This window comes from Microcaecilia unicolor, chromosome 2 (genome assembly GCF_901765095.1).
Source record: "Microcaecilia unicolor chromosome 2, aMicUni1.1, whole genome shotgun sequence".
Lineage (NCBI taxonomy): Eukaryota > Metazoa > Chordata > Amphibia > Gymnophiona > Siphonopidae > Microcaecilia > Microcaecilia unicolor.
In genome coordinates, this window is record NC_044032.1 from 564863414 (window position 1) to 565897073 (window position 1033660).

The following is a 1033660-nucleotide window of genomic DNA, read 5'->3' on the forward strand; positions in this document are numbered from 1 at the left end:
TATAATTAACAACTATCCCCCTAACTCTATAATCTTGTGCACACTGTTGCGTTTAGCATGCAAATTTGCATGCATAGGTTGTGTGTGTAACTTAACTGTTAAATTAGGTGTTAACTGGCATTAATCAATAACTGGCACTATTTAGCAGTTAGGCACATAACTGCCCTTACTTGGTAGTCTATAACCTTAGCTTTTAATTCCTTCAGTGTGCAACTGCTAGGGGGGGGGGGGTGGAAATGGAGGGGCATGGCTGGGTCTGGGGTGTGTTGACAGCAGTTAGGCATGAGCATTTACATCAGCCTTTAGACATGACCTAAGGGCTCGTGATTAAAGTTATGCACTAACTTACGCTAGTATTCTACAATGGCATTTATTTATTTATTTATTTATTTATTCATTGCATTTGTATCCCACATTTTCCCATCTATTTATAGGCTCAATGTGGCTTACATAATGCCGGAGTAACAGTCGCCACTTCCGGATCTGAGAAATACAGACTGGTATAGCATGTACATTATGCAGTAGAGCATTATTATTCATTGATGATAGCATAAATTACAAGGTGGTATTGCATTAGAGTTCATAAATGATAGAATAAAGTAAAGGGTGGTTAGATAGTCAGATATAGAAAGTTCATTTACGGTATGGACAACAGGTGGTGGTGCATAGTACGTTACACATGTCCGAATTGTGAGGTAGTCCAGTGTAGGGAGTTCGGTTTTGTTTAGTTTACATGTATAATTACATGTATAATTGCCAATATTGAATTTGTGCAAAGTATCCAGCATTTTATTGTCTACATTTAGGCAACCTTTATAAGAGCAGATAAGTGGTAATTCTATAGAGCTCAAGTCTTAGCTACAATAATCACAAATAGAGTAACACCACACCAGCGTTAGAGAGGAGTTGCCTCATAATAAGAGGATGGCAGATAGCTTACATCAGCATTAGTTGGTACCATATGGGATGGGTCCCTTCAGCTTCCAGACCATGGTGCTCCTCAAGCAACACTTCAATTCCCCCTACTGGCCACAATTTATGTCAGGGGCACGGCTCTGGTGCTGAAACCCTCTGTATCTCGGACCCAAGTTTCCCACAAACCTGACAGTCCACACCTCTTTAAGCCAATTAACGCACTTTATTATTTCCAACAACAGGACCAAACTAAAATAAAACAACTTTTACTTCTTTTAACGCAAGGGCACTTCTATTACAGTACCTTGGCTTATCTTGCCCTAATTACACACACACACAGGGCTCCTTCTATCCCTCTTCCAAACTAACATCCAGCTGAGGGCTTCTCAGGTGGACAAGCTAATTACACAGGAAGGCTCACTATTCACTCCTGTCCATTTACTTCTAACTAGCCCACTCTGTATATAATGCAAATACTTCATTTACACGGGCAGGGCTCTTAACTTTCTAGCCTTCAGCCCTTCCTCTCCCAGTTCCTTTTATCCACCTAGAAACTGGGTGGCCTTCGGCTCATTAATCAGGCTTCAGCCCCAAACACCTTCCCTATTCCCAACTTAGAAGGAGGGCTGCCCGACTTCTCTGGATAAGGGCTACCACCTTTCTCAGCCCTACTCCAACATGCACAGCTCCCTTCCTCCACTGCAGGGGCGTATCTGCGTGGGGCCACAGGGGCCTGGGCCCCCGCAGATTTCGCCCTGGCCCCCCTCCCCGCCGTCAACCCTCCCCCGCTGCTTACTTTTGCTGGCGGGGGGCCCCAACCCCCGCCAGCCGAGGTCCGACCCGCAATCTCCGTTTTTCGTCTTCCTCCGTGGCCATGCTTCCAGGAAGTAACGCTGCAGTGCTGATTCGTTGAATCCAGTTCTGGAAGTAACGCTGAATCCAGTTCTGGATTCAACGAATCAGCACTGCAGCGTTACTTCCTGGAAGCATGGCCACGGAGGAAGACGAAAAACGGAGATTGCGGGTCGGACCTCGGCTGGCGGGGGTTGGGGCCCCCCGCCAGCAAAAGTAAGCAGCGGGGGAGGGTTGACGGCGGGGAGGGGTGGAGAGAGGCGGCGGCGGCGGCGGCGGGGGGGGAGGCAAAAATGTGCCCCCCCTCTCTGGCTCCCCCTACCGCCGGATTCCAGATACGCCCCTGCTCCACTGTCTTACTGAGGTCTCAGGGAAAGCTGTGTGTCCACCTTCCAGCCAACTATCAAGGACTACTATTCCTTTCTCATTCTTGGTACTTGCCTTCTGCAGGATTCCCTGCCCCTTACAACACTGGGGGAAACCCTTTTCCTTTGGGCAGGCTATGGTTCCCTCCCAGGGAACCCTCTCTTGCCTCTGGAAACTGGCCCTTCCCTTCACTGGGCTCCTTCCTTTCCTCTGGCATCTAGGGACTCCAACACTTCCTTCACTGTGCCCCCCCCCCTTCTTTGCATGATTGCTACTTTTAACCAGTGTGCTTTCCAGTCACACCCTCTCTGGGTTGCTGGAAAAACCACATACTCAGGCTACCTTGATTACCAGTCTGACAGCCTGGAGGTAATTCCCCTTCCCCAGCTCAGCCTGTGCAGGGATTTCTCCTGCTTCCTTCTTACTAGGTAAGTGTTGGAGATTCCTTTCTTTCCCACTTTCTCTAGCAGGTATAAACCCTATCATTGTCTGTATTACAGTAGGGACATGTATAGTGTTCCTGCCTCCAGGTTTTCCTTTGCTCCTAGTCTTTCTACCTCCTCTTTTAGCCGGTTTAAACTGGCAGTTTTTGGCACTCTCCTGCATTTTCTCCCTATCCAGGAGAGCTGACAGACTCTGCATGTCACACATAACAGCAATTAAACTTCATCCGAAAAAATAATTTCCAAAGGCAATAATTAAAATGAAAAAGGATATCAGAAATTATCCATCACGTACATAACGAAAGGTCATAAGACTTAGAGCATAGTCTCCAAATGGTCCAGACCTATGCGCAGTTTCAAATCCTTCATCCTTCATGTAAACACCTGTATATCACTATCAATGGAATAGGCAGATGAAATATGAATGTGAAATAAAAAAATATGAATGTGAAATAAAACCACTCCCTTGTCCAAAAGGAAATTGGATTATTTGTCCTTTTGTACATTCATAATCAAAGCAAACCACAAAACTTGTTATCCAAAACAAACTATCGTTACCTGGAAATTTGGTAGGAGATAAGGTAGGAGCAGCATTCATAGGCCCTGAGGGGAGATGTTAGACACCATGCAACAGCTTGATTCAGAGCTTTTGGCTGCATGGTTCCAGAAAGCGCTTTGGTGCTCTCTACTCTGCCAAAAACAAATATCCCTACAATGAACAAACTAAGGGGGTCTTTTACTAAGCTGCGGTAGCATTTTTAGCTTGCAGTAGAAATCAGCTGGCAGTAAACACCGAGACACCCATTATATTCTTATGGGCGTCTTGGCTTTTATTGCCAGCTGATTTCTACCACAGTTAAGTAAAAGACCCTCTATGTTGGGGGTTTAAAACAGGAAAAATCCCCGAGCTCTAGCAAATAAATGCTCACAGTGCCTAGATCTCCTCTCCTAATTCTGACAAAGCTGGAAGCAAAGCTATGTCAAAAAAATGTATGTATAAATTTCTTCTGATCTACAGCAATTAGATTACTGCTCACTAAGATTAAAACATCTGCTTAGATTCACACTGACCCAATATTATTATTTCCCTTTAAAATATTGCATACATTTTGAATTTGTGTAAATGGAGCTAAAAGTGATGCTGGCTTCTGTGAGGAACATTTCCCACCACCAGGGCCATGCCAAGGGTCTGTGGCGTCCCCCTGCAGGAGATCAGTTGGTGCCGCCCCCCCCCCCGCCGCAGACGAACAGTTGGCGCCCCCCTCTCCATGAAAATGATCGCTGCCCTCCCGCTCCCATGTCCCAACTGTCCGCCCTCTTCTCCCCCCCAAGATCCCTTTTAAATTTACCAGCGAAGGCGCACCACAACGTCAGTGAAGGAGGCGGCGCTCCCGACGTCTCTACTAGTCTTCCCCCTTCGCTCAATGTCCCGCTTTCTTCTGACGTCATTTCCTTGACGTCAGAAGAAGGCGGAACTCTGAGCGAAGGGGGAAGACTAGTAGAGACATCGGGCGCGCCGGCTCCTTCACTGACGCTGTGGCGCGCCTTCGCTGCCGGACGGAGGTAAATTTAAAAGGGATCTTGGGGGGGACAAGAGGGCGGGCAGTTGTGACGCGGGAGGGCGAGGTAAGCATGGCGCAGCGGGGCACCCCACAGAGGACGGCGCCCTCCTGCCGTGCTTACCTCACTTACCGTGTTGGCATGGCCCTGCCCACCACCTCTGGACTGGCAGTGCATCTCTAAATTTGGACCAATTTCCTTTAATATTAAAGGTGAAGTGTAATTCCATTTGATAATTTCCTTTCCTTGAATCCTGCTAGACCTGTCCAGACTAGTAGGGTTATGTCCGACAGTATGCTAATGCCAAAGCAGCAAGTAAATGTAGAAACAGATAGAATACTTGGGGGTAAAATACCATTCTGTGATACTTGGGGTGGGGGGGGGGGGAACAGACAAATACCCTTCTGAGACACCGCTGCAGAATGTAGAACTCTTTACAAACCAGTAGCAGGCAAAGAAACCAAGGATACTGCAAAAACCTCAGTTATCTTGGGTGGATTCTGGACTGGTCTAGCAAGATTCAAGGAAAGGAAATTAGGTAAGAATAATTTTCACTTTATCATCCTACTAGACTAGTCCAGTACCAAAGCTTATCACTCAGGGTGGGAGAGACGAAGCTCCCTCCAAAATGGCCCAACCATCTTATAAAGCCTAATGAACAAATGCAGCAACAATCAAGTTACCACCCTACAAATATCCTCTGGAGACTGTTCTAGTTTCTGACCAAGAAGCCGCTTGAGTTCTCATCAAACAAGCATTGAAACACTGCAGTACTGCTTTCTGGTTAAGAATGTCTGCCACTTCAATTACCACATTGATCCAATGCACCAGAGATGAGTGAAGCCACTTGCCCCTTACGTGGGCCACTAAAAAGTACAAATAGATGATCTGTTTTGCAAAAGAAATTAATGACTTCTAGATAACAGATGAGTGCCTACGAACATCCAATTTATGCAAAGTGATAGCTAATCTTCCTTTGGAAAACTTCAAGAAATAAGGAAGAGAAACCCGGAAAATTGGAACAGTACAAATGGTAACCAAGACCACAAAAGCAGAGGTCTGTATAGGAAAGGAACTTTGGAATACTGTAGGGATGTTCCTGTGTCACATTTATGGGCTTGAGGCCTAACTTATGCCCTGCACCATTCTCTGAGTAATATTATGGTTTCTGAAAGATTTCCTGACTTGATGTATTTTGGGAGTTGTGCTGCTCTAACATGGACATGCTGTTTAGAGGGTGACCAAAACTGGTTTCTTCAATTTCAGCCACAACCAAATCTGCAGCTGAAACAGGCAGCTAGGGCCTGGCACAGCCTGGCCCCTGCATGAAACAAGTCCCCAACTCCCTCCCTCCCAGGCCCCACCCATAAGCCTCCCCCAAGCATACCATCCCATCCTCTGGCGGCCTAACAGGTAGTCAAGGCAGGAGCAATCTCCAGTCTCTCCTGCCCATGTCCTCTCCACTGCCAAAATGGCTGCCATGATCTCTAGCGGCAGTCTCATGAGACTACCACTGGAGGTCGAGGAAGGCATTTTGAGGTTGGAGCCGGTGAGAGCAGGATTGACTGGTGATCACTCCAGCCCTGACTACCCACAAGGCCACCAGGGGATAGACGATAGAGGGCCGGCCGTTGGGGTGGGGGGGGGGGGGGAAGAGGAGCTTACAGGTGGGTCCTGGGGGGCAGTGCAGAGAGAAAGGGGACCCAACATAAAGTTTCAGTTCCAGCTGAAAATGCACTAGCCTTTTTGGCTAAAACCAAAACAAGGCCAAACACAAATTTTGGCCTGTTTTTAGCACTAAAGCCAAAACCAAAATTCAGACGGTCTCTAATATTGTTTGTGAAAGGACTCTGAATACTGTCTTTGTCTACTGCTCACTGTGTGGACACAGGAGTAAGTGAGGTTGTGCTTAACAGTGAGGATCAGTTCTGGTACAATGGACCATCTCTTTTGCAGAAGATCTTGAACCGCCTGCCACTGTGGTTCCGCAATTCGGCAACACCTGGATCCAGACAGAGTCCCATTCCAGCTAGTCAGAGAAGCTGTTCCTTGTCCTGTTTGAGAAGAAATACTCTTAGGAGTTGCAAGAAGAACTAGGTGGCATTTGCAACTCTCTGATACGCAGAATTCTGTGTAACATCAGAAGAAAAATGAAGATTTCTGCCTCTCTGTAAAGACTGTTCGCAGTAAAAGAGATGATCTTGAGGTGATTATAAAGTGCTGCTGAGAGCAAAAGAAAAGGATGATTTATAGCTGTGCTTACTCCCACCAGACACTGAGAAGACTGACATTCTTGGCAGAGTGGAGGAAGTGTTCTCATTCCCAATCACCCTGCTGTTGCAATCTTTGCTCGCTGTCCCAAAGTCAGCTGGAGCCAAGGAGGAAGATGCAGTGGAATTGTCTCATTGGGCTCAGTATACCCATGAAGGTGAGCAGGATCATTCCTATGGTTTGGGGAAGAGATAGATGTCTTTCATTGCCAGGCAAATGATCAGTTAGACCAGTGTTTCCCCAAGTCGGCCCTGGAGTACCCCATTGCCAGTCTGGTTTTCAGGATATCCACAATGAATATGCTTGAAAGAGATTTGATTACAATGGAGGCCGTGTATGCACATTAATCTCATGAATATTCATTGTAAATATCCTGAAAACCTGACTGGCAAGGGGGGGTACTCCAGGACTGACTTGGGAAAGACCGAGTTAGACTAACTGATGTGTGATATGCACAGTTTCACTTTAGTTGATATTTTATGTGAATTTACGTTCAGGATTCAGTGGTACACTCTAACAAACATATCTATATTTTGTATTCCTTTCTTTTGCCAAAAAGAACTATTTTGTACGCTAGCTTGTTATAGTTTTGCTAATTATTTGTCTACAATAAATAAAAATGTATTTTCCATCTCAGCATATTTATTCATTAATACAGATGTTTATCCAAATATACAGGGTAGTAAATCATCCCCTAGGTCAGCGTTTCCCAAACTGTGTGCCACAGCAAATTCACAGAGGTGCCGCGGAGGGAGAGGCAAGCACAAGCTGATTGGTTTCCAAGACCCAGGTTATCGTGTTTTAATGTGTTAACGCTGCTCTTCCACTGGCTATATCATTTCTTTTATGCAAACTTTATTTATACTGCTCAGACTCCCTTCCAATCCCTCTACCAGGTTTGGTACTACCAAATACGTATTGTGGTTGCGATGTCGATTGTGGGAGAGGGGTGGCCACAGTGGCCATGTGCATTGCTGTTTGCATTGCGGGTAGTGTCGGACGTTAGGAGTTGGCGCTCGCAGTGTCTAAAAGCAGACCTGGAGAAAATGTTCCCCGGACTGCTGGATATCATAAGTAGCTTGATATTTAGGAGAGGAGGGCTTCCAGTCCTGTGCTCCGCTGAACGAAGCTTCAGTGCATCAGTGTTTAGCCACAAACAGGATACGTTTTTCATCTGACGAAGTAGATCTCCATGCAGCACTGAGTGGTTAGAGAAACCAACAGGCTTATTTTCGAAAGAGAAGGACACCCATCTTTCGACACAAATCGGAAGATGGGCGTCCTCACAGGGTTGCCCAAATCGGCATAATCGAAAGCCAATTTTGGGCATCCTCAACTGCTTTCCATCGCAGGGTCGACCAAAGTTCACGGGGGCGTGTCGGAAGCATAGCAAAGACGGGACTGGGGCATGCCTAACACATGGGCGTTCTCGGCCGATAATGGAAAAAAGAAGGGCATTTGGACGACTTTACTTGGTCCTTTTTTTTTACGACCAAGCCACAAAAATGTGGCCTAAATGACCAGATGACCACCGGAGGGAATCGGGGATGACCTCCCCTTACTCCCCCAGTGGTCACTAACCCCCTCCCACCCTATAAATTTTTTTTTTTAATATTGTTTCCAGCCTCTATGCCAGCCTCAAATATCATACCCAGCTCCCTGACAGCAGTATGCAGGTCCCTGGAGCAGTTTTAGTGGGCACTGCAGTGCACTTCAGGCAGGCGGACCCAGGCCCATCCCCCCCTACTTGTTACACTTGTGGTGGTAAATGTGAGCCCTCCAAAACCCACCACAAACCCACTGTACCCACATCTAGGTGCCCCCCCTTCATCCCTAAGGGCTATGGTAGTGGTGTACGGTTGTGGGAAGTGGGTTTTGGGGGGAGTTGGGGGGAGTTGGGGGGCTCAGCACACAAGGTAAGGGAGCTATGCACCTAGAAGCAATTTCTGAAGTCCACGGCAGTGCCCCCTAGGGTGCCTGGTTGGTGTCCTGGCATGTGAGGGGGACCAGTGCACTACGAATGCTGGCTCCTCCCACAACCAAATGGCTTGGATTTGGTCGTTTCTGAGATGGGCGTCCTCGGTTTCCATTATCGCCAAAAATCAGGGACGACCATCTCTAAGGACGACCATCTCTAAGGTGGACCTAAATGTTGAGATTTGGGCATCCCCAACCGTATTATCGAAACAAAAGATGGACACCCATCTTGTTTTGATAATACGGGTTTCCCTGCCCCTTCGCGAGGACGTCCTCAGGAAAACTTGGGTGCCCCATTCGATTATGCCCCTCCAAGTAAACGGTGAATAAAATTTGTCATGCTCCAAAGTGCGTACCGAGAAGCACTCAGTACACAGCCTGTCTAACTGTAGCTGGTGTAAGATTAGATTAGCTGTGTCTGCATTAAGGATTTCAAACACTGTATGCAGGGTCTTTATCAGCATGTACATGTGTCCTGCACTCCATGTATACCCATACCCAACCAATAATCCCAGCCTCTTTCTTCCAGGTATCTGTAAAGGCCCTTGCATGTCATAGAACAAAGTTGATATTAACCCAATTTTGAAAAATGTCTTTTTCCCCCAGAATACCTTTTCTTTTTGGGGGGGAAAGGGGGAGGAGAAATGTGTGGCCAAGAGGGAGAAATGTGTGGTGGGGGGGGGGGAGGGGCGCTGTAAAAATTGCATGGACACTAGGGGCGCCGCGGACTGAAAAAGTTTGGGAACCACTGCCCTAGATATAACTTGTATGCTAACTGCTCCTTAAGGTAATTACGTCATTCTTAAGTGCTACAACAATACCCCTAGCCAAACAGAGCAACCAGAAACACTGATAATGTTTCAAGGAAATCCACCAGACTGACTTAAAAGGAGGCCTAGACAATGATGGCTGCACCAAAATAAGAACCCTCTGGAACAACCATTCCAACAGGATGAACAATTGGTTGGGCTACAATAGAGAATCTACCAATTTTACCTGGAAACGTGCGAGAGCCACCACTTGCATCTCAAGTGAAATAAGAGATAAACTTCACTCTTGGCCAGGGTTTCTCAACCCAGTCCTCAGGACACCCCCAGCCAGTCTGGTTTTCAAGGTATCCACAGTGAATATGCATGAGATAAATTTGAATGCATTGCTTCTATCATATGCAAATTTATCTCATGCATATTCACAGTGAATACCTTGAAAACCAGACTTGCTGGGTGTGTCCTGAGGACTAGGTTGAGAACCACTGCTCTATGCCCTTCTGCAAAAAAATTAAAAAAATAAAATTAATACCCTGTATTCAAACACTCGCAAAAGCTGAAGTGCTCCTTGTGACTCTGGGCAAGTCACTTAACCCTCCATTGCCCCATGTAAGCCGCATTGAGCCTGCCATGAGTGGGAAAGCGTGGGGTACAAATGTAACAAAAAAAATAAATAAATAAAAAAATAAACAACCAGCAGGCCTTCAACATAGTAGCCTTAATAACAAAGGCTGAAAAACACCTCTCTTTTCAGGCAGTGCCTTTCCAGGCTAAACTAGAAGCAAATCCAGATCTTCCAAGGGCACAGGATCCCAATGATGAATGCCTAGTCCTCTCAGTTAACAGTACCAGAAGACCCACTAATAGATGAACAAGATCTGCATACTGAGAACAATGAGGTCATTCCAGAGCTACTAGAATCAGTAGGAATGGGTGTTTTGTTATCTTGTGCACTACTTGAGATACAAGCAGCCAAGAGGGGAATAAAATGGCATATAGGGTGTGGCACTCTGGCCAAGGTTGCACTAGCGCATCCAGTTCAAATGCCCCTAGCTCTTTTTGTCAACTGAAGCAAAGTGGACACTTCACATTCCATTGTACATCTCCATTCTACCTACCAAGTGAAAAGCTGCTAGACAGAGTTCCCTTTCTCCTGGGTCCAACTGACATCTGCTGAAAAAGTCTGCCTGAATATTATTCACTCTTGCAATATGCACAGCCGAGATCTCCAAGAGATGATCCTCTACCAATGCACAAAGCTCATCAATCTTCAAGGACACTACTGTACTCCTTACTCCCCTGATTGTTCATAACCACTACTGCTGTGGTGTTGTGAGTCAAGACTCCTACTGCTCTCCCCTCTAGAAGCAGAAAGTGCAATAAGGACAAATCAATTGCCCTCACCTTCAAATGATCAAAAGGCCACAAGTTTTCCTGATCTGACCAAAAGCTCCTTAACTGACTTTGCTAGGCAATGAGCTCCCTGACCCTGCAAACTGATCTTGATTGTTAGAACTAGCCAGCTCAGGAGTTTCAGACAGACTCCACTCAATAGATATTGCGCAGTAGCCAACCAAGTAAGCCACCTCCCGAGAGGAGCTTAAAGCAGAAGACCAGCCCTAAACTTCTGAGAGTAAGGGAACCACCTCAATAGTAATGCATGTTGGAGCAGCCTCATACGTGCTTTTGACCACAATAATATCCCCACTGTCATAGAACTGCGGCACTTGCACTGTAGAATAGGCACCTAATCTAGAACAGAAGTGGGCAGCCACAGTCCTCAAGGGCCACAACATAGCTGGGTTTTTCCATAATGAATATGCATGTGATTGAGTGATTTACATATGCTGCTTCCACTGTATACAAATAGATCTTATGCAAGGCCAGAGACATGAACATATTAAAATTCTGCAGAATCCTCAGCAAGAGACTTGTTTCAACAAATCAGACCCCATAAACCTGCAATTCAACTCTTTGCTCACTAGCTACAACCAAGCACTAGACTCACCACAAAATAAAATCTTTGATTAACGTTATTCTAATTATTCTTCCTCCAAATTTAACACTGTAAATAACTTGCAACACAAACCAACTTTCAGCTTGCAAACAACAGCTGACATTGTTATGAATGCAAGTTTGTAGGCTGAAAGTTAAATGTTTTATAGAACATACTGCAATCAATTTTCCTTCATGGTTTTAATATATCACCAACATACCAGAGTGTCTTTAATGCAGCTCAGAAGTTCACAATTTTTTTCACTCAGTAAACCATTTAAGCACAAAGTTGAGCCTCAAAGTCAAATTCACAGTAAATGTGGTAATGCCAGTGAGATAGCCACAAGTTAGCCCAAGTGGGCAGGGGCCTAGCCACTTTGGGTTCAGGCCTACCCTGCAATGGAGCACATCCTTGGAGATCCCCAAGCCCCACCAGCTGAAGACGACCTCTGCCAAAAGTCCCAAACTGTCTGAACATTGTTAACTTTGGCATGAACTGAAAACGCATAGGAGGTACCAGTGTCTACAGCTGGAATCACACCGTTGACTTCAGTGTTCAGATAGTCCAGGGGGCTCCAGAGGAGGAGATCTTCAGCTGGCAGGGCATGGGGATACCTGCCAGCCAAGGTATTAATTTTTAACGTGCGGGGGGGAAGGGGAAGGGTGATATGCAGGGGAAAAGTGCATGGGCCCACCCAGAAATTCATTTCTGGCTATGCTACTGGACAATATCACTTATTTTAATGCAGACTATGCATGAAGGATGCAGGGGTAGGTAGAAACATTTCTGACAGAAACAAAAGTCAAACTGTATCAGGCTGTACCATTCTTTGGGATTTTAAAAAGTCTTCATCTATAATACTGATCATGATGTACCTATTATTTTGACATCACAGTATGTTTGGGAGAAGGAGGAAATGATGAAAAGACTTTACCTTCTAGCATTTTTTGAAGACTGTTTCTCATAACATGGATGTTTTCGATACCTATAAACTGAAATTTAATATTGGAGTAATTGTCTTCATTCTCATAGCCCTTCCCTGCTGCTCTATTTGCCATGGCATTGAGCTGCAAATGTAAAGCAGAGTAACTGTCAAAAACAGTAAAAAGCAAACAGCATATATATCAAATACAATTCTGAAATTAATTTCAGTCACACAAGATTGCTAAAATGTGTACTACACCATTAAAATAAAATGTAACAGTAGATCATGAAAGACAAGAACCAATAGGGCTACCCAGTCTGATCTGTTATTTCTGTCTACAATACTCTAGCTAAGGATATTTTTTTCCTTTCTATTTATATTTTCACATTTCAACATTAGGCTTAAAAAATGTTAGGCCTTTTCAACCCCCTAAGCCTATGATGGAGCATACTGGAAACTGCTAGTTCCCCTTAACCACAGGGCCACCTTTAGGGGCGTAGTTCTAGAGGGCTCAGCGGAAGGCAACTACTAAATATACATTTTGTGATGCCCACTGGAATGCAGCCATGAGCATCATATCACAGACCCTCTGTTTAAACCTTCAACCTTGGCTTCCTGTTCTTGCAGGTATCATGTGGGAAAGAGGAACCCAAACTATAACTACGTAATGCAAGGTTCCACGTTAGGAGTCACCGACCAAGAAAGGGATCTTGGCATTGTCGTTGATGTTACATTGAAACCCTCTGCTCAGTATGCTGAAGCGGGTACGAAAGCAAATAGAATGTTAGGTATTATTAGGAAAGAAATGGAAAAGAAAAGTGAGAATGTTATAATGCCTTTGTATTGGTCCATGGTGCGACTGCACCTCGAATATTGTGTTCAATTCTAGTCACCACATCTCAAAAAAGATATATTGGAATTAGAAAAAGTACAGAGAAGGGCGACGAAAATGATAAAGGGGATGGGACGACTTCCCTATGAGGAAGGGCTGAAGCATATAGGGCTCTTCAGCTTGGAGAAAACACGGCTGAGGGGAGATATGATAGAGGTGTATAAAATAATGAGCGGAGTGGAACGGGTAGATGTGAATCGTTTGTTTACTCTTTCCAAAAATACTAGGACTAGGGAGCATGGAATGAAGCTACAAAGTAGTAAATTTAATACGAATCAGAGAAAACTTTCTTCACTCAACGTGTAATTAAACTCTGGAATCCGTTGCTAGAGAATGTTGTTAAGGCGGTTAGCTTAGCGGGGTTTAAAAAAGGTCTGGACGGCTTCCTAAAGGAAAAGTCCATAGACCATTATTAAATTAACTTGGGGAAAATCCACTGCTATTTCTGGGATAAGCAGCATAAAATATATTGAACTTTTCGGGATCTTGCCAGGTATTTGTGACCTGGATTGGCCGCTGTTGGAAACAGGATGCTGGACTTGATGGACCTTTGGTCTGTCCCAGTGTGGCAATACTTATGTACTTATTCCTCTACAGAACCATCACCTTAAAACCTGCAAGCTGCCCTGAAGTCTTTGCAAGAGCTGTATGAGAGGAAAGAGAGGGCAAGGGAAGATCAGATATAAAGGAAACAAGATAATCTGTGAAGACACAGTAGAGGTGAAGGTGGAAAAGGAGTTTTGTAAGAAGCAAATGCGAGATTGGTATCCCACGCAAGATGTAGCAGATGGATATCTTATAGTCTGTTTATTTCTCCACAGTTATTTCCCGTATGGACCCTGAAGCAGCTACAGTCTGTTAAAATAGCACCGCGAAATGTTGGCCACCGTTGGTCAAGGGAAATTTTGATGTGGCAACCGTGGATTCCAATCGAAAGTCCAACACAAGCTAAGTTTATTTTGCTTGATTGATATTCACTAGACAGTGCATGCAGAACATCTAGTGAGACAAAGTTTAAGATAAAAAGATGCCCACAGCACCAGTTCTATATATGTCCTTTTGACATCGAGGAGGTTTTTTGCACATGATAAATACTAAATCCCCTTAAGACCAAGTAATTGGCCAACTAAATTGGTTTCGGTGCCAGTAAGAAGTTGAATGGAGCGAGGCATTTTGAGGCTTTTTTCCTCCACGATTGTCGGAGCGCTTAACAGAAGAAGCACGGATTCTATAGTGAAGTTCACTGCTCCTTACTAAGACAGTGGAAGTTTAGCATAGTACAGTACTTACTCAGTCACTCCCATTACCACCTATTGGAGATATACTTGATTTGTATCTGCCATTTTCAGGGCACAGACTGTAGAAGTCTGCCCAGCACTAGCCCCGCCTCCCACCACCAGTGCTGCCACCCAATCTCCAATAAGCTTCTGAGGATCCATTCCTTCTGAACATAATTCCTTTATGTTTATCCCACACATTTTTTAATTCCGTTACCATTTTCATCTCCACCACCTCCCGTGGGAGGGCATTCCAAGTATCCACCACTTTCTCCGTGAAAAAATATTTCCTGACATTTTTCTTGAGTCTGCCCCCCTTCAACCTCATTTCATGTCCTCTAGGTCTACTGCCTTCCCATCTCCGGAAAAGGTTCGTGTGCAGATTAATACCTTTCAAATATTTGAATGTCTGTATCATATCACCCCTGTTTATCCTTTCCTCCAGGGTATACATGTTCAGGTCAGCAAGTCTCTCCTCATACATCTTATAACGCATATCCCATACCATTTTTGTAGCTTTTCTTTGCACGGCTTCAATTCTTTTTACATCCTTAGCAAGATACGGCCTCCAAAACTGAACACAATACTCCAGGTGGGGCCTCACCAACGACTTATACAGGGGCATCAACACCTCCTTTCTTCTGCTGGTCATACCTCTCTCTATACAGCCTATGGCCACCGTCACACTGTTTTGTCACCTTCAGTTCCTCAGATACTAGCACCCCAAGATCCCTCTCCCCGTCTGTACATATCAGACTCTCTCCGCCTAACACAGACGTCTCCCGCGGATTTCTACTCCGTAAGTGCATCACTTTGCATTTCTTCGCATTGAATTTTAATTGCCAAACCTTAGACCATTCTTGTAGCTTCTGCAGATCCTTTTTCATGTTTTCCACTCCCTCCGGGGTGTCCACTCTGTTACAAATCTTGGTATCATCCGCAAAAAGGCAAGCTTTACCTTCTAACCCTTCAGCAATGTCACTCACAAATATATTGAACAGAATCGGCCCCAGTGATGATCCCTGAGGCACTCCACTACTCACCTTTTGTCACGTGCACGAGGACCTTGGCACACTGTCAGGCTTCTTCCCCGGGAGCACTGGTTTCGTGAGTCCTTGGACCACTACCGTGGAGCGGCAGTGGCAGGCAAGATCACCTACAAGGTAGAGATAAGACAAGACTGGACCGGAACTCCGGACTGGAGTTCTACACTGGAATACTCGGAACTGGAACGCACCGGACAGGTGCGCACTGGAGTGGGGCCCGCTGGACCGGACACACTGGAGTGGCCCTACTGGACAGGATCATACAGGAGTGAAACCCGCTGGACTGGAACACACTGGAGCGGAACTGGAACACCCTGGACCCAGGCTTCACCTACACTTGACTGCCTTCCCCCTCGGGTTGAGCCCTCAGGTTCTGGCAGCCGGTAGGACTTACAGGAACAGCAGGAATGAAGATCCAGGAGTGCCCCCTGGCACCTAGGTGAAGTCAAGGCAGACAAGCAGGAACTGTCCGGGTTCTGGCAGTCAGCAGGAATCAACACAATGACTAGTAGACTGTACCCAGGCTAATAGGAACGCTATACCCAGGCAACCAGTCATACACAGGAACATACACAGAGCAAACTCAGGAGACTTAGAAAAGCTATACACCAGCTAACAACAAAGCTGTGCCCAAGCTAACAAGTCATGCACTGGAAACAGACACAGAGCAAACTCAGAAGACTTAGTAAAGCTATACACCAGCTAACAACAAAGCTGTGCCCAAGCTAACAAGTCATACACAGGAAACAAACACAGAGAACTAGCAGAGCTAGACACAGAAGGGTAGGAAACCCATAGAGCAATAAACACAGAAGGGCTGAAACCCTACAAGCGATAAACACAGAAGGGCTGAAAACCCACAGAAGGGTAGGAGACCCACAGAGCAATAAACACAGAAGGGCTGAAACCCTACAGAGCCATAAACACAGAAGGGCTGGAAACCCACAAGCGATAAACACAGAAGGGCTGAAAACCCACAGAAGGGTAGGAGACCCACAGAGCAATAAACACAGAAGGGCTGAAACCCTACAGAGCTATAAACACAGAAGGGCTGGAAACCCACAAGCGATAAACACAGAAGGGCTGAAAACCCACAGAAGGGTAGGAGACCCACAGAGCAAATAACACAGAAGGGCTGGAAGCCCACAGAACAATAAACACAGAAGGGCAGAAAACCCACAGAGCAAAAGACAAGGAAAGCAAACGGTGCTAACAGCACACTAACCTCGGGACCTAAGGCACTGCGGAGGAAATGGCAATGCAAAGGCCAGGACAGTAGTCTTCAGGTGACTAATAAAGCCCATCAAGACCAGAGCCACATCTGCAGTAATCACCTTGCAACCAAACAGAGGCTTGACACACAAAGCAGTCATTCCATAGGAAGGAACAGCGGGAGCCATCTTGGATACTGGCAAGGATGAGGCAGCGGCAGCCATCTTGGAAGAGGCAAAGCCCACACAGGTGAGGTTCAGTAGGGCAATCAGCACACAGAGCCAGAGAGAAACTAAGACAGAGACAGACACAGAGACAAGCAGAAGCCAGCACAGCCACTGACTCCCAGAAATAGGGTAAGTATGAGGGTGGTCACGGCCACAGACGTGACAGTACCCCCTCCTCAAGACCCCCCTCTCGGTCTCCCTGAGGAGATCAGGTGTCCAGGGGTAACTGTGGTGAAACCTTCTGATCGGTTTCAACCCCCAGACATGGATCACTGGACTGGAAGTCACAAAGAAGTTCAAAACTGGCAGACAGGAGCGGAACTTGTCAACAGGAGGCTCCTTCCAATCACCGCTGGGCCAACTCAGGAACTTGGATGCATCAAGAGGAACCATGTTCAAAAGGAACCCTTCTCTGAGGGAACCCAGACTGAACTCAGGAAACAAACCGGCACTGGGACCCGGACTAGAGTCAAGAAGCAAACCGGAACTGGGACCCAGGCGGGCGTCAGAAGCTTGACTGGAACTGGAACTCAGAGCAGGCTCAGCATCTTGGCTGGAAGTGGAACTAGGAACGGACTCAGCATCTTGGCTGGAACTGGAGCTCGGAGCAGGGTCAGCATCTTGGCCGGAACTGGAACTTGGAACTGGCTCAGCATCTTGGCTGGAACTGGAGCTCGGAGCAGGGTCAGCATCTTGGCTGGAACTGGAACTTGGAACAGACTCAGCATCTTGGCTGGAACTGGAGCTCGGAGCAGGGTCAGCATCTTGGCTGGAAGTGGAACTTGGAACGGACTCAGCATCTTGGCTGGAACTGGAGCTCGGAGCAGGTGCAGCATCTTGGCTGGAACTTGGAAGAGATTCAGCTGCAAGGCTGGATGCCCCCCTCTGGCCGGACTGGGACGTCTCTCTAACATTAGCTTCAGGCAGCGTCTGCCGAGCAGGGTTCAAGAGGAGACGGCCCTGGGATCCCCAGAGCATGCTAGCAGGCTGAAATGCAGAAAATGGGTTTCTCCGGGCCCCAAGCCGTTGAACACATCTTCTCTCAGCTATTGCTTCGGACTGAACAGGAGCTGAACCGGGACCGGGACCCGGACTGGTATCAGAAGCTTGACTGGCAGGGCCCCTCAAACTGGACTCAGGAGCTTGGCTGGGAGCGCCCTGCGAACTGGACTTTAACTGAGGCTTGACAGAACACACCCTTTGGACAGGGATCGGAGGCTCGAGCGGAAGCGCCACTCGAACTGGCCTTCGGAGCTTGATTGGAGGTACCCTCCAGACTGGAAGCGGAGGTGCCACCTGAACCACCCTGTGGACTGGCATCGGAGGCTTGGTTAGAAGCCCCCCTCGAACTGGACTTAGTGGCTTGACTGGACGGGTCACTTGAACAAGAACCGGAGACTTGACCCGAAGCGCCACTTGCAAAGGAATCTGAGGCTCCATCGAAGGCTTCCCTCGGACTGGACTTGGAGACTTCAAAGGGCGTGCCACTTGAACGAGGACTGGAGGCTCGACCTGGAGCGCCACTTGCATAGGAATCTGAGGCTCCGTCAGAAGCACCCCACGGACTGGACTCAGAGGTTTCAGAGGGCGTGCCAGTTGAACGAGGACTGGAGGCTCGACCTGGAGCACCACTCGAACAGGAATCCGAGGCTCCATCGAAAGCCTCCCTCGGACTGGACTCGGAGCCTTAAGTGGCATCGTTACTTGGACTTGAATTGGAGGTTTAGTATGAAGCATCCCCTGGACTGGACTCAGGCTTTTAAGCGGCCGCGCTACTTGAACTGGGGTCAGGGGCTTGGTAGGAAGTACCCCTCGGACGGGCTTAGGAGCTTGGCTGGACTTGACATCCCGAACAGGAGCTGAACTGCGAGAGGCACCCCGATTGTTCTGTACCACCCGCTGGGAAGCCCCGAGCCTGGGCCTTCCACAGCGTATTCGTTCAGCCTCTGCTTCTGGAGTATCCCGCAGGGCTGGCTCCTCGAGGAGTCTGTAGCGGTATTCATAAAGCTGAGTCAACGGATCAATATCCGAAACTGGGCTATGGCGGACCCTACACCTCTGGAGACGCTTTCGCTCAGCTGCCGCTTCCAAAGTATCTCTCAGGGTGGGATCAGACAAAAGTTTCTTCCGGTAGTCGCGGAGGGTCAAAAAACGATTCACAGAAAAAATTGGGTTGATATAGGGATCGGACCACAAATTAAGGACTACCTCCGGATGGTTCGTGAGGAACTCGGACATGGACGGTAGTCCCCGCTGGGCGGATGATCTTGCCGGACTCATGGCCTTTGCATTCTGTCACGTGCACGGGGACCTTGGCACACTGTCAGGCTTCTTCCCCGGGAGCACTGGTTTCGTGAGTCCTTGGACCACTACCGTGGAGCGGCAGTGGCAGGCAAGATCACCTACAAGGTAGAGATAAGACAAGACTGGACCGGAACTCCGGACTGGAGTTCTACACTGGAATACTCGGAACTGGAACGCACCGGACAGGTGCGCACTGGAGTGAGGCCCGCTGGACTGGACACACTGGAGTGGCCCTACTGGACAGGAACATACAGGAGTGAAACCCGCTGGACTGGAACACACTGGAGCGGAACTGGAACACCCTGGACCCAGGCTTCACCTACACTTGACTGCCTTCCCCCTCGGGTTGAGCCCTCAGGTTCTGGCAGCCGGTAGGACTTACAGGAACAGCAGGAATGAAGATCCAGGAGTGCCCCCTGGCACCTAGGTGAAGTCAAGGCAGACAAGCAGGAACTGTCCGGGTTCTGGCAGTCAGCAGGAATCAACACAATGACTAGTAGACTGTACCCAGGCTAATAGGAACGCTATACCCAGGCAACCAGTCATACACAGGAACATACACAGAGCAAACTCAGGAGACTTAGAAAAGCTATACACCAGCTAACAACAAAGCTGTGCCCAAGCTAACAAGTCATGCACTGGAAACGTACACAGAGCAAACTCAGGAGACTTAGTAAAGCTATACACCAGCTAACAACAAAGCTGTGCCCAAGCTAACAAGTCATGCACTGGAAACAGACACAGAGCAAACTCAGAAGACTTAGTAAAGCTATACACCAGCTAACAACAAAGCTGTGCCCAAGCTAACAAGTCATACACAGGAAACAAACACAGAGAACTAGCAGAGCTAGACACAGAAGGGTAGGAAACCCATAGAGCAATAAACACAGAAGGGCTGAAACCCTACAAGCGATAAACACAGAAGGGCTGAAAACCCACAGAAGGGTAGGAGACCCACAGAGCAATAAACACAGAAGGGCTGAAACCCTACAGAGCCATAAACACAGAAGGGCTGGAAACCCACAAGCGATAAACACAGAAGGGCTGAAAACCCACAGAAGGGTAGGAGACCCACAGAGCAATAAACACAGAAGGGCTGAAACCCTACAGAGCTATAAACACAGAAGGGCTGGAAACCCACAAGCGATAAACACAGAAGGGCTGAAAACCCACAGAAGGGTAGGAGACCCACAGAGCAAATAACACAGAAGGGCTGGAAGCCCACAGAACAATAAACACAGAAGGGCAGAAAACCCACAGAGCAAAAGACAAGGAAAGCAAACGGTGCTAACAGCACACTAACCTCGGGACCTAAGGCACTGCGGAGGAAATGGCAATGCAAAGGCCAGGACAGTAGTCTTCAGGTGACTAATAAAGCCCATCAAGACCAGAGCCACATCTGCAGTAATCACCTTGCAACCAAACAGAGGCTTGACACACAAAGCAGTCATTCCATAGGAAGGAACAGCGGGAGCCATCTTGGATACTGGCAAGGATGAGGCAGCGGCAGCCATCTTGGAAGAGGCAAAGCCCACACAGGTGAGGTTCAGTAGGGCAATCAGCACACAGAGCCAGAGAGAAACTAAGACAGAGACAGACACAGAGACAAGCAGAAGCCAGCACAGCCACTGACTCCCAGAAATAGGGTAAGTATGAGGGTGGTCACGGCCACAGACGTGACACCTTTCCCTCATCCGAGTGAATTCCATTAACCACCACCCTCTGGCGTCTGTCCGTCAACCAGTTCCTAATCCAGTTCACCATGTTGGGTCCTATCTTCAGCCTGTCAAGTTTATTCAAGAGCCTCCTGTGGGGAACCGTGTCAAAAGCTTTGCTGAAATCTAAGTAGATTACTTCTATAGCACATCCTTGATTCAATTGTCCGGTCACCCAGTCAAAGAATTCAATGAGATTCATTTGGCACGATTTACCTTTGGTAAAACCATGTTGTCTCAGATCTTACAACTTATTGGCTTCCAGGAAATGCACTATCCTTTCCTTCAGCATCGCTTCCATTACGTTTCCAATAATCGAAGTGAGGCTTACCGGCCTGTAGTTTCCAGCTTCTTCCTATCACCACTTTTGTGAAGAGGGACCACATCTGCTCATCTCCAATCCCATGGAACCTCTCCCATCTCCAAGGATTTATTAAACAAATCTTTAAGAGGACCCGCCAGAACCTCTCAGAGCTCCCTCAATATCCTGGGGTGGATTCCGTCCGGTCCCATGGCTTTGTCCACCTTTAGATTTTCAAGTTGTTCATACACACTCTCTTCTGTGAATGGTGCTATATCCACTCCATTCTTATATGTACTTTTGCCAGTCAATCGTGGTCCTTCTCCAGGATTTTCTTCAGTGAAAACAGAACAAAAGTATCTGTTTAGCAAATTTGTTTTTTCTTCATCATTATCTGCATAGCGGTCCACAGCATATTTCAGTCTCATAATTCCATTTTTAGTCTTCCTCCTTTCACTAATATACCTGAAGAAATTTTTGTTGCTCCTCCTTACATTTCTAGCCATTTGTTCTTCCGCTTGCACTTTCGTCAGACGTATCTCTCTCTTGGCTTCTTTCAGTTTCATCTGGTATTCCTCTCCGTGTTCCTCTTCTTGAGTTTTTCTGTATTTCATAAACGCCAGCTCTTTAGCCTTTATTTTCTCAGCCAATTGCTTGAAGAACCATACCGGTTTCCTTTTTCTCTTGCTTTTATTTACTCTCCTTACATAAAGGTTTGTGGCCATATTTATAGCTTCTTTCAGCCTGGACCACTAGTAGTGAGAAACAGAAAAACAGGAGGGATGAAGCTGGACTTAACAGCTTGTGGCGCAAAGAATTTCAACACACTAATGGTTTCCCTACTAGAATAGAAAGAACAGGAAAAAGGGTTCACATCTATAACACTGTCAACTTTTCAACAACGGGTTGGTGTGTGCAGTTCCCAAACTTTAGTTAAACTGCCCTTTGCTTGAAAATTTAAAAAAGGACACCCCTGTCCTAGAACGGAACTGTAATTTCCAGTTGAAGCACACAGAATACATTAAATAAAGTAACTATGCGGACTTCAGAAACAGTTTTGATCTGTTCAATGCACTGACTATTTTTTTCTCATTACTACCTACTTTAGGCCGAGTGTCAACCACGTAAAGGAAATCACTTCCAGGATTTGCTTTTCTTATAGCCTGTAGCATCTGTTCATCCTCAAGGCATCGTGCACTAAATCCAGACAGAGGCTGGCTGCTCCGACAGATGGAAGCCTACATTTAAAAAAAACACAATAATAAGCTCTGCAATATTAATTTGGTTATTTATGCAATACAAACTTAACCAAATCACATGCTAATTTTAATCAGACAAAAAAGCACTTTTCTTCCCATGTGCATACAAACAGCATTAATGTCTCAATTTCTCTATAAGTAGATTGAGTAAACATTATTGTAGAGGCAAGAAACTGCCTCTTAAAACATTAGCACTTATGTTCATGACACTTCCACAGATAAATGGAAAAAAAAGTCACTAAAACAAAATAGAATGAGTAAAGCCAAATGGAAGAGGAATATGGTAATATTTATACTAACCTGATAATGTCATTTCCTTGATGCCTTATAGATCGAGGGGACACTGTCACTCCTGCTTACAAGAATCATCCTCGATTATCGAGCCAAGGGACACTAGATGCTCTTCGGGAAAAGGAGACTCAGAAATGACTCCCTCCCATTTTACCTGAAGGAGAGTGTTCACCTAAAATCAATCAGCTCCTCTGTCTACTACAGAAAAGGCCCACCGTTAAGTTATAGGCCCACAATAAGAATGGATTCCTCTTTAAAACACTCTGGCAGTCTAACAGTAAATAGTCTGTTGACAGCCGCAAGGTGACTCTAAACCACTGAACAAACTGACCCAAGGCTCTTTTTTGTCGAAGGGCACGAGTGGAGGTGAGGACCTCCTGAGGTCTCACCTCCCACAACCTGAGACCAATCTCCAAGAACTTCCCAAGGAAAATTTTGATTCACAGGGAAGAGCACCTATATGCATTCTAGAGGTTGTGCCAGCCATGGGCAGCACAACCACAAATTCCACAGATTTAGAACCAAAACGTATACTGACCATGAATCCAGGCACAATACCTCAGGACTTCCATATAGCTACAGGCATCAGATAAGCTGTGCCTGGGACCTCTAGGTCTGGAAGACTGCTGCTTGCCCACCAGCACAGAGGACAACCCAAGATCCATTCCAGAAATCAAAACCTCCATCTTTTTTCTGATGAGGTTCTTCCCCCCCCCCCCTAGAAACAAGGTCACTGACCCTTAGGAAACAAGAAATAACCAATCCCAACCTATTGTTGAAATATGAATGGCTTCTTCCCAATCCTATCTTATACAAAAACACTTGAGGTCAGCCTACCCTTTCATAACCACTTTTCAGGGCCTTGAAAAAGGGCATGTAAGAAAACAGCCTATGAAGACACTCCCAAGAGAAATATAGTACTTAGTGGAATGAAGGACATAGTATAAGAGGTAAATGGCGTTAGATCTGCTGGGAACCAGTAATCATAACATGAACAAGTTTTAGCTAATATCTGGAGTGAAGCCACAAAGGAAATCTACTGTAGCAGCATTTAATTTTCATAAAGGCTACTATGATAAAGGAGTGAAATGGTTAAAAAAGAAGCTAAAAGGATCAGCTGCAAAGGTTAGGGACTTGAAATCAGTCATCAACGTTGTTTAAAAATACCATCTTGGGAGCCCAGATCAGATGCATTCCACAAATTTACAAAAGTGTAAAGAAGAGAAAATGACAGCCAACATGGTTAAAAGGTGAAGTGAAAGAGGCTATTACAGCCAAGGAAACATCCTTCAAAGAATGGAAAAAGGACCCAAATGAAGAAAAGCCATCAACACAGCCCGCACCTATCTCCAACTTCATTATCGGTCTTGCCAGGGTGTCAAATACAAGATTCTTTTTACCTCTACTTTTCACTACTCCAGCCCGAAGACTTGGAATGCTTTACCTCTGAACCTAAAATCTCAATCTGATCATCACCTTTTCAAGAAGATGTTGAAGACGTTCCTTTTTGAAAAAACTTACTCCATTAGTAATTCTGCTGTTTAGTCACCCTAATTGTTGTTAGAGTTCTCTCCTTATTCTGCTGTAAAATTCATGTGTTGTACTTCTCTACTTTTGTAATTCATGTAAGCCACATTGTGCATGCATTTGTGGGAAAATGTGGGGTATAAATGAACCATAAATAAATAATAAATAAAATAAGAAACAACATAAACACTGACAAGTTAGATGCAAAGCACTGATAAAGAAAACTGAAAGAGAATATGAAACTTGCCGCAGAGGCAAAATAACTCACAGTAACGTCTTTGTCAGGTACATAAGAAGTAGAAAAGCCTGCGAGGGAATCCATGGGACCACTGGATCAAGAAGGAGCAAAAGGGGCACTCAAGGAGGACAAGGCCATAGCAGGGAGCCTGAATGAATTCTTTGCTTCAGTCTTTACAGAAGAAGATGTAAGATCTACCTGTCTCAGAAATGGTTTTCAAGGGCAACAATGTGGAGGAACTGAAAGAAATCTAGGTGAACCTAGAACTGAGCCAAATTGACAAACTAAAAAAAGTAGCAAATTACCTGGACTGGATGGCATGCATCCAAGTGTACAGAAAGAACGTAAACATGAAGTTTGTGATCTGCAGTTAGTAATATGTAACCTGTCATTAACATTTCCCATAGTACCTGAAGATTGACTCATATAACACCGATTTTTAAAAAAGGGTTCAAAGGGTGATCCAGGAAATTACAGACTAGTAAGCCTGATGTCTTTGCTGGGTAAAATAGTAGAAACTATTATAAAGAATAAAATTACGGAACACAGATAAACATGGTTTAATGGGACAGTCAACATGGATTCAGCCAAGGGAAGTCTTGCCTCACCAATTTGTTTCATTTCTTTGAAGGCGTGAATAAACTTGTCGATAAAGGTGAGCAGATTAATGTAGTGTATCTAGATTTTCAGAAAGCCTTTGACAAAGTTCCTCATGAGAGAATCCCGAGACAATTAAAGAGTCATGGAATAGGACGCTATGTTTTGTTGTGGATTAGGAATCGGTTATTGGACAGGAAACGGAGGGTAGGTTTAAATGGTCACTTCTTTCAATGGAGGAGGGTGAATAGTGGAGTGCCACAAGGATCTGTACTGGGGCAGGTGATAGTTTACATATTTATAAATTATCTGGAAATGAGAATGAAAGTTACATGTGAGGTGATTAAATTCGCAGATGACACAAAACTATTCAAGGTTGTTAAAACACATGCAGACTGTGAAAAGTACCTGTAACAGAAATTGTAAACCGCATAGCTGCCTCAAGGATCACTTTCGGTATATCAAGCACTGAAAATAAATATAAATAAATAAATAAATGAAAATTGCAGGAAGACATTTGAAAATTGGAAGACTGGGCATCCAAATAGCAGAAGAAATTTAACATGGACAAATACAAAGTGATGTACATTGGGAAGAATAACTCAAACCATAGTTACCTCATGCTAGGGTCCACCTTGGGGGTCAGCTCCCAAGAAAAAGATCTAGATGTTGTTGTAGACAATATGCTGAAATTTTCTGCCCAGTGTGTGGCGGTGGCCAAAAAAGCAAACAGGATGCTAGGAATTATTAGGAAAGGGATGGTAAGCAAGACCAAGAATACTATAATGCCTCTGTAGTGCTCCACAGTGTGACCTCACCTTGAGTATTGTGTTCAGTTCTGGTCGTCGTATCTTAAAAAAGATACAGTGGACTATGAAAAGGTTCAAAGAGCAGTGACCAAAATGACAAAGGGGATGGAACTCCTCTCATTATGAGGAAAGGCAAAAAAGGTTAGGGCTCTTCTGCTCGGAAAAGAGATGGCTGAGGGGGGATATGACTGAGATCCACAAAATCCTGAGTGGTGTAGAACGAGTAGAAGTGAATCGATTTTTTACTCTTTCAAAAAAGTACAAAGACTAGGTGACACTCAATGAAATTAAATGGAAATACTTTTAAAACAAATAGGAGGTAATATTTTTTCACTCAAAGAATAGCTAAGCTCTAAAACTCATTGCCAGAGGACGTGGTAACAGCAGTTAGCATATATGGATTTTAAAAAGGCTTGGACAAGTTCTTGGAGGAAAAGTCCTTTTCTGTATATAAGGTGAATTTTATTCTTTCCTACTAATTTCCTTTCCTTGATTCCTGCTGGACCAGTCCAAACTGAAGGGTGATGGGGGCAGAGAAATCGAACTTTCTAGTGACATCCCCAGGATAAGGAGTGGCACATCCTGGAACCTGTCAGTATGCTAATGCCATTGCTAACACACAGAAAAATATACAAACACAAGACATCCAAAGGAACCCTGTGCAACAGAACTGTAAATTATATAGATATAGTGCAAGGCAGATGCTACAAGAGATTCCCCAAACATTGAAGTCTTTCTGGATGGGAGCTGGACTTGTCGAATCAAAGAAAGGAAATTAGCATATAAGAAAACAACTTCAGCTTTATTTTTGTCCAGATAGATCAGACTGATGGGATGTACGCAAGCTCTATCCCTCTGGGCAGGAAAAAAGAGAAGGCTCCCTCCCAATACTGTCCCACCAAGACACCATCCTCTCTGGCCCTGATATCAATCTTGTAGCATTTAACAAATGAGTGCACTGAGAATTTGCTATTCTTCAGGCCTCTGCCTAAGAGGTTGCCCGAGACCTTGTCAAATGTGCACAGAGACCCTCAGGCACCACCCCTCCAGTAGAATCTATGCCATCTCAATTGCAGCCTTGATCTACAGCATCACAGAAGCCTCAGATGCTGATTTCCCCCTTTGCAGCCCACTGAGTAACAAACAGCTTATAAGAATTCATGCAGAATCTGTGACTTCTAGATAACAGATCAGGGCTCTTTAAATTCCAAATTAAGAAGAACATTCCCAGACTTCCTTCTTTCCGTTCGAAAATTCCAGGAGACAGACAGATTCAGACAAAAAAGGGGGTGAAGTAGGAGGAAGAACCACCTTCAGCAAGAAGGAAGGTACCATGTAGACAGATACAGAGTCTGCCCAAAAAGACAAGGATCCCTACACAAAAGGGCCTACAACTCAAAGACTCATCTGGCCAAACAAATAGCTATCAGAAACATAGCCTTCAAGAAGAGAGATCATTTGGTGATGCCCACCACAAAGGCTCAAAGGGAAGATCAACTAAGGCTTTCAGGACACTACAGTGGCACAACCAGATGCACCAAAGGCCAAATATGCTTAACTCCACACAAAAACCAAATGATGTTCTCCTGTGCCACCAATAAAGTACCTTGTCATTTTTCCTCTGAAAGATGAAAAGGTCACCATCCGCACCTTTAGAGAGCTAGGAGCCAACCCTGATCAAGACCACCTTGCAAAAAGGCCAACATGGAAGGCAAATCCACGTGCCAGGCTGGCAACCCACTCAGTGCACACCAGTACTCAGACATCAGATTTGAACACCAACAATGTAGAATTCTTGCTGTCCTTTAGAAGAGTAGATATGATGGACACCAAGCAGCCCTTACAGGCCCTCTCAAAGGCCAAGCTGTAAACAGAAGGATCATCCATGAGAATCAGCCGCTGCTTCAGAAGGCCTGTACCCCATCACAAGTGAAACAGGGATCCTACCAATAGATGAACTAGATCTGTACACCAGTGCCAGTCTGAAGCTACTAAAAGTCAGAAGCAGATGCTTAACAATCCTACAAAGTATTCAACCAATCAGAAGCTATAGTGGGAATACATACAGGAGCTGTTTCCACAGCCAGGATTGCAACAGCACATCGATTTCAGCCAATTTTTCTCTCCTGCGACTGAAAAGGAGAGACTTTGCATTCTCATGAGACATCATCAGATTCAAGACTAAGGCCCTACAGCATTTCACCACCAACTAGAAGCCTGAGGAGCCCAGCTGCTGCCTGATAAGAAAATCCACCTTGATATACAATACTCCTGCAATATGTGCCACTGGCAGATTCACTTCCACTCAGCTGCACAGTCAGCAAATATCCTGAGCAACTGCCACACTCCTGGTGCCATCCCGCTTGTTCATATAAGCTACTGCAGAGACACTACTGGACATCACCCGAATTGCCTTTCCCTTCAAGAAGGGAAGGGACTACATCAGGGCCAAGACAGGCCACAAAGCTTCCAGACTCAACCAGCGATCCTGCACAATTTGCAGGCTCCCCAGCCCACTAGGCCAGGATTGATCATCACCATCACCCAGTTTTGTGGGCTGTAGGAACCCCACCCCGAGCAAGTGACTCAGGAGCGCCAACATAGCAACAGATTCCAAGTGTCACCAAGAGCAAAAGTCAGACCTCTAACTGTTGGGATTTGGGAGACCAGTGAGATAAGAGAGCAAACTGGAAGGATCTCATGTGTGCTCTCACCCAAAGGATCTCTTTCAGCATAGCTGCCATGGAGCTAAGAAATCACAACTAGTTCCAGGCTCTAGAGGTCTGGTGCACGCAAAAATGTACTCTCTTGAGCAAGAAGCTTGTCCACCCTTTCCTGAGGAAGGCTGCCTCCACCTTGGTACTGAAGTGAACCCTGGATGCTCAAAGACCTGCGAGGAAACAAGGGGGCTCTTGGCATTATTCAACACCCAACCGAGCTGCTCTGGCAGACTGATTATTTATTTATTTGTTGCATTTGTATCCCACATTTTCCCACCTATTTGCAGGCTCAATGTGGCTTACATTATGCCGTAGTGGTGATCGCCATTATCAGAATGAGAAATACAGAGTGGTATTGCATTAAAGTTCATAAGTGACAAAGTACTTTAAGCAGTCAGGTATAGAGAGTTCATTTCCGGAATGACAAATAAAGTGGTATTGCGTTAAAGTTCAATGGTGACAGAGTGAATTAAGCAATCAAGTATCGAGGGTTCATGTCGTTAAAATCGTTCATAGTACCTGAAGATTTGAGCCTGCAAATGGGTGGGAAAATGTGGGATACAAATGCAACAAATAAATAAATAAATAAATAAATAAATATCACTAACAGCAGATCAGCAATTTCATGCTTCAAGTACCCTTAGATGTATGCCATCCAGTGTAGGTGATTTACTACTCTTTAATTTGTCAATTTGGCTCAGTACATCTTCCAGGTTCACCGAGATTTCTTTCAGTTCCTCATCTTCATCACCCTTGAAAACCATTTCTTATACACGTAGATCTCTTACATCTTCTTCCGTAAACACCAAAGCAAAGAATTCATTCAGTTTCTCCACTATGGCCTTGCCTTCCCTGAGTGCCCCTTTTGCTCCTTCATGATCCAACGGTCCCACGGATTCCCTTGCAGGCTTTATGCTTCTGATGTACCTGAAAAAGTTGTTACTGTGAGTTTTAGCCTTAGTTTCTCTTCATATTTTCTTTTAGCCTTCTTTATTAATACTTTGCATCTGACTTGCCAATGCTTATGTTGCTTCTTATTTGCTTCATTTGGGTCCTTTTTCCATTCTTTGAAGGACAATCTTTTGGCAGTAATGGTCTCTTTTACTTCACCTTTTAACTATGCTGGCTGATGTTGTCTCGTCTTTCCACCGTTGCAAATACATGGAATGCATCTGGACTGGGTTTCTAAGATGGTATTTTTGAATAATGTCCACACCTGATGTCACTTCCTACTCCATCCTTGGGTTTGTTTCTTTTCAACATTTTGTAAGAGATATTGCAGAAGGGCTATTTGGTAACGTTTGTCTCTTTGCAGATGATACTCTGGAAGGTGTAGATAGCATGAGAATGGACCTAATGATACTTGAAGAATGGTCTAGAATTTGGCAGCTAAGATTTAATGCTAAAAAAAAAGCAGGGTTATGCACTTGGGCTGAAAAAAAAAAACACAGGAGTGGTAGAGGGTGAAATACTTCTGTACAAGAAAAAAAAAAACAGCGAGACCTAGGGTTTATTTTATCCAATGACGGTGGCAAAAAAGGTAGAAAAGGCAACAGCAAAAGCCAGAAGGATACTTGGGTGCATAAGAAGAAAAAGGGTGTCACAGTGTTCTGTATAAATCAAACCTCATTTGAAGTACTGGGTACAATTCTGGAGACCACACTTCAGTAAATATGAAGTGTCTTTGGGGTCTATATATATATACATAGATTTTATTTATTTTTAAACTCTGTTTGAGAATGGTTCCTTTGCACAACAGTGGAAGTAAGGAGGAGGTTGGGAATTACAGACCTGTCAGTCTGACCTCGGTGGTGAGTAAGCTAATGGAAACACTTCTAAAGAGGAGGATTGTGAGATTTCTTGAACTACATGGAATGTGGGACCCAAGGCAGCATGGCTTCAATAGTGGCAGGTTGCATCAGACGAATGTGACTGTCTTCTTCGACTGGGTGACCAAACAATGTGGGAGGGGCGCTTGATGTGGTATACTTGGATTTCAGCAAAGCATTTGACACGGTTCCGCACAGGCGACTGATAAATAAATTGAGTGCCCTCGGTATGGAACCTAGAGTAATTGATTGGGTTAAAAATTGGTTGAATGGTAGGAGACAGAGGGTAGTGGTAAATCGAGCTTGCTCTGAAGAAAATGATGTCATCAGTGGAGTACCGCAGGGATCGGTCCTAGGGCCGGCTCTTTTTAACATCTTCGTGAGCGATATTAAGGAAGGGCTGTCTGGTAAGGTTTGTCTCTTTGCAGATGATATTAAACTCTGCAACAGGGTGGACCACCCTGGAGGGTGTGAATGACATGAGGAAGGACCTAGCGAAGCTGGAAGAATGGACCGATATTTGGCAACTAAGGTTTAATCCCCAAAAATTAAGGGTCATGCACTTGGGTCGCAAAAATCCGAGGGAACGGTACAGTATAGGGGGTGAAGTACTTCAGTGTACGAAGAAAGAGCGGGACTTGGGGGTGATTGTGTCTGATGACCTTAAAGCTTCCAAACAGGTAGAAATAGCGACGGTCAAAGCCAGAAGGATGCTTGGGTGCATAAAGAATCATGACCAGCAGGAAAAAGGAGGTGATAGTGCCGTTGTATAAGTCTCTAGTGAGGGCCCATTTGGAGTACTGCTTGCAGTTCTGGAGACCGCACCTATGGAAAGATATAAACAGGATGGAGTTGGTCCAGAGGGCGGCTACGAAATTAGTAAGCGGTCTTGAATGCAAAAATTATAGGCACAGCCTTATGAACCTCAACATGTATACGCTGGAAGAGAGGAGACATGATAGAAACGTTTAAATATCTCAAGGGCATTTATGTACAGGAAGAGAGCCTTTTTCAAATGAAGGAGAGCTCTGGAATGAGGGGGCATATGACAAAGTTAAGAGGGAATAGGCTTAGGAGTAACCTAAGGAAGTATTATTTCACAGAAAGGGTGGTGGAGGCTTGGAATGGCCTCCCGGTGGAGGTGGTGGAGTCGAGGACTGTTCCAGAATTTTAAAAGGCATGGGATAAGCATGTGGGATCGCTTAGGAACAGGAAGAATTAGGTGTTAAAGAGGATGAGCAGACTGGATGGGTCATATGGCCTTTATCAAGGGATGTGCTGGTAAATTTGTAACAATGGGCTCTCTCGCCAGGTGTAGCAAGCCCTGCAATTTTGGGAGGCCAGGAGCACACTAGGACCAGGAAAAGCAGTTCAGCTACAGATGGCACACATGCAGTGGTGTGAGGGAGCTGGCTCTGAGAAACGTTTATTAGTTTAAGAATTTGGGGAGCTGGTTGTTAAAGTAGCTACTTTAACAACTAGCTCCCAAAATTTGGGCTCGGGCATATCCTTCGAAATCTTAGCAGCTGAGAGAATGGTAAACTCTCTTTGTGTCAGATATGGTGAGTTCCTGTGCTGAGCAGTGTGCTGCTGGGTGTGAAAAGACACGGACCCAGGTTCTGCTTGGCGGCCGAGCAACCCCAAAGTTCACCTGTGGTGACCGCCGTTCCCCGAGGGTTGAGCCCCCAGGTGCGGGCGGACGGCTGACAGGCCTTATACTGAGAGGCCAGGAAAGGGGCGCCCAGAGAGACCAGCCAGAGGAGAGCAGAAGGAAGAAGTTCAGGAGCGGGTCACAACAGAGTGACAGGCAGTAGGCTAAGATATTTAGGCAGGCAGCAGACAGGAGAATAACCAGGTCCAGGAAGAATATCCAGGCAGGCAGCAGACAAGAGAGCAACCAGGTCCAAGCAGGGTCTTACAGGCCGGCAGTAAACAGAAGAGTAATCCAGGTACAAGCAGCAAACAGAAGAGTAATCCAGGTACAAGAAGGGTCTTTATAGGCAGGCAGCAAACAGAAGAGTACGCTGAAGAGAAACGCTTACCCAAGTAGAAGCCAAAGCAATGAGGCAGAGGGAAAGCGTCCCAGAAATAGTGCAGGCTTTCTGACGTAGACAGGAACCAGCTGAAGGAGAGCATCCATAGGTCAGGTAGGCAGAGAGAAAGTCAACACAGGCGCGTAGTAGCAAGGCAATTAAAAAGCCTGGAAGCCAGGCAGAGAGAGCAGATCCAGGTGCATGAGAGCAAGGCAATCAAGGAGCCTACAGCCAGAGAAGAAGTACACAGACATGGCTCAAGGCTGAGACAGTCAAGTGTGTGTGTTGCCAGGACCCTACATAGCCCGAGGACGCCGCTTGCATTGAGGTAGGGGACATGACACTTTGGTACCTTTTGGATGGTTCCTGTTAAAGTGTAACAGTGTATTCCGATCGGTAGGCTTGATGTACACTTCTGTACTAAATGATTGTTGATGTTGTACAATAAGGACATCTAAAAAATTGATCTGTACTGACGATTGTTGCATTGTGAAATTTATATTTACATCCCTTGTATTTAACCAGTTGACAAATTGACACAGTTTGAAAAATGCTGGCTGTCTACCAATCCATGGTCACATTTTTTTGTTTAAATGGTATCGTTATATAGACAATTTTCTGCAATTGAATTAAGTTGCCTGTCCATAACATAAAAATGTTGTCTATTAGATTGTAAGCTCTTTGAGCAGGGACTGTCTTTCTTCTATGTTTGTGCAGCGCTGCGTACGCCTTGTAGCGCTATAGAAATGCTAATTAGTAGTAGTAGTAGTATATAACAATACCATTTAAATAAAAAATGTGACCATGGATTGGTAGACAGCCAGCATTTTTCACGATGCAACAATCGTCAGTACAGATCAATTTTTTGGATGTCCTTATTGTACAATATAAACAATCATTTAGTACAGAAGTTTACATCAAGTCTATCGACCGGAATACACTTACACTTTTACAGTAATCATCCAAAAGCTACCAAAGAGAGTTTAACATTCTCTCAGCTGCTAAGATTTCGAAGGATATGCAGCCACTTTCCTACTTTTAAAAGGCAAGCTAGAACACTACAACAAAAATTTAAAGATCAAATGATAAAAACAGCCTATACTAGGCCAAATATAATCATAGGAATCAACTACTACAATGCAAATATATATTGTGGGATATAAATGCTATAAATAAATAAATAAATAACAAAGGTATAGATTTAAATATGCAGACATGTGTTCTGAAATACACACAAGGAATTAGTGAGATTGTAGGTGTTCTTAAAAAACATTGGAAGATTATACAGACACACCCTGTTTTTTACAATCATAAGCTGAGAATTGCATATGCACGTGGCCAGAATTTAAGAGATATACTGCAATTTAAAACACCAAACTCTGGAGGCAGATTGCCCCTAGATCATAAAAAATGTGGTAAATGTAAATTTTGTCCACTGATGAGTACTACTGATTCTTTCATATCTGTTGAGATATAGTACAGATTGCAGCAGCACATATGTGGTCTATGTTTTGATTTGTATTTGCAAAAAACTCTACGTAGGAAAAACCACTAGAACACTGAAACAACGGTTAAGTGATCACAAGCACAATATAAAATATCAGAGACTAGAAGCTCCTTTGGTAGCTCATAGTATAAAAACAACACATACATTCTGGGACTACAAATGTTTAATAATTGATCATATCCCTGCATCTATACGTAGAGGAGACAGGGATCGCAAATTGATTCAAACAAAGCAACGTTGGATTAATAGACTAAATACCATAACTCCTAATGGGCTGAACAGCAGGATTGAATGGAAAGCCTTTCTGTAAGAAATAGGGTAACGTTTCCGAGGTAAGAACAGATAAGAACAGATAATTTAAAAATGGAGCGCCACCTTGTCAGTAGCAGTCCTCATAGAAATCTGATTGGGCACAACACAAGGTATGAGTAGAAAATAGTGATTAAAGCTATTCCATTGACTTTCATATCTCTCCTTTACGTTAGCTAAGGTTATTTTGTTGTACTTTTTTATAGGGTACTCACAGAAAATTGGGGGTAACGCTCCTAATGAAGCACTGGCAAAACAGGGGCTCGCTGTAGAGCGTACCCAATAGTCCACGCTAGTAAAAAAGATAAGTACCTTGTGTTCTACATCTTGAGTTTAATCAAGGATAAATTACAACAGAATATATTTTATAAGATAAAATTAAAAAAAAATTAAATATAAAAAGTCAGAGTTTTTTGACTTATGAAGAAGCTCACATGAAGTTCACATTTCAGAAATTTGTCTTCAAGCTGTGAATTCTGGAAAGCGAAGCTTTCACTCTGATAAAATCAAAAGTGAATGCGGAGCATCTGAAGTCTTTTCCTCTGCAAATAAAACGCAGCATAACTGCAATTTGGAGAGTATAGCTTGCTTCAATAGTGACTTAAATTGTATTCTTTAGTAAGCACCAGGTGGAGATTGAAGTGGTATATTATAAAAATGTACTTGCCTTTTATTACTACTATTTCACAGAGAGATATTGTCGCGTTCCCGAGGACCTTGGCATTCTGTCAGGCTTCTTCCCCGGGAGCACTGGGTTCATGAGTCCTTGGGCCACTACCGTGGAGCGGCAGTGGAAGGCAAGGTCACCTTCAAGGTAGAGACGAGGCAAGACTGGACTGGAACCCTGGACTGGAGGTCTGCACAGGAATACACAGGACTGGAATGCACCGGACGGGTGCGCACTGGACTGGAGCCCGCTGGACTGGAACACACTGGAGTGGGGCCCACTGGACTGGAACACACCAGAGTGGAGCCCACTGGACTGGAACCCATGGGACCAGAACCTGCTGGACAGGAACACACTGGACCTAGGCTTCACCTATGCTTAGCCACCGTTCCCCGAGGGTTGAGCCCTCAGGTTCGGGCGGCCTGCAGGGCTTACAGGGAAACTGGAACTGGAACTGGCAGGCAGGAACAACAGGAGTCAGGATACAGAAGTGCCCCCAGGCACCTAGGCGAAAGCAAGGCAGACAGGCAGGGAAGAGGACACAGGAGCTCCATACAAGTTAAGCTCAAGGGAATGGGAATGACAGCTACGCTTGCCAGAGGAAGGGTAAGACTGGAGCTACATTAGCTAACAGATAGAAAGGAGAGAAATGGCTGCAGCATCAGCCGCTGACCAACCTTAGACAGGGAGCAGCACCACTGCACAGGGATAACAGAAAGGCTAGAAGCCCACAGAGAATAATAAACACAGAAAGGCTGAAAGCCTGCAGGTCAGAGAGATACATCCAGAAAGGCTAGAAGCTCACAGAAAGGCTGGAAACCCCCCAGGCCGCAGTAATACACCCAGAAGGCCTGGAAGCCCACAGGTAAAAGGGATATACGCAGATAGACTGGAGGCCCTCACAGCAATGGGCACAGAAGGGATGGAAGCCCACAGAGCACTAGACACAGAAGAGCTGGAAGCCCACAGAGCAATAATACCCTGAGCCAGAAGGCAAGGCCCACAGGTGAAAGTAACTCGCAAAGCAGAAGGGCTGGAAGCCCACAAGAAAAGACAAGGAAAGCTAACTGTGCAAACAGCACACTAACCTCGGGACCTAAGGCACTGCGGAGGCATTGGCAATGCAAAGGCAAAGGCTGCAGTCTCTAAGTGCTTAATAAAGCCCTTCAACACCAAAGGCACAGCTGCAGCAATCTCTAAGCAACTATGGAGGCTGTTCAGGCACAAACCACAGAGCAGGCAGAAAGCACAGTAAAACACAGAGAGGCTTCCCACCCCCAGGTGTAGTAGTGAAGCAATTAGAGTCATGCTGGAAGCAGCCAGCACCCACAGAGAGAGAGAGAGCTAACCCAGGCACACCCACAGGTGCAGTATAGTGAGGCAATTAGTGTCATGCTGCTGGATGCAGCCAGCACAGAGAGCCAGAGCTAGCTCAGAAAGGACAGACAGAAGAAACAGGAGCCAGCTAGGAAGCTGACCCCCAGGAATAAGGTAAGTCTGAGGGTGGTCACGGCCACAGACGTGACAGATATTGAATAATGAGGAAAGGGCTTCTCTCATGCAAAAGTTCTGTTCAGAGTCAGTCTAAATGTGCCAACATTGTCCAGTTCAGTACACTATTAGCCTCCAAGTACATACAATGTTAATTATGTTCAATGGAAAATAAATCTGTTGGCTATGTGAATATTCTATCACTGTTTCATTATTGCTACCAATAATTACACATTAACAGCATCAACTTTAAACTTTGTTTTAATTTGTTTATCCAGTCCTTACATGCACATGGTTTTGCTTTTTAAACCCAAAGGTGAATCCTAAGGGTGGTTGAATAATTAGGTATAAACTGTGTTTCTGACTTTACTTATTTGGACTGCTTTGGGGTCTGTTGATCTGTACATCTGCAGTCTGGAATTTTGAAAGATGAAAATGAGAAAATAATAATTAAGTTTTGGATGTATATGTCAGTTTTTGGAATGTGAGTCTGCCAGAGCTGGTTTTAGACATGGCTGGAGCCCACAAGAAAACCTTCACTCATCAGCCTTCAAACTCCAGAATAGTGGTCGTAAATCTCCAGTTTTGAGATGGGCCACCCTTGGCGTTTCTGAACTCCTTTATCTTTGTTGGTAAGGATACCGAGCCCCACCAGCCAAATAAATGGACTACCGCTGCTCCCCGCTGCTCGTTTCTGGCTCTGAGCAGCATGCCAGGACTTCTTGTGCAAGAATGCGTGAGAATTCCTGGCATGCTGCTCTGCGCCAGAAACAAGCAGAGAGAGTGGCTGTAGACCATTTATTTGGCTGGCGGGGCTCAGCATCCCTGCCAGCAAAGGTATGCCTAGCATTCCCAATGGGGCGGGGAGGGAGAAGAGAGAAGAGTGTGTTGCTCCCTTAGTCCACCTTGGGGCCCTCCCCAAATTGCAGGGCTGGCTATGCCTGGAGAGAGAGCCCATTGTTAAAAATTTCCCAGCACACCACTGCACACATGGTAGCATGTCATGCATTGTATGTGGCATCAGGATGTATTATCACTATGAAACTGAAGTAGTAACTGGCTTAGCATCCCAAAGCTCAACAATTAGACATTTTAAGAGCACTACAAAATGCGTGCAACACTGTACACCCGCACGTGACATCCTTGTTCCATGGAGACTGAAATAAAATGCAAACCATTACGTACTCACATCCTAAAAATATCAATTAACAAAATAACTGGGCAACATTCAATCAGCATTCTATGTGTATGGCAATATGTTCCACATTTTTAATTATTTTTAAAAACTGGCAGGAATATTAATGATAACATCCTAATAGTTATTTTACTTCTTATATATATGCTTACCCTCTAATAATGGGTATTACAATCTGAGGGCTTCTTTTACAAAACCGCACTAGTGATTCCTGTGCGGCAAATGAGAGGAAGCCCATTCAATTCCTATGGGCTTCCTCTCAATTGCCACACAGGAATCACTAGCACGGCTTTGTAAAAGAAGCTCTAAACGTGAAATGTGATGATACAGCTGGTGATGCAATCTCCATGTTATGTTTGCACAAAAAAAAAAAAAAAGGAGGCCATTCAATCACTAATACTACAGAGAAAAAATGTGACTCTCCCAAAACAAACAAACAAACAAAAAAAATACCCAGAACAAAAATGTCAAAGACTGGTTCAAGCCATCTGAATGCCTGTGTATTGCAAGTGCCATGAAAGGAGGTTACTGCATGACAAGCTAAATCTCACATTTCTGCCTTCCCTGAGGGAATAAAGCTGATACAAAACCAGATATTTGCCAGATGAAAGGGTCCAAGTGGTCAAAAAGGTGTTTTGTCACTCTTAAGCACTCTACTACCGTCCTGAGAATTTAGGGTTTCTTACATTGTTATCACGGCAATAGTATGAGAGAGCTGGAAAGCGCCCCCGGCTTCGGAACTTGGAGCTCCCCACGATGACTGGTGCGGACACAGATTTTGGTACGTAGAGCTCAGCAGGATATGAGTCACATACCTAGCACAGAAAACCAGGAACAGTGTGTCATACAATCTTGTGAGATAAGAGAAAATTAAGCCATAGCAGCAAAAACCTGTAGCAGGAAACAGGAAGGGTTTATGTCTTAAATCAACACACTGGATGACAAATATATTCTGATTATTTAGTACGAGTATTCTCTACCTGTAATGACCCAGGAGCTCATTTTGAAGCAGATAGACAACTTAAAATGGCCAAACACGTACATCTGCCGAAATCATTTAAATCACAATTTTTGAAAATGCAGAATAGTGACGTTTTATTTGCCTGTAGCAGGTGTTCTGAGGACAGCAGGCCAAGTATTCTCACAGATAGGTGACATCATCTGACAAAGCCCAGTGTGGAAGCTGACTAGCTACATATATACAACTTTCAAGCACCTGCACATGTGTGGGTGCATTCCTGCCTGATGCTTGAGTGCCATCTCCTCAGTCAGATCAAAAAGCTAAAGGATACAACTCCAAGGGGAGGTGCGAGGATATATGAGAATACTTGGCCTGCTGTCCTCGGAGAACAACTGCTACAGGGTAAGTAACTTTGCTTTGTTCGATGACAAGCAGGCCATTGTATTTTCACAGATGGAAATCCTTGGCTCACTTAGTGGAATCTTTTCTGGAAGCCAGCAAGATATGACAGACACCCTTCGACAAATTCAAGAATTCAAATTCTATGTTCTCAATTTCCAAGCAGTGAAGGCCAGGGATTGGAGGTTGGGATGCAGCAGGGAACCCTTGTTCTCTGTGATAAGGGTTGGAAAGCATTCCAATCTCCACAGATAATTCCAGAAGAAAAGGGAACCAGATCTGCCTCAGCCAGTAAGAAGCGATTAGAATCATGGTTCTGTGATCTTGCTTGCGCTTCAGCAAAGTGTTCTCTATGAGGGGTACTGGGAGATATACATACAGAAGACTGTCTCCCCAATGAAAGAAAAAGGCATCTGACTCTGTCTACCGTGTGATCCGAGCCTGGAGCAGAACTGAGGGGCCTTGTAGAGATGAGTGGCAAAAGATCCACAGAGGGGGTCTCCCATGCTTGGAAGATCTTGCAGGCCACACCCATATTGAGAGACCACTCATGTGGTTACAGCACCCTGCTCAGTTTGTCCGCCAGGCAGTTCTTGTCTTTCCCTGGAAGGTATGTGGCTTGGAGATCCATCCCATGAAGAACAGCCCCACATCGTCACTGCCTCCTGAAAACAAGGGGTAGGATCCTGTACCCCCCTGCTTATTCACATATAACACTGCAACCTGGTTGTCTATTTGGATAAGAACAATTTGGTTATGCAGCTGATCTCTGAAAGCCTTTAGAGTATTCCAGATTGCCCTGAGCCTGAAGAGGTTGATATGAAGTTGTTTCTGGAGCAGATCACATGCTTTGAGTGTGAAGTCCATCTACAGAAGCTCCCCATCCCAAGTTGAACGCATCCGTTGTCAACACCTTCCAAGGTGGTGGAATTTGCAATGGTAGTCCCAGAGTCAAATTGGATCGAATCATCCACCAAAGAAGGTCATGAGTCAACTCTGGGGCAGTAGCATAGCTATGTGGGGGACATGAGGGCTTGCCCCCCCCCCCGAATTTGCTCTGGGCCCCTGGTTTGGTTGGCAGGGGTCCCCAACCCTCACCAGCTGAAGCCTTCATCCAGCACTGGTCTCTGGTGGCACCACCGCATTGCCTGCCCTGCTCTCGCTTCCCCTCACATCCGGCATGTTCCTTTTAGTCAAACTGAGCATGTTAAGTTTCACTAAAAGGAGTGTGCCGGTGGTGAGGGGAAGAGAGACCAGGGCAGGCAATGTGGCGGCAGCACAGCACCACAGACCAGTGCTGGATGAAGGCTTCAGCTGGCAGGGGTTGGGGACCCCCACAAACCAAGGTATTTCCGGCAAACGGTGCTTCAGCTGGCAGGGGTTGGGGACCCCAGCAAGCCAAAATGTACAGCGGTGGCGATGCTTCAGCTGGCGGGTGTTGGGGACCCCTTCCAGTCAAGATGTACAGCAGCAGCAGTGGGTGAGGAACTGCAGGGTGGCAAGGCGGCAGAGGGGGGACAGCGGGGCAGCAGACCAAAATGCAAGCCCCCACCCTGGGCTCTGGCCCCTCCCACCTCAAGGTCTGGCTAGGTTCTTGCTCTGGGGTAATCAGGATGACATCCGCTAGATTCCCAGTTGTCTGAGACCATTGGGAAGCTAGAGTCCACTAAGCCTCTCTCAAGTGGAGATGTGACATGAGCTGTTGAAATAACTCAGTATTAACAAAGTGAGAAAGACGACTGTGGCTCTAACACATCAAATATACCCCAACAATTGAAGAGTCCAGTGTTTCAATGAGATATATATAGTGCTAATCTTGATTCTAAACAAGGTGAGGACCTCAATACACCCGGACACTAATGGCAATTTTCTCGTCTTTAACTGGGGTTGTTTATGGTCATCATTGGTCTCACTTCCTTGTGAATTCTGACGGTGGCCAAACCCGTTTCACTTTCACTGCTTCTTCAGGAGCCGTGCATCAACTTTCTTGAAATATCAAAAGGATGGTGTCACGCTTTCAAGTGATCACCTACAAAGTGAATATATATCTATCACTCATAGCGAAAACTAATGTACAATCCACGCTTTAAATTTTATATTTTGTATTACGTTAAAAACAATACTTGTCATTTCTACTCTTGTATCTTTACTCACATTCCACCTTATCCCATGCAGCATTCTCAGCGACTGATCAGAAAATATCTGCTGAAGCCATTACTGCTTATTTTAACCCCACATCGGTTAATTTTTAACCAATGGTAAGGCTGCCTTAACTGCATTTTTTTGAAACTTCCAATCGCTTACTAATTTCATCATGATTACGAACATGTCACGCACTGTTGAATGCTAATGCTTTTATTATAAGATGGCAAATTACCCGATACACAATTTAGTAATTGGTTGCTAATAATAACTTTTTATGTTATAGTTCAATTATTGACCTGAAACCTATGCTCGTCATCTATACTCTTGAAATTAACAAAAAAACGCATGCCATTCAATAAAATTGTTTAGACCAGTCGGTTCCCATGTTTTTAGCCAATGGATCCATTTCTGTTCTTGTTGCAGGAGTAACCTTGCTCGATCTCCACCCCTAACATTTCGTTTAATTACATCAATTACAAAACTTTTTAGATGATCAAAAATATGACTAATGGCGCTTCCATCCAATTCCTTTTAAGATTGCTTCGATGTTCATTCAGTCTGATTTTAAGACTTCGTGTTGTCTTTCCCAAATACAATTTTTTACATGGGCAAAAAATTATATGTATTGCGTACATAGTATCACAATTGCTAAAGTGTTTCAACTGATAGGGTTTTATTATCATGTGGGTTGAAAAAAGATTTTAACTGCAAGGTTATTTCACAGTTTTTACACTTGCCACACTTATAATGACCATGTGGAATACTAGTTTTCCATGGATGTAGTTTTCAGGTTCGAAGGGCTTAAGATTTCTTTCAAGTTTCTTCCTCGTGCATAAGAGATGCGTAGTGATGTGTCTTTAAAAGCATCATTTGATTTCATTATGTGTCATTGATTCCTGATTATATTTGAAATCCTTGGACTGGCATTCGTGTATTTATTGATGAACGTCAATGTTTTTTGATTGTCAGAGGGTTTATCTGGTTTCTTTAAAAGCCAATCTCTTTCATTAAATTTTGCTCTCTTATATGCTTTTTTAGAATTCCATCTTTATATCCTCGCTCTTTCAGTTGCAAAGTTAATTTTTTGGATTGTTTTTTTAAATCTCCTTTGTCACTGTATATTCTTCTGTAGCGTAAAAATTGAGAATATGGTAAAGATTCTTTACAGTAATCAGGATGGCAACTTGTGGAGTGTAGAAATGTATTTCTATTTGATGACTTCTGATGAACTTTGGTGATGAACCCATCTGACGTTTGATGTATGTCAACATCTAAAAATGAAATATGTTCAAATGAGTAATTGAAAGTAAATTGGATCTTCTCATTGCATAAATTTATCCATTTAACAAATGATTTTAGATCAGGAATTCCGCCAGTCCACAGTAGGAAAACATCGTCAATAAAGCGGTGCCATGATTAAATATATTCCAAAAATGGAGAATGGAAAATCCATTGTTTTTCAAAATCATTCATGAAAAGGCACGCTACAGAGGGTGCAAAGGTTGCACCCTATTGCCACCCCTGAAGTTTGATGATATAACTGTCCATTGAAAAGAAAAAAATTCTCTTTCATTGCCAATCTTGCAAGGCTAACAAAGAATTCACTGGGGACTTTATGTGGTCTTTCTCTTTTGTCCAAAACGTTTCCTAATATACTTAGTGCATCATCTTGGGGCACTGATGTATATAGGGAGACAATATCCAATGTTACCATCAAGTACTTTTCTTCATTCATTGTGGTTTCTTTGAGGATGTTAAGAAAATGCGTTGTATCTTTAATGTATGTTGCATGTCTGTCAGGTTCTCAGGTTCTCAGGAGCAAACGTGAGCCCTTGGGCTGCTGATGAGGAGCGACAGCAGCAGGCAAAACCCACCAACCAACACTGGGCTAGCACACCGGCACCGGCAAGGACTGCAGGCGCCGCCCAGCGAGCCGGAACACATGGACTGAAATCCCCCGGACTGGAGGATACAGGACTGGAACACCGGACTGGAACACACCAGACCGGAACACATTGGATTGGAGCACACTGGACTGCAGCACACTGGACTGGTCTGTACAGCTTCACCTGCACTTAGCCACTGCCCCCCAAGGGTTGAGCCCTTGGGTTCGAGCGGCCGGCAGGACTTACCGGATACCGGACGACACAGGGACCAGGACTAGAACAAGCTTGAAACAGAAGTACTCCTAAATCCTAAACTGACATAAGTGCTCCCAAGCCCTAACCAACAGAAGAACTCCTAACAGTGAATCAACAGAAGTGCTCCTAACAGAAACCAACAAAAGTGTTCCTAACCACAGTGCACCTATGCACTGAACTACCGCAGTGTCCCACAGCACTAAACTACCAAAGGTGCTTCCTAAGCACCAAACCAACAGAAGTGCTACAAAAGGGAAAGCAGGGGGGCCACAAGGGAAAAGCAGGAAAGCTAAACACATAAGCTAACACAGGTGCTTCTAGGCCCCAAGCTACAGCAGTGATCCACGGCACTAAACTACCCTGGGAACAACAGTGGAGCCACAGAAAGAAAGCAGGGAACCTAACACATAAACTAACACATGTGCTTCTAAGCACCAAGCACAACAGCTCTACAACCCTAAACTAACAACGGTGCTCCTAAGCACCAAACAACAGAAGAGCTCCTAGCACTAAAAGGGAAGACAGGGGAGCCACAAGGGAAAAAACAGGGAAGCTAAACACATAAGTCAGCAGTGCTTCCAAAGCACCAAACACAGCAGAGCTTCCAAAGCCCTACACACAGCAGTGCTTCCAAAGCACCAAACACAACAGAGCTTCTAAAGCCCTACACACAACAGAGCTTCCAAAGCACCAAACACAGCAGTGCTTCCAAAGCACTAAACACAGCAATGCTTCCAAAGCACTAAACACAACAGAGCTTCTAAAGCCCTTACACACAGCAGTGCTTCCAAAGCACCAAGAGGGAAAAGCAGGGGAACCACCAGGGAAAAGCAGGAAAGCTAAACACACAAGTCACAAGTGCACACTGCACTAAACTAACCTGGACCTAAAGCAAGAGTAGCAAAAGCAAACATTGCAAAGGCCCTGAAGGAAAGAACGCCACTTCCTTATCAAGGCCCTGCCTGATGATGTCACAACTACCAGACCCAGGCAGCCAGCATGCTGAAACACAGAGAGGCTTAACCCACACAGCTGCAGTATAATGAAGCAATTAGAGCTGTGCTGGGAACAGCCAGCACACAGAGACAGAGCTAACTCAGTCAACCCACCCAGGTGCAGTATAGTGAAGCAATTAGAGTCATGCTGCTGGAAGCAGCCAGCACAGAGAGACTGAGCTAGCTCAGAAAGGACAGACAGAAGAAACAGAAGCCAGCTAAGAAACTGACCAGCAGAAATAAGATACGTCTGGGAGAGGTCACGGCCACAATCGTGACAATGTCTTTCAACTTCTACTTTAATAAAAGAATCCACTAATACCGACAGCGGTTCCAGCAGGAACCCATGTGATGATAATATGGGTCTTCCAAGTCGGTTCACAGCATTTTTATGGATATTTGGGAGCAAGTAAAAAACAGGAATTATGGGATGAATTTTGTTAAGATATTTAAACTCTTTCTTTGACAAGAATCCCTTCTTTACTCCTTCTAGTGTAATAGCGTTGATCCTTTTTTGGAGTTTTATAGTTGATCCAATTTTACTTTCTTATAGACACAGACAATTAGACAAAGTTGAAGAGGAAGTCCTATCAAAAGGTTTCTCTTTTGTTCCTTCAAACCACTATGATGAGTTCCAATTTAGAATTGATTTCGAGAAATTTATAAGGACACTACAGCTACGTAAATATTTTGGCTGGTCTTTAAACAATGAGAAATCAGTGTTCAATGTGAGATCTGACTGGGTTCCGCCTGGCCCCATGGACACAACTATTATGACATTTCACCAAGTGGTTCTAAACGAAATATCAAAGGAAAATTTCAAATTCAGAAAAAAACACTCTAAATCGTGAGCAGAGAACAGCCGTAAAGAATTTACAAAATGATACATCTATAATTATTTAAAAAGCTGATAAAGGCGGATCAATTGTAATTTTGAACAGAGATGATTATGAAAAGGAAGCAATGAGGCAATTAAGTGTAGAAGAAACCTATAAGAAAATAAAATTGGATTCAACTATAAAACTCCAAATATGGAGATGTAGCACAAGGCTATTAGACAGGTCTTAGAAATTGTGTTTTCAGTCTCCATCTGCTGGTAGACAAGCATAACCCACGATTCAGCTGCTGGACCAGTCTGGAGGGCTGACAAGGAAGGAAGTTTTTCTCTTCACAGGAAGAGAAGAGGCTAATTGTGCTATGCAGCTCCTACCTTTCAAAGCAGTTTGTCAACTTTCCAGTTTTCAGAAAAGTTACTAAATGATGGTTGCATGTCTCACCATGTATGTTTTATTAGTTTGGAGAAGATTAATGCAAAATTTTAAATATTTAAAATACTTTTCAAATTACACCAGTTATACATAATTAGTTTGCTTTTTTATGTGAAGAGCAGTTCTGTAGATTGGTTCAGGCCCTCATTCTTCTAAATTTGGATTACTGAAATGTGCTCAACTCTCCACTATCAACTGTGCTATAAGGCTAGGGTGCAACTAATGTACATCTCAGCTACCAAGCTGCTTTTTAAAGCCTGCAAATATGACAGCGCAACACCACTACTGATTCAACTGCTCTGATTGCCAGTGGTAACGCCTAATGTGGAATTTAGTATTAAGTAAATATAATTTGGGTTGCTCTTCCCAATGTGCATCACTTTGCATTTGTCCACATTAAGTTTAATGTGCAATTTGCATGCCAAGTCTTCCTGTCTCGTAAGGACCTCCTGCAAATTTCAAGTCTGCGTGCAATTTAACAACTTTGAATAGTTTTGTATCATTTGCAAAATTTCATTACTTTGCTCATCATCCCAATTTCCAAATCATTTATAAATATGATAAAAAGCACCAGTCCCAGTACAGATCGCTAGGGCACACCAATGTTCACTTTCCTACATTTAAAGAGCTGGCCATTTAAACCTACTCTGTTTTCTATCTTTTATCCAGTTCCCAATCCTACTCCATTACTTTTTAAATTTTCTCAGGAGTCTCTCACATGGTGCATATATGAAGTATCACATACCATATGTATGAGTTCACCTTGTTGGGCAGACTGGATTGACCATACAGGTCTTTATCCGCTGTCATCTATGTTACTATGACTTTATCAAAAATTTTCTGAAAATCCACAAACACTATCAACTAGTTCACCTTCACCTACATGCCTTCAAAAACGTAGCAAATTGGTGAGGCAAGAAACATTCTGGGCTGAATCCATGTTGACTGTCATTATACCATGTTTTTCTGTGTGTTCAGTAATTGTGTTCTTTATAATAATTTCTACTATTTTTGCCCAGCACCAATATCAGACTTGTTGGTATAATTTCCTGGATCCCCCTGGAACCCTTCTTAAAAACTGGCATTATACTGGCCACCTTCCAATCTTCAGGTACCATGAACAACTTTAGTGACAAGCTACCGATTACTAATAGTAGGTCGACAATTTCATTTTTTGAGTTTTCAGTATTCTGGAGTGTATACCACCCAGTCTGAGGGGCAGATAATCAAAAGCAAACACGGGTGCTAGAGGTCAGTAGCGCCCTACTAGCATCCACGTTTGCTTCCGCCCGATGATCAGAGCTGGCCACTTCCAGGTTACAAGAACGTGCTCCAACTGAGCAGCTGACCACTGGAGGGATTAAGGCATGAGCCCTCCTTAATCCCCTACTGCAGTGGTTCCCAAACCTGGTCCTGGAGGCACCCCAGCCTGTCAAGTTTTCAGGATACCCACAATGAATATTCATGAGATATATTTGCATGCAGTGGAGGCAATGCATGCAAATCTCTCTCATGATTATTGATTGTGGGTATCCTGAAAACCTGACTGCCTGGGGTGCCTCCAGGACCAAGTTTGGGAACCACTGCCCTAGTGGTTGTTGTCCTCTTCCCTCTCCCCTGAAAGTGATGCTGGAAAGGAAAACGAAGCTCTATGTCAGATGCAGGTATTACGACCATTCTGAACAAAGCAATAAGCAGGTCAGAGCAGTAGCCTAGTGGTTAGTGCAGTGATCTGTGAACCAAGAGACCCAGGTTGAAATCCCACTTCAGTGTGTGTGTGTGTGTGTGTGTGTGTGTGTGTGTGTGTGTGTGTGTGTGTGTGTGTGTGTGTGTGTGTGTGTGTGTGTGTGTGTGTGTGTGGTGTGTGTGTGTGTGTGTGGTGTGTGTGTGGTGTGTGTGGTGTGTGTGTGTGTGTGTGTGGTGTGTGTGGTGTGTGTGTGTGTGTGTGTGTGTGGTGTGTGTGTGGTGTGTGTGGTGTGTGTGTGGTGTGTGTGTGGTGTGTGTGTGTGTGTGTGGTGTGTGTGGTGTGTGTGGTGTGTGTGTGGTGTGTGGTGTGTGTGTGGTGTGTGTGTGGTGTGTGTGGTGTGTGTGTGGTGTGTGTGTGGTGTGTGTGTGGTGTGTGTGGTGTGTGTGTGGTGTGTGTGTGGTGTGTGGTGTGGTGTGTGTGTGGTGTGTGTGTGGTGTGTGTGGTGTGTGTGTGTGTGTGTGTGTGTGTGTGTGTGTGTGTGTGTGTGTGTGTGTAATTCTGACCCTTCCAGAAACAGAAAAATACCTAACTGTACCTACATATACACCTGCAAGCCTGAAGGCTATTGAGATGGTCTACATTCAGGTACAGCAGGTATTTTTCAGGTCTTGGAGGAATCAACATTTACCAAAAAAAAGAAGCTATAGTTGTGTTTCAACCTGTGTCCCTTGATTTACAGTCCACTGCACTAACCACTAGGTTACTCCTTTTTTTCTGCAGGAACATCTGTGTGGCTATATTTTTGAAAATGTTGACAAACGTTCTTGCCTCTGATTTTTTTGTCATTCAAAAGTTGGACATTTCACTTTGGAAAATGGCTATTCATTCTGGACATTTTCAGTGCAAAAACGTCCATCTCACAGCTATAATCAAACAGGAAATCTAGATCTATGGCTGTGATATGGCCTTTTTCTTGGGCATTATAAGCAGACATTTTTGGGGGACTTGGACTTTTTTTTATAATGCCCCTCAATGTGCCTTTATACTGCTTTCTCACATGCCAAGTTTCGTCCCATTCCATTCCATTAATTTTCTGAGAATTGTTTTGCCCCAGACAGGCAAGCAGCAATATGACTCCTTTATATAATTTTTTCCACTTCAACCACTTACTCTGTAGTCTCTATTTACGTCACTGATCTGCCAAAGATTCTTTGGCATGCCCATGCGGACATATTCTTCAGCAAGATCGATCAGCTTCCAGTCTTGCTCCCGTCCCTCCTTATCCAGTTTTGGATTGAATGAGAAGCAGTAAAGTTCTTCATATTTCACTGGAAAGAAAAGAACCAAAAGAATTTCTGAAAGGAGACCAAGACTACAAAAATCTAAGGGGGTCGATATTCAAAAGAGTTTAACAGGGCAGGAGAGGTTCCTACCCGGTTACATCCCACTGAGCAATCACCAATATTCAGTGGCACTTGGCTGGATAGTACTGCTGAATTGTCACCACTAGCCAGCCGTTCACTAACTGGCTAGGTTAGGTGTGGGTTGGGAAGAAATAGGACAGACCACGAACTTAGCTAGTTAATGTTAAATGCGCTAACTGGTGGAGTAAAAAAAGCTATGACAGCAAATATTTGTCCTGATTTTTTGCACCGTCTTATTCAAGCCAGTTCCCAGTTATCAGCTGGTGCCTGATTAACTTCCAAGTCACCGGAAACACCCAATTTGGTTAGCCTACAGCCGGAAGCGGCTTAGAAGCCGCTTACTGCCAGGAATAAATATTACTCCCCTAAATGACTAAAGCATCATAACATTTATGAACCATCCTGTGTAATTTTATATGGTTCCTAGTATGTTTATCCTTCTTTTACATTTTATATTTACAAAGTTTACAGAATCCACCCCACCCACCCTAACACCTTTAAGAGAAATCTATACTTAGTCTAGCATAATAACACCTTCTGAAAGTTTATATATCATGCAGAAGTTACTGGCACTGACACTCATTAGCTGTCTGCTGTAGTGAAAAAAACGTTTCCTACAAAGCAGCCTTCCCTTCAGTTTTAGGTAAGATATCATGCAGACAATTGGGGGGGGAGGGGGTGTTTTACTAAGAGGCTGTAGCGGGCTTACCGCCCACTAAACCGGAAATACCACCACGCTGTTGCGGTAGCCCGGCGGTAGTTCCTACCCCCAGTAGTAGGATGGCAAAATTGCCAACCAGTGTTTCAGCACGAATAATTAACTTGCATAGTGGCTGGTGCAGCTCTGGCCACCTTGTTGGGCAGACTGGATGGACTGTGCGGGTCTTTATCTGCTGTCATTTACTGTGTTACTATGTAACACCATCTCTCTCTCTGAAGATAGTGAGAACAGTGGGATGAGGGGAAACATCTTCAGGACTCCAGTAAAAAAATCCCTGAACATTTCTTCTCTCTCTCTAAGTCCACCATCAATCTTCCCTCTGTGTCCCTCATTCATCCTATCCAGCATCTCCTCTCTTTGTCCCTGCCCCTATTCTCCTCCTGTGTCCAGCAATGCCACTCTGTGCCCCCTGTGCCTATACTCCCTCCATGCCCAGCATCTCTTCTGTGCCTCTGTCCCTCCCCATGTCCAGCTTCTCCTCCCCCCAGCACCGACTAACCTGGGACCAGAATTTCTCACTCCCACACCCTCCCTTCCTAGTGGTCTGGCATCTCTCTTCCTCTCTCTACTGGTCCAGTGTCTCTCTCCCCCCCTCCTCCCCAGATCCAGCATCCACTCTCCCTCTACTTTTTAGTCTGGGTCTCTCTCTCTTCCCTCCATTCCCCCCCCCCAGGTCCAGCATATCTCCTCCATTCTCTCCCCCCTGCCCCTGCAAAGGACCCGCATCTCTATCTCCCCCTCCCCCTACAAGTCTGGCATCCCTCTTTGGCTCCCCCCAGTGGTACTCTAAAGCTACAGTGGATGACCAACAGAGGCAGCAATGAAAACAAGCTGCATCCAGCCAGCCTCACTAGGGCCTTTCCTCTGCCACATCTACTCATAAGAAATTGCATTACAGGAGGCAGGTTGCATCAGAAAAAAGTCCTGGTGGGGCCAGCTGGAGCTAGTGTGTTTTCATTGCTGCCTTGATGTTGGAGGACCATTGGGTTGGGGGCGCTAGAGAGTGATGCCGGAGGAAGGCAAAGAGATACTGAACACTGAGGTGTGGGGTCAAAGAAAGGAGACAAAGATATCATAAAGTGGGAACGGAGAGCAAAGGACAGTGGGCAGACCTCAGATTTTTGCCAGGGTCACTCTTTGGTAGCTACACCCCTGATTAACAGAATGGTAACATCTAGGGAAGTAAATAAGCACATGGCAAAACAAAGATTTTAAGAGCAACAAACCTTTTTCTTGGGAAAGTAAATAAAGTAAGAGGAAAAGAACACCACTATGATTCTCAAAAGTAGCAGCTGTCATATCTGTCACCATTCTTCTGCAGGACTCATACTCCTGGTGGATGATACATTCTAACCTACAAAAGGAATCCCCTTCCAACTTCCTCAAATTCAGGCAACTTTATTAGTATTTATAATTTTAAACAAATTCACAAGTTCAACCTCTTGCACAAGAAATAGAGAAGGTTTCTTCCAAAATAATAGCAATGAACAAGGTATATATATTAGGACAAATAAGGAAAGAATTAGATAGGGAAACCAAACATCTTGTGGCTTACTCAGACTTAAATGCCACCGTGTATATATATATATATATTAATCATGATGTTTTACCACTGGTCAACCTTATTAGGTAAAAAAAAAAAAGATCCAAGATGTTCCGGTACAAAACAAAAATATTCAAACCCAAATACTTTACCACACATTTACATAGATATGGAATGAAAAAGTAGTCACTCCCCCCCCCCCCCCCCCCCACACTAGTTATTAGTCTCTTCTCTCCTGTGTAGATTTTGTCAAATCAAGATATAACCAAACACGCTGGCCACAAACTTGAGTCCCAGAATTCCTAAAGTAAAGTCCCATCACAGAATTTAAATATTGTTCAAAAACCAAATTTACAATAAAGGTAGCACAATCTGTATTCTAAGCAGTATTCTAAGAAGGAAGCTTCTAAAACAGCTGAAATATTATTCAAACCATTTCCTTCTACTTGAGGCTGAACATCAGATAGTAATTGATCTTCCAAGGGCTGAACCTCTATAGCATTCTTAGACACCGTAGGCAAATAACATACCTTATTCATAGGAGGAATAGCCTCAGAAGAAATCTTTACATTTTCAAGAAGAAACATTTTAAACAAATCCACAGGGGTCATATCCAATACCTTTGGAAATTTAACACACTCAAGTTTAGTCTCCTATTAAAGTTCTCCAGTTGCTTGATTTTCCTATTAATACATTTTTCATCCTCTGTAACTATTGAAACAACTCCTTTAAGATTATTCACTTCAAGCTGCATTTGCCAAATTTGCTCTGAACATTCCTGTCACACTTCATCCACAGTCTGAGACAGTATATCAACTTTACTCATAAGTATAGCTATATCTTGAGCTGATTTTCCCACAGACATGGCCATCCAGATAGTTTCCAGTGTCATCACCTTAGTGGCAGCTAATTTTTTTAGCTGCCAACTCCACCTCCAGCCTCCACTCCTGCTCATCCCGCTGAAGCCTTGGTCACAATTTCCACCCTGGTTGATGCTGGACAAGGCTGCCAGGAGGTGGAGAAACAAAGTTTCATGCCCCAAAAGGTTAGACACTCCTTCATCCGAACTCTTATTTATATTTATTTTTTTTTAATTTCTGTTCTGCTTACACCTAAATGCAGGGCCGGTCTTAGGCAGGGGCGACAGGAGTAGTCGCACAAGGCCTCACGCCTCCAGGGGCCCCGCGGCACTTCCTGTCGCTCCCTGCCATTGATCCTCAGCTGCTTTCCTTCCAGCCACCCTGCATTTAAAAAGTCGCAGCAGTGGCAGCAGCAGTGAAAAAGCAGGCTCGCCTCTAACCTTTAAGCCTTCCCTTCTCTCTCAGTGTGCACTGTGCCACCTTTCTATGATGCAATTTCCTGTTTCCGGTTTCCGCAAAGGTGGCACAGTGCATGCTGAGAGAGAAGGGAAGGTTTAAAGGTTAGAGGCAAGCCTGCTTTTTCGCTGCCGCCAATGCGACATTGTAAACACAGGGCGGCTGGAAAGCAGCTGAGGAAAACTGAGGGCACAGATGGGGCGGGGCAGGCGAGTCACTGGACATGGAGGGCAGAGGAGAATCACTGGATATGGATGAGGGGAGGACAGGGGGAAAAAGAAAATTGCTGGGCATGGATGGGTGGGGAGGGCAGGGGAGAGAGGAGAGTTGCAGGACACGGATGGATGGAGGGGAGGGCAGGAGAAATGCTGGACATGGATGAAGGTGAGAAAAGACAGGAAGGAGATGCACATGGATGGAGGGGAGGGGAGAGGGGAGAAATGCTGGACATGGATGGGAGGAGAGGGAAGGGGACAGAGGAAAATCATTGAATGTGGATGACAGGGGAGGACAGGGGGCAAAGGAGAATCACTGGACATAGATGGGAGGGGAGGGCAGAGGAGAATTGCTGGACATGGATGGAGGGGAGGGCAGGAGAAATGCAGGACATGGATGGAAGTGAGGGAAGACAGGAAAGAGATGCACATGGATGGAGGGGAGAGGAGAAATTCTGGACACGGATGGAGGAGAGGGGAGAGTTGAAATGCTGGATATGGATGGAGGGGAGGGAAGAGAAAGGACGTGAGATGAAGTGAGATGAACATGGATAGAGGGGAGGAGAGAGAGGAGAAATGCTGGACATGGATGGAGGAGAGGGAAGAGAGAGGAAGGAGATGCATACTGACGGAGATGAGGGAAAGGGAAAAGAGAAGAAAACTGCACATGGATGGAGAAAATAGGCAAAAGCTGGATCCACTCTATACCTCCTCCAGTCAAGTCCGCAGAGGACCCAGCTTTTACCTATGATGTAGGGCAAAAAATGAAGAAGAAAGGAGGAAAGTAAAGAAATAAATGGAAAGGAAGCCCTGGAAGTGGAGTTAAGGGAGCAGATATAGAGCAGCAGAATCAGATACTGGGACCAACATGATCAGAAAAGCAAAGTCACAAGACAACAAAGGTAGAAAAAATCATTTTATTTTCATTTTAGTCTTTGGAATATGTTCAATTTGAGAATTTACATCTGCTGTCTTATTTTGCAATGTATAGCAATGTACTGTTTTTCTGGTATTGTGCTGCATGCAGTCTGTATGCTAATTTGGTTTGTGTCATTTTGGGTATACTGGAGCTGTAACAGCTTACAGAAATTATTTATAATGAAAAAAAACAAGTTATTTTTCTTCTCCTGTACTGGTGTAATATTTTCAATGATTACTGTTTATAGGCGCCATGGCTGGTAAAAGGGTGTGGCTAAATGTGCCAACATTGTCCAGTTCAGCACACTATTAGCAGCCAAGTTCATACAAAGTTAATTATGTTCAGTGGAAAATAAATCTGTTGGCTCAGGCTGCTTGCTATCTGAATATTCAATCACTGTTTCATTATTGCTACCAAGTATTACATATTAAGGGGATTCATTTTAATTCATTTATCTAGTCCTTACGTGCACATGGTTTCGCTTTTTAAACCCAAAGGTTTCCTAGTATAGCATTTTTCATGCTTGAATTAGTTTTTGTGTACAAGTTTTGCTTGATTTGTCTTTATTTGAAATGAAAGAAAATGTTTAAAACACATCTTGTCAACAAGGGCGGGGCTGTGTGGGGGCCTCAGCAAACTGTGAGAATTTGACATTTTTCTCCCAGATTCAAGCCATATGAAGCAACTGCTTCCTAGTCTAGTGGTTTAAGCACAGTACACTGTCTCTAGAATACTAATAGGCAAAAAGTGAAGGAAGTGAGGGCCCTTGATAAGCTGCACAGATACCTTTAGGAATACAAGACTTCATCAGCCACAGCTGGTCCTTTCTAAAGATGCCTCTGATACCCCCTACATATCCTATTCAAAACGCAGTCGTGCGTGTGTGTGTCTGCATATGGTGTCTATTCCTGACTAGTATGCTAGGACGGCACCTACTTTGTTACCTAGTTTGCGTGTCACTTTGCCCTGCTTTAGCAGTGTGTTCTGCCTCTTCCTGTCCCAATCTGTTGTATGTACCCACATGTTGAACATTTCTTCCTTTCTTTCTGTGTTTTGGGTGTAGTCCTCTTGCATGTTAAGGGTGTAAAAAAAATATGTTGCTTCTCTGCCCCCTTCCCTCCAACCCTAGAAGAGTCTTGGTGCTTGTCTTGATCCTTCTTGATTGCAACTAGACAAGCTATTGAAAATGGTAAAGAATGAGAATTGAAGTTACCTCTCTTCTTTCTATAGAGCAGAACAGGAGCTACATAGACAAAAGGAAGGCTACTTCCTCTAAGCAAGCATAATATGTATTCAGAGTAAAACATTAAGTTACTCATCTAAGAGAATGAAGAGCTTTTAGTGGAAGAGAGACAGGCCAGAGTCCAATAATAGACGCCATGAGTGGGTTTCACCTATTGCATACTCAATATCTTTCAGACCCTCCTGAATAACCTTTGGGCATTTACAAAAACACACAGCAGTAACCAAATATTCCCTTTTACAACTGTAAATATTTGGGAATACATCACAGGACTGAATCAGCCCCAAAGTCAGATATGGTTCAGCTGAACCACACAGTAGAATAACTCCATTAATAGTGGATTTTTTAAAAATTATTATTTTATATCATATACCCTACTACTACTACTACTACTACTTATCATTTCTAAAGCGCTACTAGACATAAGCAGCGCTGTACACTTGAACATGAAGAGACAGTCCCTGCTCGACAGAGCTTACAATCTAATTACGACAGGCAAACAGGACCCTGATGTGTTAAACAAAGATTGAATGGGACTCACTGATAAATTGTAAAGATATTTACATTACACATTTATTATGTTTCTTGCAGGATTTGATGAACTAATAAGTCTTTTGAGCATGACATGTCTACAATTTTTTTCCCCCAACGGAAATGGCAAGAGAACTGGTTTTGGCAACAGAACTGATTTTGAGGGTACCAATTCATTCATAGCGCATCATTCTGTGACTATACATTCAAAAAAATTATAATCATGACTCTATATAGTGCATAATATAACACACACTGTCAGTTTTCACCTTCTTAGGTGACATTTAAAAAGTTGCTAATGATTACAAATGCTCATTTTAAATGTTCAATTTTGATTTAAAAAAATCTCCCACATATTTTAATAATCATCCACTTTTCAATTTTGTAATTAAATAATGGATCCGCAGGCAGCATAAACTCAGAACTGTGTGGGGGTAGAATAGCTCTCCTCATTTTTAATCTTCTCCCTTATATTACCACTATAAATATCTAACAATGGCAAGAACCTGGGAAAAAATAAAACTTTAAAAACTGCAATATTGAAACAGCAAAGAAGATCAAAAGTATCAACTAGAATAACCACTCAAATACAGGTATTATACCTTGGCACATCACCAGGTTTCTCTGTAACAGACATTTATAAACAGAACACAAAAACCTTGGATATCATCCACATACCTGGCCGTGAAAGACGTGCTAAAGATATGTAAAGGTCATGGAAGTCTCTTTCCTGAGGAATGATAAGCTGGATGAGCTGATAGTTTTTGCAGTGGATCAATAAAGGACAGCCAGAAGTGGAGGCTGCCAGTTTTTCGATGGAGGAAATGTGGCTATGAAGAATCTGAAAAAAAAAATTAAAAATGGGAAAAACTGGACACGAGATCATCATCAATAAAACTTACTCCAAACACATCCTTAACATTAGTCCAATAGTATATTTGTTTTCTGATTATATAATGAGCTCATCCAAGGCACCTCACAGCAACATAAAAGTTGAAAAATGTGTTCTATGAGGATAGTACAAAGGTATGGTTTGCTGATTGAGCATAGGGTTGGCATATGCAAGTAAGCAGATAGAGAAATTAAATCTTACCTGATAATTTTCTTTCCATTAGTCCTTCCCACTATTCCAGAACCTGTGGGATAGTTGTGCCAATAAACCAGTAGCTGGAGATAGGAGAACTGAAAACTGAGCTGAGACATCTCTCTTGGCATCCAGTCCAGCTCCTCAGTATTGACGTACACAAGCAGTAAATAGAAACTCAGAACAACCACCTTAAAAAAACTTGCTAACCTAACACTAACCAGATGTGGATATCTCACATCTCTGGACAACTTGTACAGAACAAGAGTTATGCAGGAGGCACCATGAAAGGTGACAGTCGTTATTTGACTCATTACTTCACACCAACTAGACATCTCGGAAACCTTGGGTGGGCCTCTGGAATAGGGGAAGGACTAATGGAAAGAAAATTATCAGGTAAGACCTAATTTCTCCTTCCATTACGTAGCTTCCCACTATTCCAGAACCTGTGGGATGTTCAAAAGTAATCCCTAGAGTGGGTGAGATCCTGACACTGCTGCCCTAAGGATCAAAGCCCCCAAACTGGCTTCTGAGCGCATCAGAACATCCCCCCTGTACTGCTTAATAAAGGTATGCAGCATCAACCTTACAAATATCCAAAGACAGTAAGGTAACCTCTACCCAGGATGTCGCTGTATGCCTCATAGAATGAGCCTGCTTCCATGCAATTAAAGAAGCTGATGCGATAGGCTTCATCAGCCATCTAGCAACTGTGGGCTTGGAAGCCACGAGGCCAAGCCTCTGTTTACCAAAACGCGCAGTCTGTCTGATTGCGAAACTTATTCGTGACTTCCAGATATCTAATGAGGACTCTACACACATCAAAAAGTTTCAAGGAAGAATACTGGAGCTTCCTTGTCCTCTCTGCGAAAAGGACGGAAGCTTCAAAAATTGGTTGACATAAAACGCTGATATCACTTTTGAAAGAAAGAAAGGAACCGTGCACAGGGAGACCCTGCCTCTAAAAAGAAAAGAAAAGGACCCAGACGAGACAGCCTGAAGCTCCGAAACCCTAAGTGCTGATGCTGTTTTTTAGTTTAAGATCTTTTAAGGAGGCCTTCCGGAGTGGCTCAAAAGAAGGCTTCTGAAGAACCCAAAGGGCTAAATTAAGGTTCCATTCTGGCCCGGAATACGAAAGGGAGGCCACAAGCAGCCCGCTTCCCGTAAGAAATTGAATGATATCCAGGTGAGCCTCAAGAGACATCTTCTATAATTGGTCCCTGAACTTTTAGAGAACCCAACGCCAATCCTTTCTGTAGACCTGCCTGGAAAAATGCTAGAATGTGTACGATCTGAGCAGAGAAAGGAGAAAGACCGCACTCAGAACACCAGCCTTCAAACTTCTTCCACACCCTCACAAACTCCATGGATGTAGAACGTTTCCAAGCCTAAAGCAAGATAATAATTCTGATTCAGTCATTGCAATTATTTTTGTTATTTGCATTCGTTATACCACCTTTGATAACTAAGTAGATCACAGCAGCTGACATATTTAAAATCTAGGAAGGATAACAAGAACTACAAAATGTGAGATAAGAAAGAAGGAACCATCCAATGAGCCAACATACTTCATATACATAGTTGAGGAGAAGAGGTGAAAGGGGTAGAAGGGTAAAGGAAGATAGAATGGTAACAGTGGAACATTAGGTATGGAGGCGGGGCTCCTGAGACAAGGGTTTTCAGTCAAAGGCTAGTTTAAACAACCAAGTCTTTAAAGCAGACTTAAATTTGTCGAAAGAAGTTTCACATCAAATATGCAGTGGGAGTGAACTGCAGGAAGAGGGGGAGGCAAAGAAAAATGTTCTATGGCATGTAGATTCTAGAGTAGCTTGTTTGGGACCCAGCAGCACCAAACTATGATCATTAGCAGAACAAAAGGAGTAAGCAGTGGTATAGGGAATAATGAAATTCAAAAGATATTGGAAAGGCTTAGACAAGAGACCTTAAAGGTGAGTGAGAGCAACTTAAACATGACTCTGTTCAACAGGGAGCCAATGGTGGGATATTAGGAGGGGGGTAGGATGTACTGTCATAACACTGGGCATGAGAAATTGCAGTGTTCTGTAAAGATTGTAACTTTTTCATCTGAAAACAGGGACAACCAAAATAGATTATATTACAATAATCAAGTCTCATGATAAGAAGTGATAAAATAAGTTAATGAAAGGTATAGGAACCGAGATACTGGCGAACAGAACGTAACTGTCGTAGAACAAAACAAAAACACATCGTTTTACAGACACTGGATATATGGGAGGTGAAGGAAAGATGAGAGTCCAAAGTCACCACTAGATAGTGAAAAAAAGAAAAAGAAAGAGTCAACTGGTTGAATGTTCATATGAAGAAGTTTTAAAGAAAGAGGGAGTAGGCAAGCTGCCTATAAACCAACAGGCCACCTTTTTGTCTCAACCGAGTCCTTTCAATGGCCAAGCAAATAAAACCAAAGGGGCACAGATCCTCCATGAGCATCGGACCTTGCCTCAGTAGGCTTTGCACCTGCAGAAGACAGAAAATATCCCCATCCAGCAGTCGAATCAGGTTGATATACCACAGCCTCTACAGCCAATCTGGGAATAAGAGAATCATTCGACCCCGGGGCAATGCAATCCTTTTCAACACGCAGCCTACCATAGACCAAGGAAGGACATACAGTAGATGTGTTTCCAGCCAGGCTACAGTAGGGCATCAGTCCTTATTGAGCCTGGTTCTGTCCAATGGCTGAAGAACTTGGGCACTCTGGCATTCCTGGTTGTTGCCACCAAGTCCAGAAGCAGAGAACTCCATCAGTCCACTATCAGTCCCGGGTACAAGGAGTGCCTGCTGAGTCTGCCTCCATATTCAAATATCCAGCGATTTGAGCTGCCTACAAGCATCTTCCTCTGCCCAACTCTTAAGAGAGGCTGCTTCCATTACCATCAGACGACCGCAGATCTCACTTTGCTTGTTGATATATGCTGCTGTCGCATTGTCAGAGAAAACTTGAACCGGAGTCCCCTCCAGAAAGGGAGCAAAGACGTTCAAGGCATTCTGCACTGCCCTGAACTCTAAATGATTTATTGATCACTGAGACTCCTCGTCAGTCCAGATTCCCCAGATGGAACTGGTACAGTCTCCCCAACCCGACTTGGCACCTGTTGTCAGTAACTCCCCATTGTGTTATCAGCAATGGAGATCTAATAGTTGTCGCCCAGGAATTTGACCATCACTGCCATACTCCATCTGGCAACCAGTGTCCAAGGAAGGTATAGGTCATACTTCTGTGACAACAGAAACCAGTGGCTAAGAGATTCCTGTAATGGCTGCATATGAGCCCTTGACCATGGCACCACTTCTGTCTCTGCCATCAGTGACCCCAGACTCTGGGCCTGCCTGGACTGAGGAGAAAAATCTGCTGAACCAGCTTTGACCTCCTGCACTCCATGAAGATCCTCTCCCTTGCTGCATCAAATAGAACACCCAGATACTCCAGCGTCTATGATGGAGTTAGTTTGCTCTTCTCAAAATTGATCACCCATCCCAATGACTGCTGAAGACAGACAACCTTGTCTGTTTCCACCACGCTGTCCGAATAAGACAACGAACGAATGAGCCAGTCGTTGAGATAAGGGCGAACTCTGATTCTCTGGCACTGAAGGAAACATAGGTTAGCAGAGCACATAAGTAATATCCGATTGAAAAAAATAATGTGTCCTTTAGTTGCCCATTGGTATGATCATAATCACACTATTGAACAACTAAGATGTGTGATACTGATACACATTCCCCCTGATCAATTCAGGGGGGAAGGAAATATCAGTTCCCGATTGTTAACTATAGAACAGAGATATATTTACATGTGGCAAACAGTGACTCCTAAGGGGTTAAATCAGGAAGTAGAGTGGATATAAGGGCCTGTCTCTTTAAGCTAAGGAGGTGAGGCTAGGCATTCTGGGAGAATATAAGTCAGGGCGTTTTTACTTCTCACAACACATTCAGAGCCACGGCAGTTGATTTCTGACCTGAGAAGGGTTCATGCTGGCAGGCTGCCAAGCAGATCAGCTTAAGTAAGTGAAGATTTATGTATAGTATATAATAGTTAAAGCATAATAAGTAGATTTGGAAACTAGAATTGAGAGAGTGATAATGCAATTGTATTATTGTAGATGATATGGTGGTTCCTCCTGAGGAAGAAAACGAAATGCGGTCCTGCATAGAGGAACCGACGTTTGGTTAAGGACCACAGCAAATTTTACCATGAGTAACTCATTCCTCCAACGTAGTGCCTGAAGAGTATTGAAAGCAGACTCATTTACTTATTGAGGAAAGCACTGGAGACTTTTTGCAAACCCTCAAAATAGACATTGTAAGAAAGGGAAACTGGAAGATCAAAGACAGCAGAATTACAAAGAATGTTTGCCTTTAATTTTGTGTAACACTGTGATATTTATTTGAGGAATGTAAAATGTGAAATATAATGTGCAGTGCAATAATATTCAAAACAGCAAGTTGTATAAAACTTTAAACGCTTATAGAGTCACTAAGCAGACACGCTACAGGAGTGAATGGGTATGAAAGACAGAAGAGAGTTGTGTGTGTATTTACAGATTTTAAAATGCACATGAGCAGGCTTTGAAGCGCATGTGTTCAATAAAGAGTTTTGTATTTCAACAGTCTGGAGCAAATTTGTAATTTATAACACGAGGCTCCGGTAGTATATTTGAGTCCCTGATTGTACAATATAACTGAAGGAAGGATGCCATCACCACCATAACCTTGGTAAACATTATTGGAACTGTGGCAAGACCAAAGGGCAAAGCCCTGAACTGGAAGTGATGGCCCAGCATCGTAAAACATAGAAAACTCAGATACAGTGGCCATATGGATAAACGCAAGTATGCCTCCTTGAGATCAAGGGCAGTAAGACATTCTCCTGCTTGAACCGAGACTATGACTGCTCTTAATGTCTCCATGCGAAAGTAGGACAATCTGAAGCATCGATCTGAGATCTGACGAAAGGTGACTTACTTCTTTGGAACAATGAAGTAGACAAGAGTATCTGCCTTCTCTCTGTTCAGTGTGGGGAACTGGAACAATAGTACGGAGTGCTAGCAAGGTTACAGTGGCCAAAACCTTGACTGTCTTGCTTCCCTTTTGATAAGGAGAATGAAGAAGAGAGGAGCAACCGGGCGGGAGAACTGCAACTTGTAACCTTCTATAAGAATATCCAGAACCCACAAATTCAACGTAATTTTGGCCCACTCCTCCCAAAACTCCCGAAGACATCCTCCAACTGGCGGAAAGGAAGAGTGGACTAGCCTCGTATCACTGTGAAGCTCTGGAGGCACTAGATGCTTTAGCTGACCGAGAGGCCTTCCTGTCCGCATGAAAGGAAGATTGGCGCACCTGAAAGCGGGACTTCTGACCATATTGCAGACACCCAGGCTGATACCATCTCCCTGAAAAAGAACAAGAGGTTTTCGGCTTATCTTCCGACAACTGCTGCAGCTTAGTTTCCCCCCAGTTCTTTCACTAAGTTACTGAGATCTTCTCCAAATAGCCACTTGCCCTGAAAGGACAGTTTAACTAAACGTGACTGTCGCTGCATCCGCCACCCAATGCCACAACCAGAGTTGCTGACGTGCCAAGACAGCCAAAGACATACTATAGGCCATAAACTGTAATGTGTCATAAACAGCATCCGCCAAGAAGGCCATCACCACTTCCAGCTGGGCATTATAGAGCCCATCTTGTGTTACCAAATCAGGCATGTTCTTGCCATAAATAAGCAGGAAATTGTCACTTGAAGGCCCAAAGAGGCAACTTCAAAGTCTTGTTTCAGCAACCTGTCTAGCTTCCCTATCCTGTAAGTCATTTAGGGCAATGCCCCCTTCCTCCAGCACGATGGTCTTCTTAAATCACTGCCGTAACCAGGGAGTCCACCCTGGGAAGTGCAATTTATCTTTCTCCTTTACACCTAATGGGTAGAGGTGAGCCATGGCTCTTCCCACTCTCAGCCTCATGTCCAGCGAGACCCATTCTGCTGTAATCAGGCTCTGAATGTCTGGATGTATCAAGAAGGCCTTAGAAGGACCTGTAAGCCCCCTCATGACTGTAGATGGAACTCATGACGTCGAAGCAGAAGGTTCCTCAATGGAAAGCACCACCAGTGCCTCAGAAAAAAAGAGCACTGAGCTCCTCTTTATAAAACTACTACTACTACTATTTAACATTTCTAGAGCGCTACAAAGTGTACGCAGCGCTGTACAAACACAGAAGAAAGACAGTCCCTGCTCAAAGAGCTTACAATCTAATAGACAAAAAGTAAAGCATTTAAATTTAAAATATTTAAGCAGTCAAGCACAAGAGAACAGTCACAGAAGGACTGAAGATGTTGAAGGGTGGTCAGTGTGATTAGGTGTAACTCTGGTTGGAGTAGTGGGAGAAGGTGATAGAAGAATAGAAATGGGTGAGGTAAAGTAATGAGTGGGTTGATAGGGAGGTTATATAAGACATGTCACTCTAGGGGTGGGTGGGTAGAGGGGTAGGGTGGGCGGGATTAAGTCTAAAGCAGGAGAAGGTATTCTCTGCAGCCTATCTGTGAGATGGAAAATGCTCTCTGAAGCTGCTGCTATAAGTTGTTAGTTTTCTCTCCCTGAAAGAGATCCAAGCCACACCCACGAAGTTCAAAGGGGAGGAAATGGCAGTGCTTGATGAAAAAGAGAGCTCAGTTTGATAGGAGATATACTATAGGATGTCATTCTGAGGCCAGGCTAAGTCTAAAGCAGGAGAAGGTATTCTCTGCAGCCTATCTGTGAGATGGAAAATGCTCTCTGAAGCTGCTGCTATAAGTTGTTAGTTTTCTCTCCCTGAAAGAGATCCAAGCCACACCCACGAAGTTCAAAGGGGAGGAAATGGCAGTGCTTGATGAAAAAGAGAGCTCAGTTTGATAGGAGATATACTATAGGATGTCATTCTGAGGCCAGGCTAAGTCTAAAGCAGGAGAAGGTATTCTCTGCAGCCTATCTGTGAGATGGAAAATGCTCTCTGAAGCTGCTGCTATAAGTTGTTAGTTTTCTCTCCCTGAAAGAGATCCAAGCCACACCCACGAAGTTCAAAGGGGAGGAAATGGCAGTGCTTGATGAAAAAGAGAGCTCAGTTTGATAGGAGATATACTATAGGATGTCATTCTGAGGCCAGGCTAAGTCTAAAGCAGGAGAAGGTATTCTCTGCAGCCTATCTGTGAGATGGAAAATGCTCTCTGAAGCTGCTGCTATAAGTTGTTAGTTTTCTCTCCCTGAAAGAGATCCAAGCCACACCCACGAAGTTCAAAGGGGAGGAAATGGCAGTGCTTGATGAAAAAGAGAGCTCAGTTTGATAGGAGATATACTATAGGATGTCATTCTGAGGCCAGGCTAAGTCTAAAGCAGGAGAAGGTATTCTCTGCAGCCTATCTGTGAGATGGAAAATGCTCTCTGAAGCTGCTGCTATAAGTTGTTAGTTTTCTCTCCCTGAAAGAGATCCAAGCCACACCCACGAAGTTCAAAGGGGAGGAAATGGCAGTGCTTGATGAAAAAGAGAGCTCAGTTTGATAGGAGATATACTATAGGATGTCATTCTGAGGCCAGGCTAAGTCTAAAGCAGGAGAAGGTATTCTCTGCAGCCTATCTGTGAGATGGAAAATGCTCTCAACTTGTGACGGACTTGGGAAATGAGCCCTTGGGCTGTAGCCGGGAACCGGCTAGCGGTAGGCGAGTCATTCGTGCTAGTCACAGCACTAGGCAAAGAAGGCTCAGCCTGGAGACAGGCAGAGCAGGCAGGGCTTGAGCTGAAGATGAGGAAGGCAGGTCTTGGCTGGACGAAGCAGGCAGGGCAAGAACTGGATCCAGACGAGACAGGCGGGGCTAGGCGGGACGAGGCGTGCAGGGCAAAAACTGGATTCAGACAGGCAAGACAGGACAGGACAAGGCAAAAAAGGCAAGAACTGGATCCAGATAAGGCAAGGCAGGGCAGGGCAAGGCAAGAAATGGATCCAGCCAAGACCAAGCAGAACAAGGTTGGAAATAGGGGACAATGCAGGCAAGGATGGAACGTGGAGACACACAAGGCAAGGCTTAAACTGAAAACAATGCACAGCTTCTGAAAACCTGTTGCGAAGGCACTGTAGCAGTGTACCAGACACCCGTAACAAGGGCACAACCTGCAACATTATGGAAAGGCAGTCCCTGGGTTTTGCACCACCTGCCCTATAAAAATAGGGCTTCCTGCACGCACCCGTGCACCATTGGGGATGACCAATCCCCAATGGTGCAGCTCAGAAGGCGGGATTCTGGGCCAAAGGGCACACTGGTGAGTCACAGGCAAGGCTTGGCAGAAGACAAGGCTATGTAGGACGAGGCAGGAATGGCTAGGCAGGACAAGGCAAGAACTGGATCCAGCCAAGGTAAGGCAAGAACTAGAACCAGCCAAGACCAAGCAGGACTAGAGCAGGAGGCAAGGCTGGAGCTAGGAGACACAGCAAGCAAGGCTGGAACTGAAGACAAGACACAGCTTCTGGAGACTTGTTACAAAAGGCACAACCTCAGACGTCATGGAAAGGCGTTTTGCGCCACCGGCCCTTTAAAAGAAAGGCTTCCTGCATGCGCACACGCCTAGGAGGACAGACTCCTGCCGAAGCAGCACAGAAGGTAGAACGCTGGGCTAAAGGGCACCCTGGAGCATCAGTGACACTCAAGGCCCAAGAAGACCATAGGACCCTATCTCAAAGCGAAGGAGAAGAGTCAGGGTGGCAGGCACAGCAGAGTCATGACAAAACCTCAGTACTTTCAGATCATTCCCCTCCTCAGGAGGGAGATCTCCCTCCTCTAATGGCTCTTTCAGCAATGGCTCCTCTGAATAGATTGAAGCCACATCAGATAAGGAGAGGAAAGCAGAGATATCCTCATCTGCCCACTCCTAGAGGTCTAAATGAGATCTCCTAGGAGCAGGAGGGGCAGCAGGGTGAGAAACTGAAGTACGCTGCAGCAACTCTGATTGTCCCTCCTTCAGTAAATAGGCCTAGTATAAGAGCTGAAACGCTGAGTATTACATTTATGCTTGAGTAAGGTGGATTGCTATCAGAAAAGAATAACATTAATACTTCCTGGGGAAAAAAGACTGTGGAAATAACATCAAGGAATGTGTTTTAAGAGGAAACATAATAGAGGATTTAAAAGATGGACAATTGGATTGAATAAGCACAAGCACAATAAGGTGCTGGCAACTGGCCATTGACATTAGCTCAGCCACACAGAGGTCACTGAAGAGCATGCTGACACCCATTCAAGCAGCATGTGACTGATATATTCCAAAGTTATAATTGCTAGGACCATGCAGCTCAGCAATTGCTGATACATTGAGAGGCTCATTTTCAAAGCACTTATAGCCTCCCAAAGTTCCATAGAAACCTATGGAACTTAGCCTCCCAAAGTGCTTTGAAAATATGCCTCTAAGTCCTCCATTTATAATAAGATTATGGGAGACTTGATTTAGAGCTAAACAGAAAGCATAGTAAAGATGCAGTCTTCAGAAACCAACTGTGTCTTAAGCCCAAGGACTGCCTCTTGTACATCATAAAATGAAACAGTGTTTTTAAAAATCTTACCCATGTTTCTTTACGCGTGTCAGATATATATTCCACAAAGATGATATGAGTTGCCGTCAGATACAATGTTCCCAGTGCTGATTTCTTGGATGATATTTGATCAAGCAGGTGAACATTTTCAACCTAGACACGAACGGTGATTACAAAAACATAATACACCAGACATTAGTATGGCACTGAAAACCAATTTTTAGATTTATGTATAAGGGCAAAAATTCAGGTTGATTGTGGTTCCCCACTGATTGGGCTTTTTATAGTCCATTTCACATGTTTTAATAAAAATTAACACTCACTATTTGACTTAATACGTTAGTTTGAAGGTCAATGTATATGAAATTGATTTACCACAATGATGCACCTGTATGATTTTTTTTTTTTTTTTTATTTAATAAAAAGACCTTTAGAAATTTTTATTCTTCTGAAGCAAGTTGACTATCATTAGGCAAATGTCAGGGGTCAGTGCTGCACAATGAAATCTGGAAGGACCCATGTGATTCTCAAGATAGATTTTCTACTTCCCAGGCAAGCCAGGGATGGGAATGCTAGAGAGGGAGCATTCAGAGCCTCTGAGGTGTGAACATCCCCATCAAGAAATGGCAACACCTACTGACCCGATTTAGAGCCCGTGACCGCAAGGTTTTGAAGAGAGCCCTGGTGCATGGCCCCTGAGCAAGCACTGCTGCTGCAACGACAGAATAAGCTAAGCAAGTTAGAAGAGGATATAATGTTTTATTTTAATTGCTTTATGCATGTTTTTTGTTCTCCGCCAAGAAATAAATATTTTAAATGGAAGATTCATAGTGCTGGGTCCTGGTATCAACCGAGCTGGAGTTGCAAAGGAGGAAAAAGGAAATTCCTTCCCACCCCAATCCAAAAAAGGTCAAATGTTAGTCCAGGTACAAGTGCCCTTTCCAACAATATATTTCTTATTAGATCTCTTTAAATTGGCATATCACCCCCTCTTCCATCTTTCCAGCACCCCACAAGCCCGTTTGATTTCATAATGGTTTACAGCTCTGGCAAAAAAATAAACACATTTTTTTTTAATCCATGTACATCACCATGATTGTAATGCAGCCTGTTATTCACCTGTATAGTTAGCTAGACATTCTATGCATTAATTTGCTCAAGGCTGGACAAATCCCAGGTGCCAGGTTACCACAGTACCCAAAAATCACATCTGGCAACCATGACGTATCACAAAGGATAAGCAACAATGGTGAAGAAAGGAGAAATATATTAAAGAAGAACAGAGGAACATAAGAATTACTATATTGGGACAGACCAAAGGTCCATCAATCCCTGCACCATGTTTCCATTCGTGGCCAATCCAGGTCGCAAGTACCTGGCAAGATTCCAAAAGAGTAAAACAGATTCTATGCTACTTATCCCAGGAATAAGCAGTGGATTTTCCCAAGTCCATTTTATGTTTCAATCATTTTTATTGATGACTTCCCACTTAAAACATATTCCACTTTCTAAATATATAAGAACTTAGGCATGTACATATAGGTTTGTCAACTAATACATAGAACTACATTTGTCATCAAATTTTTGTATTAATTCCTCCCCTCACCCCTTGATGCAGGAGTTAGCAATATATACTAGCATTACCTAACCCAACATGTTTCCAGGAATCCTGGGGAAAACACAACCTTACTTCATACTATTTACAATGAACCTTTTGCCACCCTTCCTTCTTCCTACTTGTCGTTAAGTTTTAACATTTTAAGTTTGCCAACTTTTTAACAATCATTTAGTACATCAATCCTTCCAACATTGTCAAAACTACCGTGCCCAAGTCCATTTTAATGATACTTTATAGACTTTTCTTTCAGGACTGTGTCCAAACTGTTTTTTAAACATTGGATAACTAACTCCTTTTACCACATTCTTTGGCAACGAATTCCAGGGTTTAATTATACGTTGAGTGAAGAAATATTTTTCTCCAATTTGTTTTAAACTGCATGCCCATAGTCCTTTTTTTTTTACTCTTTCCAAAAATACAAGTATAATAAGGAAAAGGAATTGTTAGAGCACTGTAAGAAAAAAGTTGAAGAAAAAAATGAAAATTTAACAAAATGGAAAAGAAAGAACAGCTATTAGTGAATTCCTTCAAAAACGCTGTAAATAAATCCTAATAAAAAAATAGATATTAAGAGGAAGACACCAGGCACAAAAGATTATGAAGAATATGCTGAATTATACTCCAGCATACAATATTATTACTATTATTATTATTACTAATAATAATATTAATACTGATGTATTTTGTCCCCCTCTTCATGTCACCACTGCTCCATTTCCTTCCTCTTATTTTCCCCTCCTGGTCCCTGAATTTCAGTAGGTAGAAAAATCTGATCCTCATATAGGAGCTAAGTCTAAATCTGCTCATTTTCTTTTGACCTAATGGAAGAGTTTTATTGCTTCTGAATTCTGTGTGCAGAGTTTTTGGACAATGTTTGGCCCAAAATATATACCTTCAGAAGAAATGGACTGACAGCTGAAGGAAGTTACTGAGAGCTGGGGAGGGAGGGGGTGGGTTCTCTCTCTCTCTCATGGAGAATGGCTGGTTGAAGCATTTGCTGCTTAGCCCTGGGAAAGGTCATAGTGGGAGGATTTCGACAAAGAGGCAAGTAAGCGAGACCTTCCCTCAATAATAACAAAGATGACTCTTACACACTGTCAAAACACCAAAAGCTCGACCTTCCCTCAATAATAACAATCATGATTGTTACACACCGTCAAACACCAAAAACTCAAGACAGTTTACAATAATATAGTCTCAAAAGACTATAACCTAACAGAGACTGTCTTTTCTTCATGTTCAATTGTGAAGCGCTGCGTATGACTGGTAGCGCTGTAGAAATGATTTGTAGTAGTAGTAGTAGTAGTAGTAGAATTTTACCTCCCGAGCATGCCCTGATGTTACTTTTACCCAGACAATAATAGAGATAATTGAAATCACCCATTATTATTGTGTTCCCCAGTTGTTAGTCTCCTTAATTTCTGATAACATTTCTACATCAGTCTATTCATCCTGGCCAAGTGGACAGTAGTACACTCCTATTACTATCCTTTTCCCCTTTACATATGGAATTTCAATCCATAGTACTAATTTGTTCTAAATCCTAATCAATGTGTCATTTGGTGGGGCTGGTTATAGGGACTCCTTGTATTCGTGCAGAGAATTTTTTCACCTAGTAAAGGGCCATGTTATGAGAATCAGGTGTTCAACATTCAAAGTTTACATTTATAAGTACAAAGGATTCTTTTTTAACCTTAAGTTTAACATTTTTTATTGATGACAGATCAGAGAAAAACAACATATTCCACAATCTTATTCCAACTTGGGAAGTGCACTCCATATAACCAGATTCTTTTTTAACCTTAATTAGGTTGAAACCTGGGAGCATTTAACATTTTTATTCCTGTACGCACTTCAAAAGAAAAAGATGATATTTGGGAATTTGCTCCTTTTGTTTTGTGGAATTCAGTGGTATATTATAAAAATGCACTTACTTTTTTTTTTATTACTACTATTTCAAAGACAGGTATTGAATAATAAGGGAAGAGCTTCCTTCATGCAGACGTTCCGTCCAAAATCAGTCTAAATGTGCCAATATTGTCCAATTCTGTTGTATGTATTTACTTCTTCTTCAAGTCTGTGTGGTTGTAAAAGGCATTTTTTTAAAAATCTTTGTAAATCCACGTCTCCCGGCTGTGTTTGTATATAGATGAGTGTGATTTTATTATGAAGGCAAACAATACACCACCAAAATACAGTAGTCAGCAGTGCACTACTAGCCACCATGTTCATACAAAAGTAATTATATTCAGTGGAAAATAAAGCTGTTGGCTGCCTGCTATGTGAATATTCTATCACTGATTCAAGTATTACGTATATTGAGCATTTGCTTTAAACTTTGATTTTAATTCGTTTATCCAGACCTTACATGCACATGGTATATTGCTTGTTAAACCCAAAGGCAAAACCTAAGGGTGGTTAAACAATTTGAAATAAACCGTGTTGTGCTACAGAAGTTGTTGTTTACTTTTCTAATGTGTGTATGGATACCTATTCTGGTGTATGCATGTGACAATGTTTGAATAACTGTTTATACTTATGGCTATGATTTCGAACATGCGGCATCATTGAAGGACAAACTTTTAAATGCTAATCTAATCTTTGTTAAATGTTTCAGACATATCCATCAACTTGTTCCCAAGATGTTACTGAATTCTATTATTCAGTCTCACTGTATTTTCAAATATAATCCACATTGAACCCAGTTTGCTTGGGATAATTTGGGATATAAATGTCAATTTTAAAAAAGCCTTTATCCTCCACCTTTTAAGGCACTGCCTATCCAGCTGGATGGTGATGGCACAAGGAAAGCAAGTTTGGTCTACTGAAGACCAACTCAAAATAACCTGCTCCTTAGCTGGGTTCTAGTATTACCATACTGAAAATGCGGCCATACCATGCCTTTTAGGTTATGTTCCACTAATAAGTTAAACGATTAACTGGCTTTCTTAAAAGGATTATACAACATTTGGATGCATGACTAGGAATAAAAAGCACACACATATGCAATATAATTCCTCATGTACAGACACAAAACAACCTTTTCGGGCGGATATTGTTCACAATGAGCTCCTTTTATTATAGACCAGTTAGAAGAGAGTTTTCAAGACCCTTCACTGGCTCCCTATCCGTTTTCGCATCCTGCTCAAACTTCTTCTACTAACCTATAAATGTATTCACTCTGCTGCTCCCCAGTATCTCTCCACACTTGTCCTTCCCTACACCCCTTCCCGTGCACTCCGCTCCATGGATAAATCCTTCTTATCTGTTTCCTTCTCCACTACTGCCAACTCCAGACTTCGCGCCTTCTGTCTCGCTGCACCCTACGCCTGGAATAAACTTCCTGAGCCCCTACGTCTTGCCCCATCCTTGGCCACCTTTAAATCTAAACTGAAAGCCCACCTCTTTAACATTGCTTTTGACCCGTAACCACTTGTAACCACTCGCCCCCACCTACCCTCCTCTCTTCCTTCCCGTTCACATTAATTGATTTGATTTGCTTACTTTATTTATTTTTTGTCTATTAGAATGTAAGCTCTTTGAGCAGGGACTGTCTTTCTTCTATGTTTGTGCAGCACTGCGTATGCCTTGTAGCGCTATAGAAATGCTAAATAGTAGTAGTAGTAGTAGTAGTAGTTTTGCCAGAGTAAGTCATCACAAGAACAAAATATAAGAAAACCAATGGACTGAATTAGGAGCTTATAGCCCAACAAATGAGAGATCTGAACGAAACCAAATATTTATTTTTATTATTTTGACTTATAAAACTACTTGTCCCTGAAACATGCTAAAAACAGAATAATCCATTTGTGATCTAAAATGTAAACATCTACAAAAGAGATGAGGTGAAGATGTGATTCCATGTGCCCCAATGAGAGTTTAATTTTACCTCCATTTAATATTCAATATATTTCATCTTTTAACACTAGAAGGTTTCCCAAGGCAGATTACAACAATAATTAACATGAACCCATCAGGAAAACAGGATATCCTCACTGAGATATGGTCATGTATTACTGTATTATATAAAACAATGTAGAAAAATTAGCACAAAATATAGTTTATTACTGCTGTTTCTACCAGCTACAATCATTTTTAATATTGTTTTATTGATATTCAATGTTATGATATTTATATCTAGATATAGGAAGCTGCCAAATAAATAAAAATGGAGGGTAAGGGATTTTGTTTTCTAAGGCACTGCCTATCCAACTGGAACAGTTTTAGACTTTTTACAGATGGACCACACATAGGCAGTCCGTTATTTTTTTAATAAGCTTTTGATAATGTTTTCAATATCGTTTGCCATTGTTTTGGGTTAACTAAAACACCGGTAAGTTCCACCTATTGGCAACAAGCTCCGCCTTACTGGCTTCAGCCTCCATAATGAGCTAGACTCATGCCGTCTGTTATTCTCAATCTCACATCCTTGGTGCTCTCTGTCTCCAGCAGATGATAGAGGACATAACCCACTAATCTGGACTGGTCTAGCAGAGTAAGAGAATGCTGATTTTCATCAACTCCATTCAAATTAATTTTACCTCACCTTTGACTAGCCATTTACATGTTAAATCAAACCTGCCTTGTTTTTTTATTAATACTTATGAGAGATTTGTATACTATCCACCTTATAATTGAAAGAGAAAAACGCCTAGATTTCGACCCAAATCGGGAGATAGACGTTTATCTCACAAAAACGAATAAATCGGTATAATGGAAAGCCGATTTTGGACGTTTTCAACTGCACTCCATCGCGGAAGCGTACAAAGTTGACGGGGGCGTGTCGGAGGCCTGGCGAAGGTGGAACTGGGGCGTGGTTATCGGCCGAGGAGAGATGGGCGCCTTTCGCCGATAATGGAAAAAAAGTATGCGTTTGTAGCTAGAATTTAGGGCACTTTTCCTGGACCCTGTTTTTTCACGAATAAGGCCCCAAAAAGTGCCCTAAATGACCAGATTACCACCAGAGGGAATCGGATCCCCCAGTGGTCACTAACTCCCTCCACCACAAAAAATGATGTTTCACAACTTTTTATTTTCACCCTCAAATGTCATACCCACCTCCCTGGCAGCAGTATGCAGGTCCCTGGAGCAGTTGTTAGGGGGTGCAGTGGACTTCAGGCAGGTGGACCCAGGCCCATCCCCCCCTACCTGTTACAATTATGCTGCTTAATGCTTAGTCGTCCAACCCCCCCAAACCCACTGTACCCACATGTAGGTGCCCCCCTTCACCCCTTAGGGCTATAGTAATGGTGTAGACTTGTGGGCAGTGGGTTTTGAGGGGGATTTGGGGGGCTCAACACCCAAGGGAAGGGTGCTATGCACCTGGGAGCTCTTTTACCTTTTTTTTTTTGTTTTGTAAAAGTGCCCCCTAGGGTGCCCTGTTGGTGTCCTGGCATGTGAGGGGGACCAGTGCACTACGACTCCTGGCCCCTCCCACAAACAAATGCCTTGGATTTATTCGTTTTTGAGCTGGGCGCTTTCATTTTCCATTATCACTGATAAACAAAAACGCCCAGCTCACAAATTGTCGAATAAAACATGGACGTTTATTTTTTTCGAAAATACGGTTCGGTCCGCCCCTTCACGGACCCGTTCTCGGAGATAAACGCCCATGGAGATAGACGTTTTCGTTCAATTATGCCCCTCCACGTGTCACAAATGTGAGTCTCTTATGGATATTCACTGTGGCAATCCAAAAAATCCAACTGGATAAGTTTGCCTCCAGGCAAGGATTGGGAGAATACTGATCTATTATATCCTCCAAGGAGGTTTAATAGACAGGAGACCAAGTGACGTCAAAATGTTGTAACCAATTAGGTCTGTCTCAGTTTCCCCTTCCCTGCGCAGCTGTCATCGCCATACTCTCAAAACAAAGCAAGCAAACCTATGAGCTGCTGCATCCACGTTGTAGCTCTTTTGGTAGCATTTGTATTTAATCTCGCTTATATTTTCAAACATGCTGGCTTGTGCAGCATATGGATGTACACAGAGGAAGTATAAACGGAATAACTTTTCATAGGTAGAGTAGTAATTTGTTATAAATCATAATCAGTGTGACATTTGGAGGGGCTTTTAGGGACACCCTAGCATGTGTTATATTACTGCAGAGATTATGTTCTCCTGGTAAAGGGCCACTAAATCAGGTGCTCAATGAGTTTCTATTTATTCATTAATGACATTTATACCCCACATTAAACATGAATTAGCATTTTATATCTTTTTTTTTCCTGTGCCTAGATCAAAAGAAATAGATGGCATGTGGGAACTTGCTCCTTTTGTTTTGTGGTTGCAGAGGTATATTACAAAAATGCACTTGATATTTTTATTACTATTATTTAAAAGACAGATATTGAAGAATGAGGGCAGAGCTACCTTCATGCAGAAGTCCAGAGTCAATCTAAAGGTGCCAACATTGTCCAGTTCAGCACACTATTAAACACCAAGTTCATATAAAGTAAATTATGTTCACTGGAAAATAAATCTGTTGGCTCAGGCTGCCTGCTATGTGAACATTCCATCATTGTTTCATTGTTGCTACCACATATTACATATGGGCATTTGCTTTAAACTTTGATTGTCTGTGCCTTGATCGTGGCTTGACTGGTTTGAATGGGCTGAAATGGGGCTTCAATGACAACTTCAGTAGTTGGAGAACAAGGTCAGTGCCAGGCAGACTTCTATGGTGTGTGCCCTGAAAACGGCAAAGACAAATGAAGATCAAGTATGTATATTATACATATATACATATATATATATATACATACATACATCCTGTTCGAAAAGGCATACCCTATCGACCCAACTTAACTGCCTGAACCCAGCAACACAATGAAACCAAAGCCCGTAATGAACACTGTATAACTCTTCTTCTCTACGATTCTCCTAATGTGCCTGTAACACATGAACCTCTTTGATAATAACATCACTTTGTATTTGTTTCATCATCGAAGATGACTAACGCCTCACAGTACTATGTAAGCCACACTGAGCCTGCAAATAGGTGGGAAAATGTGGGGTACAAATGTAATAAATAAATAGTTTCAATTTGTTTATCCAGACCTTACATACACATGGTTTGCTTTTTAAACCCTTGAATCCTAAGGATGGTTGAACAATTAGGTGTAAACTGTGTTGCTTCTGATTTTACTTGTTTTGGAGTGCTTTGGATCCTGCTGATCTGTATATCTGCTGTCTGGAATTTTGGAAGATGGAACTAAGGAAATAAAAACTAAATTTTGGATATACTCTGTAGAAGTTGTTGTTTACTTTTGCAATGTGAAGGATGCCTGTTCTGGTGTGTGCATGTGATAATCTTTGAATAACTGCCTATATTTATGGCTATCATTTCTGAACAAGTGGTATCATTAAAGGACAAACTTTTAAATGCACAGTTGGGTATATATGATAATCTCAACTTTGTTAAATGTTGCAGAAATATACATCTATTTGTTCCCATGATATAACTGAATTCTATTACTGTCTCGCTGTATTTTCAAATGTAAGCCACATTGAAACCAACTTTGCTTGGGATAATGTGTGATACAAATGTAATAAATAAATAAATAAATAAATAAATAAATAAAATCATTCATCCTCCACCTTTTAAGACACTGCCTATCTGCTGGATATTGATGGCACAAGGAAAGCAAGTTTGGTCCAGTGAAGACTAATTCAAAATAACCTGTTCCTTAGCTGGGCCCTAGTATTACCACATTGAAAATGTGATCATACAATGCCTCTGTGGTTATGTTCCACTAATAAGTTAAACGATTAACTGGATTTCTTTAAAGAATTATATAAACTTAGGATGCATGACTAGGGACACAAACATACACTTATTTATTCAATATCACAATTCCTCATGTAAAGCCACAAAACAACCTTTTAGGGTGGATAGTGTTCACAATCAGCTCCTTTTATTATCAACCAGACAGATATAAGAGTTTTCAGTTTTGGCACAGTATAAGTTATCACAAGAAGAAAATATAAGAAAACCAATGGGCTGCATTAGGGGCTTATATAAGTAAAACATCCAAGCATTTCATTGACAGTCTAACAGAGTGGGGGGTGGGTAGGAGGTATGCATGGGAACATCAAAGCATTTCAGAGATAGTCTAACAGGATGGGGGTGGATAGGTGAAAGGAGGGTGATAAACATAGCAATACAGCTTTATGGTTTATAATGGGCTAGAAAACCCAGATCTTTGTAAAGTCCTGTCTGTTGGGTGTCAAAATATTCAATCATTCTGACTTCAAAGGTCTTACGTTCCTGTATTGTTTCAGGATTCTTACTATGAAGTCACTGGTACCGTGATCTGGTTTTGTATAGTGCTGACCCACAGGGGTGGAAACCAGGCTGGCACCAGCAATCTTCATGTGATGTCTATGTAGATTACATCTTGTCTTTAGCATCTGGCCTGTTTCTCCAATATAGCATCCTTCGTTACACTTTTTACACTGAATGATATATACCACATTGGAAGATGAGCATGTGAAATATTCCTTTATGTTGAATATTTTTCCTTTGTGAATGACTGGTGTCCTGTGAGATGTTTTGGCATAGCTTGCAGCTAGCTATATTGCAAGGATGTGTGCCCTTCTCTTCTTTTTTCAGTCTGTGTTGGGAGTTTACTTATGATTAGCTTGTGTTTCAAGTTGGGTGGCTGTCATCTACCACATTTGCTTATTTCCGATCTGACGAAGAAGGGCAACCTTCGAAAGCTAATCAAGAAATGTATTAAGTTATGTCCAATAAAAAGGTATCATCTTATTTTCTTTTCCATGTTTTATTTTGTTTGATTTCTATTGATTATCTAATGGGGAAATTAGACAGACTTGTTACATTCTCATTTCATTCCTCTGACTTCCTCTCATAATTAGGCATACACTGCTCTTTTCTGGTCCTAGCAGCTTTCTTCCAATGCACTCTAGGACATTCCACATTCACTTCATACATGCCAAACACACCCAGACTGTAAACAATCAATCTTTTTGCTTTCTGTCTCACAGGGCTCATAGTTGTGGCTGGTTGAGAAAGTCAACTGCTCCTCCAACCAGTGTTCTAGGCCTGAAGCTATTGCACCAAGTTGATCAGATCTTATAGGAGGCGGTGGGGGAGGTAGGGGGGGAACTTGCAGATCCTGTAGAATTGTGCACTAGGAAGACAGTATATTAAAGTATTCCTTGCTTTGGTGGATGTTTTGGTTTACTTGCAGTGAATGAAACTTACAGATGCTCAGAATATTGCTGCTTCTTTTTTTTTTTTTTTTTTTGCAAGAGACAATACTTGTAAGAGTTCTAATGGGAACATCTATATTGACTATACGGTAAGAATGTCACTATTTTTATAGTATTTTCTCTCAACATAAGTTTTATATGGTTTTGTTGTATGATATTATTGTACATCCTAGAAATTAGAATCAAAAGCAGGTTAAATTTAACAACAGAGAACAAGATTGTGTACTTAAACTTGGCAGATGTAAGTGATAGCCTGTTAGAGCTCCAACTTGTCAAAATAAGCAGGCACAGTCTATGTAAAGTTGAAGATTTCTGTTCTATTCAATAGAACCTAATTTTTTGCACCAAGATTTTAGAATGTATTAGCAGATTAGGACTCTCACTGATATGGATTTCTGTAAGAAACTGAAAACATCATCTGTTGGAAAAGGTTACTGTGTAGGACAAGAGTTTTCAGGATATCCACAATAAATATGCAGACACAGATTTGCATACCGAGGAGGCAGTGTATGCAAATTGATCTCATATATATTCATTGTGGATATCCTGAAAACCTGACCTGCCTGGGGTTCCCACAGATTTGGGAATCACTGGTGTAGGATATTGTAAATGTAATTATTTTTGTGATTGTTAATATTTTATATAATACCACCTAGAACCATAATGAGTGAGCGAGTTAAATGTTTATAAATAAAATATCCAAAGATGCATATAGATTATACAATAAAAAAAAATGTTTAAACCAGCCAGAGTTTTATTTTCTTGTACACTGCTATAGTAATCCCAACTGAGGGGTTAACCCGCTCTCTTCCCACCCAACATCGCCCCATTTCTCTCCCCACCATATAGTATCAGTTACAGTTTATTCAAATTTGATATACTGCCAAACTTCCCCCTCTCCACCACTGGATTCCAGCATTGCCCCATCTCTCTTTTCTTTACGCTCCCCACTCCCTCACGCGCCAGCTCTTCCATCGGGCCCATTGCTTTCTCAGATCTGCATGATGGCAGAAACAACAGGAAACAGAAGACAGGCATGGGAGCACTCAAGGAGGTTGGATGAGAGGGCACTGCCCTACGCAAGCTGCCTCTGGACCTGCTAGTCCCAACCCCTCTGATTTCACTTCCTGTTTTGGAAGGGGTGAAACTGACAGCCAGCAACAGCAGTACACGCAGGGCAATGCCCCTGTGCCTCCCATCTATTTGCTATTGCTGCTAATGTAGTACAAACCTGGGAAAGCAGCAAGTGAGTGAGGGAGCAGGAGGGGAGATGAAGGGGAAAAAGAGGTGATGTAGACCCAGGGAGGCAGTGGGGCCAATAGGTGAATAGCAAGTGGCAGATGGAACCATTAAATTGCATTTATTTTTAACATGTTACCGGTAATTGTGTTATTAACATTTTAAAACCTGCACCCCTAGTAAATATTTTACCTATAATTATTTCAAATGCATGACCCATATCCATATTTTGATAAAAAAAATAGGATGTGCTATTTTGGAAGCATAAAACGCTTCTCTCTCCCCCACCCCTCAAGACACCTAGCTCAATTAAATTTTTCAAACAAGATCAAAGAACATTTCCTTTAACTGCAAGTGCCTGATGCTGGTTTCAAGCTCAACATCTGTGTTGACTACCAGAGATGAAAGCTTTTCAGAACCCAGAGGATGGCACCACACCCCAGAAGTGTTGCAGGTCAACAGAAAGCATGAAATTCAGCAGCAATGCTTGTGATGGGTGAGCAGTGCCTCTCTCAGAGGGGGCGAGGACACTTTACTCTCACCAAGTCTTGCTTAAGTCCTTCACTTAGGGCCCTGTTTACTAAGACACGTTACCGTTTTTAACTCGCCTACAATTAGCGCAACGTTAACCATGTAGGCGTCTATAGGGATATAGTAGGTGCCTACACGGTTAACGCGCATACATGATTATATATATATATATATATATATATATATATATATATATATATATATATATATATATATATATATAAAATCTCAGTAAAACAGGAAACAAAACACTAGCCACACACTGCCCAGGATAAAAAAAAGGGCCCACCCTCATTTTAAGCACTAGGGCTAATATTGATTGTGCGTATCATAACAGGAATGAACCTTCTTTCTATGCTAGGGTTCACCTGTAGTGTCCACGCCATTGTTACAAAATTAACCCATTTGGAAACAGTACCATAAATTGTTTTTTTCTTTGTTACCCTAGATTTCTCTAGTAACCTACATCTCCATCAGGTAAAACTTCCTGATATTGAGGCCACCAATGTTGCCGTCCTGCCTCCCCTCCAAGTCAGAAATGTGTAAGGCTACTGGGAATTTATAATAACGGAGGGAAAGAAATAAGGGAAAATACGAAGAGGCACAAAAATGGGGAGTTGCAGAGAAAAAGAATTGAGTACAGTGGGAAATTAAACTGCATAGAGGTTATTCCTGGGGAGAATTACCACAAAAGTTGAATTTGGTTCAAATTCTCAGTAGGCAGCTGCAGTTCTCCCTCACAGTGATCACATGGCAAGAGGGCCAGCACACTGTCACACACTGGGCTTCATCCTCCTTTTCTGTAGTCCTGGCCCAGGCCAGACCTCACTGAATCCGTCTTTTACCATTTGTCATCCTGGCCCAAACTTCTGGCACTTCATTGTTGGTCAAATCAGCACTTGGACCAGGTTATTCAAGGCTAATGCAGCCATACGCCACTGCCTTCTGCTGTTTGATGGGGATGGAGGGGGGGGGGGGGGGAGGGCACAGAAATAAATTAGATATGTACCTGGTGAGAGAAAGACATGGGAGCCTTGCTGGGAGGTGTCAACTCCAGAGAAAGAACAGAGAATATAGGACCTGAATCTATCATAGGAGAGGAAAGGTTTCGAGCTAAACAGGGCAAGAGAGCTGAGCAGAGCTGGAAATTAATTTTGCTGGGATAAATGAGCCTAAATAAGGGAACATGGAAAGAGGAGGCAGAGATCATTCCTTAAAATGGAGGAAGTCTACACCTATAAATAAATCTCTTATCATTTAAAATTTGTATGCACCAATTTAAAAAAAATCCACAGAATTCTTCCAGCACCTTGTCTGGTCCAGATCATAATACACAGACAAATGTCATTCCCTTTGACTAGAAACTAACATTACACTCACCCAGTGCTGCTGGGATGCATCAGTACTACATACAAATTGTGAAGGTTAGCGACACACCTTAGGCCTTTGAGAAACCGTATTTATAACTAATATTTAAACAATCGGCAAAGGTATGGGGGATCTTTGTACAGACGATCTATAGAGTACCAAAAAAACAGAAATCGGTTGGAGTAGCTGATATAACATCAAATAACTAGATAATGAACCACGAAAGCAAGCAGCAGATGCTCTGTTCAAGGACGGACGGAAAAGAATGATGCTATCGTACGACCACGATTTGAGGCTCACGCTCTATCACACACACCATTTAGAATGCTAAGGCTGCCACCCCCACCTCTACGCGAAAAAAAAAAATCCTCAGTCTAACCTTTTTCAAAAACGTAAGCCAATTTATCGTGTGCTCTAGACATCATTTTGGTACACAGCCATGCAACCTGGCGCAAAACGGTCTACCTTGTGAAATACGTCCAACAAAAACCAAATAGCACAGCATCACTAAGCAACATGGAAAGACAGGAAGGCGCGCGCCGTTCTCATCACCTACCTTCGGCGTTCGGATGTGCTCCATGGCCCTCAGGCTGCCCGCGCGCACCTTGCACGGGAGACAGGGAGCAGGGATGGGGGAGGGGGCGGGACTGGGCTCCGATGGACTCCAACACACGGGCAGAAGCAGATATCCCCTAAAATATCAATGGGTGGAAGCCTGTGGATATGGGGGGGGGGGGGGTGACACACAAAAAGTCTCTACTAAAGGCAGGTCAGCTCACAACGCCTCTTCTGCGCCATCAGCCTAATCTTATTCCACCGCGCACTGCCGTCTGGCTCCGCGGGGCCCTAGAGTCCACCAATTTTTCAGGCAGGTACTAGGCAGAGTTGCGTCGTTCTTTGTAGACCGACGATCTTTCAATCAGTCAATGAAGTGAGCTTCGTTACCCACCTGTGTGGCTGTAAGATAAAGTTTGTCTATATGGAGAACGAACGCTTCTAGCGGCTGAAGGCAGGTTGCTTTCCGGTTTGAAGTTGCCGGCGATCCGCTGAAGAGGAGGAGGGAAGGACGAGAAATAGATCGTAGCAGGGGAAGAGGGAGAGATGCCTTTCGGGGAGTGAGGCACCCTCCGCTTCTTTCTCCACAAAGTACTGAAACTGGGGTGGTAAGCCATTTTTGGGGTGGCACTTGTCATCCCGTAGAGATACCCATCTTGGCTGATGGTACTTAAAGCCCAGTAGCTGTAGGGGAAGAGGGATGATGGACACGGTGGGTGGGGACACAGAGGGCAGATGCTGAACATGGCGAGGGGGCTAGGAAGAAAACACAGAGATATACAGAGGGAATGATAGAGACCATGGAAAGAGCAGAAAAGGAGGGGTGGGGGGAGAGCAGAAGATGGGATAGGGAGGAGGAGAAGGAAAACAGAGGAACAAGTTCCAGAACTTAACTATTCTTTGAGTGAGACTGATTGCACAGAAGAGTCCAGTTGCTGAAGCTTTGTGCTATTTTGACTTGGGAAGCTTTGAATATATTAAGAACCTCCAAATAAGTGGAGGAGTGGCCTAGTGGTTAGGGTGGTGGACTCTGGTCCTGGGGAACTGAGTTCAATTCCCACTTCAGGCACAGGCAGCTCCTTGTGACTCTGGGCAAGTTACTTAACCCTCCATTGAGTACAAATAAGTACCTGTATATGTAAGCCGCATTGAGCCTGCTGTGAGTGGGAAAGCGTGGGGTACACATGTAACAAGAATAAATAAGTAGAACAAGGCAGAGGAGGCTCTGTAAAGGTGCTTGTCTCTGTTTGGACTTCTCAGACCTCGGGTGACAGTTCAAGCCAAATAAGCAATGAAAGTGATCCCTTCATGACTTTGGTTGTCTGGTGAACTATAACCTCAATGAGGAAGTCTTAATGGTGGTTGTGGTGACACTGAAGATGCTCAACTCTGTTATGATCTAGGCCAAAGGTTTGCCACACAAAGATCTGCTCATTTCTGAAGATGTAGTTTATTGAGTGGTGGTTGCTGCTGCAGCATGTATAGGGACATACATGTCCATTTCCTGACATACACTATACCTGAATGTAACTCATCTTGAGCTACTACTGAAAAAGGTGACAGCAACATCTAAATAAATACAAAAATAAAATATTTTACAATAGGCTTGGAATTTAGTAGAGCTTTTTGTAAAATAGTGGGGGAATTGTGAACATCCTGACCTAGATGCCCCAATTCCTACCTAGACATCTTATATGCAATAGGGCTTCATAGATATTAGGAGCCTAAATCTTTTCTAAGGTCTTTTCTTTAAATAAATTTTAAAGTGTCTAATCATTTTAACTCAGTAAAATTTCATTTATATGGACTAATGGACACACATTTAGTACAGACCTTTTTTTTCTGTTCCAGCCAACAGCCTATCATATTTCATGTAACATTAATCAGTTTGTACAGGCTGTCTTACAACAGACATTTGGTCATACAAATTGTCGTACAACAATCTCACCATAGAAAAGACATAACATTATACAGATTCTTGCTAATTTAAGTTATGCAGCTGTGTCACATGGTTAGCTAAAGGGGCTGACATTGCTACAGGTACATAACTACACATGACAAACTCTCCACAGTCCTTACCTCTAGGGGCAAGGAATTCCAGAACTTCGGTCCAGCAATATAAAAAATCAAATTTCTATACTCATCTAAATAAACGAATTTAAAATAAGGAACATCTAAGATATTACAAGAAACAGATCTCAAAGGTCTGATAGGTTGATGTAAGTGTAAACTTGAAGCAATGACAGGAGACATTTAATTTATTTTATTTATTTGGATTTTGCTCACACCTTTTTCAGTAGTAGCTTATGGTGAGTTACATTCAGGTACACAAGGTAGTTCCCTGTCCCAGGAGGGCTCACAATCTAATGGGTATGTTTACTAAGGTGCGTTAGCATTTTTAACGTGACTTTAAAGTTAAGGCGCATTAAAGGCTAACGCTCCAATACATTCCTATAGGCACATTAGTGTTTAACGCACATCGACCATTAATGCATGTTAAAAACGCTAATGCGCCTATTTATTTATTTATTTAGATTTTGCTTATACCTTTTTCAGTAGTAGCTCAAGGTGAGTTACATTCAGGTACTCTGGATATTTCTCTGTCCCAGGAGGGCTCACAATCTAAGTTTGTACCTGAGGCAATGGAGGATTAAGTGACTTGCAGCAGTGGGATTTGAACCTGCCACCTCTGGATTTTGTTAACCATTACTTTAAAAACCAATAGTAACATTTTATATTGGATCCTATAATCCACAGGAAGCCAGTGTAAGGAAACAACTGCAGGGGTGATATGTTCAAATCGCCTCAAACCTAACAGAATGTGTGCTGCAGGATTCTGTGCATCCTGCAAAGATGGCAAATCATTTATAGGTAAGCCTAACAACAGAGCATTGCAATACAATTTTTGCCTTCCTGCACTTTTCAAGCAAGCACCCTTTCTCTTTGCTTGTGGTATGAACTGGATCTGCAACTAAAAAAGCCTCCAGGGATTTGCATCATTTGAATCAAAGGACATCAGCATCAGAAACTGCAAATTGAAACCATCAGTACAATTTGTGAGTTGAAGTTTCATATTTTTAACTTATATTATCTTGAAATTTCTGATATCTTGCTGAATCTTCCTCTGCATTAAAACTTCCAAATCATTTCACAGGAGTGAAATACAGCCATTTGATGTATCTCTAGTAAACAGAAGTACCTGTTAAATATTAGATACTGGACTTTAAAAACTAATTTACTTTGTTTCAAAAGCACAAAATAGAGGTAGAATTAGCTGACTGACTGCATATCTCATTTTAAATAAGAAGTCTTTATTGAAGCAAACAACAGAGTTCCTCTTTCTAGGAAGCTGATACTTCAAAGGGACTCAGACTCTCATCAAGCACTGTCTGCCTAATTAACATGCCACTGCTAATTGCTGCCAAAAACAAATTAGCTTTTTGTTATACTGAACAGCTAGATAGCTCTGTAATTTTACTTTAAACAAGAATGTGCTTTGGTATAGTAAAAAAACATCTTCAGACATCCCAGTAATCTGGAGAAGAAGAAACAATAGACTCCCCCATCTGCCTAGAAGACACAAACTCAAGAGGCAAACTCTTATCTAGCTTTACCCACATGAATACCTGCTTACTGTTTTGGGATCTTGCCAGCTACTTGTATCCTTGATTGGCCACTGTTGGAAACAGGATGCTGGGCTTGATGGACCTTCAGTGTAGTAACACTTATGTTACACTTATGTTTTTATTTATTTAGATATTGCTTATACCTTTTTCAGTAGTAGCTCAAGGTGAGTTACATTCAGGTACTCTGGATATTTCTCTGTCCCAGGAGGGCTCACAATCTAAGTTTGTACCTGAGGCAATGGAGGGTTAAGTGACTTGCCCAAGATCACAAGGAGCAACAGTGGGATTTGAACTGGTCACCTCTGGATTGCAAGACCGGTGCTCTAACCACTAGGCCACTCCTCATGTACCACCATCAAGTAACCCCTAAAATTATATAAACAGACCAGTACTTGGAAACTTACGCCTAGTAAATGCCAGATCAGCCAATAAAAAATATCCTATGATCCATGATGTCATCAATGAATACCACTTAGACTTCTTGGGGAATAACAGACCTGGCTGGATGAAAGCAGAGGAGTACCATTGGCTGAACTATGTCTCATAGGATTCACTACCCTGCACCAACCAAGACAAGGGAAGCGGGGTGCAGGGGTAGCAGTCCTGATCCGTGAGACAAACTGCGCAGAGTCTCCATCCCCCACCTGTCTGAGTCAGAATGCCTGGTAATCCAGCTGTGAGACAAGGAACCAATGTGGCTGCTTGTGGTCTACAGAGCACCTCACAACACCATATCATCTGTGCAAGAACTGCTGAATCTGCTGACTGAGGTAACCCTGCGCTATCCTACGTTACTTATCATGGGAGACTTTAACCTACACATCGAAACTTCAGACACCACTATTGCTGCCTTCCTTGATACGATGGCAGCTCTAGGATTAATTCAAGGGATCATATCTTCAATCCATGAAAAGGGCCATATGCTAGACTTGGTGTTCTACAATATAAGAAATCTGACTACTGAAAACTTCCTAGAAGCCTTGTCCTACTCCATGTGGATGAAAAGATGATGACAGTGTCAGAACAGGTTGATATCTGGAATGCATGCTTAGCAATGGCAATAGAAAAAAACAGCCCCTCTAAAGAAAGTCCTATGCTCCACAAACAAATGTTCCCAGTGGTTCTCCGTAGAACTGCAGATCCTTAAGCATCAAGGACATCAACTTTAAAGAAAATGGAAAATATCTCATCTAGACGAAGACAGGCTCAACTGTAAGAAACATATGACAATGTACGACCAGTCTGTAACAACAGCCAAAAAAAACGTTTTTCTCAGTACATAGAACAAGCTGCAAATTCAAGCAAGCAGCTGTTTAAAATAGTAAACAGCCTACTGCAAACCCCACAACAGAACCAACCGCAAAACTAACCAGCAATGATTTTGCCACTTATTTTGTCAACAAAGTTAAAGGTCTCCATCGGGACCTACTGACAGTCCCATCAAAGCTCCTACCAGCTAATGAAGAGAACACTCCCTCTTTCCTGCCATGCACAGCCATCTGGGACTCATTCAACCAGGTCACAGAGGAAGCTCTTGAAAATACCCTGAAAGGTCTACAGCCTACAACCTGCCCTCTTGATCCCTGCCCAACAAAGATTGTAAAACGAGTGAGCACAGACCTCATTGAACAGGCCTCTAAAATTGTTAACTCCTCTCTCTTATGGAAGGGCAGCTGCAAACAACATTAAAAAGAGCTGTGGTGCGCCCCCTACTGAAAAAGAGCTCACTGAACCAAGACAAGCTTGAAAACTACCGACCAGTCTCTAACATTCCTTTCCTGGCAAAACGTATAGAATGGACAGTCTGCAGTCAACTCAGTGACTGGCTAATTGAAAATAATTGGCTAGACCCATGCCAATCTGGCTTCAGACCTGGGTATGGAACAAAGACAGTTCTTATGTCCTTTCTTGATGACCTGTATAGAAACCGTGACTGGGGATCTGTCTCAATACTAGTGTTGCTCGATTTCTCAGCAGCCTTTGACACCGTGAATCATAATGTCATGCTTACAAGACTAGCAGAAACATGTATCAGTGGCACAGTACTTACTTGGTTCAAATTCTACCTGTCAGATTGACAATTAGTTCTGTTCAGCAACAGCACATCATCATTTTGGGCACTGGACTGTGGGGTGCCACTGAGATCCATATTGTCTCCCATTTTCTTTAATATCTACCTCAAGCCTCTGGCTGAGCTGCTTCGGTCAGTGGACACAAAATTCTACATCTATGCTGCTGATGTGCAACTACTCATACCCATTGAACTAGATCTACCAACAGCTCTGAGTAAACTGACTACCTGCCTAACCGAACTGAGGAATGAGCAAACAACAAAAACCTTTGCCTGAACCCAAATAAAACAGATTCTTTGGGTACCAAATACAAGTGGACAGATACCCAACTTCAAAATACCTTTTGGGAAGTATGAACCCCCCCCTAAAATCACAGGTCAGAAATATTGGGATACTGCTAAACTCATCACTCACTCTGATCCCACAAATTCAAACAACCTTCAAAAATTGTCTTTATCATCTACTGCAGTTACAAAATCTCTCTCCATTGAAAAGACGAATCTGACCACAGTGGTCCATGTCATGATGACATCACAACTAGACTATTGTAATGCCCTGTACACTGGCCAAACCAAAAACAAGTTTGTATCAGCAACTAATTCAGAATGCTGCAGCATGACTGATAGAAGGCTGCAAATGACTTGACTACATCATACCCTTCCTGCAAAAGCTACACTGGCTACCAATACTTTACAGAGCTAAATTTAAAACTCTATGTTTGATTTTCAAGGTCCTCAGACAAACTGGGCCAGAGTACTTAAAGAATAAGTTAGCCTTTTACACACCTTTAAGACCTCTAAGGTCCTCTCAAGGATCATCACTACCTTCATCAAAATAAATTGTACAATGTGATACCCACCAGCGAGCCTTCTCAGGAGTAGCCCCCACATTCTGGAATTTGTTCTTAGAGGGGCTATGTATAACTCGAGACTACCTCTACTTCAGGAAGCAGGTGAAAGCCTGGTTCTTATCCCAAGCCTTTAATACACAGGGTGACTGACTATACATGCACTCTGCACCAGGGGTGTAGCCACGGGTGGGCCCACCCAATTTGGGGTCAGGCCCGCCCAGCAGCAGTGTTCCTTCCTGCACAGCTATTCCGGTCGCAGGCTCGGCTTGCAGCGATTCCCACACGCTGCCTGCCGGCTGCCGCTCAACAATCTCCTTGCAGCTACTAAGCGCTAACCCGGAAGCCTCTCCTCTTCTGGGTTAGCGCTTAGTAGCTGCAAGGAGATTGTTGAGCGGCAAGGAGGGTGAGGGAAGATGGGGTGAAATATGTTGCACGGGGGAGGGAAGACTGGGGACAGCAGCTGCACTGGGGGGAGGGAATATGGAAGGAAAGATGCACAGGGAGGAGGGCAGATGGAAAGATGAGGCATGGTGGGTGGGGGAGATGCTGCACGGGGAAGAAGGGAGAGATGCAGAAAAGGGGTGGAGGGGTGAGGAAGGGAGAAGTCTTGGCTGCATATGAGGTGGAGGGGAGGGAGACATGCTGCATAGAAAGGGGATAGGTGGTGAGAGGGGGAGAAATGTTGAACATAGGGGTGGAGAGGAGGGAGAAATGGTGGGCATAGGGGTGAAGGGAAGGGAGAAATGTTAGACATGATGGTAGAGGGGAGGAAAGTAGAGATGCTGTATGGGAAGGGCAGAGAGATGTTGGACCCAGAACACAAAGGAGAGGGAGAGAGAGATGGTGGACAGTGGGAATGAGAGGGGGAGATAGACATGGGGGTGGACGAGAGGGACGGATAGGTACACAGTAGGTGCTGAGGGGGGGAAATGCTGGGCCTTGGGGGAGAGGACAGAAATGAAGAGAGAAGGGGCAGGAAAATATAAGGCTACCAGGGTGGGGTGGGGAGGGGATCAGATACTGGTTAGAAGGGTGGAGGGAGGAAGACGATGGGAATGGTGGAACCCTGTGGGAGAGGTCAAGAGGGGGAGGAGGGGGTGGCAAGGAAATGAATGAGAGATAGTGATTATAGAGGGTAGAAATATGGTAATGGGGGTAGATTAAAGATAAAAGAGAAAGTAGGAATGGGGAGGAGTAAGATGGGGAATGGGAGAGCTAGTGGGTGAAAGAAGAAGATGGAAATTTGATAGGTAGTTGAAAAGTAAAAAGGAGACAAAGGAGGGTGAGAGAGAGGCAGAAAAGAGCTAAAACGGAATGATCAATATGTCAGAGGTAGGAATAGTGATGGAACAGACATGAGAGAGGAGAAAAGACAAATGGACTGCAGCCGCTTGAAGAAGAATTAGCAGACAACAGAGAGGAAAGCAGAAAAGGGAAATTGGAACCAGCAAGATGGAAAAATAAAATGTCCAGACAACAAAGGTAGAAACAAAGCATTTTATTTTGAATGTTTTAAATGGAATATGTTAGCTTTTGGAAATGTGCATAGCAAATGTCTTTGTACTGTGTTCTGTAGAAAAGGAAATGGATCTCTGTTTTATGTCTCCAGTGTTGCAGTAATGCTATGTTTAACTTCTTGGGGTTCCTTTTCAATTTTTGTCTAAATATTTTTATTTCTACTTTGTGATCCCTTGTTCTTTATTTGGTGAGGGTCTGTTGGTGTGATAGTAATGGCAGGTGGGAAATTGGAGGGGAGGCAAAGAGGAGAGGGAATCGGGGAGGGGAGCCCTCCTTTATTTTCTGACCTGGGCCCAAGCACGTCTAACACTAGTCCTAACCCTTGCTGTATAGCTGGTGAGGATTCCCAGACATCCCCAGCTAAGGACCTCCTCCAAAGGCGACCAGATCTCCCTTCTACCAAGCTCTGGCAACAGCATTCTTGAGCCATCGACAGCTAAGCATTTGTGGGGTGCTGGCATCAGTGGCTTAGGGTCATTGCTGCTGCCTGCCAAGCTTGGTAAAAGAGAGTTCTGGCCACCTTCAGAGAAAGTCTTCAGATGACTGAGCTTGAGGATCCTCATTAGCTACAGTATTTATATTTTGAGGTAGAGGTAGGGCGGAGCAGAGAAAATTTTGTGCCCACCCACTTTGGGCTCAGCTGGTGCTCTGCACCTGGACTAGCTTGCTACACACACTTTAACTTAGATCAGTTTCTTATCTCTTGCTTAACTATACAACAAACCTGCCTTGAGTTTAACTAGCCATCAAATTATCACAAGTGACTCTGTACCACACATCTTGTTCTTGGTCCCTCAGCTATATGGTAAGCCGTATTGTAGAAAATCTTTAGCATCATATCTATGTTAGTTGAATGTTCTAATGCATGCTTATTAGGTGTATCATTAGTATTTATTTATTTATTTATTTATTTATTTATTTATTTATTTATTGGGATTTATTAACCACCTTTATGAAGAGATTTACCCAAGGCAGTGTGCTATTAACAAAATTATGTTTTATGTTAAACTGTACCTACTGTATACCACCTTGGGTGAATCTCTCCATAAAGGCGGTTAATAAATCCCAATAAATAAATGTAAATAAATAAATAAATTCGAAATGAGGCATCACTAAGCTTGGAACAACTAATCAAAAATTTTCTGAAGACAAATTTTTCAAACATGTTATGATTTTTGTAGTTTTAAGAAAACGGCACTAATCACTCTAGGAACCTGTGGTTTAATGCTCAAAGTAGGATCTATAATAGCACTCAAAGATTGAATAATTTTACTAAACACTATTTCAACTTCATCAATCAAAACAAACTGAAGCCTCAAACAATGAAAAACTAGACATCAGAATAACTTGAATTTTAGACATTCAAACTGAGACAATTTGCTCACATCCACTGTTTGATAGTCTTGAAGTAAAGACATAATAACTGAATACTATCAATTACAGAATTTTAAATTTTGAAAAAAGATCATGAGCAGCTATACCATGTGACAAAAGAAATAACCCTAAACAATTGCGTACTGCAAAGGGCTGTTCATTTAAAAACTTTTTAACTTGCACTAAAAATGTTACCTCGATTAATTGCATCATGCTGCTCTCTCCTATAAGGAGGAAGAAAAATGGCAGAAAGTTGAATGTGAAAGATGTTATAGGGGAAGAAGTGAAGAAGAGAGGAGGAGAGAAAAGAAATAGTGAGGAGAGAGGAGGCCCTGAAAATAGAGTTCAGAGCACAGACAGAGAAACAGAACCAGAGATAGGGAATAAGATGATTAGAAAAATAAAATCACCGGACAACAAAGTTATGAAAAATTATTTTATTTTCAGTTTAGTAACTGAAGTACAATATGTCAGTTTTGAGAATTGACATCTGCAGTCTATATTTTGCACTTTACAGGTGAAAATATGAGGGGGACACTTTATGCAATTAATTATGTGATTAAACATTTTAATCACATGATTACTCGTCCAATTAAAAATTTTAAGTGGTGAGCAGCCCTAGCACTGCAGGATTCAGTGATGTGGAGGAAACAACTCAAATAGTTTGCTGTTGCACGCTCACAATATGTCCCTATTAACGGGCTATTGCTATGAGAAAAAACACGAGAATTTGCCAGTTGCTGAAACATGACGTGTTCCAGTGCAGTGGTGGCTGGTTCAACAAATTCAAAGCTCACCACAACATAGTGTTCCATGGTGATTGTTGGGAGGCTGTGGCAGTCATCAAAGACATTGTTGAGACTACAATGTATTTACCTGTCCTGCTGTCATCTTATGTACCAAAAGGCATCTTCAATGCCAATTAAATGGGCATCTTCTATCATTTGCTGCCTAATATGACAGTGTGTTTCAAGGGTAACAACTGTCATGGCAGTAAGTAGAGTAAGGAGCATATCACAGTGGTAGTGTGTATAAATATGGATGGTTTGGAAAAGCTGCCATTGCTGGTGATTGGGAAATATGAATGTCCTCCCTGTTTCAACCACACTTCTGCTGTCATACACATTCAACAAGAAAACTCAGATGACATCCCAAATCTTTGAAAACTGACTTTGCAAGGCAGGCAAACAATTCAAACTTCAATGAGGCAATGTATTGATGATTATTGACAACTGCCTGGCTCACCCAAAGATCACCAAGCTTGATGCAATCATGCTGATGTTCCTTCCTCCAAATGTTACATCTTGACTACAGCCTTGTGACATGAGTATCATAAAAAATCTGAAGGTCAAGTATCACTGCCTGGTGGTAAAATGTCTGATAAACAAAATCAAGACCAATTCTTCCAGCAAAATCAAAATTCTTGATTCCATGGCGTGGCAAGTATAGGTCATGCCTTGCTGTAGAAAGGCCACTAGAGGGAGCTCTGCCTCATGTGTGACAGACTACATCAAGAAGGCTGTAAGAAGTGGTCTGGCCCTTTTTAGGTTAAGGGAAGGTGGGAGCTTCTCTGGGAGACTGGAAGAGTTATTTCCCTTTTAAGAAGGATGTCCCAGCTAAGAAAGTTCTGGATTTACCTAGAATTAGGAGGAGGGGCCCAGAAAGGGTGGAGTCAGATATTAGAAGCCCCATAAAAGCACTCCTTAGAAAGGAAGCAGTCAGAAAGGAATGGGGCTCAAACAGGGGCGTATCTGCGTGGGGCCTCAGGGGCCTGGGCCCCCGCAGATTTTGCCCTGGACCCCCCTACCGCCATCAACCCTCCCCCGCTGCCGTTCTTACTTTTGCTGGCGGGGGACCCCAACCCCCGCCAGCCGAGGTCTGCTTCCACCTGCCGCTGCCGTAAAAACTTCTTCTTCAGCCGGCGGGGGACCCCAAACCCCCGCCAGCCGCCCCGCGGTGTTTAAAATTCATCTTCGGCCTCCGTGGCCGTGCTGCTGTGATAGGCGCTGTTGAAATCCACTTCGGAGTCTGACGTCGTTGTACGTTGTACGTGCTGCGACGTCAGACTCCGAAGTGGATTTCAACAGCGCCTATCACAGCAGCACGGCCACGGAGGCCGAAGATGAATTTTAAACACCGCGGGGCGGCTGGCGGGGGTTTGGGGTCCCCCGCCGGCTGAAGAAGAAGTTTTTACGGCAGCGGCAGGTGGAAGCAGACCTCGGCTGGCGGGGGTTGGGGTCCCCCGCCAGCAAAAGTAAGAACGGCAGCGGGGGAGGGTTGGCGGCGGGAGGGGGGGTGGAGAGAGTCATTGGTGGCGGTGGGGGCTCGGCGGTGGGGGCTCGGCGGCGGCGGGGGGGGGGCTAAAATGTGCCCCCTCCCTCTGGCTCTGGCCCCCCCTACCGCCGGAGTCCAGATACGCCCCTGGGCTCAAAGGATAAGAATGGAGTCCAATCTGTAAGGCTGACCATCCTGGGGTATGGACCCCAAATGAGCCAGGAAAGCTGGATGAGAGGCTGGCCAAAGCAGCCTGAGAATCCCAGGGTGTGGACCCTAAGGAGGAGCCAAGGAAGTTGGACCTGTAACAAGATGAAGGTACTTACCTTAAAGACTTTAATGAAGATGATTTTTTTCCAAGGTTTTTTGTGTTAGAGGCTGTGTGAAGAAAACACTGGAGGTTTTTTTTTGTTACATTTGTACCCCGCACTTTCCCACTCATGGCAGGCTCAATGCGGCTTACATGGGGCAATGGAGGGTTAAGTGACTTGCCCAGAGTCACAAGGAGCTGCCTGTGTCTGAAGTGGGAATCGAACTCAGTTCCTCAGGACCAAAGTCCACCACCCTAACCACTAGGCCACTCCTCCACTCCACAAAACATGCTTCGATAGAAGGTTGTAGGTGATATTCAAATTAGGCTCTTTCAGTATTTGGCCTTATGCAAATCCAGCCCCTGATTAGCCTTTTCCAAGCACTAATGTGGGGTTATGTACCCTTTAACACAGTTCTCCTTCAGGTAATAAAATTAAACTGAGACCCTCTTAGTAGAGTGTTGGGGGTGGGGATGGAGGACAGGACCATAAGGTCACTCTGAAATATAGTCCTGCCCAAGGGGAGGTGTCTGCTACACTAAGACCCCCAACACTCTACTAAGAGGGTCTCAGTTTAATTTTATTACCTGAAGGAGAACTGTATTAAAGGGTGCATAACCCCAAATTAGTGCTTGGAAAAGGCTAATCAGGGGCTGGATTTGCATAAGGCCAAATACTGAAACAGCCTAATTTGAATATCACCTACAACCTTCTATCCAAGCATGTTTTTGTTGCCCAGAAAAACTCTGAATGCTCATTAAAGTACCAGAACTACTAAAATAGTGGCACAACTGGAGCAATGAGCTAGTTGTTCTATCCTGCTGGATTTTTTTACCTACTTCGACGCATCACACCACATGGAAGGGTTCTGTAAAGGCAGCTCCCTCTGGGGCCCAAGTGATCTCTCCTTGACAGCAGAGGATAGATCGCTTCACTGCCAGACTATCTGGACATTCGGGGAAGGCCGCCCAGCTGCGGAAACAGGCATGGGAATGCTTGCTTCTCTTGGGCTTGAAACATCATTGTCACCCCCAAAGCTGCATAAATCGCCCTGCCCAGCAATTGCTTTGGGATCAGACAGCGGAGTTCGCACTGCCAAAGTGACTTGAGCTCAGAGCCCATAGGAGGATGTCAGCCCGGAGGTTTGTCACCAAGCACCAGATGAGGTAGCAGCAGCACAGAAAGCTCCCAGGGCAGTTACTCTGGACACCATCTGGGTTGTTCGTCAACAGCTCCAAGCTACAGTTTCCAAATCCTCAGCAGAGGTAACATCTTTGGTTGTGAAAGTAGACCAGTTATCTATTAAATCCTTCTGAGCAGAGAAGTCTGTTCTAACTTCTTCCACAACTTTAGATAACACTGTTAAAGATTTTCAGTAATTTAAAAGTGTTGCTGCACATGATAAAATGGCAGTGCATAGGTTAGAACAAATAGAAATTTTCAATACAAAGCTTAATCTATAAAATATCTGGTTGAGATATTAGGTTACTCCTCTGAACATATTCCTCCTGTTAATAAGATATATTATTTGCCATTTGCCACAAAGAAAACCCAGGGAGAGATGGATTTATATTTAAATGCAGCTCAAGAAGCTCCTATGGATTTAAGGTATATCTCAGCAATTTTGGAGAAGTCTACCATGGAAGTCTCTCATAGATGAACTTTACTGGTGTCATATGTTTCTCAGCAAGACCCGAATGAGATTTTAACTTTAGACATTCCCAGGAAAAATTTTGTGGTCAAAAACTGTGGATTTTTCCTGATGTAACCAAAATTACTCAGAATCAGAGGAAAGAGTTTTGGCGATGAGAAAGGAGGTTAAAGATTTGGGAGCTACTTTACTTATGTTGTATCACTGTAAATGTGTCATGAGACTTGGTGGAACAAAATGTATTTTTTTCCTTCCTGAGCAGTTGCGTTCATCCTTAGATGTGAGGAGGATTGTCTAACTTTAATTGTGTGGCTAATTGGGAGATAGATATACAGGCTCATTTTAGAAAGAGATGGACGTCCAAAGAGTGACATAAATTGGCACTTGGACGTCCATCTCACAGAGACATCCAAATCGGTATAATCGAAACCCAATTTTGAACGTCTTTCTCAGAAGTCCGTTGCAAGGACATCCAAATCTCAAGGGGGCGTATCGGAGGCGTGGTCGAGGTGGGACTTGAGCGTTCCTAAGACTTGGACGTCTTTGAGCCATAATGGAAAAAAGCAAAGACGTCCAGGACTAAAACTTGGATGGTTTCACCCAGACCTGTTTTTATTACGAATAAGGCACAAAAAGGTGCCCAAAATGACCAGATGACCACTGGGGGTAATTGGGGATGACCTCCCGTTACTCCCCAGTGGTCATTAACTCCCTCCCATCCTCAAAAAACATAATTAAAAATATTACTTGTCAGCCTCTATGCCAGCCTCAGATGTAATACTCAGGTCCATGACAGTGCATGCAGATCCCTGGAGTAGTTTAATAGTAGGTGCAGTGCACTTCAGACAGGTGGACCCAGGCCCACACCCCCTTACCTGTTACATTTGTGGAGGAAACAGTGAGCCCTCCAAAACCCACCAGAAACCCTCTGTACCCACATATAGGTGCCCCCTTCACCTGTAAGGGCTATGGTAGTGGTGTACAGTTGGGGGTAGTGGGTTTGGGGGGGGGGGGATTGGGGGGCTCAACACACAAGGTAAGGGAGCTGTGTACCTGGGAGTATTTTATGAAGTCCACTACAGTGCCCCCTAGGGTGCCCGATTGCTGTCCTGGCATGTCAGGGGGACCGGTGTACTAAAAATGCTGGCTCCTCCCACTTCCAAATGGCTTGAATTTGGACATTTTAGACTTCGATGTCTTTGGTTTTGAAAATGGCCGAAAATCAAAGACGTCCAAATCCAAGGAACCTGTTGGTGTGAGATAGTATACCTACCCTAATCAAGAGACATTTGCTCATGCACTCCATCATCAATCAGTATACAATTGTGCACTCACTGATCGACCCCTGATGAAGGATTTCCAAAGCCGAAACATGGACCGTGCAGGGTCTAAATAAAGTTTTGATTTGGGAGCATCTTACCCTGGTGTTTGGACTGATCTCTTGAAGTTGGTTTCTTTTCCACTTTCTTTTGTGTTGTATTTTTTGTGGAAATTGTGAACCCCTTTTGTTTTTTTGCGCTTTTTTTCAAGGTATTTTCGAACACAAAGATGGACATCTATCTTTTTTCGAAAAATGACCTTTTCTCCATCTCCGAATTTGGATGTTCTACAAAGACGTCCAAATTCCAACTTAGACGTTTCTTTCGAAAATGCCCCTCATAGTCTTCTTGCTATTGTCTTTTTTTATTATTTGATTATTCCTTTGTTTTCCCTTAATATTTAGTCTCCTCCCCTCTATTGTGTGGTCTAAGGAAGCTTTTAATGTTTCATGATGCATAATTTGTATTTATGCTTCTATTTGCCTTCTGTGTTTCTTGTTCTTGAACAGAGTTTATCTTTACAGCCCCACTTAAAGGGTAGAGGGAAGGCATCATACAATTTATTAAATAATACACTTTTTGCTTATTTACAATACAAACTTTTACTGACTTCTGCTCAGTCTGTGTTGAGGCACCAGTCCTCAGTTTTACTTTGAACTTCTTTCACTTATTTTGGCTAGAGAAAATAAACTTTTATCTTTCCTTCATATTACAAGTAACTCTCCTCGTGCCCTGTGATCTGTGCTGGATCTATATTTACATCTAACCCTCCTCCAGAACAACAAAGAAATAGCCTACAGCAACCTGCATCAATTGGACCATCCAAGAATATCAGAACCAGAAACTATAAAGTTCATACCTAAAATCCGTGAATTAAAGTTTTATTTTAAGTACATAACTATTTCTATATTTCTAAATCTGTTACATTCCTAAACAGTAAGATAAAGGAAATCATTAGAGCCAAAAAACAATCCTTCAGAAAGTGGAGAAGAGAACCAACTGAAAGTAACAGGATAGATCATAAGGAATGCCAAGCCAAATGCAAAGCGGAGATAAGGAGGGCAAAAAAGGACTTTGAGAAGAAATTAGCGTTGGAAGCAAAAATAAATAGTAAACATTTTTTTAGATACATTAAAAGCAGGAAACCGGCCAAAGAGTCGGTTGGGCCGCTGGACGAAAATGGTGTTAAAGGGGCGATCAAGGAGGACAAAGCCGTAGCGGAGAAATTAAATGAATTCTTTGCTTCGGTCTTCACCGAGGAGGATTTGGGGGGGACACCGGTGCCGGAAAGAATATTTGAAGCGGGGGAGTCGGAGAAACTAAACAAATTCTCTGTAACCTTGGAGGATGTAATGGATCAGTTCAGCAAGCTGAAGAGTAGTAAATCACTGGGACCTGATGGTATTCATCCCAGAGTATTAATAGAACTAAAAAATGAACTTGCGGAGCTACTGTTAGAAATATGCAATCTGTCCCTAAAATCGAGTGTAGTACCGGAAGACTGGAGGGTAGCCAATGTTACTCCGATTTTTAAGAAGGGTTCCAGAGGAGATCCGGGAAATTATAGACCGGTGAGTCTGACGTCGGTGCCGGGCAAGATGGTGGAGGCTATTATTAAGAATAAAATTGCAGAGCATATACAAAAACATGGACTGATGAGACAAAGTCAGCACGGATTTAGTGAAGGGAAGTCTTGCCTCACCAATCTAATGCATTTTTTTGAGGGGGTAAGCAAACATGTGGACAATGGGGAGCCGGTTGATATTGTATATCTGGATTTTCAGAAGGCGTTTGACAAAGTGCCGCACGAAAGACTCCTGAAGAAATTGCAGAGTCATGGAATCGGAGGTAGGGTATTATTATGGATTAAGAACTGGTTGAAAGATAGGAAGCAGAGAGTAGGATTGCGTGGCCAGTATTCTCAGTGGAGGAGGGTAGTTAGTGGGGTCCCGCAGGGGTCTGTGCTGGGTCCGTTGCTTTTTAATGTATTTATAAATGACCTAGAGATGGGAATAACTAGTGAGGTAATTAAATTCGCCGATGACACAAAATTATTCAGGGTCGTCAAGTCGCAGGAGGAATGTGAACGATTACAGGAGGACCTTGCGAGACTGGGAGAATGGGCGTGCAAGTGGCAGATGAAGTTCAATGTTGACAAGTGCAAAGTGATGCATGTGGGTAAGAGGAACCCGAATTATAGCTACGTCTTGCAAGGTTCCGCGTTAGGAGTTACGGATCAAGAAAGGGATCTGGGTGTCGTCGTCGATGATACGCTGAAACCTTCTGCTCAGTGTGCTGCTGCGGCTAGGAAAGCGAATAGAATGTTGGGTGTTATTAGGAAGGGTATGGAGTCCAGGTGTGCGGATGTTATAATGCCGTTGTATCGCTCCATGGTGCGACCGCACCTGGAGTATTGTGTTCAGTACTGGTCTCCGTATCTCAAAAAAGATATAGTAGAATTGGAAAAGGTACAGCGAAGGGCGACGAAAATGATAGTGGGGATGGGACGACTTTCCTACGAAGAGAGGCTGAGAAGGCTAGGGCTTTTCAGCTTGGAGAAGAGACGGCTGAGGGGAGATATGATAGAAGTGTATAAAATAATGAGTGGAATGGATCGGGTGGATGTGAAGCGACTGTTCACGCTATCCAAAAATACTAGGACTAGAGGGCATGAGTTGAAGCTACAGTGTGGTAAATTTAAAACGAATCGGAGAAAATTTTTCTTCACCCAACGTGTAATTAGACTCTGGAATTCGTTGCCGGAGAACGTGGTACGGGCGGTTAGCTTGACGGAGTTTAAAAAGGGGTTAGATAGATTCCTAAAGGACAAGTCCATAGACCGCTATTAAATGGACTTGGAAAAATTCCGCATTTTTAGGTATAACTTGTCTGGAATGTTTTTACGTTTGGGGAGCGTGCCAGGTGCCCTTGACCTGGATTGGCCACTGTCGGTGACAAGATGCTGGGCTAGATGGACCTTTGGTCTTTCCCAGTATGGCACTACTTATGTACTTATGTACTTATGTAACCCCCTCTGCATTAAGTTTCCAAATAAATTCACATAGCACTGCTAAGTACATCCATTTGTTTCTCTATTGCTGGAAGCCTTTGTTCTTTGACTCTCTTTGCTTGTGAAATAAATTAGATTTACAACTGAAAAACCTCCAGAGAGCTGCATCAATTGGAACAAAGGACACCAGGATCGGAAACTGCTAACTGAAACCGCCACTACAACTTATGAGTTAAAGTTCATATACTATCTCTAAAGCTCTGTTATCTTGCTGAAACTTCCTCATCATTAAAACTTCCAAATAATTTCACAAGAGAGAAAAACATCCATCTAATGCATGTCTCTAATGAACAGAAGTGCCTGTTAAATATTAGATACTGGACTTTAAAAACCAAATTACCAAGCATTTCATCATAAACAGGAAACAAAGGGGGTCTTTGACTAAAGACTTGCACATGTAATCTGCCACAGGATCCATGTTATTCCTATGGGCCCTGCTGCAGATAACATGTGCTGATCATGAGACCCCCCCAAAGTTTCATGACAGTTTTCAGTGCTGTCAATCTGCATATTAAAGGGGTTAGACGGTTTCCTAAAGGACAAGTCCATAAACCGCTACTAAATGGACTTGGGGAAAAATCCACAATTCCAGGAATAACATGTATAGAATGTTTGTACGTTTGGGAAGCTTGCCAGGTGCCCTTGGTCTGGATTGGCCGCTGTTGTGGACAGGATGCTGGGCTCGATGGACCCTTGGTCTTTTCCCAGTGTGGCATTATGTACTTATGTACTTCCCCTGGCTACATTCCAAGGTATAATTAAGGTTGTCAGGATTGCTGGAGGTCAGGATTGCTATGAAACCAGCTTCTGACTTCTGAGAACTCCCCCCTCCCTCATGAATCACTAAGGATGGCAAATGGACCAAATGGTGCTCAGCTGCCTGCTAGCCCTGTTTTCTTAATTACTCCTGATTAACATACCTTTTGTCCTATCTGGGAGCAGGGCTTGAGAACAACCAAAGCCAGATAGGCTCCAGATCTATGGACTTCAAAGAGGAAAATCTGTGAAAATGGTCACCATCTTTGCCTCAAGAAGGTACACTGGAGTTTGGCTGGGAAGGAAAGAGGTTATTTGATCCCTTTATGTTCCTGAGGTATATAAAGCAGGAGCACATGGCTCTGCTCAGCTTTTCTTTCTTTCTTTCTTTCTTTCTTTCTTTCTTTCTTTCTTTCTTTCTTTCTTTCTTTCTTTCTTTCTCTACACACACACACACATCTCCAGCCACCAGAGCGCCCCCTGGCTCTGGCCCCCCTTTCTCCTTCAGCCCTACTCAGAGTACGTGGCTCTGCTTTCTTAAGACTTTTTCTTTCTTTCTTTCTCTGCACACCCCCATTCTTACCTTTCTCTCATTAATTCCCCTCTAAACCCACACACACAGATACAGCATTGTAATATTTACTAAGTGCTGTGAGCCTATATATGTAAATACAATATACTTTCTATATATATCCAAACCCGTGTGGGTTGTGTATTCTTTGGGAACCCACTACCTCTGTGAACTGGACCTGACTGCCTCTACAAACCCACTGCCTCTGTGAACTGGACCAGGGACCATCCCTAGACAACGATTGCTGACAAAGGTCAATGACGCCTCTTTGTCTTACAAATACCTGAACTTCTCAGATCATCTCCTCTTCCCCTCTCCATTGCCTGCAGTAATTCCAAGCCTGCTTCTTGAATATATAGTAACATAGTAGATGACGAAAGATAAAGACCTATACGATCCATCCAGTCTCCCCAACAAGATAAACTCATTATATGTGATACTTTATACACATACCTGACCATGAATTGTCCTTGCGCTTCAGCCTTCCCTTCTCTCTCAGCTCTGGTTCCTCCCTTGTGGAAACAGGAAATGAGAGCAGGACCAGAGCTGAGAGAGAAGGGAAGGCTGAAGCGCCGACTTTCACTGCTGCCGCTGGGACCCGAGGTAAGAAAGATGAGTTTTAAATTCTGGGCGGCAGGAAGGCAAGGAGTGGACGGAGGACTGTTGTGGGAGAAGAGGTCGGGCTGGGGTTGGGACTACTACTACTACTACTTATCACTTCTATAGTGCTACAAGGCATACGCAGCACTGTACACCATACATGAAAAGACAGTCCCTGCTCAAAGAGCTCACAATCTAAATAGGACAGGCAAACAGACAGAACAACTAAGAGGTAAGGGAATTAAAGAGGTGGAGATAAAAAGGTACAGGGCACGTGAGTAGTGGTTAGGAGTCAAAAGCAGCGTTAAAGAGGTGGGCTTTTAGCCTGGACTTGAAAACGGCCAAAGATGGGGCTAGACGTACAGGCTCAGGAAGTATATTCCAGGCGTGAGGTGCAGCGAGATAAAAGGAACGGAGTCTGGAATTAGCAGTAGAGGAGAAGGGGACAGACAAGAGAGATTTACAGAATGGAGTACCCGAGGGGGGGCATAGGGAGAGACAAGAGTGGAGAGGTACTGGGGAGCGGTAGAGTGAATGCACTTATAGGTCAGTAAGAGAAGTTTGAATTGAATGCGGAAACGGATAGGGAGCCAGTGAAGTGACTTGAGGAGAGGGCTAATGTGAGCATAGCGACTCTGGCGGAAAATGAGTCGTGCAGCAGAGTTTTGGATTGATTGAAGAGGAGAGAGATGGCTAATTGGGAGGCCGGTGAGAAGCAGGTTGCAATAATCTAGGCGAGAGGTGATAAGAGTGTGGATAAGGGTTCTGGTAGAGTGCTCAGAGAGGAAGGGACGGATTTTGCTGATGTCACAGAGAAAGAAAAGACAGGTTTTGGCAATCTGCTGAATGTGAGCAGAGAAGGAGAGAGAAGAGTCGAAGATGACCCCAAGGTTACGAGCTGATGAGACAGGGAGAATGAGAGTGCCATCCAGTGGGACTGGCACTCAGAGGAGAGGGGGGCACCTGAAATTCGGAGGAGAGAGGGCCTAGAACTCAGAGGAGTGGAAGGGGGAGCCTGGAACTCAGAGGAGAGGGAGGGAGGCCTGGAACTCGGGGAGGGGGGGAATGCACCACCTGTAAAAAAAAAAAAACATTTTCAGCACCCCCAATCATTTTGAAAAGTTGGCTCCTATATTACATATTGTAAGGTGTGGAGTGCAGTATATCTGTTAATTCTCTTTATACAGTACACATTTTTCAATAAAGTTATATTGGAACACCAATGTACAGGGGCTCATTTTCAAAGCACTTGACTTACAAAGTTCCATAGGTTTCTATGGAACTTTGTAAGTCTAAGTGCTTTGAAAATATGCCTCAAAAATATGCCTCTATGTCAGTTTCCCTGTGACTATGTTGATTGTAACAAACTTCTGATACAGTCTCAAACTGACAGTCCAATGAAGTCCATTATAAGAAGTTTTAATGTACAGTGGGGGAAATAAGTATTTGATCCCTTGCTGATTTTGTAAGTTTGCCCACTGACAAAGACATGAGCAGCCCATAATTGAAGGGTAGGTTATTGGTAACAGTGAGAGATAGCACATCACAAATTAAATCCGGAAAATCACATTGTGGAAAGTATATGAATTTATTTGCATTCTGCAGAGGGAAATAAGTATTTGATCCCCCACCAACCAGTAAGAGATCTGGCCCCTACAGACCAGGTAGATGCTCCAAATCAACTCGTTACCTGCATGACAGACAGCTGTCGGCAATGGTCACCTGTATGAAAGACACCTGTCCACAGACTCAGTGAATCAGTCAGACTCTAACCTCTACAAAATGGCCAAGAGCAAGGAGCTGTCTAAGGATGTCAGGGACAAGATCATACACCTGCACAAGGCTGGAATGGGCTACAAAACCATCAGTAAGACGCTGGGCGAGAAGGAGACAACTGTTGGTGCCATAGTAAGAAAATGGAAGAAGTACAAAATGACTGTCAATCGACAAAGATCTGGGGCTCCACGCAAAATCTCACCTCGTGGGGTATCCTTGATCATGAGGAAGGTTAGAAATCAGCCTACAACTACAAGGGGGGAACTTGTCAATGATCTCAAGGCAGCTGGGACCACTGTCACCACGAAAACCATTGGTAACACATTACGACATAACGGATTGCAATCCTGCAGTGCCCGCAAGGTCCCCCTGCTCCGGAAGGCACATGTGACGGCCCGTCTGAAGTTTGCCAGTGAACACCTGGATGATGCCGAGAGTGATTGGGAGAAGGTGCTGTGGTCAGATGAGACAAAAATTGAGCTCTTTGGCATGAACTCAACTCGCCGTGTTTGGAGGAAGAGAAATGCTGCCTATGACCCAAAGAACACCGTCCCCACTGTCAAGCATGGAGGTGGAAATGTTATGTTTTGGGGGTGTTTCTCTGCTAAGGGCACAGGACTACTTCACCGCATCAATGGGAGAATGGATGGGGCCATGTACCGTACAATTCTGAGTGACAACCTCCTTCCCTCCGCCAGGGCCTTAAAAATGGGTCGTGGCTGGGTCTTCCAGCACGACAATGACCCAAAACATACAGCCAAGGCAACAAAGGAGTGGCTCAGGAAGAAGCACATTAGGGTCATGGAGTGGCCTAGCCAGTCACCAGACCTTAATCCCATTGAAAACTTATGGAGGGAGCTGAAGCTGCGAGTTGCCAAGCGACAGCCCAGAACTCTTAATGATTAGAGATGATCTGCAAAGAGGAGTGGACCAAAATTCCTCCTGACATGTGTGCAAACCTCATCATCAACTACAGAAGACGTCTGACCGCTGTGCTTGCCAACAAGGGTTTTGCCACCAAGTATTAGGTCTTGTTTGCCAGAGGGATTAAATACTTATTTCCCTCTGCAGAATGCAAATAAATTCATATACTTTCCACAATGTGATTTTCCGGATTTAATTTGTGATGTGCTATCTCTCACTGTTACCAATAACCTACCCTTCAATTATGGGCTGCTCATGTCTTTGTCAGTGGGCAAACTTACAAAATCAGCAAGGGATCAAATACTTATTTCCCCCACTGTATGTTCCCAGTTTGCAAATCAGGATCCTCAAAGAAAACTTAAAAGCAATCTGATCCCTAGAGGCAGTACCAAAACATTGCCACTAGGGGACAGCAGCGCCATATTGTTATGAAGACAACAGCTGGAGAGAACATAACATAAGAACGTAAGTGTTGCCATACTGGAACAGACCAAAGGTTTATCAAGTCCAGTATCCTGTTTCCAACAGTGGCCAATCCAGGTCACAAGTACCTGGCAAGATCCCAGAACAGTAAAAGAGATTATGCTGCCTATCCTAGAAATAAGCAGTGGATTTTCCCAAGTCCATGTAAACAATGGCTTCTGGACTTTTCTTTTAGGGGGCCTTTTACAAATCTGTGCTAGCATTTTTAGCTGGTGGTAAGAATCAGCTGGTGGTAATGGGCGTCTCAGTGTTTACTGCCAGCTGATTTTTGCCACACGCTGAAAACGCTATTGCAGCTTTGTAAAAGACCTCCTTAGGAAATTATTCAAACCTATTTTAAACCCTGCTAATCTGTTTTTACCACATCCTCTGGCAATGAATGTTAAAGTTTAATTACACGCTGAATGAAGAAATATTTTCTCTGATTTGTTTTAAATTTACTACTTAGTAGCTTCATTGCATGCCCCCTAGTCCTAGTATTTTTTTTTAAAGAGTAAACAAGCAATTCACATCTACCATTTCCACTTCACTCAGTATTTTATAGACCTCTATCATATCTCCCCTCAGCCATCTCTTTTCCAAGTTGAAGAGCCCTAGCCGCTTTAGCCTTTCCTCATAAGGAAGTCACTCCATCACCCTTCTCTGTACCGTTTCTAATTCAGTCCTGCCCAGGACCAGCATTGGGGGGGGGGGGGGCAAATAGGGTAGCTGCCCTGGGCCCCCTACAGCTCCAGGGGGCCTCCATGGGCCAGCATGTCTTCTCTTCTCCACCCCCATCCAGCGTCTCCCTCATGTTCCAGGTCTAACTTTAAAATACATTTTTCTTTGCAGGGGTTGTTGGCGCGGCAGTGATTCCCAATACGCTGTCTGCAGCCTCCTTGGCATTTTCCCTCTGCTGTGGTCTGCCCATCCAGAAACAGGAAGTCGCGTCAGAAGTGGGGCAGACTGCAACAGAGGGAAAGTCCCAAGGAAGCTGCAGACAGCATATCAGGAATCACTGTCGCGCCGGCAACCCCTGAGAAGCAAAATGTATTTTAAAGTTAGACCGGGAAGGTAAGGGAGAGGTTGGATGGGGGTAGAGCGAAGGGGGAGGGAGACATGCTGGCCCCCAGGCCCCCTGGAGCAGCTGTTTTTGAAATAGACCAGGGACAGAGAGTTCAAAGAGAGGGGGAAATGCTGGGGTGGGAGAGTAGGTGAAGGGGAAGAAATGATAGGCCCAGAAACACAGGGGATAGAGAAAGATAGTGGATGCTGGGATGGGGGGAGGGAAGAGAAAGGGAGAGAAGTTGATCCCAGGGTTTGTGTGGAGGGAGGAAGAGATAGATACTGGATGGGAGGGCAGTTGGGAAGAGAAAGGGAAAGATGGTGGACCTGTGGATGGTGCAGAGGGAGGGAGGGAGAGAGAAATACTAGATGGGAGGGCAGTTGGGAAGAGAAAGGGAGAGATAATGGACCCAGGAGTGATAGGAAGGAGGGAGAGAGTTGGGAAGAGAAAGAGAGAGATGGTGGAGCTGGGAGTGGTGGGGAGGGAGGGAGGGGGAGATGCTGGGAGATATGGGATGGGAGGGCAGTTCAGAAGAGAAAAGGAGAAATGGTGGACCTGGGTATGGTGGGGAGAGAGGGAGAGATGCTAGATGGGAGGGCAGTCTCGAAAAAAGAGAGAAGCTGAACCTGGGGATGGGAGGGAGGGAGGGAAGAGAGAGGGCAAAATGTTAGATCTGGAGGTGGAAGGGAGGGAGAGATGCTGAACAATGGGAAGGAGTGAGGAAAGAGATGCTGAATCAAGGGGGGAGGGAAGAACAGGAGAGGGAATAATGTTGGACCATGGGGATGGGGAGAGAAAGGAGGAGAGATGGACCCATGGGGGAGGAGAAGGAAAGAAAAGTGGGACAGGAATATGCTAGGGGGTGGAGGGAATTAGACAGGGAGATGTCAGACAATGTGTGGGATGGGCTACAAGAATGGAGAAATTGAGAGGAAATTCTGGAAATGGTGGATGTGGGAAAGCTAAAAAAAGAAGGTGGCAAGAAGATGAGTAAGAGGACAATAGTGAGTACAGAAGTAGAAATGGAAGGACATAGGAGGCCGAGAAAGGAGTGAGATGGGAAATGGGAGAGCTATGGACTGAGAGGAGATAAGTAGCTGAAAATTAAAAAGAAGGGTGAGAGGTTGAAATTTGAGTGGATAGAAGCAGAAAAAATAAGGAAGAAAATAGCTGAAAGGGAAAATCAATATGTTAGAGACAGGTATAGTAAGGGAATGGAACATGAGAGAAGAGAGGAAAAACAAAAATGAACAGCAGACACTGGAAAGAAAATTAGAAGACAGACAAGAAAGCAGAAAAGAGAAACGGGGTCCAATATGATGAAAAACCAAAATGACCAGACAACAAAGGTAGAAAAAGGTGTTTTATTTTGAATTTATTAACTGGAATATGTTAGTTTTGGTATATGTGCATCACAGATGGGTTTTGTATTGTATTCAGTTGCATAGCCAGGCAGCTGATTTGGGAGGGGGGGGGGGGGCTTGAGCCCAAAATAAGTAGACACCAAATTTTCTTCCTGCCCGAATGCACAATATAAATACCTGAGCTGGCAAGCCCTGCTAACTGAACACCAGTCTGGTAGCCAGAAATCTTCAAGCTCTGCAGCTGGTGGCAGTATCCCTGAACTGCCACTGCCACCCCCACTGAAATACTGCTGCTGGCTGCGGAACTTGGAGGGTTCTTATCGCTGGACCTGAGAAGCGGAGGAGGTGGTCATCAGCTAGTGAGGCTTGGGAATCCCCACCAGCCACAGCAAGGGAGATGTTAATTTTGGGGGGCCTAACAAAGTGGAGATCCCAGCCCCCCCCCCCCCTCATGGTTATGCAACTGATTGTGTTCAGTAGAAAATGAAATACATTTCTATTTTTATTTCTCCAGTGTTGCAGTACTTGTTGAGTTTAACTTCTTGGGGTTCCCAGTTCAATTTTTGTGTTCATAATTCTAATTTATGATCTCTTGTTCTGTATTTGGTGAAGATCTATCTGCGTTTTGTGTGTGAAGAAATCATTTAAAGTTGTTTTATATGTGATAGTAATAGCAGGTGGGGAGATCAGGGGAGAGGACAGGGAGAAGAGGTGATTGGGGGGCCCCTCCTTAATTTCTGCCCTGGGCCCCAGTATGTCTAACACTAGCCCTGCTTCTGCTCCCATTGTCCCCCAACCCCATTGAGGTGAGGAGGGGGGGGCGAGGGGAGGGTCAGGCTAGGCCTCATTTATAGAAAAAATGGGGCTTTGGGGGAGGGGGTTTCAACTATCTTACCCCCTCCCCCCCTCCCTGTTGAGGTTTCCTCAGGTCCACAGGATCTCCAATTTGGACACAAAGAACACTTTTCACACATTGCTACAGCCCTGAAATTGCAAAGTTCCAGATAATGGGTGAAGAATTACATGTGAATTTTAGCTAAGGATTCATATTATTCATTATATTCAGAACTACCACCTATCTGGTAGTGGCATTAAATATGCATGGATTTTTTTAATGTCACAACTGTCACTTTAAACAAATGCTCGCCACTGTGTTTAAAAATCAACCTAAATATTTCTAAATTTTGCAGAGTTGGAAACCCTCCTACAAATGAAAAGCCTACCATATGCCTTTCCATTTTTTCTGCATCTGTCCCTATGGGGAGGTGAGGGAGTTGACTGTGTGTATATGTGTATGTGTTTGTGCTGTGCTCTTCTACTTCCCACTTTCACCCCTGCTGCCCTCCCTTGCCTCTTGCTTATCCAGTCCTATCCTCTCACCTCTCATTTGCATCCTTGTCCTACCTTTCATTCCCTTCACTTTCAGTCATCTCCTTCAACCATCTTCTTCTCTGCTGTTGGACCTAGGAAACTCCATCAGCCTTCCTGCTGTCATGTCCTAGAGCAGTGATGGGCAACCTTTTGAGCTTGGTGTGTCAAAATTCACCAAAAAACCGAGCATAACTCGGGTGGTGTGTCACTTCAAGAAAAATCACTGCTACTAGGACCGCCCCCGGGCCCCCCCTACCCGAGATCGCTGCCCACCCGAGGTCACCGGGCCCCCCTCCACCCGCTACCAGGCCCGGAACTAACCTTAAAGCCTCCTTTCACGTTGCAGCAAGCAGTAGCAGGGCAGACCTCTCCTCCTTCCTTCTGTGCTCCGCCCTCGCGGACGTTACGCCAGGCGAGGTCAGGACACGGAAGGAAGGAGTGGCCTGCCCTGCTTGCTGCGAAGTGAAAGGAGGCTTTAAGGTTAGTTTCCGGGAGCGAGGACGGACCACACTGCGGCGGCGCCGCGTGTCATCGAAAATGGCTACGCGTGTCAGTGCTGACACGCGTGTCATAGGTTCGCCATCAGGGTCCTAGAGGGTTCAAAGGAGTGTAATTGGTGGATCCAGCACTGTTCATGTGGGCATTCAATGGTCGGGGGGGGGGGGGTGAGTTTTTGTGATTGGTGGTCCTTTTAAGTTCAGCCCTTCTGTGATTGGACAGTGTGACGTTTTTCTGTTAATGGGCTGCCATTTTTGTTTCGTAGCATTGTATTAACTTGCCGCATACTGGTATGTACGCCTTGAATTGCTTTTTATTATTTTTTTGTAAACACAGCTAGTTTTATAGACTGCTGCACAACTTCTTTTATGCGACAGAGTCCTGGATGATTGCACACAGAACCGAATAGTAGCAGCGGCGATTTTGACTTATCCCCTGAAGAACTGTTGGTGAAACGTTGATCCCTGTTGGGATTGATGATTGAAAGATAACAGCTGCTTTTGTCATACTATTGATATTTTGAAAGTATACAGTGGACTGTGTTGGCAGTATAGTATTTTGGACTGGGATATTGAATGTCAATGTATTTGGTTGAAGAAGTTTTAATATCAATGAACAATATTGAAAATAAAGTGAAAATATGAACTGAAGACATTGTTTTTTGAGATTTGAAAATTTAAAAAAATGATTTGGGGAGTTTTTTGACCTATGATTACAAGGGGGACTGAAGCACGATGGATTATCAAGTCTGTTGGCTTTTCATCCTTGTGCTGGCCATATGAGTTCTTTTCTCCAGTAATTAAGTAACATTTTGTTTGATTATCAAGTTGTGATTGCACTGCTATACATAGTAACATAGTAGATGACGGCAGAAAAAGACCTGCACGGTCCATCCAGTCTGCCCAAGAAGATAAATTCATGTGCTACTTTTTTATTTGTACTGTCCTCTTCAGGGCACAGACCGTATAAGTCTGGCCAGCCCTATCCCCACCTCCCAACCGCCAACCCCGCCTCCCACCACCAGCTCTGGCACAGACCGTATAAGTCTGCCCAGCACTATCCCCACCGCCCAACCACCAGCCCCGGCACAGACCGTATAAGTCTGCCCAGCACTAGCCCCGCCTCCCAACCACCAGCTCTGCCACCCATTCTAGGCTAAGCTCCTGAGGATCCCTTCCTTCTGCACAGGATTCCTTTATGTTTATCCCACGCATGTTTGAATTCCGTTACCATTTTCATCTCCACCACCTCCCGCGGGAGGGCTTTCCAAGCATCCACCACCCTCTCCGTGAAAAAATACTTCCTGACATTCTTCTTGAGTCTGCCCCCCTCAAGAAGAATGTCAGGAAGTATTTTTTCACGGAGAGGGTGGTGGATGCTTGGAATGCCCTCCCGCAGGATTGCATAATAGTTTGGAGATTTCATCCTAAAATGTCAAATTTATAATTAAAAAAAAAGACTGTGGTAAAATAGCATTGTTGCTGGCATGTGAAATGTGTCAGATGTAATTTAGACTGCACAGCTGATGTTTAATATCCTAGGCAAACTACTGCCAAAACTGACATACAGAGAAAAGGGAGCAGATTGCAATAAATGCATTTCTTTCTCCTGAACTCACTAGTTTTCTGAAACAAATAAAATATAGTCTCTGCATCCACCAGGAACAACTGTTCAGAAAGACATGGTAATGCTGGCTAGCAGCTGACATGCATTTCTAATTGTTAAACAGCACAGAACCCAAGGCTTTCCAGGTTATTGTTGGATTCTGGCTGTTACCTCAGGGCTGATCTGCTGGATGAAATGTGATTGCAGCTTCTGTGCCACTCCTCCCACACACCCCTTAGTGCCTCTAATCACAAAACCGCCAGGCTGGCCTGACAAAACACGTATGACATGAATTATTTCCAGAGTCATTTTTTAAGTATGCAGTGACTAATTTTACTAGATTGTTAGATACCATGCCCTGACAGCTAGGGAAAATTAATTGCAAGGGCGTTGCCTTCACGAAATAATTCACAAAGCTCTGTAAAGAAATGCGATATTCATCTAAATTGAGCATATATGTTTAACTTTACATGTTAATTTGAAACATTCACCCAGTAACATGAGTCAGTTTGCAAAGATGGATTCATGGTATTCTATAAATATGTTCTGTTCATGCCAAAAATCTTATTTGATTACAATTCAGATTAAAGAGTCCTTTTACAAAGACGTGGTAGGGTTACCGTGTGGGTAGCATGCGGCAAAACAGCACTACCACTGGGTGTGCCCAATTGTCCTACGTAGTTCTGGGTTTGCCGGGTGTCATTTTCTAGCTCGGGGGGGGGGGGGGGCAGGGAGTAGGTGTTCCCGGTGGTAATTGGGCAGCGTGAGCACATTGCTGCGTAATGACCACATGCTAATTTGGAAATTAGCATGTGGCCATTAATAGCAGAAATTGAAATGTGGTCTTTGTGAGCAAGTTGAACTGGCTGTTTTGAACATCTTCTATAGTCATCACTCTGGCCCGATCAAGCTAAGTATTATATTTTTATTTTTTCATACTACATATTTGTGATGCATGATGAATAAGAACAGTAATCTCATGGTGCGATGATTTGAGCCTAGTGTAATCAGCTTTTTGTAGCTTTGTGAAGCTAGTTCAGCTGTGACCACAACATTATTCTAAGCACCAAAATTTAAGAAAACTGTTAATGTTTATTCAATTGAAATAAAGTTTCTTCTTATTTTTCTGGAGTATGGAAGCAACATTAAGTATAATCCTCAATCTGATATATTTATGGTTATTCAAGAAATTGAAAATTGACCATTTTAGAGCCACACTAAAAAGTGGCTGGAACATACGGGAAACCCATGCGCTAAAACTACTACCCACCACTTTTTTACACGGCTTAGTAAAATGACCCTAACAGTTTTGGGGACAATTCTATAAATTGGTATCAAGATGTGGGTGCCACAATGGGGTGTGCTTAGCACCAATTTAATAAAGGCTTCTGGGCATGCCAAAGCTGAATAGAGGCACATAGCCTCCTTGGCTTGCCTAAAGTTAGGTGCACCAACTTATGTCAATGGCTGGTGTAAATTGGCGAACTTAAATGTGCCATGTATTGGGCAAAACTGATAACATTCTATTAATTGCATGCATCGCTTGGTGACATTCCCATAATATGCTCATGTGCAGCCCACATTACACCCTCCTTGCGGTTGCGCACTAAGCAATTGACGTGCGCTGGATACAAAATAGCACTTATGTGCCTAGCTTTCAATGTTGGCGCCAATTGCATCAGTTAGTGCTAGTATTCTGTAACATTGGTGCCTAAATTTAGATGACAGCTTATAAGAATTGCCTTTTTATTTTGTTTTCAGCTACCTCCTAAAGAACCCCAAAGGGAGAGATAAATACTACTACTACTGAAAGGAATCAATCCCACTATATCTTATGGGAATGATACTGAGGTGCAACAATTTTTGACTTCAAAAGAAGAAAGCATAAGGGAGGATTCAGTATAGGCTTTACAATTTCAGCCGAGCTTGATATCAGTGAGAGCTGCTAGTCATTTCACTCACTTAATTAGCTCCATACATCATTAACCCCCAACAATGCTATCTTTCCTTATTTTTTTGATTATTATATATAAATGATCGCTTTAAACTAGGGAGTTGCACGGGGACAGAAATCCAACCCGTCCCCACTGGAATCCAACCTGTCCCCACCCGTCCCCGTAGGAAATCTAACACATCCCCGCCCATCCCCGTGGGGAATCTAACCCGTCCCCGCCCGTCCCCACAGGGAATCTTACCTGTCCTCGCCCGTCCCCGCAATAATTTAACCTGTCCTCACCCACAAGAATTTAATGGTACATTAAAAAAAAAAATTCCTGTCAGCTCTCTCAGTCTCTGGGTTTGAGCCGCAGCACTGCAGGCAAGGAAGGAACGGAAGCTGGAACACTCTGGTGCGCACATATAAGACTTCTCTGATTCACTGGCACTGTGTGCTAAGAGATCACCACATGCACGCGCCAGTAGGTCAGGTGACATCTGATGCTCATGCTTATGTCAGAGCTGAGGTCTGCGCATCAGCCTGGAAGCAGAGAGGATTAATAGTAATAGTAAATGACAGCAGATAAAAACCGGATCGGTCCATCCAGTCTGCTCAATAGTCACAATCATTATCAATTCATGATTAAATCAACAATGAATGTGATATTATATACTTGATTATGGTCTTTCTGTGGTGTTTCTGGGACATAGACCATAGAAGTCCGCCCAGCCCTATCCTTATGTTCCAACTGCTGGAGTTGCCCTCAAAGCCCACTCCAGCCTATTCATCTTCTCATTTGCGGGACACAGACCGTAAAAGTCTGTCCAGAACTGTCCTCACGTTCCAGCCACTAAAGTTGCTGTCTAAACCCTTTCCAGCCCATCCAAAACCAGATTGCCATTTATGAGACACAAACCGTACAGGTCTCCCAGTATCGGCCCTAGTTCATCACAGCCAGAGTCACCATGTACAGTGGTGGAAATAAGTATTTGATCCCTTGCTGATTTTGTAAGTTTGCCCACTGACAAAGACATGAGCAGCCCATAATTGAAGGGTAGGTTATTGGTAACAGTGAGAGATAGCACATCACAAATTAAATCCGGAAAATCACATTGTGGAAAGTATATGAATTTATTTGCATTCTGCAGAGGGAAATAAGTATTTGATCCCCCACCAACCAGTAAGAGATCTGGCCCCTACAGACCAGGTAAATGCTCCAAATCAACTCGTTACCTGCATGACAGACAGCTGTCGGCAATGGTCACCTGTATGAAAGACACCTGTCCACAGACTCAGTGAATCAGTCAGACTCTAACCTCTACAAAATGGCCAAGAGCAAGGAGCTGTCTAAGGATGTCAGGGACTAGATCATACACCTGCACAAGGCTGGAATGGGCTACAAAACCATCAGTAAGACGCTGGGCGAGAAGGAGACAACTGTTGGTGCCATAGTAAGAAAATGGAAGAAGTACAAAATGACTGTCAATCGACAAAGATCTGGGGCTCCACGCAAAATCTCACCTCGTGGGGTATCCTTGATCATGAGGAAGGTTAGAAATCAGCCTACAACTACAAGGGGGGAACTTGTCAATGATCTCAAGGCAGCTGGGACCACTGTCACCACAAAAACCATTGGTAACACATTACGACATAACGGATTGCAATCCTGCAGTGCCCGCAAGGTCCCCCTGCTCCGGAAGGCACATGTGACGGCCCGTCTGAAGTTTGCCAGTGAACACCTGGATGATGCCGAGAGTGATTGGGAGAAGGTGCTGTGGTCAGATGAGACAAAAATTGAGCTCTTTGGCATGAACTCAACTCGCCGTGTTTGGAGGAAGAGAAATGCTGCCTATGACCCAAAGAACACCGTCCCCACTGTCAAGCATGGAGGTGGAAATGTTATGTTTTGGGGGTGTTTCTCTGCTAAGGGCACAGGACTACTTCACCGCATCAATGGGAGAATGGATGGGGCCATGTACCGTACAATTCTGAGTGACAACCTCCTTCCCTCCGCCAGGGCCTTAAAAATGGGTCGTGGCTGGGTCTTCCAGCACGACAATGACCCAAAACATACAGCCAAGGCAACAAAGGAGTGGCTCAGGAAGAAGCACATTAGGGTCATGGAGTGGCCTAGCCAGTCACCAGACCTTAATCCCATTGAAAACTTATGGAGGGAGCTGAAGCTGCGAGTTGCCAAGCGACAGCCCAGAACTCTTAATGATTTAGAGATGATCTGCAAAGAGGAGTGGACCAAAATTCCTCCTGACATGTGTGCAAACCTCATCATCAACTACAGAAGACGTCTGACCGCTGTGCTTGCCAACAAGGGTTTTGCCACCAAGTATTAGGTCTTGTTTGCCAGAGGGATTAAATACTTATTTCCCTCTGCAGAATGCAAATAAATTCATATACTTTCCACAATGTGATTTTCCGGATTTAATTTGTGATGTGCTATCTCTCACTGTTACCAATAACCTACCCTTCAATTATGGGCTGCTCATGTCTTTGTCAGTGGGCAAACTTACAAAATCAGCAAGGGATCAAATACTTATTTCCACCACTGTAAGTGTTATGTGACACATCCACACACATGCAGCCATTTAAGTTTAGGTTTTTTATAACTTCCATTTTCTAAATAGAGATCCTCTGTGTTCATCCCATGCCTTTTTGAATTTTGGCACCATTTGTATCTCTACCACCTCCTTAATGGAGGCTTTCCACATCTGTGCTGTTAAAGCAAGAAGGAGGAGGAGGAGGAGACAGCACTCAAAGAACTTGGTACTCGGTAGGTGAGAGGCTGGCGCAAGTGCAGCATACACTTCCACGGGAACCCCATAGGAACTGCTTCTGTTCCCATGGGATCCCCATAGAACTGCTTCTGTCCCTGCGGGAATCCCGCGGTTTCTGCGGGATTCCCGCAAACCCCATTCCCGTGCAAGTCTCTACTTTAAACTTCCATAAATGATTGTGTTAAACTTCTTTCCTAGTAAATGTCTTCAAAATATACAAACTCCCCAGTGTCCAACTCATATGCTAGTTCTCTGTTGTAACAAATTAAGAGTGTCCTTCAATTAAGTGGGGGAGTCAATCTTTCTCTCCACTCAACTCCATAACACTAAGCACCAGTCAATTATAAAGCATGATCTTTTCACTGTTTTTGCTTGACTGCTTGTCCAAATCGTCCAACCTAAAAGCACCCCATTTCAGTCACTCCTTCATCATGGATGCCAACCGATCCGTTGAGAAAGAGAGCGGAAAGAAGGCAAGCACTGGCGTCCTTGACGAAGGAGTGACTAAAATGGGGTGCTCTGTTGGATGATTTTGACAAACAGTCAAGCAAAAACAGTGAAAAGATAAGTTTTCTTGCATACTGCTTTACAACTGACTGGTGCTTAGTGTTATGGAGTGGAGTGGAAGAAAGATTGACTCCCCCACATAATTGAAGGACACTCTTAATTTGTTACAACAGAGAACTAGTATATGAGTTGGACACTGGGGAGTTTGTATATTTTGAAGACATTTACTAGGAAAGAAGTTTAATTTGATACAATGGAGAACTGGTATACGAGTTGGACACTGGGGAGTTTGTACATTTTGAAGACATTTACTAGGAAATAAGTTTAAAGCAATCATTTATATTAAATAATCAAAAAATAAGGAAAGATAGCATTGTTAGTGGTTAATAATGTATAGAGCTAAATAAGTGAGCCAAAATGAGCGGCAGCTCTCACTGATATCTAGCTCAGCTGAAATTGTAATGCCTATACTGAATCCTCCCTTACGCTTTCTTCTTTTGAATTAAAAAATTGTTGCACCTCAGTATCTGTCACGATTGTGGCCGTGACCCCTCTTTTGACTCACCTTTTCTGCCGGTCAGCTCATGAGCTGGCTTCTTTTCTACATGGTTGTGTTTGTCCTGTGTGTTCCTAGCCTCACTTTGGTGTTGAGTGTAGGGGTCAGAGGCATAGCCAGGTTTTGACAGGGGGAGCAGACTTTTCTAAAATAGGCGCCAGTGCAAGGATGAAGGACTGGGAGAGAGGGGAGGGTTAAAATCCTCATAGGCATATGCAGTCAGTGACTCAGCTGTTTTGGGAGGCTAGGGTGCAGTTGGGGTGAGGCTAGTTAAAATCCTTAGGGTGGGGGCAATACCCATGTAAGCAGTAAAGGGATAGTAGGGGTACTTTTGAACACAGCAGTGAAGGACCCCTTCGCTGTGTCTCTTTCCCCCTGGTATCTCTATTACTGATGATATTATGCACACTGAATACACTCCAGAGAATTATGTGGCAAAAATTAAATAATGTATGACAATAATGCAAATTATTAAACGGAACAGTATTTGCAGTATTCTGGAAATATATGCAGGTACTTTAACACTGGACTCCTAGTCAGTCCTAGCTCCCAGTCCAGCATCTTCCTGTTGGCTACGTGAACAGTGGAATTCAGCAGCACTGTAACAGAAATTCTGTGGTTACTGGCAACCATAAAATAGCCTATCAAATTTTTTAGTAAGTTGCCAATAGGCTTTAGATCTGCTGGTCTTTAGTTTACTGTACAGTTGCCAAACATGTTTGGAAAAGTATTATCTGTAATAACTGTTATTTAATGGGTTAGAGAAGTGGACTGAAAACCAGGGAAGCTAGGGATCACATCCCACTGCTGCTCCTTGAGAGCTTGGGCAAGTTATTTAACTCTGCATTGCCTCCTGTACAAACTTAGACTGTAAACCTCTAGGGACAGGAAAATACCTGTTGTACATGAATGCATCTCACCTTCAGCTACTACTATGAGAGGTATGAGCTAAATACAAACACAACATCCAATACCAGACATATTGTGAAGTAATATAAAAACCTACAAAAGTCATTTGGGAACAGTAGAGCAACTCTACTATATAATAGCACTAACATCTAGGAATCTCACAACAAGGGTCTACCTAGGAAAAATCAGCAACATAAATATTGTAGTGGGCACTAGAACATCAATATACCTATTGAAAAAGATTAACAAGTCAGATTAATACAGACTGATCCTACACAGACATTCAGTGCTTAACAGAATACCTAGCCTCCTTCACACACACAGAACATACAACCCTCATCATATACAGAATAAGTAACCATAACCTAAAAATATAAATATATAGACAAATATTAATCTCCAAGAAGCCAGACATTGAATACATTGCAACACCAGAAATAAAGAAACAGTGATGTGTGCAAAACAAAGATTGCAACTGCAAATTTCAAAAACTGATATATTCCAATCACTACATTAGAAATTAACAAATACAAATAAATAAATTAAAAAAAACAGAACATAAGATGATATATTTTCATTGCACTAACACATTTTTTGATTAGCTTTCAAAGACCAAAACTTCTTTCCTGAGGCCAGGGTGGTATAATGCTTTTATGGCATACTGTCCTGACCTGAGGAAGGTGGTTTTGGCCTCTGAAAGCTGGTCAAAAAATATATTAAGTTGGTCCAATAAAAAGTATCACCCAATTTTCCATTTTTTTTATTTTTTATTTTTTATTAACTTTTGGAGTTGACTAAGGGCCTCTTTTACTAAACCGCACTAGCGATTCCCGGCGCAGCAAATGAGAGGAAGCCCATTCAATTCCAATGGACTTCCTCTCATTTGCAACGCATGAATCACTTGTACAGCTTTGTAAAAGAAGCCCTAACATAGCTACCACACTAATTTAATCAGAATTACAAATAAAGTTATTTTTCTACCTTTGGCCATTTAGTTCCTCTGGTTTCTGCTTCTTCAGTCTTCTCTTAACTCTCTTGCCAGGGTTTTCTGTACATTTCTCCTTTTTTCTCTCTCCTTTCTTCTACACTTCCTCCACTACATTCGTGTCTTGATACTCATATTTTTTCTGCATTTCTATCCATTTAGATTTTATTCATTCTTACTATCCAGTCTTTAAGCTCCCTTTTTTCACTGAATCTACCTACATTTTTCCATGTTTCCCTCACTCAAGCCCATCTATTCCCCTTTCTCTTATTCCCCAGTCTTTCGATAACTCTTTCCTCTTTCCCCGTTATATAACATCTCCTCTATTTCTTTTTCTCCCCTTCTCCCTCCTCCACTATGCAGCATCTCCTCTTAGTATCTCTTTCTCTTCCCCACCTAAATGCAGCATCTCCATTCCCTTTCTTTCTCCCCCTGCCAACCAGCATCATCCCATCTCTTTCTTTCTCTCACTTCCCCATATTCAGCATTGCCCCATCTTTCTCTCTTCCCTGTTATCCAGAATTGTCCCATATCTCTCTCTGCTCCCCCATTCAGCATTAGTGTCTTTTTCTCTTCTCCCCCCTCCAGCATTGTGATCTGTCTCTCTTCCCCATCCATCATTGCCCTCTCTCTCTCTTCCACCCAATTCAGCTTCACCCCATCTATCTCTGATTCCATCCACCATCTCCCTGTCTCTCTCTCTTCCCCCATCCAACATCTCACCCTCTTCCTCCCTATCCAAAATCACCCCCTCTCTCCTCCCCCATATCATCACCCTGTCTGTCTCTCTTCCTGCCCCGTCTCCCTTACATCCCCCATCTCATTCTCCATCCAGCATTATCTCTTAATCTTCCTCCTCATCCAGCATCATCCCATCTCTGCTTCCATCATTATCCTGTCTCTCTCTCCACCCCCCCCCCCCCCAGCATCATTATCTCTCTCCTTCTCATCCAGTATTTCTCTCTCTCTCTCTCTCTGGTACCTCATCCAGCATGGTGAAGTCTCTGCCTCCCCCCCCCCCCCCCAATCAAGTATCACCCATCTCTCTCTCTACCTTTACTCTCCCCTCTTTCTCTGCTATCCCATCCACCATGGTGCAGTCTCTGTCCCCCCCCCATCACTCTCTCATCAAGCATCACCTCATTTCTGAATCCCTTTTGTCTGTCTCTTCATCCCAACATTCAGCGTCATCCCCTTTTGTCTCTTCCCCTTTTTCTCCCGATCATCTTCTTTAACATGTTTCAAGTTCGGCGGAAGAGCAGCACGGTAGCAGTAAAAACTAAGTGAAAGTATATGCAGGAGTCCAGCCCCCCCCAACCCCCCGTTGCATCTTTCACCTTCTCTTCTGCCCGTCTCTCCCATCCGCGTGGTCACTTTATACTTCCCTGAAGCCTTCTCCCTCCTGCGCAGCACTGCACCGGTGATTCAAAGACAGCCTTCTGCCAGCGTCGGGGCCTCTCCTCAGGCGCGTCCCGCCTACTCTATTGCAACTTCCTGTTTTCTGCAGAGGTGGGACACTCCTGAGGAGAGGCCCCGACGTTGGCAGAAGGCTGACTTTGAATCGCCGGTGCGGTGCTGAGCAGGAGGAAGAAGGCTTCAGGGAAGTACAAAGTGACTACGCGGACGGGAGAGATGGGCAGAAGAGACTGGAAAATATTTAAGGGCCAGATGCATCGGGAGGGAAGGAGCAGACACAAATATTTATTGGCACGGGGCGCATAGGCGCTATTTTTTCAAAACAGCTGTTTGGCTGTGCCCCACCTAGCTACGCTTCTGGTAGGGGTTTCTACTTCCTTTGTGTTTCAAGCCTCACTTCAGTGTTCAGTGTATATTTCCTGTTTCTGTCCTGTAGGGTTTCCACTTCCTCTGTGTTTCAAGCCTCACTTTGGGTTCTGTGTATTTCCTGTCTCTGTCCTGTTATAAGGGAGTGGTTCACTTTCATTCAGGGCCTTTGCAATGCCAAAGGTCCCCAGGTTAGTCTGTGTGCTTGTGAGCACTTCTGCCTAGATCCTTGTTGCTTTGTTCTAGTCTGTGTGTCTGTGGGCACTTCTGTGTCTTGTCTTCTTAATTGTGGTGCCTGTGTGCACTTCTGCCTTTAGCCTTAGTTCTGTTGTTTGTTTGTTTGTTTGCTTTGTGTCCAGCCTAGTCTGCCTTGCTTGTTCTAGTCCCTTCTAATGTAGCTTCAGCCTTAGTTCTGTTGTTTGTCTGTGCGGGTTAGCTTTGGTTCTGTCCCTGCTTGTCTGCCTTTACCCTGGGAGGGTTTAGTTCCAGTCCCTGTCCCTGCTTGTCTGTCTTTACCCTGGTAGTGTTTAGCTCCAGTCCCTTTCCTGCTTGCCTCTGCCTTGCAAGCCTTCAGCATTGGTTCTGTCCCTGCTTGTCTGTCTTTACCCTGGTAATGTTTTGCTCCAGTTCCCTTCCTGCTTGTGTCTGCCTTGCCTGAGTATCCTGAATCCTGTTCTAGTCTAGTCAAGCTTGTTCCTGAATCCAGTTCCAATCCAGTCTAGTCAAGCTTGTTCCTGAATCCAGTTCCAGTCCAGTCAATCCAAGCTTGTTCCTGAATCCGGTTCCAGTCAAACCAAACTTGTTCCAGTCCAGTCAAGCCAAGCTTGTTCTAGTATTCGGTTCCAGTCAAGCCAAGCTTGTTCCAGTATCTGACTCTAGCCAAGCCAAGTGCATCCTGGATCCTGCCCAGTCTTGCTGCCGCTCGACTACAATAGGCCAAAGGCTCACATTGTTCCATAGTTCACGCCTGGTTGTTCAAAGCCTGGGAACATTACAGTATCCTTCCCATATGATATAGTGGGATTGATTCCGTTCAGTAGTTGTTTTCAGCTACAGTATCACACTGGTTAGAAAAGCTACATTTAATTATTTCTTCAAATATTTTCATAAAAGGAACACAATTCTGGTTCCAGAACATTAATTTTCTGTGACAGTGGGTGTTATGCTTTCATTAAGTGAATTTAGTGATTTGGGATGGTGCTTTGAATTGAAGTGAAAGAAGAGATTTCAAAGAACAAGTAAACATGTGTAGTGTGTCTATGCTGCCATCTGTTTATGAATTATGGAGTTAGAGGCATTATTTTTTATTTAACCCTCATATTTTAAAGTCTGCTATAGTAGAACATAAGTGATGCATGTTCAGAAACAGGCTACTTGTATCAGTTGAGGCTGTAATTAACCCTGTACCTTCTTTGTGATGCTGAGAGGAAGAAGGAAAGGAAGGGGCAGGAAGTAGGGAAGAACAATTAGGGGTCCCTGGGTGAGGAACATGGCCCTAAGAATAAACCACCAACTTCATCTGCCATTGATACCCCTCAGTTCCCTCTTGCAGCTACATCTGGAGCTGTACCAGCATTTTAAGGATCAGTGGAGGAGCAGAGAGAAATTGAACATTCAGGTTGATTTCAGATTGACACCTTTAATCCCCCACATGGTCATCCTTCCTCAAACCTGGCCCCAACCTGCCCCCTGCAGTGCAGTGTAAGTGGGTGGAGGAAGGAAGGAGGAGACTGTGCTTCACCTCAAGATCTTCTGTATCTAGGACATTGTAGAGGTCAAGCCTGAGGAAGCCAAGGAAAAGTCTGAATGACAGAGTGCTTGTCACGGCTGGGATCGTGCCCTTTTTTCCAGACCTATTGTTTTTCAGTATCTGGCTCTGTGACATTTCCAGACTGCCCTTTCCCTGCTGTTGAGGTTCCTGCTAGCCAAGCTTCGCTTTGGTGTCCCTGAAGCTAAGCCTCGCTTTGGTCTCCCTGCTTCTGCTTTATTCCCTACTTGTGACATCATCAGCTTACTCCTTTATAAGGACCCAAGTACTTTCATGTGGGGCCTTTGCAACAGGTCTATTTTCCCTTTTCTTGTTGTCCTGTTCTTGTTGTTTGATTCTGAAGGAACTGGTCTTCTTGTTCGTTGTGCCTTTGGGCACAGCCCTGAGCCCTGTGGGTGTGGTTCTGATTTGAACCTGTATAGATTACTTTCCTGTTAGCTTTGCTCTCAAGCAAAGCCCTGTTCTGTTTCCCTGTGTGAATGGTTCTGGTTTGAATTGAACCTGAATGGATTACTTTCCTGTTAATTGTGCTCTTCAGCTAAGCCTGTTCTGTTTCCCTGTGTGTGTGGTTCTTGTTTGTACCTGAATGGACTACTTTTCAGTTAGTTTTGTTTTCAAGCTCTGCTTGTACTGTTTCTGGGTGTGTGTAGTTCTGAGAGTCTGTTTGTTCTGAGAGTCTGTAGAAGTTAGCCTTGTTCTTGATTACTTCATTACTGTGCAGCTGTGTCAGCTTCTCTCTGCCTGCCTGCCTGCCTTCCCTTTCCCTACCCGGCTGTGTGTGCTGTCTGAGTTCTGGTAAGATTGTTCTTTGTTTGTTTTACCTTTTGTCTGCAGTGTTTGTTATTTGGATCTTGTGAGTATTGATTCTTTCTGAGTTGTGTATTAGAAGCAGCTTTTTCCTTTAATCTGCTTTAACCCTTTGTGTGCTGTGTTTGTTACCTGGCTCTTTTGAGCACTACTCCTTTGCTGACTTGTGTATTAGAAGCAGCCTTTCCCTTTAGCTTGTTTTTAACTCTTTGTCTGCTGTGTTTGTTTCCTGGATCTTATAAGCACTACTCCTTATCTGACTTGTGTATATAAAGGCAGCCTTCCCTTTTGCCTGCTTTTTCCCTTTGTCTCTAGTGTCTGTGCTGTGTGGCACAGCCTTGTGTATTCCTATGAGTGGCTTCCCTTTATCCTTGAGTGCCGTGTGGCACAGCCGTGAGTGTTCCTTTTGTATGGCTGTGTAGCTCAGTCTTGAGTTACTTCCCTGTGTGCTTTCTGTTTAAGTCCTCTCTGTGAGGTTTCTGTTTGAGTTTGAGTGGGTTGCTCTTCTGTTTAGCTATGACTACTAGCACAGTCCTGAGTGGCCTCTCTGTGTGGCAGAAGTGGGCTGTTCTTCCATTTAGCTGTGACTTCTAGCACAGCCTTGAACGTCCTCTCTGTGTGGTTCTGTTTGTGTTTGAGTGGGTTGCTCTTCTGTTTAGCTGTGACTTCTAGCACAGCCTTGAGTGTCCTCTCTGTGTGGTTCTGTTTGTGTTTGAGTGGGTTGCTCTTCTGTTTAGCTGTGACTACTAGCGCTGCCCTGAGTGGCCTCTCTGTGTGGCACAAGTGGGTTGTTTTTCCGTTTAGCGGTGACTTCTAGCACAGCCTTGAGCTGCCTTTCTGTTTGGTTCTTTTTGAGTTTGAGTGGGTGGTTCTTCCGTTTAACTGGGACTACTAGCTCAGCACTGAGCTACCTTTCTGTGTGATTTTCTGTTTCAGTTAGTTAAGCCTATTCATCCGTATAGCAGTGGTTCTAGCACAGCCTTGAGCTATATGCCTTTGTGGATTCCCCTTCAGTCTCTTTGTGCTTGTGTGTTGGGTCTTTTGACCGCCTGTTTGTGGCTCTGTTTAGTGCAGTGTGTGTGCACTGCTTGAGTAGTATTTGCTCAAGGGATTCCATTCTGTTTCTTTTCCCTTCCCTCTGGTATGAGTGGGTTCCAGTTCGGCCTTGCAGCCTGTATGAGTGTCCTTCCCTTGTTCCTGGTTCCTGCTTTAGTCAAGCTCCGTTCCTGGTTTTTGCTTTAGGAGGCTGCAGCCGACCTGAGCAACAATAACTACAAAATTAGACCAGGCCTTTCACGTCTTCTCTTGCATTCAAAATTTCAACCAGTTGCTTTGAATGAGAAAACTGCAATAATTTGCTTTCATACATAATTACACAAATTCAAGGAAAATCATAAAACAAAATTAAAGCCCAAGGCTAATACCCTGGCCTTTAATGCCAGCAATTCCTGGCACCGCTATTGTGATGCCTTAGATAAATTGGGAAAAATTTTAACCTTAGATCCCCCCCAAAATGTATTCAAATGTCATAAATATAATCTCAAAACAGTGCTGTGGTCAAATTCTAGGGCAAACGTGACTACCAGAGTGGCTGAGTAATGAATTCCACTGAAGATTCTAGAAAATCAGTAAGGTTTATAATATTATCCTCTTTGCTGTTGACCTTTAGGCACATTTTCAAAAGAGATGGATTTGGAAATGGATGTCCATCTTTTGACATAAATCAGCACTTGGACGTCCATCTCTCAGAAACGTCCAAATTGGTATAATCAAAACCCGATTTTGGACGTCTCTAACTGAAGTCCGTCGCAAGGACATCCAAATTTCAAGGGGGTGTATCGGAGGCGTGGTGAAGGTGGGACTTGGGTGTTCCTAAGACTTGGATGTCTTTGCACCATAATGGAAAAAAGCAGAGATGTCCATGACTAACACTTGGATGTTTTCACCTGGAAGTGTTTTTATTATGAACAAGGCACAAAAGGTGTCCGAAATGACCAGATGACCACTGGAGGGAATCAGGGATGACCTCCCATTACTCCCCCAGTGGTAATTAACCCTCTCCCACCCTCAAAAAACATCATTAAAAATATTACGTGCCAGCCTCTATGCCAGCCTCAGATGTCATACTCAGGTCCATGACAGCGCATGCAGGTCCCTGGAGCAGTTTTAGTGGGTGCAGTGCACTTCAGATAGGCGGACCCAGGCACATACCCTCCCTACCTGTTACATTTGTGGAGGAAACAGCGAGCCCTCCAAAACCCACCAGAAATCCTCTGTACCCACATATAGGTGCCCCCTTCATCCATAAGGACTATGGTAGTGGTGTACAGTTGGGGGTAGTGGGTTTTGGGGGGGCTTAACACACAAGGTAAGTGAGCTGTGTACCTGGGAGCATTTTATGAAGTCCTGCCCCCTAGGGTGCCCAATTGCTGTCCTGGCATGTCAGGGGGACCAGTGCACTAGAAATGCTGGCTCCTCCCATGTCCAAATGGCTTGCATTTGGACGGTTTTGACTTGGATGTCTTTGGTTTCGAAAGTTGCCAAAACTTGGAGACGTCCAAATCTAAGGACATCCTTGGTATTTTTGAAACGAAAGATGGATGTCCATCTTTTTTCAAAAATTTGCTTTTCCCCGCCTCTGGATTTGGACGTTTTACAAGGACGTCCAAATCCCAACTTAGACGTTTCTTTCGAAAATGCCCCTCCTTGTATCCTAGATATTCCTCCATTGCCCACTCCAAAGACATAAAAAACTTTAATAATAGGGGACAAGACTCCGATTGCATTTGTAATATTTCAGTCAAATACGTTTTGACCATACCAATTGAGGCTACCAGAGGGGATGCAGGAAAATTTAAAAATCTTAAATTATTGTAACATGATTTTCAAGATATTTTAGTCTTTTATGAATTTAATTGCTGCCTCTTATGTTTTTATGTTATGATAGCGCAAGATTTTGAACTTCTTGCAGTTGAACACTTACAGTCCGAATATTGGTGGCTTGTTGATCCAAAGCATGAGCTTGGACAACTACTGCTTGGGAAATATTCATTATATCACCTGAAAATCTTGCAGATATATCCTGGAGAGATGTTGAGACCCTAAATCATATCCCATAGTGACTCAAATGTCATGATGGCTGGTTTCTGCATTATGATAAGAACATAAGGATAGCCAAACTGGGCCAGAACAATGGACCATCTAGCCCAGTATCCTGATTCCAACAGTGGCCAATCCAGGTCACAAGTACCTGACAGAAACCCAATTAGTAGCAACATTCCATGCTACCAATCACAGGGCAAGCAGTGACTTCCCCCATGTCCATCTCAATAATAGACAATGGAGTTTTCCTCCAGGAACTTGTCCAAACTTTTTAAACCCTGCTGTTGCCACATCCTCCGGCAATGAGTTCTAGAGCTCAACTATTCTTTGAATGAAAAAATATTTCCTCCTATGGAAGCAACAATATGCCCCAAGGTTTGTTCCAGTTCACTCACTGATTATTATTATTATTATTTATTGCATTTGTATCCCACATTTTCCCACCTATTTGCGGGCTCAGTGTGGCTTACAATACATTGTGAATGATGGAAATACAATTTGTTACAGTATGATTATGAGTTACATTGTGAAGAGTTAAGGGAAGACAAAGTCAAAGTCAAAACATCATTTGGGGAGTAGAACAATGGAGTGTAACAATGGGGAAATGATAGGGCGATAAAACAATAGCAAGAGAACATTAGGGTATAACAATTTTATCTGTGGGTAGAGTTCTAAGTGTGGTGAAAATATGGGGGAAGAGAATTCAGAAGAGAGTGTATTGGGGCATTTCTGTTAGTGTGTATGGACTTCATGTGTTTTGATCCTTGCAATAAATTTTCTCAAAGAGATTAGTTTTCAATAATTTGCGGAAGTCAGTTAATTCGTAGATCGTTTTTAGGTTGCGTGGTAGTGTGATCCAGAATCGCGTGCTCATATAAGAGAAGGTTGATGCATGTAGTACTTTGTATTTTATGCCTTTGCACTTAGGGAAGTGGAGATTGAGGAAAGTTCGGGAAGATCTTTTAGCGTTTCTGGGTGGCAGGTCTATTAAATCAGACATGTATGCAGGGGCTTCACCGTGAATGATTTTGTGAACCAAGGTGCATACTTTAAAGGTGATGCGTTCCTTGAGTGGGAGCCAGTGTAGTTTCTCATGTAGGGGTTTTGCACTTTCGTATTTTGGTTTTCTGAAGATGAGTCTGGCTGCTGTATTCTAGGCTGTTTGAAGTTTCCTTAGTATTTGCTCTTTGCAGCCTGCGTATAGTGAGTTGCAGTAATCCAGATGACTGAGTACGAGTGATTGCACTAGGCTGCGGAAGACAGATCTTGGGAAGAATGGTCTTATTCTTTTCAGTTTCCACATGGAGTAGAACATCTTTTTGGTTGTGTTGTTCGCATGAGTCTCAAGTGTTAGGTGGCGGTCAATAGTGACTCCAAGGATTTTTAAAGTTTCTGAGATTGGCAGATTTAGTTTAGGTGTGTTAATAGCGGTAAATTTATTCGTGTTGTATTGGGAGGTAAGTATGAGGCATTGAGTTTTTTCTGCGTTCAGTTTCAATCAGAATGCATCTGCCCAAGTGTTCATGATGTGTAGACTTTGGTTGATTTCGTTGGAGATTTCATTAATGTCTTGCTTGAAAGGAATGTAAATCGTTACATCATCGAGTTAAGGTTATGGTTTGATAGAAGTTTTGCCAAGGGGATCATCATTAGGTTGAAAATAGTTGGCGAGAGGGGGGATCCCTGCGGTACTCAACACTCAGGTGTCCATGCAGCAGACGTAGTTGAGTTTGATGTGACCTGATATGAGCGTAAAGTTAAGAACCCCTTGAACCAGTTTAGGACATTGCCTCCGATGCCAAAATATTCAAGTATGTGTAATAGGATTCCGTGGTCAACCATATCAAAGGCACTCAACATGTCAAATTGTAAGAGGAGTATATTGTTGCTGGTTGCGATCATTTGTTTAAATTATTATAGCACAGGCAGATTAAGAATACTGGTTTCCACATCTCTCTGTTCTTGGGATGAAAAAGTAGTAACAGGAATCCCCTCTGGCTTGCTCGAAATGTTGAAATGCTTCTGGGATTTGGAGGAACCATCAGAATGACAGAACTCAAAGAAACCTGTCTATGCTGCTGCCTGAGGAGGCATCAGCAGGCACAGCTGAAGCAGATGCCATATTCAATGCTGACTTTGCTCGGAACTATCCCTCATCTCTTTCCTGTATTCAGGTAGAGAAGGCATGCACAAACAGACAAAAAGACCCAGCAGTCAGACCAGAGCTCCCTCAGGCACATGTTCTTAGGACGCCATCTTGGATCTTACAATATCTTCATTTAAACAAAAGTTAGGGAGGAAGAGGCATTACTTTTTATTTATTCCTTGTATATTTAGCCTGCTTTTCTTTATGAGAGATCAAGCCTTCTAACTGTATTTTGCCTCTGCATTGCAGTCTGTTGATGAGCTGCAAAATTCGTGGCTGTTGAAAATCTCTACTATATTTTTCCATTGGTATTAATTGATAAAGCGATTTCCTTTCAGTCCAGACAAAGGTTTACAGTTCTTGGACACTGAAAAACCTACTTTTCCTACCCCTCACTCATTCACTCACTCACCCCAGGGCTGGGTTTTCATATATAGTCTTCCTAACACAAAGCTAATTACCTTCAATTAAGTGACTGAGGCATATTTTCAAAGCACTTTGGGAGGCTAAGTTCCATAGGTTTCTATGGAACTTTGGGAGGCTAAGTGCTTTGAAAATGAGCCTCTCTCTCTCTCTTTTTATTTTCTAATATAACTGCTCTATATCAAACTCAGTAACCAAAATGACTATTATTCAATGTGATAGCTTTGGTGTCTTAATCCTGAGACAATCCACTTGGAGGCTTAGAGCTTTCTCTATCTGTCTTCATCTCTCTGCTTTGAAAAAAGGGCTAACTCAACTGCAGGAAAAATTAGTTGCAAAAAAAGGACCTCTCCCAGGATTCAACATGAAACCAAGCAACCCCACTCCCACGAACAATCAAACAACCCAGAAATAGATGGATTACTGTGGGCTGTGGCAGGGAGTTGACCTATACACAGAAACATCCACTCCTCCAAGGGATACCCCTGAAAAAAATGCCTTCTCTGCCTTGGAAAATATTGATGCTCTGAGATTAGAAACTGAAGTGATGTCACTAAAGAATAGCAGCATCCATTGTACCAGAAATCCAACAGGCAATGTCAAAAGAGCACAAAACAGAAACTTCTACTGCTGGAGGACTCTGTTATTAGAGGAATCAACTTGAAATCACAGTTCAAGGGACAGAAAAAGGTCAAAGGCCCCATGGGATCCTCAGCCAGCAGGAGCATAAACCAATTTCTGAATGAAAGCAGAGAAGAAAGTACAGATTATAAAACAGATGTTATCCATCTGGAAACAAATGACCTGGCTCAAAATAGCATCTCTGCACTACAAAGAGACTTCCAAATTTTGGGAGAGAGACTTAAACGCATTGTCAGTACTATAGCGTTTTCTGAAGTTCTATCTGTTAGAACTTCACAGCAAAGGAAAAGAGAAAAAGCATCCCATTAGCAGCTTTAACAACTCGAAGCCTGGTATAAGAAAAATGATTATAGATATATTGGTGGCTGGGGTAATAGATGGAACAACATGAGACTATATACTGTACATATTTCTGTGGCAGGAAAAAAGATCTTAAGTGAACATTTCAATCACTGTGTGGACAGACATTTAAACTAGAGGAAAAGGGTGGCAGGTGGGGGAACAGAAGTTCAGGATGTCGCTCCCAGTAAAAGTGTAATGTGGTGGGAAAAATATTAAGATATCATTTCAGTATATTTAGCAGTAACAAAGGGGAAGAGGAGACCAGAATAAAAACATTACACAATAAAAGTGAACAATCTAAAAATTGGTGGAAGGCTAGGAGAATAAATGCTCACAGTTTTTGCAATAAAACTCCTGATCTGGACACCCTAAAGGAAGAAATTAACTTGAACATTGTGGATGTTACAGAGACATGGTTCCATGAGTCTCATGAACAGGATATCACCACACCCAGTTAAAATCTATTCAGGAGAAACTGCGATGGCAGAAAAGGGGGAGGAATAGCTAAGTCAAGAACATTAAAGTGGGCTGAAATGCAGGGGGGCCTCTATCATACATTTTTATTGCGCATTTCCATATCAGGGCTCTTTGTCACTATTTGTTTTTTTTCTCAAGTAATTTTCTACCTTGATTACTGTAATGTGCTTTATAATGGGCTCCCTGGCTGTTGCCTGCATTGTCTCCAACTCGTACAGCATTCTTCAGTGAAACCTGTCAAAGGTGCTCTCAAATATGATATTGATCACTCTATTTCTAAAAGATTTCCGCTGGTTACCAATCTCTTTTTGTGTTTAGTACTCCTGAATAGAAAAAGTGTGTTTAATGTCCAGGTAGCAGACCTGCCAACTGGAATCCCACTTTCGCGGGTCATTTCCCGCTGAGAAATCAGGATGTCCCACTGAGTGGCTTCCCATCCAGCAACAGCAGGAAGCGCCTTCATAAAGCACCATCTCCTGCTACTGCTGATCCCACGCCCCACGGCAGCAGGAGATGACGTTTAATTAAGGCATTTCCTGCTGCCGCTGGATGGGGAGACTACTCCTGTAGCCGCTGGCTGTGAATCAGCTGTGCTGGGGGTGGAGAAATGGGCAGAGCAATGAACAGAGCTGTGTGGAGCAATGGGCGGGGTGGGGCATTGCTGGGGTGAGCTGGTGGCGTACCTTAAATCTCCTGCTGAGTGGATTGGCCCTCTTGGCAGAAATGCTTAATGAATACTTCTGTTTGGTGATCATGAAAGAAGAACTTGAAGAAGGTCTGCAGATGACTGACAAGGATAGATTTGGTGATCGTGTAGATACCACACTGTCCACTGAAGATAGTGTTTATTTATAGCTTGCAAAACTAAAAGTGGCAAAAGCCATGAACCCAGTGAGATAGATCCCAGGATTCTGAGAGAGATATTGATGAGTCGTCTAATGGATGTGCTTTATAGATCCGGGGGATTGGAGAAAGGCTGATATGATCCCTCTTCTTAAAAATGGGAACAGAGAAGAGTGCGAAACTACCAGTCAGTAAGATTAACCTTGGTGGTGAGAAAGATAATAGAGACATTGCTGAAAACAAGAATAGTGTACTTTCTATAAACCAATGAGATGTAAGATCCAAGGTAACATGGCTTCACCAAAGATAGATCGTGCCAAATGATTTTCTTTGAACAGGAACAAAAGACGTGTTATCAAGGACATGTGCTGGATGTGGTTTACCGAGATTTCAGCAAAGCCTTTGATACTGTTCCTCATAGGAGGCTCCTGAATAAACTGTCCCTCCCCTCAGTGCAGTGGACTTTGATCCTGGGGAACTGAGTTTGATTCCCACTGCAGCTCCTTGTGACTCTGGGCAAGTCACTTAACCCTCCATTGCCCCTGGTACAAAATAAGTACCTGAATATATGTAAACCGCTTTGAATGTAGTTGCAAAAACCTCAGAAAGGTGGTATATCAAGTCCCATTTCCCTTCCCTTCCCTCTCCCTTCCTTTCCTCCTGCACCCTCTTCCCATCCCAGCCCCCACCCCAGAGGCAGCATAACATTCTCTCCCTGTCTCTCCCCTGCCCTTCCCCATCCTATGTGGTCTGGCATCTCTCCCCTCCCTCCCTTCCTCTTCACTCTCTGTGGTTTCATAATGAAATTTTCATCATCTTCATCCATCCCCCTCATCCGGTCTTTTTTTTTTTAATGTGGTGATATACTAGATTTGTTTCCCTTAAAAAAAATAAAGATAACATGAACAAAAAGATCACAATCAAGTAGAGAATATACTGTAGAACAGCTGTCGATGATATTCACAAACATTGGACTGGATATCACCTTTTTTACATTTTAAAATACAGTTCAACCATAACTGGTCATAAACAGTATAACAAGAGAAAATATGGAAAGAAAAAGCATATTGCCACAGGGTTATCCTCCCGAAACATAACAGTAGTTGTAATAAAAGGATTTTAGAGATTGCTTTTCAACTCAGCTCTAATTAATTTGGTCTGTGAAGGGAGATGTGGAGCCTTTTTCGAGTTCAGACTGGCCACCTGGACTGAGAAACATGTGACCACATTCCCACAGTATGGCTTGTTTACCAAAACAGAGAAATTCTCAAGCATTCTGTAACTTTCCTTAGTTCTGAACATGAGTTCTAAGCCTAATAAAAAGGGCCTCTTACAGTGAAACCAGAAGCTCATCTATAGATGGACGCATTGCATAGAACCAGACTCCTGGTCATGAGACTGTGGCTTCGCTGAAAAGGGGGCTTCTCTCAGCTGATGTAAAAAGCCTGGATGATGTAAGGACCAGTGATGTTTGTATAGTGTATGTATATTGCTTTTCCTGGTCTAGAAACTTCTAGCATTGCTTAGATGTAGGGACCAGTGATGTAATGATTGTTTCTTTTTAACTGTAGGTAGGTATTATTGTTTCTTTTCAGTTATATGGCTTAATCATTGTATATATCTTAATCATTGTGTATCTTAGAACCTCTAATAAAAGTCTTATTTACCTAATACGAATCCAAAAGAATTCACAGTAATTACTGAGTAGTCTGTGTTAGTGCTGTGTCAGTGAGGCAGGCTGTAAAACCAGGTCAGAACAGTAGTCTGCCACTCAGATCTAGCAAGCTCTCCCATCCCTCCACAATAAAAGTCCAAAATATCCCCAATCTTCTCTCTTTTGTTTCCCTCTACACAGTCTGATTCCAGCGGAATGTCCCCCTGTCTCGCTCTCAGAACCCTCCCCCCCCCCCCACCCTGTACTTTAAAGTACATTCATGTTTCAGAAAGCATAGAGATTGTCAGGCAGCGATTTGCATGTCCTGTCAGCTGCTGAGCGATTTGCATGTCCTGTCAGCTGCTGAGCCCCAAGCCTGCTCTCTGCTGTATCGCACCCTTGTGGAAGTGACATCAAAAGGGGGCGGGATGCAACAGAAACCAGGCTCGGCAGCCGATGGGATATGCAAATCACTGCCTCTGCCTGCCACTCTCTATGCTAAAAACATGGATGCACATTCATGTACAGAGTGTGTGTGTGTGGGGGGGGGGGGGGGGAGACAGGAGGATATGCCAATGCCATGGGGCCCCTAGGAGTGTGGGGTCCTGTGCAGTCATCCCTACCCCCATATGCATATTTTTAAGATTTAGACATGTATACCCAGCATTCTAAAATGAGGACTTAGACATGTATGCAATATCAACCATATCTCAAACAATTAATTGTTACCTGAATTGGTTATTACAGTATTTACCATTAACTTTCTCTTTGTTCCATGTACAATTTCTCATTCATAATAGATTTTCTAAATGTTAAACATCCATAGCTATCTCATTATGTTTATGATACTGTATTGTAAAATTGGATTCTTACAACAAATTACTTTCTCATGCATTATTCTTTGTTATGTATCCTATACTGTTTATTGTAAGCCACATTGAACTCAAACTTGTTTGGGATAATATGGGATATAAATGTCACAAATAAATAAATAAATGCTGGGTTATGCATGTCCAACACATATATAGGGCTATTAAAATAAGCACCATATTCAGCAGTGCTGAAAACATATGTCTACTGAGCTATACATAAGAATACTGGGTCACACCAATGATCCATCTAGCCCAGTATCCTGTTTCTAACAGAGGCCAATCCAAACAGAGGCAGAAACCCAAATACTAGCAACATTCCATGCTACCAAACCTAGGGCAAGCAGTGGCTTCCCCGTGTCTTTCTCAATAGCAGACTATGGAGTTTTCCTTCAGGAACTTGTTGAAACCTTTTTAAAACCCAGATCCACTAACCACTGTTATCACATCTTCTGGCAATGAGTTTCAGAGCTTAACTATTCGTTGAGTGAAAAAATATTTCCTCGTATTTCTTTTGAAAGTATTTCCATGTAACTTAATTGAGCATCCCCTAGTCTCTGTACTTTTTGGAACAGTAAAAAATCAATCCACTTTTACACATTCTACACCACTCAGGATTTTGTAGACCTCAATCATATCTCTCAGTTGTCTCTTTTCCAAGCTGAAGAGCCCTAACCTCTTTAGCCTTTCCTCATATGAGAGGCGTTCCATCCCCTTTATCATTTTGGTTGCTCTTCTTTGAACCTTTTCTAATTCCGCTATATCTTTTTTGAGCTATGATGATCAGAACTGAACGCAGTACTCAAGGTGAGGTTGAACCATGGAGTGATACAAAGGCATTATAGTATTCTCGGTCTTATTTACCAGCCCTTTCCTAATAATTCCTAGCATTCTATTTGCGTTTTTGGCCACTGCACACTGCATTTGTCCACATTAAATTTCATCTGCCCTTTAGATGCCCAATCTTGCAGTTTCCTAAGGTCTCCCTGCAATTTAGTAATATTCATCTACTATCCATATAGCTAAGCATTTTAGTGTAGGATATCCTTTTGTGTCCTAAATTATACTGCTCAGCTATATGGATAGCAGCTATCACTGGTTATCTGTACACTATCTGGGTAGTATTAGGACAGTTTGTAAAAAGTTTTCAGCAGCACTATGAGGGCCATTCTATAACAGTGCACCTATATATAGGTGTTTAGAGAGAGTCTATTAGGAGCCTATTCTTAAAAAGGAACATAGAAGCCTATTTTTCTTTAATAAAATATTAGTATAACCTAGTATATACAGTACATCACTATGCAATTACGCATAAGCATTGATAGTAGCCATAGAACTAGTGTAAATGCCTATGCCTAATGCTGGATATGTGCACATAATTTATTGTATATGATAAATTACATGCATAAATGAGAGTCCCACCCATACTCCTGTCATGTGTATGCCTACTTATCGAATACTCACTATGTAAGATTTACAAAATAGCACTTAGGGGCAACTATTAAGCTGGGTTATTTTACTCCAATTTGTGCTCTTTTTTTAGCACAAATTAATGCATTTTATGCAAGGAGTCCTACTTACTAATAATCCAGGTTAGCAGTAAAATAATGGTAGCCCAGCTTAATAACTCCCCTCCTTATCTGTGTTGGTTCCATTCATTGGTCCATTTTAACAACAATGCTGAAAGGTGTTCTTTGTTATTTAACCTAGATCACTGGTGACTATTGGTAATTTTAAAATAGCTATTGGGACTACAGAAACTTCCAGCACTCTCACTTCTATATGATAGGTAAAGGTGGATGGAGGGTTACATTAAGCTATGTATAAAGGTGGAACATACTTTTATATAATAATATGTAGAAATGCTAAAAATAAAGGTCATTATCTGGATTGTAGCCCTTTCATGCTTTTTAATATTTTTTGTCACTGTTTAATGCAGATGTCATAATGAAAAATGATCTTGAGATGAATTTCATTTCAGTAAGGTGTAAATTTAATAAATGCATTGGGAAAACATTGCAGTCTGTTTTACTGAATTCATTATCTGAGTTCAGTTTTGCATAATGTAGAAGCAGTGGTTCAAGTCCAGAAGCTCACTGATTTTGAGATGGACATGATCTAAGCTTGTTAATCCCAAATTAAAAGTGCGCCTGTAACAATTTGAACCTTCAGTGTGTAAACAAGCAGTCTCACAATTGTGGCAAGTAACTTGACTCCACAAAGTTTCTAGCTGTTTCCAGGGGGCTTGCTTTATGTTACTGTAGATGTATAATAAACCAGAGCAAAAAACGCAATTCAGTATCTACAGTAAAATACAAAATTAACTTGGAGATCTCCAACTTGCCAATTTAACTTAGCAGAAACTGAGGTGTATAAACATTTCATAAAATGCTCCTGGTCAGTCATTAATTTGCTTCAATAGCTGGTATCGGGAATGACCAGATTTTTCTTATATGGATGTAGCTATTGATGATATTATAAAGTCCAATCTTGCAATTATTTACATAGAAACCAATACCAATACTATTTAATTTGCCCTCAACATTAACCAAGGAAATGTTGAAGGCAAATTAAACAGTGTTGGTTTCATATTATATCTTTGCTCGTCAGTATTTTTTGATTTGTAATGATTTGCATAGTCCACAACATAGTTACTTCAAAAGATAGTAGATGTTAAGCAGAGTCTTCAAACATAACCCCTTCAGGAAAAAAGTGATATATTTAGGTATGGCCTGCAATCCATAATAAGGACCCTCTACATATTGATATACAAATGTTTGTGAACCTGGATGGGCAGGGCCTCACCTACTTGGGACAGGTCCACTTAAAATTGATGCACTCTTGCTATGGTGATCCCCAAGGGGATGGGGACCTGATATACCTCCTTTCTGTGGTATATATATATAGGTGCTTATTTTGTACCTGGGGCAATGGAGGGTTAAGTGACAACCCCAGAGTCACAAGGAGCTGCTGTGGGAATTAAATCCAGGTCCCCTGGCTTTCAGGCCACTGTACTAACCACTAGGCTACTCCTGCAGCCCTGCTAGCTGAAGACCTTCTCTTGGCCAGAACTCTTCCAGGCTGGGCAGCTGGTGGCAGTGTCCTCAAGCCACCCCCACCCCCCAATGCATTCTCAGTTTTTGCACATACTATGAAATAAGGGGAAAATCCTTTATTTGGCACACTGACCCTGCTCAGTACATCCTAGGATGCACTGTATGGATCAGGCACCACCATTTTCCAAGATAGTGGTACCACGGGCAGGAGCAAGTGGGCATTGCTCTTCCCTCTTTTAAGGTACATCTGGGGGGGGGGGGGGGTCTGGGTAGCTTGGGGGGTGAGGACAGGGGAGGGGTGGGAGGTGCCACTAGATACCAAGCACAAATAAACTTTTGGATGTTCTAGAGGAGAAAAGTGGATAAAACATAGGTCCCCAGCCACATCTATGATGGGCCAGTTGAGGTGAAAGTGCTTATGAAGACTGTGTCACCACTGCTGCTGAAGTCATCACTGTTACCTTCTAGAAGCACTCTGTAGAGCAAATAGGTGACTATCAGGCTCATTTTCCAAAGAGATAGACAAACAAAACGTGACATAAGTCAGCATTTGGACGTTTATCTCACAGAAACGTCCAAATCAGTATTATCAAAACCTCTTTTTGGACGTCTTTCTCTGAAGTCCATCAGAAGGACGTCCAAATCTCAAGGGGGCGTACCAGGGGGAGTGTTCAAGGTGGACTTGGGTGTTCCTATGACTTCAGCCATAATGGAACAAAGCAAAAATGTCCAAGACTAAAACTTAGATGTTTTGAGCTAGACCTGTTTTTATTAAAAAAAAATAGCTGTAGTGGGACTTGAACCCACTTTCCCAGGATCAAAGTCTGCTGCACTAACCACTAGGAGTTTGGAACCTGGCCTGAACCCTGTTTGTGAACTGCATTTCAATTTTGAGAGGAACTGAATTGAGAATAAAGCACTTTGGCCTTAAGTCCGTATGGTAGTCTGATTCTTTGCTGGAAACCTGTGTGTGTGAGAGAGAGAGAGAGAGAGTGTGTGTGTGAGTGAGTGAGTGAGTGTGTGTGTGTGTGTTCCTCCATACTTTTCCTCTCTGATTGTCTTGTGCATCACACCTAGGCCACTGTGCTCACTATATGATAGCTATTTGTATGGTCCTCCAGTTTTTCATGCTCAAGTGGAATCTTTATGCAAAGCACCTTTTACTATGTTGCTCCCTCACTTTGGAACATGTTCCCCATATCCAGTGGTGTAGCCAAAAAAGCCAATTTTGGGTGAGCCTGAGCCTAATGTGGGTGGGCACAAAGTTCTCTGTGCTCTGCCCCCTTCCTCCCCCCATGCTCCACCCCTCCCCCAGCACCTCCCAACTCAAAATATACTTTAGCTCATGAGGAACCCCAAGCTCTGTCAGCTGAGGACTTACTCTGAAGATGGCCAGAGCTCTCTTTTACCAAGCTTGACAGACAGCAGCAGCAACACCTTGAGCAATTGATGCCGACACCCCACCCATGCTTAGTTATCAGTGGCTCAAGGATGTTGCTGCCATCTGCCAAGCTCAGTTTAGAAGGGAGTTTTGGCTGCCTTCAGCTGATGGGGCTTGGGGATCCCCACCAGCTACAGCAAGGGTCAGGACTGGTGTCAAGACATGCTAGGGCCCAAGCCAGAACATAAAGAATCCCCTCCCCATTCCCTGTCTTCCCTGCCTCCCCTCCAATATCCCCCACCTGTCATTACAATCACACCGACAGACCCTCATCAAATACAGAACAAGAGATCACATATTAGAAATAAAAATATGTAGACAAAAGTTGAACTGGGAACCTCAACATATACTGCAACAGTGGTGAAATAAAAATATAAATGTATTTCCTTTTCTACTAAACATATTAAAATTACATGTGCTATGCACATTTCTCTAGCTAACATAGTTCAGTTAATAAAGTCAAAATAAAATGCCTTTTCTACCTTTTCTTGTCTGGTCATTTTATTTTTCCACTAGTAAAAAAGGCCCATTTCTGACACAAATGAAACGGGCGCTAGCAAGGTTTTCCTCGGAGTGTGTATGTTTGGGAGAGTATATGTGAGAGTGAGTATTTGAGAGTCAGAGTGAAAGTGTGAGTCCAATCCATGCTCCTCTGTCACCTGGCCCCTCCATTCATCCCTATCCAGCAATTACGCTGTCTCCCTGAGGCCTGCCCTGCAATCCATATGCATCCATGGCCATCTGTCCCCTCCATTCATCCCTATCCAGCAATTCCCCTCTCCCTGAGTCCTGCCCTTCCAATCCATGTTCCTTTGTCACCTGGCCCCTCCATTTTTCCCTATCCAGCATTTCCCCTCTCTGCCTGAGGCCTGCCCTGCAATCCATATCCATCCATGGCCATCTGTCCCCTCCATTCATCCCTATCCAGCAATTCCCCTCTCCCCGAGTCCTGCCCTTCCAATCCATGGCCATCCATGCTCCTTTGTCACCTGGCCCCTCCATTTTTCCCTATCCAGCATTTCCCCTCTCTGCCTGAGGCCTGCCCTGCAATCCATATCCATCCATGGCCATCTGTCCCCTCCATTCATCCCTATCCAGCAATTCCCCTCTCCCTGAGTCCTGCCCTTCCAATCCATGCCCATCCATGCTCCTTTGTCACCTGGCCCCTCCATTTTTCCCTATCCAGCATTTCCCCTCTCTGCCTGAGGCCTGCCCTGCAATCCATATACATCCATGGCCATCTGTCCCCTCCATTCATCCCTATCCAGCAATTCCCCTCTCCCAGAGTCCTGCCCTTCCAATCCATGGCCATCCATGCTCATCTGTCACCTGGCCCCTCCATTTTTCCCTATCCAGCATTTCCCCTCTCTGCCTGAGGCCTGCCCTGCAATCCATATACATCCATGGCCATCTGTCCCCTCCATTCATCCCTATCCAGCAATTCCCCTCTCCCTGAGTCCTGCCCTTCCAATCCATGCCCATCCATGCTCATCTGTCACCTGGCCCCTCCATTTTTCCCTATCCAGCATTTCCCCTCTCTGCCTGAGGCCTGCCCTGCAATCCATATCCATCCATGCCCATCTGTCCCCTCCATTCATCCCTATTCAGCAATTCCCGTCTCCCTGAGTCCTGCCCTTCCAATCCATGCCCATCCATGCTCATCTGTCACCTGGCCCCTCCATTTTTCCCTATCCAGCAATTGCCCTGTCTCCCTGAGGCCTGCCCTGCAATCCATATCCATCCATGCCCATCTGTCCCCTCTATTCATCCCTATCCAGCAATTTCCCTCTCTCCCTGAGTCCTGCCCTCCCAATCCATGCCCATCCATGCTCCTCTTTCCCCTGCCCCCTCCATTCATCCCTTTCCAGCAATTGCCCTCTCTCCCTGAGCCTTGCCCTCCCAATCCATGCCCATCCATGCTCCTCTGTCCCCTGCCCCCTCCATTCATCCCTTTCCAGCAATTGCCCTCTCTCCCTGAGCCCTGCCCTCCCAATCCATGCTCCTCTGTCCCCTGCCCCCTCCATTCATCCCTTTCCAGCAATTGCCCTCTCTCCCTGAGCCTTGCCCTCCAAATCCATGCCCATCCATGCTCCTCTGTCCCCTGCCGCCTCCATTCATCCTTTTCCAGCAAGTCCCCTGTCTCCCTTCCATGACCCCCCCTTGCATCCATGCTCCTCTCTCTCCCATGTCCCAGCCTGGCCCGCCCTCTTCTCCCCCCCCCCTTCGCATCCATGCTGTCGTTTGTCCCCTGCCCTCCCGCTCCCATTGTTGTTCTTTAGTGGCCACCCTCTTCGCTCCCCCCAACATGGGTTTTGTTTTTTTTTCTTGTTTTTAAATTTACCTCCGTGGCGGTTCCGGCAGCGAAGCGTCAGGGAAGGAGGCGGTGCTCCCGACGTCTAGGTTTCCCTTCGCTGTGTTCCGCCTTCTTTTGACGTCATCCTTGACGTCAGAAGAAGGCGGAACACAGCAAAGGGAAGGCTAGACGTTGAGAGCGCCGCCTCCTTCCCTGACGCTTCGCTGCCGAGCGTTGCGATTGGTTGGTGTCATTGCTCCGCCCTCGACGTCATCACGTTTGACGCGTGGGCGGGGCAGACACAATGCGATCTCACCCCCTTCACTTTTGGCTAACAGAGGCTTCATTCGAACGTTGGAGGTGCGTTTTATATAGAGAGATCATGTTGGTTTCAGTTTATCTTTTCCACTTTCCTGTCTTTCTACTAATTCTCCTTCAAGCAGCTACTGTCCATTTGTCTTTTCTACTCTCTTGTACAATTCCCTCACTACACTTTCCTCTGACATGTTAGCTCTTTCCTCTCCTTTTCTCTTCTGCCTCTGTCCACTCAAATTTCACCCTCTTTCTAACCCCTTTCCTTCTTTGTATTTTTTAATGCCTATTAGATTTCCATCCTCTTCTTTCACCCACTAGCTCTCTTATTCCCCATCCTTCCATTCCCTTCCATCTTCTATCTACTCCCCATTATAATGTTTCTGCCCCCTGTAATCACTATCCTCCTCTCGTTCATGTCCTTGACACCTCCCTTGGCCTCTCCCACATTCCACCATTCCCAGTGTCTCCCTCCATCCACCCTCCTAGCCCAGCATCTGTTCCCTCTTTCTCCTCTTTCCACCCCTCCCATCATCTTTCCTCTTGCCCCCTTCCCTGGAAGCCAGCATTTCTCCCTCTCTCTTCCCTCCCACCCATAGTCAGTATCTCTCCCTCACTCCCTTCTGCCCCTGGATCCAACATCTCCCTCTTTCTTTCCCCTGCTGTGCAGCATCTCTCCTTCTGTCTCCTCCACCCTCATGTTCAACATCATTCCCTCATTTTCCTCTTCATTGTCCACCATCTCTCTCCCTCCCTTGTATCCCAAGTCTAACATCTCTCTCCCCCTGCAGCATCTCTCCCTCCCTGCCACTACCATGTTCAACATTTCTTCTTCATCCCTCTCTCCCCTGTGCAGCATTTCTCCCTTCCTCCCAGGTCCAACATTTCTTCCTCTCTTGTCCTTCACCCCTCCTATGCAGCATCTTTCCTTCCATCTCCACTCTACCGTACCCTATCCTATATCCAACAGTTATTCCTCTTTCTCCTTCCCCTTGCAACATCCCTCTGTCTCTCCCCCCTCATGTCCAACAATTATTCCTCCACTTCCATGTCCAACAATTATCCATCTCTTCTACCCGCACCATGCAGCATCTCTCATTCTCTCCCTCCCCTCCAAAATAACTTTCCCTCTCCTACCCCCCCCCATGCATCTCTCCTTCTCTCCCTCCTCTCCACCCCTGTGCCCAACAATTTTCCCTCTCCTACCCTCACCTTGTGCAGCATCAATCAAAGGGTCACCAGCAGCGTGTAAGAATCTGCTAGCTGACACAGAAGCTTTCCCTCTGCTACATTCCTCCCAGGAAATTGCATCAGAGTTGGGGGGGGGGGGGGGATGTGGCAGAGAGAAGGCTTCCGGGACAGCTGGCAGGAGCAGCAGCAGTGATTCTTACATGTTGCCAGTGACCCTTTAAACAAACGCCGGGCCAAGGGACATAAAAAAAAACAATGGTAGGAGCCTAGCTTGCTCCCTAATGCCGTCTTTGGCAAGGGTGCACTGCTGCTGGGTGGGCCTGAGCCTGCCCTTAGCTCTTCATTTAGAGCCTTCTTTCCCTAAATTCAAAACTGCTCTCAAAACTCATCTTTTTAATCAGGCCTATCCCAGGTCGATTTAAATGCTAGGGGGGGGGGGGGGGGTCACATTGGGACCTAATATTTATGCCTTATGATCACACCTTTTGCCTACTTATTCCCCACTAAATTCCTCCCTCCCTGCTCTCCTTGCCTTATTTTAGTTATTTAGCTGCTATTACTATCCATTCATACTATGGCATTCCTTTCTGGTTTTTAATATTTTGATTTCTAAACTGCTTTGCTAGGAAAAGTGGTTCATCAAGTCTAACAAATCATAAACCATAAAGCATTCAAGATCAGAAAATGCTATATTTGGCCTGTGCAATACATTAGACCTCTGGATCATTTGAAGAGCAGAAATACAGCTTGCTGCAAGGAGTTATTCCACGGGGGGGGGGGGGGGGGGGGGGGGGATGGGGGGGGGAAACCAGTCACATTACTGTATCGTTCCAGCCAGGCCCAGGGTAAGAAGATGCTATACTTGACCCATACAATTTATTATAGAGCCCCGGATCATTTGGGAAGCATGTGTTCATCTAGTTCGAAGGGATACCTGATGAACAATTTGGTGCACTTACAAAAGGACAAGTGTTTATTCTTCAAGATGGAATGATTGATCATACAGTTGAGATTGATATGCCAGACCTAGCTACAGGTCTTCACAATATGTGATTGAGATATTTTTTGAATACCTTGAAACAGGTGATGTTATCTGTGGACTATGCTTCAAGGGAGGAGTTAATGGGGAGGGATTTCAGGCAAAAAATGGAGCAAGTGGAAATTGGATTATCTCGACATCATGTCACTCATAAAAGCCACATGGATTTAAAACTTAGAAATCTGGACCAAGGACTTCTGAAAAATCTGTTGACAGAATTATCCAAAATTCAGAATAACAGGAAAGAATTTGTGCAATTAAATAAATCAACTGCTGTTGAGATAAAGGATTTAATTAATAATGCTCTGCTAGTTATCAAGCTAAATTCAACCATGTTGCCTATCCAGGAAATCCATCATCAATTAGAGAAATATACAAACATTCCAGATAGCCAGAAAAGTAAAAATTGTGTTTGAAATGAATGAATCCATTAAATAGCATTATTAAATCTGAAGTGTTCAATACAATCTGGTATTTATTTCCACACATTCATATTTGATAAAAATACATTCTAGGCCTCATTCTGGTGCTCCAGTTGCCTTTTTTAGTGCATTCCAAGCCTTATTCTGGAGTCACCATAGATTTTGACGACACTCCTGCGGGAATCCCATTTCAACTTCTTCCATCCCCGTGAGAATCCTATGGTAACTTCTTCCATCCAGGGCCGCCGAGAGACTGAGCTGGGCCTGGGGCCGCCGCCCCCACAATCGCTACCACTGTCGCCTCCCTCTTCTGCTCTCAGGCTGCCAGCACCACAGTCCCCGGTCTCCACCTGCCCACCCCCAGCCCGTCGACAGCCCCCCTCCGTCCGCCACCGGACCCCCTGCATTCAAATCGGCAGCGCCTCACCTCTGTGTGAAAGCAGCAGGATCACCTCCCTTCGGGCCCTCCCTCACTGTGCCCTGCCCTCGCCGATTTGAATGCAGGGGGCCCTATGGCAGATGGGGGGGCTGTCGACGGAGCCGAAGGCAGGCACATTTCTCTGGTGACAATAGTTTGCTCTGTGCTTGGTAACTTAGGATTGGGTTTAAAAGAGGAATTGTGTCATGTCCCCTACCTCAACGCAAGCGGCATCATCGGGCTGTGCGGGGTCCCGTCGACACGCACACTTGATTGGCACTCCCTGAGCCATATGTAGTCCTCTCTGGGTTTGTTCAGAGAGCAGTGGTTGCAGGCTCCTTAATTGCTTTGCTTCCATGCACCTGTTTCTGCTCTCTCTCTCTGCCTGGCTTCCAGGCTCCTTGATTGCTTTGCTTCCACCCACCTAGGTCTGCTCTTCCTCTGCCTGGCTTCCCTTGCTTCTCTCCTATTGGTCTTCCGGTTCCTCCTTCCCCTGCTCTTGTCCTATGGCTGTGCCCCTTCTCCCTGCCGATGTCAGACGCCAGCACTTTATCAGCTGAGCTCTTCCTGGACTCCATGCTTCGGCTTCTACTTTGGTAGGTGTTCCTAACGCTGTAGACTGCTTCTTATCTACTGGTCCCTCGTTGCTGACTTTGCCTGTATCTGGATTCACCTTCTGCCTGCCGCCTGCCTACTGACTTTCACCTGTACCTGGATTACTCTCTTGCCTGCCGCCTGCCTACTGACTTTCGCCTGCATCTGGATTACTCTCTTGCCTGCCGCCTACCTACTGACTTTCGCCTGTACCTGGATTACTCTCTTGCCTGGCACCTGCCTACTGACTTGCCTGTACCTGGATTACTCTCTTGCCTGCTGCCTGCCTACTGACTGCCGCTTGTACCTGGATTACTCTCTTGCCTGCCGCCTGCCCACTGACTTGCCTGTACCTGGATTACTCTCTTGCCTGCTGCCTGCCTACTGACTGCCGCTTGTACCTGGATTATTCTCTTGCCTGCCGCCTGCCTATTGACTGTCGCTTGTACCTGGATTACTCTCTTGCCTGCCGCCTGCCTACTGACTGCCGCTTGTACCTGGATTACTCTCTTGACCTGCTGTCTGCCTGGCCGACACATTCATCACCCTGCTTCCAGCTCCATCCCGTAAGTCCTGCAGGCCGCCCGCACCTGGGGGCTCAACCTCTGGGGAATGGCGGTCAGCGCAGATGAAACCCGGGGTTATCCAGCCACCAAGCAGAACCTGGTCCAAATACCAGGCTCAGCAGCGCTGTACTTGGTACAAGAACTCACAAGTCTGACAAATTGTATGATATTGATAAACACAGAAAAAAAAAGCAAACTTTATTAGCTAGTCTCCATACCCTTTTCCCCATAGTTTTAATACTTGAATTTTCTAACACAGCATTAACAGATAGACAATAGAAGGAACAGCAGGGGTTCCTTGACGTTTTTAAGTTGCTGCCATTCAAAAGATAAGTTTGTGTGAAGAAGCACGTGTGCTATATTTAAACATTTTTGCTATATTGTGCAATTTTGGGATATAAAAACTATAAAAATAACAAAAAAAAAAAAGATTAAGTATGCAGTAGAAGAAAGGGGGATTCTGTGAGGATTTGCACCATACCATTTCACCTATAGCGATAGAACAGGATTGTTCATATGGTTGTGAGTTGCATGTGAATCTGATGACCCCCAGAAGAATCTAAGTTTATTTCTAAAGTGAGCCAAATTTCAGCATCACTGAAACCCTAGAGCCTGCACTCATATAGGAGACAGATCAGGCCCCTTTCCTGTAGCTACACATATAAGAGCTCCCTCAGCAATGTAAGCCGGTTGATATTGTGTATCTGGATTTTCAGAAGGCGTTTGACAAAGTACCACATGAAAGACTCCAGAGGAAATTGGAGAGTCATGGGATAGGAGGTAGTGTTCTATTGTGGATTAAAAACTGGTTAAAAGATAGAAAACAGAGAGTAGGGTTAAATGGCCAGTATTCTCGATAGAGAAGGGTAGTTAGTGGGGTTCCCCAGGGCTCTGTGCTGGGACCGCTGATTTTTAACATATGTATAAATGACCTAGAGATGGGAGTAACTAGTGTGGTAAGTAAATTTGCTGATGACACAAAGTTATTCAAAGTCGTTAAATCGCGGGAGGATTGTGGGCATCTAAATGGCAGATGACGTTTAATGTGAGCAAGTGCAAAGTGATGCATGTGGGAAAGAGGAACCCGAATTATAGCTATGTCATGCAAAGTTCCATGTTAGGCGTCACGGACTAAGAAAGGGATCTAGGTGTCGTCGTTGATACGTTGAAACCTTCTGCTCAGTGTGCTGCTGCGGCTAAGAAAGCAAATAGAATGTTAGGTATTATTAGGAAAGGAATGGAAAACAAAAATGAAGATATTATAATGCCTTTGTATCGCTCCATGGTGCGACCGCACCTCGAATATTGTGTTCAATTCTGGTCACCGCATCTCAAAAAAGATATAGTGGAATTAGAAAAGGTGCAGAGAAGGGCGATGAAAATAATAAAGGGGATGGGACGACTTCCCTATGAGGAAAGGCTAAAGTGGCTAGGGCTCTTCAACTTGGAGAAAAGGCGGCTGAGGGGAGATATGATAGAGGTCTATAAAATAATGAGTGGAGTTGAATGGGTAGATGTGAAGCATCTGTCCACGCTTTCCAAAAATACTAGGACTAGGGGGCATGCGATGAAGCTACAATGTAGTAAATTTAAAACGAATTGGAGAAACTTTTCTTCACTCAACGTGTAGTTAAACTCTGGAATTCGTTGCCAGAGAATGTGGTAAAGGTGGTTAGCTTAGTGGAGTTTAAAAAAGGTTTGGACGGCTTTCTTACATACATTGTGCAACAGACCAGCCGAAGCATGATGGGATAACACTGAGCACTTACTAATTATTTGAAAATAGTGTAGACACACATTAAGCACAGCATAGAGAAAACTAGAAAAAAATATATATGTATAAAATGATAACGGTTTCTGCAGTATTGATATTTATGTATAGTTGAAACCAGAACAATTTAGCTACCCCAGATAAGATTTAGGTCTATATGTTTAATATGGACACATTGTTGTAATAAAAAGCAAATTGTTTTGATACAATTGGACACTGGAGTCTTTGTGAAGGGGGGAATTATATAGGCACCTGGTTGTAGCCACCTGCAGGTAATTTAGAATAGGAACTGTAACCAGAACCCCTCTCCCTTACCATTACTTAAGGGCTCAAGGCCGTGGTAGGCACGCACCTGTGGCCACCTTGAAAATAGTTTGCAGGATAAAATTTAGAAATGTTGTTGTTCCATAACTATGGAGGATTGTAGGACTGTGCTCAATAATGTGGAAAAGACATTCAGTGCATATATGCTTCCCCCCTCCCCACCCCCAGCAACCTTGAGAATGGGTGGGCACTTCATAAAAGGGGACTGGGGTTCACCACATAAAGAAGGATGGAACCTAGTGGGGAGACACATGAGGTGCAAAGTGGGAGAAAAACTACCAGCTGTGGATACCCGTGAACCTGGTGAAAATAGAGGTAAGATTTGAATGCAGAGAACATACAGAGAATGGGGAGCCCTTGACCATGAGGGATGCACACATCCATTCTCAGGGCCTCTTCCCCTCCCCCACCACACAGGCAGCCACAACTGAGTGTGTCCAATAGAGAAGAAGACATCTGTAGAATGAATTGGGTAGAAACAATCATGGCCCTCAGAGTGCAGTGTATTACAGTCCACTGCTGTCTCTTGCAATCCTCCAGTGGCGTACCAAAGGGGGGGGGGCGCATAGGCGTAGTTTGACTGTTTCATTTGGGGGGGCAAACAATGGGCGGAGCATATTAGCATATCATTTGCATATATACATATGCAAATGAATATGCTAATGTGGAGGAAGGAATTGAATTTACAGGCAAAATATCACAGATGCACATTTCAAAAAGCTGACACATTTCAATTAATAAATTATGAATAAAATACTTTTATCTACCTTTGTTGTCTGATCATTTAGTTTTTCTATTCGCTTTGGTCCCAGTGTCTTCTGTTTTATTCAGTGTCTTCTTTCCAGTAGGCTTCCCTCTGCTCCCCACCCCTCGCAGTCCCATCCATCTCCTGCTCCTTCCCTCTGCTTCCCACCCCTCCCAGTCCCATTCATCTCCTGCTCCTTCCCTCTGCTCCCCACCCCTCCCAGTCCCATCCATCTTCCCTCTGCCCCCCCCCCCCCGCGAGGTCCAAGATGGTGACTCCGTTTACCCCCCCCTCTTCCTCCCTCCCTCCCTCCCTCCGGTGCAGGCAAGAGTCTTCAGCTTTTTCAGCGTTCCTGGCAGCGGTAGCGATGTGCACGCTGCCTTCGGTCTGCCCCGGAAGCCTTCTCTTCAAGTTCCTGTTCCCACCTATGCGGGAACAGGAACTTGAAGAGAAGGCTTCGGGGCAGAGCCAAAGGCAGCGTGCACATCGCTACCGCTGCCAGGAACGCTGGAAAAGACTGCTGCCTGCGGCGGAGGGAGGGAGGGAGGGAGGAAGAGAGAGGAGTAGACGGACACGCTCCTCTCCGTCCGCTACTCCGCTTGGCTTCCCTGCCCTCTCTGTCTGCGTCCCGCCTTCCTCTAACGTCAGAGGAAGGCGGGACGCAGACAGAGAGAGCAGGGAAGCCAAGCAGATGGAGAGGAGCACATGCATGCATGTGTTTTTTTTTTTTTAACTAATGGCGCAGCGGCGCCTCATCGTCGTTTGGGGGGGCATTGCCCCCCCTCGCCCCCCCCAGTCTACGCCTATGGGGGGGCGGTGGGGGCAGTCCGCCCCGGGTGCACGCCGCTGGGATGGTGCCGCGCGTGCCTGTCCGTTCGTTCCATGCTCCCTCTGCCCCGGAACAGGTTACTTCCTGTTCCGGGGCAGAGGGAGTGTGGAACGAATGAAGGACAGGCGCGCGCGCGGCATTCCCCCCCCCCCCCCCCCCCCCCCAGTGGCATGCACCCGGGGGGCAGGGCACATCGGTGATCCGCCCCAGGTGTCAGCCCCCCTAGGAACGCCACTGCAATTCTCTTGACCAGCTGTCCTGCAAGATGCAAGAAGTGTTTGTTTAGCACCTACATAGCAGAAAGGGAAGAGGTGGCTGAGAGGTATGAGCTTACCTTGAACTTGTGGTGCAAGAATCTGTTGGCTCCAAGGGACCAGAGGCTGCCTGCTTCAACAAAGGAGAGAGAGAATGGGGGCAGTGAAGGGAGCACATCACACACAGCAAAGAGGTCCTGGAGGGTAGAGAATAGAGAGTATATGCTAAGCTACCAGCTAACACCCAGTCTGAAACTTTTGGAAAGGAAAGGTACAAAGCCCACACACCAGTTATCTTTCAAGAATTGGCAAAAAATTCCCTCCCCTCCCCCCCCCCCCCACAAAACAAACAGGTGTACAAAAGCATACAGTGGCAAAAACAAGGTTTACTATAACTGAAACTAAAACGCTTTGAAATACCACCCCATAATCTAAAGAAAAACCTCTAAAGTGCAAGCACAGAGAAAGCCGTTTTAAAGAGGAGCCAATAAAGGGAATGCAAGCTTCCAAATGAGGATGCACAAAACAAAGAGCAGCTGGGGACGCCCATAGTTCCCAGCCATCATCGAAAAGAGGAAGCTCAAATCGCCAGAGCAGCTGGGGACGTTTAGGGATTTTGTCAATAATCGAAATTAGGATGCCCATCTCAGGGACGCCCATCTCGTTCTTACATGGGCATCCCTGGGAGAGTATTTAACCCTAGAACGCATGACGTTAAAAATATACATATTAACGTCATGGGGGCCTTTTAGGCCCCCATGCACATAATGTAGAAAAACACACTTAAATAACTTTCACAAGTTTATTTCAAAATTGCTCAATAAAATATGAATAGTGGACAACATTTTAATTATAATTTTTCACAGAAAACACCAAAAAATCTTTTTTTTCCCAAATTTCACGCAAAGACATGAAAACACACAAAAATGCATAGAAATCTATAGCAAACTAGCTGCAGCTACATTTTTATTCTAACTTTCTTTTCTATTATATTAGTCTTCCAAACAATTCTGACATGTTATTTTTTCAAAAGAGTGTTCTTTGCAAACAGTTTCCTTACAAGTGGAACAATATCGCTCAGTTTTCCTCTCTATGTTTCTTGGACACATGAAACAACACTTTCGTTTTCTTTCTCCTGGCTCTGGAGTAATCTGAAACTGTACGCCACACCGTTTCATTGCTTCTTTAGTTTTCTTTGGCAAGCATTTCAAGTCGCTTCGCTCTATCATGTGAGGTATTACAAGTTCATGACAAAGGTCCTTCAAGAATAAGCGTCTCCTGTCCTTCCTCTGTGCATGAAATTCAGGATGAGTTTCTGTATAAATAATGAATGAATTTAGGGCTGCTACATCAAGCATATTTGAAAATAGTACTACAGGCCATCGTTTTGTTTGCCTCTTACACGAATATTCTCCCACCATCTCATCCATTTTATCTACACCTCCTTTTGTTGCATTGTAATGCAGGATGATTTCTGGTTTCAATTTTTGGTTATTGCTGTCAACACTGCAATCGTGATGCATGGTACTGAGTAAAATTACAGATTTCTCCTTCTTTGCCTTGTAAGATACCAAAGTCGCTTTGTTATTGAATCCAAAGACACTCTCATAAAGTGCTCGCTGACGATTGTGTTTGAGTGCTGCTGGAATTTCTCGTCTGTTTTGCTTTATAGTACCAACAAGTGTAATAGCTTTTGCAAGCAGAAAATTGCCTAGTTCAACATTGGTGAAATAATTGTCCATGGTGATGTTTCTACCTGAATTGAATATTGGAACAGCAAGAGTTTTGACTATTTCAGACCCCAGATCCTTCTGTACTGGTGCACCAACCTCTTTGCCACAGTAGATTACGCCATTTATGCCATAATAATTTGCAGAATCACACATCCAGAAGATTTTTATACCGTACTTGGCTGGCTTGCTGGGCATGTATTGTATGAATTTGCAGCGTCCTCTGAACAGTACAAGTTGCTCATCTACAGTAACATTAGTACTAGGATTGTAAAGTTTTGTGCAATTTTTGATAAATATGTTCCAGATATAACTGATAGGGGCTAATTTGTCTGTTTCAAACCTCGCTGCACGAGTTCGCTTATCATCAAAGCGAATGATCCTTCTAATTTCCTCATATCTGCCCACTGACATTGTCGCCTTATAGTGTGGATCAGAAAGTGGGTCCAGAAATAATTCTCGTATTGGGACATCATACGATTTTTGACTCCCTGCCAGCAGGAAAAGTCCAATATATGCATAAAGTTCCTCTTTTGAGATATTTTTCCAGGACTTATTTTTTGCTGAAGCGATACGTCTTCCTTCTAGGTTTGAACATAATAGGACCTCTTCTGCAATATTGTCAGAAAAATAAGTACAGAATACATCTTTAGGGGTAAAGTAACTGGGACTTCCCACAGCTCCTTGAGCCTGTCTCACAATATTGTGTATTGGAGTACGTCCGACTAATGTAGGATTACTGTCCCAAAAAACATTCGTTTTGGATGTTCTACTTATCACTTCTTGAGGATCCACTAGATTCACTTCTTCATCATCAGAAGAATCATTGGATGAGGATGTTTGATTAGCTGGTGGCAGATATTCTTCATCAGACAAAGATAGTTCACTTTCATCATCGCTTTGAAACATAATCGCTTCAATCTCTTGGTCAGTCAGACACTTGGAGGAAGACTGTGCCATTGCTGACTAGATGTTAGAAAATGAAACAGATTTCCTCTCAACAGCTTATCTTATCACAGGTCCTTCAGCAATTAGCTCACAGTGTATACTGTCCTCAGTGTTCAGAGGACCTGAGGTGATGTCATGGCCTTATCACTCCCTCCAAAAATCACATGACATCCTCACATGTTATTATCCACACCCTGGCCCCTCCACCAGCATTACTGAGTACAAATAAAGTAACTTGAGACACAAACACTTCTGAGAACATGATAAAAACAGCGGGGGCCTAAAAGGCCCCCAATTCGTACAAATGTAGTTTTCACCAAACAAGCATTGTTACACCATAATGCCTATGAAAAAAAATTATATGAACAACTGGATATTATCAACAATGACATACTTGAGTAATACCTTGAGTTTCAAAATTCTAACTAAAGTAATTTTGCAGATAATAGCAAAAATGTAAGCATGGGGGCCTAAAAGGCCCCCAATATGCGTTCTAGGGTTAAGCACCCGCCCCTCTTCTCTATTTTAAATTTACCTCCGTCGCAGCAGCTGAGCCTGCGCAGTGTCAGTGAAAGCGCTGCCCCCTAGCCTTCCCTTCGCTCGTTCGTTCCCTGTCAGTGTCCCGCCTTCTTCTGACATCATTTCCGCGAGGGCGGGACACTGACAGGGAACGAACGAGTGAAGCGAAGGGAAGACTAGCGGGCAGCGCTTTCACTGAAGCTGCGTAGCTGCTGTGACGTCGGAGGGGTAAGCGGCGCCCCTGCCCCTGCCTGGGTGGATGAAAACATTGGGGGTGCTCGAGCACCCACAGCACCCACGCAGTCGGTGCCTATGCGCGCCATTACCTTATTTCTACCCCCTGTGATCACTATTCTCTCATTTTTTCCTTGCCATCTCCACTCCCTGGGCCTCTCCCCCATGCTTTCCACCATTCCCAGTGTCTCCCTCCCTCCACCCTTCCAGCCCAGCATCTGTTCCCTCTTTCTACCCTCCTCACCCTCGTAGCCTGATATTTCCCTATCCCTTTTACCTCCCACCACCAGCATGTTCCTGTCCCATCTCTCTCCCCTCCCCCATTGTCCAGCATTTTTCCCTTTCTCTTCCCTACCATCCATTGTCTATCTTCTCTCCCTGGATCCATCTTCCCTCTTTCTCCCCTCCCCCGCTTGTGCATTTCTCCTTTCCTCTCCTCTTCTCCACCTTCATGTCCCTTTTCTCCCTCTCCCTGCCTTGAGCCCCTGGTTTAACATCTCTCTCTAACCCCCCCCCCCCACCTCAATGCCATGCTCAACATTTCCCCTCTCATCTCTCCCTCCCTTCCACTTCCATGTCCAACACGTTTTTTTCTCTCATGCCCTTTCCCTCCCTCTGCCCATCCCACCCATATCCAACAATTCTTCCTCTCTTTCCCCTTGCAGCATCTCTCTGTCCCTCCCCCCACTTAGCTCTACCCTGTCTCACTCCCTCATCCCAACAGTGCTCCTGTCTCACTCCCCCCCCCACAAACCACCCGCTAGCATGTTGCAGATTTTTTCCCCTCCCTTTCCCCAGCCACCACTGGTACGCTGGCTGCAGGCCTTCTTCCCCTCCCTCCCCTTCGGGCAGCGCCGCAGTAACTCTACAGCTGAGCAAAGCTGCAGGGCACTGGGTCCGTCCTGCCGCTACGCTGCTGCCCTCCGTTGTCTGGCAGAGGTGTTAGTTCTGCTGCTGCTTATCTGCAGCGGATCCGCGCGCTGCCAGGGCTGTCTGTATGCTGCTGTGACTGCTTCCTTCCGGCTGGCCTCACCTTCTCCGATACTCTTTCTGAAGAGGTGGGGCCAGCGCAGAGGAAGCAGTCGCAGCAGCATACAGACAACCCTTGCAGCGCGCGGATCCGCTGCAGATAAGCAACAGAAGAACACCTCTGCCAGACAAAGATGATAACGGAGGGCAGCAGCATAGCGGCAGGACGGACCCGGTGCCCTGCAGCTTTGCTGTAGAGTTAGACTGCTGCAGTGCTGCCCGAAGGGGAGGGAGGGGAAAGAAGGCCTGCTGGCGGCGGATCTTCCCAATTCTTTTGGCGTCTGCAGCACCGTTGCTGGGTGGGCCTGAGCCCAAAGTCAGGCCCACCCGTGGCTACGCCCCTGAGCTGAGGTATCTGTTGTGTTGTGCTGCACTACACTCTGTTTTACACAAGTGGGGGACAGTGTGGTGCTCCTCAGTAGGGGAAGGGGTGAGAACACCACATGCAATACAAATCACTATTCATTACAGACCATGACACAGGGAGTAGCTGGGGGGAGGGGAGAGGATTTCCAGCAATATGTGTGTAGGTTACCACTGTTTCACAGCTTTGGGGGCCTTCCCCACTCCCTCCTCTTTTCCCCATCACCAAACTCTGCATATCTCCTTCCCACACCTCTGTGCTGTAGCCACTGTGTCCTCTGCACTCCTTCCACAGTGACAGTTCTATGTCTACCCACCTGCCTGTGTGGCTCTCTTGCACATCAGTCTCTGTAGTACACTGAGCTCCTCGTCTCCAGCTCTGTACCATGTACAATGACAACTGTGGCTTGCCTGCCAATCCCATTCCTCACCATCTCTTTGCTGGGTCTTTGCATGTGGGGCTATATATATGAATACTGACAAACAAAAGTGGGTTATTTTGACCAACACACTTCCTCCCCTTTTGCTATGCAGGTGATGACATCCAGTCAGTGGAAGAAGCTGGCTCTAGTGGCCACCAGCCCCAGCACACAGAGTAGCAAACCAGTGGGCCTGCACAAGAAACCACACAGGACTATGGGGTGGAACCACAAGACCCAGCAGTAGCAGCGCCAGCTCTCCCTCCACCACCCGCAGCCTTTGCCGATGGTGGCACTGAAGAAGAAGACGATGCAGAAGGGGGGCACCTCCTCAGCAGAGGCCATCCAGCCAGAGAAGGCAGCTATTGTGCCTCGCCACACAATTGCTGGGCCAGAATGTGCACATGGAAGATTACCGGCGCCAGAAATTGGAGCTGCAACGGGAAGCGGTACAGGCCCAATGTGATGTGGTACAGCACCTCCAACGGCTGGAGTACAGCATCGAGGGCCTACGCCATGACCTGAAAGCACCTAGTACAGCCCTGATGCAGCAACAACTGGCGTCTACTTCCAACACTGCTAAGAGAGCTTAAGATCCTCAGCCTCCCCAGCCACTGGTCCAGCAGCCACCACGCCAGCTCCCCTTCTGGGTCCTGTGCCCAGGTTGCAGGGCAAGCCACAGAGCGCAAGGTGGCCGGACTTTCACAGGGCAGCCGAGGCAGCAGGCTGCCTTGTGGACACAGAGGAGGAGAGTGGGAGCTCATCAAAGGATTCTCAACAGAGTTCCCCTGCAGCACCAGCTGCAAAAGGAACATGGTGGGAGGTGTAGGAGGGGACGAGGACGGGGCCAGGGGAGGGGGAGGGGAATATGCACAGAGAGGGTGATGGTGGTGGGACGGGGGGTGGTGGTGGTGTGAAAATACTATGTGATAGATATAAATGTCAACTTACTCTCACACAAAACTTGTCTTGATCAGTCTTTGCCTGGCCCTGACCCCCAGCTGGTGTGCACTCTGCTCTGCTCTGTGGGCGGGAGAAGGAGGGGGCTCCTCATCCTGTTCATCTGGGGCCTGCTGCTCTGGTGGCTGTGGCTCTTCTGGGAGGGCCTGTCCTCTGCTCATTGCCAAATTATGTAGCATGCAGCAGGCCAGGAATATCTTTGCCACCTTTTGGGGGGCTGTACAGGAGCTCCCCTCCAGAACGGTCCAGACATCGGAACTTGTTCTTAAGTCGTCCGAAGGTGCGCTCGATGATGCCACCAGTGGTCTGATGTCTACTGTTGTAGTTCTCCTCTGACCCTGTTTGTGGGTGCACTATGGGGGTCATGAGCCAACTCCGCTGTGGGTAGACTCTGTAACCTTTGGGGAGAAGCAGGATGAGAAAGATGAGTGTGAAATTTTTGGAGCGGGTACCTTGTGGAGGGGGGGGGGGGGGGGGGGAGTTGCCCGGAGGAGGAGATATAGTTTGAGCAGATCCATGATGAACTTACCATCCGCTGGTGATCTCCCTGCGTAAGATTCCCGAGTGCTGCAATATATAGGCGTCATGGGTGGAACCTGGGTATCAGGCACACACGTCTAGAATCTCCCCCTGGGCGTCACCCACAACTTGCATATTGAGTGATTGGAATGCTTTCCTGTTCCTATAAGTGGCCTTTCATGCCTGGGGGGGGGGGGGGTCTGAGTGCGACGTGTGCAGTCAATGGTGCCTATGACTGAGGGGAAGCGAGCTACGGTGTAGAAGTCAGCCATGTTGTTCTGCAGGGCCTGGGGGGTGGTGGGGAAGGTGATGTACTCAGAGGTGCGGGTAAGGAAGGCATCAAGAAACTGGGTGAGGCAGTTAGAAATGGAAGCCTGGGTGAGACCCGTTTTCACAGATAAGACAGACTGGAAACTCCCAGTGGCCAGAAAAGATATAGAAGAGGTGATCTTTAGGTGCACAGGGATGAGGTTGTTCCTATGGGTCCTGGGCTGCAGGAGGGGTTTGAGCTGGTCACAAAGGTGCTGAATGGCAGCCCTATCAAAGCGGTACCTAGTGAGACACTGCAGGTCAGTGAGGTCTAGGAAACTGCTATGGGGCCTGAGAACTCTGGGGCGTGAGTACCTCCTGCAGTGCCTCCCCTCTTCCTCCAACATGTAAGCCACCTGTGCATTTAGTGCCTCCACCAGTGCTCACCTCTCCCTACCAACTTGGTGAAACACAGCAGCAACAAACAGAAGCTGACACTCTCCCACCACCATCAAACAATGCAGTCACACACAGCAGAGCCACACTGCAAGCACTATCTGATCCAGTACAAACTCTCCTGTCACACCCTCTAGCCACTCACTCTCCAAGCAGTCTTCACAAACACGCTGCAGCAGTACACAGGACAAAGAGACAAACAGAGACTACAAACAGGTAAGGGAATGAAATATGAACTTGGGGACAGTGAATTGAGAGGGATAGGGGGAGGGGATGGGGTAGATAGAGGAAGGAGTAGTGGTATCTGGGTTTGGGGGCTAGAAGGGGTAGGAAAGCTGAAAAGGTAAAACACAAATGAGGCAGGTGAGGGTGAAAACGTTCCGACTACGGCACACAGACAAAGGTAACAGATACTCAACAAACTCTCAGCTTTCTCTCCCAACAACGCTCTCGCCACTCTCCAACTGCACAAAATCGCTAATGGGTCTAAAGACAACTTCCCCCTTATCCTGGTCACTTTTATTTCAGGTCTAACTAAGGACGCCCATATTCCGACCCATGCGAAATCATTTCAGTAGTCGTTATACGCTGGGTGCGCCTATCTCGTAACGCCGTCCATAACACACCCCCTTTGGGGATGACCATAGATGGGCGTCCTCGTGCTGAGGACACCTTTACGGTCCTGTTTCGATTATTGGATTTGGGCGATCTTTCACGGAGACGCCCATGTGCCTTTTGTGTCGCTTTTTGGATGCCCTTTTCTTTCGAAAATGAGCCTGATAGTAAAACATTTTTTTAGGTATATTAAAAGCAAGAAGCCGGCAAAAGAATCAGTTGAACCACTAGATGACTGAGGGGTAAAAGTGGCACTCAGGGAAGACAAAGCCATAGCAGAGAGATTAAATTAATTCTTTGCTTCGGCTTCACTGAGGAAGATATGGGAGAGATACCGGTACCAGAAAAGATATTCAAACTGACAAGTCAGAGAAACTGAGTGAAATCTCTTTAAACCTGGAAAATGTAATGGCACAATTTGACAAACTGGACCGGATTGTATTCATCCCAGAGTACTGATAGAATCGAAAAATTAACTTGCAGAACTATTGCTAGTAATATTTAAGTTATCTTTAAAATCAAGCATGGTACCGGAAGATTGGAGGGTGGCCAATGTAATGGCAATTTTTAAAAAAGGTTCCCGAGGTGATCTGTGAAATTATAGACCGGTGAGCCTGATGTCGGTGCTGGGCAAAATGGTAGAGGCTATTATAAAGAACAAAATTACAGAGCATATTTAAAAGCATGGATTAATGAGACAAAGCTACATGGATTTAATGAAGGGAAATCTTGCCTCACCAATCTATTAAATTTCTTTGAAAGGATGAACAAACATGTGGATAAAGGTGAGCCGGTCGATATTGTGTACCTGGATTTTCAAAAGGCATTTGACAAAGTACCTTATAAAAGACTCCAGAGGAAACTGGAGACTCATTGGATAGGAAGTAGTGTACTATTGTGGATTACAAACTGGTTAAAAGATAGAAAACAGATAGTAGGGTTAAATGGTCAGTATTCTCAATGGAGAAGGGTAGATAGTGGGGTTCCGCAGGGGTAGTTGACACCCGGGGCCCGTCATTTTTTAACACCCCCCTCCAAAATCCAATACTAGGCATACTGAGAATACAAAACACTCAGGACCTATAGAACAATTCTACCATACCATAAGCAGTAATTTCTACGAGTCACACAAGGAAAAGGAAAGCATCTTAAACACTACAGTGAGCACTAGAACACTAAGAGGCTTATTTTCAAAGCACTTAGCCTCCCAAAGTTCCATAGAAACATATGGAGCTTAGCCTCCCAAAGTGCTTTGAAAATATGCCTTCAATTCACCTATTATAAAACGAAACCAGACAGAATAGTACAGATCGTCAATCCTGCACAGTCAATGCCAACTGAAAGCCATGTCTTTTTCACAAACACAGATACACCCTAATCCACTATAGAAAAAGTAATAATAAACTTTCTATTTAGACAAAAATTAAACTGAAACCCCAAGATGCCTGACTGCATACAATGCAACACCACACCACACCACAGAAACAGAAAATGTCCCCTAGTACTGTGCAAAATATAAAGACAGCAGATGTACATTTGAAAAAACTAATAAATACCAATCACCACTTTACAAATTAACAAATAGAAATAAAACAAATATAGAAAATAAAATAATACCATTTTATTGGACTAATACATTTAGCTTTCAGAGGCCAAAACCTCCTTCCTCAGGTCAATACAGTTTAGTGCTGTTACAGTATTCTATCCTGACCTGAGGAAGGGGGTTTTGTTCTGCGAACGTTAGTCAAAATGTATTTAAATTAGTCCAATAAAAAGATTACCTTATTTACATGTCTATTTATAAACATTTATTAACACAGCCACAATACTACTTTATCCTAAAGCAAAAAAATCAAAATATATATTTTATTTACAGTTTGTTGTCTCTGGTTTCTGCTTTCCTCATCTTCTTTTCACTGTCTTCCTTCCATCCAGCATCTGTCTTTGTTCTCTCTCTGCCATCCAGTGTCTACCCTCTCTGCTGTCCCCTCCATCCAGTATCTGCCCTCTCTCCCTGCCCCTTCCATCTACTGTCTGCCCTCTCTCTCCCTTCCATCCACATCTTCTATCTCTGACCCTTCCATCCATTTGCCCCAGTCTTCCCTTCCATACACAGTCTGCCCTTTCTCTCTGCCCCTTGAATCCACCATTTGCCCTCCCTCTCCCATGCATCCAGGGTCTGCCCTCCCTCGCACTCCCCCTTCCATCCAGGATCTGTCCCCTCTCTCTCTCTCTCTGCCCCCTCTTTTCAGCCCCCAGTTCCAGCCCCCTTATTCCAACTGGGCGTCCCTTTCGATTATGCCCCTCATAGTAAGCTAATCCTACAGTGTGTGACTTGAGTGGGACTGTACTGAGCTATAGCTACACCCTGTGTGACTCACCCACTGATACCCTCATGTCCATGCCAATGAGAGGAGCTGGCCTGGGAACAAGCTTTGCACTCCCCTCCATATCTCCATCTTTTACAGCTGCACTTCTTGCACAGCCTTTGGTAGGGTGGTGGACTTGAGTGTGGGGGTCCAGTGAGAAGATGTTGTAGCTGGGATGGAAAGGCCTCTTTCGACTGCTCATGTTTATGTTTCAAGTCCAGCACCTAAATATTACATACAATAGGAATCCCCAGACCCCATTTGACAATGATGGGAAAAGCTTCCAAAGCATGTGCTGCTTTTTTATTATGAAACAAAACAGCTGCTGCTATTGCTAAAGGACTTAAGCAGAATTCATCCTCACCTCTGCTTTCAGTTCAAATATATCCCCCTATAGCATTGTTCAGTTTGTTCATCTATGTGCTCCAGATTTTGAAAAGAAATAGTGGCCTTGTTTCTTGGTTTTTTGTCAGGTCGCATAGATTTCTGTAACACAATGGTATCAGTCCACATAGAAAGAATGGTTGGCTTCACGGGACCACCAATCACCCCCCCTTCCCCCACCCCACCACCTTTCACATGATGCCCCTCAAGCATACTGGTTACTTGAGATCCACCTTTCTTATGCATGAGAGATGCTACTGTGAGTGTCTGTATCGGGCCTGTTCTCTTTTCTGTGCCTGTGTCCGCAAACTACAGCCAGGAGCATGCAGCAAAAGGGGCAGACATTGGTATGTGGTAAAATCTGCAGCTGAGCAACTCTGCGACAGTCACGGCGGAGAGAGGAGTCAGTCAGGAGGAGCCAAACACCGAGGAGACCGAGACATTACTCTGCAGCAGCAGCAGGAAGGGTGAAGGCCAAGGTGCGCTGGGTACCACAGGGGGAAGGCGTCTGGCGTCATGACGTAGTAGTCCAGATGGGCGCCTGGGCGGGACTTGTCACGGACTCAGACTGAGAGGGAGGGAGACAGAGAGGAGCCGCTGCCGCTGGAGGAGACAAGTGAGCCCGCGAGCTGCAGAGGTGTAAAGGCGTGCAGCGTTAGCAGGAGAAGGTTGAAGAAGAAGTTAGAACACCCCGTCGTCACCCCCCATTGGCTTGCACCTGGGGCGGTCCGCCCCCACCTCGGTATGCCACTGGGAGGCCACTACATAACATTGAGCATGTATTCCTTCACTCTGTACACCAGTGCCTCAGCCTGGAAATGGGTAAGAGATTTGGAAGAGATCTGGCTTTGGGGCACCTGCAAATGTTTGAATGTGGCCCTGCGTCCCCACCCCCCAACAAGGGTTCTGCTCTCTGTCTACATTGTAAACCCATAACGCTCTAAAAAGGGCAGATATTAAAATGATCATTGGTCTTTGTCGTAACACTTATGGGGACAGACCTAAAGATCTCAATATGTATACTTTGGAAGAAATGCAGGAGAGGGGAAGATGTGATAGAGACATTTAAATACCTAAGCAACATAAATACACAGGAGGTGAATCTTTCAATTGAAAGGAAGCTCTGGAACTTGGGGATAGAGAATAAAGGTGATGGGGGTAGTGGCGTACCGCCCCAGGTGCACACTGCAGGAGGGGTGCAGGGAGTAGTTGCATGGCTGTCGGTTCTGCTGGTTCCCTGCTCCCTCTGCTGCTACTTCCTGTTCCTGTCCTGTTTGTCTGTCCTAATTAGATTGTAAGCTCTGTCGAGCAGGGACTGTCTCTTCATGTTAATGTGTACAGCGCTGCGTACGTCTAGTAGCGCTATAGAAATGATAAGTAGTAGTAGTAATGCAGAGGGAGCAGAGAACCAGCACCCCAGCAGGTAAGAAGAATGCACCTGGGGGGTGGGGGCTTTGAGGTGATGCACAGTGGCTATCCGCCCCAGGTGGCAGCAGACCAAGGAATGCCACTGGATAAGGGATAGACTCAGAAATAACCTGAGGAATTATTTCCTCACAGAAAGGGTGGTAAATTCATGGAATGGCCTCCCAGTGGAAGTGGTGGAGATGAAAACAGTATCTGATTCTGAATTCAAGAGCGCTTGGGACAAGTACATAGGATGTGTAAGGGAGTAAAGGGAGAGTAGATGGCATGGATATATCTGCCTACATTTTTCTATGTATTGATTTTGACTTTGAAATCTTTGTAAGTCAATAGCACTAGTTTCTTAACCCTTTCTAAAGTTTCATTATTGCATTTGTTCCTGGGTGTGAACGTTTGCTTTGTAAAGGCAGCAAGCAAACCAGGTGACCTGTGCTCATACCACAAGTAAGATACAGCTTCTGCACACCTGTGATCCACAGCGAAATCTAGTACCACACCCCTTCAGGCATAAAGTACAAAACAGAAGTAGAAGGTGCTTGGCATTTTGTTCCTGGTGTGTTTCCAGTAGTTGCAATCAGTACTCCCACTCCTCTGATTCCGACCTACACACCAACAGCTGCCTGTCAGCATGGCCACATCTCTACCTCTGGCAGTGGGGAAAAACCTTGCCTGTCCCATTCTGGGCACCTGTCCCACAAGTACACTTAGTTAAACGAGTGGCGTTCTGTTCATTTTATGAATTTCAGCCTTCAGGAGTCACAAGACAGTAGTGGAAAAGGAAAATACTTCTTGCATACTTTCCTAGCAGCTGTGTTAGGAAAGCTTTTCCATGAATGTTTCAGCTTCCAGCAGCTACAAGCATATTTTCCTATAGACACAAAATAGTAAAAAACAAAACAAAACCCCCAAACAACCCTTTAATATACGAGGCCCTCAAGCCTATAGGCTTGGCTGGCAATATCTTCAGTTGCAAAACTTTCCCCCTTCACCTCTTTGTGCCTCTTACAGTTTTGGGACCCCGCCTCCTGCTCCTTCTTAGTTCTACTCCCAAGTTCCCTCTTCTCCTCCTCCACTAGTTCATCCACTCTCTCCATGCTGCGGCGGGCTGGTTCACACTAGGTGAGTGAGTTTATATTTATACCCCGCTTGCTGTGCAGATGTCAAGGTTTTTTTGCCGTGCCTGTTCCAGCTCTAGAAAGTAAAACAGAAGCTTGCACGGTTGTAGTTTAGTTCCGGGAAAAGTGAAGCTTCTCAGCTCTGTGGCAGAAAGGGGGATCGGACTGGAAACAGGGTGAGCTCCCGAAGTTTGAGAGAGTGCTGCTGCTGCTGTGTGTTTGATGTTAAACTTAGAAACTGTTTGGCAGTAGCTGGGAGGCGTCTCCTTGCAACCACGTTTGCGTTTCTACCGATCGCCGTGTTTGTGTTGCTGTAAAAGGGAAAAGAAAGGTTTAAAGCGGCGTATTATCTAGAGAAATAAAATCTTCAGGAAACGTAAATGCTTCGTTTGAGTTTGATCTGGTTAAAAAAAAAAAGGGTACTTTCGGAAACCCCTACTCGATCTACGATTACTTCCTGTATGATTTAATAACACCGGTTTGCCCCCCCACCCCATGTTACAGAGAGGAATTGTATTGTGTGTACAGTTGCGTACATACTGAGGTAGGATGTGTGTGATGACAATTTAGATTAAAAAATAATTAGATTAATAGTCCTTGGAATTTTTTTTGAATCTTTATGTTTCTGGTAGAAAACGGTTAAGATGCTTTCTGTTATAAATTGCCCTCAGATAACCTGAGAACCTATACAAAAATAGGACTCATAAAATCAGATTGATGAATCAAAGCTTAATTAAGCAATTTGTTTAATAATAAATCATTCTTGTAAGTATGAGGTGTGTGTATAGAGACAAGCTCCAAGTTAGAGCTGACCGTTATAACACTTTCTTTTTAAAATTTTCAAGTGAAAGTTGGAAGTAAATAACAAACATTCATCTTTTCTTCACTTTTTGAACTGGTTGAAAGGCTAAAATAAAGAGAAAAGTCATGTGAAATTGAAATGAGTATACACACCTGGTAAATGCCAATCACAGGCTTTGGCAATAAGGTGCAGAGCATAAGAACATCAAGAGTACATGTGATAGACACTGGGCCCTTTTACCATGTTAGTGCTTACTGGCAGTACTGCAGGCCATAGGAGCCAACTCTGTGGGTGCTTGAGCACCCCCAATATTGAGAAAATTCATTGTGTGTGTCCAAGGAGGGGTTATTTCCACTGGGCTTAGCACCCCCAATAATTTTGAAAAGTTGGCTCCTATGCTGCAGGCTAAAAAGTACTACTGCAGGTCGCACGCAAGCGTCCCGTGCTAGTTTTGGTATCGGCGCACACTTCCCAAGTGCTAAAAAATAACACTTATTGTTTAGTGCTGGGGCATGTTTGAGGGCAGAGAGTAGGCGTGTTCTACACTAATTGGTTAGCGCAGCTACATTGCCACATGCTAAGTCCTTAGCTTGTGGTTAGCATATGAGCCCTTACCACCTAGAAAATAGGTGTTGGTAAGTGCTCACGTGCTAATAGGGAAATGAGTGCATATCCATTATTGGGAATGGTGGAAAATGGGGCCATTTTACTGCCTTAGTGCATGGCTAGTGCTATCCTCGGCGTGGGATAGCACTGGCCATGTTTTAACGCTACTTAGTAAAAGGGCCCCACTGTTTTTTTTTCAAGCATATGATACATGCATCTCTTTCCCCATCAGTCCCAATGGTCCACATGGCCTGTCAGAAGTCATGGACAGGATGGAGTTACTACAGGTTTTTCAGCTGTACTCTTTCCTACCTTACTTTATGAAAAGTGAAGATTTTATTAAGTAAAGCAGAGCTACTGACAGCCTCTTGGTAAGAAATTGGCAACGTGGGCTGTAGAATACACACCGACAGGCTCAGACGTACAGCAGTTAGAGGTGAAACACACAGCACATATATGAGACAGTGTGTCAGAAATATACAACACGCATTGTTAGTGCCAGAGGCAGAAGTGAAACACACAAAGCACACATGGAGGGGCATTTTCGATAGATCTAAATCTGATTTTGGATGGCTTGCGAAAAATGTCCAGAAATCCAGTAACGAACATGGCCATTTTCAAGCCAGAAAAAAATCCGACATTTTGTTTTGAAAATGGCTGTTTGCTAGACGTTTTTGTGCTTGGTGCACCTATCTTTTAGGACCATTTTTGAAAAGAAAAAAAAAAGTCCAAGGAAAAAAACGCACAAAAACAAGCCATTGGGACGTATGGGGAGCCGAGCGTTCTTAGCAGACTGACCACACAGACACGCCAGCAGAGAGTGAGGCACCCTAGGGGGCACTGCAGTGGATTCACATTAAAGGTCCCAGGTATACATCTCACCATTACCCCCTTATATTATATGGAGAGCCCTCCAAAGCCCACCAAAAACTGACTGTACCCAACTGTACACCACTACAATAGCCCTTATGTCTGCAGGTATCACTTATATGTGGGTATAGTTGTTTTGGAGGGTTCAGACTTTCCACCACAAGTGTACCAGAGTTAGGGTTATCATATTTGCCCTAAGGAAAAAGAGGACACATGCCCCACCCCCTATCACATCCTATCCAGTTTCCGGTCACACCCTGCCCTGCCCCCTGTCACTTTGACCACTCCAGAGAGAGCCAGATTACCTCTCTTTCCCTCCATGTATATCCCTCCCCAATTTTCCAGCCTCCCTCCAGCCCTTCTCTACAGTCCACAGCACTGACCACTATGCTACTCCAAGGACCAGCTTCTTCTCTAATAGGACTGACCATAACATCTGAAGCTGTTATAGACGCTGATATGTACTGTTTCTTTCACATATTTGGGTGAGGAAGGGAGAGAGGGGGGCCCATGACCACTAGGGAAGTAAGGGGGGTTATGCCTTAATCCCTCCAGTAGTCATTTGGTCATTTAGGGCACCTTTTGGTCATTTAGTCTTGATTGAAACAGGTCTAGTTGTGGTCTATCCAGTCTGTCCATCAGACCCAACTGATATGGATGTGCATAGAAATACATTGGTTTGTTTCACATTATTTTTGTTTGGCAGATTTTTGGACATTTTACTTAGTTTGTTTCAGAAATAATGGTATGTAATAAACTTTTAAATTAATGAGGTAAAAGTGTGCTTATGTGAAAACCTTATGTGCATTGATTTTGGAAGTTCTATAGGTGCAAAGTCGATTTAGTGGTGCATTCTTTATATCACAGTTTTTGGAATGGAAAGTGCAAACTGAATGCACATCCCCACCAACTTACTTCTTGATTTCCCTGTTAATTTTCCCCGTGTTACTTCATCTCTGACCTGCTGTAGGCTGTGAGGGTTTTGATGTTTTGATTAAGATGTACTGGTTTAGCTGACTTTGAGAGATCATGAACACTGATTTGATTACTTTTGGTTATGTCAGACTGGTCCTTCAGGTTTTTTTTTTGTACCACCTACACACAATGACAGAAAACCCCAGGGTTGATAGTAAATGGTAAGAGTGCAAAACAAGTAAGACTCCTTGACAAGTGAAAATCGTTCCAAACTTCAGTCGGTTAAAGAAATATGAAGGATCTGTATAGCTATGTAGTGTTTTCTACTGACTTCTTATAGAGATGGTAGTAGGATATATATTGAAAACTGTATAGAACTGTTCAATTCTCAGACTGTGTGTTTTTTTTTTTTAAATTAAATGTTGGCTTAATTGCTGTGTAATTTAAAACAGGTTTGTTTTTTTTTTGCATTATTTTGAATGCTTGGTTTTCCTTTTCTGTAACCTGTTGTTAAAATTGTCCATAGTACCTGAAGATTGGAGGATGACCAATGTAATGCCTATTTTTAAAAAGGGATCCAGGATCGGGGAAGTTACGGATTGATAAGCCTGACATCAGTGCTGGGAGATAGTGGAAACTATTATCAAACATATAAATGGCAAGTGACCGACTCACCTGCAAATGCGCAGTAGAGGCTTCCCTCTCTGTCCCGCCCTCGCGTCAAGACATGATGACGTCAGAGGGCGGAACAGAGAGGGAAACGGAGTCAGAATCGCTGTCGGACGCTGCCGCCTGGAAACGAACATCGCATGCACCAACCTCCACCCTCCCCCGTATCGGGCCCCCTGCACTGACCTGACAGCGCCTCTCACCTCCGTGTGGAAGCGCTGCAGGCAGCAGCAGAGCGATCTGCTGCTGCCTGCAGCGCTTTCACACGGAGGTGAGAGGCGCTGTCAGGTCAGTGCAAGGGGCCCGGCACGGAGGGGGGAGTGAGTGGCGGTGAGGAGGGTCGCTGGAAATCTCGCCCGTTTTAACGGGCTTAACGGCTAGTAAGGAATAAAATTACAGAACACATAGATATGACATGGTTTAATGGGACAGAGTCAGCATGTATTCAGTCAAGAGATGTCTTGCCTCAACAACTGGCTTAATTTCTTTGAAGGCGTGAATAAACGTGGATAAATAGTGGTTTTCTGGTACACACTTTTGCTTTAGTTTATTATTCCTTTTGATGATTGCATATTATTTTGTATGCTTTAAAAAAAATCTTTTATTAATGATTATTGTTTGCTATATGGGTTTCTTATTAATTGCCTTTTTGCAATATTCATGTTTTTAAGACATCTCTTATATTTGTATTTTTTATGATCTTGATTTTTTTGGATAAAATGTTTATATATTATTTATTAATTGCCTTTATTATTTTATTTTATTTTTTTTTGTATGCATTATCTATGTTTTACATGTGTTTTTATGGACTCCTGAGGAAGGTGCTAAGGCGCCGAAACACGGCTGTGTTGAGTCTGTGAATAAAGTACTTAATTTTATACTGGTATCCCGTTTCTCTGGAGTCATTGGTCCACTTCCCACTTCCCTTTGACAGTGACTAGAATAGGCAGAACATGCAACACACCATCGTAACCAATTTATCAATGAGCCCAAGAGCCTGTAATGGCACCAAGGCCCACATCTGTTCATGTCTCTTATTTCCTTTCAAATGACATCATTTTATGATAACGTTTCAACTCAGCACATATAGCTCTCCAGGTACAAATGGTAGATGCCTCTGCAGACTTCCAGTTTCTGGCAAGTGTCATCTTAACAGCTAGCAACAGAATCGGCACCAACTGCTCCACTGCAGTGGGGGGATCACCACACTGTAACACCCCTAAAAGGCAAACGCCCGGTACCATTACTGGTTGGTAGTTAAAAAAAAAAAAAAAAAAAAAAAAAAAAATATATATATATAATTGTCTTGTTTTGCAGGAACATGTTATGTTGGGAGGCACTCACCCTTTGTTGGCAAAGTGCCAGTGGCTGCTCAGGTTTTTGGGGGCACAGGCTATATATGTTTCTTCTATGTTTTTTCCTTCTACTTTGGTACTTTATTACTGGATCTTTCTCTAGCTGGCAAGGGCTGTTATTGGCTAGTTGGAGTTACAGTTTTTTTTTCTCAGTCTTCACCTGCTGGAAGGCGTACACAACCCATCAGTCACATTCTGGGCCGGTCCGGAGGGACTAAAGGAAAGCAAATTAGCAGGTAAGGTCTAATTTACCCTTTCTGCATAGAGCAGCAGCCAACGGGTTCTACAGCAAGGGCAAGTAATAAAGGGGACATGGGACACCCTTGTTGCACCCCCCCTGAAGTTCAAAGGCTTCTGAATGAGTTCCATTCACCATTATCATACTATTAGATTTATGGTGTAAAGCCCGCACTCGTGTCCTGAAAGAACCTCCTAAACCCACCCCCTCAAGCACTTTAAACAGAACAAGGCCATTCGACCCGGTCAAATGCCTTCATCTACTGTAGTGGTAGGGCTATAGTTTTTGTGCGTTGAATCGTTCACTAACATGTGGCCCTTCATAAAGCCAGGCTGATTGCTTTAACAAGTTTTGGGATCAGCTTTTCTAATCTGGAAGCTAACACTTCAGCAAAAATTTTCATATCAACATTAAGTAATGTAATTGGTCTATAACCAGAACAAAGACTGGATTTATACCAGATTTTGCCAAACCACCACCACCTGAGCCTTGAACACTGAGTCTTTGAGAGTCTGCCCCTGCAAGACCCCATTAAAGACTTAGACAAGCACAGGGGCAACTGCCTCCTGCAGGGCCTTATAAAATTCCAGTGGAAACTTATCCTTTCCCGGAGCCTTCCCTGTGGACATACTCTTATCTCTCTATGAATCCACCCTCATTCCATTACGGACAAGCAGGGGTATTGCACAGAAGCCGAGGAGGAGAGATTTAGCAGTGTACAACTTCTGGTAAAATGCTCGAAATTCTGCCTCTATACCTGAATTAGGGCTCCAGGAAAGAAAACAGAGGGTAGGGTTAAATAGCCATTTTTCTTAACAGAGGAGGGTGAATAATGGAGTGCCGCAGGTATCTGTATTATTTTAGCCACTGGCTGTGTCCACAGCACCGATGCCAAAAGCTTTTACCAGTGCCCAGCTGTGGATTTACAGGACCAGTGCTCCTGGCTGCAGTGTCAGAGCGGGAGCTCGCAGACCGTGATTTAAGGAAGGCCTTAGCCTCTCCTGGGGAGTTAAGAAAGTGTCTCTTGCACTCATGGTTCACTACCAGGTGCGCTGGAAACCACAGTCCGGCCTGTAGCCCCTTCTTCAGTAATGCTTTTTATATGGTCACATCTCCTTCCTGTTATGAACCAAGGTAAGACTGAGATGAGGGAAAATTCGCAGTCCCACATTCTCATATCTACACAGTTTATCCTGCCTGGCCTGCCAAAGTACCAAGTCTACTTCCTGGAACCCCAGCAGAATGAATCCAGTAGTTTCTGAAGGCCTGATAGAGGTGAAGGTGGGGTTATCTGGTGGTTCTTTTTAGGATAACTGGATAGTCATTGTCTCATGCTATCAGAGAAATGTTTGACATCAGAAACAGAAAATACACCAAGGCCCCAGTTCTGAAAAATTCTTGGGTCATTTAAATGACTGAATATTCAGTTTACAATAGTTTTTTTTTCCATACTGCCAAAAAACGTGTTAGGACCAGTTCAGGAATATTTACCTTTATTCTGTGCAGCTTGTTTTTGCTCACCTGTGAATTTGTCAAACAAGAGCCTTGGCTTTTATTTAATCTTTTCTGTGCCATAAATGAGTGCTTGAAAACGTATTCTAAGTTGTAAGGTTATCAGATAGGAACGTCGCATAGCAGAAGCACACAAGCACACTAAAACAGCGACCTACTTGTTAGTCCAAGGACCTAGTTTTCTTGACAGTTCCTTGGTCAATTCTGTTGCACAGTTTTTCAGATCCAGTGCCATTGCACAGCAGTAACGCCTAATGGCTGGATTTAGGGTCCATAATTGCAGGGTTACAAGAGGAGCTGTGGTGCATAGCACCCAACTGAGAACTGTTGAGGTGGTAATTGGGCTAGGAGGAGATTAAAATAGAGGGAGGGAATCTCCCCCTAAAAAAATACATTTCAGGGTGCATATACATGAGTTTGCATACATTTTCGTTTGATATAACATAGTAACATAGTAGATGACGGCAGAAAAAGACCTGCATGGTCCATCCAGTCTGCCCAACAAGATAAACTCATATGTGTATACCTTACCTTGATTTGTACCTGTCTTTTTCAGGGCATAGACCGTATAAGTCTGGCCAGCACTATCCTCTCCTCCCAACCACCAGCCCCGCCTCCCACCACTGGCTCTGGCACAGACCGTATAAGTCTGCCCACCACTATCCTCGCCTCCCAACCACAACCCCTCTTCCCCCCACCGGCTCCGCCACCTAATTTCGGCTAAGCTCCTGAGGATCCATTCCTTCTGCACAGGATTCCTTATGTATATCCCACGCATGTTTGAATTCGGTTACCGTTTTCATCTCCACCACCTCCCGCGGGAGGGCATTCCAAGCATCCACCACTCTCTGTGTGAAAAAATACTTCCTGACTTTTTTTTTTTAGTCTGCCCCCCTTCAATCTCATTCTCTGGGGGAGAGAGGTATTTCCTCTGCTTTTCGACCTAGTGATGTGCGGGTATTAATTTTCCAGCCTTCCAAACCCTGTCGGAGGTAGATCTGGGACCTTCCAGGGGGGAGGCTTCCTAGAGTTCCAAATTCCTTGGCCTATGTATGTGAAAGTGCAGGGGGGTCCATTTTGGGGGGGGATATGGATGAACAGCCTTTTTGAGTATGCTGGGGCAGGTTCTTGTTCTTAACTGTCTTGTTTCCGGGTGCGGAACCCTCAGAGTGGAGGCTGTCAGGTTATTTGGGGAAGGAAGGGACGCTCCTGTACTGTGTGCAGTGGTCCACTGCATGACATGAATTTGTAAGGCTGGTGGGTCCTTTTCGTGGTTTCTGGCTGTCAGTATTGGTCTTTTCGTTGTGCAGATCAGATTCGGCAGTTCCTTAAGCCCTTGGTGGGGATCGCTGGAATTTGGCTTTTTCAGTCTGTATTCCCAATACAGTGGACAATATCTGCTAATATAGTCTTCCTGCCTGAGTTTCCTATAGATACAAGACCCTGAATAATACAATGGCAAAGTCCATACTTTAGTATAAAAGTTAATATTTGTCTCCCTTTGAATAATAGCTGGGATTTAAAACCTTTAATTGCTGGTTACAGCTCTCTTAATTATACATTAAAGGTCTAGCTTAGCTTTCTAGTACTGTACTAGGTTCTCTCAAGTCTTCAAAAGGAACATGCCATTTCCCATCTCTGGCAGATCTGGGGATGGGTTAGCATCAGCTCATCGTTTCTGCCAACTTGCACCTGAATTTTCTCGTTTGTGTCCAGTGACAGTGGTGCTGCATGACAGTGGTGCTCCCCAGTATCTCTCCACACTCGTCCTTCCCTACACCCCTTCCCGTGCACTCCGCTCCATGGATAAATCCTTCTTATCTGTTCCCTTCTCCACTACTGCCAACTCCAGACTTCGCGCCTTCTGTCTCGCTGCAACCTACGCCTGGAATAAACTTCCTGAGCCCCTACGTCTTGCCCCATCCTTGGCCACCTTTAAATCTAGACTGAAAGCCCACCTCTTTAATATTGCTTTTGACTCGTAACCACTTGTAACCACTCGCCTCCACCTACCCTCCTCTCCTCCTTCCTGTACACATTAATTGATTTGATTTGCTTGCTTTATTTTTTGTCTATTAGATTGTAAGCTCTTTGACCAGGGACTGTCTTTCTTCTATGTTTGTGCAGCGCTGCGTAAGCCTTGTAGCGCTATAGAAATGCTAAATAGTAGTAGTAGTAGTAGTAGTAGTAGTAGTAGTAGTTCAGCACAAGCTTCTGAGGTCTGCCTGAAAGATTTGATTTGATTTCTTACAGATCATCTTGTGTCACGTCTGTGGCTGTGACCACCTCAGACTTACCTTTCTGGTGGCCTTTGTTTGCTTCTGTGTTAGTTCTGTCTCTGCCTTGTGTGCTGATTACTTCACTAGAGGGCACCTGTGTCTGTTATGCCTAAAGGTCATCAGGTTAGTTAGTGTTCTGCCGCGCTGCTACTAGCCTGTTCTTCTGTGTGGGCTTTGCCCTTCCGTCTTTGTGCCTGTGGACTGCTAGTCCTTCTGTGTGCTTCTGCTTTGTGCCTGTGGGCTGCTAGCTCTTCTGTTGCCTTGCTCTGTGTTTGGAGTCTGAAGCTTCAGCCTTTGTGTACTCCCTGTCTGTGTTGGGAGCTGCTGAAGCTCCAGCCTTAACTCTGTTATCCCTGGTTTATTTCTCTGTCTGCTGCCAGCCCCAAGACTTTGCTATCCCTGGTTTATTTCTCTGTCTGCTGCCAGCCCCAAGACTTTGCTATCCCTGGTTTATTTCTCTGTCTGCTGCCAGCCCCAAGACTTTGCTATCCCTGGTTTATTCTATTGTCTGCCGCCTGTTCCAAGACTCTGATAGCTTCTGGGTTCTCTCTGTCTGCAGCCTGCCCAAAGACCCTGTTAGTTCCTGGTTTATTCTCTCTGTTTGCAGTCTGCCCTAAGACTCTGCTAATATCCTGGTTTATTCTCCTGTCTGTTGCCCTGGACCTGTTGCTGCCTAGATAGTGTGTATATCCTGAATCCTGCTTCTGCCTAGCTAGGGTGTATATCCTGAATCCTGCATATCCTGATTGTGTATCCTGAATCCTGCTTCTGCCTAACTAGGGTGTGTATCCTGAGTGTATATCCTGAACCCCGCCTCTGCCAAGCTTGCCTGTATATTCAAGCCCCTGTTTCCGGCTAGCCTTTGTGTACGCCCTGGCGTCTGCTTAGTCTGTCTTGTGTTTCTTGCTAGTGGCTGCATAGCAGCTTTCAGTCCTAGTCTAGTTTAGTTTAGTTCTGTGCCTAGCCTCCCTCGTGTTTCCCAGACCCGGAGTGGGTCCTCTGGATCTTCAGTTCCTGCTCTGTCCTACAAGTCCTGCCAGCCACCCCCACTCCGGAGCTCAACTCCGGAGGAACGGTGGTCAAGCGCAGGTGAAGCGGTCCTGTTCTGCCTGTTCTAGGTGCCTAACTTTACTACTCCAGTCCTGAGTTCCAGTCCTGCTCTTCCTTGTATCCAGTTCCAGGGTGGTCTTGCCTGCCTCTGTCGTTCCTTGGCAGTGGTCCAAGGGCTCGCGAATTCCGGTCCTGCCTCAAGGTCCTGACAATCCTGTATGCTAGTATCTCATTCATAATTGTATAGCCAATTTGGCAATGCTGCATTCTGATCTGGCAGTGCCAGACTCTCAAGATCAGTGGCAGAATGCAATTATCCATGCGGTACCATTTCTACTTTTCATCATTTTCAGACAGTGCAGCAGAGAATGGCAGAAAATTAGTCAGGCCAGGGCCCGAGTGGCTCACCCTTTTTCTTTCTTTCTTTTTTTTTATTTTTAATTATTTTATTGATAAGACAACAATATACAAACATAGCAAGATAATATCAGATATCGTCAACCAGTGTCTGTTCTGTAGTCCCGCTCCCTCCCTCCCTCAGTCAGTGGTGTTGATTCCCGCTCTTGAAATTGTTCATATGCTGACCAGATGTTCGTGAAAGTTCTCATGGTGCCTTTCCTCTTGGCGGTCAATTTCGACATCTGGTATAGAAAGTCTACTTCATGAGTTATCATTTGCAATGTAGGTGTTTCTGCTTGTTTCCAGGCTCGGACTAAGGCTATCTTAGCCGCTACAAAATATTGAGTAGCCAATCTGTGTTGTCCACTGGAGAATGAGCGGGGCCGGAAATGGAGGAGGCAGTGTTCTGCTCTCTTTGGGTATGATTTGAGCAGCACTGTGTTTACCAACTTCACCACCTCCTCCCAAAACAATTCTACTTTCGGACATGTCCACCAAATATGGTAGAATGTGCCCTGAAGGCCACATCCCCGCTAACATTGTCCCGAGGTTCCCGGATATATATTTTGCAATTTATCTGGGGTATAATACCACCAGTATAGTAATTTATGCCCATTTTCATTGATAGATTGTGCTGGGGATGCTTTGAGTAAGTATTTATAACTGCTCATCCATGTTGTTCTAGGGTGAGCGAGTTGCAACACCCTCTCCCACTTCTTATGATAGTTAGCTTGAGGGTCTGTCCTACCCAATAATGCAAGATATATCCGGGATATACTACCTCTGCCCCCTCCCCTGCGCATTGCTAGTTCGAGGGTTGTTTCTTCTAAATCTAACTCATCTTGCGCTCGTCTTCTAATAAAGTTACGCAAACAGCAATAGTAAACAAGGTCTCTCTCGGTCAATCCATATTCTTCCTGAAGTTCCCTAAAACTAATCATATTTCCCCTCTGCCCACCTTATCGCTGTTCTTCGATAATATTTCCTTTCCGGGAACATACGTCTTCTAATTTGTAGCCATGTTTGGAGAGGATGTTTTAAACTAACAGGTAGTCTTTGTATTATAGTTGTCAGCTCTCCCCCTGATATCCACAATATATCCTCTATTGCATACCTGCCTAGCCATGCTCTCTCCCAGTGCATCCATTTCTTTATTGCCCCTGGGACCCACTCTGCTAATATTCTTAATTGCGCTGCTTGGTAATACAGGTAAAAATTGGGTACTCCCATGCCCCCTCGGTCAAGTGTTTGATACATCATAGCTCTACGAACACGTGGAGGTCGCTTCCTCCATATGTATCTAAACATCTTCTTATTTAGCTGTGAGAAAAAGGAGGTAGGAATCGGTATAGGCAGCGCTAGGAATAGGTATAATAATTTGGGGAGCAACATCGTCTTGATAGCATTGATACGCCCTTTCCAAGATATGTTGAGGCCTTCCCATCTATCTAATTCTTGAAAGAGTTCATCTATCTTTAAGGGGAAGTTAGCCTGAAATAGATCTGCTGTATTGGGGGTGATCTGTATTCCTAAGTATTGGATAGATTTTTGTGCCCAGGTGAATGGAAATGCATCTCGCAGTCTCGGTATCTCTTCATTCGGTACTGTTATGTTTAATAGGGTAGATTTGGTTAGATTGGGTTTAAACCCGGATACTGCTCCATAATATGTCACATGATCTATTGCTTTTTGTACTGATATTGCAGGTTGCGCGAGGGTGAGTAGTATATCATCAGCAAAGAGCAGAAGTTTCTGCTCTTTTCGCCCTCTTACTATACCCCCCACTTCCTCATCATTTCTCAATATACACGCTAACAGCTCTACAGATAAAGCAAAAAGAAGTGGGGAGAGAGCACACCCCTGCCTAGTGCCGCGTCTAAGCGGAAATGTAGCTGTATATGATCCATTTATTTTTAATACTGCTTTTGGGTCTTTATATAGAAGTTGTAACCACTGCAGGTATCGTCCCGTTATTCCCGCCTGCCGCAGCACTGCAAAAAGGTATGTCCAATCGACGCAGTTGAATGCCTTTTCTGCGTCAATAGAGAGCAGTACTGCCGGTATTTTTTCATCTCGTGTATATTAAATAGTATGAATGAGGCTTCGGATATTGTCAAAGGTTTGTTGCCCTATGATAAATCCAGCCTGGTCTTCATGAACCAGGCTTGGGAGCTGCTTTTGTAACCTATGGGCCAGTATTTTCGTAAAGAGTTTATAATCTACATTGAGCAAAGATATCGGGCGATATGAGCTACATTGTTGGGGATCTTTGCCTGGCTTCAAGAGCAATGTAATTGCTGCTAGCTTCCACGTTTGTGGTATCTCTTGGGCCTCTTCCAGTTCATTAAATAGCCTCTCTAATATTGGGGTCAGGTGTTTTGCGAATATTTTATAAAATTTTATAGTGTACCCATCAGGGCCAGGTGCTTTGCCATGTGCACTGTCCGTAATCGCCCACATAATTTCGTCCGATGTTATGGGGGCTGATAGAGTTTCACTCTCCACTCCTCTCAATTGGATGCTGCTATCTCGCAAGTATTGCTCCACAATCGCTGGTTCTAATGTGGGTTCTTTCTCGTATAGTGAGGTGTAGTATTCTAAGAAGGTTTTTTGTATCTGTTCTAGGTGTGTGATGTGTTTTCCACTTGCATCTCGTATCCCCCCTATGTGATTTCATTGAGTTTGTTTTTTAAGCTTATTGGCCAGTAGCCTACCCGCTTTCTCCCCGAACTCGAATTCTTGTTGGGTCTGTTGTAATTGCGCAGCTAGGCTTTCCAGTTGGAGCTCATTAAGTGCTAATCTCAATTGATGTAGCTTCTCTGCCTCGTTAGTGTCAGCTGGCTGTGCTTTATGTTTCTGTTCTGTTTGTCTAAGTTCCTTTCTAATATTGTTTTTCTGTTCCATGCGAGTTTTTAGTATATGGGCTCGCAATGCTATTAGATGCCCTCTGGTCACTGTCTTTAGGCCTTCCCACAAAGTGCTCACCTTGACTTCGCCCATATCATTGAATTTGAGGTATTCAACAATATGTTGTTCTATCTCCCGTATATTCTTCTCATCATATAGCAAAGTGTCGTCTAGTCGCCAGTATCTTGTGCCTACAAAATGAGTCCCCAGTGTAAGTGTCAGCACAACCGGAGAGTGGTCCGACCATGTGCGGGGTTCTATGCTGGTACCCTGTGTCTTACTCGCTATGTTAACATCTCCTAACCAGCCATCTATTCTAGAATATGACTTATATTTGGGGGAGTAGTATGTATAGTCTTTCTCATTACCATGCTTCTCTAGCCATAAGTCTATCAGTCCCCAGCGGGCCATTAGCTTTTTCAGTAATTTCCTATCTGCTTTGGCGTATGTTGCTGATCCTGAGGAGTTATCTACAGGGGGATATATGGTGACGTTAAAATCCCCTCCCATTAATAAGTGGCCCTGTTGGTATTGTTGTAAGATCCGTTCTATCTGCTCCAAAAAGGGGCCCTGTCCCTGATTAGGGGTGTACACATTAAGTATAGTATAAATGCTATTGTATACAGAAACCACCATCAACAGGTATCTACCTTCTTTATCACTTATAGTTTTCAAAACTTGCCTCGCTTTTTGGGCATGACAGCGCAGGAGGAAAACTTAATGATAGAGTATCGTCCATGGCTCACTAATTTCTCATGACATTTTTTCAAATGAGTTTCTTGCAATAGAACTATATCGGCCTGCAAGCGTATCATATCTTTGAACATTAGCTTTCATTTTGTAGGTGCATTAAGCCCTCTTACATTCAATGTGTAACACCTTTCAATTCTTTATCAACCATAAACAGAAAAGATTTCAACTATACAGCCACCACTGGCATCCCTCTCCCAGATCCTTACCTCCCACCCCCTCCCCTCATCCCCAAAACTCATGTATGACATATCTTTCCCCTTGGGTGAGACATGCCAAGGAGGTAAGTGAGTGCAATCCCGAAATATTACCAGCCTGGTGCTGTTGTAAGTTGTTCAGTCAAGTAACGGTACAGTCCCCTTCGATGCTGTTTATCATAGCTCTTTGCGAGGTCCAATATTTGTAATCCGTCAGCGTTGGTTGGGCCCTGTATGGCCAGATTGCTGCCTTCCCAGTCTTCCGCGACCCTGCGAGGCACGCTGCCAACGCGCTTTGGTGCTGCTCTGCGAGGCGGCCGTTGGGCGGCTTGAGTGCGCGGATTCCGCCATTGCTCCGTGATCCAGGTGCTCTTGGGCCTCCTCCAGCGATGTAATTCTGCATTGTTTGCCGGCTTTATAAAATAGCAGGGCGAAAGGATGTTGCCATTTGTACTTTATACCTTCCGCTCGTAATTGTGCAGTGAGTGGCTGCAATTCTCGTCTGCGCTTTAAGCGTAGTTGCTGAGATATCTTGAAATATTTCAAGCGGATAGGTGTTCCAGGTGATCGGGCCACTCGCCCGTGCTTTATGCATGAGTTTTTCCTTAACTTTATAGTCAGAGAAACAGGCCACAATATCTTTGGGCACATTGGCCCGTCGCGGACCCAGCGCCCGATGTGCCCTTTCAATCTGTATATCCTCAGGTGTAGTGACTTGCTCTGGCGTGGTCAGGAGCTGGGCTGCTAGGTCCTTCACTACCTGTTCACAATCATTATGTTCTGGTAGTTCCGGGAGCCCCCATATTCTAATGTTGGATCTCCGACTCCGATTTTCTAAATCTTCCACCTTATCAGTTAGAAAGCGTAGGTTCGTGCGCTGTTCCTGCACGGTAGCCTCGATTGTATTTAGGGAGTCAGCGTACTCTTCCAGTCTGACTTCCACCTTGTTAACTCTGTTCCCTAATTCTGTGATTTCTCCTCGGAGTTCTGCTCCGAGTTGTGCGAATTCTTTGCGCGCTTCTTTCATTTCCATTTTAATATCCTGGAACCAGGTTTTAAGCTGCTCCCATTTATTGGGTAGCAGCTCACTGTTTCCGTCTTCCCCTCGCTCTTGTTGGGGCGACGGCGAACGTGTCCACGTGGCATTTTCATTTGCACCTGGGATGTCGGCCTGCATTGTGGTTTTGGCCTCGCGCTGTCGATACACAAACGTAGTTAATTCTGCCAATTTAGTTTTGATGCTCGACATCTCCAGTATCGTTGGTCTTTCGCCGCTCTGTTCTGCAAGTTGGGGCTGTTTAAAGAAGCTAAATGTAGCTATATGCTTCGGTTTTCAGGCTGGGTGTCGGGAGCTCCGCTATTAGACCTCCATAACGGAGCGTGACGTCACTTCCTCCCCCGCTCACCCTTTTTCTGATACTGGTGAAAAGATAGTATTAGATATAGCCTGGTAGCACTGAGAATAACGGCCATGAGGACAGAATTTTTGGATTAAGAAATAGTATGGTTCACATGCCCTGAATCAGCTGAGTGAAACGTTGGTCATTGTTGGTCGTGGGCTTAAGGTTTAGCACAAGAAGGTTTTTCAGCATTGCCAATTATGTGCTGTGCTCATTATATTTATTTCAAGAATTATTTAATCATCATTGTTAATAATAGGAGTTTTTTTCGGGGGGGGGGGGCAGTGATGACGTGTAAGCTGTACAGACTGTTAAGTTTGGAGCTTGTTGGCCTAGTGGTTAGAGTGGTGGACTCTGGTCCTGGGGAACTGGGTTTGATTCCCACTACAGGCACAGGCAGCTCCTTGTGACTCTGGGCAAGTCACTTAACCCTCCATTGCCCCAGGTACAAATAAGTACCTAAGCCGCATTGAGCCTGCCATGAGTGGGAAAGCGCGGGGTACAAATAAAAAAAAAAAATTATTTGAAGATCTTAGACATTTATGCTTCTACTATATTCAAGTGTGGAGAAGTAGTGTTTTTATTACAATGTCTGCCATACTCACCTTCTTCCAGCAACTCGGGCTCAGTTAGGGTGAGGGCGTAGGCTTTTTCTTTTAGTCCTCTCACTTCACCCCTCATCTTCCTACTGGAAGATGTGCCAAGTCATACACATTATGCATTTGACACGTGCATTAGGGCCAGTTCTCCAGCTCATACACTTAAGTGCTATTTTCTCATGCATTGCACTCCTTTCTTCTTGCCCCCAAGTTCTGGTATCTCTCTTTCCTCGCCCCTTTTCTGCAGTCTGACAACTCTGTCTCCCCCAATCCCTCCAGGAGATTGTCTTTTAAATTTGCCGTAATTCGCTAGTAGCAGCAGTATTGAAGAAAGGCTTCCACCTAGCTTTTCTGGCCCTCTCTCTGCTGCATCCCACCTCCTCTGATGCAACTTTCTGTTTCTGGCCTGTGGGATGTGACAGGCTATCGCTCGCTGCTCCTCTGTCTTCAACACTGCTATTTCTGGTAAATTATGGCAAGTTTTAAAGGGTGGCCCCCTGTGGGGAGGAGGAGGTGGTGTAGGGGAGAGGGAGGGATGCTTGGATCAGGGAAGGGTAGAGGAAGAGAAGGGAGAGATGCTGGACCCAGGTGGGATGGAAGAGACAGGGACAATAACTGGATCCCCGGGGAGGAGGGAGAGAAGAGAAATGAAGAATTAGTGGCCGGGGGTGGGGGGGGGGGGGTAGGGACAGGAGAGAGAGAGGCTGGCCCAGGGAGAGGAGCAGGGAACAGTGCATTTCTGGGGGAAGAGTGGTGCAGTAGGAAGGGAGGAGTGAGGAGGGGGCATGTTGACCCAGGGGTGATGCTGGACATGGGGAGAGAGGATAGACACATACAGAGGCCATGCTGGACACAGAGGGAAGAAGTTCAACATGGCAAGAGGAATAGGGGCAGGGAGATACAAGGTGGACATAGAGAGAGAAGGACAAGGAGACCGTGACAAGAGTTACGAGAAGACAAAGGAAAGCAGAAACCAGAGATTGAGACCAATACGATAAGGAAGTTAAAGGTCTAGATTCAGTAAATGTGTGCCCAGGGCTATTCTATAAATGGCGCTCTGAGTTGGGCATTGTTTATTGAATAGAGTGTTGCGTTGGGATTGGTGCTCAACTATGGGCATGAGAATTTACACTAACTGAAACCTGGTGTAACTCCTTGTTCATAAATTGGGCATGGATCCCTCCAAATCTATAATCCCTTTAGTGAATGCCCCTGACCTGGCCATGCCCCCTTTTCAATTATATGCTAAAATTGTTGCCACTTAATGCCAATAATTGTTAGCTCCCAATTATTGGTGCTAATTGGTTCCTTACTCAAATTGTGTGAGTGCCCAAATTTGTGCAAGCAACTGTGGTCGCCATATATAGAATCTGGGAAAATGTTCAGACAATGGAGGTAGAAAAGAGAATTTTTTCTATTTATTGATTAGGCTGTTGGTTTTTGGAATGTTAATCTGCCAGAACTGGAGTTAGACATGGCTGTCAGAGAGAAAAACCTCCCTCATTGGCCTTCAAAGTCCAGCACATCATTGGCAAATTTCCCTTTTTTGTGATGGGCCATCCTTGGAGTCTCTCCCCTGGACATCCACCTCAGACATTCCCCACATGAAAACCCGAGTTAGGACAGTAGTTACCATTGAGTGAACACCTTAAGAGAGCACAGACCACCTGTTGTTGGGATGACAGTAAATTAAAAAAAAAAAATCTAAGACTGTGGTAATGCTGGGAGGAGGCAAGCAGCACACACTTCATTTAACTCTAGTAATGCCACCTTGCTGCCTCCCAATCCTGTTTCCCTGCCCCCATGTAGCTGGGCGGCTAGTAAAAGGCTAAATACCTCATTTCCTCCTGGTGCAGGGCTAAAATCTCACAAAACATATGAGATCCTGTGCTAATAGTGAGAGACTTTGGCGTTAGGGCAATCCAAGGAGAAGTGCTTAAGCTCTACCTGCTATGAAGCTGCATGGAGGTGGGGTGGGGGGCAGCAGCATGTGTGCTCTGCTCACCTCTCAGCTGCAAAAACCTTTAAAATGTTTTTTATTGCCCTGAAGAGGAGTTAAGATGGCATCTGAGACAGATGTGCTGAGCCAGCTCCTGACTTAGCATCTGTTTAAAGCTGCTTTTTCTTTTCCTGTGCTTTTGGATTGCAATGGATAAGAAGAGGAACGAACAGACTTGTTTATCAGTAGGTGCATTCTTCTGTTCCTGGGCTGACCCAGACTTTACTTGAAGAGGCTGGGATCCACAGCAGTGCTTTTGGAGGGCCTGACCCACAATATGTCTGGTCGTTGGGCATCTTTGAGCCCAGAAGAATGCTTGTTTCCACCAAGACCGGGAGACAGTTTGATAAGCCCTGCACTGTCAGTGATGGGAGAGGAGCAAGAAGTTCCACTCCCATCCAGCGGGGAGTCAGTGTGTGGAAGGCTCCCTTTCTCCTGAATCTTCAGTCAGGGGTTTGGTGATTGAGGAGCAGAGTTCTGAAGCTGTTGCAGTTGTTGGCACCGCACTCAAGAGGATTACAAAAACCAGTGGTTGTCGATGGAGATGCCATTTGGGAAGCCATTAAGACTTTGGTTCTTTCTTTTCAGCAATAAATGAAGGTATTTGTTGAGAAAACTGGGGATATCCAGACTAAAGTGGAATCTCAAGGTAGTAAATTAAATCAACAAAAATATCAGCTTGGAAATCTATTAGAACAAGTTGGGGAGCTTTGGAACTGTCTTCAGTTAACGATAGAGAATTTATGACGCACAAACTTGAACATTTGGATATTCTGACAAGGAAGAATAATTTAAGACTCATTAATTTCCCTAAATCTCCACAGATTCCACCTATGGAGATGTTAAAGAAGAATTTGTGCAAAATAGTGTTGTTCCCCAGTGACAATTTTCCATCTACGGTACGAGCCCAGTATCTATCAATTGGGACTGAAATTGGAAGTTCTATTAAATCATGGAGCTATAGGGGGAAATTTGAATGTTACAGCTTTTTTTGGAAATCTTATTAGAGGTGATAACTTTTAAGTCCATCCTGTTGCTAACTTTCACACTGGAGCCAGATAGAAGTAATTACTTCAGACATTTATGAACAATTTCTTGGTTCTATGTTCGTATATTTCTTGATATCTCACCAGTAAGAAAAGGTGCCAGAAGGTGGTCCTGGCGTTAGGGTTGACCTATTTGTTAAAATTTCTTGCTGTTTGTTATGAGAGATGATAATTTTGTATTTTTTTTAATTAACCAAAGCAGTTTAGAATTCTTGGTGACACGAGAAGGAAGCCTGAATGTGACGGTTGTACCAAATGGTTGACATATGTCCGTCTTGCTTAAGATCCATCTGTCTAGTGTTGTTGTTGTTGTTGTTGTTTGCTTGACCCCTCATGATTGTGAACTTATGGTTGATTTATTTTTTGTAATTTAATATTTCCAAACTTTTGTTTCTGATTTCCTTTTCAAGTGAATGCTTGATGTAATATTGACATTTCAATAAATCCTTCCTTTTCTGTTAGGGTATAGAAAAAAAATAAAGTGGAGAATTCCTGTGCTTCTGACATACAAAAGCTCCTACTTCCACACCTTGGACATCTCACTCAAAGCAGACACATCTCATATACCCCTACAGTCTTAAGTACCCTCTACATACCCCATATATATCCCCCTGCAAAATACAGTCCTAGCCCCAATATCCACCTTATTTCACTGTACCCCAGATACCCTTAAATTTCTACATATACTCCAATGTTACCTTGGGAAATTAGATGGGTCCCTATAGCATCTTAAGTTTTCCATCCTGGGTCCAATGAGTCCTAGCTATGCCACTGTGTTCCAGCTTTTGCAACATAGAAACTAAGAAACCTAGTAGTTAGGGAATTGATTCTTTCAAACTGCCTCTCCCCCATTCTCTACTTTCCCCACCCAGAACTACATCCCATAGATGACCTCCTGTAACTCCCCACAACACTTCACAAACTGTTCCATTCCCAGACTATGCTCATGCAACTGCCCCAACGTCCTAAATTGCCCCAAACTCCCAAGACTACTCCCCTGCAACTAGGGTTACCATATTTGCAGAGACAAAAAAAGAGGACAGAAAAAATAAAATGCTGGTCCGTCCCCAGCCCCACATTGCACCCTGCCACACAGTCGCCTTGACCCTCCCCCAAGAAAGCCAGCTTCCATAAGCGGTGAAAACGCTGGTAAAAGTAACAAAAATGCATTTTCTTCCGTACTCTGCTAAATACAAAATTAGAAAATGTGTACATTTCTAAAAAAGCAAGCATCCATGAGCTGCATGTCCCCCTTTCCTTTCCCGCTCATCCACGAGCAGCATGACACCCTCTCCTCTCCATCCCCTTCTATCCATGTGCTGCATTTCCCCCTTTTCTCTTCCCCATCTCCCTTCCATCCTCTTCTTGTACAGCATGTCCCCCTCTCCTCTTCCTTCCATCCACTTGCAGCTTGTCCCCTTCTCTCCCTCCCATCCATGTACAGCATATGACCCCCCCCCCCCGGCCTACCTTACAGCCCTGGTGGTCTAGGAACCGCTTTGGGGCAGGGAAGAATCCCACTCTTTCCTGCCCACTGCCACCACTTCTTTAAAATGGCTTCCAAGATTTCAAGTGGTGGCCTTGCGAGACTTCCACGGAAGTCTTGTGAGGTTGCCGCTTGAAGTCTCAGCAGCCATTTTAAAGAAGTGGTGACAGTGGGCAGGAAAGAGTGGGGTTCTTTCCTGCCCCGGGGAGGCCACTAGACCATCAGGGCATGTTATGGTAGGTTCAGGCGGGGGAGAGAGAAGGCCAGCCAGCCTGTCTGTCCAGAAACCTGGACAAAGGGGCAGCAGGCTAGTAAAAACTGCCCGGTGTCCCATCAGTCCCCTGAAAAAGAGGACATGTCTGGGGGAATCTGGATGTATGGTAACCCTATCCGCAAGTGCTCTATTTTCCTTAGTGTTCCACTCCTAAAACTGTTCCCCCAGGGAGGCTGACCTGATCTTTTTGAGCTGAGCTGCTTTTGGCAGTGAATTTGGGGGGCTGGCAGGGGGAGTGTGAGGAATATCCAGAACAGCTAGAGTGTCCGTGAAAGGCCCAGCTCCCTGTCATGATGTCACTCACTGCTGGACTATTTAGTGAGTTAACCCTACCCTCTGGCCTCTGCCATGCGGCCTGTGACCTAAAGGGTGCAAGACCAAAGGGAATTGCGTCCTTTCGGAGCCCTTTAGATGCCACACTAGTGGTGTATTGAACTCTGTAGAGTGTGCTGTTCTGGTGTTAAGATGGTGGAAAGTGGAAGTAAATACTAACTCCTGTTTCAATTTTGAGTCCAATGGATAAGCATGTTGCCTCAGCTGCCTTGGTAAATGCCTCAGCTCCATCCCTCTCTTGACCTCAGTCTGCTTCCAGTTCAGGGGCTGCTTGCAGCCCTATTGAGAGACTTCCACCACCAGGGCCTGGGAGGATTGTTATTGAGAACTGGACTCAAGATTTACAGGAACAATAATTCCCTGTGATTGCCTCATCTCAAGTGATGTTGATAACCCTAACCTGGAAGTTAATCGCATTGTTTGAATACTTTTAAGAGACATGGTGGATTAGATTGTTAGACCCCTATGCCCAACATTTCTCCCTCACCATGTACCATTTCTCCCTCCTCTCCACCCCTATGTTCAACATTTCTCCCTCTCTTGTCACCTATCCCCTCTCTATGCAGCATGTCTCCCTCCCCTCCACCTTATATGCAAGATTTCTCCCTTTCTCACCCCTCCACCCCTCTGCTGCATCTCTGCCTTCTTCCCCCATGCAGCATCCTACCTCCCATGTTCCCTCTCCCTACCCCCTTGCAGCATCTTTCCCCATGCAGTTTTTGTCCCATATCTTCCCTCTCTGTGCATCATCTTTCCCCCATGTTCCCTCCCCCATGCAGCGTCTTTTGCCCCCTTCTCTTATCCCACCCACAACTGTTCTCGTGTGACTATGGGTTAGTGGCAGTGATTTCTATGCGCTGCCTGCTGCTCAACGACCTCCTTGCAGCCACAAAGTGCTAACCCGGAAGCTTCTCTTCTGCTGCATATTTTCTGGGCAGAAACTGGAAGTAGCAGCAGAGGAGAGGCTTCCAGGTTAGTGCTTAGCGGCTGCAGGGAGGTTGTTGAGCAGCAGGCAGCGTGTGGGAATTGCTGCGAGCCTGTGACCAGCGGAGCCGGAAACTACTTTAGGGACACTGTTGCTGGGTGGGCCTGACCCCAAACTGGGTGGGCCCAGGTCTACCCAGGCCCACACATGGCTACGCCCCTGCCATTCCCACCCCTTAAAACTACCCCCACAACTGCTCCAGTTCCACAAACTATACTACCAACTCCACCAAACTGCCTCCTCCACCCCAAACTATGCCTTCATTTACTCTACCATCCCCCAAACTACCCCATGCAAGTACCTCTGCATTCCGAAACTGCCCCCTGCAATTATCTCTAGCCTGTCACATTTACTCCTCCTACCACAGATACAACCTTTTCACGGCACACACACAACATACAATAGAGAGAGAGAAACACACACACGCTCTTGCTCATGCTCTGATAGTAAATAATTTCCTGTCCTTTATGGTTTGCATTTTTATTCATTCTGATCTATATTTTAGTTTCTTTATTATTGTTAATTGTATTGTGAAAACTAAAGTCTGAATCGTAGGTTTTTTGTTGGTTACTATCCAGCTTATTTTCGAAAGAGAAAAACGCCCATATTTCGACCTAAATCGGGACGAAAGCGCCCAAATCGGTATAATCGAAAGCCAATTTTGGGCGTCTTCAACTGCACTCCGTCGCGGGAACGAATAAAGTTGATGGGGGCGTGTCAGAGGCGTGGTGAAGGTGGGACTGGGGCGTGGTTATCGGCCGAGGAGAGATGGGCACGCTCGGCCGATAATGGAAAAAAGAAAGGCGTTTTTAGCGAGAATTTAGGTCACTTTTTCTGGATCCTGTTTTATCACGAACAGGTCCCAAAAAAGTGCCCTAAATGACCAGATGACCACCGGAGGGAATCTAGAATGATCTCCCCTGTCTCCCCCAGTGGTCACTAACCCCCTCCCACCCTAAAAAACAAAATGTTTAAATATTTTTTCCAGCCTCTACGCCAGCCTCAAATATCATACCTAGATCCATGATAGCAGTATGCAGGTCCCCGGAGCAATTTTAGTTTAGTTGGTGCTGCGCGGGACCCATACAGAGAGCAAAAATCGGAAGAAAAAAAAAAAACATGCAAGTGCAGTCAGGGACATAGATGTCAGCTAAACGAGCTGTGATTAGCTGACAGAAACTTGGAGGGACTTAATGGAAAGGGAAGGGCATCTAAACAGAATAAGTGCTGCAGTGATTAGAGCACAGGTCTTGTAATCAGAAGGTGGCTGGTTCGAATTCCCCTATTACTATTGTTTTAATTTGGACGTCCCTGACTGCACTTGCATGTTTTTTTTTCCTTCCGATTTTTGCTCTCTGTATGGGTCCCGTGTAGCACCAACTAAACTAAAATTGCTCCGGGGACCTGCATACTGCTGTCATGGAGCTAGGTATGATATTTGAGGCTGGCATAGAGGCATCTCAGAGGGACCAGTGCACTACGAATGCTGGCCCCTCCCACGAACAAATGCCTTGGATTTGGTCTGTTTTTGAGATGGCCGGCAGCGGTTTCGATTATCGCTGAAAAAAGAAAACGCCCACATCCAATGCATTTGGCCGGCACAAACCATATTTTCGAAACTAAAGATAAACGCCCATCTTTTTCGAAAATACGGTTCGGCCCGCCCCTTCACGGACCCGTTCTCGGTGATGGACGTTTTTACACATGGGCATTTGCATTCGATTATGCCCCTCTAAGTGTACTGCCAACTAATATTTATTGCTCTGGGCAGGGTCAGATTAAGGCACTGGCAAAACTATACACATATTTTTGGGTCCAGATGTTTAGGGGATCCTGTAAAATATGCTCAGCACTCAGGATGTTAGGATTGCTCTATCTTTTCTCAGGATTCAGTTGATTTTTGCACCATTGTCCAGGGCGGCTAGATTTTTCTGAGTTTAAAAACTCTTATCTTTAGTAATATAATCCTCTCCTCTGTGTGAGCCTGCCCTGCATACTTCCAGTGTAACCAGTAGCAGAAGGTGACTAGGATCCATTCAGAGGCAAAGCATTGGAGGTGGAGCACTGGGAGGTAGCTGTACACATGTAGGGAGGAGGTTCTTCTGTAGAAGTAAAATTTTGGGACAGAACAGAAATGAATCCCCTCAAAAATACCCCAATACATTTCTATGGGAGACCAGTTCCAGCAGCTGCAGTGTACAGGGCCGCCGAGAGACTGGACTGGGGCAGGGCCGCTGCCCCCCCCCCCCCCACACACACAATCGTCGCTGCTTCATGTAGATAGTTGAGAAACTCTACCAAGGCAGGATGAGATATGTACCTGAATTAGAAATGGGCAACCAAAATGAAAATGGTGATGGAATGCCTCCCCAGTGAAGAAAGGCTAAACAGGTTAGAGCTCTTCAGCTTAGAGGAGAGATGGCTAAAGGGGGGATATGATAGAGCACAATAAAATAAGTGGAGTGGAATTGATAGACTTGAATTTCTTGTTTACTTTTTCCAAAACTACAAGGAGTAGGGGGCTTGCAATGATGTTACTAAGTAGTTCAATTAATACAGGTATGCAAAAATATTTCTTCATTCTACATACTTAAGCGCTACAATTTGTTGCTAGAGAATGTGGTGAAAGCCATTAGTGTAGCAGGGCTTAAAAAAAGGTTGGATAAGTTCTGGAAGAAAAGTCCATTATTAATGTGGAGTTGGGGAAAATCCACAGCTTATTCCATTCCAAGGACAAGCAGCATGAAATCTATTTTATGCTTTTGGGACCCTGCCAGGTACTTGTGACCTGGATTGACCACTGTTGGAAACAGGATACTGGACTGGATGAACTCAGTATGCCAATACTTACGTACTTATGTCCTTGAATCTGGATGCTGATCAGTTGGGTGACACATTGCCAGACTGAAGGAGTGGATGATGAGTGACTGGCGAGATGGATTCTGAATTATTGCAGCGGTGGAAGTTAAACTTTAGTGGAATGTCTGCCTATTGACTGGATGGATGTGGGGTTAAATTTAGGAAGGATATTGGGCATTGTAAAAGAACATTGGTCTCGTTGCAGAGGATGGGCTTCTTTGGTGAAAAAAAATTATGCTTTCTTAAGGGGTGAGAGAAGGACAGAACTGAGGACAGTTTGCTCTAAAGTCTAAGATGGTAAATTCTGCTCTGCAGTGAGGGGTGCAGACAACTTTAAGACTAGAAGCTGAAGAAATGACCAGTAGAGTAAGGGCTTGTGCTTGAGGGGGATGAACCATGAACTTGACAGGTCTCTAAGTGACTGCAGGAAATGGGTCACATGTAAGGGGTGACCTATGAAAACAGAGATTAGAAGTCCTACCAAGAAGTTGATGCTAGCTTTTCCCAGAGCAGAATAAATCAGAGAGGCCCCAAGTGAAGGAATTCTTTTAGGGTGGTCCTTTTGGCTGCAGTACCTGGGGAGAGCCCAGGGAAGAGGAGCGGCCCTTAGCAGACATTGATGCCCTGTGTTTGCCAGAAGCAGAGGCTTTAGGGGGAGGTAGGACAAGTTTCCTTAAACCCTTAAGAGAGTGAGTTTTGACTAAACCTGTGAAGCTGTGTCAGACAGTCTATAAGAATCTTGGAGTTAAGGAGATGTGACTGCGCATTGAAGCTGTGGAATCTTTCCCCAGGATAGCCTGCAGGAGCCCTTAAGTAAAAGTTTGAGCACATTGAATTGTGAAGCCTGCCAGGGACAGGGCTCAAAGAAACTAAAACTCCAAGTGATTGGTTAGAGTATTCAGCCTGCAGAGAGAGCAGATTTGGAAAACCTTTACCTTGAAATTAATAAAGCTATTGTTTTACTTACAACCCTTGTGTGTGGCTGTATTCCTGAGAGTTCTAGCTCTTGCTTCAGAGCCACACTGCCACAAGGACTTTGAGGTGAAGTATTAGGAAAACCTCAGATGGTTTAGTGGAAGGCCCAAGATTTATGCCAGTCAATGCTCAAGAAGATTGATGGGGGATTGTTTAGTAATTTTTGTTTCCTTGTCATCAAGCAGATGAAGCCATTACGTATGGGTTGTGTCCATCAAACAGCAGGGGGAGATAGAGAGCACTCAACTTTTCACAGTGCCTCATGGCCAGCCAGCTCCACTGCCTCTTCAGTATTCTCTATCTCCCCAAGCAGGGTGGCTGCAGCTTCTTCGAGCTCCATCAAAAATCTGCCTGGGGGTGGCTCCTGGCTTGCCAGTTGTTAGCTGGGGTGTTAGAGGCTATAGCAGCTTCACTTTGAAGGCACATAGGTTAGCCGTTTCCCTGCCTTACCCATTCCCCCGTGGATGTGGACATATTAGCTTGCTTTTCCCTGTCCTTTCCCACTCAGTGGATGCAGGCACATTGGTTCACCTTTCCCTGCCTTTCCCACTCATCTGAGCCTCCGGAGTTCTTATTACCTCTGCTTTCCTCACAGCGTTAAAAAAAAAAAAAAAAAAAAAATGGAACAGAGGTTTTCCTTTGATTCTTCTAAGGGACAGGAGCTGCGATACTCGGTCCGGTGAGGTAAGAGTGTTTTCTAACTCCTCCGGGGTGGGCCCGCGATTGGGGCGTTTTTGGCGCGAAACCGCCACTTTGAATTTTCCCGCTGTTTTCGGCGATGGCTGCAGAGAATGTAAAGCGCTGTTCCCAGTGTGGCAAGCGCAAATCAGCAGCGGGGCTCTGTAAATCATGCTGTACAGGTGTAAGAGCCGGCCCGAGCATGGCAAGCGATGATTCTTCCCGCTCAGAGCTGGCAGCGGACGCCATTTTGAATTCTCCGCATGGCGCGGCCTCCGTAGAGACGGAGAGCCCTGAGCCCGGGGGGGGGGGGGGGGGACCTCGAATTGGGGCTATTCAGGGAGCGGCTATCCCCGGACAGGATCTGGGTGCCCAGGGCGAGTTTTTCTCCCCTGATTTTGTGTTCTTATTGCATAAAGCATACATGCTGAAAAGAGCTCTCCCTCAAGGGTCGTCTGAGGCCCCTTCTATTGTCTCCCCCCCCCCCCCCGGTGGATTCTGGCCTGGGACTGCCCGCTGAGGCTATTTTCCCTGATAATTGGCATAAAGAAAAACGTAGAAGGGCTAATTCCCCTTCAGATTGTGGTGCACCTCCTTTTTCCCCCCTGTGGTCGGGCTGTGAGGATTTGGAGAGTTCTGGCAGGCCTTCGTGGTCTGAGGAGCCAGAGTCAGGTGCAGAATTACCACAGGATCTGGATGATCCCTCCGCGGTGAGGATTTTCCACCATGATGAGCTGCCAGCGCTTATTTCAGATGCCCTAAAGGTCCTTTCTATTGAAGAGCCTGACTGTGGCATTGCCTCCTTTGTGAATCCTAGGATGGCTAGTACCAAAAATCCTGCTTGAGCGTTTCCTTTGCATGACTCCATCCAAGAGCTTATTTCGGCTCAATGCGCTGACCCCGAGGGACCTTTGAAAGTTTCCAGGGCTATGGGGCAATTATACCCTCTGCTTGAGGAGCATTTGGCTCGCTTTGCAATGCCTAAAGTAGATGCCCTAGTCACTGCGGTGACAAAGAGAACTACCCTCCCTGTGGAAGGAGGAGTTGCCCTGAAGGATATACTACTACTATTTAGCATTTCTATAGCGCTGCAAGGCATACGCAGCGCTGCACAAACATAGAAGAAAGACAGTCCCTGCTCAAAGAGCTTACAATCTAATAGACAAAAAATAAAAATAAAGTAATCAAATCAATTAATGTGAACGGGAAGGAAGAGAGGAGGGTAGGTGGAGACGAGTGGTTACAAGTGGGCCGTAGGCTGGAAGCAGCACTTAAACGGTCCTTTGAAATTGCAGGTCTTACTGTTCGTGCGTCTGCATGCAGTTGTTATGCTGCTAGAGCCTGCCTGGCGTGGTTGCAACAGGCAGTGGAACAGCCCGGAGATGGAGCAGAGCCCTTCTCGGATGTGGCTCCGCGGCTGGAGTCGGCCTTGTCCTTTTTGGCTGATGCCCTTTATGATATTGTCAGAGCTTCGGCTAAACAAATGGCAGCAGCAGTGGCGGCTCGCCGTCTTATTTGGCTACGACATTGGGCAGCGGACATGGCCTCTAAGCAAAGGTTGGTGAAGTTGCCCTTTCAAGGCCTTCTCCTATTTGGTGAGGAGTTGGAGAAAAAATTGTTAAAGGCCTGGGAGATCCTAAACCCCAGCGCTTGCCCGAAGATAGGCCGAGGCCTTCCTCCAAGGGCCAGGCGGTCCACTCCTCTTATAGACCTCGCTTCCGTGAAGCTAGAAGGTACCGCCCGGGGCATTCTGCTGGGTTCACTTCTCGTGCCCGTTTTTCAGCAGAGGAACTCCTTTCGCTCGGACAAGCGTTCCGCAGCCACCGGCTCTAGGCCTGGAGTTCAGGGGCGACCCTCTCAATGATGATGTGCCGGCCCCCTCCTCGCTTCCTGTCATCGGAGGACGTCTTTGCCGAGGAGTGGGCCAATATTTCCTCAGATCAGTGGGTTCTGGACCTGATCAGAGATGGTTACACAATAGAATTCAATGCCCCAGTAAGAGATGTGTTTGTGGAGTCCCGATCCGGTTCTGCCGCCAAACGGGCGGTGGTAGAGGAGACTTTGCAAGGTCTGATTCAGTTAGGGGCGGTGTCCCCGGTACCTCCCGCCGAACACGGCTACGGCTGATACTCCATCTACTTTGTGGTGCCGCGAAAAGGTGGGTCTTTTCGCCCTATTCTGGACTTAAAAAGAATTAAACAAGTCCCTGAGAGTGCGGCATTTCCACATGGAAACCCTGCGCTCCGTCATTGCTACGGTACAGCCAGGAGAGTTTCTCGCGTCTCTAGACCTGAAAGAAGCTTACTTGCACATAACAATTTGGTCCCCGCACCAGAAGTTTCTGAGGTTTGCGGTGTTGGGAAAACATTTCCAGTTCCGGGCCTTGCCTTTTGGCCTCGCCACAGCTCCCCGAACCTTTTCGAAGGTAATGGTGGTAGTAGCTGCTTTGCTCAGGTGAGAAGGTATCAGGGTTCACCCATACCAAGACGACTGGCTCATCAGAGCAATTTCTGTAACAGAGAGCTATCAAGCTACAGCCAGAGTGGTCTCAGTACTTCAATCTCTAGGCTGGGTCGTCAATATGGCCAAAAGTCACCTGGCCCCCTCGCAATCTCTAGAATATTTGGGGGACAGGTTCGACACAGACTCGGGCTATGCATACCTACCCAAGCTAAGGCGGTGCAAGCATCAGAATCAGGTTCGTCTGCTCCTGAGGATGCCCCGCCCGCGAGCTTGGGACATTGTCCAGCTGCTGGGATCGATGACAGCCACATTGGAAGTGGTGCCCTGGGCGAGAGCGCACCTAAGACCTCTACAGTATTCCCTACTTCAAAGATGGTCTCCAGTTTCTCAGGATTATCAATGCAGACTTTCTTGGCTCCCTGCGGCCCGACTCAGCATGGAGTGGTGGCTCTCAGTCAGCATGCTGCGGCGAGGAATGCCGCTGGCGCTCCCCGATTGGTGTCTAGTAGTGACAGATGCCAGCCTGAAGGGCTGGGGCGCACACTGCAAGGGGAAGCATGCCCAGGGTCTATGGACACCCGAGGAGTCGGAGTGGTCCATCAACCGCCTGGAGTTGAAAGCGGTGTTTCAGGCGCTTCTGGCCTTTCAAGTGACCCTGGAAGGATTGGCTGTCCGAGTGATGTCGGACAACACGACAGCAGTGGCCTACATAAATCGACAAGGCGGCACTCGGTGCAGAGCACTGGCCACGCAGGCCGAACAGATTTGCCACTGGGCCGAGCTGCATCTTCAGTTTCTGTCGGCAGCTCACATTGCAGGTCAGAGCAACGTGCAAGCTGATTATCTAAGCAGGCATCAGATCGATCCAGCAGAATGGGAACTAGCAGACGAAGTATTCCTGCAGATATGTGCCAAATGGGGCAAGCCCGTGATGGATCTTATGGCGACAAGTTCAAATGCCAAAGTCCCGTGCTTCTTCAGCAGACGGAGAGATCCTCGCTCGGCGGGGTTGGATGCCTTGACTCAGCCCTGGCCTCCGGGCCTACTATATGTGTTCCCTCCGTGGCCCTTGATAGGGCGCGTGCTCCCGCAGATTCGGCTGCACCCAGGAGAAGTGGTCCTCATCGCCCCGGATTGGCCCAGGAGGCCTTGGTATGTGGACCTCCGACAGATGCTAGTGGAGGCTCCCCTTCCTTTACCTCTGGTACTGAACCTGTTGTCACAGTGCCCGGTAGCCATGGAGGACGCCTGCTGCTTTGGTCTTATGGCATGGCGATTGAGAGGGCGCAATTGAGGGACAAAGGCTATTCAAACACAGTCATTTCCACTCTCCTGCAGGCCCGCAAGCATTCCACTTCCGTGGCTTATGCCAGGATTTGGCGCCAGTTTGAGTCTTGGTGTACTTCAAAAACGATCACACCCATGCGGGCTCCAGTCTCGCCGATTCTGGACTTTTTGCAGGATGGTGTACAAATAGGCTTGGCCTATAATTCCCTGCGGGTGCAAGTGGCAGCGTTGGCCTCCCTTCGTGGTAAGGTTGAGGGCGTGTCTTTAGCTGCTCATCCAGATGTGGCACGGTTTCTTAGTGGGGTGCTTCGGCTCTGGCCTTCCGTGCGAGCACCCTGTCCAGCTTGGAACCTGGGGCTAGTTTTGAAGGCCCTGCAGGCTTCTCCTTTTGAGCCGCTTCGGCGAGCATTGGAGAAAGATTTGACACTAAAGGCCGTTTTTCTGGTGGCCATTACTTCGGCGAGATGGGTGTCAGAGCTCCAGGCGCTGTCCTGTAGAGACCCATTTCTGCAATTCTCAGAGTCCGGGGTCACGGTTCGGACCGTGCCTTCCTTCATGCCTAAGGTGGTTTCAGCGTTTCACCTAAACCAGCCTATTTTCTTGCCCTCCTTTGATAAGGAGGAGTTTCCAGAATCTTTTGGGCAGTTGCACCTGTTGGATGTGCGCAGGACTCTGCTGCAGTATCTGCGAGTTACTATCTTTTCAGCTTATCTGCTTGCCGGCTGGTCTCCGCCTGTAGCCTTTAAGGCGCATTTTACCAGAGCGATTTCTTCCTCTTGGGCTGAAACTGGAGCGCACTCTCGTCAAGAGATATGCAGCGCAGCAACATGGGCTTCTAAGCTCTCTTTTGCCTGACATTACAGGCTGGATTTGGCTGCTAGGAGGGATGCGCGTTTTGGAGCACAAGTGCTAGCGCGTGGTGTGACCTGTTCCCACCCTATATATAGGGATTGCTTTGTTACATCCCATACGTAATGGCTTCATCTGCTTGATGACAAGGAAGGGAAAATTAGGTTCTTACCTTGGTAATTTTCTTTCCTTTAGTCATAGCAGATGAAGCCATGAGCCCTCCCTGTATGATTGTCTGTATGCTGTGAATCTGTTTCAGGTTCTGTTCTTGTTTCCTGAAGTTCCTTCCTTGGGAGAAAGTTGGAAAACAGTCTTCAGGATTCATGTTCACTTATAGGAGGATGAGTCCATTCCCTCCAGTTTGTTTTGGAGGATGAGTTTATTCCCTCCAGGTGGTTGCGTGTATCCCCTCCAGTTATACAATAAGGAGGACGAGTTTATTCCCTCCTTTTGAGTTCATGCCCTTGTTAAGGGGCCATCGTTCGCTGTGAGGAAAGTTCATGTTATTCCCATTGCAGTTTGCCATACTGCTTTGGAAGCTTCAAATACTGAAGAGGCAGTGGAGCTGGCTGGCCATGAGGCACTGTGAAAAGTTGAGTGCTCTCTATCTCCCCCTGCTGGTTGATGGTCACAACCCATAGGTAATGGCTTCATCTGCTATGACTAAAGGAAAGAACATTACCAAGGTAAGAACCTAATTTTCCCATTTTTCCTACTGTGATGCTGACTTCTCTTAAAAAGGAAAAAAAGATCTCTATCTGAAATTAAAGGGTAAAAGAACCAGGTCTAAATTTAACAAGATACTCACTGCTCAAATCTTGGATGTTAAACCTCACAATTTCCAATAAGATAAACAATAGGTTTTTATGTCTAATTTTCCTCAGAATACTGATAGGCCAATCAGATGCAAACGCAGGCACTCGAGGCTATTAGTGCCATACTAACGCCCGCGTTTGCTACCGCCCCATGTTCAGAGCCCCCGAGTGTTTGAAACAATATGCTCACGGGCTCTGACCACAAGTAGCATGCAAATGCATGCTAAATGGGTATTTTATTATTCTTCCCCGTTGATCAGCGGGCAGCGTGCCAAACCCTTTGCCAGCTCGGAGCTGGCGTTAGAGTTTGAAGAACATTGGGATGGAATAGTGAGCCCTGTCTAGCAGGGCCCCCATTCCCCCAATGGAAACGCTCCCTGCAGGAGCCTCTGAGCCCCCCCTCCCAAAGAAACCCCAACCCCTCCAACACAGGGTCATGGGGGATTGGAGATCTGGTTCTCCAGCCGCCTAACCCCCCCCCCCCCCGCACCTCAATAAAAAAAAAAAAAAGCAGCCCTTGCGGTCCAGTTGGCCGCGATCACAAGCCCCCCCAACCTGGTGGTATAGTGGCCCCCTTCCCCGCTCCCAATACCTGAGTGGTGGAGGAGGGAGTAGTACACTCTGTCTTCTTCCAGCACCGCCTTGAAAATGGCGGCGTTCAGCCCTGCCCAGTGCATCCTGGGATGCGTTGGTTGGGGCTGCACCACCATATAAGGGTTTTTCCTGGGATGCGCTGGACAGGGTTGGGCATTGCCATTTTCAAGGCAGCGCTGGAAGAGGAGAGGGTACTACTCTTTTCACCACCACCACTTGGGGGTGGGGAAGGGGGCCTCTAGACCACCTGGTTGTGGGGCTTGTGATCACGGTCCACTGGTCTACCAGGGCTTTTTTATTGGAGTGCAGCGGGGGGTTAGAGGGTCTGGAGATCCACTTGTGAACTTGGGGGGGTTGGGGTTGGGGCTCGGGGGGGGGGGGGGGGGGCAATAGACTACCAAGCCCTGCATTGCAGGGGGGTCTGGGGGTCCAATGGACCTCCAGCCCCTGTGTTTGACAGGTTTGTGCTTTTGACAGCCTGGACCTATCAAACAAGTGTGGGAGGATTGTGCCTGACTGCATGCTCAGGCACAATCCTCTCGCACTTTTACCCTATGATCAGATATACATGCTTAAATTTGCATTCTATTATCTCTGATCATAGGGGCGGTAAAGCCCCTGCTGTTCCAACGCTATTTTTAGAGCACTGTTTGAAACAGCGTGGGGCTTTTGATCATCTGCACCTGAGTGAGACCCAGATTTTCAAAGATCCCTGTTAAGAATCCATCCGTATTGTCAAATCAGTAAAAAATGACCGATTTGGAAATACAGATGGATTCCCCAAAGTGAATTGCATGCAAATTAGCTGCTCGCTGCTTTTGCGATCCAGCTTATTTGCTTGTTTGCATGCAATATTGGGAAGCCAGCTGAACATTTGCAGAGCAACCCATCGCTAAGAGTGGCAGCTCTGCGCATGCTACAGACAGCTCTCATACACTCAGACAAGCTGTGTGTATGAAAGCCGATGTAGTTTTTTTTTTCCTTTTCAAAAATTGTGATGCTGGGAGCCTGCACTTGCTGATTGTGGTGCTTGGCCAGATGATTTTGTGAATGTAGTAGCGGAGGCAGAAGAAGAGTGGCATGGAGGATTGCAGAGGCACAGCTACTTTGAGCTCATGGGCAGACCAGAACCTGGCACTGGATGAAACGGAGCAATAATATGTGCTGCAGTCTCCTGGGGGGTGGGAGGCAGCAGATCCCAAAACTTTCAGCTGCTTCCAACCCCTGGGTTCTCGCTCGTGCTAGAACAGCTGATTTTAAAAGAAAAGGAAGGTAGCCAATCGATTTAAAAAGTGAGTGGAGGAGTGGCCTAGTGGTTATGTTACAAGAAATGATTTATTTTGGGGAAAAGAGCTCTAGAGCACTCGTTACTGTTTATAATTTAAGAGCAGGCGCTGTATTTATAAGTTTTAGGATATTAATTTCTCCACCAATCACCAAAGGTGATGATAATTGCAATAAATTAAATAAAGTATATATAAAAGATACCATATACTCAGAACACAAAGAGACCGTATTTTTTAGCTTCAAAAAGGTTGATTTAATATACAATTGCACACGAGAGGTAGGTTTTAAGAGATCTTTACAGATAATCTGTGCTTAAGTAAGGTAAAGTAGCAGGTCTAGATCAAAAGTTATGTTACTTACAAGTCCTTGTTACATAGTATGAACAGCATGAGGTAAGCACATGTTTGCAGAAGAGGTCCTCATAGCAGGCAGGTGGGCTACAGGTCCCAGGAAGAGAAGAATCTGTGTTGCAGTTGAAGGGAAGCATCTGCTTGTCTGGAACAGCTTCTATCTTTTATACTCTTGCAAGCTGCAGGAAGACATGCCATGTGTATCTCTGTCCTGGTTTCTTGGTTTGCACACGACCCTTGGGCATTTGCAAAGCATTGTGGTATCTTGGTCTCATGTCTTATGACATCACAAGACTTGCTGTCTGGAGTTTGCTGACAAATGGTCTTTTGATGTGAAAAGGCTTCCTGCTCAGTCTCTGGAGCAGATACACATTATTCTGCACATGTTTGAAAGCTGATGGGAGGGGGCAGGTATACATATCTGAGGTAACTACCAAATGGTTTGACAAGCAAATGTCTTGTTTATGGTTTCCCCTCTGAAGTCTTTGTTATCAATAGCTGGAGTAATGCCTTTTCCAGACTATCTCTCTGCTGGTGGAGATGTCTATGTGATTCTTCAAGTATCCACCTTAGTCATGCTTTTGTTCAGTCTTTTTAGGTGGGAGGGCAGAGAGAGTTTTTTTTCTCTTTGAAGCACAGTACCTTTTTGTCTCTGTTAAGTGTTCGTAATTAACTAGTCCTGCTATCAGAAGTCCCCAGGAAAAGGGGAAGGGGAGATGAAATTCAGGCTAGCTGATCTCAAAGCTGTATTTTTATATTGTTATATATGATCCAGCAAAATATCATGCTACATATTTCAATAATAAACTGATACCATTACAGTTAGAGTGGTGGACTTTGGTCCTGGGGAACTGGGTTCGATTCCCACTGCAGGCACAGGCAGCACCTTGTGACTCTGGGCAAGTCACTTAACCTCATTGCCCTAGGTACAAATAAGTACCTAAGCCGCATTGAGCCTGCCATGAATGGGAAAGCGCGGATCTCACAGGGGATTATTCATCTGGAGCGGCAGTACACCATAGCCAAGAGAGCCCAGTTGGAAGCTCCGTCTGTATGTCGCCGGGAACGAATGCTGTCGACTTTGGCGGCTTTAAATTCAGTGATACTTGAGCGCACGAAAGAACATCTTTTTTTATCGTGCCTTCTCGTTCCATAGGTTCGGCAATAAGTCGGGCAGGCTGTTGGCGTGGATTGCTAAAACTTGGGGGGGGGGTAATAGATTCATCTCGGCTCTGGTAGCGCCGGATGGCACACGCACTACACAGGCATTGGGAATTGCGCGGATCCTTCTTGACTATTATGCGACCCTGTATGCCTCACCGGACCCATGTGAGGGGCCCTCGGCAGTGGATTATTTGGAGAGTTCGGGTATTCCCCATCTTTCGGAAGCGGCCATTACGCAGCTGAATGCTCCGCTGGGAGGGAAAGAGATACAGCGGGTGGTTAAATCACTCAAGAGGGGCACAGCTCCGGGCCCAGATGGATATGCGACCGAATTCTATCAATGCATGTTTCCCCAGATTGGTGTCCCGTTGATCGAGTTTTTTGAGTCATCACTTTCTTTGGGGTCCTTTCCTAGGCATTCGAATACAGCTGCGATCACCTTGATACCCAAGCCGGGCAAGCCGGCCAATTTCCCTGATAAATGTTGATCTGAAGATCTTGGCCCGTGTTCTGGCGGATCGACTAGCGACGCACATAGCATCTTTGGTGGAAGAGGGGCAGGTAGGTTTTGTCCTGGGTCGACATTCCTCCTTAAACGTGCGGAAAGTATGCCTAGCAATTGCGCATAGCCTTTCTTGTAATGATCCATTACTCTTGATTAGCCTAGATGCGGGAAAAAGCTTTCGATCGGGTACGGTGGGATTATTTATTTTCTGTTCTGGAATTTGTAGGGATCACGGGATGGTATTTGCAAGCTGTAAAAGTGTTATAGGCACACCCTACCGCATTCTTAGTGGTGAATGGTCTACGTTCAGCTTCATTCCCGGTCGCTAGTGGCATGCAGCAGGGGTGTCATCTGACCCCTCTGTTGTTTATCCTTTATCTTGAACCCCTGTTGCGCTCTATTCAACGGAACCCGGAGATTTCAGGTGTGGTTTTTTCCTCGTTCTTCCTGAAAACCTTGGCCTTTGCTGATGATGTTTTAGTTACTCTGACAAGGCCACAACAATCGGTTCCCTCTCTACTGGAGGAAATAGAGGAGTTCAGTTACTTTTCTGGTTTCTCATTGAACCTGCAGAAATCTGTGGCGTTTCCCATACAGGAACAAATAAAAGAAAGGTGGGAGGGTGAATTTCCTTTGTCTTGGACATCTGGCCCTTTAAAGTACCTGGGGGTGTGGATCCCGTCACAATTATCGCAGCTGTATGACTTGAATGTGGAACTCTTAAGATCGCGTACGACAACTACTCTACAGGTGTGGCAGTCGTTGCCCTTGTCTGCGATGGGTCGCATTGCCCTCTACAATATGGTGTTGGTACCCAAGTGGACTTACATTCTACAGATGTTGCCCATATTGCTTAGTCGGCAGGATGAGCATTTGGTAACGCGGCTGGTGTCGCGTTGCATATGGCAGGGAAAGAGAGCGCGGGTGGCGGCCTCTCAGATGTATTTACCTTGGTTTCAGGGAGGCTGGGGATTATTGAATGTTAAGTTACTGTCTGTAGTGAGCAATATGAGACATCTCCGACTGGTTCCGGGACATGTCACCTTTCCTGTACGATGGAAGAGAGGCGGTTGTTGGGACCAATGCATGTTAGTAGCTGGCTGCATGGCCATGCATGTAAGCTACGCACGCCCGGCTGTTATGCAGTCATATTTCAGCTGTTGCGGAGGGCATGGAGATGGGTGTGTCGTTTCTTTGGGATCTCGTCAGCTTTTTCTCCATTACTGCCGCTTCAGGGTAATCCAGGGTTCCCGTCTGGTTCGTCTTCTGCCCCATTTGTGGCTTGGGCAACGCATTTCTTACATCAGTTGTATATGGTGGAGGGAACTTTGAAATCGTTGGAGGAATGGTGGGCGGAGTTCGGGACAGTACCCGGGGATTTCTTTGCATGGTTTCAGTTGAGGCACTATATCAGGTCGCTTCCGGTGGCGTCCCTGACCCAGGGTGTGTGGGAGAGGTTGCTTACTGTCTTTGCTCTGGACGCACAGCTGGCAGTCCCCCTTAAATATTTTCATTTGTGTTTGAGGGAACAGCTGGGGGAGGTGGACTATGAGAAAGTAGCGGATCAGTGGAATAGAGAGTTATCACTTCATCTTCGGAGCGAAAATTAAAAAACTTATATTATGAATATTCCTAAATTAACCGAGAGTGTGACGCTGAGGGAAACTCTTTATAAGTTTGTAATGCGAGTGTATATTTCACCGCATACAGCTATGAGAGCAACCATGCGTGAAGATAAGTGTGCCAAGTGCGGCCACTCCCCAGCAGACCTTGGCCATATGTTTTGGCATTGTCCATCTGTTTTGCAGTTTTGGAAGTGGATATGTGGCCATGTTACGGCTCTCTGGGGAGTCACTTGGAAAGCTCATCCATTACAATTATTTGATCAATTTCATCTCTCTGTGCAGAGAGTCCAGGGTCTAAAACCTTTCTTGAAACGATCAGGCCTCATGGGCAAAAAGGTAATTCTCCAGCATTGGATAGGAGTGGAGCCACCTACCTCTTATCAGTGGCGGTCTAGGATGATACATTTATGTGCGTTGGAACGCAGAGAGGTCGGAGATTTAGCCTCGAATAAGGGGGAAGCATACTGTCAGAGGTGTTCGCCATTTTGGGACTCTTTAACCCCAGTGGCATGAAGTAGAATTTTGAATTTGTAAGGGTACATCATGGAGCATATGGGGGAGGGGTAAGGGGGGTGTTATGTTGGTGTTAAGTGTGTACAAGGTAAAGGTAGAGGCGTGATAGGTGTGCAGAGGGCTATAAGAGTCAAGGCCCGTGGTGCTCCATCTGGTATAACATGCGTCTATGTATCACGTTGTTGCCTTTTGTTCTGTACCTGTTCATTATTTGGCAAAACTTCAATAAACAGATTTAAACATAAAAATTTACCACAAATAAATGTGTCGGAGGTACTCTCAAAAATGGCGGTGGAACACACTAAAGACGATTTAAACAGACCAGGCGTCCCATACTCAACATCTTGATGTCACTCCAGGATCACAAAAATGTTTTCCACTCTAATGCTGTATTCAGCCCTCTAGGGGCCATAGATTGCAAAACAAATATCCAGCATTGTTCATGTTGCCTAAGCAAGCATCTTTGTGGTCCTGCTGTGTCAGTAAATGTATTGCTTTATAAGGATGTTTTGGTCCAGAAAAAATAGTGGAGTTTTTTTTTGATGACTGATGATTACTGTGAGCCACCTATATTTTGAAGGCTTGCCTTACAGATAGGTGTATCTCCTTTTTCACTGAGGTCTGTTTTTCTCCACTTGTAAATTTTTAAGCAATCTTTCTGACACAGACCACTTATGTAGAATCATTTTTTTGACTCTGTGATTGATATTCTACAGATTCTTTTCAAGTGTGGTAATTGAAATTACCCATTATTATTGTGTTCCCCAGTTTGTTAGCATCCCTAATTTTTGGTAACATTTCTGCATCTGACTGTTCAACCTGGCCAGGTGGACGGTAGTACACTTCTACTACTACTTATCATTTCTATAGCGCTACAAGATGTACGCAGTGCTGTACACTTGAACATGAACTTCTGTTACTATCCTTTTCCCCTTTACACATGGAATTTCTATCCATAGGGATTCCAAAATGTGTTTTGTGTCCTGCAGAATTTTTAGCCTATTCGATTCAAAGCTCTCTTTAATGTATAATGCTATCCCTTCATCAATTTAATCCACTCTATCACTATGATATAATCTGTACCCTGGTATGACATTTTCCCATTGGTTATCTTCCTTCCACCAAGGTCTCAGAGATGCATATTTTTACATTTATTGTAACATATTCTCCCATCTTATTTCTTAGGCATCTGACATTTGCATACAGACATTTCAAACAATGTTTGCTGTTCCTGTTTACAACTTGCTCAGCAGTTGACAGCGATAATTTTCAATCTAAATCTGTCTGCTGTTTATTTAAAAACACCTGGGGTTCATTTTCAAAGGACTTACAAAGTTCCACAGGTTACTAATGTAACTTTGTAAGTCTAAGTGTTTTGAAAATACGCCTCCTGGTCTACTATGTTCTCTATTGCAACCTTGCAATCGGGAGGTCTTATCTTCCCTGTTGTGGTAATATCTTTTAAAGATACCCTGTTCCAAATCATGTCTTGGGTAGATTGTAAGCTCTTTTGAGCAGGGTCTGCCTGTTATGTTTTTGTACAGTACTGTGTACATCTAGTAGTGCTATAGAAATGATAAATAGTAGTAGTTTAGTGAACAAATTTTTAGTGTATTTTATATGAAATTCTACCATTTAAAGAATAAATCTATTTTCAGCTCATCTGTGAGAAATAATATTGTGAATTAATTTTAAGCATACAGATGTAACCTTCAAATATTTACAGACTTGCTCAAGAGCTGTATAAACTTTAGTATCCTTGTTACAACTTGGGGTATTCTTTTCTGTGTACATGGTGCCAGAAGCTGAATAAAAGAGGAGATGCCAATTTGGCATGTGTCTTCTGTCTGTCATCTACCTTCCCTTTGGTTCCTTTACCAGTGCATTTCTTCTTTAGCACAAAACACATTGGCGAAAGAAGGGCTATGAGGATGGTTGTGTATTAATGTGGCCCTATCATTAACACAGCTCTTTCATTGTTGGAATATACCAAGGAGGGGAGAGAGCCTGGTTGGGCCAGAATAAATGCTTTGTCTTGATATATTGCCTGTATGTTGATATTTTATGAAACCAAAACCAGATCATGTAAGTCACTATGCACAATCTTTGAATGAATCTTTACTGCAGTACGCAACGTAAGTTTAAATAGATCAAATTTGTTTTTTCAAAAGAATATTTTTTTATTTAAAGATTTCTGCTGACACAGGGTAATCACTCAGTGGCATTCAAATGACTTTGAGGATTCAGTCTTGCTGAATGTAGGAACAAATCACCCAGCAGTGTTTGAGCTTCTGTTTTCTCATAATGTGTAATAACAGATGGACTGCACTTAGTTCAATGACCCAAATCAAAAAGGAGCAGAATTTGCACCAAATTACCTGTTGATATTACATTGGTGTCCACATCAAAATGGGTTAATGCACCTTCTCAATATTGAAACTTTGTGTGCTGTTTGCATTATTCTTGTGTTAGTGATAAATGTTTTAATAATGTTGGTATCAGATACTTTTTTTTTTTTGCAACATCTTTTATGAACTTTGATTAAATTACTTTTTGCATATACAATATTTATTCAAAGGGAAAAGAGCAGATGCAGACCAGTGTAAATGCTACTGTTGTCATCAGTTTCCAAGAAGTTTTTTGAGCTCTAGCCAAAGACTTTTACTTTTTTAAAAAAACATTATGCAAACAGTGTCAAGGAAAGCTTTCAGTAAAACATCTGCTCACACCAGAGCCAGAGGCAAAGCAGACATTGCAGTGTTTGCTGAGAAGTATGCAATCTATCTGTAGCTTGAATTTCGTTCAAGAGCAAAATCTATATTTGCTGCAGAATTTCCTAAAGAAACCATCAAATATTTGCAGCTTGCAAACATATGCATAAGCCCAAGTGCACATGGGCAAAGGCATTAGAAAACTGAGAAAACAGTTCAGGCTATTTATATCATTAAGGTGTTGACTCCAGCTTTTACTCACCTTGAAGCAAACATTAAGTGGGACAACCAATGCCTGAAGTTAAATGTATTTTTCAGATAGGCTATGGCGGTAATTTTATAGAGGCTTTCTGTCTGTAAAACAAGATTTGATATGTAGAAAAGAGGAGAGGAGTGGCCTAGTGGTTAGAGCACCGGTCTTGACATCCAGAGATGGCCGGTTTAAATACCACTGCAGCTCCTTGTGATCTTGGGCAAAGTCACTTAACCCTCCATTGCCTCAGGTACAAACTTAGGGCCCCTTTTACTAAGCTGCGTAGGTGCCTACGTGCGCCAAATTGGAGTTACCGCCTGACTACTGCGTGGCTCTTGCAGTAATTTCATTTTTGGGGCATGTAGCGGACGTGCGCCAAGTGGCATCTAACGCACGTAGGTCATTACCACCCAAATTCTTTACCGCTAGGTCTATGGCTGTCAGTAGGGTTGTGGACCCAAAATGGACGCGCAGCAATTTTGATTTTGCTGCAAGTCCATTTTCGGCAAAAAAAGCATTTTTTTGTAGATGCGCTGAAAAATGATTCTGCGTGCACCGAAAACCTACGCCTACACTACCGCAGTCCATTTTTCAGCGTATCTTTGTAAAAGGACCCCTTAGATTGTGAGCCCTCCAGGGTCAGAAATACCCTGTTTACCTGAATGTAACTCACCTTGAGCTACTACTGAAAAAGCTATGAGCAAATTCTAAATAAATACGTTTTCTAAAATTTGCCACCATATAGGCAGAGAAAAATATTTGCAGGGAGTGATCCTATACATGTTTTTATAGTCTGTAAAGCAGGGCGTTCTTAAAAGTCAGTTGTAAAAAAATAAGGCAAGATACTAATAGCCAAAAAACTGTCTTTCAACAAGAAATAAGTTCATTAAAAAATACAACTGAGTGCCTGATTAAGGATAAGCTTATTCTTCATAACAAAATAGACCAGCTTGAAAATTTTAACAGGCGGCTCAATTTAAGAATATTAAATTTTCCAAAAATAGTAGAACTGAGTGCTCTTGAATTGTTTAAAAAATACCTGATTGATATTCTCAATTACTCCCCTGATTTGATACCTCTGGATAAACAAAATATACTATCTCCCAATACCGCAAAAAAAGAAAGAGGAGGAAAAGAGAAAATCAAGCGTTACAAGTTTCTGGAATACAAGATCTGACTGCATTTTTGGAGCAATCTATAACTGAAATTCAAAGCCGATCCACTCTGTTGGTTTCCTTCGTCTTCGAGCAAGACGTGAATTCAATTATGAAGTTATATTTCAAAAATGCTTTAAAAGAATTTTTTGGAGCATGAATTTGGATTTACCTGGACGTAACAAGAGCTGCTCAGGAAAAACGGAGAAAGTTCCTTGCATTGAGAGAAGAAACTAAGTCACTGGGAGCCAGTTTTTTTTACTGGCATACCCGTGCAAACGCTTGATAAGATATTTGGATAACAAGTACATTTTCTATGATCTGGACCAACTAAAAAGTTTTATTGATTTAAAGAGAATTACCAAATGACTCTCAGGGCTAGTTTTGAGATATATATTTTTAAAATAACCCGTGGATTGAGTCCAGGCCTTGTTTCTTAATTTGAATCAGTATGATGATATGTTCTCCTCAACTTAATTGACCCCCCCTTCCTAAATTAGTGGTCTAAGAAGAGAGGTTTATTTACTTTATTTATTTATTTACGGTTCATTTCTACCCCACATTTTCCCACAAATGCAGACACAATGTGGCTTCCATGAATTACAAAAGTTAGAAGATACAACACATGAATTTAACAGTAGAATAAGGATAAAACGTTAGCAGCAATTAGAATTACTTACATCAGAATTTGCTTTTCTTGTTAATTTAGATATTATCTCCATGTTTCTTTTGCAAGGTTTATCTTGTAATGTTTGAAATACTATGAATAAATAATAATAATAATAATAATAATAAAAAAGTCAGTTGTACATGTATACTTTAGAAAATGCAGTAACAAAGAAAAAGTGAGCTCCAAAAACAAAGGGAGTCCAAGATGTAAAATTCACATAAACTTATTAACAGTAGTAAGCAATCATGAAAAGTCATCAATATTTGGTGACACAGGACTCAAAACAGCTGTATTTCGGCATACAAGCCTGCATCAGGAGTCTGTTTCAAATCTGTATTCTATGAATCAAGCATGTATGTTATAGTCAGGAGAAGTAGCAATAATAGAGAATGAAAGAGTGCATAAATCAGTATTTTCTGAAAATACTCTCTCATATATAATAAGCCAAAAGTACTTTTAAAATTATGAAATCTCCAGTGGAGTACAATAAATTTGAAAGGGAAAAAGCCTCAGTACTCTTATCTCTACCCGTTACAAAGAGTTTTAGGGTGAATGGATTTAAAAAGGGCTAATTTTTGTCACAGGCATAAAAAAAACCCTTTTAAAAACAATTGTTAAAGATCCACTTGTATTCAGTTTCTTTTTTTAAATTTTTTTAAGTGATTTTAATTTTTTACACAAGCTTTAATCTTGTTACAAGTAATACAAGACAACAGAAAAAAAGAAGAAAAACCTCCCATATTGTTACATAAATAAACGTCTTCCTTAGACCACATAATGTGTGTGTGGGGGGGGGGGGGGGGGGGACAAATTTCAGAGAAAATAATAGGAAAACTTAAAGAATAGGCTAAACACCTTTAAACCACCTATTCTATAAGCTGTAGTTCTATTATCACTTTATCTTTTTCAGGTCTATGAAATCTCTTAATTGTTTCAGTACAAAGAAAACATACTTAATACCTAAATATTTTATAATACATTTACATGGATAAGCGAGTAAGAAGGTTGCACCCAAGGACCTTGCCTCCTCTCATTTCCAGAAGTTTTTTCCTTCTTTCTTGTGTTACTTTTGTAACATCAGGAAAAATCCATAGTTTTTGACCACAAAATTTCTGGTGAATATTTTTAAAGAATAACTTTAGGACTGCATTATAGTCTTGTTAAAAGACAAATCAAAAGAATAGCTCTATTTGTTACCTCAGACAATGAGTCTTCCAAAATTTAAGGCTAAATTCTTAAGTTCATCGGATTTTTCTTGTTCCAATCCTTCCAGATTGTCCCCTTGGTTTCTTTTTGAAGGAAGAAAAAAGATCTTATTTATAGGAGGTATATGTTGAGAGGAATATTTTAAATTTTCAACCAAAAATTTTTAAATAAATCCTTGGGTGACATTCCTATCGGCTTTGGAAAGTTCAAAATCCTCATATTTAGACGTCTAGTATAGTTCTCAATTTGTTCAATTTTTTGACGCATATTGGTGTTATCTTTCATCACAGCTAGCACATTTTCCTTCATTTTGTCCGTCTCTTCATGGTTGTTCTTTACTTGATCCGTAAAATCCTGGTCTTGCCGGTCAGCTCGCTTCTTGCGCATTACAGCAGGACAAGGTGGAATTACAGCGTCCGGAGGAGAGAGAGAAACATCATGTCCCAAGGACTCCGAGTTCCCTGCCTCAGGATCCAGCGAGACCTCAACTCCGGTAACTTCAGGTGGGCGCCGGACCGCAAATGCGTCAAGTGTTCGCTGCCTCGGGGAAGAGGTAAGAGATGGGGAGGGTAAGGCTCTTACATTCCCCTTTCTCTTGGTATGCGGCATGACAGCTGTAGAGGAAAAATTGAATAATTCGAGTGATCTACACAGGACGAGTTTGCAGGGTTCGGCGTACTGGCGCCATCTTGGATCCGCCCCCACTTGTACTTAGTTTCATTGGATCCACAACTCAAGAGTGACAGAATAAGGAGAAAGTAAAAAATTTAAAGTTTGGCTAATTATATTTGACAGAGTATTTTGAGAAAATATTGAAATAACAAATATATCCACAAATCCAAGCAAACGTTTTGCTTAAGTTGACTCCGCAGAACTCAGTTCATTCCCTCTTTGCAGCTACAATCAGTGCCTCTGCTGCTTGCACGCAGGGCCGGTGCTAGGGTCACTGGCACCCCTCCATCCTGCCCCGCCCTGGCCCAGCCCCGCATCTCCTTTCTCTCTCCTCCTTCCCCCCTTCTCCTACCTCCCCCCTTTTTCAGCTCCAGCACCATTCTCTCACCCATCCCCTGGATCAGTTCCCACCTCTAGCTCTGCCTCTAGTCAAACGGGTCTGGCACTCCGGCAATGCGTGCTTCTCCGAGCCACAAATTAACTACTTCTGGTTTCACAAAACCGGAAGACCAGAAGTAGTTAGAGGAATACACAGTGCTGCCGTACCAGATCATTTGACTAGAGGCAGAGCGGCGACAGTGAGAGAGAGCAGGGCTTAAGTCAGACACCCCCGAATGAGGGCGACCCCCCTGTGTACCACATTCTGCCAGCCCTTTTTGCACATGCGCATGATTGCTTCCAGTTCTTCAGAGTCATTGAGAATTCTTTTTCTGCTACTGCTAGGGAAAGGGACTTGATATATCGCCTTTCTGTGGTTTTTGCAAGTACATGTAACCCATTAGTGCCCAATGTTCCCATAATAATGGCTTATTATGGGAACATTGGGCACTAATGGGTTAAAGCGGTTTACATAGTATATACAGGCACTTATTTGTACCTGGGGCAATGGAGGGTTAAGTGACTTGCCCAGAGTCATAGGGAGCTGCAGTGGGAATCAAACCCAGTTCCCCAGGATCAAAGTTCACTGCACTATAACCGCTAGGCTACTACTACTTATCATTTCTATAGCGCCACTAGACTTCCTTTATTATTCAGTATTCATGTTTCTCTGGACTGGGCTGGAGGAGTGTGAGGTCTGGAGATAGATTTCATGTGTCTAACTGGTGCTATAGAATCGTGAGCTTTGGACCAAAGAGATATGCTGCCTTTTTGTAGTCCAGTTCATCTCTTTTAAATGTGTCCCTTTTTCTTTTCCTAATAGAAAATGGAAATATATAAGTGTGTAACCAGCAGAAACACGAGCAGGCACAAATTCATGCGTTATGTTTTTGCCCAGGGTCTCCAATGTCAGTCTTCGCCCAGTCAGATTTTCAGGATTTCCCCAATTAATATGCACGAACTCTATTTTCAGTCCTAGAAAACAGTTGGGCAAGTGGTCTGCTAGTCTCAGTACAATGGAAGATGCAGAGGCAGACATGCTGTCTGCTTTTGCATCTTCCATTCTACTGAGATCTGTTTTCATACACTGCCTGCATTGTATGCAGAGAAATCTCATGCATATTCATCTGGGGAAATCCTGAAAACCTGACTGGACAAGTACATAGGATCTGTAATGGAGAGGAAGAGATAGTAGATGGCATGGATGGGCAGACTGGATAGGCCGTAACCGTATGGTCTTTATATGCCTTCATTTTTTTATGTTAAGACTTTAGCATACAGTCAGAAAATATATACTTTCTTAGTATTTACTTCTTAATCATTTTGACATCTTCTTTCTAAGTAATACTCTGGAATTTTATTTTTTATTTTTAAATATCTTCTACTTATAGAGGCTACAGATGTGAATGGCAATTCTATAACTGCCACATTTATGCACCTCTTGTGCATGCAAAATTATGGATACACTCGTAAGGAGTGGAGGAGTCACCTGAGAACCAGGGGAACTGGGTTTGATTCCCACTGCAGGTTCTTGTGATTATGGGGAAGTCACTTAATCCTCCATTTACCTGGATATAATATATGTAAATCACTTTGATTGTAACCACAGAAAGGCAATATATCAAATCCCATCCCCTTTCCCTTACCCTTACCTGCAAAAGTGCTGGCACCTAAGTGCTATTCTTTCAGGGTGCTTGTTCGTGGCATAGTGTATAAATGCAAGGGGGGCTTGGGTGGGCAATGGATATGGCTTTCACTTACGCATGTAACTTACTGAGTACTGTAAGTTACACATGTTCCTGCTGCATTTACACAACTGCAGTCATGCCAGGTTTATGGCTGGTGTAACTACTAGTGTGTAAATGGTTACATGGGTATGCTATGTGACCTCAGGGTACCTAAATGGAGGCACCCAGTTGGAGAATTGTCCCCTAATTTCTTAGTGTTTACTGCTTTTATTCTGATTTGCTACACTAAAGGGGGAAAGTTATTAACACAGGCAACCATTAAGATGTACTATTTTACTGTTAACCCCAGTTATTAGTAACTAGGACTCATTGTCTAGTATGAAACCTGTGCTAAAATAGCACAAGTTAGTGGTAAAATAACACATCTTTACTGTAGCACATTTGATAACTACACCCCTAAGCAAAAACACATGACTGTAACTCATTGTAACCCCAAGTCCCACTACTTCTCCCCATTGTGCCTTCTGAAAGGAGCTGTAGAGTGAGAAGTGTTTTATATATATTTTTGCTGCCCCTGCCAGGCTGCAGGAAGATAGCTTCCTATACTTCCTTCTTAGGTTTCTGCAGGTTGCTGTTCAAGAGCTTATTTCCAAGTCGTACCAGTGTTGGCGTGAGGAGCCTCCTAATGAAAGCAGATACTCTTGAGACTTGGCTCTGTGGAAGACATTTTGGCTTCTGAAGTAATTGATAGTGCCTGCTCTGTTCCTGCTGCCTCAGACTGGTCTGCTTCAGTCTATGCCCCTTTCTATGAGCCAGAAATTTTTTTTTTAATTGCAAGTGAATGGATGCCTGCCAGTGATTCACCTTTTTTTCCCTATTTGAAACAGTGGCAGAGTTGTTAACATGAGGGAAACTTTGGGGCAGTTCTGGATTTTTGTCTCTTCTCAGTCAAGGTTTAAAAAATCCCAGGTGCCAGGCAGGGCCATCTCAAGTGCTGTGAGAGCGGTGCAGCTGCTCAGAGTGCAAGGGAGATGGGGGCACAAATATTGCTCCTTGTCCTTTGTTTCCCCTGAAGGGTTCCGACACAATGGGTGGGTAGGGTGCTAGGGGGCATGTCACACAGGGTGCTATTCTGTCTTGGGTTGGTGCTAGGTTACCTCCAGTTGTACTTTAGTTTTTTTTTTTTTTTGGGGGGGGGGGGGGGATGTATATTAATATGTTTTTGAACTGTGTATATTATATTTACATTAGCCTTTGTTTAACCCCTATAGCAAGTGCACTTTTTACTCATATAGATTTTCTTTGGGCTTCAAGTATTTTAGATCGAGTGTCTAGTGAGGAGCCATTGTTAATCCTCTGCTGCTTTATTTAGCAGTGATTAGTTGCCCTTCACTTAGCTTTTTAAAAATTTGAACTTACTCATTAGCTTTATACATTTTTATTCTTGTATCGTAGTTGATCTACAGAATTTAGTGCCATTTAGTTTTCCATGGGCTTCTTTTTAGCACTGATCTCTCTTGTTTTAATCACAGGTTTATGCTTTTATGGTACCTTGTTGGTTACTCACCAGATAATATAAGCAAACCACGTTTTATAAGTTATTTCTATATTTATAATTTAATATACAGTGCAATCGAGTAGGGGTCCAAGATTGCGCCTGGAGTGGAAGCGCGTTGAAGTAGCTCTCGACTTCCAGCTAACTCTGACTAATGGTAAACCCTTGAAGCAGAAATGGGGGAAAGGGAAAGCCATAACGCTCACCTCCACGAGCCGGTCGAATCTCCCTACCATGCACCAGACGGCGCTTGAGGAGTTTGGGCTACGAACACTGGGAGTTCAGGGAGACACTACGAGTGGACTAATAGAAGAACAGGACCTTAGCATGGAGGGAGTAACGCTTAGTCCTCCCTCATTTGCAGCACCTCTGAGACCCGGGAGAGAACTAACTGCGAAGGATATGCAGCAGACTGAGACATCCGAGGATGGGAAAGTCTTGGCTGCTGAAGTAGGAGGACTCGCTGCGGTATCGACTCCTGTGGGAACAACGTTGCAGGGAATAAAGGTGTGTACACCTTCAACTCCTGTAAGTACACGGAGCAGCCCTCCCGATGTGAACAGAGAACTAACAACTCCCTGTCGGGTTCTTGAGGCAGAACCGGAATACGTGAGCCCCAGGGCCGCCGAGAGGGGGGGACAGGGGGGACAAAAGTCCCCAGGCCCCCAGGGGGGGGCCCGGCGCTGCCGCAGTCAGGCCCGCCCGCCCTTCCGTCGCTCCCACAACTAACTTTAAACCTTCCGTCGCTCCCACAACTAACCTTAAGCGCCTTCATCTTAGCAGCAGCAGCAGCAGGGCAGGCCACTCCTTCCTTCCATGTCCCGCCCTCGCCTGACGTAACGTCCGCGAGGGCGGGGCAGGGAATGAAGGAGAGGTCTGCCCTGCTGCTGCTTGCAGCGAAGATGAAGGCGCTTCAGGTTAGATCAGGGGGCCCGGCACTGGCAGCGGGTGGAGGGGGGCCCGGCGACCTCGGATGGGGGGCCACGACGCGACCTCAAGTGGGGGGGGGCCCGGTGGCGGCCTTGTCCCGGGCCCGGCTCGGCGGCCCTGGTGAGCCCTTGGGCCACTGCCGAGGAGCGGCAGCGGCAGGCAAGACCACCCTGGAACTGGATACACAGAAGAGCAGGACTGGAACTCGGGACTGGAGTAGTAACAAAGGCAGGCAACTAGAATAGGCAGAACAGGACAGCTTCACCTGCGCTTGACCACCGTTCCTCCGGAGTTGAGCTCCGGAGTGCGGGTGGCCGGCAGGAACTAAACTAGACTAGGACTGAAAGCTGCATGCAGCCACTAAGCCAGAAACACAAGACAGACCAAAGGGGACAAGACGTACACAAAGGCTAGGCAGAGACGGGAAGCAGGCAGAGAATATCCGGGTTTAGGCTGTAGTCAGAGACAGGCAGCAAGCAGAGAAGAATAAACCAGGAGCTAACCGAGACTTTGGGCAGGCAGCAGACAGAGGAATTAACCAGGGATAACAGGGTCAGGGCTGAAGCTTCAGACTCCAAACACAGAGCAAGGCAATAGAAGGACTAACAGTCCACAGACACAGAGCAGAAGGGCAGAGCCCACACAGAAGGACTAGCAGTCCACAGACACAAATAGCAGATGGGCAAGAGCCCCAGAGAAAGGCTAAGTAGCAGCGCAGCAGTGCTGCAACCTTTTGGCATAACACACACACCATGCAAAGGCCCTGAATGCAAGCACAGCACTTCCTTATGAAGGCTCTCACAGATGATGTCACCTACTGCAGGACAGGAGCAGGGAACACACTGACACCAGAGAGAGGCTTGACACACACAGGAAGGACAGACAGGAGCCATCTTGGAAGCTGGAACAGAGCAGGCGGAAGCCATCTTAGATGCTGGCTCCCCAGAGAGGCATAGCCCACACAGGTGAGGTCTGAGGTAATCAGCACACAGAGACAGAGACAAACTAACACAGAAACAGACCGAAGCCAGCACAGATGCTGACCCCCAGAAATAAGGTAAGTCTGAGGGTGGTCACGGCCACAGATGTGACACTCCCGCTGTAATAACCTTACAAACTTTGTGGGGAGCAATTCAGAGTATGAACAAGACCCTTCAACAGATATCAAACTCCCTTCGGGGAGAAGTGACGGAAATTAAGCAAATTCAGGTTCAATTAACTGGTAAGGTGGAAGAACAAGCCACCAAAGTCGAAGCTTTTGAAAAAGAAGCCAAATCCTCTAAAGACTCTATAACAGCAATAATTAAGGATAACAATTTCCAAAAACGAAAAATTGGATACCTAGAAAATCAGACCAGAAGGAATAATTTACGATTCCTGAATTTTCCCAAATCTCCTTTAATTTCTTCTCTAGAAATGCTTAAGAAATATTTTAGGGAAATTTTGGGAATTGCATCAGATGGATTCCCCCCCAATTGTGAAAGCACAATATATTACAGGAATAAAAAGAGCGACGGATAATCCTCAAATGCCTTTAAATCTATCAGAATTTCTAGAAAGTTCAATAGAAGTCATATCGGAAAGAACAATGATGTTGGTGACATTTGCTCTGGAATCTGACCAGATCAACATATTTAGACTAAATTTCCGCCACGCTAATGCCTTATTCCTAGGATCCAAAATTCAGATTTTTCCGGATCTATCAAGAGACACCCAAAAAAGAAGAAAAGAATTCTTGGTATTAAAACCAAGACTTAGATTAGGAGGAACTTTTCTCCTTATATTTCCCTGCAGATGTATTGTCTCTCTAAATTCATTGACATACGTTTTTCTTGAACCTAGGATGTTATTAGAATTTATTGTTAGTAAAGAATAATGTTGATGACACTCTTAATGGCAAACACGCTGCTCGGCTGAGTTTTCTTAAACTTCTTTCACTCCAAAGATTATTTAATTTCATATGTATACTAGTTGTTTACTATATTTTTCCTAGTACTTGGACCATTATGTGGACAAATGTTTAATATTATTATTTCCTTTTTCTTTTTATTTCTTAAATTGTGTATATTCCTTCATTTCATAAATTTGTGTCAATGCATGAATGTAAGTGGAAAAAATTCATTAAAAAATATACAGTGCAGTCTGCTTAAGTACAAGGGTCTGGGACCAAAGAAATGCATGCAGTTAACTGGAGCGTGCACTTAACCGTTGTAACCCAAAGAACCTTGACATGTGACAAACATATGTACAGTACTGTTTGTTATTATACGTGCAGTATACAGTCTCCATTAACTGACGTTAGGCTTACTTGAAGTAATCAGTTATAGTCCTCTGTACACTATTGTCTGTGAGTTCCATAGACTATGTCTTCCAGACGGTAAAAGCTGTCATAACACTGACATCCAGTGGCCTCCAGATAGGCCCGCACAGTGTTGAGACTCTCCAGCGCTTTTGCAAAAGTGACAGGAGGAGGTTGTTGGAATTTCGTCAGCATGTGCTTCGCTGCTCATTTCATCATCTATTCCATCATCAGCCGTTGTTGCCTGCGTGTAGGCGCATATCTTGACATCAGTGCTTCAGCTGTTTGTAGATTGTAATCAACAGCTACGTAGCGATGGAACTCCTCTTCAGTAACACCGGCTTGGATGTCAATAACCTGTACATGACACGTTTGCAACAGCTGCATCTGTTTCGTCCCTCTCCACATCCTTAAAGCTTGCCCGCTTGTAGCAGTTCACAATGGTTGCCTGTATAACATGATTCCAGGCACAATTATCACAAAGCAACAAAATCTGACGCTTTTGTGCCCGCATTCTAGTATCTAACTTCTTTAGCCACTGCTTCCAAATTTTCCCAGTCATCCATGAATTTGCGTTAGTCTTGTATGACACAGGAAGTCGCTTAACTTTCCTGAAGCAACGGGGCTGTTTGCTCTTTCCAATGACGAGGGGTTCCAACTTCTCACTCTCATCCACATTGCAGCAAAGGAGGATCGTCAGTCGGTCCTTCGACGTTTTACCTCCAGTAGTTTTGGCATGTTTGAATGCAAGTGTTCCATCAGGAATCGCTCGCCAGTAGAGACCGTTTTCGTCAGCATTGAAAATGTCACGAGGTGCAAAGTCGTTCAAGATGGTAGGAAGAACTGAAACAATCCAATTTTCAGCACCAAAGTCATCAGCGTCTTGTTTCTCACCATGCTGTTTCTTGAATTTTATGTTCCTCTCCTTCCATCTTTCCAACCCTCCAACAGTGGCTTTGAATTCAGTTAGTCCAAGACTTTCAGCTAGCTGGTTAACTTTCTCCATAAGCAGTGGACCACTGACAGGAAAATGTCTGCTCCTGACTCGAGAAAACCACCGAAGAAGAGCATCTTCTACCTCCTCAGCTTTTCCCGCCCGTTTTCGTTTCCGTTGTGGATTTGTATTGTTTTGCCAGTCTTCCAGAAGCTGGTCTTTCTGCTTTAAGACATGTGAAATTTGACTGGGATTGACACCATATTCTTGTTTTCTAATTTTTTAAGAACTTCTATTCGTTCAGCCAGTGTTAGTCGTACAGTTCCGCAGCGATGACGACGACGACCCCAATGTACACTCTAACAACATTCTTTCGCTTATTCTGCCTGTGGCAGCTAAAGGGGAGGTAAGTTTGAAATCTTGTTGGTTGTCATGCACCAATCGGCTTCCATATTCCGTGCGCGCGCTTATGCGGAGTCTTCCCTGTAGAGGAGCGGCCTTAAACCATGCATGTAAGCGAATCTTGCACTTATCAGTGGTGCGCTAAAGCGAAGTTTATCCCCATAGAAATTGATGGCACCAAAAACGGGACCGAAGTATGGCATGCAGTTAATGTTTTGTTGAAAAAAGAAACATTTCACCTTGGCTACTAAAAATTTGGGGTAGAATAGTTTTGGTAATTTATATGATAAAAGTTCAGCCCCCCCACTTCAAACATTTGGTGATCAAGTGCCCCTCATTGCTTGGGATTAGTTGGTAGTTTTGTGATAGCAAAAGCATCACTCTGGGACCCTGTGCTGGACAAGCTTCCACTCTGATGCACCCTCTTTCTGTCACTGCCTGTGCATTTTCTGCTCTGCCTCTTCTTTCCACTGTTAAAGCAGATTTTCTGCCTTCTGCTTATTTCAGTCCTATCATTTAAGTCACCAAGATTATCAGCAGAAGAACTATAGGTCTCATTTTCATGGTTCTGGCCACTCTTACTGATAGTAAAAATGTGTACTGATTGAACCAAAGCAAGCAGAGCGCTGAGGTATCCTCTCAGTTTACAAAGCTTGCTGGAACAGTGAGTGAAAGATAACCCATCTGCCTGGATCAAAGTTACTAAAAACTTGTCCCGTGGCCTTCTTTTCCTTTAAGTGGCCTTTCGTCTACATAAAGCCAAGTAATCCTTCTGAAGGAAAGAGAATACTCTTGGAGCCTGTGTATTAAATAGCCTTTACAACTCCTCCTTAATGGTCCAGAACCTTTTTAGAGAGCAACTAGAGGTCCTAGAGAAATGTAATGATCCTTTTTGGGGTCTAAAGGTAATAAATAATAATTGATCAGAAATAAAACAAAACAAAGAAAAAGAAAATAAGATGCTACCTTTTTATTGGACTAACGTAATACATTTTTTGACATGTTTTCAAAAGTAGAATCTTCTTTAGGTCAGATATGAGCAAAAGATAACATTCTACGAGGACAAGCAGGCTCAATAGTCTTACATGTGGGTCATCGTCCGCGACAGCCCAGGAGACGGAAGAAACCTCTCAAAGCTCTGGAACGTTCCCGAACGTTCTGTTGCGCGGGCGGCTTCCCGCCCGCTATGCGAACGTACAGCGATCAGTTCTTTTTCTTCCGCGCCTCGAGAGAGTTGTGCTCTACTACTACTATTTAGCATTTCTATAGCGCTACAAGGCGTGCGCAGCGCTGCACAAACATAGAAGAAAGACAGTCCCTGCTCAAAGAGCTTACAATCTAATAGACAAAAAAAAAATAAAGTAATCAAATCAATTAATGTGAACGGGAAGGAAGAGAGGAGGGTAGGTGGAGGCAAGTGGTTACGAGTCAAAAGCAATGTTAAAGAGGTGGGCTTTCAGTCTAGATTTATAAAGGTGGCCAAGGATGGGGCAAGACGTAGGGGCTCAGGAAGTTTATTCCAGGCATAGGGTGCAGCGAGACAGAAGGCGCAAAGTCTGGAGTTGGCAGTAGTGGAGAAGGGAACAGATACGAAGGATTTATCCATGGAGCGGAGTGCACGGGAAGGGGTTTAGGGAAGGACGAGTGTGGAGAGATACTGGGGAGCAGCAGAATGAGTATATTTATAGGTTAGTAGAAGAAGTTTGAACAGGATGCGAAAATGGATAGGGAGCCAGTGAAGGGTCTTGAGGAGAGGGGTAGTATGAGTAAAGCGACCCTGGCGGAAGACGAGACGGGCAGCAGAGTTTTGAACCGACTGGAGAGGGGAGAGGTGACTAAGTGGGAGGCCAGCAAGAAGCAGATTGCAGTAGTCTAAACGAGAGGTGACAAGGGTGTGGATGAGGGTTTTGGTAGAGAGCTTGGAAAGAAAGGGCCGGATTTTACGGATGTTGTAAAGAAAGAAACGACAGGTCTTGGCAATCTGCTGGATATGAGCAGAGGAGAGAGAAGAGTCAAAGATGACCCCAAGGTTTCGAGCTGAGGAGACAGGGAGAATGAGAGAGCCATCAACAGAAATAGAAAACGGGGGGAGCGGGGAGGTGGGTTTGGGAGGGGGAAAATGAGAAGCTCGGTTTTGGTCATATTTAATTTCAGGTGGCGTAGAGACATCCAGGCAGCAATGTCAGACAAGCACGCTGAAACTTTGGTTTGGATGCAAGGTGAGATATCAGCTCACCGCTACTCCTTTGTGTTTTGGCCAGGAGATCGCTTTTTTCACGTTTATCGCGCCCTCTTTTTCTTCTTTTATTTACTTCCTCAAGTAAAATAAAAAAGTTATTTCCTTTATTTTTTTAGTTTTCCTCAAGTCTTCAAGTTTCCTTTCTTTTTTCGTTGCGGCCGCCTTTAGGCTGCTCGACCGCGTCTTTTTTACCTTTTTTGTGCTTCTTAAGTGGCACAATCGAGCCTTTTGATTTCGCTGACGCTATTTTCCCGCCCATGTCATCGAAGACTACCAGCGGCTTCAAACGCTGCACTCACTGCAACCGGACCATCTCGGGTACCGACCCCCACGCGTGGTGCCTCCAGTGTCTTGGGCCTGATCATCTTCCAGCTGCCTGTAAGCTGTGTAAGTTAATGAAGAAAAGGACCCAGGTGGCTCGAGAGGCTCAGCGTGAGAGACTTTTTTCTGATCGGTCTGGTCCTTCGACGTCGGCATTGACATCGGTACCGAGGTCAGCGACGTCGAGGGAAGCAGCAACACCGAGAACCCAGGTAATGGCTGCTGAAAGACTTCTTCGAGCTGGGAGCAGCGAGGCATCGAGTGGGTCTCCACCCGTCTCGAGGCCTACTGCTATGCAGGCCCCCCGGAACCGACTGTCGGACCCGGCACCGAGGAGGCATGAGGATTCCACGTCCTCAGTACCGAGGAGTCTTGATGACGGGCGTTGAGCGAAGGCTAAGAAGCACCGTCATCGAACTCCTTCCATGCACAGTACTGGGAGCTCCGGGGAGCCGAGGGAGTCAGCACCTGAGAAGCATCGGCGCCGGGAGGATCGCTCCCCCGCCATTCAGGAGGTGCCGATGAGTCGGTCGTCCGGCAGCCTGTTACCGGCTCTCGAGCCCCCTCAGATTCTGGCACCGGCACCACAGCCTTTTCCGATGACAGCTCTCGACGAGTGCATCCGGGCCCTTCTTCCAGAGCTTCTGGAAGGGTTGCTTCGTCAGTCTGCCTCGGTGTTGGGGGTGCTTACGCCTCCCGTACCGACTGTGTAGACGGCATCTGGGCCACCACATGTGAGGAGGTCCCTGCCCTCGGTGCCGCTTGCAGTACTGGAGCCGGTTGCCACCCGGGTCGACTCCCCCTCTATGTCGGTGGAGGAAGCTTCACCGGAGTCAAGGCAGGGGTCGACTTCTCGACATCCCCCACGAGGTCGTCGATCCTTGAAGTCGAGGCAGGCTCGGGTTCGGGCTGCTCTTAGGGAGCTTCTGTCCGATACCGAAGAGCTCTCATAGGGAGAAGAGGAAGACTCCAGGTATTTTTCGGAGGAAGGGTCCTGTGGGCTTCCCTCTGATCCTATTCCACCGATTGAAGTACGGATGTCTCCACCTGAGAGTCTTACTGTCTCATCCTTTGTACGGGAAATGTCTAAGGACATTCCATTCCCTATGGACGTTGTGGGTGAGCGCAGGGCTGAGATGCTCGAGGTCCTGGATTATCCTTCTCCACCTGCAGAGGTTGCAACGACCCTCCCCTGTACAATACACTCAGGGAAGTGCTGATGCGGAATTGGTCTTGCTCTCTCTCTAATCCAGTAGTCCCCAAGAAGTCTGAGTCCCAATACAGATTCCACAGAGAGCCCGTAATGGTGAAGGCCCAACTTCCTCATGATTCCATGGTGGTGGACTCTGCTCTCAGAAGAGCCAAGAGTACTAGAGACTATGCCTCGGCGCCCCCAGGCAGAGAGTCTAGGACCTTGGATTCTTTTGGGAGGAGAATATATGAGGCCGCAATGCTCGTTGCCAAGATCCAAACATACCAGCTCTACACGACAATGTACTTACGGAACTCGGTGAGGCAACTGTCCAGTTTAGTTGAAGCACTTCCTCAGGAGCTTACTGAACATTTTCACCAGGTGATCAGGCAGCAGAAGGCGTATCGCAAATTTCTGGCCAGGGGGTCTTACAACACTTTTGTTCTCTGCTGGCGCTAGGGCCTGTGCAGACAGCTGTAGTAGTGGGGATCTCTTCGGGGGAGGGAGCCCAGCCCAGCCCTGAGTCAGAGTCTGCCCTTCTGGGCTTGTTCTCTTGCTCTGCCAGACTTTGGATTGGTGCAAGTAGTCCCTTCTCCAGCGGCCCTAGCATCTCATGGGGGACAGGGGATGGGGTTTTTCCCACCGGCTCCCAGGAGTTCGCAGTGGATAACACGTGGAGCCTGGAGAGGGCTCGGCTGAGGAAGAAGGGTTATTCGCTTTCAGTGGTGGCTTCCCTGCTTCGGGCGGGGAAGCGCTCTTCCTCATCGGCATCTGCCAGAGTGTGTTTCTCAGTCTAGCGTGCTGTGAGGTTTTGGGTCACCGTTGCGTCCTTTCTGGGCCGCTTTTTGGCAGGAGGGAAATTCATGGGGCTAGTGCTGTAGGTCCAGTGGTTGTCCTGGCTTGCTTTCAGGGCTGCTTGCAGGAGTCTTCTTTAGCTGCTCCTTTTGGACTGAGTTCTTTTTCTGGTCCTTCGGGTGCTTCAGCACTCCCCATTTGAGCCTGTTGATAGGTGGCCCTCGTTCTATGGCACCATGGCTTAGTTGGCTAAAGCACCTGTCTAGTTCTCTCTTTGTCCACGGTGTTCTTTGAGGTGTTTGCTTCTTGCAACTTCAGTCTCTTTCTCTCTTGGAATGTCCCTTTATCCGTTTTTTGGGAGGCAGGGGTCTCACTTGGGGCAGTACCATGCTTCTTGCCTTAGTGTTTATTGGTCTTTCCGTAGTCAGCGGTCTGTTTTTTGGAAGCTTCTGGTCTTAGCAGGGTGTTCTTGCATTTCACGGTTACTGATGTTTTTTGCATTTCGTTTGGTCCTATTAGGCTGTTTGGTAAACTGCATGGGGGGGGGGGGGGAGGGGAGTCTCATGTTGTCCAATGCTTTCTTTGCCCAGTGGGTGAAGGTGGCTGTGGTCTCAGCCTGTATCCTGGGAGGTGCTTCTCAGGTTGAAGGCTCTCTCCTGGACGTGTGGCTACGTCTTGGGCGCAGGCTTCATTGTCTTCTCTGGCTATCTGTAGGTCAGCGGTGTATGCTTCGCTGCATACCTTTAGTAAGTATGGTAGAATGGCTGGTGCCTCTCAGGCAGCAGCTACATTTGGGTGTCAGTTCTGCGTATGGCAGATTCGGCTTCCCACCCTCGTAGGGATAGCTTTTGAACATCCCACTTGTCCTGGAATAGTGGGAATGAACGTAATGGAAGGAGAAATTAGGTCTTACCTGATAATTTTCTTTCCATTAGTTCTTCACACTAGTCCAGGTGCCCTACCGTGGTGCGACGCCTTTGTTGGTGGCTCTATGTACTGTCTTTGTATCCTGTTTTCCCACGGGCCTTATCTTTGAATGGTTCTTGGGGCTGGATATGTTGATTGCTGACCATGCTTCTGATTAGGTGTGTTTTCTTCCTTGATTGAGAACGGATACTGAGGAGCTGAGCTGCTAGCAGGGAGCTATGTAGTGGTGGTCAGTTCTGTATTTTCTATCTCCACCTGCTGGTCGATGGACATAACTACTCACTTGTCCTGGAATAGTGTGAAGAACTAATGGAAAGAAAATTATCAGGTAAGACCTAATTTCTCCATATTCAGAAATTCAATGCCAGAGTCCAGACATGGCCAACATTGAATTTCCTGGTCTAATGCTGGTGATGGTTAGCAAAACACAGATTGCCGCCTGCTGAATGTCAGGTCCATTGTTCATAATGTGATAGGAAATCTAGATCCTTGTTAAGCCCTGTCAAGTGGGTGACAACATATTTCATCATCTTAACTTCAAAGGTCTTGCGTTCCTGTATTGTTTAAAAGTTACCTCTTAGTGGTCTGACCATAAAGGCATTTATGCAGTGGCCAGGTCCTGAAAATTGCTTACCCACAAAGATGTCATCTTTTTATGGGTATAGGGAAGAAGGTGCTTCCAAAAATGGTTCTGGGTAAGTGAAGAACCTTTTGTTTATCTCTGAGAATCTGAGAGATTTAAATTCTCTCAGGTGGATACCTAGGAAATATTTTTGGTGGTATCTTGCAAAGCGTTTAGATGTGGAATATAGAAGCTTCATTGAGATGAATATCCATGATACCCTCCATCTGTTAATGATACAGGAGCGAAAACAAATGTAAGTAATGAATATTGTTCTCTGGCCACACTCTTTTTGGAATTGGAAGCAGAATCCCTTGGTATATCAACTCAGGAAGGTGTGGAAAATGGTTGTAATCCTCCACCAAGTCCCAGATCAGGTTCTAGAATCGGACACAGATAATCTGGATAGGGAATTACTGCATTCCTTTGCTAGTAGCCATGGTAGGTGGGAAACTGTGGGATGCAAATGTAGTAGTAGAGTGAAAGATGAACATCTGCTTCATGTTTAGAGCTTCCGGTAGGTTTCTTTGATAATCAGAGTAGAGCAGTGGACAAAGCTGAATTTTATGGAGTGGAGGAGTAGTCTAGTGGTTAGTGCAGTGGACTTTGATCCTGGGGAACTGAATTCAATTCCCACTGCAGCTCCTTGTGACTGTGGGCAAGCCACTTAACCCTCCATTGCCCCTGGTACAAAATAAGTACCTGAATATATGTAAACCGCTTTGAATGTAGTTGCAAAAATCTCAGAAAGGCGGTATATCAAGTCCCGTTTCCCCTTTATATGGTCTTCTGAAGGAGCAATGTGTCTGCAGGTGAATATTAGCTTCCTGAGATGCACAAAATTAAATGCTCTAGTGAGATCTGTCCTAAATTTTTTGACTGTTTAAAGCACAATCAAATCAGGATATAAGCTGAACGTACTTAGGGATCAGCATTCAGTAGCAAAATGGAGTTTGAGGAATCCTGATAGATTGAAGTGGTTAAAAACTCCCTAGATCAGTTTTTCCTGGCAGTGCAGGATGGTGTTATAGTGTTACAGACAATTGGAGGAATTACACAACTGACACTTGTCACAGTTTAGAAATATAGGGGCCCTTTCACCAAACCGGTAAAAAGTGGCCTTAGTGTGCCCTTACGCGTGTTTTTCCTGCACGCTTATGCCTTTTTATCCACTGTGGTAAAATGGCCGAATTTCCTACTTTTTTAAATTAATGGCCACATGCTAATTTTACTATTAGCGCATGGCCATTAAAACAGATTAAAGCATGAGCCTTTACCACCAATTATATAGGTGGTAAGGGCTTGTTGCTAATTGGTTAGCATGCGACAGTGTAGCTGCCCTAACCGATTAGGAGGAGATTCTATATATGGCGCCTAAAAAAATCAGCACTGAAATCAGTTCTGACTAAGCGTATTCTATAATTGGTGCCTAGATTTAAGCGCCAGTTATAGAATACACGTAGTTGATAGCTCAGTGCCTAACACTAAGAGCATTCATTTATACCAACAAAAATATGGCGTAATTCCCAGTGCGTAGATTTAGGCGCAGTAGAGGCCATATTCTATAATTACGCATGTAAATTTCAGAGCGGCCACGAAATGCCCATTTCCCTGCCCATAACCTTGCCCCTTTTTGCATGAGCACGCTAGAAGTTCAGCACACTTTGTTACAGAATGCGTTTAGCGAGTTCTGCGCATAAATTCTAATCAGTGCCAATTAGTGCTCATTATTGCTCTTAAGAGCTGTTATCAACGCTGATTAACTTGTCAAGCCAATGCATGTTGTAGAATCTGTGCCAAATCACTAGGCACACTATATAGAATCAGGAGGTTAGCACAGGACAAGCTCATGCCACACCCCTAGACACGCTTCCTGCTCCAAAAAAATAACATTTATTTTTTTTTAGCATTTGGGTAGCACATGTACATGGCAAAATTACTGCGGGATGCCTCAGCGCACCCTGTGGTGATATTGCCATTTTTTGCTGCAGTCAGCATGCATTAGTGCTTACCACAGCTTTGTAAAAGGCCCCCATATTAAAGCCAAAGTAAGTAAATGCAGTTATAACTTGTGAAAGCTTCAAAAACAGTTTTGGTTGCATCATGCAGCCTTCATTTCCCACTGCTGAGAGCACAACCAGTGCACTTTTCTGATCCATTGGTGGTTGGATAACATTTCCAAGGATTAGTTGGCAATTGAGCAAAACTGTTTGTTAAAGGATTATGCTTACTGTTCTGCCAGGGTCACCTGGTACTGATACAGCTGCTCATATCTTATCCCACCTGACAAGACAGACCTTGACATAGATCAGCTGATTAGTTTGTTACAATTTTAAGATACAACTGAAAATCTAGAATGAAGCTAAAAATAAAGTGCACCTAAATGAATGAATTTGCAAGCCTGTTGAACTCCATATTGCATTTTGGAACATTATCTTGAACTGATCTTTTATTTGTTTATGTATATATAATTTGTTTCTTGCATGGTTGAGTTGCTAGCTATTTAGTTTTATTTCTATTTCTGCTAATGCTGTAGAGAAACACTCAAAGAACAGCATTGCGGTTGCTAGATCAAGACAGGGGTGCCAGGACTCATGACCAGGCTTCTGTTGTGACAGCATTGGATTCAGAATAGCGTCAGTGGATGTGCTAATTTCATTATGAAAGTGGAAATGGTGAACTGCTGATGCTGTGATGTCGATGCAACTTGGTGGTATTGACAGAATCACTGATACCAAAGTTACTATGCGATCAGCATGGCGACAGTGTACGACATTCCTGATGTGCTGATATCACTGAGTCATGTTCTCTTTCATGGCATTTTGGTTGACTGAAATAAAGAGGTTACAATTGGTGCAAAATATTTTCATCAGAATGATCTCAGGGGCGAGCTATTGGGATCATGTTGGGAATGGATACACGCTGGTAATTGGGAAGCAAAAATGGTGCTGGGCAGACTTCTACGGTTTATACCCTGATCGTGACTGAATAAATATGGATGGGCTGGAGTGTAAATTTTAAGGGGTTTGCTTCAGAACTTAGTATAAGAACAGTGCTGGGCAGACTTCTATGGTCTGTGCCCTGAGAATGGCAAGGACAAATCAAACTCGGGTATACATATAAAGTATCACATACCATGTAAAATGAGTTTATCTTGTTGGGCAGACTGGATGGACCGTTCAGGTCTTTATCTGCTGTCATTTACTATGTTAAAGACCAAACATAGGCTTCCTGTCTTGGTAAGGATAAATTTAAAAAACTTGTCCTTAGTCCACAGTATCTGTGCTATTGGTATGGCCCTCTTTTTATTATCGCCTTCTTCTACTCAATGTCCCTGGTGCGTTCCCTTTGTTCCTCTCAACCCGATCTACTGACAATTCTATCATTTAAACAGATTCACATTCTGTTCAAAATTCCATTTTTGACATTGTTAGACCCTCATTTTGGATCACGGTGCCACAGTGTCTACGGCTGGAGAGTTCCTATGCCATATTTAAAGTGAGCCTGCAAACATATTTTTTCAAACAGACATCTTAATTGACTGTGTCGCCGACGGTGAGAGTTGGCTGGGGCGTGGCTGGATCTGTGGTGTGTGCATTTGCAGGACTCACATCTCTCTATCCTGCTGATTTGATGGAGTTTTTTTCTCTTTTATCATTAGTATTCACGTGGATACCTGTTATGTGGTATATCAAATTAAATAAACTTGAACTGAGTCTGTTCATATTTCAGTGGAAAGGATGCCAAGAAGAAGTCAACTTTTTGATGAATATGAAACTTTTGGTTGAGATCGGGTTTACTCTTTGTTTACTTATTTGTAGCTCGCTGGACCAAATTGCCTGATCAGTGTTTCTTTTATGGGACTGGAATGTTGATGTATAAAATACTTTCTATTTTAAATATTTTTTTGTGTTTGGGAGAAGGGCTCAAGGGATTAGATAATGCCCACATTGACTGGTCAGCTTCCCTACCTTGACGTGCTTATTTATTTTATTTATTTATTAGGATTCATTTACCACCTTTTTGACGGAATTCACTCAAGGCGGTGTACAGTAAGAATAGATCAAACATGAGCAATAGGCAATTACAGCAGTAAAAAATATTCAAATAACAATACAAAGTATGGCATAGTATACTACTTACAATGTCAACACACTACGTAATACAACATTTTAATTGATGGTGAAGGGTAAAGCAAAGATGGAACATTTAGATAGGTAAGAGAGTAAGAAGAGTTACAAAGTAAGGTGACTGATTTAAAGAAAGTTGCACATGAGGTCAGAGAGGTGGTTAAATATTATCTCAGCTAGGGTAAGAGTGGATAAACAGCCCCTTTCACTCCTTGTGTGTGGGAGTGAGACTAACAAGTTAGTAGACTGCTGGGTACAGTGCAGAATGCAATAGTGTTAAACTGAAGAAGGCCAATAATACTATTTTAATACTGTTGTGATTTGTACATTTTTTTTTTTTTGCTAACACCACATTAGAGCTAGCATGTGATGCATATTAGTTGTCACTTCCATTAGTTCATGGACTCGTATAAGTTATGTTTTGGTTTTATTTTAAATATAATTTTTTATAGGGAGTTTCTGCAGTAAGGCAGTTTAGCTTGGTGGTTGTGCAGGATCATTTACAATCTGATCAGGAAAATATCTCTATTTTTAATTTTGCAAAAATTGACTACTAGATAAATTTAGGAACCTAATGCTGAAAATTGGTGCTGAGCTCCTAAACTTTTTCCTGTTCTTAAATCCCCCCCTCTCCTCAGTGCCTGAATCTAATGAAACTAAGAACTTAACCCTAATACATTTTCAAACATTTTCAAAGGGGGCCAATTTAGGAGCCAAGCTGACTATGGTCTCATTTAGTTTTTTAAAAAAAATTTTAAATTGAGCACATGGATCTTTTCAGTCTGTGCTTCCTTTAAAATGGTGTAAACATTTGTGTTCACATACTAAATAGCATTTCCTCATGCTCTGTGGCCCCCAAAGGTTGGCAGTGACCAGAGTTGCAAATCTTTTGAATTTCAACAACTTATACACTCGAGCTTGCTGCAAGGTGCTTGTGAGAAATCTGGATTGAGCTCAGTAAAACTGAATACTTGCTTTAGCAGGTATTTGGAAAAAACATTAGTATTATGCATACATCTTAAGTTTTATTTAAAAAACATTTCTGTCGGAAACTTCCGTTTGCTAGAGATCTCTGGGAGTCACCTTGTTTCATGTTTTTTTTTCTATCTTGCATTTATGTAAGTTGTTAGCACTATTCCTGTCACCTAAGACAAATGTAAGTCTGAAAAGTCATGTCAAGGCATGATTAATAGAAATGTAGAAAATAATAATTGCAGTGACAATCAAAATAGGGTAATTAGTTTCCCAAGTAACGCAGACTATTTTTGTGAGGTTCTCATTTTGTGTGTCTCTACAGAAAGGCTTCTAAATACTTTCAGAATTTAGTGGATTTGTTTATTGCTGATGGAAATTTCTTGAAAGCTCATATTTTTGTGTGTTTGCTTCTAAAATGTTTAGTACATTGTTGTACTATTCTGCTGAATGAAGATATCATATCATTAAGCAGTGGCGTAGCTACGGGGGGGCCAAGGGGGCCTGGACCCAAATTGGCTCTGGGGCCCCTAGTTTGGCTGGCGGGGGTTCCCAACCCCCGCCAGCTGAAGCATTTGCCCAGCTCTGGTCTTTGGCTCATCCCCTCACATTGCGTACATGCCCGTTTTAATGAAACTGAGCATGCATGAAGTGTTGCATATGCTGTTTCCTTGTCGTCAGCAGCAGATGAATCCATTACGAATGGGTTGTGTCCACCTACCAGCAGGTGGAGATAGAGAACACTGAAAACCATAGTGCCTCTAGGACGGCTAGCTCCATCTGCCTCTCAGTATTTCTCTTATCTCCCAGCAGGGTTGGACGCAGCTTGTTCAGCTCCTTCAAGTTTCTGCCTGGGGTGGCTCCTGTGCTTTTGCCAGTTGTAGCAGGGGTGTTGTGGCTAAGTGGAGCCCACTTTAAAGGCACATAGGTTTGCCCTTTCCCTGCCTTACCCCCTCCCCGGGGTGGATGCAGGCATATAGGTTCGCCCTTTCCCTGCCTTTCCCACCCTCTTGTGCCTCTGTAGCTGTTTGCCTCCAACTTTCCTCACAGAGGCACATTCCACAAGAGCGATTTCTTCCTCTTGGGCTGAGACGGGAGCACTCTCTCTTCAAGAGATGTGTAGTGCAGCTACTTGGGCTTCTAAGCTCTCTTTTGCCCGTCATTACAGGTTGGATGTGGCTGCCAGGAGGGACGTGCTTTTTGGAGCACAAGTGCTTGCGCGTGGTGTGGCTTGTTCCCACCCTATCTAGGAATTGCTTTGATAAATCCCATTCGTAATGGATTCATCTGCTGCTGATGACAAGGAAGGGAAAATTAGGTTCTTACCTTGGTAATTTTCTTTCCTTTAGTCACAGCAGATGAATCCATGATCCCTCCCTGATTGATTCTGTTTTGTGTTCAGTTTTTCCTGCAGACATGTTCCCTCATTGGGAGAAGTTGGAAAACAATCTTCAGGAGTTCTGTTCTACTACAGGAGGTTGAGTTCGTCCCTCCTTTGTGTTATTGCTCCTGCTCTGGGGCATACGTTCGCTGTGAGGAAAGTTCATGTTATGCTACTTTGCGGTTTAACACTGCTTTGGAAGCTTCAAAATACTGAGAGGCAGATAGAGCTAGCCGTCCTAGAGGCACTATGGTTTTCAGTGTTCTCTATCTCCCCCTGCTGGTAGGTGGACACAACCCAGTCGTAATGGATTCATCTGCTGTGACTAAAGGAAAGAAAATTACCAAGGTAAGAACCTAATTTTCCCTTCACTAAAACGAGCATGCAAGCAACGTGAAGGGAAGAGCAGGGCAAGCAATGTGGTGAAGACCAGTACTGGACGAATGCTTCAGCTGGCAAGGGTTGGGGACCCCTGCTGACCAAGGTATGTGAGGGGTGGGGGGGGGGGGGGGGGGGAGAGGCAGCGGGGAGGTGAGCAAAAATGTGCCCTCCCCCCACTTTGGGCTCTGGACCCTCCCATCACGTTGTATTTGGACAACTGCTGTATGTGGTTACAAACAGTGGTTGATACAGATTGGTTATACTGTACTGCCAGCAGTTAACCGTTCAAACCTTTTGGGGCTCTTTTTTTTGGTGTTCCTACCTATTCAGATTGCTATTAAGGGTGTGCAGGCCAAAAGCTTTGATTTTGTTTAGTTTTCCATGCTGCTTATTAGATTAAATATTTTTCTTTTTGTCTATTTTGGGGGCAATATTGTTAATAGTGCTCACTTTTCTCAGTTTTTCAATAAAGTGCATTATTGAGCAATAGTACACTCTATTAAGCATTAAGGTGCACTATTGGAGTAATGTGCATTGTTGGTGACACAGATAAAAACAAACTCTCATCCCCTACCCCCCCTAGTATTTCAGTTTTAAAACCTGAATTAACATAGGAAATGTCATTAAAAAAAAGGAGTTTATAAGATGCAGCCACTTCCTCTTAATGACACCCCCTCATAGTGACAGAACCACCTTAAAACTCACAGTCCCGTCCAAGAGGGAATTGACAGAAGAGGGGTGGAGCTAGGAGAAAATCGACACTATCGCCCAGTTAGTGCACCCACCCAGTGGTAATTTTGAAGTTGACGCGCTGTTTCCCGCGTTAATCAGCAGCGTGGCCACATTGGCATGTGCTGCATGAGTACTGCGCATGTAGTGTGTGAGCCCTTACTGCTAGGTCAATGGGTTGTGGTAAGGTCTCAGGCAATAAATAGCTGCACACTGCTTTTAATTCTAGCACATGGCCATTTACTGCTCCCATTGAAAAAAGCCTTTTTATCCCAGCCACGGTAAAAAATGGCCCAGCGCGCACCAAAAACACATGCCCACGTTTTACCGTGGCTTAGTAAAAGGACCCCTGAGGTAACATAACATAGTAACATAGTAGATGATGGCAGAAAAAGACCTGCATGGTCCATCCAGTCTGCCCAACAAGGTAGTATTCTATAAATACGCAAACAAAGTTTTGGAACACATCTGACACGCCCATGCCACTCCCATGGCCACACCCCCTTTTGAGATGCATTCCTTGCCTTATGCACACACATCATAAGTGGTGCCAATTAACTTCAATAATTGGTTGTTAGCACCCACTTATTGATAGTTAATGGCTTGTTACACAGTGTGTGCACACATCTTGGGTGCACACCATATACAGAATCTGGGGGAAATGTATGTGTTACATTTATGTTTATTAAAATATGATTATCCACTCTTGGTTCAAGGACAGCAGAATAAATGGCAAAATTAGAATGCATCAAAAAATATGTTTACCACCCTGCAGCCCTCTGTTGTGAAAGGTCTGCACTTCAATGTCTCTAATCTACAAATAAGGTAGGTTTTTCCCATCAACATGCAAAGTATCTTTGTTTAATGAGTTTCATTAAATATAGTTTCATTAAATATTGTACATTTATAATTTGTTTTTCTCATGCACCACACCCTGCAGTTTAATTGTGCAATCATAATGTGAGGGTTAATGTGCTGTATTTTGTGGAACGTACACTTTTCAGAGTTAAGATTTTAAGTTGTGTGAGTGTGTGTTGCAACAGACTCACACTCAGTTTTTTTTAATGGTATTAGGTTTTTTTTTTTTTAATCAATTTGCTCCCCTATCTTAATGTTATGTTTTGATTTGTTTAGTGATATAAGCACATTCAAATCTATATATCAAAATTCACAGGGTATTTCTCCTTCTGAAAGTTTTCAATCTAAGGGCCCTGCTTACTAAGCTGCGCTGTAGGCACGCTAACTTTTTAGCACGTGTTAACGATAGAGACACCCATTCCTATGGGTGTCTGTCATTAGCGCTCACTAAAACATTTGCGCGTCTACAGCACGGCTTAGTAAACAGGGCCCTAACTTTATGCAGAAAGGATTAAGGGATCTTTTTACTAAGCTGTTGTAAAAATTGACCTTTGTGAGCCCTTATGTGAGTCTTTCCAGGCCATTTTTAGCGCAGCTGTAGAAAAGCCTTTTTTTTTCCCCCTGTTGTTTTCATTAGTGGCCAAGCGCTAAGGTTGCCATTAGCGTACGTCATTTTCAAAAATGACCACGTGAACACTTATGGCCACCTATTTTGTAGGTGGTTAAGGGCTCACATATTAATTGTGCACTAACCAGTTAGTACACAGTAATGTAGATGTTTAGCACAGAAATACCCACTCTCCACCCCTGACACGCCCCCTCAAAAATTACAAAGAACTATTTAATGTGGGTTAGAGCTTATACATGGTAAAGCTAATGTGGAATGCTTTAGCACAGTGGTTCCCAAACCTGGTCCTGGAGGCACCCCAGCCAGTCAAGTTTTCAGTATATCCATAATGAATATTCATGTAAGGGATTTACATGCAGTGGGAGCAGTGCATGCAAATCTCTCTCATGAATATTCATTGTGGGTATGCTGAAAAACTGACTGGCTGGGGTGCCTTCAGGACCAAGTTTGGGAACCACTGCTTTAGTGGTCCGAGGTTAGGCCATATTTGCTGCATTAGGTGCATGTTAGTGCTTAATGCAGCTTAGTAATGACTTCTTCAAGATTACACGATGGATAATGGGTTGGGAAATAGAACTATTATCTCTTAGTTCCCATATCTGTGTTCTAACCACAGTGCTGCACTGTCAGTCCATATTTAGTACAGTCTTCTAAACTGAAATTTGTGAGGTAAGTGTTTTTATGGCTTTGCAGTTCTGTTTTCTGACTTACAAAAATAGTCCATCAAAAAGCAGTCATTTAAAAATGGTTTTCCAAGATGTTTCATTGTCATTGTTGAGTTAAAAAGAAAAACTGAGAACATAAGTTCAGTGTTATTTTGACACTGTCACGAAACGCCTAGCCATCCGCCTGGGGCTACCCCACAGCCACTTAGAGGGTCTGTCCCCAGCACAGCTCAGGTCCGCCTGCACCTGCCGCTTGTGCTTTACACTAGCACTCTCCTCCCACCAACTGGGTCATAACCGTCTCTGGGTGAATCTTCCGCTCTCAAATTATCCCTGATAATTTCTAGGTTACAGGGGCCACACTCCCAGTGATCCCACAGTTTCACAGACCCAACACACAAACCACCAGGATTCTTTATCAGTCCAGACAGGCAGCGGCAGTAAACTGAAAATTGTTTGTCTTAAAAATATTGAACAATGAACAGAAAAAGTGCAATAAGCAAACAATAACAGGTAACTGAAATATGGATCAATTATAAAACTATCTAAACATTTGTGTACTTTCTAAAAAGTACCTGGGAAGATCAGGAACTATGCGGCTCACAGATTATCAAATATATCTGATCACAGGGTTTCAGCAAAGAGATCTTTCTCTCTCTTCCCCCTGACTGAAACTAGAGCAAAAGCCAGTAAACTCCAAATGAAATTGAGCTCCTGGGCCAATTAGAGTCCAGAACAACAAGTTTGAAAGTATACTGCAGACTGCCTTTCCAAAGGGCTTAATACAAAGAAAACAGCCTTGATTCTGCAGCAGCTTCAAAACATAAACATGCAACACCTGCTGGCCAAACTAGAGAAATACACTTCAGGAATACCCAATACACTTTATAGGCTTAAAACACACTGTTTTGTCACAGACACCTTGGGCCCTGTTTACAAAGCCGTGCTATAGGTGTGCAAAGCTTTGTGTGCGCTAAAAATTAGATAGAGATAACGATAGAGACACCCATTATATTCCTATGGGTGTCTCTATCAGCGCACTAAAAAAATTTGCACACCTACAGCACGGCTTGGTAAAGAGGGCCCCTTATTTTCTTCAAATTATGGGATTGTTTTACTAAAGGCTTAGTTCATCTTAAATTTGGATTTTCCCACAGTTAAGCCCATATTCAACGCGGCACTTAAAACATTTTCCTTTTATTTATTTATTTATTTTTTTTGCAGGCTGTGTGCTAATGTTGCCATTAGCTTGTGGTACCTGCAAAAAGTTAACTTTTTTTTTTGTTACATTTGCACCCTGCACTTTCCTACTCATGGCAGGCTCAATGCAGCTTACATGGGGCAATGGAGGGTTAAGTGACTTGCCCAGAGTCACAAGGAGCTGCCTGTGCCTGAAGTGGGAATCGAACTCAGTTCCTAAGGACCAAAGTCCACCACCCTAACCTCTAGGCCACTCCGGAGCACTTAATACAAATTCTAATTCACTAATTGGTTAACGCTTCTATGCCCACTCTCTGCCCATGGCATGTCCTCACAAAAATATTTCTGAAAAATAGGTAATGCATGGGTTATTGTGTACTAACAGTCAAAACTATAGCAAAATGCTGTAGCATGTTTTATGATACCCTGTTGGTGCGTACTAATTAGAATTGGTAATGTTTATAACTCTGCTCATGGCTAAAAAGTACTTGAATTTTTTTTTTTGCATTCTGGGTTGAAAATTACATCATGTGCTTGCATTTATGTCTGCTATTTTTGGTGAACAAATTTTCTAAATTAAATTACACATATCCAGTTGAATTTTCAAACATATGCAATTGCATTCATATAGGGGTGAATCCTATATATGGTGCCAAAAAAGTGCTATTCTATAAGCTGGGTTTATGCCCGGGAATCATGCCTAACTTTAGGCACAGCCATTAGCACCAGCTGAAACATGGTGCAAATGTACATGCTTAAATTGGGTGCGGTACGTGTAAATTCTAGAAATGCCCCCGTTTCACCCCTGATCTTCCCATTTCTGTACCCTTTCAGGTTTTTTTTTTTTACTCACATGTAAAATTTAGGCATGAATAATCCAGTTAGTCTAATTAGTGCCAATAATTGCTTGTTGAAGCCAATTATTGGCATTAATTATCTTCAATTAAATTGCGTGTGCAAATTGAGCATTCGTCAGATTTGCACATAGAATTTTTGGTGACTTTAATAGAATTAGGGGGATAATGGGTAAATATTTGTGGCACATGGGTAAATTCAGATGCCTACCAGGAGACAATTTTGTAACAGACAAGTTGAACATATAAAGCAGGGCTTCTCAACCCTGTCCTCGAGGCACACACAACCAGTCAGATTTTTAGGATTACCACAATGCATATGCATTAAATAGATTTGCATTTATTGGAGACTTGTTATATTCAAATCTATCTCATGCATATTCATTGCTGTAATCTTGAAAACCCTTCTGCAGGGGCGTAGTCACGGGCAGGCCTGGTCCCATCCAGTTTGGGCTCAAACCCACCCAGCAGCAGTGCACCCATGCCAACGCTGGAGCAAGCTAGGCTCCCGCATCTGCTTTTCCTTCTGCAGCTGCTCTCATTCAAAAGGATCACTGGCAGCATGTAAAAATCACTACAGCTGTTGCGGGCTGACCCGGAAGCCTTCCCTCCGCCATGTCTTGCCTCACAACTAGGTTGTAAATTCCTGGGAGGAAAGACGTGGCAGAGGGAAGGCTTCTGGGTCAGCCAGCAGCAGTGCAGCAATTTTTATATGCTGCTGGCGACCCTTTGAATTTTAAAGTGCTTCGGTGCTCCCGTTACTGCATGGGAGGGGCGGGGTTGTAGAGAGGGAAACTTGTTGAGCATGGAAGTGGATGGAGGAGAGGGAAAAAAGGAGAGATGCATGGGGGGTGTAGGAGAGAGGGAAAATTGTTGGGCATGGGAGGGTTGGGAGAAAAGGAGAGTTGCTCGGGGTGTAGGAGGGAAAATTGTTGGGCATGGGGGTGGGGGGGTTGGAGAGAGAGAAATTGTTGGGCATGTTGAGTGGAGAGGAGGGAGAAAAGGAGAGATGCTGCATGGAGAATGTAGGAGAGATGAAAAATTGTTGGACATGGGAGTGGAGGGGAGGGATAGAAGAAGAGATGCAGCTCAGGGTGTAGAAGAGAGGAAAAATTGCTGGGCATGGGAGTGGGATGAAGAGAAGGAATGGAGAGAAGGAGAGATGCTGCACATGGGGTGTAGGAGTGAGGGAAAATTGTTGAACATGGGAATGGAGGGGAGGGAGAGATGTTGCATAGGCAGTTAGAAGAGAGGGATCATTATTGGACATGTGGAGATAGAGGGAGAGATGCTGCAAAGAGGGGGGAGAGAGTGGGATAATTGTTGGATGTAGGGTGGGGAGGGAAGGAGAGATGCTACACAGGAGGGGTGAAGGATAAGAGAAGAAGAAGTGTTGGACCTGGGAGGGAGTCAGAGATGCTGCATAGGGGAGATAGGAATGAGGGAGAAATGTTGGGACATGGTGGTGGAGGAGAGGGAGAAATGGAGAGATGCTGCATGGAGGAGAGAGATGTTAGATTTGGGATGCAAGGGTGAGAGAGAGAGAGAGAAATGGTGGACAATGGAAGAGAGGGAAGAGGAAAAAAAGGGGATGATGTTGAACATGAGGGTGGAGGAGAGGAAATGAGAGATGCTGCACAGGAGGGGGGAAGAAGGAGGAAGATGTTGGATCCATGGGTAGAAGGGAGTGAGGGAGAAATGCAGGACTATGGGAGGGAAGAGAGAGAGAGAGAGAGAGAGAAATGCTGGCCTCCAGGGAGGGGGCAAGAGGAAAGAGAAGGAACAGGAAGGTGCTGGGAGGGGATGGAGGGTGGGGAAAGGAGAAAGAGGGAGCAAATGCTGGGCTAAAAGGGTTGGAAAGGAGGGAAACACTGGGATGGAGGAACCATGTGGGAGAGGCCAAGGGGGTTGGTAAGGAAATGAACGAGAGGAGGATAGTGATTACAGGGGGTAGAAATTTGATAATGGGAAAGGCTGGAGAAGGAGTAAGATGAGGAATAGGAGAGCTAGTGGCTGAATGAAGGAGATGGAAATTTGAGAAGTATCTGAAAAGTAAAAAGAAGGAAAGGAATTAGAGGGTGAAATCTGAGTGGACAGAGAACAGGAAAGGAAAAAAGGAGAAGAAAGAACTAAAATGGAAAGATCAAAGTGTTTGGGAATGGAATGAGAGTGGAGAAAAGACAAATGAACAGCAGTTGCTTGAAGGAGAATTAACAGAAAGACAGGAAAGTGGAAAAGAGAAACTGTAATCAACATGATGGAAAAATAGAATGACCAGACAAAAAAAAAGGTAGAAAAGGCATTTTATTTTGAATGTATTAACTGAAATATGTTAGCTTGAGAAATATGCATAGCGGATGTCATTTTGTTGTGCTGCTTAGAAAAAGAAATTCATTTCTGTTTGCATTTCTCCACTGTTGCAGTACATGACGAAGTTCCGAGAGATGACAATTTTCAGAGTTATTTACCTACTAGGAAAATAAGCCCGTTTCTGAGAGAAGTGAAACGGGCGCTAGCAAGGTTCTTGTCTGTCCCGTGCCCTCGCTCTGCAGCCATGCGGCGATTGTCATCGGTCCCCTTCCCCCCCCTGTAGCCACGAAGCGATTCTCTTCCGTCCCTGCCCCCTCCCCCCTGCAGGCACACACCGATTCTCCCTTAGAGTTGCAGGGTTCTCTCCCCTGCCCCCCCTCTCCAGGCACCTAGCGATTGTCCTCTGCCCCCCCTCCAGGCACCCAGTGATTGTCGTCACAGAGAATTAGGTGGAAGCACACCACAAATTGAAGATAAGAGTTGAGGATGCCTCATGCCTGCCTGCCTGCCTCCCTCCCACGTTCGTGCGTGTAATGTATCGGTCCTGTCGTTTGGTTGCCTAGCATTGTTGGTGCTGTTTGATTGGTCCTCTGTGGCTCCGCCCTCGACATCATGATATTTGACGCGAGGGCGGGGCAAACAGTACTGCAACTGCGATCTACACCATGACGGAAGTTGGAGATGGAAAATGTTGCTTCATTAGAATGTTGGGGTTGTGAATTATGTCTGGAAGGGGCATGGCTGAGGGCGTGTGTAGGAGTGAGGGTGAGTGGTGGTGACAGCCTAGGAGGGTGAGTGGTCCTGACAGCCTACCCTAGGAACAGTGGATTCAGTGCTTCAGTGAACGTTGGAGGTGAGAATTATTTATATATATGTGATTTAACTCTTTAAAAAAAAAAAAAAAAAAAAAAAAAAAAAAAAAAGGGTTCTCTTAATCTGCTGGAAAGTATGTGCTGTCTTCCATAGCACATATATTTTTAGCCAGGTTTTCCTAGTCATTCTCAAATCAGTCCTTAGGATGTACCCAACCAGCCAGGTTTTCAAGACATCCACTCATGGCTGCTGAGAGACTGAAACGGGCCCAGGGCAAGGCCACTGCTGCCCCCGATTGATGCCACTACCACCCCCTCCCCTGATCGCTGCCGCAATAGGATTGAATTGAAATACCTTGTCTAGCAGGGATCCCAAGGCCCCGCCAGCAGAAGACATCTTCCTCCAACACTGACTGCCTGCCCCTGCGGTTGCTTTTCCTCACAGGGCATGCTTGGTTTCAAAACCGAGCATGCGCGCCTGAGAGGAAAAGCAGCCGCTCAGCAACGGGCAGAAGAGCAGCGCTGGAGGAAGCTCCGGGTCCTTCCCTACCTCCAAGGGGGGCCTGGTGCCGGAGTTTTCTCTCTACTGCTCCTGTCAGGACGCGATCACTCGGGTCCCATTAGGAGCAGGAGAGAGAGAGATCCCGGCACTGGGCCCCCCTTGGACGCCCGGGCCTGGGGAATTTTGCCCCCCCTGCCCCCCCTCTGTTGGCGGCTCTGCATCTGCTGCCTCTGTTGTATGTAAATCTGTCTCATGTATTTTCATTGTGGATTCCTGAAAACTCGACTGGCTAGAGTATCCCTGAGGACTGGGTTGAGACTGATTGTCCTAAAGGTATGTTTAGATCAAGGAGGAAAGCCAGGTTTTTCAACTGGATTTTCAAATCTATGTTCATTATTGTCCATTGAAATTTCCACTTCCTATAAAGCAGATGTACCTGCTAACAGTTTTCAAAGGGAAGTACATATGTTATTTTTCCTTGAATATTAGGTACAAGGTGGCCAATATCTGTGCACTTTGCACCTGGGCAAGGTGTTTTGAAAATGCTCCTACATAAGCTTTAGTCATATTCTGTAGAAAAATTAATCAGTGTTACAATAGCTTTTGAAGCAAATTGTGCAGTAAAAATAGCTTTGAGGCAGATATGAAATCATTGATGAGTAGTTGGCATAGCCCATATCCTTCACACTTTTCTTGGACTAGATACTTGAATTTGGTTTCCACCTTCCAGTGTCATTACAAAATTACACTCGATGCCAAGAATGCACTTGTGTAGATTATGGGTATTATAAATTTGGGCACTTGTATGGAACTAGAATTTCAAACAGTAACATATTTAAGGTGTCCATGTACAAAGGCAAAGCAAGAATACTTCATTTAGGTGTCATTGTAGATAATACAATGAAATCTTCTGCCCAGTTTGCGGCAGCAGTCAAAAGAGCAAACAGGATACTAGGAATTATTAGGAAAGGGGTGCAAAATAAGACCAAAAATATTATAATGCTTCTGTATCACTCCATGGTGTGGCAACAGCGTGAGTATAGCATTCAGTTCTGGTCCTGTATCTCAAAAAAGAATAGCGGAATTAGAAAAGGTTCAAAGAAGAGCAACGAGAATGATAGAGGGAATGGAACAGCTCCCTTATGAGGAAAGGCTAAAGAGGTTAGGACTCTTCAGCTTGGAAAAGAGATGGCTGAGGGGGAGATATGATTGAGGTCTACAAAATCCTGAGTGGTGTGGCGTGGGTGAAGGTGAACCAGATCCTATATTGTCAAGATGTCTAATTAGTTTTCAGCCTCCTGGATCTCTGATTGCGGGGTGCCACAGGGCTCCCTGTTCTCCGAGGACAAGCAGGCTGCTTGTTCTCACGACTGGGTGACGTCCGCGGCAGCCCCCACCAACCGGAAAAAAGCTTCGCGGGACGGTCGGCACGCAGGGCACGCCCACCGCGCATGCGCGGCCGTCTTCCCGCCCGTGCGCGACCGCTCCCGCCAGTTCCTTTTTTTCCGCGCCTGGAGAGAGTCGTGCTTTGCCGCTCTCTCTACTTCAGCCGCCGGATTCTTGCGATCGCGTATACGCGGATCGCGCTTCGTTAATTTAATTTAATTTCCTTTTATTATCTTTCTTTTTACAAAAAAAAAAAAAAAAGACTGCGCGTGTGGAGCACGCGCTCCCCTTTTCCCTCGCTTCCAGCGGGGACGCTACATTGCGGCCTAGTGGTCGCTCGGTCGTTTATTTTTTCGTGGTGTGATTTTAGCCTCCATTGACGACTTTGACTTCGCCGACGCGATTTTTCCGTCGATGTCCTCGAAGGTCCCGAGTGGATTTAAAAAGTGTGGTCGCTGCGGCCGGCCGATCTCGCAGACCGACACCCACGCTTGGTGCCTCCAGTGCCTCGGGCCGGAGCACAATCTCAAGTCGTGTGCTTTGTGTCTCGGTCTCCGGAAACGGACTCAGGTTGCGAGGCAAGTTCTGCGGGACCGTCTTTTTGGAACTTGCGCCGGCCCCTCGACGTCGACCTCGACGGCATCGGTATCGAAGGCCGGTTCTTCGGTACCGGTATCGATGCTTGAGACATCGGCACCGATGGCAGCGACCCCAGGAGTACAGGTCCCGTCGGCCCGCCGGTCCGCCGGTGAGAGTGGGGTTGAGAGGCCGCGTGGGCAGTCGGCCCCGGTCACTCCCTCAACTCGTGAGCCACGGGACCGAACCCTGTCTGACCCGGTGCCTCGAGACCGAGGGGGATCGACCTCCTCCTCTTCCATGCCCTCCGGCGCCGGTGACGTGCATCGAAAGAAGGAAAGGAGGAAGGCCTACCAATCCTCCATGCTCGTGACCCGCATCCAGTCATACCTGCTCTATATGAGCATCCACATGCGGACCAATGTGCAACAGCTGGCGGACCTGGTCGAGAAGCTCCCGCCGGAGCAGTCCAGGCCTTATCAGGAGGTGGTCAGGCAGCTGAAGGCATGCAGAAAGTTCCTGTCCAGGGGTATTTTTGACACCTGTGACGTGGCATCTCGTGCTGCGGCCCAAGGTATAGTGATGCGCAGGCTCTCATGGCTGCGCGCCTCTGACCTGGACAACCGCACCCAGCAGAGACTGGCCGACGTCCCTTGCCGGGGGGATAACATTTTCGGTGAGAAGGTCGAGCAGATGGTGGACCAACTGCATCAGCGGGAAACCGCTCTCGACAAGCTCTCCCACCGGGCGCCTTCAGCATCCGCCCCCACTGGTGGGCGTTTTTCCCGGGCCCGGCAGGCTGCACCCTATTCTTTTGCAAAGCGTAGGTACAACCAGCCGGCCCGAAGGCCTCGTCAGGCACAGGGACAGCCCCAGCGCGCTCGTTCTCGTCAACAGCGTGCGCCTAAGCAGCCCCCTGCGCCTCCACAGCAAAAGCCGGGGACGGGCTTTTGACTGGATCCACGGGAACATAGCCGCCCTACAAGTGTCCGTACCGGACGATCTGCCGGTCGGAGGGAGGTTAAAATTTTTTCACCAAAGGTGGCCTCTCATAACCTCCGACCAGTGGGTTCTCCAAATAGTGCGGTGCGGATACGCCCTGAATTTGGCCTCCCTGCCTCCAAATTGTCCTCCGGGAGCTCAGTCTTTCAGCTCCCATCACAAGCAGGTACTTGCAGAGGAACTCTCCGCCCTTCTCAGCGCCAATGCGGTCGAGCCCGTACCACCCGGGCAGGAAGGGCAGGGATTCTATTCCAGGTACTTCCTTGTGGAAAAGAAAACAGGGGGGATGCGTCCCATCCTAGACCTGAGAGGCCTGAACAAATTCCTGGTCAAAGAAAAGTTCAGGATGCTTTCCTTGGGCACCCTTCTGCCAATGATTCAGAAAAACGATTGGCTATGTTCCCTGGATTTAAAGGACGCATATACTCACATACCGATACTGCCAGCTCACGGACAGTATCTCAGATTCCGCCTGGGCGCACGCCACTTTCAGTATTGTGTGCTGCCATTTGGGCTCGCCTCTGCCCCACGAGTGTTTACCAAGTGCCTCGTGGTGGTAGCGGCCTACCTACGCAAGCTGGGAGTGCACGTGTTCCCATATCTCGACGATTGGCTGGTCAAGAACACCTCGGAGGCAGGAGCCCTCCGGTCCATGCAGTGCACTATTCAACTTCTGGAGCTGCTGGGGTTTGTGATAAATTACCCAAAGTCCCATCTCCAACCGTCCCAGTCTCTGGAATTCATAGGAGCGCTGCTGAATACCCAGACGGCTCGGGCCTTTCTTCCCGAAGCGAGGGCCGCCAATCTCCTGGCCCTGGCTTCGCAGACCAGAGCATCCCAGCAGATCACAGCTCGGCAGACGTTGAGACTTCTGGGTCATATGGCCTCCACAGTTCATGTGACTCCCATGGCTCGTCTTCACATGAGATCTGCTCAATGGACCCTAGCTTCCCAGTGGTTCCAAGCCACCGGGAATCTAGAAGATGTCATCCGCCTCTCCACCAGCTGCCGCACTTCACTGCTCTGGTGGACCATTCGGACCAATTTGACACTGGGACGTCCATTTCAAATTCCACAGCCCACGAAAGTGCTGACGACGGATGCCTCTCGCCTGGGGTGGGGAGCTCATGTCGATGGGCTGCACACCCAGGGTATGTGGTCCCTCCAGGAAAAGGATCTGCAGATCAACCTCCTGGAGCTCCGAGCGATCTGGAACGCACTGAAGGATTTCAGAGATCGGCTGTCCTACCAAATTATCCAAATTCGGACAGACAATCAGGTTGCAATGTTTTACGTCAACAAGCAGGGGGGCACCGGATCTCGCCCCCTGTGTCAGGAAGCCGTCGGGATGTGGCGCTGGGCATGCCAGCACAGCATGCTTCTCCAAGCCACATACCTGGCAGGCGTAAACAACAGTCTGGCCGACAGACTGAGCAGAGTCATGCAACCGCACGAGTGGTCGCTCCATTCCAGAGTGGTACGCAAGATCTTCCGAGAGTGGGGCACCCCCGCGGTGGATCTTTTCGCCTCTCAGACCAACCACAAGCTGCCTCTGTTCTGTTCCAGACTTCAGACACACGGCAGGCTAGCGTCAGATGCCTTTCTCCTTCATTGGGGGACCGGCCTCCTGTATGCTTATCCTCCCATACCTTTGGTGGGGAAGACCTTACTGAAGCTCAAGCAAGACCGCGGCACCATGATTCTGATAGCGCCCTTTTGGCCCCGTCAGATCTGGTTCCCTCTTCTTCTGGAGTTGTCCTCCGAAGAACCGTGGAGATTGGAGTGTTTTCCGACTCTCATTTCGCAGAACGACGGAGCGTTGCTGCACCCCAACCTTCAATCCCTGGCTCTCACGGCCTGGATGTTGAGGGCGTAGACTTCGCTGCGTTGGGTCTGTCTGAGGGTGTCTCCCGGGTCTTGCTTGCCTCTAGGAAGGATTCCACTAAGAAGAGTTACTTTTTCAAGTGGAGGAGGTTTGTCGTTTGGTGTGAGAGCAAGGCCCTAGAACCTCGTTCTTGCCCTGCACAGAACCTGCTTGAATACCTTCTACACTTATCAGAGTCTGGCCTCAAGACCAACTCAGTAAGGAATCACCTCAGTGCGATTAGTGCTTACCATTATCGTGTGGAAGGTAAAGCCATCTCTGGAGAGCCTTTGGTCGTTCGATTCATGAGAGGCTTGCTTTTGTCAAAGCCCCCTATCAAGCCTCCTACAGTGTCATGGGATCTCAACGTCGCCCTCACCCAGCTGATGAAACCTCCTTTTGAGCCACTGAATACCTGCCATCTGAAGTACTTGACCTGGAAGGTCATTTTCTTGGTGGCAGTTACTTCAGCTCGTAGGGTCAGTGAGCTTCAAGCCCTAGTAGCTCATGCTCCATATACCAAATTTCATCACAACAGAGTAGTGCTCCGCACCCACCCAAAGTTCCTGCCGAAGGTGGTGTCGGAGTTCCATCTTAACCAGTCAATTGTCTTGCCAACATTCTTCCCCAGGCCGCATACCCGCCCTGCTGAACGTCAGTTGCACACATTGGACTGCAAGAGAGCATTGGCCTTCTACTTGGAGCGGACACAGCCCCACAGACAGTCCGCCCAATTGTTTGTTTCTTTCGACCCTAACAGGCTAGGGGTCGCTGTCGGGAAACGCACCATCTCCAATTGGCTAGCAGATTGCATTTCCTTCACTTACGCCCAGGCTGGGCTGACTCTTGAGGGTCATGTCACGGCTCATAGTGTTAGAGCCATGGCAGCGTCAGTGGCCCACTTGAAGTCAGCCACTATTGAAGAGATTTGCAAGGCTGCGACGTGGTCATCTGTCCACACATTCACATCACATTACTGCCTCCAGCAGGATACCCGACGCGACAGTCGGTTCGGGCAGTCGGTGCTGCAGAATCTGTTTGGGGTGTAAATCCAACTCCACCCTCCAGGACCCGAATTTATTCTGGTCAGGCTGCACTCTCAGTTAGTTGTTCTTCGTAGGTCAATTTCTGTTGTAAACTCGCCGTTGCGAGGTTCAATTGACCTGGGTTCTTGTTTTGAGTGAGCCTGAGAGCTAGGGATACCCCAGTCGTGAGAACAAGCAGCCTGCTTGTCCTCGGAGAAAGGGTATGATACATACCTGTAGCAGTTGTTCTCCGAGGACAGCAGGCTGATTGTTCTCACCTACCCTCCCTCCTCCCCTTTGGAGTTGTGTGTTTCATCTTTTGCTAGTTATTCAACTGGCGGGAGCGGTCGCGCACGGGCGGGAAGACGGCCGCGCATGCGCGGTGGGCGTGCCCTGCGTGCCGACCGTCCCGCGAAGCTTTTTTCCGGTTGGTGGGGGCTGCCGCGGACGTCACCCAGTCGTGAGAACAATCACCCTGCTGTCCTCGGAGAACAACTGCTACAGGTATGTATCATACCCTATATCACCAACTGGAGGTAGGGCTATCACCAGGGTAGCACACAGCATATTGTTGTGACAGAACAGTGTGTTTTAAACCTGCAGATTTGACTTTATTAACTCTTGAAGTGCATTTCTCTAGTTTGGCCAGCAGGTTGTACATGTTTATGTTAAAGCTGTTATAGAAAAGTGCATGCCCTCTTTTAGTTTCACTTAGTGCACAAGTGAGTCTACAGTACTGTGAGCAGTATACTTTTAAAACTTGTTGACTGGGCTCTGATTGGCCTGGAGTTTGAAATTACCCAGCAGTTGTTTCTGGCTGTTGCTTCAGTCTTACCGCGGGAGAAGAGAGAGACAGATCTCTTTGCTAAGGCTCTGTGAACATTTATGTGTCCTGATCTCCCCAGGTACTATTTAGGAAGTATACAAATGTCTAATTAATGTTATAATTGATCCATATTTCAGTTACCTGTTATTGTTTGCAGATTGCACATTTTCTTTTGTTCATTGTTCCACTGAGACAATAAACCTATTTGGTTTGTTGACTCTGCCTGTCTGGACTGTTGGGTCTGTGAGTGCTTTCTGGGAATTGTGGGACCACTGGGAGTGTGGCCTCAGTACCCTAGAAATCACTGGGGATAATTTGAGAGCGGGAGACTTGCCCAGAGGCAGTTGTGAGGAGGGTGCTACAAGCAGCAGGTGGACCTGAGATGTGCTGGGGATAAACCCTCTAAGTGACCGAGGGGAAACCCCAGGCTGGTGGCTGGGCGTTTTGTGACAAGTGGCCTTACCGCCGGGCTCTCCCAGGAGCCTGGCAGTAATTCTGGTTCTGCCATGCACGGTTTCCAGTGCTGGAAAATACTTTTTATTTTCTATCGCCAGTGGGTGGGGAGTATGCATGCCTGGTGGTACATGCTGCCTGATTACCATCAGAGCCCTACAGCCTCCTAAGTAAGGGCTCTGGCACTAAATGGCCGTGCACCAAATTTTTAAGTAGTGCACGGCCATTTATTGCCTCTGTTGGGAAAATGCTCTTTTACCCACTGTGGTAAAAGGTGGCCTAGGTGTGCGGAAATTCTGTGTCGATGCTATTGCAGGCCACCTTGTACCTTCGCTTGGTAAAAGGTGTCCTATGTGTTAGTCAACTAAAAAAAAAAGAAAAGGGGATATTCAATTCTGAAGCCCAGACAGGGCCCATCATTGAATATTCGGGAATAACTCTGGCAGGGGCATCAAAATGCTCACCACTGCCAGCTGAATAGTGTGTGTGTGTGGGAGAGGGGATCTATATATATAACATTTTGGTCATTATTTCAGAAACATATTTGTGTATCTGCATTTACACCTAATTAATGCATACATGTGTAAATACCAGTTTCAGAGACCCACTACTTATACATGCAGATCAACACCACACATAGATTTCAAAGGGGTGCGGTTAAGACGTGGCATGGGCAGAACTAAAATGTACACACATATTCCCCATTACAAAGAGAATACACATGTATAGGGAAAATTGTCCATGTCAGGTCTTACATCAGCTCAAAGGTACACAGAGGTTTTTAAAAAGGGCGAGGGATTAAGGGAGTCATTCTCTTTAATCCTATGTAGTTTGTTTCCTCCTCCCAATAGAAAGCAAATTAAATTTGCAGTCTTATACCAAGTTAAGGGGTTGTTTTACTAAGCTGCAGTAAGCGCTAATGTATGCTTACTGCAGTTTAAAAGGGCGTACTGCATGATGCACTCAGTTGTCATGCGGTAAATTCCTATTCTGCATGCGCAAACTGCGCGCTAAAAATATTTTAAATTTTTTCACGGAGGGGGCATATCTGGGGCAGAGAGTGTGCATTTCTATGTTAATCAGTTACTGTACTATAACTGATTAGCTCAGGATTAGTGCATGAGCCCTTACCGCTTACAAAATAGAAACATGACAACAGATAAGGGCCAAATGGCCCATCCTGTCCGCCCATCCTCAGTAACTACTAACTCTTCCTTTTCCTAACGGATCCCATGTGCCTGTCCCACATTTTCTTAAATTCTGATACAGCCCTTGTCTCCACGACCTCCACTGAGAGGCTATTCCATGCATTCACCACCTTTTCTGTGAAAGAGAATTTTCTTAGATTCTTTAAGCCTATTTCTTCTTAACTTCATTATATGCCCCCTCATTCCAGAGTTTTCCTTCATTTGAAAAAGGCTCACCTGTACATTAAATAGTTGTCAGTAAGCGTTCCCGCTTTATTTTTTTTAAAGCTCAAGGCTATTAATAGGGAAAATGGGAAATCAACCATTTCCCAGGTGTAGTAAAAATTTTCTTAGCATTAAGGAAAAGCCCATGTAAGGGCGTGCTAAGGTCACTTTCCACTGCAGCTTAGTAAAAAGGAACCCTTAGAGACCTATGCAATAAACCTCAAGCCAGAAGTTTTTTTAGCATACACCTTGCTAATAATTTAACACACATGGTAAAATACCAATTAATGTACTATGCCACAAAAACATAAATACGAAATTAAAAATTAAAATTGCAGAAACATTGTCTGCATGGTAGTAAATTGCTCATTGTCACAAAAAAATTGATTGTACAGGTCCTTGCCTCAAGAAATAAAAGGGCTGGAAAGCAAGGAGATTTTTTTTCTCCAGGTTCAGAATGACCACACCTGGTCTGGAGCGCTTATGACTTCCCTTGCAGGAGCTCCTCACCCCTGGTCCCTTCTCTCTCCCTCCCTTCTCATCCATTCAGAATGAAAACTATCATTCTGGAAGCTCCCCCTCCTGCACATATCATTGCTGGTCTCTGAATGATACTGCTAGGGATGCTTCCCCAATATCACACAACAATTTATGGCAAAATGAGCCTTTAGTATTTACATAAAGAGCTTTTGGCCAACCCAGTCTTACCAGTACCATGTATTAGTCTGTATATGTTACAGTTCAACATGTTCTGTATAGACAAGAAGATTCCCAAACCATTCATGGGAAGTCTGTCTGACTGCCGTATGTTAATGATGTCAAAGAACATTTCAAATTGTGATATATTCATGAAATATTGTTTAAGTCTCAACTTTGTATAGATTTTTGAACTTGCTGCGTTTTGAACCATCACTTTAAGTAGGCTTCAACAGGAGTGGGTAGGGCAGGCATTTCTCTCTGCTCTCAGTGCTCCAAACAGGGATACATGATGGCACTCTTGCAGACAGTCAATCCATTACCAACCAGGGGATACAAATGTAGATCAAACAGAGACTGATGCACTTTTCTCTGCTCCTTCTTTTCAGCTAGGTATTTGAAGGCCTTTAGCCACGTGAGAGTGGGGGTGGGGTTACTATAAAATATAAATATAACATTTCTGGCAGTAAAGAGTTTGGAAGGAATTATTGCTAATAGAGAGGAAATGTGTGTTCTCTGGCCCTCTTGTTGTCATGGAGAAAAATACACTTGTCTAAAATGAAAATACAGATCTTTCAAGAGACACACAGGCTCCCCTCTGTCTTCTCTCCTACAAATTTGCAGAAAATGTATGTGCACTCTATAAGTTATAAACCAAATTTTACAGCACTGAATAGGATGATGCCGAAATTTGCATGGGTACGAAATCATCAATCAGTAAGGGAAAAAAAAAGCCTAGAAAATAGCAGTAAATGGAATGAAGTAAATATTCAGCATGTTTGAAGTTTGGATTTGTTGTTGGATTTAAGAGTAAGTTCCTCCATTCTTTTTGATTTTGGTTGTATGTTTGAAATTATACAGATTTGTCCATCCGTGGTGCCACTGAAAATTCACATACAACTTTAAACAGATATTATCCATGTGTAAGGATCCTTTGAGGACCCTCATTTTATTCAGGACTATACCAACTTAGTATAGAGAGGAGGTGTATACCATTCTGCTACAGCATCCCCTGCTGGGATATCTGCAATGGATCTGCCTGCCCCTTCCAAAGCCATACACCCTAGAGTGCTTATGGTGGACTTCAGATTATTGTGTGGATAGTAACATAGTACATGACAGCAGATTAAGACCTATACGGTCCATCTATCCTGCCCAACAAGATAAACTCATTATATAAGGTATGTGATAATGTGTACACCTGTCCTTGTTCTAAAATTTCAAAGCCCCTGAAAAGCTCCACTCTAGCCCATCCAAAATCTATTTATCCACGATCAGGGCACAGATGTACTGGATGTCTCTCTACGTGATGGGATTAATTGACAAGGGTAGCCAGACAGGCTATCTTTGAGAACTGGGCCTTCAAAGGAATACACACCTCCTTGGTAATCAGGAGATATCAAATCAAACAAACCAAATTATACACAGGCTGATGCTGGGAAAAAGAATTCATATATTTAAACCCAGAGAGGACAGGAGAGACACACAGACATTCACACCCCTGATATAATCAGACACACCTCACACCTTCAGTTATCCCCACATTCAAACACAGAACACACACACATCCCTCTCCTCAGCCCAACAGAAGGACAGACACACATGCACTTAGACACAGTACACACAGAATCAGAGGGACACAGACCCTGAGACACATAGGAGCAGCGCTGCAGTACCTTTCTGCCCTAAGTACTATAAGCCTGTTTCTATATAAAATACCCTTTTCCAAGCCACAGTGGAACTAAGTTTGTCTGCGTAAAGCTTAGCCTTTGGGTCAGATTAGTTGATATCTATTATGAAGCCCCCCTCCAGCAAGGTTTAACAGGTCAGGAAGGACTCCTGCCCATTAAACTACACTTACCGGGCAAGAAGTTGATATTAAGTAGCACTTAACTGGAGAGTGCTATGGTGGTCCAGAGGTGAAGTCAGGGAGGACAGGCACTGCTGATATTCAGTGGCAGTACCCAGAAACTACCCAGTTAATGTAGGCCAGAACATTGGCTGCCCCAGACCTAGATATTCAGAGCCGATACCCTGCTACTGGATAGCGGTCACCGAGACAGATACCTATCTGGATAGAACCAGAGAGGTGCTGGGGAGCAGTCAGCACAGAGACACAATTTATCTGGATACAGTGCAGCTAACCAGACAACTTTCCAGATAACTTAGGACAGGAAAAAAAGTTGTCCTAAACTATCCTGATCATGGTACAGTTGAATATATGTTGTTTGCTATACAGCTGATGTGTTAAAAGGTTTTAGATTCTCTAGTTTGCCCAATTAGAGCTTAGCTACAGTCTGTTAAAAGAACAACCCAAGGATTGCTTTATTCCATTATACCAACACAGAAGCCTCCAAAAAGGAGGGGAGTTCATATTGCAGGCTTAGAGTTAACTTGAATTGTGGATCACAGATACCTGCTGTGTCCTATTCCTCTTCAAAAATTTAATCACACACTTGGATTGCAGAAGAATCATTTGTGGCATGGACATAGTTTGGGGGCTGAGGGGGGCATTGCCCCCCCAAACAAGCTGCCCTACCACAGGGGTAAGGAGGAAAACTGTCTCCTCCCCTGCAAGTCCAGCATCCCTCCCATCACTCCCCCCTTCGCACGGATCTGGCACCTTACCTCTTCAGCCCCCCCCCCCCCCCGGTATGCAAATGTGTGGCAGATCACTGCCACAGGCAGCACTGAATACCAAGGAGGTTTAATGACAGGAATCGGCATGATGCCCCCCCCCCCCAGTCTTCTCTGCGCAGCTGCCATATTGGTCAGAACAATGGAGGAGAGACGATAAAGATTTTTCTATATAAAAAGAAAAATTAAAGACATATAGCACAACACTGAAATCCACAATACAGCACTGCAAATAACAAAGCAAGCTCTGGAGCACTGACAAATACATTTTGAATATAACCCTCCCCCTTTCACAGAGCCCTCAAAAACTCCCCTAACCCCCTTCAACTCCCCTTATGTCCTCCCCGATCCCCTCCTAACAGAATGCAAAACCTAGGAGGTTTACTAAAACTTCACAAGTTTGCTGTTGTTTTCAATAGTGATAGTAATTGTTTTGCTCTGACCAATATGGTGGCAAGCTCCGTCAAGTTCTGTCCACTGGCTTCAGCCCAGATAATGGGTGAGATAGACTAATGCCATCTCCTGTCAATAAACCTCCTTACTGAATACAGGCTGCCTCCGAGCATGCCCCTCCAGGACCTTTTCTGTACCACTTCCTACCTCTCTGATGTAACTTCCTGTAAGCAGGACGCAGCATAGCAAAGGCCCTGGTAGGGTCAGCCTGGATGCAGCCTATATTCAGCGCTTGCTATACCAGTGACCTGCCACTTGTTTGTATAGCTGCGGGGGAGGGGGGGTTGGGGTGTGATGAGGTGGTGGACCTGCACAGTGAGGGAGGGGGGAGTGAAGAAAGAGGGAGAGAGATGCTAGACCTTGGGAGAGAACATAAGAATATAAGCATTGCCATACAGGGACAGACTGAAGGTCTATCAAGCCCAGTATCCTGTTTCCAACAGTGGCCAATCCAGATCACAAGTACCTGGCAAGATCCCAGAACAGAAAAACAGATTTTATGCTGCTTGTCATAGAATATGCAGTGGATTTTCCCAAGTCCATCTTATTGGTTTATGGACTTTTAGGAAATTATCTAAACCTTTTTTAAACCCTGCTAACCTAACTGCTTTTTACCACATTCTCTGGCAACAAATTCCAGCGTTTAATCACATGTTGAGTGAAGAAATATTTCTCTGATTCGTTTTAAATTTACTACTTAGTAGCTTCTTTGCATGCCCCCTAGTCTTCGCATTTTAGGAAAGAGTAAACAAGCAATTTACATCTACCTGTTCTACTCCACTCAGTATTTTATGAAGAGCCCTAGCCTCTTTAGCCTTTCCTTTTAGGGAAGTTGTCCCATCTCCTTTTTCATTTTCATTGTCTTTCTCTGTACCTTCTAATTCCACTATATCTTTTTTGAGATGCAGTGACCAGAATTGCATACAGTATTTGAGGTGTGGTTGCACCATGAGGCGATACAAAGGCATTATGTTTAAATCATATTTATTAAGCTGAAGCCAAAATTTACAAGCAGGACTCTGAATATTCATAAGATATTTTCAATCAAAAACCGATAAACATTTTGAAATTATTCCTATCCAAAACAGCACTAAGTACTCCCTCCCTTTACTCACCCCCCCTTCGCCCTCCCTCCCTCAACTGTCATACAACACTATTAACCATAACAGTCTCTCAGAGGTACAGTCATGGCCGGTTCAACAGCTGGCTTCTCGCCCTGGGGTGTAGGGTATCCCAGATGCGTTCCCAGACATACTGAAAGGCTTCCCTTTCTCTGGAGGTAATGTCTGTGATATCAAAACGTTCCAGTTTAAGCAAGTCAATCATGTGTGTTCGCCACATTGTGAAGGTAGGGCCAGTAGGCTGTCTCCAGCAAATCAGTATGACTTTCTGACCAATCATAATTGCACGGTGCAGGAAATGTTTAAATCCTACCAGGGCAGGTGTTCGGTATTGAAATACAAACAACATTAACAAACTCTTCTTCACTTGTTGATTCCACATTCTATTTATGCTTTGTAAAATCTGTGACCAAAATTTGTTGACAAAGGAACACTTCCAAAACATGTGGCTTAAGTTTGCCGAGTTCTGGTTACACTTTGGGCAGTTTCCAGTGGCTCCCAATGAGGCTCAGTATGCTCTGAGTGGTGAAATATAGAGCCTCAGCGCAAATTTATATTGTAATTCCCAGTATCAGAGGAAAGAGGACTGCTTCTGTATGTCCATAACAAACTGTTTAAACTGTTCCATTGCTATTTCTTCTTCCAAATCCCTGGACCATGCTTGGGCGAATAAACTGTAATCCAGATCCTCTGTGGAATCCAGCAGATACCTGTCATGAAATTGTAATGGTACCACTGCTTGTGCTCCCAGGGTCAGAGCTGTGTTCAAAGTGTCCTGTACATCTTCCGTCAAGTTCTCCCAGCCTAGTGCTCTAGTATAATGTCGCAATTGCAAGTATGCGAAAAAGTCGGTGGGTGGCCAATTGTATTCACGCTGCAGCTCTGCAAATAGCTTTAGTTTGTCCTCATCTTTTACTGAGGAGCACTCACATTTTTGGCACACGTTAAAATTGTGGGCGTGCTAAACGTTAGAGATGCCAATGCATTCCTATGGGCGTCTCTAACGTTTAGCGCGCCCACACTTTTAGCGAGCGCTAAAAACATGAGCGTGCCTTAGTAAAAGACGCTCTAAGTTTTGTACCTGGAACCATGGAGGGTTAAGTGGCTTGCCCAGGGTCACAAAGAGCCTCAATGGTTCCCTAGGAGTGGAGGAGTAGCCTAGTGGTTAGTGCAGTGGACTAGGATTCTGGGGAAACTGGGTTCGATTCCCACTGCAGCTCCTTGTGACTCTGGGCAAATCACTTAACCCTCCATTGCACCAGGTACAAATAAGTACCTGTATATACTATGTAAACCACTTTGTAATTAAAACTACAGAAAGGTGGAATATCAAGTCCCAATTCCCTTTCCCCTAGAATCTCAGCCTACTGTACTAACCATTGAGCTACTCCTCCATATGTAATTATTCTCAGTCAATATTCCTAACATCATTTCTCCCCTTGGTCCAACAGTTAGCTGTGACCCTCTGAGTCAGAGGTAGCAGTCTTCCCAGTGGAGCTATTCTGGCCTGATGTATGGTAACTTAACTGCATTAACATGCCTATTTACTAAGGGGTCCTTTTACTGTGCCACGTAAACGTCTATGTGTGCCCAACAAGCGCCAAAATGGAGTTACCACCTGGCTACCGTGCGGCTCTTGCTTTTGACACTGTCGATCAGAGCATACTTCTCGATACCCTGTCCTCACTTGGATTCCAGGGCTCTGTCCTTTCCTGGTTCTCTTCCTACCTCTCCCTCCGCACCTTTAGTGTTCACTCTGGGGATCCTCTTCTACTTCTATCCCTCTGCCTGTCGGCGTACCTCAGGGTTCTGTTCTTGGTCCCCTCCTCTTTTCTATCTACACTTCTTCCCTTGGTTCATTAATCTCATCCCATGGCTTTTCCTACCATCTCTATGCTGATGACTCCCAAATCTACCTTTCTACCCCTGATATCTCACCTTGCATCCAAACCAAAGTTTCAGCGTGCTTGTCTGACATTGCTGTCTGGATGTCTCAATGCCACCTGAAATTAAATATGACCAAAACCGAGCTTCTCATTTTCCCCCCCAAACCCACCTCCCCGCTCCCCCCGTTTTCTATTTCTGTTGATGGTTCTCTCATTCTCCCTGTCTCCTCAGCTCGAAACCTTGGGGTCATCTTTGACTCTTCTCTCTCCTTCTCTGCTCATATCCAGCAGATTGCCAAGACCTGTCGTTTCTTTCTTTACAACATCTGTAAAATCCGCCCCTTTCTTTCCGAGCACTCTACCAAAACCCTCATCCACACCCTTGTCACCTCTCGTTTAGACTACTGCAATCTGCTTCTTGCTGGCCTCCCACTTAGTCACCTCTCCCCTCTCCAGTCGGTTCAAAACTCTGCTGCCCGTCTCATCTTCCGCCAGGGTCGCTTTACTCATACTACCCCTCTCCTCAAGACCCTTCACTGTCTCCCTATCCGTTTTCGCATCCTGTTCAAACTTCTTCTACTAACCTATAAATGTACTCACTCTGCTGCTCCCCAGTATCTCTCCACACTCGTCCATCCCTACACCCCTTCCCGTGTACTCCGCTCCATGGATAAATCCTTCTTATCTGTTCCCTTCTCCACTACTGCCAACTCCAGACTTCGCGCCTTTTGTCTCGCTGCACCCTACGCCTGGAATAAACTTCCTGAGCCCCTACGTCTTGCCCCATCCTTGGCCACCTTTAAATCTAGACTGAAAGCCCACCTCTTTAACATTGCTTTTGACTCGTAACCACTTGTAACCACTCGCCTCCACCTACCCTCCTCTCTTCCTTCCCGTTCACATTAATTGATTTGATTTGCTTACTTTATTTATTTATTTATTTTTTGTCTATTAGATTGTAAGCTCTTTGAGCAGGGACTGTCTTTCTTCTATGTTTGTGCAGCGCTGCGTATGCTTTGTAGCGCTATAGAAATGCTAAATAGTAGTAGTAGTAGTAATTTAAAACTTCTGAAATGTAATATAGAAAAGAAAAGTTATTGAATTTGGTATAGAAAATAAGTTCATTTAAAAACACATTAAAAGATCATAAAAATACATTAAAAGCTCCCTTGACAATCATACTAAATATATGAAAGCCGAGCACCTGAAGTCTTTTCCTCCGATTACATTAATACATTAAGGTCAATACCTATATAAATTAAACACACTAGAGGAATCATTACTTGCAACTTAAAGATTTGAAATTATATCCATCAGCAAGTACTATTAGATAGTGGAATTAAGTAGTCAAGTAAAGCAAGAATCAAAAGTTACCCAATAATTCTAAAAAGATCCCTCAAAAAAATAAGAATGTAGTGGATGCAACTTCATCTTAAAATAAGCTCTCTTAACTAGACTATTAATCTGAGGCTCCATAGTCAAAGAGGAGTCCAGGAGCATCCCCAAAACATTTGATTCTCTTTCAGTATTAAGTTGAATTCCATTGCTAGTTTGAATAGACTGTGGGATGTTCAAAAATTAAGAATGAACCATAAAATTCTAGTCTTGTCAGCATTTCATTTAAGGCGTACAGAGGTTGATCTGCCTCTAATCCTCCTGATAAAATTATCAATAACAGAAGAGATAAGACCTGCATCATGACCAGTGCAAAGATATCGTCAGCATAGAACAGTGACCGTGGGATATCTCCTGAAATGGAATTGGGGTTACCTGCAAACCAATGGGACCCCCTTTACCTTGGTCTAGGTCTCTCTAATTATTGGGACCCACTTTCTGGAGCACAGGCAACATCTATGAGCTCTGATGTTCTTATGGAAGGGTGGAGAGAATGGACTAAGACTCCTCTCAGATCAGGCGTTTTATTCACAAGGTTTTACACATCTCCCTTTGGACAGTGTCCCATTGTTAATCACGGTTAGAAGAAGAGCCTGTTAATCCTCTGAAGTTACTGGCAGTAGGGGAAATATATTTCCACATTATAAATAAAGGGAACATAGAGGAGGAAAAAATCTGTGTACCATGGATTTGGATTTAACTACCCATTTTGCCAAGCACAAGCTGGAGGTAGTTATAATCAGATACTCCAGATACTTTCCTAACCAAGAGGGCTTAGGATCTAGGTTTATACTAGAGCCATTGGAGGGTGAAGTGATCATAAGTATCCATGAGAGAAGAGGGATTTGAATCCAGGCTTCCCCGATTTGCTGCTTACAACTCTAACTGCGATCATAAATCAGATGTTTGCAGGTGCTGTGTCCCAAAGTGGTGGGGGGGGGGGGGGGGGGGGGGAGGGCATAGCTTCTCAGGTTCACTACTACTGGATTCATGTTTCTATAGACTTGAGACTTGTTTAAATACCTGGCCAATAATACAGCGAGAGTTGGAGAACTAGAAGCTTTTTAGAATCATGACATAAAAGGACATGTGAGAAGTTGCATCAGTTGTTTTCTTTGGTCTGACAGATCCATTACTGACCTCTAGGCATATCAAAGTTCAGATTACAAACCTTTATCTGAAGAGAGACTGTAGAACGAGAGAAGCCAAGAACATGTTGTAATTACCTGTGTTCTCTGTTTTTGTAAAAAGTTGTAAACCTGTAGTAGTAATTTTCCTTCTATATGTCCAAATTATTCCCAAACACTCTTCTTTTCTGACTATTGTATGCTGTACTTAATGTTATGATAGAATGTTTGATACAGAGATGCTATTTCAGGCAAAGAATGTTATGAAATGACTTGACTGGTATTAGTGGTCTCAAGTTTATAAAAGTGTTTTCTTCAGTCTAGTTCCAAGAATTATTGTATATTTTAAAGGTGATTTTTACCCTATGAATACTCCAAGATCCTCTGTCCTGGGGCTGGTTACTTGTTCCATTGGTTAAGCACAACACACCCATGTGTCACACAAAAAGTGATACATTTCATTCATCGATTCGTTTATATTGTCCTTTTCAAGACTATCTCAAAGTTTACAATCCAAGTGGAGATAAACCAATAGATAAAAGCATACATCATGACAGTAAGCACAAAACATTACATTATGTATAAACCACATCCACAGATAAAAATTGGGACGGAGGCAGAGAAAGGCACTTGGGTGTAGACTTCATGTTGCTTCAGTAAACAGATCTCTATGTATCTGTCTTAGGATTTATTTACCACATTTTTGCAAAAATTCACCCAATATGATGTAGCAAGAATAAGCCAAATATATTTTACAGCAGTGAAAATATTCAAATAACAGTACACATCATTTCCATTTATTAGGTCTTATATCACACATTATCCAAACAGAAAGTTTGGGTCAATGTGGCTTACATTATTAGCTAAAGTTGTATAGTCGAATCAAAGTACAGTTATGGCGAATATTATCAATTTGATCAGATTACAATATACATTTTTAACTAAAATTATACAAGTGAATAAAACTATAGGATTCAGGGTTGCATTACAGTTATTGCAAAGACTATACATTCAAACTTGTTACAATATGTAGGTTAAATAAAACAATAAGCAGGTTGAGTAATACAATTAAATAGGGGTGACATAGAGGTCATGCTCAATACATTTTAGTATTAGTGCAGTATATAGATGTATATATTGTGAGCAATCGAGTGATCATGCTCAAGCATTATTAGTGTTAGTACAGTATATATATCTATGTTGTCAAGTGTTGGACAGTGCTTGCACAGTGTCTGGTTCGTAGTATTGCGTGATGGTATGTGGTTAGTTTCTGTTTGTAGGATAAGAAGCATCTGAGAACTATCGTGGTATGTAATGGATATGTATAGCATAGTATACTACTTACAGTGTGACCACAATACATATCAAAATATGTTAGTAGCATAGCGTATAAGCAGAGGTGGATAGGGTATTAGCTCATGCCTTTTTATTGGTAGCTAAAGAAGAGTTACATTCAGGTGCAGTAGATATTTCCAAGTCCTCTTCCAATTTAATGGCTAGATTTATTAACATTATGCCCCAGATTCTATATAAGGCGCATGCACAATTTTCAGAATTAGATGTTTAATGTGACAGGTACCATGCATTTAACAGAAGCTTAGGGATCCTTTTACTAAGTTGTGCTGAAAATGGCCTGCGGTAATGTAGACGTGTGTTTTGGGCGCGCATAGAATCACTTTTCAGCACACCTACAAAAAAAATGCCTTTTTAAACTTTTTGCCGAAAACGGACGTGCGGCAAAATGAAAATTGGCGCGCGTCCATTTTGGGTCTGAGATCCTTACTGCCAGCCATTGACCTAGCGGTAAAGACTCACGCGGTAACCGAGCGGTAATGACCTACGCATGTCAAATGCCACTTGGTGCGCACCCAATATGCGCGTCCAGACATTATTTTTCAGACGTGCATATTGGACGTGCGCCAAAAATGAAATTACTGCAAGAGCTGCACGGTAGCCAGGTGGTAACTCCATTTTTGCGCTTGTTGGGCACACATAGACGTTTACGTGGCACAGTAAAAGGACCCCTTAGTACATAGGCATGTTAATGCAGTTAAGTTACCATACATCAGGCCAGAATAGCTCCACTGGGAAGACTGCTACCTCTGACTCAGAGGGTCACAGCTAACTGTTGGACCAAGGAGAGAAATGATGTTAGGAATATTGACTGAGAATAATTACATATGGAGGAGTAGCTCAATGGTTAGTACAGTAGGCTGAGATTCTAGGGGAAAGGGAATTGGGACTTGATATACCACCTTTCTGTGGTTTTAACTACAAAGTGGTTTACATAGTATATACAGGTACTTATTTGTACCTGGTGCAATGGAGGGTTAAGTGATTTGCCCAGAGTCACAAGGAGCTGCAGTGGGAATCGAACCCAGTTTCCCCAGAATCCTAGTCCACTGCACTAACCACTAGGCTACTCCTCCACTCCTAGGGAACCATTGAGGCTCTTTGTGACCCTGGGCAAGCCACTTAACCCTCCATGGTTCCAGGTACAAAACTTAGAGCACCTTTTACTAAGGCGCGCTCGCTAAAAGTGTGGGCGCGCTAAACGTTAGAGACGCCCATAGGAATGCATTGGCATCTCTAACGTTTAGCACGCCCACAATTTTAACGTGTGCCAAAAATGTGAGTGCTCCTTAGTAAAAGACCCTCTTAGATTGTGAGCCCATTAGGGACAGAGAAAGTACCTGCATATAATGTGCACAGCGCTGCATACATCTAGTAGTGCTATAGAAATGATAAGTAGTAGTAGTAGATTTTGAGCCCTAAGATTTTAGAGGCAAACTCTGATGTTTGTTCATGTTGAGTTTGAATATTGAGATGACCAAAAGATGAAGAAGAGGAAACATCCAATACAAACATAAAAGTATTTACTGGTATCCTTCATGATCTTCAGATGTACAGTGAGGATACCTCATTTCAGCAAACAGAATAGATCTGAAATTTCCAAGCCTATGTTAACAGCTGAGAGAGTTAAGGCCACTTTGGCTTCCAATGTTTGCATAGTGCTTGGTGAAAAGAATTGCCTGAAATCTATTTGTTCCTCCCATTTGGGTATATATGAATGTATTGATGGGAGTGGGTGGGACAGGCTTGCTTTGTATTACAGTTGCAAGCATTTCTGTTGGAGTCCTTTTAATGCGTGTCTGTAACGGGATAACATGCCCTTAATTACTTGTGTCCTGGTGACTGACTTCTCCATTTGTGTAACTTAGGGTTGCTCAAAAGGGTTGAATGATCTGTCTTGCATTGCCAGTCAGTAGAGCTCTTGGAATCTGCCTCTTTCTGTTGACTCTGCTACAAGCTACACACCATGTTAAATGTCTGTGGTCTCTTAACATCTGTGCACAGCTATCACTGATGTATTTTAAACCGGAGATTGGAGAAGTTTTGGAATACAGCAACTTAGTTGTAACGTTTTGTTTTCAGAAAGAAAACTGAATTGAAAACTAAGATATTGAAGCATTTTTTTCAAGATCCGGTAAGTGATGACTTTGCTGTATGTTTTTCTGTCAACAAAGCTATGGTGTTTATAAAAGAGATTTAACTTTTTTTTTTTTTCCAAATAAACTCTGTATTAGTTGGAACCAATCTGAAGTAATATTACCATTATTTTTAAACATTTTGCTCACGGTTGAATATCCCATTAAAACATAATGCATATTTTCCATGAGTCCTAATAAAATCAATCCAAGGTCTTCGTATGTGGGGAAAAGCATTATATTTAGCTGTTACTATGTGTTTCAAATACATTTAGTGCTATTTCTATTCAGTTATATAGAATAAGATTCCATTGCTATATAGTAGCATAATTTGTGTGTTCCACTACATACACAAAAAACTATGCAATTATTTTATAAAACTTCTCTATTAAAACTCCAGTAGCATAGAATTTAATGTGTATAACCCACTTATTGCTTATGTAATATATACAGTACAGTATTTAACCCAATACATTTATTATGTGCTTACTTGTATAAATTCTAGGTTTCCTTTATTGGTTGTTGGATAGTTTTGTATTACTGTGAAGGATGTTTGTAGAACATTGTCTTTGAGATGAGCATTATTTTGGGACATGTTTAATAAACAGTGGTAAAAAGTGGCCTTAGCACACCCTTATGCATTTTTACCCACCTCCATATGCTAAAGCCATTAATACCACACCTGTAAAAAATAGATTTTTTAAATGTTAAAGGCCATGAATGATTTAGCATGGGTTCCCCATGAACATGCAGTGCCCTACGGGGGAGAGGTGCCCATCTTCTGTCCGCGCTCCGGTCCTTAGGCGTGCGGCTCTCCTCGCCGTCCAAGCAGCTGGCTATCCCCGGCCAACCGAGGCTCCTCAGTGCTGCAGTATCGTTCCGTTTAGAGGGGATTCTGACTTAGAAGTGTTCAGTCATAATCCCACGGATGGTAGCTTTGCGCCACGACATTTGTGTGTGGCAAAAAAAAAATTACCACGAGAGCCTTTAACATCATCCATTTTGTAGATGGTAAGAGCTCATGTGCTATCTGTGTGCTAATCAGTTCGCATGTGCTCATGTAGCTGCACTAAGGGGCCCTTTTACCAGGCTGCAGTAACAGGGCCCTGCAGCAGCGAACATTTTTGTCGTGGTCTGAGGCCATTTTGTACTGCAGCAGGTAAAAGTGCTGCAAAATACGTGGTCATGCCGTAAGATTGATCTTACTGCATGGCCATGTGGGGGGAGCACTTACCACCACCCATTGAGGTGGTAGTAAGGGCTCCAACGCTAACCCGTCAGTAACTGGGCAGCATGCTGCATTGTCCGATTACCGCTGGGTAACCATCGCACCAAAAAATTAAGCCCTATTTTCACCAGCACAGGAAATGGCATGCACTGGGGCTGGAAGTACTGCCGGCGCCCGAATTGGGCCAGCAGTAGCTTCAAATAGGCGCATGGTGAGCCCGCGTTGGGCTTATCGCTGCTTTGTAAAAGGGCCCCTAACCGATTAGCACAGGAATGCACACCATCTATTTACTGACTCACCTCCTCAAAAAAACTTTTTTAACATGTGGTTAACGCATCCACAGTTTGCAGTTACTATAGGACACCTGAGCTTGTCCCGCAGTATGCTATTTTAAGCTGCGTTAGGCGTTTGTTAGCATCTAACATAACCTAGTAAAAAGGCTCCTTTATTTATTGTATTCATTATTATTTACTAGTAAAAAAGGCCTGTTTCTAACAGAGAGGAAACGGGCGCTAACAAGGTTCCAGGGCCCCCTCCCCCTCCTCATCACCCCCCCTCCTCCCCTCCCTCCCTCCCAGTTGCAGTCCCTCCCTCCCAATTCCAGGGTCCCCCCCTCTCTCCCAATTCCAGGGTTCCTCCCTCTTCCTCCTTCCCTCCCAGTTCCAGGGTCCTCCCTTCCTCCCGCCATCCCTCCTTCCCAGTTCCAGGGTCCCCCCTCTCTTCTTCCCAGTTCCAGGGTCCCCCCTCCCTTCCAGTTCCAGGCCCCCTCTCTCCGAATTTTAAAAGTCATCCTGACTTACCTCACGAGGTAAAACGTGTGCAGGCTCAGCACTTCAGTTTTCTCTTCTCTGTCTCTCAGCTCTGGTCCCGCCCTCATTTCCTGTTTCCGCAAGGGCGGGACCAGAGCTGAGAGACAGAGAAGAGAAAACTGAAGTAAGTGCTGAGCCTGCACGTTTTTTTACCGCGTGAGGTAAGTCAGGATGACTTTTAAAATTTGGAGGGAGGGGGCCTGGAACTGGAAGGGAGGGACGACGACCCTGGAACTGGGAGGGAGGAGCTTCCTGCCTCCCTGCTTCGAATAGTAACATCTTCTGACATCAGGCAAGCAGGCTTCTACTGCGGGAGAGTGACGTCAGGAGATGGTTACGAACACAGTGAGAGACATTAGAACGTTGCAGGAGCAAATTATTATATTAGATTAGGAAATTAGGATACTTCATTCTAAAACTCTGCATGCTGTCCTGATGTCACTGGTCAGGTAGAGTTTGCTCAGCCATGGACATGAGTAAAAAGAATATCTGTTGAAAAAAATTGCATGGAATTTGATCAGATCCCACTAAAGTGTGAATATTGGGAAAGATTTTAGATGAGGACTATGGGTCATGTTCCTTTGCCCATCTGCTAATGTTTTCCTGTAATGCTTAAGGATGGCATCACCTAGGGATCTGTTGAAAGTTAAATGAGATCATGAAATGTAAGTTGAATCAGCATGTAAAATCAAATAAATGTTTGCCTTAATCCAGTGATAAAAATTGTTGGTATCCTCTCGAGTGCAAAAGGTGAAGGCCACATTAGGTTTGTTTTAAATGATTGTCTTCTTTCCTTTCCCTTTTTTTTTTTTTAAAGCCCAGTAAATTGTTAACTAGGGAAGCATTTTTGACCATTTTGCAAATTTAAGGGCTAGGTGATGTTTGCGTAATATTTATTTAATTATTTAAAAAAATTTATATTCCACATAATCTAAAATCCTTAGTGGATAGGAACATTGTATCTATCTCCTGGAATGACGATGCCATAACAGGTTTTTGTAAGCCACATTGAGCCTGCAAATAGGTAGGAAAATGTGGGATACAAAAGCAATAAATAAATAAATAAAATAACAATAACAATAAATGAAAATAGACACATTCCTTGTCATCAGCAGCAGATGAATCCATTAACTGATGGGTTATGTCCGCCTACCAGCAGGAGGAGATAGAGAACACTGGAAAACCATAGTGTTCTAAGGACGGCTAGCTCCATCTGCCTTCAGTATTGATCTATCTCCCAGCAGGTGTGGATGTAGCTTGATCAGCTCCTGGAAAGATTCTGCCTGGGGTGGCTCCTGTGCTTTTGCCACTTGTAGCAGGGGTGTTGTGACTGATGGTGCCCACTTTGAAGGCATATAGGTTCGCCCTTTCCCTGCCTTACCTGTCCCCCCCGCGTCCCGGAGTACCTCTGTTGCTGCCTGCCTCCAACTTTCCTCACAGCGTAAAAAAAAAAAGAAAATACGCATTGGTTCTGTGTGGCTATAATGAGGCTATTTTCCACGTGCAGCTTGACCGGTGCTCGTTTGACTCGGTCTTTTGAGGTGAGCGTGGTGCTGAACAGGGAAGAGGAAGGATAAGCACGGAGCCACAGATGGTTTAAGCTGCAGTCTAATTAGCAACTATTGGAGTTCGGATTCTGAACGGACCGATCAAGCATCTTCTTGACACAAAGTTCACTCCTAACCAAGATAAATGTTACGTTATACATCTGGCTGACATTTATAACTTAACTAACATTCTACTATAATAGAGCAGTAGAACATCAAGGAAGGTGGAGGTAGGGGTGCGATGATGAAAAACGGAAATAATCACAGCTCATTACTGTGAGTGAGCCCAGCCGGTTTCCCTTATCACTGAGCACAACAGCAAAAGAAAAATAGAAAAATAAACACAGACTATACACTAGAGGGTTCTTTAGAACATAAAGGTTTGTTTTTACGTTATGTTTTCACTATACAAATAAAAAAACAAACAAGAAATTGTACCCCAGTAGTGAGTAACTATTAAATTTTAACTGCCAGACCCTTGACCATTCGGAGATCCCTTCTCATCATTTCTACTCCCTCCAAGATATCCACTCTATTGGTTATTTTTGTGTCATCCGCAAAAAGGCACACCTTTCCTTCCCACCCTTCAGCAATATCTCCCACAAATATATTAAACAGAATAGGCCCCAGCACTGACCCCTGAGGAACTTCACTGCTCACATTCCTTTCCTCCGAGCGGGTTCCATTTACCACCACCCTCTGCCACCTGTCAGTCAACCAGTTTCTTATCCAGTTCACCACTTTTCGGTCCTAAGTTCAACCCTTTCAGCTTATTCACGAGTCTTCTGTGGGGGACCATATCAAAGGCTTTGCTGAAGCCCAAGTAGATTACACCTAGCGCACGTCCTTCATCCAGTTCTTTGGTCACCCAGTCAAAGAAGTCAATAAGATTCGTTTGGCAGGATTTTCCTTTGGTAAAGCCATGTTGCTTCGGGTCCTGTAGCCTGTCGGCTTCTAGAAAGTTAACTATCCTTTCTTTCAGCAGCGACTCCATTTCTTTTCCTACCACCGACGTGAGACTTACCGGTCTGTAGTTTCCCCACTTCATCCCTGTCTCCACTTTTGTGAAGAGGGACCACATTCGCTCGTCTCCAATCTCGCGGAACCTCTCCCGTCTATAAAGATGTATCCCATCCGGCCCCATAGCTTTGTCCACCTTCAGATTCTCAAGCTGTTTATAAACTCTTTCTTCTGTAAACGGCGCAGTATCCACTCCATTCCCAGACGTTCCCTCGGCAGCCAACCGCAGTCCTTCTCCAGGATTTTCCTCTGTGAACACCGAAGAGAAGTAATTGTTTATCATGTTTGCTTTATCTTCATCACTCTCCACATAGCCATTCTCATTATCTTTCAGTCTCGCAATTCCATTCCTATCCCTTCTCCTTTCTCCAATATATCTGAAAAAGGTCTTGTCACCTCTCTTTACATCTTTAGCCATTTTTTCTTCCGCTTGCGCTTTCGCTAGCTGTATTTCCCTCTTCAGTTCTTTGAGTTTAATCCGATAATCTTTTCTGTGATCCTCTCGTTGCGTTCTTTTGTATTTTTTGAACAAAGCCTCTTTTGCTCTTATTTTTTCAGCTACTTGTTTGGAGAACCATATAGGCGTCCTGCTTCTCTTTTTTTTGTTAACTTTCCTCACAAAAAGATCAGTCGCCATATTTAGAGCAGCCTTTAGCTTGGACCACTTTTTTTTCACATCTCCTGCACCTTCCCACACCAACAGCTCATTCTTCGGGTATTCCCCCATTTTATCAAAATCAGTATATCTGAAATCCAGTACTTTGAGTTTTGTGCATCCGCACTCTGCCTTCGTCCTTATATCAAACATACGGTGTGATGATCACTATTGCATAGGTGGGCACCCACCTGGATATTGGAAACACTACCCCCATTCGTGAGCACTTAGATCCAGCATCGACCCTTCCCTCATGGGTTCCATCACCATTTGTCTGAGCAAGGCACTTTGACAGGCATCCACAATCTCCAACCTTCTTTCCGATTCCGCAGATGGGGACATTCCAGTCCACGCCAGACAAATTGAAATCTCCCAACAGTAGCACCTCCCCTTTCATACCAATCTTTTGAATATCTTCTATCAGATCCTTGCCTAACTTCTCCGTTTGCGCTGGGGGTCTGTTGATAACCCCTGTGTGGATACAGGTTCCGTCTTCTCTTTCCAGGATGATCCATAAAGCTTCTTCCTTTCCCCAGGTTCCCCGCATTTCAGCCGCTCTGATATTGTCTCTCACATACAGATCCACTCCTCCACCTCTTCGGCCCTCTCTATCCTTCCTAAAAAGATTATAGCCTGGTATGGTCACATCCCATTCATGGGAATCGTTGAACCCACGTCTCTGTTATAGCAACAATATCCAAGTTTTCTTCAAACATCAGGGCTTGCAAGTTTTGAACCTTTTTACTTAGACTGCAAGCATTTGTGCACATAGCTTTCCATGTGTTTAGTGAGTTTAGGTGGTTTCATGTTTATTCTGGGGGTGACTTTCTGAAATCCCTTTTTTCCTTTTGTCACCCTCTTGTTTAAATGTCTATAAACAATTTCTCTCCAAGGATCCTTTTTCCCATCACAGAAAGATGTAGTCCATCATTACAGTACAGCCGTTTATTTTTCCACGTATTACCCCATGCTCCTATATATCTAAAACCTTCTTCTTTACACCAAGACTCAAGCCACTTATTGAATTCCTCTGTTTTGCATAGTCTTTTCTCTCCCCTCCCCCATGTAGGAATTACTTCAGAAAAAGCCACAATCCGAACCAAAGATTTCAATCCCTCCCCAAGCTTCTGGAACGCTCTCTGTGCTGTAAACTTGCTATTGTTTACAATCACGCCTAAGCGTATGGTAAATACCGCACATAAATCTACACGCAATATTTAGAATACACTTAGGCATAGCTCATATGAGTAAATCTACACGCATCCATTTATACTACAGAAAATCTGGCATAAATCCCTGTGCATACATTTACGTGCACTGGCCCATATTTTATAACAATGCACATAGATTTTTGAACGCCCACGAAATGCCCATTTCCATGCCCCTTTTTGCCTGCGTGCATTTAGAATTTAGGCGCGGTACTTTACAGAGTACGCTTAGCAATGTGTGTGCGTAAATTCTAAATTTTGCCAATTAGTTTTCAGTGTTTAAGAGCTGTTAACAATGCTTAATAGTTAAAACAATTAATCTACGTATGTAGTTATAGAGTACACCTAGATTTATGTGCATAACGTGTGTAACTAGGCACGCTGTATAGAATCTGGGGGAATGTGGGAGCCCTTTTACTAAGATGCGGTAGGGCTAACTTATGGGTAGCACATGCACTGGGCTAGCTTGGGCACGTGGCGGTAATTTCTCACAGTAGAAAATATTTTTCTATTTTCTACAGTTGGGGGGGGCATTTCCAGTGGTAATCGGTAGTGCGGCCACATTGGCACTCGGTACATGATTACCAAGCAAGTATCACGTGAGCCCTTACAGCTAGGTCAATGGGTGGCAGTAAGGGCGCAAGCAGTAAATAGCCGTGCGCTACTTTTAATTTTAGCGAATGTTCATCTACTGCCCCAATAAAAAAAGACCTTTTTCCGTGCCGTGGTAAAAAATGGCCCAGCGCGCAGCAGTTTTATGCATCCAGGTTACCGCAGCTCACTTTTTACCGCAGCTTAGTAAAAGGGCCCCTGAGTTCATGGTAACCTTGAAAATTCTGCAAAAGTGGTTACCACATTTGTGCAAAAGCGGTTACCACATTTATGTATTAGGTGTTAATCATGTGCTCATTCCTAGGCTGAGCTGTTTTCTGAAAGTTATTTCACAATCTAGAGTCTTGCATTGCTTAAATAAATAAAAGGCTAAAAAACATTTGTGATATCAGGTAGAAAGTTTTGTAATCTTTTGGCTTGCGTGTAGTATGTAGGAAGGTGATGGAAATATAATTACGTTATCATAGTGTGTAAGCTGTGTGCTGAAACTATTGGAGGTGAAGGACTGCATTAGGAATAATGTGGTGGGCCACTGAACAGAGAAATGGGGAAGGCCACCAAAGCTTATATAGACCAATGTTTTGCTCAACACAGCAATGAGAGAGCTTTCAGGGTCGGGCTGGAGATTGGATGAGACCCACCACTGGCTGCATTATGTGCTTCAAGTGGGGAAGGGCCTAACCAGAGAGAATGCAGCACATTGAACAGCTTCTCAAGGAAGAAATATATTGTTAATAAATTAATAAGGAAAATATTGTTCAAAATATATTGAACTGATCCATGGTTGGTTTGTTCTTGTGGGTGTTGAGCTGCATTAGCAATTATGAGACGTTTGAGGGGTTTAAATTTAATTCAGAGGGGTAGTTATCAAGGTGCATTATCAATAACACATTACTTGCCCCTTAATGCTCATTAAAGCCAGTAACATGCATTATTTTACAATAAGTACATTAGTTGAAGTTACTGTGAGACAGATAATAATGCGATGTGTTTTGCATGCACATGCAAGCAAAGCACATTATTTAAATTGAATAATACAGCTTTCTATTCAAGGGGAGCTTCGGGTAAGGAGAAACCAGGGGTCTCCCCTTACCCAAAGCCTTCCTTCAGTAGAAAGCTGTATTATTTTGATTTTGCCGCACGTCCATTTTCGGCAAAAAAAGGCTCTTTTTATAGGCATGCTAAAAAAATGGATCGACGCGCACCCAAAACCCGTGCCTACACTACCTCAAGCCATTTTTCAGCACGACTTAGTAAAAGGACCCCTACGTTTGTACAATCAGGTTTTTGTTGACTCCGTCAAATTAGGGCAGTTTGTAGCTATTTTGCCCCCCCCCCCCCCACACACACACTTTGTGCACCTTATTGCATATGTTTTCGTGAAGTTGTGCTACTGCAATATTGCCTTTTTGGGCATCTCAATTTTCACCTGAAGCACTTGCAGACAAAATGCCACTTCATGCTTATTGTGCAGTGTTAGAAAGTTTGACCACATTACTCCACTTCTGGTCCAACTTTATTGGCTTATCATATTATCTCATATTTAGTTTGATTCTTTTATTAACTTTTAGAGCTTTACAAGAAGGCTTCCCTGATTTTACATGGCTTCACTTTTTAGCCCCTGTGTCCCCTCTCTTATGCTGCGTTCACTTAATGACCATCATCTTGTAGTGCCTTTACTAGCCCTTGCCCAATTGCAGTCTATAACGCATCCTGCGTTCTTTTTTGTAGCTCTCTCATGTTGCAGTAATCTCCCTCTACCCTTAAGATCTCAGTTATCTATTCCTTAAGGCGCATTTGGTGATCAGGGATTGGGATCTGTTAAGTGATGTTTACCTGTCTCTTTCCTTTCCTATCTCTCTTTGAACCCTCTGTATGATTGAGATATTGTTCTGTTTGAATTATAGTTCCTTTTCATTTCAGTGTTACTGATTTTACTTTGCAGGTACACAGCAAAGCCGGTATATTAAGCATAATTAAACTAAATTAAACTCTCAAATGAAGAGAGCATTTCTTTTAGAGGTTTCCTCTTCAAGCGTGTCTCCAGGCAGTGTCAGAGTTAAATGCCTCTTCCAGGTCATTTGTCCCATAGCTTGTGCTGCCCTTTCAGTGCTGTTTACTTTTCATTTCATGTGATTGTCATTTCAGTTCTTTCCTGTATGTGTGACATTTGTCACACAGTTATCTGACCACTCACGACTGCATTTGGTTTCCAGCCTTCAGATTAATGAACTATCAGTTCTCTTAGGTGTCTGTTTCTAGTAGAGTAGTAACATTTCTTAATTTTTATCTTTTTAGGAGACCTGCTTATCTCTGAGAACAAGTTTAGAAGTGCATCTAAGGGTGTTTTTTTTTTTTTTTTTTTTTGGAAGGCCTATTGAACTTTCTGAAATAGTTCCAGCTTCTAAAGCAGATAGAACTGGTCAAGAGAATTTCATCAGGCCCATGTAAGCAGGGTTTTATGTCAGGGTAAATATTCTGCAAGTCAGTTGACTAAGTTTAGAAATATATCCTGTTCCAGTGTAGGAACATGCTTTAGTCATTCGCCTGTAAATCCTGATCCTAAAAGGTGTTGTGCTTGAAGTTAGCTACCCTGAATCAGGGCATCTAGTTTTTCATTGTACGCTCCTTCTGTTCTCAGATTTATACCATTCTGTATTGTAGTTTTCCTTAACATTAAACAGTAATGCCAGTAAGTTTGAATGAAATAAGATAACAGTTCCTCTTCAGTTTACAAGATTCTGCAGTCATGAAACAGTGCATGGAAAGCTTAAAACTAACTGTTGTAGAGGAAGCAGTTGTAAGGAAAGTGAATCGTAACTGGTTCTTTCATGGCAGAAATATCCTATCATTAGAGTTCCACGCATTGCAATGGGAGAACAAGAAGAATATTTTTGGAAGCGTAATTTAATCACAGGCTGCCAACCATATGTATAAATTCTGCTGAACTTATGTTCCTACTTTCACCAGTCAATTTTAAAAGAAATCATTTCTGCGCACAAACGTCGGCTTTTTTGCTGTAAATGGCATTTAAAACTACACTCAAAAGAAACAAGATCCATCAAAACATAAGCAAATATGAATGCCTCAGAAGTATGTCAGATGTGTTTCACTAGGAGAGTGACAGATGTGGTAATAAATACTCTTCAGAAAACATATTAAGTTCCATTATGACAAAACAGGATGCTGCTGGTGTGTGCATCAACTTGTTAGTGCTGTTTTCAAAATGCATTTAATTTGCCACTTTCATTGCAAGTTTTCCAAGTTAACTTTTAATTGTTTATGTCTAGGTCATTTGGATTCTTTAGCTAATGTCTTTCAGTTTTGAAAAGTACTATGCATAATTTTTGCTAAGCTCAGTTGTTATACTAAAAGTGTAAGATGAGTACTAATTAATACTACTGTCTCTTTCCTTGTCATCAAGCAGATGAACCCATTACAAATGGGTTGTGTCCTCCTACCAGCAGGGGGAGATAGAGAGCACTGAAAAACCATAGTGCCTCTTGGCCAGCTAGCTCCATCTGCCTCTCAGTATTCTCTATTTCCCCAGCAGGGTTGGACGCAGCTTATTCAGCTCTTTCAAAAATCTGCCTGGGGTGGCTCCTGGGCTTTTGCCAGTTCTAGCAGGGGTGTTGTGGCTATTGCAGCTTCACTTTAAAGGCACATAGGTTAGCCCTTTCCCTGCCTTACCCTTCCCTCTATGTGGATGCAGGCCTTTAGGTTTGCCCTGTCCCTGCCTTTCCCACACTCTTCTATGTGGATGCAGGCACATTGGTATGTCCTTTCCTTGCCTTTCCCACACTCTTCTATGTGGATGCAGGCACATTGGTATGTCCTTTCCCTGCCTTTCCCACACTCTTCTATGTGGATGCAGGCACATTGGTTCGTCCTTTCCCACTCTCCTGGACCTCCGGAGTGCCTCTAACTTTCCGCACAGCGTTAAAAAAAAATGTGACGCGCTTGTTAGCACTGCGATTCTGAGGCTTTCTTCTGTTTGTGCAGCGTGACCGGAGCTCTGTGACTCAGTCTGATGAGGTAAGAGAGTCTTGTAGCTCATCCGGGGAGGGCCCGCGATCGGGACGTTTTGGCGCGAATCCGCCATTTTGAAAATTTCTGCCGTTTTCGGCGATGGCTGCGGAGGTTGTTAAGCGCGGTTCACGTTGTGGCAAGCACAGATCCGCAGCGGGGCTCTGTAAATCGTGCTCTTCAGACGTCAGGGCCAGCCCGAGCATGGCGCAAGGTTTCTTCCCGCTCGGTGGAGCTGGCAGCGGGCGCCATCTTGGATGCGCCGCATGGCTTGACCCCCGCAGGAGTGTTACGGAGACAAAGTTCAATGATTCTCATGAATGGGGTGCGAACATACCAGGCTACAATCTATTTAGGAAGGATTGAGATGGTCGTAAAGGTGGAGGAGTAGTGGGATTTGAATTAGAGACTTGAGTATATGTATCGTTAAATAATTCCTGGTTTTTAAAAGAGAGAGAATATAATCAGATGTATTATTTCTAACTAAAACCTGGACAAATAAGTATGTTCTCAATGAAATGAATTGACTATACGACATATTTGGTCTTGAGGAAGCCAACCAGATGATCAATGTGGAATAATGTATTAGATGAGTAATATCTGGGGATAATCAGGTTAATACCATGTTTTCTTTTTCTGTTTACTGTTTAATTGATCTCTCCCTTTTTTTCTTCACTTTGTGGTCTAAGAAAGAGAAAGATTGTATATAATCCATATATCTAGTTGGGATTGTTTTCTTCTTATATTGTATTAATGTACAATCATCTCTGCATTACTGTTTGCAAGTGACTCTTGTAAAATGAAAAATTATAAATAAATGATTTAAAAAAAAAAAAAAAAAAAAGGTGGAGGAGTAGCTTTGTATGTGCGAAACAATATCACAGCAACTGAAATGCCAGGGTCTTGGGGAAAGGAAGAATTGATATGGATCACCTTGAAAAGAGATGATTTAACCTCTGTCTACATTGGTGTTTTCTACAGATCTCCGACACAATCTGAGGAACTAAATAAAGATCTGGTTGTAGATATCCAAAAGCTGGGAAAGAAAAGAGAGGTGCTGTTGCTGGGGAATTTCAACCTGCTTGATGAATTGGAAAGTTCCATCTGCAGAATTGGAAAGAAGTAGAGAATGCCTTTCAAAGTGCTCTGCTCAGACGAATGGTGACAGAACCCATGAGGGAAGGAGCGACGCTCGATCTGGTGCTCACAAATAGGGAAAGCGTGCCTAATGTCCGAGTGGGTGCCCATCTGGGCAACAGTGATCATCAAACGGTTGTGTTTGATATAATAGCTAAAGTGGAGGGCAGCACTCAAAACTCAAAGTCCTGGATTTAAAACATGCTGACTTTAGTAAAATTGGGGAATACCTGAAGAAAGAGCTGATGGGCTGGGAGGACATGAGAGAAGTGGAAAGGCACTGGTCCAGGTTGAAAGTATCTATAAATATGGCTACTAACCTTTATTTAAGGAGAGTAAATAGAAGCAAGAGAAAAAGGAAACCGATATGGTTCTCCAAGCAAGTGGCTGAGAAAATAAAGGCTAAAGAGTTGGAGTTCATGAAATACAGAAAATTCAAGAAGAGGAACATAGAGAGGAATACCGTAAGAAACTGAAAGAAGCCATGAACGAGAGATGTCTGGCGAAAATGCAAGTGGAAGAACACATGGCTAGAAATGTAAGGAGGGGCAACAAGAATTTTTTCAGGTATATTAGTGAAAGGGGGAAGACTAAAAATGGAATTGTAAGACTGAAAGATGCTGTGAACTGCTATGTGGATAATGATGAGGACAAGAAAATCCTGGAAAAGGACCACGATTGACTGGCAAAAGTGAATATGAGAATGGTATGGATATAGCACTATTCATGGAAGAAAGCGTTTGACCAACTTGAAAAATTGAAGGTGGACAAAGTCATGGGAACGGATGGGATCCATCCCAGGATATTGAGGGAACTCAGAGAGGTTCTTGCGGGTCCTCTTAAAGATTTATTTAATAAATCCTTGGAGACAGGAGAGGTTCCGTGGGATTGGAGAAGAGCTGAGGTGGTCACTCTTCACAAAAATGGTGACAGAGAAGAAACTGGAAACTAGAGGCCAGTAAGCCTCACTTTGGTTATTGGAAAAGTAATGGAAACGATGCTGAAAGGAAAGGGTAGTGTATTTCCTGGAATCCAATAGGTTACAAAATCTGAGATAACATGGTATTACCAAAGGGAAATCCTGCCAAATGAATCTGATTGAATTCTTTGACTGGGTGGCCAGAGAATTGGATCGAGGACATGCGCTAGATGTAATCTACTTAGATTTCAGCAAACCCTTTGACACTGTTCCTCATAGGAGGCTCTTGAATAAACTTGACAGACTGAAGTTAGGACCCAAAGTGGTGAACTGGATTAGGAACTGGTTGACGGACAGACGTCAGAGGGTGGTGGTTAATGGAGTTCAATCGGAGGAAGGAAAGGTGAGTAGTGGAGTGCCTCAAGGATCGGTGCTGAGGCAGATTCTGCTCAATATATTTGTGAGTGACATTGCCAAAGGGGTTAGAAGGTAAGGTTTGTCTTTTTGTGGATGATAACTAGATTTCTAACAGAGTGGACACACTGGAGGGAGTGGAAAACATGAAAAGGATCTGCAAAAGTAAGAAGAATGGTCTAATGTTTGGTAATTAAAATTCAATGCTAAGAAGTGCAGAGTTGCACTTAGGGAGTAGAAATCTAAGAGAGCCATATCTGTTAGGCGGTGAGAGGCTTATATGCACAGACGGGGGGGGGGGGGGTGACCTTGGGGTGACAGTATCTGAGGATCTGAAGGGAATGAAATAGTGTGACAAGGCAGTTTCCATAGCCAGAAAGATGCTAGGCTGTATAGAGAGAGGTGTAACCAGTAGAAGAAAGGAGGTGTTGATGCCCCTGTACAAGTCATTGATGAGGCCCCAACTGGAGTACTGTGTTCAGTTTTGGAGGCCCTATCTTAAGTACATAAGTATTGCCATACTGGGACAGACTGAAGGTCCATCAAGCCCAGCATCTTGTTTCCAAAATGGCCAATCCAGGTCACAAGTACCTGGCAAGATCCCAAAACAGTTCAATACATTTTATGCTGCTTACCCTAGAAATAAGCAGTGAACTTTTTCCCAAGTTAATTTTAATAATGACTTATGGACTTTTCTTTTAAATCCCGTTAAGTAATTGCTTTTACTACATTCTCTGGCAACGAATTCCAGAGTTTAATTACACATTGAGAGAAGAAATATTTTCTCCGATTCGTTTTAAATTTACTACTTTGTAGCTTCATTGCGTGCCCCCTAGTCCTAGTGTTTTTGGAAAGAGTAAACAATCGATTCACACCTACCCATTCCATTCCACCCATTATTTTATAAACCTCTATCATATCTCCTCTCCTCTGTCATATCTCCTCTTAGCTGTCTCTTCTCCAATTTGAAGAGCTCTAGCCGCTTTAGCCGTTTCTCATAGGGAAGTTGACCCATCCCCTTTATCATTTTCATTGCCCTTCTCTGTACCTTTTCTAATTCCACCATATCTTTATTGAGATGCGGTGACCAGAACTTCACACAATATTCAAGGTTCGGTCGCACCGTGGAGCGATACAAAGGCATTATAATGTCCTCATTTTTGTTTTCCATTTCTTTCCTAACATTCTATTTGCTTTCTTATCTGCTGCTGCACACTGAGCAGAGGGTTTCAACATATCAACAATAATACCTAGATCTTTTTCCTGGTCGGTGACTCCTAATGCCAATGAAAAACTGATGGAAATGTCTATGCCTAACTTTAGGCGTGGAAGAGGTTATTCTATAACACTGCACATAAATTTTAGCAAAGCCTATAGCGTGGTGATGCTCCACCCATGGCCACACCCCTTTGAGATCCGCATGGTGGAATTTATGCGGACTACTTTATAGAATGCGCTTAGTGAGTAGTGCGCATAAATTCTAATTACTGTTAATTGCTTGTTAGCATCCAATGATTGGCGCTGATTGGCTCAAGTTATGTGCAGAAATTGGCTACCTGTGCCAATTTCCGCCCATAGCTCTAGGCACGATATATTGAATATTCTAATGGGTGTCTTATTTAGTGCTCGCTAATTGTTAGTGCACCTTAGTGTGAAATGATAGAAGCCACTCTATAAGGGTCTTTATTTTGGATGATATGTAGGCTGATACATTCAAGCTCAAATTAGAACCAACAACTTACTAGTTTAAAAGTATTTTTCGCAAGCAATAAAAGCACAGTGAAAGTTGAGGTACATTTATTCAGATTTGTGAGCAAGGATGAACACTTATTTTTACTGTGTCAGTATTCTTAATGTTTGTGGGTATTAAAAATTCCCAAATAAGTTACAAATGAGTTATTCCATGTTCAATTTACTTGTGCCTAAATATAGCCATTATCTTAACTCTTTAAATGGTTCCATTATCTTAACTCTTTAAATGGTTCCACTCAAAGAGTGGAAACAGGCACAAAGAAAATACAAATACAAAATCAGACATACCACAAGAACGCACTACAAAACTATAATAGGACCAAACTACAAGGACACGCACAAACTCTTTTCACTTGTAAACAACCTCCTAAACGCCACACGGGTCACCTCGAATAGCACAGACACCCCATTGGCCACCAACTTAGTGAACTATTTCAATGAAAAAATCACAAAGCTCCGACGCATGATAGCAAGCAATACCATTGAGTATACAAGCATCCTGGAATGCCTAGACCCAAATCCTGGGGAATACCCAGCCAATCGATCATGGACCAATTTTGACCTGATTTCAATAAATGAACTCACACACTGGCTCAGTAAATATGCCAAATCTCAATGCAAACTTGACATGTGCCCTACCAGCCTAATAAGATCCGCACCTAAACAAGTCAAACAAGACCTCACGAACCAAGTAAATTATAGACTCATAAATGGACTCTTCCCCACGGAAAATGGAAATATCCTACTCACTCCACTGCCTAAAGATGCCAAGAAAAGCACAATGGACTTAACCAACTACCGACCAGTCGCTTCTATCCCACTCACAACAAAATTGATGGAAGGCATAGTGATGAAACAACTCACGGAATACCTGACCAAACACTCAATTCTACATGAGTCTCAATCAGGATTTCGATCAAATCATAGTACTGAAAATGTACTAGTGTCGGCAATGAACACATTCAAAAAAACGATCGCAACCGGCAAGAGCATACTCATACTACAATGCGACATGTCTAGTGGCTTCGACATGGTGGGTCATGAAATACTATTACACCTACTAGAGTACTTCGGAATCAGAGGCCCAGTTCTCAAATGGTTTGAAGGATTCCTCACCACCAGATCCTACCAAGTAATAACGAGCACGGACAGATCGCCACCCTGGAGACCAGAATGCGGAGTTCCTCAAGGATCCCCCCCTCTCACCAACTATCTTCAACCTAATGATGATACCATTAGCCAAACTCCTAGCCAATCAAAACCTCAACCCTTACATATATGCCGATGACGTTACGATCCATATCCCGTTCAAAAGTGACTTAAACGAAATAACCAAAGAGATCAACCAGAGCTTCCAGACCATGCACTCTTGGGCGGACTCATTCAAGTTAAAACTCAACGCAGAAAAAACTCAGTGTCTAGTTCTCACCTCCCAATACAATACAAACAACTACCCCACAATAACCACACCCTACTGCACACTTCCTATCTCAGAAAATCTGAAAATCCTAGGAGTCACTATTGATCGAAACCTCACTCTCGACACCCACGCGAAGAATACGACGAAAAAAATGTTCCAATCGATGTGGAAACTCAAAAGAATAAAACCTTTTTTTCCCAAAGAACATCTTCCGCACCTAGTACAGTCATTGGTAATAAGCCACTTGCACTACTGTAACGCTCTGTACGCAGGCTGCAAAGAACAGACCATCAAAAAACTCCAACAGCCCAGAACACCGCAGCCAGACTCATTTTTGGAACACCTAAATACGAAAGTGTGAAGCCCCTCAGAGAGAAACTGCACTGGCTCCTGCTCAAGGAACGAATTGAGTTCAAGATCTGCACGACTGTACACAAAATCATTCACGCAGAGGCCCCACTCTATATGTTAAACCTAGTGGACTTACCGCCCCGGAATGCCAAAAGATCGGCCCGCAAATTCCTCAACCTGAATTTCCCCAGCTGTAAAGGAATAAAATCCAAACAGGCTTATGCTACTACCTTTGCGTACAAAAGTACACAGATTTGGAATGCACTACCCATGTCCCTAAAAACCATGACCAATCTAACCAGCTTTCGCAAAGCTTTGAAAACACATCTCTTCAACAGAGCCTACAAAAGTCACCCTCAATGAAACAAATCATTCCTTAAACCACCCAAGTACACCAAAACACCTCTCACACGACCTTAACTAACACCTTCTACCTAAATTCCTCTCTCACCCCAGCTTATGATCGACTGTTTTCTTAAATCATGTAATGACGTTCTCATTTCCATACTCTGTAAGCCACATTGAGCCTGCAAAAAGGTGGGAAAATGTGGGGTACAAATACAATAAATAAATGTGTTTTTCTGTGGATTCTAACTTCATCCTTAGTGTGTAATGGATGAGTATTTGTTAGCAGTCATGGCCATGGATATTAACGTGTTTTACTATTTGGGCTGCAGTTCTAATTTTGCATTCCAGGTGAAAGGTTTGATATATATATTTTTTTGCATCAGCACTTTAGGAGGATTAATTTAGTCAAGTCTCTATTAAATTCTGCTTAGTAGAAACAGTTTGATTTTTTAACGGCTTTATGCATGCTTAGCAAATTCATTAGAGGATTTGTTAAAGCTCCAAAATGTGTATCTTTGCAGCCTTAGCTTTAGAAAGGAATCTTTTGGAGGTTATCAAAGAAACATAAACAATTTTTGGTTGAAAGATTAGCTAAGTATTCAGATTAGGCAACTCCCCCAACCCCCATTTTTGTTTTCATTTATTCATGCTTCAGGTGGTAGAGAAGAAAAAGCTTAAAGTTTAGTAAAGAGTAATGGATTTTTTGCTGTTTTGTTTTCCCGAGTTGGAGGTCCTGAAGGAGAAGATATCTATAGCATATGGAGTACACACTGGCGCTACAAAAATAAAAAAATTTTTTGTAGCACCGGAAGTGGCGCAAGCTGGGGGTGGGAACTACCGCCGAGCTGCTGTGGTAGCCCAGTGGTACTTCAGTTTTAGCAAGCAATAAGCCCACTGTGGGCTTACCACCACTTTGTAAAAGACCCCCTAAGTGCTGAGTTTGTGAATAGTGAAGGTAAAGACCAGGTCCAATTTATGCCTTATGTATTGTTCATTATTTTGGGGGGGGGGGGGTGAGAGGGGGGATTACCCACTGCTGTGCAGGCATTCCCCCAAATTCTATATATGACGCTTTAAGTTGTGCGCGCTAATTTGGCCACATGGCCAAATTGCGCGCACAACTTAATTGATTAACAAGCCAATCTGTGCCAATAATTAGCGGCACTAATTGGCTTTAATTAGAATTTACACGTTGTGATAGTCACATCCAGGATAGTTGGGTTAAGGCAGTTTCAGTCTGAAATACAAGTCCCAGAAGGCATTGCAGGCAAGGAGCCAGGGGGGTGGGATGAAGAACCCGGACTGGACTCCTAGCTGCAATAGGGGAAGACAAGGGTGTAAGCTGGCAGGATGTGTAGATTGGCTGCCACTAGGGGGAAGAGAGATAGGAAATCCTGTGTGCAGGAGCTCATCATTAGTCTAATGCTCAACTCAGCTGGTATGGGTGTGGGGGAAGCTAATGGAAGGAGAATGATTGGTTGTGGTAGCAGAAGCCAGGGATTGATTAGGCAGGTGGGAAGGAGTCCCAGGGAAGAGAGAAGCAGAAGGAGAGAAGAGGCTAGAGTGAAGCAGAGGCAGGTTGAAATTCCTTGGGTAAGAGAAGTCCCTAAAGTTGTGCAGGCTGAAAACCCTTGGGTAAGAGAGGTCCCTAATATATTGAATCTACCAGTGAAGCAGATGCAGGGTGGAATCCCTTGGGTATGAGAAGTCCCTAAAGTATGGAACATATTATGAAGGTAAAGAGAGTTGAAGGTAGAAACCACTGGTTTGTGATTTAACTGTGATGATGAACTGCATGAACTGCTTTTATTTGGAATTGAACTACTGTTACTGTGCCCTGGATAAAGAGCCCAGACTGGAGCTGACTGTGAGCGTGTATTGAATCCTGGTATGTGCTGATAGCCTACTGCTTAAAGGGGACTATTTGCCACACACTTTCAGGTGGCTTATATGCGCTTAAGATGGAAGGTGAATGCTGCTGTTGGAACTGTGTATCAGGTCTACTAGAAACCTGCATGGAATAAAGTTCTTAAGAGTGAAGTTGATGGTGGACATTTATTTCTTGACTGTACCGGAAGCCTGTGGCTGGAGGAGATTGTTCTATCCTTGGCTGCACTTAGAGGTACCTGGTTACAACACACAACTTTCTAGGCGTATTCTATAATGTGGTGCACCGAAATTCTAATGCACACAGTCGAAAAGGGGGCAAGTGCGTGGAATGGGGTGGGTGGTGTGCCCCCTTTTTAGATTCACATCTTAGAATTTACGTGCATAACAGTATAGAATACGCTTAGGCATTTGTGCGCATAAAATCTAATAAATGCCAGTCAGTGTCAACAATTGATTTCAGTTATCAGCGCTGATTGGCTTTTTAAGGTAACTAAGTTGCGTGTGCAAATCCAGAATATGCCCGGATTTGTGCACACAACTCAAGTTGCACTATATAAAATTTGCGCTAAGCTAGTATTTTATAAAGGACGCTCTGAAAAGAGCGCCCTTTACAGAATGCTAGCTTGGTGCGGATCATCCTGGTATCATTTATTAAATCTAGTCATGAATTCATTTGTACTATTTAAACACAATGGAAACAATTCTATAATTTGGTGTCTCAAGATAGGCAGACCATATGCACTGTGCATCATTTCTATAACTCTATGCACCAAGATACCATTATAGCAGACCTGAATTTGTGCTTAAATTTAGGTGCGACCATTTTTGCCAGATCAATGGCTGACATAAATGAGCTGGTCTAAGTGCACCATGCAAAGCGTTTAACTTATAGTATTGTATAAGTCACACACATATACTGGAGACATACCCAATGCCCTCCATGCTCCACCCAACTGTATACTTCCTTGCGGTTACACGCTATAACACTTACACGCACTCTTATAGAATAGCTCTTATGGTAACATAGTAGATGACAGCAGTGGAGGAGTGGCCTAGTGGTTAGGGTGGTGGACTTTGGTCCTGAGGAACTGAGTTCAATTCCCACTTCAGGCACAGGTAGCTCCTTGTGACTCTGGGCAAGTCACTTAACCCTCCATTGCCCCAGGTACAAATAAGTACCTGTATACAATATGTAAGCCGCATTGAGCCTGTAATGAGTGGGAAAGCATGGGGTACAAATGTAACAAAAATAAAAAAATAAAAAATAAAGACCTCTCTGCCCAACAAGGTAAACTCATTTCATAAGGTGTGATGTGATACTACGTATCCATACTCGATGTTGATTTGTCCTTGCCATTTTCAGGGCACGGACCATAGAAGTCTACCTGGCACTGTCTTTCTTCTCCAACTTCTAAAGTTGTCATCGAAGCTCCGCGCCAGTCCATCCAGATCTGTCCAGACACGATCAGGGCACAGACCGTAGAAGTCTGCCAGGCAGTGACCTTGCTCTCTAGCCACTGAAACTGAATTCAATAAATGGGTATCGCCCACAGCTTGTTTTTGACCTTTATTTCTACATTTCCAGGCAGATTAATCAACAGTCCGAATTCTGTAACAGAAGTAAAGGTGTCTCAAACAGTCTTCAACTCTTTGAAAAGCTGCATCTGCAATAGGGAGGAGTAATTTTCAAAGTGTTTTTTTTTTTTCACTTTGAAAATCTGGCAACATCTGCTGAGAGAAAAGTATGCATTCATGTTTTGCCCTGCCCACCCCCCCATGAGAAGGACAAGCAGTTCTTATTCTAGATTCTCATGGTGTTGAAGTAACTGGACAAAATTTATTATTATTATTATTTGTTACATTTGTATCACACATTTTCCCACATATTTGCAGGCTCAATGTGGCTTACATAATACCGTGAAGGTATTTGCCAATTCCGATATGGGATTAGTACAAAATGTTGTATTGGGATAGGGAAGATAAGATTCAATCAAGTTGGGTTGAGGTAAAAGAGTTTGTCAATGTCCAATACGATCTTTGATAGTGAAGTGTTGCAGGGTTTACCACATACAAACCAATATTTTCTTAAAACAATGCACCATTGAAAATACTACCTTCACAAGTTTCTTTGCCAAAGCAGACTCAGTTTCTGAAACAGCAGTACTTTTGATTTTGGCCCTTCATTTTTATGCTATGCTATATGATTCTTATATTCTGCTAAGTTCAAAAGAAATTCTAAGCGGTTTACAAACAATAATTCCCTTTTCGAGAGAATTTACAATTGCATATCTAATACATTGAAACAAAAAAAAATCTTTCATCAGATGCATATTTAAAATATTAATTATAGTTGCATATCTAATACATTGAAACTGAAACTGATCTTTCTCATCAAACTACAAAACATTTATTTATTTATTTATTGCATTTGTATCCCACATTTTCCCACCTCTTTGCAGGCTCAATGTGGCTTACAATATATCATGAATAGTGGAATAGATTAGAAAATAGTCATTTAGTGTTACAGAAGAATCTTGGTAGCATTATAGTGAATAATACATGATAGTTATATAACAAGCAGATATTACAAGACAATTCTGAATGTATGTGGAGGAGTTGTGTGTATTTACGTTTGTTGATCTTTTTGGTAAGCCTTATTAAAGAGATAGGTGTTCAGTAGTTTGCGGAAGTTGGTACGTTCTTTCTCATCAAACAAAAAAAAGACTTTAATGCATTCCTGAAGGAATAATATTGTGTTATTTTCTGAATTTCTAAAGGCAGTCTGTTCCAAAGCATAAGTTATTTTCCCAGTACACTCCCTTTATGTGGTACGGAGCCATTCAAGTATCCTTGATCTCTGGATTTTTTCTTTGGGAGCAGCATGCGCTGTAGGGCTCCAGGGCATCACTCTCATAGTCTCACAATAAGTCTTCACACTCTGATTTTTGTTCCAAATAAAATCGAATTATACTGAAGACAAAAATAGAAGTTTCAGCAGTAGAAAAATACTTAAAAACAGCTGCAAGAATTCAACAGTTCAAGTGTCATAAGAGAAATACGCCTCCCACTACTGCTTCTCATGCCATTTGAATAGAAGTGTAGGAAAATTTGAATATCCCTTGGCTTCCAGTAAGTCTTTTTCTCCCATAGGATCCTGGTTGGAAGTTATGAAACTCATTTCTACCGTGGACAAATTGAGCAAGTATCTGATTGGTGTGCTTAGTTTTCAGGATAGACTCTGGAACTAGGACTAGGTACAAGTACTTTTCAGAGTATGCTTGACAGATGAATTCTTCCTGGAATAGGAATTCCTTCTCATTCTCTTCTTGAACAAGAGAAGCAATTTGTCTTTTCTTCTTTAGGAGCCTAGAGAGTAGCTGCACCTTACCTCTTGTTCTAGTCTCTGTGGTAATTGACATCGATTTCCTAGTGACTCCTGGAGGCCCCCTAATAGATCTTGACTAAGATGATCTTCCCTGTGGAGATGGTGCTACATGTCACTCACAAAATCTCTAAACTTAGGGCCCTTCCTATGCTGGAATTTTCCTCTCTAGTACTCTGAGATGAACTTTGCATGTATTTTCACGGTCTTCTGAAAAATGAACATTTGCACACACTGAAACCGGGTTCTAAACTGTCTGTGTCATAGCTTTTTTCTTGATTGTCACAGGGTCAGGAGTAGCGAGCCCTTGGGCCACTGCCGGCAACCGGCAGCAGCAGGTGAACCACCCAAACAGGAAACAAGGCTGAAAACGGACAGGGCTGGTACAAGCAGGACCGGAACAAGCAGAATTGAACCTGAAGCTGTAGGTAGGTAGGGCTGGAATAAGCAGGACAGGAACAACAGGACTGGAGCTGAAGCTGTAGGCAGGCAAGGCTGGAATAAGCAGGACTGGAGCTGAAGCTGTAGGTAGACAGGGCTAGAACAAGCAGGACTGGAGCTGAAGCTGTAGGCCGGCAGGGCTGGAAGGGAAGCTGAAAGCAGACAGGGTTGGAACAAGCAGTGGAGGAACTGAAGCTGAATACAGACAGGGCAGGAACAAGCAGGGTTAGAACTGAAGCTGAAGACTTGCAGGACTGGAACAAGCAGGGTTGGAATAGAGGTTGAAACAGGGGCGTATCTGCGTGGGGCCTCAGGGGCCTGGGCCCCCGCAGATTTCGCCCTGGACCCCCCTACCGCTGCCAACCCTCCCCCTCCGTTGCTCACCTACCTTCGCTGGCGGGGGACCCCAACCCCCGCCAGCCGAGGTCCGCGTCCTCCTGCCGCTGCCGGCTGCCTTTAAAGAATTCCGTCAGCTGGCGGGGGACCCCCAATCCCCGCCAGCCAAGCCGAGGTCCTTTCATTTTTCCACTGAAGCTGGCGCCGACGAAAGTTTCTTTTGAGTCTGACGTCGCTGCATGTTGTACGTGCAGGACGTCAGACTCAGAAACAGCTTCATTCTGTTTCTGAGTCTGACGTCCTGCACGTACAACGTGCAGCGACGTCAGACTCAAAAGAAACTTTCGTCGGCGCCAGCTTCAGTGGAAAAATGAAAGGACCTCGGCTGGGCTGGCGGGGGTTGGGGGTCCCCCGCCAGCTGACGGAATTCTTTAAAGGCAGCCGGCAGCGGCAGGAGGACGCGGACCTCGGCTGGCGGGGGTTGGGGTCCCCCGCCAGCGAAGGTAGGCGAGCAACGGAGGGGGAGGGTTGGCAATGGCAGCGGCTGGGGGGAGGGGGATCGGCGGCGGCGGGGGGGGGCTATAATGTGCCCCCTCACTCTAGCCCTGGCCCCCCCTACCGCCGCAGTTCAGATACGCCCCTGGGTTGAAAACTGGCAGGACAAGAGCTAGCAGGGCTGGAACTGCAACAAACACACACAGACAAAAACTCATCTAAAGACCTCTGTTGCAAAGGCAAAGCCTGAAAGTTCCCAGGTGCTTAATAAAGGCATTTACTGATGATGTCACAAGTAAGAGCGAGGCTTGGCAGCAGGAACACCGGGGCGAGGCTTGGCTGCAAGAGCACCGGCTTGGCAGCAGTAAGACCAGGTCGAGGCTTGGCTACAAGAGCACCAAAGTGAGGCTTGGCTGCAGGAACCCCAAAGTAAGTCTGGAATGCTGGAACATCAGAATAGGACTGGAATGATCTCTAGAACACGTTAGGAAACAGGAAGAAGGCAGTCCACAGCAGCCACAGGGCTTGGTCACCAGGAGGTGAGGTGAATGCACTAGGCATGGGATACAGCCACAACCGTGACATTGATTTGGTGTGTATGTTTCCAAACATGGACCAATTTCTTTCACATGTAAAAGAAGATGGAGGAATCTGAAGCAGGCGAGCGTAATCAGACTGTATAATACAAAGGCCTTGCCAATATGTTGCCGGAAGAATGTTACACTCTTGTGCTCAATATCTAAAGATTTTCTATTTTCTGTAGCATTAAGGAAGTGCCTTTCTGATAGCAGGTCCTGTGGACCCAATGTGTTGAGGGCTTTTCCCACAGGAAAAGAATCAGAAAAAAATCTAGTGACTCAAGCACATCTAGGGGCCCTTTTACAAAGGCACATTAGGCTCTATGCGTGTGTAACGCGTGCCAAAATGAGACTACCATCAGGCTACCGTGCCCCCCGGCGGTAATTTCAGATTTGCCTCATGCCCATAATGCCTGGATGATTTATTTATTTCCTCCGAAGTGCTGCCTTTCCGGCAGTAATTGGCAGTTGGCGCGTGCTGACTGGTCACCACGCGTGGGTGGTGGTAAGGGCTCAGGCCGGTTTTAGGCATGTTCTGGCTTCAGTTTTACCACCTGCCCTTTTCCCATCTCATTAAAAAAAAAGCCCTTTTTTGCAGACCCAGTAAAAACTGACCCGGCGCGTGCCCATATTGACAGAGGCCACTCTTTGCCATGGTTTATTAAAAGGACCCCTTAGGTAATTTCAAGTTCACCATTTTATTCTTTTAATTGATTAGAATTTAATTAAATTTGAGGTTTTGCATTTTGCCTTCCATTAGGTTAAAGACCTCACTCAATGCAGGTCATAATAAACCATCAAAGATGTACTGCCCCATACATTTACATTCCAATATGAAACTTAGGGAACTTTTTATAAATTGATTAAGTAGCTAATATGGGTTTTACTGGTTCGTAGAGAGTAGTGTGGGATCACACTACTGTCTCCTGTGCTAAAATTTGGTATTAGCTGCCTAATGTGGGATTGGGTGTGAGATGGGCTTGACAGGGGCAGGCGAAGTTGTGAAGTGCAACTGTGCTACCAGCAGTCCAGTAATTCAACTCACTTTCACTGGTTACTCAAATATTGTGTTCAATTCTGGTTGCCGCATCTCAAAAAAGATATAGTGGAATTAGAAAAGGTACAGAGAAGGGCGGTGAAAATGATAAAGGGGATGGAGACGACTTCCCTATGAGGAAAGGCTGAAGCGTCTAGGGCTCTTCAGTTTGGAGAAGAGATGGCTGAGGGGAGATATGATAGAGGTCTATAAAATAATGAGTGGAGTGGAACAGGTAGACATGAATTGTTTGTTTACTCTTTCTAAAAAACTAGGACTAGGGGCATACGATGAAGCTACAAAGTAGTAAATTTAAAACGAATCGGAGAAAAATTTTCTTCACTCAACATGTAAGTAAACTGGAATTCATTGCCAGAGAATGTGGTGAAGGTGGTTAGCTTAACGGGGGTTAAAAAGGGTTTGGACGGCTTCCTAAAGGAAAAGTCCATAGACCATTATTAAATTGACTTGGGAAAATCCACTGCTTATTTCTGGGATAAGCATCATAAAATGTATTGAGCTTTTCTGGGATCTTGCCAGGTATTTGTGACCTGGATTGGCCACTGTTGGAAACAGGATACTGGACTTGATGGACCTTTGGTCTGTCCCAGTGTGGCAATACTTATGTACTTATGAATAACCCCCTTCAGACTCTCAACCCTCTGATGCACAGCCTGACCCCCCCCCCCCCCCCCCAGTAAAGCACCCAGACGTCCCGATAGAAAACCCTACCCTGATATAGAAACCTGCCCCTCAGGCCACTCAGCCTCATGATGTTTACCCAGGGGTCTACATTGGTGTGGTAGTGGTCCTAGGTGGCAGCAATCCTTCTCTGCTCCAATCTGGATCTGTACTATAATCCAAAATGGCTCTTTATGACTCTTGGTAGTAGTCTTGTGGTACTACTGCCAGAGGGCAATCTTACATATAAGGATATACCTTTTCTTTAACATTTTTTATGTTTTTTGCCAAGTATATTCAATTTTCCTTCTGTGTTCCTGGGAATGCAGTATCAGACTAAGCCATAGCAATATTTGAAAACCTTATCCTCTAAACATTTCATTCATTGTTCTAAGAATGAGTGCTTGTTTTAAGTTTTCCCCCAATATATATATTTTTTTACAAATCTTCATATTTCGCCTTCCACGATAGGGAAAATTCCCAACCTAAGGATTTAAAGGGGCCCTTTTACTAAACTGCGTTAAGTGCTAATGTGCACTTAATGTGGGGGGAAAAAAGACTTAGCACAAGACGCGGTAAAGCATTTTGCAGTAATTTGCCTGTTAGCATGTGCTAATCACGCATTACATTTTTCTAATTTGGGGGGGGGGCATACCTGGTGCAGGGAATGGGTGTGGAATATTATTCAGGTAGCACATTCTGATTAGTGCACGATAACTGAATAATGCGGACTTAACATGGGAGCACTTACCGCCTCTTAAATAGGAAACGGTATGTTCTCCCCCTCCTCCTACATTTTTTTTTGTTTGTTTTTGCATGTTCCATGCGCTAATAGAAAAATTAGCATGGAACCTGTCAAACAAAAAAAATATATATATTGCTGCATAAAATATGGACTTAGCACACAGAAAGATCCTGTGTTAAAACTTACTAAGGGGTCCTTTTACAAAGACGCGCTGAAAAATGGCTTGCGGTAGTGTAGGCGTGGCTTTTGGGTGCATGCCGATCCATTTTTTTAGTGCGCCTGTAAAAAAAAAAAGGCCTTTTTTCTTTTTTTGCCGAAAATGGACATGCGGCAAAATCAGTATTGCCGCGTGTCCATTTTGGGTCTGAGACCTTACTGCCAGCCATTGACCTAGCGGTAAAGAATCCGGGCGGTAATGACCTATGCGCGTCAAATGCTACTTGGGGCACGGCCGAATATAAAAATTATTTTTCAGACGCACGACAAAAATGAAATTACCACAAGTGGCACGCGGTAGTCGGGCAGTAACTCCATTTTGGCACGCGTAGACACTTATGCGGCTTAGTAAAAGGGCCCCTAAGCCCACATTTTAGTGCATTTTAGGAAAAGGGCCCCTTATTGACATAGGAGTTCCATAGAATTTGACTTTAGAAGTAAGGAAGGCATTGTAGAGAGGCTTTCCTGTGTTTAAAGACACTTTTGCACATGTAAAAAAATCTTCTAAAATCATGTGATTGTATACACACGTAGACAATAATGCACATTCTTACCTGAGGTTTGTGCATAGTGTGGTATGGGATTCTTCAGTAGGCATCCCTAGGGAAGAACTGGCCGAGCTGCAATGTAAGCACATATTTTATGAAATATACATGAGTTTTCACACACATTTACACAGGCCTAAGATCACATATAAATTTGCACATGTATATTTGACTGTGTTCTAGCTGCTTATTTCATAAAGGCACATAGACACCTGTGTTGCCTATATAAAGTTCAATTGGACCATTCTCTGTTATCCCTGAAGCAGATTTACAAAATATATTATGCTAGTACAGTTGATTTTTGAAGATGGTACTCTTTAGATAAATTATCTTGATTTTTTTTTCACTTTTTTAGTATTACAGGTTACTCTGACTTTTCACTGAATTGGTAAAACTAGTACTCATTCAGGCTTATTTTCGAAAGAGAAGGGCACCCATCTTTCGACACAAATCGGGAGATGGGTGTCCTCCCAGGGTCGCCCAAATCGGCATAATCGAAAGCCGATTTTGGGCGTCCCCAACTGCTTTCTGTTGTGGGGACGACCAATGTTCCCGGGGGTGTGTCGGAGGCGTAATGAAGGCGGGACTTGGGCATGCCTAACACATGGGCTTCCTCAACCCATAATAGAAAAAAGAAGGGCGTCCCTGATGAGCACTTGGCCGACTTTACTTGGTCCCTTTTTTCTTACGACCAAGCCTCAAAAAGGTGCCCGAACTGACCAGATGACCACTGGAGGGAATCTGGGATGACCTCCCCTTACACCGCCAATGGTCACTAACCCCCTCGCATCCTCAAGAAACAACTTTAAAAATATTTTGTGCCAGCCTCAAATGTCATACTCGGGTCCCTCGCAGCAGTATGGTCCATGGAGCAGTTTTAGTGGGTACAGTGCACTTCAGGCAGGCGGGCCCAGGCCCCCCCCCCCCCACCTGTTACACTTGTAGTAAATGTGAGCCCTTCAAAACCCACCAGAAACCCACTGTACCCACATCTAGGTGCCCCCCTTCACTCCTAAGGGCTATGGTACTGGTGTACCATAGTGGGTTTTAGGGGTGGGGGGGGGGGGGGTTGGGGGGCTCAACACACAAAGTAAGGGAGCTATGTATTTGGGAGCAATTTGTGAAGTCCACTGCTGTGCCCCCTAGGGTGCCCGGTTGATATCCTGGCATGCACCAGTGCACTACAAATGCTGGATCCTCCCATGACCAAATGGCTTGGATTTGGTCATTTCTGAGATGGGCGTCCTCGGTTTCCATTATCGCCGAAAATCAGAAATGACCAAATCTAAGGACGACCATTTCTAAGGTCGACCTAAATTTCAGGATTTGGGCATCCCCGACCGTATTATCTAAACGAAAGATGGACACCCATCTTGTTTCGATAATACGGGTTTCCCTACCCCTTCACGGGGCCGTCCTGTGAGGACGTCCCCAGGAAATCTTGGGCGTCCCCTTTCGATTATGCCCCTCGTATGTTTTGCATGGCTATATTTGGGGCTTTTTGGACTGATAATGTAAATCTTGGAGAATTATTTATGATTTATAATTTTATTTTGGTTTTATGCATACTGGATTCCCAGAATTGAGGGTCCCGATTCATTATTATAATTTTTTTGTTTGTAAAACTGTTTTTGATGTCCTTCCCCTCAAAGTGTGGGAACTTGTAGGGTAACAGAAATCCCCCCTCCCCAAAGATATATAGAATATGAAAAAAAACAACAACCCTGATTTACAAAGAGGCTGGATCATGGTTTCCTGTAGTTTCTTTTACTGTTATGGTAGAGGTCGATGAAAGAGAGTGTAATAGTTCCTTTGCTGATGATCCATAGAGAATAATGTGACAAGTTTACTTTTTCTATCCCATAACAAAAAGAAAAGTCCTTAACTATTTTAGTTGCAGTCTCAGACTCAAGTTACATGTTATCGTAATCCTGTATGTCCTTGTTACAGTGAGTGAAATGTAATTTATGGTTAAGTACAGCAGCTACTTTGTATAATAGATTTTTTTTTTGCATTTCTCTTTTAAGGATTATGTTGAGTAGTTTTGAATTGGATTTCTGACACGGTTTCAAGAGACAGAATTAAATTTCAGTGTAACTCAAAAATCTCTCCAGATTAATATTGTCATGTTAAATGATGATAAATCTTACGTATGGTTTCACTGAATACGTCTGGGTGTGATTTATGGTGGAAGCAGCAGCAAGAGGCCAGGGAAAATTTAGTCTGTCATCCAATCACCTGTGGCTTCAGTGCCTCCACCCCCAGCCTGAAAGAGCAAGGCAGCTTTGCACTCCAGTGCACTCTGCATGCCTTCTAGGACAGAGTTTTACCAACCCTGCTCTTTCTTGTCCTGAGTGCATATGTAGAAGAACTGCAGGGTGTCACTGAGCCATAGATGACAGACGTAAGACAAAAATCAGGTTTGTGAAAAGTTTCTGATTTTTAATGCCACACCAACACACACACACACCCCTGCGTACATGACACAAACACACCCAACATATACACACACGTGTGCACACACCTTCATGCGCAAACACATACAAGCACCCCAGTGTGCATGAGTGTACACACACACACACCCTGTGAGCACATGTGCACACCTATGCAAACACACACCCCATGCGCGTGTGCACAAACACACCCCTACATACCTATAGGCAGCAGGTTACTTACTTTTGAACTTTTCTATCGTTGGTTTTTCTTGTATTCCTTCCATAAAGAAGATTATGAAACTTATATTGTTGCATTAGATGGAACTGGGATTTATAACGCACTCAATGATGTGGTTTTCACCATATGATTTTTGGAATAATTAGTAAGAGATGTAGTCAGTGTAAATGTTTTAATCAGACTGAAGCGTATATGCACTCAACAAATTCATTAAAACCACAGTAATAATTTGGAATAAACCACTTCGGAGACTGTATGAAATGTTTGTTATAAAGGTGTTTGTAGCAGGATTTCTTAGCAAAAATTCTAACATTAATTTAAACTTTGTGTGAATTTGAACTACAGTTAGAGCTGCTTCATTAGTCCTTGGATTAATGAAAAAATGTGGTTTGCTTTAATATTAACAGTTTCTATTTAGACATGTATACAAAGGTTTGTGTAGGCCTTTGGTATGTCTATACAGGGTGTCCTGTTCTGTAATAAACACTAGCACTTCAGAAATTTTATTTGTCTCAGAAAGTGATAAAACTTGAACATCTTTTTCCAGACGAGCCGCTTGATACGAAAAAAGAGTAATAACCTGGTTCTCCTCAAATTCTTTAGTGAAGGAAAAGTAAATAAAACTGATGTACTAATAACTAGGTTTTTGCAGAAAAGCTAAGGGCCCTGTTACTAAGGTGCACTAAAAATTAGGCCGCACTAACACTAGAGACACCCATATATTCCTATGGGTGTCTCTAGCATTAGCGCACACTAATTTTTATTGCCCGTTAAAATTGCTAGTGCGCCTATAGCGTGGCTTATTAGACAGGGTCCTAAGTGATCCAAAAAATAAGATGGCGTTAATAAATGAGACAAAAAAATGTTGCGTATCCTAGCATGCACAGGAAGCCAATAAAGCGTTCTGTAATAAAAAAATATTATCACATTTTTTAAATGAATAAATCAGATAATCATTTGTAGCCCAACATTATGAATAGTATGAAGTTTCTTTAGTACTTGTTTTGAAGCGCCTTAATAGATTATATTATAGTCTAATTCTGTGGTTACTTACCGCACATGTATTAATTTGCTTCTTGAAGTTATTGTAATTTGTGTTCTGTACATTATTATTTTATTTTTAAGAAATTTACAATTTTAACACAAGAACACAACTTGATACAGAAAAGATAAATATTGCTACCCAGAAATAACATTTGAAGAAATATGCCTTTTTAGAAATCTTTAGGCCACAATAAGAGAGGCATCACAATATCTGTGGATATATAAAGAATAACTTTCCCATAAAGAAATATGAGGCTAGAAAGGAGATTCCAGGATTACATAATTATTAAATTACGGAGTCGATGTAAGTGAATTCCTTCAAAAAGGCGGTAAATAAATAATAAATAAAATAGTAAATAAATTACTACTCTTGGGTGTGTTGAAGGAGTCACAGCAAACTTAGAATTCTGTACATTATTATGTTTTATTCTCTTTATTGTTTGTTTGTAAGCCACATGGAACTCGAGTCAATTTTGGGTTAATGTAGGGTATGAATGCATGAATAAATAAATAAATATTACAATAATCTAATAAACTCAAAATCAAAGATTGTACTGAAATGATCTTGATCAAAATATTTCTGTACATGTCGTAAATTGCACATCACAAAAAATGATCTTTGAGTAAGACTATTAATCTGAAACTCTAATGATAACTTACTATCTAACAGAATCCCCAATACCATTATAAAAGGCGAAAACTGATAAAGTGATTTATCAATGTTGGCGTATGCGTGCGTATTGTGAGCATATACAATGTAAATGCCAGCATTCCAGCTATACGGTATTTTATCACTTGGTTCGAAATGTGATGGCACGCAGTTTGAAAGTGGGCATACATATGGGTGGAACCGAGGCAGGGTGCATAGTTACATATGCATATTGAAGGGGCCCATTGCCATATAGCAGTGGACTAGTAACCTTGGCTGAGTGGCATCCACTAAAAAGATCAGGTTAAAGTATTGGGGGCAAGGGAGGGGAGGGGGAGTGAGATGGATCAATATTGTGGAATATGAGGTGGATAGTAACATAGTAAATGACGGCAGATAAAGACCTGAATGGTCCATCCATAGGAATTATATGGATAAGACTGAGACAGGATGGATAGTGTTGGCAAATGGACAGGAGTTGTGGACAAGAGCAGGATTGGTAGATGAGGTATGGGAGGGCTTAGGCTCGAGTAGAGAGAGGAAATTTGGCGGGCAATGGGTTGTTGGGTTGAGGGAGTAGGTGGGGGAGAGTGCTGGATTGATGTTGGGGGCTAGGAGAATTTTTCCCCTCCTGGTGTTGGTTATTAGGTGTAAGGAGAAGCGCAGTGCTTGCTTTTGCTTTCTTGCTACTTGGGAGAGGTTTAGTTTTGTGTAGTGGTGGGGGGGCTTGGGTTGTCGGAGGAGTTGAAATCTATGTGAATTACTTGGAGTAGATATAGTCAAATGTCACCACTAGAGTGGGTCATTTTATGTTTCAACAATTTTTTATTGATGACACTCACAAATAATAGACACTCTGAAATCATCAAAACCAGTTACATCGGGTATAACTTAGTACATTCCTCTACAGTCAGTCGTTAGCAATACTTTTTACATATGTATGCCATTTATCCCTGACCCGCAACTGACTCTCCCTTTGTGACCCCCCCCCCCCCCCCCCCCCCACTACCAGCAAACAGGCCTGGTTGTCACGATCCCCTAGGGGCCTGAACTCTAAAAGCCCCCTCAGGACCCAGTTGTTTCTTGACAAAGTGGTGCTGGGCAGTCAAAGCAAACATTTCCATCAGTATACTTCAACAATATAGAGTGGGTCATTTTAAATGTGGGTGGTGTGTGTATTGTTGTCACTGCATTGAAATTAATAGGGCACAAATTGCCCAAAATGGGGGAGTGTTTAGTTTTAAATCTTTTACTAACTGCAATTCTAAACAGGTATTTTATGGCATAATCTGCCCATGCCAGAATTAGTATATCAGCAGACTTCTAGACCGGTAAAATGCAGGATTGCTCAACAATTCAGCAACCTGCATATGAACCGCTTGGAAGCACCTCTTGCATCTGACTGGAATCAGCCTTCAGAACTGCAATTTATAGTTCTGTTACAGATAGCATAGAGAAAAGGAGGATATAGTGCCCAAATTTTAAAACGAAAGAAGCGAAAAATAATTTATACAGTAGAGCCAACAGGCTTAAAAAAAAAAGAGATTGATTGATCACAGCTCTAGTTTAACAAATGTTTAATAAACGTCATATCTAGTGGTAGAAGCCTGGTGAACTAAACTTTTCTTGTTTCGTCACTTGATCTATCCTGAAGTGGTCCGAGAGTTTGAAAAGTGAGTATCTGGTAGGAATTAAGGTTATATATTGAATAATATTTTAAGGTTGTGTTATGGGAAATGCTATTTGAAACAAAGGTGTTTGTGATCTGTTGTTTCAAATCCAGGGCAATTCAGCCTTGTCATAGATTCTGTGACTGGTTGCAGGGGGACCTGGCTATTGTGGGTTGGGTCTCTCAGTGATCATCCCACCCCTGAAGGGTGGCCTGGCATTTGAGTACCGGCACCTTTTTTGCTAGAAGAAACACATTGTTTAAATCTGCGGTAGCGTTTTTAGCTCATGGTAGAAACCAGCTGGCTGTAAACACCGAGACGTCCATTATATTCCTACGAGCGTCTCAGCATTTACTGCCAGCTGATTTCTACCGCGAACTAAAAACACTACCGCGGCTTAGTAAAACACTCCCAGACTCTTCTACTAATATTGAGGCTTTCAACAAGTCTTCAGTTCATACATTCCCTGACTTTATACTTTTGCTTTTAAATTTCTACATCTCATTTAGGTGTTCTAATTTTTGATCAGTGATACTGCAAGATCATCAGTGGCAATCGGTTCCATACACTGCTGCCTGGTTGTGAAACAAGGTCATAAAATAAAATCTGTTAATGATCTTGTGAGACTTCATAAGACTGTTAAAACTTACTTATTTTAATCTAGCAATTTGAGTTGAAATGGAAATTGGCAGGCTGGAACTGTTTAATTTAATTTTGTTACTGTTTTATTATGTTGTGAATATAATTCTGTAACCCATTCTGGACGATGTCGGGAGGGTGGGTTTAAATAATGGAATGAATAAATAAATTTGTACCTTCTTATGCTGTTGTGGATATGTTTTGAATGCTAATAAACATCTTCTATAAGTTTCTTGATGCTGTACACCACTGAACCTCCATTTTCTTCTATAAATATGGTTGGAATAAATGTTTGAGAAGCCATTTACATGAGGCGAGGCTGGGGAGGAGGTTGCTATTAGATCATGCTGACTACTTGAGCAAGTGCCATGCACTTCCTTCGTCCAATTCCAATGTAACTGACATCATCAGAGCAACTTTGCATGTCTGTAATAGAGTAATATGATTCAAAACTATTTAAATGAAGTAGGTGGGCAGGTCTTGTTTATGGGGTTGAATACATATAAGTGGAAGACCTGCCCATGCTTAAACTGTGTGTATGCAGTATCCCCGGTGGCACCGATGTTTGGGTGCTTATCGAAGATGTGCGCTCAACCAAAGTCAATTAGTGCCAATAGCTGGGTGCTAATTGGCACCAATTTGAATTTGCACACACATCTTGCTGCTTGCTATTCTAAATCAACATGTGCCCAAATCCCATAGCACACAAAAGGGGGCATGGTCATAGGAGGTGAATGGGCAGGTCAGGGGCATTCCTAAAATTTGCACATGGTGTTACAGAATACTGGTGATGCGCATCCAAATTGGGCACTGGGAACTACACCTAGTTTCAGCAGGCATAAGTCCTGGAGTCAGAATTGTCTATTCTGTAATGGATGCCAATAATTGAGTGCCAAATTTTTGTGGTGCCAATTTTTGAGCACCATGTGCTGAATCTAGCCTTGTACCACCTTACAGAATAGTGTTTTGCTGCCACTTAGGTGACAATACTCCACCCACTTACAAGCTCAAGTGGCACATAAATGTTGGCACCTTGTTCCAGAAATGCCCTTTAAATGGATGCATTAGCTCCTAATGAACTTAATAAAATTGGCAATACCCGTTAAAAAAAACATTTTAGAAGTGCCAAATATGAAAATAAAAGTGAATGTTTAGTGCTTTAAGTGGCAAATACCATGATACCTTGATTAATTTGAAAGTTTCACCTATGTACTTACAGATTTCTCAATCCAAGATGATGACCTGTGGACCAGTTTTGTCATTTCTTCAGTGTCTTCTGCGACGAAAACTTGTGACTCTGGACAGTCTAGAAGATACAAAGCTATGCCGCTGTCTGTCTACTGTGGACCTTATTGCCCTGGGAGTAGGGAGTACCCTTGGTGCGGGTGTTTATATACTTGCTGGAGAAGTAGCAAAAGCCGACTCTGGACCCAGTATTGTAATCTCTTTCCTCATAGCAGCATTGGCTTCTGTAATGGCTGGTCTTTGCTATGCTGAGTTTGGTGCCCGGGTACCAAAAACTGGTTCCGCTTATTTATATACTTACGTAACTGTTGGGGAGCTGTGGGCTTTCATCACTGGTTGGAACCTCATTTTGTCATATGTTATAGGTAAGTGTTCTAAAGATACATATTTGAATTTGACAAAAATAAAAAAACAACAACAAAACATTCATGTTACATGAGAGAGCCTAAATCAAGAGCCAGGGGAAAAGTTTGTTAATCAGAAAAATTGACTCTGATGATGGAACTATTCTTAATTTGGTACCACAGTGCCTGAGGGCTTGCAATAGTAGGGGACTTACTGTCCCCTAGCTTCCATCTATTTTAATCATTTTTTGTAGATGGTTAGGTGCCCATGACCATTAGTGCCCAGGGGCCCAGACAACTGTCAGTCCATCAGCTTTGAATACCACTATGTCCATTTATGCTTTCAGCATGGCGTCATGACTTGTCTAGAGGAGCACCTTCCATTAGCAGGAAAGAGACGAGTATTCATGTCTGAAACTTGAGTTTGCCTCTAGCAAACTCATGAAGAGTAAAATTCTAAAACAGGGTGCCTACTATAGATGCTGGCTGTGGTGGCTATTTTAAGCCTATTCTATAAAGGAAAGTAGGCCCCCACTTTTCTTTATAGAATACTAGCACAAATAGCCAAAACCATGCACATTTTAAGGCACAATTACTTACATCAGTCCTGTGATGTAAATGTTCATGCCTAGATGATAGAATGTATACATGTAAATGATAGAATTGTATACTTGCATATCAATATGCTCTTTTCACACTCTGCCCCCTTATGCACATCCACTGGCAAAGCACATGACATCAAATCATGGCGTGGATTTTTCTGCTAGTTGATTTTCTGTGTATAAACACCTAGAATAGTGGTTCTCAATTTTTTTTTAGCTGGGACATACCTGACGGGCGATGCTTGCCTATGTGGCACACAACATACATGATCTTTGCAGACCTTTGGTCTGACACAGTATAGCTGTTCTTATGAGTTAAATGTAAACATACTCTGCATCCATAAAACCCTATCTTCCCCCAACAACAAATGCAGATCAGAGCTGACACATTTCTCCATAGAAGTTACCATGAACAAAAATTACATATTTTGATTCTCATGTCATCTGATTAATAGCAGTATAAATCTTTACACTACCAGGCTCATTGCTAAAAACAAAACCTGAAAATATTGTAATTCAACATACAGGTAGCAAACCTACCATACAACAGTAGCGCTAATTCCTATGAATAGGCGATACTACAAATATTACACAGAGCTCTAAAACACCAATACATTTACTACTGGTAAAACAGAAGAAGTGGGACTGCTACAGAGTTCCACTTAGAAACTGCATACAAACAGAATACCACACCTCGGTCATAGGCAAAAGACAAACAGACCCTCACCGAATACAGGACAAAAGTTGAAAACTAGAAATAGAAATATGAATGCAGAAATTGAATGGGGAATCCCAAGAAGTCAAACTAGGCTTGTACCACAACATGGGAATAATAAAAACAGAAATACATTTCTTATCATAAAAAAAAGACAGACATCTGTGATGCACATTTTTCAAAGCCAGCATATTACACTTAATAAATTGAAAATAAAACACTTTTTATTCTGCCTTTTTGTCTGCCACCAGCGCTAAAACCTGAAATTCAAAGTCGGACCTTGCGTCGGCTTCAGCATTGAATTTCTGTTTTTTTTAAAAGCCAGCTAGCATATGCCTGGTTAAGTCAATATATTGGGAGCGAACTGGACTCCGTCCCTAAAACGCCCTGGCGCTAACCGGTCATTTTCAGGCCCACTGACTGGTTAAGTGCTGCTGAAAATGATTGGGTAGCCTTATACAAGTGAGTTAACCGTTTGGTGGCCATTCTTGGCTGGTTAACTCCCTTTGAATATCAGCTAGTTTATTTTTCCAAGCATGTTGGTCCCATGTGTTCTGCTTTCCGATCTTATTTTTTCACTCAACAAATAGTTAAGCTCTGGAACTCGTTGCCAGAAGATGTGGTAACAGTGGTTATGATATCTGGGTTTAAAAACTGATTGGATAAGTTCCTGGAGGAAAAGTCCATAGTCTGCTATTGAGATGGACATGGGGGAAGCCACTGCTTGCCTGGGATTGGTATCATGGAATGTTGCTATTATTTGGGTTTCTGCCCAGGTACTTGGGACCTGGATTGGCCACTGTTGGAAGCAGGATACTGGGCTAGATGGACCATTGGTCTGACCCAGTATGGCTATTATTATGTTCTACCCGCTTTCCAGTGGATGCTGTCCATTTGTTCTTTTTCCAGTTTCCTCCTGTCATCTTCCATTCCCTCACTACATCTGTCTTTGACATATTTACTCTTTTTTTCTTTTCTCTCTGCTCACCAAATTCCAGTGTGCAGAGATGGTAGAAGTGAAAGCCTGCTAAGCATGGTTTGCTGCCTGCACAGTCCAGAATGGAGTGAGACGATGGGGTTTGTGTAGCTGCGTCTCCTGACACCGGGCAGTGCGTGCCTGTTTTTCCTACTGTCTGCTGCTTTTCCCTCCCAACCACTGCTGTTTCCACTGGCCAGCCGCATTAAACACCATTTACATGTCTTCTTCCTTATTGAAGTATTCCCTTAATATAAAATGAGTTCATTTTTTATTTTGATAAGCAAATGTAGGGGGGCAGTTTTTCCATATTCTGATTTATTTTTTCTAACACATGATACTCTTATATGTTGAAACTTTCAATTTTTGTGACAACCTAGGGAAAACATTTTTTACTCTTTGTGGTATGCACAATTTTATAATAACCATTTTTTTGTGTGTGTAAACTACACTTTACATATGGAACATGCTTTTATTCTTTTGAAAGATAACTTGATAAGAAATTAACTTTGTATTTTTTCCAGGTACTTCCAGTGTAGCGCGAGCATGGAGTGGCACCTTTGATGAACTTCTGGGTAAAAGAATTGGCCAGTTTTTCGGTACCTATTTCAGCATGAACTTTGCTGGTTTAGCAGAGTATCCAGACTTTTTTGCAGTTTGCCTCATACTGCTTCTGTCAGGTAAGGACAGTGTGAGTTTGTGTCATTGTTAAAATACCACATGTTTAATTTTTTTGGCAGAAAAAGAAAGAAAGGTAATGAATAGACTGCCACCAGGGTTAGTTCTGAGGCCAATATCTTTGGACATGATACTGTTGTAGAGGAGTTAGGATAAATAATTGCTCTTCAATAGATGATGCTAAGATCTGCAAGGGAGTAAACAGTATAAGAAGGATTTAAGAAAGTTCAAGTAACAGCTGGTTGCTTGGCAGCTAGCTTTCAATGCTAAAAAAATGCAGTTTTGAGCATTTGAGTGTACTGAAATCCAAGAGAGCGGTGAAAAGAAGATAGGACTTGATTGTACTGAAATCCAAGAGAGCGGTGAAAAGAAGATAGGACCTGATCTGGAGAAAACCCAGTCAAAAGAATGCTGCAAAACCAGTATGGCATGTGAACAACTATTTGTTCAGCAATGTAATTCCCATAAAGCGATACTTGACTTAGCCACGTTTTGGTGAATGCCTGCATAAGGGTATAGAAACATCAGTCAAGATATAGATGTACATAAATAAATACATTGAAAGAATAGTGTATAAAAATTTTGACCATAAAAAACAAATGAGTAAATGAAAGAACAAAATAAATCGGTGAACAAGCAGTTGTAAAGGAGTGTGCATTTAAATGAACAACCATATTAATAGTAAATGCAATGAAAAATATAAATGTGAATAAAAGTGTAAATCAATAAAGGGAGAAAACTGTGGAGTCTAGCTGCAGTAAGAGCTGACAGACTGTGTCAGAACAGCATTGTGGGTGAAAAGCCCCTCTACCCTGTCGCAGTGGCAGGGGCGTAGCCAGACAACAGATTTTGGGTGGGCCTAGGCAAGAAATGGGTGGGCACCAAGTGTTCTCCCCCCCACCCCAACCACCACCCAAAAAATATCTCAGCTGGTGAGAAAACACTTCTTTCCATCTTGGCAGTCTGCAGCAGGCATGCACTGAAAACTGAGCATGCACAGGTGCCGTTATTGTGGACAGTAGCGTTTTTGTTACCATCAGGGGGAAATCTTGAGCTGGCGTTGCTTGGGATCCCCACCAGCTACCGCTAAACGTGTGCTACTGTTGGGCGGGCCTGAGCCCTAAGTGGGTGGGCCCCGGCCCACCCAGGCCCACCCACTGCGCAGTGGTCTGCCCAGGCAGAAACAGGAAGTTGCATCACTGGTGGGGGTGGACTGTGACACAGGAAGAGTTCCGAGGAAACCAAAGGCAGCATGTTTGAATCGCTCTTGCGCCGGAAACCCTCACTTAGAATTTTTTTTTTTTAATTAGACCAGGAAGATAAGAGAGACACTGGATAGGGATGGGAGGGAAGGGGAAGACATGCTGGCCCACAGGGTCACTCTGGAGCAGCTGTTTTTATATTAAACCGGGAGGGGGGAAGGGTTTAAAGAGAGGGGGAGATGCCGGAACAAGGGTGGGGGGGGAGAGGTGAAGGGGAGAAATAATGGGTTTGGAATCAGAAGAGAGGGAGAGAGATGGTAGACAATAGGATGGAGGGAGGCAAGAGAAAGGGAGAGAAGTTGGACCCGGAGTGTGGAGGGAGGGGGATAGAGATACTAGATGGGAGGGCAGTTGGAAAGACAAAGGAAGAGATGAGGGACCTGGGGTGGTGCAGAGGGAGGAAGAGAGAGATACTGGATGGAAGGGCAGTTATGAAGAGAAAGGGGAGAGATGGTGGACCCAGGGTGGTGGGGAAGGAGGGAGAGATGCTGGATTGGGAGGGCATTCTGGAAGAATGAAAGAAGCTGGAACTGGGGATGGGAGGGGAGGGAAGAGAGGGATAAATATTTAGTCTGGGGTGGAACGGGAGGATATGCTGAACAATGGGATGGCGGGAGTAAAAAGATGCTACATCAAGGGGGGAGGGAAGAAGAACAGAAAAGAGAGAGAGTAATGTTGGACCATGGGGTGGGGAGAGAGTAGAGGAGACATTGACCCATTTGGTGGGGGCAGGATGGAAAAGAAAGAAGCTAGGATGTGGAGGGAAAGGGACAGGGAGATGTCAGGCAATGAGATTGGGATGGGGCTACAAGAATAGAGAGGGGGAGAGGAGATTCTGGAAATGGTGGAACCATGTGAGAGAAGTCAAAGGGGGAAGGCAAGAAGATGAATAGGAGTTGAATAGTTAGTACAGAGGTAGAAATGTGGTAATGGGGAGTAGATGGCTGGGAAAAGAGTGAGATGGGAAATGGGAGAACTAGGGACTGAGAGGAGATGGAAAATTGATAGGTAGATAAAAATTAAAAAGGAGAGAGAGAGAAATTTGAGTGGACAGAGTCAGAAAAGGAAATAAAAGGAGGAAATAGCTAAAAGGGAAAATTAGAGACAGGTGTAGTGAGGGAATGGAACAAGAGAGAAGAGAGGAGAAAAGAAAAATGGACAGGAGACACTGGAAAGAGAATTAGCAGAAGACAGACAGGAAAGCAGAAAAAGAGAAACTGAAACCAAGATGATGGAAAAACAAAATGTCCAGACAGCAAAGGTAGAAAAAAGTGTTTTATTTTGAATTTATTAACTAAAATATGTTAGCTTTGGGATACATGTATCACAGATGGTTTTTGTATTGTATTTTGTGGCATAGGCAGATGCCTGATTTGGGGGAGGGAGGGGGCTTGAGCCCAAAATGCAAAATATAAATACTTGAGCTAGTGGGGATCCCCCAAGCCCTGCCAACTAACACCTCCTCCTCCAGTCTGGCAGCCAGAAATCTCCAATCTCTGCAGCTAGTGGCAGTATCCTCAAATTGCCACTGGTGCCCCCCCCCCCCACCCCCATGTTCATATTTCATGAATCATTGAAAGACGACCAGATATGTGTGTGTGTGGGGGGGGGGGGGGGGGCGGGGCAGCAGCAGCTCTAAAATCCTGCTGTTAGCTACAGAGCTTGAAAAGTTCTGCGCTGGACCTGAGGAGGGGAAGGAGGTGGTCACCAGCTGGTGAAACTTCGGGAGCCCTATCAGCTATAGCAAGGGAGATATTAATTCTGGGTGGGGGGAGTCTAAGTCCTCTCACCCCTTTATTATTATACCACTGATTATCTTCAGTACAAATTGAAGTGCATTTCTAATTTTATTTCTCCAGTTTTGCAGTACTTGCCGAGTTTAACTTCTTGGTGTTCACAGTTCCGTTTTGGTGTCCATATTTCTAATCTGTGATCTCTTGTTCTATATTTGGTGACGGTCTGTCTATATTTTGTGTGTGAAGAAGTCATTTAAAGTTGTTTTATGTGTGGTAGTAATAATGATGGATGGGGAATCGAGGGAGGGGGCAGGGAGGAGAGGGGATTGGGGGCCCCTTCTTTAATTTCTGCCCTGGGCCCCAACATATCTATCACCGGCCCTGGACCCAGGCACATAATCCACTCTAACTGTAACACTTGTGGAAAGTATCAGTCCACCAAAATCCTACTGTACTCACATATAGGTGACACCTGCAGACATAAGGGTTATTGTACTGGTGTATAGGGTACAGTAGGTTTTTGGTGGGTTTTGGAGAGCTCACCATACAATTTAATAGGGTAATGATGAGATGTGTACCCGGGAGCTTTTATGTGAAGTCCACTGCAGCACCCCCTAGGGTGCCCCACTGCTCTGCTGGGATGTCTGTATAGCTAGTTTACTAAGAATGCTGGCTCTTCCTAAATCCCAGTGTCTTGATTTTGTGCATTTTTCACTTGGACATTTTTTTTTCCAAAATGGACCAAAAAGATAATGCACAGATTACAAAACATCCAGATTTTTTGCTGTTTCAAAAATCGCTATATTCGCCACTTGAATTCTGGATGTTTTGAATCAGACGTCCAAAGTCGGACTTAGACGTCATATCGAAAATGTCCCTCTCTGTCTGTAAAAGCTTCAATCTGAAAAATAAAATGCTAATTCTCACTTCCTAAGTGAAAAATGTGAAAGAAAGTGTGACAGGATAGCCACTAGAATACATCTTAACTGATGCATATATTAGATGCATATAACATCACTATGAGAAGATAATGTCCATTACAAACATTTGTATAAACAGATTATACCCCATATCTAAACAGCAAGTATGTCATGCCATGAGAGTTATGTATAATTATAGAAACAGACAAACGGGTATCATAAAATCTAAAATGCTGATTACTTAACTTAATGCTACTCTGTGCACCCAGATTCATTTTAATAAAAAAATGGATGAATAAATCAAACCAGCTGGCAGAAAGGTATTTCCTAGAATAGGAGTCCTTTTACTAAACTTCATTAGCTGTTTATCGTGCAGTTTAAGCTGCCCTTGTGGTAAAATCTCTGTGCACAGTAATTTGTGCATTAATGGAGTTTTTGGTTAAGAGGTGCTACTGGATTCAGCATGGGAGGAGAATGGGTGTGGAGGGCTCCCTGCAGTTATCGCCCTTTCTTTTCTTATCTCCTTTCTTTTCTCGTTCTTTTTTTTTTTTAGCTAATTAGGACCAATAATTGTTTTTTTAACAAGCGTTATTGGTGCTAATTATTTAATTGGCATTTATGCTCAATTTGAAAAAAGGGGTGCAGAAATGGGAGGGGCATGGGCATAATGGGGGCATTCCTAAAATTAACATTCATTTGTTGTAGAATAATGGGGGTATGTGCATACATTTGCAGCATGTTTCAGTTGGTGCAAATGTCTGCACCTAAAGTTAGGCATGATTCCCAAGCCTAAGCGCAATTCTATAAACCCTGCCTAACTTTAAGTGCGGCTTATAGAATAGTGCTTCTTTTGGATGCCCTGTATAGAATCTAGCCCTGAGCGGCTCTTTTATTAAAATGTGGTAAAATTTGGGCTTAACGTGTTTTCATTCATTTAAGTATTTATATGCCACTTAGATCTAAGCGGTTTACAGTTTCATTTTACAGGTACTGGGTCTGTCCTTAGTGGACTCACAATCTAAGTAGTACATTGTACTACTGTTGTACCTGGTGCAATGGAGGGTTAAGTGACTTGCCCAGGGTCACACAGAACTGCAGAGGGAATTGAACCTGGTTCCCCAGGATCTCAACCCACTTCTGACCATTGGGAAGCAGCGGGAATCAAACCCAGTTTTTTAGTTCCACAACCCACTACACTACCAGTAGGCTACTCCTCCAACAAGGAACTTTCCCCGAATGCTAAGCCCAGCACTTTTTAGGGCATTTTCTCTTTTACTTTTTATTTGCAGGTCATGCACTAAATAAGTGGAGGAGTGGCTTTGCAGTGCTCTAGGTACAAAATAAATACCTGTATATTACTACTACTACTATTTAGCATTTATATAGCGCTACAAAGCGTACGCAGCGCTGCACAAACATAGAAGAAAGACAGTCCCTGCTCAAAGAGCTTACAATCTAATAGACAAAAATAATAAAGTAAGCAAATCAATTAATGTGTAGAGGAAAGAGGAGAGGAGGGTAGGTAGAAGCGAGAGGTACAAGTGGTTACAAGTCAAAAGCAATGTTGAACAGGTGGGCTTTCAATCTAGATTTAAAGATGGTCAAGGATGGGGCAAGACGTAGGGGCTCAGGAAGTTTATTCCAGGTGTAGGGTGCAGCGAGGCAGAAAGAGCGAAGTCTGGAGTTGGCAGTAGTGGAGAGGGGAACAGATAAGGATTTATTCATGGATCGGAGCGCACGAGAAAGGCGCTATATCAAATCCCATCCTTTTCCTCATTAGTGCGCAAGACCTGCAAATTAACACGGGAACACTTACTGCCTCCTATTTAAGAAACACTAAGTGCTTCTGTATTAATCCTGTATTATCCAGTTAGCATGCTCTAATCCTAACACACTAGCTGGATAATACGGGAACATTGACTCTCCACCCATGACTTGCCGTTTCAAAAGATATTTCTAAATAAATATGTGACGCACAGGTTTCCGTGCACTAACAGGCAAAATGCAGTATAGTCTCTATTATCTGATGTAAACAGGACTGAGCCGTTATCAGATAATATGGAAAATAATGGTAACCCCTTAAAAAATGCACGGAAAACATATTTTATGTATAAAGAACAGGCATAGGATATCTGTATTTAAAATATGGTATTGTTTAACACTAACCAGCAGTGTGTGAAGCTAGAAAATAGAAATAGGATCTGTGCACTTCTTAATGGCAATGCAATGATGTCACTGGGGGGGGGGGGGGGAGGTCTGTCGAATATGCTGGATGGTCAGATTAGCGAAGGTCAGATAATTGAGACTGTACTTTATTGCCAAATGCTTTAATGAGTTTTTTGTGGTAGCCTGTACTTGCATGCTAATCTCGTGTTAGGGGCTTTGGACCCTAAGTTGTTTTACCAGGGATAGGTTAGCTGTAAAACAACAACAAAAATCTTTAAAGAAATTTGCTAAGAATGTGTGCAGAATTGCAGGCTTTATTAAAGGGGGCCCTTTTACTATTGTATGCTAGAATCTTGGCTTAACACATTGTAATGCAGGATTTTATCACACGCTAAGCCAGTATTTAACATGGCACCTTTTGGGAGTATGCCCTCTATGGGGCCCTTTTACTAAGCCGCGTAGGCGCCAATGCGCACCCAACGCACCTCAATTTTGAGTTACCACCAGGCTACCATGTGGCCTTTGCGGTAATTTCATTTTTGCGCACGTCTGCTGTGCATGCCGGAAAATATTTTTATTTTCTGCCGCATGGGCGGTAATTGGCATTTTACGTGTGTAGACCATTACCGCGTGAGACCTTACTACAAGGTCAGTGGCTGGCGGTAAGCTCTCAGACCCAAAATGGACACGCGACAATTTTCATTTTGACGCCTGTCCATTTTTGGCAAAAATTTTTAAAAAGGCATTTTTTACAGGTGCACTGAAAAAGGATTCTGTTCGCGCCCAAAACACAGTACCGCAGGCCATTTTTCAACACACCTTCGTAAAAGGGCCCCTATGTTTTTTATTATGGGTCATTCATTAATACAATCAAGCATGTGGTAACTGCAGAGAGTTAACATGGGAGTGTGTTAAATATTTGCGCATTAAAACAGTGTTAGCCAGAGGGCAGTACTTAGGCTTCCATGCCTGCTGACTGCCCATGCCATGCTCCATGAATTAAAAAATTAGGAAAATTCAGTAGCACATGGAAACAGGGATACTACTGTAAAACACCTTAACGTGTTTGTGCAGTAGCCTGATCTGCATGCTAACCACACATTAAGGAGAGAATTCAATAAACAGCACCAAATTAGGTGCTGAAAAAATTCTGTTCTATACACGGTTTGTATAATGCACGCACCCTCTATAAAATAGTTGTTAGCGTGGATCCCGTGCCTAAGCTTTGGGCGCCAAACCTATGCCTGCTAAAACCTGGTGTGAATGTCGGTGCCCAAGTTAGGCCGATTAGGCAGTATTCTGTAATTCATCATGCAACCTTTTGGAACATCCCCAACCTGCTCCATTTTGAGATACGTGACATGGGGGTTAGGTGCCATGCTTTATAGAATAGCGCTTATCCAGATGCACGTGCAAATTTTAATAAGTGTCAATTAACTTCAGTGAATGGTTGTTAGCACTCAGTTATTGATAGTTCAGAGTTCATTATCCAATTTATTTGCACACACATCTTGGGAAGCATGCTCAAAGTTGGGTACGCAACTTTGGACGCCATGTATAGAATCCAGGGGTAAGTACTTAACACCCTTTAGTAAAAGGGCCCCAAAGAGCAAAACTAAGCAAAAAAATAAAATGCAGGGTTTTTTTTTTTTCTGATATGAAGATACAAGTTACATGTTTCTGTTACAGATAAGGTTTAAAAAGAATATAGGGAAGATAAGGAGGACTGAATTTTTATAGTCGTATAATTGTAGCAAATCAGTTTCATTGTTGAGCTCAATACGTATACTTTTTGACATTTTCATATTTGACAAAAAGATAATAGATCAATTGTGAAAGCCCGTACTGTGATTTATTAGTATTTGAAAAATCTGTAATTAAAATTTTCTTTTTGAATTGTGTTTATTGTCATAAAAGTGTAAATAATACTTTCAATGACTTTGTTTTTAATTTTTTTCTCTAGGTCTTTTATCCTTTGGAGTAAAGGAGTCAGCTTGGGTGAACAAAATCTTCACAGCCATCAACATCCTGGTTCTCCTCTTTGTCATGATTTCTGGTTTTGTGAAGGGCAATGTTGAAAACTGGAAAATAAGTGAAGAATTTCTCAAAAATATTTCCGCCCAAACAGAGTAATGGACCCTTTTGTGCTTGTGAATGCTAACATTTTTGTTTTCTATGTGCTTGTAGCCACGTTGGAGGGAGGTGTTCCCAGGGCTTAGAGTGGGAATAGTGCTATTAGATTAAATTTTCATAGCTGTACACATTGTTTTGCTACCATATTCTTCCTACAGAAATTGCAGGTGCATCCTGGACTTTGTAGGTGATTTTTCAAAGGGAAACTACCCTGTCGGTATCCCTGGGAGAATCAGCTACAGGGTTCATGGTAAAATGCACCCATTAATTTGGCAGCTATGTTGACTAATGTAAATTGCCCTTCATATGCTTTCATCTATAGAATTTCAGCAAAGCTATTGTCTGGCAAGAACACGTTCACTGCATCGGCTTCTATTTTGCAGCTGTCGAGCTCTTCCCAGTTTTTGCTACTGAATCTGTAGCAGTTTTTCTGCTTGTCGGTCCTCTTTATCTTACATTTGTGATTGATTTGGAACATCTTTCTATGCTGTGGGAGATTGATTTGGAACATCTTTTTTTGCTGTGGGATGCTCCATGAATATAGACTGGATTGATTTTAGGATTCATCAGGTGGCATCATTTTTAAATAAATCAATCAGTAATCTGTTTGCCAAGTGACTGGTACAGAAATATTACCTAACGTATCATTTTACAGAAGGCAGAACATCAGTGGGTCTAGAAAACCTCAAAATCCAAGATCTCTTAAGTCACTTGAGATCAGCAATAGGGTCCAATTTTATCATAGGTTTTATACCTTCCACTATGAATGTGTCTTTAAGCAGTATATTGATTGGAGAAAATGACCACCTGGTTAAAAAAAAAAAAGCTTCTGTACAAAAAATATAAAGGGGCCATTTTACTAAGCAGCGCTATGCCCAGGGCAGATCTTTATCATGTACTAATACCCCATTTTCCATTATTCCTATTAATGACCCTTGCTAATTTCCCCATTAGGTCGTGATCATTAGCGTGTGAGCACTTCCCAACACCTGTTTTCTAGGTGATAAGGGCTTGCGTGCTAACCACGCATTAATTGGTTAGTATGTGGTGATATAGCTGCGCTAATCAATTAGCACAGAACACACCCACTGTCCGCCCCCAGACATGCCCTCAGCACTAACAAAATAAATTGTATGTTTTAGCACTTGGAAAGCGAGCCGATCCCAAAACTACCACGGGATGTCTGATCACACCCGTAGTAGTGCTTTTGTACCTGCGGCAAGCACACATTCGTGCTTACCACTGCTTAGTAAAAGGACCCCAAAGTATTTTCATACTTAATGAGAAAAAAACAGGTGTCTAAAACCTCTAATACTGATGGATTTTTTTCTCCAGTCAGGTAATCCTCACAAGTCTCACAAAAGAGTCAAACACCACCACCAGGAGTGAGAGTGAGGCAAGTTCCAAATAACCAAGGTAGACAAACAATTAAAAACATAAAAAATGTATTTGCCAGCATCTTGGAACTTGCCTCACTCTCACCCCTGGTGGTGGTGGTTTTTTTTTCTCTAGTTGACATACTTCTTAAAATCACATTCATACTGGCAAGGTATAAAACCTATGATAGAATTGGACACTTATACCGATCTCTTAATTGATTTAGAGGGGCATTTTCGAAAGGGGCGTCCAAGTTGTGATTTGGACATCCAGTATTTTCGAAACAAGATGGACGTCATCTTTCGTTTCAAAAATACCGTCAGGGACGTCCAAATCCTTAAATTTGGACGTCCCTAGACATGGTTGTTTCTGACTTTTGGAGATTTTCGAAACCAAAGACATCCATATCAAAAATGTCCTAATGCAAGTCATTTAGGCGTGGGAGGAGCTGGCATTTGTAGTGCACTGGTCCCCATGACATGCCAAGATACCAACCGGGCACCCTAGGGGCTTCCAGGTACATAGCTCCCTTACCTTGTGTGCTGAGCCCTCCAGAATCACCCCAATACCCACAACTGTACACCACTACCATAGCCCCTACGGGTGAAGGGGGGCACCTAGATGTGGGTGCAGTGGGTTTGTGGTGGGTTTTGGAGGACTCGCTCTTTCCTCCACAAATGTAACAGGTAGGGGGGCGTATGGGCCTGGGTCCGCCTGTCTGAAGTGCACTGCAGTACCCACTAAAACTGCTCCAGGGACCTGCATGCGCTGTCATGGATCTGAGTATGACATCTGAGGCTGGCACGACATATTTTTAAAGATGTTTTTTGAGGGTGGGAGGGGGTTAGTGACCACTGGGGGAGTAATGGGAGGTCATCCCCAATTCTCTTCGATGGTCATCTGGTCATTTCGGGCACCTTTTTGTGCCTTAGTCGTAATAAAAACATGTCTGGGTGAAAACGTCCAAGTGTTCGTCAGGAATGTCCTTGTTTTTTTCGATTATGGGTCAAGGATGTCCAAGTGTTAGGCACGCCCAAGTCCCGCCTTCGCTACGCCTCCGATACACCCCCTTGAACTTTGGCCATCCTTGCGACGGAGTGCAGTTGGAGACGTTCTAAATCTGGTTTTGATTATACCAATTTGGACATCCCTGGGAGAAGGACGTCCATCTTCCGATTTATGTCGAAAGATGGACGTCCTTCTTTTTCGAAAATGAGCCCATTAGTGATCTTGGGTTCTGAGGCCCACTGTTAGGTAATATTTCAGTACCAGTCACTTTGCAAACAGATTAGTGATTGATTGGTTTGAAGTTTGCTATCTATGGGGTTTTTTTTTGTTTTGTTTTGTTAAAGAATTTTCAAACACCAATTTTGGCTATATAAATTTAATCTGAAGTATGATCATCCTAAATATTGGAGAGGTAATCTAAACCATATTGTATATTGTTGTACTTCACTCAGAATGCTTATGAAAATTAGGCAGTTTATAACACTGAATAAAAGTACAACCCCTCCCCCTCCCCCCCACCATGTTAAAATTAATCTGTATTCAAATACTCATTCCTAGAATGGGAACTGGAATATTAAATTCTGGGATTCTTTACATCTCTGATTGGCATCCTTACTGCTCTCTACAGCCTGACACTTTTTCTGTGTTTTGCAGGGAATGTAGAGTTGCTGGTACACTGTGTACCTCATGCCAGTAAGACATTTAGCACTCTCCTGCTGCACTTTTCTAGGCAAATTGGGTGAAGCTGTGTGGTTGCTATCTTACTCCATTTGGATATAGCGGTCACCGCAGAAGTTACTTGTAGGTGATATTGCATGCCTGTTCTGAGGGAGCATTACGCAGATTCCACACACAGGTCCTATTGCTTGCTCCCTAGCCATCTGGGGATGCATTATTCTGGCTGTTTCCCCAACAAAATTCTCAATGAAGATCTGGCAAGAATCCTGGGCAGAATTGCATCTGAAAACTTCAAGTGATTCTTTTGTATTAGACTAACTTGATGCAACAGTTCTCAGAAGTTCATCATAAGTGTATCAGTTTAGTTCGGTGAAAAAGGTATCACCTACATTACAGTTTATTGACTGCATTTTCAGTGTCTATGATGACCCATTTTTAGTCCATTTTAATTCTCAAGATGCTGTGTATACTTAAATAATTCATGTGCTATTGGCCCAGGTCTAACAGGAATATCAGGTCATGCTACATGCTTTCTTCTAGTTTAAACTTTGCATGTCAGTTGACATTCTTCGGGTGCAATGTTTCTATATAGATTGGGCCTGCAAAGTATTCTGGATTATGTTTACCTTTCCCAGGTCTGCATTATAGTGCACACTTCCTATAAAATATGATTTTGATTTCACTCTGTTGCAGAGAGCTTTACCTTCCACTTCATTACATGTTTACCTGTTGCATTTGGGGTGAGGAAACAGTGGTTGGGTGGCATGAAAGAAAGAAGCGGATAGATAGAAGACAGCACTGTATATGTCTAACATCATAGAAATGTTACATCAAATCAAATTAGACCTTTTATTCTGCTAAAGTCCCCTGACCAGGGTTCAGTCCGTTTTACATGATTAGCTTATATTAAACAATATATTGCATGGAAGACAGCCCATAGACCATGAGGGAGAGCAGAGATGTAGTCACGTAAGTAGGTGGGTACTGGCTTAGAGACTATGGGATGCAGCATGATGATAGGAAATCACAGAGCAGGTTTGTGGAAAAGTGCTTCTGTCCCTCCTTTTCATATCAGTAGAGCTAGTCTTGGGATTTGAACCCACAGAGTTGAGAGAATAAAGTAGAAGCCTTTAACTACTACTACTACTTATCATTTCTATAGTGCTACTAGACGTACGCAGCGCTGTACACTTGAACATGAAGAGACAGTCCCTGCTTGACAGAGCTTACAATCTAATTAGGACAGACAAACAGGACAAACAAGAGATAAGGGAATATTAAAGTGAGGATGATAAAATAAGGGTTTTGAACAAGTGAATAAGGGTTAGGAGTTAAAAGCAGCATCAAAAAGATGGGCTTTTAGCTTAGATTTGAAGACAGCCAGAGATGGAGCTTGACGTACTGGATCAGGAAGTCTATTCCAGGCATATGGTGCAGCAAGATAAAAGGAACAGAGTCTGGAGTTAGCAGTGGAGGAGAAGGGTGCAGATAAGAGAGATTTACCCAGTGAACGGAGTTCCCGGGGAGGAATGTAGAGCGCAATGAGAGTGGAGAGATACTGAGGAGCTGCAGAGTGAATGCACTTATAGGTCAATAAGAGGAGTTTGAACTGTATGCAGAAACGGATAGGAAGCCAGTGAAGTGACTTGAGGAGAGGGCTAATATGAGCATAACAACACTGGCGGAATATTAGTCGTGCAGCAGAATTTTGAACAGATTGAAGAGGAGAGAGATGGCTAACTGTGAGAAGCAAGTTGCAATAGTCTAAACGAGAGGTGATAAGAGTGTGGATGAGGGTTCTGGTAGTGTGCTCAGAAAGGAAAGGGCGAATTTTGGTGATATTATAGAGAAAGAAATGACAGGTTTTAGCAGTCTGCTGAATTTGTGCAGAGAAAGAGAGGGAGAAGTCGAAGATGACCCCAAGGTTACGAGCTGATGAGACAGGAAGGATGAGAGTATTATACACAGAAATAGAGAATGGGGGAGGAGGAGAGGTTGGTTTAGGGGGAAAGATAAGAAGCTCAGTCTTGGTAATGTTTAGTTTCAGATGGCGCTGAGACATCCAGGCAGCAATGTCATAGACAGGCAGATACTTTGGCCTGGATTTCAGCTGAGATTTCTGGTGTGGAGAGGTAGATCTGGGAGTAGTCAGCGTAAAGATGATACTGAAAACCATGGGATGAGATCAGAGTATCAAGGGAAGAAGTATAGATGGAGAAAAGAAGAGGTCCTAGGACAGATCCCTGAGGTACACCAACTGACAGTGGTGTACCTCAGGTGTTAAGTTGTAGCATGTGTATTTTACTGTACCCCAGGAGGTAATCAATTATTACAAAATAAATAGTGGTAAATAATTCAAATTCCTTCTCTTATGTGTTAACTTTTTTTAGGAACCACTCTTCCGAGAACATAACGAGTCCATATGGTGTCGGTGGTTTCATGCCGTTTGGATTTGCAGGAACATTGGCTGGTGCTGCAACTTGCTTTTATGCCTTTGTAGGATTTGATTGTATTGCAACAACTGGTAAGGACAACCCAGGACTTGTGATTCATGGGTATTGAAACTTGTTTTTTCAAAGAGAAGTTTTATGATGGCGAAGAAAGGACGAAGAGGAATTGGAGGTGGGGGATTGATATGTGTATGGTTGCTTTGATGTGGAGACAAACAAAGCAGATCAGTCAGTAGTGCAATTCAAAGTTTATTATAAAATAAGTTCCAGACATAGACTGGTTCGCCCACAAGGGCTGTGTCAGGGGCTCTAAAATAAGGTCTGTTTTGCTTCAGGTTGTACTTTGTTCACCACATTTGACGGCAATAAAGCCATCTAAGTTATATGAAGACCTTATTTTAGAGCCCCTGAGGCATGCCCTTGTGGGCGAAACAGTCTGTGTCTGGAACTTATTTTATAATAAAGTTTGAATTGCACTACTGACTGATCTGCTTTGTTTGTCTTCACGTTGGATCTTGCGGATAGTCTACTTTGCTGTTTTTTGGTTGCTTTGGTGTTCCTGTCTTCTGTTTATTTCTTTATTATTTATTTGTTTACCGCCTTTTTGAAGTTTTACAGCAAGAATGAGCCGTATTTAAACTGTTTGTATACATTGCATCAAGTGTAGAGGGGATGCAATTTAGAAAATGGAATTGAATTAAATTAATAACTAAATATGCTTTTCAAGCAAACATATACTTCTCCTCCAGCAACCACTCTTCGATTGAAGCCTTCTTTCCACAAAGAATAGCCAAAGTAGTGGCTGCAGACTTGTAGACAGAGTAAATGAGGAGGAAATTGAAACAGCTGCCTCAATTTAATTTAATATAAGCGTTTAAGCATTCAGCTCAGGGACATGGAAGATGCACGCTCAGCTCTGTAAATGAATGGATTGGGCATATGTTTCCTGTTTAAAAAGGAAGCACACATCAGGGGAAGGTGGTGGGCTGGTGCAGGGAAAGGATGGTCTTGCATGTTTTTTGTGTCTCTGGGCTGCAGGCTTTAAGCAGGTGTTCAGCTCATTTTATTTGCGGGTGCCTGTGATCCTGCAATGGTTTTTTAAAGTGGGCTGCTTTTGATGCTTGGAGTCTCAGTATTTGAATCTTGAGGTACCAGGAATCATTCTGGGGAACTGAGGGAGGGAGGGTAGGCAACCCTAGAGTTCCCTGGGAAGACTGAGGAAACTTGGGCTCACGTTATGTTAAATAAGGATTAAGAAAAGAAAGGCTTTTATTTCAAAGTTTCACACAATAGCATATGTCATAGAGACAACAATGAGGTAGTTAAATGCTTTGTGATATCAGAATCTCAATTTTTTAGTTCTGTGTTCCTATTTTATTTATGTTAATTTAATAATGGCTTTTATTTGGCAGCTCAAGCCAAGTTAAATTAAGATTGAGGTATTTCCCTGCTTGATAACAGTCAGAATCTTGTACAGTTGCCTGAATAGCTTATACTTTATAATAATCTTATCATTGAATGGAAAGTTCAGAGAATTATACCAGATTATGACATTTTATTTTTTCCAGGTGAAGAGGTCAAAAACCCACAGAAGGCCATACCTATTGGAATTGTGACATGCTTGCTTGTTTGCTTCATGGCTTATTTTGGGGTTTCTGCAGCTTTAACCCTTATGATGCCATATTACCTTCTTGATGCAAGAAGTCCTCTTCCTGTAGCTTTTCAATACGTAGGATGGGGCCCAGCAAAGTACGTCGTAGCAGTTGGATCTTTATGTGCTCTTTCAACAAGGTAAGATAAAAGAAACAAATGTTTACCAATAACATCAAGAGACGTACTTCAAATGGCAGAGCACAGTAACAATATAATATGTAATTTTGTTAATTATTAGTTTGTGGGTACTACACACTCATGGAATTGATTAAGGGTCTCTGCACCAAAGATCCGCACACAGGCTGCAGCTACTTAGTATGTGCAAAAATTAGCTTTCATGGCTTGGAGTATATTTTTAACAGAGTACCCAACTTGTCATGCAAGGACAGTGGAGCCGCGATATAACTCATCCTAAAATAACACAAATCTGCATATGACATAATTATGTTATGGCTCCTCCTTTGTTACATACAGCTGCTTTTGCCACAGATTAGTTTTTGTTTCAATTGTGTTCATGTTCTATTGACCCCGCTATAATGCAACCCTGCATTTAATGCGATGATATTTTATGGATCCTAATCATAGCGTTATATCAGTGTATGTTCCAACATACACACATAAGTTACATCAGATTTTTAAGGGAGAGAGTTATTACTTTCCCCAATTAGGAGTAGATTTTGTAAATGGTGTCCAAAGTTAGGCGCTGTTATGATCTATACTAAGGTAGTATTCTGTAAAAGGCAGACTCTGCATAGATTGCCCTTTGAATAGTAGCATAGCGCGCTTTCCACACCTAACTTTAGGCATGAGCGCTTATGTCATCCAAAAGCCGGTGTAAATTCGTGCACCCAACTCTATAACACTGCGCCTAATTTCTGGGAACGCCCATGACTCTCCCTTGCTCCTCCAATTGAATTTGCGTGAGAGCGAAGTTAGGCCCTCAGTTTACAAAATAGGGGCGCAAGTCAGTATTAATGCTTGTTAACATCAATTATTCGTACTTATCTCCAATTGAGTGCCAGTTTAGCGCCAGTTAGATAATTTATTTACTACATTATGTTGCGCACATAACTGATCCTATTCTAAAACTGGAAACTTATGTGGTCAACTTTAGGCAAATATGGGAGTCGTAGCTACAATTTAGTGCATACAAAATTCCCATCTCATATTGAGCCCTGTTTACTAAAGTGAACTAAGGTTTTGCACGTAACATGCACTAATTACAAAAACTGAAGTGCGTTAAATGCCAAACCTTTCTAGTAACTTTTGAGAGAGCAGCCATTCTGCTAACGCAGGGCATAATTTGCTATGGTGTGTTAACATACTGCCAGTAGCACGGAATGTGGTTAGCTGTATTTTTTGAGGTGGCATTAACTATTCTGCGTTATCTGCTGTATTAGTGGTTAATGCACTGTAACGACATCTGTATTAACTCCAGGGTGCAGTCTCTAGCTTTACCACACCCCTTATTGCAATTTCTGCATTAGGACAATTCTATAACCTAGACCCCCACATTAACCCCAGGATTCTATATATTGTGCCTAGAGTTCTGCGCAGAAATCCAAACGTTTTCTATAACAGCGCATGTAACATAATTGGCTTAACAAGCTAATTAGTGTTGATAATGACAAGCAATAATGAGCACTAATTAACAACAATTAGAATTTACGCACACAACTCGCTAAGCGTATTCTGTAAGGCAGTGCACCTAAGTTCTAATGCTCACAGGCAAAAGGGGGCATGGTTATGGGCAGGGAAATAGGCGTTTCATTGGCATTCCAAAATTTACGTGCACTGTTATAGAATATGGCCCTCCTCGCCTAAATCTGCATGCTGGGATTTACGCCATGTTTTCGTTGGTGTAAATGGAGGCTCATAGATTTAGATGCTACGATTTGTGCCTAAGCGTATTCTATATAACGTGCCTAATTCTAGGCATGGCTTATACAATAGGCTTAGGCAGAAAGTTTTTAGGTGCCATATATAGAATTCCCCCTAAGTAAGTAAAATATTTAGAATACTAATGCTTACACACCTAGGTTCCATTATAGAAAAGGATCCTTCCATAAGCCCTTAGGGTGGTGAAATGCAAATGCCCAGATATAGAATTGCCCGCACATGGCAATTACTGTCCTGACTGCTGCCATTCATTAAAAGCCACAAGAAACTCCTAATGCAGCTTAGTAAATAAGCCTCTTTGTCTGTATACTGTATGAATATATTTTCTAAAGTATTCTTTGAAACATGAATCCTTCTATAACTCCAGCTGAGGGAGTGCCGTTGCTCAGATCAGATAAACTCACATTACAGGCTGTATTCATATATGTTTCCAAGCCTATAGTCCTAATGATTTTATAAAAAGTATTTCTGAATGTAAAACATTGTTTTAACATAAGAAATAGTTTTCAAAATTTAATGTACCTGCTAATCTAGTCCTGACAAACGTTTGGTACATGGTCTGATTTTCAGTGAGTGTGATTAATATATATAGTTGGTGGTACTCTGCGTTTAAGGAGCCATGCTGAATATATGTATAAGTGGTGACTGTTGGGCCTGTTATTGGATAAGTGCTGGCTCCACCTTAGCTTCTTAAAATCAGCCTATTTTTTTCAGGTGTATTAGTGAAAGAAGGAAGGCTAGAAATTGAATTGTGAGACAAAAGATGCTGTGGACAGGTATATGGAGAGCAATGAAGAAAAAGCGAACGTTCTAAACAAATACTTTTCTTCTCTGTTCACGAAGAAAATCCTGGAGGAGGACCACGATTGGCTGGTAAAGGTACATATAAGAATGGAGTGGATATCACACCATTCACAGAAGAGAGTGTGTATAAACAACATGAAAAATTGAAGGTGGACAAAGCCATGGGACCAGATGGGATCCATCCCAGGATATTGAGGGAGCTTAGAGAGATTCTGGCAGGTCCTCTTAAAGATTTGTTTAATAAATCCTTGGGAGCCGGGAGAGGTTCTGCGGGATTGGCGAAGAGTGGATGTGGTCCCTCTTCACAAAAGTGGCGATAGAGAAGAAGTGGGAAACTAGAGGCCAATAAGCCTCACTTTGGTTATTGGAAAAGTAATGGACGCATTGCTGAAGGAAAGGATAGTGAATTTCCTGGAATAATCCAGTGAGTTACAAGATCCAAGGCAACATGGTTTTACCAAAGGTAAATTGTGCCAAATGAATTTGATTGAATTCTTTGACTGGGTGACCAGAGAATTGGATCGAGAACGTGTGCTAGATATAATCTACTTGGATTTCAGCAAAGCCTTTGACAAGGTTCTTCATAGAAGGCTCTTGAATAAACTTGAAAGGCTGGAGTTGGGACCAAAAGTGGTGAATTGGATTAGAAACTGGTTGCCAGAGAGTGGTGGTCAATGGAATTCAATTGGAGGGAGGAAGGAAAGGTGAGTAGCGGAGTGCCTCAGGGATTGGTGCTGGGTCCGATTCTGTTCAATATATTTGAGAGTGACATTGCTGAAGGATTAAAAGGTAAGGTATGCCTTTTTGTTGATGATACCAAGATTTGTAACAGAGGGGACACCCTGGAGGAAGTGGAAAACATGAAAAGGGATCTGCAAAAGTTAGAAAAATGGTCTTAATGTTTGGCAAATAAATTTAATGCAAAAAGTGCAAAGTGATGTATTTGGGGAGTAGAAACCCAAGGGAGCTGTATGTCCTAGGAGGTGAGAGGCTGATATGTACAGATGGGGAGAGGGACCTTGGGGTGATGGTGTCCGAGGACCTTAAAGCAAAGAGCCATAGCCAGAAGGATGATAGGCTGCATCTAGAGAGAAATAACCAACAGAAGAAAGGAGGTGTTGATGCCTCTGTACAAGTCACTGGTGAGGCCTCACCTGGAGTATTGTGTTCAGTTTTGGAGGCTGTATCTTGCTAAGGATGTAAAAAGACTAGAAGCGTTCCAGAAGAAGGCAACAAAAATGATATGGGGCTTGCGCTAAAAGACATATGAGAAGAGACTGGAAGACCTGAATATGAATAGCCTAGAGGAAAGAAGGGACAGGGGAGATATGATGCAAATGTTTAAATACTTAAAGGTATTAATATAGAAACAAATCTCTTCCAGAGAAGGGGAAATGGTAAAACTAGAGGACACGAGCAGAGGTTGCGGGGCAGTAGACTTAGGAGTAATGTCAGGAAATTATTTTTCATGGAGAGAGTGGTGGATGCCTGAAATGCCCTCCCGAGGGAGGTGATAGAGACAAAAACAGTAACAGAATTCAAAATGGTGTGGGATGAACACAGAGGAACTCTATTTAGAAAATAGATGGTAGAAAACAAAAAGACATTTTTAATCCTTTAAGGTGCTGCAGGTGGTGGATGTGTGAGTGATGCCAGCTACTCCGGCTGTAAAGAACTAAGGCCGCTGTCAGGCAGACTTTGTATATGTGTCTGTATATGGCAAACTGGTTTAGGGTAAGCAGGAAAGAGCTTCAGTGGCAACTTCAGTAGCTAGAACCAAGGACAGCGCTGGGCAAACTTTTATGGTCTGGGTTCCGCAAATGACAAGACAGATTTGGATAGGCTGGATTGGGCTCTGATGGCAACTCCAATAGGTGGAACATAAGGATAGATGCGGGTGGACTTCTGTGGTCTATGTCCCAGAAACACCAAAGAAAGACTCATGATAAAGTATATAATATCATATTCATTGTTGATCTAATCATGAATTGATAATGAGTGTGGCTGTTAGGCAGACTGGATGGACCGTTCAGGTCTTTATCTGCTATCACTTACTATGTTACCACACACATCAAGATTGGCACCCCTCACACAATCTCCCTTCAATTACTTGACTCATTCTCTCTCACTCTCTCTCAATCAACCATCCTCTCCTTCAAATATTCTGCTTGCCCTTCAGGTACCCATACTCCCCACTCAAGGCATTTCCCCAAAGGCTTCACATGTTACTTGACCACCTACGATCCTTCTGGCTCAAATCCTTACTATTTTAGAGGGTTTTGATCTTAACCAACAGGATGAACATGAGAGCCTTCATGTCAGCATTATTGCATTTCCCTACATATTGTCACCTAGAAGTGGGATGAGACATTTCATTTAGTCCTGACAGACAGGGTTCCATGTCTGTCCTGCCAGTGAAGATTTGAATCCTTTGGAAAGGTAAGGACTTATTCTGGAGTGGTAGGGATAGGATCAGTGGGGCGTATGTAACCCATGGAGGGGACTCTGGATGCTTGAAGTGGAACTCCTCATGGGGGGGGGGGGGGTGGGAATAGGTGTCAGAACTTATTAGGCAGGGATGATAAACTTGATGGAGTTTTGGAGGGATGAAATGTGCAGCTAAACTGTTAGGGTTAGTGTGGATGCAAATATTATGCCTGCACCATAGGAACGTATTTATTTTTAGATCTGAGCTAGAATTTAGTGCATCCCCAAATGAGTGTCATTTTAACATGTGGACAGATGCAGAGTTCACAGTTCACTGGTATTTTAACCAGTGGATTATGCCCCCAGTTCTCAAAGGGAAAGAGTTTCCCTTTGAAATTTGCCCATGAAAAAGTAACCACAAAAATTTGTACTTGCATTTTCTACCATTATTATTTCCATAAAAATAACGTGTAATTTTGAAAATGCCTCCTCTGATCTAACCTGCCCTGAGCCCACCCTCTTTTTTTTATATAGACTAAAATACTCATTATTATTATTATGTATTAGGATTTATTTACCACATTCTTGAAGAAGTTCACCTAAGGCGCAGTATACAGCAAGAATAACGTGGACATAGGCAATAAGTGATTCCATTCCATTCCCGGTTTTTCAATCCTGCAAATTTCCCAACAGGAGTCAGAGCGGGTTACAAAACAACAATTAAGTTTAGATCTCATATATCAATGTATTTATCGAATAGGGGTGGGGAAATTGCAGTGGTAGGGGTGATAAGTGAGGGTGTTGAGTAAGAGAGTCATGGTTAGGAGTCGAAAGCAGTAGCAAAGAGGTGGGCTTTAAGCCTAGACTTGAAGACAGCCAGAGACTGAGCCTGACGTACTGGCTCAGGGAGTCTATTCCAGGCATAGGGAGCAGCGAGATAGAAGGAACGGAGCCGGGAGTTAACCCAGCGAACGGAGTTCACGGGGAGGAATGTAGGGAGAGATGAGAGCGGAAAGGTACTGAGGAGCTGCGGAGTGGATGCACTTGTAGGTCAAAAGGAGAAGTTTGAATCGTATGCGGAAGCAGATAGGGAGCCAGTGAATTGGCACCACATGTTTATAGTGATGCAAATTGCTGTTCATATTTTTGAGGACTGTGTACATATACACAGTGTCAGGAAAAAACAGGGCCTTTTACATAGTTTCAAAATACTTTACAATAGTTTAAACTTGTAGTATAACGTTTGAAAATGCATTGGTCCGAGAGGAAATGACTTCAGTTTCCTGAAAGGACGCCTGATTTTGGACTCCAGTTCTTCCTCCCTAATTAAAGCTTTTATCGCAGTCCATCTGGATTTTTTTGGCATGATTATAGGTATCACCGCCTGACTAAAGATACAAGATGTCCCAGAAAACAAAAACATCGGATATTAGAGTCTCTCCGGCAATTTCGGAGGCAAGAGGTGGGAACGACGCCATTGCAGGCCACACGGCCTGCTTCGCCGGTTAAACCTCGGCCGACGCCGGATAACAGTGGGTCGGAGGAGAAAGGAGAAAAGGAGCCGGTGAATCTAAGGAATCTTACCCGAGAAATAAAGAGGTGCTTTAAACATTTACGATCTGAGATGAAAGAGATGCGGGGCGAGCTTGCCACACATATAGACACTATGCATAAGGACATGCGTGAGCTGGGGGCTCGGTTTGAGGATTTGGAGATGCAAGTGGAAGAACAGGGAGAAGCAGTGACTGATTTACAGACGAATTATAATACTCTGAAGGCACATTGTGCAGATTTGCAAGCTAAACTGGACGATATTGAGAATAGAAGTCGTCATAACTTACGCTTTCGAGGCAAACCGGAGAATAATAATCAGGAAAATGTGCGAGAGGTGATTCAGGCCTTGTGTCGACCCTTGCTGGGACTTGAGGAAGCGGCACCGCCTGTTGAGCTGGAACAGGTGCACAGAGCATTGCACACACCTTCGGATAATAGGCCTCGAGATATCGTAGTGTGCTTTTCGAGATATGTGGACAAGGAAATCATCTTGCAAAAAGCATGGGAGCTTCCATCTTTAAAGTATCAGGTTGCCTCGGTTACAATCTATCAAGATTTGTCAGCCTTTACCTTGGCTAAATGACAGGAATTTAAACAAGTTTTGGATATCCTCTGGAAAGAGCACATTAAATATTGTTGGCTATTCCCCTTTGCTCTCAGCTTTCCTCTCAAAGGAGCTGTGCACAGAATCAAGGGCCCAGAAGAGGCATGGCAATTATTGCGGGAGGCAGGTTTAGCTACACCTACTTCTTTGAAACCCACAGAAGGGCCTGCGGGGGCCTCCCCTAAAGCTCGGCGTTGGACCAGGGTCATTAATAAAGGGAAGCGTCTCCAGCGACACTCGGATGCTAAGACATTAACCTTTTGGGGATGGTGAAGGATGGTAGAGACATACAGGTTGACGATGCCAGCTGTGCTGGGCAATTAGAGCTATGAATGGAAGGGGAGAAGATTAATTCATTGGGACGTGACTGTATGATTAAGTTTTCCAGTTGTGCATGATAAGGATGACTAAAGGTTTTTTTTTTAGCTGGCGGGGGGGGGTTAGGCCTCACTGGGGGGCAGGTGTTCTTTGAATAGGAATATGCAAGTAGGTGGGATAATCCGGAAGGCTTAGTAATGGGGGGGGGGGGGGTGAGGGATTGGTATGTCTGTCTGGGGGGAGATGTCAGTTCTCTTGTTAGGGTTCTTGTGGTTCTTCTTGTTGGCCCTGCTACTCTTGGATTGGGGGAGTAGGGAACGGGGGATGAGAAAGGGGGATTGGATTAAGGGATGAGAAAGGGGGATTGGATTAAGGGAGTGGGGGGGTAGAGAGGTGGTGAGCAGGGGGGAGGGGGCTGTTTACTATTACTTTGGTGAGGGATTGGTTATTGGGGGGAGGTTTTTGGGAGGAGGGAGGGAAGGGTTTGTTTAATAATCCGGAAGGTTTAGTAATGGGGGGGGGGGATTGGTATGTCTGTCTGGGGGGAGATGGCAATTCTCTTGTTAGGGTTCTTATTGTGATTCTTCTTGTTGGCCCTGCTACTCTTGGATTGGGGGGGTAGGGAACAGGGGAAGAGAAAGGGGGATTGGATTAAGGGGGTGGGGAGGTAGAGAGGTGGTGAGCAGGGGGGAGGGGGGCTGTTTACTATTACTTTGGTGAGGGATTGGTTATGGGGGGAGGTTTTTGGGAGGAGGGAGGGAAGGGTTTGTTTAATTTTGGTACTGGAGCTCAGGAGGGCTGAACTGACACAATTGAGTTGTTATTTGTTAATATGCCAGTTGCTGTAAATGTATTGACTTTAAATGTGAATGGTCTCAATTCACCGAGAAAACATTTGTTACTGTCAATATTTGTTGAATCAGAAGGCTCAGTTGGCTTTTCTACGGGAAACCCATTTTAAAAGATCCCATGAGTACTTGTTGCATCATAGAGTGTACTCCCAAATATTGTTTGCTTCATGTTCATCTGGGACAAAGAAAAGAGGGGTGGCCATTTTGATACATAATGATCTGAATGCACAAATTCAAAAAGATAAGCGTGATCCCCACGGATGGTACCTACTGGCTCAGTTACAACTCAATGAGGTGAATCTGACCTTTGCTAATGTTTGTTCCTAATATTGGGCAGAATGAATTTTTGGTAGATCTCAGGGCCCAAATAGGGGGCTTTACGCAGAGTCCCTTGATACGAGCTGGGGATTTTAATGCCTGTTTGAACCCTAGGGTGGATGCGACGGGACTGAGGGCTAGAAGGGATAAACTAGTCATGAAAGAGTTTAATCTTTTTGTTAAGGAACTGAGGCTGTATGATGCTTGGAGAGAGATCAATGGTACCTTGAGGGACTACACTTATTTTTCATTTCCTCATAGACAATACTCTCGTATTGATTATGTACACTCTCGTATTGATTATGTACTGTTAGATGTCACTTTTCGGGTCCAAACGTGAAAGGCTTCTATAGGGAATCTCACTCTTTTTGATCATGCCCCGTGTCAGGTGGAGATTTTAGATATATGTGCTGAAAGGGGGGACCGCTTTTGGACCCTTAATACTACTGTATTGAAAGATGCCACTATAGTGCGGGAATATAGAGAAGTATTGAAGGAATATCTGGCTAATAATTTGGACTCAGGGCCATCTTTACAGGTGGTATGGGATGCATTGAAGGCGGTTACGAGAGGTTTCTTTTTGAAACATGCAGCTTTAAAGAAACGGAAAAGTGCTTCTCTTAAAGACTTTTTTGATCAATGTATAGCTCAGTTGGAAGGGGAGCATAAAAGAAATGGATCTCCAAAAGTTTTGGGGTAATTGCGCGAGGCTAGGTTGTCTCTTAAGAACCTGTATCAGGAGGATGTTTAATATGCTTTGGATAGGGTGAAACAGCGCTATTATGAATATTCGGGTAAAGCTAGCTCCATCTTGGCGTGCAAACTTAGGAAGGCTAGGGCGGATAGGACGATAGGGAAGATCAAAGATAATGAGGGCCATATGTTGTCTAAGTCCTCTCTTATTAGGGCTGCTTCAAGGACTTTTTGAAAGGATTATATACTTGTGATGAGGCTATACAGGAATCGGCTATAGACTCCTATTTAGGGTTGTCAACATTGCCATGTCTTTCAGAGCTCCAGAGGGAGCAACTGGAAGCATTGATATCTCCTGAAGAAGTGCTGAAATCTATTCGGTTAATGGCCATGGGGAAATCACCTGGGTTGGATGGCGTCCCGCTGGATTTCTGTAAAACATTTGCGATAGAGCTTGCTCCACTAATAGCAGAGGTTTTTAATAGCACTGGGGGGGGGGGGGGGTCAGTTGCCTTCATCAATGTTAGAGGCTTGGATCACAGTTCTTTTAAAAGAAGGGAAGGGTAGTACAGATTGTCAATCCTACTGCCCCATCTCAGTACTGAATGTGGATGTTAAGCTCTTGGCGAAGGTCTTGGCGGTATGATTGGGGGCGGTGTTACCTACCTTGATACACCCTGATCAGGTAGGGTTTATATCTAAGAGGCAAGCAGCGGATAATATTTGTAAAGTTGTAAATTTAAATTATATATCCTCAAAGTTGAATAGGCTAGCCTTTCTGCTGGGAATAGATGCTGAGAAAGCTTTCGATAGGGTTCGTTGGGCCTTTTTAAACAAAGTGCTGACCACTGTGGGTATAGGTCCCCTATTTATGAACTGGATTTTAGCTCTGTATTCCAACCCGGTGGCCTGTGTTCCTATCAATAGGGGATACTCGGCTAGGTTCTCTCTCACCAGAGGCACAAGACAGGGGTACCCCTTGTCCCCTTACTATTTGCCTTGGTGATGGAAAATTTGGCAGTGGCGGTGAGGAGTAACCTTGGTGTTAGAGGAGTAATGGTGGGAGACATGGAGCATAAAATTAGTTTGTTTGCGGACGACGTACTGTTGTCACTTACAAACCCTATTACTACCTTGCCTAACCTGCTGTCAGTAATACAGGCATATTCCCAAGTCTCGGGGTTTAAAGTGAATATGAGTAAAACGGAGGCCCTTAATTTAACTATACCCCCTTCTATATTGAGGCAGCTGCAGCAATCATTCCCATTTCGGTGGGCGAAGGAAAGTATACGATGTCTGGGGGTGTGGGTGACATCTGACTACTTGCAATTATATACAGCTAACTATCCTAAATTACTCCTGACTATAAAAAAGGATTTAGAGTGATGGAAACATCATGGTTTGATCGTATCTCCACTATCAAAATGAATGTGTTACCTAGATTGCTGTATCTGTTCCAAGTGCTGCCAGTTAAGGTGCCTCGTAAGGTTATTGCTGAATTTCAAGGGGTAGTGGTCAAATTTATTTGGAGGGGGGAAAGAACCAGAGGTTGTCTCATAGGGTTCTTTTTAGGGATGCTGCTTGTGGGGGGCTGGGGGTTCCGGACTTGTGGAACTATTACTGAGCAGCTCAAGGACGCTCGACGATTGAGTGATTTCAAAACAATCCTGATAAACTATGGGTACAAATTGAACAAAAGCAGGTATTGAACAAAAGCGGTGCAATTGAAATATTTAATGTGGCTTCCCCTTAGACATAGATTTTTGCAAACCGGGGTTTCACCTATCATTTTGCATACTTTTCAGGTTTGGGACTCCTTGAGTCCAGTAAGAGACTTTCAGTTTTCCCGCTATTCGCCCATATGCAATAATCTTGAATTTCCTTCTGGAATGGTTCCTTCAATATATAGAACTTGGGAGCGGAAGGGATTAAATAGGTGGGGGGCAACTCTACAGTGAGGACACATTGATCTCTTTTCCAGTATTGGCAAGGGAGTTAGACCTACCTCGGTCTCATTATTATGCCTATGTTCAGTTGGTGCACCTGTTATCATCCACTCGTTTCAGAGCTAGGTTTACGGGGGATTATACCTTTTTGGAGGACACATGTGAAGACTTTAGGTCTACAAAATTCTTGGTTAGTATGCTTTATGGCTACTTACGGGATCTAAGGGTACCTGAGAGGAGACACAGAGCTCGATGGGAGAAAGAGTTGGGGGTTACATATACTCCTGAGGAATCATTGGTTGAGGTTGCAATTGCTTCCAATGTTAAAATTATTTATAGGTGGTATCTTACTCCTGACTGTCTGCAGCGGTGGTTTCCTCAGACATATGCTCGGTGATGAAGGGGATATGAGGGGACCATAGGTCATATTTGGTGGTTGTGTCCAAAGGCAATGGCCTTTTGGAAGGCTATTTGCTTTCAGATACTGTGGATTACAGGCTTGAAGGTTCCGTGGGATCCTGGAATCTTTCTTTTGAATAGAGCAATCCCTGGGTTTAAGAAACATCAGACCATCCTGGTTCGTCATCTGATAAATGTGGCTAAGATCACCCTGGCTTCAGCTTGGAAAGTATGAGGAACTCCACCTCTATCCAGGTGGAAGTCAAGATTGTATACAGTGTACAAATTTGAAAAGTTGACAGCTATCAGACTTAACTCCCTTAAAACATGGGAAAAGATTTGGGGGTCAGTGCGTAATTTAAGCTATGTGGGTGAGTGAGGCCTGGACTGCATATACACTTGTGAAGTTTTCCCCTCTGAAATTTTGGAAAGGGTCAGTGGAAGCATTTGTTTTTTTTTAGGGAAGTGGGGTTACAAGGGGGAGAAAAACTTTACAAATTGGAGGTACTATGAATAATACCTGGGTAAGGCTCTTATGTGTATATGAAAGGTATACTATTCTGGTTGTATTTGTGTAATGTTTCAATAAAGACCTCATTGAAATTAAAAAAAAAAAAAAAAGAAAATACATTAGTCCAAACTTTATTAGGAAACTCCCTTAGCAAATGCTTCATGCCATAGGCCTTACTTTGTTACAAAAATGTAATCGTGACTTTATCTTCTTCGCTAAATGCCATTGTATGATCAGTTGCCAAATGATGTCATTTTGACAACAGGGATCATCCAGTTTTTATAGCATTTTTCAGTAACACCTGTCAATAATAGTAATATTTATTTTTAATAATAGTGCACTTGTTTTTGGATTATATGGAAAAATCCAGGTGACTCTTATTGGGGCTCTTTTACAAAAAGCGACAGTAAGCCTAACGCGGGCTTACCACTCGCTAAAATGGAAGTACCACCAGGCTACCGCAGTAGCCTGCAGTAGTTCCCACCCCCTGCATGCTATCATATCTGGCGCTATAAAAATATTTTGATCTTTGTAGCGCCGGTGTGTACCTGGCAGTAATCGGGTAGTGCCACGTGCTGCTCTGTTACTGCCGGGTTAGTGCAGAAGCCCTTACCTCCACCTCATTGGGTGGTAGTAAGGGCTCCCCCCCTGAAATGGCTGCACGGCAAGTGTTTCCCTTGCCACATGGCCATTTCCTAAAGAAAAGAAAGACCTACCTTTTACCCGCTGCGGTAAAAGAAGGCCTTGGCACATGAGCTGACTCCAGTGCAGGCTCCCTGGTAAAAGGGAACCCACTGTGTCCTGTTTTTTTCTGGACACAATGTATATGTATATATGTATCATAGTTTAAAGAACCTTTTATTTGATTATTTTCACAAGCTGTGCCTAGAGTTGATGATACCATGTACAGCTTTTTCATATGTACTATTACAGAATACATGGCTAATCATTAAAGCTGGTTTTCTCATTTTTGATCTCACAGAGCGATATTTGTCACATCAGTCCACTGAACCTGCATGTGAATGACCCAGAGAGACACATTACTTTTATTGCTAGAGAAGGATAAAATCTTACCTCTTCAAATACACCTCTTGCTAAATAATTACAGGAGAGATGTGATCTTGCAGGCTTGTTTACTTTATCTGTTAGCCAAACAACAAGCATAGCACTGCTGCCTATCTGATAGAGTGAGGGCGAGGTCATGGGCAGAGTATAGTACGATCCCAAAATTGAAAATGTGATGTTAGTATTAGGTAAAAAGTTTTTTGCACTGCAAGAGAAGTCTTATCATTGCTAACTTTAAATTGGCCAGCAGAAGTGCATATGGTTGTGCTCTGTTACACATCCTAGTAATTAAAACCTGCAGTTACTACTGTTCAAGGAGGGTTGAGACCAACATTTCTTTGGAGCCAGAAGATGTCACGTATCTCCTGGTCCCAGTCTTTTTTTTGACAGTGGTCCATTTTATCCCAGTTTCTTGTTGGTATTGATCCAGGAAGGATGACAGCTCAGCAGCTTCTAGTGAGCTGCTACACTTCGAAAGAGAGAACGAGGAGGACGCACACAGGAGCTCAGGCCCTGGAGTTGAGACGTAGCAAATGTTTCCGTAAGCCCCATTGGTCTTTTGGTCTTAATGTTGCCCTAAGACTATGTAGTAGTTATTTTGGATATGGGTACAGTTTGATTGTTTCAAACACTGTGAAGTGTTAGTGCCACTGGAAAGTACATCTCATGCTGTTTTACACTATCTAGGGTTTCTCTTGGGTGCCAAGTGACTGAGTTTGATATTAGGTGGTACGTTACCCTAGGGGTTGGTCCCCTGGATCGCTCTCAGAGATGACAATGGTAAGGTTTTTAAGTCTAGTCCCATTGGGAGTCAAGGTTAGAGGCATGTACTACAGCACCTGTTAACAATTGACTCGGGTACTTTTGAATATAGAACTGCCTGTGTGCACCTTTTAAGCACTGGACTATCTAAGGTGTCATGTCCCATATGGATGTTGCCTAGGATTCAGAGAATCAAACCATGGCCAAGAGAGACCCTGAAGATCAGGTTTCAAGAGAATAATTCTATAATATCTCACTTAACTTTTAAGCACACAAACACACTTTTTTGGAGTTTATTGTATAAAGTCAAGTAGAATACGAGTATAACAGGTCAAATATGCACCCAATATCACCAGCCATAGAGCTAGTGTAAATGCTTGTGTACAGATTGTGAAAGTACATGTATAGCTGATAGTATTTTATAATCTGTGCAGGTAAATGGGTACCCTGCCCATGCTCCATCCAAACTCTGCCTGTGTGAACATCCACCTGCAAAGTATACGCAAATATTCTCCGAGGACAAGCAGGCTGCTTGTTCTCACTGATGGGTGACGTCCACGGCAGCCCCCTCCAATCGGAATCTTCATTGCAAAGGCCTTTGCTAGCCCTCGTGCGCCCATGCGCACCGCGCATGCGCGACCGTCTTCCCACCCGAACCGGCTCGTGTTCATCAGTCTTCTTTTGTCCGCGCTCGGGACGGTCGTGTTTTGCCGCCGTTTCGTGCCCCTCAAGTTGACCTTGCGCGTCTTCGCCATTTTCGCTAAAAAAAAAAAAAAAAAGAGACCGATCCGGTCTTTACCCCTTTCCCGTGTTTCCAGCTTTTTCCCTGCATAAGTGTCCTTTCGCTTTCAGGACCAGCCTGTTTGGCCTCGGTACGGGTTTTTTCTCCCTTCTTTTTGGTGCCTTCCGTCATCATCGCGAATTTTGATTTCGCCGACATGATTTTTCCGCCCATGTCATCAAAGTCTTCCAGCGGCTTCAAGAAGTGCACCCAGTGCGCCCGGGTAATCTCGCTCACTGATAGGCACGCTTCGTGTCTTCAGTGTCGGGGGGCTGGGCACCACCCACAGGCCTGCAGTCTTTGTGCTCTTTTGAAAAAGAGGACTCAGGTAGCGCGATTAGCCCAGTGGAACGCGTTGTTCTCGGGCTCTTCGACGACAACAGCACGGGACTCATCGAGTGCATCGACGTCAACAGCATCGAAGTCTTCGACCTCTGCATCGGCATCGACTGCATCGAGGCTTCTACCTCCTGCATCGTCGATACCGAGACATCGAAAGGCTGCGTCGACGTCGGTGGTACCGGGACCTCCGCTATTGCTGATGTCGTCGGACGGTGGTGCTTCGTCTGGAGTGCAGGTGAGGGCTGTCCATTCCCCTGCTGGTGGCGGTGAGCCTTCGGGTGGGTCTCCTCCTGCCCTGAGGGCTCCTGCGGTACAGCCCCCCGAGATCGACCTTCTTCGGCCTCGGCCCCGAGGAAGCGACGGTTGGATTCTACGTCCTCCTTGTCGGTACCGGGAAGCTCCGGTGACATGCTTCACTTGAAGAAGTCAAAGAAGCATCGTCACCGGTCTCCTTCCCGTCTCGGTACCGAGAGCTCTGGGTCGCCAAGGGAGTCGGCACCCAGTAGGCATCGGCACCGGGAGGACCGCTCACCCTCTGTTCAGGAGGTGTCGATGCGCTCCCCCTTGGACAGCCCGGAACCGCCTCCACGCCCGGAACAGACTCTGACCTTGACGCCTGCATCAGCTTCTCAGTCTTTCTCCACAGCCGCTCTGCACGAGAGTCTCCGGGCCGTTCTTCCAGAGATTCTGGGAGAGCTGTTGCGCCCTTCTCCGGTACCGGGGGTGCTTGCGCCACCGGTACCGTCGTGTAAGGCGACCGCTGGCCCCTTGCCCGAGGTGAGGTCGCCGGTGTCGGTACACTACGGCCATCTCCCAGGCAGAGTCCCCGACGACGTCGGCGGAGGGAGCTTTGCCAGTGCTGGCGAGGAAGTCCACCTCTCGATGCTCCTACCGTGGCCGTGTTTCCACGGAGTCGAGTCGGGCACGGCTTCAGACGCAGGTTCGTGAACTTGTGTCTGATACCGATGGTGAGGCCTCGTGGGAGGAGTAGGACATCAGATATTTTTCTGACGAGGAGTCTGATGGCCTTCCTTCTGACCCCACTCCCTCCCCTGACAGGCAGCTTTCTCCTCCCGAGAGTCTGTCTTTCGCGGCCTTTGTCCGGGAGATGTCTACGGCCATCCCCTTCCCGGTGGTCGTGGAGGATGAGCCCAGGGCTGAGATGTTTGAGCTCTTGGACTATCCTTCTCCACCTAAGGAAGCGTCCACAGTACCCATGCATCATGTCCTAAAAAAGACATTGCTGGCGAACTGGACCAAGCCATTAACTAATCCCCACATTCCCAAGAAGATAGAGTCCCAGTATCGGATCCATGGGGACCCAGAGCTGATGCGCACTCAGTTGCCTCACGACTCTGGTGTGGTGGATCTGGCCCTAAAGAAGGCTAAGAGTTCTAGAGAGCATGCTTCGGCGCCCCCGGGCAAAGACTCCAGAAACTTAGACTCCTTTGGGAGGAAGGCCTTTCATTCCTCTATGCTCGTGGCCAAAATTCAGTCCTACCAGCTCTACACGAGCATCCATATGCGGAACAATGTGCGACAGTTGGCGGGCTTGGTGGACAAGCTCCCTCCTGAGCAAGCCAAGCCGTTTCAGGAGGTGGTCAGGCAGCTGAAGGCGTGCAGAAAATTCCTGGCCAGAGGGGTATATGATACCTTTGATGTTGCATCCAGGGCCGCTGCTCAAGGTGTGGTGATGCGTAGACTCTCATGGCTGCGTGCCTCCGACCTGGAGAATAGGATTCAGCAGCGGATTGCGGACTCCCCTTGCCGAGCGGACAACATTTTTGGAGAAAAGGTCAAACAGGTGGTAGAACAGCTCCACCAGCGGGATAACGCTTTCGACAAATTCTCCCGCCGGCAGCCTTCAGCATCTACCTCCTCAGGTAGACATTTTTATGGGGGAAGGAGGGCTGCTCCCTACTCTTCTGGTAAGCATAGGTACAATCCTCACTCTCTCCAGCCTGCGGCCCAGGCTAAACCCCAGCGCGCTCGCTCTCGTCAGCAGCGTGCGCCTCAGCAAGGCCCCACGGCTCCCCAGCAAAAGCAGGGGACGAGCTTTTGACTGGCTCCAGCAGAGCATAGTCGACATCAACGTATCCGTGCCGGGTGATCTGCCCTGAACAAATATCTGGTCAAGGAAAAGTTCAGGATGCTTTCCCTGGGCACCTTTCTTCCCATGATTCAGGAAAACGTTTGGCTATGCTCTCTGGACTTGAAGGACGCCTACACGCACATCCCGATATTGCCAGCTCACAGGCAGTATCTGCGATTTCGGCTGGGCACACGTCACTTCCAGTACTGTGTGCTTCCCTTTGGGCTCGCCTCTGCGCCCAGGGTGTTCACGAAGTGCCTGGCTGTAGTAGCAGCAGCGCTTTGCAGGCTGGGAGTGCACGTGTTCCCTTATCTTGACGATTGGCTAGTGAAGAACACATCCGAGGCAGGAGCTCTACAGTCCATGCAGATGACTATTCGACTCCTGGAGCTACTGGGGTTTGTGATAAATTATCCAAAGTCCCATCTTCTCGCAGTACAGAGACTCAAATTCATAGGAGCTCTGCTAGATTCTCGGACGGCTCGTGCCTATCTTCTGGAGACAAGGGCCACCAGTCTGCTGTCCCTCGTCTCCCGGGTACGAGCGTCCCAGCAGATCACAGCTCGGCAGATGTTGAGATTGCTCGGCCACATGGCCTCCACAGTTCATGTGACTCCCATGGCTCGTCTTCACTTGAGATCTGCTCAATGGACCCTAGCTTCCCAGTGGTTTCAGGCTGCTGGGGATCTAGAGGACGTGATCCACCTGTCCACGAGTTTTCTCAAGTCCCTGTATTGGTGGACGATTTGGTCCAATTTGACTCTGGGACGCCCTTTCCAAATTCCTCAGCCACAAAAAGTTCTGACTACGGATGCGTCTCCCCTGGGGTGGGGAGCTCATGTCGATGGGCTTCACACCCAGGGAAGCTGGTCCCTCCAGGAACGCGATCTGCAGATCAATCTCCTGAAGTTACGAGCGGTCTGGAACGCTCTGAAGGCTTTCAGAGATCGGCTGTCCCACCAAATTATCCAAATTCAGACAGACAACCAGGTTGCCATGTATTACATCAACAAGCAGGGGGGCACCGGATCTCGCCCCCTGTGTCAGGAAGCAGTCAGCATGTGGCTGTGGGCTCGCCGTCACGGCATGTTGCTCCAAGCCACATATCTGGCAGGCGTAAACAACAGTCTGGCCGACAGGTTGAGCAGGATTATGCAACCTCACGAGTGGTCGCTCAACTCCAGAGTAGTGCGCCGGATCTTTGCATCTCGAGCCAACCACAAGGTCCCTCAGTTCTGTTCCAGACTTCAGGCCCACGGCCGACTGGCATCGGATGCCTTCCTCCTGGATTGGGAGGAAGGCCTGCTGTATGCTTATCCTCCCATACCTCTGGTGGGGAAGACTTTGTTGAAACTCAAGCAAGACCGAGGCACCATGATTCTGATTGCTCCTTTTTGGCCGCGTCAAATCTGGTTCCCTCTCCTTCTGGAGTTGTTCTCCGAAGAACCGTGGAGATTGGAGTGTTTTCCGACCCTCATCACACAGGACGAAGGGGCGCTTCTGCATCCCAACCTCCAGTCTCTGGCTCTCACGGCCTGGATGTTGAGAGCGTAGACTTTGCCTCTTTGGGTCTGTCGGAGGGTGTCTCCCGTGTCTGTCTTGCTTCCAGAAAAGATTCCACTAATAGGAGTTATTTCTTTTTATGGAGGAGGTTTGCCGTCTGGTGTGACAGCAAGGCCTTAGATCCTCGCTCCTGTCTTACACAGACTCTGCTGGAATACCTTCTGCACTTGTCTGAGTCTGGTCTCAAGACCAACTCTGTAAGGGTTCACCTTAGCGCAATCAGTGCATACCATTACCGTGTGGAAGGTAAGCCGATCTCAGGACAGCCTTTAGTTGTTCGCTTCATGAGAGGTTTGCTTTTGTCAAAGTCCCCCGTCAAACCTCCTACAGTGTCATGGGATCTCAATGTCGTTCTCACCCAGCTGATGAAACCTCCTTTTGAGCCACTGGTCTCCTGCCATCTGAAGTACTTGACCTGGAAGGTCATTTTCTTGGTGGCAGTTACTTCAGCTCATAGAGTCAGTGAGCTTCAGGCCCTGGTAGCCCAGGCCCCTTACACCAGATTTCATCATAATAGAGTAGTCCTCCGCACTCACCCTAAGTTCTTGCCGAAGGTGGTGTCGGAGTTCCATCTGAACCAGTCAATTGTCTTGCCAACATTCTTTCCCCGTCTGCATTCCTGCCCTGCTGAACATCAGCTGCACACATTGGACTGCAAAAGAGCATTGGCCTTCTATCTGGAGCGGACACAGCCCAACAGACAGTCTGCCCAATTGTTTGTTTCTTTTGATCCCAACAGGAGGGGAGTGACTGTGGGGAAATGCACCATTTCCAATTGGCTAGCAGATTGCAATTCCTTCACTTACGCCCAGGCTGGGCTGGCTCTTGAGGGTCATGTCACGGCTCACAATGTTAGAGCCATGGCAGCGTCAGTGGCCCACTTGAAGTCAGCCACTATTGAAGAGATCTGCAAAGCTGCGACGTGGTCATCTGTCCACACATTCACATCTCATTACTGCCTGCAGCAGGATACCCGACGCAACAGTCTGTTCGGGCAGTCAGTGCTTCAGAATCTGTTCGGGGTTTAGAATCCAACTCCACCCCCCTAGGCCCATGTTTATTCTGTTCCAGGCTACACACTCAGTTAGTTGGATAAGTTGTTAGGTCAATCTCAGTTATGTCCTCGCCGTTGCGAGGCCCAATTGACCATGTTTTGAGTGAGCCTGGGGGCTAGCCTGCTTGTCCTCGGAGAAAGCGACTGCTACATACCTGTAGAAGGTATTCTCCGAGGACAGCAGGCTGATTGTTCTCACAAACCCGCCCGCCTCCCCTTTGGAGTTGTGTCTTCCCTTTTCTTTGTCTTGCTATATACGGGACTGACGAACACGAGCCGGTTCGGGTGGGAAGACGGTCGCGCATGCGCGCGCGAGGGCTAGCAAAGGCCTTTGCTAGTGAAGATTCCGATTGGAGGGGGCTGCTGTGGACGTCACCCATCAGTGAGAACAATCAGCCTGCTGTCCTTGGAGAATACCTTCTACAGGTATGTAGCATTCGCTTTGGCGTATACTTACAGAATAGCATCTAGCTGGAAAGCACTCATTTACACACAGATTTGTCCACATATGTTCATAAATTACTACAATACTCAAAATCTTCTCAGTGTGCAGCAGCAGCTAAGAAAGCAAATAGAATGTTAGGAATTATTAGGGAAGGAATGGAAAACAAAAAATAAGAATGTTATAATGCCTTTTTATCACCCCGTGGTGCAACTGCACCTCAAATAGACTGTGCAATTCTGGTCATCACATCTCAAAAAAGATATAGCGGAATTAGAAAAGGTATAGAGAAGGGCGATGGAATGACTTGCCTATGAGGAAAGGCTAAAAAAAAAAAGGAGGGGGGAAGGGAACTTGTTATACTGCCTTTCTGTGGTTTACATAGCATATACAGGTACTTATTTGTACACGGGGAATTGGAGGGTTAAGTGACTTCCTAGAGTTGCAAGGAGTTGCAGTGGGACTTGAACCCAGTCCCCCAGGATCAAAGTCTGCTGCACTAACCACTAGGCTACTCTGCAGCTTCAAGAGGTGACTGAGTGAGAGATATGATAGAGGTCTATAAAATGCTGAGTGGAGTGGAACAGGTAGAGGTAAATCACTTGTTTACCCTTTCCAAAAATAGTAGGACTAGGGGTCACACAATAAAGCTACTAAGTAGAAAAAGTTTTAAAAACCTGGAATTTGTTGCCAGAGAATGTGGTAAAAGCAGTTAGCTTATCAGGGTTTAAAAAAGGTTTGGATGATTTCCTAAAATAAAAGACCATAAGCCATTTTTAAGATGGACTTGGGAAAATCCACTGCTTATTTCTAGGATAAGCAGCATAAAATCTTTTTTTTTTACTGTTCTGCGATCTTGCTGGGTGCTTGTGACATGGATTGGCCACTGTTAGAAACAGGATATTGGGCTTGATGGGCTTCAGTCTGTCCCAGTTTGACAATGCTTATGCTCTATGTACTTGTCACCTAAGTCTAGGTGGCTCCTTACAGAATTATCCCCTTAGAGTGTAAAGCCCATCCATTCTATATGACAATGGAATTTTGGGCCGAGAGCCTGGAAGAGCTTCTTGGTCTTAAAGAAATGGATTTAAAGCTTCAAAAGGCGTGGGATGAACGTATCTCTAATTAAAAAATGAATGATATAAACAAAACTTAAAGGGTTGCATATGTGTTTGCATGTCAAGTGGTGCTTAGATGGTAACCCTGGCTATATCGACTAAGGCCGGTGCTGGGCGGGTTTGTACGGTCTAAGTCCCGCATGTAGCTATCTAAGAGCTTTGACTGAAAATTGAGTAATGTGGATCGTGAGGACAATGCCAGGCAGACTTTTTACGATCTGTTTCCCACAGATGACAAGACGAATTTGGATAGCCTGGAGTGAGCTTTGACGGCAACTCCAGTAGTTGGAACACAAGAACAGAGCCGGGCAGACTTCTATGTTCTGTGTCCCAGAAACACCAAAGAAAGACTATGATCAAGTAAATAATATAATGTTCATTGTTGATTTAATCTTGAATTCATAATGAATATAACTCTTGGCAGACTGGATGGACCATTCAGGTCTTTATCTGCTGTCACTGTAAATTCTGGATTCTTTTAAGATAGGACAACTATCTCATTGAACTATGAAGTGGGGCAATAACCCAATGAAATCTAAGAAGCCTGTCAGTACCCCTAGGGAGAGGAGAGAGCCAGTAGTAAAAGAAGGTGATAATTTCTGTGAACAAGTCACTCCTTGATGGACAGACTGGATAGACCATACAGATCTTTATCTGTCGACATTTACTATGTTTACTAAGTCTGAAACTTCATTTGTTCCAATTGTGCCTTGTCCAGAATTCTTCACTAATTTGAGGAACAATAGATTAATAACAGGTGCTTTTTGCCCTAACCTGGAAAATATAGCTTAGTAAATTTTTCCCGTTTGGGTTTTGCTTTTAGGGGTGCTAACAGGTGCACTATTTTATTTATTTGGATTTTGCTCACACCTTTTTAAGTAGTAGCTCAAGGTGAGTTAAATTCAGGTATAGTAGGTATCTCCCTGCACCTGAGGCAAAGGAAAGTTAAGTAACTGCCCAAGATCAGTAAATGTACACCACAGCAAAAGTCAAGGTGTCATTCTGGAATCCAATTCTCAGTTGCTCAAGCTGATGGCCAGGAAATTTGAACCAGGCACTCCTAGATATCAAACTCAGTGCTCTAACCATGAGGCTACTCTTGCAAGATGTTGCTAGTTCTTGTGGCTTTCTTTTGGTTTCCAGAACTGAAGGATCTGAAAATGACAGCACCATTCAGATCAGTAGATGTACCCTACAGCAAAAGTCAAGGTGTCATTCTGCAATCCAGTTCTAAGTGCGTCAAGCTGATGGCCTGGAAATTGAAAGCAGAGTTCTGGAGTGAACTGTTGTTTTGATAGAGTGATAATCAGGACTCTCAGAATCCTGTCGGCTCACTTTGTGGTGTAAAGATAGGCTTATTAGGGTATGAAAACCCTCTGTCAGCAAGTTGTGAGCTTTTTGGTGTTGGGGCGTAGACTGAAGTCGGGTGGGGTTATGCTGCAGATTCATGTCATTGCTTGCTATTTCTAACATCAGACATTTGAGAGCAGTCCTTCACTTTCTTATACAGAGACAGTTTTTTCAGACCATCAAGCTCAGTGACTTCAGTAACTGAGGCCACTTCATTTTTGCACTTTGAATGTTGCATTGAATGTTCTTAGAACCACAATTTAAATGATTTGAGTTAGGAATGGCACTAGGGCTGTTCTTATAGTTAATTCTTCATTTTAATTTAACCAGGAATTTGTTTTGCTTATTTTACACCCTAGCCTGAAAAATTGTAAAAAAGCAGTTACACTGTGGATTTTCAGAGGGTTTTGAATTGCTATTTGGCTAATACTAAATATTTCAGGAAGCTGTTACTCAGCCTTACTAGAAACCCACCAAGACTAGAGCAATCTCTACTTCATAAGCAGAGAAACTTGTACTTCTCCAAGAGCGATAAATAAAACAGCTACCACGGGATTCCATTCATGCCTTCATAGACATAAGAGGAATTCCATAACAGGGAGCCTACCAAAGGCGCTCGTTGTGCTGCTTATTTTAAGTCTATTCTATGAAGAAAAGCCAGCATGGACCTTTCTGTATAGGGGCTCATTTTCGAAACAGAAAAACATCCAGAAAGCGGCAGGTGAACTTTGTTTTTGCCAAAATGTCCAAATTGCTATTTTTGAAACACATTTTTAAGACTGTTTTCTATGCAGTTTGTTTGATTTTCAAGGGGGTGTGTTGGGGGGGTGGGATTTGGGAACTTCCAACACTTGGACGTTTTTCTGCCATAATGGATCAAAGCAAAAATACCCAGGGCCAAAAGTTAGAAGGTTTAGTGTAGACATGTTTTGATCATGATTAAGTTACACAAAAAAGTGCCCTAAATCAGTGTGGTGCTGGAAGTACCCCTTGCCAGTCAGGTTTTCAGGATATCCACAATCAGTATGCATGAAAGAGATTTACTGTCCAAAACCTATTGTACCTACACATAGGTGATACCTGTAGACATAAGGACTATTGTAGTTGTGCACAGTAAGGTTTTGGAGGGCTCACCATACAATATAAGAGGGTAACAGTGAGATGTGCACCCGCAGGCTTAGACATTACCACTTCTGTGTTTTTACCAAGCACATATCCTTCTTTTCAACATTTAGGATTTTCTCTGTGTACTAGTTGTGTGTTTTACAGGACTCCTGAGGAAGTCTTCACAGCTGAAACAGGCCCATGTTGGGTCATATTTATTTATTTAGATTTTGTTCACACCTTTTCCAGTAGTAGCTCAAGGTGAGTTACATTCAGGTACACTGAATATTTCTCTGTCCCAGGAGGGCTCATAATCTAAGTTTGTACCTGAGGCAGTGGAGGGTTAAGTGACTTATCCAAGATCTTAAGGAGCTGTAGTGGGGTTTGAACCGGCCATCTCTGGATTTCAAGACCGGTGGTCTAACCACTAGGCTGTTCCTCCACTCCCATATGTAACAATGCATCCTGTTTTTAACATTGAAAACTAAACCTCTAAATGTTCTTGGTCATCTTGTGACTTGTTTTTTGGGGGGATCTGTCTGGTTTCCCCTGTGGAAGTGCTGGTCTTCTTTTCCTGGCTCTCATGTACTTTTTACTTTCCAGTATTCTGTAAGAGGCCATTTATGCATATTTTGATGTACTAGTGGCCACCTGCTTGCATAAAAGTCCAAAATACTGGCATTTACATGTCTTCTATCCACCATATAGAATTACCCCTACAGAGTGGATAAATGGGTATAAAAGCAGTTGGAAAAGAGTTTCCCATACTTTAGTAAATTCCACCCTGTGTGCTCCTGCTGTGTTGCATGCTACAAATGCTGAGTGCTGGAGAGTGGAAATAAGTGGGGATTTTCTGTAATGTTATTTGTTCTATTAACTTCCATGGATGCTTTGGGAGTGTGCTGGTCTATACAGGACCTATTTACGGTATTACATAGTTACTAACATTGCTTCTCTGTTGATGGGTGTTCACATATTTTCTCAGTGTTGGAGAAGCAATCGGACTGGAGTAAGGAGGGCTGTTGACAAGGAGGAGAGAATGGGATTTTGACACACAACCTTTGACACCTTTCAGATTGTAAAAATATGTTGCTGGCATCAACAGTCCGCATGCAGTAGCTACCTAAGGGGCCCTTTTACTGAAGCTTAGTGCAAGCTAATGGACATCTGCATGCACTAAATGCTGTGTGTCCTATTTTCTACCTATGGGCCACATGGCACTTAGGGGGGTCTTTTACTAAAGCTTATCTCGAGTTATCTGCAGCAGGGCCTATTTTATTCCTATGGGCCCTGCTACAGATAACTCGAGCTAAGCTTTAGTGAAAGACCCTCTTAGTGCATCCTAATGTCCATTACTGTGTTCTAGGCCTTAGTAAAAGGGCCCCTAAATGTTTAAGGAGTTAGTAAAATAGAAATGAATAAAATCCCCCTTCCCTGACAAGAAGTAATCCTGAACTCCTCCTATCTGTATATTTCTACCTAACTTCAAGTGTGGAATAGACATTTGTGTGATGAACAGTAGCTTAGAAATGTTGGAAGAACTGTAACTACTATAATTTTTTATAGGGATTATGGGTTTCTGGGTGTTAAGCAATTGGATGTTACCTATCACCTTATCTTAAAACTGGGTATTATTTCTAGTAGAATATTATTTTGATTTTTTTTTGGATTTGAGCCTTTTTATTTCTGCAACATATTTTCCAACTTGACTTGCAGGTTACAGTTACTGTGACTTTTAACTCAGTTATTCAGCCTTTTACTTGCTGCTCAGTCCTTCTTCAACAGTAAATAATAGATCATAATTCCAAGCGTGACATTTTTGAGTACTGGAATGAGTACAATCAATGGTGTTGAGTCACCTAGATTATTGCAATGCGCTGTATGCTGGATGTAAAGAGCATATCATCAAGAAACTTCAGACAGCCCAAAACACCACAGCTAGACTCATTTTTGGAAAGTCAAAATACAAAAGTGCAAAACCCCTAAGAGAAAAGCTGCACTTGGCTCCCAGTTAAGGAACGTTCTGTGTTCAAAGTTTGCACTCTGGTTCATAAAGTTATTCATGGAAATGCTCCGGCATACATGTCAGACCTTATTGATTTACCACTCAAGAACGCTAAAAGATCAGCATGCATATTCTTGGGACTTCACTTCCCTAGCTGTAAAGGTCTAAAATACAAACTAGTACATGCGTCCTACTTTTCTTACTTTGGAACGCAGCTGTGGAATTAATTACCACTTGATTTGAAAAATATTCATGACCTTATCAACTGTAGAAAATCATTGAAGACTTTCCTTTTTAACAAGACTTACCATAATAATTAATAATAGGAACTCCAACACATCACTACTCACTTGATAATCCGTCTGTTTTCTGATTTATTGAATTGATTATATCCATTATGTTACACTTGTTATTTATGTAACCAATTGTTTATTTACTCTTGATTGGTGCTTGTTAGCCACATTGAGTCTGCAAATAGGTGGGAAAATGTGGGATACAAATTCAACAAATAAGTAAATAGAGAGGATGTGCCTAAATCATTTTCTGTTGACAGACGCAGTTATTTAAGAGCCACTTTCAGGGCAATTATATGAAGACAGCTGAGAGGAGATATGATAGAGGTTTATAAAATAATGAGTGGAGTGGAATGGGTAGACATGAATTGCTTGTTTACTCTTTCCAAAATACTAGAACTAGGGGCATGCGATAAAGCTACATAGTAGTAAAATTAAAACAAATTTGAAAAAAAATTTCTTCACTCAATGTGTAATTAAACTCTGGAATTCGTTGCCAGAGAATGTAGTAAAAGCAGCATGGCCATGGAAGATGCATGGGCGGGTCAGGGGTGTTCCTAAAATTTGCGTGCAGTGTTATAGAATACCAGGGATATACGCCCAAATTGGACACTACTACTACTATAGCGCTACAAGGCATACGCAGCGCTGTACACCATACATGAAAAGATAGTTCCTGCTCAAAGAGCTCACAATCTAAATAGGACAGGCAAACAGAACAACTAAGAGGTAAGGGAATTAAAGAGGTGGGGATAAAAGGGTACAGGGCAAGTGAGTAGTGGTTAGGAGTCAAAAGCAGCGTTAAGAGGTGGGCTTTTAGCCTAGATTTGAAAACGGCCAAAGACGGGGCTAGACGTACAGGCTCGGGAAGTCTATTCCAGGCGTGAGGTGCAGCGAGATAAAAGGAACGGAGTCTGGAATTAGCAGTAGAGGAGAAGGGGACAGACAAGAGAGATTTATCCACAGAATGGAGTACCCGAGGGGGGGGGCATAGGGAGAGACAAGAGTGGAGAGGTACTGGGGAGCAGTAGAATGAATGCACTTATAGATCAGTAAGAGAAGTTTGAATTGAATGCAGAAACGGATAGGGAGCCAGTGAAGTGACTTGAGGAGAGGGCTAATGTGAGCATAACTACTCTGGCGGAAAATGAGTCACGCAGCAGAGTTTTGGACTGATTGAAGAGGAGAGAGAGATGGTTAATCGGGAGGCTGGTGAGAAGCAGGTTGCAATAATCTAGGCGAGAGGTGATAAGAGTGTGGATAAGGGTTCTGGTAGAGTGCTCAGAGAGGAAGGGACAGATTTTGCTGATGTTATAGAGAAAGAAACGACAGGTTTTGGCAATCTGCTGAATGTGAGCAGAGAAGGAGAGAGAGGAGTCGAAGATAATCCCAAGGTTACGAGCTGATGAGACAGGGAGAATGAGAGTGCCATCCACAGCAATAGAGAAAGGGGGGAGAGGAGAGGTGGGTTTAGGGGGAAAGATGAGAAGCTCGGTTTTTGCCAGTTAAGTTTCAGATGACGTTGAGACATCCAGGCAGCGATATTAGTTAGGCAGGCTGATACATTGGTCTGGATGCTGGTTGAGATTTCAGGGGTAGAGAGGTAGATCTGGGAGTTGTCAGCGTAGAGATGGTATTGAAAGCCATGGGATGATATCAGAGAGCCAAGGGAAGAAGTGTAGATGGAGAACAGGAGAGGACCGAGAACAGAACCCTGAGGTACACTGATTAGTAGCGGGATTGAAGTGGAAGAGGATCCACCAGAGTGTACACTAAAGGTGCGAAGCGAGAGGTAGGAGGAGAACCAGGAAAGAACAGAACCCTGGAATCCAAGTAAAGACAACGTATCAAGGAGTAAGGTGTGATCAACAGTGTCAAAAGGGGCGGATAGATCGAGAAGGATGAGGATAGAATAGAGACCTTTGGATTTGGCCAGTAACAGGTCGTTGGAAACTTTTGTAAGTGCAGTTTCAGTTGAATAAAGAGGGCGAAAGCCAGGTTGGAGTGGGTCAAGAACAGCTTGAGATGAAAGAAAGTCAAGTGAAGGCTTCTTAAGGAGTGGTGTGACCACGGCATGTTTGAAGGCATCAGGAACGGTCACAGTGGAAAGTGAAAGATTGAGGATATAACAGATAAAAGGGGTGAGAGTAGGAGAGATGGTGTTAAGAAGGTGGGTAGGAATGGGATCAGAGGAACAGGTAGTTCGTTTTGAGGAGGAGAGAAGATGTGTTGTTTCCTCATCAGTGATTTCAGGAAAGGAGGAAAAGGATGGAGGGGTTGGGGAGTTAGGGGAACGGACAAGGGGAGGGAGAGGTGGGGGTGGCTTGGTTGAGAATTCAACACTGGGAACTATACCTGGTTTCAGCAGGCGTAAGTTCTGGCACCCAAATCTGGGCATTGAAACTGGCACTCAGTGCTATTCTGTAATGAGTTCTCATTTTTTCAGCACTGATTTTTGAGCACTATGTACTGAATTTACCCAGAGCATATTTTATAGGTGGGCATACACATAGGCAGAATGGAAGAATGGAGGTGGAACTCTCACGTGCATAAATGACAGAATACTGTAATGTACACACATATCTTGGGCACTTAGGTGGACACACAACTTAAAAAGTGGTCAGGTAATGTCGCATTTTTTTCTTTTGCATAGGAACCTATGGGCATACGTTTATAGGTGCTTAACTTATAGGCCTATATATATTCACTATTACACTAGCATTCATTAAAGCAGAGGTTCTCAACCCACTCAGGTTTCAAGATACCGATTGACTATGAATGATATAAATTTGCTACCTCCATTCTATGCAAATGTATCTCATGCATATTCATTGTGGGTATCCTGAGGGCTGGGTTGTGAACCTCTGCTGGAAAGGAAAGCAGGTATCCATGTTCCATTACAGAATAGGCTCAGGCACCCTAGGCACCCAGTTATAGAATTGTCCAATTTTATTTTGGATGTTATTTTTATTGTATTTTGCTCACACCTTTTCAGTAGTAGCTCAAGGGTGAGTTACATTCAGGTACACTGGATATTTCTCTGTCCCAGGAGGGCTCTCACAATCTAAGTTTGTACCTGAGGCAATGGAGAGTTAAGTGATTTGCCCAAGATCACAAGGAGCAGCAGTGGAAATTGAACTGGCCACCTCTGGATGTCAAGACCGGTGCTTTAACCAGTAGGCTGCTCCTCCTCCACTGTGTGAATGAGCAAGCCTTCCAAGGTTTGATATGCCCCAGTGAGCCAGAGAGAGAATTTGCCTGACATTTGCACTGGGCTTCCATTTATATCTACCTGTTACAGACTGGACAATAGAGACCGGAGCACTGTTGCACTCATTACCTTGAAATGCAAGGAAAGTGTTTTGATATACTGGTGTGTGCCAAGGAATACTGTTGTTCATTTCAGCAAAATATTAAAATTGCCAAATCACAAACAATGCAGCTTGCTTACAGATTATCCAAAAGGTTGAAATAAGAGACTTAAAAGGTGGTTCACATATATATGTAGGGACAAACCATTCACAAAGGATCTGCGCCTGAGAGCATATTCAGTGCTACCAAACAGCGTGGTCCCGATGTTCAGACTGTGGGAGGTAGCTGGGCTGCCACCCCTGGTCAGCGTCAAGCCCAGATATTCAATGTCGGGTTGTTTCCGGTGACCATCATTGAATATCTGGTTTATCTTTGGCAGCCAAGAACATATCTGCCAGCCATGTCGATATTCAGTGCTAACCAGCTAAGTTCATAATGTCCAAAGATAGACCTGCTATTGATGCAGCCAGATTTGGCCATAAAACTTAGCCAGCGATGTGCTGAAAATCAGCAGGTAGCTGGATCTATCATGCGATTTAACCTTCTATCCGCTGAGCACTCACCACCGATATTCAATGGGAGATAGCTGGTTGTCTCCTGCTGAATATCGCTGGATAGCTGGCTAAGAGCCATTTAACCAGCCAGGTGCCATTCCTGGCCAGTTAAATGGCTTCAAATATTGGTAGCTATGAGTCAAAAGTAGCTTGGACCTAGTGGAAATGTGCTATTTTTGAAACCTGAAATCCTGACAATGTGAATTGGCTTTTTACCATGGAGTTCTGTGTCATTGTCCTTGCCTCCTCAACTTTCTCTCCTGATCTAACAGTGGAAAGTTTACAGGTTACTGCTGGGTTGGGAGAAAAGGTGGCAGTGGCTTAGGGAAATAAACTACATGCTGCCGAGATTGCAATTTCCGTTACTGTTTACAGTCGCTAGCACAGCTTCGGTTTTAAAGAAATGTTAAATTCAGGCTTGCAACAAATATTACAGAGATGCACTCTTGGTTTTCTAGCACCTGAATAGGTTTGGGTTAATTTTTCTTTTCTTTCCATGGCTGTACAGTTTCTAGCTTGGTGTGCAGTGATATGCTGTTACTGTAATTATTGGATAATTTCTCTTTCCAATGACATAATCTTGCATGACCTTGTGTTTGCCATGTTGCATGTGTTTTGCTTTTTATTCAATCTTCTTGGATCCATTTTCCCATTGCCTCGTGTAATCTATGCTATGGCAGAGGATGGGTTGCTTTTCAAATCTCTAGCTCAGATCAGTTCCAAGACGAAGACCCCAATTATTGCTACACTGTCATCTGGTGCAGTGGCAGGTGAGACTGGAAAATTTAGATATTTGAAGGGGAAGTTACCTGTAGTATTTATAAAATGATCAGGTAATGTCATATTTTTTCTTTTTTGTCTAGGGACTATTAAATGTGTTAGTCTGCATTTAACACTTTAGAAAATGTCAATGCTGTAAACTTTTGCTTTAAGATTTTCTCAAGTGCTTCTCAAGCACCAATTTTCTATTCGTCTTTTCATAGATTTATGTTTACTAATGGTATGTGTCAGTAGAAACTAGTGCTTGTAGTAACTTTTACTTGAACTCTAAACATTTTTCTGTTCTAGTCTGCTGGGCTCTCTGTTCCCTTTGCCCCGAATTCTGTTTGCCATGGCACGAGACGGTTTACTGTTTAGATTTCTTGCCAAAGTGAGTAAGCGGCAGGCACCAGTTGCTGCCACGCTGACTGCAGGGGTCATCTCCGGTAAGCTGTGAAAACAGAGGTATCTTCTAAATGCGACTTGTGTCTGCTGTTCTCTTAGCTTAACTGATGGAGGGAAGAGGAAGTCTGAATCAGGGTGCAAAATCCAGGTGGTGGGAACCTTGATATTCCAAAGCAATCATAATCCTTCTTTCCAATCTCATACCATAAATGTTCATATACAATTTTGGTTTCCAGAACTCAGACAAACATTGATTATAGCTCAGATAAGTCTGCTAAGATGGTTTATGGACATCTCGGCTTATTCATAGCCATTAGTGCCCTCCGCTCACTAATTTCACCCCCAGCATTTATTGGAAACAATTCTAGGCAGTTCCAAAAAGCGCTGTTTTGCAGAATGATAAATTGATGCCATGAAGTAGCACTTTTCAACAAATAAATGGCAAGAAAGAGAAACCTTAATTGTTTCTGACCATTTCTATAAGGCTGTATCTTGAGAACCATGGAACTGATCTCTGGCAGTGAAAGAATTTTATGATAGGGATGAATGTGACCTGGGAGTTGATTGCCTTGTTTTAGAGGATAAGTAGGCAACATTATGGAGAAGGTCATAAGTACATAAAGTAATGCCATACTGGCAAAAGACCAAGGGTCCATCGAGCCCAGCATCCTGTCCACGACAGCGGCCAATCCAGGCCAAGGACAGACTTGAAATACAGAGCATTAATATATTTATATAGCATGATATAGCAAATGGCAGACAGATACAGTGAGTCTCTGACCAAAGAGTTGAGGGTCTAAATGGATGCCTGGAGGAATGGGACATGAAGTAATGAGTGCTGCTTTGTTGTTCCCCAGCCAATAACCCTTACCCCACTATATAACTCTAAAAGGTGTGAACAGTGTTGTACAGACACATGTAAAAGATAGTATAAAAAAATCAAACATTTTATTTAAATCTTTGTTTATAATGCTTTAACATCCTGTTTATCAGGAATATTTTCCTGTAATCTAACTAGTGTAACCCTTCACCCAACCCCATTGTCTACCTTGAAGCCCATCTTCTTCCCACAGCCCTCTCCTTATCCCCCCCCCCCCCCCCTTCCTCCAAGGCACTCATAACATGCTCTGGGTAACATTATATTGCTACCCCCTCAACACCATACTCCAGTCCTCCTGGCAACTGCCCTTCAGGGGTGCCAAGAGAATGAGCCGGACCCGGGGCAGGGCTGCAATCGTTACCGCTGCTACCCCCCCAATGATTGTCGTCGCTTCCGTCCCCCCGTGATAGTCGCCGCTTCCGCCCCCCCCCCCCCGGATCGCCTCAATTCGATGCAAATACCTTGGCTGGCAGGGATCCCAAGGCCCCACCAGCAGAAGAGGTCTTCTTCCAGCGCTGCTCTTCACTGCCCATTGCCTGCCCTGTAGCTTTTTTTCTCTCAACGCATGCTCGGTTTCAAAACCGAGCATGTTTGGCCTGAGAGGAAAAGCAGCCACTTAGCAAGCAATGGGCAGAGTAAAGAGCAGCGCTGGAGGAAGACCTGAAGTGTCTGCTCCTCCGGATCCTCCCCAGCGTCCAAGGGGGCCCAGCGCTGTTCTCTCTCTCCTGCTCCTGTCAGGACGTGATCACCTGAGTCCCATCAGGAGCAGGAGAGAGACCCCAGTGCCAGGCTGCCCTTGGAGGCCCGGGCCAGGGGAATTTTGCCCCTCCTCTCAGCGGCCTGCTGCCCCTCCTTCCATTGCTCAAAAGCTTCCCATATCTCCTCAGATTTATCCATCGTATCATGCCCCATTGCTGTGAGCTTAGAAAGGAAGATAGTGACTAGCACAAGTTGTCCTTTGCTGGAGGAAGGCTGTAAGCTTTACCCTCAGACCTTATAACTTCTGTAACTCCCAGTTACAATCTGATCCATCAGGGCAAGTTGCTTAGATAAGTTATTTAGGAAAAAAGACTTTTAAAATGAAAGGAGTAGCACAACCTTATCTTCATGATCAAAACAATTTAACCAATTTCACAGACTTTAGTGTTAATGTGGTAGTGTTGTTTAAGTTATAAAGAGGCATATTTTCAAAGCACTTAGGGCTCCTTTTGCTATGCTGCGGTAGTGGTTCTTGGCGTGACAGATGTGACGAAGCCCATTCAAATTGTCAGGAATCACTAGCGCAGTTTACTAAAAGGAGCCCTTAGACTTACAAAGTTACATACTAACCTATGGAACTTTCAAAGTCTAAGTGCTTTGAAAATAAGCCCCAAAGTATTCCAATCTGAAAAGTCCTGAAAGATTGTATTAGGTATGTAACGATGCTGGAATACTTTAAAACCATTCACATATTTCCAATCAAAGCTCACCATAGTTTTTATATTGTGGCATTTCATATACATTTTACTGACCTGAAGAGCAAATACAATTCATACCAATAGGGTGTGAGGCTACAGTGGTAGCCTGATGTTTGACTGTAGTTCTAGAGTTCACATTAAGCAGAAATTTATGTAATCTTTGTAGCCAGATTCAAGGGACATGCATGGAAATTCTGCTTGTTCTGACTTAAAGAAGGAGCTTTTGGCCTCTGTAAACTAGTCAAAAATGTAATAAGTTAGTCCAATAAGAAAGTATCACCTTATTTTCAGTTTTTGTTTTAATTTTGAATGTAGCAATTGGAATAAATTTACATTTGCTCTCTGTTTTGCATGGTACAAGGGGGCGTTTCTATTTCTTTGGTTTTGCACCGTATACAGAGTATGATTTCTTGGGGTTAAGTTAAATTTTTGTCTAGATTTTTCTGTTTTTAGTTTGTGGGTACTTATTCTATACTTGATGAGGGTCTATCTGTGATTGTGTGTGAAAAAGACTGGGTATTCTGTTAGTATCGAGTGTCTGTGTAGGACTGATCTATACTAATCCAGCAAGTTTAGTTTTCCAGTAGGTATATTGATGTTTTTCTACCCACTGCAATGTTTACATTATTTTGTTTTTCTAGGAAGGACCTTGTGTGACTCCTGGAAGTTAGTGTTATGGCATGGTAGAATTGCTTTATAGGTCCTGAGTGATTTTGTAGAGTTTTATATTACCTCACAGTATGCCTGGTACTGGATTTTGGATTTGAATTTGTATTTAGTTCATGCCTGTTTCAATTGTAGCTAAGTGAGAGTTATGAGAATTAATATTAAGATACAGTAGGTATGTTCCTGTCTCTGGAGGGCTTACAAATCTATGTTAAAGTACTTGTATATATTTCCAGAATACTACAACTATTGTTCTGTTTAATATGTTGTATTATTTTGGTGCACTGTTTTCATTTTTTTGGGGGCACATAATTCCTGGAGTGTATTCAGTGTGTATATTACAGCTGCACCAGAGCCATACAATGAAGGACTTATTCTTCTCGGTGCTCCACCATCTTTTTACTGCTGATATAGGTGTTGCCCACCCCCTACTCTAAGGATTTTAACTTGCTCTGTTCTGTTCTACTCTCCCATACCCTGACCCTAGCCCCACCCTATTACATCACCTAGCCCCACCTAATTTAGCCTCCCCAAACAGCTGAGTCACTGAACGCCTATAGTATCGGGGGGGGGGGGGAGGGGGACAGATTAGGTCTAGTTCTCCTCCTCTGCTGTCATGTGCTAAGAATGGTTAGAAGATGGTTGGAAGGTTACAGTATGGTGTTGCAAACAATCCACCCTTCACTCCCCAAGAGCAGAGACAAAGACAGCAGATAAATGAAACATGGGTACAGCATAGTGCAGGCTATGGGGAGGAGTACCCTAATGGTGCAGTGGCTTGAGAACCAGGGGAACCCAGTTTGATTCCCACTACAGCTCCTTGTGACTCTGGACAAGTCACTTAACCCTCCATTGCCCCAGGTACAAAATAAGTACCTAAGTATAATATGTAAAACTACTTTGGTTGTAACCACAGAGAAGCAGTATATCAAATCCCTGTCAACAAGCTACAGTACCCCCAATTCTAAACATCTTGGTACTGTCATATTGGGCATGGCTGGGCACTGTCTATCTAATCTGGAAGGAATCTAGGAGATTGGATTTTCAAGGAACAGCTTCTCTAGTTTTGGTTTATTAGAAAGCTTGGATGTAAAAGTCCTAGGATTATTACAGTAAAACATAAGAAATACTAAGGAGAAATAACATAAATTATCATATAAAGACATACATTAACTCGGTAGTTCCCAAACCAGGTCCTGGAGGCATCTCAGCCAGTCAGGTTTTTAGGATATCCACAATGAATATTCATGAGAGAGATTTGCATGCACTACCTTCACTGCATGCAGATCTCTCTCATGAATATTCATTGTGGATATCTTGAAAACCTGACAGGGTGGGGTGTCTCCAGGACCAGGTTTGGGAACCACTGCATTAACATAACATAATATAACATAAGTAATGTATGTCTAAGTCACCTTCTTCCTTAATGCAACTGTAAATCTAAATCTGCCCACAGACAGAAAACGCCCCAGCTCTGGCCACTGCTCAATTAACCAATTTCACAGGTGGGACCATTAATAAGCCCTGCTCATAGGCAGCGGCCTAAGTCCATGGCCAACCAATATTTTGCCCAACACCACATCTGCTTAGGGACAGGGGTAGAGATTGATTTGTTTGGCCTATCCAACCACTCTCCTTACTGATCTGTGGAGCACAATCTCTGATTGAGTTTATATACACTGAGAGCCTATCTGAAACACAACAACATCCCTCAAAAAAAAAAAAAAATTAACAAGCCATTTTAAATCTAGTGCCATACATAAAGACTAGGAGTGATGCATTCTGAAACTGGAGATCCCATCACTAGATGTGCTGCACTGTAGAGGGAGGATGGGTGTTTGAAATAACTATGGGATCCTGTCAGCTGTCCTGCCAAAAGGTATAAACAAGGCGGAAGACAAGATAAGGAATGAAGCTAGAATGGGTCATGCTTCTACAGCTGGAAGCTGGGATAAATCCTTTGCAGTGTAGACGTGAATAAATGAATAGCAGTCCCCTAGTTTTGGTAGCTGTTTAGAGTGCTATATAGCAGGCTTTGTCATATAAATATGGGGTCTTATATGCTCATCTACTTAGGAAAATTAGAGAACCAAGGGGGAGGGGAAAAAAGCAAAAACTGGATAAGAAATGATAACCTACAAGTGGTCATGCTTCCACACAGGCAGCTGGGGTATCTTCTAGTGTAGATAGGAATAATAGGGTAGATTAGATGGGCCAAGTGTTCTTTTTTTTCTGCTGTCACCTACTATATTGCTACGCAGATATCTTGCAGATTTGTTAGGGTTACCATATATCTGGATTTCCCTGCACATGTCCTCCTTTTCAGGGTACAGTTGGGGGTCTGAACATTTTTTTTTTCATTTTTTCCAGCCAGCCCAATTCTCTGGGTTTCTGGGCTGGACGGCTGGCAGGTTGGTGGGCAGGCAGGAGAGTGGAAGGGCTTACCTTTTCCCCCCCCCCCCAGCTTACCGTAGCATACCCTGCTGGTCTAGTGGCCTTTTCGGTGCAGCCATTTTCAAGAAGTGGCGGCAGGGGGGGAGGTCAGTAGCAGCAGGCAGGAAAGAGTGGGGTTCCTTCCTGGCTTGAAGAGACCACTAGATCACCAGGGCTTCAAGGTAGGCCTGGGAGGGGAAGGAGAGAAGGGGGCAAGCTGATGGTGGATGGGAGAGAGAAAAGGGGGGCAGCTGCTCATGGATGGTAGGGAGAGAAGGGGCAGTTGCTCATGGATGAGAGGGAAGGGAGAGGAGAGGGGAACATGCTGTATATTTAGAGAAGGGAAAAGGGGGAAATGGAGAGGAGAGGGAGACATGCTGCTCGTGGATGGGAGGGAAAGGAAAGGGGGACATGCTGCTCATGGATGTTTGCTTTTTTGGAAATGTATATCTTTTCTAATTTTGTATTTAGACTACAAAGAAAATGCATGTCTGTTAATTTTACCAGTATTTTCACTGTTTATAGAATCTGGCTGTCTTGGGGGATCAAGGTGACGGCAGGGCCAGGGGCTGGTGGCATTTTATTTTTTTGTCATCTTCTTTTTTTTTTTTTTTTTTTGTCTCCACAAATATGGTAACCCTAAGATTTGTCCATCTGAATTCTGCCATAAAATCACAGGATCAGAATGGCATGTATTATATTAACGTATACAAAAATAAGATGTGAATTTAAAAAAAAAAAAAAGAAACAGGTGTAATAAATGGAATAAGTCCCAGTAAATATCATGTGGCTTCGGTCAGGTGTGGTATTTATTGCAGGTGCATTATTTGGATGTGAAAAATACCATGACTTCATCTGAGCACGTCTATCATCTGAAAAGTATAAGGCCTTGACAGAGCAGATGTTTACAGGGCTGTGAGGAGGTGGTATCTGTGGACATAGGCTTGAAAGGATTTGGCCATTCATAGATGGATACTATAATTGTTGATTTGTTGTGTCTTGTCCTTTGCCTTTTTCCTTCCTGGTTCCCTCCTTTTTGGTCTAATTACTATTTCTGTGGATTTGAGAGAATTTTCTGGTTACTAGCTTTTAGTCTTAATTTGTATGTGTTAAGGTGATAGATTATTGTTTCTTTTTATAAGTCTGCGTGTTGGTAGATAAGTGGGGAGAATGGAGGAGAGTTTGAGTAGGTGGGTGTGAGCATCAGAGAGTGATTAACCTGAATGGGGGGGGGGGGGGAAGAAGAGGTGAACAGGAGAAACATGAGGCAGGTAGAAGGAATTGTGTAAGGTTGAAGCTGCCAGGCCCTTATCATTCCAAGAGAGGTGCAGGATACTTAACCTCAAACTCACAATAGAGGAAAACAAACTGCTATTGAAGAACATGGTGGTGCTATAAAGTCATTTACCTAATTTCTGTTCACCAAGTTGTTAACTGACCCAAGTAACTGGCATTGATTGATTGTCCCAAGCTCAGGTATTAATTGAAAAAGTTCAGAGAAACAACCTTGAGGTCAAACATCCTTCCTGCAGGTCAGCTTTCCTGCTTCAAGCTCTCCCTGACACAAGCCTTGTGCATGGAAGGAATGCCAGAGCAGCCATCAGCCTTCAAAGATGGCAGTAATTGACCTGATCTCTGACACATCCATTATCTGACCTTTATCAGGTCCGAAGGAGGTCAGATAATAGTTAAGTGAATGTGTAATTGTTTCTTCAAAGACAGTAATTTGTAATGAATTCCAGTTCTGCAGATGGTCATGTATAGTTTGCTACTCCTCCCCCTTCTCTTTTTTTTTGGGATTCCAATTCAATTTGTGTCACCATTAGCTTTCACTCACAAGAACTTTATTTTCTACTGCCTAGCCTACTAGTATCAATTCTCAGCCAGGGGCTGATGATCAGAACTCCCTCCTGAACCTACTATTTATTTTCCCCGAGTCTGGTCACTAACTAGCTCCTTTGGGCAATAACTGAGGTTTTCTCCTCCTGCTGCGGTTGCTGTGAACATGTCTCCCCCTGCAATAACAGACCTGGCTAAACCTGGGCTCATGAATCAAACTCAAATTCCCCTGTGGTGGTACTGCCACTGAGACACTTTGCTGGCCTAAGAGCAAGAACATAACATAGGCAACCGAGACCCCTCGGGCCTAAGGGTATATGTGGTATTGTATAATAACAAGCGAGACACATGGTATTTTCTTAACATGGCACAACTTGGCCACAGCTTTATTTCAAATCCAAACAACATTATTAACATCATAACCCTGGGTATACCCAAGCCAATCAGCTTCAGGCTTATTAGTCCACCCAGTCCGCTGTCATAGCAAGACCAATCGTACACAGAGCTCCCCACCGTGCAGCAAGGGAGCTCAACCATAAGCACAGATATCCCAGCTGTCTAGCTTACACCATCAGGCTTTGGTACCCCTCTAAAGCTGCGACAAATATATACAGGTACAATTCCATATTACAACACATTAAATCTGATGCCCGGACGCCGGAAGGGGACGTCCGGGCTCTGCTCGGGGGTATTAAACCCCTTTTTCATCCCTCCCCTTCTCAGCGGGGAGCATCAGTGAGGCGGAAAGCAGCCCACTGCGCCTAGCTCACTCCTCCCACTGACAAGAGCGCGCATTGCCCGTTGGGGCACAGCGCCATGTTAGTGGCGGCTCCGTGCACCGGGGGGGGGGGGGGGGCACTGCGCCTTGCTTAACACAGATGCTGAACCAACCCAACTCATCAGGGGAATCTTCAAGTGCCAATGTTGAAACAGAAGGGAGAGAAGAGAAGCAAAACAGAAAACACCATTCCCAAGGCAAAACAAGTACTATTATAATAGGATCCATTCAAACAAGTGACCAATTAAGATATTTTTAACTTAGCTTTTTCCAGATGCATCTGAATTCTTTTTCTATAGTACCCAAAGTGAAGCTTTGGAAGGGACTGTGGATCCTTGTACTAACATTGTGCATGTAATTCTATAGTGCATACTAATAATTTTTCACTGGTGGGTGATCAGGTCTTCAATTTTCATTTGATCTTCTGAAATAAACCCTTTCACTGGGCAATGTACTTTTCCTTTTATAATTTCTTCTCCTTTGCGAACGAACCTAGATAGTGAACAGGTGGGTTAGTAAAACGACCTGCCGTGCAATAATAGAGGCGAGCAGATAGAACAGTGAAGTGAGACTTCCAGTAATCCTTTCAGCATTTGTGGGCATATGTTTCAAATATTAGGTTTCAAAGCTAGTAGTTGTACAGTTGAGTCACGAAGTGTAATGTAGAGCTTGGGTAGATGTGTTATTCTGTGAAAAATGGATTCATTGCAGCCTTTGTTACCTTTTTTTTGATTAGCACGGATAATCCAAAAGTAGCGATAGATATATATTTTAAGACCCTATAAATATTCTTCAAATGTTAAGATGGGAGCTATGTGACTTGGAAGCTCATGGAAATCATTTTTTTATTTCTCAGTTTTAAATGTATTACAATCCATAATCCCCGGATTCTGTGTATGGCGCACAATTTAATTGAATGATGAACCAATTTGCACCGATAATTGGGTGCTAATCAATTATCAATACTAATTGGCGGCAATTAGAATTTACAAGCGCATCTTGCTAGGCTTATTCTATAATGATACGCACATAAATTGTACTGTGTGGATCTGAAAAGGGGGGGGGACATGGCCACGAGTGGGTCTTTCCAGAAATTTGTGTGCACTGTTACAGAATACACCCGATCCACACCTAATGTAGGCACAGGGATTTATACCAGGCTTCAGCTGGCCCAACTCAGAGTGCCATTTACAAAATAGCACCTAGCGCTCATTTTTTTCAGCGCCATATATAGAATTTGGTCCAGTTCGTAAAGAAAATGCTGTAAGAAAATTAAGTAACAGAAAATCACAATTTAGTAGCATCGAGTCCACATCATGGCAGAGTAATTTCCTACTGAAGCCCAAAAAGAAATTTTAAAAACTAACAATGCAGTAGGAATTGGACATAATTAGAAGATATCTTTTAATCACTCTGTTGTTGGTCCATTGAAATGTGTCACAATCTGCAAAGAATCCTGCATTACAGGACCAGTACAGCTACTGGAATTCTACACTATAGTCTTTAATTGTAAATGATCTCACTGGATTAATGCATTCTAATGCCTTTGTAACATTCTAAAATGTGGACATGTTACTTGTTGCTTCAATAAGGTGTTTCAGCTATCTGTTGTTCTTTTCTAGCTGTGATGGCGTTTCTTTTTGACCTAAAGGCTCTTGTTGACATGATGTCTATTGGCACACTACTTGCATACTCACTTGTGGCAGCATGTGTCCTCATTCTCAGGTAGGTCTCTTTCTGCAGCTTTTTCATTTAAGCATTCAGAAGACTTGTAATTCTTGCTTGCAGTGTCTCCTGAGCATATCTGGTATATATAGCCACCATGCTTTTATAGTGAAGCTCCAGCAAGAGATAACATCAAAACATTTTCTGCTTGTATTCCAGTCGCCTCTCTTTACTCTCATCAGAAACTGTGCAAATTAAAGCTCTCCCATCCTCCAATAAACAGATGAGTGCAGGGGTGAACTGATCATTCAGGCAACTGGGCAGTTCCCGAGGGTGCAGAGGCTCTCCCCCACCAGTGCCACCGCAGCACACTACAACCCCGAGCCTCAATGGGCCCTCCCTGGTTCCACCTTGAAAGGCCCTGGTGGTCTAGTGGCCTCTGTGGGGGCAGGAAAGAAGAACACTCTGTCCTGCCCGCTGCCGCTATTCTGCCCAGTGCCGCCATGTTTTAAAAATGGCTGCCAAAGCTCCCCGCGTCAGTCTCATGAGACTGTCGAGACCTGTGAGACTACCACAGGAAGTCTCGGCATCCATTTTGAAAACATGGCGGCACTGGGCAGAATATCATTAGTGGAGTTCTTTCCTGCCTCTGGAAGAAGCCACTAGACCACCAGGGGCTGTAGTGTGTGGGAGGAGGTGGCGGTGTTAGCCTAGTGCAGTGCAGCAGGGGGGTGGGGTGGCAGGTAGAGGCCAGGGGAGGCCCAATGACCATCACTCCAGCAGCAGCCCAGGTCACTGTCAGTCTGCCCCTGGATGAATGGCTTTCAACAGTAAATGCAAACAGGTTTCTCCTTTTTTTGTGATTTTTCCAGATGCAAAACTTTGCTTACAGCCATAGAATCTGTTCCGTACACCAAATCTATATTAAAAAGGAATGGAGAACAAAACTGAGAATATTGTAATGACTTTGCATCACTCCATGGTGTGATCACACCTTGAATATTCTGTGCAATTTTGGTCACCGCATCTCAAAAAAGATATAGCAGAATTAGAAAAGGTACAGAGAAGAGTGACAAAAATAATAAAGGGGCTGAAGGACTTCCCAATGAAGGAAGGCTAAAGATGCTAGGGCTCTTCAGCTTGGAGAAATGACAACTGAGGGGAGATATGATAGAGGTATATAATATACCGAGTAGAGTGGAATGGGTAGAAGTGAATTGCTTTAAAACAAACCAGTGAAAATATTTCTTCACTCAACGTGTAATTAAACTCTGGAATTTGTTGGCAGAGAATGTGGCAGTTAGCTTAGAATGTTTGGACAAGTTCCTAAAAGAAAAGTCTATAAGCCATTATTATAAGATGAACCTAGGAAAATCCATTTCTTATTTCTAGGATGTCACATAAAATCTGTTTTACTCTTCTGGGCTTTTGCCAGGTACTTGTGATCTGGATTGGCCACTGTTGAAAACAAGATACTGGGTTTGATGGGCATTCAGTCTGCTCCAGTATGGCAGTACTTATATTCTTATGTTTCCTTGAATAATTGAGTGAAGAGAAATTCAGAATCATAAAGCTTCTTGTCTGTGTCTAAACGGACTATATTTAGAACTGCCTTAGGCAGCATTAGCATAATAATAAAAATTAATACTTTGAAAAAACAAGACAAATATGATTACTTTGATTTTTGTGGTTTATAGAATAACGAATAAGCAGAGAGGTTTTGAGTAAATTTAGGCGGTGCCATTTGCACCAACGAAAACTTGGTGCAAATGCCCATGCCTAAATTTATAGACAGAGCACCCTTGTTCTATAATTATGTGTGTAACTCAAAACCATGCCCCCGATCTGCATGAAACGCTCATGCCCCTCCTGTTTCTGCACTCCCTTTTTCAGGCTGTGCATAAATTTAAAGCATGTAACTCCCAATTAAATCTAATTAGTGGCAATAATTGCTTGTTAAAAAGCCAATTATTGGCACTAATTTGCTTGTTATTCTTTTAAATTGTGTGCCCCAAATGGGGATGCACCTAGATATGGATGGGCTTGAGTGTAAATTTTAAGGGGCTTCGACATTAGCTTCAGAACTTTTAGTACAAGAAGAGTGCTGGGCCCTGAGAATGGCAAGGAGAAATCAAACTCGGGTATACATATAAAGTATCGCATACCAAGTAAAATGAGTTTATCTTGTTAGGCAGACTGGATGGACTGTACAGGTCTTGATCTGCCGTCATGTACTATGTTACTAAATTTGCGCTTGCAAGTTTTGGCGACTTTTATAGAATCAGGTGGATAGCGCCAATTCTGTAGGAGAATCTTAGTGCCAAGATACTAGTTATAGAATATTAACATAAGTTTGCATTGATGTGTCGATGTTTAGGTGCACCCTATTAACATATCAATGGCAGGCATAAGCTGTGCATAATTGTAGTACTCTGTAAACTATATACATAACTAGGAGACATGCCCATGGTCCATCCATACTCCACCCATATGTATGCCCCCTTGCAGTTAGGTGTTACGGCACATAGGCGCTACCTTATAGAGTGACACTTTTGCACATAGGCGCCTAACTGTTAACGGTACATTTGATGTGCATAAGTGTTTGATTTTCAAGGCCCTCAGACAAAATGGGCCAGAGTACTTACAGAATAAATTAGTCCTTTACACACCTTTGAGACCTCTTAAGATCCTCTCAGGGATCAACACTATCTGTCTCGTCATCAAAAGAAATTGTACGGTGTGAACACTCACCAGCAAGCCTTCTCAGGAGTAGCCCCCATGCTCTGGAATTTACTTTCAGAGGGGCTATGTATAATTTGAGACTACCTTTACTTCAGGAAGCAGATGAAAGCCTGGCTCTTCTCTCAAACCTTTATTACATAGAGTGACGGACTATACACCCATTCTGCACCTGGGCTAGCTTGCAACACACACTGTAACTTAGATCAGTTCCTTATATCTGGTTTAACTGTACAAAGAACTTGCCTTGAGTTTAGCCACCCATCTATTTATCCCAACTGACTCTGTACCATGCATCTTGTCCCCATCTATATATCTGTATTTGGTTCCTCAGCGATATGGTAACCTGTACTGTAGAAAAGCATTAGTATCATAGCAATGTTATTTGAATGGTCTAATTGTGTGCTTATTAGATATTCCATCACTATTAAGCTTACATTGTATCTCTGTTGTTTGAATTTGTTAGATGTGTATATTTTTGATCCTGTTTCATGGTAATCTTATTTGCTGTTTTCAAGTTTTCCTCTTTCATTGTATTTGCTTATACTTGTTCATTTTACTATTGTTATGCTGTTAACAAAATTGTAAGTTTGATGTTACTGTACCTACTGTACACCGCCTTGGGTGAATCTCTTCAGAAAGGCGGTTAATAAATCCCAGTAAATAAATTGCACACACCTCTAGGCACCAGTTTATAGAATTGCCCTGTTGGTATTCTGTTTTCAGATTTGGTGTTTATGTGTTATTGTTATCAGATTGTTTTGTAGATAAAAAGTCAACTTAGGGTTTTTTTTTTTTTGTCTTTGCTAAGGTATCAGCCCAGTTTAATTTATGAGCGGCCCAGTAGCTCTGCCGAGAAAGAGATGTTGACGGAATCTGAAAGAGAGTCTTCAATAAGTGAATCACAGAGTATACTCAAAGAATCTGGCTCTTGCCTTCATGTACTTTTATATCCTTCGATTCTACCCACAGAATTGTCTGCTTCTATAGTTAGTTTCTTGGTTGGTCTATTAGGTAAGTCACACCTGTCTGATTACGTATTTATGACGTGCAATTGATGCTATTGCATTATTGTAATTGACACAGAGCTTATTCCTGTTTGTTGGCATTTTTTAAACAGCTTTCCTGGTTTGTGGATTGAGCGTCTTTGCAACCTATGGGGTTCAAGCTATCGCTGACCTAGAACCGTGGAGCATTTGCCTTCTTGCTGCATTTATATTACTCTTAATGGTCATAGTGCTTATCATTTGGAGACAGCCACAAAATCAACAAAAGGTTGCTTTTATGGTAAGGTGATATCATGGGATTACATGAATAATCTGGATTTTTGCACTGTCTTCCATCCAGGTGTTAACAGGAATTTAAAAACATTTCTTTTTCTACAGAAGTATACTGTGCAGTGGCTTCTGAAAGGGAGCGAGAAGGAGGAAGTTTATATCTTATTGCATAAATTAAATCATCCACCAGTTGCTATACATGGGACCAGCTTTAATTCATGTATATAGCAGCTGCTTGCATTCTTGCCTTTGGAAATTAGTGCCTGTAAAGTACATGCATGAGAAGCATCGGTGTATTTGGATTTTGTGGGCAAAATACGCTGAGCTGAGGCAAAATAATGCATGCACATTTGGAAATCAACTTACCCATGCTGTGGCTTATTCCGCTGACCTAAACATGCCCACCGGAATACCTTTTCTTAACCGTCTAACAGTATACATGTTGTAAAACCATTTGTGTACTTATAATGGAGCATGGTAGGGCATTTTTCATCCATGAAGATTTTCCTAAGTAAATCACTATTTACCTGCATAAATGGTTTTTGAAACTGGCTCTAAAAATGTAACTACAGTGGTATGGTAACTTCATACAATAGGAGTAAAGGGACCAATAGTCAGCTGGCGGGAGGCAGCCTGTGTAAGTGCCATGGTCAATTTTGACCCTGATATTTAATGCTGGGCCATTTCCAGTGACCAGCATTGACTATCCATTTTTTGGGCGGCTGGCGCTAACCTAACTGGTTAAGCGAATATTCCGCGCTGGCCAGTTAAATTAATAGCAGGCAAAGATAGGACTGCTATTTATATGGTTCGATTTGCCCTTTAAAGTTAGCCGATATTGAGTGTGACTCTTGGGCAGACTGGGTGGACCATTCAGGTCTTTATCTGCTGCCATTTCCTATACTGTGTAGAAATTACCCCCTATGGATCAAATTCTATAACTGATGCCCAAAAATTGGCGCTGAGAAAAAATGCGTTAAGCGCTGTTCAATAAATGTCACTCAAAATTAGGTGCTGTTTATAGAATAGCACTTAGCGCCGGGGTCTGTGCCTAACTATAGATGCAAGGATTTACACCAACTAAACCGTAGTGTTAAATCCTTACACCTAAATTACTTAGCAGGGTTTTAAAAAGGTTTGGATAATTATGTAAAAGAAAAGTCCATAAGCCATTATTAAAACAGACTTGAGAAAATCCACTGCTTATTTCTAGGATAAGCAGCATAAAATCTTTTAATGTTTTGGAATCTTGTCATGTACTTGTGACCTGGTTTGGCCACTGTTGGAAACAGGATATTGGGCTTTGATGGACCTTCAGTCTGTCCCGGTATGGCAACAATTATGTTCTTATAACAACTCATAAATTGAAAGAATGCCCCTGATCTGCCCATGACCCTCCCATAGCCATGCCCTCTTATTGGAGCCGCACATAAAATTTACGCACGGATCCTGTCACCTAAAAATGTGTCTGTAAATTTTAATTAGTGTCAGCGCAGATAATTGATTATTAGCACTCAGTTGGCTTGTTCAGTTGCACATGCAAATTGGGTGCATGCCCAAATTTGCGCAGACATTCTTAGCGCCATTATATAGACTTTGCGGGTATGTATGTAGTTGTGCCATAGTGAGGATTGCATCCATGGTTGCTGCCTACTGGTAACCCCAGCCTTGGAAGCCATACCATCAGTTATATTCTCCCATCTTCGACTCTCTAAAGTTTGACGTTACTGAGCAAAAATTGAGTTGCCTGCTTTATTTCTTCTGCCTGTGGACCACCAACCTGTTCCAACCCGTAGACCAGGGCTGCATAAATGTCAGTAGCGGACCACGACATTACGTAACGTCGGAACCAGAAATGCACAGAGTAGACCTTCTGTGATAAATAAGTTAAAATATAAATAAAAATGATGGAAACAAACTGCTAGAGTGGTTATTCTAAAAATATTTGCAAAATACAGTATTGAAAATTGCCAAAACTCTGTTTAATGATGTTTTATGTGTATACTTCCCATGGTTTTGCAGGCTGCATAAAATTCAGTTGCAGGTTGCCTACCCCTGCTCTAGACTCTGTGACTCTCCCAAACCTGTTTAAATTCTGTCACAGTCTGACTGCTACTATCTCTGCAGATATGCTGTCTCTCTTATTAAAGAAGTATTTTCTCTGAACCTTCCTTCCTGAAACTTCATATTATAACATTTTGTCCTTGATTGTCCTTTTCAGTGGAAGATTTTACTTTCATGTTCTTTATTAAACATGTTAAATGTTTGCCCATGTTTAGCTTGTCCTCTCTTTGGAGTGGAGGAGTGCTGTAATGGTTAGAGCAGCAGGCTAGAAACTGGAGGGCCCAGGTTCAAATCCCATGTCTGCTCCTTGTTGCCTTGGCCAAGTCACTTAACCCTTCATTACCTTGGATCTGATACTGGGCTGCTTCTGGCAGCAGTTCCAGGGTGGGTCATTCACCTCTTTGTTGGGCAGCAGTAATATAGTGGTGCCTCACACTGTGCAGGAGAAGTAGCAAACTACTCCTATGTCAAGAAATCACAAGGGGGGAGGGAAAATCCCTCATTATGTGCTCAGCAGGAGTTGGTTCAACTCAAGGGCACACCTGAATCATAAGAACATAAGGGTTTGCCATACTTGGACAGGCGGAAGGTCCATCATGTCTAGTATCTTGTTTCCAACAATGGCCAACCCAGGTCACATGTACCTAGCAAGATCCCAAAGCAGTACAACACATTTTATGCTGCATATCCTGGAAATAAGCAGTGGATTTTCCCCGAGGCCATGTTAATAATGGCTTATGGACTTTTCTTTTAGGAAGTTATTCAAACCTTTCTTAAACCCCACTAAGCTAACTGCTTTTACAGCATTCTCTGGCAACAAATTCCAGAGTTTAATTACACATTGAGTGAAGAAATGTTTTCTTTGATTTGTTTTAAAATTTCTACTTTGTAGTTTCATTGCATGCCCACTAGTCCTAGTATTTTTGAAAAGCGTAAACAAGTGATTCACGTGTACCTATTCACTCCACTTATTATTTTATAGACCTCTGTCATATCTCCCTTCATCCTTCTTTCATCCAAGCTGAAGAGCTTTAGCCACTTTAGCCTTTCCTCATAGGGAAGTCGTCTCATCTCCTTTATCATTTTTGTCACCCTTCTCTGTACCTTTTTTGAGATGCAGTGACCAGAATTGCACACAGTACTCAAGGTGCAGTTGCACCATAGAGCAACATAAAGGCATTATAACATCATCATTTTTGTTTTCCATTCCTTTCCTAATAATACCTAATATTCTATATGCTTTCTTAGATGCTGCTATACACTGAGCAGAGGGTTTCAACGTATCATCAATGATGACACCTAGATCCCTTTCCTGATTGGTGACTCCCAATGGGGAACCTTGCATCACGTAGCTATAGTTTGGGTTCCTCTTTCCCACATGCATCACTTTGTACTTGCTCATATTAAACGTCATCTGCCATTTGGATGCCCAGTCTCCCAGTCTCGTAAGGTTGTCTTGCAATTTTTCACAATCGTCTTGCAATTTAACAACTTTGAATAACTTTGTGTCATCAGCAAATTTAATTATCTTACTAGTTATTCCCATCTCTAGATCATTTATAAATATGTTAAAAAGCAGCGGGCCTAATACAGACCCCTGCGGAACCCCACTTTCTATCCTTCTCCATTGGGAATACTGACCATTTAGCCCTGCTCTTTGTTTTCTATCTTTAAAGCAGCTTTTAATCCATGCTAGAACACTACCTCCTATCCCATGAGTTTCCAATTTCCTCTGGAGTCTTTGATGAGGTACTTTGTCAAATGCCTTTTGAAAATCCAGATACACAATATCGACCAGCTCACCTTTATCCACATGTTTGTTCACCCCTTCAAAGAAATGTAGTAGATTGGTGAGGCAAGATTTCCCTTCACTAAATCGATGTTGTCTGTCTTATTAAACCATGCTTATATATATGTACCTCTAGAACCCTTTTTAAAAATCGGTGTTACATTGGCCACCCTCCAATCTTCTGGCACCATTCTTGATTTTAAAGATAAATTACATATTTCGAACAATAGTTCTGCAATCAGTAATCTGGATCCTCTCTTTCTATTATTTCTTCAGGTGTGACTACATTTTGTGTCTTAAGTTTCCCTTGTAAAGTTTGGTGTACAGGCCTTGCATCCTTTTTATAGCAGTTTTCTGAACTATTTGCGTCCTTGTAATGTCCTTAGCAAAGGTATGGTCTCCAGAACTGAACATAGTACTTAACATAAGGTCTCATTATTATACTGATTCAAAGACAATATTCTCTCCTTTTCCCTACTGATTGTGCCCCTTCTTAGGCAACTGAGCATACCGTTGGTTTTCCCTTCTGCATATACTTTTATATGTGTATATGGGAGTGAATTTTGCATAGCCTGCTTTCTGGGTTTTGCGTGTAGCAAACCTTTTTACAATTATCCTCATTCTAGTGTGAAATGAAAGATGTGCCATGTTTGATATCCTGATGTCTTACAACATTATCTGTTTTCACTCTGTTCCCTCAGGTTCCTCTGCTGCCGTTCTTGCCAACGTTTAGCATTTTGGTGAACATTTACTTGATGGTGCAGTTAAGTGGTGAAACATGGATCAGGTTTAGCATCTGGATGGCACTTGGTAGGTGGTTTTGTCATTTTAAAAATATATTGATTATATTAAAGGTGATCGTCTAACAGGGTGTCTGAGAGGCGCCTGTCCTATAAAGGAAAGTAGCTGCCTACTTTCCTTTATAGCAGAAGTTCTCAACCCAGTCCTCGGGATACACCTAGCTGGTCAGGTTTTTTAGATATCCACAATGAATATGAATGAGATACATTTGCATGGCATGCAAATATATCATGCATATTCATTGTTGTTAACCCCTGCTTTATAGAATACTTGCATAACAGGGTAGATACATGTGCAATATATAGGCACGACCACTTACACCAGCCATAGAGCTGGTGTAACTACTGGCGCCTACATGCTGAAGATACACAGGTACTTTATAGCAGTGTTTCCCGAGTCCAGTCCTGGAGTACCCCTTGCCAGTCAGGTTTTCAGGATAGCCACAATAAATATGCATGAACTTGATTTACATGCACTGCCTCCATTATATGCAAATTTCTTTCATGCATATTTATTGTAGATATCCTGAAAACCTGACTGCAAGCCAGTTCTGAATATGCATATGATTGGAGCTGGGGTTGCCTCACAATCAGATGAGCTTAGCAGAAAACAAAACATTACCCATAAACTGAAAGACACTCTGGAGAAGGAACAGGAGAACATTATAGGTACTTTAGTCCCTCTGTGGGAGGAGAGGGTCTGATGTGATGGTCTTTACAAAGCATCTGTCATCTTCTGGTTCTTCTAACATGTATGCCCTAGACCAACTTAACTGTCTCATTTCAGGACTATGTGTCCCCTATTAAAATCTCCTTTTAGATAGCAGTGCCGGTGAAATTCTTGAAAGCACCATCCTAACCATTTCTTAGTTCTATTGCTGACTGTTAATTATTTTCATTTATTTTTCACCCACCAATCAAAGTGAGTTTAATACTGTCTTTCTTTCTATGTGCTTTTGATTTGTTTTACTCTATCTTATTTTATTAAACATAAAAAGAGTAAGACAGAATAAAACAAATCAAAAGGAGCAAAACAAAATTATCCAGTGATTGTCATCATCATTTAAGTAAAAATGTCCATAAGGACAACACTATTGCACTGCAGGTAATGATAGCCCTTGGTGAGTTGTCTTCCTGTCCATCTTTCCAGTGAACCACTATATCTCTCTCATATGTTAACCCCATACTCAAATTCAAGAACATTGCGATCATCGTTCCAAAACCTACTGATAGTACCATTCATCAAATCAAATCAGGTCTTATATACCGCTAATAATCCCCTTTGTAGGGATCAGTGTGGCTTACATCAGTTAGCTACATAAGGATATAAAGTGGAGGATGAAGTGGGTATTTAGAAGATAAGAAGAATGTTAGTGTAGGTAGGGCTGTGGACAGAAGCTATTCTGTACAGAGAAGATAACTCAACACACTAGGAAGGCAATTTTTTCAGTTTAGGGTCCTGAACATTGGAATAAACTACCTCAGCCTTTTCAGCATTAGACATCTCTCCAAAACTTAAAAACAGAACTCAGTGTTTATTTTCTCTGATTGTGAAGAAACAGTGTGTTTTAAGCCTATAAATTGTATTAGATATTTTCCTATTTTAATTATGTCCTGAAGTGTATTTCTCCTATTTGGCCAGCAGGTGGTGTTTCTTTGCTGTAAAGCTGTTATAGGGAACTGAATGTTCTTTTTCTTTAACAAAAGCAGGAAGCAAGCAGCAGTATACTTTCAAATCTTGTTAACTGGGCTCTAAATGGCCCAGGATCTCATTTCCTTTAGGGTGTACTGATTTTGCCTTCAGGCTTAGCCAGGAAGAAAAGAGAGCATAATCTCTTTGCTGAGGCTCAGTAAACAAACAGTTATATATCCTGATCTTCCCAGGCACTTTTTCTAGGAAGTGTGCAAATGTTTAGTTAGTGTTATAATTGATCCATATTTCAGTTACCTGCTATTGTTTGCTAATTGCACATTTTTTTTGGTTGTGTTCAATTTTTATGAGAATAAACAAAATTGTTTGTTCGCTCTTGCTTGTCTGAACTGATAAAGAATCCTGATGGTTTGTTAGGTCTGTGAGTGCTTTCTGGGAACTGTGCGACCACTGGGAGTATGGCTCTAGTAATCTAGAAATCACTGGGAATAATTTGAGAGTGGGAGACTCGCCAAGAGGCGGTTGTGACCCAGTCAGTGGGAGGAGGGTGCTAGTGTAGAGCATGAGTAACAGGTGCAGGCGGACCTGAGCTGTGCTGGGGATAGACCCTCTAAGTGGCCATGGGATAACCCCAGGTGGGTGGCTAGGCATTTTGTGACACTGATGCATATTCCTAATATCTCCATTGCAATCCATGGAAGTTGAGCCTGTTGGACCCAACAGACCAGTTGGATGCCTCCCTTTTCTATCCCCTCTTCTTCTATCCCATCAAAAAATTGTAGTTCTGTTCCGTCCTTCTTTCTTCATATGGTATTATTTTCTTCCTTTCCTATAAACTTTAGACTGTAAGCCGCCTAGACATGCTTTTTGATGGGCGGAATAGTAAACCCTGAAGGAACTTCCTAAGCATCACCAGGGTGGGCATTCATTTCTCCCAGAAGATGTTGTCATCTGAACTTGTAGTTTGCAGAAAGTGTCCTGGAGGGGCTACACCAGCAGTATGGAGTTGGTGCTGTTAGGGGCCTGGAATGGATGCGCTTAGGCATTGTTCTCATGTTTGAGGTGAGGGAGGCAAAGGACTTTGTACTTTTGACATAATACTCAAAGTATAAAGGTTTCTAGCTGGGTAGGGATTCCTTTTGTCTGGAGAGATGGTTGAAGGTGAATTTGTTTCAGTGTAATTTGGTGAAACTCTTCTCGAATTAGACACCTATCTCCTTTAAAATAAAATGTAGGGGTCACGTGATGCCACGGTGCTAAGCGGTCGTGTGTGAGACGAGACCCCAACCCACGTTCTCTGCATTTATTTGTTATTGTTCAGCAGTGATTTGATCTAAGGTTCAGGCTACGTGAAGAGCGGAGACTACTAGATGAATTAGCGGTGCAAGTCAGGCACATATATGACAACTAAAGCGCACAGAAAACAGCCGGATAGATCGAGGCAGTCAGACGCAGGCAAGATGGTGGAGAGCAATGGGCGAGGCCAGTCGACGGTGAGTTCGGCTTGGGTGGCAGAAATAGTCACGGAGGTGACGCTCGCTATAGAATCCTCACTGGATAAAAAGCTGCAAAGTGTTACAGATAAATTGGATTTGTTAGATGAGCGGATAGTAGCGATTCAGGGGGAGTTTTCTACTAACAGCCAGTAGGTCACAGACCTGGAGGACCGCGTGCAGCAAATGGAAATGGCGAACAAGACACTTAAAGCTAAGATGTCTGACCTGGAAGGCAAACTAGATGCTATCGAAAATAGATCCAGGAGAGGAAATTTGAGGTTAGTGGAGCTACCGGAATCCATTTCAGATGTGGAGCTGAGAGGCTTTCTGGAAAAGTGGTTAGTTAACACGCTGCAACTACATTCAGAAGCGGGGCCTTTGCGTATTGAGAGAGCGCATAGGTTGGGCCCTCGAAGACAACTTGAGGCTAGACCTAAAGTGGTTATATTTAAGCTCCTAAATTATGTACACAAAATGGAAGTGTTACGGGCCATTAGAGCATGGGGTCCCCTGACCTATGAAAATAATGCAATTCTATGTTTCCAAGATTTTTCAATGCGGGTGTCAGCTCTGAGGAAGGCTTATGCGCCACTATGTTTAGACCTACACAAAAGACATGTTCAGTTTGCACTGTTGTATCCAGCCCGCCTGAAAGTGTTCATGGATGGCAAACTGCATTTCTTCGATTCTCCAGAGGCAGCAAAAGACTTTGTTAATCAGCTACTGGGGACATCTAAAGACCTGGACAATTGAGCACTTGGAAATATTAGGCATGGAATGCCTGAGATACTCTTGAGACTAACTTTACTGAAAAAGGTTATGACAATGCCTGGGAATTTTCCATCCAGCATTTCCTTGATATCCCAGAGGCAGCTAAAGAATTTGTTAATCAGTTATCGGTGACATTTGAGGACCTGAATAAATGAGTAGCTGGACTACTGGGGTGCAGACTGACTGAGGTCCATCTTGCGGCTAACTTTAATGAAGGATGTTGTGACAATATTTTGGGAATTTCCCATCAAGAAATTCTTCAATATCCCAAGGGCAGTAAACGTCTTCGTTCATCAGTTACCGGTTACATTTGAGGAACTGAACAAATGAGTAGTTGGAACTCCCTAGGTACAGACTGCCTGAGGACCTTCTTGAGGCTACTTTAATGAAGGAGGGTTTGATACTATCTGGAAATTTCCCACCAAGCAGCCCTTCGATACCCCAGAGGTAGCAAAGACTTTGGTAATCAGTTCCTGGAGACAGCTGAAGACCTGAGTACTTGGAACTATCAAGGTACAGATTGCTTGAGGACAATTTTGAGGCTAACTTCAATGAAGAATGTTATGACAATTCCTGGGACTCTCACACAAAGCTGAGGACTGTTGTACCCTTTTTTTTTTTTTACCATGATGAAGAGGTTAGGGGGTAAAGTAAGATTTGGATTGTGGGGTGGGGATTGGACTTATGAGGGTATGGGTGTGTGAAACATGATTGAGTCTAAGCATGGATATGGGGAGGGTTATACTGTTAGAAGTACATAAGCATCGCCATGCTGGGACAGACCAAAGGTCCATTGAGCCCAGCACCCTGTCTCCAACAGAGGCAAAAAGAACAAACAATTTGTCCCACCTATCCCAGAAATAGTGGATTTTTCCCACGTCCATTCAATAACATTCTATGGCCTTTTCCTCCAGGAATCCGTCCAACCCTTTTTTAAAGTCTGCTAAGTCAACCGCCTTAACCACTTTTTCTGGCAATGAATTCCAGAGTCTAACTACGCATTGAGTGAAGAAAAATGTCCTCAGATTCATTTTAAATTTACTACACTGCAGCTTCATCGCATGCCCCCTTGTCCTAGTATTTTTGGAAAGCGTAAACAGACGCTCCACATCGACCCGTTCCATTCCACTCATTATCTTATAGACCTCTATCATATCTCCCCTCAGCCGCCTTTTCTCTAAGCTGAAGAGCCCCAGCCTCTTCAGCCTTTCCTCATAGGGAACTCGTCCTATCCCCTGTATCATCTTTGTTGTCCTTCACCTTTTCTAATTCCACTATATCTTTTTTGAGGTTTGGCAACCAGAATTGCACACAATACTCGAGGTGTGGTCGCACCATGGAGCGATACAATGGCAGAATAATATCCTCATTTTTGTTTTCCATCCCTTTCCTAATAATATCCAACATTCTATTTGCTTTCCTAGCCACAGCAGCACATTGAGCAGAAGGTTTCAACGTATTATCAGCGATGACACCTAGATCCCTTTCTTGGTCCGTGACTCCTAACACTGAACCCTGCATGACGTAGTTATAATTTGGGTTCTTCTTTCCCACATGCATCACTTTGCACTTGTTCACATTAAACGTCATCTGTCATTTAGACACCCAGTCTCCCAGTTTTGTAAGGTCATCTTGTAATTTTTCACAATCTTCCCACGATTTGACGACTTTGAATAACTTTGTGTCATCAGCAAATTTGATTACCTCACTAGTTACTCTCATCTCTAGGTCATTTATGAATATGTTAAAAAGCAGAGGCCCCAGCACAGATCCCTGAGGGACCTCACAAATTACCCTTCTCCATTGCGAATATTGACCTTTTAACCCTACTCTCTGATTCCTATCTTTCAACCAGTTTTTAATCCACAGTAAGACACTACCTCCGATCCCATGTCCCTCTAATTTCCTCTATAGTTTTTCATGAGGAACTTTATCAAACACCTTCTGAAAATCTATGTTGCTTTTCCCTGATGCAAATGTATTAGCTGGTATATACATGTATAAAACATGATTGGGTCTGAGTATGGATATGGGGCGGGTTATACTGTTGATTGTTATTTTTCCCCGCTGCATATGCATTAGCTGGTATACACAGGTTTAAGCTAAATTTTTTTTTTTTTTTGCTGAGTGCATAGGAGGGAGAGGATAGGAGGCACAATATTTTGGAAAGATGTGGGATTGTTGTGGTTGCTTTGGCAGGGAGCGCGGGGAGGGAAGGGATAGTCTTACAGTGACCTTTCTATAGTAGTTCATGCCCGTGAGGGAGGGCATGGACGAAGACAGCCCTAGAAGTGGGCTGTTGGAATACCAGGTTGGGAGGGGAGAAGAGAGGGGGAGGGTTGGGTTTATGGGGTTTATTTTGTTTTGTTTTACTGGATGTGGGAAATTTGTGTAACAGGTCTTGTTTGCTCTGGCCGAGGCAACTGTGGAAGGGAGGTGGACTGCAGACTTCTATTTTGGTGGAGGGGGGATTGTAGGCTGGGACGGTCCACTCTCACATATATACAAGTTCTTGGGCATGTGTTTTCGCTGCCTTCAGGGATGCACTTGATGCCACTTAAATTTGTGTCCTGGAATGTGAATGGCGTGACTTCCCCCATCAAGAGGCAAAAACTGCTGCAAGTTTTAAACCGTCATAAGGTGGATGTGGCCTTTTTACAGGAAGCGCATCTGAATACATCAGAGCATGGGAAATTCAAGAAATGGTGGGTCGGGGAGGTGTTGGAAGCTCCAGCTAAATAGCACAAAGCGGGGGTTGTGATGCTTTTTCGGAAATCTTTGGATGTGCAAGTTCAGAGAAGCTGGAAGGCAGCTTCCGGCAGATATCTTATCACATTGGTTATTATAAACAAGCAAGCAAAAATTGTTGTTGTGTAACATCTATGCCCCTAACGTATATGAAAAAGCTTTTTTTGAGTCGCTGATCCACATAATTGGTCAACAGCAGGGTGCCCCGGTCATTATGGGAGGGGATTTCAACATAGTCCATGATCCGGACCTTGATAGATCATCGGGTTCTAGAATGGCAAGGGGGAAACAACCGCGAGGGATATCATTACTTTGTTTGGCACTGGACCTGTTAGATGTTTGGAGGGCACTACACCGGGGTGAACGAGACTATCGCATCTATCTAGGGCTCATGCCTCCCAATCTAGAATAGACTACTGGCTCTTGCCGGAAGCTATGTTTGGTAAGGTTCAGGACGCGGGTATAGGGCCTTATGAGGTTTCTGATCATGCGATGGTATGATGCTTGGTTGCGGTGGGTCCGCATACGGAGCATACGTTCTGTTGGAGGTTTCCTGTTTCCCTTTATTGGGATACGACCTTCCTGAAGTACATAGCTAAACAGTGGGAGGAGTACCAGGCCACGAATAGAAGACATCGAGAAGACCCGGTGTTATATTGGGAAGCCGCGAAAGCAGTATTAAGGGGGTCAATAATAGCCTATACGAGCTTTAAGAGAAAGGTTAGAGACAAGGAGATACTCCGATTAGAGTGTCGGGTGAGGGAGGAGCGGAAAAGGCTTGGCAGGAAACCCACCATACAGCAGCAAAACCAGTTGTTGGTTACACAGAACGCACTTGAGTTGCTACATGAATGTACAATTAAATACTTGTTGTACTATAAATATAAGCTTTTCCTACATAGTAATAAGCAGGGTAGAATGTTAGCCAGTCTGGTGCAATGGAGGGTAGGTTTGCAGCAGATACAGCAGATAGACAGAGGGGGGGGGGGGGGGCACATTGGTGTGTACAAACAAGGAGATAGCTGAAGTGTTTAAAACCTTTTACCAACAACTCTACATTAAGCCAACAGATGAGGAGTTAAATAGCAAGCTCTACCTGGAGGGCAGGCAATTGCCAACATTAACTGCTCACGCATGCGGTACTCTTAATGCCCCAATTACAGTGGATGAAGTCCTTTTGGTTATTCAACAAGGGATCCTTTCAGAATTCTATAATATTCTGGCTCCAAAGATAGTAGATACACTGCGAGATGTGTTCACTTGTTTTATTGAAACGGGAGAGTTACCGGATTCATTGCGTACAGCGACAATAGTAGTGCTCCCTAAGCCAGGCAAGAACCCAGAGCAGGCGTCTTTGCAATGATCCTGTTGTAGCTCTGGAAAAGCAGTAGTCTTTTCACTGTCAAGTCTCTCGAGACTTGTATAGCTGTTTCTTAAGAGTTATTTAGCTATAAGTCTCAATATCTTGAAGTATAAACCCCTAGCACATCAACACACCTAAATCTCTTGTTCTTTTCTGAAGTTCCTTTATTGAATAACATAGATGATTACTCACAGTTAGATGTTCATAAGCACAAAGGAACCCTGTAGTTTCATGAGCTGTATCAGTGAAGAGAAGGTAGAAGTTTAAGTGGGATCAGCTCATTGCAGAGATAAGAAAAGTAGTTCCACAGATAGAGGCAGCTCGGAGTTAGATGTTTGGGAGTGCAGTACCCTCTTCTAGGAGGGTCTATACATGCCTATGTCATGACTCTTTGAGCTTGGTAATTAGAAGCCCCAATATCATGGAGTATAACCCTTGCACAGCAATCACCCGAAGTCTCTATTATTTTATGAAGTCTCTTTTATTGAATAAATTACAGATAATTTACTCACAGATAGATGTTCAGGATACAGAGACTTCTTAATCTGGAGGCTGTGGGAGGTGGAGATCTGAAGAGAGGTAGTTGTATTGCAGGGGGAGGGGAAGGTAGTTGAACAGGTAGAAATAGTCCAAAGCTGGGTGACTGGAATGTGCGATATCTCATTTGGAAGGAGATATTCTCTTTTAAACATGGAAGCAAAATTGTTTACAGAGCTGTTGGCTAACACATTGGCCCGGGTTTTACCGTTTTTAGTAGATGAGAGCCAAATAGGTTTTGTGAGGGGGCACGATTTGTAGCAATCTCCGTGAAGTATTAGTTTCAATGAAATGGATAGAATGCTCTGAAGCGCCATCTATTCTTGTTAGCTTTGACACCGAGAAGGCGTTCAATAGAGTTAGCTGGGATTTCTTATTTGCTACCTTGGAAGTTTATGGCTTTGGGCTATTCCTGAACGCTATCCGGGCCCGTTATAAATCTCTCAGAGCAGAACTGTGGGTGAATGGGGTGCTTTCAGAGGCTTTTGAGATAGGCAAGGGAACGCAGCAAGGGTGTCCGTTGTCCCCATTGCTATTTGTTTTGTCCCTGGATCCGTTAGTACGTGAAATATTAAGTAATCCGGATATACGGGGGGGGGGGGGGGGTGCGAGTGAGGACACAGGAGTTTAAAATATCGGCATTTGCCGATGAGTACATATTGTTGACCCTTCCAGATCTTTGGCAGTGTTGATGGATAGCTTTGCGGAATATAGCGATTTTGGGGGTTTTAGGTTAAATTTGGAAAAATCACTGGCTTTGCGTACTTCTCTTTCGGTGAAATGCGATTGGACGGGTACCTTCCCTTTGAAGTGGACGTCGGGGTTGTTTCCTTATCTAGGTATAAAGTTACCAAATCGGATCTGTAGGTTGCATGGTCTCAATGTTTCAGCCTTCTAGATTATAGACAAACATGTTTAGCAAAATGGATGGTGATGCCTTTTTCAGTGTCTGGCAGAATTCACCTATTCCGTATGATTCTTTCCCCTAAATGGCTCTACACTTTGCAGTTGTTGCCTATAAGACTAACACACAGAGAACTTGTGTTGCTTCGCTGGATTTTGACGCGGTTTTGTTGGCAGGGGAAGAAGCCCAGGATGCCTTTTAAATACTTGCAGAGTTCTTGGCGACAGGTGGTATTAGGGCTTCCAGATATGCGTAGATATAGTATGGCTTGTCCGTCACCTGGGGGACTGGATACTGGAGGAGACGAGCTTTACACCCAGGTTGTATGAAAAGGCAGCGTATTACCCATGGGGCTTTTACTCTTTGGTTCAATGCCCAACAAAGTTAATTCCCAGAGACCTTAGAGGAAGCATTCTACTTTGGTCGCAGCTGGCAACCTGGAAGTATTTAGTGTTGTTATTGTGGGGGATCCCCAAACTTCATGTTGTTTGTCCTTGTTAGGTAATCTACAATTTGTGCCTGGGAGGGAAAATGCCAGTTTTCGCAGATGGGACTGGTGAGAGAGAGACTGGTGGGGTTTTTTGCTCCTTATCAGGAGGGAGGGCTGTCGGTTTCATCTTTACACAAGACACTGGGTACCCTCCTCCCCTCACCTGATAGGTTGGAGTTACAAAGTCGCTGGGGGAGAGATTTGGAGGTCCCTTTAGACTCTCTGGATCTAGTCGGTCTAGCCATTCGAGGGCAAGGGGTGTCGGTAAATGCAGATCTGTGGGAATGTCACTTTAGAGTGATCCATAGGGCGTATTTTATACAGGAGAGATTTTTTTAAAGCAGGAGGAGTGGCATCCCCCATTTCTGGGAAGTGCTCTCGGGAGGTCAACACTTTTTTCCATGCGTTCTGGTCGTGTGGGGTCATTAACTACTTTTGGGTGCAAATAGTTCAGTATTTGGAAACATTGTGTGAGAACCCAATTAAAATGACACCATTGGGGTTTTTATTAGATAAACATGAAACTTTGGGGGTACACAGTTGTTCATCTAAACTTTTAATACGGAAGACCGGGCTGCTGGGTAAGAGGATTATATTGGGAGTGTGGATTAGCGACAAGGCACCATCTTTTTGGCATTGGAGGAATAGATTTCATGCTCTGATGTTAATGGAGAAACAACATGCCCACCTCTCCCATAAGAGGAGGCAGATGTTTTTGGCCACTTGGGACAGTTATCTCCAGTCACTACTTCACAAAGCTCATAGTCTCATTCTCAATTCCTTGCGAGGCTACGCTAGACCTGTGTGTGTGTGTGTTTTTCTTTGGGGGGAGGGGTGGGATTAATCCTACGATACGGCTGACTTACTAAGTGAGAGATACTGGAAGAACAAAAGCAGATATTTTGGGAGTGGCGGTAAGTAGTCTGAGGACAGTATTATACTTGGTTAGAACTATTGTTGTTCAGTTTTCACTTGCAGTTATAGGGCGGTAGGACATATTGGTCTGGAATGAGGCTAGTTGAGGGGGTACCTAGTTACTGTTAGAGGGCACGAAGGAGAACAGAGGAGAAGGATTTAAGGTACCCTCTGGGTGGGATGCCTAGCATTTATATGTAGGTTATAGCTGAATATTGTTATGTTAAAATTATTTGAAGTTATAAAGCAGGGATGGGGTGGGGATGCAAATGGTTAATACTGGATGACAGATAGCATTATGATTTGGATTGCATGTATTCTTTCAGATGAACACTGTATCACAGCAATTTGAGATGTGCTTGTTTTTGTTTGTCGTCAATAAAAATTGTTATAAGTATAAAATGAAATGTAAAGGGCAGCCCATTGAATACTCAGAAAGAGACTTCTAAAATACTGCAGAGGAAATTTGCCTTGTAACGTTATTTGGCCAAATCTGGTGAGCAAATTTGCTCTAGCTAACAACTATAAAAATAAAAGTTTGCAATATAAGGAGCTGGATCATGGAGGAACTTCAGAGCCTTCTCTTGTGGTGCAGCCGGCTCCCATTTCACTTTTCCTTTAAAGGTGGAGAAGATAATTATTGGAGAAGAGGCACACTTAAGTTGAAAACAGCTGATAGAAGGATGCTGCCTTGTGCCACCAGTCTTAAGATGAGCAACCCTGAGTCATTTTCAAAAAGTCTAAATGTAATTCATGTTTAGACCACATTGGAATAATTTTTGCCTTAAAGGATAGTTCATGCAAGTAGTATACTTTTTTGCATAAAGACTGTGCTTAGAAAATAATTTTCAAAAAAAGGTGCAGGTAGACTGAGCTTGATTGACAGTTAACTAAACAACAAAAATCTTTATTAAAGAAGGATATATATGTTGACATCAAACTGCCACAGAAGGTATATAGGAACATAAGAGGTTCAAAGCTTACACATTCTCAAAATCATTATATACAACTATAGAAAACCACTTATTCAGAGTAGAAAACAATTATTTATGTATTTGTGAAGGTAATTTAAACACTTAAATGTTGCAAAAATAGTGCAAAAGCAACATCGAAAACGGTCTATTAAAGGTGGCAGAGTAGCATGTCATACAAAAATCCAGCCAATCAGAGGAACAAGAACTGCAGAGTGCAAACCAAATAAGAGGTCTAAGCAACACTATTAATAGCACAATGCAAATGTGTGCACAGTAAAATTCCAATAAAAAAATTAGTACCAAAACAAAAAAGAAATTCAGAATTCATATGAGAATTAATACAAGAACACTGTGAGAACATATTATTGCATATGAGTCCAAATAATAAAAGAAAATGAAATACTGTCAAGAGGTTAAAAAAAAGAGTGATAAAATGAAGAAAACGTGGCATATCTAGGTCCCAATGCACAAAAAATATCAAACATGCAAAATAAACCACATTAATTCCATTCATAAATAAAATGAAAGAAAAAAAAAAAAAAGGAAGCAAGCAATAATATTTAATCATACCAGTACTACTAAGGTCAGTAAAAATGGTCGCAGATTTGAAGAATACTGCAAAAGAATATGGTCCAAATCACTCCCACATGGTGAAGGGAACACCTGGTCAATAATAATAAAACTCAATGTATAAAAGATGTGAATGTGCTGAATACAATGAGCTACAAGTGGAGTACAAAGTCATTGACTAGTCCAACTCCTATGATCAGTTAATCTTGTATGAAGGGCTTGTGATATTTTACCAATATTCATTAGTCGACAAAGGCGTTCAGTGGCATAAAAAAGATTGACAGACAAGCTAATTTCTTTGAGAAGAAAGAGACAAAAATGGGGTAAGCAAGCCTTGGCTGTGAACAGCGAGAACATTAATGGATGAATGGAAAGTGCTTATGTTCCGATATGCTTTCTGTGATTATTTGATGGCAACATATTTGAACATTTTTGTGGTTTATCTCAACCTTCTTGTACCTTTTTTGAATATTTATTCTTGGAAGTGTGTTTTTGTTTGACTCTCATCTAATTTGATTTAGCTGTAAATCAGAAGAAAAATGCTTTAAAATGTACATTCAAGAAGTCAATATAAAGTCTGAAATATCCCCCTTTAATAAGTCCTTATTCCTTGAGTCTAGTGGTTCTGTTTCATTAATAATAACTGTTCTCTTTTCTTGTCAGGTTTTCTGATTTACTTTGCGTATGGCATCAGGCATAGTCTTGAAGGTCACAAAGTTGAAGATGGGTATGAAGATTCAGATTATTTGAATTGCGGTGAGGAGGAAAAGGCATGTGTGGACACAGAAGATGACCCGGACATTGCAAAAGAAAGTGATCAATTCATTTCACCTGAAAGGACAAGTGCGTGCTAGTGTTAGTGACCAGCAGGGCGAGAACTGCAAAACCCTAGTGTGCATGTCTTTTAAGTAATGAGGTGTGACAGAATGTTGTCGCTGCACTAAGTTGTCCTACATTTGCTGCCACCAGGTTCAACTGTAAGTTACACTTGTGCATCTTGATAGTGTTTGCCCAAAGAAGGAATAATATGTCCAAAAACCAGCTGCTGGCTCATTTTAGGGGAAGCACTGTTTTCCTGCAGCGGCCATTTTGCTGTACCCTGAAAGCCATTTCATGGAACACAGAAACCTCCTGGGGCATAACATCTTTTAGAATGGCCCTCGCCCTCCTGGCATATGAACTGTACATGGAGCAAGAGCAGTATATTAGAAAACAGTACTATTCTTCCCCCCCAACTCAAATTATTTTCCTCCCTCCTCAGTCTCCATCTTGGCCCTTATATTTTTTTGAGTCCAGGGCTTCTCCATATGTGCTATCTTCTACCATTCAGGAGGTAAACGAGCAGTGTTTGGGGTGCTCACCTCTTCAGGTCAGTATTGTCACCAGGTTCCACTGCAAAGACGTCTGTTGATGTGCAGGATGGCAGAAGACTGTGCTGTCTGCTTGTTTCTTGTTCTTATTGTAGTCACTGGAGTGGAAGAGAAATCAAAACAAGAAAACAGAAAAGGAAGGTGAAATAAGGTGTGCTGCAGTTTTTGTTCTGCCCATTGCAGGTAGTGCCATTACAATAGAGTCCCAATTATCTGATGTAAACTGGACCAAAAAGTTGTTGGTAATACAGAAAAAGTGGATGAGGGATAAAGTAGAATACATGTTTCAAAAGAGGAAGCAGTAAAAGAGAGGTTAAAAAAATGTTACTTAGCGTTGCTGCTTTTTAACTAAATGTGATGCCAGGAACGAGAGAAAGCTGAGCGCATCTCAGTGACAATGCTGTGATGTCACCAAGGTATGTTGGATAATCCAGAACATCAGATAAGCCAGACTCTAGTGTACTTTGATACTTAACCTTGTTTCATAAAGTCAGTGTTATTTGCACTTGATCAGGTCATACTTGTGAATATAAAGTGCCTTTCATTTTTTAATACTTATTTTTTAATAATGCTACTAAATATACACAGTGCTGTACAATGGCAATAAGCTCCTGCTGCAAAGAATTTACAATTTCAGTGGGTACCAGAGGCAGCAAAAGATGAAGGGCCTCACGTATTAGTTTGAGATGATTTCACAAAAAGTGTGGGTTTTTTTGTGTGAAAAATAATGTAAAACACCTGAAAACTCACAGAAATGCCACAGTTTAGGCATTTTGCTCTCTCTTTCAATCAAAATGTACTTTTGCAAAGCCACTTCACGAAAGTACATTTTTCAGAAATAAACTTTCCGGCAAAATGCACTTGACATGAGAGTTTATTTAAAACATGCTATTAATGATTTGCTGTGATGCATAGTCATGGAGAGCTGCTCATTAATAGCCAAAAACTATTAAAATGAAGCGGCGATAAAGGCTTTATGGACCTGTTTTTGCAACATAAAATGCCTACACCTCTAGTAATATAGCTAATTTTTTCAGAACTTCACCAACAACAGAGGCCTTTCATGTGGCAGCTGCTAGTTAAAAGAACATTGTGGCCTGAAATGGAGGCTGCCTTGGTGGGCCAGTGTTGCCTGGAACCCCTCCTCCCCATTCCAATATGGGCTAAACCTCCCCCCCCCCCCCAAAAAAAAAATCCCCACTACTCTGGATCCCACCCCTTACATCAATAACTGTGAGGACTGGCCCACTCACTTACCCATTTTGCTAGAGAGAACTGCCAAAGCAGGAGCGAGTGAGGATTGTTCCCATCCCTCATCCATGGATCCACATGCATGAGCCAGGGTACCAAGGAGGGGATGGTGTGATAAGCAAATGGGGTCAGCCTTCAAGAATTTATGATTTAAAGATTGGGGCATGGAGGAGACAGCCACACATTTTAGCACTGGGTTGGGGCTGGGGGAGTATGGAGCCACTAGTGCACTGGATATTTGAGGTCCTCCCAGGGAATGAGTTCAGGGGACTCTTTGTCAATCATTTATGTCCTGAATTGGGGCTGATAGAGAAGGTTGAAGAGGTAGCAAGACACCAGGGATTGAAGAACTTCTAAGGGGGGAGACACTGGGGAAACCTCTGATTTGGGCTATGGAGACCTTTTAAATCCTGGTACTGATATGCAGAGCTTTAAAAAAAAAAAAATGTCATAGGTTTCCACAGTTGGGAACGCACAGGAAACTTCTCACAGAGTACAACTAAGGCATGTAAATGATCTCGCAGCTACATTTCACAAAAATGGTTTTTGAGTCGCAAACATTTTCACAGGTTAGTACATAAGGTCTATAGGGCCTGATTCTACATATGGCGCCTAAAATTAACACATGTAAGGCAATTATGCCTTAGCATATTCTAAATACCGCACGTAGATTTACATGCTGGCTTCGGCCTAACCCCTGGTAAGCCTTTCCTCAGCTGAGAGGTGCCCAGCTCTACCACCGGCTGCCTTTCAGGTGCTGTGGAGGACTTGCAGCTCATCTGCATATCCTTACAGCCTTCTCCGGGGTGACACCCAGGTCCACTCCGATCCACTCAGGGCCTCCGCTCTAGGTGCCCAGCGCTCCCACCAGGTGCTGTGGAGGACTTGCAGCCCTTCTGCATTTCCTCACAGCTGTATCCGGGGTGACTCCAGTTCCACCCCGATCTTCCCAGGGCCTTCGCTCCAAGTGCACAGAGTTTCCAGGTGCTTTTTGGCTAGGATCAGGTGACCCTCAGGGGGAGGAATGCTGGCTTCAGCCTAACCCCTGGTAAGCCTTTCCTCAGCAGAGAGGTGCCCAGCTCTACCACCGGCTGCCTATCAGGTGCTGTGGAGGACTTGCAGCTCATCTGCATATCCTTACAGCCTTCTCCGGGGTGACACCCAGGTCCACTCCGATCCACTCAGGGCCTCCGCTCTAGGTGCCGCGCATTTTTCTCTTTACATCTAATCTTCTTCTCAGTTGCTAAAGTACCTCAGTCATTTATGGCCCCTATTCACATTCTCTTCCTAGCCCTGTCCCTTCCTAATCTTTTCCCTCACCCCCTACCTCTCTCCGCTACAGGAACTCGCTGCCCATCCATCGACTTCATCACCTCACCTTCTCTCCTACACTCTTCCTCCCTCTTGGCTTTTAATCTCCGCCTCTTTCTTCCGTCCATTTTGCCTTCCCCATTCCACCTAAATACCTCTCGCCTTCGACGCCTTCGTGGCCACACCTCTCCTACTCTCCTCCGCTCTCTTTTACTCCTTCTCTTACTCTCAGCCGGTGACATCAATCCCAATCCTGGCCCCCCTCACCAACTATTATCCCAACTCTGCAGATCTCACTGCGACCTCTCTAACCTCATCTCTATTTCTCTACTCCCCTCCTCTTCTCTGCCCTTCTCTTGCGCCCTTTGGAATGCCCGCTATATCTGTAACAAACTCGCCTATATCCAGGACCTCTTTATCTCGCGTCACCTCCATCTGCTCGCCATAACAGAAACCTGGCTCTGCCCTGATGACTCTGCTTCAGTCGCAGCCCTGTGCCATGGCGGTTATCTATTTTCACATACTCCTCGCCCTGCTGGCCGTAGGGGCGGTGTTGGACTACTTCTCTCTCCCTCCTCCAGATTTCAACCCCTCAATCTCACTGTTTTTCCTCCTTTGAAGTCCACTCTATCCGCCTTTTCTCTCCTCTGCCTCTTCGAATAGCAGTCATTTATCGTCCCCCTGATAAGTCCCTTTCATCCTTTCTCAGTGACTTTGACGCCTGGCTTGCCTTCTTCCATGATCCTTCCTCCCCCTCTCCCATCCTTGGTGACTTTAATATTCCTGCTAATGATCCTTCCAACTCTTATATTTCCAAGTTACTCGCTTTAACGTCCTCCTTTAATCTCCAACTATGCTCCACCTCCCCCACTCATCAAAATGGTCACTGTCTTGATCTCATCTTCTCCTCCAACTGTTCACCCTCTAGTTTCCTTGCCTCTGATCTTCCCCTTGCTGATCATCATCTTATAACTTTCACACAAATCTCCTCCCTCCCAGTCCCGTCCTATCTTATCTAATTTATCTAGGAATCTTCACGGTATTGACCCTTCATCTCTATCCTCCCATGTTTCAAACCTCCTCTCTACTGTGGCACCATCCACGTCTGTCAACGAGGCTGTTTCTTCTTACAACAATACTCTATCCTCTGCCTTAGACACTCTTGCACCTTTGATGACCCGCCCTGTAAGGCATACAAAACCCCAACCTTGGCTGACTTCTAATATCCGCTACCTACGTTCCTGTACCCGCTCCGCCGAACGCCTCTGGCGGAAATCTCGGGCCCTTGCTGATTTCTTACACTTTAAGTTCATGCTGACCTCCTTCCAATCTGCTCTTTTACGTGCCAAACAGGATTATTATATTCAACTGACCAACTCTCTTGGCTCTAATCCTCGACTTCTCTTCACCACATTGAACTCCCTCCTCAAGGTGCCCCCTCCCCCAACTCCCCCTTCATTATCTCCTCAGACCCTTGCTGAATTCTTTCACAACAAAGTTCAAAAGATAAACCTTGCTTTCTCTACCTCACCACCTCGCCCTCCACTAGTCCGTTCCCCTCTCTCTCCTTCCCCTCATTCCCTTTCCTCCTTTCCTGAAGTTACTATAGAGGAAACTACACTTCTCCTTCCTTCCTCAAAATGTACCACCTGTTCCTCTGATCCTATTCCCACCCACCTTCTTAATGCCATCTCTCCTGCTCTTATTCCTTTCATCTGTCACATTCTCAACCTCTCACTTTCCACTGCAACTGTCCCTGCTGCCTTTAAACATGCTGTGGTCACACCTCTCCTTAAGAAGCCTTCACTCGACCCTACTTGTCCCTCTAATTACCGACCCATCTCCCTCCTTCCTTTTCTCTCCAAATTACTTGAGCGTGCTGTTCACCGCCGCTGCCTTGATTTTCTTTCCTCACATGCTATTCTTGACCCACTACAATCTGGTTTTCGCCCTCTCCACTCAACCGAAACTGCGCTTACTAAAGTCTCCAATGACCTATTACTGGCTAAATCCAGAGGTCAATATTCCATCCTCATTCTTCTTGATCTTTCCGCTGCTTTTGACACTGTCGATCACAGCATACTTCTCAATACCCTGTCCTCACTTGGATTCCAGGGCTCTGTCCTTTCCTGGTTCTCTTCCTACCTCTCCCTCCGCACCTTTAGTGTTCACTCTGGTGGATCCTCTTCTATTTCTATCCCTCTGCCTGTCTGCGTACCTCAGGGTTCTGTTCTTGGTCCCCTCCTCTTTTCTATCTACACTTCTTCCATTGGTTCATTAATCTCATCCCATGGCTTTTCCTACCATCTCTATGCTGATGACTCCCAAATCTACCTTTCTACCCCTGATATCTCACTTTGCATCCAAACCAAAGTTTCAGCGTGCTTGTCTGACATTGCTGTCTGGATGTCTCAACGCCAGCTGAAATTAAATATGACCAAAACCGAGCTTCTCATTCCCCCCCCCCCCCCCAAACCCACCTCCCCGCTCCCCCCGTTTTCTATTTCTGTTGATGGCTCTCTCATTCTCCCTGTCTCCTCAGCTCGAAACCTTGGGGTCATCTTTGACTCTTCTCTCTCCTTCTCTGCTCATATCCAGCAGATTGCCAAGACCTGTCATTTCTTTCTTTACAACATCCGTAAAATCCGCCCCTTTCTTTCCGAGCACTCTACCAAAACCCTCATCCACACCCTTGTCATCTCTCGTTTAGACTACTGCAATCTGCTTCTTGCTGGCCTCCCACTTAGTCACCTCTCCCCTCTCCAGTCAGTTCAAAACTCTGCTGCCCATCTCATCTTCCGCCAGGGTCGCTTTACTCATACTACCCCTCTCCTCAAGACCCTTCACTGGCTCCCTATCCGTTTTCGCATCCTGTTCAAACTTCTTCTACTAACCTATAAATGTACTCACTCTGCTGCTCCCCAGTATCTCTCCACACTCGTCCTTCCCTACACCCCTTCCCGTGCACTCCGCTCCATGGATAAATCCTTCTTATCTGTTCCCTTCTCCACTACTGCCAACTCCAGACTTCGCGCCTTCTGTCTCGCTGCACCCTACGCCTGGAATAAACTTCCTGAGCCCCTACGTCTTGCCCCATCCTTGGCCACCTTTAAATCTAGACTGAAAGCCCACCTCTTTAACATTGCTTTTGACTCGTAACCACTTGTAACCACTCGCCTCCACCTCTCGTAACCACCTACCCTCCTCTCTTCCTTCCCGTTCACATTAATTGATTTGATTTGCTTACTTTATTTATTTTTTGTCTATTAGAATGTAAGCTCTTTGAGCAGGGACTGTCTTTCTTCTATGTTTGTGCAGCACTGCGCACTCCTTGTAGAAATGCTAAATAGTAGTAGTAGTAGTATTTAGAATACGCTTAGGCATAGTTCATGCGACTAAATGTACACACGACCATTTATGCCAACGAAAAGCTGGCTTAAATCCCGGCATGTAGATATACACGTACTAGCCCATATTTTATAACAATGCATGTAGATTTTTGAATGCCCACGAAACGCCCCTAACCATGCCCCTTTTTGACTGTGCATGTTAGAATTTAGGCACAGTACAGTACAGCATACGCTTAGCAATGTACACACGTAAATTCTAATTTTTGCCAGTTAGTGCTCGCTATTGCTTGTTAAGAGCTGTTAATGCTTAACAGCTTATTAAAACAATTGAACTATGCCCGTAGTTATAGAATACACCTAGATTTACGTGCAGAACCGCGTAACTTTAGGCGCGCTATATAGAATCCGAGGGATAAGGGGTGCCTCCATTTAGGTGCCCTGAGGCCATGTGGTAGGAATCTGTTCCATAACAGAACCAAGGTGCCGAAGTTCAGGGATAGAATGCAAGCATTACCCAGTATCCTCACACGTAACTAGGTGATTGCACTTATGTCAGTTATAGAGCCTGTGTATGTGCGAGCACTTGAATATGGCAGCTATGCACATCACAATGTGCTATAAATTACGCACATAAATAGTAAGCCTGCTCATGCTGTGCCTTTATATGCGCCCTTTGCAAATGCATGCAATGCAATGCACTTATGTGCTTGTATTCTAAACAAATATGCATGTAATGTGTATTAATGTTAACTTCAAGTTTAAAAATTATTATTTAGAGGACTGAGAGGCATCTGTGTTGGAGAGCAGTACTGATAAAGCAAGGTTGTTGATAACTAAGGGGGAAATTTGCAAGCTCCTGTCTAGGTGCAAAGTCCGTGAGTACAACTTTGTACCTAATTTTTCATTGGGGAAGCAGATGCCAGCTTTGCTCCCAATTTTAATGTGGGGGAAATTTTAATAAAAAATGATGTGTCTAGATTTGTAACTCAGATCTAGGCAAGTTTCTTTTCCTTCCATGACCCTAAACACACCCCTGAAGATGCCTCTTCACAGTCTCACTAAAAGTTTATGCGCCATGCAAGACCGTGTTTGCTTTTTGCCAGATTAAGAGGATCACAGTGTGCACAGGGCAAAAAGGTTTGGTTCATTTCTTTTTTCAGTTTGTTTTACACATACATTATTAACATGCGCAAATCAACTTAACCCATTTTGATTCACAGGTTAATTCACATGAAATCAATTTTGCACACTAAACCCCCCCCCTCACCCCCCGTATTCAAAACCATTTAATCGGCCAGGAATGGCAACTGGTCGGTTAAATGGCACTTAACCAGCTAACTGGCAATATTCAGCCGAGGACAGCCAGTTATTCCCTGCTGAATGTTCCCAGTTAGCACCTAGGAGATAACCGGCTATATCATGTGATATAGCCGGCTAGCCCTGAATATTCAATTCATATCCGGCTATTGTAAACAGCCAAATCGGGCCGCTTAAATATCTGGTATATCTTTAGCTGGTTTAAAGATAACTGACTATCTTTGAATATCGACTTAGCCAGTTAATTTTAAACCAGCTAAAAATAAATTGGATATTCCATGCTGGTCATTGGAAATGGCTCAGCTTTGAATATTTGGACTGACCGCCGCCTGTGGGAGTTAACCAGGCTCCATCCCATGGTCTGAATATCGGCCCCCTCAATTTTTTAAGGCATGATAATGAACGAGCACTAACACATGCACACCCTTAAGATATGGCAATTTTGGGATAGCTAATTTATACAGCTGAATAGCTTTGAAAATGGCTTTTGCAGTTGGCAAGTACAACTAAATTATAAGGATATCCCTTTTGCTACCTCATTTCATACCTGACCAATTATTTCATTAAAAAGAATTTTGCAAGCTCTTCCTGCTCCTTAATTGCTTTGAGCTGTGAATTGAGATGAATGGGGCGCTTGCTGTGATATTCGAAAGTCGTGTGACTGTAACAACTGAAAACTGGCCTGTGAGAAGGAGATTTCTCAAAACTGAGGAGGCATAACTAGGAAAATGCACACCCGAACTTATTAGGGAGAAAAAGGATTATAACCAAAGGAGTCAGACAAGAAGATATTTTGAAAAATCTAGCCAGTAATGCTGTTTTAATGTACAGGGGACTCCCCCCCCCCCCCCCCCCCCCCCCCCATAAAAAAAGGTAAAATATTTTGCTACAAGTTTCAATAGAATTTAAGCACTAAGGGGCCCTTTTACTAAAGCTTAGTGGGCACTGATGAAATTAGCACACGCTAAATGCTAAGAAGCCTGTTTTATAATGGGCTTCTTAGCATTTACCCCGGGATTCTATATATGGTGCCTTAATTTCCACACGGAAATTGAAGTGTATTTTATAACAATGCATGTAACTTAACTGGTTAACTAGCTAATCAGTGCTGTTAATTGGATGTTAGCAAGCATTTATCAGCACTAATTTGCATTAATTAAAGTTTATGCACACAACTTGCTAAGAGTATTCTGTAACGTAGTGTGCCTAAATTTTAAGTTGCTTAGTTGAAAAGGGGGCATTGCCATGGGCATTTCTAAAATCTATGCACGTTATAGAATACTCCCACTTTTGCCTAATTTAGGTGTTGGGATTTGTGTCAAGTAAAGCAAGGAGTAAATGGCCACGACTACATTTGGTCATGTGGAGAGGTGCTCAGCGTTATTCTATATACCATGCAGAAATTTATAAAATTTAGACGTACTTTACAGAATGTGCCTAGGTGTATTTTTTTCCCATCGGAATTTTCAGGCGCCATATATAGAATCTAGCCCTTAGTGCATGCTAATTCTGTTAGCGCACACTAAGCTTTAGTAAAAAGGCCCCTATGTTAGTAATATCGTAGTGTTAACCAATAAAAATGTACTTATCCTTTCTGAAATATTGGTTACAACATATACTGCAGCAGTATATGAGGAAACGATATACAATGATAACACTGTGGAAGCGCCTAGGAATATTTTATTTCTGTACTTTCTGAAGTCAGGAATCAGTCACTTCATGTTAGAACAACAGAAGTTTTCACTGTGAGGACAAATACCCTGGGTGTATCATCAGCAAATGTGGGAGGATCACTGGGGATCGATAATGATGTTTAAAAAAAGATTTGACTGAGATAACTGAGAGTAAAAGTCAACACGCTGTGGGTGATATTTTTACTGGACGAATGTAATACCTTTTGGGACTGGCTTCTATTAGTTATACAGTGTACTGACCTGATGAAGGCAGGGCAGCTTATGAAAGCTAGTCTCATGAAATCAGACCATTAAGAAGGGCAGTTCTGTAAACTGGGTGCCCATTGCATGCATAAATGTTTAAAATACCAGCACATACTTTTGTATGTGTGGGCTTACAGGTGTAAGCATTAGCAGGGCACCTAAGCGATATTCTGCAGATACCTTCTTACATGGTGCATATTTGTAAGATGGGTGTGCATGGGGGAGGGGAGGCATGAATGGGACAAAGGTGAGGCTCCCACTTATGTGCATAACTTAGAGAATACTGTCAGTTGCGCACATTTCTGCCACATTTAGGCACCCACACGTATGCCACCTCTAAGGCTTATGTAACTGAAAGGCACCTAAATGTTAGGTGCGATGAGACCGGGTCACTCTAGTATTCTTTTATGGAATCTAGGCACCAATAGAATAGGGTCCTACCCAGGACTTTTTTTTTGAGGGGGTACTGAGTACCGGCACCTTTTCCATTGCTACAATTTTGATCCATGGACCCCAAGTTTTAATGAAAGAGTTCAGGCTCTGCACACCAATACTGCCTTGCCATAGATTCTGTGACTGGTTGCAGGGGGCTTGGCTATTGTGGGGTTGATCTCTCAGTGATCACCCCACCCTTGAAGGGTGGTCTAGCATTTGAGTACCGGCACTTTTTTTGCTAGAAAAAACACACTGGTCCTACCACACGGTCTTGATCGCCTAAATTGAAGATGCCCACTTCCTGCATAATGTCTGCTGACCTTTGTTTATTTTGATCTGTGTAGGCTAACACATCGGTCAAGTTACAGTAGGATTGATTTTTTTTTTCCAGTGGCAGAAAACTGCAGGATACAGGGCTGTGTCTCTTAATCAGCTAATGGAGGTTTATTTGCAACTTGAGGGGCTTCTGAATTTTCAGTATTAGAAGCACTGTAAATATAGTTGTTTCATATAGATCACGCACAAGTGTCTTCAGTTGTCTGCATTGTGTGTGTTACATTGGTGTCTCTGTGGAAGGGTAATCATTTAAACACTTCCATATTAATATCTATTTAATAAAATCATGGCACTTTGTAAGCACAAATCCTTAGGGAAGGATGCTGTCTTGAAACATAAATTTGTAGCCGATCAGTGTTGCTTGTGGCTTTGTAGATTACAAGGGGCAGTACTGTTTACACCCCCTATAATTCCAGCAATCAATAGGAAAGGGATTAAAGTTTCTGGTGTTTTTCCAGACTGCTTGGCACCAGGCAGCAGTCATTTCTTTGTACGTCCTCCCTGCTAGCCATTAGACAGCCTGCCATGGGGACATGAAAGAGGTACAATTATCATAAAGCAGTCTTCTCATGCAAACACTGCTTTCTTTTCTGCTACTACTTCAGCAAAGGTTCATACAGAAATCATTTGTTTACTCCATCGGTCAAAAAAATGTCATTTTATGTCTTCTGAGTCTCTTTACAGTGACTTTTTTCCATTAAACAATTTATACCATTATGGTGATCTCATCTTCACTGGTCATTACTCAAGTTCTCAAAGGAGCAATTAGAGATCAAGGGGTTCATTTCACTTCATTTCTTCCCTGGTCTAGTCTTGCCTTTTAATGTATGTTGACCTGCGCTGCTATGCTCAGTCACAGTCATGTCTGGTCATTGCTGAGTGGTTGATATTTTTGATATGATCTATAACCATTGTCTAGCCGCTGTTTTAGTGGATTTTTGAAGTACAGTGGAGTTTAAAAATGAAAAAAATAAAATATAGATATGAAGAAAAGCATGGCCTAGATTAGGGAAACAAAAAAGAAAAGATTTTCCGTGCAAGGTAATAATTAACCTTTTTGTTTAACTTGGAACATTTGTATTCTTTCCAGTTGAGTTCAGGAGACACAGGAAAGTAGGTGGGGCAATTTTCAAAAGAGCCGACATAGTTGGCAGACTTTGTACCAGTTCTCAAGGGGAAAATAGCATTGTTTCCCTTTGAAAATTGTCCTAGGGAAAAGTACCTACAGAGATGTATACCTACTTTTGCCATGGAAAATAACACAGAGTTCCGAAAACGCTAAACTATGCATATTGTTAACCTCAACACTAGGAATAATTTACATGCTTTTTAGTTGGACAATTCTGGAAAAGCAGAAGATTGGGAAAGGAGTAGCTTAGAGCAGTGGGCTGAAAACCAGAAAGCCTGCTGATCCTGTTGGTGAGCTTGAGCAAGTAACTTAACCCTCTGTTCCCTTAGGCACAATTTAGCTTGTAAACTCTTCAGGGCAGGGTCCTGTTAACTGTATTTAACTAGGTCACTCACTTTGAGCTCAGATTTCAAAAGGCAAGTAATTAGACCTTTCAACTGTATTTTTTATTGAAAAATGTACACTATAACAATGCAAACTAATTATAAAATGTAACAAATTTGTCAGTATTCAAAAAGCACTTACATGTTCAATGCTGTGCTGAAGATAAAAGTGCTTAAAAAAAAAAATTTCAGCACAATTATATGAAGACTGTTGTAAGTATTGTACATTGAGAGAAATGAGGGCGTTCCGGGAGCGATGTCCACTATGAACATTCTCCACATGCATAATTACTGATATTGGGCACTTAGCAAAAACCAGGTATAACCTGGACCTTTTGGGCCAGGCATGTCAGCTTAAAGTATAGGTGGCATTCTGTCTCCTTGCATGTGGAGCATGTATCTAAATAATGCACATATTTTCAACAGCACACAGTCCGCTGGATTCTACTATGTGGCGCTGAAAATGTGTCACAGATCCAATATGCACACATAACTAAGGGGCCCTTTTACTAAGCAGTGGTAGGGCTAATGTGCAGGTAGCATGCGCCAAATCGACACTTCTGCTGGGGTAGCATGGGTGCTTGCCAGTAATTTCGAAGTTGGCACATGCTGTTTCCCGCGGTAGAAAATATTTTTCTATTTTGTACTGAGGGTTCGGCAACATATGTGCTAACCACATGGTAATCATGCACTGCGCACCAGAGCCCTCACCCGCTAGGTCAATGGGTGGCGGTAAGGGATCAGGTAGTAAATAGCTACGCGCTACTTTTGATTTTGGCGCACAGCCATTTACATCTTTTTTCCCAGCCAATTTCACGTTTCCAAACTACCACAGGCCACTTTTTACCGCAGCTCAGTAAAAGGACCCCTAAATGAGTTAACAAGTTATCAAGTATGAATTATTGGGCCTTAACAATCACTAATTTATTTATTTATTTATTTACATCAATTTATATACCGTATCTTATTGCTACTGCAAGACAGAACGGTTTACAATTTATAAAAAAAAAGCAGTACAATAAGTACAAATTGGACAAACATTAGAACTCCAATCATTACAGGAAAGCACAGCAAACCCAACAAACTAGCTACATAAGATGAAAACAATATAACTCATGATTAATACACAGGAGAACACTGCAGATACAAAATTAAATACATAATATAATCTACACAGACAGATAATACAGTTTTGACTTAGTATATATTACAGATGCCCATTTATAACCTTTCTTCCATTATTCTAAATTCTGATCTACATACTCGATAAAGTAGAAGGTTTTCAAAAGTTTCCGAAAATGAAAGTAAGATTTCTCAAGTCTGATCTCTTTTGGAAGGCCATTCCAAAGAGAGGGAGACAGATAGAAAAAAGCCGAATTCCGTGTAGATTCCCATCTAGCCCTAGCAAGAGGAGGAATCACTAACCTGTTATCTGTCAGGGATCTAAGGGTTCGTGTGGCAGTGTAAGGAATAGTTAGATTTGACAGATAGTCAGGATTTAGTGTATAAAAGGCCTTATGGGTCAAGACTAAGGCTTTAAACTTAACTCTTGCTTCAACTGGAAGCCAATGCAGTTGATGTAGCAAAGGTGTTACTCTGCTTGTGCGCTATTCTATAACCTTGAGTGCCTAAGGGGCTCTTTTAATAAACAGTGGTAAAAAGTGGTCTGCAGTAGCGTAGGTTCGTGTATTGGGCATGCGCCAGGCCTGTTTTTATCATATCTACAAAAAAGGGCTTTTTTTTTTTAATGGGAAGGGAAAAGGCCTGCGGTAAAAATTAAACCACGCACACCTAAAACCAGCCTGAGCCCTTCACCCCATTGATCTAGCAGTAAAGGCTCACGCACTACATGTGCGGTGACCGGTCGGTGTGCGCCAAGTGCCGATTACCGCCGGAACTGGCGCGTGTAGGAGGAAATAATTCATCCATGCATTATGGGCACACGCCAAATCTGAAATTAGCACCAGGAGGGCACACTGGCCTGTCGGTAGTCTCATTTTGGAATGCGCTGCACACCCATAGAGCCTACCGCAGCTTAGTAAAAGGGCCCTTAAATCCCCATAACACATAACTCAAAAGGAGACATGGCTAGGGGAGGGGCATGGATGGGTCAGGAGCATTTCTGAAAATATGCATGCACTTTTATAAAATAGTGCCATTTACATGCCAGAATGCCAGGACTCGAGCGCTTGCATTTACACCAGGTTTCAGCTGACATAAATACCTGCCCTCAACTTTGGGTGTGAGAATTAGATCTAAGCGCTATTCTGCAAACTGTGCTTAATTCGGAGCACCCTTTTTAAAATACTGTTTAGTGCCAATTTTTCTGGTGCCACCCCCACCCCCTGCACATGCTGGATGCATACTTATTTCTAGAGTGGGACTTCACTGGATATGATATTGATCCGAATGTGAGGCTGGGTCCTGAGACATCAGGTCCATTATTCGCCCATGCTGTTTGGAGAAATGAAGTGTTGAGTTTGAGTAGCCCTGTATTTTGTAATAATCATAGTATTTTGTGTTACCCTACCCAAGCTGAGTTAATTCTGTGCATTTTCACGGTCTTTGAAGACTGGAAGCATAATTGGACCTTCTGTATCCATGCCTTCTGATTTTTGGTGTCCTCTTCTGCACACTCATTTGAAATGGACTTTTATAAAGTAACACATCAAAAATACAAATACCACCAATCCTCTAAACTGAAGGAGGAAAAGTTAAGAACCAATGAGTGTCTACACACCTCATGGCACTAATTTCTATCAGCGGCAGAATTTCTTTCAAATTTTAAATTATTAGAAAAGAAATTACTTTTCTTTTGCATTTTTATCAATTTGGATTATTGAGTAAAGATGGGTTTTTGAATAATTTAAATTTTAAAGGAGGTTTTTCTGTTGATGATAGACGTTAGTGCCATGAGGTGCACACCTGTTGGCTCTGAGCATTTCCTCCCTCAGTTTAGATGAGTGGAGGTATTTCTTTTTATATTTGTATTAATTTTATACTACTTACCCTAGTGTATTGAACTATATTTTACGTAGTATATGTGTACATTGTAACTTTGCCCCAGTTCTGTCCAACTATGCCCCAACAAATTTACAAGTGCCGTGTTTTGGTGAACCTTTTTGTGTGTATACCTCCATGCAATTTTACAAGGGCCATTTTCCTCTATATTACTTTACACATGGAAAATGCTTTGTAAAATTGCTCTTGTTGTGTTTTACTTATGATTTAATTCTCTAAACTGTGCATTTTCAAACATTTGAGATAGTATAGGAATAGCTAGCTGTGCTATGTTGGGTGCAAGCCAATTAGTAGCTGTCTGTAAGGCGGGTACTGTGCACTTGTTTAAACTGCCTAGTGTTTTCTTTCTGTTAACCCTTTTATTTCAAAATATGCATGCCCTGTGCTGTGGCAGCATGAAACATATTAGTACGAGCCACATGGAAACCAGACTGACGGTGCCATAGATTTCAACAGGTTTTATGGTTTTGTTTCCATTGACTTATCACTGCTTTGCTGTACCCATTAGAAAATCATAAGAAACTGATGTGCATTTTAGATATTTAGCAGTAGCCATTTGAATAGAAACAGTTCTGCAAGTTGAGACAGAGCTCATCTCCATTGGGATTTAATAGTCCTCAAGTCATTGGATTGCTGTTGCCTTTCTATCAGGCTCATTTTTGAAAGAGATGGACGTCCAAAAAGCGACATTAATCGGCACTTGGCCATCATCTCGAAACCCGATTTTGGACGTCTTTCTCGGAAGTCCATTGCAAGGACGTCCAAATCTCAAGGGAGTGTATTGGAGGCGTGTTCATGGCGGGACTTGGGCTTTCCTAAGACTTGGTCGTCTTTGACATTCAGGCCTAAAACTTGGACGTTTTCACCCAGACCTGTTTTTATTACAAGTAAGGCACAAAAAGGTGCCCGAAATGACCAGATAACCACTGGAGGGAATCGGGGATGACCTCTTGTTACTCGCCCAGTGGTCACTAACCCCCTCCTACCCTCAAAAAAACATGATTAAAAATTTGCCAGCCTTGGATGTCATACTCAGGTCCATGACAGCACATGCAGGTCCTTGGAGTAGTTTAGTAGTAGGTGCAGTGCACTTCAGACAGGCGGACCCAGGCCCATACCCCCCCCCCCCCCCACCTGTTACATTTGTGGAGGAAACAGCGAGGCCTCAAAAACCCACCAGAAACCCTCTGTACCCACATATAGGTGCCCCTTTCACCCGTAAGGGCTATGATAGTGGTGTACAGTTGGGGTAGTGGGGTTTGGGGGGGAGAGGCTCAACACACAAGGTAAAGGAGTTGTGGACCTGGGTCCATGTTATGAAGTCCACTGCATTGCCCATTAGGGTGCCTGATTGCTGTCCTGGCATGTCAGGGAGACCAGTCTACTGAAAATGCTGGCTCCTCCCTCGTTCAAAGGGCTTGACTTTGGACATTTTAGACTTGGACGTCTTTGTGTTTGAAAATGGCCGAAAATCAAAGATGTCCAAATCCAAGGACGTCCATGGTATTTTCAAACACAAAGATGGACGTCCATATTTTTTTTGAACATGACCTTTTCCCCGCCTCCGAATTTGGACGTTTTACAAAGACATCCAAATTCCAACTTAGACGTTTCTTTTGAAAATGCCCCGCCATATCCCCTAAGAAGTGCAGAGGAGAGCCATGATAAATCTCAGGGCTCATCACTGTCATGCTGCAGTTTAGCTGCACACACTACAGCAGGATATTCAGCTACCATACTCTAAAGGTTAGCTTTCTATCATTTCTAAACCTCTAATGTAGCCTTTACAACAGTGCTTACCAAATTTACTGGCGTTGCTATCTCATCACAGGCACAGAAAGCATGCAAACACCCCCCCCCCCCACCCTTACCCCGAGGCCTAGCTTGTTCTCCATGCTGCTGTATCTGGGTTCTTGCAGTGTTGAAGCTGTCGCTGCCATCATCCTCCGATTTCCTAGGAGCCTGTGCAACCCTAATTATATTGCAGACTCAACAGAAAATACAGGCTGATGATGCTTTTGTTGTCGGCCTGCTGGAGATCATTACCCTAAAACAGGTGTTGTGACCCCATTTGGAGTTACAACCCACAGTTTTGGGGAGGCCCTGCTTTACAACAGCTGTGGCCTGCAGAGCTCTTCATTTCAATACCGTAGTCATCATATGCCAGGCATTACTCCCAAATTAAACAGAACCTTGGTCCTTTTACAGATGGTTGAGTTGTGGGTGCAAATGCTTGGGTTTGATGGCTTATCTTGCTTATGCTCTCCATTACAGGTGATCAAATAAAAATCTTTAGTACACAGCTGTTATCGTACCATGAAAGGCTTTGTGGATTTTAAAATATTTGTAAAGCCGCTCATGCATTTAAAAAAAAGAAATCACTGCTCTGTTGCTGTACATTATTTGTTCTACAGTAGTCACCATACAGTGCATTGTTTTCTTGCTGCTCTAAAATACTGTTAGGTAGATTTTGATGTTTTTGGTTTACAGTGAAAACCTTGAACCTATTTCAGACCTGAATGTGGACGTATTCATTTGTTTCTTTGAATGTGATGCATATGCTCGATGTGTATCTGTGTGTGTTCCCTTGTTACAACAAAAGTGTAATGGCTGTAAATGTTAAATTGTTACGGAGCTTTCAGTGAAAGATATGCTGCTGCTGCTTTTCTCACTGTTATATGTGCTCCACTGGGCAGTGATCATGTATTCTTTCTGTGATATATTTTTAAATAAAGCTGAAAAACGTTTGTATGTCCTGTACCCGAACAAAACAAGATCTAATAATCAGTGAGGTGAATTTTCAGCTGAAACAGTTGTTAAATGTTAATGTTTAGTTTTTACAAACAGGTAAAAGAGAAACCTCACGTAAATGTGGATGGTAAACAAAAAAAAGTGAGGTAAACTTAAGACGATGTCAAGAAGTCTTTAATGTGAACAGCATAAAATCGTCCTGACATGGCCGTGTTTCGGCACAAAGGCCTGCCTCAGGGGCCAAGTGTATCTCTTGTGTTATGGCAGGAAAAGCTTAACTGGCTGTGGAACTTCTATGAATCCTCACTAGAGAAAATGCTGAAAAGTGGATTCCATCAAGCTGGGAAACCGCCAGTGACGTCAAATATGTGTATGTTTAGTTTTTACCAATGCTGTTGTTCTGCATGAGTCCAGCCCACTGAGAAGAGTAATTAAATGATGAAGGTAAAGTTGGAAATATTACCCCATAACATAGTGAAGTTGTGTCTCAATATGCTTGAATCAGAAATATAACATCCAACCTAAATTCTCAAACATCATTAAAACCAAACAAAGAGTAATAGCAGCATCACAAGGAGTCAAAGGCCCCCATCATCATAAGGCATTAACACTGCACAAGTTTCAGAAATGTTTGATAAGAATATGGTAACAAACAATGTGATAAATCACACATTCACCCAAGGCAAATTTGCAATATGTATCTAGAAAAAACAGAGCACTTCTGAGTAGTGTGTTATTTATGTACAAAACTCCCACAGAATTGGTGATATTTGAAACTTAATGTCCACAATAAGAGTAGTAGCTCCCTATATGTGTCTTAATGTGCAGCATATAAAAGTGGCCATTCTCCACACAGTAATTGTCACAATTTGAAGTTGTCTTGTGCCAAAATGACACACTTTTTTTAATCTAGCAGATTAGAACAAATAGTACTTTTATGATCAGCTCTGAGGAAGGCGAGGTTACATGTAAAATCATTAAGATTACAATTATCAAGTAACCTGTACACCTTCAAAATTTAGGGGTGGATTTCACCCATTTTGGCATGGAGTGTCAGAAGGAGGCACATGAAAATGTGTTATTCAGAGCAGAAGCATTGAGTGTGCAGGAGTAAGGTTGTCATCTGGCTTAGGGGGAAGTTAATCTGGGCTACTGTTAAATTGGGTTATTTATTTACCAAAAGTCTTATTTTAGCACAGGGTCCCATTTGAGACCTTGTAAAATAAACTGACTTAATCAAGCCTAGGTTGATAACTTCCCCCCTCAATGGCATTAGGCACGCAATAATGCAGCTCTGGCTTTATGCAATGTATACATGGAATAGTAGCTCTGATGATCTTCAGAAAATGAGTGGGACATTCAGAACTGCAAGTCCATGTATGCGTTAGGATGACCAGGACCAGTGTTAAATATGCTGAGGCCCAGGGCAGAAACTTAGCAGGGGCCCCAAAACTTGCTAGCAGGAAGTGTCTCCTTCAGCTTTGGTTAGGCTCGGGGCTCTCTGTTGCATGGGAGCCCAGAACAGTTGTCTATGCCCCATCCTACACACACATACTAACACACGGAATAGATTAACCTGCCCATAAATGTGTAATATCCCCTATTCCTAGGGTTTTATTTTATTACTTTATTTGGATTTATTAGCTGCCTTTATCAAAAGATTCATCCATGGTGGTGTACAGTTTAATATCAAATTTCAATTTTGTTAGCATAATATTAGTACAATGTGCAAACATAAATATAGCAAATTGAAACCTAATAATAGGACTACTGTGAAAGAGGATCAAAAATATACACATTCAACAGCACTGAAATGCAAACAACAGTGATATAATAGGATGTAAGCATAATACTAATGAAACATCTAATAAACACACAATCAGAACATTCAAATAACATAGCTATAGTACTAATGCTTTTTCTACAATACAGCTTACCATAGAGCTGATGGGCCAAATGCAGATATATAGATGGGGACAAAATGCATAGTACAGAGTCAATTGGGATAAATTAATGGGTGGCTAAACTAAAGAAAACATTAATAAAATACAATACATTGTTATATATTCAAGGAAGTACTACGAGTTGCCTAACAACTCTGTAAGCTCAAGTCAAGGCAAAGTGACATCAACAAAATAAGGGCAGTATGAAAAGGTACTTTATGTGCCCCTATACTAAAGAAACTATATAAAAATACCACAGCACTGTCACAACAGGGAAACAACTAAAATACTCTACAAAAATGAATCCTGAACAGCTTTGTCATCCTAAGTGTTGTAAAGTATTGCATACACTTGTAGAACTATACAAAAAACAGTAACAGACCCAATACTCAAAGAATTTATGCTCCTAAATTGGGCAAACTGTCACGGACTCAGGGAAACTTGAGCTCTTGGGCCACTGCTGACAAACAGCAGCAGCAGGCGAACCTTCCAACCAGGACTAGACTAAATAGGCAGGACTGGAACAGACTAGAAATGCAAGAAGCACACAGACAGGAACGGGCTACACAAGAACTGAGCTTGACTAGCCAGGACTGGAACAGACCAGAAGTGCAAAGCACACAAACAGGAATGGGGCACACTAGAGCAGAGCCAAATAGAGCTAGAGGAAGAGCACTCAAATGGGCCACAAGGCCGAACTGGAACCCGTGCACACCAGAGCCCTCTCATATGAGCCGCAAGGCCAAACTGGTACCCATGCACAATGGTAGAAGGCAAAAAGGGAAGGCACATACACACAAGCAGAAGCAGACTATTATTATTATTACATTTGTACCCCACGCTTTCCCACACAATGCAGGCTCAATGCAGCTTACATAGTAATTTGAAATACAAAGTTAATAGAATTTTAATAAAACAGTAGTAAAATAATGTAAAGTTGGGCTTAGTAGTGTATGATAAGTTGAGCTAGATAATATATGACTAGGATAAAAGAGGGTAGACAGGATAGGATAGTGTAATTTGGGAGAAAGGGTAAGGAGGGATAAAATTAAGGAGAGATGAAAAGAGAAGGATGGGAGGTTGGTATTTAAGTCAGAACAGAATTGGGGGTGGAAGTTGGCGAGATTAGGTTGGGGCACTTGGGTAGGCTTGCTTAAAGAGATGAGCTTTCAGCATTTTTCTAAAGGGCAAGAAGTCGTTTATTAATCGGATTGGTCTGGGTATAGCGTTCCAAAGCTGGCTGCCCAAAAAGGAGAAACTGGATGTGTAGTAGGACTAGGCAGAACCAGGGGCGTATCTGTGTGGGGCCACAGGGGCCTAGGCCCCCCGCAGATTTCGCCCTGGACCCCCCTACTGCCGTCAACCCTCCCCCGCCGTCACCTACCTTTGCTGGCGGGGGACCCCAACCCCCGCCAGCCAAGGTCCACTTCCTCCTGCCGCTGCCTTTAAAAATATTCCTTCAGCTGGCAGGGGACCCCAACCCCTGCCAGCCGAGCCGAGGTCTTTGAAGTTCTTCTTCATCCTCGTGCTGTTCAAAGCTGCATCCAGTTTCGGAGTCTGACATCGCAGCACATTGTACGTGCAGGACGTCAGACTCACAGAAACAGAGTCTGTGAGTCTCGTCCTGCACGTACAACGTGCTGCGACATCAGACTCCAAAACTGGATTCAGCAGTTGAACAGCACGAGGATGAAGAAGAACTTCAAAGACCTCAGCTCGGCTGGTGGGGGTTGGGGTCCCCCGCCAGCTGAAGGAATATTTTTAAAGGCAGCGGCAGGAGGAAGCGGACCTCAGCTGGTGGGGGTTGGGGACCCCCGCCAGCAAAGGTAGGTGACGGCGGCAGGGGGGGGTCAGTGACGACGGCGGTGGCAGCAGCGGTGGGGGGGGCTATAATGTGCCCCCTCACTCTGGCTCTGGCCCCCCCTACTGCTGCAGTTCAGATACGCCTCTGGGCAGAACTCTAGGCAAGACAGACTAGTCAAAACTCTAGGCAAGGCAGACTAGGCAGAACTCAAGGCTGGGCCACATGACCACATAAACAAAAGACAGATCAAACAGGCAATAACCAACACAGAAGTGCTAACCCTAGCACACTAACTAGGAAACCAGACAGAAGTGCTACACAAGGACACCGACTAGGAGACAGGGCCCAACTACTGGTCACCATAGTGGAAATGCTGGCTCCACTATCAAGGGTAATGTGTGTTAAAGTGATAACCCAGTCCCAGCACATAGGAGCAGGAGAGTGACAAACTGAGGGAGGAGCAGACGTAGAAAGATAGGAGGTGGGGGGCGGTAGCAGCCTGAATGGAAGGGGTAGGGGCGGTGGTGGCCTGAGTGGGTGGGGGGCAGCGGCTCTAATCCAGGCCCGGTTCTGTCTCTTGGTGGCCCTGTTGAGCCATAAGCAATTTTACATGTAACTCAAGGCAGGGATTTGTTTGTATCTTGCATTATTATAACCAAGTCACTATTTTTATGGTTCCATATCAGTTCTCTGCTTCAGTTACTACTACTACTACTACTATTTAGCATTTATATAGTGCTACAAAGCGTACGCAGTTCAATTACTATTCTTCATTTACAAGTCAGTGCATTCATTGAAGCTCCATGAGACTTCTCTTCTCTTAACTCCACCACCTCCCTGCTTATGGGGGAGTCACCTAGCAATAAAACCATGGGCAGCTTACTGGACAATTCTTCTATGCAGCCAGCAGAGAGCAGATGAGGACTGCTAATTTTAGAGAATGTTTTCCTTCGAATGCTTCATAAGTTTTCCATGAAACATGATCCAGCAGTAGCTTCTTTTCATTCCTTGGAAAATATGAACCCGCAGCTTGCATTCCTCGCAAGCATGCTTTGTTGCATCTTTTCCTGAGAGCAGGCAGACATATTTGTTTTATTATTTTTGCCTTTTAGACACTGTTGCAGACTTGAGCACCCTCTCCTTCCACCATGAAGTTCTGGCTCCTTTTCTGCCTGTTTCTGCTCCATGAAGCTCTTCAGGATGGTGAGTTACTTCATGAGCTGCCAATAGCAATGAAACAAGGAACACCTGAGGGATTACATGTTGTGCTCTTTAATTAGGTACATGTTGCAGGCCTAACATTCCTAACGGTCTGCTATTCTAAACATATCCTATGCCTAAAAACAGAATACAGTCAGGACAGAAAGAATGTTTTCAGCACCTTAAATATGTCAACACCTCTCTGAATAGCACATCTTTAACATATAATAGGGGTGTGCACTGGAAAAATGTTTTCTTTTTCATATTGTTTCTTGAGGGGGGGGGGAGGATTTGTTTATTTTGTTTCACTTTGAGCATTATTTTCTTTATTAGCATGTGCTATTCTTAGTGTGCTCTCTCCCCCACTCTATAAACTTGCATGTACAATTTGATGCTTACCATGCAAAGCTGCAAATAGTGCTATTTAAGCAGATTGTTAAATTAGCAGCTAATTGGAGTTATCGACCACATTTTTGGCTATAATTGGTGTTAATTGGCACTTACGCACATAACTGCCCTTAGCTGGTGTTCTACAAACGGAGGGGCCCTTTTTCTAAGCTGCAGTAGGCCTAACGTGTGGGTTGCACGTGCCAAATCGACACTACCACCCAGGTAGCGTGGGCAGCAGGCGGTAGTTTTGAAATTGGCATGCGCTGTTTCCCAGGGTAGAAAATATTTTTCTGTTTTTTACTGTGGGCTTTTCCCAGCGGTAATCGGCAGCACAGCCACATTAGCGTGCGTTAACTGATTACTCACAAGTAGCGTGTGAGCCCTTACCGCTAGGTAAATGGGTGGCGTAAAGTGCTCAGGCAGTAAATAGCCATGCGCTACTTTTAATTTTAGCACACGGCCATTTACCATCCTGTTAAAAAAAAAAAGCCCTTTCCCCGGTCATGGTAAAAAATGGTCTCTAGTGCGCACCAAATTCACACATCCAGACTACCACAGGCCACTTTTACTGTAGCTTAGTTAAAGGGCCCCTGAGTGCACAAAATCCATAGTGTGCAAGGGGGTCGTGGACCTAGGAGGGGCATGGATGGGTTAGGGGCGTGTCTAACACTTACCCGTGCAGGTTCTAGAATACCAGCAATTATGCTCCTAACTGACAGCAAGCATTTACACCAGCCATTGAGCTAGCATAAGTCCTCAGGCCTAAAATTAGGCATATAACTATTGACTTATGCTAGTATTCTACAATAGGGAAAGGGGATGGGACTTGATATACTGCCTTTCTGTGGTTACAATCCCCCTGATTCTGTAAAGGTTGCCAACAATTGCGCCTGCAAATTTAGGTCCCTGTTTACTAAGATGTGCTAGCATCTTTAGCGTGCGCTAACGTAAGAGACACCCATGGGTGTCTCTAACATTAGCGCATGCTAATTTTTAGCATGTGCTAAATTTAGCTAGTGTGTCTACAGCACGGCTTAGTAAACAGGGCCCTTAGGCGAATCCCCAATTTGCACGCGTTTTAATTGAATAACAAGCCAATTAGTGCCAATAATTGGCTTTTTAACAAGCAATTATTGGCACTAATTAGATTTAATTGGGACCAACATGCGTAAAGTTAGGTGCAGGATCCACGCCTAAAATTTATGTGCATTCCAAAAAGGGGGCATGGAAATGGGAGGGTCATGGGAGTTTCAGGGTGGAACAGGGGTGTGGTTTGAAGTTACATGGATAATTGCAGAATAATGGTGCTCCACATGTAGATTTACGGTGGGCACTTACACCACATTTTTAATGGTGCAAATGGCTGTGCCTAAATTTATGCACGACTCTCTGTTTAAACATCTCTAACTATATAAATGACAAGTGACCAACTCACCCGCAAATGCGCAGTAGAGAGCAGCTACCATCGATGTTCCGCGCATGCGTTGCAGTCATGGAACAGCTGTCGTGTGGCGGGAATAAAATAAAACGATAACTGCATGAAGAGGAGATGGGGAGGCCAAGCAGTCCTCAGCAGCAGCTCACAGAAACGGGAGTGCACAGCACATCATGCCCGATGTTCCTGGGCGGAGCTGCTTCGGCGAGCTGGGAGAGGCTAACCTCCAGAGAGAAGCGCGATGTTCGCCTTCCCTCTCTCAGCTGTGGTTCCATCCTCCCGCCCTTGCGGAAACAGGAAATGAGAGCAGGACCACAGCTGAGAGAGAGAAAGGAAGGCTCCTGAAGCACACAGCTCGCACGCTTTTCACTGATGCTGTAACCCGATGAGGTAAGACGGAGGGACGCCTTGGAGCTGGGAGAGATGGACGGAGGGACACCTTGGAGCTTGGAGAGATGGACAGAGGGAGGCCTTGGAGCTGGGAGGGATGGACGGAGGGAGGCCTTGGAGCTGGGAGGGATGGACGGAGGGAGGCCTTGGAACTGGGAGGGACGGACGGAGGGGGGCCTTGGAGCTGGGAGGGATGAATGGAGGGAGGCCTTGGAGCTGGGAGGGACGGACGGAGGGACGCCTTGGAGCTGGGAAGGATGGATTGAGGGAGGCATGGAGCTGGGAGGGACGGACGGAGGGAGGCCTTGGAGCTGGGAGGGACGGACGGAGGGACGCCTTGAGCTGGGAGGGATGCCTTGGAGCTGGGAGGGATGGACGGAAGGGGGCCTTGGAGCTGGGAGGGACGGACGGAGGGAGGCCTTGGAGCTGGGAGGGATGGACGGAGAGACGCCTTGGAGCTGGGAGGGATGGACAGAGGGGGGCCTTGGAGCTGGGAGGGACGGACGGAGGGACGCCTTGGAGCTGGGAGGGACGGAGGGAGGGGGGCCTTGGAGCTGGGAGGGAGGCAGGCCTTGGAGCTGGTAGGGAGGGAGGGGGCCTTGGAGCTGGGAGGGAGGGAGGGAGGGGGGGGCCTTGGAGCTGGGAGGTAGGGAGGGAGGGGGGGGAATTAGACGTGAAAATAGAACAGACTAATACTTAACGGGCTTAACGGCTAGTGTATTCTATAAACCATGCTGAACTTAACGCTTAAGCGTTTTTTATCGGCACCAATTTTTTTAGGCGCCATTTATAGAATTTACCCCATTATTTTCAGGTACTTATTTTATACCTGGGACAATGGAAGCTACATATGTAATTTCCAATATAGAATTTGTGCTTAGAATGTATCATCCCAGCGCCTAACTGTAGGCAACCTGTAGAGAATTACCACTCTAAGTAATGACAATGAATCCCCCTCCCTCCCACCCCGGCCCAAATTATTCTGTTTATTTTCCCTTTTGAAAATGATGTGATATGATATTGGATATAGCACAGATATTTCCTATGCCATTGAAAATGACTTCATATCCCTAATATAGCATATATCATAACATGAAGCTTGACATTATTCTGAGAGTGGCCATGTGTCTGAACTGTAATGGAATAAGTATAAACTATTGTGTTTGTTTTGAAAAGGGGCATATTTTTACTCAGCAAACTTATATTCTATTAGTAATTGTCCATAATAACATTAATTGTAAACTTTTACCTAGCCCCAGGCATGCAGATTACTTGAATAACTGAATTTTGAGAGGTCAATAACATTTTGCGGGGGGGGGGGGGGGAGGTAAGGGAGACAGATGCCCCCTTTGCCATCCTATCGCCTTGTCTCAGGGTCCTGGACAGCACTTGGCACTTAGCAGATGGATTGACCAAAGTGCAGTCTGTGACCCTTGATTCTTTCACAGTGCCACACCCCAAATTGTGATGCTCTAGGAAGCTGCCTAGTTTGCCTAGCGCTTGGATAACTCTGCTACAGATGGACAATCTGACAAATTAGCAGCACCGGTAGACACTTTCACACATTATAGGCATATAAAAAATCTGGTATTAAATTAGTGTTGCAAGTTTGCAAAGACAGTATTATTGTATTGCACATTACAATAGTTTTCTCTTTCTCCTTTTTTTGTGCTAGTTAATGCTCAGCAGCTTACAAAGAGCAAGCGTCCAAAAGAGCCAGGAGAGAACAAAATTAAGCTTGCCACCAAAAGACTGAAGCCCAAATTCCCCAAACTAAAGGAGAGGGAGCCCACTGACACAGCAACCAAAACCCAATTTATCATGACACAAGTCATGGATAAAGGTCGCTACCAAAAGCCTGCAGCCATGCTAAACCAGGTAGCAGGACAGAGCATAGAACTGCGCTGCAAAGGAAGCCAGATTGAATGGGGCTATCCATCTTATTTAGACACTTTCAAGGACTCTAGGCTCATGTAAGTATCTTTTAACCTGACTTTCTTTTAGACCATACAAAATATTAATACTATATATTTTTATACAAAACAAAGAGTTTTGAACTTACAGCACTTACATACCTTCTGAAATGTATTAGTCATGTGAGAGGAGAGATGTGGTCAATATGTTCATGATCTTTAAATCAACAATCTTCGTATCACTAGCTTAGTGGTGAAGAACATACAAAGTACCATATTGGGCCAGAACAAAGGTCCTCTGAGCCCATCGTCCTATCTCCAATACTGGCCAATGCAGGTCACAAATAACCATCAGGAACCGAAAGAGTAGACAAGCAATGACTTCCCCAAGTCAACCTGAGTAATAATAGTTTATGAAATTTTCATCTGGGAACTTTTCTAAACCTCCCTTTTGTTTATTTAAAATATCTTTATTGAACAATAACAAATAGACTGCCATCCAAGGCAAAACAAATTACATCTCAGATATTCGACTTACACAGTTTTCTTCCCTACTTGCCCTCCCTCCCTCGCTCCCCCAGTAATTCACCTCCTCCACATAACCATAAGATTTCTCCCCTCCCCTACAAAAAAACTACTTCTAACTCCTCTGGAGGATCTCCTCCTTCTCTTTTACAGAATTCCATGGTTACCACCAGTTTATCCACTGAAGTTTTTCTTTTGTCTTGGAAGCAGGCCATGGTGCTGCTCTTTGAATAACTATAGACCTATTTCTAACCTACCTTTTGTATCCAAGATCATAGAGAAAATAGTAGCAGCTCAGCTTACTGACTTGCTTGAACAGACAAATGCCTTGTATCCAAGGCAAACTGGATTCTGGTCACATCACTCAACTGAATTGACCCTCCTTGGTCTTACCAATTACATCAATTTATGCATAGATGGAGGACAGGATGTTTTCCTTCTTTCCCATGAACTTTCAGCTACTTTTGACTTGGTAAATCATACCAAATTTCTACAGAGACTAACTGACTTGAATATCTTCGGTCACAGTATCACTTGGTCTCATTCCTACCTCTCTGATTGCTCATTTAGTGTACACCATTTCACACCCTCTTCCCGACTGAAGCTATCAGATGTTCCCCAGGGTTCCATATTAGGCCCCATGTTTTTTTAATTCTCTCTTGCCTCTCTAGACTACTCCTGTAGACCCTGGGTTTTACTTTCTTCATATATGCTGATGACATTCAGTCTCTTTTCACTCTTGACCCCAATTCTTCTTTGGCAGATACAGCACTCTCAGCGAAATTAGATCTGATAGCAAACTGGCTTTTCGACAATGATCTGAAATTGAACAATACAAAGTCTGAAGCCATGATCTTCTCATTCTAAGCATCCCAGGCAATTGTATCTAAGCTCACTATTAAGGGAATCCCTCTTCCATTTAAAAAATTCCTTACAAATACTTGGTGTTGCTTTTGACAAAGGGCTTACCTTTCACACTTACATTTTACTTATATTGTCATTATGTTTCTTTATCCTGAGGAAGATTGGTTCAATACAAGCTTTGCTGGAACCTTCATCACTCTGTATTCTCCTTCTAGCCCTGGTTATCACCAAACTGGATTATTGTAACTCACTTTTGGTTAGCCTTCCTAAAACCCAGACTTCAACTTGTGCAGAATACTGCCATTAGACTCCTCTTTGGTTAACACAAATTTGACCTTGTCACTCCCCTCTTTTTGAGTGAACACTGGCTTCCCACAGCCTACAGAATCCCTCATAAGTTACTCATCTTAAGTCCTTGGCTCTTTCTGCGTTCCTGGCTATCTTCCTTACACTTTATTTACCTAGGAGAACTATTTGTTTTTCACATCAAGATTTGTTGACAATCCGCTTTTTTTGTCAAGTTTGCTTTCATACTACTACTACTTAACATTTCTAAAGCGCTACTAGGGATACGCAGCGCTGTACAATTTAACAGAGAAGGACAATCCCTGCTCAAAGGAGCTTACAATCTAAAGGACAAAGTGTGCAGTCAGTCAAATTGGGGCAGTCTAGATTTCCTGAATAGGGTATAATGGTTAGGTGCCGAAAGCAACATTGAAGAGGTGGGCTTTGAGTAAGGATTTGAAGATGGGCAGGGAGGGGGCTTGGCGTATGAGCTCAGGAAGTTTAGTCCAAGCATAGGGTGAGGCGAGGCAGAAAGGGCGGAGCCTGGAGTTGGCGGTGGTGGTGGTGGAGAAGGGTACTGAGAGGAGGGATTTGTCCTGAGAGCGGAGGTTTCGGGTACTACCAGGAGACCTAACCTGTATATCCTTTCTATAGAATGGGATATAAATGGTAAATTAAATTCCAATTCCTTTGTCAGTTTGGTTGCCTTGCTCTGTACCTTTTTTAGTATCATTGTAACTTTTTTGAGATGAGAATTTCAGAATTGAACATAGAACTCAAGGTGAGTTCTACCATGGATCAATATAGAGGCATTTATGATATTCTCTTTTATTCAAGCATTAACAGAGAAAATTATGGCAGATAAAGATCATATGGCCTATCCAGTCTGCCTATCTGTAGCAAGTGCTCATCTTTATTAGCTTTTCCTTTCCCTTAGAGATCCTCTGTGCTTGGTGTATGCTTTTTTGAAATTAAGATAAAGCCTTCATCTCTATCACCTTCACTGGGAGACCGCTTCACATATCCACCACTCTATATATATATATTTCCTTAGATTACTATTGAGTCAATTCCCTTTCACCTTCATCCTATGCCCCCCGAATTCGCCTTCCTCCTGTGTATTTATTTTTTAAATTTAAATTCCATTACAAAACTTTTCATGAAAGATTTCATGCAATTTGTTTGATCATATAACATATAGAAAGAAATATAAAATTAAACTTAATTATACTCAATGTAAACAAGTCCACATCATGGGAGAATATAGAAAAATACTATCTAGCTACAGTCCTCCAAATTTACATTATCTGATAGTGATTCTGCTTCCTATTAATCAGAAATCTTTACAATTGAAGGTAGTCAAAAATAATTATTTTGTTTGATACTTGACTAAATACGTGCATGAGAACTCAAGAAAAAATAAAGATAGAAGAAGAAGCCCCCAATTCAAGTATTTGTCTTTAAGATTTATGTTCTAGCTGAATAATCTCTCCAGCACAACCTGCAGTTGTAGTGAATCAAGTTTGAGTGTGCAGGAGAGAGAGAGAGAGAGAGAGAGAGAGAGAGAGAGAGAGAGAGAGAGCTACCATTTTATCACATAGGTGATACGTTTTACATCTAGTGATTTTGTTTTGCACCCGACGCAGCCCTGTAAAGGGTTGAAAAGCGACCTGTGTTGGGCATCTGGTTCTATTATCTTTTGTAACGAATAAAATCCTTTTAAAAATAAGATTTTCTTTAGATCTGCTTCTTTGCTTTTACCACATTGGATCTTGTGGATCATCTGCCCCATTGCTTTTTGGCAAAACACATCCAGACCATGTCCCTTTGCCATGTGCATGCACTTGGGTTTGATATGTGCATATTGTAGCTTTGTAAAATGGGGATTGAAATGTTTATGTAAGATAAATGTTTAAGTGCTGGTTTATGCATGTCTCAAATGCAAATAGGACTTATAAAATGAGGGCTTTAATCTGTTTTTTTTTTTTTTAAATAATTAGAAATCTAATATCTATCCTAGATGATTTGCTTCATGGGTCAAAGGAAGCTCAATCTCCACAAGTCTCAATACTGCTGTATCTAAATTATAAGATGTATCCTTCCATCCAACACAAAAAGCTCCATTTTGAATGAGCTTATTGGAGCATAACCATGACTCCACCACTAACAGTCAAACAATCGGACATACTGAGAGGCATTTTCAATATGACATCTAAATCTGACTTTGGAAATTTTGCTGAAAACATCCAAAAATCAAGTACAGAAAATGACCATTTTCAAACCAGAAAAACATCTATTTTTTTTAAATGACCATTTCCTAGATGTTGGTGTACTTAGTAGGTCTATCTTTTTGGACCATTTACCAAAAAAAAAAAAAAGTCCACGTGAAAAATGCACAAAATCAAGCCATTGGAATGTAGGAGGAGCCAGCTTTCCTAGTAGACTGGCCACACAAGCATCCCAGCAGAGCAGTGGAGCACCCTATGGGGCACTGCAGTGGACTTAATATAAAAGGTCCTAGGTACACATCTCACCATTATCCTCTTATATTGTATGGTGAGCCCTTCAAAATCCATGAAAAACCTACCGTACCCAACTATACACCACTACATTTGCCCTTATGGCTACAGGTGTCATTTATATGTGGGTACAGTAGGTTTTGGGGGGCTAACACTTTCCACCACAAGTGTAACAGAGTGGATTATGGGACAGGGTCACCATCTCCATAGTACACTGCACCCACCACTAGGCTATTCTAGGAACCTGCTTGCTGCTCTAATAGGACTAACCATAACATCTGAAGCTGTCATAAAAGCTGGTATGTTCTGTTTCATTTATATCTTTGCGGAGTGGGAGGTGGTCAGTGACCACAGAAAGAGTAAGGGGGTATCATTCCTTTATTCCTGGAGTGGTCATCTGGGAGAGATCCTCACGCGGCGGGGTTGGATGCCTTGGCTCAACCCTGGCCTCCGGGCCTACTGTATGTTTTCCCTCCGTGGCCCTTGATAGGGCGAGTGCTCCTGCGGATTCGGCTGCATCCAGGGAATATGAAGCGCAGAAGGGCTTGCAGGAGAGTGGTATTACTTTATTGGATAGTTCCTGTCCAGCCTACCCCACTGGACCACCAGATATCATAAGGTAGGCCCTTGGTGGGCTTACAGGTGGGTAGGTGAGGAGGGCCTGGGGGGGGGGGGAGGGAAGGTCTATACTTAGAAGGGAGTACTGTAAGTGGAAGTCTGCTCTCAGGGGAGGAGAGGGGTAGAAAAAAATGACTAATTTTCTTATGTGGCTTCCAGTTGATATTCAGCTGGGTCCCGCATAAGTATCTTATGAGGATCCCAGATGAATATTGGCTGAGAGCAGCATAAGTTCAGATGGCTAACATAAGACTGGTGAGGGCTGGATATTCAATGCTGGTGCCTGGACATGACCTGGCATTGAACATCTGGGGCTAATTTAGCTGGCAGTGGTCAGTGCTAAAAAAAATTGCTGACCACTATCAGTTAATAACTGGAGTAAGTTCAACCAAACCGACCAGGTCACTAGCAAGCCAACCTGGAGGACAATATATTAACAGAAAGTGACCAAGCTCAAACAGTACTAATAGTCCCTCAAGGCCAGGATCCAACTGTAAACCAACTTCCTTCAAATACTAACTGCTAAATATTTTCTCAAATCTTACTGCTCAATGTGATAAATATCACCTATAGGAACTATTAAAGGCCTTCCTACAATAAAAGGCTTTCATTTGCTTTTTAAAAGTAAGCCTGTCAAGCTCTAGCTATAGGCCAATGAAAGATTGTTCCAGAGTCTAAGACCAACTATAGATAGTACTCTATTTCATCTTCTCACCCTCTAAGACATCTTTAATGAAAGGACCACTTAATCCCTTGTTTGGAGATCACAAGGCCTAATTAGAGAAATAAAATACTAATTAGGTTGACAGTACTAATAAGATGCATTGTTACCATTTTGAACACCAGTATTACAATCTTAAAGTGAATCTACCACTTCATTGGGAGCCAATGTAAAGTTAAAATCATTGGAGTGACAAGAGTCAAATTTCCTGCCTCCAGCAATTAACCTAGCAGCACCATTAAGTATTGTTTGGAGAGGCTTAATAGACAAACTCGAAAGACCTTGGTAAATGGAATTACAATAATCCAGTGACACAATAATAAGTTGTTGCAGTACTGTTCAAAAAATCCCTGGATCTACAAAGGCTTCAATCATCATAAAAGAATGAACCTCATTTTGATTATGTCTTAAATGTTAATCTAGAATCTACTATTACACAAATGTATCTAACCTCTGATGGAATAGAAAATTGACAACCTGAATATGAACAGTGTTTGGAATAACTAGGCTAGAATCATGTGCAATCAACATCAGGTCAGTTATTTTAAGATTAAGAGGCATATCATTCAATTTTAACCACCTAGCAGTAAGTGATAAAAAGCTAAATAAGAGAAAATAGAGTCATGTAAGTATCTATTTTGGGGAGAAACATTACATCATCCACACATATCGATGACGGTTTATCTGTAAATCACACAGTGTATCGTATATAAGTCAAAGACAGATGCCAAACGGGGTAGTGGGTAGCAATCTGATATTTCATTTCCAAATCTAACCTACTGAGCACTATCAAACAAGCAGGAATAACCATTTTAAAACAATCTCTTCATTTCCTATGGCTTGAGGTGTCTCTAGGATAACAGAATGCACAACAGAGTCAAAGGCTGATGAGATATCTAAAAAGGTGGCTGCTACTCCCATGCATCTCAAGGTCTAATAGCCAATTATCTATAGTAAAAGCAAATGCTTGGTGTCATATCCTTTGCAAAACCCAAACTGACAGTTGTCCAAAACTTTTTCTGATCATCCAAGAATTCAGTCAACTGAATCAAAACAAACTGCACTGTTAATTTTGTTATGGATAGTAATGTAGAAATGGTAATTGCTCAAAATCTCCAAATCATCTCAAAATTGGATGAACAGGCAAGGCAGTGTTGATTAATTTTGTCAATATTGGAAGAGTCACAGCACAGCATGTAAAACATAAGCAGAATTATTCATATAAGAAAGACGACGTTTGACTTGCAGTAAGGAAATGTGTGTAAAGTTTGTCCATTGTTCCCAATCCAAAGTTACATCTCTGACCACCCCATTCAACCCGAAGTCGGGGACTAGAAAAGAAGACATGTCTGGGCACTGACACTGAATATCGAAAACTAATCTTTTATGTGCTGGCTGCCGGAGCTTATGTGGGTCCCAGCAAAATTCAGCTGGGACCCACATAAGACACTTATGTGGATCTTGGCTGAATATTGGCTGGGATCTGCATAAGGTATATAGGTGCCCTCTGTTCACCAGATCTCCCCTTCCTCCCTCCTACCCACCAGAAGAGAATCAAGCCCCCTCCAATTCTGATCCCCTTCCACCCCTCCCACACCCTGTCAACAAGACAATATTCCCCCTTCAAAGCCCCCGTGAAACCCATACCCACTCCTGCCCACTCATAATAGGACCCCCTCAGGCCTACCTAAAGTTCCTGGTGGTCCAGTGGAGACAATGGGGACAGGAGAGAACCCCCCACTCATTCCTGTCCCTAGTGGCTGCCTGATAGAAAATGGCTGCTGTGACCTCTCAAGTTACTATCATCACCCCCACTGAACCACCAGGGACTTTAGGTGGGCCGGGGGGGGGGGGGCTATCATGAGTGGGAAGAATGGGTATGGGCCTCAGGGGGGAAGGGGATCTTGCCTCATTGGGAGGAGAGCGATTGAATGGGCGGGGCTATGTGTTTCTGAAGGGTGTGAGGGGGATCAGAATTGGGGAGCATAATATGCTTCAAAGGGGTGGGGGAGGGAATATTGAAGGGGAGACTTTGTGATGTTCAAGTGGAGGGTGGAAAGGGTTAGCAACGCTTCAGGCTGGGACCTGGAAGTTAACAGGGCACTGGCTGATATTTTTCCTAACTTCATCAGGTTGCTCAGCTGATTAGCGGACTTAAAATCACCACTAACTGGCTAAGTTTCTGCTCTGCTCTAACTCTGCCTCCAGATCGTCCACTAGCTAGCTGGTTTTGGCATTGGTGGTTAGAGGAAATATTTAGCAGCACTGTTTGGTCAAGTACCACTGAATATACCTGCACTCACAATTTAAATGTCCAGGAGCCTCTTCTGGCCTTTTAAATCACTTTGAATATCTATCCCAAAGTTTTCTCATGAAAGGGCACACAAAGGCACATGCACCTTTGGCATACCACTTCAGCAGTATGTCTGTGGTGGTGCACCACTTGCACTATGAAATGTTAAGAGTCCAATGTCCCTTTATGATGAGGTTCACTGTTCAGGCTGTTTTGCATGATGGCAACCACTAAAATGAAATACATGGAATGATTTATGTAATTTAAACTGCATAGCTTGCATTTCTTACAGTTCTGTAAATCTATATGATATCTAGACACTATGGCCCCAATATTCAGACCACGGGAGATAGCTGGGCTGTCTCCCATGGTCCATGCTGAACTTGGCTATTCAATACTGGACCATTTCCAGTGACCAGCATTGAAGGTCCATTTTTTTTTTCAGTCAGTTTGAAGATAACCAGCTATGTCGATATTCAGACATAGCCAGTTCTCTTTAAACCAGCCAAAGATATACCAGGGTTTGACACGGCCAAATATGACCACCAAACCCAGTTTAAAAATCAGCGGATAGGCGGTTATATCACGTGCTATATAACTGGTTATCCTCCAGCCACTAACCGTGGATATTCAGCAGAAGCTCAAGGCTGCCCTACCGCTGATATTCAATGGCACTTAACCAGGCAGTGCTGTTGAATATCAGCTCTGACTGGTCATCAAAAAAGTGGGCAGGTCAGGGGCAGTATAGGGGGCATCATTAGGGGGGATCCGGCAGTTATATGGGTTCCTGCAATATTCAGTGCCAGCACCAGCATAGCTAATCGAGTTGTCCTAAATTCAGTCGCTTAGCTGAGCTGGTGCTGGCACTTGCATAAATTTTAAAATGTTTCTCAGCCCCTCTGATTCCCCTCCTTATCCTCTTTCTGATCCCCTTTCCCCCCCAAAAAAAACAGCAATACCCCCACAACCATCACCATAGGCCCACTTGGGCCAACCTAACATTCCTGGTTATCCAATGGGGCACTGGGGGCAACTGCAAGTAGGTTGTGGACCTGGGAGGGGCATGGGCAGGTCAAGGGCATGTTTAGCACTTATGTATGCAGATTCTAGAATGCTAGCAGTTAAGTGCCAGCCAAGTGATGGGTCATGGCCAGAAGTCTGAACTCCTTTCCTGTGTCTCTTAGGAGGGAATCTTCCAACAAAAAAATTATATTTGTTCTGAAAACACATTTCTTTACCTTGGCTTTCATCATTTTTTACATTGAGGAGATCCCTGGACACAGTTGGCAGGTGAGATAGGCAGTGGCCACTTATAGTAATTGCTGTTTCTTTCTTCATTTACTTTTCTACAGCTGATTTTACTTCCTATGGCTTTCATAAGTACATAAGTATTGCCATACTGGGAAAGACCAAAGGTCCATCAAGCCCAGCATCCTGTTTCCAACAGTGGCCAATCCAGGTCACAAATACCTGGCAAGATCCCAAAAAAGTACAAAACATTTTTTACCGCTTATCCCAGAAATAGTGGATTTTCCCCAAGTCCATTTAATAACGGTCTATGGACTTTTCCTTTAGGAAGCCGTCCAAACCTTTTTTTAAACTCCGCTAAGCTAACCGCCTTTACCACATTCTCTGGCAACGAATTCCAGAGTTTAATTACACGCTGAGTGAAGAAACATTTTCTCTGATTTGTTTTAAATTTACTTCGTCCTTTGAATGAAGTTCTCAACTGTATTTCTTCTTTTCTATAGTATTGTAAACCATTAGAAAGGCAGTATACCAAATTTAATAAACATAAATGTAAACATACTCTCCTAATTTGAACCATGGCTCTGAACAATAGGTGTCATCATTTAGCAATGACTGAGACTCCCTCTGCCACTCTATGATGGCTGGCTGTCTCCAGGAAGTAGAACCTTGGTTCACAAGTTGTCTCAGATCTTCCGCAATGCAGTGCACAGCACTTGCAACTGTGCCAGTCCAACAGTGGTTTCTTTCCCCAAGAATGAAGTATATTGTTTCTTTTTTTGTTTTATTTTGTTTCCATTGATTTCTGTGGAGATGGATTATGTATTGTATTGTATGTGGTTTGGAACAAATGTTAATGATACAGTCAGGGGTGTGCTGGTAAATTTTTAACAACAGGCTCTCTCTCCGGGCATAGCCGGCCCTGAAATTTTTTTTTTGGGGGGGGAATACATGCCTCTCTCTCCCCTCCCTTGTGCAGGCACGCTAGGCATACCTTTGCCGAGCCCCACCAGCCAATAAATGGACTGCCACCATTCTCTGCTGCTTGTTTCTGGCTTTGAGCAGCATGATGGAACCTTCTTGTGCTTGCATGAAAAGTCCCAGCCTGATGCTCAGAGTCAGAAACAAGGAGCAGGGAGCAGCAGCAGTCTGTTTACTTGGTTAGTGGGGCCAGCATCACTGCCAGCAAAGTAAAAGAGAATTCAGGATGGGGCCCAAGCCCACATTTTGGGAGTCAGTTGTTAAAGTAGCCATGGGGAGGCCTACTTTAACAACCGGCTCCCAAAATTCTTCAAAACTTAACAAACGGCTCTCGCGAGCCTGTGAGAGCCCGCTCCAGCACACCACTGGATACAGTACAACGAATGAAGTGTGGATGATTCAAACAAACAGCATGGATGGACTACACCCAGTGTCCGTCCTTTGCCAAATCCCAGATGTTAGTGACATCAGAAAAGGGTCTCTGTATTTTGGGGAGGAGAAAATAAGGGTCATGTTTATTCAAAAGAAGCTGATAATTTATTACATGATTCAATGCCAGAGCCTGGCATTGAATAACTGAGCATAAAGACATCAGTGATCAGCAAAATGCTGACTACTGCTGGTTGAATATCTACTCCAGTACTCACAGCGCGGTCACACCATGAAGCAAACCATATGCATTATGATATTCTTTGTTTTGTTTTCTATTCTCTTTCCAGTAAGTCCTAGTATTCTGTTTGTGCTTTTGGCCACTGTGCCACACTGAGCAGAAGATTTCAATGTATTGTCCATGATGACACCTTGGGTGGTGACTCCTAATGTGGAACCTAGCACTATGTAGTTATAATGTGGGTTAATCTTCCCAAAATGTATCACTTTGCACATTGCATTTCATCTGCCTTTTGGATGTCTAGTTTTCCAGTCTTGCAAGGTTGTCTTGCAGCTTCTCACAGTCTGCATGCAATTTAACAACTGTGAATAATTTTCTGTCATTTGCAAGTTTGATCACCTCATCCATTATTCCCATTCCCAAATCATTTATAAATATGTTGAAAAGCACTGGTCCCAGTACAGATCCAAGTGGTACTCCATTATTCACCTTCTTCATGGGTGAATTGTCCATTTAACTCTGCTCACTATTTTCTATCTTTTAACCAGCTCCCAATCCGCAACAGGTCATTGCCTCCAACCCCATGGCCTTTTAATTTCCTCAGGAGTCTCTCATGAGGGATCAAATGCTTTCTGAAAAACTACATCAACTGATTCACCTTTATTCACATCTTGGAGCAGATTGGTGAGGCAAGACTTCCCCTGACTCTGTTCCATTAAACCATGTTTGTCTATGACCCCCTTTTACTAAGGCACGCTCATGTTTTTAGTGCGCACTAAAATTGGTTGCATGCTAAACGTTAGAGATGTCAATGCATTCTTATGCACAGCACTTATAAAGTGAATAATTATGATACACTTCATAAAATATATGCTTTAAAAAAAACAAGGGTGATCTAATGACGATTTGCGCCGCAACCATTTTCCTCTATATGAAGAAAGAACGATATGTTCCTATGGTGTGAGCAGCATTAAGATCTGATGATCCCCATTAAAAAACTTTTATAAAAATATAGTTTACTATTGATTAGATTACTAATTGATTAGATTACTGCTGTAATACTAATGTTTGGGATAATATATATATGATAGTTACATTCTAGTCCCCACATTTATATATTTTTGGTCTACTAATTGTAACAATGCATTCTTATGGGCATCTCTAATGTTTAGCGCATGCCCAATTTTAGCGCACGCTAAAAACTTGCGTGCATCTTAGTAAAAGACCCCCATATGTTCAGTAATATTGTTCTTTATAATATTGCCCTGCATTGACCTCCAAGCAGCGTTTTTTGAACTGTGATTATGTTTTGTTTTTCAATATCAACCAATAATATTCTTCCGCAGGTCCAGATTGTAGGTGAATTTTGAACACATGGAGATTTACTCCTGTGTTTAATTGTAGTATACCTCTGAAGTTTGCAAAGATGGGTCTGACTTACAGCATTACCACCGCTTAATGCCCTAGAATCCACTAGGTGGAAGTATGTTCCAGTTATATTTCCACTGCATATCTTTGGCTTCATGGATGCATCACTACTGCAACAGTTTAATATAATAGAGTTCACTCAGTTATTTGGTGTTTGTTCATGGCTAAATCTCTTACTCTTTTTGTCTCTGAGACTTTAAAAGCGAGTCGAGCAGAAGGCTTTGGGAGGTACAATATAGCAACCAAAGATACATTTTACCAGAATAACAAGATCTGGAATTTTCCCTATTTTCAAAGACGTTTCCTGTTTTAGCCTTTCAGCACTTTGTGAACAATTAAAAACTGAAAACTGGTTTCAAAGAGCTTATTGTGCATAAATGATGAGCATCTATAATTTATCATCAGTTGTTTCTAACTTAACCAGATCTAGACCAATTTTTTACTAACAGAATTAACTTGAATTCACTGCACATTAGCCTAGTGCTGTCATTTCTGGCTGAAACTATGACTGTTCCCATGGAGAAGGGTAGATAGTGGGGTTCCTCAGGGTTCTGTGCTGGGACCGCTGCTTTTTAACATATTTATAAATAATTTAGACATGGGAGTAACAAGTGAGATAATTAAATTTGCTGACGACACAAAGTTATTCAAAGTTGTTAAATTGCGAGAGGATTTTGAAAAGTTACAAGTGGACCTTACGAGACTAGGAGACTGGGTGTCTAAATAGCAGATGATGTTTAATGTGAGTAAGCACAAAGTGATGCATGTGGGAAAGAGGAACCCGAACTATAGCTACATAATGTAAGGTTCCACGTTAGGAGTCACCGACCAAGAAAGGGATCTTGGCGTCGTTGTTGATGATACGTTGAAATGCTCTGCTCGGTGTGCTACGGCTGCTAAGAAAGCAAATAGAATATTAGGTATTATTAGGAAAGGAATGTAAAACAAAAGTGAGGACGTTATAATGCCTTTGTATCGGTCCATGGTATGACTGCATCTCGAATATTGTGTTCAAATCTGGTCGCCACATCTCAAAAAAGATATAGAGGCATATTTTCAAAGCACTTTGGGAGGCTAAGTTCCATAGGTTTCTATGGAACTTTGGGAGGCTAAGTGCTTTGAAAATGAGCCTCACAGTGGAATTAGAAAAGGTACAGAGAAGGGCGATGAAAATGATAAAGGGGATGGGATGACTTCCCTATGAGGAAAGGCTGAAGTGTCTAGGGCTCTTCAGCTTGGAGAAGGGAGATATGATAGAGGTCTATAAAATAATGAGTGGAGTGGAACGGGTAGACATGAATTGTTTGTTTACTCTTTCCAAAAATACTAGGACTAGGGGGCATGCGATGAAGCTACAAAGTAGTAAATTTAAAATGAATCAGAGAAAATGTTTCTTCACTCAACGTGTAATTAAACTCTGGAATTCGTTGCCAGAGAATGTGGTAAAGGTGGTTAGTTTAGCAGAGTTTAAAAAAGGTTTTGATGGCTTCCTAAAGGAAAAGTCCATAGACCATTATTAAATTGGACATGGGGAAAATCCACTATTTCTGGGATAAGCAGTATAGAAACAGAAAAAAGCAACACTGGGCCTTCAGGATAGAGATAATTGTCGTCCTTTTATTTTGAAAATGACTCGACACGGGCCGTGTTTCAGTGTGCATACTAGGCAAAATGCCCTGATTGTTTTTTTCTAAATGTCCATGACTATACCTATAAGAACTTTCTGGTAAGATTGTTTTATTACAACTCCTCTGATATGGTAGTGTTTTTTTTTTTTTTGCAAAACATTAATTACTCATCTAATTCGTTTGGTCCTCTTTTATTTATGAAATTGGCAATTTATTTGCTTTTATCAAGTACTTAATTTATGTAAATGTTTTTTCTGTATATATTCATTTTTTATATATGTAATGCCTGTTTTGACTGACAATTACTCATGATTATTATTTCTATATGTTTTTATGTTAGACCCCTGAGGCAGGCGTTTGTACGCCGAAACACAGCCCGTGTTGGGTCATTTTCAAAATAAAAGGACAATTATATCTATCCTGAAGGTCCAGTGTTGCTTTTTTTCTGTTTCTATTTATGCGTATATGCTGTTTTACTCTCTCTTCTGTGACATGGGATAAGCAGTATAAAATGTTTTGTATTTTGGGGGGATCTTGCCAGGTATTTGTGACCTGGATTGGCCACTGTTGGAGGCAGGGTGCTGAGCTTGATGGACCTTTGGTCTGTCCCAGTATGGCAATACTTATGTACATTGTCTTCTTCCCATTAGTGCAGACTCATTTTGAGACCATGTTTCTTGATCTTGATAAGCAGATGTTTCAGATCATCTTCATTTTCAGACAGTAACATGGTATCATCAGCATTGCAAAGGTTGTTGTTCAGTCTTCCACCAGTTTTCACACATTGGGTATCTTCATACAATCTTGTGTCTCTGATTCCCTCTGAATATAAACAGAACAGGTATGGGGAAAGTATGCAGCCTTGTTGTACACCTTTGCCAATTGTAAACCATTCTCTTTTTCCTTGTTCTGTTGACAATGATGCTTTTCTCCATGAGAAATATCAGGTGTTCTGGTATTCCCATGCTTCGTAATGTGACCTAGAGTTTAATTTACTATAATTTAGCATTCTATAATTTACATGTGTACCAGTGCGCACCACCCACACTCTGCTTAAATACCCACAGGCAAAATCATTTATCATTAAATCTTGGCACATACTTTTCTGCCAGTCAATATTCTATAAGAGGCCACTTAAAACTAGGCAGCTCCTTATAGAATTAATCCATAGCAACTTACATGACCACAAATGATATGTTCTGTAGGCTTGGATTTTAACAACTAAAAAAAAAGTCCCAATGTGTCTGCTTTTCTTTACAGAATAGGCTTAAAATAATCGCCTTGTTACAGAATTACATCCTGTAGAGACAATTTTATAACTGGGCACCTCCATTTTGGTGCCCCAAGGCCCCATGATAGGAGCCAGTCCTATAACAGAACCCAGAAACCTACTGTAGGTTCCATTATAGAATACCAGCATACGCTGGGATCAGCATGACTAACATGTAGTAGGGATGGGCTATCATTTGCAACATCATGAGAAATGTCAACGACATAACCCGTGTTGTTTCATGTTGTTAAAAACTGAAAATGGCCCGGAGAAATCCAATTTGTCCCATGTCATCTTCGAAACATATGAGATAAACGTGTGCACTATGTGGTAAGAGTTTGCACTCTTTCAGACGAGTGCACACTATTCTGAAAACTAGTGCGTTCATATACACACTATTTTGTAAAGACGTGCACTCTTCTTAAACAGTGCACACTACCAGAACTGTGGGGTCATCGCTGGAGCACTTTGCTTCTTTTCCACCCCTACTGTTTGCCTAATTGACAACTTAACACTTGTAGGAATATTCCCATGACACTTTACTCTCCCTGCTTGCTGCAAGTTTATGTTTGTTTAAGCTAATCTATATTTTTTTAATATTACATTCTCTGAAAGGGGTGGGGTGGTGGAGAACATCATGTATTTGGCAGTTGTAAGCCATGTGAGGAGTTTTCTTTGTAAAAGCAGGAGATTGCCTATGCAATTGAATGCTGAGCCTGCAAATCCTGTTCTTTGAGATATTTCTAAGGGACTAGTTTAATTTCATAGTGCATGCTTTCAAGTTCCAAACTATGAACCTGTCAATCAGTGTGTATGCTTTTTTTTTTTTTTTTTGCAACATGACATCTAAACACTATATAGTTGTTAGTTTACAAAGAGGAAAAAAATTGTGCCCATATAGGGGGCAGAAAGCTGTTGGGGCCAAATTCTGCCCCACACACCACCATAGGGTATAAACACCTCACTTAAAAAAAACCCCAACTCTATATCAAATTCTATATCAAAATATTTATATTTGCAACATCCGAAGAATGATGATATGTCAACATAACAGTTCCTTAAACAACAACATCAGCATTCGAAAACGTTGCTTGATATAACCTCCAACATAGCTATGTTTCTCTCACCAAGGGCTGCAATAGGGAAAATCACTCTTCAAGGCAGCTATCATTTTACTAAACACTTGTTCTGGAAAAATAATGTGTTGTCCATGTGAAAATCTATTAGTTGAAAAAAAGTATAGTAAAAAAAAAGGTTTTTTTACAAAAGCATGACAATCTACAAAAAAAAGATGATTCATGTATAATACACAACAAACCGTCACTATTTTCACACATTTTATCATCCAAAATTAGGCACTCCAAAAACTTGTGACCCTTATCATCAGATAATTACAAGAGTGATTTGAACATAAGTTGCTATATGAACTGAATCTCATATTTATGTGACGGCTTCCCACTAAACTTAGTTGCCCTGTTACTTAAGTGCAGTAAAATCTGGGCTTAACATATTTTAACACGAGTCTTTCCCATATGCTAAGCCCAGATATAACGCAGAACTTATGGAGAGTGTTTTTAATACTACTACTACTTAACATTTCTAAAGCGCTACTAGGGTTACGCAGCGCTGTACAATTTAACATGGAAGGACAGTCCCTGCTCAAGGAGCTTACAATCTAAAAGACAGGTGTACAATCTAAAGACAAGTGTACAATCTAAAAGACAAGTGTAGAGTCAATCTGATAGGGCATACTATATTTCTCGAAAGGTTAGGTGCCGAAGGCAGCATTGAAGAGGTGAGTTTTAAGCAGAGATTTGAAGAGGGAGGGGGCTTGGCGTAGGGGTTGAGGAAGATTGTTCCAGGCATAGGGTGAGGCAAGGCAGAATGAGCGGAGCCTGGAGTTGGCAGTGGTGGAGAAGGGTACTGAAAGGAGGGATTTGTCCTGTGAGCGGAGGTTACGGGCGGGAACATAGGGGGAGATGAGGGTAGAGAGGTAGTGAGGAGCCGCAGACCAGGTGCATTTGTAGGTAAGGAGTAGAAGCTTGAATTGTATGCGTTATCTGATCGGAAGCCAGTGAAGTGACCTGAGGAGAGGGGGGATATGAGTATATCGGTTCTGGCGGAATATAAGACGTGCGGCAGTGTTCTGAACGGATTGAAGGGGGGATAGATGGCTAAGTGGGAGGCCGGTGAGAAGTAAGTTGCAGTAGTCAAGGCGAGAGGTAATGAGAGCGTGGACGAGAGTTCGTGTGGTGTGCTCAGAGAGGAAAGGGCGAATTTTACTTTATTGCAGGTCATGTGCTAATGTTGCCACCAGTACATGGCACCTGCATAGAGTTAACACAGGAACACTTACTGCCTCCTATTTAGTTGGTGCTAGATGCTCCCATGTTAACTCTGCTTTATCTAATTAGTTTATACAGTTTTATAGTTTTATTTAAACATGATATACTGCTTGGCCACCAAGGCGATCTAAGCAGTTTACAATATACAAACATAAAACTAAGGAACAGGAAAGAACTACAATAAAATAGGACAGCTGTTACATTATTGGTTACCAATATATTATAGGGTATGGTTTATGGTTTTAGTTATAACCCATAAGGTGTTTTATATGGGGACCCCTCAAACGTTGAGAGATGTGTTGGTATCATATGTGCCTGGTAGTGTGTTCTTGTTTGGAAGCTACCCGGGGGAGCGTTTTTCTGTCTTGCACCTCTGTTGTGGAATGCCCTTCTGCAAGATCTTCAGGAGGTGGAATCTGCGTTTTGTTTCACGCGATTGCTTAAAGCATACTTTTTCCAGCAAACCTTTTCTGTTTCACCCTTTGGAAGTTAGCCTGGTGAAATTTAGATCCAGCTGCTTAAATTTTAGTGGTGTGACGTGTTGCATTTTAGGAATGCATATGCTTGAATGAGATACTGTGGAGTTACATGTTCATATTTACGTACCTTCTCTAAAAGGCAAGTCACTGTATTTTGAAGTATCTGCAAGTTCACCGGAGTCAAATCCATTAATACTGTGTTGGCATAATCCAATTGATTCATGAACAAAGCATGCAAAAGAATCAAGAATGACTCATGGCCCAGCAAACTTCTAACCATCCTTAATTTCTGAAGCATCATATATCCATGATGAACCATCACATCAACCTGATCAGTGAAAGAAAGCTTTTCATCAATCACAACCCCTAAATACTTAAAAGATTGTACCACTGGTTAGGACCACCCTAGTGGATAATGCAGGCATGCCCACTCTCCAGTCATGACATGCCCCCTTCAAAAAACATTTTTAAAAAATGGATAATGCACTGGTTAGTGCGTGCAAACAGGCAAAATACCGCAAAACAATTTATTGTGTTTCTGTGGTAGCCTGTTCTTGTGTGCTTAACACCCTTCAGAAAAAGGGCCCCTTAGTGAAGTCTCAGCTATCATCGCCAACAAATTTAAAATGCAATAGTAGCCAATCACAAATGTCAAGAATGCAGACAATTATTTCAGAAGATTTGATGGTGTCTCAAATGGCATTAGCCAATGCCTTTACATTTAAGAATGTCCTATTATATTTCACTTCTCCAAACTAACCAATAGATGTAAAATGTGGACATTATCACACATAAATGTAAATAGATAGGACAGAAAATATCGTGGAGGGGCACAATCGAACGAGGGCGCCCATCTCTAAGGATGGCCCCGTAAAGGGATGTTCCCAACCATATGATCGAAACAAGATGGGCGTCCATCTTTCGTTTCGATAATACGGTCGGGGATGGCCAAATCTCAAAATTTGGGTCGACCTTAGAGATGGCCGCCCTTAGAGATGGCCGCCCTTGGTTTTCGCCGATAATGGAAACCAAGATGTCCATCTCTAAAACTGCCAAATCCAAGCCATTTGGTTGTGGAAGGAGCCAGCATTTGTAGTGCACTAGTCCCCCTCACATGACAGGACACCAACCGGGCACCCTAGGGGGGCACTGCAGTGGACTTCAGAAATTGCTCCCAGGTGCATAGCCCCTTACCTTGGGTGCTGAGTCCCCCAAACCCCCCCACAGGGTCCGCCTGCCTGAAGTACACTGCACACACTACAACTGCTCCAGGGACCTGTAAACTGCTGCGATGGACCTGAGTATGGCATTTGAGGCTGGCATAGAGGCTGGAAAAAATTATTTTTAACCTTTATTTTATGGTGAGAGGGGGTTAGTGACCACTGGGGGAGTAAGGGGAAGTCATCCCCGATTCCCTCCAGTGGTCATCTGCTCAGTTCGGGCATCTTTTCACGGCTTGGTCATGAAAAAAAATGGACCAAGTAAAGTCGGCCAAGTGCTTGTCAGGGACGCCCTTCTTTTTTCCATTATTGGCCGAGGACGCCCATCTCCTAATCACGCCCCAGTCCTGCCTTCGCTACCCTGCCGACATGCCCCTGTGAACTTTGGTCGTCCCCGAGACGGAAAGCCGTCGAGGGTGTAAAAAAAAAAATCGGCTTTCGATTATGCCGATTTGGGCGGCCTTGCAAGAAGGGCACCCATCTCCCGATTTGTGTTGAAAGATGGGCGCCCTTCTCTTTCGAAAATGAGCTGGATAGTAACATAGTAGATGACAGCAGAGAAAGTCCTGTACAGTTCATCCAGTCTGCCCAACAAGATAAACTCATTATATATGGTATGTGATACTTCATTATGTATACCTGATCTTGGTTTGTCCTTGCCATTTTCAGGGCATAGACTGTAGAAGTCTTCCCAGCACTGTCCTTGTTCTAAAATTTCTGAAGTTAATGTTGAAGCCCCTGAAATGCTACACTCCAGCCCATCCAAATCTATTCAGCCAAGATCAGGACACAGACCATAGAAGTCTGCCCAGCACTGGCCTTGTTCTCTATCTTCTGAAGCTGAATCTGTTCAGCCATGATCAGGCCATAGACCATAGAAGTCTGGCCAGCCACAACAATTAACTTAAAATGTGTTTTATAGCAGCTACTGCCATTCATCCTCACATGATTTAATTGTGTTCCATTTATAGATCAATTTCTGTTCTTCGATATATTGCCATCACGAGGTAATCACATAGACTCTATTATTTAAAACTGAAGATCAGAAATCTTATCATGGTACTTTTCCCAATGTATTACAAGAAAGGCTTCACTATTTTTATTTTGAATCTAGTTACGGTTTCAAAAAATCTTAATCTTGTGTGAAGTATACCCACTATAAGCAGGCTGTCAACAGTAAAAAAAATATATATACATGACTCCTTCAGAACTGCAATCAGATATTTAGTAAATAATTGATTTCTAATAAATAACCATAGTTTGAAATACATAAGGGCAAGAGGCTTACCAACCGCATCTATATTACCCCATATTTGGCAATGCCACAAAACTACCACTAGGGGACACCTGCTGGGGAGCCAATGAGTAGGGATCATTATGCCTCATTGCCCCCATGCTCCTCAGAGAGTGTTGGGGGTACTGAGAGGATACCAGAGTAGTTATAGGATGGAGGAGGGGGAGTGCCAGGCCAACCCTTACATTGGAAAGGAGAAGGGTTTCTGAAAGGTTTTAGCCCCTTGTTGTGGCTGGGGGAGGGGTGGGGAGAAGGCAGGCAGGATTAATCCTTTGGTGGGCTCTAGGAAAACAAGCACGATGTCCACTGCCACATAATATTATAAATACATTTTAAAGTGTCCACAAATGGGGCTTCCTAAAGCTATGACTGCAGAGGAAAACCAAAAGAGGAGGAAAGAGCAGATAGGAATCACTGCTTGCCAACTTCTCTTGCTGAGCAGAATAGATAGATCTCTTTGGGTACATTATATCCACTCTCCTCTCTCTCTCTCTCTCCTGTGTGCCAGCAGCTGACTTACAAGGGCAAAATATGACTTGAGAGTTATTGAATTAGCGAAGATGAAAGGGTCTCTCTTAAACATTTGGGCTTTAGGCACGAGCCTAGTTTGCCTATCCTTTAATCTTGTCCTGGTTCAGCCCACTGGACCAGCAAGGATATGAGATTCAAATGAAGACAAAGGGCCCTTTACATTTATATTTCTGCCATGAGAAGGGGCTTTGAAAAAAGTTTTTTTTCACATGTTACCACAGCTCAAAATTCACAAAGTTCCCAGCTCTGGCAATATATAAAATATTCCTTGCAAAATATAGCTAACGATGTAAATGAATCCAGAGCTCATTTGTCTTTCATAGTTATACTTCACAAAAGAAGACAGTAATGTGTGAATATTTTTGCAAGTTGGAGCATAGGCCCAAAGTTGTACGTGTATGTTTGGCTGGTTCACTTACTGTATAAATTGGCTGAAAATACTCATAACATTATGGGGTATGTTTACTAAGGTGTGTTAGTGTTTCTAACATGCCCTTAAATTTAAGGCACGTTAAATGCTAATGCACCTATACATTTCTATGGGCGCGTTAGTGTTTAACGCGCGTAAACCATTTTCGTGCGTTAAAAATGCTAACGCGCCCATAGCGCACCTTAGTAAACATAGGCGTACAAGAATAACTTATGTTTTATGATCAGAGTTCAGCTGAATATCTACCTCATTATTAATATCTAAAGTCAGTTCACTTGTAATGGTAAATGAGGCCTTACCTCTTACTTCTTTGCAGTGATCCCTCAAATGTCTTCCTACAACACGATATATTTGTTTTATAACCTGGAAATATCAATGTATTGCCATCATAATAAGAATAAAAATTATACCTCTGAAAATCATATATTAGAAACCTTTGCAAAAAAAACACATAGCTGTGAAATTTGAATACAATTGTTTCGAAATCTAACTCTGCTGTTAAATCCAGCTGTAGGTAGTTACATGCCTTGAAGAAATTTTCTCTGTGAAAAAAAAACACTGCAAAAGCAGAACAATTGTTATATAAGACATACAAGCAGTTCTAGAATGTTCCAACCCACTCCCATCTATGTACTCCCAGTACAGAACCTGTTATGGCAGGCTGTTCTCATATCAGATGCCTTCCTTAGACAGGACTCTGCTCTTAACCTAGCACTACATGGGACTTGGATTTCAGCCATCCTTTGGAAAATTAGATAAATTATAACTAAGAAAGTTGTTGGGTATGATACTTTTTATAATTCCCAGAACTGAGACCTCCAACAATGTCGCCTTAGGTGAACCTAGGCTTGAATTCTCCATTACCACTATGGCACACAATGTTAAATATGGTTTCTGGTTCTAGGAGTTTATAAATTGTAAACTTAAGTGTTTATGTTCAAACTAGTTAGGTGCTTAGGAAGGATACAAAAAAACTGTGTATATTAGTGTTTTCAAGTAGCAATACTAAATTTTAAGCACAGCTTTAGATGGATTTCAATTTTTATATGCCTTTATTATTAAAAAGTGAAAAATAACATACTCTCTCAGTCCCCTTTATCAACTCCAGCATTCTCTCTCTCTCACTCTCTCTCCCCCTTATCCCTACCAATCATATTCTCAATCTCTCATCATCTCCAAGTTAGCCTTTCTTTCCCTGGAAGAAGTTCTCTTTTTCTTTCTATCATCACCACCTCCCTCCCTTTCTCTCCGCCTCTCTCGAGCAAGTTCTCTCATTCACAACACCCTCCCCTTGCAGTTATCCCTTTTTCTCTTAACCTGCCCTTATCGCTCTAACTTTGCTCCATTTGGTTGCAAGGACAGCAGACTGCGCTTCTCTTTGAGCTGTACAAGTACTGATATTCCAATTTCCGCCTGTTCTCCTTTGGCCTGTGCTGGCTACTAACTCTGCCTCTTCCTCTTCATCCCACAAAGACCCTCTGATGTCACCAATGTCTTTTGCCTTTGGCCCTCACTCACAAGTGCTGACAGATAAAGCTTGCCGGAGAGAAATGGGGAACAGCAGCTCCTACTTCAGTAATGTAACCCAGTTATGAGGTCAGCAGCTGAATGACATCTTTGTATTGCTATGAGGAAGGTTGATTTAGGAGGTTTACTAGTTACAACTGGAAAACCTTTGATGATACTTTATCTGGATTTTCTGGTTATAACCAAACATCTGAAACTCTAGATGTAAGGCAATGCTTATTCATTTGGGGGTCAATGACAGCCTTTTCAGATTGTATTGGTCTAAATAATTTGTCAGGACTTTACAGACTGAAAGAGTTAGGGGTTACAAGTGCATATATAGGAACTCATTTTGTAACAAGGCACCTGAAAAAATCTTCAACAAAATTGCCTACTTTTTTGCCTATTTATAAAGACAACATAGGTGCCTATAAACCTTATGTTTCAACTTTTTTTTATTGATGATACCATAGCTTATACATAGCCTTGAAATGTAACAATTAACAAATCAATGAACACAACATTCTTTTGCGAATTTAACAATAATTTGTCACCAATGTTTTGCTTTTGTTCCTTTTTCTCCCCTCATTCCCACAAACTGCAGTCTCTGTACCCTAAGTGTTTGCTTACTTTGTCAAAATGAACAGGAAATAGTCTTAATCAAAATAGCATATTAATTTCACTAACATCACATGGAATGCTATAATTATTACGGTACCCTATCTGAAGTTTCCTATCCCTCACCCCTCCCTCCCCCCTTACTTGTTTTGCCGCGCTCTTTTTTCCCCCCCTACCTTCATGGTTTTCGCTCTTTTGATTCCTCTCCAAACTACTTTCCACTCTGCTACTGCGGGATAATACAAAGCCAACCTATTGTTGGAACCCCCTCTACATCGTCTTCAAATGTTATCCCCACCCGATTGCCTATCCTCCCCCTCCTAGCCTGGTTACTTAAATTCCTGTACTCCCCCCCTGGTGCCTATATACCTTAATAAAACAGGTGTTCAGAAAAACACTCAATAAAGCATACATTCTCTCACACAAATTCACATGAAGAGATCGGCAGTAGTAATAAAATGTTGCCCATTCCAACAACAACAACAACAACAAAAACAAGAGGGACTCAGTGACCTCAACACCATACCTCCCATTCCATCTAAAACAACAGTGACTCATTGATCCCAACACCACACCTTCCACTCCAGCTAAGACATCAGAGGATCAGTGATCCCATCACTGCTGTGACTTATATTCCACCAGTGTTGCTATGCTCATATTAGCCTTCTGTGTATAGAAGAAGAGCGGGACTTGGGGGTGATTGTGTCCGAAGACCTTAAGGTGGCCAAGCTGTTAGAAAAGGCAGTGGTCAAAGCCAGAAGGATGCTTGGGTGCATAAGGAGAGGGATGACCAGCAGGAAAAAAGAGGTGATAGTACTCTTATGTAAGTCTCTGGTGAGGCCCCATTTGGAGTACTGCGTGCAGTTCTGGAGACCTGTAATGGAAGATTTTAAAGATTGTTTTTCAATTCTGCCTTGACCGACAAGCGCACTTGGGGTCTGTATTTTTGATTAGAAGTAATTCTGTTTGTGTGAAAGATAAGACACAGCTCTAATTAATTTGGTATATGGAGAAGTGGAGCCTATTTCGAGTTCAGACTGGTCACCTGGACTGAGAAACATGTGACCACATTCCCACAGTGTGGCTTGTTTACCTAATCAGAGAAATTCTCAAGCATTCTGTAATTTTCCTTAGCTCTGAACATGAGTGCTAAGCCTAATATAAAAGGGAGTGAAATTGGGAGCTCATCTGTGAGTAACGTACATACTGCGCAGAGAACCATATTTCCTGGTCAAAGAAACTCCTGGCTTTCGCTGTGAACAGGGCCCTCCCAGCTGATGATAACAGTCTGTATGATGTCAGGACCAGTGATGTATGTATAGATATGATGTATGTATAGTGTATTATTGCTTCTTTTCCTGGTCAACAGACTCCTAGCATTGCTTGGATGTAGGGACCAGTGATGTAATGATTGTTTCTTTTTCACTATAGATAGGTATTGTTTCTATTCAGTTATATAGCTTAATCATTATGTATATAGCTTAATCATTGTGTATCTTAGACAATTATGAACCTCTAATAAAAGTCTCATTTACCTAATACGAATCCAAAAGAATCCACAGTAATTACTGAGTAGTCTGTGTCAGTGAGGCAGGCTGTAAAACCAGGGCAGAACAAGACCACACCAACAGAAAGATATAAACAGGATGGAGTCAGTCCAGAGGGAGGATACCAAATTGGTAAACGGTCTCTGTCATAAAACATATGGGGACAGGCTCATGGACCTCAACATGTATGTGCTGGAAGAGAGGCGGGAGAGAGGGGATATGATAGAGATGTTTAAATACCTCAGTGGCGTTAATACACAGGAAGTGAGCCTTTTTCAAATGGAGGAAAACTCTGGAATGAGAGGGCATAGGATAAAGTTAAGAGGAAATAGGCTTAGGAAGAATCTAAGAAAATACTATTTCATGGAAAGGGTGGTGGATGTGTGAAATGGCCTCCTGGTGGAGGCTGTGGAGACGAGGACTGTGTCAGAATTTAAGAAAGCGTGGGGCAGGCATGTGGGATCCCTTAGGAAAAGCAAGATCTAATGTTTATTGAGGAAGGGCGGACTGGATGGGCCATTTGGCCCTTATCTGCTGTCATGTTTCTATGTTTCTCCTCAAGCCACTTCATAGGCTACCTATCCTTTTCCGAATACAGTTCAAACTCCTCTTATTGACTTACAACTGCATTCACTCTGCATCTCCTCAGTACCTTTTCACTCTTCTCTCTCCCTACACTTCTTCTCGGGAACTCCATTCATTGGGTAAATCTCTCTTATCTGTACCCTTCTCCTCTACTGCCAACTCTAGACTCCATTCACTATATGCCTGGAATACACTTCCTGAGTCAGTATGTCAGGCTCCAGCTCTGGCCGTCTTCACATCTAGGCTTATAGCCTATCTTTTTGAGGCTGCTTTTAGCTCTTAACTCCTATTCACTTGTTCAGTACCCATGTCTGTTTTATCATTCCCACCTTAAGTAATTCCCTTATCCTTTATTTGTCCTGATTGTCTATCTTGATTAGATTGTAAGCTCTGTTCAGCAGGGACTGTCTCTTACATATTTAGTCTACAGCGCTGCGTATGTCTAGTAGCATTATAGAAATAATAAGTAGTAGTAGTAAAACCTCCCATTCCAGCGAAAACAACAAGGGATCAGTCAACCCATCACAATACCTCCCACTCCAACAAAACAACAAAAGCGGCTCAGTGGCCCAAACACCAGACTTCCCCACTCCAGCAGCAGCCCATTGAGAGGAGCTTAGCAGTTCCAACATAACAACTGCCAACTCCCCCCACTTTGCACCCCCCCAAAACACCAGTATATTTTTCCAGTCCTCTTTCTTTCAGCACATTGCGCCCAACAGCTTCCTCCTGTCTTTATCTCTCTTCCTTTTACCACCCTAAATTCTCCCTTCTGTACCTTCAACCCCTTTCTGTCACTACCATCCCTTTCTAGTCCCCTTTTGTCCCCACCCTGAGCTCATCTCTTTGTGCCCCACTGTCCCCCTTCTCACCTTCTCATCTTGTTCCCTAACCTCCCCTCTTTTGGTTTGCCACCTGACCAGACCAAAAAATATATATTGGATTTCATCTCAGAGGTAGGAGAAGAAGGGGCCTGCTATTAGGATGACCTGCCTTCTCTTTTTCTTCCTTCACTAACCCATTGCCCCAGCTGTACTGTGTCAACTAAATTTTAGCAGGCAGCAGCACAAGTATAGACACTCTGCCACTTACAGTGATACTGATGGAGAAGGCCAGAACTGGTAGACATAAAAGGGCGCAGGAGAATCAGTTGTAGGGTCAAGGCTCTGGGCTGGATCCAAATCAGATGTTGATGATGTTTGGGGCTGGGACAGGAGAAAAGCATGGCAGGAGTCAGCCCAGGGCTCTCAGCTTGGCTTGTTAATCAGTGGTGCAGTACAATGAGGAGAGCAAAGGTATGAACTAGAGGACATGAATTGAGGTTGAAGGTGGGCAGACTCAGGAGTAATGTCAGGAAGTATTTTTTTTATAGAGATGAACTATATTTCTATAGGGAAACAGGTCTCCTCTCTAGTAAAATCCACTAAGTATACATTTAGGAAACCAGTCTTAGGAGGAAAACGCCTCAAGAAGCACCTCTTCCGCTAGCATGCAGAAGGAGGGCTAGGACTTCTTCATCATGGGCAAAAAGCCGATGCTCGTAACCAATCAGAGCTCTGCTGGGTCGGGGATAATAAAATCGTCCACCCTTATAAACAAACTGCATAGGAACAATCAAAAGAAGTGAGTCCACTCTATTTTCCCATTAAGCCCCACCGGAACTAATGTATTTAACCGAAAGATCCACTGTTGTTCTTTTCTAAGAATCAGCTGACGGTAATCTCCATCCTGTTGACCCATCCCAATCTGTTGCAATACCACACATTTCAGTGAGTTAAAACTGTGTTACAGTTCTGTACAGTGAACCGCTAGCGGCGAAGTTGTTTTCTTAGTTGAAATCACACTTTTATGTTCAAGTAGCTTAACATAGAGTTGACGGGAAGTTTGACCAACATATAGCTTTTCACACGGGCATATAATACAGTAGACCACCCCCTTTGATTTACACGTAGTGTTGGTATATAGAACAAACCTATGTCCTGTGAATGGGTCTGTAATTTCATTGGATTCCAACATAATGGGGCACATCTGTCATTGGCCGCAGCTTCTATGTCCATCAAAAGCAGGGGAGCCATCTTGTGTAAGACTAGGGGTTGCCGGGTATAACATCTCCTTTAAATTGCTTCCCCTGCTACATGCCATTCTTACAGAGGACTCTGCAAACAATGGCATCGTCTGTATGATATTTCCTCACAGAGAGGGTGGTGGATATGTGGAATGCCCTCCCGCGGGAGGTGGTGGAGATGAAAACGGTAATGGAATTCAAACATGCATGTAATAAATACAAAGGAATCCTGTTTAGAAGGAATGCATCCATGGAATCTTAGCAGAAATTAGGTGGCGATGCCGGTAATTGGGAAGCAAAAACCAGTGATGGGTAGACTTCTACGGTCTACGCCCTGATCATGACTGAATAGACATGTAAGGGCTTGAGTGTAAATTTTAAGGGGCTTCGATGTTAGCTTTGGATCGTATTACAGGAAGAGTGCTGGGCAGACTTCTACGGTCTGTGCCCTGAGAATGGCAAGGACAAATGAAACTTGGGTATACATATAAAGTATCACATACCATGTAAAATGAGTTTATCTTTTTTTTGTTTGTTTTTTTTTGTTACATTTGTACCCCGCGCTTTCCCACTCATGGCAGGCTCAATGCGGCAGGCAATGGAGGGTTAAGTGACTTGCCCAGAGTCACAAGGAGCTGTCTGTGCCGGGAATCGAACTCACAGGTAGGCCTGGGTGGGCCAGAGCCCACCTACTTAGGGCTCAGGCCCACCCAACAGTAGCACACGTTTAGTGGTAGCTGGTGGGGATCCCAAGCTCGATCAGCTGAAGACTTCTCCCTTGACGGTAACAAAAACGCTACTCTCCACGATACCAGCACCTGCGCATGCTCAGTTTTCAGCGCATACCTGCTGCAGACTGCCAAGGTGGAAAGAAGCATTTTCCCACCAGCTGAGATATTTTTTGGGTGGTGGTTGGGGGAATACTTGGTGCCCACCCACTTCTTGCCTAGGCCCACCCAAAATCTGTTGTCTGGCTACGCCCCTGTTGGGCACATAATTCCCAAATGTGTCCAGTGTGCATATCACTCCTGTTTAGTTACTGCTCTTTTTGTGTGGAGCATTGTCCTTCCTTTTGTTTCAGTGTGCACATTACCATCAGTAACAGAGGAACCAGAAGGGGGGAGGCAGTGGCGTTCCTAGGGGGGCTGACACCCCGGGGCGGATCGCCGATGCGCCCTGCCCCCGGGTGCAGTGCCCCCTCAGTGCAGTGTGACCCCCCCACCCCGTCGAAAGAACCCCCCCCCCAGGTGCACGCCGCTGGGGGGGGTGCCACGCACCGGTCAGTTTCATTCGTTTCAATGCTCCCTCTGCCCTGGAACAGGTTACTTCCTGTTCCGGGGCAGAGGGAGCATGGAAACGAACGAAGCTGACTGGTGCGCGGCACCCCCCCAGCGGCGTGCACCCGGGGGGAAACCGCCCCCAGCGCCCTCCCTTGGTACGCCACTGGGGGGAGGTGCCGTGTGTGCAGTGCATCAGAACCATAGAAAGAAGGGATCTTTCCCTGCTGTATTCAGAAGTGCCCAAGAGCTCTATTTACTGCTGACATAGGTATCGCCCTACCCCCACTTCAAGGATTTTAATTTACCCTGTCACGTCCCATCCTGCCCTATCCTGGCCCACCCCACCCCAACTTCTCCCCACATTAGCCTCCCCATATATCTGAGTTACTTAATGCCTATGTCTTAGAGCTTCCTCAGTATTCTAGTATGAATTCTATTAACCCCATGGTTTTGTCTACCTCTAGTAACTTCTACCAACTCCACATACTCTCAGCACTTGCACATGTTTTGAAGTGTTTTCTGGTCGATTCTTATCATGTCTGGGCTAGCTGGACAAATGCTGGGAGATTATAATAGCAGCAATAACAAATGTCTTTAAAGTCTTTTAAACAAAGCTCCTGGAAGATCTAATGCATAATTATAATTGGTTCTCATTTTGTGCAATAGCTTCTGCATTAATTATTTGCAGTGTACTTTGAATTATGAGTCACTTCAACTCTTTCTGATATGCTTGTTAGACATATTACAGAAGTTTATGTATTTATTATTTTCATTTTCTTATATGCCGCCTACAAGCCTGAAAGCTATTGCAGTGGTGTATATTCAGGTAACGTGGGTATTTTTATGTCCCCGGAATAACCATTTATAGTGAAGGGATGCTAAGTAGATAGGTCTGACTCTGGATCACAGGACGTCCAGGGGTACTCTCACACCTATCCTCAGCCCTAGGCTCAATAGTCCTCCCTCATATGCTGGCAACAGGGACTGACACGTAGAATCTGGGAAAATATGGTAGTTTATTTATTTTGACTAATAAATACTATATAGATTCCTATTAATGGTTCAGTTATAATTCCTATTATTAATGTCCATGTTCTAGATAAACACTAAGCAAAAAAATAAAAAACAGAATAACAATATCCTCGAACAAGATTAGACAGAACACCAATTGGTTTGGCTTGCAATTATAAAAAAAAATAAATAAAACACTTCTCATCTGCTCCAAGCAATAGAAGAATTGTAAACATCTTACAATCTTGTACAGTGGTAGCTTTGTCCCAAAGGAAATCTTGTCTCAGATGTAGCTGCAATTCCTCATAAGGTGATGTTGTTCCTTCTGCTCCAGTCGACCAGAGAGCAAGCTGAAAGAGTCCAAAGGGTGAGCAAGCAAGAATGAAAGCAAGAGACTGAGTTTTTCAGAAAGTTAAAGAAAAATTGTGCACCTAATTTTTTTTTTGAAAATTGTTTTACAAACCCATAGGTATAAACTGTCCAAGGACTTAGGTACAAGGACTTTGTACCTAAGTAGGCTACTGAAAATTGGCTCCATAACACCTATTTTCCCAAGCTCCAGGATTTTTGTCCTGTGAATTCTGCACTTTGTTCCAATCTTCAGTGTTGTTTGATACTTGCCCCCTAATTCTATAAAAGCTGCTAAAAATTGAGCGCCCGCCCAATTAAATTGAATAATGAGTTAATTAGTGCCAATAATTGGTTTGTTAACAACCAATTATTGGCACAAATGAGATTTAATTGAAATATATGCATGTAAATTTAAGCCGTAGTATCCATGCCTAAATTTTACATGTGAGTTATATAAGGGGGCATGGCAGTGGTGTGCGGTGACATTTATAGTAGGGTATTCAGTTAGGGTTACATGTGGCTCCAGAAAAAGGAGGACACATTGATCCAGTCCGGGTTTTGCTTTCAGACTGGCTCAATCTGTCCTCCTTTTTCTGGAGCCATATGGTAACCCTATATTCAGTAGATGTGCTAAACTAAGGTTAGTGTATTCACTGTTTGTGCTGAACAATGTCACCTCTTGATCTCTTTCTGAGGGTCACCTGTAACATTTGTCTCAAATACTGTGGCTCTGGGTGAACTGATGGTACAGCTGCCAGAAATAGGCAAGCGAATCACAGGGATGGAAGAAATAAAGTATCAAGATGATCCAGTGACGACCCTAGGTCGGCTGCCACCCGGGGTGGATCGCCGATGCGCACCCCCCCCCCCCCGGGTGCAGCACGACCCCCCTCCTGGCATACTGACACACCCCTAGGTGCATTCTTGGCTGCTGGGAGCAGCCATGCGGCTCTCGGCTCCGCTGGCTCCCTGCTCCATCTGCCCCGGAAAAGGAAGTAACCTGTTCCGAGGCAGAGGGAGCAGGGAACCAGCGGAGCCGACAGATGCGCGGCTGCTCTCTGCACCCCTCCAGCGGCATACACCCGGGGTGTACCGCCCCCACCGCCCCGCCCTTGGTACGCTGCTAAGATGATCCAATATAGTAAAAACCAGTTCTTTTATTGATCGCTTGTATGTTCAAGTCCCAGACAGATGTACTTAGCACTGGCCGTGTTTTGGCTTGCCTTCCTCAGGAGTACACTGTTGAGACTTCCAAACTAGGAAGCTACATGTGATTGCAGATGAAAGAAGAGTGATCCACTGTACTGACTGTACATGGTCAATGCAAAATGCACTATACAAGGAAGAGAGTTCAAAAGTTCCTGCAAAGTCTCCAAAACTTCAAGGGGTCTGTAAACCATACCGCCAAAAAACAAACACAACTAAACACTAAAGACATAGGAATTATTCTGATAAGATAAACAACAGACACAAGGAAAACAAAGCAAAAAGTTCATGCCTAGAGCTTGTGCTTGAGGGCTGAGGGCCAAGAATTCTTGACACCATCTCTGGGTATTTCTAGAAAGATCAGGAAAAATTCTTATCTTGGAGCTCAAGAGCTCACAATCCAAATAGTGGAAATACAATTTTAGAACCATATCTCTGTCAGGTTCTAATGCAAACGTCACCAAGAGTGTAGTCCTTTGGGTTATAAGGTCCAATGAAGATGACTGCAGAAAATCTGTTAAATTTGCCTCCTGGAGGCCAGTTCCCCCCCTTACTACCCAGTAAAAACAGGTTTTGAGCTCTTACTAAAGGTGGTCCTATTACCTTGGGCGTATGTGATTGAATATTTTTTTTACATTTCAATCTCTATTGTATTTTCTAGTTTCTTCAGTTGCACTTTTTTGTGATGTGATTGTATAAAATTTGAAACAAGTTGTAAAAAAAAATGACCCAACCCACACAGTACAAAGGAAGGATGCAGATACAATAAAGTCAGGCACTCTGGTTTCCTTCTGGGTTTTATCAACAGTTCCACCCAAATAAATAAGGTTTGTGAGGTAAAAAAATATATATCAAAGTAGGAATAATCACAAACTGTTTGCTGAGATTAACATTATTGTAATAAGGTAAAACAAGAGCTTAATTATTGATCACCTTGACAGATATTGTTAGAAACTCTAGTTGTGAATAGGGAGGGCAATTTTCAACGGTATTTCCCAGGGTAAACTGGTATTTACCAGTGGCGTAGCCAGACACCCAAGTTTGGGTGAGCCTGGACCCAAGGTGGGTGGGCAGAACTCCGCCTTGTCCTACAAGTGATTTGGTCTCTCCCTCTCTCGCGTGCATGCCATATGGTCTTTCAAACATCCCCTCTCCCCCATATACCTTTTAAATAGCAGATTTTCACCGGCAGCAAACAGTTGTTGGGATTTTTTGGCTGGTGGGGCTTGGGGTCCCTGCCAGCCACATTATAGGTGTGCTGCTACTTGGTGGGCCTGAACCTAAAGTGGGTGGGCCTGGGCCCACCCCAGCCCACCCTTGGCTACGCCACTGGTATTTACCTAGCGAAAATTAAAATTTCCTTAATCAAATGTAGTTAAAAGCACATGGATTTCTGAGTCTAATATTGAGTCACACTGTATGATGACTACCAGACCCTAAATTTTCAGTTGGTATGCGATCAGTAAAACTATCTCCATTTATCAATACCAGATCCAGTGTAGCTTGCCTTTGAATTGAATTTCTAATAAGAATGATTCTTGTACTGTAGTCATCCACGACTTCTCTCAGCTTGAAGCTGAAGCAAGTAGGTTCCAAGCCACATCTGACAGACAGAAGTCACCTACAAGCAGCAGACCTCTGTGAACCATCCTTACAGTATGTCTCATGTCAGAATATACTTCTTTTCCCTATGCTGCAGGTCTATGCATCTTTCCCATATAGACAGCAGTTTTCCTAGATTTTGCACTTGCTCTCTGCATCTCAGTAGCTGCATTAGGTCACTTGGGGGCCCTTGTACTAAGTGGCGGTAAGCCCTGATGCGTGCTTACCGCACGCTAAAAAGGCACTACCACAGGATGCTCTCAGGCATCCCTCAGTAATTCTGGATCGGCACGCCCCAATCACATGCTATAAAATCTAAAACTTTTTTTGCATGAGGGTATGTCTGGAGGCGGAGAGTAGGCGTGCCCTATGCTAATGAGGTTGCACAGGTAAATTGCTGCCTGATTACCGTAAGATTAGTGTGGGAGCCTCTACTGCATACAAAATAGGTGGCGGTAAGAGCTAATTGTGAAATTAGCGCCTGGCCTTTAATGGAACAAAAGAAATTGCAGCCATTTTACAGCCATGCTAAAAGTGGCCTCAGTGTGTGGGAAACCCACATGCTAAAAATAGTGCAGGCCTTAGTAACAGTGGTGTAGAAAGGGGGGGGCGGTGGGGCGGTCCGCCCCGGGTGCACGCCGCTGGGGGGTGTCGGCGCCTCGCTGGTTCCTTGCTCTCTCTGCCCCAGAACAGGTTACTTCCTGTTCCGGGGCAGAGAGAGCAAGGAACCAGCGAGGCGCCGACACCCCCCCAGCGGCGTGCTCTCGGCAGATTGGCCCTCCCACCCGCCCCTCACCGCCTTCCAGGTATGTTCTCACGGGCGGGGGGGGGGTGTTGCGCTACGGAGGGGGGAGGGTGCGTCATGCTGCACCCGGGGGGGGGGGGGGGTGCGCAGCGGCGACCCGCCCCGGGTGTCAGCTGCCCTCGCGATGTCACTGCTTAGTAAAAGGGCCTCTTGGTGTTTTCCTATGATTCTATAGCCCAGGCTAAATTCTGTGGCATAGGACAAATTCTCCAGGATCACAGGAGACAAGGAGCTCTGATTATGGTTGAAAATGGTCACATTCAAACCCCAACCAAGACTCGGTGACTGCACCCACATCCAAGTCTGCCTGTACCATGGAGACCTCCAGGTCTGAGAGTTTCTTAGCTGTCCTTGCTTATTGCTTCATTTTCCTACCCTCCTCTTTTTCTAATTAGCCACATCAGGGTTTATCCTTCTGCTGCTTCTGATTTTGTCTCCCATCTGTTACTGCAAAATTGATTTTTGAACTTTTACCTTTTTAGATGTACCCAATTTACATCCAAATGATTTTGTTTTTGAGGGAGGAAAGTTCATGCTTTCTTCGCTTACTTTAAACTTTCATGAGTAATTTGGGCATACTAAATAGTGTTAGTAAATGTACATGAGTCATTTTGGTGAGGTAATTGTCAAAGGGGAAAGTTGTTTTGTCAGTGTTTATTGGCTAAAACCTAAAATCAGAAGCTCTAATTATATAAGCTATTCAAAAAGTCCCTACACACCTCTTGTGCTCTAGTGAAATGTCTATTAATAATAGGGCCCAATTTTTAGAAGAAGCAGTGACCATATTAATTTAAATTACCACGTTGAATATGGTGGTTATTTTACAAGCTTTGTTCTTCTTTTGGACTTATAAAAATAGGCATTTAGATGTCCATATTGTATGGATGTTCAAAACCCAATTTTACAAAGGCAGGATATGGACTTCTTGAACCTATACGTCTAGCTCCATCTCTACCTGTTTTCAAATCTATGCTGAAAACCCACCTTTTCACTGCTGCCTTTAGCTCCTAGCCAATACTCAATTGCCCTCCCCTTGTCCCTTCCTTCCTTCTCACCCATTACTTCCCTCACCCATTTTGTCTGTCTGTATTATTTAGATTGTAAGCTCTTTTGAGCAGGGACTGTCTCTTTATGTCAGGTGTTCAGCGCTGCGTGCGTCAGGTAGCACTATACAAATGCTAATAATAATAATAATGGACCTCTAACAGTGCAGTATATTTTGGGTGGGTCAAGGAAAGGTGCAAAAGGGGACCTCCAACTCTGATCACATTCAGGTTACAGAAAGGTGCTCTGATTGAGCAGTCTTCCACTGAATAGAGATAGCCACAGTAGGGATTTTATGTCCCTGGCATGTTCACAATTAAAACAAAAAGAAAAAGAAAAACAATTTACAAAAAGCCACTGCAGGACTTGAAACAACCTTGCGATCTCTGCTCTGGCTCTCAGCTAGCTACTTAAACATTTTGCTATTCTTCTGTGTAATCCCCTGTTGAATTGGGATTACTGAAGAGAGTAAACCCCTGTATAGAGTCACTGAGGGGAGTGACTGGGAGGTCCCTGGGTGAGAGGAGGCCCAGCCCATGGGAGTGTTTATGAAACAAAATGCAGAGGATAAGTGCCCCTGGAGAGAAGAGTGACAGGGAAGGTGGAGTTAAGGGATAATAAAAGAGGAGATTTTGAGGGGAAGATGTCCTTTGGTTTTGCCTCTGACTAAGGGTAATGAGTGATCTGTGGTTACCTGCAAGCCCCTGCCAAGTGACCAGGAGGGAGAAGGGGGATCCTGGAACATCATTTACAACTGGGCAGAAATTAAGGAGCAGTTATTGCCGTTCTCACAACAACTAGAGAAGGAATAAGAGCTCTGGTAGGATTGGAAAGTCCAGTGGCATTCCTAGGGGGGCGGACACCCCCGGGTGCAGTGCCCCCCCGATGCAGCGCGGACCCCCCTCCGGTGAAAGAGCCCCCCCAGGTGCATGCCGCTGGGGGGGGGGGGGTGCCGCAGCGCGCGCCTGCTGCGAGTTTACTAACTTTGCTTGTTCACTGCAGCTCCCTCTGCCCCGGAACAGGAAGTAACCTGTTCCGGGGCAGAGGGAGCTGCAGCAATGAGAGAAGTTAGCGAACTCTCGCAGCAGGCTCGGGCCGTGGCACCCCCCAGCGGTGTGCACCCGGGGCGGACCGCCCCCACCCCCCACCCCCTTGGTACGCCACTGGGAAAGTTGTATCCAGGAGTGGGACTTAGAGCACAAAAAGCATTTGCTCAAGGCTTGGGTGTGACCCATCAAGGAGCACTAGAGAAAGGAGAACAGCTCTAAAGGGGTCTGTGCCTGATGGAAGACGAGAAATTGAGAGCAGGAGAAATATAGCCCTTGTAAACCAACACCTGGCTACCAGGATAGGCATGGACAGGAGTATTTGTCTATATATAAATAGCCCTGATTTGAGAATCCCCTGTACATATACCTGTGAGAAAGGACTGGGGTCTATGGAGCAGGGGCCTTTTTTTAGCTAGAGTATGGGCTAGAGGTATCATCATTATGTTGAAGAAGGTAGGAGAAATGGGTGAACCTTGGGGAACTCAACATTCTACTTTCCATATGGGGGATATGGTGGTTCCCATCTTCACTTGATATGTTCTGGTTGTCAAAAAGCAGCAAGACAAAGCAAAGGCAATCCAGACAAGGAGAAATATCAAGTGTAACCACAGGTAGATTTATTGAGGATTGACCTGACTTGGCCAAGTTTCGGCATACAAGCCTTCATCAGGGGTCTAAAAACATTCATAAAATAGTAAACATGTATAAATAAAAACATACAATTTTAAAAACACAAAATAAATCTGTTAAAATCAACATCAATTCATCACCAATACATTACCAAAACTGAAAATCTTCATGGCACACAAAAAATGGAACATATGTATAAACATCCTACAGAAAAACATAACAAAATATGAATATAAAATATAGATATCTACACCAATATATACAGTAAACCAAATAGATAAGAACAAAATATCCACTGAAAAACATAAATACATATTAATTTAATATGCTAAAAAACATAAAAACTGTCACTAATAAGCATTCTATCTATCTATCTATCTATCTACCAACACCACCCAAGCTGCAAAAGAATTAAATACAAATCAACCTATGCATCCAGCTTCTCTTTTATAAGCACGCAACTATGGAACGAACTACCAAACACCTTGAAAACAACGCACGACTTATCAAACTTTCAGAAATCACTAGAAGCTTACTTATTCAAAAAGGCATACCCTGATGACCCAACTTAAATGCCTCAATCCCACAACACAACGAAACTAAGACTCAAATTGATCACAACTCAACCCTTCCTTCTTATTCCCTGATGTGTTTATTCTACACGAACCTTCTACATTGTCACTTTGTATCTGCTATACCAGAACTGGCGATCGCCATCACGGTTACTATGTAAGCCACATTGAGCCTGCAAATAGGTTGGAAAATGTGGGATACAAATGCAATAAATAAATCTATCTATCTATCTATAAAATATCAAAAACTAATATGTCTAATTCAAAAATAGCAAACAAAATTGCCATTTGATGATACCACACCAATATGCAATAATGCAAAAATAGATTTTAAAAAACCTAAACAAACAAATACTCTTTGCAAAAATAGTGCAAAAAAGACATATTATTTCTAAGAATAGCTTAAAATATAAAAATCACCATTTGATGATATAATTAAAAACAAAATAAATCAGGGCAGATCGAAAAAACAACTTATGTCTTACATAAATATATGACAAATATATTTGGCAAAAAATCTTTTTCACTCTTCTTAGGAACCTTCAGAACTCACAACATTTAATTTATAAAAGGATCCTAAATGTACTTCCTCAGCTTGATCCATAAACCACCATCATACTTCTTATGATCCTTCCTATTTTCGTCTCAGCAGTGCTCATATCCAACCTTCATTCAATGTTGGAAATGCATAATTGCACCAAATTCTTCATTGGCGATTAATATCGCAATAATTTCATCAACTTTGTTAGACAATTATTTTTAAAGATATTATAGATTCCTCATTAAGGTACTTATCTTAACAGATAATCGGACCGGGGGTTCTAAGGTGTCCGACATGCATGTTTCGCCTAATAGGCTTTGTCAAAGACTGCCCCCTTTGCCGTTGTTAGTGCCAGCCTTGCAATGTTTACTCATGGGATTCCCCCTGCAAAGACATAAATATATAACAGCCTAAATCCATCATGTTTCACATTCATTCTAATCGGAGAGATGACAGTCCAGTGGACATTAAAGCAACCGAAGAAACCACGTTTGCATCAAAAAGTGTATAAACAACCATTCAGTCAAAACATTCTGTCTAGCATATGCAATAAACAGTGGTTTCTTCAAGAAAAACTTTACTGTGTTAAGACATAGAATATAAAAATAAGCTATGGCCAAAGAAGTAACTATGGGTGTCAAAAAAACATTAAAGCATTGAAGAACTTCTCTACTGATTCCGATTTTATCTAGCAGCCTTAATAGAATTGAGTGATCGACTATGTCAAAAGCACTTGACATGTCGAACTGTAGGAGGAGAATGTTCTTACCTTTGCTGATTTCATTCTTGAGCTTTGCTAGGAGGGTGATTAGCATTGTTTCAGTGCTAAAATGAGAATGGAATCCAAATTGGGATTCATGCAGTATGTGGTAGTTGTTTAGATATTCCATTAATTGAATGGCGACTAGACCTTCCATAAGCTTCGTTATGAGAGGTATGGAAGCTTAGTTATGAGAGGTATGGAGGACACAGGTTTGTAGTATGTGATTTTGTTTCTACCTTTTTTTCTCATTTTTTGTATTGGGGTTAGTATAATGTTGCCTTTCCTGTTGGGAACAAACCTTTGGACAACATAGGAGACAGATAAGAACTTAGTTGTTCTATGAAGGGTGTCAGGGCAGCTTCCATTAGGTAGCTAGAGCAGCTGTCTAATCGGCAGGATGTTTTAGAAAGTTTCTGCATTAGCAGTCTAACTGTTTCAGTGGTTGGTGGGTTGAAGGATGACCATATTCTGTCGGCAATTATGTTGTCGTGTGGACTATCCAGTTCATTGACAAAGGTTTCCAGATTGTAGTTTCCATTTGGGAGTACTTTTCTTAGGTTGGTGATTTTATTTTCGAAGTATTTGGCCAAGTTATCTGATGAAGGGGATATAAGTGGATAGCAGAGTTATACGCTGGAAAGCGTAACTCTGTTTGAATATCAGCTCAATAAATATCAGGCCATTAAATTATTCCAGTTATAAAAAGAGGAAGAGGTTAAATGAGGTCACTGAATCATGTAAGCCACTTCCACCAAGAACGGGGCTGGTGTCAGTAGAATACTTGGGATCTGCAGAGCTGGACTGTGACATGTCGATTCCCCTGTACTAGACTTTCACAGGGTACATGCTGTATGTTTACCTGTGTGAGCAGTACTGTGGCAGTCCATAGGGGAAGCTACAGAAGGAGAGGTACATTTTTACAAAACGCTACTCAGAGGAAGCAAGTGATGAAGCGCTTCAGTGAAAAATATGCAAATACAGGAATGAGGGGTGGTTTGAATTATCTGTTTCTCATGAAGTAAGATAGCTCTGCTTTGATTTTCAGTATTTTAATTTTATAACTGCATGTGAAAATGAAGATTTGGAATTTGGATGAAAAATTCCTTATAGCTCTACTAACACCATATAGTCAAATAGCATTTCTTAGATAGAGAATCTCAGGTTGTGGTATAACCAATTCCTAGTTTGATGCTACTGTCTTAAGGTGTGAAAAAGCATCAGACCTTACAATGTGCTGAACTGTATTTTTCCTTTTTGTGTTATCTTACACAGCGTCTGAGAGACAAGTATCTGGTTCACTTACACAACCTTTGTTACTTAATAATAAGAGAACGTTTGTATTGCCCTGGGAATGGCAGGTATTATTCTTTAACAAAGAGCAGGACGTAAGTATCACACAATCTGTACCTTAAGTGTGTTTTGCGATAAGAAGCCCAATTTTGTGCAAACAGTGCCATTACTGTTAAGCAGTTCATTGAACAAGAGTGAAGGGAGACAGAGAAATTAGGAGCAGCAGGAATTGCATTGTGCATATTGGAGTGTGGGGGGAGGGGGGAGATTATTTTCTTTGTTTTATAATTGCATTTTTAACCAGGAACTTACAAGAAACTTACAAATTTTTATTGTAGCCTATTTGATTCGAAACCAGAGCTTTAGGGTCAGAAGACGTAGAATCAACGGTCACATCATCATTCAAATATTCAAGAGCTCAGAGAGAGTAATTCTATAAATAAGCACCTATATTTAGGTGCCCAGAAGATGCTTGAACATATTCTATAAAGGAACCTTTATAGGGTATTGAATTGGAGGAGTAGCCTAATGGGCTCACCCGCTGCAGCTCCTTGTGACCTTGAGCAAGTCCATTGTCCCAGGCACAAAAACTAAGATTGTGAGCCCTCCAGGGACAGAGAAAGTACCTGCATATAATGTGTACAGCACTGCATATATCTAGTAGCACTATAGAAATGATTAGTAGTAGTAGTAATAGTAGAATACTAGTGTAATGCATATGCACTTAAGTGCAAACACTTACATCACCCATAGAGCTGGTATAAATATGTGTGCATATATTGTTTCTTGCACTTTGCTACCTAAGTCCTTATGCGAGAAGTTGCTTTTTTCTTTTGCAGTTGTGATTTACCACTGGTGTTGGATATGAATTTCGCTTAATAACATGTATTCATTCAACCACACATTTGACAAATCATTTGTGATACTAAATCAAAATTACTTAGGATAAATCAAACCAATCATTTATACATAAAGCAACCAATATACTTTAATTATTTGAATTGTGCTCAGTCCAGTGTAATGGATATGGACTGAGCACAATTCAAATAATTAAGGTATATTGGTTGCTTTATGTATAAATGATTGGTTTGATTTATCCTAAGTAATTTTGATTTAGTGTTAGTAATAGAGGACTTAGGTAGTTTATGTGGTTTTTTCTTCCGTTTGAGTAGAGAGAAATCATTTGTGATGCCTGAAGCAGGCAGCTTTCCGCCGAAACACGGCCTCATGTCGGTCCTTTTAATTGTTGGTGCTTTGTCAATAAAAGAGTGTTTTCTGAACTTGATTGCTGGAAGTTCCTTGGCCCACTCCTACTCTGTTTCCTGGTTTCCTTATATTCCAAAGATCCTACATAACGTATTTATTTATTTATTTTGCTGCATTTATATCCCACATTTTCCCACCTATTTGCAGGCTCAATGTGGCTTACAATATAATACAACTACAATCACATTGATGGAATAGAAAATCAGAGTGTATATAACAGATAAGGTGCATAGGAATATTATTGCTGTCATATTAAAGGAGAAGAATTTCAGAATTGTTTCTATTAAGGTATTCAATAAGTTATGCACATAACTGCACCCTGCCTACTCGTTACCCCTGTATCTCTGCACCTGCAAACTACATGCTATTGGAGATATGCATGTGGTTTTAGAACATTTTATTGGAATTTATTAACCACCTTTATAAAGAGATTCACCCAAGGTGGTGTACAGCCGGTAGTTTATCATCATAACAATAGTAAAATGACCAAATATAAACATGAATACAGTAAGGGCCCTGTTTACTAAGCAGCGCTAAGGGCGTGTTAGTGTTTATAGCATGCGCTAATAATTACAACATGCTAAATGCTAACAGGCTTATTTTCGAAAGAGAGGGGCGCCCATCTTTCGACACAAATCGGGAGATGGGCGTCCTTCTCTCAGGGCTGCCCAAATCGGCATAATCGAAAACGGATTTTGGGCGTCCCCAACTGCTTCCCGTCACGGGGACAACCAAAGTTCCCGGGGGCATGTCGTAGGCTTAGCGAAGGCATGGACATCCTTCTCACAGAAACATCCACATTTTGGACATCCTCAACTGCCGTCGCAGGGACGGAGGCATAGCAAAGGACGTCCTTCACCCATACTCTAAAAAAAAAAAAAAGACGTCCTTGACAAGCATTTGGACGTTTTCACCTGGACTTGTGTTTTTCTAAGGTTGTAGATGGCTATTATACATGCAGTTTGTCTGCATGTATGAAGCCATATTTGGCATGCGCAGAGCAGCCACACATAATGCTTGGCTGCTCTGCACTGGCTTCCCCTCCTTAGGAAGGAAATTGTGTGCAAATGAGCTAACAGTGAGCAGCTCATTTGCATGCAATTTCCTTCATGCATGCCCGTTCCTTTCCAAATTGCTAAGGGATCGGTAAGGGAAGGGCTTTTTCCATTCAGTTAGTGCATCTGGTTGAAGGTAAGGGAGCTATGTACTACTACTACTACTTAACATTTCTAAAGCGCTACCAGGGTTACGCAGCGCTGTACAATTTTAACACAGAAGGACAATCCCTGCTCAAAGAGCTTACAATCTATGTACCTGGGAGTAATTTGTGAAGTCCACTGCAGTGCCCCCTAGGGTGCCCAGTTGGTATCCTGGCATGTGAGGGGGACCAGTGCACTACAAATGCTGGCTCCTCTCACGACCAAATGGCTTGGATTTGGTCATTTCTGAGATGGGCGCATGTCAAAATTAAAGCAAAGTCAAAGAAGACCATAAAAATTAGGTCTTAACTTTTACCCAAATTTTTAAATAATTCAATTTTATTTGGATTTCTACTAAAGTGGCAATGGAAAAGGCCAAATGACAAGTCATGCTAAGTAGCCCCATTTCACTGCTAGGACAGTAAGAAAACTAGTCTCTGATAACTGAAACTGACAGATATTAACCTGAGATGACAGCAAATCATTCAGATACACAAGGCCTTCTCTTTTCAAAAGCTGGAACGCATAGGCAGCTGAATGGAGTAAGCAACTGGGGCCATGGTCTTACAATCAATTCTGATTTCACAGCGAATTGTAAAAGCAGGGCAAACAAAGTGCAAAAAATTAAAAAGTCAGTTTACATAGTTTTGAAACTGTGAGTCTTTTGGCCAAAGATCTGAATTCTTGCAACTTATGGAAGAGAATAAGGTCAATCAAAAGAACTGATGCAAGCACAAATATCTGTATATAAGCACTGTGGGACTCTTGCCAGAAAGCAGGACATTTCAAGCAATGGGAAAAGGTCCTTGTTGCTTTGTTCAGATGATTTTGCTTCCGTGATGATCATTATCTATGAAACTTAGCAAAAAACAAATTGCAGGAAATACAATTATTTGGTCCACTTTCACTTGAAACTGAAATCTGGCCCTTAGGCTATTTTTAAGTGCTTTGTTTAATTGCCTATAGTAGTGTGATTGCTATGTTAAATCCATTTCAGTATGTAGAAATAAATTCAGCAAACAAGTTGTAAGTACATCACATAACTGCATATATAATCAGCTTTGTCAGCTACCTTAATTTAACGTGGTGTGCAATAAAGAAGCAACCTCTGACAAACAGGAGTAATTCTGAGAGGCAGTTTGATTAACTTAGTATGAGTATGATCTTTGTGTTTAATGGGCAGGAACTTAAAAGAAACATTTGTGCAGTAAGAAAAATTTATGACTAGAGAATGGGCTATGAAGTATAAAAACTCGTGGTTAGATAAAGCAGCAGTACCAATAACAACAGAATCCCCTTTGTGTTTTCAGTTGTGTTTCATGGATACAGAAAGTTTGGGATGTAAAGGTTTTCAAAGCACCTGCTATTAAACCACTTCCATCGTTGATTACTCACTAATTTGCAGAACGTATCTAAGTAGACTACAATAAAAACACAGAAAAATAATACACTCCTTGTAATAGACAGCAGCAACTCATCTCATAAAGGGGCCCTTTTAATAAGTTGCGTAGGCACCTACGCATGCCCAACGTACGTGAATTTGGAACTACTGCCTGGGTACTGTGTGGCCCAGGTGGTAATTTTATTTTTTACATGCGTCCAGTATGTGCGCCAGAAAATATCTTTATTTTCCGGCATGCGGTGCTAACTGGGCGGTAATTGGCATTGTATGCATGCTGACGATTCCCACCCAGTTAATGCGTGAGTCAATGGGTGGCGGTAAGGTCTCAGGCCCAATATGGACGTGTGCCAATTTAAATTTTGCCGCACATCCATTTTCGGCCCCAAAAAAGGCCTTTTTTGCAGGAAAAAATGGACCTACATGTGTCTAATACACGCATCTACACCAGCACAGGCTACTTTTCGGTGCACCTTAGTGAAAGGATCCCCAAATAATCCATTTCAACAGAGTCTGATCATCAAAGTTTCATAGGTCCTCTCTAACTTAACCCCAATGACATATGGCTCCAATAAACCCCATAATTTGGCCATGTAATAATACCAGTCAATCTCCACCTGTAAATACTTGATCAAATGGCCAAGCTTTATTCTTCTTTCTGGAGATCAAGTAAATTGGCTGAGACCTACATTCCAGTGTCAGTGTCCCATATATGCTAACCACTTAGTAGTTAATAAATGAACTATTGACAATGGAAGGATGATATAAGTGTCTTAGGAGGACTGGAGATCTCTAAAGGGCTCTTATGCTTGCAAGTATTCCACCAAGTATTTATGGATTAAAGAAATAATTAGCAAACAACTGGAGCAGTATGCTTGTTCTTTTTGCCACTGTTGAGCAATCTGGTTGCTGCATTATGCAGCAGCTGTATCGTCTTTAGGCTATTTGTAGGAAGTGCCTGATATAACGCACTACAGTAATCCAATGAGTTTGTCACTAGTGAATGTATCACATCTGTAGATTTCTATGATCCTAATACAAATGATGTGCAAAAGTCTGGAATAAGCAGCTCTTAATGCTGTTTTGAAGCTACAGTATGTGATTCTTCACATAACTGTAGACTTTGGGGCTCATTTTCGAAACAGAAAAACATCCAAATTGCCATTTTCGAAACCCATTTTAAAGATTTTTTTAATGCAGTTCATATGCAGTGCATCCAAATTGCAAGTGAGTGTATTGGGGGCGGGATTTGGGCATTCCCAAAACTTGGATGTTTTTCTGCCATAACGGAACAAAGCAAAAACGTCCAGGACTAAAAGATATTTTGGTCTAGACCTATTTCAATCATGACTAAGTCACAAAACGTTGCCCTAAATGACCAAATGACTACTGGAGGGATTAAGGTTTGACCCCTCCTTACTCCCCCAGTGGTCACTGACCCCCCCCCCCCACTCCCCAAAGATGTAAAAGAAACAGTACATATCAGCTTTTATGACAGCTTCAGATGTTATGGTCAGTCCTATTAGAGCAGCCAGCAGGACCCTGGAGTAGTATAGTGGTCAATCCAGTGGACTGTAGAGAAGGAGACCTGGTCCATATCCCACTCTAACTGGTACACTTGTGGTGGAAGGTGTGAACCCTCCAAAACCAACTATACCCCCACATATAGGTGACACCTGCAGCCATAAGGGCTATTGTAGTGGTTTACAGTTGGGTACAGTAGGATTTTGGTGGGCTTTGGAGGGCTCACTATACAATATAAGGGGTAATGGTGAAATGTGTACCTGGGACCTTTTATGTGAAGTCCACTGTAGTGCCCTCTAGGGTGTCCCAGTGCTCTGCTGGGATATCTCTAAGAATGTTGGTCCACCCCCATACATTCCAATGGCTTGTTTTTGTGCATTTTTCCCCATGGACTTTTTTTTTTTTTTTCAAAAATGGTCCAAAAAGATAGATGCACAGAGCACAAAAACATCTAGCATATGGCCATTTTAAAAACAAAAAGGTAGATGTTTTTCTGGTTTGAAAATCGCTACATTCCCCAATTGATTTGTGGATGTTTTCAGCAAAACGTCCAAAATCAGATTTAGACGTCATATCAAAAATGTCCCTCTATGTGTTTCAGTGCCCACTAATCTTTCAAATGGAACAAAATTGTAGATTGGATATGCATCCATGTTGTCTCCTGCTAATCAAATATTAAAGTTAAGCAGAATCAGATCTTGCTGCAAAAGTGGATCCAAATTCAGCTAAAGTTACACCAATCTAACAAATCAAAATGCTGAGTTGGGAGCTAATCAAAAACTGCTAACATTTTATAGAGAGAACTATATAAATGGCTTGAACATTTTCACACTGTATTGTCTGTGGCAGTTCTAATGTCCAGATATGGAGAAAAGTAGAAGTGTATATCCATAAAGCAGTGAATTTGTGTGTTAGTACATAAGTACATGAGTATTGCCATACTGGGAAAAACCAAAGGTCCATCATGCCCAGCATTATGTTTCCAACAGTAGTTAATCCAGGTCACAAATACCAGGCAAGATCCCAAAAAACCCCAAAACATTTAATACTGCTATCCCAGAAACAGTGGATTCTCCCTAAGTTAATGATGAGTGAGGAAGGCTAGTCCACTACCCAGATTGGAACGAAAGTTGATTGCACTCAGAGTACAATTGCTCAAATACTGTAGAAAAAGCAGGAAATAGGAACTGTAGCTGACAAAGCACATTCAGGTTGTCCCAGAAAGTAAATCAGAGGCAAAATTGCAATCATTAAATGACCCCACCTCAGCCACTCAGACAAAGTGTGGAGTGACAATTTCTTCCTCTACAGTGTGTAGAAGTTGCCTGGAATTTAGATTGAGGTGATGTAAAACAAGAAGAAAGCCAAGAGGAAGTGCAGAGTCAAGTTGGCAGAGGAGTACTCAAAATAGACTTGCAAGATGTAGGAAAAGGTACTTTTCAGTGGCAAATGCACTTTCTGCCTCTTTGGAGAGCAGACTTACATATATGTAAGGAGATTCCAGGTGAAAACTACAAGTTGGAGTGTTTGAACATGTCTGTCAAATATCCATTGATGATATAGATTTGAGGTTGCATGACAGCAAGTGGTGTTGGACATGTACACCTTGTCAATGGCACAATGAATGCCAAGAAATACATCAAGATATTGCAGAACTGCCTGATTTCATCAGCAGAGAAATGTTTTCCGGAACAATTGAGCAAAAGTGGTTGGTGACCGGAAGTCATCCAAGATGTCTATCCTTAATTGGCCAGCCCTGTCATCAGGCTTGAATCCAAGTCGAAACTTGTGGCATAACTGGACTTAGTGATTACTGAAGTTATAGTAGGTGATCATCTGGCATCTAGTGATCACCAGATGTTGTGGTTTAATATTAAGATAGGTATGGAGAGGGTTCATTCAAAAATGAAAGTTCTAGACTTCGAAAACTAACTTTATTCAGATGGGGGTTACCACAAGGAATTGCTGTCTGGATGAGAACATCTGGAAGAAGTTGGAAAGCAGTGGTCAAAACTGAAAGAACAGTAAATAAAAGTAAGAAGAAAGGAAGCTGCTTTGGTTCTCAAAAATAATAGCTGAGAAAGTAAGGAAAAAGAGGTTAAACACCTTTATAAACTACAAGATATCGCAGAAAGAGGAAGACAGGAGACAATAACTGGAAAAACTAAAAGAAGCTGGTAGAGTAGTCAGGAAAGCAAAGATGCAAATGGAAGAAAACATAGCCAATATGGTAAAATGGGGAAGGGGAAGATATTTTTTAGATATGTTAGTGATAGGAGGAAGTGCAAAAGTGGCATTCTGAGACTCAAAGGTGAAGGGAAGGGAAGGAATATGTAGAAGCTAATAAAGATTAGGCAGAATTGCTTAACAAATATTTCTGTGTTGTGTTCACAGCTGAAAGGCTGAGACAGAGGCATAGCTGGGGGGGGGGGGGGGGCAAGGGGAGTGCTCACTCTGACATAAGACTCACCAGTCTATAATTTCCCGGATCTCCTCTGGAACCTTTTTAAAAAATCGGCGTCATATTGGCCACCCTCCAATCTTCAGGTACTATGGATGATTTTAATGACAGGTTAAATATTACTAACAGCAGATCAGCAATTTCATGCTTGGGTTCTTTGAGTACCCTTGGATGTATGCCATCTGGTCCAGGTTATTTACTACTGTTTAATTTGTCCATTTGGCTCAGTACATCTTCCAGGTTCACCGAGATTTCTTTCAGTTCCTCTGCATCATCACCCTTGAAAACAATTTTTGGTACAGGTGGTCTTGTGGGTGATGTGCAATGTCCAGTTTTAAACAATATTTTTCATATTGGTGGTCTTCTGTTGAGGGTGGTCTCCACAGTGCCCAGGTTTAAAAAGAAATGTTTTATATTGTATGCTAGGCTTCTTGGTGGATGATTGGGAAGGGTATGGGAAATGTCAGACTATGGGGAGGGGGTAGGAAAGGGCAGGAATGTTGCCAGACTATGAGGGGGAGGGGAAGAAGAGGGCTGATGTTGGGCTATGAAGGATAGGGAAGGGCAGGGCTAATGCCCGGCTACAGGAAAATGTCTAATTTTTGAACCATTATTCTGTAATTGGTGAGGGCTGGTCTGTTTTCTGCATGTGACCAAGGTGAGAGATTCTGCTGGCATGTGGTTTGTGTGGGGATCTATATGTCTGACTTTTTCAATGGGACACATATTGCTGTTGTGCATATTCACTGCTGCCTTCTTAAAGGTACTGTTATTAGTATTTGTGTTTTCAGAATTGGTGGTGTTAAGGTTTGCTACATAGGCTCTAAGAAACTTCTTCATAAGATTTACTGTTAACTTGACAAAGAATCTGGCAGTGAAAGGATTTTTTGTTGCTATTGTCAAGCTCCTACCAGAATCTTAATACATTTTTCCTATGGAAAACTGTAAGAGGAAACATCTTGCTGTGGACTGTGACAGATCTGCCAAGTAATTTTAGGCTGGAGTCCAATTTGCCGTTTTTATCTAAAGTTTTAGAAAAGGTGTTTTTTTAAACACAACTTAATCAGGCATTTATTTTTGTTATAAAGCAAAGTTTGAAGGATATATGCCATTGTTGTAATTGCTTTGCATGATACTGTGATGTGTGTTGAGATGTTTGCCATTATAGTAGACTTATATCTGGTCAAGTTTGAGTGCTGTTTGCCTAGTAATTGACATGTAAATTTTTATGTATGTAACAGTTGTAACCTGCTTAGAATTGTGGAATAGTGCAGTCCATAAAGTATATATGTGGTTTATGTTGATGAAGAACATCTGTTGGGCAGATTATTTACTTAGAAATCTGTCATCAAGTGCACTCTAAGGCATTATTTAGGACTATCCCATGAAACATTACTCAGGCCTATATACATAGTGCCCACCCATATTAGCTCTGGGCCCACCCAAAATGACAGGTCTGGCTACGCCACTGACACCAACTATTAAAGCAAAACATCAAAATATCAGGGTACCCGAGCCAACTTCAAGCTCAAAAGAGCTAACATAATACATAGTCCAGTTCGTTGTCATATAAGCAAGACTGACCAATCTTCAAAGCACTAAAGCACAGAACGCCCCTGTCGTGCAGCAAGGGGTGTTCGACATCAACAACCCAGGCATGGGTACTCCTGCTACCAAAGCTGTAACATCAGAAAGTGAAACATCAAAAGGATAAAGGGCGGGAGGGATGCTGTTTGGCCACAGCTGTCTAGCTCAGTATGGCTTCCCGGAACTTGCAGGTGCTTTAAACCCTCTACATAAAGGACCACCTTCTCCTACTGGGATGCCTGGCTGTAGCAGGAGAATTCTCTCCACCCCCAGTCAGAAGTACTCAGCCTCCATGGCCGTTAGTGTGACAAGGAGTGTGTGTGGGGGGGAGGGGTTTGATCAACTGTGTAGCAAATTGAAAGAAGAAACAACAAGGTCTTAAAACATAAACTTTTTTTTGTAAGGTCTGGTCGGCCAACCCCAAGATGGCCGCCTCCATTATGGACCATAAGATATATAATAAGAAAAGGGGTTTCTCTTTCTTTCTTTCTTTTCATTCTTTTTTGCCAAAAAATTAAACCATCTCAGCAAAGATCACCATCAGCCATTTGAACTCGGTAGTAAGTTGGTGACCTTTGGCCTTTATTTCAAGCTGGGGGATAAATTTACCCATTCACAAAAACACCATGGATGGAGACCCGTAGCATGCAGTGCAGGACGTACATTAGTTTTGCCAGTGATCTCTGATTGCCTGCTATAGCCTCCCAGAACTTAAGCAAGGCAGCTTATGAGGTTTGGACAGAGAAACAAGGAGCCTATGCATTGTCAATGCCCATTTCGTTCTGCTCACCTTTTAAGAAGTTTCCATACATATGCCTGTAGTACTGGACTTGAGATCTGACTGCAAGGAAAATGAAATGTTCTCCGTGCGGCACTCAAGGTAAGGCACTGCCAAGAACTATTCAACTCTCTCCACACAGTTCCATCGGAGATTAAGAAGTGCAGGTTCATCAGCTCCTCTGATGCCATTCAGTCACAGTCCTCCTCCCCCATTCTCTATTTCTGTGGATAACAATCTCATCCTTCCTGTCACATCAGCTCGTAACCTTGGGGTCATCTTCGACTCCTCCCTCTCCTTCTCGGCACATATTCAGCAGACTGCTAAAACCTATAGTTTCTTTCTCTATAATATCACCAAAATTCGCCCTTTCCTTTATGAGCACACTACCAGAACCCTCATCCACACTCTCATCACCTCTCACTTAGACTTGCTTCTCACAGGTCTCCCACTTAGCCATCTCTCTCTCATATTGACCTATAAGTGCATTCACTCTGCAGCTCCTCAATATCTCTCCACTCTCATCTCTCCCTACATTCCTCCCCGGGAACTCCGTTCACTGGGTAAATCTCTCTTATCTGCACCCTTCTCCTCCACTGCTAACTTCAGACTCCGTTCCTTTTATCTTGCTGCCCCATATGCCTGAAATAGACTTCCTGAGCCGGTACGTCAAGCTCCATCTCTGGCTGTCTTCAAATCTAAGCTAAAAGCCCACCTTTTTGATGCAGCATTTAACTCTTAACCCTTATTCACTTGTTCATAACCCTTATTTTATCATCCTTACTTTAATATTCCTTTATCTCTTGTTTGCCCTGTTTGTCTGTCCTAATTAGATTGTAAGCTCTGTCGAGCAGAGACTGTCTCTTCATGTTCAAGTGCACAGCGCTGCGTACGTCTAGTAGCGCTTTAGAAATGATAAGTAGTAGTAGATGTTACCTGGCCAATATGTCTCCCTGGAACTTGCAGATGCTTAAAAACCCTTACATAAAGTACCACCCTCTCCCAGCGGGATGCATGGCTGTGGTGGGAGAATTCTCTTCACCCCTGGCCAGGCGTCCCATTAAACAACAAGTCCTGGGCTAAAGTACACTGGGAGCATGACACCATGTTAGTATTAGCTTCATGCACCTGGGGAACTTCGCCTTGTTACGAATCCTGATACTGTAAGTGATGAATGTATTGCCTCAAAAAATCCCCTAGTTCTGTTGCTTTAAATGCTCTATAAGCTGTTTTCAGAAGTGTATGAATGAAGCTATCAATGTCTGCCCTGCTGCACATTCTGTGTTGAGGTATGATGCTGCCGAAGATAAAAAATAGTAATCATCCCACTCACTGGAATGACTTATGCCTTTACTCAAATTACCATAGGACCCCCTGTAAACAGATCTGCAGTGAAACAGTCCTAAGCTGAAAGCTTCTACTCACTTGTAGTACATTCCGACCCTCTCTTGCCAAAAGAAGTCAGGGAAAGAGTGAGTCAATATCCTGGCTGAGGCTGTACTAGCCCAACACATTTGTTTATATGATAATGGAATTTGCTGTTCTCTTAACAGTGGCATTAAACTAGTAAGTACTAGAGAGCAGTTTTATAAGAGGGTGCTGTCAAGTTGAAATTTGAATAGGACAAAACAGGCATCCAACAAGGGCAGGATGAACAAGACAGCTGCCCTGGCAAGAACCTGGAAGAGGACTGAAGCTCTAGCTGGTTCCATGCTGCTGCTGCTGCCTCCTCTTGCATCTGCATTCTTAAATGGGAAAAGGAAGCCTTTGGGGAGAGGGAGGCGGAGCCTGTGAACTGGCATTAGCTCAGGCTCCATACTCACTGACTGCTACAGCCATCAGGCCCTGACCAACCCCGACAACTTCTCTCATTGTAAGGTGACAGGGAGGTTGCAGTGACCAGAAGGACCCCTCGAGGAAAGGGGAGAGCTTGGAGCTCCAGGTGAAAAAAAAATGTTACACCACTAGTACAAAATATAGAGACGGGAGTCACTCAATCCCCAGAATAACTACAGGAATTGACTCCTGAGACTCACATTACTCTATTTAAAGCAGTTCACTGAAATAATCCCAGCTTGACAGGGCATCATCTTCACCTGGCAAAACAGCACAGCTTTACTGCTGCCTTGCTGTGATTGTTTATGCACTGTGTGCAGTGGAAAAGAGGAAACCTAATGCAGTTTGTATCTGAAGAAGCCTTGCAGAATCTCTCAGAGGACTTGCATTAGGACAAAAAGCAGTTATTGCTCAGACTATTAAGTGGCCTGACTGTTATATATGGAAGGGTAAACAGTAAATAGAAACATCAAAGCACGTATCACTTTGCTTTGGGGCTGTGGATTGATACCAAAAATGTTTCACCTTTCCAAGTCTCTCCTGGGCAGAGTTGTATTTGCAGCTGTCGCTAGGTTAGATTTAGTTGGATAACCCACACCACCTCAGCCTTCCCTTGCTACCATATATGGTTTGTAAGACACCAAAATGAACAAGGAAAGTTGATGAGACAAAATTATCATTATGAACTCCTGAGAAATACTTGGGAACACTGTGCTAGGTGCTCAGAGAGGTACAATCTGAAGAAAGACTTGTGGTTTGAAAGGTTACAGTCAAAAGTATCTTTGGATTATTCTTTTAGTGAATTCCAAATTTTTCCTGACCTTTGGAACTGTTCTGTAGTTAGACCATTATTGAAAAAGTCAACCTTGTCAAAATCAGACCGAGCTAGTTTCTGTATGGTGTCAAATCTTCCTTTTATTTTAGTGAAGTTATTAGAAAAGGCAGTTGTAGAACAAATTGTACATTATTGGGAATCTAATAATGCTTTTCATCCTTTTCAGTGAAGATTCTGGAAGGGGCGTAGTACAGAAACATTACTGGTGAGAATGCAGGATGAGATTATTACTCAGAGATAATCATAATGATGTCTTAATAATTTAATTAGATTTGACAGCTGCATTTGATATTATCAATTATACATTTCTTTTGGTAAGACAAGAAGAGATAGGGTTCTCAGGAATAGTACTAAACTGATTTAGATCTTACTTCTCAGGCAAAACTTTTCAGGTCTCTGTTGATGGAAACCTTTTCCGGAGACGGGAAGACAGTAGAACTATAGGACATGAATTGAGGTTGAAGGGGGGCAGACTCAGGAGTAACGTCAGGAAGCATTTTTTCATGGAAAGGGTGGTAGATACATGGAATACCCTCCCACGGGAGGTGGTGGAGATGAAACTGGTAATGGAATTCAAACATGCATGGAATAAACACAAAGGAATCCTGTTTAGAAGGAATGAATCCATGGAATCTTAGTGGAGATTGGGTGGCAACAACGGTAATTGGGAAGCAAAATCAATGCTGGCAGACTTCTACGGTCTATGCCCTGATCTTGACTGAATAGATAGAGATGGGCTGCAGTGTAAATTTTAAGGGGCTTCGACGTTAGCTTCAGAACTTTTAGTACAAGAACAGTACTGGCCAGACTTCTACAGTCTGTACCCTGAGAAAGGCAAGGACAAATCAAACTTGGGTATACATATAAAGTATCGCATACCATGTAAAATGAGTTTATCTTGTTGGGCAGACTGGATGGATTGTATAGGTACATAAGTAATGCCACACTGGGAAAAGACCAAGGATCCATTGAGCCCAGCATCCTGTCCACGACAGTGACCAATCCAGGCCAAAGGCCAGGCCACTGTCATTTGGTGTTCCATAGAGCTGTATCTTGCCACCCATATTGTTTAATATCTTTCTAGCCCCCTTGGTGCTATTGATCCAAGGCTTAGGTTTGCATGCATATTTTTATGCAGATGATATTCAGTTAATTATTTTGCATGATTCCTGGAATATGGCATTTCAACAGTCATTAGAGGAAAAACTAAATAAGATTAGAGTCTGATTAGATGGGAGGGGGCAAGGTGGCTGCCGGCAAGGACCCTGAAGAACTGAGTTCCATTTGTTTCTAATTTTCTTAGCCCATAGGGGTGTCTTACCCTTTTTTATTATTATGCCTAAGTGAAAGGGGAAGTCTTGGGCTCCCTCCAGCTCGCTTGTGTCCCCTTTTCATCAGGTAGAGATTCTGCAGTTGATGTGCCAGAATGTTGTTCCAGGCATATCCATTCAGCAGGGCATGAGGAAGAGCCCTGAATTGGAGACTGACGCTTCACTCAGTCCGGCAGGCCCAGCTGCTCTTCCAGCACGCCGAGATATAACAACTCCTGAGACACTGACAGCGGTTGGAATATCACTGCTGTCTACAGCCTCTCTTGGAGGGCAGATTTTACCCTCTACTTCAGGAATTATAACACCTGAAGTTGATGAAACATTGCGACAAGGCAGTGGCCATGGCCAGAAGGATGCTAGGTTGCATATAGAGGAGTATAACCAGCAGAAGAAAGGAGGTGTTGATGCCCCTGTATAAATCAGCAGATTAAATAATGTTATTTCAGTGAAAGTTGGAGACCCTTGAGAATTATACAAAACAATTGAACCTGTGCCTGTTTCAATTGTTTTGTATAATTCTCAAGGTTCTCCAACTTTCTCAGAAAATATTTGTATTTTTGTAACCAGGCAGTAATCGAGGAGTGCCGCACGCTGCTTGGCTACTGCCAGTTAGTGCTGGAGCCCTTACCACCACCTCAATGGGTGGCGGCAAGTGCTCCCCCTGAAATGGCCACGTGGCAAGTGCTAAAGATGCTAAAAAAAAGCACAATGGACCTAACCAACTATCGACCAGTAGCATCAATTCCACTCATAACCAAACTTATGGAAGGCATAGTAGCAAAACAACTTACTGAATACGTAGATAAATACTCAATTCTTCATGAATCTCAATCAGGATTTCGATCAAATCACAGCACTGAAACTGTTCTAGTGTCTGCAATGAACTCATTTAAACAAGCAATTGCAACGGGCAACAACATACTCCTCTTACAATTCGACATGTCCAGTGCCTTTGACATGGTTGACCATGAAATACTATTACATATACTAGAATACTTCGGAATAGGAGGCTCAAAGGATTCCTGACCACAAGATCATACCAAGTAACAACGAACACGGACAGATCACCCCCATGGATACCTGAATGTGGAGTACCCCAAGGATCCCCCCTCTCACCAACATTATTCAACCTGATGATGATACCTTTGGCTAAACTTCTAGCAAACCAAAACCTCAACCCCTACATATATGCAGATGACGTCACGATCTCCATCCCGTTCAGACATGATCTAAATGAAATCACCAACAAAATCAACCAAAGCCTCCGAATAATGCACTCCTGGGCAGATGCATTGCAGCTGAAACTAAACACAGAAAAAACACAATGTCTTGTTCTCACCTCACAACATAACACAAAAAACTTCCCCACCATAACCACACCATATTGTTCTCTGACTGTCTCTCAAAACTTGAAGATTCTAGGAGTCACCATTGATCGAAACCTCACTCTAGATACCCACGTGAAAAACACGACGAGAAAGATGTTCTACTCCATGTGGAAACTCAAAAGAGTAAAACCTTTCTTCCCAGATACGTATTCCGTACCCTGATACAGTCAATGGTAATAAGTCATCTTGATTACTGCAATGCACTGTACACAGGCTGTAAAGAGGAGAACATCAAGAAACTCCAAACTGCCCAGAATACAGCGGCCAGATTCATATTTGGAAAGACTAAATATGAAAGCGCAAAACCCTTAAGAGAGAAACTCCACTGGCTCCCACTTAAGGAACGTATTGCATTTAAGATCTGCACACTGGTTCACAAAATCATCCACGCAGACGCCCCAGTTACATGTTAAACCTTGTGGACCTACCTCCCAGAAACGCCACAAAATCATCCTGCAAATTTCTCAACCTCCACTTCCCCAGCTGCAAAGGACTAAAATACAAGTCGATGCACGATACCACCTTCTCGTACATGAGCACAAAGTTATGGAACGCATTACCTAGAAACCTGAAAACAATCAACGAAACAACTATCTTTCGCAAATCTCTCAAGACATATTTCTTCAACAAAGCATACAATGAAACCCCAGAACCTTACTAATCCACCGCTGAAAACCCACCATCTACTATACCTTATAAATACCTTCCTTCTACTCTTTACTTCTTTCCTTAATTAATCTCCGCACAACAATCATTGTACCTGACATCCAGGACTAACTGTACTTACAAAACTATGTAAGCCACTTTGAGCCTGCAAATAGGTGGGAAAATGTGGGATACAAATGCAATAAATAAATAAATATCTTTTAAAAAAGAAAGACCTCCCTTTTACCCACTGCAATAAAAGGGGGTCTCGGTGCACATAAAAAACACTTTCCAACACCAGCACAGGCCCCCTTTTGCCACAGCTTCATAAAAGGACCCCTAAATATTCTTGGAGAAAAAGTTTTGAGTTTTCCTGATGTGACTAGGTCTACTCAGTCCAGACGTAGGCAATTCCGTAAATTTTTGGAACCAGTAGTCTTTCATTTAGTGGTACAGTCTTTAATAATGTCATTATTGGATTACTGTAATTGGTTGTACAAAATCTTTAAAAATTAAGCTGCAGAGAGTGCAAAATGCTGCAGTTAGGGTTATTTTTTTGGCAAATAAATATGATTCTATTTCCCCTTTTATGTTATGTTTGCATTGGTTGCCAGTGGAGGCCAGATTACAGTTTAAGGTTCTGTTAACTTTTAAAGCTTTTCATGGAGAATCCCCGGGCTATTTAATTGATCATTTTGTTTTTCTTAATAAGAATCATGGTAGAGTTACTAGAAATCTTTTTATGTTAGGATTTCCTACTGTTCATAAAGGAAAGGTTCTATGTCTTTTATAGTCTTCATTAACTTACCAGGCAGCCTGTAGTTGGAATTCCTTTTCTTCTTCTCGTAGGCAAATAGAACATTATTTTGAGTCTTGGAAATTATTAAAGATTTTCCTTTTTAGAAGGTGGTAACAGCAATTAGCGTATCTGGGTTTAAAAAAGGTTTGGACAAATTCCTGGAGGAAAAGTCCATAGTCTGCTATTGAGACAGACATGGGAAGCAACTGCTTGCCCTGGGACTTGTAGTATGGAGTGTTGCCACAACTTGGGTTTCTGCCATGTACTTGTGACCTGGCTTGGCCACTGTTTGGAAAACAGGATATTGGGCTGGATGGACCATTGGTCTGACCCAGTATGGCTACTCTTATGTTCTCTTATGTTCTTATGGTTGTGGGTCCTCTCCTGATCTGCTGTCTGAGTTAGACAGCAGATCATCAAGAGGGGGACCTGTGGCCTGCCACCAGAGAGGAGGAGGCAGAAGACAGTGTACAGTAGCACACCAGCAGCACATTGAGTCAGGTCGGGAGGAGGGGGGAGGGAACCAGAGTAGGAGATGCAGCGGAGGGAGAGGGGCCTGACGATGCATCATCAAGGGGATGGGGACTGGGGGATCCTGTAGTACAGTGATGTCAGACTCGGGTCAGCGAGTAAGGGGGAAGAGAAAATCCTGATAGGAGGGCCCACAAATATGTTTGCCTAGGGCCCAATATAGTGTTAATCCAGCCCTGCTTCTGCTAGAAGTGGTGTGTGTGTGTGTGTGATCCATCGCTGAGATGGCTGCATTTATAGTTCTGAAGAAATATGAGGCTTACATAATGTGTTGAGATAATGCATAAGATAAACAATTTCTTTCAGGGACAATTTCTCCAAGTGGGTTAGTTTTGCATGTATGCATTTTTGAACACATCTGCAGGCCTGAACATCCATTTGCAAATACTAACTATAAAACAGTTTTTTTCCTAAATATCTCTTCTCTTAAAAAAAATGCTACTATTCATTATCCCCCTGACATTCAGTGAACAGTGATCAGCATTTATTTAAATGCTGGCCACTGCAGGTTTTTTATCCCTGGATATTCAGCAGTGGTATTTATTTATTTTATTTATTGCATTTGTATCCCACATTTTCCCACCTCTTTGCAGGCTCAATGTGGCTTACAATACATCATGAATAGTGGAAATGAGAAGACATTTGGGTTTCATGGTAATGGAATACATGATAGTAATATAATAGAAGGCATTATTGACATTTCTGGATATATGTGGGAGTTTCACATGTTTTGGTCTTTGGATACCAGATGACATGGAATATCCAGGTATAACTTGCCTGGCACTCTGTATCCAGCCACTGGCGATATCCAGATCGACACCCAGATAAGTAACTGGATAAGGTTAGGACATCCTGCTTAACAGGTAAATACCAACTCTGCCCATGTTCTGCCCCCAAACTACCCTGGCACTACCCAAATAGTGCTGAACATAAGAACAGCCAGACTGGGTCAGACCAATGGTCCATCTAGTGTGTTTCCAACAGTGGCCAATCCAGCTCATGAGTAGCTGGCAGAAACCCAAATAGTAGCAACATTCTATGCTACCAATCCCAGGGCAAGCAGTGTTGAGATGATCTGCCCAGATTTTAGTGGCATTATGTGGATATTGCTGCACATTAGAAAGAATAATTCGAATCACAGTTACGTGATGCTAGGGTCCACCTTGGGGGGTCAGCACTCAAGAAAAAGATCTGGGTGTCGTTGTAGAAAATACGCTGAAATCTTCTGCTCAGTTTGTGGCAGTGGCCAAAAAAGCAAACAGGATGCTAGGAATTATCAGGAAAGGGATGATGAATAAGACCTAAAATACTATAATGTCTCTGTATCACTTCATGGTGTGACCGCACCTTGAGTATTGCATTCAGTTCTGGTCGCCGTATCTCAAAAAAGATATAATGGAATTAGAAAAGGTTCAAAGAAGAGCGACCAAAATGATAAACAGGATGGAACTCCTCTCGGAAAGGCTAATGAGGTTAGGGCTCTTCAGCTTGGAAAAGAGACTGATGAGGGGAGATATGATTGAGGTCTACAAAATCCTGAACGGTGTAGAACAAGTAGAAGTAATTGATTTTTTACTCATTCAAAAAGTACAAAGACTATGGGACACTCAAGGAAGTTACATGGAAATACGTGTAAAACAAATAGAAGGAAATATATTTTCACTCAACGATTAATTAAGCTCTGGAACTCTTTGCCAGAGGATGTGGTAACAGCTGTTAGTGTATATGTGTTTAAAAAAAGGTTTGGATAAGTTCCTGGAGTAAAGGTCCATAGTCTGCTATTGAGACAGACATGGGGAATTGCTTGACCTGGGATTTGTAGTATAGAATGTTGCAACAATTTAGGTTTCTGCCAGGTACTTGTGACCTGGCTTGGCCACTGTTGGAAACAGGATACTAGACTAGATGGACCATTGGTCTGACCCAGTATGGTTATTCTTATGTTCTTATGTGCAGAATAGCACTCTGCTGGCCAATGTGTGTGAGGGCTTTGTAGGGGGGTTAATGAGATTTGATATACTGCCTTTCTGTGGAACAATCAAATCAGTTTACAATTATTATATGCATGTGTTTTCTCTGTCCCTAGTGTGCTCACAGTCTAACTACTGTACCTGGGGCAATGGAGGGTTGAGTAATTTACCCAGAGTTACAAGGAGCTGCAGTTGGAATCAGACCCAGTTTCTCAGGTTCTCTCAGTCCACTGAACTAACGACTAGGTACTCCTCCACTCTATGTTGTTGTAGAACGTATAAGGATAGTTGCAGGAGAGGAGTACATGGCAGTAACTTTCTCATGGGCAGGCGTGTGTGCTGGAGATGCAGGGTGGATGATGTACTGATGGAAGTAGAAAGGTGGCTTTTTTTGTTTGTGCTATTTTTAGTTGGAAGGTGATACAAATAACCAGTTGGAGCAGAATGTGCCCTGGTTTATTTGGGGAATGGGTTTAATTTTGCAATTGTATTATTATATGTGGCACTAAAGACACTGAGGCATACAGAGATACCACTAATTGCAAAGAAGCATCAACGCAGTTAACAATACAAATTTTTAAAGAGAAGAAACGTAAGAGGAGAAAGAAAGAGAGAAAAAAAATTTTAATCAAAGAAATCATAAGAAAAGAGCTAGATTTTGAGTGACCTTTTGAAAGAGGAGAGTGTGAGCTGTGATCTAATACTAATCGATAGAATGTTCCACAATTTAGGGGCAACATATGAGAATGCAGTTTCACGAGTGCCATTGAGTTGAATACTGGAGGAAGAGGGGAGTTGCAATAGTTGATGCTGGAAGGACCATAGGGAATGAGTAGGAATGTATGAAATCAGGAGATGTGAAATGTAGTCAGGTGCTTCAGGTAGGAGACCTTTATAGATCATGGAGAGCAGTTTAATGTGGATTCTGGCTGAAATGGGTAACCTATGGTGTATTGTACATAATGTGCAATGTTTTTATGGAATATCCTTCATTTTTGACTTTAGGGGATTTTATGATGCATGGCAATATATCTCCAGAAGTGCCAGCTGCTAATTTGTATTGCATACCTTTGGCTGCAGGTTGTATTCAATATGTTATATCAGCCATAGATGTAAAAAGTCATACTCTTGATTAGGTTGTATTACATCCATCTGCTTCCTCTTTTTGGAGTATATCAACTTTGGAGATCAGTCTGCAAGTGTGGTCTGATCATTTTCTGTAACTTTTATGTTATCGGGGCGGGGGGGGGGGGGGGGGGGGAATGTCCATTAAACAGAAAATAAAAGTGTTTATGTTTAAGGCAATTATGATCTCAAGTAAATTTTTGGCACATCTTGTTGGAATTTCAGGATTATAGTATATTTATTTATTTATTATTAGGATTTATTTACCGCCTTTTTGAAGGAATTCACTCAAATATAGTACAGTAGAGCATTTAGGGGAGTAGTTACTAACATGCATTAAACTACAAAATCATGCATCATTTTACCTTAATGCATGTTAGTGCAAATTAGAGGATGACCAAAACCAGTTTCTTTGGTTTCAGCTGAAACTGAATTTGTGGCCAAAATTCACCACTTGGTTTCAGCCAAATCCAAAGCCGAAATTGGCTGCTAAGGACTGGCCCAGCCTAGCCCCTGCGGAGAATGAGCCCCCCTTCCCCATGCACAGAATAAGCCTCCATTCTCTCCCTCTCTCCATGAATAGAATGAGCCCCCTTCTCCGACACATTATTAAGCAGCCTGCAGTGACTTACACTAGAGGCTGATGGAATTTTGTTTTCAGTTTCAGCTTCTCTGCCAAAACTGGCCCGAAATTTGTGTTCAGCCTTATTTTGGTTTCAGCCAAAAGTACCAGTGCATTTTCGTCTGGGTCCCAAAATTTTACGCTGGGTCCCCTAGCTTTCCCTCCCGCTTGAAAGTATAAGCCCTCTTCCCTCCCTCTTTCCCTGCCAAATAGAACAAGCAAGCCCATCTCCCAGACCCACCCCTACTGTATATCCCCTGGTGGGCTAATAGCTAGTCAGGGCAGGAGTGATCTCCCGTCATTCCTGCCCATATTCTTTCCACTGCCAGAATGGCTGCTGTAGTGTGATTCCTAGTGGCAGCCATTTTGAGATTGGAGCTGGTACACGCAGGAACAATCCCCAGTAAGTCATCATAAAAATGAGATGCAAAGCACATGAATGCATGGAAAGCACCTCATTATTAAGTAAATTGAATACCACAGATTGTGTTGAACACCACAAGCTGTGTTATATATGGAAAAATAATGCCAAATCAAAGCTGGTGTCTTTTTTTCCTGCCTAGGAGCACTGGACTATTGAAACGCAGTCCAGTTCTCCCAAGTGCCATCTTAAAAGGCTGAAGCTGTATAACTAATGACTTTCATCTTGCAGAACAGACCCTCCACCCCCTGTAGGCAGATTTCCAAACTTTAGTCGAAAGCCCTTAAACTTCTCAAAGACCCTTCCCCTGTTGATCCCGAGTCTACCTGAAACAATCACTGGTGGAGTCACGCATGTCGTTTTGAACCTGGAGGTGCAAGGGACAGGAGCAACTGGGAACACTTCTACCCCATTCCACTGGACCACCAGAGATTGCTTCACGTAGGCCTATAGGGCCCTATGGAGGAGTGGGGAAACCTGTGGAGGGGATGGGGGGCCTTGTCACTGATCTCAGAGATGCCATCTGTACTCTCTCCATCTTTTCCAGTATCTGGGGCTCCATAGTACTCATTTGTGTTCCAGAGATGCTCACTTTTTCACACCCATTCACTCTTCTGTTAGCCATGGTGAACTGACTTAACCAGCCAATGATCCCTGATCTTCTGTGGTTCTGATTTAGACAGCCCAGCTAGGGACCGTAGTGACACAATGACTTATACAAGTCTCTTTTTCTATCCAAGAGAGGTCTTCTCCCACCATTACCTCACTAGTCAGGAGAGTCCTGCCTTGTTCTAGGAACTGCAAAGGTATGAACAGGTCACAATACAATACTTTAGTAAAACCACTAGGGAGGATAATTCTATAATTGCATGCATAAGTGATAAGAATAATGGCATGCATATGCATTTGTGTGCACATTCATGCATATTTGTCAAAATTCCATCTAAGCACTATTCTGTAAACATGTGCACATCTTATAGAGCATTGTATTTTACAGGTAGGCATACACATAGGCAATGTCTGGGTACAGCATGGGTGAGACAAATGAGTGTAATTTATAGAATAACAGAAATTAAATGTGTATCTCCACCACATAGATGTGAGCATGTGCACCAGTTCTATGACTAAAATTAAGTGCTTGTGCCTTAAGCTAGTATTATATATAAAGGGAAATAGTCACCTACTTTCCTTTATAGAATAGGTGCCACACAGGCACCTTTTAGGCACCTACATATAGGCAATATTATCACTAAATTAACTGATAGAGGTCTCTGCCATCTAAGCAAGGCAGAACCTTAGAGGTCTCTACATATGAATCTTAGGAGTCACCCTGGCTTCTGAGTTACCAATGTGTTCACATAATGGTAATGTTGTAAAATCTTCTTCTTTTCAGTTAAGAATAACATGATTTGCACTCTTACCTTTTGAGGGAGCTCATGCCACTGTAATGCATGCATTGAGGTTTAGTCATTTAGGTCACTGCAGTGCGTTCCTAAAACTCAGTTGCATAGGCTTCAGCATGTTCAGAATATTGCTGACAGAGTCTTAATGGGACTGAGGCTTAAGGATCATATTGCTCCAATAATGGATTTTTTGCATTGCCTCCAATATAGTTTTATGAGAAGTTCAAGGCTATATCCTTCATGTATAATGCTCTCTCCACAATCTAATTTATGTGAAGGGATGCCATCTCATCATAATCCTGGGAGAATACTGAGATCACCTCAGGACATTTTGTTCAAAGTTCCAATTATCTCGTTGTTAAATTTATTGAGACCTAGAAGACAGCTTTCTTTTGATATGACCCAATCCTATGGAATAAAGGCAGAAAGAGATTAGGTCCTGTGGGTATTCGTTAAAATAATATAAGATGCACAATTTATGGCTTTTAGGAGGCTTTTTCCTGACTTATGATGTTTAATATTCTGCTCTAATATTTAGTTTATATTTTATTGAGCCAAAATTCAGCCATACTGTTCCCTGATTCCACAAGCTCTCGTTCCAGAGTCTGGTTGCCTAACGGTATGTTTGGAGACAGTTTTTTCAAGTTTTAGTGATATATTTTTGTCATAGACAGATCAGGAGAATATGGAGACGTTAAGGGGCTGTCTTTTGCAGAGATCAGGGAGCTGGGGAGAGATATTGAATGCTATGAAAGCATCCCTTTCAATGGTGCCAGCTCACTGTCCTTTCTTACCTACATTTTGTTCTACTGGATGCAGTGTCTCCAAATAGGTTAACTTTGCAGATACCACAATAGTAACCTCACTTGTAAACCAGGTATGTGGAATATGGTCTCAGTCTCTCAAATATACTTCTAATACTTGCTATAGCACTTGCATCATGCCAAAGACAGCTTTCTTCTCCTAATTCTGTTTTAGAAATGGGCTTGGGAGAAGATCTAAGGCAAACTTTAATCATACCAATGATATAAAATGTCCACATTTTATATGTAGTTTTAAAGACCTCAGCGGTACAGCTCTCACGATGTAAAACTTTACTGGAGAGATTAACCATACCTCAATCGTCACAGGTCATTAATAATTTAAATTTGTTTCAAATTTTCTCTTTAAAACTTTACACAATTTATTTAAAAAATCTTGTATCAAAATGACTGATACTCATCTGTTTAAAGAGATTGATCAGCTAGGGGGTAGTACTCTGACATGATTCATGTTTTGCAGATGCAATCTCAAGGAACGCCCCTTATTCAGCCGAATGTTGCTACTAATTGGGTTTCTGTCAGGTATATATGACCTGGATTGACCACTGCTGGAAGGAGGATACTGGGCTAGATGGACCATTGGTCTGACCTAGTATGGCTATTCTTATGTTCTTAACTTCTGTTTGTTCTAGTATTGTATCAGTCATAAATATTGTGTCAATCATAAATCCATATAATATGGTGCAATAGTACAAGACTCCAGCCAGCAGTGCATTTAATTGTATCTGATGAATCATCGCATAAAATTGTCATTCTTAAGGGGACAATGTTATGCAATGATTCATCAGATATAAATGAATATTCCCTGATGAAGAGCATTTGTTTGAAACTCAGTTCTGTGTTGGAGTTTTGTAGCATTGCACCAGCATTGAAGATTTGCACTGTGATTGACATTAACATACTTTTTTTTTTTTTGCTCATTGCATTCTATTTGGGAAATTAATGCACATATTATATGGATGTGTGATTTACACAATATTTATGACAGATATAATACTGGCCAAAAGGAAAAAAGCCTTTACATGTGATACAACAAAAAAAAAAAAATAAGGCAAAAGTAACGATGGCACAGGAACCTTCCAACAGCAACAAAAAGATGGCACCAGAAGGTCAAGAGATAACAATTTGAAAATTTATTGGAAGATCACTAATGTTAGGCCCAAAGTTGCCGGTTCTCCTGTTTTTCTACTAAGTATATATATTTTTGCTCCATAGAGGCTATTTTACACATATCAGCTAGGCACTACAGTGTTTAGACTTTGTGACTCCTGAAGCTGGCGTTGTTTGCTGAAACACAGTTCTGTGTCGAGTCCACTGTTATTTTATAGTGCTCCATCATAGAGTCCCTGGTGATAAACTGTTGCTCTTATAATGACCCTTTTGGCCCAACATTGGTGATCTTCCAATACATTTTCAAATTTTTACGTCTTGACCTTCTGGTGCCATCTTTGTGTTGCTGTTAGAAGGTTCCTGTTCCACCTCTACTCTTGCCTTTTTTTTTGTGATACAAAATTGGACCTGTGATTGATATGATAGCAAGCCTGGTGGCATAAACAACATTTGGCATTAACAGCATTGTGGGCTAGAGTTTGTCTCTCTAAAGTTGAAAATTGGAATTTTATTGAAATTATTGCAGACTTGGTAGAAATGTCTGTACAAGTTGCATATCAATAATAGGAAATATGTAACATTGACATAATAGAATGCAACAAAGTGTCCACAAGTTCCTATTACATAGCTTTCATCATGGTTCTGATTAGAATCCCTCCCCTTCCCCTCAGGCCCAAAGGTGAGTCGTTGTCATGTCATGGTTCAGCTGCAACCTTAAAAGTTCTCATCTACAATACTGATCATACTAAGTCCAAAGAATAGTCTAGGGCTTTTCAACTTTGGGTGAATTTATCTTCTATGTTGTTTCTAAGAGCAGTCAATCTTTCTATCAGGAGAATGTATCTCATACACTTGTGCTATGGATCCATTGTGGGTCACTCTAAGGACTTCCATAATAAGGCAATTACCCCTCTTGCTGCTAAAAAGTAATTAGCTACTACATTTTGATAGGCATTGTTTATGTCCCATAGATATAAGGCATAAACCCAGTGTGGGATTCAATGAGTTGTTGACCATCAAGGAAGATTTGGGAGAGATACTGGTATTCAAAGCTGATGAGTCAGAGAAACTGAATGCACTGGGCAGGGCTGGGCACTGCCATTTTGCAGGTGGCACCGATGGAAGAGGAAGGAGGTCACCTCTCTCTTCCAACTTAAGGTAGGGGGGTGGGGAAGGGCCACTAGACCACCAGGTGGGGGAGACTGGGCCACTAAGGACATCCGAGGGATGTTGGGGGGGGGGTTAGGGGGGCTGGAGACCCACCAGATCTCCAGCCCCCCCTGAACCTGTGTTGGGGGGGTTGGGGGGACTGGAGGACTGCCAGACCTCCAGCCCCCTGTTGCTGGGGGTCGGGTTGGCTTGGGGGTCCTGCTGGCTGATCTCATTTCGCTTGGCTCGGGCGGGGGTAGTTGGGGTCTGGTGGTTCCATGGAACTCTGGGCTTTTGACAGCCCAGACCTATCAAACAAGTGCGGGAGGATTCCTCCCACACTTCTACCCCATGATCAGAGAGAATTGTGTGCTTAAATTTGCATGCAATTATCTCTGATCATAGGTCTGGTAAAGCCCCGTGCTTTTCCAGCGCTATTTTTAGAGCGCTGTTTGGAACAGCGCAGGGCTTTTGATCATCTGCTTATGAGTGTGGAATACTTTCTGATAGTAGGGAGTTAAAACTTGTGCTAGGATTCCCACTAGAAATCCCTGAAAGGTTTTGTAAAACTATTCGAGTACCCATCCAATCCTGGAGACTTCCCTGCTGGGAGATTCTTAATTACTTTTACTTAACTAATTACTTAATTACTTGTACTTCTGACAATTCTTTAGCAGTGATGTGGGGGCGGGCCCGGCCCGGTGGCAGACGGAGGGTGGAGGGGAGGAGCGGTGGGAACGATGACCTCAACCTGAGGGAGGGCCCAGGGCGCGGAGGATGGCTGGGAGGCCGGGGCTGCGGGAAGCTGTGATTTCAATGCAGGGGGGAGCAGAGACGGCGACGGCAACCTGGGGGGGAGGGGCGATGGAAAGGAAAAAAAAGAAAGCCAAGTGCTCGTCAGGGACGTCCATAAAGGATGTCCTTGGCAGGCGCAGAGCAACCAGCATAACGCTTGGCTGCTCTGTGTATGCTCGACTGGCCGACTGTTTAACGATGGAATAGAGAATGCAAGTGAGCTACAACGAGCAGCTCGTTTGCATTCCTTTTCTTTGATGCATGCCCGTTCCTTACTGATTTGCTAAGGGAATCGATAAGGGAAGGGCTTTAATGATTTTTTAGTGCATCTTGGCCTTACTTTCAAAAACTTTTAGTATGTAACATAGTAACATAGTAGATGACGGCAGAAAAAGACCTGCATGGTCCATCCAGTCTGCCCAACAAGATAAATTCATATGTGCTACTTTTTGTGTATACCTTACCTTGATTTGTATCTGTCATTTTCAGGGCACAGACCGTATATATCTGCCCAGCACTATCCCCGCCTCCCAACCACCAGCCCCGCCTCCCACCACCGGCTATGCCACCCAATCTCAGCTAAGCTTCTGAGGATCCATTCCCAATGAATTTGTAATATAATTAGTTATGGACCTCAGCAGCGACTCGTTTCATAAGAGCCAGAGTATCTTTTAGCTTGCCTTGCCTCTTCACAGGTCCAACATGATTTTTAGAGACAATTCGTTATTTTAATCTTTTAAAATATTTTTGTGAATATTTTAATAAACTTTTTAAGAACTTTAAAACAATTCCATATCGCATCTTAAATCTGTATCATTATCTCATTTTTGAAAAAAAACTTTTACAAAAATGACTTAGCTTTGTTTGCAATCATAAGCAAAGAGCCAGTGTTTATGCATGTAACTGTCCCTAGTTGGTATTCTATAAATTGATCACGCAAATTCCAGAGCATGCAACTGCAAGGGAGCTTGTGTCTCAGAGGGGCAAGAGCGGGTCAGGGGTGTTCCTGGCAGTTGCATGCATGGGCTATAGAATACCTGCAGTTATGTTTACAGTTAGACACAATCATTTACATCAGCCATTTGCCTGGCATAAGTGCTCAAGCCTAAATTTAGGCATGTAACTGTAGACTTAAACTAGTATTCTATAATGGCACACTTTTTTGTCTTGGAATATTTTGAATAACTTGGAGTACCGTGTTCAGTTTTGGAGGCCTTATCTTGCTAAGGATGTAAAAAAAAAACTTGAAGCGGTTCAAAGAAAAGCGACAAAAATGGTATGGGGTTTATGTAGCAAGACGTACATGGAAAGGATTGCTGACCTAAACATGTATACCTTGGAAGAAAGGAGAAACATGGGTGATATGATACAGACATTCAAATATTTGAATGTATTAATCCGCTAACAAACATTTTCCAGAGACAGGAAGGTGGTAGAACTAGAGGACATGAATTGAGGTTGAAAGAGGGCAGACTCAGGAATAATGCTGGTTTCTGAGCACACTACCAGAACCCTTATCCATACTCTTATCACCTCTCGCTTAGACTATTGCAACTTGCTTCTCACAGGTCTCCCACTAATCCATCTCTCTCCCCTTCAATCTGTTCAAAATTCTGCTGCACAATTTATATTCCACCAGTGTCGCTATGTTCATATTAGCTCTTTCCTCAAGTCACTTCATTGGCTCCCTATCCATTTCTGCATACAGTTTAAACTCCTCTTATAGACTTAGAAGTGCATTTGCTCTGTAGCTCTTCAATACCTCTTCACTTTTATCTCTCCCTACATTCCTCCCCAGGAATTCCGTTCACTGGGTAAATCTCTCTTATCTGCACCCTTCTCCTCCACTGCTAACTCCAGACTCTAATCCTTTTATCTTGCTGCACTATATGCCTGGAATAGACTTCCTGAGCCGGTACATCTCTGGCCATCTTACCTAGGCTAAAAGCCCACCTTTTTGATGCTGTTTTTAACTCCTAACCCTTACTCACTTGTTCAGTACCCATGTTTTATCATTCCCACCTTAGTAATTCCCTTAACTCTTATTTGTCCTGTTTGTCTATCCTAATTAGGTTGTAAGCTCTGTCGAGCAGGGACTGTCTCTTTATGTTCAGTGTACAGCACTGCGTACATCTAGTAGCGCTATAGAAATGATAAGTAGTAGATAGTTAGACAGTTAGATAAGTAGTAGATAGTTTGATTATAAGTAGACACAAGTAATAAAGAGGAAGGATAACGAGCCTCGACTATGTAGACCCCTTTGGATCACTGGTAAGCTGCAGTCCCTTGCTGCCTCTCTGGTTCCTTTGACAACATCTCTAAGTTTTCTTTCCTGTGACTCAGAATCATCCTTATGACCTCTAAACTATCAGACCTGCACTTGGGATGGGCTGGCACATCACTCAAAGTTACATCACTACCTGGGAAATATCTCCCTTACAGAAGTTTCCTCATTCTATAACATGTGTGCCTAAGTTTTGTTGCATGCAACTCCAAAGGGGGTGTGGCAATGAGAGTAGCATGGATGGGTCAGGACCATTCCCAGAAATTAAGCACGATGTTGTAGAATACCTGTATTTGCGCACCCAACTGTCATCAGTTGGGTTGGAGAATTTACACCAACCAAAGTTAGGCATCATGCTGAGATTTCCATGTGGAAATTGAAGCGTATTTCATAACAATGCACATAAGCTAATTGGTTAACAAGCTAATCAGCATTGATAATTGGATGTTAACACTAATTGGCATTAATTAGAATTTACGTGTAGAACTGTCTAAGCATATTCTGTAATGTGGTGAGCGTAAAATTCTAAGTCGCGTAGTTGAAAATTGGGCATGGCCATGGGCTTGGAATGGGCGGGTCATGGGAATTTCTATATGTGCGTTGTTATAGAATACACCCAGCCTGCATTTAATTTAGGTGGTGGGATTTACACCAAGTTTTACTTGGTGTAATTGCCCGCAACTAAATTTAGTCATGTGGAGCAATGCTTGGCATATTCTGTGTATTGCATGGAGATTTAGGCTCATACTTAACAGAATACACTCAGGCAAATTTTATTTTGGTGATGATTTTTTAGGCGTGATATATAGAATCTAGTCCAAAAATGCGCGCTAAGCTAGTATTTTCTAAATGTTGTTCCGTGCATAGTGGCTTTTTACGGAATACTAGCTTAGCATTTATCATTTTGGCACCTATCTTTGGCAGCCATTTACTACTACTACTACTATTTAACATTTCTAAAGCGCTACTAGGGTTACGCAGCACTGTGCAATTTAACATAGAAGGACAGTCCCTGCTCAAAGAGCTTACAATCTAAAGGACAAATGTACAGTCAGTCAAGTAGGGGCAGTCAAATTGGGGCAGTCTAGATTTCCTGAAAGGAAGTTTATTTCAAGCATAGGGTGAGGCGAGGCAGAATGGGCGGAGCCTGGAGTTGGCGGTGGTGGAGAAGGGTACTGAGAGGAGGGATTTGTCCTGTGAGCGGAGGTTTTGGGCGGGAACGTAAGGGGAAATGAGGGTAGAGAGGTAATGAGGGGCTGCAGACTGAGTGCATTTGTAGGTAAGAAGGAGAAGCTTGAACTGTATGTGGTATTTGATCGGAAGCCAGTGAAGTGACCTGAGGAGAGGGGTGATATGAGTATATTGGTTCAGGCGGAATATAAGACGTGCAGCAGAGTTCTGAACGGATTGAAGGGGGGATAGATGGTTAAGTGGGAGGCCAGTGAGGAGTAGGTTGTAGTAGTCAAGGCGAGAGGTAATGAGAGCGTGGATGAGAGTTCAGGTGGTGTGCTCAGAGAGGAAGGGGCGAATTTTGCTGATGTTAAAGAGGAAGAAGTGACAGGTCTTGGCTGTCTGCTGGATATGCGCAGAGAAGGAGAGGGAGGAGTCGAAGATGACTCCGAGGTTGCGGGCAGATGAGACGGGGAGGATGAGGGTGTTATCAACTGAGATTGAGAGCGGTGGAAGAGGAGAAGTGGGTTTTGGTGGAAAGACAATAAGCTCGGTCTTGGCCATGTTCAGTTTCAGGTGGCGGTTGGACATCCATGCAGCAATGTCGGATAAGCAGGCCGATACCTTGGCCTGGGTCTCCGCGGTGATGTCTGGTGTGGAGAGATACAGCTGGGTGTCATCAGCATAAAGATGATACTGGAAACCATGAGATGAGATCAGTGAGCCCAGGGAAGAGATGTAGATTGAAAAAAGAAGGGGTCCAAGGACAGATCCCTGGGGAACTCCAACAGAGAGCGGGATGGGGGTGGAGGAAGATCCATGAGAGTGTACTCTGAAGGTGCGGTGGGAGAGATAGGAGGAGAACCAGGAGAGGACAGAGCCCTGGAACCCAAATGAGGACAGTGTGGCAAGAAGTAAATCATGATTGACAGTGTCAAAAGCGGCGGATAGATCGAGGAGGATGAGGATGGAGTAGTGGCCTCTGGATTTGGCAAGGAACAGGTCATTACAGACTTTAGAGAGTGCTGTTTCTGTCTAGTGTAGAGGGCGAAAACCGGATTGAAGCGGATCGAGGATGGCCTGAGAGGAGAGAAAATCAAGGCAGCGGCTGTGAACGGCGCGCTCAAGTATTTTGGAGAGGAAGGGTAGGAGGGAGATGGGGCGGTAGTTGGAGGGACAGGTAGGGTCAAGTGATGGTTTTTTGAGGAGAGGTGTGACTACGGCGTGCTTGAAGGTGTCAGTGACAGTTGCAGTGGAGAGAGAGAGAGAGGTTGAGGATATGACAGATGGAGGGGGGATGGTGTTAAGTAAGTTGGTGGGGATGGGATCAGAGGAACAAGTGGTGCATTTTGAGGAGGAAAGAAGGCGGGCGGTTTCCTCCTCGGTGATATCAGGAAAGGAGGAGAAAGAGGCCAGGGTTGGTTGGTTGAGGGAGAGGGTTGAAGGGTGAAGAGGAGGAGGTGGCTTGGCAGTGAACTCAAGGTTGATCTTTTGCACCTTGTCGCGGAAGTAGTCAGCCAGTGATTGAGGAGAGAATCTACATTTACAGAATCTAGCCCAATACTCTTATGGAAACAGACTTCACTTAATAGAAACTTAGAGGACAAAAAACTGTTAATAGATAACTTCTTATTTTTTAATCAGCTGAAGTCTGATGATTTAGTTTTGTTATTTTTGAAAGTGACAGAGGGAAATGGTCCTTTACAGATGAGCTGTCTTCAAGAGAAAATCAAAGCACAGAGAAACAGTGGAGGGAGAAGGAAATGAAACAAAACCTTTCTTTTACTTCTGTATTTCTTTATTCCATTTAGCATTAAACAGCAAGACAGATATGGCCAGCTGATCCTTAGGAATACTACTGCTGCGGATACTGGAGAATATAGTTGTTGGGCTCAGTTTTGTGATGGTTATGTCTGCACGAAGGATGAATCCAAAGCAGGATCCACATACATCTTTTTTGCAGGTAATGTACTTAGACTATTAAAGGAAAATCATGGGCCATCTGTTTCCCACTGTAATCCATTATGTAGGGTAAGTGCTGTAATTTCATACACTATCTGAACACAGCAGATAAGAAAACAAAATGAGGGGATCATGAAGTCTGATCATTTTACTGAACTGTCTGAAATATGTATTTCTGATTATAACTTGAGGAAAAAGTACAATCAATTAGAACAGAAGATTATAAGTGCCTTCATGTGTCACCCTGATAATTGCACGGCACAATAAAGGAAAATTTTAGTCCTTTTATAAATGATTCTGTGGCTATATGTTAGAGACGTATTCATCACCACAGGCTATATTGACCTATTCGACCGATTATGGTTTATAGTCCATTTACTTATATTCTGCCTTTTCCAAGGTGGAACACAAAATAACAAACAATCAATGCATTATACAAAACCATAGCATAAAAAAAACAAAATAAAAGCAATTACAATAAAGACATAAAAACCTTCATATATAAATAATTAGAAAAACTCAAAACGATGACCAAAAATAGTCAACAGGGCATCACATTCAACAATTGATCATCTAATAACAATTGCCCACTTTGATACGGGATCTGTGCCTAAATTTTATGCACAAGTCAGAAAAGGAGGCGTGGAAATGGGAAGGCCATGGGTGGATTGGGGTGGATCAGGGGCATGACTTTTAATTACACACTCAATTATAGAATAAGGGAGCTCCAAGCCTAAATATAGTCATGGGCATTTGCACCACATTTTCATTGGTGCAAATGGTCACTCCTAAATGTAGGCATGATCCCTGGGCTTAAGCACTATTCTATAAGCCACGTTTAACTTTAGCCACAGTTTATAGAATACTGCTACATGCTTTTTTTTTTGCGCCATTTATAGAATTCCCCCTTTCATTTCCACAGTGCCTTTTATTTTCTTTCACTTGCTCTTTAGAACTCTCTTCCTCAACATCTTTGTCTAGAAAGCTCATATTCTTTATTTTGCACCTCTTTAAAGACTTATTTTCTTTCACCTGGTATTTGATACTTGATTTTCAATTGGTTGTTCCTGTGATGGGACAATTGAGGTCTTGATGAGTGTTTTCACTTTTCTTTCTGAGTGTATGGTTGGTCTTTCCTAGGAATATATGGAGTTCCTTTTATTCTTTTTTAAATAGTTTTTATGAAGAATATATTTTATTGTCATCACAACAAAGAAGAACAGAACTATAGCATTCAACTGCCAAAATAGAAACTACATAGATGTTATGTTAAGATCGTGGCGACCATTTTTACAAGGATAACCTGTACCAATCTCCCCAAGAACACCTATAAGACACAAAAACCTTCCGCAACACGAAATCTCCCCCACAACCCCCCTTAACCAACTGTCCCACAAGACAACTGTTAAAAATGCTTAGGACAAAGCAATGAAGAGAAAACTTCCCCTAATATCAAAATTCTAAGGTATTCAAAAAGGCAGAGCGAACTCATGGTGGTGGAGTATGAAAATAGGGTGTCCAAATCTTAACAAAATGCTTTCAAGCTCTAGGACCACGGTCCTCCACAGATAGGCGCTCCATGGTAAGAAGCTCATGCATTTGATTCTTCCATTGGAGCACAGTAGGCAGTGAATCCTTAATCCACTGACCCATCTGTGAACAATACGATAAATAGGAGTCATTTTTAAGGGCTTTTTGAAAGTTTCATAATAGCAGCATACTAAACTCTTATGAATCACCAGCAAAAGCCAGTTATTATCAAAAGGAGACTTAGTGAAGTCCACAGAAGAAGTGCGAAACAAAGTATGTACATAATGTTGCAGTTGGAGGTAGGCGAACCAGTCAGCAGGACCCAGAGCATAATGCTGCTTCAAAGAGTCGTAAGATAACATTATAGATTCATCATCTTCTGTAACATGATACAACAGAGTCAACCCGTGCTGCTGCCATTGAGTGATGAAGGTGGACATCGTACCAGGGGGAATATTCACATTGCCCCAGATAGGAAGATATCAAGAGCAATATGGATTTATGTCAGGAGTTATCTCCTTTTGATACTGGTAAGACTTTAAAGACTGTTCTTATTGAAGAGTCATCAGATCTGGCAAGTTCATTCATGAATAGAACTTTACAAATATTTTCCTATTTTTGAAAGCTTTTTTTATTGTGTGTGTGTGTGTGTGTGTGTCCAAGTATCTTTATTGAATTTTGAAAAAGGACAGAAAGATTATCCAGCTTATTTTTGAAGGAGATCGCCAGCCATCTTCCGACACAAACCGGGAGATGGCCGGCCATCTCCTGAAGCCGGCGAAATCGGTATAATGGAAAGCCAATTTTGGCCGGCTCCAACTGCTTTCCGTCGCAGAGCCGGCCAAAGTTAAAGGGGGCGTTTCGGAAGGGTATGGAAGGCGGGACGGAGGCGGGACAGGGGCGTTGTTAAGACATGGCCAGCTTCAGCTGATAATGGAAAAAAGAAGGTCGGCTCTGAGGAGCATTTCGCTGGCTTCACTTGGTCCATTTTATTTAGGACCAAGTCTCAAAAAAATGCCCCAATTGACCAGATGGCCACCAGAGGGAATCAGGGATCACCTCTGCCCTCAAACACGCCCCCTCTTCAATAAAATAAAAAGCATTTTTTAGCGCACAATTTGCATGTGCAGATCACAAAATTACCGAGGACACCTGACCACGTCCCACAGTAAGCTATTTAAAACTATAGTAAGGGAGTGCTAGCGCTCATCTCAGCTTAGTAAGAGGACCCCTAAGTCAGGACATATGTTCACTTGTCCTACCAATGGATAGTGTCACTGAATATCAGACATAGAATGAAACAGATAAATAATAGGCTCATGGTCAGCGCTGAGTCCGGATATTCAATGCCAAGCTGATTCTAGTGACCAGCATTGAATATCCGGTATATTTTTGGTCGGTCTAGACATAACTGGCCAAGTCGATATTCAGCGCTGGCCACTTAAGTTTAAACTGGCCAAAGATATACCTGCTTCTTTGGCGGTCTAATTTGGCCACCAAACTTAGCTGGTGATGTGCTGAATATTAGTGGATAGCCAGTTATATCGCGCTATATAACCAGTTATCCCCTAAGCATTAACCAGCAATATTCCGTGGGAGATAACCAGCGATTTTCCGCTGAATATTGCCGGATAGCCAGTTAAGTGCCATTTAACCGGCCAGGAGCCATTCCTGGCCGGTTAAATGGTTTTAAATACTGGGTGGAATCTGTTTATCTTTCTGGGGCAGATGGGGGAGTTAGCAATGTAACTGCTGCTCCCTCCAGCTTAACCTTTACTTAGAGTTGTAACTGCTGCTTCCTGCCTTTATCTGAAGTTGGTTGATGCTGCTGGTTCTCTTTATCTGCTGCTCTTTACTCCTCCACATCACACAGCACAAAGTAAATGTACACTATGTTCACCTCATATAGAATAAAATATAATAAAGCTCTAATTGGAGATAGCCCGTGTGAAAAACACACTAAACATTAAGATTGGTACTGGTGGCTGATAGAGAGTCTTGGCATGGTGGGACTTTCAGGGTTTCAATAAGATGAGTTTGATAAGAGACTTTTTAATAATAAAGTGCAAAAGTTTATTGGAGTCATTATACTAGGAATCACCATTTATCAGCAGCTGCTTTAGTAACACCCAAACTTAATAATAGAAAGGGCTTGGAGAAATCAGATAAACCATCCACCAACTGCAGTTGTTCACTGAGAACAGCAAAGAATTAAGACTGCTTAATCAGTTGTTTCAGGGTTGTTCACCTTGATCAAAATTTGTATAACACTACACAGGAACTGTACAGAAGCATAGAATAAGAGGGCAGATAATTTCTTCTTCCTAGTATATTTATTTATTTATTAGGATTTATTTACCGCCTTTTTAAAGGAATTCACTCAAGGCGGTGTACAGTAAGAATAGATCAAACATGAGCAATAGGCAATTACAGCAGTAAAAAATATTCAAATAACAATACAAAGTATGGCATAGAGGGGCATAATCGAACGCAAACACCCATGTGTAAGAACGTCCATCTCTGAGAACCGGTACGTGAAGAGGCGGGACAGACTGTATTTTCAAAAAAATGGATGTTTTTCAGCTGGGCGTTTGTTTTTTTTAGCGATAATGGAAACTAAAAACGTCCAGCTCAAAAACGTCCTAATCCGAGCCATTTGGTCATGGGAGGGGCCACGATTCGTAGTACACTCGCCCCCCTGACCTGCCAGGACACCAACTGGGCACCCTACCTTTTGTGTATGTAGGAACAAAGAGAAGAAAGGATTTACCTCCAAAAATTCAACCTAATTGCATAGTGATGCAGCTGACAAAAACTTTATATAAATCACATTCTAGGTGTGTTGTAGCTGTAAAGTCTTTTATATTTTCTGCCTTGAAATAGGGGCAATATATATCTGTAAAATATTATAGAATATTGCATCCTTATGTATAAACATGATTAAGAGGAATATGCATTCGTTTAATCACAAAAATGCACAATTATATTGTGAGGGGCATTTTCGATAAGACATCTAAGTCCAACTTTAGACGTTTTGGAAAAAATGTCCATTTTCTAAATAGGAAAGAAGTTCGTTTTCAGAAAAAGAAAAACGTCTATCTTTTGTTTTCAAAAACACTGTTTCTAACGAGGTTTTGTGCTTTGGACATTTTGTTTTTTGGTCCATTTTCAAAAACAAATGTCCAAATTCTGACCTTTGTATACTGGGGGCTGATTTTACAGAATGAAATCAGGTCTTGCAATGCATCAGGACATAATCATAGAAACAGAGAAAACGATGGCAGGTTAAGACCATACTGCCTATTCAGTCTGACCAACACAATCTCTACAATTCCTTCCTCTCCCATAGAGGTGCTCTGAATTTGTGTTATTTTTACTTGAATTCAGATCATGTCCTCATTTCCACCACTTCCACTGGAGGGGCTGTTTCACACATCCATCACCCATACTGCTAGGAGTAATCTAAGGAAAGATTTCTTGACTTTTTCTCCTTTCACTCTCATCCTGTGACCTCTGGTCCCAGGGCTTCGTTGCAACTGAAAGAGGCCAACCTCCTCTAAATTTATACCATGGAGATATGAAAAAAACTAAACACATGTGGAGGGGCATTTTCGATATGACGTCTAAGTCCGACTTTGGACGTTTTGCGAAAAATGGCCCAAATCCAAATAGGAAAGAAGGACATTTTCGAAAGAGAAAAACATCCATCTTTTGTTTCCGAAAATACAGTTGCGAACAATGTTTTGTGATTTGGATGTTTTATTTTTTGGTCTATTTAAAAAAAAAAAAAAAAGTCCAAGTGCAAAATGCACAAAATCAAGCCATTGGGATGTAGGAGGAGCCCGCATTTTTAGTAGACTGGTCCCCCTGACATCCCAGGACAGCAATAGGGCACCCTAGGGGGCACTGCAGTGGACTTCATAACATGCTCCCAGGTACATATCTCACCATTGCTCCCTTACCTTCAGGGCCATGCCAAGGGTCTGTGGTGCCCCCCTGCAAGGGATCGGTGGCGCCCCCCCCCCCCGCAGGGGATCGGGTGCCACCCCCCCTGCAGACAAGCGGTTGGAGCGTGCGCCCCCCCCATGAAGATAATCGCTGTCCTCTCTCCCCTGCCCTCCCGCTCCCATGTCTCAACTGCCCGCCCTCTTCTCCCCCCAACAAAATCTCTTTTAAATTTACCTCCGTCCGGCTGGCAGGGCAGCGAAGGCGCAGCATCAGTGAAGGAGGCGGCGCTCCCAACGTCTCTACTAGTCTTCCCTTCACTCAATGTCCCGCCTTCTTCTGACGTAATTTCCTTGACGTCAGAAGAAGGCGGGACATTGAGCGAAGGGAAGACCAGTAGAGACGTCGGGTGCGCCGCCTCCTTCACTGACACTGCGCTGTTCGCTGCCCTGCCAGCCAGACGGAGGTAAATTTAAAAGAGATTTTGTTGGGGGGAGAAGAGGGCGGGCAGTTGGGACATGGGAGCGGGAGGGCGAGGCAAGCATGGCGCGGCGGGGCGCCCCCCAGAGGATGGCGCCCTCCTGCCACGCTTACCTCGCTTACCGCATTGGCACGGCCCTGCTTACCTTGTGTGCTGAGCCCCCCAAAACCCACCCAAAACCCACTACCCCCAACTGTACACCACTACCATAGCTCTTACAGGTGAAAGGAGCACCTATACAGTGGGGGAAATAAGTATTTGATCCCTTGCTGATTTTGTAAGTTTGCCCACTGACAAAGACATGAGCAGCCCATAATTGAAGGGTAGGTTATTGGTAACAGTGAGAGATAGCACATCACAAATTAAATCCGGAAAATCACATTGTGGAAAGTATATGAATTTATTTGCATTCTGCAGAGGGAAATAAGTATTTGATCCCCCACCAACCAGTAAGAGATCTGGCCCCTACAGACCAGGTAGATGCTCCAAATCAACTCGTTACCTGCATGACAGACAGCTGTCGGCAATGGTCACCTGTATGAAAGACACCTGTCCACAGACTCAGTGAATCAGTCAGACTCTAACCTCTACAAAATGGCCAAGAGCAAGGAGCTGTCTAAGGATGTCAGGGACAAGATCATACACCTGCACAAGGCTGGAATGGGCTACAAAACCATCAGTAAGACGCTGGGCGAGAAGGAGACAACTGTTGGTGCCATAGTAAGAAAATGGAAGAAGTACAAAATGACTGTCAATCGACAAAGATCTGGGGCTCCACGCAAAATCTCACCTCGTGGGGTATCCTTGATCATGAGGAAGGTTAGAAATCAGCCTACAACTACAAGGGGGGAACTTGTCAATGATCTCAAGGCAGCTGGGACCACTGTCACCACGAAAACCATTGGTAACACATTACGACATAACGGATTGCAATCCTGCAGTGCCCGCAAGGTCCCCCTGCTCCGGAAGGCACATGTGACGGCCCGTCTGAAGTTTGCCAGTGAACACCTGGATGATGCCGAGAGTGATTGGGAGAAGGTGCTGTGGTCAGATGAGACAAAATTGAGCTCTTGGCATGAACTCAACTCGCCGTGTTTGGAGGAAGAGAAATGCTGCCTATGACCCAAAGAACACCGTCCCCACTGTCAAGCATGGAGGTGGAAATGTTATGTTTTGGGGGTGTTTCTCTGCTAAGGGCACAGGACTACTTCACCGCATCAATGGGAGAATGGATGGGGCCATGTACCGTACAATTCTGAGTGACAACCTCCTTCCCTCCGCCAGGGCCTTAAAAATGGGTCGTGGCTGGGTCTTCCAGCACGACAATGACCCAAAACATACAGCCAAGGCAACAAAGGAGTGGCTCAGGAAGAAGCACATTAGGGTCATGGAGTGGCCTAGCCAGTCACCAGACCTTAATCCCATTGAAACTTATGGAGGGAGCTGAAGATGCGAGTTGCCAAGCAACAGCCCAGAACTCTTAATGATTTAGAGATGATCTGCAAAGAGGAGTGGACCAAAATTCCTCCTGACATGTGTGCAAACCTCATCATCAACTACAGAAGACGTCTGACCGCTGTGCTTGCCAACAAGGGTTTTGCCACCAAGTATTAGGTCTTGTTTGCCAGAGGGATTAAATACTTATTTCCCTCTGCAGAATGCAAATAAATTCATATACTTTCCACAATGTGATTTTCCGGATTTAATTTGTGATGTGCTATCTCTCACTGTTACCAATAACCTACCCTTCAATTATGGGCTGCTCATGTCTTTGTCAGTGGGCAAACTTACAAAATCAGCAAGGGATCAAATACTTATTTCCCCCACTGTATGTGAGTACAGTGGGTTTCTGGTGATTTTTGGAGGGCTCACAGTTTCCTCCACAAGTGTAACAGGTAGGGGGAGGTAGGAGCCTGGGCCCACCTGTCTGCAGTGCACTGCACCCAACACTAGACTACTCCAGGGACCTGCATGCTTTTCTAATGGACCTGAGTATAACATCTGAAGTTGGCAAGTAATGTTTTTCATCACATTTTGGGGGGGAGGAAGGGGGTTAGTGACGACTAGGGGAATAAGGGGAGGTCATCCCTGATTCTCTCCAGTGGTCATCTGGTTATTTAGGGCACCTTTTTGTGCATTATTCATTCTAAAAAGAGGTCTAGCTGAAAACTCTTAGTTTTAGTCCTGGACATTTTTGTTTTGTTCCATTATGGCTGAAAAAACATCTAAGTCTTAGGAACGCCCATGTCCCTGACTGAACATATCTCTGATACACCCCCTTGAAATTTGGACGCACTTCTGACCGACTTCATAGAAAAACATCTCGAAATGGGTTTTTGAAAATACTGATTTGGACGTTTTTGTGTGAAAAACATCCAAATGTTGCTTTATGCCACTTTTTAGACATTTTTCTGTTTCGAAAATGAGACCGTTAGTGTTTATCATAGCACTCCTTTCTTCTTCCTGGCCATCCCTGTCCCTATGTATTCAAACCTCCTCTTTTACCTTCTCCTTTTCTACTTCGTTGGCCACCTCAAGATAGTAAGATATGATCACCCAGAGATCCTGCTAGTCTGTTGCACAGAGAAGTATTTTATCCTCTATTCTGTACTACCCTCTTGGGTTTTGCAGCACAAATGCATGACTATGCATTTTTAACATAAATCTTAGCTGTCAAACTTAAGACCTTTTTTCAAACTTCACTAGATCCCACCTCATTTTGTCTACATCTTCTTGGGTTTACATCCTGTTGCAATTGACTGATTTTGATTGATTACAATAATTTTCTAGACTGCATTTAGAAACTACAGCTCATCAATGTGGTTTACAATTTAAATAAACAATAAATTAAGCAATAAGAGCAAACAACACAAAAGTAGTAATTTAATCAGAATTTCTCTAAAACTCCAGCTCAAATTCCCATGGACAAAAGAAAATCTTAAGATTGTTGGAAGATTTGCCTTAAATTTAACAAGGAGAGTTCTTGATATTGATGAAGGGATAGGGAATTCAAAAGGGAGGGGGCCAATAAGGCAAACAAAGATAAATATGAAACCTTCTGTGTTTCTTAAAGAGTGAGGGGACATCTGCAAAGAGGCAAATCTTTCCCAGCAGCCCTTCTGTAATATCACTAACCAACTTGTTGAAAGGTTTTGTTCCAAGGATCATACCCTGTGACATACCACTGGCAATGTACCTATTCTCAGAGTGAACACCATTTACCAGTCCAGTGCGTTTTTTCTAGCAAAAAAGGTGTAGGTACTCAAATGTCAGGCCACCCTTCAGGAGTGGGGTGATCACTGAGGGACCCACCCCACAAAAGCCAGGCCCCCTGCAAACAGTCACAGAATCTATGACAAGGCAGAATTGGTGTGTAGAGCCTGAGCTCTTTTATTAAAACTTGGGGACCATGGGTCAATTTTAGCAATGGAAAAGGTGTCGGTACTCAGGATCCCCAAGTACCCCCTCAAAAAAAGCCCTGCCACCCGTTGTCACCTCCCACTCAACCAGTTCCCGACCCAGGTGCTCACTTTAGGATAGAGTTGTCAGAAATTCAAGACTAGCTTGAAATGTTTCTCTTGGACTGGTTGATTTAGTAGTTCTATTACTGAGCAGTAATGGCATGAACAAACAATCTAAAATAAGATCTAGATTTATCTGTACTATATAAACCCCGTGTAACTGCATTGTTTCTTCACTGATCTAATGATGAGAAGTCTTGACAGCATCTCACAGATATATATTTAGCCTAACTTGTTTGTTGATCCCTGTTTCATTTTGGAATGGAATGAAATAAACATCCTAATGAAAAATGTGTTTCTATTTTGTTTCATTTACCATTAAAATATAATCAAAGGCATATTTTTTCCAACCTAGACAGTGTGGTGCCAGTGGGGGATGGGAAAAAGAGCACGGTCAGCCACTTGGAAGCACTGTTCCAGCAACCTGTTCCAGCGTGCCCGACTTGTATTTTAATAACTTGAAATAAAGCAGTAGCAGAGCTGCCAAATTACCCAGTTCCAGGATTCATAGGCTGACCCCCTGAGCCCTTCCCCCAAAGAGAACATAGGCCAACAGCCACACCCTGTTTCAGAAACCAGCCACCATGACGCAGACGGGAAGATTTTCCACATCACTGTCCTGGTGCGAGAGACAGGCACCAGTGAAGGGGATGACATGGTACATTAAGGAAAAGAATTGCCCTGGATTTCTAGCACCTATAGATGCTTTAGAATATGGAATTTAAGCAGCTGCTCCAACATTAGCATCAAATTACAGAGTGCCCTACTGGGCAATTTTTAGTAGAAAATACAAAAATTCCAAAATTCACCCAATACACTGATGTATAGAGCAAACAAAAAATAGTCAGAATTAGAAAGAGGAGAAAGAAGACCTCAGAACTTCACAGTCTTAAATCACAATAGCAAATTCATCGAAAACTGTGTGGTAATAATCACAGGTCTTTCAAAAAATACCTTTATTGCCAATGCAATTAACTTGAGTGTACTTCTTTTTATATATACACATCTATCTATCTATCTATTGATCGATCAATCTATCTATCAATAATAAAAATTATCCTCTAAATCTCTCTTATAAATACCCCCAGTGGCCCCTGTTTTGCTTCTGCTGCATCAGAGGTGCAACTTCTGACAGCTTATTTCAAAATACATCGTGTTTTAAAAAAAAAAACGATACAAAGCTTGTTTTCTACATAGCTCTGTCAAAACTTGACCAATTTCAATAAAATTTGGGAATATCATTCTGAATAAATTTGCAATAAGTCTACATTCATGCCGGCCACCTCACCTAAACATCACTTCACTACCTGATTCTTCAACTGTTATGATGTTTTCTTCAATGCAAACTGATTGTGTGCTGCAACTTCCTGACTGCCAATCAGTTGAGCCCATTTCTCACAATGTCTTCAAAACATATTCCACACTTACCCCCCTGTTTACTAAGCCTCGCTAGAGGCTGCCGTGCGCTAATGCCGACGGAGCCCATTCACTTTGAATGTGGCTTAGTAAACGGGGGGGGGGGGGGGGGGGGTTACTCTCTTACACCTCTTTTCTGGAAACTTCCACCAGTCTATGAGACCCATAATCTTTCTCCAGATACAAATATTTAATAAGGATCAGATCCTCCTAACTGAAAATCATGGTAACTGTTTATGTTTAAAGCACAATGACATCTGTGCGCATCATAACGATAATCACTAGGTGGCTGATGTGAGTTTAAGCTTATTGCAAATGTATTCAGAATGATATATCCCAAATTTTGTTGAAATTGGTCAGGTTTTGACAGAGTTATGCAGAAAACAAGCTTTGTATAGCTTTTTGTTCAAAACAAAGAGTAGTTTGCTTTTGAATGCCAAATTTTAGTAGACACATGATCTTCAAAATATCACGTAAAGTTAAGTGCTTTATTTCGATAAAATCTTTTTGATGTTGAAATTTACAGTAAAAAGGTTTTTTTGTCTATGGTTGTGAAGTTGTGAGCAAACGAGAAGCTGAATTTTTGTTATGCCCTATGAGTCTTTTTCCTTCCATTTTTTTTGTAGTGAGCGCCTGTATTAAAAGTGGCAAGAGTTTAAGTGTAGTAGATTTATACATTTTTTATATTGTTTACACTTCACTTCCCCTTTTTGGTAATTTAGCTGTAACTTAGCTTGTTAAGTGCTTTTTGTGATGGGGGCATGGCATGGGTGGAGATAGGGCATGGAACGCATTCGGCAATTAACGCACTACGCTTACCGTGTGCTAATGGAAACACTAGGAACACTCCCAGTAGGTTCTGTATTAAATTTGCAGCTATTGTGTGGTAAAGTCCGTCATTAAGCCACAGTAATTGAAAATGTTACTGCAGTTTAGTAAAAGGGCCCAAAGTTTTCTATAAAGTATAGAAACTGTTTAGCAACAGTCATGTCCAAGATAAAGTAGCAACTAGACAATTTCCACAAGATCTCCTTTGAATCTGCGGTCATAACAAAATCTCTTTGAGAGATGGGATAGATGCTGTTATTTAACACAAAACTGACAAAATTTAAGAGCTAAGAGATCATTTGATCAGTTAATATCTTTAACTTTGCTAGAGGACATGAGTGACCTGTGTGACCTATAGATGAAAGGAAATATCAGCATCCAGTCCAACACTTGGATTTACTGGAAGTCAATATTATTGTGTAGGATGCAGGGCTTTTTTGAGGGGGTACTGAGTACCGGCACCTTTTCCATTGTCTGCTAAAATTGACCCATGGTCCCTAAGTTTTAATGAAAGAGCTCAGGCTCTACACACCAATTCTGCCTTGTCATGGATTCTGTGACGGGTTGCAGGGGGTCTGGCTATCGTGGGGTGGGTCCCTCAGTGATCACCCCACCCCTGAAGGGTGGCCTGGCATTTGAGTACTGGAACCTTTTTTGCTAGAAAAAATGCACTGGTAGGATTTTAAATGAATCGGAGAAAATGTTTCTTCACTCAACGTGTAATTAAACTCTGGAATTCATTGCCAGAGAATGTGGTAAAGGCGGTTAGCTTAGCGGAGTTTAGGGTTTGGATGGCTTCCTAAAGGAAAAGTCCATAGACCATTATTAAATGGACTTGGGAAAAATCCACTATTTCTGGGATAAGCAGAATAAAATGTTTTGTACTTTTTGGGGATCTTGCCAGGTATTTGTGACCTGGATTGGCCACTGTTGGAAACAGGATGCTGGGCTTGATGGACCTTTGGTCTTTCCCAATATGGCAATACTTATGTACTTATTATGTAGGATGCAAGAAATGTGAGTTCAAGAAGTAGTCAGGATGTAAAAAGAAAATGCGAGCTCTCATTTCACTACCATCAGCATTAGCAGAGCACCCTGTCAGCTATTTTTCTCCCCCCCCCCCTTTATTCACCACAGGCCATCATAGCTTCAACAGTTAGCAGCAGAGACCTGTATCCTTCCTCCCCTTCCTAAAATAATAGGGCTCTGCATAAACATCGGTCACATGGTACCTTGAACTGCCAATGGAGGTCTGGGCACAAACTCCTGATGTAGTGAGCGCACAAGGCTGCTGTCTGGCAAGAACTCACCATGGTCACATATCATTTCATTTCCTGCCCATCAAGCAGCGAGTCTAATGATTGGGCATTCTTACTGGTGGAAGGCATCACGACATTGATATTCAAAGGCACTTAAGGAGTCCATGGTGACACTGACCACATAAACACTTTTAAAAAATTCTGCAGCATTTGAATAGACAATTTTTGGAAGTATAGCTGGCAAGGCAGAGCAAAGTACCATGGTGATAAAGCTAAGAAATGCCTTTTATATTAAGGATCAATAGTACATCCACAATAAGATTTTTAGGTAACCCCTACATGCCTAGACTATGCCATCAATAGTTGGACGAGAGGGTGCACACTTTTATTTATTTGTGGGACCAGAGCCAGGACTAGGACTATCTAGGAGGCTGAGCAAGTGCTGCATCAGACTTCACACCTGTGGCGTACCTGTTGGATTATTTGTAGTAAATAATTAGCAGATTTTAGTACACACAGCTTCAGCTTTAGAAATGTTAATTTCTTTCTTCATCTCTCTCTCATTCACCCCAGAATAATTCACTGCTGAGTCACTTTAAAGTTGAAGTAACAAAACATCTGTTTACTCACAGTTTGTAGTTAGATTATAATCAGACAGGCTTATATATACATATTACTATACATTTGTATTATCAGCTCCTTCCATGTGCTTAGATGGTAATGGATGCTCACACCACCATAGATCCTCTCAGGTTAGGAGAGAACATGAGCTCCATGTGCTCCATGTGCTGCATCTGCTGCATCTAACCCCCACAGGAAGTTGCATAGCTGTGTGACCTCTCTAAGTAATTCACATCAGAGGTCACAGAGTAATCACAGAGAAATAATAGGTGACAGGCAATGCATGTAAAATACAATTACATTCCAACAAACCCCTTCTCATGCATAACTGTCATGCAATTATTTATTCATACAAAGTCCAAGCTTTATACGCAGATTCACAAAATGTTCTCTGGGTAACGGTTTGGTCATGATGTCAGCTGTCATCTCACTGGTGTGACAATAGTGTAGACTGATGACCCCTTCTTTCGCCAACTCTCGCACGTTGTGGTATTTCGTTGCGATGTGCTTGGTGCGTGACTGAACCTTGTCATTCTGTGACAGTCGGATGCAGCTCTGATTATCTTCCATTATCTGGATTGGTCTCTTTTCAGCTATTCCGAAATCCAGCAAAAGTTTTTCAATCCACATCAGTTCTCTGCACGCTTCCGATACGGCCACGTATTCAGCTTCTGTAGAAGACAGACTCACAATACTTTGTTTATGACTGGCCCATGAAATTTGTACATTTCCATACATAAACACATATCCACTTGTGGATTTATAGTCAGAATGATCCCCTGCCCAATCTGAATCACAGTAACATATTAGTTTTGGATTACTATTGGCTGAAATCTTTAATTTACAATCAATGGTACCCTTTAAATACCTTACCATCCTTTTAACTGCAGTCCAATCTGATTTGGTAGGTGAGCTGACCCTTCTGCTCAAAATTCCTACTGCATTTGCTATATCAGCCCTGTATGTGGTAGCTAGATATAAAAGCTTACCTATGGCTGATCTATATTGGATGTTATCTGGTAAAGGTTCTCTTACTGTTTCATCCTTCAGAAAATCAGTGATCATGGGAGTGCTTACAACTTGGGCATCTTGCATACCTAAACTTTCAATAAGCTCATTTATTTTCTGCTTCTGGCTTAGAAGATAAGAACCATCATTTTGTTTCTCAATTTCTATACCAAGATAGTATGACACATTACCAAGTTCTTTTATCTCAACATTCTGGTTTAAACACTTTACAATGCCCTTGTACTCTTGCTCACTTTCGCTTGCAATGAGCAGATCATCAACAAAAGCTAAAATGTATGTATATTGTCCATTTCTGCACCTAGTGTACAAGCATTTATCTGCTTCACCTTGCTTAAATCCTAAATTTGTCAATATTTCATGCAATTTTTCATTCCAACATTTTGCACTTTGCTTTAATCCATAAAGACCTTTGTTTAATTTACACACTAGCTGTCTTTGTTTTGTATTTATGAAACCTGTTGGCTGTTCCATGTACAAGTCTTCAGTTATATCTCCGTGAAGAAACGCTGTTTTCACATCAATGTGGTTGACTTGCATGCCTTTTGAGACTGCAATGCTCAGAAGTGTTCTAATTGTCGTGTGTTTCACTACAGGTGCAAACACTTCATCAAAATCTTCTCCATATTTTTGAAGATATCCCTTTGCCACTAATCTGGCTTTATACCTTTCCACTTTTCCTTGTGCATTCCTTTTTAACTTGAATACCCATTTGCATCCTATAGCTTTCTTGCCAGGAGGTAATTTTGTAAGAATCCAAGTATTATTTTTATCCAATGCATCAATTTCTTCTTGTGCAGCTTTATGCCATTCAGCAGCTTCTTCTGCTGGCATTTTCTCAATCTCATCCCATGTTAAGGGCTCTTGAGCTTCTGCTGACTTTGTTAGGTAAGACAGTCTTGGGGGTGGAACACCTTTGTTTTCCCTGGATGAGCGTCTGACAACAGGTTGGTCTGACCTTTCCGCATCCTCTAAATCTGAGAGTTCTTCTCCAATTGATTCCCCTTCTCCAACTGTACTGTCTTCTTCAATGATCCTTTCTGTGTCTGCTTCCTCTGCCTGTTCCTCGTTAGATACAGATGAGTTGCTTTCAGACATCTGCCTTGGTATGGCATTTATATACACTGGCATGTCTATTATGGTTCTAGTTTCATATTCTGGATGATAAGGCTCATCTGGGATAATCCAGCCTTTATCAACCCTTTTGTTTTCATCAAAATATGTAACATGTCTTATGCCAACAATGCCAGTTTTCAGATTCAAAATTCTATATCCTTTGTGTCCTGGAGCATAGCCAACTAAAATGCCCCTTTCTGTTGTGGAATCCAGCTTATGCCTTCTTTGCTTTGGTATATGAGCATATGCTGTACTTCCAAATGTTCTTATGTGTGACAGGTTTGGCTTCCTACCATGCCATGTCTCATGTGGTGTGCGCTCAGCGCCTTTAGTTGGCATTCTGTTTTGTAGGTACACTGCTGTGAGAATGGCTTCCCCCCATAGTCTTTTAGGGAGATTGCTATCTGACAGCATACACCTGGTCATTTCCACAAGTGACCTAAATTTTCTCTCTGCAACAGAATTTTGCTCTGGTGTGTAAGCTACTGTTGTGATATGCTGAATGCCTTCTTGTTCTAGAAATGTGCGCATGCTTTGTGAAGTGAACTCACCACCATTGTCGGTCTGAAGAACCTTTGGTTTTCTTTCAAATTTATTGCTCACCATGGTTACGTATTTCTTCAGCATGTCTGTGACTTGACTTTTCTCTTTCAGCAAATAGGCCACACAATATCTAGAGAAATCATCCAAGAATATTAGCACAAATCTGTTATTTCCCAATGATGGGATATTAAACGGTCCACATAAGTCACTGTGTATTAAGTCCAGTACTTTATTACTCCTATTTCCTGTGTATGCAGGAAATGAGGGTCTCACACCTTTTTGAGTAACACAGTCTATGCATTTCTCCATTTTACCAGCATCTGCACTTATCTGAATGCCGGTGGCCAGTTGCTTACTGTAAAGATCCTGGATCACCTTAGAATCACGATGTCCCAGGCGGCGATGCCAGATTTCCAGACTACATTTACCATCATTCTTCCTTACTTGCGCCATATGTGAGGCTTCACCTGAAATGTTCAGCTTATAAACATCATTATGCATAAAAGCTTCAGCATACACTTCATCATTTTTAGAGATTGTGCACTTACTGTTTTCAAAATGAATCACAAATCCCTTCTTATCTAATGTAGATACACTAAGCATATTGCAAACTGCTTGGGGAATATACAAGACATCACTTACAGGAATTTCTTTAACTTCATTAGACACTTTGCATTTTAAGAATCCAATACCTTTTGCTTGGATCTTAGCAGTCCCTGCGTTTGCAGTTTTAAGAATACCTTCCTCTGGACACATTTCCTGAAAGAAATCCTTACAATTGGTTAAATGGCATGTGCTCCCTGAATCCAAAATCCAAGTACTTTCATTTGAATTATTATTTACCATAGTCAAAGATTTTTCTGCCATTAGAAAGCCCTTGTGTTTATCTTTGTCCTTCATACATTTCCTGGTTTGAAAATTCTTTAGTTCCATTGGCTTAGGTGAGCTAGAGGGAGTGTTTTGTGTTTCCTTACACCATTTAGATACATGTCCCTCCTTTCCACATGAGTAGCAAATCAGCTTGCCCTTGGGTGGAGTTTTCCCATAGCTCCGCCTTCCTCTGTTCTTTGCCAAGAAATTTGTTTCATTTCTCTCTGACTTGCTTTGAGAACACATCTCCTCAGAATCATTTATTATGCATTCCTGCCTTAGTTTTGATGTTGTCTGTTCAAAAGATTGCCCTTCAATGGCCTCATTTACAGACCTAAAAACATCAAACTTCTTTGATAGTGAGGTAAAAAGAAATGCTCTTTTCAATGCATCACACATGGGAATTCCTGAAAGTTCTAACTTTTGAAATGAAGACATAAGATACATAATGTGATCATTACATTTACTTTTATCCCTTAATTTGGTTTCATTCAACTCTGCCAGCCAAATTGGTTGCTGCTTTGCATATGTAGTTGCATACATAGTTCTCAGTTTATATAAAATGTCCTTTGGTGTATCTTTTCCCTCCACTAATATGGCTTGTTTCTCTGAGAGAGCTTCCAAAAGCATGCACTTCACATAATAGTTTGCATTGTCCCATTCAGCCATATTTTCAGCTGTTCTGTCTTGGTCTAAGCATATATTTAATCCTTTTGCTCGAAGGAGACATATGAATCTTAATTCCCACTGCTGATAATTAAATTCAGTTAATTTAGGCACCTTGAGAGAATAGAAAAATGGTGAATTTCTTCCCTCAGCCATTTTCTTAGCCTTCTGTCTGCTGTGTGGGGGGGAGAGAGAGACAGACTGAATCTTTCCTTTAAAACTTAAGAGAAAAATGTGGCCTTTTTTTCTGCCTGGTAATATTTCTCTTCTTTTTCAATTCCTGGCCCCTGGGCCCATAACCCTTTTGTTGGATTATTTGTAGTAAATAATTAGCAGATTTTAGTACACACAGCTTCAGCTTTAGAAATGTTAATTTCTTTCTTCATCTCTCTCTCATTCACCCCAGAATAATTCACTGCTGAGTCACTTTAAAGTTGAAGTAACAAAACATCTGTTTACTCACAGTTTGTAGTTAGATTATAATCAGACAGGCTTATATATACATATTACTATACATTTGTATTATCAGCTCCTTCCATGTGCTTAGATGGTAATGGATGCTCACACCACCATAGATCCTCTCAGGTTAGGAGAGAACATGAGCTCCATGTGCTGCATCTGCTGCATCTAACCCCCACAGGAAGTTGCATAGGTGTGTGACCTCTCTAAGTAATTCACATCAGAGGTCACAGAGTAATCACAGAGAAATAATAGGTGACAGGCAATGCATGTAAAATACAATTACATTCCAACAGTACCAAGGGGGGGGCGGTGGGGGCGGTCCGCCCCGGGAGCATGCCGCTGGGGGGGTGCCGCGCACCAGTCAGCTTCGTTTGTTTCCATGCTCCCTCTACCCCGGAACAGGAAGTAACCTGTTCCAGGGCAGAGGGAGCACGGAAACGAACGAAGCTGACCGGCGCGCAGCACCCCCCCAGCGGCGTGCACCCGGTGGGGTTCTTTTGCCGGGGTGGAGGGGTGTCCTTTCGCCAGGGGGGGGATGCGCTGCACCGGGGGGGGGGGGGGAATGCTGCACACGGGGGTGGGGCGCATCGGCGATCCCCCTAGGAACGCCACTGCTTCACACTTCATACAATAATAGAGACCACACCAGTTCTTTTGCTGCAACCAGGACCTTTATGGTCCTTCAGTTGATGAGGGTAGAACTTCAACCATTTCAAACAGATGGCCAACTATATACAATAGCTTTTCTCCTTTCCTCAAGTCATACACCGAAACCCTACAGATTCTCTATGTTCTCCTTATTACTCAAGCCTGCTCACTGGATAGGTGAGGGCATGGCATACACACATGGCATACACACTAGGGGGCATGCGATGAAGCTACAATGTAGTAAATTAAAAACAAATCAGAGAAAATTTTTCTTCACTCAACGTGTAATTAAACTCTGGAATTCATTGCCAGAGAATGTGGTAAAGGCGGTTAGCTTAGCAGAGTTTAAAAAAAGGTTTGGATGGCTTCCTAAAGGAAAAGTCCATAGACCATTATTAAATGGACTTGGGGAAAATCCACTATTTCTGGGATAAGCAGTATAAAATGTTTTGTACATTTTTGGGATCTTGCCGGGTATTTGTGACCTGGATTGGCCACTGTTGGAAACAGGATGCTGGGCTCGATGGACCTTTGGTCATTCCCAGTATGGCAATACTTATGTACTTATGTATAATTCTTTACACTTACAGTCAGTCAGTGGCGTACCAAGGGTAGGACGGTGGGGGTGGTCTGCCCCGGGTGCATGCTGCAGGAGGGGTGTAGGAAGCAGCTGCACGGCTGTCGGCTCTGCTGGCTCCCTGCTCCCTCTGCTGTTACTTCCTGTTCTGGGGCAGAGGGAGCAGGGACTCAGCAGAGCTGACAGCCGCGTAGCTACTCCCTCCACCCCAACAGGTAGGAAGAATGCACCCTTGGGGGGGGGGGGCTTGGAGGTGATGCGCTTGGGGGGGGGGGGCGACACTGCACATGGGGGGGGGGGTGTGCACAGTGGCGATCCGCCCCAGGTGGCAGTCATCCAAGGAACGCCACCGCTTACAGTTATTGGTAAGCAGATGTTAGCTGTTTTACCTAGCCCTAAACTGGCTCAGTTAGAATCCACTAGTCATGCTGCTTTCTCCTTTGCTGCCTCTTTCCACTGGAATTCTCTCCCATTAGACATTCATGCAGAAACCTCATTTAAAAAATTCAAATCAAGACTGAAGACCTGATTGTTTGCCAAGGCCTTCGCATCAAACTGAGCTGTTTTAACTTGACTGCTGTTGTCCTCCTCCCTCACTATTTCAGACTCTTTACTCCAAGTCCCCCTCCCCTCTAATCTTGCTCCTCTGTGTGCATGATCTACCCACTTTAATATCAATTTTGTAGTTCCTTTCCTTTTCCTTATTGTTTTACCTATAGACTACCGAGACCTGCCAGTTAGATATGGCGGTATAGCAAATTCAAATAAACCAAATAAGCCATAAACCATTTAATCAGTTGGTAAACACTGGCTCCATGGTATCTAGAAGATAGACACAGTGATTCTGTAAAGATGATGTTATCAGATGTTACAAACAGTTCTTTACTCCTCTTGCATGCACTGGATAACAGAGCAGGATGCCTGGATGTCACTACAGTTACTCTGAATGAATTCTCTCTCCTTTTCCAGGACTAGATATGGGTGGGAAGTTTCCCCATATGTTCCCACTAAAAGAAGCCAGCAACCGAGTTTTGGGTTTGATACGTGTCCCTTGGTCCAATGAATCCTTGATCCCTTAGCAAGTGCCTATGAAGTGCAAATTCGTGGGAGTATAGCAGGCTGATTCTGCATTCAGGTTACTGCATCAGGCTAGGCAGAAAGGATCTCCCCATTAGCATGGGTCAAAGGCGGCGGGAGATAAAACCCAAGACAACATTGGGCAAACAGAAGGCTTAAGACACATAGAGGGGCATTTTTGAAAGAAACGTCTAAATCAGAATGTTGACGTTTTACAAAGACGTCCAAATTCCGAACAGGAAAGAAGGCCATTTTCGAAAATACCATGGACGTCCTGTGATTTGGATGTCTTTGTTTTTCAGCCATTTTCTGGAAAAAAAAGGCCAAAATCAAGCCATTGGGACATAGGAGTTGCCAGCATTTTTAGTAGACTGGTCCCCCTGACATCCCAGGACAGCAATAGGGCACCCTAGGGGGCACTGCAGTGGACTTCATAAAATGCTCCCAGGTACACATCTGACCATTGCGCCCTTACCTTGTGTGCTGAGCCCCCCAAAACCCACCCAAAACCCACTACCCCCAACTATGCACCACTACCATAGCCCTTACAGGTGAAGGGGGCACCTATATGTGGGTACCGTGGGTTTCTGGTGAGTTCTGGAGGCCTCACAGTTTCCTCCACAAGTGAACAGGTAATGGGGGTATGGGCCTGGGTCCACCTGTCTGCAGTGCACTGCACTTACTACTAAACTACTCCAGGGACCTGCATGCTGTTGTAATGGACCTGAGTTTGACATCTGAGGCTGGCATAGAGGCTGGCAAGTAATGTTCTGCAACACACGTTTTGGGGGTGGGAGGGGGTTAGTAACCACTTGGGGAGTAAGGGGAGGTAATCCCTGATTCCCTCCAGTGGTCATCTGGTCATTTGGGGCACCGTTTTGTGCCTTATTCGTGATAAAAACAGGTCTAGCTCAAAACGTCTAAGTTTTAGTCCTGGACGTTTTTGCTTTGTTCCATTATAGCTGAAAGACATCCAAGTCTTAGGAACACCCAAGTCCCACCTTGAACACGCCCCCGGCACGCCCCCTTGAGATTTGGACGTCCTTCTGACAGACTGCAGAGAAAGACGTCAAAAAAGAGGTTTTGATAATACTGATTTGGACGTTTCTGTGAGATAAACGTCCAAATGCTGACTTATGTCACTTTTTGGGCATCTATCTCTTTTGAAAATGAGCCTGTTAGTGGGGAGGCTACTTCTGTCACCCGGCCCAATCCTCTATTACCACAAACCTACTGTTCCAAAAGCTTCCAGAGGCTTCCCCTCTATTCCCTTAGTTCTTTCCCTCTTTAGTTTGGGTTCGTCTTTCCCACATGCATCACTTTGCACTTGCACTTTGCATCATCTGCCTTTATAAAGAAATTCACCCAAGGCAGTGTACAGTTAAACATAAGGCTTACAGTTTTGTTATACAGAATAACAATAGTAAAATGACCAAATATAAGCATAAATACAATCAATGGCAAATTGAAACCTAGTAATAAGACAAACATGAAACAGTATCAGAAATATACGTATTTAACAACATTGTAGAATAATCATGTAACAGAAATATGATAAATGCCAGTACAATACATATGATACCATAATAGACTGTATGGAAAAGCATTCAAATACCATAGCTAAAGCATGATGTCAGCATAATACCAACGGAACAGAAGAAACAAACAATTTAACAAAATCAAATTAACAAAATGATATATAAGAAACTAAATAATGACATAAAATTCTAATGTTCTTTTTTGTATATACTTCTATTTGAAATGCTTTAAGATTCCTACAGCATTACCCAGACAGCTCAGTTTATGTGTTTTCATGTCAAAAACTGATGTATTGTGACTGGTCTAATCAGCTGTAACTTAAATATCACTTAAATGCTAGCAACAGGAACAAATTACTCATCATTATTCCATTAAAAGAGGCTCTGAACTCTGAATAGTAACTATTTTTATATCATCCTGTTTTAATGGATGCAGAGTACTGTAGCTCATGAGAGTACAAAATTGCTCTATAAATTGAAAAATGTAATTTTGCACTGATAGCTTTTTTCCTAGATTATAGTTTTGCCATTATACCCTGCCATCGGTTTGCTTACTCTCTCAGATGACATCACACATTACAATAACCAGGGTCCCAGTTTTATGTTATTTATTTATTTATGACATTTATGTCCCATATTATCCCAAGCATTCTCAGGTTCAATGTGGCTAACAGCAAAGAATAACACTGAGCATCAAAAAACTGGATATACGTGATAATGTAAGATATTGCATAAAGTGGAATAATCATAATATAGTTAAAATAGATTCCAGAAGTAGAGAAACAGTTGAATAACTGGTACGTGATACTAGAAATAATTAATCAATTTCTGTTAGTCGAAATTTTTTAAAGAGGAAAGCTTTTAAAATGTTATTGAACTTCACATAAATTTATTTTGCCATTTAATGGATTTAGATAAGGAGTTCCACCACTTAGCACTCTGATAAGTGAAATCAGCCGAATGAACTGATTTATATACTATATTCTTGCAGCATGAGAAGTGAAGTGCTAGGTAGTCCATAGCCCCAGGGGCAGCATTTCGTGACAGGAGTTCTATGAAATATGGCATATAATCAGGGGTTAAGCCATATAAAATTAGGAAGATGGGACATTTCCCAGCATTACTGTCGTTTTTTAAGTGGGAAGAGATACAGATACAGCTGCAGGGAAAGAGACCATTTTTCATGCTAATGTACAACATTGCAAAGGGTGGCCGCATAAGAAATCATCATAACAAATGTGTAAACCAGCCCTTTTATACCACTTATGAAGGGTGGAGCACCACTTTGGAGAAACTGTAGGTCAGTCAAGTTAGGACAAGAGATCTCGTCTCCAAAATATATAGTTTAACTTGGAGGTGATTTATTAGATTACCATATATGAATGACAGCTTGGGAGAAAGAGCTTGGGGAAGAAAAAAAAACTTAGAGGAGCAGCTGCGAAGGTCAAAAATTTACATCAGGTGTGGATGTTGTTCAAAAATACCATCCTGGAAGCCCAGGCCAAATATAATCCATGTATTAAAAAAGGAAGAAGGAAGACCAAACGATAGCTGGCATGGTTAAAAAATGAGATGAAGGAAGCTATTAGAGGTAAAAGAAAATCCTTCAGAAAATAGAAGGATCCAAATGAAAATAATAGGAAACAACTTAAGGAATGACAAGTCAAAAGTGCTGATATGGAAGGCAAAGAGGAACTTTGAAAAATGATTGCATTGGATGTAAAAAATATAGTAAAACTTTTTTAGGTATATTAAAATCAAGAAGCCGCCAAAGAATCAGTTCAACTGTTGATGACCAAGGGGTAAAAGGGGCACTCAGGGAAGACAAAGCCATAGCGGAGAGATTAAATGAATTCTTTGCTTTGGTGTTCACTGAAGAAGTTTTGAGAGAGATACTAGTCCCAGAAAAGATGTTCAAAGCTGACGAGTCAGAGAAACTGAATGAAATCTCTATAAACCTGGAAGATGTAATGGCAAAATTTGACAAACTGAAGAGTAGCAAATTGCCTGGACTGGATGGCATTCATACCAGAGTACTGATAGAACTGAAAAATGAACTTGCAAAACTATTGTTAGTAATATGTAATTTATCTTTAAAATAAAGCATGGTACCGGAAGATTGGAGGGTGGCCAATGTAACTCCAATTTTTAAAAAAGATTCCAGAGGTGATCTGGGAAATTATAGACCAGTGAGCATGATGTCGGTGCCGGGCCAAATCATAGAGACTATTATAAAGAACAAAATTACAGAGCATATTCAAAAGCATGGGTTAATGAGATGTGGAGGGGCATTTTCGTATGACGTCTAAATCTGAATTTGGATGTTTTACATAAAGCATCCAAATTCTGAATAGGAAATAAGGTCATTTTTAAAAAAGAAAAACTTCTTTTTTTCCAAAAATACTATGGATGTTTTTTTTATTTTGGACGTTTTGTGATTTGGACTTTTTTTTTTTTGGTCCATTTGGAAAAAAAAATGTCCAAGTGCAAAACATACAAAATCAAGCCATTGGGATGTAGGAGGTGCCAGCATTTTTAGTAGACTGGTCCCCCTGACATCCCAGCACAGCACAGCAATAGAGCACCCTAGAGGGCACTGCAGTAGACTTCATAAAACCACGAGGTGCAGATAAGAACCGAATAGACATCAGTAATACCTAGATCGGAGACCAACCAGATGTGAGAGTGAACGCCAAGGTGCCGAAAGGAGAAAAAAATATACAGAAGAAGTGTAGATAAAGTGGTAGCATCTAAACTGGATACACAGGAGTGAAAGATAAGGTCCCCAGCACATGGGTAAGGACTGAGAGAGATATTTAAATGTAACATACAGTGGTGGAAATAAGTATTTGATCCCTTGCTGATTTTGTAAGTTTGCCCACTGACAAAGACATGAGCAGCCCATAATTGAAGGGTAGGTTATTAGTAACAGTGAGAGATAGCACATCACAAATTAAATCCGGAAAATCACATTGTGGAAAGTATATGAATTTATTTGCATTCTGCAGAGGGAAATAAGTATTTAATCCCTCTGGCAAACAAGACCTAATACTTGGTGGCAAAACCCTTGTTGGCAAGCACAGCGGTCAGACGTCTTCTGTAGTTGATGATGAGGTTTGCACACATGTCAGGAGGAATTTTGGTCCACTCCTCTTTGCAGATCATCTCTAAATCATTAAGAGTTCTGGGCTGTCGCTTGGCAACTCGCAGCTTCAGCTCCCTCCATAAGTTTTCAATGGGATTAAGGTCTGGTGACTGGCTAGGCCACTCCATGACCCTAATGTACTTCTTCCTGAGCCACTCCTTTGTTGCCTTGGCTGTATGTTTTGGGTCATTGTCGTGCTGGAAGACCCAGCCACGACCCATTTTTAAGGCCCTGGCGGAGGGAAGGAGGTTGTCACTCAGAATTGTACGGTACATGGCCCCATCCATTCTCCCATTGATGCGGTGAAGTAGTCCTGTGCCCTTAGCAGAGAAACACCCCCAAAACATAACATTTCCACCTCCATGCTTGACAGTGGGGACGGTGTTCTTTGGGTCATAGGCAGCATTTCTCTTCCTCCAAACACGGCGAGTTGAGTTCATGCCAAAGAGCTCAATTTTTGTCTCATCTGACCACAGCACCTTCTCCCAATCACTCTCGGCATCATCCAGGTGTTCACTGGCAAACTTCAGACGGGCCGTCACATGTGCCTTCCGGAGCAGGGGGACCTTGCGGGCACTGCAGGATTGCAATCCGTTATGTCGTAATGTGTTACCAATGGTTTTCGTGGTGACAGTGGTCCCAGCTGCCTTGAGATCATTGACAAGTTCCCCCCTTGTAGTTGTAGGCTGATTTCTAACCTTCCTCATGATCAAGGATACCCCACGAGGTGAGATTTTGCGTGGAGCCCCAGATCTTTGTCGATTGACAGTCATTTTGTACTTCTTCCATTTTCTTACTATGGCACCAACAGTTGTCTCCTTCTCGCCCAGCGTCTTACTGATGGTTTTGTAGCCCATTCCAGCCTTGTGCAGGTGTATGATCTTGTCCCTGACATCCTTAGACAGCTCCTTGCTCTTGGCCATTTTGTAGAGGTTAGAGTCTGACTGATTCACTGAGTCTGTGGACAGGTGTCTTTCATACAGGTGACCATTGCCGACAGCTGTCTGTCATGCAGGTAACGAGTTGATTTGGAGCATCTACCTGGTCTGTAGGGGCCAGATCTCTTACTGGTTGGTGGGGGATCAAATACTTATTTCCCTCTGCAGAATGCAAATAAATTCATATACTTTCCACAATGTGATTTTCCGGATTTAATTTGTGATGTGCTATCTCTCACTGTTACCAATAACCTACCCTTCAATTATGGGCTGCTCATGTCTTTGTCAGTGGGCAAACTTACAAAATCAGCAAGGGATCAAATACTTATTTCCACCACTGTAGAAACCGAAGTGAAAATGTGAGGAGCCATGGTACAGTGCAGGAGGGGTGTGAATGTGAAGACAAAGTGAGATGATAGAACGGTGTGAAAGAGTAATAACATTTAAGTGGTAATATCTAAACAGATTGCACAGCAGCAAAGAAAAAGGTCACAACAGAATGAGCAAGAGCTGAAGAAAGTGTGAGAATAGAAGCAAAGACAGCATGGTGAAGTAAAAATGTCAGGAGCAGTGGAACAGTGCAGGAGATGAATATGTAGATAAGGGCAATGGATACTGAAGAGAAAGTAATCCCTGAGAGGAATGCGAGTTTAACAGCCAGAGAAAATGGCAAGTGAGCTGTGTAAACGAGTACATTTAAATGTGAAAGAGCGGCAAAGGGAGCAGTACAATAGAAATATCAGGAGCCGTAGAGCAGTGCAGTTGAATGATGATATTTTTCATCACATTTTTTGGGGGGTGGGAGGGATTTAGTGACCACTAGGGGAGTAAGGGGAGGTCATCCCTGATTCCCTCCAGTGGTCATCTGGTTATTTAGGGCACCTTATTGTGCCTTATTCGTTATAAAAACAGGTCTAGTTCAAAACATCAAAGTTTCAGTCCTGGACATTTTTGTTTTGTTCCATTATCGCTGAAAAAACTTCTAACTCTTAGAAGTTTTTCAGCGATAATGGAACAAAACAAAAATGCCTTAGGAATGCCCAAGTCCCGCCCCGAACACTCCCCTGAAATGCCCCCTTGAGATTTGGATGGACTTCTGACGGACTTCATAGAAAAACGTCTAAAAATAGGTTTCAAAAATACTGATTTGGACGTTTTTGTGAGAAAAACGTTCAAATGCTGCTTTATGCCACTTTTTAGACGTTTTTCTCTTTTGAAAATGAGCCTGGAAGCCAACATGGATTTAGTGAAGGGAAATTTTGCCTCACCAATCTATTACATTTCTTTGAAGGGGTGAACAAACAAGTGGATAAATGAGAGATGGTTGATATTGTGTATCTGGATTTTCAAAAGGCATTTGACAAAGTACCTCATGAAAGACTGCAGAGGAAATTGGAGAGTCATGGGATAGGAGGTAGTGTACTATTGTGGATTAAAAACTGTTTAAAAGATGGAAAAGAGAGTATGGTTAAATGGTCAGCATTCTCAATGGAGAAGGGTAGGTAGTGGGGTTCCCCAGGGGTCTGTGCTGGGACCATTGCTTTTTAACATATTTATAAATCTCAAGAGGATTGTGAAAAATTACAAGAGGACCTTATGAGACTGGGAGGCTGGGCATCCAAATGGCAGATGACATTTAATGTGAGCAAGTGCAAAGTGATGCATGTGGGAAAGAGGAATCTGAACTATAGCTATGTAATGCAAGGTTCCACATTAGGAGTCAATGACCAGGAAAGGGATCTAGGGGTCATCGTGTGCTCAGTGTGTGGCGAAGGGAAAGAAAGCAAATAGAATGTTAGGTATTATTAGGAAAGGAATGGAAAACGATAATGAGGATGTTATAATACCTTTGTATTGCTCCATGGTGCAACCGCACTTCAAATATTATGTGCAGTTCTGGTCACCGCATCTCAAAAAAGATATGGTAGAATTAGAAAAGGTACAGAGAAAGGGGATGGGACGACTTCCCTATGAGGAAAGACTAAAGTGACTAGGGCTCTTCAGCTTGAAGAAGAGACGGCTGAGGTCTATAAAATAATGAGTGGATTGGAACAGGTAGACGTGAATCAATTGTTTATTCTTTCCGAAAATACTAGGACTAGGGAGCACAAAATGAAGCTACAAAGTAATATATTTTAAATGAATCAGAGAAAATATTTTTCCACTCAACATTTAATTAAACTCTGGAATTCATTGCCAGAGAATGTAATACAAGCAGTTAGCTTAGCGGGGTATAAAAAAGGTTTGGATAGCTTCCTAAAAGAAAAGTCTATAAGCCATTATTAAAATGGACGTGGGAAAATCCACTGCTTATTTCTAGAATAAGCAGCATTTATTTTGTTACATTTGTACCCTGCGCTTTCCCACTCATGGCAGGCTCAATGCAGCCTACATATTGTATACAGGTACTTATTTGTACCTGGGGCAATGGAGGGTTAAGTGACTTGCCCAGAGTCACAAGGAGCTACCTGTGCCTGAAGTGGGAATTGAACTCAGTTCCCCAGAACCAAAGTCCACCACCCTAACCACTAGGCCACTCCTCCAGTATTGTACTACTTTGGGATCTTACCAGGTACTTGTGACCTGGATTGGCCACTGTTGGAAACAGGATGCTGGGCTTGATGGACCTTTGGTCTATCCCAGTATGGCAATATTTATGTACTTATGAAATTCTTGATACTGAATGACTTTAGATAATTCCGAGAGTAAACAGATTCCGTATATGCACTAACATTAAAGAAGAAAATAATTAAAAAAAGAACAAGTAGTATTTTACCCCACTTAGATTAAATATGCCCAACCCTGCACACTTGATGCAATGTTGGAAGGGAGGTGGGAACCCTGGGTCATATATACATATGCGGTGTTCCTGCCCATGGGTTAAACAGTATTGATATAAAATAAGCACTGAGATGGATGTGTTCCTGGGCAATAAAGAGAGATTAGAGCCTCTTTGTTATTTATTAGGGCTCAGCAGGGACTCACCTGACCCAGCATAAGTACATAAGTATTGCCATACTGGGAAAGACCAAAGGTCCATCGAGCCCAGCATCCTGTTTCCAACAGAGGCCAATCCAGGTCACAAATACCCGGCAAGATCCCAAAAATGTACAAAACATTTTATACTGCTTATCCCAAAAATAGTGGATTTTCCCCAAGTTCATTTAATAACGGCTTATGGACTTTTCCTTTAGGAAGCCGGCCAAACCATTTTTAAACTCCGTTAAGCTAACCGCCTTTACCACGTTCTCTGGCAACGAATTCCAGAGTTTAATTACACGTTGAGTGAAGAAAAATTTTCTCTGATTCGTTTTAAATTTACTACATTTTAGCTTCATCGCATGCCCCCTAGTCCTAGTATTTTTGGAAAGCGTGAACAGATGCTTCACATCTACCCGTTCAACTCCACTCATTATTTTATAGACCTCTATCATATCTCCCCTCAACTGATTTTTCTCCAAGCTGAAGAGCCCTAGCCGCTTTAGCCTTTCCCCATAGGGAAGTCGTCCCATCACCTAGTCGTCCTATCCCATAGACAAACAACTATCCTTATATTATCTTGCTGCCAGGCTTGAGATTGCTAAGCACTGGAAGTCTGCTTTGGCTTCCTCTTTGGAACAATGGCAGGAGATGCTTTGATATCTGATCTTAATGGAATCTCTGACATCTTTACATCAAAGAAAAAAAGGTAACCAACATGAGCAAAGGACCCTAGTACAGGCATATATGGGGTATAATTAAAGAAACGCAGAAGAATGCTAGACTTTAGATGATGGATGAGTTTATTGTAAAACATATGGCTGAGGGCTGTGGAGGGTGGGGGGACAGGGAGGGGGATTTACTTGGTTGTCTTGATCAACCATATTCTGTTTTATAAGGAGTTTTTGTGCCATTTATATTTTGCTTACAGATGTTGCGTCTTTCTGATATGCTCTGGTTCAATGGGTGTGTACAAGACTAAAAATCTCTAAAAACTAAAATTAAAAAAAAGAACTATGAAGGACAATCACATATAAGGGATGCAGGAAAGCAGTACTGAGGTGTGTAAGTGCACTCTGCACTGTTCTCTAAGGGAGCGTGTACATGCATTAGCACAACGTTATGGAGCATACATGTATAATTAAACTACATTGGAAGCCAGTTTAGGCACATTGTTTTTCACAGATCTGTACCTTGGTTTTTAGAGTACTTCATAGACTTGCCCCATCTTATTTATCAGACTTACTCTCTCCTTTCCTGTCTACAAGATGCTCTCATGCAAGCAATGTTTTGCTATTTCATTTTCCTCCAGTAAAAAATGTTCAGTTTCAGAGGTGTTTTACTGCTTCATTCTCCTACCAAGTTTGGAACTCTTTGCCTCCAGAAATAAGGATGGAACCTTGTTATCTTAGATTTAGGAGTCTGCTAAAAACGTTTTTGTGTAAGAAATGTTTATCATGTAATTGAATTTTTTGTGAATTTTTGAAATGTACTCTTGGAGGATGTTGTTTTTTTCCCTCTGATATCTTTTTTTTAATCCACTCTAAACATTTGGATGTGGGCTATAAGTACCTTGGGAGTCTTTTACTAAAGGTTAGCTTGAGTTATCTGCAGCAGGTCCCATTTTATTCCTATGGGCCCTGCTGCAGATAATTCGAGCTAATCTTTAGTAAAAGACCCTTCCCTCCTTGTGTTTTATTGCAACTTACAGAACAGTGTAGTAAAAGAGACCCTAAGTTATGATACAGACGTTCAAATATTTGAAAGGTATTAATCCGCAAACAAACCTTTTCCAGGGACAGGAAGGCAGTAGAACTAGAGGACATGAAATGAGGTTGAAGGGGGGCAGACTCAAGAAAAATGTCAGGAAGTATTTTTTTACGGAGACAGTGGTGGATACTCGGAATGCCCTCCCGCGGGAGATGGTGGAGGTGAAAACGGTAACAGAATTCAAAAATGCATGGGATAAACATAAAGGAATCCTGTTCAGAAGGAATGGATCTTCAGAAGCTTAGCAGAGATTGGGTGGTAGCCCCGGTGGTTGGAAGGTGGGGCTAGTGGTCTACTACTACTATTTAGCATTTTTTAGCATTGTAGCGCTATAGAAATGCTAAATAGTAGTAGTGCTGGGCAGACTTCTATGGTCTGTGCCCTGAAAATGGCAGATACAAATCAAGGTCAGGTATACATATAAAGTAGCACATATGAGTTTATCTTCTTGGGCAGACTGGATGGACCATACAGGTCTTTCTCTGCCGTCATCTACTATATTACTATATTACTATATTCATTAAAATAAAATATGTTTGTGCTATTTTATAAAAAATATGTTTATTAAAGCTCTATGAAGGTAATTTTTGTAATGTTTCTTAACACAGCTATACAATACTTGTGGTCTCATCATTATAATGAAATGACGTTTTCTGTTTTATACCTCATTCTCCACCCCAAACCCCTCCTCCCCCCCCCTCCTCGTCAGCTGTGCAATTGTATAATATTTTATACACTTTATCAAAGTGGCTAGGAATGGCCTAGTGGTTAGAGCACCAGTCTTGCAATCCAGAGGTGGTCAGTTCAAATCCCACTGCTGCTTCTTGTGATCTTGGCCAAGTCACTTAATCCTCCATTGCCTCAGGTACAGACTTAGATTGTGAGGTCTCCTGGGACAGAAAAATATCCAGTGTACCTGAATATAACTCACCTTGAGCTACTACTGAAAAAAGGTGTGAGCAAAATCTAAATAAATAATAGCTATTTTCCTCATGCAAAGCGTGTTTGTCACATGGAAAAGACTTTCTATAATTACCCCCATTGCAACATATATGATGACAATCCAGCTTATAATTGAAAAAGAAAAACGCCTATATTGTGACCCAAATTGGGAGATAGACGTTTATCTCACAAACACGAATAAAGCGGTATAATCGAAAGCCGAATTTGGACGTTTTCAACTGCACTCCGTCGCGGATGCGGACACAGTTGATGGGGGTGTGTCAAAGGCGTGGTGAAGGCGGAACTGGGGCATGGTTATCGGGCGATCAGAGATGGGCGCCTTTCGCCAATAATGGAAAAAAAATATGCGTTTTTAGCAAGAATTTAGGGCACTTTTCCTGGACCCTGTTTTTCCACGAATAAGGCCCCAAAAAGTGCCCTAAATGACCAGATGACCACTGGAGGGAATCGGGGATGACCTCCCCTGACTCCCCCAGTGGTCACAAACCCCCTCCCACCACAAAATATGCCGTTTCACAACTTTTCTTTTTCACCCTCAAATGTCATACCCACCTCCCTGTCAGCAGTATGCAGGTCACTGGAGCAGTTATTAGGGGTGCAGTGGACTTCAGGCAGGTGGACCCAGGCCCATCCCCCCCACCTGTTACACTTGTGCTGGTAAATGGGAGCCCTCCAAACCGCCCCCCAAACCCACTGTACCCACATGTAGGTGCCCCCCTTCACCCCTTAGGGCTATAGTAATGGTGTAGACTTGTGGGCGGTGGGTTTTGAGGGGGATTTGAGGGGGCTCAACACCCAAGGGAAGGGTGCTATGCACCTGGGAGCTCTTTTACCTTTTTTTTTGTTTTTGTAAAAGTGTCCCCTAGGGTGCCAGGTTGGTGTCCTGGCATGTGAGGGGGACCAGTGCACTACGAATCCTGGCCCCTCCCACGAACAAATGCCTTGGATTTATTCGTTTTTGAGCTGGGCACTTTCATTTTCCATTATCACTGAAAAACAAAAACTCCCAGCTCACAAATTGTCGAATAAAACATGGACGTCTATTTTTTTCGAAAATACGGTTCGGTCCGCCCCTTCACGGACCCGTTCTCGGAGATAAACGCCCAAGGAGATAGACGTTTTTGTTCAATTATGCCCCTCTATGTGTCCATTTTCCACATAAGTGGTTTTGAATACTGCCACTGTGGTTATAAACTGAACAGAAATGCCCCAAAAGTCACAAAGTAACCTCATAAGAAATTCAAAGATTTCATTAATTCAAAATTATATTATTTGAGAGTCCTGTTTAAACAACAGGAGGTACCCTCTACAAGGTTATGTCAACTAATTTGAAATGGCCAACAAGTTTCACATTTCTGGGTGTTTTACAGTTCGTGGTGAAGGAACAGGGAAGCCAAAAGCAAAACAATGAAAAATAGGTCTCTTCCTGTCCTCTGCCCCTCCTTCTATGGGATGCCCTGTATGTGCCAAGATGTGTAGCAAATGAAAGAGAGGGGGCTTGTCTATGAATCAAACAACTCCTTGCTCCTTTTTACAATCTACTGCATGACTACAAAACTTCAGTATATGGATGCTTGGTGTACTGCTCTTATTTGGTAAGGACAGCCATCTTTGTGTTTGGATGTCATTTGCTCGCATTCACTAATAAAATATTTTCTTGTGTGCGTTCATAGATAAAGACGAGCTCTTTGTACCCTCTCCCACTTACTTCGAGATTGTCTACATGTATAATGACAAACCAGCAATAATTCCATGCAAAGTGACTATCCTATCAGCAAAAGTCACCTTGCATAGGGAGTTCCCAGCTGAGGAAATCAAGGCAGATGGAACTAACCTAGCCTATGATGTGAAGAAAGGCTTTGTATACCTGCATCCTAGCACTGACAATATGGGAGTAGTGTACTGCCGAGCAGAGGCACAGGGAAAACCACAAATTTCAATCAAGTATCGACTGCTTTACGTAGAAGGTAAGATAGAAATCTCAGATCTGTAACTGTGAGCCTGATGGTCATGGCCTTACCGTACCTTAATGCAATTATACAAACATACTTACACCATTAATCGATTGACAGGCACTGCCATGTTACTGCAAACTAACATGTTATCATGCATGCATTTTAGTTAAGCTAACCCTACGAAAATGGCTGTACAATGAGATGTTCCAACAGTTGTATGTCTCAGGCCAACAGATGTTCTCAGACACTAAGTAGGGCCAATTCCAGTGGGAAAGTTTGTGTCCCTTGCCTCAGGGTATAATAATGAATTGCACTGGCATAGCATCTCTCACCCAAAGAAGATCCTTGAGCATATTATAAACAGAAATTCTGGTACAGGGAGCCCAATTCATTAAGATTTCTGTGCCATGGGAACAAAGTTTAATTAATCAGGGCCATACTATACTCCTTGGCTCCCTGGGATAAAAGCTGCACAAATGGTGCAGTGCCTGAATACTGCATGACTGTGCCCAAAGACGAGATGATAGTCATAAATAACAGTAATTCTGCATTTGTCATGACTGTGCCGCAGTGCCCCAACTCACCTTTCCTTCCAGTTGTCGGCCTCTGCGGCTTCTCCAGACTGCCTCCCTGGCACTGCATTCCTCCTGCACTGATGCCTCTGCTGCCTGCTTCCCTATTTTCAAGCCTCACTCCAGAGACTAAGCCTCAGTCTGATGTCCCAGCATTCTAGCCTCTCTCTGGTGCCTTTGCTGTGTTCTTCAGCGCATTCCAAGCCAGCAGAGGTTGTGACATCATTAGTGAGGGCCTTAACAAGGAACCATGGGACTCTCACACATTGCCTTCACAACAATGTAGCCTGCCTAGTTGTGCGTGCCTGGTCGTGTTTTTTCCTATTCGGATTTGACCTGCTTTTCTTGACCTCAGCTCCAGTTTCAGCCCTGCTTGACTTCAGCTCCAGTCCCTGCCCTCCTTGCTCCAGCCTGCTTGTCCTCAGCTCCAGACCCAGCCCTGTATGTTCCAGCCCTGCTCATCTTCAGTTTCAGTTCTAGCCCTGCCCTGCATGCTCTAGCTCTGCTGGTCTCCAGCTCTAATTTTAGCCCTGCCTGTCTCTAGCCCCAGTTCTGCTTGTCTCCAGTTCCAGTCCTGTCTTGCCTGGTTTCTGCCTTAGTGCTCTGTCCTGCCCGGGTGGTTTGCCTGCCGCTAGCTGCTACCCGTCGAAGGTCTAAGGGTTCACCTTCCCTGAGATCATAACAACATTGTACGATGACCAACTTCAGATAGTTTTATGGAAGGGTATGGGAGCTGTACAGTGGCAGCAATAGTCCAGTCTAAATTTACTCTTCCTTCAGACAATTAAATATGGGACTGCTAATAATGAATAATAAACGCATAATAATAAGCACAGAGTGAATAAATTCTGGGAGTCAGGTTGGTGGACAGAATTTGACTGGAAATCTGTAGTCAAAAAGCAGAAAGCCAGCAGCTGGATGTATTTCTATCCCTTCCTGTCTACAGCCATTTCAGCTCCCCAGAGAGCATCAGCAAGAAAGGTTGAAGCTCTGGCACCAACAAAAGCCACCAGATCTTTGTGCAATATCAAGTGAAAAGATCAGACAATAAATCTGTGGCTGGGGATTTGTTTAGTTTACAAATATTACAGGTCCATATTCAACTGGAGTGGTCATCATTTTGTTTTGTTTTTTTAATGCTGGCCATCACAGCTTAAAACAAATCTGGATATTTGGTACTGGTGTCCAGATACAATACTATAGTAAAACTTATATTCTGCTAGATACCTTTCAGCATAAAGAGAGCTAGTCATCACTAGAAATTACAATATCGCCATAGTGAAACTCGATCCACTATTTCTGATGAGTTTCACTGATAAATTGTATAAAATATCAACAGTGATCAATGCTGGATATCTGAATAGGGCAGTCAGGCTCTGATGCCCAAAAGTAAATGCGGGCACTAGGGCTGCTGAGGTGGGGGGGAGCGGAGGAGGCAAAATTCCCATGCCCGGGGGGGGGGGGGCCCGGCACCAGGGCTCGGGGGTCTGTCTCTCTCCTGTTCCTATCGGGAACCAGTCCCGGCACACTGGAGCAGGCGAGAGACAGACCGCAGCACCGGGCCCCCCTCGGAGGCCGGGAAGGATCAAACGCACTCACCTAGGGGGGGCCCCCATGTCAGTGGGTCAGTGCATCTGCTCCTCCCCAGCCTCCAGGGGGGCCCGGTGCTGGGATCTGGTGGCAGCCCAAGAGTGAGTGAGAGGGGAGGGCAGCAGCGGTGGCTGTGTTCAGGGTTGGGCCTGGTAGCTGCATCCCTAGTGTGTGTGTGTGGGGGGGGGGGGGGGGGGGCCTTGTAGCTGCATCCTAAGTGGGAAGGGCCTGGCAGCTGCATCCCATGAAGGGGCCCAACGGCTGCATCCTAAGTGGGGGGAGGGGCCTGGCTGCGACAGCCCTGACCCAGGCCTGGCTCTGTCTCTCAGTGGGCCTAGTGGTTGCAAGAGGCCATAGGCGCCACACTAGCATCCACATTTACTTGCGAAGAATGTTCAGAGGCCTGGAGCACGGGAACGAGTGTACAGATGAACAATGCAAATAGCATGCTAATGTAGTCAAACTCATGTTAATGAGGTAATTTTGTATTCCTCCCCAATACTCAGAAAAGAGCGCCTGAAACAAAACTGCTTTACCACAGCAAAAAATAACACCAGTTCAGAGCAGATGTTAGGCTGCTGGAAGAGAGAATTTCTCATGATTCTCATGCTTCTCTCATGTATCTTTCTGCAAAATCTGTCAATTTTGATTGCTTTGGAAGCAGACGGAAGGCCATGCAAGTCCTTAAATGCTTATTATGAGAAACAGCAGACCCAAGTGAAAGCACACATTGGTGTCAGTTTCTTGCATCTAAATTTAAAAAAAAAGTAAAAACACCCAAAGTGAAAACACAAATTGGTATCTGTTCCTATATCTAAATATAAGCATCCAAGCTAAAAAAAAAATAAAACAAAACTGTTTATATTTATGCTGCAGAAAACAGACACCAATGTGGGTGCTTAATGTTTATGCTGCAGAAAACAGACACCAATGTGGGTGCTTAATGTTCACGCTTTACCAGGTGTACATACACAGAACCCAAGCTTACTTTGGAGCTCTTCTGCATATGCATCAAACACAATCCAGCCCCCCCAAACTCGCTAATACTCAATACCATGAGTATACTGTGATGGTGCGTATGAACTGAAAAACCCCAGCCCAAGTACTATATAGGATGTTTACCAGCGCTTGGAATTAGTTCTGAGGCCCATCCCTATGGTTAGGATGAAGACCAGTGACTCCTGTGTGGGAGGTCACAGCTCATCAGGGAAGGCTACATGGGAGGTGACAGAGGGAGACTGACTCTTCTGGAATTGATTTAGTTACTTTCCTGAAAACTGGAAGCAAGAGGCAAGCATCCAATAACTACTGACAGATATCATTTGAATATGATTTGAATATGCAAGTTAGATGGTGAACTTCTCTTGCTAATAGACTGCAGAAAGGATGAAAGACCCCTGCTGGGCCAAGGGGAGGGCAATATTCCTGCAGGACCTTGGAGGATCTGGAGGGAGTAGGGTGCTAGGTAAGCCCCAACTCACCCTGACTAGGAAGGGGGACTCATTGCAAGACCTCTAGTCTGCGTAAGCAAAGGCATGAGTGGTATTCCCCCCCCCCCCCCCCCCCCCCCCCCCCCCCCCCCCCCCCCTTTTCTGAAGGGGAGGGTGCTCACTGGAGAAGGATCAGGGGCTGGCTTTTGATTTTGGACTTTTTGCTAGGTAATTGTGTACCCACCTTAGCTTTAGATTATTGCTTTTGGTCTTGAATTCATAGATTCTAATCATCCTTGGCTTTTGGACTTTTACCAAGGAATTGTGGACTCACCTTGGCTCTGGATTTTTGTTTTGAATTCACAGATACTTAACCCACATCTTTGCCTGGGCAGTAATATAGATACTGGGCCCACACCTTCAGGTGGGCAGTGATATGGATACTCAACCCACACTTCTGGGAGGGCAGAGACATGACACATGCCTATATTTGCATCTCATTAGCATTGAGCATTAGAGTGTTGTTCTTCTGTGCTGTGATGGCAGTATTTTTATGGCGCTATTTGGAGTTTTCAGCATCGGGACCTCAGTGCTGACAATCTTCAATCCACTGTCTGGATGGCTAATTGGATAAAGAGGGTCTTTTACTAAAATGTGTTAAACGTTTGGGGTTTAATATGCTATTACACAGGATTTTAACATACAGTAAGCCGAAAACGTAATGCTGCATCAAGAAGGGGCACTCCCATTAACTTTTATTGCAGGTTGTGTGTTAATATCCCCATTAGCACATGGTACCTGCAGGAAGTTAATATCGGACCACTTACCGCCTCCTATTTAGGAAGTGTTAAGTGCTCCTGTGTTAATCCTGTGTTAACCAGTTAGTGCATGCTAGTCATAAAGCACTAGCTGCCTAATGCTTCCGCACCTACTCTCCGCCATGCCATGCACCCAGATAGAAAAATTCTTAAAATTCAATAGTGCACAGTTTAGCGCATGTAAACAGGAAAAATACCATATGACGTTTTAACGCATTTGTGTAGAAGCCTGTTCTTACATGTTAATCACATGTTAACTCCTGGATTCTGTACATGGCAGCCAAAGTTGTGCACCTGAAATACGCATGCAATTTGAGTAATATGCTCCTAGCAATAATTTGGGCACTAACAACTACTTATTGCAATTAATTGGCTCCAATTAGGATTTGTGCATGCATCTAGCTGCACGCTATTGTATAAGGCTTGGCACCTAACTTTTTGGGGCCTTCTAAAAAGTTATGTGCAGATTTACAGAATACAGCCTAAGGTCGCCCAAGTTCAGCACAGCATTCTCTCTTGGTTTTACCAGGCGTAAGTCTATAAGGTACTCTCACCCTTTATAGAATTGTACTTTGCACCTGGTGCTGAATTTTGAGCGCGATTTTCTGAATCCAGTCCTAAGTGCTTAATGCACTTTAGTAAAAGAGACCAAAAGTTAGATCAGCCTTTTTGACATCATCATTCCTCAACATTAGGGGTCAAGAGACACTGGTGACTTTGAATTCCCAGAACGTTTAGGGTTTGGGATATGTGAAATGAATGATACAATAGCGACAGGAATGAAGTTTTAAATGTCATCATGTCCATTAAAAAAAATGCCAATGGGTGGAGGATTTATTTATTTATTTATTTATCTGTTGCATTTGTATCCCACATTTTCCCACCTATTTGCGGGCTCAGTGTGGCTTACAATAAGACTTAAATAATAGAAATACATTTGTTACAACTAAGTTATGGATTACATTGAGCAGAGTTGTGCGAGGCATTCGAATATCATTGGTAGTATAACAATGGGACAACAACATAGAAACATTAGAAGGAGACAATGGGAAAAAAGGGCATTATTAGGCGCCTAGACATATAGTGTACATAGTTCCGTGGACGAATGTATGGTTGACTGGATAAAGGATGAACACAGGAATCATTTGGTGTAACCTTTCCTTCCTCTATGCTATTATTCATTTATCTATACATTTATTGGGATTTATTCACCCACTATTATGAAGCGATTCACCCAAGGTAGTTATACAGCACATACAGCTTGACATAAAGCTTATAATTTTATTAGCAGCTTAACAATAGTAAAATGACCAAACGTTATTGTTAATAGTATTAAGACTATTCCATACTGGTTTGAGATACTTTATATGTGCTCACTGATGGGGGGAGGTGTGGGGAAATATATTTTGTATGTAGAAGGGATGAGCTACAGATTTTGGTACATTATTTAGAAAAAATTTATAAAAAGTACAAAAAAAGACGTCATCCATGTGTAAAGTTGTATCATTAATAGTTTGCGATTTATTTAGTTCCTAGTGGTCCACCTTCAGCAACACTTGCAGCTTCATCCAACAAGGTCAGCGGTGGAGACAACTTCAATGTGCTCTGCAAGGTTTTTGGGGAGCCTGATGTTGCAGTGGAATTTAGTTGGACATACCCAGGTCAAGAAGTAAGACTAAAACTTCCTGTTACATCAATGTTTTTTTCAAAAATAAAATATAGCAACTTTTCTTCTGTATATCTCTCCTCTTTTCTTCATCATTACGTCTACTTTCTCTCTTTGCATTTTTCCTTATTTCTTTATATCCATATTTTCACTTTCTTCTGTCCCTCCTTTTTCTTTTCCATCTGTTATTTGCTACTTTTACCCCTTCACCTTTTCTTTACTATCTGCCCCTTTTACTAAATAGCGATTCCCGGCGCGGCAATGCCCATTCACTTTGAATGGGCATCATAGACATTGCCACTTGGAAATTGCTAGCCCAGTTTGGTAAAAGAGGCCCTATGTTTCTTTATCATCATCTCTCCCTTTCCAACCCCTCCATCTCCCTGTCTTTTATCCCCATTGCTCCCTCAAAGCTATAAACCATCCCAACAACTGCCTCTTCTCCCTGTGACAAGAGCTATGAAAACAAGAGCAAAAGGGGAAGCTGTGGGGAAAAGTGCAGCATTTTTAGAGGGTAATTTTATAAGAGGTCATTATTATATTAAACTAGTAAAAAAAGGCCCATTTCTGACACAAATGAAACAGGTGCTAGCAATGTTTTCCTCGGCTCCCCTGCAGCCACCCATGTCCAGTGACCCTCCTCTCCCCCTGCACTCACTGCAGCCACCCATGTCCAGCGACCCTCCTCTCTCCCCTGCCCCCCCTGCAGCCACCCATGTCCAGCGACCCTCCTCTGGATATGGATCAGCTGTGAGGCATGGTGTTTTTTTTCCCCTGGGTTCTGAAGTTGGCATCATAATGGCTATGGTGATGTCAGCCTGATCTACAGAGCCTAGCAGACCAACTCGGAATGAGCCACAGTCCCAGGCAAGTCAGAACATTGGAGGTGAGAATTATTATATAGTAACATAGTAGATGATGATGGCAGAAAAAGACCTGCACGGTCCACCCAGTCTGCCCAATAAGATAAACTCACGTGTCATTTTTTGTGTATACCTTACCTTGATTTGTACCTGTCTTTTTCAGGGCACAGACTGTATAAGTCTGCCCAGCACTATCCCCACCTCCCAACCACCCGCCCTGCCACCCACCACCGGCTCTGGCACAGACTGTATAAGTCTGCCCAGCACTATCCCCACCTCCCAACCAACAGCCCTGCCTCCCACCGCCGGCTAAGCTTCTGGGGATCCCTTCCTTCTGAGGAGGATTCCTTTATGTTTATCCCACCCATGTTTGAATTCCGTTACCATTTTCCTCTCCACCGCCTCCCGTGGGAGGGCATTCCAAGCATATACCACTCTCTCCGTGAAAAAATATAGGATATATGTATCTGTATAAAACAGCCTCACAAAAACTGCACAATTGTGACTAGTATGCTCCTGCACACATTTATACTTGCCGTGGGGTTAAGTACATAAGAACATAAGAGTAGCCATACTGGGTCAGACCAATGGTCCATATGGCCCAGTATCCTGTTTCCACCAGTGGCCAATCCAGATCACAAGTAGCTGACAGAAACCGAAACAGTAACAACATTCAATGCTATCAATCTCAGGACAAGCAGTGGCTTCCCCCATGTCTATCTCAATAACAGACTATGGACTTTTCCTCCAGAAACTTATCCAAACCTTTTTTTAACCCATATACACTAGCCACTGTTATTACATCATCCAGCAAAGAGTACCAGAGCTTAACTATCTGTTGAGTGAAAAATATTTCCTCCTATTTGTTTTATAAGTATTTCCATGTAACTTCCTTGAGTGTCCCCTAGTCTTTGTACTTTTGGAACAAGTAAAAAAAATTGATTCACTTCTACTCATTCTACATCACTCAGGAGTTTGTAGACCTCAATCATATCTCCCATCAGATGTCTCTCATTTAAGTGCTTTTTTTGTGTCCTATATTTGTAATTGTGACTCCAACTGTACTCTGCCCAAATCACACTCCCAAGCATGCCTACATGTACGTCATGTAAAAGTATGGGGAGTGATTTTATAAAACTTTGTAAAATTACTCTAGTAATGTCCCTAAGTATGAGCAACCTATCGTTCACTTCTCTAGTGCTAACATAAGAAGTGCCACATTGGTTTAGACCAGCAGTCAATGAAGTGCCCTATCAGAACCTGGCAGATACTGCACAAAAGGTCAATTCAATTCAGAGTAGAGTGGCAGATCAGATATTCACTACTACCCCATGATCTCTTTACTTCTTGAGAGAGAGAGAGAGAGAGAGAGAGAGAGAGAGAGAAACTCAGATTCGCCCATTCCTCTCTGAACAGACCACCCGAACCCTCGTCCACTCGCTCGTTACCTCTCGTCTTGACTATTGCAACCTTCTCCTCGCTGGCCTCCCACTTAGCCACCTATCCCCCCTTCAATCTGTCCAAAATTCCGCCGCACGTCTTATCTACCGCGTGAACCGATACTCTCATATCACCCCTCTCCTCAAGTCGCTTCACTGGCTCCCGATCCGCTACCGTATTCAGTTCAAGCTTCTCCTATTGACCTTCAAGTGCACTCAATCTGCAGCCCCCCATTACCTCTCTTCCCTCCTCTCCCCGTATGTTCCCACCCGTAACCTCCGCTCTCAGAACAAATCACTCCTATCTGTACCCTTCTCCACCACCGCTAACTCCAGACTCCGCCCCTTCTGCCTCGCATCACCTTATGCCTGGAACCGACTTCCCGAGCCCATACACCATGCGCCCTCCCTGCCCATTTTCAAGTCCTTACTCAAAGCCCATCTCTTCTCCCTTGCTTTTGGTGCCTAACCACCTTCCCCATTCATGATACCTACACTGACTACATAGTTTGTTACCTTTAGATTGTAAGCTCTCTTGAGCAGGGACTGTCCTTCCCCATGTTTAAACTTGTACAGCACTGCGTAATCCTAGTAGCGCTTTAGAAATGCTAAGTAGTAATTCCATATTGCTCAGTTTTAGAAATAAGAGGTGGAAATCCTAAAGTCTATCTATCTAATGATTGTTAAGGAATTTGTCCACCAAAAACGTGTTATACCTTTTTGTAAAGTCAACTATATTACTAGCTTTGATGGAAATTTCTGGCAACAAATTCGGTAGTCTAATTATATAGTGACTAAAAAATATTTTCATAAATTTATTTCTCCTATCCCAAAAGGTCTATAAGTGAATCAAAACATACTCGAGACCCATCACAAGACAAAAATGATAATTTTCCATAAAAAGCCAAAAATATATCCAGTATAATTTCAAAATCTTCCTAAGCAAACAATAAGTTGAATTTTAGAATATGCATACCTAGGCCTGAGAGTAAACACATCTGGGAGTCTTAAACTGGCTATAAAAATCTACATGCATTAAAGAAACCCATAGACAAATACAACCCCCAAGTACAACTACAATTAAAATTATTTGACAGCATCATTCAACTAATCCTATTGTATGGGAGTGAGGATTGAGGTCTGACATTATAGAGAATGGAACAGAACCCCAATAGACATCTTGAACCTTCAGATCTGCAAACAGATACTTTACCTACATAGAATCACCCCCCCCCCCCCCCCCAATAAGAGGTACAAAGCAAAATTAGGATGATCTTGCTTACTACCCCTAATACAAAAGAAAATGCACTAATTTTGGTTTCATCTCAATAATAGTAATAAAAACTCCTTTCACTACCAGACAATATTTGAAGTAACACACTTGGTATGCAAGGACAGCCAAGGAAATGGTAGGGACTTTGGCAGGTCTTTTTATCCTTTCTTTCAGCAGATACCAAAGCTACTTCAACCATGATATGGCTAGGACACATCATGTTACCAAAGTTTTTGCCCTGTTACAGTTTCTGCCTCCATTCCAATGGACAGCCTAATCCATGGGGCGGGACTGTTTCCATGTGTATGATGTCTACAGGCTGAATCCCTCAAGAAATAAGTGGAGGAACTGACACAGGAGGAAGTGAGGCTGGGAAGCGGCAGGGACAAAAAAAAACTACTACTAAGACTACTTATTTTTTCTGTAATGCTACTAGGCATATGCAGCACTGTACACAAACTACACTGATGAAATGCTTCATGAGGTGCCAAGTAGCTCTAGAAGAGGGGGAAGATGAAACTATACTGAAAGAGGACAGCTGGACACAGATACTCAAACCCTGCAGAATCAACACCCTAATTCCACATTCCCTCAAAATAAAGAGCCATTATGCATGCCTGGAAGTAGAAGAGGCAGGAACATTTGAAGGACAGGAGCAACCAGAGCTCAAAACTCCAAATTTGCTGGATCAGTGACCAGCAAGAAGCAAATAGTAGCGGTGATTGGTGATTCCCCTTTGCAGAGGCATCCATCTTCCAACCAGACATGATGTCTGCCTGGTGTCAAGATCCAAGACGTTATGAAGAGTTTGCTGAGACTTATCAAATCTACTGACTATTATCCAATGCCGCTTATCTATGTTGGCACAAATGGTAGTACTAGATATCCCTGTGATACTGATAATTACACTCCTAAATTTATGATCATAAATCAGTCTATTTTATCATGGTGAGATTTCCACTGATTCAGTTTGCTAAATACTGCTCTGGAGGCTCAAGGAATTGCATAATGATCTGTTATGAAAGGTGCTATTAGCAGACAAAACATAATCAAGGCCCTGCTTTTCCTGCAGCAGCTTGAAGGGGAAAGTTATCAAGGTAAGATAAAAGGCAGACTTTTCCCACACCCTGATTTTCCATGGGAGTCACCGACCTGTAGGTTGCTGACTCCCATGGAAAATGAATAATGCTGCTTGCAAGCCACCTCTCAAGCAGGATTATTCCGTCAGCCTGGGAACATCAGGCTGCCAAGCCACAGCCCCCTGCTCCCAGACTGAGCCCAATGCTCCTAGACCATCTCTTAAAGTGGCCAGCATTCTGAAATTAAACAGGTGTTTAGAGCACCCCCCCTCAAGCTATAAGCTCCTCTAGGGATCCCCCATACTGGTGTGTCAACCTGATCAAACATTAAGAATTTGAAGTTTCTTTGATTTGTCTCCAGACATCCTGGCCCACTTCCCTCTGTTTCTTTGCGTCCTTCATAGGATTTCAATGTTCTTCCACTCAGGTCGACTCTTTCTGCAGAATATTCTTACACAGGGATTTGACATCAAGAGTGACCAGAAGATGATTATTATCTGTGCATTTTACTGAAGGGTATTAATCATGTCTGTCGAATCATGAGTAAACAATAGTATTCTCTGCACAAAAAGGTCTCAGAAAATGGTCAACAAACATAGATAAAGGTTCTAAGGGAACCTATTGACGATATAGTCAGTCTTCCCAGGGTGCCTACAAGGATTTGTGGATTTTGGGAAGTATATAGATGGTTGGGAAAACAGGGTGCTTAACAGCTAGAAAATCAATCTCCTTATGGGCTAAGAAGTTTCCATCTCTTGCTATACTACGTAATTCACCGATTTCTTGCTTCAAAATAGGGATAGCATCACCTAGCTCGCGCTGAATTTCTGAACCGTTTACATCTCTGTCCATAATCACCACTATGTCCCCCCTCCCTTCGTCTGCTGGTTTAATAACTACTGATTCATCATTTCTTAACATATTAATGGCAGTCCTTTCTTCCTTGGAAATATTGAAATAGATTTCTTTCTTTCTTCCAATTTTATAATATCTCACAAGACCAGGCTTTCATAGGTATAGATAAGGGGGTTAGTAGTACCCAATGGCTTCTATCTACTCTCTCTCTTAACAAGGGACATATCAGTATTGTTTGCTGTAGTTGTTGAGAAGTGGTCAATTATTTTTATTTTCCTCACAAACTTATAAAGTTCGACTCGGGTATTAAACACATTGTAGGCAGGGGTGAGGATGAAGGAAAGATCCTTATTCAGTACCCTATTCAAAATATTATGCTCATCTTTTTCTCTGATTGTAATCTCTTCTGTACTGAAGGGGTTGGGGGCTAAGAGGAGAGAAAGAACTAGGAGAATGAGAAAGCTGAGGGAGGGAAGGGGTTAAAGCTAAGTTAAGGGGTTAAGAGCTGGAGAGGTTAGAACCTGGAAAGTGATTACTACTGGAGAATGACGAAGCTGGAGGAGTAATGCCAATTGTTTTAAAAAGGTTCTGGAGTGATCAGGGAAATTACAGACCAGTAAGCCTGACTTCAGTGCCAGGGAAAATAGTGGAAACTATTATAAAGAATAAAATTGTGGAACACTGACAAACATGGTTTAATGGGACACAGTCATGAGAAGTCTTGCCTCACCAATTTGCTTCATTTCTTTGAAGGCATAAATAAACATGTGGATAAAGGTGATCTGGTTGATGCAGTGTATCTAGATTTTTAGAAAGCTTTTGACAAAGTTCCTCATGAGAAACTCCTGAGAAAATTAAAAAAATCATGGGATAGGAGCAATGTCCTTCTGTGGATTAGGAATTGGTTATTGGACAGAAAACAGAGGGTAAGGTTAAATGGCTATATTTCTAAGTGGAGGAAGGTGGAGTGCCTCAGGGATCTGTACTAGGACTGGTGCTATTTAACATATTTATAAATGATCAGGAAATCAGAAAGACCAGTGAGGTGATTAAATTTGCAGATGATATAAAACTATTCAGTTGTTACAACAGTGTGGACTGTTAAGAATTGCAAGAAGACCTTATGAAACTGGGCATCCAAATGGCAGATGAAATTTAATGTGGACAATTGCAAAGAGATGCAAATTGGGAAGAATAATCTGAATCATAGTCACATGAGGCTAGGGTCCACCTTAGGAGTCAGCACTCAAAAAACCAAAAGATCTAGGTGCACTTTATTTCTCATTCTGGAAATGAATTCTCTATACTTGACTGCTCAATTTACTCTGTCACTTATGAACTTTAATGCAATACCACTTTGTATTTCTCATTCGGGAAATGGCGATCGCCATTATGGAATAATGTAAGCCACATTGAGCCTGCAAATAGGTGGGAAAATGTGGGATACAAATGCAACAAATAAATAAATTGTAGACAATCTTCTGCCTAGTGTGAGGTGGCAGCCAAAAAAAGCAAACAGGATGCTAGGAATTGTTAGGAAAGGGATGCAAAGTAAGACCAAGAATATTATAATACCGCTATATCACTCCATGGTGCGACCTCACCTTGACTACTGCTTTCAATTCTGGTCGCCATATCTCAAAAAAAGATATATTAGAATTGGAAAAGTTTCAAAGATAAAGGAGATGAAACTCCTCTCATATGAAGAAAGGCTAGAGGTTAGGATTCTTCAGCTTAGAAAAGAGACAGCAGAGGGGGGATATGATTGCAGTCCATAAAATCCTGAGTGGTGTAGAATGGGTGGACGTTAATCGATTTTTCACTCTTTCAAAAAGTACAAAGACTAGAGGACACTCAATGAAATTACATTGAAATGCTTTTAAAACAAATAGGAGGATATATTGTTTCACTCAAAGTATAGTTAAGCTCTGGAACTTGCTGCCTGAGGATTTGGTAATGGCAGTTAGTGTATCTGGGTTTAAAAAAGATTTGGACAAGTTCATGGAGGAAAGGTCCATAGTCTGTTTTTGAGATGAACATGAGGGAAGCCAATGCTTGCCCCAGGATTGGTAGTATGGAATGTTGCTCTATTTGGGTTTCTACCAGGTGACCTGGATTGGCTACTGTTAGAAGTAGGATACTGGACTAGATGGACCATTGGTCTCACCCAGCATGGCTATTCTTATGTTCTAATGAGTGGTCAGGCCTTATGACTAGAAAAATTGTGCAAACAAAAATCACAAGTAAATGTAGAATTTTAAAATATTGTGCACATAATTTACCAAATTTTTACACAAATTTTCATTTTGCGCTGAATTTCCCTGAGTAATAGGTAGAGTTCTTGTTGTTTGAATCATAGCATTAGTGGTACTGTTGCATGACATGTTTGTTAAATGTATATTTGGGTTTTATTCAGGTTTTGTATTTCACAATGTGCCTGGTAATGGAGATATTTGTTACTTTTGTTCAGATGATATGAAAATCAGAATAATTTTTTGTATTATGACTTCCATGGAGAAATCTGCCCCTGTTGGGAAGAGGTTGGACTTTTCTGGATGCAGACTATGTTTACATTTAACTGCTATATTGTGTCAACCCAAAGGTCCCTGAGGATCATGTATGCAGCATGTCACATATTTAAGCATCATCCATCTGGTGTGTCCCAACTACAGAAAGGTTGAGAATCATTTTCCTCAAGGAGGGGTTCTCAACCCAGTCCTATACACACACTTAACCAGGTCAAGATATTCAAAACAAATATGCATGAGATAAATTTGCACCTTAAAACCCTGACTGGCTTGGTGTGTCCTGCATGTGCTAGTAATAAATAGAAGTGACTATTTTACACTTGGACGCCATGCCTTTTTTGAGACATCACTTTCTTTTTGCTGTTTGTACTGATTAATTGGATTCACTGGTGGCCAGTGCTACTACCTGGCAGTGGCAGCCCTATCATTAGGGCAACTGAGGCAGGGGCCTCAGGCGACACCAATTATGGAGCGGCATCTTTCCCCCTTCCTTCCTTAAGTCCCCTCCACAGCCTGCCCCCCCCCCTTTTTTTTTTCCAAAAGTCAGCAGTGGCAGCAATCCCCATATGCTGGCCTGCTGCCGCCACCAGCGTCTCCTGTACTGTGGCCCAACTCTCTGACACAACTTCCTGTTTCCTCGGAGGCAGGCTGCAATACAGAGGAGATGGCGGTGCTGGCAGCAGGGCAGCATATGGGGATCACTGCCACTTCTGACTGTTGAAAACAACAGCAACAAAAAAGAAGGTAGGCTCAGGGTGGGGGGGGGGGGTGGAGTGATACTAGACAATGGTTGGGGGTGGGTGGGAAGGAGTTGGCAGGGGGGCACAATGCTGGGGGGCCGGGGCATCATTTCATCCCTGCTACCTGGATAGCAGCAATATTGAGACTAAACCAGAGGAAGATAGGACAGCCTTTTTGCTGTTCTAACTCTATCCAGAGAGCTGTCAGGTTAGCAGACTGAATAGCACTGCAAAATAGATAACGCCTACCTCTTCCAGAGCTCCGCCCCTTGACCATCCTAGCCTTACCTGGATAATGTTGAGGTGATCTGAAGGATTTTCACTGATACTATCCGGATAATGCCTCTGATTATCTGGGGACAGCCCAGGTCAGCAAAAATATCAGGATAATTTCCAAACTTACCTATTTGAATATTGATTTTAAGTATCTTCAGAAAACATTATTTAGTGAAATGAACACTGAAACATATAAACATCTAAATCAGAAACTCCAATTTGAATGATGCAGATATATCACATCAGGGTTCTGCACATGTTGGTTACAGAAGGCAGTTTAACCAATGCTTTAACAAACATGGCTACTGGTAGAAGGACAGGGCTGTAGTAGGAGAGCTGCTTGAAAACTTTTATTAACAAATTTGAAGCACATCTGTAATTAGACGGTCATAGGCACCAACATTTCCGCCTATCTTTACTAAGTGGCGCTATGGGCATGTTAGCATTTTTAACACGTGTACATGATTTACGCACATTAAATGCATATTGCGTCCATAGGCAAGTTAGTGATTAATGTGCCTTAAATTTACAGGCTTGTTAAAAATGCTAACACACCTTAGTAAACGTACCCCTTCATGTCTTAAGGACTCCTAAACCTTTATAGTTTTTCTTTTTCTTTTTTGTCAGCACAGTAATTCATATACAATTAAGAAATTATAAATAATTCTACTTTTTACCATACATACAACCCTTCTATGAGGGAGAAATGAGCTGATGGTTCATAAGTCATATCATTTCTTTAATTTGCTTACTTTATAGCATTCCTGGAAACATTTTCCAAAATGAGAAAAGATCACTTCAGCAATGCAATAAATAAATACACCTCCTCACTCTTAGTATATACTATCCAGATCTCAACTACAAATCACTTGTTCCATAATTTTTAGTGAAACATCATGAAAAAAATAGCATTGCTGGACAGCTGTAGACAGAAGCAGTAATTATTATTTCCTTATGTGGATGTTTTGAAACAGTATGAAAGACCTGTCACTGTTCAAGACTCCTGGAGACTGGTCAACCGAGGAATTGGACATACCACAAGATTATCACAGAGTATGATTAATGTAGAAGATTTTGAAACCATTGATGCTGGATATTACATCTGCACAGCTGAGAACCTCCATGGACGGACTACAGTTTCTATTCTGGTGGAAGGGCTCTAAAACACAATAGAAGGCTATTGTAAGCATATTTTAAAGAAATTCAAACTATTGTGGGTTGGGGGATGAAAAAAAGAGGTTTAATAATACAAAAAAAGAGGTTTTTTGTTTGTTTGTTTTTTTTTTACTGGAGTCTTACTAAGTTGAGATATCTTTTAGTGGACCACAAAAAAAAAAAAGATGTTATAATACGTGGGTTTGAGAGACTGTACAAGTAGCTTCAGGGTCTCAAAAGCTCATGTACTGTATTATATATGTTCCTGGTCCTTTAAAACAGGAGTCCCAAAACAGTAGCTCATTATGTGTCTGAAATGGACTGTGGAACCCTCAGTTTAACTGGTCACAGCTGGAAAACACAATGGGAACAGTGGTCAAACTTGTGTTCACATGGACCACAAGGGGATGGTAACATCATTAGCCCACACAAGCTGGGGAAGGAAAGGACTGCAGCAATATCAGCCTACAGATGCCATGAAGGAAGCTCTAGTGGAAATATCAGCCCACAGAGGCTAGCAGTAGAAATACTGATGTGCAGGGGCCAGCGAGGGGATAGCAGCTGTGGGGGAGTAGCAATATTGGCCTATTAGGAAGGGGGAATGTTGCAGTGAAAACGAGCGGTAATGACATCCCGACTTAAGCAAAGAGAATTACAGTGGAAAGACTAGAGAGTGTGAAAAGAGGTGAGGTTGGAGGAAGAGAAAAAGGTGCTGAATTGGGGAAAGGAAAGGTAATAAGCGACAGATGCTGGTAGGGGAGATGCTAGTTGCAACAGTGTCAGGAACAGTGGGGAAAGAGCAGCCGAGAGCACGGGATAGTCCTGATGGAATTCTGTGTCAAAACAATTAATATACTGCATCTTTGAATAATAATTGTTGCATTTTGACAAATGAAATAAGCTGAATTTTTCATTTGTGGCATTGAATTCCTCAGTAGTGTGTGTATGTGAAACGGGTTGACTGACTGTGCATGTGTGCATGTAATTTGGGTGGTTGAAAGTGGTAAATATTTAGGAGTGGAGGAGTAGCCTAGTGATTAAACCAGCAGGCTGAAAAAAGGGGAGTCAGAGTTCAAAATGCTGCAACTGCTCCTTGTATCCTTGGGTGAGTTACTTCATCCTCCATGGCCCCAAACTTCAGGCCTGATTTACTAAGGATTTTCTCCAAATTTGTCTATATGGGAAATTCTTAGTAAACAGGGCCTTGACATTCTAAGCCCTCTTGGGCAGGAAACTACCCATATTTAACTAGCTACACCTTGAGCTATCACTGAAAAGGTGAGAGAAAGAAGTTCAAATAAAAATATTTACAAATTAAGAAGCCAGTATAAACTATAAAGCAGGAAGATTATTTCTATTAGAAGCTGAATGAAATGGTATAAATCCGTAGAGGTATCATACTTTGATTTTTTTCTACTTTGTATATTTCAATATTTGTTTCTCCAGAACTGGGTCATTACATTTCTCTCACACCTTTTCAGGGATTTGAACAAAAAGTTGGGACCCCTAATTCAAAAGGAACTGCAAGTTACTGAGTCCAATTTTCTTCAAAAACAAAAAGGGCTCATAGAAATGCAATATGCTTTTTGTTTTTCCTATCATAAGATTTTATCGAATCCCTATTATTCATAGGACAGCTGACATGGAAAATTAAACATTTTAGTTACTAGTACAGTTGTTACATTATAGCTTCCTATAGAAGTGTTTCACTTTTATTTTCTTAACCTTCCTCATGAAACAAATGTTGTAGACATATATCAATAACAAGACAAACAATATAGCTCCAACTGCTTTTATACTAAAATGAGGCATTCCATCAGTAAGATACCATTGTTAAACATAATGGCTCATTATATGCAGGCTTGATGGTATATTAAAAGTCTTCCATTTAGAAAACATTTTAATTTGATTTGCCTTCAACAATGCACGAGACTACAGTGTGAACTGATGGCCATTCTCCTCTATATCTTGTATTTCTTCTTCATTTGTCTGGACTGGAAGTTTCTTGAACCAATGGGGCCATACTCCTTGAAGATACCTGTTGATTGTGGAAGAAGGTTCTGGAACACAGTACCCATACTAGCCTGGATGCACTGAGATGATTCACTCAAGCAAAAAAGATGCATATGGACAAACACTGTTCAGTTGAATTTTTCATTTAACACCAGCTCTGCATGAAGAGATTAAACTTATGAAATGAGCCTATATATTTACTTAACAATATATTAAAAACCACAACATTTAGACTATTGTGTGTTCATTAGGCTGATTCAACTAGAAAGGGCATGAATTACAAAGGAAACTAGTCAAGTTTTCTCAGAGGGAAAAGGTAGAAATTAGTTATACAAGCCCAGTCAGAAGAGCACTGATGTAGGAGTTGAGAAAACAGCTAAATTTGGGAGGAATTCTTTCACTACATTTATAAATTAGATACAATTGCCCAGGTTTCCTTTTTGTTTGTCCTTATTTAATTCATGCTTACAAGCAACGTTTTGGAAGAGAGTAAATTTAAGTTCTGATTTTCAACCAGACATTTCTCATTAGTGCAGAGTGATGCACTTTGGGAGTACAAATCCAAGGGAGCTGTATGTGATAGGAGGTTGATATATACAGACAGGCAAAAGGGACCTTGGGGTGACAGTGTCCCAGTACCTCAAGGTGATGAAACAATGTGACAAGACAGTCATAGTCAGAAGGATGCTAGACTGCATAGAGCGGCAGAACCAGCAGAAAAAAAGAAGGTGTTGACGCCCCTGTACAAGTTGTTAATGAAGCCCCACTTGGAGTATTGTGTTCAGCTTTGGAGGCTATATATTTCCAAGATGTAACAAGGCCTGAAGCAGTCCAGAGAAAGGTGATAATAATGGTATGGGGCTTGCACCAAAAGATGTATCAGTTTAAAGTGGAAGACCTGAATATGTATTCCCTAGAAGAAAGGAGGGATAGGGAAGACATGATAGAGACACTTAAATACTTGAAAAGTATTAATATAGAAACAAACTTTTTCCAGAGAAGAGAAAACAGTAAAACTAAAGGATATGAACTGAGGTTGCAGGCGGTAAACATAGGAGTAATGTCAGAAAATTCGATTTCACAAAAGTATGGTCCATGCCTGGAACGCCCTCCTGCAGGAGGTGGTGGAGACAAAAATGGTGATGAATTCAAAAAAGGTGTAGGATGAGATGAACACAGAGAATCCTTAATTAGAAAATGGATTATATAAAACTCAAAACTTAAATGGTTGCATATATGTTGATGCATCAAGTGATGTTTCAATGGTAACTCCAGCAGTGAAGAACTAAGTTCTGGGCAAGGCAGATGTCTACAGTGACAGTTTAGAATGGACTGGAAAGGGATTTGATGGTAATTGCAGTAGTTGGACCATGAGGACAGTGCTGGGTGGACTTCCATATAGAAGAAGACAGATGGGGATAGAGTGGGCTTTGATGGCAACTCCAGTAGTTGGAATGTATAGACAGGGTCAGGTAACCTTGTAGTCTATATTCCAGAAATGGCAAAGAAAGACCAAAATCAAATATTTTACATCACATTCATTTTTGGTTTAATCATGAATGGATGAGTGTGACTGCTGGGAAGACTGAATGGGGCATTCAGGTCTGTCTCTGCTATCATCTACTCTGTAGTTGCTGAAGCTATGTTGAAAATCGCCAGTTTGGGCACATAATCGGAAACCTAGAAGAGGAGTTATGCTGCAACTTGGGTATTTGTATGTAGCGATACTGACAAGTCACACAGTGAGGAACCACCTCTTGCTGCCAGTAGGAGTCACATAGCACAGTCTCTCATTATTTGACATAATAGAACAATGCTTATCAGTATTTCCAAAAACATAGGATGAATGCTTTGCTTTGTTTTATTTTTTAAGAAAATAGGGTGGCTGTTGATGTAGAAATGAAACTATCTTACATGCTCTCGTTCATCACATTGTTTCTACAGGCCAGGGGTGGGGAACTTTCAGTCTTCCAAGGCTGCAGACCAGGTTTGATCTTGAGGATAGCTCCTAATAAAGATGTATGAGTCAGTGTATATATTATAAATCATGTGCATACACATTACAGCTACTGAAAACTCACCTGGTGTGTGGCCTCAAGGACCAGAGGTCTCACATTCCTGCTATATTCAATGAATTAGCATACCACAAAGATTAACACATATGAACATACACAACTCTTCCACATATATTCAGAACTGTCTTACTTGTTATATTACTATCATGTTTTTATTATCATGTTTCCAAAGATCCTTCTGTACCACTAAATGTATATTTTCTAATCATATTTCCACCATTCATGATGTATTGTAAGCCACATTGAGCCTGCAAAGAGGTGGGAAAATGTGGGATACAAATGCAATAAATAAATAAATAAAATATTTCAGTGCATGCAGGAGATAAGATTTATAATTGTCATAAAGTTAGGTATTCAAAAGAACTCAATAAGAAGTAAATTAGTTCTTGCAAAGGTTTGTAAACTTCGGGTTTCTACCTAAACTTATACAATGTAGTATTTAGAAGATATCACAATATAAATTGATAGGTGTCAGAGGCAGGTTTTGTGTGTGTGTGAGAGAAAGCTGGGATGATTCCTGAGCTACAAATATATCAGGTTCACAGGCTAGTTATGATGAATACTCACCAGATATATTTATTTACATACATGATTTTTAACACAAGGCTACCCAAAACTAGTGTGGTAACTGCACAGCCACTCAAGCTGACCATGCATAAAAAATTTACAGGAGACCCTATAGATGAAAATTGCTTATGTATATTTATTGTACACCACACCAGTCTAAAAGGTATTCACTACCATCAAGATCCATACTGGTTTTATCAAAATTTGGTATCTATGGACCTTCATACTTCAAAGGATCTAATGTTTTGCACATTTCACCCAATTCCTTATAATCATAGGTCTAACACTGTTTCCCCAAGTCCAGTCCTGGAGCATCCCTTGCCAGGCAGGTTTTCAGGATATCCACAATCAATATGCAAATCTTTCATACGTATTCATTCATTCACTGTCAATACCACCCTTACTAACTGGCAGACCAGGGCAGTGTACAGACAAAAAACAATAGTAGGAAAAGAACTACAGTTTTGGATAGGAAAGAAATTTCATACATTCAAAGTCAAGTTAAAAGGAAAAAGGGAGGTAGGTAGGTAAGCAAGTAGGTCATCCTGCACGGAAAAAGGGGAAGGAATACAAGAGGAAAGAGCAAACCCCGACAGATGGGCATCACCTGACTAGCAAGGGGTTCTCCAGGACCAGACTTGGGAAACACTAGGTTAACAATTCTTTTCTTAACTCAAGTACCGTTATTTTTCTCTCTTAAATTTTGCACCTGCTCAATTTATATAAAAATGCACTTCAAGCTGTTGGACAGCAGTAATCCTTTCAAAACACTTTGATATGGTATTACATTTTGATGGCTTCTGCCTCAGGGGCTTTCAAGTCCTGCTTCCAATGGCCCTACCAGTGGTGTTCTCCATCCACTGAACAGCAGGCTTCAGCCAAATGGACAGTACCACAGTGCTCACTGCTGAACACAGATCCAGCACCACTACATATGCAGTGCTGAGCACACATATAATCCCCCATTAGAATGGGGAATACTACAATTATCAGATTAGAGCGCTTCAGAGTCTGAGGGGAGGGCTCTGAGTCGTGGGTGGAATGAGATCAAGCCTAGAGGGTGTGTGTGTGTACGGGATAAGTTGCAGAGGGAAATGTTTCTGGTTAATATTTGATAGTACAGTTGGAGTTTGAAGGTAATAAAAGTTCTTGTTTAAGCACATAGTCACTGGTTACCTTTACCCCAGCCAGGACCCTAAGAGGAGAAGGGGTATCCTAGAAAGGCAAGATAACCTAAGGCTGGATTTAGGGGAGTTATTGTCAGCCAAAGGCAATAACTCCTGAAAGGTTCAGGCCTGGAGGAAAGGACAGACAGAAAGGTCTGATCCTGGAGGAGGTTGGTGGTGACAACCATAGCTATCAGCACAGCCTTGGATTATACAGCCCAAAGGGATGGGTGATGGACTGGAGGAGTTGTGTATACGTATATGTACATATTTTGTGAATGCTGTAAAAAAACTTTAATTAGTGGATAAGACAGTACCAAATAGTCTTGGCTGGACAGAAAAACCTCTTAAACCAAATACTGACTATACAGAAAAAATATTAGTTTGGACTAACTGCCCATTGAGTTCAGTAAAGTTTGCATAAAGTTATCTCCTTGATGTGGCGAGAATTTAAGCGTGAGAGGAAGAAAAGACCTCACTTCCAGATTGTTAAAAGATACTCCAGAATAGGCCAAGCTTAACATCCTACAGCCTTCCAGATTTTTATCCGGCCAGGGCCTGAGCCCAAGCTCAAATCAAAAGGACTGGATGAGGTGTGGAGAGAGAGTGGTGAGAACTAGAAAAAGGAAGGAATTGATTTGGATTGTTTGTGGCCCAGGTCAAACAACTGCGCTGGTCAGTAAGACCTGGGTTACACATTAAGTTAAGCACATTTAAGATGGTCAATATTGGACCCATAGTTAATTTAAACTTCATATGAGTTGCTATCAATGTTCATAAAGCAAGAGTTATTCTGTGTCTCCTAGACCCTAGAGTACTCAGAAATAAACCTGGCTAGCAAAATGTATATTTGCAGTAGATGCATACCTGTTACTAGGACAGATGACATGTGGACATTATTACAAACTAGTAAAAAAGGCCCGTTTCTGACACAAATGAAACGGGCGCTAGCAAGGTTTTCCTCGGAGTATGTATGTTTGAGAGAGAGTGTATGTGAGAGTGACTGTGTGTGAGAGAGTGAATGTGCGAGTGTGTGTGTGAGAGAGAGTGTGTGTGTGTGAGAATAAGAGTGTGCAAGTACGTATGTGAGGCACAATGTGAGATAGAGTGTGTTTCACACAGATACAGTGTGTGCGAGAGAGACCAAGAGAGTGTGTGAGTGACTGTGTGACACATAGAGAGTGAATGTGATACAGTGTGAGACATAGAGTGTGTGAGAGACAGTGTGTGAGAGAGAGAAAGACATTGACTGTGAGAGAGAGAGAGTGTGTGACAGAGGTACCTCCCCCCCCCCTCTCTGGTGTCAGGCCCCCCTCTCTCCCTCCCTGTCTCTGGTGTCAGGCCCCTCCTCTCTCTCTCTGGTGTCTGAGCGTTACTGTGCAGGACGCTGAGCTCTGGCTGTGCTTCGAGGAACTGACCAATCCTATTTAATAAAATGCACCTCCAAGATTCTGAAGCCGAGAAACCTCGTGTGGTTGGTCACTTCTGCTTGTGACGAACCCGGAAGTATGTGATGTCAATTCAGGAGATGGATACAGAGAGCAGGAATGCCTCAGCCATGCAGTCAGCTTCAGAATGTTGGAGGTGTGTTTTATTATATAGGCTGTCCAAAGCAACAATGACAGACACCTGTACTACTGTTTCGAAAGAAGAGGACCCAACATTTATACTTGCCAAAATTTTAAGAGCACATTCTGAACAAGTAATGAATGACTCAAACTAGTGTCAAACTGTATAACAAGATCTCTCACATTCATTAGATTCACTGTAATACCTAAAAGGGGACAGAACCCAACTCAGCTCCATCACCTTTAGAAGATTATTTTTTTTCATTCAAAACCAGATGATTATACAAAAGCCATTACTGATTTATTCCAAGCCATCGTTAAGCAAACCAACTGCAGTTCTTAAACATAAATAAGAAATGTACTTTGTCATGCCAAAGCTTCCCAGACATTGTTGAAAAGAAACAAGGGGCAAAGAGAGCCACCAAAGAACCCCACATTGAAGACCTGTCAACACAGACAGGGACCCTCAAGCCATGACTGAGAAAATCCTGGATCACCAGGACAGATAAGGGTACCTCTGATAGGGTTTGATCCCAAACAGTCTGACTAGTAAGAGTGATTCATTACTTAATAAAACCAAACGTTTTCTTCACCAGAGCAGAGATAGGCTGGTGCATTGTTTTATGAATGAATATTTAATTGACATCATAAAGCATGGCTCCCAAGAAAATCTGAGGATCCTTATTCCATGTATTCAACTAGAAAAAATGAGATTCGGTGGAGGAATTTCCCTTTATAACATGGTTTTTTCATCTTGAGCAAGTTATTTGAAAAAAAAAAACTTGGAAACAAGCTACTGTGGGTTCATGATTTTACACTTACTGTACATTCATATAGAAAAATGTGTTATACTGGGTTAATTGTAGGAGAGTGGAGAAAAGACCAGCACTGCATGCTTAAAGTGAGGTAAAATAATGATCAGCAACAGGAAAAAGTTACTTCTGATGTTTACCTTTCATTGTGCTTTTACTACTTGCATTGACCATTCCGGTCGTCTGGATAATAACTGATATACCAAAAAATAGTCTTAATTTGAGAATCACTACTTCAATTTTTGCTATATTTCTTTTTCTTCTGTGTGAGTCAGCACAATGGCTCAGCTATGATAAGGAAAGAAAAATATAGAAAAAAGGAAAAACAATTGCAGCAAATTTTATTTATATTTAGGACATACCTTTTCAGTGAGTTACCTTCAGGTAAAATAGTATTTCCTTGTTCCCAGAAAACTTACAGGCTAGGAGTCTGATTTGCTTGGGCTTTTCTCCTATTCTGTATCTGAGAAAATCTAGCCCTGAAGTCTGTAGCCAATACACTGGTCAGAGAAGTGGCATTCCCATAGTTAAGAAAAACATCAGCGGGATCTGAAACCCGGGGCTTCCACTGGTTCATGGTTCCCTACTCTGACCTTTAGGCTACTCCTCCACTCATATAGACTACGTGGTACCAGTTCAAAATAGCCCCGACAAAAAAAAAAAAAAAGAGAAAAAAAGCCCCTAAAAAAAGAGTTTGCCCACAACCCTGATGAATGAGCCCACCCCCAATACTTTAACTGTTCTGCTCCTTGAGTTCCCCCCCCCCCCCGACAAAAGGGCCCACCCCCGAGTATTTTACCTGTTCTATACCTGCTGCTGCTACTGTGTCTTTGAGGCCCGCTACTGCTTTGAGCCGAGGTATGTCTGCCCATGACTATCTTATCTGTTCTCCTGTGTGTTCTGCTGAATCCCGTGGTATGTCAAAGTGTCTCCCAAATCAGGCAAAGGGAAGGCCCCGATGCTGGCTACAGCAGTCTGTCTAAATCACTGATGGCACAAGGGATAAGGCAAAAGTAGAGTAGCCCAAAGGGAGGAAGGAACAGCTCCTGCAACGATTGCCTACAGATATCAAATAGTCTCCCTGGGTCTGGAAGGGTAAGGCACTATTTAAAGGAGCATGTTTTTATAGCTGTCTGCCTATTGCCTTGTTATAAAATTATCACATGTTGTACTCTTTAATCATTTTAACAATCAAATATTAGAGAACACTGTATTAGACCCTGTTTTGAAATGGACACCAAGTTGTTGTAACTCTATTAGCTACCTTAGCATATAACATAACAGTATTGAAATAACACCCCTATCATGGTCAGACCATTTTCTAATTAAATTCTCCATAAGTGACTACCTAAAACAAATGGCACCTCCCAGAGTTTGGAAGGAGATCACAGACAAAAAAAAAAAAGCTGACCGCTGAGAATTTCCTAGAGGCCTTGGACTAACCACATGTGGATGAAAAGACAACAACAGTGTCAGAACAAGTTGACATCTGGAATAAATACTTAGCCAAGATCTTAGAGAAAACAGCACCACTAAAAAAGGTCTTATGCCCCACTCACAAATGCTCACCTTGGTTTTCTCCAGAACTTCGGATCCTTAAACGCGAAGGACAAAAACTGGAAAGGAGATGGTGCAAATCTTGCCTGAAGACAGACTAAACTGTAGGAAGCACATGGCAAAGTACCACCAAGCATTAACAGCAACCAAAAAACAGTATTTCTTGCAATGCATTGCACAGGCTGACAATTCAACCAAGCAGTTGATCAGTATAGTAAACAGCCTACTGCAGCTCCCACAACAGAACCAGCCTGCCCAGTCTAAACTGAATTGCAATGATTTTGCTGCATACTTTGCCAACAAAATTAAAAGTCTCTACCAGGATTCACTGGCAATCCCACGCAGTTCCCAACCAGTCAACCAGGGGTGAACAAACTCGCCCCCTCCTGACAGAGACAGATGGGACACTTTTAACCCAATGACAGAGGAGAGCCTTGACAAAATCCTAAGAGACTTTCGACCAACTACCTGCTCCCTCGATCCCTGCCCATCAAAGATAGTGCAGCAGGCAAGTATGGGCCTCATAGAAGGCGCCATAAAAATTGTGAACACCTCTCTTTCTAATGGGCAGCTACCAACAGCATTAAAAAGGGCAGTGGTCCGCCCTCTGCTGAAGAAAAATAACCTTGACCAGGACAAACTTGAAAATTACAGGCCAGTATCCAACATCCCGTTTCTAGGGAAACTCATAGAACAAAGTCTGTGTTCAACTTAATGACTGGTTAGAAAACAGAAACTGGCTAGATCCGTGTCAATCTGGATTCAGACCTGGTTATGGTACAGAAACAGTCCTTGTATCCCTACTAGATGATTTTCACAGAAACCAAGAGAAGGGATTCACCTCGATGTTAGTACTGATTGATTTCTCTGCAGATTTTGACACCGTGGATCATGATATCAGGCTAGCAGGACTGACAGAAACAGGTATCAATGGAACAGTACTTGCTTGGTTCAGATCCTACTTATCAGACAGGCAACAATCCATAATGTTTGGCAGCAACTCATCACCATCATGGACACTGACCTGCAGGGTACTACAAGGATCGATACTGTCACCTATTCTGTTCAATATCCACCTCAAACCACTAGCTGAGCTGATTCAGTCAATGGACACTCAGTCTACATCTATGCGGATGATGTGCAGCTACTCATACCCATTGAAAATGACTTACCTACAGCCTTGAATAAACTGATTACCTGTCTAACATCAATTCAAGAATGGGCTAAACACAACAAACTTTGCCTGAACCCAAGTAAAACTGAGCTTCTCTGGGTCCCTAACACAAGTGGTTCCATATCTGACATCAAAATCCCTTTTGGGAAGGATGAACTCCCCCTCAAATCACAAGTTAGGAACTTTGGAATACAGTTAGATTCAACACTTACAGATTCCCCAAATCCAAGCAGCCTTCAAGAGTTGCTTCTACTATTTGCGACAGCTACACTGCCTCTCTGCTTACATCGAGAAGGTAAATCTTATCCCAGTTCTACATGCCATGATAACATCAAGACTGGATTACTGCAATGCACTATGCAATGGTCTGATTACAAAGGGCCTGCACCAGCTCCAGTTGATTCAGAATGTAGCAGCAAGACTCATAGAAGGTTGCAAGCAAAGTGACCATATCACACCATTTTTGCAAAAACTTCATTGACTACCAGTACAATACAGAGTTAAATTTAAAACTCTATGTCTGATCTTCAAGGCCCTGAAAGGAAATGGCCCTGAGTACCTGAAAAATAGGATGATCCTCCACACACTGCCAAGGACACTAAGGTCCTCCCATGGACTTCCACTAACCACACCCTCTCCAAAAGACATTACATGATGTGATACCCGCAAGAGAGCCTTCTCCGGAGTAGCCCCCACACTCTGGAATGCACTGCCTGAAAGACTGCGCTTAGCATAAGACTATCTCTACTTCAGGAACCAGGTGAAAGCTTGGCTCTTCAACCAGGCCTTTACTGTTTGAAGTAACTAACTTGTTAGTCTCACTCACACAAGGAGTGACTCAGGCTGCATATACTGTAGCAGGACATGTTTATCCACTCCTACCCTAGCTGAAATAATATTTGACCATTTCTCTGACCTCATGTGCAACTTTCTTTAAATCAAACACCTTACTTTCTAACTCTGCCTACCCGTCACTATCAATTATAATGCTCTATTACGCATTGTGTTGACATTGTAAATAGTATACCATGCCATACTTCGTATTGTTTTTGAATATTTTTACTGCTGTAATTGTCTATTGCTCATGTTTTATCTTACTGTACACCACCTTGAGTGAATTCCTTCAAAAAGGCGGTAAATAAATCCTAATAAATAAATAAAACAAGCTCCTGTATAAAAGCCAATCAATCTGGATGCTACCTGCTATGGTTGAGCTACCTGCTTATGTCATGCAATAAAGTTACTGCTATACTACTAATTTTTGTCAATGACTATTTTGTTAGGGGCCATATTTTCATGGGCTATTTTGTTACAAGCAGTGGTGTGCTGGTAAATTTTTAACAACAGGCTCTCTCCCCGGTCCACCTCGGCGCCCCCCCCCCGTCCACCTTGGCGCCCCCCCCCCATCCACCTCTGCGCCCCCCGTCCACCTCTGCGCCCCCCCCCCAAAAAATTGCAGAGCTGGCTATACCCGGGGGGGGGGGGGGGGGTGGCAGCGGCCAACACATTACTCTCTCCAGGAAAAAAAAAATTAAATGATCCCAGGTTCCAATCTAATTCATGTTTAATATGGGATAAAATGCCATAAATAAGTAAATAAACATAAACTTTTAACGTTCAGCACCTGATTCTCAAAGTGGACATATTCCAAACACTATAATGAAAATAAAATTATTTTTTTTCTACCTTTGTTGTCTGGTGACTTTGTTTCTCTGATCATGCTGGTCCAGTATCTGATTCTGCTGCTCTCTATCTGTTCCCTTGACTCCGTTTCCAGGGCTTCCTTTCCATTTATTTATTTTCTTTCCTCCTTTCTTCTTCATTTCTGGTCCTCCGCATACTTGACTGTACAGTGGATCCAGCTTCTGCCTATTTTCTCCATCCATGTGCAGTTTCTCTCCTCACTTCCTTTTCCCTCATCTAATCTCCTTCCTCTGTCTTCCCTCCATGTCCAGCATTTCTTCTCTCTCCCTTCCCTCCCTTCCATCCATGTCCAGAATTTCTCTTGCTCTCCCCGCCATCCATGTCCTGAAACTCTCCTCTCTCCCCTGCCCCTCTCTATCCATCCATACCCAGCAATTCTCTTCTCTCCCCTGCCCCCTCTGCCCAACAATTCTCTCATCTGCCCATCCATGCCCAGCAATTCTCTCCCCTGCTTCCCTCTGCCCATCCATGGCCAGCAAATCTCTCCCCTGCCTCCCTCTGCCCATCCATGGCCAGCAATTCTCTCCCCTGCCTCCCTCTGCCCATCCATGCCCAGCAGTTCTCTCCCCTGCCCCCCCTCTGCCCATCCATGCCCAGCAGTTCTCTCCCCTGCCCATCCGTGCCCAGCAATTCTCTCCCCTGCCCCCCCTCTGCCCATCCATGCCCAGCAATTCTCTCCCCTGCCTCCCTCTGCCCATCCATGCCCAGCAGTTTTCTCCCCTGCCCCCCTCTGCCCATCCATGCCCAGCAATTCTCTCCCCTGCCCATCCGTGCCCAGCAATTCTCTCCCCTGCCCCCCTCTGCCCATCCATGCCCAGCTGTTCTCCTCCCTTGCCTCCCTCTGCCCATCCATGCCCAGCAATTCTCTCCCCTGCCTCCCTCTGCCCATCCATGCCCAGAAGTTCTCTCCTCTGCCCCCCTCTGCCCATCCATGCCCAGCAGTTTTCTCCCCTGCCCCCCTCTGCCCATCCATGCCCAGCAATTCTTTCCCCTGCCCATCCATGGTCAGCAATTCTCTCCCCTGCTTCCCTCTGCCCATCCATGCCCAGCAGTTTTCTCCCCTGCCCCCCTCTGCCCATCCATGCCCAGCAATTCTCTCCCCTGCCCATCCGTGCCCAGCAATTCTCTCCCCTGCCCACCCATGGCCAGCAATTCTCTCCCTTGCCTCCCTCTGCCCATCCATGCCCAGCAGTTTTCTCCCCTGCCCCCCCTCTGCCCATCCATGCCCAGCAATTCTCTCCCCTGCCCATCCATGGTCAGCAATTCTCTCCCCTGCCCCCCTCTACCCACCCATGACCAGCAGGTCTCTCCCCTGCCCCCCTCTACCCATCCAGCGATTCTCCTCCCTCCCCTGCCGCTCTGAAGCATGTCCAAAGATGTCCTTCTCTCCCACCATCCCCTCCCGCTCCCCTCCGTCTTTTTTTAATTACCTCCGTCGAAGCGCCGCCATTTAAAGCCCTGCTGCATGCTGGCTGGCCGTCTCCAGGCTTCCCCTGCTTGCTTTGGATGATGTTCGTGCCTTAGTCCCGCCTTCGCGAAAAAAGGAAATGACATCAGAATGAAGGCGGGACTAAGGCACGAACATCATCCAAAGCAAGCAGGGGAAGCCTGGAGACGGCCAGCCAGCATGCAGCAGGGCTTTAAATGGCGGCGCTTCGACGGAGGTAATTAAAAAAAGACGGAGGGGAGCAAGAGGGGAGGGTGGGGGCGAAGGACATCGTTGGACATGCTTCGGAGCGGCAGGGGAGGTAAGCATGGCCAGTGATGGCGCCCTCCTGCCATGCTTACCTCCCGCAATGGAGCCGGCTCGCCCCCAACAACAACCGGCTTGCAAGAGCTGTCAAAATTTAACAAGCGGCTTTTGCGAGCCGGTGCGAGCCGGCTCCAGCACACCACTGGTTACAAGGCTATTTTGTTGGGGCCAGGGGCGCAGCCACAGGTGGGCCTGGACGGGCCCAGGCCCAGCCACTTTTGCTCCAGGCCTGCCCAGCCTCTTCTGCCCGCTCTCCCCGTCCACGTGGTCTGCTCACTTTTACTGCCCTGAAGCGCCATTCTCCCTCCAGCACCGGCGATTCCCATAGCCAGCCTTCTGCCAGCGCACGTCGTCGGGGCCTCTTCTCAGGCACGTCCCGCCTACTCTGCAACTTCCTGCGTCCCACCTTTGCATAAAACAGGAAGTTGCAGAGTAGGTGGGACGCGCCTGAGAAGAGGCTCCGACGACGCGCGCTGGCAGAAGGCTGGCTATGGGATCGCCAGTGCTGGAGGGAGAACGGCGCTTCAGGCAGTGGCGTACCTAGGGTAGTTGACACCCGGGGCCAGTCATTTTTTAACACCCCCCCCCAAAATTCAGTACTAGGCATACCAAGAATACAAAACACTCAGGATCTATAGAGCAATTCTACCATACCATAAGCAGTAATTTGTACGAGTCACACAAGGAAAAGGAAAGCATCTTAAACACTACAGTGAGCACTAGAACATCAATTCACCTATTGTAAAATGAAAACAGACAGATTAGTACAGATCGTCGATCCTGCAGTCAATGCCAACCGAAAGCCATGTCTTTTTCACAAACACAGATACACCCTAATCCACTATAGAATAAGTAATCATAAACTTTCTATTTAGACAAAAATTAAACTGAACCCCTGATGCCAGACTCTGCATACAATGCAACACCACAGAAACAGAAAATGTCCCCTAGTACTGTGCAAAATATAAAGACAGCAGATGTAAATTTGAAAAAACTAACAAATACCAATCACCACTTTACAAATTAACAAATAGAAATAAAAGAAATACAGAAAATAACATAATACCATTTTATTGGACTAATACATTTAGCTTCCAGAGGCCAAAATCTCCTTCCTCAGGTCAGTACAGTATAGGGCTGTTACAGTATCCTATCCTGACCTGAGGAAGGGGGTTTTGTTCTCTGAAAGTTAAGTCAAAATGTATTAAAATTAGTCCAATAAAAAGATTACCTTATTTACATGTTCTATTTATAAACAACACAGCTACAATACTATATCCTAAAGCAAAATAATAAAAATATATATTTACAGTTTGTTGTTTCTGCTTTCCTCATCTTTTCACTGTCTTCCTTCCATCCAGGATCTGTCTTTGCTCTCTCTCTGCCATCCAGTGTCTGCCCTCTCTAATGTTCCTTCCATCCACTGTCTGCCCTCTCTGCCCCTTCCATCCACTGTCTGCCCTCTCTCTCCCTTCCATCCACCATTTGCCCCAGTCTGCCCTCTTTCTCTCTCCCCCTTCCACCCACCATCTGCCCTTTCTCTCTCCCCCTTCAATCCGTCTGCCCTCCCTCTCCCATCCATCCAGGGTCTGCCCTCCCTCACGCTCCCCACTTCCATCCAGGGTCTGTCCCCTCTCTCTCTGCCCCCTCTTTTCAGCCCCCAGTTCCACCTGCCCCTAGTTCTAGCCCCAGCCCACATCTCCCACCTGCCCCACTTTTCAGCCCCACTATCCCACCAGTCCCCAGCCCTTTTCTCCCATCAGTCCTGAGCTTCAGCCCCAGCCAGTTCTCCCTGTCCCATTTAAAGCCCCCAGTTTCAGCCCCTGCCCCGTTTCAGCCCACAGTTCCAGCACTAGCCCCTTTATCCCAAATACCCTCCTTTTCAGCCCCCAGTTCCAGCCCCCTTCATCCACCACATGCTTTGTATCCCCCCTTTTCAGCCCCAGACCCATTCTCCCTCCTGCCCCAGGCATGGACCCATTCACCCTCCTGCCCCCTTGTCAGACCCCAGTTCCAGCTTCAGACCCCTTCTCCCCTCCGAGCACCCCACCCCTCCCCTCCCCAATCTCCTTCTCCCCTGTGAGCACCCCTCTCAGCTCCCCACCCCTCCCCCATTCCCTTCTCTCCTCTGAGAACCCCTCTGAGCTCCCCCCACCCCTCTCCAATTCCCTTCTCCCCTCTGAGAACCCCTCTCAGCTCCCCACCCCTCCCCAATTCCCTTCTCCCCTCTGAGAACCCCTCTGAGCTCCCCCCACTCCTCCCCAATTCCCTTCTCCCCTCTGAGCTCCCCCACCTCCTTCTCCCATCTGAGCCCCCCCCCCCTCCATGGAGAGCGACAGAGCCCTCTTCTCCTGCCACCACCCTGCATTTTTTTAATCCATGCAGCGACGCAGACAGCGCCTCGTGTCTGCCCTGCTGTGTGCTGCAAAAAAAGAAAATTGCTTCGCTGGCGTCAAGCCTTCTCTCGCTATGCCCCACCCTTGAGGAAATAGGAAGTTACCTCAAAAGAGGGCGGGACATAGCGAGGGAAGGCCTGATGCCAGCGAAGCGATTTTCTTTTTTCAAAGCACACAGCAGGGCAGATACGAGGCGCTGCCTGCATCGCTGCATGGATTTTTTAAAAAAATGCAGGGTGGTGGCAGGAGACCATGGAGCACCCCCCCACCCGCCGACACCCGGGGTGGACCGCCCCCACCGCCCCCCCTTGGTACGCCACTGGCTTCAGGTCAGTAAAAATGACCAGAACTGACCATGTGCAGGGGGCTGTCGTGGGGGGGAGGAGTAGCGGGTGGAGAGGAAATGTGGTGGCGGCGGGCGGATGGAGAGGAAATGCGGCGGGGGGGGGGAGGGGTAGCGGGTGGAGAGGAAATGTGAGGCCTGTGCCCACCCAGTCCACCTCCAGGCCCATCTAAAAATTAAACTCTGGCTACGCTACTGGCTGGGGCTACGATGTCAGGGTGCCAGACTGCCTACCTGGTATACTAAGGAAATAAAACAGGTTTACAAATAATTTAATAATGCTCCAATTCTACAGCCAGGCTCTACGATGTTGGCTATAAAAGCCTGGTGTGGTAATTATATTTTACTTTCAAGAATTACTGTGCCAGAAGCAACTAAAACACTAATCCTACTTCACCCAAACAGAAAGCTTCCATAAATACTACTTATTAGAAGTGGTAATTGACCCATAACACAGGAAACAAAACAGCTGCAAATTGCTGCTGTCTGAAATTTTACAAAGACACTACAGATAGGAGATATTAGATTAAGCCTTTTTAAACATGCTCACTGTACCATATGTTAAAGGGGGGGGGGGGGGGGCACAAAAGGTTGTTAGGCCCTGATGCATAGAAGCAAACACGGGTGATAGAGGCCATTAGCGCCAGACTAGCACCCGCATTAACTAGCGCAGAAGACTCAGAAGGCTCTAGCATGAGAATTAGTGCACCAAGGATTAGTGCAAATAGTATGCTAATGAGGTCATTTTCTATTCCCGCCAAATGCTCAGAGAACAGCACATAAAGTAAAGCCGCTTTACCGCTGCAACAAAAATAATGTCAGCTTGGAGCAGACATTAGGATTTTTGAGGAGAGGATTTCTTGTGATTCTTTCTTTAAAATCTTCTGTTTTTTTTGGTTTTGGAAGCAGAAGGAAGCCCATACATGCCCTTAAGCGCTGGTCATGATAAATGAATGCGTGCGAGTCAGACCAGACCCATAAATGAAAGCACACATTAGCGACTGTTTCCTGTGTTTAAATATAAGCATTCCAAACTTTAAAAAATTGAAACACTTATATTTAAAGGCACAGGAAACCAGACTCCAATGTGTGCTTCAGAACATGCACAGTGATAAAGGTATTTCATTACCCAGCACCTATTCCTTCTCCTTCCCTCCGGCATTCTGGACAACCGCTGAAGAGCTGTGCTTAGCACACAACTCTTGAGTGCATGTTGTTAGGCACCATCCTCCTCTAACTTAATGCACAATGGTATGTGTGTGCCTATATTTGCATCTCATTAACATTGAGCATTAGGGAGTATTTCAGATGCGCTGTTCCAGCGCTATTTCTCTGGTGCTGTTCAGGACAGCACCAGAGTTTTGAGCATCGGGGCCTTAGTGACTAAACAGCATAACATATACTATGCTGGGTCAGACCAAAGGTCTATTGAGCCCAAAATCCTGTGTTAAAGTGTTGGAGCTGGCTTACAAGTACCTCAGCAAGATTCTGAACAGTAGATCCATTCCTTGTTGTTCCCTCCCAACTATAAGCGATGGCTTCCTCCAAGTCCACTTCACTAATATTCATCTGTGGACTTTCCCTTTGAAAAATAGCCCAAGCTCTTGAGATACCTTGACCACATGGAAAGGAGAGAACAACCTGCACAGAGTGGCAGTTATAACCCTAACCTCTTTACTGGGAAGTCTGAATGGGCAATGCTGGTCTTTATTTCTATATTTCCAGTATTTATATCAGGGGCGTAGCTACATGGGGCCATGGGCCCCTGTAGATTTGGCCCTGCCCCCCCCTGCCATCGGGTACCTTTACTGGCGGGGGTACCCAACCCCCGCCAGACGAAGTCCTCTTTTCCAGCGTGGCTGCATTGCTGATCTGCAAGGGCAGGCTTCTGTTTCTGTGAGTCTGATGTCCTGCACATTGTACATGCAGGACGTCAGACTCACAGAAACAGAAGCCTGCCCTTGCAGATCAGCAACGCGGCCATGCCAGAGAAGAGGACTTCGGCTGGCGGGGGTTGGGGACCCCCACCAGCAAAGGTACCCAACGGCGGCGGCGGCGGGGGGAAAAGGGGGGGGTTGAAAGGGTTGGTGCTGGGGGGGTCAAAGGTGGTGGTGGTGGCGGTGGTGGCAGGGTGGGGTCAAAAATGGCGGGGGGATCAGCGGCGCCAGGAAGGGCTAAAATGTGCCCCCTCACCTCGGGCTTTGGACCCCCCTCCTAACCGAAGACTGGCTACACCCCTGATTTATATACTGCCTAGACCTAAGCGGTTTACAATTTCTTTACAGGTACTGGCACTGTCCCTAATGGGCTCACAATCTAAGTAGTATATTGTACCTGGTACAATAGAGGTACAAGTGACTTCTCCAGGGTCTCAGGGAGCTGCAGAGCGAATTGAACCTGGTTCCTCAGGATCTCAACCCACTGCTGACCATTGGGCAGCAGCAAGAATCATTCCCGATTCCCCAGATCTGCAACCTCCTACACTGACCATTAGGCCACTCCTTCACCCCTTTATATCCTGCACAGTCTGTAGAGATCTTAGCAGTTAATAATAACTATGTTCAGATAAAATGACAAATCATCATTTATTGTTACTATATTACATCCTCTGGCAACAAACCCCACAGCTTGAGTGAGAAAAGTACTCTTTTCAATTTGTTTCACAGAGTGTTAGGGAACAATTTTATCCTTTCAAATAGTACTATTACTGATACTAACTTCTATAGAACTATTAGATGTACACAAACACATATGAGACTGTCCCTGTTCAACCAAGGATGCATACAGGACACATAAGGGATTAAGGAGTTTATTATGGGAATGATTAAAACACCACAGGTAATGAACAGGTGAGTAAGGAGTTGAGTTCAAAAACAGTCTCAAAAAGGAGATGTTTTAACTTAGATTTCAGTAGAGCCAGAAACAAAGCACGACCTACCGTCTGGAGTAGCAGTGGAGGAGGATACAGATGAATGGAATTACCAAGGAGAGGTGCAGGGAGACATAAGCTAGATACGGAGGAGCTGCAGCATGAAAACATTTGTAATCAATAAGAGGAATTTGAACTGCAGACAGAAACGGAGAGGGAGCGGTTATGTGAGAGCAGCAACACTGGTAGAAGATAAGCCATGAAGCAGAATTTAACAGCTTGAAGAGAAGAAAAATTTAACTACACTTGATGCTGATTCTTGGCTTTTCCTCTCTAATGTCTATCAAAATTTGTTGCAAACCACGGGTGGCCAGTCAGATGCTGCTAATCTTACTACCTTTTGTCGTACTATGCTAATGGGTAATAGGAAAGCATCAAGAATATACAAATGTGTACATGACTCTTTCACAACTCCACCCCCCCCCCCCCATCTTGAGCTCCAATGTAGATGGGAGTTGGAATTGTTCAGTCATGATGACATTGATTGGCTAACCTTTTGGTCTAAATCCAATAGACCTACTTTCTCTGCTGGTATAACACAATCATCATTTTTTGTTCTTCATAGAGCTTATTGGACTCCTTTCAAAGTGTCTAAACTAACCTTTTGATCATTACATCAAAACATCAGCATCTCCTAGAGATTAGATATTTATATTTATACTTAAATTGCCACATTTATCTATATGCAACACATTTGGTTTTGTTGTTGTATTGGTTTAAATTTTCTTGAAAACTAAATAAAAATGATTTAAAAGAAAAATGGTTCAATGTGAGGAGCACATTGCAATAGTCTAAGCAGGAGAGGATGGAGTATGGATAACTGTTTCTGTAGTGTGTTCAGAAAGGAAGAATTCTGATGGTTATAGAGAACAAAAGTGGGTTTTCTCAATTTTTTGGGATCTGAGGGGGGAAAGAGAGAGAGAGAGAAAGTTAAGAGAGGCCCTAAGGATATGCACTGAGGAGACAGGGAGGACGACAATATTATCCACAGAAATAAAGAACAGGGGGAGGAGGAGAGATTTTATAGACTTCTACAGTCTATCATTTCTCCTTCTAGTCTTCCCTAACCTATTTAGCCTTTTTTCATAGGGGAGCCGTTCCATCCTCTTGGTTGCCCTTTGTGCACAATCTAGTCCCACTGTATTTTTTCTGAGGTGGGGTAACTAATTGTACATAATACTCCAGGTGCAGTTACACCATAGATCATTACAAGGGCATTGCTATGGGCCCATATTATTCTGCATTCAGAATCTGGTGTTTTGGTGAAGTGATATTAAGGTGGAGCTATAATGTTGGATTCTAATAGACTAAAGGGATTCATGTTCCATTCAAACTCTGTCAGTTAAACTTGGGATCACCTCTACCAATGTGTGGTCAGACAATATGAGATTCTATATCTGCTCACTCTAGGATGAAAATAATGTGATTGATTGTAAAATGTAATCTAAATTGGGTACCTACCCCATGGTATCTGAATTAAAAAGTAAACTCCACCGCTGTGGGGTGCAGAACGCCCATGCAGCCACAAGGTCTGATTGTTTAATCAAATTATCAACTCCTTTCCCTTCAAGGCCCCCCCCCCCTATTGGTGGTTTTGTCCGTCTATAGTCTATGCCTGGGTTCACTGTCACATTGAAGTCTCCTCAGTTATCAACTGACATTCACCGTATTGGCTGACCCTTAGGAAAAGAACTTGTGATCATTGATATTAAGTCCATAAAAATTGCAATTACTTTCTCCCCTCCCCCACGTTACCCCATCCCCATCACAAACAGTATTACCTGTTTGGGTTCTAAATGGTCTTGAGGTTGTTAAATTCTAGACCTTTCTTCACTAAGGGGCGCTAATGGATTTGACACACACTAATGATTAGCATGTGCTAAATGCCATGCAACCCATGGTATGGAGCATGTGCTAATCATTAACACATCTTAGTATAAGGATCCCTAAGATAGCTACCCCCTACATTTAATAGTAGGAGGTAGCAATCTTAGGGATCCTTATACTAAGATGTGTTAATGATTAGCACATGCTCCATACCATGCAGTCCATTATATTCCTATGGGTTACATGGCATTTAGGACATGCTAATCATTAGATGTCACTGCCACTAACTTTCCCCACTCAATCTCTCTAGTTTCCTATGCTCAGAACCTGAAATGTGTGTTCTGCTATACCACAATGTTGGTCCCCATCTGCTTTCTTTTGCTCCATCCAAATGTGTCTTCCTATTTGCTATCCTTCATTTTCAAAAATAATTATTCTAATGTCAGTCTGGGATTCCCTATTTCTCAACTTCTCTCCCCCCTCAATCATATCCACAGCACTTTTTCCTTTATCATAACTTTCAGTCATATACATATTGTCTCAACCCTTCCGTTTTTCCTCCTTTCCTGTCCAGCCATCCTTCTTTTATCATGCAATCTCTTCCTCTTCATGCTCCCATGTTACACACCACTTTCCACTTCTCTCCCCCCCCCCCCAAACCAAACAGTGACATTTTCAATACACAAGCACTTAACTCTAGAACAGTTATGAAATATTCATGGGGAATGTAGAGCAGTTCAAGCCAGGGGCATAGCTACATGGGGCCACAGGGGCCTGGGCCCCTGTAGATTTGGCCCTGGACCCCCCTGCCAATGACCCTCTCGAACCCCCCTCCCGCCGCCAACCTGTTGTCGCCGACCTTTGCTAGTGGGTAGGGAAGGTTGGGAAGGTTGGCGGCGGGAGGGGAGGGGTCAATGTTGTTGTTGGTGGTGGTGGTGGTGGGTGTCAGCAATGGCAGGGGGGGGGCTAAAATGTGCCCCCTCACCTCAGGCTCTGGACCCCCCTCCCACCGAAGTCTGGCTACGCCCCTGGTTCAAGGTCTTCTCAAATACTTAGTTCATCCCATCTCATGTCTCTCGATATAGGTGGCAATCATTAGGCATTCTTCCTCTTGCACACCTTTCAGCACTGGCTACAGCCAGGCTCTATTTTAGTTCTCTACAGTAATCTTCAATGACTCACCTTCTCACCTCCCACAGTCCACTGTAGGCCAACAGGTTCTCCATCAACAAGTAGGGTTCATGCAGGTCTAGTGGATGGTAATGCCCTCCAGCCAGATCCTTATGTGGCACTCTCCCCAGCTCAAGAACTTTTTTTTTTAAGTTCCTGCCACTGTACCTTGGAGTTTATGGAGCGGAGGAGTGGCCTAGTGGTTAGAGCACTGGTCTTGCATTCCAGAGGTGGCCTGTTCAAATCCCACTGCTGCTCCTTGTGATCTTGGGCCAGTCACTTAACCCTCCATTGCCTCAGGTACAAGATCGTGAGCCCTCCTAGGACAGAGAAATACCCAGTGTACCTGAATGTAACTCACCTTGAGCTACTACTGAAAAAGATGTGAGCAAAATCTAAATAAATAAATAAATATTCTTTTGGATCAAATAGATGTTTTACTCTCCCCTCTTTCTTTCAAAAATCACTGTTTATTATTGTAAAGTACCAAATAGCCTTACTTTCTTTTCTTCTATCACTCATAGCTGTAGCACTTGTGCATTCTCCCAAAGGACTGACATTTTTCTTCTTTCTCCACTTCACAAAGCAAGACTTCCAGTGCAGGAGATAGAAAAACTGCCTGGTCATTCAGAGGAATCTTCCACACCAAGGGCACCAAAGGCATATGGAGCTGGTGGCTCGAGTATCAGACTGTCCTCCAGAAGAGGAGGCAAGTCTCTGAGTAGTGTGGGTGTGGAGGCAAAACCACTAAGAAACAGAAAATTGCCAAAATGGTAAAAGTCTATAAGCAAAGCTTATGCCAGTCACTGCTCTGGTGACAAACATTTCTTCAAATGCTCTAAGTGTTTTATTTATTTATTTGAGTTTGATATACTGTCCTATCTGGACAAAACTAATCAGAAACATTTACAAACTTTTAAAAATAAAAATACCAATTAATTTGCAAAATGTACATAAAACACAGAGCATTACGGCATAGCAAGCTAACCTTAGTTATCAGAACTAGGAAATGCAAAGGTAAAGATCTCAAATGCTGATAATTGGATTCTAAATAGAAACAGTGTGGCAAAGAATTCCATAAAGCTGGAGTGAGATCAGCAGTTCCCAACTATGTACCATGGCACCCTGGTGCACCGCAGCAAACTCTCAGGGGTGCTGCAGCAAATCCTGCCACCCACAATTCAGCATCATTCCTTACGTTCCCTCCCACAGGTCCAGAATCTGCTGCTTCCTCCTACATAAGTATTAAGGTCCATCGAGCCCAGAATCCTGTTTCCAACAGTGGCCAATCCAGGTCACAAATACCCGGCAAGATCCCAAAAATGTACAAAACATGTTATACTGCTTATCCCAAAAATAGTGGATTTTCCCCAAGTTCATTTAATAACGGTCTATGGACTTTTCCTTTAGGAAGCCGTCCAAACCTTTTTTAAACTCCGCTAAGCTAACCACCTTTACCACATTCTCTAGCAACAAATTCCAGAGTTTAATTACACATTGAGTGAAAAAATTTTTCTTCGATTTGTTTTAAATTTACTACATTGAAGCTTCATCTCATGCCCCCTAGGCCTAGTATTTTTGGAAAGCGTGAACAGACGCTTCACCTCTACCCGTTTAACTCCACTCATTATTTTATATACCTCTATCATATCTCCCCTCAGCCATCTTTTCTCCAAGCTGAAGAGCCCTAGCCGCTTTAGCCTTTCCTCATAGGGGAGTCATCCCATCCCCTTTATCATTTTCGTCACCCTTCTCTGCACCTTTTCTAATTCCACTATATCTTTTTTGAGATGTGGCGACCAGAGTTGAACACAATATTCAGGGTGCGGTCACACCATGGAGCGATACAAAGGCATCATAACATCCTCATTTTAGTTTTCCATTCCTTTCCTAATAATACCTAACATTCTACTTGCTTTCTTAGCCGCTTCCTTATTCCCCTTCTGCCGCTTTAGTGCTTCCGCAATTCACATAGGCTCTGCAGGGACTTTCCTCTGCTGCGTCCAGCCCTTGCAACAGGAAGTTGTATCAGAGAGGGCTGGACGTGGCAGAGGGAAGGCTCCAGAGTGCCTGTGTGAATCGCATACTACTCAAAAATGTAAGCTGCAAGTACTGCAGTGGCAGCGGGGGAAAAAGAAGCAGCAGCGATCCTGGACCTGAAGGAAGGTACCGAGTTATGCAGTATTTTTGGGAAGGCAGAGGTGTGCTGGATATATGGGAGAAAGATTGGGGGGGGGGGGGGGGGGACGGACTGCAGGAAAAGGAGAGATGTGCTGGACAATCTGGAAGGAAAGGGGCTGCAAGGAATGGTGTGCTGGATTTTCTGGGTAGAGGGGGCTACAGGGAAGGGAGAGCTGAACTTTCAGGGAGGAGAAGTGTGGTGGAGTGAGAGGAGGGAAAGGAAGACCTACATGGTGGGGGTGGAAACCTATATGGCTGGGGAGGGGGAGGGGGAGGGTGCTGCAAAAATTGGTTGTACACCAAGGGTGCCGTAAATCAAAAAAGTTTGGTAACCACTGGGCTCGATAGTAAAATGCAGAAGTACAAGTTGAATCCAGCCTTGCCCATGCCAGGAATGGGAGAACCAAGTAATTTTGGTTTAATTACCTTAATGTTTGTGGTGGGCAATAAGAAATAAGTAAATTGGCTAAATATTCTGGGCAACTAAGTAAAAAGCTTTGGGCCTCTTTTACTAAACCGTGCTAAAGATTCCCACGTAGCAAACGAGAGTAAGTCCATTCGACTCCTATAGGTTTCTTCTCATTTGCCGTACTGGGAATGGCTACCGTGATTTAGTAAAAGAGGCCCTCTATAAGCAATCAGGATTTTGTATTTCATCCAGACATTACAAGGAAGCCAAGAGCATCTCTCAAAAGAGCCACAATTGTCATTGTTTGGAGACTTTCCTGTGGGTTTTTAAGACTCCAGTTGGTACACAGAGCGCGCTCATACAACAGGTAAGTCGTCACAGTGAGTCCACCCCTATCCTTGCCCCTGTGCATAATCCAGCTATTCTACAGCTGCTGCAAAGGTTTAAAAAAAAAGTTCTGCTTTTCTCTTGGCTACAAGCATTGATAAAATACCTAGCACGTCAGGACAGCAACCCACATCGTCATTTATCCAAGGAAGATTATGAGGAAGTCTCTTTTTTTGGCTGTCTTCCTCCTTCTATGAGGAAGGTGCTTAGTCTTCTCCTTGGTAAGTGGCCACATTCAGAGACCCAGATGATGAAATACCTGCCCCTGGTTCTGTACATAAGTTCCCCAGAAGTCCTCAGTCTCTCCTAATGCACTCCTGTTCCTGAGCATAAGCCTACTGAGCAGCAGAATGTCCCCCCACCCCCTTATCCCAAATTTCTCCTGGAGCTGATGAAATGTATCTCCCATGGAAATTCCACAAGTTGAGGGTGACTTTCACTCAGTCCTTAAAGCCATGAAATCACCTAGGGAATCCCTCTATTGATCAAGTTTTTGCTTGATCTCCAGCTAGACACTGGAAGTCACCTCTGTCAGTAGAAGCAGTCCCCAAATGCTTAGAATTTAAATATAAGGAACAATCTCCCCATGGCTCTACACTCTGAGCCCTCATTACAAGTGTTCAAAGTCTCTCTAGAGACATTTGTCTCAGAGCTCTTAACTTTTAGTCTATACTCATCCTGCATAGCACTGCCTGGCTGGAATCACGCATTGACGGCAAGGGAACACAGCAGCTGGAAGATATTTTACTCTTCACTTTCCTATTTGAATTATAGTTCTTTTCTAGATTAACTATTGTATACCGCTTTGATGATTTTTTTCCCTCCTATGTGGATAATCAAATAAAATGAACCTTGATACGGTCTCATCTGTTTAGGTCATGATTTTGCTTTTCCTTACCAGTCAGTATTCTTTGAAGCTGCTATCAAAAAATCCAAAACATCTTAAGCCAATACCAGCATGTCTCCTGGCAAGGATAATAAGATCTTGGATATTGTAGGTAGAAAGGCTTAGAGTTCCATGCTCATTGTAAAAATCCTGGCTTATCAGCTCCAGATACTGCATTATCAGCACACCTTATCATAACAAATAACTGATTGTTCTGAACCTTTTTCCGAGTCAAATCAGGTATTTTTATCTTCCCTTATTATATATATCCAAAAATATGCATTCCATTTGTTGAAAGCCACCTATGAAGCTTATACCACTACCTCCTGGTCTCCAGCAGTAGCTACTCAGCTCGCAGAATGGCTTGGCTATGAGCATCTGGCCTTCTGGAGGACTGTTAGGCTGATATGCCAGCTGTAGGGGGGTCTGTCTTCTCAGCACTTCAAGCTATATTATCTGCTTTTATGATCTTCTGAAATAATCCCCTCCAGGAAAAACTGGAAATCTGAAAACAAGTTCCCTTTGTATTTTCTCTTAACTGATAGAAAAATAAACAAAAGAGGGACAGTCACTACAGAATTCAGGAGGCAACAACTTCTCCATTTCTATCAGGTAGGAATTTCTTACCATACTCATGCTTAGTCTTTCAGCAATGATAAACTACACCACACACTTAGATTATGCTCCTTTCTTCCACTGCACTCTCATGTCTCAAAATCTGTCTATTACAGACTTTATGCTTCATCTGGACAACATAAAGGGTCAGGTGGGTCAGGACAGTATGGCTGACTACTACAAACTTTAACGACTGTCACACCCTACAAAGATTTTGGGACAGTGAAACATTGTCTCAAAAATCGCTGCAACCCTCATCTACTGGTTAAGGAGTACCACTGTTCATTATACAGAATGGAACATATGGATAATTCCTCCAGAATTTCATGTGTATTTCTCTGAAGCATGCACTCTGTTTAAGACTACATCAAATTGATCAGATGATATTGGGCAGAGCCCGGACTACAGAATTATTGTATAGCAATGGTTCACAATCAATCCTTAGGACATATCTAACCACCCAGTGGTTCAGGATACCCACAATGAATATGCATGAGATTTGCCTACAATGGAGGTAGTGCATAAAAATCTCTTGTGCATATTCATTGCGTATATCCTGAAAGCCTGACTGGGTGCATCCCGAAGACTGCTGTATAATGGAGACAAACGGATGTTCTCTGGCCACTGACATACTAGCTGAGGTTTCTTCCGATTCCATTGATCTCATTCAACCCCAGTGCTGGACTCCACTGAGACTGGAAAGTCAATCAAATCAGAGCTGACAGATACACCTTAATATTTTTTTCCAGTGAAACAAGCTGAAGCATATTTTGCAATCAGTAGTTTTACCTCTGGTTTGTTGGACACACCTTGATCTAATCCCTTTTGGGTAGTACTAGGAGCACTGACAAAGTTCGCAGAATCTTACAGCCTAGATGATTTTCAGCAGCATTCACATATACTATGGTCTTCCCAGTTCAGGACTTAAATTAAACTTTAGCACTGACTTAAAATTTGTTTTTAACCCCTAGTTATAAAGGGGGTTTAAAGAAATATCTTGGTTTCTCAGGTTTGGGAAGACCATAAAGTAGTAGGGTGGCAGCACACACAAGTAATTTGTAAATTTGATCTGCCTTGTATACCAGGTACAACAAAAAGGTTCACAATATTCATAAACACATTGCACCATATCTACACATACTGGTTTGGAACCACTAGGTGATAAGCATGGTCTTCAGACGTTATGACCAGTGAAACGTTTTGGCATCTGTGTAATTTTTTTTGGCCATGCAAATCTGTCTTTTATAGATCAGAGCACAGAACTTAAATATGACTAAATCCATACGTAAATTCTTCCACCAGCACCATTTGGAGTGTCTACATTGATGCTTCAGGTGTAGTCCTGTGTGGAATCAAGATAGATCATGTGATAATTTAACTGCATATGAACAGAGGGGCTATAGAATCAAAAACCTCTGGTAAGAGGAAAAGAGTTCAAGGCATTTTGACATAATCAAGGGAATAACTACATTTCTGTGAGGGCCACTAAGTCCAGGTTGTTCAAATTCCTGGAGGTATTAACCATCTTCTGGGGGATAAAAAGAGGAAAGAACAAAAGTGGACAGAGCAAGAGCATGATCATCAAAAGATTTGTCCAACAGTTTGTGAAATAAAAATCAAATCTAGAGAATGGCTTGCCCTTGAGTCAGGAGAATAATTACAAAAGTACATCCTGCACCATTAGCACCACTATTTCAGTATGTTCTGGTCCAGGATCCAAGTGAGAGGAAATCCGCCAGCAAGCGGAGAACTCAAACGCCCCACGGTAAAGACAACAGTACACAAAAAGTGGGAGAGCGACCAAGGTTACCAGAAACTGGAAGATGTTCTTCAAAACAAAGATTTATTGGAGGTTTGAAGACTCGACACAATGTCGTGTTTTGGCTGTCAGGCCTGCATCAGGAGTCTGCTTTGCAAGGTGCTGCAGAAGAGTGATGTTTAAAACGCCTTGAAGATGTCACAGCAGTCTCTTGCACAGATTATGACTCGATGGTGATGAGGAGGATTCTTCAAACTATGATGTGGTAGTCTTGAGAAAGACTGTTTAAAAAGATTGCGTGGCCTCGTCAAACCACTGCACGCGCTGCTTATAATACCGCGTGCAGCGGTTTGATGAGACCACTCGATCTTTTTAAACAGTCTTTCTCAAGACTACCACGTCATAGTTTGAAGAATCACCCTCATCACCATCGAGTCATAATCTGTGCAAGAGACTGCTGTGACATCTTCAAGGCGTTTTAAACATCACTCTTCTACAGTAGAGGAGTGGCCTGGTGGTTAGGGTGGTGGACTTTGGTCCTGGGGAACTGAGGAACTGAGTTCGATTCCCACTTCAGGCACAGGCAGCTCCTTGTGACCAACATCTCTTTTTACCACCTCCCCACCCATTCACCCAGGTTGCTCACCTCATCAAGCCAGCCCCACATAATTTTATCTCACATTCTTTTCCCACTCTACCTTCCTCCATCACTCTTCTTTCACATCATACCATGACAGGCCATATTTATACCAGCATGTTCTGGATCAGGATGTGGTGATCACTTATGTCTATCTGATTTTAGATACCATTTACAGATCGGCAGTCATTGAAACTGAATAAACATTTAGAATAAAAAAATATATCAAGAGTATGATCAGCAGGATGTTTAGGTTCATGAACTGGTTACTTCTCCATATCCTCCAACTCCTTAACTTAATGTTGTGTTTTAAACACATCTTGCTTCATCTACATGCAAATTAAAATCATCAGTCTCCATTAAATAAGATACACATTCCCAATAAAATCATATATTGCTACTCAAACCTCACATTTTTTACTATAGGACTACATAACACACAAAAGGCTAATCTTCAATTTCAGGTTAAGTAATCAACACACTCGAATAAGCCTCAGGGCGTTTTAATCTGCCATTATGGTCAGTGACATTTAATGACGCTAGTAACCCTCAGCCCATTTACTCTGCTCAAATATCTAACATGACTCTATTGGACAGACTAAGACCACAACCACTCCTTACCAAAACCCATGTTTCTTTAACAAGTTCTCAATTCCTATCCAAAATAAAATTATGAATATTGGTTTAACAATGAAACAAGCATTCACCAACACCCCCTTTGAAACATTTCCTCAATTTCTGTAACCCTCTCCTTTCTCTACCTTTACTTGGATAGATTAATGGCAGAGGACAGATCCTAACAGGCAGCCTGTAAACCCACAGCTGCTCCTTCCCAATACCTATGAAACTGAATGTGTCCCAACAGTCATCCTTTTAACCATCCACCCATCAAAATATTGCTCCTGACAACTTGTGGCACACACACACACATCTCAAACGAAGTCAATACTACTACTATTTAGCATTTCTATAGCGCTACAGATCAATGCTCAAAAATACACCCAATTAAAATGTCTCAGGGCCTCAGAAGCCTATGGCTCTCCACAAGGCTCACCAAAATGTGCTCCCTCAATTAAAATATAGGGTCTATGATGTCAAATTAGTGCCCGTGCTCAAGACTTACCTGGTTAGTTCACACAAGTTAGGTCTTAAGGGAGAGTTCTAGAAATATTTTCCCCATGCTCCACCTTGGCCAAAGAAGTCCATAACCGCTTAGTCATCTGGAGGTACATAATAGCCATACTGGGTCAGACCAATGGTCTATCTAGCCAGGTATCCTGCTTCCAACAGTGGCCAATCCAGGTCACAAGTACCCGGTCCATCTAGCCAGGTATCCTGCTTCCAGTGTGATCACAAGTACCTGGCAGAAACCCAATTAGTAGCAACATTCCATGCTACCAATCCCAGGGCAAGCACCTCTCTATTTTGTACTGTCCTCGTGTTTGGTTCCATAACTAATGTGCAATCTATATTTAGGATAATGTTCTAAACCACCTTGACCATGAGCATACAAGAGCTACTTCTGACCAGCTCTATTGGACAGACTAAGAGCTGGTACTGATTTGTGATCAAACATGATATAGTGAACAATTTGAATTTAGTAGTGGTAGATACATGAAGCAGACTACAATGTAAGGTGTGAAAATATTAACAACAGAGGGACAATAAAACATTGCCTCTTCTGCACACAATAAATAAGGTGCAACTACTAAATCAAATAGTTAAAAATGCTCTTGTAAAAGACTATTGGGCAAATAAAATCATTTGCACTACAGTAAGGTTTCACAAGGAAAATTTCAAGCACAGGAATTACAAGTATTTACATTGCAGCTAATTCTCAAGTTAGAGTCCCTCTATTTTATTAGATGCATTGCTTGCCAGTTTTGTTTTGTAATGCAAACTAAATTAGTCTGGCAATCTGATATAAGTAATATAAATCTTTGTGAAAACTAGGCTTGCACCAGTACATTTACATCCAAAACTTAATAGACCAGAATTCTGTCTTACCTGCTTCTCCTCACTCGTTCCTTATGTACTTTTTCCAGCACTTTAGTTCAGGTATGAGAATCTTTTATCTATCCCACTGGTTTCCCATTCCAGGCAGTTTTCTATTTGATGCTTGGCCATCTTCTATCTAGCCCTCTTTCTTGTGGAACTCATCGCTGTTCTACTTAATAAGGAATCATCTTAGAAGTTGTAGGAAGGACTTAAAACTCACTATGAGATGGCTTTTGATACTGTGGCTAGACTGGGACCTCCAGGTTATTGCTGGCAGATGACGCAGCTATACCAATTGCTTTGTACTATTTAATCTTACTTGCTTTTCTATCCTCCTGCTGTTCTAAATTAAATCACTTTGGTGTCTAACTGCCACAGGCTGTATAACACGTTATAATAAACAACTTTGTAATTTTCCAGAGCACAGTAAATTAGGAATGAAATGAAAATCACGAAGAAGCAGAGGATACTTCATTTAATAAATTGATTATTGCATCATTAAATTTATTTTCTCACATTTTAATATATTATGATTTTGTAATTACAGAATGAGCAACCACAATGTTTATACAGATCTCCCAGAATTTACAAACATTTTAATGTTCCATATGAAATGTTTTGTTAAAAGAACTCTCAAAAACGTTTCTGAATTCTTGCTAACTTCATCCCCTCTTCATAATTTATATAATTAGCTCAATGCCAATATCATGCCCCTAATTAAAAAAAAAGAAAGATTTTTAAGGCAGCATTTTTAAATCTTACACAGCAGAACTGAAACTAAGTCTGGTATGTCAAGTCTTTCAGCCAAGAGAAATTTGCAAGTTGGCAGTGGTTTTGCTTCTTACTGGAAGCATGGTGACCCAAATTATACCATGGCTTATCAAAGGTACTAATCTTGATACTGTAAAAAAAAAAGTTTTGGTACATCTCTTAGCAAAACTATACATGCACTACTAATCTTTACGGAAAATGTTTAAAATACATGCAAGATTAAGCCCCTAACCATTAATTCCAATGGATACTGAACCTTTGCTTATTACAAATTATCAATATTGGTACTGACCATAAGAATGCTATGAGCAGGGCTAAAATGCATCGTTATATCTTAGTTTTCCAGTTTCCAGGAGAAGGTCAGATGTTTAACAGCAGACACAAGCTTCCAAGTGCAGAGATTCAGTTCTTAAATGCTTCTTGCTACTTACAAAACTTTACACACCTTCAAGAAGATATGCAGTGTTAATACATCAATGTCACCTGTCTTTCCAGTTATTTCTTACAAATATTTCCTATGGTCATCTCAGCTGCTTTGAAAGGCTTTGCTTATATACAAAAGAGCAGGTTACATGAAAAGGTGTGGAAAAGTCACTGAAGGGCTTTAAAACAATGTTAAGAATTATTCTAGAGAATTGTATTCCAAAAACGTTTTCCTACTTCCTTCCAAAATCAGAATAATGATGAAGTTGATTATACTGGTCCCTATTGTAGGGCCATTATCTGGACTATACAAAGTTTTTGGTCTCAAGAGTTAAAAAGTACTGGGAAGATGGATACAGTTTCGATGGACAAAAATGAAACCGTATAAACCTCATTAAGTTCCTCCAATCACTGCAGCTGAGGTACACTACTACAGAAGACAAATACACCATGAAAAACAAAAAATCTCCAAGATCAGCCAAAAGGGACGAAACCTTCTCCAAAACAGTTATTTCTCCCTCCTCAAAGCTAAAAGTAATTTGAACATACCACATGCATACTGGCAATTTTTTTTTATTCATGAAGTATATCAAATGATATTAAACTTCTATCCTTTACTACATACATAGCAAAGGCAGTAGTCATCCCCATCCCCCACATGTGCATTACAGCCATTTCACTCAAACCACACATTCACCCTCTTTAAAAAAAAAAAAGGTATCTGTAATAAGGAAACATTATAAATGTTGTGATTTATCTATAAGCCCCTGAGCATTTTTTGTATAGTTAATGTAGGTGAAAAGGCATAAGGCAAGAATTACTGTATCTTGCTACATAAGTGCTTTGTGCAATGTTCAATAAAGTTTATTTGCTTTTTTTCCCCAAATAGTCTCATAGCAGGAGGAACATTTAAAAAAAACCCCAATATAATTAACTCCCAATATTTCCAGTACATAACAAAAAATCCTAAGATTTTCCAGTTATATTTCCACAATCATAATTCAGCTAATATAGCTCTTGCATCCATGATTGTATGTTGGGATCAATTCCGCAGATCATTGCTGAAATGCTTTTTAAGCAGTCTTTCTTCCATTAAAATGGTGTCATCTTGGTGATATTGGAGGACTAGAGAATGAGCCAGAGCTCCTCGAAGGCTGAAAAGGCAGTGGAGAAGTAGGCGATAGTTTTTTTGGACTGCACAGATCCCCATTGTGTAGCTTCCAAAGCAGTTCCTCGTTTTCCATGGACAGACGCTTGTTCACCTTTGACTCTTTCTGCAATGACTCTTGCAAAACTGCTTGCTCTGAAGAGAGTTGCCTACAGACAAAATGAGGTTTACATTAACTTGCTAATGTCTGCTTCACTTTCAAGAAAATTTGATAAGGTCTCCAGCCTCTCTCTCTATAGAGAGAGAGAGAGACACATCTGAAACAAACAGCTAATAAATGAACTACAAAGTCAAAAGTTGACTAACAGTTATCAATTTTGGAAAAACATTCCATTAAGAAGCTGGCACTATGTCCTTCATGCTATAACCACTGTTTCCTCTAAGCTGAGAACGAGTCCTCCAACTACATTTCTACCAGTAGGAGGTAGTACATCAATATTGTGCTTTCAAATCACTAGGGACAGGCAGGTTCCATGGAGTCCTGCAGAACTTGCCTGTCCCACACTATTGAAACTGTGATTGTGAAACAGCACCTCCAACTGGCAGGAAGGTAGACAGAGGACACCCACTAAGCTTAAAGGGAACAGTGTTTATAACCTGGCATCTAGTTAGGTGCCATTTGTGCACATATCTCTTCAATTTAAAATAGCTTCAGTCTGGAAGCAGAATCCTATCACCACCACATGAAATCTGAAGAATATCAATTGGGTGTGTGTATGGGGCAGGGGGGAGGGGTAATTATCTAAAAGCCAATTAGATGAAGCATCCAAGAAGATGCCTTACGACTATTTTTAAATGGAAATGGGACTTGATATACCGCCTTTCTGAGGTTTTTGCAACTACATTCAAAGCGGTTTACATATATTCAGGTACTTATTTTGTACCAGGGGCAATGGAGGATTAAGTGACTTGCCCAGAGTCACAAGGAGCTGCAGTGGGAATCGAACTTAGTTCCCCAGGATCAAAGTCCACTGCACTAAAGGCAACACAGGTGCCTTTATGAAATAAGCACCCAGAACTAGCCCCAACAGTGTACAAATTCATGCACACAAATTTACATCTGATTTCAAATGGCATAAATTTGTGCATGTATACTGAGAAAACCTGTATATTTTATAACACATACATAGCAACTCCATCTCCTCTCTGTATATATTACCCCTCAGATAATGCCTATGCACAAGTTATATATATATATATAACTGTTGCCATAATACTTTGTGCCAGAGCTTCGTTTGACTTAAATATGCCTAAAAAGTTGGTTGTGTGTGTGTGTGTAACTTTTTAGGCATATTTAACTCCTCATCCCCACCCCCTGGCAGATATATAAAAGCCCTTCCACAGGTAAAAATGTCTTTTTTTTTTCTGTGGGGAAATTTTTTTTTACAAAACTACCCCATTGAGGGATAATTGTCCTTTTACCCTCACTTAAACAATGTTCCTTGCTAACAATAAAAAAAAGAAAAAAAAAAAAAAAGAAGAGAACCTCAATTACTATACCAAGAACCTCAAAACTGAGTGCCACTGCCATGATTAAAAGCAACTTCCAAACATACTTTGATAAGTTGCATATAGATATATCTTATCAACTCCAAAAAGGAAGCTCTGGCACAAAGTATTATGGCAAGAGTTATCAATACATTTGAAAGGCTGACATCATACACCAAATACCCTTGGCTTAAAAGTGACATTCATTACCTATCACAGTACCTGCAGTATTACCTCATTTGGAAACACTGCTCTCAGACTGTGTATTTTATTTATTTATTTTTGTTACATTTGTACCCCGCGCTTTCCCACTCATGGCAGGCTCAATGCGGCTTACATGGGGCAATGGAGGGTTAATCTTCCATCAGCTTATAAACATTGATCTACTAATTTCAAAATTTAGATTTTTTTTTTAAAACAAGGCCTGGCCTGGAGAAACCAAGAGCCACAACAATAGTACAAACAGAATTGCCCCAATACTGATATTTTAACAATTCAATATCCGTCGTCCCTTTGCCATACTGAGACAATTTTATCCATTTGTTACAATAATCTGTCAAGTCCTTGGCCTCCATTTCTCCCATTTCAAAATTTAGGGCACCAGGCCATATTAAAAAAAAAAGCTATCTAAAAAGCAAATAAAACTTGCCTATTTAATTAGAACATAAGAAATTAATGATTAATATCCTAACATTTTTGCAGCTAAATAATGTGATGTGACAAATTGCTACAATTCTGTTCTTTACCTGGAAAGTGCCATATGTTTGTCCATTCGAGCTTTCAAGTCCTCATTTTCTTGCTGGTATTTGTTTAGTTTTTCAACTAAAGTTGTATTGTTCTCCACCTTTTACAAAGAATGGTATTAGTAAACTTTACAATCCCTTACTGAATCTCAGGGAGGAACAGGCTCAGTCATGTGACTATCAAATATTAATCAGAATACCTTATTTGCTTAAGGTCTGTCTGAATTACAATTTGTTATATAGTAATTCAAATATTAGATTACACGAGACCTGAGTTACGACGGCACTACCTCTCCCTCCTTGCCCCCTAATCAAATTTTTAACTGCACTAAATGTTTCCAATTACTTTAAACTCACTAGTCTTTCAATCTGCATCAACTTCTTATCTTGTTGGTGTAGTTTCTCATTCTTTATCTCCATCACCGCTTTCAAGCTTTCCAACTCCTGTTCCAGATATTCAAGTTGAGGATTCTTCTGAAAGATTTTTCCATTAAAGTCAATTGAGTTTACTGTATGGCTACACAAAGTATATTAGACAGAAAAATCATGATGGTTCTTACCTCCAGAAACTGTCAAATATGATTTATTTAACAAAAAAATTATAGATGGGCCAAAATATTGTTCAAACTCTGCTTGCTAGGAAATACTTGGTATTTGGAAATGTTTGTGACTGTGATCCATAATTGGAATATTTCTAGCCACTATATATTAAGCTTCAAAAATTTTGCTCTTTTTGAGAAATTAAGATCTCTAAATATGGCAAATGTAAGCCACATTGAGCCTGCAAATTGGTGGGAAAATGTGGGATACAAATGCTACTACTACTACTAATAATAATAATACAATGAAGATGTACAAATGAGCAAGCTCTTTCATAGCTAAGAAAATTAAAGCAACATAACTATTATATTGTATCCAGACCAACAAAAACAACATTACCTTTACCACCCTGTTATCATACACTAAAACCTCTTTTATGCCTAACTTGGTGGATTTTATTTTCATTGATAGGAAACCCAGCTCTTTAGAATGCAGCATGCAGTAGCCTCACTTTTCTTATAAAGATAAGTTGACCACCACTACAAGGAGTAAGAGTAGATCTGACATCGACAAGAGAGCTAATCAAATCCAATCTCCAGTCATTTTGGTTGTAAGACAATTTTTGTCAAAGGTCATTTTCCACAGCCCTTGGAAATGATTCATTTCCATACATCTCTAATTACGAACAATTGGAAGTCAAACTGGAAGAGGATTCTTGCATGATTCAGCTTGTATAGCATTTGTGGACTGCCCCCCAGGTCTGCTAAGGAAATCCATTGGAATTTGAGTTAATAAAAGTGGGAAACATCCTAAACAAAACACATAAAATGTTCTTCAAAAAGGGTTGGCGAATGTTATATCTTGCAGATTCACTGAATTGTTCAATGAACATATTTTGAATATATAACCAACCCTCTACCTGAATGTTCCTTTGTGCAGCTGATAGGTTACATAAATGGCAGAAGCAAGAAAACATGTTAGTTTTTTTTTTTTTTTTAAGAACTCATCATGTTGTTCCTCCAAGAACGACCTCTACACAGATGAAATTCATTAGGGGAGTGAGAAGGGCTAGAGACGGAGGCTATTTACCGCATTTGATTTTTCTTTGGCTGATTTCTTTTTTTCTTCCTCAACTCTCAGTTTCTCCTTTAAAGATTCATTTTCACTTCTCAACTCATCAATTATTTTCTGAAAAACAAAAAGGAATGAACACATGAAAATAAAATTCAAGACACTGGCTAGTATAAAAAGTATTCAGTACTCTGAAGTTTATACCTCCAATGATGCCTGCTTCTCTCCGAGTGAATCATCCAGTAACTTGTTTTCTAGTTCATAGGTCTTCTTGAGTTCTGGGAAAAGTAAGTCAACAACAATTGCCTTAAGCATATGATGTCATAAGCAGCTTATTTATACTATGAAAATACATTTTTCATATCACTCTGAGCAGAAATGTTCTAGGAAATTGTCACACAGATTTAGCTCTAGTATGATTCACTTGACAGAACTAAAAAAAAGTCAGATTTGCCCTGCTGCCTTGTGCAAAAGCTACCAAATACATAATAAATGATGCACCATTCATTGTATTATTAAGTTTAGTGAATTGCTTTGAACTAAATGTAAGGAAGGTGCTATATAAACTCTATGCATTTAATTTAAGCCAACTCGCATTGCAGAAAAGTTGATCAAAATATTTGTCAGTTTATTAAGTACAAAGCCATCACTTATCTAACTGTAAAGCAAGGCTGTTGCAAGGTGTGGCCAAGCAGAGCAACTGTCCTGGGCATTACACTTCAGCCTAAAACAGAGAGAGTTGTCAAAAGCAACTTTAGTCCTAAATGCTGACTTCTTTGTTGGAAGTCTTAGAATTTCACATATCTAAACCTAAATCCCCATAGTACTAATACCAAATCAAGAGTAATTTGACACTGATAGAATGATGCATCCCTAATCAGCAATTTTCCTTATGACTTCACTCCAGTTGAAAAAGCACTATCAAGGTTTAGAAAAAAGTGAAATATTAATGTGGTATATGTTTATAAAAATTATCAATATGAGTGATGGCAAAAATCACACACACTTCCTTCCAAAACTAATAAATGCACCTGAAGAGTATCAGAATCTCAACATGAACCTGAAACAGGTTATTAGATGGGACGTCCCATTCCAAGCCCGAACCTAAGGTCTCAAGTTTTCTCAAACATTTACTCTTCAAGTTGTGCTTATGAATTTCTTATAAAATGGCTCCTTTAATCAATCTCTTACAAAATGTTTACAAAATGTATGTTTAAACCACTTACATTATCTAGCTTAGCTTTAAAGGTACTGTGATTGATTAAAAGAGCAATTTATTAGAAATTCATAAGCACAACTTGAAGAGTAAATGACTGAGGAAAACTGAGACCTTAGGTTAGGCCTTGGAATGGGAAAGTCCCATAAAGAGGCCCAATAACTTGTTTCATGTCCGGGCTGAGATTGATACTCTTCAAGTGCGTTTATAACAGTTTTGGGAGGAAGAGTGAGATTTTGCCATCGCTCATATTGATAATTTTGGTATTTGCTGGGAGTGGGTGAGGTCCTCCCCCCCCCCCCCCCCCCCCCCCCCGTTTTAGAGTGTATGTTTATAAGGCATTATTAGTAAATTGGTTTATCTAGTTCCACTAGTAGCCTTAGAATTGCTGCTTTCATTTGCATCTCTGTGCTGCAGTAACATAGTTGAAAGCTTATCTACAACTACAGTGTGGCGCAAGACATTTCTATATTTTTGTAAAAGCTTTTAAAAATATACACAAATGAAAGACACACCTGACCCCAAACCCTCCAAAACAAAAATGCTTAAATACACATAGTAGCCACCAAGGTAGCAGCTATGTGGGTGCTGAGTATGCCTAAGGACATCCACTAGTCTATCCCAACACTAAGCTGATAGCTTTGTGCTGTGCATGCCTAAGGACATCCACTAGTCTATCCCAACACTAAGCTGATAGCTTTGTGCTGTGCATGCCTAAGGACATCCACTAGTCTATCCCAACACTAAGCTGATAGCTTTGTGCTGTGCAAGGAGAAAAACTTCTGGTTCCTATGCCACATTTCCCATGCCACATTTCCCTTCAGTCTACTGACTAATTTGGGAAAGCTTGACCAATAAGATGTGTGCTGGAGGGGGGAGTAGCTGATAGAGGACTGTGAGAAGGGCTGAGTGGGTGGAGGGTCTGGGAAAAGAAAGATGGGGAGTGAGAATTGAGCTAAGGAGATAGGAAAAGACAGGGGAGGGGGAGAGCTAGGAGGAACAACGGAGACGAGAGGACACCAGCTGCAAAGGGCAAAGGAGGTGAAACACGTGAAGAGACGAGGGAAAGGAGCTGCATAGGATTCAGAAATGAAATTGGGTCACAGTGAACACCTATGAAGGGGGGGGGGGGGGAAGAAGTAGCTATGAAACAAAGTGAGTAGACAAGCTGTAGAGGGACAGCCTATGAACAGATACACATGAGGTTTAAAAAAAAAAAGAGAAAGAAAGAAAACGACAATGTGGAGGAAAATAATTGCTTTGATATACTGGTCTAACAAGCATATTAAACAATTTATACAATCAAGAACAAATAAGAGACTTAAGAAATTAGACTACAGAAAAGGCATGAAAATTGCTTATCTTTACCCTTTGTGGGCTGTGTCAAGAAAGAATATTATACGAAAGCGAAAGGGTGTTGAGATAGATGTGGGGATGAGCAGCAGGGTAATTTGTGTTGCACCCAGCACCCTAATCATTGGAGAAGATGGTTCCTAGGTTTGCATACTTTTAAGTCTGTCTCTGGTGTCAACCTAATAACTTAGCCAAGTTTTAACTGAATCCTAGGGAAAAGCAGATATAAAATTTTTCCTTATTTTAGAACGATTTCATTCAGAAAACTTCTACAAACCACCACATTCCAGTGAAAGAAAGCTTGGGGAATACAAGAAAAAGTGTCATTTTAGTAGTTCGATCAATGATAATATATTGTTACATTTTTCTGTGATTAACAGGACAGTAATTTCTTTTGCTCAAAGTCAATGAACATGCACGCCAATCAAGGAACTCTGCTTTAGGACATGCTCCCTGAAAGCTACTAGCACAGCAGTGTCTTGGAACCTAAGGCTAAGCACAGGCAAAATATTCAAATTTCCAAGGCTTTCCAGATGTCATTGCCATAGCACCAAGTATTTTACCAAAATGTAAATAAATATAATATTGCATTTAATATGCCATTGAAATAGAAATTATTCCCCATTCGATAAATGGACATCTTAATTCAAGTAGAACAGAAAGTCTTTCTACAAAGCAACAAAAAAAATATGGCCCACATTAAATCCACACTGCAATATCAATGAAGTTATAATCTACCATAAGCAAAAGGCTTTAATGTTATTACCAGAAAAAGATTCTTCGTACGCTGTCTTCATCTCTTCTATTTTCTCTGAGTGGCTGGTTTCAAGATCTAGTCTTAAATTCTCATGTGTAGTATTCAGCTCATCAACCTGCAATACAGTAAAAAAAAACAAAAACCCATTGCTTTGAAGCTACAGAACCACTCATTCCAATTCCAAATCATTTATATGGAACAGACTGTTTAATAAGAACATTTATAAATTAAAAGTGTCCATTTTCCACTTGCATTTAAAATACTTTACAGCTATAAAGGCAGTGGGAATTTATGACACTACAGTTACTTATATAATAAGCACAAACAGCAGAAATGTGCTGGGGAGTTAAATATGATTAAGCAGTTTTGACATAAACCACTTTTCATAATGCAAAGCTACAGACCTTAGTCTGCAGCTGTGTTTTATATTTTTCTGCTTCTTCAATAAACACATTCTGCAGCTTTTCACACTCGTTACTGTAGAACTGTTTAAGTTTTTCCTCCAGTTCTTCCAGTTCACTTTGGTGGTGGTCTTTCAGTTTTTGAATAACTCCTTCATAAGCATTTTGCAAATCATTCCTTTCCCTCTCCAGGTTATCACATGAAGTTGCACTAATCACTGTAAGACAAGAAAGTTAAAATTAAACAAATGATTTTACACTATTCACATTATTTGTATCTAGAGAAACTAGTGCCACATTAAACACAAGAGTATACCGACATTAGCATATGTAGAAACGCAAGCATATTTACGGAACTGAACATCTGGAGCTTTAGTATACCAACTTTATACATAGTACAGAATTGTACTAGCTGCTTCTGGTCCTAGAGACAACTGGCTTCTTGGCAAACTGTGGTACCTTTCATAAAAACTGTATAGATCTGTGTGCAAAACACACACCGAGGCTGATTTTTGAAAGCACATAGACTTACAAAGTTACATATGTTGCTATGTAGCTCTACTTTTATGTGCTTTGAAATTCAGCACCTATATTACATGTGTACAATAAAAGAGTAAATGAAGTTGCAGCAAACCCAGTTACAGAAATGTGCACATATGGAGTAACTCCACAGCCATTTAACAGAGTAAATAGTGCTATTGAAGAAACCTAACAGCCCTTATAAATAGTAATATAGTAAATAATAGCAGATAAATACGTGTTGAACTTTTGCTACTAATTGGATTTATGTCAAGTACTTGTAACCTCGATTGGTCTCTGTTGTAAGCAGGATACTGGGCTAGATGGACCACTGGTCTGACAGTATGGCTATTCTAATGTTCTTAACACCAAAGTAGCCTATCCAGCCTGTCCTCTTCCACCCGCTAGTACAAGCTGAATAAAACTGAAAGAAAATGAAAGCTAAAAATGATTAAAAAAAACCCCCACAAACACAAAATAGTAATAATAAAACCATAAACTAAGATTTCACCCATCATCCCATTACTACCCTTTTACCAACTATAACAAAAGCTCATCTACAGTAAATTATCATCACAACCACACTACACTTAAATAGACAGCATGAAACCACCACCACCTGCAGGGCCCTCCTTGGTCTAACTATGCTGTTGATGGTGACATCTATAGTTGCTCATTATGTATGCAGATGGAAGCTTTTAAAAGGATTACAGAGCTCAATTTTTGCAAACTTCTCTTGCTGCTCTGCTACTCAAAAGGAACTGAGTATCTGTCTTACTGTTCCAGAAGGGTGCTCAGTTGCTTCATGTCACCTTCCTGTTCTGATGGTAACCTCTTCCTCAAAGTAAAGCCATCACTACCCCTCCCCCCCCCAATATGCATCTTTGCATGTCCCTAAATAAGATGTCATGTGAGCTCATGCTTTTGTGTTATGCTATAGTAGTTAGCTTTTACCATCTATACTGGGAATTATTTTATTAATGTTTCTTAACGTCATCTAGGCTGAAATTTTTTGAATTTGTAGTATTCATAATGTAGCTGGGGAAAAAAAGTCTTCTAGTTGACAAATCCATTTCACTATGGTTGGGTAGAGGAAGATATGCTCAAACTCAAAATTGCAAATCACCAATAATAAAACTATTACTAGGTATTACTAGAGCACCTTGTTTATGATCTTACTGAAGAAAGCACATTTTAACAGCTTTACTTAACTGATACATGTGACAAATCTCTCTTACTCAGGCCATGTGTTCAAGAGAAAGGGAGAAGTAGCAATTCTTTGCCATTAATACCTTCCTGTCAAATTAGAAACCCTCTATTTTGGGATGCAAGTATCTACTTGCACATGTTGCAGACAAAAATGCTTTAGGTGCTCTAGTTTGGTATAATGACTGGTGAGCACAACACAAGTAGACAAAATTTCAGAGAGACTACTGTAGCTACATTTTAGCATCCATTTTCATTCTGCTTCCCCTAATCCCTCAACATCCCTCAGATGTCCCTGGTGGCCCTGTGGGCCGATCCCCCCCCCCCCTACCTGGTGATCTAGCAGCCCTTCCCCATCTCCCTACCTTAAGTTGGAGGAGGGAGGTGGCCTCCCTCCCCTTCGATTGGCACCACCTGCAAAACGGCAGTGCCCAGCCCTTTTATGGCATGAAGCCCCACCCAGTGCATCCCAGGCGCCAATGGAAGAGGAAGGAATCCAGCTCCCTCCTCTTTCAACTTAATGTAGGGGGGTGGGGAAGGGCTGCTACACCACTAGATGGGGGGGACTGACCCACAGCCTACTGGGCCATCAGGGGCATCTGAGGGATGTTGGGGGGGTTATGGGAGGCTAGAGACCCACCAGATCTCCAGCCCCCCCAACCTGTGTCGGGGGGGTTGGGAGGACCTCCGGCCCCGTTGCTGGGGGTCGTGACGGGGTTCCTGCGGGGCTGCTGAATTTGGGGGTAATGGGGGCCTGCTAGCACGCAAATGCATGCTGGACAGGGCTCACCATTCCTCCCCCAATGGTCTACAAACCCTAATGCCAACTCCAAGCTGGCGTAGGGTTTGCCATGGCCAGTGAGCCAATCTTTAGCACGCTGGTCGCTGATCATTAAGGATGAATAGGTTTAGCCCTGTTTTGCATGCATTTGCATGCTAGTTGCATTCAGAACCCGCGAGCATGTTTCATGCGCTCGGGGGATCTGATCATGGGGCGGTAGCAAACGCAGACGCTAGTATGAAGTTAACAGCCTCTAGCACCTGCGTTTGCTTCTGATCATCGGCCCATTAGTTCACTACAGAAGTCACTAAACTGCAGTACTTAAAATTCAGTAGTGCAGGATAGGAGTCCTGAGGTGCATGAATAACAGTTTGTGATCAATCTTGCTAGCTGTGTTATTCAATATTGCCCAGAAGCACTGAGTAACCAACTCACGGCACAAAGACCCGCCGCCCCTCATATGCCCTCCCCAGATGTTATCTGTCCCAGTCCCTGGCCTCCAATCATAGTTTGTGGAAAGTACTAAAGTACTTCACAATAACATACTGTGCCTAGACCTATTTAGTATAAGAGCTTCTAAACTGCAGAAGGCTATCTGGATCATGTAAGAGAAATGATCATCTTCACCATCTTTGGCAGTGGTAAAAATTACACCCTCCATTCCTGGCCACTGAAGAGAAGTAAAGGAACCTTTGCCCTCACAGAGCTGTCAGCTTTGGATCGCCAGTGTGTGAGAGGGGAGCTGGATTGTGCTTTGGTCCTTTTGTTCCCACAAGGGTGTCCTATGAAGACTAATAGCATAGCTGATTTAAAATTAGATTTGGAGACTTTTGGGGGGGGGGGGGGGTCATAAATTAATACCATTCTTCTGAGAGTGTGTTTTGGATATGAATATGCAAAAAGGTTATCAGTTGTATTTTATTTATATTAATGAATTTGTATATATGAATGAGCATTGATATTGTATTTTTGATTTATTGGTTCTTATGTTTTGCAATTTGGGTTGGTCTCCATCTAAGGAGGTGGTATACTAATTTAAAACAGCCACTTTACAAGTACTAGTCTCCTGCTTCATGTTTCTTTAGGGTTCATTTCTTCAAATCCTTGCTGATCAGTCAATATTACTGGCTTCCTCTTAGGTAGGTAAATACCTTTATTAGCAAGTCCAGAGTCAAAATCTCTGGGACAAAGGTAGGATGTCACCATAGATATAATTTTTTTCCCTGGCCAAGTGGTCTCCAGAAAACCTTTTGGTCACTGGCAGCAATCTTTGCTGTATCAAATACAAATGTATCAAGATGCCTGGACTAAGAAACAGGGAAAGTACAATATCAGAAAGATTTTGTTTAAATGTTCAGTTTTTGGCTGGGTTGAACTGTGGACTTTCAGGCACTGCAATATTGTAAATACAGGACAAATGACCATAAGTCATCAGGTAACTTGTAATTCCTACCAACTCTTTACCCATCGCTTCATGTGAAGTTTCTCTTGCATAGATTGTTCCTAGGAGCAATAAAACTCTTGCAGCTTTGCTCAATTAAACCCCACTAAATCATCTGTAAGAATTTTCATTGTATTCCTAGACTATTTTGGAATCAGTCTATTATTTTTGAATTTATGGTCCTGTATTGTGAACAATCTAACCTGGTCTTATTATATAGACTTAAGCCTCACTAAAGATTCATTTACTAATATTTAATACACATTTTGTGTGAGCCTTGCAGTAAATGATGCATGTTAATGGTGTTAGCATGTACACTTAGTATATGATCACCCTACTTGAGTAAAATGTAAGAGTTGCCTCTTCATCAATGAATGCTACTTATAAGCCACCTACTTCAGTTCTTTTTAGTCATGGCTTAATTTTTCCCAATTATTGACTCCAACTCAGTCTCTTATGACTTGTGGTATTCCATACAGAAGTGGGATCAATATGCCCCAAATCTACTGCATACTGTACAAGGCTAAATGACAACTTGCATAACCTGAGTTCTCCTTAATATTTCTAGATCTAAACTATGTGTGATATTCCATTTCAAAAATACAGTGGAACCCTTATAAAATGAGGTTTGGGATCCATAAAATATTGCGTTAAATGCAGGGTCGCATTATATAGGGGTCAATGGAACAAACACACGCGAAGCAAAAATTGATCTGTTGCAAAAGATCTGCTACAAACCGAAGCATTAACACATCATTGTAGTTGAACTACTGTATACACATTATTGAAACATATAATACTGTACACTACTGCTTGTACAAGAACTTTAGTGGGATCTGCTTTCTTAATGCAAACTAATGGCTTCTTGCAAAATCAAGAATGCTTTGTAGCTGTAAAATTTTGATGCTGTCCACCTCCTGAGTTTTTAGCCATCTCAAACTTGCCACAAGGTGTTCTATAGCAGTGTTTCCCAAGTCGGTCCTGGAGAATACCCTTGCCGGTCAGGATATCCACAAGGAATATGTATGAAAGATTTACATAAAATGGAGGCAGTATATGCAAATCAATTTTATGCATATCCCTTGTGGATTATCCTGAAAACCTGACTGTCAAGGGGTACTCCAGGACCAACTTGGGAAACACAGTTCTATAGCCTCTGACACTTTGGGAAGGAGGACCATCATCATCTTCCTCAATCGTCAGCATTGTCCGATGGTGTGGTTGTGACTTTCCACTGCTCATCTGCCACAATTTCTTCATTAGTCACAAGCTCATAAGTGGGGCACTCATCAATTGAAACCCAGTTCAAGATATCATTATGCACATGTTCGAATACTTTTTAATCAAAAAATATGAGAGTCAAATTAACACATTAATTCTAAAAAGATACTCATATGTTTAGCTGAAGTACTTTCCGAAGCTTCAAAACAAGCCAAAAAAAAAAGTTTCCTCTTAAGCATCATCCTCATCAATTGTCAAAGGGACTATGGATCCAAACCCCTTTATCCAGCATTGCTCAATGCAAATTACTGAGATAGCATCCCAGGCTTTTCTACTGGGGTGGCAAACCTACTTCAGGTTGAGCGATACCAGCACAGAATCAACTGTGGAAGTGTTATCTGCCACCATCATCAATAAATTCACATCTGCAGTTTGTTTTAAACACTGAAATAATGTCCTGGTCCAGGGGCTGGATCTCCAAAGTTGTATTCTTTGGTAGATAACACACTTATTTTACCATCACAAGCTTTTCTGATGGAGGGTTTTTGCTGGGCAGTTATTCAGAAGGAGGGGCATTTTCTCTTGTTTAGGTTTATGCAGATGAGCTCTAACAGGTGGAACAAAGGATTTATGAAACCAGTCTGTAAAGACTGAAGAGTTCATCCAAGCATTTTCCATGGACCGAGCTCACCCCAACTTGTAGACAGAGTCCACCCAAACTTGTTTTCACACATGTTCTGGCAGCAGCCTAAGCCGTGGGTCCACCCGAGGTTGTTTTCACACAAGCACTGGGTGCAGCTTAAGCTGTGTACACAGAGTCCACCTGAGGTTGTATTCACACTGGCACTGGGTACAGCCAAAGCCATGTATAAAGAATCCACCCAAGGCTGTTTTCACACCGGCGCTGGGTGCAGCCAAAGCTGTGTTGAACGAGTCCATCTGAGGTTTTCACACTGGCACCGGGAACAACTTAAGCCATGTATAGAGTCCACTCAAACGCATTTTCACATCAGCACACAGTGCTCATCCGGGGGGGGGGGGGCGGGGGGGGCAGGCCCACCCTGGCATAGCTAGACATTGGAAGTAATGGTTTTCATGCAGGAAACCCCGGTGTAGTTAGACTGGCTAGAATGGTTTTCAAGCAGGTGCGATGAGAGGGCAAAGCCGACAGAGGAAATGTAAGTAAAAAAATGGGGGAGCCAAGGTATCGAGTTATAAGTGGATCCACGTTATTGTAGTGCACATTATAACGGGGTTCCACCGTATTTGATGTTTAGGATTAAATAATAGGGGCAACTTATCTACTTTAAATATCAGTCATGGCCTTGTTATTAGTTATGAGCTCTTTCTCTTGACTAACATTTTAAACTCCAAGAGCTAACCATTAGGGAAGCAATTCTATAAATTCTGAGCACTGGGTGCCAATTCTGTAATGACACTCTGTGTACCAAGATGCCATTAAAGAATATTAGCTTAATTTGGCATGGGTGCACCTAAGTTTAGGAACAACCACTTTACACCAGTGAGTGATGTGTGTAACTGATAGTATTCTATAAGTTATGTATGTCACTTGAAGACATGTTGACCCGCCCATGCTCTGCCCACATATATACACCCCCTTGCAGTTAATGCACTATAGCACTTATAGAACAGCATCTAGTACACATTTGGATGTTAACCACCAATTACTGGCACCTATAATATGCATAAGTGGCATGACATCCAGGTGCCAATTTATAGAATTACTTCCTATGTGTCTCATGACAGTGCAGCGTATTGAATGATTAACATTATATGCAGTTCCTATCAATACGCAAATTGAAGTGTACTCGGATCTCATATCTGACCAGTCCTTTTGTGTGATTGTTGTAGATGTGTGGTATATGAAAATTCCAGTTAAACTATCTCAGCTGTGTGTTTCTACCCACATTTTAGGAATTTCTAGTTTAATTTAAAATAATCAGCCAAAATGGTTAAAGGATATTGGTCTAGCAGAAATGCTCAGTCGGTTCTATTTTTAAGTGCCTAAATAATCAACATCCTGAATCCTGTTCTGCTTTATGTAAGGAATTAGAAGAAAAAGCAGGGGATCTACTTTTGCCTGTCTGCTTTATGTAAGGTCATGGAGAACACCTCAAAATCACATGAAGTACAGAGTCTAGATGCCTTCCCCACTTCCCTTTTATGCAAGCAAGGTCTTTTCAGCTACCACAAAGGATGGAAAGCTAACCACTAAAGTCTAAAAATTTAATTTCTTGTATTGCTTTTTATTCATTATTTTATGTTCCATTTATTTTACTTTTTGCCTGTATTTGCTCTCCCTTGTATCCCTCATTTACCCATCTTCCTTCCCCCTACTTGCAGCATCTTCTTGTAGATCTTGTGTCTTGCTCCAGTCCTGTTTCAACTGTGTATCTGACCAAGACTGGGCTAGTGCTAGTCACTTAGACGTTTTACAGTTTTGGTTACTGGAAGGTCAGAAATTGATTTCTATGACTTCCATATACAATCACAATGCCAAGGTATATGTAATCAATGCTCTGTTAATAGCTTTAAATTTGTCTCTTCAAAATTTAATTTTTACAAAAACAGAATTATCCAGGCAAACGTTCTGCATCACACATGGTGCACTAAGCTAGGACTTTTGTTAAACTTTGAATCAGCACTGAAGACGTATTGCTTTTTAAGCAATATTTTAAAGACTGTAGTGGGGAGTGAATGTTTTCATGCTGTTGCATAGGCTGGAATGAAGGCTGCTTTTTTTTAGGGGGGGGGGAGGGGAGCATTGTTTTATGATTTTACTGTTTAATTATAAATGCATCCCATTTATAACAGCTTTGATATTTAAAATATGGAAAGTGGAATGTCAAATCTCTATAAATGCTGGATTTTGAAAAAAAATAGTATCTTAACTTGGGATATGGCATTGCCAACAACTGTGCTAGTGGTTTAAAATTTTCATGATCATGTGTTCCAAATCAAGCCACAGATATTTACAATCTTTATCACTAATTTGAGGGTTTGCAGTGCCAGAAAAAAAGTATAGCACTTAATTTATCTGTTAGTATCAAGTACAAGAAATCTCACAAATGGTAGTGAGTGAAAGGTGGTGCTGTGCAATTTGCCTTTGCAAAATTATTTTTGATCTGATGTCCTGTTCTCATTTGTTTTCATATTCAGTGGGCGAGATGCAGTATCTTAAATTAGGTTACTGTTCAGTCTCGGAAGGATTCTAGGAAAATTAGTACCTTAAACATTTAAGATATAATATAGTTGGAAAAAACAGATAGCACATGCTTATGTGATTGGATATCAGATCAGAACTTTCCCTTCCAAAGTTTAGAAAACTTCTAAAGACTCATTTTTTTTCAATTGGCTCTCCAAACTAATTCCAAATGGTTATATCTTCCTGATTTTGAATGCACACACCATGACTGATTACTTTTAACTGGGCTTTTGTGGTTTTCTTTGTGTGTTTAGTATCCTTCCTAATCTAGGTTTAAACGATTGTCTTCTTTCCTATTGGAATGGCGTTCCTTTCTTGATTTTATATTGATATTTTGTTAACCGCTTTGATCTATTGCTATGTAAAGGCGGTATATCAAGTTTTAAATAAACAAACATGTTACTGATGTTCCACATTAGTTCAAATCCTTATGAATAGGCAATACTTTGGATAAGGGTAAGGATAGTGGTAGTGAATTTGATACACTGCCTTTCTGTGGTACAACCAAAGTTGTTTACATTTAATATAGTCAGGTACTCTCTATTCCTAATGGGCTCACAATCCAAGTTTTGCACCTGGGGCAATAAGGATTAAGGGGTCTTTCTACTAAGATGCACTAACAGATTTACAGCATACACTAATAACCAGTGTGTGCTGCCATGCAGCCCATTATTTTCCTATGGGCTGAATGGAATTTAGCAAATGCTAATTGCTAGCACGCCTTAGTAAAAGGACCCTAAATGACTTGCCCAGGTTCACAGCTCCAGTGGGAACTGAACTCACTTTCCAAGGGTCTCGGTCTACTGCATTAACCATTAGGCTTCTCTACCACAACTATTACATCCAGTTGACATTCTCTTGGCTCAAACCCTCGTCGTCTCTTTGCCACACTGAACTCTCTTCCTCAAAGTGCCTTCACCTCCAACCCCCCCTTCACTTCCCCCTTCCCCCCCACCAGTCTCTGGCTGAGTTCTTTCATAAGGAACACAAGATTAAACTTGAATTCTCAACCAGGTCACCTCCACCTCTCCTTCCCTTAGTCCATTCTCTCAACCCTCCAACCCCTGCCTCCTTTTCTGAAATCACTGAAGAGGAAACTACACATCTTCTTTCCTCCTCAAAACTAACTACCTGTTCCTCTGATTCTATTCCCACCCATCTACTTAACACTCTCTCTCCTACTGTCATCCCGTTTATCTGTCATATCCTCAATCTTTCACTGTCCACTGCGACTGTTCCTGATGCCTTCAAACATGCCGTAGTCACACCACTCCTTAAAAAACCTTCATTGGACCCTACCTGTCCTTCCAACTATCGCCCCATCTCCCTCCTCCCTTTCCTATCCAAGATACTTGAACGTGCTGTTCACCGCCGTTGCCTTGACTTTCTTTCATCTCAAGCTATTCTTGATCCACTTCAATCTGGCTTTCGTCCCCTTCATTCAACTGAAACAACGCTTGCTAAAGTCTCCAATGATCTGTTCCTAGCCAGATCCAAAGGTTTCTATATTCTATTCTCATCCTTCTAGATCTATCTGCTGCTCTTGACACTGTTGATCACTGCCTGCTCCTTGATGTGCTGTCCTCACTTGGATTTCAGGGCTCTGTTCTTTCCTGGTTTTCTTCTTATTTCTCCCAGCGTACCTTTAGTGTATACTCTAGTGGATCCTCTTCTACTTCTATCCCACTGTCAGCTGGTGTACCTCAGGGATCTGTCCTGAGACCTCTTCTCTTCTCCATCTATACTTCTTCCCTTGGTACTCTGATCTCATCCCATGGTTTTCAGTATCATCTTTACGCTGATGACTCCCAGATCTGCCTCTCCACACCAGAAATTTCAGCCGAAACCCAGGGCAAAGTATCAGCCTGCCTGTCTGACATTGCTGCCTGGATATCTCAGCGCCATCTGAAACTAAACATGACCAAGACTGAGCTTCTTATCTTTCCCCCTAAACCAACCTCTCCTCCTCCCCCATTCTCTATTTCTATGGATAACACTCTCATCCTTCCTGTCTCATCAACTCGTAACCTTGGGGTCATCTTCGACTCCTCCCTCTCCTTCTCTGCACATATTCAACAGACTGCTAAAACCTGTCGTTTCTTTCTCTACAGTATCAGCAAAATTCGCCCTTTCCTTTCTGAGCACACTACCAGAACCCTCATCCATGCTCTTATCACCTCTCGCTTAGACTATTGCAACTTGCTTCTCACAGGTCTCCCACTTAGCCATCTCTCTCCTCTTCAATCTGTTCAAAATTCTGCTGCACGACTAATATTCCGCCAGGGTCGTTATGCTCATATTAGCCCTCTCCTCAAGTCACTTCACTGGCTTCCTATCCGTTTCTGCATACAGTTCAAACTCCTCTTATTGACCTACAAGTGCATTCACTCTGCAACTCCTCAGTACCTCTCCACTCATCTCTCCCTACATTCCTCCTCGGGAACTCCATTCATTGGGTAAATCTCTCTTATCTGCACCCTTCTCCCCCACCGCTAACTCCAGACTCAGTTCCTTTTATCTTGCTACACCATATGCCTGGAATAGATTTTCTGAGCCAGTATGTGAAGCTCCATTTCTGGCTGTCTTCAATTCTAGGCTAAAAAGCCCACCTTTTTGATTCTGCTTTTAACTCCTAACCCTTATTCACTTGTTCAGAACCCTTATTTTATCATCCTCGCCTTAATATTCCCTTATCTCTTGTTTGTCCTGTTTGTCTGTCCTAATTAGATTGTAAGCTCTGTCTCTTCATGTTCAAGTGTACAGCGCTGCATACGTCTAATAGCACTATAGAAATGATAAGTAGTAGTAGTAGTTTAAAAAGCCATTACAAAGACCCAATTACTGTTTATGCCCCCTTTTCTATTTCTGACAAAATAAAATGGATTAAAATGTATTATTCTTTTTTTTTTTAACTTACATTTATAACCCCCTTAAGACAGAACTAAAGTAGTAAGGGAAAAATAGAAAATACAATCTACTATAATAAAACTCACCCTCAACATTCTGAAGACAACGTTCTGAAGTCACTCAGTCACTCACTGAAGGGTTCATGGATTCATGGTGGTGAAGTCAGAACACTGACCATGTCTCTCTGCCCTGCCCTCGCATGATGGACCAATCAGAATAAACACCCTCAACATTCTGAAACACAAAGGACCATCACAACACCGTTTCCCAGGCAACACTAGGCAACGTAAGACGGACCAATCAGAGGAAACTATGTGACAATAAGGGAGGAGCATTCCCCAGCAGAATGGCTCATTATCTGTGCAGCACGGAGAGCACAGAACCACCGCTGGAACGAGAGAAGAATATTCCTGCTGTGGGTATGTGCAAAAATAGACCAGGGGAGAGGGGGGGGGGGGGGAATTTTTAAATGCCTAATGCCAGTACTTAAGAGTGCCAGAGGGCCTATAGCACAGACTATATTTGGGATCGCTTGACATGGAGTCAGAGGAGCCGGAAAACAACGTGCCCACCAAAAAAATACTGACAGACAAAGAACGTGCTCCTCAACCTTCCGCCCATCTAAAACAACACTGATGCCTCAGCATAACAAAAAAAAAACATGGAAAAAAAAACAACACAACAAAGGCTGACACCTCCTACAACCACATTTACATTTCACCAACAGAAAGACCCCCCCCCTCCACAAACCTCCTTGACAGACAAAACCACACACACACACACACACACACACAATACAACAGAAACACACCCTCAAAGCCACACACCAATCCAACCCACTTTGCCAGCACATCCCCCAACCCCCAAGCAAAAAACAAACAAAAAAAAGACACACATCAACAACCTGCACACACACCGCACCCTCACACACTCACTCACACACACACACACACACACACATACATACACAAAATAACTCTGTGACACATACACACACAAAAAACCACATGCTAGCGCCCGTTTCATTGGTTTCGGAAACGGGCCTTTTTTACTAGTTTTAAATGAAAACCATGAATTTAGTGAATTTTTTGGAATTAGATTATTGTAACAGTTTTAAAAATGTCACAGAAAAGCTACTGCATATATAGCAATGATATTACATTAAGTAATTTTTCCTGATATAGCTTTCAGGATACTGACAGAATATGCATGAGATTCTTTTATACACAATTGAGGCAGTGATAACAAATATTCACAACACACATGCTGAGGATATTCTAAAAACTAAATAGACTAAATGGTCCCTGAGAAATGGCCTGAAAATCACTTCAACATCAATCAAATTCAACACAGCTGTCGTAACATCACTTACATATGCATTTTAATTTTATATCTTTTTGAAATGAGAGCAAAGATACAAAGCTAATCAAAGAAAGTGCATCCTCATGCTTAACTCTGAAAGCATAGACAATCACATAAGCATACTATTTTTTTTTTTTTCCTAATCACAAAACCTATATTTAAGACTCAAAGAAGAAGAAAATAATTGGGTACGTGTTGTGTGATGGAAGACTCTGTCCATGTTGCATTGTGCTTATTTTTATAAATAAAAAGATTTGAATATGAAGCATCTCATTCAATTCACTTACCCCAAACAGTGTGAATGTGTTCATTACATGGAAAGCAATCTATTGAATTGCTAGTAATACACACCCATTAACTTTTTCCATGGCAGTCAGCTCCAAGGATTATTTTTCTAACTACACACAGCAGGTTACAGGACCCAAGGCATCATGATTTCACCAGAGAATCATGCCAAACAAATCACAATTTTCTGATTAAGTGATTAGAGAATTAAAGTAGGAGTGTACTGAATGTGGTACACACCAATTTTAGTAGTTTATGCTGTCTTTTAGAGGCTCACAAACGAGCAGAGTAACCTGAAGATCACCAGGGTGTTCAAGTTAGAAAACAGGCCAGAATTATGGTAAATGATATTTACCATCAGAGCCACTTTAACCACCTTTGGGGCACTGGGCAACCTTTGTAGATGCATCATTCCCCCCCCCCTCCTTCCATTCAGAGGCACAGCTTTCTTAGCTCCCTGCTGAAAAATAAACCACAGCATAAACACGCAGAGCTACTGTCTAAGCCAGTGGTTCCCAAATCTGGTCCTGGAGGCAACCCAGCCACTCAGATTTTATTTATTGCATTTGTATCCCACATTTTCCCACCTATTTGCAGGCTCAATGTGGCTTACAGAATTTTGTTATGACATAGTCATTCCAGGATATCAGATACAATTAATAATGTACAATGGTTGAGTAGGTAAGAGAGAAGGAAGGTGTTAGGCATGATAGTATAGAAGGTGGGCTTTAATGACTGGATGGGTTGGTGAGGTAGTTTTGTAGGGCTATGGGTTCTCTTTGTAGCCCTTGTTGAAGAGATGCGTCTTCAAAGATTTGCAAAAGTTAGTTATTTCATCAATAGTTGTCAGGGCTGTAGGTAATGCATTCCACAACTGCGTACTCATGTAAGAGAAGGTGGTGGCGTGTATCCGCTTGTATTTCAGTCCTTTACAGCTGGGGAAGTGCAGATTGCAAAATTTGCGGGCTGATCTTATGGCGTTTCTGGGATGCAGGTCCACGAGGTTTAGCATGTAGATTGGGGCGTCTGCGTGAATGATTTTGTGTACAATCGTGCAGATCTTGAACGCAATGCGTTCCTTGAGTGGGAGCCAGTGAAGTTTCTCTCTCAGGGGTTTTGCACTTTCATATTTAGTTTTTCCAAATATGAGTCTGGCTGTGGTATTCTGGGCTGTTTGGAGTTTTATTTTCAGGATATCCACAATGAAGATTCATGAGAAGTGTGCATGCAGTGATGGCAGTGTATGTAAATGTAGCAAACACCCACAGAAGGTGAACTCTCCACAGGAAAACCAATGAAAGGCAAAACACACAGTGGATCCAAAAAAGTCCTCTCACAATGAGTGTCTTCCTGAACAAGGTCTTTATTGACAGTAGCAGAAATGACCCGACACGTGACGTGTTTCGGCCGTGAGGCCTGCGTCAGGGGTCTAGTATTATCTGTAGAAAAAAGTACCTTGTAGATCAGATGAAAAAAATATAGCACTAAAGCTGCTAACAACGATATCGTACAGCGTTTTCTTGTGTACGATATCGTTGTTAGCAGCTTTAGTGCTATATTTTTTTCATCTGATCTACAAGGTACTTTTTTCTACAGATAATACTAGACCCCTGACGCAGGCCTCACGGCCGAAACACGTCACGTGTCGGGTCATTTCTGCTACTGTCAATAAAGACCTTGTTCAGGAAGACACTCATTGTGAGAGGACTTTTTTGGATCCACTGTGTGTTTTGCCTTTCAGTGTATGTAAATGTGTCATGAATCTTCATTGTGGATATCCTGAAAAACTGACTGGCTAGGGTGCCTCCAGGACCAAGTTTGGGAACAATTGGTCTAGGCCATGCTGCTGATGACTACCTCTCAGAAACAGGAAGTCCATGATAGAAGGGGATGGGACCAGCAGAACCATCAGCTGTATGGCCTAGACAGCAGACCTATATCACATTTTTCTTTGTTGTAATCAGTTGGGGGGGATAAGGAAGCTGCTGGATCAGGGGAGGGGAAGGGATGATGATTATGATGGACAGAGTACAGTGAAGGCAAAGGAAAGGTTTTTTTTGTAGTGCATTTAGGGTACAAATTTGGCACAGTGGTGAAGGGACTGAGGCCTGGGGAAGAGCTTCTGGCTACTTTTATGGATTTCTATTTCATGGGTGACATTTTACATATTTTAAATTCTATTTCAAGCACTTAACCAACACTAAACCACACAATCTATGAAAACAATTCAACTGTACTTAAAGACTTCTCAAGAGTCAGAGTCAATTTAAGCCTAATCAGATAATTCTGCTAGAATGACAAACCACTTCAACACACATCAGATCCTGCAAAATCTAAAACCCAATGATATTATAACGAACTATATTAAATGTTAGATGTCCCCTCAGTGCCAACAAAATCCCTCCACTGCAAAACACACTATGCACAAACTTTTGCAAAAACTACATTCAGAACCTTACCACAACAGCACTAACTCCCAGGACTCAAACAGCAACAACCTTATCCGTGGAAAAGCAGCACTGTAAATATTACACTAGGCCCTAAAACACCAATACACCACCTATTGAGAAAATAGAACACATGGGAGGTGCTATGGATCTCTACACAGAAATTAGATACTAGAATACCGCACATTGATAACATGGATAAAACAGTGATATACCTAGACTTTTGTGTGTGTTTGGGGGGGGGGGGGGAGGGTTGGCAAGACTTTACATGAGGGGGCACTAGGCATATAGGTATAAGTAGTGAAATAATAAACTTAGATATCCATCATTAAGTGCACTCTACACACTCTGCCCAACAGATGTCCTGAAACAAACCCCATCCACACTTATGGAAACTTTGGAAAAAGCACTGACATTTTAAAATATAGTCACATTATCCCATAACTTAAACTCTGCCATTATAGTAGACTTAAGTCTAGTCAACATCTCATCACAAATCACAGTATCCTGTAAAGTAATTACTACAATGGTACATATCCTTCAACATACTTTATAACAAATAGACACCTTATTAAGCTGTATTAATAAAAAAACCTTTGAAGTAGCAGTTTAAATATGTAGCCTAAGAAATCTATCATTAAAAAATACTGATCCCTCGACTGCACACTGGACTATCAAGCTATTTTAAACATGTTTTTGCATCCACAACCACCCCCCCCCCCATAGCCCCTCCTCTAAGAATGAATGCAAAGAACTCACCATACGAAAAAAGTTGATTTTGGTGTAATCTCAGTTTAAAAAAAAAAAAAAAAAAGGACCCTCTCCAGTCCTAAGCATATTGTAAAGTACCTGTAAATATAAAGCCCACAAAAATCACTCAGGCCCTATAGAGCTAATCTACTTTACCATACACCACTAACTTTACTGTAACACCACCAACTTACAAACAAATACCACCCTACCTAGGAAAACGCAACACAGTGGAACCTAGATCATCAATATGCCTATTGGGAAACTGCAGAAGCTGAATTATTACAAATGCATAAATAGAACCTAGGTATTGCTACACTGGGACAGACTGAAGGTCCATCGAACCCAGTATCCTGTTCCCAACAGTGGCCAATCCAGGTCACAAGTACCTGGCAAGATCCCAAAAGAGTAAAACTGATTTTATGCTGCTTATTCTAGAATTAAGCAGTGGATTTTTCCCAAGTCCATCTTACTTTCAGGAAATTATGCAAACCTTTTTAAAATCCTTTTGCCACATCCTCTGGAAATGAATTCTTGAGTTTAATTACACATTGAGTGAAGAAATATTTTCTCCAGTTTGTTTTAAATTGAGTACTTAATAGTTTCACTGTGTGACCCCTAGTCCTAGTATTTTTGGGAACAGTCAACAAGTGATTCATATCCATCCATTCCACTCATTTTATAGACCTCAATTATATCTCCCGTCAGCCATCTAATCTCCAAACTGAAGAGCCCTAGCCACTGTAGCTTTTACTCATAGATAAGTCATCCCATCCCCTTTACATTTTCATTGCCTTTTTCTGTACCTTTTCTAATTCTGCTATATCTTTTGATGCAGTGACCAAATTTGCGCACAGTATTTGAGGTGAAGTCGGACTATGGATCAATACAAAGGCATTACAACAATCTCATGCAAATTGAGTACCTGGCTTTAGTTACAAACACCAAACACAAATAGACCCTTGTCAGGTACAGAATAAGTGAGTACAAAGTTAAAATATGAAGACAAAAATTAAATTTAAATCCCAAGAAGCCACACTCTGCAAGCAGTGCACCCAGGGGCATAGCCAGACTTCGACGGGAGGGGGGTCCAGAGCCCGAGGTGAAGGGGCATATTTTAGCCCCCCCCCAGTGCCGCCGACCCCCCCCTGCTGCCGCCGCAACCCTCTTGCCCCCCTCTTACCGCCGCAACCCTCTTGCCCCCCTCTTACCGCCACCAACCCTCTCGCCCCGCCGTCACGTACCTTTGCTGGTGGGGGACCCCAACCCCCGCCAGCCGAAGTCCTCTCCTCGGCCACGCGGTGTTTCTTGCTGAATGATCTGATCAAGTTTCTGTGCAGGACGTTAGACGCATGCACAGAAACTTGATCAGATCATTCAGCAAGCAACGCTGCGCGGCCGAGAGGACTTCGGCTGGCGGGGGTTGGGGTCCCCCGCCAGCAAAGGTATGTGAAGGCGGCGAGAAGGGGGGGGGGTCGAGAGGGTCGCGGCAGGGGGGCCCAGGCCCCCGTGGCCCCATACTAGCTACGCCCCCGAGTGCAACACAAGAAAGAGAAATAGAGACACCCTGCACTATGAAAAATATAAAGAACGTAACAGCCATACTGTCCATCTAGTCCAGTATCCCATTTCCAATGCTGGCCAAGCCAGATCACATGTACCTGGCAGAAACCCAAATAGTAACATTCCATGCTACCAATCCTAGGGCAAGGAGTGGCTTCCCCGAAGAGGAAATGGGGTGGGACATGATATATCACCTTCCTGTGGTTACAATCAAAGCGGGGGTTTTTTTTTTTTTTTTAACATATTATATAAAGGTACTAATTTTGTACCTGGTGCAATGGAGGGTTAAGTGACTTGCCTAGAGTCCCAAGGAGCTGCAGTGGGAATCAAACCCAGTTCCCCCCAGGTTCTCATGTTGATGCACTAACCACTAGGCTATTCCTTTTACTCGGTGAAACTGACATTTTTTTTCTTTACTGTCCCAGTCTCCAGTTTCTGCTTTCCTCTGTCCTTTCTTAAACTTTCTTTACAAGAACTGCAGTCCATTTGCCACTTCTCTCCCTGCCTGTCTTCACTTCCTCTCCAATATCCATTTTTGACTGATCTTTTTTTTTCAGGTCTTTCATTTATTTTTCTGCCTCTCTGTTTGCTCAGAATTCATTCATTCTTACAATTCAGTTTTCAATCCTTTTTTTTTTTTTTTTTACCACACCTACCTAAAGCTTTTCCAGAGGCATAGCCAGGTTATAACGTCAGGGGGAGCAGACTTTGTAAAACCAGGAACTGGTTGGTGTTGGCTAGGCGGCAGTGCTGGTGTTGTCACTCAGGTGCAGGGCTGTGGACAATAATGATTTAACACAGGCTGCCTCTGCTGTGTCACGCCTATGAGGAAAACGAAGTTACATCAGGAGGCGGGATGCAGCAGAGGTCTCGGGACTGGCAGGAGCAGGCAGCCTGTCTTAATTACAAGTAAAAATATTCAAATTGTGACCATCACCTCAGGGATGGCACAAACACTCCTACTGCTAGACACTTTGCTTAAATCAGATGGGCTTTCACTTGTATGGCGACTCTAAAGGATGTGAAGACAATAGTCCTGAGCATTCTTACTTTGGGTGACAAGGGCCACCCTTGCCCCAGAGGCCTACTTTCAAACAGGGCCACCAAAGGCAGCCCTTACCCCAGAGGCCAACTTTCAAACAGGGCCACACTGTGAAATAAAACAAAATCCTGCAAGATGACACTCAAAACCTATATGAAAAACTTACCACACCATAACAGCCCTAACTCACTTATGAAAAGACAGTGATATAATTATTAGACTGGGCCCTAGAGCACCAATATATTGGCTACTGGGAAACTGGAACAAGCTGGCTTGTTAGATTCTGACACAGACACCACATGCCAGTACAGGGATGGGCAACCTCAGTCCTTGAGGGCTGCAACCCAGTCGAGTTGTCAGGATTTCCCCAATGAATATGCAAGAGATCGATTTGCATGCACTGCCTCCATTGTATGCAAATAGATCTCATGCATATTCATTGGGCAAATCCTGAAAACCTGATTGGGTTGCAGCCCTTGAGGACCAAGGTTGCCCACCCCTGTGCTAGCAGAATCCTTCACCTCAGAATATGGATAGCCTATCACGTGATACAAAATACACAAAAACATGTAGACAAAACCTGAAATGGAGATCCCCAAGAAAGCCAGACTCTTCAAGCAGGGCAATATTGGTAAAAGAAACAAATGCATTTTCCTGTTACATTTAACAAAACAGGCACATCTCAGTCCTTTTCTACCTTTGTCATCTGGGAATTTTATTTTTCTAATTAAGCTGGTTTCTCTTTTGCACTTTCCATGAGTCAGTCTTCTCCCAAATTCTTATCCAGGTTGACCGTTACCATTTCTTTTCGCTTGTCTTCTACCTTTCCTTCTGTCTGGCATTGATCTTTCATTCCTACTACTACAAATTTCTATAGCACTACTTTTCTCTTCTCTGCATTTATATCCACCCATTTGATTTTACTCACTCACTCTCTCCCTCACCTTCTAGTCCTTAGTCTCCTTTTCACAGATTTGTCTGATCTACCAACTGGCTTTTCCCATCTCCCTCATTCTCTCTCCAGCACTCCCTTTGCCCCTCTGTATTTCTACTTCCTTGGTCTCCTATTCCTTCTCCGTTTCACCCACTTCCTTACTTCCCCATTCCCATCCCCTGTACTCACCCTCTTAGCCTTCATCTACCCTCCAATGCATTCTCACCGCCCCAGCTCCATCCCTCTCTCTTTCCTTCCCTTGTCTCCAGGCCATACTTCTCTCTCTTACCCTATACCCCATGTCCTATTGCTTTCTCTTTCACCATCTCTTTAACCCCATTTTCACCCTCACTCAACCCCTTTAGAGATCCATCCCCTTCCTCGCATACATGCAACCATAAAATGTTTTTAGTAGGTTGCCAAATGGCCAACAAGTTTCAAAGCTGCTGTCTTTCAGTTTATCTCCTCTCTTTCTCCACCTGCCATGCAGGACCCCCCTCTCTCTCCATCCCCCCATCTTCCATGCAGGACCCCCTCCCTCCCTCTCAGCCACCCAAGATCTCTTCTGTCTCTCTCTCTCATGCCCACATTCAACATCACTCTACTGTCTTTCACCCCCTCTCTTCCCCATCACATCGCTCTTCTGATTCATCTCCCATAATCCAGCTTTAGCCTGTCTTTCTCTCTTCTTCCCATCTATCCAGCTTTGCCTACCTTTCCCCCAATACTCCTGTCTCTCTTTCCCTGTTCAACATGCAACATCATCCCATCTCTCTTCCTGTTATCCCAACATCGGCCTCGTCCTCTACTCTATTGGCCATGCAGCATTCCCACCCACCCTGCCAGTCATCCAACATTATCCTATACTGTCTTTCACCCCCTCACCATCCATCAACACTTCTCTCTCTTCCCACATCACTCTTCCGACTCATCTCCCAGCATCCAGCTTTACCCTATCTCTCTCTCCTCCTCCTCTTTGCCCGTCTTCACCCCAATGCTCCTGTCTCTTTTTTTTCCTGTTCATCATGCATCACCTCAACTCTTTCCCTCAACTCACCCTTGGCCCCATCTCTCTTGCTGTCCCCTTCCTCGTCACTCACAGCCACCACTTCCTTGAGTTTGTGGAGGCCTGAAACTTTTTTTTTTTGGTTTTGGAAAGACAGCCAATGTTAAACATTTACCAACACATCACTGCCTATGCACCATACGTTAAGCCTCCCCAGTCCCTGAAGGAAATGCGAGCTTAGCTTCCCAGCCCCTCAATCACTGGTTCATATCGCTGCCTCCCCGATTTGGCTGTGAACAAAATAAAGCCACGTATGTGCGTTGCTGCCAGATTCCCTCCTCTGTGCTCCCCGAAAGAGGAAGTTACATCTTGGTAGGGAAGAGGAGGGAAACCGGCAGTGGCACACAGAGTTATGACCCCACGCATGGCTTTATTTTGTTCACAGCCAAACCGGGGAGGCAGCGGAGCAAATCAGTCAGTGAAAAGCAGGGAAGCTAAGCTCGCGGTTCCTTCGGGGGGCTGAGGAAGCTTAACCTATGGTGCATAGGCAGTGGTACGCTGGTAAACAATGGGCTCTTTCCAAAAAGAAAACCGAAACTGTATATATATGCACAGAACTAATTTTACTGGTACGAAGGATATGTGTAGGCAGCAACCAATTTACAAATATTAAAACACAATATTCTTTACTGTAAATTCTATACGGCCAATTGATTTTCACAGAATGCTTTGGTTGATTTCTGCCGCACTCTTGTATCTGTAGCCAACCTATATTTGCTATTCGTTCAAAATAAATGGAATTGCATTCCAATCTGCTCTTTTCCCAATAAATTTATTGTCATTAAATCCGACATATAATTCACAGTCAAGACTATTTTTCAACCTATATACCCACTTCTGGGAAATTGGAACAAGCTGCACTGTTACAGATTTCTACACAGACACTATATGCCAGTGGAATCCTTCACCTCAATCGCACATGCTGAACATGGACAGGACATCACCTGATACAGAATAGGGGGCCACAAAAAGCATGCAGTCAAAAACTGGACACCCACCAAGAAAGCCAGATTCTATAAGCAGGGGAAATACTGGTAAAAATAACAGAAATGCATTTTCTTCCATACTCTTTGGCAGGGCCGTGCCAAGGGTCTGTGGCGCCCCCCTGCAGAAGATCAGTTGGCGCCCCCAGCACCCCCCCCCCCGCAGACCAACAGCTGGCACGCGCCCCCTCCCCCCGTGAAAATGATCGCTGCCCTCCCATCCACGCTCCTCTCTCCCCTGCCCTCCCATGTCCCAACTGCCCACCCTATTCTCCCCCCAACAAGATCCCTTTTAAATTTACCTCTGTCCGGCAGCGAAGGCGCAGCTTCAGTGAAGGAGGCGGCGCTCCCGACATCTCTACTAGTCTTCCCTTCGCTCAATGTCCCGCCTTCTTCTGATGCCATTTCCTTGATGTCAGAAGAAGGCGGAACACTGAGCGAAGGGAAGACTAGTAGAGACGTCGGGAGCACCGCCTCCTTCACTGACGCTGCGCCTTCACTGCCGGACGGAGGTAAATTTAAAAGGAATCTTGTTGGGGGGAGAAGAGGGTGGGCAGTTGGGACATGGGAGCGAGAGGACGAGGTAAGCATGGTGCGGCAGGGCGCCCCCCAGAGTACGGCGCCCTCCTGCCGTGCTTACCTCGCTTACCGTGTTGGCACGGCCCTGCTCTTTGGAAATGTACATCTTTTCTATATTTTTTATTTAACGAAGGCAGACATCCATGAGTAGCACATTCCCCTCTCCTTTCCCTGCCATCCATGAGCAGCATGCCCCCTCTCCTCTTCATTTCCTTCTATCCAAGTGCTGCATTTCTCCTATCCCTTCCCTCCATGTACAGCATTGTCCCCCTTTTTCCCTTCCCTTTTGCAGGCGGTGCCGACTGAAGAGGAGGGAGGCCACCTCCCTCTTACAACTTAAGGTAGGAGGGTGGGGAAGGGCCGCTAGACCACCAGGTGGAGGGGAAATCGACCTACGGCCCCCACAAGGCCAAAAAGGACATCTGAGGGATGTTGGGGGGGAGATGGGGGGCTGGAGACCCACCGGATCTCCAGCCACCCCAAACCAGTGTGTGTGGGGGGGGGGGGGGGGAGTAAGGATGACCAGAGGTCTGCCGGACCTACAGCCCCTTGTTGCTGGGGCCCCCGGTTGGGGTTCCTGCTGCATTGGGGGGGGGGGGGGTATAGGGGCCTGCTAGCATTTAAATGCATGCTGGACAGGGCTCACCATTCCTCCCCAATGGTTTGCAAAACCTAACACCAGTTCCGAGCTGGCGTAGGGTTTGTTGCAGTCAGCGAGCCAATCTTTGGCACGCTGGTCGCTGATCATTGAGTATGAATAGGTTTAGCCCTGTTTTGCATGCATTTGCATGCTAGTTGCATTCAGAACCTGCGAGCACGTTATTTCACATGCTCAGGGGCTCTGATCATAGGGCAGTATGGCGCAGTATAAAATGTTTTGTACATTTTTGGGATCTTGCCGGGTATTTGAGACATGGATTGGCCACTGTTGGAAACAGGATGCTGGGCTCGATGGACCTTTAGTCTTTCCCAGTATGGCAATACTTATGTACTTATGTAATAGCCTCTAGCACCTGCGTTTGCTTCTGATCATCGGCCCATGAGAAACTGAAGGAACAAGTTTCTACCACTTTAAAGGGCAAGTCTTTAAGTCAAGTTTTGTGCATCCATATGCTCTCACTGGCTCACTCCCTTTAAGATGGCCCTGCATATCAGTACAAAATTTATATTTAATCCACATATATTTGCAACTAGCAGCACTATGTGCCATCATGTCACTCCAAGAAATGTATGAGCATAATTTTTCAATTCCTACATTAGCAATAAATAAAGCAAGATTAAGGTATAGGCAAACAAAGCATATTTTATTTAAGTACTTATATACTGCCTACACCTAAGCGGTTTACAATATTTAGGAGTGTTCCTCTCAAATGTTTCAGTAACTCCCAAAGCAGGTTTTCTTCTCCTGGAAAGTCAGCTACTGACAGGTAGTATTTGGGGGGGGGGGGGGGAGGAAGAGAAACCACGCCACTATTACTTACCAGGTCTATCTATTCTCTGCCAGTTCTTCCTTGTCCTCTTCCTCCAGCTAGTAGGAGGAAATGGCAAGCAGCAAATCCTAAGTGCTGTGTCCTGCTTACCACTGCAGTCACAACCACATCGAGTCCCATTGTGGAATTTTTAAAATATATTTATTAGGATGGGAGGTTCAATCTACCCATTACCTAGAGCCTAAAGAGTTAATCCTGCCCTGCTGATCAGTAAACATTTTAATCTTATCCCCCTTGTGCTGGTTGTAAATTGCTTTAATATAATATGAAAAGCAGTATATAACAAACCAAATCCCTTTTGCTGGGCCAGATACAGACAGCTAAGCTGTTTAAATCGCCCAGATACAAAGTATTGCATAAAAATCTCTCTTGAAACGTATGTCTACATGAATCCAACATGACCAACTACAACCCTTCCAGTAAATGCCAAGCAACATGGCCAATACAGCAAAGCTTGTGCTAACTTCCTGAGCCGGTATGTCAAGCTCCATCTCTGGCCGTCTTCAAATCTAAGCTAAAAGCCCACCTTTTTGATGCTGCTTTTAACTCCTAACCCTTACTCACTTGTTCAGTACCTTTATTTTATCATCCTCACTTTAATATTCCCTTATCTCGTTTGTCCTGCTTGTCTGTCCTAATTAGATTGTAAGCTGTGTCGAGCAGGGACTGTCTCTTCATGTTCAGGTGTACAGCGCTTTAGAAATGATAAGTAGTAGTAGTAGTACAACCATTCATGTATGGCTCAGCACACAGCTTCTAATGCAAACGTAACACCAAAGATTTGCTCGCCAATGCACTAAGCTAATCATATGCAAATCTGAAGCAGCACAAAACTTGTGTGCAAATCAGGGGCGTAGCTATGGGTGGGCCTGGACGGGCCCAGGCCCACCCACTTTTGCTCTAGGCCCGCCCCAACCCAACAACATCGCTGCCGGGAGTGTTGCCTGCCTGAAATTCTTCTCCCCGCTACTGCCTCGGTCCCTGCAGCATTCTTTTTTTTTGCCCGTCGCCAGCAGCGCTACGATTCACAGAGGCCGCTCCGCTCCCCACTGCAGCGTCCATTCGGCCCTACGAAAACAGGAAGTGCATCAGAGAGGGCCGGATGGACGCTGCAGGGGGAGCGGAGCGGCCTCTGTGAATCGTAGCGCTGCTGGCGACGGGCGAAAAAAAGAATGCTGCAGGGACCGGGAAAAGACCACAAGTGTAACAGGTAGACCTCTTTGTTTGCTTGGAATCATTCTGAATAGCCAGTGGCTCCCAAAAGCCAGTCAAGAAATGTATTAGTTTGAAGGTTTCACTATCTAATACGTTTTTGTTGTTATCCTTCACTTCCATGCATGCAGCTGGACTAACACAGCATCCACATTGCTTCTTCCAGTTTAATAAGCGTAAAGACACCTGAAATCACCTTGCTTCTCCCTTCAAAATAAGTCAAATAAAATCAGGGCACTGTAAATGTTCCAGAAAACTGAAAAGCGATCTGATACCTTGCGGCATCAGGAGAAACCTCTTTAGATCCAAACCTGTCATTCTGAGGATTTCAATGAGCTGAGACTCATTTATGTCGGGAAGTCACAAAAGTGTCACACTGCAAGAACTGCTTTTAAGATGAGGACCTATACTGTGACAGCACACCAGCAGCGGGAAAAAGAATTTCAGGCAGAAGTTCTTCGAGAGTTGCTGCACAGGGGGGTAAGGAGTGAGGGAGAAAGTTGGACATGGGATGGGAGGGAGAGATGCAGAAGAAGAGAGAGGGAGAGAGAGAGAGAGAAAAAAATGTTGGACATAGAAGTAGGAGAGAGGGTGACATGTGGGAGTAGGACAGGGGCAGAAAAAAATGTTGCGCCCATCCAATTTGGGCTCAGGCCCACCCAAAATTGGCTGTCTGGCTACGCCACTGGTGCAAATCAGGGCGAGCATATGAGATGCATGTGCACAAGGTTCTGTGCTGAGGGCAGCTAGTACTGTGTGCATATCTGAGCAAAACAAAAGTGTCAGCACACAACCGTGCATATGCAGGAATGCTGTGGCTAAAATGTTTTCTGATGTCAATATTGATGTGAAGATACATTTTTCAAGCCTTGGAAGTGCAAAGAATAGTCGCCTCCTATTCTGCCTCAAAAAGTTGCAGCCACTATTATATGATGTGTGCTGGTCTCTAATGTGAGTTTTTGCATTATTCTGCACAAAAGCTTTTCCTGTATCATGTCTCCAGAAACATGTGCAGATGTGTTAACCATGTGCCGCTACCATCTGTGCTAGCTTTCTGCATTGGCCCCAAAATTTGCACTAGCATGCAATATGCTGGTTTTCTTAAAGCAGCAGTTTGCTAGAATAGTTCTTCAGGGAATGCATGCATGTTGCTGCCTGATTAAGGCTGCTTCCATTTAATAGCCTGTTTAAAGGAGTTCAAATGCCCCAGGCAAGAAATCTTTGTACTCCATCAGTAATAATTTTATGCAGACAACTAACATTTCAAAGAATAAATGATTCCACATACAGTGTAACAGCCCCTCAACCCCCACCGACACAAGAGCACAGGGGGCTGGAGGTTCAGTGGACCTCTAGCCCCCCAAACAACAAAATAAAGTCCATTGTGGCCTAGTGGGCAACCCCACGCCCGCCCACCCACCCTGGTGGTCTAGTGCCCCACACACTGAGCCTCTGTACCTTGAGATGATGGAGGAGGGAGTAGCACCGCCTCCAAAATGGTGGTGCTCTGCCCAGTGCAACCTGGGATGCTCTGGGAGGGGCTTCCCTACCATTTTAGAGGTGTCGCTACTCCCTCCTCCATCATCTCAAGGTATGGGGGGGCTCGGGGGGCACTCGACCTCCAGTCCTCTCTTCTGTCGGGGGGGAGGGGGTGTTGTGTGTGTGTGTGTCGGGAGGTCTTCTGTCCAGGAGGGTCAGGGGGGCAGTAAACTACCAGGGCCTCTGTTTGGGCGGGCTGGAGCCCTTGCATCTGTATGTTTGACAGGTCTAGGCTTTTTTTTTTTTTTTTTTTGACAGCCCAGACCTGTCAAACAATTATACCAAAGCACAATCCTCCTGCAGAAGTAGCCAGATGATCAAAACTAATAGTGTGCATAAATTTGCATGCTATTATAGTTTTGATTAGGGTGTTTCCCTGCGCTATTCCAAATAGCACGGGGAAACTGATCATTGGGACCCTAGTTAGGTGCATGACTTAATCCTACTTGTCTTTAGGTCAAACTATAGAACATACCAAACCATTGCAAATTGTTTTCTTTGCTCTTTTAGAGGCCCTTTTACTAAGCTGTGGTAAAAAGTGACTTAGTGTGCCCTTACATGGGGTTTTTCTCATGTGCTAAAGTTGTTCTTACAGTGGCCAGAAAATAGCTGATTTTCCATTTTATGAATTAACAGCCATGTGCTGTTTCCATTCTTCCAGAAAAAAAGCACAAAGAGCTCTCAAGAATGGAGCCAATACTCTATTAATAATCCGATAATAAAGTGTATTGGTTCCATTCTTGAAAGCCCTTTGTGCTTTTTTCTGGACTATTTGTACTGTGTACTTTGCCCCTCTATGTTGATTGTTGCTAATGTTTCCATTAGCATGAATTAACACTAAGCTATTTTGTAAACCGTAAGGACTCATGCGCTAATCCCATGCTAATTAGTTAGTGCAGAGTAATATGGCTCCACTAACCGAATCATGCTGTTGTGCTCACTCTCTGCCTCCCCAGACACACTCCAAGAAAAATAAAGAAAACATTTTTTTACTGTGTGGTTTGCACATGCACATTGAACTTTTTACCACAGGACCATGACCCCTCAAGCCCATCCCAGGTGAGCCCTTTTTAAGCTGCAGTAAAAAAAAAAAAAGAAAAAAAAAAAAAGCCTTTAATCAGATCCCCTATAATCTAATTCAAAATAAAATGCATTGTGTAAACTATGACAAAGTGCAGAAAAATATTTACCCAGCTTTTTTTTTTTGCATAAAAATACCAAAGTTCCTGGCTTACTATAACAGCAGAATTAAAAAATTACAATATCAGCCATCATGGGTTAAGACTTAAAGGTTCAACAGGCCACTTGTTACAGCATATTAAAGTAAATATCTTCCGCATGTCAGATATAAATATTCTAAAAAAAAGTTTAATGTTGATTACAATGTCAAACAAGCCTGGTTAGGAGTACTACTGAGAGACCTAATGTTAACATGCATGTGTGTAAACCATAAACACCAGGCCAGGACACAAGTTTGAGATAAAGCTAATAACCCAGTCCAGAAGTAAACAAAGCACCTTACAGTCGTATTGTTTACTGTATATAAGTCCCACTACTATGCTATTAAATAATCTATTTCTTGAAAAGTCTGATGCAATAGATTTTCAGAAAGCTTTTGATAAAGTTCCTCATGAGAAACTCCTGAGAAAATTAAAAAGTCATGGAATAAGAGGCAATGTCCTTCTGTGGATTAGGAACTGGTTATTGGACAGGAAAGAGAGAGCAGGGATAAATGGACATTTTTTTTCAATTGAGGAGGGTGAATAGTGGAGTGCCACAGAGGATCTGTATTGGGACCAGTGCTATTTAACATATTTATAAATGATCTGGAAATTGGAACAATGAATGAGGTGATTAAATTTGCAGATGACAACTATTCAGAGTTGTCAACACACGCGGACTGTGAAAAATTGAAGGAAGACCTTAGGAATCTGGAAGTTGAAAATGAAATTTAGTTTAGACAAATGCACTTTAGGAGTCAGCAAATCAAGAAAAAGATCTAGGTGTCATTGTGGACAATATGCTGAAATCTTTTGCTTAGTGTGTGGCGGCAGCCAAAAAAGCAAACAGGATGCTAGGAATTATTAGGACTGGGATGCAAAATAAGATTATGCCGCCTCTGTATTACTCCATGGTGCAATCTCACCTTGAGTGCTGTATTCAATTTGGGTTGCCATGTCTCAAAAAGATATAGCGGAATTAGAATAGGTTAAAAGAGGAGCGACCAAAATGATGAAGGGGATGGAACTCCTTCTCATATGAGGAAAGGCTAAAGAGGTTAGGGCTCTTCAGCTTGGAAGAAAACAGCTGAGGGGGGATACAATTGAGGTCTATAAAATCCTGAGTGGTGTAGAACAGGTAGGTGTGAATCCGTTTTTCACTCTTTCAAAAAGCGCAAAGACCGACACTAAATGAAATTACATGAAAATACTTTTAAAACAAATCGGAGGAAATTTTTTTTTTGCTCAAATAGTTAAGCTCTGGAACTCGCTGCTGGAGAACGTGGCAAGAGTGGTTAGCGTATCTTGTTTTAAAAAAAGGTTTTGACAAGTTCCTGGAGGAAAAGTCCATAGTCTTTTATTGAGATGGACATGGGGGAAAACCACTGCTTGCCCTGAGATTGGTAGAATGGAATTTTGCTACTAATTTGGGTTTCTGCCAGGTACTTGTAACCTGGATTGGCCACTATTGGAAGCAGGATACTGTGCTAGATGGACATTGGTCTGACCAATAAGGCTATTCTTATGTTCTAACAGATAGTTCACTGCATGACTTAGTCAAGCCTTTACCATACTACAAAAGAAACATGGTTGACATGGTTGAGCAATGGGAGAGGTAGTGCTTGCTATAAATTTAAAGTGGTCAAGTGAAAAATGCTGGGTGGATAAGGACCTTTAAGTATCAAGGGGCACATGAGTTCATCTGAGGTGCCAGACAGGATCCTCATTCTCTTTTCCTCCAGAGTACCAGGAAAAATAAAATAAAATACTAACCACCAACCTCATACATATCCAGTAAGTGAATAATTCAAACTGCACCAAAAAAATCAACCTTTCTGCTAGGACAGCATGGATTATAACATACTTCAGCATATTTCCATGCCTCAGACTGCAAATCTACAACATATGATTGTCAAATATCCCCAATAATAAAGCACATAGTCCTAGCCAAAACAGCTACACATATTCATTTTAACAACTCTCCATAAAGTGTAATTGTGCATGCCCTGCCACCAAAATAGCATTTATTAACAGCAGGTCTGCCAGTGCCTGGATTACTTTCAAACATAGCAACATATTTAAAACAAATTTAAACAATAAAGTGAAAAAAACACAGTACCCTTACTGTAGCACATTTCTAAAAGATTTTGCAAGACATATGCCCAGTCAAAAACACAGCCTCCCTACTTATAAATGTAACCACATGGGCACAGGCAGTCAAAACTCTGCCCTTAATCTGACCAGCAGTCATGACTCTGCCCTTGATCTGAGCAGCAGTCATGAGGAGGTTTTTCCTATCACTTTATCCTTAATGCCCTTGTGCCATTTGAGATGAGACAAAGGACAAAGGCAGCCCAGAATGAATGGAAAAACGTTACTTTATTACTGTGCAAAAAAACAAAATCATATAGTGTTCACAGAACATGGCAATATGCTCAATACTATATAAGACAACCAAAACCATTTAGCGTATGTGATAAATGGCTTACAGTTTATGATATTAACAAAATCAACCTTCAAAAATCTAGAATGCTTGAAAGAAATGATTACCTATAGCTAGAATAATCTATAGTAAAACCAGGACTAAATCACTCCATCACTAGTTTCCAGTCTTCACTGATCACCTCTACTGCAAAGGGCTTAGCTACTACTTTCTTGATCATCCCTCTTCCACAGAGAAGAGGTCTACAGAGTGCTTCAAATTTTGAAATACAGCCAAATGAACATTTTCTAGATGTCAAAGAATTTACAGTCCCTAAAAGCTAGGTTATTGAGAGGCCAGCTCTATATACAAAGGATGAAGATAAAGTTACATTGCATCTGCCTGATACTACTCACAACTGTACACCAACTTATAGCATGTTTTAAAAACTAGGTATCAAGAGAGCTCCCTCACAGAAATCAACAACTCAAAACAAAACTTGAAAAATCCTTGGAGCAGTTCTCTCATGTCGTTTAACTAAACCTGTAAATGCTGCACCGAAAAAGCAGATCAATCAAGACCCAAAGTTAACCAAAGCTTAGCCTGCCTCAAGGGTTTGTTCCATACACATAGAACCAGTAACAGAAATGACAGCTTCCTTCAGTTTCCTCTTGAGTTAGGAGTTGATTGTAGGTAACAGTACTTTCCCTGTGAAACTAAGTTGTAAAAACAGGTTTATGTCCATTGAGCATGCTACAAGCGGGTATATTATATGGGCTTGGTCCCAAGCAGATAAGCTGAAATTTCACTGAGCACTATTTACAATGCTTTTTTTGTGTGTGAAATGGACACAAGTCAGTAGTGCAGTGTCACAAAATGCCCATTAACAAAAAAAAAAAAAAAAAAAAAATCTGTTGCTGTAGCAGTGTAACCAGACAGGAGATTTTGGGAGGACCTATAGAAAAATGGGTGGCCATGAAATGTCCCCTCCGCCCTCCTCTCCCCATCAACTTAAAAAAATTTAATTACCTGAACTGGAGGGAATCCCCAAGCCCCAACTGAAGAGCTTCCCCTCCCCCTCCCTCCAATGGCTTCCAGAATAGAGAGTTGCAGAGAGACAGAAATCTAATCCATCCCCACTGGAATCTAGCCTGTCCCCACCCATCCCCACTGGAATCTAACCCGTTACAAGAATTTAATGGTACGTAAAAAAAAATTCTGGTGGGCTCTGTCTCTTTGGGATTGAGCCACAGCACTGCAAGCAAGGAAAAAACAGAAGTTGGAACACACTGGTGTGCACATGTAAGACTTGTCTCTGATTCACTGGCACTATCCCCCGGATTCTATATAGCGCGCCGAGAAATTCTATAACGCGCTCAACTTAATTGGCTTAACAAGCTAATTGGCACTAATTAAAATTTAGGCGAACTCACTAAGTGTATTCTGTAACAAAGTGCGCCAAGCTTCTAACATGCGCAGGCAAAAAGGGGCTTGGTTACAGGTGGGGAATTGGGCGTGTTGTGGGTGTTCCGAAATTTACACACGTAGTTATAGAATATGGCCCAGTGCTTGTAAATCTACATGCTGGGATTTACGCCACATTTTTGTTGGTGTAAATGGATGAACGCAGATTTAGGCACCGAGATATCAGCTAAGCGTATTCTATAATCTGCACCTAAATCTAGGTGCCTATTATAAAATATGCTTAGTAGGCACCAATTTCAGCGCTGATTTTTTTTTTTTTTTAGTTACATTTGTACCCCGCGCTTTCCCACTCATGGCAGGCTCAATGCAGCTTACATGGGTCAATGGAGGGTTAAGGTGACTTGCCCAGAGTCACAAGGAGCTGCCCGTGCCTGAAGTGGGAATTGAACTCATATATAGAATCTCTTCTTGTGTGCTGAGAGGTTGCCACACGCATGTGCCAGTAGGTCAGTTGATCTCTGATGCTCATGCCTGTTTCAGAGCTGAGGCCTGCACATTAGCCCGGGAGCGAAGAGGATTAATGGAAGACTTTCTGCATCTGCGCTGTTAAAGCAAGGAGGAGGAGGCAGCACTTGGTAGGTGAGAGGCTGCCATAGGTGCAGCTTACATTTCCCACAGGAACCCTGCAGGAACTGCTTCCATCCTCATGGGAATCCCACAGACCCGGACAGGATTCCCAAAGATTCCGTTCCCATGCAGGTCTCTAATACAGAACTTTACAGCCCAGCTCGGCCACTGGTGGCAGCTCCAAGAGCTACCAACACTGGTACCTGCATAAGCTTCAATTTTGGGGGCATGCCCAGTTTTTGGCGCATGTATGAAAACTGAACAAGCACAGGCAGTGGCGCTGATGGCTCATGGAGCTGCTGCCAATTGCTGAGCTGCAGAGTTCTGGGCACCATCAGGAGAAATATCCAGCTTGCAGAGCCTGGGATCCGTGTCAGCTACCACAAGGGTACGACACTGTTTTGTCCTTTTAGGCTGTTAAGTGTTATAGAAGGACTTTTAAAGAAGTGATTATTTATAATTAGTTAAGTATTTATACTAAGGTGTCTATTTTGAAGGAGACTGCAGATTAGAGATATTGACTATAAAGTACTTGTGAGGGTTTCCTGAAGCAGCCGCTGATGAAGCATGGTCCATGTTGCGACCCTCTCTAGCTTCTTTTGAGATAAGTTATTTATTATTTTTAATTGAAAGCATTAGTAGAAATGAGTTCAAAGTACCATGATTATAAACTTGCTTTGAGATTGAGCACAGACACTTGTTCTGTGGCAGTCTCTTATCCAGTTATGAGCACTTTTTACTCTTTTCAAAGACGACTGTTTAACAGCATTTATAATTACCAGATATAATTGCTGTAGATTTATATCCTATATAATAATTATCACCTCCAACTTTCTATGCGTCTGGCTGCTTGTATCCATGACTTTCTTCAGAGTTGGTCTGCTAGGCTCCGAAGCCCTGGCTGACGTCATATGCAGCACTGACCAACAGCACGATAGCAGCACGAGGCCCCGCCCCTGCCATCCTTGCCACCACACTCCCCCCTCCATCCCTCCAGGGTCGCCATCATTCCCCCCCTCCAGAGGTCCCCACCACCACCTTTGACCCCCCCCCCCAGCGCCAACCCTTTCGACCCCCTCTTTCCCCCACCGCCGTCTGGTACCTTTGCTGGTGGGGGTCCCCAACCCCCGCCAGCCAAAGTACTCTTCTCCAGCGCGGCCGCATTGCTGATCTGCAAGGGCAGGCTTTTGTTTCTGTATGTGCAGGACGTCAGACTCACAGAAACAGAAGCCTGCCCTTGCAGATCAGCAATGCGGCCGCGCCGGAGAACAGGACTTGGGCTGGCGGGGGTTGGGGACACCCACCAGCAAAGGTACCCGATGGCGGCTGGGGGGGGGGGGGTCGAAGGGGTTGGCGGCAGGGGGGAGGGGCAGGGCCAAATCTACGGGGGCCCATGCCCCCGTGGCCCCACGTAGCTATGCCCCTGGTCTGCACAGCCTTTAGTGCATGCTAATCATTAGCACACACTAAATCCATTAGCGCACCTTAGTAAAAGGACACCTGTGTGTTATACTGTGGCATGTCACATACATTTTTCTAAACAATTCTGCAGGCACTGAATCTTAATACAGAAGAGGAGGTTTTCAAATCAAACTATTCTTGGCATACAGATAAACAATCCTAATTCATGTTCTCCAAAACACCACATATATATAACCTCTGTGGAAAATAGATAAGATTACAATGTTTATATCTTTGTACACAGGCAAACCTTTAAGGTTAGTTATTTTAAAATGTCTACACAATTACATTTTCTAACAATTTCATCTATTTTGTCATTCAGTCTCACAATCAGATACTTCTGCATATAATTCTGTCAGAGTTTTTACTTGTTTTTGTTCACCTCTGCTCACAAATGGTTCAAAAATGTGAACTGTGGAGCTTAAAATATTTTAACTGAGAATGCAAGGACTGTATTTGTAATTTGTTTTCTCTCTCTGTCAAGAGAGTGAACCATTTGGTCATTAGATGCATGTTTCTTAAGGAGGCCCTGCATATCTTAGTTGAATGCCAGGAATCCAGTGAACCCTGGGTCAAATGAAGGGGACTCAAGGGAATACTCAGAAATCAAATGTTTAACCAGAGTATGGCCTGCTGCTAGCTCATCTCAGGGTAATGCTTTATATACAAACAAATTATTATTTTTTAAACATTTACTATACCCCTCTCTCCATTCCCAAGGTCAAACATCTTTTACCTAGGTCTCCTCGAAGGTTAGCAAGTTCCTGAGATAAATCTTTGCGCTGTTTCAGTGCTTCTTCCCTCTGGAAAAAAAAAACACACAAACACCACACATTACTAAGTAAATATTTTGAACATGATGCTTGTTAACCAACAGGTTACTTTACAGCTTACCTTTAACAGCAAAGGTTACCCTCCACCACAAAGTAAGCATCCAAGCAAGCAAGCTTAGAAGAGCTACTTAAGCTATTACAAAAACACAGATGCTCTATAATTTTGTTAAAATATTTACATCAAATTTCCTCCCAGCAGAACCCAAAAGGATAAAACCAGACTGAATAATTTAAAAGGACTGAAAATATTCTCTCTTTGAAAGGAAAGATAGCCCACCATGGTAAACAGAAAAGGCCTAAATAGATTTCTAAACTACAAATTACTCATAATAAAGCAGTTTGTTTTCTTTCCATATTGAAAGGAATATTAGAACTGATGCTCCCCTCCCCACTCCCTGAAAACATTTTTAAAGGGTTAGAATAGAATTGACCTCCTTAAATCCTCTGTGAAGTTCCTTCACATGTATCATGTTTAAAAGAAAAGCTGTAGTACAATCCTTTGGCAGGAGAATTCCACCCAGGTTTGCAGGGAGACTGCTCTGCTTCTTTGGCAGGTGTGTAAGATTTTAAGCTACACTCCCAAACTGACAACAGAAAAACAAAATTAGTATTACCCCCCAAGCAATCCCTCCTACAAATCAAGTACGCTCATCTAAAAAAGCCTAAGAGAGTGTGGGGGGAGACTGAACTCGCTAAGATCCAATCAGTAGCACAAAGCACAGATGATATAAAAAGCATGACAGTGTCACCATTTATGTCCAGTGTCCCGCATAGGATCCTGTCAGATACAAAAACATAAGAACACTGCAGAAAGCATTCCAACAAAAAGAGGGGGGGGGGGGGGGGGGGGGGGGGAGAGAAGAGAGAAAGATTTCACACGACTAGGCGTTACCCACATTAGGATTTCACCTTGCTATTACTAAATACTCTCACATTTTCCTTCAAAGCAAAGACGCACTAATTACCCTGGCTGCAGTGCACGGAGGAGAGAGGCACATTTTGCTGCTGGAGCAGCCCATTTTTACAGCTTCAGTTTCCCCACGATTCTTTTTCTCTCCCCTAGTATATACGGTACTCCGGAAAGCACAGGTACAGCACAACCCAAACTAGTCTGTCCACATTGGAAAGCTTGCTAGAGAGAGTTCCATTGGACCTTGCTTAGAGCAGCTCAGCTTTGCAGGTTACCGTACTACTTGGACTGCTCTTACCCCCGTCACAGCAGCAGACACTGCAGCTTCTGTACTTGGCACAAGCAACCAGTGATTACTTAAAGCCACAGCCAGGCATGCATGAAAAACGAGACTCAGACATTAGATACTGATCGATTGCCACTTACTCAATTATGAACTGGTACAGTAGGCAATAACCGACCTATACATAAGTATTTTTTTTTCACTCTTCTTCCCAATGTATCCATTTGAAACACGTACAATAGTGTTTCACTTGTGGCCATCAAATCCTGAATATTAAAACTTAAAAATACACAATACTGGAAATTCTAAAAACAAATTTAGATAACTAGTTCGATTATCCATTTTTATATAACGTAAAGCTTTTTTTTAGTCCAAGGAACACCAACCCTAACGGAATCAGTTTGCATGGCCACTACTCTAGCAACTATGGTAGCTAAATCCTAACGCCGAAATCTTACGGACAGCAAACAGGTGGTGAGAACCTTACAGTCAACCCCACCTTGAGAACACAATTCTGTGCCTTTGCATATGGTTCTCTTACATAAACTGCAAAGCACCACGTCACCAAAAAGGCTTTTTACTTTTTTTTTTTTTTTTTTTAAATGGATAACAAGTCCGGAAGCTTAAACATTGTTGGCAAACAGCAGCAACTAGTGAGAGAAAAATTATCTATATTAAAGTCTACACCAAGTATATTTAATTTAAAGTAAATTTCTCAAAGCCAACCCATACACAAATTTTGTCAAAGACATTACAGCTGAACACAGTTTACAAGAATAGTGATGTAGGAAAACAGATTGATATTGTATAGTAATCTGTAATCTACGGCCAGTGGCATCTCCAGACAGAAGTTATTTGGGGAGGCAATAGAGGTAGCAAGCCAGTTATTGGGTAATAGCCAAAGTGATATTTCTGCATTTATAACCCACATCATAGACCTCCCCCCTAACATTAAAAAAAAAAAAAAAAAAAAAGGGTTCCATTTTATGTATAGAGAAGCCTTCACTCAGTTTCAGCCACCCAGTAATATTTATAATTCATTGATTTCTTCTGAGTGTGAAGTCTGGAGTCTATACAGAATGGAAGAGAATCTCAATATAAGCCCTGCAACTGGGCTCTGTAACATAGAGGGGCATAATCGAACGTTGCTGGCGATCTATTTAGGCGGCGGCGCAACAGCTGGTTGGAACCGTATTATCAAAAAAAAAAAAAAATGGCCGGCCATTTTTTCTCCAATAATACGGTTTAGGCCAGCCAAATGCCACAGTTTGCCAGGTTTGAGATCGCCGGTTTTGTTTTTTCAGCGATAATGGAAAAAAATGCCAGCCATCCCGAACCCAGCGAAATCCAAGGCATTTGGTCGTGGGAGGAGCCAGCATTTGTGGTGCACTGGTCCCCGACATGCCAGGACACCAACTAGGGGGCACTGCAGTGGACTTCAGAAAAAGCTCCCACATGAATAGCTCCCTTACTTTGGGTACTGAGCTCCCCAACCCCCCCCCCAAAACCCACTACCGTGGGTACCATAGCTCTTAGGGATGAAGGGGGCAACTACATGTGGGTACAGTGGGTTTTGGAGGGCTCCCATTTACCAGCACAAGTGTAACATGTAGGGGGGGGTGGGCCTGGGTCCGCCTGCCTTAAGTGCACTGCGGTACCCACTAAAAGTGCTCCAGGGACCTGCATACACGCAGGCCTCTCGGACTTGTTGCTGCTGTATAACCTTGGCACACCAGTTGACACCTGAAGACTAATCTCTTTGAAAAAGTCCTTTATTTGAATAAGCACGTTTACTCACAGTTAACTGCAGATCAGAGGTTGTGCCCCACTAGCAAAGAGTCTCCCTGGAACTGAGATTAGCAGTAGGTCAGAGATGGCAGAATGGTGTACAATGCCCTCTTTCAGCAACGTGGGTAACTCATGAAAGGGATCTAAAACTGGTTTACAAAAATGGCCACTACCTCAGGGACTACCGGAAACAAAACTGGACACACTCTGACCCAGTTAGCAGGGGGGAAAGCACCATGGGAGTAGAACCCACTACCCTACACCCACCACAATGCATTGCTGATGTGACTCTGCAGTGCACCTAACAGAAAAGGTGTCACACTCACCCGAGATCCACATCACAACCAGGGAAAGGCTGTCAGAGGATAGAACACATTCTGCTGTCATGGAGGTGGGTACGGCATTTGAGGCTGGCATAGAGGCTGCCAAAATATGTTTATAATTTTATTTTTTAGTGTGGGAAGGGGTTGGTGACCACTGGGGGAGTACGGGGAGGTCATCCCCGATTCCTTCCGATGAGTTGGGGCACCTTTTTGAGGCTTGGTCGTGAAAATAAAAGGACCAAGTAAACCCGGCGAAATACTGATGAACGCCGCTTTTTTTCCCCATTATCCACAAAAGCCGGTCATCTGGTAGCCACGCCCATGCCCCGCCTTTGCTATGCTGCCGACACCCCCCCTTGAACTTTCGCCGGCAAGGCGATGGGAAAGCAGCGATGCTGTCAAAAAAGCCGCTTTCGATTATACCGATTTGGCCGCTTTTGAGAAATTGCCAGCCATCTCCCGATTTATTTCGGAAGATGGCCGGCGATCACTTTCGAAAATAAGCCTGATACTCTCCATATTCCCACAGTAGTAAAGCAAAAAAAAAAACCAAAACATTTTCCCTTACAACTCACCATACAAATTATATAAATATTTAACTGTAGTATAGGAAAGCAAAGGTACTCACCTGTAGTAGGTGCTCCCTGAGGGCAGCAGGACAAGTATTCTCGCATGTGGGTGATGTCTCTGATGAAGTCCCGGTGCAGACACTGTTCAGTGTTCTGTAAATTCCAGAAGTCTTTGAAGGCCCTCCACCATGCATGCGCAAGCACCTTCCCAAGTCATGTGGCACCCGCAGTTTGTTAAAAAAGCATAAATAATGCAACTCCTAGGTGAGGTGGAAGGTTTGTGAAAATACTTGTCCTACCATTTTGTGTCCAAGAACACCCATGTGCCTATTGGGGAAACAATATGAAAGACTGCTGCAATTGCCTACATAGATACTATATACTAGCAGAATCCCTCACCTTGATCACAAACCCTGGAAAGATGTCACTTAATATGGAATAAGGAAGCACAAACAAAAACCCAAAGAGCAAGACTCAGTGTCATATTGGACAAACTAATGTTTTCTCCTGTTTTGCAAAATACAAGATAAAAGGCAAATGCCTAAAAGCTAACACTCCAATCCTTAAAAATTTGATAGAAACTTTTCCCTTTCTACCTTTTTTGTCTGGACACTTTTTCTAAGAGTTGGGCCCAGTCTGTTCCACTTTTATGTTTATCTTCTTCTAAATTCTTTTCCATGTTTTCCTTTTTATTTCTTCTCTGTGTTCTTATCTCATCTACATCTGTCTGGCACTAGGACCAAGACTAAGGAGTAATCTAAGTAAATACTTCATGGAAAGGGATATTAATTTGTGGAACAGCCTCCAGGTAGAGGTGGTGGAGATGAAGACTGAATTCAAGAAAGCTTGGGACAAATACATAGGATCTCTAAGGGGGAGAAAGGTACAAGAACCTCACGCAGGCACAACTGAATACACAAACTGAAAAAAAAACTAAAAACACACTCTAAGAAACGAACGAGCATGGAAAAAACCACCAAAGACGAACACACACTCAACACATGGAAACAAATAGAAAGAAAATACAAATGCACTATAAGGCAGACCAAAAGATCTTACCATAAAACTAAAATAAGGACAGATTACAAAGACACAAAGAAATCATACCAACTCGTGAACAAACTCCTTGACACCAACCCAGTCACTACAACGAATACAGACATCCCATCGGCTGATGAACTTGCTAAGTATTTCAATGAAAAAATTATAAACCTACGCAATACATTACCCTCAAGCCACCACTGACATCCATAACTTCCTCAATGAGCTGGACCCCACCACTGGAGCATACCCGGCTGGCCAGACTTGACTAAACTTCACCCTCATCATCGTCGATACAGTGACCCAGGCGATAAACAGGTTCTCCAACACTCACTACAAACTAGATAACTGCCCCAGCTACCTAATGAATCTGCCCCTGACTGCTTCATAGAAGACCTTACATACCACCTAAATTACAAGCTTCAGAAAGATCTCTTCCCCAAGGAAAATGGAAATATCCTACTTACCCCGATAGACACTAAGAAAAAAATTAATGAAATCACTAACTATCGTCTAGTAGCATCGATCCCGTTAGTAATCAAATTGATGGAAAGCATGGTAACCAAACAACTAACAGATTATATATACAAATTCTCAATACTACACGAATCACAGTCAGGCTTTCGCCTCCTCCACAGCACTGAAACAGTACTACTCACTCTCCTAGCCAAATTCAAGCAGGAAATAGCAATAGGCAAAAACATCCTTCTCCTCCAATTCAACATGTCTAGTGCATTCGACATGGTTAATCACAATATATTAATAAGACTATTAGACAACTTCAGGATTGGTGGAAACATACTTAACTGGATCAAGGGTTTCCTAACTATAAGAACCTACACCAAGTAAAATCAAACTCTAGCATATCATCACCATGGAAAGCAGACTGTGCAGTTCCACAAAAATCTCCGCTATCACCAATCCTCTTCAACCTAATGATGACCCCGCTAGCCAAATCCTTATCCACCCTAGGCCTTAACCCGTTCATGTATGCATACGATGTCATAATATACATTCCGTACAAATCCAAACTGACTGAAATCACCAACGAAATCAAACTCAGCTTAAACATCATGGACTCATGGGCAAATGCATTTCAGCTAAAACTCAACAAAGAAAAAACACACTGTCTCATCCTCTCATCCCAAACACACCACGGACAACCCCACAGCTATCAACACCCCAGACTATACCCTTCCTATCTCAGATAGCCTGAAAACCCTTGGAATTACAACAGACCGTAACTTAACGCTAGAGAGCCAAGTGGCATCCACAACAAAGAAAATGTTCCATTCAATGTGGAAACAAACACCTGAAACAATTCTTCCCATGTGATACATTTTGCAACCTGGTACAATCAATGGTACTCAGCCACTTAGATTACTGCAATGGAATTTACGCGGGATGCAAGGAACAGACCTTAAAGAAGCTTCAGACCACTCAGAACACAGCAACTAGGCTTATATTTGGAAAAACGCGATATGAAAATGCGAAACCCCTCCACGAAAAACTACACTGGCTCCCAATTAAAGAACGTATTACCTTCAAAATCTGCACCATAGTTCACAAAATAATCTACGGAGATGCCCTCGGATATATGACAGACCTAATCGACTTACCAACTAGAAACACCTCAAAATCAACACGAATATATCTAAATCTGCACTACCCAAGCTGCAAAGGCCTCAAATACAAATCAACTTACGCATCCAGCTTTTCCTACATAAGCACACAACTCTGGAACGCATTACCCAAAGCCTTGAAAACGACGCATAACCACCTAAACTTCCGAAAATCACTAAAAACTAACCTATTCAAAAAGGCATACCCTGCCGATTCAACCTAAATGCCTGATCTCTGCAACACAACACAATTAAAGTACGTAATGGACATAACTCATTTCCTCCGCTGCATGCTTCCCTAAATGTGACTTTACCACACGAACTCTATCTTCCCACAATATCACTTTGTAATATTCTCACAGGAGCCGCAAAACGCCTTCCGGTACTATGTAAGCCACATTGAGCCTACAAATATGCGGGAAAATGTGATATACAAATGCAACAAATAAATAAAATAAAGTAAATAGTAAATTGGATGGATGGGCAGAATGGCTTAAGCCATATGGTCTTTATCTGTATTCATTTTCTATGTTTGATCTTTAAGCGTTATGCTTCTTTTTACTTCTGTTCTCTGTCTTTATGTCCACTCATGTGATTTTGTTCCACCTTCTCCCTCATTTTCTAGTTTTTGGTCTCATTTTCACCTCTCATCTACTTACCGGCTTTTCCCACCTCCCTCTCATCCCCCATCCAGCACTTCTACTGCCTCATCTCTTTCCTTCCCCAGTCTTCCTCCCTCCTTTTTCTCCCATTCCTCATTCCCATTCTTCATACTTGCCCTCTCAGCCCCACTTCCATCCCTATATTTCCTTGCCTCACTTCCAAGTCATTCTTATCTCTTACCCTCTACCTCATTTCTTATTACTTTCTCCACTATTTTAGCCCCATTCCTACCCTCTCTGAACTTTAGAGATCCATCCTCTCTTAAACCCCTCCCTTCCCAGTAACCCCAACCCTTTTTAAAGCCTCTCCAGAATGTGGGGGCTTAGTGGTGTGCTGATAAATGTTTAACAGACTTTCTCCCCCCCCCTCCAAAAAAAAACTTGGTGCACCTACATTGCTGCCCTTCCCTTACCATGCTTAGCAGGAAAGAAACACTGGTAACCCCTCACCCCAAACCCCCTTCCCCATGGCACACTCACCCTTTTACTCTGCCCCCAAATCCTCCACCCCATGGCAAACTCACCCCTTTTGATGTATCATGTAGTTTCATATGGTTGACTTTAGCCCTTCTTCTGAGGAGCGTGATGCAGCTGTGTCCCCCATCCCCTACCCTGAAAGCCAGAACTTTCTCTCTTATCTGCCCCCCCTCCTGTGTTAACCTGTAAAGGCATCTTTTTTTCCCTCCAGTGTTTGCTGCTAGTGATAGCGTTTCACACATCGCTGCCAGTGCTGGTTCTGAAGCCTTCCCACTGCCACAGTCAGTTCCTGTGACATAACTTCCTCTTGTCACAGGGGTTGAACACGGCAGTAGGAAGGCTTCAGGAGCGGATCCGGCAGCGGTGTATGAAATGCTACTGCTAGCGGCGACCTGTGGAGGGGAGAAAGATACCTTCACAACAAATAAACACTGGGGGAGGGGGGGGGCTTAGCCTCCAAACCACAAGCAGGTGTGAGAGAGGGATACACTCTCTTCCCCTCCCCCGCTGGTTATGGCAAGGAGGAAGTGACCCACTGCACAGGTGGTCACTAATCACTTCCTCCTCTTGGACCCAGAGACACCAAGGGTGACCCATCCGAATGCTGGAGATTTACCACTGCAATGCTGGAGACTAAAGGCCAAATGAGATTTTTCTCACGAGCCCCAGCCACGTCTAAAACTAGTTCTGGCAGATGCACATTCCAAAAACAGACATATTCCAATACATAAATATAAGATAAAATAATTTTTTCTACCTTTGTTGTCCAAGATGCAAAGGGTGGCCCATCCAGAAGAGTGATATGTACCACCCCAGTAAGTGAAATTGAAGGTCAATGAGTGAGGTTTTTCTTGCAGTGCATTCAATTTATAAATTTGAAATGGTAGTGAAGGGAATGAAGTTTAAGTTAGGGCTGCTGGCTACATTTATTGAAAAGTAACGCCTTCATGTGTCTTCATGGATGACATGTTACATATTTTAAACACATTTATTTCAAACACTTAACACTAACCACATACAAACCTATGGAAACAATTCAACTGTAATTAAAGATCCCTCATCTGGCAGTATCTCATGATTTAAACTTGATTACACACATCTGCTATAAAAAGACAACTACCATAAACACACAACAGATTCTGCAACATTTTCTAAAACCCCATCTGATCTTATGACAAACTAAAATTAGATTCACGTTTAGGTGTCACCTCAGTAAGGCCAACACATAATCCATCCACTACAAAACACTATACAGAAACTTGTGCAAAAACACATTCACAACCTTACCATACCTTAACAGTACTAACTCCCAAGACTCAAAAAGCGATAACCTTATGCATTAAAAGGCAGCACTGTAAATATTATACCATGCCCTAAAACACCAATTCACTACCTATTGAAAAAAAAAAAAAAAAACCCACAAAACAAACATGACTGAACAAAATCTCTACACAGGCACTACATGCTAGCACAGTACCATACCTTATTCCAGTGATTCCCAAACTGGGTTCCACGGAACCCTAGGGATCCTCAAATTCTCTTCCTTAAGAAATTAGATTGTAGAATCTGTTTGTATGAACTTATATATGTTTACATAAATTGAGGGTTCCTAGATGTATCAAATTATTTTAGGGGTTCTGCCACAGTAAAATGTTTGGGAATCACTGCCTTAGTTGGACACAAATAAAACATAGACCCTCAACAAATATGAAACAAGAGACCATATGATGAAACTGAACTGGAAACCTCAGGAAGTCAGACTCTGCACACAACAATAGAGAGAAACTGAAATGCAAAATACCAGAGAGAGGCATTTTCAAAAGCTGACATATTCCAATTAATTAATTCAGAATAAAATACTTCTTCTACCTTTGCTTTCTGAGCATTTTATTTTTCTATTCGTGTTGGTCCCAGTGTTTTCTTTTCTGCTTTTTTCCTGTCTGTACAGCCGGGAGACAATTAAATTAAACTCTGGAATTCATTGCCGGAAAATGTGGTGAAGGCGGTTAGCTTACCAGAGTTTAAAAAGGGGTTGGACGGTTTCCTAAAGGACAAGTCCATAAACCGCTACTAAACGGACTTGGAAAAATCCAAAATCCCAGGAATAACATGTAATGAATGTTTGTACGTTTGGGAAGCTTGCCAGGTGCCCTTGGCCTGGATTGGCCGCTGTCGTGGACAGGATGCTGGGCTCAATGGACCCTTGGTCTTTTCCCAGTATGGCATTACTTATATATATATATATATATATATATATATATATATAACCTCATCCCCCCCCCCCCAAAAAAAAAAAAAAAAACATGCCTTTTACAACCAGACTTGAAGAAAAAATAAATATATACCACAAAACTGTAAAATGTTGGCACATTTAGACCAATTCTGGACTTCTGTCTGAAGGTAGCTCTGCCCTCATTATTCAATCTCTCTCTTTTAAGAGGTAGTAATAAACAATATTAAGTACATTTTTAAAATATACCACTGCATTCCACAAAACAAAAAGAGCAAGTTCCCACAAACCATCTTTCTCTTTTGATCTAGGCACACGGAAAAAAAAAAAAAAAAAAAGATTCTAAATGCTCCTAGGTTTCAACCTAATTCATGTTTAATGTGGGATATAAATTTCTTAAGTAAATAGATAGAAATTCTGAATGCTCAACATCTGATTCTCATAACATGTCTGTTTTAGTGGCCCTTTACCAGGATAAAAAAAATCTCTGCACGAATATATAACACATGCTAGGGTGTCCCTATAACCAGCTCTTCCAAATGACACACCAATTTATGATTTATAACAAATTACTACTCTACCTATGAAGTTGTTCTCTTATTATACTTCCTCTGTGTACATCCATATACTGCACAAGCCAACATGTTTGAAACTATAAGTGAGATTAAATAAAAATGCTACCAGCAATAAAGAACGACAACACGGATGCAGCAGCTCATGTTTTGTTTGATTTGAGTGTAAGGTATGGCTGGTGGGACGTTTGCATACAGGGAGGGAAAACAACCTTCCATGGCTTCAACTTTTTGACGTGCTGTCTCCTGTTCTCAATCTAACCTCCGTGGCTTCATTTTTTATGTGCTATCTTCGGTTCTCAATTTAAACTCCATGGTTTTCAATGAATCATCCTGCCTCCAGGCTTTGGGCCTTCCCTGTAACGTGGTCCACCCTCGCAAAAGCAGGAAGTTGCGTCAGTGAGGGCAGGATGCATCATATGGGAGACCCAAAGCCCTGAGGCAGGCTGATTAAATGGAAGCAGTACTGCTACTGGGTCTGTCAGCAAGGAAAAAAAAGTTGCAGGAACTTGGGAGGGGGTGAGGGTGGAGATGGAGGACAGATGCTGGAACTGGGAAGGGGGGAGTCTGAAAAAGGGAAATATACTGGATACCGGGCGCCTGCCCATGCCAGACACCAAAGTTGCCTACTCCCAATGCACGAGAGGGGGCATTGGCATGCGAGCTGGACTTGGGGGTCCAATGCATATGACTTGGTATATCTGTGCGCCGACTTAGACCACATTGTTTATGTGAGCTGCGTGATCGCGGTTCACATAAACAGTTGGGTCTAAGCTGGTGCAGGAGGAGGAAATTGACCTGCTGTGACCTCTTCTTGTTCCATGAGCTGTGCTGGAGGGCTCAACAACCAGCTCGCAAAATTCATAAAAAATTAACTGGCTCTCGTGAGCCAGTGCGAGACAGCTCTAGCACACCACTGGGGCTACTCCTGAGAAAGCTCACTCGTGGGTATCACATCATACAATTTGGGACAGAAAGTGATGATCCTTGTGAGGATCTTAGGGGTCTCAAAGGTGTGCACTCTGGCCCTTTTGTCTGAGGGCCTTGAAAATCAAGCCATTTTAAATTTAGCCCTGTAAGGTACTGGTAGCCAGTGTAGTTTTTGCAGGAAGTGTGTGATGTGGTCACACTGTTTGCAGCCTTTTATCAGTCGTGCTGCAGCATTCTGAATTAATTGGAGCCAGGGGCGGACTGACAGTGGTCAGGGCCCCAAGGCAGTAAGGATTATTGGGGGGCCCCTATCCACTACCCTCAACCCCCTCCCACACCGCTGCCACTCTTCCTGGTCCTATATTGAAGGACTTGGTGGTTTAGAAGCTTCTTCAGGGGCAGGAAAGAACCTCACTCTTCTCTGCCCACTATTGCTACAGTGCCTGGCAGCGATGCTGTGTTTTTCAAAATAGTTGCCAGACTTACCGAGGTGGTCTCATGGATCTTGGAAATCTTGGCAGCCATTTTTAAAACACGGCAGTGCCAGGCAGGAAAAAGAGTAGGGTTCTTTCCTGTCCCTGCAAAGGCCACTAGACCACCAGGCCCTTCAAGGTAGGACTGGGGAGGGCTGCAATGTGCTGCAGCAGTGGCAGGCAACCAGGCAGTGCCCCTAGAGCCTCTGGGCCATTGGGCATTGTCTGGCTGCTCAAATAGTCAGTCTGTCCCTGATTGGAGCTGATACAAACTCTTTGGTTTGACCAGTGTACAGGGCATTACAATAGTCTAGTCGTGATGTTATGTCATGGACTACTGTGGTCAGACTCATCTTTTCAATATATGGAGAGAGACTTCACAGGTGCATGGCTCAGACACTTTTTAAAGGTTGTTTGAATTTGCATGATCAGAGTGATGAGTACAGCAGTATCCCAAGATTCCTGACCTGTTAATTTAGGGGGAGGTCATGCTTGCCAAAAGATATTTTGAAGTCATATGAAGGGGGAGGGGGAACTAATATTGCAAAAGGAAGGGGAGAGGTTGATGGGTGATCAGAAAGTGACATGATCAGAGCCCCTGAGTGTGTGAAACAACGCACTCGTGGGCTCTGAATGCAACTAGCATGCAAATGCATGCAAAACAGGGCTCTTAGCGCAAGTAGCATGCAAATGCATGCTAAATATATTCCTCCCCAATGATCAGCGAACTTCCTTATATGGTGTGAAGCCACACCTAGCACATCCCAGGATGCACAGGGCAGGGAACCACCATTTTCGAGGCGGCACTGATGGAAGAGCAGGGAGTCCACCTCCCTTCTTCGACAAAGGTAGGGAGCAGGGAAGAGGGATGCTAGACCACCAGGTGGGGGGGTTGATTCGCATCCCACTGGGCCACCACAGTTCTACCTGAAGGGATTCTAAAGGGGTTGGGGTGCTGGAGACCCACCGGATCTTCAGCCCCCTCCGAACTTGTGTTGGGGTCTCCATGTTGATGGCTCGGGGTGGGGTACTAGGCTACCAGGGCCATTCCAGACGTGAGGGGAACAGAGAGCAGGGCAGGCAATGCGGCGGAGATGGAGACTGGCGCTGGACAAGGCTTCAGCTGATGGGGGTTGTGGAACCCGCCAGCAAAACCAAGGCCCCACAGGAAATTTGGGGGGCCTAGACCCCCATGGCCCCACGTAGCTACGCCACTGCTTTCTGCACACAGACAGTCTGATCCTGCCAGTGCCAGCCCAGCTCTCATGCAGAACATCAACGGGCGCAGTTCGAGGACGTTCAATTTTTATTTGCTCCTTCCCACCCAGCCTGATAGCCCATCTGACCTTCCAGCTCTGAGCTCTTGCACAGAACAGCAGAAGCTTCACAGGCCCGACTTTTTGAAGAGGGATGCCGCGGAGCACACTACACACTGCTTCTGCTGTTCTATGCGAGAGTAGGAAGGTCAGGCAGGCTTGTCAGCAGGCTGGGTGGGAAGGAGCAAATAAAAACTGGAGAACAGAACAGTGCCCTCTGCCCAGAGATTAAGTGGCGCTCTCTTGGTTGCCAGTTTGGAACGGTGATCCGGACACTTTGGTATCAAACCGCCTCCCGCAGATATCATGTATGACTTAGGCTCCAAATGTTCCTTTCATTACGTTCAGTCAGTGGAAATTCTCATCACTCTTCACAATAGTTACTTCTGATTTATTGTTACATGGGCAAGGGAAACATATTTTTCAGTGTTTGCATATCTTTGCTTTAATTTTTGCTCCTTTCAAAAATTATCCATGGATTTACACCTGCTTGCTTTATGGATAATGTTTTTTTTGTTTTTGATTTTTATTTATTTTTGAGTAAAACAAGAATGGAAATTTTTTTTTCATTAAGTAAAACTATTTGCATTGATCGATCCCTTGCCCCCTCCCTATTCATGGGAATGTCTTAGCATAAGCCGCATCTTCTCATCTGCGGCTTGCCATGAGAGCAACCAGCAAGGTACTGGTGTGGGCAAGAAACATGGACTGGAAGGAAAGAGAGAGGGCTTGCAAGAGGAGAGGAGAAAAGTGCAAAGGGAAACTTTGGGCTAGTGAATGGGGCTCCTTGTGCCCTGGAATGAGCGAGCTATCCAACCTGATCCCTCTGCTTGTGACAGAGTTAAGGGACTTGAGTGCTGTGCTGGGCTGCCTTCAGTATTTTTACATAGAATCTGCAGTTCTACAGCACATATCAGACTAACTCTGAAGTACAGATTTCAGAAAGGTGGTGGCTGCATGAGGAAATAGTATATGCAATTTTTTTTTTAAATAAATTTTGTATGCTGGTATGTCTTAATGTTTTATGTATGTATTTTGTTACCCATCTGGTTAATAGGTGGGTTATAAATGCTTAAAATAAAATTGAAGAATTCTTTGTTCTTAATCAAAATATAACAAAAATACAAGGCCAGTAGATGTACACAAAACAAACGCCTTGCAACCCCAATGTGATTTTTCAGTTCACCCCATGCTACTCTGGTCTGGAGCAAGTACACTATACTACCCTCTCCCATGTGCTCAACTTTTAGACCTGGCTCTTGGAAGATTAATGACCCTGCGAAGCACTGTACACCTTTACTAACATTACTGCAACCACAACATTAATACTGCAGTTCAATCTCATTTTGTCAACAGATTAATAAGGAATTTTTCAAAATTGCTTGCCTATTACACTGTATACAGATCATATCCTTTTTTGTGAACTGAAGTACTAAAAAAAAAAAAAAAAGAACCACACACACACACACTGCAGCTAGCAGCTATTTTCACACATGCTAGGAGTCTTAGATTTTTATTATGTAAGTGGTCTATCAAATGAATTGAACCTGAACTAATGGAAAATTTGAAAAAGCTTTTTAGAAATGTAAGCACTGAATTTAGAACCAATTTTAACTCCAACTAGAATTTCCTTTGTCATTTAGAAACACACCATTAATGATTTTGTCTTGCAGTGAACACTTAACTCCAAGGGGTCATGCCAGAATTCTTTAGCGTAATTGTCTCCTCAGTCAGGCTGGGTGGCAGGGCATGAATCTTACTAGCACCCAATCTCAACCTAAAGGCATGAAAGGGATTTTTCATTTTACAGTTCAGATCTTATGCTATAAAACTAAGAAGTGATCAATATTTTAACATAGCGACCTCTGTGGTAGTCTAAGCATTTAGATGTACTGACTACAAACGTCTCTCTGAAAAGAATATTGTCCATTTACAACAGGATAAAAAGGCAATAGGGGAGATAATTTGACTTATGCAAGGTCATAGCATACAGTCAGTGAAGAAAAGCAATTTGAGTTTATGCAAGAGTCGAGTTACTGTTTCCATTCAATAACATACAGTGGGCTTTCAAATCCAAAGGCCTAAGGAAAAAAAATCTGATTTTCTTAACATTCCCTTTAATTGTTTTACCTACCCAGAAATCCAAACCTGTCTGAGGTATTATGGACCACATTTCAGGTTTAGTAGGTCAATATTCCATATGTAATAATTAAATTAATAGTATAAGATTTGCTATAGATTAAACGTTAGTGTTTTTCCTTAATATTTGAAAGATCACTTAGCTACTCTTAAGTATTAAGACCCAGATATTTCCCCAAATATTAGTTTTAAAGTCATTCTGAGGTCTTATATAGAAACAAGACAGCAGATAAGGGCCAAATGGCCCATCTAGTCTGCCTATCCTCAGTAACCACCAACTCCTCCTTTTCTTAAGATATCCCACTATGCTTTCTTAAATTCAGATACAGTCCTTGTCTCCATGACCTTCACCAAGAGGCCATTCCACACGTCCACCACCCTTAGGTTACTCCTGAGCCTAATTTCTTCAACCTCATCCTATGCCCTCTCATTCCAGAGTTTTCATTCATTTGAAAAACGCTCACCTCCTGTACATTAATGCCATGGACGTCTGTTATATCCCCTCTCTCCTGCCTTTCTTCCAGAGCATACATGTTGAGGTCTAAGCCTGTCGCTATATGCTTTGTGACAGATCACTGACCAATTTTGTAGCTGCCCTCTGGACACTCCATCCTGTTTATATCTTTTTGTAGGTGTGGTCTCCAGAATTGCACACAGTATTCTAAATGGGGCCTCACCAGAGACTTATACAAGGGCACTATCACCTCTTTTCCTGCTACCATCCCTCTCCCTACGCACTTGAGCAGCCTTCTGACTTTGCCTGTCACCTTTTCTATCCGTCGGCCACCTTAAGATCATCAGATACAGTCACTCCCCAAGTCCCGCTCTTCTTTCGTATAAAGAAATACTTCACCACCAATACCGTACAGTTCCCTTGGACTTTTGTAACTCAAGTGCATGACCTTGCATTTTTTAGCATTAAATCTTAGCTGCCAATTATTGGACCATTCTCAAGCTTTGCTAGATCCTTCCTCATGCTATCCCCTCCCTGTTTGTATGTCCTAATTAGATTGTAAGCTCTGTCGAGCAGGGACTGTCTCTTCATGTTCAAGTGTACAGCGCTACATACGTCTAGTAGCGCTATAGAAATGATAAGTAGTAGTAGTAGTATTACAGAGTTTATCATCATCTGCAGAGACAAACCTTACAAGACAGTCCTTCTGCAATATCACTCACAAAGATGTTAAAAACAGCTGGCCAGAGGACCAATCCCTGTGGTACACCACTGATAACATCCTTTTCCTCAGAGCATTTACCACTACTCTCCGACTCCATGCCTATACAGAGGGCCCTCAGTTTATCAGTTGTCTGTACGGAACAGTGTCAAAGGCTTTGTTAAAATCCAAGTACACCACATCTAGCGCCCCTCCCATGTCTAACAGTTTGGTCACTCAGTCAAAGAAATCAATAAAGTTTGTCTGACAAGACCTGCCTCTACAGAAACCATGCTACCTCAGAATTCTCCACTTTACAAGCATTTCCATTAGTTTACTCACCACTGAGGTCAGACAGTCTAATTCCCAACCTCCTCACTTCCACTCTTGTGTAGAGGGGCCCATATCTGCCCTTCTCCAGACTCTAAAGCAGCACTGAAAAGGTACAATAATGGAGCTCCCAGAATGTCTCTGAATTCCTTGAGTACCCTGAGATGTATCCCATCAGGACCCATTGCTTTGCCTATTTTTAGTTTAGCTAGCTCCTCATGAACACAGTCTTCTGAGAATCGGTCCTGGTCTACCATATATCCATCCCCATTAACATTTGTTGAAATTCTCTGTCCAGTAGGGCCACTGTCTTAATGTGTATGACATCCCAGTTTCATTTAAGAATGACCGTATAATATTACCTCTGCTTAGCAGACAGTTGACTTCACTACCCTGATTTACTAACTTGTAATACTGCTCTGACCTTATTTCATTTTTACCAAGAGCCTTCAAAATCAGGACACAATTCCTTTACAAAATCAGTCTTCCATTAGTTACCCAACACGGACCGTGTTTGGGCACACAGGGCCTGCATCAGGGGTCAAACAATGTAAATGTAACATGTAAAATAAAGATGTATGTTGTAAAGAGTATGTAGGACAGGCCCCAAAGGAACCCTGGGATAGGCCAGAATACCCCCGTTATAGGCAGGCATTCCCCAGGAAAAAACTAGAAATAAAGAACTACAACTCCCAGCATGCCCCAAGGGAGACCGGGGATAAGAGAAACTATGTGCATTCCCAGGAGTCTCCAGAGGAGGGCCGCAGGGGAAGGAATAAGGCTGATTCTCCAACCTACATAAGTACATAAGTACATAAGTAGTGCCATACTGGGAAAGACCAAAGGTCCATCTAGCCCAGCATCCTGTCACCGACAGTGGCCAATCCAGGTCAAGGGCACCTGGCACGCTCCCCAAACGTAAAAACATTCCAGACAAGTTATACCTAAAAATGCGGAATTTTTCCAAGTCCATTTAATAGCGGTCTATGGACTTGTCCTTTAGGAATCTATCTAACCCCTTTTTAAACTCCGTCAAGCTAACCGCCCGTACCACGTTCTCCGGCAACGAATTCCAGAGTCTAATTACACGTTGGGTGAAGAAAAATTTTCTCCGATTCGTTTTAAATTTACCGCACTGTAGCTTCAACTCATGCCCTCTAGTCCTAGTATTTTTGGATAGCGTGAACAGTCGCTTCACATCCACCCGATCCATTCCACTCATTATTTTATACACTTCTATCATATCTCCCCTCAGCCGTCTCTTCTCCAAGCTGAAAAGCCCTAGCCTTCTCAGCCTCTCTTCATAGGAAAGTCGTCCCATCCCCACTATCATTTTCGTCGCCCTTCGCTGTACCTTTTCCAATTCTACTATATCTTTTTTGAGATACGGAGACCAGTACTGAACACAATACTCCAGGTGCGGTCGCACCATGGAGCGATACAACGGCATTATAACATCCGCACACCTGGACTCCATACCCTTCCTAATAACACCCAACATTCTATTCGCTTTCCTAGCCGCAGCAGCACACTGAGCAGAAGGTTTCAGCGTTATCATCGACGACGACACCCAGATCCCTTTCTTGATCCGTAACTCCTAACGCGGAACCTTGCAAGACGTAGCTATAATTCGGGTTCCTCTTACCCACATGCATCATTTTGCACTTGTCAACATTGAACTTCATCTGCCACTTGCACGCCCATTCTCCCAGTCTCGCAAGGTCCTCTTGTAATCGTTCACATTCCTCCTGCGACTTGACGACCCTGAATAATTTTGTGTCATCGGCGAATTTAATTACCTCACTAGTTATTCCCATCTCTAGGTCATTTATAAATACATTAAAAAGCAACGGACCCAGCACAGACCCCTGCGGGACCCCACTAACTACCCTCCTCCACTGAGAATACTGGCCACGCAATCCTACTCTCTGCTTCCTATCTTTCAACCAGTTCTTAATCCATAATAATACCCTACCTCCGATTCCATGACTCTGCAATTTCTTCAGGAGTCTTTCGTGCGGCACTTTGTCAAACGCCTTCTGAAAATCCAGATATACAATATCAACCGGCTCCCCATTGTCCACACGTTTGCTTACCCCCTCAAAAAAATGCATTAGATTGGTGAGGCAAGACTTCCCTTCACTAAATCCGTGCTGACTTTGTCTCATCAGTCCATGTTTTTGTATATGCTCTGCAATTTTATTCTTAATAATAGCCTCCACCATCTTGCCCGGCACCGACGTCAGACTCACCGGTCTATAATTTCCCGGATCTCCTCTGGAACCCTTCTTAAAAATCGGAGTAACATTGGCTACCCTCCAGTCTTCCGGTACTACACTCGATTTTAGGGACAGATTGCATATTTCTAACAGTAGCTCCGCAAGTTCATTTTTTAGTTCTATTAATACTCTGGGATGAATACCATCAGGTCCCGGTGATTTACTACTCTTCAGCTTGTTGAACTGACCCATTACATCTTCCAAGGTTACAGAGAATTCGTTTAGTTTCTCCGACTCCCCCGCTTCAAATATTCTTTCCGGCACCGGTGTCCCCCCCAAATCCTCCTCGGTGAAGACCGAAGCAAAGAATTCATTTAATTTCTCCGCTACGGCTTTGTCCTCCCTGATCGCCCCTTTAACACCATTTTCGTCCAGCGGCCCAACCGACTCTTTGGCCGGTTTCCTGCTTTTAATGTATCTAAAAAAATTTTTACTATGTATTTTGCTTCCAACGCTAATTTCTTCTCAAAGTCCTTTTTTGCCCTCCTTATCTCCGCTTTGCATTTGGCTTGGCATTCCTTATGATCTATCCTGTTACTTTCAGTTGGTTCTCTTCTCCACTTTCTGAAGGATTGTTTTTTGGCTCTAATGACTTCCTTTATCTTACTGTTTAGCCACGCCGGCTGACGTTTAGTCTTTTTTCCCTTTTTTCTAATACGTGGAATATATTTGTCCTGAACCTCCAGGATGGTGTTTTTAAACAGCATCCACGCCTGACGCAAGTTTTTTACTCTGCGAGCTGCTCCTTTCAGTCTTTTTTTCACCATTTTTCTCATTTTGTCGTAATCACCTTTTCTATAGTTAAACGCTAGCGTACTTGATTTCCTAGTTTCACTTCCTTCAATGCCAATATCAAAACCGATCATATTATGATCACTGTTATCAAGCGGCCCTCGTACCGTTACCCCCTGCACTAGATCATGAGCACCACTAAGGACTAAGTCTAGTATTTTTCCTTCTCTTGTCGGCTCCTGAACTAGCTGTTCCATGAAGCTGTCCTTGATTTCATCAAGAAATCTTATGTCCCTTGCGTGTACAGATGTTACATTAACCCAGTCTATATGCGGGTAATTGAAATCCCCCATTATTATTGTGTTGCCCAGTTTGTTTGCGTCCCTGATTTCCTTTAACATTTCCGCATCCGTCTGTTCGTCCTGGCCAGGCGGACGGTAGTACACTCCTATCACTATCCTTTCCCCTTTGCACATGGAATTTCAATCCACAGTGATTCCAAGGAGTGTTTTGTTTCCTGCAGAATTTTCAATCTATTTGATTCAAGGCTCTCGTTAATATACAATGCTACCCCTCCACCAATCCGATTCACCCTATCACTACGATATAATTTGTACCCCGGTATGACAGTGTCCCACTGGTTATCCTCCTTCCACCAGGTCTCAGAGATGCCTATTATATCTAATTTTTCATTTAGTGCAATATATTCTAACTCCCCCATCTTATTTCTTAGGTTCCTGGCATTCGCATATAGACATTTCAAACTATGTTTGTTGTTCCTAAGTACATCATGCTTAGTACTTGACAGTATTAATTGGCAATCTTTTGTCTGATTTTTATTGTTATTTAAGGATACCCGATCTACTACAATCTCTTTTGCACCTCACTATCAGGATACTCTATCTTCCCTGTTATGGTGATATCTTTGAAAGATACCTTATCCCGAACCATGCTCTTTTGAGCGACTGTCGGCCTTCCCCCCATTTCTAGTTTAAAAGCTGCTCTATCTCCTTCTTAAACGCCGATGCCAGCAGCCTGGTCCCACTCTGGTTAAGATGGAGCCCATCCTTTCGGAATAGGCTCCCCCTTCCCCAGAATGTTGCCCAGTTCCTAACAAATCTAAAGCCCTCCTCCCTGCACCATCGTCTCATCCACGCATTGAGACTCTGGAGCTCTGCCTGTCTCTTGGGCCCTGCGCGTGGCACAGGTAGCATTTCAGAAAATGCTACCCTGGAGGATCTGGATTTCAGCTTTCTACCTAAGAGCCTAAATTTTGCTTCCAGAACCTCTCTCCCACATTTTCCTATGTCATTAGTACCCACATGTACCAAGACAGCCGTCTCCTCCCCAGCACTATATAAAATCCTATCTAGGTGACGCGTGAGGTCCGCCACCTTCGCACCAGGCAGGCAAGTCACCAGGCGATCCTCACGTCCACCAGCCACCCAGCTATCTATATGCCTAATGATCGAATCACCAAGTACAACAGCTGTCCTAACCTTTCCCTCCCGGGCAACATTTGGAGATATATCCTCGGTGCGAAAGGATAATACATCCCCTGGTGGGCAGGTCCTGGCTACAGGAGTACTTCCTACTTCACCAGGGTGATGCTCTCCTTCTAGGAGACCTCCCTCCTCCAAGGTAGCACAGGGGCTACCTGACTGGAGGTGGGACTTCTCTACAACATCCCTGTAGGTCTCCTGGTGGAAGAGGTGGTGGAACAGGTGGGTGGAGAAAGAAGAGCCACCAAAGAGCTTTAATGAAAGAAAGGGTGAGCAGCTGGGAGAAGGGCGGGGCGAGGAGAATATGGATTGGGCTCCTGAGGAGAGAGAGGCAGAGAGTGAGCCTTGCCCTATGGAGTTGACTGAACCGGAGAACACCCTGGAAGAGCCGATGGACTTTTCGGCTCTGGCTCAGCGAAAGCCAAGGAAGTAGCGGGGCCAAGCCGGGTCAAGCGGGAGGAGGTCAGGTAGGAGTATGACTGACCAAGAGGGTGGGACCCTAGGCTTTGAGCCCGCGCAAAGCCATTACTGTGTGTTTTGAAAGCCTGGCTAAACTGAGCTGTGTTTTGAAAGCTTGGCTAGAACTTTACTGTGTTTTGAAAGCCTGGCTAAACTGAGCTGTGTTTTGAAAGCTTGGCTAGAACTGAACTGTGTTTTGGAAGCCTGGCTAAACTGAGCTGTGTTTTGAAAGCTTGGCTAAAACTGAACTGGGTGTTGAAAGCCTAGCTGGACTGAGCTGTATTTTGAAGCTCGGCTAAAATTGAACTGTGTTTTGAAAGCCTCGCTGGACTGAGCTGTATTTTTGAGGCTTGGCTAAAAATTGAACTGTGTTTGGAAACCAGGGTGAAATTGGGGCCCTGGGTTTGTTTTTCTTTTTTCTGCTACTCTCCAGGGGACCAGGAGAGATCATTATTTTTGGGTTTTTCTTAGAAAAAGGGGAACCAGACAGGTGTGTGTGTTTTTTTTGTTTGGTTTTTTTTTTTGGAAGAGCTGCAACCCAGGAGAAAAGAGGATCCACTTTACAATGTATCAAAAAAATTAATGGAACCCAAAACAAAATGACATAGGTAAAGTGGACATACATGTTGTCAGGAACCTGGAGAAGGGAACCAGGAAAAGAGCAGGACAGGAAGATGTACCCGCCCTGAGTCTAACTACAGATCTCAGGGTCCCAAGGGGTGGGAGGCCATCCCTCCGGGGAGGAATAAGTATCACAAGGACCTAAAGAGGAGGGAGGACTACGAGCCCCAGGAACCCATGCAAGTTACTGAGGAGGGGGAAAGGGAGCAGAGAGAGCACTACAAGTCCCAAGGGGCCAAGGGGGAGGGGAGTGATTGGGTAGTGGGGGATAATCAGAGTGGGGAGGAACAGCTGGGCAGCATAAAGGGAGAGGAATTAATGGACTGGTGAGGTGCTGAAGGGGAGGCAACTCCAGCAAACTAAACAAAGGCATATGAGCCTATGGACGTGGCTGCAGTGGCATGGGTACAAGGAAGGAAACTAAAGGGCTTCATAGCCAGCATGATTGCCAGGCTGGGGGTTCAGGGAAGAAGGATCCAGCAGCTGCTACCTCCAAGAAGGTGAGAGGTTAAAGGAGAGGCTTGAGCTGTGACTGGGACCTGTACCTTGCTGAGCAGTGCTTGGAGTTCTGAACTAGGACCAGGTTCCATACCTTGCTCAGCAGTGCTTGGAGTTCTGAACTACGGCTGGGACTGTGCCTTGTTGAGGATTGTTTAGGTGGGGGGGGGGGGGGTTAAATTATGACCTGGACCTGTGCACTGCAAGGAAGTGCTAGAGGACTCCGAGTTCGGGCCTGGACTGTGCTCAGCTGGAGGGGTGAGGGTTTTCCCGGCCAGCTTGGGGGGGGGGGGGGGGGGGGGGGGGGGGGAGGGGAACAGTTGGTGATCAGTGCAACTGTGTCTTATATGCTGGAATAAACAGAATTGGTGCACTGCAATTTTGTGTCTTGAGCCTGGATTGGACTTGTGGGGTAAAGAAAGAATGGGAGCAGCTGTGGACAAGGGAGTGAGGATATTGCCCGGGTGGAGACCACCCCTGAGACGCCCTGAGACCTTCAAGGAGGAGACAGGCGGACAATGTAAATTATATTAAACATACCATGTCAACATACTAAAAAAAAAAAAAAAAAAAAAGAGAACACGTTGAGGTTTTTCTAAATTGAATGCATTTATCTTTCAAGCAGTGTGAATAAATCATCCTTAAATGTCCTACAAAAAATGGAAATGATGAATATTGCCTGATTTTACTAACTCACCAAATATGATGTGACATCTAATGTATTCAATGTGCAGCAACGGAACTTTCTCCTTAAGAGATGAAAAAGTAAAAAGTGCTGAAAACAATTGCATAAACTGACAAAGGGAAAAAAATCTGTTTGTAAAATTTTTTGTTTAAGTTTAAAAGAGAGGTGACAAAATAAGCTGCACATCTGCAATATGTCAATATAATATACTCGAAAAGCAGTATAATTCAAAATGGATGCCCGATTTTAGCAGTACATTTGTTTCACATTTATTTATTTGCCATACAGAAATGATGGAAAGTTAATTTTGGCTCCTTTTTTGAAAAAGCGATTCAAGTAACAGGTATCACATTTTTTTATTATATTTTTTGCAGCGCAAACTGTAGTGGCACTACTAAGATAGTAGTGGAACTCTGAGCAGCTCGATTTTCATCCCTTTATCAAAACTGAGGATACAATCAATATTGAACTCTAGAGACGCCTCACTCTAGCCATATTTTATGTATACAATTATAACATAGTAGATGAGCATTCGATTTTCCAAACAATGAATCATTATGTGAAGTCCTCACTTTAGAGTTTTACCCTTGGCAATTACATAGGAAGATGCATTATTTAAATATGCAAGTTCGTTCTTTTTCCTTTTCGAGTATAGTTATACTGACGTACATAAGTACATAAGTAATGCCACACTGGGAAAAGACCAAGGGTCCATCGAGCCCAGCATCCTGTCCACAACAGCGGCCAATCCAGGCCAAGGGCACCTGGCAAGCTTCCCAGTCTGCCCCCAATAACCGGCTGGATATGGACAGGGCCCCATCATTGGGCGGATCTGGCTGCGGGCTGGTTTCTGTTACCGGAAAGGAAGGCCCGCCTGTCACCTCGAAAGGGCTGAGGCCTCTGAGAAGACCTTGCTCTCTGAAAAGAGACCCCGCGACCTGGACGATAACGCCATGTATCCCTAAACTTAGGTCTAGGTCCCGCCGGTCGTACAAACTTGGACCTGTCCTCCGGGAGGCGCTGGCCCTTAGAGTCATCGAGGTCCTTCACAATCTGTTCTAAGTCTGTTCCAAACCAAAGCTTTCCCCTAAAAGGAAGCCTTGCTAAACATGACTTAGAGGCCACGTCTGCAGTCCAATGTCGCAACCACAGCCAGCAATGCGCGGTGACCGGGAAACCTCCTTTGCCGAAGTCCTCAAAAGATCATAAAGAAGATTCGCAAGGAAGGCTAAACCGGACTCCAAGGCTGGCAAAACAGCCACGAGATCTTCCGGAGAGGAGGCTTTCTGTACCCACAATAAGCTTGCCCACGCTGCATAGGAGCCACAAACTGAGGCCTGCAGGGAAAGGGCTGCTACGTCAAAAGGGCAGCTTTAAGCAAGTCTCCAACTTACGATCCTGAGCATAGGAGCCAACTTTTCAAAATGATTGGGGGTGCTGAATTTTTTATTTATTTTTTTTTTACAGGTGGTGCATTCCCCCCTCCCCTCCCCCTTATCCTCCTCCCTCTTCCCCCTCCCCCGCGTTTCCGACTCACCGGATGCCTGAGGGGAACCCCCGTTGCGCTGAACACCCGCTGCCGGCTGCAGGACTCACACTCCCCCCGATGCTGCTCTCCAGCCCTCACACCAGGAGCAGCGCTTAACCGCCTCAGAAGGTACTGACATGCTCCACAAACGCCTGCCCCAAAACTGACTCGGCCGCTACTTCAAAGGTCAGCTTCAAGCAAGTCTCCTACTTACGATCCTGAGCATAGGATCCAACTTTTCAAAATGATTGGGGGTGCAGAATTTTTTTTTTTTTTTTTTTTTTTACAGGTGGTGCATTCCCCCCTCCCCCTCATCCCCCACCCCCTCCCTCTCTCCTCCCGCACCAAGACTATCCCCTGTGCTTCCTGCTCACCGGATGCCTGAGGGGAACCCCTGTTGTGCTGAACACCCGCTGCGGGCTGACGGCGGCAGGACTCACGCTTCCCCCCGATGCTGCTCTCTGGCCCCTCCACACCGGGAGCAGCACTTAGCCATCTCAGAAGGTACTGACCTGCTCCACACAAACGCCTGCCCCAAAACTGACTCAGCAGAACGTCTAGTTCCTCTGTGTGATTAAACAAAAACAGTCTTTTACCTTTTTTTTTTTTTTTTTAGTCAGGAGAGAAAGGAAACACCCAATCAGGCCAACAGCCCCGGGCAATGGAGGAAAAATAGGGGGAGAACGGGAGGGACCTGGCCCCACCAGGTGTACACCACAAGCTGCAAACAGCAACTCAACCCCTGTCTGTGCTAAACTAGGCCCAAAGGACACCAGTAGCCAGATCAAACCAGAGCTGCACAAAGATGTCCCTCCACCTGCTAGATAGAGAGAATACGGAGGTTCAGCTGGCTGCACAGGTCCACATATAGCAAACCTCGGAGGTTCTCTCTATCTCCACATGCTGGCAGAGGGACACAACCCACAAGTCTCTGGATTGATCTGTGGGACACCATGGAAATTTGCATGTATGTCCACTTAACCTATGCCATTTGTTTTGGGTTCCATTAATCTTTTGATATATACATCTTTATTTTTCATGTTATATTTACATTGTTGTTTATATGTTTGATGCAAACCTCTGATGCAGGCGCTGTGCGCCAAAACACCGTGCTGGGTCACTAATGGAAGACTGATTTTCAAGTTACTCTAGTAAAGGAATTGTGTCCTGATTTTGAATGCTCTTGGTGCTTCTTTTTGTTTTCTGGACTTTATTTTGTACTTTGAACCCTCTTTGTGTCGGCTTACTTTATTTGTAAAAATTACTCAGGAGACTCATTCTTCATTTCCATAACCAAGCTAAAAATAGCTTCTTTTCTTGGCAGCAGTAAAGATGTAGATGGACATGTAGATGTGGAAACCTATTGTAATTACTTACTCATGACATCTGATTATATTATGTGCATAAGTACTGCAAGATGCTGATACAACCATCTTTGCAAGGACACCATCTGAGAGTGCCAGAAAATATTTTAAAGGAAATTGAAGAGGATTGCAATAAATTTATTTGAAACCCCAACAATCAGATTTCAGCCTTGAGAGGTTAGAAATTAACTTTGGAGGCACCACCTCGGTCACACCAATCATTTTAAGTGAAGCAACTAATATGTAAGTAGGCTGACCATTAAAAAAACAAAACGCATATGTTAAATGCAACTATGTCCCTCGACTATCTCAAGGTCACCAAGATCATCCCAAGGAATTTACCTAACCACACTCTCTCCAGAAGAAATCATGCAATAAGCCTTTGCCAAAGTAGCCCCCACCCTCTGGAATGCACTCTCAGAAAGGTTTCACTTACTGCAAGGCTATCTCTCCTTCAGGAAGCAGGTGAAAGTTTGGCCTTTAATGAAAGCAACAGCCAGCTAGCTAGTCACAATATAAAGACCAACAACCAGCTGCACAAACCGTAGTTAGAGTTGCTTATTCACTCCTACTCTAGCTAAAATCATTTTCATGTACCTTTTCGGAATTCATGTGCAATTTTTCTTTCAGTTAGTCACCCTTACGTCTAAATGCTATTACTATGTCTATGTGTTCCAATTTCGCTTACACCCTATGCTGTCTATTGAGATATATTGTGTATTGTTTTGACACTTGTGTAGCATACTATGCCATAATGTGTACTGTCTAATTGTCTATTGCCTATTTTTGGTTTATTCTTGCGGTGTACAGCCTTGGGTGAATTTCTTCAAAATGGTAGTAAATAAACTCAACGCAGTAGTGAAGCGGAAGACTAGTAGTTTGAACCAGGGAATCAAGGGTTCCAATATCACTTCTCCCAGTGACGCTCCTTGTGATAACAGGAAGTCACTTCACATTCCATAGCCTCGGGTACCAGAGTAACAGTACTAGAGTATACGTTTCTAAATATAAAGTTTACAGCACAATATATTCAGAAGACATTTATAGATTAAAATCAAAAGTGAACAGTGTTCTTAAAGTTACATAATTTCTATTAGAAGCTGACCAAAACTACTATGTTCAGTTTCAGCCAAAACCATAGTTGTCACCAAAAATCATCACCTGGTTGTAGCCAAAGCCTCAAATGTGGCTGTGTTGTTTCAGGAAAGCCTTATCACTGTTGTAACATATATAACTAGTAAAAAAGTCCCATTTCTGTGAGAAATGAAACGGGCGCTAGCAAGGTTTTCCTGGGAGTGTATGTTTGAGAAAGTGTGCGAGAGATGGAGTGTGTGTGTCAGAGAGAGAATGAGAGAGAGAGAGAAAGTGTGTGTTAGTGTTTGTGTGTGAGAGAGTGTGTGTGTGATGAAACAGATGGTAGCAAGTGTGTGTGTTTGTGAGAGAGAGAGAGTGTGTGGGAATGAGAGTGTGTGCCAGGGTGCCCCCCTCCCCCAAGGTGGCCCCCTTCCCTCCCTCTTCCCTCCCTCTTCCCTGCCTGCCAGATGCAAGTGTGTGTTTGTGACAGAGTGAGTGTGTGCGAGCGTGTTTGTGAGAGACAGTGTGTTTGTGAGAGAGTGGGTGTGTGCGTGTGGGAATGAGAGTGTGTGCCAGTGCCTGCGTGTCTGGCAGCCTGCCTGCTAAGGGGCTTCCATCCCTCTGCCTGTCTCCCCACCTTGTACTCCTCCTGCAGCCTTCCCTGCCACTTGATCAGCGTTATTCAATACTCCTCTCCCTGCCTGGTAGCACTGAGATGTTGTCCTGCGTGCCTGCCTGCCTGCCAAGGGGCCTCCCCAGCTCGTACTGGTCCTGCACCCCTCCGTGCCACTTCATCGGCGTTATTCACGACTTCTCCCCCTGCCTGCTAGCAGTGACCTGTTTTACCTCCTGCTCGTCCGGCCTTCCGTTGGTTGTTTTTTGGAGGGTGTGAGCGTGGGAATCGCGGCAGTGTCGTCAGCTGTTTTGTTTGGACGGCAGGGTCGGGAGGGCGCAGGACCGCAGCGTGGGTCGTCAGCTGTTTTGACGGCAGGGTCAGGAGGGTGCAGGACGCCAGCGTCAGGAGGGCGCAGGTGGCGCGTACATTTTTGGAGGGCAGCAGCGTGGGGATCGCAGCGGATCAGCTGGTCTGATGGCACTCCTCCCCCTGTAGGTCGGTGTTTGCCGCTGTGCGTCGGGGGGGGGGGGTGGAGGGTCTGCGTAGGTCGCTGTTTGTCGGTGTGCGTCGGGCGCGGGGGGGGGGTGAAGCGTTGGACGGCGGTGGAACTGGGGATTAGTTGTGTCATAGCCCCGCCCTCGATGTCATCACGTTCAGACGCGAGGGCGGGACAGACAGTCATGGTGAAAATTTTTTGTCTCTGCCACCTCAAAAACGGAAGTGGCAGCTTCATTTAGAACGTTGGGGTTGCGAATTATGTGCGGAAGGGGCGTGGCTGAGGGCGGGTCTATGAGTGAGAGTAAGTGGTGCATGAGTGAGAGTGAGTGTCCCTGCCACAGTGAGCTTCAGAGCTTCAGAATGTTTCAGGTGAGATTTATTTATATAGATAATATAGTAAGTGACGGCAAATAAAGACCTGTACTGTCCATCCAGTCTGCCCAACAAGATAAACTAATTTTACTTGATATGCTATGCTACATTATACACACATACACATTCAGGTCGGCAAGTCTCTCCTCATACGGTTTGCAACGTAAATCCCATACCATTTTCATAGCGTTTCTTTGCACTGCTTCCAGTCTTTTTACATCCTTAGCTAGATACAGCCTCCAAAACTGAACACAGTACTCCAAGTGGGGCCTCAACACCTCCTTTCTTCTGCTAGTTATACCCATTTTTATGCAGCCTAGCATCCTTCTGGCCACGGCCGTCGCCATGTCACAATGTTTCTTCATCTTCAGATCTTCGGACACAAACACGCCAAGGTCTCCCTCCTGAGTCGAGCTCACTAATCTCTCCTCTCCTATCTGGTATCTCTCTTTTGAGTTTCTGCACCCCAAGTGCATCACTCTACACTTGGCATTAAATTTTAGCTATACTACTCAAGTAGGGACACAGTAGAGCTACTGGAGCACACCTAATATTAGTTACAACTCCGCTCCAGTCTATTATTACAAAATATCTTTATTGCAAACTTGTGCTCCAAAACAGCGCACATATATTTAAAACCAACAATAACACAAATACTCACTCATACCTTCATTACACATTCATCCATTCATAGTACCTGTCAGATAACATTTCTTTTTATATACAGATAGTGTCTATATATGTGAATGCTCGTATTGTTCTTATTATTACTTATTTTAACATTTAGATGTTATTGCGAGCTCAAAAAATGATATTGTCCTAGATGTCTTATCCCCACTTATCACATGGAAACTTGCTATTTCACAAAGCCAAGATAATCTCCATGAAGCTGGAGTAATGGTCTCCAACACACTCCTCTGTAGCGTCTTGATTCCACAACAATGTTCTGAAAGTTGTTATAGTAGTCTCTAACACAGCTCTCAATGTAAATAAGCCAACTTTCAATGGTCTTCAGGTACTTAATGAACAGAATGAGTGCGTCACTCCCACATATAATGTCAGCTTGTTCCTTATGCAAACGTCGGTTCCCCTATGCAGGACCGCATTTCGCTCACTTCGTCAGGAGGAACCACCGCATCATCTACAATAACAAATTCCTATTATCATCCTACCAAATCCAAACTCTAAATATATACGTTATACTAAGTAAATTACAATGCTTCATATTTAAATTCACTTACTTTATTCAATTCTATTCGGCTGCATGCCTGAATGAGACTTCTCAGCACGGAAGTCAACTGCCGTGTCTCTGAAGTTTAATGGGGAGAGTCAAACGCCAAGTTTAAATCTTCCCATAATGCACAGCCCCACCTATTAAATTTAAAGAGATATACCCTCACACCCATTCTACTTCCTGATTAAGGCCCATAGGCACCACAGTTCCCCACGTATAAATATAACGTTGTTCTATGGCTAGTAAACGAGTACTGATATCTCCCCCCTTAAACCTATCCAGGGGGATCTGTATCAGTACCACGCACCTTAGTTGTTCAATAGTGTGCTTATGTTCGTACCAGTGAGCCACAAGGGGATTCATTATCTTCTTCAATCGTAAATTACTAACATGTTCTGCTAGTCTATTCTTTAAAGGGCGTTTGGTATGACCTATATAATAAAGTCCACAAGGGCATATAATACAATATACCACCTGGGAGCTAGTGCAGTTGGTATGTTGTCGCAATATAAATTCTTTATTACAATGAGGTATAGGAATCATCCCAGTGTTTAAGGAGTACGGGCAGTACACGCACTTCCCACAAGGGGAGTGTCTGCCCTCCTCCATATCCCTTCTTGGTCTCTTCAATAGTTCACCTACATTTGCTTGGCGCCTATAGGCTACCTTAGGACGTTCCCTGAATTCTGGGTGTATTGAGAGCACGTGCCAATGTTTATGTATAATGCCACAAATAGTTGACGCTTTTTGAGAAAATGGAATAACACATGTCAAAGCTTTTGAAGGAGGTCTAGACTTAGGTAACAATAACCATGGGCGATGGGCATAAAGGGCCCTTTTATACGCATTCTTGAGGATCCCCGGCGGGTAACCACGGGCTCTAAACCTCTCAACCATAACTCTAGCCTGTTTCTTAAATTCCAAGGTAGAGGAACACAATCCTCCTTCAATGGTCCTACCTATTTTGATATCAAGAAACTCTAATTCATTCTGAGCTATCCGAGAAGTGAATTTAATATTAGGGTCCACGGCATTCAAATGTCCCAAGAAGGTCCTCAATTCAGCGATGGGACTGGTTTTACATGATATAACTAGGCTGGAAGCAAATGGGGGGAAAGAATGGAGTAACATTTCGGGAGTACAGCGCCGAGGCATCCAGGAGTTAGCTAATGATGGTAATATAGTGGTTCAAAAAGCGGACAAAGGGGGATCCGTGGTGGTTATGGATAGGGACAAATATAGACAAGAGGCGATGGGACACTTGGGTCAAACTCAGTATTATGCACTATTGGATGTAGATCCTACGAAGCAATTGCAGTCTGAGATAGAGACATATGTGAATGAAGCAGTTGTGGATGGTATTCTTACAAGAAAAGAAAAAAATTTTCTATGCCACCCTTGTCCCAAAATACCATATATTTATTTTGTCCCGAAGATCCATAAATCCATCACGGACCCCCCGGGCCGCCCCATAGTATCTACTAGGGACTCGGTGTTGGAACCCTTATCTAAATATATTGATATGTTGTTAAATCCCATGGTCAAAAAAGCAGAATCGTACGTGAGGGACTCCATGCATTATATACAAATGCTTGAACATTTGGAATCTCAATTGAAAGAAAAAAACTTTTGCATGGTGGGTTTGGATGTAGTCGCCTTATATACAAATATTCCCCAAGACAGGGCCATACAGATAGCATGTGAGCAATTTGAAACCCTACACATGCCTCAACCTAAAATAGAGGTGTTGAAACAACTATTGATGTGGGTGGTATGCCACAATTATTTCGAATTTGAGGAACGATTTTATAAACAAATTAAGGGGGTAGCTATGGGGGCGAGTGTTGCGCCCTCATTAGCATGCCTCTATATGACTCAATTTGAGACGAGGCATGTGTATGAATCTCGGTGGTCTAGTTACATCGTGTCTTGGAAACGATATATTGACGATGTGATAATGCTGTGGCAGGGTCCCATCGCTGAATTGAGGACCTTCTTGGGACATTTGAATGCCGTGGACCCTAATATTAAATTCACTTCTCGGATAGCTCAGAATGAATTAGAGTTTCTTGATATCAAAATAGGTAGGACCATTGAAGGAGGATTTACTACTACTACTATTTTTCGTAAGCCTACCGACCGTAACACTCTGTTACATTATCAGAGCTTTCACCATCATGGCTTAAAAAGAAGGATACCGGCTGGGCAATTATTACGTTTAAGACGATTGTGTTCCTCTACCTTGGAATTTAAGAAACAGGCTAGAGTTATGGTTGAGAGGTTTAGAGCCCGTGGTTACCCGCCGGGGATCCTCAAGAATGCGTATAAAAGGGCCCTTTATGCCCATCGCCCATGGTTATTGTTACCCAAGTCTAGACCTCCTTCAAAAGCTTTGACATGTGTTATTCCATTTTCTCAAAAAGCGTCAACTATTTGTGGCATTATACATAAACATTGGCACGTGCTCTCAATACACCCAGAACTCAGGGAACGTCCTAAGGTAGCCTATAGGCGCCAAGCAAATGTAGGTGAACTATTGAAGAGACCAAGAAGGGATATGGAGGAGGGCAGACACTCCCCTTGTGGGACGTACGTGTACTGCCCGTACTCCTTAAACACTGGGATGATTCCTATACCTCATTGTAATAAAGAATTTATATTGCGACAACATACCAACTGCACTAGCTCCCAGGTGGTATATTGTATTATATGCCCTTGTGGACTTTATTATATAGGTCATACCAAACGCCCTTTAAAGAATAGACTAGCAGAACATGTTAGTAATTTACGATTGAAGAAGATAATGAATCCCCTTGTGGCTCACTGGTACGAACATAAGCACACTATTGAACAACTAAGGTGCGTGGTACTGATACAGATCCCCCTGGATAGGTTTAAGGGGGGAGATATCAGTACTCGTTTACTAGCCATAGAACAACGTTATATTTATTCGTGGAGAACAGTGGTGCCTATGGGCCTTAATCAGGAAGTAGAATGGGTGTGAGGGTATATCTCTTTAAATTTAATAGGTGGGGCTGTGCATTATGGGAAGATTTAAACTTGGCGTTTGACTCTCCCCATTAAACTTCAGAGACACGGCAGTTGACTTCCGTGCTGAGAAGTCTCATTCAGGCATGCAGCCGAATAGAATTGAATAAAGTAAGTGAATTTAAATATGAAGCATTGTAATTTACTTAGTATAAGGTATATATTTAGAGTTTGGATTTGGTAGGATGATAATAGGAATTTGTTATTGTAGATGATGCGGTGGTTCCTCCTGACGAAGTGAGCGAAATGCGGTCCTGCATAGGGGAACCGACGTTTGCATAAGGAACAAGCTGACATTATATGTGGGAGTGACGCACTCATTCTGTTCATTAAGTACCTGAAGACCATTGAAAGTTGGCTTATTTACATTGAGAGCTGTGTTAGAGACTACTATAACAACTTTCAGAACATTGTTGTGGAATCAAGACGCTACAGAGGAGTGTGTTGGAGACCATTACTCCAGCTTCATGGAGATTATCTTGGCTTTGTGAAATAGCAAGTTTCCATGTGATAAGTGGGGATAAGACATCTAGGACAATATCATTTTTTGAGCTCGCAATAACATCTAAATGTTAAAATAAGTAATAATAAGAACAATACGAGCATTCACATATATAGACACTATCTGTATATAAAAAGAAATGTTATCTGACAGGTACTATGAATGGATGAATGTGTAATGAAGGTATGAGTGAGTATTTGTGTTATTGTTGGTTTTAAATATATGTGCGCTGTTTTGGAGCACAAGATTAAATTTTAGCTGCCAGACCCTCGACCATTCATCTAACATTCGGAGATGCCTTCTCATCCTTTCTACTGCCTCCAGGGTATCCACTCTATTGGCTATTTTCTGTCATCCGCAAAAAGGCAAACCTTTCCTTCCAACCCTTCAGCAATATCACCCACAAATATAATAAACAGAATAGTCTCCAGCACCGACTCCTGAGGAACTCCACTGCTCACCTTCCTTTCCTCCGAGCGGATTCCATTTACCACCACCCTCTGTCACCTGTCGGTCAACCAGTTTCCTATCCAGTTCACCACTTTTGGTCCTAAGTTCAGACCTTTCAGCTTATTCACGAGTCTTCTGTGGGGGACTGTATCAAAGGCTTTGCTGAAATCCAAGTAGATTACATCTAGCGCACGTCCTTCATCCAATTCTTTGGTCACCCAGTCAAAAAACTGAATAAGATTAGTTTGGCATGATTTTCCTTTGTTAAAGCCATGCTGCCTCAGGTCCTGTAACCCATTGGTTTCCAGAACGTTAACTATCCTTTCTTTTAGCAGCGACTCCATTATTTTTCCTACCACCGATGTGAGACTTACCAGCCTGTAGTTTCCCACTTCTTCCCTATCTCCACTTTTGTGAAGAGGGACCACATCAGCTCGTCTCCAATCCCATGGAACCTCTCCCGTCTCTAAAGATCTATTAAATAAATCTTTAAGAGGTCCTGCCAGTACCTCTCTGAGCTCCTTCAGTATCCTGGGATGTATCCCATCTGGCCCTCACTCCCAGAATGATCAGCATACAGTTTAAACCCAATACTGTAAGCATATAACATCACTAAGAGTCAACTTTTTAAGCAAATCTTTATGTAGTAACTTGAACAAGGAGAGAATAACAAGTTTTGTTAGCTTCTTCTACCAGAGCTCACTCTCAACCAGTGTACCCCACACTCAGACTGGGAGACTGATTTCAGCACATGTTGAGAGATAATGCTGTACAGCAGAAGTGGTTGTACAGGGTAAAGACTTGAATTATAGTGATTTTTGGAGGCATGCACTAGCGGTAAGTCAGAGGGCTGCTCACACCATGCTCTCAGGGGCAGAGAAAGGAGGAAAGAGAAGAGGGGGGCCCTACAAGCCCAACATGCTAGAAGGCAAGCAACCTAAAGGAAACCTCCCATAAACCAAAGGGAGCTGTACATGTGCTGTGAAAGAGCCAATCAGAGGGAACTACAAAATTGCATACATTTGTAGTCCAAGGATACACTTTCATCTCTTAAAAGCACAAGCACTGAATACTCTATACAAACATGCAACCTGCCTCCATGAATATGGGGGCAGAACAATGGTTGTGTGAAATGTGGTTGTGCTAAACCCATAACGACAAACCATATTTTACCTTCAAGCCTGTATATAATAATGTAAATCGCTTTGGTTGTACTACAGAAAGGCAGTATATCAAATCCATGACCCTTTACATGGACCACAGCTAATAAACTAAAAGTCACAGTGCTTTTTCAGTGGCTGACTGTGCCACTCTGAATGACAACTGACATCCTAACTCCACTGAACTTAATTTCTAAAGCGCTTACCCCAAATTTACAGACTTAATTCCTGCTATAATTTCATATCCAAAGCATTTATTTGGAGCACTATCATATAAACTATTGTGGAAGTTCATAACTGCATAACTTGCAATTGAAGTACATAAAAAAAAAAAATACAAAGAGTAGCCCCCCTCCTCCAGGACCACCTTATAATCCCTGGGGTCTAGTGGGGCAGTCAGAGCAGGATCCATTCCCCAGATGGGCAGCTATTTTGAGAGCAGAGCCGGAATGGGCAGGCATAATAATCACTCTGAGCCCAACTACATCAGTAGACCACCAGTATTGTAAGATAGGCCCAGAGGGGCCTATGGGTGGTGGTGGTGGTGGTGTGTGTGTGTGGAGGGGGGGGGGGGACTAGAAGGGCAACTCCTGTTGAGGGGAAGGAGACAAAAGAGAAAGCACAAATTTTCGGCTTCCACCGAAACACATGTTCATTTTCACCCAAAACAAAGTGTAGATGAAAATTAAAATAACCTTTTTCGACCAACACAGGCAGAAAGATTTGGGGCCATTTCAGCACTGTAATCAAAACCAAAATTCAGTCGGCCTCTTTCTAGATTTGAACACAAAGAAAGTCATGAGTTAGACTGAGATCCATCAAGCCCATTATCCTGTCTCTAATAGTGGCCAGTCCAAGTACCCAGCTGATCCCCATCAAGTAAAAAAAAAAACCCCACATGTGAAGCAGTCAACATTCAAAAATGTTTTTAAAAAACACCTTACCCAGCAGATCTCATACTTAGGCAGGGCATATCCTAAAAGGCAAGGTGGCTCAAATCTGTTGGCAGTTAAGTACTACAATCTAACATGCCATTAATGCATTTCATTTTATAGACTATGCTTATCAGGAGCGGGTTACATACATAAATAAAACATAGCAATTACTAACATACACAAGCAAAAACAATACAAAGATTCATCAATGCACTATGTCCTTATACCAGTGTCATATTTTAGCTTGCATCAAAAAATGCTGCTTCAACAGTTTAAATAGTCCAAAGGTCTTCTGGCTTCTAAGGGCACTTGGGAGTTTATTCCATTCTGTTGGGCCTGCTACAGAAAAAATCCTCCTCCTAGTACATTCTAATCGAGAGTCAAAAATCAGGCACCTCCAATGTACAGGAATTTTCAGAGCTAAGTGCCTTCTGATGATACCAATAAATACTGGGATGACTTGTAATATACACACTGGTGAGCCATCATCATAAGCTTAAACTTAATCCTATCTTGCACAGATAACCATCACAACCACTGAAGAAAAGGAGTAATATGTTTATGTTTAGATAAATCATATAGCAAATGAACTATGGAATTCATCACAATTTGCAAAGCTTGAATACATACAGCAGGCTATCCATATAAATACTGCAATAATCTAAACCTGACAAAATTAAACTCTTCAAGACCTATCGAAAATCACTGAGGAATGAGCAGATGTAATTTGCTAAGCAAATGCAACTTTAAAAAAATGACCACCACAGATCAAATCTGAGCTGAAAAAGTACCTCCAAAGTCTTTACCACAGACGAGACCTTAATTGTGGCATCAGATACTACAACCTCAAATGAAGAGTCATTGGCCACCAACAAAATCTCAGTTTTAGACATATTGAGAATTAATCATTTCTCAAACATCCAATGATTCAACTCATTCAAAATCATTTGCAGTCAAGTAACTATAATAGGGACCGGCTGTCAACAGCACAAAAACTGGATGTCATTCACATAAATGTGTTAAGTCAATCCACATGCTTGTAGCTCCTGGCAAATTGGTGCCAGATATACATTAAACATTGCCCCAGACAGCGCTGACCCCTGAGGTCCTCCAGTAGTCATTGCCTACATTGCAGAAGGTTTGGCACCCACTCGATCCAGTGTGGCTGCTACCAACCCCTCTGTGCTGTGTGCTCTGCGGAACCTGTATTGTAATGGATCAAGACATTGCCCCTGCAACAAATGTTCCTCCAGCTGCCGAAATACCGCCATCTCAGCAATCTTTGCCAACATAGTAATTTTTACCCAGTGGCATCATTTCCTAAGTACAGTGGTTCCTAAAGCAGGATTCCTTAACCTTAGGAGTGATAGTGGACACTTTCAAAACAGCAGGTACATGGCCACTATCCAAAGACTTATACAAGTATAACTGAGGTAGACACACTCCTGTAACACATGGACTATAGGGATCCATCACCGACCCTGTTGGACAGCAGAATTTCAAATGAGCAATACCCATCTTTCAGACACTGGTTTAAATGTATCCCAACAATCCACACTTCCAACATTTGCACAGTCACACCAGCTTGAAAAGCCTGTACTAAATGTGACACTTTACACTAAAAAAAAAACAAAACAAAACACATTAACAACTCATCTGGTGAGGGAGGTACTGAGCAGGTCCTGGTTCATCTGCTGTGAGAGGGAGGGAGGCCTGAACAACTATGTGGCCATTTACAAAAGGGTGTGCAGCTGGGCAGCTTAGAAGGAATAGTGCTCTTGACCATGGCCATTACTCCAACATTGTCTATCCAGTGACACATCTGGCTCAGTCCAGAGGCACTGGGCAAAAACATTTTGCTTATTTAGCTCCAGACTGCTTAAGGGAGGGCATAAAAGATGAACCTGTAGAAGGACAAAGGCAGCACTCATCCTGAACACCAAGAATATCAACACTGTCACAAGGACCAAAATCAACATCAGAATAAGATTTTAAGCTGTCTGTTGCCTACATAGACAACCCAAAACAACAGGCTGAGGTTGTATACGTATAACTTTTATTTTAAAGTGTGTTAACGCTCTGGGCTTTAAGTAGTTTATAGGTAGTGCATGCTGGGATTCCATTTGACTTTTATCATTCTACATATTTGTTATCATGAGCTTTTAAATTCTAATCATAGATCTGTTTACACTTATTTTATACTTTGTCTGTAAATAATCCCTTTTCTATTTGTTATATCTGGTCCTTGTGGCTTATCAGTAAATAAGAGGGAATTCTGAATTTTTGACCTTATTAGATGCTTTTCTTCTAGATTTAGTGCCATTTATTTACATGTCCTGCACTGACCAGTAGGGGGGGGGGGGTCAATGTGAGGTTACCTCTCACCAAGCTGGTGCTGAATTCTATTTTGTTCTTTACCACTAGAAATGGAAGTTTGATGGCAACAATAGACCTGGTAAGAGGACGGGGATATGCTGGATACAGGAGAAGAGAGAAAGTAAGGAAAGGGAGCTACTGGGTCAATAGGAGAGAGGTGTGGAAGGGGGCAATCGTGATCCCAGCCTGGAAGAAAACAATTACATTAGAATAAGTGTAAAGCTGGAGCACAGTTTAGGGTGGGGCCTCAACATCATCCAAAAAGGCATTCTGCTACCCCTGTTCTTGTGAATTAGTTGTTTTCAATTGAACGCTAAATATAACCTCTCTCAGGGATATCATATAGAATGGACAACTACCATAATACAACTTAAACAAAACAATTTAAAACTCAACTCGAGCCCCGACAGTCTTAAGAACTGGAATTGCTTTATCAAACTTGACTGCATAATTACTTTTTGAATATATTTCTATCATTGTTCAAGATGAAATTGTAGAGCATGTAGAGCATGCTATCCAATCTCGGTTAACCTCAGGAGCTTAACCGAGATTGGATAGCAGAGCCGGTAGTGGGAGGCGGGGCAGACTTATACGGTCTGTGCCAGAGCCGGTGGTTGGGAGGCGGGGCTGGTGGTTGGGAGGCGGGGATAGTGCTGGGCAGACTTATACGGTCTGTGCCCTGAAGAGCATAGGTACAAATCAAAGTAGGGTATACACAAAAAGTAGCACACGAGTTGTCTTGTTGGGCAGACTGGATGGACCGTGCAGGTCTTTTTATGCCGTCATCTACTATGTTACTATGTCAGTAGATCCCACTATTTTAAGCATTTTTATTTATTTATTTTTTTTAGACAGCATACAAAAAAACATAAAAAGCATAAAGACAAAGCCACTCTGCTGGCAGAAGCAGCTTAGAGAAGGAAGGCAGGCTTTCTTGGGGAATTAACTAGGAATTGCATCAACATCTCCAAAGGGGCAATACCAGTGATGAAAAGAATCTTGCCAAGCTGTGGGCTGTTTCTCCTGGCTAGATTTCCTAAATCAGTAAGACCCCCCCCCCCCCCCAATAACACCCAAATCACTCTTCAAAAAAGGCCTCAATCAGGTCCTGCATAGGCAGTCTACCTTTCCAAGGTCTGGGACTCATTTGTAGACCACTTTCCTGTCGAAGAGCTGCCCAAAGTGGTTTACAATATAATATCAACTCAAAACAATGCACACATAAGAGAAGCTTATCATAATACAGGACATTGTGCTTTTATCAATAATTTCCTCACCCCATATACAGCTGGCAAAATTAGTTCCCTCAGTATGATCTACTATTTTAACATATTTCCAAGATTCCCAGAGGTTTATCCTCTTTTGATCAAAAGGCAGTATACATGTTTGAAAATTTACCACAATATGAATCAGTCCAGTGATGCTAGTGAATCTTACAATTTTGGAAATCATTCTGCATTCCCTGTACTTTATGCACACACTTCTCAGCAAAAGGGGGGGGGGGGGGGATTCTAAATTAAGATGGATTTAACAATCGTCAAATCTATCACAACCACCATACTCTACGGCTATTCTTCACTATCAGAGGTATCACAGAGGCATCATCTTGCCATCAGTTCTTAATCATTGTCTCTTTGGACAAAGAAAACTTTCTGCTAAGAATTAAAGTTAAGATTAGCCATTGACAATCATTAAGACAATTCAGCAACTCATCAGGAATTCCTACAACTGGTTCCATTATTTGGGTGCCATTTGCATTGAACCAAACAGTCAGACACACAGTGCATATCAGCTGACCCAATGGCTACCATTTAGACCCTGATGCTTAGAAGCAAATGTGGGCACTAGAGGCCATTAGCACCGGACTAGCACCCGCATTTGCTAGCACAGAATTCAGAGAGCCAATGAGTGCATGAACAACCTCATGGCTCACAGTGCAATAAGCATGCAAATACATGCTGATTAGGTCACTCCCTATTCTTCCCCAAGGCTCAGCAGACAGTGCAGCAAACAAGCACCCTTTCCGCCATCAACCCTATGCCAGCACAGAGTTGGTGTTAGGGTTGTGACAAGCAATGGAGAGGAATGAGGAGACCGATGATGCTGGTGGCCTTGCATCTCAGGTAGGATCCCATCGGCTGGGAAGAGAGGCAAAGGCAGGGGGCAGTGGAGGGGCCACAGGTGCCTTGGAGAGGAATGGGGAGACCAGTGTTGCTGGCGCCTTGCATCTTGGGTGGGCTCCCTTTGTGTTCCCTTCAGCCGGGAAAGAGGAGGCGGCGGAGAAGCCACTAGTGCCTGGGAAGAGTTCTTCCTGCTGGGTTCTGTGCCAGAGACAGGTTACTCTCCCTATCATCTTCCTTACCAGGACACTGGGCAACCAAAGGTACTTCCTCCTTTCCACCTCCCCCCCCCCCCCTCGTGTTCTGGGCATGTGCTCAAGAACTGTGCTTAATGCACAACTCTTGAGCACATGCACCATCCTCCCCCTAACTTCTAAACAACTCCCTAATGCACAACTCTATAAGTGTGCCTATATTAGCATTGAGAATTAGGGAGTTATTCTGAACAGCACCGGAGGTTTCAGCATTGGGCTCTTAATGCTTATGGAAAAGTGGGACTTAGAGACCTAGCAAAACCCTACAGTCACATAATGAGCCTTGACAGAGCTACGTAATTTGATTAACACTAAGTGGAAAACAATCTGATAAAAATTAGATATACAACCATTCCAGAAATCCTGGCTTCAAGACATCTGGACAATAGTAATGAAAGATCCACCAAACTGAAGGCACAAAAGGTCTCAGAAAGCAGTACTATGGCAACCATTGTCAGTAAATTTCAGAGCCTGAGATCATATTTCACATACCCTGGGGCTTAGGAGTGAGGTTCATTACTGTCATGGTATACACAAAAATAACTCATTTGGAGAAATTGCCCAAAACATCTAATACTGTTGGTCCAAATTACTACAATCTCACTTAGGATTCAATACTGTAACCCACTGTGAACACAACTTAATTTTTATCCAAGTCAATAGTCTGCACAAAATCTTGACAGTTGAATAGTTACCCCTTTTTCAATAACTTTAGACAAAACAAGGTATCTGACAAGCTCAGCTTGAGAAGCAAGAGTCACTATCTGACAGTGGCAACCAAACAGGACCAAGAACATTGATCAATTTATGGACTTAACAGTATTTGCAAGGAAGCCAAAGTTGAAGAACTATAACTATACTGAAAATCAAAATGTGAACTCCATACTTGACTCAAGTTAACTTATTGGTACCAGCAATGCAGCTTAAATGTTGAATACTCTTTTTAAGAGTATTGTAAAAACGTAGTATGAAAGAAGATACTGTGGTAGACATACCAATTTGTAGAGCTAAGGAGAGATTTCAACAAGGAGCAGGCTAGTAGTAGCACAGATGATGTTAAATACCATATTGTTCACACTTCTGCACAAAAATTTCTATCCCAACTCTTCTATTCATATGAAGAGTAGTCTTCATATGAATCGTCATGGACTTGACCTGACCCCACCACACCAACACTGACCTATCACTTCATGAATGCCAGATGGGACTGCTTTGGAAGTTTTTGAAAGAATACTTCCATAGTGGCACTTTGGCAAAGACAAATGCAAAGAGAAGATTTCTTTTTCTTTCTTCCAAAAATCTGTGTACTTTGGCAAAACTGAATACCAACTTGAATAGAACCAAACTACTTAGAGGTTTGATGCCCTGAATATAAAGATTATATTTTTGCTGTAGTTGTATTAAGAGAAAGAACTACGGTAGCAATTCTACAAAGGATTCTAAATATTAGATGCTAAAGATCTGCATGATAAATCAGTATTTCTATAATTGCACACTTGTGCACATAAGCCATTTTAGAAAACTAGTGTAAATATGCAATAGTGTGCCTAAAGTTAGGCATGACCACTTACACCACTGTTCTTTAACAAATATAAGTGTTCATATCTAAATGTGTCAGTTGAGAGACAGGATTCAATAGAACACATACCAATATAGCCAGAATGCCTATGACCAGCCCATACCCCGCCCGCATCAATGATCCCCTTTCAGATGTGCACTACAAAACTTTGCACCCATTCTATAATTTTAGTGTCAATTAGTTGTAGTTAAAGCCAATCATTGATACTTAGCAGATAAGCACCAATGATGGGTCAATTAACCGGAAGTTACACTCATGATGGTACTCTATAACTGCAGGTGTAGTTATATGTGTAACTGTGTACAGTTTATAAAACTGAGGGGAATATGACTAAACCATGAAAAAAAAGTTGATAACTACTTCCTGTGGGTAAAAGGAAAATACTTGCTGCTAATTCAAAGCAAGGAAAGTATGTATGTTCTTTCTGACAGTCAAAATTAACAAACTTGAGTGGGAATATCTGCCAGTAAATGATTGCTCCCATCAAAGAAAGCAAAATTGAGCACATTAACATTTGAAATGTAATTTGAGATGGTCAATGGATTTTATGTGCTATTTTCACAGGCATGAATAATCACCTATAGCAGATGACAAATGACTAATACATACAGTGGTATGCTACTTAAGTCTACTACAAATCAGGAATACTGTTTCACCAGACAGCATTATATAACATGCAATGTTCCTGTGCTAGGCATCAAGACCCCAAGGGGAAGGAGAGGAGATGCTAGAACATGTATCTGTAGAAAATATCTGAACAATTTCCAGCTCTAATTAAATGATCCACCCAGCTTGTGAGAAAAACAATGCTACTCCAAAGTTCTAAAAAGATGAAAAACACATTCTATTAAAATTATAGCACTGATAGAATTGAAAAATAAACTTGTAGAACTATTGTTAGTAATATGTAATTTATCTTTAAAATCAAGCTGGGTACTGGGAGGATTTAACGCCAATTTTTAAAAAAGGTTCCAGAGGTAATCTGGGAAATTATAGACCGGTCAGCATGATGTCGGTGCCAGGCAAAATGGTAGACAGAGCATATTCAAAAGCATGGATTAATGAGACAAAGCCAACTTGGATTCAGTGAAGGTAAATCTTGCCTCACCAATCTATTACATTTCTTTGAAGGGGTGAACAAACATATGGATAAAGGTGAGCCGGTCGATATTGTGTATCTGGATTTCCAAAATCCATTTGACAAAGTACTTCATGAAAGACTCCAGAAGAAATTGGAGAGTCATGGGATAGGAGGTAGTTTTCTACTGTCTATTAAAAACTGGTTAAATAATAGAAAACAGAGAGTAGGGTTAAATGGTTAGTATTCTCAATGGAGAAAACAGAAGATAGTGGGATTCCCCAGTAGTCTGTGCTAGGATCGCTGCTTTTTAACATATTCATAAATGATCCAGAGATGGGAGTAACTAGTGAGGTAACTAAAATTGCTTACAACACAAAGTTATTCAAGTTGTTAAATCGCAAAACGATTGTGAAAAATTATAAGAGGACTTTACGAGAGTGGGCATCCAAATGGCAGATGAAGTTTAATGTGAGCAAGTGCGAAGTGATGCATGTGGGAAAGAAGAACTCAAATTATAGCTACATAATGCAAAGTTCACATTAGGCGTCACCAACCAGGAAAGGGATTTAGGCGGCGTCGTTGATGATATGTTGAAACCTTCTGCTCAGTGTGTGACAGCAGCGAAGAAAGCAAATAGAATGTTAGGTATTATTAGGAAAGGAATGGAAAACAAAATGAGGACATTATAATGCCTTTGTATCACTCCATGGTGCGACAGCACCTCAAATACTGTGTGCAATTCTGATCACTGAATCTCAAAAAAAGATATAGTGGAATTAGAGAAAAGGTATGGGGAAGAGCAGCAAAAATGATAAAGAGGATGGGATGGGACAACTTCCCTATGAGGAAAGGTTGAAGTGGCTAGGGCTCTTCAGTTTGGAGAAAAAACAGCTGAAGGGAGATATGATAGAAGTCTATGAAATGAGTTTAGTGGAACAGGTAGATGTGACTCACTTGTTTACTCTTGCTAAAAATACTAGGATTAGGGACACACACAATGAAGCTACAAAGTAGTAAATTTAAAACGAATCGGAGAAAATATTTCTTCACTCAAAGTGTAATTAAACTCTGAAATTTGTTGCCAGAGAATGTGGTAAAAGCAGCTAGCTTAGCAGGGTTTAAAAAAATGTTTGGATAGCTTCCTAAAAGAAAAGTCCGTAAGCCATTATTAAATTGGACTTGGTGAAAATCCGCTGCTTATTTCTAGGATACTCAATAAATAACTAATAGAGATAAACTGGGGAGTGAAATAAAACATTTGTTGTCAGGGAAGTCTCATACAGTCACTGGGGTGATACATGACACCAATACAGGTGAACCCCTGTTCAGTGACGCTTATAATTGTGGACTGACCCCCTCCTACCGATGTTTGAAATTATAATGAGAATTAATGTATCTTTTTCTTGATTTTTTTAGTTTTGAATTTTTCTAATAATTAAATCTTAATATTTTAACATTTGTCAATACTCCCCCATATGAGTCTAGGTGTTAGGTGATGTAGCTCCCTAGTTTATCTCTACTAGTTATGTATTGAGTATTGCAGACGATATAGTAGAGCACTGCCATTGATATTTGACAGTATTTCTAGGATAAGCAGCATAAAATGTATTGTACCTGTTTTGGGATCTTGCCAGGTACTTGTAACCTGGATTGGCCACTGTTGGAAAACAGGATGCTGGGCTTGATAGACCTTCGGTCTGTTTCTGTATGGCACTTAATATTTAGAGCTGTGATAGCTTATATTCTTACCTGTAATAGCACGTTCTGGACTACCACAGCTAAAGCCTCAAACTTCCGGTTACTACTTGCAAGGAACTGCTTCAGTTGCTGAATGATTCCACATTGTTTTGTACATTTTACTCTGCTTTCTGCTAACTCATCAGCTTGTCTCTCATTAGGAAGGGTATGCGTTTGTGTGCATGGACTTCTCTGATTTGTTTTCTGCTTGTTCTTTTCAACTGAAGAGAGAGAAAAAAAAAAAACAAGTTCAATTTTCATTTTGACTATATTATTTAGACAAGTACTGGACAGAAATAGTTAGACACAATCATATCAATTATTGGGTCAGAGTGTGCATCTTGTCCAGTACTATGCGCTTGTAAAGCAGATATTTAAATATTTCTTACTCAATCAGCCTAGTTGCTTTCAAACTACCACTAAGTAAAATGAGTTCCATGACTTCCCAGCAGCCAGAACCACATGCCTGCAGGAAGGAAGCTACAATTCAGATCCCCCCCTCAACTTATTCTGTATTCATATTAGAAGACCACCTGCCTACAGAAAGCACACATTTTAATTTATATTTTCACAAAGATGGGACCCATCAACTTCATTGGCTTAAAAGGCCATTCTCACTCATTTGCTTAGCTTCCATAGATTGATTTACACAAGTCATCTAGACGTCACCAAATTAAACTTTCATAAATTACATATATTCTTTCTCCATACAAACCACCCTGCCAGTGCTTATGTTAACCATAAATTCTAAGCACCATCATGTTTGCACTTTTTCATAATTGTGTTATTCTGAATTGGAAACTACTCTCATCAACTTTCAAGCATAATTTGGTATGCTTTACTAAATGGTTCAGCCCCTGCTTTTCCAATCTGAGAGGACAGCTGCAAGTTTTCCATCAGATAATCTTATTTGGGTGCATCAAATTCAAGGTACCCTATTAGGAGGCAAGTTATATTATAACCAATTCATATTAGAAAATATATACCATTAAATGCAGGGTTCAATCTGCTCCCACAAGGAAGCAAATTGAGTAATAGGGTTAATATTAATTTTAAATTCAAGTGTCATACCAAAAGTGCTGAACTCTTATTTGAGAAATATCAAAGCTTAAAAAAAGAAAAAACATTTACGAACATATGCAGGGTAGAAAGGGGCAAGTTTAATCAACTCTTCTAGGAGTACACAAATACTTCAGATTTAGTATTACTTACAATTTTTTTAAGCTTTTCTAAGCAACGTAAAATAAGAAAATGCATTCTTAAAATGTGAAACATTAAAATATCAGAATTACAACATACTACTCAGAGCAATGAGACTGGCTTAACTTCAGATACATTTGTCTTCATTATAAACAGGGTGTGACAAAACACTGCCACTCCTCATAGGTTGTGAAGCAGTTTGATGGCCAGGTGTCCTCAAGCATCATAAGCATTTCTAATGGACATTTTAAGGTAAAAATCTATTTAGAAAAATAAAAAATAAAAAAACACACACTAGAATCTTTCACCCCCAGAAGTTACAATATACTGGACTACAAAAGCTTTTATCGTATGCCAGTAATATTTAATCTGCACTACTTGCCTTTAAAGTGGCTTGTAAAATATATAGCTAGGGCCTTTCCTACCTGCCATCCCTCAATGAAACAGGACTCCTATATTTTCAGGAAACTGGTGCGCTCTATTAGTGCCAAGTCCTAAAAACTGGAACCTGCAAATGGGACCAGCCAAAGATGGGAAGCCTTAGAGTATCAAATTACAATGGAGGTAGTGCATGACCATTTATCTCATGTATGCCTATTGTGGGTATCCTGAAAACGTAACTGGCTATGTATGTTTGGAGGACCAAGTTGAGAATCTCTGACCTAGGGTATGCCGTCAGATAATTATACTGTGCCTTAATTTCCACGAACCCTTAAGATAACAAGCTACCGCCTAAATGTAATACATCAACACAGTGAATGGGTATAAATCAGACTAAATGGGGGATATAAAAGCATAATAAGTTAAAAAGATAAGTCATGCACAGTAATTACTTTTAGCAAATATACTAGCAATGCAACTTCAGAAAGCCCATGGTCTTTGGGATAAGGCACTTTAGGTAGGGGGAATGAGAATGGAATGCTCAAGCCACATAAATCCTAACAAAAAAAAGATAGAAACCTTACTGATATGGTGGGCCACAAGGTGGCTTTTTTTCTTTTGTCAAAATGTTATTGTCTTCAGTTGTGATAATATGTGGCTATGCTAAGACTGCTACTCTAGGATGCAACGTTGAAGCTCAAATTTAATTTAATTTAGCACTCTGTTGAGCCACACAACCTGTGCAAGGTGCATGGCTAAACAGAGTGCCAAATTAAATTAAATTTGAGGGGGGGGGAGAGATTTAAACAAGAAGAATGAATCACAATTCAACTAAAAAGTTACAATTCAAATGTAAAACTACAGAAAATATGAATAAAATGCAATTTACATTCCTGTCCAAGTTCCCTTGTGTAAAGACAGGGAGTTGTTAGCACACAAATAAGTGTATACAGTCATTTCAGCATGATAATGGTTACCATGCCATGCGCTAAATGCTACCCCACACTAATTCACACACTGTATTATTTATCATGCAGTATTTCAAGGAGCCCCCAATTTAAAATATATTAACATTTTTAGGAAAATTTGCTGTACCTCATACTAAAAGCAATGATGACCAACCCTATTGAGTATTGTAATCTGTTGTAAGAGTCCTTTTACTAAGCTGTGGTAAGCACTAATGCATGCTCACTGCAGGTTAAAAAGCACTACCTCAGGGTGCGTGCTACTCATGTTAAAAAATAGAATTTAGTGCTGGGGGCATGTTTGAGGGCAGAGAGTAGGCCTATTCTACGTTGTTTATTGAAGCTACATTGCCACGCGCCGATTAGTGCATGGTTAGCGCATGCACCCTTACTGCTTACAAAGTAGGTGGGGCTCACGCACTAATGAAGAAGTTAGCCTGTGGCCATTAATAGGAAAAAAAGGGGCCTCACCGCACAGGAAAACCCACACAGGCCAAGTTTTAGTGCTGCTTGTTAAAAAGTGTCATTTAGCTGGATGTTTGTCCATGGCTAGTATTTAACAGTCATTTTGACACAGTTAATCAACTTGGTACTTGGGGGGGGGGGGGGGGGGGGGGATTTTCATACTGTACATATTAGGACTTAGCTAGATGTACTTCCTACCCATGGATTTTGTGCCTATTGCCAGCTATCCAAGTATGCATGGAAAATTGAAAATGTTATCTAGGTGGATATTTTTCTTCACCAACCTAAACATACCCCTGGAAAGCCTTCTAATGTAGCTAATGTGCATATTTTAGAAAAATGCACAATATTGGCCGCATTGAAGAACAATTTTCAGATAGCTTGTTAAGATGAATAAATAAGTTTACTTGGGTAAATAACTTTGAAGCTAGTATTATTAATAAAAATATTCAATAAGAATAATTTATCTATTTCCTTTCATTTGGTTTGTTTTGGTCACCGCTTCCCTACCCCCCCCCCCAAGAAATCTTTTGGAAGAGGTAGATTCTATTACGGTAAGACCATTATAAATTTCCTTAAATAAGGATGTATCAGCTGGTTATACTTTTGAGAGACACTTTATACTTGTAAAAGAAACTGAACAAGATCAGATGAGTCTAACATCTGTTTGTAGAAACTAAGGGCGAGCCCTCTAACTTCAAACCTTTCCCTCAAAAGAAAGTGCGAGGAAGGGAAAATTGGGAAAAACCTCTTTCAAGATTTCTTTTTTCACTTAAGAAGTAGAAAAACAAGCAGTGTGTGTTTCGAAAGGACAGCAGATTTCAACTTAGCAATGGGTATACTACTATTTTTTGAGGTTATCAATACAAGTACTAGAGAAAATTTAGTTACTCACAAGCCAGGACATGTTAAACATTTATATATGTGACCTGTACCCAAGTATCTTCTAGTCCACAAGCAAATGTTTTTTTTTTTTTTTTTTTTTTGGGGGGGGGGGGGGGGGGGGGGAATGTATTTGGTTGTTTTTTGTTATTCATTTTAATTAACATTTTTAGAATGCATTATAACATGTAAAAATCCATTGCATACACATTAAGTTCATACTTCAATATATATTAAATCGATCGACTATATACTCATTCTGCACCTGGATTAGCTTGCTACACACACTAACAGATCAGTTCCTTATCTCTTGCTTAACTATACAATACATTTGCCTCGAGTTTAGCTAACCATCAAATTATCCCAACTGACTCTGTACCACACATCTTGTTCCCATCATATATCTGCTCTTGGTCCCTCAGCTATATGGTAAGCCGTATTGTAGAAAATCTTTAGCATATCTGTTAGCTCAATGTTCTAATGTATGCTTATTAGGTGTATCATTAGCATTATGCTAACATCTTATATAATAAAATGCACCTCAAACGTTCTGAAGCCAAGAAAGTGAAAGCTTCAAGCCTTGAAGCATTCCTGCAACGTTCCGGAACTACGCGTCGTCAGTTGAGGAGATGGAGCCTTACATAGCGCACAAATGCTTCAAGGCTTGAAGGCTTCACTTTCTCGGCTTCAGAACGTTGGAGGTGCGTTTTATTATATAGGATGTGCTCAGTGCTTTTCTGTAGCACATTGGGGGAATTTAATATATGCTGATTAAAGTGGAGGAGTGGCTGGAGGGAGGGCAGGGGAGATAGGACATTCGCTGGGTGGATGGAGGGGGCAGGGGAGAAAGGACAATCGCTGGGTGGCTGGAGGGGGGCAGGGGAGAGAGGAGACTCGCTGGGTGGCTGGAGGGGGGGCAGGGGAGAGAGGAGACTCGCTGGGTGGCTGGAGGGGGAGCAGGGGAGAGAAGAGCATCGGTGGGTGGCTGGAGGGGGGACAGAGAAGACACACTCACACCCAGCAGTCTCACTCTGTCACACACACACTTGCACATTAACTCTCTCACACAAAATCTCACACGTACTCTCTCAAACATACACACTCCGAGGAAAACCTTGATAGACCCGTTTCATTTGTGTCAGAAACGGGCCTGTTTTACTAGTTGTATTATATCTCTGGTATTTGAATTCCAGTGCTGTTAAATATATACATTTTTTATACTGTTTCACGGTATTAGGTTTCAATTCTTATATATTTTCAACACAGAGAGAAGTTTAATGCCCCTTTCAGACAACAGCTAGCTTCTTGGACTTCAAATCGCACATGGTCAAATTGAAAAATTGGAACTACCAGATGTCTAAGTTTAATACGGAAATTCTTTTTCACAATCTTTGGGAACAGCAACAGACATGCCAGAGAACACAGGCATAAGGGATAGGAAACAAAAGGAGAGCACAGCCAGATTTTCATGGACTACACTAGAGAGATTTATCAGCAAGCAAAGAAAAATCCATCTTTACTAAGGAAACTCTAGTGATGAGATTGTACAAGTAACAAGAAATTGAAGAGAATGAAAATTCTTTTCCTGAGGAATACACCACCATCTCTAATTTTTTTTCTATAGAGCATGGCATTCATAAGGTGTGGCTTCGCTGTGCCCCAAGCCTGCACCCCACTCCCAAACCTTATTCTTGTTCATGTTCAATCCCTAATTAGCTTGAACCCTCTCCCTAAACTTGATCTTCCTCACCCCACCCCTGGGAGGTAGAACCCCCAAGTCCTCTCACCCCCCCCCCCCCCCACCATTGCATTCTCTCAATCTTCCAGCTCTCACATACACACACAGCACTAAGACCATAACAGTTGCCTACTAGGTCAGACAGAGGGTTCATCTAGCCCAGTATCCTTTCTCCAACAGTGGCCAGGCCATGTCCCCAGTTCCTGGAAGAATCCCATAAAGTAGCAAGAATTTCATGCTACCTAACTTTAAAGGTAAGTAGTGACTTTCCCCAGGTCTACCTTACCAGTTTTAAGGACTTGTCCTCCATATTTGTCCAAAAAAACATTTAAACCCTTTGTTAGCCAGTTCTAATTCAGTTCACTACCTTAGTTGAAACGTCAAGATGCTCAGTTTATTTATGAGCCTCCTATGAAGGAACATATTACTACTACTAATCATCATTTCTATAGCGCTACAAGGCATACACAGCGCTGTACACCATACATGAAAAAGACAGTCCCTGCTCAAAGAGCTCACAATCTAAGTAGGACAGGCACACAGACAGAACAATTAAGAGGTAAGGGAATTCAAGAGGTGAGGATAAAAAGGGTACAGGGCAAGTGAATAGTTGTTAGGAGTCAAAAACAGCGTTAAAAAGGTGGGCTTTTAGCCTGGATTTGAAAATGGCCAAAGACGGGGCTAGACGTACAGGCACGGGAAGTCTATTCCAGGCATGAGGTGCAGCGAGATAAAAGGAACGGAGTCTGGAATTAGCAGTAGAGGAAAAGGGGACAGACAAGAGAGATTTATCCACAGAACTGAGTACCCGAGGGGGGACGTAGGGAGAGAGAAGAGTGGAGAGGTACTGGGGAGCGGTAGAGTGAATGCATATAGGTCAGCAAGAGAAGTTTGAATTGAATGCGGAAACGGATAGGGAGCCAGTGAAGTGACTTGAGAAGAGGGCTAATGTGAGCATAGCGACTCAAACATATCAAAAACATATCAAAGATTGCTGACATCTAAGTAGGCTGCATCCAGCATTTATCCTCAATCTAGGTGCTTGGTCACCTATTCACAGAAAACAAATTGTTTGCTATAGTTTTCCTTTGGTGAAACCGTGTTGCCTTAGATTTTGATCATTGGATTCTTGAAAGTGGACTATCCTAACCTCAGTGGTCAGAAAAGTAATGGAGACATTGCTGTAGTTTCCACTTTTGTGAAGAGGGACTACATCTGCCTGCTCCAATCCTGTGGGATCAATCCTACCTGCAAAGACCTATTAAAAACATCCTTAAGAGGACCCACCAGAACTTTTCTACTTAGTATGGTGAAATTTCTCATCAGGTCCCATGGTTTCATCCACTGTATTTCAAGTTTTTCATAACCACTTCAGTAACTATTGTGGTTATCTACCTCATTTCCACATATACCTTTGCCAACCAACTGTGGTCCTTCTCCAGATGTTTTTGTCTGTGAATGCAGAAGTATGTGTTTAGCATATCACCTTTTTCTTCATCACTTCATTAACACAGTAATCCACATCCTTCAGTCTTACTATGTGTCGTCGTCTTTTCCCAACATACTTGAAAAAAAATGATCACTGTGCTTTACATCATTAGCCATTTTTTCTTCTGCCCATGCTTTTGCTATACTTTTCTTTTTTTTTGCCTCTGGACTTTAGAGATTTAACCAGTATTTGTGCTTTTCTTCCTGCTTTCTTCTGTAAGTTATGATTACCATCTCTTATCAATTTTTTTTGGCCACTTGTTTAGAGAACCTGTTTCCTTATCAGCTTACTCCTTTGTTTTTCTACATCCTTTATCTACTCTCATTCTCTCAGCTCCCTCTTTAGGTAATTCCCAATTTTACTAAAGTCAGCACGTTTAAAATCCAGTACTTTGGTTATCTGCACTCTGCCTTAGCTCTTATACCATTATATGATCAGTACTATCCCCAGATATTAGACATTTTCTCCATCTGGAAGTATGAGATCCAGCATCGCTCCTTCCTCATGGGTTCCATACCATTTGTCTGAGCAGAGCATCTTGAAAGCCATCTATTTCTCTTCAGATTATGCAGAGAGGTTAAACATGTTAAATAGTAGAGATGATCATTTAATGCATTATTAAAACAATTATCACCAATTTTAATGCAAACAATTTTTTTAATGCATGTTTTACGTATTTGCTATTTTTAATGCAGCGGCATGGGGTGAGGGCTGAGACCCTGCCCATCATCTCTCTCTTCATTCCCAACCCCCCCCCCCCCCCCCCCCCCACACACACACACACCTCGTAACTTTAGTTCTTTGCTGGCAGTGAACTGTGACGCATACCCACTACTGCTTGTGACTGACCCAAGCCTTTTCTTCTGTCCTGGTCCTGCCTATGTGGAAACAAAGTTGCGTCTGAGGGAAGGCTTGAGGCAAGTACAAGCAATGGGTATGAGTTGATGCTCACTGCCAGTAAAGAACTAAAAGGTTTAGAAAGGTGCAGCAGGGCAGGAGAGTTGAGATCCTAGAGAAGGAAAGATGCTGGACAAGGGGATGTGGAAGTCTTCAGCTGATGGGGCTTGGCTAGCTCCATCAGCCACATCAGAGCTGCACCACTGTTGGGTGGGCTGGGGCCTCTGCCACTCTTTACTGTTGTGTGGTTTTAGTCATTTTTGTTTCAAATGCATCAGTATTTTTAAACATACAAGTTTACAGTGCCAGTATAGTACTGATTATTTTCAAAGTTTCATTATTACATTTTGTTTGAAACTGTTTATATATTATAAATGAATGCTATGATAAACAACAATTTTTTTTTAATCTCACAGTTAATTTTGAAAATAATTTTAAAATTGTTGCCCAACTCTATTAAATAGATTTAACATCCACTTAGTTTAAGGCATACTAAAAGTATGGCTGTACAAATAAGCAAACAAAAAGTATGATATTTACTCAAATTTTACTTTACGGTACCAATAATTTAACTCATGACAACTTTGTTGTGTAAACTGATTAGTGATGCTGTTACCTTGAGCCACTGTTCAAAACTCATAGGTAAAATGGACAGAGCTATCTGCTTCCTATACAGCTGATTAAGGAAATATCTTTCCAAGATTACCTGCAATGCTATTAGATTAAGTAGCTTTTCTCTACTCAACTGAACTTTCAAAAAACTGGCACCGAGTCTGAGAAGTGCAACATTAAGCAATGACTGAACATATTTTAATTTGGCTACTGTAAGGTATACTCCCAAACTTGTTTATAATTGTCAGCTGCCTCAGGGGTTTGTGCTAATTGCACATGTTTTGGGGCAAACACCCTTAAAGATACTTATGCCTATGCAGAATTACATCACATGAGAATCACTTGAGTTCAGCAAATAATGCTAAAATTGCATAATTACATACATTTGTAGGCATCTGTACTGCTGTTAGATCCCTTATTACTCTATTTCTATTCCTTGTCACAAGATGTTAATATTTATAGAAAACAATCTTTAAAGAACGGCTACGTTCTACTACTTTAATAGGGGTGTTTATTAAAAATTCCTATAATATAGATTTATAGGTTACATTTTGTCCTGGAGAAAAAGCATTGCATTTTTAAGGTCCATGATACCTTTTCTGGATGAAAGGAATAAAATTATAGTGCATGAGTTTTTAAAACCTTGAATTTTCTTCAGATTTATCTGAATAGGCTGGTGATATCACTCATACATTAGCTAGGTTTGTCTTAACCACCTGGAATTCAGTTCCTTTCACTTGCTTCATAACAAACTGCCTAAGGGGGTCTTTTACTAAACATTAACTCGTTATTTGCTACAGGACCAATTTTATTCCTATGGGACCTGCTGCAGATAACATGCGCTAATCTTCAGTAAAAGACCCCCTACGTTTGTTCTAGTCACTCTCCATTAAGGAAATAAGATCAAATTTAAAACTTCTTTGAACATTTGATATTACATGTAAGTCCAAAAATACAATAATTTTGAGTGTTTTATGAAAGAATGTCGAGACATTTCAAAATGCATTTAGAGGAGGTAGTTCATGATCACTACTATTTACTAGTATTTATAGCTTCTATTTACACTCCAAACACACAACGGTTGTCACCCCATTCTTCTTTTCTAATATATTTAAATCTACCTATCCCTAATACTCAACCCAAAAGTTTCCTGAAACATCCCTGCCATCACCTCAAACTGAAGATAATTTCAGCCAACAATTACTCTGCGTAGCTTTTTTCATAATACTGGCCCTATAACTTAAAAGCTCTATCCAGGCCCTTGGGCGGTCTGCAACATCTTACCATCATGATTTTCTAACATCTCAATTTCTTATCACTCAGGGACACACCTAACATGCTTCTGCTGTAAAGCCATTACACCAATACCCTATCATTTAAAAAAAAAAAAAAATGTAACTGAAGTTCTGCAGAATCAATTCAACTATTGAGGCAATGGTTATGATCCTACTACTACTACTTAACATTTCTAGAGTGCTATTAGGGTTACGCAGTGCTGTACAGATTAACAAAAAAGGACAGTCCCTGCTCCAAGGAGCTTACAATCTAATGGGTGAAATGTCAAGTAGGGGCAGTCTAGATTTCCTGAATAGAGGTATGATGGTTAGGTGCCGAAGGCGACATTGAAGAGGTGGGCTTTGAGCAAGGCTTTGAAGATGGGCAGGGAGGGGGCTTGGCGTATGGGCTCAGGGAGTTTATTCCAGGCATGGGGTGAGGTGAGGCAGAAAGGGCAGAGCCTGGAGTTGGCGGTGGTGGAGAAGGGTACTGACAGGAGGGATTTCTCTTGAGAATGGAGGTTACAGGTAGGAATGTAAGGGGAGATGAGGGTAGAGAGGTAGGGAGGGGCTGTAGATCGAGTGCATTTGTAGGTTAAAAGGAGAAGCTTAAACTGTATGCGGTACCTGATCGGAAGCAAGTGAAGTGACTTGAGAAGAGGGGTGATATGAGTGTACCGGTTCAGGCGGAAGATAAGACGTGCAGCAGAGTTTTGAACGGACTGAAGGGGGGATAGATGGCAAAGTGGGAGGCCAGTGAGTAGGTTGCAGTAGTCAAGGCGAGAGGTAATGAGAGCGTGGATGAGAGTTCGGGTGGTGTGCTCAGACAGGAAGGGGTGAATTTTGCTGATGTTATAGAGGAAGAAGCGACAGGTCTTGGCTATCTGCTGGATATGTGCAGAGAAGGAGAGGGAGGAGTCAAAGATGACCCCGAGGTTGCGGGCAGATGAGACGGGGATGATGAGGGTGTTATCAACAGAGATAGAGAGTGGAGGAAGAGGAGAAGTGGGTTTGGGATGGGAAGACAATAAGCTCGGTCTTGGCCATGTTCAGTTTCAAGTGGCGGTTGGACATCCAGGTCGCAATGTCGGCTAAGCCTGGGTTTCTGCAGTGATATCTGGTGTGGAGAGATAAAGCTGGGTGTCATCAGCATAAAGATGATATTGGAACCCATGGGAGGAGATTAGGGAACCCAGGGAGGAGGTATTAAAAACAGGAAGCCGGCAAAAGAATCGGTTGGACTGCTAGATGACCGAGGAGTAAAAGGGGCGATCAGGGAAGACAAAGCCGTAGCGGAGAGATTAAATTAATTCTTTGCTTCGGTCTTCACCGAGGAAGATTTGGGTGGGATACCGGTGCCAGAAATGGTATTCGAAGCTGATGAGTCAGAGAAACTTAATGAATTCTCTGTAAACCTGAAGGATGTAATGGGGCAGTTCTACAAACTGAAGAGTAGCAAATCTCCTGGACCGGATGGTATTCATCCCAGAGTACTGATAGAACTGAAAAATGAGCTTGTGGAGCTACTGTTAGAAATATGTAATTTATCCTTAAAATCAAGTGTGGTACCGGAAGATTGGAGGGTGGCCAATCTAACGCCTATTTTTTTAAAAAGGATCCAGAGGAGATCCGGGAAATAATAGACCGGTGAGTCTGACGTCGGTGCCGGGCAAAATGGTAGAGACTATTATTAAGAACAAAATTACAGAGCATATTCAAAAGCATGGATTAATGAGACAAAGTCAACATGGATTTAGTGAAGGGAAATCTTGCCTCACCAATCTACTACATTTCTTTGAAGGGGTGAACAAACATGTGAATAAAGGTGAGCCGGTTGATATTGTGTATCTGGATTTTCAGAAGGCATTTGACAAAGTACCTAATGAAATACTCCAGAGGAAATTGGAGAGTCATGGGATAGGAGGTAGTGTCCTATTGTGGATTAAAAACTGGTTAAAAGACAGAAAACAGAGAGAAGGGTTAAATGGTCAGTATTCTCAATGGAGAAGGGTAGTTAGTGGGGTTCCCCAGGGCTCTGTGCTCGAACTGCTGCTTTTTAACATATTTATAAATGACCTAGAGATGGGAGTAACTAGTGAGGTAATTGAATTTGCTGATGACACAAAGTAATTCAAAGACATTAAATCGCGGGAGGATTGTGAAAAATTACAAGAGGACCTCATGAGACTGGGAGACTGGGCGTCTAAATGGCAGATGACGTTTAAGGTGAGCAAGTGCAAAGTGATGCATGTGGGAAAGAGGAACCCGAATTATAGCTACATCATGCAAGGTTCCACGTTAGGAGTCATGGACCAAGAAAGGGATCTAGGTGTCGTCGATGAGATACGTTGAAACCTTCTGCTCAGTGTGCTGCTGCGGCTAAGAAAACAAATAGAATGTTAGGTATTATTAGGAAAGGAATGGAAAACAAAAATGAGGATGTTATAATGCCTTAGTATCGCTCCATGGTGCGACCACACCTCGAGTATTGTGTTCAATTCTGGTCGCCGCATCTCAAAAAAGATATAGTGGAATTGGAAAAGGTGCAGAAAAGGGCGATGAAAATGATAAAGGGTAATGGGACGACTTCCCTATGAGGAAAGGCTAAAGCAGCTAGGGCTCTTCAAGCTTGGAGAAAAGGCGGCTGAGGGGAGATATGATAGAGGTCTATAAAATGAGTGGAGTTGAACGGGTAGATGTGAAGTGTCTGTTTAAGTTTTGCCAAAATACTAGGACTAGGGGGCATGTGATGAAGCTACAATGTAGTAAATTTAAAACGAATCGGAGAAAAAGTTTCTTCACTCAACGTGTAATTAAACTCTGGAATTCGTTGCCAGAGAATGTGGTAAAGGCGGTTAGCTTATCCAAGTTTAAAAAAGGTTTGGACAGCGTCTAAAGTCCATAGACCGTTATTAAATGGACTTGGGACTTGGGGAAAATCCACTATTTCTGGGATAAGCAGTATAAAATGTTTTGTACATTTTTGGGATCTTGCCTGGTATTTGTGACCTGGATTGGCCACTGTTGGAAACAGGATGCTGGGCTCGATGGACCTTTGGTCTTTCCCAGTATGGCAATACTTATGTATTGTTGACCCCCTATAGTTAATATAAGAACATAAGCGTTGCCATACTGGGATAGACCAAAGGTCCATCAAGCCCAATATCTGTTTCCAATAGTGGCCAATCCAGGTCACAAGTACCTGACAAGATCCCCAAACAGTACATTTTATACTGCTTATCCTAGAAATTAGTGGATTTTACCAAGTCCATCTTAATAATGGCTTATGGATTTTTTTTTTTATAGGAAGCTAGCCAAATCTTTCCTAAAACCAGATAAGGTAACTGCTTTTACCACATTCTCTGGCAACAAATTCCAGAGTTTAATTAACGTTGCGTTTAGAAATATTTTCTCCGGTTTGTTTTAAAATTACTACTTTGTAGCTTCACCACGTGCTCCCTAGTCCTACTATTTTTAGAAAGAGTAAACAAGCAATTCACATCTACCCATTCCACTGAATTCATTTCAAAGACTTCTATCAAATCTCCCCTCAGCTGTCTTTTCTCCAAGGTGAAGAGCCCTAGCCTCAGAGGGAAGTCATCCCATCCCATTTATCATTTTTGTTGCCCTTCTCTGTACCTTTTCTAATTCCACTATATCTTTTTTGAGATGCAGTGACCAGAATTGCACATAGTATTTGAGGTGCTGTTGCACTATGGAGCGATACAAAGGCATTATAATGTCCTCATTTTTGTTTTCCATTCCTTTCCTAATAATACCTAACATTCTATTTGCTTTCTTTGTTGCCGCACACTGAGCAGAGGCTTTCAACATACTGTCAACGATAACACCTAGATCCTTCACCTGGTCGGTGACTCCTAGTGTAGAACCTTGTATCACATAGCTATAGTTTGGGTTCCTCTTTCACACATGCATCACTTTGCACTTGCTCACATTAAACAATCTGCCATTTGGTTGCCCAGTCTCCCAGTCTCATAAGGTCCTCTTGCAAATTATCAACTTTAAATACCTTTGTGTAGTCAGTAAATGTAAATAACTTACTAGTTATTCCCATACCTAGATCACTTATAAATATGTTAAAAAGCAGTGGTCCCAGCACAGACCCCTGAGGAACCCCACTATCTACCCTTCTCCATTGAGAATACTGACCATTTAACCCTACTCTCTGTTTTCTATCTTTTAACCAGTTTTTAATCCACAATAGGACACTACCTCCTATCCCATGACTCTCCAATTTCCTCTGGCGTCTTTCATGAGGTACTTTATCAAATGCTTTTTGAAAATTCAGATACAGAATATTGACCGGCTCACCTTTATCCACATTTGTTCACCCCATCAAAGAAATGTAAGATTGGTGAGGCAAGATTTCCCTTCACTAAATCCATGTCGACTTTGTCACATTAATCCATGCTTTTGAATATGCTCTGTAATTTTGTTCTTTATAATAGTCTCTACCATTTTGTCCGGCACTGACATCAGGCTCACCGGTCTGTAATTGCCCCTATCACCTCTAGAACTCTTTTTAAAATCAGCATTACGGAGTTTAAGTCAATGTGGCAGTCTGAGGAGACCTGTAGGATGCGAACTCTGCTGCTAAAACTTCCTTATGATTAAATGTAGAGCAAAGACCCGGTTCTATTCTCAGGACCCGGGATTACATTCAGCAGCTCCAAGGCTGATGGATTCCTTAGTAGTCCATGAATTTGGAGGTTTAACTTCAGTGAGCATTTCAGCTGGGGTCAGCCCCTTGACCCCTCCCAAAGATGTTACACCCCCCTCGAATATGTTACCCTGTCTCCCGAAGTAAGGAGTGCTCCTGCCCAGCTGTTTCTACCGGAACCTATTACAGAAGTTTCCAGCTGGCCACACTAGTCAGGGGTGAAGCAAAGCAAAACAGGAGTCAAGGACTCTCTTGCTGGAAGCTTGCGAGAAGACCAACTCCCCTTCGCAGGAGAAAGCTGAGAAGGCTGCTTTGGGAATCCTGGTGGGAGATCAGCAATTAGCAGATGCTGGAGTGTCCAGGGCCGCCGAGAGACTGGGCCGGGCCCAGGGCAAGGCCACCCCTGGGCCCCCCTCCCCCGAGGTCGTTGTCGCCCCGCTCCACCCGTCCCCCTCCGTCCACCACCGGGACGGGCCTCCCTGAATTCAAATCATAGCGCCTCACCTTGACCTCACTTCATGTGAAAGAAGCGCAGCAGCGGCAGTCTGCAAATCGCCTCCCTTCGGGCCTTCCCTTCGTGTGTCCCGCCCTCGTCTGACGTAACTTGCACGAAGGCGGGACAGGGAGGGAAGGCCCAAAGGGAGGCGATCTGCAGACCGCTGCTGCTGCACTTCTTTCACACGGAGCGAGGTCGAGGTGAGGTGCTATGATCTGAATTCAGGGGGGCCCGGCCCGGTGGTGGACAGAGAGGGGGCGGGTGGAAGGGACTGTGGTGCCGGGCCCAGGGAATTTTGTCCCCCTGCCCCCCCCCCCTCTCGGCAGCCCTGGGAGTGTCAGAGTACTGTGCAGTCTCTGGGAGTGGAAGTTCACTCTTTGTGGTGTCCAGAGACCTTTAGTCTAGAGACAATATGGGAAGCTATTTCTACTCTTCAGGTGAATTTGAGTTCCCAGATGCAAACATTTTCTTCAACTCTGAAATCTGTATGTTCAGAGTCACTGGAATTAAAGACTAGAGTCTCTGATTTAGAGCAAAAATTAGAGACTCTTGTAGGAAAATTGCACAATATGGAAAATTGAACACTGTAGTCTCATGGTGAAGCTTAGTTGAAAGATAGTATTAAAATAAGAAACAAAGTGGAATCATTGGAAAATATGGTTAAGCATGCTAATCTGCATTTGATCAACTTAAACGTTTTCCATTTCTGCTCAAGATGTGTTTAAAATATACCTCTTTGGCATATTAAAGACTCCAGTGCCTTCCATTTCACCATGCTCCAAGATATATTACTTGCCAAGTGCTTAAAAGAAGTCATCTTCTTCCCCTCAACCATTTGGGGTTTCTGTGGACAGCCTGAATTTAACAAACTTCTTGGAGAAGTCAGATACTAAGGTTGTTACCACTGCAACATTTTTGGTTTAGCTAGCCTTGGATTCGGATATAGAATGGCTCATGAAACATTTCTTCAGAAATAGAAACATCTTGCATATGAATTGCAAGATTCATATGTTTCCTGATGTTTCTAGGGTTACTTAAAGAAAGAAAATTTCTTTTGCTAAGACCTTGGGTGTTACAGATGGGTAAATATCTTTGTAAATGTGTTTATTCTTCATGGAGTTCAATCTGGTTTCTTTGAGCCCTCGCAGCTCTCAGCATTCATTTTCCATAGGCCCAAAGGGATTGTAGAACCCTCTCAGCAATTCAGTATGACACTCCTATTTAGTTTGTAGCTTTGGACACTTCAACTTACATCTTTACTTTCCTTGTATTTATTTCCTTTTTGAGAGTTCCTGTTTTTTTTTCCATCTTAATCGTCTCCCCATAACTGTGGACTAACAACATTATTTCTCTCTTTCCTTTATGAAAATGATTAAATAACTAAAAAAATTGGCGTTACATTGGCCAATTGTCTGGTACAATGCTTGATTTTAAAGTTAAATTACATATTACAAACAGTAGTTCTGCAAGTTCATTTTTCAATTCTATCAACACTCTGGGATGTATGCCATCCGGTCCTGGTGGTTTGCTACTCTTCAATTTGTGAAATTGCCCCATTACATCTTCAGGTTTACAGAGATTTGATTCAGTTTCACTGACTCATCAGCACTGAATACCATTTCTGGCACCAGTATCTCTTCCACATCTTCCTCTGTGAAGACCGAAGCAAAGAAATCACTTAATCTCTCCGCTATGGCCTTGTCTTCCCTGAGTGCCCCTTTTACCCCTCAATTATCTAGCAGTCCAACCAATTGTTTTGCTGGCTTCTTGCTTTTAATATACCTAAAAAAAGTTTTTACTGTATGTTTTTGCCTTCAACGTAATCTTTTCAAAATCTCTTTGCCTTCCTTACCTTTTTGCATTTGACTTGTCATTTCTTATGCTGTTTCCTATTAGTTTTAGTTGGATCCTTCTTCCATATTCTGAAGGATTTTCTTTTAGCTCTAAAAGCTTCTTTCACCTCACTTTTTAACCATGCTGGCTGTCGTTTGGCCTCCCTTTCTCCCTTTTAATACATGGACTATAACTGACCTTGGCTTCCTGGATAGTATTTTTTTGAACATCATCCAAGCCTGATGTGAATTTTTTACCTTTCCAGCGGCTCCTTTTTTTTTACCGTTCTCATTATATCATAGTCTCCTTTAGTTAAATGCTAACTTATTGGATTTCTTGTGTGCACTTACTCCAGAGTTTATATCAAATCTGATCATTATGATCACTGTTATCAAGAGGCCCCAGCACCATTACCTCCTGCACCAAGTCATGTGCTCCACTAAGGACTAGGTCTAGAATTGTTCCTCCTCTTGTTGGCTCCCGAACCAGCTGCTCCATAAAGCAGTCCTTGATTTCATCAAGGAATTTTACCTTTCTAGCATTCCATGATGTTACATTTACCCAGTCAATATCGGGGTAATTGAAATCACCCATTATTATTGTGTTCCCCAGTTTGTTAACCTAATTTCTAATACAGTGAAACCTCTGTTTTCATTGATAATCCGTCCGAAAACAATCGGTGAAATCTGAAACCGAAGAAAACTGAGGCAATTAACGAGGACGCCCAAAATCGGGAGGACGTCCATCTTCCGATACAAATTGAGAGATGGACGTCCTTTTTCGACAAAATCTGAGGCAACTAACGAAAACAGACAAATTTCTCGTCGAAAAAAAAACAACGAAAACCGAAACCAACGAAAACCGATGTCAACGAAAACCGAGGTACTACTGTATTTCTACATTTGTCTCTTCATCTTGGCCAGGTGGACAGTAGTACACTTATGATCCTTTTTCCCTTTACACATGGAATTCCAATCCATAGGGATTCCAAGATGTTTCGTGTCCTGCAGAATGTTTAGTCTATTTGATTCAAGGCACTCCTTAACATATAATGCTACCTCACCACCAAGTCGATCTCCCCTATCACTGCGATATAATTTGTATCCTGGTAAGACAGTGTCCCACTGGTTATTCTTCTTCAACCAGGTCTCAGATGCCTATTATATCTATTTTTTCATTTAGTGCAATATATTCAACTCTCCTATCTTATATCTTAGGCTTCTGTTATTTAAATATAGACATTCCAAACTATGTTTGTTCTTCCTATTTACATCTTGCTCAGCACTTGACAGTGACTATGTGCAATCTTGAAAATCTGCTTATTATTTAAAAAGACACCTGGTCTACTATGGTCTCTACTGTAACCTTGCTATTGAGAAGCCCTATCTTCCTTTTTTGGGGGGATATCTTTGAAAGATACTTTGTTCCAAACCTTACAATTTGAGCGACTGTAGGCCTGTGCCCAGTTTCTAGCTTAAAAGCTGCTCTATCTCCTTTTTAAATGCTGATGCCAGCAGCCTGGTCCCACCCTGGTTAAGATGGAGTTCATCCTTTCGAAAAAGGCTTCCTCTTCCCCAGAATGTTGTCCAGTTCCTAACAAATCTAAAATCTTACTCCCTACACCATCATCTCATCCATGCATTGAGACCCGGAGCTCTGCTCGTCTCTTGGGCCCTACATGTAGAATGGGGGGGGGGGGGGGTATTTCTGAAAATGCTACTCTGGAGGATCTGGATTTCAAGCTTTCTACCTAGGAGCATAAATTTGTCTTCCAGAACATCCCTCCCACATTTTCCTGTGTCATACTCACATGTACCAAGACAGCCAGCTCCTTCCCAGTACAATCTAAAATCCTATCTAGGTGGCATGCGAGGTCCGCCATGTTCGCACCAGGCAGGCAAGTGACCAGGCAATCCTCATATCCCCCAACCATCTACAGGCCTAATAATCTAATCACCAACTACAACAGCCGTCCTAACCCTTCTCTCCTGGGCAGAAGCTCCTGGAGACACATCCTCTGTGCAAGACGATATTGTACAATCTGGTGGGCTGGTCCTGGCTACAGGATTATTTCTAAGCTTACCAGGGTGATGGGTCTCCTTTTAAGACACCTCCCTCCTCTAAGGAAGCACAGGGCTGGCATACTGGAGGTAGGACTTCTCTAAATGTCCCTATAGGCCTCCTCTATGCAACTCTGGCTCCCTCAGTTCCTCTAAGTCTGATACTCTAGCCTCAAGAGAACAAAATTGATCTCTGAGCAATAGGAGCTCTTTGCATCGAGCACACACATATAACCTTTCACCAAATGGGAGATAATCATATATGTGACACTCGGTGCAAAAGACTGGATAGCACCTCTCTCGCTGCTGGACAGCTGTCTGCATCTTAGTATTGCTGTTTAATTAAAACTTAAAGTACTAGGGATATTAGATGAATATAAAGGGCATTAAGATTATATGTTATAATGTGTAATTTTTTTTAGTGTTTGCGTATCAGAAACTAATTAAATGTAATTAAACCTCTAATGAAAACACTGCTCTTATCCTAATTAGAATCAAACATATAAATGGCAATTGACCGACTCACCTGCAAATGCGCAGTAGAGACTTCCCTCTGTCCTGCCCTCGCGTCAAGACGTGATGACGTCAGAGGGCGGAACAGAGAGGGAAACGGAGTCGGACTGTCGGACGCTGCCGCCGCCTGGAAACGAACATCGCGAGCACCTACCTCCACCCTCCCCCCATCCCCACTGCCGCTCCCGCCCCCTTCCGTTATCAGGCCCCCTGCACTGACCTGACAGCGCCTCTCACCTCCATGTGGAAGCGCTGCAGGCAGCAGCCGAGCGATCTGCTGCTGCCTGCAGCGCCTTCACACGGAGGTGAGAGGCGCTGTCAGGTCAGTGCAGGGGGCCCGGCACGGAGGGGGGAGGGAGCAGCGGCGAGGAGGGTAGCTGGAAATCTCGCCCGTTTTAATGGGCTTAACAGCTAGTAATGACTATAAATGAAGAGCTGTGCTAGGGGTGGGTGGGAATGAAGACTGAACTAGACCCTGCTGTGCCTTGTACAGGCTGTTAATGCTGTGTCAGAGGGTTAACTGTGGGGAAAAGGATATGGAGACTAGTTAAGTTTGATTTTTTTTTTTTTAATTCTATCAATAACCTACAATTTCTCTTTTAAACCCCAAACTTAAAGATACCAAAACACAGAGCAAAATAATGTTCACTCACCCAGAAAAATGTCCTTTTCTCTCAGAATTTCACACATAAGCAGCTCATGACTCAGGTTTTCAGAATATTCATGACAGATGTGTGTATTGCCTCCACTACATTCAAATCTTCCTCATGAATATTCATTGTGGATATCTCAGGAGATGTTTGGGAACCACTGCTATAGTTGAACTAAAACATTTTGAACACATCTTAATGAAATTGAAGACATGGAATGAAATGAAGTAGTTTAGGTATTAAATATAAAAAGTCAATATGGGGTTGTGATATTCCTGGTGTCTTCGTAACACTTGCTTATAACTGGTGATCTATGTAATGAAACAAACCGACCTGTAAACCGATGCAAGTATCTACCTGTATTGACATGGATAAAAAAAAAAAAAAAAAAGCTTTACATGAACGTCACTCATTGCCTGGTTGGCTTTGGATACAAACCAGCTTATTTTCGAAAGAGAAAAACGCCTATATTGCGACCCAAATCGGGAGATGGGTGTCTTTCTCCCGTGGGCGCCCAAATCGGTATAATCGAAAGCCGATTTTGGGCGTTTCCAACTGCAATCCGAAGGGAAACGGGTAAAGCTGATGGGGGCGTGTCGGAGGCGTGGTGAAGGCGGAACTGGGGCATGGTTATCGGCAGAGGAGAGATGGTCGTCTTTAGCTGATAATCGAAAAAAAAAAAAAAAAGGCGCTTTAACCGCGATTTTGGGTCACTTTTTTTGGACCCTTTTTTTTCACGAACAAATCCCAAAAAAGTGCCCCAACTGCCCAGATGACCACTGGAGGGAATCGGGGATGACCTCCCCGGACTTCCCCCAGTGGTCACTAACCCCCTCCCACCAAAAACAACCCCACTTTAAAAACTTTCTCCAGCCTCTATGCCAGCCTCAAATGCCGTACCCACCTCTATGACAGCAGAATGTGTTCTATCCTGTGACAGCCTTTCCCTGGTTCTGATGTGGCTCTCGGGTGAGTGTGACACCTTTTCTATTATGCGCACTGCAGAGTCACATCAGCAATGCATTGTGGTGGGTGTAGGGTATTCGGCTCCGTGATTTCATTAGCTTGTGTTACAGTCTCACTATGTTGGTAGTTGGTAGGCTCTTCTCCCATGGTGCTTTTCTCCCTGCCTGCTGGGTCAGAGTGTGCCCTGCTGTGTTTCCTGTTGTAGTCCATGTGGTAGTGGCCATTTTTGTAAGCCAGTTTTAGCTCCCTTTCCTGTGTTAGCCACGTTACAGATCTTAGTTCTTACCTTGAATGTGGCTGAAAGAGGGCATTGTACAGCATTCTGCCAGCTCTGACCTACTGCTCATCTCAGTTCCAGGGAGACTCGTTGCCAGTGGGGCACAACCTCTGATCTGCAGTTAACTGTGAGTAAAGGCGGTTATTCCAATAAAAGACGTTTGCGGAGAGATTAGTCTTCAGGTGTCAACTGGTGTGCCAATGTTATACAGCAGCAACAAGTCCTAGAGGCCTGCGTGTATGCATGTCCCTGGAGCACTTTTAGTGGGTACCGCAGTGCGCTTCAGCCAGGTGGCCCCAGGCCCATCCCCCCACCTGTAACACTTGTGCTGGTAAATGGGAGGCCTCCAAAACCTACTGTACCCACATGTAGGTGCCCCCTTCACCCCTAAGAGCTATGGTAGTGTTGTACATTTGTGGGTAGTGGGTTTTGGGGGAGGGGGAGGGGGGTTGGGGGCTCAGCACCCGTGGTAAGGGAGCTATGCATGTGCGAGCGTTGTCTGAAGTCCACCGCACTGACCTCTAGGGTGCCCAGTTGGTATCCTGGCATGTCATGGGGGCGAATGTACTACGAATCGTGGCCCCTCCCACGACCAAATGGCTCAGATTAGGAAGTTTTTGAGCTGGGCGTTTTTACTTTCCATTATCGCTAAAAAAAAAAAAAAAAAAAAAAGGACCGCCCAGCTCAAAAACGTCCATTTTTTTGAAAATACGGTTCGGCCCGCCCCTTTACGGACCCGTTCTCGGAGATAAACGCCCATGGAGATAGGGGTTTCCGTTCGATTATGCTCCTCAAAGTCTCTTCTGAACATTATGGATCAGATATTTAATGCGAGTTAACTGGCCGTGAATGACCGCCAACTGGTTAACTTGTGTCTCTTGGTGGATAATCTCTGTCATTTTCAGTGGCATTTAACTGGCTATCGCCGCTGAAAATGCCCAGTTAGCACCAAAAATAAAGCCAGCACTTTTGGGGGCGTTCTGAGGGCATGACCAGTTAAGTACCGATAATTGAAACTTAACTGGCCAGACTTAGCAGCCAAATAAGGCCGCGTAAAGAGAAGCCGATCTTTGCCTGCTAAGCCATGGCTGGTTATATCAACTTAACCTGTCATGTGCTAGCTGACGTTGAAAACCCCGGATATTCAATGCCAGTTGCTGGAAACAATCTGGCATTGAACCTCTGGGTTGAACGTCGGCAGCAGGCAGGTCAAGCACTGCCCGCCGCTGGCTGGCTATCAGGGGGTATATGTCCTGTGGAATAAGAAGAACTTGCATCCAAATCACTTAAATGCTGCCCAATGCTCTGAAAAGGTGTCCTATTTCTATGCTAAATTTAGTCTCTAGTTCAAGATCTTCCATCATCAAAAACTAAATGTCAGCACTCTTGTCTCTAAGCATTAATCAGTGGAAGGTATTCTGTTTCCAGGAGAGGGGTGGGGGAGGGAGCATGAGTATTATATTGCTTATACTATATGTGCAGACTGAACAGAGATTGTCAGCATCCTAATTTAGGACATAAGCATCCTAAATTAGGACATGAGACCCATTCAGCTTTTTTTTTAATGTACATTTCAAAACTCATCTAACCATGACCAAGTTGGCAAGCTGGAAATGCAAAGCCGTGAAGCCCAATGGATTTAAAACCCCACCTGTAGTGTTTGTATACATCTGGTTGCCGGACACTCATGGGGAGAGAGAAGGGGGGGGCTCAGCAAAATAAAAGGAACAAGCATGACAGTGAAGTCCATAGTGGTCTGATATTGGAAGGTATGACATGGAAGCAAATTGTTGCTGCCACATACTACTGCTTGTACTGTACTAGCCTGAATATACAAGGTGAATGGGGTCAACATATTCACTTTTATATACCTATAAAAGTCAGTGCGAGTGGGGACAAATTGTGCTAATTGAATAGGCATTCTACACAAAGGCAACTCTTGTAGATTAGGTAGAACCAGCACAAAGCCTTCAATATCTATATCAAAGCCCACTTAGGGTGGGAATTGTTTAACCAAAGGGGGTGGGGGGACCAACCAACCTGGTAAAACAAGGGTATCTTACAAAAACTGAACATTCCACATATTGAGTTTACCTTGCTGTGCCTTAGAGCCATGGAAGGCTAAGCAAAAGCATATCAGATAAATAATAAAATCTAAAGGGGTGGGGGATGAGGTAAAATTATGTATCATACCTGATAATTTTCTTTCCATTAATCATAGCTGATCAATCCATAGACTGGTGGGTTGTGTCCATCCACCAGCAGGTGGAGATAGAGAGCAAAGCTTTTGCCTCCCTATATGTGGTCATGTGCTGCTGGAAACTCCTCAGTATGTCGATATAAAAGCTCCATCCGCAGGACTCAGCACTTAGAGAATTACACCCACAAAGGGACACTCTGCCCAGCTCACCACCTCCGAAACGGGGGAGGGGAATTAACCCAGCTCATCCCCACACAAGTGGGGGAGGGGAATCCGTCCAGCTCATCCCCGCGGAGCGGGGGAGGGACACCACCCCACCGATGCGGGGGGATCTGGCTTATCCTGCAACCGCAACCGCGGGAGGAGCTGACTGACCCTAACACCGCCGAAGCGGGAGGGGTACAAAGCAGCCCTACAGCCGCACGAAGCGGGAGGGAGCGCCGGCAGAATTTATGTCTCAATCCAGCCCCGTAAAACGGAGGGAGAGGAATGCAGCAGCTCACTGTAACACAAACTCGTCTCAACTCTTGAAGAATCCAATTGAAAAAACTTGAACACGAAGTCCTCCTGAACAGGAACTGAAGACTAAACTTGAACCTGAAATGCAACCCGAATATAAACAGTACAGATATCTGGGAGGGGCTATGGATTGATCAGCTATGATTAATGGAAAGAAAATTATCAGGTATGATACATAATTTTACCTTCCATATCATCATGCTGATCAATCCATAGACTGGTGGGATGTAACGAAGCAGTACTCACCCAGGGCGGGACATAGAAATCCCTGACCGCAACACTGAAGCTCCAAACCGGGCCTCCGCCCGAGCCGCCACAGTCAAGCGGTAATGCCTGGAGAAGGTATGGGCCGATGCCCAAGTTGCCGCCTTGCATATGTCTTCCAAGGAGACGGACCCGGCCTCTGCCATCGAGGCCGCCTGAGCTCTAGTGGAGTGAGCCTTCAGCTGAATAGGCGGCACCTTCTCCGCGGTCACATAAGCTGCTGCAATGGCTTCCTTGACCCATCTTGCCACTGTAGGCTTCGCAGCCTGCAGACCCTTACGAGGACCTGCAAACAGGACAAACAGATGATCCGATTTCCGGAAATCATTGGTCACTTCCAAGTATCTGATGATGACTCGTCTCACATCCAGATATTTGAGAGCAGAGTATTCCTCTGGGTAGTCCTCCCTACGAAAGGAAGGGAGACAGAGCTGCTGATTCACATGGAAGCGAGAAACAATCTTGGGCAGGAAGGAAGGCACTGTGTGAATAGTCACTCCTGCCTCAGTGAACTGCAGAAAAGGCTCTCGACATGAGAGTGCCTGGAGCTCGGAAACTCTTCTGGCTGAAGTGATAGCCACCAAAAAGACTGCTTTCAACGTCAGGTCTTTCAGAGATGCCCTCGACAAGGGTTCAAAAGGCGGCTTCTGCAAGGCTCTTAGCACCAGGTTGAGATTCCACGCAGGCACCACTGAGTGCAGAGGAGGGCGCAGGTGATTAACTCCCTTGAGAAAACGTACCACATCTGGCTGCGAAGCCAGGGAAGCACCCTTCAGGCGGCCCCTGAAGCAAGCCAGAGCCGCTACCTGGACTTTAAGGGAACTGAGCGACAGGCCTTTCTCCAGACCTTCTTGCAGGAACGCCAGCACTGAAGAAATTGGAGCAGTGAAGGGAGAAAGTGAGCCTGCTTCACACCACGCTGCAAAGGTACGCCAAACCCTGGCGTAAGCAGAAGTAGAGCGCTTCCTCGCTCTCAGCATAGTGGCGATGACCTTGTCTGAGAAGCCCTTCTTCCTCAGACGCTGCCGCTCAATAGCCAGGCCGTAAGACCAAAGGGGGAGGGATCCTCCATCACCACGGGACCCTGATGCAACAGGCCCTGCTCCACTGGCAGCCGCAGAGGGTCGTCCACTGATAGCCTTATCAAGTCCGCATACCAGGGACGTCTGGGCCAGTCCGGACCCACCAGGATTATTCAGCCCGGATGCTTTGCCACCCGGTCTAGTACCCTGCTCAACATGGGCCAGGGCGGGAACACATAGAGAAGCTCCTGTGTCGGCCACTGTTGGAGAAGAGCATCTACTCCCAGAGATCGAGGGTCCCGTCCTCTGCTGAAAAAGCGCGGCACTTGGCAATTGGCCGATGACACCATCAGATCTAGGCTCGGCTGGCCCCAGCGCTTCGTGATGTCCAAGAACGCCTGAGCCGATAACTGCCACTCTCCGGGATCCAAGGTATGGCGACTGAGAAAGTCTGCCTTGACATTCATGACTCCGGCAATGTGGGCCGCTGACAGCTGTTCCAGGTTCGCTTCCGCCCACTGGCATAGATTCATGGCTTCCTTGGCTAGAGGGGCGCTCTTGGTACCTCCCTGGCAGTTGACATAGGCCACAGCCGTGGCATTGTCCGACAGGACCCGTACTGGCTTCAACGCCAGTACCGGGAGGAACTCCAAAAGCGCCAACCGAATGGCTCTGAGTTCCAGGAGGTTGATAGACCACTTTGCCTCTGCAGGAGACCAGAGCCCCTGCGCTGTCCTTCCCAAGCAGTGGGCTCCCCAGCCCGTCAAAGAGGCGTCCGTCGTGACGACAATCCACTCCGGGGTCACAAGAGGCATCCCTGCAGACAACTTGTCTGTCTTCAGCCACCAGCTCAGCGCCTTGCGCACTGCTGGGTCCTAGGGAAGGCGCACAGCATAATCCTCCGACACCGGAGTCCAGCGCTGCAGCAGAGAATGTTGTAGTGGTCTCATATGAGCCCTGGCCCAGGGCACTACTTCCATCGTGGCCGTCATAGAGCCCAACAGCTGCACATAGTCCCAAGCCCGAAGCGGAGAGGCTACTAGGAACTGGTCCACCTGAGCCTGAAGTTTGACAATCCGATTGTCCGGCAGGAACACTCTGCCCACTTGGGTGTCGAATCGAACTCCCAGATACTCCAGGGACTGAGTCGGGCGCAGCTGGCTTTTCTCCCAGTTGATGATCCACCCCAGGGAGCTCAAAAGAGCAATCACCCGGTCCACAGCTTTGCCGCACTCTGCATAAGAGGGGGCTCGGATCAACCAGTCGTCCAGATAAGGATGGACTTGTACTCCTTCCTTTCGCAGGAAGGCCGCGATGACCACCATTACGTTGGAGAAGGTCCGCGGAGCAGTAGCCAACCCGAACGGGAGGGCTCTGAACTGGAAGTGTCGGCTCAGGACTGCAAAACGCAGAAAGCGTTGATGAGGAGGCCAGATGGGAATATACAAGTACGCTTCCTTGATGTCCAAGGATGCCAGGAACTCCCCTGCCTTCACTGCCGCTATAACAGAGCGGAGAGTCTCCATGCGAAAGTGCCGAACTTTCAAGGCCCGATTGACCCCTTTGAGGTCGAGGATAGGCCGTACAGAACCTCCTTTCTTTGGTACCACAAAGTAAATGGAGTAGCGTCCCTTGCCAAGCTGATTTTCTGGCACCGGAACGACAGCACCCAGGTGGATCAGATTGTCCAAGGTCTGCTGCACTGCCACAGCTTTGACCGGAGACTTGCAGGGAGAGAGTACAAACCCGTCTCTTAAGGGTCGGCAGAACTCTAGCTTGTAGCCGTCTCTGATGACTTCCAGCACCCAAGCGTCTGAAGTTACTCTGGTCCACTCGCCCAGAAACGAGGACAGGCGTCCTCCAATCTGCACTGGGCCATGGACCAGGACCCCGTCATTGGGTACGAGACCCTGGGGAAGGACCGGAGGGCGCACCTCCGGGACGGCGGTCTCTGCGAAAGGAATGCTGCTTGGGGGAGAAGTTCCTCTTGAAGGAAGAGGGGGCAGAGGAGCCCGACTTGCCCGGGCGGTACCGATGGGCTTCCTGAAACCGTCCTCTGGAGATCCCGGGGCGAGCACTGGCCCGAGCCCTGACCTCTGGTAACCTCTTGCCCTTAGACGTGCCGAGATCGGTCACGATTTTGTCCAGCTCGACCCCAAAGAGCAGCTTGCCTTTAAAAGGCAACTTAGCCAGGCGGGACTTAGAGGCGTGGTCCGCCGACCAATGTTTCAGCCAAAGCCACCGCCGCGCAGAGACTGTCTGAGCCATACCTTTAGCCGAGGCTCTCAAGACATCATACAGTAAGTCTGCCAAATAAGCCAAGCCCGATTCCAGGGACGGCCAATCAGCCCTCAAGGAAGGATCCGAGGGGGAAGCCCGCTGCACAATCGTCAGGCACGCCCTGGCCACATAGGAGCCGCAAACTGAGGCCTGCAAACTTAAGGCAGCCGCCTCGAAGGACGACCTTAAGGCCGCCTCCAATCTTCTGTCTTGGGCGTCCTTTAGGGCCGTGCCACCTTCCACCGGCAACACCATTTTCTTAGTCACCGCAGTGATTAAAGAATCCACGGTAGGCCAAAGAAAGGCCTCCCGCTCACTTTCAGGCAAAGGATAGAGGCGGGACATAGCCCTAGCCACTTTGAGGCTCGCTTCCGGGACATCCCATTGAGCCGAAATTAAGGTGTGCATGGCATCATGCACGTGGAAGGTTCTAGGCGGGCGCTTCGTCCCCAGCATAATGGCGGAGCCAACAGGGGCAGAGGGAGAGACGTCCTCTGGAGAGGAAATCTTCAAAATGCTCATGGCCTGCACTAACAGGTTGGGTAAATCCTCTGAGCGAAAGATCCGCGCTGCAGAGGGGTCATCCGCTCCATCCGAGCGGGAATCCGTCTCCTCCAAGGAATCCCCAAAGGACCGTTGGGAGAACTCAGATACGCTGCCCTCATCTACATCAGAGGAAACAGAGTCCTCTAAGGCCTGGGAATCCACCCGAGGGCGTTTACTTCCGGGGGCCTCAACCCCTTTATCGGACAAGGGAGAAGGGGCAGCGTTTTGCATAAGGAAGGCCTGATGCAGCAGCAAAATAAACTCGGGGGAGAAACCCCCCAGACTGTGCACTTCAGCAGCCTGGGCCACAGCCCTAGACGCACCCTCAACCGGCGCTCGCAAGAGCGGGGGAGAAACATGCTGCGCATCCAAGATGGCGTCCAGCGCGACACTCCGCGAAGGAGCCGCGCGGGAAGAACGGCGCTTAACTTTAGCCGCTTTTTTGCCGTCGCCCAAATCAAGGGAGGCCATGGCATTAACGTCTCCCAGCTCAAGGGCGGCCCAAGAAGAAGCCGTCCGAGCAGAGTGGCCGGCCAAGATGGCGGAGGCGAGCAGCGGGGGATGGGTGTTTATGGCGGGAAAAACCGCCGCACCGGAGGAAGACCCGGGACACTGACCGGCCTCCAAACTGACACACAAGGGCGAATCAGACTTTAAGCCCCCCCCCCCCGCATCCCCGCTAGAAGCGCACACGCGGTCCGGGGAGCAATTCTTCGCGCCCTCGCCCTCCGACGCCATAGGCCATGTGGAGATCGATCGGGGAACCCCCTGCCCGCTATAAAAAAGGTAAACGTCGAAATAAACGCCCTTAAGGACGTCCAAAATTTATTTTTTTTAACGGAGCCAGCGGGAGGGGGGGAGAAAAGGAGGGACCTGGCGCCACCAGGTTTGCACTTGCTCAAGAAGAGCCCTCAACCCCAGGTACTCAACAAAACCTAAAAATTAGGCTTGGAGACCTAGCCAGAGCTGCTGCTGTGTGTGACCACCACCTGCTGAGATAGAGAACATACTGAGGAGTTTCCGGCAGCACATGACCACATATAGGGAGGCAAAAGCTTTGCTCTCTATCTCCACCTGCTGGTAGATGGACACAACCCACCAGTCTATGGATTGATCAGCATGATGATATGGAAGTATTGTTTTATAGAGGGACCTTTGGGTAATGAAATCTCAGTAGAATACAGTCGCAGAACACCTCAGAGTGGTACAGGGAGCCCCAGAGTTAAAAGGGGCAAAAATAAGGATGAAAAGTAGTATGGTCTTGTAGAAGGGATTTGCAGGTAATATCCTTGCAAACAAGAACCTGCATGGTAGGAAATACTATTCTATGTGTTGCAATTAAGACAAAAATAAACCAACTCGAGACAAAGGTAAGAGACAGAATGGGCCCGAAGGGGCGGATGTCTGTTTACAGCAGGGGCGTATCTGCGTGGGGCCACAGGGGCCTGGGCCCCCGCAGATTTCGCCCTGGCCCCCATCCCGCCGCCAACCCTCCCCCACTAATGTTGTTTACCTTTGCTGGCGGGGGGCCCCAACCCCCGCCAGCCGACGAGGTCTTCAAAGCTCTTGTTCGTCGTCCTCCGTGGCCATGCTGTACCCTGTTGATTCGGAGTCTGTCTGACGTCGCACCACGTTGTACGCGCGTGCAACGTGGTGCGACGTCAGACAGACTCCGAATCAGCAGTGTACAGCATGGCCACGGAGGAGGACGACGAACAAGAACTTTGAAGACCTCGGCGGCTGGCGGGGGTTGGGGTCCCCCGCCAGCTGAATTATTTTTAAAAGCAGGCGGAAGTGGACCTCGGCTGGCGGGGGTTGGGGTCCCCGCCAGCAAAGGTAAACAGCGTCAGCGGGGGAGGGTGGGAGTGGAGGTGGAGAGAGTCGTTGGTGGCAGGGGGGGGGCTCTGGCAATGGCGGGGGGGGGGGGGTCGGTGGTGCCGGGGGGGGGGGCTAAATGTGCCCCCTCCCTCTGGCCCTGGCCCCCCCTACTGCCAGAGTCCAGATACGCCCCTGGTTTATAGAGAGCAGCTGGAGAAGCAAAGGACCACACAGAACTATGGAAAGCATAAAGCTACCACTCCAAGTGAGAATAACCTGTGTGAGAAACTTGTAACCTGAGGCTGCCTCAAATAAAAAGGGAGTTATACAGCTGTAACAGGAGCTTAAGGCAATTTCAGAACAATTTGTGCAAGCCTGTGTATAATATCCGAACTGTGTGTAAAAGCCTTTTAACAGCAATACAGTCCAGCAAACAGAGGGTATGGTACAAATTGTCCTGCTGGTTTTTGGTGCTGCAATCTGGTATGACCCAGGACAAGACATAAGCAGTAACATTCAGGTTGGGCATTTCACATCCATCCTGGAAAGCAGATGGGCCTTTCAACTACAGTGGTGTGCTCTATAGATCCAACACAAAATAATGGGTTGGATATTTTATACAATACTGCTATGATGCGTTCCCAATGAGAAATTTTAATCTGAGGTGAACCAGAGCATCCCAGCAGATTTTGAATGCAGTGAATTGTGCTTTCTTTCGATTTCATTTGGTGGTGAAATTTAAAACCGATGCTATCTAGGTGTGATTTTAGGGCAGTGGTTCAGAGTATGGTCATTTGCAGGATAGATTTCTGTACATTCTATTTGGGAACTGATAAATCAAAGATGAAAGCATTGCAGACTATCGAGAATACTGCAGCCAGATTACTAGGAGTGTCAAGGTTTGAAGCACATGTCTCAAATGCTTAAAACTTTGCACTGGTTACCAATTGCCTCTTGGGTGTAATACAAGATTGAGAGATTGATTCATCAGATTCTATATTCATCTTCTGTTCCATGGTATTTCAAAGCAGGTAATTAATGTCTATTGCCCTGCCAGGGCTTTGTGATCTGACTGTTACTTTCCAATAACAAAGTGAAAGCTGTGAAGTATGCTGAAACATGGGCAGCAGCATTTTCAATTGCTGGGCCCACAATGTGGAATGGATTACCTGGGTATCTGAGGTTGTGCAGGAATGTGGAACAATTTAGAAAAGGACTGAAAACACTCTGGTTTGTGTAAGCATGGGGTTGACAGTTCTGAAGTGTACTGACTATGGACAGTTTTCTTTGTCTACTGTTCTATTAGTGTTTTTATGTACTGTTAGTGGTAGGCAGATTAGAAGTTTTAGAGAGCTCTTAAATTCCCTTTAAGAGGCTTTCCTCAGGCACATAATGGTACATGAGTGAGAGGTGCACATAAGAACATAGCCACAATGAATCAGACAGATGTTCCATCTAGCCCAGTGTCCCTATTCCAACAATGGCCAATTCAGATTACAGAAAAAAAACAGAGCAAAACACTTCCACAAGAAACTGCACAGTACAAGCCAAAAAAGGGGTGGAAGCCACCAAAACCACAGGTCCAAAGACAACAAATTCCAAGGACATACAGGTTTTATGTTTCAAATAGTTTATTCAGCAATAGTCAATATAGGCAAAACCCAACATAGGCTGCGTTTCTGCAAAGTAGCCTTCGTCAGGGGTTCTGTATGAAGATAAACCATATGCAACTGTATTGGAACACGGACTTCTGTTATGGTATGCTCAATCCTAAAGAACTCCAAACACGATGGTCACATCACGAAGCAATGTTCCATTACAAATGTTTGACCATACCATATCCTATATAATAATTCTCACCTCCAACAGGATGTGCCTGGGACCATGCATGCCGGAAGTGGTCTGCTAGGCAGGCACGCACTGACCTCAGTGACATACAATTTGGCAAAGCAAAACAATCTGAGTGCTGGCCATTAGGACACAGGGTTGATAGGAGAGTTTTAAAAGACTGAAGGAACCGAAAATGTTAAATGGGGGGAGGGGGGAGTTCTGAACGACTGAAAGACATGAACATTTGGGAAAGGAAAACAATCTGAATGCTGGCCATTAGGACACAGGGTAGATAGGAGAGTTTTAAAAGACTGAAGGAAACAAAAGTGTTAAACTGGAGAAGGGGGGGGGGGAGAGTTGTGAATGACAAAGACATGCAAATTTGGGACAGGAAAACAATCTCAATGCTGGCCATTAGCACACAGGGTACATAGGAGAGTTTTAAAAGACTGAAGGAACCAAAAGTGTTCGGGGGGGGGGGGGGGGCAAGTTCTGAATGAATGAAAGAAATGAAAATTTACGAGAGGAACACAATCTGAATGACGGGCATTTGGACACAGGGTAGATAGGACACTTTAAAAAAAAATGAAGGACGTGAAAGTATTACATCTTGGGGGAGATACTAGTTCTGTTGCTTCCTGAATTGAGATAGTCTCATTAATCATCACCCCAAATGCCATCCTGCAACTGTTGATTATAAACATCATAGGCGTAGACTGGGAAGGGGGGCGAGGGGGGGCAATGCCCCCCCCAAACGATGCGAGGCGCCGCCGCGCCATTAGTTTAAAAAAAAAAAAAAAAAACACATGCAGGCACGCACTCCTCTCCATCCGCTTGGCTTCCCTGCCGTCTGTCTGCGTCCCACCTTCCTCTGACGGCAGAGGAAGGCGGGACGCAGACAGAGAGGGCAGGGAAGCCAAGCGGACGGAGAGGAGCGTGTCCGTCTACCCCTCTCTCTTCCTCCCTCCCTCCGGTGCAGGCAGCAGTCTTTTTCAGCGTTCCTGGCAGCGGTAGCGATGTACACGCTGCCTTCGGCTCTGCCCCAAAGCCTTCTCTTCAAGTTCCTGTTCCCGCATAGGTGGGAACAGGAACTTGAAGAGAAGGCTTCCGGGGCAGACCGAAGGCAGCGTGTACATCGCTACCGCTACCAGGAACGCTGAAAAAGACTGCTGCCTGCGCCGGAGGGAGGGAGGGGGTAAACGGAGTCACCATCTTGGACCTCGCGGGGGGGTGGGGAGCAGAGGGAAGGAGCAAGAGATGGATGGGACTGGGAGGGGTGGGGAGCAGAGGGATGGACCAGGAGATGGATGGGATTGGGAGAGGTCAGGCAAAAAAGGAACAGAAGATGGATGGGACTGCGAGGGGTGGGGAGCAGAGGGAAGGAGCAAGAGATGCTTGGGACTGGGAGGGGTGGGGAGCAGAGGGATGGACCAGGAGATGGATGGGATTGGGAGAGGTCAGGCAAAAAAGGAACAGAAGATGGATGGGACTGCGAGGGGTGGGGAGCAGAGGGAAGGAGCAAGAGATGCTTGTGACTGGGAGGGGTGGGGAGCAGAGGGATGGACCAGGAGATGGATGGGATTGGGAGAGGTCAGGCACAGCAGAGGGAAGGAACAGAAGATGGATGGGACTGCGAGGGGTGGGGAGCAGAGGGAAGATGGATGGTACTGGGAGGGGTGGGGAGCAGAGGGAAGGAGCAAGAGATGGATGGGACTGGGAGGGGTGGGGAGCAGAGGGAAGGAGCAAGAGATGGTTGGGACTTGGAGGGGTGGGGAGCAGAGGGATGGACCAGGAGATGGATGGGATGGTGAGCAGAGGGAAGGAACAGAAGATGGATGGGACTGGGAGGGGTGGGGAGCAGAGGGAAGGAGCAAGAGATGGATGGGACTGGGAGGGTGGGGAGCAGAGGGAAGCCTACTGGAAAGAAGATACTGCATAAAACAGAAGACACTGGGACCAAAGCGAATAGAAAAACTAAATGATCAGACAACAAAGGTAGATAAAAGTATTTTATTCATAATTTATTAATTGAAATGTGTCAGCTTTTTGAAATGTGCATCTGTGATATTTTGCCTGTAAATTTCATTTCCTTCCTCCATATTAGCATATTCATTTGCATATGTATATATGCAAATGATATGCTAATATGCTCCACCCATTCTTTGCCCCCCCCCAAATGAAACAGTCAAACTACGCGCCTATGATAAACATCCTATGACAACGGACCATACACTTATAAAAGGAACAGACAAGGCTGTAAAATTCTAGCCTACATGCAACTGAACCTTCTTTAGTGTCCAATTCTAATCACTGCTTATCAAAAGAATCAGAATTTAAAAAAAAAAAAAAAGACCCAAGAAGGGTGATCAAAATAAAGAGAATGGAATTCCTCCCCTATGAGGGAATGTTAAAGTTAGGGTTCTTCAGCATGGAGAAGAAACAGCTAAGGGTAATTTCCTAAAGGTCTACAAAATGAGTGAAGTGGAACAGGTCAAAACAAACTGGTTTACTTTTTCAAACAATACAAAGACTAGAGGGCATGCAAGGTAGTACATTTTAAACTAAAGGGAAAAAGTATTCCTTCAATTTGTTAAGCAGCTCTGAAATTTGTTGCCAGAGAATGTGCTGAAAGCTATTCACATTAGCTAGGTTTAAAAAGGCTTAGTGGTTTTATGGACTTCACCTCCAGAAACTTCACTGTTAAGCCAACTTGGGGAGATCTCCTGCTTTTCCCTGAAGATAATTATGGAATCTATCTTTCAGGCTTCTGCTGTGTACTTACTATCTGTTACGCTCTGCTACACTTCTCCGGGAAGGGTCGGTTTCTGTTTCCTAACCTGGCAGCCGTCATCCGGCTTGGAGCAAGAGCAGCAGCCATCTTGGCTAGCTCAGGAGGGGCAGCCATCTTGTCTAAACGAGAACAGGAAGGAACTCCATATCTGGTCGTGGGAGGATCTCCTATGGGAGGGCTGCCATGTTGGATGCACCTGAGTTTGGTTTGCTCCGATTGCTTCACTATTTAAAGCACTGCCTCCTGGCCTTCTTTGCTTCGGCCTCAATTGTTCTGAGGAGTTGCTGTCGGAGTGCTGTTCACCGGCTATCTTCTGTTCCTGATTTCCTGTGTACCGGACCTTGGCTACTTCTTGGATTTCGCTTGTTTGCTGCCTGCCTTGACCCTGGGCTGATTTTTGACTATTCTTGCCTATTCGGAGTTCTGGTGCTGGACTGTGTCTGTATTCCTGCCATCCTGGCCAGCGGCTGTGCAACCCCGCCGGTTCCAGAAGTCCTGGTGGCCACCTGCAGCTGAGGGCTCAACTCTCGGTGAACGGTGGTCGCAACCTCTCACTTTCCACTGCAACTGTCCCTACTGCCTTTAAACATGCTGTGGTCACACCTCTCCTTAAGAAGCCTTCACTCGACCCTACTTGTCCCTCTAATTACCGACCCATCTCCCTCCTCCCTTTTCTCTCCAAATTACTTGAGCGTGCTGTTCACCGCCGATGCCTTGATTTTCTCTCCTCACATGCTATTCTTGACCCACTACAATCTGGTTTTCGCCCTCTCCACTCAACCGAAACTGCTCTTACTAAAGTCTCCAATGACCTATTACTGGCTAAATCCAGAGGTCTCTATTCCATCCTCATTCTTCTTGATCTTTCCGCTGCTTTTGACACTGTCGATCACAGCATACTCCTTGATATCCTGTCCTCACTTGGATTCCAGGGCTCTGTCCTTTCCTGGTTCTCTTCCTACCTCTCCCTCCGCACCTTTAGTGTTCACTCTGGTGGATCCTCTTCTACTTCTATCCCTCTGCCTGTCGGCGTACCTCAGGGTTCTGTTCTTGGTCCCCTCCTCTTTTCTATCTACACTTCTTCCCTTGGTTCATTAATCTCATCCCATGGCTTTTCCTACCATCTCTATGCTGATGACTCCCAAATCTACCTTTCTACCCCTGATATCTCACCTTGCATCCAAACCAAAGTTTCAGCGTGCTTGTCTGACATTGCTATCTGGATGTCTCATCGCCACCTGAAATTAAACATGACCAAAACCGAACTACTCATTTTTCCCCCCAAACCCACCTCCCCACTCCCCCCGTTTTCTATTTCTGTTGATGGCTCTCTCATTCTCCCTGTCACCTCGGCTCGAAACCTTGGGGTCATCTTTGACTCTTCTCTCTCCTTCTCTGCTCACATCCAGCAGACCGCCAAGACCTGTCATTTCTTTCTTTACAACATCCGTAAAATCCGCCCCTTTCTTTCCGAGCACTCTACCAAAACCCTCATCCACACCCTTGTCACCTCTCGTTTAGACTACTGCAATCTGCTTCTTGCTGGCCTCCCACTTAGTCACCTCTCCCCTCTCCAATCGGTTCAAAACTCTGCTGCCCGTCTCGTCTTCCGCCAGGGTCGCTTTACTCATACTACCCCTCTCCACAAGTCGCTTCACTGGCTCCTTATCCGTTTTCGCATCCTGTTCAAACTTCTTCTACTAACCTATAAATGTACTCACTCTGCTGCTCCCCAGTATCTCTCCACACTCGTCCTTCCCTACACCCCTTCCTGTGCACTCCACTCCATGGATAAATCCTTCTTATCTGTTCCCTTCTCCACTACTGCCAACTCCAGACTTCACGCCTTCTGTCTCGCTGCACCCTACGCCTGGAATAAACTTCCTGAGCCCCTACGTCTTGCCCCATCCTTGGCCACCTTTAAATCTAGACTGAAAGCCCACCTCTTTAACATTGCTTTTGACTCGTAACCACTTGTAACCACCTGCCTCCACCTACCCTCCTCCTTCCTGTACACAATAATTGATTTGATTACTTTATTTTTTGTCTATTAGATTGTAAGCTCTTTGAGCAGGGACTGTCTTTCTTCTATGTTTGTGCAGCACTGCTTATGCCTTGTAGCGCTATAGAAATGCTAAATAGTAGTAGTAGTAGTTGTCTGGCTGCCTGACCGAGTACGGCATCTCTCCATCTTCGCCGTGCTCAGTCAGGGCACAAGGGCTCACACATCTCCAGTCATAACACTATCTGAACTAGCCACTGTTGGGAACAGGATACTGTGCTTGATGACCTTTACTCTGACCCAGTATTAGTTTTGGAGAGCATCAACAAGATAGCTTTTAAGCAAGTTCATTAACAGAAATCAAATGACAAAGGAAAGTACAGAAAGCTGAACCTCATGACATTTTCTAAATTCTCACCCTGTTATTTATACCTTGTAGATCAGTATCACAGCACTGTACTGCATCCCAAAAGCTACAAATTTAGAGACATTCTCCATAAAAAGGTACATAACTATTTAAAGATTTGAAGATCTCTCTAGAAAAGAATGTAAAGAAGAGCCCTCCTGACTGTCACGAAACACCTAGCCACATGCGGCCACTTAAAGGGCCTAGCCCCAGCTGAGGTCCACCTGCTGCTTGTACTCAACACTAGCACGCTCTTCCCGCTGACTGTCACAACCGCCTCTGGGCGAGCCTCCCAATCTCAAATTATCCCCAGTGATTTCTAGGTTACTGAAGCCACATTCTCAGGGGTCCCACAGTTCCCAGAAAGCACTCAGAACCAACACACAAACCACCTAGTCCAGACAAACAGGGCAAACAATTATGTTTATTCTCTTAGAAAATATTTAACATTGGAACAAAATAGTGGAAATAGCTCACAGCTAATTGAAATATGGATCAATTATAACACTAACTAAATATTATATACTGTCTAAACAGTACCTGGAAAGGTAAGGACATATAATTCACTGAGCCTCAGCAAAGAGATCTGTCTCTTTTTACTCCTGGGCTTACACTGAAGCAACAGCCAGCACTACTGGGTAATTGTTCAAACACTAGGCCAATCAAAGCCCAGTCAACAAGTTTTAAACGTATACTATTACTTTGCTTACTGCTTGTGTTAAGACAGGGGTAGGCAACTCCGGTCCTCGAGAGCCGCAGGCAGGTCAGGTTTTCATAATATCCATAATGAATATGCATGAGATAGACTTGCATACCATGGAGGCAGTGCTTGCAAATCTATCTCCTGCATATTCACTGTGGATATTCTGAAAACCTGACCTGCCTGCGGCTCTCGAGGACCGCAGTTGCCTACCCCTGTGTTAAGAAATAACATTGGAGTTCCCTATAACAGCTTCACAGCAAAGAAACACCACCTGCTGGCCAAATAGGAGAAATACACTTCAGGACATAATTAAAACAGGAAAATATCCAATAACTTTTATAGGGAAATGGAAATGGGACTTGATATACCGCCTTTCTGAGGTTTTTGCAACTACATTCAAAGCCGTTTACATATATTCAGATACTTATTTTGTACCAGGGGCAATGGAGAGTTAAGTGACTTGCCCAGAGTCACAAGGAGCTGCAGTGGGAATTGAACTCCGTTCCCTAGGATCAAAGTCCACTGCACTAACCACTAGGCTACTCCTCCACTAGGCTTAAAACACACAGTTTCTTCAGACTAACTCCCCAGAAAATGTGTGTGTTTAAGAATATGTCCACTAGCCAGTTGATTGCCGTTGAAAATTCATTCAAACCCTGACTTATGATCAAACTGATCAGAATCCTTAACTCAATCACCTTTATATTACTTCCCAGATCCTCAGATGTGGTAAAGCCCTCCAAAGTATTTCCAACTAGAAGAGGCGGTGAGAAGGGAACTGAAAAATGGCGGCTTGCTAGTTGGGAGTATATGACCATACAAAAATTAGAGTGGCGAAAAAAGAAAAATATATTGCTCAAAAAATTCTCTATAAAATTGAAGAGTCACTATAATAAACAACAATATAGTAGTGATGAAAAAGTACCTCACAGTCTAAACAGAACATACATGGGCTCCCACTTAATTTGGGTTATCCCTATTATCACATCATTGGTCCAAAAAATACAAAACCTGCCATGTCTCCAAAGTGTAAGTTGTTTAAATCAAGACTTCATAGCACTAGGTTAGAATACTTATATATTAAAAATGGTCAATCTAAAAAAAAAAAAACCCCAAAACCTTAGTCCCAAAGAAGGTTCAAAATTAAACTTATCTGTAAAAAAAAAAAAAAAAAAAAGATTCTTCAATGCTGTTGAAAATCCAAAATTAAGAACATGTTTCAGCCCAGAGCCACTTTACAACAGCAGCAACATCAGCACCGCACCAGCAGGGGTCCCGACAAGGGTTCCTTGTTCCAACTATACAAGGCTGCTTCAGGGGACCATTTTGAGAAAGCCCAAGGGTGCATTTTTTTTTTTATTCTTAATCAGACTCCCATATTGTAGAAATCTCTCCAACAGAAATTATTTTCTTATGTTTGCCTTTCACGTCAAAGAATTCTAATATAAATGCACCATCTGTCTTAAAACAGTATGAACCCAGTCTCAATCCAACACTACCACAAAATTCAGACTTAATACCACATGAACCTCATCAGATCATTCTAGAATCACCCTTAAATTCAAACCCTCAAAATATAACACATACTCTTGACAAAGAGAGGGGGAGAATAAGGTGGTAAACACCCAGGAAGATGGAGGAGAAATTCTAGTTGGAATATTAAATATTTGAAAATCTTTGGAATACGTCCAAACATATCAACGCAAAGTTAATAAAACTTTCACAGCATTCTCCCATGTTCAATTTTTACTGTGTAAACACTGTTCACAGCTTTCAATCTTGAAATTAGTTTCTCTCTACAGTTCTCCCCAGTCTACAAGTCTCATTTTATAATTCAAGTTTATTAAAAGATTTTCTATCCTGCCCATCACGTATGTGTCTAGGCGGCTTACAAACTAACATGGAAAAGTCTATTAGCATCGACATTCAACAGTCATTCCTAAAAGTGTGATTTTACAGTTCTGTGCTAACGATCAAGCTGTTCCAATGAATTCCTAGAAGTGCATATTCTACTTAGTGCAAAGTTAAAAAAGACATCTTTCTGCAAATTTTCATGAACTGCTATTTGCTGATTTTAACAGGTGGTATGTGCAAACATTTTGGCATGCTTCCAGTTGGTTCATTACAACTTTTTTTTTTTACGTTAAGGTTCAAAGAGTAAATTAAAGGCTTAATGAAACAGTTAGCTAGGTAAAGACATTCCACAATTACTCTGACCTTTGACTTCTCAGCTTGTAATTGCTTTCACATAGTAACATAGTAAATGATGGCAGATAAAAGATCTGTATGGTCCAACCAGTCTGCCCAACAAGATAAACTCATTTTACATAGTATGTGTTACTTTATATGTATACCAGAGTTTGATTTGACCTTGCCTTTCTCACGGTACAGACCATAGAAGTCTGCCCAGTACTGTTCTTGTACTAAGTTCTGAAGCTAACGTCGAAACCCCTTAAATTTTACACTCCAGCCCATCCCTAGCTATTCAGTCACGATCAGGGCATAGACCATAGAAGTCTGCTCAGCTCCCGTTTTATTTCCCAAATTACCAGCGTCGTCACCCAATCTCCGCTAAGATTCCATGGAACCATTCCTTCTAAATCAGATTCCTTTGTGTTTATCCCACGCATGTTTGAATCCCATTACCTTTTTCATCTCCACCACCTCTCGCGGTAGGGCATTCCACATATCCACCACCCTCTCTGTAAAAAAATACTTCCTGACATTAGTCCTGAGTCTGCCCCCCATCAACCTCAATTCATGCCCTCTAGTTCTACTGCCTTCCCGTCTCCAAAAAAAAGGTTCGTTTGCGGATTAATACCTTTCAAATATTTGAATGTCTGTATCATGTCACCCGTTTCTCCTTTCCTCCAAGGTATACATGTTCAGGTCAGCAAGTCTCTCCTCGTACGGTTTGCAACGCAAATCTCACACCATTTTCGTAGCTTTTCTTTGCACCGCTTCCAGTCTTTTTACATCTTTAGCAAGATACGGCCTCCAAAACTGAACCCAAGTGGGGCCTCACCAATGACTTGTAGAGGGGCATCAACACCTCCTTTCTTCTGCTGGTTATGCCCCTCTCTACGCAACCTAGCATCCTTCTGGCCATGGCCATTGCCTTGTTGCATTGCTTCTTCACCTTTAGATCCTCAGACACTAACACCCCAAGGTCTCTCTCCTGAGTCGAGCTTACTAATCTCTCCCCTCCTATCCGGTATCTCTAATTTGGGTTTCTGCACCCCAAGTGCATCACTTTACACTTCTTGGCATTAAATTTTAACTAAAAATTATACAAAGAAACCAGTCCACTAGAACAAAAAAAATCAAAAATCAAAATCAAAAGTGCATTGTGAGTGAAATAAATATTTTTTCTTTTTTATTGCTAATAGTGCTCAGTAGGAGGGGTCGTGTTCACATTACTCTCTTGCAGTATGTTACTGCTGACTCCCTTAAGACATCATCGCACTCCTTCCTCCCTACCATATCACCACCATATTCAAAACATTTCATTTTTCTGATAAGAATGAACTTGCACTTAGCTTGTCTAGGAGTGCAAGGAGTCACTGTTGAATCAGAAGTCCTGTGGGGATCCCCATCCGTGGTAGTGACTAAAATTATAACGGCAGTCTGCACTACTCCCTAAAATCTGGATTAAAGTCCAGCTCTCAATCCCCATTTTAGGGAGTTGTGCAGACTACCGCTAAACTTTTAGTCACTACCACGGATGGGGATCCCCACAGGACTTCTGATTCAACAGTGACTCCTTGCACTCCTAGACAAGCTAAGTGCAAGTTCATTCTTATCAGAAAAATGAAATGTTTTGAATATGGTGGTGATATGGTAGGGAGGAAGGAGTGCGATGATGTCTTAAGGGAGTCAGCAGTAACATACTGCAAGAGAGTAATGTGAACACGACCCCTCCTACTGAGCACTATTAGCAATAAAAAACAAAAAAATCTCACTTTATCACTTTTTATTTTTTGTTCTAGTGGACTGGTTTCTTTGTATGATTTTTAGAAATAGCAGGTAGAAACCGAACGGACTGTTACCCCAGAGGGCAATATATTTATTAAATTTTAACTGCCAGACCTTCGACCGTTCTTCTAAGGTTTAGAGATCCCTTCTCATTGTTTCTACTCCCTCCAGGGCAGTGGTGTGCTGGTAAATGTTTAACAGGCTCTCTCACCGGTCCACCTCTGCGCCCCCCACATTGTAGAGCTGGCTATAGCTGGGGAGAGAACCTGGTGGGGGGGGGGGGGGCAATGCATTACTCCAGGAAAAAAAATTAACGATCCCAGGTTCCAATCTAATTAATGTGGGATGATTTCAAATCTATGCTAAAAACCCACCTTTTTACCACTGCTTTTGGCTCCTAGCCACTACTCAATTTGCCCTCCGCTTGTTCCTTCTCACCCAGTACTTCCCTTGCCCTTAATTGTCTTGTCTGTCTATTATTTTTAGGTTGTAATCTCTCTGAGCAGGGACTGTCTATGTTGGATGTTCAGCGCTGCGTGCATCTGGTAGTGCTATACAAATAATAAGTAAATAAATATAAACTTTTAATGTTGAGCACCTGATTCTCAAAGTGGACATATTCCAAACATTATAATGAAAATAAAATGAATTTTTCTACCTTTGTCGTCTTGTGACTTTGTGTTTCTAATCACGCTGGCCCACTATCCGATTCTGCTGCTATCTGTCTTCTTAACTCTGTTTCCAGGGCTTCCTTTCCATTTATTTCTTTACTTTCCGCCTTTCTTCTTCATTTCTTGTCCTACATCCGTAAATAAAAGCTGGGTCCTCTGCAGACTTTTCTCTCCTCTCCCCTGCCCCCCTCCAGCCATCCATACCCACCCAGCGATTCTCTAGTCTCTCTTGCCCCCCCCCCCTCCAGCCATCCAGATCCACCCAGCGATTCTCTTCTCTCCCCTGCCCCCCCCCCAGCCATCCATACCCACCCAGCGATTGTTCGCTCCGCTGCCCCCTCTCCAGCCATCCATACCCACCCAGCAATTCTCCTCTCTCTCCTACTCCCCCCCTCTAGCCATCCACACTCACCCAGCAATTCTCCTCTCTCCTCTGCTCCCCCTCCAGCCATCCATATCCACCAGCAAATTCTGTTCGCTCCCCTGCCCCCCCCCAGCCATCCATACCTACTCAGCGATTCTGTTCACTCCCCTGCCCCCCTCCAGCTTTCCATACCCACCCAGCGATTGTTCGCTCCCCTGCCCCCTCCAGCTTTCCATACCCACCCAGCGATTCTGTTCGTTCCCCTGCCCCCCCTTCAGCCATCCATACCCACCCAGCGATTCTGTTCGCTCCCCTGCCCCCCCCTCCAGCCATCCATACCCACCCAGTGATTCTGTTCGCTCCCCTGCCCCCCTCCAGCCATCCATACCCACCCAACAATTCTCCTCGCTCCCCTGCCTCCGTCACAGCAGCCGCAGTGAAAGCCTATCTCTAGCCTTCCCTTCATTTCTTTCCTGTCAGTGTCTCGCCCTCACGGAAAGCGGAAATGGCGTCAGAAGAAGGCGGGACACTGACGGGAATGAAAGAAAGGCTAGAGATGGGCTTTAAATGCAGCTGCTGCGATGGAGGTATCAACAATTTAAACCCCCCAGAGCGGCGGGGGATGAGGTAAGCATGGCTTGTGGCACCCTCCTGCCATGCTTACCTCACTTATCGCTGGGTTGCGCCACCCCTGGGAGCCGGCTCGCCTGCAACAACTGGCTCGCAAGAACTAAAAATTTAACAACCGGCTTTTGCGAGCCGGTGCAAGCCGGCTCCAGCATACCACTGCTCTATTGGCTATTTTCGTGTCATCTGCAAAAAGGCACACCTTTCCTTCTAACCCTTCAGCAATATCTCCCACAAATATATTAAACAGAAGAGGCCCCAGCACCGACCCCTGAGTAACTCCACTGCTCACCTTCCTTTCCTCCAAGCAGATTCCATTTACCACCACCCTCTACCACCTGTCGGTCAACCAGTTTCTTATCCAGTTCACTACTTTCTGTCCTAAGTTCAACCCTTTCAGCTTATTCACGAGTCTTCTGTGGGGGACTGTATCAAAGGCTTTGCTGAAATCCAAGTAGATTACATCTAGCACATGTCCCTCATCCAGTTCTTTGGTCACCCAATCAAAGAAGTCAATAAGATTCGTTTGGCAGGATTTTCCTTTGGTAAAGCCATGTTGCCTCGGGTCCTGTAACCCGTCGACTTCTAGAAAGTTAACTATCCTTTCTTTCAGCAGCGACGCCATTATTTTTCCTACCACCGACGAGAGACTTGCCGGTCTGTAGTTTCCCACTTCTTCCCTATCTCCACTTTTGTGAAGAGGGACCACATCCGCTCGTCTCCAATCTCGCGTTACGGAACCTTTCCTCTCCTGTTCTAAAGATCTATTAAATATATCTTTAAGAGGTCCCACCAGGACCTCTCTGAGCTCCTTCAGTATCCTGGGATGCAGTGCATTCTTTCTAGCAAAAAAAGTGCCGGTACTCAAATGCCAGGCCACCCTTCAGGGGTGGGGTGATCACTGAGGGACCTACCCCACAATAGCCAGGCCCCCTGGAACCAGTCACAGAATCTATGGCAAGGCAGAATTGGTGTGTAGAACCTGAGCTCTTTCATTAAAACTTGTGGACCATGGGTCAATTTTAGCAGGCAATGGAAAAGGTGCCGGTACACAGTACCCCCAAGTACCCCCTCAAAAAAAGCCCTGCTGGGATGCATCCCATCCAGCCCCATAGCTTTGTCCACATTCAGATTCTCCAACTGTTTATAAACTCTTTCTTCCATAATCGGCGCAATGTCCACTTAATTCCCAGATGTTCCCTCAAAAGCCAACCGTGGTCCTTTTCCAAGATTTTCTTCCGTGAACACCGAAGAGAAATAATTGTTTAGCATGTTCGCTTTATCTTCATCACTCTCCACATAGCCACTCATCTTTCAGTCTCGCAATTCCATTCTTATCTCTTCTCCTTTCTCCAATATATCTGACAAAGGTCTTGTCACCTCTCTTTACATTAGCCATTTTTTCTTCCGCTCGAACTTTCGCTGGCCATATTTCCCTCTTCGCTTCTTTGAGCTTAATCCAATAATCTTTTCCGTGATCTTCTCGTTGTGTTCTTTTGTTTTTCTTGAACAAAGCCTCTTTTGCTCTTACTTTTTCAGCTACTTGTTTGGAGAACCATATAGGCTTCCTGCTTCTCTTGTTTTTGATTACTTTCCTCACAAAAAGATTAGTTGCCATATTTATAGCAGCCTTTAGCTTGGACCACTGTTTTAAATCCATGGACTGCTTTAAGCAGGTGCCTGAGATTTGTAAAAGAAAGTTAATTCACTCTTCCACAACTGGAAAAGTCTATAAACACCTCTGGCTAGCAATTCCAACTGTCCATTCAAATAAACTGTTAAAGTCAAGGCCATGCGAGACCATGAAAAATCTAATAGAACTGCCCAACAACTGGTCATATCTGCAAAACAGAATCCACATATCATGGTGAGCAACCTACTGAAAAGTCTAAAAGACACTGAACTGTTCACAGTACAGCATTGCTTATAGAACAACTAGTAAAAAAAGGCCCATTTCTGACACAAATGAAGTGGGCGCTAGCAAGGTTTTCCTCGGAGTGTGTATGTTAGAGAGAGAGAGAGAGAGAGAGAGAGAATGTGCGAGTGTGTGTGACAGAGAGAGTGTGCCGTGGGCCCCTCCCTCCCTCCGAGTTCCAGGGTCGTCCCCTCCCTCCCTCCGAGTTCCAGGGGACTGAGTTTCAGGGTCCCCCCCTCCCAGTTCCAGGCCGCCTCCCTCCAAATTCTAAAAGTCATCTTCACTTACCAAGTTGGGTTCACGGCGGCTGGCAGCAGTAAAAGGTGTGCAAGCTCGGCCCTTCTCTCTCATCTCTGGTCCCGCCATCATTTCCTGTTCCCGCAAGGGTGGGACGAGAGCGAGAGAGAGAGCGCGAGAGAGAGAAAGAAGGGCCGAGCTTGCACACCTTTTACCGCTGCTGCCGGCCGCCGTAAACCCGACTTGGTAAGTGAAAATGACTTTTAAAATTTGGAGGGAGGCGGCCTGGAACTGGAAGGGAGGGAGGGAGGGACGACGACACCCTCATGCGTGTGACGTCACGTTCCTTTGCCTGGCAACTCTGCAGCGTTCCCTTCTACTGATTGGTCGCTGCTGCTTGTGACGAACCAGGAAGCACGCAAACGTCAGGACAGGAGATGGATTCAGCAGGCAGCAACCCTTCACTGCCACGGAATCAGCTTCAGAACGTTGGAGGTGCTATTTATTATAGTAGATAATCTAAATGGAAGATTAGTCATTAAAACCTACCATTATCTTATCACAGAAGACACCAACTGACATACTCAAAAGAAAATCTTGATGTCAAATTGTTTTTAACAAATTGCATTAAACTGAATTTCTTCAAAAGGATGGTAAAATAAATCCTAATTTAATCTGGGACCCACTGCTCACTCTGATCTCTGCAGCTAGACTCCTCAGCAACATGGGGCACCAAAACTGGGGCACACAAAACTGATATTCTACTTCTGTCGAGCCAGGCTGGAGTGTACGGCAAACCCACGCATTAATCGCAGAGCTGGCCACTTTCTAATATGGATTGTGGCAAGGACCCCTTAATATGCTGGGAAGAAGGAAATATCAGGCTAAGAAGCAGGCTTATGTCTGCGAAGAAATATTTTCTATGTTAAATTTACTACTTAATAGCTTCATCACGTCCCCTCTAGTCCTTGTATTTTGTGGAAGAATAAACAAGTGATGCACATCTACCTGTTCCACTCCACTCAAGATTTTATTCATTATATCTCCCCTCAGGCGTCTCGTCTCCCTTGCCTCCTTAGCTTCTCCTCATAGGGAAGTCATCCATCCCCTTTATCCTTTTTGTCACCCTTCTCTGTATCTTTTTTTTAAATTCTTTTATATAGATGTGGTGACCAGAATTGCACACAATATTTGAGGTGCAGTCGCACCATGGAGCAATACCAAGGCATTATAACATTCTTTTAATTATGGAGTAACAAAACTTGAGAAAACAGGTTAGAAAGAGTCTAACCAATGTGCTACTGGGCAGCTCCTCATGCCATGCTGAAGCCAGTAAGCGCGCAGGCAGGGAGGAAGGCAGTCAAGCAGCCGGAAAGCAGACTGCACAAAATTCTGCCCAAACTCCCCCAGGAGTATCTTGTCTCTATTTTTGTATAGCATTAATAAGGCTAAAAGATTATGAAGAAGTTTACTGCAGAAGTAAACACTCATTAACCTTTTCAGGTACTATCAGAAGCAGAAAGTCTGTGAGGAAATCAGTGGGCCTGTGAGATCATGGAGAAAAAGGGAGAGTGGACCAAGCCATAGCAGAGACACTGAATGAATTCTTTGCTTCAGTCTTACCTGAATTTTCTTTCCATTAGTCCTTCCCACTATTCCAAAACCTGTGGGGATAGTTGTGTCCATCAACCAGCAGGAGGAGACAGAACTGAAAACAGAGCTGAGACATCTCTTGGCATCTACTCCAGCTCCTCAGTATTTACACAGACAAGCAATAAGGATAAACCCAGAACAAACAATAACTTTAAATAGCTCACCAACCTAACACTAACCAGATGAGCAAACGTGTGGACCTCTCATCTCTGGAAAATTTGTAGAGAACAGGAGATATGCAGGAAGCATCATGCAAAGCGAATCATTTGATCATTACTTCACACTGACTAAAAACATTTCAGAAACCTCAAGCAGGCCTCTGGAATAGTGGGAAGGAGTAATGGAAAGAAAATTATCCAATAAGACCTAATTTCTCCTTCTATTACATAGTTTTCCACTATTCTAGAACTTGTGAAATGTTTAAAAGCAATCCATAAAGTGGGTGGGATCCTGCCACTGACACCCTGCGGACCGATGACCCATAACTAGCTTCCAAGTGTGCTGCAATGTCCACCCTGTACTGCTTGGAAAAAGGTATGCAGCACTGACCACATCACCACCATGCAAATAACTGGACATAGTAAGGTAGTCTCTGCCCAGGATGTCACTATATTCCTCATAGAATGAGCCTGCAAGTCCTGAGGAGCCTGCTTTCCTGCAAGCAAATAAACTGATGCGATGGCTGAAGACCATGCAATCGGGGGCTTGGAAGCCATGAGGCCAAGCCTCTGCTTACCAAAAAGAACTATCCGTACAATTTGTGAAACTCATTCGTGATGTCCAGATTTCTAACAACGACTCTACACACATCAAGAAGCTTCAAGGAAGAACACTGAGCCTCTTCATACTCTCTGCAAAAGGAAGGAAGCTCCATATATATTGGTTGAGATGAAATACTGATACTACTGATACTGTTGGAAGAAAGGAAGGAACCATGCGCAGGGATACACCCACCTCCAAAAGCAGAAAAAGGGATCCCGACAATAGAGAGCCTGAAACTCAAACCCTATGTGCCAATGAAACAACCACCAAGAATGCTGTCTTTAGTGTAAGATCTTTCAAGGCAGCCTTCTGGAGTGGCTAAAAATGAGGATTTTAAAGAGCCTAAAGGACTAAATTAAGGTTCCACCCTGAACATGGCGTACAAAAGGGAGGCTGCCAAGTGGCCCACTCCCCACAAGAATAAAATTATATCTGGGTGAGCTGCAAGAGATGTCTCCTAGAATCGAGCCCTGAAACATGCCAAAGCCACAACCTGAACTTTTAGAAAACCAAACGCCAATCCTTTCTGAAGACCTGCCTGGATAATGCTAAGATGTGCACAATCTGAGCAAAGAAAGGAGAAAGTCTGTACTCAGAACATCCTTCACACCCTTGCATACACCACGGATATAGAGTGTTTTCGAGCCTGAAGCAAGATATCAATGACCAAATCAGAACCACCTTTTCATCTCAACTGAGCCCTTTCAATGCCATAAGACCAAAAGGAGCACAAATCTTCCATGAGCACCAGACCTTGCTTCAGTAGGCTGTGCACCTGCGGAAGTTGGAGAGGATCCCCGCCCAGCAGTCGTAGGTCTGTGTGCCTTGGCTTCCATGGCCAGTCCAGGACTACAAGAACTATTTGATCCCAGAGCAATGAGATCCTTTTCAATACACAGCCTACAATGGGACAAGGAAGGCAGACTACAGTAGATGGGTCTCCAGCCAGGGCTTCAGTAGGGCATCGATCCCCATCGAGCCTGGTTCTTTCCTATGGCTGAAGAACTTGGCATTTCCATCTACTGGAGTTAGAAAATACTGAGGAGCTAGACTGGATGCCAAGCGATTTCTCAGCTCAGTTTTCAGTTCTATCTCCACCTGCTGGGTTGATGGACACAACTATCCCACATAGTGGGAAGCTACGAAAATGAATAGGCCTTTAGTTTATGTCCCCACCACTAGCCTATAGAAGTACTTCAAAGAGGGTCAATAGATAGAACAGTCTCCTAAAATGCAAGAGTATACGGTAAACAAAGCACTGAAGACCTTAAAGGGGTTGATTGATTGTTAAACCAGATATTTTGCGGTATAATGTGGAAACTAGATGGACCCGACATCTTTGGCATCAATTTATGTCAATTTATACTGATAGGACATCTTCAAATATTTGAAAAAAATGGCAATTTAAAAGGAGCTAAAAATGGGATCATGTATCCCCACTATTAAAAAGTGAACACCAGCTACCAATTTCACACAAGATTATTTTTGAAGTCTTAATACTGGTTTAAAGATTGTGTTTATGATTTCCACTTTTTCTGTACTGTTAATATCATATTCTTCTCCAAGCGCTCAGATCCACACAGCAAAACCTCCTTGTGGTACCTTCATTCAGACATTAGCTTAAAAATGTCACAATGTTGTAGGTCCCTCATTTTGGAACTCTTTCCCTAATCATTTATGTATGAAACCTTATTAGACATTTAAGGAGGATGTCAAGAGACATACCTTTTTGAAGATGCTTTTGGTGTATACTGAATCTAAAACTAATTTTCACATCACAGTGACACTGATGTGAATGGAATGCTGGACAACTAGACAGAGTCAGATCTGAAACTTGTGGCAACTATACTTTGTGGTATTCATTATATTTTATTACTGGCTATTTTAAAACATTTGGTATACCGTCATAATGGTTTACAAAAATACGTAGGACAAAGTTTAAATAAACTTTGAACATTAAACTGTATATGTAGTTTATTAAAAGTTTTACAGCGCAATGCTGCTATGTAGGAGATCTGAGTTTGACTGACAGACCATGCTCCTGTTTCTTTGGCCAGCAGATACATGGGAAGATGTAGTTATGATCTTAATCGTTCCTGAATAGGGACACCTACTGGTACTTCAAACGTGCAAAATCCCAGAAGGAAATGTGGTTTGTCTTTCTCCCAGAAAACTGGCTGCAGTAGTTGGGATAAGTGAGTATGCAGACAGAAGAGGTAAACCCCAGGTAACAAAAAATTGAGTCTTATTCAGCTAAAGCTACTGAGATAGGTTTTAGTTATCTGTAAAACTGAGATGACAGGCACTGTCTGGAAAAACACTTCACTCATCGAAAATCTAAAACAGAAGGCTCTTGAATTATGATTACAAAAAAATGGATATTGACTATTGCTAATCACATACAAGTTATATTTCATTTACATGTGAAACATCTAGTCAGATATCTAAACCTCAACTCGCTTGTATCTGCAAGCAATAAAAATGAACCTAACAATACCACAAGATTGTGTTACACAATTCTGAAGAGAAAATATACAAATGGATCGTGCAAGCAATGTAATATAAAAAAACACATGTGATGTCTACATGAATATTTTGTGCTTCATCTGCAGGCATCATAATACATGTCTGCCTGCTGGGCAGCTTGTGCATACAGTCATCTTTTCATGTTAATCCATTCATGCCATATTTTTGTTTCCCCGATGACAAATTTAGAGACAGCCTAGATGTCACAAATCATAATACAATAAAAATGGCCGAGACACTAGTTTAGTAGAATTTATCAAGGCAGCCACCATTTGATTAACAGACACAGGCATGCAAATACAGAACCACAGACCTGTATGAAAAATTATTGTGCTCTTCCTATATCCTGAAGGAAGCCGAAGGTTGCACAGCAATCCATTTGCGGTCAGTCGAACACGCATATTGGATAAGGAAAAAGGAGGAGACCATAACATGTCTTCAGAGTAATGGGAAGGTTTACAAACAAGAAACTATCTCCATGTACTGTAACATGCTATATTTTTAGCTTGCCCCTGATCTAAGCCAAGTAATTCTTAAGAAAAAGGCTGGAAAACTGTTCATTCCATCACAAAACATTAAATTGGAAAGAAGAAATCCATTATGCTGTTTCTGGCTGTACTCCCCACCAGATGTTGCAGAAACGCTTGTCCGCAGATTAAAACCTCCTCCTAGTGAACAAAAACAAGCAGCCTCTGAGTTACATCAGCTGTGGGACTCACTAGGGAGATGGGGGGGAAATGGGAGGGGGAAGGAGCGGTCTGCAAGCCAAATATATCACCCAATCATGCTGTAGATCATAAAAAAGGCACCTCGAGAGGTTGCCAAGGAGAAAAATTATTCATACTACACTAGGCAGATTTTAATTTCCTGCACATGGGAACACACACATAGCTCTTTGGTAATATTCCAATCTTCTGAAGCATTAAGTGTTATATTCCATCAAAATAATCTATTGTTAGTGCCTGAACAAAAGTCATGCATATACCCTTTTAGAATTTGCTGCAATTTCTGGTACAAAATGCTATTTGGTAACGTTCGATAAGTGCACATGGTTTTGGAACTAGTGAAAAAAAAAAAACGTTGTACAAGAAAAACAAAACTGCATGACTACTCCATTGGGATCCTGGTGTTTAATTGCCCAGCATCTAAAAAAAGAAATCAGCAGTGTGAATCCAGTAGTATGCTAAAAAGGCAGCATTACAGTAAGGCACCCTAGAAGCTAAATCTTATGGCAGACAAAAATCTGACAGGAACAGAGCAGCACTATCTGGTCCCTATCTTTCCATACCTTTTGCTTATCTATTTGTATCAATTGTTTGCTGCCCCTTAACATGTACTTGTGCTACTTGTTTTGTCCTCCCCTCTTTCTAGGTTTTTGTCTGTAGTCTATCCTTCGGCTATGACCTGTTTTTATTTTTTTGTTAACCATGTTTATTAATGATATGCAGTATATGAAATAAGAAACAAGGAACAACAGTGATATTAAGTGATACATTTATCTAACTAAAAAGCGACAAAAATGGTATAGGATTTGCACTGCAAACCGTATGAGGAGAAACTTGCCGACCTGAACATGTATACCTTGGAGGAAAAGAGGAACAGGGGTGACATGATACAGACGTTCAAATAATTGAAATGTATTAATCCGCAAACAAACCTTTTCTGGAGACGGGAAGGTGGAAGAACTAGAGGACATGAATTGAGCTTGAAGGGGGGGGCAGACTCAGGAGTAACGTCGAAGTATTTTTTCATGGAAAAGGGTGGTAGATAAGTGGAATGCCGTGGGAGGTGGTGGACATGAAAAAGGTAATGGAATTCAAACATGCATGGGATAAACACAAAGGAATCCTGTTGAGAAGGAATGGATCTACAGAATCTTAGCCTCTTTACCACTGCTTTTACTCCTAACTCACTTGCCCTGTCCTTTATCCTCACCTCTTTATTCCCTTACCCTTAATTGTTCTGTTTACCTGTCTAATCTAGATTGTAAGCTCTTTGAGCAGGGACTGTCTTTGTGTATGATGTACAGCGCTGCGTATGCCTTGTAGCGCTACAGAAATGATAAGTAGTAGTAGTAGATTGGGTGGCAAAATCGGTAATTGGGAAGCGAAACCAGTGCTGGGCAGACTTCTACGGGTTGTGCCCGGATCGTAAATGAATAGATACGGATGGGCTGGAGTGTAAATTTAAGGGGCTTTGACGTTAGCTTCAGAACTTTTAGTACAAGAACAGTGCTGACACGTGGAAACAGTACAAAGCAGATCGTTGATAAACCAAGATATGTTTTATTAATATAACAAAATTAAAATATGCATACAGTAACTCATATGCATATACATATAATAGCCTGATACAGGCCGTGTTTCGCCCTACTGGGCTGCTTCAGGGGCTATATAGTGGTGCTCCACCATCAAACCAGAAATTTGCAGGTAAAAGCAGGTATACAGTCAATATTCTGAAAAAACGGCTCATCTGAGGTCGTATGAACAGCCTCTTACTTCCAAATGTGCCGGCACATACCATGTAAAATGAGTTTAACTTGTTCGGCAGACTAGATGGACCAATCAGATCTTTATCTGTCGTCATTTACTATGTTACTATATTAATGAGGCACACATTAAAAGTACTTTTGTTTTCTATAGGGCTATTTTACTAAGCTGTGTTAGGTGCCAATGCGAGCCTAATGCACAAAAAAATGACCTAATGTGGGATGCGCTAAAAGCGTTGTTAGCTTTGCCATCTGCATGTACTGAGTATGTGGTATTTATTTTTTAGGAGGAAGTATGTCAGGGATAGGGAATGGATGTACTAATCAGTTAACATGTTGATATCACTGCCATACTGTTACATGTCTCCATTACACAGACGCGCTTAACACCTCCTAAATGGCTGCGCAGTAATGCTAACATTATCGTACAGCCATATATTCTAATAGAAAAACACAAATTTATGCTATATATATATATATATATATATATATATATAGTAGATGACGGCAGAAAAAGACCTGCAAGGTCCATCCAGTCTGTCAAACAAGATAAATTCATATGTGCTACTTTTTGTGTATACCTTACCTTGATTTCTACCTGTCCTTTTCAGGGCACAGACCATATAAGTCTGCCCAGCACTATCCCCGCCTCCCAACCACCATCCCCGCCTCCCACCACCGGTTCTGGCACAGACCGTATAAGTCTGCCCAGCACCATCCCCGCCTCCACCGGCTCTGGCACAGACCGTATATAAGTCTGCCCAGCACCATCCCCGCCTCCGCCACCCAATCTCAGCTAAGCTCCTTAGGATCCCACATATGTACGCGCCAACTCCCTGATTCTGTTAAAGTAACCAAAAATTGTGTGCACAAATTTAGGTGTGTTTCTGATTTGCATGTACAATTTAACTGAACCCAATTAGTGCCAATAATTGGCTTTTTAGCAAGCTATTGACACTAATTACTTTTTAACTGGGACAGAGTTTAAAGTTAGGTGCAGGATCTATGCTTAAAATTAACCCATATTCCAAAAAAGGAGGGCATGGAAATGGGAGGGTCATGGGTGTTTTAGGGCAGAACAGGGGCATGGCTTTGAGTTAAGTGCATAATTGCAGAATAATTTATTTTATTTATTTGTTACATTTGTATCCCATATTTTCCCACCTATTTGCAGGCTCAATGTGGCTTACATAGTACCGGATAGTCTTTGAAGTCTCCGGTGAACAAATACAAGGTAATACTGTGATAGGATAGAGTTCATGTAGCACTGTCACATTAGGGAGTCGTACAATGGAAGAGTTGAGTAATGTCCATTACGTACTTGAGTTTTGTTGTGTAGCAGAGTTCAGGCATTTAGTTGGGTCAATAGGGTATGCCTTTTGGAACAGTTAGTCTTTAGTGATTTCCGGAAGTTTAGGTAGTTGTACGTTGTTTTTAAGGCTTTTGGTAATGCATTCCCTAATTGCGTGTTATGTAGGAGAAACTGGATGCGTAGACTGATTTGTATTTAAGACCTTTGCAGCTTGGGTAGTGAAGATTTTGAAATGTTTGTGTTGAATCGGATATGTTTCTGGTAGGTAAGTGCCCTGCATGTAAATTTAGGTGTGAGCATTTTCACCTCTCCACATAAGCGTGTATTCTATTAACTGCACTGAACTATAGAATACATGTGTCTGATTTTTTAGGCACCATTTACAGAATTTACCCCCCACCCCAAGCCCATTTCTTACTGCAGCTTAGTAAAGGGCCCCTATATTTGTTGTTGTTAATGGGCTTTATTTAAATTTCTATTATACCTCAAGAATTATTTTTAAAATAAGTGTGTTTCATATAAAAGGTACAGTCCATTGATTAAGTAATATCTTGAATAAGCTTCAGAATACACACAGCAGGCTTGGAAATGGTTTCAAGTAGTTTAAGACAGCCTGGCACCATAATCTGAGATATGCATCAGAAGTAAGAGCAATCAGCACAGAGACAAAATAAGCTGAACAACTTTTCAAAAGGGCTAGGAGAAAAAAACGCACACAAACCAATTGCATTAAAAACTTTAAGACCATTTCATCCATTTTATAGAGCTATATTTTATAAATACATCATTAATGGTGCATTGTAGTTAGTTAACATTTAACAGTAGTCTAAAAGCTTCCATAAAGTTAACCTACCTATAAATCATAATTCAAGGGTGTTTAAATCTGTTAAATTTATGCTGTTTTATGGGTCAAATGTTTTCACATTATCAATACTACTGAATAAAAATTTCAAATGACAGAACTATTTTACAGAAAATGTTCAAGGTCAAAAGGATAAGCTACAGCAGCTGGAAAATAGAAAAAAAAAAAGCATCCACTTGAACTGTGTATGGAAGTAAAGAAGGATAGCTTACTAATATACACTTCCTTTAATTGTGTAACAAAGGCTGTGTGTAACAATAGGTATATACACTGGTTTTGAAAGGATGTCAAAAGCCCAGCACATGGATACTGGTATAAATGCCATTATGAATGTGAAAGTAGTAACTTTTATTTACAATAATTTGATATAAATGCAAATTGCAATGTGGTTCACAATAATAAAACTTGAGAAATGAAAAGCCAAAATTAAAAAAAAAGAGAAAAATGAGAAGCAATGTCCATATATTGGTATTAATATACTAGTATCATGGAGACGTGAAAATTCAAATATAGGATATTTGAGTAATCTTGCTCTTTCCATTTGGTGTTAGCTGATGTAGGAATCACCGACGTAGTCCTTAGTTGGTTCACAGGATTCCTCAGTCACAGAACAGTCCAAGTAAAATAGCATTCATTACCTTACCCCTGGAATTCCAAGATGTATAGTCCAAGGATCCCCCCATTACCAATTCTCTTCAACTTCTACTTAAGAGACATAGGGACGGTGCTGGAACCATTTGGGATCAAATATTTCTCTTACGCAGATTACAATCTCCCCTTCCCATAGTTAGACCTACAATCAAGTTTACTCACAGATGAACAAGGTCTTCAACGCTTTGCATGGTTTTGCAAATGAAGTTTAAAGATAAGACCAACATACTATGGTTAGGAAAGCAAAACCACAACCCACCGATCCACAATTGCTACAAAAAATGAAATAAATCTACTAGGGGTCTGGATAAGATCACCACCTAACCATGTGAGTGCAAATAATGTCGAATAGAAATGCTTCTACAAACTCAAACTTTTCCATTTCAAACATCTACTGGACGCCAAACACTTTCAGATCCTCGTCCAAGCTTTAGTCATAATGGTCCTAGACTACTGCAATATAATATACTTAGGTCTTCCAGACAAGCTATTGAAGCTACACACCAATAATCCAAAACGCAGCAGCCAAATTAATTGGAAGACGAAAACGGAGAGAACACACCACTCTGTTTCTATATAAACTACGCTGGCTTCCATGCAAAGCAAGGATAGAGTTCAAACTACTTACCATAATCTTTAAAAGTATGCATGGAATAACCCCAAATTACCTCCAAAAGTTACTACAAGTTTAATCAACCTAAAAGAACACTTAGATGCTTAACCGACATTAGAATGGTACCTCCAAACAAACAAATTTGCCACCTCAAAAGAACATCCAATTTGACTCGATAGGCAAAAGGAGAATAATTACACACACTCCCAGCTTAAACCAATACTACTACTACTTAACATTTCTAGAGCGCTACTAGGGTTACGCAGCGCTGTACAAATTAGTAACTAAGGACGGACCCTGCTCAGAAGAGCAAATTACCTGTTCTTCCATAAAGAATTGAAAACCTGGTTCTTTCACAAACACTACAAGCCACAAATGACCACAACCTAGAAACCATGGGAACATAGAAATCACACTCAAAGACCTCCCAAGGATCTTACGATTAAGATCTCAGACAGATCATATCGAAGTAACGACACAAATTTCTGCACTAACCTCAGAACTACCTTTAGCTTCCTGGTTTCAAAACACACACACTAAGTCTTAATTATAATGCTATTCCCTTTTGTCTTATGTACCTACATTTACTTTATGTTCTATGTACCAACATTTACCTTGTTTTCATTCTAACGAATTATAGTTTAATTGAGTTTCAAATTACAATTGCTTTGCTTAATTTGGATTTGTCAACCGCCTAGAACTACAAGGTTAAACGAACTATAAATGCCAAAATTAAAAAATTCTCTCCAGTGTTTTTGTTTTCATGCACACAAATAACCCATCAGACTCCCAGAAAGACCTATTATAGGAACATAAGTATTGCCATACTGGGACAGACTGAAGGTCCATCAAGCCTAGCATCCTGTTTCCAACAGTGGCCAATCCATGTCAAGTACATGGCAAGATCCCAAAACAGTACAATATATTTTACACTGCTTATTCTAGAAATAAGCAGTGGATTTTCCCCAAGACCATTTTTATAATGGTCTTTGGACTTTTTCTTTAGGAAGCCATCCAAACCTTTTTTAAACCCCACTAAGCTAACCGCTTTTACTACATTCTCTGGCAACAAATTCCAGACCATATAATTCAGATACCATTTAAAAGATATTGCTTTTACTAATACATCTGGAGGGCTCACACTTTCCGCCACGTTTAAGAGTGGGATATTGGCATGGGTCCCTTTCTCTACAGTGCACTGCACTGACTACTACTACTACTACTATTTAGCATTTCTATAGCGCTACAAGGCTAACTCCAGGGACCTGCTTGCTGCTCTAATAGGACAACCATAACATCTGAAGCTGTCAGAGGCTTGTATGTACTGTTTCCTTCAGAGGATGGGAGGGAATCACGCCTTAATCCCTCCAGTGGTCATTTGGTTATTTAAGGCACCTGTGTGTGACTAAATAGGTCTAGACCAAAACTTTTACCCCTGGATGTTTTTGCTTTGTTCCATTATGGCAGAAAAATGTCAATCTACCACTTCGTGACGCTTTTTGGACATTTTTCTGTTTTGAAAATGAGACCCAGTGTGTACTTCATAAAGTATTCACAAATTTTTCTCCCCTTCTCCCCATACTCCATCTATTCTTCACTCCCCACCATCCCCTGGGAACACCTATCCATACAAACACATTAAAGCAGGTGCAATATCTGCACCTACCTTGCACAGATACACCTTTGGGCAATTTTCTAAAGAACTCAGTAGAGTACAAAAAAATGCTGTTCTGCCCTTATAAAATTAGGATTTCTCTATGGATTAGACTCATGGTATTCAATTATTTTTAACCCATAAAACGTCATAAGATAAAAGCACAAATCAACATTCTACACAGTTCACTAACAGCAAAATTAGATATTAGCAGAAGAGTGAAGTATATTTACAAATGGAAAAGTATACATGCTGATTATATATGCCTTCCCAGTTTTATTAAATAAAAGCAGTTAAATTGTGAAGCGCTACGTACGACTGGTAGCGCTATAGAAATGATTTGAGGTAGTAGTAGTAGCCAAGGTAGGTTCTACCTAATAAAAACAGAAGCAAACATCATAAAAAGGTAACAATCATACCAAGGTTCAATTTTGGACACCCCTTTACAAAAAGAGCCAAAAAGTACAACACAGTCATTAAGCTAACAGTGAACATTCATTATTCAATGTGGGGATATTTCCTTTTGAAGAACAGAACTACTTACGCTACAAGTATTAGTTAACTTTTCAAGAATGTGTAGGAAAATGTTATATTCTTTTGTTTTACAAATATAAGTATCACCACCTAGTTTGCAGAAAAAAAATATAATGGCTTATCCAAAACCAGAGTTCCCTGCTGTTCCTTCTCAAAGGTCTAGAAAAAAATGAACATTTGAGTGTGCATGAGGCTTCCCACAAACCCACTGCTTCGTGACACCTCTTTAAGCTTAATAGTTAACTCCCTGGAAAGGTGGCTGGGTACACATCCAATTTATCCTGTTTATGAAGCCGTTTAAAAGGTAAGCAACTTCTTTCTCCATCAAAAAAATATAATGGCTTATGTATAGAATGTTTGTACGTTTGGGAAGCTTGCCAGGTGCCCTTGGCCTGGATTGGCCACTGTCGTGGATAGGATGCTGGGCTCGATGGACCCTTGGTCTTATCCCAGTGTGGCATTACTTATGTACTTATGTAAAAAGTTCAATCAGCCACACAAGTGTCCTTAAGCAATCTGGGAGAGGGTGAGAAGGGGGGAATTGGACAGGTACAAGTTATTCTTAAAGCCAAATATAATACCTCTGCAGGACATTCAGAGTGTGGTGAGATGTAAAGTTATAGATGGAAGACCATGACCCATGGCTCTACAGTAAGTTAAAGGGAAAATTCAGATGGGCAACTGTAGTTATCACTCGCTCACATCTGATGTGCCTTACAGCTTCTAGTTCCTATCCTGCTAGCATTTAACAGCAAGAAATACAATTGCTAGCCACTTGATAAGGTTCTGTCACTGCAATTCCCCAGTTTGGATCAAAAGACAGAGCTGAGTAGTTTGCAAATGAAGTTGTGTACTTTCACACAAAGTCATTGTTAAAGCTCAGTTTGTGCAAAGCCTGTTTAAAGGTTGTAAGCATGCAATTTCAGGCAGTGGTTCCCAAACCTTAAGGTACCCCCCAGCCAGTCAGGTTTTCTGGATATCCACAATAAATATTAGAGATTTGAATACACTACATCCACTACATGCAACATTTCAAATATTCATTGTGGACATCCTGAAAACCTGACTGGCTGGGGTGCCTCTAGGACCAGGCAATAGGAATCACTATAGATTGTGTAGTAGGCTGCAGCAGACTGCACAATGGGCTGTGCCATCCTCTGCACCCAGCTTCTGACTACTGGTATAAACAACTGGCTGTATGTTAGCTCATGTGGTTCAAATCAGCAGTTGGTTCAGGACAGCAGAGAATGGCAGGACGTATTATAAAGGTTCTTTCAATCTCCTCTTTCACTGATCAGTTTAGGGTGGGATGTTTCTGCCTTCTAGACCCTACAGAGAACTGTGCAAATTCCACCAGGTCTAAAGGAATTAGGGGGCCCTTTTACAAAGGTGCATTAGGCTCTACACGCATGCAGCACATGCCAAAATGAGACTACCAGGCTACCACGCCCCCTGGTAGTAATTTCAGATTTGCCACGCGCTTGTAATGCCTGGATGATTTATTTCCTCCCATGTGTGCTTCTGGCGGTAATCAGCAGTTGGCGTGTACCGATTGGTCACAATGTGTAGTGCATGAGCCTTTACCACTAGATCAATATGTAGCGTTAAGGGCTCAGGATGGTTTAAGGTGCGCGCTGGATTCAGTTTTACTGCATGTTCTTTTCCCGTCCCATTAAAAAGAAGTCTTTGCCAGACGTGGTAAGAACTGGCCTGGCGTGCGCCTAATACACGCGCCCACACTACCGCAGGCCTCTTTTTGCCGTGGCTTAGTAAAAGGGCTCCTAGGTTTCTACTATATTTAATATGGAGGGGCCTAGATTTGTTTTCATTATACAGGAGTAGGTTTATGAATGTAAAAAGCATGTTTTTAATGTCTCTGTTCACAAGTTTACAATACAGAAAGATAGCCTAGCTGAAAAGGAAGAAACATTAGTTTCAGCTAACTGGAAAGAAAAGTAATGAATCCTCTCTGCCAGTATTTGCATGTGGATTTTAGATTTGATTACTTACTAATTCAAGTCAGAGCTAAAGGCATTTTACAAACACATACTGTATTTCCCTGCCCAAGGTGGCTTACAATCTAAGGGCTCAATTAAGTTGCATGATAGCAATAACATGCATTGTTGGCCAATTAACTAGAATTGGCAATTTAAACTAATTACACTTGATATACTGCCTGTAATCCTACAGTAAAATCAGCTACAAAATCATTGCTCAAAAATATTTTTACCATTCCCTAAAAATTCACATCTTATTCACAATGATTTTTAAACATGAAAATCACAACCAGATTATAAAAACTAACTCTACAGTACACTGAATTACTGGAAGAGTCCCTAGTATATGTTAAATGAGTTTTAAAGTAAATATATGCATGTAAAGTAGTTTATTAGGTAAAGCTTACCACTGCTTCCAGAAATATGTAAGCCGCATTGAGCCTGCCATGAGTGGGAAAGCGCGGGGTACAAATGTAACAAAAAAAAAAAAACTTCAGCCAATCCTCACAAGAAACTTAAAAGCTATTGAATGTAATAAAAATTGTGCACCAGCCCTCAACAAACAACATTTACCTCTGGCGTCTGGGGGGTAGGAGGAAGGGGCAGAAGCGATCTTCAATTACTTCTGCCCCTATGGCTCACTAAAAATGGTACCAGCTAAGCCCCTAACCAAAATCTCCGAGTATTACTGTCAGGCTGCAAAACAAAGAAGCATTCTCTCGACAACTTGACCCCCTAGCAGTACCACCTTGAGATTTGCTGTGATATTTTACCATGTCAAAACTTACCATGGGGTTCACTCATTTGCAATACCTCAGTGCCACATATATTATTAGTAAATCTCATGGAGTTTTCCATTGCTGTAGCTGGAATACCTTGTATTCCTAGCTGTAGCAATACAAAGGTAGTTGAGCCTAGTCACTATCTTGAAGATTAGCAATAAAATAAAATGCACCCAATCTCCATTCCCTTTCCAAGCACCCCTCAAACTAATCCTCAAGCATTTTTCAACCCCCCCTCCCACACATTACTATTTATTTCTATAGCGCTACTAAACATATGCAGCGCTGTACACAAACATGTAAGAGACAGTCCCTGCTTGACAGAGCTTACAATCTAATCAGGACAAATAAGGGATAAGGGAATTACTTAAGGTGGGAATGAAAAACAAGTATGGGTACTGGACAAGTGAATACGGGTTAGGAGTTAAAAGCAGCTTCAAAATGGTGAGCTTTTAGCCTCGATTTGAAAACAGCCAGAGATGGAGCTTGACGTACTGACTCAAAGTCTATTCAAGGTGTATGGTGCAGCAAGATAAAAGGAACAGAGTCTAGAGATGGCAGTGGATGAGAAGGGTACAGATAAGAGATTTACCCAGTAAACTGAGTTCCTGGGGAAGAGTGTACGGAAAGAAGAGTTGAGAGGTCCTGAGGAGCTGCAGCATGAATGCACTTAAGTCAGTAAGAGGAGCTTGAACTGTATACAGAAACAGATAAGGAGTCAATTAAGTGACTTGAGGAGAGGGCTAATATGATCATCCCATAACTATAGGTACCTACCCGGGATATTCCTTTTGTGTATGGGGATGTGTATTTGGTCTTTTCAAAGTTAAGGGCATCAGCTAGCTCTTTGGGTGAGTACTCAAACCAGGGTCACTACAAAAGTTATTTCTTTCTGAGCTAGCTAGGCTTGATCCCAGTACTCTGTAGGGTTTTAAGCTACACTATTTCTTTATCAGTCTAGGAGCAAAATAACTTCACCATTCCAGAATTTATTTAACAACTGCAAAGCTTGAAACAGGCAGATATCCCAATTTCATATTTTTCTTGGGATAAACAATTAACTTTTATATCAACATTCAATTTGTATCCAAAATAATTCTATTTGCTAAGAGAGCGATTTTAGTGCCATAATAAGACTATTGGTAAAATATCCACTAAATTAGCACTCTCTTATAATACTAGGGTATTTACATATATACAGCTCCGCCAGTCCAATTACCCATCCTTTTGCAATGTTATTTGCAGCAAGCTGTCCCATTGGTCTTTATCCAGCTGTCAAACTCACTTAGGATCACACCTCCCGTCTTCTCCTCCAAAGGTGCACTTCCACAAGCTACTGTCTCTGGTGCTGACCAGGCTCTTTCCTGTTCTGCTCCCAAACTGGGTTAACCCTTCAACCCACCCAGAGACTCCTCACAATCCAGTTAATGCTTTTGTTGGCACACACCTCCTGTTAATTCAGACTTAGGTTATTGGGCCTATCCAGGACACCCCCCTCTCCTTATTGGTCCTGGTCAGGGTGAAGGCACCCAAACACCATCTGCTCTGCACAACAGCTTTTATTAACATAATAGCAGCCATACTGGGTCAGACCAATGGTCCGTCTAACCCAATATCCTGCTTCCATCAGTGACCAATCCAGGTCACAAGTATCTGGTAGAAATCCAATCAGTAGCAACATTACATGCCACCAATCCCAGGGTGAGCAGTGGCTTCCCCAATGTCCATCTCAGAATATGGACTTTTCCTCTAGGAACTTGTCCAAACCTTTTTTAAACCCAGATACACTAACCGCGGTCATCACATCCTCCGGCAGAGAGTTCCAGAGCTTAACTATTCTTTGAGTGAAAAAATATTTCCTCCTATTTACTTTAAAAGTATTTCCATGTAATTTCATTGATTGTTCCCTGGTCTTTGTACTTTTTGAAAGAGTGAAAAAACGATTCACTACTACCTGCTCTATAACACTCAGGTTATAGACCTCAATCATATCCCCCCTCAGCTGTCTCTTTTCCAAGCTGAAGAGCCCTAACCCCTTTTTCCTTTCCTCACATGGGAGGACTTCCATCCCCTTTATAATTTTGGTCACTCTTATTTGAACCTTTTCTAATTCTGCTATATCTTTTTTTGAGAAATGGCAACCAGAATTGAAAGCAATACTTAAGGAGAGATCACACCATGGAGCAATACAGAGGCATTATAATATTCTTGGTCTTATCTTATTTTGCATCCCTTTCCTAATGATTCCTAGCATCCTGTTTGCTTTTTTGGCCACTGCCACATGCTGGACAGAAGATTTCAGTATATTATCTACAATGACACCTAAATGTTTTTCTTGAATGCCGACTGCTAAGGTGGACCCTAGTATCAGGTAACTACAATTTGGATTATTCTTGCCAATGTGCATCACTTTGCATTTGTCTACATTTAAATTTCATGTGCCATTTGGATGCCCAGTCTTTCAATTTCCTAAGGTCTTCTTGCAATTTGTCACAGTCCGCTCATTTTTTTTGACAACTTTGAACAGTTTTGTGATCACCTCACTTATCGTTCCATTTTCCAGATCATTTATTAATGTTCAATAGCACTGGTCCCAGTACATTCCTGTGGCACTCCATTGTTCACCCTCTTCCATTGAGAGAAATGACCATTTAACCCTACCCTCTGTTTTCTGTCCAATAACCAATTCCTAACCCACAGAAAGACATTGCCTCCTATCCCATGACTTTTTAATTTTCTCAGGAGTTTCTCATGAGGAGCTTTGTCAAAAGCTTTCTGAAAATCTAGATACACTACATCGACTGACTCACCTTTATCCACGTTTATTTATGCCTTCAAAGAAACAAAACAAATTGGCGAGGAAAGACTTCCCTTGGCTGAAGCCATGCTGACTGTCCCATTAAATCAAGTTAGTCCACATGTTTTGTAATTTTATTCTTTATAAGCGCTTCCATTATTTTCCCCAGCACTGAAGTCAGGTTTATCTGTCTGTAATTACCTGGGGGGAAATGTTTTTCAACATGACCCTCACACTGACAGATGCGATAACAGAGTGGGGGGGTCACAGTGCATGTAAATATTGTCAATATGAGCTGCAGGTTACTAAGATCAATGTGCCACACTCGGTAAGGCGAGTGTTTACACTGATTCCCGCACGGATTGCAATACAACGCAATGTGCATAAGAGATTTGTTCTCCCTGTAGGTTGTGGTATATTGGACATACGATATGTAAGATGAAATGCAGGACAGCTCAGCATTTGAGTTATCTTCGTGTGCAGAGACATGAGGCCCCCTTGTGTCACATTGGGTAGTGATGGGGCACGCTGCTCAAGATTTAAAGTATGTGGTATGTCAATGTAAGAGTTCTCCAATTATGACCCAATAGTAATGTCTATTTTATATTATATTCCAAGGAGTACTAAAGAAATTGAAGCAGAGGGATATGATGTAATTCCCCTGATGGTTTGGATTTTATTTTTTGTTACATTTGTACCCCGTGCTTTCCCACTCATGGCAGGCTCAATGCGGCTTACATGGGGCAATGGAGGGTTAAATGACTTGCCCAGAGTCACAAGGAGCTGCCTGTGCCTGAAGTGGGAATCGAACTCAGTTCCTCAGGACCAAAGTCCACCACCCTAACCACTAGGCCACTCCTCCACTCACTTTTTGGAATCCTCACATGTCACTGCTTAGCATACTACTTTACTTGTCACACATCAATCAGAAGAGCAGATGCTCAATTTTGAACGCCTATTTTCCTAAGAAAAAAGTTCTGTCTTGTGGTCAGACTTTTTCCTGATGCTTTTAGATGAACAGCTTCGTAGAAAAGCCTTCTTGCAACTTAAATCTAATGTTCTGGATATTGGACTTTTTTTTTTCAAATTTCCTTGCAAATGTTTGGTGTATTTTGAAAGTAATTATGTATTTCTGGATCCCTTGCAGTTGGAGACCTTCCTGGCTGGGAAGCTCGTCAGGGAGGTCATGGAATGTAATTTTCATTGTTTTTGAGGATAGTTAAACAGTTCTTAATATATTAATTTGCCTGTACCACTATGTGTTTTTTTTTTTCATTGTATATGTTAACTGTATTGCCTTATACTCCCTTGATGTGGACTAGATTGAAATTATCTGTTTTATATTTGCTGTTACTTTTACCTTGTACGTAATCATTTAAGGCCCTAATGCTCAGAAGCAAATATGGGCACTAGAGGTCATTAGCTCCAGACTAGTACCAGCATTAACTAGTGCAGAATGCTCAGAAGGCTCTAGCGCAGGAAACAAGGCGCCAAGGATTAAAACAAATAGCATGCTAATCTAGTCAAATGGATGTAAATGAGGTTATTTCCTATTCCCTCCCTAAGCTCAGAGTGGAGGAGTGGCCTAGTGGTTAGAGTGGTGGACTTTGGTCCTGGGGAACTGGGTTCGATTCCCACTGCAGGCACAGGCAGCTCCTTGTGACTCTGGGCAAGTCACTTAACCCTCCATTGCCCCAGGTACAAATAAGTACCTAAGCCGCATTGAGCCTGCCATGAGTGGGAAAGCACGGCGTACAAATTTAAAAAAAAAACCCAAAGCTGCCTTACTGCTGCAAAAATTGTTCAGATGTGCTGTTCCGGTGCTATTTCTCCAGTGCTGTTTAGTACAGTACCAGAGTTTTGAGCCTTGATATCTAAAAGTATAAAGTAAAAAAAAAATGTATCTGTGCAAATATTAAGCCAAATTCAGACAGTGGCATTCACCAAGCTGTTAAAAGTTACCTGTGCAAATTCTTTTGAAAACTGTGCTAGTACTGCCTTTAATCTTAATATCTTTTCAGAAAGAATGAAAAAGTTGAATATTTTCTTTCACTTCTTCCATTTGTGACACTCTCTCACACACTTTGTAACTTTATATCTCAATTATTTGTGAACCTCATGCTGTGGCAGTCCAGTTTTAGCATTTATGCCATTACCACAGGCAACAGAGGCTGAAAATGACTTGTTATTCTTCCCTGGTTCTCAGACTCTTGCTCCAAGGAGGAAATTTTTGAACTTGGATCATAATTTAGTATACTGTTTGTAGTCCCTGATCCTATCCATTGAAAATCATGGCTGGACAGATAGCCCAGTGCCAGGCAGACTTCTAGTCTGTGCCCTGATCGTGGCTAGACAGATTTGGATAGGCTGGAGTGGGACTTCAGTGATTTACTTGGAGAATAAGGCCAGAACAGAGCAGACTTCTAGGGGGTGTGCCCTGAAAATGGTAATGACAAATCAAGATCAAGTATATATATGCAGTATCACATCATACCTTATGCTATGATCTTGTTGGGCAGACTGTGTGGACCACACAGGTCTTTATCTGTTGTCATCTACTATATAGATCCCATACTGCACCAGGATAGGATTGCCAGAAATACAGGACTGGCATATTATCTCCCTCCTGGAACTTGGAAACTTAGATCTTCAGCTCTAACCATTAAGCCTCTCCATTCAACTAGTTTGCCAAGTCACCATGCTCAATCTATTACTTCCACCACAGCTAGTCTGGACTTTTTCATGCTGCTTCTGGGAATATGAAGTGTGACTAGGGTGGCGAGAAAAGAAGTTAAAGAAAATCCATAGTAGGGCACAGGGCTGCTGAGAGACTGAACTGGGTCACTGCTGACACACCCCAGGACTACTGGCTGCTGCTGCCCCCCCCCCCCCCCCCCCACCATACCTTAGCTGGCGGGGGGTCCCCAAGCCCTGCCAGAAGCCTTCCTCCAGAACTGTTCGGTTCTTCACAATTTCATCAAAACCGAGAATGCACGACGGGAGGGGAAAAGCAGCCGCAGGGCAGGCAATGCGGTGGAGTGAAGAACAGCGCTGGATGAAGGCTTCTTCTGCTGGTGGGGCCTGGGGACTCCCGCCAACCAAAACAAGCCCCAAAGCCCTGTGTCTGCTCCTCTCCAGTCTCTAAGGGGGGCCTGATGCCGGAGTTCTCTCTCGTCTGCTCCTGTGGGGACGTGATCACCCGGGTCCTGTCAGGAGTAGGAGTGAGACAGGCACCCCAGGGCTGGGCCACCCTTGGAGGCCAGGCACAGGGGAATCTTCCTCCCCCCCTCCTCTCAGCGGCGCTAGTAGGGTGGCTCACAAATGTATGTTTGCCTAAAGCCCAATTTAGAGTTAATCTGACCCTTATTCATAACCCTACAGATTTATTTTATTTGAAAAAAACTTTCTAATTGCAATTTCTGATAGTAAATGGAAATTGAGATACTGATGTGAACCAACTAGTAAAGGCACCAGGGGGTGATCATGTCTCATGATTTTAAGACAGCAAAACGGATACTAAGGTGATGAGCAGTATTGCCTCAATTAAAAAAAAAAAAGCAAAAAGATGCGCTCTCTCTTGACAAGTTTTTGCAGGCCATTGCAGAGGCTGAATCTCCAACAGGATAGAGAAGATAGAGATGATACAGAGAACAGCTATCAAAATAGTGCAGGGTCAAACATGACCATCACAGAGAAGGGTTTTTAACATTACCACAATGAATATGCATGAGATAGATTTGCATAGCACACATCAACATATGCAGATATTTAGTTTCCCCTATTATTGCTTATCAAAATGAATGGTTTCTGATCTTTCAACAAAATGTAATATTAGACAAAGGGAACCTGAAAAGAACATTTAAATTATTATGTCATTTAAGGAACAAAGTTATCCAACATCCATATCACCCACTGCCTCCTTAAAACAACCAATTGACCAAATTTAATTGATAATTAGATTCAGCTAATTGAACACAGCCAGGCAATTTCAGCCACACTGTTAAACCTAAACCTCACTATATATTGAATCTTACCACAAGAGTGTAACTCACCACTAAGTTTCTACAGGAACATTTGGCAACAGATTAGAAAACGTTGTTGAAATATCAGTCTAGAAAGGGTTACAAAGCAGTTTCCAAAGCTCTAGGACATCACTGAACCACAGAGAACCATCATCTCCAAATAGAAAAGACTTGGAACAGTGCTGAATCTTCCCAGTAGGGGCTGGACTGACAAGAATACTCCAAAGATGCAGCATATACAGTAACTGAGAATATTTAGGTGGTTATAGACAAGTGGGTTAACCCTCAATTTTTCCAATTTGTGGCTTTTTGGATGTAGCGCATCAATATTTACCTATGGACAAGTGAACAGAGCTAAAAGTCAATACATTTCAGATTTTTGCACATGATTGAATGTGCTATACCCAATGGCCATTTTGATAAATGGGTCACCCACCCCAGGTGTGAAAAATGGGTTAGCCCACTTGTCCGGAAGACTATCCATTTAACCAAAAGACAGACTGTTCTTAAGATGATTAAGGCAGGCTTACCTACATAGTATTTGAACTCACTTCCCTTATATATATACTATCTCACCTTCGGTAAGATATGGTCAGTGATGGGCACCAATGGGCATCATAGTAAAAGTGAAAACAGGTGGCACCAACATATTGAGGCATGAGCTTTTGAAGACAAGTTTCTACTACAGTCTACCCTTGCTATTCCTGTGGAAGTGTTTATAAGAATGTACTGTTGAACAAGAATCAACATATCTTCTTTCACCAAACTACTACTCCAAGAATTAACACTTGAAAAGAATTGAACACAGACTATCTGAAGAGTTTTTTGGGAGGGTGGGGTCAGGAGACAGGAGATGACTAAGGCAATAGGTATAGATTAGCTATTTGGCTATAACGGTTCTTCTCAGACTCAGTCATGAAAACTCTCTCAGCACATTAATAGTTACTACTACTACTATTAAACATTTCTATAGCACTACTAGACTTACGCAGTTCTGACATTATAGCCAATAGTACTAGGGAAGTTTTCTATTTGGCCTGCCTGCATCTACGTAGCCAAAATGCCTCATCTTGTATGATTGATACAGTAATAACTCTATTAAATGCCCTAGGCCAAGCCACTCATGTCAACTTATTTTCAACAGGTGCACTGTAAAACATCTTGTGTCTGCTCATGTAGGACATGACCAATAAGTACTTAAGACAGTATAAGTGCAGAATTATATTTAAGTTCCCTTTTCAGCCCTAGGACAGTATGGTACTCCTGCAGATGGAGGATCAGCAGAAGGGAACAGGCAAAGGCCATCACACACTCAAACCACAGTAAAAAAAAAAAAAAACATGGATATTAGGCCTTCCAGAATGGCCAGGTTACAGCTTCTCCAGGGCCAGCCCTACCACTAGACATTCACACTACTTCAGAAAGACTTCAGGACTGGCAATACAGCAGGAGAGCAGTGCTTTAAAGGCTGTCAACAGTAACATGGTGGCAAGCATTGAGAACTCATGCTTATGTGAACATGAGGCCTGCTGCATCTTATTCACCTAACAGGAAGTTTGTGTTGGATGCAGCAGGATGCAACAGGTCTTTGAAGCATGTGTTCAAAAGGCTGCTGCCACACTATGCTTTCAATATATGCTTGGATTAGGTACAGGACAGAAGTAAGGTGGTAGCAGTGGCTATGGCAAGGAAAAGAGAAAGATGCTGGATGCGTTGGAGGAGGAGGCGCAAGAAAGGAGCAATGTTGGAAACCGGGGGCGGGGGGGGGGGGGGAGGAGGGAAGATGTTGGATGGGGAGGGGGCACGGCTAAAAGTTCTTGTGCAGCTTCTCATTTTCTTTCTGAAACAGAAGCTGTATGACTGAGCTAATTCTATTTTTGCTGAATGCTTTTGGTCCCTTCAATAGATAATGTCAACACAAATCTAAAGTGAGGTGTGTGAATACATATAGTATGCTGTTTCCTACAGATTAATATAGTACTACTAAGAACTACAAAATCACTTGTGTTACACTGAATATCACCAAGGTTTTAGGGCAAACACATTTTGTGCCTGATCAGAGTGGCATCAGTCTTTGGCCTAACTGGCAGTTGAAGAACTAAGGACTGTACCCTGAGGTGAGGGATATGAGAGAGACTACATGAAAGAAATTTATTATATGTACTCCCCATCCCCAAAAAAGTGTTTTGAGGGGGAAGGTGGTTTCAGACTGCTTGATCATAATGTCACAGATGTTGGATTAACTGAGAAACATGCATATTATGTATAACTTGGCTGGGGCACAAACTCATTTTTTTTCAGGATATGCCAAAATTGAATACCATATGCACAAAATATTTATTAGGAATATCATGCAAGGTAGACCAGCTAAAGATAACTGGAGATTAGGGACAGGCCAGATCTACCTAAATATATGATTCTCTCAATTTTTCTTGTTTAATTTGCAGCACTATCAAATAACTGTAGGATTACATTACTCCAGTGGTTCCCAAAATTTCTTGGGTTCCGGCACTCCTAGGCTACACATTTCCTCTCAAGTTTCCCTCCCCCCCTCCCAGGTCACTACTACCACCGCCGATAGTAATGAGTCCTACCTTCCATCCAGCTTCTGCCCATGTCCTCTCCCCCCTGCCATCCAGCTTCTGCCCATCTTCTCTCTCCCTTCTACCCAGCTTCTGCCCTCTTTCCCTTCTTCCACCCAGCTTAAATCCCGTTTTCCCCCATAATCTATCGCCTGCCTCCTCCACACACACCTCTGCTGCTTCTCTAGACCAGCAGAAGCGGCTAAGCAAGCTTAGAAGTGACCCCCTCCCCCCCCCCCCACCTTAATAGGGAACGAACCTTCTTGTTTCAGCTTGCAGGGCATTATTATGCTGTGGCTCCAGCTCCCAGCAGCAGTCTAATACAGCGGTTCCCAAACTCTGCATCTTGGTTAGACCGCTACCAAGAGCTGGAGCCACAGCATAAACCACCCTGCAACCCAGAACAAGGTGTTAGTTCCCCATTAAGGGCAAGTTTATTTTGCCACTGCTGCTGCTCAGAGAAGCAGCAGCTTGGGTGGCAGTGGAAGGGAGGTGAAGAAAACATACTGCAGCACCCCTGCGAGTTTGTTACAGGTGCCCTGGGGTGCAGCGACTCACAGTTTGGGAATCGCCGAGTTAACCATACTTTGCTTGATCACTATTTAGCAACCAAATTCCATGCCTTTTGAATCTTCACATTAACTGCTCACATTCTGCATAAAATCAAGGGTCATATTACAGAGACAGCTTTGTGTCACACATCAGATCATAATCATGCTAGAGCAATCTGACACAGTTTAAAGAAAATGGTGTCATTGTTAAAGCTATCTTAGTAAAGGAGCTGTACTGTAAAAAGAGCAAGCTTTTTTGTGCAGACTTTTGCATGGCACTGGCTGGTAACTACCAATATGGTGTGCTAATCGTTCTGGAAACAGAGTAAAACAAAATGCCAGAGACTGACAAATACTCTCAAACCCACATACATACAGATGTATTTAGTCTTATTACCAAACATCAAAACATTTAAAAAATTTAAGTTAAAGCTCTAAAGCAGTGACATGGGAAAATTAGGTTCTTACCTTGGTAATTTTCTTTCCTTTAGTCATAGCAGATGAATCCATGAGCCCTCCCTGATTGATTGATTGATTGATTGATTGATTGTTTGATTAATGGTGTTTTGGGTTCAGTTTTTCCTGTAGATATGTTCCCTCATTGAGAGAAGTTGGAAAACAGACTTCAGGATTTCTGTTCTGTTACAGGAGGTTGAGTTCGTCCCTCCTTTCAACTACTGCTCCTGTTCTAGGGCGTTCATCCGCTGTGAGGAAAGTTCATGTTATGCTACTTGGTGGTGTAATACTGCTTTGGAAGCTTCAAATACTGAACAGGCAGATGGAGCTATCTGGCCATGAGGCACTATGGTTTTTCAGTGCTCTCTATCTCCCCCTGCTTGTTGATGGACACAACCCATTCGTAATGGATTCATCTGCTTGATGACAAGGAACAGATATTTCTATGCTTAACCATTAGTTCTAGCTTGATGGATCAGTATGTGCTGGTAGGCTGCTTTTTTGGTAAGATGTTCTCTATTTTAAAGAGAAACTCATTAGCCTGTCAACTAACAATGCCAAATACCTCCAATCAGATCTTTGTAGGTGTCTCATTTACATAAGTACATAAGTATTGCCATAATGGGACAGACCAAAGGTCCATCAAGCCCAGCATCCTGTTCCCAACAGTGGCCAATCCAAGCCACAAATACCTGGCAAGATCCCCAAAAAATACAAAACATTTTATACTGCTTATCTCAGAAATAGTGGATTTTCCCCAAGTCCATTTAATAACGGTCTATGGACTTTTCCTTTAGGAAGCCGTCCAAACCTTTTTAAAACTCTACTAAGCTAATTGCCTTTACCACATTCTCTGGCAACGAATTCCAGAGTTTAATTACATGTTGAGTGAAGAAAAATTTTCTCTGCCCCCTAGTCCTAGTATTTTTGGAAAGCGTAAACAGATGCTTCACATCTACCCGTTCAACTCCACTCATTATTTTATAGACCTCTATCATATCTCCCCTCAGCCACCTTTTCTACAAGTTGAAGAGCCCTAGCTGCTTTAGCCTTTCCTCATAGGTAAGTCGTCCCGTCCAATCCCTTTTATCATTTTCGTCGCCCTTCTCTGCACCTTTTCTAATTCTACTATATCGTTTTTTGAGATGCGGCGACCAGAATTGAACATAATATTCGAGGTGCGGTCACACCATGGAGTGATACAAAGGCATTATAACGTCCTCATTTTTGTTTTCCATTCTTTACCTAATCATACCTAACATTCTATTTTCTTTCTTAGCCGATGTTGAGTGGTAAAATCGCATAACAAGAAAGAACATCTTAAAATGTCAGTAGATTTTGCATACCTCTAGGAAACACACCTTAAATATTCAGACTCAATGTGCCTGGAAGACAAATTGTATAGAGTAGCTGCTTTCTCCCCAGCACAAAATAGGAAAAATGGAGTAATTCTTCTCCTCAAATCATACATGGCCATAGTATAGGCTTCATATATTGATTAGCAGGGTGGATAGGTGAAAGTGCTTCTCACTATAAATGGTCAACTATTAGCTAGTGACTCTTGGTCCCAATACTGACTCTCCCAGTTACTTGAAACAGCTATCCACTGCTCTTGTAGCTGACCTAAATCCTCCCAGCCAGGTCCCTCCATTAAGAAAGATTCGGATTTAACTGATAAGACAGTAGAAATGTTCAACAGCTAAAGAACATACTTTCCACTGCCTCCCCCAGAATTCAATAATAGACTTGATATCCAGTGAGTTAATCTGGTAAGACAGTCAATTCTACTATTAGACCACGCTGCTATATGGATTGTCCTTGATTTGCAGCCCCTCTGACCTCAGGAATCTCCAGTATAGACTCAATACACCATTACTGGCAGATGAAGGGTTTGACAACTTAGAAGGCTATAGAAAAGTATTTCTATAACAATGAAGTTTCAGACACACATGTAGAAATGTGGTGGGATGCATTTAGAACTATTCCTTATATGATCCAGCACAAAAAAAAAATTAGATCATTAACAGATTTGCAACTGTGTTCAACTTTGCAGCAATTCAAACAAGCATTCAAAATTCAAATTTTTTTTACAAGCCTTTGCTGAGATCTAATGTGATTACGTAGGCTCAATAGCTAAAAGTCTGAATTAATAAGATTGGTTATATGTTGATTTTTAAATACATTTGTAAACCACTTAGGTGTAAGTAGGATATAAAGACTTACATATATGGAGTGAAAATACTTCACTTCTCTCTCCAAAAACATATCAATATAATAAGATCATGAGTGAGCAAGCCAATTTAGTTATATTTGACCAAAATTGTAAATTTTATGAGACTAATAAGCAAGGCCATCTGGTGGCACAATATCTAAAGGGCACCAAATCTAGACAGCATATTCAGAAATCCTCAGCCAACTGAAATAGCAGTACACGATTGAACATACTTCACTAGTTGAATAAAAACAAATGAATGACAATCCAAATTGTCTGCTGCCCAGCAATCAGAATTGATATTACTGTGGAAGAAATATAAGAAAAGTCACTCAGTACTTAAAAGTGCCAGGACCATATGGACTTCCTACAGCATTTTATAGAACCTTTAAGGAACTAGCCCCAGAGCTCAATAACTACATCACCACTTCTTGGTACATGGAACAATAATTGGCTTGCTAACAGAAGCCAAATTGTAGTACATCTTAAGCCAGGTAAACATCTGACTGCTAACTATATACACTGTCCTTGCTAATGAATATCAATGGTAAACTCTATTCAAAATTTTAGCAACTAGAGTAAAGTAATGGATATTCTCATAGGAAGGGAGCACAAAGGACTACTGTCAAAAAGTAACCCAAAATATGGATCCTGGGAAATAACTGAACAAGGAAGGCCTCAAATATCAGCTGTTTGCAAAATGAACAGAACTCTCAAAACAAAGAGAATACATTTCCCCTTTAATTAAAATGTCAACTTTCACCTTTCTTGAATCACCATTTTGCAACTCTTCAGCTTCAGATACCATATTATACTTTTTCTAGATAGGACCACAAATAATATTTTTGTAATGTGGCCTACACACTGATGACCTTTGTTATTTTTTTATATGTATTTGTGTTTTACTGTAAATATTTTTTAAAGTTACTAAAAAATTATATTTAAAAGTTGGAAAGTGCTAACAATGCAACAATCACTTCCCCTTCCTCTCTTGGCAAATTCAGACTTAGCTACGTGAAGACTTGTGGTGAAGTGTCTCAGTAGGACGGCAATAGGAAGATGTGGGGATGTAAGCCACCACCTCCATTTCTAGTCCCAGGAAAAAGTGCACTCACACTCCAATGAAGCTTTAAAATGCAAATAACTTTACTGGTAAAACTGCAAATCGGCAATCAAAAATCTTTCAACATTCAAAATAACATCCTCAATATCTGCCTTGGGAGGGTACTCCCAAGAGGTTGATGTGTCATTGAAATCCTCATTTGTCCATTTACATGTCCAACCAATTTTTCACTCAAACCCATCCCAGCTAGCAGGACAATCTGGGACTGTCACTGGACTGCTCAATGCCAGGCAAGCATCTCACTGGGCTTTTCCATAACCACCAGACCACCTCAGGACTACACCTCCCTCGTCTGTCCTTTCCTCACTCAGAGATTTGGTTCCATTCACTCAAATCTGATCCATTACAGGTCTTCTCCTGTTCCGCTCTTGGGGGTTCAACTCTTTCCCACTCCTCGAGTTCTCTTATCTCTGCTTTCACAGCATGGACTCCAGTTATACATCAGTCCCTGGTTATGCTGCTGTTATTTCAACATCTGCATTTTATATTAGCAAGTGCTTTAAAGCCCTCAGCTAAAAACTGTACTGTATTCACAACTTGAAATTTAGGATTTAAACTGAATCCCATTTAATGCAATACATACATTAACATGCTAATATTACATATTTAAAACGCATGTCCTATATTCAGTATACTTACCTTCAGCTTAAATACACTGAAATGCCAATATGAAATGAGGTATTGTACTTAACAGGCATTAAGTGGAGAACACCTGCAGCTTTCAAAGACCTATGCAACAATACTTTTGAACATTAAGTGTAGGATAAACAAAAGTATGCTCCATACATCCTTCCAATATATATATAAGAAATCATAGAAACTTACCTGGACTATTATATTTGGGTGTCTGCAGTCCTGAAGTACCTACAAAAACATGGAATAGTAAAGCAGTAATTATATATTGTATTTTTGTTTTATGTATGTAAAACAAGCTTAACATTTCATTTATCTTTTGGGTCAGTAATTCTTATATGCATTTTCTACTACTCATAGCTCCTGTTTAAAACTGTTACTGAGCATTTTTACAAACAACAATTCTATCATTGGTAAACTAGCATAAGAAACAAGAGGCTGCATCAGACCACTTCCTCCTCCTCTGCTGGCCTGGGCTCAAACTGCTGTACAGAGTTCAGATTGGTTCAAATAAGCAGAGCCCAGGCCAGCAGGGGGAGGAGGTGGTCTGATGCGCAGCTGCTTATTTCTTAGGTAAAAATATAGTTTGCTGCCTTTTAGCAGCTATGCACTATTCTATTTCTTGTGATCACTACACTATGATTATTATTAACATAAGCTACCAGGTTTTAGCTTACTTCTCTGTGAAGCTACAACACCTAGCTCATCCTATCAACCAAATTAAAATTAAAGCCTTATCTTTACAACAGTAGTAAACTTGATAATATGGCCTATGAACTAGGGGTAACAGCTTAAAGCAAAAGGGACTACAGAAAGTACAGTAATTCTTACCTTTGCATAGCAGGTTGCTTCTTCCCAGATCACTTGGTTTTCTTGGTAGAGGTAAAGCTCTGGCTGACTTTGGTATATCTTGATTTGTGCCAAGAGGCTTGGGTTTTGGCCCTGAAGTACAAGAATAGGTCTTCTGAGTTATTTCTCAAAAGCATACTAATACTAAGCTTATATACATGATAAGCTATCAATCCTTTTAAGATTACCAAATGCTAAGAAAACCAAAATTTTAGACCCTAGGATGAGAGCCTTCATAAGCACCAAACCTCTAATCCAGGTGTAGTCAACCAACAGCACAGGTGGTCAGCTACACTCAGCTAGATCTACTGAAATGCAAGCAGCACATCTAACTGAAAAGGGTCAAGGGTCATTTATTTCCTATACCACCTCTCTGAGGTATAACCAGTGCAAGTTTGTATTTATTATGCGCAGATACTTTCTCTACCCCTGGTGGTCTCACAATCTTAAGTTTTTCTACCTGTGGCAATGGAGAGTTAAGCAACTTGCCCAGGATCACAAGTACCCACAGTAGGAACTGAACCTAGTCCTCCAGGTTCTCAGCCCACTGCTCTATTAGGCTACTTGTCCATTCCAATCATTTGATGCTGGAAGCCCAACTTGGCAATTCTAGTATAAGTGTTCCATTGCATTTATAACACTGACAAAGTTCTCCAGGGTTACGTTTACAAATTTCTGGTTGCAATCATTCATAGTGGACAAGATCTCAGTAAGTCTACAGCAGGTAACAAAGGTTAAAGTGTGCACACACACACACACAACATACTAATTTCCAGGACTGGATCAGGATCACCAATGAAAACAGACTAGTTATTGTCATCCTATTATAGTTCTCTGCTGCAATATTTCTGATTATATTTTCATGAAATTATTATTTTATTTTATATATCTAACTCATTATGTACAACCAGGTTCTTCCCAAGTTTAGGGATTGCAAAGCATTTTTCTGGACACAGACTTTTCCCTGCAACACTTAACACAAAGTAGGTGTTAGAGATAAGAATGTAAAAATCTCTAGAGTGGTGAGGCAGAAATTTGTGATGCAGCTCAAAATGCAGTACCTGCCTGTGGCTGTTTCAAAGACTGCAGTTTTGATTTCATGCCAAAAAACTTTGAAGGCTGGCTTTCAAAAGCACCATTAGGATGAGTACATTTTACAGGTGTTTCTTCATTTTTTATGCTGTCAGTAGTAACTGGTGCTGTTAAAGGGAAAAAAAATAATTAAAAGAACAGCAAGGAATGCAGATTCCAGAATTTATCAATTTATGAACATCTTCAGATATTAAGGCCTGACCTCAGACTCTGTTTCAAAGGAAAACTACTTACCCCCTCGTTCTATAATCTGGCACCTACATTTATCTATACAATTTATCTAAACAGGTAAAAAACAAATAAAATGCAACCTAATCATAAATACAAAAGAAAATAAAACATTTCTAGCCCATTATAAACCATAAAGTTGTAGTGCTCTGTTTATCACCCTCCTCTCTCACCTATCCACCCCCATCCTGTTAGACTAGCACTGAAATGCTTTGATGTTCCCATGCATATCTCCTGGTCTCCCCCCTATCCACCCCCATCCTGTTAGACTGTCACTGAAATGCTTTGATGTCTCACTTATATATACTGTCATCTACCAACACTTGCTTATTTCCGATCTGACGAAGAAGGGCAACCTTCGAAAGCTAATCAAGAAATGTATTAAATTATGTCCAATAAAAAAAGGTATCATCTTATTTTCTTTTCCATGTGTTATTTCTATTGACTACCTTTAACAGTGGACTAACACAGCTACCATACCTCTCTACTCAAAAAAAAAAAAAACCCATTTAAAATAATTTTTTAAAATTCTTGGTATAATAAACACACCTTAGAACAGTCAACCACATCTGATATAGACTAACCACTTATCCATAACATCCTCAGTAACACATTTTGAAATACATTTAAGTTGTCTTCTACATAGCATTAGTGAAGATATCTGCCAAATTCAACAGGAAGATATTTTCAGAGTTGGACTGTGTGTACATGTAAATTATAAAATACTAGCACTTACGCAATGTAAATGCAAAGGAACACGCACAAGGGCAGGCACATGGGTGGGGCATGTGTGTCCCCAACATTTACGCGCATAACTTACAGAAAACTGCCACATTTATGAACATTCTTTTAGGCCTACTAACAAGGCTTAAATGAGCTTGCCTAAAACAGATATATAGATGTATGCTTATAACAGCATCTGGGCACAGATACTATCATAGCACTGGTTGCCAAATCTAGTCCTGGATACATCCCAGCCAGTCAGGTTTTCAGGATATCTATAATGAATATTCATATGAGAGATCTGGATGAAGTAAAGGAAGTGCATGCAAATCTCTAATGGATATTCACTGTGGATATCCTGAAAACCTGACTGGCTGAGGTGCCTCCAGGATCAGGGCTGGGAACCACTGCATTATAGAATTAGTGTTTAGTGCACTACATCTGGGCACCAGAATTGCAGCCCTCAGTTATAACCTTGCCCCCTTAGCGTTTCTGACTGAAGTGATGTGTAAAACAGGAGAATACAGCTCTAAGCTAATCATTTGCCCTGAAAGTTCACAGTACTGGATCAAAGGTTCTTCCCTTGAATGGACCAATGCTATGGGGGGGGGGGGTTCCTACTGTTCTGTGACAAACCTTGGTAAATCCCTCCTCCTACATTACAAGAACATGGCTTCAAAGAATGAATTTTGCAAATGCTTTCCGATATCCTGCATTAAACAGTTACATTGCTATCTAAAGCACATAGAATTGTTTTGAAAAAAAATGTGTACCCATGTTACTCATTGAGCTAGGATTTCAGAAATAGTAAGCATTTTCTTCATTTAAAACTAATGATCTTGAACCTTCACAAACCAGATTTTGTTTTTATCAAGTTAGAAAACTGAATGTTAGCTACACAACTCTCCCTCAACATATCCATTAACTGCTCATGGTGAGCATACACTGTGCATATGCAAACTAAATTGTTTACGTGTAAGAAGTGACTGAATTCATTAAATAATTGGACATTAGATAAATATATAACACTGCAGCAGGACTTGCTTATGACACATGCATCCTTTGACTCCATCTGCAACTTCTCCTTAAGTTAGTCACGCTTATGTTCCAAACACCCGTTACTGGCATGTTGTGTTGTGCACACTATGCTAAAATATGTATTGTTAATTTGATTTTTTTTTTACTTCTGTTATTGCTTGCTGCTTATGTCCAATCCAATGGTAGGGACTGGGGTCAAATGAAACTGAAGGGCTATTCTATCCATACTACTGGGAAGCTTGCCAGGTGCCCTTGGCCTGGATTGGTCACTGTCGTGGACAGGATGCTGGGCTCGATGGACCCTTGGTCTTTTCCCAGTGTGGCATTACTTATGTACTGTTAACTCTAGTCTTATTTTTATATTTTAACTTTACATTTAAATGTAACTTTCAATTTAAATATAATTTTAAGTGACTTCAGAAATACAGAAATTATAACACTGAAAAAGTAAAATACTACAAGGTAATCATTTCCAAAAAGGCTAACTATAAATAAGGGCCAAGAGAAGGAAAAAATTAAAAATAAAATGTATATAGACTTCAGCAGAGTCACATATCTAGCCAGAAATACAGCATAAATTTAACCTTGGGAACTAAACATAAAAGAGTAACCACAAACACCCACCGTGGGAATCAAACTCATGTCCCTTGCACTCAGCTTACATAGCCCCAGCCCTAACAAACAATGGACATTTCAAATAAAACTAGCACCAGGACACAGAACTAGAGGGTTAATAGCCAAGAATTCTTGTCCTGTGTTGATCTGGAAAGATCAGGGAAAATATGCATTTATGATTCCACAAACAGCTTATTCATATGTGAAGTATAAACATAAGACAAGATTGTGGTCAGGTTCAAATGCAAGTGTTACCAGCATTGTTATTCTCTGCATGACGACTTCTAAAGATGACTTCAAGAAGCCAGACAAATCCACTGAAGTTTGACCTCGCATCTCACCGCCACTGGCCCTCAGTGTTAACTTTGAAAGACCCAGATAAATATTGGGCTCTCACTAACAGGGATAGTTGTTGGGTCATACCCTATATTTCCACAAAATATTTTCTGACCATGTCCAAAGCAGCCACTACAGGGGACTTGGGAAAATTCAATAAATGCAAATATTTCCTCAAATTAAATGTCCACATATTCCATTTCTGATGCCAAGCATCTTTCTTTAATCAAAGCTACATTAAGACTCTTGCAAGCTGATAATCTGACTCAAGTCTCTTATTTGGTAGCATGTTGCTCTATTTTAGCATGGCCCACCAAATCACACTTCTAAAACAATGGATAATGAAATTTCTGGAACCAAATGGATTGCTGGACCCAAGGCAGCAAGATTTTATTAGGTTTTGTCAGAGTAATCTAATATGATCTACTTGTATTTTTAGCAAAGCCTATGACAGTGAGTGACTGGATTAGATATTAGTTGAGTGGAAGACGACAAAGACTAGTGGTAAATAGGTTGTATATGTGGTTAGGTGGTTGCCTAATGTTAAGCCCAGTGGAGTAGGGACAAAGCCAGGACTGGTTTACACCAGGAGGCTGAATATGCAGATCAGACCTTTAACCATTAAACTCCACATAATAACTCTGACTCCAAGTCTAACTGAACCAGAACCTTTACTGAGAACTTACTTGAAGTTCATAGCATACCAAAAGCAACTTATTATCACAAAGGTTATTTCAACTGGGGTTTAAATTTTGTATTAAAAACACACTTATTCCTCCTAAATGGTATTAAGTAGCTACATTGATATTTACACAGCTCTTACTCATTGCATCTATACAGGGCAGTTGGTAAATACACTTGAAAGATGATTATCAATGCTGTTTACCTTGCATGCACAGGGTCCAAGAGACAGAACTGGATAAAAGGACATGCACTAGATATAACCTACTTGGATTTCAGTAAAGCCTTTGATACGGTCCCTCACAGAAAAATGTGAATAAGCTGAGAGGGCTGAACTGGATAGGAAATTGGTCGACCAACAGGTAACAAGGGGGTGGTGGTAAACCGAATCCAAATCAGAGGAAAGGAAGGTTAGTAGGGGAATCAGGGGTCTGTGCTGGGACCAATTCTGTTTAATATGTTTGTGAGAGATATTGCTGAAGGGTTAGAAGGAAAGGTTTGCCTTTTTGTGGATGACACAAAGCCAATAGAGTGGATACTCTGGAGGGAGTAGAAACCATGAGAACAGATCATTATTTGGAGGCTGTGTTTGATTTCATTTGTGATTTCAGTTAGATCGTGTTTGAACAGGATGTAGATCGTGACATTGACTGCGTAGATGTATGGATTAAGTCCTTGGTTGGATAGCGATTTGGCTAAAGGTGTCATTAAGTTAAAAAGGGTTGGTGAGAGCCGTGATCCTTGAATTACTCCGCATTCAGGTTTCCATGGTGATAATGTATTTGAATTTGATATCACTTGATACGTTCTTGCGGTTAGGAAGCCATTGATCCATGTAAGTTCGTTTCCCTCCAATCACGAAGTACTCTAGGATGTTCAGAGTATTTGGTGGCTAACCATGTCGAACGCGCCGGACATGCCAAATTGTAGGAGAAGTACACTATTGCCAGTTGCAATTGCTGCAAAGTTTTTCTAGGTGACGGCATTCAGTTTTCAGACAGTTCTGGGGTGTGCCAAGGAGCAGGTCTTCTCGTAGCAATGTTTTTCATTTTTAGTGGCTTTCTCTTGTCTAATACTGATGTAGCTAGTGAGTACCAGTGAAATTTCATCTTGATGGACTGTAGAGACAGACTGCTTTAGTTCTGGGCTATTGTCAACCAGAATGCCTCTGTTGATTTTACCTCTGGATCAAATCGATTTACGGGAATTCCAGTGAATCAGTTCTAGTAGATAGTGATCCGACTACAATACAGCCCTCCAGGTGGAAGAACCTGCCTGGCATGGATGAATACTCCCAGGAAATCAAGCATGTGACCTTTTTCCTTGAGTGAGGCCTGTGATAGCACAGAATAATTCCCAGGATGACAAGAAGGTTTAAAGGTTAGTTATGTTAGGATCTGTCTCATCTTCCATGTGTAGATTCAGGTTACCCACAATGATGATCCTGGAGAATTGGCAAACGTTTTGAGCAATGACCTCAAGTAGTATGGGTTCCACATCGGTAAATCAATAGTAGACCAGTGAAGATGGCGGAGACTATCACCTTGGAGACTGCATAGCATTAGTTCCATTTCAATAAGACCACAGATTTAATCATAGTAAGGTAAAGAGAAAAAAAAATAACTTATAGACTATTGCTAGCCATCAACCTGGTTTTCCCAGATGAGAGGAGTTTAAGATTTTATATCCCTGAGGACAGAAATGCAGGATGAGAGGGCTGTGTTTCTGCCAGCCAGGTTTTGGCCAGAAACATAACTAACTCTTTCGGATGTTGATGGATCATTCTGTAGTTGCAACTTACTGCCCACTGATCTGATTTAGTTAAATGGTACTGGAGTGTCTGATGGGGCACACTTGATTGGTTTTAGGTGTTCTTCTGTGCAAGAACCGTGTGTCTTGGTTTTAGGTGGTCTATCTTTCCATGCAAGGACCATGTCTCTCGGTTTTAGGTGGTCTATCTTTCCATGCAAGGACCATGTCTCTCGGTTTTAGGTGGTCTATCTTTCCATGCAAGGACCATGTGTCTCGGTTTAACATTAACAATGGCTTCAACCTGAGAGCATAATATAGAAGAGCAGTCAATGAGGCATCTTAACTAGAAAGTTGCCCCTCCTGGGTTTATGATAACGATAGCGTGAAACGGTATATAGCACTGGAATGTTTTCAATCAGCAAGTCATTGCTAGTAGTGGTGGCCACATAGGGAAGGCACAGAAGTGTTAGCAGTAGCAACCAAGGCGAGCACATTGTTATAGCAGAAGATATGGTGTTATTCTGAAGAACAAAAAGATGATTGCAGTCTTATGTACAGGTTTTACAAGTGATCATTTTCAAGTCCTTACTCAAAGCCCATCTCTTCTCCCTTGCTTTTGGCGCCTAACCACCTTCCCCATTCATGATACCTACACTTACTACATAGTTTGTTACCTTTAGATTGTAAGCTCTCTTGAGCAGGGACTGTTCTTCCCCATTTTTAAACTTGTACAGCGCTGCGTAACCCTGGCAGCGCTATAGAAATGCTAAGTAGTAGTAGTAGTAGCTTAAAAGCTAGGAAAAGGTGTTCGAGATATTTACAAGTTACAGGTGGAAATCTCATGAAAAGTCATATACAAAGTTCTGTGAAATCATCAGTGTTACAGGCAGGAATTGCTCTGGGAACGAGAAGTAATATCAGCAGAGGTACTACAGTTCATAATCTCAGATGACTAAGATCATTAACATACAAGTTCAAGGTAGTAAGAACTAATGTCACTGGAGGACAGGCGGGAATTGAGAGACTAGATCATGTGCAGATTTAAGGCAGGCAGGAACTGAGAACAGCTGAATCGTATGCAGAGTTAAAACAAAATCATCCAAGATGTAGGCACAAACTGAAAAGAAGAGAAAGGTTCCTGTGATTTTCGTCAAGCCATTAGGGATATAGGCTTGACTGAGATCAGCTGGTGTGTGGGTAGAACCAAGATTGACTAAACAAAAGTTTTGTGTTCCACTTGGGTCCAACACCAAACCAGACCAGTAGGGTGCAAGCAGCTAGCTTGCTGCTCAGGAGTGCTTGCCTATTTCAGTGGATCGGGTCTTCTGACAAGACAACGAATGGCCTATGGTACTCACCAGAAGGACCTGTGTGATGCACGTCATGCGCCTGGGGACCGATGCCTGCCTCTACTTGGTATTTTGGGTGCTGGTGCCTCTCAGAGCCATTTGGTTGGGGCATGGGGGCAGGGGGTCTGTGCACCATGGGCTGATTGCAGAGTACAAGCATTCACTCTAGGTCTGTCGCCGTCCCCTGCTTCTTGAAGAGTTTGCATGGCTTCATGCACTTAGCTGTCTCTGTGCTTCAACTGAATCGCCGAAGCCAACCACAGCACCCAGGTAGAACTCTTCTGCTGCAGAAACAGCCATCCAGTTCTTTACAGGCCTCAGTGCTGCTGGTGCCACCTTGAGCTCCGTCACATCAGGCACTCAGCGACTCAGGCATCCACCTTGCAGATGCGTCCCAGAACCACAGTCGAGTTGTCTGTGCTGAACGCCACATGCCAAAGGGGTTCTTCTCCACCACAGGGGGAGCAGACTTCCTCCATCCAGACTACAGGGCGCCGATGCCACCCTGGTTCCGATGTCCTACACCACACACAGAACGGATCCCCTCTGCTGCAGGGGGACCAGTCTCCCTCCCCTGGCCCACAAGTGCATCAGTGCCACCCTGATTCCTATGTCGGATGTGGTGGGGTGAGGCCCTGTGGTAGGCAATTATCATCTCCTCTCAAACAACCAGTCAGTAAAGTTCCTTTTTCTTACCTACAAAACACATCCATTGATCCGATGTCTATCCCCAGCTCACTCAACATATACAGCTTTATCATAAAACAATTTTTTTTTCTGTCTGGTGTTATCAACTCAGTCATTCATATGACAAATAGCCCCTCGTGGGAACAGACCTACAGTTATTGTGGTCTCAACATGGTCTAGTCAAATCTTTAAGCAAACTAGTACAGTACTTCCACTATTTCATTTCTTTAATCAAAAAATATCCCCAGCTCTACCTTAAGCAGGAACAGGTATGATGTTTTCATTTAGGTACACTGATACAAATCATGTGCTGAGCTGGCAAAAAAAAAAAAAAAAAAAAAAAAAAGCCAAATACAGTAAACATGGACCTGTGCTTTACTGTAAAAAAAAAATTAAAATGGATTGGGTGGATTTCTTTTAACTAGTGTCTCAGACTGCCCTAATATAATTTTTAATTACTGAACTCAAAAGGATTAGATATTCTGTGCTTATCTAGCCCATCTCTGCAATCAGGCTGCCATCTAGGGCACGTTTCAGCATAGTACCTGCTTTAATGAGTGTAACTGAAGACACATCAACCTGATGACATTACCACCCATGTCAAATTTAATGTGATTTGCAAATACCTGAAGTGGGGAAAAGCCTGTATTTTAAACTAGGACATTATCAGGCTCATTTTCAAAGCACTTAGCCTCCCAAAGTTCCATAGAAACCTATGGAACTTAGCCTCCCAAAGTGCTTTGAAAATATGCCTCTATATAAACTTGCTGTTTAAGTACCTGTTCCATTCATCTTTGATAGCTCCTACAAAGTCAAAATAAGGCACAAGGAGTTAAAGGATAGGAAGAGAAAAAGGGAAACAGTGTTTAGTACTAAAGCGATCACAACAGTTTAACAAAGTATTGTATAGATGGCTTTTAGGATAGCAGGGGGGGGGGGGGGGGGGGGGACTCATCAGCTGGCCTGACAACCCAAACCTCAACTTCGAGCCATTTAAACTGCAGGATAAAGATGCAAAATATTTCATTTACAATCTCATGTACATATCCTTTTCATGTTTACTATCTATAGCTGCCATCCTTTTGCCTCTGGAATTACATACAATGCTATCAAATACATTATGGAAATACCACTGAAAACAGAACCTGTCTAGCACAGTGCTATTTTTCTACAACAGAGCTTGACAAGCCTAAAGTTTTTAATTCAACTACCAGGGACATGTGAAAATCACAACTGTATGAATAACAATCCCTACATGACATGCATTACATGTATATACAGTTTTCTCTGTTGTATCTAAAGGTGAATGTTGGAAGCACATCACTTTTAACCCACAGCACTGCAGCATTAAAGCAACATATAAAAATCAACTATATTTTTCAAACATGCTATATGCAAACTCAAATTTAACAAATTCAAAAAACTCAGTTTACCAAGCACTTATTAAATATAAATCTTTTAAATAAGTAATGACCTACTTCTTTTCCCAGAAATTGTAGCCAACAAAGGAATTATACAGAAGCTGTAAGATCCAACCAGTAGTACAGTCAGCAAGGTGAAATCATAGTGCCTCTCTGAATCAGTCGGTGGCATTAGGGTAGAATTGATGAAAAGATGATAAAAAAAATCAGTTTCTGTACAACTGCGGAATCCTCCTGGTACAGTCATTTAAAGGGATCAAAGCAAGCTTAAAGCATAAAAGGCTGCTGCCATGTTCCTTCTCATTACTCCTTCTGCTAGCTCTCACTGAATTAAAATGGAAAAAAATTGTAAGCTTCCAGGCACTGCACAGATTAAAACCAGCTAGGGATTTGAGCAGGAAAATAAGTATTTGTGTTTGAGAAGTTTAATCTGAAAAATTCATCTGCACAAGAAAAAGCTTTGTTGCAATGGAAATAATCATGGCATGAAGATATAAAGCACCTCCTTTGTTAAAGAGGGAGGAGAAATACCAAAAAGCCTTTACAGCCTTCTCAGGAATTTCAGATAGTAACACTGAACTGAGGGTCGACAACATGGCTGTCGGGGCTCCAAAGAACAAAGGAAACAGCAGGGGGAAGAGGAGGTTTTTTGGAAGATATTTCACAGATTCCACTACCAAAAAGAGCCAACAGTTTGTCAATGCATCCCAGCAGACTAGCTGAAAAAAAAAAAACCTGAAAAAAAGGCATAAAGATGTCAAACCTAATGCAATTGCTGAAGTTTTCCTCTATGAAAAGGCATCATTGCTTGAAAATGCTGTACTACATAAAAGAAAAATAGATACGACAAAAGTAAAATTACCTAATCTGTAAAGCACTTACTGAAACTTGTTCACAAATAATTTTACAATGAGATACACTGTAGTCCAGAATGAATACACTTCTAGTTCCTTTTTTTCATTTGGAAATCTGCAAAGCCATATTTATGTACACACTGAAAAAACTATTGATATCACACCACACATTATCCTCATCTGTACTCTGCTTCTCTGAACACCCTGGCTTTGTTCTTCCAAGGGGATTCTCTCCTTCCTCAGACAAATGACATTCAATCAACATCTGTAAGCTGACAAACAATACTTATGAAATAGTGATGCATTCAAATAGTTTCTCATGACCCCACCTTCTCCACAAGCCCCATCCTCCTTCCTCTAGTCTCCAGCTGTATTCATCAGAATCATTTCATTCATTCTTCCATATATTATCTGTCAAACTGCATCCAAAGGTTAACACCAATCATGCAAAATGGAGAAAACTTTTCAGTTGTCAGTCTTCAGGATTTCTCTAAGTCATCGTCAATTTTCGCCCTACAATATACATTAAAATTAAAACCATCCCAGTAAATGTTGTGTTTCAACTACAGTTTGTTAAGTTAGAAATACCTTAAGCCAAACAAGCCAACAATTTCCTTTTTTTTTTAATTTATGCATTACCTTTATAACAAGTGAACCCTTCTACAACAAAGTCAGAGAAAATAAGACTAAGGTTGAACATATTATGAGAAAAAAACATATCCTAATATAATTTATACTTTACTTATACTTTATAGTTTATTAAACTTGATACACCGCCTAAGAAGACTCGCAGAATTGAGTGGTTTACAAATATATATAATTTATGGTGAGATTCAAGTTGATAGTCACAGTGAAATAAAAAATATACAATAAAGACAATAAGCAGGCACGTAATTGGTCTAGGTACTCAGTTTAACCTCCAAAGGATTCAACCTTAATTTCTGGAAAAGATGTCCTAATCTGTCCCTCCAAAGTAACCCTACTGCATACAAAAGCCGACAATCTAGCTGCTTTAACACAACAGAATGTTTTATAAAATATTTACAAGGAAGTTCAGAAATAAAACAAAAACAAAAACAAAAAAAACTCTCAACTGTTGAGCACCAGACTGCATCAATAGGAAATGCTTCATTCTTTTTTGGGTTTCTTTAGAAACATCAGCCTTTATTTTTATACCTAAAAAGCATCTTGGGTGCCAATGCTCATTAGCTAACAATACCAAGGTTATCACCAAAGTAGCTAGCTCAGCTGACGCCAAATTAGATGATTCCAACATAGCACTTAGATTTAAAGACTTGGGGCCCTGTTTACTAAGCTGTGTAAACTTTTTAGCGTGTGCTAAAAATTAGCATGCACCAACAATAGAAACACCCATAGGAATACAATGGGTATCATTAGCATGTGCTAAAAAGTTAGCACGCCAACAGCATGACTTACTAAACACGGCACCAAATTATCCAAACGATCTTTCCCCTGCATACATTTAACAGATGGAACACAATAAAAGTATTTTGTTGAGAGAAATACTTCGGGAACTTTTAACATTTCTATTAGATATTCTTAGGAGATAGTTGGAGATCAAGCAAAATTAACCAAATTAAGATTACAGCTCCTAGAAACATTTTCGCAGTATTTCCACTTTAGAACAAAACATTTTCATCAGCACCATCTGGCCAGAAAGGTTCCCTAATCTTCCTTCTAATTCCACCTTATCAACCTGCCAAATATCCTGTGTAGTCTTAGAAACTAACACCCAAGACCTGTACCTCCTGCTTTAAACTATTGAGACATTAATGCTTCTCCCAAATCTGAAGTAGCCTGCCATATGGATTCTAGGGTAAAAGTCTCAGGCCAATGCACTAAAGAGGAAAAACCTGTTTCAACCCTCCCAGTTTTCAAAATGTAGCACCCCTGAAGGGGCAAGCTTGCAGCTGAGTCGATGGAGAACCAATCCAAGAAATGAGCAAGTCGCCGCTGCTTTCTCCGTGTGGTTCCTGACCCCCTGGTGGGGACCCGATAATGTGCATCTCCCAGCTTTAATATCGGACATAGACAAAACAAGAGGTGCTGCCAGCAAACACTGTTCCCTGTAAGCCGAGTGGGAGTCCTCGAACTGCATTACTGCCAGTGGTGGGTGGTGCTTCAATGCTGTGTTTTCAAATCACTAGAGAAGTACATAAGAACATAGCATAAGAGTAGCCATACTGGGTCAGACCACTGGTCCATCTAGCCCAGTATCCTGTTTTCCAAACAGTGGCAATGCCAGATCACAAGTACCTGGCAGAAACCCAAATTGTGGCAAAACTCCATACTACAAATCCCAGGGACAGCAGTTGCTTCCCATGTCTGCCTCAATAGCAGATTATGGACTTTTCCTCCAGGAATTTGTCCAAGCCTTTTTTAAACCCAGATACACTAACCGCTGTTACCACATCCTCCAGCAAAGAGTTCCAGAGCTTAACTAGTCGTTGAGTGAAAAAAATATTTCCTCCTGTTTTAAAAATATTTCCATGTAACTTCAAGTGTACCCTAGTCTTTGTACTTTTGGAATGAGTAAAAAAAAAAAAAAAAATCGATTTTCTACTCATTCTACACCACTCAGGATTTTGTAGACCTCATCTCCCCTCATCAGATTTTCCAAGCTGAAGAGCCCTAACCTCTTTAGCCTTTCCTCATACGAGAGGAGTTCCATCCCCTTTATCATTTGGTCGCTCTTCTTTGAACCTTTTCTAATTCCGCTATATCTTTTTTGAGATACGGCAACCAGAACTGAACGCAATACTCAGGATGCAGACACACCATGGAGTGATACAAAGGCATTATAGTGTTTTCGGTCTTATTCACCGTCCCTTTCCTACTAATTCCTAGCATCCTATTTGTTTTTTTGGCCACTGCCACACACCGAGCAGAAGATTTCAGTGTATTATCTACAATGACACACAGATCTTTTTCTTGAGCATTGACCCCCAAGGTGGACCCTATCATTAAGTAACTACGATTCGGATTATTCTTTCCAATGTGCATCACCTTGCATTTGTCCACATTAAATTTCATCTGCCATTTGGACGCCCAGTCTCCCAATTTCCTAAAGTCTTCCTGCAATATTTCACAATCTGTACATGTTTTAACAACCTTGAATAGTTTTGTATCATCTGCAAATTTGATCACCTCACTCGTCGTTCCGATTTCCATATCATTTATAAATGTTAAATAGTACTGGTCCCAGTATAGATCCCTGCAGCACTCCACTGTTCACCCTCCTCCATTGAGAGAAATGACCATTTAACCCTACCCTCTGTTTTCTGTCCAATAACCAATTGAACTGAAGAACTGAGTTAGATTCCCACTTCAGGCACAGGCAGCTCCTTGTGACTCTGGGCAAGTCACTTAACCCTCCATTGCCCCAGGTACAAATAAGTACCTGTATACAATATGTAAGCCGCATTGAGCCTGCCATGAGTGGGAAAGCACGGGGTACAAATGTAATTAAAAAAAATTCCTAATCCACCACAGCAGAATCTTGCCTCCTATCCCATAACTCTAATTTTCTCAGTAGTCTCTCATGAGGAACTTCATCAAAAGCTGACAAACTCTAGATACACTACATCAACCGGCTCACCTTTATCCACGTTTATTCACACCTTTAAAGAAATGAAGCAAATTGCTGAGGCAAGACTTCCCTCGGGTGAACCCATGCTGACTCCGTCCCATTAAACCATGTTTGTCTACATGTTCTGTAATTTATTCTTTATAATAGTTTCCACTATTTTGCCCGGCATCGACATCAGGCTTACTGGTGTGTAATTTCCCAGATCACCCCTAGAACCCTTTTTAAAAATCAGCGTCACATTGGCCACCCTTCAATCTTCAGGTACTACAGACAATTTTAACAACAGGTTACATATTACTAACAGCAGATCAGCAATTTCATGCTTGAGTTCTTTGAGTACCCTTGGATGTATGCTATCTGGTCCAAGCGATTTACTACTCTTTAATTTGTAAATTTGGCTCAGTACATCTTCCAGGTTCACTGAGATCTTTCAGTTCCTCTGCAGCATTACCCTTGAAAACCAAATCCGGTACAAGCAGATCTCTTACATCTTCTTCCATAAAAAGAGAAGCAAGGAATTCATTCAGTTTCTCCTCTATGGCCTTGTCTTCTGTGAGCACCCCTTTCGCCCCTTCGTGATCTAACTGTCGCAGGCTTTCTGCTTCCGATGTACCTGAAAAAGTTGTTACTGTGAGTTTTAGCCTCTGTGGCAAGTTTCTTTTCATATTCTCTTTTAGCCTTCTTTATTAATGCTTTGCATCTGACTTGCCAGTGTTTACGTAGCTTCTTCTTTTCTTTATTTGGGTCTTTTTTGCCATTCTTTGAAGGACAATCTTTTGGCTGTAATGGCCTCTTTCACCTTTTAACCATGCTTGCCGTTTTCTCTTCTTACCACCTTCGCAAATACGTGGAATGCATCTGGTCTGGGCTTCCAAGATAGTATTTTTGAATAACGTCTATGCCTGATTTAGCGTACTAGCCTTTGAAGGTTCCTTGGAGTCCTACAGAGCTTATCAGTCCTTCACTATTGAATATGTGATAGTGAAACAGCACCTAACACTGGCAGAACTGTAGGCAGAGTACTCCTGCTCAACTTAGAGCAACAGAGCCAGCAAGTCTTCCAGCTATGGTTACAATGGGCAAAACATTCCCAGCACAAAGATAAATCATCTTCAACTTTGCCCCACTTTTCTGAATGTCATTTGTAGAAATTATCCTCTTTAATGAGTCCAAATTCTAGCAAACAGAACCAATTTATTCAAGCTCTTTGGTCAATGCATCCATTATTTCTTCTAGTAGGATGTATCAGTTGAAATTATTTCACTACCATTTCCAAATGGTATAAAAGTATTTGTGTAATGCATTTTGTTTGCTGTTGCTGCATTCTGCTAGTTTTATCATGGACAGAGTACTTTTCTCTACTAAGTTCTTGCAGTACTTGTTAAAGCCAGGCTCCCACAGAATTTGAATTAGCCACTTTCTTCTTTTGATAGTTTTGCACAGGGAAATTCAGCATCACATGTATACACATTTGATGGCTTTCCAGCTACATAAGTACATAAGTAATGCCACACTGGGAAAAGACCAAGGGTCCATCGACAGCAGCCAATCCAGGCCAAGGGTACCTGGCGAGCTTTCCAAACGTACAAACATTCTATACATGTTATTCCTGGAATTGTGGATTTTTCCCAAGTCCATTTAGTAGTGGTTTATGGACTTGTTCTTTAGGAAACAGTCTAACCCCTTTTTAAACTCTGCCAAGCTAACCGCCTTCACCACGTTCTCCGGCAACGAATTCCAAAGTTTAATTACGCGTTGGGTGAAGAAACATTTTCTCCGATTTGTTTTAAATTTACTACACTGTAGTTTCATCGCATGCCCCCTAGTCCTAGTATTTTTGGAAAGCGTGAACAGACGCTTCACATCCACCTGTTCCATTCCACTCATTATTTTATATACCTCTATCATGTCTCCCCTCAGCCGTCTCTTCCAATTATTCCTATAATTTTTGGTAGACATTTCATCTTGAGGCCAAAATCTTCTAGTCTGCATCTGAACAGTTATTACTCCTGCAGAAACTCAAATTCTTTTGTTCCATGAAGATGAGATCTATTTGCTTTTATGTTCTGTAAAATAGCACGTATTGAAACCACTCAAATTACAAAATGTCATATCCAGTTAAGTAACCTGACAAGGTACACTGAATTTTCGGTAACACTGGTATCGAACATTTAATGATCAATTGCTTGTGGAGCTTGGTTTTACTAATATTTTTACCCAATGGGTGTCGATGCTGTCCCTACTAAACTTTCAGGAAGCAGGTGATAGCTGACGAAAGATACAAGCTCAAATTAGAAAACATTTGACCATGTGCATACCCCACCACACACCACAACTGAGGTGGCGCGGTTTAATCCATAGCACAAAAAACCCGATTTATCCTTAGCCAGCAATTTCCTATATCCAACATTCCCAGCACAATGACATGAATCATTTCAACATTCTCCCACTTCTCAAAATGTCATTTGCTGAACTTCTCCTTCAAGTCGAATTCTAGCATACAGAATTGATTTATTCAATTGTTTTGGTCTTTGATAGAGGTTTCTCCTGAGACAGGGGTTCTAGTATGTGTCTACCTACGTAGAACTTCTTTTGCAAAATGATTACTGAAGGTCAAACATTAGAAGAGATCTGAAACAGCCTATGACCCCTGTAGATATGAGCACAGATACCATGTAAGCAAATATTTTAATATTGCTGCCCCCGTACACCCACCCCCCAAACATGCACACTGCCCATTTTTGAATATGGTCTAGCTAAGAATGAGAATCATATGACAGCTCTATGGATACCTATTTCAATGTGTTAAAATTTATGGCTATTTAGCTCCAATGTGCTTTTGTGTTTTCTAGAGTCCAGCTAAGCAATAGCAAAACTGGACAGTCCACTCACCATTTTTATACAGTTTTTTTTTGTTTAAAAGTAAACAATTTGAATTGTGCAGTACAAAGTTAAGTAGTCTGTCCAGAGGATGGCTACTAAAATGGTTGTTTGTCTTCATCATAAAGCATATTGAGAAGAGACAAAGATTTAAGTATTTATACTTTGGAAGAGAGGCATGATCAACTAATACCTCCAAGATATAAATCCACAGGAAGCTCTTGAACAAGTTGGGGTGGGGAGGGGTAAAGCACTTAGCCTTACTAAGTTCCACAGATTACTACGTAATTCAAAATCTAAGTGCTATGAAAATACAACTCAAAGGATGAAATCCTATTTCAAGAAATAATAGGGCAAGTACAGAGGATCTCTAACAGAGAGGATGGGATTGTACAGTTTAGTATATGGAGGGCAGCCTTGATAGTCCATGTGGTCTTTACCATCATTTTTCTGTTTGTAATACAATGCACATGCTTTCTGGTAGAGCATGTGTTTTAATGCCGCTCTCTACGACCCGGGGAAACCCATTTCCAGGGAGACGTAGAGAGGGTTTGCGCCTCCACAGTCTGCTTGAACGCCTCCCTGAGTTTCAGTGGTATCCCTCCCCAAGGGAATTGGCGTTGAGGAGGCATCAGAAGGCTCAGTTCTAACCTTATTCCCATGACCACAGCTTTCTGTCTAATAGGGTCTAAGGAGATCTTTGGCCATTTATGTTCCCACATATATTCTATTAAAGTTCAATACAAAATTGTGCAGGGGGCGTGAGTGTCATTTGTATGTGTCTTAGTTTGTATAATACATGACAAGTAAAGAATAGATAGAAATGAAGACAAACATACTTGTAGAAGAAAAATAATCTTTTATTCTTACCCAAAGACAAGTCTTCAAGTTGGTACATTCATCAGACAGGTTGTAGTTCCAATTACACAGAGCTTCGCCCTTAGAGAAGTTGGAGAAAACTGTGTCCTGTATCTGCCAACTCTCATCCCTTTTATAGGCCGAGATCTTAATACAAGTCAATGACAGAAGCCTTTATTTCACAACCTCTGAACAATTTTTTTCCTTTTCCGGCAGGTGTACATCTGTACCATCTGTACCATCTCTTTTCCGGTTCTAGCTATTTCAAAACATTTCCGTTCTTATAAACATGTTTTTCTTGATACCAAAATATCTATTTCAGTTATTGCAAATGATTTTGACACTTCCGTCTTCGTAAACATCTTATTTTTCTCTTTCACAAAAACATCTTAATAATAGCATACCAGTTTCACAACCTTATAGAAAGACAAACTTCATTTTACAAACCATTTTATCCATTATTCAACCATCCTATGTGCCACATTCAATTTGACTGTTGTACCATAAATTGCAGGTTCTCATCCATAAGCCCACTTGTGGGTTATCAGGCCTAGTTAGGGCTTCTCAGCTGCTTAAGGCCATGTAACCTGGCCCACCACCATTCCAGTGGATATGCCTCAAGGTAGAACACATATTAACACATGAAAACAAACCAGTACATTCACATGTGCTAATTCTCATCCTACCAAGTGACAACCAATTTTAAGAGCATGCTACAGAATGCAGTCCACAAATAATTGTGACTCATTGTTTTCAACATTGCACATTTTGGAGTCACAGAAGCAAAGCATAATCCTTTAAACACCAAATTTTAAGAAGCCAGGGTTTGAAAAATGACTCCATTTTACATTACTACTTACATTTACTGCTGAAGGCACTTCGTTCACTCTGGGTGCTACATACTGAAGACACACTCGGAGTTCTGTCAAGGACTGGCTGTTTCAGTGGTGCTTTTCTCGGCAATGATCTTGTCAAAGCAGCAGGGGCTACTTTAATAGTAAGCCTTCCTTTGGGCGAACTGCGATCTGTCCCTACAAAATTTAGGAAATACTTAATTGAAACTATACAGTTAAACAGTAGGCATATGTGTGGAACTTTAGTGCTGCAATGTGTGACATAAGACCAGAAATGTTCGATACACCTGGAAATTTACTTTTGAAGTTGAAGGTAATTTATGATCATTTTCTGCATTTAAAAAACCTTTACCCACAGAAATATGTACTTCTAACATTGTTCATGGTGATGCACTTATAAAATTCCTAGGGGTGGAGGCTGGGCAAAGCTGAGAGAAAGACACATATGCAATGACCTACTTGTGTATCAGTACAAAACTTAGGTACATCATTTATACCTACTTTCCAGGAATCTATTTTATAAAAGGCATTTTGTCTCTATTTTATATAGGCATATGTTGCCTTCATAAAATAAGGACAATGTATGCGCCTTCACAGCCTAGGCAACCTGTATATAATTAATCTCACTGCAGTCCAGCAGATATGGTTTTGTCACTCTAGATAGAAACAAAAGGATATAACAAAAGAAAATGAACTCCAAGTGGTCTTTTGCTATTTCATATATTATTTGATAGTATCAAACCATAACACTATGCACAGACTATTCTGAACACCATTCTGAATGGCTGGTTACAGTACATTGCTCTCCTACATTCATAAAGCCACAGCTTATACCTGCAACAATTTTTTCTATACAACTTCCACACAGGCCCAGTGTTAGACACTGGGTCTCAGGAGAGTAACTAAGCACTAGAGGTATGCCGTTGGCTGGGTCAAACAATGCTTTGTCAAAGGGGCTTCTTGATTGCACCAAAGTCCTAAGCAATTGTCCTACCAACCTCTGCCCAATTTTGCCCCCTCCCCAAAGCCAGTTCTGATTTATCTACACGTTACCCATCTTTTTCACTTTTACAAGTCACCAGGGGCCTCAGAAAGTACTATCATTCTTAACTTATTCATATTATTAAAGGCAATAAATTAAGTCATCACTCTACTAGGTAAAAAGTAATCACACTGAAGAATATCTGTATATAAAACAATAGTTTCAGAGTTAGCATACACATAGTTCTCATGGGAAGTCAAGCTAATTACACCTCTCCATCATGAAGCATTTGACCATCTCATTCAGTAACTGATTCTGGTTAACTCTACCTTACTATGTAGAAACACCCCTATTAATCTATTTCATCATTAGTTAAATGGCCTGAAGTACAGCAGTTTGCCTGGACTCAAAACCCATCCACTCTAAAGTAAATAACTGCAGATCTAATCTCTATTTCATAAACACTGTCGATAATCCACCGAGTTAAGCAGACTACCACTGCTCCTTGGTTCCTTCACCCACTCAGGGATACAGCATTTTCCCTACAAACACAAAATATGGGAAAATCTTTGATAAATAGGCCCCCAGAAGTTCTGAGTGACTGGTACCCAGGTCTGGAGGAATATTTTATACTTATTTTGATGTACCATGGGATCTGAAACATTTCCCAATGGAGAGAATCAGGGCCTAACTGTTCTGTATACAGTGTTTGCATTTTTACATTATGCTCTTTTGAACTGTGTTTAGAGCAAAAGTAGCAACATGCAAGGGTCTTGTAATCTTTATGCTTATAGGTTGAATGCTAGGTGACCCTTTCCCTCCAGTCTTATTCAAGTCTTTGTGCTTTCATGCACTAGCTTAAGATGTATCTTAACCCTACTGCTTACCCATAAGCACTAGGGGTCCCTAGAGATAATCTGTTATACCCTCTTCTGAGGCAGATATCTCCATTTTGGATCAGCAAACAAGCAACTCATTATTGCCTTTTCTGGCACTATCAGATAAACAATACAAACAACAGTGGAGCTGTTAAGAGCTATCCTCCTTGCCAGTAGCTCTGTAAAGTGTAATGCAATGTAATATGCCATTTGTATTCCACCAATTCCCAACAGAGGCTCAAAGCAGATCACAATTTAAACAGTAAAAAAGAGAATAAAATACTTGTGTCTAAACAAAATATTGACAAAATATAATTAAGTTTCTAAAAATTTCTTGAAGAAATAAGTCATGGTTCACAACTCATGATCTAAACAGCTTGACCCTGTTCTGTTTGTTTTTTATAGCGAACCCCGGACACTGATGGAAAGTATATTGAGATTCTCCTGCTCTAGACCTGTAATTGCCAGGGAAAGAACAAGCCAATTTTCTGGGCTTGTACCATCAATAATTGTATATACCGTGTTTCCCCCAAAATAAGACTGTCTTATATTAATTTTTGCTCCCCCAAGACACGGTAGGTCTTATTTTCAGGGGATGTCTTATTTTTCAGGGAAACATCGGTCGCCCCCCCCCCCCCCACCCGAGGTCGCCGGGCCCCCCCTCCGTCGCTCCCGGAAGTTCGAACTAACCTTAAACGCCTCCTTTCACCAGAAGACCTAGCAAAGTTTTTTTTCTTTTAAAGCAGGGCCTCTGAGAGCCGGACAAGGCCACCCCCCCCCCCCCCCCCCCCCCCCCGTTGGAACCTTAAACGCCTCATTTTTCCCCCCAAACCCACCTCCCCACTCCCCCCGTTTTCTATTTCTGTTGATGGCTCTCTCATTCTCCCTGTCTCCTCAGCTCGAAACCTTGGGGTCATCTTTAACTCTTCTCTCTCCTTCTCTGCTCATATCCAGCAGATTGCCAAGACCTGTCGTTTCTTTCTTTACAACATCCGTAAAATCCAACCCTTTCTTTCAGAGCACTCTACCAAAACCCTCATCCACACCCTTGTCACCTCTCGTTTAGACTACTGCAATCTGCTTTTTGCTGGCCTCCCACTTAGTCACCTCTCCCCTCTCCAGTCGGTTCAAAACTCTGCTGCCCGTCTTGTCTTCCGCCAGGGTCGCTTTACTCATACTACCCCTCTCCTCAAGTCGCTTCACTTGCTCCCTATCCGTTTTCGCATCCTGTTCAAACTTCTTCTATTAACCTATAAATGTACTCACTCTGCTGCTCCCCAGTATCTCTCCACACTCGTCCTTCCCTACACCCCTTCCCGTGCACTCCGCTCCATGGATAAATCCTTCTTATCCGTTCCCTTCTCCACTACTGCCAACTCCAGACTTCGCGCCTTCTGTCTCGCTGCACCCTACGCCTGGAATAAACTTCCTGAGCCCCTACGTCTTGCCCCATCCTTGGCCACCTTTAAGTCTAGAATGAAAGCCCACCTCTTTAACATTGCTTTTGACTCGTAACCACTCGCCTCCACCTACTCTCCTCCTTCCTGTACACAATTAATTTGATTTGCTTACTTTATTTTTTATTAGATTGTAAGCTCTTTGAGCAGGGACTTTCTTCTATGTTTGTGCAGCGCTGCGTACGCCTTGTAGCGCTACAGAAATGCTAAATAGTAGTAGTCCTTTCACCAAGTTCGCACTCGCAAGCAGCAGCAGGGCAGACCTCTCCTTCCTTCCATGCCCCGCCCTCGCAGACATTACGTTACGTCAGGCGAGGGCGAGACACGGAAGGAAGGAGTGGCCTGCCCTGCTGCTGCGAACTTGGTGAAAGGAGGCTTTTAAGGTTAGTTCCAACTTCTGGGAGCGACGGAGGGCAGGTGGAGGGGGGGGCGGCCGACCTTGTCCGGCTCTCGGCAGCCCTGCTTTAAAAGAAAAAAAAAAACGTTGCTAGGTCTTACTTTTGGGGGAGGCCTTATATTTTACAATTGCAGCAAGACCTCTACTAGGTCTTATTTTCAGGGGATGTCCTATTTCGGGGAAACACGGTATTAGTCCAATGGTTCCCAAACCTGATCCTGGAAGCACCCCAGCCAGTCGTGGAGGTTTTCAGGATATCCACAACTAATATTCATGAGATTTTTATATGAATGGAGGCAGTGCATGTAAATCTCTTATGAATTTTCATTGTGGATATCCTGAAAACCTGAGTGGCTGTGGTGCTTCCAGGATCAGGATTGGGGATTGCTGTACTAGACAGTTCAATTCAAACTGAATCCTGACCTGTACTCACAACCAATGTAATTGAATTAATGCTGGAGTAGCTTTATAAAATTTCTTCCAACAGAAGCTCTGATTGAAAGCTAAACCACATACAGAACAAGCACAGTTTAAAACAGTTACAGAACTTATAGTCAGCTATTACCAAATGTAGTTCAAAGCGGATAACAATAAGAGAACTAGACCAGACATCTAGAAGCATACATTAAATTAACAAAATTATAACTAATGCACTGTATTTAAGACATTTCCTAAAAACATAGGTTTTAAGCATCTTCTTAGACAGAAAAACTAGACAAGGCTTTGATCCTATTGGGAATAAAATAAAGTCCAAACTTCTCAACTTTCAGGCTAGAGGTGAGATACCTGATTCTTCTCTTAAATTTAATGCTTATTGCTTAATTAATTAATTAGCCCTGTGAAACCTTTTCTTTCTTTCTATCTTGTCCTGCCAAGCTCTGATTGATAGGAAGAGAGAGGAGAGGCTGTTAAAACAGCATTGAATTCATTTGAGACTCAAAAGTAACATTTTACACAGCTGTAATTATTGGGAATATTTAGATTAAAAAGTTATATTCTTAGACAATTTTAAAGGTTAATTCAATTGGAAATTCTTTGGTCCTGGTCCCACCCAGCTAGAGAATTCCCTTGATAAAACAGCAGTTAGCTGACACTTGTGCCAGAGCCGGTGATGGAAGGTGGGACAGGTGGTTGGGATGCAGGAAAAACTGCTTGGCAGACTTATACGGTCTGTGCCCTGAGAAAGACAGGTACAAATCAAGGTAAGGTATAAACATGAGTTTATCTTGGGCAGACTGGATGGACCGTGCAGGTCTTTTTCTGCCGTCATCTACTATGTTACTATGGGAAGGAGTGACCAAAAAGCTGCTGCTTGATACATAAAAGGTTGTCTGAAATATCGAACACCTTTAGGGCTAGGAAATGTTAAAAATTAGAATGTTGTATAAGACGCATTCTCTCATATACTGGCCTGAATATCAATGTCATTGTATAACCCGGTATAGCTCCATATAGTATTTTGAAAGCTATACTAATTTAAACATAATCTGACCCTCAACTGGAAGCCAATGAGTCTTTACATAAAATGGAGTAATATGAAGAAACTTAGAGAAGACCAAACAATGGTAGAATTTTGTATAGTTTGCAACTATTTTAAAAGATTTTTTAGACACCCCCAAATAAACTAATTTACTCAAAATGAAAGACTGAACTACCAATAGAAAATGTTTACTATTAATATATTTTCTAATTCTTCTCAATTTCTGCATTACTCAAAAACAACTGTCAAATGATGTATTTGGTCCATTATGGTCATCTTACAATCAATAACCCTCAAAATCTTAATTGATCTTTCTAATGCATATGTTGTATTATTCACTATAAGTGTGAAATCAACCTCAACATCTTTCCCAATCAGCAGAAATTAGGTCTTTTCCTTATCAAGCTGCAAAAAATTCTTACCCATCCAAGTACCAATAAAAGACATACATCTTGTAACTTCTGGTAATAAATCCACTAGTTTAGATCAAACTGGCAACAGTATCGTAACGTCATTAGCATATATATATATAAGCTTGGTAACCAAGCTTTTCCAGTGAATATCCTACAGATGTTAACATATTAAATAGAAGAGGTGACAGTGGGAAGCCCTAAGGCACCCCACAACTGGGCAGCCACCCATCTGAAAGTTCACCCTTCATCTTAACCAAGTAGGATCTATGAGAAAGAAAGCTGTAGACCAATTCAGGACTCTGCCTGATATTACAGTACTATCTTGTAAATACAATTGACTCAATGTAATCTCTAATAACTGTTAAATGTAAGCCACATTGAACCAAAACTTGTTTTTGGATAATTGTAAGATACAAGAATAAATAAAAATTAACAGCCACATAGGTGGAGTTCAGATATGTGGGTATTGAGAAAAAAAAAACACTGGGAACTTGCTTTTTTAGTTTTTATTTTTTAGCAAATGTTCTACAGACCCTGACACAGAGGGTCGAAACTTTGGCCATTGTCGGCCTTGGCCAGCTCCTGAAGACAATCAGCAACTTAAGTTAGGTGTTTGTTCTTTAACATATATTGCATTATTGAAATACGCCAATGACTAAGAACTCCAGTGTATTAAAGCTTGTTGGCTTATGCAGAGTCTGTTGAGGCTTTTACCTCCCTATTAAAAATGTTTAAACATAGTAAAAACAAAAAAAAAACCTGTTGATGCATTCAACATTTATACCCACAGTAAAAGGGATTTAACCCAAAACTGCAGACATACCATACAACTTCATGGGCAAGGACCAGTATCCTCTCTCTGCCAGCCTAACTGTCAAATTCTAAACCAACTTCTGAAGCTAACATTCTGAAGATAAGTGCCAGGTCCTAAGCATTATTGTAGTATAATTAATATGCAAGCTGAAAGCAAGATTTTATTATCGATGGGGATCCACAATAAAGGCAAAAAGCAATAGCAACCTGTATTTTATCTGAGGTAAGAGTCATTGTAACTAGGTAACTGGAATTAACCTAAGGCGAATTAGTCTGAAGCGACTCCTTTGGTTTCTAGATTTTTGTTATTTCTATAATTACTCTCCAATCAGTGTGACAACTTCACATTGTAGAAGCAAAAAAGTTACCAAGCAACCCATCCAAGTTTCCCAGAACCCTTCGCTCCCACCACACACTGCAAGTTATGCCATTGTTCTGCTAATGTAATTGACATTGAAAAGGCTAAAATTATTTAAACCAAGGTCAGGAGGTGCCTGCTGACAAAGGAAATGGCCTGCAAATAAATATAATGGTATTGTGCAATATTTCTCTGTGCTGCCGAACTTTATAAAATTAAACAAACCTGCAGACAACACTACAAACACCTCAAGTACCCTAATGTTAAAAAAAGGCCATTGTCAACAGTGCTTCAATGATTTATGCTGCAAAAAATTATTTTAGGAGATAAAAATGCCCCTGAAAGTAGCAAAATTCTCTGCGGGTTTAAATACTACATCAATTATGTACAAGAAGGGAAGGGGACCATTTGCGATGCTTTTGCTTTAAAGAAAATCATTCCTATTATAAATTATCCCTCCTTTAAAAAATATATATATATACTTTTCCCAAAGGAACTATAAACCAACAAACCTTAAGAACTTCTCACTCAGCTATCTGGCTTGTGTCATAATGCACAATCCTGTTTGGTATTTGTTTTATGTTTAGTGATTTGTGTGTCCACTGGATTTGTCAATTTTAAGAATTTAGGTATTACTTACATATTGATGTGTTTGGCTGCTGAAGTTTTGGGGGTGGGGGTGTCATGGTAAAGAATAAGGAAACCATTAGTAGTTTGGGAAAGGGGAGGAGGACCAATTCTGCATTAGCACCCTAGATCTGGATGATGGCAGGTCACTATTATGCCTACCATCTAAGTTTACAAGAGAATATGCAAAAACTGACATAAGGCTCAATAAGTCATTTCCAAATCTTAAATATCTAGGGTCAAAACTAGCAATCCACTAACACACAAGGGCACAAGCTTAGTATGCCATTTTATTTCCACCTACGTACAATAGATCAATGTCTAGTCCATCCAGTCTGCCTATTTTATTCACCAACTGCTAGAACGTAGCTTTTTTTTTTTACCCCCAGCTTTAAGGGCGTTTTTCATATCTGAGTGATCAATGATATTTTCAACCCTATAAGTTCTCTGGCAATTGTTCAATACATTAATTGTTCACAAAAAAAATAGTTCATTTTATTCCAGTGCCATATTGTAAAATTTACAATGAGGACAACTCATGGAAATGACATCAGCAACAATTTTAAATAGACCCTCATTAATTCCAACACAGAATTAAATTGTGTTTTTTTTCCCAATGGGCATAAAGGCCATCATATCTAATACCCACCCCATTTAAAAGGGATTTTCATACCTATATGACTCCAAACAATACTAAACATGGGAGACCCTTCATAAAAACTGACACCACCAAGTTCTGCCATCTAGTCAAAGACAAAATCCACATACAACCGAGCCACCCCCAAGCAATGAAGGCAGAATGGGACTCAATCACCAAAGAATGCCTGAACACTGTTGGCTCTTGAGAAACTCCGAAGGGTTAGAACTACTAAACCCAACCCGTTACACTGACCTCCCAAAAAAGCCTAAAATGATCCTGCAGAAATTTAGAAAGAGCCTGGAGGAAAACACGCAACTCTTCCACCAAATCCAGATGGAAAGAAAGAATCTTTCAGATCCTACAAACTTCACTGTGCCAAGCAAAAAAAAAAAAAAAAAAAAAAAACTATTCCTTGATAATTGGCTCTGAGCCACCGGATCCAAAGCAGCTCTTCTCATTGGTAAACAATCTTCTCTCTCTTCTATATCCAGACAAATCTTCTATCAATGCCCAACCAAATATGCAAGAATTGGCGAACTTCTTCCACACACAAATCCTGAAGATCCGGCAAAACTTTACTACCACACACAATAGACAATATTCCTCGACTACTAATATTTCAACAGACCTGTTATGGGACTCCTTTGATCCCATTACAGCCACCAACCTTCAAGATCTACTCCCCAAACTATTGTCCCAACTCTGCATTCTAGATACTTGTCAATCTACCTTATTTGCCAACCTGCCTGCACAAATACGCTCATGGCTTGTGATATTTCTAAACAATCTACTAGCTATTGGGATACTCCCAAAGGAGATGGCCACATCATTCTTACTCCCATTCCCAAAGCCCCCCAACTCAGACTTAACATCTGCATCTAACTTTAGACCCATAGCTGGGATCCCCCTACTAACTAAACTACTGGAGACTCATTCACCAACAACTTCGCAAACACATCACAAAGCATTCCTACTATTACCCCACACAATTCGGATTCAGATCCCAACACAGCATCAAACCCTTACTACTGATACTAACTAGCAAAGTTAAAGATCATCTGGCCAAAAGAGAACAAACTGTCCTACTTTAATATGTCATCTTAGCAGCATTGACTCTGTAGGCCACGGGTTGCTTATATCCAAACTTAGCAACCTAGGAATTTCAGGTTCATTACTAAATTGGTTCTCAGACTTCCTGCTAGATCGCTCTTACAGTTTGGAAAAACGGAGTACTGTCCAAAAGCTTGGCAACTACAACTGGAGTAAGAGTCCCCCCCCCCCCCCCCCCCCCCCATCTCCTCTGTTATTTAACTTATTCATGGATTCCCTTTCCAGCAACTGCCTAAAAGAAGACTAGCACCTCTCTTATGCGGCTGGCATCCTAATGTTGATGCCTATAGGATCCACACTAGAGAAAATTGACAGAATCCATGCTGCTATACACAAAATCCACAACTGGGCCAAGGAACATATGCTCCAACTAAACCAGAACAAGACAAAACTACTTTGGGTTCTCCCTCTCCCAAATAGACATTCCTCCCAGGATTATCCTACTCAATGGTATAAACCTAACAGTAGACAAAGAATCAACAGTCCTAAGAATCATCCTTGACTCTTTACTATTCTTCAATTCCCAGATCAATCTAGTCTGGAAAAAATCCTTCTTTTGCATGCGACTGCCAAGGCTGATAACATCGCACTTTTCCGTGCTGGTTCAAACATTAATCATATCTAACCTGGACTACTGCAACTCCTTATACACTAGACTAAATAAACAACTAACAAATCTCCAACACATACAAAACATAGCAGCGCGATTAATTTTCAGAGCAAGGAAAGTGTTTCCTACAACCTGAAAAAACTACATTGGCTCCGTGTCCATGACACATTACCTTCAAAGTCATCCATATAATGTTCCCAAGTACTACATGGGCACAGTAGCATAGCCAGGTTGCGGGTGAGGGGGGAGTGGAGAGCGGACTGCCGATGGTGCCTATGCATATTTTAAACATGACAGATCATGTGAAAAATAGGCACCAGCGGAAGTTTGTTTAGGGGAGTAGCTGCTCCCCTGGCGACCCACCTAGCTATGCCTCTGCATAGGCATGCCCCAGAGCTACTGACTCAACTATTCTCTCACTGCTTCTATGCCAGACTTCGAGACAACACTCTCCTGAAGTACCCGGCTGTCAAGAACTCTACATACAAATGGCAGATTAACTCCATGTTATCCTTCAGAACCATTGTGGAATAGAATTCTACTAACCACAATGCAATTAGAATCGAACTACTTGGGGCTACACAAAAAACTGAAGCCCTTACTATTCAATTAAATTCTTCCTCCTTCCTCCCTACTGAACAGACTACATGTAACTGCTGATCCGTAACCACTTCCTACCCTCAACCTCTTCCTTCCCTCCAGTTCTCCCTGTCAAGAATTGTTCCTCTTATGCAAACCACCTCCAAACACCAGCTGGAATTTGTGCGGTATATAAACTGCAGTTGACGGTGGGGGAAGCTACATGCTTAAAAAAAAAGGCACTTCAATAGAAAAAAAAAAGAACACATTTGGAAATGTTCACAGCATTGAGGGCACCCAGCACCACCACCCCCACCCCCAATAAAGTTTGAAGGAGGGCTCGTGGAGATGGATGTCTGACAAACTGGTCAGCAATTTTACGGCCCTGCATGGGAAAATTTGGCAGCTCTCCTTCCACTCATTAGAAAACAAAGTAACTGAAATCCATTAGGGTTATATATGCTTCGCTCCAAGTGCCTGGCGGTCTGTAGAATAGGATGCAATTTAGATTGCCGGCTACACTTTTATGTTGCAATCTGATTTAGGCAATTTCTAGTTGAGGTGTGATTGATTCAGCAGTAGTTTCTTTTTTCTTTGTCTTTATTAACAGCAACACAAGATCTCGCCACACAATACATAGCTAAACAGTACTTGATCCTTCGCGACATACATCAGCCGTAGTAGTATATAACATCACTATCCCCCTTTTTTAAGTATGTACAACTTCACCTTGGATCGCCTTTTCCTTTATATAACAAACTCCTCAAAACTCTCATAACATTTGTAAACTATCATAATCTTACTGAAGATCCTTTCGTTTCTTCCCATTCTCTCAGTCCCTCCACTCATACTCGCACACATTCTTTCCCTTAAACCCCCCTCCCCTCCCCCTGAACGTCTGTGAGTTGCTTCTCATGTGTTTTTACCTCCTCCAGTATTTTGTGCCAGTGAGATGCATACTGTCTATTAATTAGCTTTGGGGAGCGGTTATAGATTGAATACTCATACTGGGCTAGTTCTGTTATGCGCGTCACCCAACCCGAATATGGGACATCCATTTCTGATATCCAAAATTGTAAAATGGTCTTTTTAACTGCTAGAACTGACATGTACAGAAATCTCCTCTGTGGATATGTCAATCCCTGTGTGATCAGATTTGCCTGATCACCTAATAGTAGTGCCGGGTATGACCACTCCACTGTTCTGTGCAACACTTTGTTGAGAATCTAGAATACTTTGTTCCACAGGGTCATTTCTGGGCATTCCAAAAATGAGTGCACAAATGTTCCTCTCCCCGAATGACACCTCTGGCATTGATCTGTGTCCCACAAGCCCATCTCTTTCCCTTTCGTTCGTGTAATGTATGCTCTGTGAAGTAGTTTATACTGAGTCTCTTGCCAGTCTGCTGATTTAACCATATCATATAATGTGACATAAAGGAGATCAAATTGTGATTGTGAGTAGTGCGTACCCAGATCTGAGTTCCATTTTGCGGCATTTCCTGCCAGCCCTTCCTGTGGTACAGTCTTTTTCACCACTTTGTACCAGTTGGATAATCTATTCTCTGTAGATGGCATTCCTGACATCATTTCGTCCAGACCCCCATATTTCCATGTCTCCCCATACTGTGCCCGTTTGTGTTGCCAGTAATGTCTGACTTGCATGTATTGTAACATTTGATTATTGGGAATCTGCCAGTGCTCCTTTACTTGTGAGAACGACATAAAGGTGTCTTCCCCTCCACTAAGCATGTGGCCTATGGTGCTACATCCCTTCTTCGCCCACGTCTGAAATACTGACGGTCCCATGCCCGCCGGGAAATCCAGCAAGCCAACCATTTTCATGAAAGGGGAAACATATGGGCTACGTGCCTGTTTGGTTCGCCACCAGCTCCAGGCTGTGCGTAATGGCCTAAGAAATGTGAATTGCCAGTTTAGCTTCGTCCTTGCTCCGAGTGGTGCATGTAATAAGTTTACAAATGTATTCGGGGAACACCATCCTTCCCACCAAGCTGTCGGTGTAAACTTCGACTGACCTATAATTCCTTCATGTATTATGCGCATTAGTGCTGCTACATTGTATAATCTTAAATCCGGCAGGTTGAGCCCCCCCTGTTCCTTGCTTTTAATCAATGTGTTATACACTATGCAGGGTCTTTTATGGCGCCATATAAATGAGCTCAAGGTCGCTCATCCTTTCGTTTGATCCATATGGGCATAGTTTGTAGTGGATATAATAACTTCAGGAGTAGTATCTTAGCCAGGGCCACCCTACCAAAAAGAGACACTGGGAGATCCTTCCATCTATGGCATGTTTGCTTTATTTTTTCTATTTGATCTAGTATGTTCTTTCTATACATCACCTCCCCATTCGTGCTTAAGTATATCCCCAGATACCTCATTGGATGTGTGACTGGTGGTATGGGCAGTGTTGCAAACTCTCAGCAGTGGTTTCTAAAGTGAGATGGGATCTGTAGATTATGGCAATGCCTCCGCCTCTTTTACCTATTCTGGTCCAGTATGTAATGTTGTATCCCAGAGGGCAAAGGTCCAGTATAATGGGATCTTTTTGGACATGGATTCAGGTTTCGCTGATGAAGAGTAAATCTAAGGTTTCCGATGTGATCCAATCTTTTATAATTTCTGTTTTGTTTACTGTTGATCTGGCATTGATGTAACCTATTTGAATTGTAAGGTATGGATCTTCCGTAATGGTGAAAGTGGGAACCTTTATTAGTTGTCATTTGTATGTCGATTTGGATTTATTAGAGCTTTTTTGTGTTGGTTGTGCAGTTTGTTTGTGGGATAATGTTTTGCTATTGTAAGTTCTGGTGCCGGTTTGGTTGAGGTTGGTGTGTCTGGTAATCCTGAACCGGCTGTGTAGTATTGGTATGGTGTTATAATCATCGAGAGGTGTGGCTAACAGTATTTGGACTAATGTTAAGGAGTAGATTCCTTCGAGTAATTTTAATACATTCATTCTGGCTCCTTTGTATAATAGCGAGTGCTTTCGGTTTTGCACTTTCTCAGGGGATCCTATGTGAGCTGTTGCATGTTAAATAACTTCTAAGAATGAACTCATGGGGGAGAGTGGAGTGTTGTTCAGTTCACTAATGCAATTTTATTAATTTATGTACTAGGTTTAATCTCTTTGTCATCCCTTGCCTCAATACACCGGGGTCTTAATAAACTATTATCCTATACGGATGACATCCTGCTTCTCTTACCAGTTAACAGCAAAGATACAACTCAGTCTGTAGCGAATGGCATGACTGCTGTTGGCACCTGGGCTCTGACCAATAAACTGAAGTTGAATGCACAAAAAACCAAGGTCCTGTGGTTCCAAAATCAGGGAGCTGAGGTCCCATCATCAATATCTTTGTCCAATGGTCAAAGCTTTACAGTTGCTTAATTCTTCACTCACCTTCTTTTCCCATAGTAACCAGCTATGGAAGAAAACACTATTCAAAATGAGACAGCTATGTCTAGTCAGATCATTCTTCGACCAAAAAGCCTTTGCACTACTAGTCCAAAAGGTTAGTCCTACCTCACTTGGATTACTTTAACATTCTATTCCTTGGTATTAAGTGTCAATATCGGAAAAAACTGCAAATCATATAGAATACAGCTGCTAGATTATACTAGTGTTTCAACTCATCTAAACAAACTGCACTGGTTTCTCATAGCAGAAAGACAGGTTCAAAGCTGTTTGTTTAATTTTTCAAATTTTACAGGGTTTCATATCTGAACTACAAAGACTGCTTTGCTAAGTTTGGTCCAGTCTAATAGACTGAAAGAACAATTGAAGCTAGTGTCACTATTTCAAAAGACAATTTGAAATCAGAAGATTTTCAGTTCTCTATTCCCTGTACTTGGAGTTAAAATATGGAAGGCTCTACTTATTGCCATCAAAACTGAAAACAGTTACCTTAGCTTCAGGAAGAGGCTAAAAACCTCTCTTCCGAAAGACTGATTCATAACAATCCATTGACTTCTACCTCCTAGTTATCATCCATTATCCTTTCCTATAATGTTATTGGTTTCATGCATTACACATCAATGGTCACTAATTGTTCTCATACCTCACACTAACATTATCGGCTTTTGTCTCACCTAGAATGTAAACCGCACTGAACCCTGGAAAGGGGATATTAGTGGTATAACAAAAAATTGATTGATTTACTCTAAGGATTGATTCGGTTTGTTAAATTGAATACTGGAATTTATTAACTATATGTAAAGATTTTAATTAACTTTCATTAATTGCCTTTTATGGAAAGAATATTGAAGAATTAATTTCAACTGATCATTTATTTGGGTAGTTTATCAAGTCTAGTCATTGTTCAGGGTGTACATAATGGAAGGCTGAAGCTGGATATATCCAAAAGATGGGAAAGAATTTAAAGATATAAAAAAAAGCAGCTACTTTTGATTCCTTGATTACAAATTGAACGTCCATCTCTACTTGTTTGTAGAAATCACACAATGTACACTATAAAATAGTTTTACATGAGCATCAGAGCTGAATACTTTGACATTAGCTCCTTTGGTGAATTAGTTTATATAATGTAAAAAAAAAAAAATTAAGTTTGATGCTTGCCAATACAGGGTTATTAAACATGTGGCAAACTACCAGGGAGAGGATTGCAAATGGCACCTCAATTATATGGAGTACAGGGTTTATTAGAACAGTGTAACCTGAAGTACTTTATATTGAAGCCAAATGCCCCTTTTGGTTATAAGAATGAGGCAATCTATGGACATACTGGACTGATTTTGAACTCAAATTAATGTATGATATGCACAAGATGGCATTAGAATGGTAATGGCATTTTGTTTCAAATTCACAGATATAAACTGCTGCCATTCCAGTTCTATTTAACCATGAAGGAGCTAGACAGACATGTCATGGCAGGTATTAAGTAGTTCATTTATGTATATTTGAATACAGTGATATGCTGAAATTAGATCTCAATACAAAACACTGGTCTAAGAGTCTTATTTTTGTGTTTTTTTTAAACAGAACCTTATTAAAAGAACCTTTAATACTACTGAATATTTTATATTATACAGAAAATAGAAGCTTAATAATTGCTTTAGAAATTTGCACGGGGAATAGAAAAAATTTCTACTTTTAAGTACCTATGATTACAAGAGTGATGGACACTAGGATCCAGGCTGACCTAAATTTTTTTCCCATAATTGAAAGTCCATCAACTACATAGTTTTAGCTTCCTTAAAAGTTATAGAGAACACACAATGACTGACTATAATTGTGCTCTCTATATACAAGATTTTGGATGACAAAATAATGGGCTTGCATAATCACACAATTCCTCAGGATTAAAAATAGGGATAAAGAGAACAAGTTGTACCCTCCTTCCTCAATTTACTCCTGTTTTCTAAAGCCCACCCTACCTGTCGTTTAAATGCATTTGGATTTAGATTACACCTGTTAAGTAGTAGCTCAAAGTGAGCTACATTCAGGTACACTAGGTATTTCCCTGTCTCTAGAGGGCTTATAATCTTACCTCCCTGTTTACTAAACTGTACTAGCGGCTGCTGTGTCCTAATGCTGACACAGTCCATTCATTCTGAATGGTCTGCTTCGGCATTACCACACGGCTTAGTAAACGGGAGGGTTAGTTTATATCTGAGGCAGTGGAGGATAAACAGTCTTGTCTCTCTCTTCCTAGCATACCTATTTCAGCCTTACAGTTGATTTACTGTATGGACTACCTGTAAATAAAATAAATCAAGAAATGTGCTTTTTTCATTCCCATTGTAGGATACATTAATGCATTTTTAATGGACTCAAAGTTGTCCCATTACTAGTACTGATATCCCACATTAGACTACAGAAATCTGCAAGTTCTGTCTTTCTGATTCTAATATACTGTTCCTCATCTCACTGCTACATTTGAAAGGAGGACAAGAAGGAACAAACAGCAAGGTACCCAAGCCAAGCTACCATCATCCCTTTCTAAAAGGATGTAAACTGTCTTGGGCAAAGACATGGTGTAACTTGAACAATTTGTGACTATAAAACTATCAAACTACTGCTGTATACAACCAGTGGGGTGCTGGAGCGGGCTCTCACAGGCTCATGAGAGCAGTTTGTTAAGTTTTTAAGAATTTTGGGAGCCGGTTGTTAAAGTAGGTCTCCCCATGGCTACTTTAACAACTGACTCCCAAAATGTGGGCTTGGGCCCCCTCCTGAATTCTCTTTTACTTTGCTGGCAGCGATGCTGGCCCCACTAGCCAAGTAAATACTGCTGCTGCTCCTTGTTTCTGACTGAGCATCAGGCTGGGACTTTACATGCAAGCGCAAGAAGGTTCCATCATGCTGCTCAGAGCTAGAAACAAGCAGCAGACAATGGCGGCAGTCCATTTATTGGCTGGTGGGGCTCGGCAAAGGTATGCCTAGCGTGCCCGCACAAGGGAGGGGAGAGAGAGGCATGTATTCCCCCCAAAAAAAAATTTTCAGGGCCGGCTATGCCCGGAAAGAGAGCCCGTTGTTAAATATTTACCAGCACACCCCTGTATACAGCCCACGGATTAACTAGATCTCATTTACTGATTTATAATGCAGAGAATCAAAATATGGGCAGCGGTTAGAATTTACTCTAAAGGCAATATTAGCATCCCTTTCCAAGAGTAAAAAACTAAATCTGCAATATGGCTGTCAAATCTATCTGCAATATACATTCTTTTATCTGCCTACTCTTGAAGCATTTCTAGGAAAGAGACAAGAGCCTAGGTTTTATTACTGACATTCATGCATATTATTTTCAAATAAAGTTAACTACAGGGAAAATACATTCTAATCTCTGCCCAATATAACACAACCCCACATCAAAAGTAGTTTTGCTTTTTTTTTTTTTTTTTTTTTACTTAGGAGGTTAACAATTCATCATGAGGGTTTTTTTTAACAGTTTATTAACCCGAAAATTTCTAGTGAACACCAATGTCTGCTGTACAAAAGAACAGAAGCAATTACTATTGAGTGCCCTGGAAGATACAGTGATATAAACTGTGAATAAAGGGAGGATGTGAAATATTATCGTTACACTGGAGAACCAGTACATATCACTTTGATTATATTAAACTCTCTGTTAATAATAAATGTATGTTCCCCTCTTTTTCCCATATCCACGATGAACTGTAAGCCACATTGAGCCCGCAAAAAAGTTGGGAAAATGTGGGATACAAATGCAATAAATAATGTACACACATGGCCCAGTCCACTCTGTTACCCAATGGAGCCATGACCCAAACTTTTTGCCCTCTCTCCCGCATCTATACTCCCCCCCCCCCCCTCCAACACACAAGAGCATTAGTTAAGAAGCTTGGAAGTGGGGACAAAAGTTGTTTTTTTTTTTTCCCTATGAACCAAAAAGGCCCACTGTCCTTGGTTATACAATCACACATTCAGAATAACCATTGCAATTGTGTGCTTAGAAACACTTAAACGATATTGGGAATAGCTCTCACATCAGGACATTCATATAGATATCACTTTCTACTTTTCAGAAGAGTTCAGTTCATAAGCAATATGGGCAGGAAAAAAAACAGAACTACTAATTCAACGGACTTAATACACCAGTGAGATGTCTTTATAATGATTTAAATGCAAGTTACAAGATTGGTATCCTCTCCAAGATTTTACAATTCTGTGGCGATCAGACGTACAGCTATGCAGTTGCTAATTAGTTTGTTACATAATTTGATCTCCTGCCCTTTAAGCCTGTGGCATAACTAGGCTGTTGCAAAAAAAGAGCAGATCCCAAAGTGTTTCAAAGACACTTTATTGAAACCAAGTAACCAAGGTGGTCCACATTTCGCCCAATCAGGGCTGCAACAAGAGAACTCTGTGCTGCTACTAGCTTGGAACTACTGGGCATGGTCACAGCCTATATGGGTGTAGCGGTTTTGACATTCCCATTTAAATTTATACCCCTAATTAGGTGAAACATGGAGCATAGGGTACTTGGTTTCAATAAAGCAGTGTCTGAACTATTTCATCTAGGATCTGCTCTTTAGTTGCTCTGGACTACTGCAGACCATAATAGCCTCTCTGGTGCGTGTTTGTTACAACCAGGCTATTGACATTATATCCATTAAAATATACAGCAGAAAAAAAAAAGAAAGTAAATGAGATAGTAGTGGGCATTTCTTTTGTGAAGTGAAAGCAGAGTAGAATTCACATGTGTAGGTCAGCACAGCTGCTTTGCAACATAGGCTCAGGCTCATGTTATGTGAAAGACCTAAGTTCAATTCCTAGGACCAGTTTCTGTGCTTCGGGCTGGCGGAGGCCAAATATTCCAGTGATATTCCTGCCAATGTTCATATATAAAACATTCTGAAAGAAGCTATAGCATGTTACTATTGAACAAGGAATAAATCATTGCAATGGTAGCATTTAGTGAAAGGATAAGAGCTATAAGAGGGAAAACATCAGGTATTTTCAAAACAAAATGTTAGGGTACCATACCACAATAAAAAGACCAGTTCTTATTGAGGAGAAAAGGAAAATGTCCAAAAATCCAGTAGTGAACATGGCCATTTTAAAACCAGAAAAGCATCCAACTTTTTGCTAGACGTTTTTGTGCTCAGTATGTACCTTTTATGATCATTTTCGTAAAAAAAATGTCCAAGGTAAAAATACACAAAAACAAGCCACTGGGATGTATGAGATCAGCACTCTTGGTAGACTGGCCACACAGACATCCCAGCAGAGCAGTGAGGCACCCTAGAGGGCACTGTAGTCGACTTCACATAAAAGGTCCCAGGTACACATCTCACAATTACCCCACTGCGCTGTATGGCAAGCCCTCTGAAACCCAACAAAAACCTACTGTATCCAACTTACACCACAATAGCCCTTATATCTGCAGGTGTCACCTATTTATGGGTACAGTAGGATTTTGGTGAGTTTCGGAGGGTTCACACTTTCCACTGCAAGTGAACCAGAGTGGAATATGGACCTGGGTCCCCTTCTCTACAGTGCACCGCATCGACCACTGGGCTACTCCAGGGACCTGCTTGCTGCTCTACTAGAACAGGCCACAACATCTGAAGCTGTCAGAGGCTGGTATATACTGTTTCTTTCACATCTTTGATGATTAGAGGGGACCAGTGACCACTGGTGGAGGAGTGGCCTAGTGGTTAGGGTAGTGGACTTTGGTCCTGGGGAACTGAGGAACTGAGTTCAATTCCCAGCACAGGCAGCTCCTTGTGACTCTGGGCAAGTCACTTAACCCTCCATTGCCTGCCGCATTGAGCCTGCCATGAGTGGGAAAAAGCGTGGGGTACAAATGTAACAAAAATAAAAAAATAAAGAGGGGGTCATGCCTTAATCCCTCCAGTGGTTATCTGTTCATTTAGGGCACCTTTTTGTGATAGTCATGACTGAAACAGGTCTAGACCGAAAACTAACTTCTAGTCGTGGAAGGTTTTGCTTTGTTCCATTATGGCAGTAAAAAAAAAATCCACATTTTGGGAATGCTCAAATCCTGCCCCCGACGATGTTCTTTTGACATAAATAACAATGTCAAAAAGAACATTGTCAGGAATGACCTTCACTTTTGTACAAATCCTGCCCCCAATATGCCCCCCTGTGCTTTGGAGACACTGCAGAGAAAAACACTTCAAATCTGAGTTTTGAAAATCGCGATTTGGGCTTTTTCACAGAAAAAAAAAAAAACATCCAAATGCCACTTTATGCCATTTTTAAAACCCTTTTGAAAATGAGCCCCTTAATTAGTATCCTTACATAAGAACATAAGAATAGCCATACTGGGTCAGACCAATGGTCCATCTAGCCCAATATCCTGCTTCCAACAGTGGCCAATCCAGGACACAAGCACCTGGCAAGACCCCAGAACAGTAAAACAGATTTTATGCTGCATATACTACAAGCAATGCCAGAATAGTGAGTCTAACCTAAGACCATGTGCTCTGCACAACAGCTTTTATTAATTAACATTAAGAATATAACATAAGAATAACCATACTGGGTCAGACCAATGGTCCATCTAGCCCAATATCCTGCTTCCAACAGTGGCCAATCCAGGTCAGAAGTACCTGGCAGAAACCCAAATAGTGGCAAATATTCCAGTGATATTCCTGCCAATGTTCATATATAAAACATTCTGAAAGAAGCTACAGTATGTTATTGTTGAACAAGGAATAAATCATTGCAATGGTAGCATTTAGTGAAAGGATAAGAGCTATAAGAGGGAAAATATCAGGTATTTTCAAAACAAAATGTTAGGGTACCATAACACAATAAAAAGACCAGTTCTTCCCCATATCTGTCTCAATAGCAGACTATGGACTTTTCCTTCAGGAACTAGTCCGAACCTTTTTTAAACCCAGCTACACTAACTGCTATTACTACATCCTCAGGCAAAAAGTTCCAGAGCTAAACTGAGTGAAAATATATTTCCTTCAATTTTAAAAGTATTTCCATGTTACTTCCTTGAGCTTCCCTTAAACTGTACTTTTGGAAAGAGTGAGAAAAACAAAATCTACACCACTCAGGATTTTATAGACTCAAACATATCTCCACTCAGCAATCTCTTTACCAGGCTGAAAAACCCTAACCTCTTTAACCTTTCCCCATATGGAAGAGGTTCATGCCCTATTATTTTGGTCTCTCTTCTCTGAACCTTTTCTAATTGCACTGTATCTTTTTTTGAGATACGACAACCAGAATTGAACGCAATACTCAAGGTGAGATCGCACCATGGAGCGATAAGAAGCATTATAGTATTTTCAGTCTTATTCACCATCCCTTTCCTAATAATTCTTAGTATCCTGTTTGCTGTTATTGGCTACCGCCGCACACTGGAGCAGAAGATTTCAGCATATTATCTACAACAACAACTAGATCTTTTCCTTGAGTGCTGACTCCCAAGGTGGACCCTAGCATCAACTCTGGAAAGAATCCGAATCAATGTGCATCACTTTGCATTTGTCCACATTAAATTTCATCTGCCATTTGCATGTCTGTTAGGAATAATGCAGGAGACGTGTGATGAGCCCTATTACAAAAATTGAAAATGCTTCAACTGAAATTGTGGCTATTTCTTCCTTACTAATTGCTATGGTCATAAGACTGCTCGTTATTACCCAATATTCATTTTATCAATACAGATAATTAAGGCATTCTATTCATTGGAAAAAATATAGCTTCTGGTGGATTACTGGATACATTCCAGAGCAGTTTTAGACAAGGGCACAGAAAAATTTAATTTCTATGGTCAAAATGTTATCCCTGGATTGTCAGTACGAGTTACTTTTCATCTGGTGGTTTAACGTAGGGGTATGTGGAAATGTTTTACAATGGTTCACAATGGTCTCTGCTGGGAATATGCCTTCCTCATGAAAGGTATTGATCTCTGGTGTTCTTCAGGCCACATTATCAATTTTCAGTTTTAACACATTTGCAGCCACTGTCAGTTGTGTTAAGGGCACTTGCCAATGATGTGCAGTTACTCATTCCTAGGGATACCACTGAAATTTTTATATTACTTAACTGCATGAAGCAGATGACTTCACAGACTAATCTAACCATGAAATTTAAGAAAACAGGTTGTTTATATTAGGTCACCCATGTTAAGGGGTCAGCCGTTAATCCAATTTTCAAACTTCAAGTTTGCATTGCCCACATCCATCATAAATTTGGGTGTGGATTCAGAGTTAAATTTATAAGCCCTTTTTTAAATCTGAAGTCTACAGCTTTTTATAAGCTACACCTGGTTATTTGTTCAAAATGTTATATTAAGGATTTTTACAAGATTTATGTTGTGTTCCTTATATTGTTTCAATGTTCTTTATTTGGTGCTGCCTGCTCATTTGATCTACACATTAAGCTGCAGTAACAATTTTAGCTCGCAGTAGGAATCAGCTGGCAGTAAACGCCGAGACACCCATTATACTCCTATGGGCGTCTCAGCATTTACTGCCATCTGATTTCTAGCACGAGCTAAAAACGCTACTGCGGCTTAGTAAAAGACACCCTAAGAAAACTTGTACAAAGTATTTTGGCATAACTTAGTACTGGGTTTTGTCAAGGGCTCAGAAGATACCATTTTGTCTTCATTACATTGGTTGACTATCATGTACAGAGAGAAATTTGACATGCGTCAACTTCAAAAGTCTCCCCCCTACCCCAAGTCCACCTTGAAAAGTGTATTTATCATGTGTACTAAAAATGTACACTATGTTCTTGTGGCTCTACTCTTAATGCAGCTTCTCAAATAGAACGAATAACTAGCCATAGCCCCAGAATTACTGAATACCTTGCCCAGGCCACTGTGGGAGGAGAAATCTCTGAATCTGAGGTTCTGTAAACAACTGAAGGCCTATGTATAGCCAAGGAGTGCTTTTTTTGGGGAGGGGGGAGGAGGAGGATCTATTTCTAGGTAATATTTTAGTGATTTGTCACACCTGTGCTTATGTATGCTTATGTTGTGTTTTTGTGAATACCATTATATACTGCACAGCACCAATAAAAAACAACTTTCCGGTTAACCACAAGTATCAGTCTAGGCAGCCAATACAGTTCAATGATTTAAATAGTTCAACCAGGGAAGATATGAACTATCATAACAATTGTGTTATGCTGCCACCACCTGAACTTTCAGGAAACTACAGGGTCAATTTTCAAAACGTTTTAACTAGCCAGAAACAGCTCCTGCCCAGTTAATCTGCTTATTCAGGGCAATTTCAGCAGCACTTAACTAGTCAGTACTGATAAAAATATCCGGTTAGTGTAACTAAAAAAACCAACTATTTCAGGGGTGGAGTCTGTACTTAGCCGGTCAAGATAACCACAAAGAGGACTGCATAAAAGTCAGTCCTATCTCTATGTGCTGTGCCATATCTGATTAGATGCTGAATATCCCACTTAACCAGCTATGGTTTAACTGCTTTCTTAAACCTGGAAATTCAATGCCAGAGTGCAGATATAGCCTGGGATTGATTTTACAGGCATAACACTTGTGGCAGTCAGCAAAAATGACAAGTGCCACAGGCTGAATATCAATCCCTACATGTTTATAATCTCTCCTAGTCACTTGCCCCAGAGTAACCATAAGAATTTTCACCTGTATATCAGGATTTAGTGATTGAATTCTTAACACCCTTCAGCTTAGCCTTTCCTGCCTTCCTCTGGAACATTCAGAAAAAAGTTAGAATTTACAAAGATTAAACTAATGAAAACAAATATATTCAAGAAAAAAACAGCAAACAAATCCAAAATATTCCACAATTCAGGAGAAGCAAGATTAAACGACCATAGGAAACTGGAATAAGTAACAAAATAATGGTAAATAAAATAGCTACCCTTAATCAAAATTAAATTGCCAGGTTAAGCCCAGTCATTCATTAGGTGGCCTTCAAATCCAAAGCACATCTTAATTATGCTGGCTAATATGCAATACTGCACTTGCAAGGAAATTAACTGCAAGGTTACTCCCAAGTAAATAAACTCCCGATGAAGCCAAAACTCTCTTTTGCCCAAGTTGCATCTATTTAGAACATCTGGAAAAGACTAAAACACTGGATCTGATAAATGTGGAATCAGCAAGTCTAAAGTAGAGTTTCAAAATTGTCTGTCCTGAAGAAATACAAATTCAAGTTCCCTGGATTTTCAAGCTTCCTAAAAAGCAACAATTTATCCCGCGAGAACACTGCCTCTTCCACTATGGTAGTTATAGCATCCAATTTAGAATCATGAGCTGATGATTTAACTTCAGAATCTCACAGTTGAGGAAGAAAAAAAATACGCATAAAACTGGAAACCCTTATGAAGCAACTCCATGCTGTCCAAAGGGATTTCAAGGTGACCTAGTCTGTGGAGCAAGCAGCATAGATGCTAGAGTGAGCCTGTAGCTCAGTCAATGCCAGTATAAATCCATCATAAAACCTGAAGATACTGCAGACATACTCCTAACAAGAGGCCCCTTCAGGCACAATGGGAATGCCAAAGTTACCACCACTTGTTAACTCATTTGCATGGGTTCCAACTGAGCTGCTTGCCCTTTGGCCTCAGAACACTCTGCCATGGGATGTCTACCCTTGCACATTCAGGTCCTGGAGGCATCTCCAACAGATTCTCCCTGAGGAAAGGGTACTGTAAAGCTAGAAACAGCAATCTGATGCAAAATAGCAGCAGCAGAAATGGAGGAATTCCCAAAAGCTTGTCCTTCTGCTCAGGCATAGAAATGAGTTTTAGCAGTAATGAAGTTGCAAGGAATATAGTGTTTCCTCAAGTCCAGTCCTGGAGTACCCCTTGCCATCCAGGTTTTCAGGATATCCACAATGAATACACATGAACTTGATTTGCATGCACTGCCTCCATTATATGCAAATCTTTCATGCATATTGTGGATATCCTGAAAACCTGACTGACAAAGGGTACACCAGGACCGGACTTGGGAAGCACTGGAATAGAGGACGCCAATCTGGAGCCTCACTGCACTGCCTCCTCCAGACACCATCTTTGCTCTCCCTTCAAAACAATTTACCCAGCAATTCAGCAGATGTGGTCCAGTAATTAAGCTACAGTCCAGTAACTATTTTGAGGACTCATTAACAGATCCAGACATCCTGAGAATGCTGCAATTTATTCTTGATATTTCATTCAGTAAGTTGTATTTTTGAATAAGTAAATTAAACCAAATTTTGGAAGTTATGAAGGAAGTCGATCTTCTATATCAAGCTAATAAGGGTTAGCTTTGTTTACCAGCCTACAAACGGGTAAATGCAGGGAGAAAGAATCGACAATGCTGAACCACCATGTTTGCTTGTCATTAACATAGTACTGAGCTTTCTAAACTCAATGACTTAACTGTCCAGCATGCAACAAAGGCAGTAAGCAGCTTAAGGATGTGTTTGCTTATTCAGTAGCTTACCAACCATAAGCTTATGTGAAGAAAACATACTACATATGCCCTTTACAACTGTACAGCCAAATAAAGAATATTTTGTATTTCTCCAAATCACCATAAGCAGTTGATAGAAGCATTCATCATTCATAATTTAAGAAAAAACTACAAAACAATTCAAAGTTAAGCATTAAAAGCTGAACTCAAACGTCTTATGAAAGCGGACATCATATGGAAGGAATTTGGTATCACGGTTCATCTATAAAATTCCAAATGCATAGTTAAAATTGCCTGTATTTCCACATTTGTGGAACAAGTTCACCATTTCCTGGCACGTGAACTGCTATTTCATCACCAACTAGCCTCCACTGGTGTTGGATTAAGCTAAAACTAATGATAGCAATATGGCTTAAACGCTTTTGACTCAAAATGTGATGGGCCAGGCACCACAAGTTTAGACTGGGAAATTTCCTTTGACTTACAATTTGGCTTTTCAAAGCAGGACCTGCAAACATTTTCTGTAATGAACATAACATTTTAATAGGATTCTGTTGAGACACAGACTTCTATTAATATGGTACAACACATTGGGTTATTTTTCTGTGAACATGTTACTGTTATGAGATACATGTGCTGTTAGGGGAATTGTTTCTGCTGTTTAATAGCTTGTTTTTAGAGCAGGGGGGAGTGGCCAAGATGGCGCCGACACGTCAAGAGCAGTGAGCCTAACGTTTGCTCTATTCAAACTTTGCTTCTTACTGAATTATGCCACATACTAAAAGAAAGGGGACTATCAGAGCCCTACCTTCTCCAGCTCTCTCATCCTTCCTGAAACAGCGGACATTGGAAAGTTTTACACTCCGGCACCCACCAATGGAGTCCGGAGTTGAATTTCCACTAGACGTCGTGGAAGGAAACCCAACGTCTTTGGAACATGAGATCACGCTTTCTCCTCCGGAGGCTGGAAACCCACCATGCCTTGGAGTGATGCGAGAAGAGAACGCAGGCCTGCAAGACGCGGAAGGCGCGGGTACTGGGGCCTGCAGAGAGGGTTCTCTCTCGGAACAGTTATTGGCAGTCAATGTGAACCTGGGAAGGAAGGGATTGTCAAATCCCCCCATGGTGGTAACGCTCGACACCCTATGGCAGGCTATGGAAAATATGAAAGCTTTGATTACAAAATTCACTCAAGAAATGATGAACCTGGTTTCCACTGTAGACCAACTTTCTAAATCGATGGACAGATTGAAACAAGACTTTAACGATCAGGTACAAAGGTCTCAAAATGATATAGTTAATATTAAAGAAAATGTCTCAGCGCTTATGCAAGATAATTCAAGTATACGTCAAAAAATTGAACAAATAGAAAACTATAATATACGCTTGAACATGAGGATCTTGAATTTTTCAAAACCAATAGGAATCCTCCCCTTAGAACTATTCAAAAAATGCCTTGTTGAAATTTTGAAGATTCCTCCTCAAAATATTCCTCCAATAAGATATATTTTCTTCCTGTAAAAAAAGAGTCAGGAGGTGATTCCTGGAGTATTAGAACAAGAGAAATCTGAGGAATTGAAAGATCTCATTGATTCTAGAGGACTCCTTAACTGAAGTAACCAATAGGGCTACGCTTCTGATTTCATTTGTATTCGAGCAGGATTTTAATGCTAAAGTTGTACTTTAAAAATATGCATCAAAAGTTTTGTGGTCAAAAATTATGGATTTTTCCTGACGTTTCTAAAGTTACTCAAGAGAGAAGAGACGAAGTCCATGGGTGCAACTTCCTTGCTACCATACCCTTGTTAATGTATAGTAAAATATCTTGGAATTAAGTATGCTTTCTTTACACCAGATCAATTAAGAACTTTCATAGACCTGAAAAGGGTATCAGAGCTATATTATCAGTACGACTTAAAAGATAATAGGTGGGTGGGCATGAAGCCTTCCTGTTTTACCTTTTTTCTTTTCTTTGATCTCCCTGATTTACTTTCCACTCCCCTCAATTTTTGTGATCTAAGGAAGGGACAAAAGTGAATTATTTTATTTTTCCATTGATTAATCTCTGTGAAAGAGTATATATGTTAAATCTTTATCTGAAGTCTTTTGATTCCTGTATTACATGTAACAAGATTATTGCTTGTGTAATAGTGTTAAATGCATAAATAAAATAAAAAAAATAACTTGTGTTTATAGCTATTGCTGTATGTTATATGTATTCAAGAGCAACTCACTCTGCATGCCCCCCCCCAAAAGAAACAAATTAAAATTGCCATATTTGATTGGTTAATTTACTTGCCCCTAACTGTAATGCCCTCTGGACAAGGAACAGGATACACTACACAGAATCCTAAGTCTTCCAAGTTTCCAACATATGTTTTCCACCTTGCATTCCAATCTAGAAAATGTGCTCTCTCCTCAATCCAAACCCCCCTTGATTTTATCTTGAAACCTTTCAAGGCCTTACCACAGCTGACTTGTTTCACCTTCCTTTGACTTATTAGATGCTTAATACTGTTGTACTACCATATAATGAAACCTAGGCTTTATCATCTCTACTTGGTCCACTGCAACTAAGAATGAAACCATTGAAATTTCAGTACCTAATTCAACATCCTAATCCCTACATCACTTCTTTTTGGTCAGTGTAATGAAAAATGACAAAAGATATCCTACTATTCCCAGTTGCAGTGGTGTGCTGGTAAATTTTTAACAACAGGCTCTCTCCCCGGTCCACCTCGGCGCCCCCCCCCCCCGCCAAAAAAATTGCAGAGCTGGCTATACCCGGGGGGGGGGGGGGGGGAGGGGAGACAGCGGCCAACACATTACTCTCTCCAGGAAAAAAAAATTAAATGATCCCAGGTTCCAATCTAATTCATGTTTAATATGGGATAAAATGCCATAAATAAGTAAATAAACAAACTTTTAACGTTCAGCACCTGATTCTCAAAGTGGACATATTCCAAACACTATAATGAAAATAAAATTATTTTTTTTCTACCTTTGTTGTCTGGTGACTATTTCTCTGATCATGCTGGTCCAGTATCTGATTCTGCTGCTCTCTATCTGTTCCCTTGACTCCGTTTCCAGGGCTTCCTTTCCATTTATTTCTTTTCTTTCCTCCTTTCTTCTTCATTTCTGGTCCTCCGCATACTTGACTGTACAGTGGATCCAGCTTCTGCCTATTTCTCCATCCATGTGCAGTTTCTCTCCTCACTTCCTTTTCCCTCATCTAATCTCCTTCCTCTATCTTCCCTCCATGTCCAGCATTTCTTCTCTCTCCCTTCCCTGCCCTCCATCCATGTCCAGAATTTCTCTTGCTCTTCCCGCCATCCATGTCCTGAAACTCTCCTCTCTCCCCTGCCCCTCTCTATCCATCCATACCCAGCAATTCTCTTCTCTCCCCTCCTCCCTCTGCCCAGCAATTCTCTCCTCTGCCCATCCATGCCCAGCAATTCTCTCCCCTGCTTCCCTCTGCCCATCCATGGCCAGCAAATCTCTCCCCTTCCTCCCTCTGCCCATCCATGCCCAGCAGTTCTCTCCCCTGCCCCCCTCTGCCCATCAATTCTCTCCCCTGCCCATCCGTGCCCAGCAATTCTCTCCCCTGCCTCCCTCTGCCCATCCATGCCCAGCAGTTCTAACCCCTGCCTCCCTCTGCCCATCCATGGCCAGCAATTCTCTCCCCTGCCTCCCTCTGCCCATCCATGGCCAGCAATTCACTCCCCTGCCCATCCATGCCCAGCAGTTCTAACCCCTGCCTCCCTCTGCCCATCCATGCCCAGCAATTCTCTCCCCTGCCCCCCTCTGCCCATCCATGGCCAGCAAATCTCTCCCCTTCCTCCCTCTGCCCATCCATGGCCAGCAATTCTCTCCCCTGCCCCCCTCTGCCCATCCATGCCCAGCAGTTCTCTCCCCTGCCCATCCGTGCCCAGCAATTCTCTCCCCTGCCTCCCTCTGCCCATCCATGCCCAGCAGTTCTAACCCCTGCCTCCCTCTGCCCATCCATGCCCAGCAATTCACTCCCCTGCCCATCCATGCCCAGCAGTTCTAACCCCTGCCTCCCTCTGCCCATCCATGCCCAGCAATTCTCTCCCCTGCCCCCCTCTGCCCATCCATGGCCAGCAATTCTCTCCCCTGCCCCCCTCTGCCCGTCCATGCCCAGCAATTCTCTCCCCTGCCCCCTCTGCCCGTCCATGCCCAGCAAGTCTCTCCCCTGCCTCCCTCTTCCCATCCATGCCCAGCAGGTGTCTTCCCTGCCCCCCTCTACCCACCCATGCTCAGCAAGTCTCTCCCCTGCCCCCCTCTACCCACCCATGCAGAGCAGGTCTCTCCCCCTGCCCCCCTCTACCCATCCAAGCGATTCTCCTCCCTCCCCTGCCGCTCCAAAGCATGTCCAAAGATGTCCTTCGCTCCCACCCTCCCCTCCGTCTTTTTTTAATTACCTCCGTCGAAGCGCGCGCCATTTAAAGCCCTGCTGCGTGCTGGCCGTCTCCAGGCTTCCCCTGCTTGATTCGGATGATGTTCGTGCCTTAGTCCCGCCTTCGCGAAAAAAGGAAATGACGTCAGAATGAAGGCGGGACTAAGGCACTGATGTCAGAATGAAGGCGGGACTAAGGCACGAACATCATCCGAATCAAGCAGGGGAAGTCTGGAGACGGCCAGCACGCAGCAGGGCTTTAAATGGCGCGTGGGTTTCGACGGAGGTAATTAAAAAAAGACGGAGGGGAGCAGGAGGGGAGGGTGGGAGTGAAGGACATCTTTGGACATGCTTCGGAGCGGCAGGGGAGGTAAGCATGGCCTTTGATGGCGCCCTCCTGCCATGCTTACCTCCCGCAATGGAGCCGGCTCGCCCCCAACAACAACTGGCTCGCAAGAGCTGTCAAAATTTAACAAGCGGCTCTTGCGAGCCGGTGCGAGCCGGCTCCAGCACACCACTGCCCAGTTGATTAATTCTTCAGCTAATCAAGATAAAGCTATTTTTTCAGTTCTGTCAGGAGGTAGGATTGTCGAGCTTCCACCTCAGTCAACTTGCCATCAGCAGTTTGCTCAATTCTTTTCCTCAAAGATTGAGCATCTGTGGTCTTTATCCACAGTGGCTCTTCCTTCCCCTGTTCTTACCCTCTCCCCAGTCAACTTTTTTTTTGAACTAGCAGTTGAACGATACTTAAGCTCCTGTCTGTTACGATGCTAAGCAAACTGTTGGCCTCTGGGAATGACATAATATAAGCATTGTCATACCGTGACATTCCAAAGGTCGATCAAGCCCAGTATCCTGTTTCCAACAGTGGCCAATCCAGATCACAATTACCTGGCAAGATCCCAAAAGTAAAACAGATTTTATGCTGCTTATCCTAGAAATAAACAGTGGATTTTCCCAAGTCCATCTTATTTTAAAATGTCTAACCCACTTATACCTAAGTGGCTTACATAAAATACATGCATAGTATATAGTCAATATAAAAACAAATACATGGCTTAATAATGACTTTTAGACTTTTCTTTTAGGAAACTATCCAAACTTTAAAACCCTGCTAAGCTAGCTGCTTTTATCACACTCTTTGGCAACGAATTCTAGAGTTTAATTATACATTGAGTGATGAAATATTTTCTCCAGTTTGTTTTAAAATTTACTTAGTAGCTTCATTGCATGCCCCCTAGTCCTAGTATTTTTGGAAAGAGTAAACAAGTGATTCACGTCCACCCATTCCACTCATTTTGTAGACCTCTATCTTATCTCCACTCAGCTGTCTCTTCTTCAAGCTGAAGAGCCCTAGCTGCTTTAGCCTTTCCTCATAGGGAAGTCATCCCATCCCTCCTTTTTTGCTGTTGTCCTGCTCTGTACCTTTTCTTGTTCTGTTATCTTTCTCAAGATGCGGTGACCAGAATTGCACAGTATTAGAAGTGCAGTCGCACCATGGAGCTATACAAAGGCATCAACATTCTCATTTTGGTTTTCCATTCCTTTCCTAATAGCGCCTAACACTATTTGCTTTCTTAGCCACCGCTGCACACTGAGCAGAGGGTTTCGAAGTATCAGTGTGACACCTAGATCCTTTAACTGGGCAGTGACTCCTAATGTGGAACCTTGCATCATATAGCTATAGCTTGGGTTCCTCTTGCCCACATGCATCACTTTGCACTTGCTCACATTAAATGTCATCTACGGCATTTGGATGCCTCGTCTCCCAGACTTGTAAGGTCCTCTTGCAATTTAACAACTTTGAATAACTCGTCAACACATTTAATTGCCTCACTATTTATTCCTATCATTTATAGATGTTAAAAAGCAGCAGTCCCAGCACAGACCCCTGGGGAACCCCCACTATTTACCCTTCTCCATTGCGAATACTGACCATTTAACCCTACTCTCTGTTTTCTATTTTTTAAAAAGTTTTTAATCCACAATAGGACATTACCCCCTATCCCATGACTTCCTGATTGCCTCAGGAGTTTCATGAGGTATTTTTTCAAATGCCTTTTCAAAATCCAGATACACAATATCAACCAGCTCACCTTTCTCCACATTTACTCACCCCTTCCAAGAAATGTAGTAGATTAGTGAGGCAAGATTTCTCTTGACTAAATCCATGTTGGCTGTCTCATTAATCCATGCTTATATATATGCTCTAATTTTGTTCTTTATAAAATGACAATTTGTGTGCTGGATCCTGGTTCCTTCACCTCGGCAGAAATCTCCTTCTTATGATCTTTTCTCTAGCTCTTAATATCAGTAAGTCTTTCCTCAGACTATGTTCCTTCAATTTAGAAAGTATCTATGGCGAGACCCATTTTGAAGAAACTGAATACTTCCGTGCCCAGTCTCTCAGCTAAGCTTCCTATGAAAACTTGCTGAGAAAGTAGTTCCAAACAACTTAGTGCCTTCCTTGAACAGTTTTATGCTCTGAGTCCTAGACATTCTGGTTCTAGGAGGGGTTTCAGCACCAAAATCACTACCACAGAATACAGGTTCAGTTTATTTCTTGAATGTTATAATGGTATTTCTTTTCTTATTTCTATTATCACAATGTATTACAATGAGTGATTTAATGAAACTTTTTCAAAAACCTAAACACTATTACAGCTTTGCATAGTGAAATTTACACACATTTAGAACACAGACTGGTGGCTTTAAGAGTTTCTTTGGACCTGAGTGCAGCTTTTAATCTGATAGATCATTCCTTATACTTACAATGCTCAGTGGACATTAGAATTCAAGCTTGGGAATTGATAGATCTGGTACAGTCAGTCCTCTATATGGGAAAATTAGGTTCTTACCTTGGTAATTTTCTTTCCTTTAGTCATAGCAGAGGAATCCATTACGAGTGGGTTGTGTCCATCAACCAGCAGGGGTAGATAGAGAGCACTGAAAAACCATAGTGCTTCATGGCCAGCTAGCTCCATCTGCCTCTTCAGTATTTGAAGCTTCCAAAGCAGTGTAACACCGCAAAGCATAACATGAACTTTCTTCATAGCAAATGAACGCCCCAAAGCTGGAGCTATAATTCAAAGGAGGGAATGAACTAATCCTCCTGTAACTGAACAGAAATCCTGAAGACTGTTTTCCAACTTCTCCCAATGAGGAAACATATCTACAGGAAAAACTGAACATAAAAGTAATATCAATCACACAATGAACCACTGAGGGAGGGCTCATGGATTCATCTGCTATGACTAAAGGAAAGAAAATTACCAAGGTAAGAACCTAATTTTCCCTTCCTTGTCATCAAGCAGATGAATCCATTACGAGTGGGATGTATCAAAGTAATCCCTAGATATGGTGGGAACAAGCCACACCACGCGCCAGCACTTGTGCTCCAAAATGCGCGTCTCTCCTGGCAGCCACATCCAGCCTGTAATGTCAGGCAAAAGAGAGCTTAGAAGCCCAAGAAGCTGCACTACATATCTCTTGGAGAGAGAGTGCTCCAGTTTCAGCCCAAGAAGAGGAAATCGCTCTTGTGGAATGTGCCTTAAAGGCTTCAGGCGGAGGCCGGCCAGACGGCAGATATGCTGAAAAGATAGCTTCTTTGAGCCAACGGGCTATAGTGGCCTTAGACGCTGGAGACCCTCTGCGCGGACCTGACAAAATAACAAAGATGGTTAGAGGTCCTGAAGGTATCTGACATGCGCAGATATTGCAACAGAGCCCTTCGCACATCCAGAAGGTGCAACTGCCCATAGGCTTCTGGAAACTCCTCTTTAGAAAAGGAGGGCAGGAAAATAGGCTGGTTTAAGTGAAACGCTGAAACCACCTTAGGCATGAAGGAAGGCACCATACGTACCATTACTCCGGACTGAGAATTGCAGAAATGGGTCTCAACAGGACAGCGCTTGGAGCTCAGATACCCGTCTCGCCGATGTCACGGCCACCAAAAAGACTGTCTTTAAAGGTCACATCCTTCTCCGAAGCTCGCCTAAGCGGCTCGAAGGGCAAACACTGAAGGGCCTTTAAAACTAACCCCAGGTTCCAGGCCGGACATGGAGCCCGCACGGGAGGATGGAGTCAAAGCACCCCTCTAAGAAACCATGTCACACCTGGGCAAGCAGCCAGAGAGAGGCCAGCGACCTTCCCTCGAAAACATGCTAAGGCTGCTACTTGAACACGCAGGGAATTATAGGCCAAGCCTTTTTGTAAACCATCCTGCAAGAAGTCAAGTATCGGTGAGACAGAAGCCCGCATGGGTGCGATCGCTTTAGAAGCACACCAAGCATCAAATTGGTGCCAAATCCTGGCATAAGCCACGGAAGTGGAACGCTTGCGGGTCTGTAGGTGAGTGGAAATGACTTTACTGGAATATCCCTTATCTCTCAATTGCGCCCTCTCAATAGCCATGCCGTAGGACCAAAGTGGCAGGCCTCCATGGTCACCAGGCCCTGTGACAACAGGTGCGGTACCAGAGGTAACGGCAGGGGATCCTCTACCAGCATCCGCTCCATGGATAAATCCTTCTTATCTGTTCCCTTCTCCACTACTGCCAACTCCAGACTTCGTGCCTTCTGTCTCGCTGCACCCTACGCCTGGAATAAACTTCCTGAGCCCCTACGTCTTGCCCCATCCTTGGCCACCTTTAAATCTAGACTGAAAGCCCACCTCTAACATTGCTTTTGACTCGTAACCACTTGTAACCACTCGCCTCCACCTACCCTCCTCTCTTCCTTCCCGTTCACATTAATTGATTTGATTACTTTATTTTTTTTTTTTTGTCTATTAGATTGTAAGCTCTTTGAGCAGGGACTTTCTTCTATGTTTGTGCAGCGCTGCGTACACCTTGTAGCGCTATAGAAATGCTAAATAGTAGTAGTAGTAGGTCGCATACCACGGCCTCCTGGGCCAATGAGAACCACCTCTCCTTGGTGGAGCCGAATCTGCAGGAGTACTCGCCCTATCAAGGGCCATGGAGGGAACACATACAGGAGGCCCTGAGGCCAGGGTTGAGACAAGGCATCCAACCCTGCTGAGCAACAATCTCTCCATCTGCTGTAGAAGCACGGGACTTTGGCATTTGTGCTTGAAGCCATAAGATCCATTACGGGCTGTCCCCATTTGGCACATATCTGCAGGAATAGTTCGTCTGCAAGTACCCACTCCGCTGGGTCGATTTGATTCCTGCTCAGATAATCGGCTTGCACGTTTGCTCTGACCTGCAATATGAGCTGCTGACAGAAACTGCAGATGAAGCTCGGTCCAGTGGCAAATCTGTGCAGCCTGTGCTGCTAGTGCTATGCAGTGCCTCCTTGGCGATTTATGTAGGCCACTGCTGTCGTGTTGTCTGACAGAACTCTGACAGCCAATCCTTCCAGGGTCAATTGAAAGGCCTGAAGCGCCTGGAAAATCGCTTTCAACTCCAAGCGATTGATTGACCACTCCAACTCCTCGGGTGTCCAAAGACCCTGGGCATGCCTTCCCCAGCAATGTGCACCCCAGCCTTTCAGGCTGGCATCTGTTACCACCAGGCACCAATTGTGGAGCGCTAGCAGCATTCCTCGCTGCAGCATGCTGAGAGCCACCACTCCATACTGAGCCAGGCCGCAGGGAGCCACGTGAGTCTGCGTTGATAACCCTGAGATATAGGAGACCACCGTTGAAGCAGGGAACACTGCAGAGGTCTCAGGTGTGCTCTCGCCCAAAGCACAACTTCCCAAGTGGCCGTCATCAACCCCCAACAGCTGGACTATGTCCCAAGCTCGCGGGCGAGGCATCCTCAGGAGCAGACGGACCTGGTTCTGAAGCTTGCACCGCCTTTGCTCGGGTAGGAAGACCATCCCCGAGGCTGTGTTGAACCGGACCCCCAAATATTCTAGAGATTGAGAGGGGGTCAGGTGACTTTTGGCTATATTGACGACCCAGCCCAGAGATTACAATACTGAGACCACTCTGGCTGTAACCTGATGACTCTCTTCTGCAGAGTCTGCTCTGATGAGCCAGTCGTCTAGGTACGGGTGAACCCGGATACCCTCTCACCTGAGAAAAGCAGCTACTACCACCATTACCTTGGAAAAGGTTCGAGGAGCTGTGGCGAGGCCAAAAGGCAAGGCCCGAAACTGGAAATGTTTTCCCATCACCGCAAAACGCAGAAACCTCTGGTGCGGGGGCCAAATTGATATGTGCAAGCAAGCTTCTTTCAGGTCCAGAGACGTGAGAAACTCTCCTGGCTGTACCGCCGTTATGACTGAGCGCAGGGATTCCATGTGAAAATGCCGCACGCTCAGAGACTTGTTGACTTCTTTTAAGTCTAGGATAGGCCGAAAAGACCCTCCTTTTCGCGGCACCACGAAGTAAATGGAGTAACGGCCAGAGCTGCATTCGGCGGGAGGCACGGGGGAAACCGCCCCTATGTGAATCAAGCCTTGCAAGGTCTCCTCTACCGCTGCCCGTTTGGCGGCAGAACCGCATCGAGACTCCAAACACACGTCTCTTATCGGGGCATTTAATTCTATTCTGTAGCCTTCTCTGATCAGGTCCCAAGAGCCACTGATCTGAGGTAATCTTGGCCCACTCCTCGAGAAAGAGGGAAAGTCGTCCTCCTATTACAGGAATCGAGGAGGGGGCCGGCGCACCATCATTGAGAGGGTCACCCTTGAACTCCAGGTCTTGAGCCTGCTGCTGCGGAACGTTTGTCCGAGCGAAAGGAGTTCCTCTGCTGAAAACAGCCACGCGAAGTGAACCCAGCAGAACCCCCGGGCGGTACCTTCTAGCTTCATGGAAGTGAGGTCTGTAAGAGGAAGGAACCGCCTGACCCTTGGAAGAAGGCTGCGGCCTATCCTCGAGTAAGCGCTGGGGTTTGGCATCCCCCAGGCCTTTCACAATTTTCTCCAACTCCTCACCAGCAGAAGGGCAATTTCACCAACCTTTGCTTAGAGGCCATGTCAGCTGCCCAATGAAGTAGCCACAGAAGAGGCGAGCCGCCACCGCTACAGCCATCTGTTTAGCCGAAGCTCTGACCAGATCATAAAGGGCGTCAGCCAAAACTGACAAGGCCAACTCCATCCACGGTGCCACCTCCGTAAGGGGCTCCGCTCCATCTCCGGGCTGTTCCATTGCCTGTTATAACCAAGCGAGGCAGGCTCGGGCAGCGTAGCAGCTGCATGCAGATGCCCATAAGGATAGGCCTGATATTTCAAAGGACCGTTTCATAGCTGCCTCAAGGCGACGGACCTGCATGTCCTTCAGGGCAACTCCTCCTTCCACTGGGAGGGTAATTTTGTCACAACCGTTACTAGGGCATCCACTTTAGGCACTGCTAGGCGCGCCAAATGCTCCTCACTTAATTACCCCATAGCCCTGGCGACTTTCAAAGGCCCCTCGGGGTCAGCCCATTGAGCCGAGATAAGCTCTTGGATGGAGTCATGCAAAGGAAAGGCTCGAGCAGGCTTCTTAGTACTTGCCATCCTCGGATTACCGGAGGAGGTCTCAGTACTCCCAGGGTCTTCTATAGAGAGGACCTGCAAGGCATCAGTAAGAAGCGCTGGCAGCTCATTGCGGTGGAAAATCCTCACCGCAGAAGGATCATCTGGATCCGGTGGCAATCCTGCACCTTCTTCTGGCTCTCCAGACCACGAAGGCCTGCCAGACCCCTCAGAGTCCTCACATCCCGACCACGGGGGGGGGGGGGAGGGGGTGCGCCACTCTCTGGAGGGGAATCCACCCTTCTGCGCTTGTCTTGCGGCCATCTGTCAGGGGAAAACGTGCCTGACGGTAATCCAAGGCCAGACTCCACTGGAGGGGATACAGAAAGCAGGGCTGCAGGGGACCCCTGCGGAAGAGCTCTTTTTAACATGTATGCATCAGGGGCGTATCTGCGTGGGGCCTCAGGGGCCTGGGCCCCCGCAGATTTTGCCCTGGCCCCCCCTACCGCCATCAACCCTCCCCCGTGCCCGTTCTTACTTTTGCTGGCGGGGGACCCCAACCCCCGCCAGCCGAGGTCTGCTTCCACCTGCCGCTGCCTTCAAAACTTCTTCTTCAGCCGGCGGGGGACCCCAAACCCCCGCCAGCCGCCCCGCGCTGTTTAAAATTCATCTTCGGCCTCCGTGGCCGTGCTGCTGGGATAGGCGGCGCTGTTGAAATCCACTTCGGAGTCTGACGTCGTTGTACGTTGTACGTGCTGCGACGTCAGACTCCGAAGTGGATTTCAACAGCGCCGCCTATCCCAGCAGCACGGCCACGGAGGCCGAAGATGAATTTTAAACAGCGCGGGGCGGCTGGCGGGGGTTTGGGGTCCCCCGCCGGCTGAAGAAGAAGGTTTGAAGGCAGCGGCAGGTGGAAGCAGACCTCGGCTGGCGGGGGTTGGGGTCCCCCGCCAGCAAAAGTAAGAACGGCAGCGGGGGAGGGTTGGCGGCGGGAGGGGGGTGGAGAGACTAAGTCATTGGTGGCGGTGGGGGGCTCGGCGGCGGTGGGGGCTCGGCGGGGGGGGGGGGCGCTAAAATGTGCCCCCTCCCTCTGGCTCTGGCCCCCCCTACCGCCGGAGTCCAGATACGCCCCTGGTATGCATTATGCAGCAATAAAACAAATTCAGGGGAAAATGGCTCACCCTGGCCTCCTGGTTCCAGTTCGGGGGAAACAGCTCTTTTATTAGCCTCTACACGAGGCACCCCTCCAGGCTCAAACCCCTCTGCCTCAGCGGGGGTCGCGCCATGCTGCTCTAAAATGGTGCCCACTGCCAGCTCCACAGAGCGGGAAGGAACATCGCTCGCCATGCTCAGGCTGGCTCTACCGTCTGAAAAGCACGCCTTACAGAGCCCAGCTGCAGATTTGCGCTTGCCACAAACGGAACAGTGCTTAACTTTCTCAGCAGCCACTGCCGAAAGCGGCGGAATTCAAAATGGTGGCTTCGCGCCAAAATCGTCCCAAACGTGGGCTCTCCCCGGAGGAGCTACAAAATGCTCTTACCTCACCAGACCGAGTCTCCAAGCTCCGGTCACGCTGCACAATCAGAAGAAAACCTCTTTTTTTTTTAACGCTGTGAGGAAAGTTTGAGGCAACAGCGAAAGAGGCAAATTTCCAACTCCAGAGGACCAGTAGCGTGGGAAAGGCAGGGAAAGGGCAAATCTATGTGCCTGCATCCACAGCGTGGGCAAAGACAGAGACAGGGCTAACCTATTTGCCTTTAAAGTGGGCACCATCAGCCACAACACCCCTGCTACAACTGGCAAAAGCACAGGAGCCACCCCAGGCAGATTTTCTGAAGGAGCTTGAACAAGCTGCAACCACCCTGCTGAGGAGAGAATACCGAAGAGGCAGATGGAGCTAGCTGGCCATGAGGCACTATGGTTTTTCAGTGCTCTCTATCTCCCCCTGCTGGTTGATAGACACAACCCACTCGTAATGGATTCATCTGCTTGATGACAAAGAAATACAGTTTCTTGAAAGGTTTCCCAAGAGTCTATTTTGTCACCTGTATCTACCCATTTTATACGAGTCCCTCGGCAATCAATTCAGGAATGTAGGATCAGTGCCCACTTATGAAGATTTAAGATCTTAAACCCAATGCGTCAAGATTTCATAATATAAGCACCATTTATTTCATTCTCACACATTTACATGGACTTCGGTAGTGAAAGTATACTGCCTCATGACTTACCAAATTCATCATCGGTCCAACTATCAATTGTTTATCCCCAAAACAAATTTTTTTCCTTACACTTTATTAAATTCTCATGTTTACATATGAACATATCCACTTCTCATATTTCTTCCGTTATGCAATCAGATTTTTATTTTTTATTATACTTGGGTAATTGTGGTCATTTGAGTTATTTTGATTCTCACACTGCACTTGTTGCCTTGCCCGAGTCTCACTTATACTATTGTGGTGAGATCTTCGCAGGAATCCTACAGTACCAGCTTACAACTCCATTAACAGTATAGCTTCTATTCTGTCACATACCTCGCAGTTCAAAGCGGATCACATTATAAAAGAAGCTGGACATTTCCAGGAAATTAAGCCTTTTAAACTCAAATTTGCCTACATAAGCTAAAAAAAAAAAAAAAAAAAAAAAAACACATACTAACCCAAATTATTGGATTACACAAGTTCCTGAATAGATAAATTTTAATTTGTTTTCAAAACTGAAAATAGCTTGAAGAAAGTCCAAGCATCTTTATCAAGATGGGCAGCTTGAAATGAAAATAGATTTAGGACCTCTTTTACAAAGCCGCACTACCGATTCTTGGAGTGGCAAATGAGAGGAAGCCCATTCAATTCCTATGGGCTTCCTCTCATTTGCCACATGGGAATCACTAGCACAGCTTTGTAAAAGAAACCCTTAGTAACCTAGATCTTTTCATGGCTTTCAAAGAGGGAAAAAAAATAAAGCTGTTGATCTAGTGGCCCTCGATTTTTGAGAAAAACAAAATGAGACAGAAAATACAGAGGGGCTGACCCATGAACTACTTTGCAAATAAGGCAAAAGAATTTAAATAAGACTAGCATAACCTGGGAGTCAGTGATACTTTTTAAAATATGATGATACACTATGAAACTTTCAAAAAGAGAATCAGATGGAGTGATGCATTGTGAATGGACTGCAACCTCTAATATTTGTTTGGAGGACCCCAGGTAGATATAGTAATCTATCATACTCAGGATCAGTGATTGTACATAATGATTTTGAGCAAAATATTTGCGCACACCCCTAAGATTTCACATGATGATAAAAAGCTCTTTGACGAAGTGTATTAACATGAGATTCAAAGGAGTTTAGAATCTAAGATACCTAATACTTTTATAGAAGGAGAAAATTGATAAAGAACTGGTTAATCCTAACACTTTCTTCCTCTTCAACTGTAGACTAATCAGTAAAAAAATATATATATATTGTCTTCCTACAACTTAAATCTTATATATTTTCATCTAGGAATCTAAGGTGTTGATAATATTATTAAGGAAAACTGAGTTAAGATACCACCACAGAGGTAAGAGACAATTACTGTGATATCATCAACTTAACTATAGAAATAGACCCTCAACTTCTTCAATGCATGACCCAGGGAATGCAAGCAGTAGATCAAGAGGAGAGGGGAGTCCTGTTGCAAGGAGTGTAATCTTAGGCTGACAAGGAGGGGGCTACGCCACAAAGTGGCAACTAGTGAATTACAAGTGCTATGGGTGGTCAGAAAAAGGGTCCCAGCACAGAAGCAGCACAATTGGAGCCAGGGAGAGCTCAGGTCCAGGGTGGATCAAGAAAAGGATCACTACTGGAGAAGAATCAGACAGTGAGGAATCTGAGCCCACTGGAGATAAAACTGATCGAGAGAGAAGAAAATAGCTTTTGGTATTTAGAACTTGTTCTATGGACAGGAGTACTTGTCTCTGTGTAAATAGTCCTCACATATCCCTGTAAATATACCTGTGAAATAAGTAGTATAGGTGTTCCTCACAGAACAACAGAAGCTAAGTTATTCAAGAGTACTTAAATTGTGTTGCCAGTATGTTAATGTACCAGCTGCTTGTTGCAGAAGTTCAATAAAAGTTGAGTTGTTAAAGTCTGGTTCCTTGATTGAAGAGCTGAGTGGAACCCTGAGTGGTAAAGTGTATTCCAAACCCCTGGATCACTGGCCCATCCCAGCTTGACTAAGTGAACTAAAAGGAGGTGCGGGGTAAGAGTGGCCCACATGAAAGCAAAGACTGAGATCTGACGTGAGATCTGAAGTGAGTGAGACTGAATTTTCTTTTGTAGCCCAGGTCCAGGACTAGAACTAGGTGAAACCTGGGTTACAAATAAATAAGAAAAGAACGCCATAGTTAAAATAGGAAAGAGGAGGTGGTGATAGTGCTTCTATACAAGTCTCTAGTGAGATATTAAAGTAAACAATGCTGGAGGCAAACAGGATGGAGTATGCCCAGACAGCAGCTATCAAAATGGTCTGTGGTCATCATAAAAGCATATAGAACTAAGATCTGAATATGTATACTTTGGAAGAAAGGTAGATATGACAGACATTTAAATACCTCTGGGGCAAAAATGCACAGGAGATTGGCTGTTTTCAATTGGAAGTAAGATCTAAACAATGGGCAAAGGGTGATGATGAAAGGATAGGCTTAGCAGTAATTTAAAGAAATACTTTATTATGAAAATTGTGTGATGTGTGGAACAGCCCCCTGGTAGAGATGAAGATGACTTATCTAAATTCAAGAGCATGGGAAAGCAGATACTCTCTAAAGGAGAGCTAGGGAGTACAGCTTAGTAGTTTGGTATGAGTGGACAAACTAGAGAGTCCATGTAGTGTATCTGTCATTATCTGTTTTTCTCCATTTAACTTGATACAGGCCTTAAGAAAATTTTGGAAACATAGTAACATAGTAGATGACGGCAGAAAAAGACCTGCACAGTCCATCCAGTCTGCCCAACAAGATAAACTCTTATGTGTATCCTTGCTTTGATTTGTACCTGCCTTTTTCAGGGCATAGACCGTACAAGTCTGCCCAGCAGTATTTCCTGCCTCCCAACCACCAGTCCCGCCTCCCATCACCGGCTCTGGCACAGACCGTTTAAGTCTGCCCTCCACTATCCTCACCTCCCAACCACCAACCCCTCTTCCCCCACCTGCTCCACCACCCAATTTTGGCTAAGCTGCTGAGGATCCAATCCTACTGCACAGGATTCCTTTATGCATATCCCACGCATGTTTGAATTCCGTTACCGTTTTCATCTCCACCACCTCCCGCGGGAGGGCATTCCAAGCGTCCACCACCCTCTCTGTGAAAAAATACTTCCTGACATCTTTCCTGAGTCTGCCCCCCTTCAATCTCATTTCATGTCCTCTCGTTCTACCGCCTTCCCATCTCCGGAAAAGATTCGTTTGCGGATTAAGAACGTCTGTATCATATCACCCCTATTCCTCCTTTCCTCCAGGGTATACATGATCAGGTCAGCAAGTCTCTCTTCATACATCTTGGAACGCAAATCCCATACCATTCTCTTAGCTTTTCTTTGCACCGCTTCCATTTTTTTAACATCCTTCGCAAGGTACGGCCTCCAAAACTGAACACAATACTCCAGTTGGGGCCTCACCAACGACTTGTACAGGGGCATCAACACTTCCTTTCTTCTGCTGATCACACCTCTCTCTATACAGCCTAGCAACCTTCTCGCTACGGCCACCGCCTTGTCACACTGTTTCGTCGCCTTCAGATCCTCGGATACTATCACCCCAAGATCCCTCTCCCCCTCAGTACCTATCAGACTCTCACCGCCTAACACATAAGTCTCTCGTGGGTTTCTACTCCCTAAATGCATCACTTTGCATTTCTTCACATTGAATTTTAATTGTCAAACCTTAGACCATTCTTCTAGCTTCCTCAGATCCTTTTTCATGCTTTCCACTCCCTCCCGGGTGTCCACTCTGTTGCAAATCTTAGTATCATCCGCAAATAGGCAAACTTTACCTTCTAACCCTTCGGCAATGTCACTCACAAATATATTGAACAGAATCGGCCCCAGCACCGATCCCTGAGGCATTCCACTACTCACCTTTCCTTCCTCCGAGCGAACTCCATTTACCACCACCCTCTGGCGTCTGTCCGTCAACCAGTTCCTAATCCAGTTCACCACTTCAGGACCTATCGTCAGCCCATCGAGTTTATTTAAGAGCCTCCTGTGGGGTACCGTGTCAAAAGCTTTGCTAAAATCTAAGTAGATTACGTCTATAGCATGTCGATGATTCAATTCTCCAGTTACGCAATCAAAGAATTCAATGAGATTCGTTTGGCACGGATTTCCCTTTGGTAAAACCATGTTGTCTCGGATCTTGCAACTTATTGGCTTCCAGGAAATTCACTATCCTTTCCTTCAGCATGGCTTCCATTACTTTTCCAATAACCGAAGTGAGGCTTACCGGCCTGTAGTTTCCAGCTTCTTCCCTATCACCACTTTTGTGAAGAGGGACCACCTCCGCCGTTTTCCAATCCCTCGGAACCTCTCCCGCCTCCAAGGATTTATTAAACAAATCTTTAAGAGGACCCGCCAGAACCTCTCTGAGTTCCCTCAATATTCTGGGGTGGATCCCGTCCGGTCCCATGGCTTTGTCCACCTTTAGCTTTCCAAGTTGTTGATACACACTCTCTTCCATGAACGGTGCTATATTCATTCCATTCTCAGGTGTACTTTTGCCAGTCCCTCGCGGTCCTTCCCCAGGATTTTCTTCAGTGAAAACCGAACAAAAGTATCTATTTAGCAAATTGGCTTTTTCATCATCATTATCTACATAGCGGTTCGCAGTATCTTTTAGTCTCACAATTCCCTTTTTAGTCATTCTCCTTTCACTAATATACCTGAAGAAATTTTTGTCACCCCTCCTTACATTTCTAGCCATTTGTTCTTCCACTTGCGCCTTCGCCAGACATACCTCTCTCTTGGCGTCTTTCAGTTTCATCCGGTATTCCTCCCCGTGTTCCTGTTCTTGAGATTTTTTATATTTCTGGAACGCTAATTCTTTAGCCTTTATTTTATCAGCCACTTGCTTGGAGAACCATATCGGTTTCCTTTTTCTCTTGCTTTTATTTACTCTCCTTACATAAAGGTCTGTGGCCCTATTTATTACTTCTTTCAGCCTGGACCACTGCCCTTCCACTTCTCGTACGTCCTCCCAGCCCATCAGCTCCTTCCTCAGGTATTCCCTCATTTTACTAAAGTCAGCACTCTTGAAATCCAGGACTTTGAGTTTAGAGTGGCCGCCCTCCACTTCAGCCGTCATATCAAACCAAACAGTTTGATGGTCACTGCTTCCCACCAGAGCTAAATTTGGATTTGCAGTGACAAAGGCCAGGAAGATCCAGGCAAAGATGACACTGACCTTATCTAGTTCTTGCATGCTGAAAGCATAGAAAGTATGTGGTGTGTATCAGTGGACGAACGTACTTTATAGATTTTAAAAATAAGATAAAATGTGCAAATGAGAGTCTGAACTACAACGTACTGTAGAGGCAATAAAGCAACTGGGCACCTGCATTTAGGCATCAAGGACATGCAGTGGAAGTCTACTCTAAAAGCATAAACTCAGTTGGAAAATACAAGCATAAATTTAAGAAACAATGATAGTGAATTAAGGGCCCACAGTTACACAGCCATAGACCTGGCATAAATATAGCCATGTGTGGCAACGCCACATGTAACTTACAGTATTCTCCAAGTTACACATTTCAGACCCCTGTCCAATTACACACCACCCCCTTTAATTTATGTGCTAAGTTACATGTGCCATTGTAGAATACCACTTAAGCATCCTGATGACACTTTCGCAGGTAAGTGAACAATTATGTGCTTAAGTGCTAGTACACTATTTATATGCACAGGTGGTGTATAAATGCAAATGCCTAAACTATAGCATTGTCCTTTCTAAGTCATTAACCATCCTGTAGATTGGTTCATAATACTGTAGAACAGTGGTACCCAAACCTGGTCCTGGAGGCACCTCAGCCAATCAGGTTTTCATGATATCCACAATTAATATTCATGAGAGATTTGCATACCAAGGAGGTAGTGCATACAAATCTCTCTCATGAATATTCATTGTGGATTGCCAGAGAACCTGACTGGCTGATGTGCCTCCATGAACAGATTTGGGCACCACTGCTGTAGAATATTTAGTACCTTTAAAGAAAGTTATACATTGAGCTCATGCTGTATGAGCTTCAGGCTCACTTCCTTACTGTACAATGAAGCAAGCTTTAAAAGATGCATTTCTTACCAGAAGATTCATGCTGTATTCCTGGGTGAGGAGTTGAAACTTTGGGGACCACAACATTTTTGTTACTTCCCTTCCTCACGAGAGGCACAAAGGTTGATGCTTGTGCTTTGGTAATAGGCTGAAGAGCTGTTTTGGTTTTGAGGATGAGAGTGGTTTCTTTCTGAATGATTTTACCTGAAAATGGCTGAAAAATAAAAGTTTCAAATTAAAGTCTTATCTTAGGCACCAATGATATATCTCTTAACTACAAGCATTACAATTAGAAAGGTACAATTCAAGCATTAGCATTAAAATTCCTTAATTCCTTACACACACAAAATTTTTAAGCAGTGCTTGAACTATAACTGAAAAAACGCATGAGCCAAACCCAAATTTTAAAAACTGTTCAGTCTTCGTGACTGTTTATTCCTTATTAGGTAGTTCAGTTTTACTTCAAACTGCTTATGTAAATCATTCTAGGTAAAGTATATCATTATGGATCTCCTCCTGCACTTAATGAGTTAAATTATATACACAATGTCAAACAAATCTTGACATTAATCTACGTGGCTTACCTATTATTTTCAAAGGTACAACTACAATTGTGTTAATAAGCAGTATGCTTTTCACATTTACTTAACTTCACAAAGATGTTTCATTCAGGTACGAGTCTCAAATTCAAGTGGGTACCTGAGGCATAGAAAGATGATGCAAAACATTCTTGTAAAGTAGAGAAGGGTGTGAACTTACCTACATGTGACCTGCTTTAGGCTAATGGCATAGATGCTTCTCTCAACCACTTTATAATAACTGAAACATCTTGTATTGAACTGTAAGCTTTCTGAAATTACCATCTACAAGTGTAGCTCACCTACATATGTAAAACCTTTTAAAATAACCTCCAAAATATCATTCATTACACCCCGATTCACAAAAATACTAACTGCTTTTTGTGTCATATACCACACAAGTTCCATCACCCTCAGCAAAAAAGTACTGTTTGACTATTGACACGATGATAAATGCATCTATTCCCATATGATCCTTTGTCATCTCCCTTAATCATCCTTTGGAACTGATCAATAGTTGATAAAAGTCTTATCTGCTCTCATCGAAAAGGGTTTCTCCCAAGCAGTTGGCACCACACTTATGAACAGGTTTCCTGCAAGAAGACTGTACATAGGAATTGTGTGTGTACAGCCAGTTTTGTAAAAGACCGAGAAACCTAGCAGAGACTGATCCTATAAATACGCAATACACACTGGACCCATACCCCATTAAGATAGGGAGTGTGTGAGTTGGTTGGATAAAACTTGTTAATGGTGATCTAGTTCAGAATTTTGATACCTGTACTGTAACTGCCCCCTCTGAACAACGTGTGCAGTTTATCCAGAAACTGTACACTAGAAACAGGATGGAAACTTATGATTCTGCTTCTTTGAACTGGACTTCACTTGTTTTAGAGAGGACAGTACAGCAGTTATGCATTTATCAAGTCCTTTCCATGCAGTCACCACCCTTCTGACATTGTTGTACCATTTTCATCAATCTTTTCCAGAAGCTTACAGTTCAACAATGTCCAATTGTCAGAAATTCAGCAATAAGTCATTTTGCACAGTAACGTGTTCAAGTTTTAGCAACCAACTAATCTACAGATTTCATTTTTTTATACTAACTGAAAATGGTGCCATCACACTGTCGTCACTTCTGCATAGAAGAAAAAGTAGACCGATACACATATATAAAAACAAAGAAATTTATTCAAACCAAGATAAAAGCAGTACCCGACGTGGCCACTTTTCGCCCTCAGGCTGCGTCAGGGGTAAAACTAAAAATCAGGGGTGATCAACATACCCCTTCAAAAAAAGCTGTGCTTGTCAACAGACACTGCTCTGGATCAAAGTGCAACAGCTTTTATCTTGGTTTGAATAAATTATTTGTTTTTATATATGTGTATCGGTCTACTTTTTATAATAGACTTATGTAGCAAGTAGACTGTTGCCTTTTTTGTTTTTCTTTTAGAAGAAAACGTATGCATGCAGAAAGTTCTGCTGGTCAGTATGCAAGTTTCTTTATTTTCTAACTCCTCTTACTCATCTATTTGCTAACACTAAGCTGTCTATTCAAATATTTTATTGCATAGAGCTGACAATTTAAATAGCATTTGTACTATTTGAATGTTTTTAATCCTGTAGTTGTCTATTGCCTATGTTCAAATTGTTCTTGCTGTACACTGCCTTGGGTAAATTACTTTAAAAAAAAGCAGTAAACAAATCCTAATAGTTGCTCGATGCTTGTTTTGATACAAATGATCTAAATTTCGTTAAAATTATGCTGCTAAACAGCAAAGTACAATGACAAAATTTAAGGATTCTTCCCTTCACCCCACATTCACCATGTATATTGGTCAAGCTAAGTAGGTTTTTTTTTTTTTTTTGGGGGGGGGGGGGTTCCCTTTTAAATAGGGAAAAGGTGGAGATTTGCCATACCAGTTGAGCACTTTTCATAATTAAGGGGTCATTTTACAGGTAATTGTTCGAGCGGCTTTATTGGCAATTACCTGCACGATAATGTCCTATGTTGGAAGATCCTTCTACCACTCACCTGACGTTATACAGTCTCCATTAACTGACGTTATACAGGCTCTATTAACTGACGTTAAGCTTACTTGAAGTAATCAGTCACAGTCCTCTGTACACTCTTGTGTCTGAGTTCCATAGACTACGTCTGCAAGACGGTTAAAAACTGTCAAAGCACTGACATCCAGTGGCCTCCAAATAAGCCCACACGGTGTTGAGACTCTCCAGCGCTCTTGCAAAAGTGACAAGAGGTTGTTGAATTTTGCCAGCATGTGCCTCGCTGCTCATTTCATCATCATGTTTCATCATCAGCCGTTGCCTGCATGTAGGCGCATATCTGGACAACAGTGCTGTCGTCAGCTGTTTGTAGATCGTAATCAACAGCTACATAGCGATGAAACTCCTCTTCAGTAACACCGGCTGGAATGTCAATAACCTGTTTATCTGACGCGTTTGCAACAACTGCATCTGTTTCGTCCCTCTCTACATCCCTAACAAAGCTTGCCCCCTTGTAGCAGTTCACAATGGTTGCCTGTGTAACATGATTCCAGGCTTCTTTCTCCAACAGTGATAGATTATGAGCCAGTTTAACAGCACGTTTATCCTTGCCAGTCTGGTCATCCATAACGCTCAGACGACATAGTACAAGAGCTCAATAATGTTTGAAATTGGCTATTATGCCCTGGATCCATAGGTTGGATCAGAGAGGTAGTGTTTGGTGGCAGGAAGACCAGCCTGACATCATCCCTGTGTGCAGCACAGTTATCACAAAGCAGCAAAATCCGACACTTTTGTGCCCTTTCTAGTGTCTAACTTCTTTAGCCACTGCTTCCAAATTTCCCCAGTCATCCATGAATTTGCATTAGCCTTGTATGACACAGGAAGTCACTTAACATTCTTGAAGCAACGGGGCTGTTTGCTCTTTCCAATGACGAGTGGTTCCAACTTCTCACTCCCACCCATATTGCAGCAAAGGAGGATCGTCAGTTGTTCCTTTAATGTTTTACTTCCTTTAGTTTCGGCTTGTTTGAATGCAAGTGTTCCATCAGGAATCGCTCGCCAGTAGAGTCCATTTTCATCAGCATTGAAAATGTCACGAGGTGCTAACTCGTTCAGGATGGTAGGAAGAACTGAAACAACCCAATTTTCAGCATCAAAGTCATCAGCGTCTTGTTTTTCACCATGCTGTTTCTTGAATTTTATGTTGTTCCTCTCCTTCCATCTTTCCAACCATCCAACAGTGGCTTTGAATTCAGTTAGTCCAAGACTTCAGCTAGCTGATTAGCTTTCTCCATAAGCAGTGGACCACTGACAGGAAACTGTCTGCTCCTGACTTGAGAAAACCACCGAAGAAGAGCATCTTCTACCTCCTTGGATTTGTATTGTTTTCCCAATCTTTCAGAAGCTGGTCTTTCTGCTTCAAGATACGTGAAATTTGACTGGGATTTACAACATATTCTTTAGCAACAGATGCTTGACTGTTTTCTAATTTTTTAAGAATTTCTATTCGTTCAGCCAGTGTTAAAGTCTTACAGTTGGGCGAAGATGACTCCAGTGTACACTCTAACAACATTCTTTCGCTTCTGCCTGTGGCAGTTAACCAACGAGATTTCAAATTTACCGCCCCATTTGTCATGCGCCAATCGGCTTCCATATTTCGTGCACGTGCTTATGCGGAGTCTTTCCTGCAGAGAAGCGGTCTTAAACCATGCATATAAGTGAATCTTGCACTTATCAGTGTTGCGCTAAACCGAAGTTTGTCCCCACAGAAATTGATAGCACCAAAAACAGGACCGAAGTACGGCATGCAGTTAAACATACGTATACATTATGGTTATTCCCAAAAAAGCCAGCTCTTTCTCCCTTTCTTCCTTCTTTCCTCCTTACCCAGCACTCCCTCGTCCTCTGCAGTAGTATTTCCCCACCCCTTTCCCATACCATGCCAGTGTACACCTTAGAAATGGATAAGCTCTATATGTAGGACGTCAAGAGGTAGTGTGTCATGAATTAGGCTCTACACCCTGATGTTTTGGTGCCACCTCAGTAAGGCCAACACACAATCTCTCCACTGCAAAACACTATACACAAACCTGTGCAAAAACCCACTCAACCTTACCAAACCATAACAGCACTAATTCCAAGGACAGGACGAGCTACAACCTTATGCGTGGAAAGGCAGCACTGTAAATACACCAGGCTCTAAAACACCAGTACACTACCTAATGAAAAAAAAGACAAAAAGGGCTGCAAATACTACACACTAGCAGAATACTGCACCTTAATCACACATGAAAAACACATAACATATGACAAAAGGAACTAGAAATAAAAATATATGAAGGCAAAATACTGAACTGGAAAGTTACCTCAAGAAGTTAGACTCTGCATGCAGCAATACTAGAAAAATATCACAGATGCACATTTCCAAAAGCTGACATATTCCAATTAATACATTCTGAATAAAATACTTTTTTCTACCTTTGTCTGAGCATTTAGTTTTTCTATTCGCTTTGGTCTCAGTGTCTTCTGTTTTATGCAGTGTCTTCTTTCCATTTGATATTTTTTCCACTCACCATGTCCACCATCCTCCTGTGTCCTTATGCGTCCTCAAAGTGTTTCGATCCAGCCCTTAAATTCAGCAGTTTCCCCTCCATCCATATCCAGCATTTCTCCTCACTCCCCTGCCCTCTCCTCCATCCACCCATATCCAGCAAAATTCCTCTCCCCCCTGCCCCCATTCATCCATGTCCAGCAATTCTCCTCTTCCCTCCATCCATGTCCAGCAACTCTCCATTCTCCCCTGCCCTCTCCTCCATCCACCCATATCTAGCAACTCTACATTCTCCCCTGCCCCCATTCATCCATCCATGTCCAGCAATTCTCCTCTCTCCACTGCCCTCCCCTCCATCCATGTTCAGCAACTGTCCATTCTCCCCTGCCCCCTCCATCCACCCATATCCAGCACAATATCTCTCCCCTGCCCCCATTCATCCATCCATGTCCAGCAATTTTCTACTACTACTACTACTACTAAACATTTCTATAGCGCTACTAGACTTACGCAGCACTGTACAAATTAACATGAAAAGACAGTCCCTGCTCAACAGAGCTTACAATCTAAATTGGGCAGATGAACAGACAGCTAGGGGTGTTTTTCCTCTCTCCCCTGCCCTCCCCTCCATGTCCAGCGATCTCTTCTCTCCCCCTGCCCTCTCCTCCATGTCCAGCGATCTCTTCTCCCCCCCTTGCCTCCCCTCCTCTCCATGTCCAGCGATCTCTTCTCTCCCTCTGCCCTCCCTTCCCATCCATGTCCAACAATTTTCTCTGCACTCCCTCAGCTCCCCAACAGCCCTCCTCTCCGTTCCTTCCCCCCCGGTGCATTTAACCTTTTTATTTTCAGTGGCAGCGACAGCAGTGAAGAAAGCACTGTGGGCTCACCTCCAGCTTCTCCCTTCCCTCACAGTGTCCCGCCCTCACGGAAACAGGAAATGCATCATCGCAGAAGGCAGGACACTGTGAGGGAAGGGAGAAGATGGAGGCAAGCCTGCAGTGCTTTCTTCACTGCCATCACTGCCACTGAAAATAAAAGGTTAAAGCGCCGGGGGGGGGGGGGGAACGGAAAGGAGGGCTGTCGGTCGGCGAGCTGAGGGCGGGACAGAGAAAGAGCTGCCTGTGATGCGCCAGCCCTGCGTTTGGGGGGGGGGCAATGCCCCCCTCACCTCCCCCCCCCCCAACTATGCCCATGCTCAGGTCCTGTAGTCCATTCAGTTCTAGAACCCTCACAATCCTCTGCTTTAGAAGTGTTTCTATTTATTTCATCACAACTGGAGGTCATAATTCCCAACCTCCTCGTTACTTCCACTCTTGGGCATAGGGACCACATCTGCCCTTCTCCAGTCCTCTGGAACCACTCCAGTCTAAGGAAGCATTGAAAAGGTCAGAGTTGCCAGAACTTCAGAGCTCCTTGAGAACCCTTGGATGTATCCCATCAGGCTCCATCGCATTGCCCATTTTTATTTTAGCTAGCTTTTCACAAACAGCTGAGAATCAGTCCTAGTCTAGTCTATCACACATCCATTCCCATTGGCATTTGTTTTCTGTGGTCCTACTCCAGCCTTTCATCCATGAATACAACAGAAGTCATTTTTAAGCAATTCAGCTTTATCCTTATCAACTTCTACACATTTCTCCCCTTCACCCTTGAGCTTCAATGCTATTTTGGGCCTTCCTCCTATCACTTATATGTCTAAAAGAGTCTTGTCCCCCAATTTTACTCTAATGGTTCTTCAGTTGTATCTCTGCTTTCCTGACTGGTTTTCCAGCTTCTCTTAGCTTTCCCAGATATTTCTGCCGTCTTCCTCTTTTTGCGATCTCTTGTAGATTAAGGCTAACCTTTTTTCCCTTACCTCAGCTACTATATTTGAGAACCAAAGCAGACTTTCTCTTACTTTTATGTACTATTCTAACAAAAAGGTCTGTTGCCTTTAAAATATCTCCTTTCAGTTTTGCCCACTGCTGTTTCATTTCCTTTAGCTGTTCCCATCCAACAAACTCCTCCTTGGGGTATTCTCCCATCTTGACAAAGTTAGTTCTTTTGAAGTCTTGAACCTTCCATCTTGAAAAGGCCTTCTCTTTCTCTGTCAATTTCAACCACACTATTCAGTGATCACTAGATGCCAAATGATCACCCATTGTAACATCAGAAACTCCCCATCTCTGTTGTGGATCCAAGATACCCTTGCTTTTAGATGACCCTGCAGCAAGGATGCCCCCCCCCCCCCCCAATGTCCGTTATAATAAAGTCACTAAGTTGTACTTCCGCTGTCCATTTCTTCTGACTGTGAAGGTCTGTGTCAAACCAATGTAAATAAATTTTCCATTCCCTCATTCCAGGTTAACCCACAGTGTTTCTTTCCTTACCCCATTTGTTCTGCAATTCTGTCACTATAATATGATTAACATATGCCACTCCTCCACCCTTTTTTCCTACCCTGTCCTTCCCAGTCACAGTTCTCTATGAATAACATCTCTGATTGTAATGGTAGACACCAACTTGGATTTAGTGGCAGTCTAGATCTAGAAATTGGTATCCCATACTATGATAATTGGTATAGTAAGCTGTCCAATATCCCCCCCCCCAATCTCCATAAAAGATATTTAATGTCTTACATTCCTCAGGGTTATGACTATAGGGCTATTATCCATCCCCAACAAATTTAGTTAGTTTAAAGCCCTCTTTAGTACATTAGCCAGTGTTACAGAATACACTTTGTCCCTTCTTTGATAAACGGACACAGTCTACACAGTAGCTCTTGGAAAATCATCCCATGGTCTAGGAAACTGAAGTGCTCCCACTGACACCATCCAACAGTCACACATGCAGCTCCAGGATGCGAGCTTCCCTCATTTTGCCTCTACCCTCAACAGGAAGGATCAATGAGACCACCACCTTGTGCACCTAACTACTTCACTCTCTGTCCCAGAGCCATAAAGTCATTTTTGATATGTTCAGTGGTATACCTGCCCTTATCATTTGTGCCAACATGATATCTAGAAAGGATAGTGGTCAAGCTTTCTGCTACATCTTGATCTTGCACCAGGCACAGAGCACACTTCCCTGGACATCATATCTGGTCGGCAAATGGGCACTTCTGTATCCCTTATAAAACCACCAACCACCACCTTTCACTTCTTATTGCTCACTGACCCAGCAGGTTTGTAATTTTTCAACTTTTACTCCTGCTTGAGATTTTCAGCTCTACCTGCAGAGCTGCAAATGGATCTTCAGTTCAACAGAAAATGGGGTTGGGGGTTGATTTTGCAGGATCTGGCAATCCGTTTCCAGTCATCCTGTTTCTGCACCATCTCCTTCCACTTTTCTCGCAATCCCCAATGCCTCAAGATGCATTTTTGGGATTTCTGGTTGTAACAGATGCTTAGTCTTGCCACCTCCTCTTAGTTCTTGTGAGTTTCATAAGTGAATTCAATGTGCATACATTTAGCACAAGAAATCAGTCCCTTGCCTTGGATCATTAGACCATACCTCTTACTCTGTTTATGATTATACCTTTTGCAACATCGTGTAAGCCACATTGAGCCTGCAAATAGGTGGGAAAATGTGGGGTACAAATGCAGCAAATAAATAAATATTTAGTCTGGACAGAGGTAAAAGCCATAATGAGAGCAAAAAGCAGGTATTTACTTTAATATGAGATATAAGAGAACCTGTTCAGATGTATTTCCATGCCTATTATTGGGGTACACAGTGATTTAGCCTTTCAGGCTTTAGAAATATTTTATTTATCTTTTGTGTAGTGTAGTGTTTGCTTTGTAGGCTTAATTCAAGGGATTAGTCTTACTACTTAGAGCACAGGTGTTGGAAAGGGGAGCCACGGGTATAAGTGCATAAGCACTTAGTATTTTATAACCGTAGCACACAATTATAGCACTGAACTGCAAGGCAGAGTGGTCGTAAGAAAGCCCTTGGGCAGGTCAGGGCCATACACAGAACTTATGCAATCAAGGTACAGAATACAGTTATGTGCACAACTACAATTTAGGTGCGAACATTTACACCAGGAATTATGTCAAAGTATTTTTTCACCAAGAAAGTGGTAGATACCTAGAATGCCCTCCCGTGGGAGGTGGTAGAGATGCAAACAGTAACAGAATTCAAAAATGCATGGGACAAATATAAAAGAATCCTGTTTAGAAGGAATTGATCTAAAGAAGCTTTGAGGGCATTTGGTAGGAAAGCCAGTGCTGGGCAGACTTTTACAGTCTTGAGCCCTGATTGAGGGTGAATAGATTTGGATGGGCTGGAGTGGAACTGTTCAGGGGCTTTGACAACTAAAGACATTTTAGAACAAGGCCAGTGCCAGGCAGATTTCTACAGTCTATGCCTTAAATCAAGACTAGGTATACATATGATGCATCACATCACACCATACCATATGTGGAGGAGTGGCCTAGAGGTTAGGGTGGTGGACTTTGGTCCTGGAGAACTGAGGAACTGAATTCGATTCCCACTTCAGGCACAGGCAGCTCCTTGCGACTCTGGGCAAGTCACTTTTAACCCTCCATTGCCCCATGTAAGCCGCATTGAGCCTGCCATGAGTGGGAAAGCGCGGGGTACAAATGTAACAAAAAAAATATATGTAATGAGTATCTTGTTGGGCAGACTGGATGGCAGATAAAACCTGTACGGTCCATCATTTACTATGCTACTAGACACTGACAGGTGTAAACAGCCGTACCTAAACTACAGACTTACACTAGTATTCTATAAATGGCGATTAGACACGTAATTGCTGATATCGAACTTGCACTGTGTGCAGCATCCCAGCAACTAATTTTTGGCCACCTGTAGAGTATTACCCCCATAGTACTTAACACTGGTAAGGGAAAGCTGAAAAATCTTCAAACCATGCAAGCTGAGGATTATAGTGCTTTAAATGCACATAGTAATAAGGCAGAAGGGCTCTTAACCAAAATGAGGGGCATGGTTACTACTAACATTAAGAAACAGGACATTTCAACAAACATTTAGACAACACTTCAGATGTACAGAGAACAACCAACCAGTACAAGTGAAAATCTTACTATTTCAATTGTTTGTTAGAATGATGTTATTCAACAAGAGAAATGCATTTCACAACATATTCTGAAATTGAAGTATCAAATAGGATCTCCCTAATGGAAAGTACCCAGGCCAGATTGCTGTCCATTGCAGACATCTACAACATTTACTCTTAACATATTTTTTTGACTTGTTTAATTAGCTTCATTTGTTCCAGCCTTCTCAGAAACTACCATGTCCCTAATTAACAAAAAAAAAAAAGGAGAAATCAAACTGTAGCTTCACTACATTTATTTCCTGGCATAACAGATGAAGATCTTTGCAGAAATCTTTCAGCTCCGCATGGTAACTGCTTTCCCCCCTTCATTCACTCCATGCTTTCCCCCCTTCATTCACTCCATGCAAGTCAAGTTTGTGTTCAGGGCCATGTCAAGACTGGACTATTCAAAATTGGGCTCTTATCTAGTACACATCACTGTCCAATATTTTCCAGTCTTTAGATAAGGATAAAAACTGATAGAATAAGGTGGCCCTTGTTTTATGCTACAGAAATATGTCCAGTAGAATTGCAGGGCCTGAATTCCACCTTTATATAATATCCACAAAGGCCATGTCTTAATGGATTGTCTCCTGACGCATGTTCCAATAAATGTGGCACCAGATAGGGTTGCTCACTTTCCCCTTTTTATTGGCCTGATGACTGAACGTTTGCTCAGAAAACTAGGCAAAAGGACAAATTAGCTGAGGTCACTTGATGGTAAGAAGCTAAAACTCCTAATTTGGACCCTCAGAATGTATACCTACTTGTCTGAACAATGTGAAGTTGCTCATTTACAATACATAGTTGTGCATATTTAAAATTTAAAACCTTAACTAAGCATCCATAATACAAAGGATGAGGAAAGATATGAAGGACGAAAATGAATATTTTTGCATGACTATTTCAGTGTTTCCCCTTTTATTCTGTAAATATAAATGACAAATTGTGTCCAGAGCACTTTCATCTGTAATAGACAGAATTCATCTTATAACTGTATGGGAGAACACCATTTTCCCTAATCTTTATGCTTATTACTGGGCATCCAGGTCAATATGGTACCAGACTGGATGGAACAGAAAACCCCACTTGCTGGGCCTGAAAAGCAGGCTCTGTTGGAATGTATTGTATTTTACATGCATTGCCTGTCAAAATGTTTTTCTCTGTGATTACTCTGTGACCTCTGATGTGAATTTCCTAGAGAGGTCACACCCATGCAACTTCCTGTGGGGGTCAGGCACAGCACATGGAGCTCATGATCTCTCCTAAGCTGAGAGGATCTATGGTGGTGTGAGCATCCATTACCATCTAAGCACATGGAAAGAGCCGATAATCCAAATGTATAGTATTATGTTTATATAAGCCTGTCTGAATATAATCTAACTACAAACTGTGAGTAAACAGATGTTTTGTTACTTCAACTTTAAAGTGACTCAGCAGTGAATTATTCTGGGGTGTATGAGAGAGATGAAGAAAAGAAATTAACATTTCTAAAGCTGAAGCTGTGTGTATAAAAATCTGCTAATTATTTACTACAAATAATCCAACAAAAGGGTTATGGGCCCAGGGCCAGGAATTGAAAAAGGAAGAAGAGAAATATTTTCTCTTAAGTTTTAAAAGAAAGATTCAGTCTGTCTCTCTCTCCCCCCCACACACCAGACAGAAGGCTAAGAAAATGGCTGAGGGAGGAAATTCACCATTTTTCCACTCTCTCAAGGTGCCTAAATTAACTGAATTTAATTATCAGCAGTGGGAACTAAGATTCATATGTCTCCTTCAAGCAAAGAAATTAAATATATGCTTAGACCAAAACTGAACAGCTGAAAATATGGCTGAATGGGACAATGCAAACTATTATGTGAAGTGCATGTTTTTGGAAGCTCTCTCAGAGAAACAAGCCATATTAGTGGAGGGAAAAGATACACCAAAGGACATCTTATATAAACTGAGAACTATGTATGCAACTACATATGCAAAACAGCAACCAATTTGGTTGGCAGAGTTGAATGAAACCAAATTAAGGGATAAAAGTAAGTGTAATGATCACATTATGCATCTTATGTCTTCATTTCAAAAGTTAGAACTTTCTGGAATTCCCATGTGTGATGCATTGAAAAGAGCATTTCTTTTTACCTCACTATCAAAGAAGTTTGATGTTTTTAGGTCTGTAAATGAAGCCATTGAAGGGCAATCTTTTGAACAGGCAGCATCAAAACTGAGGCAGGAATGCATAATTAATGATTCTGAGGAGATGTGTTCTCAAAGTCAGTCAGAGAGAAATGAAACAAATTTCTTGGCAAAGAACAGAGGAAGGCGGAGCTATGGGAAAACTCCACCCAAGGGCAAGCTGATTTGCTACTCATGTGGAAAGGAGGGACATGTATCTAAATGGTGTAAGGAAACACAAAACACTCCCTCTAGCTCACCTAAGCCAATGGAACAAAAGAATTCTCCAACCAGGAAATGTACAAAAGACAATAATAAACATAAGAGCTTTCTAATGGCAGAAAAATCTTTGACTATGGTAAATAATAATTCAAAGGAAAGTACTTGGATTTTGGATTCGGGGAGCACATGCCATTTAACCAATTGTAAGGATTTCTTTCAGGAAATGTGCCCAGAAGAAGGTATTCTTAAAACTGCAAACGCAGGGACTACTCAGATCCAAGCAAAAGGCATTGGATTCTTAAAATGCAAAGTGTCTAATGAAGTTAAAGAAATTCCTGTAAGTGATGTCTTGTATATTCCCCAAGCAGTTTGCAATATGCTTAGTGTATCTACATTAGATAAGAAGGGATTTGCGATTCATTTTGAAAACAGTAAGTGCACAATCTCTAAAAATGATGAAGTGTATGCTGAAGCTTTTATGCATAATGATATTTATAAACTGAGCATTTCAGGTGAAGCCTCACATCTGGCGCAAGTAAGGAAGAATGATGGTAAATGTAGTCTGGAAATCTGGCACCGCCGCCTGGGACATCGTGATTTTAAGGTGATCCAGGATCTTTACAGTAGGCAACTAGCCACAGGCATTCAAATCAGTGCAGGTACTGGTAAAATGGAGAAATGCATAGACTGTGTTACTCAAAAAGGTATGAGACCCTCATTTCCTGCATACACAGGAAATAGGAGTAATAAAGTACTGGACTTAATACACAGTGACTTATGTGGACCGTTTAATATCCCATCATTGGGAAATAACAGATTTGTGCTAATATTCTTGGATGATTTCTCTAGATATTGTGTGGCCTATTTGCTGAAAGAAAAAAGTCAAGTCACAGACATGCTGAAGAAATACGTAGCCATGGTGAGCAATAAATTTGAAAGAAAACCAAAGGTTCTTCAGACCGACAATGGTGGTGAGTTCACTTCACAAAGCATGCGCACATTTCTAGAACAAGAAGGCATTCAGCATATCACAACAGTAGCTTATACACCAGAGCAAAATTCTGTTGCAGAGAGAAAATTTAGGTCACTTGTGGAAATGACCAGATGTATGCTGTCAGATAGCAATCTCCCTAAAAGACTATGGGGGGAAGCCATTCTCACAGCAGTGTACCTACAAAACAGAATGCCAACTAAAGGCGCTGAGCGCACACCACATGAGACATGGCATGGTAGGAAGCCAAACCTGTCACACATAAGAACATTTGGAAGTACAGCATATGCTCATGTACCAAAGCAAAGAAGGCATAAGCTGGATTCCACAACAGAAAGGGGCATTTTAGTTGGCTATGCTCCAGGACACAAAGGATATAGAATTTTGAATCTGAAAACTGGCATTGTTGGCATAAGACATGTTACATATTTTGATGAAAACAAAAGGGTTGATAAAGGCTGGATTATCCCAGATGAGCCTTATCATCCAGAATATGAAACTAGAACCATAATAGACATGCCAGTGTATATAAATGCCATACCAAGGCAGATGTCTGAAAGCAACTCATCTGTATCTAACGAGGAACAGGCAGAGGAAGCAGACACAGAAAGGATCATCGCAGGAGACAGTACAGTTGGAGAAGGGGAATCAATTGGAGAAGGACTCTCAGATTTAGAGGATGCGGAAAGGTCAGACCAACCTGTTGTCAGACGCTCATCCAGGGAAAACAAAGGTGTTCCACCCCCAAGACTGTCTTACCTAACAAAGTCAGCAGAAGCTCAAGAGCCCTTAACATGGGATGAGATTGAGAAAATGCCAGCAGAAGAAGCTGCTGAATGGCATAAAGCAGCACAAGAAGAAATTGATGCATTGGATAAAAATAATACTTGGGGAGGTCACGTGACGCTATGAGCGGGAGTGGGCGCTAGTTGGATCGCTCCTGCCTTCTCCTCAAACATCTAGGCAAAAAATCGCTGCAAACAAAGATTAACATCCTGCTAATTGAGAGCGAACAATAGCCGAACTCACAGTGAACGGATTGAGTGCAGAAGGTTACGGCAATGGCGACAAAAAACACAAGAAAAGAAAAAGAAAAAACTCGCCTAGTTGGAGACAAAATGGCGGCGCCGATGAGCCCGGGAACGTCGGAGGTGGGGTCCGCCTGGGCCGCGGAAATTGTGGGAGAAGTCACACAAGCGCTAGAGGTAATATTAGATAAAAAACTGAGTTCCCTGGACAACAAGTTGGAATCCCTTAATAACAGTATAGCCCAAATACAAACGGATATGGCGCAATATCAACAGCGGGCCAGTGAAACGGAAGACCGAGTCACTGTACTAGAAGCAGAGATAAATCAACTGAAGAAAACAATTACCTCATACGACGACAAACTCGAAGACCTAGAAAATAGGTCGAGGAGGAACAACCTCCGAATTGTGGGACTAACTGAAGGGCAAGGAGATCGTGAACTCAGCAAATTTCTTGAAACGTGGTTCACAGCAGAACTGGAGTTACCTGAGATGTTGGGGCCGCTAAGAATCGAGCGTGCACATCGACTAGGGCCGAAGAACGTGGCGGAGGGAAGACCACGTGTAGTCATCTGCAAAATTCTCAATTTCAGTCACAAAAACGCCATACTGCAAGCCCTGCGCAACGGCAAAGAACTATACAGCGGGAACCGCAAAGTTCTTTGCTTTCAAGATTATTCATCGGCGGTGGCGGCGCAAAGAAAAAAGTTTTCATCGATATGCTCAGCGTTGGTGAATAAAAAGATTAAGTTTGCGCTATTATACCCTGCAAAGTTGAGAATCATTCATTCTTCGGGCACAAAGTTGTTTACCACTATGGAAGAAGCAAAACTATTTGTGCAACAGATGGAAGAGAGGCCGGAAACTTGAGAGCTAAGGATTGCACTGCTGAAAAAAAGACATTTTCTAACTGACTTCGCTAAATGCTTGAGAAAAAAGTATAAAGAAGAGACCTATAATTGAAATGAGAATTATAAACAGAGGATGTTGGGGCAGATGATACATAAAAGAGACTATCAATGGACACACTGAACAGCGACACAAATTGGATTTAAGGTGGACATAATGCACAATGAAACCATTAGAGGGCCAATTGAAACACAAACAGGATAACAGGAAAAGACGATTTAAGCATGAAAAGTGGCCAAGAATCTTGGATATTAGGAAAGTATGTTATAATAGATATAGTATAAGGATATTAAGATATTACTTTTGTTGTTAGATATTTGATACTGCAGATAATGTAAGCTGCAAGGCCTGAAATCAGTTAAATTAGATTTGAAAGTATTGCAATCTAGGTTTGAAAGAATCTGACAACACTAAGATCTCATAAGACTAATACTACTCTTGATTAACAATTGTAGAGACTGGCAAATTTAAAAGTCAAATGAGATGGGGGACTGAATGATAAAGAGGTAATACATACTCACACAATCATAAAAATATGTTATAATAGATATAGTATAATAAGGTTAAGATACTACTGTTGTTGATAACAAGTTGACATTGCAGGTCATATAAGTCGTAGAGCCTGAAATCAGTTACATTAGATTTAAAAGTATAACAAGCTTAGTTTGAAAGAATCTGATAATCATAAGATTATTTATGACCAATAATACTGCTTTTGCTTAATAATTGTAGAGAATGGCAAATCTAAATGTCAAATGTGTTGGGGGACTGAATGTTAAAGAGGTAATACTTACTCACACATACATGTATCATTAATGGAAGAACGAGCAGAAAAGGGACGGATACAAATAATGGGAGGAGGAGCGTTGAAAGTGACCTGCTTCCTACGGGAAGGAGAGGGCTAATGGGGGGGAATGGGGAGAGGGGGGAGGTTAGGGAACAGATAACTACAAGACAATGTAAGGGGGGGAAGGGGAAGAGAGTAACTCAATGTAACCTACAGACGCAAATAAATATGAAAATGAGAACATGGGGTATGAACAGGAGTGGTTGGAGGCTGGGCTGGCTACTCTTGATAGTAAAAGGTAATCAGATGATGGAAAATCGCTATATGAATGATAACTACTTAAGGTAGCATCCTGGAATGTGGGGGGAATACATTCCCCCATCAAGAGATCAAAAATATTGCGCCATCTTAAACATATAAGAGCAGATATTGCAATGCTCCAAGAAACACATTTGTCAGCAGAGGAGCATGCCAAATTAGCCAAATGGTGGGTGGCAGATTGTGTGGCAGCTGCGGCAATGGGTCGAAAAGGGGGAGTAGCCATACTTTTTCGGAAAGGGCTAGCAATCAAGATACATAAAACTATTTCAGACCCAGAGGGTAGATTTGTGCTAAGCATAGTAACCATTAATAAAAAAACTATAATATTGGGAAATGTCTATGCTCCTAATGTGTTAGATTTAAAATTCTATAAGAAATTGCTTTCCCAAATCACTCAATTGGAAAACTTGCCCCTAGTGATGGGAGGAGATTTCAATATGACTTGGGACCCGAATATGGATAGATCGCATCCACCTAAGGAGATAAGAAAAATAGATACTAGGGGTCTACCGGATTTATGTGAAATATTAGATTTAATAGATGTCTGGCGTACCTTGCATCCTATGGAGAAAGAATACACACACCAATCTAGAGCACATGGGTCAGCATCAAGAATTGATTACTTGCTGGTATCACGAACTATAATAACAGACATTACTGAGGTACACATAGATCCCTGTGTCATATCGGATCATTCAGTGGTCGGAATGACATGGAAGGGAGGAGAGGATGAAGACTTGCTAAAAAGCTGGACGTTTCCAACATACTTAATTAAAGATGCAAGATTTGGGGAGCTTTTACATGCTAAATGGGCAGAATTTAAGCATTTTAATGAAGGCTCAGTGGATGAGATCAGCACTTACTGGGAAGCAGCGAAAGCGGTGTTGCGGGGGGAAATAATTAGCTATGTCACGCACTATAAACGAATGAGAGACAGAGAAATAATGAGACTAGAACAACTTTTAGGTAAATTACACCGCCAATACGGTATGAACCCTAGTAATGATATCAGACAAGAGATTCTGACCATACAAGCAACTTTAAATGCCAAACTACATGAGAGAGAAGTGAAATCTCAGGCCTACTATCGCTTTCAACTTTACAAGCACGGGAATAAAGGGGGCAAATATTTAGCTCGACTTATAGCATCTAAGGTTAATTCCCGAAATATAACAACTATTAAACAAAAAAATGGGAAACTCATACACTCTAATAAAGAAATTCGGCAAGCTTTTCAAAATTTTTATCAAGAACTTTATAAGAGGGCAGATCAAGACGAGCTACAGGGGGAGTCTTACTTAGAGGGTGTTCACATTCCGAGGCTGCAAAGTAGAGACAGAAAGCGGCTAAATGCTAGGATTAGTGAAGACGAGGTAGGATGGGCAATCAAACAAAGTAAATCAGGCAAGGCATCAGGTCCAGACGGTTTTAAAGCAGAATTTTATAAGATGATGGGGGACTCGATTCTCCCTACCTTGACTGAAATGTTCAATGACTGGATAGAGAAGGGGGCCTTGTCTGATAATATGAATTTAGCTAGGATAGTAGTATTTCCTAAACCAAAACGAGATGAACAGTTGGTTACATCATATAGACCCATTTCCCTAATTAATCAAGAGGCAAAATTATTTGCAAAAATATTGGCCAAAAGATTAGGAGGGATATTGCCTCATCTAATTCATCCAGCACAGGTGGGTTTTGTCCAAGGGCGAACAAGTACAAAAAACTTGCGGAATATTTTGGCGTCATTGGAAGGACTAGGTCACTCCAAAGAACAAGCTGTGATGATCAGCTTCGACGCAGAAAAAGCATTCGACAGAGTGGAATGGCCCTTTCTATACTCGGTGCTACAGAAATATGGATTTAATGGCACCTTTGTGCAGGCAATTAGAGCACTATATCATAACCCAAGGGCACAAGTGCTGGTAAATGGAAATATATCGGGGGAAATTCAGATCACTAGGGGAACTAGACAAGGTTGTCCTTTGTCGCCTCTGTTATTTGCACTTCAATTAGACCCATTAATTAGAGACATACATGATTGTGCAGCGATAACAGGGGTACATATTAAAAATCAGGAATTTAAGATAGCTGCATTTGCGGATGACTTGTTAATGATTATTACGAAGCCAAAAGATACTCTAGAGAATCTTTTACAAATTTTCAGAGAATATGGAGATTATTCGGGTTTCAAACTGAATATAGACAAGTCAGAAGCGCTTCAAATTAATGTGGACATACACGAGTTATGGGGGGGAGATTTCCCTTTGAAGCAGGCACATAAATCTTTTGTATATTTGGGTATACAGTTGCCGGCCAGACCAAAAGAGCTATATCATTTAAATGTTGAAAAATTACTGGAACAGACAGCACAGCAGTTGGCATCATGGGGCACGCTAACACTCTCGCTCATAGGGAGGATCAACCTTCTTAAAATGGTGATCTTACCGAGATGGTTATATATGTTGCAGATCTTACCAATAGCCCTGTTGCAGAAAGATATAAAGCGCTTATACCGAATGCTGCTCAGATTCTGTTGGGCTAAGAAAAAAGCTAAAATACAACAAAAATACATGTTGGGAGGATGGAGACAGGGGGGTTTGGGAATTCCCAATCTTAAATATTATAATATGGCATGTTTATTGCGACTGGTGAGAGATAGATTATTTCATGCTTCCGACTATACACCTATAGAGATGGAAGATGCATTATTTAACCCATATCACTTTACTACCCTAATGCATTTGCGGAGCGGGGAAACTCCTCCTAGAATTAGGCACAATATTTTACTTAAACCCATGAGAGAGGTATGGAAATTTATAGGCAAACTATTAGGCGGAGACTCGAGAATAACGGAGTTAATAAGTATTAGAGGGAATCCGGCCTTCCAACCAGGAATGGAGAACAAAATCTTTGATGACTGGGGAAAGATAAGTGTGGAAACCCTGGCAGACGTACTAGGAGAGAATGGGGATATTAAGCCACTGCCGCAGCTGCTTCATCAAGAGGAACCTGGATGGCAAGATACTTATGCGCACTATCAGCTTAAACATTACATACAAAATTTAAATAAAGAAGCACTTATAATTAGGTTAGGTAATAAAATTATTACCTTTTTTGAGGAAATTACAGAAAATGCCCCTTCTATATCGCAACTATATCAGAGACTATGGAGCCTAACTCCTGCGAAGGAGATGACTTTGTTGAAACAGAAATGGGAAAAAGATATGGGAAGGAACTTGCAATCCTGGGATATAATGGCACAAATCAAAAGTATTCCATGCCTGATAGGGGGAAATGATTATAGGGAATGTGCATTTAGAATGATACACAGGGCATACTTTACACAGGTTCAATTGTATAAAGCAGGGGGTATAGAAACAGCTCTTTGTGTAAAATGTCATAATGCCGAGAACTCCATTTATCATGCGATGTGGAAATGTGTATTAATACAACGATATTGGAGACAAATAACTAACTATCTTACAAGTATGTTATGTAGTAGAGTAGATATGAATCCATTACATCTCATATTGGATATGAAGGAGGTACAATCGAGTTTAAATGCAGATAAGGTATTGCTAAAGCGCAAATTATGTTTGATAGCAAGGAAATGTATTATGCAGTACTGGACTACACACAACCCGCCAAATTTCTGGCATTGGCGTAATCAGGTACATCAATTGTTGGTTTGGGAAGCAAAAGAGGCTAAAGGAAATGATAAAAGAAAAACGAGATTTCTTAAAATCTGGGGATGCTACTTGGAAAAAATGACGCAGAAAGGGCGAAGTCTGATTATTAATACCTTATGAGTGGACTTTATGCGATACTGGAAAGTATGGGGAATTTTATAGGTTACAGGGGGGAACCATGAAGAATAAGAGGGCAGGGAGGGTGGGAAGGGGGAAAGGGAAATAGTAGGTATAAGGATGGAAGAATGCAACATTATACTATGGTGGGAACTAATAATGGATTTGTTGTACTAATATCGGATAATGAAGGTGGCACAATATTTGGTTATGTTAGATGTTGACAATAATGCAATGTTCTGTTGAATTCATGGATAATACAAATTAATGAAACACACAGAGAAAGAAAAAGAAACACACTATCCTTGTGTAAGATAATTATTGTTTTATTATGCTGTTACAAGATAATGGAGGAACAAAAAAAATACTTGTATTAGTTCTATAATGTCTATAAGATGTGGAGATGTTGATTTCTTTCATAATAAAAAACAGTTGAAACATAAAAATAATACTTGGATTCTTACAAAATTACCTCCTGGCAAGAAAGCTATAGGATGCAAATGGGTATTCAAGTTAAAAAGGAATGCACAAGGAAAAGTGGAAAGGTATAAAGCCAGATTAGTCGCAAAGGGATATCTTCAAAAATATGGAGAAGATTTTGATGAAGTGTTTGCACCTGTAGTGAAACACACGACAATTAGAACACTTCTGAGCATTGCAGTCTCAAAAGGCATGCAAGTCAACCACATTGATGTGAAAACAGCATTTCTTCATGGAGATATAACTGAAGACTTGTACATGGAACAGCCAACAGGTTTCATAAATACAAAACAAAGACAGCTAGTGTGTAAATTAAACAAAGGTCTTTATGGATTAAAGCAAAGTGCAAAATGTTGGAATGACAAATTGCATGAAATATTGACAAATTTAGGATTTAAGCAAGGTGAAGCAGATAAATGCTTGTACACTAGGTGCAGAAATGGACAATATGCATACATTTTAGCTTTTGTTGATGATCTGCTCATTGCAAGCAAAAGTGAGCAAGAGTACAAGGACATTGTAAAATATTTAAACCTGAATGTTGAGATAAAAGAACTTGGTAATGTGTCATACTATCTTGGTATAGAAATTGAGAAACAAAATGATGGTTCTTATCTTCTAAGCCAGAAGCAGAAAATAAATGAGCTTATTGAAAGTTTAGGTATGCAAGATGCCCAAGTTGTAAGCACTCCCATGATCACTGATTTTCTGAAGGATGAAACAGTAAGAGAACCTTTACCAGATAACATCCAATATAGATCAGCCACAGGTAAGCTTTTATATCTGACTACCACATACAGGGCTGATATAGCAAATGCAGTAGGAATTTTGAGCAGAAGGGTCAGCTCACCTACCAAATCAGATTGGACTGCAGTTAAAAGGATGGTAAGGTATTTAAAAGGTACCATTGATTGTAAATTAAAGATTTCAGCCAATAGTAATCCAAAACTAATATGTTACTGTGATTCAGATTGGGCAGGGGATCATTCTGATTATAAATCCACAAGTGGATATGTGTTTATGTATGGAAATGTACAAATTTCATGGGCCAGTCATAAACAAAGTATTGTGAGTCTGTCTTCTACAGAAGCTGAATATGTGGCCGTATCAGAAGCATGCAGAGAACTGATGTGGATTGAAAAACTTTTGCTGGATTTTGGAATAGCTGAAAAGAGACCAATCCAGATAATGGAAGATAATCAGAGCTGCATCAGACTGTCACAGAATGACAAGGTTCAGTCACGCACCAAGCACATCGCAACGAAATACCACAACGTGCGAGAGTTGGCGAAAGAAGGGGTCATCAGTCTACACTATTGTCACACCAGTGAGATGACAGCTGACATCATGACCAAACCGTTACCCAGAGAACGTTTTGAGAATCTGCGTATAAAGCTTGGACTTTGTGTGAATTAATAATTGCATGACAGTTATGCATGAGAAGGGGTTTGTTGGAATGTATTGTATTTTACATGCATTGCCTGTCAAAATGTTTTTCTCTGTGATTACTCTGTGACCTCTGATGTGAATTTCCTAGAGAGGTCACACCCATGCAACTTCCTGTGGGGGTCAGGCACAGCACATGGAGCTCATGATCTCTCCTAAGCTGAGAGGATCTATGGTGGTGTGAGCATCCATTACCATCTAAGCACATGGAAAGAGCTGATAATCCAAATGTATAGTATTATGTTTATATAAACCTGTCTGAATATAATCTAACTACAAACTGTGAGTAAACAGATGTTTTGTTACTTCAACTTTAAAGTGACTCAGCAGTGAATTATTCTGGGGTGTATGAGAGAGAAGAAGAAAAGAAATTAACATTTCTAAAGCTGAAGCTGTGTGTATAAAAATCTGCTAATTATTTACTACAAATAATCCAACAGACTGGATGGAACAGAAAACCCCACTTGCTGGGCCTGAAAAGCAGGCTCCATTCAGGAGACAGACTTGAATCTTAGTGAGGACAATTTTCTGGGAGATCCACTGTAACAAGCTGCAAAGGATTTGTATTTTGCACACATCTTTGTAAGTAGTAGCTCAAGGTGAGTTACATTCAGGTACACTATATATGGCTATCAGCAGAACTATGCATGTGTTCATGACAAAACTTTCAGCATCATCTCCACTAAAACATAGTACATCCTTAGCACCAATTTTCTCCATGAACTACAAATTGGTAGGGTTAAGGTTCTAAGATTAGTCCAGTTTTGCTTTCCTTTGAAGCTGTCGAAGAATTTCAATATCTCATTGGCTGCCTACCTAGAAACTCAGAAAAATAGGTGTAGACATGGACAGGTACTTGGGGGTGGGGGGGGAAGACTGCTTTGAGCCACTCCAAGTAGATACCTGGGAACCTCAGTAACCTATTCTTGTTAAATACAGGAAAATTTTTATTCTATAAATGAAATAGGAATTACTATTTCTAACTAGATTAGAGCTCTCTCAAAACCTATGGAAGCAAACAATGTCCATTTATCAGAGTTTAAACTCATGATTAGGCTATTGTATATGGATATCCCCTATTGCATGCTTAATTGCAGACCAGGGCCTCACCTATGTGCTAAAATGATGGTAGAGGGCCTCCAATGCATGTGCAATGTCTTATGCAACATTGTGGCTTGGTGGTAAGGGAAACTGCAAACATGATTAGATTCCCACTATGTACCCCTCCCCCCCTCAAGCTACAATTACCATGTTGGTAGAGTAATAACTATTACTTCAACGTACATAGCCTTTGTTTTACATCTGCCCTTGGATATACTATACATAATTGTCATAACAAACATATATGTACCCTAACACAATCAAATTATGGAGACCGTTTCAATAGCAAGCTTTTTTGGAGGATGAAAACATGGAATATTGTGATTACATATGTTTGTCTGACATCAGTACATCTAGTTGTACCTTTTAATGTTACTTCAATAATGCATTTGAATATTGTAACAAATGTGCTGTTTTATCTGTCTTAATACCTGTAAAATTTAAAAATCATCATACACCTTTGTTACTAAAATGTATTACAAACCTGTATATTGAAGCTATTCCACCTCACAGAACCAAGAGATACACCTAAAGCTAAATCCCTGCAAAACAAACTCACATTTTAAATTGCAACACTGGTGCCTAAAATTAGGGACTTTCCAACTTACCGATGGTGAAACAAAAACCTCTTCATCTGTCTCTTGTACCTCTATTAGCTTTTGTTTTTCCAAAGGAGATACCACAGGCTCACTGTGCACACTCCTAGATCCCACTGATTCAGATTTTAAGATGTTTGACCTCACTACTGTCTTTGCTCTATCTACTTTAAATTCTGGCATTTTAATGCCCTGAGCATGTGCTGATGTAGTAGCAGATGAACCTGTTGAACTGGAAGAACTTCCATCATTAAGAGTTTGTTTCAAGGCAGTTGTTCCTGGAACCTTGTAGGATGCATTTTTAGCTTCAATTGTAGCTTTGCTAGGAAATGAATGTTTTAGTTGCGTAGGGGGCTTAAGTGTACTTGATTTTGAATTTTGATCTACAACAGATCTTTTTCCCAGAACCCTGACAGAACTTGTTCTTGGAGATGCAAGAGATGAAGATGGACTGGTTAAGCATGGTGAAGTCCTTGGAGAAAGCTTTGTAGATATCTGCTCTTTTGATTGCAGCAGGGGTCTTGTTGTTATTTTTGGCTTTACATTTTTGAAATTTGGTTTGGGAAAGCTGATGATTTCTGCTCTCCTAGATTTGTGAACTGTAGATACAACAGGCTTTGTATTTGCCACTTTTCTCTCAGTACTTCCTGGGCTGGATTTAACTGACTGAATGAGTGCCTTTGGGTTGACCTCAACCGGTTCAATATTCTTTGGAATTTTAGGAGGGGAGACTTCCGTATCTTCCACAGCTGGAAGAGAAAAGGTTATATTCTTTGAATCTGGTAATGGTGTTGATGTACTGGTGGCATAAGTGCCATTTGCAATGGGACTAATAAAAAATGTTTCTTCACAATTGTTTTCTGATGAGATAACCTTTTCTTCAGGTGTGCCAACATGTACTTGATTAGATACCATATTCTGGTTTGTGTCAGATGGGCTACTTACTTTGATTAAATTAACACTCTCTTCTGATTGACATGGAACATGTTTTGTACTCTCATTCAAACTTGGTTTTAAATAACAATGGCCATTTCCACTAGGACCTGCTGTCTTTTGACATGCCAGTTTCAGATGTTCAGATGAGCATTTAAGTATATGAGGGCTATTGTCTAATTTGTCTTTACAACTTTGGTCATCAAAATGCTGTGGCAAGCCTGCCTGTTCAAATACTTTATACATGGGCACTTTTTCTTTACATTCTCTATTAAGTGTTGGTAGATCAATAAACTGTATCTCTTGTATAGACTGCTCACCTATGCTTCTCAAACTATCTGGTATGTCAGATAGTTTAGACAAGGTAGGATGAACACTGTGAGACCCACTATTGGCCTCTGAACTATCCAGCAAGGAAGTACTAAGAGGTTTTTCTGAACTACTTGAAAATGAATTTTTCCTTATAACCACATCATCAGAAATAGATGCAAGGAAATTTAAAGGTAAATCTCCAGTTGTGACAAGTGTCTGCTCCAAGCCTCTATTAAGTCTCTCATGTTCTTCTGTTATTTCTGCTGTATCTGGCCTGAGAGAATTATGAAATACAGAGCCTTCAATATCTACATTGCTAGATTTTCCAGTGTAAGGCACAGATTCCTCAAGCTTATCAAGTTGCATACTTTTTAGAGTAATATTGCTTTTTTCAAGGCTTCTTGGTTCTTCTGAGCTTGGTTTTGTGCTACAGGTATAAACTGGGGTTCTTTTAACATCCATGCACCTCAAGTCTGTTCCGATCAATGTCTCCTTACAATTTATAGTCTCTTCCAACTCCAACACACCAGTACAGGGAAAAGTTAAAGGAAAGCTTTCAGCATCCTTTTTGTTAGAGTTACAATCAACCAAACCTCTCTCGACATCTGTATAATTCTGGTTCTGCTCCACACTAATTCTGCATGCAAGTTTATTTTTCTTTGTATCTCCAAGTAGGAATGTTGAATAGGAAGCATTCTTTGCTTTTTCTTCTAAACATTCTACTTTCCTTCTGATCATTTTATTCCATTTACAATATATCTACAAAATAAGAATGCTTTAACTTTTCTTAACTTCAAAAGTTATTTTAAGCTCATTTTGAAGTATTCACTTCTTGCTCTTGGGCTCAGATCCACAGCACTTTAGATGCTTGCTTCATCCTGAAAGTAAAAAAGAAGTCAGTTTTATTCATCTTAATATTGCATTTTAATTAAAATGCTTAACTGAAATTGAATATCATGGTACAGAGCTGACAGCAGTTCAAACAGATGAACAACAAGATACTCCAGGCAACACACTAAACACTGCAAATCAAAGGTGCCAACTTTTCTATGTTGCTGTGGATGCTAAACACAGCAGGGGATAACTCAACAGCAGAAATTACACTTCCCTCAACACAATGAAGGAGTTTGCTCTATATTGGGAGAGCTGAGCACCCACTGTACCCCCCATCACAGGCACCTATGCTGTAAATGGTATAAAAAACACAGAAGAGAAGCCTAAAGTAAATGGATTAGAGGAGAAACACAGAAAAGAAACCCAAGGAATAACCTAGACGTAGCAGGGCTGTGAACCTGGGAAGGAATGTCAGAATCCTGTTTTTACTCCTTGTGATCTTGGCCAAGTCACATGTACTAAAGAATTTGGAAACACTAACCTTAAGTTACTTAATGCTCATTAAATCAAAAAGAGTAGGTTTAAGCTCCTTTTACCATAATAAGAACATAAGAGTAGCCATACTGGGTCAGACCAATGGTCCATCTAGCCCAGTATCCTGTTTTCCAAACAGTGGCCAAGCCAGGTCACAAGTACCTGGCAGAAACCCAAATCATGGCAACACTCCATATTATAAATCCCAGGTCCAGCAGTTGCTTCCCCATGTCTGTCTCAATAACAGACTATGGACTTTTCCTCCAGGAATTTGTCCAAACCTTTTTTAAACTCAGATACGCTAACCGCTGTTACCACCTCCTCCAGCAAAGAGTTCCAGAGCTGTGCCCAAGTCCTGAAGCTTGGCAAACTTGTTTGTGTACTTTGACTACTTTCAGCTAAGCCTGTTGTTGGCTCACAATTAAATGGAGTTTTGGCCACAGTTTTTCTGTGGTCCTTCTCCACCTTTTGAAGAGATATACATTTTTTCTTATTATTTTATGGAAATGAGTTTTTTGTGAGGATAGCCTGTTTCCTTACAAGTTCACCTTAACTGTTGTAATCTGCCTTGGGAAGCCTGGTGTTATAAAGATTGGAAGTAAAATTAAACTCTCCTTTCACTGGAGCATATGGAATCACATCTTCACCTCATCTCTTTTGTACAAATGGATTATTCTGTTTTCAGCATGTTTCACAGACAAGTGGTTTTCAGAAGTCAGAATAATAAAAATAAATATTTTTTTCATACAGATCTCTCATTTGCTTAAACATAACTAAATGGGCTATAAGCTCCTAATGCAGTCTACTGGTTTTCTTATATTTTGTACTTGTGATGACTTATACTGTGCCAACGCACCCACCTCCCACCCCCCGCAGTAGTAATGCCGCCATCCCCCTCACTACAACCATCCCCAGAGCTACCTTGATCTTTGAAGGCCGCCCTGGTGGTGTAGTGGTCTCTGTGGCTGCGGGGGCTGGAAGGAATCCCACACTATTTCCTACCCTGCCACTCCTCCATCTCCGCTTTGCTCCTCTGTGCTGTGGGTGACAGGGCCAGGTTTTCAAAATGGCAGTCATTTTGAAAAAACAGCAGCAGCGCCCATGGCACAGAGGAGAAAAACGGAGATGGAGGAGTGGCAGAGGACAGGAAAGAGTGGAATTCTTTCCTGCCTCCAAGAAGCCACTAAACCACTAGGGCAGTCCAAGGATCAAGGTAGGTCTTCTTGGGAGGGTTTATTTTTATTTAAGATTTTGCTCATACCTTTTTTTAGTAGTAGCTCAAGGTGACTTACATTCAGGTACACTGGATATTTCTCTGTCCCAGGAGGGCTCACAATCTAAGTTTGTACCTGAGGCTATGGAGGGTTAAGTGACTTGCAAGATCACAAGGAGCAGAAGTGGGATTTGAACTGGCCACCTCTGGATTGCAAGACCGGTGCTCTAACCACTAGGCCACTCCTGGGTTGTAGTGTAGAACAGGGTAAGCATGGCAGTTTCTGGCATCCCTTGAATGTTGACGCCCCCCCTGCCATTCATACCGTGCTTACCACATTCTGCTGGCCCTGCAAAATCATTCATGGTAATTATCCCCATCTGTGAAATGAGTCTTCTAGAAGTTCTGAAATCTTTGCCATTTGATGCTCCATGACTAGTAGTTCATGCACTCAGCATTCCCATTTAGAGATTAACCTCTTCAAATCACCAAACCTTTGGTAATAGCCTTCTACAAAAATATTTTGGACCCTGTATGACCTTGACATTTACCACCAAATCTTTCAAGCATTTTTAACATCAAAAATCATTTAATTCCACTATCTAATTTACAGTTTATATGTCAGCATCCATAGTCTTGGCCACTTTTATGCTTCAGGGAAATAAAGACAAACCAAAATCTTATATTTAAGTAGACAATGTGTAGAAAAATATATAAAGAAAAGAGATGACTAGAGAAGACCCTCAGAAAGACAACTCACCCATGCAGCTTGCCAGAATATGGCTGCTAAAGAGATAAGCTCTCATTCACTGGGTCTCTATACTGCCATTTCCAAGCCCTTGATCTTAGCCAGCACTTCTCATGGCAGTGTACAAGAATATTTAAACAACAATTTTAAACAATTTTCTACACTGTGCACTTCACATACATTCATACAGTAATGCCGAGATACTATTCAGAAATAATTACCTGCAATAATTTTGTTTCACTTCCCAATGTATATGGTATTTCATACTTTGATACTTATAGTGCAAAGTAGAGTATAGTATATGAACGTTTGCTGCCAGGAAGATAACTTGGACCCAGGCCAACCACATGCTCAGGCTAGAACGCTGGAGAGCTGTGAGAAGTCTGAAGATAGGATCAGTGTGGAATCTGACCCATAGGTGACCTCCATCTAAAAGCAGACATTATATAGCTTAGTCTAGCTCTTTCAGAGACTCTGGAGGTCAGCAACTTTACAAAAGACAGAGAAAAACAGAATGCAGCTTTTATTGTGGTTAATGACAGTTGGGGACTGGAAAAAAAAACAGGATGGGGACTGGAAAGGAGCATCACACAAGGAGTCAAGGGCCCTGACTATGAGTCATGTGCTGTTTAGAAATGAGAAAACAAAGGAGGGGTGGGGAAAATAGGCTCTATCCAAACAATGGGGGAGACGTATATTTTAATAACACAATGATATTTATTGCAAATGGTGGACTCAACACAGCCGTGTTTCGGTGCAGTAGCACCTTCTTCAGGAGTCTATAAAAACAAATACAGTAACAAATATAAAACAAATATTGTGAACAAAGGAAATGAGTGGAGGATTGGCCTAGTGGTTAGGGTGGTGGACTTTGGTCCTGGGGAGCTGAGGAACTGAGTTCGATTCCCACTTCAGGCACAGGCAGCTCCTTGTAACTCTGGGCAAGTCACTTAACCCTCCATTGCCCCATGTAAGCCACATTGAGCCTGCCATGAGTGGGAAAGCGCGGGGTACAAATGTAACAAAAATAAAAATATATATATTTTTTGAATCTCAAATGGACATCTAAAAAGCATATATGAATAAAAATAAACATACATAAAATATCATAAAAACAAGATCATAAACGTTCAAATCAATAAGATAAATAATATTGAATAATATTGTTATTAAAATGGTGTTGCAAGATAAAAAAAAATACATGAATACAAAAAAACAAATGCATATAAAAGAGAACATCAAAGAGCATATGAAAAAAATATATATAAAAAAACATTTTGGATTGTGGTGTATTTTCATTTACGATTCCATAAACACTATACAGCAAAAATCAACAGTATGCGATTGTTTACATATATAAATGTCCAGAAATCTTTTGCCAGAAGACAGTATGAGAATAAAAATATGACAGATAACGAACATTGCATATAAGGGGAATTCTGAGACCTATAGATCGATATATGACCAAAAGTAGGGAGCATACTTGGTCTGTGGGCTGGGTAATTACATATAAACTGTGTCTGAAAAATAGTGTATATTAAGCATAAAGGATAAGGTTTGCTTACAACTTTCCGCCATTGGTAAGTACTCAAAAAAGGGGAAAATGAAAAATATATAATAAAAATATATATAATACTAAAAAATGGTAAAAATAAAAATTAAATATGAAAATACTCAGAAAAAGGGGGAGAAGGGGAAGTGAGAAAAAAAGGGGGGAGGAGAGAGAAGAGAAAAGAGAATGGAAATAGAAAAAAATATATATATACCAAGAGGGAAACAAATCAAACAGAAATATATTACTAACCTTTCAAGGGTATATTCAGTGTTTAGGTGGTTAACACACTGGTAGATAAAGCACTGAGGAATACACAATTCCTTCTGAAAGAAACAATGTTATGTGTGAAAAAAGGATAAACATGAACTGCCAGGGGTGGCTTAGGGAAATAGGATGCTTTACCCCTTACTTATATGCAATGTTGTTTATCGGTCATATTTTTATTCTCATACTGTCTTCTGCTTTTTAGATGTCCATTTGAGATTCAAAAAATATATATATATTTATATACAAATATCAATATATATATGTATATATAGACATTTCCTTTGTTCACAATATTTGTTTTATATTTGTTACTGTGTTTGTTTTATAGACTCCTGAAGAAGGTGCTACGGCGCCGAAACACAGCTGTGTTGAGTCAACCATTTGCAATAAATATCATTGTGTTATTAAAATATACGTCTCCCCCATTGTTTGGATAGAGCCTATTTTCCCCACCCCTCCTTTGTTTTCTCCTACTTGTTTCGTGGGGATCAAGTGCACCTCCACATTGTGTGGTTTTTCTTTGGCCTGTTTAGAAATGAACCATAAAAATACCTAAGAAACCCCTATTTAATGGAGTCGTCCGTGGATGTGAGTGAGGTTTGTTCACAAGCAAAATCTTCTAGGAAATCACTGAAAAGGGCTCCCCAGCTGAAGTTGGCCTACATTGAAGCTGGGCTTGGTGATGTATATTTACCTAACTGTATTACTTTTATGACTGCTGTGCGTCAGTCGAGAGTCAGAGTTTTCTTGCTCCTATACATTTGGGATCCAAACAGACCTAGAACAAGAAGAAATTGACATCGCTTGGGAAGCATCATTGTGGTCTTGCAGTGTATTGCATCCTACCCCTTAAGTAGAAGATTCGAAACCTGCAGTGTCAGGTGTGAGAGACTGCGGAGTGAAATGATTCTCAGCAGGAAACACTTGCTGATTTCCTTATGACTGAGGCACTTAGCTCATGGTGCTGTCAGGTGTGAAAATTACCTAACAACATGAACAGAGGTATAGCTAGGTGGGTCTCCAGAGGAGCGACCACTACCCCAAACAGACTTCCGTTGGCGACGGCGCCTATTTTTCACATGATCCGTCATGTTTAAAATATGCGCAATCTGCTCTCCCACACCTTCAACTTGGCTACACCTGAGCAAGATAAGTTCCTATACTATATTCTATTTTGATACTTAATACTGCATATACCATATTACATAAGTACATAAGTATTGCCATACTGGGAAAGACCAAAGGTCCATCAAGCCCAGCATCCTGTCTCCAACAGTGGCCAATCCAGGTCACAAATACCTGGCAAGATCCCAAAAAAGTACAGAACATGTTATACGGCTTATCCCAGAAATAGTGGATTTTCCCCAAATCCATTTAATAACAGTCTATGGACTTTTCCTTTAGGAAGCCGTCCAAACCTTTTTTAAACTCCGCTAAGCTAACCACCTTCACCACATTCTCCGGCAACGAATTCTAGAGTTTAATTACACATTGAGTGAAGAAAATTTTCTCTGATTAGTTTTAAATTTACTAAATTGTAGCTTCATCACATGTCCCCTAGTCTTAGCATTTTTGGAAAGCGTAAACAGACGCTTCACATCTACCCGTTCAACTCCACTCATTTTATAGACCTCTATCATATCTCCCCTCAGACGCCTTTTCTCCAAGCTGAAAAGCCCTAACCGCTTTAGCCTTTCCTCATAGGGAAGTCGTCCCATCCCCTTTATCATTTTCGTCGCCCTTCTCAGCACCTTTTCTAATTCCACAATATCTTTTTTGAGATGCGGCAACCAGAATTGAACAGAATATTCGAGGTGCAGTCGCACCATGGAGCGAAACAAAGGCATTATGACATCCTCATTTTTGTTTTCCATTCCATTCCTAATAATACCTAACATTCTATTTGCCTTCTTAGCCACAGCAGCACACTGAGCAGAAGGTTTCAAAGTATCAACGACGACACCTAGATCCCTATCATGTTTTGATACGAGTGTGTTATTGTATGGGGAAGTGATTACCTCTTTATTGCTGCATTAATGTATGTGGTGAAGTGCACAGTGTGTAGAAAATTTTAAATTGTTCTTTAAGTATTCTTGTACACTGCCATGAGGACTGCTAGCTAAGATCAAGGGCTTGGAAACAGCAGTACGGAGACCCAGTGAATGAGAAAGCTTATCCACTCTCTTTAGAGCCATATTCTGGCAAGTTGAATGGTCAAGTATTTTCCCGAGGGTCTTCTCTACTCTTTATATATTTTTTCCACATTGTGTAAAGATTTTGGTTGAACCATTTCCCTGGTTTTTTTTCTATATTGTTACCAATGGCGTTGGGATTTTTTTAAATTAGGTTTTTGGTTTACACTTATGCTTCAGCAATTTGGGTTTTGTTTTTTTGTTGTTGTTTTTAAACAAATTGCAAGCAAGATAAGCATACTTGCACAGTGAGGTCTCTAGAAGAAGCACATGGGGAAACGAGTCCTGGTTGGGACCGACACTGTCTTGCTCCTGTGCCTGGGATAATACGGTGCTGTGCGAAAACGTTTCCCCAATTAGACAGCGCTGCACTATGGCTCTTTGAAGCTATGTGATAAGAGTTGTACTTTGAGTGACATTTAAATGATACTTAGCTAAAATATTTTGGGACATTAATAAATATTAGATAAGAGTATTGAACATTGATTTTTTTGGGAGGCTTTTCCAACTGATTACTTTTTCAAACAGAGCTTTAATGAACATTGATTTTTCAAGTTAGGTGAAGTGTGATGAGTTTTATCCTCTTATTTTGTATTTTCTATAGATGAAAAAATATATTAAAAAAATAGAGTTGATTGTAGGGCCTTTCAAAAATTTGTTTCACATTCACTTTTCTGGTATGAGGTTGTTTACTTTTATCAGTGATATACTTTAACTAGAACAGAGATGAAAATTTAAGTTCTAGATATTCCTGGGAGGAAATAGTAAAATAATTACATAAGTACATAAATAATGCCACACTGGGAAAAGACCAAGGGTCCATTGAGCCCAGCATCCTGTCCACGACAGCGGCCAATCCAGGCCAAGGGTTGGCAAGCTTCCCAAACGTACAAACCATTCTATGCATGTCTTCGGATTTTTTTTTTTTTTTAATTCTCTCTCTATTTGAGGACAGGTGCAGTTTTTGGAGACTGATCTTCTATTTAGAATTTTCCTGAATGTGTTTTTCTTTAATTTATATTTGCACATTACAAGTAAACACTTATGAAAGAAACAGAAAATCAAATATAGGAATACTTCCATAGAAAAGAAACATTTAACTCTTCCTTAGACCAACATAATTGGGGTGGGGGGCGGCAGCAAAGAATACAAGGAGATTAAAAAGTTGTAACATTACAATAAGAAAGGCAACCAACTGGGCAGTTCCCCGCACTTAATGTTACCATTAGATGTTATACCATTGGTAATCTTTTTCATGTCTAAGACGGCCCTCAGCTGCTGAGGTTCAAAAAATACATGTTTGATTTATTATTTGGGAGTAAAATATTTACTAAGGATAGTCTAACAAATATGATGATCCTAAAGAATGTGCTTCTGATCTCACAGCTACAAATTTTCTTCTATCTTGTGTACTTTTAGTCACATTACTACTACTACTATTTAGCATTTCTATAGCGCTACAAAGTGTACGCAGCACTGCACAAACATAGAAGAAAGTCCCTGCTCAAAGAGCTTACAATCTAATAGACAAAAATAAATCAAGCAAATCAATTAATGCGTAGAGGAAAGAGAGGAGAGGAGGGTAGGTGGGGCGAGTGGTTACAAGTCAGGATATATCCGGACCTTTTGACCAGAAAATAAGTTCTGAGAATTGTGAAAAAAAAACAATCTCATAACTGCATTCAGGTCCTGCTCAAATACAAGAGACACCAAAAAGGTGTTGCTCTGTCACTTCAGAAATTGAATCCTCCAAAATATATCTGATATATTGTGTGTCATAAGCAAAATCCTGTTGGGGAATCTGGTTCCCAGCAACTGATGCTTCTAGTGGACTTAAGGTGGCAAATAAACTTTGTTCATTGTAGGAATGGTAGAAGAGGAATATTTTAGAACTATAATCAAATATTTCTTTAAAAATTCCACCGGAGACATACCAGGTGACCTAGGAAAATTCAGTACTCGAAGATTTAATCTTCTATTGAAATTCTCAATTTGTTCCACCTTTTGAGACAATCTAGTATTATCTTTGATAATAGCAGCAACTGAAGACTGCAAGCTTTTAATATCTTTACCAGTCTGTTCTGAAAACACTAGATATTCCTGTCTGTTAAGATTTCTTGGGCTGTTTTATGCACTGTTGTAGTCAATTGCTGAATTGCCTTCCAGATATCCAGTGATGACCCTGTCAGGGAATTAAGATCCTGAAATGCTCCCAAATCAATCGGCTCAAGTCTGCATCTTATTGGGCCTGGCACCACCACCAGGGCTCTCTTCCTTAGCCACTTCCACAATGGAGAAAAGCTCATCCTCGACCCTTTGCTCAGCCGGGCACATCGATGGAACAAGGAATGGAGGCGACAGCGAAGCAATGACTCCAAGAGGAGCAGATGCTCCTTCACTTACCCCTACAGCTAGACTTCAAACTCCACTTGCAGGGTTCTCTGGGCATAGCGATCCAAAGTTTGCTGAGCTGGGGAGGAGGTGCGAGCTGAGGGCAACTGAGTTTTTACCACTCCCTAGGACTTCGAAGGAGGCATTAAAGATGAGTAAAAAGACAAAACTTAAACAGCACTTTCACCAGCCAGCAATTGCCTTCCAGATATCCACACACCAAAGTATGGTCAGTCCACCACCTTGCCACATCCCTAAAGATTTTCCTAAATGTTTTGTATCCTGTAGCAAGTTTTATTTTGCTTGTGATTGTAATTTAAAATCTAATAATGTTAAAAAAATAATTCTACTTCAGTGACTTCATATCTAGTTTGAAAGGTTTATACCCCCCACTCCCTATCTTAAGATGTCCAGATAATGAACTGAATAGAGCTATTTGGATAATGACAGTCACTGCTCTATCTGGATGTTCTGTGCCAGCCACTAACCAGGTACATGTGATTATCCTTACAACACCACAGTTGGTACTAAACTTAGTTTTCCCCACAACTTTGTGCTATGTATCTACATACCTTAAATATGTGGTCTACTTTCCTTTGAGAGATTCTGAATTCAGTTTATACTGCTGAATAGGAGACCAGCTTGTTCAGCCTGGAGCTTTTAAGAACATTCTTTGTTCCTTCACAATTGTCTCCATGGAACAGTTATGAACACACCATCATCATTTAGAGTAAGGAGGACATTTCTTTTAACTTCTGCTTTTTTGAAGTCTATTAAATCTGGTTTTGCTTTTAACCTGCTTTAGCAGCTTTTCACATATCTTTTAGGTTCTCAACTCTAAGATTTAGTGTGTAAAAATAGACTGTCACACCCTTGTGAAGGCCATTAAAGGACCAAAAGATCCAACATCCAAAAAGGAATTAGTGATCTCTAAGTAGCTGAAAATTACTTTATGAGTAAGAGCAACAGTCTCAACATAGAGAACCACCTTCAATATAAAAAGGACACAACAGCATGCAATGAACAGAAAGGTCCCTGAAAGCACCTGCAGCTCTGACGTTCTTCTAGCTGAATAGCCACAATGGAAACCATTTAGGATACCTTTCATGAAGTCTGCAGAAGGGGTTCAAAGGGAAACCCAGCAAGGGCTGAAAAAACACAAACAGATAACAGAGGGGTACCGCTACCCAAAATGTGGGTTGAATCAAATTTAAACAATTCAAAACACACTGTCTGGCTACAACAGAAGTCAATAGGTGGGAACAACCAAAGCGATAAGTCTAGAAAAGCTGGTAAATATTATATATTCACTTGGAATCTGTATAATGAATGAATAAATAAATGACAAACGCCAGTAAATGAAACTTCAAAAAAAACAATAAAAGGCTATGCGCAGTGTGAAAAACTATTCAACAAAATAAAGGAGCAGCAGCATAAAGATATGTAAATCATGCATAAAAAGAAAAGTGAAGGTGAGAAACCTAAAATACATGTGTTAAAACAAAATACTAAAAAGTACATATAAATGCATAAATTAAATAAAACCATGAAAACATAGGGGCCCTTTTACTATGCCATGTAAGCATGCGCCAAAATGGAGTTACTACCTAGCTACCGCGTGGCTCTTATGGTAATTTCATTTTTGGTGCAAATCCGATACGCACGTTTGAAAAATAATTTTTATTTTCGGACACGCGCATTGGGTGCGAGCCAAGTGGCATTTGACATGTGTAGGTCATTACCACGTTAGTCTTTACTGCTAGGTCAATGGATGATGGTAAGGAGTCGGACCCAAAATAGACGCACAGCAATTTTCATTTTGCCGCATGTCCAGTTCTGGCAAAATTATTTTTAAAAAGACATTTTTTTTTTACATGTGCGCTGAAAAATGATTCTGTGCATGCCCAAAATACACATTCACACTACCACATGCCATTTTTCAGCGTACCTTTGTAAAAGGGCCCCATAGTGACTAAGCTATAAAGTGCATTGTGCATGAAGTACATTTATATCTGTAAAGTGTTGGGTGCTTATAAATACATCCTATATAATAAAAAGCACTTCCAATGTTCTGAAGCTGACTCCGTGGCAGTGAAAGATTGAAGGGTTCGTGCTGCCTCTAACGCTGTAGCCATCTCCTGAATTGACATCACGCACTTCCGGGCTCGTCACAAACAGCACTGACCAACCACAGGATAGCAGCACGAGGCACCACCTCAACGTCTATAGCCTTCTCTTCGAGTTCGTTCCCTCAGAGTCCTGCCCTCGCAGAAAGAGGAAATGACATCAGCAGGCGGGACTCGAAGGGAAGGATGTGTAGGTGCAGTATTCTCCTAGCATGTAGAGTGTGCAGAGATCTTGTTGCATTCTTGTTTGTGGTGTTTTTTTTATTAGATGGGGTATTGTGTTTTAGGGCCTGCTGTAACAACAGCTACTTTTACATGCATAAGGTTACTGTTCGAGTCCTTAAGTTAATGCGCTTGCTCAGATCTATTCCATTAAGTTTCACAATATGTTTTCTCAATTGGATAAAGAGTTTGGGTCTTTCCAATATAATTGGGAATATCGTACTAACTCCCTTATTTAAAAAAAAAAAAAAAGGAGTAAAGATCCTGTAGCTAGTGGTGTGCAGTGACATCTATAGCAGAGGATTCAGTAGATGTGCAAATTTCCAGGATTTCCACAATGCACATGCATGAGATCTATTTGAATACAATGGAGGCAGTGCATGCAAATCTCATGCATATTCCCGGGATTTCCACAATGCACATGAATGAGATCTATTTGCATACAATGGAGGCAGTGCATGCAAATCTCATGCATATTCTTTGGGGAAATCCTGAAAACCCAACTAGATTACAGCCCTCGAGGACTGAGGTTGGACACCCCGTGCTAAACATTAGTGCTCTGTATACCTTTACCCAGTGCTTTTTTTGTAGAAAAAAAGGTGCCGGTACTCATTATGGGCGGGGTCACCACATATGGCTCCACCCCTATGATAGCCACACCCACATTAACCACACCCCCTATACCAGCCATGGCGCAGATAAACAGACATCATTGAAAATATTACAGTACTATAGGAGAAAAAAATAACGTGATTTTTTTTCATTATAAATAATCTCTGTAAGCTCTTACAGCTCCAGTATACCCAGTGCAAAATAAGACAGCCAATGTAAATTCTCAAATTGGACATATTACAAACATTAAAATGAAAATAAAATGATTTTTTTCTACCTTTGTTGTCTGGTGACTGTTTTTCTTTCCATATTGGTCCCAGTCTGTGATTCTCCTTTCCTTTATTTTCGCTTAACTCTTCTGTGCCATTTGTCATTTTTGTCTCCTTTTTCTTTGCTTTCTTCAATATTTTTCAGGCTCTCTCTCTGTCCAGATTTAATTCATTCTTACTATCCATTCTTTAATTTCCTTCATCTACCTGTGGCTTTTCATCTTTTCCTCACCCTTGTTCTCCCCATGCCCCTTCCTCTTATTCTCCAGTCTTTCTCTATTCCCCTTTTCCATCCAGCAGCTCTGCTTTCTCTCCCCATCCTTCCAGTGTCTCCCCTATTTCTTTCTGCATTCTTCCATCCAGCGTCTTCCCTCTTTCTCTCCCTATCCTTCCGTTTTCCCTCGCTCTCTCCCCATCCTTCCATCTGTTTTTCCCTCTCTCTCCCCATCCTTCCATCTGTTTTTCCCCCTCTCTCCCCATCCTTCCATCTGTTTTCCCTCTCTCTTTCCCCATCCTTCCATCTGTTTTTCCCTCTCCCCAATCCTTCCATCTGTGTTTTTCCCTCTCTCTCCCCATCCTTCCATCTGTTTTTCCCCTCTCCCCAATCCTTCCATCTGTTTTCCCCTCTCTCTCCCCAATCCTTCTCTGTTGTTTTCCCTCTTTCTCTCTCTCCCCAATCCTTCCCTGTTGTTTTCCCTCTTTCTCTCTCTCTCCCCATCCTTCCATCTGTTTTTCCACTTGCTCCCCAATCCTTCCATCTGTTTTTCCCTCTCTCTCCCCATCCTTCCATCTGTTTTCCCCCTCTCTCCCCATCCTTCCATCTGTTTTCCCCTCTCTCTCTCCCCAATCCTTCCCTCTGTTGTTTTTCCTCTCTCTCCCCAATCCTTCCCTCTGTTGTTTTCCCTCTTTCTCTCTCTCCCCAATCCTTCCCTCTGTTGTTTTCCCTCTTTCTCTCTCTCCCCAATCCTTCCCTCTGTTGTTTTCCCTCTCTCTCCCCAATCCTTTCCTTTGTTGTTTTCCCTCTCTCTCTCTCTCCCCAATCCTTCCCTCTGTTGTTTTCCCTCTTTCTCTCTCTCCCCAATCCGTCCCTCTGTTGTTTTCCCTCTTTCTCTCTCCCCAATCCTTTCCTCTGTTGTTTTCCCTCTTTCTCTCTCTCCCCAATCCTTCCCTCTGTTGTTTTCCCTCTTTCTCTCTCCCCAATCCTTTCCTCTGTTGTTTTCCCTCTTTCTCTCTCTCCCCAATCCTTCCCTCTGTTGTTTTCCCGCTTTCTCTCTCCCCAATCCTTCCCTCTGTTGTTTTCCCTCCTTCTCTCTCTCCCCAATCCTTCCCTCTGTTGTTTTCCCTCTCTCTCTCTCTCCCCAATCCTTCCCTCTGTTGTTTTCCCTCTCTCTCTCTCTCCCCAATCCTTCCCTCTGTTGTTTTCCCTCTTTCTCTCTCTCCCCAATCCTTTCCTCTGTTGTTTTCCCTCTTTCTCTCTCCCCAATCATTCCCTCTGTTGGTTTCCCTCTCCCTGCCAAGTTTCCCGCGAAGGCGCGAAGTCGCGATGCACGCGGCACCAGCCCCTATTTCTGGCCGCTGCTGCTTCTCCTGTTGAGCAGCAGCGGCCGCTACACAAAGAAAAACAAGATTTAAAAAAAAAAATTGAAACCTGGCTGAACGCGGCACCCCGGCACTGTAGACAGCTATTAGGCATTGACTGTTGCCCTGCAGCCGCTCCTCCTCTTGCCTCTACGTCACTGCCCCTGGAGGAAGACCCCGGAGGAGCGCAGTGACGTAGAGGCAAGAGGAGGAGCGGCTGCGGGGCAACAGCCAATGCCTAATGGCTGTCTACAGTGCCGGAGTGCCGCGTTTCAGCCAGGTTTGAAGTTTTTTAAAAATCTTTTTCTTTGTGTAGCGGCCGCTGCTGCTCAATAGGAGAAGCAGCAGCGGCCGGAAATGGGGGCTGGCACTGCGTGCGGGACATGGACTCACGGGGCGGGGGGAGCAAAAAAAAAAAAGGTGCCGGTACGCCGTACCGTTGCGTACCGGCACAAAAAAAGCACTGCCTTTACCCAAGGGTTAATGTACTCACTGTTTGTGCTGAACAACGTCATGTCTTGATCTCTGAGAGTCACCTGTAACATTTGCCACTTCTTTTGACTTCTGTGTTTATGTGAAGAAACTAAGTTCTGTATCACCACCACCTTTCCAAAATCTATCAGATTCATACACAGACCAACATTATGTGGTGTGGAACTGCAGACTCCATCAAAAAATACTTTGAGCAGTACAGACTGATATTTTGAGGCTGAAATGGCAAGTTGTGTGCCCACAAAGTAGAGGCAAAAGCAGAGAGCAGCAGACAACATCCAGGGTGCATGCAAAAATATAAAATGCGCTTTACTTTGTCACCCATTCCTTCAGGTAACATACTCAAATAGGAGCACTTTTAAACAGTAAACTGTGAGCCATACTGATGGTACAGCTGCCTGAAACATTCATGAAGTGTCCTTAACACTGGAAACAGAACCAGTTAAAAACTGCAAATACTGTGGCTTTGATCTAAACCAATAGTACAACACCCCCGCCCCCCCCAAAAGGAAGGAAATAAAAAAAAGGAGGAGCTTGGCGGCCATATCTTGCTTCTCACCCCCAGAGGAAACAGTAAGGGGGGCTCAGTGGCTTCATCACATCTTTCAATTGGAGGTGACAGGGTGGGAGCATCCCAGCCACAAAAAAACATTAAGAGGAGTTTGGCAGTCCTGACCTAAAAGAGACAGCAACAGGGGCTCAGCAGCACCCCCCCCCCCCCCCCCCCAACTATCACCTCTGAAATCCAAAGCAAAAATAGGAACTCAACAGCTCAATCACATCACATCACATCACCGCTCAGTGGGAGGTAATATTTGGGGGCAACCAATTCCCTCTTACAGTTTGAGGCTGAAAGGCCCCCCCCCCACAAAAAAAAAGACACAACAAGGGCTCAGTGGCCCTAGCATACAACTATCCTACCCTCAAAGAAACCACAACATGTGCAGAAAAAGACACCTACCCCACATTCTCCACTCTGCCTTCTTCCCCCTTATGTTTCCTTCTTTCCCCAAACGTCCTGCGCTTACAACCCTTACTTTATTGTCATCTCCCCTCCTGCCCCATCCTCTCCTTCCCCTCCTTTTGCAAATAAACATACTTTTTCCATACTTCCCCTTTACCCCAAATTTTCCTTTCTGTACCCCACATTATCCTGTCATCACCCTCTTTGTTGCCTGCCCCCTTCCACCTGTAGTGCTGTGTAGCTTCTGCCTGCAGCTTGCTCAAACTGTATCAGATGAAAGGGAAAACAAAAACAGAATGGCTGTAGCACTAAGGATTCACCGAATCCCGATGGCACACATCTGCCTGTAACAAATATACCAATATTTCAGTAAGATTTTAGAGGGAATAGTGACAATGTAATTGATAGAATACTTAGAATATCATTACATATTGCTTCCATCACAATTTGGTTTTAGAATGTGTCAGTACGGAAGCTTTGCTTGGATTACTCACTCATGATACCAGAAAAAGCGAATGCTACATACCTGTAGAAGGTATTCTCCGAGGACAGCAGGCTGATTGTTCTCACTGATGGGTGACGTCCACGGCAGCCCCTCCAATCGGAATCTTCACTAGCAAAGTCCTTTGCTAGCCCTCGCGCGCACCGCGCATGCGCGGCCGTCTTCCCGCCCGAAACCGGCTCGAGCCGGCCAGTCTCATATGTAGCAAAAGAGATACAAGGGAAGACACAACTCCAAAGGGGAGGCAGGCGGGTTTGTGAGAACAATCAGCCTGCTGTCCTCGGAGAATACCTTCTACAGGTATGTAGCATTCGCTTTCTCCGAGGACAAGCAGGCTGCTTGTTCTCACTGATGGGGTATCCCTAGCCCCCAGGCTCACTCAAAACAACCACCATGGTCAATTGGGCCTCGCAACGGCGAGGGCATAACTGAGATTGACCTAAAAAATTTACCAACTAACTGAGAGTGCAGCCTGGAACAGAACAAACAGGGCCCTCGGGGGGTGGAGTTGGATCCTAAAGCCCAAACAGGTTCTGAAGAACTGACTGCCCGAACCGACTGTCGCGTCGGGTATCCTGCTGCAGGCAGTAATGAGATGTGAATGTGTGGACCGAAGACCACGTCGCAGCTTTGCAAATTTCTTCAACGGAGGCTGACTTCAAGTGGGCTACCGACGCAGCCATGGCTCTAACATTATGAGCCGTGACATGACCCTCAAGAGCCAGCCCCACCTGGGCGTAAGTGAAGGAAATGCAATCTGCTAGCCAATTGGATATGGTGCGTTTCCCCACAGCCACTCCCCTCCTATTGGGATCAAAAGAAACAAACAATTGGGTGGACTGTCTGTTGGGCTGTGTCCGCTCCAGATAGAAGGCCAATGCTCTCTTGCAGTCCAATGTGTGCAGCTGACGTTCAGCAGGGCAGGAAAGAGGACGGGGAAAGAATGTTGGCAAGACAATTGACTGGTTCAGATGGAACTCAGACACGACCTTTGGCAAGAACTTAGGGTGAGTGCGGAGGACTACTCTGTTATGATGAAATTTGGTGTAAGGGGCCTGGGCTACCAGGGCCTGAAGCTCACTGACTCTACGAGCTGAAGTAACTGCCACCAAGAAAATGACCTTCCAGGTCAAGTACTTCAGATGGCAGGAGTTCAGTGGCTCAAAAGAAGGTTTCATCAGCTGGGTGAGAACGACATTGAGATCCCATGACACTGTAGGAGGCTTGACAGGGGGCTTTGACAAAAGCAAACCTCTCATGAAGCGAACAACTAAAGGCTGTCCCGAGATCGGCTTACCTTCCACATGGTAATGGTATGCACTGATTGCACTAAGGTGAACCCTTACAGAGTTGGTCTTGAGACCAGACTCAGACAAGTGCAGAAGGTATTCAAGCAGGGTCTGTGTAGGACAAGAGCGAGGATCTAGGGCCTTGCTGTCACACCAGACGGCAAACCTCCTCCATAGAAAGAAATAACTCCTCTTAGTGGAATCTTTCCTGGAAGCAAGCAAGATACGGGAGACACCCTCTGACAGACCCAAAGAGGCAAAGTCTACGCTCTCAACATCCAGGCCGTGAGAGCCAGGGACCGGAGGCTGGGATGCAGAAGAGCCCCTTCGTCCTGCGTGATGAGGGTCGGAAAACACTCCAATCTCCACGGTTCTTCGGAGGATAACTCCAGAAGAAGAGGGAACCAGATCTGACGCGGCCAAAAAGGAGCAATCAGAATCATGGTGCCTCGGTCTTGCTTGAGTTTCAACAAAGTCTTCCCCACCAGAGGAATGGGAGGATAAGCATACAGCAGGCCCTCCCCCCAATCCAGGAGGAAGGCATCCGATGCCAGTCTGCCGTGGGCCTGAAGCCTGGAACAGAACTGAGGGACTTTGTGGTTTGCTCGAGATGCGAAGAGATCCACCAAGGGGGTGCCCCACGCTTGGAAGATCTGGCGCACCACTCGGGAGTTGAGCGACCACTCGTGAGGTTGCATAATCCTGCTCAGTCTGTCGGCCAGACTGTTGTTTACGCCTGCCAGATATGTGGCTTGGAGCACCATGCCGTGACAGCGAGCCCAGAGCCACATGCTGACGGCTTCCTGACACAGGGGGCGAGATCCGGTGCCCCCCTGCTTGTTGACGTAGTACATGGCAACCTGGTTGTCTGTCTGAATTTGGATAATTTGGTGGGAAAGCCGATCTCTGAAAGCCTTCAGAGCGTTCCAGATCGCTCGCAACTCCAGAAGATTGATCTGTAGATCGCGTTCCTGGAGGGACCAGCTTCCTTGGGTGTGAAGCCCATCGACATGAGCTCCCCATCCCAGGAGAGACGCATCCGTGGTCAGCACTTTTCGTGGCTGAGGAATTTGGAAAGGACGTCCCAGAGTCAAATTGGACCAAATCGTCCACCAATACAGGGATTCGAGAAAACTCGTGGACAGGTGGATCACGTCTTCTAGATCCCCAGCCGCCTGAAACCACTGGGAAGCTAGGGTCCATTGGGCAGATCTCATGTGAAGGCGGGCCATGGGAGTCACATGAACTGTGGAGGCCATGTGGCCCAGCAATCTCAACATCTGCCGAGCTGTGATCTGCTGGGACGCTCGCACCCGCGAGACGAGGGACAACAAGTTGTTGGCTCTCGCCTCTGGGAGATAGGCGCGAGCCGTCCGAGAATCCAGCAGAGCTCCTATGAATTCGAGTCTCTGTGCCGGGAGAAGATGGGACTTTGGGTAATTTATCACAAACCCCAGTAGCTCCAGGAGGCGAATAGTCATCTGCATGGACTGTAGAGCTCCTGCCTCGGACGTGTTCTTCACCAGCCAATCGTCGAGATATGGGAACACGTGCACCCCCAGCCTGCGAAGTGCTGCTGCTGCTACTACAGCCAAGCACTTTGTGAACACCCTGGGCGCAGAGGCGAGCCCAAAGGGTAGCACACATTACTGGAAGTGACGTGTGCCCAGCTGAAATCGCAGATACTGTCTGTGAGCTGGCAGTATCGGGATGTGTGTGTAGGCATCCTTCAAGTCCAGAGAGCATAGCCAATCGTTTTCCTGAATCATGGGAAGTAGGGTGCCCAGGGAAAGCATCCTGAACTTTTCTTTGACCAGATATTTGTTCAGGGCCCTTAGGTCTAGGATGGGACGAATCTCCCCTGTTTTCTTTTCCACAAGGAAGTACCTGGAATAGAATCCCAGCCCTTCTTGCCCGGATGGCACGGGCTCGACCGCATTGGCGCTGAGAAGGGCGGAGAGTTCCTCTGCAAGTACCTGCTTGTGCTGGAAGCTGTAAGACTGAGCTCCCGGTGGACAATTTGGAGGTTTCGAGGCCAAATTGAGGGTGTATCCTTGCCGGACTATTTGGAGAACCCACTGATCGGAGGTTATGAGAGGCCACCTTTGGTGAAAAGCTTTCAACCTCCCTCCGACTGGCAGGTCGCCCGGCACTGACACTTGGATGTCGGCTATGCTCTGCTGGAGCCAGTCAAAAGCTCGCCCCTTGCTTTTGCTGGGGAGCCGAGGGGCCTTGCTGAGTCGCACGCTGCTGACGAGAGCGAGCGCGCTGGGGCTTAGCCTGGGCCGCAGGCTGTCGAGAAGGAGGATTGTACCTACGCTTGCCAGAAGAGTAGGGAACAGTCTTCCTTCCCCCCAAAAATCTTCTACCTGTAGAGGTAGAGGCTGAAGGCTGCCAGCGGGAGAACTTGTCGAATGCGGTGTCCCGCTGGTGGAGCTGCTCTACCACCTGCTCGACTTTCTCTCCAAAAATGTTATCCGCACGGCAAGGCGAGTCCGCAATCCGCTGCTGGATTCTATTCTCCAGGTCGGAGGCACGCAGCCATGAGAGCCTGCGCATCACCACACCTTGAGCAGCGGCCCTGGACGCAACATCAAAGGTGTCATACACCCCTCTGGCCAGGAATTTTCTGCACGCCTTCAGCTGCCTCACCACCTCCTGAAAAGGCTTGGCTTGCTCAGGGGGGAGAGCATCAACCAAGCCCGCCAACTGCCGCACATTGTTCCGCATGTGTATGCTCGTGTAGAGCTGGTAAGACTGAATTTTGGCCACGAGCATAGAAGAATGGTAGGCCTTCCTCCCAAAGGAGTCTAAGGGTTCTAGAGTCCTTGCCCGGGGGCGCCGAAGCATGCTCCCTAGAACTCTTAGCCTTCTTTAGGGCCAGATCCACAACTCCAGAATCATGAGGCAACTGAGTGCGCATCAGATCTGGGTCCCCATGGATCCGGTACTGGGACTCGATCTTCTTGGGGATGTGGGGATTAGTTAAGGGTTTTGTCCAGTTCGCAAGCAATGTCTTTTTTAGGACATGGTGCAAGGGAACAGTGGACGCTTCCTTAGGTGGAGAAGGATAGTCCAGGAGCTCAAACATTTCAGCCCTGGGCTCGTCCTCCACAACCACCGGGAAGGGGATGGCCGTAGACATCTCCCGGACAAAGGAAGCGAAAGACAGACTCTCAGGAGGAGAAAGCTGTCTTTCAGGAGAGAGAGTGGGATCGGAAGGAAGACCCTCAGACTCCTCGTCAGAGAAATATCTGGGGTCTTCTTCCTCTTCCCACGAGGCCTCACCCTCGGTGTCAGACACAAGTTCACGGACCTGTGTCTGCAACCGTGCCCGACTCGACTCCGTGGAGCCACGTCCACGATGGGGGCGTCGAGAGGTAGACTCCCTCGCCCACATTGGCGAAGCTCCCTCCGCCGACGTAGTCGGGGAGCCTTCCTGGGAGGCGACGGCAGCCGGCTCCGCACGCGGCACCGACGCCGGAGACCTCACCTCGGGCGATGGACCAGCCGGCGCCACGCTCGACGGTACCGGTGGCGCAAGCACCGCCGGTACCGGAGGGGTAGGGCGCAACAGCTCTCCCAGGATCTCTGGGAGAACGGCCCGGAGGCTCTCGTTCAGAGCGGCTGCGGAGAAAGGCATGGAAGTCGATGCAGGCGTCGACGTCAGAACCTGTTCCGGGCGTGGAGGCTGTTCCGGGCTGTCCAGAGTGGAGCGCATCGACACCTCCTGAACAGAGGGTGAGCGGTCCTCTCGGTGCCGATGCCTACTGGGTGCCGACTCCCTCGGCGACCCAGAGCTCTCGGTACCGACACGGGAAGGGGACCGGTGACGATGCTTCTTCGATTTCTTGGAACGAAGCATGTTACCGGAGCTTCCCGGTACCGACGAGGAGGACGTAGAATCCAGCCGTCGCTTCCTCGGGGCCGAGGCCGAAGGAGGTCGGTCTCGGGGGGGCTGTACCGCAGGAGCCCTCAGGGTAGGGGGAGACCCACCCGAAGGCTCACCGCCACCAGCAGGGGAATGGACAGCCCTCACCTGCACTCCCGACGATGCACCACCGTCCGACGACATCAGCAGACGAGGTCCCGGTACCACCGACGTCGATGCAGAGGGCCGATGCCTCGATGCACTCGATGCACTGGCGGCCGAGGATGAAGCTCTGGACGCTGAAGACGTCGATGCACTCGATACCCCCGGTGCCGACGAAGAGCCCGAGAACAAAACGTTCCACTGGGCCAATCTCGCTACCTGAGTCCGCTTTTGCAAAAGGGAACACAGACTACAGGCCTGAGGGCGGTGCTCGGCCCCCAGACACTGAAGACACGACGCGTGCCTGTCAGTGAGCGAGATAACCCGGGCGCACTGGGTGCACTTCTTGAAGCCGCTGGAAGGCTTCGATGTCATGGGCGGAAAAATCACGCCGGCGAAATCAAAATCCGAAATGACGAAAATGAGCACCAAAACTTTGAGGGAGAAAAATCTCGACCGAGGCCGAAAAGAGGCCTACCCCGACGACGAAAGAAAACTTACCGGGGCAAAGTCTGAAAATACGGGAAGGGGAAAACGAAACCCGAGGGGGCTTCTGGAGCACTTCCCAACAATTTTGAAAGATTTTCCGAAGAAAAAACAACACGTCGAAGACAAAGGACGCGCGAGGTCGACTTTCCGGGGCTCGACACGGCGAAAACACGACCGTACCTAGTGCGGACAAAAGAAGACTGGCCGGCTCGAGCCGGTTTTGGGCGGGAAGACGGCCGCGCATGAGCGGTGCGCGCGGGCGCGCGAGGGCTAGCAAAGGACTTTGCTAGTGAAGATTCCGATTGGAGGGGCTGCCGTGGACGTCACCGATCAGTGAGAACAAGCAGCCTGCTTGTCCTCGGAGAATTATGGAGTACTGGACAAGAGGTTATTGTCCTATAGTTTGATCTTTCAGCAGACTTTAATGTCAAGACAGCAGATTTTGGTATTTTACTATATGGGGTCTATCTTCCAAAAAACCCTTTAGCCAAGTAAATACTGTTCTGGAATAGTTTAATTTGTGGAAGGTTTTAAGTGGGGTCCCACAGGGTCTCTCTATCTCTGATTCCATTCCATGTTATAAGCTCTCTAGATATATTTCTGGTCAACCTGGAAGTAAACTTCTTTCTATGCAGATATTACTCTTGTCATACCTGTAAAGTGTGAAACTAATTCCAACATGGTTGTATGGATACTGTTGAATTGTGGTGGGCAGGTCCTGGCTACAGGAGTACTTCCTACTTCACCAGGGTGATGCTCTCCTTCTAGGAGACCTCCAAGGTAGCACAGGGGCTACTAAGACTGGAGGTGGAACTTCTCTACAACATCCCTGTAGGTCTCCTCGGGTAAGCGCTGGGGTTTGTTATCCCCCAGGCCTTTCACAATTTTCTCCAACTCCTCACCAAACAGGAGAAGGCCTTGAAAGGGCAACTTCACCAACCTTTGCTTAGAGGCCATGTCAGCTGCCCAATGCCATTGCCACAGAAGACGGCAAGCCGCCACCGCTACAGCTATCTGTTTAGCCGAAGCTCTGACCAGATCATAAAGGGCGTCAGCTCCACTCCATCTCCGGGCTGTTCCACTGCCTGTTGTAACCAAGCGAGGCTGGCTCGGGCAGCTTAGCAGCTGCATGTAGATGACCGTAAGGATAGGCCTGAAATTTCAAAGGACCGTTTCATAGCTGCCTCCAGGCGACGGTCCTGCATGTCCTTCAGGGCAACTCCTCCTTCCACTGGGAGGGTAGTCCTCTTTGTCACAGTTGTGACTAGGGCATCCACCTTAGGCACTGCTAGGCGCGCCAAATGCTCCTCAGTTAGAGGGTATAATTGCCCCATAGCCCTGGCGATTTTCAAAGGCCCCTCAGGGTCAGCCCATTGCCCCATAGCCCTGGCGACTTTCAAAGGACCCTCGGGGTCAGCCCATTGAGCCGTGATAAGCTCTTGGATGGAGTCATGCAAAGGAAAGGCTCGAGCAGGCTTCTTAGTATTTGCCATCCTCGGATTACCGGAGGAGGTCTCAGTACTACTACTACTACTTAACATTTCTAAAGCGCTACTAGGGTTACGCAGCGCTGTACAATTTAACATGGAAGGATAGTCCCTGCTCAAGGAGCTTACAATCTAAAAAGACAGGTGTACAATCTAAAGGGTCTTCTATAGAGAGGACCTGCAAGGCATCAGTAATAAGCGCTGGCAGTTCATCGCGGTGGAAAATCCTCACCGCGGAAGGATCATCTGGATCCGTTGGCAATCCTGCACCTTAGATTTGCACTTGCCACAAACAGAACAGCGCTTAACTTTCTCAGCAGCCATCGCCAAAAGTGGCGGAAATTCAAAATGGCGGATTTGCGCCAAAATAGTCTGAAACGCGGGCCCTCCCCGGAGGAGCTACAAAATGCTCTTAGCTCACCAGACCGAGTTTCCGAGCTCCGGTCACGCTGCACAATCAGAAGAAAAAAAACTCTTTTCTGGGATCGCAGTGCCAAAGCACGACGCGACTTTTTAACGCTGTGAGGCAAGTTTGAGGCAACAGCGAAAGAGGCAAATTTCCAACTCCGGAGGATCAGTAGCATGGGAAAGGCAGGGAAAGGGCAAACCTATGTGCCTGCATCCACAGCGTGGGCAAAGACAGGGACAGGGCTAACTATTTAAGCTCTTCAGATAGGTTACAGAGGAGACATTCCTACAGTCTTAAACTTAAGCCCACCCACCCTGCCCCTCAACCCACCCACCCCAAGACGGACACCTCATAACTAACTTCCCCAAATACACTAATCATCACAATTTAACTCCACCCATATTACAACTGTCTCTGAAAAGAAAACCCCTCATTATCACAGGAATCCCCAGTCTTCTACTCACCAGCTAAGGATTACTGCTCTAAAAATAAGAATCAGCCAACAGACCCATAGGCTGCTGTTCTCACTATATCATACCTGTTCATACCCATTTCAATCAAGCAGGATTACTTTTATTCTCTGTAATAATTGTGGTGCTTTAGTTTCAAGACCAATTATCTGGAGACTTAAGGCTTGTCCTATCTGTCTGCAACTCACTAGATTAAAACACGAGCTCAGTAAAGTAAAACAGGAACTAGATGCACTTAAAGCAGCATCTAGGACCGCACAATATCATACTGCACAGAATCATACCAAATTATCACCACTACCACAAAGGATAAAACCACCTAAAAATAGATGGATCACTGTAGGCTCAGGCAGACTTCGTTATGTGACAAGAAAACATCAGACCTCACAAGTATTACCACTACAAAATTCTTTTACTCCATTACAGCACTGTGATGTTCTTGAAAACATAACAGAAGCCAAAGAAAAAATAATAAAAGTGGAACAAAAAGATATGAAGGTACCCAAAGAGAAAAGAAACCCCTAAATCACTATTGTTGAAACGCATACCAGGAAATATAGATGGAAAGCGATGACCACAAATGCTCACAGTCTAAGCAATAAAGTTCATGACCTTCAGGCCCTGATGCTGGAGGCAGACTTAGATGTTGTTGCAATCACAGAGACGTGGCTAAATGGTTCCCATGAATGGGATGCAAACATACCAGGCTATAATCTATTTAGGAAGGATAGAGAGGGTCGTAAAGGTGGCGGAGTAGCTCTGTATGTGAGGAATGATATCACTGCGACTGAAATGACAGGGACCTGGGGAAAGGAAGAAGCGATATGGATCACCTTAAAAAGATGATAGAACCTCTGTCCACGTGGGTGTTGTCTACAGACCTCCAACACAATTGGAGGAATTAGATAAAGACCTGATCGCAGATATTCAAAAGTTGGGAAGCAAGAGAGAGGTGCTGTTGCTGGGAGATTTCAATCTGCCGGATGTAGATTGGAAGGTTCCCTCTGCGGAATCGGAAAGAAGTAGAGGGATCGTGGATGCTTTCCAAAGTGTTTTGCTCAGACAAATGGTGATGGAACCCACGAGGGAGGGAGCAACACTGGATCTAGTGCTCACAAATGGGGATAGCGTGTCAAATATCCGAGTGGGTGCCCACCTGGGCAACAGTGACCATCAAACGGTTTGGTTTGATATGACAGCTAAAGTGGAGAGCGACCACTCAAAACTCAAAGTCCTGGATTTTAAGCGTGCTGACTTTAGTAAAATGGGGGAAATACCTGAGGAAGGAGATGATGGGCTGGGAGGAAATACGAGAAGTGGAAGGACAGTGGTCCAGGCTGAAAGAAGCTATAAATAGGACCACAAACCTTTATGTAAGGAAAGTAAATAAAAGCAAGAGAAAAAGGAAACCGATATGGTTCTCCAAGCAAGTGGTTGAGAAAATAAAGGCTAAAGAGTTGGCGTTCCAGAAATACAGAAAAACTCAAGAAAAGGAACACATGGAGGATTACCGGATGAAAATGAAAGAAGCCAAGAGAGATACGACTGGCAAAAGCGCAAGCGGAAGAACAAATGGCTAGAAATGTAAGGAGGGTGACAAAAATTTCTTCAGGTATATTAGTGAAAGGAAAATGACTAAAAAGGGAATTGTGAGACTAAAAGATACTGCGAACCGCTATGTGGAAAATGATGAAGAAAAAGCAAATTTGCTAAATAGATACTTTTGTTCTGTTTTCACAGAAGAAAATCCTGGAGAAGGACCGCAATGGACTGGAAATAATACAATTGAGAATGAAGTGGATACAGCACCGTTCACGGAAGAAAGTGTGTATCAACAACTTGAAAAGCTAAAGGTGGACAAAGCCATGGGACCGGACGGGATCCACCCCAGGATATTGAGGGAGCTCAGAGAGGTTTTGGCGGGTCCTCTTAAAGATTTAATATATCCTTGCAGATGGGAAAGGTTCCGAGGGATTGGAGAACGGCGGAGGTGGTTCCTCTTCACAAAAGTGGTGATAGGGAAGAAGCTGGAAACTACAGGCCGGTAAGCCTCACTTCAGTTATTGGAAAAGTAATGGAAGCGATCCTGAAGGAAAGGATAGTGAATTTTCTGGAAGCCAATAAGTTGCAAGATCCGAGACAACATGGCTTTACCAAAGGGAAATCGTGCCAAACGAATCTCATTGAGTTCTTTGATTGGGTGACAGGAGAATTGAATCAGGGACGATCTATGGACGTAATCTACTTAGATTTCAGCAAAGCTTTTGACACGGTTCCCCACAGGAGGCTCTTAAATAAACTGGAGGGGCTGAAGATAGGACTTGAAGTGGTGAACTGGATTAGGAACTGGTTGACGGACAGACGCCAGAGGGTGGTGGTGAATGGAATTCGCTCGGAGGAAGGAAAGGTGAGTAGTGGAGTGCCTCAGGGATCGGTGCTGGAGCCGATTCTGTTCAGTATATTTGTGAGTGATATTGCCGAAGGGTTAGAAGGTAAAGTTTGCCTATTTGCGGATGATACTAAGATCTGTAACGGAGTGGACACCACGGAGGGAGTGGAAAACATGAAAAAGGATCTGAGGAAGCTAGAAGAATGGTCTAAGGTTTGGCAATTAAAATTAAACGCGAAGAAATGCAAAGTGATGCACTTAGGGAATAGAAATCCACAGGAGACGTATGTGTTAGGCGGGGAGAGTCTGATAGGTACGGGCGGAGAGAGGGATCTTGGGGTGATAGTATCTGAGGATTTGAAGGCGACGAAACAGTGTGACAAGGCGGTGGCCGTAGCTAGAAGGTTGTTAAGCTGTATAGAGAGAGGTGTGACCAGCAGAAGAAAGGGGGTGTTGATGCCCCTGTATAAGTCGTTGGTGAGGCCCCACCTGGAGTACTGTGTTCAGTTTTGGAGGCCGTATCTTGTTAAGGATGTAAAAAGAATTGAAGCGGTGCAAAGAAAAGCTACAAGAATGGTATGGGATTTGCGTTACAAGACGTGTGAGGAGAGACTTGCTGAACTAAACATGTATATTCTGGAGGAAAGGAGAAACAGGGGTGATATGATACAGACGTTCAAATATTTGAAAGGTATTAATCCGCAAACGAACCTTTTCCGGAGATGGGAAGGTGGTAGAATGAGAGGACATGAAATGAGATTGAAGGGGGGCAGACTCATGAAAAATGTCAGGAAGTATTTTTTCACGGAGAGAGTAGTGGATGCTTGGAATGCCCTCCCGCGGGAGGTGGTGGAAATGAAAACGGTAACGGAATTCAAACATGCGTGGGATAAGCATAAAGGAATCCTGTGCCGAAGGAATGGATCCTCAGGAGCTTAGTCAGGATCGGGAGGCGGGGCTGGTGGTTGGGAGGCAGGGATAGTGCTGGACAGACTTGTACGGTCTGTGCCAGAGCCGGTAGTGGGCAGCGGGACTGGTGTTTGGGAGGCGGGGATAGTGCTGGACAGACTTTTACGGTCTGTACCAGAGCCGGTGGTTGGGAGGCAGGGCTGATGGTTGGGAGGTGAGGATAGTACTGGGCAGACTTATACGGTCTGTGCCAGAGCCGGTGGTTGGGAGGAGGGGATAGTGCTGGGCAGACTTATACGGTCTGTGCCCTGAAGAGCACAGGTACAAATCAAAGTAGGGTATACACAAAAAGCAGCAAATATGAGTTATCTTGTTGGGCAGACTGGATGAACCGTGCAGGTCTTTTTCTGCCGTCATCTACTATGTTACTATTTACCTTTAAAGTGGGCACCATCAGCCACAACACCCCTGCTACAACTGGCAAAAGCACAGGAGCCACCCCAGGTAGATTTTCTGAAGTAGCTGCAACCACCCTGCTAGGGAGATAGAGAATACTGAAGAGGCAGATGGAGCTAGCTGGCCATGAGGCACTATGGTTTTTCAGTGCTCTCTATCTCCCCCTGCTGGTTGATGGACACAACCCACTCGTAATGGATTCATCTGCTTGATGACAAGGAAGTGGTGTTCTTTAGCACCCAGGTGGGTCCCGAAGGAAGGCAATAGTGACTTTTCTTTTGTCTCAGTGCCTGGAGTATTTGAAGTTTAACTGGTGATGAGATACCACCAACATTCCAGATCATTACCGTAAAAGGCATTACATGACTGCAAATACCATTGCTTGCATAGTCATGATAACAGCTCTAAAAGGAGCCATGGGGACATCCCAGCAGGTATCCCCACCACTCTAACCAAGCCAACAGTGATTGCAGAACCACCCATCAATCATAACAGGAACCCCTACTTTTGCCAACTTTACCCTCCCCTCTCCCACCCTTTCCTAATGTGCACTTAAGGCGCTCGACTTCTGTGCCCCTTTCCACTTCAACATTCAAAAGCTTCTCATAACAGTCTCACCTTGTTTAATGACACTAAATCTTCAAAGAAATTTGGTTGTGCTTTGACGTAATGTTGGCATTAGTCTGGCAAGTACAAACAGTAGCTAAATAAATGTGCAGGCATGTGGATGCATGAAAAGTTATGGCCATGAAAGAGGTTTTTTTTTTTTCCTTTTATACACTAACATTCCTACTCAATAGATGTTAATGCCCAGTAAAAGAAAGCTATACCATGCTGTTGAAGGTAAAGTATTTCAGTGTTCATAAACTACCCCTGCAGAAAAAAATTATTCTTGAAATAAAATATTCTAATACTGTTATTGCCAGCCAATTCAAACATCTTACTCTGTAGCAGTGAGTAATAAGTGGAGCCCAATGGACTGATTACAATCATGTATGTCTCAAAAAGGATTCCCACTTAAGGCTTCTACTATAAGGAGCACTGATGCACAACCTGTGGTCTGAAATTAGGATGCCAGAAAAGGAGAAATATTTTCAACTTAATTTTTTCCCGTCTGAAAAACAAAGCGATCAAATGTGTTATCAGAAATAAGAAATTAATCAGTGGTTTTCAGATGGTTACAAGCATTGCAATTAAAACGTCATTTCAAAACATAACAGTTTTTGTAATTACCCTACAAAATAAACCATGGCCAATTTACATTTGTTACTGATGTCAATGGCAGCTTGAAGGTGTCCGGCCTCATAAAGTACTGTTCCTTAGCCCAGGGACCAATGCAGAAAGCTTGTGTTAATAAACTGCGTGTTGTCAGACAATATTACACACTAGTAAAAAATGCCCGTTTCTGCCTTTGATGAAACAGGCGCTAGCGGGCACGGGACTCCCTTCCCCTCCGCTTACGCTAGTCTCCCTGGTGGTCTAGAGGGACCTGTTCGGTTGGGGCAGGAAAGAAAGAGCCCCCTCTTTCCTGCCCGTAGCGGTGCTGCTAGCTGCCCTGCTGCATCGTGTGGGAGTCCGGCTCTCGGCGTTTCAAAATGGCCGCCGAGAGTTGAAGTCTCACGAGGCAGCTTGAACTCTCGGCGGCCATTTTGAAACTCCGAGAGCCGGACTCACACACGATGCAGCCGGGCAGCTAGCAGCAGCGCTCCGGGCAGGAAAGCGGGGGCTCTTTCGTTCCTGCCGAGCAAAGAGGTACCGCTAGACCACCAGGGATAGTGGCGTAAGGGGAGGGGAGGTGACAGGGGGGAGGGAAGGTGAGGAGGGGAAGAGGGGGCGATGGGGGGGTGGGGCGAAGGGCACGTCCTTGGCGGCTGCGGTTTGTTGGAAGGGGAGGAGTAGGGAAACACACTCCGCGTGTTTCCCTACTGCTCCCCGTGCGTTCATTTGCCTTGTTGTCTACGTGTTCCGCCCTTAACGTCATCACGTGTGACGAGAGGGCGGGGCATGAAGACATGGTGAGTGTTGTGGCTTCACCACCATGAACTTACGAACCAGTGTGTGAGTGCCTGCAGTGACGTCAGTGTCCTCAGAACGTTGAGGGTGCGTTTTATTATAGTAGATTACCACAGTATTATATAGCAATTGCTGCACTGACCAAATGTCTGTGTGTGAACAGTTGATTGTCCCTTAAGTGCATGAGCCAAACACACCAGCCTCTCTCCAGGTAGGCTTCTCCCCACCCCCAACCACCATACACACACACAAATATCTGATAGTCTAATGGACTTCCTGATCACCCACACCCAACCAGGACCCTTCTGATTGGAAACACTCCAAACCTCCCCCACCCCCCCACATACAAACCCACATAGGATCAGTCTGCTTTAAAAAAAAAAAAAAAAAAAAAAAAGGTGTCTACCCAATAAGACAAAAATGCCCTTTTTGACAGATTGTGCATGATGCAACTGAAAAAAGTATGGTTACTTGCTCTGAAGCCTTTATGAAAAACCAGAAGGTGCCAAAGATTATCCTTCCAACACAGAGGCACAATATGGGAAAAAGGAAGTTTGTACAACATACTGAACTTGGAAGCAGAGAACTAAAAATACCTTCAGGCTATATAGAATGGCATCCTAGTTAATGCAGATTATGAGGACAAGGAGAACTGTATGCAAGGTCCAAGTGGACTGTGGAAGTAATAACAGCAACATAACGTAAGGAACAGAACTTAACTGCTGTCTATAAAAACTGATAAGAGCAAGATGTAAAAGCTGATCCTTAACAGGGAAAGGCAGTTTAGTTCACCAGGGGAACATTGACATGCAACTTAACAGGACCAGCTCAGTGGTAACTGAGATTTTAAAAAAAAAAAAAATGCTCCCCTGAGACCAAAATAGGAAGACTATGAATTCTGGTACAGAAAAAATTTTTTCCTTTCATCTCTCCCCCCCCCCCCCCCCCCCCCCCCCCCCCAAACATACACACACACACTGCCGCGGTCCAGCAGAGGACAGATTCCCACCAGTTCCATGGTGACTGTCTCAACCGTGTCAGAATCGGGGAGAAAAAGAAACTGTCAACGCTGCCTCTACAGCGGCTGTTCCCTAGACCGAGCTCCAATGCAGCTATCTAAAGAGTGCCATTTCTTTAACTCTCCTAAAGAGACCATGCAAGAAAAGTGAAACGTCTACCCTGGCTGGAAGAGCTAAGGGTGCTGTTGAGGAAACAAAGAGCAAACATGCCCTGTAAGAAAGAAAACGTGGCGGGAAGAATGGAACAGCAGTTACCACTCCCTAACAAAAGGGGCAGTGTAGCACCTAAAGTCATAAGTACATAAGTATTGCCATACTGGGAAAGACCAAAGGTCCATCAAACCCAGCATCCTGTTTCCAACAGTGGCCAATCCAGGTCACAGATACCCAGCAAGATCCCAAAAATGTACAAAACATTTTATAATGCTTATCCCAGAAACAGTGAATTTTCCCCAAGTCCATTTAATAACTGTCTATGGACTTTTCCTTTAGGAAGCAGTCCAAACATTTTTTAAACTCCGCTAAGCGAACCGCCTTTACCCCATTCTCTGGCAACGAATTCCAGAGTTTAATTACTCACTGAATGAAGAAACTTTTTCTCCAATTCGTTTTAAAATTACTACACTGTAGCTTCATCGCATGCCCCCTACCTAGTATTTTTGGAAAGCGTGAACAGACGCTTCACATCTACCCGTTCAACTCCACTCATTATTTTATAGACCTCTATCATATCTCCCCTCAGCCGCCTTTTCTCCAAGCGGAAGAGCCCTAGCTGCTTTAGCCTTTCCTCATAGAGAAGTCGTCCCATCCCCTTTATCATTTTCATTGCCCTTCTCTGCATGCCAATAATGTAGTCTAATCTAATCTTGGATTTATAGTTTCTCTCCCAGAAAGTCCAGAGCAGTTTACAAAAACACACTGAACTACAGGTGAATAAACGAAGACAAATATAAAAATTCACCCTAACTCAAAAACTGTTGGAAGATATAAGTTTTAAGACTTCTACGAAAAGCACAAGTAGTGTGTTTCTTCATCATGTCTTGACAGCTGTATATGAAAAACATGCCAATATCTTTTTATAATTGGATGCTCTTAAAAGATGGAAAGATTAACAAAATCTTTTGACCTGGAAACTTAACTGAAGCAAATGCCACTAACCAAAAAACTTTCTGGAGCCAACCCATGTAAAGGTTTTAAGCATGAAGCAAGCTAATTTAAACAAGAGATTCATGTTTTGATGGGAAGACAGTCAACAGAAGTCAACAATGGAAAAACATGACCAAACCTTTTCTTTCCAAAACCAATGTTAACAGTTATATTCTGCATAAATTGTAATCTTTCCATGAGTATACCTGAAATCCCAGCATATAGTCACTTTAAATCATTGCAAAGCCTGTGTTCAACAGAAATTGCGCACCATTTACTAATATATGTAGAAGCGAACAGGTCAGAAAGCCTGATTACCACTGTAATCCAACACCATCAGAGACTGCTAAAGCCTGAGCCTGCACTAGTATCACCCACTGTACAAACCTAAAATCCTTATCCCTGAGAGTACGAATGTCATACTTGCTGGTTTCTGAAGCAATGTTGTTGCAGTGAATGGTAGTGGAGATGAAGGAGGGAAAGAACTCAGGACATCAAGTACTACCTTCAAGCTGACAACACTTAAAAAAGTGAGCATCCCTTGTTCAACCAAGAGCCAGCCCTTGAACTGAATCAGGAGCTTCTCCGACAATGGTCTGGATACTTCTCAACCCCAAATACCCCCTTCTGAGGAGAAAGGGGAGGACGAAAACCAGAGGAAAGAGACTCAGAACCATTTGAGTATTTCCTCCTTTTTTTTTTTTTTTAAATCACTTCAGTACAAATAAAAATAAATTTAAAAAACGCTCTGACCAACAAAAAAAAAATCTGGTGCAGATCAAAAAACGCAAAGCAGCCCAGAACCCGCACAATGTGCCATCTGAATTCCTGTGCCTGCACAATGCCTTTATAGGGCAAATTATGATTAGCTAGTTTGTCTCCATCTACTGACAGACTGAACTGGTCTGGTAAGGAGGAAATTTTAATGTGCCATGCATCATAGTTACCAACTGCCCATAAAAACAGATCTGTAACATTCATAAGTCTTCATGTCACTCAATTTTACATTGTTGGCTCCTAACATCAGGCAAAAATTACTAGGACTGTTTTAACACCCAACCAGGAGCTCCATTTAGCATCCTCTGTTCTGTTCCAAAAGAGCATTTCCCCACCCCTACACTCTGCTACATAGATTCCTTTTGCACTTGCTTCAGTATTTTCTCTTAGCCTGCATCCTTGCTATCATAATGGTATTCAATGCCCTTCTCCCTCATCTTCCCTCCTGACAGTCCTTAAAGACAGGACCAGCTCTAACAAATTTGTAGGTCCCATACCCTATCACCTCCATATGAAAGCCATCAGTGAAACCTCATCTGAAAGGATTAAAGCCAAATCTCACTCCTAAACCTCCTTAATATCCAAGGAGCCCCTCCTCCAACCCCCAATTCAACAATGCACAGGAAGTTTTTAAATGATTTGTCAGTACATACCTCTCACTCTGCCCGCCTGCTCCAACCCAGCTGTAGTCCTGGTTTCCCACAATCACATGAGAACCAGTCATTTGATTAAAAGTCAGATTTTGCACTTGTCATAGAATTATAGGAAACTAGACACTGTGCTTATACTTCTTTGGAAATTCTTACACTGGTGTTTGGAAATTCTTACACTAGGTGTTATAAAAGCTATCACATGCTGCAAATAATCTAGGGTGGTTCTAGAAATAGTATGGTAATAATGGTATGCTTATTTTGCTGGTTACACAACCAAACCAGCAGCTAAGCTATTTCTTGTAACTTACATAAAACTGGGTTATTGCAATTATGAAACAGGACAGCCTGAAGCAAAGTGCTTCCCAGTTGTCAGTTCCAAAATGTATACTTGTTAAGCAAAAATGTGTTTGAGGTGCCAGAACTTGATTTGATTTGTCCAGTATGCTTTGATATGTCATCTTCAGTCTTTTGCAAACATTTAATTGTGATGAGAGTGGAGATCACACATTTGGAGATCAAAGCTAATACATAGCATTTCAATTTATTGTTACTTGCTTGACCAGACTAAAAGTTCATCAAGACCAACATCCTACCTCAGTATCCAGTTTGAGTCACTTAAACACCCAGATAACAAGAAAGTCATTCCATATTGCAAACTTCCATAAATAAGGAAACAACCAAACCAATTTTGTTTTGGTTTTTTGGGTTTGTGTTTTTGTTTTTTTTATGAACCAGTCTTCCAGAAAAGTTAACCAACTTAAAACAAAAAAAAAATACATATACACAAGCTTTAACCACATTTCTGGCAGCAAACTCCATGACTTATGTATTAACTCAAATTTGTTTCAAATCTGCTTGTAGTTAGTTTCATGGAGCACCCTCTCTCACCCCAGTCCAGTTCTTCTGTACCCTCTCCTGAAGACACAACTAGCTGCCTTTGAAAATACATATATATCTCAACTTTTGCATTGCATTTTCATTGTGGCAATACGAAAACCCAACTAGTTATGTATGCCTCTGAGGAAGCAATGTCCTATTCTTTGTAGAACTGGAAAAGGATATACAACTGTTTCCTATTTAATTGTTCCACAAACCTTCAACTACCTCGTCAAATAAAAAAAAATCATAACTTGCTTATCTTTCCTTCTAATGGGTTATTCCATCCCTCGTACCATTTTGGTTGCCCTTCTCTAGATTTCCTTGTTCCACTGTGTCTGAGATGGGGCAACCAGAACTACAAACAGTACAACATGAAGTCATTTTACTTAACCCCTCACAAAATTTGCTTTAAGCTACTATTGCACACTGAGCCAAAACTTTTAATATATTGTTAAGATGACTCCCAAGGTCTAAAGGGAATGTGTTCAGAATGGGTTAATTTTACAGACATTATTGAATCTTGCTTATAGACCCCCCTGTCATTTTACATATGATCTTTTTGCTTAGAGTTAATTCCCAATATGGAGCATAGCACTTTATAGGCAGGACTATTATTCCCTAGGTGCCTCTTTCCACTTGTCCACAAAATCTATTCTGCCAGTTAAATACTTATCTCCTCAGTTTCACAAGATCCTTCTGCAATTCACCATTATCAGGAGAGTTTACTTTGAAACTATTACCTATAAATCAGGGGCATAGCCAGACCTCGCCAGGAGGGGGGCCAGAGCCCGAGGTGGGGGCACTGTCTAGCTGCCCCCCCTGAGCCGCCACCACATTGGACCCCCCCTGAACCCCCCTCCCGCCACCACCAACCCTCCCCCGCCGTCGCTACCCACCCCTGCATCAGATACCTTGCTTGCTGGCGGGAGTCCCCGAACCCCACCAACCGAAGAGAGTCTTCTTCAGCGCCGGAGTAGCGCCTTTGTTCAACGAAGTTCCTGGTGCGATCAGCTGTTTCTGACGCCTTACGTTCTGCACCGTTCATGTAGCCCCATGCAGGACGTAAGGTGTCAGAAACAGCTGATCACACCAGGAACTTCGTTGAACGAAGGCACTACTCTGGCGCTGAAGACTCTTCAGCTAGCGGGATTCGGGGACCCCTGCCAGCAAACAAGGTATCTGATGCGGTGGCAGGGCAGGCGGCAACGGTGGGGGAGGGTTGGTGGCAGGAGGGGGGTTCAAGGGGATCGTTGGCAGGGGACCAAGGCCAAATCTACGGGGGTCCAGGCCCCCTCAGGACCCACGTAGCTACGCCACTGCTGTAAATTAATCACCTTTCACTACTCCTTTCCATATTATTCTTAAGTTACACACTAGCCTCAATATAGAACTCTGGGACACTTTGCTCCTTTAAGAAACCTGACCTTAGCCCTAACCAGTTGCCAATAAGGATATTCCTATTCCATGTGGAATTTAAAAGAATGTTAAGGTGCACAAGAAGAGTTAAAACCAGGATGTGATGAGCGTCTCTAGGTAAATGAGACCTCATCTGGGTAGAGAATGTCAACACACCTAAAAAAGGATATAGCGGAATTAGAAAAGGTACAGAGAAGGCAGAGCAGGGCAATGAAAATGATAAAGGCAATAAGATTACTTCACCAATAAAGAAAGGCTACAGCAGCTAGGACTCTTCAGCTTGGAGAAGGCAGCTAAGGGGAAAAAGAATAGAGGTCTATAAAATACTGAGTGGAGTGGAATAGGTAGACGCGACTCACTTGTTTACTCTTTCAATAGTACTAGGACTAGGGGGCATGCAATACAGTTACTAAGTAGTAAATTTAAAGCAAACTGGAGAAAATTTGTTCTCTCAATATATAACTCTGGAATTTGTTGCTAGAGAATGGTAAAAAGCTAGCTTTACAGGGTTAAAAAAAAAAAAAAAAAAAAAAAAAAAGATTTCCTTTAAAACAAACTCCATTAGCCATTATTGATAGGAAAATCCACTGCTTATTTCTAGGATAAGCAGGATAAAATCTGTTTTACTCTTCTAGGATCTTGGAAACTACACACCGTGCTCTTTCAACAAAATTCTAATCTTTGAAAAGGAAAAATTATGTTCTTACCTGAAAATTTTCTTTCCTTTAATCATACCAGACCAGTCCAGACTAATGGGTTGTGTCCATCTACCAGCGGAAGGAGACAGAGAAAATAGTTCCAAGTAAGCTGCCCCTTAAGGGTATCGTGCAGCCTGGAAGGTTCAGTATTTCGTATAGCCAAGCAATGGTGCCCTGAAGTCTAGAAGAAAACACAGTTAACACCAAACAGGCAAACTCTTGGAGCCAATATGCAGAACCTCGCTGTTCCTGCTTGGCCAAAGGCAACTGCAACCTCCCCTAACAGTGAAGAAAGCGAGAGGGAATGGTCCATACTGAGTTTGCTCAAGCACATAGAGATCTACCCCTGAATCCGGGGAAAGAACTCCGTGATGCAAAGTAACAGGAGTAATACAGAGCTGGCACAAAACAAGTGGTAGGAGATTGAATAGAGAAGATGAAGTAGGCAGTGCTGTAGGACATCCCAGTGTATTGAAGCATCGTGGAACAGCCAGGGATACCTAAAGGAAACAACACTCTGACAGACTTTAGCCAGGGATGGCATCTGGACTGGTCTGGTATGATTAAAGGAAAGAAAATTATCAGGTAAGAACATAATTTTTCCTTCCTCGTCATCTAGACCAGACCAGTCCAGACAAAGCAGTTTCCACAAAGAGAATGGGAGAAAAGAAGAATGCAGAAGGTTGAAAACTAGTAAAGCTATACACACAGCAAAAGCTGATCAGCAGAAAAAGGATTCGAATATCCGAACCACCAGGCTACCAAAATGGACAAGCGTTAGACACTAGAAAAGGAACTAAAGCTGTAGGACATAAAACAAACGTCCTGAGCAAAAGAAAAATTATGTACCCCTGTCCCAAGAGTATCAAAAGAAGCAGCAAAGATACTCATGCCAAAGGACCCCTCCCCCCCCCCCCCCCCCCCCCCCCCCCCCCCCCCCCCCCCCCCCCCCCCCCCCCCACCTTGGCAGGAAGGCAACAGTCGTATCTGAGCAACAAAGAGAAGAACTGTCTCTCCTAGATCGGGATTCACTTCTCTGAACCCTGGCAGGACTAACTCCCAAACCTGCCGGTCTGCCTAGAGTCCAAGATTGTCGGATGAAGCGACCCTAACAAGTACTAGGAGTACGCAACCCCAAACAGTGCGCCACACTTCATAGAAGAAAAGGAAGCAAGGCCCAGGAACCACCCAGACCCGTGCCTAGGGAGAGAAACTCATCAGAACAAGAATAGACTCCAGAGTTGAGAGAACCAACTAACTAGAACGCTATGTCTCTTCAGGAGAACCATGAAGAAAAGGGAAACCGCATACCAGGGTACAACTGTAGAAAGAGAGTACACCTAAACTAGCTCACTCTGGACTTAGGGATGAAAGAACAGAGCAAATAGCACAAAAGGAGACAAGAGTCGAGAGCCACACTGTGGAGAAAAGACCCCCAAAGGTGCCAAGTAGACACAAAAGGAGCAGAGACGAATTCAAACTCCAGCAATGGAGAAGCTTCTCGCCAGCCACCAGGAGGCTACAGCAAGAAAAGGTGCCACAGGAATGATAGCTAACAGGAGACAAGACAGCCTTGTCTAACAATCTAAACTGAGGTATGCCACAGCTGCCGAGAAGTTACTGTATCCAACCCACAGAAAAGAGCTGGGGTTGACCGACAAGGTGAAACAGTGTCCAACAGGCAAAGATGAAAATTCGCTCCACAGTCAGAGACTGAACTGTGCTCAAGGGACAGAAATGAAGCTGCGCTCATCAGACAGAGTAGGATCCGTGCTCAACAAGAACAAACGGATTTGCACTCGAAGCACACAAACTGAGCCACGCACCACAGGCAGATAGAGTTGAACACCTCTGGCAAAGATAGAAATGCGCTGAACAAGCAGAGAAAAAGCTGAGAGTAAGAGGACGAGCAGTGCCCCACTGAAAAAGCTAGATGTTAGAGGTACCTGCAGAACTAAAGCTGCGGTAGTGATGGAACTGTGTATAAAATGCCGGCAAGGAGCACCTGCAGTCACAGAGCTGTGCTCCACATACCACCCTGGAACTTCGCCCAATTTGCAGAGACGAACTGTGCTAAACACACAGAGTCGTGCTCTACACACAGACACAGGACTGTGCCCCACATTGAGACCTGCAGAGAAAGAACTATACAACGTGCGGCGAAGGCAGCTAAAGGCAACCTGGGGCTGTGCAACCGTGCCCAACGTGCGGTGAAGGCGCTAAAGGCAACCTGGGACTGTGGAAACGTGCCCAACATGCAGCGATGGAGCCGCGCTCAACAGAGAAGAAGGTGCTGCCAGGATGCCAACAGGAAAGGAGTACAACTGTCTTTCTTCTATGTTTGTGCAGCGCTGCGTACGCCTTGTAGCACTATAGAAATGCTAAATAGTAGTAGTAATAGTAATAGAAATGCAGACCTGGTGTTGCACTCCCCTTGCCCAGAGGGACTAAAACAACAAGAAGAGAAAGCCCCATGCCCCAAGAGACACTCTTGGCCCCCAAATGGTCTTTGGGCCACAATGACCGCCCTCCTAGGCAACCGATATGGAGCAGCAGTCAACGTAGAGAAAGAACTCCAGCCAAGAGGGAGGTAAGCATCACAGATCTGGAATCCTCGAACCACAGGGCGCAAAATGCAGCCGTAAGGCAGTGAGGAAGAAACAACACTCGCCAGGCCAGGAACAAAAAGGAAGCTGGCCACTAAACACCAAACTGAGAAAAAAAACCAGCTAAGGGAGAGTAAAACTCCAGACCTAGAACAGAACCACTTCCCTGAAGAAAAGTAGAGAAAAGCGGAGAGCTAAGAGGTGATAATCCAGATGCACAGCAATAGATCTGCTCAGCAGGAAAGAACTGCTCCCCTTACAGAAAAAGGAAGGAATGACAAATGTGCCAGGAGAGAGGCGCCTGAAAGTAGAAAAGGCAAAATCCGCCTGTGCCAGGCTAAAAAACTCCCGGCCGAAAGCAAGGGAAGTAAGGAAGAGCTGTGGCAAACTAGTCCTAAAAAGGCACATTCCCATAAAGAGACACTGAACTGAGTCCAAGCAAAAGACTGGGAAGAATGGCGCTCCCGAGGGTACTCAGAAGAGGGATTTGAGCTAGCAGTTGCACACCAAGGGCAACTCGGACCCCCGCCAGAAGGAAAGTGCCCTGCAGACAAACCAGAAAAGACTGGAGAGATCCATGGGAACGAGAGAACCAGAACATCCCTAAGAAAGGGAGGAAAAACTACTGCCAAAACATGAATCAAATAGCAGGGGCTTTTCAAGCAAAATGCCTGAAGCAGCAGAGACCGGAATGTCTGTAGTTTCGTTATCTAGACATGAGCCATGCCCCACTAAAGAAAAAAAAAAAGGCAAAGCAACTAGTACCAGTTTGGAAGAGTCCAAGATCAGAATCAGACGATGGCCGGCGAAATTCAAAGAAAATTCGCAAGCGGCCCCCTAGAATACACTGTCAAAAGCAGGAAAATCAATCAGGTAACAGGCAAGAGAAAGAAGGAAAAACTAAGTTTCTTTTTTTTTTTTTTTTGTAAACCACCTTCTTCACTAGTGAGAGGAATAAATAAAGGCTTATCTCAGAGACAGAAATTTAGATATACCTACCACCACAGAAGAGAAGACCCCCACAGGGGAGACAAGTTACTCCATACAACAAACAACCATCACTTTGCTAGAAAGACAGCCAGGGGAGGTAGGGGAGGGAACCAGGGTCACTGGATATCACCCTAGCTGGCAGATGAACTCAGGACCACTAAGTATCATCTAAAACTAGCCCCAACACGGCTACCAGCACACCCCTGGCTCCACTGTCACCAGAATAATCTGGGACAGGAGCTACCAGCCAGCAATCCAGAGCAGCCGCACGATCCGTCCACCATCCGCTAGGAGAGAGAAAATACTGAACATGCCAGGCTGCACGACACCCTTAAGGGGCAGTTTACTTGGAACTATTTTCTCTGTCTCCTTCCTCTGGTAGATGGACACAACCCATTAGTCTGGACTGGTCTGGTATAGATGACAAGGAACTGGCTTTTCCACCAGGCATTCGATACCATCTAGGTTGACTGCAGTTTATCACTGGATCTATTTCTTTTGTTTCCTTTTCACCTCCAACTCTCACCTTTCTTTCCTTATCTTTGTATTTCATCGTCTACACTACTGGCTCTCTCTTGTTACGTACTGAATAGTCTTGAGTGTGTGGCTAGTCTTTCCCATCCAATTTTGAAGTTCCTTTCTACAACATTTGAGAATTTTAGACTGTAAATCAACTTGATCTGCCAGTTAGCAAAGTCAAATAAAATACTTGTGACCTGGAGTCTGTCCCAGTATAGCAATGCTTATGTTCTTATGATGTTTGATAAAGATGGTAGTGGCAGGTCGCCAAAATGGTATAGTATATGCATCAATATTCTTAGAACATTAGGCTGAAGTATACGTGTAGTAGGACCACCAAAATGGGCCTATGTTCACAAAAAGGCACATTCTGTAATCTGTTCCCATATCCACCTCAAGACAATAAATTATGCCCATCAATCACGGAGAACAGGGCCGTGCCTAGGGTCTCTGGCGCCCCCCTGCAGACTATCAGTTGGCGCCCCCCCCCCCCCCCCCCCCCCCCCCCCCCCCCCCCCCCCCCGGTGAAAATGATCGCTCACCACTTGCTACACTGACAGGAATTGTCAGCAATATTCTTAGAAACAAATTGCTATACATTGCAAAATAAGATAGCAGATGTAAATTCTCAAAGTAGACATATTCCAAACACTAAAATGAAAATAAAATGATTTTTTTCTACCTTTGTTGTCTGGTGACTTTCTTTTTCCAATCATGCTGGCCAGTATCTGAGTCTGCTGCTATCTGTCCTCTTAACTCCATTTCCAGGGCTTCCTTTCCATTTATTTCTTTACTTTCCTCCTTTCTTCTTCATTTCTTGCTCTATATCCATTTCCAGCAATTTCTTCTCTCTCCCTGGGTCCTGTCCTCCCATCCACATCCATCCTTGTCCCTCTCTGCCCTTCCCTCCTCCATCCATAGCCAGCAATCCTCCTCCCCTCCCCTCCATTTCCAGCAATTTGTCCTCTCCCTGGGCCCCCATGTCCATCCTTGTCCCTCTCTGCCCTTCCCTCCTCCATCCATAGCCAGCAATCCTCCTCTCTCCCCTCCCCTCCATTTCCAGCAAATTGTCCTCTCCCTGGGCCCCCATGTCCATCCTTGTCCCTCTCTGCCCTTCCCTCCTCCTCCATCCATAGCCAGCAATCCTCCTCCCCTCCCCTCCATTTCCAGCAATTTGTCCTCTCCCTGGGCCCCCATGTCCATCCTTGTCCCTCTCTGCCCTTCCCTCCTCCATCCATAGCCAGCAATCCTCCTCTCTCCCCTCCCCTCCATTTCCAGCAAATTGTCCTCTCCCTGGGCCCCCATGTCCATCCTTGTCCCTCTCTGCCCTTCCCTCCTCCATCCATAGCCAGCAATCCTCCTCTCTCTCCCCTCCCCTCCATTTCCAGCAAATTGTCCTCTCCCTGGGCCCCCATGTCCATCCTTGTCCCTCTCTGCCCTTCCCTCCTCCTCCATCCATAGCCAGCAATCCTCCTCCCCCCCCCCTCCATTTCCAGCAATTTGTCCTCTCCCTGGGCCCCCATGTCCATCCTTGTCCCTCTCTGCCCTTCCCTCCTCCATCCATAGCCAGCAATCCTCCTCTCTCTCCCCTCCCCTCCATTTCCAGCAAATTGTCCTCTCCCTGGGCCCCCATGTCCCTCTCTGCCCTTCCCTCCTCCATCCATAGCCAGCAATCCTCCTCTCTCTCCCCTCCCCTCCATTTCCAGCAAATTGTCCTCTCCCTGGGCCCCCATGTCCATCCTTGTCCCTCTCTGCCCTTCCCTCCTCCTCCATCCATAGCCAGCAATCCTCCTCCCCTCCCCTCCATTTCCAGCAATTTGTCCTCTCCCTGGGCCCCCATGTCCATCCTTGTCCCTCTCTGCCCTTCCCTCCTCCATCCATAGCCAGCAATCCTCCTCTCTCTCCCCTCCATTTCCAGCAAATTGTCCTCTCCCTGGGCCCCCATGTCCCTCTCTGCCCTTCCCTCCTCCATCCATAGCCAGCAATCCTCCTCTCTCCCCTCCCCTCCATTTCCAGCAAATTGTCTTCTCCCTTCACGCGATTCGCGAACCGCTTAGCACTGCTTAAAAAAAAAAAATTGCACGTCAGCAAGAACAGGCTGCTTCAGCCCATCCCAGGGGCCTTCCTTCAGCGTGTTCCGCCCCTGAGGGCTGAAGGAAGGCTCCTGGGATGGGCTGAAGCAGCCTGTTCCTGCTGACGTGTAAACTTTTTTTAAAGCAGTGCTAAGCGGCAGCGCGGTTCGTGAATCGCGTGAAGTGGGGGTGGGACGACGCGACGGCAATGAAGAGGTCGCAGCAGCGTCAGTGAAAGCGGAGCGCTGCCGACGTCTACCTTCCCTTCGCGCTCTTGGTTCCCTCAGTGTCCGCCTTCTTCTGACGTCAGAAGAAGGCGGGACACTGAGGGAACCAATGAGTGCAAGGGAAGGGAGACGTCGGCAGCGCTTTCACTGATGCTGCTGCGACCAGGTAAAAGATTTAAAGGCCTCGGCAGCACAGGGCGAGAGTAAGCACCGCGGCGGCGCCCTCCAGAGGTGGGCGCCCCCCTGCGGCGCTTACCCCGCTTACCGCATCGGCACGGCCCTGACGGAGAAGGAGCCATCCTTTCTGAATCTATAGTCAGGAACTTAACAGTTACGTCAGGAACTTAACAGTTATTTCAAAGTAATCTGGGAAAGGAGAGGGGCCCTACAAAGATTGTTGTGTTCCCATCTTAAATGACCAGCTAGATGTTTACTAAATACTGCTGTTATTCTACAAAACAGCTAGGATTAACCAAGATACAAGCTTAAATCAATTATGAGGGAGAAGATCCAAAAGGCATCTAGCAGCAGGGGCCAGCTTGGTAAGTCCAGTAACAGAAGAACCCAGAGCCAGCGGCATCTCTAGACAAATGTTTGGTAACAGGGATGCAAGCCAGGTAAAAAGCGCGCGGGGGCATTTTTCTCTTTACATTTATTGTTCTCCCGGTTACCACTTATGGCTCCACTTTTTCTTCTTGGTACTGTCCCTTCCTAATTTGTTTCTCCATCTTAAACCACTGTACACCGCAGGAACACATTGTCCATCCTCTGTATTCATCATCTCACCATCTCTTTTTTCCTCTTCCTTTTTCTCAGCTCTCAAACCTTCAACATTTCCTTCCTTCCTTCCATTCATCCATCTCCTTTCTATCTGAGTACATCTCAAATTCTTGCTGACCTCCTTCCAGTCTGCTCTTTTACTTACCAAACAGGACTATTACATCCAGTTGACATTCTCTTGGCACAAACCCTCGTCATCTCTTTGCCACACTGAACTCTCTCCTCAAAGTGCCTTCACCTCTAACCCCCCTTCACTTTCCCCCCAGACTCTGGCTGAGTTCTTTCATGATAAGGTTCACAAGATTAAACTTGAATTCTCAACCAGGTCACCTCCAACTCTCCTTCCCTTAGTCCATTCTCTCAACCCTCCAACCCCTGCCTCCTTTTCTTCATAGTAACATAGTAGACGACGGCAGAAAAAGACCTGCACGGTCCATCCAGTCTGACCAACAAGATAACTCATATGTGCTACTTTTTGTGTATACCCTACTTTGATTTGTACCTGTGCTCGTCAAGGCACAGACCGTATAAGTCTGCCCAGCACTATCCCCGCCTCCCAACCACCAGTCCCGCCTCCCACCACCGGCTCTGGCACAGACCATATAAGTCCGCCCAGCACTATCCCTGCCTCCCAACCACCAGTCCCGCCTCCCACCACCGGCTCTGGCACAGACCGTATAAGTCTGCCCAGCACTATCCCCGCCTCCCAACCACCAGCCCCGCCTCCCGATCTCTACTAAGCTCCTGAGGATCCATTCCTTCTGCACAGGATTCCTTTATGCATATCCCACACATGTTTGAATTCCGTTACCGTTTTCATTTCCACCATCTCCCGCGGGAGGGCATTCCAAGCATCCACTACTCTCTCCGTGAAAAAATACTTCCTGACATTTTTCTTGAGTCTGCCCCTTTCAATCTCATTTCATGTCCTCTCGTTCTACCACCTTCGCATTTCCGGAAAAGGTTCATTTGCGGATTAATACCTTTCAAATATTTGAACGTCTGTATCATATCACCCCTGTTTCTCCTTTCCTCCAGAGTATACATGTTTAGGTCAGCAAGTCTCTCCTTATACGTGTTGTAACGCAAATCCCATACCACTCTCGTAGCTTTTCTTTCCACCGCTTCAATTCTTTTTACATCCTTAGCAAGATACGGCCTCCAAAACTGAACACAATACTCCAGGTGGGGCCTCACCAACGACTTATACAGGGGCATCAACACCCCCTTTCTTCAGCTGGTCACACCTCTCTCTATACAGCCTAACAACCTTCTAGCTACGGTCACCGCCTTGTCACACTGTTTTGTCGCCTTCAAATCCTCAGATACTATCATCCCAAGATCCCTCTCCCCGTCCGTACCTATCAGACTCTCCCCGTCTAACACATATGTCTCCCGTGGATTTCTATTCCCTAAGTGCATCACTTTGCATTTCTTCACATTGAATTTTAATTGCCAAACCTTAGACTATTCTTCTAGCTTCCTCAGATCCTTCTTCATGTTTTCCACTCCCTCCCGGGTGTCCACTCTGTTACAGATCTTAGTATCATCCGCAAATAGGCAAACTTTACCTTCTAACTCTTTGGCAATGTCACTTACAAATATATGAAATCACTGAAGAGGAAACTACACATCTTCTTTCCTCCTCGAAACTACCTACCTGTTCCTCCAATCCTATTCCCACCATCTACTTAACACTATCTCTCTTACTGCCGTCCCTTTTATCTGTCATATCCTCAATCTTTCACTTTCCACTGCGACTGTTCCTGATGCCTTCAAACATGCCGTAGTCACACCACACCTTTAAAAACCTTCATTGGACCCTACCTGTCCTTCCAACTATCGCCCCATCACCCTCCTCCCTTTCCTATATAAGATACTTGAATGTGCTGTTCACCACCACTGTCTTGACTTTCATCTCAAGCTATTCTTGATCCACTTCAGTCTGGCTTTCGCCCCCTTCATTCAACTGAAACAACGCTTGCTAAAGTTTCCAATGATCTGTTCCTGGCCAGATCCAAAGGTCTCTATTCTATCCTCATCCATCTCGATCTGCTGCTTTTGACACTGTTGATCACAGCCTACTCCTTGATACGCTGTCCTCACTTGGATTTCAGGGCTCTGTTCTTTCCTGGTTTTCTTCTTATCACCCCCAGCGTACCTTTATTGTATACCCTACGGGATCCTCCTCTACCTCTATCCCACTGTCAGTTGGTGTACCTCAGGGATCTGTCCTAGGACCTCTTCTTTTCTCCATCTACACTTCTTCCCTTGGTACTCTGACCTCATCCCATGGTTTTCAGTATCATCTTTACGCTGATGACTCCCAGATCTACCTCTCCACACCAGAAATCTCAACCAAAATCCAGGCCAAAGTATAAGCCTGCCTGTCTGACATTGCTGCCTGGATGTCTCAGCGCCATCTGAAACTAAACATGACCGAGACTGAGCTTCATATCTTTCCCCCTAAACCAACCTCTCCTCTTCCCCCATTCTCTATTTCTGTGGATAACACTCTCATCCTTCCTGTCTCATCAGCTCGTAACCTTGGGGTCATCTTCGACTCCTCCCTCTCCTTCTCTGCACATATTCAACAGACTGCTAAAACCTGTCGTTTCTCTCTCTACAGTATCATCAAAATTCGCCCTTTCCTTTCTGAGCACACTACCAGAACCCTCATCCACACTCTTATCACCTCTCGCTTAGAATATTGCAACTTGCTTCTCACAGGTCTCCCACTTAGCCATCTCTCTACTCTTCAATCTGTCCAAAATTCTGCTGCATGACTAATATTCCACCAGTCTCGTTACGCTCATCTTAGCCCTCTCCTCAAGTCACTTCATTGGCTTCCTATCCATTTCCACATACAGTTCAAACTCCTCTTATTGACCTACAGTGCATTCACTCTGCAGCTCCTCAGTACCTCTCCACTCATCTCTCCCTACATTCCTCCCCGGGAACTCCGTTCACTGGGTAAATCTTTCTTATCTGCACCCTTCTCCTCCACTGCTAACTCTCCGTTCCTTTTATCTTGCTGCACCTTATGCCTGGAATAGATTTCCTGAGCCGGTACGTCAAGCTCCATCTCTGGCCGTCTTCAAATCTAAGCTAAAAGCCCACTTTTTTGATGCTGCTTTTAACTCCTCACCCTTACTCATTTGTTCCGAACCCTCATTTTATCATCCTCACCCTAATATTCCCTTATCTCCTGTTTGTCTGTCCTAATTAGATTGTAAGCTCTGTCGAGCAGGGACTGTCTTTTCATGTTCAAGTGTACAGCGCTGCATACGTCTAGTAGCGTTTAGAAATGATAAGTAGTAGTAGTAGTAAGAGGAGAAGAGGGCCCAAGCCAAAGTGACATTGATATATTATTATCCCCCTACACCTTTAAATAAGCTATGAAAGACATTAAGTCCCAAGGAACTTCTATGCATAAAGAATCCTTCCACTCAGAAAACCACCGTTGTAAATAACATTTCACAAATTCTTCTACAGAGCAGTGAAATCTGGATTATATACAACAGACCAGGAACCAGACATGCCAAGTTAACTAATTCCAGGAGATTTTAACCAATCCTGGTTTTCAACTTACACCCCACTGCATTGTGGGAGTTACAGTCCTTGATTCTATGCATTGAAAGTCATGCTCCAGGTCCCACCATCCAACAGGACAGGGTTGTCAGAAGCCAGAAATGGTCTAAAATCTCCCTGTCAGAACTGGGTAAATTGGCAGCTCTGATATCTCGCCTTTCCCATCCATGCTGAGCAATCTTAAAAAATTCAAATGTTTGCTAAAGACCTGGCCTTTTAAAAGGGCCTTCTTCCTGGACGAGGTCTGTTTGGCTGGTTCACTCTGCCCCGTTTTTGTTTTTACACACTTTCCTATTTTCCCTCATCTGCCTGTCCTCTCCTTTCCTTTTTAGATTAGGTTGTGTGAACTGATGCGAGTGCTTACCTTTTCTGTCCAAGAATTTTGTAGTTCTTTTCTGACTTGCATTTTTTTGTATTTTGTTTGTAAACCACTGATCTACCAGTTAGGCATAGCAGTATAGCAAGTACCAATAAACCATAAACCCTGAACCCCCAGTTTTGTAATGCGGTCCTCAACAGATCTAGGACCTTTCCCCATACAGTTCATCATACAGGATGTTTTTAAGTTTCATATTTCATGGACTATGGAATGCATTACCAAATGCCATAAAAACAACGCACGACCTAACAATCTTCCGAAAATTACTAAAAACCAACCTGTTCAAAAAGGCATACCACAATGATCCATCCTAAATACCAGACAACGAAACTCTTCCAGAATTGGACAAAACCGATCTATACCTGACTGCTTCAGTAACTCTATCACTAACGTTAACACATTACCATCTTATTTCTCAAGCTGAAATGAACTGATTATCTACTTTAATCTATAATTTACTCTACCATCTATGTACTTAATGCAATACCACTTTGTATTTCTCATTCCAGAAATGGCGATCGCCACTACGGCATACTGTAAGCCACATTGAGCCTGCAAAAAGGGGGGAAAACGTGGGATACAAATGCAACAAATAAATAACTCCAATACTTAAGCAGCTTCTTTGGTTGCTGGTGTCTAGTAGGATCTCATTTTAAGTACCAACTCATTTATCACGTAATTTATGACAGCTCCCTAGTATTATTCACAGGCTTTGATGGCATACTAACCAGCAGGCACATTGCGGAAAGTCTCAATTATATGTTTCGCAAGCTTTTTCTTCTTTTTTTTTTTTGTAGTCCTTAAAATATGATACAATATGATACATACAATATTTAAAAAAATGAATTCTGTGAGAAAGTAAAACTAGGAGAGGACTAGAAATGAAGACCCTCTGTTTTTCTACTGTTTTGAGGGTTAGGTGGTAAAGGGCTTGAACATAGTGCCTTTAGCCTTTTTGACAGAACCTTGCAGGTTAATTTTTTGAAGCCCACATTATTTGGTCTTCATCGGTAGCCAAGATGTAGCAAATTCACACAGGCAAATGTTGCAGCAACTTAAGCCTTTTACAGGTGTTAGCCAACCCAGAGCTTAATACAGATTGATAGATGAAATTGTCTACATAGCATACGCTTGAAGCCAACGTTCTGTGAAAGGCTTAAACCAATTCTGCTTTTTAATTTGTTGGTAAGCACACCCAGATTTTGGCTTTCCAGCTTCTTAAATGCAAAGCTCATATCCACCACTATACTTGCTTTCAAACAGATTGTGTGTTGACCAACTGGTAATCTAAATGATTAAGGGAATTTCTAAATACAAAACATTTTTATTATTGACCACCTTTTTGAAGGAATTCATTGAAGGTTGTGTACAGTAAGAACAGCTCAAACATGAGCAATAGGCAATTACAGCAGTAAAAATATTCAAACAAAAATACAAAGTATGTTATAGTATACTACTTATAATGCCAACACAATACGTAATTAAAATGTTCTATTGACAGTGAAGGGTATAAGCAAAGATGGAACATATAGATAATAAAGTAGTTAGAAAAGTAAGGTGACTAATAGATCAGTATTGCCACACTGGGACAGACCAAAGGACCATCAAGCCCAGTATCCTGTTTCCAACAGCGGCCACTCCAGGTCACAAATACCTGGCAAGATCCCAGAAAAGCTCAATACTTTTTATGCTGCTTTTCCCAGAAATAAGCAGTGTATTTTCCCCAAGTCATTTTAATAATGGTCTATGGACTTTTCCTTTAGGAAGCCATCCAGACCCTTTTTAAACCCCACTAAGCTAACCACCTTTACCACATTGACTGGCAATGAATTCCAGAGTTTAATTACACGTTGAGTGAAGAAAAATTTGTATTAAATTTAATACTCTGTAGCTTCCTATTAAATTTACTACATCGCATGTCCCCTAGTCCTAGTATTTTTGGAAAGAGTAAACAAACGATTCACATCTACCCGCTCCACTCATTATTTTATAGACCTCTATCATTTCTCCCCTCGGCCGCCTTTTCTCCAAGGTGAAGAGCCCTAGTCACTTTAGCCTTTCCTCACAGGGAAGTCGTCCCATCCCCTTTATCATTTTCATAGCCATTCTCTGCACTATATCTTTTTTGAGATACGGCGACCAGAATTGAACACAATATTCGAGGTGCGGTCGCACCATGGAGCGATGCAAAGGCATTATAACATCCTCATTTTTGTTTTCCATTCCTTTCCTAATAATACCTAACATTCTATTTGCTTTCTTAGCCATAGTAGCACACTGAGCAGAAGGTTTCAACGTATCAACGACAACACCTCCCTTTCTTGGTCCGTGACTCCTAACGTGGAACCTTGCATGATGTAGCTATAATTCTGGTTCCTCTTTCCCACATGCATCACTTTGCACTTGCTCACATTAAACATCATCTGCCATTTAGACGCCCAGTCTCGCAAGGTCCTCTTGTAATTTTTCACAATCCTCCCGCGATTTAACGACTTTGAATAACTTTGTATCATCAGCAAATTTAATTATCTCACTAGTTACTCCCATCTCTAGGTCATTTATAAATATGTTAAAAAGCAGCGGTCTCAGCACAGAGACCTGGGGAACACCACGAACTACCCTTCTCCATTGAGAATACTGACCATTTAACCCTACTCTCTGTTTTTTATCTTTTAACCAGTTTTTAATCCACTGGCTCAGGAAGTCTATTCTAGGCATATGGAGATCCCTTTCTTGGTCGGTGACTCCTAATGTGGAACCTTGCATTACATAGCTATAAGTTCGGGTTCCTCTTTCCCACATGCATCACTTTGCACTTGCTCACATTAAACATCATCTGCCATTTAGATGCCCAGTCTCCGTAGGTCCTCTTGTAAATTTTCACAATCCTCTCGTGATTTAGCAACTATGAATAACTTTGTGTTGTCAGTAAATTTAATTACCTCTCTAGTTACTCATCTCCAAATCATTTATAAATATGTTAAAAAGCAGCAGTCCCAGCACAGACCCCCTGAGGAACCCCACTATCTACCCTTCTCCATTGAGAATACTGACCATTTAATCCTACTCTCTTTTCTATCTTTTAACCAGTTTTTAATCCACAATAGGACACTACCTCCTATCCCATGACTCTCCAATTTCCTCTGGAGTCTTTCACGGGGTACTTTATCAACTGCCTTTTAAAAGCCCAGACACACAATATCAACTGGCTCGCCTTTATCCACATGTTTATTCACCCCTTCAAAGAAATGTAATAGAGTGGTGAGGCAAGATTTCACTTCACTAAATCTACGTTGGCTTTGTCTCATTAATCCATGCTTTTGAATATGCTGTGTGTCTACCATTTTGCACTGCACAGACATCAGGCTCACCGGTCTATAATTTCCCAGATCTCCTCTGGAACCTTTTTAAAATATCGGCATTGCATGGGCTACCCTCCAATCTTCTGGTACCACACTCTATTTTAAAGATAATTTGCTTATTACTAACAATAGTTCTGCCAGTTCATTTTTCCATTCTATCAGTACTCTGGGATGAATACCATCCGATCCAGATTTGCTACTCTTCAATTTGTCAAATTGTCCTATCATCTAGGTTTATAGAGATTTCATTCAGTTTCTCAGACTAGTCAGCTTCAAATACCATTTCTGGCACCGGTATCACTCCCAATTCTTCCTCAGTGAAGACCGAAGAAAAGAATTTATTTAATCTCTGCGCTATGGCTTTGTTTCCCTGATTGCCCCTTTCACCCCTCGGTCATCTAGCGGTCCAACTGATTCTTTTGCCAGCTTCTTGATTTCAATATACCTAAAAAAAAAAAAAAATCTTACTATGTGTTTTTGCCTCCAATGCAATCTTTTTTTTCAAAGTCCCTCTTTGCCTTCCTTATCAGTGCTTTGCATTTGACTTGACATTCTTTATGCTGTTTCTTATAGGTAAGAGTAACATGTAAATATGTAAGAATTAGAAAGTAAGGCGACTAATTTAAAGAAAGTTACACATGAGGTTAGAGAGATGGTTAAATATCTCAGCTACGGTAGGGCTGCATAAACATGTCCTGCTGCAGTATGTGAAGCCAGTGTCACTCCTTTTGTGTGAGTGAGACTTCTTCCATTGAAGGCCCTGTTGAAGAGCCAATCTTTCACCTGCGTCCTAAAGTAGAGATAGTCTTGTTTTAAGCAGTGCATATCAGAGTGGGGGCTACTCCGGAGAAGGCTCACTTGCAGGTATCTCATCGTGTAATGTCTTTTGGAGAAGGTGTGGTTAGTGATAGTCCTTGAGAGGACCTTAGTGTCCTTGGCAGTGTATAGAGGATCATCTTATTCTTCAGGTACTCAGGGCCATTTCCTTTAAGGGCCTTGAAAATTAGACTTTTAGATTTAGACCTGTATTGTACTGGTAACCAATGAAGTATTTGCAAAAATGATGTGATGTTGTCACATCGCTTGCAACCTTCTATAAGTCTTGTTGCAGCATTCTGAAACAATTTGGAACTGGTGCAGGCCCTTTGTAGTCAGACTGTTGTATGATTCATTGTAATAACACAGTCTTGATGTTATCATGGCATGCACAACTGGGATAATTTACCTTCTCGATGTAAGGAGAGAGGCAGCGTAGCTGTCACAAATAGTAAGAGCAGCTCTTGAAGGTTGCTTGGATTTAGGGACTCAAAGTGTTGAATCTAACTGTATTCCAAGGTTCCTGACTTGAGGGGGAGTTTGTACTTCCCAAAAGGGATTTTGATGTCAGGTATGTATCCACTTGTGTTAGGAACCCAAGGAAACAATTTTACTTGGGTTCAGGCAAACTTTGTTTTGTTTAGCCCATTCCTGAATAGATGTTAGGTAATCAGTTTATTCAAGGCTGTAGGTAAGTCTGGTTCAATGGGTATTAGTAATTGCACATTATCCACATAGAAATTGAACCAAGTGTCCATTGACCATATCAGCTCAGCTAGTGGCTTAAGGTAGACATTGAACAGAATACGTGAGACAGTATCGATCCCTGTGGTACCCCACAGATCAGTGCCCATGGTGATAAGATTCTGCCAAACATTATGCTTGTTGCCTGATAGGATCTGAACTAGGCAAGTACTGTTCCACTGATACCTGTTTCTGTCTGTCGTGCTAGCATGGTATCATGATCCAAAGGCAAAAAAGCTGCTGAGAAACCTAGAAGTACTAACTCAGAAGCAAATTCCCTTTCTTCAATCTACTAGGGATAAGAGGACAGTTAATGTTTCATAACAGGATCTGAATCCAGATTGACATGGATCTATCCATTTTCTCTCTTCTAGCCAATTATTACGTTGAACACAGACTATTCTAGAAGATTTCCTAGAAATGGGACGTTGGATACTGGCTGGTAACTTTCAAGTTTATAATGGTCAAGGTTGTTTTTCTTTAGCAGAGGGTGAACCACTGCCCTTTTTCAGTATTTGTTCTTTTAGTTTATAGCTAGTGAAGCAGGCAATGATATCTTTGGGCTTATTGCCTCTTACCGGTCCCAGCACCCGGTGTGTTCTTTCCAGCTGCACTGTCTCAGTTTCCATCGCAGCCCCATTCTTGGTAAACAGTTCTTGTACAATTTTTTGGACTACTTGCTCGCTATCCTGGTAAAGTGATGTTTCGGGTAGGCCTCGAAACCTCAGGTTGCTGTGGCTGCCTCGATTCTCTAGATCCTCTAATTTGTCAAATAGCAGTTGTTGATCGCCCCGTATTTCAGCGATATTCTGATCTAGCAAACCCAGGGCCTCGCTGTGGGCCTCTACTTGCGTCTCCGTTTCCTCCAGCCGCACTCCTAGCTCCCTGATCTCGCTGCGCAGATAAGTACCCAGCTTTGCCACCTCTGTTCGCAGCGCTTTGAGGTCCGCGCTGATGTTTCGCAGCCACATCTGCAGGCCTGGTTGCTCCTCCTCGGTTGGGTCTGCTACTGATCGTTGTTCCACCGGCATCTCCTGTGTTTTAGGCTTCTCTGTATTCACCATCTCTTTCACTTTTCGTGCGTCCGCCATTTTGTTTTTGGGCGTTGTCGCATCTCCCGCAAATGCGAACCGTGAAAGATCAGCTGTTGTTCGACGATGATTCATGCGCTATCGTGGCGCCGTTTCACAGGTTAGTGCTGCTGCTGATTTTAGCTCTCCAGCGTTGTTTTAAGTTGCGATTGTAATCGTTTTCGCTGCGAGGTCACCGGAGCTAACAACTCAAGCGTCCATGCTGCTTGGTGACGTCACTTCCTCGAACCACTGCCCTTTTTAATGCTGTTGGTAGTTGCCCATTAGAAAGAGAGGTGTTCACAATTTTTGTGGAACCTTCTATAAGGTCCATACTTGCCTGCTGTACTATCTTTGATGGGCTGTGGATGAGGGAGCAGGTAGTTGGTTGAAGGTCTTAGGACACTTTTAACCCAATGACAGAGCCTTGGGAAAATCCTGTCTGTCAGGAGGGGGGGAGCGAGTTTGTGCACTCCTGGTTAACTGATTGGAGATTGGGTGAGATTGCCTGTAAATCCTAGTGGAGACTTAATTTTGTTGGCAAAGTATGCAGCAAAATCATTGCAGTTCAGTTTAGACACAATGGCTTTTGAATGTTATGCAATTTGACAACTGATCATGTTAAGTATATAACTTCAATATAACTTGAAAGGATGTTACAAAATGAGCAATTAATCGGTTGAAAAGCATTGCTACCAAAAAAAAAAAAAAAAAGAAAAGAATGCATATCCTGCATTTGATATATAGACCACAATAAAAGAAAGGAAGCACTGTTAATCAAGTCTATTATCAAGGAAGACAAAGGATCCCTAAGAGGAGTTTGACCATCCATAGAAGTTGAGGGACATATGTTTAACAAGACTGGTTCAAAAAATTATATTTATACTTAATGGAAATTTACATGTACATATGAAAGAAATTATACCACAATCTGCTGAAGCCTGGGCCTTCTGTGTGGTCTTTGCCACATCAGGAAATATCCCAAGTGACATTACAAAACATTCATCTTAAATTCACAATCCACAGTATTCATTAGCAAATTCTATAGTTCAAGATGCCCAGGACATTCCAACATACTCCATGGGTGCTCGAACACCCCCAATATTTCACCCACCGGAAGTTCGTTCCCTTCCTCCCTCCTCCCATCGAGTTCCAGGCCCCCCTCCCTCAAAATTAAAAAAAAAAGTCATCTATTTTACCTCGTTGGGGTTAGGGCAGCAGCAGCAGTAAAAAGAATGCAGGCTCGGTGCTTAGTTTTCCCTTCTCTCTCTCTCTCAGCTCTGGTCCCGCCCTTGCGGAAACAGGAAATGAGGGCGAGACCAGAGCTGAGAGAGAGAGAAGGGAAAACAACTAAGCACCGACCCTGCATGCTTTTTACCACTGCTGCCACCCTAACACCGACGAGGTAAGATAGATGACCTTTAAAATTCAGAGGTAGGGAGGCCGGCCCTAGAACTCGGAGGGAGGCGAGGGGGAGGGAGGAATGAACCACCTGTAAAAAAAAAAAAAAAAAAAAAAATTCAGCACCCCTAATCATTTTGAAAAGTTGGCTCTTATGCATTCCAATACCACCAATGAATCAGGTTGCTCTTTAACAGTCCCCACATAAGATGGTACGTGGAAGGGCATAATCGACCGTCGCTGGCGAAATAGTTCACCGGCAATCTATTTTGGCAGTGGTGCAACAGCTAGCCAGAACCGTATTATCGAAAAAGATGGCCGGCCATCTTTTCCCGGTAATACGGTTTAGCCAGGCCAAATGCCAGAGTTCGTTGGGTTTGAGATCGCCGGTTTTGTCTTTCAGCGATAATGGAAAAAAATGTTGGCCATCTCAAACCCGGCGAAATCCAAGGCATTTGGTCATGGGAGGAGCCAGCATTTGTAGTGCACTGGTCCCCCTGACATGCCAGGACACCAACCGGGCACCCTAGGGGGCACTTCTAAAAATGTTTTAAAAAAAAAAAATAAAAAAAATAAAAAAAAAAAAAAAGCTCCCAGGTGCATAGCTCCCTTACCTTAGGTGCTGAGCCCCCCCAAATGCCCCCAAAACCCACTCCCCACAACTGTACACCATTACCATAGCCCTTATGGGTGAAGGGGGCTTAACATTTACAACCACAAGTGTAACAGGTAGGGGGGGATGGACGTGGGTCTGCCTGCCTGAAGCGCACTGCACCCATTAAAAACTGCTCCAGGGACTTGCTGCTGTCAGGGAGCTGGGTATGACATTTGAGGCTGGCATACAGGCTGGTAAAAAAAAGGTTTTATTTTTATTTTTTTTTAGTGTGGGAGGGGGTTGGTGACCACTGGTGGAGTATGGGGAGGTCATCCCCCATTCCCTCCGGTGGTCATCTGGTGAGTTGGGGCACCTGTTTGAGGCTTGGTCGTGAAAATAAAAGGACCAAGTAAACCCGGCGAAATACTGCTTAACGCCGTTTTTTTTCCATTATCCGCGAAAGCCAGCCATCTGGTAGCCACGCCCATGCCCCGCTTTCGCTACGCCGCTGACATGCCCCCTTGAACTTTCGCCAGCGAGGCGACGGGAAAGCGGCAATGCTGGCAAAGCCACCGCTTTCGAGAGATCGGCCATCTCCCGATTTATGTTGGGAAATGGCCAGCGATCACTGTCGAAAATAAGCCTCATAATATGCACTATGTTCAGCAAATAAACAAATCTCCATCAAATCACTAACATGTCCTTCATTGCATGAGCCTGCTTTGGAAAGTTAAGTTCTTCTAGCAACACTTATTTTCAAAAGCTTCCAATTGCCTATAGATTATCTTTAGAGCAAATTTAGTAAACTTTCATTTAGAAACCTTGGAACGTATCTAGTACCATAAGCAATTTTGTGTGTGTTCTGAGGCTTTTGCTGATAGACAACCAAGTGTTTTAAATGGGTCAGTAAGAACTTCTCCCAAATTATTGATCAGAAGAACGGCTCCGAAATTATTAAAAAGCACTTAAACTTCATACTCACCCAAATCCAAGCCTTTTAGAGGTTGTAGAAAACAATCCGTACATTTGAGCTGAGAGCAATTCCATCCCAGTACCCTTAGGTGCCTTTTTGTGTCCAATTTAATCTTCATGTCTAGAAAACACCTGTTTTCTAACAAAACTAGTTAGGGATAGTGGACTGTCTCTCCTCAACAACAGATAGAGGAGGAGAAAAAAAAAGTCTGTTCCAAAATCACTGGTAGAACAGGAGGTTTATCCAGGATACTGTGTATTTTCTCTGCTTCTAACACATGGTACAGGTCAGTGGTGAAGTAGCATATTTGTGGTAACAATATACATATGGGGACTCAGGCCAACTGTCGCCATTTGTTGAGACTGGCCAGTGTAGATTCCCAGGAGTCAGGTTATGTCTCTCCTAGTTGAATCCAGAGGTCCCAGCTGCATCATAGCCCCGAGCCTTGGTGCAAGGACCTTTGCTATCCGGGCATAGGTTCTTAAGGGCTTTGTCAGAGGGGGTACCTCCTCCTAATCCCTTCCCTTTCTTTCCTCTGCAGTATTTAAGAAATTTTTGGGCTTCATTTGCCTTGCTAAGGTGACTTTAAAAAATTTAGGCAGAGGAATCAAATTACTGCAGCGGTAGCTTTCTTTGCCTAAACAAAGAACTGGTAAATTTCCTGCTCAGTGTGAGCTTTCCAAAGTAACAGCTATTTTTAGAGGCAGTCTTATTAACAAGCTATTCTTTTGAGCAGAAGCATTTGGGAAGGCCTCCATACTTACCACATCATCAGTGCTCATTTTGTTTCTGTGAGTTTTAGCTTCTGTGGCAAGTTTCTCTTCATACTTTTAGCCTTCTTTATTAATGCTTTGAATTTATTTATTGCACTTGTATCCCACATTTTCCCACCTATTTGCAGGCTCAATGTGGCTTACAAAGACCTGTTATGGCATCGTCATTCCAGGGTTGAAAGATACAATTGGTGTTACAAAGAGTTCAAGGATGACAAAAAATAGTTAAGCAAACAGTTATAAAAGGAAGGCATTCAGAATAGGGGTGGAGTGGTGATGTGTTATACTTATCATGGTAGGCCTTGTTGAAGAGATTGTAAGGTTTAGAGATTTGCGAAAGTTGGTTATTTCGTTGATTGTTTTCAAGTTAGTTGGTAGTGCATTCCACAGCTGTGTGCTCATGTAGGAAAAGCTGGTCGCATGTGTTCATCTGTATTTTAATCCTTTACAGCTGGGGAGATTAAAAATGTGCGGAGAGCTCTTTTAGCATTTCTGGGTGGCAGGTCCACGAGGTCTAGCATTTAGGTTGGGGCGTCTCCGTAAACGATTTTATGAACAATCGTGCAGATCTTGAACGTGATACGTTCTTTAAGTGGGAGCCAGTGTAATTTCTCTTAGGGGTTTTGCACTTTCATATTTTGTTTTTCCAAATATTAGTCTGGCTGCTGTATTCTGGGCTGTTTGAAGTTTCTTCATGGTTTATTCTTTGCAGCCAGCGTAGAGTGCATTGCAATAGTCCAGGTGGCTTAGTACCATTGACTGTACCAAGTTACGGAAAATGGCCCTTGGGAAGAAAGGTTTTACTCTGAGTTTCCACATGGAGTGGAACATCTTCTTAGTTGTATTCGTCACGTGGTTTTCGAGTGTGAGATTTCGTTCAATGGTAACCAAGAATTTTCAGAGTGTTTGAGACGGGAACGGAAAGGTTTGGGGTGGTTATGGTGGTGAACTTGTGTTATGTTGCGAGGTGAGTCTAAGACATTGTGTTTTTTCTGCATGTTTAGCTGAAATGCATCCGCCCAGGAATGCATGATTTGGAAGCTTTGGTTGATATCGTTGGTGATTTCGTTTATATCATGTTTGAACGGGATGTAGATCGTGACATCATCTGCATATATGTATGGATTGAGGTTTTGATTAGCTAGTAGCTTGGCTAGGGGTATCATCATTAGGTTGAAGAGGGTTGGTGAGAAGGGGGATCCTTGGGGGACTCCACATTCAGGTGTCCATGGGGCTGATATCTCCGCGTTAGCTGTTACTTGGTATTTGACTTGCCAATGCTTATGTTGCTTTATATTTTCTTCATTTGGGTCTTTTTTCCATTCTTTTGGCTATAATAACCTTTTACTTCACCATTTAACCAACTGGCTGTCGTTTTCTCTTCTTTCAACCTTTACAAATACATGGAATGCATCTGGACTGAGCTTTCAAGATAGTATTTTTGAATAACGTCAACGCCAGATGTGGAGGGGTATAATTGAAAGGGGCGTCCAAGTTTTCCTGGCGACGTCCTCACAGGAAAGCCCAGTGAAGGGGCGGGGAAACCCATATTATTGAAACAAGATGGGTGTCCATCTTTCGTTTCGATAATACGGTCAGGGACGCCCAAATCGCGAAATTTAGGTCAACCTTAGAGATGATCGTCCTCGATTTTAGCCGATAGTAGAAACCAAGATCGCCCATCTCAGAAATGACCAAATGCAAGCCATTTGGTCGTGGAAGGAGCCAGCATTCGTAGTGCACTGGTCCCCCTCACATGCCAGGACACCAACCGGGCACCCTAGGGGGCACTGCAGTGGACTTCATAAATTGCTCCCAGGTGCATAGCTCCCTTACCTTGTGTGCTGAGCCCCCCCAACCCCCCCCCCAAAACCCACTACACACAACTGTACACCACTACCATAGCCCTAAAGGGTTAAGGGGGCACCTACATGTGGGTACAGTGGGTTTCTGGTGGGTTTTGAAGGGCTCACATTTACCACCACAAGTGTAACAGGTAGGGGGGGGGGATGGGCCTGGGTCCGCCAGCCTGAAGTGCCAGGGACCTGCATGCTGCTGTCAGGGAGCTGGGTATGACATTTGAGGCTGGCAAAAAATATTTTTAAAGTTTTTTTTTTTAGGGTGGGAGGGGGTTAGTGTCCACTGGGGGCATTAAGGGGAGGTCATCCCCGATACCCTCCGGTGGTCATCTGGTCAGTTCGGGCACTTTTTTGAGGCTTGGTCATAAGAAAAAAATGGATCAAGTAAAGTCACCCGTGTTCGTCAGGGACGCCCTTTTTCCCATTATCGGTTGAGGACACCCATGTGTTAGGCACACCCCAGTACCACCTTTGCTATGCTTCCGACACGCCCCTGTGAACTTTGGTCATCCCCACGACGGAAAGCAGTTGAGGACGCCCAAAATCGGCTTTCGATTATGCCGATTTGGGCGACCCTGGGAGAAGGGACGGCCTTCTCTTTCGAAAATAAGCCTGATAGTGTCCAAACTTTTGCAGCCGATCCTTTTAGCTTCTTTTTAACCATTTTCCTTCTTTTATTATAGTCGCCCTTTCAAAAATTAAATTCAGCTACAGTATATTTCCTTTGCGGGTTCATCCCCAATCGTAGCTCAAATTTGATCACGTTATAATCACTGTTTCCCAGGGGACCCAACACTGCCACCTCTCACACTATGCCATGCACGCCACCAAGGACCAGATCCAAAATGGATCCCCCTCTCATCTGTCCCTGTGCCAGTTGCTCCAAGAAGCAGTCATTTATTACATCTAGAAATTTTATCTCCCTGGCACTCCCTGATGCAACATTTATCCAGTCAATATTGGGGTAATTTAAATCACCCATTATAATAGCATTACCCAGTTTGCCAGCTTATCTTTATAAACATTTCTTCATATCTGTTAGTTCTGTCCCAGTGGACAGTAGCACAGCCCTACAAGAACACTCCTTCCCTTCATACATGGAATTTCTATCCATAATGATATCACGCTGCTGTTTCATGTGTAATGTTTATTTTATTTGACCCATATAGCGCAACCCCCCCCCCTCCAATTTGATCCTCTATTATGATATAATTTGTACCCTGTTAACACAGTGTCCCATTGATTGTCCTCTTTCCACCAAGTCTCTGAGATGCCTATTATATCTTCCTCATTTAGTGCTTTATGCTCCAAATCTCCCATCTTATTTTTTTAGACTTCTAGCATTTGTACACGGACACTTCAAACTGTATTCCTTTGATCTACATGCTGCTTAGAAGTTGGAGATAATGCATCCTTATCCTGCTCTCTAAGCACACCTGGCTTACTTTCAGCATTGTTGAAACCTCTCTACTAGTATTCCCAATATCATATAGGACCATAGCAACTATTGATCTAAAAAGCTCAAAGGCAAGCCAAAAATACTCACATCAGACCAGAACACAAGCTTCCATCAAAAAGAACAAAGTCCTACCATGCACCCTATCAAACACAATCTACTTGCAGCCCAAAAAGAATCAAAACCATAATGAATACCGTCAAACTACTCCTAGCAATCTACTCCTTATCGCTGATCCACCTAACACTAACCACCCCACTCGAAGAAAGCAACACTATACCGATACTATATAATTATCATAGACTGAACAGATACACCACACTGACAACAACCAAAATGAAGGAAGAACACGAACGGACAACCTCAACAGAAGCGTAAGAAAGGTCATAAAAACCCACACAAACTAAGAAACGACAACTGACAAAAGTCCACATAACACCTAACACAGAAGACCCATATCAAAAAATTCAAGTAGACTACGTTAATGCCAGATCTGTGGTAAACAAAACAAAAAAAACAACAACAACAACAAGACTGGATCAGGTCAGAAAACCTTGATCTACTCTTCATCACTGAAACCTGGATCCATGATCAAGAGGACCCTATAATCCTAAACCTATGCCCCCCAGAATACAAAATCGCTCACTGGACCAGAAAGGAAAAGAGGTGGAGATATAGCACTAATATTGATCCCACTTTACCATCGAAACCACTGCCGAGTCCATAACAACCCAACTCAAAATAGCCTCAATCAGAATCCACCATAAAACCCTGCTCAACCACCTAAATTGTGTCTTGTTTTACAGACCACCACGCAATTGGAATGAAAGCCAGTCAAACTTCATGGACTTCATTTCAAATACTTGTGTATCCAACTCCAATATACTAGTATTAACCTTCACCTAGAAGACCCAAACTATCAACACACGAGAATGCAAGGACTTCCTTCACTTATGGGATCTCAAATGGCCACACATGCAAACAACCCACATGAAAGGGCACACACTCGACCTCCTCTCACACAAACTGTCCACAGACCAGAACCTAATAATAGCAAACTAAATGGACAGAAACGCCATGGACCGACCATTACAAACTAAACCTATCCCTAAAATGGCAGAAAAGGGGTTCCCTTCGCATACGAGAACACACAACCCACAGCACAAGAGGCCAAATAGACTCGGAAACATTCTGGCAAAAGATATACAATAATGATTGGACATCACAAATGGACTCTATATACTACCTCTCAGAATGGGATAAAAGATGTAGAAGCATATTAGACGAACTAGCACCCTTACGAACAAGAACCTCACGCAGACATAACAATACTGTGGTTCAACAAAAAACTGAAAAAACTAAAAAACACAATCCAGGAAACTCGAACGCGCATGGAAAAAAATAAAAGATGATCACACACAACACATGGAAACAAATACAAAGGAAATACAAATACGCAATAAGACAGACCAAAAGGTCTTACTACTAAACTAAAATAGGGCCAGACTACAAAGACACAAAAAAATTATACCAACTCGTGAACAAACTACTACACATAACTCCGGTCACCACAACCAATACTGACATCCCATCTGCAGACAATTTTGCTAAATACTTCAATGAAAAAATTGCAAACTTACGCAAAACTTCAGGACAACACAGATACCAAAAACTTCATCAATGGTTTGGACCCAACTCCTGGTGAATACCCAGCGGACCGAACCTGGTTAAACTTCGCACTCCTCACCGCCGATAGTTACCCAGGCGATTAACAGGTTCTCCAACACCTACTGCCAAATGGATACCTGCCCCAGCTACCTAATAAAATCCGCCCCCCACCGCTTCATATTAGACCTCACATCCCTACATGCTTCAACAAGGTCTCTTCCCTAAGGAAAAAAAGGCAACATCCTACTCACCCCAATACCAAGACACCAAGATTAAAAAAAAAAAATTTACATCACCAACTACCACCCAGTAGCATCTATCCCACTGGTAGTCAAATTAATGGAAAGCATGGTAACCAAACAAATTAATGATTATATAAATAAATTCACAATACTACATGAATCACTGGATAGCACCCCTCTCGCTGCTGGACTGTCTCATCTTAGTATTTTTAAGTTTTTCAATCATTTAAAACCTGCTAAGATATTAAGGATATTAGTCTAAATATTAAAAAAAAGTCTTTAGCTTATAAGGTCTAGTGTTTCCGTCTTATAAAAGTAATGAAATTAATTAAAACTCTAAGAGCACTCCTTCCTTGTTATTCTAATTATAATGACTATTTTGTTGTATTTGTATCCCACATTTTCCCACCTATTTGCAGGCTCAATGTGGCTTACAATATTCCGTTATGGCATTCGCCATTCCAGAGTAAAATAAACAATTGGTGTTACATGGAATACATGGATGACAATATCGAATTAAGCTTACAAAGTTCTGTTATGGCATTCGCCATTCTGGAGTTAAGTGATACATTAGAGTTGCATGGAGTACATGGAGTAAATGAAGAGTTGTGCTAGGGGTGGGACTGAAGACTAAACTAGGTCCTGCTATGCCTTCTATAGGCTGTTAATGTGTGGCAGAAAGCTCAAGCTAACTTATTATTAGATTGCCATTAAATAACCTTTGCAAATATTCTAATTCCTCACGCCTTAACACCTACTTCAGGTCAGTAGCAGTGCTACCTCTACAGCAGCCAAAGAACAGAAAATAACTTTTAGGACAAAGTTTGAGCCCTGAGCCCTGGTACTATCCCTTTTAATACTCTTGGCTAAGTTTCTACCTGTACAGAACGTTTCAGTTTAAAAATATGGTGAAAGGGTTGTAAGCTAGTTAATGCTTGCTTCTCTTCCCCCAGAAGACTGAACTAGGCCCTGCTGTGCCTGCTAGAGGCTGTTAATGCTGTGGTACAAAGTTCCAAGTTTTAAAACTAGGGGGGAAAGGGTATGGAGACTAGTTAATCAAGTTTGCTATTTATTTATTTTTCCCTATCATTAACCTACAATTCCTCCTTTAATCCCCAATCTTTAAGTCCCCAAAGCACAGAGCAAAATAATTTTCACTTACCAGAGAAATGTCCTGTACAAGTAAATTGATTTTATTAACTCGTTCCAAAAGTACAAATACTAGGGGACTCTCAAGTTACATGGAAAATACTTTTAAAGCAAATAAATATTTTCTAACTCAATGAATAGTTAAGCTTTGGAACTCTGTCAGAGGATCTGGTAACAGTGGTTAGCATATCTGAGTTTAAAAAAAGTTTGGACAAGTTCCTGGAGGAAAAGTCCATAATCTGCTATTGAGACAGACATGAAGAAGCAACTATTTGCCCTGGGATTTCTAGCATGGAATGTTGTCACAATCTGAGTTTCTGCCAGACAGGTATTTTATTTTTTTGAGGGGGTACTGAGTACCAGCACTTTTTCCATTGTCTTCTAAAATTGACCCATGGACCCCAAGTTTTAATGAAAGAGCTCAGGCTCTACACACCAATTCTGCCTGGTCATAGATTCTGTGACTGGTTGCAGGGGGCCTGGCTATTATGGGGTGGGTCCTCAGTGATCACCCCACTCCTGAAGGGTGGCTTAGCATGTGAGTGCCGGCACCTTTTTTGCTAGGAAAAAATAAATAAATAAAACATTGCTGCTAGGTACTAGTGACCTGGATTGGCCACTGTTGGAAACAGGATACTGGGCTAGATGGACCACTGCTTTGACCCAATATGGCTATTCTTATGTTAATGAAAGCAGGATGCATTGCTATGTACATTTAGTATGAGTATTTGTATTCAATTGCATTGTCTGCATATAGATGGCAGCCCTAATAGTGGGTTATCTCCCTATAGTTTGTAGTTTCCTGTGATTTGACTCCTTGTGAGCTTTTACTATTGGCTGTTAGCTCTGAGCTAGGGCCAGTCCTCCCTCCCACTATGGGCTGAGAGAGTCCTAGTCTATGTTACTGTTAGTCATCCTAGCATGCCTTTAAGATCAGCAGCTGTTCTAGGAGCTGATCCCTCCTTAATCTGTATTCCATCAACATTTTTTGACATCTCCCCAAGTTATTCCCCAGTCATTTACCCCAAGTTACTTCCCCTTACTCCCCTTTGAGTGTTACAGCTTTACCTCTCAGTTGGGCTGAGATTCTAATCATTACCTTGTCTCTGAGGTTGCTAGATACAGACTATGTGCAGAAGACAACTCTGTTCAAGCAACTGAACTTAAGTTTATTCTTTGCCATGCAGTTTAATTAAGAATTGAGTCTCTACTGGTAAAGTTTCTACTTGGAGATGGCTTAGCTGGCTGTTGAAGCCACATTATACTTTGCCTAGAACACAGGGGTGTTATTTTTATAACAGCAACTGAATTCCTATAAAAGGATGCCACTACGTGTGAGCCTATAGACATTACTTACATCAGCTGTCCTTGTGATTTAAAGTACATGGGTCAAACATCTCGTTCTAAACTAGGATAATTGAGCACAAACAGATCTAACAACACGACTTTCAAGATTTCACAGATTGGGTAATCAAGCATGTTCAGGAGAAGGAAAGGGGTGGGGGACTTGGAAAAAAAAATTTACTGACAAAAGGAACTGCATTGGATTTTTCAATTAAACAATGGAGCCATTAAGTCTGAGTTTATCTGTCAAATGGCAAGAACGTAAGTGCTGCCATACTGGGACAGACCGAAGGTCCATCAAGCCCAGCATCCAGTTTCCAACAGTGGCCAATCAGGGTTACAAGTACCTGCCAAGATCGCAAAACAGTACAACACATTTTATGCTGCTTATCCTATAAGTAAGCAGTGGATTCTGCCCCAAGTCCATCTTAATAATGGACTATGGACGTTTCTTTTAGGAAGCTATCCAAACTTTTTTAAAGCCTGCAAAGCTAACTGCTTTTACTACATTCTCTTGCAAAGAGTTTAATCACACGTTAAGTGTAGAAATATTTTCTCCAATTAAACAATTTTCTACTTTGTAGCTTCATTGAGTGCCCCCTAGTCCTAATATTTTTGCAAAGAGTAAACAATTCACATTTACCCGTTCCTCTTCATTCATTATTTTATAGACCTCTATCATATCTCCCCACAGTCTTCTCTTCTCCAAGCTGAAGAGCCCTAGCAGCTTGTCTTTCCTCATAGGAAGTTGTCCCATCCCCTTTATCATCGTCACCCTTCTCTGTACCTTTTCTAATTCCACTAGGAGGCATATTTTCAAAGCACTTAGCCTTCCAAAGTTCTATAGGTTTCTATGGAACTTTGGAAGGCTAAGTACTTTGAAAATATGCCTCCATATCTTTTTTGGAGATACGGTGACCATAATTACACACAGTATTCGGGGTGCGGTCGCACCAAGGAGCAATATCAAGGCATTATAATGCCCTCATTTTTGTTTTCCATTTCTTTCCTAATAATACCCAACATTCTATCTGCTTTCTTAGCCATCACCGCACACTTATCAGAGAGTTTCAACCCATCAATGATGACAGGGAGCGACGCTGGATCTGGTGCTCACAAGTGGGGATAGTGTGTCAAATGTCCGAGTGGGTGCCCACCTGGGCAGCAGTGACCAGTTTGGTTTGATACAACAGCTGACTTTAGTAAAATGGCAGAATACCTGAGGAAGGAGCGGATGGGCTGGGAGGACATACGAGAACTGGACACAATCTGAGGAACTAGATAGATAAAGATCTGGTCACAGATATCAAGCTGGGAAAGAAAAGAGAGGTGCTGTTACTGGGAGATTTCTATCTGCCAGATGTGGATTGGAAAGTTCCATCTGTGGAATCGGAAAGAAGTAGAAAGATCGTGGTTGCTTTTCAAAGTGCTCTACTCAGACAAATGGTGATGGAACCCACAAGGAGAGGGAGCGACGCTGGATCTGGTGCTCACAAATGGGGAAGTGTGTCAAATGTCGAGTGGGTGCCCACCTGGGCAGCAGTGACCATCAAACAGTTTGGTTTGGTATAACAGCTGAAGTGGAGGGCGGCCACTCAAAGTCATGGATTTCAAGCATGCTGACTTTAGTAAAATGGGGTAATACCTGAGGAAGGAGCTGATGGGTTGGGTGGACATACGTGAAGTGGAAGGTCAGTGATCCAGGCTGAAAGAATATATGGCCACAAACCTTTATGTAAGGAGAGTAAATAAAAGCAAGAGAAAAAGGAAACAGATATGGTTCTGCAAGCAAGTGGCTGAGAAAATAAAGGCTAAAGAGTTGACATTCATGAAATACAGAAACACTCAAGAAGAGGAACACGGAGAGGAATACCCGAAACTGAAAGAAGCCAAGAGAGATACATCCGGCGAAAGCGCAAGACCAAATGGCTAGAAATGTAAAGAGGGGCGACAAAAATTTCTTCAGGTATATTAGTGAAAGGAGGAAGACTAAAAATGGAATTGTGAGACTGAAAGATGCTGCGGACCGCTATGTGGATAATGATGAAGAAAAAGCAAATTTCCTAAATACTTTTGTTCTGTTTTCACTGAAGAAAATCCTGGAGTGAATATAGCACCGTTCACAGAAGAGAGTGTGTATGAACAACTTGAAAATCTAAAGGTGGACAAAGCCACAGGATCGGACGGGATCCACCCCAAGATATTGAGGGAGCTCAGACAGGATCTTGCAGGTCCTCTTAAAGATCTGTTTAATAAATCCTTGGAGACGGGAGAGGTTCCGTGATTGGAGAACAGCGGATGTGGTCCCTCTTCACAAAAGTGGTAATAGGGAAGAAGCTGGAAACTACAGGCCGGTAAGCCTCACTTCCGTTATTGGAAAAGTAAAGGAATGGAAGGGAAGAAGCTGGAAACTACAGGCCGGTAAGCCTCACTTCCGTTATTGGAAAAGTAAAGGAATGGAAGCAATGCTAAAGGAAAGGATAGTGAATTTCATGGAAGCCAATAAGTTGGAAGATCCGAAACATGGTATCAAGTAACAGACAAGAGAAAGAAGGAAAAACAAAAGTTTCTTCATCTATTTTTTTTAAACAACCTTCTTCACTAGTGACAAGAATAAATAAAGGCTTACCTCTCACCACAGAAGAGAAGAACCCCCACAGGGGAGACAAGTTACTCCATACCACAATAAACCATCACCCTGCTAGAAAGACAGTCAGGGAAGGAAGGGGAGGCGAGGGAACCAGGGTCACTGGATATCACCCTAGCTGACAGATGAACTCGGGACCATTGAGTATCATCTAAAACTAGCCCCAACACGGCTACCAGCACACCCCTGGCTCCACTGTCACCAGAAGGATCTGGGACAGGAGCTACCAGCCAGCAATCCAGAGCAGCTGCACGATCTGTCCACCATCTGCTAGGAGACAGAGAAAATACTGAGCATTCCAGGCTGCACGATACCCTTAAGGGGCGGTTTACTTAAACTATTTTCTCTGTCTCCTTCCGCTGGTAGATGGACACAACCCATTAGTCTGGACTGGTCAGGTACAGATGACAAGGAAAAAACTAATACAAAAATCACTGAAGCCAATACTGCTATTTTAATTGCATGTTAAGAATATTCTCAAGTTACCTTCACACCCATTTTAACTAAGTGCCTCTGGTCTAACAGTAAATGCCCTGGGACCCCCAAAGTAGGGACAGTCTGTCCCAGAACCCCTGAGCAAATATGTCAAGGCATCAAGATGTCTTAGAACCACAGCACCCAACCTCACCCTCTTATACCCCCTACCCTTCCAATGGTCCTTCCAAAGATACTTTACCCAGGAAAAAAGTCAACTGTGGAGTGCCTGCTCCCACCTACCACCATTTTAAAATAATCACTGGTTCAACTGAAATAAATTTACCTTGGCTAAACCTTTGCCATTAACATGACAACCAGCAGAAGTGATGCAGTATGCTCCTTTACTTAAGATAATGTGGTGGTGTTGGATGCGGCCTGAGACTCTCTGGTCTGAGGACACTTGTTGAGATATTCCTAGCCAGGATCTCTACCATCATTTCAAGTTTTAAGTCCAAAAAAAAGTCAAGTCTACATGAAGCACCAGTTATGAAACTTAAAAACAGTGTAAAGATGTGTGCTGTGCTATACTGGAAATAGTTCCATATGCACCTCATTAGCAATCAATCAGTCTCACTGTATTGCTCAAGCTCATGGATCTTGCACTTCAAATGTGCAATTCTGGTCACCATATCTCAAAAAGGATATAGCATAATTAGAAGACATACAGAGAAGGGTGATGAAAATGATTAAGGGGACGGGATGACTTCCCTAAGAGGAAAGGATAAAGAGGCTAGGACTCTACAGCTTGGAAAAGAGACGGCTATGTAGAGATGTGACAGAAGTTTAAAATACTGGAGTGGAACAGGTAGATACTACTACTACTACTATTTAGCATTTCTATAGCACTACAAGGCATACGCAGCACTGCACAAACATAGATGTGAATCTTTCCCTTATTCTTTCCAAAAATACATGAACTAGGGGGCACACTGATACTAAGTAGTAAACTAAGAACAATTCAGAGAAAAAAAAATGTATTTACTCGTGTAATTAACGCTGGAATTTGTTGCCAGAGAACATGGTAAAAAGCAGTTAGCAAGCAGGGTTTAAAAAGGTTTGGATAATTTCCTAAGAGAAAAGTCTGTAAACCATTAAGATGGATTTGGGAAATCCATTGCTTATTTCTAGGATAAGCAGCATAAAATCTGTTTTACTCTTTTGGGATTTTGCCAAGTACTCGCGACCTGGATTGGCCACTGCTGAAAACAGGATACTGGGTTTCATGGACCTTTGGTCTGTCCCAATATAGCAACGCCTAAGTTCAAAGGTAATCCCAGTCAAATCTCATTCAGGTCATTTTCCTCTCCTTGTGAAATTAAATTGTTTGCCGAATTAAACATTCAGCAGACAGGGAAATGATTGCAGAAGTATGCTTACCTTAATTTTGCACTGCAACAAGTCATAAGATTGCTGAAGCCTTGGAGTAACAGTATAGTATATTCTAGTGCCTGCGGCAGATGTTAATTCACCCGATTAGGTTCCAGCCTGTTTGATCCTTTTTTTTTTTTTTTTTAATCAAAAGGGAACTAATTACAAGCAGGGGAAAAAATATTTCACCCAACCAGTTTGAAAGACATTTGCTCTTAAATCACCACAGTGCTTTGTGCTAGATCAAGAAATGGTCAACCCTCTTCCCAGTACAGGATAAATAACCCATAGTGCTGAGAATATCCAGACAGGAAACGTTTTTGCAAACACTTGCTCTCAGAGGAGTTTGTTAGATGACTTCAAATACTAGTTTACCTAGGTTTTCGCTCTATTGCTGCATCTGGTTTTATGGTTCGATTGGGTTTGTTTAAAATTTAGTTTCATTTCCTTTAGTTTCACAGAAACAAACACAGGAAAATGTAGGCAGATGAAAACCATATGCCTGTCCAGTCTGCCCATCTATGCCATCTACTCTCTCTATCATTCGTCTTAGAGATCCTAATGTACTTGTCCCAAGCTCTCTTAAATTCAGGTACTGTTTTCACCTCCACCAGGAGGTCATTCCACAAATTCACCACTATCTCCTTTCACTTTCATCCTATGACCCCTCACTCCAGAGCTTCCATTCAATTGAAAAGCTTGCCTCCTGTGTATTTATGCCACACAGGCATTTAAATGTCCATCTCCCCTCTGCCACCTTTTTTCCAAAGAATACATATGGAGATCTTCCAAGTCTGTCCACATACACTTTATAATGAAGACCACCAACCATTTTTAGTGGCTGCCCTCTGGACTGACTCCATCTGTTTATATCTTTTTGAAGATGTAGTCTTCAGAACTGTATAACTATTATAAATGAGGTCTCACCAGAGACTTAATACAAGGGCACCATCACTTCCTTTTTCCTATTGGCCATTCCTCTCCTTATGTACCCAAGCATCCTTCTAGGTTTCGCCATATGGTCCTTAACTGCCATTGTTTATTGCGTTTCTAATTTCGTGATTTATAGAAAACTGACAAAAAAAACAAAACTGTTTTCTATGATTGTAGATCTGAAGATCACCCCCCTCCTGTTCTTGGTAACGGGGGGGGGGGGGGGGCACACTATCTTATCTCTCGCCTCAGGTAGCACATTGCTTTGGGTTGCCCCTGCCCTAAACTGTACTGTTCCCTCAGGTTTGCATGAACCTGAATTTTTTTAGCATTAACTCTAAGCTGCCAAATCCAAGACCACTCCTCTAGCTTCACCAACTCCTTTTGCATGTTATCTGCACCATCAGGTGTGTCTACCCTATTGCAGATTTTGGTACCAGACAGTCCTTCAGCAAAAATCACTTACAAAAGTGCTCTCAAAAGAACCGGCCCAAGAACCAAACCTTGCAGCACACCACTGGTAACATCCTTTCCCTCAGAATGACCTCTATTTACCACTACCCCCTGTCAACCTTCCACTCAACCAGTTCCTAACCCAATCACTTTAGGGTCCCCACAATTTATTAGCCATCTATGAGGAACCATGTCAAAGGCTTTGCTAAAATTAAAATACAATACATTTAGTGCTGTCCCTTGATCCAAATCTGGTCATCTAGTCAAAGAAATTAATCAGATTTGACAGACACTTGCCTCGGGTCCTATAATCCTATAATCCATTGGATTCAAAAAATGTTGCCATTCTCCATTTTTAAAGCATTTCCATTAATTTACTTACCACAGAAGTCAGACTTACCAGCCTCTAATTTCCCGCTTCCTTACTTCCACTTTTGTGGAAAGAGACCACATTGCCTCAGATCCTATAATCCATTGGATTCCAAAAACGTTGCTATTTGTTTTTAAAGTGTTTCCAATAATTTACTTACCACAGAAGTCAGACTTACCAGCCTGTAATTTATCTCTTCCTTACTTCCGCTTTTGTGGAAAGGGACCACATCTGCTCTTCTCCAGTCATCCTGATTCTAGTTTAAAAAAAAAAAAACACACTGAAAAGGTCAGCCAGAGCTGTTAAGTTCCCTAAATTCCTTTGGTACCCTTTGATGTACACAATCCGGTCGCATCGCTTTGTCCATCTTTAGTTTAGCCAGCTACTCATAAACAGTCCTCTGAAAATTGTTCAAGGACTACCACCCCTCTGTTCCTATTTGTGTTTGTCTCCTGCAGTCCTGCTCCTGACCTACAGTTGTGAACACAGAACAAAATATTTGTTAAGGTTCTACATATTCCTCCCCTTCACCTTTGAGTCTCACAATGCCCCTTTTGCACTTTATCCTATCACTAACATATCTAATTTAAAAAAATTTAAAAAAAAAAGTCTTGTCCCACTCCCACTTTATCAGCTATTTTTTCTTCCATTTGCATCTTTACTTTCCTACCAGCTTCTCTTAGCTTTTCCACACAGTGTTGCCAGTCTTTCTGCAATCTCTTGTAGTTTATAAAGGCTAACTTTTTTTCTTACCTTTTCAGCTACTACTTTTGAGAACTAAAGCAGCCTTTTCCATTAACTTTTATTTATTTTCTTTATTAAGAAGGGTGTTTTTTGCCCTTACAGTAGCTTTTTCAATTTCCTACTGCTTTCCAACTTCTTCCAGATGTTCCCATTCTTTGAGGTGATCCCCCATCCAAATAAAATTAGAATTTTTTTTTTTAATGTCTAGAACCTTCACACCATCTGGTGATCACTGGATGCCAGATGATCACCTATTATAACATCAGAAACACTTTCCTTATTAGTAAGCACCAAGTCCAGTATGACCCCATCCCACATGAGTTCCATTACCACCTGCTGAAATAGTTCCCCCTGTAGAAAATCCAGGATCTCCCTGCTTCTGAATGGCCACACAAGAGGGATACCCCAATCAACATCTGGTATATAAATCACCTATTAGTAGTGCTTCCCCTTTCATAACATTTTGAATGTCTTCAATTAAACCTATCCACTTCTGTCTGAAGGAGGCCCATATAATTACACCAACGTAAATACCTTTGCCATTCCCTCTTTACAGATTGAGCCACAGTCCTCTTCCTTACCCTGTGGGTCCTGCAATTGTGCAGCTTTAATATCATCTTTAACATATACCACTCCCCCTCCCTTTCTTCCTACCCAGTCTTTCCTGAAGAGATTATAGACCAGAACAAAGGTCCATCAAGCCCAGCATCCTGTTTCCAACAGTGGCCAATCTAGGTCACAAATACCCAGCAAGATCCCAAAAAAGTACAAAACATTTTATGCTGCTTATCCCAAAAATAGTGGATTTTCCCCAAGTCCAATTTAATAATGATCTATGGACTTTTCCTTTAGGAAGACATTCAAACCTTTTTTAAAAACTCTTTTAAGCTAATCACCTTTACCACATTCTCTGGCAATGAATTCCACTGTTTAATTACACGTTGAGTGAAGAAAAATTCTAATTCCTTTTAAATTTACTACTCTGTATCTTCATCGCATGCCCCCTGGTCCTAGTATTTTTGGAAAGCGTAAACAGATGCTTCACATCTACCCGTTCCATGCCACTCATTATTTTTTACACCTCTATCTTATCTCCCCTCAGCCGTCTTTTCTCCAAGATGAAGAGGCCTAGCCGCTTTAGCCTTTCCTCATAGGGAAGTCGTCCCATCCCCTTTATCATTTTTGTCGCCCTTCTCTGAACCTTTTCTAATTCCACTATTTTTGAGATGCGGTGACCAGAACTGAACACAATATTCGAGGTGCATTCGCACCATGGAGCGATACAAAGTCAATATAACGTCCTCATTTTTGTTTTCCATTCCTTTCCTAATACCTAACATTCTATTTGCTTTCTTAGCCACAGCAGCACACTGAGCAGAAGGTTTCAACGTATCAATGACACCTCCTAGATCCCTTTCTTGGTCGATGACTCCCAACGTGGAACCTTGCATGACGTAGCTATAATTCGAGTTCCTCTTTCCCACATGCATCACTTTGCACTTGCTCACATTAAACATCACCTGCCATTTAGACGCTCAGTCTCCCAGTCTCCTAAGGTCCTCTTGTAATTTTTCACAATCCTCCCGCAATTTAACGACTTTGAATAACTTTGTGTAGTCAGCAAATTTAGTTACCTCACTAGTTTCTCCCATCTCTAGGTCATTTACAAATATGTTAAAAAGCAGCGGTCCCAGCATAGACCCCTGGGGAACCCCACTAACAACCCTTCTCCATTGAGAATAACCACCATTTAACCCTCTCTGTTTTTTATCTTCTAACCAGTTTTTAATCCGCAATAGGACAATACCTCCTGTCCCATGACTCTCCAATTTCCTCCGGAGTCTTTCATGGGTATTTTGTCAAACGCCTTCTGAAAATTCAGATACACAATATCAACCGGCTCACCTTTATCCACGTTGTTCACCCCTTCAAAGAAATGTAATAATTAGTGAGGCAAGATTTCCCTTCACTAAATCCATGTTTTTGAATATGCTCTGTAATTTTGTTCTTTATAAAATAGTCTCTACCATTTTGCCTGGCACCAACGTCAGACTCACCGGTCTATAATTTCCCAGATCTACTCTGGAACCAGGTTCCTACAAAACAAGGGCTTGAAGTGACATTTCCGGCGGCAGCATTTTGACAAGAATAAATATGTGCATTCATTAGTGCACGGGTTCATTAATATGCACACAAATTTGAGCATTAACCTAGAAACTATGTGCAACCAGTTTGCTTTTTTTGTTAAATTAAAAAAAAAAATTAAAGGTGGCAGGAAAATCTAGAGCTGCCCCTGCTCTTTACTGAGCACAGTTGTCCATGCCTCCTTCAAATAGAGCATTAACCCTGGAGCATGGGAATTAACAGACCGCAAGAAATACAGTTGGCCAATCTCTGCTTTATGCAGTACACACCACTTTCTCTTTAGCTTCTCCCAAGACAGTCTTTCAAGGCCCATGTGGAACTTTCACTACTTCCTCTAGCTTTTTCAGCCACACCACCTGCTGTGCTATGCCACTGCCCTATAGATATCAAACATTTTAGCAACAAGTCTTTCCTCTTACTGTATTTTGTATCTAAACATTCTCTATAACAATCTTATTGCTGCTTTGAAGTTGCTAGTTAGACAAGGATCTTTTCTTCTGAAAGCTAATCTGTTTCCTGTGTTAATGAATACTTTCAGAGTTTGTGCTTTGCAATGTGTAATCCAATGACTTTATTGGCAGAACAAAACAAAGCTTTCAGTCTTCAGCTTAATTCATTGGAGCAGATATTTTGGAACAGAGATCTGGCTGAAAGCCTATTTTTTGGGAGATTTAAAGTAGTACCGGTTCCAAATGTGGTGGCCAAAATCTAGCTTTCACAGACTGCCATAACAGCAGCCTAATGATGCTTAGCCTAATTCAAATGCACACAGCAATTGACTAACAGTTGAGCAAATATTCCATGATCTCCACAGAATCCAGTATAAGGCCCTTATTACATTTTTGTATTCATGTCAACCTACAAAAGCAAAATAGCACTGCTTATTTCTCAGCATAAAATGGATCTTCCACTTGTAGCTTGGATGGTCTATCCCAGTATGGAAAGGCTTATGTTTGTATGTTATAAAGTAATTTAACAAATGACTTATTGATGTAAAGTGCATAAAATGTGCCCTACAGCAATGTGATAAAATGGCATTGCTGTGAAATTACCCTTTGTAAATGACCTTCAAAATGGCCTAAAAGGAAAAATTAGACCTTACCTAATTTGCTTTTCTTTAGTCCCTCCGGACTGACCCAGGGTTGGACTGATGGGTTGTGCACGCCTTCCAGCGGGTGGAGAATGAGAAACTTCTGACTCTAGAGAGCCAATAAGAGCCCTGGCCATGTGACCCTAGCCTCAGTATTTGACTAAAAGCAGAAAAGAAGAGAAAGACCCCAAGCTTCTGTGGCCTGTGGAATCTAAGCAGCCACCAAGCAGTTATAAACCGTGCTTGAAGGATGGCAAAGCCGTGCAGCAAAGCTCACCAACAACTCCGCAAGTGAGAAGAGGTATGTCTTAACAGGGTTTTGTGTTATATTGTGGATTTTTTTTTTTTTTGTTTTTTTTTAAATAAATAAATGAACTGTCAACTCTGGAGCTATGTACAAACAGACTTCAAAGCGGTCCGGAGGGACTAAAGGAAAGCAAATTAGCAGGTAAGGTCTAATTTCTCCTTCCTTAGCGTCCTTCCGGACCAGCCCAGGGTTGGACTGATGGGAAATAAAGCAGTAGCCCTAAGGGAGGGACCTGTAGCGCCCCCAGTGGCGGTAAGATGTAATTACTATGAAAATAAGTTTTCCAAGTCACAGTTGGTTCCCTGTTTATCCAACCACTGAGGGGTGACACAGCAAAAAAAGTGTTTAATGGGGTGAACAATTTTCCTAGACCCTTTACAGCTTCAATTAATATGCAAAGCACAAAGTTTCAGTAAATAACTTTATTGCACCAATCAATTTGATAACTATATAAGATGCAGTGAAAAGTGCTATAGTTGAAGTGCAATGAACTAGAAATAGAATGCTTTCTAACCACAACTCAAGTTTTTCTTTTTACTTATCTAACAGAACCAAACAATTCTCTCTTCAAGACAATCGGACTCTTCACCACTTACTAAAAAACACGGATGTTAATCAGATAAGTGTCTTATTTTCTAAACATTTAAATTTTTTTTACACTGTTGAATTTTAAATATTATTTTTCTCCTTTTTCAAAAGAATTGATTCTTTGTGGTTACTTTTATATCTTTGAGGTAATTAACTTCCAATATCTTTAACCAGTTCAGGTAAGTACATATTTATTATTTCAATACTATCAGAGTTTTGATCAAAGGTATAGTTTTGTTTTGGGTTTTTTTAGGTGTGCAGATATTATAGTCACTTATCTGCGTCCATTTCTTCAAAGCTTGCTTGCGTGGGGGCCCGATGTTTATCTTCTGGACTCTGTTCAGAGCGTGTCCTTATGGCTGGTTTCCAAAACTGAACAGGAAAAATACCCTATCTCCCTGGACTATTTTACCAAATATTCCCTACTCTGGGTCAGGGATTTCACTGTGGCCAATTAACTATTGATAAATAAAATATAAATTATTATTATTAATTATTCTCTGGCGGTCCCCTATTCTTTAACTGTATCCCTGTTCTAAAGGAACTAGGCCTCATTCTTTACACACACACCCAGACTCAGCTCTTGCTTACAAGCTTAAACTTTCCCCAGCATGCCAGTACAGGCTCACTCTTGGCTGGGAGTGAACTAAATGTATTTCCTTTATTCACAATCCCACATTAGTCTTCACACTCTTATAATCCACTCAGTATCCTTTGTAACCAGGTACCTCTCGTGTGCAGCCAAGGATAGAACAATCTCCTCCAGCCACAGGCTCCCGGTACAGTGAAGAAACCGATGTCCACCAGTAACTTCAATCTTAAGGACTTTTATTCCATTCAGGTTTCCAGTACACAGTTCCAATAGCAGCATAGCACATACCAGGATTCAATACAGGCTTCAGGCTGGGCTCTTTATCCAGGGCACAACAAACAGTAATTCAGTTCCCAAGACAAACAGTTCTTTCAGTTCATCATCACAGTTGTCACCAAGCAGCAGTTTCTACCTTCTATCCTCTTTACCTTCAGGAGAGTTAATATTTTAGGGACTCCTACCCAAGGGTTTTCCCCTGCATCACCTTCACAGTGAATTCAATACTTTTGGGACTTCCTCTCACCCAAAGAATCTCTGCCTGCTTCAGTACTTTAGGGACCTCCCTGCCCAAGGATTCTCAGCCTGTAACTGCCAGTACTTTAGGGACCTCCTTGCCCAAGGGTTTTCAGCCTGCAACTCCTCTCCTTCTGCTTCTCTCTCCTGAATTGAACTGCCTCTCTCCTGGGACTCCTTCCCACCTGCCTAATCAATCCCTGGCTTCAGCTACCACCACCAATCATTCTCCTTCCATTAGCTTCCCCACACTCATACCAGCTGAGTTGAGCATTAAACTAATGAGACCAATGATGAGCTCCTGCACACAGGGTTTCCTCTCTTTCCACCTAGTGGCAGCCACTCTACACAACCTGCCAGCTTACACCCATGTCTTCCCTGATTGCAGCTAGGAGTCCAGTCCGGGTTCTTCATCTCCCCCTCTGGCTCCTTGCCTGCAATGCCTTCTGGGACTTGTATTTCAGACTGAAACTGCCTTAACCCAACTATCCTGGAGGTGACTATCACACCTTTCATGACAATTAAAGCAAATTTATTCTAAGCTACATTAACACAAGCTTTCACAGGTATTTCCTTTTTAATATCAACTCACTATTGGTCCTTATTCATCCAAATTTCAGAGTAACTTGAGAGTCACTCTCCCTCTCAAGCATCAAACAACCTGCCTTGTTGCATTTATGATACCAACATAATTTTAGTTCTGCCCCGTGGACTGTTGCAATGGTTGACAGATCCATGACTTTACATGTCAAAAAATACAGGTAATTAAAGCAGAGGTTATTGCCTGTAGTTGCAAAATCTTTAAACTGCAGTCTCCATAGCCACAAAATGGTAGTCAGTTTCTAGACTCCCCATGGAGAAACTCCCAAAAGAAAATTAAGGGAAAATTAGGTTCTTACCTTGGTAATTTTCTTTCCTTTAGTCATAGCAGATGAAGCCATTACGTATGGTTATGTCCATCAACCAGCAGGGGAGATAGAGAGCACTCAAACTTTCACAGTGCCCTCTTGGCCAGCTAGCTCCACTGCCTCTTCAGTATTTGAAGCTTCCAAAGCAGTATGGCAAACCGCAATGGGAATCACAAGAGCTTTCCTCACAGCGAACGATGGCCCATCACAAGGGCATGAACTCATAAAGGAGGGAATGCACATCCTCCTGGAGGGAATAAACTCATCCTCCTTATTGTATAAGTGGAGGGGAACACACGCGCCTCCTGGAGGGAATCACACATCCTCCCAACACACTGGAGGGAATGAACTCATCCTCCTATTTATAGAACTGGAGGGGAACACACGCGCCTCCTGGAGAGAATCAACACATCCTCCAAAAAAAAAACATGCTGGAGGGAATGAACACATCCTCCTAAATTTAAACTGAACATGAATCCTGAAGATTGTTTTCCAACTTTCTCCCAAGGAAGGAACTTCAGGAAATTAGAACAGAACCTGAAAAACAGATTCACAGCATACAGACAACCATACAGGGAGGGCTCATGGCTTCATCTGCTATGACTAAAGGAAAGAAAATTACCAAGGTAAGAACCTAATTTTCCCTTCCTTGTCATCAAGCAGATGAAGCCATTACGTATGGGATGTAACAAATCAATCCCTAGATAGGATGGGAACAAGCCACACCACGCGCTAGCACTTGTGCACCAAAACGCGCATCCCTCCTGGCAGCCACATCCAGCCTGTAATGTCGGGCAAAGGAGAGCTTAGAAGCCCATGTTGCTGCACTGCATATCTCTTGAAGAGAGAGTGCTCCAGTTTCAGCCCAAGAGGAAGAAATCGCTCTAGTAGAATGTGCCTTAAAGGCTACAGGCGGAACCCTGCCGGCCAGCAGATAAGCTGAAAAGATAGTTTCTTTGAGCCAGCGGGCAATAGTGGCTTTAGACGCTGGAGACCCTCTGCGAGAACCGGATAGCAAAACAAACAGATAAGTCCTGAAAGAGTTAGTAACTCGCAGATACTGCAGCAGAGTCCTGCGCACATCCAAAAGGTGCAGCTGCCCAAAAGATTCTGGAAACTCTTCCTCTGAAAAAGAGGGCAAGAAAATAGGCTGGTTTAGGTGAAAGGCTGAAACCACCTTAGGCATAAAGGAAGGCACGGTCCGAACCGTGACTCCGGACTCTGAAAATTGCAGAAAAGGGTCTCTTCAGGACAGCGCCTGGAGCTCTGACACCCGTCTCGCCGAGGTAATGGCCACCAGAAAAACGGCCTTCAGTGTCAAATCTTTCTCCGATGCTCGCCGAAGCGGCTCAAAAGGAGATGCCTGCAGGGTTTTCAAAACTAGCCCCAGGTTCCAAGCTGGACAGGGTGCTCACACTGGAGGTCGGAGCCGAAGCACCCCTCTAAGAACCCATGCCACATCTGGGTGAGCAGCCAAAGACATGCCTTCCACCTTACCACGAAGGGAGGCCAACGCTGCCACCTGCACCTGCAGGGAATTATAGGCCAAGCCTTTTTGTACACCTTCCTGCAAAAAGTCCAGAATCGGCGAGACAGGAGCCCGCATTGGAGCAATGGCTCTGGAAGCACACCAAGACTCAAACAGGCACCAAATCCTGGCATAAGCCACGGAAGTGGACCGCTTGCGGGCTTGCAGGAGAGTGGAAATAACTTTATTGGAATAACCTTTATCCCTCAATTGCACCCTCTCAATAGCCATGCCTTAAGACCAAAGCGGCCGGCGTCCTCCATGGCTACCGGTCCCTGAGTCAACAGGTTCGGTACCAGAGGTAACGGCAGAAGAGCCTCCAGGAGCATCTGTCGGAGGTCTGCATACCAAGGTCTCCTTGGCCAATCCGGGGCGATGAGGACCACTTCTCCTGGGTGCAGCCAAATCCGCAAGAGCAGGCGCCCTATCAAGGGCCATGGGGGAAACACATAAAGTAGACCCGGAGGCCAGGGTTGAGCCAAGGCATCCAACCCCGCCGAGCGAGGATCTCTCTCCGTCTGCTGAAGCACGGGACTTTGGTATTGGCACTTGTCGCCATTAGATCCATCACGGGCTTGCCCCATTTGGCACAGATCTGCAGGAATGCTTCGGCTGCCAGATTCCATTCTGCTGGATCGATCTGATGCCTGCTCAGATAATCGGCCTGCACATTGCTCTGACCTGCAATATGAGCTGCCGACAGGCACTGAAGATGCAGCTCGGCCCAGTGGCAAATCAGTTCGGCCTGCGCGGCTAGTGCTCTGCACCTTGTTCCGCCTTGTCGACTTATATAGGCCACCGTTGTCGTGTTGTCCGACATCACTCTGACAGCCAATCCTTCCAGGGTCACTTGAAAGGCCAGAAGCACCTGAAACACCGCTTTCAACTCTAGGCGGTTGATGGACCACTCCGACTCCTCGGGTGTCCATAGACCCTGGGCATGCTTCCCCTTGCAGTGTGCGCCCCAGCCCTTCAGGCTGGCATCTGTTACCACTAGGCACCAAACGGGGAGCGTCAGCGGCATTCCTCGCCGCAGCATGCTGTCCGAGAGCCACCACTCCATGCTGAGACGGGCCGCAGGGAGCCAAGTCAGTCTGCATTGGTAATCCTGAGAAATAGGAGACCATCTCCGGAGTTGGGAATACTGTAGAGGTCTCAGGTGCGCTCTCGCCCAGGGTACCACTTCCATCGTAGCTGTCATCGATCCCAGCAGCTGGACAATGTCCCAAGCTCGCGGGCGGGGCATCCTCAGGAGCAGACGGACCTGATTCTGAAGCTTGCACCCCCTTAGCTCGGGTAGGAACACATAGCCCGAGACTGTGTCGAACCTGGCCCCAAAAACTCTAGAGATTGTGAAGGGGACAGGTGACTTTTGGCCATATTGACGACCCAGCCTAGAGATTGCAGTACTGAGACCACTCTGGCTGTAGCTTGTAAGCTCTCTGTTGCAGAGTCTGCTCTGATGAGCCAGTCGTCTAGGTACGGGTGAACCCTGATACCTTCTCGCCTGAGAAAAGCAGCTACTACCACCATTACCTTCGAAAAGGTTCAGGGAGCTGTGGCGAGGCCAAAAGGCAAGGCCCTGAACTGGAAATGTTTTCCCAACACCGCAAACCTCAGAAACTTCTGGTGCGGGGGCCAAATCGGTATATGCAAGTAAGCTTCTTTCAGGTCTAGAGACGTGAGAAACTCTCCTGGCTGAACCGCCGCAATGACGGAGCGCAGGGATTCCATGTGGAAATGCCGCACTCTCAGGGACTTGTTCACTTCTTTTAAGTCCAGAATAGGGCGAAAGGACCCACCTTTTCGCGGCACCACAAAGTAGATGGAGTATCGGCCGCAGCCTTGCTCGGCGGGAGGCACCGGGGTCACAGCCCCTAACTGAATCAGACCTTGTAAAGTCTCCTCCACTGCCGCCCGTTTGACGGCAGAACCGCATCGGGACTCCACAAACACGTCTCTTACTGGGGCGTTGAATTCTATTCTGTATCCATCTCTGATCAAGTCCAGAACCCACTGATCTGAGGAAATCTTGGCCCACTCCTCGACAAAGAGGGAAAGCCGTCCTCCGATGACAGGCATCGAGGAGAGGGCCGGCGCACCATCATTGAGAGGGTCGCCCCTGAACTCCTGGTCTTGAGCCACCGGCTGCGGAACGCTTGTCTGAGCGAAAGGAGTTCCTCTGCTGACCACGGGCACGTGAAGTGAACCCAGCAGAACGCCCCGGGTGGTACCTTCTAGCTTCACGGAAGCGAGGTCTGTACGAGGAGTGGACCGCCTGGCCCTTAGAGGAAGGCCTCTGCCTATCTTCGGGCAAGCGCTGGGGTTTTGGATCACCCAGGCCTTTCACAATTTTCTCCAACTCCTCACCAAATAGGAGAAGTCCTTGAAAAGGCAACTTCACCAACCTTTGCTTAGAGGCCATGTCCGCTGCCCAGTGTCGTAGCCACAGACGACGGCGAGCCACCACTGCTACTGCCATTTGTTTAGCCGAAGCTCTGACAAGGTCATAAAGGGCATCAGCCAGAAAGGACAAGGCCACCTCCATCCGCGAAGCCACATCCAAGAAGGGCTCCGCTCCATCTCCGGGCTGAGCCACTGTCTGTTGCAGCCAAGCTAGGCAGGCTCTCACAGCATAACAGCTGCATGCAGACGGCCGAACAGTGAGACCTGCAATTTCAAAGGGCCGTTTCAACGCGGTTTCCAGCCTACGGTCTTGAACATCCTTCAGGGCAACACCTCCTTCAACAGGGAGGGTAGTTCTCTTTGTCACCGCAGTGACTAGGGCATCCACTGTAGGCATTTGACAACGAGCCATATGTCCCTCACGCAGAGGGTATAACTGCCCCATAGCCCTGGAAACTCTCAAAGGTCCCTCGGGGTCAGCCCACTGAGCCGAAACAAGCTCTAGGATGGAGTCATGCAAAGGGAAGGCCCGAGCAGCTTTCTTGGTACTAGCCATCCTGGGATTACCCGAGGAGGCCATGCCACTGTCAGGATCTTCAATCGAGAGGGCCTGCAGGGTATCTGAAATAAGCGCTGGCAGCTCATCACGGTGGAAAATCCTCACCGCGGAGGGATCATCCAGATTATGTGGTAAATCCGCACCTGACTCTGGTTCCTCAGACCAAGAACGTCTGTCAGAGTTCTCCGAATCCTCACACCCCGACCACGGGGGGGGGGGGGGGGGGGGGGGGGGGGGGGGGGGGGGGGGGGGGGAAGGTGCACCACAATCTGAAGGGGAATTAACCCTTCTGCGCTTATCTTTAGGCCAAGCATCCGGGAAAAAAGCCTCACTGGGTAGTCCCAGGCCAGAATCCATCGGGGGGGGGGGGGGGGGAATCAGAGGAGCCTCAGGCGACCCTTGAGGAAGGGCTCTTTTCATCATGTATGCTTTATGCAGCAAAAGCACAAAATCCGGGGAGAAAATCTCACCCTTGGCACCAAAATCCTGTCCGGTGCTAGCCACTCCTGAAATAACCTCATCTCGAGGTGCCCCACCCGGCTCAGGTCTCTCCGTGTCCACGGAGGCCGCGCCATGCGGTGTAAGCAAAATGGCGCCCACTGCCAGCTCAGAGCGGGAAGAAACATCGCTCGCCATGCTCGGGCCGGCTCCTACGCCAGTACAGCACGATTTACAGAGCCCTGCTGCTGATTTGTGCTTGCCACAAGTGGAACAGCGCTTTACATTGTCCGCAGCCATCGCCGAAAAAAACGGCGGTAAAATCCAAAATGGCGGTTTCGCGCCAAAATCGCCCCGATCGCGGGCCCACCCCGGAGGAGTTGGAAAACACTCTTACCTCAAAGGATCTAGTGTACAACTACGATCCTGCTGAAAATCAGGTCAAAAACCTCTGTTCCAGCGTCTCTGCGTTTAAAAACGCGACGCGACTTTTTTTTTTTTTTAAAGCTGTGAGGAAAGCAGAGGTATTGAAGACTCCGGAGGCTCAGATGAGTGGGAAAGGCAGGGAAAGGGCGAACCTATATGCCTGCATCCACTGTTGGTGGGTAAGGACAGGGAAAGCAAGGCAATATGTCCACATCCACAGAGGTATGGGTAAGGCAGGGAAAGGGCTAACCTATGTGCCTTTAAAGTGAAGCTGCTATAGCCTCCAACACCCCGGTTAACAACTGGCAAGCCAGGAACCACCTCCCGGCAGATTTTTCTGGAGCTCGAACAAGCTGCAGCCACCCTGCTAAGGGAGATAGAGAATACTGAAGAGGCAGTGGAGCTAGCTGGCCAAGAGGGGACTGTGAAAGTTTGAGTGCTCTCTATCTCCCCTGCTGGTTGATGGACATAACCATACGTAATGGCTTCATCTGCTTGATGACAAGGAAATACTAATAGATATTACATCCCAACATAGTTACACGACATATGATTGGTACATATATTACTCATACCCTCAGCATGAAGCACTGTTGTAGCAGCACTTTGGAATCATCTAAAAAACTAAAAACCTTGTCTGCTTCAGGATTCTTTTACATGTCAAGTGTAGCAGACTTGAATTCTTTGATCTTTATAGACTGCTGAATGGAGTTTACTTTCAAAGCTATAGTTGTGAACAATAATGTCCTGTAGTGTAATTCAGTGGTGGTTATATAAAATAAGGTTTGCTGCAAATCTATATACAACTTATGTGTGGTAAGCCAAGGCCCCGATGCTCAAAGCTCCAGCGCTGTTCCAGTGTCAGAAAATACCACCACAACAGAACTGAGGAATTACTTCTCAATGTTCAACACTAATAGTATACAAATGATATGTGCGCTATTAGCTTTGAGCATTAGGAAGTAATTCTGTTGTGGCAGTAGGCGGATGGTGCCTGCACTCAAGAGCTGTGCATCAAGCACAGCTTTTAAACATGCCCAAAACGCCAGAGGGGGAGGAGGAGGAAGAGCTGCCGGTTGGGCCAGTCTTCTGCAAGGTACTTTCTAGTGACCCAGATCTACCAATGTGGGTACATGGAGGCTTGGAATTTTCCACTTTAATTCAAATTTTAGCAATTTAGTACTGGAAAGTACTTTTACAATTCAATAGAAATGTGTTATAAGGTATTTTTAAGGGCTCTTCTGGAATATCAGGCTGGGAAAGGGTGATTGCATACAATATCAAAGGAAATGAAAAAGGACACTAAGGTGTTCCCAAGGTGAAAATGATTTCACAATTCAGTAACTGCACGCGAGCCTGTACAGACACCCAACACCAGCTCAGAGCTTGCATAGGTTCTGCAGCAGTAAGGGCACCCTTACTAGCTGCACCATTTATTGTGCACTTTAAGGAATAGGAAATTCTCTCATCTGCATATATTGAATGTCATTTGCTCTGTATCTCAGCACGTGTGCTGTTTCCAGCATTGTTTGCATCTGTGCATGGTACGCTTGCAAAAGCGGGGGCTAGTCTGGAACTAATGGCCTGTAGCAACTGTATTTGCTTCTCAGCATCAGGGCCTGAAAGAGCAACCTTTTTTTTTTTTATTCTCTTCCACCAACTCCTTACCACCCCCACCCCACACTACATTCTTTGAAGGTATTTATTTTCCTAAACACAAAATTAGCCAGATGTCTTGCATATGATATAAGTACCTGATCAGACATGTAAAAATTTACCTTGTCACTTAAGATAATCTCTCAAGGTTTACAGAATAACTGGAAGACTGATTTTCTCCTTAGTGATTTGATACTCATTTAATAAAATTACTACATCAGACAGATATCTTTAGATATTTGGGCGTTGAGCAGGCTATCCCTGGTATTTTCTTTTCTTACATCTGCCAAATTCCTCTTACCCAATGCCAGAAAAAAAATAGCATTAGTGCCAACATGTCTCTTATTGTATTCAGCAGAACTCGTAATTCTAGATCCTGAAATATAACAAAGATAATATCTAAATTCCTGAACAGTGAAACGATTAAGATACCCTAGATTTTGATGATTTAAAGTAGGGTAGAATTGAAAATGTATGCCCATGAATAGCATATGATTCAATTTTGTTGAGGGTTCACAAAAGATCATTAAAAAGATTTCTTTTACAATGTTTTCCATTGTTAGCAACTGTATGTATAACTAGCCTTTGTAAACTGATATTAACATGGAAGAGATGCTGTAAATCATTGATATGTTCTGTAACAGATACCCATAGTCTGGTAAAGAGTAAATACTTAGATACAGCAAAATAGGGTTACTGGCTTATCCTTTTAACAAAGGGGTGATCCATTTATACAGAAGGCAGAGCAGCATATGGAAGCTTCACTGTTAAACCTGTTTTGCAATCAAACAGGACTCTTAACCTAAGAGATTAATCAGCACAGTAAACTAATGTGTTGAAATGTACAGCAGTCCCCAGACAGCTTAATTATAACAGCATGGCTACTGAACATCCAGTCTGAAGTCAGGCATAAAAACCTGTGTAGAATGGTAAGCTGTCCTTTTCAGGTAAAAAGCGAGAGCAAATTTACAGTCCAAACTATAGAGCACCATCTCACTGGTGCTTATGTAGCTTAGGACATAAGATGCAGTACTGCTGCCATTCAAATATAGAAAGAGGTGACTGTTCTTGATAGAATTTACATAATCTTACATACCCTTGCTAATTATGAAGTTGTGTACAAGACTGGTGTGTGACTAAGGCTTGAATCTCAATTTTCTAATAGTCACCTCAGCTAGAAAAAAAAAAAAAAAAACAAGCCTACCATGATAGCTGTTGGGTCTTTTTTTTTTTTCTTTTTAAAGCAATCAGGATTCCATTAGCTCACCTCACAACTTCACGAAAAAGCACAATAATCATGTCCTGAGAGACAGGTATTTTCTGGATTCAAAGTTTAGCATGAAGGTAACCTTCCCTGAGTTTTGATGCAATAGTACACCAAGATATGTTTTTATTTTATTTATTTATTGCATTTGTATCCCACATTTTCCCACCTTTTTGCGGGCTCAGTGTGGCTTACAATATGATATGAATAGTGGAAATACAATTTGTTACAACTTGGTTATGGATTACATTGTGCAGAGTTATGTGAGACAATCAAAGTATCGTTGAGGAATATCACAATGGAACACAAACATTGAAACATTGGAGGAGATAATGGGAAGCTTAAAGGCCAATATTAAGACATGTTAAGACAATATTAAGATATGTTGAGACGCTGAAGCCTAATCTCTGACAGGCAGAGGGAACAGAGATGCACGGCACACCTCCCACATGGACAAAAGTTGGAATATTTGCTTCTTCCCCAGAAGGCAAATGGAAGATCATTTAGACAAAACAACAAAAACACTTCTCTGGAAGTTAAGAAAAGCAGCGGGGAGACCAATCCCTCCTGCATAGCCCTGGGTTTGTCTTAGACACAAATGAAGATGCAGACTACAAACCTCACTGATGAGATCATTCCTCTTGGACAGTACTGGTCTGTACATGCTGATTTCCCCAGCCTTAATCCTGTTGGATATCAGGTTGTTTTTTTCTACCTTGTTAAAGTCGAGCCAATTCATGATACAGCAGCACCCCAGGGTGTTCCAGAACCTCCTCTGGGCAACTCAGCCATTGTAGGAAAGACACTTGCATGTAGGGATATCATTCTACCACCCAAAAAGATAGCAGCCACCCATTGCCCAAGACTGACAGTACGGCCCATCCTTAATGAACTTTGCCAAAAAAGGCAGGTCAAATTAGAAGCAGGGACAATGTCAGACGGTGTAAAGGCAATTCTTCAATATATATGCAAAGGGCTCGAAGCCTGTGCATACAGTAGGGCTCAGTGTTCTTCAATGCAAGACTTGAGGGACAATGGTGACATTTGGGGCAGACCATACAGTTGCTTGTAATTATGTTTTGCCACTAGATTTTTATTTATTTATTGCATTTGTATCCCACATTTTCCCACCTGTTTGCGGGTTCAGTGTGGCTTACAATGCATTGTGTTGATGGAAATACAATTTGTTACAACTCGATTATGGTTACATGTGAGGGGTTAGGTTAAAACAAAGTCTACGTATCGCTAAGGGGAATAAGACAATGGAGCAGAACCATGGAACAATGAAAGAGCAACAGACATTGATAGGATTACATAATAATATCATTTGGGTATAACCTTATTACCTGTAGATTAAGGTGTAAGTGTGTTAAGATTACGGGGGATGAGAGTACAGATGGGAAAGTATAGATGCATTACTGAAATCGTGAGTGGACTTCATGTGTTTTGATCCTTTCGATAAATTTTTTCGAAAAGATAGGTCTTCAGTAATTTGCGGAAGTCGGTCAGCTCGTAGGTCGCCTTCAGGTTACGTGGCAGTTTATTCCAGAATTGAGTGCTCATATAGGAAAAGGTGGATGCGTGCAGCACTTTGTATTTTATGCCTTTGCAATTGGGGAAGTGGAGGTTGAGGAAAGTTCGGGATGATCTTTTAGCGTTTCTGGGTGGTAGGTCTATCAAGTCAGACATGTAGGCTGGGGCTTCGCCATAAATGATTTTGTGGACTAGTATGCATACTTTAAAAGTGATGCGTTCCTTGAGTGGGAGCCAGTGTAGCTTCGCTCGTAAGGGTTCCGCACTTTCATATTTTGGTTTCCCGAAGATGAATCTGGCTGCTGTGTTCTGGGCTGTTTGAAGTTCTCAGTATTTGCTCTTTACAACCTGCGTATAGTGAGTTGCAGTAATCCAGATGGCTGAGTACGAGTGATTGCACTAGGCTGCGGAAGATGGATCTTGGGAAGAATGGTCTTATTCTTTTCAGTTTCCACATGCTGTAAAACATCTTTGGAGGCTTGGGGCTTGAGGCTGGGGAGGCTTAGCTTTACTGGGTGCTTAGGAGTGTGCTCGGTTCCCTGCCTGAACTGAGAATGCTTGCATTGATGAGTTAGCATGCTGCTGCTGACTGCCAAGCTTTAGAACAGGGATGTCCAACCTTGGCCCTCATCAGATCGGGTTTTCAGGATTTCCACAATGAATATTCTTGAGATCTATTTGCATGTAATGGGGTTAGTATATGCAAATAGATCTCATGCATGTTCATTGGAGAAATCCTGAAAACTTGACTGGATTGTGGCCCTCGGATCGAGGTTGGACACCCTACTTTAGAGACTGGAGATAGGCAGGCTCTATACTTTAGCTGGGGGGCTTGGGGATCCCTTCCAGCTACAGATGCTGTGCCTGGCTGCTGGGAGAGATGAGGCAGATAGGCCCGTGGCTATCCCTTGCTTATAGCTTTTGTCAGTTGTCATGTAGCTTCATTCTGCATGATCTGTACTAGTGTTTCCCAAGTTGGCTCTGGAGTACCTCCTTGCCAATCAGGGTGTGGGAGGAAGGGTAAAGAAGGGAGACAGAAGAGATTTGGGCATGGAGGGAGCCTAGGGACAGAAGAGTAATTCTGGTCAGAGGAAATAGGGACAATTGTCTGTCACTATTCATCATTTGATACCTTTTATTAAATTTAAATACATATTTTAATATCTGAAATTATTTTGCTGATCTTTCTTTCTGCAGACTGTCAGACAATTAAGGACTCTGGCCCCACCCTGGCCCTGCTCCACCCACTTTAGCCCCCCCCCCAAACAGAAGAGCTACCAACCGCTTATGAGCATGCTTGTGGTGTCACATCATCAACAGCTCAACGTGCTGCCACTGACTGCAGAGATTTACAGACTGGAGGTAGGCAGGCTCCATATTTCTTTTTAATTTTAAAGTGATATCAGGAAGATGCAGAGAAAATGGGGATCCTAGTACCTACCTATGTTAAATGCTGAGTAACCCCCCCCCTTCCCCTCACAAACTGAAGTCCAGCTACACTACTGGTCAGAGCAAAAAGATCATCCTCAACTACAAAAACTATTAGCTACCAATTACTTATCACAGTCAAAGATCCTGGCTTTGATTTCAAGTTCATCTATAGCAGGGGTTCTCAACCCAGTCTTTGGGACATACCCAACCAGTCAGGTTTGCAGGATATCTACAGTGAATATGCATGAGAGAAATTTGCATGCACTACCTCCATAATATGCAAATTTCTCTTATGCATATCCATTGTGGACAGCCTGAAAACCAAACTGGCTGGGTGTGTCTCAAAGACTGGGTTAGGAACCTCTCATGTACTTTATGGGTCTCAAGTACCAACTGTATACCCTTACAAGGTTACTGAAGTGCTCTCACAAGGTGCTCCAGTTTTCCTTCCTGAAGAGCCTACACCATTTTTCATTTACTGCACTGTCCAATTGGATAAATTATCTACTGATGTGTGCTGCCTTAGGTACCTACTCAGGATTTAAACAGCCCATCTAAAACTAAGATTTTACTAATGACTTAAATATGCCATATTGGCTTAGCCTGCTGATGTAGATTTTATTTTCAGATGCACCAACTGGAAGCAAGAAGTTCCTTAGACAAATCAACACAAAGTATTTTCATATATTTAGGGGATGTTTAGCATTAGAGTTCTATTTAAACTGATTGTCCTGCTCATGGATTTGCTTCAGCGGGTAAAGAATATGTTTCACTACAATTAAGAAAATAGTTATATTCACTCATGTTGCTAATTATGCCCTAACATTGATAAGCATTTTGCAAAATGCCCTAGTTCCATACATCTCAGCACCCATAGCACAAAGGTTAGAAAACACTGCTAGTTACATGCATAACAAGTGCTAGTTGACATCAAGAATTGGTACCAATTTACACATATATTCTATAACTTTTTAACATGCAATTTCTTCAGTACACAACTGTTTATATTCAGAATTTATATACCGTCTAGACCTAAGCTGTTTATACAATTTTCTTTTCAGGTACTGGTACTATCACTAATGGCTCACAATAAAATATTGTACCTGGGGCAATGGAGGGCTAAGTGACTTGCCCAGGGTCACATGGAGCTGCTTGGGGTGTGGATGTGGGAAGGGCATGGGTGGGTCTGGCTTGTGTCTTATCACTTACACATTAAGGTTTTAGAATGGTGAGCCTGATGGCTCTGGGCAAAAAGGTAGAGTATTATAAAGAACAAAAATTACCAAGCTTATTCAAAAGCATAGATTAATGAGAAAGCCAAAATGGATTTAGTAAAAGGAAATCTTACCTCACCAATCTACTACATTTCTTTCAAGGGGTGAACAAACATGTGAATAAAGGTGAGCCGGTTGATATTGTGTATCTGGGCTTTCAAAAGGCGTTTGATAAAGTACCTCATGAAAGACTCCAGAGGAGAGTCATGGGATAGGAGGTAGTGTTCTATTGTGGATTAAAAACTGGTTAAAAGAGAGAAAACAGAGAGTAGGGTTAAGTGGTCAGTATTCTCAATGGAGAAGGGTAGTTAGTGGGGTTCCCCAGGGGTCTATGCTGGGACCGCTGCTTTTTAACATATTTATAAATGAGCTAGAGATGGGAGTAACTAGTGAGGTAATTAAATTTGCTGACGACACAAAGTTATTCAAAGTTGTTAAATTGCAAGAGGATTGTGAAACATTACAAGAGGACCTTACGAGACTGGGCGTCTAAATGGCAGATGACATTTAATATGAGTAAGTGCATGGTGATGCATGTGGGAAAGAGAAACCCAAATTATAGCTATGTAATACAAGGGAGTCACCAACCAGGAAAGGTATCTAGGCATCATCATTGATGATACGTTTAACCCCTTTGCTCAGTGTGCAGCGGCGGCTAAGAAAGCAAATAGAAAGTTAGGTATTATTAGGTAAGGAATGGAAAACAAAAATGAGGACGTTATAATGCCTTTGTAGCTCTCCATGGTGCGACCGCACCTCAAATATTGTTTTCAACTCTGGTCACCCCATCTTAAGATATAGAGGAATTAGAAAAGGTACATAGAATGGTGATGAAAATGATAAAGGGGATGGGACAAATTCCCTATGAGGAAAGGCTAAAGTGTCTAGGGCTCTTCATCTTGGAGAAAAGATGGCTGAGGGGAGATATGATAGAGGTCTATGGAACGGGTAGATGTGAACTGTTTACTCTTTCCAAAAATACTAGAACTAGGGGGCATGCAATGCATCTACAAAGCAGATAATTTAAAATGAATTGGAGAAAATGTTTCTTAACTCAACTTGTAATTAAACTCTGAAATTTGTTGCTAGAAAATGTAGTAAAAGCGGTTAGCTATGCAAGGTTTAAAAAAAAAAAAAAAAAAAGACTTGGATGGCTTCCTAAAAGTCCATAGACCATTATTAAAATGGACTTGTGGAAAATCCACTGCTTATTTCTGGGATAAGCAGCATGAAGTGTACTGTACTGTTTTGGGATCTTCCCAAATACTTGTGGCCTGGGCCTGCCACTGTTAGAAACAGAATGTTGGGCTTGATGGATCTTCGGTCTGTCCCAGTATGGCAATACTTATATAATAGTTTTATGCTCCTGATAGAAGTTAAGCACAAGCATTTACACCATCCATTGAACTAATGTGCTCACACCTCAAGTTAGGTACATAACTGCAGACTTAAGCTAGTAATTATGCATTTAATTGCCACTAATGTAATTACACAAGTGAATTTGCCATTATAGAATTTAAAGTGTATGTTAAGCTTGAATTCCATAGTAGCAATTACATGCATAATTACCTTTATAGAATACTAGCTTAAGTCTGCAGTTATGTAGCTAACTTTAGGAGTCCTTTTGACAATTACCCGCATTGTCTATATCACTTATTGTGGCAAGGTACCACCTGCCCCAGCTCATGTATAAATGTATACTTAGGAATCTTTTTGCTTACTTCCTAATCTGGAGAGCCAAGGGAAGATGTCAGAAGCAATTTTTCCAACTTTCTACCAAGCCAACAAGAGGTGGTAAAAACCTTCCCTAGTCAGTGGGGTCCAAGGTGCTAAGGTTGAGGACAATATAAGAGGGACTATTGTAATGTGCTAAGGCTGAACATAAGACATGAGAAAAGATGTTCTCAAAGTGATAAAGCTCAGGAAAACTACAAAATTATTCCCTTCCTCCCACCACTAAGCTATGAGTTTCTACCTTTTTTTTTTTTATTGTTTTACTTAATTACATTCACATTTATCACATAAATGTAAGGAAAAACAAATTAATATAAAGGAAAAAGAAAACATTTTCTTCTACCTTCTAAGAACAAGGCAGCGGCTAAGGAGCAAAAGACCAGAGCCCTAAGAAGGGGAGACCCTCAAACTCAACCCAATTGAAAGAAGTTTGTACTGTTCCTTATTCACCCTTTGAGAATGCTTTCCATCAATCACATCTCTTAACTTTGAACCTGCCAAAGAGAACGTCTACGTGCCTGCATACAGCATGTAAACCTACATAAGTAAATTAAGTATTGCCATACTGGGACAGACCAAACGTCCATCAAGCCCAGCATCCCGTTTCCGACAGTGGCCAATCCAGGTCACAAATACCTGGCAAGATCCCAAAAAACTACAAAACATTTTATGCTGCTTGTCCCAGAAATAAGCAGTGGAGTTTCCCCAAGTCCATTTTAATAATGGTCTATGGACTTTTCCTTTAGGAAGCCATCTAAACCTTTCATAAACCCCGCTAAGTTACTGCCTTTACCACATTACCTGGCAATGAATTCCAGAGTTTAATTGCACATTGAGTGAAGAAAGATTTTCTCCAATTCATTTTAAATTTACTACTTCGTAACTTCATCACATGCCCCCTAGTCCTAGTATTTTTGGAAAGAGTAAGCAGATGCTTCACGTCTACTCTTTCCACGCCACTCATTATTTTATAGACCTCTATCATATCTCCCCTCAGCCGTCTTTTCTCCAAGATGAAGAGCCCTAGCCGCTTTAGCCTTCTCTCATAGGGAAGTAGTCCCATCCCCTTTATCATTTTTGTCACCCTTCTCTGCACCTTTTCTAATTCCGCTATATCTTTTTTGAGATGCGGTGACCAGAATTGAACACAATATTCTGGATCTCCATTTGACTCTTGAGTTTTGTCTATTACTAAGCAAATGTTCCTTTCCATGAGGTCCCTTAAGCATATCAAGCAGTTCTTGTCATTTGACCTGTTCAGGACTCTACTCCATTCCCTCGTCTTGAGCCACTTCGACTACTGCAATGGAATTTACACCGGCTGCAGAGAACACGCCCTTTAAAAAACTGCAGACACGCAGAACACGGCAGCGAAACTGCTATTTGGCAAATCACGGTTTGAGGCAGCAAAGCCCCTTCATGAGAAGCTCCACTGGCTCCTAGTCAAGGAATGTATTGAATTCAAAGTCTGTGCTCTTGTCCACAAGATTGTCTACGGGAACGCTCCAGCCTATATGTTCAGCCTAATCAACCTCCCGCCAAGAAATTCCGAGAAGTCGTCCCGCACCTCTCTCAATCTCCACTTCCTTAATTGCAGGAACTTAAGATACAAGCTGCTCTTTGCCTCTTTTTGCTTCACGTGTCCCCGTTTCTGGAACGCTCTACCATCAACGTTAAAAGAGGCAACTGATCACACACTGTTTAAGAAATCCTTAAAGACCTACCTGTGTGATAGATGTTACTCCTCTACTTCTTGATCCTCTGCATCCCTCTCCCCTCATCTACTTTTTCTACTCTGATTTGCACTAGTATTCTTATGCTGAACTTTTCCTCAAATACTGTAAGCCACATAGAGCCTGCCTTGGTGGGATTATGTGGGATATAAATGTTCACAATAAATAAATAAATATCCGAGGTGTGGTCGCACCATGTAGTGATACAAAGGCATTATAACATCCTCATTTTTTTCCATTCCTTTCCTAATAATACCTAACATTCTATTTGCTTTCTTAGCCACCGCGGCACACTAAGAAGGTTTGAACATATCATGAACGACGACATCTATATCCCTTTCTTGGTCGGTGACTCCTAACGTGGAACCTTGCATTTTGTAGCTATAATTCGGGTTCCTGTTTCCCCACATGCATTACTTTGCATTTGCTCACATTAAACATAATCTGCCATTTAGACGCCCACTCTCCCAGTCTCTAAGGTCCTCTTGTAATTTTTCACAATCCTCCTGCGATTTAACAACTTTGAATAACTTTGTGTCGTCAGCAAATTTAATTACCTCACTAGTTACTCCCATCTCTAGCTCATTTATAAATATGTTAAAAAGCAGCGGTCCCAGCACAGACCCCTGAGGAACCCTACTAACAACCCTTCTCCATTGAGAATACTGACCATTTAACCCTACTCTCTGTTTTCTATCTTTAATCAGTTTTTAATCCACAATAGAACACTACCTCCTATCCCATGACTTTCCAATTTCCTCTGGAGTCTTTCATGAAGTACTTTGTCAAATGCCTTTTGAAAATCCAGATACACAATATCAACCAGCTCACCTTTATCCACATGTTTGTTCACCCCTTCAAAGAAATGTAATAGATTGGTGAGGCAAGGATTTTCCTTCACTAAATCCATTTTGGCTTTGTCTCATTAATCCATGCTTTTGAATATGCTCTGTAATTTTGTTGTTTATAATAGTCTCTACCATTTTGTCCAGCACCGACATCAGGCTCACCGATCTATAATTTCCCATATCTCCTCTGGAACCTTTTTGAAAAAAAAAAAAATCTGCGTTACATTGGCCACCCTCCAATCTTCCAGTAGCACACTCGATTTTAAAGAAAAAAAAATACTTCCGCAATTTCATTTTTCAGTTCTATCAGTACTCTGGGATGGATACCATCTGGTCCTGGACATTTGCTACTCTTCAATTTGTCAAATTGCCCCATTACATCCCCCAGGTTTATAGAGATTTCATTCAGTTTTTCCAACTCATCAGCTTTGAATACCATTTCTGGCACCACTATAACTCCTAAATCTTCCTCAGTGAAGACCAAAGCAAAGAATTCATTTAATCTGTCCACTATGAATTTGTCTTCCCTGATTGCCACTTTTATCCCTCAGTCATCTAGTGGTCCAACCAATTCTTTTGCCGACTTCCTGCTTTTAATATACCTAAAATATTTTTACTGTTTTTGCCTCCAACGCTATCTTTTTTTTCGAAGTCCCTCTTAGCCTTCCTTAGTGCTTTGCATTTGACTTGACATTCCTTATGCTGTTTCATATTATTTTCAGTCGGTTCCTTCTTCCATTTTCTGAAGGATTTTCTTTTATCTCTACTAACTTCCTTCATCTCATTTTTTTAACCATGTTGGCTGTCATTTGGTCTTCCTTCCTCCTTTTTTAATACATGGAATATATTTGGCCTATGCTTCCAGGATGGTATTTTTGAACAGCATCCACGCCTGATGTAAGTTTTTGACTCTCGCAGCCACTCCTCTTAAGTTAAACACTAACGTATTGGATTTCCTGCATATACTTCAAAGCTAATATCAAATCTGATCATATTATGATCAGTGTTATCAAGCAGCCCCAGCACCATTACCTCCTGCACCGGATCATGCGCTCCACTAAGGACTAGGTATAGAATTTTTCCTTCTCTCGTCGGCTCCTGTACCAGCTGCTCTATAAAGCAGTCCTTGATTTCGTGAAGGAATTTTACCTCCTTAGCATGCCCTAATGCTACATTTACCCAGTCAATATAGGGGTAATTGAAATCGCCCATTATTGTGTTGTCTAGTTTGTTAGCGTCCCTAATTTACTTCAACATTTCTACATCCATCTGTTCATCCTGGCCAGGCAGACAGTAGTACACTCCCTATTACTATCCTTTTCCCCTTTACACATGGAATTTCAATCCATAGGGATTCAAAGACACCCGGAAAGTAGCAAGCTAACTAGTGTTTGTAGATGACTTGAGCTAAGCTAAGCTTATGTCCCAGGGTTAATGGTACCTACAAGTGAGAGAAGATGGGTCCTTACAGATTCAGAACCTAATACCAGCATTAGAGCCAAATAGCACTGGACTACCGCCAGCACTCATCTACGTGGAATGCTCAGAGTGCTCTAGCGAAGGAAACAGCCTGTGTGCTAGGAATGGCCAGAAATTGTACTTAAATGTAGTCAAATGGATGTAAATGAGGTCATCTGCTAGTCTCTCCCAATGCTCAGAACAGCACATAAGCAAGGCCTGATCTTAACGCTGGAAAAATAATGCCAGCTCAGAGCTGGCTTTGGGGGTTAGAAGGGAGGATTTCTTATGATCTTCTGTTTAATATCTGCTGGGGTTTTTTTTGTTTGTTTTGGAAGTGGAAGGAAGCACATGCAAGCCTGTAAGCACCAGTAAAGAGAAGCAAAGTCCAAGCAAACCCAAAAGTGACAGGACATTTGCGCTTAAATATAAGCCTTTCAAGTGAAAAAACGTTTTTAAAGACATGTAAAGATGCAGAAGAGTAGTGTCGATGTGTACTTCACTTTCATGTTTGCCTGGCACATGAACACAAGAGCTGCGTTTACTATGAAACGCATCGATGCATATAATTTGTATCAAATCTGTATACATATACGCTAACCCTACTACTATTGTGGTATATATGGGAGGAAAAAGCCTCAAATACGGACAGATACTCCTTTGTTGGAATCCAAACTTAAGGGAGTATCTGTCCGTATTTGAGGCTTTTTCCTCCCATATATATATACTACAATAGTAGTAGGGTTAGCGTATATGTATGCAGATTTGATTGTTGGATTGTAATACTCTATGAGCTCTAATTTATATGCATGTAATTTGTATGCCATTAGCTCTGAGAACTGGAGAGCTATATTTCTGCACTGTTCCCATAGTATGGGGCTGGCACTGTTTGCTTTAGCACCAGAGTTTTGAGCATCAAGCCCTTAGAATCTGTACATGTGAGATTCATGTAAGAATCCAAACCCAAGGGGAGTAGAAGAACAATTGGAGAAGAGGATTCACAACTGAAAACATACAAATGAGAGGCGACAAGATGACCATGTATTAAATCCCAGTCTCTGAACTTTCAAAAAGAAACCTGTCTACACTTTGAATTTACCTCAAAATAATTCAAACATTTACTTGCAGATTTGTTGGATACAAGCGATTCATAAAAAGGAACTTCACCTCCAGTGAGGAGTAACATCACTACCACTGGCAGCCCATGTGCACTATTTTAATCATTTAAGACATGTGAACACAACCATGACAACACATGCACTTTGCAATTTTAACATACCCTTAAGTCAATGACAGAACATCAGTTCTTGAATGCTGAACAAGTCTGGTTCACTTAAATGTACATTTGATCCAATAAGTGAATTTACAATATGTGATATGTGGTATCCTCATCATGTGGAAATCCAACCAAATACCACCATTTTCCAGTCTCACCAAAAATAGAATTCTGCAGAACTCATCCATATAAATGTAAAAACAAAATATTTTATTGAACTTAAAAGATAGAAGCTGCCTGTTTTTATCTTCTCTAGCATAATTGTATGAGGATCATGTATGAGGAGTAACAGCCTATCAGTTCCACGGTACAACAGAATGTACTGGATAAGGAAAAGATGTAAATTTCCAACAAAACCAAAAACCTGAAAGCAACATTAAAAGAAGCACTTTGAAAGATGGGCATTTTAAGTGAAAGGAAAAGTTCTTTGCAAGAAGCATGCCAACTATTTCCTGCATGTTTGTGTGGCTACATGCAGGAATGAATTAGTTTCATTTACCAGAGTGACTGAAGTACTCAATTACACTTATCCCAAAAATAAAATGCACATTGACAGTTGTGCAGAGCTACTCAAAACTGAAGTGCAACCAAGTGCTAGGATCAAACACTATATTCCCCAACATTATTAACTGACAATCAAGAGCCTGACTCCCTAACATTGTTATCTGTATCCATGGGAAGGCTGGCTTAGTGATTCAGAACTTAAGAGTTGCATGATACAAATGTTTTAGCACTTAACAGCAAAAAAAGGAAAAATAGATGACATTTATGAGAAGACTAGCAAAATTCATTGAAACTCAAAGAAGCTCAGTGATCTTGGTACCAGGAAATCATTAATGCCTAGTCTTAGCCCATAACTTAAAAGAACACATCCTTATCCCACTGCTCTTAACTCTCCTGCCTAGCACAGCTTAATCATCTACCTTCCTGTACCTAGCTTGACCACAATCCCTTTTTCCTTTACCTTCCAAGTACGAGCTAAACATTCTTACCCCCTTCCCACCACTCCTAATTGCAAGGCTTCCTCTACACCGATCAGGTATAAGGGGTAGAAAAGGAAGAGGGGTCATGCAAAGCATCACTGGAAGCCCCAAGTGTCAGCCAACTGGCAATGCTGCACAGCCCCATGCCCACCCAATCCCCCTTCTCTGCCCAAGTGTCCTCAAACCTGAAGTCATGGCCCTAAATCTGTCTTCTATAACCGTTTGAGGGTACACCATCCATCACCTCAGTCTGTGTAGGTCCAGCTTCTTTATCTACGGCAGAGCTGGAGAAGGGCTAATGGCAAAAGCCAATGACAACAGATGAACCTGATAGTAATGGAAGGTCATGGTGGAGAAGGGAGGTTGGGGAGGCAGAGAAAATTGGCCTGGGTTTCAAGCAATAAAGGGTATGCCTGTGTCCAAATATGTGAGCAGTATAAATGGGTTATTTCAAACTAGTCTACTCTCACAGTGGGATAGAGTACACATACACCCACCGAGTTGGTGTAATTTATCAGGACAAACTAAGGGCTTCTTTTGCTAAGTGGTGCTACTGATTAGCGGCACACTGAATGCAAAGAAGCCCATTCAATTCCCATGGACTTCTTTGCATTCAGTGCACGCTAATCGATAGTACCGCTTCGTAAATGGAACCCTAAGCTTTCATTTTAGCCATTTCTTCACCTCCCCCAAAGATGTTGTTGCCATCCTACAGAACTTCCTAGACTTCCTAATGGTTAAGCAAACACACAGCATGGCTGAAACATTAACACAGAACTGCTAATTAAAGTCAAAGAACTTTGTTCAGTTTGACATTTAACTGTATCAGGCCTCTGCAACACTTAACTATGAATAGAGTGATTCATTACCAATTTAAAATGGCTGTCACCTATGAATTCCCAGGTCTCAGGTCAAACTCCAATCACCCCTGCTTCTTACATGGTGTGGTGCTTTTCCCACCTGACTAAGCCAAAGCATGGCACATAACAGTACTATGCTGCAGCTCTTCAGCATTCTGAATAGTCCAATACTCAACCAAAAAAAAAAAACTAATGACTGGGAGTACAGCACCATAGAACTCAAAATAGGAACCACTTAAGCCACCCAGAAAGCTGAAGACAGGGGCAGACTGACCATTCGGGCAACCGGGCAGTGCCCAAGGGCCCAGAGGCTCTGCCTTGATTCCCACCGCTCTCCCACTCAATACCCTCCCTGTCATGGCCACCATTGCTGCTGCTGTTACAGCAGTGGCAGAAAAAGAAAATTGCAGAGCCGCTCTGTTCCTGCTCATGGCTGCCAGTCCCGCCTTCCTCTGACAATTTCCTGTTCCAGGGCAGATCCGGTCAGCCACAAGCAGGAATAGTGCAGCCTTTTTTTTTTTTTTTTGCTGCCACTGCTGAAACAGCAGCAGGGCAGCAGCAGTGGTGGCCATGGCAGGGGGTATTGGTCATGAGTGGGGAGAGCCTGGTTTCGCCAATGGTAGAGGGGGTGACTGGTGGAGAGGAGAGAGAATGTTTGGGTGTTGGGGAGCAAAAAAAAAAACGAAACACCGGACTGAGAGGTAGGGGAACAGACACTGGATGGAGAATGGAGTGGGGAAGGGGGGAACAGATGCTGGATGGAAGGGAGAAGAGATGGAACAGATACTGGATGGAAGGGGGGAGGGCAGCTGCCAGATGGAAAGAGGGAGAGAATAGACATATGCCAGACAGAAATGGGAAGAGGAGAGAGATACTGGATGAAGGGGAGAGAGGGGCCAGATGCTGGATAGAGAAAAAGAGGAGAGACTCTGGATGGAAGTGAGGAGAGAGAAGGGTCAGGGGCTGGATGGAAAAGAATGAGAGGGGGAGAGAGAAGATGCTGGAAGGAATGGGGGAGAGAAGGGTAGACGTTGGCTAGAGTTAAGAAGAGATCGAGGAAACAAAAAAGAAACAAGAGACTGGGACCAATACAATTAGAAAAAGTAAACAGACAGATAAAGGTATGAAAAAAATGAATTTTATTTTTAGTTTAGGATAGAGTGGAAATAAGGTAATATCTTTATTGGACTAATTTGAATACATTTTTGACTAATGTTTGGAGACCCAACCCTCCTTTCTCATGTCAAAACAGAATACCTTAATACCATTTTTTGTTTTATTTGTATTTGTTAACCTATAGTATTGAAATAGGTCAGTTTTTGAAATTTGCATGTGCAGGCGGGGGAACAGCAGCAGTGCAGTGGGCACCTTTAGTGTTCACTCTAGTGGATCCTCTTCTACTTCTATCCCTCTGCCTGTCAGCGTACCTCAGGGTTCTGTTCTTGGTCCCCTCCTCTTTTCTATCTACACTTCTTCCCTTGGTTCATTAATCTCATCCCATGGCTTTTCCTACCATCTCTATGCTGATGACTCCCAAATCTACCTTTCTACCCCTGATATCTCACCTTGCATCCAAACCAAAGTTTCAGCGTGCTTGTCTGACATTGCTGTCTGGATGTCTCAACGCCACCTGAAATTAAATATGACCAAAACCGAGCTTCTCATTTTCCCCCCCAAACCCACCTCCCCGCTACCCCCGTTTTCTATTTCTGTTGATGGCTCTCTCATTCTCCCTGTCTCCTCAGCTCGAAACCTTGGGGTCATCTTTGACTCTTCTCTCTCTTTCTCTGCTCACATCCAGCAGACCGCCAAGACCTGTCGTTTCTTTCTTTACAACATCCGTAAAATCTGCCCCTTTCTTTCCGAGCACTGTACCAAAACCCTCATCCACACCCTTGTCACCTCTCGTTTAGACTACTGCAATCTGCTTCTTGCTGGCCTCCCACTTAGTCACCTCTCCCCTCTCCAGTCGGTTCAAAACTCTGCTGCCCGTCTCATCTTCCGCCAGGGTCGCTTTACTCATACTACCCCTCTCCTCAAGACCCTTCACTGGCTCCCTATCCATTTTCGCATCCTGTTCAAACTTCTTCTACTAACCTATAAATGTACTCACTCTGCTGCTCCCCAGTATCTCTCCACACTCATCCTTCCCTACACCCCTTCCCGTGCACTCCGCTCCATGGATAAATCCTTCTTATCTGTTCCCTTCTCCACTACTGCCAACTCCAGACTTCGCGCCTTCTGTCTCGCTGCACCCTACGCCTGGAATAAACTTCCTGAGCCCCTACGTCTTGCCCCTTCCTTGGCCACCTTTAAATCTAGACAAAACCCACCTCTTTAACATTGCTTTTGACTCGTAACCACTTGTAACCACCTGCCTCCACCTACCCTCCTCCTTCCTGTACACAATAATTGATTTGATTACTTTATTTTTTGTCTATTAGATTGTAAGCTGTCTGAGCAGGAACTGTCTTTCTTCTATGTTTGTGCAGCGCTGCGTATGCCTTGTAGCGCTATAGAAATGCTAAATAGTAGTAGTAGTAGGGCAGAAAAGAACCAGGATGGCAGGGGCGTCAGCGTCGGGCAGCAGCCGGGTGGGGGGCCCAGATGACTCTCAGTCCACCCCAAGCTGCAGGAACATCAAACTATACATTTGTCTTTTTAGATTGTAAGCTCTTCAAGCAGGGACTGTCCTTCCATGTTAAATTGTACAGCGCTGCGTAACCCTAGTAGCACTTTAGAAATGTTAAGTAGTAGTAAAATAAGAGATGAGTGTGTGGGTAGGTAGGTAGGTAGGTAGGGGAGTCTTACAGGCCAAAGCTCAGAACCTAATGCCAGCATTAGAACCAATTAGCGCTGGTCTAGGACAGAATGTTCAAAAGGGTCTATCACAGGAAATAACATGAATGACAGATGGCCACAAACTGTATTTAAATGTATTCAAAAGTATGTTAATGAGGTCTTTTGGTATTCTTTCCTAACACTCTAAGACAGAACTGCAATTCGCAGACTGGTTGGCTTCCAAAACCAAAATATTAATGCAAGGTCTGGGGCAGCATTGTTCTAGAGAAGACATTTTACTTTTACCAATTGGAATTGGCAATTTCTCTTGTTTTAGAATTTAAAAATTTAGAATACAAAACACGTGCTTTTAAGAGTGAAACTGAAGTAAGAGCACATTTGATCTTGCTGCATTGCACATACATGCTTGCCATGAATCTATCAAGTATGGGTTTTGAAAAGCACAACTGAGCATTTTTTGTGCTCTTTATGTTGTTTAGAAGACCAATAACATAATTGAAAAACAAACAGATCACTTAAACATATGTGCATCTTACACTCACCTCTACCTGCAAAAGTATTTTTTAAAAATTACTAGCTGAGTGCGCACAAATGCCAATGCACAATCAGCAAGCACAGATGCTGATGTAAAGCAAAGAGAACAGTATGTATAACAAGCCTTATAAAACTCTCGCATTTACAGCATTTTTTTCAACACTATGTGGCATGCATATGTTATGCGCACATGCATGCCAGGGAACTGTGGTGTTCTGGGCTTGTATCAGTGCACAAAAGAAATTCGCAAGCATTTCACCTACTTTGCATAACCAAGACTCCTCTTATTTTTGCTTCAATTCAAATTCCCAAGAAAAACAGAAGCTGAATGCCAAGACCTTAACTCAGTTATCCTTATTGTACTACAGGTACTTTGATATAGCCACATTTGGGCAACAGATTTATAAAGAGCACTATAACTGCAGACTGGATTAACAAATACCTCATAGCAGGTAAACTGTGTAGCACAATCAAAATTGACACAAGGTGAAAAAAAATCTGATAAGAAATCAGTCGGCTTTTAAAAAGCTTATCTGGGAGGAGTTGGGTGATAGATGGTGAGGAAAGAAAACATCTACTATCCATATAATGGAATTACTACTGCATCACCTTTTCGTCTTGTTAAAGGACAATTTTATTAGATAAGGAAGCATTTTCAATTATTTTATCCCAATACATGAACTTCAAAGGTTAACACCCAAAGCTGAGAACGCCTGCAAACTCTTAGCTACCTCTAGAAAGAGCAACAGAACTGCCGTATACTTTTTCCTCATGCCAAACATTATATACCAGAATTCAACACAGCATAGTAGCTTTTCCTGGCCATTATAGAAACAGGAACACACCGTAGAAAACAAGTCCCAAACTTTTAAAATAGGCCATTGACATTCCTTGTGAAAAAGGGCAGCTTCAAAAAATCGACCAGTACCGGTAACCTGCAGTGAAAAGCCCAATAGGGAAAACAAAAATGCGTCTGCTTGTCCCATGCAGAAAATGGCAACGGCCAACAAGCATACCTGTACTAAATCATAGCCCCTGGCCCTACTCAGCAGAACCCAACTTAATAAAAAGCCCGTAAGAACCTAACAACCTCCCCAAATAAGAAAGCTCAATCTTCTACTTGTACGTCTCCTCCGTTACTCATATGGAAATCTACAATAAAGAATCCGAGATTTCTCTTTGTATACAGAGAGTGGAAAATACGCAGACTTTAAAAAGGTGTCTAATACGTCTAGAACACAGTCACTAATGTCTGTTCTCCATGCTCGGTGGGCGCACAATCCAAGCCCCCCTCCCCCCCCAAAGAAATACCTGCAGCAAGAGAGGGGAGGAAAAAAACAGCTCAGTGCTGCCACACGAAGTAACGCTCTTCCCGAAAGTACCCACACTAGCAGCGCAGGCTCGGGCTCCTTAACACAGTCTTGTCCCAACCTTGAAGCTGAAGAATAAGCTCTAAAAGCCACCTTTAACCACACAAAGACGACACACAGAAAGAGGCGCGCTCGCACGAGACGGGCCCCCTCCACATATCGCTATATTGCCCACCTCCCTCACCTGCTGCCACCGGCGCGGTCCTACCTCCAGCCGCCGGACCAGCTCGGAGCCGCACAGAACTTGCGCTCTCCCCAGTTCCGAGGAAGCTGCTCGTGACCAAGCAAAAGCAGCGCGTACTCGAGCATCCAGCGCGCGCGCGCGCGCTTCCACCACACACTCACTGGTAGTCTAGTTTGGGCTAAATCGTTAAAAGCGAATAGCCCCTGCCCCCCGTTCTCTTATGGCTTCGGAACCCGCACACCTGCACGAATAGGTGACGTAAGCGGCCCTCTGCACCTTGACTCGGGCGCCCGTACGTGTGCAAACGAGAAGTTAGGGGTCGAGGGCGCACTGGGCCAGAGCAGGAGGTGGTGGTTAAACTCATTCTTTACATACCAGCTTTAAAGTACCGGGCCCCGGTTCATAGGTCCCTTGGCCTGTCAGCTTTTCTTACCCGCTCTCTTACACAATCATTTATAATGTGTAGCTCCCTCTCAGGTGACAGTGAAGGGACGTCAGCTGCACGTGTGCACGGGCAAGTGAAAGAGTAGTAGAGGGAAGGCTGGACGTCCCGGGATAAGAGTTGATCCTTTGAAAATCCAGAATCTAAATTATTTGTTAAGAATGTAAAGACAAAGAAAACACCACATTCACACAAACAACAAATATGGCATTCAGGTAGTCTCGATCTATAAAGAGTAGAACTGGAAGGAGTGCCAGGTAGCTATTAAAGTATATCTGGATGTGTGCCCTGAAGTTCAAGAGCAGAAAAGATATTGTAATGATCTTTTGCTTTATTAGGATGTAAATACATTCTCTGCCTCAGAGTGCTTTATAATCGATCCCCTCAAATGGGATGCACAGTAGTTTTGAAGAATTATTATTTATTAAAACTGCATTACCTTTTCTTGGCAGGGGTGATCACACAGGGCCTCGCAAGGCTCCCAGGTGCCCCACAGTGGCTTTGGCATCACCCTCCCACTCTCTGCTTCAGCCATCATTGCCATCTCCTGTTTAGAGAGCTGCATGGGAGTGGGGATGGCAGGATTCCCCTCCAGGTCTGCGGGGATCCCGCAGGGATGGACCCGAGTCCGCGGAGATCCTGGGAGGATGAACCCAGGTTTTGCGGGGTCCCACACAAATGCACGGTAATCTGAGCTTTACCTCTCCTCCCCCGAGCCTCAGGCTGCCCTCCCGGCACATACCTCAAGCCAACCTGGTGGTCTAGTGGATTCTTGAGGGCAGGAAAGATCCCTAGTTTTTCCTGCCCACTGCCCCTCTTGCTGCCACATTGCTTTTTTTAAATGGCTGCTGAAACTTCCAGCGGCGGCCTTGCGAGACTTCATCTGAAGCTGTGCTGTCCAATCAAACCTATGAGCTGCTGCATCCACATTGTCTTTCTTTATTGTTGGTGGAATTTTTATTTAATCTCACTTAGATTTTCAAGCATGCCAGTTTGTGCATACAGATTGTACACAGAGAAAGTATAATCAAAGAAAACCTTTTTCTAGGTAGAGTAGTAATTTGTTATAAATCGTAATCAGTGTGTCATTTGGAGGGGCTGATTAAAGGGACACCCTAGTACTGTTATATTTGTGCAGAGATTTTTTTTTCTCTTGGTAAAGGGCCACCAAACAGACATCATGTTATGAGAATCAGGTGCTCAACATTCAGAGTTTCTATCTATCTATCTATCTATCTATCTATCTATCTATCTATCTATCTATCTATTTATTATGGCATTTATATCACACATTAAATTGAATTAGGTTAAAACCTGGGAGCATTTAAAAAAAAAATTTCCTGTGCCTACATCAAACGAAAAAAATGGCATATGGGAACTTGCTCCTTTTTCTTTGTGGAATGCAATGGTATAAAAATGAACTGAACTTTTTTTTATTATTACTATTTCACAGAGAAGATATTGAATAATGAGGGAAGGGTTTCCCTTGTGCAGAACTGTCCAGATTCAGTCTAAATGTGCCAACACTGTCCAGTTCAGCACACTATTAGCTACCAAGTTCATTACAACATTAATTATGTTCAGTGGAAAATAAATCTGTTGGCTCAGGCTGCTTGCTATGTGAATATTTAATCACTGTTTCATTATTGCTACCAAGTATTACATATTAAGGGTATTTGATTGAATTCATGTATCTAGTCCTTACATGCAAATGGTTTTGCTTTTTAAACACAAAGGTTTCCTATGATAGCATTGTGCTTATTTGAATTAGTTTTTCTGTACAAGCTTTGCTTGATTTGTCTTTATTTGGAATAAAAAAAATTTAAAACATCTTGTCAACAAGGGGCGGGGCTATGTGGGGGCAGGGGGCTCTACTGAACTGTTCTGCACAGGGCCCCACAACTGCTAAGACCGGCCCTGTTTCTTGGTACATCAAGACCAAGTAGAATAAAACCAAAACAACAAAAAATGCTATCTCATAAATTCATACAAAATAAAACCTAACCACTGCCCCTGACAAGAATGAATCTCACTCACAAACCAGGGTATGTTGATTATAATCTCAAATTCTAAGATTTACAGCTAATGCTCATGGTAATACATGCTATATCCCAAACAGAGTTTCCTTCTGGAGTTTTTAGGGTATGATATTTAATTTATGTTCAGGCAACATTTTAAGGTATACACTGAAGTGGGTTTTTTTTTTCAGTTCAGCCAGTGGTTTGTAAAATAACCAGGATTTGGAGGCCATTTTAGAAGCACTGAAATATGTAAATGCTATGCTATGTTATGCTATTGAATTTTTATATTCCACTAAATTCAATTCAGATTCAAAGCAGATCACAGTTATAAGTAGTCCTGTATTCTAGGAGAGTTACAACAAGCAATTTAACATTAAAAAAAATCAGCTAAACTCAAGTCCTGTCATCTCTAGCGTACCAAAGGCAGAGCAGTAGGGGAGGTTCGCCCCGGGTGCAGGCAGCAAGAGGATGAACCGAGGAGACGCACTGCTGTCGGCTCTGCCAGTCCCCTGCCCCTACAACATCAACTTCCTATTGTGGGGCAGGGGACCGGCAGAGCCAACAGCCACGCACCTCCTCAGCACACCCGGGCAGTGGCAGCAGTACTTATAGGCTGCCTGCGGCCTACACCAGGACTTCCTCCCTGAACCATCCCACCCTTCACAAAACAGGACGTTGTGTCTGAAGAGGCAGAACATTTCAGGGAGAAAGTCCTGGTGCAGGCCACAGGAAGCCTATGAGTGCCACTGCCACTCTCCGGGTGAAGACTACAGCAGAGTGGATTTTAAGGTATGGGGGGGTGGCGGTGATGCCACAGTGGAGTGGAGGGAGATGCATCCTGGCTATGCTACTGTCCAAACCATACTATTTTAGTATTCAATCTATTTAGCTTCATGAAATTATCGTGAGCCCAATGATCAGTTGAAGCAATAACTTCTCTCAAAAATATCAGGGTATCTTCAAATTTTTCCAAAGCTGTACCAGGGCATAGCCACAGGTGAGCCCACCCAGTTTAGGCTCAGGCCCACCCAGCAGCAGTGCACCTGGGCCCTGACACCACCGGCGTCGGGGGGGGGGGGGAGCAGACTGGGCTCCATTGTGAGCTCTCTTCTATGGGTCCACTGCAGCAGTTCCCACACACTGCCTGCCGCTAACCCAGAAACCTACCCTCTGTTGCGTCCCACCCACCGCTGTTGCAATTTCCTGCTTGTGCCTGGGCAGAATGCAGCAGAGGGGAGGCTTCTGAGTTAGTGGCAGACACCATGTGACCCATAAAAAAGAGGGGAGAGATGCTGCAGGTGGTGGAGGAAGAGAGAGAGGGAGAGTTTTATATTGGGTGGGAGAGGGGTGAGAGATGCTGTGTGGGGGGAAGAGGGGCGAGAGATGCTGCACTGGGGGAGAGGGGTGAGAGAAGCTACACAGGGAGGAGGGTCGAGAGATGCTGCATGGGGGGAGAGGGGCAAGAGATGCTCCCTGGAAGGAGAGGGGTGAGAGGTGCTCCCCAGAGAGGGTTGAGGTATGAGAGATGCTCCCCAGGGGGGAGAAGAGTGAAAGATGCTGATTGAGGGGAGAGGGACAAGAGATGCTTCATGGGGGGAGAGAGAGGCGGAGAGATGCTGCATGGGGAGAAGGGTGAGACAGGGAGAAATCTTGTATATGGGGTGGAGAGGAGGGAGAAGTTCTGCATAGAGCGGGATGGGGTAAGGACAAGAGATATGGGGGTGGATGGGGAGGGAGGAGTGCTGCATGGAGGGGGAGGAGTGAGAGTGGGAGAAATGTTGGACATAGAGGTGAAGGAATGGTGCATGAGAAGAGAGGGAAAAATGTTGGACATGACAGTGGAGAGAAGGAAGGGGGAGATGCTGCATGGGGAGGAGAGAAATGTTGGCCCTGGGGCACAAGAGAGGGGGAGAGAGACAGATGATGAACAGTGGGAGAGAGGCAGAAATGTTGAATATGGCAGAGAAAGAGAGAGAATTCTGCATGGGAGGGGGGAAGAAAGATGTTGGATCTGGGGTACAAGGGATGGGGAGAGAGAGAGAGAGATGGTGGACAGTTGGAGAAAGGGGGAGATTTAGGACATGGGGTTGGATAAGAGGCAGGGATGAGAATGGCAAGGACAAATTAAACTCTAGTATATATAAAGTATCACATACCATTTAAAAAGAGTTTATCTTGTTGGGCAGACTGGATGGATCATACAGGTCTTTATCTGTCGTCATTTACTATGTTACTAAGAGAGATGCACAGGAGGTGGAGAGGGGAGCAGATGGGAGTAATGGAGAGATGCTTGATGATGGGAGTGAGGGAAGAGAGGAGAAATGCTGGACTAGGGAGGACAGGGCAGGAGGGAAGAGAGAAGAGACAAGGAGATGTCAGGATATGAGGTCAGGGAGGGAAGAAAGAAGAAGCAGATACTGGACTAGAAGAGTGGAGGGAGGAAGACACTGGGAATGGTGGAACCATTAGATCACGAAGGAGCAAAAGGGGAACTCAGGGAGGAAAAGGACAATGCCACAGTGGAGAAACTGAATAAATTCTTTGCTTCAGTCTTTATGGAAGAAGATATAAGAGATCTGCCTGTACCAGAAATGGTTTTCAAGGGTGATGATGCAGAGGAACTGAAAGAAATCTTAGTGACCCTGGAAGATATACTGAGCCAAATTGACAAATTAAAGAGTAGTAAATCACCGGAACCAGATGGTATACATCCAAGGGTACTCAAAGAACTGAAGCATGAAATTGCTGATCTGCTGTTAGTAATATGTAACCTGACATTAAAATCATCTATAGTACCTGAAGATTGAGGGTGGCCAATATGACGCAGATTTTTAAAAAGGGTTCCAGGGGTGATCCAGGAAATTAAAGACCGGTATGCCTGACATCAGTGATGGGCAAAATAGTGGAAACTATTATAAAGAATAAAATTGTAGCTTGCTCAAAAGCTTCATAAACTTTTAACAATTCAAAGTGCCTTCTAACAACATTACTTAGTGCATTATATTTTATCACAAATGGCAAAATGTCCTCTTTTTGTTGCACCGCTTTATATTGCAACAGTGCTTCCCTAAGATTGTACCAAGCTCTTCTCGCTGCTTTTTTCACCAGATCTTTAGGATACTCTGTTGCATGATTTTTTGACTCAGTTCCTTAGTTCGTTCTTTACATTCATAATCAGAAGAACAGATCCTATGGTATATAAGAAACTGAGCAAAATGAATATTTCTTTTCATACGAGGTGGATGCATACTTGAAAAATGTAACATAGAGAGAGGTTCCGTGGGATTGGAGAACAGCGGATGTGGTCCCTCTTCACAAAAGTGGTGATATGGAAGGAGCTGGAAACTACAGGCCGGTAAGCCTTACTTTGGTTATTGAAAAGTAATGGAAGCAATGCTGAAGGAAAGGATACTGAATTTCCTGGAAGCCAATAAGTTGCAAGATCCAAGACAACATGGTTTTATCAAAGGTAAATCGTGTCAAACAAATCTCATTGAATTCTTTGGGTGTCCGGAGAATTGAATCAGGAACGTGCTATAGATGTAATCTACTTAGATTTCATCAAAGCTTTTGACACGGTTCCCCCACAGGAGGCTCTTGAATAAAGTTGACAGGCTGAAGATAGGACCCAACATGGTGAACTGGATTAGGAACTGGTTGACGGACAGATGCCAGAGGGTGGTGGTAAATGGAATTCACTCGGATGAGGGAAAGGTGAGTAGTGGAGTGCCTCAGGGATCGGTGCTAGGGCCGATTCTGTTCAATATATTTGTGAGTGACATTGCTGAAGGGTTAGAAGGGCGACCTTAGTTTCCATTATCAGCGTAAACCAATGTCAGCCATCTCTAAGGTCGACCCAAATGTTGAGATTTGGCTGACCCTGACCGTATTATCGAAACGAAAGATGGCCACCCATCTTGTTTCGATAATACGGTCGGGGCCGTCCTTAGAGATGGGTGCCCTTATAGATGGGCGCCCCCATTCGATTATGCCCCTCCACTTTTATATCAGTTGGTTTAGAAAAAAACGTGGTTGAAAACCCCTCTGAATTTTTTTCTACCATAACATCCAAAAAAGCAAGTTTGTTATTGTCACTGGATGCCTCAAATCTGATCTTAGAATGACATGACATCCACTCAGTATCCAACAAACTGATGCAGCATGTTGGCAGCACCTGTTCAAATACAAAAAATATCATCAATAAATCATTTCCATCATTGGATATATTGAAAATACCTTGAAGAATACACCCCTCACTCTTCAATTGCAGCCATAGAAAGGGTAGCCACAGTCGGGGCAAAAATAGCTCCCATGGCTATTCCAGCCACTTGTTGGTAATATCAACTATCAAAAATAAAGAAATTCGAACTCATGGCTACCTTGCTTAATTGTACTAAAAAAACAGATGAAACCAAATGAGGGTGAGAACGTTGTTCTGCTGCATCAAAAATAACATCCAAAGCCTCATTCTGGGGTATACTTGTGTATAAGGAGCACACATCAAAAGTCACTAGTATCCACTGTGAAGAAAAATTAATTTCCAAGTTTTTCAAAACTTGTAGGAAATGAGTCGTGTCTTTCAGGTACAATTTAACTGTACCAAGGCAAGGTTGCAAATGCTTGTCAATATATTTACAGGAACGTTCCAGGAGAGAATCCCTAGCCGAAACGATAGGACGTTCCGGAGGGTGATCTAAACATTTATGAATCTTAGGTAATGAATAAAAGACAGGAATTTTATGCTTATCAAAATTCAAAAACTTAAATTTCCAATTTGTCAGAAAGCCTTGAAGGTTCCCTTCTCTTGTAATTTCCAATGTCTTCTCCGCCAATTGAGGAAAATGTTCCACAGGTAACTCTATATAATTTGCAGTATTACTTAATTGTGAATCTGCTTCCAGCATATAATCCTTATCCCATCCAAATGTGAAGCACATTGGGAATCTACTGTGATCTACATAACCGTCAATTAGATATGCTGTAATGTATTGTTTTGGAACAACTTAATCGATCCAAACGTAGAGGGAATTTTGGGCGTTCATTGCGTCAATTAGAACAGAAATGGATCTTTTTCTTTATTTCTGTCAAACCAGAAGGTTTGAATATTCAGCTGGAATGGTCCGCCTTTTTTGAGGGTGGCCCTTAGTGACCTTTTTTGTGATGCTCAGTTGTTATTGGTTGTCCTCTGTAAAAGGAGGCGGCACCCGATCTATTTAAATTCTTGCTGGCATCTTTTTGTAAGTTACCTGCCTGAGATTTAGAAGCAGTGGTCATGACACAGGATTATTATCCCTGACGCAGCTTCGGCGATACGGGGAATCCCTGTTGGGTATTACGGATCCTTGGACATGTTGGTATAGCTCTATCATTGAGAAGAAGACAACGAGATAAGTGGATTACAAATATGTTACCAATTTGTTAAACAGTGACTATAATTCTAGTTTTATATACTTGTGGATGTGGACATGTGGTTTTTTTTGTACTCTGTCTGAGTTTTGAAAGGCTATTCTTTGCATCTTGATAGAATGGAGTTTTTTTCAGACCCATGATGGTGAGCCGTGCCTAAGCCTTAAAACTTTGGTTGACTGGGTGGCTTTACTTAGGCCTTTTTTCTCCACTTTTTTGTAAGTGCTTGGATATTCACCTCATTCAGTGTATATGCAAGTGTATTACAGAGAGATTTTTGGGTGAGACTTTTAGGTGTGATAGCAATGGCAGGTGCGGAAATCAGAGGGGAGGCGGAGAAGAGAAGGGATCGGGGAGGGTGTCCTCCTTTATTTTCTGACCTGGGCCAGAACATGTCTATCACTGGCCCTGACCTTTGCTATATAGCTGGTGGGAATCCCCAATCATCCCCAACTAAGGACCTCCTCCAAAGCAGGGCTGGCTCAAGGGATAGTGGTGCCCTGAGTCAACTTGCTTTGGTGGCACCCCCTCCTCCATTGCATCACTTCTGGTGTCTCCTCCCCATGGTTTTGGCATCTTTTCTCCCTTGGGCCAGCATCTCCACACACCCCCCACCCCGCCCACCTGGTCCAGTCTCTCTTTCTTCTTCCTCTGTCCCCCTTCCTGTGGATCCAGTACTGCTCCTCCACCTCTTTCACTTCTCCGCAGTCCTATAAAGTTTACTTCATTCGCCAGTGGCAGCAGCAGCAGCAGCAACAACATGATATGCTACTAACAGCCAGCCCCTGAGTTTACTGCCATGTCCCGCCCACAGGAAATTACATCAGAGGAAGCAGGATGCAGCAGAGGAATGACCCAGGGGATGGCCAAAGGCAGCCTATCATGCTGTTGCTGCTGCTGCTGCTGCTGCAACCGACATAAACTTTATAGGACTGCGGGGCAGTGAAAGAGGTAAGGGAGCAGTGCCAGACCCACAGGGAGGGGGAAGAGACAAGATTGGGGAGGGTGTAGGGAAGAAAATGCCTGACCTGGTGAGATTAGAGGCTGGGTATTTTGGTGCCCTTAATCACAGCTTGGCCAGAGCCTCACCTGGTCCAATGGTTAAGCCGGCCCTGCTCCAAAGGCAGCCATAACTCCCTTCTACCAAGCTCTCCAGTCAGCGACAGCATCCTTGAGCCACCAACAACTAAGCAAGCGTGGGGGGCCGGCATCAGTCACTTAGGGACGTTGATGCTGCCTGCCAAGTTTGGTAAAAGGGAGTTCTGGCCACCTTCAGAGGAAGCCTTCAGCTGACAGAGCTTGAGGATCCTCATTAGCTAAAGTATTTATATTTTGAGGTGGAGGTAGGGCGGGACGGAGAAAATTTTGTGTCTACCCATGTTGGGCTCAGGCTCACCCAAAATTGTCTGTCTGGCTACACCACTGATATACAGAACAAAAAAATACATATCTACATAGAGATTTCAGAAAACATTTAGATATCTAAATTGTGATTTTAAAAAGTAATGATTTGTATGTGTAGAAATCAAAGATTTAAAAGGGGTATGGTTTGGGACGCCTAATAGATGTGTGTCCATCCAATTTTAGAACAGGAAGACAGTATACATTGAAAAATACCTTAATCGACGTGCAGAAATGGAGTCTCAATAAAGGAAAGTGCAAAAGGTGACGACTCCATTTCTATCCCCAGCATCAGTCATGCACTCTCCCCTAAACTTCACCCCCACACTCCTTTTTGTTTGTTTATTAAAAATTGATATAAGGCCTTCAATGAAAGACAGGACAGCAATTTACAAAACCAGAAGTAATAAACAATTAGCAAGACAAGCATACAGACAACACTAACACCACTGTCTCCACCAATCATCCAGCCAGCCACATCATAACTGAACCCAATTTCATTATAGCCCATGGGTTTGTTTTAATTGCTGCTCCTGCTGCACATGCCAGTAAATGCATGTACCCACAAATATATATGCATACTGTACCTATATGCCCATATACATATATGTTTTTTTAGTCTTATTATCTTTATTGAATTTTTTCCATGAACAATATGAGCATCAACAATAACAATCAGTAGCAATGCTAAAACATTGTAAGAATAACAAAATATAACAGAAAAATACAGAAAGAGGTGAGGACAATTATCAACAGATGGACCATCTGATACAACGCTTATTGATATAAAACATTGTTCACACTTTCTCTAAATAAGAGATAAGAGAAGACAATTTTTTTCTTGTATAAAATTGTTTTGACTTTTTAGTAAGGTGGATTTCATATTTATAAGTTAAATATATCAAGTTCCACCAGTGTTGGTGGGTAGCTTGGCCTAGGGATTTCCAGAAAGTAACACTACTTTTAAAGCTATAGTAAGCAAGGCATTGAGGGGCCCTTTTACAAAGATGCGCTGAAAATGGCCTGCGTGTTTTGGGCATGTGCAGAATCATTTTTCAGCGCACCTGTAAAAAATGTCTTTTTAAATTTTTGCCAAAAATGGACATGCGGCAAAATGAAAATTGCCATGCGTCCATTTTGGGTCTGAGACATTACCGCTAGCCATTGACCTAGCAGTAATGGGCGGTAATGGTCTATGTGTGTAAAATGTGTTGGATTATTTGTAGTAAATAATTAGCAGATTTTAGTACACACAGCTTCAGCTTTAGAAATGTTAATTTCTTTCTTCATCTCTCTCTCATTCACCCCAGAATAATTCACTGCTGAGTCACTTTAAAGTTGAAGTAACAAAACATCTGTTTACTCACAGTTTGTAGTTAGATTATAATCAGACAGGCTTATATATACATATTACTATACATTTGTATTATCAGCTCCTTCCATGTGCTTAGATGGTAATGGATGCTCACACCACCATAGATCCTCTCAGGTTAGGAGAGAACATGAGCTCCATGTGCTCCATGTGCTGTGTCTGCTGCATCTAACCCCCAACAGGAAGTTACATAGCTGTGTGACCTCTCTAAGTAATTCACATCAGAGGTCACAGAGTAATCACAGAGAAATAATAGGTGACAGGCAATGCATGTAAAAAACAATTACATTCCAACAAACCCCTTCTCATGCATAACTGTCATGCAATTATTTATTCATACAAAGTCCAAGCTTTATACGCAGATTCACAAAATGTTCTCTGGGTAACGGTTTGGTCATGATGTCAGCTGTCATCTCACTGGTGTGACAATAGTGTAGACTGATGACCCCTTCTTTCACCAACTCTCGCACGTTGTGGTATTTCGTTGCGATGTGCTTGGTGCGTGACTGAACCTTGTCATTCTGTGACAGTCGGATGCAGCTCTGATTATCTTCCATTATCTGGATTGGTCTCTGTTCAGCTATTCCGAAATCCAGCATAAGTTTTTCAATCCACATCAGTTCTCTGCACGCTTCCGATACAGCCACATATTCAGCTTCTGTAGAAGACAGACTCACAATACTTTGTTTATGACTGGCCCATGAAATTTGTACATTTCCATACATAAACACATATCCACTTGTGGATTTATAATTAGAATGATCCCCTGCCCAATCTGAATCACAGTAACATATTAGTTTTGGATTACTATTGGCTGAAATCTTTAATTTACAATCAATGGTACCCTTTAAATACCTTACCATCCTTTTAACTGCAGTCCAATCTGATTTGGTAGGTGAGCTGACCCTTCTGCTCAAAATTCCTACTGCATTTGCTATATCAGCCCTGTATGTGGTAGCTAGATATAAAAGCTTACCTATGGCTGATCTATATTGGATGTTATCTGGTAAAGGTTCTCTTACTGTTTCATCCTTCAGAAAATCAGTGATCATGGGAGTGCTTACAACTTGGGCATCTTGCATACCTAAACTTTCAATAAGCTCATTTATTTTCTGCTTCTGGCTTAGAAGATAAGAACCATCATTTTGTTTCTCAATTTCTATACCAAGATAGTATGACACATTACCCAGTTCTTTTATCTCAACATTCAGGTTTAAACACTTTACAATGTCCTTGTACTCTTGCTCACTTTTGCTTGCAATGAGCAGATCATCAACAAAAGCTAAAATGTATGCATATTGTCCATTTGTGCACCTAGTGTACAAGCATTTATCTGCTTCACCTTGCTTAAATCCTAAATTTGTCAATATTTCATGCAATTTGTCATTCCAACATTTTGCACTTTGCTTTAATCCATAAAGACCTTTGTTTAATTTACACACTAGCTGTCTTTGTTTTGTATTTATGAAACCTGTTGGCTGTTCCATGTACAAGTCTTCAGTTATATCTCCGTGAAGAAACGCTGTTTTCACATCAATGTGGTTGACTTGCATGCCTTTTGAGACTGCAATGCTCAAAAGTGTTCTGATTGTCGTGTGTTTCACTACAGGTGCAAACACTTCATCAAAATCTTCTCCATATTTTTGAAGATATCCCTTTGCCACTAATCTGGCTTTATACCTTTCCACTTTTCCTTGTGCATTCCTTTTTAACTTGAATACCCATTTGCATCCTATAGCTTTCTTGCCAGGAGGTAATTTTGTAAGAATCCAAGTATTATTTTATCCAATGCATCAATTTCTTCTTGTGCAGCTTTATGCCATTCAGCAGCTTCTTCTGCTGGCATTTTCTCAATCTCATCCCATGTTAAGGGCTCTTGAGCTTCTGCTGACTTTGTTAGGTAAGACAGTCTTGGGGGTGGAACACCTTTGTTTTCCCTGGATGAGCGTCTGACAACAGGTTGGTCTGACCTTTCCGCATCCTCTAAATCTGAGAGTACTTCTCCAATTGATTCCCCTTCTCCAACTGTACTGTCTTCTTCAATGATCCTTTCTGTGTCTGTTTCCTCTGCCTGTTCCTCGTTAGATACAGATGAGTTGCTTTCAGACATCTGCCTTGGTATGGCATTTATATACACTGGCATGTCTATTATGGTTCTAGTTTCATATTCTGGATGATAAGGCTCATCTGGGATAATCCAGCCTTTATCAACCCTTTTGTTTTCATCAAAATATGTAACATGTCTTATGCCAACAATGCCAGTTTTCAGATTCAAAATTCTATATCCTTTGTGTCCTGGAGCATAGCCAACTAAAATGCCCCTTTCTGTTGTGGAATCCAGCTTATGCCTTCTTTGCTTTGGTACATGAGCATATGCTGTACTTCCAAATGTTCTTATGTGTGACAGGTTTGGCTTCCTACCATGCCATGTCTCATGTGGTGTGCGCTCAGCGCCTTTAGTTGGCATTCTGTTTTGTAGGTACACTGCTGTGAGAATGGCTTCCCCCCATAGTCTTTTAGGGAGATTGCTATCTGACAGCATACATCTGGTCATTTCCACAAGTGACCTAAATTTTCTCTCTGCAACAGAATTTTGCTCTGGTGTATAAGCTACTGTTGTGATATGCTGAATGCCTTCTTGTTCTAGAAATGTGCGCATGCTTTGTGAAGTGAACTCACCACCATTGTCGGTCTGAAGAACCTTTGGTTTTCTTTCAAATTTATTGCTCACCATGGCTACGTATTTCTTCAGCATGTCTGTGACTTGACTTTTTTCTTTCAGCAAATAGGCCACACAGTATCTAGAGAAATCATCCAAGAATATTAGCACAAATCTGTTATTTCCCAATGATGGGATATTAAACGGTCCACATAAGTCACTGTGTATTAAGTCCAGCACTTTATTACTCCTATTTCCTGTGTATGCAGGAAATGAGGGTCTCACACCTTTTTGAGTAACACAGTCTATGCATTTCTCCATTTTACCAGCATCTGCACTTATCTGAATGCCGGTGGCCAGTTGCTTACTGTAAAGATCCTGGATCACCTTAAAATCACGATGTCCCAGGCGGCGGTGCCAGATTTCCAGACTACATTTACCATCATTCTTCCTTACTTGCACCATATGTGAGGCTTCACCTGAAATGCTCAGTTTATAAATATCATTATGCATAAAAGCTTCAGCATACACTTCATCATTTTTAGAGATTGTGCACTTACTGTTTTCAAAATGAATCGCAAATCCCTTCTTATCTAATGTAGATACACTAAGCATATTGCAAACTGCTTGGGGAATATACAAGACATCACTTACAGGAATTTCTTTAACTTGATTAGACACTTTGCATTTTAAGAATCCAATACCTTTTGCTTGGATCTTAGCAGTCCCTGCGTTTGCAGTTTTAAGAATACCTTCCTCTGGACACATTTCCTGAAAGAAATCCTTACAATTGGTTAAATGGCATGTGCTCCCTGAATCCAAAATCCAAGTACTTTCATTTGAATTATTATTTACCATAGTCAAAGATTTTTCTGCCATTAGAAAGCCCTTGTGTTTATCTTTGTCCTTCATACATTTCCTGGTTTGAAAATTCTTTAGTTCCATTGGCTTAGGTGAGCTAGAGGGAGTGTTTTGTGTTTCCTTACACCATTTAGATACATGTCCCTCCTTTCCACATGAGTAGCAAATCAGCTTGCCCTTGGGTGGAGTTTTCCCATAGCTCCGCCTTCCTCTGTTCTTTGCCAAGAAATTTGTTTCATTTCTCTCTGACTTGCTTTGAGAACACATCTCCTCAGAATCATTTATTATGCATTCCTGCCTTAGTTTTGATGTTGCCTGTTCAAAAGATTGCCCTTCAATGGCCTCATTTACAGACCTAAAAACATCAAACTTCTTTGATAGTGAGGTAAAAAGAAATGCTCTTTTCAATGCATCACACATGGGAATTCCAGAAAGTTCTAGCTTTTGAAATGAAGACATAAGATACATAATGTGATCATTACATTTACTTTTATCCCTTAATTTGGTTTCATTCAACTCTGCCAACCAAATTGGTTGCTGCTTTGCATATGTAGTTGCATACATAGTTCTCAGTTTATATAAAATGTCCTTTGGTGTATCTTTTCCCTCCACTAATATGGCTTGTTTCTCTGAGAGAGCTTCCAAAAGCATGCACTTCACATAATAGTTTGCATTGTCCCATTCAGCCATATTTTCAGCTGTTCTGTCTTGGTCTAAGCATATATCTAATCTTTTTGCTCGAAGGAGACATATGAATCTTAATTCCCACTGCTGATAATTAAACTCAGTTAATTTAGGCACCTTGAGAGAATAGAACAATGGTGAATTTCTTCCCTCAGCCATTTTCTTAGCCTTCTGTCTGCTGTGTGGGGGGAGAGAGAGACAGACTGAATCTTTCCTTTAAAACTTAAGAGAAAAATGTGGCCTTTTTTTCTGCCTGGTAATATTTCTCTTCTTTTTCAATTCCTGGGCCCATAACCCTTTTGTTGGATTATTTGTAGTAAATAATTAGCAGATTTTAGTACACACAGCTTCAGCTTTAGAAATGTTAATTTCTTTCTTCATCTCTCTCTCATTCACCCCAGAATAATTCACTGCTGAGTCACTTTAAAGTTGAAGTAACAAAACATCTGTTTACTCACAGTTTGTAGTTAGATTATAATCAGACAGGCTTATATATACATATTACTATACATTTGTATTATCAGCTCCTTCCATGTGCTTAGATGGTAATGGATGCTCACACCACCATAGATCCTCTCAGGTTAGGAGAGAACATGAGCTCCATGTGCTCCATGTGCTGTGTCTGCTGCATCTAACCCCCAACAGGAAGTTACATAGCTGTGTGACCTCTCTAAGTAATTCACATCAGAGGTCACAGAGTAATCACAGAGAAATAATAGGTGACAGGCAATGCATGTAAAAAACAATTACATTCCAACAAAATGCTGATTACCACCCAATTACCATCCATATGCCAGAAAATAAAAATATTTTCCAGCGCGTGTAGCAGACACACATCAAAAATGAAATTACTGCAAGGGGCATGCGGTAGCCGGGTGGTAACTCAAAATTGACACACATTGGGCATGCGTAGGTGCCTACGCAGCTTAGTAAAAGAGCCCCTGAGCAGTACACAATCATGATCTTGTAGAATTTGCCTAAAACATTGATCTTTAAGTATAATGTATTTATACAGTATAGGGCTGGAGAGATTAAATATACCTGAGATAGTGGCCCAAGTATCAATCCAATATTTCTGTATACAAGTACAATCAAATATCAAATGTCTAAAAGTACTTTAAGATGGCAGGCCCAACGTAGGCTAGAGACAGAGGGATCAATGAGATGTGACTTGAGCGGTGTCCATAAGGACCTGTGCAAAAAGAAATACCTGGATTGTACTATTGAGGAGGAGGACTTTGAGCACTTGAAAAGAGAGCCCCAAATCATTTCCCAATCTTTATCAGTAATAGTTTGCTGAATGTCTCCTTCCCAACATTTGCGTAGTCCTATGCATTTAATAGGGAATTTGTTTAAGATATGTTTCCCAAATACATATTTTACAAAAAGGTCTGCATTTAGCTGAGCCTTTTATAAAATACAGGGAGAATTGAACATATTATGACCTGCACATCTCTATTCCCCTCTCCAGGATCTTTCTTTACCTTTTTGCCACATTTTCTTGGGGCCCTGTTTACTAAGGTGCGCTAGTGTTTTTAGCGCACGTTAAATGCTAGAGACACTCATAGGAATATATGGGTGTCTTTAGCGTTTACTGTTCACTGAAAACACTTGTACGCCTATAGTGCAGCTTAGTAAACAGGGCCCTTGATTTCATAATCTCTTCACAACCATGGGTTCCCCACAAACATCCTGCTAGACTATGGAATGCTTTGAAGTCCCCATGCACATCTCCTACCCACCCTGCTAGACCATCTATGAGGGACTGTTATATACACTGTCAGCTAACACTGTCAACTGATGAAGAAGGGCAACCTTCGAAAGCTAATCAAGAAATGTATTAAGTTATGTCCAATAAAAAAGGTATCATCTTATTTTCTTTTCCATGTTTTAATTTTGTTTGATTTCTATTGATTACCTTTAAGAGTGGACTAACACGGCTAACACATCTCTTTACTTAATAATCTCTTCACAATTGAGAATCTTCTCTCTCACTCTCTGTATGCTGTATAGAATATTCATTTGGTACCGATATTTCTGTCAACAATGCTGTTTTTATGTTTTCTCCTTTATCACAATATCTGGTTTTCTCATATCAATATTTTCATTGGTCAGAGTGGGAAGATCTCAGGTGATCGTGACTTCTTCATTGTCTGCAGTTCTATCATGGTTGTGATTCAAGCATTTTCCTGGTACAGCAATCTTACAGTTGTTAGTTTTATAAAGGCATTTTCATACATATATGTCAGTATACTAGAACCCAAGCAAAGCCAAAATCTTTGGTTTCTGCCATTCTACACTCTCTCCCACTCACCTGACCAAAACTTCCCCCCCCCCCTTCAGAGCTGATCCCTCAGTGGCATCCCCCTTTCTGAGCCCCTCAGCCTGGCAGCAGCCCCTCTTCCAGACCTCCCCCCCTAGTGGTGGCCTCCTCTTAGGCCTACTTCATCATTGGTGGGTAGTGGGTGCAGTAGCCTCCCCACTCACTCCTACACATGGCTGGTTCCAGTAGACATGGCTGCCGAGACCTCCCGCAGCAGTTGGCTGATGTGGGAGGTCCCGGCAGCCATTTTGAGACTGGAGCCTACACAGGTAGCGGACTTGCTCCTACCCATGCTGGTTCCAATCTCAAAATGACTGCCAGGACTTCCTGTGGCAGTATTGGCAGCCATTCCTACAGAGCAGCAGTGGGGTTTGTCCTTGCCCCCAAAGAGCCCACTAGACCACCAGGGCGTCTTCAGGTAGGCCTGGGGAGGGTCTATGGGTGGTTGGGTGGGATGGGGGGCAGAGAGTGATTGCAGGGGGTGGAGAGTGATCGGGGGGGAAGCATTTCAGTTTCAGCCAAAAATGCACTAGTATTCTCAGCTCAAAACAAAACCCAGATTTTGCTGAATCTGAAACCAAAACTGAAATTCGGTTGGTTTCTACAGTATACACATATAAAATGCCTCTTGTAAAATTACCCCCCCACACACACACACACATGTGTTCAAGAGTACCTGATGGCAAAAATGTGAGTACTTGTTCATGACTTTAGTGTAGGCATCTTCTGGAGTGAAATTTGGGTAAAGTGTAGGTGGAGTTATGTTTTCCTACATACATTACAAAATACAAGGATTTGCATGTACTTTATGTGCAATATTTACAGGTTGGCGTAAATTATAGGGGGGGGGGATACGAGGGTAGAAGTAGTAGTTTGGGATATTTTATGGGGGAATAAACTCAAAACACTTTGTTCAAGTTTGCTGTTATGAGCAATATTGCATTGTACATTTCTAATTGTAGTATGTTATTGCAAATTCTGGATTTCTGCTTTGAATAAACAGATTCCACATAACTGCCATTTTATGTGATCCTAGAACATACTTTTCTGTATGTATAGCCCAGATAATTTGCTGAGAGCCTACTTAAACATGTAGAAAACTATTATATATGTGCAGGACTTGTTTTTGAGGGGGTACTTGGGGGTACTGAGTCCTGGCACCTTTTCCATTGTGTGCTGAAATTGGCCCATGGTTCCCAAGTTTTAATGAAAGAGCTCAGGCTCTACACACCAATTCTGCCTTGTCTGGGGTCCTGGCTATTGTGGGGTGAGTCCCTCAGTGATCACCTCATTCCTGAAGGGTGGCCTGACATTTGAGTACTGGCACCTTTTTTGCTAGAAGAAACACACTGTATATGTGTAAATTGCTTGTAAAATCAGCCCTTCTAAGTTAATTACTTCTTTAATGCATTCAAAAGTAAAAGGAGGGTTGCCAAGGAAACCTGATTCAGTAGAAAAGAATGGTTTATGGTAGCAATAAAGAGTAAAATAATTTCCTCTATTTATTAAGGCAATATGATTGTTTCTACAAAGAAAACATGGCAGAAATGGAATACAGAATTTTAATGCTAAACTCTAATTTCATTTGGCAGATGAAAATTGAGCTTCAGTTTGGCGGGAAACATCTAAAATACCAGTATGCTATAAGAGATCAGATTTACTGATTAAGCTATTGTATTTTATTAATGTAACTCTTATTCTGGGCATGTGTGTTGAAGGAGCAATGTTACATAGAGGGGCATTTTTGGTATGACATCTAAATTGGATTTTGCACGTTTTGCTGAAAATGTCCAAAAAATGAGTAGTAAAAATTATCATTTTCAAACCAGAAAAATGTCTATCTTTTTTTTTTTTTTAATGGCTATTTGCTAGATATCTTTGTGCTCTGTGCGTTTATATTTTTAGTCCATTAAAAAAAAAAAAAGTCTAAGTGAAAAAAGCAAAAAATCAAGTCATTGGAGATGTAGGAGGAGCCAGCATTCTTAGTAGACTTTGATCCTAGGGAACTGGGTTCAATTCCCACTGCAGCTATTTGTTATAAAAACAGATCTAGCTCAAAACATCTGAGTTTTAGTCTTGGGCGTCTTTGTTTTGTTCCATTATCACTGAAAGATGTCCATGTCTTAGGAACGCCCAAGTCCCGCTTTGAACACATCCTTGGCACGCCCCCTTAAGATTTGAACATCCTTCTGACGGACTGCAGTTGGAGACGTCCAAAATCCGGTTTCAATTATACCGATTTCAACGTCCCTGGGAGATGGACGTCCATCTCTTTCAAAAATGAGCCTGATAGTTTTTTGAAATGCCCACAACTGCACACATTAGAATTTACGCACACCGCATTGTAGAATATGCCTAGAAAGTTGTGCATGTAAATTCTAATTAAAGCCAGTTAGTGCAGCTAATTAGTTGTTAAGTACCAATTATCAGTGCTGATTGGTTTGTTAATCAAATCAGTTGTGCACACAATTTGGGGGGGTCTATGCATAGGTATTCTCAGGGGCATAGTTTGAGTGGAGCTGGGCAGAAGTTGCAACGTACATGAATATTTTATAAAATATGGGGTGAATTCTATATATGGCGCTGAATAAAGCATTATTCTATAAGCCGAGCTTAAAGTTAGGCATGATTTATAAAATAGTGCTTATGCCCAGGACTCATGCCTAACTTTAAGCATGGCCATTTGCACCAACTGAAATGTGGTGCATACGTATGTGCCTAAATTGGGTGCGTATCCCCCATATTCTATAACAATGTGCATAAATGCCAGGAACACACATTTCTCCCCTGACCCTCCCATTTCTACGCCCCTTTTGTACTTGCACGTAAAATTTAGGTGCAGATCCTGTGCCTAAATCTACACATATAAATTTCAATAAAATGTAATTAGTGCCAATAATTGCTTGTTAAAAAGCCAATTATCGGCACTAATTAGCTCCTTATTCAATTGCATGCACAAATTGTGCGCATGTTCAAATTTGCATGTACAATTTTTGGTGACTTTTATAGAATTAGGGGATATGTGTGTACATACATAGAGTACATGCACACAATTATACCTGTCTTGAACTGGTATACTTTTGTGCCAGAGACACTGTATGGGTTTATGTGCCCTTAATAAAATAGGTACCTTTTTGGACTTTGCATAGACACCATGTTATAAAATTAGCCCTGAAGTTGCTATAAGTGTGTATATCTAATCTAATCTAATCTAAGACTTGCAGACCGCACTAGTACCAGCAGGAGTTTCAAGGCGGTTAACATAAAAGAGAACTCGTAACATAACATAGTAACATAGTAGATGACGGCAGAAAAAGACCTGCACGGTCCATCCAGTCTGCCCAACAAGACAACTCATATGTGCTACTTTTTGTGTATACCCTACTTTGATTTGTACCTGTGCTCTTCAGGGTACAGACCGTATAAGTCTGTCCAGCACTATCCCCGCCTCCCAACCACCAGCCCTGCCTCCCACCACCGGCTCTGGCACAGACCGTATAAGTCTGTCCAGCACTATCCCTGCCTCCCAACCACCAGTCCCGCCTCCCACCACCGGCTCTGGCACAGACCGTATAAGTCTGCCCAGCACTATCCCCGCCTCCCAACCACCAGCCCCGCCTCTCGATCTCTACTAAGCTCCTGAGGATCCATTCCTTCTGCACAGGATTCCTTTATGCTTATCCCAAGCATGTTTGAATTCCGTTACCATTTTTATTTCCACCACCTCCCGCGGGAGGGCATTCCAAGCATCCACTACTCTCTCCGTGAAAAAATACTTCCTGACATTTTTCTTGAGTCTGCCCCCCTTCAATTTCATTTCATGTCCTCTCGTTCTACCGCCTTCGCATCTCCTGAAAAGGTTCATTTGCAGATTAATACCTTTCAAATATTTGAACGTCTGTATCATATCACCCCTGTTTCTCCTTTCCTCCAGAGTATACATGTTTAGTAACATCACGAGGAGCTACAAAAAAACAATAAAAAGAAAACAGAATTTATCAAATACAATTTTTTTTAGTTTTTTACACAGTGGTGTTTGGTTGGAGTATGGGGCTACATTGTGATGTATGTGCATATTGTATAAAATATGCACTCTGCATGCACTCAATTATGTTATACAATATGCACATACATCGCAGCATAGCCCCTATTCCATCCACACTATGGTTCCAGGAATGCTTACATGTGACATATGTATAACTATGTGCCATCTTGAAACTGCATTGGTAAATTTATAATAGGGCACTTAGGAGGTCTTTTACAAAGGCGTGCTAGTGTTTTTAGTGCGTGTTAATGATTAGTGTGCACTAAATGCTAGAGATGCCTATAGGAATATATGGGCACCTTTAATGTTTTGTGCATGCTTATTTTCAGTATGTTCTAAAAACAATAGCGTGCCTTTGTAAAAAGGGCCCTTATGGAAAGGGCCCTTATGGAAGGAGGTAAGAAGGTACCCACTTGACTTAGGCACTATTTTATGAAGAAAAGTAGGTGCCTACTGTCAGCAATCGTTGTCTAGGTATGGTCCCGGGTCCAGTTCACAGAGGCAGTGGGTTCGTAGAAGCAGTGGGTTCCCATAGAATAGGCAATCCACGTGGATTTGGATATATATATATAGAAAGTGTATAGTATTTACATATATAGACTCGGTATCTATATCTGTGTGTGTGTGGGTTTAGATGGGAATCAATGAGGGAAAGGTAAGAATGTGGGGGGGGGGGGGGAGGGGGTAGAGAAAGAGAGAAGCCGTGAGGTAGGGCTGAAGGTATGTGTGTGCCGAGAAAGAGCCTAAGAAAGCAGAGCCATGTGCTCTGAGTAGGACTGAAGGAGAAAGGGGTGGGGGGGGGGGGGCAGAGAAAGAAAGAAAGAAGAAGTGCTAGCCCCGAGCCATGTGCTCTGCTTCATATATATATATATACAACAGGAACAGAGAGGGATCTGTCACATCCGTCGCTAACTCTGTCTGTGCTCACCTAGAGGCCGGCCCGCAGCCATGGCCGGCCTTGACCCCGTCGCCGGGCGATGCGCCTGCTCCTCGCCCTGATGGCCGGCCATTCCGGTCTCGAGGCGATACCGGCCAAGATCGAGGGCTGGCCACCGCCGAGACTGCGGCCGAAGACCGGCCTACTGTGACTTCCTGTTCTCCATCGCCAGCTATGGAATCCACGCTTGCACCGGCAGGGAAGATGGCGCCGGGAACCTGGAACCAGCGTCTCCTCCGCCTAGTGAACGCGGGAACCAAGACCCCGCCCTGGAGGACCCTGATTGGGTGGTTGGAACCAAGGCTCCGCCTGAAGACCGGCCTTGAACCACTCCAAAGGGTTCCTTGAGGGAATTCATCCGAAGTCTCCACCCCTGTCAGCTGAGGCTCGCTTGCTGATCACTGGTAGTATTTAAGGCATAGCCTCCTGCAGGCATATTGCTTCGGCTTCTGTTTCGTGAGGCTCCAGCCTAGTGGTGATTCCTGGACTACTTTGCTTGTCGCCTGCTTTGACCTCCTGCCTGTCCCTGGACTACTCTGCTCACCGCCTGCCTTGACCTCCTGCCTGTCCCTGGACTACTCTGCTCGCCGCCTGCCTTGACCTCCTGCCTGTCCCTGGACTACGCTGCTCACTTTGCCTGCCCCTCTCCCCTGCTGGGGTTGGGAGGCTAGTCCTCTGGTGTCCGGTCAGTCCGTCCACCCCCGCGGTTCCGGAAGTCCCGTTGGCCACCTGCAGCTGGGGGCTCAACCCCTGGTGAACGGTGGTCACCGCGGGTGAAGTCTCGAGGTGCTTGGCTGTCCTTTGGGGGGAACATTGAGGCATTCCTTACGCTCTCCTGGGGGACCCAAGGGCTCACGACTCATCAGTCAGGACAGGAAGCCGAAGCCATGAGCTCGCCGATGCAACCTGATCTACGGGACTTGGCAAAGATCCTCCAGCAACAGCAGGAACAGTTGAACGCCCTGTCGGGGGCGCTCCAGAATGTTTGTTCTCAGTTGACGGCGGTTCAGGCTCAGAGTCAGGCCGCTGCGGCGGCTCCGCATCCGGGAGGGTCCTTCGCGGGACCTTGATTCCCTGAGCCGGGCCGGTTCGATGGAACCCCGGGGAATTGTCGCGGGTTCCTGAATCAGTGCAACCTGTACTTCGCCATGCAGCCAGGGGCCTTCTCATCGGATCAGGTGAAGGTGTCCTACGTCATTTCTCTTCTAACCGGGCCGGCGCTGGCCTGGGCTTCTCCCCTGTGTGAACAACGGGATCCGATCCTGTCTAACTATGAAGAATTCCAGCGTCGGTTCCGTATGGTCTTCGATATCCCAGGGAGACCCTCCTCATCCGCTTCTGCCCTGCTGCGGATCCAGCAGGGTGACGGGACAGTGGGCGAATATCCAGACCCTGGCCACCCAGCTACGGTGGAATCAGGAGGCCCTGTCGGCCATTTTTTGGCAAGGCCTCCAGGACCGCATCAAGGATGAGCTGGCCGGTCGAGATGTTCCGGAGGCATTGGACGCCCTAATAGCCCTCTGTATCCGCATAGACACCCGGTTTCGGGAGAGAGCCCGGGAACATGCTGCCCGGCGCCGGGCCCCAGGACCCGGGGGCCGAGCCAAACAGACCTCTTCCCCGCGGCGGACCTCCGGAAGCACGGGTGAGGCGCCGGAGGAACCCATGGTTGTCGGCCGTCAGCGGCTAACCACGACCGAGAGGTCTCACCGTTTAAGGAGCGGTCTCTGTTTGTATTGTGGCCAGGCTGGCCATTTCATCAATGTCTGCCCCTCGTGGCCGGGAAACGCCGCCCCCAAGGCCCAGTAGGGGGAAGGGTCTTGGGTCACTCCAACCCCCTGCCTGATAATTTGATCACCCTTCCTGTGACCTTGCAATGGCAAGAAGCGGTAGTGCACACCCAAGCTTTGCTGGACTCTGGAGCAGGAGGGAATTTTGTCAGCTACGAGCTCTTGAAGCAGATGGGGTGGCCCACTATACCCTATCAACCTGCGTTGCAGGTGACGTCCATCCAGGATACGGTGTTACCCCAACCGATTACCGAGGTTACTCCGTTTTTAGGACTGCAGGTGGGGGAGTGCCATCAGGAGGAGGCCCAATTTCTGATCCTGCCCAGAACCATCCACCCCGTGGTCCTGGGGCTCCCCTGGTTACGGCGTCACGCGCCTGTAGTGGACTGGACCCTGGGGGAGATTCGAGCCTGGGGAAGTTCTTGCGCGGAGTCCTGTCTAAAGGGCAAGGAGTCCAGCTGCTCGGCCTGCGCGGCCGCCCCGCGGGGGCTACAGCCCTGTCAAGCCGCCCTGCCCAAGGAGTACCGGGACTTTGCGGACGTTTTCAACCCTGTGGAAGCAGATGTGCTACCCCCACATCGATCCTTCGACTGTGCTATCAACTTAGTACCCGACAAGATGCCCCCGCGAGGGCGGCTGTACACCCTGTCGCGGGAAGAATCAAAGGTCATGCAAGCCTACATTCGAGAGAATCTCCAGAAGGGATTCATTCGGCCCTCCACGTCTCCAGCCGGGGCGGGGTTCTTCTTCGTCACCAAGAAGGACGGCTCCCTGAGGCCATGCATTGATTATCGAGGCCTCAACGCCATCATGGTGAAGAATCGATACCCCTTGCCGTTGATTCCAGCATTATTCGATTGCCTTCAGGACGCCCAGATTTTCACCAAGTTGGATTTGCGGGGGGCGTACAACTTGGTGCGCATCAGGCAAGGAGACAAATGGAAAACAGCCATCAATACCCATGAGGGGCATTTTGAATACTTGGTCATGCCCTTTGGGTTATGCAACGCTCCTGCTGTGTTCCAGAGCTTCATGAACTTTGTGTTGGAAGACCTTCTCTGCTCCACCGTAATAGTGTACTTGGATGACATTTTGATCTTTTCCAAGGACCCCCAGGAACATGTGTCGCACGTCCGCACGGTGCTTCAACGCTTACGACAATTCCGACTATTTGTCAAACTCAGCAAGTGCTCATTCCATCAGCATACTCTTCCGTTCCTCGGACACATCATCTTTCCTGGGGGCTGTGCATGGATCCAGACAAACTCCGGGCTATCCGGGAGTGGCCCAGACCCCAGGGATTGAAAGCGCTGCAACGATACCTGGGGTTCGCCAATTATTATCGTCAGTTTATTCCCCACTACTCCCAGCTGACCGCGCCGCTGACGGCGCTCACGAGGAAGCACGCGGACATCAGGAACTGGTCGGCGGAAGCACTGACGGCTTTCGCCCGCTTGAAGGAGGCCTTCGAATCAGCCTCTATTCTCCATAGACAGATCCCAGTAAACTGTTTGTGGTAGAGGTGGACGCCTCTGCATTGGGCGCTGGAGCCGTCCTCTCTCAAATCAATGCCAAGGGGAAACGCCAGCCGTGTTTTTTCTTTTCCCGAAAATATTCCCCGGCTGAGCGAAATTATACGGTGGGGGACAGAGAGCTGTTTGGCCTTGAAGTTGGCCCTTCAGGAATGGAGACATCTACTCGAGAGTGCTGAGCACCGGTTCACAGTGATCACTGACCATAAAAATCTCCTGTACTTACAAGAGGCCCAGAGGCTGAACCTGAGACAAGCCCGCTGGTCGCTGTTCTTTGCTAGATTCCAGTTCCAACTGGTTTTCCGCTCTGCCGAGAAGAACACCCAGGCAGATGCCCTTTCCAGGGCCTTTGAGGCCCCCGATGATCTCGAGGAGCCCCACCCGATGTTGGACCCGGCCTGTCTATCCGCGGCACCAGGAATTGTCACTCCGGCCCGGGAGTTCGTGTCACCTCAGAACCGGGAAAAGGTGCTACACTGGGGACACTCATCGGCACTAACAGGGCATTTCGGGTTTCAGAAGACGCTCCATCTAATTACCCGACATTATCAGTGGCCCCACATGAACCAGGATATCCGCCAATTCGTGGCGGCATGCCCTATCTGCGCTCGCACCAAGGCGGTGGTGGGACGACCTTGGGGGAACCTGCAACCCTTGCCAGTTCCAACGCTCCCCTGGGAGGAACTCTCCATGGATTTTATCACGGATTTGCCTCGCTCCCAGGGGCATACAGTGATTTGGGTGGTGGTGGATAGATTTTCCAGAATGGCGCACTTTGTGCCCCTGCCCGGTCTTCCGTCGGCCGCAGCCCTGGCCTGCCATTTTATTCAGCACATCTTCCGCCTCCATGGGCTGCCGGCCCGGAACATTAGTGACCGAGGAGCACAGTTCACGTCACGATTTTGGAGAACATTATGTACTGCTCTAGGGGTAGCTACCCACTTCTCCTCGGCCTACCACCCCCAAACCAATGGGATGGTGGAAAGGGTTAATCAAACCCTAAAAGGGTTCCTGCGGGCCTTTGTTAACAGTCGGCAGGACGACTGGGCGTCTCTCCTCCCGTGGGCGGAATTTGCATACAATAACAGCGAACATTCCGCCTCCAAGGAGTCACCTTTCTTCCTCGTGTATGGACGACACCCACGCCTCCCACCACCCATATCCACAGCCTCGACTAATCCGGGCAGACCCTGGGTGACCTACAAAGAGTCTAGAACTCAGTCCGGGAACAGCTTCAGAGGACGGCCGCCAAGTACAAGAGACTCGCAGATCGGCATCGACGCCCTGCTCCCGTTTTCCAACCAGGGCAGAAGGTATGGCTGAGCACGAAGTATCTGCGACTCCGACTGCCATCTCGGAGGTTGGCTCCATGCTTTATAGGACCCTTTAAGGTTCAGTCTCGGATTGGGGCAGTAACGTACCGCCTCCAACTGCCAGGGAGTCTACGTGTTTACAATGCATTCCATGTCTCCTTGTTGAAGGCCTACCGGGGGTCCACATGGCATTCTCAGAGGGAGGAGCCGACCGCGGTGGATGCGGAGCCAGACCCCGAATATGAGGTCGAGGAGATCCTCGATGCCAAGAGGCGGCGGGGAAGATTATTTTATCTACTCTCCTGGAAGCATTTCGGGCCAGAGGACAACTCGTGGGAACCGGCCGCTAATATACATGCCCTGGATCTGGTTCGGGAATTCCATGCCCGTTACCCCCATAAACCAGGACCCAGAGGGAAGGGGGCATCAGGGGAGGATACTGTCACATCCCTCGCTACCTCCATCTGTGCTCACCTAGAGGCCGCCCGCGGCCATGGCCGGCCTTGACCCCGTCGCCGGGCGATGCGCCTGCTCCTCGCCCTGATGGCCGGCCAAGATCGAGGGCTGGCCGCCGCCGAGACTGCGGCCGAAGACCAACCTACTGTGACTTCCTGTTCTCCATCGCCGGCTATGGAATCCACGCTTGCACCGGCAGGGAAGATGGCACCGGGAACCTGGAGCCAGCATCTCCTCCGCCTAGTGAACGCGGGAACCAAGACCCCGCCCTGGAGGACCCTGATTGGGTGGTTGGAACCAAGGCTCCGCCTGAAGACCGGCCTTGAGCCACTCCAAAGGGTTCCTCGAGGGAGATCATCTGAAGTCTCCACCCCTGTCAGCTGAGGCTCGCTTGCTGATCACTGGTAGTATTTAAGGCATAGCCTCCTGCAGGCATATTGCTTCGGCTTCTGTTTCGTGAGGCTCCAGCCTAGTGGTGATTCCTGGACTACTTTGCTTGTCGCCTGCTTTGACCTCCTGCCTGTCCCTGGACTACTCTGCTCGCCGCCTGCCTTGACCTCCTGCCTGACCCTGGACTACTCTGCTCGCCGCCTGCCTTGACCTCCTGCCTGTCCCTGGACTACGCTGCTCACCTTGCCTGCCCCTCTCCCCTGCTGGGGTTGGGAGGCTAGTCCTCTGGTGTCCGGTCAGTCCGTCCACCCCCGCGGTTCCGGAAGTCCCGTTGGCCACCTGCAGCTGGGGGCTCAACCCCTGGTGAACGGTGGTCGCCGCGGGTGAAGTCACAGGGTGCTCGGCTGTCCTTTGGGGGAAATTGAGGCATTCCTTACGCTCTCCTGGGGGACCCAAGGGCTCACGACTCATCAGTCAGGACAGGATCAAACAACTTCCTTTCTTCCCAGTCTTTGTTTGTCAGCTCTTTCCTTTACAAACTCCAGTTTACTTTCCTGATGCAAGGAAGGTGACCATTTTCACAGGTTCTACTCTTTGAAGTCCCCAGTTTTGGAGCCTATCTGTCTGACTTTCTTTGTTCTCAGAGACCCCTGTTCCCAGATGCCCAGAGAGGACACAGGTATGTTAATTATGGGTAATTTGAGAAACAAAAGGGCTAGCAGGCAGCTGGTCAGCATTTGGTCCATTTGCCATCCTCAGAGCTTTCTGAGGGAGGGGGAGTTATCAGAGGTCCCTTTGCCATCCTCAGAGCTTCCTGAGGGAGGGGGGAGTTATCAGGAGTTGGTTTCATAGCAATCCTGACATCCAGCAATCCTATCACCTACTTTATAAAATACTAATGTAAGTGGCCTAACATGCACCTACATTGCACAAACATCTATACCAGCACTAGGGCTGAAATGTATTTGTGTAAAATGGAAGAAGGGCATGCACATATCTCATTCATATTCATTATGGAAATCCTGAAAACCTGAACAGTGGCTTATAGCCCTTCGGGACTGCTTTTTGATGCATCTGGATTTAACATTTCATCTGAGTAAAAGCTTTTCCCAACATCAATAGATGAAAATTGTCTCTCTTCTGGGTACATGTTCATGTGTTTTGTTTTAAAAAGCTCCTATCTTTGTCAGACTTGTATTTCGAAATAGATTTCTTTATTCATAGCAAGACATACTGAACCTTGATCATAAACAGAGAATATTGCTTATCTTTTGCTGGATATACAGTCTGATTAAATGGTTTTTAAAAAATGAACACTGCAGACTTTTGTGGATAAAGAAGTGCTAACTCTTCAAAAGTAACTTTGGCCATTGGTTTTGAGTAGAGGAAATATCGTTCATGCAAAAGAGTAAAATGGCAGGAGTTGTGAGTAGGTTTCCAGTTTTGTTGCCAAGACAAGAAAAAAGTGTCATACTATCTCATAGATATTAAAGAATATCCTGAGGCAGATATAATAAAATTTGAATGTTTCCACAGGAGGGTAAAAACAAAACAAAACTGTGTATGTGTGTGGGTAGATAACTCTTTCTAGACTGTGTTTTGTGGCTCTTCTTGGATACTTCATATGTTTTTTTAGCTGTAACGAGTATCTTTCACCATCCAAAATATTTCATAGCTATTCCCCTTTACAATAGCAACTAGTCTGAAAATCTCAGATATCTGGAGATATCTACCCTCTAGATTTCAAACACAAGTGATTTGAGCCCATTACATTTATGTGGCATGCTTATTTATAGCTAGACACCAAGGGATCACTAATGAAAAACACAAATATTTAAAAAATGAATATGAATATAACAATTTCTGTACACATTCGCCAGTAGCTGCAGCTCCAGTTGATCAAGGTTCTGCCTGTGTTTTCCTTACTTGGATTACAAAGTGAAAAGGAAACTTTCCTGTGTAAGTGATACTCAGTGAGAGTCATCAGTACAGTTCCTCTCAGATGTCAGTATCTGAATAACATTATATAGCATTTTGTTACTGGGGAATCTTTTTCTTAGATAGCCTGCCCTATCAGTTGAGTTGAAGATGAAACAAAAAAGTGAGGAGAATGGATGAGGATACCAACTGTTTTATATTTATTCACTTAAAAAATTCACTTAAAAAATTACATGTGCATAAACAGCGACCCGACACGGCCGTGTTTCGGCACAATGGCCTGCTTCAGGGGTCTTTATAACCTAAATTAAACAATAAAATATATTAAAAAAGATATATTGATTTAACAAATATTTAACATAAATATAAAAGACTAACATTATCTAAAATAGTAGCATGGATTGTACAAACTTGTGAATTATCTTTGACTCGTTCAAATAATAACATGTTTAAATATATATAAAGTTAAAAAGGTTATAATGAATTGTACAATTATTATAAAAAATATTGCCATGAAACTTATGTTATAAAACCACATAATTAATATTTTTGACAATACATGATTGCATGAAATGTTTCTAATTGATCAAATAAACATAAAATTACAATTGAAATTGTATAATTAAACATTATATGTTTTAATTAATGCTTAAATTGTGTCTAATTGTACAAATGAACAATGTATAAGTGTAAATGAAATGAACAATGTATAAATGTGAATAAAAAATTAATTAACAATGTATAAGTGTGAATAAAAATTTTTTTAAAGATTAAACAATGTATAAGTGTGAATAAAAAATTCATTTAATTGAAAATGATATGCAACAAAAATTCATTTTGGAAGCATATCATTTTCAATTAAATGAATTTTTTATACATTGTTCATTTGTACAATTAGACACAATTTAAGCATTAATTAAAACATATAATGTTTAATTATACAATTTCAATTGTAATTTTATGTTTATTTGATCAATTAGAAACATTTCATGCAATCATGTATTGTCAAAAATATTAATTATGTGGTTTTATAACATAAGTTTCATGGCAATATTTTTTATAATAATATTGTACAATTCATTATAACCTTTTTAACTTTATATATATTTAAACATGTTATTATTTGAACGAGTCAAAGATAATTCACAAGTTTGTACAATCCATGCTACTATTTTAGATAATGTTAGTCTTTTATATTTATGTTAAATATTTGTTAAATCAATATATCTTTTTTAATATATTTTATTGTTTAATTTAGGTTATAAAGACCCCTGAAGCAGGCCATTGTGCCGAAACACGGCCGTGTCGGGTCGCTGTTTATGCACATGTAATTTTTTAAGTGAATTTTTTAAGTGAATAAATATAAAACAGTTGGTATCCTCATCCATTCTCCTCACTTTTTTGTTTCATCTTCACGGTGTCGTGAGGATTTTTTACCTCCTTTTTTGCCTTCGCTCTATCAGTTGAGTACCATAGGTGACACATTTTTATTGATTTGTGACTAGCTTTTAAGATCTATACCTTCTTCATCAGGTTAATGAAATTCAAAACAGTTACATTGGGTTTGAATACTGTAGAACAGGGTTTCTCAAGCCTGTCTTGGGGATCCCACAGCTAATCAGGTTTTCAGGATATCTACTATAATAAAACTCACCCTCAACGTTCTGAGGACACTGACGTCAGTGAAGCCAAGCCCTGATTTCCTTCAAAAAGGTTCGAAGGTTCGTGGTGGTGAAGCCACCAAAATCGCTCTGGGCCCCGCCCTCGAGGGCGGAGCTATGGCAGAACAACAAAGGGGTTGGCAGGGAGGGAGGGGGGTGGGAAATCGCTCCGGGCCCCGCCCTTGCGTCAAACGTCATGACATTGGGGGCGGAGCTATGGCAGAACAATGAAGGGGTTGGCCAGGGAGGGAGGGGGGGTGTTGGCGACGAAAACCTTGCTAGCGCCCGTTTCATTTGCTCTGAAACGGGCCTCTTTTACTAGTGTATGTATATTTATCTCAACCACAAATATCAAACAAATATTTGAGCCAGTGTGAGGGTCAACACTGAACCTTGAAATATGTATGTGAAGGTCATCACCCCTGAAGCAGTGGGATTTGGCACCGTGAAACGGTGGCCAGTGTCAGGGAGAGCTTTTTCAGTCACACAGAAGTTAAGTGACATTTTACAAAAACTAGAAAAGTTAATAACTCCAAAATGTGGATTAAAGTTTTTAGAGGGTTTTTTTCTTTTTTTTTTAAGCCAGTGATCGAATGACAGAAGAGTGCATATAAATAGCACTCATCTAATTCTAAGGCTTTTTTTTCCTCCTTTTTCAAAAAGAATGTACTAATCATTATAAGGTGATGTTTATAGAACATTACACACTGAATTGGTGGGGTTATATTCTGATTTCTGCTGTATATTTATCTCATGCATAGTCATTGAGGATATTCTGAAAATCCAGTGGCTGTGGGGTCTTCTAAACAAGTCTGGCAAGCCCTGGTGCATAGCAAGCTAGGCATGATGGTACAAGCCTGTGCTAGAAAATTATGGGTTCTTTTACAAGAGAGAAAGGAATGAGACAGTCAGAGAGACAACCCTGGATGTGATTAGGACAGCCTAAAAGTGATCACATCAGAAAGGGAGATCCTGACATCAGCTTGATGTTATTTACTACTACTACTTATCATTTCTATAGCGCTACTAGATGTACGCACTGCTGTACACTTGAACACGAAGAGACAGTCCCTGCGCGACAGAGTTTACAATCTAATTAGGACAGACAAACAGGACAAATAAGAGATAAGGGAATTACTAAGGTGGGGATGATAAAATAAGGGTACTGAACAAGTGAGTAAGGGTTAAGAGTTAAAAGCAGCATCAAAAAGGTGGGCTTTTAGCCTAGATTTGAAGACGGCCAGAGATGGAACTTGACAGACCGGCTCAGGAAGTTTATTCCAGGCATATGGTGCAGCAAGATAAAAGAAACGGAGTCTGGAGTTAGCAATGGAGGAGAAGGGTGCAGATAAGAGAGATTTATCCAGTGAACGGAGTTCCGGGGGAGGAGTGTAGGGAGAGATGAGAGTGGAGAGGTACTGAGGAGCTGCAGAGTGAATGCACTTATAAGTCAATAAGAGGAGTTTGAACTGTATGCGGAAATGGATAGGGAGCCAGTGAAGTGACTTAAGGAGAGGGGTAATAGTGAGCATAGCGAGACTGGCGGAATATAAGTCATGCAGCAGAATTTTGAACAGATTGAAGAGGAGAAAGATGGCTAAGTGGGAGACCTGTGAGAAGCAAGTTGCAATAGTCTAAGCGAGAGGTGATAAAAGTATGGATAAGGGTTCTGGTAGTGTGCTCAGAAAGGAAAGAGCGAATTTTGCTGATGTTGTAGAGAAAGAAATGACAGGGTTTAGCAGTCTACTGAATATGTTCAAAGAAGGAGAGATAGGAGTCAAAGATGACCCCAAGGTTGCGAGCTGATGAGACAGGGAGGATGAGAGTGTTATCCACAGAAATAGAGAATGGGGGAAGAGGAGATGTTGGTTTAGGGGGAAAGATAAGAAGCTCAGTCTTGGTCATGTTTAGTTTCAGATAGCGGTGAGACATCCAGGCAGCCATGTCAGACAGGCAGGCTGATACTTTGGCCTGAATTCCTGCTGAGATTTCTGGTGTGGAGAGGTAGATCTGGGAGTCATCAGCGTAAAGGTGGTACTGAAAACCATGGGATGAGATCAGAGTACCAATGGGAAGAAGTGTAGTTGGGGTATCTGTTGTGTTGTGCTGTACTACACTCTGTTTTACACAAGTGGGGGACAGTGTGGTACTCCTCAGTAGGGAAAGGGGGGAGAACACCACATGCAATGCAAATCACTATTCATTACAGACCATGACACAGGGAGTAGCAGGGGGGAGGGGGAGGGTTTCCAGCAATATATATATAATATATGAAAATATTATATGTAAATAATATATTTAAAATATTAAATCTAACTCCTAACCTTTGTTCACTTGTTCAGAACCCTTATTGTATCATCCTCACTTTAATATTCCTTTATCTCTTGTTTGTCCTGTCTGTCCTAATTAGATTGTAAGCTCTGTCGAGCAGGGACTGTCTCTTCATGTTCAAGTGTACAGCGCTGCGTACGTCTAGTAGCGCTATAGAAATGATAAGTAGTAGTAGTAGTAGTAGTAGTAGATGGAGAAAAGAAGAGGTCCCAGGACAGATCCCTGAGGTACACCAACTGACAGTGGGACAGAAGTGGAGGAGGATCCACCAGGGTATACACTAAAGGTACGATGGGAGAGATAAGAAGAAAACCAGGAAAGAACAGAGCCCTGAAATCCAAGTGAGGACAGCGTATCAAGGAGTAGGCTGTGATCAACAGTGTCAAAAGCAGCAGATAGATCGAGAAGGATGAGGATAGAATAGAGGCCTTTGTAGCTGGCCAGGAACAGGTCATGGGACACTGTAGCAAGTGCTGTTTCAGTGGAATGAAGGGGGCGAAAGCCAGATTGAAGTGGATCAAGAATAGCTTGAGAGGAAAGAAAGTCAAGACAACGGCGGTGAACAGCACGTTCAAGTATCTTGGATAGGAAAGGGAGGAGGAAGATGGGGCGATAGTTGGAAGGACAGGTAGGATCAAATGAAGGTTTTTTTAAGGAGTGGTGTGACTACGGCATGTTTGAAGGCATCAGGAACAGTCACAGTGGAAAGTGAAAGATTGAGGATATGACAGATAAAAGGGACGACAGTAGCAGAGATAGTGTTAAGTAGATGGGTGGGAATAGGATTGGAGGAACAGGTAGTTTCGAGGAGGAAAGAAGATGTGTAGTGTCCTCTTCAGTGATTTCAGAAAAGGAAGAAAAGGAGGCAGGAGTTGGAGGGTTGAGAGAATGGACTAAGGGAAGGAGAGTTGAAGGTGACCTGGTTGAGAATTCAAGTTTAATCTTGTGAACCTTATCATGAAAGTACTCAGCCAGAGTCTGGGGAGAAAGTGAAGAGGGAGTTGGAGGTGAAGGCACTTTGAGGAGAGAGTTCAGTGTGGCAAAGAGACGTCGAGGGTTTGAGCCAAGAAAATTTGTCAACTGGATGTAATAATCCTGTTTGGCAAGTAAAAGAGCAGACTGGAAGGAGGTCAGCAAGAATTTGAAATGTATGAAGTCAGCATGGGCATGGGATTTCAGCCAAAGGCATTCAACAGAGCGGGCACAGGAACGTAGGTAGCGGATTCTAGAGGTCAGCCAAGGCTGGGGTTGGTACGCTTTACAGGATGGGGAATGGGAGGAGCAAGAGTATCCAGAACAGAGGAGAGAATAGTATTATAGGAAGAGACAGCCTCATTGACAGACTTGGATAACATAGAGGGGCATAATCGAACGTCGCCAGCCAAATAGATCACCGGCGATCTATGTTGGCGGCGGCGCTACAGCTGGCCGGAACCTTATTATCGAAAAAGATGGCTGGCCATCTTTTTTTTCAATAATACAGTTTAGCCCGGCCAAATGCCATGGAGTTCGCCGGGTTTGAGATGGCCGGGTTTGTTTTTCAGCGATAATGGAAAGTTATGTCAGCCATCTCAAACCCCAGCCAAATTCAAGGCATTTGGCCGTGGGAGGAGCCAGCATTTTTAGTGCACTGGCCCCCATGACATGCCAGGACACCAACCAGCCACCCTAGGGGTCACTGCGGTGGACTTCAGAAAAGCTCCCACGTGCATAGCTCCCTCACTTTGGGAGCTGAGCCCCCCAAATCCACTACCCACAAATGTACTGCACCCACTAAAATTGCTCCAGGGACCTGCATACAGCCTCTAGGACTTATTGCTGCTGTATAACTTTGGCACACCAGTTCACACCTGAAGACTAATCTCTCTGAAAAAGTCCTTTCTTGAAATAACCACGTTTACTCACAGTTAACTGCAGATCAGAGGTTGTGCCCCACTGGCAAAGAGTCCCCTGGTACTAAGATTAGCAGTAGGTCAGAGCTGGCACAATGGTGTACAATGCCTCTTTCAGCACCATTCAAGGTAAGAACTACGTTCTCTAACGTGGGTAACACAGGAAAGGGAACTAAAACTGGCTTACAAAAATGGCCACTACCGCATGGACTACAACAGGAAACAAAACAGGACACACTGACCCAGTTAGCAGGGGGGGAAAGCACCATGGGAGTAGAGCCCAGTACCCTACACCCACCACAATGCATTGCTAATGTGACTCTGCAGGGCACCTAACAGAAAAGGTGTCACACTCACCCGAGAGCCACATCGCAACGACGGAAAGGCTGTCGGAGGATACAACACATTCTGCTGTCATGGAGGTGGATACAGCATTTGAGGCTGGCATACAGGCTGGCAAAAAAGGTTTTTAGTTTTATTTCTTTAGTTTGGAAGGGGATTGGTGACCACTGGGGGAGTATGGGGAGGTCATCCCCCATTCCCTCCAGTGGTCATCTGGTCAGTTGGGGCACCTTTTTGAGGCTTGGTCGTGAAAATAAAAGGACCAAGTAAAGCCGGCGAAATACTGCTTAACACCGCTTTTTTTTTTCCATTATCGGCGAAAGCCGGCCATCTGGTAGCCACGGCCATGCCTGCCCATGTCCCGCCTTCGCTAATCTACCGATACGCCCCCTTGAACTTTCGCCGGCGAAGCAATGGGAAAGCGGCGATGCTGTCAAAAATGCCGCTTTTGATTATACCGATTTCGCTGCTTTTAAGAAATCACCGGCCATCTCCCAATTTGTGTCAGAAGATGACCGGCGATCACTTTCTATTATAAGCTGGATAGTGGCAGAGAAGAGTTTTGAAACACTGGAGGACAGATTGGACAGGACTGGGGAGGAGGGTGTTTAAGTGTGAAAGTTATCAGATGACAGTCAGAGAGGGGAAGAGTTGAGGCACAGAAATTGGAGAGTGAGCAGTTTGAGGAGAGGATAAGATCAAGACAGTAGCCATTCTGGTGAGTGGAGGTAGTGGAGCACAGTTGAAGATTGAAAGAGGATGTTAAAGCAAGAAACTGAGAAGCATAAGAGTCAGAGGGATCATTAGCATGAATGTTAAAATCCCCAAGAATGAGGGAAGGAGATGAAGGTTCAAGAAAGAAGGAAAGCCAGGCGTCAAAGTCATTGAGAAAGGAAGAAAGGAACTTATCAGGAGGTCGATAAATGACTGCTACTCGGAGAGGCAGAGAAGTGAATAGATGGATGGAGTGGACTTCAAAGGAAGAAAAGCAGTGAGACTAAGGTGGAAGAAGAGGTTGAAATCTACAAGAGGGTGAAAGTAGTAGACCGACACCACCTCCGTGGCCAACTGGGTGAGGAGTATGGGAGAAAAGATAACCTCCATGGCATAGGGCCACAACTGAAGCACAGTCTTCAGGGGAAAGCCAAGTTTTCAGTTAGGGCAAGCAGATGGAAAAAACGAGAGATAAACAGGTCATGGATGTAGGAAAGTTTGTTACAGACAGAACAGGCATTCCACAGAGCACACGAGAAAGGCAAGCAAGAAGGGGGGAGGAGAGGAACAGAAATTAGATTGGAGACATCACGGTGTGACTTGCGCAAATAGGATGAGAGCTGCTGTGGAAGACCAGGATTGGGATTGATGTCCCCAGCAGAGAGCAGGAGAAGGAGCAAGAGAGTACGGAGAAGAGTTGGAGAGGTATGGGCAGACTATACCCCCTATCTCCAGGGGCTTACTGTGAAAAAAAAGTTGGCAATTCCTACAGCATCAGACAGCAGGGAGCATACAACCTGCTGCCTTTCTCCCTCCAAGCCTCAGTTTACCCGCTGGCAGACTGAGGCAAACTCAGGGACAATGTCCTTATTCAAAGGGCCTGATATCAATTCATTGTCATTTCCAAGAGTTATTCCCATGTGACTTGCTCTTTTGTGATCACCAAGGGAACCTTGAAATCTAGTAGGTGGCACATTTCACATTTCAACTTTATTTAATATACCACAAGTAAAAATAAATTAGGATGTTTACATACAAATAAAATAGGGGAGAAGAAACAAAGAGAAACACATATAGGAGCCTGGTTTACAATATTTAGGGCATCATTTTCAAAACAGAAAAATGTCCAAAAAGTGGCACAAAGAAGAAGATGGATGGGGTTATTTTTTTTGCCAAAAAGAGCAAATCGCTATTTTTATCCCCATTTTTAAGACGGTTTTCTATGCAGTTCATCTAAATCTTGAGGGGGTATGTTGGAGGCATGTTTTGGGTGGGACTAGGGCAGGCTGCACCTTCAGTCCCAATATTACTTAACCTATCAATCAGCAATTTATGATCCACTAAATCAAATGGTCCATCTAGCCCAGTATCTTAATCTAGCCCAGTGGCCAATTCAGGTCACAGGTACCTGTCAGAATCCAAGATAATAGAGGGGTTCATGCTACTTACCCAGGGACAAGCCACCTCTTGCCACATTTGGCCTGTTTTATTCTTTTAACTCTCAACCTATCCCTTTTCTATCAATAATTGTAGCTCCCTTCTTGTGTTTATTTCAGTATATTACTATGTTACTATCAGGCTTATTTTCGAAAGAGAAGGTTGCCCATCTTTTGACACAAATCGGGAGATGGGCGTCCTTCTCCCAGGGTCGCCCAAATCGGCATAATCGAAAGCCGATTTTGGGTGTCCTTAACTGCTTTCTGTCACAGGGACGACCAAAGTTCACGGGGGTGTGTTGGAAGCATAGCGAAGGCGGGACTGGGGCATGCTTAACACATGGGCATCCTCGGCCGATAATGGAAAAAAGAAGGGTGTCCCTGACGAACACTTGGGCGACTTTACGTGGTCCTTTTTTTTTTACGACCAAGCCACAAAAATGTGCCCTAAATGACCAGATGACCACTGGAGGGAATCTGGAATGACCTCCCCTTACTCCCCCAGTAGTCACTAACCCCCTCCCACTGTAAAAAAATGTAATATTTTTTCCAGCCTCTATGCCAGCCTCAAATATCATACCCAGCTCCATGACAGCAATATGCAGGTCCCTGGAGCAGTTTTAGTGGGTGCAGTGCACGTCAGGCAGGCGGACCCAGCCCCCCCCCCCCCCCCACCTGTTACACTTGTGGTGGTAAATGTGAGCCATCCAAAACCCACCACAAACTCACTGTACCCACATCTAGGTGCCCCCCCTTCATCCCTAAGGGCTATGGTAGTGGTGTACAGTTGTGGGGAGTGGGTTTGGGGGGGGGGTTGGGGGGCTCAGCACACAAGTTAAGGGAGCTATGCACCTGAGAGCTTTTTCTGAAGTCCACTGCAGTGCCCCCTAGGGTGCCCGGTTGGTGTCCTGGCATGTGAGGGGGACCAGTGCACTATGAATGCTGGCTCCTCCCACGACCAAATGGATTTGGTCATTTCTGAGATGGGTGTCCTCGGTTTCCATTATCGCCGAAAATCGGGGACAACCATCTCTAAGGTCGACCTAAATGTTGAGATTTGGGTGTCCCCGACCGTATTATCGAAACGAAAGATGGCCGCCCATCTGGTTTTGATAATACAGGTTTCCCCACCCCTTCGCAGGGACGTCATGTGAGGAAGTCCTCAGGAAAACTTGGGTGCCCCATTCGATTATGCCCCTCCACGTTGCTCATGGGCAGTATATTAAAATGTAATTAAACTTAAAACTTGAAAACTGCAACTTAACTATTCGCTGAGTGAAAAAATATTTCTTCCTGTTCATTTTTAAAGTAGTGCTATGTAACTAGCCTTTGTACTTTTTGAAAAAATAAAAAATCAATTTACATCTACTCAGTATTTTGTAGACCTCTGTCCTATCCCCCTTCAACCTGCTCTTTTTCAAGCTGAAGAGTCCTAACCTCTTAAGCCTTTCCTTATATGAGAGAAGTTCCATCCCCTTTATCATTTTAGTCATCCTTCTTTGAACCTTTTTAAATTCTGCTGTATCTTTTTTAAGATATGGCGAACAGAACTGCACACAATACTCAAGATGTGGTCACACCATGAAGCAATTCAGAGACACTATAATATTCTTTGTCTTGTTTTTTATCCTTTCCTAATAAATCCTAGCATGCTGTTTGCTTTTCTGGCTGCTGCCACACATTGGGAAGAAGATTTCAGTGTATTGTTTACAATAACACCTAAATCTTTTTCTTGGGTGCTGACTCCTAGGGTGGAACCTAGCATCAATTAGCTATGATTTGGATTATTCTTCCCAATGTGAATCACTTTGCACTTGTCCACATTTAATCTCATCTAGCATTTGGAAGTCCAGTTTTCCAACTTCCTAAGGTCTTCCTGCAATTTTTCACAATCCGCCTGTGTTTTAACAACGTTGAAGAGTTTGTGTCATCTGCAAATTTAATCACCTCACTTGTCTTTCCCATTTCCACATCATTAATAAATATGTTAAATAGTGCTGATCCCAGTTCAGATTCATGGGACACTCCACTATTTACCCTCTTCTACTGAGAGAATTGGCCATTTAATCCTACCCTCTGTTTTCTATCCAACAACCAATTTCTAGTCCAACAGGACATTGCCTTTTATGCCATGGGTTTTAATTTTCTCAGGAGTATCTCATTAGGGAATTTATCAAACACTTTCTGAAAATCTAGATACACTACATCAACTTGCTCATCTTTTTACACATGCTTATTCACATATTCGAAGAAATGAAGCAAATTGGTGAGGAAAGACTTCCCTCGGCTGATTCCATGTTGACTCTGTCCCATTAAACCATGTTTGTCTATGTGTTCAGTGATTTTATTATTTATAATAGTTTCTACTATTTTGCCCAGCACTGACGTCAGGCTTACCAGTATGTAATTTCCCAGCTCACCACTTTCCAGATCCCTTTTTAAAAATAGGCATTACATTGGCACCCTTCAGGTACTACGGACAATTTTAACAGCAGACCTACAATTTTATATTTAAGTTCTCTCAGTACTCTGGGGTACATTCCAACCAGTCCAGGTGATTTACTACTCTTTAATTTGTTGATTTGGCTCAGTACATCTTCCAGGTTCACCAAGATTTCTTTCAGCCTCTCTGCTATGGTCCTGTCCTCCCTCTGTGACCCTTTTAGTCTTTGATGATCTAATGGTCCCACAGATTCCCCTACAGGCTTTCTACTTCTGATATACCTGAAAAAGTTATTACTGTGAGTTTTGCCGCCGAGGCAAGTTTCTCATTGTATTCTCTTTTGTCCTTCTTTATCAATGCTTTGTATCTAATTTGCCAGCACTTATGTTGCTTTTTGTTTTCTTCATTTGGATGTTTTTTTCCTTATTCTGAAAGATGTTCTTTTGGCTCTAATAGACTCTTTTACTTCTCCATTTAACTATGCTGGCTATTTGACGTTTCCACCTTAATTAATACATAGGATACGTCTGGTCTGGGCTTTGTCTCAAAAGAAAGAGTAGAAGGAACATCGTTATAAGCTCCAAAAGTATAATAAATACTTAAATAATTGAACCTCAACTGTCCCAAGGTATACTTCAGCAACAGCCTGTACTAACGTGTAACACCCTTAATGGAACTTCTATCATAGGTTCAAATATGAGGTGCAAAAACCTCAGTGATAAACAACTCTACCTATCAAAAACAGGAAAGAGAAAAATTCACTGTGGAAAAAAGCCGCCTCATTAACTCAAACATTCAACAACCCAAAACAATATACTTTTAACCCAATCTAAAAAATGTCATTTCTAAGGATAAGAGGGCATGCCCAAAGTTTGAAACTTATCTGATAGAAACTCTTCCAAATGTCCAAATGACTCTTCCAAACTATCAAGATAAGAAGCCACTGCTTACAAATCCTATACCCTGACAAGGGCCTCCTTGTTTCGTATCCTGTTTCAGGAGAAGGAACTTTAAATGTCTATGAAGGTAACTTTTTTGCAAACTGACAACCAGACATATATGATGCCAAATGAGCCATATCCAATCAAAGGAGAGAAAGACGTAACCACGTTCCAATCATGTATTTCAAAAAAATGCATCCCATTCTATAGGTCCATTTAAACCTCTCAGAACCATTGTTTGTAGATAAAAAAATCCATCATTGTTCTGTCTTAATAGTTTGGGTTATCTCTCCGTTGATTATCATTGAGGCAATCTATGGCCATACATTTAAGATCAAAAAACTTATGACCATATTCCTCACAATGCTGTACAATAGGAGCCTGTAATTTTTTTGTCTTCAGGCAACTTATATGCTCAATGACTCTTGTCCGTAAAGAGAGTTTTGTTTGACTAATGTATATCAACTTACAAGGACAAATAATCATGTACACCACACTAGTGGTAGTATATGTCGTAGTACTTATGATTTGAATCTTTCTATTACCGTTAGGTCACCAAATTTCTGTGCCTTCTAGCATAATATCACAAAAAGCACAGTGCCTACATTTAAAATGCCCTTGAGTTTCAGTTTTGCACCTCATATTTGAACCTGTGATAGAAGTTCCGTTAAGGGTATTACATGTTAGTACAGGCTGTTGCCAGAGTACACATTGGGACAGTTGAGGTTCAATTATTTAAGTATTTATTACACTTTGTTCCTTTTTCTCTTTCTTTTGAGACAAAACACTTTTTGGATTAGTTATTATTAAATTTTGTCTTCTATTTAATGTTTGCTTGTAATTTTTAAACAACATCCATGCCTAAGCTTTGCATCTGAGCCTCTCAGCGTTTTTCTAACCATTTCCCTCATTTTATCGTAATTACCATTTTGAAAATTAAATGCTGCTACAGTAGGTTTCCTTAGTGATTGCACTCCAATTATTAAGTCAAATTTGATCATGTTATGATCACCATTTCTCAGTTGACCCAACACCATTACCTCTTGAACTAAATCCTGCATTCCACTAAGGACTAGATATAAAATAGCTCCCCCTCTGGGTGGATTACATAAAAGTTGGAAACTTTGGGGGTACTTTTACTAAACTGCATAAGCGTCTATGCATGCCCAACTCAAGCCAAAATGGAGTTACCACCCAATGACCGCGTTTTCTCTTGCGGTAATTTCATTTTTGGTGCATGTCCGATACGCACATCTGAAAAATATTTTTTATTTTCAGACACACGTAACAGACACGCGCCAAGTGGCATTTTATGCACATAGGTCATTACCGCCCAGATTCTTTATCACTAGGTCAATGGCTGGTGGTAAGGTCTCAGACCCAAAATGGACGCGTAGCAATTTAGATTTTACCGCACGTTCATTTTTGGCAAAAAAAGGCCTTTTTCACAGCTGCGCCGAAAAATGGATTGGCGCACGCCCAAAACCCGCGCCTACACTACCACAAGCCATTTTTCAGCACGCCTTTGTAAAAGGACCCCTTTGTATTGTATAATTTTCATCAAGCAAGTTATACCAACTTTTCTTTGTTGAGGAGGCGGATTATATGGTACATTATGTCAGCTATCATGGCTTATTGCTTGATGTCTCTGGTTGCTCGATTGTACTGATGTTTGTTTGAATTTCTTTAATAACAAAAGATTTCAGTATAAAACCAATAAAAAGTGGGCAACCACTGTTAAGCCCTCAGTATCTCTGTTATATTTCTAAGGGCCCTGTTTACTAAGCTGTGCTAGAGTCACGTTAGCGTTTTTAGCGCATGCTAATCATTAGCGTGCACTAACCATGTAGATGCTCTTAATATTCCTATGGGCATTTACATGGTTAGTGTGCACTAATTTTTAGCACATGCTAGAAATGCTAGCGTACCTTAGTAAGCAGGGCCCTAAGTTTGGAAGACTAAAGAGTAGCAGATCACCTGGCTCCTCCTTGCCATTTAAATTGCTTTGAACATTGCCCTCATAGAAATTAATGGCAGATAAAGACCACATCACCACCTTTTCTGAAAATAAGTATGTCATTAGGTTGCTCTTGAGTCTATCGCCTTTCAACTTTATTCTTGTCTCCTCATTCCAGAGCTTCCTAGCAATGGAAAGAGGCCTGCTTCCTGCGCATCTATTACATGGAGATATTTAAATGTCTCTATCATATTTCCCCTCTGAAACTTTCTTCGGAAGTATACATATTGAGATCTTTAAATCTGTCCCCATTTGCTTTATGATTAAGACCTGTGACTATTTTAGTCGCTGTCCTCTAGACCAGCTCCACCCTGTTTATAGATTTTTGAAGGCACAGTCTCCAGAATGGTACAGAGTACTATGAATGAGGTCTTACCAGCTATTTATATAGAGGCAGTCACCATGTGGGAAAGAGGAACCCGAATTATAGCTACGTCATGCAAGTTTCCACGTTAGGAGTCACTGACCAAGAAAGGGATCTAGGAGTCGTCGTTGATGATACGTTGAAACCTTCTGCTCAGTGTGCTGTTGCGGCTAAGAAAGCGAATAGAATGTTAGGTATTATTAGGAAAGGAATGGAAAACAAAAATGAGGAGGTTATAATGCCTTTGTATCGCTCCGTGGTGCGACCACAACTCGAATATTGTGTTGAATTCTGGTTGCCGTATCTCAAAAAAGATATAGTGGAATTAGAAAAGGTGCAGAGAGGGGGGACGAAAATGATAAAGGGGATGGGACGACTTCCCTATGAGGAAAGGCTAAAGCGGCTAGGCCTCTTCAGCTTCTAGAAAAGGTGGCTGAGGTGAGATATGATAGAGGTCTATAAAATAATGAGTTGAGTTGAACGGGTAGACGTGAAGCGTCTGTTTACGCTTTCCAAAAATACTAGGACTAGGGGGCATGCGATGAAACTACAAAGTAGTAAATTTAAAACAAATCAGAGAAAATGTTTCTTCGCTCAGTGTGTAATTAAACTCTGAAATTCGTTGCCAGAGAATGTGGTAAAGGCAGTTAGCTTAGCAGAGTTTAAAAAAGGTTTAGCTGGCTTCCTAAAGAAAAAGTCCATAGACCATTATTAAATTGGACTTGGGGAAATTACACTATTTCTGGGATAAGCAGTATAAAATGTTTTTTACGTTTTGGGGATCTTGCCAGGTTTTGTGACCTGGATTGGCCACTATTGGAAACAGGATGCTGAGCTTGATGGACCTTTGGTCTTTCTCAGTACGGCAATACTTATGTACCTCCCTTTTCCAGTTGTCCATTCCTGTCCCTCTGCACCCAAGCATCCTTCTGACTTTTCCTGTTGCCTTTTCTATGTGTTCGGCCACCTTAAGATGATCAGATACAAGCATGCCAAGTCCTGATCTTTTTTCATGCATAGACTGCCAAATATTAGACCACTGTTCATGTCTCTCATGTTATCCACACCTTCCAGGGTGTTTAACTACTGCAGATTTTGACAGCCCTTTTGCAATATCACTCACAAAAAAAATGTTAAAAAGGACTTGAACAAAGACCAGTCCTTGCACACCACTGGTAATGCCCTTATCCTCAGAGAGAGAGAGAGCTCCATTTACCACTGTCCTTTGTCATGTCCCATTTAACCAGATTCGTACCAAACACCCAGAGTCACTTGCCTGTAACTGAAATACAAAGGAAATTGAAGGCAAACATCTTACTTTCTCTAAATCCAACTGTAGAAGCCAACTTTTAGGGGGTGCTAAACTCAAACCAAATTATCCAGTTTGAGCATTCTGATCCTAAGGTAGGCTATGACTGACGTATACCTAAGATAATGCCATGCAGTCTCTAGTCTAGGAATTTCATACCTGTTATCTGCTATCTGGTTATATTCTATTAAAGTAGGCAGACATAGCTTGATACTGCAGTGTACAGCCTCTCTCATATATCTATTTGCTCTTCTCAATGTGGCCTGTCATTTCTATGAATAAGCAGAGTATATATAGAGAATTAATCTCTTGTAAACTGTATAATTTAAAGAACACAGACCTGGCTAATGATCTATTACTTTGGTCATCCTTGATCACATATGTTCATACTGACTTCCCAGTCTGTCCCTTAGGGCATATCTTACCTAAGTATATTTTAAAGCCAGATCTTGTACTATGGCTTTCTTTATAATTTTTGGACACCATCTGCGAGAGGTTCTATTCCCTTCTACTGTTTTTTTTGCCTGGTGTATCCTATCCGAGGAGGTTTTTTCTTCTGTTTGTGACTGACTTTCTTTACAATTTTCCATGTATTTGGAAATGATAACACATTTGTTTCTCATATAAAAATAAAACAAGAAACTTTAGACTAATGGAATCAAGATGACTGCCATTTCAGCTGTACAGTCTGACCACTATTGGAGAGTCCAATCCTTTTGGCATTGTTTTCACTCTGGATTGCAGCAATGCCTAAGCTTAAGAGGGCTACACAGGCTTTCCACTCTGAGGACCCTGCCCAGCATTCTATGGGCATGTTTGTGTGGCCTAAGCCAGCAGGTGATAATCAGGGTCATTCCTGTTTGCAGTTATTGGCAACAAGGAATTAAGGGGATCTTTTACAAACCCGCGTTAGCATTTTTAGCTTGCGGTAGAAATCTGCTGGCAGTAGATGCCGAGACACCCATAGGAATATAGTAAAAGACCCCCTAAGTGCAGCCAGTTGAAATAACATGTGCTTCCACTCCCATGTTGGCGGTGAGGGAGGAAATCACTAATAGCAATGGAAGCAGGCTGTTGCTGAGCTCTCTAAGCTCCAGTTCCCCTTCTGTCAAGGCTTTTTGGGTGAATGGTAGAGTGATAGTGGCCAACCTGAGTGCCAGAAGGGAGAAGAGATGAGCAACAGAGCCACAAGGAAATGTGGACTGTAGGGCCAGTAGGTCCATCTTGAGCCATAACCACAAGTATGAAGGCTCCAGTCAATATGACATTGGAAAATCTTTGTTAAGCAGCTAATGATTTGAAATCGACCTTCATGCCTGTAGTGAAAGTTTTGAAGCATAAAGTAGTGGGTTTAGAGACTAAAATGAAAATCCAGCATGCCTCTAGTAAAGACTATCACAAATTGTGTTTTAGACTTAAAGGAGAGAACTAAAGATTTCTCAGAATCTCAGGATTTAAAGCTACAATGATTAAAGATAATTTAGTGACTGCTATGAAACTGGAGCTTCAGAATAGTTTATGCTATGAAAATATTTGTGGTGTTTATTTCCCTTATTCATCTGTAACTTCTGGTACTGATTTGTTTAAAAATTACTTACTGGGATGTTTATCAAGTACTTGGAGTAAACTCGCTCCTTCTGCAATAGCTTTTTTTTCTTTAAAAAAAAAATGCTTCCAGAATTGGAAACATCTGCTGAAAGGGTCTCCATTACTGGGACCTTGCTGGTCACGTTCATCCTTGAACCAGATAAACGTTGGGTTATGAAACACTTTTTCTGGAATATTTGCAAAACTTATATGGGATCTAATATCAGATTGTTTCCAGACGTTTTTAAACCTGTGCAAGAGAAGAGGAAACGTTTTTCTTTTTCTTTTTGGCAATGTAAGATTCCTTTATAGAGATAAGGAGTATATGTTTTGAAATCCTAAACAACTTTCTGAGTTTGTTGTGTCTAATAATGTTATATCTGAAGATAATGAGTCTATTACCATAAATAATAAAGATGCCTGAAATTTGGCATTTTATTAGGGATGCATATTTTGTTTTTGGACAAATGGCAAAATGTGATGAGTCATGAAGTCATTTTGGTTTGTATACCTCTAAATGAACAAAATAGTCTGAAAATTAATATGTTTTCAGCACCAGTGTCATTTACAGGGCCTGAAAAGTAGCACTTATTTTTGCTTGACCAGTGTGATTGCTCACTAGGAATCAACCTCTTGAGCATGGTGCTAGGCTAGTGGTTCCCAAACCTGGTCCTGGAGGCACCCCAGCCAGTCAGGCTTTCAGGATATCCACGATGAATATTTATGACAGAGATTTGCATGCACCTCTTGCCCGGTTTAACCCCACTGAGCTGGCCATACCTGGATATTCAGCTGACCTAACTTAATCTAGATAGCAGACTCAGTATGGCCAGCACTGACTGCAGTGCACTGATATTCAGCAATAGCTGCCAGCTGAATATTGGTGCTGAATATCCATGTTTTATTTACCCACCACAGCCATCATTTAAGAACTCTATCCGGTCAATATTTAGCCAGTGTCGCCAGCTAAGTTAGACCTAGATGTTCAATCACGGACCATGTGCGGACACCTGTATTGCATTTCCAGGCCTGATCAGACTGAAGGTAGCCACTGGTACTTATGCATAAGTGTTTCTTGTCTGGTTCCTTCTCCTCTGCCCCTGCTAGAGGTTGTGGCAGCCATTTTGCATATGAACCTGTGATGGGCAGGAGTGAGTGGGAATTGCTACTTTCTCAACCTCCTAGACCACTGTAGATTTCAAAGGTAGGCCCTGGGGTAGGCCATGTTGGGGGCTAGAAGGCTCTGGGAGAGGAGAAAGGGAGAGAGAGGAGGATCAGATTAGGGGTGGGCCTTTGATTTTAAGGAGTGGATCGGGAAGGAGGGGATCAGATAATAAGTAGGTCTTTTGACTTTGGAGGGGGAAGGAGTAGGCAGGGCCAGTGCTAGCGTTTCTGGTGCTCTCCTGCAGCCTATTAGTCGGTGCCCCTTACCCATCCAGGGGCGGGGTCATTATGGATCCACCCTTACAGTAGCCACACCCCTTTTATCAGCCATGGCATATATAAACAGGCATCATTGAAAATATTACACCAGTATAGGAGAAGAAAAATAACTTGGTTTTTTTTTTTTCATTAAGTTTTCTGTAAGTTGTTACAGCTCCAGTATACCCAAAATGAGACAAACTAAATTAAAATACAGACCAGGAATTAGGAGAACAATCTTGCCAAACCTGAAACAATATGTTATCAAAATATCAGAACCTAACAAACAGATTCCTATTCAGACACTTGGCCTAGCAGTCACACATGCAGAACAGAGATAGCCCCTCTTCAAATTCTTCAAAAATTAAACTGAAATTCTAAGAAGCTAGACTCTGCATGCAATACAATACCAGAAAAACAGAAAGAAACACATTGCTATACATTGCAAAATAAGACTGCAGATGTAAATTCTCAAACTGGACATATTCCAAACACTAAAATTAAAATAAAATGATTTTTTTTCTACCTTTGTGGTCTGGTGGCTTTGTTTTTCGGATCGTGTGGTCCCAGTCTCTGATTCTGCTGCTATCTGTTCTCTTAACTCCGTTTCCAGGGCTTCCTTTCCACTTATTTCTTTACTTTCCTCCTTTCTTCTTCATTTCTTGCCCTACGTCCATAGGTAAAAGCTGGGTCCTCCGTGGACTTGACTAGAGGAGGTATAGAGTGGATCTAGCTTTTGCCAATTTTCTCCATCCATGTGTAGTTTTTCTCCTCTTGTCCCTTTCCCTCATCTCTGTCAGTATGCATATCCTTCCTCTGAAGATGGGGGAATGCTTTGAGGGAGTTTAGTGAGTGCATAAGGGGTTGAAGGTGCAGTCATGTGTGCTATATATAGAGGCAAAAAGGGAAACTGAATCTTATTTGTTTGCTTGTTATCTGATCATTTTGCAGAACTGTTGAATATTGTGACTCTGTATTTTTGTCATTGCAATAACAATTTAAAATAGAAAAAGAACAAAACCACAAAAAGGACAAAATAGAAAATAAAATAAAATAAAATAGCAAAAAAAAATTCAAATTGGAGTGAAGCAGGTCAGAGTAGGGAGTGATTCTATAATATAATAGATTAACAGAGAAAAGGACTGAAATGGCCCATCCAGTCTACAATAACATGGCTAGAGTTTTCTGGGTTCATAAAACATTTTGTATGGTTTCCAGTGTTTTATTTCCATGCTGCACTAAAGCCCCCAGAGGTAACTCCTCCTCTCTCCCATTTTGACCAGAACTTTGAGGAAGACTCTTCTCCATCAGTTCTCTTCAAGTTAATTCAGATACAATCTGGCTCACTGAAATAAGATTGGCACCGCCGCAGTAGTGGTTGCATTTGTTGGAGACTCTCCAAGTTTTCTGTTAAATAAATTTGACATTTGTAGAACTACCAATCAAATGTTTGGATTGAGTTCATTTTTATTTAGGTTTGAGTCCAGATGAGGTGGAGGTTGTGAGCCAAATGACTTTATTTTAACAAGACACATTATATACTGCCCTATGCTTGGGGCACCAGGGTGGTTTACAATAATTCCACACACATCTTAGCCTAGCAGCCATCAACCTCCTCAAAGGCTATGCAGAGAACCATTCTCTTAAGGAGAGAGAAGTCTGTTTCAACTATAGCAGGCAAATAATCCATATCCATCAAATGAAATTCGTTGGTCTGGCAGACTACACCAGTAGAGAAGCAAAGGTTCAAATCCTACTAATGCTCCTTGGAATCTTGGGAAAGTCACTTAACCCTCCAATGCCTCAGGTACAGACTTACCCCTGACCTGTAGATGTATCCCATAGTGGTCAACCAGTTTAAAAGTGTTGACTGTCACAGGCTGGATCTGATCTGCATATTCAATACCAGGCCTGATTCAGACACTGTCATTAAATATCCAGGTCTTTGACAGCTGCTGAAAGTTAACCTGAGTGCCAGCCGATATTCTGACTGGTGCCCAGATAGAGTTAAGACAGACCTTTTACTATCCTAAATATCTCTGCTAGCTGGGTAAATGCTGGCGCTGCCCCAACCCTGTCCCTGAACCACCAGATATTTATTTATGTATTTATTCATTTATTGGGATTTATTAACCGCCTTTATGAAGAGAGTCACCCAAGGCAGTGTACAGCAGGTACAGTTTAACATAAAATTTACAATTTTGTTAACAGCATAACAATAGTAAAATAGATAGTTCTACTGCAAACAGATCACATATTCAGTGGCAATATCTAGTTAAATGCCACCGAAGGGGGGTGGGGGGGGGGGGGAGGTAAGGGTAATGGGATTTGATATGCTGCCTTTCTGTGGTACGATCAAAGTGGTTTACAATGATTATATGCTCTATGGTCACTCTGCCAGATTTAACCAGGTAGGAGCCTTCATACACAGCTAAATCCCTTATATTGTAAGCCCTCTGGGGACAGGAAAATACCCACTGTACCTGAATGTATCTCACCCTGAATTTCCAGAGAAAAAGGCATAAGTCCAAAATTCCCTTTACATTGAAAAACCCTAACAATTAGGGAAGGGAGTTAAATCCTCACAACTAGAATTTGTTCCACTTTCTGGTCCTGAAGATGGAGCTACAATATAATTAAGAAAGAAACTCCTTGGGGTCAATATTCAGCCAGCAGCAGTGAGTGTTACTTTTAGCCACCATCATCATCATTCCTGGATATTCAATGCCAGGCTATGTCCGGGTACCACCATTGAATATCTGGGTTTATGCAGCAAGGGATTCTTATGTGGTTAATTGTGATATTCAGCACTTGCCTGCATAAGTGACACCGCATAAAGGGAAAGGGAAATGGGACTTGATATACCACCTTTCTCAGGTTTTTGCAACTACATTCAAAGCGGTTTACATATATTCAGGTGCTTATTTTGTACCTGGGGCAATGGAGGGTTAAGTGGCTTGCCCAGAGTCACAAGGAGCTGTAGTGGGAATTGAACTCAGTTCCCTAGGATCAAAGTCCGCTGCACTAACCACTAGGCTACTCCTCCACTAGCAACATTCTATATAGAAGCCTGCCCTTGCAGATCACCAATGCGTACGTGCAGGATGTCAGACTCACAGAAACAGAAGCCTGCACAGCCACGTTGCTGATCTGCAAGGGCAGGCTTCTACATGGAATGTTGCTAGTGGAATAGCAACATTCCATGTAGAATCTCCAATAGTGGCAACATTCCATCTAGAATCTCCAATAGTAGCAACAGAATCTCAACATTCCATTTAGAATCTCAAATAGGGAAAGGGAAATGGGACTTGATATACCGCCTTTCTCAGGTTTTTGCAACTACATTCACAGCGATTTACATATATTCAGGTACTTATTTTGTACCAGGGGCAATGGAGGGTTAAGTGACTTGTCCAGAGTCACAAGGAGCTGCAGTGGGAATCAAACTCAGTTCCCCAGGATCAAAGTCCACTGCACTAACCACTAGGCTACTCAAAAAGATAGGACTGACATTTATGCAGTTTGATTTGACCACTAAACTTAGGCGATGAAGTGCTAAATATCAGCACTTATTTATTTATTCTTTATTTCTGCTTGATCTACCGTCATATGGCCTATTCTAGGCTTCAAAGTGGTTTACTTAACCACATTAAGGGGCCCTTTTACAGAGTGGCAGTAACCCCAACGCAAGCTTAACGTTCGCTCTTTCGGGACTACCACTGGCCCAACATGGCCACCGGCGGTAGTCCCACCCCGAGCGCGCCCCATATCTGGGGGGAAAAAGAAAACCCCCGGAAATGACTTGCACAGTGGTAATTAGGCATCGCCACGCGCTGCCCGGTTACCACCGGGTTAGTGCAGGAGCCCTTATCGCCACCTCAATGGGTGGCAGTAGGGGGCTGTCCGTTGCATGGCCAAGTGGTAAGAGTTCTCTTACCACATTGGCCGTGTGTGCTGGGGGCTTTTTTACCTGCTGCGGTAAAAAGGGCCCTGGTACATGGGGAAAATGACCCCTGCCACGAGCGGAGGCCCTTTTTCCCGTAGCTTGCCAGCTACACCCATGGACCACCCACAAAATAGCCGGTTCTGAGTTTAATGGACTGTGGTGATATTCAGCATCGATTAACTGGTTAGTGCTGCTGAATATCAGCAGATAGCCCCAAACAAGCAATTTAACCAGCCTGGAGCTGTTTCATAAGAATATAAGCACTGCCAAATTGGGACAGACTGAAGGTCCATCAAGCCCAGCATCCTGTCTTCAACAGTGGCCAATTCAGATCACAAGTACCCAGCAAGATCCTAGAACAGCAAAACAGATTTTATGCTGTTTATCCTAGAATATGCAGTGGATTTTCCCAAGTCCATCTTAATAATGACTTATGGACCTTTCTTTTAGGAAATTATCCAAACCTTTTTTAAATCCTGCTAAGCTAACTGCTTTTACCACATCTGGAATGAATTCCAGAGTTTAGTTGCTTGTTGAATGAAGAAATATTTTCTCCGATTAATTTTAAATTTACTACTTAGTAGCTTCTTTGAGTGCCCCTTAGTCCTAGTATTTTTGGACAAAGTAAACAAGCAATTCACATCTACCTGTTCCACTCCACTCAGTATTTTATGGACCTCTATCATATCTCCCCTCAGCCGTCTCTTCTCCAAGCTGATGAGCCCTAGCTGCTTTAGCCTTTCCTCATAGGGAAGTCATCCCATCCCCTTTATAATTTTATCACCCTTCTCTGTCCCTTTTCTAATTCCACTATATCTTTTTTGAGATGTGGTGACCAGAACTGCACGCAATATTCAAGGTGGGTCGCACCATGGAGCGATACAAAAGCATTATAACATTCTCAGTTTTGTTTTCCATTCCTTTCCTAATAATTCCTAACATTCTATTTGCTTTCTTAACCAGTTTAATCAATTTGAATATCAACCCCGTGTTTTTTTTCCTCTGTTAGTTGTTTGTTTTACAACTCATTAAAATCACTAAAGAAATGTAAAAAAAGCAATAACAGACTTAGAAGTTAATTCAGTAGAGCTGATGTTGGAGAGACACAGTGCTCAGTGAAGCAGTACACTTGGGGCCCGATATTCAGCCGGCAGTGATCAACTCCACCCATGTGTACACCTACCTGTAAAATACACACTATGTAAGATATGCCCCATTTTGAAAACTGGAGCTGAGGAGGCAGGAGTGAGAAGGAGGTTGCTCCAGCCATGTCCCAGTAGACATCAGAGATCAACTTCTGGTACGCTCTGGGATGCCTGGGGATTGCGGGGGGGGGGGGGGGGGGGCGGGAGAGAGACCTGACTGGGGCTTGGATGCAGAGGGGACATTAGAAGGTGGATTGGAGGGACTGGATCAGTCGAATAAGGTAGGGAATGGAACTAGTAGGGGATAGGATCATATAGAGATCAGAACTGGGGGTTGGAGAATGGAATTCAGGGACTGAAGGGATTGGAAATGGGGGGGGGGGGGGGGGTATGTAAACCTGAGAGATCCTCTTATGCAGGTCTCAGCCGATATTCATGCCAGGACCTGCATATGTGTCTTATGCAGGTCTCAGCTGAATTTTGGCTGAGACCTGCAAAAATGCCAGCAGCCAGCACAAGTCCAGTCATATCCGGATATTCAATGCTGGAGCTGGGACATTTTTCTGGCATTGAATATCTGGGACTACTTTAGCTGGCTTAGGTCAGTGCTTAAAAAACACCTGACTGTCACCAGCTGAATATTGACTGGAATGTTTTCGTTGGTTTCTAGAAGACTGGTAGATGAGAGTGGAGCTGGAACTGCAGCTTATCTGAGCTGCTGACATAATTATTCATATGATGATGCAAATCATCCAGGATATACAGCTGCTTGTCCATTTAGATCAGAGATTACAACTGCTAGGTAAAGTACAATATACAGTAAATACGAATGTTCTAGGTCAGTTCTCACCTGGACAGTTCCTATTGGACAGTTCCCACCCAATTCCCATCTAGACAATTCCCACCTACGACAGTTCCCACTGAACCAATTCCCACCACACAAGGGAAGACAATTCCCACCCATAAACCAAAAAATACAAAACACACCAGGACAAGTAATCGCTCTCCCTTTTCTTTTCCAGATTGTTTGGGGGCCAGTACCCCTCCACGCCCCCCAAACTAGGTTTCAACCTAATTCATGTTTAATCTGGGAGCTAAATGTCATAAATAATTAAATAGATAAATACAAGCTGCAGTTCATGTTGGGGAGCAATGCCCCCCTCATACCTCCCAAGCTAGGTTTCAACCTAATTCAGCCCCTAAAAATGGCACACTGATTACGATTTATAACAAATTACCAGGATTTATGGGACCCAATGCAAGAAAGAAGCTACGTTCAGTTTAAAAAAAAAAGAGGATAGGGAGGGTAGGAAATGACAGGGTGGGGGGGGGGGGGGTAAATCCTTGTCCCCCTTAAGTGGGCATTGTCCCGGGGGGGATTATCCTAGGTGGGAACTGTCCAGGTGGGAACTTGCCTGATTCCGTTTCTTTCCACCATTTTTGGGTGGCTGAAAATATACCTCAGTTGTTTCTCTTTCCCTCTTATGACTTTGATTATTGTATTGTGTACTATTGTTTGCTTAATAGACTATTGTACGCCACATTGAGCCTGCCTGTGGGCGGGAATATTGTGGGATATAAATTCCATAAATAAATAAATAAATAAATATAAACAATCCAAATTTTGCAATATACTGAAATACAGAAATGCAATATAAAATGAAATTACTATGAAGACAAAGCAGGTTTCTATGAAAGACACAATTTAGAACCCCTAAGATGTGGTCTGGGTAAGATGGATTTGTTTTTAATATTTATGTGTGTGGCTGTAAAAGTAGTCTTCTTGTCTTAATACCATCGTTGGAAACCTGGAACCCTATACTTGTGTCTTTGGTCTTACATTTGATTTGGAAGACTTATTTACATAGAGATCATAGTTATCACCATGAAGTTGAGAGAAAACTCAACAGACGTTGATTAGTCCTTTGGATCCAGATATTGTAAAGGGGGCATCCGCTTCCTCCTCTTGGGTGGAGCCAGCAAGCCTGCAGGGCTCCCAGGGTTCCAGGACAGAATGCTGCTGATACTGGGACTCAGGGCCAAAGTATTTTATGATCAAGGCAATTTCATACCAAAAATCATAATATATTCCTCAAAACAAAAGGTACAGCCATCTTAATACAGTCTTCAAAAGAAAAAGGTACAGTCCTCATAAGATAATCTTCAAAAGAAAAAAAGGTATAGTCCAGGTCCCAAAATCCCTCAGCAACCGCTCAGCTCCTCAAGACCTCAGGTCTTCTATTAGGGCATTAGCTTTCCCTTCCCACTCCTTCAGAAGGGTTTAGTAAGAGTTCAGCACACTTCCAATATAGCACAACAGTTCAGAACAAATCTTCATGGACAGTCAAACCAATACCACAAATCACCTGCCTTTTCACAGCACAGAGGGAACCCTGTAAGGAGCAGGGTTGGCATTTCTCCCACCTCTCAGCACCATGCCCGGTGTGGCCTCCTCCACTGCCTTCAAGTGCTGGGCAGGGCAATCTTTGAATTCTCCCACTCCATGGTAGCTGGCTCCTCTCCCTTAGGCAGCTCTAGTGGCAGGCTACTTCCTTCCTCCACATACTCCATGGAATCTCTCTCTCTCTCTCTCCATTGTTCTCCCCTCTCTCCTGCACCCAGATGATCAAAAGCCCTGCGCTGTTCCAAACAGCGCTCTAAACTAGCGCTGGAACAGCGCGGGGCGCTATTAGACCTATGATCAGAGATAATGCATGCAACTTTAAGCAGCGCGATTATCTCTGATCATGGGGTAGAAGTGTGGATGAATTGTGCTGAGCATGCGCTCAGCACAATTCTCCCGCACTTGTTTGGCAGGTCTGGGCTGTCAAAAGCCCAAACCTGTCAAACACAGGGGCTGGAGGTCCATGGGATCACCAGGCCCTGACTACCCCTGCCCCAAGCAACGGGGGCTGGAGGTCCGGTGGACCTCTGGTCCCCCCAATACTCCCATCCCCCCAGGTTCAGGGAGGACTGGAGATCCGGTGGGTCTCCAGCCCCCCCAAACCCCCAGAAAATGGTCCCTGGTGGTCCAGGGGCCACCGGTCAAACCTCCCTCCCTCCCTCCCACCCACCCAGCGAGCGGCGGGGTGGCTGGAGGTACAGCGGACCTCCAGCCCACCCCAACCCCCCCCCCCCAGCGTTCTCTGTAGAATCCCTGGTGGTTAAGCATAAAAAAGAAACTCCTCCCAGCCCCCTACCTTTTAGTTGGAGGAGGGAGGTAGCCTGCCTCCCTCCTCTTCCTTGGGTTCATGACGCACAAAATGGTGGCGCCCAGCAACGCCCAGTGCATCCTCCCTCCTCCAACTAAAAGGTAGGGGGCCCGGGAGGGGGTTCTTTTTTACGCTGGACCACCAGGGATTCTACAGAGAATGCTGGGGGGGAGGAGTTGGGGTGGGCTGGAGGTCTGCCGGACCTCCAGCCCCCCCCCCCCCCCATCGCTCGCTGGGTGGGAGGGAGGGAGGTTTGACTGGTGGCCACTGATTGTTAAGTACCTGATTCTCATAACATTATGTCTGTTCTGGTGGCCCTTTACTAGGTGAAAACATCTCTGCACAAATACAGGGAGTCCCTATAACCAGCCACTCCAAATGACACAATGATTTAAAATGTAGAACAAATAGTACTCTACATGATGAAACCAAGACTTCCACTGTGTACATCCATATACTGTACAAGCCAGCATCTTTGAAAATATAAGTGAGGTCCAATAAAAATTCTACTAACAATAAAGAACAACAATGTGGATAGAACAGCTGATAGATTTGCTTGCTTTGTTTGGGTAAGGGGTTGAGGGGTGCACGGAGGAGAGAGAAAGGGATACCAACTTCATGGGCTTCAGTGACCGTCTCAATCTAAGTGCCTTCAGCTCTCTCCTACTCACTTCCTTAGTTCCAACTCACAGCATCGCTGCCTTCTTCAATTTTCTAGGCTGCCGGCAGCGTCAACGAGGTAGGCACACTGCCTTTGGCAGCCCTGGAAGCTCTCCCTCTGTTGCAGCATCTCGCCTACGCGGGTCAGGAAATTACAGCAGAGAGAAAATTTCCAGGCCTCCGAAGGCAGTGTGCTTACCCCACTGACACTGCCGGCAGCCCGGATTGAAGAAGGCAGTGCTGCAGGGAGCCGAAAGGGAGTAGGAGAGAGCTGACCAAGGCGGTTAGATTGAGAACAGGAGATGGCATGATGTCTGAAACAGGGAGCGGGAGGGAGATGCTAAAGCCGCTGTTATGGGGCTGTTTGGCAAGGATAAAATGTATTTATCTGATATAGGAATAGATCTTTTTCTCAATGATACACAATAACTTATTGAAAGTTCTTTTCATGTTGTGATGTTCTAGGCTACAGCTTTGAGACCTTTGGGGGTGGGGGCCTTTGACTCATGTCAATGGCCCTGTGGCCGACATGCAAGCTATAGGGGTTGTGGCTGTTGGGGTATGAGTCATAATAATAAGCAAGGGACAAGATTGGTTTATTATGGTGGGTTAAGGGGCGTGGAGGCCTATACCTGCTTCAAGGCTCTTGCTGTCAAGTCGGAACTGGGAGAACAGAGATCAGCAGAGATGGAATGGCGATGGACTTGCTACTTCGCTAATAAGTTGAGTAGCTGGGGTGGGGAGGATCTTTGTCATAATGTTTTTAAGTGTAGCTTGGGATGTTACTATTCAAATTTTCTGTTGCCAATTTATAGAATTGTTAACAAACAAAACTGTGGCGTACTATTTACTTCCATTTGATGTATTATTGAATTATTCTAAGCAGTGCTGAGGGTTAAAAAGTATGAGATGGGGGGGGGGGGGGGTTATGTTGAAATAAGGTACGTAATGGTATGATGGGGGGATATAGAAAGTCATAGGTAAGGCATTTCCAGCTCCCATGATTAGAGACAAACCCAAAAGCCTGTCTTGAAGGGCCCAATGAATCATGGCCACTTACCATAGGCCCTAAGAAGGGCTGCCTGAGAAGGTTCCAGATATAAACCTCAGTCAAAGTAGGTGGTGGGTTTGTGCTCCAATGGGGTGGGGAGGTGTCATGGGATTGGCTTCTTCAAACCAAAACACCTTTTCCTGCTGGACCCCTATGACTCCATTGGACAGGTGACCTCAGTGAGTGGGCTTTGGGCAACAGTATATAAGGTAGCCCCTGTGAGGATCAGGGCTTTTCTGCTCCTCATAGGCTGCTTACCCACCCACCCCCTGTGCTGCTGGTTCTTGGGCCTGGTTTCTGTGTTGTTGATAAGGTTGCTGTAGTCGGTGGTTAGGGTTGTTGCAACGTACAGACATCCGAGCTACAGGGATTGTGGCTCTTGGGGTATGAATCATAACAATAAACAAGGGATAAGATTATTTTATTATGGAGGTTCACAAGACCCAGTTAGCCAGCATGGAGGCTTTTGCTCTCAAGGCAGAGCTTGGAAAACAGACATCGACAGAGATGGCAATACGATGGACTTGCTACTTAGCTGACAAGTAGTTGGGGGAGGGAGATCTTTGTCACAATATTTTAAGTGTAGCTCAGTATATTACTGTTCACATTTTCTATTACTGGTAAGGTTTGCCTCTTTGTATGTACCAAAATCTGCAACAGAGTAGACATCCTTGATGGTGGGGGTAACATGAGGAAGGACTTGGTGCAGTTAGATGAATGGTCTGGAATTTGGCAGTGTAGATTTAATACTAAAGAATTCAAGGTCAAGCATTTGGGCTGCAAAAACCCAAGGAAACTACAGTTTAGGGGGTAAAGAACTTTTGTGCAGGAAAGAGGAGTAGGACTTGGGTGTGACTGTATGTGTTGATCTTAAGGTGGCCAAACAGGTAGAAAAGGGTACAGCAAAAGCTAGAAGGATGTTTGGGTGCACAGTGAGAGGAATGACCAGTAGGAAAAAGTTGGTGATGATGACCCTGTATAAGACTCTGAGATCTTATTTACAATATTGTATACAATTCTGGAGACCGCACCTTCAAAAAGATATAAATAGGATGGAGTCAGTCCATAGGGCAGTTACTAAAATGGTCAGTGGTCTTCATCATAACACGTATGGGGACAGACTTAAAGTTCTCAATATTTATACTTTGGACTGAAGGCAGGAGAGGCGGAGATATGATAGAGACATTTAAATATCTACGTAGCATAAATTTGCAGGAGGTAAGTTTCTTTCAATTGAAAGAGAGCTCTGAAACGAGGGGCCATAGGATGAAGGTGAAAGGGGATAGACTCAGAAGTAACCTGAGGAAATACTTCTTCATGGAAAGGGTGGTGAATTTGTGGAATGGCCTCCTGGTGGAAGTGGTGGAAATGAATACAGTATCTGAATTCAAGAGAGCTTGGGACAAGTACATAGGATCTCTAAGGGAGTGATAGGGAGAATAGATGGCATGGATGGGCAGCCTGGATAGGCCATATGGTCTTTAGCTGCCTACATTTTTCTATGTTTTTATGTTTCATAATATAGTGAAGAAGATCATTCTTTGTTAAGTGCACTAAAAAATATTTTTGAATGTTATATTTATATGAATTTGAAATAATTACAAGAATCATTCTTGCAATACATTAGATGGTCAACGAACAAATAGAGCAGACCAGCGTGGTGGAATTTTAACAAAATGTATTCACCTCAATGGATAAAAAAACATAAAACACTCTCTACACACCCGACATGGCCATGTTTCATCCACATACCCCTGGATTCTATATAGTGCACTTAGATTTAGGTGCCAAAATCAGCGTGGCTTCTATAACACCACATGTAACTTAATTGACTTAACAAGCTAATGAGCGCTGATATCAGCATTTTACAAATAATAATGAGCACTAATTGACACTGATTAGAATTTAGGCTCACAACTCTCTAAGCGTATTCTGTAATGATGTGTGCCGAACTTCTAATGTGCGCAGGCTAAAAGGGGCATGGTTATGGACAGGGAAATGGGCATTTTGTGGGCGTTCTGAAATTTAGGCACCTAGATATAGAATATGGCCCAGTGCACCTATATCTACAGGCTGGGATTTACGCCATGTTTTACTTGGTGTAAATGGATGCATGCAGATTTAGGCACTGAAATCTAGGTGCCGATTATAGAATACGCTTAGTCGGCACTGATTTCATTGCCAATTTTTTAGGCATCATATATAGAATCTCCTCCATAGGGGCTGAGTGCAAACTATAAAATAAGTACATAAAAGATCCTAAACATAGGTAATATTACACTCAAAAAGGTATATATAACACTCAAAAAATATATATCTCCATACAACCATCATTAAAACTTCTAAAACCCACAGCAGTTCATACACATCAGTCACTAAAAAGAATAAAAATATGGATTACATACCCATCAGGTGCTGTTCAGGATAGTCACCTGTCTGATAAAAACTAAAAAATTTAAAAAAATAATTAAGTAAACCAGCAGGTGACTTAAACCCTCTTTTCTAAAAATCAGCAGAAAAGCTAAACATGTAGCATAAATCAGTGCTTAAAAACCAGCGTAAAGTAATTTAAAAACCCAATGTTACTCACCAAAGTAGTTCACAATCACAAGCCCAAAGCATCTTGAAGATGCATTTTTTTCTTGTTGATTTAGCATGAAAGCGTTTTATATTTTAATATTAATTAATTAATTTATTTATTTATTACATTTATACCCCAAATTTCCCACACAAGTTTGAGTTCAATGTGTGCTAACAAGCTACAAGGAGTCATTACAAAATATTAAATAAACTCTGCAATCCCACACATATCAATAAAGGAAAGAGTCATAAATACATACATGAAACTGGTAATAAAGCATATAGGAGAGAATGAAAGAGGGTGGGAAACTAGGTACCAGTAACAATTAACAGAAGTTTATGAAAAGGAAAGATTTCAAATACTTTCAAAAAACTAAGTAATCATGCTGGGATCTTATATATTTCGGTAAGGAATTCCACCACTTAGTACCTTGATAAGAAAAAGTAATGGAATACATTGGCTTATAGACTACTTTCTTATAGGTAGGAAAATGAAGATGTAGGTAGTCTCTCACACCAAAGGCTTAATTGCTGGAAAGCAAACTAACATATAATCAGTGACAATACCATATAAAGTCTGATATATGAGAGCACAGAGTTTGAAATCAACCCTGGCCTTAATAAGAAGCCAGTGCAATTGTATCAGCAGTAGAATAACCCTTCCAAAGTACAGAACATGCAGGATAAATCTGGCCACACCTGAGATTCAAAGAGTGGTTACCAAGGGATAAGTATTGCAGTCAGGGGTCCTTTAACTAAAGGGTTGGCACATAGCAATGGGTTTGCCGTGCACCATTCCGGAGCTACTACATGAGCCCAGTGGTAGTTCCCACCCCCAGCCCGTGACATTTCTGGCGCTACAAAAAATTTTCTATTTTTGTAGCACCGGTGCTTACCCAGCAGTAATCGCTGCCTGGTTACTGCCAGGTTAGTGTGACTACTACTACTACTACTACTTAGCATTTCTATAGCGCTGACAGGGTTACGCAGCGCTGTACAATTGTGAGAGCCCTTACTGCCACCTCAATGGGTGGCGGTAAGTGCTCCTCCCTGAAATGGCCACATGGTAAGTAGTTCACTTACCACGTGGCCATTTCTTGTCAAGAAAAAAAGACAGCCTTTTACCCACTGTGGTAGAGAGGTATGGTAGCTGTGTTAGTCCACTTTTAGAGGTAATCAATAGAAATCAAACAAAATAAAACATGGAAAAGAAAATAAGATAATACCTTTTTTATTGGACATAACTTAATACATTTCTTGATTAGCTTTCGAAGGTTGCCCTTCCTCGTCAGATCGGAAATAAGCAAATGTGGAAGAAGACAGAATATATAAGTGAAACATCCAAGCATTTCATTGACAGTCTAATAGGGTGGGGGTGGGTAGGAGGTATGTTCCCATGCATACCTCCTACCCACCCCCACCCTGTTAGACTGTCTAAGCTAAGAGGCAAAATATTATTTTCATGGATGCAACTTTTATGTTATGTTTTTTTGCTGTAAAGTATCAAGCACAAATTTTAAAGTAGTTTTCTCCACTATCAAATATTTCTCTTTTTTTTAACAGAGGATTTGAACATATGTATTTGCTGAAGTAATTGCTTTCTGGTGCAGATTTTCTTAAGTTACAAATGTGGATGGATTGAGCAGAAACAGAAAGCAAGCTTTTTGCTTTTGGGAAGGACATATAGCAGTAGCTATGAGCTGCGTCTGAAAAGGAAAATACATTTCAGCCACATTAAATCCATTAAACTAATGGTAGTTCACTTGATGTGCTAACGTAACTTGAGCTTTCTGTCATCTTTCTTCCCTTCCCACCAGCTTTTACATCCAAAAGGCAGCATGCTATTAAATATTGATCTGTTCCACTTTTTGTTGTTAAGACTTAAAAAATTCATAGCTACCAAATTGCTTTACATTGTTCCTTGTACAGACGGGAAGACTGGTTGTTTTGTTCTGTTTTATGTTTTTATTTCTTAGGCACAAGAAACTGGCATGGCATTACAGAAAAAAAAATTTAAAATATAGGTTAAGAAAATAAAACAAAAATATATAAAGATAACTTAATGCATGCCTTGATTTAGCTATTGGGAATTAACACTCCTTTCCTTTAGATAAAAGAAAAAGGAGCAAAACGATGGCAATTTCCAGAAATGTAAGTGAATCACAATGAGTACAACCACCCCCTCCCCCCCCATAAGGTGAATTCATTTGCAATGAGGGAGAAGCTGATGTGTGCTATCATATATTACAGCATGGCATTTTACAGGGATTTGTTGTTCTCCTCCTTCTGACAGGATCTTGCTTTTTACTAATTTTTGCTTCAGCAGGGAATATTTCTTCCAGTGACTCGTCCTCTAGCAATAGTGACTGTTGGTTATGATTTTTTCCAGCTCTGGATTATATGTCTATGAATTTCCCTTCTTTGTACTACAGTAGGGTTGCTGTGGATGTCTTAAATAAAGAAGCAGTCTTCCTGGAGATGTTTTTGGATTTGTAGCTTTTTCATTTCATAGATTCATTTGAGGCTTTAAGGTGTTTGTTCCCATCTCTGAGTAGGGCACCCCTCAGCAGACCCTTTGGCAAGAAGAGACTTAAGGCTACAGAAGGAATATATTTATTTGTTGTGGGTTCTGGAGGGTGGAGGAAGATTATATATTCAAGAACCTATGCTGGAACTTGATTCCTTGGGTCTTCACTGTCTTAGATCTTCTCAACCATTTACATATAAACTATACCCCAGTGGAGTTGGTTAAAACTTTAATTTACTGGGTATATGAAAGCATAAGAACATAAGCATTGCCATACTGGTAGAGACTGAAAGTCCATCAAGTCTAGTATCTTATTTCCAACAGTGGCCAATCTAGGTCATAAGTACCAGGTCATAAGATCCCAACAGTAAAACAGATTAATGCTGCTTATCGCAGTTATAAACAGTGGATTTTCCCATTTCCATCTTAATAATGGTTTATGGAGTTTTCTTTTAATAACTTGTCAACTTGACAGAAAAAGAAGATACAAAGACTTTCCCTCCAAAAAATCTGTCTTTTATATCCTTTGTCAGGGGTGGACTGACCATTCAAGCAACCGAGTAGTGCCCGAAGGGCCAGAGCAGTGAAGGGGCCTAGGGTTTCCCACTCCATGTGTCTATTTCTCACTCTGCTTCCTCTCTGCCTCTGAGTCTGGGGCTATTCATCTCTCTTAACAAATCTCTCCGCCCTCCGCCCAGTATCTCCTCCTGTGTCTGTACTCCCTCACCCTTTAAAACATGCATTTCTGTGGCAGAACAGCAGCAGCAGTGGCATTGATGCCCTTCAGCTGTCTGCTGCTGAGCTCTACTCATCCTGCCCTCTTCTGATGCAAATTCCTACTTCTGCTAGGGTGGGATGCTCGGCGGCAGATAGCTGAAGAGAATCACTGCCGCTATCATTCTGCCACAGAAAAGCAGGTTTTAAAAGAGGGGTCATGCACAGGAGGAGATACGAGGCTCTAGATGGGAGGGAGAGGTGTTGAATGAGATGAGTGCTGCTAGTCCTGGGGGCAGAGGGGAAGCAGAGCGAGAAATGATGGACAGGTGAGGTGGGAAGGGGGAAGGGGAGGAAAAGAGATGATTTTGGACCCAGGGGCAGTAGGGACGGAGGAAATAGATGGAGGGATATTAAATGCAGGGAGGGAGGAAGGGAAGGAAGGAGACATGTTGGATCCGGGGACAGATGGGAACGAGAAAGATAAATGTTAGACACATGAGGTGGGGGGATAAGGGAAGGAAGAGAGATGGATAAATATTGGACCCGGGGGCAGTGGGGAAAGAGGGAACAGAGAGGGAGAGATGTTATATGCAGGGAGGAATGGAAGGAAGAGAGATGGAAACATGGGCTTGGGGTGGAGGAGAAGAAGATGAAAATATGCTGGACCTAGGGGCAGAGGGAAAGGGGTAAGGGAAGGAAGACAGATGGAGAGTCATTGGACCTGGAGGCATGGGGAAAGAGGAAACACAGGGAGGTAAGCAAGGGAGGGAGCGATGTGGGGGTAGAATGGAGGGAAGGCGAGATGGATCCCAGGGAAGGGAGGTAGGGAGAGAAAGAGGGAGAGATGTTGAACCTGGGAGCAGAACAAAGAGAGTGAGAGGGAGAGACACTGGGCCAAGGGTGGGGACAGTGGTGGAGTAGAAGGTATATCAGACTACAAGGCTGCAGGGGGAAGGGCAATACTGGAAATGTTGGAATCATATGGGTCAGGCCATTTGTAGGTTGTCAAGGTGGTGAGTAGGAGGAGGATAGTGAGTACAGAAGATAGAAATGTGATATTGGGGAGTAGATGATAGAATGGAATAGGCTAGGTAAGGGGTGAGACCAGAAATGGGAGGACTATGGGATGAGAGAAGGAGATGGAAAGTTGATAGGTAGGTGAAAGGAAACAGGAGATGGAGAACTGGAAGGTAAGAAAGAGGGTGAAGCTTGAGCAGACAGAGGTAGAAAAGAAAAAAGGGAGGAAATAACTGAAAGGGAAAGATCAGTGTGTCAGATAGGTGTAGTGAAGGAATGGGACAAGACAGGAGGAGAGGGGAGAAATGATGAATGGACAACTGATGGAAAGAGCAGAAGGCAGGAAAACAGAAGGGAGAAACTGGGACCAGCATGATGGGAAAATAAAACGTCCAGACAACAAAGATGGAAAATAAGTTTTATTTTGAATTTTTTAACTGGAATATGTTAACTTTAGGAAATGTGCATTCCAAATGGTTTTGTATTATGTTCATGCATTTGTTTTATTTCTTCAATGTTGCGATACATGCTGAATTTGAGTTCTTGGGGTTCCCAGTTCAATTTTTGTCTTCATATTTCTATTTATAATTTATGATCCTTTGTTCTGTATTTGATGAGAGCCTGCCTGTGTTTTTGATATGACTGCAATGTGGTACTCTGTATGCAGTTTCTATGTAGGACTTGATAGCAGTTCCACTAGTTCTGTTTTGCCTGTAGTTGGTGTATTGGTGTTTTAGGGCCCAGTGTAATAGTTGTAGTGTTACCTATTCATAGGTAGAGTTCTTGCTTTTTGAATCATAGGATTAGTGCGATTGCCATATGACATGTTTGGTACATTTATGTTAAGTTAGGATTTTTTCAGGTTTTATACTTCACAATATGCCTGAAAGTAGAGAGATTTATGTTGCTACTCCTCAGATGAATGAGAATCATAATGTTTTTTTGTATGGTGACTTTCATCAGGAAATTTCCTAGTTCTTTTCTGCATTTGTTGTTGGGGAAAGGTTGGATTTTTGTGGATGCAGAACATATATACATTTAACTCTTAACAACTGCTATACTGTGAGGTTCGTGAGGGTCATGTATGCAGTGTGTCACATATGTGAGCATCGTCCTTCAGGTGTGTCCAAATGAAAAAACGTTGAGCATCAGCAGCATTTAGAAAACAAAACAACATGCAGATCATTCCAATTGTATGCCCTGGATGCAGCATTAGCAGGATTTAATGATTTTGTATATTTCTACATCAGGCTTTTGTCTAGTATTTTGGAAATATTATGACAGATGCAGAGCCAGCAATCTGTCAAATGGGGGATTGGGGGGCCATGACCCTTATTGCCCAGGGGCCCAGATCCCTGTCAGTCCACCTCTGTCCTTTGGAACCCCTCTACCTCTTCCTCTGGACTTCCATACAGGGAATCCAGATGGAAAATCCCTAGACTTATAATTTAATACTAATACGAAGGCAAATGGTACCCCTGAATGATCAGTACTGAAAATATTTATTATTTTGATATCACAGTGACCCTGCGTCTCAACTGCAACACTCAGTTGCCCCCACATGCATCTCCCACACATGCACAAACATGGCTTGTTCATTGCACACTACACATGGGCAATATATTCTACAATTTTAATGTAACTTTTTTCATAAAATATTTTGGAGTCAATATTTAGCAGGGCATATTTGAGTAGAAAAGGCTCCTACCTGGATTAATCCCACTCACCAGAATTATACCTGGATTTTCAGCAACATCATCAGGATAATGCTGCTGAAAATCTAAAGTTTGCCTGGGCACTATCAAGTTAGTATCAGACTGGTCCAAGGGTGGAGGCTGGGCAGAGCTGACACTTACCCAGTTAGCAGCAAATTCATTCTACTAACCAAATAACTGCCCAGATAATGTAAAAGGGCTGTCCTAACTCTGTTCACTTACGCGGTACTGGTCTGAATATCGCAACTCAGTGTCTGGCATTTAGAAAATGATGAATGTCACAGGCTGAAGGTCAGGGGGGTTCTTTGTATTTGCCTTGCAATTAAAATCATTTTATATATATTGTAGATTCTCATCAGTGTTGTACGGCCTTTCTGAAGTAGCAACTAACACATATTGACATTCAATTAAATCTAATTAATTCATTGTTATCACTCTGGAAGACTAGTTTTTGAGATTGTTGAAATGTGATAATTGTACTTTACACACAGCTGAAAAGATGCACTGTGTTTGTTTACTTCTCCCAAAATGAACGAAATACTGAGCTGTGGGGTTTTTTTTTCATATATTTGCCTTTGGGGATAAGAAGTTACAGGACTGTATAAAATAGAAAAAATCATCATCATAATGATTAGACTTCTATTTACTAGCCACAATTACAGCATACATGGCAACACTGCATTGTTTCACTGATGCACTTGCTAATAAGCTTACAATTTGAATTTTAAAAATTAATATTACCAAGTGGATAAAATTCTCTAAAACTTGTTTTATTCTTTACATTACATTAATTTATAGGCCACACATACCAAAAGCTTTAGATCAGAGCAGTTTACAACTAAAAGTAGGGCAAATCCTAGATCAAATAACAGGCAGAACTTCAACGAGAGTTATACAATTCTAAATCAGCAGCTTATAAATTTGTGAAACAACCAGGTTTTTTAGCAACTTGCAAAAACACAGATAATTTGTTTCAGATCATATATTCAGAGGTAATTTGTTCCACCAGCTTGCAGCTGAATATGCAAATAGCGGTGAGAATTCAGATTTATAGATCATATTCTGAGGCGAAGGAAATTGGAGTATCGGATAATGCCTTGAACTATTTGCATAATTCTTTCTATGCACAGTAATTAATGATATCATATACTTTGGTGCTTCACCATATAAAATTAGAAACACCATACAACACAGCTTAAAAACTGAGTGGGCTTCTACCGGTAACCACTGCAGCTTATACAACAGTGACCTAGCATGAACAAACCTGGGAGATCTAAATATAAGGCGAGTCACTGTATTCTGAATAACTGTATTCTTTGACAAACTAATACACTACAACTAACATCCTATGTAATAAAACGCACCTCCAACATTCTGAAGCCGAGAAAGTGAAGCCTTTAAGCATTCCTGCAATGTTCCAGAACTATGGCTTCAGAATGTTGGAGGTACTTTTTATTATATTGGATGGATGTGCTCGGTGCTTTTCTGTAGCACATGGGGGGAATTTAATATATGCTGATTAAAGTGGAGGAGTGGCTGGAGGGGGGCAGGGGAGATAGGACAATCGATGGGTGGCTGGAGGGGGGGCAGGGGAGAGAGGAGAATCGCTGGGATGGCTGGAGGGGGAGCAGGGGACAGAGGAAGCTCGGTGGGTGGCTGGAGGGGGTCAGGGGAGAGAAGAGCATCGGTGAGTGGCTGGAGGGGGAGCAGGGGAGAGAGGAGAATCACTGGGTGGCTGGAGGGGGACAGAGGAGACACACAAACAACAAACACACTCGCACATTCACTCTCTCTCTCACACACACAGTCAATCTCACACATACTCTCTCAAACATACACACTCCTAGGAAAACCTTGCTAGCTCCCATTTCATTTGTGTCAGAAACGGGCCTGTTTTACTAGTATTGTGATAAGTAAGAGGGTGTCCTATCCGGGGTAGGCCACTAGAGGGCGCTGGTAGGAGAATAGGTGGAGGGTGCTAGGACCGGGGAGAGCCCTGGAATGTCCACAGGTGTGGGAGGTTATGGGCTGGGTCCTGTGTAGCTAATTAACCACTTTATACCCCACCTGAGTTGTGAAAGGGAGAGAGGTGAGCTGGCAGCAGAAGAAGAGAGAGATCCCCTGGGAAGATACTGGCTAACCCTTTGGACTTGTGGTGGACTGTGTGTCCAAAGGAGATCAGCAGGCTGAAAATCCTGGGGTAAGAAGTCCCTAAAGCATTAGTGTTTGACTGTGTGTCCTCAGTACTTATAGGAACTGTGTGTTCAAAGAAAGGACTGTGTGTCCAGGACCATAGGAGCCAACTTTTCAAAATTATTGGGGGTGCTAAGCCCAATGGAAATGACCCCTCCCTGAACACATACAAGGAATTTTTCTCAATATTGGGGGTGCTCAAGCACCCACAGCACCCACAGAGTCGGCTCCAATGTCCAGGACTGTGTGTCCAAAGTACTGAGAGAAGCAGGCTGCAAAGCCTGGGGTTAAAAGTCCCCAAAGTATTGGTGTAGTACTGAGCCCATGTACCTGTGTGGGGAGGCTCAGTGTGAAGATCTATGAAAGCCTAAAGTATTAAGCTAGAAGAAGTGTGCCCAGGAGCTGGAATAAAGAGTTGCCTGAGAAAGATGCAGTTGGTGAGACCTGTTTAATTTGCTTAGTGGGAACCAGGTCACCCTGAGCGAGGAGGGGTAGCACACTAATTTGCATCTTATCTGCATATTGAGAACCAGGTCACCCTGAGTGAGAAGGGGGATATCACAATATACACTATTACAATAGTCCAAATGTTCCAATACTAGCATCTGCACAATTAGTTGAAAAATGCCTACTTCAAAGTATGATCTAATAAATTTTTTCTCCAAGTCTAGTCCTGGAGTACGCCTTGCCAGTCAGGTTTTCATGATATCCACAATGAATATGCATGAACTTTATTTGCATACACTGCCTCCATTATATGCAAATCTCTTTCATGCATATTCATTGTGGATATCCTGAAAACCTGACTGGCAAGGGGGGGGGGGAGGTATTCCAGGACCGGACTTGGGAAACACTGATCTAATGCATCTCAGCTTCTAAAGAAGCCTAAGTATCTTTGAAGTCTCCAAATTCACATGATGTTCAAACTTGAGATATTTATCTAGTAGGATCCCCAAGATTTTCAAATGAGACTCAGATTTATATCTTAATCCATTAACATCCTCTAGGTTTGCCCTACAAGGATGACTAATTAATAGAAATTTATTTTTTTTCTGCTTTCAACTCTAGCTTGGATGACTCAGCCCAACTCTGTAGGCATTTCAATGCTTGATTCACTTTTGGTATTATATTTGATATATCTCCTCCAAAATGGATATAAATGGTTATGCCATCAGCATAAACTAATGTGCAGTAACCGAATTTCTCCAACTTCACTCTCAGAGAAATAATTAGCATATTAAATAAAATGGGAGATAATGGTGACCCTTGTGGCATCCATTCTGAGGAAAGAACTCCCTTCATTTTTACTTGATATGAACTATCAACCAAGGAGGTCTTTTACTAAGCCACAGCAGTGTTTTTAGCTTGCAGTAGAAATCAGCTGGCTGTAAATGCCAAGATGCCCATTATATTCCTATGGGTGTCTTGGTGTTTACTGCCAGCTGATTTGTACCACGAGCTAAAAATGCTACTGCGGCTTAGTAAAAGACCCCCCCAAGAATCCTTTAAACAAATTTAACACTGTGCCTACTGTATCATAACCTTCCATAATATTTAACAGAACCTCATGATCTACTAGATAATTTTGAATAGTTAACATCTGTAGAGCAGTGCTTGTCAATATTTTTGTGACCGTGACCCCCATAATAGTGGCCAAATAAAATTGTGCGACCCCCCCCCAGAGGTGCAGAATAATGATGTACCTATGGAGAGCCCTCCCAAGACATGACCCCAAATGTGGGTTTTGTATACCCATCCACAGTTTGGGAAGTTGTGCTGTAAAGTATGTTGAATGGTGCTGTTCTTAGGGAACGATCACAATGTAACTTACTTAAGCAGAGGGAAACTTGCAATGTTGTAACCAAACAGTACATTCATTAGCAACTGATACAGAATGACCACATTTAAATCAGAAGATACAAGCCTGAAAGCTTCTCTTGAAGGGCCCTATTAACCTTAGACTGGGTTACTTGCCACAATGGTGGTGTGGGTCACCTGAAGTGGTTCTGGGTGGGCAGTGTATGGCAAGGGAGGTGGGCTGAAATCCAAGGAGGGTCTGGAGATTGGCCCCTTTTACATAAGTACATAAGTAATGCCACACTGGGAAAAGACCAAGGGTCCATCGAGCCCAGCATCCTGTCCACAACAGCGGCCAATCCAGGCCAAGGGCACCTGGCAAGCTTCCCAAACGTACAAACATTCTATACATGTTATTCCCGGAATTGTGGATTTTTCCCATTTAGTAGCGGTTTATGGACTTGTCCTTTAGAAAACCATCTAATCCCTTTTTAAACTCTGCCAAGCTAACCGCCTTCACCACGTTCTCCTGCAACGAATTCTAGAGTTTAATTACGCGTTGGGTGAAGAAACATTTTCTCCGATTTGTTTTCGCATGCCCCCTAGTCCTAGTATTTTTGGAAAGCGTGAACAGACGTTTCACATCCACCTGTTCCACTCCACTCATTATTTTATATACCTCTATCATGTCTCCCCTCAGCCGTCTCTTCTCCAAGCTGAAAAGCCCTAGCCTCCTTAGTCTTTCTTCATAGGGAAGTCGTCCCATCCCCGTTATCATTTTAGTTTCCCTTTGCTGCACCTTTTCTAATTCCATTATATCTTTCTTGAGAAAGTTTTGAATCAAAACAGCTTTCCTGCTGGACCCGTAGGACCCTATTGAGCAGGCATCCTTAACTGGGCTGCTTGGGCAATTCTTAATACTCCTCTGAGGCAACTTACAATGGCATCTGGTGACTTCCCAAGAGCTGCTGTGGAAGATCTGGCCGGTGAGGAGGTCTCCTTGTGGGCAAGTGACTCCCTTGAAGAGGCTGAGAGCCCAGAACAGGTGGATGTTTCACTGATGTCTTTAGGGGTTCCCTCTTTACTTGCACAAAGGTCCAAAGAAAGCGCCCATGTCTCAATAGTAGTCGAGAAAAGAACACAGCGAAGGTGACAAGATGGATGACGCCAAACAAACTTCTACTGGACTCAGAAAAAAGTTCACAGCAAGAGTTTATTCTTAAAAAAAGAATAAACTCTTGCTGTGAACTTTTTTCTGAGTCCAGTAGAAGTTTGTTTGGCATCATCCATCTTGTCACCTTCGCTGTGTTCTTTTCTTGGTTTTTCCATTGCGGAGGTCCGCTTTCTTCTGTGTTTGCCGTTCAAAGTAGTTGAGTCTGCAGTGGCATCGGGTCCCAAGCAGAATGGGAAAGGTGCCTCTGAATCTGGCAAAAAGTTTAAGACCAGTCCTGATCAGCAGGGTCTCTTGTCTGTGGGTCATGGCCTGGGCAGGGTCGGTGCTATCTTGGAGCCAGCACTGCTGGGTTGGGCTGCTGCTTCCTCAGGTTAGGCCCAATTGCCTTCTGCTGCTGCTGGGTTAGTCCAGACCTTGGCTCCCTCTTCTGGGTTGACTGTTGCTGCTGCTCAAGCTGTGACTGACCTTTCTGAGGTATTGATGAATAGCTGAGGCAGTTGTAGCTGTGGCTCCACTCTTTCTTATATCTGGTGTCAGCAGCAGTGCTGGTGAGTTTGCGGGTTCAAATCCAGCCAGAGCCAAAATTGAGGAATTTCTTATTTAGGTGCCTCAGCCCCCTGTTATGCCCACTGAACCTCCTATGGGATCTTTTGGATTGCCTTTGAGATGGCCACAGGTTGCACACCCAAGATCATCAGGTCATAGGTGCACTGGGTGGTGGTGATTGGCAGCAGTACTGTTGGCCTCCTTGGGCCAGCCAATATCCCATGGGCCCATTTGGTCTTTGGGTGGGGTTTGTTTTTCCCCAGCCTTTTGACCAGCATCAACCAGTGCCTATGGAGTAGGGGTATGGGCGGGTGAGTCTGGGGTCAATTCTGCTGGTGTCTCTTTTGTCACTTCACACATACCTCAGGCTGGGGACCTGGATCAAATGGTGCCCAGAGGGGAACCTACTACAAGTAGTTTGATGGCTACATGGGGTCCAGTGGCAGACCAGCAGCCTGAAGTAGCCTGTACAAACAGCTCACTTGGGCACACTCTTACTAGACCTGAAGATGCTGCTGAGTCGACATTGAGGGACGCTATTCAAGGAGCAGCTGGGAAAGGCTCTGCTGCAACTTCTGGGATGACCATGGCAAGAGCTAGTGCATCTGGTAAAAGATCTACTAAATCTTATAAGCATGAAAAACAAGAAAAGTAGAAGCGGGAAAAGAAAAAGACATAGGAGTTTGTCTTTCTCTTCTTCCGAGTCTAATTATCATTCCTCTTCCTCCTCATTATCTTCCTCCTCTTCTTCTGCTGTTGTAGAGAGGCTTCCCACTGAATGGTGGAAGAGGTGGGGGAGCAGTCAAGGTGACCACCCACACTGGTGGCACTTTTAAAATTGTGGGAGCAAATCCCTCATGCCCTACATAGAAAAATTAGGAAGAGGGTGTGTATTGACATTTTTAAGTTGATGGAGGGAAGAATTCACAGGAACAATAAAAAGAACTCAAAGAAACAGGGTAAAGTGGGGAAGAAAAAGAAAGTGGCTTGGAATATTGTGAACTGGATGCATTTCTTTCTACAGCTGGTGAGTGTGTGGGGGCATAGGGACCTAAATCAGTATGTACTCTTGTTGGCTTTTGCTGACACAGTGTTCAATGCATTCCAGCGGTATGGTGGATGGTCATGGTTGAACTACAGTGAAGCCTTCTGTGACAACATGGAAGAAAATCTTCACATGTCATGGGAGACAAAGGATATTAACCTGTGGCTGATGCACATGGCCCCTAGGTTAGCCATGTTGGGTGACACCAGTACAAACAAGATAGTGCTGTCTACCTCTGGGGGTCAACCATTCCTTTTATTCCCCGGATTGAGAGGTGGTGCCTCCTGGTCTGGAGTTGGCTCTGATATATGTTAGAGATTCAACAGAGCATCCTGTCCATTTCTGGATTCCAGATTTCAACACTCCTGTTCCCAATGTGGGCAAGGACATTCAGCCACCAAGTGCCCAAAAAAGGGGGATGGCAGTCCTACCCATTCAGGAAACAAATAATCACTTTGATAAAGCACTTACTCTATTCATTAATAGGAAGGTGGCAGATGTGTTAGAGAGAGGTTTTACTGATGGGTCCCTTATTCCATTCCAGGTCTTCTTGCAAAGTAATGCTGTTCGCAATTCGTCATCAACTAAACGGTTGACAGATGTTGTGACAAAAATAGGGGAGGAGAGCCATTTGGCAGGATTGCAGGCCCTTTTGGCTGCAGGCCTTTCCTGGTGTTGATGGTGATTTCTAAGAAGGAACCTGGCAAATTCAAATTAATTCATAATCTCTCCCATACAGTTGGTCGGTCGGTTGGTCAACAATGGCATCCCTAAAGCACTGTATATGGTCCAATATACTTCCTTAGACTGTGCTATTGGTTTGGTACATAGGTGTGGCATGGGAGCCCTGATGGCAAAGGTTGGTGTTGAAATTGCCTTTCGACTGTTGCCAGTTCACCCTTCCTCCTCTCTGTTGTTGATTTTCAGTTTGATGATGTTTTCTACTTTGACAAGTGCATGTCTATGGGCTGTTCTATTTCTTGTGCATACTTTGAACTATTCGGCAGCTTTGTCCATTGGGTCTCTGCCCAGAAGACCGGCCTTGCCAACATAGTTCACTACTTAGATTACTTTTTGTTTGTTGGCCCTGCAGATAATGATGTGTGACTTCCCACTGAAATGGTGCAAGGGGTGGGGGAGCAGTCAAGGTGACCACCCACACTGGTGGCACTTTTAAAATTGTGGGAGCAAATCCCTCATACCCTGCATAGAAAAATTAGGAAGAGGGTGTGTATTGACATCTTTAAGTTGATGGAGGGGAGAATTCACAGGAATATCAAAGTAGCTAGCTACGTTTTTTTGAGGTAGCTAGCCACTTTGACATACTTCTGGCTGCACAGAATACTGAGGGTCCAGTCTCAGTTATTACTTTTTTGGGCATAGAGATTGATTCAGTGCAGATGGTAACCAGGATGCCTAGGGCCAAAATCGAGCAGCTGGGAGCACTTATCACATCTGCTCTGCGGGTTCGGAAGGCACCCTTGTGCATGGTCCAGTCCTTTATGGGTAGATTGAATTTTGCATGCAAGTCTGGCCTTGGCAACAGCTGGCATTAAAAAGCCTTATCATTTTGTTCATTTGTTCCCTGGTATCTGATTAGATCTCAGGATGTGGCTGGAGTTTCTGAGTTCTTTTAATGGGACTTCAGCATTGCAGAGCACAGAGGTATCTAACGTTGACCTGGAATTATTCACAGATGCAATGTGTGGTTTAGGTTTTGGCATATACTGTGGTAGTTCATGGTGTGCTGCATCTTGGCCAATGTCTTGGAGTGAAACTGGTTTGACAAAGAATACGTCCTTTCTTGAGCTCTTTCCATTTATCGTAGCTTGTGAGATCTGGCTAGACAGATTGCAGAAGAAGATGATCCTGATGTAGTGTGACAATAGAGGGGTTGTTGAAGTTGTGAACAAACAAGTTACAAAATGCCTGTATGTGAACTCCTTACTCAGAGAGTTGATGATATTATGTTGTTTGAGACTTAACATCTATCTTAGAGCCAAGCTTGTCCCTGGAGCTACTAACAAAATAGCTGATGCAATTTCTTGTTTCCAGTTTCATCTTTTTCGGGTCCTCACACCAGATGCAGACAAGGTGGGTATACCCATTCCAGTGTATCTCTGGAGGCTGAGAGAACTGAAGTGTGGGAGATGTTGAGGCACTCTGTATGAGTATGAGGCACACCTTTGACATTGTCAGCTTATGCTGCGAGTTTTGAAGGAGTTGTTTCATTTCTATGACAGAATGGTTGAGATTAGGGGCTGGTGGTGGAAAAAAAATTAGCAGACATGGAGGGGCATAATCGAATGGGGCGCCCAAGTTTTCCTGAGGACGTCATCGCAGGACATCCCAGTGAAGGGGGGGGGGGAACCCGTATTATCGAAACAAGAAGGGCTTCCATCTTTCGTTTCGATAATACTGTCGCGAATGCCCAAATCTCAACATTTAGGTCGACCTTAGAGATGGTCGTCCTTAGAGATGGTCGTCCTTAGAGATGGTCGTCCCCGGTTTTCGGCGATAATGGAAACCGAGGACGCCCATCTCAGAAACGACCAAATCCAAGCCATTTGGTCATGGGAGGAGCCAGCATTTGTAGTGCACTGTCCCCCTGACATGCCAGGACACCAACCGAGCACCCTAGGGGGCACTGCAGTGGACTTCACAAATTGCTCTCAGGTGCATAGTTCCCTTACCTTGTGTGCTGAGCCCCCCCCAAAATCCACTCCCCACAACTGTACAACACTACCATAGCCCTAAGGAGTGAAGGGGGGCACCTAGATGTGGGTACAGTGGGTTTTGAAGGGCTCACATTTACCACCACAAGTGTAACACATAGGGGAGATATGGGCCTGGGTCCGCCTGCCTGAAGTGCACTGCACCCACTAAAACTGCTCCAGGGACCTTCTACGGTGCATTTAGAGTGAGAGAGCTGGTAGCATTAGCAAAAAGTGCTCATGGGGGTTTGCTTCAGAAGAATGTGGCAGTGCATTCAACTGGTTTGCTCCAAGTGGGTGTAGGGAGGTCCATTGTGCTAAAAAGGGTACAAGGGATTGAGACCTGCCCAGTTGATCTGGTGGGGGCATTCATAGTGGCCCATCCATCAGTAGCCCCATCCTTCCTCATACACACTGACAGGATAGACTTAACTTGATACCAGTTTGCTGTGATATTATGCAAATATTTTGCAGTGGTGGGGAGTATTCAAGTCAGTTTGGCACACTGTCACGTTTTCCAAAACAAGAACTAGGATCGTGAGCCCTTGGGCCACTGCCGAGGAGCGGCAGTGGCAGGCAAAACCACCCCACACAGGGATAAAACAGACCTCTGACAGGGACGGCTAGACTTCACCTGCACCTGGTCACCTTTCCCCAGGAGTTGAGTCCCTGGGTGCAGGTGGCCGGCAGGTCTTGCCGGACAGGGCCGTAACCGGATACCAGCAGGATACACACAGGGACTAGAGCACACAGGGAGGCTAGGCAGAATACTAGACTAGGACTCTCAGACAGACAAGGGACAGAACTGAAAGCTGCAAGCAGCCACTGAAACAGGGAACAACCACAGATAGACAAGAGACAGAACTGAAAGCTGCAAGCAGCCACTGAAACAGGGAACAAACACTGATAGACAGGAGACAGAACTGAAAGCTGCAAGCAGCCACTGAACAAGAAACACAGACAACCAAGAACTAGACAAAGACATACAAACAAGAAGCAAGACTGAGAAACAAGCAATACAAAACAAGAAGCTACACAAAGACTAAACTAGAATCAGGCAAGAATTCCAGACTAGAAACTGGACTAGGCAGAAGTGCACCAGCACCCCAACATACCAGGGCCTTAGGCGATGCAAAGGCAAAGCAGAGAGTTTCCAAATGGCTAATAAGCCCAGCAGCAGCTGAGATTCACTGCAGCAATCACAAGGCAGCTATGTGTGCTGTGCAGGCTCAAACAAGACAAGCAAGTCTGGCAGGCCGGAAGATCCGGACTGGACTGGGCTGAAGCCTGGAACAGGTAGGAACAGCAAGACAGTCTATGGCAGCCACCGGTTCTGGTCACCAGAGGGCAAGGGGAGCACAAACCAAGAAGCAGGCAGAAAGCATACTGAAGGATAGAGAGGCTCAGCATACACAGGTGCCGCACAGAGGAGCAATCAGAGCCATGCTGGAAGCAGTCAGCACACAGAGACAGAGCTAACTTAGAAAGACCAGACAGAAGCCAGCTCAGAAGCTGACCGCTGAAAATAAGGTGAGCCTGAGAGGGGTCACGACCACAATCGTGACACACACATTCCTTCCACCTACGAGTGATGATGATTGCAAGTGCAGCGGGGTTGGGATATGAGACCATTAAACACATAGGACATTGGTTCTCTAGAGCCTTTCAGGGTTACATTCGCCCTTCTTAAAGGGGACTTTGGCAAGGTTGGGGCATGTTTTTTTTCTTCTTTATCTTAGATACCACAATTAACATTCTAGACTGGGGCAATTTTCTCAGCAAGCCTATTGCTCTTTTCTCACCCTTCTTGGGTGCCTTGGGTACTATTACCATGCTTTACCTCTTCATATCTTGCTTTTCTCCCCTTGACTGGTTGTCTTTTCCAGATGCTGCTAGCCAGGTGCGCTCGGTCTGGATAATTGGGCATTCGTATATTCATTGGGCTAGTCACAGAGCCGTGCATTGACTAGGCAGTATCCATTTGGGCATAGTGCATCAGGAGATTCGGATCTCCTGGTTTGGGGAAAGAAGCATGTGGTGGAGCCAGTTGTTCCTACTTCTGTACAGTTTGCAGTCCAAGCATCTGCATCCGCACCTGCTGATCATCCATCTGGGAGGAAGCAATGTGGATTCATTGATGCCATTAAGGATTATTTGAGATTTGTATTATCTTGGTATGCATTGTCCAAAGTGGTTTGGTCTGATATAGTTCCCAGGCCTGCTCATCTGTCAGTGAAGAAGTGGACCTGGGGGTTGACAAAAATCAGCAGGCAGATGGGAGTCTGACTGTTGGCACAGGGCAGCTATTAGCTCAGACATGATTGGGTTGAAACACAGTGTGCTGGGCTGATTGGTAGGGATAAAAGTTATTTATCTGATGTAGGACAAGCTTTGACTATCAGGGTGGGTCACAAAAGCCGATCAATAGGCATGGTGACCTATGCCTGCAGCAGGGCTCTTGCTATCAAGGGGGAGCTTTGAGAACTGAGATTGGTGGCAAGGGATTGGCGATGGACTTGCTACTTAGCTGACAAGACAAGTAACTGAGGGGGATGGGGGTATTTGTAAAACATTTTCAGTGTAGCTCAGGGTGTTACTGTTAAGACTTTTATGGTTGCCGAGTTAAGTGTTGTGAATAAACAAAACTGCAGCCTAATGTTTACTTCCAATATGTGTGTTGTTGAATTACTTTAAGCATTGCTGGGGCTTAAACCATGTATGTGTTAGAAATGTGTTAGAAGGGGGAAAATGCTAAATAAGGGATGGGATAGTAAGGAGATAAATAAAAAGGGGGAGGGTGGAGGGTGATAAGTATGTTGCTAATAAGGCAGCCCTAGCTTCAATGGTTAAAGCAGCTGGTTCACAAAACACATGTATTTACCAGCTTCCTTATACATACTTTACAAAAGACATCACATTTGGCAGAGATTTTTGTAAAATACTGGTGGCATTGTGACTATCCCAATCTGGATATCCCCATACCTACCTCAACCGCCTATACAAAATGGGACGTCATAAGCTTTAAAATTTCCATAAATGTTTTTACAGATAAACTGAGTTTGATCATCTACCAGCAACACCTGGGATCCACATACCCTTTCTTCACAATAAGAACTGAAAAAAAATACATCTTTCCATCTTAGAAAAACACACTCACTGGTTTCATATACTTCAAACAAAAATTACTGACTGGAGACAGGGAGCACCATTTAGTGATACAAGGTTACAAAGGCAGGAGACAGTCGGCCTCTAGTGTTTCTGCATTTTAACACTGGTCTCCTATTTCTTGATGACGGAAAAGAAACATGAGATGGGAAGGCTGGTTCTTAAAAGAGTGCTGCTGAATAACATTAGTGAAACAGTTGTAAATAATGATGTTTCAAAACTTTCATCAGCTAGACCAGGAGCTCACTAGAAACAGAGAAGAGAAACTGGAAAAAAGAAAAATTGGATTTTGGGGAGTTTTTTTTTCCAGTGTCACTTTTAAATCTGGTAATATGAGTATGATTAAATATAAAGCAAAATAAACATGTACTGACATGTATGATAAGAACCAGATTCAAGCTGTTTGCTCAGTAAACTTAGAATCCAGTGAAAGCTGTTGAACAGCAAAACACAGCACTTGGTAATGAGATAGGATGGAAATTGTGCAGACCTTTTTGCTGCCTGGTTGTGGAGACTGCACAAGAAAAACTTTCTCTATTCCTACATCCCTGATTAATGTATACCCTATTGTGTTATGTGCTCAAATAAGAAAAAATATTGAATGAAAATCTTGTTAACAATGATACAGAGACTTGCTTCAGTAATCATATAGGCAAATGCATCTGAATCCATCTTTACCATGGAGGGACAATATTACCTTAATGTTATGGAGCTCATTTTCAATGCCAAAACCATCTAAATCAGTATTTCGAAAAGGTAGAATTTGGACGTTTTCCACTGAGTTCATCCAAATAGCAAGGGTACATTTTGGGTCAGACTAAGGCAGGCACAAAATTAGGACACCTTTCAGTGATAATGGAACAGGAAGACATATCCAAGTCAAAAAAGAAGGATGTTTGTATTTAAACCTGTTTCAATTACATCCAAGTAACAAAAAGGTGCGCTTATTGACCAACTGACTACTAGATGGATTAAAACTTGACCCCCCGTCCTTAATACTCCAGTGGATGCTGTACCCCTTCCACCCCCCTAAGAATTGAAACTAAAAGACGATACCAGATGCTATGACAGCATTGGGTATTATGGGCATACCCAACACAGCAACAAGCAGATCCCAGGATTAACATAACGGTAGCTACAGTGGACTGTGAGCAAGGGATCCAGATCCAAATCCCACTATACCTAGTACATTTGTGGTAGAAATTGTGAGCCCACCAAATTACCTACTGTAATCATCCCACCAAGCACCAAATCCTGACGTAATATCCTGGTATTGAAGAACCTGAACCACATAGAGGGGCATAATCGAACGGCGCCAGCCATCTATATGGCCGGCGCCGCAAAGAGCAGTCCCGAACCGTATTACCGAAAAAGATGGCCGGCCATCTTTCATTTCAATAATAGGGTTGGAGCCGGCCAAATGTCAGAGATGGCTGGGTTAGAGATGGCTGACATTGTTTTTCGCAGATAATGGAAACTAATGCCGGTGATCTCAAACCCGGCCAAATCCAAGGCATTTGGTCATAGGAGGAGCCAGCATTTGTAGTGCACTGGTCCCCCTGACATGCCAGGACACCAACTGGGCACCCTAGGGGGCACTGCAGTGGACTTCAAAAATAGCTCCCAGGTGCATAGCTCCCTTACCTTGGGTGCTGAGCCCCCCAAATCCCCCCAAAACCAACTCCCCACAACTGTCCACCACTACCATAGCCCTTAGGGATGAAGGGGGGCACCTACATGTGGATAAAGTGGGTTTGGGGGGGGGGGGTTGGAGGGATTAACATTTACCACCACAAGTGTAACAGGTAGGGGGGGAATGGGCCTGGGTCCACCTGCCTGAAGTGCACTGCACCCACTAAATACTGCTCCTGGAACCTGCAAACTGCTGTCAGGGATCTGGGTATGATATTTGAGGCTGGCATAGAGGCTGGCAAAAAAATATATTTTTGGGGGGGTGGGAGGGAGTTGGTGACCACTGGGGGAGTAAGGGGAGGCCATCCATGATTCCCTCCGGTGGCCATTTGGTCAGTTGGGGCACCTTTTTGAAGCTTGGTCCTGAAAATAAAGGGACCAAGTGAAGCCGGCGAAATGCTCGTCAGGGCCGGCTTTCTTTTTTCCATTATTGGGCAAAGCCGGCCATCTCGTGACCACGCCCCTGTACTGCCCCCGCCCCGCCTTCGCTACCCTACCGACACGCCCCCTTGAAGTTTGGCTGGCTCCGTGACGGAAAGCAGTTTGCACCGGCCAAAATCGGCTTTTGATTATACCAATTTGGCCAGGCTCAGGAGATTGCCAGCAATCTCCCAATTTGTGTCGGAAGATGGCCGGCGATCTTCTTTGAAAATAAGCTAGATAGGGACATGAAAAAGGAAACCACCCCTCTATTTCTCGATATACTATAGTTATAGTTCTATACTATACCTATACTATATACTGTCCCAAAAATTCACAAAAGTTTGGAGGCCCCACCAGGAAGGCCTATCATGTCATCTAGAAATAAGTTACTAGAAAGAATCTGTAAGTATACGGATTTCTTCTTGCGTCCATTGGTTCAAAGTATTCCCGCCTATATTAAGGATACTTTTCATTTTTTGCAAATTTTAGCAGGCGTGATGGTCGAAGAAAAAACCCTGTTTGTCACACTTGATGTTCATTCACTATACACATCGATCCCCCAAGCAGAAGCATTGATGGCTGTGGAGAGGGCGTTAGACACAAGAATTCATCCCCACTGTGTCCCCACTGACTTTTTGGTTAAATTAATCCAGATAGCATTGAGTAACAACCATTTCATTTCTGATGATGAATTATATCTTCAGATATCTGGTATAACGATGGGGGCGTCTTTTGCCCTTTCGATAGCGAACATCTTTATTGGGGGGGGGGGGTACGAGAATCAATATGTATATACTTCCCTGTATTTTGGCTGAATAAAAGTCATGCAAATATTCAATTTGATTGTAAATACCACATGAACCACATAAATGTTTTGGATGTATCCATAACAAAAGAAGCGGAGGTGTTGAGAACAGATGTTTTTTCTAAACCTACAGACAAAAATTCACTGCTGATGTATAACAGCTTGCATCCGCATCATCTAAAATGTAGTCTCCCATTTTCTCAGTTCCTCTGGTACAGGAGGATTTGTGAAACAACTGAACAATATCAAACATCGGCTAACAAACTCAAGGATAAATTTAGAGCTAGGGGTTACCCAGAAAAATTGATCAAACAATCTTATAAGCGAGCACTATATAATCATTGGGAGGTTTTGCTAAGTCAGCAAGATCAGAAGAAAAATAAAATATCTCAGGGAGTGATCCCTTGTGTTCTAAAATATTCAAATCGTGGCTATTTTAAGAAAACATTGGAATGTTATGCTTACTCAGGAAACATTTAGGGATCAGCATCTCATGTTATCCTATGTTCGGAATAACAATCTACAAGATCAATTGAGCTACACTAATGTATGGACAAATCAGCAGCAGAAGGATGGTCGACATGTTAAATGTGGACATTGTTCCATTTGTCAGATAACCATTGAAGGCTCTAGTTTTTGTTCTTCGAGTGGTAAAGAATTCATTTTGAGACATAAGACCACTTGTGACTCTAAAAATGTGGTGTATTTATTCCGTTTCACGTGTGATCTAATGTATATTGGGCACACCACATGTCAGTTCAAAACCAGAGTGATTGAACATCGTCATTGTGTAACCCATTGTAAATGGGAAGCTCCGATGGCACGTCATTGTTCACAAGCTCGACATCAGTTTGACCAACTGCGATGTATGATAATAGATCAAGTCCAATTGGGTGAGAGAGGGGGGATATTAAAACCATACTTTGGCGTAAGGAGCAATTATGGATCTATATGCTCAAAACAACAGAACCATATGGTTTGAATAGAAGTATAGAATGGAATGCGTATTTTTGACTGACATGAGTTTGCTGGCATTTGATGTGCCCTGTTATGGGCGGTGCCATTTCCTCTTTTTGTGATTGGTAGATGGTGCATGCTGGGGATTTAAATTTCTTGACGTTCAGACTTCCTTCAGCGCCATCTTTGAAGTCAAAAATTTTGTGATAGCGTGACAAATTTGAGGAGCATTTTCTTTCCTGAAGCAGCCAACATATGGGCGAAACAAGGTGCTCTTGTTGAGGGAAATATGTGTTTTACTTTGGAGAGTTAAGCACCTTTGATTGGACTGTGACATTTTGTGAAATTTTGGAACCATTGGACTGTTTGGAGGCAACTTCCCTAAGATAAATACTAGCGATTAGCTAGTTGTTGTTGGTTTGAATTGCAAGTGAATCTTCAATCTGTATTTTGCAACCTACAATCTACAATCGGTAACTTGCACTGCATTACAACTGTAACTAGAACTACAACTATAGTATATTGAGAAATAGGAGGGGGGGTTCCTTTTTGATGTCCCTATGTGGTTCAGGTCCTTCAATACCAGGATATTCCATCAGGATTTGGTGCTTGGTGGGACGATTTATAGGTCACCTGGTGTATATGTACATGGTTTGGGTCACTACTATCCTGTCCTTTTTTTGAATAAAAAGATTTTTAAACCATCTGTTTTTCTCTGGATTCAGAGTTTTTTTGGATGGTTTTTTTTCCTTTTGTTTTCAGGCAGGGACCAGTGATAGTACTTCACTCCCCGAATAAATAGGATGTTGTTTTGAATACCATGGGTATTTTCTCTATTGGGGGGGGGGGGCGTTTGAGGTCCCAATTGATTAAATAATTATTGTGAGCTTGTTTTGTTTAAACTCGAAGGACATTGGAACTGAAACTCTCAGACAATGGATTGTACTGGGAGAGTCTAACTGCAGAACCTGGGTGGAGCCACAATTTAGTATTGACCAGACAAATGTTCAGCAAGATTAATGTAAACACACACTTAGCAAGCTGAAATTTCCAATAATGATAACTTATTACCGTGAGCTATTACCATATGATATATATTGTGGAGAAAAAGACCTCAATAGTCTATACTTGGCAGCAGATCAAAAATTTCTAAGTGCCAGCTTTGTTTAGACTCCGTTATTATCATTTGTCAAAAAAACTCCACATTTTTATTCATTTTATAAATTTTTGATATGTTCTAGTGATTATGGCATTCTGAGGCACATCATAAGATATATATTTTTATAACACCTAGCTTAAATCTCCACCCAACAGGGCTCTCCGTTTCACTCTGATAGTGAGCTTCCTCAGGGGGCTAAGCAAATTACAGCCTTTCGTTGTGCCTAATTCTGAAAATAATATCAAAACATTAGTAAAATGGTACAGTGAAATCTCCTAATGAAATCATTTGTTCTAACAAACCTTTCAAAATGGTGTCCACTTACTCTACGGCGCTGGCACTAGAACATATCAAAAATTTATAAAATGAATAAAAATATGGAGTTGTTTGACCAATGATAATAATGGAGTCTAAATAAAGCTGGCACTTAGAAATATTTAATCTCCTCCCAAGCATAGACTATTGAGGTCTTTTCTCCACAATATAAATTTGAATTATATCATATGGTAATAGCTCACGATAATAAGTTATCATTATTGGAAATTTCAGCTTGCTAAGTGTGGAGTCACGATTTAGCCAGAGACCAGTGATATTCAAGACTGGTATCCAGATAACTTGGGACTTCAAAAAAGCTGCCCTGGATAACAGCTCTGCTTGTTATACCCAGATAGTCAGCTCTGACTGATATCAGGATATTGGTACTAAAAATCCGGGAGTGAAGAAGTAGCTAATGGTTTGTGCAGTAAGCTAAGAACCTGGGGAACTGTGTTCAATTCCCACTGCAGCTCCTTGTGGCCCTGAGCATCATTTAACTCTCCATTGTCCCAGGTTCAACAATTAGGTTGTGAACCTACTAGGGACAGAGAAAGTACTTGTATGTAATATATGTAAACTGCTTTGATTGTACCCACAGAAAGGAGGTACATCAGATCCATGACCTTACAAACACTGACTGCTGTGCTTGAATATTGAGCAATAAATGCTTAAACATTTGTACAAAGAGGGTAACTAAATAATAAAACAGAATCACATAAGCTTATTAATGAGACAGAGAAAGGTATTGTCTGATGAAGGTGTAGGCAGGTAATAGCCCATGAAGGAGACCCGTCTGATTCTTTCAATGACTATTGTACTCACCACATCTTAGAATGTATTCAAGTGGATGATTCAAATGAGGACATTAGAATAAAACTTTAATGAAAATATCAAGCTCTTCTTTATGTCATCAAAAATATGTATCCACCCTTTACTTATAACACTAGTGATTAAAGGTTGTTCCCAGCCTGCAGATTCATTCCAGTGTATTTCAGAGTTACCATGCAACTATTGGAGGTGTGAACAAATAAAATGGCTCTGTGCTATAATCTCACAAAAATCCTTCCAATCCTGCAGGACATGTTCAAACCTGTATGTAAAACTAATAGGAATGTGCAGTGTCTGGCACAGCACGGAACATGTTGTGCCTTACTGCACAGTATCCTGCTTCTACAATTCAGTTTGCACTTTCAAAACATATTATTTGCCAGTGCTGCAAAAAAAAAAAAAACCAAACCTGGAATAATATTCTTTTTCACCATGATCTAGAAGTTGCATGGTAAAGGTTATTTTATAAAGTAGGCTATGGGAACCAGCACCAATAGCGTGCAACTGCCCACACAAATTTACAACTGCTCTAAAAACATCTAAATCTGTGTATGTAGTCTACGCATTTCACATGTGTACATAAAGATTTTCACTTCTGCTCCACCCAAATGAAGCACCTGGGAAGAACTATGTCCAGGCCATATAAAAATAGGCACACTCATTCCATGGGCCTACTTTACACACATACAGGGCTGTACACCTTTAAAAGAGCCCTTTAATGCAATTTGATACCCCGAGCGAGGGTTGCGGGTGGGCCAATAAAATAACATAGCTGGTCAAAGGGGATATAACGTGGTTATTTAACAGAATCCTGAGGCCTGTTATGTCACAGGCCCAGGAATATAAGATGGAAAAACCTCTGCAGTTCAGTAACAGTCTTAAATGGGCACTGGCTGGCAGACCCAAAACACAGGCTGTAGCTGCTGGGGATGCCATGCCCCAAACATAGGTAGGGGTAATCCTTCAAGGAAATGCTCCAGGAGGATGACTCTTGTGATCTCCAGGTCTGTCTTGCCTTCCGGTTGCAGCCATCTCCAGGCAACTTCCTTGAGTCAGTAGAAGAAACTCCAGGGGGTTTCTTTAATTTGCAGGGACTCCTTCTGAAACCACTGCTGGTAGGCCTCAGGGGTGCAACATGCCTTCTCCAAAATGGCAGTTTTTACTTCCGTATAGGTAGCCATCCCAGCGAAATTAACATCTTGGAATGCCATCTGGCTGCTACCAGTCAGTAAATTCCCCAGATAAGGGATCCATGACACTTCTGGCCAAACAGCAAGGCAGGCGGGTCTCTCAAAATTGGTCAAGAAGTAGTCTGGATCATATTCCCGCACCATTTTCTTTAATACTGAAACCTGAGGGGTCACTTGCAGGTTGGGTGCCTGGGTAGCCTTTCCTACTTGGGCCTGAGAGCTCTGTTGTAGCTCTATCAGCTTCTGCAATATTTGTTGCCTCATCTGTTGTTGCTGTTGTTCAAAATGTGCCTGCATAAATTGTTGCTGCTGCTGCTGCTTTTGCAGGATCGCTAGATGTTGCTGCTAGTCTTCCACCAAGGCCTGGAATAGACTCTTCATGTTTTTGCTGTATCGATAGTGGCCAGAAGTGCACAGTACCCCAGTAAACAAAAAAAATAAGACCTGCCTATCCAGCACTAGCTATTTGTCCCCCCCTAACTAGGGCAAGGATGACCCCTTTTGCCCAATGTCCCAGCATAGTGTCGTTGATAGGCCCAGAGCCCTGGAGATCATGGATCCGGCTTCCTCGGGCAAGTAAGCTCAGAATCCCACTCCTGATACCACATGTGATACCCCGAGTGAGGGTTGTGAGTGGGCCAGTGAAACAACACAGCTGGACAAAGGGGATATAACAAAACATGTGTTTATTTAACAGAACCCTGAGGCCTGTTACATCACAGGCCCAGGAATTTAAGGTGGAAAACCCTCTGCGGTTCAGTAACAGTCTTAAGCGGGCTCTGGCTGGCAGGCCCAAAACACAGTCTGTAGTTGCTGGGGATGCCACGCCCCAAACACAGCCTGTAAGTTCTTCGTTCTTTTCTGAGTTCCAGGTCTGGCTCCCGCCAGACCTCAAAGCAAGACTTGTAAGTGTCAATTAAGAAGCAAAAGTGGCATATTTCACCAGGTCACAATTGTTACATAGGCGCTGCAGTAGCATATGCTGTGGCTTCAACTCTTCTCTCCCTGGTCCTTTTCAGGTCCTTTTCAGCTTCAGTCTGGCCCTGTCTTTTAAACTCCCTGGTACCGACCCCACCCCTCTTGTCTCACTTCCTTCCAGGGCGGGACTAGCATTCCTAAGGTGGCTCAGGCTGTCTAAGGGACTATTCTTAATTGTGAGGGGCAGTGTTCACATGCATATAAAACAGGCTTTACACAAGAAAAAGGCTTTCTAAAATGTTGTGTTGCCTTATGTTGTGCTGTTTACTACTTGACAAAATTTATAAAACAAAACATAAAAAAGAAAATACGATGATACCTTTTTTATTGGATTAATACATTTTTTTTATTAGTTTTTGAAAGTAACCCATCTTCATATCAAAAATCTCTGAAGAAGGGTTACTTTTGAAAGCTAATCAAAAAATGTATTAAACTAGCCTAATAAAATAGGTATCGTCTTATTTTCTTTTTTATGTTTGTTTTATTTCTATTTATTACCTTTAAAATTGTACTAACATGGGTAGCACACCATTTTACTCAAAGAAATCTGTGAGCCCATTTAGCATGTAGGTAATTATGCAATTATCAAAGTAAGTGTGTTTTTTCTAGCGAAAAAAGTGCCGGTACTCAAATGCCAAGCCACCCTTCAGGGGTGGGGTGATCACTGAGGGACCCACCCCACAATAGCCAGACCTCCTGCAACCAGTCACAGAATCTTATGACAAGGCAGAATTGGTGTGTAGAGCCTGAGCTCTTTCATTAAAACTTGGGGATCATGGGTCAATTTTAGCAGACAATGGAAAAGCTGCCGGTACTCAGTACCCCCAAGTACCCCCTCAAAAAAAGCCCTGATTAAAGTAATTAAGAACCAACATGTGCCACTTTTTCTCATCACACAAAATTCCATCTCTGTACTGTCTGTGAACATTCCTCCATCTTGTTTGTTTACATTCAGTGCAATTTGATCGGCCTCAGAAGGGGCCTTCTGCATCTGCATTGAATAATCTTCTAGCGAGTAGTTCCATAATGTCTAATTCATGCCTGCTGAAAGAATGTCCCTGCTCTTCTACAAACTGAGCCAAGAAACATGAGAATTTTGCTGTGTGGTAATGTTAATATTTTTATTTTTGTTACATTTGTACCCCGCGCTTTCCCACTCATGGCAGGCTCAATGCGGCACGCAATGGAGGGTTAAGTGACTTGCCCAGAGTCACAAGGAGCTGCCAAAAGCAACTTTGCTGTTTATTGTGAAGAAATACTCTCTGGCCTGTGATGTGCCATTAACAGGGAAGCTGTTAGGCAGTATTTGGGGAAAAAATACAGAATAAAAGCAGGTAAGATGTTGGGGTCACAAAAGTAGAGCTTTTATTTTTACCACAAGGAAACTAAATGTAAGCAACCCCTGAACTTGGTTAAGTTCTTTAGCATTGGGGGGGAGGGCCTTTATCGCTTGCTCTTCCGGGACTACCGCCAGCCCAACGCAGTCGCCAGAGGCAGTCCCACCCCGAGCATGCGCCATTTTTAGAGGAAAGAGAAAACCCCCGGAAATGGCTTGCGTGGTGATAACCCGGTGGTAATCTGGCATCGCCGCGTGTTGCCCGGTTACTGCCGGGTTAGCACGGGAACCGTTATCGGTGCCTCACTGGGTGGCGGTAACATTTCCCTGCCACATGGGAGGGAAATGTTCTGGGAGCATTTTTACCCACTGCGATAAAACGGGGCCCCGGCGAGCGTGAAAAATGGCCCCCGCTGTTAGCGCACAGCCCTTTTTTCCGCTTCTTGGTAAAAGGACCCCCTAATGCTACTAATCATTTCTACAGTGCTACTAGATGTACGCAGCGCTGTACACATTATATGCAGATACCTTCTCTGTCCCTAGAGGGCTCACAATCAAAGGTTTTGTACCTAGGGCAATGGAGGGTTAAAGTGACTTGCCCAAAGTCACAAGGAGCTGCAGTGGGAATCAAACCCAGGTTGCCAAGTTCAAAGCCCACTGCGCTAATCATTAGGCCACTCCTCCACTCCAAAGCACAATTAAACTCTAGAATTTGTTGGCAGAAGATGTAGTAAAAGCAGTTAACATAGCTGGGTTTTATAAAGGTTTGGACAGGTTCCTAGAGGAACCGTCTATAAGCTATTATTAACAAGGTAGATTTGAGGATAAGCAACATAGAATCTTTCTACCTTTTGGAATCCTGCCAAGTACTTGGGACCTGGGTTGGCCACTGTTGGAAACAGAATACTCCTGGACTTGAGAGACCTTTGGATATTTCTCCAGGCATGCATCATTTTAGCAACTCTCCAGTTCCGTTCCCAGGATATACATTGGGATAAGACTAAGAGGGCTGTTAATGCTAGAGATCTGTGGAAGCCATATTGAACCGCTGCTGACACGGTAATTGCACCTAACCTCCTTTCTTCATGCTTCCAATCACAGAATAGGGAAAGAGGTCAGAGGGGTTGCATGGGATTCAGCACTATTCTGTGCTGTAAGACACCAGCCTTGCCACCCATCCCTCAAACCAGAAAATGCTTTTGGGAAGAGAATAAACCACTTAATGCAGTGCCTCCTGCACAAGCCTGATTTTTAATGTACGTTAACATTAGGCTCACTTGGAATTGGGAATTTGGGCTTCCCAAGCAATGGTGAAGGAGATGGGGCAAGAAAGGAGGAATATCGATTAATATTTTGTTCAGACAGAGAGAGCCGGGGAGGGGGAAGGAAAGTGAGACAGAGATGCTGGAGGGAGATGCAGAGAGAAAGGATAAATGTTGAATGGGAAGGGGAAAGAATGGCAGAGACTAAATATTTTGGATGGAGGAGGAAAGAGAGGGCAGATGCTGTTTAAGAGGTGGAGGAGAGAGTGTGCCCCATATCAGAAGAAAGAGAGAACAGAGTCTGGGATTTTTGACTGGGGATAAGCAGGAATTTAGATATTTGGAGAGAGAGCTGAAGGAGAAATGGGATCAGAAAAACAAGGGGAGAGTACATGCTGATAATTTGCTGGGGTGAGAGTGGGCTCTTTACTATTGGGTGCCTGGGGAGGGAAGTGGCAGGTTCAGCAACTAGGGGAAGGGGAATTCAGAAATTCAGCTGTTGGGAAGGGGGTAGAGGAGGGACTGTGACTGATGTGGGAATGCAGAGAGGAGACACAATTGAGGAGGAAGGGAAAGTAGACAGAGGGGCAAGATGGACTGAGGAGTATAACAGAGTAGAAAATGGGAAGCCAGTAGATAGACAAGTGATAAAAAGAGGAAGATTACAAACTGGGAAGGAAAATATTGTGGTAAGATATGAAGAAGTGGATTTGGGGAGTTAAATCAGAATTCTGCAAGTGGAGAAATGCAATGGAGGGAGAGGTAAATTAAATGGTGACTGGGAATGAGAAGAGATGAAATAATAGAAGGGGATGATTGGAAAGAGGGAATCAGTGTGGGGATGACCAGGCCTAGAAGTAGATTGAGAGGATTCAGAAGAAGAAGTAGAATGAGAAGAGACAAAGAAAAAGAAACCATGACCAAAGTGATTAGAAAAAAAAATGTCCAGATGGCAAAGGTAGAAAAGAGCTTTTTATTTTCAGTTTGGTATTTGGAATACATCAACTTGGTAATATGCATTTCTTGTGTCTGTGATTTACTTACTACAGGAGAAAATACACTTGTTTGTGTTTCTCCAGCTTTGTATTGCATGTAGAGACCAGCTTCTTAGAGTTCTCATTTCAGATATTATCTGTACATTTCAAAGTACTGCTTCCTTATTGTTCTGCATGTGTGGCCAAGATGAAGAATTCAACTAGTATATGAATGCTGTATAGGAATCTCTAACAGTCTGGTTTGCTTTGTTTTTCTGGTAGGAGAAGGTGAATTGGTATTTCAATTCTGGGTATTAATAGTGGTTTGGTATAGCAGCTTTGCTACATATGTGCTGAGTTTGCTTTTTTCCACAGGGTTTTATATTTCACAATCTGCCTGGCAGCAGAAGGAATTTTATGGTTAGGTTGTAAGGGGCGGCCTTTAGTTTTTTACTTTCACTGCAATTGTCAGAGTTTTGATCCCAGTGTTTTTCTGATACAGTGGTGACACAGTGCACCCTATATTTTCCTACAATCCACATCTGGATGCTGAACTATAAAACGAAGCCAGAGACACCAAAGACTGAAAATTTGTATTGTCTGATAGAGAACAATATAACTCATCACAATGAAGCCAAATGAACAGGGAACCCATTTCAAAGTCTCAGGATCTGAATCTATGTTCCACATAATAGTTACATGGTAGAGACAACTGGATTTTGTTAGCTGATTTAGCTTCTCTAATGCATAATTAATTATTTTCTATGTGGAACAAACATGCCAATCTAAGACTATTTAAACATAAGAATATAAGCAGTGCCATACTGAGACAGACTGAAGGTCCATCAAGCCCAGTATCCTGTTTCCAACAGTGGCCAATCTAGGTCACAAGTACCAGGTAACATCCCAAAAGAGTAAAACAAATTTTATGCTGCTTATTCTGGAAATAAGCAATGACATATGTATTTTTCTTTTAGGAAATTATTCAAACCTTTTTTAACCCTGCCAAGCTAACTGCTTTTACCACATTCTCTGCAACGAATTCCAGAGTTTAATTACACTTTGAATGAAGAATTATTTTCTTGGGTTTGTTTTACATTTACTACTTAGTAGCTTCATTGCGTTCCTCCTAGTCCTAGTATTTTTGGAAAAAGTAAACAAGCGATTCACGTTTACCCATTTCACTCCATTCAGTAATTTACAGACCTCTATCATATCTCTCCTCAGTCTTCTCTTCTCCAAGCTGAAGAACCCTAGCCACTTAGCCTTTCCTCATAGGGAAGTCATCCCATCCTCTTTATCATTTTTGTCACCCTTCTTTGTATGTTTTCAAATTCCACTATATCTCTTTTAGAGCTATCATTTGGGTTCCTCTTTCCCACATGCATCACTTTTTACTTGTTTACATTAAACATCATCTGCCCATTTGGACGCCCAGACTCCCAGTCTCATAATGTCCTCTTGAAATTTTTCACAATCTTCTTGCGATTTAACAACTTTGATTAACTTTGTGTCATGAGCAAATTAGTTGATCCCTGGGGAATCCCACTCTCTATTCTTCTCCATTGAGAACACTGACCATTTCAACCTACTCTCTTTTTTCTACCTTTTAACCATTCTTTAATCCACAAAAGAACATTACCTCCTATCTCATGACTTTCTAATTTCCTCAGGAGTCTTTCATCAGGTACTTTGTCAAATGCCTTTTGAAAATCCACAAACACAATATCGACCGGCTTACGTTTAGCAGCTGAGGAGAAGCTGAGACTGAAAAGCAAAGAAAATAATTTACTGCTGAACTGGCCTCACTCCTAGTGCCACAGAGTGATATGCTTTGCAGAGAGAAGGGATATTATCATTCTAACCCTACTGCCATTCAGCTAGTGCTGAACCTGTGGGTTGCTGAAGGAATTCAGCTGGAGTTTAGGATAGGGCGAAGTTCAACTGCCTGGAGTGTTAAACTGGAGTCTCAGTGTGCTACACTAAGGTGGGACAGAGGTTCATAATCCTTTGGTTAGGGTGAGACAGATAAGAGTGCAGGGTTAGGTGCCGCCATTTTGAGAAGAGCAGACCCAGAGGCAGGAGGAAGTAGCTGCCACTCCTGCCCTCCTGCCTTTAACTCTCACGGGCAGTTTGCCAAGTAAAACTTAATGTAAATGTTGCCTAAATTATGCATGGACTGGGTATATTCTATAGCAATGTGCATAGATTCTAGAAATGCCCACGAACTGCCCATTTCATGCCCATGGTCACTTCCCCTTTTCAACTATGCGACTTAGAATTTACACGTATCACATTATAGAATATGTTTAGACAGTTTTGTGTGTAAATTCTAATTAATGGCAATTAGTGTCAATAATTGCTTTTTAAGTGGCAATTATTGGCACTGATTGGCTTGTTACATAATTAAGTTGCATACACAAATACAGAATATGACTGGATTTGCGCGCACAACTTAGGTTCCACTATGTAGAATCCAGGGGTTTATAACCAGTTTTCAGACACCAAAACCTACTTCTCCTGGTCAGGACAGTATACTGCTGGAATAGTTTGCTTGTCCCAACTTAAAGAAGGAGCTTTTGGCCTCTGAAAACTAGTCAAAAGTGCAATAAGATAGTCCAATAACAGGGTATTATCTTATTTTCTGTTTTTGTTTTATTTAATTTGTAATGTAGGAACTGGAATATGTCAGTTTTTGAAATGTATATCTGCTCTCTATATTTTGCACAGGAGTGTAGCCATGGGTGGGTCTGGGTGGGCCCAGGCCCACCCACATTTGCCCGAGGCCCACCCTAACTATCCCCAATCAAACATCCCTTGCTGCCTTTCTTCCCATCCGGGATCATTGCCTCTTCCTGCCCCACCACAACTGCAGTGCCTGCAGCATTCATTTTTGGGCCATTGCTGTCAGTGATTCACAGGCACGTCCCTCTGCCGTGTCCGGTGATTGCATAAACAGAGAGAGCTGGACGGGGCAGAAGGAAGGCTACTCTGAAGTTCCTGTGTGATTCACTGCTAGCGACAGACGAAAATGAAAGCTGCAGTAGGCACCGCGGCAGTGGCGGGACGGGCAAGCAGGAAGAGGCAATGATCCGAGACAGCCAGACCTATGGGAGGAAAGGCAGCAAGGGATTGGAGGAAAAGGAGAGATCTACTTGATGTGGGAAGAAGAAGAGGAGGAGGGGGCTGAAAGAAAGGTAGAGTTCTGTTGGATATGGGAGGAAGAGGAGGAGGGGGCTGGAGGGAAGGGAGAGAGCTGCTGGATGTGGGAGGAAGAGGAGGAGGGAGTTGGATTGAAGGGAGTGAGCTGCTGGATGTGGGAGGAAGAGGAGGAGGGACTGGATTGAAGAGAGAGAGAGGTGCTGGACATGGGAGGAAGAGGAGGAGGGGGCTGGAGGGAAGGGAGAGAGCTCCTGGAAAAGCACAAGGGGGGAGGGAAGGGAAACAGAGATACCAGACCTCACAGCAGGAGAAAGAGTGGGCAGACAGGTAGGCAGGCTATCAAGCAAGCAAACCAGATGCTGGAAAGGGGGGGAGAGAGGGAAGAAGCTTGTTGGGGTAGGGTTGGAAAGGAGAGAGATATATTGACATGGGTGAGGAAGAGAGGGGAGAAGCTGGACAGGAAAATATAGGGTCACAGAGAAAGGGAGATACTGACTTTGGTCCTGGGGAACTGAGGAACTGAGTTCGATTCCCACTTCAGGCACAGGCAGCTCCTTGTGACTCTGGGCAAGTCACTTAACCCTCCATTGCCCCATGTAAGCCGCATTGAACCTGCCATGAGTGGGAAAGTGCGGGGTACAAATGAAATTTAAAAAAAAACAAAACAAAAACATGGAGGAAGATAGAGGCACAGAGATGGAAGAATATGGATAGTGGACATAGAGACAGTAGAACTGTCAAATGGACAGGAGACCTTGGTGAGTGAGTTAAGAAAAGACAGAGGGAAGCAGAAACCAGAGCCTGGGGGCCAATATGATTTGAAAAATAAAATGACCAGACAACAAAAGGTAGAAAAAATGTTATTTTTCCATTTTGTGATTAGAATATGCCAGATTTGAAATGTACATCCTGCCAGAGCTGGTGTTAGATATGGCCAGGGACCAGGGCAGAAATTTGGGAGGGAACCCCAAAGCTTACTTCTAGGCTGCACCTTCTTCAGCTTCCAGCTGGCCTATGGTTCTCTCTGTAACCCCTAAAACCATATGTGGCATGAGCTATCGTTATATTTTGCACACTGTAGGAGAAAATGCATCTCTTTCTATTTCTCTGGTGCTGTACTACATGCAAGGTCTGGCATCTTGGGATTTCGATTTAATTTGTTTATGGTTTGTGGTCACTTATTCTGTATTTGCCATTTGTGTTCTGTGTGTGTAACCAAACTATTGTTAGCATGAACTTTCTATGTAGTATTCTATAGTAATTTGACTTGTTCAGTTTTCTAGATATATGTATTGATATTTTAGAGCCCCACTGAAATATTTAGGGCCCAAAATATCATGGGTAGGATCCTTGTTTTGGATGTTAGTGCTGGCCTGCTAGATTTGCTCTAGGTTCTGAGTGACTTTTTGTTTGATAGATTTTTGTACTATACAATATTGAGATAACACTAGAAACAAACATTTTTGTATTGTGAGTTTTATAGGGAAATGTCCTAGCTCTGCTCTACATCCACTGTAAGGGGAGGGCCAGGGGGTTCTGTGGATGCAGAATATTTGAGGGAAGAGGACTGTGTGTTAAAGGACTGTGGCTCAATGGAAGATGCAGAGAGCTCCCTCTTGTATTTCCCCTTAGCCCTCAATGTGGCCTGCAGCCACTGAAGCCAGCACTGCAACCCTCATTGAAGTTATTGGGAGTGGGGTAGTTGTACGCAGGGGCATAGCTAGAAGGGGCCACGGGGGCATGGGCCCCCATAGATTTAGTCCTGGCCCCCTCTACCTTCGCCCCCCCCCCCCCCCCCCGCCACTTTCGACCCCCCCCCTCCTGCCGCAAGGTACCTTTGCTGGCGGAGGTCCCCAACCCCCGCCAGCCTTAGTCTTCTTCAGCGCCGGTCTCCGGCGCATTCGCTAATTTGTGCTGTGAGTCCTGACTGATATCCTGCATGCATATCCTGCATGGGAAAGGAAGAGAAGAGAGAGAGAGAGAGAGAGAGAGAAAGCCAGAAGGGAAGGGAAGAGAGAGTGAATGTTTCCTTGTGAGAGGAAGATAAAGGAGAGCAAGTGAGAGGATGCACTAGGTGGGGCCTAACTACCATCTAAGGGAGAGACACACTTATTTGGTAGTTAGGCCCCACCAGGATACACTGGGCAGGGCAGAGTGCTGTCATTTTGAAGATGATGGCCTGGAAAAGCAGGAGTGAGTAGGCATCACTTCTGCTTCCACCGAAAGGTACAAGGAGGGGGAGTATGCTGGCCTAGGCTGGGTTGGGTCGGGGGGGGGGGGGACCACTGGACCGGCAGACAATTTTGAGAGGGAGAGAGGGAATGGACCAGACCACTGGACATGCAGGGCATTTTTTTAAGGTTTGGAGGGAGCCGAGGCTTATGTTCATGCTTGGGGGGGGGGGGGGTAGTCTATTAGACCACCAGGCTTTTTTAAAGGTAGCCCATCCAGGGCAGGGTGGTAAGGTTGAAGGGAGAGAAAGACCTTTTCTCTCAGCCAACCCTTCTAATACTGCCCTGGACCTCGGGAAAATTTCCTGCGCTAAACACAATTGGGAAACTTTTTTGAGCATGGCTGTTGGGTTACTAATGACCACATTTAATTGCATTTATATGTGGTCTGCGCTGAAACCATTAGAGCACACAATAACATATGTGCAAACCCAGCACTAACCCCCTTCCAGTGCCAGCATTAGTTCTGAGCAATGGCCCCTAGGGAGGGTAATATCTGATCTTCAGGAGGCTGTGTTTTGATCTAAGGGATTCTCTGGCCCGTGTGATTAAAACCCAGAAGGAATAAACAGTACAGTGAACCCTCGATTTAATGGACTAATTGGGAGGAGGAGGTGTCATTAAATCGTATTGTCCATTTAATTGAAATGTTCAAAAAATTATAAATTTTATATATTTATACATCAGCTGGCAGACCAGAATACATATAAGCTACTAATAGAAGATCCTACTTTAGAGATTCTTACCATTCTACAGGGGTACACAAAGGAGGCCATGAGACAGGGGTTCCTAACTAAAAGAGAAAATACATTTTTATGTTATATGCAAGCCAGAACTCCCATTTTTTATACAGTACCCAAAATTCATAAAAATCTCAGCAAACCTCCTGGCAGGCCCATAGTGTCAGCCCGCAATTCACTATCAGAGCGAATTTGCCAGTATGTAGACACATTCCTGCGTCCACTTATGGAGGAAATACCATCGTATATCAAAGATTCTACGCATTTTTTAAATCAGATAGCTAAGGTCAAGATTACACGTTCGACAAAATTAGCTACATTAGATGTGAGAGCATTATACACCTCGATACCCCAAAATGAGGCACTAGAAGTGACAGAGCAAGCTCTGAATACACGGGAGAGACCATGGACAGTCCCAACAGTATTTTTACAACAACTAATAAGTTTGGCATTGAAAAATAATTTTTTCTTATTCAATGATCAGCTATATCTACAAATAGCGGGAATAGCCATGGGGGCCACATGTGCCCCCTCAATAGCAAACCTGTTCATGGCACGTTTTGAACAGAAGTACATCTATACCGCCCCTGAATGGCAGAAAATCACTTACTGGGGTCGGTATATAGATGATATTTTTGTCCTATGGGAAGGCACGGAACAGGAATTTTTAAAGTTTGTTGAGAAACTTAATCACTGTCATCCAACAATTAAATTTGACCACAACTTGGATAGGGTCCACATTAATTTTTTAGACATATGGATTAAAAAAGAAGGGCAAGAACTTCACACGGATCTGTACACAAAACCAACAGATAGTAACTCTCTTTTGGCATACGATAGCATGCATCCCAAACATCTGATAGGGAGTTTACCTTTTTCGCAGTTCATAAGGTACAGAAGGATATGTGATTCCACTCAGAAGTACGTGGAAAAATCAGAGGCATTGAAAAATAAATTCAAGGAAAGGGGTTATCCCAATAAGGAGATAAAACAAGCTCAGAAACGAGCAAGGTTCAATGATAGAGAATGGCTATTGCGGTCTAGAGAGAAAGTATTTGAACCGCAAATCAATTGCATATTGAAATACACAAGAGAATCAGATAAGATAACTAAAATATTGAAAAAACATTGGGGTATACTTCAAACACAGAATGAATTTAAGGATAAAAGATTGATGGTGTCATACAAGAGAAATACGAACTTGCAGGACACTCTTTGTAGATCAGACGTGTGGACTAAAGGGCAGATAATTACAGGAATACACAAGAAATGTGGTAGATGCAGTATTTGTCCAAATATTATAGAAGGATCTATTTTAGAATGGGAGCATGGGCAAAAAATGATCAAAGTGAGAGGCCAATCTAATTGTGAAACAGAGAATGTAGTGTATGCAAGTAGGTGCCCTTGTAGTAAGATTTATATAGGACACACATCAAGAAAATTTAAAACACGAATTATAGAACATAAACATGGAATAGTGCACAAAAAACCGGAGGCACCTATGGCAGAACACTGTGCAGAGGAGGGCCATTCTTTTGAGCAAATGCAGTTTATTGTGTTGGAAGTGATCAGTAAGGGAAAGAGAGGGGGGGACATTAAACAACAACTTTGGCAGCGGGAACAACGATAGATTTACCAATTTAAAACAACCATGCCCAAGGGATTGAATAAGAATGTAGAATGGAAGGCGTTCTACTAACTGCCCCTTTAAATAAAAGGAATAAGGCGATTGGACGAGGTTCCTGAGGGCGTCATTGAAAAACCGCGGTCATCTTGTGCGCAGTAACGTCGGATTTGAAAGTAGGAAATTAGAGTATCAAAGTAAAAAAGTTCCTGAAGCAGCGATGGATATCGCGAAACAAGACGTGCTTGTCGGAAAATAAAGTTGAAATATAAAGCAAAGAGAAAGGAAGGAACGGAGTGATGCAGTGATCCGTATATACACATACCAGAGAAAGTATTACCGTATACCTCATGAGCTCATGAACAGGAGACAAGGCTGGAATTATAGGAGTACGTTTACCAGCCGGCTGGAGAAGAATAAAGAACTCAGTTAAGTGCACTATACATGGGACTGAGGGGAGAATTTGGATAGGTATAAGTAATATAAAATGAGGGTATTGGGATATGGATTACGTTTATAAGCAGTGTGGTTAGGATACTTTGATGAAAGATGTAATAGTATGTGTTGATTCAAGTCAGCCAATGCAAACCAAACAGTTTTTTGGCAGGGTACACAGTATATTAATTGGATATTAAGACCTATGATAAGAAACAACCCCACAGAATCCCTGGTATCCTTTGTATAAAGGTTCTGTTTCACCAGTTGGTGATAGACCAGGGGTGGAGGTGTTGAGGTCAGTTTGATAAATAAATGATAGCATTGGAGGTCCTGGTCAATACATACGATAATCCTTGGGAGTAAGTTATTATAGAATATAGTAGACCAAGGAACCCAAATAAAGGAAAAATAGAGATATATTTTGAAGTGCAATAAATCAGTTTTCATATTAAAAAACACAAATTTAGCTATATGTGAGAACATTACATATCATGCGTTAAGAAATATGTACTGTACATACATATAAATACATTTTGTTTTGTTTTGGAATTCTGATTCTGGAATCTCAGCCATTATAATACATACTTTATTTATTTATTTATTTATTTATTTATTTATTTATTTATTGCATTTGTATCCCACATTATCCCACCTATTTGCAGGCTCAATGTGGCTTACAGAGTTTTGTTATGACATAGTCAGTCATTACAGGATATAAAATACAATTGGTAGTAAACAAAGATTAAGTGAGGGAAGAGAGAAGGAGGTGTTAGGGAGGATAGTATAGAGGGTGGGCTATCATAGCTGGGTGGATTCATGGGGTAGTTTTGTAAGGCTATGGGTTCTCTTTGTAGGCCTTGTTGAAGAGGTGTGTCTTCAAGGGTTTGCGAAAATTCATTAATTCATCAGTAGTTTTCAAGGCCATAGGTAATGCATTCCACAACTGTGTGCTCATGTAGGAGAAGGTGGTGGAGTGTATCAGCTTGTATTTTAGTCCTTTACAGCTGGGGAAGTGCAGGTTGTGGAATTTGCGGGATGATCTTATGGCATTTCTGGGAGGCAGGTCCACAAGATTTAGCATGTAGATTGGGGCGTCTGCGTGAATGATTTTGTGTACCATTATGTAGATCTTGAACGCAATGCGTTCCTTGAGTGAGAGCCAGTGAAGTTTTTCTCTTAGGGGTTTAGCACTTTCATATTTGGTTTTTCCCAAATATGAGTCTGGCGGCGGTGTTCTGGGCTGTTTGGAGCTTTTTGATACATAGCCGCCAGCTATTTGTCCGTTAAATCTGTATTTGCTGGAAACCTGACTTTCTTTCACCGGAATCCCCTGTGTGAGCCCAATTACCAGAGGAAATTCACACAGCAGAAGGATGAGCACAGTATGTGATCTGTACTGTATGTGGAGATAATTTTTTTTGTCATGCTCAAATATGACAGTCGTGGAGGGGCATAATCGAACGGGGGCTCCCATTTATAAGGGTGCCCATCTCTAATGACGGCCCCGTAAAGCGGCATACCGGACCGTATTATCAAAACAAGATGGGCAGCCATCTTTTGTTTCGATAATACGGTCGGCGCCAGCCAAATCTCAACATTTTGGCCGCCCTTAGAGATGGCTGACATTGGTTTTCGCTGATAATGGAAACTAATGGCGGCCATCTCAAAACCGGCCAAATCCAAGCAATTTGGTCGTAGGAGGAGCCAGCATTTGTAGTGCACTGGTCCCCCTCACATGCCAGGACACCAACCGGGCACCCTAGGGGGCACTGCAGTGGACTTCACAAATTGCTCCCAGGTGCATAGCTCCTTTACCTTGTGTACTGAGCCCCCCACCCCCCCCAAAACCCACTCCCCACAACTGTACACCACTACCATAGCCCTTAAAGGGTAACGGGGAGCACCTAGATGCGGGTACAGTGGGTTTCGGGTGGGTTTTGAAGGGCTCCCATTTACTACCACAAGTGTAACAGGTAGGGGGTGGATGGGCCTGGGTCCGCCTGCCTGAAGTGCACTGCAGTACCCACTAAAAACTGCTCCAGGGACCTGCATAGTGCTGTGATGGAGCTGGGTATGACATTTGAGGCTGGCATAGAGGCTGGCAAAAAAATGTTTTTTTATTTTTATTTTTTGGGTGGGAGGGGGTTGGTGACCACTGGGGGAGTAAGGGGAGGTGATCATCTGGTCATCTGGTCAGTTCGGGCACCTTTTCAGGGCTTGGTCGTGAACAAAAAGGGACCAAGTAAAGTCGGCCAAATGCTCGTCAGGGCCGGCCTTTTTTTTCCATTATCGGCCGAAGACGGCCATCTCTTAACCTTGCCCCCGTCCCACCTTCGGTACACTGCTGACATGCCCCCTTGAACTTTGACCGGCCCTGCGATGGAAAGCAGTTGAAGCCAGCCAAAATCGGCTTTCGATTATACCGATTTGGCTGGCCTTAGGAGAAGGCCGCCATCTCCCGATTTGTGTCAGAAGATGGCCACCCTTCTCCTTCGAAAATAAGCAGGATAGGCACCTGTGGCAACCATTGAATGGTAGATGAATATCACCTGACTTATTGTAAATGCCATGACATCTGAAGAATAGCATTTGATTTATTATTCCTGATTTCTAGTGATCAGAATAGAATTTTGCAGCCTACTTTTGTTGAATATATTGAAAATGAAACTGGCTTACTTAATTGTGTTTATTCCTGCTCACGTTTTGGTATTCTGTAAATATTCTAGTTTATTTTTATATTACATAGTATATGTAATGCGCTTTGTGGTTTGCTGGTACCAAATTTATTTACATTTATAATTGTGCCTTTGCTATGTTTGTCCAAGATGAGTCACAACAAATTAAAGTACATATAAAACATAACAATCTTACACCTGGACATCTCCAGGGCCATCCAATCCTGAGAAAAGGAGGTTCCTCAGCTTTTACCAAGATACTTTTACTGTTGGAGTGAATGAGGAAAATCAGTGCTTTTTGTATTCTAATTCCAGTAAAACTCCAGAGGATCCTGTTTTGTTGGAATCCTGTTTGTGAAAGCAGTGCTCTAACCACTAGGTTACTCCTTTTGATTTCTGACTGTAATGACTGTGTCTCATCTTCTCTGTAAGCCTCAAGACTCTGCATTGTCCCCATATTTAGTATACTTGTGGTTTCTTTTTGTAAGCTTCTATGGGAATTGGGAATCAATTTCAAGGTTCACTACGTTGAAGCTCAACATCTGTTGGTAATCAATTGTTCCTTGGGCAAAACATGGCCATGTTGAGCATACTATGTAAAAACCCAGGAGCATGTGTAATGAACAAAGTCTACCATATAGGACTGGTGTGCCCTTCTTTATTTTCTACACTGGATATTGCAAAACATCTGCCCTGCTGTTTTATTGCACAGTCAGAAAGGAGAGTCTGAAGGAAGAGTTACAAGGAGTAAGTATTTAAGGAGTGGAGGAGTAGCCTAATGGTTAAGGAACTGGGTTCAATTCCCACTGCAGCTTCATATGACCCTGGGCAAATCACTTAACCCTCCATTGTCCCAGGTACAAAATAAATAAGTACCTGTATATAATATATAGACCACTTTGATCGTAACACAGAAAGGCAGTATATCAAATCCCATCCCCTTTCAGTTCAGTATTCTGGAGGATGTTGTCTTTTGTATTATTTTTGAGTAATATTGAATGACTGTATATAGTTGGGTCACAGGATCACCAAATAAAGGTGTTTTATGTAATTCCTAGCATTCTGTTTGCTTTTTTGGTCACCGCCACACACTGGGCAGATTTCAGTGTATTGTCTACAATGATACCTAGCTCTTACTCTTGGGTGTTGACTCCCAAGGTGAACCCTAGCATCAAGTGACTATGATTTGGATTATTCTGCCCAATGTGCATCACTTTGCATTTGTCCATATTAAATTTCATCTGTCATTTGGATGCCAATCTTCCAGTTTCCTAAGGTTTTCCTGTACTTTTTCACAATCCGCATGTCTTTTAACAACTTTGAATAGTTTTGTGTCATCTGCATCTTTAAGCACCTCACTTGTTATTCCGATTTCCAGATCATTTATAAATATGTTAAATAGCACTGGTCCCAGTACAGAGCCCTGCAGCACTCCACTATTCAGACTCCCCCATTGAGAAAAATGCTCTGTTTTCTGTCCAATAGCCAATTCCTAATCCACCACAGAACATTGCCTCTTATCCCATGACTCTTTAATTTTCTCCAGAGTCTCTCATGAGGAACTTTGTCAAAAGCTACACCAACTGGCTCACCTTTATCGGCATGTTTATTCATACCTCTCTTACCCCCCCCCCCCCCCCCCCCCCCCGCCATTTACTAAGCCACGCTAGCGGCTGGTGATGCACTAATGCCGACACAGCCCGTTCACTTTGAATGGGCTGTGACAGCATTGCTATGCAGCTTAGTAAACAGGGGTCTTAGATTGTTAAAGTTAATAACCGTTTGATTGGTTAGAACTACAGCCCTTGTTTGAAGGGCAAAGTCAAAGAGTGACTGAAACGCTCTTCTTCAGAAGAGACCCAGGACCGGTACTTCTCTTGTTTCAGCTTCCCTCACCTAGCCTCTTCTCTTATAAGAACAGGAAGGGGGTTGCAGTTTTGCTATGCAGTATTTAAAAAAATGAAGCCATTAAACAAATGCTGAACCATCTGTTTTATGGATTTGCTGCTTGACATGGTTTCAAAAAAAAGCTCTTCTATAATGTGTAACCCCCTGACCTCCTGTGATATCCTGTGGCGGGTTATGCTTACAGGTGGTAGGCTGAGAATACCTTTGGGTATTAGGAGTTTGAATAAATATGAATTATCCCTCCCTTATCTGGAAAATCAGGACTCTGAGACAATGATCCACTGAAGCAAATCAGACTTGTATAATATGATGCTCCGAACTCTCCTCTATCAGTCTCAAAAACAGCAGAAGAGGCAGAATGGCAGGTATATAATCCACAACAAATAACTTTATTGAGGGTACCAGTTTTAACTCAAGAAACAGGAAAACAGGGGTAAATATATGTAAAGTATTAAGGCAGTTATACAAAGGAAAGAAATCAAGCATGTAAATATAAAATAAATTGTACTTATAAACAGCAATTGTGACTTCTGAAACATGAAATTTCAGTCAGTTGGTTACCAGCCTGCAGGGACTGACAAACTAGTATTAAAGTTCTGTTCAATATGTTGGGGCCCAGTTGGAACTCTTAATGATTTTAGATAAATTGCCCATGTAATGAGAAAGTTAAGGAGTATTAGGAAGACCTATTCAAGCTGGTGGTTCAGTCTTTGATCTTAAGTAAATTCAAACAGTTCAAAATGTGGCAGCCCATTTGATTTTCTCCTTAAAGAAGTCAGATAAAATTACACCTTGTTTTGTGAAATTGCATTGGCTCCCTATTGAGGCAAGGGTGTTGTTTAAGATGGGATGTCTCTTATTTAAGATCACTTATGGATTAATACCACAATTTATGCTTTCTTTAGTACAATCGCAAATCAAGCTTATAATACCCGAGTTTCATCTTTATTTACTTTTCCCAGTCCTCTGGGGATCGCCTCTAAGAGAATATTTACTTGCCTGTTCACTTAGCAAGCAACTAGTTTGTAAAATTCCCGTTTTATCAAATTAAGGAATTTATCCACTTATGATCTCTTTAGGAAGGTTCTGAAGACCCTGCTTTTCAATAAATATGTGATTAGGAAATGATTTATTATATCATTATGTTTTATTTTGTTATGTAGATGTTTTCAGTTATTTTTATTTCTTTTTATTTTGTTACATCCTAGATTTATTTTTTCTATCTTCTTGGTTGTAGCCCACTGTGAACTACAAAACTGGTATTAGACGGCTATAAGAGACCTGTGGAGGTCTTTTGCGTAGGCATGCTGGCATTTTTAGCGCGCATTAAAAATAAGTGTGCACTAAACAGTAAAGATGCCAACATTTTCCTTTGGGCGTCTTTAGTTTTTAGCGCGCACCTATTTTTAATGCACTCTAAAAACGCCAGCGCAGCTACGTAAAAGACACCCTAAAACAGTAGCTGTGACAAAGTACAAAGTAGAGCAAGCCCAGTTTTTCTTGGAAGGCTCCACAGCTATTTGTGACTGAAGATTCATGACATCAGTATTCCAGCATTGAGTCCAACTAATATGGAAGAGAAAAAAGGAACTACTGAACTCCCTCCCTGAAAAAAAAAACAAAAAGGAAACATAATATTGCTCTAGTGTATTTTTCTAATCATTTTTATTTCTTTTGTTTTGATTTACTATTCCCATTTCCAATCAGCATAGCTGTCTTTCTACTCAGAAATGACCAAGCTTTGTTGTGCTGGTGGGATGATATGAATGGCTTCCATCTCATTCATTCACCTTATTTTACTAGCACTAAGAGGGAGCTACATTGTAGATTACTGTAGATGCTGAGTGTCTGTTATTGTTGATTTCTGTTCCCATGCTTGAGTAAAGTAGTATGGTTGCCATGTCAGTACTCTCCAGACTGACACTGTAGCTGCAAGAGCATCAGCATATTTCATGTCACTGGAGAGATAGCTTTAAGCACTAAGAATATTATCGCTGTACGGTTGCTTTCTGAACATGCAAATTGATGACACCACATTCCTTGCAGTGTGCCTGAATGCTCAGAGTTGTAATTTTTTCTTGGCTGCACACTACCATTCTTAAATTCAGGTTTCTCAAAGTTTATGGAACTTAAAAATGGAAAACCACCACACAAGTCTCTAACTTTGGTGACCGTCTAACAGCATTCCAAATTAGCTTTGACTATAAAGAAAAAAAATCTTTAAAATATGCACAGAAGAAATTACATTTTGCTATCTTGTTTAAAAAAAAAAACTTCAGAAATTGGAACATAAATCTTTTGTGCCAAAGTACAGAGAAAAGCAAACCGCAAATAGGTGATGATCAGAATTTAGCACAGACTTAGTTACTGCATAATTATAATAGTAATAATGATGTTTCAATAAGTTGAAATGATTAGCAGTAAATAAAACAATACAATTTAAAAATTATAGTATATGTACAAATTCCTCTCCCCCACCTCCACCCCAGGCTGCACAATTAACAAAGTCAAAATTGATATTAATACTAGTGTATATCCTACTCATGAATCTTGCAGCATTTAATATAAAACCCTAAACCAGGGCTGGGCTAGGCATTTCACAGGGTCAGCACAATTTGGGGGGGAAGGAGAGGGTGGCACCAACACAGCCATCTTTTCATCATGGCTGGTGTGGAGCCCTGAACATCCACATGTGCTGAAGTCCTACCAGGGCCCGCTCTCTCCAGAACAAAGAACTGAGGTTTTGGTAACCAACAGACCTTGAGCCACAATGAATTTTCCATGCTGCTGTGATTGCTGCAGTGGTGCCAGTGCTGCCCCGGAAGCAGTAGGGAAGGGAGGGAAACCCTTCAACACTTCAAGGTGTAGGAGGGGGAGGGGATAATGAACTCCTTGACAAGGAAAGGGGAGAGGTAGGGAAGGAAAGAGATACTAGACACCATAGAAGGAGGAGGAGAAGAGGAATGATGCTTGACTCTGGCAAGGAAAGGAAAGGGAGATTCTGGACATAGAGCAGAGGTTCTTGAGTTGCTGAAGGTTTGCTTAGTATATCGAATTTCCTTGGGCCAGTCCAGGAAGCTGAACAGCAAATTAGATACAAATATAATGAGTACTATCCATAAAGAGCTTACAGACTAAGGAGCCAATGCGCAAAACAAATGCCAGCACTAAGAAGTGGTTAGCATTTGATTTGCACATACATTTTTTGCGCACAGAATGCTCAAAGGGCTGGAGCATGGTGTAAACCTGTACTGAAATGCATTTAAAAGGATGTAAATGAAGTCAGTTAGTATTCCCTCACAAACAATGCTCAGAGGGCAGCACTGCAATGCCCAAAGCAAAGGGTGGTCTATAAAAGTGTTTCCTGAGTCAGTCCAGGAGTACCCCCTTGCCATCCAGGTTTTCAAGATATCCACAAGGAATATGCATTTGCGTACAATAGAGGCAGTGTATGCAAACCAATCTCATGCATATTCATTCAGGATATCCTGAAAACCTGACTGGTACGGGGAGTACTCCAGGACTGACTTGGGAAACACAGGTCAATAATGTCAAATATTTACAGCCAGCTCAGGGGCAGTGTAAAGGGGTTTGGGGAGAGGATTTCCTGTAAATGTCTCACATTGAAATGCTCATTTTGTCTTCTTTTGGAAACTGAAGGAAGCGTGTGCAGCTTTTAAGCATTTATAGTAAGAAACAAACATGTGTACAAGTCCGAGCAAAAGGGAAAGTGAAAGCACACATCAACGCCTTTTTTCCACGTTTAAATATGAGCCTTTCAGAAATTTAAATGCAGATTTTTGAAAAGCTCATATTTAAAGGCGCAGAAGAACAGCGCTGATGTGTGCTTGCACTTCCAGTTTTGTTTGGGCATGCGCACAAGAGCTGTGCTTTCCACAAAACATTTGTATGCATCTGCCTTGTACTTTCCTTGCTTTCAGTGTTATAGCGTGAATTATCTGCACATAAAATTTGAATGTAATTTGTTTTGAGCACTTTATTAGTTTTCTGCTGTTGTTGCGCTATGGGGTTTACGTTGTGGGCTTTAGCCTAAAGTAGGTACCTTCAACAATGGGAGCTAATGGGAGCTAAGTGACTTGTGAATAGTCACAAAGAGAAGAAGCAAGACTGGAATGCTGGTTGCTGGATTTCCTGCCCATTACTCTAACAGGCTACACTTTCCTACTCCAGATATTTGTTTTCATGTTTCTGGTCCAGATTAGAAGGAGACTGCTCACTGCACCCTCTTAGTTAGTATTCTGAGATATAAAGTGTGTTGGCATTGATTTATACTATGCAAGACTGCTGCTGCAGTTTTTAATCATTTTAGTGTTTGTGAATTATCCCAGACTGATACTGCTGTAAATTGATATCTGTCACTTATCTGTCTGTTGTACTACTACTACTACTAATCATTTTTATAGTGCTACTAGACAAATGCAGTGCTGTACACATTATATGCAGGTACTTTTTCTGTCCCTAGAGGGCTTACAATCTAAGTTTTTGTACCTGGGTCAATGGAAAGTTAAGTGACACAAGGAGCTGCAGTGGGAATTGAACCCAGGTCACTAAGATCAAAACTTGCTATACTAACGATTAGGTTACTCCTCTGCTCCATTCCTTTTATCTTGCTGCACCATATATGTGGAATAGACTTCCTGAGTCAGTACATCAAGCTCTGGCCTTCTTCAAATGTAGACTAAAAGCCCACCTTTTTGAGTCTGCTTTTAACTCCTAACCCCTATTCGCTTGTTTAGTACCCATGCCTGTTTTATGGTTCCCACCTTAAGTAGTTCCCTTATCCCTTATTTGTCCTGTTTGTCCTGATTAGATTGTAAGCTCTGTCAAGCAGGGACTGTCTCTTACATGTTCAAGTGTACAAGGCTGCGAACATCTAGTAGCGCTATAGAAATGATAAGCAGAAGTAGTAGTAGTTGTTGTCTTATCACCGGTGCGCTTTTTTTTTGCCGGTACGCACTGGTACAACGTACTGGCATCTTTTTTTTCCCTACCCTGCTCATCTCCCCATCTCCTGCAGCCACATCTGTTTATCCTATAAGCAGCAGCAGTGCCGCAGGCACAGCATTGCAAGCACGGGGCTGCAGTGAAAGGACACACGCTGTTGTCTCTGCTAATCCCCTACACCGGAACAAGAAGTTGACATCAGAAGGGCTGGGAATGGGCAGAGCCGACAGCATGCGTCTGAGCAGTGTGGCCTCACGCCTTTCTCTTCTTGATTTTTCCCGCTGCTGGAGTTGCTGGATGGGGTGAGAGGAGGCAGGGGGAGAAATACTGGATGGGGAGTGAAGGGACAAGTAGAGAGATGTTGGATGGAGAGAGGGCAAGGGACAAGTAGAGAAATACTGGATGGGGAAAGAGGGGACAAAGGGGAGAAATACTGGGTGAGGAGAGAAGGGACAAGGGGAGAAATGCTGGAAGATTGCATACTAAGAAAGAACTAAACGTAGATAAATGCAGAAAATAAAATCAAAGAAAGCTGAAAGGAAAAAGAGGAGAGAAAAATGACACCCAGGAAATCCTGGCAACAGAATTAAGAAAAGATGAGGAAAGTAAAAACCGCAGACTGGGACCAACATAAGTAAAAAAAAGTACATGGCCAGACAACAAAGGTAGAAAAAGGAATTTTATTTTTATTTTAAGATAAATTGGTAGCTGTGCTTTTTTTGTTTGTTTGTTTTATTTGTAGTTGTTAATTTGAAATATAGTGAATGGAATATTTGAAATTTATGTCTGCTATTATTATTGCAAGAAGAAATTTTTTTTGTTTTTCTGGTGTTATCCTGCATGTGAGTCTGGTTTTGGGGGGGTGGGGGGTTCAGCTGATTTTCTTTTTGTCTACATCTACATATTTTATTAGTTTATTTATGCATTTATTTATTGCATTTGTATCCCACATTTTCCCACCTCTTTGCAGGCTCAATGTGGCTTACAATACATCATGGATAGTGGAAACTTAATAGAGAATATACATTTAGTATTACAGAAGTATCTTGGGTAACATGATAATGATAAAGCATGATAGTAGTATAACAATCAAATATTAAAGACAATTCTGGATGTAAGTGGAGGAGATCACATTTGTTGATCTTTGTGGTATGCCTTGTTAAAGAGATGGGTCTTCAGTAGTTTGCGGAAGTTAGTTAGTTCATAGATCGTTTTTAAGTTACGCGGCAGTGCGTTCCAGAATTGTGTGCTCAAGTAGGAGAAGATTGACGCATGCGTTAGTTTGTACTTTAGACCTTTGCAATTGGGGAAGTGAAGATTAAGGAATGTGCGAGATGATTTTTTAGCATTCCTGGGTGGCAAGTCTACCAGGTCTGACATGTAGGCTGGGTCTCCTCGTGAATGATTTTGTGAACTAGAGTACATAGTTTGAACGTGATGCATTCTTTAAGAGAGAGCCAGTGTAGCTTTTCCCGTAGGGGTTTAGCACTTTCATATTTTGTTTTGCCGAATATGAGTCTAGCTGCAGTGTTCTGGGCTGTCTGAAGTTTCTTGATTATTTGCTCATTGCAACCACTAGAGTAGAGTGGAGGAGTGGCCTAGTGGTTAGGGTGGTGGACTTTGGTCCTGAGGAACTGAGTTCGATTCCCACTTCAGGCACAGGCAGCTCCTTGTGACTCTGGGCAAATCACTTAACCCTCCATTGCCCCATGTAAGCAGCATTGAGCCTGCCATGAGTGGGAAAGCACGGGGTACAAATGTAATAAAAAATAAATGGCTAAGTACCATTGATTGTACCAGGTTATGGAAGACAGTCCTTGGGAAGAAAGGTCTTACTCTTTTTAATTTCCACATTAAGTGGAACATCTTCTTGGTTGTGTTTTTCGTGTGATTCTCAAGTGTTAGGTGTCGATCAGTGGTAACTCCAGGAATTTTTAGGGTATCCGAAATTGGAAGATTCAGTTTCGGTGTGTTAATGGTGGTGAATTTGTTCATGTTATGTTGAGAGGTGAGTATTAGGCATTGGGGTTTTTCTGCATTGAGTTTCAGCTGAAATGCATCCGCCCATGAATGCTTGATGTGTAGACTTTGGTTGATTTCACTGGAAATTTCCTTTAAATCTTGTTTGAATGGGATGTAGATCGTTATATCATCTGCGTATATGTATGGGTTGAGGTTTTGGTTTGATAGAAGTTTAGCCAAGGGTATCATCATTTAGATAAATAAGGTCGGTGAGAGAGGGGATCCCTGTGGAACTCCACATTCAGGTGTCCATGTGGCTGATGTAGTTGAATTAGATGTCACTTGGTATGATCGTGTGGTTAGGAACCCCTTGAACCAATTGAGAACGTTGCCTCCAATTCCGAAGTATTCGAGGATATGTAGTAGTATTCCATGATCAACCATGTTGAAGGCGCTAGACATGTCAAATTGTAGAAGTAGTATGTTCTTGCCAGTTGCAATCTTTTGTTTGAATTTAGTCATGATAGTGACTAGTACTGTTTCAGTACTGTGGTTAGACCGAAATCCTGATTGGGAGTCGTGTAGTATTGAGAATTTATCTAAATAGTTTGTGAGTTGTTTGGTCACCATCCCTTCTGTTATTTTGGTTATTAAAGGAAAGGATGCTACTGGTCTGTAGTTGGTTAGATCATTAGCGCTTTTCTTTGCGTCTTTGGGTATGGGGGTGAGTAGAATGTTTCCATTCTCCTTCGGGAAGAGTCCATTTTGTAACATATAGATCAAGTGAGTCGTTAAGTTTGTTATAAATTGTTGAGGGGCATATGTCATAAGGTTGTTTGGGCATATGTCTAGTTTGCAATGAGAGTTGGCGAATCTTTTGAGCATTTGGGAGATGAGATCCTCCGATAATATCTGCTGCTGGGTATACACCAGGGTCTGGATCTAGACAGTCAAGGAGTACTGCGTAATCTATGGTGCTGACAGGTATTTTGAGTCACAGTTGTACGATTTTCTCATTGAAGTACCTTGCGAGATTTTCTGCTCCTGGTGTGTCTTTGTTGTTGGTTGTGACTGGTGTGATATTTAATAGTTTGTTCACAAGTTGGAAGAGTTTATGTGTGTCATTGTAGTTTGGTCCAATTACAGTTTTGTAATATAATCTTTTAGTTTGTTTTATGGTATATTTGTATTTTCTTTGAAGTTGCTTCCAGACGTTAAGTGTGGGTTCGTCTTTCTTTTTATTCCATGCTCATTCTAATCTTCTAACTTGTGTTTTAAGTTTTTTCAGTTCTTCATTGAACCATGGTATTGAGTTCTTTCTGTGTGAGGTTCTGGTTTGAGTTGGTGTAATATTGTCTAGTATTGATCTGCATCTATCGTCCCATTCTAGGAGGAATTGGTTTGTATCTGTCTTTATTGTCCATCCGTTGTGGTAGATATATATATATTTTTTTTATTTGTACCCCGCGCTTTCCCACTCATGGCAGGCTCAATCTTACCGAATCTATTTTTCCTCTCGTGGTGTAGGTTTTTCGTTCTTGTTTGTTAAGTGAGTCTTTCATTCGCCATTGGAGGGAGATGTATGCTTTATAGTGGTCTGACCATGGTGCGGGTGTCCATTTTGTATTTGTTAGTGTAAGGTCAGTCTTCAGGGTTCTTGTTTTGGGCCTAGGGACTTGTGTACTATTTTCTATGATACATTTTTATATGCTCCATGGCTAGTAAAATGGGTGTGGCTAACAGGGGTGTGACTACTGTGTTGGTGGAGTCATAGATAGTGACTACGCCCATAAGGTTGGCACTGTATGAATACCGGCACCTTTTTTCCTACAAAAAAAGCACTGCTCATCACCTCCCCTCCTATTTCTATTCCTCATGCGGCCTATTACAATTCTTTGCTCTTTTTTGTATTAGTGTAAGACTTAGGCTCAAAAGCCGCCGTTAAATACCAAGTGAGTCTATATTTGAGGTTGAAATTACCGATTTTGAAACAGCAATCAAAGCTCAAAGGAAATGGCATACAAATGAGATGTGCAAAAATTCTGCAAGCGGCTTGGTAGGAAAAGCACCTGGCACATGCGCAGAACAGTTTTGTGGTAAGCATTGATATTCTATGCATGCCCAAGGGAAATAAAGGCAACAATCATGTTGTAGACGTGCATCCAGGAATATCTATTTTTCCACAACAACTTTTTAGCACTAATTCTACGTGTGGGACACACACGCATATAACACACTCACATGGCACATTTCACACACACATGCTGATACTATTAAAAAATGCAAGCAGACTTCCACTGAGAAGTCGCCCTCATGCAACATCAGCTCCAGACCTGCTAGAAAATTTTGAACATTAAAGATAGGTGCTCCTTTCTGTGCATTGCACGGAAACGTCTGTGCATTGCATGGAATGCTCATTTTAATATTAATAACTTGTTGTAATACATTTGCATAGGATTATCAGCGTAAATAGTAAAAGCAGCGCAGAACCCCTTTGTGTGTTAGACACTGAATAATGTGCATGCCAGACTGGCTGCAACCAGTCTCAATCAAACGTTGCAAGCACAGTCAGCTTTCAGCATCGAGGCCTTAATTAGCAGCTGAGTCTGTCTGAAAGGCTACAAGCACAGTAATATTTAGAGGTCCTACTAGAAGTACAAGTGTTCATGTAGGCAGGTGTGTCTGGTGCACTGTGATGATAGAATTAATTAGCAGCTGGATTGGTAGGGCAGGCTGCAAGTACAGTAAGAACTAGTAGCCTCAATGGAAATATAGACACTGAGCGGGAGATGCAGCAGGCCTGCTCTACCGCAAAATACCACAGCATGATATAATCAATGAGCATGCAATTACTGCCACATTTAAATTGCAGAAGTTAGCTCATTGATAAATGTCACCTTTCCTGTCAGTGCCTAAGCAGTGATTGGCTCAGGCTCTGACAGGAAGGGTAGCATTAAAAAAAAAACATACATACTGGCATCTCCCTCCCTTTCTCCCTCGGAAACCTACAAACCTGTGTAGATACCCCCCCTTCCATCCCCAACCTGACCTGACACAACCCAACCCCTCTACCCAGAATTAAAAGATTTTCCTGGTAGTCTAGTGGCCCACCCCCTCCCTCCCTCCCTCCCTCCCGCCCACCCGCCCAACACGCTTTCCTCAAACAAAAAAATTAAATCCCTGATGTCTAGTGGCACCCTCCCACCCCCTCCCCAGTCTCCCAGCCCACCCATACCCACCTTGCTGTACATAACAGAAGAGGCAGGAGCAATGCTATTTGCTCCTGCCTCTAGCACTGCCATCTTGAAAAATGGTGGCACCCTGCCCTGGGCCAGTTCTTTTTAACATTTTTGTATGTGAAATTGCTGAAAGGCCGTCTGGTAAAGTTTGACTCTTTGTGGATGAAACTAAAATCTGCAACAGGGTAGACACCCATGATGGCGTGGATAAAATCATGAAGGACCTAGTGAAGCTTGAAGAATGGTCCAGAACTTGGCAGCTAAGATTTAATACTAAAAAATGCAAGGTCATACATTTGGGCTGCAAAAACCTGAGGGAATGGTACAGTTTATGGGGTGAAGAACTTTTGTGAGTGAAAGAGGAGTGGGGCTTTAGCCACCTTAAGGTCATCATATACGATCACACCTAACATGTAGAAAAGTCAACGGTGAAAGGTAGACAGATGCTTGGGTGCATAGGGAGAGGATTGACCAGTAGGAAAAAGGAGGTGATGCCCCTGTATAAGATTCTGGAGAGTCCTCATTTAGAATATTGTGTACTATTCTGGAGACCACACCTTCAAAAAGATATAAACAGGATGGAGCTGGTACAGAGGGCAACATTAAATAGTCAGTGGTGTTTGTCACAAACATATGGGGACAGTCTTAAAGATCTCAATGTGTATACTTAGGAAGAATGGTGAGAGAAGGGAGATATGATAGAGATGTTTAAACACCTACGTGACATAAATGCACAGGAGACGAGTCTCTTTCAATTGAAAAGAAGCTGTGGAATGAGAGAGCATATGATGAAGGTGAAAGGTGATAAACTCAAAAGTAACCTGAGGAAATACTTCTTCACAGAAAGGATGCTGAATTATTGGAACAAGTATATAGGATCTCTAAGGAAAAGGAAGGGATAGTAGAAGGCATGAATGGGCAGACTGGATAGTATGGTCTCTATCTGCCTTCATTTTCCTATGTTTCTATGTTTCATACAAGAAATGTTTATTTTTCAAGATTGCAGTGCCAGAGGCAGAAGCGAGTGGGCATCAATCCTGACTCTCCTATTAGGTATGGTGGGGTGGGCTCAGGTGGACCGGGGGAAGGAGGTCAGGAAGGAAGGACCACTAGACACCAGGAATTTAATTTTTTATTTATTTATTGCACTTGTATCCCACATTTTCCCACCTCTTTGCAGGCGCAATGTGGCTTACAAAACATCATGGATAATGGAAATGAGAAGAGAATATACATTGAGGAAAGCAGGTGAGGTGAGATCAGCTGGGGAGCAGGCACTAGACTCTCAAGGGTATCTTTTGAACTGAAGGGTTGGGTCATTTGAGAGGGAAGCAGATGCTAGACCACCAGGGGTACCAATGCAGGTATATGGAGCAGGGTGGTTGGGTTTGAGGGACAGAAAGGGTGCCAGTAGACACTCACTCCTCTCAACTACTACTACTTATCATTTCTATAGTGCTACTAGACGTACGCAGCGCTGTACACTTGAACATGAAGAGACTGTTCCTGCTCGACAGAGCTTACAATCTAATTAGGACAGACAAACAGGACAAACAAGAGATAAGGAAATATTAAAGTGAGGATGATAAAATAAGGGTTCTGAACAAGTGAATAAGGGTTAGGAGTTAAAAGCAGCATCAAAAAGGTGGGCTTTTAGCTTATATTTGAAGACGGTCAGAGATGGGGCTTGACATACCGGCTCAGGAAGTCTATTCCAGGCATATGGTGCAGCAAGATCAAAGGTACGGAGTCTGGAGTTAGCGGTGGAGTGGAGGAGAAGGGTGCAGATAAGAGAGATTTACCCAGTGAATGGAGTTCCCGGGGAGGAATGTAGGGAGAGATGAGAGTGGAGAGGTACTGAGGAGCTGCAGAGTGAATGCACTTATAAGTCAATAAGAGGAGTTTGAACTGTATGCGGAAACGGATAAGAAGCCAGTGAAGTGACTTGAGGAGAGGGCTAATATGAGCATAACGACCCTGGCAGAATATTAGTCGTGCAGCAGAATTTTGAACAGATTGAAGAGTAGAGAGATGGCTAAGTGGGAGACCTGTGAGAAGCAAGTTGCAATAGTCTAAGCGAGAGGTGATAAGAGTGTGGATGAGGGTTCTGGTAGTGTGCTCAGAAAGGAAAGGGCGAATTTTGCTGATATTATAGAGAAAGAAATGACAGGTTTTAGCAGTCTGCTGAATATGTGCAGAGAAGGAGAGGGAGGAGTCAAAGATGACCCCAAGGTTACGAGCTGATGAGACAGGAAGGATGAGAGTGTTCTCCACAGAAATAGAGAATGGGGGAAGAGGAGAGATTGGTTTAGGGGGAAAGATAAGAAGCTCAGTCTTGGTCATGTTTAGTTTCAGATGGCGCTGAGACAGGCAGGCTGATACTTTGGCTTGGATTTCGGCTGAGATTTCTGGTGTGGAGAGGTAGATCTGGGAGTTATCAGTGTAAAGGTGATACTGAAAACCATGGAATGAGATCAGAGTACCAAAGGAAGAAGTATAGATCCATCCTCTCTACTCTGCCTGGATCCTGGCAAACTTTCCCACAGTAATTGCGTGGCCAAAGCTGTTTTTTAAATTGTTCATGTGGTGGGATAGTAGACACACCGAATTTGCATTCATTTTAATGTGGTGTGTGTTCAGGGTTTCCACACGAGTTAATACCCACACTGAAACCCTTTCTGCATTTCTATTCCATGGTAAAACTGTGTAAAACCCTTGGTAACCATGCAGAAAGCTTTCTGCATTAGCCCCTGAAGTAGCTGGAATTGTCTAGCAAGCTATGCTCTGTTTGTGTTGGTTGAGTTGGTACAGCAGGTTGGTGGAGGCAGGGTTTTATCCAGGGTCCGATGCAGAAAGCATTATTGTGGGTTTAACATGATTTACCTTGAGTTTTTGCAGACCAAGAAAAGCAGAAAGGTTTCAGCGCAGGTGTTACTCATGTAGAAACTATTACCACACACCCCATTAAAATG

General features: G+C 43.1%; 4 protein-coding genes across 12 annotated transcripts in view; 2 read left to right on the forward strand and 2 right to left on the reverse strand.

Moving 5' to 3' along the window:
* The window catches only part of MTMR7 (myotubularin related protein 7), a 165992-nt gene extending 85703 nt beyond the window's left edge, over positions 1-80289 (reverse strand). The window contains exons 1-7 of the mRNA XM_030192649.1: positions 80249-80289; positions 65730-65852; positions 55705-55867; positions 48285-48442; positions 38205-38333; positions 22150-22284; positions 12082-12214 (exon numbers count right to left, since the gene is read on the reverse strand). Coding sequence (XP_030048509.1) covers positions 12082-12214; positions 22150-22284; positions 38205-38333; positions 48285-48442; positions 55705-55867; positions 65730-65852; positions 80249-80272 — 865 coding nt within the window. The 5' untranslated portion in view covers positions 80273-80289. The remainder of the gene's footprint in view (positions 1-12081; positions 12215-22149; positions 22285-38204; positions 38334-48284; positions 48443-55704; positions 55868-65729; positions 65853-80248) is intronic.
* An 80089-nt stretch (positions 80290-160378) lies between these two features.
* On the forward strand, positions 160379-376602 carry SLC7A2 (solute carrier family 7 member 2). Of its 2 annotated transcripts, XM_030191453.1 has the most exons (13): positions 160379-160435; positions 256731-256782; positions 292469-292859; positions 295656-295811; positions 303857-304022; positions 309480-309613; positions 311108-311330; positions 342422-342558; positions 352193-352295; positions 355786-355988; positions 356095-356261; positions 360806-360914; positions 373987-376602. In XM_030191453.1, exons 3-13 carry the CDS (start codon positions 292484-292486, stop codon positions 374175-374177), a joined length of 1965 nt encoding a protein of 654 aa, XP_030047313.1. In that variant the 5' UTR covers positions 160379-160435; positions 256731-256782; positions 292469-292483; the 3' UTR covers positions 374178-376602. The 2 variants fall into 2 exon arrangements, with proteins under 2 accessions (XP_030047313.1, XP_030047311.1); XM_030191451.1 differs by lacking the exons at positions 160379-160435; positions 256731-256782 and adding an exon at positions 286885-286994.
* A 20039-nt stretch (positions 376603-396641) lies between these two features.
* Positions 396642-525558, forward strand: PDGFRL (platelet derived growth factor receptor like). The gene is made up of 7 exons (XM_030191454.1): positions 396642-396864; positions 400752-401049; positions 473004-473155; positions 506747-507040; positions 512968-513107; positions 523132-523339; positions 525314-525558. The coding sequence occupies exons 1-6, from the start codon at positions 396810-396812 to the stop codon at positions 523318-523320; spliced, it is 1128 nt and encodes a 375-aa protein (XP_030047314.1). The 5' UTR covers positions 396642-396809; the 3' UTR covers positions 523321-523339; positions 525314-525558.
* A 30147-nt stretch (positions 525559-555705) lies between these two features.
* On the reverse strand, positions 555706-917009 carry MTUS1 (microtubule associated scaffold protein 1). 8 transcript variants are annotated; one of them, XM_030191459.1, is made up of 16 exons: positions 916968-917009; positions 810281-812391; positions 786239-786422; positions 740826-740996; positions 722903-723040; positions 721824-721934; positions 721185-721223; positions 645246-645454; positions 599614-599680; positions 565173-565387; positions 564778-564883; positions 561647-561720; positions 561461-561559; positions 560189-560305; positions 559835-559932; positions 555706-557749 (listed from the first exon to the last, which is right to left on the reverse strand). In XM_030191459.1, exons 2-16 carry the CDS (start codon positions 812249-812251, stop codon positions 557536-557538), a joined length of 3813 nt encoding a protein of 1270 aa, XP_030047319.1. In that variant the 5' UTR covers positions 812252-812391; positions 916968-917009; the 3' UTR covers positions 555706-557535. The 8 variants fall into 8 exon arrangements, with proteins under 8 accessions (XP_030047319.1, XP_030047320.1, XP_030047316.1 ...); XM_030191460.1 differs by lacking the exon at positions 916968-917009 and adding an exon at positions 916593-916788 and having other exon boundaries at positions 560189-560302; XM_030191456.1 differs by lacking the exon at positions 916968-917009 and adding an exon at positions 916617-916786.
* Positions 917010-1033660: the final 116651 nt, after the last annotated feature.

Bases quoted from the DNA above. Each gene is read 5' to 3' on its own strand.
- SLC7A2 (XM_030191453.1), top strand. From the start codon at position 292,484: ATGATGACCTGTGGACCAGTTTTGTCATTTCTTCAGTGTCTTCTGCGA. The intron at 295,812-303,856 runs GTAAGGACAGTG...TTTTTTCTCTAG, and splicing joins CCTCATACTGCTTCTGTCAG to GTCTTTTATCCTTTGGAGTA. The intron at 360,915-373,986 runs GTAGGTGGTTTT...TTTTCTTGTCAG, and splicing joins TAGCATCTGGATGGCACTTG to GTTTTCTGATTTACTTTGCG.
- PDGFRL (XM_030191454.1), top strand. From the start codon at position 396,810: ATGAAGTTCTGGCTCCTTTTCTGCCTGTTTCTGCTCCATGAAGCTCTT. The intron at 396,865-400,751 runs GTGAGTTACTTC...TTTTTGTGCTAG, and splicing joins CCATGAAGCTCTTCAGGATG to TTAATGCTCAGCAGCTTACA. The intron at 507,041-512,967 runs GTAAGATAGAAA...CGATTTATTTAG, and splicing joins TCGACTGCTTTACGTAGAAG to TTCCTAGTGGTCCACCTTCA.
- MTUS1 (XM_030191459.1), bottom strand. From the start codon at position 812,251: ATGATCAGAAGGAAAGTAGAATGTTTAGAAGAAAAAGCAAAGAATGCT. The intron at 645,455-721,184 runs GTAAGTTTCTAT...CTCTCTCTTCAG, and splicing joins ACCCAAATATAATAGTCCAG to TTGAAAAGAACAAGCAGAAA. The intron at 564,884-565,172 runs GTCTGTAGCTTT...ACTGTATTGCAG, and splicing joins AAACACAGCTGCAGACTAAG to GTTGATGAGCTGAATACTAC.